The sequence below is a fragment of the Lissotriton vulgaris genome, chromosome 8 (genome assembly GCF_964263255.1).
Source record: "Lissotriton vulgaris chromosome 8, aLisVul1.2, whole genome shotgun sequence".
Lineage (NCBI taxonomy): Eukaryota > Metazoa > Chordata > Amphibia > Caudata > Salamandridae > Lissotriton > Lissotriton vulgaris.
Window position 1 is genome coordinate 49,796,804 of NC_141696.1, and position 1,004,414 is coordinate 50,801,217.

Sequence of the window (1,004,414 nt, forward strand, 5' to 3'; positions counted from 1 at the left end):
CATGTCGATTGACTTGATTCTCTGCTTTTTTGATTTGCCTTCAAGTTTAGCGGGTATGGCTTAGCTCACGCTGTTCTTTTTTCCGCCAGGGAATGATGGTGCGAAACGAGATGCTTGAGACTTTGGCCTGACTCGCCACGAAGAAAGAGGAGGAGTTCGTTGGTTGGACGCCTTATATTGGGATTTATGGACACTAAAGAAGGACTGCCTAATGTTGATCTCATGGGACTTGTAGTTATTAAACAATGTTATTACGATGTTTTCTGATATTCCTGTGTTGGGAATACTAAAAAAATTTCAAGTTTGATGCTTTTCTGGCTGCTGTGCGATGTTGTGTTAATAAACAGCGAAGAGAGAAAAGCATAATCCTCGCCTCCGTGTCCTTAATAGAATTGAAACTTACCGTTACTACGCTAGGCAAATTTCGATTCTCATTGCTAACTAACTTGTGTAGTAATTACACAAACTACTAATATAATAATTGTATCTCATTCATCGGATAATGCTAAACGCATCTGCAAAACCAACAAGTCTGGGTTGTTTTAGGTGTATATATTCATTTTGAGTGCTATTTCTAGATACAATAACAGGAAACCAGAAGGCATCTAATGCTGGCTGTGAGAAGGTGGCCTGATGTGCAGTGCTCACTATTCTAGTGAACACTATGTATCATCTTTATGAGGACAGGGTACTAAGCACAAACCACAACTCTTACAAAAATACTTAAGTTAGCACAGTATATACAAATGCCCGAGGGGCACGGAAAACCATATACTTGAAAAGTGGAATGCGAAATTACTAGCAGGTAAGTACAGTACTAATAGGCTTTGGAATCGCTAGGATTTGACTATAGAATCGTTAGATTACTTCTAGGAGACCCAGGGGACTCGGGTGCAGTGTGTGCACTCTCACGCGAGATGCGGGACAAAGTCTATGGTAGCTAGGAATCGCAAAGTTAGTGTTCTCGGGCGAACCCGACCTGGTAGGAAGAAAACGAAAGTGGATTCTGACCCTTGGATACTGAGGCTATGCTGGGACACCGAAATGCCGAAGTTACCTAGCCCAGGGGCTGCAGCTGCATAGGACTCAAAGGACGTCAGGAATCCTCGTTGACGGACCAGGAGCCTGGAAGAAAGAAGTTGCTGGCAGGCGACAAGTGAAGAAAGTTTGGTGGATCCAAGCCTGGATCGATGGAAGATGACACCTGAAAGCAGAGGGGACCAAGTTCGAGACTACTAGCCAGTAGTCAGTGGGCACCAGGAGGGCACCGGATGGTAGCCACCTCGACAAGGTGAGTGGGTGACGCTGTGCTCGGAGATCTCACGGACCAGGAGGCGTTGTCGGCGACCAGGATGGAGGATCGAGCTGTCCCACGAAGATAGAAGCTGTCGGCGTCGCTGGACACAGGATTGGGCAACAAAGCCTTGGCAAATTCAAGCCCACGCGGTGGACCTACAATGGCGTCTGGAGTGGACCAGGAGGGTCCGGGGTGCCTCTCTTAAAGAAGGAAGCAAGGGCCAGTCTGGAGCAACCAGACCAGCAGCAGTGATGTCGTCGGGCGTCGTTCAGAAGGCCACAAGCCAGCCGGCTAGTAGCCAAACAACGCGGTGCACAGCAAACAGCAGAAGGGCCCCACGCAGATCGTGGAGATGCAGGGAGGCTGATCTTGGGTGCTGGAGCTGCGCAGGGTTGGGGCTTCTCGGACCCCAAAGCACTCACCAGTGGAAGACTCGGTGGGCTTGTTATGCAGAAGTCGTGCAGTCTTGGCGATCGTCGGTCCCTCGAGGTCTCGTCCCACTCACGGTTCTCAGCTTTGCTGTAGAGGTGAGTAGAGGTCAGAGGTGCCAGGGAAGCCGGGTCTCGCCGAGCTGGGTCGTCGGATTCGTGAAGAAGGACTTGCAGCAGACCGCAGTGTTCTGAGGATGGTGCCCGCTTGATGCAGGGTGACTACTCCTTAACCACAAGGGAGAATCTTGAAGAAGAAATCTTGATGTCCTTTCGCAGAAAGTCGTGTCTTGATTCCAAAGATGATCTAATTTGAACAGGGGGCCCGCTCCCATCTTTATACTGAAAAAGGGGGCTGACCCGGTGACTAGGTCCTGCCTATGGGTGGGACTAGGAGGGGGGTGGTTACACCCCTCTGCCATGCCGGACTTCCCCAGGCCAGGGGCTGGTGTGCCCCTGGAACTGGTTCAGACCGGCCTATGTGTAGTGAGCACCGGGGTGCCACTCAGCAGTCACCTTCCTGAAAAGCCCTGCCTACCCAGGATACACAAAACCATGTCTGGGACGGTGCTAGCACCGCCCCGGACAGGAAACCCTTTGTCCAGGCCTCCCTCGCTGGAAGGACTCCCAGCAGCAGGAGGTCAGACTCGTGTCTGTGGTGGCAGCATCCATTTTGTGGAGCTGAGGCTTCAGTTAACTTTAACCGGGGTTCACAGTTACATACATGTCGTGTCCCTCTAGAAGGGTGGAATGCTAACCCCGTCGCCAGAATTGGCGAGGGGTTAGTATTCCAATTCGTATGACACCTTACTCGACATGTTTTGATAAAGCAATACCAAAGTTAGCATTTAACCGCGAGGATTATAATGCACTTAATAGTATATGGTATGCGTTATCATGGAACAGCTATTAGGACTTGGTTCCGCAAGCTGCAGACAGGCTCAGCTCATGCCAGAGCACCATCTCACACGATTCCAAGCACTCTGCCTTCAGGATTGTCAAGGCCTGCCATAGGAGTGACTGATAGGAATCTGTGTGTCCATTTTAGGGTTAGGTATAGGTATACTACACCTACAGCAAAGGGTGATTACACGACTTTGCCCCAGCTGTCATGCAGCCAGTTGTGTCAAATTTAGGAGGCCAGCCAGGGGTGGCATAATACATGCTGCAGCCCCTGGCAGCCCTGGGTACACCTATGCCCTGAGTTACAGGGTCTGATAAGGTGGCCCAGTACCAATTGGTAAATGCACCTAGGGTACATGTCGTAATTTAGAAAGAGAACAGCCAGGCTGTGGGTCTGATTGGCAGGCCCACAGCCAGAGAAAGTCGTAAACCAGTGAAACAAAAGCAAAAAATCTGGGTGATCATAGGATTGCAGACCCTACTCTCCTACATGACCCCCCCCAAACTTTGGGACAATAAGCTAACCTTGACCAGGTGAGTTCTTGTTCTAAGTGGAAATATCTGGAGAGCCCATCGGCATTGCCATGATCAGTACCAGGTCTATGTTCCACTGTAAAGTCCATCCCCTGTAGGGAAATGGACCACCTAAGCAGTTTGGGGTTTTCACCCTTCATCTGATTTAGCCACAAGAGGGGCTTATGGTCGGTCTGAATCTTGAAGTGAGTGCCAAACAAGTATGGCCTCAGCTTCTTCAGGGCCCAAACCACAGCAAAGGCCTCCCTCTCAATAGCTGACCAATTCTTCTCTCTGGGGGTCAGCCTTCTGCTTATAAAAGCAATGGGCTGGTCTTGACCATCAAAATTCAGTTGAGAAAGAACAGCTCCCACACCCAACTCAGAAGCATCTGTTTGGACAATGAATGGTTTGGAGTAGTCTGGACTCTTAAGGATAGGTGCTGTGCACATGGCCTGCTTTAGGTCATCGAATGCTTTTTGACAGCCTGCTGTCCACTGAACCTTTTTTGGCATTTTCTTACTTGTCAGTTCATTTAATGGTGTCACAATGGAACCATAGTTCCTGACAAACTTTCTGTAGTATCCAGTCAGGCCCAAGAAAGCTCGAACCTGAGTCTGGGTGGTTGGAGGAGCCCAGTCCCTGATTGACTGTATTTTGCTCTCCAGTGGCTGAACCTGGCCTCCACCTACAAGGTGGCCCAGGTATACAACCTGTGTCTGCCCTATCTGGCACTTGGTGGCCTTGATAGTGAGGCCTGCTGCTTGCAGAGCCTCTAACACTTTCCTCAGGTGGACCAGGTGATCCTCCCAGGTGGAGCTAAAGACAGCAATATCATCTAGATATGCTGCACAGAAGTCATCCAGCCCAGTAAGGACTTGATTCACCAACCTTTGGAAGGTGGTAGGTGCATTTTTCAGACCAAAGGGCTTTACCACAAATTGATAATGCCCACCAGGGGTTGTAAATGCTGTCTTGGGCTTGGCATCCTCAGCTAACCTGATTTGCCAATACCCAGCTGTTAAGTCAAATGTGCTTAAGTAGTTGGCAGAAGCCAATCTATCTATAAGCTCATCTGCCCTTGGTATTGGGTGGGCATCAGTCTTAGTGACTGCATTGAGACCCCTGTAGTCTATGCAAAACCTCATCTCTCTCTTACCACCCTGGGTGTGAGGCTTTGGCACTAGAACTACTGGACTAGCCCAAGGGCTATCTGAGGGTTCAATGACTCCCAACTCCAACATTTTCTGCACTTCAGTTTTTAAGCAGTCTCTAACATGATCAGGCTGCCTGTAGATTTTACTCTTAACTGGCAGGCTGTCACCAGTGTCAACCTCATGGGTGCACCAAGTGGTCTGACTGGGTGTCAGAGAGAACATATGTCTGAAAGACTGAAGAACCTGTTTACAGTCTTTCTGTTGATGTTCAGAGAGGCTGCCACAAAAGACAACACCATCTACTGACCCATCATCAGGATTCTGAGTGAGCAGGTCTGGGAGAGGGTCACTCTCTTCCTCCTGTCCCTCATCTATGGCCATGAGCAAGCTCATGTCCTTCCTGTCGACATATGCTTTGAGCCTGTTGACATGGAGTACCCTGTGGGGACTCCTGGGAGTTCCAAGGTCCACCAGGTAGGTGACCTCTCCCTTTTGCTCAAGAATTGTGTGGGGCCCAGACCATTTGTCTTTGAGTGCTGCTGGGGCCACTGGCTCCAACACCCACACCTTCTGTCCAGGCTGGTAAACAGTCAGGACAGCCTTTTGGTCATGCCAAGCTTTTTGAAGTTCTTGACTGGCCTTAAGGTTTTCAGATGCCTTCTCCATATACTCAGCCGTCCTGGAGTGGAGACCAAGTACATAGTCCACTATGCTGGTTGCAGGCTTTTTGAGAGGTCTCTCCCATCCTTCCTTCACCAAACACAGGGGGCCTCTCACAGGATGCCCATACAAAAGTTCAAAAGGGCTGTAGCCAACCCCCTTTTGTGGGACCTCGCTGTAAGCAAACAGAAGGCAGGGAATCAGGACATCCCATCTACGCCTGAGCTTTTCAGGTAGTCCATGAATCATCCCTTTTAGGGTCCTGTTGAACCTTTCAACAAGCCCATTGCATTGTGGATGATAGGGTGTAGTGAATTTGTAATTGACACCACATTCCTTCCACATAGCAGTTAAGTAGCTTGACATGAAGTTTGCACCTCTGTCAGAGACAACCTCCTTAGGGAAGCCCACTCTGGAGAACACTCCAACTAGGGCCCTTGCCACCACAGGTGCTGTGGTGGTCCTAAGTGGAATAGCTTCAGGATACCTGGTGGCATGATCCACTACCACCAGTATAAACTTGTGCCCTGATGCTGTCTGGGGTTCCATTGGACCAACAATGTCAATCCCCACTCTTTCAAAGGGCACCCCCACCACAGGTATTGGTATAAGGGGGGCCTTTGTTGTGCCACCTGACTTACCACTGGCTTGGCAAGTGACACAGGAGCGACAAAACTCCTTGGTATCCTCATTCATGTGAGGCCAGTGAAAGTGTGAGACAAGCCTGTCCCAAGTCTTTGTCTGGCCTAAGTGACCTGCTAAGGGAATCTCATGGGCCAAGGTAAGTAGGAAACCTCTCTGAGACAAGGGTACAACCAGCCTCCTGGTCATGCCAGGCTTGGGGTCTCTTGACTCAGTGTACAGGAGTCCATCTTCCCAGTATACCTTGTGGGTACCTGTGGCGTTCCCAGCAGCCTCAGCAGCAGCCTGCTGTCTGAGGGGTTCAAGAGAAGGGCAGCTTAACTGGTCCTTCCCCAGGTCTTCCCTTGAGGGTCCCCCTGAACCCAAGAATTCAACTTGATCAAGTTCAAACTCTCTGGGCTCAGTTTCCCTCAATTCCTGTAGGTCAGCCTCCTCTGAGACTTGATCCTCAACCTGGGGCAAGGGGGAAGGCACAGCCTTAACCCTACTGCTCTTCTTCTTGGGAGGTGTTTGGTCCATTGTCCCAGGATCCAGCACCTGTTCAGTGGGGCATTTCCTGACCTGTGACCTGGTCACAGCAAACACATGTGCTGGCAAGCCTAACATTTCCATGTGAGTCCTCTGCTCCACTTCTGACCATTGTGATGACTCCAAATCATTGCCCAACAAACAATCCACTGGGAGGTCTGAACTAACTACAACCTTCTTTTGGCCAGTTACCCCTCCCCAGGAGAAAGCTACAATTGCCATACTGTGATTGGTAGTGACATTGCTTGCATTGGTCACCAGGAATTCTGTACCTGGCATGATCTGTCCAGGGTCCACAAAGTTAGGTGTCACCATTGTGACACTGGCACAAGTGTCCCTAAAGGCCTGAGCCATTTTTCCATTAATGAAAGGTGTCTGTCTGTATTTGCCCAAAGTATTGGGACTTATGTCAGGGGACATATCCATATCCCCTGTACTGACAAGGACAGCCTGAGTGAGTGTACCAACTAAGTTGTCACACCCCTCAGAACCCAGGGTTAACCCTACTAAACCCTTGGGAGGTGCACTACCACTGCTGGCTGTACTAGGGGGCACAGGTGCCTTAGGGGCTGCAGTGGCAGGAGTCTGCCCTCCTCCTTTCTTGGTGCACTCACTAAACCAGTGAGTTTTACTTTTGCAGTATTGGCACCACCTTTTGGATTGGCATTCTTTCTTCTTTTGGGGAGCCTGACCCCCACCCTCTTTGGGTTGTTGGGGACCTGTCGAAGACTTCTGGTCATTTTGTTCCCCCTTAGAATCTTTACCCTTCTGGTCTGCTTTCTTCTGACCACCTTGATTCTGGCCCTGGTTCTGTTTAACTCTTGTTCTAACCCATCTGTCTGCCTTCTTTCCCAATTCTTGGGGAGAGGTCAGATCTGAGTCAACAAGATGCTGATGCAACAACTGGTTCTGACAATTGTTTAAAATTTGTTCTCTCATCATCAAATTATACAATCCTTTATAATCAGTAACCTTACTGCCCAGCAACCAGCCCTCAAAAGCCTTAGTGGCACAATCTACAAAGTCAGACCAATCTTGAGACTGAGTTTTCTGGGTATCCCTGAACAGCACCCTGTACTGCTCAGTGGTTAGGCCAAACCCTTCAACCAGTGTATTCTTCAAGACTTGGTAATTGTTAGGATCCTCTACCCTTGTGGTGAGGAGCTTGTCTCTTCCTTTACCTTCAAAGGAGAGCCACAAGATAGCTGCCCCCTGAGTCTGGGGAACACCTTGCACAGTGCAGGCCCTCTCCAAAGCAGTAATCCATTTGTGGATGTCATCCCCTTGTTTAAAGGGGGGCACTATCTTACCAAGGTGTTTTGTATCAAAACTCCTTTCCCTATTGCTAGGTACAATGCTGCCACCAGTGGGGACTACCCCACTTAACTGTTGCTCTCTAGCAAAGGCAAGCCTCTCTTTGGCCAGGGCAAGTTCTTCCCTTTCAATCCTCAGATTGGCTGCCCTTTCTTTAGCTTCATACACTCTCCTCTGAAGGGGTTTGACTTCCCTCTTTGAGAAGAGTTGTGAGAGCCATTGGTTTGAAGGGATCTGCCAGAGCCTCTTGACAGAGATCTGGCTCGTCCATTCCCAATGTTAAGCTGACCTGATAGTGGCCCCAGGGGTCCCCCAGTACCACTGTCATGTTTGCTTAAGTTGGACCTGGTTAGTCTAACGACTTCTACCTGTCCCTTGTCTGCCTCATCCCCAGAGGGATCCTCATCCTCATCCTCATCCCCATTTTTGTTCTCAATGGAGAGGTGGATTAGGTCAGGGTCTCCTCTGGTTCCCTCAAGGGGAGGCATGGCTCCTTCTGGATTAGAAGGGCTAAGAAGTCTCTCAGCCTTTCTGGCATCATAAGTCTCTAGGAGACCAATCAGAAAGGAGGTGGTGGGGTTAGCCCCTTGCTTAATCTTCCTAGAGGTACATACTTGTCGTAACTCATGGAAGCTAAGCACAGTATATCTTGAAGGCATGACCTGTGGAGGGTCAACTGACACAAGGGGAGACTCAGTGTTTCCTCCTTTGTCCGACATACTGTTTCTAGTGTGGTGTAAGTGATGCACCTACCTACACTATGTGTTTACCTACTGATCCCTTGCTAAGAGTTGCAGCCAAGGTGTGCTAAGCCTTGAGGAGCTGCAACAGCTGGTTCAGTAGAACTCAGAGTATTCTAAGCTTAGTTATATGTACTAACAGTACTTATGTGATCTTTCAACAAGATATTCTTAGGATACGTGTGGTAAAACAACAGCAAGCTCAAATCCCAACCGCTGCTCACCAATGTGAGAAGGTGGCCTGATGTGCAGTGCTCACTATTCTAGTGAACACTATGTATCAGTCCAGCAACCCTTATTGATGATTGGTTGTAAGTCAACCTTATAGACCAGCTATCCTAGTAGCGTGGATACGAGCAGTCTAAGGCTAAAGACTCGAGAGGGCGTGTTAAGCCAGCTGTTATACCACACATATACCCCTTGAATACCAAGTGAAAGGACACCACACAAGTGTTATGAAAATAAACAGTTATTTATTAAGAATCACAACAGCCTTGTACTCTTTATGAGGACAGGGTACTAAGCACAAACCACAACTCTTACAAAAATACTTAAGTTAGCACAGTATATACAAATGCCCGAGGGGCACGGAAAACCATATACTTGAAAAGTGGAATGCGAAATTACTAGCAGGTAAGTACAGTACTAATAGGCTTTGGAATCGCTAGGATTTGACTATAGAATCGTTAGATTACTTCTAGGAGACCCAGGGGACTCGGGTGCAGTGTGTGCACTCTCACGCGAGATGCGGGACAAAGTCTATGGTAGCTAGGAATCGCAAAGTTAGTGTTCTCGGGCGAACCCGACCTGGTAGGAAGAAAACGAAAGTGGATTCTGACCCTTGGATACTGAGGCTATGCTGGGACACCGAAATGCCAAAGTTACCTAGCCCAGGGGCTGCAGCTGCATAGGACTCAAAGGACCTCGGGAATCCTCGTTGACGGACCAGGAGCCTGGAAGAAAGAAGTTGCTGGCAGGCGACCAGTGAAGAAAGTTCGGTGGATCCAAGCCTGGATCGATGGAAGATGACACCTGAAAGCAGAGGGGACCAAGTTCGAGACTACTAGCCAGTAGTCAGTGGACACCAGGAGGGCACCGGATGGTAGCCACCTCGACAAGGTGAGTGGGTGACGCTGTGCTCGGAGATCTCACGGACCAGGAGGCGTTGTCGGTGACCAGGATGGAGGATCGAGCTGTCCCACGAAGATAGAAGCTGTCGGCGTCGCTGGACCCAGGATTGGGCAACAAAGCCTTGGCAAATTCAAGCCCACGCGGTGGACCTAAAATGGCGTCTGGAGTGGACCAGGAGGGTCCGGGGTGCCTCTCTTAAAGAAGGAAGCAAGGGCCAGTCTGGAGCAACCAGACCAGCAGCAGTGATGTCGTCGGGCGTCGTTCAGAAGGCCACAAGCCAGCCGGCTAGTAGCCAAACAACGCGGTGCACAGCAAACAGCAGAAGGGCCCCACGCAGATCGTGGAGATGCAGGGAGGCTGATCTTGGGTGCTGGAGCTGCGCAGGGTTGGGGCTTCTCGGACCCCAAAGCACTCACCAGTGGAAGACTCGGTGGGCTTGTTATGCAGAAGTCGTGCAGTCTTGGCGATCGTCGGTCCCTCGAGGTCTCGTCGCACTCACGGTTCTCAGCTTTGCTGTAGAGGTGAGTAGAGGTCAGAGGTGCCAGGGAAGCCGGGTCTCGTCGAGCTGGGTCGTCGGATTCGTGAAGAAGGACTTGCAGCAGACCGCAGTGTTCTGAGGATGGTGCCCGCTTGATGCAGGGTGACTACTCCTTAGCCACAAGGGAGAATCTTGAAGAAGAAATCTTGATGTCCTTTCGCAGAAAGTCGTGTCTTGATTCCAAAGATGATCTAATTTGAACAGGGGGCCCGCTCCCATCTTTATACTAAAAAAAGGGGGCTGACCCAGTGACTAGGTCCTGCCTATGGGTGGGACTAGGAGGGGGGTGGTTACACCCCTCTGCCATGCCGGACTTCCCCAGGCCAGGGGCTGGTGTGCCCTTGGAACTGGTTCAGACCGGCCTATGCGTAGTGAGCACCGGGGTGCCACTCAGCAGTCACCTTCCTGAAAAGCCCTGCCTACCCAGGATACACAAAACCATGTCTGGGACGGTGCTAGCACCGCCCCGGACAGGAAACCCTTTGTCCAGGCCTCCCTCGCTGGAAGGACTCCCAGCAGCAGGAGGTCAGACTCGTGTCTGTGGTGGCAGCATCCATTTTGTGGAGCTGAGGCTTCAGTTAACTTTAACCGGGGTTCACAGTTACATACATGTCGTGTCCCTCTAGAAGGGTGGAATGCTAACCCCGTCGCCAGAATTGGCGAGGGGTTAGTATTCCAATTCGTATGACACCTTACTCGACATGTTTTGATAAAGCAATACCAAAGTTAGCATTTAACCGCGAGGATTATAATGCACTTAAGAGTATATGGTATGCGTTATCATGGAACAGCTATTAGTACTTGGTTCCGCAAGCTGCAGACAGGCTCAGCTCATGCCAGAGCACCATCTCACACGATTCCAAGCACTCTGCCTTCAGGATTGTCAAGGCCTGCCATAGGAGTGACTGATAGGAATCTGTGTGTCCATTTTAGGGTTAGGTATAGGTATACTACACCTACAGCAAAGGGTGATTACACGACTTTGCCCCAGCTGTCATGCAGCCAGTTGTGTCAAATTTAGGAGGCCAGCCAGGGGTGGCATAATACATGCTGCAGCCCCTGGCAGCCCTGGGTACACCTATACCCTGAGTTACAGGGTCTGATAAGGTGGCCCAGTACCAATTGGTAAATGCACCTAGGGTACATGTCGTAATTTAGAAAGAGAACAGCCAGGCTGTGGGTCTGATTGGCAGGCCCACAGCCAGAGAAAGTCGTAAACCAGTGAAACAAAAGCAAAAAATCTGGGTGATCATAGGATTGCAGACCCTACTCTCCTACACTGGCTTCATTACATGTTGCGTGAAGCACGTAAAAAATATAGGACTACAATTTTGCATTGACCGAGGGGCACTAAATGATGTACTCAACAGTGCTCCCCAACATGTGGGCCTCCTGTCATAGAATTTAAACCCAAATTTTATGTTCAGAAATGGTTAGGAAAAGGGAGAAGTGCTGATGAAAGAACCCGCATGGCTCGGAGACAAACGGCACCTGATTCCTCTTATAAGCGTATTTGGGACATTCTGTGATTGAAAGCGTATCCCACATTGTAAATGTATTTTAATGTCATTAACTAATATAATAAACCTCAAATAAATGTGTATCCATTGCTTGTGGATGCCAAACATACTAAAATCAGTATGTTTTGCTCTTTTTAGCCTCACCTCTGACTCCGCCCACTGACCCAATCCTCGGGAAATTTCCGCCCCCTGATGCTCCACCCACAGTTCCCCTACTTTTTTCCCCCACTTCGACCACTGCATTTACAGAGAATGATTGGCCTCCATCGTTTATAAGGGATGACCATCGAGGTGAGGAGGTAATATTGCAACATTTTCCTCTTTATCTTGTTAGAAAGCAAGACACATCTACACACACGTGGGCTTTAAAGCAGGCTCCACCTTTTTATACAAACCAAGCAGGGATGGTTAAAGGCTTAAGTTCAATACCCATTAAAGCCAAAAAACAAGCACAATACATTGTCATGCACTGATGGTATCTAAAATACAAATGTTAACTTTACTGAACACCTGGATAGGGTGGACAAAATTATGACATTCTCATCCCATCATCTGTATGAAATAAATATAAACCAATTGCATATGTTAATGTGAATTTTCTTGAATATTACTTTTCCTGTGAGGGTAAGCATTTAGCACCTGGCTTTCTACAGAAGTGTGTTACTTTACAGCCTCCAAATCGGCTCACAAAGTTGCAAGCCATGATGGAGTTTTTAACTTTGAAAGAGCTTATTTCCTACATTATGCTGAACAAAGTAATACTTAATGTTAGAAATGGGGTCTCTAGTTATCAGTGGTTTGAACCTTGTCCAAGCAGGGATCCTCACTCTAGCCGGGGTGAAGGGATTACACAGTTAAAATAACTCCTGCTCACCCCCTTGGGAGCTTGGCAAAAGCAGACAAGCCTATTTCAAAGGCAATGTATAAAGCAGTTGTACATATAGACACAATAACATAGTAAAAACATTGTATTGTCATTGCATTTATATACTGCTTACTACCCCTGACGAGGGGTAGAAGCGCTTTTCCGGCGAGTAGCACGCTACTCTGGAATCCATAAAGGACTAGTGGTGAATAAGTATATTGAAATATTATATTAATTTGAGTGGTAGATGTGTTAGTCTGTTATTTGGTTTGAAAAGGATAGTGGAGGGACAGAAGAGGGAAAGGCTTAGATTTTTGTTTTGGAGCTCATAGCAGTAGGAGGCTTGGGATGAATAAATGGGAGCTGGAGGGAGAAGAGTCATAGGGAAGGGTTTAGAAAGCCTTGTTTTGGGAGATCGGAATAGTAAAAGAGGTATGAGATGATTCAAAAAGGGGTAGAGTCGGGAAAAGTCAAGAAAGGTTTATTTTAGGGATCGTAGTAGTGGTATGGGGTTTGGGATGAATGAGAGAGTGGAAGTAGAGGATATATTGATAGAGGTATAGGGTGAGTAATAGGGTAGTGCATTGGAAAGAGAAGTAGAAAGAAGTTTGAGACTGGTCAGAGACTTAAGGTAGAGGGTATATTGAGAGCGGTATAGGGTGAGAAAAGGGAAGTGCATTGGATATTACTGATTAGAAGAAAAATAATAAATATGTAGATCCGTAAGTACATGACAGGTGTATAGATGCATAAAGGAAGGTGGTATATGCGGATTAAAGATTCATTAAATGAACTCCAGCTTTCAAGTGTTATTGTACTTTAAATTAATTTCATTAATTGTTTTTGTAATTCAATAGTGAAGCAATTGTAGATAAATAGTTATGATAACAAATTACTTATTTTTGCAGTCACTTATATACATGTTAAAACAGAATAATGTACCCATCAGTAATATGTACATTTGTTAAGCAGAACAAAGGAATATCTGTATTTAAAAAAAAAACATAATTATTCTACACGTTTATACAAAGCAATAGACAGATATAGGTACATATCTATATTACAAGTAAATCTTTATATACAGATGGATATGCTGTATATTTCTGTTTGGGTATGGTGATTATGTAGGGAAGAAACCATTTTTGAGTAGGTTTCTGAGGATAAGGTGTTTATTCGTGAATCTTATGTTGGGGGGGTAAAGAGTTCCACAGATGGATGCTTGAACAGAGAAGGATGTACCACCTGTAGGAGAGTAGGGTCTGCAATCCTATGATCACCCGGGTTTTTTGCTTTTGTTTCACTGGTTTACGACTTTCTCTGGCTGTGGGCCTGCCAATCAGACCCACAGCCTAGCTGTTCTCTCGCTAAATTGACATGTGTACCTTAGGTGCATTACCCAATTGGAACTGGGCCACCTTGTCAGACCCTGTAACTCAGGGCATTGGTGTACCCAGGGCCTACCAGGAGCCGAAGCATGTATTATGCCACCCCTGGATGGCCATCTAAATCTGACACAACTGGCTGCACGACAGCTGGGGCAAGGTGGCGTACTCGCCCTTTGCTTTAGATATAGTATACCTATATCTAACCCTAAAATGGACACCCGAATTCCTATCAGTCACTCACCAGAGGATCCCTCGGCGGTCGTGCTAGTTTAAGAAATCGTGCAGGTTTTAAGAAATCGTGGCCAGTCCCTCGAGGTCTCGTCGCACCCACGGATCTCAGCTGAGCTGACGATGTGGGTAGAGGTCAGAGGTGCCAGGGAAGCCGGTTCTCGTCGAGCTGGGCAGTCGGATTCCTGAGGAAGGACGTGCAGCAAACCGCAGAGTTCTTAGATGGTGCCTGCGGATGCAGGGTGACTACTCCTTAGCCACAAGGGAGAAATCTTGAGAAGAGTCGAGAGTTCCTTTCCTAGAAAGTATTCTTGATTCAAAGATGATCTAATTTGGAAGGGTCCCCGCTCCTGCCTTTATCCTAAAGAAAGGGGTGGGTACGTGTCTAGGTCCTGCCCTAGGGGTGGGACCAGGAAGGGGGGTGGTTACACCCCTCTCCCATGCTGGACTTTCCCCAGGTCAGGGGCTGGGGTGCCCCTGGAACTGGTTCTAGCCGGCAGATGCGTAGTGAGCACCGGGGTGCCACTCCGCAGTCACCTTCCTGTAAGGCCCTGCCTACCCAGGATACACAAAACCCTGTCTGGGATGGAGCGAGCACCGCCCCGGACAGGAAACCCTTTGTCCAAGCTCTCCTCGCTGGAAGGACTCCCAGCAGCAGGAGGTCAGACTCGTGTCTGTGGTGGCAGCATCCATTTTGTGGAGCTGAGGCTTCAGTTAACTTTAACCGGAGTTCACAGTTACGTACATGTCGGGTCCCTCTAGAAGGGCGGAATGCTAACCCCGTCGCCAGCATTGGTGAGGGGTCAGTATCCCGATTCGTATGACACCTTACTCGACATGTCTTGATAACGCGATACTGAAGTTAGCGATATCGTACGCGTTATCATGGAACAGCCATTGGGTCTTGGTTCCGCAAGCTGCAACCGGGCTTGGCTCGTGCCAGAGCCCAATTCACACGATTCCACGCACTCTGCCTTCAGGATTGTCAAGGCCTGCCATGGGAGTGACTGATAGGAATTTGGGTGTCCATTTTAGGGTTAGATATAGGTATACTATATCTAAAGCAATGGGCGAGTACGCCACCTTGCCCCAGCTGTCGTGCAGCCAGTTGTGTCAGATTTAGATGGCCATCCAGGGGTGGCATAATACATGCTTCGGCTCCTGGTAGGCCCTGGGTACACCGATGCCCTGAGTTACAGGGTCTGACAAGGTGGCCCAGTTCCAATTGGGTAATGCACCTAAGGTACACATGTCAATTTAGCGAGAGAACAGCTAGGCTGTGGGTCTGATTGGCAGGCCCACAGCCAGGGAAAGTCGTAAACCAGTGAAACAAAAGCAAAAAATCTGGGTGATCATAGGATGGCAGACCCTACTCTCCTACATGACCCCCCCCCCAAACGTTGGGACAATAAACTAACCTTGACCAGGTGAGTCTTCTTGTTCTAAGTGGAAATACCTGGAGAGCCCATCTGCATTGCCATGATCAGTGCCAGGTCTATGCTCCACTGTGAAGTCCATCCCCTGTAGGGAAATGGACCACCTAAGCAGTTTGGGGTTTTCACCCTTCATCTGATTTAGCCATAAGAGGGGCTTATGGTCGGTCTGAATCTTGAAATGAATGCCAAACAAGTATGGCCTCAGTTTCCTCAGGGCCCAAACCACAGCAAAGGCCTCCCTCTCAATAGCTGACCAATTTTTCTCTCTGGGGGTCAGCCGTCTGCTTATAAAAGCAATGGGCTGGTCATTACCATCAAAATTCAGTTGAGATAGAACAGCTCCCACACCCAACTCAGAAGCATCTGTGTGGACAATGAATTGTTTGGAGTAGTCTGGACTCTTGAGGATAGGTGCCGTGCACATGGCCTGTTTTAGGTCATCGAATGCTTTTTGACAGCCAGCTGCCCACTGAACCTTTTTTGGCATTTTCTTACTTGTCAGTTCATTAAGTGGAGTCACAATCGATCCATAATTTCTGACAAACTTTCGGTAGTAACCAGTCAGGCCCAAGAAAGCTCGAACCTGAGTCTGGGTGGTTGGAGGAGCCCAGTCCCTGATTGACTGTATTTTGCTCTCCAGTGGTTGAACTTGTCCTCCATCTACAAGGTGGCCCAAGTACACAACCTGTGTCTGCCCTATCTGGCACTTGGTGGCCTTGATAGTGAGACCTGCTGCTTGCAGAGCCTCTAACACTTTCCTCAGGTGGACCAGGTGATCCTCCCAGGTGGAGCTAAAGAAAGCAATATCGTCAAGATACGCCGCACAGAAGTCATCCAGCCCAGTGAGAACGTGATTCACCAACCCTTGGAAGGTGGCAGGTGCATTTTTCAAACCAAAGGGCATTACCACAAATTGATAATGCCCACCAGGGGTAGAAAATGCTGTCTTAGGCTTGGCGTCCTCATCTAACCTGATTTGCCAATACCCAGCTGTCAGGTCAAACGTACTTAAGTAGTTGGCAGAAGCCAATCTATCTATAAGCTCATCTGCCCTTGATATTGGGTGGGCATCAGTCTTAGTGACTGCATTGAGACCCCTGTAGTCTACGCAGGACCTCATCTCTTTCTTACCACCCGGGGTGTGAGGCTTCGGCACCAGAACTACGGGACTAGCCCAAGGGCTATCCGAGGGTTCAATGACTCCCAACTCCAACATTTTCTGCACTTCAGTTTTGATGCAGTCTCTAACGTGATCGGGCTGCCTGTAGATTTTACTCTTGACGGGCAAGCTGTCACCAGTGTCAACCTCATGGGTACACCAATTGGTCTGACTGGGTGTTAGAGAGAACATATGTCGGAAAGATTGAAGAACCTGTTTACAATCCTCCTGTTGATGTTCAGAGAGGCTGCCACAAAAGACAACACCGTCTACTGATCCATCGTCAGGATTCTGAGTGAGCAGGTCTGGGAGAGGGTCACTCTCTTCCTCCTGTCCCTCATCTATGGCCATGAGCAAGCTCATGTCCGTCCTGTCGACATATGCTTTGAGCCGGTTAACATGGAGCACCCTGTGGGGGCTCCGGGGAGTGCCAAGGTCCACCAGGTAGGTGACCTCTCCCTTTTGCTGAAGAATCGTGTGGGGCCCAGACCATTTGTCTTTGAGTGCTGCTGGGGCCACTGGCTCCAACACCCACACCTTCTGTCCAGGCTGGTAAACAGTCAGGACAGCCTTTTGGTCATGCCAAGCTTTTTGGAGTTCTTGGCTGGCCTTAAGGTTTTCAGATGTCTTTTCCATGTACTCAGCCATCCGAGAGCGGAGACCGAGCACATAGTCCACTATGTTGGTTGCAGGCTTTTTGAGAGGTCTCTCCCATCCTTCCTTCACCAAGCACAGGGGTCCTCTTACAGGATGCCCGTACAAAAGTTCAAAGGGGCTGTAGCCAACCCCCTTCTGTGGGACTTCTCTATAAGCGAATAAAAGGCAGGGAATCAGGACGTCCCATCTATGCCGGAGCTTTTCAGGTAGTCCATGAATCATCCCTTTTAGGGTCCTGTTGAACCGTTCAACAAGCCCATTGCATTGTGGATGATAGGGTGTAGTGAACTTGTAGTTGACACCACATTCCTTCCACATAGCAGTCACGTAGCTCGACATGAAGTTTGCACCTCTGTCGGAGACAACCTCCATAGGGAAGCCCACTCTGGAGAACACTCCAACTAGGGCTCTTGCCACAACAGGTGCTGTAGTGGTCCTAAGGGGAATAGCTTCAGGATACCTGGTGGCATGATCCACTACCACCAGTATAAACTTGTGCCCTGATGCTGTTGGGGGTTCCATTGGACCGACAATGTCAATCCCCACTCGTTCAAAGGGCACCCCCACCACAGGCATTGGTATAAGGGGGGCCTTTGTTGTGCCACCTGACTTACCACTGGCTTGGCAAGTGACACAGGAGCGACAAAACTCCTTGGTATCCTCGTTCATGTGAGGCCAGTGAAAGTGTGAGACAAGCCTGTCCCACGTCTTCGTCTGGCCTAAGTGTCCTGCTAAGGGAATCTCATGGGCCAAGGTAAGAAGGAAACCACGCTGAGACAAGGGGATAACCAGCCTCCTGGTCATGCCAGGCTTGGGGTCTCTTGCCTCAGTGTACAGGAGTCCATCCTCCCAGTATACCTTGTGGGTACCTGTGGCGTTCCCAGCAGCCTCAGCAGCAGCCTGCTGTCTGAGGGATTCAAGGGAAGGACAGTCTAACTGGTCCTTCCCCAGGTCTTCTCGTGAGGGTCCCCCTGAGCCCAGAAACTCAACTTGATCAAGTTCGAGTTCTTTAGGTTCAGTTTCCCGCAATTCCTGGAGGTCAGCCTCCTCTGAGACTTGATCCTCGACCTGGGGCAAGGGGGAAGGCGATGCCTTAACCCGACTGCTCTTCTTCTTGGGAGGTGTCTGGTCCATTGCTCCAGGATCCAGCACTGGTTCAGTGGGGCATCTTCTGACCTGTGACCTAGTCACAGCAAGCACATGTGCTGGCAAGCCTAACATCTCCATGTGAGTCCGGTGCTCCACTTCTGACCATTGTGATGACTCCAAATCATTGCCCAACAAACAATCCACTGGGAGTTCTGAACTAACAAAACAAACATTGGGGGAGGGCTAAAGGGACGTTTAAAGACCGGTGCCTAAGTAATGTCCCCAAAGACAAGAATAATACACAAAGTACTTAGGGGTCTAGAAACTGAAATCAAACAAGGGATTTCTCATTATATACCATATGTCTAATTAGTACTTGAGGTATATAAGTGTTAACAGACCGAATCGCCAAAAAATGAAACACCTGCAATTGTGAGTCACCCCAGAGGTGTTGGATTCCCATCAAAGTCTTATAAGATCAATAATATCATTTGGAAATCTCTTGCGGGTTTTGCGTCTCTAGAGCATTGAGATCGCAAGCATACCCTTTCGGATGGTTCGGGGTAGCGACCACAAACATACAGGTATCACAAATGATGTTGATTCAAAGTGGGAATAGTGCAGTGCAAAAAGAAATATGTGGTGATTTAAAATAGGATAGGGAACTAACAAGAAAATTTTTTAATGAGCGTTGGCCCCTTCCTGGTTAAAAACAAGAACAGACTGGTGAAACTATCGCATTGATAACAAATATCTGCGAAGAGACCAACATGTTTCAGCCTGGGAGGGAATGACCTCGGCTTTCTTCAGGGTCTCTGTTCTGGATGGTGCTACTGCCAGTGTGAGTGTATTAAAGTGTGAAAAAATATACAAAAAAACACACAAGTGAGAATAGCCAGAAAAGGATATATTGTTCCTTCTTCTGTTCGTACTCCTCTTCGGAAGCTGGTACACAGTTACTGTAATGGGGAAACAAACATACAAGTGAAAACACTTTCAGCAAAACTGGTCTGATTCTTACCAACCACAGTGTCGGGGAACCTGGTCGAATTGTGAAACTCACCCAATGCTTCCGGGGAGTGGACCTCACCTCTTCCTGGACCTGGCTCAGGATGTGGGAGACCCCGCTCTACGGGAACAGAAACCGACCTCATGGTTATGGTTATGGAGAGATCAAATGGATCTACTCACAATCATACTGCATGAAGTCAAAAGTGTACTGGACGTAGAGTTTATTGTCATACACCGTGGCGCACTCTCTTATCAGTGCCCCTCTAGATTCCCACCCGCCAAGAGTCAAAGCAGACTCGAGGGATGTTGTATTGACTATGCTGTTAAAAGGTATCGAACGTGGTTCACCAGGAGTAGGGCCCACGTCTTACCTGTCCGTCGTTGTCTCGAGCAGTGACTGAGTCAGGGGGAGGCCCTGAGCAAAGTGCGTCATTCTTACTTGAGTGGATGGAGTAAGAGTTCCCAGCCAATCAGTTCGAGACAAACGACGTAATCTCATAATGAGGCTAGAACTACTCAGTGACGTCATGCTCAACACTCGGGTAGTTCTATTGATATGCAAAGGCCCCCAAGATGGTATAGGGATGAATTGTATATGCCTGGGCGGATTAGGAAAGACTGAACCAGGGAATGTCGTCATTCAGTCCGTGTTGATCAGTGCCAAGTTTGTACACCCATCTTTGTTCTTTGCGGAAAAGGAAATTCGACACATCACTTATGTGGGTAGGGATGTGTGGTTTTTCAAGGACATGCCAGCGGAAATCATTTTCACTGTGGTTGTGCTCGATGAAATGTTTAGTCAATTTCGAGATGTCTTTCTTGCAGCGAAAAGTGCTCTTATGTTCCTGCATTCTCACTCTGACCTTCCTGGTGGTCATGCCAACATATCGTGCATTACAAGTGCATGTGAGGAGGTAGATGAGGTTGTTACTATTGCAATTAGAAAATTGCCTCAGCTCCCAGGGTCGGTCTGTTCCGATATCCACGCTGGTGGTCTTGGAAGTGAGAGGACAGACCGAACAGTTTCCACAGGGGTGGTGGCCTGTAACTGGTGGGAGGTCCCATAGGGTGCCCACTTCTCTCTTGGCATTGGTCTTGGGGCGGGTGTGCACCAAACAATCTCTTAAGTTTTTCGAGCGTTTGAACGCAAAGAGGGGGAATTCTAGTTGGTCCTTACCACTGTTTAGAATTCGCCAATGCTTCTTAATAATTCTCTGAACCTTGTTGGATTTAGTATTGAAAGTGCTCACAAGGGTGAGACGTTCTGTGGGTGGTTTAACAGGTTTCGGTTCGAGTAACGCAGCCCGATGGTTGTTGGCTGCTCTTTTCAAAGAGCGATTCACCAGTTTACTGGGGTAATGTCGTGACTTAAGCTGTTTGGACAGTGAATCAGCATGACGTTCAAAACTTTCAGTAGTGGAGCAGTTCCTCCGAACTCTCAGAAATTGCCCAAATGGCAGGTTGTCTCTTAGGGCTTTAGGATGTTGACTCTCATAGAGTAAGAGAGAGTTGCGTGCCATGGGTTTGCGATAAAGTTCGCTCTGTAGGCCGTTGGCTGTACAATAGATAGAGAGATCAAGAAAAGCTATTCTCTCTTTGCTTATTTCTATGGTAAAGCGAAGGTAGTCATTCTGACGATTGAGCCATTCGTGGAATTGGAGAATGGACTCATGTGACCCTCTCCACACTAGCAGGACGTCGTCTATATATCTCTTCCACCAGATGATAGACGAGAGGTGTGGGTTGTGTTCATGGAGTACCATAGTTTGTTCGAACTTGTGAACATACAGGTTCGCCAGGGACGGCGCAAAAATACTGCCCATGCTGGTCCCTGAGATCTGGTGGTATATTTGATCCTCGAACATGAAGAAGTTTTCTTTCATTGCTATGGTAGCAAGTGACATGATAAAAGGTACAGGGGTGATGGAGTCTATCTCAGATTCCTCAAGGATGGTACGAACAGTGTCAAGGGTGGCATCTTGTGGGATCGATGTGTACAATGACTCGATGTCTAATGAGACAAGGTAGTCAGTCTCTGGGTGGAAGTCAATCTCCGGAATTAGCCGTAGCACATCTGTGGTGTCCTTCAGATAGGTTGGCATGGTGTGCACCAGGGGTTTAAGGAAATGGTCTGCAAAAGCAGAAAGAGGTTCCAACAAGGATCCTTGCCCTGAGATTATAGGTCTGCCCGGGGGGGGTCTTTGAGGTTTGTGTACCTTTGGGAGGGTGTAGAAATATGGCATAGTGGGATTCTTAGCTTGTAGGAACTGAGCCTCTAGATTAGTAATCCACCACTCTGCCAGGGCTTCCTCAGTAAGATTTTTGATTTGGTTCATCAACCTGGGAGTGGGATCACTGGTCAGGGGTTCATACGCGGTGCGAATGCCCAGTTGACGTGAGCATTCCATTCTGTAGGTGTCTATGTCTTGCACCACGATGGAACCCCCTTTATCTGCGGGCTTCACAATTATCGTGTCATCTTGGCACAGGGAGTTAAGTGCCTTCCTTTCAGCTGCAGATAAATTATTGTAGCCTGAGCGGGATGAATATTGAATTTGATCAATGTCATTTTTCACAGCTAACTCGAAAGCGAGAAGCTGGGGGGGTGCGGTGTGCGCGGGTGGAAGGAAGGTAGATTTGTTTCTGAGACCTGTGTTGTTATCAGGTTGTGAACCTCAGCCAACGTACTCTCACTGATCAGGAAGAAGCAGTCCTCAACAAAGGCCTGGGCTTTGTAACCACCAATGAGGGAGACCCATTTCTGCTCCAAATCGAGCTAGCCCAGTTTTTCCGGAAACTCAGGCTTCATTACTTTTTCAAACCCAAAGAGGGTGATGACAGGTGCACAGAACCTGATAACAACACAGGTCTCAGAAACAAATCTACCTTCCTTCCACCCGCGCACACCGCACCCCCCCAGCTTCTCGCTTTCGAGTTAGCTGTGAAAAATGACATTGATCAAATTCAATATTCATCCCGCTCAGGCTACAATAATTTATCTGCAGCTGAAAGGAAGGCACTTAACTCCCTGTGCCAAGATGACACGATAATTGTGAAGCCCGCAGATAAAGGGGGTTCCATCGTGGTGCAAGACATAGACACCTACAGAATGGAATGCTCACGTCAACTGGGCATTCGCACCGCGTATGAACCCCTGACCAGTGATCCCACTCCCAGGTTGATGAACCAAATCAAAAATCTTACTGAGGAAGCCCTGGCAGAGGGGTGGATTACTAATCTAGAGGCTCAGTTCCTACAAGCTAAGAATCCCACTATGCCATATTTCTACACCCTCCCAAAGGTACACAAACCTCAAAGACCCCCCCCGGGCAGACCTATAATCTCAGGGCAAGGATCCTTGTAGGAACCTCTTTCTGCTTTTGCAGACCATTTCCTTAAACCCCTGGTGCACACCATGCCAACCTATCTGAAGGACACCACAGATGTGCTACGGCTAATTCCGGAGATTGACTTCCACCCAGAGACTGACTACCTTGTCTCATTAGACATCGAGTCATTGTACACATCGATCCCACAAGATGCCACCCTTGACACTGTTCGTACCATCCTTGAGGAATCTGAGATAGACTCCATCACCCCTGTACCTTTTATCATGTCACTTGCTACCATAGCAATGAAAGAAAACTTCTTCATGTTCGAGGATCAAATATACCACCAGATCTCAGGGACCAGCATGGGCAGTATTTTTGCGCCGTCCCTGGCGAACCTGTATGTTCACAAGTTCGAACAAACTATGGTACTCCATGAACACAACCCACACCTCTCGTCTATCATCTGGTGGAAGAGATATATAGACGACGTCCTGCTAGTGTGGAGAGGGTCACATGAGTCCATTCTCCAATTCCACGAATGGCTCAATCGTCAGAATGACTACCTTCGCTTTACCATAGAAATAAGCAAAGAGAGAATAGCTTTTCTTGATCTCTCTATCTATTGTACAGCCAACGGCCTACAGAGCGAACTTTATCGCAAACCCATGGCACGCAACTCTCTCTTACTCTATGAGAGTCAACATCCTAAAGCCCTAAGAGACAACCTGCCATTTGGGCAATTTCTGAGAGTTCGGAGGAACTGCTCCACTACTGAAAGTTTTGAACGTCATGCTGATTCACTGTCCAAACAGCTTAAGTCACGACATTACCCCAGTAAACTGGTGAATCGCTCTTTGAAAAGAGCAGCCAACAACCATCGGGCTGCGTTACTCGAACCGAAACCTGTTAAACCACCCACAGAACGTCTCACCCTTGTGAGCACTTTCAATACTAAATCCAACAAGGTTCAGAGAATTATTAAGAAGCATTGGCGAATTCTAAACAGTGGTAAGGACCAACTAGAATTCCCCCTCTTTGCGTTCAAACGCTCGAAAAACTTAAGAGATTGTTTGGTGCACACCCGCCCCAAGACCAATGCCAAGAGAGAAGTGGGCACCCTATGGGACCTCCCACCAGTTACAGGCCACCACCCCTGTGGAAACTGTTCGGTCTGTCCTCTCACTTCCAAGACCACCAGCGTGGATATCGGAACAGACCGACCCTGGGAGCTGAGGCAATTTTCTAATTGCAATAGTAACAACCTCATCTACCTCCTCACATGCACTTGTAATGCACGATATGTTGGCATGACCACCAGGAAGGTCAGAGTGAGAATGCAGGAACATAAGAGCACTTTTCGCTGCAAGAAAGACATCTCGAAATTGACTAAACATTTCATCGAGCACAACCACAGTGAAAATGATTTCCGCTGGCATGTCCTTGAAAAACCACACATCCCTACCCACATAAGTGATGTGTCGAATTTCCTTTTCCGCAAAGAACAAAGATGGGTGTACAAACTTGGCACTGATCAACACGGACTGAATGACGACATTCCCTGGTTCAGTCTTTCCTAATCCGCCCAGGCATATACAATTCATCCCTATACCATCTTGGGGGCCTTTGCATATCAATAGAACTACCCGAGTGTTGAGCATGACGTCACTGAGTAGTTCTAGCCTCATTATGAGATTACGTCGTTTGTCTCGAACTGATTGGCTGGGAACTCTTACTCCATCCACTCAAGTAAGAATGACGCACTTTGCTCAGGGCCTCCCCCTGACTCAGTCACTGCTCGAGACAACGACGGACAGGTAAGACGTGGGCCCTACTCCTGGTGAACCACGTTCGATACCTTTTAACAGCATAGTCAATACAACATCCCTCGAGTCTGCTTTGACTCTTGGCGGGTGGGAATCTAGAGGGGCACTGATAAGAGAGTGCGCCACGGTGTATGACAATAAACTCTACGTCCAGTACACTTTTGACTTCATGCAGTATGATTGTGAGTAGATCCATTTGATCTCTCCATAACCATAACCATGAGGTCGGTTTCTGTTCCCGTAGAGCGGGGTCTCCCACATCCTGAGCCAGGTCCAGGAAGAGGTGAGGTCCACTCCCCGGAAGCATTGGGTGAGTTTCACAATTCGACCAGGTTCCCCGACACTGTGGTTGGTAAGAATCAGACCAGTTTTGCTGAAAGTGTTTTCACTTGTATGTTTGTTTCCCCATTACAGTAACTGTGTACCAGCTTCCGAAGAGGAGTACGAACAGAAGAAGGAACAATATATCCTTTTCTGGCTATTCTCACTTGTGTGTTTTTTTGTATATTTTTTCACACTTTAATACACTCACACTGGCAGTAGCACCATCCAGAACAGAGACCCTGAAGAAAGCCGAGGTCATTCCCTCCCAGGCTGAAACATGTTGGTCTCTTCGCAGATATTTGTTATCAATGCGATAGTTTCACCAGTCTGTTCTTGTTTTTAACCAGGAAGGGGCCAACGCTCATTAAAAAATTTTCTTGTTAGTTCCCTATCCTATTTTAAATCACCACATATTTCTTTTTGCACTGCACTATTCCCACTTTGAATCAACATCATTTGTGATACCTGTATGTTTGTGGTCGCTACCCCGAACCATCCGAAAGGGTATGCTTGCGATCTCAATGCTCTAGAGACGCAAAACCCGCAAGAGATTTCCAAATGATATTATTGATCTTATAAGACTTTGATGGGAATCCAACACCTCTGGGGTGACTCACAATTGCAGGTGTTTCATTTTTTGGCGATTCGGTCTGTTAACACTTATATACCTCAAGTACTAATTAGACATATGGTATATAATGAGAAATCCCTTGTTTGATTTCAGTTTCTAGACCCCTAAGTACTTTGTGTATTATTCTTGTCTTTGGGGACATTACTTAGGCACCGGTCTTTAAACGTCCCTTTAGCCCTCCCCCAATGTTTGTTTTGTTATGACCTTGAGCAGCGTGCAGCTGCGGGCTATATTGAGTGCTCACATTATTCGAGAGCATACCTATTCTATGCATTAGAATAGCACAAATTTGTCATACACCGGCGCTTTTCTTTACAGTGCTCTCTCAGCTCCGACCCACACTACTACCATGGAAGAACGCCATGGCCTAGCCTATGATGACGCTATGTACAAATCAATACTCGACAACATGCCAAGCATCCTAGACACTCTCCCCACACCCTCGGTAAACAAGACTGACGATTGGACCAAACTATTAGCCATGAAAAAATCACATTCCCGCACACAGACTCACGGGATCATCATGGCCGAATACATGAGAGCTAGCTGTGCACCATCAGGGCTGATAGTAACCAATGCCCCTCGTCTATTTCTTACTGATAAGAAGTTTTTGGGTGACTGGTCTTTGATAGCTTGGCGCTGCACCCGTGACTGGCTTATTTTGATAATCAGCACAGCCAAACGGGTAGCAGACGCCATACTAATAGAGATTCAGGTCCTGGAAGGACAGATTAAAACTGCAGTCACGGCTAACTTTAAGAAAAATAAAGACGAGACCGACAAAACCAACAAAGAATTTGCTGAGTCGATACTACAAACTAAACTTGAGAAATTCAAGAAAGACTTAGCTAATTTCAAACTAGAAAAGGTGTATCCCTACACCAGCGATAATTACAAAGCCCCAGACTTTTCCAAGAGTGGGAGAAGATATGGTTCCAACTACTCTGGATCCAGCTCTGATACAGGCAGTGACTCAGACTCCACTAACCAGCCACCTAATGCGGGCCCTAATCGGGGTAGAGGGGGCGGGAGATATCAAAACCAGAGGGGCCAATACAACATGCCCAATCAACCATGGTGGCCACCAGGACCCTGGGGCTTTCCCGGCACCTTCCAACCACCCATGGCCCCGTTTCAAGGTTTCGCTAACTTTCATAATCAGCCTTTTTTAGCGCGTGGCCCCAGACGGTCACGGGGCAAAAGAAGACCGACCCAGGGACAACCACAGGTCCAATGGGAGGACACTACAGGCCCACACGCAGGAACCAGGAGCCACACCAGGAGGGGGGCCCAGGAATAACTGATACCAACAGTGAGAGCTTAGTTGTGAACCTCAGCCAACGTACTCTCACTGATCAGGAAGAAGCAGTCCTCAACAAAGGCCTGGGCTTTGTAACCACCAATGAGGGAGACCCATTTCTGCTCCAAATCGAGCTAGCCCAGTTTTTCCGGAAACTCAGGCTTCATTACTTTTTCAAACCCAAAGAGGGTGATGACAGGTGCACAGAACCTGATAACAACACAGGTCTCAGGAACAAATCTACCTTCCTTCCACCCGCGCACACCGCACCCCCCCAGCTTCTCGCTTTCGAGTTAGCTGTGAAAAATGACATTGATCAAATTCAATATTCATCCCGCTCAGGCTACAATAATTTATCTGCAGCTGAAAGGAAGGCACTTAACTCCCTGTGCCAAGATGACACGATAATTGTGAAGCCCGCAGATAAAGGGGGTTCCATCGTGGTGCAAGACATAGACACCTACAGAATGGAATGCTCACGTCAACTGGGCATTCGCACCGCGTATGAACCCCTGACCAGTGATCCCACTCCCAGGTTGATGAACCAAATCAAAAATCTTACTGAGGAAGCCCTGGCAGAGGGGTGGATTACTAATCTAGAGGCTCAGTTCCTACAAGCTAAGAATCCCACTATGCCATATTTCTACACCCTCCCAAAGGTACACAAACCTCAAAGACCCCCCCCGGGCAGACCTATAATCTCAGGGCAAGGATCCTTGTTGGAACCTCTTTCTGCTTTTGCAGACCATTTCCTTAAACCCCTGGTGCACACCATGCCAACCTATCTGAAGGACACCACAGATGTGCTACGGCTAATTCCGGAGATTGACTTCCACCCAGAGACTGACTACCTTGTCTCATTAGACATCGAGTCATTGTACACATCGATCCCACAAGATGCCACCCTTGACACTGTTCGTACCATCCTTGAGGAATCTGAGATAGACTCCATCACCCCTGTACCTTTTATCATGTCACTTGCTACCATAGCAATGAAAGAAAACTTCTTCATGTTCGAGGATCAAATATACCACCAGATCTCAGGGACCAGCATGGGCAGTATTTTTGCGCCGTCCCTGGCGAACCTGTATGTTCACAAGTTCGAACAAACTATGGTACTCCATGAACACAACCCACACCTCTCGTCTATCATCTGGTGGAAGAGATATATAGACGACGTCCTGCTAGTGTGGAGAGGGTCACATGAGTCCATTCTCCAATTCCACGAATGGCTCAATCGTCAGAATGACTACCTTCGCTTTACCATAGAAATAAGCAAAGAGAGAATAGCTTTTCTTGATCTCTCTATCTATTGTACAGCCAACGGCCTACAGAGCGAACTTTATCGCAAACCCATGGCACGCAACTCTCTCTTACTCTATGAGAGTCAACATCCTAAAGCCCTAAGAGACAACCTGCCATTTGGGCAATTTCTGAGAGTTCGGAGGAACTGCTCCACTACTGAAAGTTTTGAACGTCATGCTGATTCACTGTCCAAACAGCTTAAGTCACGACATTACCCCAGTAAACTGGTGAATCTCTCTTTGAAAAGAGCAGCCAACAACCATCGGGCTGCGTTACTCGAACCGAAACCTGTTAAACCACCCACAGAACGTCTCACCCTTGTGAGCACTTTCAATACTAAATCCAACAAGGTTCAGAGAATTATTAAGAAGCATTGGCGAATTCTAAACAGTGGTAAGGACCAACTAGAATTCCCCCTCTTTGCGTTCAAACGCTCGAAAAACTTAAGAGATTGTTTGGTGCACACCCGCCCCAAGACCAATGCCAAGAGAGAAGTGGGCACCCTATGGGACCTCCCACCAGTTACAGGCCACCACCCCTGTGGAAACTGTTCGGTCTGTCCTCTCACTTCCAAGACCACCAGCGTGGATATCGGAACAGACCGACCCTGGGAGCTGAGGCAATTTTCTAATTGCAATAGTAACAACCTCATCTACCTCCTCACATGCACTTGTAATGCACGATATGTTGGCATGACCACCAGGAAGGTCAGAGTGAGAATGCAGGAACATAAGAGCACTTTTCGCTGCAAGAAAGACATCTCGAAATTGACTAAACATTTCATCGAGCACAACCACAGTGAAAATGATTTCCGCTGGCATGTCCTTGAAAAACCACACATCCCTACCCACATAAGTGATGTGTCGAATTTCCTTTTCCGCAAAGAACAAAGATGGGTGTACAAACTTGGCACTGATCAACACGGACTGAATGACGACATTCCCTGGTTCAGTCTTTCCTAATCCGCCCAGGCATATACAATTCATCCCTATACCATCTTGGGGGCCTTTGCATATCAATAGAACTACCCGAGTGTTGAGCATGACGTCACTGAGTAGTTCTAGCCTCATTATGAGATTACGTCGTTTGTCTCGAACTGATTGGCTGGGAACTCTTACTCCATCCACTCAAGTAAGAATGACGCACTTTGCTCAGGGCCTCCCCCTGACTCAGTCACTGCTCGAGACAACGACGGACAGGTAAGACGTGGGCCCTACTCCTGGTGAACCACGTTCGATACCTTTTAACAGCATAGTCAATACAACATCCCTCGAGTCTGCTTTGACTCTTGGCGGGTGGGAATCTAGAGGGGCACTGATAAGAGAGTGCGCCACGGTGTATGACAATAAACTCTACGTCCAGTACACTTTTGACTTCATGCAGTATGATTGTGAGTAGATCCATTTGATCTCTCCATAACCATAACCATGAGGTCGGTTTCTGTTCCCGTAGAGCGGGGTCTCCCACATCCTGAGCCAGGTCCAGGAAGAGGTGAGGTCCACTCCCCGGAAGCATTGGGTGAGTTTCACAATTCGACCAGGTTCCCCGACACTGTGGTTGGTAAGAATCAGACCAGTTTTGCTGAAAGTGTTTTCACTTGTATGTTTGTTTCCCCATTACAGTAACTGTGTACCAGCTTCCGAAGAGGAGTACGAACAGAAGAAGGAACAATATATCCTTTTCTGGCTATTCTCACTTGTGTGTTTTTTTGTATATTTTTTCACACTTTAATACACTCACACTGGCAGTAGCACCATCCAGAACAGAGACCCTGAAGAAAGCCGAGGTCATTCCCTCCCAGGCTGAAACATGTTGGTCTCTTCGCAGATATTTGTTATCAATGCGATAGTTTCACCAGTCTGTTCTTGTTTTTAACCAGGAAGGGGCCAACGCTCATTAAAAAATTTTCTTGTTAGTTCCCTATCCTATTTTAAATCACCACATATTTCTTTTTGCACTGCACTATTCCCACTTTGAATCAACATCATTTGTGATACCTGTATGTTTGTGGTCGCTACCCCGAACCATCCGAAAGGGTATGCTTGCGATCTCAATGCTCTAGAGACGCAAAACCCGCAAGAGATTTCCAAATGATATTATTGATCTTATAAGACTTTGATGGGAATCCAACACCTCTGGGGTGACTCACAATTGCAGGTGTTTCATTTTTTGGCGATTCGGTCTGTTAACACTTATATACCTCAAGTACTAATTAGACACATGGTATATAATGAGAAATCCCTTGTTTGATTTCAGTTTCTAGACCCCTAAGTACTTTGTGTATTAGTTCTGAACTAACAACAACCTTTTTCTGGCCATTTACCCCTCCCCAGGAGAAAGAAACAATCACCATACTATGACTGGTAGTGACGTTGCTGGCATTGGTCACCAGGAAATCTGTACCTGGCATGATCTGTCCAGGGTCCACAAAGTTAGGCGTCACCATGGTGACACTGGCACAAGTGTCCCTATAGGCCTGAGCCATTCTTCCATTTATTAAAGGCGTCTGTCGGTATTTGCCCAAGGTATTGGGACTGACATCAGGGGACATATCCACATCCCCTGTACAGACAAGGACAGCCTGAGTGAGTATGCCAACTAGGTTGTCACACCCCTCAGAACCCAAGGTTAACCCAACTAGTCCCTTGGGAGGTCCACTACTACTGCTGGCTGTACTAGGGGACAGAGGTGTCTTAGGGGCTGCAGTAGCAAGAGTCTGCCCTCCTTTCTTGGTGCACTCACTAAACCAGTGAGTTTTACTTTTACAGTATTGGCACCACCTTTTCGATTGGCCTTCTTGATTCTTCTTTTTCTGGGAAGCCTGACCCCCCCCCCCCTCTTTGGGTTGTTGGGGACCTGTCGAAGACTTCTGGTCATTTTGTTCCCCTTTCGAATCTTTACCCTTCTGGTCTGCTTTCTTCTGACCACCCTGGTTCTGGCCCTGGTTTTGCTTAACCCTTGTTCTGACCCATCTGTCTGCCTTCTTTCCCAATTCTTGGGGAGAGGTCAGATCCGAGTCGACAAGGTGCTGATGCAACAACTGGTTCTGACAATTGTTTAAAATCTGTTCTCGCATGATCAAATTATACAATCCTGTGTAATCAGTAACCTTACTGCCCAGCAACCAGCCCTCCAAAACCTTAGTGGCACAATCGACGAAATCAGACCAGTCCTGAGACTGAGTTTTCTGGGTTTTCCTGAACAGCAACCTGTACTGCTCAGTGGTTAGTCCGAACCCATCAATCAGTGTGTTCTTCAGGACCTGGTAATCGTTAGCGTCCTCAGCTCTAGTAGTGAGGAGCTTATCTCTACCTTTAACTTCAAAGGAGAGCCACAAGATAGCTGCCCACTGACTTTGGGGGACGCACTGAACAGTGCAGGCCCTCTCCAAAGCAGTAATCCATTTGTGGATGTCATCCCCTTGCTTAAAGGGGGGCACTATCTTACTCAGGTGTCTAGTGTCTAAACTCCTGTTTTCCCGTGGGGGAATGCTGCCACCAGTGGGATTTGTCCCACTCAATACTTGCTCTCTAGCAAAGGCGAGTCTCTCTTTGGCCAGGGCAAGTTATTCCCTTTCGATCCTCAGATTGACTTCCCGCACTTTAGCTTCGTACACTCTCCTCTGAGGGGATGTCATCCCTCTTTGAGAAGAGCCTCGAGAGCCATTGGTTCGAACGGATCTATTAGAGCCTCTCGACAGAGACCTAACTCGTCCATTCCCAATGTTAAGCTGGCCTGAGAGGGGCCCCAGGGGTCTCCTAGTACCATTCTCGTGCCGGCTTAAGTTGTCCCTAGTTAGCTGGCTAACCACTACTGGACCTTTGTCTGCCTCGTCCTCAGATGGCTCCAGATCCTCATCCTCCTCTTCACCTTCTGCGGAGAGATGGATAAGGTCGGGGTCACCTAAGGTTCCCTCGAGGGGGGGCATATTCCCTTCTGGATGAGAAGGGTCTGTGTTACCAGCCCTCCTAGCATCATAAGTCTCCAAGAGACCAATCAGAAACGGAATGGTAGGGTTTGCACCCTGTTTTAGTTTCCGAGATGTACAGATTTGTCGCATCTCTTGGAAGCTAAGTGCAGCATATCTGGAAGTGACCTGTGGAAGGTCGACTGACACAAGGGGAGACTCAGTGTTTCCTCCTTTGTCTGACATGCTGCTTCTAGTGTGGTGTAAGTGATGCACCTACCTACACTATATGTTTACCTACTGATCCCTTGCTAAGAGTTGCAGCCAAGGTGTGCTAAGCCTTGAGGAGCTACAACAGCTGGTTCAGTAGAACTCAGAATATTCTAAGCTAAGTTATATGTACCTGGAGTACTTATGCGATCTTTCACAAGATATTCTTAGGATACGCTTGGTAAAACAACAGCAAGCTCAAATCCCACCGCTGCCACCAATGTGAGAAGTTGGTCTGATATGCAGTGCTCGCTATTCTAGTGATCACTATGCATCAGTCCAAACGACCCTTATGGTGATTGGTTGTAAGTCAACCTTAGACCAGCTATCCTAGTAGCGTGGATACGAGCAGTCTTCGGGCTAAACTCTAGAGGGCGCGTTAAGCCAGCTGTTATACCATCACATACCCCTTGAACACCACGTGAAAGGACACCACACAAGTGTTATGAAAATAAACAGTGTATTTATTAGAATCACAACAGCCCTGTACTCTTTATGAGGACAGGGTACTAAGCACACAACAAAACTCTTAAGAAAATACTTCAAGTGCAGAATCAATACAAGTGCCCGAGGGCACGGAAAGTTTAGTGTTCTCGGGCGAACCCGATAAGGTAAGTCGGAAGCGATAGGGACTCGGGACCCTTAAATAAGGAGGCTATGCGGGCACCGAAATGCCGAAGTTACCTAGCCCAGGGGCTGCAGCTGCACAAGTCTTTTCAGACGTCGGGAAACCTCGCTGATGAACCAGGAGCCGTAAGGAAGGAGTTGCTGGCCGGTGACCAGTGGAGATAGTTCGTAGAGATCCAAGCCTGGATCAGAGATGGATGACACCTGAAAGCAGAGGGGACCAAGTTCATAACTACTAGCCAGTAGTCAGAGGGTACCAGGAGGGCACCGGATGATCGTCACCTCGACTAGGTGAGTGGGCGACGCTAGGCAATGCAGTCTCACGGACCAGGAGGCGTTGTCGGCGACCAGGCACTTGTGTGGTGTCCTTTCACGTGGTGTTCAAGGGGTATGTGATGGTATAACAGCTGGCTTAACGCGCCCTCTAGAGTTTAGCCCGAAGTCTGCTCGTATCCACGCTACTAGGATAGCTGGTCTAAGGTTGACTTACAACCAATCACCATAAGGGTCGTTTGGACTGATGCATAGTGATCACTAGAATAGTGAGCACTGCATATCAGACCAACTTCTCACACCACCCATGTTTTTTTCTTGTACTTTGGGATTTTGAGGCGAGGTGTCACTCTAGAGCAGACGTTCCTTTGTTGACTGTGTTTGGTGATTTTGTTCCTGATGAAGATAGGTCCTGTTCCATGTTTTGCTTTGTGGGTGATACAAAGCAGCTTGAATTTGTCTCTTCTGGCAAACGGCAACCAATGCAGGGCTTTCAAGACAGGGGATATGTGGTCTTGTGGTTTTACATGTGAGTAGTCCGGCAGCTGAGTTCTGAATCTGCTGTAGTCTTTTCATGCTTGTTAAAGGTGATCTGTGGTAGAGGTTATTGGAATAATCGAGTTTTGACAGAACAAGGGAGATAGTAGCCTGGATCTTGTGTGGAAATCCCAAATGGGGGAAGATTTGTCGCAGAGTTTTTATAGTAACAAAGCTTGATCCTGCTAGTTTGTCCACTTGGGAATTTATTGAAATCTTGTAGTCAGTGTCATTCCGAGGTTTCTTACTTCCTTCAATACTTTAGGCGGTGATCTTAGGTCACCAGGCCATGGTATGAGCGGGTCAGGAAACATCACTCTTTACGAAGGCTTGAAAACGAAAAGCCTTTCTTTCGAGAGCGAAACCACAACAACGTAAATATCACACAAGTCATCACCACATCAGGCATTACAACATCGTAATTACAACGCCAGACAATAAAATGCCAGGAATTACAACAACGTTGTTGTAAAACCAGTGGTTATGCTGAATGGCATTACAACGCCTTGCAATAACATGCAAGGCATTAAAACAAAATAAGGCACATGCATAATGTAATGCTCTTGGGCAGGCATGCCAATTTCGTTGTCCCAGCAATTTTAAAGCATTTATAAAAAAGTAAAGATAACTCCGGTGATTATTGTTCTTTTGAAGAGAGACCGGAGCATTATCTGGAATTGTAAGTTGTGACTAATCGTAGCGCAGAGGGGTATTAAGCCAGCTGCAAAGAACGTGTCGCATTCAGATCACAAAGTGCATAAATAGGTCAATAGGTGACCTATTAACTGTCAGCAAAGAGCTGCATGCAAACTGCAAGGAATATATTAGAGCAACATGTTTTTTTGCCTAGTCTTTCCATATTCCAATATTGCAAAAAGGTCTCATTTGGGTATAAATCAATTCTTTTGAATAAAGAAAACCCCTAACAATGGTGTTATTCTATATTCTGTGACTTCTACACCTTGTAGGCAACTTTTTTTGTGTGACATTTCCTATACACTGATTTACACATTTTGTATTGTCTCCATGCAATGTATGTGTGATGTAAAGTGTTCTGACACCTTAAACTGCTACGAGTGGTGCTTTAAAACTAAAGGAATCTAAGAGAAAGTGGTTATGGACATTTGGAGAGCTTTGTCAAATGCTGGTAGTAGGGTAATCTGTGGTGAGGTGGTCATTGGGGGAGGGGCACCAACAAATGTTGTCACACAGGGCGCCACCAGTAGTAAAGCCAGCCATGTTAGTGTGTATAGCATTAATAAACTTTTAACAGACATTCCATGTAAAGTTCTTCTATTTGCCATCATTTTGTGTGGATATTTTTGTGGAGAGTGAGATTCTAGACCTCTAGTGATATTAGTGATATTCATGCTCACTCACTCCACTTGCTACCCTCTCCCACTTCCAGGAGGGGGTTTATGCCATACCACTTTCAAAGTCGACCAACCACCACTGCATGCAGGCCATAGCATATTCAAAAAACACCTGCAAAAGTGGTCTTGTTTTCTTTGCAGCACATCCTGTCCCACAGGCCCCTTACCTCATGGACCCACCCCTCCGGTCTCACTGCACACCAGAGGCAGTTCCTCCGCAAAGGTGATTAATTTTAGAGACACGTTGTGAGATGGTTAAGAGTCTAGGGATTTATTGATACTTGTACTAAAATGAATACCCGTTTATTTCTCTGATTTTTTTTTAAATGAATGTAAGTGATTATTATTTAAAAAGTATTAAAGAGGGACAATTATTTTGGGGTGGGTTCTCTGAAGTAAAATGGGTTTTTGACTACGGAAGTGCATTAATATCCAGGTACTAGTTTTAATACCCAAGCATTATTCTGAAATTATTTTTTTCTCTTAGAAGTTTTCTTAAAAAAACTGTAAATTTGTATAATTAAAAAAAACATTTGTTTTATTGGAGTAGACATATATTTTTATGAACAGGATGCTAGAGGAATTAGGGGTTTAGGGTGGGAAGTATATTACTACGTGAGTACTTACTTAAATACCTGGGCATTAATCAGAAATTTTATATGACGTGGAATTTAGAAATCAAGTAATTTATTGAAAACACTTGCTATAATAACACTTTATATCCTTATGTTTAGAGACTGTGTGGCAGAGGATAAAAGGGGTTTGGATGGGAGAGTGTGTTAATACTCAGGTGCTAATGTAAATATCTAGGTTTTGTTCAGAAAATTGATATGCAAGGAATTTAGAAATAAAGAGAGTGGTTAAATGTTAATGAAAAGGAAACACTTGCTAGACCCTTATTTTTTGAGGTGGGGAAGTATATTAATACTCAGGTACATATTTTTGTACCTGCATAATAATTCATTATTTTTGGGAATTTAAAACTAGAATTAAAGTAAGAGCTAAAAACGTTTTTAAATAATGGAAACACTTGCAATAAAGTTTGAGACGTTTGTTTTTAGGAGCAGGATGCCAAAGGGAAAAGGGGCTGAATATAGGGAAGGGTATTAATACAGGGGTAGTCATTTAAATACCTATTTATTACCAAAGATTTAAAAATTAAGCCACTTTTAATCTATGAATCACACTGTCGTAAACCATGTTCTGAGTCGGGATACTTGAGGAAAGAGGTATGTTGGATGGTTACAAATAATAACAATTTCCTTTTTAAATTACCTAAATGATTACTTTGGGAGTCTATAAATTTAAAGTTAAAAACAGCAAAACAAAATACACGTTTCCACAATTAAATGTAAATGTAAGTGGTTCTTATATAGCGTATACTGCCACCCTACGGGTATCCTGGCGCTCAGACTGAAGTAAGTGGCCATCATGTAAGTGAACCAAAGAAAAAAGAAAATTGAAGAAGAGGGATCACGCCTTGGGGAATAGCCAGGTTTCAGGCTCTTTCTGAACTCGATTAAAGAGTTGATTTGTCTAATATCCTGCGGTAACTCATTCCAAAGATGGGCAGCAACCACACTGAAAGCCCTCCCTCCCATCCTAGAATGCTTGAATCTAGGAATTGCCAGCAAGCTTGCACTAGAAGAGCGAAGCTGCCTCTTGGGATGGTACCAGGTGAAAGATTCCTGTAGTGGGACTGAGCCCAGATCATGTACCACTCTGTGCACCATACAGACTGATTTAAAGTGGACCCTTTCCTTAATAGGCAGCCAATGGAGATCTCTCAGGGCAAGAGTAGAAGAAGATCTACGTTGCCTATTAAACACCAATTTTGCTGCTGCCCACTGGATCCTCTGCAGCCCCTGCAAGATATATTGTGGTGCTCCCAAGTAAAGGGAGTTGCAGTAGTCCAGTCTGCTCAACACTGTGCTTCTCACTATGAGAGTGCGCAAGTCCTTGGGAAGAATTGTGAGTATCTGGCGCAACATGCGCATCAAGGAGAAGCACACACTGGCGGTCTTGTTTGCCTGCGACTCCATTTGGAGGTTATTATCTATAAGAACCCCCAAATTATGCACTGTGCTAACGGGGGCCAGAGGTTCCTCCTCAGGGGTAAGCCTAAACTCCAATGGCATGTGTTTAGGTATCTTAGCAGAAGAGAAGTACAGCACCTCCGTTTTCCCCAATTAAACTGCAAGGAGTTTCTTCGAAGCCAACCTGCAGTCTGACGCATACACTCCTGAAATGTCTCTATGGAAACTGCTTGTATTCCTTCCAGGGAAAACGCCAGTTGCGTATCGTCCGCATAGTTGACCAGGTCAACCCCGAACGATTTAATGATGGGAAGCAGAGGCTGCAGATGGGGCTAATCGCAGAGCCCAGTGGTACCCCATAGGCCACTGAGGATTTGCAAGAGGAAAACAGCACCAACGTTACCACCTGCTGTCGTCCTACCAGATAAAACCGCAACCATTGCAGAGCCCGTCCCTTCAACCCAATCTTCTCCAATCTTTCCACTAAGATTGCATGGCTCACCGTGTCGAATGCGGCCGACATATCGAGAAGTACTAAAACAGTGACATTCCCATTGTCGGCCCGCATGCGTAGATTATCCATCATGGTGGCCAATGCAGGCTCAGTCCCATGACCCGGCCGGAACCCAAATTGGTCCTTATCCAGCAGTTTATTATCCTCCAGGAAACAAGATAAAGTCTTGCTTACAGCCTTTTCCATGATTTTAATCGGAAATGGCAGAAGATTGGTCTAAAACTTGCTGGGGATGTTGGGTCCAATGAGGGCTTCTTGATCAAGGGTGTCACTACAGCCTGCTTCCATCCCTCCGGAACTATGCCTTCTTCTAAGGACTGTTTGCATATCTGGCGCAGCCAGGGAAAGGTGGCGTGGCCAAAAGTCTTCCAGACTTTGTGAGGGAGAGGATCAAGGGGAGAACCCGAGGACACACTATGCACCAGGTTGTTGAAAGAAATGTCAGTAAGAATCTGAAAAATTATCCAGAGTAGCTATCTGCCACAGGTCCTCCACCGCCGTCTGTACAGAATTATCCTCGTCGCCATTATCATTGGTATGGAAAGCGCCAACAATTTTAGCAACTTTATCTGTGAAATAAGAGGCAATCTCCTCGCACAATGTCTTCGATGCCACCACTTTATTACGCAAACAGGTAGGAGCAGAAAGATCCTTAACAATCTTAAATAATGCTTTTGTACCATTGGGTGCTTGTGAGATGGAGTTAGCATAGAAGTTAGCCTTAGACTTTAAGATATGCTCCTTGTATTTAGTCTGCGCTAGTCTCAATTCTTGCTTGTCTAGCTCTAGGTACTTCCTTCTCCATTTTCTCTCTGCCTTCTTGCAAGTAAGGAGTAGTTGTTTAAGTTCATTATCATACCAGGGTGCTGTAATTTTATTTCTATTTTTTAGCTTCTTTACCGGGATTAACTGATCCAAAACGTCAGTTATGTAGTTGTAGTAGGTGTTGTAGTTCTGCTCTACTGTAGCGGTAGGGGCAAAAAAATTGCGTTGGGGGGTTAACTGGATATTATCCTTTCCTAATTTTGCCCACTCCCTTCCTCTCTGGTAAGTCGCTGAGCATTTAGAATTATCCACTGGACAGGGTAACATAATATTAAAATGAATTAAATAATGATCCGTCCAATTTTGTGGTCTTATGTTAAGCACTTCAGTTTCAGATTGCCTAGCGAACAGGAGGTCAAGAATGTGTCCCCCCCCTTATTAGTGGGGTGTTTCAACAATTGTTGAAGGCCGAGATTCGCACATGCATGCTTCAGATCCATCAAATGGCTGCTCAACTTCCCATTCTCCCTCAGAATAAAATCTCCCAATATAATCATTCTGGAGTGTACAAAAGTTAAATTAGTGATTGTATCTAAAAAAGTTTGGTGTTGAGTAGCACACCCAGGGGGTCTATAGCAAACCATTCCAGTAAGAAGACTACCTCTGGTTTCCTGCAACAGGAACCCCAGAAGTTCTATCCCCATCACCAATTTCCAGGGTTACAAAATTCAATTCATCCCTAAAGATCACTCTCACCCCTCCTCCTCTACCCGCTAGTCTTGGGCTATGCAACATTTTATAGCCAGCAGGACAACTATAGTAATATAAAAATAGAACTATAATAACTTATCCTTTCCATACAACTATATGTACAAGATTAAGTACATTTTCAAAAGATCATCAACTTTTGGCATGAAAGACACATGCTTTTCAAGTAAAAATTTTTTATTGACTAATACATTTGTAGAAGTAAAAACTAAAATGTTATTTAATTTAATGAAGGAACACTATCATTTAAAGTGAACATTTTATGTACAATACTTGAACAATATTTAAAAATTTCATTTCAAACAAGAACAGTTACATCGCATAAATTGATAAATAATAGGATTTTTCAAACATAAGAAACATGCCTATACATTTTATATACTTCAAAAGGGGATGCTTTCAGCATGAAATGGAAGGCAAACAACAGTAGTGGTAGAGTAGAAAGGGTTTAGGCACATAATTATAGTACAATCCTGTCTATCTTTACTGTAATATATAGAGCGATTGTTTTTTTTGCGTGGTAGTCCGGCGGTAGTCCGGCTGGTGGAGATCTTCTGAAGAAACGTTCACGCCCATTTAAAAAGGTATGTTTCTCCACAACTTAGCTCAACATTAAATTATTTGTTTTTAAACATTCTACATGGGTAACTGATGTGCTTTCCCTGCATGTATCTTTTAGAGGCTTCCTGATTAATAGAACGGAACCCCACCATTTGAATATTTAGTGGAGTAAATTATTGGATTTGATCTACGCCTTATCCTTTCTGGTAAGGGTTTACACCAGATGCTTCCACTAAGCAATTAGGTTATTTTAAATGGAAGTTATACGTTGACTAAAAGAATTGCCCCTCTCGTTTGCAGATTTCATTGACTGAAGCTTTTGCTTTGGTAAGCTATACTTCGGGTAATAATTGCTTGCGTTAATTCAAATCTGATAGAACACACCTGACTACTTCCTCTTAAATTAATTTTATAGGCTGTCCACTCACCCCCCCCCCCCCCCCCATCCAAAGTCCTGCAGAAGACCCGTTCTGTCGCACACCAAATCTGTGCTGTTTCCAAGGTCGAAACGTTGATATCTATCATTACATATGTCTACACAGTTCTCTTGACCATGAATGGATTTGTGAATGGGTCTTGCATTACATGTGAAAAATTAGGACAGGACACAAATTCAAAAAATACTCTTTTTATTTTTATGTCATTTACATTTGTCATGTATATAGTGTACTCTTTCTTTCACTATTCATTGTATGTCACTTTATCACCTTAGTCACTTGTTGTCTTGTTGCAATTCATGTGTATCTGTGACAGCCGTTATTATTTAGTACGTTTTTTAAATATAAGGGTAAATTAACTTTATTTGTGAATTTCATCTTTCGGTGTGTTCTTCCTTTCCAAAATATGTGTTCATGTGTCACAAATAAGGTATTGTGAGACACCCTTTCATCTGAGGTAAATACAGTGTGCACTGTAATTGTACTACCCAACATAACCAATCGTTCTAAACACTAATAATACCTAGGTTCTGAGGGACACCGGGTCGCCCCATTATTTCTAAAGCTATCTTTACTGTAAGGCAGAAGTGCGGAGGTATTGAGCTTGTCAGTGTGTTATAAAAATATGTGAATTAAGTCATAACCTAAAAGTAACATCCCATGCATGTTGTAGCAGTTCACCCTCACAACTGAGTTAAATGACTTTCTTTACAATGCAAATACTCATGAACTAAAAATAATATAAAGGAGATGTAAATTACAAAAACAATTTAAATCAGAATTTGGTTTAAATTTCTTTTTTTTTTTAAATTCATTGTGGGGGAATTTGAAAACAGACAAGTAATCTACTGGTAAGGGTATTAGTGTTAATATTGTAGGATGTATGCAAGACTCTCCAGGTAGTCTGAAGCCACCATCAACAAAAACGGTTGTAATCTGGCCAATATTTGTTCAGACATTTCCTTGCTTTTTTAAAATATGTGGATTCAGGCTACCTGTGAGTCATTGCACAATTCTAATTTCTTGAAAACTCTGTTCCTTCTACAGAATTTCCAAGAAATGGTACAGGTTGGGATGATGTTTGCCAATTGCTTTGTTGAAGGAATTGTGCCATCACTCAAAGGCATTGATAGATTTTACGGCACCTTCTAAACAGGTTGTGTAGCAGTTCCACCATTCAATTGCGAATTTTGGCTCCATCCTGCGGCCTGACCCCCGCAGAGAGCCAATCCAGGTGTCCTCAAAGTAATTTAGCACGGGTGGCAATTTTTCTTCATTTTGGATAAAATATTCAGATTCAGAAATTACAATATATTACAACACAGCACAATAAATGGTGCAGCTCCCCGCAGTGGCTCACCTGAATTGTTATCTGTAAATTGTACCAAATTGGATTGTAATATATTTTGGAGCCATTGCTTTCAGCTTCCACACTGTACATAGTATTTCACTCTCACTACTTGCGCCGTTCACGCTGAGGTAATATGAATTTTAGGTCAATTGTGTTCCCTATCGTAGACCCCAACGGCTCCATGTACCTGCTTCTAGTACATGTAAGTTCCCTCTACAACCAGCTATGAAGACGCAAATACATTTGCGTCCAACGTTAACATGTCCTCTTTCAGATCCACCATGAATGGGTCCGATATTCAGTTCCTAAGTGTGCCTTGCCAACGTCTTTACATGGTGCACTTTCACGTTTGGCCTTGTTTTCTGCCATTCAAGCTTTCTCCTGCCTTCTGCCTCTGGGAACTGCAGCCTGAACCTGCATCTGTATCCATGACCTCCCACTCACTCCTTGCACGGCTAGCGGTGCCTGGCTCAGCCTGCCGGCCTGCCAAGACTGTATTCAGCCTTCAAGTTATCTGTTCCGCTCCTCGAAAAAATACATTCCTGTCTAGTAGTTTAGGTAAACATCCTTCCCAGCTGCAGAGCAAAGGGCCCGGCCTTTCTGTCTCCATGCAAGTAATTCATAGCCTCCGTTACCATGGTAGGCCCATGGCCCCCTGCTTTACACGTAGACACGCAGTTGCATATACACGCACTAGCAGTCAGTATAGAATAGCCTCTGCCCAAGAGACCTTTCCTTCTAGATAATACAGTTCCTCAAACACCAGATATTAGATATGATTTGGGATTAGGTTGTTCTGACACTCCAGACTTCTGTCTCCACATGTAGGGCTAAATGTCAAGTCCCCTTCACCCTCCAGTTACACGTCAATCATACGTCATGCTGCTGCGCGCGCATCTCTGCCACATGTTCTTGCTGACTCTGCAGGATCCTTCTAGGGATCCACCCACTTATGACACCTTTCTGTGACGTTTTCTAGCACACACCTCTGTGTACGCCCTAGTGCACGCCTCCTGTTACGTATTTCTGTTCTTATCTCGTTTTCTCTCAGCTGTTACGCCTTCTGCATTCAATGTACTGTATGAAATGACTATATATACGATTTCTTGTTAATAAATCATTGTACATGTCCATTGCAATTCCCACCCTGAACCCTCGTGGCGATGGGTCATGCTACCATTGGTTCGAACCAATTCCTTTTTAAGGAATAAAACCCCACTTTAAACCTCAGATACCACGGATTCTGCCTCTTCATTTTGACTGAGTTATTCTTATTGAACTTTACCGCATAAATTCCGTATAGGTAATTAAAATTTACCACATAATTTGGCGCCCGAACAGGGACCCCTCCCCCACCTTACGCGCCGGCGGTGCGTTGCAGGCCCGGTCCCCTGCCACAGCGCTGACGGACAACTACGCGTACCCGCAGGATTTCCTGTATCTCCCTCAGGCCAACGGAGGTGACTGAGGCTGCGATCGACACCCAGACGAGGTGGTGAGGAGTGTGGAGGATCCCGACCAGAGCCTAGCTGAGAGAGCAAAGTCCGAGGTATCCGGAGGCCCACCAGTTCCGAAGTTCCGAAGTGCTTACGTCACGAGTCGAGTCCAGTCGAGTCCAGTCCAGTGTCAAGTTTCCGAGGCCTTCTGTTCCGTGCTTCCCGGTGAGTACCGTTGCTGGGGACGCATCTAGACGAGCGCATTAATTTGTGCCGGTCAAGACGGGTTTGGGTACGCAGACCCGGTCTGCACTGTTTTAGCGGTGTATCTGTACTGTTTAGCAGTACATCCAGTATGCAATTAACTAGTTTTATTCTAATTGTTATTGTTCGTTCTGAAATGTTTTAGTATGTTTTAAATGTCGTGGTATGAGTGATTGTTCGATCTGCATTATTGTGTTTACTGTATTAGTTGTGTCCAAATTCGAGTAAGTATCAAGCCCAGAGTAGCACGACTTAAACATGCCGCTGTTCTCCAAACTAAGACAGATAGGAACTAGAAAAGGGATTCTGGAAGAAGCAGTGCCCGTTCCACCTAGGGACACTCCAGGGCACTTTATGTACCACAAGCACGGCCTAGACGCTGTATTATATCTCGATTTGTGGGTAGATTATACTAAAGATTTAGCAGAGAATCAAAGATGGCCCGCTGCAGGGACAGGGGATGCCGAGTGCATCATGAGAGTAGAGGAAGCGTTATGGAAAAAGAAAGCCAGACAGTCACAGAAAGACGCCATTGAACTATGGCGTAAAGAATCGCATAGGCGCACAGAGAAAGCACTCAGAAAAGCAGAGAAACATAAAGAGGATTCAGACAAGGCCCAAGAAAATGCATTAGTTGAGGAGGGGATACGAGTAAAAACAGAACAAGTAGACCGACAACGAAACGTTCTTATGAATGGTATGTATCCTTTGCTGGCCGAGGGTTTACCTAAGGCCACCCCGGAAATACCGAAGGATCTGCCCCCTCCCTTGCTCCCAACTAAAGTACATCACAAGACCACAAAGGACATATTCCTTTCTTCCTATCTAGACGACATAGCCCCCGCATATACAAATCCACATGCTCAACCACTACCTCTACCCGTTGATGGTACTCCACCCGAGATCATCTACTCCCACCTCCGCAACGAACTCCTCCTCCCGTTCCACCCCCTGCACCTGTTCCCCCAACCCTTCCTGCACCTGTTCTTCCGATCACTAACCCATTCAATCCTTTTGGTCCTGGCACCTCGGGAGGTGCAATAGGTTTTCAAACACCGCCACCAGCACTCCGATTGACTTATAGGGATCTAGCGCAACACCGTACACCTAAATCAGCCGATTATGACATACTTAAAGAACGTCTCTCGGACTGTAGATATGATCCAGTACCCGGTAAAAATGACGACAGATTAATGCTCGCATCAGTACGACTAAGACGGGTTACCAACTTTTTATTGACACTGCCCGGAATGGTTGACCATCTAGACAGAATATATCATTTTGTTCAAACAGGGGAAGGCCCTGAAAGTATTGGCCAGGCCATGGCTCACCAGAAAGTTGACACTCAAGCCAAGATATTACGGTTTTTCATAAACTGCCTAATAAGAGAACAAGATAGGCCGGGTGTAGACCCGGAAGAAATGAAAGCACTTAATAGATGGGGTCAGAACATAGCAGACGGGAACCATGATAAACAGAGTTGTATAAAAAACATGTACCAAAGAATCAGAAGTGCAGTAATAAAAATACATGAAAAAAGACAGTTAGAACCAGAAATAGAATCAGACAAGTTCGAATCCTCAGGGGAGGAGGATGCACCAGAAACGGCAACAGGACAATCACAATTACCAGCTAGAGAAATGATAGCATATGTAGGTAAAGGAAGACCCTATAATAATTCAATGCGTCCGGTACGTCCGGAAAGTAAAAGAATCTTTCAAGTTGCCATGTCAAATCCAAAGAACCCCGAACATCTATTTCAGGCCGCTGATAGAATACTTCAGGAACGAATGGGGTACCATGTACTCAATTCCATGGATGAACAAGAACTAGCCAGGTCAGCCGTACAATGGACTGACGATCCTGATAAATATAGTGATGATGGTTTAGTGCAGACCTTTTTAAACCTTTCCCCTGATGAACACAAATTAGCTGGCATATATATGGTTCAGCATCTCATTACGTTATTCAAAAGCCAACATTCTGATCCAGGTCCCTTACCTGATATATTGATAGAACTACTCTCGCCACAATGGAGAGGTCTAGGTACTGACTTGATTAAAGTAATTCTAGAACATCGACACAGGTATAATACTTTCCTGAATACACGGTTTGTTCCAGCTCCACCCGTAGACAGAAAAATGTATTACATAGACAGACAGAACCCCTTGCGAGAAGTGCATCCAGTCCAGAATGCTGATAATTCCTTTAGACGCGTGTTTGTGTACACGCCCATAACGAAAATGGAACTGTTAGAAATGAAGAAATTAGTGCCCTGTCACGATAAAGACCCAGCAGGTTTGCACCGCGAAATCAAAGACATGTTACTCATGGGGGATTACACCTACCCCGACATTATGAAAATATTGAAAGTATTAATGCCTTCCGGTATTTACGAGAAACTCAAAGAAAAGGATTGGGGGGTAGGAGACCAAAAGATAGATTGGGCTGCATTAGAAGACGAAGAAAAGACTCGTACCCCAGGCCTAGGGCTTGGGGACAAATCAAAAGCATTACCAGGATTGTTAGTGCAAGTATTGCCACGTTTATTAGCAACTAAAAAGGAGGACTGGGATGCAATCTCAGCCTGTAAACAGAAACCCGATGAAGACACTAGCGATTTTTATTCCCGATTTGAGAAATGTTTTGGTATTAATAGTGGCCTGAAAGCAAGTAGCGAGTCATATCCACATCTTTTCGTAACGAAGCTAGTAGAAAATTCCCTGCCTCAAGTTAAGAATCGTGTACAGAAAGTCGAGAGCACATGGCAAGCAAATACACCTTCACAAATGTTACAAATGTTACAGTATCACCAGAATTAGAGAAGAACACGAACACGAACAGAGACGCATGAAAGACACGAAAATGAAAATGTTAGTTGCTCAGTCAGTTCCAGCTGACGGTCAGAAAAAGGGCACTACACAGTCAAATAATTCACCAGCTCCTGTTAAAGGGACATGCAACTATTGCAAACAGCCAGGTCACTATATAAACGATTGTGCAGTTTTGAAACACAATATACTTACTGGAAAAACTAAAGAGAGACCGCGTCCTCCTAGACAGGACCAGGTCCAACAACAAGTACCACAGAATATTCAGCCTATGCAAGCCTCACAACAGACAGGACAGACAGTAGCAGTGCCACAACCCCAACCGATTGCTGCAACTCAACATGCATCACAGCAAATGTACCAGTATGCCCAGACTGATTATCCCGACTATCAGCGATACACATGAAACAGCCTAGAGAGGGAAGTTGGCTTGCCTCTCATTGAGGTTCCTGTAGATCAAGAGGGTCCTTATGTACACAGTCAAGTATTAGGGAAAGACAGAAAGTTTTTAATCGATACAGGGGCAAGCCGAACGACAATAAGTCATGACGAGGTCCCAGGGGCACCCCTCTCAGGCTCACAGAATGTTTCCCTTGGTTTTTCAGGAAAGCCTATTATTAATGAAGTATCGCAACCACTTCCCCTTGCAGTTGGTCCATTGACACGTACTACAGATTTACTGCTCACAAAGTCATGTCCAGAAAACTTGTTAGGTATCAAGACTCTGAAAGCTCTAGGAGCTGTTATTTGCTGTTCTCCGGAAGGAGTACGGTTGTTTCTACGTGACTTTAAAGGTCATTATGTGTTGAGAGATATTGACCCCCGATTACAGAATGTACCTGCACATTTATGGGCGCAAGGCCCCACTGATGTAGGTTGTGTGCACATTACACCGTATCGAGTCACACTCAAGCCAGGTGTTGTTTTACCACGAATTCGACAATACAAGTTACCCCCCGATGCTGTAGTGGCTTTACTGAAAATCATTGAAGAGCTCATTGCACAAGGAGTGATTGTAGAGACCAACTCGAATTTATGTAATTCCCCTATCATTCCAATTCTTAAACGTACAGATCCCAATGCACCACCAGTTTACCGATTAGTTATTGACTTGCGCGAATTGAATAAATGTATTGTACCACAGTACCCTGTGGTCCCAGATATCTCATCTCTATTGACAGCCATTGATTCTGAAGCAACGTTCTTTACCGTTATTGATCTTAAGAACGCCTTCTTTAGTGTCCCAATTGATCCGGAAAGCCAATACCTTTTCGGATTCTGTTTAAATGGACGAAGCTTCAAATTTGCACGCGCACCTCAAGGATTCACAGAAAGCCCCAGCATCTATAGCCAAGCACTGAAAAGACAACTTGACAGTATACACATGCCTGAAAACACTGCCCTACTCCAGTATGTCGATGATCTACTGATCACCGCCCGAAGTGAACCTGAATGTGAACTAGCGTCACTGACGGTTTTACATTTCCTGGCTGACAAGGGGCACAAGGTATCCCCTTCGAAGCTGCAATTCTGTGTTCAGCAAGTTGTGTACTTAGGCCACTTGCTGTCCAAATGGGGGAGACAGCTAACGCCCGATCGCATCCAGTTAATTGCAGGTATGCTACCACCCAAGACACAAAAGGAGGTGCGGGCTTTTATAGGCCTCACTTCTTACTGCAGACAATGGATCCCTCCGTATGCATTTCTAGCAAAGCCACTCATTCAGTTAACAACTCAGGAGGCAGCGTCTTCGACTGTCCTCCCTTGGACTCAGGAACATACACAAGCTTTTGACGACTTAAAGAAAGCCTTATGTCAAGCACCAGTTTTAGCAACACCATGCTACAGTAAGCCTTTTACACTTTTTGTCACAGAACGTGAAGGTACTGCATTGTCGGTACTCACGCAGGATCACGCAGGTTCACACAAACCGTGTGCTTACTTCTCTAGTACATTGGATCCAGTAGCCCAGGCTCTGCCTGCGTGCTTGAAATCAGTTGCAGCGACAGCTCTAGCAATCAGACAAAGTGATTCAATAGTGTTAGGACATCCATTGACAGTACAAGTTCCACACTCCGTGGAAGTTCTTTTAAATCGGACACAGACTCAACACTTGACTATAGCAAGATTGACAGGTTATGAATTGACATTATTTCAGCCACACATAGAGATTAGACATTGTAATACATTGAATCCTGCTACACTTTTGCCATTAACTGAAACAGACCCATTGGCACATGATTGCATTGAAGTCATTACTATCACGACGAAACCCAGACAAGACTTGACAGACACTCCATTACCAGATCCAGACCTGACACTTTATGTGGATGGTTCATGCATGAGAACAAGTACAGGTGAATTAGTGGCCGCCTACGCAGTCACAACAGAAACTGAAGTCATAGAAACAAATTGTATTGACATTCTTTCAGCACAAGCAGCAGAGCTCATCGCTCTGACACAAGCCTGTATTCAAGCCGAGAACAAGAGAGTTAACATATACACAGATTCCCGTTATGCATTCGGAGTTGTTCACGACTTCGGTGTCCTCTGGCGAGAGAGAGGTTTTTTGACTTCTCACGGTGCCAAAATTCAACACGGTCCCCTCATTCAAACTCTATTAGATGCAATACATCTGCCTACAGCGATATCCATCATGAAGTATAAGGCACATACAAAGGTTACAGATACTATTTCCCAGGGTAATGACCTGGCAGACCGAACCGCAAAACATACAGCTCAGAATCAGATTCACACCACTGACCTGACAAAGACAATAGTCGCGACACCGACACATTGCATGACAGTTAAGGATCCCGCCCTAGATGTAATTGACATACAGACACATGCTACACCAGATGAAATCAAGAAATGGATTGAACTAGGAGGGACCCAGACAGATCAAGGATGGATGACGAAGGGAAAATCTACATGGTTTCTCCCCGACTCTATGGTTCAAGTTATCATTAATACCGTACACAGTCCAGCACATTTAGGAGAAAAAGCCATGTTAGACAGTATTCAACATCTCTGGTTTAATAAACACTTACGAGCAGCAGCCAAACAGAAAGTGCGTACTTGCATGATTTGTTGTCAGTTCAACCCAGGTAAAGGCGTTCCCGTAGAGCAAGGTGGTTTTCATCCTCCCGATCACCCTTTTGAAGTCCTCCAGATGGATTATATTCAGATGGAACGTTGTCGAGGTTTCAAATATGTCCTCGTAGTTGTTTGTGCACTCTCCCGTTGGACAGAAGCATATCCAGTCCCAGATTACACTGCTCCGACCACTGCCAAGCAGCTGGTTCGTGAATTCTTCCCCCGATATGGTTTGCCCCGTGTTGTGTACTCAGACAACGGTCAGCCATTCTCGTCCGAGCTCATGAAGCAGGTATCACTCCTGCTAGGCTACCAGTGGAAGTTCCACTGTGTCCGACATCCTGAAGCAGCAGGTCTCGTAGAGAGACACAATCAGACCCTGAAAACTCGTCTTGCGAAAATCTGTAAAGAGAAGGGTGTCGACTGGATCGTAGCTTTGCCAGTCGCCCTTTTTTATATGAGAATGGTCGCACATTCCAGAACAGGGCTATCCCCGTATGAGGTGGTCTTTGGTAGACCACCGAATATGTGGGGGACGCCTTTGCCAAGAAAGATCACTGATGTCGATTGTAATATGTTGACAGATTACCTTGCCTCCTTGATGTCTGCACTACAATCATGTCGTTCACAGGTCGCTGCAGCCTTTCCCGACAACACCGAGGTGAAACCGCATGACGTGGTTCCAGGTGATATCGTCCTTGTAAGAAATTTCGACAGGAAAAGTCCGCTGGAGCCCAGGTGGCAGGCGCCGAAGTTGGTTCTTCTCACGACGAGGACTGCAATCAAGGTGGAGGGCCGAAAAGGCTGGCTACACTCAAGTCACGTGAAGAAATTTCGTGCATTGCCAGAGACTGACTCCCCCTCCCCCTCTAAGGACTGTCCAGATTCTAGTGACTCTAAACTTCCCCTGATAGAGAAAACTCCACAGCAGGAGTATAAAGAAAAATTGAGGTCTAGCAAGTCAGACAGTTTAATTGTTTAAGTCCTCCCCTAGGTGAATCGGTTAGACGTGTTTTCTGACATGTATCCCCTAGACCCCAACAGAGAGAGAGATAGACAGAAACAGCTCAAGAAACGTGAATATTGCAAATCTCTCCGCAGCCACTGTATTGTGACTTTATTGATTATGTTTTTTCTGAGCCTTATGATTATTGCTGCAAGTGTGCTTCTCCACATATACTATCCTATATTCAAGCGTGAACTTTCTTCCTTCAACGTCACTGCCGAGCATTCTTTTAGTGAACTGCCCCCACACGAGTTGTCTTACAGACTTGCGCTGCGCAACAATACATTCATTAGTATGTTACATCATTCCCATCAGACCAGCAATGCTACTAATTGTTGGATATGTGGCCGACTCCCTCCCTATCAGAAATACAAGGGAGTTCTGCCTCTTTTTCCGTACCCGTTCACACACAATGGGTCCTGTGGGGCATGGTTTAGTTTGATTAATGCCTTGGATTCAGACTCCGTAGTTTACCAGGGTAACTGGGTATGGGGAAACCTGAACGTCGTTTTGCATAAAGTCTGTTTCCCTGACAAGGAGGGTCTCCCCAAAAGGACAGGAACTGATCTAGAAAATGAAGTATATGGATTAGGTAACTTTACACTTAACCTCATGATTCTCAGTGTTGAATCCGAAACAGTACCAGTCTTGCCCGCCATGTCCGTACTTCCAGTCAAAGGTGAATTATTTGTCAGGAAAAATGGTTCAGTACACCTGGGTCATAGTAGATGTACTACTGTGATCGAATTCAGTGATAAGGGCAAGTCTACCTTCAAAGCTTCACGTCATTCCTACTTCATTTGTGGTCATACCGCATATATACGCTTACCTCTAGATTGGGATGGCACCTGTTATATTGCATTCCTTCTGCCACCTGTTTTCCTAGCCCCTCCTGATTATCATAGAAACACCCATCTAGTACATAATAGACCCCAGAGAGATCTCCCGATTGTCGACTATACTGAAACGGCATGGGAGCAATACACAGATTTCAATAAAGGTTTCTTTCCCTACCTAGGTGCTGTCTTTAATAGTAAACTGATACGAAAATTAACTAGAACCCTTGAAGCTGTAGTGAATGAAACTACTTCTGCCCTAGGTAACTTAACAGAGGAGCAGTCAGCTATGCGGATTGTTGTCCTTCAAAATCGTCTCGTCCTTGACGTCATCCTGGCCGATAGGGGCGGAGCCTGTAAGGTCATCGGGTCGAGCTGCTGTGTTTTCATTCCAGAAAACGCGCCATCAGTATATAGAGCCATAACTCGCCTTCATAAAATTGCAATCTGATACATCAGAATCCAGGCACCTGGACTTGGTCCGGTTGGTTCTGGACAACGTTGTCAGCCTGGGGATGGAAAATCCTATCCTTCCTAGGTATTGGCCTTCTCATAGTATTCAGTTGTTGCCTATGTCTGCAATGTGGGCCAGCGATTTGCGGTTTGTGCGCCACATCATGTATTCCTCATTCAAGTCCTCATTCAAAACGCCATAAGAAGAAAGAAGAGCAAATGATGTTACATGAACAGATTGATAGATTAATGAGGATTGATATATCATGAAGGGTCCGTAGGGGACAAGGAGGGAATGAGGTAATATGAATTTTAGGTCAATTGTGTCCCCTATCGTAGACCCCAACGGCTCCATGTACCTGCTTCTAGTACATGTAAGTTCCCTCCACAACCAGCTATGAAGACGCAAATACATTTGCGTCCAACGTTAACATGTCCTCTTTCAGATCCACCATGAATGGGTCCGATATTCAGTTCCTAAGTGTGCCTTGCCAACGTCTTTACATGGTGCACTTTCACGTTTTTCTGGCCCTGGCGAGTTGGGCCTTGTTTTCTGCCATTCAAGCTTTCTCCTGCCTTCTGCCTCTGGGAACTGCAGCCTGAACCTGCATCTGTATCCATGACCTTTCACTCACTCCTTGCGCGGCTAGCGGTGCCTGGCTCAGCCTGCCGGCCTGCCAAGACTGTATTCAGCCTTCAAGTTATCTGTTCCGCTCCTCGAAAAAATACATTCCTGTCTAGTAGTTTAGGTAAACATCCTTCCCAGCTGCAGAGCAAAGGGCCCGGCCTTTCTGTCTCCATGCAAGTAATTCATAGCCTCCGTTACCATGGTAGGCCCATGGCCCCCTGCTTTACACGTAGACACGCAGTTGCATATACACGCACTAGCAGTCAGTATAGAATAGCCTCTGCCCAAGAGACCTTTCCTTCTAGATAATACAGTTCCTCAAACACCAGATATTAGATATGATTTGGGATTAGGTTGTTCTGACACTCCAGACTTCTGTCTCCACATGTAGGGCTAAATGTCAAGTCCCCTTCACCCTCCAGTTACACGTCAATCATACGTCATGCTGCTGCGCGCGCATCTCTGCCACATGTTCTTGCTGACTCTGCAGGATCCTTCTAGGGATCCACCCACTTATGACACCTTTCTGTGACGTTTTCTAGCACACACCTCCGTGTACGCCCTAGTGCACGCCTCCTGTTACGTATTTCTGTTCTTATCTCGTTTTCTCTCAGCTGTTACGCCTTCTGCATTCAATGTACTGTATGAAATGACTATATATACGATTTCTTGTTAATAAATCATTGTACATGTCCATTGCAATTCCCACCCTGAACCCTCGTGGCGATGGGTCATGCTACCATTGGTTCGAACCAATTCCTTTTTAAGGAATAAAACCCCACTTTAAACCTCAGATACCACGGATTCTGCCTCTTCATTTTGACTGAGTTATTCTTATTGAACTTTACCGCATAAATTCCGTATAGGTAATTAAAATTTACCACAACGCTGTCCACAATTGTCACTTGCGTCGCCACTTATGTCACATGCACATACCGAGCACCAAGTGCAATTCGGGTTGTTTCTCAATTCACCTTTATACAGTGCTTCTATAACTGTATTCCCTATCTGTGTTTAAATACATGATGCGACTAGCATGGTCTAAAAACTAATTGAGTCTCCTTTTGCTTTGCAAATAATGCCTTTGGCATACATGTTTAACTGTCTATACATTGATACCTTTTGGGATATTGTTTGTTCGCTTTATCCTTCTACCCTGATCCTAACCTGGTTTATGGGTCATACTCCTGTAGTATCTTACTATCTGCATAGTTATAGCACATGAGGTGAAATTGATTGATCAGTGCTGGTAATGACTTCATGTAGATGTTGAAAAGTATGGGTGTGATGATAGAGCCTTGAGGAACCCCTGCTTTTGTGAAGTGAAGTTTGGACGAGAAACGGAGGGTATGGATGACATTAGTTCTGTCGCGAAGGTAGGATGTGAACCAGTCTACAACAGTCCCCTCTATGCAAGCTTATTGGAGTCTTTGTATCAGACTGCCATAGTCAACCATGTCGAAGGCAGCCGAGAGGTCCAAGAGAAGTAGTGCAGAAGTTGCAGTCAACTGTGATCTTCAGGTCATCACAGATTGTAAGGAAGGCAGATTCTGTGCCTCTTCCTGGACGGAATCCTGTTTGGAAGTATGAAAGTGTGGCATTATCTTCAATGAATTGTGACATGTAGGCGAATGCTGCTCTTTCTATCATTTTGTCCAGGAAAGATACATTTGTAATTAGTCTGTAGTTGTCAGGGTTGAGCGGACCCAAGTTTATTTTCTTCTGTAATGGGTGTATGTATGACTTTTTGAGTTCTTTTGGAAATATTTGAGTAGTTAAGGAATTGTTGAGGATTCTTCTTACTGAAGTAGCGGCAGAGGTTGTTAGAAGAAATGTCGTGAAGGTTTGCAATGGATATGGGCCAAAAGGGCTGCCGGCAGGCCTGCATGCTTTGACTAGGTCCATAAATTCATTATGTGAACAGCTGCGGCCCATGCAGGTAAGAGTGAGGGTGGTGGGGCCGGGTAGGGGGGTTCCCTTGTGGTCGTCAGTCGCAATCCCCTCCTACCCTGCCCAATCACCTAACCGCTCTTACCTGCACGGGCCACGGCTGCGTGTTAAATGTGTTGGGAGGAGTGGAGAGGCTGGGTTAGAGCATTCTTGGATTGTTATTTTAGAGAGGGGTCAGTGGTGGTGCTTTTTCTTAGTTTTTAACCCCTTCGCTGCTAGGCCTACCACACCCCGGTGCTTAACCTTTTCTTGGCTATTTGGGGTAGTTCGCGTTAGGCCCTGTAACTTCTTGACCACATAAGATTTTGTCATTTTACTGGGACATAGCATATTTTTGCTATTTTTTGCGCTTTCAACCTTCTTCCAGTTAATGGTAGAAATGGGTATGAAAGCAATAATGGATACTGGAAAGCTATACATTTTAGAAAAGTAGACACAATTCTGAAATTCAGCAAGGGGTCATTTGTGAGGATACTTCAAGGTTTCTTTATGGAAACTAACAGTTAAAAATAGGAACCATTGAAAATTAGTTGAAATAAACACCCATTTGTGCCACCGTTTTCACCTGTAACTTCTTCTAACTATGACAGATGTTTGAAAGCAATATACCGTTATAACGCTGGACCTTTCTGGTTATGGGGATATAAAGGACTTGTAGGTTCCCCAAGAACCCGACGATCCCAGAGCCAATAACTGAGCAGCGTCTGGCAATGTTTTTTTACTATGTACCAGGTATATAGCAATTAATTTGGGAAAATATATGCATTGAAAAATCAGGATGAAAGACACCTATGTATTTCTGAAATTGGAACAAAATATAGAGTTTAGAAACAGTAGCTATTTGCACATTTCCGAAATTGTGAGTACCCATACTAGCATGAGAATTATAGGACATTTTTCAAAGTGACTTCTTTTTTATACACAGTCTTTCATTTGGAAGGCAGAAATGCATCAAAAGTCAATAGGTAATAACAGTTGCTCTACAATTCTGTGTTACCCTAAGTCTCCCGATAAAAATTGTACCCTGTGTTGGTAGGCCTAGTGCCCGCGACAGGAGAGTCTCATAATTAATCACAGTTGACTAGGGAGTGCAGATATTTAGATACTCATCCAGAAGGTCAAGACCAAGGTCAAGATTTATCCTGTGCCTCAAAAGGTGTCTTTTTGCTCCTCCAGAGTAGGTACCTTCATCTATTTCAGTGCTGATGCTAGACAGATGGAGCTAGTGCTACATAGAAAGAATGCAGCACTGTGCCGGGTCTTGAAGCACTTGATAATTTCAAAAATTCTCCTTCCTTCCTTCCAAATTGACCCTAACCCCTACACCTGAGAATATAGATCACAAATGGGGGTTTCGGTTTCATTCCTGCTTTTTGTTGTTTTTCGGGTATGAATGGCAGAGTGTTTTGCGGATGAATGCAAAGCTGTGTAAAATTAAATACGGTTATTGCATATAGTTATTGCATATAGTGGAGAAGTGTGGCTCACCGGTTAGAGGAGGCAGACCCGGATGCAGAGGTCAGACCCGGGACCAGGGTTCAATCCCTGACGCGGTAGGGTCCTGAGCTCAAAATGTCCACGGACTCGATAATTCTCGCCTCGGTGCCTACTCGAATCATGGGTTCACACTCTGCAACTCTGGGCAATAGCTTGCTTAATCTCCACTACAGCCCCACCGCGATTGGATGCCTGGCTTTCACCTTGGGGATTCCCAGTAGGGGTTATCTCGCAGGGAAAAGCCAGGACGGGTTCCCAAAGCAAGCGCCTTGAGACCTTACGGTGAAAGGCGCTATATAAGAACGTATGATTTATGATTTACGATTGCAGTTTTCACTCCTAAAGAGGTACCATTAACATCTTCAGCTGAGATGTTTGCTCTCCAAACAACACATTCTGCAATGCAAATGCAGTGACTTTTACACATGCAATTTTCAACAAATGTTCTAGATTAAGTGTACTGTGTTCCATGCCTTGAACACAACTGTCACTATCCATGTTTCTAAAGTATTTGGATCTGGGTTATTAACTGGCTTTAAAACTATATTTGGATACTGCCCTTTCTATTTTTGGTTCTCTGTTTTCAAAACATTTTGGTGGGATATGAACTACTCTTGTGGGGTGCACATTTTAAACTTTGAAGAAATACATCAGTATGCATGGAAACACACTATATCCAATTGAATTTCAATGCCACAAAGCTATAACATAATATCTTGGAGAACAACTGCTTGCTAACTGACTGCACACTGGATTCTATGTATTCGCAAACTTCAACCTCCTCGATGAAATAATATTTTTCAACGTTTGAATTTTTTCAAACTGTCACCCTAAACATTCTTTTGGAATAACAAGCTGTACTTCTTATTCATTGCTGGGAAGTAACTCTACTGATCAGATAGCGCCAAGAGTTCCCCAACGCAATGTCAATGCCCACTGTCAAAGTTGCTGAATCCGATTCTCAATCTGCACTTTGTAGTATGTTTCATCGTAATAACAAAGAATACCACACAAATAAGTTGAAGATCATAGTTAATGTAGTATGGCTAGCAATTTGAGGACAGTTTGTATGGAGGTCCACAACTTATAGAAAATTGAAAGTGGTGCATAAATAATAAATGTAATTTATAACTTTATCTTTACAATTTCTAATGTTTGTGTGTGGGTTTCTATAGAAAGAGTAAGGTATATATTTAAGTTAAAAGGCAAAATGTCCAAGCTTCGACTCCAAGTTCCCGCACCTGCTCTCCAAAGGCAATGCCGTATGGATGATTGGGATATCTGCCTGTGCTTTTCCGCCTCTCCCACTCATTTCAATGGTAGTTTGGAAGCTCAGGCAATCATCTCTCAAACTCATTCTCATAGCTCCCACAAGGGAGTGTCAATCTTGGTTCACCACCCTGTTAGAGCTCTCAGTAGTTCCACACCAAAAGCTGCATCTGAATTCCAGTCTCCTCACTCAGAGCCATGGAGAAATCAGACATCCTAATCCCAAGGAACTCAACCTGGCAATTTGGCTTCTGCAGTCATAGAGTTTGGTTATTTACAATTACCACCAGACTATATGAATATCCTAAACGAGGCTAGGAGACCTACTACTAGGGGGCGTTAGGCAACAAAGTGGAAAGTTTTGTTATATACTGTAAAAATTACATCAATCCCCTTGATACTTCAGTTCGTTTAGCAGTGGTAGCTGCATACTTACAAAGCAGACAACACGTATCTCTATTCAGAGTACCATTGATTACAGCCTTTATGGAAGGACTAAAGAGAGTACTTCCATCAAGAGTGCCACCTGCACCAGTATGGAACTTCAACATAGTCCTTACAAGGCTAATGGGTCCACCTTTTGAACCAATGCACAGGTGTCCATTACAATTTCACTCATGGAAAGTTGCTTATTTTATTCCAATCACTGCTCTAAGGAGAGCTGGGGAACTCCAGGCACTAACTATCCAAGAGCCTTTCTTTCAAATTCATAAAGAGAAAGTGGTTCTTCGAACCAATCCCAAATTTCTACCTAAAGTGGTTTCTGCTTTTCACATCAATTGGTTGAGCTACCTGTGATCTTTCCTCAACATGATTCTGTAGCAGAACGAGCACTACACACACTAGATGTTAGAAGAGCTCCACTTTATTATGTAGAAAGGACAAAAGATGTTCGTAAGACAAACCAGCTTTTTAGGTCTCCCCTACGCAGCGCTTGCGCTTCTAGTTGAGACATGCAGTATATACTTATGTTAGTGGCTTTTTAAATAGTTGTTTTCATTTGTTCTCCAGTGTGCCTTTCAAAGTTTCTGTACTTGGTATGGGTATATAGTGTTTTAAGTCCCTCCTTTTGGGCTCTTAGCCACACCTATGGCTATTGGACCCTTAACTTGTATTAAGGGCGTTGTTTTGGTTTGCAGTTTTTGTTGGACTTCATTTTAAGCATGTGATGTTGATGGAGTGTAGAAGGTTTCTGGTTCTGGCTATTGTGTGCCAGACCCATATATTTTGCCAGCTGTTGTGATGTTTATAAAGGGTAGAAGGTTACAGCCCTAGCTGATCGGGTGTTGTTTTAAAAGCAAGCAATTTAGCGACAGAAAGACAAGGGCCCCGCATGCCTTTAAACCTGTAATCAGACACTCGTTTTCCGACGCATCCAGCGCGCCTCCCACTTACTATCAAGCAGCCCCAAGCTGTGTATAAGTGGCTTTATTTATTACCATTCCAGAACTGAACTGTTTATTTTTTTTTGTACGCCCCAACAACGCATTCAATGCGCCTGCCGCCCGCCAGCAAGCAGCCCCCAGCCGTGTAAGAGTGGCAGGGAGAGGACGTAAATTGTTTGGTACAGCTGCCAGAGGCAAGTAGGCTTTGTATTTAGATGCCCTCTGCCACCCGGCATGGGCACACATAGGGCTTTTTAAACACTGATAAAGCTGCCTGCCGCTTACTAGCAAGCAGCCCCCAGCAATGTATGAGTGGCTTTATTTATTAGCCTGTTAGACGTGAACTGCGTGCTTTTTTTCCTGTACGGCCCCCACCGACGCAAGCAACACGCCTGACCCCACCAACACAAACACTGCTAAAGCTGCCTGACACTTACTAGCAAGCAGCCCCCAGCCGTGTATGAGTGGCTTTATTGATTACCCTCCCTGACCTGAACTGTGTGCTTTGTTTTGCTGTACAGCCCCACCAACGCATTCAGCGCGCCTGCCGCTAATTAGCAAGCAGCCCCCAGCCGTGTATGAGTGGCTTTATTGATTATCCTCCCTGACCTGAACTGTGTGCTTTGTTTCACTGTACGTCCCCACCGACGCATTCAGCATGCCTACAGCTTATTAGCAAGCAGCCCCCAGTCATGTATGAGTGGCTTTATTTATTAGCCTGTTAGACGTGAATTGTGTGCTTTATTTTCCTGTACGACCCCCACCGATGCATCCTGCACGCCTGCCGCCCACAAACACAAGCACTGCTAAATCTGCCTGCCACTTACTAGCAGGTATATAAGAAACGGTTAACCCAATTAGTCAAAGGGACCTGGGTAGTTGAGTATTAGAAATAGAGGGGTCCCAGACTGGGAATAGATTTAGATTCATAGAAAACGTCACTTTCAAAATTAATGAATATACAAGAAACATATCTCAGTGGCATTGTTGTTTTTATTCACAACATACCCAAAACCTACTATTGGTTATAGCAGTATTTAATCAATTACATTCATTGGTTAATTATACTTTGTTTTGTGCCCACACCCGCAACAGGGAGGGGGAGTGGGGAAGTGCTGGTGTTGTGAAGGAAATCTGTGATTGCGTGCAGAAAAACTTAATTTCATTAAAACAAGCAGAGATAGAATTGCATTTCATTCTATTATACAATCATACAATTATTTCCAATGGCTCCCTTTCCAGGGACCACATTAAGCTGCTTCACTAAGTCAGAGAGAATCACATGAAAGACAGTCTTCTGATGTGGCTGGATTAATCCCGCTTTGGGCCAGAAGCTGGTATTGTGGTAGGTATAGTCAACGTTTCGACCCTTGAGATAGTAGGGACAGTACCCCTTACGGAGCGGGTTTTCATCAGGACGAGGGATGGGGTGGGCAGGGTTCCTAGGAACGATTAAAAACAGGATTTAGATGAGGAGGGGTTCGAAAGAATCCCCATCACTATTTACGATTGGACGCCCAATTGGGATTATTTAGATAAATTGAGAAACAGAGGGTTATAAATTTAAACTTAATGCTATTGCCCTAATTATGAGGCCGACATGGATTAATTCAGATTAAAACGAGGTCTAGTACTGGAGAAAAATTACCTTAAAGTTAATTCTCGGACATGACATCAAAGTGTGGAAGCGGAGGGTCCTGCAATATAAATGCAACATTTGTAGCTACCACTCGGAGGTTGCACGATGGGCTGAGTGGGTAAAGAAGTAAAACAGGCTTACCTCGCGCTCAATTGAAAACAGCTTCGGTAGAGAATGGGAGCACCCACAGGTAAACGGGTCTTCCGGTAGACGCTAAAAAGTAAAATTGGGCATTGTTTGGGTTCACTGGGCTATCTTACTATGTAACATATCAACCGGGCAGCGGGGCAGTTTGGCTCACCTTAGGATCGAATCGCGATGCGTCAAAAAGAGTTTCTCTCGAGAAAAGACAGCATCAATCATTGCATTCGCGTGTGCGTTATAAGCTTCCCTGACGCGTTGGAAGAGGGGGCGTGTCCCATGGACATGATGGACAGACTAGGATGTTGTGGGATGATAAGGTGCTTTTGGGTTAGGATCCCTGATACGAGTATAGAATAACTTAAAAGCCCATCATGCAAAATAGAAACCTTACTATCAATTTTGTCACACATTGTAGCATGGTTGTACATCAAATGCGAAATATAACAAGACATAAATTTAAAGTGAATTTTTTCTCTTTCCATAGTAAATGCGCTCGAAACATAACGCACTTGCCTAACAGGGTAGTGTAGGTTATAATCGGCCATAAATTTAGGACATTATACAACATATTCAGTGCACGTACCAGTGAAAGGTCGTGAAGACTGAAGAATCAAAGAGATTCCATAGCATTGGTTTGAAAGACAGTAGAATAGGAAAAATAGATTTGGATCATAGAGTGGCTAATTGGGAAAAATTGTTCTCTGCAACATTGAGGCCGTTCTGGACCGAATCGAAAAATGAAATCCATTTCAACTCTGACGTTGAGAATTGTTGTGATGTCACCTCCTCTTGGACCCAATGTCACGTGTTCTAGAATGATCCATCTCAGACTTTCAGGAGTGTGGCTCTTGGTCCCACAGTGTTCTACCAACGGTGCCCCGGTAACTTTGCATCTGATGCGACTACAATGTTGCAGGAAACGTACTTTGGCCTTTTGTTGTGTCTGACCCACATAGATCATATCACATGGGAAGATTATGCAGTATATAACGTTCGCAGTGTTACAGTTGGTTTGGGATTTGAGTGTTATACAGTGATGTTTGAGCACAAATTCTTTGGTTTGAATGGTGGAGGGGCAAGCTTTGCACTTCCCACATTTATAATGTCCCACAATATGTGCCAGATTCCAGATGGATGTTATGGTTGGAGATGTAGGGGTCTCAAGAAATGAAGATACCACATGGTCCCTAATGCTCCTGGCTTTTTTAAAGGAATGCATAGGGAGATTGTTATTGCCTAGATCCTCGACTACCAAAGGCCAATGCTTGTTGATAGTCTTTTTTATAGCATTGCTCTTTTGTGTTGTATGTGGTCACACATATTAATCGTTCCTCTCCCATTGATGGCCGGGCTATGGGTTCCAGAAGTGCTTCCCGATGGTTGAACCATGCTCGTTTTCTCGCCTTTTTAGTGAGCCTTTTGGGATATCCTCGTTCTATTAGGCGATCCATAAGATTTGCTGATTCCACCATATAATCTTCTTTCATAGAACAATTTCTCCTAATCCCTAAAAATTGAACAAAAGGTAAATTGTCCCGTAGGCCCCTCGGGTGGTGGCTGCAATATTGGAGCAGAGAGTTGCGTTCCGCTGGTTTTCTGAATAAGGTTGTGTGTAGTTTGTCGTTCTCCGCTATAATCGTCAAATCCAGAAAGTCTATCCTTTTCTTGTCAAATTGTATCGTGAATTGGATGTCGGGAGACTTTTAGTTAAGCCATGAATGGAATGTGTTAATTTCAGATTCACACCCAGACCAAATCAGCAGGATATCATCAATGTAACGCATCCAAAGGTGGATGCTGGACTTGAAAGGATTAGAGTCATTGAAAATGAATGTGTTCTCAAACATGGACATAAATATTTTGGCCAGATCTGGGGCAAAAGCTGCCCCCATGGCTACTCCCTTGGTTTGTAAGTAGAAACAATTCTGGAAAATGAAAAAGTTCCTCATCATTGCAATTTTGAGAAGAAGGATGATGAATTTGGTGGGGACACGAACTTGTGCTTCACGTTGATCAAGCGCCATTTCCATTGCAGCCAAGGCCTCTTCCTGTGGGATACTCGTGTAGAGCGAAACAATGTCGCAGGTGGCCAAGAGATCCTTTTCTGATTTAAATGGTCTCCCCTCTACAATAATGATAGTATGGGTAGTGTCACACAGATATGTTTTGTTTTTTTCGGCAAGGGGTTTGAGAAAAAAGTCAATATAGCGGCACAAGGGCTCCAGGAGAGAACCGCAACCTGACACGATCGGGCGGCCTGGAGGTTTCTGCAGATTCTTATGGACCTTCGGTAAGGTGTAAATAGTGGACAGGCGAGGGTTCTTTTGGTTTAGATATTTGTATTCTGATTCTGATAAGAAACCCTGGTCAAGGCCTTCCTTAGTCACTCTTTCAATCTCTAATGCAAGTTCTTTCGATGGATCTCCAGCCAGTTTCCTGTAACTAATACCATTGTTCTATTGTCTCCAAATTTCTTCCTTGTATTTGATTGCATCTTGTATGACGATGGCACCGCCTTTGTCTGCCTGCTTGATTACCACGTCTTTATTGTTTTTTAGAGAAAACAGAGCCATCCTTTCAGTTTTTTTGATGTTAAATTTGATGTAGGTTCTCTCATTCAGGATTTTTTTAACATCGCTGGTTACAATGCTTTCATAGGCCAGGATCCTCTGAGTCACTGTGTGTCTGGGAGGAACGAAGGTGGAGGGTATTTTTAGACCTGTGGCTGATGACTTGAGCTGTGCAGGTCTATCTCTGAAGAAATATCTTAACCTTATCTTCCTGAAGAATCTATGAAGTTCAGTCAAAATGTTGAATTCATTCGGCAAAGCTGTTGGAACGTACAATAGGCCTTTGCTTAGTACATTATTTTCTTCATTTTTTAGGGTGTAGGATGAAAGGTTGATCACCGGGCTCACAGTGGGTCTCACCATCTGTAGTTTTTACGTCGGGTGGATCTCTCTCCGTGTTGCTCTGGGGGGAAGCATACTTCCTTCACACCTCTCCCTCTCCTGTTGCCTTCCCATTCGATTGGAGGACCCTGGTGGCCCCGGTTTGTACCTCTGTTCCAATTGTTGCCGCGGCCCCTTGGTGGTCTCCATGTGCCTTGTCCTAAAAAAGAATTAGATTGATAAGGGGGGCGATTTGGGTCCTGGTATCCGTAGGATGTGCTCGGGCCTTTATGTTCTGTGTCTTCTCCGGAGCTGTAGGATGAGTCGGAGAAGGTTGTAAAAGGTCATCTTCCTGTGGCGCCCCTGTATCCCCGGTTCGTGAAACGTCCCTGTCGATTCTGTCGATAGTAATATTCCTGTATGGCACAATTGCTTGTGGTTCCGAGGTTCCAGAGAGTAAGGATGGGTGGCCACTCGTTTAGTGTCGCAGCGGATAAACTCTGGAACTCCCTGCCACTCCCTTTGAGAAGTCAAAGGGACTACTTCCCGTTTAGGAAAGCCCTAAAAACGCATCTCTTCCCTAGGGATGTCTGAGCAGTGGAAGTGTTGTTGACCGGATCTCAAGCGCCAGGATGCCCTTGGGGCGACAGGACCGCGCTATACAAGTACACCTACAATACAATACAATACAGTAGATAGGGGTACGTTTTTTTCTTGTCGTAGAGGTGTAGATCGCGACCAAGTTTCTCTAATTTCCTTTTGATGGTGGTGGTTTCAAAATCATGTAGGGTTGCTACTAGTTTGGTCAATGCTTCTATTGAGTTAGTTAGGGTATTATCGACTGAGATTTCAGCCTTAAGGTCGGTTATTTGCTTAGTAAGAATAGTGACCTGTTCCGCCGCCGTCTCAATCCCCAGCACCATCCAGTGCCGAGAACAGTTATTTGCGACAAAGCTAAAACCTTCCCTAAATTTAGGAATATCCACAAAAATGGCATGTTCAATTTTGATCTGTAGACCCACAGGTATTATATTTGATTGTAAGCATTGAGCAAGGAAATGGCCGTGTAGGCGAGTTCTAATCAGTTTCTTTTCAAGACGTTCTAGCTGGGTCACCTTGTCGTTGAGTATAATGTCAATGACCGGAGTGTTGGAGGAAAGGAAATTATTTGCAGGGTCATGTAATAGTTGCTGGATATAATCCTCTGTATACGTTAGGACTTCTTTATCTACCATGGTGGGTAGATATAAGAGAGTTCTCTGGATTTGACGATTATAGCGGAGAACGACAAACTACACACGACCTTATTCAGAAAACCAGTGGAACGCAACTCTCTGCTCCAATATTGCAGCCACCACCCGAGGGGCCTACGGTACAATTTACCTTTTGGTCAATTTTTAAGGATTAGGAGAAATTGTTCTATGAAAGAAGATTATATGGTGGAATCAGCAAATCTTATGGATCGCCTGATAGAACAAGGATATCCCAAAAGGCTCACTAAAAAAGGCGAAAAAACAAGCATGGTTCAACCATCGGGAAGCACTTCTGGAACCCATAGCCCAGCCATCAATGGGAGAGGAACGATTAATATGTGTGACCACATACAACACAAAGAGCAATGCTATAAAAAAGACTATCAACAAGCATTGGCCTTTGGTAGTCGAGGATCTAGGCAATAACAATATCCCTATGCATTCCTTTAAAAAAGCCAGGAGCATTAGGGACCATGTGGTCGCTTCATTTCTTGAGACCCCTACATCTCCAACCATAACATCCATCTGGAATCTGGCACCCATTGTGGGACATTATAAATGTGGGAAGTGCAAAGCTTGCCCCTCCACCATTCAAACCAAAGAATTTGTGCTCAAACATCACTGTATAACACTCAAATTCCAAACCAACTATAACACTGCGAACGTTATCTACTGCATAATCTGCCCATGTGATATGATCTATGTGGGTCAGACACAACAAAAGGCCAAAGTACGTTTCCTGTAACATTGTAGTCGCATCAGATGCAAAGTTACCGGGGCACTGTTTGTAGAACACTGTGAGACCAAGAGCCAGTCTCCTGAAAGTCTGAGATGGATCATTCTAGAACACGTGACATTGGGTCCAAGAGGAGGTGACATCACAACAATTCTCAACGTCAGAGAGTTGAAATGGATTTCATTTTTCGATTCGGTCCAGAACGGCCTCAATGATGCAGAGAACAATTTTTCCCAATTAGCCACTCTATGATCCAAATCTATTTTTCCTATTCTACTGTCTTTCAAACCAATGTATGGTATCTCTTTGATTCTTCAGTCTTCACGACCTTTCACTGGTAAGTGCACTGAATATGTTGTATAATGTCCTAAATTTATGGCCGATTATAACCTACACTACCCTGTGAGGCAAGTGCGTTATGTTTCGAGGGCATTTACTATGGAAAGAGAAAAAATTCACTTTAAATTTATGTCTTGTTATATTTCGCATTTGATGTACAACCATGCTACAATGTGTGACAAAATTGATAGTAAGTTTTTATTTTGCATGATGGGCTTTTAAGTTATTCTATACTCGTATCAGGGATACTAACCCAAAAGCGCCTTATCATCCCACAACATCCTAGTCTGTCCATCATGTCCATGATGACATGGGACACGCCCCCTCTTCCAACGTATCAGGGAAGCATATAACGCACACGCAAATGCAATGATCGATGCTGTCTTTTCTAGAGAGAAACCCTTTTTGACGCATCGCGATTCGATCCTAAGGTGAGCCAAACTACCCCGGTGCCCGGTTGATATGTTACATAGTAAGATAGCCCCATGAACCTAAACAATGCCCAATTTTACTTTTTAGCGTCTACCGGAAGACCCGTTTACCTGTGGGTGCTCCTATTCTCTACCGACGCTGTTTTCAATTGAGCGCGAGGTAAACCTGTTTTACTTCGTTACCCACTCAGACCATCGGGCAACCTCCCGAGTGGTAGCTACAAATGATGCATTTATATTGCAGGACCCTCCGCTTCCACACTTTGATGTCATGTCCGGGAATTAACTTTAAGGTAATTTTTCTCCAGTACTAGACCTCGTTTTAATCTGAATGAATCCATGTCGGCCTCATAATTAGGGCAATAGCATTAAGTTTACATTCATAATCCTCTGTTTCTCAACTTATCCTAATACGCCCAATTGGGCGTCCAATCGTAAATAGTGATGGGGATTCTTTCGAACCCCTCCTCATCTAAATACTGTTTTTAATCGTTCCTAGGAACCCTGCCCACCCCATCCCTCATCCTGATGAAGACCCGCTCCGTAAGGGGTACTGTCCCTCCTATCTCAAGGGTCGAAACGTAGACTATACCTACAACAATACCAGCTTCTGGCCCAAAGTGGGATTAATCCAGCCACATCAGAAGACTGTCTTTCATGTGATTCTCTCTGACTTATTGAAACAGCTTAATGTGCCCCCTGGAAAGGGAGCCATTGGAAATAATTTTATGATTGTATAATAGAATGAAATGCAATTCTATCTCTGCTTGTTTTAATGAATTGAAGTTTTTCTGCACTCAATCACAGATTTCCTTCACAACACCAGCACTTCCCCACTCCCCCTCCCTGTTGCGCGCGTGGGCACAAAACAAAGTATAATTAACCAATGAATGTAATTGATTGAATACTGTTATAACCAATAGTAGGTTGTGGGTATGTTGTGAATAAAAACAACCATACCACTATATATTTCTTGTATATTCATTAATTTTGAAAGTGAAGTTTTCTATGAATCTAAATCTATTCCCAGTCTGGAACCCCTCTATCTCTAATATGCCACTTACTAGCAAGCAGCCCCCAGCTGTGTATGAGTGGCTTTATTGATTACCCTCCCTGACCTGAACTGTGGACCCGATTCACAGAATGAACTTAAGACTAAATCCTAAACTTCCTACTATTTTGGTATTCCCGGAATGCACTTACTACTTTTGGCATTCACAGAATGAACTTACTACTTTCAGTATTCACAGAATGACTTACTACTTTCAGTATTCACAGAATGAACATACTACTTTCGGTATTCACAGAATAGACTTAAGACTACTAACATTACGTCTGCTCCCGGGCCGTAATTTCCGCTTCCGGGCCGTAACTTACGGCACTGCGGCGGACTTTACGAATCCGGCCCGCAATTTCCGGCTCTGCGCCGTAATTTCCGATTCCGGGCTGGAAGATACGAATTATGGCAGCTGTTCATGTTAGCCAAGGATAAACACCTGTCCAAGTGCCTATCATCCCCCACCATGGATCAGCTGACACACTGCAGCCAATCCTAGCCCTGCAGCATGTATTAATGCAGAGAAGACACAAAGAAACCCTTTCAGGATGTCACTGAATGTGTTTGTAGCACTGACCCTTGCCATGCGGCAAAACTACTTGAGGAGGAGGAGGAGGAGGAGGAGAGCAGAGAGGATCTTCAGACAGAGGATCAACCTATTTGGAATGACCAGCCAAGATGTAAGGGCCAGGTACAGTTTCCCACCAGAAGTCATCTTGGATATGGTATGTGAGTGAGAGCAGGAACTTGAATCTGTGACCTGCTGTTCACATGCAATACCAGCATATCTCAAGATCCTTTCTGCTCTCCACTTCTTTGCCACTGGGTCTTTCCAAAGGGTCTCCAGTGACCATGTGGTCATTTCCCAGGCAAGCCAGTCGCGATGCCTGCATCAAGTACTGAGATGCATCACTGCTAGAGCCCCCAACCATATACAAATGCCTAATACACTGGCCATGAGACAAAGTGCAGCAAGAAATGTGTATCTCCTTGCACAATTCCGTGTGCTGGGTACAATTGATTGCACCCATGTGGCCCTTCAGCCACCCCGACACATTGCACACATCTTCTGCAACAAACACAGATGGCATTCCATCAATGTGCAAGCTGTCTGTGATGCCAGTGGGAGGTTCATCAATGTGCATGCAGTGTTGCCAGGCAGTACCCATGACAGCTTCATATTCTGCATGTCACCTCTTGCCCGACGGATGGCTGCTGGAGAATTTGGCAACATGTGGCTACTGGGTAAGTAGTAAGCACTAAAAATAAATGATATGTGTCATTGAAATGTCTGAATGCCCCCCAATACTAACCATTTTACAATAAGAATCATGGCCCAACAGACACTGCATGTGCTAACGTATAGATCACGTTCTGTGCAAGTCAAGATGCAAAAAATAAAATAAGCGCAGGGTCAATGAAAGGGACTCCTGCTGGTAAAAATCTAGCGTGATTCATGATGTTAGAGGAACCCTGTTTTGTTGAAATTAGCATTTATAATGCGGCGCACCATGGAACAAGACTAGACAGATGTGTGACGCATCTACTGCCATAAAGGTAACGCACTGCTGGAGTGATGTCGCAAGTGCGACACAGCTCAAGCAAGGTTCGCAGTGACCCTATGCCTACCATGCTACATCAATCCTTACGCCTGCTTCAAGCAGGCGCAGGGTTGTGACGCAGCATGTCCATAAAAGTGACTGAGAGAAATCTTGTAGATTTCACTCAGCCACTTTTAGGAGGTGTTCCTGCGCCGGGACGCCCCCCGCGCCCGATCGCCCAACTGTGGCGAAAGGCTTTACAATGTGACACATCTCCCAGATGCGTCACGTTGAAAATACCCCACAGCATGGCACTGGCTTTGCGCTGCCTCTGCACCACAAAAGTGACGCAACTGTGGCGGAAATGTGGCATACGGGGCTTGTAAATCTGTCCCCATTTGTCTGTGATATATCCACACTGCTCCACTCCAATGTTATGTAACACATCACACATCTCTGATAATGAGCACTCCATATGGACTACATGTACCATAATGCAAAGTAGGAGAAAATGAAACTGTGGTTTGATGTTGTGTCAGACCCCCCCACTCCCCGTCCGTGCAGAAATGTCACAGAATTGTCTGTTCCCCCTTTTCTTACATATTCATGATTCTCATCTGCATTGTCATTTCTGTTTTATCTACAACAGAATAGCAGGATGGCAATGGATTTGATTACTGATTGTGGATGGATCAGGATGAATACAAAATGGCTGCCAACTACTTCCTGTGATGTATTTCCTGTCTCCCACTTCCTGTATAACATTGCCTGTATGACAATAATATCTGTTAAAAAAAAAACATTGCCTGTATGAAATTATGTGTTCCGGTTCATTTTCGGAGGTTACAGCCCAAAAATGTAATTTCCGGTTTTGCGGCATAGTGCGCGTGCGCGGATACGATGCACCGGATCCAGAAACTATGTTTTTGGGCCGTAATATCCCCCAAAAAAACGGAACACATCATACAGGCAATGTTATACAGGAAGTGGGAGACAGGAAATACATCACAGGTAGTAGTTGGCAGCCATTTTGTATTCATTCTGAGTCATCCTCTATCACTGATCAGATCCTCAGACATCCTGCTGCTCTCATTACACTTATTCCCCAAAATGGCTGAGGAGTATGAAGAGAGAGCACCCCCTTTCACAGAAAGGGAATTGGACATATTGGTAGAGGGGGTGCTGGGCAAATTTCCTCAGCTATATGTGGACCCTGAGTACCAGCCGAGCACTGCAGCCTGGGCCAGGCTATGGGCCAACATAGGCGAGCGCTGCAGTACAGTGGGAGTATGCACCAGGAGTGCTAGGTCATGCCGCAAGCGCTGGGAAGTCCTAAAGCGCTGTTCCCGCCACAAGGCTACAGAGCAGGTGGGCTAGTCTTCCCAGCACCATGTGCATCATCCTCGCCTCACCCCACTGTACAGGAGGGTCCTGCGAGCAGCTTGGCCGACTCTCCATGCTCAGCTGGAGGAGCATGAGCAGCAGGAACCTAGTAAGTGCATCATATGCAATATGTGTCTGGGAGTATGATGTGAGTAAAACAGTGCTGTACCATTGTGTGTCCCATGCCTCCATTCACCAATTCCGTGTCCATGCAGCAGTCACCAAGATTAAAAAGGCACACTGTGGCATATGGACTGAACAGGGCAGAGTGCATTTTGGGAGTTGTAGTTACTTCATGACATCTGGGTAAATGAGCCACACTTGTGCATTCATATTGAATCAGCTCTGCCAGCACAACTACCATTGCACCAAGGAAATCATAACTGATGTGTGCATTGGATGAGCAATGGTGCAGACACTGTCCAGTGTGTGCATGGCAGGCCAAAGGGTATTGGATTCTGTGACTTTCATAGCATTTGTAAAGTTTGGGTTCCAATTGAGACAGATCATCATGTGCCATTGAGTCAAGGCAGACTTTGGGATCCTTGCATCACTCTTAAGTGTTCCTAAATGTGCAAGGCGTGTCCACTGACAGATGCCTCACCCTCAGTGGCCTGTATGACATTTCACATGTACAGGTAGCTGTCACAACCACCCACCACTGTTCACCAGTGTACTGCATTACCTCTTAAGTCAACAAAGCCAATATGTGGCACTGGATTGTCCGATGATGTGTGGGGACGGCAAAAGGCTAGACTCACAATATAGCTAGAGAAGTACCCCAGATCCAATGTGGATGTGTGACCTATATTCGGCATTGATCTTGTCCCATACAATGCTACAAAGCAGATGACACTTGTCCAGATGTTTATTAGCTGCAACTCCATCTCAATGGCCAACTCAATTAAATCTGGACTCTTCATGTTCTCCTTTGGTGGACTGGTTTTGGAACTGGCACATGTAGCAGTGACAGGACACACAGATCACAAGCATGCCAAGGTTGAGGGTTGGCCAATACAGTTGCGTAAGCCACAAAAATACACGAGATGTCCATGTCAGACTCAATTCAGTAAATGACAGTGTACATACATGTAATGTAAGTTCATAAATACTGAGGGGCAGATTTACAAGCCCCTTGCGTCTCTTTTACACAGCTGTTGCATCACTTTTGTGACGCAGCGGCGGCGCAAAGCCAGCACCATGCTGTGGGGAAATTACAACGTGACGCATCTGGGAGATGCGTCACGTTGTAAAGCCCTGCGCCACATGTAGGCGTTCTGGCGCAAGAACGCCTCCTAAAAGTGGCGGAGTGAAATCTACAAGATTTCACTCAGTCACTTTTAGGGCCATGCTGCGTCAAAACCCTGCGCCTGCTTGACGCAGGCGTAAGGATTGATGCAGCATGTTAGAGATAGGGCACCCCCGAGCCTTGCTGGAGCTGCGTTGCACTTGCGATGCAACTCCAGCAATGTGCCGCATTTCCACTGGGGAAGCGTCACGCATCTGCCCATCCAAGGACCACGGTGCGCCGCATTTACAATGCGGCGCATCAGTGGTGACGCACAGGTGGGCAGATGCGTCACCACTCTTCTGACACATCTCTGCTGATTAGCAGAGATGCGTCAGAAGTTGTAAATCTGCAACTGACAACTGTAGAGTGTGATCAGAGGAAAACAAAATCTGACCTTGCCTCATCTATGTATGTGTCTCGTCCTGCATGAAACAACCACCACATCAGGATTTTGCTTACTCCTCAGCAGGCACGGCTGGTGATACAGAAGACCTGCAGGAACAAGTCCGGAGAAGGAGGCCATCAGTTCGCCGGCGGCTACAAGTTCTTTCCACCAGTGAGGAAGAAGAGGAGGAGGGACCCTCAACATCTGGAGGCAAGGGGATTGCGCCCACCCGGAATGAAGAAGAACAGCACTCTGATGCTACGTCCCGGGTGGAGGCTGTGGACATTGTAGGTGGGGGGGAAGGACCCGACACCTCTGACCATGATGTGGTGGAGAGCCACTCTCCCACACACTTCACCAGTGGCTCTGGAAGAGGTGTCCCCGGGCAGGCCAACATTCCATCTGGGCCTGTCCTCAGCCCCTCCCTACCTACAGAGTCCCTCATGCCATCAGGGACTCCAGCGGCATCATACTACAAGTGTGTCTAGAGATATGCACGATGCGAGCGGACATTCTAAGATCTCTGGACAACCTAGCCACCATCGTCAGTTCCCTGGCCACAGCCATGGCGTCTCTTGTCTCCCAAATCCCTTCCCATACCACTGTTAATGTCTCCCCCTGTCTGATGCCCCAAACTGTTTCCCCCCATACTCCTTGTGTGTCACGATCCCGTGTGGTACCTGTTCCTGCGCCAGCCAGCCGTGTGTCTGCATCAGACACTGAGGATCTGGACATTGTGGTCCTGGAGGATGACCAGAAGGACACTTGACTGTTATGACTGAGACTTTGTTGTGGACAAAGATTTCATTTTCCCCTTTTAAATAGACTGGTTTCCCTAACGCTCTCTGAAGTATTATATTTTATTTGCCCCACCCCAACCCAAGTTCCCTTCTCCTTCTGCATTAAGATCATCATTTGATTTCCTTTCTCCCTTCGAAACGGAAGGTTATTTTCTGTTCTTACATAAAACATTTTAAGGAATTCTACTTAGTTTAACTTGTTTGACTCCATTTTGAATGTCTGTTTCCAAATATGGACACATATTTTGTGAGTCATATGCTATGCACATAATAGCTTGTTGCAATGATGGGTTACACTTGTAACTGTGTCTCTCTCACACACACATACACATGCTAACATCGTTAGGAAAAGATACACAACAGATTCTTACTTTTGTAGGTCTTTATTTTCACTATACATATAAGGACCCCAAGACAATTTGACCACATGAATGTCACTGGCGATCGTTCTTGCGACTCTGCAATTTTGGGGGTGATAATCGCTGTGAGGGGTCAGGTTGAGCTTGTCGCCTACGTGTAGGGGGTGTTGTACAGGCTGATCTACAAGTGCAGGTGCAGATGGTGTCTGCACGTTTGATGTTTGTGCCTGGACAAGGGCTGGTTGTGCAGGTGGTGGAAGTGACTGTACAGAGGTTGGTGGTGGTTGTACAGGTAGTGGGAGTGACTGTACAGAGGTTGGTGGTGGTTGTGCAGGTGGTGGGAGTGACTGTACTGAGGTTGATGGTGGTTGTGCAGGTGGTGGGAGTGACTGTACTGAGGTGGTTGGTGGTTGTGCAGGTGGTGGGAGTGACTGTACAGAGGTTGGTGGCTGTTGTGCAGTTGGTGGGGGTGGTGGGGGTGGTGGGTGTGCCTGTTCAGGGTGCCGGTGTGTTTGTGTACCTTTGCTGTGGTGCTGTGCAGTTGGTGGTACAGGTGTGTGGATGTGCTGTTCTGCAGGCAGATATGATGGCTCCCCTCCCTGCGTTGGCCGTGAAGGGACACTTTGGATCACTCTCACCATGCCCGCCATCATCTTCATGGCCAAGGCATGGTGTCTTGCACTCTCTTCCCTTTGGATGGATATCAGATCTGTCATATTCCTGGACATGTCCTGCCAAGTTTTATCCATCCTATCCAAAGCTTGGCTCACCCTGTCCACCGCTTGAGGGAATTGGACCATGTCCTGCACGGACCCAGACATGTCTGAGAGGGTAGCCCCTATGGCAAGAATGTCCTGCCTCATATCTGCCTGCTGTTGGAAGAAGTCCTGCTCCTACTGGCCACCATCGCCAGGTGCAGGCCCCCTCTGTAGATGTCTGCCATGGATGTGATGAGCAGGTCCAACAACGGGGGAGGGGGGCAGTCGGAAGCCTGTGGGCAGGAGAATGGTGCACAGGGGATACCTGCACCACAACAGGGCTGGTACTTCCCACAGATTGGGGAGAGAATGGCAGGGATGTACCAGAGCGGGTAGGGAAACCACCATGTCAGCCCTGGACGTGAGGGCTGTGAGGAAGTGATGTCTGTGTTGTGATGCGTGTGAGCTGTGGCTGGTTTGCTCTATGCTGGGATTTGGGGGAGGCTGACGAACGTTGCTTGGCAGAGGATGTGATGCTGTGTTATCAGAACCGTCATCCACTGAGTGGACGGATATGTCATCATCATCATCCCCAAAGTCAACGTCCTCATGATCTTCCTCCTCCTCTTGAGCATGACTTGCTGCTGACATGACTGATTGGAGGATCAGGGGATTCTCCCCTCTGATTCCCCGTTGATACCTGGTGGTAGGTCTGTCATCCTCTCCCTCAGCATCATCTGGAACACAGAGGTTGCAACCGTATTAGTGATTGACCTGGTATTACATGGGGTGCAACACCAGGGTTGTATTAACTGTACTTTGCATTAGCAGATGAGGAACATGTGACCTAGTTAGAGTACCACCACAGATGACTGCTCACACCATAGCACTGAGGTGTTACACATAATACTAGCAAACTCACCAGCTCCAGCCACAACTTTCTGTCGCTTCGCGTTCCCCCTGGTATATCCTGCTGAACCTGTCTCCTCATAGACGTTGTAGACATAGCTGTAGAGGGTAAAGACAGCATTCTCAATGATCTGCATCACCAATTGACAGACAGGCACATGTGACACTCCTGATTTGTATTTGGCTTTGTAAACAACAACTGTTGATTCCATGCAGAAGGGGATCTTGATCTCTGTCATGGCTTAGTAATCTAAGCTAGTGACACACCTCATGCCAGAATTACCTGAAGAACAAGTCCGCGAGGGCTTCACTGCTGCAGCCAGGATGTCAAGCCTCCCCCGGGATGTTGTCCGCTGCAGTGGTATCATCCTGTCAGCAGCTGTGATGAGACATATATGTCCATATTTTAGTACAACAGATTGTAGCTATGAGCCAATATGTCATTCTCAATACCCATTTGCGGATGTTATGTTATGTTATGTTATGTTACTATAGTTTTATATAGCGCAAATCACCACTGGTCTCTAAGCGCTTTTAAAGAAAGGAACACAACAAATAGCCACCGGTAGGCCGCCCACGACCCCACTGGCGATTTAAAGTAAAGATGTTGTCTTTTTGAACAAGTGGGTCTTTAACGCCTTTCTGAAGGGCAATAGCACTGGCTCCCCTTGCAAGGTTGCAGGTAACTCGTTCCAGATTTGAGGAAGGAGGACCGACAGATTTAAGATTAAATCTCAGTGGGGTTAATTTACAAGCTTTGGAGGAGCGCAAGGCTCTGCCCGGGATGTACTTTCTCAGGCGGTCTTTAAAATATTTGGGAGCCTCTCCATAGATGGCTTTATGGGCTATACAGAGACCCTTGAATTGTACTCGGTGTTCGATGGACAACCAGTGCAATTTCTGTAGAATGGGAGTTGCTCGTGTTCTCCTCGGTAGGGAGAAAATCAGCCTGGCCGCATTATTCTGAACCACCTGCAATTTCCTAAGGAGCTTCCGAGGGAGACCCAGATAAAGAGCGTTTCCATACCGGATAATCCAGGACAATGTGTAGCATGTTTACCTCATGGACGTTTCATGTGGGCACCTGCTCACAAGCAGCATTTACGAGCAGTTACCTCCATGCAGCACTGACATCATTAAGATGACACCTCAACTGACAAACTTGTATGAGAAGGTTACAGAAATTTCAAGGAAGGGGATAAGTGACCCGGACTCCTCCGCATCACACTGATTTCACCTTTACCATTAATACTAACATTTTTCATGAGTGTAATGTCTGTTGACAAGTAGGAAAGGAGTTCCTTTGAGATGTTCAGTAGTCAGGGACATGATGTTGCTCATTTGTGCTTCATTATCCATAAGGTCACCAAGCTCATTTTTTTATGTGGTAACACAGATTTCTTATGTCCATCCTTTGAGTGTCCTCTGTTACCATACTCTATTTCCAACATCATGGTACTACTTAGATGACAACGGATGGTGTCTTGTACAGCAGACATCCAAACCTCATATGTCAAACACTCACCTATACATGTACATACGGTAGAAGAGGAGGCAAGCAGAAAACAACATTTGGTTATGATGACACATTGCAGATGAGGTGAGAAGCTTTGAGGCTTCCCGTCTGCACTGGATTATCGTGTTGATCTTCAGCTAAGTCATTTTGCAGGTGTAACTGCATGAAGATTCACCTTAGCAGTCCCTACACCCATCTAAAAGGTACACAACTGTCATTAGTGTGTGCCTCAGCCATGCCAATTTCATTTTGATTTAACTATGCATATTTTGATAGGGATTTATCCTATCAGTGAATTTGCAAGCCTGTTGTGTTTTGGTCAGTTCATATGACACATTCTATTGTATGTCCATTCTGCACTCACTTGGCGTACATTTTGTGTCAGCCTCTTATTTGCCACCAGGGTCTGATCTGCCATGTGTTCAAATGCCATATGTGAGCATATTGTGATGCAGGACAACAGTGTTGTACAACACATACAACATACGGTGGAGGTGAAAGGCCCAATTAATGAGCATTCTGCCAGATTTATTCTACGGTAGACTTACCTTGGCCCAGCACCTGAGCAGTGTGTGGTCCCTGAACAGATGTCACGTCCAACCTTGTAGCATAAGTCAGTGTGTATGTTTGATTCTGGGAGGACCGCATTGTACCTATAAGGAAAAGTGTGTTTTGCAACTTTACATTTCTGCTGCCACATGTGATGCAATCAATTTCTGACACAAAAGAGGAGCACAAGCAGTTGTGGGCACCACCGTTGCAGAAGTGTGTCATACATAATGTCATGAGTGATCACACATATGACTTAGAACGGCCCTACTACCTAGATGCAACCTATTACATGCCTATGAATCCAGAAGTAAAGTCCACTATCGTGTTTTATTGTTGCCCAACAAATAATCCATCCAATGTAAGCAGTACATGACCAGCTGTGTGGACTGTGCAATTTAATGTATATTGGAAAGATTTGAAGTTGGACAGTGGATGCATTATCAATACTACTGAGACTGGTATCTCTCTGCTTGTTCATCATCACTATATCTGTGCAAAGAGGATTTCTTGATTGGGTCTACAGACACTTTAACAATATAGTGGGCACACCCTTTTGACTGTTTGTGGCACTCGATTACAGGATTGGATTCCCCGTTCTGGGACTGCTGGTGAAATACATATTATGTACCACAATTACAAAGGTATGATGAGCCAAGACATGTTATATTTCGTCTTTCGCTGTTCACAAATGTCATATGGTAAAGGTGAATGTCCATTGACAACTCCAATTGTAATGAAGCAATTTTTGCATCTCTGGTTGACTTTCATAGGTGGGCACTATTTGTCCCTCTGTCGTCTCCTGACAATGTATGCAATTTGACCTTCTCCTGGCCAGTTTGACTTACCAGTTGGTGAGGTTGTAATGCCTTCCACTGTATGTTGTCGATTCCTCCCAGTAGATGCGGTGACCTCTGCTACTGCAGTTGTCTGTGCTCTAGCTGGATGTGTCAATGGTGAGAAGAGAGAAAAGTAACCAAATCGGAAATGTGCTTGTGGAACTTTTCAGGAATTTTCCCATATCTTCTGCGTGCTAACAGTGTTGTGAAGTACTGCCGCAGACGGGGCAGGTAGGAGCAGTGGTGTGTTGTGGATATAATGGCGTGGCAGAGTGGGAAATGGACGAGAGAATATGTGTATGACATATTTTGATCTGATGATTCTCTCACCTTCTGCTTTGTGATTTAGGCTGGCACAGGGTGATGTACTTCTTGGAGAATCAGTGGCAGGTTTACAAACCCCTTGAAAAAGATTTACACTGCTGTTGCCTCACTTCTGTGACACAGCGGTGGTGTACAACAGACGACACATTTTGAATTATTCGCAACGTGACGCATTTATGGTGAAACATCACGTTGTGAGAGCCTGCGCAACATTGAACCTGTGTCAGCTTTGATGTCGGCAGGGTGGGCATTCCTTTGGGATATGCCGCGTAAAAGTGATGGAGTGTAATCTACAAGATTTCACAGAGTCACTTTTCAGAGGCTGCTGCGACGCAACCATACGCCTTCTTGAAGCCGACGTAAGGAGTGGCGCAACACGTTAGATATGGGCGGTCCATGGACATTGTTGGAGTTGCATCGAACTTGCGACACGACTCCAGCAAAGCACCCTCCTAAACCCCATCAGATGCGACACACATCTGTTTATCCCTGCACCACAGTGCACTGCTATGTAAATATTAAGCATGGGCGAATTTTGCGAATCTGGCGTTCACGAATTTTGCGAATTTGCGAACTCGCAATCCGCAAAATCCGCGAACTCTCGCGGATTTGCAGATTTTTTTTTTGTGTTCGCAAGGATTTTTGCTAGTTTGCGAGGATTTTGTACCAGTTCGCAATTGCGAACTTACATGTCAGCTCGCAACGGTCGCGATTATGTTGTTTCTACGTCTGGTTCATCATCACAGGTTCCCAGCACCCTCTGTTTCACCCCTGCCACCCTCTGTTTCACCCATGCCACCCTCTGGTACATCAATGCCACCCTCTGGTTCATCATCACTGTAGATTATGGGGGGAAAAAGCAACCACACCTGCCCTGCTTCAACTGACATGAATTAATTTGGGGTTGATTTATTAATGTGTCACTGTTTTAAAATTCCAGTCTGGCACCTGCTTCCTTATCTGTAATTTGCTTTCTGTTGCAGTGCAATTTTTTTTTCCAGGACTTTTGTGGCCTACTTGTAGCTATTCTATGAGCCTGCTGTGAGGGTCAGAGCAGGGTCATACAATTGTTGCAACTAGCAACTGAACTGGGAATTTGCGGATTTTTTTTTGTTTGTGTTCGCAAGGATTTCTGCCAGTTCGCGAGGGTTTTGTACCAGTTCGCAATTGCGAACTTACATGTCGGCTCGCAACGGTCGCGATTATGTTGTTTCTACGTCTGGTTCATCATCACAGGTTCCCAGCACCCTCTGTTTCACCCCTGCCACCCTCTGTTTCACCCATGCCACCCTCTGGTACATCAATGCCACCCTCTGGTTCATCATCACTGTAGATTATGGGGGGGAAAAGCAAGCACACCTGCCCTGCTTCAACTGACATGAATTAATTTGGGGTTGATTAATTAATGTGTCACTGTTTTAAAATTCCAGTCTGGCACCTGCTTCCTTATCTGTAATTTGCTTTCTGTTGCAGTGCAATTTTTTTTTCCAGGAACTTTGTGGCCTACTTGTAGCTATTCTATGAACCTGCTGTGAGGGTCAGAGCAGGGTCATACAATTGTTGCAACTAGCAACTGAACTCTGGAGGGGCCCCAGTCAGGAAGCACTACAGGGAATGGTTACTAATGATGAGTTTGAACTTTTGCACCTGCTGAATGCTTTCACTTTTGAAAAACTCGTTTTTCTGCAGAACAGCATTACAGCAACTGTAATGCCCCAAACAAGCTTACTTGTGAAAGTTGATTTCTAATCCAAAAGTGATCCAAAGAAAGTCAAAAGGCCTCAAATCCAAAAAAGTGCAGGCAAATGTCAACCTGAGGAGTTATTCTGATAAAAATCATCATTTTCAGAAGGTCTATGCTGCTTGCTAGTGAATTTCTTGTGCAAAATTGCAATTTTTGTAATTTCTCGAGTGCGAGATTGTTGCTGCCCGCCGCACCTACATGTTCGCAATTGCGAACTTACACCGCACGCTGCAAAATTGTATCACCAAGAAAAAAAAATCCACTGCGTGCGAATTTGCGGATTTTCGGTAAATTCGCGCGCGTTCGCGGATTGCAAATTTACCGAAAATCCGCAAAATCCGCGAGCGTAACGTATTTTCCACCCATGCTTAGTAAATATGACGCATCCGTGGTTGCGCAAGGGTTGAATTGCATGTCACATTGGTACTGGCACTTCCCTGCTAATATTTGTCAATTGCTACTTAGCAGGGTTGTGTATGTACGGCAGCAGCACTGTGCCCATGTTTTCATGAGGAGGGGAGGGATTAGCCAATTCTAATGCTAAGGATTCTGGGACTTGTGGTGCTACATTCAGAGGGTGACACATGAGTCTCAGTTTGACAATACTTTTATATACACTTTGGACAAGTTCCTTACTCACAATGATAGTGCAACACTACCATCTTTTCATGAACTTTTTCATTTCATTCCACTTACCTGGTACCACGTAGCGGACGTCACTGACAGGCAGCCCATGGACCAAGTGGAGGTGTATTGTTGTGAGGAAAGCCTCCTCCAGTGGGGTGAGACAGATGCGTGGTCCTGGGTATGCAGCAGGGAGGATCCTGCTTAATTCAAATCTGGAGTACTTCTCCTTCACCCTCTGCCTTTCATCCCGCCACTTTTTCTTGATGTCCTGTGCTGTGTGCCTCTCCTCCCCAAATGCTGAGACATCAGTGGCTAATTGCTGCCATAGGGCTGCCTTCTGTGTCCCCCTGGTGCAGTAGGGTGGGAGTCCATATAGGCGTTTGTGGTGCCTGACTATGAACTCCACAAGCATGGTGGTCTCCTCTGCAGTGAAGTTCCTCTTTCTCCTCATTGCTTCCATTTTTCTATGGCAATCTGAGCGTTGTAGACACAAACTCTCTGTGGCCAAACCTGTTCCTTCAATCTGTGCTGCTTTTATGTGTTTTGTGGTGCTGGTCAATTAGTGTTAATTGGCTTCAGCTAGAGCGTGGTGGGGGATGGTAGGCACTGGCAACATTCATCATGGCAAAATGGAGCTATTGGCTGTGATTGGCTGCAGTGTGTCAGCTGATCAATGGTGGGGGATGGTAATCACTTGGACAGGTGTTTACCCTTGGCTAACATGGCCAACTGCCATAATTCGTATCTTCTGGCCCGAAATCGGAAATTCCGTCCAGGAATCGGAAATTACTGTCTGGATACGGAAATTCCAGCGCAGAGCCAGACATTGCGGGCCGGATTCGGAAAGTCCACCGCAGTGCCGTAGTTACTGCCCGGAAGCGGAAATTACGGCCCGGGAGCGGACGTAAAGTTAGTAGTCCTAAATCTATTCTGTGAATACCAAAAGTAGTAAATTCATTCTGTGAATACCGAAAGTAGTACGTTCATTCTGTGAATACCGAAAGTAGTAAGTTAATTCTGTGAATACCGAAAGTAGTACGTTCATTCTGTGAATGCCAAAAGTAGTAAGTGCATTCTGTGAATACTAAAATAGTAGTAAGTTTAGGATTTAGTCTTAAGTTCATTCTGTGAATCGGGCCCTGTTTGCTTTGTTTTGCTGTACGGCCCCACCGACGCATCCAGTGCGCCTGCCAGCCACCAGCATGCAGTCCCCAGCCGGTTATGAGCGGCAGGGAGAGAACAAAATTATTTGGTACCGCTGCCAGAGGCAAGTAGGCGCTGTATTTAGAGGCCCTCTACCACCCGGCACGGGCACGCATAGGTCATTGTAAAACTGCTGAAAAAGGGAACGGGGCAAAAAGCGCTATGGACTCCGGATCAAGGATACCACCAAATGAGCCGCAGCAATTCCACCATTTAGGTACAGTAATAAAATTATATCTTGCGCATATTGATTCCACCCAGCTATATTTTGCAGTAATGTTGCCCTTATGTCTTTGAATAATTCTTTAATCAGATTGTTTTTAATATTGTTTTTCTTTGATTTAATTATTTAGGTGATGTGTGGGTGTCGCTTACAAACACTTTGCATAAAAATATGTTATTTTAGGCAACATCCATAATTTTTTTTATTTTTTATGTAAATACTTCCTAACACATAAACATAGCGCTGCTCCACTGTTTATAGGCACATGGGCCTCCTCCACCCTATAATATCACTAGTGCTTTCTGGGCTTTCCTTACAACACCTCTTACCTGTTTTAAATGCAGTAAAGTGCATAGGTTTGAACAGTGTTTTGGATCAGTTCATGATTTTTTGTGCTTTAATCAGTGGCTCTGTACACTATACTTATGCCGGTGCCATTAAGACTCTCCATAGGGCCCTAGAGCCTACACTACACTAAGGGAAGTATAACTCTCTGCCACCCTACAACAACACCAGTATATTTGTAGCTTTATTTATGGAACCTTGTACTTATTGTCAACGCACTAAAGGGCCTAGATCACCTAGGAAGAACGTGTGCTGTATGCACACATTTTATATTTTCTCTTTTTCCCCATGCAACTGAGATTATCTGCTGTTGAGGGAAACTTTGACCTAGTTCACATTTTATTTTCCAAAATTACTCTGTGACGGGGATAAAATGGTTGCACCACCTACTCACATTGTTTCTTTTTAGCCATCACATCTGCATTAAACTTTTTGGGTTATTGTGCCTGCTGCGGCCCGGGTGGTGCCATCATCGAGAGCATCTGAGAAAGGTACAAGAGGCGAGGTAGTACCGTCATTTTCACTGCCGTTACCTTCCCAAACCATGCCAGTCTGAGTTGTGACCAGGCGTCCAGCGCTTTGGTTGTATGTTCCAACAGTAAGGAGTAATTCAGGGACACCGTCTTGGCTAGAGTCCGCGCAACATTGAACCCTAGGTATGCTACATCCGTGAGCGCCCAGTGGAATGTGAAGTCCCGTTGCAATGCCACTACCTCCTCTTAGGGAACGGAAAGGTTCAGGATCTGCAATTTTGCGACATTTATCTTAAAGCCTGATATGTCCCCAAAGGCCGTAAATTCATTCAGCAAAGTCCGGAGGGACCTCCGCGGCTGGGTAAGTGAAAGGATCACGTTGTCCGCATACAAGCTTAGTTTATGCACATCCGCCCCGAATTTGAGGCCTACCACACTAGGATTTGCCCGGATTCGCTGTGCAAAAGGCTCCATATAGAGCGCAAATAAAAGTGGGGACAGGGGGCAACCCTACTGTGTACCCCGGGCAATAGAAAAGGGGGCCAACCTGCAGCCATTAACCCAAACAAAGGCCCTGGAGAAGGAGTATTGGCACCGCATCCACCGAAAAAGTTGGCACAGAGCCCGTACACGTGCAGGACCACGAACAGATACTCCCAGCTAACGCGGTCGAAGGCCTTTTCTGCGTCTATATACATAAGAAAGGTCGGTTTCCCGGAGCGGTGAATACCATCGACCAGGTGCAACAATCTTTTGGAATTGTCTCCCCCTTGTCTGAGGGAATGAAACCAGACTGATCGGGTCGACCAAATCCGCCATTAGGGGGATAAGGCGCAACGCCAAAATACCTGCGAATAATTTTGCATCAACGTTAAGAAGAAGAATGGGTTGGTAGGACACACACAAGCGTGCCTCTTTCCCAGGCTTCAAAATAACTGAAATTGCAGCCTCTGACATCGAGGGCATCACCTCTCCCGTGTCAAGAGAAGAGTTAAACAGCTGGGTCAGGAAGGGAGCCATCCAGGCCCGTGATTTGGTTACTTTCAGCCTGGAGATAGCTGAAATCACCTCTTCAATGCGAATTACTGAGTTTAGGTCTTCTGAGACAGATTTAGGGAGCAAAGTTATATTGCAAGTATCCAAATACGTTGTTGGATCCAATGGGGGTGGGTTTTGTTCCGTATAAAGTAGGTGATAAAATCTGCTGAATGTGTCAACAATTTGATCGTCTGCAGTCTGATCTACGCCACACTGATCCCACCCTGACTGGATTAAGGACGCCTGTGTCTGAACTCGTAACCTTTGGGTCAACATCTTCCCACATTTATCGCGGCTAAGGAAAAATTAATTACGCAACCGGAGAAGGGCGTGCTCTGCTCTATCTACGTCCAGATGTTTTAGCATTCGTCTGTGATTTTCCAGATCTCGCCCAGTTCGCCCACCTCCCTCTCCAACTCTGTGCGCTTGTCTCTGCGCATGGTATTGTATGTTGCCGCTATTGCTATAAACTCGACCAGCACCACCAGTTTCAGAGCGGACCCATCATCATTCTCCTGAAAATATTGCACTATAGTGTTGCACAACCGCTGAATCACCGCCTCAGAGTGATGCAAGCTGTTGCTCAGTCTCCATCCGGGGGGGAGGGGGAGTGTTTATGATAGGGACGCGGGCAGAAGGACAGAAATAAGGGCATGGTCAGATAGAGAGCGCGGAGCAATCTCCGAAGAGTGTAGGCTATGCATGAGAGTTGTAGTTGTCAGGAAGTGATCTAGGAACACATAGGATTTATATGCCGCAGAGAAATGTGTATAGTCTTGTTCACCTGGATGCTGCGCCCGCCACATATCATGCGAGGATAGAGCCCCAGTCTGATGTGATCGCTGCCCTGACCTGTCAAGCTCCGCGTTAATTACAAGATTGAAATCGCCCCCCACTAGAACCGCCGCATCCGGAGAGGTGAGGACTTCTGATAAGGCAGATTTCAGGAAGGGTTCTTGCTTCTCGTTAGGGGCGTATAGAGTGCCTAACGCAAGGTATGATTCCCCCCATTGCACCCTGAAGGTCAACAGCCTGCCCTTTATCTCTGTCACAGTTGAGAACACTTTACACGGGCAGCGTGCACTCACTAAGGTAGCCACTCCATTCTTTTTGGACGGTCCAGCGGACCAGAATTGCTGCGGGAAGCGCCTATCTCGCATGCGTGCAGTGTCATTGGATAGAAGATGAGTCTCCTGGAGGAGGCAGATATCACTATCAGAATTTTCTAGGAGGGAGAGCACCGCTTCGCGCTTCACAGGGTAATTTAGCCCCCGAACATTCACACTTACCATCTTCAAATCTCTACCCATTAGGCCACCAGAAGGACACTATGCAAATTGGCAATCCCCATCTGATTGACAAGTGAACTTCGCATGAAGCCTTGCATTGCCCTGGCACGTACACTTCTTACCTAAGAACTGATGCGGAGGCCCCAAAAAAACCCCCAAACAAACCCCGCCCCAAGCAAATAGCAAACACTGCAAAACCAAAAGGAAAAGCCAACAAGAAAAACATGACCATTGTTCGTCATAATAGTGAAAGTCTAGGGGATCGTGGCTGCAACCAATGGCCAGTTCGAAAAGGTCATCAAGTAACCACGAGAACGCCAGAGGACGGCCAGATCACTGAGCCGAGCAGCCTCATCGGTCCCCCCGGCGCCTCTCGCAGCACACCTAACCTGTCCAACAACAAGTAATGTCATGGGGGGGTAGCAGGGCTCACTGCAGTTTGCGACAGGGAGGACAGCACCGCTTCCTTCTCTTTCTCTTGTGCAGACAGGTACCCTGCACACCCCCGGGGGCTCAGCTGCACGCTTCAAGGGTGGATGGCTCCAAGGATCGGCGCTATTACAAAGTGGTAATTCGGCGGCGCCGGAGGGAAACAGACTAGTGTCCTACCACGCTGCCATCTTGGCCACGCCCCTTGTTTTCGTTTTTAAAACATAAACAGAAGGCATTGTCATGACAATCTCTTAAACTTGCGTAAATGTGAGACCTATTGCATTGCAAATGCTTGTTTTATGAATTTGTACATATTTTTTTTTTAATGAAATTACAGTGCACTACACCAGTGGTTCCCAAACTTTTGACTCCTGAGGACCCCCACTGAAGCACTACTGGAAGCCAGGGACCCCAAGAAATTTGTACAATTTCAATTTCTTTTTAAAAACGCCTTTTGAAGCAGAGGCAATTACAAGAGGGAGACAGCCTGAATTGGGTTTATTGGCATGGACATGTATGCATACAGCAGTGTATTATTTTGTGGTACAAGTCTCCTGCTCTCAGCCATAGCAGCAACTCTACATTCTCATTCCAGAGCCTTGGAGTGGTGACCCTTCTTTACAGCAACAGGTTGAATGATTGTGAGTTATTAGCATTTTTACCTATTCACAGTTTAAGAAGGTCTAAAATATTATACAATTATGAAGCATTTTATAATAAAGACATGCACCAAGGAGCAACAAATATTGTGAAAATTCTAACAAGATAGTGCACAAAGCGATGAGTCCAGTATACAGAGCAAATTCAAGGTCTATATTAGGAGTTCATCATGGAAGTGCAAGACATGGCAGGAAGGTATCTGGACAGGAGAGATATGTTTTCAGCGAGATCATGGAACAATGCTATGCCAATTACCATAAACCCCTGTTAGACATAAGACATAAGACAGCAGAACAACATTTTACCACCAAGGGATAAGCAGTGCAGTTAAGGCATATTTCAGGGAGGCCTCGTGTGGCACCTGACATGACCCTTTCCTGTTAGGATGCCCACTGCCCCCACAGAATAAGAGCTTGATATGTCTGAATATGAAAGCTTGACAGAACACATAATTCACCCAAGGGCTTGTAGATAGTGAGCAATCAGACAGCAGAACGAAAATCCTACTCCTGATCCTGGCTGCATCTATTTTTACCTGCCGGTCAAGTAACGGTAACCTATACACATGTGCCTTTCAACGCTTAATTGCTTTTATTGTATTGCTTGTATTTTCATTGTTGTGTGTGTGACTGCTGTTGCCTGTCTTCCTCGCTGCCTGTACGTGGTCCGTGCCCCTTTTTCTTCCCTCTGTTCCCCTCGCTGTCCCCGTGCTCTCTCTGCCCAGTCTTTCCTTCTTTACTCCTCGCTGCCCCGTGTCTCTGCCCGGTTTTCCCTTCTGTTCCTCTCGCTGCCCCCTTGCCTCTCTGCCCGTTCTGCCTTCTGTTCTTAGCTGCCCCTGTATTTCTGTAGTCTGTATTTTGCCTCTGTGCAACTCGTTTTTTTTGCCCGTCTGCCCTCTGTGCCACTCCTTTTTCCCCTCGTTTTTGTGCCCCTTTTGCCTTCTGTTCCACCCATTTTTTTATGCCCTTCTGCCTTCTGTTCCATTTGTTTTTACCTCATTTTTTGTGCCTTTCTGCCCTCTGTGCCACTCGTTTTTTGTGCCTTTCTGCCCTCTGTTCCACTCGTTTTTTGTGCCTTTCTGCCCTCTGTGCCACTTGTTTTTCCCCTCATTTTTTGTGCCTTTCTGCCTTCTGTTCCACTTGTTTTTCCCTAGTTTTTTGTGCCTTTCTGCCCTCTGTTCCACTAGTTTTTTGTGCCTTTCTGCCCACTATGCCACTCGATATTCCCTCTTTTTTTTTGGCCTTTCTGCCCTCGGTTCCACTTGTTTTTCTCTTGTTTTTTGTGCCTTTCTGCCCTCTGTTCCACTAGTTTTTCCCTCGTTTTTTGTACCTTTCTGCCCTCTGTTCCACTAGTTTTTTGTGCCTTTCTGCCCACTATGCCACTCGATTTTCCCTCTTTTTTTTGGCCTTTCTGCCCTCGGTTCCACTTGTTTTTCCCTCGTTTTTTGTGCCTTTCTGTCCTCTGTTCCACTAGTTTTTCCCTCGTTTTTTGTACCTTTCTGCCCTCTGTGCCACTAGTTTTTCCCTCATTTTTCGTGCCTTTCTGCCCTCTGTTCCACTCATTTTTCCCTCGTTTTTTGTGCCCCTTTTGCCTTCTGTTCCACTCGTTTTTGTGCCCTTCTGCCTTCTGTTCCACTCCATTTTCCCTCGTTTTGTGCCTTTCTGCCCTCTGTTCCACTTGTTTTTTGTGCCTTTCTGCCCTCTGTGCCACTCGTTTTTCCCTTGTTTTTTGTGCCTTTCTGCCCTCTGTTCCACTCGTTTTTCCCTCATTTTTGTGCCCCTTTTGCCTTCTGTTCCGCTCGTGTTTCCCTTGTTTTTTGTGTCTTTCTGCCCTCTGTTCCACTCGTTATTCCCTCGTTTTTGTGCCTTTCTGCCCTCTGTGCCACTTGTTTTACCCTCATTTTTTGTGCCTTTCTGCCCTCTGTTCCACTTGTTTTTTGTGCCTTTCTGCCCTCTGTTCCACTTGTTTTTACCTAGTTTTTTGTGCCCTTCTGCCCTCTGTTCCACTTGTTTTATGTGCCTTTCTGCCCTCTGTTCCACTCGTTTTTTGTGCCTTTCTGCCCTTTGTTCAGAAAAGGGGGTGGTGATGGACAGAGTACCTGAATTAAGCAGAACACTCCTACCCAGTCAACAGATCCGGGCTTGATCCATCACCGTTTTTTAGCTCACTGCACCATCCTAGCTCAGAACCTGGTTACATGCAAATTAGTCTGTTCCTGGCCCAGTGCATCATGGGAACAGGGCAGACCAAACTACCAAGCCAATTCTTTTACTGGAAAGGAAACAAGCTTCTGAGGACCGGTTTCTGGCATTACAGCCGTCTTCGGCCCGGCTTGCTTGAATCCTGATGGTGCAGTGAGCAAGGGACTCATGTCTGAGCATACCCTTCCACGCTTATGGTGGACAAACGATTCAGAAAAGGGGGTGGTGATGGACAGAGTATCTGAATTAAGCAGAACACTCCTACCCAGTCAACAGATCCGGGCTTGATCCATCACTGTTTTTAAGCTCACTGCACCATCTCAGCTCAGAACCTGGCTACATGCAAATTAGTCTGTCCCTGGCCCAGTGCATCATGGGAACAGGGCAGACCAAACTACCAAGCCAATTCTTTTACTGGAAAGGAAACAAGCTTCCGGGGACCGGTTTCTGGCATTACAGCCGTCTTCGGCCCGGCTTGCTTGAATCCTGATGGTGCAGTGAGCAAGGGACACATGTCTGAGCATACCCTTCCACGCTTATGGTGGACAAAACGATTCAGAAAAGGGGGTGGTCCAACAAGAAGCGATCCTGGCTAGGGCGGAAATAGGGGCGTTGTTTATGGGTAAAATCGCGGCTAAGTGGGCAGCAGCAAGAGAGAAGACATATGAGTGCAGTGACAGTATTGGACATCACTTAGCTGTTAGGACGAGACAACAAACTACCTCTAATGAAATCCACAAAATTAGACTCTCTTCAGGCACTGAGGTCACTGATCCTAGCTGTATTCGGCATGAGTTCCAGGAGTTTTATGCTAAGCTATATAAGGAAGAAAACTGCTGCATGACCGATGTTCTAGATAGGGAGATCCTTGAATATCTTAGCGAGATTGAATTAAACAAGCTTAGCCTAGAAGAATGCAAACTACTAGACCTCACCCCTACATGGGAAGAAATCCTGGATGCCCTCAAAAGCCTCCCTGACGGAAAAGCTTCCGGCCCTGATGGCATTCCCGTCGAATTTTTTAAAATCTTTGCCAGCCAAATTAAGGCCATATTCTCAGAGGTAATTACCTCCATCTTCAGCGGCGCCTCACCTCCAGTCTCCTGGTCTAGTGCTAGAATATCTATGTTTCCAAAAAAGGATAAATCTCCATTAGATATGAGCTCCTACAGACCAATAACCCTCATCAACTGTGACTCTAAAATTTTCTCCAAGGTATTAGCCTCCAGAATATCTCGAGTAGTGCAACCCCTTGTTTCAAAATGGCAACATGGTTTTATACCTAAGAAAGGGACCACTGAACATATCCGGAGAGTTATTACTCTGTTTGAGGCCGCTCAAGTCGCTGGAGATCCGATGTCATTAATATTACTCGACGCCGAAAAGGCTTTTGACCGGGTCTCATGGCGATTTCTTTGGAGAGTAATGGACAGCATGGGGTTCGGGGGCAGGTTCATGCAGGCGACGCAGGCACTTTATCACAACCCAACCGCTAGCGTCGTCATAAATGGACATCTGACGGAGCCCTTTAAAATCTCACGAGGCACCAGGCAGGGCTGCCCCTGCTCCCCATTACTGTTCGCTCTCTACCTAGACCCCCTTATCAAACAAATAGAGAAAAATCACAAAATTTTCCTGTAACATATTTTCAAAACAGTTGTAAAATCTTGGCCTATGCGGATGATCTCGCCATTACCACTCCAGACCCTGCCAACTCTACACAGGCACTAGAAAGGGAGGCCCACAAATTCGGGATATTATCTGGGTATGCCCTAAATAAAAGCAAAACACAGATACTAGTAAATAATAAAATCATCTGGGCTGATGCCAGAGTGGTACTAAAGGCCAAATACCTGGGCGTACTAGTATCACCTAGACTGGAGGAAATAGTTGCAGCTAATCTGGCTCCCCTTGCTGTTCAGACAAAGAAGGCATTAAAACAAATAGATAATCTACATCTAACTCTGGTTGGCAGGTGCAACGTCATTAAAATGACTTACTTTCCTAAGTTACTTTATTTTTTCCGCTGTATCCCTCTTTAGTTTAGCAAAAAAGATTTACTTAAATTCCAACAAATTTTTACCCAGTTCATTTGGTCATACGCTCAACCCAGACGTGCATTAAAACATCTTACCTTACCGAAAGACAGAGGGGGATGAGCTTTTCCCAACATTATCCTATACTACTGGCAGGGGTGTGGAATTTTATGAAATATGTACTTGTCCATGGGACAAGTAGCTTCATAAATCTACATGTCCTGTAACAAAATCCACTTGTCCCTTTGGTGCCATGTAGTGCGCCGTCAAATAATGGCTGCAATCTCTTTATAGAAGAGCTCTGATAATAGCCTTTCTGGTTATGTCAGGCTATTACTATAGAAAGATTTGAATTTTGGAGTTTTTCACCAGCTCTTCTGTAATCTTTTCCCATACTGAGAAAGGTCGGCAATTTACCCCTGACAATGGCAGAAGTAAAGTTTCTTCCATGGCTGGGAAAAATGTGGTTGGAGAAAAAGTGAACTTGTAAACAGTCAACAGATTTCCGCTGGGGCATATTCATATTTGCTCATGCTAAGATGCAATTCACAAAGATTTTCTAGGACTACGGTTTCCTGGCCTACTTAAGGAAATTCATGTGAATTCATGAAAAACGTAGATCTGCATGAATACAAAGTCATATATCATGGGTGCCCTTTGTGACTTTAACATCTGAGCCCCTAATTAAATCTGAGTTAACCAAGACTTTGTGCTTTTTTTAAAATGCTATCTCTTCCTATCTGTGAGCTGGCTTCATTGTGTGCTCTTTTATAAAGTAGTTTTGTTCAGTGCCAGGAATTTCTATGGCAATATGGCCTTTATGAGACCAAATACCAACGGTCTAGTAAGACCACGCTGGCATACAGCAGCACGCCTACCTGATAATCCCAAGGTAGAGAAACGAGCATAGTGTAGGCCAAGTGAGTAACCAGAAAATTAAAATACCCACCACGTTGATCCAAAGTTCTTATGACACCAAGCAAGCAAAAAATTAATTGGAATCCTCGCCAGAATAACTCTCTTGTCTCTTCCATCTGAGCATCTATCCATTCATCCTTTAACACACTGATATCTAGCATTTCACCTTTACATTGGCCCCCATTCAGTCTTTTATCCATTAGCCTTTCACCAAACTGTTCGTCCGTCAGTCCATCCGCTCATCCATTTCCAAACCTACCCATCCATCTCCAAACCTATCCATTTCAACCATCCATCCATCTGCTCATCCATACACCCTCCCTTTCACTCATCTATCCACCCTCCCTTTCACTCATCCTTCCACCCACTCTTCAACCCATCCATCAATCCATCCTTCCACTCATCCATCCATTTATCCTTTACACTCATCCATCCTTTCGCTCTCTAATCCTTAAACCCTGTAACCCATCCATCCATCCATCCATCCATCCATCCATCCAGCCACACTTTCACTCACTCATCCTTTCACCCACATCCATTCATCGTTTCACAATTACGAATCTTTGTCTGCCGAGCTGCAGACAGAAGAGGCCCATCAAGAGCTCCGCCTCTACTGTAGCTGAAAAGTGTGGTGTTCATGAAGCCCCTGTTCAAAGCTATCCTGCCATCTCCAAACCTATTGACCCAACTGATCAATCCAGCCTTCCTTTCACTCATCCATCCATCCTTTCACTCTACACATCCTCCTCTTCACTCCTATTCATCCATCCTTCCACTCATCCATCCACCCATCTATCCTCCTTTTCACTCATCTATCCACCTATCCTTTCACTTCCTCCATTTATGCTTTTGCTCGTCCATCCACCCTTTCACCCGTATATCTTCCGTTTCGCTCATATATCCATCCACCCATCACTAATTCCTCCATCCACCTTTAGACTCAACTGTCCACCTATCCATCCATCAACCCTTCGACCCAGCCACCCACCCATCCATCCATCCCCGCCCACTCAGCCATCTATCCACCATTTCCACTCAGCCATCTATCCACCATTCCCACTCAGCCATCTATCCCCGCCCACTCAGCCATCTATTCATCTACTCTCTCACCACTTAATCCACCCTTTCAATAAACCGTCCATCCTTTCACTCATCAATCCACTTTCAAACCATCCACTCACCCATCCCTTCATTCACCCTTGCACTTATCCTACCATTCTTTCAAACATCCATCCTTACATCCATTCACTCATTCATCCATGTATCTTCCCTTTCACTACACTTTCATTCATCCATATATCCATCCAGCCTTTCACTCATTCATCCATATATTTATCCATTCACCCTTACACTCAATGTATGCATCTATCATCCACTCTTGCACATATTCATCCATGCATCTATACATCCACCCTTTCACTTATTTATACATGCACCTATCCATCCACCCTTTCACTTATTCATACATGCATCTATCCATCCACTCTTTCATACATGCACCTATCCATCCACCCTTTCACTCATTCATTCATGCATCTAAACATCCACCCTTTCACTCCATTCATTCATCCAACTATCCATCCAGCCTCACTTATTCATCCATGCATCTATCTATTCACCCTTTCACTCATTAATGTATTCATCTATCATCCACTCTTCCATGTATTCATCCATGTATCTATACATCCACCCGTTCACTTATTCATATATGCATCTATCCATCCACCCTTTCACTATTCATCCATGCATCTATTCATCCACCCATTCACTCACTTTCCCACCCACCCTTTCAAGTCTATTATGGGTCTTTGTCTGCGGACCTGCAGACTGAAGAGGCCCATCAAAAACTCTACAGCTGCTGTAGTTGCTACAGCGGTGTATTCACAATGCCCCTGGTGCAGGCACAAAGTGAGATGAGAGGCCTAGTGCAAGAGCAGAATTGGGGGTGGCCTTCGGCCTGCATGAAAGCCCCTGGGGAAACTGATCAGCTTTAATGTAAGCCCTCGATAAAGTAAGATCTGAGAGACCAAGGGGAGCGGGTGAGGGATGTCAGAGTGCAGCGGAGGGTGGAGTGGTTCAGGCACCGGGTGTAACATAAGGTGTACAGAAAACACAAAGTGCCAAGGATGGGGTGCATAAGAAGGGAAATCAAATTGAGTTGAAGATGAGCAGGGATATTGGAGCCCTATGAGGCCCAGGAGTGGAGCACAGAATACAAGGCAGGGGTCATACAGTTCAAGTCAGAGCAAGAGGCCAAGAGGCACAAAAAGCAGCCTCTTACTTGTCATTGCTGGCGCTGCGAGTGTACTGGGGCTGCAGAAGCTCGATGTGTGTCTCATGCTTAAAGATAATAAACGGACCAGGGGAGAACCTGGAAGCCACATGAGCTTATCCAGCTGGCTCAAACTTTGAGCTCTGCTTTATCATTTTATTGTTCTGCTCTGGGGAAATTAAAATGCAGGCCCCAGTTTTGCATTGACCTTTTCACTGCCAATAAACTGATCAGAGCAACTTATCTACTGGCTGTGACCAACAGGGTTGAACAGTTGTGTATCTTATTACTATAAAACTGTCTACTTGTCCTTTGGACAAAATGCAAATTAAAGCCTCTAGCCCTCCTAAGAAATCTAGATGTCTCGGGCGTCGGGAGATAGGAATTCCCCACCCCTGTACTGGGCGGCAGCCCTTCAATACAGTTCAGTGCTATTAAGAGAATTCTCCTTTGGAGCTGAACCGTCACTGCCCTCACCCTTCCGGTCCTTGCTAGGGGAACAACACTGGGGCTGTTTAGCCCGAGAAACAGCCTATGGATATTACAATTGCGTTAAATTTAAGACGCTAATGAATTCTTATAAAGTTTTTCGCCATGTCCGGAAAACTTTTGGAATGGGTAGATATAACTATTATTCCCCTATAATCAATAACAACAACCTACCTGCTATATTTAGTTCATCTTATCTATCCGAATGGCATAGAGCAGGGATAATAAAATTAGGGGACCTTATAACAACTAGGGGGATTGAGACCTTCTCAACCTTGCAGACTAGATTTAAATTAAAAAGTCAAGACCTATTTAAATACACGGCTATTTATGATTACCTTGCCAGGAAAGTGGGAGGAGCCAACGGATTTGCTGAGGTTAAGCTTATGAACACTCTCCGGAATATCACCTCTGCTCGTATTGAAAGTATTTACCAATTAATAAATAAGGAAACCCCTGATGATTTAGAAACTATTGCTTCCAAATGGCATACTAAACTTGATTCCCATCAAAGTATATTTTTCAACTCCCTGTGTCTATCAAAGCAAATCCTTATTTCTGCCAAATTACAAGCACAACATTTTAAAACTATATTTTTTTTGTATATGACACCTAGCAAAATCATTAAATGGGGATCTGGGAGAGTAACATTATGCCCACGCTGCTCTGAGATAGGGGCACATTCTATACACATATTTGCAACATGCCCAACTATCAATTCCACCCTACTCAGAATACAGAACTTACTGTGTGAAATACCAAAAAAATCAATCCTCCTAAACCCTACAACTATTCTTTTGGGAACCTAATCTGACTCCTTAAGAATAAAAGAAGAAGGGTTGATTTTTGTTGCAATGGCAGTATGGAGGATATGTATTTCTTCCGGTTGGTTAGACTCAGAGTCCCCCTCCTACGCACAATGGTTGGCTAGATTAGTTGGCACATATCATCTTGAAAAATCTGTATATGCTAAGAAAGGACGAAGGAAAAGGAAGATGGGTATTGAAGTTTGGGGGGCATTCTCCAAATGTATTGATCAACAAGGGCAAGGGGATCTAGAGATATAGCAGGGTCACTAAAATTCTACAAAACTTTCTTTCTTTTTTTTAGGCATATTCTCTTGTCACACTTTCGAATTTTGTCCTATTTTCCTTATCTTTCTCTATATGTACCTGTGCCATTGGCTTGTAATGAAGGTGTAAGGTGGGAGATGGGTGGGGGAGGGTCATGAATTCTCTTTATTTTGTAACTTTGTTAAGACTCCGTTGTTGTGAAAATCAATAAAAATAAATTTTAAAAAAAAGGATTCAAGCAAGCCGGGCCGAAGACGGCTGGAATGCCAGAAAGCGGTCCCCGGAAGCTTGTTTCCTTCCCAGTATAAGAATTGGCTTGGTAGTTTGGTCTGCCCTGTTCCCATGATGCACTGGGCCAGGGACAGACTAATTTGCATGTAGCCAGGTTCTGAGCTGGGATGGTGCAGTGAGCTAAAAAACGGTGATGGATCAAGCCCTGATCTGTTGACTGGGTATGAGTGTTCTGTTTAATTCAGATACTCTGTCCATCACCACCCCCTTTTCTGAATCGTTTTGTCCACCATAAGCATGGAAGGGTATACTCAGATGTCAATCCCTTGCACATTGCACCATCAGGATTCAAGCAAGCCGGGCCGAAGACGGCTGTAATGCCAGAAACCGGTCCCCGGAAGCTTGTTTCCGTCCCAGTATAGGAATTGGCTTGGTAGTTTGGTCTGCCCTGTTCCCATGATGCACTGGGCCAGGGACAGACTAATTTGCATGTAGCCAGGTTCTGAGCTGGGATGGTGCAGTGAGCTAAACAACGGTGATGGATCAAGCCCTGATCTGTTGACTGGGTACGAGTGTTCTGTTTAATTCAGATACTCTGTCCATCACCACCCCCTTTTCTGAATCTTTCTGCCCTTTGTGCCACTCGTTTTCCCCTCGTTTTTTGTGCCTTTCTACCCTCTGTGCTACTCGTTTTTCCCTCGTTTTTTGTGCCTTCCTGCTCTCTGTACCACTCGTTTTCCCCTAATTTTTTGTGCCTTTCTGCCCTCTGTTCCACTCATTTTTTGTGCCTTTCTGCCCTCTGTGCCACTCGTTTTTCGCTCGTTTTTTGTGCATTTCTTCCCTCTGTTTCACTAGTTTTTCCCTCGTTTTTCATGCCTTTCTGCCCTCTGTGCCACTCGTTTTACCCTCATTTTTTGTGCCTTCCTGCCCTCTGTTCCACTAGTTTTTCCCTCGTTTTTCATGCCTTTCTGCCCTCTGTTCCACTTGTTTTTTGTGCCTTACTGCCCTCTGTGCCACTCGATTTTCCCTCGTTTTTTGTGCCTTTCTGCCCTCGGTTCCACTCGTTTTCCCCTCATTTTTTGTGCCTTTCTGCCCTCTGTTCCACTCGTTTTTTGTGCCTTTCTGGCCTCCGTGCCTCTCGTTTTCCCCTCGTTTTCCCCTCGTTTTTCATGCCTTTCTGCCCTCTGTTCCACTCGTTTTTCCCTCGTTTTTTGTGCACCTTTTGCCTTCTGTTCCACTCGTTTTTCCTAGTTTTTGTGCCTTTCTGCCCTCTGTGCCACTCGTTTTTTTGCCTTTCTGCCCTCTGTTCCAATCGTTTTTCCCTCGTTTTTTTGTGCCTTTCTGCCCTCTGTTCCACTCGTTTTTTCCTTGTTTTTTGTGCCTTTCTGCCCTCCGTGACACTCATTTTTCCCTCGTTTTTTGTGCCTTTCTGCCCTCCTTTTACACTCGTTTTTTGTGCCTTTTTGCCCTCTGTTCCACTCGTTTTTTGTGCCTCTCTGCCCTCTGTGCCACTCGTTTTTCCCTCATTTTTAGCGCCTTTCTGCATTCTGTTCCACTCGTTATCCCTCATTTTTTGTGCCCTTCTGCCCTCTGTTCTACTTGTTTTTTATGCCTTTATGCCCTCAGTTCCAATCATTTTTTGTGCTTTTCTGCCCTTTGTGCCACTCGATTTTCCCTCATTTTTTGTGCCTTTCTGCCCTTGGTTCCACTCGTTTTTCCCTCGTTTTTTGTGCTTTTCTGCCCTTTGATCCACTCGTTTTTTGTGTCTTTCTGCCCTCTGTTCCACTTTTTTTTGTACCTTTCTGCCCTTCGTGCCCCTCGTTTTTCCCTCATTTTTCGTGCCTTTCTGCCCTCTGTTCCACTCGTTTTTCCCTCATTTTTTGTGCACCTTTTGCCTTCTGTTCCACTCATTTTTCCATAGTTTTTGTACCTTTCTGCCCTCTGTTCCACTCATTTTTTTTGCCTTTCTGCCCTCTGTTCCAATCGTTTTTCACTCGTTTTTTGTGCCTTTCTGCCCTCTGTTCCACTCGTTTGTTCCTCGTTTTTTGTGCCTTTCTGCCCTCTGTCCCACTCATTTTTCCCTTGTTTTTTGTGCCTTTCTGCCCTCCTGTTACACTCCTTTTTTGTGCCTTTTTGCCCTCTGTTCCACTCGTTTTTTATGACTTTCTGCCCTCTGTGCCACTCGTTTTTCCCTCATTTTTTAGCGCCTTTCTGCCTTCTGTTCCAGTCATTATCCCTCATTTTTCGTGCCCTTCTGCCCTCTGTTCTACTCGTTTTTTATGCCTTTATGCCCTCAGTTCCAATCATTTTTTGTGCTTTTCTGCCCTTTGTGCCACTTGTTTATCCCTCATTTTTTGTGCCTTTCTGCCCTCTGTGCCACTCGATATTCCCTCATTTTTTGTGCATTTCTGCCCTCGGTTCCACTCGTTTTCCCTCGTTTTTTGTGCTTTTCTGCCCTTTGATCCACCCGTTTTTTGTGTCTTTCTGCACTCTGTTCCACTTGTTTTTTGTGCCTTCTGCCCTTCGTGACCCTCGTTTTTCCCTCATTTTTCGTGCCTTTCTGCCCTCTGTTCCACTCGTTTTTCCCTCGTTTTTTGTGCACCTTTTGCCTTCTCTTCCACTAATTTTTCCCTAGTTTTTGTACCTTTCTGCCCTCTGTTCCACTCATTTTTCTGCCTTTCTGCCCTCTGTTCCAATCGTTTTTCACTCGTTTTTTGTGCCTTTCTGCCTTTTTTCCCACTCATTTTTACCTAATTTTTTGTGCCTTTCTGCCCTCTGTGCCACTCGTTTTTCCCTCGTTTTTTGTGCCTTTCTGCCCTCCTGTTACACTAGTTTTTTGTGCCTTTTTGCCCTCTGTTCCACTTGTTTTTTGTGCCTTTCTGCCTTCTGTGCCACTCGTTTTTCCCTGATTTTTTGTGCCTTTCTGCCCTCTGTTCCACTCGAATTTCCCTGATTTTTTGTGCCCTTCTGCCCTCTGTTCCACTCGTTTTTTATGCCTTTCTGCCCTCCGTTCCACTCATTTTTTGTGCTTTTCTGCCCTCTGTGCCACTCGTTTATCCCTCATTTTTTGTGCCTTTCTGCCCACTGTTCCACTCGTTTTTCCCTTGTTTTTTGTGCCTTTCTGCCCTCTGTGCCATTTGTTTGTCCCTCGTTTTTTGTGCCTTCCTGCCCTCTGTTCCATTCAATTTTCCCTCGTTTTTTGTGCCCTTCTGCCCTCTGTTCCACTCGTTTTTTTGTGCCTTTCTACCCTCCGTTCCACTCGTTTTTTTGTCCTTTCTGCCCTCTGTGCCACTCGTTTTTCCCTCATTTATTGTGCCTTTCTGCCCTCTGTTCCACTCGTTTTTCCCTCGTTTTTTGTGCATTTCTGCCCTCTGTGCCATTTGTTTGTCCCTCGTTTTTTGTGCCTTCCTGCCCTCTGTTCCACTCGTTTTTCCCTCATTTTTTGTGCCCTTCTGCCCTCTGTTCCACTCGTTTTTCCCTCGTTTTTTGTGCCCTTCTGCCCTCTGTTCCACTCGTTTTGTGCCCTTCTGTGCCACTCGTTTTTTCCTTGTATTTGTGCCCCTTTTGCCTTCTGTTCCACTTGTTTCCCCAGCTGCTGTGCCCCTGCGTCCCCACCCCCTGACTGCCCATTTGCTGCCCCCGCCTTTCTATTGTATTGTTGTGGTCTCGCCGCCGCTGCGCCAACATTTTTCATTTCATTTTTCACTACGGCGACAGGCACTCGAGTCCTGCGGGCCCCCTGAGAATGTCTCACGGACCCCTGGTGGTCCGCGGACCACAGTTTAGGAAACGCTGCACTACACTATATTTCCCCTTAAAACGCAGAACACATACTAAGTGCGACATTAAAACTATATTTTCCCATCTGAAATTGGATGTGCAAAACATAGTTTTGGCAACACTTTAGGGCCAGATTACGACTTTGGCAGTGCAGGCCGGGTCTGCTCGCCGCCAAAGCCGTGGTCAGACCACATGCCAAATTAGGAGTTTTCTTCTGTCTGGCAGGCTGGTTTTTGACATTCCCACTGCAGTGCCTCTAAAAGTGGGAACCGCAATGGGAACGCCAAAAACAGTTTGTGCACGGCATGGATTTCTCTGGGAATACTAACTATAATAAAGTGGCTACTTTATAGTTAGGTGTAAATGTCAGTTAAAACATACCATTTTAAACAAACAAAATCAATTAAATTCACCAGTTATAGGTATCTCAATTCATTAGAATTGGCCCTAAAGTAACCATAAATCACACCTGCCATGCTCAGTTTTGTTATCAAAAATGTCTCTTCAAATGTTGCAGAGATTTTATCAATGATGTCATAGAGCATGTCATGGGTGATGTAACGTGTAAGGTCATAAACTGTGTTTTTGTGGGAAAGTGCTAGTGCCCTTTTATGTTTATGGACAATACATAATAGTCCATTGTCCGCTATGTGTGACAATATTTTCTGTGTGTGGCGTTTAGTGTGTAAAGTGAGAGGGCTTGGGTGATATTGAGGTTCGGCTCTTTAACTAATTTGAGGGGGAAAACGAATTTGCCAGGATTTTTCAGGAAGGGAAAGATAGGAGAGGAACTCTGATTGGGAATAGGTGATATCTTTCTACTAGGGAAGGATGGAGTAACACCGCAATGCATTGTGTATATTTTGCAATAGTTCATCTGAGAACAGACCAATATTCAGGGTCTAATTGAAAAGAATAAGATGTTGAGGAGGCTGAAAACAAGTGAAGGATATTGATGCAGTAATGAGGAAGTGACAAATGCAGGAGGCAAAATAACCCCTCAGGCTCAATGTGGAGGTTGAGGTTGAGAAAAGATAAGGCCAGAAGGACACAAGCTGAGATATGAGAGGTGACCACTGAGTGTAGGCTACCATACTGTGGCAGAATTGTGAGATTGTCTACCCCAGTTATGGGATTAGCCAAGTCTGTCTCTATTGAAAGAAACTTGTGACTCCTTACTTCTTCCGTGAACGCCTTATGCTTGTTCCTGAACCACATGGCCTTTGTGCTGCAGGACTACTCTGATTCCGCTCCTTCAGAGATCACTCATCCTGCAAAAATGGGTAAAGAGATTTTTAGCAAAGGCTGTTCAGTTACAGGTGAAACACAGTTATCAATTCTTCAGTACAGAGACATCCTCAGGGAAGAAATGTATCTTTGATTCAGTTATCAAAACTAATACTGTGTGGCGGGTCTAAGGGAAGTTTATAGACCAGCCTAGGTTACAATCCCCAATAATACTATTTAGTACACGAAAACCTAGGGGTCTTTAGAAGAGGAAAAAAGGGAACCTCTATTGAAGGGTAACGATAGCTTACAAGTCCATTGAGTACCAGGGCTAACTAGCTACTAATTTAGGCATTCAAACAGTGCACACAGAACGAAATAGAGATTGTGGGTGAAACCAGTAAACAAACATAGGATTCCCATCAAAGTCTTGTTCTGATCAATACTATCATCTGGTCACCCTTCGGGAATGGTGTGTCGCTTGATCATTGAGACGTTTCTACCAACCACCGGTCGGAGTTGGGTTCTGACCCACAATCACTCCAGGACCATGTAGATAATAAGGTATGATGGGAAACGGTGCAGTGCAAAAACCAAAAAAGTTATTGAAGTGGTGAGTTAAAATAGGATAGAGGACAAAAGGGAAATTTTTAATGGAACATTCAGAGCCCTGTTAGCCTCTTCCAAGTCATGCCTGTGGTAAGCAGATAAGCCTTCATGACGCTGAGCCATTTTAGTCTTTATTTCGGTGGCCTGAGGCTCCTGAAACTGTTGCAGGGATTCTGCACATACACAGAAATATGCGAAGGAATACGAGACCTCAGTGTATAAGGGCTAAGCCATACTACCGCCTCAGTACACACAATCCCAGGACCGGCTAGCTATAGTGACTCACTCGCTCTACTAAACAATCTTGAAGATACAAATAATTAGACACCCCAGAACACAACACTCTCAACTCTCTCATGAATCGCAGTAACAAGACGTACCCTTTCGCTCACTCTGTCGTACTTCACAGAGACACTGTTATAGTTTAAAATGTTTATTTTAACAATTGTTCTCTATAATGCAGTATACGCGCAACCACAAGCAGCAAAATGCATAAACCTTAAACAGTTAGCATTGTTGCAAGTCCATATTATATAAATGGAGATGTCATCTTATATTGACATTGGATAAAGGACTTGTTGGACCTAAAGATGTCAGGTCACCTAGGGTAGCCTGGCCTAAGGTAAGACAGTCACTAATAGAGGCACATGTGTGAAGGTTGCATACCACCAGCAGTAACTCACAGCAATTCCACTCATAAAGAAACACTGCACCAACTTTTGTATGAAAATACGTGTTGCTTTATAAAAATATTACTTTGTTCTCTTCTCTATTATTTATCCTTAGTTAACACAGGGTGAAGTTATCAATTTCTACAAAGCTGCAAGGATATCTCCCATTTCAACTTTTCCAGCATAAAAGTACATTACATTGGTTCTCAGGGGGCAGTGTCTGCACACCTTACAAGCTCAGCTAGACTTGGACCCTCTAATAGAGGTTATTACCATTTCCCTCCAATTTGTTCACCTAAACGTTCTGGCCCACTTATCTAAACTGACCAGAGTCTAAAATGAGGGTTTTACCACCATACACAGTCTCACAGGATTAACTTGGCTACTTCTCTTTTCTTCCGGACCTTTTGTCCCTCTGGTTGCTCAATTAATGCCAGTACTTGTTATCTTTAGAACCCGACTGAAATAGTCAAGCATCCCGCCCTTTCCAGCCTGAGAGGACAGCCCTGCTCACTCGGAACTGATTACATTAGTCCGTTGGACTCCATGCTGATGGCGACAATTTAAAGGGCTGCCAGTCACTTCTCCCCCTCACCCCTGTTTCTGGCTTACTGTTGAGGCCCGCTCAGGCTTTGGGGCCCCAATCGCCACCTCACCGCCTTACCGGTACATTTAGCTCACGTCCCGGTCAGTCCTGAGAACACCAACGTCGTTCAGCCCCTGATCGGACGTGTTGTGTCGGCTCCGGCTTCTGCGCCTCAGATCTCCGACAGCCTGCGGCGTTGCAGCTCTACCACACGTCTTCCGTGTTCTGTCAGGCCCCCGGACCGCCCTCACTACAGGCGTCAGAGGGGGCGTGTGTTCACGCCGGCCGGCCTCCTTCTTCCTCTTCCGGATTCACTCCGGACGTCTCCTGCGGCACCCGAGACCTTCCACAGCCCCGCTACCCTGCTGGATTCAACTCCGGTTCTCGTCACGGAGTCTACAATGAAGGGGGGGAGGGGCTCCGGTCACCACAGATGCTGGGAAAACGGCGGTCTGCCACTAACGGCAAGTTACCTCCAGAGTCCGCGCTTGTCTCACCAGCCCTAGAGAGATGGGGACCGCCTTCACTACGCGGCCAGTTCACTCGGCGTCACGGCGCCAGGCACTTGGTTCTGGCCCCCAATCAGGACAACCCCACTACCCCTGATGAAGCGAAGTGACACCACAGGTATGAGGGGGGGGGGGCTCGGTTGAAACGCCTGATGAGTCCTCCTTTTCTCTCAGTTCTCTTGGCTTCCGATAAAGGCACACAGGAGTCCCTCTCCTTTAATCTGCACCAGGGCCCCTTTCCTCACTGGGCAGTGGATGGAGCTTCACTCCAGTACAACCTCCCTCGCCCACTCTTTCCTCTGGGACCGGGTAAGAACAGGTGCCCAGGGTCTCCAGGATTTCCTCAGGCAGGGTCAGGTCAGCAACTACAAGGGGAGAAGGGTGGTGAACCAGTAAGGAGCGTCCCTAAAATGGGAGGTCAACCCTCTGATGATCCTACCCCGCCTTATGCTACAGCCTTAACTCCAGCCAGCCTACTCTGAAAGACAAAATGGCTGCCCAGCATTCCGCCTTATATAGGCTGACCCTCAGAGGTCCAGAAGGGACCAGAAGGTTCTGGAATGCCCTATTCTATCCTATGGGTCAGATCTCAGGTGTGACAGTTGTGACAGTTGAAAACCACCATTTTGTAGATCTGAATAAATTCCTGTCAGGAAAGGCACCTAGGCCTAAGGTGAAACTATGAGGGCAAAAGAGCATCTATCCCCCAGGCCATCACCATAAAAATCTAGTGGACACAAAAAGATGAGAAGGGTATGAGGGGCAAAAAGGGGACAAAATAAATAAATAATAGGAGGGGCTACGCACAAGGCCAGACAGGTCTAACACGCGTCCCCCCCAGCTGAAAGTGGGGAGAGCTACCCGACCCCTTGGGAGTCCTCATCAATAAAGCGGAAATACCTAGAGAGACCGTCTGCATTGGCGTGGTCCACTCCAGGCCGGTGTTCCACCCGGAAGTCCATTTCCTGTAGGGAGATGGACCATCTCAGCAACTTGGGATTCTCCTCCTTCATCTGCATCAGCCAACAAAGGGGTCGGTGGTCAGTCTGAACCAGGAAGTGCGAGCCAAACAGGTATGGCCGCAGCTTCTTCAGAGCCCACACCACCACGAAAGCTTCCCTCTCAATTGCACTCCACTTCTGTTCCCGGGGAAGCAGTCTCCTGGATAGGAAAACTACAGGCTGATCCAGACCCTCTTCATTCAGTTGCGATAACACTGCCCCAATGCCATGTTCTGATGCATCTGTCTGGACAATGAACTCCTTGGAGAAGTCTGGGGCCCTCAGGACCGGTGCTGCACACATTGCCTGCTTCAACTTTTCAAAGGCGTGCTGACAAGCCTCCGTCCAAACTACCCGTCGAGGTTGTTTCTTTGAGGTGAGCTCTGTGAGAGGCGCTACAATAGTGCCATACCCCTTCACAAAGCGACGGTAGTAGCCTGTGAGGCCCAGGAAAGCTCGGACCTCAGTCTGGGTCTTGGGGGGTTCCCAGGCCATGATTGCCTCAATCTTTGCCTGAAGGGGCTGCACTGTCCCCCTACCCACCAAGTGTCCAAGGTACACAACCGACCCCTGCCCAATCTGACATTTGCTGGCCTTGATTGTCAATCCAGCTTGCTTCAGGGCCTGGAGAACTTCTTGCAAATGTTGCAAATGGTCCTCCCAACTGCTACTGAAGACAGCAATGTCATCCAGATAAGCAGCGGAGAAACCCTCCATTCCAGAGAGGACCTGATTCACCAGCCGCTGAAAAGTGGCAGGGGCATTTTTGAGCCAAAAGGGCATCACACAAAATTGGAAGTGTCCCTCAGGCGTGGAGAAGGCTGACCTTTCCTTTGCTCCTTCTGTCAGGGAGATCTGCCAATACCCTGAAGTGAGGTCAAAGGAACTAAGATATTGGGCAGCTCCCAGCCGGTCAATTAATTCATACGCCCTAGGGATCAGATGAGCATCAGTTTTTGTAACTGAGTTCAATCCCCGGTAATCCACACAGAACCTCAGTTCTGGAGTGGTGCCTGGTGGAGCGGCTTTAGGCACTAGAACCACCGGACTGGACCAGGGACTGCTGGAAGGTTCTATAACTCCTAGCTCTAGCATCTTGGTAACCTCACCATGAAAGCTAGACTTCACCTTGTCGGACAGCCGGTAGGTCTTTGACTTCACTGGTGGGCTGTCCCCTGTGTCCACATCATGGGTGCACAGGTGAGTCCTTCCCGGGACAAGGGAGAATAACGTAGAGTACTGCTCCAGTATCTGGCAACAGTCCTCCGGCTGTTCAGGAGTTAGGGTTGGAGAGAGAATCACTCCCTCCACTGACCCATCCTTTTCTTGAGACGAGAACAAGTCTGGGAGAGGTTCGCTTTCCGCTGCCTCTCCCCCATCAGTCACCATCATTAAGATGACCTCGGGCCTCTCATGGTGGGGTTTGAATCGGTTAGCATGTAGCACCCGTAGGGGCTGTCGAGGGGTCTTAAGGTCCACCAGGTAGGTGGCCTTACCCTTCTTTTCCAACACCTCAAAGGGGCCTGTCCAGCGATCCTGGAGGGCACTTAGCTCTCCAGGCTCCATCACCCACACTTTCTGGCCAGGCTCCAACTCCACCGGGTGAGCGTTGGGGTCATACCACTCCTTCATTACTGCCTGGCTGGCCTCCAAGTTGTCAGAAGCTTGCTTCCACAACTTTGCCATTTGGCTCCTGAAGGCCAGCATGTAGCTCACCACATCCTGGGGGGGTTTCCTGGGAGATTTTTCCCATCCATCCTTCACCAGGCTGAGAGGACCGCGTACATGGTGCCCATACAGAAGCTCAAAGGGGCTGAAGCCCACTCCCTTCTGTGGCACTTCCCTGTAGGAAAATAGCAAACAGGGTAGGAGGACGTCCCACTTCCTCCGCAGGCTTTCAGGCAGACTTCTGATCATGCCCTTCAAGGTCTTGTTGAACCTTTCTACCAGTCCATTTGACTGGGGGTAATAGGGAGTGGTGAACCGGTAGGTCACTCCACACTCCTTCCACATTGCCCGCATGTATGCTGACATAAAGTTGGTCCCCCTGTCGGACACAACTTCTTTGGGGAAACCCACTCGGGTAAAGATCCCCATTAGGGCTCTAGGCACCACAGGTGCAGTGACAGTCCTCAGAGGAATTGCCTCTGGGTACCGTGTGGCATGATCCACCAGAACCAGGATAAACCTGTGACCAGCTGTTGTTGGTGGATCCAATGGCCCTACGATGTCGATGCCCAGTGCCCACCCTTTCAAAGGGGGTGCTAACGACAGGAAGTGGTTCCAGGGGAGCTTTCAGCTTCACCCCTGTCTTCCCACTGGCCTGGCAGGATACACATGTCCGACAGTAGGTGTTGGACGCCACTTTCATCTGAGGCCAGTAAAAGTGGGGGACAAGCCGAGCAAAGGTCTTGTCCTGACCTAAGTGTCCTGCCAAGGGTATTGCATGAGCCAATTCCAGCAGAAAGGCTCGGTATCGTTGCGGGACTACCAAGGCCCTTGATGAACCAGGTAAGGGTACCTTGGGTTTACTGTAGAGGAGTCCATCCTCCCAGTAAATGTGGTAGTGTCCCGCAACGTCCCCTGCTGCCTGGGCTTCAGCCTGTCGCCTCAGTCCCTCAAGGGTAGGGCACTCCTTCTGGCCCTCACAGAACTCTTCTCTGGTAGGTCCTCCCTCCACATGCCACTCAGCAGGGATGGGTAGGTCCTCCAGAGAGACTACTTCCCCCTCCATGGACTCCTGGTCCACCACCGCAGGTGGCCGATCTGTCACATGGGATATGGAAGCCGAAGAAGGCTTCTCCTGTCTTCGGGTCTGTCCCTTTTTGGCAGCGGGTTGGGCCATTGTTCCAGGCTCCAACCCAGGCGAACTCCCTCTCCGGGCAGTCGCAGACCTTGTGTTTGCACAGGCCCAGTCAGGTGTACCCAGCATCGCTGAATGCATCCGGTATTCCACCTCTCTCCAAGCATTGTGCTCCATGCCATTCCCCAGCAGACAATCAACTGGCACGGCAGGGCTTACGGCAACTCTAAGTGAACCTGCAACCCCTTCCCACTCAAAGGGAACCTCGGCCACTGGGTAGTGGCCCATTCTGCCATCAGCCATCGCGGCGGGGTAGAGTACATTAGGAATCACCTGCTCTGGAGACACTAGTTGACTTCTCACCATAGTCATATTGGCTCCTGTATCTCTCAGAGCCTCCCATCTCTGGCCATTGATGGTGATCCATTGCCCATACTCAGCAGTATTTGGGGGCACCTGGATCTTAGGAACCATCTCCCGTTCTCCCAGGGACACTAAGGTGACACCCGCCCACTCACCCCCCTTATCTAAGGGCAACTCCTCCCAGAGCGCTACACTAACTACTCCCGGGGCTTTTCCTCCGGTGGGAGGGGGTGGTCTCTTTGGGCATCTGACATCTCCCTTATAATGTCCAACACCACCACACTCGAAGCAGTGGACAACCCTTGGCTGCTGGCTTTGGCCAGGATGAGGGTTTCTGGGCGGGTTAGCCTTAGGGGTAAAACCTGTTCCCTTTCCCTGGAAATTGTTTTGGGGACCTTTAGAGAACTCCTGCTTTTTATCTCCCCCCTCCTTCTTCTGAGGGACGCCCTGTCCGGCCTTTTGGGAATCCCCTCCAGTCCCCTTTGAGGACACCCGGGTACTTGCCCAGATGTCCGCCTCCTCTGCAAGCTTCCGGGGGTTGGTCAGCTTGCTGTCCACCAGGTGTTGGCGCAGCTCGGGAAAACATATCTCGAGTAGATGCTCTTTCAAAAAAAGATCATACAACCCCTCATAATCCTTCACCTCACTGCCCTGTACCCAGCCCTCCAATGCCTTCCTCGCATAATCCAGGAAATCCACCCAGTTCTGGGTGCTTAACTTGTGGCTCCCCCTGAACTTCTGGCGATACTTCTCCGGGGTTAGCCCAAACTTTCTAATCAATGCTAGCTTCATGGTGGGGTAGTTGGTCTGCTCCTCCGGTTCTAAGGCTAACAAGCTGTCCCGACCAGTAGAAGGCATATACTTGTACAACCCACCCCCCCAGTGCTTTTCCTGGATCCCATGGGCCCTTAAGGAGACCTCATAGGCAGCCAGCCATTTGGCTATATCGTCCCCCTGACTATAGCTGGCCACTATATCCTTAGGCAGGTAGGGTCTGGACTCCCTGGTTGGTTCTCTAGATTCGCTGCCACCATTTGGAGTAGAAGAGGGTCCTAATTGCAAGGCCTGGAGATCTAACTCTTTTAGTTTGAATTCATGAGCCATCCTCTGCTCCTCCCTCTCCTGTTCTATCCTGGCCAATTCCCATTTCAGTTGCCTCTTTTCCCTCCTGTCTGTGAGTTCCGCTTCAGTCAAGCTTCCTCCGGAGACACTACTGCCCCTCCTAGAGTAGGTCATTGGTCCTGGGAGTAGGTTTTCCACCTCTGGTTGGAACAATCCCTCTACCCCTATGACCGTGTCCCGGTCCGTCCCCTCATCCTCCTCCTTCCCTTCTCTATGTGCTTCCACCCAAGCCCTCAAACTGGTCTGGAGTTCCCCCTTCGTGGCACCACGCTTAAAGAACACCACCATTTGTTGACAGAAATCCTTTAGCTGGGCCACAGAATACTTGTCCAGTTCTTCAAGTGCAAATTCCATTTTGCTTAGGGCAATCTTAAGGTCACGCACACAAAAAGAGTACAAGGGCCAACGGAAGCTACCTCCACCCACCACCAGGAATAAATTTGGAAAAAGCAAAAGTAAAAATTAGGAAGTCCGCCAGGAGAAAACTCCAGGTGTAGGTTAGTGGATTACCCTTAGTTACTGCAAAATAGTTGCAATCACAGTTTTTTATCCCACCGCTAGACACCAATTTGTTGGACCTAAAGATGTCAGGTCACCTAGGGTAGCCTGGCCTAAGGTAAGAGGCACATGTGTGAAGGTTGCATACCACCCAGCAGTAACTCACAGCAATTCCACTCAAAAAGAAACACTACACCAACTTTTGTATGAAAATACGTGTTGCTTTATAAAAATATTACTTTGTTCTCTTCTCTATTATTTATCCTTAGTTAACACAGGTCAGTACAATACATTCAGACAGTGAAGTTATCAATTTCTACAAAGCTGCAAGGATATCTCACATTTCAACTTTTCAAGCATAAAAGTACATTACATTGGTTCTCAGGGGGCAGTGTCTGCACACCTTACAAGCTCAGCTAGACTTGGACCCTCTAATAGAGGTTATTACCATTTCCCTCCAATTTGTTCACCTAAACGTTCTGGCCCACTTATCTAAACTGACCAGAGTCTAAAATGAGGGTTTTACCACCATATACAGTCTCACAGGATTAACTTGGCTACTTCTCTTTTCTTCCGGACCTTTTGTCCTTCTAGTTGCTCAATTAATGCCAGTACTTGTTATCTTTAGAACCCGACTGAAATAGTCAAGCATCCCGCCCTTTCCAGCCTGAGAGGACAGCCCTGCTCACTCGGAACTGATTACATTAGTCCGTTAGACTCCATGCTGATGGCGACAATTTACAGGGCTGCCAGTCACTTCTCCCCCTCACCTCTTTTTCTGGCTTACTGTTGAGGCCCGCTCAGGCTTTGGGGCCCCAATCGCCACCTCACCGCCTTACCGGTACATTTAGCTCACGTCCCGGTCAGTCCTGAGAACACCAACGTCGTTCAGCCCCTGATCGGACGTGCTGCGTCAGCTCCGGAATCTGCGCCTCAGATCTCTGACAGCCTGCGGCGTTGCAGCTCTACCACACGTCTCCCGTGTTCCGTCAGGCCCCCGGACCGCCCTCACTACAGGCGTCAGAGGGTGCGTGTGTTCACGCCGGCCGGCCTCCTTCTTCCTCTTCCGGATTCACTCCGGACGTCTTCTGCGGCACCCGAGACCTTCCACAGCCCCGCTACCCTGCTGGATTCAACTCCAGTTCTCGTCACGGAGTCTACAATGAAGGGCGGGGGAGGGGCTCCGGTCACCACAGATGCTGGGAAAACGGAGGTCTGCCACTAACGGCAGGTTACCTCCAGAGTCCGCGCTTGTCTCACCAGCCCTAGAGAGATGGGGCCCACCTTCACTACACGGCCAGTTCACTCGGCGTCACGGCGCCAGGCACTCGGTTCTGGCCCCCGATCAGGACAACCCCACTACCCCTGATGAAACGAAGTGACACCACAGGTACGAGGGGGGAGGGCTCTGTTGAAACGTCTGATGAGTCCTCCTTTTCTCTCAGTTCTCTTGGCTTCCGATAAAGGCACACAGGAGTCCCTCTCCTTTAATCTGCACCAGGGCCCCTTTCCTCACTGGGCAGTGGATGGAGCTTCACTCCAGTACAACCTCCCTCGCCCACTCTTTCCTCTGGGACCGGGTGAGAACAGGTGCCCAGGGTCTCCAGGATTTCCTCAGGCAGGGTCAGGTCAGCAACTACAAGGGGAGAAGGGTGGTGAACCAGTAAGGAGCGTCCCTAAAATGGGAGGTCAACCCTCTGATGATCCTACCCCCGCCTTATGCTACAGCCTTAACTCCAGCCAGCCTACTCTGAAAGACAAAATGGCTGCCCAGCATTCCGCCTTATATAGGCTGACCCTCAGAGGTCCAGAAGGGACCAGAAGGTTCTGGAATGCCCTATTCTATCCTATGGGTCAGATCTCAGGTGTGACAGTTGTGACAGTGGAAAGCCACCATTTTGTAGATCTGAATAAATTCCTGTCAGGAAAGGCACCTAGGCCTAAGGTGAAACTATGAGGGCAAAAGAGCATCTATCCCCCAGGCCATCACCATAAAAATCTAGTGGACACAAAAAGATGAGAAGGGTATGAGGGGCAAAAAGGGGACAAAATAAATAAATAATAGGAGGGGCTACGCACAAGGCCAGACAGGTCTAACAGGACTATAAGGCCTAACCACCCTCCCCTTTGCAAGAAGAAGTATTATTATATAATAGAAAATCTCTGGGCTTTGTCAGCAGACCTCATACCTTAGTGCCTAGATGGTATATCTACATCACAGGAATCGCATGGCTCTTCTCCCTAGATAGGTCCCTCTCCAAGTGTGTGTTAAACCAACATGCATCCCCATAATTTCAAAGCACGTGTTTTCCAGCAGCCGCAGCTGTGTTAGCATGTTTTGTCTAGTTGCTAAAGACTGACCAGAACAGAATAACAAGGGGCATTGTTTATCGACCTTGCTCACCTTGTTCAGACTAAACTCCAGGAACAGACCGAGAACGCACAAAGCAGACGGTTCTCATGTGAAAGGCATATACAGGGACTTGCAAAATAAAGTCATGTAGTAACGTGCGCAAAAGAAGCATCATGGCAGCAGGGCTCATCCTAGCTTAGCGATGTCAACAATGACCCTATCGGTCATTTGACACCCTTCCCTTGGCCAGGTCATAGTATATAGATAAAAGACTTAAACAGAGTCCAAAGATGAGTCTAGTAGTGTTTGAGAGAAAAAAAATCATTTTTTTTTGTTGAAAACGTGACTAATACGGATTTGGAAAATCCATCAAATTTCGTGAACTTACGAATGCAATTTGTTCCAAAAGGTCATCCCTTTCGTTCGTAGCAAAAAGGGATGCCATCCAGTTAAACAGTTCGAAGGAACACATGTGTTCCTCGTAATCCGATGCTTCCAAGAGCAACTTGCTTGATATTCGATGAAATTTTGCTGTAAGAGGCGCTGTGCAGCCATACAGATGTTCCACTCAGCCAACTCAAAGTTAGTCCATAACTCACGCTAAGCGTCACTAATGGCAAGCATCCAAAAAGTTGTTGCATTCGGTCACGGTAGAGTTGCAATTGGCCAGGTCTGTGCAGTACCACAAGATGGGCAGCCATTGCATAACAGGAGCAGAAGTATTACCACCCGCCAGCGCTAGAATTAAGGGCAACCCTCCTGAGGCGCTGGAAAAAATAGAATGGATAAAGTCCAGTAAAACTACAAAAATCGTCTGAAAAGAGGTCACAAGTTTAAAAAAAAGAATCCAGGCCTTCTGTGTCAGTCGCATCCAATATTTGATGTATCAGTTCCCCAAAATGGAGTGGGAGATTTCTATTCAGGAGTGACTGAATCTCACTAGATGTTCTCGCCACCTGCAATTCAAAGGTCTCTCGAGCCGAAGTGAGAGCCACTTCCTGATGAAACAATAGTGCTTTGAGTCTGCTTACTTTATTGAAATCTGTTTTCAAAGCCTGAATGGAAGGCCAAAGAGAACTATTAACAATCCCATGCGGGGTGAAAAAAGCACATTGCTACAACAAATACCATGTTGTGAAACTGTTACTGTGTAAGCCACAGCAGTCATGGTTATTCAAAGTAAGATAACTGCCATTTGAAAGCAATGTGAGTGTGGGAAGTATTGCTGGGACAGTTGTACCTTTCAAAAAACAAGCTAGATTAGTGGTGGCCACCTTACAAGCACAGTGCAATTTGACCTGTGTGCAAACTGGCGAATGTCCTACTGTGGAATCACACTCCTGCCCTGTTGGGAAGACTTCCTTACCTTCCTGTTGACATCAGTATATGAAAGTCAAGGACATAAATCATGAAGAAACGCATTACCCAGGGGTTCAAAGCGGCCTATCCGGAAGTGTTTCATGCAAGATTTAAACTGAAATAGCAAGAATGGCAGAGAAATAACGCCATGAATTAACCATACAGCCGAATCAATCTCTGCTGCAGAAAATGGTAAATGCTCTAATTGTTCAATGTGCAAAAATCTGTATGTAGCGACTTTCATGGACATGAACCGTTGTTTATCAGTCAAGCTAAATGGCATAAACAATACAGAAGCGTTCAAATATTCCAATGGTACTTTTTACCTTTTGAAAGTTTGCAACACCCGTGCAAATTGCATCACAAATCATAATTGATTTTACCCATGGTAAAACACAGAAACATCACTTTGAACAATACCAATGACTGACTAAACAATATTATCTAACATGAAAATACTGGAAGACAATGTATTGATGCTATTGTCGCCAACTGCAAGAACTTTCTCCAAATTTGCTTTGTCAATTTGGTGCAGACGGAACGCTGCCTCCATCTGCGAGAGTTTCCATAATTCATTATACGCCTCATAGATAAATCTTTTTGACCTTGGTGATTTAGGACAAAAGACAAAAGAGACAGGTGTTGTTTGTTTTACTGACAACAGTGTACAGTGTTCCAACCATTGCTGACACAATTTCCCCACTGAGTAAGTGGTGACTGAATGTGAATGTGGGAAACATGGATCCGGTATAGTTTGTGTGAAACCGGTCATTGCATTATGAAAATGCAGTTGACAGGCATTGGCATTGGTGGGCCACAACAACCATCCTGAAAAGTGAACATCATAGAAATTTAAACTGCCATTTTGAAACAGTACTTATAGTTCGTCGATTGTATGATCGGTGTGTTTACGCCAATTATCATACTCCGCCACTAAGGGAATGGATGGAATATTCAAATCTTGGGCTGTAACCAAACCAATGCAAGTAGTTTGGTGCACTGTGTCATTTAAAAATAATATTTGATTTGGAATGAGACAAGCACAATGCAAAGCTTCGGCTCCCTGTACCTGCCAAGCTTTGGTACCCCAAATCGATTTCAAATCAATGGTTTCTTTCCAGTGTTCATAGCCCCGTAAGGCTAATTCAGTTCTAAATGAATTTGAATAAAGCTACTTTGTGTGTGTCAACATAAATTTAGATTGAGAGAGCAATTCCAATTTAAAGAAATAGGACTCTGGCTTGGACGTGTTCTAATCAGTAAAATAGGTGAACTTATTCTGAAGTGTTTTGGAACTTCCCCTGAGGGGAGTGGGACAATGTTCCCACAGAGTAAAATTAAAAACAGTTCAAAACATGTTTGTTTTATGCAAAGAATTATGACCTTGAAGTTGATAACAGAATAAATCAGTATAATTGGCAGGATTTAAATACAAATCTTCAGCATTAAAAGCAGCATAATACTTTAAAAAGGAAAACAAATGTACTGCCTGAATCAATCATAAAAATTTGTATAGCGCGCTACTCACCCGTAAGGGTCTCAAGGCGCTGAGTGGGGGGATGGGGGGGGGGGTTGCTACTGCTCGAACAGCCGGGTCTTGAGTAATTTCCTGAAGGAGAGGTGATCCTCGGTCAGCCGTAGGTGACTGGGGAGGGAGTTCCATTTCTTGGCTGCCAGGTAGGAGAAGGATCTTCCACCGACGGTGGATTTCCGAATTCTTGGGACGGAGGCGAGGGCGAGGCTGGCGGATCGGAGCTGGCGGGTGGGTGGGTGTGTAGTAGGTGAGGCAGCTGTTGAGGCACTTCGGGCCCAAGTCGTGGAGAGCCTTATGTGCGTGGGTGAGGAGTCTGAACGTGATCCTCTTGTTGACGGGGAGCCAGTGCAGGTCTTTCAGGTGGGCGGAGATGTGGCTGCAGCGCGGGATGTCCAGGATGAGTCGTGCTGAGGCGTTTTGGATGCGCTGGAGTTTTTTCTGGAGTTTGGCCATGGTTCCAACGTAGAGGGTGTTTCCATAGTCCAGACGGCTGGTGACGAGGGCCTGGGTGACCGTCTTCCTGGTTTCGGTGGGGATCCATCGGAAGATCTTTCGGAGCATGCGCAGGGTGTTGAAGCAGGATGATGAGACTGCGTTCACTTGCTTAGTCATCGCGAGGGAGGAGTCCAGGATGACGCCCAGGTTGCGTACGTGGTCCGTTGGTTTTGGTGCACTGCCCAGGGCAGGCGGCCACCAGGAGTCGTCCCAGGCGGAGGGCGATGATCCCAGGATGAGGACTTCCGTCTTCTCTGAGTTCAATTTCAGGTGGCTGTTCTTCATCCATTCAGCGACGTCTTTCATCCCTTCGTGCAGGCTGGTTCTGGCCGAGGCGGGGTCGTTGGTGAGGGAGAGGATCAGCTGGGTGTCGTCGGCGTAGGAGATTATGTTGAGTTTGTGTTTGCGTGCGATGGCTGCGAGAGGGCTCATGTAGACGTTGAAGAGGGTTGGAGAGAGCCTTGTGTGCGTGGGTGAGGAGTCTGAACGTGATCCTCTTGTTGACAGGGAGCCAGTGCAGGTCTTTCAGGTGGGCGGAGATGTGGCTGCGGCGCGGGATGTCCGGGATGAGTCGTGCTGAGGCGTTTTGGATGCGCTGGAGTTTTTTCTGGAGTTTGGCCATGGTTCCAGCGTAGAGGGTGTTTCCATAGTCCAGACGGCTGGTGACGAGGACCTGGGTGACCGTCTTCCTAGTTGGGAGTTGGTTCAGTGGTTGGGTGCGTGGTAGCTGCACTGAAGCTGTTGTGTATATCCGCGATCCTGCGGTGGAAGAACGAGGCGAGTGAGTCGCAGAGGTCTTGCGAGGGGGTGATGTCGTTGCTTCCGGCGCTAGGGTTGGAGAGCTCTTTGACGATGCTGAAGAGTTCCTTGCTATTGTGGCCTTTGTTGTCCAGTCGTTCTGTGAATGCTGTCTTCTTGGTGGTGCGGATCAGCTGGTGGTGTTTGCGGGTGGCGTGCTTGAGGGCAGTCATGTTGTCTGTGGTCTGGTCGTGACGCCAGGCTTTCTCGAGGGTGCGGTAGTTCTTCTTGGAGATCTTGAGTTCCTCGGTGAACCAGGAGGTTTTCTTGCTGCCGGGTCTGCTGGGTGGGTTCTTCAGTGGTGCAAGGTCATTTGTGCAGTTGGCGAGCCACTGTGTGAGGTTGCTGGATGCTTCGTTAGGGTCCGTTGTGCTGGTGGGGGGTTCTGGCGAAGGGAGGTGGTGAGCTGCTCGGTGATGATCTTGCTCCAGCTCCTGCGAGGAATCTGTTGTGGGTGGTGATGTGTCGTTGTTCTTCTGAAGCTGAAGTGGATGCAGCTGTGGTCAGTCCAGTGGAGTCTGGTGGAATGGCTGAAGGAGATGTGCTTGCTGGAGGAGAAGACGGGGTCAAGCGTGTGGCCGGTGTAGTGGGTGGGGGTGTTCACCAGTTGCTTGAGTCCGAGGTTGGCGAGGTTGTCCAGCAGGGTGGTGGTGTTGCTGTCCTTGTTGCTCTCCAAGTGGAAGTTGAGGTCCCCTAGGAGGATGTAGTCTGTGGAGGTGAGGGCATGTGGACTGACGAAGTCTGCGATGTCTTCGCTGAATTGTGTCCGTGGTCCCGGGGGTCTGTAGATGAGGGTGCCTCTGATGGTGGTCTTGGGATCGGTGTGTATCTGGAAGTGGAGTTGTTCAGCGGCGGTGAAGGTGTCGTCGGGGTTGGTCGTGATGTGGATGGTGTCCTTGTGTACGATGGCGATGCCTCCTCCAGTCTGATTTGCACGGTCCTTCCGGGTGATCTTGTATCCGTCCGGGATGGCTATGGCGATGTCGGGCGCTGAGGAAGCGTTCATCCAGGTTTCTGTGAGGAAGGCGACGTCCGATGATGTAGTGTGACGGGCGTAGACGGGCTTGCCTTTGGCGCGCCTTTGGTGCGCCCGCTGCGCGTGACTGCTGCGCGGCCTCCATATAAGGCGAAGTGGGAGGGAGGAGCAGCTGGGAGGCGGGAGCGGGCGGCCAATGGGGACACGGAAATAAAAGGGGGCGGGCCCTCGTGGGAGCAGCGGCGGGAAGCGGGGAGCGGGGGGATCACAACAGGGGAATAATACCGGCAGAATCGCTGAGCCTACTGACAAAAGGAAACCCAACGAATCAAAACACTACTGTGAAATAGAAATGAAATACGAATGAAGGCACAGATGGGGGAGGTAAAAAACGAAATACAATGAAGGCACAGAAGGGGGAAACACAAACGAATACAATGAGGCACAGATGGGGCAGCAGCGGAAGGGAGAGTGAGCAGCAGCGAGGGGGCGCCTACAGCTGGAAGGCCGTGCGGCGTGGAGGTGTCCTGAGGTCGGGACACACTCACCTGCGCTGCGCGGGCTCCATATAAGGCCAAGTGGGAGGAGCAGCTGGAAGGCGGGAGGGGGCGGCCAACGGGGACACGGAAATAAAAGGGGGCGGGCCGCGAGGGAGCAGCGGCGGGAAGCGGGGAGCGGGGGGTCACAACAGGGGAACAATATCTGGGGAATCGCTGAGCCTACTGACAAAAGGAAACCCAACGAATCAAAACACTACTGTGAAACAGAAATGAAATACGAATGAAGGCACAGATGGGGGAGGTAAAAAACGAAATGCAATGAAGGCACAGAAGGGGGAAACACAAACGAATACAATGAGGCACAGATGGGGGCAGCAGCGGAAGGGAGAGCGAGCAGCAGCGAGGGGGCGCCTACAGCTGGAGGGCCGTGCGGCGTGGGGGTGTCCTGAGGTCGGAATGTATGTCCTGTGTTACCACATCTCCTAAGGAAATGCGAATGTATGTCCTGTGTTACCACATCTCCTAAGGAAATGCGAAACACGTATGGAATGTTGAGGACTGCTGTCGGACCATGGTTTTCGAATGCAACTTAAATAATGATTGTACTTGCTGTAACACTGCTGCATGGAAACGCTGCTCGTTTGTACTTCTTGCACATTTAAAAAAATGTAATAGCAAAATTTGCACAATTGTTTTTACTTCCTGACTTTGCTGCTCAAAACTGTTGTGATTTTCCCTGAACGCACTCCTGCACTTTAAAAAACTTATAACATCACTCACCACTTTGGTGAGACTCGTGCTGTGTCTGCCCCCGACCGCCATCTTGGGTGAGGGACCAGGGCTTGAGACGCTCCCAAGACGCCATCTTGGGTAGCATGCTAGTGTTACTGTGGCATTCAGCAAATTCTATTTAAGGGCTCAGGAGGCAGGCGTGCCACTTTGTACTTGCTGTAACGCTGCTGCATGGAAACGCTGCTCGTTTGTACTTCTTGCACATTTTAAAAATTTTAATAGCGAAATTTGCACATTTGTTTTTACTTCCTGACTTTGCTGCTCAAAACTGTTGTGATTTTCCCTGACCGCACTCCTGCACTTTAAAAAACTTATAACATCACTCACCACTTTGGTGAGACTCGCGCTGTGTCTGCCCCCGACCGCCATCTTGGCTGAGGGACCAGGGCCTTGAGACGCTCCCAAGACGCCATCTTGGGTAGCGTGCTAGTGTTACTGTGGCATTCACCACATCCTACTTAAACACCTCTGAATGCAGACGCGCAGCGGTTGCGCTCAGCGTGCGCGCCCATGGCGCCCCGGAGGTGCGCTAGAGGTAAGCCAGTCTACACCCGTCCACGCCAGGACGGGCCTAGGGTCTACCGATTCTGCCCCGGCCTCAGCTGTCTCTGCTCACCATGGTATTGCTACCACTTATACTGGGGAGGAGATAAAACGGCTTAGATGCCTTCCATCAGCACAGTGCACTACCTGTACATTGGCGACTCATAATTTCAACTGCACTCATAGTGGCTTCTCCATGGGACGGATGTCTATGTGCAACCAAATGAAACTATCTTATAAACGGGGTAAACCTAGGGGCAGAACAAGGGGGTTTTAAATCTCCTCTCTCCTGCCCCACACTCCAGTTCTGGAGTATAAATTGTAGGTCACTTCCGAAACACAAGAATAATATTCATGACTTTTTAGTTGACGAAAAACCTGATGCAGCGTTTCTTACGGAAACCTGGCTTCATGAGAGCTCAGGGCCAGATATTGCCATGGCTATTCCCGACGACTACATAATGGTTAGGAAGGTCAGAGACATTGGTAAAGGAGTTGGTATTGTGATAATTTTTAAATCAACTTATAGAGGAGAGGTGTGGCTCACTGGTTAGAGGCGGCAGACCCGAGTGCAGAGAACGGCCCGGGACCAGGGTTCGATTCCCGACGCGGCAGGGTCTTGGACCAGGATCAGCGGACTGATAATTCTCGCATCGGTGCCTACTCCGACCAGGGATCACACTCGGCAACTCTGGGCATTAGCTTGCCTCATCTCCACAACGGCCCCACACAAACGCCGGGGATGCCTGGTTTCACCTTGGAGACCCCCAGGAGGGACAATCTCACAGGGAAAGCCAGGACGGGTTCCCCAGCGGTCTATAGCGCTACGAGGCCTCCGGGTAGCAGTGCGCTTTACAAGACACAACAATTTACAATTTACAATTTACATGTACCTTTGATGCCTTCCCTTTGCTCGGATGTGAAGCTGGACATTTCAAGCTTGCTATTAGCCCCAAGTTTACTCTATCAGGTCTTCTGATTTACCGTCCTCCTGGGAATTCCAATGCCTGGACGATGTCCTTTGCTGACACAATTGCTCCTCTATCCTTGAAGGCTGCCAATTTTACCATCCTTGGCGACCTAAACCTTCATTTGGATGATGCTCAATGTAGTGTTAGTAAACTGTTTTTATCCGAGCTAGAAGCTCTTAACATTTTGTTACGCAATTCAGGACCAACACACTCTGCAGGGCATTTATTGGACCCTGTTCTCTCTAATCTCCCATTTGAATGTTCTCCCTCCGCCCGTCCCCTGGAATGGTCGGACCACTATGCCGTACATTTTGCCTTACCCCGGACTAAAACCCTGACTAATGACAATAGCAGTAAGGATGTGCTCATACGTCGGTGGAGCAAGCTCGACATAACCGACTTTAATATGCATCAGATGGATAACCTTCCAAATACTGATACGTCTTCATCCGTGTTGAACACTGAAGTATCCAAATGGTTGTGCACTGCTGTCGACGAACTCCTCCCCTTAATATCTAAGAACTCCGCACTTCATCGACCTCATGCACATGGTTTTCTGACGATCTAAAGCGCATGAGATCCAACTGTAAGACATTTGAAAGGAAATGGAGACGCTCTTACTCCGCTTCCCGTAAAGTGGCCTATAAGGAAGCCCTTAGAGACTACTATAATCAATGTAAAATGGCCAGAGCCGCCTATGTTGCTAATACGGTTACCAACGCCCAAAATTGTCGTCGCACTCTTTTCTCTGTTGTGAAAAAATGAACAGGAGCGGACTTGGCACCGGCTTCCCCTGCCCTAGACGAGACTCAAGGCAATTGAATTGCAGAAAATTTTAAAGCAAAAGTAGAACGTATCTACGACTCACTGAGACCCTCTACATCTGATGATGCGCTGCTGCTAGAGCCAGCACTGACCCCAGATTATCTGCCTTCCCCAACGGCTAAACTTACAAATTGGTCACCCTTCGACAATGCTTCCTTTTCTTCCTGCCTGAATAGCATTAAATCTGGATCCCCACGTGATCCCATACCGTCCAAAATTTCAAAACAACTTGGTCTTGGTCCACGCCGCGTGCTAAAGCAACTTCTCAATTCCTCACTATCTGAGTCACATGTCCCACAGGAGTGGAAGCATGCTATGATTGTTCCTCTACTGAAAAAGGCTGGAGCTGATGTTGCCAACTTGTCAAACTTCAGACCAATTTTGCTGCTTCCCGTTCTTTCAAAGATCCTGGCATATTAATACACAATTAACCCATCTTGTTGAGAGCTCGGGATTTTTACATCCGTCCCAGTCAGGCTTTAGAGCACATCATTCGACCGAAACCACACTTCTAGGAGTTACTGAGAGTCTGCGACACAGTGTCGATCGAGGAGAGACATCCGCTCTTATACTTCTTGATCTGAGCGCGGCGTTCGACACTGTGTCTCATTCCATTCTCCATGCGACTCTTCGGTCCCTAGGAGTGGAGGGCGCTGCTCTAGCCTGGATAGCCTCTTTTTTAAGAGGTCGCACTTTTCAGGTCTTCTCTGCCTCTGCCTCCTCTATAATTTGTCCATCGGCGTACGGCATTCCCCAGGGGTCTATACTTAGTCCTTAATTATTTAATATTTATGTGAGACCCCTGGCCACTATTGTGGAGGAAGCCAGTCTCACTTTATACTCCTACCCCGACGATACACAAATTATTTTTTCTCTCTCTAACAAAGAGTGCAACCATACCTCTGCTTTGAAAGAAGGTCTGACTCGAGTCTCCGATTGGATGAAGACCGAGGTTGTCATATTGGGCAAGGGTAAGGATCTTTGGGGCCCCCACCATTGGCCCAAGGACATGGGATCTACCCCTCAGCCCGCCACTGTAGAACGCAATCTCGGGTTCCTCGTCGATGACAAACTCACAATGAGACAGCAGGCTGTGAAGGTGGTTTCCATTTGTCTTGCCACTTTGAGATGGCTTCAAAAAATCCTGTGGATGTTGCCCCCACCACACAAAGAACCGTAGTCCAGGCGTTGGTTGTTTCACGCCTGGATTATGGCAACGTCCTTTACCTTGGAGCCGACCTGACAACCATAAAAAAAACTCCAGGTTGTTCAGAATGCGGCTGCCCGGCTCCTCCGCAATGTTCCCAGGAGAACTACCGCCTCTCTTGCACTCTGTGACCTTCACTGGCTCAAAATCCAGAGCCGAATTAAATTCAAAGCCCTCTGTCACGTTTTCAAAATCAAACAAGGCTCAGCCCCCAAATACCTTTAGGGCCTCATCCAGGCCTATAAGCCAAGCCGAACTCTGCGATCCTCAGGGAATAGTGATTTTTCCGTTCCCAGATTTAGGATTGCAAAAATGGGAGGCCGCTCTTTTGCCCATCTGGGTCCTAAATTCTGGAATGCTCTTCCTGTGACCCTGAAGATGGAAAGCAATCTCTTTCGTTTCCGCAAGGGACTTAAAACTTGGCTTTTTCAGCAGTGAATAGAAGTTTCTTATCAGTAAAATTAGCATGCAAGTTCTTCTTCTTTAGTCTGTCCCTGAGCGCCGGGAAACCCACTGCGGGTAGCTGCGCGCTTTATAAGTTTAAATAAATAAATAAAATTATATCTGGAGAAACAACAAAATCATACCTCCCGAAGGGTTGAAAGGCAAAACAATAGACCTGGTGCACGAGGGCCACCTAGGGAGAAGCCTTACAAAAACTAGACTTAGGGAAGATTATTGGTTTCCTAACATGGACTCTATGGTCGAAACCAAAGTCAAGAACTGCACTGTTTGTGCCAATAGTAACAAAACAAAATACACCCAGGAGGCACCTCTATCCCTGGTTTCCATTCCGAACAAACCATGGGAAAAACTGGAACTGGACATCATCAGTCCGATCAATACAAGAGGTGTCATCAAAAGATTTGCCTTTGTTCCAACTAATTGTCACTCAGGCTGGGTTGTCATCAAAATGGTGAAACAAATCACAACTGAATCCCTTATCAATTTCCTGCGAGATACGTTTGCAACAGAAGGCATTCCGTCCACCCTGGTCACAGACAATGGAGTTCAGCTCACCTCGTCAGACATGACCAACTTCCTGACTGGTTGAGCCATTTCCCACCTTAAAACTGCTCTGTACTGCCCTCGGGCCAACGGCCTAGTCCAAAGAGTAAACAGAAAGGTGAACGAGAACATACAACTAGCTTGCATCAACCTGTTGAACGTGCTCTACAAGATGTGCTCTGGGCATATCACACGACTCCCAACCTGATCACGGGTATCTTCCCTTTCTCGTCACTCAGAAGAAGAAAATGCAGTACTAAATTCTTCCCCAACTGGATCAGGGGAGAAGTGACAGTGCACTCTTATGACAATGTTAAATCCAGAATAGCTTCTCACCAAGCCAAGTACAAAGATCAGTATGATTACAAGCACGGAGCCAAACCCCAAAGGTGGGTCGTAGGAGTCTGGGTGGCTGTGAAAAAACCCACACTCGCGGGGATCACAAATCCAAGTTCTATGAACCCAAAAGAATAGTTGAGATGAAAAACAACACAGTAGTCCTTGAGAATGGGCAGAACTGGAACATGTACTGCCTAGCGAAGAGCCCAAGCCCAGAGGTCATTCCTCACGCTAGCTCGCAGACTTCTGTGGCCCCGGAGAAGTGACAACTCACTAAAGGAGCTGAATCTGAAGACCCATAGTTTCAACAAAATGGCATAAAGACTTCGTGATGGAATAACTTCAACCTTGATTTTTCTGTTGCTTTTTAGGGGGGGAGATGTGTTATCATCTCTTTTATTCTCTAGGTTTACAAATGTGGGACTCTTTGGAAACCTTGTTCTTGGTTTTCCCTGTGTCCCCCGCCCCCTCCTCTTTTTACTCTCTTGGTACATTCCTTCTGTAAAGCCAGAGGCTGCCTTGGAATGTTGACAAGAGCAGCCTGACTGGCAGAGTTTTAAGTGTGCTGTGCCCTGTACTCAACCTACCTGTGATGGCAGAGTGGAGGCCGTAATAAAAGAATTCCTCACTTACCTGTTTCCAGTCGACTTTGTAGCAAGGTGCATAATGATCCATGACCACTACAGTATCAACATTGTCCCCTACACTAGTCTGGACATTAACATTTTCAACTGGAAGTGTTTTTAAGATAATTCTCCCCTCAGAGCCTAGATTGTATAAAAGAAGAGCTTTTTTTAGAGTTGAATATTTCCCTATCAATAGCCTCTCAGTAGGATTCACAACGTTTGTTACTCTTTCTAGGAGGTTATCTGAGTGAGGGGGTTGCTGCCACTCTGTTAAAAACTGGGGCACAAAGTACAATTTGCACACAAATCCAGTAATTTGCGTAATGTACCCTGGAAACTGGTACAGACTACTTGCACAGTAACGAAGGGCGTGCCTGTCACCGATAATGCAGGGGCAATGATAATCACTGATGTGCCTGTCACCGTAATTCAATCAATCAATCAGGGGTTCGTATAGCACGGCTACTCACCCATGAGGGTCTCAAGATGCTGCAGTGCAAGTTTACTAGCTAAAAATGGTCTGCTGAGAAGTGAGACCGTTCAAACATTGACGCCATGTTGCACTCGCGCAGCGTGTCTTTCGAAGGTGAGTGGAGCAAGTTATTACAGTCACCGATGAGCACATGGAGGCCACAGGGCAATTCACACACGCAACCAATGCACCGGGTGATGTGTGGGAAAAACGCCAGTCCTGCTGGTGTTGCTCTGATCTCAGAAGGATGCATGCTCCACACTGGGCAGTGAGTTGCACACGCCAGGCACAGCATCTGATGGAGCGAGGTGGCAAACACAAAATTTTGTATACCCCTCATGAAGTCAATGTCCCATAACAATAATGTTTACTAATTGCATGTTTTGTGAAAATAATCAACCATAGAGTAAGATGCACACGTTATTTCAATATTATTTTTATTATTATACACGGGGAATACTAATACTGCTTAAATGTCGCAATAATACTAGCTAATATGTAATGTTATTGTGTTGTGAACGAATGTGCCACTTAAATATTAAATAAAATGCTATTTAAATGTGCTTTTGTACATGTTTTGTGAAAAGAGAAGGTCGATTATGTAAGTATAAAACGCATTTGTGTGGCTTATTTGCTAGGTAACGACTAATGGGAAACATTAGCATGGTGGGAGATAAACAGAATGGGTTTCAATGCAATCACTAAAGTGAATTTGTGTTTGTTTCTATAATAGTTCCAAAATGAGGCCTCTGAGGCCTATATGAAAATGGCTGGCTGGGTGAACTGTGAGCAAGAGCTGGACAGCGCAGGCGCGTCAAAACCTGCAAGTCAGAGTGAACTGTTTGTGCTCGAGAGAAGTTCAAGGCTGCCTAGCCCGGAACCTAGGATGTGTGCCAAGCATGAACTATGTAATGCTCAGAGCCTGGGAAGAAAAGTTGATGTTTCGAATGCAAAGAAGTGCCTAGGCCAAAGACTGTCCCAAACAATGCCCCATTATTTTTCCGCTGACATGTTATAAAATTATTGTCGTAATGGTGAGAGGATGCTCACCCACCCTGAATTGACCAATCGGAGTTTTGAATGAGTAGTGTAAGTTACATTTTAGATAGATTAAGCTTGAGAAATAAGGTATAAAAACCCCCTGGATTTGCAAGGTTGGGGTTGCTTTTTCCATTTCTATCGGAGATGCTGACCGATTCCTGGATGTAAGAACTCTTATGTTTTTTCCTATTTGTTGTTTTGCAGGATTTTAAGTATAAGATGAGGGTGTTAGTTAGGGATGCTAGGGAAGAATGAATTTGGAACTATCTGTTCTTTGCTAAACTTTAACTGAATTCTAAAATAAAGCAATTTTCTTGAGCTCTAAATAAAATGATAATTTTGAAATAAAGTTCATATTGCTGAATAAAGATTTTGACTAATGCATAAATGTCAGACATAATAAAGTTCTGCTTTTAATAAAATTGGGAAATGGAATCTTAAAAGCTGGTCTTGTGATTTTCCTACACCTAATTTTCTTTCTAGCAGATCCATTGCAATTATGGTGGTGTGTCTGAATAAATTAATGTTATAATGAAACCATGGTAAATGTTTAAATATTACAGGTATAAATAATAAATAGATTGAATAGGTTTAGACGCTCCCCCAAATGTTACAGCATTTCTCCATTGCGATTCACCAGAAGCATTGAAGCCAAGTGTAAGTGAACAGAGTAAACGTGCAGTTTTATGGGCCCCACTGGCGCATGTGAGTGTTTAAGGTTGCAGGGAAATGGTGAGTGATGATTAGAAATAATTTCTGGAGTCACGCTGTAGCAGTTATTACTTGGTAGCAGAGTAGTGGTTGCTAAGGAAATTAGCTAGGGTTATGTATAAAGTGCTATATACAATTTGATGTATAGAATTATGAACTAACATCTGTTGAGTTTGTATTACGTTATATGTAGTTTTGAAAAGGCTTCCAAGTGTTGGGTGAAGCCAGTGCCTCTGTCTGCAGACGGAGGAAGTGTGGCAAGGTAAAGTCGCACAGTGAATTAGTCTGTTTCAAAGAAGTAGTATTGTCATATACTGCGGTGGTATTGTTGTATATCACGGTTTAGGGACCTTAGGTGTGAAAGGATTTTATTTTATTTTAAAATATATTTTTATTGCAGAGTTAGAAACCACAGAATACAATTAGTCAGCCAGTTCACTCGTGACGTCCCCCCGGTCAATAGTAAAACACAGGTTGTACACAGCCATTCAGCCCGCATCCCGGAGGCCGGGCGGCATAATACTCCACTCAATAGGAAAACATCACAGTGCACGTCCCATAGGGACCATGGTTGATATGTCGTTTTACGTATCTGCTTTTACCCCCCCACCCTCAACATCGCTCCCGTCAGCCATCCCCGTGGTGATCAGCGGTACCGCCCATGCCGGGGCCTGCCCCGAGCGCTGTAGGTATATCATGCCTGGCCGCTCCCCCCAGCCATTCCTCGCTCCGCACAGTACCCTACCATCCTATTAGATTCAAGGTGCCCAAGCGGGCAACCATCTATCTGGCTTCCGACCCACCCCAAACTCCCATCAACCAACCACCCCGAAGCCACCCCCCCTGGCAACTGCTAAAGGTGTCTGCCTCGGTCCGACGTGTTGGATGGATCCACTACAGTGCGGATTATGATTCTATTTGTGTTCGCCCCGCAGTGTCCGCTGGCCTAATTCCCACCGTCCTCATCCTCCACCAAAGAATCACGCAAAGCCTGCACCACTAACTCCCATGCACGCGCCGCATCCAATGCCCTCTCATTCCCAATCTTGACAGCCTGCTTCATCCGGAGCACACTCTCGCAGTCAGACCACCGCAGCAGTTCATTCTTCCATCTACGCAGTGAGGGTCCCCCCCTGGACTTCCAATGCCACGATATTTCCCTTTGCGTCAGTATCAGACCCAGATCAATGAATTTGCTCGTCACCTTGGTGTGTTTGGTGTGCGGGAACCAGAGCAACAGGCATGCTGCATATCGAATTCCACCTCCCTGTCAGTCACTTCGTTCAGGAGGTCCCCCACCTCCGCCCAGTAGGCCTCCAAGTGCGAGCACCCCCAGAACAGATGGTCCATGTCCGCTCCCGGAGACGAACACCGTGGGCATCGGGCATCCGGTACCTGAAAGTACCGCTGTATTTTCTCAGGGGTTAAGTAGGCCCTATGAAGCACGTAGAAATGCACTTGCTGGAAGCGCGCATTTCTCGTGCCTTTCCAAGTGCGCCGCAAGATGTGGCCCCATGCCGTGTCCGGTATGGGCCGGCCCACACTCTCCTCCCATTTAGCCTTGAGCCCCTGGAGCGGTTCCAGTCCCTCATTCAGCATCCTATTATGGAGGCATGTCACAGCTTTGAACGAACCCGCCGCCATTACCACATACTGGCACGCCATAGTCGTTGTCGGTTCCATGAGCCCCCCTTTCCAGTGCTTCTGTATAGCAGCCACCACCGCCGCGTGCAGGAAGAACCCCCCGTCGGGCAGCCCAAACTGTTCCCGAAGCGCTTCGAACGGTGCTAAAGCCCCATCTATGTATAGGTCGCCCACTACCTGTAGGCCCGCCTCCTCCCAGTCCAGCAATGGGGACCAATCTCCCCCGTGCGGCAAGGCCGTCAGCATGCCGATCGGAATCTCCGGTGCATAAGGCCGCTTAGCCTTCGCTCTCCGAAGGCTCCTCTGCCAGCACAACCGGAGTGTCCGTTCCTCCATAGTGAGGCCCCGCAACTCGAGCCTCTGTTGCATAATAATATAGGACAGCACATGGCGTTGTATCCCCCGGTCCCGGTCCTCCTCCGGACCCCTAAACACCCTAGCCACGTTCTGCGTGAGGACCTGTAACTGGGCCGCTAAATAATACAGCTCGAAATCGGGCACAGCCATGCCCCCTTCTATCTTGGGGCGAAGTAGCGTGTTCAGCGCCACTCTACGGCGACCATGCCCCCATAGGAAGCCTATAATCATTGTCCTCAGGTCTCTAAAGATCCCCTGAGGAATCCAGACAGGCAACGTCCGGAAGTAGTAGAGGAAGCGAGGGAGCGCCACCATTTTTAAAAGTGCGATCCTACCCAGAACCGTCAGCGGGAGGGTCGACCAGAAGGACAGGCTGCCCCTCAGTGCCCGGACACATCGGCCAATGTTGCCCTCCAATAGGTCCGCAGTCGCGTGGTAGATGCGGACTCCCAGATAGGTGAAACAAGATGGCTCCCAGACCACACCCAGATCGCGACCAGGGTTGGGCGACCCCGCTCTTAGCGGGAACACACAGGTCTTCGCCCAATTGACCTTAAGGCCCGATAGCCGGCCAAACTCCGACAGCAGGTCCATCGCTCCGTCCAAGGCTCGCGCAGTGTCGTCGAGGTACAGGAGCAGGTCATCCGCATACAACGATATATAATGCCACTGCCTGCCGCTGGCTATCCCCGCATACCTGTCACCCGACCTCGCATGGACCGCCAAAGGCTCCATCGCCAGAGCAAACAATAGGGGGGACAAGGAGCACCCCTGTCGCGTGCCTCTACCCACGGATATGCCGCAGACACCAGACCGCCCAAGCGCACCCTCGCCGTCGCCGAGGCATATAAGACCCTCGTCCACCGGCGGAACCCCTCTCCCATGCCAAACCTCTCTAGCACTCCATCCAGGAAAGACCATTCTAAACTATCTAAGGCCTTCTCGATGCCCACGGACAGGACCGCCAGAGCTCCTTCCCCGTCCAAGATGGCGTCCATTATTCCCACCAGGCGGCGAATATTCAGCACTGTGCTCCTCGTAGGTATAAACCCGGCCTGATCCCTGTGCACCAAGCCCGTCATGTGTGGGGCCAGCCTGGTGGCTAGGATTCGGCTCAGAATCTTGTAATCCACCGTCAGCATGGATAGCGGGCGATAGGACCTTACATCCGTTGCATCCCTGCCAGGCTTTAGGAGCATATAAGCACAAAAGGGTGGTTGGGCCCAATGGGAGGGAGGGTAGGTAGGGCCTCACTGAAATACAAAAAAATATTCACCTATGCCTCCAGTCTCTGAGTTAAGCAACACTTTGTTGTGGATAAACAATAGTTTATTAGTTTACCCTTGACATTGATTTATGTCTTTGACTTATACTTTAGTTAGCAACAATTCTTTTCATTGTTTCTTAAACGACAGACAGAGATCACCATCAACCTCATATCCAGCCATATAAAATACATACAGTGGTTTATGCATATATACAGTGCAAAAATAAAGTTAATAAACACAATCAAACACAATTAAGGAAGAATATTCAGAAACATAACATGGACAAAGATTGTCATAAACACAAATTGGAGAAAAAACAGTTCACAAGAACCGATCACAATTGGGAAGCAAGCGAGAGTAGGCAGTTTTTTTCTAAAAGTACTACTCCCTACTCATCTCAAGCATAATCAATATGGACTATTCACGAGAAAAAGCTTGATTTGTGCAAAAGTCGTGTAATCTCTTAGTGATAGTGAAAATGCCGACACGTTTCAAATCCTGGGGATTGTTTGCAGGATTTTCATCAGGGCGCTGTGATTGTGGTCCATGGGGAACTATTTGTGGGGAAAGGAAAGAACGATTTTAGTGGAGTTGTTGCCTCTAGCCATTTATGACAGAAACGGGCACGGGTGGACTTGCGGGTTACCTTATCATTCAGGTGCCATGGGTCCTGGTGGACTTGAAGGATCGTCTATGCCACGTGTAGTTTGGGCTGCAACAGAGCACACCGTGTAAGAGTCATACGGTAAAGGGAAATTTGTTGAATGGCGGTGAACTACAGGTAAGTGAAACAATACCTTTAGATGAAGCCGTCCTTCGGCGGGGGTGCCGGAAGCGGAGCTATAAATTCTCCATGCTAGCGTAGTGAATCTGGAATTTTAAAAGGAGGGTTTGGGTGAGTCAATGTGGCCGTGGCCGCATTTGAAAAAAGAAATGAGTGTACCGCCAGGGAACTTACTTGTTTGCGGGAGCGCATTGGCAGGCTCGCCGGTAATGGAAACTTTTTTCGATGTGGATCTACGAGGCAAGGAGGGAAAGGGTATTAATTATCTTAAGGGATGCAAAAGGCATTCTGTCATATGGACGGGTTGCGGTGCTTGAATCTTACCGTGCGGTGGCACGAAGGGCTCTGTTGTTTGACCTTGCTTGGAACCGGCACACTGTTAGTGTTTGCGGCTGTTCTGCGCCGAGCCGAGTTCCAATAGCAAAAAACCATGTGATGTCAGCTCGTCCAATGCCCACGGACAGGACCGCCGGAGCTCCTTCCCCGTCCAAGATGGCGTCCATTATTCCCACCAGGCGGCGAATATTCAGCGCCGTGCTCCTCGTAGGTGTAAACCCGGCCTGATCCCTGTGCACCAAGCCCGTCATGTGTGGGGCCAGCCTGGTGGCTAGGATTCGGCTCAGAATCTTGTAATCCACCGTCAGCATGGATAGCGGGCGATAGGACCTTACATCCGTTGCATCCCTGCCAGGCTTTAGGAGCGGCACAATCAAGGCCTCTCGCATGGACCCAGGCAGTCCCCCGGCCTCAAAAGCTTCCGTATACACCACCAGAAGCCTGGGAGCCAAGCTGTCGACATACTGTTGATAAAATGCAATCAGCAATCCGTCCACCCCGGACGTTTTATTACGGGCCATATGTTTGATGGCCACCCGTATTTCAGTGAGCGTGATCGGGCCACCCAGCTCCTTCGCGTCCTCTTCGTCCAGGACCGGAAGCTGCCTCTCCCCCAGATAGTCTGCGATGTCCTGATCCCCTACTCCCAGCTGACTCTGGTATAAATCCTCATAGTACACCCTGAAACATTCCAACACCGCTGCCTGGGAGTACACCATCTCCCCCGCGCATTAATAATGCTGAGGACCGGGCAGCCCCTAAGTTCCGGGTTAGCTAGTCTGGCCAAGAGGGTGCCCACCTTGTCCCTTTCCGCATGTGCTCTGATGATATACTGCCTGTAGTCATAACACCTCAATCGTTCTGTCTCGGTGGCAACCACTTCCTTCGCTTCCAATAACTGGGTCTGCAAGTCCGGCCTAGCCGGCCTGCGGCGCTCCAAGTCCCTCAAAGTCTCTTCCGCTTTCATGAGCGCATTCAACACAGTCGTGCGAGCATTCGAAAACCTACCCAAACACACCCCTCTCACCACCACTTTCATTGCATCCCATTCAACGGACCTACTCGTGGCCGTGCCCTCATTCACACCGAAATAGCTATCAATGCCTTGCTGGACCGCGTCGCTGAACACAGAATCCTCCAGCGTCTCCGGCCGAAGCCGCCATGTTGGTATCGCCGAGCGCTCCCGCTGCCACTGAATGTGTACCAATAGGGGGTTATGATCCGAGATGGTCCTAGCCAGGTACTCCGTATGAGAAATCAATGGGGCTAGGGACCCACCGCAGAGCACCAAATCTATCCTGACATGCAGATCGTGGAGAGCAGAGTAGAAGGAATAATCCCTGGCGTCTCTGTGCTGCTCCCGCCAGACATCCAGCAACCCCCATCTATCCTGCCAATCCTTCCTGTGCATGGCCAACCTGCGTACCGGGGAGTCCACCAGGGGGGGATGGGACCTATCCAGAGCCACATCCGTGATCGAATTGAAGTCCCCCCCTAGCACTATCGGGCCCGCCAGGAAAGAGGCCAAGGACCCCGAGAGGCCATCAAAATATCGAGCCTGATCAGTGTTCGGCGCATACACACAGCAGAGAACCACATCCCTTCCATACAACCTCCCCTCCACCGCCACGAACCGGCCATCAGGGTCCACCACTTGATTCAGCACTTGAAAGGGTATCCCCGCCCTCACCCAGATCAACACCCCCCTGGCATACGCTGAGTAAGTGGTGCCAAACACCTGGCCCCGCCATCTTTTTTGCAATGCAGCGCACTCTTTTTTGGTGAGATGAGTCTCCTGTAGCATAGCGATCTGAACCCCCCTACGCACCAGGTATGCATGAACTTTGTGACGTTTCACCATAGTTCGCAGCCCCCGGACATTCCACGTCAGGCATTTCAAATTAGGTAATGTCCCCATTCCAACATCGAACAGTCCGATTCAAATAACAAAGGTCCATAACCCCCCCAATGCAGTTGCCCCCCCAAACACACCCGGAACAGAAAAACTCCCCAAACCCCACTCCCCAGGACAGAGCACACGAACCCAATGTCAGCCCCCATCCAAACCTTGAACCAACTTCCCACACCCTTACCCTGTGGTCTCCACCACAGTATGCCTTAAGGGCCCAAGGGGGGTGAGTTACCGCCGACCCCAGCTAGCTGAGCCCGCGCCCCGCACCTTCATCCCCTACTAAGCACTCAGCCCCCCTACCCGGCAACCCGCTCTTCACCAACAGGATACCACCCTACCATGAAGTCTCGATCAAGTCCCAAAACAGTCTCAGCCGCAAAATATCCCATCCGATGTCTGTGGGGTCACTATCGGCCCCTTCGAGCTTTCTGCCTCTGAGAGATCTTCTCCCGTCCTGCTGCCTTCTCCGCCTGAGTCCGATTCTGCCAGTTCACTAGTCTGTTGCGACCCCGTAATGGCCGCCGTCGCTGCGAGCGCATCCCTCTTCTCCGCAGCCATTTGAGCCTCCCGTTTCTCCCGCTGGCGCCTGTTGCGGGACCTGATGCGCTGCGATTGCCTAATCCGGGGCGGCTTAGGCTGATCTCGCCTACTTTTATGCGACCTGTCCGTCCCCGCTCTATACGACTCCAGCCATTGCCAAACTTCGTCCGGAGTCTGAAAAAAGTGCGTAGTGCCATCCAGTATGATCCGCAACTTGGCCGGATAGAGCAAGGAATATTGGATGCCTTCCTCCCGGAGCTCCTTCTTCACGGCTAGGAACGATGCCCTGTTCTTCTGGACCGCTTGGGTGTAGTCCGGGAAAATCGTGACCTTACTGTTCTCCACCTCATATGGGCCCGACATCCTAGCTCGCTGGATGAGGAGATCTCGGTCCTTGTAGTGGAGGAGCCGCACCACCATCGGTCGGGGGGGGCGGCCAAGCCCCGGCGGGCGAGCTGGTACCCGGTGGGCTCGCTCCAGAGTGAAGAAAGGAGTAAGCCCCTCCGGCGCCACCACTGTGCGGAACCAGTTCTCCATGTAGGCCGCCGCATCCTCCCCCTCAATCCGTTCCGGCAGGCCTACGACCCGCACGTTGTTCCGTCTGTTGCGGCCTTCGGCATCCTCCGCCCGTCGTTCCAGCGAGTCCAACCTGGCCAATATATCCGTGATCTTGTGTTCCGAGGTCACCACCGACGGCTTCAGGTCCAGCAACAGTTGGTCATGGTCCTTGACCCTGTCCACCAGCTTCGCGTGGTCCGCTCGTAGCAGCCCCAGGCCCGTGGCCACTTGGGCGATGTCTTGGTGCAGCGCCTCCTTGGTCGAGGTGATCGCATCGAGTATGGCATCCAAACGTCGGTTCAGCCGCTGCTCCTGATCCAACTCCGGCGAGGGAATCTCGCCCATCCGAGTCGATGTCGCCGGGTCCCCCTCAGCGCGCTCCTCGGCCATCAGCCCTCCGGTCGCCGCCATTCCAGGGTGCTGCGTCACAGGCCCAGGTGCCCGTCTAGTGTCTGCGCTCGTAGCTCAGTGCCAGCTCCCCGGCTCCGGGCAGTGTCCAACGTCGCCGCCTATGCCCTCAGGATCAATGACCAGCTTGGCGATCCCTGTTCAGCTGACCCCCACAGAAGCCTGAGGGGGGAAGGATAAATCTCGGGACGGCGGCCAGCGAGGTCCCCAAGGTCTGGGCGGGGCGAGTCAGCGTCCCCTAGTCTCTGGGTACAGCACCGTTGATCCTAGTGCCTCGATCTATCGATTGCAGGATCTCCTGCCAGTCGGCGACAACTCGGCTCAGAACTGAGGTCCGAGGCCGCCCGACCTCTCCGCCGCCATTTTCTTCTCACTCTCGGCAACACCTCGGCCGCCTCCTCAACTCGCTCTCCTCGGGGCCAGCAGTCCCCCAGCAACTCTCCGATCGTGGCCGGCTGTCCCCCTACACTTCAGAGGGCAGGAGCGTCGACTCCGGGTCGCCCAGGGTACCGAAAACAGGAGAATTAGCGGGATTCCGCGCGGAGCTGCGAGCTCACGCCGCCATCCGGATCGGCGCCCAAACCACGCCCCCGTGTGAAAGGATAAATGTATAGGGAGGACAGTCTATGAAATTTCAGCCTTCAAGAATAGGGATCCTTTTGAGCATCCTGATTAAAACTTACTGCTGGTAGAGTAGTAGGACTCAACCCGAGCTTGATTGAAGGGTAGAAGGAGCGGTGTCTCTTTTTGCTAACAGTAGAGGAGTTCTGTGGTGGGTTAGATGGACGCGCTGCCTACTGGTAAACAGAGTTCATGTATCTATTAATAGGGATTTCTGTAGGAACGTGTGTAAATGTAATTGCAATACGCGTTCAAGTGAAACTCTGGGAATGTAAATGGACAACAATCCAGAGCACACTTTGTGTATCCAATCAGGTATCAAACTTCAAACGGTCAAATGATTAAAGTGATGGGATAGATCATACACGCATAAGTCTTTCAAAATGTATTTTATTGTTCAACAGTGTTCTTTCTTCAGAATCACTGTATATGTCACTCTAGCCTACACGTGTTTCATCACAGCATGTGGCTGTGAATCTTCAGGGCTAAAAGAAAAATAAATAATAAACAAAAAGAAACAATCCAAAACAACATGTAATATGTGTGGAGGGTGGGGACACCAGTGAAGTGGAAACCAAAAAAGATGGGGGTGGGAAAAGGAGTCAAAAAGTGACTTTAGGTGAGAAAACTCACAGGTAGTTCAAAACAACGGGTCTTTATAATTGGCGCGTGAAATAGGTTGTGTGTGGTGACATACGGCCGCTGTACTTTAAACAATGTAAGAGATTCCTAAGTTAATCATAAGCATATAAATTGTGGCGTGCGGTGACTTTACACGGTTAAGTATTGACCCTAAGGTGGTCCAAGCTTTAATAAATCAATCGTAATACCCTATCTCAAGCCTCAAAAGTGAAAAACGGTTGCATTAGGTAGCGTTACGACAATAGCTTCTAAATTTCAAAACATTAATATGACGAGAATACATTAGGCATACGAGTGTGTAGAATTTTGAGGAAATAAATCTGAATATAACGCTGTTTAACTAATCCAAAAATCGTACCCTCTTATCTTGGCATGACAAACTCTAGTTCATGGAAGGGACAAGTATCCATAGATACATAAATGTGAAAAACTAGAGATCAAGAAATTACGTCTAACCCTAATCAGGAATCTACAAGTATTTAAACTAAACATGCTAATCCTCCGAACTAACTCTCCGTTTGAAAAAGGCACATTTGCGTATTTGATTCTGTCATAACTCAAGAATCAAACTGTAATACATCCAGTCATAATCTCTGGTAAAAGCTGGTTTAAATCGTATTAGTTATCACCACGTATGCCGCAACACCTCAATGCCACTCCTCATTATTCTAAAGACCACGTAAATGCTTCATGACAAAGTAAACCTAAGTTGAAATAATCACTTCTACCTGGGTTAAAACATCATTACAACAGAACCCCACCAATCAAATGCAATTGTGGATGTCCTAACTTAGTTAGACGGTCTAAATAAAAAAACCAAAAAAATGACTAAAGGGCCAAAAACGCACGCACTCTATGTTTGGAGAGAAAAATTGGCTAAACGTTCTACGATGCAAGATAGAACGCGCATTCCGGAGAAATAGTTTAAGAGAAAAATGGAGAAAGGGGGTTAATATGTGGACAATTACCTGATCTGAGTGATCAAGGCGCGTTATCTGTTGGTTGAGGAAAAGGAAAGTAATCAATACAAATAATGGGGGCCGGTGTCAGAAAAAGAAAACAAAACAAACTATGATGGAAAAAACTGGAATTAAGAAAAGGACTCACCGGGAGACCGGTGATAATTCCGTCCCGGTCCTAATCGGGATTTTTGCGTTTGGTTGGAGGACGGTACCGTAAGTAATCGGTTACCGTTTCGTCAAAATAGGGGATCGTGTGTAACAAAACACACAGCGTCGGTACTTTAAGGCTACATAAACAAAAGAAGGCAAAATATTAAGGAGGAAAAATTGGGTCGGTGAAAAAATGTAACGCAAGGCAAACATCTAAAGGGAGACCGATTCTCAGGCTTACCTGTTAGCCCGAGGGTTGAGCCGAATGCAGCTCCTGTTTCCGGATGCGGGAACAGACACCACGAGGTTCACGCCCCTAAAATAGGGTAGTTGCCACAAAAAGACTAGACCGCTCAGGGTGATTGACAGTGGGTAAGAATAGAAGAGTTACTAAGTGACTAGGCAGAATCACCCACAAATAGTACAAAGTACCGAAGTATAAGTAAGGGACGCCAAAAAAACGCGAAAAAACGTGAAAGAAGCACCGGGTAAAAAAATATAAAGCTGATAGTAAGACTCCAAGGGAAATTAAAAAAAATTTTTATTAAAAGGGGAAGAAGTTTTTTGAAAGCAGTTAGGAACGGTACAAAGTATTACTCAGGAACTGCGTTTGGTCTCATGAGTACTGTAATGGTAAGGTGTACTGTCAAAAATAGAGCCCGTAAAAGCGTAACACCAACACAATTATATAGTAATCCCTAAAACTTAATCATGTGGTGAGAAACATAAACCATAAAATGATACGGTTTGTTCCAAATGGGGTAAAGATGAAATGAAACGGTTCACTTATGCAACTAGCATGGAACAAGCTCTATAGGAAGATCGATTCATTGAGTAAATGATTTCGAGTTTCAAAAGCGACCCGAAAAATACAAAGGAAAAAAGATCCATTTCAATACTATATAAGGTTTTATCATTCTCCATCGGAAGATTGATCCATAAGTAAATGATATAGAGTTTAAAAAAAGACCCGAGAAATACAAAAGGAACTATGATCCATTCCTCAACTATATAGGGTTTTATCATTCTTATACCTGTGATAGGCCAAAGAAATGTGGAAAACAACTCCCAGCCGGGAGGAGAAGGAAAATATTGTACTCAATGTCTTGGACAGATATATAACCCGAATCATTAATGGGTACAATTGGTGACACTGTTCCTACTAATTCAATCAACTTTTATATCCACATAGTTATTCATAAGAATACAGTTTAGAATAGTTCATATAGACTGTAAACATTCTACGTAAATTCAAATCCGCACAATACTTGTATATTGCTCATTGTTATATTTACCACTGCATATTAACATCATGTGCAGTAGTGATGTCTTATAACTGTTAGTCCTAGCATCTTAGTAGTCATTCACCTAGAAAGAAATGTAATTCATCATCTGTGTTTTGGCCTCTGTTGGTCGAATCCAGACGCATGATCCATAATGCCTCCTGCCTTCTGAGGCGAAGTTCCCTGTTACCACCTCTTATAGAGGGCTGTACCACATCAATGCCATAGAAAGTAAATGACTTATTATCGCCTTGTGCAGGACAAGAGGCCATATGTATGGCCATGGGATAACGTGGGTCCTTAGTGGCATAAGCTCTAGCATGTTCTCTGATGCGTTCCTTAAGTGCCCTGATCGTACTTCCCACATATCTGCTTTTACAAGCGCATTCAATGATATATACAGTGTATTTTGTGTTACAGTTAATGTTGGTGTTAATTGTATACTGTTTCGATCTGTGATCCTGAAATGTTTTGACTCCATGTTTGGCCCACCTGCACATCGGACACATGCCGCATTTGAAAAAACCTTTGGACTTCTGAGTTAGCCAGTCACAATTTCTTGTCGCTTTGGGCACAGTAGGACTTAGCCTATTCTTCAGATTTCTCCCTTTACGAAAAGTAATTTGAGGATGATTGCCAATAGCCTCAGTCAAAGTTCTGTCCGCACTAAGGATGCCCCAATGTTTCTGGAAACTTTTTCGTATTACAGGACTCAGTTCATTAAAGTCTGTCACAAGTCTCACTGGTTGTTTTCTGATATCAGTTTTTGGGCGTCTGGCTGCCAATGTTGATTCTCTGCTGGTTTTAGTGATCTTTTGGCCAGCTTTGGAAATGATTTGAGGATTATAACCTCTGTTGAAGAACCTGGACTGCATGTCTTGTAAGCAAGTTTCAAATTCCTGATCTTCACTACAGTTTCGCCTGGCTCGTATGAATTCTCCATATGGGATTCCATTTTTTTGAAGATCAGGATGACAACTTTTGTTGTGAAGTATTGAGTTACATGCTGTTTCTTTGCGGAACAATCTACTATGTAGGATACCATCCTTGACGTATAGTTCTAGGTCTAAAAAGGACACACTTGTAGAGCTAATGTGTGTGGTGAAGCGCATGTTCATATCATTGTCATTCAAGTATACACAGAATTCTTCAAGTGTAGTGTTAGATCCTGACCAGATTAAGAGACAATCGTCTATGTAGCGACCCCAATAGACAATATTATCAATCCATTTACTGCCCTTGATGCTCCAGATCATGTTAGCCTCCAGAGCACCCATATATATGTTGGCAAAAGAAGGAGAAAACCTTGAGCCCATGGCCACTCCTCTAATTTGTCTGTACCATTTTCTGTCAAAAACAAAGAAATTCTGGTTTAAAATGATCTCCATCATCGTTATCAGCATCTTCGTGTGTTCAAGTAGAGTAATTGGTCTGGTGTTCAAAGCTTTTGTGACCGCCTGTAATCCAAGTTCTGGTTCAATGGAAGTATAGAGCGAGACAACATCCAGGGTTGCCATAATCAGACCTGGTTGCCATGAGATGTCCGTTAAGATACTAAGAATGTGTTTCGAATCTTGAATATAGGATGGCAGATTTTTTACCAGTGGACTCAGAAATGTGTCAACATACTGGGAGAGTCTCTCAGTTGGACCCCCGATCCCAGATACGATTGGTCTACCAGGGGGAAAAGGTGCGGTTTTATGAACCTTAGGTAGTGTATAGAGCCATGGATAGGAAGGGCGTGTAACCTTGAGAAACATGTATTCAGCATCATTAATCAGACATGACTCTTTCCATTCTCTTAGATGGTTGTTGATCAATATTGTAACCGGGCCCATGGGATTATTAGGAATGGTTTCATAACAGGAATTGTCCGAGAGTTGAGAAAAGATTTCTGTGTTGTAGTCCACCTTGTTCATGACAACTACGTTACCTCCTTTATCAGCTTCACGGATGATAATGTCCTGGTTGTCACTCAGAGTTTTTAGCGCTATTCTCTCTTCTCTAGTTAGATTGTCATTAATCCTGGGACTACGTTTGGCGATTTTGTTCTCGTGCTTGTTAATGTCCTCCAAAACGAGTTTATAGAAGGTGTCAATTGCGTTGCCGCTCGGAAGTGTTGGTGTCCATTTGGATTTGTTTTTTAGGCCACTGTCTATTGTGTCATCAGTCTTCAGTTCTAAGTTTGTTAATAGGTCATTAAATGAATTTGGTGGGTCATCAAAGTCCGTGATTGACAGTAAGAGGTGTGATGCTAAGACCTCTTGGATACTGATAGGGTTAGTAGTAGTCTCTTCTAGGTCATCATGAACAGTTGTATGTTCTATTGGGGTGCCCCAGAAATGTTTTTTGAGTTTGAGTCCTCTGATATACTTGAACAAATCGATTTTCATCCTACATGGATCGCCTTGGTCCATAGGATTGAAGCTAAGGCCTTTGCTCAATAATGAGATCATATCCTTGTCCAGGTTCATAGATGAAAGGTTAATCACCTGTACATCCTGACCAATTGAATTCATCACTTCTTGGTGCCTGACCTCAGTTTCTCTCTGTAGTCGTCTTTGTCCTCCTCTCTGGCCTCTGCGGGTTTTACGTGTGTTGGGTTTACTCTGGTTCGGCTGGTAATTTTCATTGTCCTGACTTCCCGAGAAAAAGCACTGCTGGTTCCGGAGGTTGTTGGCATCACTCTTGGATCTTGATTGGCGGTTGCGTTATCTTCAGGTTCGCTCTCCGTTTCCGGAACACTGCTAAGAGAGGTGTTGCTTGAGGATATATTAGATGCACCAGTTTTGGCACTTTGTTGGTTGTTAGTTGCTTGTTGGTTGTTAGGAGGTTTGCGTGTTTGTTGGTCATATTTCTTGGCAAAAGTAAAAACTCTTCCTTCACGGTAGTCTGCTTCATCTCTTCGTATCTGTCTTGCCTTACGGTCTTTAAGATCATTTTGATGTTTGGTCAAGATGTCTTCAAGAATTTTATAGTTTTTCTCAGTTGCATCCTTGAGATTGAGAGCTTCTATCTCCTTCTCTAGTTCCACAATTTCTGCCTGTAATTTGGTTACTTTTCGGTCTGCATTTTCTATTAAAATTCTCATTAGGTTGGTCGAATTCATGGTTACTGATTCCTCCCATTTGTTCAGGAGGTCGTCGTCGAGATCATCAAAGGTTGGAAAGGTCTGTGATCGAAGACCTCTCGGGATTCTTTGTACCCTTAGATATTGTTTCAGAGTTGCGCCGTCCCACCAGCGCGAGTTCTCTGTTTTTTTAAGTCGTTCCAGTTTAAGAAATTTTTGTTTCAGGCTGGTTCCCGTTTGCTGATTTCCACTTGTCCTGGTGGTAGCTGGATGAGTGCCTTTGGAGAGATTTTCAAACATCTCGGAGGCGATCTTATCCCTATCCATTGTGAATCTAATAGTAATTGGGTTGAAACCGTAGTGGCTGCCTTCCTGAGTCAAGAATATATAAATAGTCACGGAACAGGTTTTTAAGTATTCAGGAAAATGGCGCTCAGCTTGTCACGGTAAGTATAAAAGTCTCGCGATATAAAATTAGGTGCTTCTTGGCAGAGGAAAACCTTAACCTCTGTGAGAGAAGAGGTTCAGAGACCTCTCTCTAATGTAAATGGACAACAATCCAGAGCACACTTTGTGTATCCAATCAGGTATCAAACTTCAAACGGTCAAATGATTAAAGTGATGGGATAGATCATACACGCATAAGTCTTTCAAAATGTATTTTATTGTTCAACAGTGTTCTTTCTTCAGAATCACTGTATATGTCACTCTAGCCTACACGTGTTTCATCACAGCATGTGGCTGTGAATCTTCAGGGCTGTTGAACAATAAAATACATTTTGAAAGACTTATGCGTGTATGATCTATCCCATCACTTTAATCATTTGACCGTTTGAAGTTTGATACCTGATTGGATACACAAAGTGTGCTCTGGATTGTTGTCCATTTACATTAGAGAGAGGTCTCTGAACCTCTTCTCTCACAGAGGTTAAGGTTTTCCTCTGCCAAGAAGCACCTAATTTTATATCGCGAGACTTTTATACTTACCGTGACAAGCTGAGCGCCATTTTCCTGAATACTTAAAAACCTGTTCCGTGACTATTTATATATTCTTGACTCAGGAAGGCAGCCACTACGGTTTCAACCCAATTACTATTAGATTCACAATGGATAGGGATAAGATCGCCTCCGAGATGTTTGAAAATCTCTCCAAAGGCACTCATCCAGCTACCACCAGGACAAGTGGAAATCAGCAAACGGGAACCAGCCTGAAACAAAAATTTCTTAAACTGGAACGACTTAAAAAAACAGAGAACTCGCGCTGGTGGGACGGCGCAACTCTGAAACAATATCTAAGGGTACAAAGAATCCCGAGAGGTCTTCGATCACAGACCTTTCCAACCTTTGATGATCTCGACGACGACCTCCTGAACAAATGGGAGGAATCAGTAACCATGAATTCGACCAACCTAATGAGAATTTTAATAGAAAATGCAGACCGAAAAGTAACCAAATTACAGGCAGAAATTGTGGAACTAGAGAAGGAGATAGAAGCTCTCAATCTCAAGGATGCAACTGAGAAAAACTATAAAATTCTTGAAGACATCTTGACCAAACATCAAAATGATCTTAAAGACCGTAAGGCAAGACAGATACGAAGAGATGAAGCAGACTACCGTGAAGGAAGAGTTTTTACTTTTGCCAAGAAATATGACCAACAAACACGCAAACCTCCTAACAACCAACAAGCAACTAACAACCAACAAAGTGCCAAAACTGGTGCATCTAATATATCCTCAAGCAACACCTCTCTTAGCAGTGTTCCGGAAACGGAGAGCGAACCTGAAGATAACGCAACCGCCAATCAAGATCCAAGAGTGATGCCAACAACCTCCGGAACCAGCAGTGCTTTTTCTCGGGAAGTCAGGACAATGAAAATTACCAGCCGAACCAGAGTAAACCCAACACACGTAAAACCCGCAGAGGCCAGAGAGGAGGACAAAGACGACTACAGAGAGAAACTGAGGTCAGGCACCAAGAAGTGATGAATTCAATTGGTCAGGATGTACAGGTGATTAACCTTTCATCTATGAACCTGGACAAGGATATGATCTCATTATTGAGCAAAGGCCTTAGCTTCAATCCTATGGACCAAGGCGATCCATGTAGGATGAAAATCGATTTGTTCAAGTATATCAGAGGACTCAAACTCAAAAAACATTTCTGGGGCACCCCAATAGAACATACAACTGTTCATGATGACCTAGAAGAGACTACTACTAACCCTATCAGTATCCAAGAGGTCTTAGCATCACACCTCTTACTGTCAATCACGGACTTTGATGACCCACCAAATTCATTTAATGACCTATTAACAAACTTAGAACTGAAGACTGATGACACAATAGACAGTGGCCTAAAAAACAAATCCAAATGGACACCAACACTTCCGAGCGGCAACGCAATTGACACCTTCTATAAACTCGTTTTGGAGGACATTAACAAGCACGAGAACAAAATCGCCAAACGTAGTCCCAGGATTAATGACAATCTAACTAGAGAAGAGAGAATAGCGCTAAAAACTCTGAGTGACAACCAGGACATTATCATCCGTGAAGCTGATAAAGGAGGTAACGTAGTTGTCATGAACAAGGTGGACTACAACACAGAAATCTTTTCTCAACTCTCGGACAATTCCTGTTATGAAACCATTCCTAATAATCCCATGGGCCCGGTTACAATATTGATCAACAACCATCTAAGAGAATGGAAAGAGTCATGTCTGATTAATGATGCTGAATACATGTTTCTCAAGGTTACACGCCCTTCCTATCCATGGCTCTATACACTACCTAAGGTTCATAAAACCGCACCTTTTCCCCCTGGTAGACCAATCGTATCTGGGATCGGGGGTCCAACTGAGAGACTCTCCCAGTATGTTGACACATTTCTGAGTCCACTGGTAAAAAATCTGCCATCCTATATTCAAGATTCGAAACACATTCTTAGTATCTTAACGGACATCTCATGGCAACCAGGTCTGATTATGGCAACCCTGGATGTTGTCTCGCTCTATACTTCCATTGAACCAGAACTTGGATTACAGGCGGTCACAAAAGCTTTGAACACCAGACCAATTACTCTACTTGAACACACGAAGATGCTGATAACGATGATGGAGATCATTTTAAACCAGAATTTCTTTGTTTTTGACAGAAAATGGTACAGACAAATTAGAGGAGTGGCCATGGGCTCAAGGTTTTCTCCTTCTTTTGCCAACATATATATGGGTGCTCTGGAGGCTAACATGATCTGGAGCATCAAGGGCAGTAAATGGATTGATAATATTGTCTATTGGGGTCGCTACATAGACGATTGTCTCTTAATCTGGTCAGGATCTAACACTACACTTGAAGAATTCTGTGTATACTTGAATGACAATGATATGAACATGCGCTTCACCACACACATTAGCTCTACAAGTGTGTCCTTTTTAGACCTAGAACTATACGTCAAGGATGGTATCCTACATAGTAGATTGTTCCGCAAAGAAACAGCATGTAACTCAATACTTCACAACAAAAGTTGTCATCCTGATCTTCAAAAAAATGGAATCCCATATGGAGAATTCATACGAGCCAGGCGAAACTGTAGTGAAGATCAGGAATTTGAAACTTGCTTACAAGACATGCAGTCCAGGTTCTTCAACAGAGGTTATAATCCTCAAATCATTTCCAAAGCTGGCCAAAAGATCACTAAAACCAGCAGAGAATCAACATTGGCAGCCAGACGCCCAAAAACTGATATCAGAAAACAACCAGTGAGACTTGTGACAGACTTTAATGAACTGAGTCCTGTAATACGAAAAAGTTTCCAGAAACATTGGGGCATCCTTAGTGCGGACAGAACTTTGACTGAGGCTATTGGCAATCATCCTCAAATTACTTTTCGTAAAGGGAGAAATCTGAAGAATAGGCTAAGTCCTACTGTGCCCAAAGCGACAAGAAATTGTGACTGGCTAACTCAGAAGTCCAAAGGTTTTTTCAAATGCGGCATGTGTCCGATGTGCAGGTGGGCCAAACATGGAGTCAAAACATTTCAGGATCACAGATCGAAACAGTATACAATTAACACCAACATTAACTGTAACACAAAATACACTGTATATATCATTGAATGCGCTTGTAAAAGCAGATATGTGGGAAGTACGATCAGGGCACTTAAGGAACGCATCAGAGAACATGCTAGAGCTTATGCCACTAAGGACCCACGTTATCCCATGGCCATACATATGGCCTCTTGTCCTGCACAAGGCGATAATAAGTCATTTACTTTCTATGGCATTGATGTGGTACAGCCCTCTATAAGAGGTGGTAACAGGGAACTTCGCCTCAGAAGGCAGGAGGCATTATGGATCATGCGTCTGGATTCGACCAACAGAGGCCAAAACACAGATGATGAATTACATTTCTTTCTAGGTGAATGACTACTAAGATGCTAGGACTAACAGTTATAAGACATCACTACTGCACATGATGTTAATATGCAGTGGTAAATATAACAATGAGCAATATACAAGTATTGTGCGGATTTGAATTTACGTAGAATGTTTACAGTCTATATGAACTATTCTAAACTGTATTCTTATGAATAACTATGTGGATATAAAAGTTGATTGAATTAGTAGGAACAGTGTCACCAATTGTACCCATTAATGATTCGGGTTATATATCTGTCCAAGACATTGAGTACAATATTTTCCTTCTCCTCCCGGCTGGGAGTTGTTTTCCACATTTCTTTGGCCTATCACAGGTATAAGAATGATAAAACCCTATATAGTTGAGGAATGGATCATAGTTCCTTTTGTATTTCTCGGGTCTTTTTTTAAACTCTATATCATTTACTTATGGATCAATCTTCCGATGGAGAATGATAAAACCTTATATAGTATTGAAATGGATCTTTTTTCCTTTGTATTTTTCGGGTCGCTTTTGAAACTCGAAATCATTTACTCAATGAATCGATCTTCCTATAGAGCTTGTTCCATGCTAGTTGCATAAGTGAACCGTTTCATTTCATCTTTACCCCATTTGGAACAAACCGTATCATTTTATGGTTTATGTTTCTCACCACATGATTAAGTTTTAGGGATTACTATATAATTGTGTTGGTGTTACGCTTTTACGGGCTCTATTTTTGACAGTACACCTTACCATTACAGTACTCATGAGACCAAACGCAGTTCCTGAGTAATACTTTGTACCGTTCCTAACTGCTTTCAAAAAACTTCTTCCCCTTTTAATAAAAAATTTTTTTAATTTCCCTTGGAGTCTTACTATCAGCTTTATATTTTTTTACCCGGTGCTTCTTTCACGTTTTTTCGCGTTTTTTTGGCGTCCCTTACTTATACTTCGGTACTTTGTACTATTTGTGGGTGATTCTGCCTAGTCACTTAGTAACTCTTCTATTCTTACCCACTGTCAATCACCCTGAGCGGTCTAGTCTTTTTGTGGCAACTACCCTATTTTAGGGGCGTGAACCTCGTGGTGTCTGTTCCCGCATCCGGAAACAGGAGCTGCATTCGGCTCAACCCTCGGGCTAACAGGTAAGCCTGAGAATCGGTCTCCCTTTAGATGTTTGCCTTGCGTTACATTTTTTCACCGACCCAATTTTTCCTCCTTAATATTTTGCCTTCTTTTGTTTATGTAGCCTTAAAGTACCGACGCTGTGTGTTTTGTTACACACGATCCCCTATTTTGACGAAACGGTAACCGATTACTTACGGTACCGTCCTCCAACCAAACGCAAAAATCCCGATTAGGACCGGGACGGAATTATCACCGGTCTCCCGGTGAGTCCTTTTCTTAATTCCAGTTTTTTCCATCATAGTTTGTTTTGTTTTCTTTTTCTGACACCGGCCCCCATTATTTGTATTGATTACTTTCCTTTTCCTCAACCAACAGATAACGCGCCTTGATCACTCAGATCAGGTAATTGTCCACATATTAACCCCCTTTCTCCATTTTTCTCTTAAACTATTTCTCCGGAATGCGCGTTCTATCTTGCATCGTAGAACGTTTAGCCAATTTTTCTCTCCAAACATAGAGTGCGTGCGTTTTTGGCCCTTTAGTCATTTTTTTGGTTTTTTTATTTAGACCGTCTAACTAAGTTAGGACATCCACAATTGCATTTGATTGGTGGGGTTCTGTTGTAATGATGTTTTAACCCAGGTAGAAGTGATTATTTCAACTTAGGTTTACTTTGTCATGAAGCATTTACGTGGTCTTTAGAATAATGAGGAGTGGCATTGAGGTGTTGCGGCATACGTGGTGATAACTAATACGATTTAAACCAGCTTTTACCAGAGATTATGACTGGATGTATTACAGTTTGATTCTTGAGTTATGACAGAATCAAATACGCAAATGTGCCTTTTTCAAACGGAGAGTTAGTTCGGAGGATTAGCATGTTTAGTTTAAATACTTGTAGATTCCTGATTAGGGTTAGACGTAATTTCTTGATCTCTAGTTTTTCACATTTATGTATCTATGGATACTTGTCCCTTCCATGAACTAGAGTTTGTCATGCCAAGATAAGAGGGTACGATTTTTGGATTAGTTAAACAGCGTTATATTCAGATTTATTTCCTCAAAATTCTACACACTCGTATGCCTAATGTATTCTCGTCATATTAATGTTTTGAAATTTAGAAGCTATTGTCGTAACGCTACCTAATGCAACCGTTTTTCACTTTTGAGGCTTGAGATAGGGTATTACGATTGATTTATTAAAGCTTGGACCACCTTAGGGTCAATACTTAACCGTGTAAAGTCACCGCACGCCACAATTTATATGCTTATGATTAACTTAGGAATCTCTTACATTGTTTAAAGTACAGCGGCCGTATGTCACCACACACAACCTATTTCACGCGCCAATTATAAAGACCCGTTGTTTTGAACTACCTGTGAGTTTTCTCACCTAAAGTCACTTTTTGACTCCTTTTCCCACCCCCATCTTTTTTGGTTTCCACTTCACTGGTGTCCCCACCCTCCACACATATTACATGTTGTTTTGGATTGTTTCTTTTTGTTTATTATTTATTTTTCTTTTAGCCCTGAAGATTCACAGCCACATGCTGTGATGAAACACGTGTAGGCTAGAGTGACATATACAGTGATTCTGAAGAAAGAACACTGTTGAACAATAAAATACATTTTGAAAGACTTATGCGTGTATGATCTATCCCATCACTTTAATCATTTGACCGTTTGAAGTTTGATACCTGATTGGATACACAAAGTGTGCTCTGGATTGTTGTCCATTTACATTAGAGAGAGGTCTCTGAACCTCTTCTCTCACAGAGGTTAAGGTTTTCCTCTGCCAAGAAGCACCTAATTTTATATCGCGAGACTTTTATACTTACCGTGACAAGCTGAGCGCCATTTTCCTGAATACTTAAAAACCTGTTCCGTGACTATTTATAAACTCTGGGAATGTATCTAAGGAGGTGAAAAAGATCTCTGTATGCGCTTTCCTAGAGAAGCGAGTTCGTTATTGCCTGACAGAAGGGTAAAGCCAGTAGTGTTGCTTTATCAGCGAGTCTAAAAAATTCTGAGGAGATAAGCGTCGTCTACTCCGGTTACAGAATATTTGTGAGATTGAACATTCTATCACTTTATTAATGAAATAGATTAGTGGAACTGTTATGTGTAAGTTACTAACTGATTTTGTAAAATATCTTGCAAATACGGCTTTCTGAAAAAACCCTGTAAAGGAGGGGTCAGTCGGCGCTGCAGAAGCCGGAGCGCTGGTGACGTCAAAAGTGTCGCGCTGGGATTGGTCTGCGTGACCAAGACAGAGTAGAGCTGATTGGTTCATCACAGAAAGCTGTAAAAGCTATTGGTTAAGCACTATAGTTATGCATCGAGTTCTTACTAGTGCATTAGTGCGAATCGCGCTGTGATAGGTTGGTGTTACGGAATCAGCAACAGAATAGCACGCGATCTTTTGAGAGTAGGGAAAGTTTATTGAAAACGTCATATTATTATTACTAGCAGCCCGTCCCGACCTTGTCCGGGAGCAACAGGCTTCCCTGACCCCCGCCCACCCCGACATTGTCCAGCAGCCTGGGCCCCCACCCGGCCCGTCCCCGCCTGCCCCGACATGGGTCGCCTTACCTCAGCCGCCGCTCCTCCCGCCTGTCCGCTGCTCGCACCGCTGCTGGCCTGTCCGCTGCTCCTTACGTCACCGCTCCTCCCCCGCGCCATGTCCGCCGCTCCCTTACCTCAGCCGCCGCTCCTCCAGCCTGTCCGCTGCTCGCACCGCCGCTGGCCTGTCCGCTGCTCCTCACGTCACCGCTCCTCCCCCGCGCCATGTCTGCCGCTCCTCATCGCGTTCCTGGACGCCGCTCCTCCCCGCGCTCCTGACTTGAGCACGCACGTCGCGGCCGGCGCTACTTCGGAGGGACTACTTTTTTTTTTACTGTACATTTTTTAATTACCGTTTGTTTTTTACATTTATATAGCCTATAACCATCTACACACCCTGACGATTACAACGGTGTATGGGGTGTGTGGATTGGCGCTGTGGTTCCCGAGTTTACCCGCCTCAAAGGCTGAAAGTTCTTCCTTTATTATAGTAGTATAGATGACGATGACTAGAAGAAGCCTTCATGGTTTAAAAGACTGAAAAATGTGTTTGTAAAAGACAAAGAGGTAGTTACACGAGAGGGAAAAATACTTCCTTCACCGAAAACACCTGCTTCTTACATGTTGTCGAAATATGGATATCATACATGTGTTTGGTTGGATAATTGGATACAGTATACCAAGGATGATGGTGTGTTAGCCTTTCCAGAAGGAGGATCGTTTGATGTGGCAATTCTGAGGAATTTGAGAGACAAAATGATAAAACTTGAACCGAGACCTAGACCAACTCAGTTTGAAGCATTGGTTGAGTGGGAAGATGAGATGCATGAAATGGAAAGCGAAAGATTGAGCAGGCATCCTAGACCAAGAGGTAGAGGTAAAGATTTGTGGAGAGAGACCCATGAGACAAGGATGCGAAGATGGAGGGACAGTAACATGTGCGATGGCATGTATCCGGTCAGATTAGTAGAAGAATATGAGGGACGAAAAAGTGTAGAGAAGAAGAAGAATATTGACTTAGGGAATCAAGGCTATGGTGACAGTGAATCAGAGGATGCTATGTTAGAGGAAATATTAAATAGAAGACCGCCACCATATCAACCAAGTTCTTTACGGACTACTCCAAATGCCCCAATGATAGAAGAAAAAGTTAATGAAACATCAGAACAGCCTTCAAATTTTAGAGATTTTCCTGAAAGAGTAGAAACGAGATATGTCCCGAGTAACCCAATAGGAGAAGCTAGAATTACAGGTACCCCTGTACGAAGAAATGATTTACACAGGATTGCCTAAGCCCAGAAAGACAAAACAATAAGCAGCAAAGTATGTCTGAATGTGAACGATCTGCACATGAAGTGGTTCAGAATCTAACTAGAAATATGGAAGCCGTAACTGTCCCAGTAACGATAGGACCTGTGATACCAGTATTTGATGATCAGAAAATAAGAGAACCAAGACTAACAATTCCATTACAACAAAGCCTGCAGAGAGCAAGAGAAAGTAATTATCCAGATTTATCAGAAATAAGGCAGAATACAAGTGTAAATCCACCAAAATTAACTTTAAATAAAAATTTGACATGTGGATTCCTGACAGGAGCAGAATCTGACTTTGCAACTCCAGAGAGAAGTACAGACAAAATAGATTTAACACAAACGCCTAGAGATCCATTAGACAGAGAATTGAGTGAATGGATTAAAACGCTAAAATTAAAAGAGCAGGAATCAAAAGTGCTGGATGTGGCCAAATTAAAAGTAGATATGGAGGAATTAATAATTGGAACGATTGGGACAGATAGATAAAAAAATTACCAGGATGATGGGCTCATGTTTCTATGTAAAAGTATAACATGGAGAGCTAAGACAATGTATGATCAGTTTGAATAAGTGGCAAGTGAATATGGAATAGAGTTTGCAAAAATAAAATCCTTGCAGAAAACTTAGAGTGGATTTTGCAGAAAGAGACATTGAGAACATGAATACTGCTGGAATTCAGATAAAAGATTTAATAGTGCTATTGCGAAAATGGGGTGATGTAGGTAAATGGCGAGTCAAGTGGGCAAAGAAGAAAGAGGAGAATAGTGATAAATCAACATTAGCTTTTGCAGTTAGAGAAAAAGAAAAAATGGTACCTGAATTCCCTATGAGAGATGTTCCTGGAGGAGGATATGTACATGTTCCTTGGAGCAGACAAGATATATTATCATTTACAAATGATTTCCCTAGATTAAGAGAAAAACCAGTAGAATGGTACCGACAAGTTGACAGATTTGTAAAGGTATCAAAGGTATTGGGGATTGATGTAGAAGGATTTTTTTACATAGTGGTGCCAGCAGATTTGTGGACAGAATGTAAAATATCTGTGGATTGGCAAAGAGAGGAGTATCCTAGAGATGAGAAAACAGGAGCTCCATCACCGGGTGTGATGAGAAAGTTTGAACAAGTGATAGTGTGGTTAAAAAACAAAATACCTCCAAAAGAGACTGGGTAAAGATAGATAGGACTACCCAGGAGCTGAAAGAAACTGCGCATTCTTTTTTATGAAAGGTTGTTGTTAGTTTTCAAATAGTTTAGTGGTTATGAGGAATTAAGTGAAAAAGACAAGAACCATTTCGTGTATAGATTTATATATGGATTAAGACCAGAAATTTCAGATATGATTAGACGTAGCATGATGGATTGGCAATCGAGTTCAGTAGATAAGGTATTGAGACAAGCAAAATACTATAGTGAAGAGATTGATGCAAAACAAAAGAAATTAAAAGAGAAAGCTATGTGGGCACAAGTGAAAGTAGCAGAACAACAAGTGGCACAAATGGAGGGCAAGAATGTAGGGGATCAAAGTGGGTTTAAAGGCAAACCTAAATTGTTAGGGAACAATGATGAAATGAAAAAGAAAATGCCATGTTTTAATTGCGGCAAGTTAGGGCATTGGAAACGAGAGTGTAAATGTCCGCCTAGAGTTAATGGGGACCATACATCATTGAATTCACAGGTGCAGTTTGAGGTAAATCAACAGCAGTCAGAGCAACAGCAGATAGCAAATCAGCAAAGTCAGGTGCCACAACCGCCACTGCCAAATAGTGGAGATGAACAGAGTGTCTGAATTAAGCAGACCACTCTTACCCAGACCATCAGGGCTTGATCCATCACTGTTTTTTAGCTCACTGCACCATCCCAGCTCAGAACCTGGCTACATGCAAATTAGTCTGTCCCTGGCCCAGTGCATCATGGGAACAGGGCAGACCAAACTACCAAGCCAATTCTTATACTGGGAAGGAAACAAGCTTCTGGGGGACCGGTTTCTGTCATTTCAGCCGTCTTCGGCCCGGCTTGCTTGAATCCTGATGGTGCAGTGAGCAAGGGACTCATGTCTGAGTATACCCTTCCACGCTTATGGTGGACAAAATGATTCAGAAAAGGGGGTGGTGATGAACAGAGTGTCTGAATTAAGCAGACCACTCTTACCCAGTCCAAAGATCAGGGCTTGATCCATCACCGTTTTTTAGCTCACTGCACCATCCCAGCTCAGAACCTGGCTACATGCAAATTAGTCTGTCCCTGGCCCAGTGCATCATCAATCAATCAATCAATCAAAGACATTTGTAGAGCGCACTACTTACCCGTAGGGTATCAAGGCGCTGGGGGGAGGGGGGTGCCGTTACTGCTCGAACAGCCAGGTCTTCAGCTTCTTCCTGAAGGAGAGGTGGTCTTGGGTCAGGCGCAGGTCGGTCGGGAGGGAGTTCCAGGTCTTGGCGGCCAGGTAGGAGAAGGACCTTCCTCCTGTTGTCGCTCTTCGGATGCGGGGGACGGCGGCGAGGGCGTGGTTGGCTGATCGGAGGTGGCGTTTGGGAGCGTAGAAGTTGATTCGGTTGTTGAGGTAGCTCGGGCCTTGGTCATGTAGGGCTTTGTGTGCGTGGGTGAGGAGGCGGAAGGTGATTCTTTTGTTGACGGGGAGCCAATGCAGGTCTCTCAGATGTCCGGAGATGTGGCTGGTTCGTGGGATGTCGAGGATGAGTCTGGCTGAGGCGTTCTGGATCCGCTGGAGTCTCTTCTGGAGCTTGGCGGTGGTACCCGCGTAGAGGGCGTTGCCGTAGTCCAGTCGGCTGGTGACGAGGGCCTGGGTGACGGTCTTCCTGGTCTCGGTGGGGATCCACCAGAAGATCTTTCGTAGCATGCGTAGGATTTTGAAGCATGCCGAGGAGACGTTGTTGACTTGCCTGGTCATGGAGAGGGAGGAGTCCAGGATGAATCCCAGGTTGCGTGCGTGGTCTGTCGGTTTGGGTGCGGTGCCCAGGGCTGGAGGCCACCAGGAGTCGTCCCAGGCGGAGGGGGAAGAGCCCAGGATGAGGACCTCCGGGGTCCAGGAACAGGGCAGACCAAACTACCAAGCCAATTCTTATACTGGGAAGGAAACAAGCTTCCGGGGGACCGGTTTCTGGCATTTCAGCCGTCTTCGGCCCGGCTTGCTTGAATCCTGATGGTGCAGTGAGCAAAGGACTCATGTCTGAGTATACCCTTCCACTCTTATGGTGGACAAAATGATTCAGAAAAGGGGGTGGTGATGAACAGAGTGTCTGAATTAAGCAGACCACTCTTACCCAGTCCAAAGATCAGGGCTTGATCCATCACCGTTTTTTAGCTCACTGCACCATCCCAGCTCAGAACCTGGCTACATGCAAATTAGTCTGTCCCTGGCCCAGTGCATCATGGGAACAGGGCAGACCAAACTACCAAGCCAATTCTTACACTGGGAAGGAAACAAGCTTCCAGGGGACCGGTTTCTGGCATTTCAGCCGTCTTCGGCCCGGCTTGGTTGAATCCTGATGGTGCAGTGAACAAGGGACTCATGTCTGAGTATACCCTTCCACGCTTATGGTGGACAAAATGATTCAGAAAAGGGGATGGTGATGAACAGAGTGTCTGAATTAAGCAGACCACTCTTACAGTCCAAAGATCAGGGCTTGATCCATCACTGTTTTTTTGCTCACTGCACCATCCCAGCTCAGAACCTGGCTACATGCAAATTAGTCTGTCCCTGGCCCAATGCATCATGGGAACAGGGCAGACCAAACTACCAAGCCAATTCTTATACTGGGTAGGAAACAAGCTTCCGGGGGACCGGTTTCTGGCATTTCAGCCGTCTTCGGCCTGGCTTGCTTGAATCCTGATGGTGCAGTGAGCAAGGAACTCATGTCTGAGTATACCCTTCCAATGCTCAGAGCCTGGGAAGAAAACTTGATGTTTTGAATGCAAAGAAGCGCCTAGGCCAAAGACTGTCCTAAACAATGCCCCATTATTTTTCCACTGACATGTTATAAAATTAATGTCGTAATGGTGAGAGGATGCTCACCCAGCCTGAATTGACCAATCAGAGTTTTGAATGAGTAGTGTAAGTTACATTTTAGATAGATTAAGCTTGAGAAATAAGGTATAAAAACCCCTGGATTTGTAAGGTTGGGGTCGCTTTTTCCATTTCTATCGGAGATGCTGACCGATTCCTAGATGTAAGAACTCTTATGTTTTTTCCTATTTGTTGTTTTGCAGGATTCTAAGTATAAGATGAGGGTGTTAGTTAGGGATGCTAGGGAAGAATAATTTTGGAACTATCTGTTCTTTGCTAAACTTTAACTGAATTCTAAAATAAAGCAATTTTCTTGAGCTCTAAATAAAATGATCATTTTGAAATAAAGTTAATATTGCTGAATAAAGATTTTGACTAATGCATAAATATCAGACATAATAAAGTTTTGCTTTTAATAAAATTGGGAAATGGAATCTTAAAAGCTGGTCTTGTGAATTTCTTACGCCTAATTTTCTTTCTAGCAGATCCATTGCCATTATGGTGGTGTGTCTGAATAAATTAATGTTATAATGAAACCATGGTAAATGTTTAAATATTACAGGCATAAATAATAAATAGATTGAATAGGTTTAGACGCTCCACCAAATGTTACAGCATTTCTCCATTGCGATTCACCAGAAGCCTTGAAGCCAAGTGTAAGTGAACAGAGTAAATGCGCAGTGTTATGGGCCCCACTGGTGCATGTTTTGAGTGTTTAAAGGTTTCAGGGAAGTGGTGAGTGATGACTAGAAATAATTTCTGGAGTCGCGCTGTAGCACACCCACCTGACACTCCGGTACATGGAGAAATGACAGTCCAGAAACTATGTGTATCGCCAGGCACGGTCCAGGAACAGTGCGCCGATAACGCAGCACCAAGAATGGGGATGTTGGGACCAACAGTGGATCGTCACCACTGAAAAGAAGCTCAAGCAGACCCTCCAGGATATCGCGATTTGCAAAAAAATCGCGAAATCGGCCGAACGCCGCAAATCCCGCGATATTTGCCCAAACGCCCGCGAAATCCGCCGTTTTGCCAGCCATTCCAGGATTTCGAGGGATTTAGAGCCCTCTCCGCCTCCCACCATTATATTGTGAGGGCGCAGAGCCCTCCACAGTCCGGTGCCTGGTGTCCAGGCCTTACCTCCAGGTGTGATGTACACGCACTCGAGCTCCAATTCGTACATCAGCGTGCCCTTGTACTTCAGGTTGGGGTCGGGTGCCGTGTCTTTTGAGAGTGGTTGGTGCCGTGCCGACACCTGCTGAACAAAGGCGCCCAGCATTTTGAACTTCGGAAACACCAATGAACGCTTCTGTTCGTCTACAGTGGTCCAAGGTTCATTGCATGCCCCCAGTCTCCTCGGGCAGCAGTCACAGGTGTGCCTCCTCTACTGTTGCGCAGTAAATTAAAGTGCTGCCCCTCGTGTTGTGTGACTTTGAAGTTTGCTAGTGGTGATCTGGCTGCTGTCCCCACTCCCGAAGCAATGTGTGCTCTGAGGCCTCTTGGTGTCTCCTCCGCCAGTGCAGACGTAATCTGCCAGGGCTATCCCTGCCCCGCCACTTCCTTTCCTCAGTTTTACATGGAAAACTTCTACTGAAGTGAGGGGAGACGCGCGCTGCCCGCCTGTCATCTGGGCCCTTCAGTAAGTCATGCCGGGCTCTGCTTTTCGTATCGCGCCGAACACTTGTTTGTGTTTCATAATCACACAGGTTCGGCTGTTTAATAACCCCTTTTGTTTGAAGAGCCAATCTTCCAAATTGTAAAATGTGTTAAATAAAAACTGGCAGGGCGAATCCTGACCAATGGAAACCTCGCTAGTGAGTGGATATTTTTCTAGACAACACAACAGGTGGTGTTTGTATTATCTTGGATAAGACTTGTGTGTTTGCACATGTTCTCTTTTTTGTTCTGTTAACGTACTTGGAATTAAGAACTCCTCTGACGTTATGGACATTGTTCAGACCCTCCAGGATATCGCCTAATTTATTGAGTGTGCATGTACTGTGGGGGCCATTAACTGCACTTTTGTCGCACTATTTATTTCATCACTGGGTGATTTGCACAGGCTTCACCACATTATATGTTACGTGTTGTCTATGTTTTATGGTCATAGGTTGTGTTGAGTGGAATTTATTATTTTTTACCCCTCCTTTATGCTCCGCCCTGAGTGTGGCTACACCAGGGCGTATTGTAAGCAGGCCCTATAATGAAGCATGTCACATACTTCACTATGTGAGTGAGGGCAGGTTTTTCCAATTTATGGATTTGCCTTAGTTTGTCTTGTGGCTTTTGTTGTGTACTCTACACCCCTCTTTGTGTGTGCACATGTACTGTGGGGGCCTGCAGTTGTAAATTAACTCAAACAGTAAGATATCTGTGTTTGTTGTCGAAAAAACCCAAAAATAAAATGCCGCTAAATTCCCAGATTTGTGCCGCTAAATTTCCTGATTAGTGCCGCTAAATTTACTAGTTCATGCCGCTATATCCTGGGGGGTCTGCTCAAGGCACCAGGTAAGGAAGGGTTTGACTTTATTAAAGCTGTCGTCTCAAAACCCCTGGCAGCAACTGCCATCAGAGCCCTCACCCACAACATTCACCCAGGAACCTGGAATTCATCCCACCCCTTCTGAGTACTAGCGTGCGCCTCATCAGTTAGTCTAACACCTAATGTGTGGTACATGGCTGGGCTGCCTCAGGGACCAAGATATGGCCTTCAAACCCCAGGCAGGTTAAAGGTTTCACTTATGAGGTGGGTGGAATTCATTTCCCATAAGTGTTTGCCACCTATGGATACAGATGGTATCTGACCGAGCTCTCATTCACACCTGGTCCACTCACAGTTACACTCAAAAACCTTTCCCTGTAATCTGCTGCAGCAAAAGGCTGTACATGTCCTTAAGACTGAAGACAGCTCACCTTCAATGTCTGGTAAGCGGCTGCTACCGGCAGGAGCTTCTTGTTCTGGTGAGTGTCCCTGAGCTGGCAGGTGGTGGCGGCGCTGACGTCGGGTGAGCTGGCGGCAAGCACGAGCGCTCTACGCTTACTGGCCGTGCGCCCCACGCGCACCGCCTCGCGGCAGGCACGCGCAGCACCGTGGCAGTCAAGCGCCGCACGCGGAGCAGCACCTTGTGGCAGTCACGCGCCCCACTACGGTGACCGCAAGTCAGCGTCCAAAGAAGGTGAGCGGCGTAGGAGAAGATACATAGACATAGACGGGGGACTGCGGCCACCATCCGAAGGGCGGCCCCGAGTAGCAAGAGTCAATCAGAGCGCCGGCCAGGTTCAAACCGCCACAGTTAACAGTTAACGGCAGAGGAGTAAGCAAGCGGTCTTTATTGGTGGTGTCAAGCATTGGAAATTATACAAATAATTAGGGACGCCTTGTAATGTTTTTGTGCATTTCCACTTGAACTCAACTGTCTTACCCGGAATGACTTAGACAGTTGACTTATGTTTTTTTTCTTCTTCATGTGATATTGTGAAGTGTGTGTTTTAAAACTGCCCCTCAGTCGACAGCCATGGCTATTCTCCTTTCTTTCCAGACGTAGGTGCTGGTTACATTTTGAAAGTGCTTTTTGCTTTTGGTATTTTAGGGCTACAGATTACTAATTGAACGAATAAAGCTGTCTTGCATAATCTTCCTCGTGCACATTCCTTAGTCTTGCCCTAGCTGGATGTAACCTATGTGTGCTTCAGCCTCACTCTCCTGATGCTTGCCCGATGTGGAGTGTCAGTGACTAACTGTTCAATCAGGTATCTAGGCCACTTTTTTAATCTCTGGTGCTTTACAGCAATTTTAAGATCCCCTTAGTTTCTCGTTACTCAAATAGGTGTAATTTCTGATAATTATATGTTTCCCTGGTCTTCGTGGCTTGATTTTGCTTGCGATAAAGTGTCACTCATAGTCGTTGAAATGTCACTCATAGTTACACTTAAATCATGAAAATGTCACACATAGCAATCTGAGACCTTGGCAGCTATGCTTGTTCAACCTAAAAAATGTAAGCAAATTTGTTAAGAGACTCAAACGCACACAACAGGAACCTTTGATCCATACTTGCCAACATTTTAGAGCAGGCAAGTGGGAAATTTTAAAAAAATTGGTACGGAGAATGTATGTTGCCAATTGAGACTGAAGCAGATGCAATCTGGCTGAATTGCTCTATTGGCATGTAGATGGCAGACTATTGCATTTTTGGCAATTTAGTAACAGCGCAAACAAAAACAGAGTTACAAACTCTTTTTTGTGTGTGCACTATGCAAAGCTGCCAAAAATTAAATGTTGTGGTCTGTCACACCCTTTAATCTCCTCCTCCAAGAATTAAAGGGCAAATGTTCTGGCCCAGTATATATATTTCCGAGCTCAAGCTGCCTTGTTTCCAGCAGATCATGATTTAGCAATCTGAATCGGAGTTCTGCATGCAGGAATCAGGAGGCGGAAGACTAGCCTTGAAATCGGTAGTCTCCCTCCGGAATCGGAAGAGTTGGATAGTTTGCTTGATCACACCGGAAACATCAAAGACACCAACGACAGGGGAAGGAAAAAAACAAGAGACGCAAATACACACACACCAGGGGCCAAGGCTTTACATAGCAGAGTCCTTGCAGTGCAGATGACCAGCTGTGAGGCGCTATACTAATAAAATGAAATGCGCACAATTGCAACACATGAAAGGAGGTACCATGCTTATAAAAGAAAGGAACTAGATTTACAGGTCTATTTTCAATATCGCTGGAATTCCAAAAGCAGGAGCAGCAGCTGTGCGAAGAAGAGAAGGTGAGCCTTCCCATTCCGCCATACATAAACAAAAGGAACAAGCAGGTACAGGCACCAAAGTGGAACACAAGCAAACATTCACACGAGCAGGAAACAAATAAAGAAAAAAAAGTCCCCAAAATGAGCAAACTAACAATCAGTGTAAAGATACAATACTTGGTCGATGCTCCGTGGGAGAAAAGGAAAGACAAAAGGAGGGAGAAAGAAGGTGGATTGACCACTAGAAGGTAAGGTTTTTTAAGGACGCTGAAACGATCAAATGAACAGCAGTGGGCAGGCTTTAAGCTCACAAAGAAGTACATACTAATGTATGTAGAATAGGTCTCGAAAGCTTGACCTAAAAAGGGGAGTTTAAGGCTTGGCAAGTAGTTTTTAAATGACAAGTTGAAGTGGCAGTAAACTGAGTACACAGGCCTGGCAGTGACAGGCCTGACAGGTTTGAAAGGTTACTTCTGTGAGTGGCACAACCAGTACTGCAGCCCACTAGTAGCATTTAACTTACTGGCCCTGGACGTGTAGTATACCACTTTACAAGTGACTTATTAGTAACTTAAATATGTCAATCATGTATACACCTATTACACAAGTTTAGGAAAGAAGCACATGCACTTTAGCACTGATTAGCAATGGTAAAGTGCTCAGAGGCCCAAAACCAGCAAAATCAAAGTCTGAAAAACAGGAGAAGGAAGGCAACATGTTTGGGGTAACCCTGCACAAAGGGCCATTGCCAACACAGTTTCCTTGGAGGTATACAAGTTGGAGGAGGACCTGGGGGCACCCATTCTAACAAATCATGCCATCATAGCCTGTATGACTGGCCTGCCTAAGTTGTGGCATTCGGCTATTATTGTTTCCATGTTCAAAAAAGGGAATAGGGCTTCTCCCTACTGCATTAGGACCATATATCTTTTGGACTCCTCTGTGAAAATCATCAACAGGGTTATTCTTAATAGAATCATGTTGTCGGTCACTGATACACATAATTTCTGATGTTCAAAATGGGTTCAGTATGGTTTGGGCACTCAAGAGTATTGCCTAAGCCTATACCTTTTAACCAACAAATATACTTCAGCTAAAGGGGCCCTGAACTGGCTTGCGCTTTTGATAGTGTGGTCCGTTCCAATTTATGGGAAGTCCTTGTGTCTATGAGGCTTGACTCTGGTTTGGTGCCCATTTTACGTGCTCCCCATTTCGATATCAGTACCTCTGTCAGATATGGGCCGAATAGTGTGTGAACTGAGAGTTTTGGTCTGAGTCGGAGTTTTGGTGCTCTTTATGGCCATTTCTATTTCTCCTGTACATCAAAGGCCTGGACGCAGCTCTGGCAGATGGGAGCAGGGACATGGCAACCGTGAATGGCCGGTATGTCCCTATTCTTTTATATGCAGAATATGCTGTTTTAATGTCCAAAAATCCGAAATGTCTTCAGCTTTTGTAGGATTCCTTTGTTGGTTTTATGGATGTTGTAATTGTATTGTATTGTATTGTTCTGGGTCTGAACACAAATCTCGCCAAAACATTTGTAATGCCCTGCTGTACAAGGAATTTAAAATTGCATTGTTTTGCCCTGCAGGGGGTACCTTTAGGAAGAATCAATGAATTACCATATTTGGCAGTCACTTTGACTCGTGAGGGTCTTGAGCTCCACCCCTGCAACAGAGATGTTTCACGTTTTGTAACTCCGCAGGTTATCTGCTTAGTCTGGCTTCAAAAACAAGCAATGAGCCCCTAGGGGTTATTGTTGAAAAATATAAAATGAAGTGTATGCCCTCCCTTTCCTTAAGTTCCGGTCTGTGGGTGTACAAAACTGTTAAACTGCAGGAAGAAGAGAACAGCGAATGTAGGTGTATCCTTGGGGTGAGACAAGGGTCGTCAACATACGCTGTTCATGAGCAACTCGGTCTACCATATGTTTCCTACGCTATGAATGTGGCCCGCATGATGTTATGGTTTTCCATCTGGCACAAGCCGGAGGCCTCCCTAAATAGGGAAATAATCATGGATTGTCTTGTATGTGATATGGGGCCTTCACATTCCATGACTTAGGTATATCAAAGATGTGAGCAATAAATAGATGGACCCAACATCTTTTTCTCGCCTGGCGATATCACTTTCAGCGACCTTAGGAGAAGGAAAGATTAGTGGTCCGAGCTGAGAAAGCCTGCTCACAGAGAGTATCTGCTGGCCCAAACCACCACTGGTCTGGAGCCTTACCTGGCCATGGTTTCAAAAGGCAGGCATAGGTCCTTTGAAACAAAATTAGACAGGGCCAGATTAGATGGCAGCTTTCCTTCCCATTAGGCCAGTTTGACCCAAATGGAATTCTGCTTTCCCATGTTATGAGCGCTCATATGTGTAGGTGTGGCCACCTTTCTTAAGAATGCGCTATGGCACAGGCACGTTTTATTGTTTTAACTAGTCGAATCCCCCTGTCATGTTTGAATGTGTCTCGGATTAGTTTATTGACTTAATTGCTGAGGGTATTATTTGTAATTCATCGTATATTTGTTATGTTGGGTTGTTATTAAGCAACATTTTGCTGTCTTATCTGGAGCTGGATGTAATTGACTATGACCCTGGATGCATTTTGCATGGTTTTGACCTTATATACTGCGCTTTGCACTTTCCTGGACGGTCTATATTGCTAGTGAATTGCATTTATAATTGATTTTTCCTATGATCTATCTGTTTTTATCACCTCATGTATTTTTGTGTGTTTTTATCTGTTTATGCTTTCATGGTTTGCTTTTATGAACTGAATAAAGATAATGAATGAAAGATGTCATTTAATTTTTTAGAAGAGAAATATATATATATCAGTGTGGTCACAAAGAGTACATCATTAAATTAGTCGTGTATTTACATTTAGATTTTCTGTCTGCAATTTAAGACATCTCTAGAACACCTCCTTACTTCAAAATGTAAAATCTGATTGAACGACTTCTCTTTTTCTTGCTTTGTAGTCCTTTGTAGTGCTCGGTTTGACATGTCATACATTACAATACCTCCAATTTAGGTGGTAGACTCCACATTCTTTAAGGTAGAAATATGTAATTTACCTTTCATTTGCTCCAAACATTCTTGACTCTAATGCAAGCTGATGGTGGAATCAGATTCATAATTGCCAGCACTACTGATTTAGGCAATGGGATCTTGCTTTTGTGGCACTCCTCCCACCTATAGAGTTAACTGGGCCATCTTAAAGCTTCTTAGGTCATGATAGGATGCAGCATTTTCTGAACAACACCACTGAAAAGTATATGAACAAGACAGTTCCCAACTAATAGATGCTTCATAAAGCTCAGAAGTCAATCAGCTGCTTGATCAAAGTAAGTTCAGCCATGGAAGGACCAGACGGTGGAGCTCGAATCAGGCATGAAAACAACAATAAATCTTTCAAGCTCACACAGTTCAAAAGTAACTAGAAAAAATCCATATGCATTGCTGCATTGCTGCACAGGGCAGGTCAATCCATGATATGCAATAGAGATGTTTGTCTGGGTAACCAAACCAGTCTTTCCATTTCCCGGGAAAATGTCTTCTGTAAAAATCAATACTTCATTTCCACCTGAAGTCTAAAAAATTATCAATGAAAGTAAGCAATATTTTTGAGGTTCAGACACCCTGAGCATTGTTCACAAATGTAACTTACACTTTTCAATAAAAAGAAATATAAAAAAAATGTAACTTACACTTTTGAGTAGGTTTACACTTTTGAGTAAGTTTGCTACTTTTCAGTCTTAAAATAAAAACAATAGGAAGTAATGGTAAATGAAATGCATTATTTAAAATAGTTAAAAATACGAATACATATGAACTACTGTTAAAACAATAAATATAAAAAGTACCTGTACATTATGTGATTATAAACTATTTAATAACCTATTTTTAATTTAAAACATCATGTACCATTACATCTTATTAAAAATAATTACATTGATTTTAGTTCATTCTGTGCATAATTTTTTTATAATTATTTATAATGCACATTAGAAAAATCTTCAGGTAGGGATTTAATATTTTTCATTCAAACTTAAAAAATAATTTTAAGGTATCATCTGAATTGGAAACATACTGCAAAAAGCAGGAAGTCAATGTTCCAACCCGACGCTGCTATCACAAGCTACTGGCTCCTCAATAATCCTCCAACCACAGCTGATTCTGAAACCTAGCTTCCCAAAAGATATGTTAGTTTCCTTTTGTTGCGGCGTTCAGCGCTGTGCACCCCATTTGTCCTCCAGTCCATATCATCGTCATATCTAGTACTCCATTCAAAATATGAATGAATACAAAAATGTCATCTTATACTTCAGCAAAAACAAACACAAATAGGGATGACACAAATATAGCCATAAAAGTGTATATCAAAACACAAACTATTATCTACCATATAAATATATAGAAAATATTTAAAAAATATAAACACAATATTGACTAAAATAATAAAAAAAGAAAAAAGAGTGTCTTAAATTTTAAGCTTGATATTCTTTAATTAAAATAATATAAAAAATAATAGGCATGGCCTGCGGACATATGAGCATAGCGTCTGCCAGATGACCTCAGCGTGCAGGCCTCCTTACGAGGAGCTCATAGACAAGTTGGTGGCCCATGTATGCTCTCAGTTGAGGAGCTCCTAGCCCCCAGGAGGTGTGGTGAGCAGGTTGAGGGAGTTGCCAAGGCTTGAGATTGGCATGGGGGTGAAGGACACAAGCAAGATCTTCCTGAACATGCCTGTGCGCCTCCCAAGACCGTCTTTCAAGCAATTCTCTCCCTGAAAGAATAGAGAGGCCGTCTGCAGACGCCTGTGCAACAGATGCAGGCCACAGATCACCTGATAGCCTTGTATGTGCCCACACTGTGATGCACATGGAGGCCCTCCTTCACAGAGCAGCAACCGAACATCTTGTGTAGGAGGCCTAGTTTGAACTGAGGACTTGGGTACTGCTCAATCCACACAATTTCCAGACCTTTTGAGGGCCAGCCCTGAACACTGCTTCTGGCATCTTTTTTGAAGTGGCTCTCCCAGACCAGAGTGCAGTGCTGCTGATACAATCCTCAGAACCCCGGGACCTAAGCACTCTATAGGGTCATCACTTACCAGCCTTCTCCCAAGGCACTTATGAGAAGGGAATCGAAGCAACCAAAACGGCTCAGTGAATGCGGGGGGTGGGGGGGGGGGCTGATAGAACCATTCATCATTGGGCAACCACTGTTTCTGACCCTTGCCAAATCCTCAGCGTCACCGAGGGACAGCGCAGGCATTACTTCAATGAAAGGCGATGGTGGGAACCCAATTACCAAGGAAGACCTACAGGCATGTATAATAATCTGCACACTAAAATTTCGAATATGGTGACTACCCAACACCAAACCTGATGGCAGGCTTCTCCGACATAACAAAAGAACTTCAAGCCCTAGGGGAACAGGTGTCCACTAACGAGGATGACTCTGATACCAAAATGGAGGATGACATCTGACATCTGTGGGAGAAATGCTCTGATCTGGAGGATTGGTTGCGTCAAAACAATATACGCAGCCGTAATAATCAGGAAACAGAAGACAGGGATGATGTAGTCCATTTCTTTAGGGGCCTCTTCAGACATGTTCTCAAAGAAAAGCCTTTATTTGACATTCCAATTGTCCAAGCCCACAGAGTGGGAGCCCCTAGACCTGTGTCTCGGACGAGTCTGAGATACATTATCCCAAAAGTGGGTTCCTCACAGGTGAACGGAAAGACAGAATAATGCATGAAGCGAGAAAATGAGACCATCTCATCAACCAGGACCAAAACATAGACTTGTATCAAACTACCTTGAACAAGTGGCACACAGCAGCCCTGGTGGCAGTGGAAATGCACAGGCAACATATTTGTTACCGATGGACATTCGCATTTCCCTCCTAGTTTCAGCTTGAAGTAGTAAACCCATGTGGTGCACACTTTGGAGGAGGCTCAGGAAATCCAGGGCCCATCCTTGGATCATTGATTGTCCCCGATAAAGGAAGAGGACAACCTGAGATGGAAGCCAAGAGATAAATGGGAGAAACCCAAACCACCACTCCCAACAAATCGGAAGTGATATAAAGCGAATTTGCAGACACTGTAGTATTGAACTATGCCATGGATATTTTCCTTGGAATAGCTTCTGAAATTCACCAACTGTTGTGGAGAATTACTTTACGGCCCTAGAGAGGCCCTAGCAGACAGAAACAGATTACAATGTGACTCATCTTTGCAATAGGGATATATCTGATCCCTACCCTTAGCAGGAGGATGTTGGGGGGATGACTGTGGACAATTGTCTGCCAGAGTGATCAGAGATGGTGTTACAGTAGCCATAACCTCATAGATGAGAATGTGCACACTGCAAGACAGGTTCAGAGTATATTCGGGCACCGTTGGATCCACTTACATTACTGGGAACATGGTCAGAGTAGTCTTGTGGAGCATAAACAGGCTGAACTGCCCATTAAGCGCTGCAAAATGTGAAGGAAGATGAGGGAGGCACATCCCGATATCCTGTGCCTACAAGAAACAAACCTGGAAACCGCTGACACCCACCTGATGAAACACAGGCTCTAGCCCATGCAACAGTTTGCAGCCACTGCAGAAAGGAAAAGAGGAAACTGATTGGGAACCATAGGAACTCCCAGGTACCAAGGGTAAATAGGAACTTTAAAGAGGGCTGTTACATTTACTTAGTGAGGAAGCACTAAGGTCTCCCCTGCAACAGCCTCAAAAGCAGGGACAGGAACAATTCCTTGCCCACGTCTTGACCTTGCTTGGAGATTGAGACCTGTCTAGCTTTGTGTGGGTCGGTGACTTCAATCTAGCCCCTGTTACCTTCTTGGATAGCCACCCATAACACCACTATCTACTTAGCACAGTGCCACTAACCCTGTTCGGGAGATAAAGGAGCTGGGCCTGGTAGACCTATGTCGCAGCAAGCACCCAAATGACACAGAATCCATGTTCCTCAGGTCTTACTTGCATATTGATTTAATACGGGGTACTTTAGATGTGTTGGAGGATACCAGCTCTGTCTGACCACGCCTTAATTCGAAGGGAACATAGGAGATGATTGAAATATAAAGCCTGTTAAGACTCAAGGTTAGACCAGTCTCATTTGAAGAGCAAACCAATGAGATCAGCTCATCGATCAGCCAGTATTTTCAGATAAACAACTCTACAAAGACATCCCCAAACACAGGGTGGAATGTTTTCAAGACGATTATGGATAGGTGAGGCAGTGGCAGCACCTCCGCTAAGGCGGAGGAGCATTGCCTCACTGGTCACAAGCAGTGTAAAAGAGAAAAATAAAATTATAATAGCGCTTAAAGTGCTAGTCGAACTGGAGCTCGAATTGGAGCAGAGAAGAGAGGCTGGGATCAAGGAGAGCCAGTACCGGCAGCGGGAACAATACTGACAGCAGCACAGACATCACCTAAAGCCTGCGAAGGAGCAGTAGCACTCTGCCAGTTAGCAGCAGACATGGTGAGGAGTAGTGGAGGGGGTTGAGTGGCAGAGGCGACACAGGTGTCAGTGGCGGTGTGCAGTAGTAAAGGCAGCCACTGTCTGGAGAGGAGTTTGGAGTGGTGTGCGGAGGGGGTGTTTGGGATAGGTTAGCCCAATTTGTTAACCATCACCACACGTAATCACTGAATACCACGCAAGTCAACGCCTCTTAAGGTCCCAGTGTGCAGGTCCCAAAGGGCAGTGAAAAGCCTTGGAAAAGCCTTGGTATCAAGCCGGCCAGAACAATGAGGTCGGGGAGGACACGAAGGAACCCCCGCAGACCACGAAACGGAAATCCGAAACGGAAGCACCCACTAGCCCCTCCAAAGATATCGTAGCCAATTCTCCCACTACCTCACTAATACCACCAATCTACTCAATTTTTGGCTCAATGAAGCCAATGGAAAATTCACATTTGTGAAAGATCCTGTAACAACAATATACTCAATGCCAGTATCCACAAATGGAATACAAAAACCGATGACCCCGAGCAAGGCATATACAGAGTCAACTGTTCCACAGTCACACAAGCCCTGTGTAAACGTCACTTCAGTAAAGGGCATTGGAATAGTTGAATTAGGCAAATGCACACATGTAGCTCAGGGAAATAATAAGCACAAGATACAAATACAAGCTCAAATATACACGGAACACACGGAAAACAGACTCGGCCCAAGAAAAAATGAACCACACAATGTCGTCAGGTGTCAGAGTGGATAATGGACAGCCCTAGCGAAAAAACCTTTGGAAGAGAGCATACCAAACATATGGCTTCAAAGGACCACAATGATACCCATTCCATCAGCCCCATTAACAAACTATATAAATCGAGATCCACCAAGGGCCAGTAACCCACCGGTCATTGGTGATGAGGAAGGAAGTAAAAAAGCTAACAAGACAGACGCCGCTTATAAGGAACAACTAAATAACCACTCGACCCCAAGACTGGACTCATGTCTAAATCAAATAAAGCGAAAATCCAGCGAAGACAGTGAGGGGTGTAATCCCTGGTCGGACTCCCAAATCTTTTTGGACAAGAACACAAGCAAAATGTTTTGTAATGCAAAACAAGATAAGCAAACAAGTGTAACTGGTTCCAAGCAAACAAAATTACACAATAAGTCTGTAGGTCCTACAACAGAGGTACAAGGAGAAATATCATGCGAACAGCACTGAAACAATCTACCAATTCAGGAGCTAGTAAACAATAACTTAATTGAGATATCTAGTGGGTCAAATCAGGACGTAGAAACCCAAGAACGTTCAGCTTTGCTCAACTGCCCTGAAGTTGTGCGCCGTCAAGAGCCATCAATAATAGAAATGTATAGCTTGTCAGTATTAAGTGAACCATCATCTGGAAAAGGATCATTACACAAAGGCCTTCCGCATAAACAAAATGAGGACTACCGAACTCCATCGGCTCTTGATGAACACTTATACAGCAAACTTTCATCAAACTTTACTAAAGCAAACGCATGCCAGCAAGCGGGAATGCATGGTCTCAACCAAAACCTGGAATCCATAACTAATTTAAACAGTGCACTGGGTAACATTTTGGAAACCTCGATTAAAACTTTGAACATGCAGTCAGACAAACTGGATATTCAAATTCACTTAGTGAGTACAATAGCTGAACATATATCCAGTATAAACAAAAAACTGGATACTATAGGTCATTTGTTTGACATTTCTCAGGAATGGTCTCGCCCCTGGACTCAGGTCCCAAATTGCACCTGTAGCCCAATACTGGACAAGCTAAAGGACCTGCCATTCATACTCAAAGACATCCTACAGGAATGCAAGTATGCAAACCAAGGCGCCAATAGTACATTAAATGAAAGAGACCTCATCGCCCAACAAAAAGACGCACTCAAAGAAGTATTAGGAAATCGAGTAAAGAGAAAGTTAGATCTGACAACACTAGTAGTACAACAAACAATAGATAAAGAGCTGAAACAAAACATGTCAATAAAAATAAAAACTGACGAACTACAGGAAGAGCAAAATGTTACAGGGATAAACCCAGGAGCCCGGAACAGCATCAGCCATGAACCATCAGAAAAAGAACAGCTCGAACAGCACAGTGAAAAATATTTGAACATCAAACAACACCTAACTAAAAGGCAGAAAAAACGTGCGAGGAAAAACAGAAACCAACTATCAAATTGTATGCCTGCAACCAAGCAGGCCCAGGTCAACTTCCCGATCTTTAACTGCCCAAAACCACTAGCTAAAATTAAAGTTGGCAATGAAGAGGGGTCACATCTGTTATCAATAACACCAAAACCCCGGGGCAGCCTCCGGAAGCATAGCTCTAAAGTAGAAGAGCAACAGCTCACCGTCAAAGAGGAACGTTGTAACAACCAAGCCCAAATAAAAAGATCAAGAACATCTACAGCATTAGAGGAGATCGCCTATGTAGCAAGCACAGATACAGATGACCCAAATAAGGACAAAAATGCAATCCTAGCCAGGGAGTGCTAAGGACGAGCTAAATATTAATGGGAAAAAACTACGACAAAAAACCCGGGCTATGCAGCAAGGAACTAACCATCAAAAAATGAAACAAGAGCACAGTAGAGCTGAGTCTAACAAGCACAGTTGCCAAAGGGTAATGACCAAAGGTGTCTATAATAAACATAAAGTTACTCTAAGCCCTGCCACAACTATGACCATCAACACTACCTCAAAAAGGGATAAAACCAACACAAGACAGGTCTCAGCAAAAGTTGACAAGAGTAAGGAAGACCGACTACAAGTAAAGATTATTACAGAACAGCATGACCAACATCAAAGCATAGGACCTGAAAAGGTGACCACCATTAACGATCGTAGGCCTAATATAGAACCAGGCGGACAAAAAAGACCAATTGATACAGCAAAAACCAAGGCAAGCATGCTACCAGAGCGACTAGGGAACGATGACCACAGAGAACTCGGCTGCATTGTAATATGTATGGCATAAAACCAATAATAACTGGAAGGTTACTTTTTATACCTAATTACAAAATGCAAGGCACACAAGATTATCTAAACCGAGGAAACATCTTACACCTGACATCGGCCATCCCGAGCCTCAACCACATAACATCTGCAGACTTACTGACAATTGAATTTATCAATCTTGGGAACAACGCAGCCAAGGAACGCACCCTTACAACTTGGAGGAGCGAGGAAACAGTTAAGCAGCTACTCAATGACACCACGAAATTTTAAGAGTGGGGGATCTCGCTTAAAGAGGAGGCAACAACAGGATATCCCTCGCCCCTGTTGAGAAAGCGCTCCAAAGAAGATCATACCGGGGTAAGTCGACATACATACTCCGTACTGCATGGTGCCAGGGGTGCAGAATTTTCTAAAACTGAGCAACAGAACAGACAAATGCTAGGCCCAAATAAAGACTGAATTAACAGCGGGGCGTGCAACACCGGACGAGGCATAGTAAAAGTCCTTTCCTGGAACATCACCGGTGCTAAAGAAATCCTAAACAACAGGAAAATGGACACTTGGGACACCTATGACATCATCGCCCTGCAGGAAACATGGCTAACAGAGCCAATTGACGTTCCAGGTAGAATCAGTCTTCATGTTAGTGCAACTCGCACTCTGCGCCATGGTCGAGCGAAGGGGGTTCTGTCGGTCTACATAAATACCGCATTAAAGATCAAGGCCTCCCAATTGGCCGCTTCCACGGCAGATATGCAAATAATTGAATTTGAGAATGTATCCCAGTCTGGCATTGGAACCATAATTCTAATCAACATATATGCCCACCCTAAACGAAGGTAAAAATGGAGCTATTCAAATACATCAACAATGTAATATCTGGTTTCCGTTTTGATCAACCAACATGGGAGATAATCCTCATGGGCGATTTCAACGCTAACCTTATTCAGCTCCCAAAAGAGGAGGACAATATCGTCGCTGCCAACGAATTCTGGGCAGTTGAAACACAGGAGATCCCGCCCGCCAAGAAGACCAATCAAGTGGGAAGACAGCTGATGTGGGCCCTGGAAAACCCTGGGTTGCGAGTACTCAATGGAAGAATCAAACAGGACAAACCCCCTTCTAACACCTATATAGGCCCCTGAGCAAGTTCAATTCTGGATTATACCATCGTCTCGCTCCCTCTGTTGGGGTTAATTAAAAACTTCCAAATTCTATGCTCCGCATATAGTGACCATTCAATGCAACATATCAAAATCAATCTGGCACCATCCAAACACTTAAAAGCCCGATCGTTAGCTGGGGAAATATCAACAATCAACCTGAAGAGAGTAAGGTGGACGAGCAAATCGCTACTGTAAATAGCACAGGAGGCAAAGCACTTACTCCAAACAATAACCAACGAAAATGAACTGTGTGCAGAAACATGGACAGCCTTTTCAAACAAACTACCAAAGACCGGAGCCAATCTGAGCGAGAAGTTCAACCAAAAGACACACGGTAAGCCCAGCAAGGCCATACTGTCCTTAAGAAGTTGCCTTGCGGAAGTTAACGAGGCAAGCTAAGGGTCACAGTTCAAATTTGTGTGTTTGGCAAACAATCCGATTAATAAGAAAACATTACAAGAAACAAATCTGGATTGAAAAAACCCCCAGAGTTACTGACTTTTGGACCAAATTGCTATACAACATAAAGAAATCTGATACCAAAGCATTCTGGTCACAGGTAAATGCATTAAATAGATCAGCACAAAAAATTAACACGACCTGTGTTACGGAACAGGCATGGGTCAAACACCTACTTGATACATTTTCAGTAAGCCCACTGACGTCGCCCACAATAACAGCCCACAATCCATTAAACGTAGTGCACTCGAAGACCTCCGTCTTTGCACAATTAAACAATCTGAGTAGCATTCAGCAACGTGGAGACAAAACATCCAGTTCATATGCGGAAATAGAAATACTACAAATAATCAAGAGAAGCAGGCAAGATAGTGCACCAGGACCGAATGGTGTCCCTCAGGCTATCTTCAAGGAGGACCCCCAATATTTGGCATGCAAGTTAAACAACTTATTAAAGTCAATAAGTAATACAAGTCCGCTTCCAGAAAGCTGGAGAGGGGCGATTATAAATCCCATCTACAAAGGAGGAGACCGCAAAAACAATCAATCAATCAATCAATCAAAACACTTATATAGAGCGCTACTCACCCGGAAGGGTCTCAAGGCGCTTGGGGAAGGGGGGCCGCTACTGCTCGAACAGCCAGGTCTTGAGTTGTCTCCTGAAGGCGAGGTGGTCGTGGGTCAGCCGAACGTGGATGGGGAGTGAGTTCCATGTCTTGGCCGCCAGGTAGGAGAAGGATCTGCCTCCGGCGGTGGCTCTTCGGATGCGTGGTACGGCGGCGAGGGCGAGGCTAGCGGTTCGTAGCTGGCGGGTAGGCGTGTGGAAGGTCAGGCGGTCGTTGAGGTACGTGGGGCCCAGGTCGTGGAGAGACTTGTGTGCGTGGGTGAGGAATCTGAACGTGATCCTCTTGTTGACGGGGAGCCAGTGCAGGTTCCTCAGGTGGCTGGAGATGTGGCTGCGTCGAGGGATGTCCAGGATGAGTCGGGCGGAGGCGTTCTGGATTCGTTGCAGTCTTTTCTGTAGCTTGGCTGTGGTTACAGCGTAGAGGGTGTTTCCGTAGTCCAGCCGGCTGGTGACGAGGGCCTGGGTGACCGTCTTCCTGGTTTCGATCAGGATCCATCGGAAGATTTTGCGGAGCATGCGGAGGGTGTGAAAGCATGAAGAGGAGACGGTGTTGACTTGTCTGGTCATCGAGAGGGAGGAGTCCAGGATGAAGCCCAGGTTGCGTGCATGGTCTGTCGGCTTGGGGGCGATGCCCAGGGCTGGGGGCCACCAGGAGTCGTCCCAGGCAGAGGGTGATGGTCCAAGGATGAGGACTTCCGTCTTCTCTGAGTTCAGTTTCAAGCGGCTGTTCTTCATCCACTCGGCGACGTCTTTCATCCCTTCGTGGAGGCTGGTTCTGGCGGTGTCGAGGTCTTTGGTGAGGGAGAGGATCAGCTGTGTGTCATCGGCGTAGGAGATGATGTTGAGGTTGTGTTGGCGTGCGATGGCTGCGAGAGGTCTCATGTAGACGTTGAAGAGGGTGGGGCTGAGTGATGATCCTTGCGGGACGCCGCAGATGACTTCGGTGGCTTCGGAACGAAACGGGGGGAGGCGGACTCTCTGTGTTCTTCCAGCGAGGAACAAGATGATCCACTTCAATGCCTTCTCTTGGATGCATGTGTTGCTGAGGCGTTGGACTAGGGTGCGGTGGCAGACAGTGTTGAACGCGGCGAAGAGGTCCAGGAGGATGAGTGCCGCTGTTTCCCCGTTGTCGTGAAGGGCTCGGATGTCGTCGGTGGCTGCGATGAGGGCGGTCTTGGTGCTGTGGTTGGCTCTGAAACCGTACTGCGAGGGGTCGAGGGATCCATTCGTCTCGAGGAAGGCGGCAAGCTGTCTGTTGGCGATCTTCTCGATGACTTTGGCAGGAAAAGGGAGGAGCGAGATGGGGCCGAAGTTTTTGAGGTCGGTGGGGTCCGCTGTTGGTTTCTTTAGTAGGGCGCTGAGCTCGGCATGCTTCCAGCTCTCCGGAAAGGTGGCAGTGTCGAAGGAGGTGTTGATGACGTCTCGGAGTTGGGGTGCGATGGTGGAGTCGGCCTTGTTGTAGACGTGGTGGGGGCAGGGGTCAGTCGGAGAACCGGAGTGGATGGTATTCATCGTGCGGGCTGTGTCTTCGGTGGTCACTGCGGTCCAGGTGCGGAGGGTCGTGGTGGGGTGCGTTGGTTCGACGGTTGGGTGCGAGGATGGTGTGCCGAAGCTGTTGTGGATATCGGCAATCTTGCGGTGGAAGAACGAGGCGAGGGAGTCGCAGAGGTCTTGTGAGGGAGTGATGTCGTTGTTGCCTGTGCTGGGGTTGGAGAACTCCTTGACGATGCTGAAGAGTTCCTTGCTGTCGTGGGCGATGTTGTCCAGTCGCTCCTTCAGTGATTTCTTCTTGGTTGTGCGGATGAGCTGGTGGTGCTTGCGGGTCGCGTGTTTGAGGGCGGTCATGTTGTCAGTGGTCCGGTCGAGTAGCCAGGCTTTCTCGAGGGTGCGGCAGGTCTTTTTGGAGTCCTTGAGTTCGTCGGTGAACCAGGGGGCCTTCTTGCCTCTGGGTTTGCTGGGAGGGTTCTTCAGTGGTGCGAGGTCGTCGGCGCAGGTTGTCAGCCAATGCGTGAAGTTGCGGGCAGCTTCGTTAGAGTCCGGTCCAGCAAATTACCGTCTGATAGCACTTATCGATGCCGAAGCAAAATACTATGCATCCCTTGTGTTGATTGACCTTATAAAATGGTCTGAAGTTATTAAGAAGATACCGGTAAACCAGTCAGTGTTTCGCAGGGGCACCAGCACCATGGTCAAGCATTGTACTCCTGCTTTGTTGACTTTAAGGCGAGTCAGCCGTCAATTACTCTGGTCCAAATTAAAGCAGCCGGGCCTGCGGGATACAATTCTAAATCCTATAATGAACTTATACACAGACACCTGGATGCAGGTAAAGATCGCCAATGGGCAACGGCTAACAAGGAAGATCAGTACACATAACGGATTGAAACAAGGCTGCGTATTGGACCCCCATCTCTTTAATCTGTTTATGGAAGACCTAACCACAAGGCTGGACGGGATTAACGCCCACCCGCCGCGGCTAGGAACCCTACGGCTGACACATCTTTCCTATGCCGATGACGTCGTGCTCCTTAGTCAGACAAAAATAGGTCTGCAACGCCTCCTGCATGAATTGGCTGAATACACAAGGCTGAACCTTCTTGAAGTAAATAGCCAAAAAACAAAGATCATGATAACCCGTCAACGCAAAGCACCACCACTTTTTGTCATAGACAACAAGAGACTGGAAGTAGTGGATAGCTATAAGTACTTAGGAATACAACTGGACAGACGCCTTAACTTCTCCTTGCACTTCGATGTTATCAAAAAAAAGGGAATAGCCTTGTTACATGCATTCAACAGTATTTCCAAGCAGCTAAAAGGCCCTCTGTTCAATCCACTTCTGACAGTCATCAAAGCCAAGCTACTTCCTACTACAGCCTATGGCAGTGTGTTACATCATGGCAGAAGTGCACAGCTTTTAGACAAAATTCAAACTAGAGTCTATAAGCGGGTATTCAGTTTTGTTATAGCAAACCAAACTTCCGGTATCATCATTCAAGCAAGTAGTCAAAAAGGCGGCAAACAGGCACTCGCTGATCAACGACAAGTCAATCTTTAGTCACCGTGCGCATGCCTGGATGATAATTCAATCATACAACATGCCCAAACCCGCAGTCTATCTCGGGTTTTCGTTTTCCTCATATGTCAAACTGAAATACCTCAGCTTAAGGATGGGTAACCTGCCAACAAATGCAGATCAACCGGATTGGAGAAAACCAGACTCCAAGGAGTGGGATTTATGGGGGGCCGCAAAACAAGACTTCATCCACCTACTTGGCATCTGCCCTGCACTGGACCAGGAACAACAGCGCTGGTTAAAGGCGAAATATAATGAACATGGAATACGTACCTGTCGCTCCACCATCATACAAGTCATGTGTACAGTGGACCCACAATTAATCTGCAGATCAGTCAAGTTTGTTTTGAAGTTCGAGAACAAAAGAGATGTCACTGTAAAGAGCTGTTAAAAATTCTGATCACGCTGTAACATAAAGAAGCAATAAGAACTCTGTAGTTCAGTAATATTTTCCTAAAAATTGACCTCACATGTACTCTATCAATGTTTCTTAAATCTAAATCTTGCACGCATATTGACCAATTTTAAATTGATGTATTTTTACTTTTGTAATGGTTTGTACTAACTATACAATAAAAGTTACTATTACATTATACCCTTATCATTGAAGTAACTGGACCATTTATTACAGAGGCTGAATGTGAACTGGGCAGAACTCTTGTATATTAATTTATAAATCTTGGAGGCTACATATCCACCTGATTGGATATGCTTGACGGCAGAGAAAAAGGAGTGGAATCCAAATGGCCCTGTTTAGAAATTCTTGTCTAGAGCTTCAGAAAATCATAAAAATCCCAGACCCAACTGAGTTCTCTATTTGAGTGGTCAGTTGTCAAGACTGAATGCCACTGGATATATATGGGTGTGATAGTGATAGATGGGCCCCATGGCCGATCTCATAGCTCCCTAGTCATGCAATACCCCTGGTCTGTAACTGTTTGGACATAATTAGACCAACCATAAACATATGTGATTCCCTCATGAGGAACCAAAGCTTGAACCATGTTTCCATGCCCCTTTACCCTATTGTCTGGCAACTAAGACTTCTCTTCAGGTATAGAGGGAACCACCTTTGCAAAATGGTTAAATGCAGGGTGCAGAATGCTTCGTGACATTAGCCAAGGGGCAGGGGACATTAAAGACTAAAGTCAGTGTAAATAGACTATCACTTGCATGAAATAGATTGAATACACTACTTTCAATTAATGCACTAGGGTCTCTGTCCATTAAATAAACTAGGGGCCACTAGAGCCTTAACAAAGTGGTAGAAACTATTTATGACATATGACTTTCTCAAAGTGCTTATTTTTTCTGGATGCATCTGAGGAAATAGAAATTTTTAGGTAATCAATGTGTCCCCCACTCGCACCCTATCCATGCACCCATGTTCCATGTATGTTGTGTAATTCCTTTCCCGTGCCTGCCATGAAGACGCATATGCATTTGCGTCCAACGTCAACATGTCAGTTATTCAGTCCTCCAAGAAAACCACGGTAATTTGGCTTTTAGGCCTATGGTGCCAACGTCTTTACATGGTATATTTACAACAAGGGGTGGTGAGGGACAGAGTCTCTGAATTAAGCAGAAAGCTCTCACCCAGTCAAGAGATCAGGGCTAGATCCAACACCGTTTTTTAGCTCACTGCACCATCCCAGTTTCAGAACCTGGCTGTATGCAAATTAGTCTGTTCCTGTCCCAGTGCATGATGGGAACAGGGCAAACCAAACTACAAAAGCCAATTCTTACACTGGGAAGGAAACAAGCTCCCGGGGACCGGTTTCTGGCATTACAGCCGTCTTCGGCCCGGTTTGCTTGAATCCTGATGGTGCAATGAGCAAGGGTCTCACATCTGAGAATACCCTTCCACGCTTAGGGTGGACAAAAATATTTACAACAAGGGGTGGTGAGGGACAGAGTCTCTGAATTAAGCAGAAAGCTCTCACCCAGTCAAGAGATCAGGGCTAGATCCAACACCGTTTTTTAGCTCACTGCACCATTCCAGTTTCAGAACCTGGCTGTATGCAAATTAGTCTGTTCCTGTCCCAGTGCATGATGGGAACAGGGCAAACCAAACTACAAAAGCCAATTCTTACACTGGGAAGGAAACAAGCTCCCGGGGACCGGTTTCTGGCATTACAGCCGTCTTCGGCCCGGTTTGCTTGAATCCTGATGGTGCAATGAGCAAGGGTCTCACATCTGAGAATACCCTTCCACGCTTAGGGTGGACAAAAATATTTACAATAAGGGGTGGTGAGGGACAGAGTCTCTGAATTAAGCAGAAAGCTCTCACCCAGTCAAGAGATCAGGGCTAGATCCAACGCCGTTTTTTAGCTCACTGCACCATCCCAGTTTCAGAACCTGGCTGTATGCAAATTAGTCTGTTCCTGTCCCAGTGCATGATGGGAACAGGGCAAACGAAACTACAAAAGCCAATTCTTACACTGGGAAGGAAACAAGCTCCCGGGGACCGGTTTCTGGCATTACAGCCGTCTTCGGCCCGGTTTGCTTGAATCCTGATGGTGCAATGAGCAAGGGTCTCACATCTGAGAATACCCTTCCACGCTTAGGGTGGACAAAAATATTTACAACAAGGGGTGGTGAGGGACAGAGTCTCTGAATTAAGCAGAAAGCTCTCACCCAGTCAAGAGATCAGGGCTAGATCCAACACCGTTTTTTTAGCTCACTGCACCATCCCAGTTTCAGAACCTGGCTGTATGCAAATTAGTCTGTTCCTGTCCCAGTGCATGATGGGAACAGGGCAAACCAAACTACAAAAGCCAATTCTTACACTGGGAAGGAAACAAGCTCCCGGGGACCGGTTTCTGGCATTACAGCCGTCTTCGGCCCGGTTTGCTTGAATCCTGATGGTGCAATGAGCAAGGGTCTCACATCTGAGAATACCCTTCCACGCTTAGGGTGGACAAAAATATTTACAACAAGGGGTGGTGAGGGACAGAGTCTCTGAATTAAGCAGAAAGCTCTCACCCAGTCAAGAGATCAGGGCTAGATCCAACACCGTTTTTTAGCTCACTGCACCATCCCAGTTTCAGAACCTGGCTGTATGCAAATTAGTCTGTTCCTGTCCCAGTGCATGATGGGAACAGGGCAAACCAAACTACAAAAGCCAATTCTTACACTGGGAAGGAAACAAGCTCCCGGGGACCGGTTTCTGGCATTACAGCCGTCTTCGGCCCGGTTTGCTTGAATCCTGATGGTGCAATGAGCAAGGGTCTCACATCTGAGAATACCCTTCCACGCTTAGGGTGGACAGAAATATTTACAACAAGGGGTGGTGAGGGACAGAGTCTCTGAATTAAGCAGAAAGCTCTCACCCAGTCAAGAGATCAGGGCTAGATCCAACACCGTTTTTTAGCTCACTGCACCATCCCAGTTTCAGAACCTGGCTGTATGCAAATTAGTCTGTTCCTGTCCCAGTGCATGATGGGAACAGGGCAAACCAAACTACAAAAGCCAATTCTTACACTGGGAAGGAAACAAGCTCCCGGGGACCGGTTTCTGGCATTACAGCCGTCTTCGGCCCGGTTTGCTTGAATCCTGATGGTGCAATGAGCAAGGGTCTCACATCTGAGAATACCCTTCCACGCTTAGGGTGGACAAAAATATTTACAACAAGGGGTGGTGAGGGACAGAGTCTCTGAATTAAGCAGAAAGCTCTCACCCTTTCTCACTGCTCCATCAGGATTCAAGCAAGCCGGGCCGAAGAGGCTGAAATGCCAGAAACCGGTCCCCGGTAGCTTGTCTCCTTTCTGGTAAAGAATTGGCTTGGTAGTTTAGTCTGCCCTGTTCCCATGATGCACTGGGCCAGGGACAGACTGATTTGCATATAGCCAGGTTCTGAGCTGGGTTGGGGCAGTGAGATAAATAACGGTGATGGATCAAGCCCTGATCTTTGGACAGGGTAAGAGTGGTCTGCTCAATTCAGACACTCTGTTCATCACCACCCCCTTTTGTAAATCGATTTTGGCCACTATAGGTGTGGCAGGGTATACTCAGACATGAGTCCCTTTCTCACTGCTCCATCAGGATTCAAGCAAGCTGGGCCGAAGAGGCTGAAATGCCAGAAACCGGTCCCCGGTAGCTTGTCTCCTTTCTGGTAAAGAATTGGCTTGGTAGTTTAGTCTGCCCTGTTCCCATGATGCACTGGGCCAGGGACAGACTGATTTGCATATAGCCAGGTTCTGAGCTGGGTTGGGGCAGTGAGATAAATAACGGTGATGGATCAAGCCCTGATCTTTGGACTGGGTAAGAGTGGTCTGCTCAATTCAGACACTCTGTTCATCACCACCCCCTTTTGTAAATCGATTTTGGCCACTATAGGTGTGGCAGGGTATACTCAGACATGAGTCCCTTTCTCACTGCTCCATCAGGATTCAAGCAAGCCGGGCCGAAGAGGCTGAAATGCCAGAAACCGGTCCCCGGTAGCTTGTCTCCTTTCTGGTAAAGAATTGGCTTGGTAGTTTAGTCTGCCCTGTTCCCATGATGCACTGGGCCAGGGACAGACTGATTTGCATATAGCCAGGTTCTGAGCTGGGTTGGGGCAGTGAGATAAATAACGGTGATGGATCAAGCCCTGATCTTTGGACTGGGTAAGAGTGGTCTGCTCAATTCAGACACTCTGTTCATCACCACCCCCTTTTGTAAATCGATTTTGGCCACTATAGGTGTGGCAGGGTATACTCAGACATGAGTCCCTTTCTCACTGCTCCATCAGGATTCAAGCAAGCCGGGCCGAAGAGGCTGAAATGCCAGAAACCGGTCCCCGGTAGCTTGTCTCCTTTCTGGTAAAGAATTGGCTTGGTAGTTTAGTCTGCCCTGTTCCCATGATGCACTGGGCCAGGGACAGACTGATTTGCATATAGCCAGGTTCTGAGCTGGGTTGGGGCAGTGAGATAAATAACGGTGATGGATCAAGCCCTGATCTTTGGACTGGGTAAGAGTGGTCTGCTCAATTCAGACACTCTGTTCATCACCACCCCCTTTTGTAAATCGATTTTGGCCACTATAGGTGTGGCAGGGTATACTCAGACATGAGTCCCTTTCTCACTGCTCCATCAGGATTCAAGCAAGCCGGGCCGAAGAGGCTGAAATGCCAGAAACCGGTCCCCGGTAGCTTGTCCCCTTTCTGGTAAAGAATTGGCTTGGTAGTTTAGTCTGCCCTGTTCCCATGATGCACTGGGCCAGGGACAGACTGATTTGCATATAGCCAGGTTCTGAGCTGGGTTGGGGCAGTGAGATAAATAACGGTGATGGATCAAGCCCTGATCTTTGGACTGGGTAAGAGTGGTCTGCTCAATTCAGACACTCTGTTCATCACCACCCCCTTTTGTAAATCGATTTTGGCCACTATAGGTGTGGCAGGGTATACTCAGACATGAGTCCCTTTCTCACTGCTCCATCAGGATTCAAGCAAGCCGGGCCGAAGAGGCTGAAATGCCAGAAACCGGTCCCCGGTAGCTTGTCTCCTTTCTGGTAAAGAATTGGCTTGGTAGTTTAGTCTGCCCTGTTCCCATGATGCACTGGGCCAGGGACAGACTGATTTGCATATAGCCAGGTTCTGAGCTGGGTTGGGGCAGTGAGATAAATAACGGTGATGGATCAAGCCCTGATCTTTGGACTGGGTAAGAGTGGTCTGCTCAATTCAGACACTCTGTTCATCACCACCCCCTTTTGTAAATCGATTTTGGCCACTATAGGTGTGGCAGGGTATACTCAGACATGAGTCCCTTTCTCACTGCTCCATCAGGATTCAAGCAAGCCGGGCCGAAGAGGCTGAAATGCCAGAAACCGGTCCCCGGTAGCTTGTCTCCTTTCTGGTAAAGAATTGGCTTGGTAGTTTAGTCTGCCCTGTTCCCATGATGCACTGGGCCAGGGACAGACTGATTTGCATATAGCCAGGTTCTGAGCTGGGTTGGGGCAGTGAGATAAATAACGGTGATGGATCAAGCCCTGATCTTTGGACTGGGTAAGAGTGGTCTGCTCAATTCAGACACTCTGTTCATCACCACCCCCTTTTGTAAATCGATTTTGGCCACTATAGGTGTGGCAGGGTATACTCAGACATGAGTCCCTTTCTCACTGCTCCATCAGGATTCAAGCAAGCCGGGCCGAAGAGGCTGAAATGCCAGAAACCGGTCCCCGGTAGCTTGTCTCCTTTCTGGTAAAGAATTGGCTTGGTAGTTTAGTCTGCCCTGTTCCCATGATGCACTGGGCCAGGGACAGACTGATTTGCATATAGCCAGGTTCTGAGCTGGGTTGGGGCAGTGAGATAAATAACGGTGATGGATCAAGCCCTGATCTTTGGCCTGGGTAAGAGTGGTCTGCTCAATTCAGACACTCTGTTCATCACCACCCCCTTTTGTAAATCGATTTTGGCCACTATAGGTGTGGCAGGGTATACTCAGACATGAGTCCCTTTCTCACTGCTCCATCAGGATTCAAGCAAGCCGGGCCGAAGAGGCTGAAATGCCAGAAACCGGTCCCCGGTAGCTTGTCTCCTTTCTGGTAAAGATTTGGCTTGGTAGTTTAGTCTGCCCTGTTCCCATGATGCACTGGGCCAGGGACAGACTGATTTGCATATAGCCAGGTTCTGAGCTGGGTTGGGGCAGTGAGATAAATAACGGTGATGGATCAAGCCCTGATCTTTGGACTGGGTAAGAGTGGTCTGCTCAATTCAGACACTCTGTTCATCACCACCCCCCTTTTGTAAATCGATTTTGGCCACTATAGGTGTGGCAGGGTATACTCAGACATGAGTCCCTTTCTCACTGCTCCATCAGGATTCAAGCAAGCCGGGCCGAAGAGGCTGAAATGCCAGAAACCGGTCCCCTGTAGCTTGTCTCCTTTCTGGTAAAGAATTGGCTTGGTAGTTTAGTCTGCCCTGTTCCCATGATGCACTGGGCCAGGGACAGACTGATTTGCATATAGCCAGGTTCTGAGCTGGGTTGGGGCAGTGAGATAAATAACGGTGATGGATCAAGCCCTGATCTTTGGACTGGGTAAGAGTGGTCTGCTCAATTCAGACACTCTGTTCATCACCACCCCCTTTTGTAAATCAACGTCTTTACATGGTGCACTTTTAAATAACGCGAAGCACACGTTTTCCACGTTTTTCTGGCTCAGTCGAGCCAGGCCCCTAATTGAGGCTCCGAGTCTCTTCTGTCTCTGAAAGCTGCAGTTTAGGTATGCATCCCTGACCTCTACCTTACTTCCTGCCCAGCGAGCGGTGCCCGGCTCGGCCTGGCCTGCCTGCCAAGACAGTATTTTGCCTACAGTTATCTGCTCAGCCTCCGCAAAAACACATTCCAGTCTAGTGAAATAGGTAAACATGTTTCCGGCTGCAGAGCAAAGGGCCCGGTTTTCCTGTCCTCTTGTGATTTACAGAACCCGTTACCATGGTAGGCCCATGGCCCCCGCGCATTGCACCAAGACACGTATGCACACACTAGCATTCAGTATTGAACGGCCTCTGCCCGAGAGACCTTTTCCTTCAGACAACACATCCTCCAAACATAAGATACCAGATATGCTATAGGTGCAGGTCGTTCTGACATCCCAGACACCAAGACTCTTCTACTAGACCTAAAGTCAAGTCCCCCAGCTCTCCCCAGTTACACATCTATACTAGGCATGAGCGAATTTTGCGGATCTCGCGTTCGCGAATTTTGCGGATTTGCGGATTTGCAATCCGCAAAATCCGCGAATTCCCGCGAATTTGCGGATTTTTTTTTTTTTTTGTGTTCGCACGTGTTTCTGCCAGTTCGCGAGGGTTTTGTACACTTTCGCAAATTGCGAACTTACCTGTCGGGTCGCAAGTTTCGCGAACTTGTTGTTTCTACGTGTCCAGCCTGTTTGGGACACTCTTCTTCATCACTGCCACTCTCTGTCACCACTGCCACTCTCTGACTACTCATGCCACCCTCTGGCCCACCCATGCCACCCTCTGTTTCATCACCACACCCTCTGGTTGTCCAGTGTACATTATTTTCGGCAAAGCAAAGCACACCTTCCCTGCCTCAAGTGACCTGAATTAATTTGGGGCTGATTAATGTGTCACAGAATATTTTTTTAGCTGGCACCTGCTTCCTTAGTGCGCCCTGATTAGTGATCTTTTGCACTTGCTAAGTGCTTTCATTGTTGCAAAATTAGTTACAACACCTGCCCTGCCCCAACTGACAATAATGAATTAGGGGCTGATTAATGGATTTTAACTTCCAGCCTGGCTCCTGCTTGTCTCCCTTAGCTGTAATTCAGGACCTTTGTGGCATATGTGTAACTATTCTGAGGTTCAGAGCAGGGTCACATAATAGTTTCAACTGGCAACTGAACTCTGGAGGGGCCCCTCAGGAAGCACTACAGGAAATGGCTACTAATGATGAGCCTGAACTTTTGAACCTGGTAAGTAGTTACTTTCAGTTTTGCTAAGATCGTATTTCTGCAATTTTGCACTTATTCGCGGGGCGCGAAATCACGCGAACTCACGCGAACAGTGCGAGCAGTGCGAGCAAAATCCGCTGCTCGCGGATTTGCGGATTTTGCGGGAGATTCGCAAATCTCGCGGATTGCGGATTTCCCGAAAATCCGCAAAATCCGCGAGCGGAACGGATTTTCCGCCCACCCCTAGTCTATACCACGTCATGCTCAGTTGCGCACGCACACAGGGTAAAGGTTTCTGCTGACCCTGCAGAATTTCTCTATGCATCCACCCACCTATGACACTTCTGTGACGTTTCTAATATACGCCTACGTGTACGCCCCTCTTACACGCCTTCTTTTACGCCCATGTGTCCTTATCTCTCTCTTTTCACTTGTTACGCCTACTGTATTCATTTCAATTATACAGTTTTACTATATATAATGTGTGATGTTAATAAAATGTTGAATATCCCTTCCTGAACCTTAGTGGTGATGGAACCCGATGTCCAGTTTCTCGAGATACTTAATTAAAGCCCGTATGACTCAGATACCACGGACTCTGCCTCTCATTTATTGAGCTATCCTTTATTTTCATTTAATGTATAGAAAAATAGTCCCGGTAATTTTATTTACCACATAATCTGGCGCCCGAATAAGGACCCCTCCCCTTCATCACGCGCCGGCGATGTAACGCAGGCCCCTGACCCCTTCTACAGCCGTGACGGACTCCTGTGCACACCTGCGGGTTTTCCTGCTATCTCCCTCAGGCCCACGGAGGAGACGGAGACTGCGGTCCGGCATCCAGACGAGGCGGTGAGGAATGCGGAGAGTCCCGACCAGAGCCCAAGCCGAGAGAGCAAGGTCCGAGGTATCCGGAGGCCCACCTGTTCCGAAGCGCATGGGTAGCAGTAGTAGCAGCCAGACGCCGTAGCAGTCCAGTCCAGTCCAGTATCAAGTTTCCGAGGCCTTCAGTTTTGCTTCCCGGTGAGTACCGTTGTTGGGAACGCATCTAGACGGGTTCATTAGTTTGTGCCCGGTCAAGACGGGTCTGGGTACACAGACCCGGTCCAGACGTGTTCACTTAGGTGAATACGGTATGACGTGTCTCTTTATGGGACCGGTATGTCTGTACTGTTTTAGCAGTGCATCTAGTGATCCAGTATTCTAGTATTGTTTCTCGAGATTTTCAGAATTTATGTTTTTCTATGTACCAGGTAGTATCTGTCTGAAATGTTCTAAATGTGTTTAATGTCGTGGTATGAATGATTGTTTGCTATACATTACTGTGTTTATTGTGTTCACGTTCAAGTAAGTTCAAATATGCCGCTGTTTTCGAAATTACGTCAGATAGGAACTAGGAAAGGGATACTCGAAGAAGCAGTTCCCGTCCCGCCTAGGGACACTCCAGGTCATTTTATGTACCAAAACATGGCTTAGATGCCATACTGTACTTAGACTTATGGGTTGATTATACCAAGGATCTGGAAGAGAAATATAGATGGCAAGGCTCAGGGACATGGGATGCTGAATGCATCATGAGAGTAGAGGAAGCACTATGGAAAAAGAAAGCCAGACAATACCAGAAAGATGCTATAGAATTGTGGCGTAAAGAAGCGCATAGAAGAACAGAGAAAGAAATTAGGAAAGCAGAGAAAAGTAGAGAAGAATCTGAAAAAGCTAGAGAAAAAGAACTACTAGAAGAAGGTGAACGAGTTAGAGCAGAACAATTAGACAGACAAAGAAATGCCCTTATGAAAGGCATGTACCCCCTTCTCGCCGAGGGCCTACCCAAGGCGACCCCGGAAGTACCCAGTAATTTGCCGCCACCATTGGTCCCGACTAAACTCCGTCATAAACAGACCGCAGCGGATATTTTCCTTTCTTCCTACTTAGATGACACTGTCCCAGAATATGCAAACAGAACTCCTCCTCCAAATATTCATCCTCACAACCCTGTTCAGGACACGATTCCCCCCACTGTCTCTCCTGCCACTGCTACTGCCACTGGTCCTGGCAATGCTTTTAATGCACCTGCAACCCAGGGCCCACCTGCATTACCTACACCTAGCTTACCAGCTACATTACCACCAACGACAGCACGGCCAGTAATAGTTGATGATCCCGCTTCAGGGGGAGCGGTAGGAGGTCTCCCTGTCACACCGCCTCAAGTAAAACGAACAACATTAAGAGAAGCAGCATTACAACGCACACCAAAAGTAACTACATAAGCAGCCCTTAAACAGTACCTTACAGATTGTAGATATGATCCAGTACCAGGCGAAGACCAGATGATATTATATTCAATACGTATACGACGTGTTACAAACTATTTGACTATTTTACCAGACATGAAAGAACATCTAGACAACATATATCACTTTATTAGAACAGGGGAGAGACCAGACAGTATTCACGAGGCCATGGCACACAGAAAGGTGGAGACTCAAGGTATGATCCTACAGTTTTTGATAAATTGTTTGATTAGGGAACAAGACCAGCCAGGTAAAGACAAAGAAGAGATGAAGGTCCTGATAAAATGGAGTGACAACATAGCTGATGGAAAACATAGTAAACAAGGTTGTATAGAATCCATGTATAGAAAGATTCGTAAAGAAATTCTAGACATACACGCAAGGGAGAAAGCCGCGAAAGAAGCCGAGAAAGCGGAGGATGAAGTCTCAGAAGACGATGATATAGAAACTGCGAGTGCAGATAGAATAGCGTATGTAGGTAGGGCGAACCCCTTTGACAGACCCATACGCCCAGAATGCAAGAAACTTTTTCTTTCTCCCATACCAGAACAATGTTCTCTTGAGCATCTATTCCAAGCCACCGATAAAGTACTGAAACAACGAATAGGTTACAGTGAACTTAGTACCATGCAGGAACAAGAACTGGCCCGGTCGGCAGTCCAATGGGCTGGTAATACTAGCGTATATAAAGATGACATAGTAGCGCAAACATTTTTGAATCTTTCCCCAGACGAACAGCAACTAGCTGGTATGTACATGATTCAACATCTCATTACACTGTATGAAAGTAAGCATTCTGATCCAGGTCCCTTATATAATATATAGGAAGAGTTACTCCTAAAGAGATGGAGAGGCCTAGGTACCGATTTAATTAATATCATTCTAGAACAACGACAAAAAATACAGAACTTTCCTGACTCCACATTTCGTTCCCGTTCCACCCCCAGTACGGAAAACTTTTTACATAGACAGACAGAATCCCTTACGAGAAGTTCATCCCGTCCGGAAGACAGACGGTACACTTGAACGAGTATTTGTCTACACCCCCTTAACTAAAATGGAATTATTGGAAATTAAAAAATTAGTGCCCTGTCATGATAAAGATCCAGCAGGGTTCTACCGTGAATTAAAAGACATGCTCCGTATGGGGAAGTATACATATCCCGATATCCTTAAAATGTTAAAGGTTCTGTTGCCTGCAGGGATTTACGAAAAACTTAAAGAAAAAGAATGGGAGGTGGGGGAGAAAAAGATTGATTGGGCAGAATTAGAAAATGAAGAAAATACGCAAATCCCTGGTACTGGTCTTGGGGATAAAGCTAAAGGATTACCAGAATTATTAGTACAGGTCCTGCCGAGGTATTGACAACTAAAAAGGAAGACTGGGATGCTATCTCAGCCTGCAAACAGAAACAAGACGAAGACACTAGTGATTTTTATTCCAGATTCGAGAAATGTTTCATTATTAATAGCGGCCTCAAGACAAGTAGTGAATCAAACCCACATCTTTTTGTGACCAAATTAGTAGAGAATTCCTTACCACAGGTTAAAAATAGAGTACTGAAAGTTGAGAGTACATGGCAAGCTAATACCCCTTCCCAAATGTTACAAATGTTACAGTACCACCAGAATCGAATTAGAGAGGAACACGAACATGAACAGAGACGTATGAAAGACACGAAAATGAAAGTACTAGTTGCCCAGTCTGTCCCAGCTGATGGTCAGAAGGGGGGTACGACACAGACTAGTCATCCTGCAGCTCCTGTTAAAGGGAATTGCAATTATTGTAAACAGCCAGGTCACTATATAAACGAATGTGCCGTTCTAAAATACAATATCGCTACAGGCAGGACGAAAGAAAGACCGCGTCCACCTAGACAAGAACAAGTTCCGCAAAATATTCCGAAGAACACGCAACATCCACAGAACACACAACAGACAGTAGCAGTACCCCAACCCCAACCCATTGCTGCCACGCAACATGTTACACAGCAAATGTACCAGTATGCTCAGTCAGATTACCCCGATTATCAACAGTATTCATGAAACAGCCTAGAGAGGGAGGTTGGCTTGCCCCTTATCGAGGTTCCTGTAGATCAAGAGGGTCCCTATGTACATAGTCAGGTATTAGGGAAAGAAAATTTTTGATTGACACAGGGGCGAGCAGCACTACCATCAGTCATGACGAGGTTCCAGTGGCACCCCTCTCAGGCTCACATAATGTTTCCCTGGGATTTTCAGGAAAGCCTATTGTTAACGAAGTGTCAAAGCCAGTTTCCCTAGAAGTTGGCCCATTATCTCGTACTACAGACTTGTTACTTACGAAATCATGTCCTGAAAACTTGTTTGGTATTAAAACATTGAAAGCACTAGGAGCAGTGATTTGTTGTTCTCCGGAAGGAGTGAGATTGTTTTTACGTGATTTTAAAGGACATTATGTGTTAAGAGATTTTGATCCACGATTGCAGAATGTACCACAGCATTTATGGGCACAAGGTCCAACTGATGTAGGTTGCATGCATATTACACCTTATCGTGTTACTCTCAAACAAGGAGTTGTACTGCCTCGAATCCGACAATACAAGTTGCCGCCTGAGGCTGTAGCAGCCTTACTGAAAATTATTGACGAGCTCATTGCTCAAGGAGTGATTGTAGAAACTGACTCCAATGTATGTAATTCTCCAATTATCCCGATTCTTAAAGAACTGACCCAAATGCACCACCGGTCTACAGACTGGTGATCGACCTTCGAGAATTAAACAAATGCATAATACCCCAGTACCCAGTGGTCCCAGACATTTCTTCTCTACTGACTGCCATTGATTCCGAAGCAGCGTTCTTTACTGTAATCGATCTCAAGAACGCCTTCTTTAGTGTCCCCATTCATCCGGAAAGCCAGTACCTTCTCGGATTCTGTTTAAATGGCCGAAGCTTCAAATTTGCACGTGCACCTCAAGGGTTCACAGAAAGCCCTAGTATTTACAGCCAAGCACTGAAACGACAACTAGACTGTATTCACATGCCTACTGACACTGCCCTGCTCCAGTATGTTGATGATCTATTGATCACAGCACGAACTGAACGAGATTGCGAACGTGCATCACTGACAGTCTTGTATTTTCTGGCCGAAAAGGGGCATAAAGTGTCCCCTTCGAAGCAACAATTCTGTGCCCAGCAAGTGGTTTACCTTGGACACTTGCTGCCCAAGAGGGGTAGGCAGTTGACACCTGATCGCATCCAGTTAATTGCACATATTCCACAGCCCAAGACACAAAAGGAAGTACGGGCCTTCATTGGCCTCACTTCTTACTGCAGACAATGGATTCCTCAGTATGCATATCTAGCCAAGCCACTCATACAGTTGAAAACACAGGAGGCAGCGACTTCGACTGTCCTCCCTTGGACTCAGGAACATACACAAGCTTTTGATGAATTGAAGAAAGCTTTATGTCAAGCACCTGTTTTAGCGACACCATGTTACAGCAAACCTTTTACACTTTTTGTCACAGAACGCGATGGCACAGCATTATCTGTTCTCACACAAGATCAAGCAGGAAAACACAAGCCTTGTGCTTATTTTTCTAGTACATTGGATCCAGTAGCCCAGGCTCTGCCTGCGTGCCTTAAATCAGTTGCAGCAACAGCTCTAGCTATCAGACAAAGCTATTCCATAGTGTTAGGACATCCCTTGACACTACAGGTTCCACACTCCGTGGAAGTTCTCCTAAACAGGACACAGACTCAACACTTGACCATAGCACGACTGACAGGATATGAGCTGACACTGTTTCAACCACACATAGAGATCAGACGTTGCAACATACTGAACCCTGCTACACTGTTACCCTCTATCACAGCAGATCCTACGCCACATGACTGTGTGGACGTCATCAATACCGTAACAAAGCCAAGACAAGACTTGACAGACATTGCATTACCTGACCCAGACCTGACACTTTATGTGGATGGTTCATGTATGAGAACAAGTACAGGAGAGTTAGTGGCCGCATATGCAGTGACCACTGAAACTGAATTCATAGAAACACATCGTATTGACACACTGTCTGCTCAAGCAGCAGAGCTCATCGCTCTGACCCAAGCCTGCATACGAGCCAAGAACATGAAAGTAAACATATACACGGATTCACAGTACGCATTCGGAGTCGTTCACGACTTCGGCGTTCTCTGGCAAGAGAGAGGTTTTCTGACCTCCCACGGAGCCAAGATACAACATGGTCCCCTCATTCAAGCTCTGTTAGAAGCAATACATTTCCCTACAGCTATAGCCATCATGAAGTGCAAAGCGCATACTAAAGTCACCGACACTATTTCCCAGGGTAACGACCTGGCAGATCGAACAGCCAAGCTTACAGCTCAGACTCAAACAGACATTGCATGACAGTCAGGGATCCCACACAAGATGTACTCGACATACAGTCACATGCCACTCCAGACGAAATAAAGAAATGGACGGAACAAGGAGGGGTCCAGACAGATCAGGGATGGATGACGAAGGGAAAAGCCACATGGTTTCTCCCCGACTCTATGGTTCAAGTCATCATTAATACAGCACATAGTCCAGCACACTTAGGAGAGAAAGCTATGTTAGACAGCATCCAGAATATTTGGTTCAACAAGCATTTACGTGCAGCAGCAAAACAGAAAGTACGTACCTGTATGATCTGTTGTCAGTTCAATCCAGGCAAAGGCATTCCCGTGGAACAAGGTGGATTTCATCCTCCTGACCATCCTTTTGAAGTCCTCCAGATGGATTATATCCAGATGGACAGATGCCGAGGATTTAAGTATGTCCTCGTAGTTGTATGTGCCCTTTCCAGATGGACAGAAGCGTACCCAGTCCCAGATTACACTGCTGTAACCACTGCCAAACAGTTGGTCCGTGAATTCTTCCCGCGATACGGCTTGCCCCGTGTCGTATACTCAGATAATGGACAGCCATTCTCGTCCGAACTCATGAAACAGGTATCACTCCTGTTAGGATACCAGTGGAAATTCCACTGCGTAAGACACCCCGAAGCAGCTGGTCTCGTTGAGAGACATAATCAGACTCTGAAAACCAGGTTAGCGAAGGTCTGTGCAGAAAAAGGTGTAGATTGGATGGTAGCCCTGCCGATTGCCCTCTTTTACATGCGTATGGTAGCCCATTCCAGAACCGGACTGTCTCCTTATGAGATTGTTTTCGGTCGTCCCCCCAACATGTGGAGTACGCCTATGCCGCGTAGAATCACAGATGTTGACAGTAATATGCTGACAGATTACCTGGCTTCCTTGATGTCTGCACTACTCTCTTGTCGTTCACAGGTCGCGGCTGCCTTCCCGGACAACACCCAGGTGAAACCGCATGAAATCGTTCTGGGTAACCTGGTCTTGGTCCGCAACTTTGACCGCTCAAGCCCTCTGGAGCCCAGGTGGAAGGAACCGAAACTGGTGTTGATGACCACGAGGACCGCTGTGAAGATTGAGGGAAGAAAAGGGTGGCTCCACTCCAGCCACATCAAGCGATTTCATGGACTGTGTCCAAAGACATTTCCCAAGGACTGCCCCGATACTGACTCTAAACTCCTTCTGTTAGAGAAAACTCCGCAACAGGAGTACAAATCTAAACTAAGGTCTAGTAAGTCAGACAGCGTTTAATTGTTTAAGTCCCCCTCGGGTGAAGCGGTTAGACAGGTTTTTGACATGTATAAGATAGACCCAAATAGTCAGAGAGATAGGCGAATCGAAAAGAGAGAAAAATATTGCAAAAACCTGCACAGCAGATGCGTCATTACTTTAATTTTTATGTTTGTTCTGAGTATATCAATTGTATGCATAAGTTTAATGCTACATGTTTTCTTTCCTCCTCTTGGTTCCCATGTACATACTTCCTCTAATGACACTGTAGAGCACACTTTCAGTGACCTGCCCCCTCACGAGCTGTCCTATCGATTAGCAATGCGCAACAATACTTTTATCCGTATGTTACACCATTCTCACCAGACCAGCAATGTCACGAATTGCTGGGTATGTGGCCGACTCCCTCCCTATCAGAAATACAAGGGAGCTCTGCCCCTCTTTCCTTATCCGTTTACACATAATGGTTCGTGCGGAGCATGGCTTACTTTAATGTCCTCATTAGGCAGTAAGTCCGAGGTTTTCCAAGGCACTTGGATATGGGGAAACCTGAGTACAGTTATGAATAAAGCATGTTTCCCAGACAAGGAAGGTCTTCCCCAAAGGACAGGGACCGATCTAGAAAATGAAGTGTATGGATTAGGAAATTTTACACTTAACCTCATGATTCTGAACGTTCAGTCCGAGACTAATTCGGACTTGCCGTTTATAACAGTTTTACCAGTGAAAGGTGAATTATGCGTCAGAAAGAATGGTTCAGTACATCTAGGACACAGTGATTGTAATACTGTAGTCGAATTCAGTGATAAAGGAAAGTCTACTTTCAAAGCTTCCCGCCATTCTTATTTTATATGTGGTCAGACAGCCTATGTACATCTGCCATTAGATTGGGATGGAACATGTTATATTGCATTCCTATTGCCACCTGTTTTTCTAGCCCCTTCCGATTATCATCGAAATTCACACCTTGTGCATGTAAGACATAAGAGAGACCTTCCTCCTGTTATCGATTATTCTGAGTCAGCATGGGATCAGTATAAGGATTATATTTAAGGATACTTCTGGTTCATAGGTCCCGTCCAAAATAGTAAGATAATACGAAGATTGACCAGAACCCTTGAGGCAGTAGTGAACGAAACTACTTTTGCTTTAGGTAACCTGACCGAAGAACAGTCTGCTATGAGACTCGTTGTTCTTCAAAACCGCCTTGTACTTGACGTCATCCTGGCCGATAGGGGTGGAGCTTGTAGAGTGATCGGATCTAGTTGTTGTGTGTTTATTCCTAATAACGCACCGTCAGTATATAAAGCAATAACAAAGCTTCATAACATAGCTCACCAGATGCACCAGAATCCTGACTCTTGGACTTGGTCCGGTTGGCTCTGGGGTGTGATAGCCGCCTGGGGATGGAAAGTACCGTCATTCCTAGGGCTAATACTGCTTATAGTATTCAGTTGTTGTCTCTGTCTGCAATGTGGGCCAGCGATTTGCGGCTTGTGCGCCACAGCTTGTATTCCCCATCCAAGTTCACGTTCCCGTTCCAGAATGAAAAAAGACGAGCAAATGATGCTATACGAACAGATAGATAGTCTCATGAAAATAGACATATCCTAAAGGGTGTAGTAGGGGCCAAGGAGGGAATGAGGAAATAGAAATTTTTAGGTAATCAATGTGTCCCCCACTCGCACCCTATCCATGCACCCATGTTCCATGTATGTCGTGTAATTCCTTTCCCGTGCCTGCCATGAAGACGCATATGCATTTGCGTCCAACGTCAACATGTCAGTTATTCAGTCCTCCAAGAAAACCACGTTAATTTGGCTTTTAGGCCTATGGTGCCAACGTCTTTACATGGTGCACTTTTAAATAACGCGAAGCACACGTTTTCCACGTTTTTCTGGCTCAGTCGAGCCAGGCCCTTAATTGAGGCTCCGAGTCTCTTCCGTCTCTGAAAGCTGCAGTTTAGGTATGCATCCCTGACCTCTACCTTACTTCCTGCCCAGCGAGCGGTGCCCGGCTCGGCCTGGCCTGCCTGCCAAGACAGTATTTTGCCTACAGTTATCTGCTCAGCCTCCGCAAAAACACATTCCAGTCTAGTGAAATAGGTAAACATGTTTCCGGCTGCAGAGCAAAGGGCCCGGTTTTCCTGTCCTCTTGTGATTTACAGAACCCGTTACCATGGTAGGCCCATGGCCCCCGCGCATTGCACCAAGACACGTATGCACGCACTAGCATTCAGTATTGAACGGCCTCTGCCCGAGAGACCTTTTCCTTCAGACAACACATCCTCCAAACATAAGATACCAGATATGCTATAGGTGCAGGTCATTCTGACATCCCAGACACCAAGACTCTTCTACTAGAGCTAAAGTCAAGTCCCCCAGCTCTCCCCAGTTACACGTCTATACCACGTCATGCTCAGTTGCGCACGCACACAGGGTAAAGGTTTCTGCTGACCCTGCAGAATTTCTCTATGCATCCACCCACCTATGACACTTCTGTGACGTTTCCAATATACGCCTATGTGTACGCCCCTCTTACACGCCTTCTTTTACGCCCATGTGTCCTTATCTCTCTCTTTTCACTTGTTACGCCTACTGTATTCATTTCAATTATACAGTTTTACTATATATAATGTGTGATGTTAATAAAATGTTGAATATCCCTTCCTGAACCTTAGTGGTGATGGAACCTGATGTCCAGTTTCTCGAGATACTTAATTAAAGCCCGTATAACTCAGATACCACGGACTCTGCCTCTCATTTATTGAGCTATCCTTTATTTTCATTTAATGTATAGAAAAATTGTCCCGGTAATTTTATTTACCACATCCACATTTACCACATCATAGGATTGCATCATACCCTGTGTGGTTTGGTAAATCCAGAGTAACTCAAGACTTAGCTCTCAACATGGGCTGCAGCTTCATCGGCACAGCAGCATTCTTCATGGTGGCTCCACCCAGCATACAGAGTCGCTGGCATCCAACATAAACATGGGCAAAGACCTGATTGATGCTGCAAGGTTCACCGCTCACTTCATGGCAGCGGTGGTCACCGACCTTCCCCTGCACATGGGCAATGACCCAATTGGATAAGTAGCTGTCTTCTCTCACCTCTCTACAAGGATTCAATCACCAGCATCTGCTTCTGGAGCTTGCTCCTTCCAAGACCCTCCTCACACGGATCACTGGTCTTGGCAAGCAGGCAGGCACTGGTGCTTCAGACTCCAGGGGCAGGTGGTCTCTGACACACTGAGTTTTGCCCCTCTCACCTAGCTTTGATATTGGTGGGACTTGGCCCCCTGTCCTGGTCACAGGCAGAAGAATTGCAAGGCTTCTATCCTCGCGTAGCCCAACTTGCTACTTGGTTCATGACACTTTTGGGCCTCATGCTCAACCTTCTAACAGTCCATTTCCAGACACCAGATGTGATATAGAGTCTGAGTCGCTTAAGTTTATGTTAGGGGCTGCTTCCTTTTGAAGTGCCCTCTCATCTGGCCTGCCCTTTTTCCAGAAAGCAGTCTGTCACAGCAGGAGCAACTCCAAATCTGATAGCCCCATAACAAATGCTATTGGAGTAACTAGAGGTTCACACCTGGATGTCAGCCACTGTGATAGGTGTATCAAAAGATTACCCAAACCCTCACCCTACTCTTTATGATTCTCTTATGAGCCCCATCTCCTTCCTGAGATGTGACCCGTCCCAGTAACCTCTCTCTGAATCAAAGACCACCTTTTGCAGTGTACTGAAGAGCCCTGCTCTACCTTCCTCCAGTGTGTCCCACCCAGCTCACAGGAATCCAGCAATCCTTAAATGTGTCTGTGGTGATTCCTAAACTTCCTCTTGTTCCTCCAGTTAGCCCTTGGTTTCCCAAAATGGAACCCAGAGTCTTCCATGTATTGTTCCATTAACAGGCCCACATACAACCAGCACATGCCTACAGCATACATGCATTACACAGCACTACTTCACTCATGCATTGTACATATCTAACCAGAGAATTTAGGCAACAACGTGTGGCCAAGTGAAACTATTAATATCATATCATAGATATTAAACCAAATAATTTGCAGCATTTGCAAACCGTCTTAGGCTGCGCAAGTCTAGCGTCTGACTTGAGCACCAGTTACCCCAGCAACCGGGCCCCATGTGACTACGCCCCGCCCATCCCCGACAAACACGGAAGTATACTTTAGCATCGCGGTAGAGCCCGTGCCTCACTCCAACGGAGCTCCCAACCGAACCGCTGCTAGGCTAACCAGCCACACTTCCTGATGCCACAAGTAAGTCCAAATATCTCCCGACCCGATTAGTCTGGTTCGATGGAACCGTATAGACCCTTTCACTTCCCTACCACTTTCCGTTCTAGATGGTGGTTACACGGTAAATCAGCGTGCTTCGAGTAAGAATGTTTTCCCTATCTGTTCGCATGTGTATGACTGCTTGTGCTGCCCGTATGCTAGTGTTGCGAGTGTTTGTTTTTAACTAGATCTTAAGTAATCAGTACTTAAGATCTTTTTTTGCGCCGCATTATGTTATTTTACTTTATTTTCAATCACTTTTCATATATGATATGTATAAAGGAGAGCTATGAAATGAATGTAGATACCAATATATAATAAGAGACATAAAGAAAAAGTCAAAACGCAAGACAGCACATAGTCAATAAAAGGGACTTATGTGTTAAAAATAACAAGTGTAATTTATGGTGTCAGAGGTATCCTTTGTGTTGTAATAGTGTTACCGATTCCAGCCTCTGAAGTCCTTAATTGAATCAACCCCCCACATATACCAAAACTTCGTGTAGACACCTGTCTACGAGGGAAGTACCTGAATTAATTTCAGACAAAACAGGAGAAATCATTTTCTCTTACAGTGGGAGATTAACCCTCCCACTTCAAACCCCTATATATTGGTATCATCCCTGTGAAAAAGCCCGAAATCAGTCTACACATAAGCGCCTCCATATGATCACGTACCCTAACTCCCATACCCACTGGTGATCCTCTTAACCAAACCTATCCTTAAATGGGTGAGCCAAAAACACTCAGCATCAGAGAAGAGGACATCGAAGCCCTACTCAGAAGACCATCGACATTGAACCCAGGAAACACAGCAATTAACTCTAGCCAAACAGCAGAGTTAGAAAAAATAACTCGCCTTAAGAAAAAACAAATTCGCACTTCACTGCACGGGGAAGTACTACTTGAACATCTGAGGGCAGGCACTACGCCTGTTGGTCTCCAAGTTAAAAACGTGCCTGTAATTTTCACCGAAGATCCAGAATACCTACAAGGATTCAGCCACATTGGCACAAAGTGTTCCAGAGACTGGATGTTTCATTCCATCAAAACAGCTGAAAGGCTCGGTCTGAAAGAACAAGAATTGATTAAAGAATTGAAAGAAGCTTTCCGAAACAATCAAGCCGTAGAAAACGCCCAAGCCCTACTTGCAAAATTAGAGAAAGAAAATCAAATCTTCCAAAAAACCACCGAGGATATAAAAAGACAAAAGCTTCAAAAAGATATCCTAAATTACTCAGAAAAGAAAACGTACCCATATCTAGAAAAAGACTTTTACAAGCAACCACAAAATACAGGGGCATTAAGGACATACGGCGGAAGAAGCCGTAGACAGTTCGTTACTTTTTCAGACGCTTCATCATTATCTGATAACCTAAGTGACACTGAACTACCCCCCAACAACAGAAACGACCAACAACGCCAATTCTACCAACAGGCACCTTTTTTAGACAGAGGTACAGGCCGTGCCAGGGGCCGCCCAAGGGGGAACAGATAGTTCAACCGACGACCCAATCAATTCCAAGGAGAAATCACGACAAGACGGAACACTTACAGATGGTAGGCAACAGTGATGGAGCGATATTTAATCTATCTAACCACACTCTATCAACCCATGAGATCAATGCCCTAAACAAGGGCTTATCCTTTGTGCCCGCGGTCAAACCAGACCTATGCCAGTCTAAATTGGAGCTAATTCAATTGTTCCGCAAGATGCGCCTAAAAATATTCTTCCAAAACCAAGAGATGACGACCTCTCGCAATTATTCAGGGTTAAAAAATGTATCCACATTCTTCCCTCAAACCAACATGATGCCAATAGAACTTCTAACGTTCGAAAAAAACGTAATGCGAGATATGGATAATCTCGACAACAAAAAGAAGTACTACACCAAATGGAACTTACAAAAGGAAGAAAAACAAGCTCTGGACAAACTGAAGGAAAACAGCAACCTTATAATAAAGCCGGCCGACAAAGGCGGCGGAATCGTGATTCTACCACGCGACATGTATGAAACTGAGGTATTAAGACAACTAGCGGACGAAAGATATTATCGGAAAACAAAAGAAGATTGGAACAAGAACATAAAAGAAAAACTGACCAAACTTAAAGATCTGGGAGAAGAGGAAGGATGGCTATCCAAAAAAGAGGGAGACTATCTTATAAACCAAACACCAAGAACACCGATACTATATGTTCTCCCCAAGGTTCACAAAGACCCAAGAAATCCGCCAGGACGCCCCATTATTTCGGGAGTCAACTCAATACTAGAGCGGCCAGCAAAATAGGTAGATACGTTTTTAAACCTCTGGTGAGCTCTACGTCAAGTTACATCAAAGACACCACGCAAGCAATAAACTTTCTTGAAAAACATCCATTTGATGAGGAGTGTGAAATACTGGTAACTATGGATATAGTCAGCCTTTATTCGAACATTCCCCAAGAAGAAGGCCTAGAAGCATTAGAATTCTTCCTAGAAACAAGAGAAAGACCACACAATGTCCCATCCAATTTCCTGCTTAAACTAGCAGAAATATGCCTCAAGTACAACTTCTTCACCTTCAATAATTTACAGTATTTACAAACAATGGGAACCGCGATGGGTTGTCCTTTCGCGCCGCAGATGGCGATTATGTACATGGCGCTATATGAAGAACAGTGGATCTACAACAACAACCCCTACGACGCCCATATTAAAATATGGCGTCGTTACATAGATGACGTTTTCATGCTATGGAGAGGAAGTGAGGAACAATTACATGAATTTGCAACCTGGCTGAACGATAGGAACCCGAACATCAAATTTACAATATCCCACAACAAAAGAGAAATTAACTTCTTGGACCTAATGATAAAACAAGAAAACTGTGAAATCTACACATCGCTATATACGAAGGAAACTGATAGAAACACTTTCCTCCATTTTAATAGCTTTCATCAACGCAATTTGAGAGAAAACCTGCCATTAAGCCAGTTCTTCAGACTCAGGAGAAACTGCTCCAAAAAAGAAGATTATTTCTTCAATGCCAAAGAGCTCTCAAGAAAGCTGGAAGAAAGAAAGTACCCAAAGAAGCTACTAAAGCGAGCTATGAAAAGGGCCTGGTTCTCCCCACGGGAGTCTCTCCTCACCCCAAAAGCAAGAAACAAAGAAACACCCTTGGTATGTGTCACGACGTTCTCCGGGGCCACTAATGACATCCAGAAAATTGTTCGCAAGAACTGGAACACAGTAAAGGGCCTGGAACACTTTGAAAGTGCACCAATATTTGCCCTAAAGAGAAACAATAACATTAGAAACATGCTGGTGAGAGCAGACACCTATATGCCAAGACAAGAGATGTCCCTCAGGTCCATGTTGAGCCTACCACCTATCCGAGGCCATCGCAAATGTGGCAACTGCGTATCGTGTGACAGCACCTTAGAAGGAACAAAGTTTGAATATGGAAACAAATATATTCTCCATGAAGAATTTACCAACTGCAATACGCACAACGTCATATATGGCATTATATGCCCATGCGCTATGGCATACATTGGAAAAACAAGCCAACCTGTCAAAGCCTGAATCTCACAACACCGCTCAAGAATTCGACGCAAGACCCCCAATGCACCAATGGTAACACACTGCTCGGAGAAGGGCCACAGACCAGAAGATTTAAAATGGACAGTGTTGAGACACATTACAGGAAAAAACAGGGAAAACACCCTTTCGAGATTGGAAGCAAAAACTATACTATACCTGGGAACAATGAACAATGGACAAGGAGTTCATTTTAGTTGGTGATTTTAACGTTCACGCTGAAATTCCAGATTGTAATGAGGCGCAAACACTATTAACAGATCTATCCTCTCTGGGTCTATTATTGAGAAATAGTGGACCTACTCATCGAGCAGGCCACACTTTGGATTTAGTGTTCGCTAATGTCCAGCTTGCATCATGCCCACCCGCCACTCAGGTGACCTGGACTGACCACTTCATTGTGGAATTTACCACCCCTTTTCAGGCACCCAATCTGTCCCACTCTAACACCCTACCCGGTACCCGGAGACAGTGGCATAAAGTTACCCCTTCTACTTTTAAAGAGAAATTCATCCCTCCTAGTTTTCTACCTTCGGACAATATTGATACTGCCCTTGCTAAATTCGAAGGAGAAACTAGGAAAGTCATCGACAAAATTGCTCCTGTAAAGACTTTTAAATCTAAGCCTGGGAAAAAACATGAAGTTTGGTTTTCTGATCACTTGAGAACCTTGAAACAAGGGGCTAGAAAATTGGAAAAGAGATGGAGAACCTCGCATCTTGTGGAGGATAAGGAAAAATATTGGTGTGCTCTATCTTCATATCACAAAGAAATCCGTGGTGCTAGGAAATCTTACATTGCATCCCAAATACAAGAGGCCGGAAACTCTCCAAGAGTTCTCTTTCTGATCTTACAGACTTTTGTCAAACCTCAAGCTTGCGAAGCCCCTGATATGACTTCTCAACAACTGTGTGAAGACACTTCATGTTTCTTCACTAATAAGATCAACACAATTTATGAAAAAATTATCTTGACCAACCAAGCCTCATTGACCACTACAGAATCTCCCTTTGATCCTGTAGAATGCACACCGGCTACACATTCCCTGGATGTCTTTCCCCCGATATCCTTGAAAGGAACATCGGATCTTTTAAAACAAATTAAAAGCGGTAGTCCTGAGGATACTATACCTGCCAAACTAATGCCCACACTTAATGAACTTCTATGTCCAACGATCTGTGAACTGGTAAATATTTCACTCATCTCAGGTGCTGTCCCCAAAAATTGGAAAAGGGCGCTTGTCAGACCCATAAGGAAGAATACTGCCCTATTGTGGTCTGACCTGACGAATCTTAGGCCCATTTCCCTGTTACCTTTTGTGGGAAAAATTATAGAGAAACATGTTAACCACCACCTATCAGCACATGTGGAACTGGAAAAAGCCCTGGATGAATCCCAATCGGGTTTCCGCCCCAAGTACAGTACAGAATCCACTCTCTTGTCTGTTACTGATGATCTCCATGCCTACCAGGACAAGGGCCTTTCAGTCATCCTGGTGCTATTAGATCTATCAGCAGCGTTCGACACCGTGTCTCATACCATCCTGACGCAACGGTTGTCGAACGCTGGCATCCAGAACAAGGCTCTTGACTGGCTAAAGAGTTTTCTGACCGGCCGCACCCAGAGAGTCACCATGGGTGCATACCGCTCAGTGGAAACAGAGATATCTAAAGGGGTGCCACAGGGCTCATGCTTGAGCCCTACTCTCTTTAATATCTATGTGGCACCCCTGGCAGGAGTTTTGCGTAGATATGGCTTTATTCCCATATCTTACGCTGATGACACACAGCTCCTGTTCCCCTTCAAAACTCTCACCACTGAGGTCAGAAACTCCTTTTTGACAGGCATGAAAGAGGTGGCAAAATGGATGGCTACAAACTACCTCCAATGCAATGTCACCAAGACTGAGATCATGTTATTTGGAGACGCGAAAATACTCTGGACTCCCGAATGGTGGCCGTCGGAGCTTGGAGCAGTCCCTGAACCTAAACAGGTTGTGAAGAATCTGGGAGTCAGACTCGATCATGACCTGTCATTTAAACAGCACACCAATTACATATCAGGGATCTGCTTCCACACCATTGGACTTCTCCGTAAGGTCTTCCCGCTTTTACCCGACGCAGTAAGGAAAACGCTTGTTCAAGCGTTGATCCTCAGTCGGATTGACTATTGTAACGGTTTACTTTTATCAGCCAATGAGGGTGTGTTGGATAAGCTGCAGGTGATCCAGAACACGGCGGCTCGCCTAGTTCTGAATGCCCCTCCGAGAACTGCTTCTAAACCTCTCCTGAACCGCCTACACTGGCTTCCAATACGACAGAGGGTCAAATTTAAAATATGTTGTTTGATCCACAAATGTCTAAACTCAGAGGGACCTATCTATCTGGAACGGAAATTCACTCCTTATGCTCCAGTACGGTCTCTTAGATCTAGTAGTAATCTCCTTCTGGTGGTCCCCCACATAAAAAAAGTAAGACATGGAGGCAGAGCCTTGTCTGTTACTGGCCCTAAGGGTATAGAGACAAAATATCGACTCCAAAATATCGACTGGACATAATATCGAGTTTTAAATATCGACTGGACAAAATATCGACTGGACATAATATCGACTACAAAAATATCGTTTTTCAGGTAAGTGAAGTAATATCGACTGTATAAAATATAGATAGGCAAAATATCGATTTTTTAATAATATATAATATTTTATAGTCTATTTTTATGTAATAATATGTGTGAATAGTGTGTATTAATGTTATTAAATATTTTATTACATGAATTTTGTTTTGATAATAATTGCGTAATGTAATTCTGTAGCGGGTTGTGGGTTTATAGGGGAATAGGGTGGGAAGTAATTTAATAATAATTAATTAATTAATATATGTTTGTTAAAATTTGTAATTAATAATTAATTGATAATTAATTAATATTAATTAGTTAATTAATTAATATAATTTTGAATATATTTTGTATTAGTAAATAATTGTTAATTAATTAATTGTAATTAGTTAATTACATTAATTAGAGTACATTTTTTATATATTTAATTTTGTGTTATTTTTAAGTAATTAATTTTTATAAAATAATATTAATTATTAAAATAATTACTTTATTGTTATTGTTAATTAATAATTAATTGGTAATTAAATAATATTGATAAATTTTGGGTAAAGGGGTATTTTTAGGGTTTAGGGTCAGTTTTCAGTTCATGGGTAAAGGGGTATTTTTAGGGTTCAGGGTCAGTTTTCAGGTCATGGGTAAAGGGGTATTTTTAGGGTTCAGGGTCAGTTTTCAGGCCATGGGTAAAGGGGTATTTTTAGGGTTCAGGGTCAGTTTTCAGGCCATGGGTAAAGGGGTCTTTTTAGGGTTCAGGGTCAGTTTTCAGGCCATGGGTAAAGGGGTATTTTTAGGGTTCAGGGTCAGTTTTCAGGTCATGGGTAAAGGGGTCTTTTTAGGGTTCAGGGTCAGTTTTCAGGCCATGGGTAAAGGGGTATTTTTAGGGTTCAGGGTCAGTTTTCAGGCCATGGGTAAAGGGGTATTTTTAGGGTTCAGGGTCAGTTTTCAGGTCATGGGTAAAGGGGTATTTTTAGGGTTCAGGGTCAGTTTTGGGTTTTTGGGTAAAGGGGTATTTTTAGGGTTCAGGGTTAACAAATAAGATTTTAAAAAATTATTTTTATTATTTTCATTTATTATTTTATTATTATAATTTAATTTAAGTCGTTTTAAGTATATTTTAGTAATTAAAATTTAATATTAATTTAATTTAACACTGTTTTTAATAAAGTCGATATTTTTTACATCTATATTTTTGTTAACGATATTTTGTACTCGATATTTTTGTACTTACCTGTTTGTAGATACAAACTCGATATTTTGACTGTCGATATTTTGTCCACGATATTTTGGCAAGTCGATATTTTGTCAGTCGATATTATTTCAGTGATCCGCCCTAAGTTGTGGAACAAGTTACCTTTGGCATTAAGGCAATGTAAAGAACATCTGACTTTCCGCAAACTTTTAAAAACAGCTCTTTTTAAAAATGAAGTCTAACTCATCCCCTCACTGTTAATATGCTGCTGATCCCTGGTCAAAAGCGCAGAGATACTCCTGTAGGAGTGATTCTAGCGCTATATAAACTTATAAATAAATAAAATAAATAAATAAATGGACTAAATGAAATGTCGGAGCTTGCTAACTATAACTAATAAAATCAACATCCCTACACACTTCACCCCCTTATAAAATGGAGAACATCAGCTGTATTCCACGAGCGAGACAATCCCCTTTAAAAAAGATTCATAAAAAAGGATTCATAACTTCAGATCCCCACCGCAGTGACACCTAATCGAGAGAAGTCAAATCACATCCAGTCACCTAGCAACCACGGCAAAACAACCAAGCACGCACCACGTGATCCTGACCAATCCCCATGCAGCTAACTGGAGCCAATCAAACTCCATCTACCTCCGGAAAAACAAACCACAGCGGAGCGGCGCACGCAGATGCATATCGAGCCGGAAGCAAGAAAGAAACTAACCGCGGAACGAGAAGAAAACCTAGAAGGTATGAACTCAGATCGGTCACAAAACCGAGTTCCGCCCTCTCAAAATAGAGCGCAACGCGAGCACAGGTCTTTTTGAACACAAACCGCGCCCTTACAAAACAGAGCACAACGCGAGCACAGGCTGTGTTGAGCACCAGCGCCACAGAAAACACACGAGCGCCAACGCCAAGGGATTCTCGGACAAATTGTACAAGCCTTCCACAAACCGTAAAAGGGGTGATTTAACAGAGATGAAGAATAAGATAGGATAAGAGCCCGAACACTACAGATCTTCACGCAGATAGCACTAGCGCCACCAGATAGCACCTAAGCTTCAGCGCTACTGTGGTTTTTTATGAACTTCAAAGGGGTTGACCAGCCCCTAAATCACCACAGAAAGTATGGTCACAGTAAACAGTCCCCATGAGACACGTCACTTTAAGAGCAAGACTACATCAGTCACTCACTGAGTCAGGGAACTTCAGGCATCATAGTGAAATACAAAAACCAACGTGCCTATTTTTTCCTTTCCCCATGCAGAACAGACGTTGATATTTGCAACAGAGACACAGAGTTGGGAGAACTGAACCCATCACTATGGATTAAGAAAACTAAGGGTACGTGATCATAAAGCTCCATAAGCACATTCAGTTGGTTCTAAGTTAAGCGCATACACATACTGAAAACATATTATTACAATTTTCAGGTGACGTCCTACAGCCCAAGCACACAGCCCTGAAGAAGACCGCACACGGAATATTTACCTTGTCCTAACCTTAAGACGGTCGAAACGCGTTGGCATCTAATAGTGGATTGGAGATATTGATGCTCTCTTGACCTTATTCACATGAGGAACACTGGACAATAGAACAATCTTCCAGCAGAGCACCATTGTATATAGTAATACCCTCCTACACTACCTAGGACCAGTAACACAGCTTTTAACTGAGGGACTAAATATCTAATCTCCCCAGTTAGCGAACTCCTGACTATATTAAGTAGGACCTATTGAATACTATTATTGCTTCTTGGAATGATCAGAACTAACTAAATGAACATGCACATAATGAAATAATTAGTAGCATGTACAGTGTATATATGTTTTGTGTATAGTTGAATGTACTGTGAATTTAAATGTATTTTGTCTTTTAATAGCAATATATGATATGTATAAAGGAGAGCTATGAAATGAATGTAGATACCAATATATAATAAGAGACATAAAGAAAAAGTCAAAACGCAAGACAGCACATAGTCAATAAAAGGGACTTATGTGTTAAAAATAACAAGTGTAATTTATGGTGTCAGAGGTATCCTTTGTGTTGTAATAGTTATTTTCAATCACGGCACGCTCCAATACTGGGGCTCAGACACAGATAATGTTTATTCTTCATGAGACGTACCCACTCATGTTCCTTGCACTCACGGGTACAGCAGCAATCGTATTTCAGCGACTCACGATACTACATAGGTCCAAATGTGGCATAACATCCTGATGGCAGTAAACGTGTGTGTCTTTCACAAACAGCACGCAAGCCTGCTTCAGTCACGATTGCTCCAGTCCCGAAAATGGGCATAAATAGCCCCACACAGTGCACAATGCACAACTCTTTGTATGTTTGCACTGGATTACTTCGCCCTCACTGCACTCTTTCTCGTCCCTTTTTTCCACAGGTTTTTTCCCGAAACTACACGGAGAAAATCACCGTTTTGTGATTTCACTAACACTACTAGGCGAGGGCACGATACACTTTAGCGTGTGTAGACCACCCAGCCTTTGTTACACTGGTCCTGAAGAAAACCTCTATAGTCACACAAAGGTTGAAACATGTAGACCTATCCTTTTAACTCTTCTTACGTCTAATTTCTGACACCACAGCCTACCTATAAAGTCAAAGGTGCCACATTTAAATATATTTGTATATATATATTTTTATACTGGTTGTCCAACCACTCCAGAATAAAGTCTTCGAGTGGGTAGTATTGAGACAACTTTTAATCACATTTTCTTACTCATATCACATATAAACAAAAATAACCAGCTACACTGTAATCAGGTGTCGCAGCACACCTGGATGGCATTTGGCTATCCGGGTGGGACCCCGATGATGAAGCAAGTCACCGACCAGGTTGGTGAGTGAGGGGTCTTCTAAGGACAAAGGATTGTCCCAAATTGGGTCGCAGGGCTTGCACCTCAATACTGTACTAATTTTACAGGTATTTAGTACCCTCAGTGGTTACTCCATCATTTGTTTAATTATTGAATCCAAGGGGACCAGGAGTTCCTACTAGACCCCTAAGGTCAAACCACCCTTTCTCTCCTAATTGTTTACAAAAGTACTGCTTTGCTCAGGAAATATATCCGTAGGTGTGCCTGTCACCTAAAGGGCAGGTGAACTGCGTAGAAACTGACTTTATCTTCCACTTAAGATGGCTGCCAGGAGCGTCCACGTGTGACGTGGTGATGAGGTCAGGCTTGCTTGACCTAAACTTCAAATCGGTCGCAAGATGGCCACTAAACATCAACGCGATGACGAAGGCGGAGTCGTCATGTCACAGGAATAATCTTTTACCACCCCAACGCTGCTGTAAAATCAGGATTGCCCAAAAGCCACATTCTGGAGGGCACCAGCAACGTGGAGTGCAGCAACAGGACCCGTCGTCTAAGGTGTTCCAAGAAACGGGCAAAAACTACATGGAGGGAAGAGCCACCTGGTTGAAGATCAACACCAAAAATGTCTTAATGCAGTCAGTGGGCCAGCGCAGGAAAGATCGTCGTCAAATGTTAGTTTCATTCAAGGTGAGTTTATTCCAACATGCGTGACCAATGGCGCGGCGTTCTATCCACTAGGGGCCCGATGTAGGTAAAATTGATTTACCGATTTTCAATTACCGAATTTTACCTGTTAGACGGACCGGGAGGGTCGGCCGAGGAGAGAGGGAGAGGTCTCCGGGGAGAACCGTCTCCAGCGATCGTACAGACAAGTAACTTCCCCCCCACTGACGTACACCACACAAGGATAAGGTTCAACGTTACTTTATAGGCAATTCTTTAAGTACGGTGAAATGGTACAAGGAGGTCTGGACTCCGGGGTCCCCTCTAGTTTAGTCTCTAGGTTGGGTAAGGGGGTAGCGGGACAGTCTCGTTACCAATCTGGTGGAGATGGTGGTAGATGAAATAGCTCACAATCCTCGAGCTCGGCGTTCTAGATGATCGGGCCGCGGCGGAGCCAGCAGGTCCCGATGAAGATGGAGGTTACAAACGGTCCGCGGCCACGCCAGCAGGTCCCGACGACGATGAAGGCTTCAGAAGGTTGCGGCAGCGCCAGCAGGCAGGACGATGATGAAAGTTTCAGAAGGTTGCGGCAGCGCCAGCAGGCAGGACGATAGTTCGGAAGGCAGGGCTACGGCAGCGCCAGTAGTCCGTCAAGGATGAGTTCTTCACTGCGTCTCTCGACTCCAGGATACAACTGCCTTCCTGCTCTGGAGCTGCCCCAGTTATAGGTCTGGCGCCCTTTGATGTCCGGACCCTCGCACTTGGAGGTCGGGAGGTCCGGGATGAGGGAGTCCAGACACCCAGCAGGGGGGTGGAGCCAGCGCCTGGGGGAGCTGGGGGCGATCGGCACTTGGCGGGGGAGAGCCATCGACACCTCTCTCTCCCATTGACCTGCCAAGTAGTCCGCTCACCTCCTGGGTGGATGGTGGTGCCGGGATGTCGGGGCCTGGCCAGGCCCAGGGTTAGGGTCGATCGGAGGCCACGCGGCCTCGTGGTGCTGTGTCCAAGATGGCGCCCAGGCCGGGCGAGAGGGCCGGTAGGGAATCGGGCCCATGAGGTGGAGATGTTCAGGGGCAGGGGTCCCATAGGAGACGGGAAACGGGTAGTGGTTGCGTGTAACACCTGAGGAGCCGGGCTTGGGCCTGGTCGTGCGGGGAGGGAGCAAGCCCTTCATGTGGCCTGTCCAACATGCGTCCCCCCCAGCTGAAGGCGGGGAGAGTCACCCATCCTCTTGGGGACTCTCCTCGTCAAGGCGGAAAAAGCGTGACAGGCCATCTGCGTTGGCGTGGTCTTGCCCAGGCCGATGTTCCACGGTGAAGTCCATCCCCTGCAGGGAGATGGACCAACGTAGTAGCTTCGGGTTTTCCCCCCGCATCTGCATTAGCCACTGCAGGGGCCGGTGATCGGTCTGTACCCGAAAGTGGGTGCCGAAGAGATAGGGCCGGAGCTTTTTGAGGGCCCACACCACGGCGAAGGCCTCCCTCTCAATGGTGCTCCAGCGTTGTTCTCGGGCCAGGAGTCGCCTACTGATGAAAGCCACTGGCTGGTCAAGTCCTTCGGGGTTCAACTGGGAAAGGACTGCCCCAATGCCATGGTCGGAGGCATCCGTCTGGACGATAAATTCCCGACTGTAGTCGGGGGCCTGGAGCACAGGGGCGGAGCACATGGCGGCCTTCAGCTTCTCGAAGGCCGCTTGACAGTCTGGGGTCCAGTTGACCTTCTTTGGTTGGTTTTTGGATGTGAGTTCCGTGAGGGGCCCCACAATGCTGCCATAGTCTCGCACGAACCGCCGGTAGTAGCCTGTGAGTCCCAAAAAGGCGCGGACCTCGGTCTGGGTGATGGGGGGCTGCCAAGACTGGATGGCAGCGATCTTGAGTTGCAGAGGGGCCACCAGACCGCTTCCCACCTGGTGCCCGAGATAGGTCACGGACCCCTGGCCAATTTGGCATTTGCTGGCCTTGATCGTGAGGCCAGCTCGTTGGAGGGCCTGTAGCACCTCTCGGAGGTGGTGGAGGTGGTCGGACCAGTGGTGGCTGTACACAGCGATATCGTCCAGGTAGGCGGCGCTGAATTCTTCAAGCCCCGCCAGGACCTGGTTAACTAGCCGCTGAAACGTTGCTGGGGCATTCTTCATGCCGAATGGCATGACCTTGAAGTGATAGTGGCCATCAGGGGTGGAGAATGCAGATCGTTCTTGGGCCCGGGGTGTGAGACCGATCTGCCAGTAGCCCGCTGTCAGGTCGAAGATACTGAGGTAGCGGGCAGCTCCCATGCGGTCGATTAGTTCATCTGCCCGGGGGATGGGATGTGCGTTGGTTCTGGTGACCGCATTCAAGCCCCGGTAGTCGACGCAGAACCGGAGTTCCGGCGTGGCGCCGGGGGCGGCCGCTTTGGGGACCAGTACTACTGGGCTGGCCCAGGGGCTGTCGGAGGGCTCGATGACCCCTAGCGTGAGCATCCTGGCCACCTCCTCTTGGATGCAGGCCCGTACCCGATCTGGTACGCGGTAGGCCCGGTGGCGGATAGGGGGACTGTCCCCAGTGTCCACATCGTGTACGCACCAGGGGGTGACCCCTGGGGTGAGGGAGAACAGGGTGGCGAACTGTAGCAGGAGGTCTCGGCATCCTTGGCGCTGTTCCATGGTGAGGGCCTCCGAGAGTCGGACCCCGTCCACGGAGCCGTCCTTCTCCCGAGTCCGTAGGAGGTCAGGGAGGGGTTCGGAGTCCTCCTCGGTTCCATTGTCTGTTGCCATCAGGAGGCTGAGTTCTGAACGCACAAAATGGGGTTTCAGCCTGTTAGCGTGGAGGACCCGGAGAGGGTTCCGTGAAGATTCCATATCAATGAGATAGGTGACAGGGCTCTTGCGCTCAATTACTTTGAAGGGCCCCGTCCACTTGTCTTGCAGGGCGCATGGCTCGGTGGGGGACATTACCCACACCTGCTGTCCGGGTTCAAATTCGATGGAGGAGGCATTTTGATCGTACCACCTTTTCATGTCTTCCTGACTGGCCTCCAAGTTCGCCTTTGCCATCTCTCTGAATCGTCGGGTCTGGTTGCTGAGGGTTAGGAGGTACTTGAAAACGTCTGGAGGGTTCTTTAGTGAGGGCATCTCCCAGCCTTCTTTGACTAGGCTGAGCGGCCCGCGAACCGGGTGCCCATACAAGAGTTCAAACGGGCTGAAGCCGAGGGACTTCTGGGGAACTTCTCGGTAGGCAAAGAGGAGGCACGGCAGTAGCACATCCCACTGGCGACGGAGGGGCTCTTCCAACGCCCCAATCATCCCTTTGAGCATGCGGTTGAACCGCTCAACGAGTCCGTTTCCTTGAGGGTGATAGGGGGTCGTGAATCGGTAGGTGACCCCACACTGTTGCCAGAGGGACTTCATGTATTTTGAAATAAAGTTTGTGCCTCGGTCGCTGACGACTTCCCGGGGGAAGCCCACACGGGAGAAGATCCCCATCAGGGCCCGACCGACTACCGGGGCTGTCACAGTTCGCAGGGGGACAGCCTCAGGGTAGCGGGTGGCGTGGTCCACCAGTACCAGGATGAACCGATGTCCTTGTGCTGTACGGGGGTCTAGGGGCCCCACAATGTCTATTCCCACCCTCTCGAACGGGGTGGTGACCACTGGAAAAGGTTGCAGGGGGGCTTTCAGCTTGCGGCCGCTCTTCCCACTGGCTTGGCACGTGGGGCAAGATCGGCAGTGCTGGAGTACATCGTTCCTCATCTTGGGCCAGAAAAAGTGGGTGACCAGGCGACTGTAGGTTTTATCCTGACCCAGGGGGCCAGCCAGGGGGACATCATGGGCCAGGTTTAGCAAGAAGTCTCTAAAGCGGAGGGGCACCACTAGCACTCGACTGGCCCCTAACTCTGCGATTCTCTGTTCGCTGTACAACAGGTCATTGTCCCAATAGACCCAATGGGTTCCGGAAGTATCCCCTGCGCTCTGAGCGAGGGCTTGTTGGCGGAGTCCCTCGAGGGAGGGACAGGTCTTCTGTTCTTGGCGAAACTGTTCCTGGGTGGGCCCCCCTTCTTGACGCCACTGATCCAGGCCGGGAAGGTCCTGAGGCTGAACGAGGCCCTCGGGAGTTTGTTCTGGGGGGACGGCCCGGTCGGTGTCTTCCACTGGAGCGACCGGGGGAGGGGGTGCCGGCCATTCAGGTTCTTCGGGTCGGGGGATGGCACGGGCGGCCATGGACCGGGTGGTTACGCACGCCCAGTCCGGGATGCCCAACATCCCCAGGTGCTCTCTCCTTTCTACGGCGGCCCACGGGGAACTCTCAAGGTCATTCCCCAGGAGACAGTCTACGGGGGCGTCATCTCGGACCGTCACTTTCAACATGCCGGAGACTCCTCCCCACTCGAAGGGGACGCAGGCCATCCGACATAGACTCCCTGAATTGTCGGCTGAACGGACAGGGCAGAGAATGTTCGGCAGGATCTGTTCCGGGGTCACCAGGTGACAGCGGACGGCTGTTACACTGGCCCCGGTGTCACGTAGGGCTTCAGCCCGGCGTCCATTAATGTTCACCCATTGACTGTACTTCCGGGTGTTGGCGGGTAGGGGGACCCGCGGGACCATGTCTCTTCCCCCTAGGCATGCTAGAACCATGGCGGCTGGTTCCCATTCTTGGTGTTCTTGCTCATATTCCTCATGTTCTTCGGAGATTTGTTCTTCCCCCAGGGCGGCGGCAGCCATCTGGCGGGGTCTCGGAGTCTGGCTCTGTGGACAATTTGGGGCGTTTGCGTAGTGGCCGACTCGCTGGCATCGGTGACACGTGACATTGGCTCTGTATCCCGGCCGCGCCGGGGTGTTGCCCCGGTTGGCCGGGGGTGGGGTGCTGGTAGCGGGGGCGGCCGGAGTGTTGTCTCTTCCTCGTCCTTGGCCCCCACCTCCACCTCGGGGACGGTGCTGACCGTGGTGGTTCCGGTTCTGTTCATAGGACCCATTTCGGCCCACTCGGGTGATTTCCCACCGGTCAGCCTCGGCAGCGAGCTGCCGTGGATCAGTCAGTTTACTATCTAGGAGGTGTTGCCTGAGCTCGATGAAGCAGTTGTTTGATAGATGCTCCCATACCATGAGATTGAAGAGTTGTTCGTAAGTCGTTACGTTGCTTCCCTTGATCCAACCCTCGAAGGCCCGGCTGAAATAGTTCACGTATTCCACCCAAGTCGTACCCGGGATCCGGGTGCAGTCTCGGAACCTCTGGCGGTACATTTCGGGTGTGAGCCCATAGCGGGTGAGGAGGGCAGCTTTCATGTGGTCATAGGAGGTCATCAGATGGTCTGGGAGCTGTAGCAGGGCATCGCGGCCCTCATTGAGGAATCTCCCCCATAGACCGGCTCCCCAGTCGCTTCGATCGATCCGGTGGGAGGTCATAGCGATCTCGTAGGCCTTGAACCATTGCTGTATGTCGTCCTCTCGAAAATATTCTCGAACGACATCCTTGGGGATGTGCACCTTTTTTTCTGTTGCCCCTGGGGTGCGCGGTTGCTCGGGCACCCCTAATTCTTTGGTCTGCTTGCGTAAGTCTATCTCAGCTAGTTTGCGCTCATGTTCATACGCCAGTCTCTTCTCCTCGAGCTCTCTTTGTCTCTGTTTCTCTTCCCGTTCTTCTCGGAGCCGCAGATGTTCCAGGTTCAGTTTTTGTTCGGCTAACTTGAGTTCGCCATCCATTTTGAGCCGGGCCATTTCTAGTTCATGTAGTCGGGTTCTTTCTCGTTCTTGGATCTCGTCTTGCGAGAGACCCGTTCTTCGCTCCTCGGGAGCCGCAGTGTCTTTTTCTGCTGCTGCGACATTTTGGTCCGGGGGTCTGACGGCCCCGGTTTCTGCCCAAGACTCAATGGCGTGCTTGAAATCGTCTTTAGTACTTAGACCGGTGGTAGCGATACCTAGTTCAATGCAGAATTGTTTCAACTCACGATGGCTGTATTCTTCCAATTTCTCTATCTGGAATTTCTCGGTGGATCCGCTTTCTTTGGTTGTCATTGTGATTTCGTCGTGGGGTGAGCTACTCTCTGTACGATTATGCGGTGATTCGGATCGCGCCGCTGGACACCAATGTTAGACGGACCGGGAGGGTCGGCCGAGGAGAGAGGGAGAGGTCTCCGGGGAGAACCGTCTCCAGCGATCGTACAGACAAGTAACTTCCCCCCCACAGACGTACACCACACAAGGATAAGGTTCAACGTTACTTTATAGGCAATTCTTTAAGTACGGTGAAATGGTACAAGGAGGTCTGGACTCCGGGGTCCCCTCTAGTTTAGTCTCTTGGTTGGGTAAGGGGGTAGCGGGACAGTCTCGTTACCAATCTGGTGGAGATGGTGGTAGATGAAATAGCTCACAATCCTCGAGCTCGGCGTTCTAGATGATCGGGCCGCGGCGGAGCCAGCAGGTCCCGATGAAGATGGAGGTTACAAACGGTCCGCGGGCACGCCAGCAGGTCCCGACGACGATGAAGGCTTCAGAAGGTTGCGGCAGCGCCAGCAGGCAGGACGATGATGAAAGTTTCAGAAGGTTGCGGCAGCGCCAGCAGGCAGGACGATAGTTCGGAAGGCAGGGCTACGGCAGCGCCAGTAGTCCGTCAAGGATGAGTTCTTCACTGCGTCTCTCGACTCCAGGATACAACTGCCTTCCTGCTCTGGAGCTGCCCCAGTTATAGGTCTGGCGCCCTTTGATGTCCGGACCCTCGCACTTGGAGGTCGGGAGGTCCGGGATGAGGGAGTCCAGACACCCAGCAGGGGGGTGGAGCCAGCACCTGGGGGAGCTGGGGGCGATCGGCACTTGGCGGGGGAGAGCCATCGACACCTCTCTCTCCCATTGACCTGCCAAGTAGTCCGCTCACCTCCTGGGTGGATGGTGGTGCCGGGATGTCGGGGCCTGGCCAGGCCCAGGGTTAGGGTCGATCGGAGGCCACGCGGCCTCGTGGTGCTGTGTCCAAGATGGCGCCCAGGCCGGGCGAGAGGGCCGGTAGGGAATCGGGCCCATGAGGTGGAGATGTTCAGGGGCAGGGGTCCCATAGGAGACGGGAAACGGGTAGTGGTTGCGTGTAACACCTGAGGAGCCGGGCTTGGGCCTGGTCGTGCGGGGAGGGAGCAAGCCCTTCATGTGGCCTGTCCAACATTACCGATTTGGTAATTGAAAATCGGTAAATCAATGTGGTGGACATGTAGGTATTTCCAGATGTGCAAATACCGAATCTGTCACATTCGGTATTTACCGATTCTGTAAATACAGAATCGGTATTTCCCATTGATTCCTATGAGCTTCAAAGCCAAATTTTGCACCTCTGGCACCTCTGGCACCCCACAAATAGGCATGTGCGCCATGTGGCACACAGACATGCCCTAAGGGCATGTCTGTCTGTCACATGGCTAGGTGTGCATGCACACATGTGCATGCACACCTGAAATCGGTATTTTACCACACAATAGGATTGTGTGGTAAAATTCCGATTTTGTAGGGCCTTTGGGACTCAGAAGAGTCCCACCTACATCAGAGATTTACCGAATCGGTAAAAAATACCGATTCGGTATTTTACCGATTCTGTAAAATTGTGCCCCTACATGCCAAATCATGCATACCGGTCGGTAACGGCCGAAAATACCGATTTTCGGCCGTTACCGACCGACCTACATCTGGCCCTAGGATCCTAGCAGATTACCTGCTCTAACAGGAACCGCAAGAACACTTGTGCCATGAACAAAGGCAAGAATCAAATATACACAAGACATATTAATATGACATGCATGCTGAGTGAGCCCACTGAGCACAAGGGCATTAAATAAACGCACGCATGGAGCTTACGATTTCATTACAGCAAAGTTCTGTGAAACTCTGAGAAGTGACACAGAGCAGAGATGTTTTTCTCTCGAGCGCTTGTGGGAAAAACTTGCAAGCTAGACCTCCTGCCGGTGAGAATTCTCAATGCAGGTTGTCGGGGCAGGTCGCAACTGCTTGCATTGAGAAATCTATTACCCTGGTTGAGGAAGCTGTCGCTCCAGTAGAATGTCTACCTGAGCTGTAAAAAAAGCTGCTTTACAAAAAGGGGGTGGTGATGAACAGAGTGTCTGAGTTAAACAGACCACTCTTACCCAGTCCAAAGATCAGGGCTTGATCCATCACCGTTATTTATCTCACTGCCCCATCCCAGCTCAGAACCTGGCTATATGCAAATCAGTCTGTCCCTGGCCCAGTGCATCATGGGAACAGGGCAGACTAAACTACCAAGCCAATTCTTCACCAGAAAGGAGACAAGCTACCGGGGACCGGTTTCTGGCATTTCAGCCTTCTTCGGCCCGGCTTGCTTGAATCCTGATGGAGCAGTGAGAAAGGGACTCATGTCTGAGTATACCCTGCCACACCTATAGTGGCCAAAAACGATTTTGTAGTTTGGTTTGCCCTGTTCCCATCATGCACTGGGACAGGAACAGACTAATTTGCATACAGCCAGGTTCTGAAACTGGGATGGTGCAGTGAGCTAAAAAACGGTGTTGGATCTAGCCCTGATCTCTTGACTGGGTGAGAGCTTTCTGCTTAATTCAGAGACTCTGTCCCTCACCACCCCTTGTTGTAAATATTTTTGTCCACCCTAAGCGTGGAAGGGTATTCTCAGATGTGAGACCCTTGCTCATTGCACCATCAGGATTCAAGCAAACCGGGCCGAAGACGGCTGTAATGCCAGAAACCGGTCCCCGGGAGCTTGTTTCCTTCCCAGTGTAAGAATTGGCTTTTGTAGTTTGGTTTGCCCTGTTCCCATCATGCACTGGGACAGGAACAGACTAATTTGCATACAGCCAGGTTCTGAAACTGGGATGGTGCAGTGAGCTAAAAAACGGTGTTGGATCTAGCCCTGATCTCTTGACTGGGTGAGAGCTTTCTGCTTAATTCAGAGACTCTGTCCCTCACCACCCCTTGTTGTAAGTAAAAAAAGCTGCAGCGCCCTCTGGTGCAACGTGTAGTGCCATTTGCGCTGCTTTTACAGCTGCGATAAAAAAATCAGTGCGAGCAGCTCGGATTAACAGACTTCGCAGCTGGCGGAACTACAGGATCGTGGTGGAGTTTTTCCAGCACTGCGTGGTGTTCCTCAAAGTAAAACTCTGCCCAGGCCTTGTTATGACCACTTCTTCATCTGCTGTCTTTACTCTTCTTGTGTAAGTTGCATGGATCCACTGTGGACTTCCAGCAACCTTACAGAAGCCACACGATTTAGTGTGGCCCTTTCCATCTTTGTTCCAGACAGCTCTTGCAGAAGTGGCGTACTTCTTAATTAGGATCCAGTCACCTGGTTGCAGTTTGTGACACTGAGGGGCTTATTTACAAGCCCCTTGCACACCTGATGTGTCACTTTTAATATGGGAAAAAGTGACGTACCTGCGGCACAAGGGGCTTGTAAATAAGCCCCTGATTTTGTTTTGTCAATGTGGTTGCCAAAGTAACAAGATGAGAGACAGAGTCACCACATCAACCAGACCTTTGCATTAATCCAATACGATATTATCAGGTATCCATACAAGTGCTGCTGAGGGGACATATGGGGTTCGCATAGCTCTGCCCATCAGGACTTCAAGGGGCGAAGGGCCAGTCTTTTTCTTTGCAGTACTTCTGATGCTCATCAGTATGAGAGTATCAGGCCATTAAGGATTTGTCAAGGCACACACTTTGGCAAGTTTAGACTTCATGGTGTCCTTTATGTTCCTAAAAAAGCAGATGCTTGTGGTCATTAACCACAGTGAAACTTTTGTTCAATTTGCAGATCAGTACACAACAATTTTAAGACCTAATTTTAAAAAAGAGTTCCTTGGTCTGTTTCAATAGAAGTAGGCAATCCAAACCATGGTATTAACTCTCATATTAAGAGAGGAGTATATATATTACACAGTGGTGGTTGCAACCAATTTGGCAGAAAGGTAGATTGTTACCTAGAAAGCATGCTTTTTGTGATTTGGTGTTAATTCCTTCAGTAGTTTTGAAGTAATTAAGCTTCAGAATGAATAGATATCTTGACCGTTGGGCTGAAATAAAAAATTCAAGACTTTTTGATTTGCTGACAGGGCTTTTTCTGGGCTCTGATTGGCTGTCAGCAACAAGTAAAGAAAAGTTGTGGTGGGCATTACAAAAAAATTGCTGTGGGTGTCTGTGGGGTGGATGGCCACTCACAGGGTTACAAGGCCAGATCATGAGCCCAACTCCATGCTGCCACCTGCATAAAGCTAGGTGCTGCAGGGCTTTGGCCGCCCCCTGGGGGGTTGGAATGATAATAAAGGGAGGGATGCACACTTTTGTGCTACACTCCATCTACCACCGAAAAAAGAACTGCCAGTTGACCACTGTTAATTGCCGTGCTACCCTAGTTTCTATCAATATTTTTTGCCATAATCAATGAACCCAGAAGCACAAGAAAAATACACTGTAATTTGTTTGACAACAGAACATAAGAAAATGCTGCTTATTCTAATAGGTTTCTCTGCACCATGTAAGAGCCATCCAGTTATTTGGACTGTTCTGTGTGAGACGGAAGAGGCAGGGTGGGTGTATGATATGTTACATGATTTTGAATTTTTAAGATTTTTAATCTTGTGTTTTTGTTTGAGATATTCATCATGACACGTTTCATGTTCACTACTCCAGAACATTCATTGCTTTTTCTCCGTAAAAAGCTGTTAAGATTTTGTACCCTTGCTTTTATGTAGTAATCTAATTACTTCTACTTTGTAAATGCACGAACAATAAGTAAATACATTAATTATACACCGGGCATTGTAAACCTTAATGACTGTAAAATAATAATAGCAAATGCAGGCAAACTCTCAATAAGGCACTTTCTGATGTCGGTCATTCTGCCAGGAGTTTGGTAGCCATTTCAGTCTGTGTTTGAAAGTGGTCTTCAGTGGGTGCCAGGAATTTCCGCAGTAATCATTAAAATAACAACACATTAATTTGACAAAAATAAAGCGTTCAAAACTAGGGAAAACAAGTTTTTATGACCACCATCTCAATATTATAAAAGCACAAATCATAATCCAGCCAGTACAAAAACACATGCTATTATCTTCTTGTTAGCAATTCATTTATTAAAGAACAATTGTACATAAATGTCCACCAAATTAAATATTTAAGTTCCTGAGTATATCATGACGCCAGAAAGATTGGTCACTGAATAAAGTAAAATGTTTCAAATTGAAAGGTCTGCAGTTTTAAAAGCTAAGTCATACACCAGATACATTTTTCCATGGTCCATAAACAGGATTAATCCATTGTATCATTTTTGTTTTTTGTGTGTTACAAAATGAAGCAACATAAACTGTGGCACCAGTGGTGAACAGGTAAGAGAATGATTGTGCTTAGTTTTTGTTGTTCTTTCATGAAAGTTAATGGAAAAAATGCATTTCTCTTTTTTTTTTTAAATGTTGAAACTGGGGCTAAGATGGAGGCGAAATATATCCATTTTCATCACATAAATAGCATAGACTGCAATAGAAATGTTTTTTTAAGTTACTGTTATTCATGGACAAAAATGGATTTAAGTAAACGTGTATGCATTAAATATTTATTTGGAGTTAATATAAATATTTTGCATATGTTTAGCTGTGGTTTCATTTTTCAGTTCCACTCTCAGGTATATCAACTAGAGCAAAATGTGTTTCTTCAGTTCCATATTGCACAAAGATAGTGCAAAATAGTTTTGAACTTTTTGCCACCAGTACACCTTTCTGTTCTATGGCCCAAAATGTGCAGCACTATGGAAGTAGTAAATAGAAAAGAAAAAGCAGTCAGAAAGGAAAATGTTACTTATCCAGTAAGCATCTGTCTGTTCATAGCTTGCAGTGCTATAGATTCATCTGCTCTGCATACTCCTGCCATCTAGTATTTGAGATGTTTGCAGGTTGTTTTTCATTATAGATGTCTTTCTAGTAAAGCTATGTGACATGGGGCATCCCTTAGTGAACAATGCCCATGAGCAACAACTCCATCTTAGACTGTTTTTCTCACGTGGGTGAGAGTGTGTAGGGAGTGTTGAGTGAGTGAACAAGGGTGCACTAAAGATTTGGTTCAGTGTCAGCTAGGTAATAAAGAAGAGATCTGCCTTCAACACGAATTTCTGGGCAGGAGGGTGGGCGCATGTGAATCTACAGCACAACATGCCACAAACAGATGCTTACATTGTAAGTAACATTTTCCGCTCATAGCATGTGTGACTGTAGACACCCATGCCACACATAGAGTGTAAAAGAGTATCCTCCATAAGCAGTGACTAGAGTGTGGAAGATGAAGTTGTCTGGAACAAGGTCCTCAAGACTGCCTGGCCAACCATAGCCTGCTAGTGCATTAAAAGTACAACACAGTAGTTTTTGGTAAAGGTGTGTGGTATTGACCAGGTGCCAGCTTTGTAGATGTTAGCATCTAACAAAGAAAGTCTAAAAGTCATAGTTTACCATTTCTTATGGGTGGAGTTTGCCCTGGGTGGCACTAGTAGAACATGTTTGGCTTTTTGGTAGCAGGTTTGGATGCACTTGACTTCCATATTGCAATACTTGCTTTCGAGATGGGTGGCCTTTGTGAGGCTTTGCTAAGGCAACAAAGAGCTGGTTAGATTTGCCCGGGGATTGATCCTGCTGATGTAATTCATAACTGTTCTTTCAATATCTAATGAGTGTAAGCTGTTTCTGCAATGATGAAGACTGGGAGCTCCAGGTCTGGTTATGGTGGAAGAGTGATACTATTTTTTGTATACATTTCGGATTGTTTTTGAGAACAAACATATCTTTGTGAACCAGAATGCAGTTCACTAAGGCACCCGTGGGAAGTAATTGCCATCAGGGAGGCCACTTTCCATGAAACTAACTTTAGGGACGTGAGTGTAAAGGTGCAAACGGTGGACCTTTGTATTTCCTGAGGACCAGATTAAGCCTCCACACAGGGGCAGAATGCATTCTGGGAGTTATAACTGTCTTAAGACCCTCCATTAAATCCTTGTTTACCGGAATCCTAAAAAGCGTGAATGTTCCTTGTTTTTCATGGATGCTGCAACCGCAGCTGGGTGTAGGTGCATTGATGTGTAGGTGAGGTCTGACTTCTGCAGATGTAAAATGTAGCAGATAATGTCCTGGGTGTTAGGCTTTAGTGGGTTCAGGTCTTTGGAAATGCAGTAGTGGATACACCTTTTCCACTTTGCTGCATAGCAGCGCTGTGTAGTGAGCCTACATGCTTCCGATAGCATGATCATGTCTTTCTGGGGAGGGGCCAGGTTTGCTAGGTTGAGCGGTTTTGGGCCTGTATGTCTGATCTTGCCTTTTGCCTGCGTGAGAAGGTCTGGTCTGAGGTGGAACTTCTTACAGGTGCTGACAGATACGCCTGCCAAGGTGGAAGCCACCAGGATAGGTGTCAGGGATGTTTGTCTCATATTCCTGACCGTGTACAGGAAAAGTGGGAGAGGAGCAAAAAGGCAGGCAAAGATGCCTGGCCTATTCACCCACACTCCATCAAATATTCAGGGTTTTTTAAAGTGCACTCGTCTCCCATGACGGCCCCAATGTGCTGGGGGGTGGGGCAGTTCTGGATCAGTCAAAGAGCCAGGTCTTGATGTCTTTCCTGAACTTGTGTAGGGTTGGGAAGCATCTGATGTTCACAGGGAGCTTGTTCCAGGTCTTGGGTGCGATGTAGGAGAAACCTCCACAGCCTGCTCTGTTTCTGCGGATTCGAGGGACCAGTGCCATGGCGAGGTCGGTGGAGCGGAGGTTCCTCTTGTGTACGTGGAAGGAGACTCTCTCGTTGAGGTATTTGGGTCCGATGTTGTTGAGGGATTTGTAGGTGTGGATGAGGAGCTTGAAGGTGACCCTCTTTTTGACTGGGAGCCAGTGGAGGTCTTATAGGTGTTGGGTCAAATGCTTTTGACGTAATGTTTAGAGGATGAGTCTTGCTGACTACATTATCTATGGACTGTTGGTCCCTGGAAGTGAAGATTGGGCATTTTCTGATTTTGAGGGTGGTCAACATGTCTATTTGCTGGGTATCCCAATGCTGGAAATATCTTTGTAAAACATTACAGGTGGCTTTCCCCTCTCATAAACCTGATGCATTCAGCTGAGCAGGTCTGCAAAGTTGTTGTCCAACCTCAGAAGGTGTCCCGCTTCAAGGTGTATTCCATAGCAGATCACCCAATGCCAAATCACTTGTACTAGTTATGAAAACGTGGATAGTATGTGCTGCCCTGCTTCTATAGGTAGTACGTTGCGGTTATGTTGTCTGTCTTGATGAGAACTTTTGCACCTTTTTTGCTATTTTTTGGAGAGGCACCTGTGCCTCATTTTCAAGAATACAGAGATGACTTGTGCTGAAGAAATGGCTGTGGGGGGAGTGTTGTGAGAAGATGTGAGAAGATCTAGGTAAAGCCGTGGGAAACCACTGCTAAAACTCACTTGTCTAATGTGATTTCTTTCCAGTGAGAGGAAATCTTGTATGCTCTCCCTGTTAGGTGGCGTGTGATTGAGGGAGAGGTTGGTCAAGTCACTGCTTAGACGTGAATGCTTTACTGGACCCACCTCTGCCCTTGCCCCTGCTGTTACTCTTGTCTGTACCCCCTATATAATCCATAGGCCTGTTGTTGGAAAATTCCCTGTTGTCTCAAGTAAGACTGCAGCTAGGCGGGTCTAGTGGGCTTGGTTCCTCTCCTGGGTTGATACTTGATAATGGAGCCTCCAGCCGCTGAACTTTGTAGGGTTGCCATAGACTTTGCAATCTTCATATCCTTCTTTACTTTGGCAAGCAGCTTGTTAACCTGGGAGCCAAAGAGATACTGCCCATTAAATGGGAGATTGAGGAGATGCTGCTGGACATCAGGTTCAAACCTGGAGATGCAAAGCCAAGTGTAGTGTCTAAGGAGAATGCTAGTATTGATGCCTCTAGAAGATGTGTCCACGGCGTTGAGTGCACAACAAATGTTGATGTTCCATATGGTGTTATATATGGTCTTGCCCTCTGAGAAAGTGTTTTATTGCCCCCTCCCACTGCAACTGTCATAATGGGAGAAAAGGCTAACAGAATTGCTTATGCACCATGAGTGGCTGCCCCTAAAGCTAACCTCTTACCCACTGCATCAATATTTGTTCTTTATCAGCCAGAAGTGCATCATCTTACGCTTGGATTGAGGCTCTGTTTGCTGCCAGTATGCAAGAAGGCCCTGGCTTTTGATATAAATAGCATTACTAGGGTTACAAGGGGATGGTTTGTATTGCCTCTCCACCCTAGGTGTTACCACCCTAGCTTTAACGGGGCAGGTTTGAGCATGCCCTTAAGCATGGGTAAGAACTGCATGAAGCGTTTAGACTTGGTGAGAATTTCCACATTAAGTCCTCTTCCTCCGGAATGACTAGCCTGCCAAATTTGGAAATGACCACGGGTTCAGGACTCATCTCTGTATATTGAAAGGAACTGCTGTCACAGTGGTCCCTTTCAATGTTTCAAGAATGTTTCTGGATGGTCTCCATTGGTTTGGGCAGCCATCCACCAAACTTTTGGAAAGTTTTGTTTTTCATAAATAAACTCACAAAGCGTGAATTTGTTTCTGAAAAAGAAGAAACTAATGACCACAACAACCTAAAGGCCATCATTGTTTTTTCCTGTTCCTGGCCAGCAGGTTTTTCCTGGTGGTGATGGACAGGTAAAAAATACATTATTCTATAAACCCCAAATACGGCGGACAGTGTAATGTCCTCCCTCAAATAATCCGTACTCTGGATGTCGGAGGAAGTATTCTCTAGACTGAGACAATGGGATCTCTACCGATAAATACTTAATCTCGGCACATCTCAAAATAGGGCAGGCAGACAGAAGGTTTTGTGGGCAAGTGACTTTTGTGTTTGCAACGGAGTACCCTGTCTGCCAAACTCTAATTAACACACATTTGGGAGTGACTTACCAACAGTTCCTAATGGAATCTGGAACAGCATAAAACAAAATAAATAATAGTGCACTTAAATCAAAATGGAGTGCAGACCCCAGGGACAAAGATTCACCCATGCAAGTGCATCCCGACTGGAATTCTGCAGATTAAAAAAACCAGGGGAAGCAGCTCTACTCTTGGGTAAAACAGGAGCACTCTTCTGCCACCTTCTCTGCGTGCAACAAAAGAGCAAATAGCGGTCTGATGTGATACACAAGTGCACACAACACCATCCATCATTTGCACATGGAAAAAAAATGTAAGAAGATAAAACATAACTGTGTAGCAAAGAAATCTCTCATTTGTTTTTACACCCACCGTAAAATGAGCCTGGTCTGGTTTCTCAGTGGACTAATGCATCCACTACAGTGGCATGTGTTCGACCTCATGGTCACAGGTTCAAATCCCTGCAGGTCCACTCAGCCTTTCATCCATATGAGGACAATAAAATGAATACCATTGAGTTGGGTAACAATGAACATCTGTTATTCATCGCCAAGATACCTCTGGGTGAATGTGCGCTTTACAAATACACGTTATGTTATTACTCCCAAAATGTAAACAAACATCTCCATGCTTCCTCTGAAATTAATACTCAATTGTCCACCAATCCTAATTTCACAATTAATAAAAAAAATGTCATTTGGAACAAGCGAACTGAAAAAAATGTATTTTCCTCTTTTTATGTTTTACACTGCATAGGTAAATGTTCAAGTTACCTGCAAAGCCGAAGGTAAGAAAACACAGCTTACTGCCTCAAAGACTGCCCAGTCCAAAGACTTTACAGAGGAAAATAACTCCGCTAATGTGAGGTCTGTTCAGAGTGATTGTATCTCACTGCACGGATGTAAACATTTCTACCCTGGGTTCCTTTAAATAGCTATGTTAGAACTATATGACATAAATTACCATTGTTTAGGGACATGTAGTGGGGGTGTTGAAAGTGCTACAGATCATCTTCCCAACTCTTACTTTGAACTTTACTTGAGCTTTAGCATGTGGCGGGGTCAGGAGTCATCCACTGGGGGCGGGCTGGGGAGCAGCAAATCGCTAGGAAGCAGGTGTTTACAATGATGTGGTGGTAAAATCCGAAAGCCCTTTTGTTTACTTAATGTAACACAATAGAGTTTCAACGCCTTTTTCACAAAGCCTGAGCATACGCATTTTGTTTCAGTGATAGCATGTGCACTGATTAGCATGGAGACTCCAGAGCAGCCTCTATGTCCTTCTCTTGATTAGCATGGACACTCTAGAGCGGCCTCTATGTCCTTCTCTTGATTTGCATGGACACTCTAGAGCGGAGCGGCCTCTATGTCCTTCTCTTGATTAGCATGGACACTCTAGAGCGGCCTCTATGTCCTTCTCTTGATTAGCATGGACACTCTAGAGCGGCCTCTATGTCCTTCTCTTGATTAGCATGGAGACTCCAGAGCAGCCTCTATGTCCTTCTCTTGATTAGCATGGACACTCTAGAGCGGCCTCTATGTCCTTCTCTTGATAAGTATAGCGACTCCAGCGCAGATTATATGTCCTTAGAATGATTAGCATGGAGACTCCAGAGCAGCCTCTATGTCCTTCTCTTGATTAGCATGGACACTCTAGAGCGGCCTCTATGTCCTTCTCTTGATTAGCATGGAGACTCCAGAGCAGCCTCTATGTCCTTCTCTTGATTAGCATGGACACTCTAGAGCGGCCTCTATGTCCTTCTCTTGATTAGCATGGAGACTCCAGAGCAGCCTCTTTGTCCTTCTCTTGATTAGCATGGACACTCTAGAGCGGCCTCTATGTCCTTCTCTTGATTAGCATGGAGACTCCAGAGCAGCCTCTGTGTCCTTCTCTTGATTAGGATGGACACTCTAGAGCGGCCTCTATGTCCTTCTCTTGATTAGCATGGAGACTCCAGAGCAGCCTCTGTGTCCTTCTCTTGATTAGGATTGACACTCTAGAGCGGCCTCTATGCCCTTCTCTTGATTAGCATGGACACTCTAGAGCGGCCTCTATGTCCTTCTCTTGATAAGTATAGCGACTCCAGCGCAGATTATATGTCCTTAGAATGATTAGCAAGGGGACTCCATAGCAGCCTCTATGTTCTTCGCCTGATTGGCATTGAGACTCCAGAGCAGCTTCCATGTTGTTTGTTTGCTTAGCATTGAGACTCCAGAGCAACCTAATGAGCACTGAGATTCAAGAGCAGTTTCTATGTCCTTAGCCTGATTAGCATGGAGACACCAGAACAGCTTGATTTGCATGAAGGCCCCCGAGCAGCTGCTATGTGATTTGTTTGATTAGCATGGAGACTCCAGGGCAGCTGCTATGTCTTTTGCTCCATTAGCATGGGGACTCCAGAGCAAGTTCTATATCCTTTAATTGATTAGCATGGAGACTCCAGTGCAGCTTGATTTGCATGGAGACAACCGAGCAGCTGCTATGTCCTTTGTTTGATTAGCATGGAGACTCCAGGGCAGTTGCTATGTCCTTTGCATCATTAGCATGGAAACTCCACAGTAGCCTGCTCAGTGCCCACCCTCATCCTTTGCAGGAAGATGCAGTAGAAGACCACATGTTGGATGCAGAAGCGATTTGTTAGGTATCAATGGGAATGTGAGCTTTGTAGGAGCGTCACATCCCCTGCTGGGTGTGACATGACCAGGGCCTACCATGGCTCTTCCATCTTGCACAGAGGAGATCTTCTTATATCCCCTCCCCTCACCGCAGAGATGGTTAGGTAGTGACCTAACTCAGCAGTCCAGAGGTGCAAGTCTTATTAATGTTTGCTTGGCACGCGATGAGAACCCTGGTGAAGTCCATCAAGTAAGAGACATGAAGATCACAACCATGAAAATAGATAAGGTAAGCAACGAGACGCATGGCTGTGTGGGGACTTCGTCTAAGCTTACGATATATCACAGCATTGGAATGATGGAATATCAGTCCCCATCAGCGATGATTAGAACAGTAGAGATCACCGCGCCAGGGCCTTTGGCCAGATTTCAGGAATCATTTCACAGTAAGTGCTTGTGAATAAAAATAGAAAGATAAGGTTTAGGGAATGAATTAGGGGTGGTTGTAATACTGAAGGGCTCGATCTTTCAGAGCCTGGTCCATGGACGGAGATGCCCTTGAAGAGATACTGGACATATATCGCCTAAAGTCCAGCCATGACAAGTTGTCTGAAGCGTTCTGAGCCTAGATCAGTAGTGAGCATCAAAGCTCTCTGCCACACTCTGCAGGATATCCTTCATGTTCGCGAAGAGGGGGATTTTGTGATCCACGATCTGCCAGCGGATGGAAACAGTGGGCCCAACGTCAAGAAGATTCTGCAAGAGAGAGAGAGGGAGAAAGTTAAAATCGAATACAGGACCTGTTTTGCTTGACCAGGACAAACTACTTTTTTAATGAAGTACGAAATTTTCAATAAGTTAAATAGTCCCTGACAACAGCTGTACAGTAAAGTCAACTGAATCAAACTCATTTATCTCTCATTGGGACACCCAATTACCACAGAGCACACACAGCCATGACTCATGTAAACCAGTACACCAGGTACTTCTTCTTTACAAATTGCCACTGATGGCACATTTGTGATTCCTGTGAATATTGAATAATAAGGAAACTCTTAAATGTATCAAATTTTCAAAAAACATTCAAAGAACAAAAATTGAAAACAATTTTAAAATAAAATAATAATTCTCTTTATAGCATTGATCATAGCAATTGGTTTGTGTGATCTTGTTGCAAATGGATGATTGAAAGGTGATCAGTATTGGCATTTCTCTTAGTACTTTTAGAAAGTGGGCATCTTTTGCCATTCTGTGCCTCTGCCTGCCTGTGAAATCCTTGTCGGTAGGAGTTGGGCAATTTGTGCATTCACTCTAGACAGTCACACAAACGGAGCTGAGGTGTATCCTGCATATCCTAATGGCCCATCACCAGGCTGATGTGTCTTCCTGAGCTAGAATGGTGGGAGGCGTTGCCATTGACACCTGAATAGGGACGTGCCTGTCCTCACCCAAAGCTGTCTCCACCCCCCTGTAGTATGTCTGGAGCCAGGTCAGGGAAATGCATAGTCTTGTGCACTATAGAGACTTTTCTTTGAAGTTTGCCTGCTTCAAAGGCAGAAATTGGTATAAGTACTGAAATCATAACTTAAGAAATCTTCTGGGCCAAGGGGACATTCTGCCAAGTAGACGAGCTGGAGAAGCAGTCAGGAGGGACTACCACTTTGCTGTGTGCTTTGCTGTGTTGGCATGCTGTTTGCTGCTTTTGTCTTGGGCAGTGAAAGGACTGGACTTTGCTTTCTACATTCTGCTTGGCAAGATTCTCGAAGGGATTGTGTGAGCTTGACTCCTCTTAACCCCTTCGGGGCTAATGACGAGCTGGGCTCGTCATGGCGCTTACCTGCCGTGCGCTGATGACAAGGCCAGCTCGTCATCAGCCCCACCCTTGGGGGAAGCGCTGGCGCTCCCACCGAGGGTCTCCGATCTCGGTTGTTTTGCTGGGGGCGGCAGCGGAAGAGCTTCCGCTGCCGCCCCTGCCCCCCCATTGGAATCTCTGATGACGTCAGCGCGCACGGCGTGCGCTGACATCATCAGGGATTCCCTGCGCTCGGGAAGCCATTTGCTTCCTGCGCGTCCAGCATCAAGGTGGGTTTCTCATGTCTGGCGGGGGTTTGGGGCAGCGAAGAGGCATCAGGGGAGAGGAAAGAGATTTTCCTCTCCTCTGATGTCTCTTTGCAGGGCATTTCTGCCTCACGATCGCGCACAGCGTCGCGATTGTGCGGCGGAAATGCCCCCACTAGCACCAGGGATTGTTTATTTAGCTTTTCGGAAGCGACCCCTTGGGCAAGGGTCGCTTCCAGGTGGGCAACAATATAATTTTCGATTTTCTGCCCCCCCTGGGGGCAAATCGGCCCGTTTTTTCATCCGTTTTTCCCCCAGGGGTAGCAGAAAATTCCCACTAGCACCAGGGTTGATTTTTGGAGCCAAGATGGCGGTCATGAATTTTGTTTACGTTTTTCTGTCCCCCCTTGGGGCAAATCGACCCGTTTTTTTTGCCGTTTTGCCCCCAGTGGGGACAGAAAATGCCCACTAGCACCAGGAATTTTGTTTTTAGCTTTTAGGAAGCGACCCCTTGTGCAAGGGTCGCTTCCAGGTGGCCTCATATTTACTTTTTGTTTTTCTGCCCCCCCGGGGGCAAATCGGCCTGTTTTTCGGCCTTTTTTCCCCCAGGGGGGGGCAGAAATTTCCCACTAGCACCAGGGATTTTTGTTGGGGCAATGTGTTTGTTTTGGGAAGCGACCCCTTGGGTAAGGGTCGCTTCCAGGTGGCCATGATTGTGTTTTTGTTTTTCTGTCCACCCTGGGGGCAAATTGGCCCGTTTTGTTTTGCCGTTTTGCTCCCAGGGGGGGCAGGAAATGCCCACTAGCACCAGGGAATTTAAATTTTGTTTTTAGGAAGCGACCCTTGGGCAAGGAGTAGTGCTTGGCTGGCGGTGTGTGCGGAGTGGCGCTTGGCTTGCAGTGTGTGTGGAGTGCTGTTTGGCTGGTGGTGTGTGTGGAGTGGCGCTTGGCTGGATGGTGTGCGTGCAGTGGTACTTGGCTGTCTGTGCACGGAGTGCTGCTTTGCTGGCGGTGTGTGTGGAGTGGTGCTTGGCTGGATGGTGTGCGTGGAGTGGTGCTTGGCTGGCAGTGAGTGGCGCTTGGCTTGTGGTGTGCGTGGAGTGGTGCTTGGCTGGCGGTGTGTGTGGAGTGGTACTTGGCTGTCGGTGTGCGCTGAGTGGCGTTTGGCTGGCGGTGTTTGCGGAGTGGCGCTTGGCTGGTGGTGTGCGTAGAGTGCTAGTTTGCTGTCTGTGCATGGAGTGCTGCTTTGCTGGCGGTGTGTGTGGAGTGGCGCTTGGCTGGTGGTGTGTGTGGAGTGGTAACTGGCTGTCTGTGCACGGAGTGGTGCTTGGCTGGTGGTGTTTGCGGAGTGGCACTTGGCTGGTGGTGTGCGTGGAGTGCTACTTTGCTGTCTGTGCATGGAGTGCTGCTTGGCTGGTGGTGTGTGTGGAGTGGCGCTTGGCTGGTGGTGTGCGTGGAGTGCTACTTTGCTGTCTGTGCACAGAGTGCTGCTTGGCTGGCGGTGTGTGTGTAGTGGCGCTTGGTTGGTGGTGTGCGTGGAGTGCTACTTTGCTGTCTGTGCACGGAGTGCTGCTTGGCTGGCGGTGTGTGGGGAGTGGTACTTGGCTGGTGGTGTGCGTGGAGTGCTACTTTGCTGTCTGTGCACGGAGTGCTGCTTGGCTGGCGGTGTGTGTGGAGTGGCGCTTGGCTGGTGGTGTGCGTGGAGTGCTACTTTGCTGTCTGTGCATGGAGTGCTGCTTGGCTGGCGGTGTGTGGAGAGTGGTACTTGGCTGGATGGTGTGCGTGGAGCGGTGCTTGGCTGGCGGTGAGTGGCGCTTGGCTTGCGGTGTGCATGGAGTGGTGCTTGGCTGGCGGTGTGTGTGGAGTGGTACTTGGCTGTCGGTGTGCGCTGAGTGGTGTTTGGCTGGTGGTGTGCGTGGAGGGGGACTTGGCTATCTATGCACGGATGGGTGCTTGGCTGGCGGTGTGTGTGGAGTGGCACTTGGCTGGTGGTGTGTGTGGAGTGGCACTTGGCTGGTGGTGTGCCTGGAGTGCTACTTTGCTGTCTGTTCACGGAGTGCTGCTTGGCTGGCGGTGTGTGTGGAGTGGCGCTTGGCTGGTGGTGTGCGTGGAGTGGTACTTGGTTGTCTGTGCACGGAGTGGTGTTTGGCTGGCGGTGTGTGGGGAGTGGTACTTGGCTGGATGGTGTGCGTGGAGCAGTGCTTGGCTGGCGGTGAGTGGCGCTTGGCTTGCGGTGTGCGTGGAGTGGTGCTTGGCTGGCGGTGTGTCTGGAGGGGTACTTGGCTTTCGGTGTGCGCTGAGTGGTGTTTGGCTGGCGGTGTGCGTGAAGGGGTACTTGGCTATCTATGCCCGGAGTGGTGCTTGGCTGGTGGTGTGTGTGGAGTGGCGCTTGGCTGGTGGTGTGCGTGGAGTGGTACTTGGCTGTCCGTGTGCGCTGAGTGGTGTTTGGCTGGCGGTGTGCATGGTCTGGTGCTTGGATGGTGGTGTGGGTGGACTGGCACTCGGCTGGCGGTGTGTGAGTAGTTACTTTCTGTTGGTCACTACACACACAGCTAGTTGAGTGACACTCTACGCAGTCCATCATTTTCTGTAGTTGCTGTGTCAGATATGTGGGCGTGTGAAAGTGATGGGCCCTTGAATGGCGCTGGCGGCTGGCGCTGTAAATGTGTTGTATGTGTCACACGTACAAAAGGTGTATGAATGTCCCTACTGCCCCTGTGTGATGGGGGTACTGGTAGGAGCAAAAGACTGACTGGCACCAAAGGGGTCAGGCAGAAAAAAAAGAAATTCTAAAAATTAACCAGTGTCTTGATGTTAAACCTCATCTAATCCCAATTGGTATAAGCCCTATTTGATGGCCCATCTGGCCGAATTTCAATTTGGGGGGAAAATTTGTGTGTTGTTGTTTTAATTGTTATATTGTTTGTGAAATGTGGTATTAATTTATTTTTCTTCTCTATTTTTGTCTTGTCCCAGGCTTTTGCTGTTTGGATTGTTGTAGGTTGTGTGTCTGTTTGCAGCTTGTGTAGTTGCTTGTGCTTGGTAAGTGAATGTATTTTGTACTACTTTCCCTTGATGTTTGTCTTTTTGAAAAAGGTTGTACTTCTAGCAGTTTGTGTGGCTCTGTGTTTTTTTTCTTTTTCTTTTTCAGCATTAGTGTTTGATGTGCACTTTGTTTTCTAATCTGTCATTTCTTTTTTTTCTTTCTAGTGGGATATCATTTCTTTTTGCTGTGTCTCAACAGAGTAGGTGCTGGTCAGTGTAGCTATATTTGGTAAGAGTGAAATTGTTTTGGATTGTATTTATCTTTTTGTGAAAGCCTTACCTTGTTTACTTCTTACTTTGCACAGTGTAGGTTGTTGTTCATTTGTGTGTGCTGTCTACTTGCTTTGTAAGGATAATGGCTAGTCGCAGGATTACTGCTCAGCAGGTTCTTGGTTTGCTTTTTGAGTCTTCCTCTGACCATGGTTCAGAGAGTGAGTCCGATTCGGACTCCCAGGTGGCAGTAGAAGATTCTGGCAGTGAGTTTTCTCTTCGCATGGAATCATCATCATCGGATGATGAATCTTCTTCTTGTGCTGATGAAGGGCCTATGGTAGTGGAGGACATTGAGATGCCGGTAGTGGGCCTAGAGGCACCTGTGCTGCTGCCTAGGGGCGCAAGGTTTCCTTTCTTTTTACGTCGGCAAGAGGCATGTGGGCTGGAGCCTGCGCCCAAAAGGCTTCACATTGCTGTGGTGCGGAAAGAGGCATCCGGTGCTTTTCGTCTTCCTGCTGGTGTAGTGCAGCAAGAGGCATCTGGGGCTGTTAGGCTTCCCATTGGTGTAGAGCGGCAAGAGGCATCTTAAGCCCTATGCTAGAGCAATCCGGTGGACTCCCACGAATGTTGAAGAGATGAAGAAGTTTTTGGGATTAACTTTTTTGATGGGCTTGCTAAGGAAGCCATCAATGACTTCATATTGGTCCAGTAGTCCCTTGATGGCAACAGCTATATTTCCAGCAGTCATGAGTCATGATCGGTATATGCTGCTTCTTCGGATGATGCATTTTGTGGATAATAGTTTTGCGTTGCCACGTGATCACCCAGATTGTGACCATTTGTTTAAAATTCGGCCTGTCCTTGATCACTTTGTTGATCGTTTTCCTGAGATCTTTGCACCTGATAAAGAAATTGCAGTGGATGAGTCTTTGGTGTTGTTCAAGGGCCGCTTGGTTTTTAGGCAATACATTTCTAGTAAGAGGGCACGCTATGGAATCAAACTGTATATGCTGTGTGACAGTGAGACTGGATACGTTTACAATTTCAGGGTGTACACTGGTAAGGAGTCCAGCATTAACCCTCCTGGTTGTCCTGCTACTTTTGGAGTGACTGAGAAGATTGTGTTTGAACTAGGTAGAGGATTATTTAACAAAGGCCATCATTTATATGTAGATAACTTCTACACTGGTGTACGGTTGTTCAAGGAATTGGCCAAAGTGGGCACTGTTGCTTGTGGCACAATGCGCAGTAACCGTAAAGGTTTCCCAAAGGAACTTGTTTGCAAAAGGCTTGAGCGGGGACAGTCAACGGCATTGCGAAGTGGGGAGCTTCTAGCTGTGAAATTTTCAGACAAGAGAGATGTGTACATGCTGACTACTATCCACAATGAAAGTACAGAACCTGTGCCTGTTTGGGGTCAGGGTGCTGAAGTGCGCAAACCTGTGTGCATTTTAGCTTACAATAAGTTCATGGGTGGTGTTGACAGAGTAGATCAGAGGTTGGAACCTTATGCTGCTCTTCGAAAGACTTACGTTTGGTACAAGAAGTTGGCTATCCATCTGTTCCACTTGGCATCCTTTAATGCTTTTGTTGTGTACCAGAAGTCTAGTCCTGAGGCGAAGATGCCTTTTGTTAAGTTTCAGGAGTCTATAATAGGCAGCCTTGTACTTGTGCAGCAGGCAAGTGTTCCTAGATTTGGAGTGGTGGAGGAAGTGGCTAGATTGAAAGATCTGAACAAAATTGGGTAGGGGGAGGGCCTATAGGGAGTTTAAAGACCTAGCAGTGGCATGTTCCCTTACAAACTGAAAAAACATAGTATGTCACCGGGTCTACACAAAAAATGTGGTACTATAAAAAGTATGTGAGTAAACTTACATCTAAATGATTGTAAGATTAGGTAGGCACCTTGTGAACCCTAACAGGGTACCCATCAGTCACCACTCGGAACCGCCCTTCATCATTTGGGATTCCTGTATTACCGTATGTTAGGAACAGCAAGGGTTACACAGTGGAGGTGATGTTGAGCCTCTAATGAACCTAATGCTGTCCTATATGGTAAGAGTCTCACAGGCTGTTCTTAAGCTGGAAAAGAGAGGGTGACTGGGTGTGCAGTGCATGAAGTGGAAGTGATAAGTGAAACTAAAATTGGGTGAGGGAGCAAAGAATACCTTTATTCCACATTTTGCTCGCTCCTCCAATGTTAAAAAGCAGTGGGGTAAATTAAACAAATATTTACCCAGATGTATTGGTCAACATGTTTCTTCAAATAATTGGACCACAGAGTCCGTTGCATTCATCAGGACCATTTTAAACAAAAGCTACTGCAATAATGTGAAATGAAAAAAGTGACTATAAGTATTAATCTGCAACCTGAATAGAGATCACCTGGATCCTTTAGGTGTCGTCTGATTTCGCAGTCGTTATGTGTCACTGGTGAAAAAACAAACATAACAAAGAATAGTAACCACATTGATTTTGTAAGTAATTAGAATGTGTTCAGTACATATATAACCACACAAAATTTTTTTTGTCAAAAAAGCCTCTTTTAGCTTGTTATTTTTAAATCACATGAAGGTATCTAATAGTCTTTCATGGCAGGGTACTTTATCTTACCATTGTAGACAAAGTAGGAGGCTGCGCCTCGCCTGGCAACGGCTCAGGATACGAGGGAAGCACCGCTCTGAAAAGGGGGAGGAAGCAAAGAACAAGGAATGTCACTGCTCCCTTTGTCTGAATACAGGGTACGAACTAGCAAAGCGGCCAAAGCCAGAACCAAAGTACAATGAGTATCGTGAATGAATGGCACCTAAACGCTGTGTCCATATGCCTTCTGTAGCACAGTGCCGTTTATTTACATTGGGTGCAGTAAAGTGTTAAATGCTGCACACCCGGTGCGCCATCGCGCCCTGCATCGACAGCCTTCTAGCCGGCGAGTGAACAAATGGCACCCACGCGCTGTGTCCGTATGCCTTCTACAGCGCAGTGCCGTTCGTTTACATAGAGTGCAGTGGAGTTTTAAGTGCTGCACACACGAAGCACCATTGCGACCTGTACCAGAAGACTGCTAGCGTGCGAGTGAACACCTCTCTAAGAGTTGTGCTCACAGTACAATAGGCAAGTAAAGCGGTACGAGATTGGTGGTATTAGGAGTAAAAGGATGCCATTAGCTTGCCATTAGCTTGAAATGCTCACCTGTCCGTCGGTACCTCGCCGCCTTCCTCTGAGCCGATGGGGAGGTAACGAGGCACCGCGGACATACTGGTTAAAAGCATTCCAGAGATTGGTCCGGTTACGATCACATGGTATCGGCGGACCAATCAGAGCGCGTCTGTTGTCAGTATCTAAATAAGACAGTACGCGCGCCGTGATAGGAGGCGGAGAGTCACATGGGCAGACTCTTAATCTCTATCGAGTAGTTTCAATGTTAGAGCCCTCGTTACTATGGGAACATTAGTTGTTTATAGACAGAAGCTGCCGATCTTTATTATCCAGAGAAACACTGGGACAAAATCCTCTGCATTCATATCAAAAAATTACCCAGATATTTTATAAGATTCATATGCATCGCAGAGGCTCTTCTTAGATGTCTAGCCCTGAGGTACCTTTACCATAGTAAGGCTGTAGTAGCACAGCTAACTAGAATGTTTTAAATGAGGTCTTGGGATACTCAGTCAGAATTTTTCAGAAAAGAATTTTGAGTGACTTTTTGTGTGACGAATCACTTCCTCGAGAAACATCATGAACCTACTGCATTTGTATGGACCGTTCTTGAACAGCCATATATCCCACCACATGTAACAGCCCACACCATTTTTCTTATGCGCAAAGAACAAAAGTGGGTGTTTAAGCTGGGAACTAACAGGAGTGGACTTAATGATGAGATCCCTTGGTCCACTCTATAACTGGGCACTCATATATAGACATTGATCAGAGACGCCTCAAGCTGTCTATTTATGAAGAATGCCTTAAAATTTACTGATAACACTGTCACACAAAAAGTCACTCAAAATTCTTTTCTGAAAAATTCTGACTGAGTATCCCAAGACCTCATTTAAAACATTCTAGTTAGCTGTGCTACTACAGCCTTACTATGGTTTTAGAACATATCCACGTATCGAGGTTAGTCAAAGGTACCTCAGGGCTAGACATCTAAGAAGAGCCTCTGCGATGCATATAAATCTTATAAAATATCTGGGTAATTTTTTGATATGAATGCAGAGGATTTTGTCCCCGTGTTTCTCTGGATAATAAAGATCGGCAGCTTCTGTCTATAAACAACTAATGTTCCCATAGTAACGAGGGCTCTAACATTGAAACTACTCGATAGAGAATAAGAGTCTGCCCATGTGACTCTCCGCCTCCTATCACGGCTCGCGTACTGTCTTATTTAGACACTGACAACAGACGCGCTCTGATTGGTCCGCCGATACCATGTGATCGTAACCGGACCAATCTCTGGAATGCTTTTAACCAGTATGTCCGCGGTGCCTCGTTACCTCCCCATCGGCTCAGAGGAAGGCGGCGAGGTACCGACGGACAGGTGAGCATTTCAAGCTAATGGCAAGCTAATGGCATCCTTTTACTCCTAATACCACCAATCTCGTACCGCTTTACTTGCCTATTGTACTGTGAGCACAACTCTTAGAGAGGTGTTCACTCGCACGCTAGCAGTCTTCTGGTACAGGTCGCAATGGTGCTTCGTGTGTACAGCACTTAAAACTCCACTGCACTCTATGTAAACGAACGGCACTGCGCTGTAGAAGGCATACGGACACAGCGCGTGGGTGCCATTTGTTCACTCGCCGGCTAGAAGGCTGTCGATGCAGGGCGCGATGGCGCACCGGGTGTGCAGCATTTACCACTTTACTGCACCCAATGTAAATAAACGGCACTGTGCTACAGAAGGCATATGGACACAGCGTTTAGGTGCCATTCATTCACGATACTCATTGTACTTTGGTTCTGGCTTTGGCCGCTTTGCTAGTCCGTACCCTGTATTCAGACAAAGGGAGCAGTGACATTCCTTGTTCTTTGCTTCCTCCCCCTTTTCAGAGCGGTGCTTCCCTCGTGTCCTGAGCCGTTGCCAGGCGAGGCGCAGCCTCCTACTTTGTCTACAATGGTAAGATAAAGTACCCTGCCATGAAAGACTATTAGATACCTTCATGTGATTTAAAAATAACAAGCTAAAAAAGGCTTTTTTGACAAAAAGAATTTTGTGTGGTTATATATGTACTGAACACATTCTAATTTCTTACAAAATCAATGTGGTTACTATTCTTTGTTATGTTTGTTTTTTCACCAGTGACACATAACGACTGCGAAATCAGACGACACCTAAAGGATCCAGGTCATCCCTATTCAGGTCGCAGATTAATACTTATAGTCACTTTTTTCATTTCACATTATTGCAGTAGCTTTTGTTTAAAATGGTCCTGATGAATGCAACGGACTCTGTGGTCCAATTATTTGCAGAAACATGTTGACCAATACATCTGGGTAAATATTTGTTTAATTTACCCCACTGCTTTTTAACATTGGAGGAGCGAGCAAAATGTGGAATAAAGGTATTCTTTGCTCCCTCACCCAATTTTAGTTTCACTTATCACTTCCACTTCATGCACTGCACACCCAGTCACCCTCTCTTTTCCAGCTTAAGAACAGCCTGTGAGACTCTTACCATATAGGACAGCATTAGGTTCATTAGAGGCTCAACATCACCTCCACTGTGTAACCCTTGCTGTTCCTAACATACGGTAATACAGGAATCCCAAATGATGAAGGGCGGTTCCGAGTGGTGACTGATGGGTACCCTGTTAGGGTTCACAAGGTGCCTACCTAATCTTACAATCATTTAGATGTAAGTTTACTCACATACTTTTTATAGTACCACATTTTTTGTGTAGACCCGGTGACATACTATGTTTTTTCAGTTTTTTTAGATTGAAAGATCGCCACTTTCCTGAATCTATTCCTTCCACTACCGCAGGAGAATTTCCGACTAGAAGATGCAGAGTCTGTTGGCGAAGAGGCGTGCGGAAGGAGTCTCGTATATACTGTCCTGACTGTCCTTCTAAGCCTGGATTGTGTCTGTCAGCTTGTTTTAGATCGTACCACACGAAAACGAAGTTTTGGGAGTTTTAATGAGCTGTAAAGTGAATTGCCTGGTCTGTAATCTGTAAAAAAAAAATGGTTTGTTTCAAGGTTTGGCATTAGTGCAATGTGTTTAGTTTTACAATTTGTGTTAGCTGTTTTGTAGGTATTTCCATTTGTTTAGTGTTATTTTGAAAAGAAGAATTCTAAATGTGATTGTGGTGTGTGCCGGCTGGTGCTTGGATGGCGGTGTGCGTGGAATGGTGCTTGGCTGGAGGTGTGTGTGGACTGGTGCCTCCCTGGCAGAGTGCATGGTTTGGTGTTTTGTGGGTGGTGCGTGTGGATTTTTGTTTGGCAGGCGGAGTGCATGGTTAGGTGCTTGGCTGGCGGTGTGAGGGGATGGTGCTTGGCTGGTGGAGTGCAAGGATTGGTGCTTGGCTGGTGGTGTGTGTGCACTGGTGGTTGGCTGGCGGGCTGCGTGGACTGGTGCTTGGCTGGTGGTGTGTGTGTGTGGAGTGGTGCTTGGCTGGTGGTGTGTGTGGAGTGGTGCTTGGCTGGCGGTGTGTGTGGAGTGGTACTTGGCTGTCGGTGTGCACTGAGTGGTGTTTGGCTGGCGGTGTGCGTGGAGGGGTACTTGGCTGTCTGTGCACGGAGTGGTGCTTGGCTGGCGGTGTGTGTGGAGTGGCGCTTGGCTTGCGGTGTGCGTGGAGTGGTGCTTGGCTGGCAGTGTGTGGAGTGGTACTTGGCTGTCTGTGCACGGAGAAGTGCTTGGCTGGCGGTGTGTGTGGAGTGGCGCTTGGCTGGATGGTGTGCGCTGAGTGGTGTTTGGCTGGCGGTGTGCATGGTCTGGTGCTTGGATGGTGGCGTGGGTGGACTGGCGCTCGGCTGGCGGTGTGTGAGTACTAACTTTCTGTTGGTCACTACACACACTGCTAGTTGAGTGACACTCTACGCAGTCCATCATTTTGTGTAGTTGCTGTGGCAGATACGTGGGCGTGTGAAAGTGATGGGCCCTTGAATGGCGCGGTCTGCTGGTGTGAGTGTTGTAATGTGATGGGTCCGCGGCTGGCGGTGTGAATGTTTAGTATGTGTCACACGTATGAAAAATGTATGAATGGCCTGTAAAGAGGTTGGTGCCTTGACGTGGCTTTATATATATATATTTATTTGCTTGTTAAGCGCGGCTGCCACCCAAAGGGTATCCTGGCGCTGAGACTGCGTCTGTCCTGCAGGCATGCTACTAATTACATTGCTCTAGGGAACAAAAAGGTCTTAAGATCCTTTTTAAAAGGGATGAAATCTTGTCTACACCTCAGTGTCAACGGGAGGGTGTTCCAGAGAGTGGCGGCCGTAAAGCTAAAAGCACGCCCACCCATCTTCACTCTATTGATCCTGGGGACCGACACCAGAAATGCGGAGGAGGATCTGAGGGGTCTGGCAGCGCAATACCAGGAGAAAAGGTTTTGGAGCGGTATCGGCCCCTGTCCATGCAAGGCCCTAAAGACGAGACAGAGTGCCTTGAAGGAGATTCTCTCTTGGATGGGTAACCAATGGAGCTAATGCGCCAGAGGAAGAGGCAGATCGAGGAAGGGATAGGGCCAATTTCGCCGCTATATTTTGGATCCTCTGAAGCTTTAGAATCAAGGTTTCTGGTGCTCCAAGAAGTAGTGCGTTGCAGTAATCTAATCGACTAAGAATAGAAATGCGCACTACCTCTGCCCTTGCCTCTTTGGGGAGAAGCGGTAGGATCTTGCGTAGGGCATGAAGTACGCCCATACAGCCCGCTACGGTTCTGTTCACAGAGGCCTCAAGCTGCAGATTGGATTCAAGCAGAACTCCCAAATTGCGGGCCGACTCAGCAGCCTCTACCGTACCTGGAATAGATGTAGGCCAAAAATCGTCCGGAAGCGGACGAGGGGTACGGTCTAAGGAGCAATGGAGAACCTCCGTTTTTGATCCATTAAATTGAAGCGAGTTGGCTCGCAGCCACTCTGCTGTGGCCGCCATGCAGCAGTGGAAGGTGTCTCTCAATATTGCCCTGGTACCCTCAAATGAAAAAATGAATTGAGTGTCATCGGCATAATTGATGACAGATATGCCGAATGACTTTATCAGGGCAACCAGAGGTCGCAAGTACAGATTAAACAGGATCGGGCTGATCGCCGACCCCTGGGGGACACCCTGACCCACTTGCTGCATGGCAGAGCGAAAAGGTGGTAATGCCACTGCCTTCTGTCTGTCACTGAGATAAGATGTTATCCATCTCAAGGCCAGGCCAGTTACTCCTGTGCTCCGGAGACGGTCCAGTAGTACTGCATGGTCCACCGTGTCGAACGCGGCATGTCAAGCAGCACTAAAAATGCTGACTTGCCCATGTCGACACGCGCTCGTAGATCGTCCAGCACGGTGACCAAAGCAGCCTCCGTGCTGTGAGCTGGCCTAAAGCCAAACTGTGAAGTATCCAGGCAGGAGTTCTTTTCCAGAAAGCTGGTTAGTTGTTTCGTGACCCACTTCTCCACAACCTTTATTATAAAAGGCAGAAGCGAAATAGGCCTGTAATTGGCCGGGCTTGAAGGGTCCAAGGAGGCCTTCTTCAGCAATGGAGTAACAATTGCCCTCTTCCAGCTATCTGGAACTACTGCTGTGCTCAGTGACTGGCAGCAAATGGCGTGGAGCGGTGGAAACAGCTCAGTTTGGAAAGCCTTCCAGATCTTGTGGGGCATAGGATCAAGTGGTGATCCTGAGGACACACCGTTCGCCAGAAGGCAGAATTCCTCCAGGCAAGGACTAGGAAAACAGGACAGCTGGGTCTCCGCGGGAGGAGGTTCTGCGAGGAGGGGCAGAAAAGATGTAGGCTGACCAGAGATCTGAAGTCCACTCAGAATTTTCTTAATCTTCTCCTCAAACGCAGAGGCCACAGCGTCACACAATTTCTGGGAGGCGGGGATAGCCGGAGCAGTACAAGATGGATTGGCTAGGTTGTTGACCACTTTAAACACTGCCTGCGATTTGTTAGGGGCCTTGGCCAACGTGTCTGCCAAAAATTGAGCCGTAGCCTTCTTCAGCTACATCTTATATTCCTGCAAGGTCGCTTTATATGCTACCTTGTCTGCCTCCCTATAGTCTCTCCTCCAAAGTCGTTCCGCCTGTTTACAGCGAAGTTTGTGCTGTCCAAGATCCTCAGTGAACCAGGCATTAGTTCTTCTGGGTCTGTCCCTCACTTTCCTTAAAGGAGCCAATTGGTCCAGCGATGTCACAATCTGCTGGCAAAGGACCTGATAGCTTTTATCCACCCCGTCCTTCACTGTAAATGGCCTGGGCAGCAGGATGGGTCTAGTGTGATGTTTCAGAAGACGAGACCATTGCCTACTAATCTTAGTGGCACCTGGGTCGCCTATCCTTAGTGAACCAGGCAGAGAGATAGACAGTGGAACTAGTGCGTGATCAGTCCAGCATTGCTCCATGACCTCTCCCACTACGACTAGATCTTTGTCGGCAAATACAAGGTCTAGAGTATGCCCTTTAACGTGGGTAGGTGCTGAAACCAACTGTGCAAGTTGTATGTTGCTACATGCTTGGCATAGTTCTCTATATGCCAGATCTTGAGGGCCAGAAGGCCAGAGGTTAAAATCACCTAACACTAGTAATCTAGTATGGGAGTTTGAGAGGTCGTAGATAAGATCAATCAATGGCTGAATGGCCGTGGTGGTTGAGGCGGGAGGCCTATAGCATAATAGTCCTGTTACCAGAGTACCACTTTGGGCCGTGATAGAAAAGCCCATGGTCTCAAATCCCAGTACATCCTTCACCTCCAACTGAATGAAGGAGATTGAATCTCTAAATATGTAACCTATACCGCCCCCCCTGCCAGTTGTTCGAGGGGAGTGTTTTATAAGATAACCCGGAGGGCAGGCCCACCCAAGTTCCACAGCATAGTCAGACTTAGTCCAAGTTTCAGTTACGAAAAGGACATCTAGATGTAAAGAGTCTATCAGAAGAGCAATTTCCGCATGATGTTTTACCAGAGATCGCACATTCAGTAGACCACAAAAAAGGACTAAGGAAGGAGTGAAGATCATAGAACAGTTCTTACCCCCATTGGTGTCCGACTGGTGATCTTGAGAATCTGCAGGAGGGTCCAACGTCCGATAAGTGGCCGAGGTAAACTCACCGGGCGCGCCCGGGACGCGAACGGGCGCAAACGGGCTTACCTCTGGCGCACCTCCGGCGCGCACCCGCTGCGCGTCATCGCTGCGCTCCGACCGTCTACCCATAATTTGTAGCCCTACACGTGGGAGGAGTGTGAGGGGAGGAACTAGTCCCCAACAAAGATGGCGCCCGTAAATCGGCTGCCACGAAGCCCTCTCAAAGATGGCGGCGGCAAAAGCCCCCCGGTCTCGGTCCCTAGCTGCCCTGATTCCTGCAAGTGCAGGGTGAAGAATCACATTTAACGTGCAAGAAAGATCTCGCTAGCGCTCAAAGCTAAAAGTACAGGGTACACAGCGCAAGAATAAAATGCAGCGCAAATAATGTATTTAAATAGCAACTAAAGATTTTAAAATATAGCAGCAGCCAGCGCACTGCAAACAGCTGTGAGTCAGTGGTTCAGTTTATCATACTTTCAATTTTACGCAGTGTATTTCATTTTTGTGAAATAACTTGCAAATAAAATTGTATGTACTGAATCATCACTCATCCTCGTGCCAAATCCAACCAATATGTGTGTGTGCTTGCGGTTTAGATGGCTGTCCAGTAATATATATTTTTTTTTTCTCTTTCAGAAGTAGGGTGTACCTTGTCCCTTTTTGTGAATGTTGTAATGTGTTGCTTTTCCTTCTGGATGGTGTCAATGGTCTGGTGTGCATCAGGTATGAAAGGTGCGTGAATGGCCTGTAAAACGGTTGGTGCCTTGTCGTGGCTTTACAGCTCACGAGTTGCGAGTCACTGGTTCGGTTTTCATGCATTTATTTATTGACAGAGCATTTAATTTTGATGAAATATCTTGTTAATAAAATAATATGTACTAAACCATCATTCGCCCTCTTGCCAAATCCAACCTGTATGTGTGTGTTGTTGAGGAACAGGTAGCCATGCTTGAATGTTTGACTTTTGAGTAAGTCTGTTAAGGTGTACATTATAGCTAGAATTAACTTACTAAATTTAGATATTATTGATAAACCATGGGAGTATATGGTCATGTCTTTCTGGTGTATTCTATTTTTTTTTATCCACAATCTCCTGCAAACTTGAAAATGTCTGTCACAATTGCCATGCAATAGTGTTCCAAGAATTGTACGCTCTCAAATTGAAAATTTAAATCTTTCAAAACAATTTCGGTTTTGCAAGGGGGTTCCCATGACTTTTTGGCCCAGGGGTCGGCGGGCATCTTTGGAAACTACCAAACCCAAACAGTTCTGAAAACTAGACACCCGGGGGAGTCCAGGGAGGTATGGCATGCGTGGGTCCCCCAATGTTTTCCTACCCAGAAATCCCTGCAAACCATAAATTTAGGTTAAAAAAACAGTTTTCCATACATTTTTGTGTGGTATCTCCGTGTCGGCACAAATGTCCTACCACCAAGCGTTCCCCTTGTTCTCCTGAGTAAAATGATACCTCACTTGTGTGGGTGGGCCAAAGGCCTGTGACTAAGGCAGGGGGGCTTAACTTGTAAACTTGAATACTACTTTTTTCAAAATTCATTTTTGGCCTGTTCTGCTTTGGAGCACCCACACAAGTGAGGCCTCCTTTTACTCGGGAGAACAAGGGGAACGCTGGGTGGTAGGACATTTTTGCCGGCACGGAGATCCCACGCAAAAAAGTTTGGAAAAGTGACATTTCTACCTAATTTTAAGGTTTGCAAGGAGTTCTGGGTAGGAAAACATTGGGGGACCCACGCATGCCATACCTCCCTGGACTCCCCCGGGTGTCTACTTTTCAGAACTGTTTGGGTTTTGTACTTTCCAAAGAATACCACCGAGCCCCGGGCCAAAAACTCAGGTGCCCCCCCCCCCCAAATCAAGGTTGTTTTGCAATTGGGTATTGTAAATTCACCACCGTGCGATTTGTACCATTTCCTGTTTCAGCCACTATGCCTACCCACGCAAGTGAGGTACCATTTTTATCGGGAGACCTGGGGGAACGCTGGGTGGGAGGAAATTTGTGTGAGCCCAGTGACGCCACGCTTTCCCACACGAAAAAAGTGAGAAAACTGATTTTTTCAGCAAAAATTGATTATTGCAAGGGATTCTGGGTAAAGGAACGTTGGAGGATCCGCGGACGCCATACCTGCTTGGAAGCCCCCGGGTGTCTACTTTTCAGAAATGTGTGGGTTTGGAAGGTTTCCCTAGATGGCCGTCTAGCACGGGGCCAAAAACTCAGGTGCCCCCCACCCCCCCCCAAAATCAAGGTTGTTTTGCAATTGGGTATTGTAAATTCACCACCGTGCGATTTGTACCATTTCCTGTTTCAGCCACTATGCCTACCCACGCAAGTGAGGTACCATTTTTATCGGGAGACCTGGGGGAACGCTGGGTGGGTGGAAATTTGTTGATCCACGCAGATTCCAGAACTTTCCACCACAGAAATATGAGGAAAATGTGTTTTTTTTGTTACATTTTTAGATTTGCAAGGGATTCTGGGTAACAAAACCTGGGGGTAGGCAGACGAGTCACCCCATCCTGCATTCCCCTGGGTATCTGGTTTTCAAAAATGTATAGGTTTGCTAGGTTTCCCTAGGTGCTGGCAGAGCTAGGGCGGAAAAACAAAAGGTAGTCTTTTTGTACAAAAAGTGCAAGATTTCACTGGGAAATTGAGGTGCGACCATGTTGCGTTTTGCGCTGTTTCATGTCGCAGCCACTAAGCCTACCCACGCAAGTCAGGTACCATTTTTTTCAGGAAACCTGGGGGAACGCTGGGTGGGTGGAAATTTGTTGATCCACGCAGATTCCAGAACTTTCCACCACAGAAATGTGAGGAAAATGTGTTTTTTTTCAAATTCTTAGCTTTGCAAGGGATTCTGGGTAACAAAACCTGGTGGTAGGCAGTCGAGTCACCCCATCTTGTATTCCCCTGGGTGCCTACTTTTTAAAAATGTATAGGTTTGCTAGGTTTCCCTAGGTGCTGGCAGAGCTAGGGCGCAAAAACAAAAGGTAGTCTTTTTGTCCAAAAAGTGCAAGATTTCACTGTAAAATTGAGGTGCGACCATGTTGCATTTTGTGCTGTTTCATGTCGCAGCCACTATGCCTACCCACGCAAGTGAGGTATCATTTTTTTGGGGAGACCTGGGGGAATGCTGGGTGGGTGGAAATTTGTTGATCCAAGCAGATTCCAGAACTTTCCACCCCAGAAATGTGAGGAAAATGTGTTTTTTTGGTCAAAATCTTAGCTTTGCAAGGTATTCTGGGTAACAAAACCTCGGGGTAGGCAGACGAGTCACCCCATACTGAATTCCCCTGGGTATCTGGTTTTCAAAAATGTATAGGTTTGCTAGGTTTCCCTAGGTGCTGGCAGAGCTAGGGCGGAAAAACAAAAGGTAGTCTTTTTGTACAAAAAGTGCAAGATTTCACTGGGAAATTGAGGTGCGACCATGTTGCGTTTTGCGCTGTTTCATGTCGCAGCCACTAAGCCTACCCACGCAAGTGAGGTACCATTTTTTTCAGGAAACCTGGGGGAACGCTGGGTGGGTGGAAATTTGTTGATCCACGCAGATTCCAGAACTTTCCACCACAGAAATGTGAGGAAAATGTGTTTTTTTTCAAATTCTTAGCTTTGCAAGGGATTCTGGGTAACAAAACCTGGTGGTAGGCAGTCGAGTCACCCCATCTTGTATTCCCCTGGGTGCCTACTATTTAAAAATGTATAGGTTTGCTAGGTTTCCCTAGGTGCTGGCAGAGCTATGGCACAAAAACAAAAGGTAGTCTTTTTGTCCAAAAAGTGCAAGATTTCACTGTAAAATTGAGGTGCGACCATGTTGCGTTTTGTGCTGTTTCATGTCGCAGCCACTATGCCTACCCACGCAAGTGAGGTATCATTTTTTTTGGGAGACCTGGGGGAACGCTGGGTGGGTGGAAATTTGTTGATCCATGCAGATTCCAGAACTTTCCACCACAGAAATGTGAGGTAAATGTGGTTTTTGTTGTCAAATTTTTAGGTTTTCAAGGGATTCTGGGTAACAAAACCTGGTGGTAGGCAGACGAGTCACCCCATCCTAAATTCCCCTGGGTGTCTACTTTTCAAAAATGTATAGGTTTGCTAGGTTTCCCGTAGGTGATGGCAGAGCTAGGGCGCAAAAACAAAAGGTAGTCTTTTTGTCCAAAAAGTGCAAGATTTCACTGTAAAATTGAGGTGCGACCATGTTGCGTTTTGCGCTGTTTCATGTCGCAGCCACTATGCCTACCCACGCAAGTGAGGTACCATTTTTTTCGGGAGACCTGGGGGAACGCTGGGTGGGTAGATATTTGTTGATCCACGCAGATTCCAGAACTTTCCACCACAGAAATGTGAGGAAAATGTGTTTTTTATGTCAAAATCTTAGCTTTGCAAGGTATTCTGGGTAACAAAACCTGGGGGTAGGCAGACGAGTCACCCCATCCTGAATTTCCCTGGGTGTCTAGTTTTCAAAAATGTATAGGTTTGCTAGGTTTCCCTAGGTGCTGACAGAGCTAGGGCGCAAAAACAAAAGGTAGTCTTTTTGTCCAAAAAGTGCAAGTTTTCACTGGGAAATTGAGGTGCGACCATGTTGCGTTTTGCGCTGTTTCATGTCGCAGCCACTAAGCCTACCCACGCAAGTGAGGTACCATTCTTTTCGGGACACCTGGGGGAACGCTGGGTGGGTGGAAATTTGTTGATCCACGCAGATTCCAGAACTTTCCACCACAGAAATGTGAGGTAAATGTGTTTTTTTTGTCAAATGTTTAGGTTTGCAAGGGATTCTGGGTAACAAAACCTGGGGGTAGGCAGACGAGTCACTCCATCCTGAATTCCCCTGCGTATCTGGTTTTCAAAAATGTATAGGTTTGCTAGGTTTCCCTAGGTGCTGGCAGAGCTAGGGCGGAAAAACAAAAGGTAGCCTTTTTGTACAAAAAGTGCAAGATTTCACTGGGAAATTGAGGTGCGACCATGTTGCGTTTTGCGCTGTTTCATGTCGCAGCCACTAAGCCTCCCCACGCAAGTGAGGTACCATTTTTTTCAGGAAACCTGGGGGAACGCTGGGTGGGTGGAAATTTGTTGATCCACGCAGATTCCAGAACTTTCCACCACAGAAATGTGAGGTAAATGTGTTTTTTTTGTCAAATTTGTAGGTTTGCACGGGATTCTGGGTAACAAAACCTGGGGGTAGGCAGACGAGTCACCCCATCCTGAATTCCCCTGGGTGTCTAGTTTTCAAAAATGTATTGGTTTGCTAGGTTTTTCCTAGGTGCTGGCAGAGCTAGGGCGCAAAAACAAAAGGTAGTCTTTTTGTCCAAAAAGTGCAAGATTTCTCTGGGAAATTGAGGTGCGACCATGTTGCGTTTTGCGCTGTTTCATGTCGCAGCCACTATGCTTACCAACGCAAGTGAGGTACCATTTTTTTCGGGAGACCTTGGGGAAGGCTGGGTGGGTGGAACTTTGTTGATCCACGCAGATTCCAGAACTTTCCACCACAGAAATGTGAAGAATATGTGTTTTTTTGTCAAATTCTTAGCTTTGCAAGGGATTCTTGGTAACAAAACCTGGTGGTAGGCAGTCGAGTCACCCCATCCTGAATTCCCCTGCGTGTCTACTTTTTTCAAAAATGTATAGGTTTGCTAGGTTTCCCTAGGTGCTGGCAGAGCTAGGGCTCAAAAACAAAAGGTAGTCTCTTTGTCCAAAGAGCGCAAGATTTCACTGGGAAATTGAGGTGCTACCACGTTGCGTTTTGCGCTGTTTTGTGTCGCAGCCACTATGCCTACCCACACAAGTGAGGTACCATTTTTTTGGGGTGCTCTGGGGGAACGCTGGGTGGGTGGAAATGTGTTGATCCACGCAGATTCCAGAACTTTTTACCACAGAAATGTGAGGGAAATGTGTTTTTTTGTCAAATTTTTAGGTTTGCAAGGGATTCTGGGTAACAAAACCTGGAGGTAGGCAGACTAGTCACCCCATCCTGAATTTCCCTGGGTGTCTAGTTTTCAAAAATGTATTGGTTTGCTAGGTTTCCCTAGGTGATGGCAGAGCTAGGGCGCACAAACAAAAGGTAGTCTTTTTGTCCAAAAAGCGCCAAATTTCACTGGGAAATTGAGGTGTGACCATGTTGCGTTTTGCGCAGTTTCATGGCGCATCCACTATGCCTACCAACGCAAGTGAGGTACCATTTGTTTCGGGAGACCTTGGGAAATGCTGGGTGGGTGGAAATTTGTTGATCCACGCAGATTCCAGAACTTTCCACCACAGAAATGTGAAGAAAATTTGTTTTTTTTGTCAAATTCTTAGATTTGAAGGGATTCTGGGTAACAAAACCTGGTGGTAGGCAGTTGAGTCACCCCTTCCTGAATTCCCCTGGGTGTCTACTTCTCAAAAATGTATAGGTTTGCTAGGTTTCCCTAGGTGCTGGCAGAGCTAGGGCTAAAAACAAAAGGTAGTCTCTTTGTCCAAAGAGCGCAAGATTTCACTGGGAAATTGAAGTGCTACCACGTTGTGTTTTGCGCTATTTCGTGTCGCAGCCACTATGCCTACCCACACAAGTGAGGTACCATTTGTTTCGGGAGACCTGGGGGAACGCTGGGTGGGTGGAAATTTGTTGATCCACGCAGATTCCAGAACTTTCCACCACAGAAATGTGAGGAAAATTTGTTTTTTTTGTCAAATTATTAGCTTTGCAAGGGAATCTGGGTAACAAAACCTGGTGGTAGGCAGTCGAGTCATCCCATCCTGAATTCCCCTGGGTGTCTAGTTTTCAAAAATGTATAGGTTTGCTACGTTTCCTTAGGTGCTGGCAGAGCTAGGGCGCAAAAACAAAAGGTAGTCTCTTTGTCCAAAGAGCACAAGATTTCCCTGGGAATTGAGGTGCGACCACATTGCATTTTGCGCTGTTTTGTGTCGCAGCCACTATGCCTACCCACGCAAGTGAGGTACCATTCTTTTTGGGAGACCTGGGGGAACGCTGGGTGAGTGGAAATTTGTTGATCCACACAGATTCCAGGACTTTCCACCACAGAAATGTGAGGAAAATGTGTTTTTTTTGTCAAATTCTTAGCTTTGCAAGGGTTTCTGGGTAACAAAACCTGGTGGTAGGCAGTCGAGTCACCCCATTCTGAATTCCCCTGGGTGTCTAGTTTTCAAAAATGTAAAGGTTTACTAGGTTTCCTTAGGTGCTGGCAGAGCTAGGGCTCAAAAACAAAAGGTAGTCTCTTTGTCCAAAGAGCGCAAGATTTCACTGGGAAATTGAGGTGCGACCACGTTGCGTTTTGCGCTGTTTCGTGTCGCAGCCACTATGCCTACCCATGCAAGTGAGGTACCATTTTTTACGGAAGACCTGGGGGAACGCTGGGTGGGTGGAAATTTGTTGATCCACGCAGATTCCTGAACTTTCCACCACAGAAATGTGAGGAAAATGGGTTTTTTTTGTCAAATTCTTAGCTTTGCAAGGGTTTCTGGGTAACAAAACCTGGTGGTAGGCAGTCGAGTCACCCCATCCCAAATTCCCCTGGGTGTCTACTTTTCAAAAATGTATAGGTTTGCCAGGTTTCTCTAGGTGCCGGCAGATCCAGGGTGCAAAAACTACAGGTAGGCACTTTGCCAAAAAAGGGTCAATTTGTAACTGCAAAATTTAGGTGTGACCACGTTGCATTTTGCGCCGTTTCCTGTCACAGGCACAAGGCCGACCCACACAAGTGAGGTACCGTTTTTATCGGGAGACTTGGGGTAATACAGATTTGTAAATCAACTGTTATTATCAATAGAGCTTTCATGCATTTCTCCCTTTCAATGAAAGACATTGTGTAAAAAAAAAATATTTTTGAAAAATGACCAATAATTCTCATGCTAGTATGAGTATTCCCAATTTTGAAAATTAGCAATTATATACCATTTCTGAACTCTATAATTTGTACCCAATTCAGAAATACATAGGTGTCTTTCATACAGATTTTTCGATTTATACATTTTCCAAGACCATTGCAAGTTGCTGCTCAGTTTTTGGATCTGGGTTCGTCGGGTTCTTGGTAAAACTACAAGTCCTATATATCCCCACAACCAGGAAGGTCTAACGGATGTAACGTTATATTGCTTTCCAAGAGCTGTCAAAATTAGAATAAGTTATAGGTGAAAACGTTGAGACAAAAGGCTGTTTTTTTCAACAAATCTTCAATTATTCCAATATTTAACTGTTAGTTTCTGTAAAGAAATCTTCATGGATTTAGACAAATGACCCCTTTCTGAATTCAGAATTTTGTCTACTTTTCGGGGATGTACAGCTTTCCAGGATCCATTATTGCTTTCAAACTCATTTCTACCATTAACTGGAAAGAGGTGGAAAGCTCTAAAAATAGCAAAAGCAGGCTATGTCCCAGAAAAATGCCAAAACTGTGTGAAAAATGTCGGTTCTCTGACAAAAGACTGTCATTCCCTAAAAGCTGAGAAAATGGAGATTTCAGCCCCACAAACCCTTTTTTGATAACATTTTCAGGGAAAAACCCAGAGGCTTTCATTTGCAGCCCGTTTTTCCCATTTTTCTGAAAAAAACAAAAAAATCACTATATTTTGGTTAATTTCTGGGACCCCTCCAAGGGAATCCACAAACCCTGGGCGCCTTTAGAATCCACATGATGTTGGAAGAAAGGGACGCAAATTTGGCGTGGATACCTTATGTGGTCAAAAAGTTACAAGGGCCTAAGCGCGCACTATCACAAAACGCCAAAAAAAGCCTTAGCACAGGAGGGGGAAAAGGCCTAGCAGCGAAGGTGTTAAGAAGTCTCAGGGCAGTCAAAGACTTAAGCTGCAGTCCCTGAACTCCTCTGCTGGGAGTTTTGACCTGACAAGTGATGCCAATTCCAGTTCTGAGCCCTTGAAGGTGGCTTTTGCTCCAAAGAACCAAAAAAATCCACGCCTGTTTTTCCTGACACAGCACTGCTGTGCAGTTGAAAATCCAACTCCCTCCCTGCAGTGCAGCTAATGAATTGATGCAGTGCCTGTCGTGCAGTTAAAAGAGCGCCGCAGCCCGAGCACTGTGTCACCTACACCTGTGGTGCCTGCTCCAACTCTGATGCAAGCCCTTCTGAGTGGCGGAAGAAATTAACACATCACCTGCCCTACATCTGGAAAATCTATGCAGCCCCTGTTTCGCCGCCACTGCGTTCTGCATTGACGTGGCACAGCAATAAGGCATCAAAGACGCATGTCTGGATTTCAACACATCACTTCCCCTCATAGTAAACAACCAACGCATTACCTCCCTGACAGTAAGGAATGAATGCATCACCTCCCCTGTATTGCAGTAAGGAGCCGATGCATCACGTCCCCTGGCAGTAAGGTACCGACGCACCCCCATCCCCGGAGTAAGGAACCGACGCATCAATTTGATTTTCCGGCGCCTCACCTACCCCATGTCTGTTTTTGTCTTTGATAGTGACGCATCCCAGGTACTTTGTGCTAAAAGTGATGCACCCATGAACTGAACTGTTTTGAACATTTTAAAAGTGATATCTCTACTTGTGTATGTTGGATCTTTGTAGTTTTTGTCTTGTTTAATTTAGATAAATATTAGATATTTTTCTAAACTGGTATGGTGTCCATTTGTAGTGTTTTCACTGTGTTACTGTTTGTGTTTGTACAAATGCTTTACATATTGCCTCTGAGATAAGTATGACTGCTTGTGCCAGGCTCCCAAGGGGGTGAGCAAGGGTTAATCCCCTTTCCCCAATTATAATAAGGGCCCCTACTTGGATAGGGTGTAAACCCCTGCCTACTAGAGACCCCCATTTCTAACAGTCTTTTACATTATTCAAAACATAAATAAATGGTGCAGTCAGGGACAAAACATTATTTTGAAATGTATCATGCTACATACAAGCCTCAATAAACATGTTCATTTTAATTTTTTTGGGTTTTCTATAGTGCGAACACGACCCTGAATAGGATATCAGAGCGCTTTACAATACAGAGCAGAGTAAGTATACAATACAGATCAGAGTAAGTATAAAAACATGTTGGCAAGGTTTGGCAGATAACAAAAGTGATAATACAGATGAATTGCTTGGTGCAGAGGGAACAAGTTCAAGTACGAGACAATCATAAAAGCGAGGGTGTCATCAGGGAAAAATAAACGGTGAGGATTGTTAAGGAGTTAAGGGAGGAATTTGCTCATCAGGAATGATTTGGCTTCCCTTTTGAATAATGGTGTTGAGGAGATTTTTCTGATGAACTGAGGTAGTGAGTTCCATATTCTTGGTGCAGCTCCGGAGAATGCTCTGTCAAAAGTTTTCTTCTTGCTGAAGCGTGAAGGTTTCAGAAGTAGATTGTTGGAGCTCCTAGAGTGTCTGATTCCTCCAGATATAGTACGTTTCTGGGATAAGTATTGGGGGGCATTGTAGAGTAACGCTTTATGAGTGAAGCAGGCCATCTTTAGGTGAATTCTAGCTTCGTAGGGTAGCCAGTTGAGAGCCTTTAGGTGTGGCGAGATATGGTCAAATTTCCTAGATCCTGTTAGGAGTCTTGCTGCTGCGTTGAGACAGGCTTTTAAAGGGGCTGTTGAGATTTTAGGAAGCCCCGAGAGGGTAGTAAATATGTAGTGTCGAGGTCAGGGTTCCTAATAAATGGTTTCATTTTTCTGAGATAGCTGAGGTGAAAGCGGGAATTTTTAGCCAACAGGTTGATGTGTGTTTGCATATTAAGGTTCTTATCCTGTGTGATTCCAAGCGATTTGTTGTAGTCTGAATTGGAGTGCAATTTAGAGCAGTGATCAACTTAGTCCACTCCTTTATCACCAGAGGGTTTTTTCGAGGGTAGATTAATAGAAATTCCATTTTTTGCAAGTTTAGCTTGAGGAAGTTGGTTGTTAGCCAGCGGATGGTCTTTTCAAGAGCTTGATTCATCATCTTGATCTCTTCAATGGAAGTGACCTTTATGTACAGTTGAGGGTTTTCCGCGTTCATGTGGAAGGAGATATTCTCCTGCTGTAGTAGTTCGGTTAGTGGCTAGACATAGAGGTTGAATAGCATGGCAAATAAAGTTGAGCCTTGTGGTAATCCTAGTAGATTAGGGGAAGAGGGTGAGAGATTTTTATTCACCAGGAAGGTTTGCGTTTTGTTTTCCAGAAAGGATTTGAATCATTGAAGGACTGTGCCAGATAGTCCCATCCTGTTTTCCAGTCTTTATAGAATTTTGTTGTGATTGACAGTGTTGAAAGCTGATGAGAGGTCAACCAGGACTAGTAGGCACGTTTGATTATGGTCAAGAGTGAGTATGGCATCGTCGACAATATGAAGAATTGCTGTTTCTGTGCTATGACCAGGTCTGAAACCCGATTGGCAGTCGTTCAATTGTTTGAAATTTGTGATGTGTTGGTTTAATTGTTCCTGAACACATTTTTCCACGATCTTGCCTAGCATGGAAATTATTTTGGGTATAGGTCGGAAGTTATTAGGGTTATAGGGGTTTTCAGTTGTTTTTTTTAGGATAGAGTTGACTTGACCAATTTTTAGGGAATCCGGGATATGACCTTGTGAAAGCGAAGCATTGATGATTTTGGTCCATAGAGGGGAGATGATATGGTAGATGTGGGGTAGGCAGTTTGAGGGGAGAGGGTCATTGAAATAGTTATTGCGTTTGATGGTTGCTTAAGTTTTAGAAATATCACTTACATCATAAAGTTTGAAAGTAGACCTGTGAGAGTTATTTTTAGGTAAAGATAGATCAAGTTGGATAGGATTTTCGACTTGTGAGTTCATTAGGGTAGCTGAGTTGATTGCTCCCGTCCTGAGCTCATGAAGGAGGGAGGTGGTTTTAGCTGTGTAGACTGAAGGGAATTCTTCACTACTTAGCTGCGATTTCGAGTTCATGAGTGTGGTTTTGGCCAATTTGCTCGATTGTTGTTTTAGCATTTCGAAGAGTTTCTTTGGTCTATTTTTGGCATTGTCTAGTTCCAATCTGAAGAAGTCTATTTTTGATTGTAGAATACTTTTGTTATAGGAGTTTCTAGATTTTCTTAGGAGTTTGAGTTGGAGGGAGGAGGAACGCTGTCTCCTTTTCTTTTCAGTTAGTCTCAGTTTACGTCTCTCTTCGTTCAGGGTGCTGTTAAACCATGGGTATTTGTCTTTGACCTCTATTCTATTGAGTTTTGGGGGGGGAACTTGTATTGATCAGTGAGGTCACTGACGTCTGACATGTTATTGGGAGGAGTGAGTACTTTCTCTCAGTGGGAAGCTAGATTGTTCCGTTGAGGTTTTTTGTGTCTCTTATCGAGTGTCTGGGCATGAATTGCTGCAATTAGGTTTTCTTTTATGCGGAAGGAATTTGGAAGATGATAATGTGATGGTCTGACCGGTCACATGGGGTGATTGAGATAGATTTAACCATTTTTTCTTCAGAGATGACCCAGTCAAGTGTATGAAATTAAAAAAAATCTAAAAGGGCAATGGGACAAGCTAGAAATGATTTGATCCTATATTTAGGGTCACATGGTACAAAAAGAAACAAATTGTGTGGAGTTAGTTGGGTTCCAAAACCGCCACAATTTCTTGCCACTCTCGGTCGTGCCCCTTCTTCAAGCAGTAGTTATACCCCTGCATATTAATTCACTTATACCATGTGAAATTTTAGCACTCATAACAACACTTATGACATCTCAAATGACATGATCTGTGAGAACACAGTGAAAGGTAGAGTGGTAAGTTATTGTTAATGTAGTGTTGAGAGTGAGGTGACAAGACTATGCATAGAGGTGCGCCATTTACAGTAATTTGAAATTGGTGCGTAGATTCTAAATGAAAGTTTTAACTACAACTTTAGAATTTCTAATGTTTGTCTGGTTTAAGTTGTGTTGATGTATATACAGAATACATCAAGTTTTCCTAACTATAGCAAGGGCCACTGGAATCATGCAGCAGGAGAGGTACAAATTGTGTGGCAGGGTTTAGTAAGTTACGCAGCACAAAAACACAAATTATGCGCCATTATGTGGCACATTTTGTGATGGTTTTACTTCATTGTTTTGTCATTTTTTCTCTTGTTAACAATGAGCATTAGTTGTATCTCATTCATGCCAGTTTAACACTTAAATATAGCAATAAGCTACAGAAAGGCGACCAGTCAACTTTTGCAAAGGGCCTTTCACCGTGCTGCAACACACGTCACTGCATTTTGACTAACTTTTGAACAGTTTGAGCTAGAAACTATTTTTTTGTTGCTAAAATCTGCAGATTATGTGGCAGATGATGGATTATGTGGCAAATGCCGCAAATCTTGGGTATAGCGCAGCAGCCGCTCAATTGCATAATTTAAGTGGCTCTGACTATAGCAAAGGTTAAATGTTTATATTTTTAATTGATATATATATATCTATACATAGATGGATAGATAGACAGACAGATAGATATTCACTGAAAAATCAAAGGTTACAGGGACATTGTTGTGAGGCATATATTTCACTCATACAAGACCTTTGAAATTCAGCTGTTATAGTTACCTTATGACATCTCAAATTACATCACTGATGGCATCATCGACAGAAGCACCCAGGCCCAGAATCAAATCTCATTTTTTCCAGGAAGAATCCATAGTTTTGCCAAAAATGTCTACTCAACTGGAGAACTTTCATTTGGTTAATTAATACAATTAGTAAGTGCTACCTCGTTGGGTGAATTTCTTGTGCATATTCTACATCCCAGCTGCGTAGGGGACCACAAGGTGTGCATGTCATTTCGGCAAAGTGATTGTTTTTCGATTGTCTTCATCCAAAATTATGTGATAACGCAAATCCTCATCAATAGTAGATAAAAAGAATACAAAGAGGTGAATCTCCACTAAACAGGGGTACTTCCCCTTAACTAAATGAAGTAAGTGGCTCTTTGTTTGGTGGAGATGTCCTCGTATTCCTCTGCATCATGAACCCGTCACCAAAATCGGAGGGTAATGCGCTCGAAAGCATTTTGGAAAACTTCTCATCAACATGGGAAAAGGCGGAAAGACCCTTACATTCTACTAAGGAAAACAGTGCGCAGCCATACGGGCGGAGCTTCCAGATGATTTTGGGCATGTGCACACGTAGGTCAATTAAAAGAGCCTAACCAATTACAATCTACCCCGTTAGGTGCTCTGCTACAGTCCTGATAAAGACCCCTTCCTAAGGCTGGACTCACCTAGTTTAATCATTTGGGGTCAAAATGTTGACATACACGCACAAGTACAAGCAAGGACAATTGTGAAAAAGATGTTTGGTGTCCATGTTGAGCTATGTACATTTGGAACATGTGTCCGATTGTTTAGGGCGGATTGAGACCACAATGTTTATGTGATGAACACATGTCAGACCACTTACTCCGTGTCCACAATCCTCACAAACCCTCAAAGACCACCCACTCCCTTCCTTCCCATACCTCTACCCTGAGCACCACATTGTAAATATTTGTGCATACTGATGAATATCTCATTAAAATTGATGCAAGAAATAGCACAATAAATCTGAGATTGTATCTTCAGGAATGATTTCATTTTGGATGTGATTTACTATGTTTATTTACTATTGTCCCATGCTACCTGACCACTTTCCATTGTACTGGACTGCTTTGAAAGCTAGCTCCTTTTAAACTGAAATAATATGCAAATTTGACTTTGGATTAAAAGGTACTTCCAAATTCCGTATTATTACATGTCAGTCACCCCTAAGTGTCACTGTTGAATTTATCATAACAAATAAAGAATTATAGAGCTTTCTTTTCCGGGAGCCAAAATCCAGCCTTCTAGGAGCCTTTCCATCTGGTCAGCCTTCAACAGGCTTGGACAAACTACTTTGATGAGGTGATAAGTGGCCTGCATTGAGACAGAGGTTATCTGCTTTGGGGAGTTCTGCAGCTGCAGAGAACAGGCCAGGAAGGTGGCTGGTTGGAACAAATTGGGCTTCAAAGAGAGCAGGACAGTAAGGAATGCTAGCCAGGCCTACCCCCTCTTCCTATACCCCCCAGCCAGATGGTAGCCCCAGGAATGGAATTTGCAGGACTCCTGGTAGGGTAGTGTTAAGGGAAATTAGTAACCCTGGGCGTAGTTTGTGTAGTAGTGCTGCGCATAGCTACGCGAAGTGCTCTTCGCACTAAGCGAGCTACGCGTAGCACTACACCAACTGCATAGTGCTGTACGGAATGCTGTTCGCAATGATTGCACAGTGCCAGATGCTTGTCCACACTGTGCAATTATTGCAAACAGCATCTTACACAGTGCAAGCGGTCGGTTTTCTGCCGCTCGAGTAGATTTGTACTCGAGTGGCAGTTTCCTCAACGCAGACTGTTAGTTTCTCATCACGAGCGGTCACAAGCATACGCGACCACTCGCAATGAGAAACCTGACCTCCCCACGTTGAGAATCTCATTGGGAGGTTTATTTTCCATGTTCGCGATCGGCAACTTGATGTTGCTGATCGCAAACGAGGAAAAAGTCTTGCCGGGATGTCATTTTGCTTGCTCGCGGTCGCAACTAGACGTTGAGGACCACGAGCAAGCAAAAAATTACTGCTACGCTGCGCGTTTTTGCACTGTGCTAGGTGCATTTCACATAGTGCATAGTTGCGCAAACTACGCAAGCATAGCGTAGCTTTCTGCCCTGGCCTAGAAATGAGCCACACCAGTACGTTAGCGTAGCCAGTTTTATTCCCAAGGAGAGAAGTTCTCTATCTTGAATTTTAAAGTACAGGGCTTTAAGGGGCCAAGAATATGCCACACTTTGAAGGAAAGTGTCATACTGGGTGGTATCTTGTACCCTACTGGTCAGGGGTACCCCCCAACTTGTTGACACAGTAAAGTAAATAAATGTGTGAGAGCTGCATAGCAACTTAGATCTGCTGCCTAAAACTACAAGGAGAAGGACTGCCCTGCTATAACCCTGGTCTGCACCCCAATTAATTGTACTCTGAAGAATGGCTCCTGCTGCACACTTGGAACTACAGTCCTGAGGATTTTGCCTTGTTTCAAAAAGGATGATGATGTGGACTCCTTGAAAGCAACAGGTTAACAGAGCTCCCGTACACCACTTCCCCTAAGAAGTCCCCAGCCTGGAGTACGCCAGTAGACTTCAAAGGATCTGGCCAGGTGCACTGTGGGAATTGTAGTCCCAAACTTCCAAGGACCATCCCAGAGTGTTTAAGTCTTTGGATTTTGTTTTGGACACTTTTAACCCTCAAGAGTAACTTCAGGAAGAAGTTCGGAGGTTTAGGGCAAATTTTGGAAAAAGCTCCATAAGGTGACTGACCTGTCAATGAGAGTCGGGCCGTCGCAATCGAACCACAAGCCAGGCTAGATTTCAGGTTCATTCCCCTGAAAGCTCCGGAGCTTAAGACTTCCAGGATTTCATTGAGGCCTCGCACTGAGCCAAGATGCCATTGTTTTAAAAAAAACATTTTATTAGACCAAGACTCCATTGTTGACTCCAAATTCCGGCCTGAAGAGGAGCCTCGCTCAATGACTAGAGTAAATCCTCCATAAAAGTTTTAAAGTGCGAGGATAACATTTTAACTGGGGCCTCCAGCTTAGTGTATTCAACTAGGGCCCTTTTATGGTTAGCCTCAACCTTTGACTTTGATATAATATCAGGGCAGGGGATTTCATTATCCATTGCTGTTTAGTTCATTGCGCAGTCAGCAGCCCATCACCTACTCCTCCTCCTCCTGCCTGCCTGACCATGCACAGAAACTGCAAGAATCTTGCGGTCCCCTGCCTTGACCTAGGCACATTATGGCCCATGAGCAGGGGTTGATTTATGGATTCGTACTGGGGTGAGCATTACATAGATATGTAGGATCTATGGTATCACGACCAGGGATTGGGTATAACAGGACTTTAGATACCAATCCTAATTCGGGCATATGGAACATATTTTTTGGTCCTGAAGAAATGCTAGGGATCCAATACTGGACCAACATATCGAGAACCATGTTGACCTGAATAGTGAAACCACACTTGGTAGTGGCGTATCATAACTTTGTGCACACTACCGCATCTTAGTTTTTAACCTTACCAAAAGGTCACTGAATAAAATGTGATCTCCTGTAGGTAATTTTAAGATCACACTTTACACATTATACCCCACACACCTGCATGCGCCGTCGTGGCTGATACAAGAAAAGATCTCCGACAAAGAGCCCTCTTGCTTGGCCGGTGGGGCATTGCAGCACCGGCCCCACAAGGAGAAAAACGCCCAATGATGCAGCATGACACCCACATGGGTGTGTGAGGGCAACACTTCCAAACAAGGAAGATCCCCCTGAAACCATATATTCTGACCACACCTTTTCTTTGTTTTCTATACCCTCTCCACATAGGAACAAGTACCCACACTGATTAGACATTTAAACTGACACAGCCATCACATTTCCAAATACAATGATTAAAAAGGAGTAACATATCTACTTTTCAAACAGTGACTGAAGACAGTTGCACATGTGCTAGTCATGTCAAGGATTGATACTGGCAATGCCATTCTGGCAGGTCTTCCAACAAATGTGGTGGCGCATTTCAAAACGATACCGGACTCCACCACACGGCTCGTCCCAGAGTCAAAGAATTTCAACTACAACTCCCAATCCTGAGAGATCTACATTAGTTTCCATTAGAGGTTTGAATAAAATGTAAAATCAGTAATCACCACCAGGTAACCCAAGACAATTAAAAGATCTACTGGGAGTCTTAGGTGGCACAAGAGATTCCAAGAGCAAAATCTCTCAGCAGTTGAGGATACCCAAAGTCTGAATGACTCAAGCCCAAACAATCATTCTTTAGGGCAACTGCGACCACGTGAAACTCTCTACCAATCCACTTAAGATCTTCTCCAACATTTTGACATTCTGAAAAGGGCCAAATATGTGGTAAACCAGAAGAGGAGGAAATGATGCTAAAGTTCATTTAGGTGGTGAATTTCAAACAGAAAAGACTCAAAACAAATACAGCCCCACACTATGAATGGTAATGTGATGTACCACTCATCCCTCCTGCTCTCTGTTCTTGTAGGTTCTGCGAGGATCTTTTCTGTCTTTTCCCTCTGCGTTGTTTCTCCCATGCCTTCCTTCAAGCAGTTCTCTCCTGATTTTTGGACTCTCTCCATGCAGCACCCTTGATAACCCTGCCTTTCTATATCTTTCCGCTTCCGAACACAACAAGCATGTGCAGCACTGTGGAAGCAGGAACAATGGTATGAAAGTATGGTATTTGAAAACCCTCCCCCCTCTTTACATACACATTGGTGGGCTTGTCTCCAGATCCCCTTAGTGAAGACAAAAGCTATACTAAGGCATCAGGACTGATTAGATGGAACTAGGGCAAGGTTTGTTAACCAGATTGTTTCCAACTGGCAGATTATCATGAGCTTCACAATAGTTCTTACCAATGTCAGCAGATCCAGCTGTTCTGGGGATTCAAAGTGTACGTTGACTGCACGTGTTTCCACCCACGCATTGTCTGTGTTCCTCGGGTCATCCAGGTAACCAATGTACACCTGCAAGTGTCAAATCAATAAAGTCTGGTTTTACTGAGGCAAAATCATTGCTATCAACTGTCCATATGGACATTTACTACTTATCTCCCATTCCTGACTCCCACACTTTTTGTCTGTAACCTCTTCCTTCTAATGACAGTGCAGCTTTTTCTGCATCCAGTCTGCATACATCACCTCTGTGCTCTTAATGTTGCCTCCACAATGTGATATGTATTTACTGATCAATTTTGCCTGCCCTCATCTAATCCTATGCTCCTTTTTCAGCATCCTGTCTACTTCTATGACCTACTATACCCTTAATATTGCATCCGGCATGCTTCTATCTTATCTTTAGTGCCGAACCCTGTGTCTTTCACTTGTACCATGTGATCTCCTATTGCACCATTTTAGTTTTGTTTTCCATGGATCATTTTATTGGCATTTACAAGCAAACACAAAATCACAGTCACTTTATCATGAGTTACACACATTTTTCATCTTAACAGCAATCATAGAAGAGCAGCCAGGCACAATCAACCCACTCTCGCAATACAGCTCTTCTGGGACTTCCACCCTGACTTGGATTTGAAGTCAAATGAAGCACAATACCCCTGTATTCACCAATATTTGCAAGTGCTTCTGTGTGCACCCCTCACACGGTAGATCAGCATTTCTAAGCAGTACATTGATCCATCCCTTGTCCCCAAATCTCCAGTGAAGAGGGCCCCACAGCACACAAGTTCTTGCATTTGTCACTTTTAGTAGTGACATACCCAATGCAAAGCAGTGCAGTTTTACAATGGTTGTATGTCTCCATCAAGACTTATGTGTAATTTTTGGCCCTCACTAATCTGCACCCCAATACCTCTTCCATTGTATGGTAAATCAGTGTCAGAAAAGGCCTAATTTTACCACAGTGACATCTTGTGTTGTAGTCTTCTCTTTGACATTTGCAATCCTAGGCATACTTTGGAGTCTCTCTGACCAAATCTCCAGAGCCTTACTTTGGTGAGTTAGGTCCAAGGTGGATTTTCTACGTGAATAAGTCTAAAAAGCAACACAGTGGCCGACTCTTGTGGAGCCATCCTTCTTCCTGCCATTCATCATTTGTCAGTTTACCAACATCTCTCTCTTAAGCTTGAGGTAGCTTATCAATGGTATCTGGTCTTCTGATAAGCAACACTCAGTACATTTAGGGGATCTTCACTCCTTTCACATCCTCTTTATTATCTTCCTTTAAAGTGGATTGAGGATGCTCTTTGAGGTCTGTTATGTATGAAGTGATAACAACACAGTTGGAGATATCAGAAGAATTGACTCTTGTAAAGTTCATATTCTTCCTTCATGTCAAAAAAAGGATGCACATCAGCTCCCTCAGTCGAGAAATCTCAATTGTAGCTTATCCACAGTAGCAGCCCTGCATTGCGAACATAATTTTGAGCCTCTTTCCCACCCAAAATAAAGTCTCTTTAGTTAAATTATTGTTACATTCAAAGTCTTGTTCCACACTTTGAGCAGAGGGAGAGGGGATTTAGACTTGCCCCATAAAGTAGTTGTCGGATCAGGGCACCTTTCATAGCCCACTTAAGAGTTGTAAAAGCTTGGTCTATCTGTATATCCTGACACTACTCAATATGATTAGGTATAATGCTCTACATTATAGCCTGATATCCACAGCCCCAATTCCCCTGTCATATTGGGACGTAAAAAATCTTGTGAGAGCTATTCTAAGATCACTGAAACCACACAGAAAGCTATAAAAACTAAGCAAGAAGTTACTTCCCTCAAAAAAAGTTGTACAGGATCACAAATGGGAAATTCTGGAGCAAGTAGAGTATGTGCAACAGAAATATAATTTTACATTATGGCCGGAGGCAGGAGGGCCAAAGCACTTTCTATTTGCATTTGATTTTTTTTTGGGCCAAATGATAGCCATATCTGCGGTCACACACATTCCAAAGTACTTAAATCCCTCCTTAGCAAGCGATGGGCCAAGCACCCATCCAGGTTACCATGGTTTTATGCCTACCAAATTTAACCAAGGCTTGGCATTATTAATCTACAGACTTGTACATTTGCCTACTATATGGAGGATCCGGAGAACTTTGGGCAGACAATCACATCATCTGAATATAAGGGGACTTTGTAGGACCCAGAGAAGGTAATCTCTTCTGATTCTTCTCCGCCAGTGGTTCAGTTAAGATAGCATCTAGGGTGTTTAGTGGGCAGCCCTCGTTAGTGCCTCTCTTTAGAGGAAAGAGGTCAGACACTTTGCCACACACCTTGACCCTTGTGGATAGACTAGTACATAGTAGCTGCCACCGCTGGTCAGTGGGAGATGAGCATGTGTGCTTGGCCGGCGGTCTCAGGTCAGCCAAACACACATGCGCACTTCAGTTGCACCAACCTGGCTGTATTGAACAGCCAGGCTGGAGAAACAGCGCAGACTCCCTGTCCTGAGAGGTGCGTCAAAGCAGCTTGCTTAGGCCAGTGCCCGCACTGCTCTCATTTGTGAGAACAGTGTGGGATTGCATTGCACAGGAAGTCTCCGAAGCTTGCTCAGGGGCTGCTGGGACCTAGGAAGCATCGGAGAACTGAGGTGCGAGGCGGTAGAAGCAGCATCAGATACTTTTTTTTTTAAACCAGCGGTCACCCCCCAGCTCTTCCTACTCCCGCGCTCTCCGCTAACCCATCTCGCTCCTCCCACACCCCCTCCACCCAAACCACTCCTGTTTAAATGCTTAGCCCGCCACTGCTCTGTTACTTTTCAGTCAAACTGGCATTTCCCAGGGAACCTTTTTCTCTTTGTCTAGATGCGAAGCTTCAGCATTTGACATTTTGTGGGGTAGCTAAAGGTATACTTGCAGAAAACAACAATCATGAACAATATTGTAGTTTAAGACTCATTCAAGATTTCCCTTGTAAAACCTGCTTAGATGGTCCACCTGTTGATTTTGGTCACATGGTAAGTAGACTGCATGTAAAGACAGATCTCAGGTTAGAGACAATGGCAAATCTTCTTTACCTCAAAACATACATGTCGGGATCTAGTATTGCCCTCTTTGTTTACTGCATTGTTTTGGTATTGTCTGTTTGAACCAAAATCCTGTCTGTTATCAGAGCAAGTCGGAAAGCCTTGACAACCAGAGGGACCATCCTGACCGCCAGGAAGTGTATGTGATACAATGCCGTCTTCATCAACTAGAGTCCTCGTTTGATAGTCTACCCAGACAGGCACACCAGCCCATCAGAAATAAGCAGAGTTTGGACAGGAAGGTTCAGAAAGAAAGGATTGTCTTGTAAAAGGTTCTTCCTCTTGCAACAGCGCAATATGGACTGCTTTACTGGTGGGGATAAGAGACACTGGAAGTCATTTGTCCTCCCACTGGGTCCATTGATCTTCCAGACACTGCCGCAGTGGTCTCACGTGAAGACTTCTAGTCGTAACAATGAATCAGCGACAGGGCAGGGGCGTAAGACATGGATGTATATTAGGTACCTTTCTTTTTGCCTTATACATCAGTGGCACAGACAACTTCTTGTCTGCTAGAGTGTTATATATGCAGACAATGATGTGTTAATGGCCCACACTGGCAATGCATTACAGTATCTTCTGGATAGTTTTGTGTCTTTTATGGAGGGCCTAAGTCTTAAAGATATTATGGGCAAAACATATTAAGTATTTCCATTGCTAATTTATGATTGTTGCCATTGTTGAGGCAGGCTTCCATATCAAATATACCTGCAAGGTGCTTTGCATGGTGTGACCTTTGACAAACGAAGATGGAGGGTTTTTTACTTTGCAAACTTTCTTCCATGAACACAATAGTTATGTGTTTTACAATGTGAGCTCCCTGACAAATACAATAGGGGGTCTGCATTACATGCTGGCTATTGGGTGGTGTGTGGCGTTCTAAGCTTCCTCCTGTGAGCTGTCCAGGCAAGGACAGAGGCAAGACCCGGAGTAGAGGCACTAAGGAGTCAGGATGTGGATGGGGGTTCGGAGGCCATTTGCAATGGTGTAAAGAGAGTTCAGTCTAATCCAAAAATAAGGCTGGGCACCAGAGGTAAAAGACTCCAATTGTTACAGTTGCAGCCAACTAACCCCTGGCTACCCTGGAAACCTCCTCCATGAGCTGTGGAAATTTGGTAGGGATCAATGTTAGCATTTAGCTGAAGCCATCTTGTTTCCGACAACCATTTTGTCTGCCATGTGCTCGCCGTGTGCGCTTTTCTTCTTCTCTGTAGTTTGCCCTTGTGCATTGCTCAAAGGACTGGCTATACTTAGCCTCTGCTACCCTGCACATGCTCAGTTGAGCTTGTAGCTGCCCGTGCACCTGTTTAGGTCTGTTACAGTCAGGATGTTTCTACTAAAGTCAGCAAATGTTAGCTCTTCCTTCTTTGTTGACTGTGCATTTCAGTATGACCATCTATATATGTAACTCTCACATGTGTGCTTGTGCCGCCTTCTTTTGAGCCCCTGGGTGGGTATAAAAGGCCCATGGTTCTTCTACTCATTGTACTACTTCATACACTACCGAAGGGTGTTGTGTGAATGTAGATCCACCTCATAAGATTTAATAAATATCTCTTTTGACATTTCAGTTTCTGTGCTAACTTCTATTTACTGGTCTGAGGACTTGTGTGCAGAGAAGGATGAACCCTTAGCACTGGTAGGCCTGGCTGAGGCCTAACTCTGCAGAGCCACTGAGCACATTCCCACATAACTTCAACGGTACATCCAGTGCCCCAGAAGCAACCAAACCTGCTACCGCCCATCTCCCCAGTGCACGCTGCGGCAGCACAAGTTGCATAGCTGCATGCAGGTCTCTGTTTCAAAAGCATCAACAACGCCCCATGCAGTGAGTGCATTAACAGAGCCAGTACAACATGGCATGACGTGGTGTGTATTGAGTACTTATGGGATGGCCACTGTCTCCTAGCTCAATGATGTGGCTGCATACACATGCATGTAAAAACCTAACATTGGAGCCAGACTGATCCCTGCCTCTCCCCAAGCAGTGATTATGATATCTGTCAGGCTACCCACAGAGCTACCATCCCTCCATCCCCGTGCCCATGGTAGCAGTGCATAGGGGCTATGCTGGTTTACCTATCACTCAAGCTGCTGTTCTGTCCATGCACTGGTATGTGCTCTTTGCCACATGCAATTTAGAAAAGGGGGTGGTGATGAACAGAGTGTCTGAGTTAAACAGACCACTCTTACCCAGTCCAAAGATCAGGGCTTGATCCATCACCGTTATTTATCTAACTGCCCCATCCCAGCTCAGAACCTGGCTATATGCAAATCAGTCTGTCCCTGGCCCAGTGCATCATGGGAACAGGGCAGACTAAACTACCAAGCCAATTCTTCACCAGAAAGGAGACAAGCTACCGGGGACCGGTTTCTGGCATTTCAGCCTTCTTCGGCCCGGCTTGCTTGAATCCTGATGGAGCAGTGAGAAAGGAACTCATGTCTGAGCATACCCTGCCACACCTACAGTGGCCAAAAACGATTTAGAAAAGGGGGTGGCGATGAACAGAGTGTCTGAGTTAAACAGACCACTCTTACCCAGTCCAAAGATCAGGGCTTGATCCATCACCGTTATTTATCTCACTGCCCCATCCCAGCTCAGAACCTGGCTATATGCAAATCAGTCTGTCCCTGGCCCAGTGCATCATGGGAACAGGGCAGACTAAACTACCAAGCCAATTCTTCACCAGAAAGGAGACAAGCTACCGGGGACCGGTTTCTGGCATTTCAGCCTTCTTCGGCCCGGCTTGCTTGAATCCTGATGGAGCAGTGAGAAAGGGACTCATGTCTGAGCATACCCTGCCACACCTATAGTGGCCAAAAACGATTTAGAAAAGGGGGTGGTGATGAACAGAGTGTCTGAGTTAAACAGACCACTCTTACCCAGTCCAAAGATCAGGGCTTGATCCATCACCGTTATTTATCTCACTGCCCCATCCCAGCTCAGAACCTGGCTATATGCAAATCAGTCTGTCCCTGGCCCAGTGCATCATGGGAACAGGGCAGACTAAACTACCAAGCCAATTCTTCACCAGAAAGGAGACAAGCTACTGGGGACCGGTTTCTGGCATTTCAGCCTTCTTCGGCCCGGCTTGCTTGAATCCTGATGGAGCAGTGAGAAAGGGACTCATGTCTGAGCATACCCTGCCACACCTATAGTGGCCAAAAACGATTTAGAAAAGGGGGTGGTGATGAACAGAGTGTCTGAGTTAAACAGACCACTCTTACCCAGTCCAAAGATCAGGGCTTGATCCATCACCGTTATTTATCTCACTGCCCCATCCCAGCTCAGAACCTGGCTATATGCAAATCAGTCTGTCCCTGGCCTAGTGCATCATGGGAACAGGGCAGACTAAACTACCAAGCCAATTCTTCACCAGAAAGGAGACAAGCTACCGGGGACCGGTTTCTGGCATTTCAGCCTTCTTCGGCCCGGCTTGCTTGAATCCTGATGGAGCAGTGAGAAAGGGACTCATGTCTGAGCATACCCTGCCACACCTATAGTGGCCAAAAACGATTTAGAAAAGGGGGTGGTGATGAACAGAGTGTCTGAGTTAAACAGACCACTCTTACCCAGTCCAAAGATCAGGGCTTGATCCATCACCGTTATTTATCTCACTGCCCCATCCCAGCTCAGAACCTGGCAATATGCAAATCCGTCTGTCCCTGGCCCAGTGCATCATGGGAACAGGGCAGACTAAACTACCAAGCCAATTCTTCACCAGAAAGGAGACAAGCTACCGGGGACCGGTTTCTGGCATTTCAGCCTTCTTCGGCCCGGCTTGCTTGAATCCTGATGGAGCAGTGAGAAAGGGACTCATGTCTGAGCATACCCTGCCACACCTATAGTGGCCAAAAACGATTTAGAAAAGGGGGTGGTGATGAACAGAGTGTCTGAGTTAAACAGACCACTCTTACCCAGTCCAAAGATCAGGGCTTGATCCATCACCGTTATGTATCTCACTGCTCCATCCCAGCTCAGAACCTGGCTATATGCAAATCAGTCTGTCCCTGGCCCAGTGCATCATGGGAACAGGGCAGACTAAACTACCAAGCCAATTCTTCACCAGAAAGGAGACAAGCTACCGGGGACCGGTTTCTGGCATTTCAGCCTTCTTCGGCCCGGCTTGCTTGAATCCTGATGGAGCAGTGAGAAAGGGACTCATGTCTGAGCATACCCTGCCACACCTATAGTGGCCAAAAACGATTTAGAAAAGGGGGTGGTGATGAACAGAGTGTCTGAGTTAAACAGACCACTCTTACCCAGTCCAAAGATCAGGGCTTGATCCATCACCGTTATTTTTCTCACTGCCCCATCCCAGCTCAGAACCTGGCTATATGCAAATCAGTCTGTCCCTGGCCCAGTGCATCATGGGAACAGGGCAGACTAAACTACCAAGCCAATTCTTCACCAGAAAGGAGACAAGCTACCGGGGACCGGTTTCTGGCATTTCAGCCTTCTTCGGCCCCGCTTGCTTGAATCCTGATGGAGCAGTGAGAAAGGGACTCATGTCTGAGCATACCCTGCCACACCTATAGTGGCCAAAAACGATTTAGAAAAGGGGGTGGTGATGAACAGAGTGTCTGAGTTAAACAGACCACTCTTACCCAGTCCAAAGATCAGGGCTTGATCCATCACCGTTATTTATCTCACTGCCCCATCCCAGCTCAGAACCTGGCTATATGCAAATCAGTCTGTCCCTGGCCCAGTGCATCATGGGAACAGGGCAAACTAAACTACCAAGCCAATTCTTCACCAGAAAGGAGACAAGCTACTGGGGACCGGTTTCTGGCATTTCAGCCTTCTTCGGCCCGGCTTGCTTGAATCCTGATGGAGCAGTGAGAAAGGGACTCATGTCTGAGCATACCCTGCCACACCTATAGTGGCCAAAAACGATTTAGAAAAGGGGGTGGTGATGAACAGAGTGTCTGAGTTAAACAGACCACTCTTACCCAGTCCAAAGATCAGGGCTTGATCCATCACCGTTATTTATCTCACTGCCCCATCCCAGCTCAGAACCTGGCTATATGCAAATCAGTCTGTCCCTGGCCTAGTGCATCATGGGAACAGGGCAGACTAAACTACCAAGCCAATTCTTCACCAGAAAGGAGACAAGCTATCGGGGACCGGTTTCTGGCATTTCAGCCTTCTTCGGCCCGGCTTGCTTGAATCCTGATAGAGCAGTGAGAAAGGGACTCATGTCTGAGCATACCCTGCACACCTATAGTGGCCAAAAACGATTTAGAAAAGGGGGTGGTGATGAACAGAGTGTCTGAGTTAAACAGACCACTCTTACCCAGTCCAAAGATCGGGGCTTGATCCATCACCGTTATTTATCTCACTGCCCCATCCCAGCTCAGAACCTGGCAATATGCAAATCAGTCTGTCCCTGGCCCAGTGCATCATGGGAACAGGGCAGACTAAACTACCAAGCCAATTCTTCACCAGAAAGGAGACAAGCTACCGGGGACCGGTTTCTGGCATTTCAGCCTTCTTCGGCCCGGCTTGCTTGAATCCTGATGGAGCAGTGAGAAAGGGACTCATGTCTGAGCATACCCTGCCACACCTATAGTGGCCAAAAACGATTTAGAAAAGGGGGTGGTGATGAACAGAGTGTCTGAGTTAAACAGACCACTCTTACCCAGTCCAAAGATCAGGGCTTGATCCATCACCGTTATTTATCTCACTGCCCCATCCCAGCTCAGAACCTGGCTATATGCAAATCAGTCTGTCCCTGGACCAGTGCATCATGGGAACAGGGCAGACTAAACTACCAAGCCAATTCTTCACCAGAAAGGAGACAAGCTACCGGGGACCGGTTTCTGGCATTTCAGCCTTCTTCGGCCCGGCTTGCTTGAATCCTGATGGAGCAGTGAGAAAGGGACTCATGTCTGAGCATACCCTGCCACACCTATAGTGGCCAAAAACGATTTAGAAAACGGGGTGGTGATGAACAGAGTGTCTGAGTTAAACAGACCACTCTTACCCAGTCCAAAGATCAGGGCTTGATCCATCACCGTTATTTTTCTCACTGCCCCATCCCAGCTCAGAACCTGGCTATATGCAAATCAGTCTGTCCCTGGCCCAGTGCATCATGGGAACAGGGCAGACTAAACTACCAAGCCAATTCTTCACCAGAAAGGAGACAAGCTACCGGGGACCGGTTTCTGGCATTTCAGCCTTCTTCGGCCCGGCTTGCTTGAATCCTGATGGAGCAGTGAGAAAGGGACTCATGTCTGAGCATACCCTGCCACACCTATAGTGGCCAAAAACGATTTAGAAAAGGGGGTGGTGATGAACAGAGTGTCTGAGTTAAACAGACCACTCTTACCCAGTCCAAAGATCAGGGCTTGATCCATCACCGTTATTTATCTCACTGCCCCATCCCAGCTCAGAACCTGGCAATATGCAAATCAGTCTGTCCCTGGCCCAGTGCATCATGGGAACTGGGCAGACTAAACTACCAAGCCAATTCTTCACCAGAAAGGAGACAAGCTACCGGGGACCGGTTTCTGGCATTTCAGCCTTCTTCGGCCCGGCTTGCTTGAATCCTGATGGAGCAGTGAGAAAGGGACTCATGTCTGAGCATACCCTGCCACACCTATAGTGGCCAAAAACGATTTAGAAAAGGGGGTGGTGATGAACAGAGTGTCTGAGTTAAACAGACCACTCTTACCCAGTCCAAAGATCAGGGCTTGATCCATCACCGTTATTTATCTCACTGCCCCATCCCAGCTCAGAACCTGGCTATATGCAAATCAGTCTGTCCCTGGCCCAGTGCATCATGGGAACAGGGCAGACTAAACTACCAAGCCAATTCTTCACCAGAAAGGAGACAAGCTACCGGGGACCGGTTTCTGGCATTTCAGCCTTCTTCGGCCCGGCTTGCTTGAATCCTGATGGAGCAGTGAGAAAGGGACTCATGTCTGAGCATACCCTGCCACACCTATAGTGGCCAAAAACGATTTAGAAAAGGGGGTGGTGATGAACAGAGTGTCTGAGTTAAACAGACCACTCTTACCCAGTCCAAAGATCAGGGCTTGATCCATCACCGTTATTTATCTCACTGCCCCATCCCAGCTCAGAACCTGGCAATATGCAAATCAGTCTGTCCCTGGCCCAGTGCATCATGGGAACAGGGCAGACTAAACTGCCAAGCCAATTCTTCACCAGAAAGGAGACAAGCTACCGGGGACCGGTTTCTGGCATTTCAGCCTTCTTCGGCCCGGCTTACTTGAATCCTGATGGAGCAGTGAGAAAGGGACTCATGTCTGAGCATACCCTGCCACACCTACAGTGGCCAAAAACGATTTAGAAAAGGGGGTGGTGATGAACAGAGTGTCTGAGTTAAACAGACCACTCTTACCCAGTCCAAAGATCAGGGCTTGATCCATCACCGTTATTTATCTCACTGCCCCATCCCAGCTCAGAACCTGGCGATATGCAAATCAGTCTGTCCCTGGCCCAGTGCATCATGGGAACAGGGCAGACTAAACTACCAAGCCAATTCTTCACCAGAAAGGAGACAAGCTACCGGGGACCGGTTTCTGGCATTTCAGCCTTCTTCGGCCCGGCTTGCTTGAATCCTGATGGAGCAGTGAGAAAGGGACTCATGTCTGAGCATACCCTGCCACACCTATAGTGGCCAAAAACGATTTAGAAAAGGGGGTGGTGATGAACAGAGTGTCTGAGTTAAACAGACCACTCTTACCCAGTCCAAAGATCAGGGCTTGATCCATCACCGTTATTTATCTCACTGCCCCATCCCAGCTCAGAACCTGGCTATATGCAAATCAGTCTGTCCCTGGCCCAGTGCATCATGGGAACAGGGCAGACTAAACTACCAAGCCAATTCTTCACCAGAAAGGAGACAAGCTACCGGGGACCGGTTTCTGGCATTTCAGCCTTCTTCTGCCCGGCTTGCTTGAATCCTGATGGAGCAGTGAGAAAGGGACTCATGTCTGAGCATACCCTGCCACACCTATAGTGGCCAAAAACGATTTAGAAAAGGGGGTGGTGATGAACAGAGTGTCTGAGTTAAACAGACCACTCTTACCCAGTCCAAAGATCAGGGCTTGATCCATCACCGTTATTTATCTCACTGCCCCATCCCAGCTCAGAACCTGGCTATATGCAAATCAGTCTGTCCCTGGCCCAGTGCATCATGGGAACAGGGCAGACTAAACTACCAAGCCAATTCTTCACCAGAAAGGAGACAAGCTACCGGGGACCGGTTTCTGGCATTTCAGCCTTCTTCGGCCCGGCTTTCTTGAATCCTGATGGAGCAGTGAGAAAGGGACTCATGTCTGAGCATAACCTGCCACACCTATAGTGGCCAAAAACGATTTAGAAAAGGGGGTGGTGATGAACAGAGTGTCTGAGTTAAACAGACCACTCTTACCCAGTCCAAAGATCAGGGCTTGATCCATCACCGTTATTTATCTCACTGCCCCATCCCAGCTCAGAACCTGGCTATATGCAAATCAGTCTGTCCCTGGCCCAGTGCATCATGGGAACAGGGCAGACTAAACTACCAAGCCAATTCTTCACCAGAAAGGAGACAAGCTACCGGGGACCGGTTTCTGGCATTTCAGCCTTCTTCGGCCCGGCTTACTTGAATCCTGATGGAGCAGTGAGAAAGGGACTCATGTCTGAGCATACCCTGCCACACCTACAGTGGCCAAAAACGATTTAGAAAAGGGGGTGGTGATGAACAGAGTGTCTGAGTTAAACAGACCACTCTTACCCAGTCCAAAGATCAGGGCTTGATCCATCACCGTTATTTATCTCACTGCCCCATCCCAGCTCAGAACCTGGCGATATGCAAATCAGTCTGTCCCTGGCCCAGTGCATCATGGGAACAGGGCAGACTAAACTACCAAGCCAATTCTTCACCAGAAAGGAGACAAGCTACCGGGGACCGGTTTCTGGCATTTCAGCCTTCTTCGGCCCGGCTTGCTTGAATCCTGATGGAGCAGTGAGAAAGGGACTCATGTCTGAGCATACCCTGCCACACCTATAGTGGCCAAAAACGATTTAGAAAAGGGGGTGGTGATGAACAGAGTGTCTGAGTTAAACAGACCACTCTTACCCAGTCCAAAGATCAGGGCTTGATCCATCACCGTTATTTATCTCACTGCCCCATCCCAGCTCAGAACCTGGCAATATGCAAATCAGTCTGTCCCTGGCCCAGTGCATCATGGGAACAGGGCAGACTAAACTACCAAGCCAATTCTTCACCAGAAAGGAGACAAGCTACCGGGGACCGGTTTCTGGCATTTCAGCCTTCTTCGGCCCGGCTTACTTGAATCCTGATGGAGCAGTGAGAAAGGGACTCATGTCTGAGCATACCCTGCCACACCTACAGTGGCCAAAAACGATTTAGAAAAGGGGGTGGTGATGAACAGAGTGTCTGAGTTAAACAGACCACTCTTACCCAGTCCAAAGATCAGGGCTTGATCCATCACCGTTATTTATCTCACTGCCCCATCCCAGCTCAGAACCTGGCGATATGCAAATCAGTCTGTCCCTGGCCCAGTGCATCATGGGAACAGGGCAGACTAAACTACCAAGCCAATTCTTCACCAGAAAGGAGACAAGCTACCGGGGACCGGTTTCTGGCATTTCAGCCTTCTTTGGCCCGGCTTGCTTGAATCCTGATGGAGCAGTGAGAAAGGGACTCATGTCTGAGCATACCCTGCCACACCTATAGTGGCCAAAAACGATTTAGAAAAGGGAGTGGTGATGAACAGAGTGTCTGAGTTAAACAGACCACTCTTACCCAGTCCAAAGATCAGGGCTTGATCCATCACCGTTATTTATCTCACTGCCCCATCCCAGCTCAGAACCTGGCTATATGCAAATCAGTCTGTCCCTGGCCCAGTGCATCATGGGAACAGGGCAGACTAAACTACCAAGCCAATTCTTCACCAGAAAGGAGACAAGCTACCGGGGACCGGTTTCTGGCATTTCAGCCTTCTTCGGCCCGGCTTGCTTGAATCCTGATGGAGCAGTGAGAAAGGGACTCATGTCTGAGCATACCCTGCCACACCTATAGTGGCCAAAAACGATTTAGAAAAGGGGGTGGTGATGAACAGAGTGTCTGAGTTAAACAGACCACTCTTACCCAGTCCAAAGATCAGGGCTTGATCCATCACCGTTATTTATCTCACTGCCCCATCCCAGCTCAGAACCTGGCTATATGCAAATCAGTCTGTCCCTGGCCCAGTTCATCATGGGAACAGGGCAGACTAAACTACCAAGCCAATTCTTCACCAGAAAGGAGACAAGCTACCGGGGACCGTTTCTTGGCATTTCAGCCTTCTTCGGCCCGGCTTGCTTGAATCCTGATGGAGCAGTGAGAAAGGGACTCATGTCTGAGCATACCCTGCCACACCTATAGTGGCCAAAAATGATTTAGAAAAGGGGGTGGTGATGAACAGAGTGTCTGAGTTAAACAGACCACTCTTACCCAGTCCAAAGATCAGGGCTTGATCCATCACCGTTATTTATCTCACTGCCCCATCCCAGCTCAGAACCTGGCTATATGCAAATCAGTCTGTCCCTGGCCCAGTGCATCATGGGAACAGGGCAGACTAAACTACCAAGCCAATTCTTCACCAGAAAGGAGACAAGCTACCGGGGACCGGTTTCTGGCATTTCAGCCTTCTTCGGCCCGGCTTGCTTGAATCCTGATGGAGCAGTGAGAAAGGGACTCATGTCTGAGCATACCCTGCCACACCTATAGTGGCCAAAAACGATTTAGAAAAGGGGTGGTGATGAACAGAGTGTCTGAGTTAAACAGACCACTCTTACCCAGTCCAAAGATCAGGGCTTGATCCATCACCGTTATTTATCTCACTGCCCCATCCCACATGCAAAGTATAATGAACCTGCCTGATGGTGAAATAGCTACTTCAATAATTCACAGTACCCCAAATGCACCCTGTTTGTGCAAGTCACTTTGATGCACGAACTCGTTTTGTATATGTGCTCAATGTGGAGCATGAGTGGCTTTGGGTTTGGTGCAGGGCGGCCGATGCAGACTAGTTCAGAGCTGCTCCTTTTATGCTGGAGGGCGAATGTGTGAGAGCACCAAGCAAGCAGGAGGTGCCAAGATTCTGTCACTGATGTAACTGTGGCTTGGTGGTGCCACTCAATACAACCTGTTCCATACATGGTGGAGGGCAGGGCCAGCCTGACAGTGGTCACTAGCCAAGGACTCTCAAAAGTAAATAAATGGACAGCATGGCTCATTAATGCCCACCCTCATTAGGAAAACCATTGAGGGTCCCAAGTGGAGGAACTGGAATCTGGCTAGGAAATATTACAGCTGTGTTCAGAAGAAGGGGCCATCCAAGGCCTTGTCAGGGGTGGTAAGTGCTATAGAAATGGAATTTAAATTTAAATACAAGGGGGAGGGGTAAAGCCTGATGCTAGAAAAGCATAATTCCTAAATACTGATAAAACTTTCACATCCCTTACTTGCTAGCAACCACATACCACCAGGAGCACTCTCATATCCCTCTTAGAGTCGCAGTCACACACTCCAGGGGAAAATCTTACTCTCTTCCATTTCTAGGAGACTCTCTTTCCAAAGCTCTCCAATACGAATCACAGTAGCAGTCACACACCACGAAAAGCACCCTCACACCCCTCACAGGGGAGATCACAAGCCAGGCTAATGGTGTGCACCTGTTACAACGCATTTTTTACAACGCACTACTGTTACAACGCATCCATTACAACGCGGATACTGTTACAACTCATGTTTTTACAACGCATTTTTCTACAACGCAGGTACCTTTACAACGCATACCATTACAACGTAAGTATTGGTAAGTATATAGTTATTTTTTAAATGTTATATGTTTGGGGTAAAGGGGTATTTTTAGGGGTTAGGGTCAGTTTTGGGTTTTTGGGTAAAGGGGTATTTTTAGGGTTCAGGGTCAGTTTTCAGTTTTTGGGTAAAGGGGTATTTTTAGGGTTTAGGGTCAGTTTTCAGTTTTTGGGTAAAGGGGTATTTATAGGGTTCAGGGTCAGTTTTCAGTTTTTGGGTAAAGGGGTATTTTTAGGGTTCAGGGTCAGTTTTCAGTTTTTGGGTAAAGGGGTATTTTTAGGGTTCAGGGTCAGTTTTCAGTTTTTGGGTAAAGGGTAAAGGGGTATTTTTAGGGTTTAGGGTCAGTTTTCAGTTTTTGGGTAAAGGGGTATTTTTAGGGTTCAGGGTCAGTTTTCAGTTTTTGGGTAAAGGGGTATTTTTAGGGTTCAGGGTCAGTTTTCAGTTTTTGGGTAAAGGGGTATTTTTAGGGTTCAGGGTCAGTTTTCAGTTTTTGGGTAAAGGGGTATTTTTAGGGTTCAGGGTCAGTTTTCAGTTTTTGGGTAAAGGGGTATTTTTAGGGTTCAGGGTCAGTTTTCAGTTTTTGGGTAAAGGGGTATTTTTAGGGTTCAGGGTCAGTTTTCAGTTTTTGGGTAAAGGGGTATTTTTAGGGTTCAGGGTCAGTTTTTAGTTTTTGGGTAAAGGGGTATTTTTAGGGTTCAGGGTCAGTTTTCAGTTTTTGGGTAAAGGGGTATTTTTAGGGTTCAGGGTCAGTTTTCAGTTTTTGGGTAAAGGGGTATTTTTAGGGTTCAGGGTCAGTTTTCAGTTTTTGGGTAAAGGGGTATTTTTAGGGTTCAGGGTCAGTTTTTAGTTTTTGGGTAAAGGGGTATTTTTAGGGTTCAGGGTCAGTTTTCAGTTTTTGGGTAAAGGGGTATTTTTAGGGTTCAGGGTCAGTTTTCAGTTTTTGGGTAAAGGGGTATTTTTAGGGTTCAGGGTCAGTTTTCAGTTTTTGGGGTACAGGGTAAAAATAAATTAAATTTAATTTTAAATTAAATTATTTAATAGTAAATAAATTAAATTAAATTACATTGCATTATTTTTGGGGTTGAGGGTCAGTTTTGAGTTTTTGGGGTACAGGGGTACAGGGTAAAAATAAAGTTATATTTTTTTTAATTTTCAATAATTAATTTAAATTATATTTCATAAAATTACTTTAATTTATTTTTGGGGTTTAGGGTCAGTTTTCAGTTTCTGGGGTACAGGGGTACATGGTAAAAATAAAGTAATATTAATTTAAATTTAAAATAATTAACGGAAATTAAATTATTTAAAATTACATTAAATTATATTTTTAAAATTAAGTTACTATTATATTATTAATATTAACATATACTTACCAATACTTACGTTGTAATGGTCTGCGTTGTAAAGGTACCTGCGTTGTAAAAAAATGCGTTGTAAATACATGCGTTGTTACAGTATCCGCGTTGTAAAAACCGCGTTGTAACGGTATGCGGAGTAAAAGTCCGCGTTGTAACATCATATATCCACAGGCTAATGCATGATGAGAATGAGTCAAAGCAGGATTGTCAGATCTCCCTGGCCTCAGGAAGCCGAGGTAGCCACAGTCAACACCAGTAAAAAGCTTGGCCTTGTACTCTCAGCTGTATGCGGGACACGCATATCTGTGCCAAGGCTTGTTAGGTTTGGTTGGATAATTAATTTTGTTTCTCTTTGAGTGTTTAAAAGATGTTAATTTGAAGTGGGACTTTACTTTGTACCATGCAAAGTTGTCCATAACTCTTATATACTTCATCACAGAATTAAAATTATGTTTAAATAAAAACATTTACATGCAAGATTAGAAACATAATACAATTGTCCTGCAATGTTGCACAGTTGTGCACATTAGATTAATGTGTATAAGGTATATGGACACTTAGTCGCCTGCGTGTTTTAAGAGAAACATATGTAACAAAATGTGAATTGTACGTGCTGACCTCTGTTCCTTTTTCTAACAGAGCCTCAAGCGCTTTCCAGAATCCCTTCTTCAGGATCTCTTTCAGTTTGGATGGTAGTTTCTCACCTGGCCCAAGTGTGCCCTGAAACAGAGGATAATATGATTGAACTGGGTTCTAAAACACGTATTAACTTGGCCACTTATGAAGAGATGAAGAGGGTAGAGCAGACACGACAGACAGAATATGAAAATGCCCCTGAGGGAAGAGTATGGGTCTAAAGACAAGGCAAATTGCAACAAGAGACATATAAATGGCTGTCAATTATCTGGATTGGCAATACGGAACGCAACATGTGTCCCATGCATGGCCAGTGTATAACATCATTATTCTATATTATCAACAAAGTGCCACCTCACTTTCAGCCCTGGCTAACCCACCCTTTACATTATCACCTGCAACACAAGACTTTTTACGATTTGTATCACCTTCTAGTCTGAGGGCTGACAAGGGCATAAGCAGACATCCCCATCTTCCTTGGATGAAGAAGGGACCAATGGTAAGGGAGAAGGAAGGATTAGTTACTTACCTGTAATCCTAGTTCTCCTCCAGCATAATCTTCATTTTTGGCATAAGCACTGAATTGACCTGCCTGAGCCAAAGTACAGGAACTGTTTTGGGAAATCCTAGGAAAGGCTATATTGTAAAAGGATTGGCTGTTTACTTAAACAAATAATTTTAAAAAAAGAATGTCAATAGAAATAATCTAGTGCCCTGAAAACTCTTTCACTAACTTTTTTTAAAGGAAGGCTGAGCAAAAATAGGGACCATATAGCCTAATATGCAGAAACCTACACAGCAGGGAAAACTGTGCTGCTGCATTGAATGTTATGTTAAATAGTTTTATAGAGCCCGCTTTTACCCAGAAATGGGCATCTTGGTGCTATCAGCAAGAACTCTCAAAATTGTCAATAATATGAATACAAAAGCAAACCCATCTTTTAAGGGGCACCCACCCGCTGGCTGAAGGAGAAAAAACAGGGTTTTAGATCCTTTCTCAATTTCAAAAGGTTTGGCTGAGCTCATGAATGATTCGGCAATAGATTCCACCATTTTGCTGCCATATAGGAAAACCTTCTTCCTCGCCAGTGAACTTTCTTTATTCTGGGTATTTGTACTTTGTTAGCTATACTAGATCATAAAGTAAGTAGGGGAATGTACCAGTGAAATATTTCTTGCAAACAGAGTGGACCGTCATGATGTAGACCCTTATGCGCCCAGCAAAGATCTTTGAACTGGATCCGCTCCCTAAATGGAATCCAATGAAGTTCCCAAATGGATTTATAAACTGAGCAGAATTTTAGTAACTTTAACAGAATTTTCACAGCCGCATTTTGCAGAGTCCAAAGTTTATTAAGAAGAAGTGCTTGACATCCTACAAATAGTGTTTCACAATAATCAATCCTTGATAATACCAAGGTAATGATTACTGTTTTTCTACATTCTAATGGTAAGAATGGTTAGATCTTTTTTTTTTTTTCAACATGAAAAAGTAGGAGGAGGTCTCCTTGTTTGAATGTTGTATGAAGGTTAATCTGTTGTCAAAAATGACACCAAGATTCCTCATCTTCTGGACTAGAGTTGGCAGCAATCTCAAAATTAGATGCCTACTATGTGGAATTCCAAAAAGCACTGTGATTGACAAACGCTAACACCTCCGTTTCATCAGAGTTAAGCTTACGAGAGTTCAGTTGCATTCACTGCACAATACTATTCATGCATGTGCTGAACTGCAAGGCTACTCTTTCTCGATTAGATGAAATTGCTACTCCTAACTGTATGTCGTCAGCATAAGAAAAGATCGAGAAACCATGTGCTACAATTAGCTGAATAAGAGGGGTGATGTTGGCATTAAAAAGAGTTGGACTTCAGGAGGATCCTTGCGAGACCCGACAGCGAAGTTTAAAAGGAGTGGAGGTACATCCTTCAGCATCATTATGGAGAAGTGTGGCTCAGGGGTTAGAGGCAGCAGACCCGGAAGCTGAGATCAGCCCTGGACCAGGGTTCAATTCCCCGCCTCGGCGGGTCTTGGGCTAAAAAATTCCACGGACTCGATAATTCTCGCTCCGGTGCCTTCTCGACTCACGGGTTCACACTCTGCGACTCTGGGCAATAGCTAGCTTAATCTCCACAACGGCTCCTCGTGGCGGGATGCCTGGCTTTCACCTTGTGGATACCCTGCCGGGGTTATCTCACAGAGGAATACCAGGACGGGTTCCCTAAGCAAGCGCCGGGAAACCCACTGCGGGTAGCTGTGCGCTATACAAGCTCAAACACATTTACATTTACATTACTTGCTGTCTATTGGTATGAAAGGATAAAATCAATTTCAGAGCCTCTCCTTTTATGCCTATTTTCTCAAGGCGATTGATTAATGCGAGGTGATCCACTGTGTCGAAAGGGGCCGATAGGTCTAATAAAATCAAGACCACATACTCTCCCGCATCAACAATGGATCTGATCTTTTCTGTAGCTGCCAGGAGAGCTGACTCTGTGCTGTGTCCAGGCCTAAAACCATGGTGTGGAATCATAAAAGATTTTTGGAATCTATAAAGGAGATTGCCTCTTTATTCATCGCTTTCTCCAATATTTTTGCCGGTAATGGTAATCAAGAAATAGGCCTATAATTTCTCACCTCAGAGGAGATCATAGATGCTTTTTTAATTAAGGGTAAGAGAGATGCTTTCTTCCATGTTGTCGGGAAATAGCTTGAATCCAATATATTGTTTATGATACTAGTGAGGTGAGCAGTGACTGTATCTGAGACAGGATAGAGTACCTCTGGGGAACAGGGATCAGACGGAGATCCTGACTTAATGGTTATTTAAAGAGAAAGCGTTTGTTCGAACGAGACCAGAACCGGGGCAGGGGCAAAGCAATTATAGTTCAACATATCAGTATCCTTGATAGTACCTGGAATATGACCTTGACCAATAAGTTGACCTTGGAAATCCTGAAAGATTGTGTTAAATGTGTTAAAGAAAAAGAGAAGATAAGTGCATCACCAGTATCCCATCGGATACTGTAGATGTCAGATGAGCTAGGTCGAAGGCGAAGGGTCATAGTAAATTTGACAATATTATCCATTTGCCTTTTCTCTGGGAGGAGTATGGGCTGCTTAAGACTATATTAAAGACTCCTCTTGACAAGAACAAAGATTACAGGTAAGTAACTATTCCTTCTACATAGGGGATCTTCATAAAAAATTACAAGCACTGAATAGAATAGCAAGTCCATCAATACAAAAGCAGAGAAAAAATAATTGCAAAGTCAAAAAATCAACCACAGAATGTAACCAAAAAGATTCTGCAAAGAGGCTCGTCTCACTTGGGCATCAGCCCTGGATTCTGTAGCAAGACAGTAATATCCTGTGAAAAAGTATAGAGAGTTCCACTTGGCAGTTTTACATATGCTCGTATTGGAAATGTTTCTCAGCAACGTTGCAGTAGCAGCTCTGCCTGTAGTGGAGTGACCTGGGAAGGATGTATTAGCTTTGCTTTAACAAAGGATAATACAGGAAACAATACACCTTGAAATTGATTGCTTCGAGTGTGCTTAAGGGGCCATAATTTACATAATTTACAAACAGGTGGTCAGCTGCGTAATGTCTTTGGTCTTATCTAAATAACATTTTGAAAGCCTTTTAATGTCCAAAGATTTTAAGGCCCTCTCCATTGGACAAGGGTTCTGGAACAAAGTTGAAAGGGAAATTGTCTGATTAACATGGACATTAAATACCACCTTGGGAAGGAAACGTGGGTGAGTCTCCATCTGTACTTTGTAATTATGGAACATTGTACATGGTTTCTTACATCAGAGTCACTGTCCCTAAAGACGAATGTCATAGCTACTAGAAAAGCTGTCTTTCAGGAAAGATTCTGTGGGGTGAATTTATGAATGAGTTTAAGCGGGGGACACGATAGTTTACTTAAAACTATATTCTTTTTCTAAGGAGAAGATTTCCTTAAGAGTATGCCTAGGCAGAGTTAGCAGAGTTCTGCTATGTGGGTCTCCTCGAAGTACCGAAAAAACTCTACCGCGCTCCACAGAGTTCTGTGAGCAGCAGACTATGGTAAGTCGTGCTGCTCATGCTGATTTTTAGCGCCAGGAGTTTGTCCTATGCTGTAAAATCACAAAAGGGTGCTGCTTATTTCTGCCACTCGCGGCAGCTTCCTCATCGCGAGCGGCAGGTTTCTCAACACGAGCAGTAGCAACCAGCCGTGACTGCCCGCATTGAGAAATCTCACTTGGAAGTTGTCTAGCGTATGATTTTGGTTGCTTACCAACCTAATGTTGGCGAGACGTGCAAGAGAAAAAACTCCACTCCGCTTTGCTAAGTTTTTTGGACCTCTGCACCGAGCACAGAGTGGGTAAGACTCTTCAAACTCCACCGGTGTAGCAGAATTCATCTCCCATCCCTACATAAGAGAGGATAAACCTTAAGATGTTCTACAAAAAAACTTTAAGAAAGTGATTTTGAATAAGTTGTTTGTAAAGGGTATTTTCTGTAAGAGGTTATGGCTGATAAATGACCCCTTATTGAGGAAAACTGCAACCCAGTTATCCCTAGGTCAAAATGGGATGGAAGTACCACTTCCTCATGACATCTAAAATGGTCAAGTTTATTCCTCTGGAATCATATGCAGAACCTCTGCACTTGAAGCAATAGGATGTTCTACGGAAGGGAGCCTTGCTTCTCTCAACATTTTCATGTTATGAGGAAGTTTTAAGTGGCCATACTCCAAGAGTTAAAGAGACAAGTTTCTAACTTCCACAGTGGAAAGATAGGGTGTAGAATTTTGCTCCCGAACCTGAATAGGAGATCTGGTCTATACAGCAGTCTCCGTTGTGGTCCTTCCAATAGGAGTAGAACCTTGGTGTACCACATTGGTTGGTGCCACTGTGGGGCAATGTGAATCAGTCACTCCTTGTCTTTCTAGGCAGAGAAAGTGCCAGAGACGCACGAGAGGTGGTGAAGGAAGAGGTGACCTTCCATGTTTAGATGATTTAGTGGAAGTGGAAGAATAGTCACCTCTGGGGATATCTCTCTGGTAAGAGAGTATGTCCTGGAGTAACTGGAGTCAGGCATACGTGGAACTCTTTTTCAACTTGCGGTCCTAGTCTGTAGAAAAATGAAATGATCTGCTTAGAGAGGAATCACCCAACATTGTGTGTCTCCTTAGTGTTGATACAGTCTCTGACAACAACATCCTTGCCCTCGGTGTTCACTCGCCCCATCCCAAAGTTGACCTATGTCTCTGGAGTCCACAAGAACCATGCTCTTTTTGTTCTTTTGTTTTTGACCCCATGGTGTTCCTTGGAAGTGGCAGAGAGAGCAGAGGGTAGAGGGGCACGTTCTCCGTGTCCCTTTAATCTGTCAAATGTTTTGTCTCAGTGACATAGGTCCTCTTGAAGGCTGTGCTGACTTATCCTCTCACTGTCCTTTCCTGATGGGTACGTTCTGTCAGAACTTATTGGAATCAGGAAGATGAGATTCAGCAAGGCACTCAATACAGAGTTAATGTACTTTAAAAAAGGTTCGTGAAGGAAAGTATGTCGTTGTCGCCATGGGTATCTAGTCATACTTTCAACTTGCAGCAGTTGGATCAATTTGAAGCACAACAGTGGAGGTGGCAGTGATACAGTCTGTTTGGGCATGCCTCATAATAATGCCACTGCTGTACTCCAGTCCAGGAGCATGCTGTTCACTCTCTTGTGAGACTCTGCCAGGCAGTCCCTCAGTTTCAGTGCCAGCTGCTTTTGTTCTCCCTGGTAGTCAGTTCCATCTGACGGCCTGACTCTCTCTTCTCAGGCAGGTTAGCTTCCAGATGCTTCGGGACAGGGAGAGGTTCTTCCAGAATCAGATTCCAGGTAATGTTCACTCACCACTTGGAAGCTGGCTGACAGCAGACACCAAGTCTGGTTCCACAGCAGTCCTCTGGGTATTCCACTGAGCACCCCATTTCTTAGTCAAAGAGTAGTTTGAATGGTAACAACATATGGGTCAATAGCTTCTCCAGAACACAGGGTATGCATATTCTTTGCCTGCACTTCCAGAACAGATTTGAGTCAGTTCTTCTTTCATGTGTCCTCTCCAGGTTGTCTTCCAATCACAACCTTTGAATAGAATAGGAATGTTCCTCACAGCAGGGTTATCTCCATGTTTGAACACCAATAACAGAAGCACACAGAGGTGTGAGCAATCAGCTCCTGGTTGTGAACAGCAACAATTAACATTGTTCAGGAAGCAAGACTGGTCTCAACGAAAGGACCCTTCTCACTCTGAACAACAGAGACTACAGTTCATCCTCTCACTCCCATCTACCAAAGGGCAGCAAATGGCCTCATCAAATTTCTAAGCACGGTCATCTTTTCTCTTGCTTCAGTGTCAGGGCCTCCTCCATCAAGCAACAGGAATGTCAGCAATACACGGCACAATCTGGGAAGGCAACCTCACCTCCATCACTCTGCTTCACTTACACTGGCTAGGCATGCACCACGCAGGCAAACACACAAAGCAGTCTCATGTTCACATTAGCACTTGGGTTAGCGCGTAGCCACAAACACGAGAACCTCGTGTCACCGTGGAACAGATAAAACAGTCTAATCAGAGCAACAAGTTCATTGTGTCTGATGCGCGCTCAAAAGTAATTTAAGAGACAAGGAGCCTCTGATTTTGGCATGGTTCTTATGATGAATGCAAACACAATATAAAAGGCAAAAGTGTTTCCAATAGTGTGTTTCATCTATCTGAGAACGCAGCACCCTCTAAGCATCTGTTGGTTCACACAAGCTCACCCAATCAGTGGAATGGCTTGAGATCCCAAGACCTTCCTCAGAAATGATAATGTACTAAATGTATCAAACATAGTTTGAATGGACAAAGATGGCGACCTGTCTATCCCTGACTCATGCCATGATCATGGAATATCTTATAGCAAAGAAATGGAAACTCATTGAAATGAATACACCTAGAAGCAAAGATGAACTTCTCTACCACTTCAACTAATGATCTCCAAAGACAGAACAGAAGTGGCTTGCTGTGTAAGCCTCTACTTTAGATCTGGTGTCTTCGTCAGCTGCAGATAGTATTAGTTCCCTCTAGCACAGATGTCCTTCTCCGCCATCTTTGTGAGCCTTACCCCTGGCAGACCCCAGCGCTCCGCTCCGACACGTTTCACCACCAGTACCTCAAGCACCTTCTTCATGTCCTTTCTGCTAATGGAGCCATTGGTGTTTTTCTTCCAGCTGTAATGAGAAGGAAAGCAGTCAGCATGTCCGAGAGCAGGTGTTAACATCTGCAAAATGAATTCTATTACTTGGAGTCACTGCCAACACATCAATCACTTGTCAATATTTCAAGTATTTGCAAGGCATCTCCACATCAGACCAGCCTCACATTCACCATGGATTTGGTCTCTTGCCTAGAGTAAAAGCTCTAAAACCAAAAACAGCCATTTGCAATAACATCTCACCATGGAAACCCACCTTTGATAAATCTGGCACAGATGGATAAAGGATCTGAAGAACTGAGAAAGGGATTTATTTAGAGTCAAGTGATCAAGAGATGAAACTACTGATGGAATAAGTACACGGTACTCTTCATAACAGTATTGTACAGGGCATAACATGCCTCTTACAGTGCTCCATAGCAGAATAATTCTCAATCACCAATGAAGCCTTGTCAAAGAGGGGGACTGAGAAGATCTCACAACTTACCGTGTCAGCACTGGGTGAAGACAATGGTTCGGTCCATACCACCTTAGGCTTCCGACTCCTCTTAATCCTGTGCGTCCCATTGGATTCCTTTGTAGGAGACAGAGGCAAGTCACAAGGTTGGCATGACCAAGAATATGGTGAATGTGAGATTGACAGCATTGGATGATTGTTGACAGTAGTTTATTAAACCTCAACTCACATCCCAAGTCTGATCCGAGAATCGACCATACAACAGCTATCAAATGCTTCATAGTACAATAGCAACATTCTAAGTTAGTTTCCCTTCAAAGGTTATTACTTTTATAACACATCTTAACAACCCTCTTACATATAACCTTCCAATAAATTTAAAAATACCTCCATTTTCAGAACTGAGAGAAAAAACATATTTATGAATATCCTCTTAAATCCATTACCTCAAAAACCCTTCTCTCCCAAAGTAAATGGCCTTCTTACATCCACTCTGTCACCCCAAAACAACTCTCTTATAAGAATCCAAACCTCAGCTCTGGCATAATTTCTCACTCACCGCCGACAGCACCAATCTGTGAGCAATTTCATTTATAAACTGTATTCGATCTTTTGTAAACAGATCGATAAAAATACGTACAATCGGTTACGAAACAATTAAAATATAACCAATAAAAACTATTTCATAAAAACAAGCCCATCTTAATCGAGATTCAGGCAATTTCCATAAAAGTTAAAAAACAGTAAACAAAAAAACGTTTCACATGATTTAATATTGGAGCGCATATTTCCTTTTCCTCATGCATGCCCAAAGGAAACATGCTACTGCAAAACAGATAAATTCGGGAGCAATTTTAAAAAATACAGTGCAACTCGTCATTGGCTAAAATGATGTCTCTTTAAAATTGGAACAATAAAATGTTTTCTTTCTTGGGCATACATACTACAGAAGAATATCAAGTACAACTCATTTTGTGTCGACTTAGAGTCGCAAGGGCACATTAATAGGTCAGAGTGCCTGAAACTTCTGCCTGGGTACCCCAGCATTAATTGGATCAAATTTTAACGGAATCTCGTTAGGATAAACTTATGGTGTGAGAATGGTTATGGGACCTCTGCCAGATATGCAAACTCACCCTCCGCAATTGGGGGAGTTAGATGATACATCCGCTCCATCTGCGCACCAAAGTTCTTCTCTGTATGGACGTATTGGGCCCTTGCCTTGTAAGGGAGCGATTTCAATTGCGAAGCATCCACAATTAACAGACGCTAATGAGAGGGCCACTTGGGCTTCACATCTTGATGAGATCTGAGCACTGACTTACAGAGCCTCATCACCTGATCCCAGTGGCTACAGTCTCTTCCCTGTAAAATGTCTAAGGGAGGATCCAACTGAGAAGAGCACTTGCTATCAGTATAAAAATGTAAGGAGAAAGCGGACAGGAACATGCACTTAAAACAGCAGTGGCCCGGGGGGCGTGGCTTGCGTGTCGCCTAAGATGGCGGCATAGAGACGAGGGTCCGGCGCCGACATCCGCTGTTTTTGATTTTTTTAGCAGCACTACCTGCGGGCTTCAGCTGCACACCGTCGCTTTGGGGATTTGAGGATGAGGTGAGCCCAGCGCCCTCAATTTTACATCTCTTGGCTGCTTTTTGACCCTGAATTTCAGCGCGACTCGGATACCCCGATCCCGGCCGCCATTTTGTTTTTCCTTTCACGCGATTTTCTCCAGAGGCGCAATGATGTCTCCTTTATTTACTTGTCCAGCATCATTATGCGTATGACTTTTCTTTCACTTTCTATCTACATTGGGCAATATATTATGTCTTTTACTGCTCCTTGGAATTTCCACATTTTTTCTCCTTAAATATGCTGTCTCAACCAGGCTTGCCGTCATTTTGACTGTTTTCTTTTCAAGCTTCACATTTTTTCCCCTTTTGACCAACTGCACATTTATGGATTGAATTTTTGTGGTTTGCACAACTGATAATCAGTGCTTTTTGTTCCTACATGGGAAAACTACGTAACTTAAAGCTCTCTAGCAATAACAAGTTATCTGCTTGCTCGGATTCCGACTCTACATTACAGGATATGGAAGATACCTCCATGTCGAAATCTGAAATGCTACCTGGTCCAACTTCTAAGTCTCATAATGGTAGTAAACTTCCAACAACCTCAGCATCAACTAAAGGTCTGAAGAAAGACCCTCCTTCACCGGGTACTGCTTCATCCTCTTCCTCTATGGATCTCATTTTGGAGGAGATACGATCTCTCAAGCTGTTCATGGAAATGACCACTAAAACCCTACAGACTATGCATGATAAATGGTCATCCCTAGACTCTCGTGTTTTGATTATAGAGCAATCGACTGAGTCTCTTCAAGCATCCTGTTCTCGTATCTCATCCATGGAGGCTAACCTACTTCAACTTAAAAGGCAGGCAGAAGATTTGGAAAATAGAAATCGCAGAAACAACCTACGCCTTTATGGTCTTCCCGAACTTTCGGAGGGGGCAAACCCTACGGCTTTTTTCCAATCCTTTCTCCCAAAAGTTCTGGATTCACCTGCTTTGTCCTCCATTATCATTCAAAGAGCACATCTTCTTGGTCCCAAGATTTCTACCAAACCTCGAGGTGTTATTATGTTGTTTTTACAATATATGGATCTTCTACAGGTTCTTTCAGCCGCCAAAGCCAAGAAGCAAATTATGTGGGAAGGTCATCGTCTTTTCCTGTCACAAGATGTAGCTAAATCCACAGCCGACCGTCGGAAGAAATTTCTGGATATGCGTCCACAATTGCGAGCTCTCAATGCCAGAAATGGTCTGCTTCATCCTTGTCTTTTCAAAGTTACTTACAAGGACAAGACTACCACGTTTAAAGATCTTGTAGCTCTACAAGAATTCCTTCGCCACCATGGAGCAGATGTTATGGACACTTCTAGAAATGTTTAATTAGACCTTATAATAATTTGGTCTTGTCTGTTCTGTTCATGTTTCGTCTGTCCTGTTCTGACTGTCGATCTATTTTACCCTTTATTGTTATCCCTTGTTAGTAATGTCCTGATTCCATATTTCCTCTTTTTGTATTATATTTTTCCTTTTTCTTTCTTTTTTACAGATGTCTCATTCCTCTTCCCTCTCCCGGTGTGTCACATTGTTTTTGTAATTTTTTGGGAGTTTTTTATGGCGGAGGTCTGGTGTTTGCTCTCGTTGTTGCCGCCGTCGTTTCTCATTTGCTCTCGTAAGTATGTTTTTCAGTCATCTGTTTTGGACCTGTAATGTCTTCTTTTTCTTTATCTCTTTCTATTCTTTATTCATTTCATCAATATTTCTTCTTCCTTCTCTTCTTCATCTTCATCTTTGTTTTTCTTCTGCCTCTCTTTTTTCTTTTCTTTTCCTTCTCTCACTTTACCCCTCGGCTCCTTTTTCTTTATTCTTGCATTTTTTTATCTACAATTAATCTTTGCTGTACTAGTAAGCTAACTACTGCTTATATTTTTTCTTTGACTCACCTTCTGGGCTACTACTTCGAATGTTAAAGGTTTAAATAACCCAATTAAAAGGCAACGGGTGTTATCCCATCTCGCCAGACTTAGAACTGATGTTGCCCTCCTTCAAGAATCCCATCTCTCAGAGATCGAAGCTTTGAAACTCAAACGTTGTTGGGAGGGACATGTATTTATTTCTCCTGCTGCGGGTAAGGAAAATGGAGTTGTGATTTTGTTCCATAAAAAATTAAATGCTTCTACAGTCTCTCATGAATGCGATGCTGATGTCATTGGCTAATTGTTAAATTACTTATAGATAAGATTCCTCATGTTATATTCGATGTTTATGCTCCCACTGGAGTTGATAAATCCTTTTGGCCTTCCATGTCTGATAAGTTGGTAACACTTAATGATGAATATGTTATTTTAGGTGGTGACAGCAACCAAATTTAGGATCCCATCCTCGACAGACATTCCAAGGTTACATTTTCACCATCCAGAATGCACTCCCAATTCACCACTTCTATCCATCATAATGCGCTAGTAGATATCTGGAGATTATGTCATCCTGACCTTAGAGAATACAGTTTCTACTGTCCTTCCCATCACTCACAATCCCGCATTGACTATATTTTTCTTAGCAAATCTTTAGCTCAGCATGCTGTCCACTCTGACATTGGCTCCATTTTAATTTCAGATCATGCTCCTGTTCTTGTTGATATTGATCTCATCCCCTTTTCCCCTCACTCCAGCAGATGGAGATTGAATAATTCTTTATTCCTCTACCCCATTTTTTGTACAAAATCTACTGCTTTTGCCACTGATTTTTTTCTGATTAATCATACTCCTAATACCTCCTATGTTATGGTGTGGGAGTCCTTCAAACAGCTTCTAGAGGTTTTATCATTAATTTTGTGTCACAGAAGAAAAAGCTCATGGAAGCTAAATCTACTCCGCTTCTTATTAAAATCAAACAACTCGAACACGCTTACCATTCCTCTAATACTGAATCCTCTCTCAAAGATCTCATTGAAGCCAAATTTTAATTCAATAAGCTCACCACAGACGCTGCCTCCAATTTTTTATTAAAATGTAATTCACGTTATTATGGCGGTCAGCATAAAATGGGGAAATTGCTTGCCAATTATTTGAAAATACGGAAAGAACAAACGAAAATTGAATCCATTAAGAATTCTTCCGGGGCCTCTCTATTCAAAGACAAAGATATTCTAAATGAATTTGTCCATTTTTACAAAACACTTTACACTTTGGAAACCATCCCTACTACAGCTAACCTTCTTTACTATTTTCAATCTATTCCTTCACCTCCTTCTGATCATGTGGATTTTGGGGCTCTGGAATTTGATATCTCACTCGCAGAAATCTCTCATGCTGTCTCAGCGTTACGTCGCAGGAAAGCCCAGGGTCCTGACGGCTTCACTATTGAATTTTACAGTCATTTCGCTTCACTTCTTTTACAAAAACGTTTACTTTTATTTCAATCTTTTCTTGACACGGGTTTGTCGAGTGGAAAGTTTCAACAGGCCTTGATATGTTTAATTCCTAAGGATAAGGATCACTCATTATGTAAAAACTACCACCCCATTTCCTTGGTCAATACAGATTACAAGATTCTGGCCAAGATTTTGGCTCTTAAAATAGATCCTCTTTTACCTAATTTAATCGGTCCTGAACAATCGGGTTTTGTTAAGGGCCGTCTTTCTTCCGACGACTCAGGTGTCTTTTTCGACATTCTAAATAAGGCATCCTCTCTAAACCTTCCTCTGGCTGCTATTTCTCTAGACGCTGAGAAAGCTTTTGACAGGATTAGTTGGGATTTCATGTTTCAGGCTCTTAAATGGGCAGGTTTTCCACCCAAATTAATTTCTATTATCTCCTTACTCTATTCTGGCCCTCAAGCATCAATTTTTGTTAACGGTATGGTTTCAGACTATTTTGCTCTCCAAAGAGGTGTTCGACAAGGCTGTCCACTGTCTCCTCTATTATTTGTTCTAGCTCTGGAACCCTTTCTTGCCAAGATTCGACAGGATGATACCATTTCCGGTTTTCCTTTTGGCTTCCAGCAAGTTAAACTTTCGATTTATGCTGATGACATTATTTTCTATTGTTCAGACCCGCTTTCTTCTCTTCCTTCCTTTCTTCAACAAGTCTCTTTCTTTTCCGATGTTTCTGGTTACCGTCTTAATGCCAACAAATGTGAAATTCTGACTCTAAATCCTCTCTGCCAAAGACACCTCTTTGAACATTCTGGTTTTTCATGGCAACCATCCAAAATTAAATACTTAGACGTTTGGTTTGCTCCCCTTTTGTCTAACACTCTTAAAATACATTTTTATTGTGTATCTAAGAAATTGAATGCTGCCATTACCCGTTGGAACCCTCTCTTTTTATCTTGGTGGGGACGTCTCAGCTCAATAAAAATGATGTTATCACCTCTTATACGGTATACCATTTCCATGATTCCTATTCATATCCCTGATTATTATTTTAAGAAGATCCTTTCTACATTACTAACATTTTTATGGAAGGTAAACGCTCTCGTATTGCTCTTGCTTCCTTGAGGAAGGACAAAGCTAATGCTGGAGTCAGTTTCCCTGATTTTAAAGCTTATCATCATGCATTATCCCTGAAACAGGCATCCCGTTGGCTCTCATCTGATCTCCCTTTTTAGCCTCCTCTTTGGCTAAAAATAGAACCTCATTTATTTCTCCCTTTGATTTCCATGAAATCCTATCTTTTACATCTATTTTGACTTGTTTCCGCAATCCTATTATTTCTCACTCTCGTAAGCTCCTTCTCCCTTTTTTGTTCTCTTCTTACCCCTCTCTCTCTTCGACACATGTACAGCCTATTTGGTATAATAAACAACTCAAACTCCGTAATCGCTCTATTTTCTGGAAGACTTAGCATTCCCAAGGCTTGCAATGGATTTCTCACCTCCTCTTTCACAATTAACCTCTACCCTTTTCGGAGCTCCAATCTCAATTCTCTTTACCTCCTAGTTCTCGTTCACAATATAATTTGCTATACCCCATTCTTATTCAATATCTTCAGTCTCTACCAAATTCTAATGATATCCCTAATATTTATCAATCCATATCCTTTGCATTAGATTCCTCTCTCCCAGCATCATTTCTTTATAAATCTTTTCAACTTTCCCCAGACAGACCCAAGACTAAGATTGAACTAGCTTGGGAAAAGGACCTTTCACAAGATTGGTTGGTTCCCTTTTGGGATAAGATTTGGTCTAAACTTCATAAAACCTCTAGAGCTGCCAATACCACCCAAACCCTTTATTTCATTTACAATCGGCCTTTGTTTACCCCATTAGTTTTATCTATTTTCACCAGACACTTCCTCTACTTGCTGGTCTTGCTCCTGTCCCTCTGCAGACTTGAAACATATGTTATTTGATTGTCCTCCCATACTCCAGTTTTGGAAACTGGTTTCATTCCAAATCCAAAAGATTTTTCAGTTTCACATCCCCTTTTCCCCTACTCACATTTTTCTAGGTTCTCTCTCTCCTACTTTCCCCCAATCCTCACAACACTACATACTTATGGATCCCTTGATAGCTATTGCCTTTCACCTTATTACCTCTAATTGGAAACAAGCTAATAACGTTTCATTTTGCTCTTGGTGAAATGTGGTTTGTTTTCCTCACCGACTTGATACTAATTATGTTTCCCCCATTTCCCTGGAAATTAAAAGAGATCTCCTTTGGCTTCCTTTGGTAAATTACTTTTCCTCATTTGCCCCCTCAGTCACCACCTCCCATTCTAGATCTGTTGAAGTACGAAAACCACCTTGATTCTCCCATTGCCTTTTATCAATTTTACTCATTGATTGTTCTTTTTTTTTTTATATCTTTATTTGGTTTTTTACAACAAACATGCATTTTGTCTCCCTCCTCCCCCCTCCGGGACAGGCAATATTGATATGAATTTAGAAGATGATAAGAAAAACAATATTTTTGTAATAGGAGGAAAGAAATGGAAGCTAGTAATTCATAAGAGAAACAAAGAGAAAAAAAACATTGAGAGTTTGTGCTCTTCAATTAAAGTATAGCAAGTTATTTAAACATGATTTAGATATACAGATACTTCGATTTTCTGATATATAAGCTGTAGTGTAGCTAAGTGCTATTTTGGCGTTGAGACCATTCCCTTAGAGGAAGCCAAATTTGGAACCCTTTTATCCGTCGCTTCCTGCCTTTTGTCTTGTAAATAGCCATCTCTAAATTATATATGGATAGCAGTCTTGTAAACCATTGTTGGAATGATGGGGCGATGGGGTCAAGCCAGGCAGAGGCTATGCAGATTCTTAAAACAGCCATTGCTATAAAAATTAATTTGTGCCCAATTATTGGATTAGTCAGATTCTTTATACCCAACATAACTGTTTCATCGGGGAGGGTGATTGCTGCATTTAAAACTGATGATAAAAAGCGTTCAATACTTAATTTCAAAGATGTTAAGCAGTCACACGCAGAGAATATATGTAAACAATCAGCACTTGGTAAATTGCATCTAAAACAACATGTACCTCTCCCCCATTTGACTATTTTGTCCGGGGTATAGTACATAAAAAAGCATATTTTGTAAAATTGAGTCTGTAATTTTGTTGACATTAGAACAGATTGTGAGTGATCATATGCAAGTTTAAATACTTCTGATGTGATATTAAGTTTGTTCTGCCATTTTTGTGTAATTTTCTATAAATCATCCGGAAAGTGAGACAGTAAAAGAGCATACATCCCCCCAATCCTGATTTTTTTCCTGGGGTTACTTAATATATTAGCAATATCAATCTCACAAGATAGTTTATTTTCTCTATTATGTTGCAATATAAAGTCTCTTATTTGAAGATACTTGAAAAAGTCTCTCCATTCCAGGTGATATTTTTCTCGTAAATCCTCAGAGGAGTATAACCCTCCTGAGGAGATCATACATCATATGTGGGTAATTCCCGCAGCCTTCCATCTGTTCATGCATACCCCGTTAAATATTTCAGGTAGAACATCGTTATTTTTAAGAGGGGAGTAGAAAGATATACGTCCTATACCAAGTAGTTTTCTCACAGCTTTCCATACTTTGAAAGATCCTAGCAGTGATTTTAACCTGACTTTTTTGTGGTAGCTGTCAAAAAGGTGTCTCCATAGACAGCCCGTACTTTTGTGACCCAGGATTAGTTGATAAATAGACGGGCAGCTGTTGCCCAATGGTGTTTGTATCCCATCGAGATGAAAGAGCTCATGGCTATATAACAAGACTGTTGCCCAATAGTATACCTTTAAGCTCGGGAGGGCGAGTCCTCCTTTTTCTTTTGGGAGCGTCAAAGATTTATAAGCACGTCGAGGTCGGGTGTAAGACCAAAGAAAGCTTGAGAAAGCACGCTCCATTGTTTTAAACCAGTGATTTGAAATTTCCAGATTTATAGCTCTAAACATGTACAGGATTTTTGGGAAGTAGACCATTTTGAGTGCGTTTACCCGACCGATCAGCGATAGATGTAAATTATTAATACGGCGGAGGTCTTTTTGCATTGTATCTACTAAAGGCTTTAGATTTAAGCCCACTAGGTTTTCCAGTTTGGATGTGATAGTTATCCCTAGATAAGTAGCTTTATCTGTTACTCGGGAGTCTCTCAGGTCACACTTGTTATTTAATATGATTTGTGTCTTTCCTTGGTTCAAAGCATAGCCTGCGAGTTTCCCAAAGGTTTTTGCCTCTGTTTCAATAATAGACATGGCCGAATTTGGATCAGCAGTCACTATGGCGATGTCATCGGCATAAGCTAATATTTTTGTTAAATAACCTTGTGTTGAGATGGGAGCTATGCCCCCGTTGCATTCCAATCGTCGGATAAAAGGATCTATGTAGATTACGAATAGCAACGGGGAACAGGGGCATCCCTGCCTAGTGCCTCTTGTAATTGTCAGTTCTTTGGTGAGGTTGCCATTAACCATGACCGAGGCAAGGGGGTTGATATACAATTTCTGGACAGCCCCTATAAATCCTTTTTTAAATCCCACCCGGGACATTGCCTGCCACAGGAATGGCCAGGAGACCCTATCAAATGCTTTCTCGGCATCGAGAAGTATTAGTGCCATTGGGTCTCCTGCCACCTCAGTTTTGTCTAACAAGCTGATCACTCGTCGAGTGTGATTTGTGCTTTCCCTCCCGGGGACAAAGCCATGCTGGGATTCAGATATGATTTTATGGATAATAGGTGAGATACGGTTAGCTAATATTTTAGAGTAAATCTTTGAATCAACATTTATTAGGGTGATAGGGCGATATGATCCCATTAAGTCAGTTGTTTTTTGTTTTTTGGGAAAGATGACAATTTTTGCCCTGGACCACGAAATGGGAGGTTGCCCTCCTCTAAATATGTGTGTACATAGATCTAATAATATATTTTTAAGTTGGTCCAGGAATACGGTATAGAATTCCAGAGGGATAGCGTCTAACCCGGCTGCTTTCCCCCGGGGAAGATCCTTCACAGTTTTTATGACTTCTTCTAAGTTAGGGGCTACCTCCAAGTTTCCTTGATCAGCTGCATTAAGTTTGTTAAAATGATCAATTTCAAGGTATTCATTAATCTTTCCAAGTTCTACTTCAAGCTCTTCCTTATATAAAGTGCTATAAAAGCGCCAAAATGCTTCTCTGATCTTTTCAGGGTCGGATATCCTGCCCTCTACTGGGTCCTGTATCTCCCTTATGATGTTCTGAGATGTCTGCTGTCTCATCCGTATAGCCAACTGATGGCCGACTAGCTCATTAATCTCATATACTTTTTCACGGTGGGCAGTAGCTTTTTGCACCGCTTTGGTAGTATAAATACTTGTAATTGCTGCTTTGGCGATTGCCACCTGGTTTTGAACATTAGTTATTTCTTCTATAGTAGAAGGATCTCTTGTTATAATTATCAGGTTTTCCTCAGCCCCCCTTAGTGCTTCTTGTAGTGCATTTAGTGATTCTCTTGCTTTCTTATTAGATCTTAGAGAATATTGGATTGTTTCTCCCCTAATTCCTGCTTTCAAGGCATCCCACACATAGTCTACTGTTGTGCTCCCTTTGTTATCTTTCAAAAAATTGGTAATCCAGATTCTCATGTGTTTACAATATTCAGTTTCAAGTAGCAAGGATCTCTCAAAGGTCCAAATTCTTTGTTCCTGGTGTGTAAGGGCTAAATCTACTGAATATAACAGAGGATTATGGTCTGAGAGTACCCGGGGTAATTTTTTTAAAACTGACGTGGATCTTAATGAATTGGAGATTAAAAAGTAATCTAGCCTTGCGTGTGTATGGTGAGGGTTTGAGAAAAATGTGTACCCTGGATCATTGGGGTTGGATGATTGCCACCCATCCACGAGTCCGTGTGTCAGACATAGCTGCTTAAAAGCCCTGAATACTTTTGGTTTTTGACCACGCTACTGCCAGTCATTCCCAGTTGACCAATCGTGAGAAAGATTTATGTTGAAATCCCCACAGATTATTAGTGGTAGGGGCCAGTGAGTAAGTTCGTTTGATATTTGATGTATAGCTGAGGGATCATCCGTGTTATTCCCATAAATAGAGCAGATAGTTATTGGCTGGGATTTTCCAGGTTTATATTCTGTGATCACCCATCTCCCGTGTTTGTCCCGCTTAGTTTTAGTGAAGTGATTCCCTGCTCCTGAACCTTTTGCTAAAATCGCTCCCCCTCTAACCCGAGCACCTTGTGTGGTTGCACCTATCACATTATATCCCAATGATTTTAGCATATGCGACTGAGAACCCTCAATATGAGTCTCTTGTAGGCAGACTATAGTAGCCCCTATAGACTGCAATCCGACTGTTACCAGTTGCCTTTTTTCACATCATTTAATCCACATATATTAAGTGATAGAATTTTAACACCCCCATTTTATCATTCTAAGTGTTTCTATGTACCCTTTTGAAGAGAAAGCCATAGAAATGGCTAGAAGTTTCTTTTTTATTGCAAACTGAAGAGATATGCCTGCCCAGACCCTGGTTCCCCCCCCCACCCTTTCCCCCCTCAACCCCCCACCATCTTTGAAGGTTACCTGGCTCCGAGCGAGCCAGGGGTGTGACATCCGGCGTTCAGGACCCGGTGAACATTGATTGTTCTTTATTGTTGTTTTGAACATATTGCATAATTGTTTCAGTTTTTTCAATATTGTTATGCCTGCGCTGTTTTCTCTATATGCACAATTTTGATTGCATTTCTCATTTATTCATATATGCTTTGTAATTCCTTAATTTTATTTTTATTGAATAACCTGTTCGCTTTATTATCTTACCTGATTCTTCATTTCCATTCTGTTTTTGTGTTCTTTAATAAACTCAAACTTAAAATAAAAAAAACAGCAGTGGCCCTAGGGAACCCGGAGGAGAGAGCGAAGAATCCAAAGCAGGAAACGATGACAAGTCAAAGAAAGTGACAACGCATTTGTTAACAAAGTGGCTAAATATGGCACTGACTGTGCAGTTATAAGACTGCTATGTGAAGGGAACAAGTGTGGGTATAGAAGGCAAATGACTCTCAGTGGTACCGGGTGAGCACTAGGCCTATTAGTGTCCACAATGGCATTCTTGCAAGTATCTGTCTGCCACGCTTTGCCAATGGTTGTCCATTTTGAAAATGGGTTGATCGTACTACATACTCCTAAGAGAAGTAACTTTCCCCAATATCTGCCTCCCTATTGACTTATGGGAAATCTTGGTTGTGTAAGGTTATGGAGTAGGTTGGCCCCAAATAATTAGCTCTCTTGGCTTAACGCCTTATCCTAGGGTGGAGAAATTATGCCTACTTTAAAGAGAGTAGTGACAGACCTACCAAGTCCTCACCCCTAGGATGCAGCAGAACCCATTGGGATCAGGGAGTATGTGTTACAGTAGGGAGCTGGAGACTAAGCGAAAAGACTGTAGGGCAATTTGTAATTCAGTTTCTATCATGCAGGCGGCACAAAAAGCATTTAGACTCCCCAGAACACAATGTACCGCTCTGCTTGACAGAGAAGGACCAGAATTGATACCTTCAGCAAGAGGGTTTCCTATATGGCAGCTTTGTCTATTAGAGCAGCCAACTCTTTGACAATTTTGGGCAGTAATGGACGCCAAATGTGGTCGTACATAGCACCATGTCTGGATTTCTTATCAGAAGACAGAAAACAGGAAGGGAGGGCAATATTGCATAAAAGGGGACAGGCATCTGCATTGCTCATTGGCTCAAAGATGGAAGTCATTAATCTAGGCTTTTGACAACTAGTCGAAGAAGAAGTACTAGGAAGGTAAGGTGGGCTAAAGACAACCTTTTTTTAGACTTCAGGTACAGAATAACATTTTAGACATCTCCTTTAGCAGAGAGTCATTATTTGTGAAGCTCTTTGATGATGTGCTGCAAAGTGTCAGAGAAGACAAAGTCACAGCCATGTCTCTCAGCACCTTACAGTAGAGACGGCCTTACCACTTTCATAGAGATTGAGACAGAACTCATTAGTCTTATAGATACCCTTCATACCAACCACAGTGGAATTAGCACTAACACTTTGGATCACATAAACAGCAGCTATATGGGCCGCCACGAGCCCAGACTTCCAGCAAGCCTCCATCCAAACACAGGGCACATGATACAATCATTGGTGATTGCCTGACACTGGCTGCCCTGCCCACACATCCTCAGGAGTTCTGGCCCCGTAGGCTGCAGAATCTCAGTTTCCTACAATGACTGGGCAAATATTACAACAGACATTAGATGTCATCCAATACAGAGGTACCTTGGTGTTCCTTCAGTGCTTTTCTCCAAACCCTCCATCCAAGGTCAAGCACAGATATTCGCTTCTACTGAAAACCGGGAGTCTCATCAAGCTATAGATTGGACCTATTGAGCCAATCCTGACAGAACATCAAAGAGTAGGGTTATACTAAAAAAAATCTTGTTAAATAAGACATTGAATCCCATTCTAGACGTATGCCTTTTTCAGAGTGGTGACCTCAAAGAGGTGTTGCAGATACTCATGAAAGATGAGTATATGGCATCACTAGATCTCAAAGATGCACACGTTCATATAGGACAAACATGAAACATTCCTCAGATACCTATATCAAGTCTGTGTACTTCTTTCTGGCCTTAGATTAACACCCAGAGGATTTACGAAATGTATGCCACCAGACGCAGCTCATCTTCGAAGCTTAGGGCACGAGATGTTGCTGTACTAGGACAACTGGTTGGTCAAAAGTTCATCTATACATTCCATTAGAAACTCTGTCAGAGCCTATATCAAGCTCTTCAACAAGTTAGGACCCGCATCAAGTATGGACAGATTATTAATGCAACCATCATGATTAGTCCAGGCTCTCAGATATGAGTAAGGAAAAGGTATATCCTTCGCAGGACAGAGAAGCTTCTCGCCAGGCATTAACAAAACAACCACCAAACCAATGCCAAGTCAAACTACCCTTTCAGAAATAATGGCACGTCAAGCAGCTTGCTAAAAAGTTTTCTCAGCATGATGCCTTCCTGTATATGCTTAGTCCAGCTGTGTAGATTGGGAATGTGCTTAATTAAAGAAGAGTTGTACAAGCAATGGGCTTAGGTAACATTCGCTTTCAGTGGCCGTGTTATAGCCATGTCCAGAGTGAAAGAAGCCATTCCATGGTCGATGTCTGCAAAATAACATATGGGAACAGGCCTGTCATTTCTCCCTCCGCAGTCACACTTTGTAATACCTTAGATGCTTTGTTGCAAGGATGGGTTGCCAACTTCAAGAATGCAAAAAATCTAAGCAAGTGGTGCTTGATCCACATAAGAGAAGAAACCCCATATAAATGTGCTATAGTTGACATCTGTCAAGGAAGCCTTGCAGTCGCTTCTTCCTCACACCACATGAATGTTTTACGTAAACCACCAGGGAGGCACAAGATTCCAGGTTCTAGGTGCAGGAGCCTTTGGTACCGGGCCATCCAACAGCATATGTTTGCCCAGAGGTGGAAAATGATCCGGCAGAGTATCTCAGGAGAATGATGCAAGATTGCAAAAAGTCGGAGCTGAACAACGGTGTTCAAAGAACCTATTCAGTTAAGGGGGGAAACCAAAGATTACATTACTATGCAAATAAACAAGAAAGGTGTATGATCCAAGCAGGCCCCTACAGGCTGGATCAGGGAGGAATTCATTGTTTTCATGGTTAGGATATTTGCATAATCATTTACCCCTCTTCCTCCTATTCACAGAGAGATTGTCAAAATGAAGCAAGAGCCTTGCAGGAAGGTATTGATTACTCCAACATGAGTGAGACCACTATAGTTTACAGACCTTCTACTTCTAGGGGAGTAACCTCCTATTACACTGTGGTCACAGCCAGACCTCCTTTAATAAAATTCAAAGCAGCACAGCAACCACATGTGGTGTATTACATTGTGCTGTGTGAGACAACAGGACAACACCACATTTAAATAAATATGGTGCTGCTCTGCTGTCTTCCAAGCCCTGCTGCACAGATTTAGGCTGTCCGGTCCGCACCAATTAGTGCAAAAGTGTCTCCGTCAAGTCTAACAATTTTCTTTCTACTTGAAGGGTATCCTTCCAGTACAAGACACTTTGCTTAGACTAACATTTTTCATACTTTCTAAGTGTTCTGTACAGTGCAGTACATTTGCAAAGTCGGAAACGTATGGAGAAATAAAACCATTTATTCAAAACGGTGTTACCTTTCATAGGCACCCCCTTGATGCATAGTAATGTAAATCCCTGCCCTAGAAAGTACATTTTAAATAAACATTTTGAGACAATTTCTGTCACTTTTGTGACACAAATCTCCAAGTGCCAAAAACAGATCCTACATCAACACCCAGGAGGTTTAGTATTTTTGGTATGGCTTCTGAATTCAATGAATTACAAATCTTAGACACCCCAGAGGACTGCAGAAATATCCTAGCACAAGCCAGAGCAATCTGTTCCAGTAAATCCTACTCATAAAAATGGAAGAGGTTCTCTGGTTTGTGCTCTTTCAAAGATCTACATCCATACATAATTCAACCCATTTAAATATCACCCTTATTTTTAGAGCTGGCTCACTTAACACTGAAATACACTTCTATTAATGTTCACCGTGCTGAGAAATCAGGATATAGAAAATCTCCAGGACAACTATCATTATGGTCACAAAGAGTTATCTAAGAATTTTTCAAGAGTCTCCTAGGAGCTTTTCCACTGTCTGAAACCCTCCACTGAAGAGAGAGCTCAACACAGCCTTCTCCCAGCCAATGAGAAGTCCATTGAGCCAATTCCCAAAGTACCTATAGAAAACCTCAAACAGAAATCAGCTCTATTATTGGCTATCACTTCAACAAGGAGAGTCAGTGAGATTCAGGAATTTACAATTACAAACCTTACCTGCAGTTATCCAAAGATAAGGTCATTTTCTGGAACTATCCACAATGTTGACCCAAGGTCTCTGCAGATTTTCACCTCAGCAAGCCCATAGTCCTTGAGACTTTTTTTCAAAAAACTATTGTGATGCAGCACAAAGAGCGTTAATTTCACTGGATGTGTGAAGATGTCTCAAATGTCTCAAATTCTGTCTGGACAGAACTAAACAGTTCCGAATATCTAACCAATTACTAGTCTTGTTCTCCAACCCATGTAAAGTTTAACCATGATAACATCTGGGAATTACCAGATGGTGGCAGAAACAGTTGCTTTCTGCCATACAAAAGTGGGGAGAAAGCTTATTAAGCTGAGTGGACTCTCATCTCATTGTCTGGGTTTCAGGCCTTTTTGAGAGAGGTGAATGTGTTGTGGCATTGTTTTTGGGCCTTTCGGGCAGGCAGTGACTTCTATTGCTATTGTAAAGTTACTGTAGGTCTCCAACGTCCATGACCGGAGATGATTCAAACATGTGACTCTATGAACGATCCAACGCAGGAGAAGGTATTTAGAAGGTAATCTAAATTCATTTTTGAGTGTTCGATTATTAGATGCCTCCCACACCACCCCTCAACCACTCTATTTGAAGAGCCCAACTTTAGGCATTTGCAGGAATACTATGCCCTAAAGCTATCTTCTTTCAGGAGTGACATGAATCTGGGGTTCTCAGCTAATGGGGCTTTTTTTTACCTCAGATGATTTTGTTTTAATGTGAAGTGGATTTGTTGTAACCGTAAGCAGCTATTTGTCCAGAGGAGTCGGATGATCAGCAGCTACTAGCAGTCCAGGCAGGAAGTTGAAGGAAGGAAGATGTAATGCCCAGGTTCAATCCAGGCAGGCGACAGACTCTGTGCATCAGGGCTGATGCGGGCCAGCTGTGGAGGATTGTGGAGCCCCAAAGGATGTGTTGTAAATTACTCTTGTTTGCAGGCGTGCTTACGTCTACAAGCTCATGATCCTTTCTGAAGCCATCAATTCTTTGAGATCATTGTGCTTGGTCATTCCTTTTCATCCACTGGTCTTCTCAAATGTCATACATATTCTGCTTCCGCCTACCACAGCATACAGCCTTGGCCATGCTTGGACTTGGCTGCAGTGACCTGCTGGCCGTGTGAGCTCTTAATTAACGTATAACTTGTTCCTTATTGTAGTATCCTCTCATTTTTGTCAAATGACATGCAAGCAATGCTAATGAGGAAGACCAGATGAGTAAGCAGTTCATTACTGCAGCTGTGCATGATGATGGGTGTGGGCAAAGTGTTGACAAAATGTTATGCAGAGAAATGTGTCACTACCACTTTTCCACTGGTGGGACAGAATTCAAGAGCTTTAGGGGCTTGAATTCAGTGCTGCCAAATTCAGCCACCATCCTAGCTGTGAGTAGTATCTTGCAGAGTCCATGCCTCCCACCACTCCCTACAACTTTACCTCTGCACACATACAGCCATAGTCTTGGCTTAGTTTTCAAGTTCTTTCTTTCCCAATGGTGTCTCCCATGATTCAGACAATGCTCACACAGGGTAGTCAATCCTTCACTGTGTAATGTTAAAATTCTCACATGAGACAGACAGTACTTATAGAGGGTACCCTGGGCTTCACTGTTTAATATTGAATGTCTGACATGAGACAATTATTGCTCATATTGGGCACGCAATCCTTCACTGCGTAATTTTGAAGCTCTCGAAAGAGCAAACAGTGCTCATACAAGGCACCCAAACCTTCACTGTGCAATGTTGAAACTCTTGCATGAGATGGACAGCACTCATAGGGGTATACAAAACTTGACTGTGTACTGGTGTACAAGTGACAGAGACCACTCATAGGAGTAGCTGTTCCTTCACTGTGTAATGATGAATCTCTCACAAATGGCATACAATACCTGCAGCAGATGTCCATCCTTCACTATGCAATGACTCAGTAGTTACAGACCAGATTCCCAACAGACATCTATCTTTTAGCCTGAAAGCTTGAGCATTCACATTAGACAGTGCTTGTAGCAAAGTAGGATATACTTTCACGGTTACCCCCACTTCTTCCTGGTACCATTCTGTTTTCTGACTGGTCTGGTTGGGATCCTGCTAATCAGGACCCCGTCACTGTGCTCTCTCCCTAAATTTGACTATTGAAAATACTTTGGTACCTTCCTAATTGCCTACCGGTGTACCCTGATAAGTCCCTAGTTTATGGTACTAAGGTACCCAGGGCTTAGGTACACCGGGGTTCTTCCATGGGAAGCAGCATGTAATATGCCACCTGTGAGAGAACACCCAAACTGTGACTACAGGCCTGCCATTGCAGCCTGTGTAAGCTGGTGCTAGCACCACTCACCACACATATACGTTTCCTTATATCTGAGGTCACAGCACTTAAAACCTATAAGTCACCCCTAAGGCAGGCCTTTCAATCCTGAAGGCAGGGTGCTGAGTTATAAGTGTGATGGTGCCCTGCATGAGCAAGACACCCCCTACAAACCCTGGAGTCGGGTTTCCAGGCTTTGTAAATGCGGTCAGCCATTTTATACATATAGTGGGCATCAAGTCAATTACGAGATAACTATGTATTGGCTGCACTGAAAGCGGTCATACTTGGTATCAAACATGCTGGAATCCTACTCCAGCACTGATTCCAGTGTTGAATGCAGGATTCCATGTACTGAGGGCTCCCCTAGGGAACCCCCCTGTATTCCCGGTAGAAGTCTTTCAGGATCTAACAGCAAGCTAGTGCTGCTGCCGACCACAGACACAATTCTGCCCCCCTGCTGCTGAGCTGAGCTCTAGTGGGGGAAGGTAGGATAATAGGTTTCCTGTTGCATGGAGGTGTGACCACCTCCTAGAAAGGACTTAGTGTATTGGACTGGGGGAAGCTATTGCCAGCACCACCAGACTGCTTTGAAGGGCATAGTTGGTGCACTCCATGCATACTACAGTTTGAGCTAGCTCAGTAAGCCATTGGCTCCCGCTCTGGCATGAAACTGGACAAAGCACATGAGAGCATCCTCCCCTCTGTCCAGCCCCTCCTCTGGGATGGACCCCTGATTCATCCCAAACTTTCCTTAGGGTACTTAAGGGATTACCTGTGGGTGGCTCTTCAGATTCGTTGTGGGGCAAGATTCAGATCCGAAACCACTTCCACTTAAATTGTCAAGGCACCTTAGACTTCGATGGACTTCGTCTGGAACCGAGACTGCAACAAGGTAGACTCCTGCAGCTTCTGGTCTTCTCTTTCTGCCAGTCTTCTGCGTTGTCTGTGCCTGTGATTCATCCAGGTTCCTCTCGAGGCCTGAGGGCATCAAAGACACCCGAAGTGATCTCCCTTGGAGGGAAGGAGTCACTCCCATGCCTCTGTAGGCACCGCAACCAAGCTGCTTCTGAGGTACCACAGACTCAGAAAGGCTCAGCAACACATGTGGAAGTTCTGCATCTCCATCGAGGCCAGCACTATCTTCTCAGTAAGCTTCAGGTCTATATTCCTTGTTGGAACACCTGGAACAGAACCCCTGTACATAGCATCGGCTTGCTGTTGCCAACTCTTGTTGACTCTGTCCTCCAGAGATCTTCGGGCTACAAGAAGTTCCAGCCTCCAGGATCTCTTCCTGACAAGATCTTCATCCTCACCACATCCCATGCACCGTGGTCCTGCAACCTTGGTGAGCTGTTCGAGGTCCTCTTGTGACTCCTGGGCCTTCGGTGTGTGTTGTTCCTTTTGAGGGTCTTGTCTGGCTTCAGTGGTCTCTCCTGCTTCCTCGGGGACTGCTCTGCCTCTCCTGCCTCTGGTGAGTGCCCTAGCCCTTGCTGGTCACGGCACTGCACATGTTTGTTTACCAAGTGTGTTGCTGCTGCCAAGGCTTGTTAGTGCTCCTGCTGGACACTGACCCCCTAGTTCTCAACTTCCGATGTGTGAAAGCTTGTCAACAGCTACTGGTCTTCCACAGCATTGCTTGGTCCTCACAGCTGCAGCAACAATGTCACTGTCAACTCTCCTGCATCTTCCGTCATCGATGGTCATTACTCTTCCGTGCCTCCTGGTCACCTCTGAGTGGCATGGACTCTGTACCCTCTGCTTGCAGGTACTTCCCTCCAAGAATCCATTCTTGGATTCCACAGGACTCTTTCACCTTCTTCGCCAGCGGCATCTTCACTGGAGTCTTCCATTGTGGTCTACGGGGGTTTCCAATGTCACTTCGCACCTACACACCTGGCTTCCCTGGTGTAGGTATGCTGCTTCCTGGGGTATCCATGGATGGGGAGACTCTTGAACCTGCCATCTTCCCCGGGGTTTCTTCAAGGTCCACTGGGAAGGGCCCTTCCTCTTCAAAACTGCAACTGCGACTTCCCCGTTGACTTGCATTGAGTACGGGGCTGTATTTCCTCTCTGCACACAGCCTCAGTGGGGTTTCTGGGTACTTACCTTGGATGGTTCCTTGGCTCCTGAGCACTCCTGAGTCTCCTGGGACCAGTCTCGACTTCAGTCGCAGTTCGCATTCCACTACTTTAGTATGTGGTTTGGTCTCCCCATGGAGACCACTGTGTATTTGTGCGTACCTGTTTCCTTTTGAAATGTTGTGTATATCGTGTTGATATCTCTGGGTAGGAAATATACCAATGTGTTAGTGAATGAGTATAATGAATATAACTATTTTTACAATTACACTCTATGGTTCTGTTTCGTTTAACCTACACTATCTGATTAGTTCTGGTAAAAACAAGCTGCTTTACACTCCTTCTGGACTAAGCCTGAAGACTGCTCTCCACAGGTACAACTTAGAGAGCTTTCTATGGCTGTCTAAGACCACTAAAATCTCCTTAAGGGTTGTCGGGATTAGTGCAGGGTGCTTCACTTAAATAAGTGTATACCATATACTAAGCCAGCCTTCTACAGTACTCATAGTAAAGGTCCGACCATCTCTGGACAATGTATGGGCATCACAACTAGCAGGCATTAGTATTAGGGGCTACCTCACCTTTCTCTGTTAGTGCAAACCATGACCACCAGACACAAAATTACACAACTCAAAGAAGATGTCCTCTATTCCTTTGGTATTGCCTGAGCACTCACAACACATATTGTACTCACAATGGAAGACCATCTTTCACAGTGTACTTCCCACATGCGCTCTCAAGGTTGATAAGTTTTGTTTTGGAATTGTATTCTCTTTTGGGTTCGGAGCCAGAAGTCCTGTTGAAGAGAGAAAGACAGTCAGCCATGAATTTCTTGCAAGAAAAGAGGCTGCGAGGAGAGAGAGAAACAGGTGAAGAACAAGACGAACTCTACAGTTTATAAGACAACATTTAAGGAGGATTACAGCATTACACAGACACTGTCACATCCACATACACACACACACACACACAAAACGCAGGCCTGTCACTTATTAAACATGAGCTGTAGGGGCATAGTTTGCATGTCAAAGTAAAAAAAGAGCAACATTGAACAGCCCGTTTATGCATCAAGGTGGTTCAATATATCTGGTGGTAATTCTCCAATGTCTTTCCTAATTACTTAAAAGTATGTATGTGTGTGTGTGTGAGTGTGTGTGTGTGGGTGTTTATGATCGTGTTAGTGTGTGCGTATGCACGTGCGAATGTGAGTGTCTGTGTGTGGGTGTGAATGTGAGTGTGTGAATGCGAGTGTCTGTGGGCCCTATTCACAGAACTAACTTAAGACAAAATCCTAAACTTATTACTTTTGGTATTCACAGAAGGTTTTTAGTAGTAGTAAAGTTAGGCTTTTGTCTTAAGTTTGACTTAAGACAAACTTAAGACAAACTTAAGACAGACTTAAGACAGACTTAAGACAAACTTAAGACAGACTTAAGACAGACTTAAGTTAGGATTTTGTCTTAAGTTTGTCTTAAGTCTGTCTTAAGTCTGTCTTAAGTTTGTCTTAAGTTTGTCTTAAGTCAAACTTAAGACAAAATCCTAACTGTGTGAATGCAATGCGAGTGTGTGAATGTGTGTGCGTGTGAATGCAAGTATCTGTGTGCGTGTGTGTGGGTGTGTATGGGTGTGTGTATATGTGTGTGTGTGAATGTGTGTGTCTGCATGCAAGACTGACATTAATTCAAGTATTTTTAAACAAACACTCTTCATTTGGGATTATTAGTTGTGAAGTATAAATGTTGTTACAGGTCTCACAGTCAATCAAACCCTTTTACCCATTGCTAGGCTGGATCTCCCAACCAAGTGCATAGTGGGTTTCATGTCCCTGTACCAGTCTTAAATGTCGCCTCTATGAAGGTATGGTCGCCCAAGAATGGGACAGAGCATGTTAATTTTGAGATGACAACAGTAATGCTAAGGCGCAAGAAATCATCTAGAATGCAGGCCCGGCTCAAAGCCCCTGTCGTCCGTGAATATCTGTGTGATGAAACAGAAATCAGGGAAGAAACAGGGAAGGGAGTGAGAGGGAGAGGTCCAGGGCGAGATTCACTCTGCAAGTGTTCATCTGTTTCAAAGGATGAGAATATCGACCTCCAGAAACGGAGGTTGCGTGTTCTCTTTCCTTGCCCCTGTCTCATAGAATAAAATGCCTCCCAATCTCTGCACTATTCTGGAACACAGCTGTTTTCGGAAGAAGCTAAAGACCTGGCTATTTGCATATTAGACCATCTTGTTTCTCTTGTCAAAGCCATCTGCAAGCGCCATGAGACTCCTCAGATGTGATTTGTGCGCAATACAAATGTTCTTGACTTGACTTGACTTGAGGATGGCAGCACTCTGCCTGGATGTTACAGCAATAGGTACATCTGATCAGCTGGACGACAGAGGGCATATGATAGGCACAATCACACCAGCTGAGCAACAACAACAAATAACAACTGAAACAAGTCTTAACGGGTCCAGCAGCTGATGCTGATGAGCCATGAACTGACCTGGAATGTGGAGAAGACCTCTCTCTGGACGCTGCTGAATACACAGGTAAGACACAACAAACACACAGGACAAGAGACAGCACCAAAAACTATACAATGGAGAGTAAGGAACTATCAGTAACTGAGAGGACTGGCAGTGGGAACAGTGAAAGGAAGTAAAAGGGATGCAACTTTAGCAAGGATTGGAAACTCAAAATAACCCTGCCACATAGTGCAAGGCACAGCAACAAGTTCCTAGGGAGTATAAATAAGGCCCTATTTCTCTCTGGTCCGGAAGTGGCCCAATCCCAGGAAGTGAGTGGGTGTGGGCCACAGAGAGTTGGCAGCCCTGCCAGTCAGTGCTTCCATCGACCCCTTCTATAGCACCTTCATCCCCGCCTGTTGAACATCTAGCCTGAATCCTGATATCATGTGCTGGTCACCTGCATAGCAATAGGCAGGCTTCCCCTACTACAATGCTCAAGAACACACAATATTTATACCAATAACAACCAATAACAACGCATATGCAAAGGAAGATATGATGCTGTAGTGAAAAGTGTGTCATTGGTAATGTCAAGGTTAGGACCTAATGCAATGACACTGGAGATGCCATCTGTCACATATGTCCTGCCCTGCGGCACTTTTTTTAAAAAAAACAATTTTTATTACGTCAATATGATGCTACCTGCTACATTTTAAAATACAGATATTTCTTTGACTTTTAAAATATACATTCTACAATAAAAAAAAGAGAAATAAAAAATAATAATAAGTCCCCAACACTCGCCCTCCCAACGCATCTGTAGCAAGTCGCTGTACAGTTCGACCCCTGTACCACAATCCTACCCAATTAACCCAGTAGAGAGCAGAATCTCTCTCAGAGACAGGTTCCAAGTAGAGGCCTCTATAAACAGGCCGTTCTCTTCCAGATCTTAGGGTGCTTTGTCGGAAAACCCGGGGCTTTAAAAATAGGAACCTCCAGACCCATATTAAAATCCAGACCATTTTCCCATGCAGACAACAAGGGCGGGCTCTCTGCCTTCCACTTTCGTGCAATGCCTCGCTTGGCTAATGTAAGGCACAAGGTCATCAGGTGGCGCTTGTAGATATTTTCCCCCACCCCCTCTAATATATGCTGCTGCACCAATGTATCCGACAAGGGAAGCTCCCAACCCAAAACTTCTGCAAGGCAGGCCAATACCCCCGCCAGAACTTCACAATCGGGATACACTGCAGACCGTATGAAATAGAGTACCATCCTTCCGTCCACATTGCAGGCAAACCGGGCACGCCACCAGGTCTGCCTTCCATAGTCTGACACGAGTATAATAAACCCGGTGTAGGAATTTGAATTGGATCAACCGGTGGCGCGTTCCTGTCGCCGCCTCCCGGGGGGGAGGCCAGCGCCTCTGTCCAGTCATCCCCTTCCAAGGGCCAAAGGTCCCCCTCCCATGTTGCCCTAAGTTTATCCAGTGTAGTGGGGCTATTCATCACCAGAGTCTGGTACATCTTGGAAATGTGATGGTCTTGTAAGTCACCCATAAACAATTTAGCTTCAATGGGACTTAACTCGGGGAGGGACTCCAAGCCTGCAACACTGGGAAGAAGGGTGTGCCTAAGCTGAAGATATTTATAAAATTGCATTTTTGGCATCTGGAATTCGTGCTGAAGATCCTGAAAAGACTTCAGGACCATGACTCGCATCACGTCACCCAGGGTAGAGATTCCAATATTGGCCCATTCCTGAAGGCCCCCTATGCCAGCGTATTGCAGCAATCTTCCATTGAGCCAAAGTGGGTTCTCTTTAGTCAACTTGCCCCACCACCCCATCTTTCGTAGCGCCTGTCTCCACACCTGAAACAGTACCCGAGTAGCGGATGGAAGGGCATTACGACCTGATGCTGAGTACAGAATAGTGTGGAGCGTGTTGGACCCCATCTACCTCCTTTCCACCATATATGCAGGGTCAGACCTGTCTCCGTACCACCAATCATTTAATATCAACAGCTGCGAGGCCATGTAATAGGGGTGATCATCCGAGGTGGCCAACCCCCCACAGTAGGTTGACTGAAAACATGTCCGCAGCGCCACTCTGGATGCCTTTCCAGCCCAAAGAAACTACACTAAGGCCGTGTTAACTAGGCAAAACCACGAAGGGGGGGGACAGGAAAAGGGTATTTCTGTAATTGGTAGATCAGTTGCAGTAGCAAAACCATCTTAAACATGGCTGAGCGACCAGGGAGAGAGAGGGGCATATGAGACCAGGCCCTCAGCTCATCTCGTACCAGCTACCAGAACGGCAGAATGTTACATTCCCAGGACACCCTCGATGAGTCCTACAGAAAAACCTCCAAGTTCTTTACGCCCACTGTAGTCACCTGCACCGCAGAATTATTAATATTATTATTTTTATGTTTCTTATATAGCGCCTGAATCGACCCCCGAAGGGGTATCTTCGCGCTTGCCTTGGGAACCCGTCCTGGCTTTTCCCTGTGAGATAGCTCTACAGGGCATCCCCAAGGTGAAAGCCAGGCATCCCGCCGCGGGGGCCGTTGTGGAGATTAAGCAAGCTTAATGCCCATAGTTGCAGAGTGTGAACCCATGATTAGGTCAGGCACTGAAGCGAGAATTATCGAGTCCATGGACATTTGAGCTCAAGACCCTGCCACGTCGGGAATTGAACCCTGGTCCCGGGTCTGACCTCTGCTTCAGGGTCTGCCTGCTCTAACCAGTGACCAAGCACCAAGTGCCACTCGTTCCCCTGGTATCCACAGAATAGATTTACCCGGAATAATAAACAACCCGGATGATTCCCCAAATATTTCCATAATACGAAGCAACTTTGGTCCCGTTCTATTAATGTCCGTCAGAAAAAAAACATTGTCAGCATATGATGCAATACAGTCCGATAATCCCTGGGCATCAATCCGCACCCATGCCGCCAACGGCTCCATCGCCAGGGCAAATAGAAAATGGGACAGCGGGCACCCCTGCCGGGAACCCCGGGTAATAGGGAAGGTAAAGGAGACTGGCCCCGCGACACGGACTGACGCTGTGATGTCCGTATACAGTAACTTTAAATAGGACAAGAAGCGTGGACCCATATTCAAGTGATCTAAAAGGGAAAATAAATATTTCCAACTAAGGGAATCGAACGCCCTGTCCATATCCGCCAGCAGGAGTGCAACTGGCACACCCAGCCCCCAAATAGTATCTATGGCAATATGCGCCCAACGAATATTATGCTGCGTTGCCTTCTGGGGCATAAAACCAGCCTAGTCCGAGTGGACCAACGAGGCAATATGGTAGTGGAGGTGATTGCTTGCCTCTTTAGTTCATTTAGGGATCCACTTGTGGGAGTCCTTATGTTTTTAAACTATATCTTTAAATATAATAGAAATGACAACACCAGGCAAAGAGACCCTGTACCTGCAAAGCATACATGCATGTTCAGTGGTCTGGGGGCTCCAAGACTCCGTGTCCACAAGCAGCAGGACAGTCCTGCAGTTGGAGAGTGGTAGTGTGAGGGGTATCTGCTAAGAGTGATATTTTGAACATGGTGGGTGTTTGTAGATGTATGCTGTGGTTCTGAAAATCACTTGAATGCTACCTTCTGATGCCTTCATTTTAGATCATTTACAAGCCATCCACATCTAACTACACATGTCATTTTGAAGCCCTGTCTACTCACTGTTTCAGAAAATATTGTTTTCCTCTGTCCCTAAATGTGTCTTTTGGCTAATGGTTTCCAGTAGTTCAAGGTCTGTGTCCTGAATCCTGTTTCTCATCAGCGGTCCTGAAAGAGTGCTGCGGCCATGCACTGTGGTAGCTATGCATGTGCATAGCATGGTCACCACAGAGCATGTATAATGGCCATGCTTGACAAGGTCAAAGAGTCCATATCTCCTGCCGGAACTCATGCCCATAGTTCCCAAAGAGCCATCAGATATGCACTGGGGTACTGAACACATGGCAGTGCCCTTGCGCATCTCGTGCTTAGTAACCATGACCCAGTACCTGCAGTAATGGTATTCGACATGCCCTTCGGGTACTGACTGCAGGACATAGCCTTCAGTTACCCGATTCCAGCGTACCATATGTCGGCAGACCCCACAATCGGAAGGAAAACGATGTACATCGCCTAGATTAACCACACCCCGCCGTCTTGATAACGAGCGGCTTTGCAGAACCCCGCAGAAAACCCAATGGGCGAAATTTAAAGATTGACCATATCCCGGCGCCCAGATAACGAGCAGTATTGCAGACCCCCGCGGAAAACCCTATGGGTGTAATCTAAAGACGGCCAGCATAATCAGAAACAGCAAGACCGTGACTTACAAGACCCCGGTCTACAGCACACGTAGTCTAAAGGTCCCTGATGCAATCCTCTTTATCCATTCTCCATGCCTGGAATTATCATATTCTGTGAAGCCGAGTGACCATCCACATAAGCCCAAAATAAGTGAGGCGCCCTCCGAATTCACTAAAGACCCACGGAGCAGAATCAACCAATAAGCCATCAAGGTCTACATACAAGCACCCTGCCATTCCATCCCTTTCCTGTCACCTCTCTGTGTGAAAACCTTCCACATCCACCGCTTCAGGTCCACTTGGATACTCACATGGCTCCCTGATGAAGGCCCCCAGCCGAAACGCGCGTAGATGTCATATTTAGCCATGTTTTTATATATAATGTGCTGAAACAACCATTTCTCTCCATCCTTGAGTATAAATGAACCATCTTAAGATATGTATAAAATGTAACAATATGTGTATATATATGTAGACTGACTAATCACATGTATAGGGGAGAGAGGCACATGATTACCATTCTTTATTAATTGTGTAAAACAAATAATTTTTTCATGTTTTTTACCATACTGTCAATTGAATAAAATAAAAGTCATAATTTTGTATCACACCTCTCTACTGGTCCTTTCAGTCAATTGTCCGCCCTGCCCTTCTTTTCAAACCAGTTCCTAATTACCTTTCTTCCACACACTATACTTATCCCGAATTAGGAACTCTAGTCGGGGATACCCTCTTTTTCTTACACAAACATAGCCTTCAGTTACACCATGTGGTGAGTGCTTGTGTTTTTAGTAAATACAAGCCATGCATTAGCCTGACAGAACCTTCAGCCAAACCATGTGCTGGGTAGCTGTGCTTTTAGTGAATACAAGCCACATGTTTTATCATGCCATCCTGATGCTGGGAGCAGGGTGAGGCCTTTGGGTGTGCTCAGTACCCATCACATGTGCCCAGCAGTATCCAAAGGGCCTGGTCTTTGATCTTCAATCATGGGTAGCAGCCTCTGTGTGTGCAGTATAGCCTCAGTATCAATGCCTCTAGTACCAAAAGAGCACTGCTTTCAGTCAGTGTTTTTGTATTCTGATTTCCAAACTGGCCATGTCAATATGTAAAAAGAAAAACACTTCCTCATAACCAATCTGCATGACATTTTACAATCAAACTTAAGTAAACACATGTTGCTTTTGGAAAGTTTTTATACAATTGTGAAATGGTGCAGAAGTTATAAGCATTCGAAAATGCTCTGTTTGTGGTCTTCTTGGAGCATCTTTACTTAATAGTACATATTGGCGTAGGAACATACATATCTTTAAGCCACAGTCTGTGGCAGTAAATACTGATAGAAGTACCAGTCCATATTGATATTACATGCAGAGTTTGGATTCCTATAATCCAGGCTTCTCAAACCAGTAGATGATACTCAACCACTGATACTGAGCCACTGATGATACTCAACCACTGATACTGAGCACTGATGATACTCAACCACTGATACCGAGCCACTGATGATACTCAACCACTGATACTGAGCCACTGATGATACTCAACCACTGATATTGAGCCACTGATGATACTCAACCGCTGATACTGAGCCACAGAAGATACTCAACCACTGATACTGAGCACTGATGATACTCAACCACTGATACTGAGCCACAGAAGATACTCAACCACTGATACTGAGCCACTGATTATACTCAACCACTGATACTGAGCCGTTGATGATACTCAACCACTGATACTGAGCCACTGATGACACTCAACCACTGATACTGAGCCACTGATGATACTCAACCACTGATACTGAGCACTGATGATACTCAACCGCTGATACTGAGCCACAGAAGATACGCAACTACTGATACTGAGCACTGATGATACTCAACCACTGATACTGAGCCACAGAAGATACTCAACCACTGATACTGAGCCACTGATTATACTCCACCACTGATACTGAGCCGTTGATGATACTCAACCACTGATACTGAGCCACTGATGACACTCAACCACTGATTCTGAGCCACTGATGATACACAACCAGTGATACTGAGCCACTGAAGATACTCAACAACTGATACCGTGCCACTGATGATACACAGCCACTGATTCTGAGTCACTGATGATACTTAACCACTCATGATAATGAGCCGGTGATGATACTCAACCAGTAATGATACTGAGCCTATGATGATACTCAACCAGTAATGATACTGAGTTGGTGATGATACTCATTCAGTAATGATACTAGGCCGTTGATGATACTCAGTCACTGATACTGAGACACTGATGAAACTTGAGCACTAACGATACTTAACCACTGATGATACTCAACCAGTATTGATACTGAGCCGGTGATGATACTTAACCACTCATGATACTGAGCCGGTGATGATATTCAAACAGTAATGATTCTGAGCAGGTGGTGATACTCAACCACTGATACTGAGCCACTGATGATACTCAACCAGTGATACTGTGCCACTGATAATACTCAACCACTGATACTGAGACACTGAAGATACTCAACCACTGATACTGAGCCGGTGATGATACTCAACCAGTAAATTTACTGAGCCGGCGTTGATACTCAACCAGTAATGATACTGAGCCGGTGATGATACTTAACCAGTAATGATACTGAGCCGTTGATAAAACTCAACCACTGATACTGAGCAGTAGATGATACTCAACCACTGAAACTGAGCCACTGATGATACTCAACCACTGATACTGAGCCACTGAGGATACTTCACCACTAATATTAAGCCACTCATGATACTCAACCGCTGATACTAAGCCACTGATGATACTCAACCGCTGATACTGAGCCACTGATGATGCTTAACCGCTGATACTAAGCCACTGATGATACTCAACTGCTGATACTGAGCACTGATGATACTCAACCACTGATACTGAGCCACTGAAGATACTCAACTGCTGATACTGAGCCACTGATAATGCTCAACCGATGATACTGAGTTACTGATGATACTCAACCACTGATAGTGAGCCACTGATGATACTCAACCACTGATACTGAGCCACTGATGATTCTCAACCACTGAAACTGAGCACTGATGATAGTCAACCACTGATACTGAGACATTGAAGATACTCAACCACTGATACTGAGCGACTGATGATACTCAACCACTGATACTGAGCCACTGATAATACTTAACCACTCATGATACTGAGCCGTTGATCATACTCAACCAGTAATGATACTGAGCCATTGATGATACTCAACCAGTAATGATACTGAGCTGGAGATGATACTTAACCAGTAATGATACTGAGCCATTGATAAAACTCAACCACTGATACTGAGCCACTGATGATACTCAACCGCTGATACTAAGCCACTGATGATACTCAACTGCTGATACTGAGCACTGATGATACTCAACCACTGATACTGAGCCACTGAAGATACTCAACTGCTGATACTGAGCCACTGATAATGCTCAACCGATGATACTGAGTTACTGATGATACTCAACCACTGATAGTGAGCCACTGATGATACTCAACCACTGATACTGAGCCACTGATGATTCTCAACCACTGAAACTGAGCACTGATGATAGTCAACCACTGATACTGAGACATTGAAGATACTCAACCACTGATACTGAGCGACTGATGATACTCAACCACTGATACTGAGCCACTGATAATACTTAACCACTCATGATACTGAGCCGGTGATCATACTCAACCAGTAATGATACTGAGCCATTGATGATACTCAACCAGTAATGATACTGAGCTGGAGATGATACTTAACCAGTAATGATACTGAGCCATTGATAAAACTCAACCACTGATACTGAGCCAGTGATGATACTCAACCAGTAATGATACTGGGCCGTTGATGATACTCAACCACTGATACTGAGCCACTGATGATACTCAACCAGTATTGATACTGAGTCGGTGATGATACTCAACAAGTAATGATACTGAGTTGGCGATGATACTGAACCAGTAATGATACTGAGCCGGTGATGATACTCAACCAGTAATGATACTAATCTGTTGATAAAACTCAACCATTGATACTGAGCCAGTGATGATACTAAACCAGTAATGATACTGAGCAGTTTATGATACTCAACCACTGATACTGAGCCAATGATGATACTCAACCAGTAATGATACTGAGCTGTTGATGATACTCAACCACTGATACTGAGCTGGTGATGATACTCAACCAGTAATGATACAGAGCTATTGATGATACTCAACCACTGATACTGAGCCACTGATGATACTCAACCACTCATGATACTGAGCCACTGATGACACTTGACCACTAATGATACTTAGCCACCGATGATATTTAACCAGTATTGATACTGAGCCGGTGATGATACTTAACCACTCATGATACTGGGCCTGTGATGATACTCAACCAGTAATGATTCTGAGCCGTTGATGATACTGAGCCGTTGATAAAACTCGACCACTGATACTGAGCCAGGGATGATACTCACCCAGTAATGATACTGGGCCGTTGATGATACTCAACCAATGATACTGAGCCACTGATGATACTCAACGCCTCATGATACTGAGCCGCTGATGACACTTGACCACTAATGATACTTAGTCACTGATGATATTCAACCAGTATTGATACTGAGCCGGTGATGATACTTAACCACTCATGATACTGAGCCGGTGATGATACTCAACCAGTAATGATTCTGAGCCGGTGATAATACTCAACCAGTTATGATACTGAGCCACAGATGATACTCAACCACTAATGATACTGAGCCAGTGATGATACTTAACCCCTAATGATACTTTGATAGCTGGTGATGATACTTACCCACTCATGCTACTGAGCAACTCATAATAGTTAACATCTAATCATACTGAGCTACTAATCATGCTTAACTGCTCATAATGCTGAGCCGGTCATGATACTTAATCATTGTTAATACTGGGCCACTGATGATAGTTAACCACTAATGATACAGAGCAAGTCAATGATAGTTCTTAACCACTAATGATACTGAGCCACTGATGATACTTAACCATTGTTAATACTGGGCCACCGATGATAGTTAACCACAAATGATACAGAGCGAGTCAATGATAGTTCTTAACCACTAATGATACTGAGCCACTGATGATACTTAACTACTCATGATACTGAGCCGGTGACGATACTTAACCACTGTTAATACTGGGCCACTGATGATAGTTAACCACTAAAGATACAGAATGACTCAATGATAGTTCTTAACCACTAATGATACTGAGCCACTGATCATACTTAACCACTATTAGTACCGAGTCACTGATTATACTTAACCACTATTCCTAATGAGCCAGTGATGATACTTAACCAACAATACTGAGTCAGTAATTCTAATGAACCACTAATAACAGTGAGCCGGTGACGATACTTAACCACTGTTAATACTGGGCCACTGATGATAGTTAACCACTAAAGATACAGAATGACTCGATGATAGTTCTTAACCACTAATGATACTGAGCCACTGATCATACTTAACCACTATTAGTACCGAGTCACTGATTATACTTAACCACTATTCCTAATGAGCCAGTGATGATACTTAACCAACAATAGTGAGTCAGTAATTCTAATGAACCACTAATAACAGTGAGCCACTGATGATACTTTGACGTAAAGTCCCTATAGCCGGACTCCATCTTGAGCCAGCCAAGACTCAATTTTCTATATTTTGCAGAATCATTGACACGTCTTCCTTGGACGCAGATGTCATCCGTGCTTATCTTTCCAAGATCCTGTGAAAGGGTCAAGTCACTCGCACAATGACATCAGTAAAAACACCTGAACGGACATCAGTCTGGGACAAATGTCTTGTTATCTCTATTTTAAGGTCAGGCATGAACATAAACAGTGTAGTTTGAATGTATGTGTTTTTTTACCTTATTTGTTTATAAGAATGCGACTGAGTTTAGCATATTGATGCCCACAGTTCATGTCAGACAGTGCTACTGTTATAGCAAAAGTTCTCATCTCAGATAAGAAACAGTATAGAAGGGCTGCTCTCTCTTGACTCCTGGTCAGGAGAGTTCCTTCACTCTTAAGATACTGCCAGGAGAGACCTTGTCTGCAAGAGCACCGGGATGCTGCTGCACCGTGCTTTATGCTGATTCTGAGTCAAGTCCAGGAATCGAGGAGATGACGCAACGTGTGTTAGCCTTTCGCAGGTTACATGGCCTCCATGACTTCTGATAACCACAGCGTTTTGCTGTAAACAGGTATGCAGTGCGTTGATTCTCTCTAAGGAACTCCGGATACAAGCTATGCTACTCCATGCTCTCCCAGTGTAGCGCACAGAAGTGGGTTCTAGGGTGTTAGGTTCTTACATGACAAATTTAACTATGCTAGAAATGTTCATTTTTATTCTTGTTGTTTTGCACCATCCATTTGTGATGTTTAAACATATTCTGTGTTGTTATTTTAGGAAAGGACAAACAATAGAAAAGAGAGAAAGGAAGAATGGAAGATGAAGCAACCAAGACCTGCCTATGACGTGGGGAACTGAAGGTAACAGACAAGACGAACCTTCGATTCGACACTTACTCTGCCCACGGGTTGTAAGTTCCTCGCCCCTCTCTCTCTGCGATGAGGAAAGGAGGGTTATAGACCGGGAAGTCCACCTGTGAGGAACAAAAACCACATTATTACAGCATGAGCCCCCACACAGGCATAAACACACACACACACTCTCTCCCAAACAGACACGCACGCTCTCACACACAGAACAATACATACAAACACATCTCGAGTATTTTTCTATCTCTGTGTACATCCATCTTTCCTTCTAACAGGGTTCTTTCATGGTTGCCCACCTTCCCTCTGCCTTTCTTTTCCTCATTCTGTTCTCCTCTCTTTCTCTCTTCTGTCGCTTGTTGTCCTCTCTCTCTCCTCCAGCCCTACCACCCTCCCTGTTTCTCATTCGCTTTCATGTTCGACCTTCGCCCCTCCTTCTTCTCCACAGATTCCCTCGTTCTGCTCTCCTCTTCCTCTCCGTAATGGTATGTTACTGCTCTCCCTACTTTCCATCCCGTGAACTTGTCCACATAGTGCCAATATCGGCAACCCCCCGCTTAGCAGTAATAGGTAAAGCTGCGCAAAATAATCAGTCCACACAAATTTTGTTCGAAAACAGTTTGCTGGATGTTTATTTAATACGAGAAGTATACCAATGTGGTGGGTTAACTTACAGGCGATCCAAGGGCAGGCAGTGGTGACTGACCTAAGCTGCCCTGCCCTTCTGATGAGCCTAACTGCTCAATGGCCAATGCAATTGGTCCTACCATTTATGCAGGGATTATCTCCTTTAAATACCATGGACCACCAGTCTATAACAGTACTCATGCCTTTTTAGGGGCAGAGCGTTGTAAGTCAAGGCCCCGGTTGCTCACGCTTACAAGTGCCCAAAGGACTAGCAGGCGTGCCAACATTTTCATCCAGGGTCCTGCCATAAAGACTCCTGGGGTTTGGCATAAGGCACGCCTATTGTGCTCCTGAAAGGGGACCCCTATGTTCCAATCAGCCTCCAGATCACCCTGTAACTCCAACAATGCCCAGGATATGGCGCTGTCATATCTGCCCCCCCAAATTTCACTGCTTGTCTTACTCCATATCTATGAGGCAATTCAAAGCCACGCAAAGTAGATATGGCTGAGAGGTTTGAACCACTGGAGCTTCAGAAAAAGTCATGTGCCCCCCTGAAAAGCTAAACTCATTTGGTCCGGGGGTAAAGGGAAAATAAACCAGAAATAATTAACAACCTCCCACGTGACCTTAAATACTTTAATACTTGCTAATATATAGCATAGCAATGGGTCATTGACTCATGATTTCTAAACACAAGGATATAAGTTTCATAAAAAACTTTTTTTAAATGTTATTTTATTTCATTGTTCACTTATTTAAAAGCAATCACATAACAATCTTAGTTTATATAGTCACATTATGTTTAAACACTGTTATTTCTTTGCAATACGTCAACAAGTTTCAATAGTAAATTGTCTTATAATGATCACAATCTATGCAGAAAACTCATAATCCATACACAAATTCTTTAGGTCTTTCTTCTCAATAAATGAACATAGATTTTACTAACCATTTTTTTTTACCCCACACTGACACCTGATTCACATATTCAACACTCATATCACTGACACATACCACACACATTCATACTCCCCAGTACAGCATCACATACCCAGATGGAAACAATCGGGGTGGAAACATCAACCCTCAGATGCTATGCTGATGGCTGAGGCATCATACTCTCAGGCCGACGTACGTTTCAATGGACATGACACATTGTCTCCATCTTCATCAGGAGCTATTGTTTTTTTATTATTATGTTTTCTTTTGCAGGTGAACCGTGGGGATTCTGTTGCTTCTTGCTGTGATATAGTTACACTCCCGCCGGAGAAATAACGGCCCCTAAGCCCTTGCCCCTTGGGGTATCTGCCGTCAAAAACTAATTTTAATCTCTGTGCGCATCCTGCTCCTCCCTACGTGCGCATCTAGGAGCAGCAGGAAGTCCCACGCCACATGATTTGATATAAAGTCCATTGACGAAACAAACTGATATTGCCAGAGAGACCTAGGTTCCAGGACATCTCAATATACTATTGACAAAGGTTATCTATATCAAAGAAAAGTGAAACAATAAGATAGCGGTGTGCTCCCCCTTCCATACATGTAAGCCCCTGGGGTATGCACCCGAACGGAATTGCGAGTATAAAAGAGACCTTTTGTAAACAGACATGGTGCCACCCCCAAGCCAGGCGGAAAATCGTCAATCCTTAAAGCATGTTTTAAATTCAGTAAGAACATTGAAAAGTACTTCATGAACATTGTAATAGTGCACAAGTGCATATAAATGATAGCGCTGTGGCGCAAACATAATTTATTCACTTAATATTTAAGCAGATTCTACCTTGTCAGTATGCAAATGTTAGTGGTGCATTGTGGGAGTATGAGTAGCTCTAAGAAAATGGGGGAGGTTCTGTAGACCGCAGGTGATTACAGTTTGCACTAAGTGAGGAATGCACGGAGGGAGGAGTGAAAACCACGCTTTAAAATCGGGTGGTTGCAAGAGAGATCACCTTGCTCTAAGCGGGAGGGAGTAACAGCCTGATTCATCAAGCCGAAATGTGCTCGCCAAGGGCCAGTCTGGCCCTTTGCGAACGCTGTTTTTGCATTTGGGATTCATCATCCCAATTGCAAAAATCGGTAATAGCGATTTCGCTATTTTGCGGGAATTACATTTAAGGAATCTCTATTTGAGATTCCTTAAATGCAATTCATCATCCATTTTAAAATTGCGAATTCGCAATTTCGGCCCGCTATTTACCGCAAGGTCAAACCTCGTGGTAAATAGCGAAAACTTAGAAAAATGCTTTTAAAAGCATTTTTCTAAGTTGCATGTTGCACACACACATGTCCTTTGGACATGTGTGTGAGTAACACCTGTTCGTATTTACTTTTAAGGGGTGCTACAAGGTGTCCTTTGGACACCCCTGGCACCCTTTAAATCGCTATCTTATTTGCGATTAGCAAATTGCTTATCGCAAATAAGGAATTTTCCCCATTCATTCCTATGGGCCTTTTGGCCCATAGGAATGAATGGCGAGTTATTCCTTATTTGCGATTAGCAATTTGCTAATCGCAAATAAGGAATACTCCCAATTCATTCCTATGGGCCTTTTGGCCCATAGGAATGAATGGGGAGTTATTCCTTATTTGCGATTAGCAATTTGCTAATCGCAAATAAGGAATATGTAGGAATCGCTTTTGTTTTTGAGATTCCTACATGAATGCCGTTTTGCGAGTCTGGAATAGCGATTCCTTATGATTCGCTATTTCAAACTCGCAAAACGGCACTATGATAAATCAGGCTGTATGTTATTTCGTTGGCAGCAGGTGAGCTGTTAAATGTTGGAAGAGTGATTTGGATCGGGAATAAGAGGAAAATGTAGATTCAGGGTGGGAGTGTGGAGCAAATAGATAACAAAAGTTGGTTTTGTAAACATAGGGCGGGTAATTCATGAAAGTAGTAATGTGTTAATTCATGTTATTATAGATGAGAAGTTCGAGGTGCAATTGCTTGCTTGCAGCTTCATTGAGAGTTATTTTGACAAAATGAATTTTGACAAAAATAATGATGCATATAATCGTATGGTTTATTACTGGCAGATGGATTCTTCAAAAGCTGTTGTACTTGAAAGAAGACCATGGGTCAAGTATAATTATCATGTAGGTTTAATTGGGTTTCGTTAAGAGTTCAGATTAACAGCCTGATTCATGATCGGGCCGTTTTGCGAGGCTCAAATAGCGAATCATAAGGAATCGCTATTTGAGACTCGCAAAACGGTAATCATGTAGGAATCGCAATATTAATTGCGATTCCCACTGATTCCTTATTTGCGATTAGCTAATTGCTAATCGCAAATAAGGAATAACTCCCCATGCATTCCTATGGGCCAAAAGGCCCATAGGAATGCATGGGGAGTATTCCTTATTTGCGATTAGCAATTAGCTAATCGCAAATAAGATAGCGATTTAAAAGGTGCCAGGGGTGTCCAAAGGACACCCTGTAGCACCCCTTAAATGCAAATTGAAACAGGTGTTGCGCACACACATGTCCAAAGGACATGTGTGTGTGCAACATGCAACTTAGAAAAATGCTTTTAAAAGCATTTTTCTAAGTTTTTGCTATTTACCGAGAGGTCTGACCTCTCGGTAAATAGCGGCCCAAAATTGCATTTTCGCATTTTTCAAATGCTTCATGAATTGCATTTAAGGAATCTCAAATAGAGATTCCTTAAATGTAATTCCTCGCAATTTAGCGATTTAGCAATTACCGATTTTTGCATTTGGGATGCTGAATCCCAAATGCAAAAATCGCACTCGCAAAGGGCCGGATTCTCAGAATCCGGCCCTTTGCGAGCCGATTTGGCCTTCATGAATAAGGCTGTAAGTTGTTAAATAAAGAAGAATATAAATATAACCCCACCAGGAGTGGCCTCCCTGCCACTCAGCCTGCCTGCCATCAACTGCCACCCCACCTAAGCCAGGCCCACAGGATTCTACAATGACATCAGACATTCCAAGAGCCACACCAGCTGAGTAGCAGGGAAAACACAAAGCTAAGTATTACAAAAGCATTTTTTGTACTTTCAGTTACCCCTGAGGAAAGGCCCAAAGGCCTGAAATGCATTGTTAATGTTAAGCTACATTTGTAAAGCGCACTGACACCGGAGGTTTCCTGGCGCTGAGATTGAAAATGGGGCAGGAGAAAGGGCTAGTGAGAGTTTGAAAAGAGCCAGGTCTTTAAGCCTTTTCTGAAGCTCAGCAAGGTGTCAGAGGTTTTAATGTGTAGGGGGATGGAGTTCCACAGCTTGGGTGCCAGGGAGCTGAATCACCGGCCACCCAATTTTTTTAGCTTGAACACTGGGGAGGTGAGAAGATGAAGGTGAGCAGAGCGGAGATTGCGGGTCGGGCGGTGGGGATTGATGAGGGATTTCAGAAAGGTCGGGCATTTGGTATGCTGTGCTTTGTAGGTTATGCATCCGATCTTGAAGGCGGCCCTTTGCTCAATGGGAAGCCAGTGCAGCTTGGCCAGGAGAGGTCTAGCAGATTGCCATTTAGGGACTTTACAAATAAGCCTTGCAGCCTGGTTCTGCACCATCTGGAGGCGGTGGAGCAGGGACCTGGAGAGGCCCCAGTAAAGGGCGTTGGAAAAGTCGAGGCGGGAAAGAACGAGGGAGATGACAATTTGCACCAAGGCCTCGTGAGAGAGCAGATGAGAAATTTTCCGGATTTTGCGAAGCTGAAACATACTAGCAGAGATAATGGCTCCGACATGAGTTTTCAGGGAGAGATCTTTATCAATGGTGACACCCAGACTTTTTACTGAACTCGATGGAGTAGGGGCAGTGCCCAGTTCAGCTGGCCAGAATTGGGGTCCCCAGTGGGCAGAGCTAGAACAAGGCAGGAGGAGTTCTGTTTTTTCAGGATTTAGTTTTAGTTGATTAGACATCATCCATTGTTGGATGTGCAGCATTACAGCCTGGAAATTGGATGTCGCATCCGGGGTGTCTAAGGGAAAGATGATCTGCATATCATCTGCATAGTTGAGGACGGTGCAGTTCCAGTTGCTAAGTGACTGAATTAGCGGACGAAGATACAGATTGAAAAGTAGAGGTGAAAGGGAGGATCCCTGAGGGACTCCACAGGTGGTGGGTACCTGGGTTGCAGTGAAGGGGCCTAGGTGGACTGTTTGCACTCTGCCAGAAAGGAAGGACTTAATCCAATCCTGTGCAGGGCCCTGGATGCCAGCTTGTCCGACACGGTGGAGTAAGATGTCATGATCCACCGTGTCGAACGCGGCCGAGAGGTCCAGAAGGATTAGTGCCTGGGGGGACCCTCTATCGGCATTCTCCCGAAGAGTATCAAAGACTTTTACAATGACTGCCTCGGTAGAATGGGCTGGCCTGAAACCTGCCTGGTTAGGTTCCAGGAAGCCAGAGCTCTCAATGAACACTGACAGACAGGTTGTGACATGGGCCTCCAATAGTTTAGAAGAATAGGGTAAGAGGGAGATAGGCCTATAATTGGCTGGATTGGCAGGGTCTGCTCCGGCTTTTTTTAGAAGGGGAACCAGTATGGCCTGTTTGAACACGGAGGGGACCGTGCCAGTACTGAGGGAGGTGTTTAAGAGAGGGAGAATACTGTCTGGTAGAGCTGAGAAGATTGCTCTGAGGACCGAGGGGGGGCAACAGTCCTCGGGAGAACCAGATTTGATGCGGGTTGTAAGCTCAGTAAGAGTGCTAGAAGTGATAGCTGGGAACTGAGTGAAGACAGATGAGTTGAGGGGGGAGGAATCAGGGCAACTAGGGGGAATAGACGAGGAGATGGCGTTCTTGATGTCAGCGATTTTCTGAACGAAATAGGTGTTGAGCGCAATACAAGTATCTAGAGTGGGAGCCTGAGTGGGAAGAATTCTCTGGTCAGAGGAGAAGTCATTCATGATTTTAAAAATTTCTTTAGATTTGTTAGAGGCTGAGTTGATTCTTTCGGAGATATGTGAGGCCTTAGCTTTTATGATAGCACTTTTATATTCGTTACGGGCTGACACATACTCTGCGCGGCTCTCTGTGGAGTAACCCCGTCTCCATTTGCGTTCGAGGAGGCGCAGCTTTGATTTAAGGGTTTTTAATTCCTCAGAAAACCAGCGGTGGGAGTTGCCACACCTCGTGTGAGCGAAGCTGGTAAGAGGGGCGAATTTGTCGCTGGCCGCTCGCAACCAGGTGGAGATTGCGCCCTCCATAGAGTCGGTACCGGAAGACGGGTCGATGGTAGGGCAGGTGTTGGATGCAAAGTCGAGGAAGCCCTGGGCATCATAGGCATTCCATTTGCGGCATTGTCCTCCAGGAAGAATAGGGGCCTTAAAGCTCCCTTTGATAGTGATGGTAACCTCTATCAGATAGTGATCTGACCAGAGACAGGGGGAGACGTTGGGCCGAGACAAGGCGAGGTTATGGGTCCATACATGGTCTAAAATGTGGCCTTTGGAGTGCGTCGGTGAGGTGATGTGCTGGATAAGATTCAAGCTGGTCAGTGTTTCAAACAGCTCCATAGCATGAGGCCCTGCAAGATCACTGTCGTACCAATAGTTAAAATCCCCAAATATGGCGATTCTAGAATTATGCGTGAGCAGGTCAGCTACCTGTTCACTCAAAGAGAGAGGAAAAGATGGCATTGGCAGAGGGGGACGGTAGAGTAGTACTAGTGCAAGTGCACCACCAGTAGTTTCCAGTGTAATGACTATATTGTCGGTCCCAGGTAGAGTAAGTGAAGCAGAAGTGAGAAATCTAAACTCTTTGCGGATAATAGCCGCTACTCCACCTCCAGAACGATTCAAAGGGCGGTTGACATTAAGAATATAGTAATCTGGAGGGAGGGCAGCTAGGATATCAGGATGGGAATCTGGGGTAAGCCAAGTTTCGGTGAGTAGTAATACATCAGGTCTATCCGTGGTAAGCAGAAGGAATAAGTCGAGCTGATGTTTCACCATGGAGCGAGTGTTTAAATAGAGTACTCGGAGGTGGGTGTCAGAACTGAGCACCCGTGAGTGTGATGTGGGATGGGGGTGACCGGTACTATGGTCAGGTCGGGTATAAGGACGGGGGGGATGTTTAGAAATCTCGAGGAACGCTGCGCGTTCGGCCGCATCTGGTGGGACCGGAGGAGTGGGAAACTGTAGTTCCCTGAGTGCAGATGCGGAGTAGGTGATGAGTTGGCCAGGGGTCCTGGCCCCTGGGCCCGGGCGGGCGCGGACGGGCGAAGACGGGCTTGCCTTTGGCGCGCCTTCGGCGCGCCGCCGGCGCGCCCGCTGCGCCCGTCCGCTGCGCCTCCGGGGGATAGACTCCATTTATGTAGTGGCCGGGGGCGGGAGGGTGGGAGGGGCCTAGCGCTGAACTGGTGTCCCTGTCCCAGCTCCTCACGCAAGATGGTGACCCTCCAGGCAGCGTCCAATCGGCTGCTGGGGGTAGAGTCAGGCAACAGCTGCTGGTTCTAGCCGTCCTGAAGTATCCAGCAGGTTCCGATTTTGGGGAGCTAATGAACAGCTAAGGCGGCGAAATTACAAGCGCTAATCAGGGGCACAATAATCAGTGACTCAGACAGAAAATGCACGCAGTTTAAAAAATCGGCGAAAATAAAAACAGCACAATGATTAATTCTGCAGTCCCGGCTTTCCGCCTCAGGACGAATTTTTAAGCACTCCTGCACAACAATTAACAATCAATTGGAGTGAGGGGAGCAAAGCTTTTTGTAGTGGCCGGGGGCGGGAGGGTGGGAGGGGCCTAGCGCTGAACTGGTGTCCCTGTCCCAGCTCCTCACGCAAGATGGTGACCCTCCAGGCAGCGTCCAATCGGCTGCTGGGGGTAGAGTCAGGCAACAGCTGCTGGTTCTAGCCGTCCTGAAGTATCCAGCAGGTTCCGATTTTGGGGAGCTAATGAACAGCTAAGGCGGCGAAATTACAAGCGCTAATCAGGGGCACAATAATCAGTGACTCACACAGAAAATGCACGCAGTTTAAAAAATCGGCGAAAATAAAAACAGCACAATGATTAATTCTGCAGTCCCGGCTTTCCGCCTCAGGACGAATTTTTAAGCACTCCTGCACAACAATTAACAATCAATTGGAGTGAGGGGAGCAAAGCTTTTTGTAGTGGCCGGGGGCGGGAGGGTGGGAGGGGCCTAGCGCTGAACTGGTGTCCCTGTCCCAGCTCCTCACGCAAGATGGTGACCCTCCAGGCAGCGTCCAATCGGCTGCTGGGGGTAGAGTCAGGCAACAGCTGCTGGTTCTAGCCGTCCTGAAGTATCCAGCAGGTTCCGATTTTGGGGAGCTAATGAACAGCTAAGGCGGCGAAATTACAAGCGCTAATCAGGGGCACAATAATCAGTGACTCAGACAGAAAATGCACGCAGTTTAAAAAATCGGCGAAAATAAAAACAGCACAATGATTAATTCTGCAGTCCCGGCTTTCCGCCTCAGGACGAATTTTTAAGCACTTCTGCACAACAATTAACAATCAATTGGAGTGAGGGGAGCAAAGCTTTTTGTAGTGGCCGGGGGCGGGAGGGTGGGAGGGGCCTAGCGCTCAACTGGTGTCCCTGTCCCAGCTCCTCACGCAAGATGGTGACCCTCCAGGCAGCGTCCAATCGGCTGCTGGGGGTAGAGTCAGGCAACAGCTGCTGGTTCTAGCCGTCCTGAAGTATCCAGCAGGTTCTGATTTTGGGGAGCTAATGAACAGCTAAGGCGGCGAAATTACAAGCGCTAATCAGGGGCACAATAATCAGTGACTCAGACAGAAAATGCACGCAGTTTAAAAAATCGGCGAAAATAAAAACAGCACAATGATTAATTCTGCAGTCCCGGCTTTCAGCCTCAGGACGAATTTTTAAGCACTCCTGCACAACAATTAACAATCAATTGGAGTGAGGGGAGCAAAGCTTTTTGTAGTGGCCGGGGGCGGGAGGGTGGGAGGGGCCTAGCGCTCAACTGGTGTCCCTGTCCCAGCTCCTCACGCAAGATGGTGACCCTCCAGGCAGCGTCCAATCGGCTGCTGGGGGTAGAGTCAGGCAACAGCTGCTGGTTCTAGCCGTCCTGAAGCATTGGGTTATGAATGAAAACTGCTTTGAAATGGATTTTGGCTTCAGTAGGTGTTTTTGTCAAGAGGTTCGGATGGCCCAACATTAACATAAGAAACATTGGAAAATTGAGTTGCCTGGTTTGAGGATGGAAAGAATGATTAATGTGGAAAAGACAAAGGAATATAAGCAAAAGTCAAATTCAGTAATTGTGCAAAAGTTAACTAATGGATGCAGATGCAATCAAACTATGCTGTGCCACGGGTCGGAACTGAAGTGAGGTTCCGTGACAATTGTAAGTGGTGTTTTCGACTCGCACGAATATGGTCGAGTCTGGTATCTATGAACCGCAAATGACGAGTTTAGTAAGTGTGCGCAGTTTCGCTGTGCTAACTTAAACCGTTCGTTTGTTATGTGGGTTTTTCATCTGTACCCACGGGTTCCATCTTAGATACGGCATCCATTTTGTCTCTTGCCCTCAAGTAGCCAGCGAACGGACGCTGTCCGCTTCGCGACCCTGGGACTCCCAGGATAGTTGCGGAAGACACATGTTCTTTGTAAGTGTCTTTATGACGAGGGGGATGATACTGTAAGGCAGATGGCCCCGCTCGAGGCTCATCTTGCCGTGCCGGTTTATTGTCTCAGCCGTGCATCTCATTAGGCACGTCCCTTTGATGCCTGTATCTCGTGTTTCCTGATACCTCCCCTTTTACACCCTTTCCGATCTCCCCACTGTCTCCGTCTTCCTCTGCACCTGTCCTTGTTCCTATTTCGATCTGCTTTACTGCCGATTGGAATGCACTAATGTTGGGAAGATGGGTTTTTACAGTTGGGAACCGCCAAATGTTTCCGCACTTATGTTCCGGACCTTGTGTGTATCAAAGTGACCAAAGCGACCCCTCTGGGGGATAATTATGGGAACCGGGTTGTAAACCTTTGCGTATCATGTTGTCCTATGGGTAAATTCTGTATAAAAGGAGCGATCCACAGAACCAATTTGAAGCAGTCTCCCCAAGTTGCACGTGTTGTACTTGTCGTGACTTCTGTGTTCCCTGCAGTAAATAAACCTTGAATCTTTGACGCCGAAGGAAGTGTCCCGTGTCTCTGTCATTCGTACGCCGGAGCAGGTTACCCACGAAGGTTTCAGGTGTTGTGCCCTGGCACCGCTGGGTCTTAAAGAACCCAGTCCTTCAGTTGGCGCCCAACGTGGGGCTGCATCAGTGGTACCGGTCCAAGCCCGACGATCGTGAGGAACTTCGTGTGAAATCTCGGAGGGAAGGTGCACTCCGCTTCATCGATCCTGTTGTCGAAACAAGTGGCCCGAAGACTTTTCCCGCGAAGATTCCCGCCTCCTGACGGCTGCGAGGGACTGCTGCCCTGACTGTAGACCTGTTTTGGCGCCTGGCGTAGACCTTGGTATAGCGAGACGATTGACGGGCCTTCCTGGTGACGCCATCGATCTTTGAGTTAAGTATTTGTGGGTCGCTCCCAGAGTTCTTGGTTGTTGACACTTTAGCGAGTGTTTTTGTTGTTGACGCTGTGTGAGTGTTTTTGTCGGTGACACTTTGCTAGCGTACTTTGTTGTGTTATTTGACGACTGCAGCCGCCAAAAACCGAGGGTTTTTGCTCTTTGCTGGGACTTGGTAAATCCCGTAACCCTTGAAGTTTGTGAAACTCGGCTAGTGTGCAAGATGCCTGGTCGTAGTACTTTGTTCAGTTGTTTCAGACCTTGTGGTATGGATTCCCGACTGGAGGACTCGTGTCCGATACCTCCGGTTGGAACTCCGACTTATGAACTGTACAGTAAACATGGGCTAGGCCCGATTACTTTTAATGATTATTGGATTCGTTATACAAAGAAGGACGGTGTCCTTAGTTGGCCACCTCATGGTAGCTTTGAGACCCCGATCCTAGATAACCTAGAGGCTAAATTGTTCGAGAAAAAGTCAAGGCCGGCCATGTTTGATGCCTTTCGGTTGTGGCGTAAAGAAGCCCGACAGAAAGAAATCAGACAGACTAAACGAAATCAGAGAGATAATGTTGCTACTATTGTAAAGAAAGCAGAGCAATTTCAGCATGATAAGGAGGTTAAGGAAAAGGAAGTGTTTGATAGATTACAGCGTATGACTATAGATAGATGCTATCCTACTTTGCCTACGGAGTCGGAAAAGAAGGAAGAGGTAGTTGAGGATCCTTTAATGTCCTATCTAATGAAGTCGCCACCTCCATATGTACAGGGTACCACAGCCCCTGTGATTCCCCCTGTACCTGTTCCTGCACCTATTCTTCCTTTGCCTGTTCCTCAACCTGCACCCGTTCTGCCAACTGTTCCTGCTCCTTTGGCTGTTGCTATTTCTACTGCTCCTCCGCTTCCACATACTCCTGCTCCTGCTACTGCTCCTGCTCTGTTAACTCCTGCTGTTGCTTCTGTTTCTACTCCTTCATTTGTTAGTCCTGTGTCCTATACTTCTCCCTCTACTCGTAGTCGTAATTCTCCTCTTGCGGCTAGTTTCTTTCATTCGCTCGGACCTGTTCTTGGGTCCGCTGGTTCAGATGGTCCTCAGAGACGTAGTCAGCTTCCTGGTAACAGGGAACGCGCTTCGCTATATAATATGGCGATGGGTTGGATGACGCATCCTCTTAGAAATCCACCACGTGTCGTACTCGCTACGTTTTGTCAATTCAATATTCCAACCCAAAGATTTGTGTTCGAGGAAATGTGTAAGGTTCTTCGTGATCAGATATCGGCCGACGCACCTGACGAGGTGCTGACCGCTTTGTCTGATTTACAACTTCAGTTTTCGGCTGGACTGATAGTGGATACCAATGTTCGCCGTGCTGTCGAACGGTTGCTATCTTTCCGTCCCACTCCCATACCTCAAGCCTTGTTTGTTGAGGATATTGAGAGACAGCCAGATGAGTCTGGTCAATTTCCTATGCGCGAAGTTCCACCAGTATGGATGCCAGCTGATCCTAATGCTCAACCTCCGACATTGGCACATTTCCAGAGAGTGTGGATACATCTCCCATGGAAACGCTCAGAAGTGTTACAGGTGAAGCAATCTTTGCCTGACCCTCGCAAAAATCCTGCGGGGTATTATAAGGAATTATCGCAGCTTGTAGATGCAACGGTAATGAATCTTGCCGACATTGACATGCTGTTTGGTAATGTTGTACCGCAACCGGTATGGGCTAAGATTCGTCAGGAAAACCATCCGAATGAATTAGGTGGTGCTTGGGCTGCCATTGTTGCGGCCGATACGCGACAAGTTGGTGGGGCTAAGCCTGAACAACTGATTACTGATCTTCCTCAAAGAATAATAACGTTAATGAAAACTCTCATGCCAGCTATGAGAGTAAATTGGGACAAATTGTCAGCTTGTAAACAGAAAAAGGATGAGAGTGTCTCCGACTTCTTCACGAGGTTCGAGGAGGCATTCATTGATCATAGTGGTCAGGATATGAGCACTGAGGGTGGTCAAAGGTTGTTCGTAGATAAATTTGTGTCGAACTTATTGCCCGATTTGAGCAATAAATTAAAGAATTCGGAAAGTGCATGGGCCGTTTCTACTTCAGCTCAAATATTGGCTACGGCACAATATTATGAGAACAGAGAGAAAGAAGAAAACGACCGTGCTGATAAGAAGACGAAAGAGCTTAAAACTAAAGTGTTGCTTCAGCAAGCGTATCCTCCACGTTAGAATCAGAATAATTCGCAACAAAATAGATCACAGCCGCAATCGAACCGATCACAATCTCGTAATGACTCCTCTTCCCAAAGATCTTCGTTAGGGTACAATCAATGTGCTTATTGTAGACAGGAGGGTCATATCAAATTCAATTGTCCTGTTCTAAATGAACGTAATAGTGGTAATTCATCTAGAGGAGGTCGTGGTGGTTCACAGCAGGCACCACGTGGTAGAGGTCGTGGTGCTCAGAATGATCGCTCAGATAACTCATCAAATTTTGATAATTGTTTTGATCAACGTGGATCGTCGCAAGGACGATCTGCGCAATACAATGTGGACGATTATTACGTCGATCAGGGAACTGACGATAGTAATTACTAGGACAGCCATAGACAAGGAGAGGGAGTGGTATCAGTTCCGGTTGATCAGAGAGGGCCTTACGTCGCAGTTGCTACATCGGGCGTCGTTGAGCCTTTTCTGTTGGACACTGGTGCAGCGAAAAGTTCCATTAAGCATTCGAAACTCCCTGGCGCACCTTTGTCTGGCTTAACAAATGTTTCCGTTGGATTCTCTGGCGCCCCCGTTAGCAATCCAGTTTCGCGCCCTTTGCCCCTTACAATTGGGCCTCGTGTACTAGAAGCTCCGTTGATTTTAACCACGGGTTGTGGTGAAAATCTTTTGGGCCTGGATTTGCTTAAACGTTTGTATGCAACTTTGTATTGTTCCCCTGCGGGTGTAAAGCTTACGTTGGGAGAGAGAGTTGTCTCTCCCATGTATTTGTCTCTCGATAAGCTTCCACCGGAATTGAGTTCTCTTCCTGCGTCTTTGTGGGCAACAGGTCCCAATGATGTGGGCCTGCTTGATATCTCACCTTATGTTGTTCAGTTGAAATCCAATGTGCGATTGCCACGTATTCCCCAGTATCGTATCTCTCTTGACGGTGAACGAGCGCTGTTAGCGATCATTTATGATTTGATCGAGAAAGACGTTATTGAGGAAACACGGGGAAACGTGTGCAACAGCCCTGTACTGCCCATTCTAAAACGTACTGATCTTTCGAAACCACCTGTTTATCGTTTTGTTATCGATTTGCAAGAGGTCAATAAAATTGTGATTCCTCAGTTCCCCGTTGTGCCTGACATCACGGCACTACTGACTCTGATTCCAGCTTCTGCATCGTGGTTTTCGGTGATTGATTTGAAGAATGCGTTCTTCAGCATCCCGATTGCGGAAGAGAGCAGAGACCTTTTCGGTTTCTCTCTTGGTGGACGTAGCTTCCGGTTTAAACGCGCTCCTCAGGGCTACTGTGAAAGTCCATCGATTTACAGTCAAGCCTTGAAGGGTCAACTGGATGCGTTTACGTTGCCGGCTGGTGCGGCCTTAATCCAATACGTCGATGACCTATTGGTAGCTGCAGATACTCAGGACATTTGCAAAATTGCTACGGTATCGCTGCTGCAACATCTCTGCGAGTTAAATCACAAGGTGTCACCTTCTAAACTCCAATATTGTTGTCAAGAAGTAACCTATCTAGGTCACTTATTGTCAAAGGAGGGAAGACGGTTGACCCCAGAGAGAATTGCAGCAATTGCGCGAATGGCTGTGCCAACAACCCAAAGAGATGTGCGTGCCTTTCTAGGTATTACGTCTTACTGCAGGCAATGGATTCCTAATTTTTCATTGCTAGCGAAACCATTAGTGGCTCTTACGCGCAAGGATGTTTCGACTCCTTTACCATGGACGGAAGAATGTCAGAAAAGTTTTTCTGAATTACGTGATTCATTGTGTTCGGCTCCTGTGTTAGGTACTCCTGACTATAGCAAGCCGTTTACATTATATGTTCACGAGAGGGAAGGTTGTGCGTTGAGTGTTTTAACGCAACCTTTTGGTGGTAAGCAACGTCCATGTGCATATTTTTCCTCGACCTTGGACCCGGTAGCTAGAGCATTGCCGAGTTGTTTACGAGCAACGGCGGCAGCCGCGGTCTCCATCCGACAATCAGCAGGATTGGTCATGGATAATATGCTTACGGTGATGGTTCCGCATGCAGTCGACACTCTTTTGAATCGTACGAAAACTCAGCACTTGACGAGTGCGAGGTTGTCTGGGTACGAGTTGACGCTGTTGGCAAGCCACATTCAAATAAAACGTTGTAATGTTCTGAACCCGGCAACTTTGTTACCAATTAGCTCAGAGTCAGATGAAATAACAGAACACGATTGTTATTTGAGGACAGAGGAGGAAACTAAAGGTCGAGTGGACCTTAAAAACACCCCATTGGAAGACCCAGATGGTACACTGTATGTGGATGGTTCATGTTTCAAGTTGCGGAATGGTGATGTGACTACTGCATATGCTGTTGTAACGTTGAATACTGTTGTTGAGACTGCGAGACTAAATCAGAATTCTGCCCAAGCTGCAGAGCTGATTGCTCTCACTAGAGCGTGTGTGTTAGCGAAAGGGAAACGTGTGAATGTGTTTACCGACAGCCAATATGCCTTTGGCGTCGCACATAGTTTTGGACGGTTGTGGAGAGAGAGAGGTTTTCTAACATCGCATGGTACGAAGATTCAGCATGGCCAGCTTGTGAATGATCTTTTGGATGCACTTACGTTGCCTAAGCAAGTGGCGATTGTCAAATGTAGTGCGCATCGTAAGGTGACGGATGATGTGGGTCGTGGTAATGCGTTTGCGGATGAAACTGCTAAGGAGACTGCCCGGAACCTTAGCACTCGAATGTATGTGACGAGTTCGGTTAGGTGGCCTACAGAATCGAGTATGTGTGAGGACACTATCGAGAGTGTGAAAGCAATTCAGAATGAGGCCACCGAGACTGAAAAGGCGAAGTGGAAAGAAAGTACGGGAAAGTTGGATGCGAGTGGTTGTTGGATTGATTTATCGTATCAGAAAAGATGGATGTTGCCTGATGCGTATGTGCTGGCTGTTGTGACTATGGCGCATGGGTTAGCACATATTAGTGCGAAAGGTATTTGTAAGTTGTTGTCCCCTGTGTGGAAGAATGATGGTATTACGAAATGTGCTGAACGATTGGTCAAGAATTGTATGGTATGTATGTTGTACAATCCTGGTAAGGGAACCCCAACTCCTCTTGGTAGTTTTGCTCCCCCTTCATGTCCCTTTGAGGTGATTCAATTGGACTTCATCCATATGGAGCGATGCAATAACCTGAAGTACGTTTTAGTTGTGGTTTGCGCATTCTCCCGATGGATCGAGGCCTATCCACTCAAAGACAATACTGCTTTGTCTACTGCGAAAATCCTACTGAAGGAATACTTTCCTCGGTACGGAATGCCTAGAATCGTGTGGTCAGATAACGGAAGTGAGTTTGTGGGGAGTGTGATGAAGAGTGTGTGTAAGGGCCTTGGAATTAATCAGAAATTCCATAGTGCCAACCATCCCCAGTCAGCTGGTTTGGTTGAAGGGTACAATGGCACCCTTAAACTAAAACTAGCAAAGATTCAGGCTACGACTGGTCTCTCGTGGCCTGACGCTTTACCCTTAGCATTACTGTCAACAAGGGCAACTGTACACTCCCGAGTAGGGCTCAGTCCCTATGAAATATTGTTTGGTCGTCCTGCCAATGTTTGGGGGGTCCCTAGACCGGGTGCCTTTTGTGATCTTGAGTATCCAATGTTGATCGATTATCTTCATGACTTGACTGCTAAACTGAGGTTAATTCACCAACAGGTTCACGAAGCATTGCCGACGCAGACGGAGGGTCCAGGCCACCAGCTCCAGCCCGGAGATTGGGTGGTGACGCGAAACTTTTTGCGCAAGAACAATTTGGATCCCAGGTTCACTGGACCCTACCAGGTCCTCCTTGCCACGAGAACTGCAGTTCGTCTTGAGGGACGGAAAAATTGGGTGCATGCCACCCATACCAAGAAAGTCCCTATCCCGTTGCCAGCAGACTCGTGGGTGAGGAAAGGCATTGCATCAACTGAAACCGAAGGATTGCCGGCGTTTGTACCTTTCAGCGACGCACAACCTGTCGGAGAATCCTCAGTGCAGCAGAAAGACACTGTTGAACATTTGTCAGCAAAAGACTCAAGACCAGAATATTCAGCTGATCAACAGGACGTGGTCCCTTCAACGGATCCTTTGTTTGACGAACAGACACGTCCTGGGAAAACCCGATACTTTTTGCGATCTAGCACCAGAGACTAATAAAAGATCCTGTTCTGTCCCGTGACAATTGCATTATCCCGTTTTCCACGATCAGTTTGAACATTTGTATCATTGTGATTATTTTTGTATATATTCATTGAGTTTCGTTCCTTATACTTTTTGCTTCCACAGCTGAGAAACATTGTTTTCGCATGTATATTTGTGAAATAAAGACCGTAGGGCCGCGCGCGTACTTCCTTCTGGTTAGTAGGTCTTGACGCTAGGTTAAAGACCGTCGGTTCCTGGGAACTCCTAGGGATTGACTGCTGCTACACAGAACGAAGTGCGTCAAGAAACGTTGCGGACGCTCATAGGGAATGGCATTTTCGAAGCTGACGGATTTGGAAGGAGCTCAAGCACATAGATTCAAGCTGCAGCAACTCAGTCGTACCAAATGTTTTATATTCCAAATATTCGTATTGTTTTTGACTGTTTCTGCATTATTGCCGGGTGGGGTGTATTACACGATGTCTTACTTCTTACCCTCTGCTAAACCTACTCCTACCCCTGACCCTAAACTTACCTCCACTGCTTCTCCTAATTCTTTTCATATCTTACCTGAACACGAGCAGGCTAGACGTGCAGAATTCCGCAACAATTCCTTTATTCAGCTCCTCCATCAGCATCAGTTAGTGGTTAACACTACTAATTGTTGGGTGTGTGGGTTGATGCCACATACTACGGATAAGGGAATTCCATATCTGGTGTTACCGTATAGTTCCCAAGGGTCCGCTCGAGCATTTCAAACAATGTTTTGAAGCGCACTGGGTTTCCACCCCATTCGAGAACCACGTTCCCCCTACTCTGGTCCTACCTCGTACCAAAAACCTTTGTCTATAGCAATAGAGGATTTAGATAGCGATATCTATGATCCCTCGCTTATTCCTGAAGAAGAGGTACAAGCCTATAGGGTCCTAAGTAGAGGCGAATATAGTGTGTTCACTAGTGAAAAGCAGCTTAAAAGCTCGCCTCCGATATGGGTCGTACCCCACATTGGTAATTTTTGTCTAATAGGTCGTGGCCGAAGATCGAAAGCCCGACTTGGAGAGAGTGCTTGCACTGAAAATTACATTCTGCCGATGGTCTCGTCCCCTGTGTTCCTGGCTGCCAAGGGTACCTACTTTATCTGTCATGATCGTGCGTATGCATGGTTGCCCTCTGACTTCATGGGCTCATGTTTTATCGCAAACTTGTTGCCTCCGACGTTCACTGTAGATGCAGATTATCACAAGACTAGAGTTGTGAGAGGCGTAATTAGCGAAGAGGATACTGCCGGTCAAGAGGCGGGAGACTTTTTCAAGGGTTTCCTCCCGTTTTGGGGACCTATGGTTAATAGTAGGAACCTGAGACAGTTGACTCGAGTGGTAGAATCGACAGCTAATATTACTGCCAGTGCCCTTGGTAATATCACCACTGAACTTCAGGCGGATAGACTTATGACGTTACAAAACCGTATGGTTTTAGACGTGATCTTAGCAGATCGAGGTGGGGTATGCAAGGTGATCCATTCGAGCTGCTGTATTTTCATTCCTGATAACGCTCCGACTGTCTATCAAGCCATCTCGAAGTTGCATAAGATCTCCGAATCCATACACGTGGATGTAGGGGATTGGACGCTACTTGGATGGTTTTGGGGCCTAATGTCGACTTGGGGTTGGAAGATTCTGATGATCATCGGAGTCGTTGTGGTGTTCCTGTTCACGTGTTGCCTTTGTGTGCAGTGCGGTCCTGCCTTATGTGGCCTCTGTGCTACAACGTGTATGAGACAGCCACCTGTTACCAAGGGGACTCGGTTGGACAGAGCTATGCTACAGCAACATCTCGATGGTCTGATGAATATCGAATATGATTCCGACTAGTGCTTGCCTACATGAGGGCAAAAGGAGCGTCTGAGGTTCCGTGACAATTGTAAGTGGTGTTTTCGACTCGCACGAATATGGTCGAGTCTGGTATCTATGAACCGCAAATGACGAGTTTAGTAAGTGTGCGCAGTTTCGCTGTGCTAACTTAAACCGTTCGTTTGTTATGTGGGTTTTTCATCTGTACCCACGGGTTCCATCTTAGATACGGCATCCATTTTGTCTCTTGCCCTCAAGTAGCCAGCGAACGGACGCTGTCCGCTTCGCGACCCTGGGACTCCCAGGATAGTTGCGGAAGACACATGTTCTTTGTAAGTGTCTTTATGACGAGGGGGATGATACTGTAAGGCAGATGGCCCCGCTCGAGGCTCATCTTGCCGTGCCGGTTTATTGTCTCAGCCGTGCATCTCATTAGGCACGTCCCTTTGATGCCTGTATCTCGTGTTTCCTGATACCTCCCCTTTTACACCCTTTCCGATCTCCCCACTGTCTCCGTCTTCCTCTGCACCTGTCCTTGTTCCTATTTCGATCTGTTTTACTGCCGATTGGAATGCACTAATGTTGGGAAGATGGGTTTTTACAGTTGGGAACCGCCAAATGTTTCCGCACTTATGTTCCGGACCTTGTGTGTATCAAAGTGACCAGAGCGACCCCTCTGGGGGATAATTATGGGAACCGGGTTGTAAACCTTTGCGTATCATGTTGTCCTATGGGTAAATTCTGTATAAAAGGAGCGATCCACAGAACCAATTTGAAGCAGTCTCCCCAAGTTGCACGTGTTGTACTTGTCGTGACTTCTGTGTTCCCTGCAGTAAATAAACCTTGAATCTTTGACGCCGAAGGAAGTGTCCCGTGTCTCTGTCATTCGTACGCCGGAGCAGGTTACCCACGAAGGTTTCAGGTGTTGTGCCCTGGCACCGCTGGGTCTTAAAGAACCCAGTCCTTCAGAAGGTTGTTCCATCAAGTTGTTGTTTAAACAATAAGATAGCACATACTGTTAGCCCGTAAATCGGAATGATCTGAACGTATTGCACCGATTTGTGAAATCAGAGATCCACACATACAATAAAAAGGATGCGCACAGAGATAAAATTAGTTTTTGACGGCAGATACCCCAAGGGCTTAGGGGGCGTTATTTCTCCGGCGGGAGTGTAACTATATCACAGCAAGAAGCAACAGAATCCCCACGGTTCACCTGCAAAAGAAAAAATAAGAATACAAAAACAATAGCTCCTGATGACCTGAGAGTTTGATGCCTCAGCCATCAGCATAGCATCTGAGGGTTGATGTTTCTACCCCGAGTTGTTTCCATCTGTGTATGCGATGCTGTACTGGGGAGTATGAATATGTGTAGTATGTGTCAGTGATATGGGTGTTGAATATGTGAATGAGGTGTCAGTGTGGGGTAGACATTTTTGGATAGTAAAATCTATGTTAGTTTCTCGAGAAGAAAGAACTAAAGAATTTGTGTACGGATTATGAGTTTTCTGCACAGATTGTGATCATTATAAGACAATGTACTATTGAAACTTGTTGACATATTGCAAAGAAATAACAGTGTTTAAAAATAATGTGACAATATAAACCAAGATTGTTATGTGATTGTTTTTAAATAAGTGAACAATGAAATAAAACAAAATTTAAAAAAGTATTTTTATGAAACTCATATCCTTGTGTGGAGAAATCATGAGTCAATGACCAGTTGCTATGCTATATATTAGCAAGTATTAAAGTATTTTTAGGTCACATATGAGGTTGTTCATTATTTCTGGTGCAAGCCTCTCATACATAAGCCCCTAAGTACATACCTGTGCTGTGTATGTGGAGTTGTGTTACATGCTAATGCTCATTTAAAAACTGGTGTAAAACAGTGTTTGGACCCCTGGGTGCTCATCTCTGGGCTTATTGCCAGGTCAGCTCCTCACCTGCCATGGCACCAATTCATCTGGGACTGGGAAGCGATTCACGTTGGAGCCGGGGTACATCAGCTGGCGGGAATTGACGTGGTATTCAGATTTGGAGTTCTCAGATTTGCTCCCAGAAGTTGGATCCTCAGCTTCAATGGACCTCAAATTTACTGCAAGAAAGAAAGACATTGCTAGACCCCCAAATCCATAAAGCACATGTAGCCAAGGGGTTTTAAACAAGCATTGGCAAAACCAACCAGCTTGTCAAGCGGTTGCAGTGGTTACATATATTTGTATTTTGTACTGCACGCATACGGCACCAAAATAAAAAGAAGGAAGAAAAACAGACATGCCTAAGCACAGGGTCTGTGGGCTCACAGTACAAATCTGATATATAAATACATTAACCATCAAATAATTTTAACAGAACAGTAGGGGTATAAAAGCATTACCGGACACTTCACTGTCTGCTCAATATCTCCTGCCCTACAGCTTCTCTGCTACTGACTGACCTACCTGTCTCTTCCTCCTAGGCCTACAGGTCACACTGAAACCCTGCCTGGCCTGCAGGACCAACACCGCAGCTTAGCACATCTCAAAACCCTCTTTGTTCACATTTAACCCACAAAAAGGTGAACACACTTTTTTTATCCAAACCAAATCAAAGTTCTCTCACCCAGGAAAGCATGGTATAAAGCATGTTATTTCTGATCGAAGCACGTCTCCTTGGTGAATGTGTCTTCCATGGTGCACTTCGAATTGAAGTTGAGACAAAATCAAACAGAAGTGCACTGTGCACTGTAAATCATTCAAATAGTAGCACGACTTTAGATCCAAGCGCCCCACTGTGAGATCCTCATCTCTTAAAGCATGAGAAAGAGCCTCAAATGTAATTTACTAAATAATTTACCATGGGAGACTGAATACCAAGTATTATGTTCCTGAAATAAGTCACCTCTGTATGGATTTAGAGGAAACAGTACATAAGGCCAAGCTACATCTTGATGTTGCGTAGGCTTGTTCTCAGCCTTGAACACCTGAAGCTGTCCAGTTGACCACTCAGAAGTGGGCTGGATCAGAGGCTGTGGCCTCAGGCCTTCCTCTCAGCCACTTAGACGAGGGCAGGACCCGTCTCCTTCCTGAGTTCTCCAGAACAAGGCCCAAGGTCAGGCTACCGAGGCTGGACATCCACACTCCCCATTCTCCAGGGCCCTGTTGGGCGTCCTCTCCACCACTAGCCGCTCATGCACCTGTTTTTGATGTGGCTTGGTGATACGGTAATGATGTGACCCTATGTACGCTGCCTGTGCTTGCTATGTTATGTATTTGAAAACAAATAAAGAAAAGAAAAGGAAGAGGTGTGGACTCAGCTCCAGGGTATTGGCTCTCGAGCTAAGACATTTCACGGGCACATGTACAAGGTAATCATGCAGTGCGGCGCTGCGACAAATTTAGCAGCACCCCGCTGTGTCATTTAGAAAATGCAGGGATGAGAAATATTTACAAGAATACGGCACACCCCTAGCTTTTCCCTAGCTCTGAAAATAGCTGACTAGACTAACACAGACTCTCTTGCACCATAGTGCAAAGGTGACTGTGTGCAAGGATGATTGTTTATGTGCAGGAAGGTGTCCATTCCTGCGAATAAACAATCAATAATGGCGATTTGGTAGTTGTATGTGTGTTGCATTATGCAAGACAGAAAGAAGTAACAAGTCAACATTATTTAATTATTGTTTTTGTGCAGGAAGGGATACCTTCCCGCACAAAAATATTCCTTAACGGCATTTGTCTCTTTCTATAAATAAAAACGAGGAGAAATAATAGTATTTATCGTCATTGCGCCAATCTAACACCTGATTTTGCATAGCGTTAGTTTTTGGCGCTGTCTCAGATTTACACATCTTTGTAAATCTGAGACACCATGAAAAAGAAATGGTTGTTGCAGTGAAACGCCCACAGCAACACCCATCCCAAGCCCTTTTCACGCAGATACCTGCGTGAAAGGGTACCATATTTACAACACGGCATAACGCCATGTGAAGTGGCTTAATGCCGCCTTGTAAATATGGTGCAGGGCTTTGCACCACTGTTGAAAAAAGTGGCCCTCCGGTGGCGTAAACCCCTTGTACATATGCCCCCTCCTCCAATAGAAATAGAGGCGGTGTGGTGCCCATTCCAGGGCATTGGCTCTCGCCCTAAGGAAAAGGTGGAGGAGACCTCACTGCTTCAGAGTATTGGCCTTTGTGATAAGACAAGCCCTACAAGAAAGAAGCATTGGCAAAGCTAATAGGTCTCCCCTTTGGGCCAGCTACCAGCTTTAGCAGCAGGATGGAAGAAGGTAAAAGTGGGGCAGATGAAGCTGGATAGCAAGACGGTTCAAATAAGTGCTCTGAAATGGCCAGTGCTGGCCACTTCATAGTGCTTTTTCCTTCTGACAGTTTGGAGGGGGAGAATAAACAGTTGTGGGGAGAAGAAACAAGAATGGGAGGGTGAGTTGGAGGGGGAAGAAACAGGATGGGTTAGATGGGGGAGAAGAAACAGGATGGTGTAAAAACCGGAGGAGGCAGGAGTAGTTTAAAGAAGGATTTATGTCAAGTTAAATCCTAGGACCCACTGGAGCACAGAGCAAAGGGTCTAAATCAGATCAGCTCCAACCGCTTCTCTGATTTAGAACACAGCTCACAAAACATTCCTCATTACATAGGTAACACTCTACAAATAAACAATTCCAGAAGTGACATGTTAAAACTCCAACATAGAAGGAGAAGAAGGATATTACCACATGTATCCTTTTACAGAAAACAAAATAAAGTAAAAACAAAAGAAAACAAAAGAAAAGAAAAACAAATGAAAGAAAGATTAATCCAAAACATAGTCATCAAATTTCTTAGGCAACCTAACACATCTCTTGGGAGTAACATGAGAATCTAGAACAGAAGAACTAGAAACAGCATCATCAATAGGAACAGGTGAATCCAAAATAGGATCAGGTAATGGACTAGGACATGAGTCATATGAGTCCTCAGGTAATGGACTAGGACACGAATCACAAGAGTCATCAAACCAGACATCATCCTCACCATCTCCCCTTTTATCCCAAAACAATTCTTGGCTAGGTTTTAGAACAACCAAAGAACTTTTACACCACCACCCTCTGCCCTTGAGAAAAACAGAGGAATCAGAAACTTGTTCTACCATGAAGGGCTTACTGAACCTGGATAAACCTTTGGGTGTGTGAGAGGGATTAACAATCCTAACCCAATCACCGACATTTATTATCTTGCTCTTACAATGATGAAAATCATCATGATAAGATTTTCCAGAGTGCCGTGCAGAGGTGATGTTATCTCTAGCTTTAGAGATAGAAGACTCAAAACTTCCAGACAAACAGCTCTTGTTCATTAATTGAGGTAAAAATGAAGATTTAGCTTGTCTGCCTCTCATAAGATAAAAAGGAGAAACCCCCGTACAGGAATTAGGAGTGAGATTATAACTCCAAATTTTGTCTTTTAAAAAGTCAAAAACGTCCAAATTACTCTCCAAAGCAGCTTGGATCCCCTCCTTAAAAAATCTGTTGGCCCTCTCAACCTGACCATTAGAACGTGGACTATAAAGAGGAGCCCTCTTGGCAGACACTCCAAACTTTTTAAGAAACATTCCCATTTTACTTGAGATGAACTGAACTCCATTGTCAGACCTAATGGAAATGGGTGCCCCTTCAATTCTGAAAACATTGTCCAGAAAACTAATGACAACATCAGTATGATGTAAATATATAATTTACCGTCTTAATTTCTATGCAGGTAAGTACTTAATCAATAATAACTCAAATCGGAAAGAAAAAACCAGAGTCCGTGGTGTTAGAGTTCTTAGGGGTTTTATTCCTCAAAAAGGAATGGTCAAGACCAGAATATCATGTTCTTCCCACCGCAGGGGTGGAAGAAGGGATAGAGCGCTACATTTTATTGACAGCACATAGCTTATATACTTAATTCATGTCATAGAAAACAGTACAGTAGGCGTAACAGCTGAGAGAAGACAAGATAACAGTTTCCACGTGTTACTAGTACGTAATCAGAAGGCGTGGACTAGGCGTGAACTGGAGGTGTGTGCTAGAAACGTCACAGGTAGGTGCCACTAGGGGGTGGCACTAAACAGAAATGTTGCAATGTCAGCAGAAATCGGAAGCTTGGATGCGCGCGCAGCTGCATGACGTGTGATTGACGTGAAACTGGAGGGTGCAGGGGACTTGACATTTACACTGACGGAAAGAGACAGAAGTCTGGCATGTCAGATCAACTTGTACTTCTATCATATCTGATATCTGATGTTTGGGAACCATATTATCTGGACGGAAAGGTCTCTGGGGCAGAAGCTATTCTATACTGACTGTGAGTGCGTGTATAAGCGCCTAAGTGTCTGCATGAGAAGCGTGGGGCATGGGGCCTTCCATGGGAGCATGGTAACAGAGGCTGTGAATTACTTGCACGGAGACAGGTCGGCCCTTTGGCCCCGTAGCTGAGGGGGATGTTTACTGAAGCTAGTAGGCAGGAATGTATTTTCGAGGAGCGGAACAGATAACTCGAAGGTTATAGTCAGTCTTGGCAGGCAGCAGGCTGAGCTGAGCGCGGTGGGCCGCGCTGGAAGTAAGTCAGAGTTCACTGGTACAGAGGCAGCCTGGGCTGAGGCTTTTAGAGTCAGAAGCCAGGGAAAAGGCTCGATGGCAGAAATTCAGGGCCTACCTTGCCAGAGCTGAAAAACATATAAGGTACACTACAAAAAGACGTTGGCATAGCATACTTAGGAACGGACTATTTAATCCATTCAGGGTGGATCTGAAAGAGGACATGTTAACGTTGGACGCAAATGTATTTGCGTCTTCATAGCTGACACAGGAGGGAAGTTACATGCACTTTAAGCTGGTACATAGAGACGGTGGGGTACGCGCTAGGGAACACGACTTGACCAAAAATTTATATTTCCTCATTCCCTCCTTGTTCCCTACGGACCCTTCATGATATATCGATCCTCATGAATCGATCAGTTTGTTCCTGTAACATCATTTGCTCTTCTTTCTTTCTTTTACGTTTTGAGAGAAAACTGGAATGTTCAATACAAGATGTGGCACACAGTCCACAAATCGCTGGCCCGCACTGCAGGCACAGGCAGCAACTGAATACTAGGACTAGGCCAATGCCTAGGAAGGATAGGATCTTCCATCCCCAAGCGGTTAACGTTGTCCAGAACCAACCGGACCAAGTCCAGGTGCCTGGATTCTGGTGTATCTGATTTGCAATTTTATGGAGACGTGTAATAGCTTGATATACAGATGGTGCATTTTGTGGAATGAAAACACAGCAACTTGACCCGATGACCTTACAAGCTCCACCTCTATCTGCCAAGATGACGTCAATAACAAGACGATTCTGAAGGACAACAACCCGCATGGCGGACTGCTCTTCTGTTAAGTTACCTAGGGCGGAGGCAGTTTCATTCACTACTGCTTCAAGTGTTCTAGGTAATCTACGTATTAGTTTACTATTTTGAACAGGTCCTAAAAAGAAAAAGAATCCTTTGTTAAAATCGGTATACTGTTCCCATGCCGTTTCTGTGTAGTCGACAAGTGGGATGTCTCTTCTGGGTCTATTCTTTACTAGATTTGTATTTCTGTGGTAATCAGGAGGAGCTAGGAAAACAGGTGGCAGAAGGAATGCAATGTAACAGGTACCATCCCAATCTGGAGGTAGGCGTATGTATGCGGTATGACCACAAACAAAATAAGAATGACTGATAGCTTTAAAGGACGATTTACCATGATCACTGAATTCGACCACAGTAGTGCATTTACTATGACCTAAGTGTACTGAACCTTTCTTCCTGATACATAATTCACCAGTGACTGGTAATACTGACATAACGGGTAGAACTGGTGCGGCTTCGGATTCAACAGTAAGAATCATAAGGCTAATTGTGTAATTACCTAATCCATATACTTCATTTTCTAGATCAGTTCCTATTCTAGTGGGGAGTCCCTCCTTATCAGGGTAACAGACGTCGAGCAGGACCAAGTTCAGGTTTCCCCAAACCCAGCCCCCGTCGAAAACAGCAATATCAGGATCTAAGGAATTAATTATTTTAAACCATGCACCACAGGAGCCATTGTGAGTGAACGGGTACGGAAAGAGAAGCAGAGCTCCCTTGTAATTCTGGTAGGGAGGGAGTCGGCCACATATCCAGCAGTCTGTAGCATTGTTAGTCTGATGGGAATGGTGTAGCATACTAATGAATGTGTTGTTGCGCAGCGCAAGTCTGTAGGAGAGTTCGTGTGGAGGTAACTCGCTAAAAGTGTGTTCAGCAGAGACATTGTAAGCAGATTGTTCACGCTTGAAAATAGGGTAGTAGATAGGGAGAAGTATACTTGCAACTATTATCAGAAGACTTAGAAAAAACATTATTAACAATGTCACTATACAGTGACTACGCAGTGATTTACAGTATGTACGTTTCTTGAATTCTCTCTCTCTCTCTCTATCTCGATCTAGGGGATACATGTCAGAAACTATTTAACCGATTCACCTAGGGGAGGACTTAAACAATTAAACTGTCTGACTTGCTAGATCGGAGCTTGAGTCTGTACTCCTCTTGGGGAGTTTTCTCTCGTTCGGAAGTTTTAAAGTCACTGGGCTCGATACAGTCTTTGGAAGGGGTGGATGAGCCTGGGTCGGATTTCAGTGCATTACACAGCTTAACATGGCTCATGTGGACCCACCCCTTTCTGCCCTCAACCTTCACTGCTGTCCTCGTAGTAAGTAGAACGGTCTTCGGCGATTTCCAGCGGGGCTCCAACGGACTTTTCCGGTCGAAGTTCCTTATGAGGATCAGATCACCTGGACGGACATCATGTGGCTTTACATCAGTGTTGTCAGGGAAGGCTGCGGCAACCTGTGAACGACATGATTGGAGTGCAGACATCAAGGAGGCAAGGTAATCTGTCAACATATTGCAATCAACATCAGTAATTTTCTTAGGAATGGGCGTCCCCCACATATTCGGTGGTCTACCAAAGACCACTTCGTACGGGGATAGTCCTGATCTCGAATGGGCAACCATCCTCATATAGAACAGTGCCACTGGCAGGGCGACTATCCAGTCGACCCCTTTCTCTTTACATATTTTAGCAAGTCGTGTCTTTAATGTCTGATTATGCCTCTCTACAAGGCCTGCGGCTTCGGGATGTCGGACACAATGGAATTTCCACTGGTATCCTAGCAATAAAGAAACTTCTTTCATTAATTCGGATGAGAATGGCTGACCGTTATCTGAGTACACGACACGAGGCAAGCCGTACCGTGGGAAGAATTCACGAACCAACTGCCTGGCAGTGGTCGGAGCAGTGTAATCTGGGACTGGGTATGCTTCGGTCCAACGGGACAGAGCACAAACAATTACGAGAACATATTTAAATCCTCGACAACGGTCCATCTGGATATAATCCATCTGGAGGACTTCAAAAGGGTGATCGGGAGGATGAAATCCACCTTGCTCTACAGGGACGCTTTTACCTGGATTGAACTGACAACAGATCATGCAAGTACGCACTTTCTGTTTTGCTGCTGCTCGTAAGTGTTTATTGTTCCAAAGATTTTGTAAACTGTCTAACATCGCTTTTTCTCCTAGATGTGCTGGACTATGTGCTGTATTAATCATGACTTGAACCATAGAGTCAGGGAGAAACCATGTAGATTTTCCCTTTGTCACCCATCCTTGATCTGTTTGGATCCCTCCTTGTTCAATCCATTTCTTTATTTCTTCTGGAGTAGCATGTGTCTGAATATCGATAACATCTAGTGTGGGATCCCTAACTGTCATACAGTTTGCCGGTCCTATTGTCTTTGGCATGTCAGTTGTCTGAGTGTGAGTCGATGCTGTATGTTTTGCTGTCTGGTCTGCCAGGTCGTTACCCTGGGAAACAGAATCTGTGACTTTAGTATGTGCTTTACACTTCATGACTGATATTCCTGAAGGCAGATGTATTGCTTCTAACAGTGCTTGAATGAGGGGACCATGTTGGATCTTGGCACCATGAGAGGTCAGAAAACCTCGTTCTTGCCATAACATGCCGAAGTCGTGTACAACTCCGAACGCATAACGGGAATCAGTGTATATGTTGACATTTCTGTTCTTGGCTAGTATACAGGCTCGGGTCAGAGCAATAAGCTCTGCTGCTTGAGCGGACAGTGTGTCAATACGATGTGTTTCTTTAACTTCAGTTTCAGTGGTCACTGCATACGCGGCCACTAATTCTCCTGTGTTTGTTCGCATACATGAACCATCCACATAAAGTGTCAGGTCTGGATTTGTCAAAGGAACATCTGTTAAGTCTCGTCGGGGCTTTGTTACTGCATTAATGACTTCTATACAATCATGCGGGCTGGATCTGTCATAATTGTAGGTAACAGTGTTGCGGGGTTCAGAATGCTGCAGCGTCTGATTTCTATGTGTGGCTGGAATAGCGTTAATTCGTAACCTGTCAGTCGTGCTATAGTCAAGTGTTGAGTCTGAGTTCTGTTTAAAAGAACCTCTACAGAATGTGGAACTTGTACTGTTAACTGATGTCCTAAAACAATTGAATCGCTCTGTCTTATTGCTAACGCTGTTGCTGCTACTGACTTTAAGCACGCAGGGAGTGCCTGGGCTACTGAGTCCAATGTACTTGAAAAATAAGCGCAAGGCTTATGTGAACCTGCTTGATCTTGAGTGAGGACAGACAATGCTGTACCATCATGTTCTGTAACAAAAAGTGTAAACGGTTTGCTGTAGCATGGTGTCGCTAAAACTGGTGCTTGACATAATGCTTTCTTTAATTCCTCAAAGGCTTGTGTATGTTCCTGAGTCCAAGGGAGGGCAGTCGAAGTTGCTGCCTCCTGCGTCGTTAACTGGATGAGTGGTTTAGCCAGAAATGCATATTGAGGAATCCATTGTCTGCAGTACGAGGTGAGGCCTATAAAGGCCCGCACTTCCTTTTGTGTCTGGGGTCGTGGCATATTTACAATTAACTGAATGCGATCGGGAGTGAGCTGTCTCCCCACTTTGGACAGCAAGTGACCCAAGTACACAACTTGCTGAACACAGAATTGTAGCTTCGAAGGAGACACCTTGTGTCCCTTGTCTGCCAGGAAATGTAAAACTGTCAGTGATGCTTGTTCACATTCGGGCTCACTTCGTGCGGTGATCAGCAGATCATCGACGTATTGCAGTAAAGCGGTGTTAACTGGCATTTGAATACAATCTAGTTGTCTTTTCAGTGCTTGACTATAGATGCTGGGGCTTTCTGTGAATCCTTGAGGTGCGCGGGAAAATTTGAAGCTTCGTCCATTTAAACTGAATCCGAAGAGATATTGGCTTTCTGGATCAATAGGTACACTGAAGAAAGCGTTCTTGAGATCAATTACAGTAAAGAACGTTGCTTCTGAATCAATAGCAGTCAATAGGGAAGAGATATCGGGGACCACAGGGTACTGTGGTACAATACATTTATTCAGTTCTCGAAGATCAATCACCAGCCGATATACTGGCGGTGCATTGGGGTCGGTACGTTTAAGAATTGGAATGATAGGTGAATTACAGATATTGGAGTCGGTCTCTACGACCACTCCTTGTGCTATGAGCTCTTCAATGATTTCCAGTAAAGCCACTACAGCATCGGGTGGTAACTTGTATTGTCTGATTCGTGGTAGTACAACTCCTGTCTTGAGTGTAACACGGTATGGGGTGATATGCATACAACCTACATCAGTTGGGCCTTTTGCCCACAGGTGATCTGGTACATTTTTTAATCTGACATCGAATTCTCGCAACACATAATGACCCTTGAAATCCCGTAGAAAGAGTCTAACTTCCTCCGGGGAACAGCAGATTATAGCTCCTAGAGCCTTCAATGTTTTAATTCCTAACAGATTTTCTGGGCATGATTTCGTAAGTAACAAGTCTGTAACTCGTGATAATGGACCCACAGCCAAGGGTACCGGTTCTGATACTTCATTTACAATGGGTTGTCCTGAAAAACCAAGGGAAACATTCTGTGAGCCTGAGAGGGGTGCCCCTGGGACTTCATTATGACTGATTGTGGTGCGGCTTGCCCCTGTGTCAATTAAAAACTTTCTGTCTTTTCCCAATACTTGACTGTGTACATAAGGACCTTCTTGATCTACAGGAATTTCAATAAGAGGCAAGCCAAATTCCCTCTCTAGGCTGTTTCATGTGTATCGTTGATACTCAGGGTAAGCAGATTGGGCATACTGGTACATCTGTTGAGAAACTTGTTGAGTCGTGGCAGTGGGCTGTGGTACCGCTACTGTCTGTGCTGTATGCGATGAAGCATGCGTAGGCTGTGTATTCTGCATGGGCTGTACATTCTGTGAAGTCTGTTGCTGAACCTGATCTTGTCTAGGTGGATGCGGTCTCTCTTTAGTTTTACCTGTTGCTATGTTATGTTTCAGAACTGGACATTCATGTACGTAGTGACCTGGCTGCTTGCAATAGTTGCATGTCCCTTTAACGGGACCTGCGGCGTGACCTGTCTGGTTCGTACCCTTTCTGTTTCCGTCGGTATGGACCGACTGGGCTACTAACATTTTCATTTTCGTGTCTTTCATACGTTTCTGTTCCTGTTCCTGTTCTTCTCTAATTCTATTCTGATGGTATTGTAACATTTGTAACATCTGGGATGGCGTATTTGCTTGCCATGTACTCTCAACCTTGTATACACGATTCTTGACTGCTAACAGGGAATTCTCAACTAACTTTGATACAAAAAGATGCGGGTATGATTCGCTACTTGGTTTAAGACCACTATTAATAATAAAACATTTCTCGAATCTTGAATAAAAGTCACTAGTATCTTCCTCGGGTTTCTGTTTACATGCTGAGATTGCATCCCAGTCTTCTTTTCTAGTTGCCAATAATCTTGGCAGAACCTGTACTATTAAACCTGGTAATGCTTTAGTTTTGTCCCCAAGGCCTACCCCTGGGACACGTTTATTCTCTTCGTCTTCTATTTCTGCCCATACAATCTTTTTCTCTCCCACCTCCCATTCCTTTTCCTTTAGTTTCTCGTAGATGCCAGTGGGCAGCAGTACCTTTAACATTTTCATGATATCATCATATGTGTAATCCCCCATCAGTAACATGTCTTTAAGCTCTCTGTGAAAACCTGCAGGGTCTTTATCATGGCTCGGGACTAGTTTCTTCATTTCTAACAGTTCTAACTTGGTCAGTGGCGTGTGTACATATACACGTTTCAAGAGATTGTCCGCACCCATAACTGGGTGTACTTCTCGTAAGGGGTTCTGACTTTCAATGCCACTCAGGCATTGCATGTGATACGTTTTCCTTTCTGGGGGCGGGGCAGGAACATATTCAGAGCTTATGAAAGTGTTATATCTATGTCGCTGTTCTAGAATTATTTGTATTAACTTGGTACTTAAACCTCTCCATCTATCCATGAGCAGTGCTTCTAATGTTTCGTGTAAGGGACCTGGATCAGAATGTTGGTTTCTGTATTTCGTAAGGAGGTGCTGAATCATGTATACACCTGCTAGTTTCTGTTCGTCTGGGGAGAGGTTCAGAAATGTCTGCGCTAATGTATCATCATTATACATATCCGGATTTTCAGCCCATAATATGGCTGACCGGGCTAGTTCTTGTTCATCCATCGAATTGAGTATGTGGTACCCCACTCGGTCTCGGAGTCTTTTATCAGTCTCCTGGAACTGGTGTTCAGAAGAATTCGGGTTTGTTAAGGCAGAGAGGAAAACTCTCTTGCTTTCCGGACGGATACCTTTCCTAAGGTAAGTTCCCTTACCTACATACGCTATAGTATCTGTAGTCTTTTCTGGTTCTTCAAGTTCTTCTTCCTCCTCGGAGGAAGCCTTTTCTTTCTCTTTTTGGTGTATCTCTATTACTGCCTTTCTAATTTTCTTGTACATACTGGCTATGCAAGTTCCCCTATCGTGTTTTCCTACAGATATATTTTGACCCCACTTGTTTAGTGCATCTAATTCACTCTGATCTGTCCCAGGCCTGTCTCGTTCTCTTATTAGGCAATTTATGAAAAAACGTAGTATCTGTGCTTGAACGTCAACTTTCTGTTTCTCCATGGCCTCCTGAATACTGTCAGGGTCTTTCCCCGTCTGAACAAACTCATATATTCTATCTAGGCGCTCCTTCATTCTTACATAGCAGAGCAGGAAATCAGTAGCAGATCTTAACCGTAGTGATGCCATCATCATTACATTGTCTTTACCGGGTACTGGATCATATCTGCAAACTGAAAGGTTTTCCTTGAATACATCAAGGCTGGGAGACTTGAACGTAAAAGGGCTCCGCAAGTCCCTGAGCTGTAACCTGCGTGTCAATGGCGGGGTGTGTAGACCCCCGGTCGCACCCCCTGAGGCGGAAGCTTGGGCATCTTCTCTCGGCGGAGTCTGTATCTGAACTGGAACTTGTCTTTTAGTAGGATCAGGTAGAAGTGGTTTCGGTAGATCAACTTTAAGTGCGGGAAGTGGTGGAGGTGGAGGAACAGGAGCTTTCTGTTGTGGTACTGGCGGAATTTGATCTTGGGGCGGGTTACCACCCCCGTCCCTGTCGTTTGGCAGGGCGCGGACAGGCAGATTGGTGTAAGCGGGTGCTACATCCTCTAGATAGGAATTCAGGAATATGTCTTTAGTAGTCTTATGCATTACTTTAGTTGGAACTAATGGTGGCGGTAGATTTTTCGGTATTTCAGAAATGGCCTCAGGCGAACCCTCAGCCGCGAGATACATACCGTTCACGAGGTTATTTCGTGCGCGGTCTACTTGCTCTGTTTTTACTCGGATCCCCTCGGTAACTAACTCGTTTTCTTGGGCCTTTTCTGATTCTTTAAGTCTGTCTTCTCTACGTAGTGCTTTTTCAGCACGCTTATGCGATTCCTTACGCCAAAACTCTATGGCGTCTTTCTGAGATTGTCTGGCTTTCTTTTTCCATAGTACTTCCTCCACCTTCATGATGCACTCAGCATCCCATGTTCCGTTAACAGGCCATCTGTGTCTTTCGTCTAGGTGCTTAGTATAGTCGGCCCATAACTCTAGAAATAATATGGCGTCTATGCCATGCTTGTGGTACATGAAGTTTCCTGGAGTGTCCCTAGGGGGATAGGAATTGCTTCCTCTAGTATCCCTTTCCTAGTTCCTATCTGCTTTAATTTATCGAAAAACGGCATCTTGTTTACTTAATACTGAATGCTCAATCCTTATTACTTAATACTGAATACAGCTAGCTATACAAGAACACAACAATGCACATTTAAAAACGGTCACATTCATACCACGACATTAATCACATGAAAAGACATTTTTGAAACATATATGACTACCCCCTATACTAGATGTACTGCTAAACAGTACAGATACACTGGTAAACAGTGCAGAACTTCAGAATACTAGATATACTGCTAAACAGTACAGATACACTGTCTAAAAAACAGTGCAGACCAGACTTGTGTACCCAAACCCGTCTAGATACGTCCCAGCAATGGTACTCACCGGGAAGCACGGAAACAGAAGGCCTCGGAAAACTCGACTGGACTGGACTCGACTTCGGAAAACTTCGGAAAACTTCGGAAAACTTCGGAAAACTGGTGGGCCTCTTGACACCTCGGACCTTGCTTCTTTCGGCTAGGCTCTGGTCGGGATCCTCCGCACTCCTCACCGCCTCGTCTGGGTACTGATCGCAGTCTTCGTCACCTCCGTGGGCCAGAGGGAGATGCAGGAAATCCTGCCGGTACGCGTAGTTTCCTTCTAACTGATGGCAGGGGACAGAGCTTGCAACGCACCAACCGGCGCGTGAGGTGGGGGGCGGGGTCCCTGTTCGGGCGCCAAAATGATGTAAATATATAATTTACCGTCTTAATTTCTATGCAGGTAAGTACTTAATCAATAATAACTCAAATCGGAAAGAAAAAACCAGAGTCCGTGGTGTTAGAGTTCTTAGGGGTTTTATTCCTCAAAAAGGAATGGTCAAGACCAGAATATCATGTTCTTCCCACCGCAGGGGTGGAAGAAGGGATAGAGCGCTACATTTTATTGACAGCACATAGCTTATATACTTAATTCATGTCATAGAAAACAGTACAGTAGGCGTAACAGCTGAGAGAAGACAAGATAACAGTTTCCACGTGTTACTAGTACGTAATCAGAAGGCGTGGACTAGGCGTGAACTGGAGGTGTGTGCTAGAAACGTCACAGGTAGGTGCCACTAGGGGGTGGCACTAAACAGAAATGTTGCAATGTCAGCAGAAATCGGAAGCTTGGATGCGCGCGCAGCTGCATGACGTGTGATTGACGTGAAACTGGAGGGTGCAGGGGACTTGACATTTACACTGACGGAAAGAGACAGAAGTCTGGCATGTCAGATCAACTTGTACTTCTATCATATCTGATATCTGATGTTTGGGAACCATATTATCTGGACGGAAAGGTCTCTGGGGCAGAAGCTATTCTATACTGACTGTGAGTGCGTGTATAAGCGCCTAAGTGTCTGCATGAGAAGCGTGGGGCATGGGGCCTTCCATGGGAGCATGGTAACAGAGGCTGTGAATTACTTGCACGGAGACAGGTCGGCCCTTTGGCCCCGTAGCTGAGGGGGATGTTTACTGAAGCTAGTAGGCAGGAATGTATTTTCGAGGAGCGGAACAGATAACTCGAAGGTTATAGTCAGTCTTGGCAGGCAGCAGGCTGAGCTGAGCGCCGTGGGCCGCGCTGGAAGTAAGTCAGAGTTCACTGGTACAGAGGCAGCCTGGGCTGAGGCTTTTAGAGTCAGAAGCCAGGGAAAAGGCTCGATGGCAGAAATTCAGGGCCTACCTTGCCAGAGCTGAAAAACATGTAAGGTACACTACAAAAAGACGTTGGCATAGCATACTTAGGAACGGACTATTTAATCCATTCAGGGTGGATCTGAAAGAGGACATGTTAACGTTGGACGCAAATGTATTTGAGTCTTCACAGCTGACACAGGAGGGAAGTTACATGCACTTTAAGCTGGTACATAGAGACGGTGGGGTACGCGCTAGGGAACACGACTTGACCAAAAATTTATATTTCCTCAAGTACTAGGATGCTCAACAAAAGAATAATGTAACCACTTAGAAAAATCATCAACGAGAACAATCAAAAACCTATTCTCCCAGCCAAGACAATCATAGGGTCCAGAAAAGTCAATCGAAAGCCTTTCCCATGGACCAGTAGGAGCCTCACAAACTGACAAAGGTTCAGTAGACACCTTCCAATGCTTGTCAGACCTGACACACACGACACAGTTGTTGATAAACTTCTCAACAGAGGTATCCAATCCAGGCCACCAATAGTGAGACTTAAGTATCCTCTTTGTACCAGAAACATCAGGATGTCCAGAATGTGCCAACCTGACAATCTTTTCCCTAAGGGTACCAGGTGGAACAAATAATTCATTCCTCAACAAAATACAATTTTCAATTGACAACTCATTTGCCACTTGTGCAAAACTCCTTAAAGGAGATTCAATATTTTTAATGGAGGGCCATCCATTAACAACATAAGACTTGACCTTAGCTAACAAATTATCTTTACAAGCATGATCATTCCATTACAGCACATCAATGCCAAAATTGCTAGACTCCACAGCATCCACAGCAGCTACCACACACTCATGCTGATCAGTGACTCCATCATCAGAATCACAAAGTGGAGGTAACCTAGATAAACAGTCAGCAGCAAAATTCTCACCACCAGGAATGTGCTGAATCTCAAAATTAAATTCCTGCAGTCTTGCAACCAAGCGAACCAACCTGGAGGAAGTGCTACCACTCCTCACGCCATCCATCATATAGACTAACGGTTTATGGTCCGTCACCAAAACAAAAGGCCTACCCCACAAACAAATCTTCAACTTCTTCACTGCCCACACACAGGCAAGAGCCTCCTTTTCTATAGTGCTATAATGAACCTCAGCACCTCTAACAGCCCTTGAAAAAAATGAAATAACTCTCTCCTTGCCATCAACCATCTGCGTAAAAACAGCTCCCACACCAATTGCGCTAGCATCAACAGTTACAAAAAACTTCCCCTCAGGATCAAAAGTTTTAAGACCCGGGGCATTGGCGATAAATTTGATGACACCCTGAAAAGCAGAATCATGGACATCAGTCCAAATGAATCTAGCACCTTTTTTAAGTAATTGTCTAAGAGGCTCGACAACCAAAGCATATCCTTTAACAAATTTAGCGTAGTATTCTCCTAACCCAAGAAAGGAATGTAAAGCATCCTTGTTCTGAGGCTTGCTGGCAATTTCAAGATTACTAATAATATCCTTTTTAGGAAAAATCCCTTTCTGAGTGATTTTATGACCCAAATAGTCAATTTCTTTAACAAGAAATGTACATTTCTCCTTGCTCACAGTCATGCCTTTGCTGCTAAGGATTTTTAAGACAGTTTCCAAAGTGACATTGTGTTCATCAATAGACTTTGCAAAAATTAAAATGTTGTCTTGAAAAGACTGGACACCTTCCACACCATGGAACAAATTTTCAATTAATTTCTGGAAAACGCTGGCAGCCGATGCCAGGCCAAAAGGCATCCTCAAGAATCTAAATAACCCAAACAGAGTTATAAACGCGGTTAGATCTTTAGAATCCTGATCCAGAGTGACTTGATGGTACGCTGCCTTTAAATCAATAATTGAAAAAAAAATTGCTCCATTTACAGCAGCCAACATTTCCTGTATTCTGGGCAAAGGATATGTTTATACTACAATGTTTTTATTGAGAGATCGAAGATCTACACACAGCCTAATCTCTTGATTCTTTTTAAGGGCAATAACGATAGCCGAAACCCATTCTGAGCTATCTGTAGGTTCTATGATACCTTGAGAACAGAGACCATCCAAATGCGACTTAAGCTTGCCTCTCACACCCAAAGGTACCATGCGAACTTTATGTTGTACGGGTAAAGCTCCTTTTTTAAGTTTGATCCTGTGTGAAAAGCCTTTGACCTCACCCACAACATCTTCAAAGACACTCTTATACTTATTGAGACTAGGAGAAATAGGCTAATCTAAAGAAATACTGTTAACAGGCATTTCTCTCAACTGAATAGGATGATCAGAACCAGGGCATAAATTAATGCCAATCTTACCAAGATCATACCATCCAACAATGTTCTGCCCATCAATTGCAACATAAATTTTGGTAAAAATGACACGGGACTCAAATTTTAGCGAATCTTCAAAGAAGCCTAGCATTTTGATCTTAAAATTACCAAAAGCTTTAGGATTGATATCAGATTTGGCCAGTTTGACACCTTTCCATTTCTCATAAAAGAAAACATCTGATAAAATGGTCACAGGCGAACCGGAGTCAGCCATAGCTTCAAAGGCAATTTTCCCAACATGAACTATCCCTAAGGGAGATTTAAAGGGAAGGGAAACACTATTTATGTGACTATCAAAGGAATCATCATAAATAGTAATGACCAAATTCTCCAAATCATCATGAACACAAGAAACACTGGTAACAGCGGAGTCAGATCTACCACCCTTCCTTTGAATCCTACAAGAAGATGCAAGATGGCCAATCTTACCATACTTAGTACATTTTCTCTTGAGGGCAGGACAATCTGGAGAATTCGCCAAATGTGCCTTTGAGCCACACCTAAAACAGCTTAACATTCTACCAGTCTGAAAATTACTCTTACTACGCATTTGAACAGCACAAACAGAGGTGTCATTAGTACTCTTATTTTCACTAGCAGCAATGACCTTAGAAGACTAAATAGATCTTTCAATCCCTTTGGCCAAATCAATTACTTCTGCCAAGGTAGGATTGCGACAAGCTAAAAGTCGTTCTTGTACTTTTTTAGCTGCACAATTAAAAACAAATTGATCCCTTAGAGCAGTATCAACATAGGCACCAAATTCGCAGTTTGCAGCTAATACCCTCAGAGCCGCTATATAATCCTCAACGGATTCATCTGCTAGCTGTTTCCTCTTATGAAAAGAATGTCTTTCAATCATAACGTTAGGCTCATCTTCAAATTTTTTTCAAGTCAACAACAGCTTCAACGAAAACATTTCACCCATCACCTCCATCAGCTGGTGGTGCAATAGGTATAAGGTTCTTGAAAATCTCAATAGCAGCTGTGCCTAAATAACTGAAAAGAATGGTTTTCTTCCTTTCCGCAGAAAACTTAGTGCCATCAATAGCAACAATATAATTTTCAAAAGTGTCAAACCATTTTTTCCACCTTAACTTCGGTTTTCCTGGTATTTGTAAAAATATAGATAGTTGATTGCAGATTTGAGATGAAGCCATTTCAATCACCTATATAAATAACCAGTGAAACTGAAAATATTATAAATGCAGGACACAATAGCAAACGAATAACAATGTACTTCTCAGAACAAATGAAGTGTGCACATCACTGAAGTAAATAAGAAAGTGCACTTGTCAAAATAAATAAAGTGTGCACATCACTGAAGTAAATAACAATATGCACTTCTCAAAGCAAATAAAGTGTGCACATCACTGAGAATAAGAGGTAAAGTGTGCACATCACTGAAGTAAATATAGTGTGCACATCACCAAAGTAAATATAGTGTTGAAGAAGGAATCAGCTTACCACACCTTCAGTTTCCGATATTGAGAATAAATATTTTCAAGTAAAAGTGAACGAATCACTGAATTCGCAAGAAATTCCCATGAAATTGAGTTTAAACAGCCAGTTGTAGCTTAACAGGCGTCGGAATAAATTTGCTGCCAAGACTGCACAGTAAGCGCTGACGCCGCTAGTACAGAACAGGTGATCGTCGGAAATCAAGTTCAAAATGGCCGTGAGCTTGCGTGCTACGTTGCGTTCCAAATGCGTTTCAGCAATTGGAAAAAAAAACTTAAAATGGCCGTGACATTGCGTGCTCTAGGCGCTACATTTCAAGGAAGGAATGCGTTCCAGAAGTCCGTTGTAAATGACGGACGTCATCAGTCTGGAAACGATGATGAACGCAGGCAGACCAATTGACAGAGGGACACCTCTGCAAAAGCAACTCGAAGTGTTCAAATTATTTAAAATTACAGTACCTTGGAAGTCCAGAGAGAACACAACTGTCAACGCACAAGTGTCAAAAGCCTCACGAACTGCTCCAGAAGAGGATCACATGTCGGTTCGTTTCTTTAAAATAATTTAAATTAAAATTTAAAAGACGCTTAGCATCGCAGTGGGTCCAATTATGTCCTCGTCGCCATTGTAAAAAGCGGAGGAGGCAGGAGTAGTTTAAAGAAGGATTTATTTCAAGTTAAATCCTAGGACCCACTGGAGCACAGAGCAAAGCGTCTAAATCAGATCAGCTCCAACCGCTTCTCTGATTCAAAACACAGCTCACAAAACATTACCCATTACATAGGTAACACTCTACAAATAAACAGTACCAGAAGTGACATGTTAAAACTCCAACATAGAAAGAGAAGAAGGATATTACCACAGATGGGTTGGGGGGAGGGGAGCAGAAACTGGTGCAGTGAGGGAAGAAAAAAAGGGAGGGAGTGATGAGAAGTTTGAAAAAAAGCTGTGAAGTTGCTAGCGCTCACAGCGTCATAGCCCTTTTTTAAAATGAAGAAATAGTACCTGAATCACAACGTATGCAGTGGATGGCCAGCAGAGGGACACTAATCAAACTTAATTAATTTGTGCTTGGTCCATGTACCTCAAAAAGAAAAAAAAGTGACACATGGCAAGCACTGCCCAGTTAAAAGGCAGCAAAGAAGAATGGCAATGATGCCAACAAATGGTAAGCAATGGGCGGGAGCAAAGAAGAGTGATGATGATGCCAACGAATGGTAAGCAATGCCCAGGTTCCAAGCCCAATATTGAACACATAAGTCTTGCAAGCGGAAGCGCTTTCGCTAGCACGCGCTCACACATGATTGACCTAAAAATAAGGAAAGGTGTTCGCTTGTTCGGGGCATTGGCTCTAGCTGTAATGCAGGCCCTCTACTGAGCAAGGTCATTGGCATTTGCGGTAAGACATACCCTCTGATAGGAAAGGAGGAAGTACTGTCATTTCTCCAGGGCATTGGCTCTCGTTGTAAGGCAAACCCTCAAATAGAAAACAATAAGGTATGGGTAATTCTTCCGGCATTGTCTCTCTGATAAGACAAGCCTCCAATTGAAAATGATGTGGTGTGGTTAATTCTTCAGGGCATTGCCTCTATGGTAAGACAGGCGCTCTCAAATAGAAATGTATGAAGTATGGTTAATTCTCCAGGGCATTGGCACTCGTGTTAAGACAAGTCCTCTAATTGAAAATTACGAGGTATGGTCAATTGTTCAGGGCATTGGGTCCTGCAGTAAGACAGGCTCTATAATAGAAAAATAGGAAGTGTGTCCTGTGCTCCAGGGTATGAAATCCTTCAAGAATGACAGACCCTGTGATAGAAAAGGAGGCGGTCCGGTCGCTGCTACGGGGCCTTGGCTCTCACAGTAAGACAGGCCCTCTGATAGAGAAGGAGGAGGCAGCATCCTTTATAAAGAAGGCTGAGCCCTTGCTAAGCCCACCCTCAGACACAGTGGAGCCGCTTCACAGAACTAATCTGAGATAAAATCCTAAACATACTACTTTTGGTATTCACAGAAAGCATTTAGTAGGAGTCCTAACTTTACTACTACTAAATGCCTTTTGTGAATACCAAAAGTAGTAAGTTTAGGATTTTATCTCAGATTAGTTCTGTGAATCAGCCCCAGAGAGTCTGATTCTTCATTATAAAGTCTGGGTCATTTTACAGTCCCTTTGATAGTTCAGCTTCTACCATCAGACAGTAGCTCTGGATTCAGTGGGCGCTTCACTGACTCAATATTTACTCTTGCTGGCATTGATTCTTGCTGGCAATATATATTTTTGCGTGGACAACCTGATGGTCATCCCAAACCTAGGATTTAATGGGTTATTTTCATATTCCGAGTTTGGAACAACTGTTCCCCTAGACCCCTCATGTCAGAAGGCAAACCCTACCCTGGTTCTCTTCTCCTTCCTACCTACCCTGCTGGAGGTTCAGTCAGGTCTCTTCAGCATTTAATGGCGCCCTGAAGCCTCTGACACAGCATCAACCTTGCCTTCGCCCTGGGGCTTCCTTCCAATAACTTGACCAATGTGCATCCTAAGGACCAGATCAGAGATTAGGATTTTTCTATCATTAAATCAGCTCCATTATTTACCTCGATACTCTGACTGATATTGGTTTTATATACATGGGGTGCGGGAGGCTGACATTTACAATTTACTTCTGCATTTATCGATGCCCAGTTTGGGATCGCCACATAAACTTGCTACCTGCCTTGGTACGGAGTTCACATATCAGCTGCTTTCAATGGGGCCGATTCACAGAACTAATCTGAGACAAAATCCTAAACTTACTACTTCTGTCATTCACAGAAGGCACGTACGACTTTCGGTATTCACAGAAGGCATTTAGGAGTACTAAAGTTAGGGGGCCCGATTCACAGAACTAACTTAAGACAAAATCCTAAACTTACTACTTTTGGTATTCACAGAAGGCATTTAGTAGTAGTAAAGTCAGGATTTTGTCTTAAATTTGACTTAAGGTAGACTTAAGACAGACTTAAGACAAAATCCTAACTTTACTACTACTAAATGCCTTCTGTGAATACCAAAAGTAGTACGTTTAGGATTTTATCTTAAGTTAGTTCTGTGAATCGGGCCCCACATTCTTAACTTTACTACTCCTAAACAGACAAAAAACCTAACTTAATGAATTTCGGAATTTACAGAAGGCATTTAGGAGTAGTAAAGTTAGGAATCCTAATTTTAGTACTCCTAAATGCCTTCTGTGAATACCGAAAGTCGTAAGTGCCTTCTGTGAATACCAGAAGTAGTAAGTTTAGGATTTTGTCTCAGATTAGTTCTGTGAATCGGCCCCAGTGAGTTCAGGTGAGCGGCAGGAGGCTTCGCCCCTGTAGACTCACCGATCACACCCCTTTCTGCTGCTGTGATGTTGCTGGTAGATGCTGCTGCTGCGGATCTAGGAGCACCTGGAGCCAAACAAACCTTTTGATGGTCTTTGGGCGGGTTTTCATCCCGCCCCACTGCGGTACATAATTTCTTCATGTTTTCTCAGAATGAATGTTATTTTCTGTTCTAGACAACCCAGGGAAGGTCTCTGATGCTGACAGGGCCTCTACCCTAGTTTTACCTAGTTTATCAGTAACATCAAACAGTGCTGAATGCTACATCCAGTTTGACAGAGAGGCGGGTCAGGAGAGGGGAGGCACCGTCCATTAGCAGCTCTCATACTTTGGTACAGATTGGTGCTGGCTGTTCAACCCCTTCAACCACCGAAAGAACCATACTGTGGTTTTCGCGCTTCCATAGGCTGTTGTTCAGATGCTGAGCCCCCTGTTTAGCTCATCGAGTCATCAGGCTCTCACCGCTGCATGTATCTCCAAGACATAAATATAATTCTCCAATGGCCGGGAAACCTGGGGACATTCACTACCAAGATCCAGTGATGTGCCGTGTGAGTTCATGATTGGATGGACAGTGACTGGCTGAACCTAAACATGAGTAAAACTGAGGTTACGATCATCATGGTCATCCGCAGCTGCCCTACATTGATGAGGAACCATATTTTCACCTGATGAGCTGGGTGATTGTCCTAAACTGAGCTCTGTGATGAACATTTATGGAGCCACAGTGCATGCTGTGCTTTCACAAGCTCAACAGGTCCCTTTGTATGTTCAGAGTGTCGTTGTAAGGTAATACCTTATGATGCATCGTCGCTTGCCTCACCCCTGGTGGCTGTATTTTAATGGTCACTACATTTGTTGCATGGAACAGGACTTAGGGAATGTCTCCTATGTAGGTATTCATGTATTCCTGTGTCATTGGACAAGGGGTCCCAGCCATTCACTCGCACAACACCTCCTTTTAACTCACTCCATTGGTTATCTGTGCCATCCAGGGTGACAATCAAAGCTCTTCGTGTGGTGCACTGTGCCCTCGCTGAGGGCACCACGCTGTTTATCAGAGCATCCTGCAGCAATGCACACTTTTCACGCCCTGTGCTGCTATGATCAGGGATCTTCCCTTCGTCGACCCTTTAGAAGGTAGCGTGAAAGGGACTGCGCCTCCTCAAAGCTTCCTACCTGGTTCTGTATTCGCTGCAACAGACAGTTCATTTGCATATTACTCGCGTCCAGTTTGGACCGGTTGTAAAGACATTCATCTTCTGCCTGTGGTAAACAAGTTACCTGTTTGCTCTGCTCTCAGGTGTGGCACTTGTCTCTTGTCGTAGAGATCATTAGAGTGCAAGCGCTTCACCAAGACACAACTGCCCTCTCTACGAGGCAGAGTGTCTGAGAGCTATGTGGCCTGGAAGGAGAAGCCACCGGGGGTTCTGAAGATTACAGGTGCTAGTGGAGGTGAAGACCCTTCCTTTGACAGCAGCGGTCAGACTCTTTATGCAGGAATTGAGAAGACGCCACTGGTTTCAAAGAAGATCCCTTGGTTAACCAGCCCACCTGGTAGAAGGATGACCCATGTAGATCCACAGAGAGTGACAGCTGAGATTACACAATGCCCCCTGTGGTCCGGCCATTTCTCCCTCTGAAGCTTTACCTTGGAGAGAAACAACCCTTAATGCCCTTTGCAAATTCAAAGGATTTTGAAATTGCATTTTCTGCTGTAGCCATATTTAATCACTTCCACCTATTTGACATTTTGCACTGAACAGCAAGATTGTGCCTTCTGTGATTTACATAAGGGAGGTTATAAGTATTCGCGTCTACTGAATCCTCACAAATTTGGATGGTCTGTTCCTAAATATGTCCGCCAGCCAGAGATGAGATGAGCCTGACCATGCACATGCAGAGGAGATGCTAGTCGCGACTGGTAGAACACGTCTTCTTAGAAGGCTGATGTGACCTCTCCCTGATCATCCTATCTGCCATTCTAATCTCTCTTATTCAATATTTAAACGTACAAACCATTTCTGCATTCAAACAGTATTACCACTATGGTAGAAAATGAAGCTGCACTTTTAAGGTCTGTTTCCCCAAAGTGTTTCTCCATACATTCTCAGATTTGGATGTGGACAAGGTCATATTTGGGGGAGCTGGAACACTGCCCTGCTTGGCTTTCATTGAACCCTTGTGTGACCTACACAGAGTCATAGTCTATGACAGCAGCCCTCTACTTTACCAAACCAACATATCATGAGTCAGCCATCTTTACTCAAGACAGGAGCCCTCTCAATTACAACCAACATAACTTGAGCAGCCCTTGCTTACCAAAGCCTGACAGCAGCTGTCTTCTTTTAACCAACCTGACTTATGCAAGAGAGGTGCCCTCCCCTTTACACCCCCACCTTCTCCATACATACTTATGACAGGAGCCCTCTCAATGTCAACCAACATAACTTGAGCAGTCCGTGCAGCCGTCTTCTTTACCCAACCTGGCTTATGCAAGAGAGGCGCCCTCCCTTCTTCACCCTCGTACATACCCATGACAGGAGCGCTCTCAATGACAACCAACATAACTTGAGCAGCTTGTGCAGCCGTCTTCTTTACCCAACCTGGCTTATGCAAGAGAGGTGCCCTCCCTTCTTCACCCTGGTACATACCCATGACAGGAGCCTTTTCCTTGGATGCAAATCCCTTCTCCATCAAGGACTTCATGATCCAGCTCAAGGCCACTGTGGACTGGAACACCTGCAACAACAAAAATCAATACAAAATCATTATTTTTTTAGCATCCACGCTGGACAAAAAAAAACATCCGCTAATTGGACAAGAGTAATGAACGAGCATAATCTTGAGGGATCGAATGGGAACGGAACAGACAGGTAGGGATAGACAATACTATCAGCAGGACTGGTCACAAGTGAAGCATATAAACTCATATGGTTAGTGAGTTTCCATTTTTTTTATCCCTTTTCATTGTTAAATTACATTATGTTCTGATTGTGTTTTTATTTATTTATCTCTTTCCATTGTTAAATTACATTATTTTCTATGTACCCAGCCTTTCAGAATTCTTACACGAATGCGCATTATCTTGGGGAATCACACTGTAGATTGCCTATACTTGGAATCAGGCAGCAGCAGACCAGACCATTCCTGAGGTTTTGAGGGCAATGTTCTCGCTATCAGTTGCTCTTTGGGTATTTGGCAAGGGGTGACACTGTTTCTTGTGTGTGATATAAGATTTAAAGAGACCATTGTAATTCAACTATGTTCAAGCTGAGCTGGTAAGTGTGCAGCCTCCCCCAACTGTTCCTAAACTATTTGATATTGCAATGTTGTCCAAGAGTTACTTTTACTGTTTATTCTTTCTATTTTATTCTTGAGTCCGATTCATGTAACTTTATTGCAGAAAATTCTTTTGTAATGATATGCATCTAATATTGTGAACTGTGTATTGACACCCTTATTCTCTCAATAAAACTTTTCTGAACTTAAAAAAAGTGTGCAGCCTAACCTCAATATGTCAAACTGAACTAGACATGTACAAAAAAGTGATGGACTGAATGCTTGACTGGTAAGTACTCAGTGCTACATCCCAGGCCATCATTATCTTGCACACCATGCCACCTCAGTTTGGACCCAGCCATAGGGAGATCAGTCTTGACCCTCCTCTCATGTGAACAGTCCAGCCCAAACTGCCATGCCAATTTCTCTCTGTACCAGAACACAAGCAACCCTGGAGGACCAGTTTCATCCTAGTCATGGGCTTATTAGTCAGGTATAGATTGGTTCCAGTGACACCGTGTGCACGGGACCCACGTCTGGGCATACCCTTTCCACTTAGAGCACCTCATTAAAATATAGAAAGAAAAGGATGGATATACTTTAGTGTGACTTCAATATGGCAGCAAAATAGTAGGGACTACACAGACTAAGGACAATGTAATGTCCCACAAAATTGTCTTTCCTGATATTATGTTCTTTACTTGTAAACCATGATTACATTGTACGACTGCAACCTGTAGGCTACTGAGCTTTCTACACCGCATTCCAAGCTCTCATTATCCAATTTTTTATTAGAATACTATTTAAATATATAAATGAATTCTTTACTTGCAACATTTGAACAATGTATTTCTGATTTCCTATAAAGAACTCAAAAACCACTAAAGGCCTCAAATTCACCTAAACATTCTACGCTACTGTTTACTGTGATTTAAGAAACATTTCCAGTGTTGATTGTTTCGTTCGCCGTAGTATGCCACATATCAGTAGACAAGGTATATTCCTAACAATAAAACCTATTGATAAAAACAAAAAGGTGCTTACAGAAAAAAAGGAAAGCTATTTACCTTTTGTAACGCTATTTCTGGTGGAAACATAATTTCCCCACAGATTTATCACCTTCTGAACATTCCTTACGGGCTTCAGAGGGGGACAGGAAACTTTTGTCCTAGCAAGAACTCACCTACTCTGCCCGGCACAGCAGATTTTGATACAGAGAACCGTCGGTCTCCCTTGGAGAGTATACATCAGAACCCTTCGGCTTGCCCTGTGGCAATCCACAAGGGTCTTCTCTGAGTCCCGCCCTCCTTAATTTTATTTATTTATAAAGTTTTATATAACGCAAACAAGATCCCGAGGGTTCGGCCAGGTTAATTCGCTCCATCAAATTTTCTACAAGTTCCTATGCAGATGATAAACAAATAGTGGCATCAATTTCAAGTGACGTCGAAGACACCACCAAACGCTTCAACTGCATGAGCGAAGTGGTCAGATGGATGACAGAAAACTGCTCAAGTTGAATTCAGAGAAAACTGAGGTCCTCTTTTTGGGGAAAGGGACCCCAATCTGGAACACGTCTTGGTGTCCCCAACATCTGGGCCCCCTCCCCCGGCCAGCCCATAAAGTCAGGAACCTAGGAGTAATCTTCAATGTGCATTTTAAATTATCAGATTAACAAGCTCACCTCCTCCTGCTTTGCTATTAAGAAAGGTTCTCCCACTCATTCCGTTTGAGCTTCAGAATCCGATGATCATTGCCCTGGTGCTGTCCAGGTTAGATTACTGTAATTCTCTTTATATGGGCAGCCATCAACAATCTCTGAATGCATTGCAACTTTTACAGAACGCAGCAGCTTATCTCTTAATTTGAATTCTATCTGAGGTACTTCATTTTTATCTCAGAAGGTTGCTAATTCAGAGTTGAGATGTCTTTCCAAGACTCTCGCTGGCATTGGCAGATGTGAGATATGACGGTAGCTTTTTGCCTCGTTGGGGTTAGGAGAGGGTTTTTTTATCAATGGAGGAATGGATGCCTTTTTCCAAACATTGGGAAACTGTCCCTGTAAGAATGATAAGTTGGTATGGGGGACTGTAACCGCACCTGCTACCTCTTTGTGAATTTTCAGGGGACAGGGATCAGAAGGATTCCCAGGCTTGATGATTTCAATTAGTTTAGTCACTTTGTTTTCCTTAAGAAGAGAAAATTCCCTGAGCTGACTCTTCCTGGTTCCTAAAGGTTCTGATTTGAATGCAGCAGGAAAGATATTGCGTCTAGAGTCGAATTCGTAGTACACCTCCTCTACTTTAGTTTGGAAGAATTTTGCCAGATCATCGTATAGGGATTGACTCGGAGTAATGGACTCGGTGATCTTAGGGCTGGAGAGAGTTTTACATAAACATGAATGCAGGGGTGAGCATCAGAGGCTGAGGGCTTTAGAAGGAGTGGTTTGCCCGGCTAAACATTCATGCGCACTTTCCCTGTTCTCCCTCATGGGGTTGAGGCTTCTGTGAAAAAGAGATTGGAGGATGCCATTTTGTTCGATTTGAGAATTCTTATATGTGCACAAGGGGAGGTAGACTGCAGGGCACTTTGCATCTGTAAAACGCAATGAAGGTGGCAAGGGGGATGCCTAAGGGAAGGCAGAGTGACAGGACCAATTGATGAAATGCATGGCACAGATGAACACAAGGCTGCAGTACCAACAGCTTCTCTTGGATGAAGATAGAGCAATGTGGATAGACTTGCAGCACTGGGATTATTAGCAATGGAACAAAGCGGGTAATGATAGTTCTGGAGGATACATAACGTTCCTCTCCTTATGAATATCTTTTTAAGCACCAAACCAGTGCTTAATTTGTGCCGGAGGTTTCTGGTGTTCAGAAGGGGCACTTAATTGTCAACACCGCACATATGACAGCTGCCACATGATGGCGCTGTTTGTGTAATTAAGAGATGAGCAGGACAACATTTATTTATTAATTTAATATACGTTAAAAATAACTAGTACCACCCGCACAAGCCATTCTTATAGCTTTGAGTGTCTCGAACAGTCTGATTTGTCATACTGGTAGCAGTCTGATGGTTAGCAGTTGTAGTAGTTGTTGGTGGGCACTCCTTCTGCCTGCTGGCTGCCCAGCAGTGGAACATACTTCCTTTGAGTCTCCGGATGGAGGCCCGAGAGGACACCTTCAGGAAAAATTTGAAAACGCATCTCTTTCCCCCGGGATAGTTAGGATTGGCTAGGTTAGGCTGTAGCAATCTCTGCAGTTGCACTGCAGCGCAGGGACACACTGGCCGAGTGTAACCACGTTATGCCTATTTTTATTAATATTATAATAGGTACAATCACTGGCAGCGCTGGCCGTGGCAATGGTTGGTGCAAACTGCAGTGGTCTCCTGACAAAGGCCCAGGCACTTACTGTTTTTACAAATTAAGCACTGCCCCAAACTGAAGCTTTTTGCCATCAGTAGCTCTCCAGCGCCACCATGTGACAGCATGCAGTGTCAGCTGTGACTTCACCCGCCAGATGTGCTCCATCAAGGTATGCTGAGAGGAAGTCAGCATGTAACAGCAAAAGCAGTGAGTACAAGGACATGTCATGTGTGCATACCATACACTCTTATCAGACATAGCACTAGTAATAGGTTTCCACCAAAAATATTGCTACAGAAGATAACTTTTTCTTCTGACAGATACAGACTTCAACAGACCCTTCACTTTATTAATGACCCCTAAAGCAATAACTCCCTGGGAGGAGGGACTAAGTTGTGATGATTAACCAAGGAAGGGATGCTGCACAACTCTGGCACAGTACCTGTCACTCAGGTTTGTGCTGAGGTCATACTGTTTGATAAACATACTTAAGAATGATCCAATGGATGCCTTGCAGATGTCAGCCACCAGATTGCTTCCAGTGAGAGCCACGGAAGCAACCATCTGAGTGGTCATAAAATGCCCTCCAGAGGGTATGTTTTGTCCAAGGTGTAGCAGGTGTATCCTGATGGAAAGGACGACACAGGAAGAAATAGTGTGCTTGGCCTCTGCTCTGTCCTTCTTAGCTTCAGAGAAGCTACAAAGAGCGAATCATCAACTCTCTCCTGTCGAGGGACACAGCTCATCTGGGGTCGAGTCTCTGAAGCTGCTCCTCCTTAGTGGCATGTGGAGGATGGAAAGGAGATGAAATGGTAATGGACTATCCCATGTGAAAGGCAGACACCACCCTATGTAATAGCAATGTAGGCAAACATGAGAGGCGGACAGATTGAGAGGGCCTGAAGTTATCTGAGTCTACAGTCCAAAGTTAATATCACTGTCAGTACAGACTTGAAAGTGAGAAGCCAAACCAGGCAATGGGTGGTATGGGATGCCATTAGGAAAGTCAATACATGATTCAAATCCCACTGAGGATCAAGGATTAGGGTGGAAGATACACACAGAGTAGATATTTTAGAAAGGACACCTAGTGATGCTCTATACAAGGATCACTGGTCAGGGAGAGACAGAATGGGGTAGACGGCAGCCAAATAACCTTCAATTCTAGCCACTGCCAGGCCTTGGTGGACAAGAGATAGCGGAAATCACAGGAACACTTGAAAAGAAAAGCATTTATGCCTTTTGACTCGAACCACTGAGCAAATGTACTCCATCTACCAGCATAAATAGATTTCTTAGCTGATTTCCTTGTAGTGTAGTCAAGATTACATCCACAACTTCATCTGGACTGCAGAAGAGTGATCGCTGGCACCGGTCAATGTCAATTCATGAAGCAGCAGCCTTCAGGGCTTGAGGTGGAGAACCTGACCATCCTGTTGCAAGCATGTCCACTATGTGTACGGCAGGAAGAATAGGCAGAAAGTTGTGGGCTGACAGATTGGCATACGAGATCTCCCTGCCACAAGACCAGCTGAGTTCAATCCTAGTGCTCCTTCTTCAGACTTTTTGACAGAAGCAGCATCAGTGGAAACACATACAAGGGATGATTCAGAGGACTATGTATGAACACAACTTAGTTCACTTCCTGTTCTGGGCGAAGGTGAAGAAATCCACATTTGGGTACCTCAATCTGGAGAAGATCACCTCCCTTACTTTGGATTGTAGTTCACACATGTAGATTTGCAGTATGAGGAACAGAGCACACCCACTCTCACGATGAAGGAACCTGGAAGGTGAGCTGCTACAGGGAGAGTTCCCCGTCAGTGCACCCATTTTCACAGGCAAATTGCCTCCCAACTCAGGATCCACGATCACACGCGACCCTGTCTGTTGATATGAATGAAAGGTGGTGGTCTTGTCTAACTGAATCTGAATGGTTATTGCCTTAATGGAATATCAAACAAGCGCATAATCTCCCCACAAACAGACCTCACCAAGAGACTAAAACAGGCTGGACATTCTGGCTTGATGGGCATTTGCTCACATCTGAAATGTTTCTTTAAATAAGCCCACACATTTTCAATGTTTAAGTCTCTCTCTACATAGGGCTGTCAAGTGCTCCATAGCATGTCTGTTCCAGAATTTGGTCCATCACACCAGGATTTGGATTGCTCCTTGTGTTTCAAATGTTTGTGATACAGTGAGTCTTGCAGCAAGCATTTCCTGTGTAATCAATTTGCTCTGTAGAAACGAGACAGGTTATAATCTTTCATCACCCGTGTAATTTATAAGGTAGAGTAGTTGATCCAACTAGAAATTTTTCTCCAAAATCTCTTTGATCAGCTCCTGTATTTCCCTCTGGAAGATCACCACCCCTGGGTAAGTCCAGCCCAGATGTTTCAGCCTCCTCCTCTGTCCAGTGATGGGGAGTAGGATAGCAGTGATCTTAAGGGAGGCTTGCTGTGCACCTGTGTGGGAGCCATATCAGGACATTTAGGGGACTGAGATGTTTATCTGCCACCAGGATCTGAACCTGGTTTCCCAGTGCCACAGTCACCAGCTCAAGCCGTAGGCCACATCTATCCCCCCTCTCAGATGGCTGTGGGCCATAGACCACTCCAGCAAGATGGCTAACCACAAGAAGTCTCTTATTATGGTGCTTATCCCCTGAAAAATACAGGGCATACATAGAGTCTCAGGCTCAGTACAGCAGCAGGCTGTGAGCGGCCCAAACCTTCTCAGACAGCCAAGGTCCAGCCTACGAAGCAGTCATTAAAAACACCCTCTAGATCACATTGAATCAGTCACTGAGGGGAAAAGCAAGCTGCATAAAGCAAGACTGTCGTAGTTGAGTATTTTTGTGCTATGACTGCATAACCCAGCTACTTATCATGCCTGGAATATGCTGGGAGGGCTACATAAAACCTAACTTTGCCCAACCTGCCAGGAGAGTTTTTTCCCTCACTAATTAGAAAACGTATTGCCAATTTGTGCGGGTACTTGCACAATCTGGCAACACTGTGTAGTATATAGGTCCTCAGCGGTGGGACCTGATGATGTCAGGCACACACTGATGCATGCACTCTGGTGAGCAGGGGTGGTTGCTGTTGCCATTAAATGGGACTATTAGGTGTAGGGCTGCTAAGCTTGTTGCTTCAATGGAAGCAGGCGTGTTATCACAAGACATGAGAGGCCGTCATTAGCACGGATCTGAAGCCCAGATGACCAACAACCTGCTGTAACTCATCCAGGCTAATATCTCTAATGAACTTTGAGTCTAAGATCCTAGTCAAGATTTGCCAACCAGGTTGATCACAATATAAGCCACTTATACAATGCCCTAGAAATGCCAGCCAGGCTCAAAGATCCCCTTTCTATCCTCCTAACAGACTTTGAGACTAAGTGAAAGCCTTTGACAAGTCAGACTGGGAAGATCAGTTTCATATCCTTGCCATATGAACACGGGCCCTACGTGCAATACATACTTCCATCTGCTGTATAAAGACCTTGACTCAACGACTCTATTACCGTTGGATGTGGGCACTCCAGAGCATTGCCTTCTCTCACTTCTGCTTTTCTTGTTTGCTATTGATCTACTGCCACACAGGCTGAGCCAGAATAAAGGTATTAACAGCATGCAATGGGCCCAAGGGTTCGAACAACACCTGCTGCTTTTGCAGACTATCTTTTCATAGACTTGAGTCAATCAGGTTGACTGGCTGGACAGATATTGGACAACAGTGGGCATCCCTGTAGGGCTAAGCGTGAAAAGGATAACACCTACTCAATTGCTCTTAAATAGAACTGGGGATGCCGGATAATGGCCCGCATGCCCTGTTCTACCAGTGAACTCTGTGCGTTCATAGGCTGGAGCAAGCATTAGATCCCAGATGCTGGAGAGCACCCTCTCTGGTGGCCACTGCTGTTGCACTGATGGCTCCCTAGAGACTTGTACATTCTGCACTGCTTCAGTGATTAACATCACTGTTGAGAGCATTCCTCTGGAACAATGGGATTTATAATGCCTACCACAGCCCACCAGAGTGGTTGCAGCATTGTGGAAATCTACCACTAAATACTTGGGATCTGACAACACACTGACCAATGAAGCGCCCACCTGGGACATCGATATATTGGCTCTAGTCGGGAAACACGGGGGATTCCATGGCTGGAATAAAATTGGTATAAGCAAACTGGGCGATTAAGAGTGAAAAAATGGGAATCCTATAGACATCTACGTGTTAGACATGCCCCGTTGGATCAGGTTCCGAGAGCAGCTAAGACAGAGGAGGTCTGCTCATTAGAAGATAGACTCATCGCTGATTCCCTTCATAAAAAAAGGTTTTTTGTTATTATATCAGAAGCTTGTTAGCAGTTCCCCCAATACACTTGTACAGCTGAGAACCAATTTGGGGTAGGATATTCAAGAGGAGTATCTGAAGAAGCAATGAGATCTCCTAGAGAGGTAGCAATTTCGGCGGGATTCTGGTTTTTTCCAGTTGCTAATTCTCCACAGATCTTGTAAACCAGTAGCCCTCCCTCTTCGGAATATGGGAAAACAGAACCAGTCATGTGTATGAGAGGTTGTGGCCAAAAGGTCAAGCATGATCCAGAAATGCTAGAGTTTTGTAGGAAGACCTCAGCACAGCGGCTACTGAAGGAAATGGTGAATTAGAACACAGACATAAATTCTGATGCAACTGGGTGGGCAGACGCTGTCCTTTGGTGGGAAAGTAAGTGGCCAGTGGAGATGCGTGCTGTTAGCAGGAGAATAATTAGACACATTTCGCTTTTTTGTAGTTTTCCATTCCATTTCCATACCATTTCCGGTGGTATTTTTTCCAGAGTACGGAGTCGACAGACAGGAGAGTAGTTTGAAAACCGAGTAATTACTAAGGACACAAAAGTACTGAGATTACTGAGATTATCAGCATTAAAGTACAAGATAATGTTTAGGGCACAAATGAAGACTTCAACTGTTAACAATTTGTCTTCTTCACATAGTGGGTGACCTCTCTTGGTTGGCACCAACAACAGAGAAAGGTTAGAGGCTTTGAGAAAAAAACCTCCCCTTCATCTAAAGGGACGGTGGGCAGTCACAGGAGGCACAAATGTGTAAGTGGCAGCTGAGCAGTCAGGGCCCACTCCTGCACACAGCGCTAGATTAACAACAGACAATCTGAACATTGTGGCTGTTACTAAGTCATGTACTGCCTTTTGAAACATTGAGCACATACACCGGACCTCAGGAAATTATGTTTGCCATATTTGAGTAGGCTTTGTAGAAAGTGTTTAAGGTTTTATTAAGAACTAGCAGCCCGTCCCGACGTTGTCCGGGTATGAATTGCTGCCGGCCAGTATTATATTGTTTTGTAGGATTTCGTTTTGATAGCATTTCTGATCTGTGACAGGCCTGTGAAACGCTCCGATTAACAGTGCACTGCTGATGCACTTAAGAGTGCTCGTTCAATAGTGTGTGAACTCGAGTTTCCCTACTTTATTTTTCCATGCAATATTATATGGCGCGAACTCGACAAAATGGCATGAGCACAATTTACATTACAGAAGAACACATTCATTTGTGATAGGCAGGGGGAGACAAAGCGATTTGCCTGGAATCACAGGATGTTGAGCTGATGCCGAGATTCGAACGTAGCCCCTCAGCTCTAAAGTTCGCAATTCTAGAACTTGTGGCGGGAGGTGTGTCTAAAAGTGCATGTCGGTGCTGGCCATCAATGAGAGAGACCTGTTCATTTTTCAAATGGGTGGTGAAAAAATATGAGTATGTTGCTGGAGATGTGGGCCGCCGTGCCACCAATGCACTTACCGGGGGAGGGTAAACACCCATTATTCAGCAACTTTCTTTCCTCATACCATCACTCTGCATACTTTCATTACGAAAGTACCATGACTCCGCAATGCCATTATAACGCATGGCATTACATTTTATATGCTTTTACCACGCATAAATTTACAACGAAATTCGTTGTAAATGCATGAATGGTAAAAGCATGTTTTTTTTATGTTTGGATAGGGTAAGTATGGGTATAGTGGTATATGTTTTGGGGTACTGAGGTATATGTTTTTGGGTGTTTGAGTATTTTAAGGGTTCAGATATAGTTTTGGGATATGGGGTACAGGGGTAGTTTTAGGGTTTAGGGATAGTATGGGTTTTGGGGTGCGGGGGTATTTTTAGGGTTCAGGGCTAGGTTTGGGTTTTGGGGTATAGGGGTATTTTTAGGGTTCAGGGGTAGGTTTGGGTTTTGGGGTACAGGGATATTTTTAGGGTTCAGGGCTAGGTTTGGGTTTTGGGGTACAGGGGTATTTTAGGGTTTAAGGGTAGGTTTGGGGTACAGGGTTATTTTTAGGGTTCAGGGCTAGGTTTGGGTTTTGGGGTACAGTGGTATTTTTAGGGTTCAGGGGTAGGTTTGTGTTTTGGAGTACATGGGAATTTAAAGGGTTCAGGGCTAGGTTTGGGTTTTGGGTGTACATCGGTATTTTAGGGTTCAGGAGTAGTTTTTAGTTTTGGGGTACAGTGGTATTTTTAGGGTTCAGGGCTAGGTTTGGGTTTTGGGGTACAAGGGTATTTTTAGGGTTCAGGGGTAGGTTTGGGTTTTGAGGTACAGGGGTATTTATAGGGTTCAGGGGTAGGTTTGGGTTTTGGGGAACAGGTATATTTTTAGAGTTTAGGGATAGGTTTGGGTTTTGGGGTACAGGGTATATTTATAGGGTTAAGATGGGTTAGTGTTTAAGGGTGTTGGGGTATTTTAAGGAGTAAGGGTGGGTTATGATTATGGGGTGCAGGGGTATTTAAAGGGAGCAGGGTGGGATTAGCACACGATATGAGATATGGCATGAAGGGCGGAACGTACCACACGCCCCCAGCGTTTGTCACTCCCCCAGCACAGGCCCACAGCACAACGCAGACACACCCGCAAGGGACTACTTTGCTGGCACGGTTCTTTTACCTTTTAAATGTATATGGTGGGCGTCTGCATAGCCTATGTCCTTCTGCTGCAACTGCCCTTTCCAACGCTGTATTGGGTGTTGTGATTGGTGCTGTGGTTCCTGAGATTACCCGCCTCAAAGGTTTGGGCTCTCTCTTTATTATATTAGTATGGATGATGTAAACAGTCACTTCTGAACTATTTATTGTTAGAAATGGAAGTTGGCTAAGGTATGCACGCAGGTCAGGCAGGAATCACCACTCTAGTCAGGGGAAGCTAGATACATACTAAAAGATAACCTGTGCCCCACCTCTGGTAGCTTGGCACAAACAGTCAGGCTTATCTAAAGAGGCAATGTGTAAAGTATTTGTGTAACATACACACACACGCAGTAACACAATGAATAGATCACAAAATTAATCACACTGGGTTAAAAATATAGATTATATATTTTTGAATAAAACAAGATCAACATTGCAAAAATCCAATAGGAAGATTGGAGTTATGAATTTTTAAAGACTGAACCAAAAACAGTGCTTAGAAGTCATTTGTTACTTGAGGTTGTGGTAAACTAGGGTAAATCCAGAGTTCAGGCAGACCACGATGAATACAGTTCCAAACAGGTCCAACTGAAGTTTTACCTACTCACGTTGAGCCAGGAGTCCCGTTTTGCGGGGAGATAGTCGCCGGGAGCAAGTAGAGCATAACTAGCAGTAATCCTGTGGGCGCGAAGAGTAAGCTAGGTGTTGCGGATAACAGATGGGGTTTTGCGGAAGCGGGCAGCAATGCTTGCTGTGCGAGGAGACAATCTTGTTGTGGCTCAAGCTGATCCTTCGAGCGAGCGGCGCAGTTCTAGAGCGACTAGGCCCATATGTGGTCGGGAAGAGCCCAAGAGCTTAACTTAAGGAGCCCAAAGACCACTTACCAGGGCCCAGGACTGTAGAGGCACCTCTTGGGAGTCAGGATCAAGTTGAAGATGGGTCCAGGAGCTGTAGGAGATGAGTTGGAAATCTTTTGTGTCCCTGAGTCCTCAGAAGAACAAGAGCCAGCAATCCCTTGGAGCACACTTAGAGGGAAAGGAGAGTCCAGCTCTTCTTTCAACAGAGTCAGAGAGCAACAGGCAGCAGGGAAACAAACAGAAAAGCAGGCCTACCAGATCAGTAGTCCAGTTGAGTCCTTTAAGCACCACAGCAGTCCTCTTTCTTACAGAGTTTCTGTTCCAGATTCAAACTTGTCTAATTTGATGGAGTCAGAGACCCAGTACTTATACCCAAAAGTGCCTTTGATGTAGAGGTGACTTCATAGCAGCTCTCTAAAGTGCAAAAGTTCCCCTTTCAGCCCAGTTCGGTCTGCCAGTCTATCTATGGGGGATGAATCAGCCTTTTATGTTGGACAGGATTCAACCTATTCAAGTGAAGTGTTAGCTCTCACTTCCATCCTGCCCAGACAAGGCCAACAGGATGCAGATGTATGTAGATGGGTACTCAGACACACCGATCTTTCCTGTGTGGTGGCTGTTTAGAGGGAATGCAAAAATTGTAGCTGCCCCAAATCCCAGACGTTTATTGAAGACAGGCTGCAAGGCACACAGAGTATTAAGAGCAGAGAAATGCCCTCTTTTGGGAATATCAAAAATAGCAATACCATTCAAAACATATTCAACATGAAAAAGCTATCCCTCATCAGTCAGGAATTCCAGCTTAAAAGTGTGTAAGGGGAAGGCAAGTGTTCACGGTATGCATGAGTGACATTTCTATGTTTCCACTGTGTGTATGAGTGACATTTAAGTCTATTATGTGCGACACTTTGAGTGACAAATACTAAGAGCAGTTAACAAGAAAACGTATATGGGACAACACAGTATATCTTTCATATTTTGCGGTACCTGGATTACCAACTCCTACTTGATAAACAACAGTTTTGTGTGTATTTGCTTTTAAATGTGCATCTTTCGTCCAAAGGTAGGCCGGCTCTCATGAAGTTGGATTCAGTGACATTCTTCATCTGCACATTCTGAACTCCACTTAAACCTCTGTTGTTTTGGTCACCCAAACTCACAGAGAAAAGCAATGCCCTGTTGGCTTTAAATAATAGACCACATGTCTATGTTGTATGAAAAACAGTACTTGAGAAAAGTACTAACCGCACAAAAGGATGTATATGTAAATGTGTTAAGATCTGCAGAAGCTGAATAGACCTGTCTTGCACTCTTCACTCCTTCCCCATTACTTCCAGGGGAATGAAAATACTGACATAGATAGAAAAACTGCTAACATTGAAAGAGCGCACTCAGAATAGTACTCATTTCTTAATGACTCCGGCAATAGTAAAAATGAATGAGCGACCGCCACGCATACAGTTGAAATAACTAAGCGCAGGGCTGCCCAAGTTACTTCAATGTCAGTGTTAGACCGCCATTTCTGTTTATTGAAATGTGATGGAGGGGCTCCCTGTGTACAAATAAAAACATCACAGGTTCGGAGTGTGATGGAACAACCAATTGTCTGTACTGCATTCTCCTCCTTTGTTACAAGATGGCCACCCCACCCTCTTGCAGGGTCATGGGCTGCGCTCTTGCAGGGGCCTGGCCCGCCAGCAGAACTACTCGAAACCTGATGTCAGGCCCAGATGAGGACTGATAAAAAAAAACACCATCCTGCAGCCAGCACGAGGGTCGTGTGCAGTGGGACAGAAGGTGCCAGTTTGAGCAAACCTACCAAGGACTGCATTCTCATGACTGGCTGGAGGAGAGTGCAGAAAGGACAAAAGACAAAACTGCCACCTCCATGTCCACTACCCAGCTGGACTTCTCCTCTCCTGTGTCACCACTTGCAGGCTCGGGCTGCTAACTTCAAATGATATATTTATTAATGTTCATAATATAAATTACATTCCAGTCAAGAATCACTCAGACCTGAGCAGAGAAAGTGCTAAAAAGCATAATAAGAGGAGTGAGCCAATTCCGGAAATCGAGTAAAAGTAATCCAGAATAGGTGTGGTCAGATCCGGACCAAAAGGAGGTACTATTGGCCACCTGAGGTGCGTCAGCTGACAAGTAAGGAAGAGAAGTCTCAGACTGATGACTGACCAATAACATTCCAATATGGCTGCCTTATTTGCTCCTCCAGTGCAGGGGTTCGTGGGAGACCCTCCTTTGTTTTCATGAATCGGCAAGGGAGACCATTTTGGAGAAGGTATGTAACGAGACTGAAGACATGTAAGAAAGCATATTCCAATAAATAGAGGTGCCCATATGAGTAGTAGAGGAGAAACAGCACCAGAATCTTTTAGGTGATTCCAGTCATGGCACGAATGTCATTACTGGAGGTCCCAAATAATTAAGTATGGAAGTATGTGGTGAGTTGCCATATCCAAGATGGCCGCCAGAGATTGATACAGCAATCCTCTTTCTATTTCCATAGACCATTACTCAGGTAGGAAATGAAGGTTTTATTAGCCCTATTCAAGAAGGCCACCATAAATCGAGAATACACTATTCCCCTTTCTATTTTTATAGCAATTTTGAATCATGCAGATTGGGAGAGTGTTGGGTAGTCCTTTTTAGGTCTCGGCCTGATCCAGCGCATGCGCTGACCTGGCCGAGACATTTAGTAGGCTGCTTGGGAAAGTGCTACTTTCCCGGAGACCAGCTTACTATCGCGGGCACAAGCACACGCGCGACCTTCACAGCACCATTTTGTTGCATGCGCGTCTGCACAACTCGCGTTTAAAAAAAAAATGCATTTCTTTGTGGCCCGGCTGCGCGGAAAATACAGACCTATCTGCATGCATTTCCTGTTATTTACTTCACTGCTTGTTTTCCTTGTCTTTTCTGGTACAGGGATATGTTGACATTTTCAGCATGAGAGAGAAGTTTGTATTGCGCATGGTACAATGTTTGGTCTTCCCATCGCATTCTCAGTCTGGGTGAACTGTAGTGTAGATGTGGTTTGTGAAGTTTAGTGTAACAGCAGAATGCGCATGAGCAGGTCTTTTGCAGCAGTCCCAAGGTAAACCCAGCCTTCAGGTTTTCAACACTCACCTATTGCTGAGTCACGGACGCTGCACCAGACGCAGTGACGTACCATTATGACACAGGTGCTGTTATCAGTATACCTCAATGTGATAAAGAGGATGACCGGGCGCCATTACAGTCCTGCCCTGCAGTCAGATCTGTCAACACAGGATGAATGTTTGCAATTTAAGGGATGAAAAGATGTCTGCAAAAACCGGAATTGAAAGGCGTGAGGATAGCCTGGGAAATAAGTGTGTCTTTGTTGATAAGCTGTCATATCAGGGATGTCTCCGGCTCGGGTCCATTATGGAGAGGCACTAATGCCCAGCGCCGCTTTCGCCACGGGAAGCGCTGCATTGTAGACCGCAGCACGGCACCTGTCAGCTCAAAGAACGTCACTTCCTGTTAAAAGTGGGAAGTGATCCATACTGTAGACAGATACCGGGGGGGGTGTCATGACGCATGCAAACAGCAAAGGTCTCATTGCCCCATCTGTTTATGAGCAGAATTCGCCAGCATGACTGCCTGAGGGGTTCACTTGTTTTCTCTGCGAGGACACTGCATTGAATTAATTGTCCTTCATGCAGAGGTCTGCCGTAACATCTGTATAGTGAGGTAAAACCTTATCTGGGACAGAATTATAAAATGGTTGACTGAACCACACGCATTGTGCCAATTCAAATGCCCTCGGGGATCATGTGTTATAGGGAATCGGATATCCGAGAGAGGAGCGTGGTCTGAGGAGAGACGGCACTGACTGGTAGACAGGAAGCATCAGTTGACGGAAGAATGTATTGTCCCTGCCTGAATTGCTTAATAGGCCGCCAACCTGTTTCACCAGCTGTGTTACATATAACACAATATAGCCGAAAGAGAACAAATTCCAGTCTTTAGGAGAGAAAGACACACACACAATCACCCTCCGCGGTCCCTCCTTCACCTTGTTTTTTCATTTTGTTTTGCCTTTGCAGGCAAACTAATTGGTCCAATGCAATGCAGGTTTCCAAACTGAGGCACTGTTTTAAGCAGCTGAAGGAGTCCGGGCAGACACCATCTGAGCCACCATTAGCTGTTTACATTAGGAGGCAGCAAAATGGGTCTCCTTTGTATTAACCCCCAGGGTTTACACCGAAATCTCTTCAACTCCTCAAGTCTACCCTTCTGTGCAGCAATTCGGAAATAACCCAAAACTTGTTTGCTACTTCTGTGTTTGCAGACACTTCCCTCACTTTACATCCACCTCCATCTCCCTCACCCTATAACAGATCGCCCTTGCCCCCATATCAGTTTTACTTGACCTATGATATATAACCCCCCAACCTATGTGAACTTAATTAGGCATTGTTCTAAGCCAGTGGTATTAACTGTTTCATGTAAAATGCTAAATCATCACTATTGTCCTACACTGCGGTAACGGACGGTTGAGCTAAGTTCACCTGTCTGAGCTGCAGCCCTGCACGGCCCTGCTGCTGGTTCTTCTTTCTTAGAGGCGCGAGGAAGCGCCACCAGCAAAGGTAACAGAGGGATTTCCGCTTCTGACTGGTGGAGGCATTGGCGTAATGAAATGTGAGAGGGCAACTGTGCAAAAAACATGGAGCCCCCCTCTCACTCCAGACCCAGCAGGAAGCTCTCAGGTTAGGGGCACGCCTCCTGTGCAACAGTGCCGAGGAGGACCCTAGAACTCTCCCCCCACCCCCTGCACTGCATGGGTTTTTGCTAAGCCACTGAGTGGAGGACAATTTCCGCTTCTGACGGACAGAGGCCGTTCATAGACTGTATAATGACAAGAATGGTTGCTTAGCTCCGAGTAAACCAACATCTTCCCCTCTTATTGACCTAAATTCTATAGCAGGACCGGAGGCTTCTGATTATGCTGTCTCAATTTCTTTACTGAACTCACAGCAGCCAATGAAAGTAAAACTACATAAAGTAAAAACATCAATACCCATGAGGCTTTGAACCACGCCTCCATTCTCACAGCCAATGACTGCATCACAAAGTAAACAAAATAGAGAGGCACCATGCTGGCTTCCTCTTTCATTGCTGCTCCGCAGCCCAGATAAGTGTCTCTCTATTTTGCACTTTCGGTGTTTTATTACTGCATTATTGTATGGTTATCAGTGATTGCTTATGATTGCTTATTTTATTACGATATAGCAGCGTTTTTCTGTGCCCTTGGGCGTGTGTTTGTGCCTTGCAACGCGACTGTTTTTCCTTACCGGAGCGCTGCTCCGTCCTTTGCTGCCGCTTATTTCCCATTCTTTCCGAGCGCGTTTTGCGCTCTAGGCCGTGCCCCACACTCACATTACTGCTGCTGACGGTGCTCTGCTGGCTTAGATCGTGGCTCGTGATCGGAGGGGTTGCCCCCCCACGGGGAGTGAGACACACACAGAGCCCGGCCGGGCCTCCAGTCTCCGGTGCTCGCGGGAGTCCTTGTGCACGCGCAGCCCCTGCTAATTGCCAGATCGACGCCCTGCTACAGGCTGAACCGGGGAGACCTACGCAGCAGGCCAGGAGTCAGTGAGAGCTATTTTGGGCAGTTAAGGTAGTGTTTTTTATCTGCGAGCCTCAGGCATTAATCCTTGGCATTAACTCTTGACTTTCCAGGGCTCCTGGAAAAAAAAAATTTGGGTGCCCCTATTCTGCCTGCAGCTAGGGGTTACATCACTCCATTAGTCCTAGAGTGGGACTGGCATTACTAGTAGGTTTTAGTATTGTTTTTTCCTGGCTCCTGGGCCCCGGCATTACTCCCAACCGACACCCTACGCAATTTGCTATTTGATATTTGCTTCCCTTAGGGGACTTTTTGATTGGAATCTTTGTATTCTGTTAAGATTATGGCAGATTGTGAATTCTACCAGGAGGAGGTTGCTGCGTGTGAAGAGCAGGGTGATGATGAGTACTATGATGAAGAGTCCATGGAGGACATTATTGATAAAAAGTTGGATGCTTAGTTAGATAAGGCCCTTTCTTCCGCCCTATTGCCAATAACAAAAAAGTTGGAACTTCTGGTCCCCCCTGGCCCTTCCATTCCTCCCACAGGATCTCCCTCGATCCCTGCTCACCTCATTCCTGCAGAACACCCAGGTTTATCAGGGCCCCATGCACATACACATTCAAAGCTGTGCAAGTCCAAGGAGCGCTCCAAAGATGGCGCCACTGCCCCCCCCCTGTAGTCCTCTCCTATTCCTGTTCATGATAACACTACAGATACCGACACTGACACTGACTCGTCCCATGACTCTAGACCTCGCAAGTGCGCTAAAAAGCGCAAGCACGCTTCTTCCCCTGTACAACCTTCGCCCTTCATGTTTGATCCCTCAGACATTGTACACCCTAGGTCCTCTGACTGGGCCCCCCCCCCTGCTGTTGCAGAATACATGGAAACTCACCTTTGCAAGGGTTTTAATAAAGAGGTTAGAGCTCGTCTGAAATCAGAATGCCCATGACCAGACTTGGCTCACAAGGTAGCCCTCACTCCGGACATAGACTCTGCTATGACCACCTTCTTCAAAAAGTATAAAAAAGACCCTTAGAAGGGGATTGATCGTGCCCTCTGGGCGTGCCAAGATAAGGTTCTTTAGCAAAAATTCTGTAGTTGGCCCTCCAAGCACAGGAGACAGGGGCCGCTATTCACCCAGAAGTCCTGGCTGGAAGGTCGCAAAGGGCGATTTGCATGTTGGGTAACTCTAACTGCGCTTTGGCCTGTGAACGGTGCTAATCCGTATTGCTTAGGAATGATCCACAATTGGTGGAGTTGGCCTCGTCTGAACCAGGCCCTTTGGCTGAAGGGCTACTTTTTGGCGACAGGTTTGTGAAGGACATTGCCAAATTCGTAAGCACCTTTCCTTCCCTCGATAAATCTCAGGCTTCCCTTAAAAGAATGCTCCATCAGGTCTCTGGTAGGGCCAGCCGTGGCAGAGGATGCTCAACTGGCCACTACACCAACCCAAGTCCTCAGAGAGGCTTCGCCCCCAGACGCAGAGGTTACACCCAGGAGTCAGAGCAGGCCGGCTTGTACCCCTCCAGATCTCATGGCTACAATGGTCGATTCAACAGGGGTGTCAATCGTGGATACAAAAACTTCAACTCCCAGTCGTCTGGTAAGTCCTATATGTCCGTTGATTCCCCGGAGGGGCAGATTGTTGTATTTTGTGGTCAATTGGGCAAGTCTCACCACAGATGTGTGGGTTCTTCAGACAGTTCAGGGTTATCAGATAGAACTTGTGGACTTCCCCTGTCAGGTGTTTCCCCCTTGTCCTCTCCTTTTTTCCCTTCAAGAACAGATTTTCATAGAATCAGAACTAGAAGAGCTTTTGGCTAAATGGGCTATTGTCGTAGGACCCTTCATCCCCGAAGGATTTTGCAACAATGTCTTTTTGGTTCAGAAGAAGGGAGGAGGTCAACGTCTAGTCTTGAACTTAAGAGATTTCAACCCTTATGTAGTCTACAGGCATTTCAAGATGGAGGGCATCTATCTTCTGAGAGATCTCCTGTAGGAGCAGGACTGGATGGTCCGGCTGGACCTGAACGATGCCTATCTTACAGTATCCGTTTGCCCCTCACATCAAAAATTCTTGCAGTTTTAATGGAAAGGGCAGTTTTACCGATACCGCACTCTCCCCTTTGGTCTGTCCTCGGACTCTTGGGTCTTCACCAAACTCCTGAGACCAGTGGTTTCCGGCCTTCGGGAAATGGGTGTGTGCCTCATTGTGTACTTAGACAACATGTTAATCCTGGTGCAAGATCAAGCTCTTCTCCTCACACACTTAGAGTGGATGATGTCCCTGTTACAGGACTTGTCTTCATCATCAACATCAAGAAGTCAATGATCATCCCGAGTTATCAGATAGAATTTCTGGGTTTCCTAATAAATTCAGTTTCTGCCCAACTTCTCCTTCCCTTGAGCAAGATCAGGTCTATCAGGAGGGAAATCAAATCCACTCTGTCCAAGCCACTGATTTCTCTGAGAGTTCTGGTGAGAATTGTGGGCCTGTTGGTGTCATCGATCCAAGCTATTTTCCCGGGCCCCTTGCACTACTGGGCCCTTCAAAGACTCAAGATTTATTACATTCAGAGAAAATTTCACTACGACCACCTCGTTCCCTTATCCCCGGAAGCTCGAGAGGAGCTTCATTGGTGTCACATGACAGCCTGGAACGGGTAAACAATCTTTGGCACAGCCCCGGATGTGGTTGTCGAGTCCTATGCCAGCCGGTGGGGCTGGGGCGCTCGATGTGGAGACTTTGCCACAGGCGGACGGTGGTCCGCAGACGAGTTAAAGTTGCACATAAACTGCTTCGAACTACTGGCCGTCTCCTTTGCGATCAGGTCAATCTCAGCTCTGAAGAGTAATTGTTGCATCCTTCTCCAGATGGACGATGTGTCAGCGGTGAGATATATCAACTGCCTAGGGGGAGAGAAGTCCCGTATGTTGGTCAACAGAGTGAAGGAGTTCTGGCATTGTCGCCTGGACCACAAGATCACGGTGATAGCGGAATACCTTCCGGGGAAGCTTAATCAGGTAGCGGATTGGAACTCCAGGTTCCTCAGATACTACAGCGATTGGAGACTTCACCCCCCTCTGTTTGCCCAGATCATGAGTATGCGAGGCCCCTGCAAAATAAATCTATTTTCCTCACACCTCAATGCCCAGCTCCCCTTATTCTTCAGTTGGAGACTGGATCCGATGGCAATGGGAACGGATGCGTTCCTTTACCATTGGGGGCAACAGAGGAACTTTGCGTTTCCTCCGTTCGCCTTTATCCCGAGAGTGGCGGCCTTTGTCCGTCGGCAGACGGCTTCAATAGTGTTGGTGACACCTTTGTGGAAGACTCAGTCGCAGTTTTCCACACTATTGGATTTGTCTGTGGATCTTCTGTTTCAACTTACGATATTCCCGACGGTATAGAGACAAAATATCGACTCCAAAATATCGACTGGACATAATATCGAGTTTTAAATATCGACTGGACAAAATATCGACTGGACATAATATCGACTACAAAAATATCGTTTTTCAGGTAAGTGAAGTAATATCGACTGTATAAAATATAGATAGCAAAAATATCGATTTTTTAATAATATATAATATTTTATAGTCTATTTTTATGTAATAATATGTGTGAATAGTGTGTATTAATGTTATTAAATATTTTATTACATGAATTTTGTTTTGATAATAATTGCGTAATGTAATTCTGTAGCGGGTTGTGGGTTTATAGGGGAATAGGGTGGGAAGTAATTTAATAATAATTAATTAATTAATATATGTTTGTTAAAATTTTTAATTAATAATTAATTGATAATTAATTAATATTAATTAGTTAATTAATTAATATAATTTTGAATATATTTTGTATTAGTAAATAATTGTTAATTAATTAATTGTAATTAGTTAATTACATTAATTAGAGTACATTTTTTATATATTTAATTTTGTGTTATTTTTAAGTAATTAATTTTTATAAAATAATATTAATTATTAAAATAATTACACCTAATGTTCTAATATATTTACTTTATTGTTATTGTTAATTAATGATTAATTGGTAATTAAATAATATTGATAAATTTTGGGTAAAGGGGTATTTTTAGGGTTTAGGGTCAGTTTTCAGTTCATGGGTAAAGGGGTATTTTTAGGGTTCAGGGTCAGTTTTCAGGCCATGGGTAAAGGGGTATTTTTAGGGTTCAGGGTCAGTTTTCAGGCCATGGGTAAAGGGGTATTTTTAGGGTTCAGGGTCAGTTTTCAGGCCATGGGTAAAGGGGTATTTTTAGGGTTCAGGGTCAGTTTTCAGGCCATGGGTAAAGGGGTATTTTTAGGGTTCAGGGTCAGTTTTCAGGCCATGGGTAAAGGGGTATTTTTAGGGTTCAGGGTCAGTTTTCAGGTCATGGGTAAAGGGGTCTTTTTAGGGTTCAGGGTCAGTTTTCAGGCCATGGGTAAAGGGGTATTTTTAGGGTTCAGGGTCAGTTTTCAGGCCATGGGTAAAGGGGTATTTTTAGGGTTCAGGGTCAGTTTTCAGGTCATGGGTAAAGGGGTATTTTTAGGGGTTCAGGGTCAGTTTTGGGTTTTTGGGTAAAGGGGTATTTTTAGGGTTCAGGGTTAACAAATAAGATTTAAAAAAATTATTTTTATTATTTTCATTTATTATTTTATTATTATAATTTAATTTAAGTCGTTTAAAGTATATTTTAGTAATTAAAATTTAATATTAATTTAATTTAACACTGTTTTTAATAAAGTCGATATTTTTTACATCTATATTTTTGTTAACGATATTTTGTACTCGATATTTTTGTACTTACCTGTTTGTAGATACAAACTCGATATTTTGACTGTCGATATTTTGTCCACGATATTTTGGCAAGTCGATATTTTGTCAGTCGATATTATTTCAGTGATCCATTCCCGACACTTCTCCAGGATCCAGTGGGAGCCTGACACCCACTGGTCCTGCAGAACCAACTAACTCTGATGGTGTGGATGCTCTCAGGCGACATGAGAGCATTGCAGTCCTTTCAAAGGCAGCTGCCGGCTTTATAAAACAAGCTTGGGCTCCATCCACCCGAAAGCGAAATTCAGCTTCCTGAAATAGATGGGTGGGTTGGTGCCTTCAATGGCAGGTGGATCCCCTGGGATCAGATATGACTGAGATTTTAAATTTCCTCTCTGAGTGTGCAGAATCAGGCCTGGCATACAGATCAGTAAGCAACTTCAGGTCCGCTATCTCAGCAGGTCACGATCATGTGGATGGTAAACCCATGGGGATGCATCCTCTGGTTTGTAAATTGCTTAACGGTGTTTGTGTGGCTAATCCACCCCGTCCCAGGTATTCGACCTTATGGGATGTTTCCAAAGTCCTTTCCCTTCTGGAATCCTGGCCTACTTATGCTGAGCTTTCTCTCAAAACAGTTATCTGCCAAGCTCACCATGTTGCTATGTCTCATCTCATGTCGCAGAGTGTCTGATGTACGAGCTTTAGATCTTGCTGGCAGAATGTTTTCTCCACAGGGTGTTTCTTTCGTGATCACGAGACAGACAAAGACTATGTCACGTTCAGTGGAGTATCCTTCTTTCCCTCATAATAATAAGTTATGTGTCTTACAATGTTTGAAATGTTATGAAGAGCGTACTCTTGCACTCAGGTCAACCCGTGGGGTCAATTGTTAATTTCAGTTCAAAAACCTTTGAAGCCAGTCTCTGCTGCCACCTTAGCTAGGTGGGTCTGATGGGTGATGTCAAAAGCAGGTATTAATATTTCTGTATACGGTGCTCATTCTGTGGGAGAAACTATGGCCTCCAAGGCGCATCTGTTGGGATCTCATTTGGAAGACATCCTAAAAGCAGCTGACTGGTCTACAGACTCTCTGTTTAAAGTTTTCTATTACAAGCTTATTCTCATGTTTCTGATGTTGTTATTGATGAGCTTGGAACCAGCATAACCAGAAGCCTCCGGTCCTGCTATTGATATATGGATAGATGTGGCCTGATTACTGTGTTAAGTTAGCATGAGCTTTTTATTAGTTTAAACACCATTTTTCCTTTCTGCTGCTTTTTGCACATGACACACATCTGCTGCTTTAGCTTTGAGCCTAGTAAAATGTTTTCGGTTCATACGAGAATAATATGTTGTTACACTGATATCAGCCTTGCTTGGCGTGCTGTGTCTGTACAGTGAGTGCTGAAACCTTCAAGGAAATCTCACCACAGTAGTTGTTATGAGCACTGATCTTCCCACGTCCCTAGACACAACATACATGCAGCTGCAGCCAAGTTCTGGCTTTAGGCGCTTTTTATATTGCTTTGTACAAGAGCATACCAACACACTTGATGGTGCTTCGCATGCAGAGAGCTGGTTGCTGATGATGTGATCCCCTACCACTAGGATCTTGAGGTATGGGGCCGCTCTGCTAAAACCCACAAGAGACCTTCTTAGATATAATATAATATACTAGCTAGGGAGGGTGAGAATTAGGTTTGGTTAAACCCTATTCATTTTAGCATAATACTATGCTTGCATCGTTTGTGTTCTATGGACTAGTGACTATGCTGATTACTTTGTTTCTTATAATATGTTTGCTTGTAATAGCTAAGATACTGCGCTTGAGAACACGGCATTAGTGAATAAACATTTCAAATATGCACGTGTCCTCTTTTACTCCTTGTTCTGGACTGAAATGATGGTATAACGAAAGAGTATTCATGTGTTCCATGTTACCTGAGGTGTACTAAGTTCATGTTCTGGCTTGTCTAAGCATTGGGAGTTTATGATGACCAATGAGACACTGATTGCTAGTCTGGTAGGGGATTTTTGGGTACTAAGGTGAGTTTTGGGACTTTCTAATTCACTGAAGTTCCAAGCCTCTATGCACAGTTCTGTCTGAGCACGGAATCCCTGCGACATGGCGCCCAATCGTTGGTGGTCTTATAGCGTGATACTTGAGTAGTACATCATTCAGTCCTTAACACCTTCACTATTGTTTCCGGTTAACGGTGGTGTCGGACAAACCTACCTATTTTAGTATAGGTCTTTTCAAGCTTGAATCTTTCTAAACGGTTTCCTTGAATTGCTAACCAGTTGTGCTACAGGGTTGACTTTGTACCTTTTTCTTTCTGTGTCACTATGGCCGCGGTGGACATTCCAGAGCATAGTCGCATTGCGGTGCGCAATCATTTGCAAAATTATAATGTTCCCGTGGATGGCATGGCAGTAATTATGGTGGTGAGTGAAGAGGTGGCTTACCCTTATGAAATATTTTATTCGTGGGTGACCTTCCCGGCTGTGGATGGAACTTCAGGTGTCTTCCATACGTACACTCCCACTGCTGTGCCGAATGAGTATACTCCGTATAGGGCACAAGAAATTCCTATTGATACTTGGCAGCACCGCGTTTGGTTTAATGGCGCCCTACCCCATTCATTATCAGCTCCGAGGTTAGGTCCTTTGTCCAATCCAGGCGCAACTTGGCCTGTCTCGGCTGGATTTACACCTCATCCTCAGCACGGGGCATGTCCCATGGCTGAGATTAGACGGCTACATGTAGTCGCAATTAGCGTGATTAGGTCGTTAGTGCACTACATCACCCGCAATCTCTCGGGCGGGGCCCCGGGAGGTGCGGCGCTTCCTGCCGAACAGGGCAGTATGAAGCTCAGTCCTGTTATGGTCAACGCTGTGATGGGCAGGCGTCCCAAGGAACAGGATGATTTTCCTTTCTGGCTTGCCGAGAAGTTTGACCAGCTGGAAGCAGTATTTCCTAACAAGTCTCCTGGTGAGAAACACAGGATTCTGACAATTAGCTTACCAAAGGATTTGACCCCCGAAATCGGTGACTGTGAGACCTGGGGTAAAACATTTGCGGCGGTCTACGCGAGGTGTTACGGCACTCCGTCTATGACTGTCCTGACGACGGTCCTTAAACGTATTCAGGATGACCACGGACCCGAGGCTGCGGTTGAATTGGGTATGCGCCTCTGTGGCTCCTTTGATGTGGTTTCCGATCTCATACTTGCTAATGTCAAGGGGGATGCGGTGAACTTTCAGGTTGCCAATGCTTTGCAGGCGGTTCCCGATGCCGATAAACCCCGACAGTTGGCGAAAATTATTGTGGCGGCTTTTAAAACCGTGGGCCGCAATAGTAGGGGCCTCAAGCCTTTTTCTACTAAAGAGAAAAAGCAACCCCAAGGGCAGAAGTCGGAAAGCGACGACCAGCCCAAGTCCAAAAAACAAAATTGGCCTAAAAAACAGAAACAGGGAAAACAACAGCAACAGCAGAAACAGGAGTCTCGTCCTGTGTCTCCATTGCCTGCGCCCACAGAACGTGTTTATGGCTTGCGCGATGATAAAGTAACCTGATCGTTTTCAGGTTCCTGACCAACGCTCTCCTCGTTCTTTTCAGGATACATCGGCCCTTTCGACCGGTGGTGGAGGAGGCGGCAGGGGTCGGGGTGGCCAACAAGGACGTGACCAGCGCCGCCCGAAAGACGGCAAAGGCAAGCAGGACGATTCTTCACCAAAGAGACCCCAGTTTCAGAAGAAGAAAGTCGCTGCTTTAACAGCACACAGATATGCCACAGATAGTGAGAACCCAGCTTCGGAATCAGACATGGGCTCTGACCTTGCTGGACAGCGCAGCAGAGATTACCATAGTTCGAGAGGCTCTGCGTCCACTACTGAAGGTGACAGCGACTGACCGTTATGTAGTTGTTGAGACAGCTGACACTAGAGTAGCTCCCCCTGACAGGATCTATGAAATTGTCTTATTCATTTAGGGTGACAATTAACGCACTATAGAAGGGGTATTTTGGGAGAATCTTACGACTACCTATGACATTTTGTTAGCGGAGGCTGACTAGCCCCCACCTTTTGTGCTCGCAGCTTCGAGAGGGGAGGAGGTAATCCTCCCTAGTTTCGCGCACACAGTCTCGAAGGAGCATGCGCTGAATTTTGCAGAAGAGTGGGTGGGATACATTTTCCCCACACCACGAAATTCCTTTACGGTCTATGCCACAACCTCAACCTCAATATCCCATAAAGCATGAAGCAAAGGCTTCCGTTGTGGAAATCCTTGAACAACTAGAATATCAGGTGTTATTGAAACTTGTGTGCCACCTATGAATAACCCTCTTTTAACTGTAACCAAGCCTGACGGTTCATATCGTTTGGTATTAGATTACCGGCATTTAAACTCGCATTGCCGTACTTGTGCAGTACAGAATACTCACGGCTCTGCTTTAGTGGATAGTCTCGTGTGTAAGCGGTTTAAAACCACGCTTGACATTTCCAACGGTTTTTATGCCCACCATTTGGATGGTCTTAGTTCCCAATGGACCTCCTTTACTTGCGGCAGTGTCTAAAAACATTTCAAACGTTTACCGATGGGCTACAAGAATAGTCCTGGAGTGTTTGCTGCCCGCATAGTCTCTCTCTTTGAGAGGGTTGACCCAGATGCTTGTTCATATGTGGATGACATTTATCTCACGGATGACGAACTGTGGGAGCATCTGTGTCGCGTTGACCGCTTAATTTGTAGCTTTGCGGACTTCGGTTACAAATTCAACTTTGCAAAATCGCACATTGCGGAGTACACTGTGTTGTTCCTGGGCTACGAGCTCAATAATGAAGGTTGAGGATTGGCTCCTCACTTCTTGGAGAAATGCTCACAATTGCGCGCTCCGACAACTCTGAAAAAATTACAGTCTTTGCTGGGATTTTTAAATTTCGGGCAGACTTACATACCTGAATATGCCCAGCGTATCAAGCCTTTGTATGCTTTGATACAACCAAATTTTACAAAATCAAACTGGCTGCCTGAGCACTCAGCTATACTGCAATCTTTGCAGGCTAATCTGCTCGCTTCTAAATACTTATTTACTCGTGATAATCACACCAACCTGGTGATAAGAATCATCCCTGAGACGGTGGGTTTCACTTACCTTACTTTTAATGAGGGAGATACAGTACCTATTGCTTACAAGTCACATGTGTACACTTCGGCTGAAATGGGATTTTCCACTGTGGAGAAAGTTTTGATGGCTGTGCAGATGGCGATTCTTAAGGAACGCGCTCTGTCACAGGGAAAACGCATGTTGGTAGTTACCCCGTGTCCTGCTTTGGAGGCAGTTACGAAAGCCAGTGTACCGAATTCTAAAGCTTTGCACCCTCGGCGGATACAATGGGCTGCGTCATTGACGTCTCCGGATGTCACGTTCATTTTTGACGCCTCCTTATGGTCGCAGGAGTTTTTGCAATAAGAGTTTGTTTATCCTGCACCTTTGGCTATGCAACCTTTGGAGGATTTCTATTGCATCATATACACTGATGGTTCGGCGCAGGTTGCGCATGGTTCTAAACACGCCTACGTTTCCGCATGCGCCATTGTTGTAGGTGCAATGGTGAACGATGAGTTCAAGTCCAGAGTCGTGCACACGCAGACTCTAGGGGACTGCACCGCACAATTAGCAGAGCTCTGTGCTCTGATGCTTGCATTGGAGTACGCTGATCCTAGTGTGACAACACTAATTGTAAGTGATTCTTACTACTGTGTCCAGTCTTACAATGAAAACTTGTTCTTTTGGATTCAGAATGATTTTCGTGATTCCAAAGGTAACACAATAAAACATAAAATGATCTGGGTCCGAGTGGCTGAGCTTAAAGCGCAGTTGCCACTCGTGTTTGTAATTCATACTCTCGGTCACCAGCGCGTGGGAGTCCACGCTGTTGGCAACTCGCTTGCTGATGAAGCAGCGAAATCAGTGGTATCGACATATTTGGTTGCAGCAGTCACACGGTCCAAAAGTAAGATTGATAATGATATCTTGGCGGCTATTGCTGCCACTGAGAAGGGAGATAAATATCCTACGGGGTTCCCTTCAAAGTACACATACCACTTAAGTCGCGATAAGGTTCCTTATGTGAAAATTCCGGAAGTTGGGGAGAGGTTGATTCCCAACTCTGATCGCAGACATACATTGATCACAGCGGCCCATGAAGGGGTTGCGTCTGCGCATGCGGGCGTTTCTGCTACTGTGTCTCAGTTACAACAACGTTTTTGGTGGCGGCGACTGTACAAACAGACGCGTGACTATGTCCTTCAATGTGACATTTGCCAGCAGATTAAGCCTTCAACTGCTACGCGTCCACCCCAAACACAGGTGTTCATTTCTAATAAACCGTTTGGTTGTGTTTATTAAGATCACTGCGTTCCTTTTTCTTCTGATACTGCGTACAAGTACATCTTGGTGGCAGTTGATTCATGCACACGCTTTGTTTGGGTCTGGCCTCATCGCAGCGCTGATTCACGGACTGTCATCAGGGATTTGCGTGTCTTTGTAGGGATTTTTGCATGTGGTACCTTCCATTCGGATCAGGGTTCTGCTTTCGCCTCTAAGGCGTATAGGGATGCCATGGCTTCGATGGGGGTCCAAGTCAAGTTTTCGTCTCCATACCGACCTGAGGGTAATAGTGTTGTGGAACGAATGAACCGTGACTTAAAGCAATCACTGACAGCTTGAGTTATAGGCACTGGCAGAAACTGGTTGGCCCATCTTAATAGCGTGCAGCGTGCCCTTAATAATCTTCCTAAAAGGTCTCTGGGTGGGCGGACCCCATACGAAATGCTCTTTGGTATAAAGATGTATGTCCCGGACCTTGACCGTCTAGACGCGGTCGGCTCAGCTGTCTCCTTTGACATAGATGAACATTGCAATGTTTTACAGACTCTACAAGAGACCAGAGATAGTCTCGCAAAGGAACACTTGCCCTCCACCTCGGATGATGGCTTGCAGATCCCGGTAGTTGGCTGGCTACCCCTAGTTGGAGAACTGGTTAGGGAGAAGATCGATAACAAAAAGGAATTTGGTCCCTCGTACCGTGCTCCGGTTCCCGTGCTTGGAGTGAAGGGCACAAGAACAGTAATTTTACCACCGCTTCCAGGTCGTAAAGAGAACAGGTATATCTCCATTGACAATGTCAAAATACACAAAGTGGCCGATTCTTCTTAGCATGACACCGGCAGTCTCATGTCCTTCGATGGTGAGAAATTCTGTTTTGGCCACTGCTTCGGATTGTGAACCAGAGGTGGTCCCCAAGATGCCTGCAGTTTCCAGTCTTTTATTGGGTGCTTTTCCTGGTGCTCACCTTGATGATACAGATTACACCTATCCATCTGACTTGTCGATGCCTGATTTGCAAACTCGTTTAGCCACAGAATCCAGATTTTCATTTGACACTGTTTCACGTACATCAGAGAAGCCCACAAGGTTGAGCGCCTATGCGACTTTGTTTAAAAAACATTTTTTGATACCCCCTTGGACTTACATTTGGCTGGGGCTTTTTGCTCTGTATATTTTTATGTCAATTGGTTTTGTGTTTTATTTTTTTAGATTTGTCAATGGACATTATGTCGAGGAGAGAACATGCATTAAACATCTGAATGGAACTTTAGCTCCACACTCCTCATCACATTCAGCACACAGATTGAAGAGGGACTTGACCTTTGTTAACATCACCGCGTGGCCTGTCCTGGATGGAATAGTCTGGAATGCAGTTAAATTTCAAATCCATGGCCCGACTGAAGTTGTTAATGTTCCTATTGTACTTAGAGTTAATATTGGGGATGTGGTTCAACTAAATATATGTTCTGATGATTGGGAAGTTTGGGCCTTAGAGGCTTTGTTTGCTGATTTGACATATTATGCTGCCATTGATGCTGAAGATTTATATTTAGAATCTGCTAATTATGGTGATTTGTTTTGTTACCAACATTTTGGCAATCACTACTTGCACAAAACTAATTCTAGGAGGGGTACTGTGAATTATACCCAGTGGGAACATTGCCCAGCTCCTTTGAGAGGCAGCTCAGACACATTTTTGAAAAAGTATACATATTTTACCGATTTTAATCAGTCCAATCCCGCGTCATTTTATTTTAAAATGACAGACAAATCCAATTCCAAAGTTAGACTTACTGATACTAAGTTACTGTATTCGAAGTCCTTTCTAGACCAACTGGCTGTTGGTGGCTACGAGTTGTGGAAGGAAACTATTGACCTTAAATCGGTTTGGGGTTCTAAGAGTTGGCAGGTACAAGGCGGTGCACAGACAAAATATCGACTCCAAAATATGGAATGGACAAAATATCGAGTAAAAAATATCGACAATAATAAAATATCGATAACAAAAATATTGTTGGTCAAAATATCGAATAAAATAATGATAAAAAAATATCGAGTACAAAAATATAGACACAAAACAATTGACAAGACAAAATATCTATAAATAGTCAAAGTAAAATTTTTTGATAATATGTAGAAAAAAGGATAAAAAAAAAAATTATTTATTAATAGTAATATAAATTGTAGTTAATGTTTAGGAGCGGGATGTTGGGTTAATAGGGGATAAGGGTGGGGAGTAATTTAATAATAATTAATTAATTAATATATGTTTGTAAATATTTTGAATTAATAATTAATTGGTAATTAATTAATATTAATTTGATAATATGTAGAAAAAAGGTTAACATTTTTTTTAAATTTATTAATAGTAATATAAATTGTAGTTAATGTTTAGGAGCGGGATGTTGGGTTAATAGGGGATAAGGGTGGGGAGTAATTTAATAATAATTAATTAATTAATATATGTTTGTAAATATTTTGAATTAATAAATAATTGGTAATTAATTAATATTAATTTGTTAATTAATTAATATAATTTTGTACATATTTTTAATTAGTAATTAATTGGTGATTAAATAATATTAATTAGTTAATTACATTATTTAGAGTAATTTATTTATATATATATAATTTTTAGTTATTGTTAATTAATTAATTGTGAAAAAATATTATTAATTATTAAATTAAATTAATTACAGCTAATATATTTACTTTATTGTTATTGTTAATTAATACTTAATTGGTAAATAAATAATATTAATTAATTTTGGGTAAAGGAGTATTTTTAGGGTTCAGGGTCAGTTTTCAGTTTTTGGGTAAAGGGGTATTTTTAGGGTTCAGGGTCAGTTTTCAGTTTTTGGGTAAAGGGGTATTTTTAGGGTTCAGGGTCTGTTTTCAGTTTTTGGGTAAAAGGGTATTTTTATGGTTCAGGGTCAGTTTTCAGTTTTTGGGTAAAGGGGTATTTTTAGGGTTCAGGGTCAGTTTTGTGTTTTTGGGTAAAGGGGTATTTTTAGGGTTTAGGGTCAGTTTTCAGTTTTTGGGTAAAGGGTTATTTTTTGGGTTCAGGGTCAGTTTTCCCTACTGTTGCACCCACTGGAGTGGGAATAGTAATTTTAACCCCTACGCTATACAACGCTTTCCCTACGCTTGCACTCTTTGGAGTGGGAATAGTATTTTTTACACTTCTGGTATCATACGGTAATTTAATAGTATTTTATTTAATTATAGTATGTTACTATATATATATGTTTTAACAAATAAGATTGTAAAAAATTATTTTTATTATTTTCATTTATTATTTAATTCTTATAAGTTAATTTAAGTATTTTTAAGTATATTTTAGTAATTAAATTTAAATATTAATTTAATTTAACACTGTTTTTAATAAAGTCGATATTTTTTACAACTATATTATTGTAAACGATATTTTGTACTCGATATTTTTGTACTTACCTGTTTGTAGATACAAACCCGATATTTTGACTGTCGATATTTTGTCCACGATATTTTTGCAAGTCGATATTTTGTCCCTCGATATTATTTCAGTGATCCGTACAAGGCACTGAGGCTTTGCACTGTGCATGTCTCATCCCAAATCATATGTTGTTTTTGAATTCTACTATCTCACAGACAACATGCTTTGGATTGGCTACTTCTAAAAAATTTAATTCTCCTTCCTTCCCAGATTTGGAGGAATATTCAGGTTGGGAAAATTCGACTACATTTTCAAATAAGGAGTTGCAAACCCTTTTGCTGAATTCATCATTTACCATCTCTAGTTTGGATCCCAAGGGTTGGTTAATGTGGCACCGGAGTGCAGACTCGTGCCAGCATCGTTTTTTGGGCCTAGCTGAGGGTTTTACACAAGTCAGAGTAGATCCCCGTTTTGAGAGTGACCATTCTGTTACCACTTATTCTGTAGGCAAATTATGTCAGAATTGGCTCAAGCACTCTACATTGGAGTCAGTTAAATTGCATTTATCTAACCTGACCAACGAGGTTGACTTGAATGATTTCATAAAGGGCCCGGCTAACGGTAGATCTAAAAGATGGATTTATTCCATTTATAATGAACTCTGGAAAACATCACAGATTAATGCGGCTACCCGCCTTAGGGCTATTGACCAAGCTAATTTAGAAAAAGTGCTTGCAGTTGTGGACAACAGCATTAATACCCCTTCCTCCCCAATGTACACATTAGATAATATTGTTTCATCTGTTGTTGAAATTGTACATGATGAGGTGTCTGTTTTGTACCATGGTCAAAATCAATTGCGTTCTGTTATGCAGTTTGTGTGGACCTTACAGACGCTGAAAAATGGTAAAGTGCCTTGGACCTGTGTTAATGTCACATCTCTGTTTGCACCTTTTAATTGACTGAAAAGCAACGTTTGCTTTCCATGAGAGATGCTTCTTTTTCAATGTTACACATTGAACGCTTGGAGTCTTTGCCCTTTTCAGTGGCAGAGGCCACGGCTGCAACGTGGCTAATCCAAGGATTGATTACTTTACCTTTCGCGCTTTTCCAGTTTTCAAATTGCATGAAGCCTGGTCGCTCCCTTTTACTTATAGATGCCTTAGAGATGGGAAAGAGGTATATCTGAATGGAGATGAGTGTACAGAAACACCAGATCACTCGTTGATGTGTCGGCACATCCAATTGCATGGTTCATGCAACCAGAACCGCCGTGATTTAGCATGTGTTTTAAAAGGTACACCGGTGCCTGCTATAGTCCCGAATTTTACCTTATTAGTTAACGGGAGTTATTTACTTTTAAACAATGAGGATTGTTGTGGGTTATTGAAAGGCATAGCTTACGTTGTAACAGTCAGTGAGCGTGTCGTTTGCTGTAAGAATGTGCTTTATCCACCCCGCATGGGAACCTGGATGTTTCCATCTGGCCGAGAATTCCGGCCTTTAAGTCAGAGTTCAATAAGATGAGCAGAATAAGAGTCTTATTGTCACAAAGAAAAGTTGCCCTGACATCTGCTCGCGAAACATTTGTCCTTCACATAGCTAACACCCGCACAGAAGTGCATGCCTTATTAAATACTGACCTTCCTTTACATTTTGGTGAGCTGATTCACACAATCTTTAACGCATCCTCCACTTCGGGGCTGGCTCATTTTTTTAAAGTAGTAAGCGGTGGCTTAGTGACTTCTTTCCAGAAAATATTTGGAGTCATTCCTGCTTTCCTTCACTCAATATTCTCTGGTCTATTTGGTGGACTTCCTGTTTTGCTGGCACTGGCTGCTGGTTTTGTGTTGCTGTTTTGTTTATTGCAAAATGGATGTCCGTCCTGTCTTCGCAAACGAGCGGGAGCAGTTGGCACTGTTTCGCAACAGGATGCTTGAATACTATGGTGTGCTGCCACTTGCCACTTTGAGTGCATCATATGGATTATCGTTTCGATTTTCCTATTTCACCTTTGTCCAGCCTGTATTTCATTGCCTGAGCTGTGATTTCATGTGGGCCCTGGATTTGTGTCTCTGCAATTTGGTGTCTCCTGAAGTGGATTATGATCATCTCATGAGTCCCTTAGTTGCTCATGAATTGCTTTGTTCTGATGGAGGGATTATGGCCTTTGCAGCGATGCATGGAGTTCTAGGTCGTTGGAATATATTCGCAGCAGCGCAAGATTTCTTGGCACATAGCTTCATTGAGAACCCACCGAGTTGTCCTCTGATGGTACTAGAGGCTCCGGTAATTGAAGAGCATGTATGTTCTTTCTCTCTATTAAATTGGATGGCTGAGTTGTTTTGGGATGATAACAGTGACTTCCTTTTGGAAGCGGTTGCTGCTTATTTCGCCTACTCAGTTTTAGGCTGACTCCTATTGAAGCCATTGTTGCCATGATTTTTTCTTCTCACAAAATTTTTCCAAAATTCTTGTGGACATTTTTTAAATAACAGACCTATTGGCTTTGCTAACAGTGGACATTACAATGTCATGCTGGTGAGATTTTGGATTTTTATACGGACAACATTTTTTTTCCTCACCTACTCGATTTTGAACTGAGCGTTTTATTGAACTCTGCTTTCAACAATTGAGTGCCTTTTCTTATCTTATCTTATCTTATCTTATCTGATACGTGCTTGGATCAAGGGAGGGTGATATATGGATAGATGTAGCCTGATTACTGTGTTAAGTTAGCATGAGCTTTTTATGAGTTTAAACGCCATTTTTCCTTTCTGCTGCTTTTTGCACATGACACACATCTGCTGCTTTAGCTTTAAGCCTAGTAAAATGTTTTCGGTTCATACGAGAATAATATGTTGTTACACTGATATCAGCCTTGCTTGGCGAGCTGTGTCTGTACAGTGAGTGCTGAAACCTTCAAGGAAATCTCACCACAGTAGTTGTTATGAGCACTGATCTTCGCACGTCCCTAGACATAACATACATGAAGCTGCAGCCAAGTTCTGGCTTTAGGTGCATTTTATATTGCTTTGCACAAGAGCATACCAACACCCTTGATGGTGCTTCGCATGCAGAGAGCTGGTTGCTGATGATGTGATCCCGTACCACTAGGATCTTGAGGTATGGGGCCGCTCTGCTAAAACCTACAAGAGACCTTCTTAGATTTAATATAATATACTAGCTAGGGAGGGTGAGAATTAGGTTTGGTTAAACCCTATTCATTTTAGCATAATACTATGCTTGCACCGTTTGTGTTCTTTGGACTAGTGACTATGCTGATTACTTTGTTTCTTATAATATGTTTGCTTGTATTAGCTAAGATACTGCGCTTGAGAACACGGCATTAGTGAATAAACATTTCAAATATGCACGTGTCCTCTTTTACTCCTTGTTCTGGACTGAAATGATGGTATAACGAAAGAGTATTCATGTGTTCCACGTTACCTGAGGTCTACTAAGTTCATGTTCTGGTTTGTCTAAGCATTGGGAGTTTATGATGACCAATGAGACACTGATTTCTAGCCTGGTAGGGAATTTTTGGGTACTAAGGTGAGTTTTGGGACATCCTAATTCACTGAGGTTCCAAGCCTCTATGCACAGTTCTGTCTGAGCATTGAATCCCTGCGACACTATAAAATACAAAATGTTCCAGCTATCGCGACAAGAATTTTAGGTTTATTTATTTCAACTGTTAAGTTGTTTGATGGTCATGTTCATAACAGTATTAGATGCCCAACCTATGAGACGTGAATTTGTGGGTTCCCTTTCTCAATCTTGTTTCTGTTCTTGGAAATGATTCCAACAAGAACTGACTGTTTACTCCGGTAGGAGACGGATCATCCTCGTGAGAGAAGCGGATGACCTCGAGATCTGTGGATTATTTTCTCCATTGAGAATGATGAAAGGAATTGTTTACCTCTCCTTTGAGAGTTTGAGACTTTGGTTCATACTTATGGAGTGAGTTCGCGCAAAAAAAGAGGAAGCCAGCATGGTGCCTCTCTAATTTGTATACTTTGTGATGCAGTCATTGGTTGTGATAAAGGAGGCGTGGTTCAAAACCTCATGGGTATTGATGTTTTTACTTTATGTAGTTTTACTTTCATTGGCTGCTGTGAGTTCAGTAAAGAAATTGAGACAGCATAATCCTCGCCTCCGTGTCCTTAATAGAATCTAAAATTCTTGTCGCAATAGCTGGAAAATTTTGTATTCTTACATTTTCGTCCATCATTCAAACAGCTGAAAACATTTTTGTTTCATATTTTGCAGCGCTTGTTATATACATGAGTTTGGTAATGGTAACTATTACTTCTGTTTATAGCCAATGCGCTTGCCCCAATTAGTAACTTGTTATTGCATTGTAACTCAGATGAGTTAGTTAGCTGTAAAACGCCTCAATCATGCAGCAACACGAAGAGAGTCAATAATAGTAGCAAGGAGCAGCAGATGAGCTGGCACTGTAGGAACGTGTCCGCTACTCCGTCTGTATTACTATATTGTTTTCTGTTCTGAAATCCTATTCTCCTAAGGGCTGTGTGCCCAGGGCAGAGCGCAGGAGGAAGCTACCAAGTCTGTTAGCGTCACAAACGGAGATAAGATTTGAGTGCCTCGGTTCTATTAATTAAAACATTAGTGGCTGGAGGTACTTTCCCTCCATGGATGTGTTGCCTGCAACACCATTCACATAAGTCTTGTCACTGGAGAGGCTTGAAGAGGAGTAGCATAAAGCATTTCAGCTTCATGTAAAGTGGTTAAACCATAGAGCCGCCTTGTAAGGGTTGGAGGAAAATCAGTCGCAGGAAAAAAAACAAGCATTGGCATAGCCAATAGGTCTCGCTTTTGGGACCTTATAAGTATTTAGTTATGCAGCACAATATCCTTGGTGCAACAACATCAACAGCTGCATGGCTAAACACTTATTAGGTCCCAAAGGCGAGACCTATTGGCCATGCCAATGCTTGTTCTTTTAGTTTGAAAACAAAAAAGGAGATGCCATTTTAAATGCTGGAAGTTCCCAGAACTGAGGGAGGGGAGCAGCTTGTTAAAGACATGGTTCACAGTTATGAGGCAGAAATTCTTTCCCTCATCAAACCACAGAGCAGAGGCTTCCTTACACACTCAAAGTGCCTCAGAGACTCACTCAAGTGATTTAAAAAGCAAGCATGCAGCGCGCATAGCAGGGAGAGCTTCCTTTCTCCTCCCATTGCAAAACTTATGCTGAGCGCACAGTGCCTGATCCGTGTGATCAGTGCTGTGTCAATTTCCTGGGATTTTAGACCCAGGGCAAAATTACAATCAGCTGGGATTCCCAAAAGCAAGATAACAATAGTGGAGGCAGTGCAGCGCCGTGAGCCTCTTTCAAACTTCCCGGGTCTGGCAGTGAGAGGTGTGAGTGGGCGAATCAAGCGCTGTGCATCTGGTGCGCTTGATCTGCGTCAGCTTCCTTCCTCTTCCCCCGTTTTCTCACACACCGCTCATCAGCAGTTATGGTGGGGGCTGAGGAACGCTGTGAGTGGCACCCGGAACTCTCCTCTGCTTTCCGTGCCTGGCGCTGTGGTTCGAAATCCACCACTGTGAGCAGAAGCAGGAGCTCTCTACCCCTTCCGAGGTCCGGCGCTACTGCAAGAGGTGAGCAGTCCTCAGCCGATGCGATAGGGTCGAGAAGGCGTAAGCTGATCAAACTCCAGTGTAGGGCAGAACATATATCTGTCCAAACATACTCATTTTAGCAACATTAGAATAATGAAAGACTGGGGAAGTTCTAACTATATCACAAAACAAAAAAAGGGAAGTTCTAACTATACCATTCATGTTTGTAGGTAGCTCTTAGATGACAGTTCATAGGTCACTGTCCTATGATACGATTGTAACTTCTGAACTGCAAGTAACACATGGGTCTCTGTGACAAACACAGTAACCCACTGAGCTATCCAGATACAATACAGTTCATCTGCATTTAAAAACTACTAACAGACAATTGATTGCTCTCCAGAAGGATCATTAATCACCAGCGTTATCTGGGCATTTTGTATTGTCTTATTGCTGTCCTGCATCGGCCATGATAAAGAAAAAAACTTTAAATGAGGCTCACACGAAGTATGTGTCCTGCTGGGCCTGTGCATATTTTAAAAAGAAAAAAATGTAGTAACAGATTCTCTTACCTGCTCCATTAGTCAAACTTTGTGTCACAGTCTGATGTGATAAGCCACTGCAGGGGTTAGGAAAGGTGACTAAGAATAAACAAACTTATTTTCGCCTGAGCTGCATAGAAAAAGAAATATCAACGCAGCAGGACAATAGGCAAAGGTTACCAAAGGTTACCAGTGTCAAAGAAAGGATTTGTCACCTTTCGCTGTGCCGAGATGAAGGGGTGAAAAAAGTAAACAAAGCCTCGTTAACATGTTATTGGTCTTTAGAGACCTGTGAAGTACTGGGGTGATGGGTTGTGATAATCTCTAAATCTGTCTGTGTGTGTGCGCCGGGAAAGCTGTCTCGGCCGGGTTTACACACACGACCTGCGCGTTGCCCGCCTGCCTTCAGCCCTCACTACTGAGGGCCAAGGCTCCTGTTTGGGTGGGCCAGGCTCATATTTGGGTGGGCCTGGCCCACCTGGCCCACCCGCTAGAACCGGGCCTGGGTGGAGGTGCTCCACAAAGCTGTCCTCTAGGCAAAACTGATATTTTTACTCCTTAGAGTGATATCCTGCCTCTGGAGCTCACTTCTGGAGCTCCTTCACCTCCGGCGGCCATACTGCTTAATACGGTAACTCAGGCAGTCAGTAAACATGACCCCTGCCTCTGCAGCGAAGCCTCTGTGCCACCTCTCGGGTCTCCCAAAGGTCGCGCATGATGAGGCATGCACGCACCAAACTGGGAGCACAGACAGCAGTGCAGCAAACAATCATAACTGCTGCTCGCTGCTGCACTCAGACAGACAGTCAGTTCCCGTCGGCAAATGGACACACTCTTGTTATATGACTACATGTCATGTCATGTGATGTTGCCGTGAGTGAGTCCCAGCAGCCAGCAGCATTGAACAGATAATGAATGCAGTCAGTGCAGCTGAGCCACCAGGCCGGCAACGACCCACTGCCATGACTGAACTTCAACAACTGTAACAGGCAGCTGCACAGTATGCAGTCAGTGCAGTGCACTCTGCCAGAATAGCATGATCCGTGCTGCTTGCTTGAGTGGGGGCTCCCATCTCACTTGTATCTGCCTCAGCGCCGGTGATATCAGGAGGCACTTTAAATGTACGGCTTATGCATTTTAGTGCGATGATGCGGACCACCACACTAAAATGCGTTGGTGTAACCCTGATGCGTAGTACTTGGCAGGGCTGGAATTCCCAAAGCTCACCTATGAAAGGAGCAGGACTCATAATAGTAAAACAAATTGAGCTGTTTGTCATTACCAGGACGTGCAACACAAACAAGTACATGTCCTACTTTTAACTTACATAGCACCCTGCCTTTAGGGCTACCCATGGCCTACCTTAGGAGTGACATATATGTAGTAAAAGGAGAGTTTAAGGCTTGGCAAGTGGGTTGAAGTGCCAAGTCAAAATGGCAGTAAACTGCACACCCAGGCTCTGCTGTGGCAGGCCTGAGACATGTTCAAAGGGCTACTTGTGGAGGTGGCATAATCAGTGCCGCTGCCCACTAGTAGCATATAATATACAGGCCCTGGGAATGTGTTATACCACTTTACATGGACTTGCAAGTAAATTAAATATGTCAACCAGGTATACACCATCCACACACATGCTTAGAAAAGAAGCACATGCACTTTAGCATTGATTGGCAGGGGTAAAGGCCCAGAGTCCAGTGGCCAACAAAAACGTTCTGCAAAAAAAGGAGGAGGAAGGCCAAAAATGTGGGTTGACCCATCAGAAAGGGCCATTTTCCAACACTTATTAAATTCAGTTTTCCCTCAGACACAGTGAGAGGAGCACTGACATTCACTGGTTAAAGTGCTACCGATTTAGGACTTGGACACCAGACAGTTTACACAAAACTCTGATCCTTGTCCACTGGTGCATACCATTTTCTTACACAGTTAATACATGCACATTTGACACTTGTTTAAATATAGGGTGCAAACTGCATAGCAGGTGTTGATGTGAGTCATAAACCAGTGCAAAAAAGGACATTATTAGTTCAACTCATCCCTCTCTATGAACATTTCAAGATATATTGATAAATATGAAATACAAGCACGGCACATCACCTGTTCCTCCAGCTGCACCAGCCTCTGCTCCATCATCCTGCTCTGCTTCTCTTGTTCAAACTCCAACAGTGTGACTACTGTATCAACCCTAGACAGGGAGAAGAGGGAATGAGTAATCAGCACCTCAGGCAAAACATGAGACCAAAGAGAAAGAGGACAAAGAGTGTAAGAGTAAGCAGTGTCATGACAACTCCGGCAACCAAATATAAAAGGTCCAGGGTAGTAGTAAGCGAAGCCATACGCACCTAAAGTGAAGGAAGAAGGAAAGATCAACCAGTGTCAATCACTCTACTTTTGAGGCTAAAGCCTCAGTGCAGTCAGCCTGAAAGCCATGGGTACAGGAATCAAAAGGGATGAACAGGATGTAGACGGGATGAGGAAGACGCAATGGGGGAGCTCAGAGTATTAGATGCGCGCTGTAAGTGCCAACCAAGGACAGAGCAAGTGGCTCTGTTTGCATACCCAGAGTCGCCACTAATGGATGAATGCTCTCTATCAATGGAAATCCTACTGATTCAGCCTCTCCGGAAACCCACTGAGTTGGGACCGTCAATTTCATTGGACAGTGAACTATAGGAGTGAGCGAGCAGCTTCCAGTTGCACTCCCGGGCATGAACTCTCACTCGGGTGATCTGATCCCTTGTTCCTGTGTGATTGAGGGTACAGGGGTTAAAACAGGAATCTAACGTTCTAAAGTCAGAGCAGTACCCCAAAAGGGGCTCCAGCCCCTGGTATGTACCAGAAATAAGGTAGACACATTTAAAGGACTCAGAATAGGGCACAGAGGGGAGAATAGTGCAAGTGCTGTTCAGCAGAGGGTACCTTTCACACGGATAGGGTAGCAGATTAGAAAAATCAAACACCAATACTTTGCCCGATCAATAAAAGGCATTCATGAATTGCCTGAGGAAGCCCTCGAATGCTGACATGAAACCTAAGTAAGGGGCCCTAAAGATACCTTGGAGAAGCTAAAATACCAGGTATGTTAAATGAAGACTAAAATACGAACCTGTACCCCAACTGCCAAACCTCTCACTTACTTTCTCGCCCAGGTCACTGAAAATAAGCCCTAGGAAGATAGTGCAGAGAATCTCCCAGATATAATACTCCTACCTTCTCACCAGGTGACGAAACCCTTTGGCACTTCCAAATATAGACGCTACGCACAACCAGACAGATAACGCATTCTGAGGTAGTGCAGCCTAATGTTGAGAGAACCTCCCAGGTGACTGTCAGGGAGATGGTGTGAGCTTCGACTCATTGCCTCAGAGCCTCTAAACTAACAGCACAGGAACCAGCACTGCCATCATTTCGCAGTACTGTATGGTGGTTGTGTTGTCTATCATGACTTGGGCTGGCCTGCCCGTGATCAAAGGCAGAAAAGCTTTGAGGGCCAGCACACGACTCTGCCACATAGACTCTGCCAGACTAATGTGGTACCACTGCTCCATCGATGGCCAGAGAGCCTTGATCCTATATCGTCTAGTCCCCCCCACAGACCAGAGGTGAGGTGTCCTTCACATCTATAAGCTCTAGCTGGAAAAAAGGAGAACCGTCACCTGCACGGCAGGATGGATAAGCCATCCTTTAGATGGTCTGAGACTTGAGTTTGCGTTCCTAAGCTAGTGATGTAGATATGGTAATCCATGTAGTGCAACATGTGACTAGGTGCCTTGATTATCAACACAATATTTGTGAATAATGATGGGATGAAGTAAGGCCGAAGGGTAAGACAATGAATTAAAAATGTTGAGATTGCACCATAATATGGAGGCACATGAACATATGCACGCTGCCAATCAAACCACACCACCCAGTCATCCAGATTCATGGCTAACAGGATCTGGGACAGCATCATCTTTTTGAACTTCTCAATCATGAACAATGCATTCTACAGTCTGAGGTCTAAGATGAGCCCCAGTTCCCTGTCCTTCTTGTGGACCAAGAAGTATCAGTAATAACACCTACACCCTTCTCTGCCTCGGTTACCACCTCAATTGCATGTTAACAAGCAACCGATCTACATCTCAGGTGAGAGCATCAGTATGATCTACCAATGTTTTGGCAAACAATGTGGGAACGTGGGAAACGGTACTCATGAAGGGACGGGTGTTACCAAACTGACCAGTATGATGAATTTGTGCACCTGCTGCAAAGACAATATGGCAGTGTGAGGGTTTACTAAAGTGTCTTGGCTGTTGCATATGCTTGGCGACCTTATTCCTAACCTTAATCAGTTGCTGGACAGGCTCTGAGGGTTGCCTTTGGCAGTAGGTGAGGACCCTCTAGTATCCTTGAAATTTCCAACACTGCTGGTGGAACTGAAGCATCATGGGAAGTATCCCCTGAAAACCTGGGAGCACTCATCCAAACGTGGCTTCAGATCACAGCACTAGTCCCCATGAGTCCTCACTAGTCCTCAAAATATACTGGCTGTCATGTACAGAACAGGCAAAAGAGATCTGGAAGTGCCACAACACTATTACATTAATTTTGAATTGAAACTTTAATTAATAAAACTATATATTCATTTAAAATTAAAATATTATTCTGCAGTTAAAAAAAATAAATTACCACATAAATAAAAACAATAATATCCATACACAATTGTTAAAAAGTGGTGCATAGAATTAATATAAATTAATATCATTCTTGTTTTAATCATTAGTTTTTTTTTAAAATTCAAAATAGATTATTGAAATATCTTAAAATTAAGTAATAAATATGCACTATCTTTATATATGTTTTACATTTATTTCTATTTATATCTATTTTAAATAATGTAATATAATTTAACAATATTTCCTACGTATTTAGTCCCTACCTCCATTGTTTTCTATTTGTAGTGCTGGACATACTACTGCTTTTTTATTACAAGTAACTTTCACAGTTTGGGATTACCAAAAATTCATATTTTTTTTCTTAAGTGTAAACTTACTCAAAAGTGTAAGTTACCTTTGTGAGTCAGGCCTTAGATATTTAAAATTTGACATGTGGTCATTTGGCAGCAATGTCTGCTCAATAAACTGCATAAACTACATTTATCACGAGCAAGGCACCACCAAAAATCTACCTTACGACAATACACACTGTGCTGAAGCAATCTATTTAAGTGAAGTGGAATGCTAACATACACATGCTTTGATAGGTGTGCAATGAAACTATACAGAACTGTATTTGTGAAACTAAAATTGGAAGTGGTCAGGACCCAATCTAAACATACAGATGAGGACGAGACCCTCATAGGCTGTGGTGGGTCTGTGACCCCTCTGACCTGATACTCCTCACTCTGTGGGAGCACCGGGTTCTGGATCCATTGCATTCAGAAAACTGTGAAAGGAGGTGAGAGGTGGCACTAGCCCGTCTGCCTCTCCTGACCATGACCCTGACAGATGAGGAATGGGTGAGGAGGCAAAGTCTCGCCCTAATTCTCCGAAGCCATCTACGAGAACCAATGCCAACCTTCTGCAGCTGTGTGGTCCAGACTATCTCCCCCAGCAAGTTGTGAACACAATAAAAAGCGACCATTGTAACTGTTCTCTCATCCCTCATTGCAGAGCCCAACTCCTTCCCCACTAACTGTCCCTTTACTCACATTGTAGAAATATTTAAGTCTCCGTGGGTCACTGCCTAATTCTAGTACCTACTGCAGGGTGGGTAAGGCACCCTCAATCCTGGCAGAGGCCTTCTGCAACAGTGCAGGAAGGCTGGGACTCATCTCATTTTGTACAGAAGTACTTCACGCAATTAATGCTTACAATAACAATGCAGTTTTAAGTAAAGAGCCTCTGGTGCTCAAACTAACTGTGCTAATGGAGGCTCAGGCTGCTGTTAGCACACAGGCGCTGTGCAAAACTATGCTATCACGAAGCACACAACGCAGCCTATGACGTCCAGGTCTGCCACAGAAAGAAGAGCGTTTTTTGTTTTGCTAATAACATTGGGTCCATCTAACGAATCTTAACCCACCCTAGCTGCTTCAAGGACATTTTTGGGGTGATCTATAATACAGGGGCTGAGAAAAAGGAGTGTCCCAGAATGCATTTTCCCCATACAAGTTCCCATAGGAATTTGAGACAGTGATACAAAACATTTGAGCAGAATTACAACAAAATTGGTGGAAACCTAGATCTTAACTCAATGAGCGTAGTTTTGTTTGATTTGGTGTAAATCCATTGAGCCGCTTTTGAGAAATTGTTTAAAAAAAAGGAAACTTATGGAGGGTCAGTGAGAGTGTGAACAAAACAGAGGAAACTGAAAACAGAGGTGGCTGAATTATAAATAACTGCATACTCTTTGTCGTCTTTGGCTGACCAGCTTGACGCCAGGGTTAAGGATATGGAAGGATGGATGCGGAGATGTAACCTAAATTTTGGGGGTCTCCCAGAGGGGGTTGAGGGACGCCAAACAAACAATTCTTGGAATCCTGGATAAAAGACTCCCAGATCTCTTGTAGTGCTTCATAGTTAAAAGAGCACACAAAGTGCTTGTTCCGCACCCTCCCCCAGGAGTTCTGCCTAGAGCACTCGCCGCCAACATCCTAGACTATACAGACAGGGACATTATCCTGCAATGACTCAGGGAGCTTCCTGAAGTCACATATGAGGGGGACAATTATTGTGATCTTCCCACACTATCCTCAGAGGTTACAATGCCTCATGCATTTTTGAGATGATTGAACCAAAAATCTGAGTTATGGCAATAAGGTTTATGCTCCTTATCACCACACAACACTGTCTTCTCCATATGGGAAGGCACATTTATTCACAGCTTGGTAACCAATCTGGGCATGACCGTAGGTGGATGCGTGCACCAGATCCCGTAGCCTCAATCCTGAGGCCCTCACCTCTAGTTGACCATTGCCTTGCTCGTGTCGATCTGGTTCTTGATTCAGACAGAGGATTCTTAATGGTGCAGGTTCGGGTGGAGGGTAGTAACCTTTCTTCCTGCACAATGACACAATTCAGGGTTTTGGCAGGTGGCTCACAAAGCCAGAGAGGCCTCTTTCTGGACAAAGCTCCAAACATATAAAGCTAAAAAAGGTTTGCTCGGTTAGGGCAGCTGGAGTGATTGTTTTCTTCTCCCTTGATTTCAGGTTTCCATAGGGGTTGGGGATGTCTCATTGATACTCCTGTGTTTTTTCTCTCGAGCTCTCTTAGATGGGAAGTTATTTAGTGCACTTTTTACAGCTACACTTCGTGTTGAAGGGGGCATTCATTTTTGGAAGCTCTATGAATGGTCACAAGCTGATCACAGTCACTGGGCAGTGTTTGCCTTACGTGAGGGATTAGGGGCATTTTTTGGGTTTACGTATTTTTTTTTACTCAGACGTCCACAACGCAGCAAAACGTGCCATTGGGTATCCCACATTGTAACCTGGGTAGGCATTCGCGGTCTTATCATGATCTACCCTGTTATAGGCAAGGGAGTGGCGTCATAGTCTCTTCCACAGAATAGTTTTTATACACATGGGCAAACGTTACAAAATACTGACATGGAATGTCAGAGCCCTTAATACTTACACACATACAGTGCCCTCCTTCCTAAAACATAATAAACTTGACAAAGTCTGTAGGCAGGAGATCCATCTCACTTATTCAGAGGCACTCAAACAGACAAAGAAATGGTGCAAACAACTCCACTCATCTATGTATTTGGCCTATGCCAGGGGGGAGTCTATTTGGGTGGGACCTGGAGGTCCCTTCAAACTGAATTACTCGGAGCCAGATATTGAGGAGTGTTATCTCCTGCTCCTATGGCACGTTAGGCGAGAGGGTAATCAGCATACTTAATGTTTATGTCCCTAATGCAGATGTTCAGCTGTTTTATTCCCAGATGTAGGACCTCCTTGCTGACTATGAGCACACTCCAATTATATGCATGCAAGATTTTAATTGCATCCTGGATGGTATGCTAGACAGATTCCTGGAAATCCAGCGATATTCATGCATTTACGCCAATGGGGACTTAACCTGACAATCCACCTCCCATTGAAGAAACAGGTAAGTCATGCCTTTAGCAGGTAAAGTGAACAGGGTTTTTGTAGACAGGAAGTAGTGGCGCTCAGCTAGTATTTACGTAAAGTATTAGGGTGGAAACAATTTGTTATGGTGCTGACAGGGAAGGGGAGACCCTCGAACTCCTTAATCTGTGAAGGAGAATCCAAGCACAAATACATATAGCAACAAACCCGCGCACTCATACAATACATAGTGTAGACGTGATTCGAAAGCAAATGGAACCAATCCAACGTTGATGTTTTTTTCTTTCTTTACTCTGTCATCAAACAAAAAACACGCAGCCAGCCGACACGTGTTTCATCAGGGAAATAGTGTTCTCCGACTCTTCAGGGCTCTGTGGCTGAATCCAAAGTCAGTGACATCCAAAAGCTGGTGATAATTCCAACCTGGTAGGATATGATAAGTCTTGGCAAAACTGTAACTTTTCTAGAATAAAAGTGCGAGCTATTAATTCATAGTGTAGGTCCTGATGCCAGTACGGGTAGAAGAAGGGAAATCCTCCCAACTGTCACTATTACGTGAAAATAATTAATATTCAACCCCCGATCAATCCCGGTAATGCACGTGTGCGTGCTTTCTGATACTTTCACTCCGATGAAGTTCTGGCGTCCTGGCGTCGGAAGTGCCTGAACCCTAGAAAAACCAGGTGGTTCCTTTTCTATGTTTTACAATAAAGTCAATTATAGACCAGGGAACAGGCATCGGAGGGCTGATGCATTATCCAGAAAAAAGGGAAAACATCAGACTATCAACAGACCCCATGCATTTTATTCACAGAGCAATTAATCTGACACATAAAAATGATTTTTAGAACATCTTTTACAAACCTATCGAAAGTTTAATGAGAAAACAATGTCAAGTCAAGTCAAGAGATACTTTATTGGTCCACTAAAAGCCATGAAAGCAAACATTTGATAAAAAATACAGGAATAAAAAGATCCCTCATAAACAATTAGAAAACCAAATCTCACAAGTCAATAAGCTAAAAACCGACAGTACACACAAATACAATGTGTATCACAAAAGAAAAACACAGGATGAACTATTATGGCACAACAAAAGAATATTAATCTCTGATCTTGATAGCCAACATAGGAGATTATAGAGAGGGCTTGATTCCCCTATAGCTGGACATCCAGAGATTAGGGAGACATGAGATCTGATTACCCATCACTTCTAAAGGACTTAGACTGCTGTGTTAAACTGTGTTCAGTGTGTGCACAGGCCAAAATGTCTAGAATGAGTTCAGTAAATCTTTATTTCGAAGAATAAAAAATCCTCATAAAAATACATTGCATAGTAAAAATTTCATTAAATTACATTACTGAACATTTTGATAAAATACAATTAAAAGTGTAGGGAGGCGAGGATACACTTCATGAGCAGAGATAATTATTTAGAACGATTAGTTAATTTCTTGTGTTTCTCAATCCTACGGCTACTTTAAAAAAACTTAAAATGGCACATAAGGTATGAATATCACTGGCTTTCTGTAAGAAAAATAGTGCAGCTCTTGCATGGCGAAATTTCTGTTTTCTAAGGATGTCAACCTGAAATAAACGCCTAGGATTTCTAAAAAATGGTCATAAAAGTACAAAATGAAGGGTGCCTAGAATGAAAACCGGGGGAGTCCTACACTCTCTTCCTACCCTCAACATCCAGGTCCCACATTTTGATGGATTTTCTCACAGATTTACTTCAGTCAGAAGTGACATTTTTGCTTCTAGTTTTAGCTAACAATTTTTCTAAGAGGGACCATTTCATTCCTCTTGATAAGAAGCCCACTGCTCCTTCTTTAGACATTACTTTTCTGAGGGAAGTAGTAAAGTTACATGGATTACCTTCTGGTATAGCCGATAGGGGTCCCAGTTTATTGTCAAAATCTGGAGGTCTTATTTGAGACTGCGGTGATATACTACATGTCAACAAGCTAATATCAACAATCTGATGGGCACACTGAGAGGCAGAATCTGGAGTTCACCCTCACACTTGGCCACCAACATTTGGTCATATTACCGTTTTATCACAGCAGACTCCCATACAGGTAATACGTAAAGTGCAAAAAAGCTTATTTACAACATTTCGCCCCTCGTTCCACCTACACGGTTGGGGAAAGGATTTTGTTATCCATGGATTACCTCTCATTTCTGGGGGTGTATTCTAAGTTTTTTCCCAATTTGTCAGTCTGGTTCCTATTCTTAAGTTAATTGGTACAGCAGCAGTCAGGTTAGTCCTTCCTGGTCACTGGAAAATTCCTAAGGCTTTCAATGTGTTTAACTTCAAGATAGCCCATTCGGCTACTCCTTCACGCCTCCCCTTGCTCTGGTGGCTGGAACATCCAAATATGAGCAAGTTGCCATTTTGAGCTCCCAGTAGTGCCGGTTTCTACTATAATATTTGGTAACTTGGAAAGGGTATGTGCCGTCTGACAGTATATGGGAACCAGCTTCATTTGTCCCTCAATTGGTATCCAAGTTTCATGAGAAAATCCCATCCAAACCTAAACCCCATGGAGAACGGGGTTCGTGGGAGGTGAGTTGATGATGTCAGGTCACAAAACACTTTAGAACATAGAAAAATGGGAACTTGGAAGAGATGGCTCGGAGGACTGTGGAAACTACACATTCATACACGTTAAATCATATTTCCCAGACTCACAGGCACAGCCCAAGCCAATAGAGGACCAACTAAGTTAAGGTAAAAAGTGGCAAACTAGGTATCCAGGCCAAGCCTTTATAGAGTTCTCATGTCTGGCAACAGAGGTTTTTGAGATCATCTGTTACTCACTTTAGTTCGCCCTGGCTTGTCCTGCCGCCTTTGTTGTTTTTCACATTTTGGGTCCCTTCGGTCCTGTAGTGTCCATATCTTTAGCTAGTGGTTGCCTGATTTGTTACCCTCTTTTGAGTCTGTCTCCTTGCCCAGGGCTCCTCTTTCCCAGTGCAACAGTGACTTTCAGTCTTCAGCCCCTGAGCGGGACTCACAGTACGCCGGGGCTAGCAACGGGAAAGTCTTGAACGTGGTTACCTTTTGGTATACCTTCTTGTTTTTTTCTGAACACCAGGCTGCAGGAGACTGTCTCTCTCTGTCTCTCTCTCTCTCTCTCTCTCTCTCTCTCTCTCTCTCTCACGCTCTCAATTGTTGCCTTCTTTTCTAGTGTGGGCCACCCTTCATTAACACCCTTGACCTTATTTAGGGGGTTGAGTCGGGGGAGATAGAGGCATTGGAATTGCCAACCACAGTCTTACATTATTGTGTCAATCACACTCAGACAGCAACCAGCCCCATCCTAATCAGCCTTAGTCTTGTTCCAATAAGCAGCTTCTATGGCAGGCAGTGGAGAATATGAGTGAGTGAGCAAGCGAGTCAAAGAGTGAAGAGTGAAAGAGTGAGAGAGTGAAGCCTTATTCAGACTACCATATTTAGATGAGTGCCCTTGAGAGTTAGAAGTGAGACATACCTATCACCATCAGAATTTGAGGGATTTGAGAGAGACACTTACTTGTCTGAGGTATCTCTTATTTTCATGTCTGAGCTTTGATTTTGCTCTTCTCGTTGGTTAAGGACATAGTTTTCCTTCATATATTCCTCCCAGGATAAGAGAGTCGCTGTCTCATTATCATCCAACCGACGCACTGTCACAAAAATTACAGATAAATCAGAAAAAGTGCATGCAAGATTCATCAATATCCATACATACCTCAAATAGCAGATTACATTAGTGGAACCTCACATATAATTGTACATCTTACAACACCTTCTAAAAGTTTCACATGTTGACAATATACCCTGCACATACTGACACCATTTATCAATATTTTTAGTAGCCATTTTTGATCATATGTAGGAGAAAGTGTAGTGTCTGATATGTTCAACTAGCTGTTATGTAACCTTGAGCAACCTTGCCCACTCTCTAGGCCTCTACAGAACCACAGACTCAAGGGTACTTGATGGTGAGCCAACCTCTGAAGCAGGAGGTCCTCTCCAGGTACTCTGTCCTATGAACATTACGAGTCTATCAAATATCATCCAGCAAACTCAAAAGAGGAAGGTGGGATTCTGATTCACAAATTAAACTTAGACCAAAAGTCTAAGGGCCCGATTCACAGAACTAACTTAAGACAAAATCCCAAACTTACATTTTGGTATTCACAGAAGGCACTTACTAATTTTGGTACTCACAGAAGGCACCTACTCATTTCGGTATTCACAGAAGTTAGGAGTCCTAACTTTAGGACTCCTAAATGCCTTCTGTGAATACTGAAAGTCTTAAAGTTAAAGATTTTTCTCAGTTTAAGAGTAGAAAAGTTCGTTTTGAACTAGAAAGTAAATAAAAAAATATATTCTGCAAAGATTTGCATCACTTCAGTGACGCAAACACAATGCAAAAGGTTTGTACGTCTGGATGTAGGAAGCTGGCTCTGTATATACCCTACCAAAGTAAGATATTATGTCCAGTGGAACCCCAAAGGTAGGCAGAGGTAAAAGTAGATAAAACCTTACTCTCTATTTGTGGTAGCTTGGTCGAGCAGCAAGGCAGTATCAGAAGACAGTGTTAAGCATTTGATGTACACACTCAATCAGCAAATGATATCACACCCTCAAAGACTGTACCTAAGACCAATTAGTTTTGTATACAAATATTCTTTTAGTTATTTTATTTTCTACAACCAAGCAAGCCTGGCAGAGGTAAGTAATAAATAATTTACAGTAGTAATGTAGTTCGTCAACAGATTGAATGGCAATTGTATATACACTTTGGTTTGATTACAGTTGAGTTACTGGTAATGCAATGCTTTTGATAATCCTGTACATGCTTTTTAGTAGAATGTCAAGTAGATTACTTCACAGATCACTTTTCTTACACAGTGCAATACACCTAGATACTGCACTGGGACATTTCCTGTAAACAGTTAAGTAAAAGTCTTTTGGTTATTTAGTTACAGTTTTAAAGGTTTTCATAGATTATCCAACTCCACAATTAGAAACTTTTTATAAAAAAAAGCAGTCAATGTTGTCCTATGGAGGAAAACAGGGTTATCGGTTAGCAGGTAAATACTTTGTTGTTGAAGTTGGTATTCTGGGTTAGGTTCAGGGGTCCGCAGGGTCAAGGTTGCACTCTTGTTACACCCTCAGCAGCACTAGGATGGCTCGGTGCAGAGTGTTGAGGCCCAATGTTATCCAATGAGGGATAGGGGGACTCTGGTTGGTGGCTGCTGACGAGCAGGCCACTGGGTTGTGGGAGCAAAGCTCCTTGACTTGCACATGGGGTCCAAGCCAGCACAAAAGGTGCACCCTCGGCGGCACTGGGGTGGCCGGGTGCAGATTGCTGTTTTGGTGTCAGGTGCCCTGTAGCTTTCTATAGGTAGTCTCCGGTTTGCAAACACACTGCAGGCTCGGGAACAAAGGTCTTCTGGGTGCGACCAGCACTTGGAGAGGTAATTTGGGATGCTGAGGGTTGGTTAGGCACCTCTCTTTAAGATGCCCTCTGTGTGCATTTTTCATTAAATACCACACTCGCATCAGTGTGGGTTTAGTGTGCTGAGAAGTTCGATACCAAACTTCTCAGTTTTCTGTGTAGCCAATATGGAGCTGTAGAGTTCGTAATGACATTCTCACAGCACCATATACTCTTAATAGTAGCACTGCACTTACAATGTATAATAATGGACTTAGACACTGTAGGGAAGAGGGCTCATGCACCTGTACCCTCACCACTGGTAGACAGCTCCCAGCTAGAGGGGTGGCTTATCTATGCCAGGCAGTGGGTTGTAGGCATGGCACACAGGGATCTGTGCCATGTCAATGCTTCAGTTTGTTATGCACCAGGACACGCAACCTGCAAAGTCAGTGTGTGAGTGTACAGTTACAGGGCTTCTAAGGGTGACACAATAAGTGCTGCAGTCCTTAGAGGTCTTCCCTGGCCACAGTGCCCTGGTTACCCGTGGTACCATTTACAGGGGCTGACTTGTGTCCAAAGATGCCAATTGGGTTTTGTTTTCAATGCAGTTTTAGGGAAAAAACATAGGCCCTGGGTACCAGATGGGCAGGAACCCAGGGCACACTCAGTCAATGCACATCAGCAGTTCAGCAAAAAGTGGGGGTAACCATGCAGAAAGGGGGATCATTCTCACCCCCCCAACAACAGAGGGTGAGACTAACCTTTCCCTAGAGAGTCTTCATTTTCTAAGTGGAAGAACCTGGAAAATCCATCTGCATTCGCATGGGCAGCCCCAGGTCTGTGTTCCACTACAAAGTCCATTCCCTGTAAGGAGATAGACCACCTCGACAGTTTACAATGTTCCCCTTTCATCTGCATTAGCCATCTGAGAGGTCTGTGATCAGTTTGAACTAGGAAGTGAGTACCAAACAAGGACCATCTTAGTTTCTTCAGGGGCCAAACCACAGCAAAGGCCTCCCTCTCAATGGCACTCCATCGTTGCTCCTTGGGGAGAAGCCTTCTGCTTATAAAAGTAACAGGTTGGTCTTGGCCTTCCTCATTGATCTGGAATAGGACCGCTCATATCTCTAGCTCAGAGGCATCAGTCTACACAATTAACTGCTTGGCATAGTCTGGAGTTTTGAGAATTGGTGCTGAGCACATTGCTTCTTTCAGGGTGTCAAACGCCTTTTGACAGCTAACTGTCCAGTTTACATTTTTGGGCATCTGCTTGGAGGTAATTTCTGTGAGGTGAGTCACAATGTACCCATTTCCCTTCACAATCCTCCTGTAGTCCCCAGTAAAGCCAAGGAATGCCCTGACTTGGGTCTGGGTTGTTGGCGCTACCCAGTCCAGAATAGCTTGGGTCTTGGGCTGTAAGGGTTTCACTTGACCTCCACCAACAAGGTGGCCCAAGTACACCACAGTTCCCTGCCCTATCTGGCTTTTGGATGCCTTGATAATTAGGCCTGCAGTTTGCAGGGCATTTAAAACCTCCCTGAGGTGGATCAGGTGAGCCTGCCAGGTGGAATTATAGACAGCAATATCATCTAGATAAGCTACACTAAAGGACTCCAATCCAGCAAGGACTTGATTCGCCAACCTTTGGAAGGTGGCAGAGGCATTCTTTAAACCAAAGGGCATAACAGTAAACTGATAATGCCCATCAGGTGTGGAGAATGCTGTCTTTCATTTGCTCCTGGTTCCATGCCAATCTGCCAGTGCCCTGCAGTTAAGTCAAAGGTACTTAGAAATTTGGCTGCATCTAGTTTGTCTATCAGCTCATCTGCTCTTGGGATAGGGTGGGCATCTGTCTTGGTGACAGAGTTGAGCCCTCCATAGTCCGCACAAAAACAAATTTCTCTCTTTCCACCCTGTGAATGAGTTTGGGCACTAGGACCACTGGACTGGCCCAGAGGGTTCAATAACCCCTAACTCCAGCATCTTGTTGACTTCAGCTCTGATGCTTTCCTTGATTTGATCAGACTGGTGATCGATTTTGTTTTTGACAGGTGAACTGTTACCAGTGTCCACATCATGGGTAACCCAGTTTGTCAGACCAGGGGTCAAGGAAAAGAGCTTTGCATACTGCTGCAAGACTTTCTTGCAATCAGTCTGCTGTTGGGAAGTGAGGGTGTCTGAAAAGATTACTCCATCCATTGACCTATATTTGGGGCTGCAAGAGAGGAGATCAGGGAGAGGTCACTCTCTGTCTCCTGATCCTTATCAGTTACCATAAGCATGGTGATGTCAGCTCTATCATGGTTAAGCTTAAGGCAGTACAGATGGATCACCATTTTGGGTGTCCTACTTGTGCCTAGGTCAACCAAGTAGGTGACCTCACTTTTCCTTTCTAAGATGGGGTAAGGGCCACTCCACCTGTCCTGGAGAGCCCTTGGTGCCACTGGCTCGAAAACCCACACCTGTTGCCCTGGTTGAAATTGTACCAGTGCAGCTTTTTGGTCATATCAGTGCTTCGAAAGCTCCAGGCTCGCCTCAAGATTCTTGGATGCTTTTTCCATGTACTCAACCATTCTGGACCTTAGGCCAAGCACATAGTCCAAAATTTCTTTTTTTGGTAATTGGAGACTCTTCTCCCAACCCTCTTTTACAAGACAGAGTGGTCCCATGACATTATGGACATACAGAAGTTCAAAGGGGTAAACCCTACCCCCTTCCAAGGCACCTCTCTGCAGGCAAAAAGCAAGCATGGTAAGAGGACATCCCGCATCCTTATGAGTTTTTCAGAGAGCCCCATAATCATGCCTTTCAATGTCTTGTTGAACATCTTAACAAGAACATTGGTTTGTGGGTGATAGAGTGTAGTAAACTTGTACGGCACTCCATGCTCTTTGCACATGTGTTTTAGTTAAGCAGACATGAAGTTGGAGCCTCTGCCTGAAACCACCACCTTAGGAAACCCAAACCTGGGGAAGACACCAAAAGGCGCATTGGCTACTGCAGGAGCTGTGGTATCCCTAAGGGGAATTGCCTCAGGATACCTAGTGGCATGATCCACTACCACTAGAATGAATTTGTTTCCTGATGCCGTGGGAGGTTCAAGTGGAGCCACCATATCCACACCTACCCATTCAAAGGGAATACCAACCACAGGGAGTGGTATCTAAGGGGCCTGTGGGTGTCCACCTTTTTTGCCACTGGCTTGACAGGTGACACAGGAGCTGACAAACTCCTTTACTTTCTGAGACATCTGAGGCCAGGTTTTGGTTTGGCCCAGATGTCCAGCTAGGGGGATGTCATGAGCTAAAGTTATTGAGGACTCCCTTTACTTCTGAGGCACTATCACTCTCCTTGTGGCTCCAGGGATCGGGTCTTTGGCCTCAGTGTACAGTAGTCCCTCCTCCCGATAAACTCTGTTGGTACCACTAACATCTCCTTTTTCCTAAGTAGCAGCTTGCTGCCTAAGGTTTTCAAGAGTTGGACAGTCCTTCTGTCAAAGGCACAGCTCTTCCCTAGAGGGTCCCCCTGGGCCCAAGAGTTCAACCTGGTAAGGGTCAAGCTCCATGGGCTCAGTTCCCTCTGGGGGTGTCCAAGTCCTCTCCCTGAGGAGAGGGGTCCTGGTCCTTTTGCTGTACAGAAGTTGGTTTCCCAGTCTTTCCTCTTGGAAGTTTGGGCCATACTTCCAGACTACAATAGTCACCCTATTTTCTGCTCTTTAATCTTGTTTTCACACACACCATCTAAGGAATAGCCAGCATTGCTGCACTGGTTTTCAATTCTACGTCAGCCCATGCTGAGGTTTCCAGGTGATTATCAAGCACACATGCAGCTGGAAGCTTTGGAGAGACCACTACATGTTTCAGGCCAGTAAACCACCCCATTCTAATGTCACCATAGTCATTACATGGTTAGTGGTAACACTGTCAGCATTGGTGACTGGGTAGGTTCTCCCAATCAGGTATTGCTCAGGGGATACCAGTGTATCTTTCACCATAGTGACACTGGCACCTGTATCCCTCAGAGCTTCTATCTTAGTTCCATTAATCCAAGGGCTTTGCAAATAATTCTTTAAGTTTGGTGACTACACAGCTAAAGTGGCAAACTCAACTTCCCCTTCTGAAACTAGAACTGCTTTAGTGTGCAATCCTATTTGCTCTTGGCACACTGCTTATCCTATCTGGAGACTGGCTACTCCAGGAGTAGCTGTAGTAGGACTAGTAGCATCTCCAATTAAGTGTTCCAACTTTCTACAGTTGTTACAACAGGCTTTTGCAGGGACAAAGTTCTTTCCCCTGTGCTTAGTAGTATATTGGTAGGAGTTTTGGGACCCACCCCTTGTGCAGGTTTTTGAGGTCCTTTTAAAACTCAGGCTTTTTATCTTGGGGATTCTCACCACCTTTCCCCTGGGGAGGTTTGAAACCCCTTTCTTTTGGTCACACCCTATGGTTGTTTTTGTCACCCTTGTCTTGACCCAATGGTCTGTCTTCTTTCCCAATTCTTGGAGAGAAATTAGACCTTGGTCTTACGAATTCTGATGTAACGTTTCATTAGTAAAATTACTTAAAATATGATCAGACTGTGCACCTGGATTCACAGCTAACCAATTTTCACCACTTTTTTTTCTAAACCAAAAATATTAAAATATGTTTCTTGACTATAGAACAGATGAGAAATTCTGATGAAGAAACCCCCCTCAGGAAGAAGAAAACTTGTTGGTTGATTTGGATTGTTCCTGTGTATTGGCGTATGTTGTGTTCGAGAAGGTGAAATCTACAGGCATGGTCTAGGTGTGCTGGTTGTTTGTTTGTGCCTTAAAATATAAAGTTAGACGACTACTGACTAACACCTAGGAGATCACTGTTTTTTATTGGGGGGTGGCGGTAGTGCCGAAGCTCTCGTTCTTCTGGCATGTCAGCTGATTTTGACCATGGTATCATGCTGGCCTGACTACTGGTATCAATAGATCCCCCTCAGCAGGTTCAGCTCTTTCGACCTGAGCATCCCAGAGGATATCTACCCCCCTTTTATTTCTGCAGCTCACACAGAGCTGCTGAATTCCCCACTGGTCACTCACCTCTGGCTAAGATTACCCAATCTCACAGTCCCCACTTGTTCTTGTTCATGAATGCTAATGACTCAAACCCTCCTCTATTTTGGAATAAAATGGTCATCAGAGGCAACCTTTAGACAATGCATGATGGAGGTCAGAGATGGATGGGTAGTGACTTGCTCAAGCTTAGTTGATACATATAAAGGTCCGGTGGCCCGGGGAACAGCTGACCAATTGGCGTGTCATTTCAGACTTTAATCAGAAGGACTGTCCTCTGTCTGTAAGAATCATTAACAATCTGGGCTACAACACCGATGTAGATTAAATGTGTTCACTTTCACACCAAGCTACTAAAGTCATGCCGTTCCATATACTTACCTGCTATGTAAAAACTCTGATGCAACAGTAACATACATTTCTTTTTGGGAAATATTAGCCCTACAACACAGTTGTTAGGAAGCAGGCTGTTTGCTGGTTTACCCTTACTTTGTTGCGCTCATTTTGAGTAGTAGGTACTGGTGTAACAGCTCTGAAATGCCCTGAGCCCTGCTAAACCAGACTTGGTACATGTGTTCTGAACCTTAAAATGATGCATGTTTGATTGACTTGTGCTATATTGGCATTGCCTAATTTACTTATAAAGTCCCTATCATGTGGATCCATGGATACCCATGGCGTGTAAGTTAGAGTATCACCCCAGGGACTGCAGCACTGGTTGTGCCACCATGAGTGGGACAAGGTAAAACTTGACTCTGACTTTGCCAATGCAGACTGGAAAGGCAATTTTAAACTGCTAACATGTACTTTTACATGTTCCAGCAGTAAAAATACTAAATCATCCTTTTTATTATGGAAAGGCTAGTAACCTCATTGGCAAGTACAGAATTACAGAATGAACTTCAGCACCACTAACTCCTGAATAGAACTACTAGAGTTGGTACATTAAGGTATCACAATTATCAGTGTATTAAATCAGATTTAGCGGTTAAATGTAATGTAATGCCACTTTAGTTGTCCAAAGTTTTTAATGACTGATTAATGTCATACTCAGAATCTGTCCTACCAACAGATATCTGCCCTAGTGGGGGGTTGCACAGAACAGGAGACAATAGGGAAAGGAGGTGTCACCTCCCTCCTGCAGGAAGCCACAGGGGTTTTGGCCTAAAAGGTGAGCTTCAAAGCTGAATCCTCCTTTGAAGGGCAAACAGGAAACACTTGGGAGAGGGGCTACTCTACTGTTTAGGCAGACAGGCTGGCACTAGGGACAGGGAAGAAGAAGCCAGTTGTCAAATCGGTTTCACCAGGGGCTAGTACGCCCTTGGTAGCCACACCTCTGACTTGGGCTAGGGAGCTCCAAACCAGTGGTTAATTTGTGAAAACATAAGTGCTGGCACTCTCGTTAGCAGGCAACTTGCACCAGCCAATTGCTCTTATTTGAGCCACCTATAACAAAACCAACTACTAACCATGAAAACCTACATGTGGAGAGAGGATGTGGCGTAATGAGCAGAGTAGTCAACTTTAGAACTGGGGAACCAGGTTCGAGTCTCTGAAGTAGGCTCAACATCCTGTGATTCTCGCCAAATAACTTAATATCTCCATGCCTACCAAACATGAATGTGTTCTTAACCGGTGCTCATGAAAAGCTCTCCAATATGTATGGGTCGAGTTTGTGCTGTAAGCACCAGAGTTGAGGATTAACTGCAGGTGCTGAGCACTGAAAACCACCAGCTCAAATTAAGCACTGTTCCACACACTGAGAGAGGGGTTCTGCCATATTGGAAGTGGGCAGTATGGTGCATCCTAAGAGGCCCAAATGCCACACTTCACAGAAAGTGCTCCTCTGGTGGGAAGAAACCCGGTACCCCATTGGCTACAAACTGTACCCTTCCCTGAGGGCATTTTCTGTATATGAATAGGGCATCCCTGGCACCCAGAACTCAGATCTCGACTGGAGTGTAAAAGGGACCGAAGAAAATTTGCCCTGCTGCAGTGTGGAATCACCAAAGAGAGACGGTACAGGTGTGGAGTGCATCTCCTCAACCTGGTGGCTTGCAAAGGAGGGGGACTGTGACTGCTTTGTCTTGCTCTAGTAGAAGTCATCTCCAGAGTCCAGCCAAAGCCAAGCAACTCCAAGGGCCAGCTGACTGGCCTCCTTTTCTCACCCCAGAGGCACAACAGCAGAAGAAGACTGCTAGTGAAAGTTGGTAGCCCAAAGTCTCCAACCTCCTGCCAACCGCTGCTATGCAACACCAGGGACCAGGACCCAACACATAAAGTTGCACCCGAGTTCGCTGAGCCAGGAGTGCAGCTGGAACCTCCAGAGGACAAGTTATTGACCCAGAAAGGACAGGCCTGTGACTGTGATACTGAGCGAGAGGTAGTCCAGTGGTGAATGGACCTCTGCCAGCACTGAGAGGAATTCGAGGGACTTGGCCCTTGTGACCAGGACCACCTCGCCCCCTCTACGGACCGAGCTGTAGTCACAGCAAGACCTCCACTGACCACATCGGATTCACAGCATCCTTTGAGAATCTTCACCATCCTTCATCCCTTGCATCAGGACCACTTCCATAGGAAAGCCCCGCAAAGGATAAAAGAGCATGAAATGGACTCAAAACAGCTTCACCTGTTGGGGTGACTGTTTCTGAGGATCTTACTGGTCCCTTTCACTGGCTCCCTACTGGAGTTGGTTACTTATAGTGACTCTAAGTGACCAATTTACAGCTAGCCTATATTTTAAAGTTTTAAATTTATTCGATTTGTCAATGCTTGTTCGTGGGTGAGTGAAATGCCTTGATTTAATAATCTTGTGAATTCTATATCTCTGGAGCACTCCTGTGGATCTTTTTCGATACAGAGTCTGAAAATATATAACACTACTATTTCTAAAAAATTGGTGTCAGGTTTCTTTAGTGTCTTGATGATTTCTTCATCAACTGTTTTGGTACTGTTTAAATGCTTTACACCTGTTCCCTTGAGTACACCTCACTGCTCAGAGCCACGGCCATCCAGCACTGAGCTCAAGGCTTGACAAACGAAGCCCAAGGCTCCTAAAGAGGTTGTTGAGTATATTACACGGTGAGGTCGCACGCCTAACCACACAATACACCCCATTTCGTCACAATAGCTAAATGTGGGTTCCTGGTATGGAACTGTGGAAGGATAAAAATCATCCAGTCAAATTATGGAAAAGAAGCTGTGGTCGTCTAGGAAGGGGCAACTAAGTGAAGAGGAAGGAGAGGAAGCCACCAAATAAGATGCACGCAACTGACACTGAGAAGAAAGATAACCAATGAAAACCAATGGCTGACCCAAACCCACTGTAAGAGCTGATATAATACACAGTTGAAAGGAGCATGTAGGTGAGTCCTAAAATACCAGTCAAATCTGTATTATTTCCTGCTTATGTTTCAGTGCATTCTTAGCCCCATCTCTATGAGACAATGGCCCTATCCCTGGAATTGTGATTAGGAGAGACATCTACCATGTTCGTTGTTTGGCCACACTCTTAAACCTTTCTTTCATCAGAAACATATGTAGGGATATTGGGATCTAATCTAGAACAGGGTGCAGGCCCCCCTTCCTTTAGAGCCCTAAAGTGAGATCCTGTCTAAGTATGGGAAGGAACAACCTAAATAACTACCGACCAATTTCCAAAATCCCCAACTCTGGCTAAACTCCGAGAAAAATGTGTTCTCAGCCAGTTAGACAACCACATCACCAATTTCCACCTGCTCAATTCATTCTAATCTATGACCCACATAGTAGATGATGTACTAAAAATCCTAGACCAGAACGAAACCTGCCTACTTATCCTGCTTGACTTATCTTCGGCCTTTGACACCGTCAAACATGATAATCTGCTAGACCTCTTGAAATACAGAATGGGCTTATCAGGGTCAGTAGGAAATTGATTTACCTCTTTCCTCCTAAATAGATCCCAATGTTTCAAGGTCAACCAATCTCTGTCCATGGCCGTCTCAGTCACATTGGGAGTCCCGCAGAGATCCTCTCTCACACCCACACTGTTCAACCTATTCATGGAGCCGCTCACTGAGATCCTCAACTCGTCAAATATCCACTTTCACATGTACGCAGACGACACGCGACTATATTTAAAGATAAACTCTCCAAATGACATCAAATCTTTCAATCTAGCTCTACAAAAAACTTAGTAATGGTTGACTGAAAACCACCTAAAACTAAACACCCTCAAAACTGAATTTTTACTACTCGCTAAATCTAACCAAGCAGCCACCATACAAGAATGGCTTAAACAACTTACAGCGCTCAACTGCCAACCTCTTATAATCAATTCAGCAAAATCACTGGGAGTAACTCTCTACAGTAACCTAAACATGCAAAAACACATCAGTGCCGCAGCAAAAGGAGCAAAGTTTCAGGTGAACACCCTGAGAAAATGAAAACCCTTCCTCCCAGTAAATGACTTCAAACTGGCAGACCAAGCATCAGTAATTCCTAGACTAGAATACGGTAGTGCAACTCTCTGTGGACTCCCAAGATCTACTACTGCCTATCTAAGGACATCACTCAACTCAGCGGCCAGGTTCATCACAGGTTCCAAAAGAAATTGGTACATTTCCCTAACTTCAAAGGGCTCAATTGGCTACCCTTCAAAGCAAGAATTCAATAAAAAATCGCCTGCATGATGCACGAAGCCCTACAGATACCTCAAGGTATCTGGCCCAGAAACTGGAGCTCTCGTGTGGAAACGGATCCTCCAGGCGCGCCAGCAACCTTCTTCTGAAGCCTCAAAGATTTGCCAAGAAGAAAACATATAACCGCGCCTTCTCTGGAATTGCTCCAAGGAATTGGAATGCACTGCCCCCAGAAACCAGACTGAATCCCTCAACTGCCTCCTTCAAAAAAGAAAATCTCTTCTCATGACGAAATTCACTTGAACATTGTATCGGACTCTTAGAACAACCAGCGGTAACATAAGACATAACTTTGAAATACAATGTTTCTTTTGTACATTGTCTCTTTTGTTTAACTACCTTACTTGTAAAGCACTCTGATACCCACAAGTGTCATGTTCGCGCTATATAAAACCTTCAAAATAAATAAATAAAATAAACAGGGAGATGCAGGAAGGAATCTGGCGCCATAAAGGCTTTGAGGAATAGGCAGTGGAGAAGGGATCACACCTAACATACATAGGAGGTAGGCAACAGATCATTCATGTCACTGCTAGGGACAAGCACAGTTCACTCACTGAGGAGCTTCTTGGCACGGACTGGTCTCCTCAACATAACATTATTGACCAAGAAGTAGAGGAGGCTGAAGAGGATGAAGGGAGGCGGGGCTGGAGGCCGGTTGCTGTACTCCTCAATCAGGTCGTGTCGCTGAAACTTCCAGATCTGATCAGTGTGATCTTGTACTTCAGAGAAGGTGTAGCTGGAAGTAAAGATAGCAATGAAAAGGTTAGATGAAGGTATGCGCTCTAAAAAGAACAAATCCATGAAAATAAGGATGAGAATCGTACTAAATCAGTGAATTGGGAGAGCAAGCACTCACGGTGAGGAAGAGTTAAGAGGACAGGCAGGAATAAGGAGAGAGAAAATAACTGACAGAAAAACTAAGAAAGGAAGCAATCTGAAGAGCTACAGAGCAACGCTGCAACCTATCCTAATATGAATGTATGGACCTAAACCTGAGGAATGCAAGAAGGCAGACCTTTACATTAGGGTGGGTATACCATGTTAAATAGGGCTAGTTGAAGCTTTGCAACTTATTCTGGTAAGAGCTGATCAGGTTTATATACGGACAACGACAAGCAGCTCCGAGGGAGCAGAGAACAAGCTAGGAAATGGCTGCTTGTGATAATGATTTTCAATAGAAGTCATGCAAGCCATTTCTTTTTCTGTCAGCTTTCTTTTAGAGAAGCTTGGAAATCTCTAGTTACAGGGCCTACTGTTGTAAATGGCATCTTTTGTTTAGAGGCTTTGGCACAGGCTGTTCTAAGAATCCTATTGTGCAGCCATACCTTACTTTGTCTAACACTCAGGGGTCAGATATAAATTGTTTCCAAGCAGGGTAATAAGCCGGAACCTTTCCTTCCATCATATTTGGAGGTGTGGGGATTGGGCTGCCCAAGAAGTGATGCTCATCTAATTGTGTCCTGCCAATTGCTGGAAGACAGGCCCTTCTTTGTTGTCTTCCCCCAGATTATCATCCAGTGTAGTGACGGGTGGACTTGATAGCTTTCCCTGGACAGGCGAAAAGTACTGGATGACCCTGAAATGGTAAAGTCCTCTTTTTATACAATCTTCAAGTGTAAAAGAGTAGTCCTGCCTAGGATACTCAGTGGTTTGGCTTCTTCCAGAGGAGGTTGATTCCAGATGAATGGATGTATACCATCTCTTTACCCCCACCCAAAATGTGGTAAAGCGTGTTCCAGATTTCTGGGTCTTATATTGGTAGCTGATGGGTCATTGTTGTGCATTGGAGATCAATCAATCAATCAATCAATCAAAGAGAGTTTATAAAGCGCCTGGTTACACTAACTAGTGTGTCCCCGCGTTGCGGTCAGAAAGAAAGGTACAGAGCGGATGCGAAGAATGGTCCAGTGAAGCCAACGGGATAAAGTGTTTTACTCCTGGAAAAGCCAAGTTTTCAGCCTTTTTCTGAAGATGTTCTCTGACTGTTCATACGGAGGTCAAAGGGGAGAGCGTTCCATTGCTTTGCGGCCAAATAGCAGAAAGAACGGCCTCCCATTCTCGTTCTTTTTATCACTGGAACTTTCACCAGTCCAGCGCCCTGGGAGCGCAAGGCTCTAGTAGGCGTATATAGGGAACCAGTAGGTTGTGCAAGTACCCTGGGCCTTTCCTCAACAGAATACGTTGGCTAATACACATAGTTTTAAATATAATTTTGTCCCTTATAGGGAGCCAATGGAGGATAGTTTGCCCAGATGTTCCACCCTATTGTAGATGGGAGAGGGATGTAGAGATGTGGGCAGTACCCGAAGAAGTGGACTTTGTAGCAGCATTCACTAGAGTAGTAGATACCTAAGGAAAGGACCCATCATGGACGAAATGTCTGTGTGCATGCAGATTGAAAAAAGGGGAGAGCACTGCCACACTTTCTGGACTAGATATGAGGGACGACAAGTATAGAGGGCAAGTACATACATAATATACTCCTCAACACATGAATAGATTCCTAGTACGTGTAGTGTGTTTAATTTTATTACAGAGAATATATTGCAGAAGAGTAACAATGTGCATGAAGAAATTCGTCGATCACAACTACCTAGTTTTGTATATGCATTAAAGACCTACTGTTGCGAGTAATTTACATATGGCACATTAATATCAAATAGGTGCATGGTTGGATGTCATGTGCAAATAAGATGTACATAATTCATCTTGGCTAACTTCTTGGCTTGTTGCACTTCAAAAACCTGTTGCATGATCAGCAGTATTGTGAAATTTTTACATTAAAGTAGACAAAACCAATAAAAAAAGATTAGGAAGGACCATTAACACTAATGGTGTCAGTGCCAGGGAGAATATACATAGGTATTGCCTTGACTTTGTCATAATTGGAATATTTTGTCATGTTACGTGGATCTGCAAGATCAATACAATAAGAAGGGACACAATAGAGAATAAAATACTGAATTGGACCTTGTAGACACTTGAAAAGAGAGACAAATGGAGCAGCGGTTCGAGGAAAAGAGCAGCAGAATGGAAACAGAAGAAAAACAGTGAGCAAGAATGACAGAGAGTGAATATGTGTGTTTGTACAGAAGAGATAGGTAAAGATCTGAAGCGCGACAGACACAGTGCGAGTACAGTGAAATGAGAATGAAAAAAGAAAGCTAACAAAGAGCTAAAGGGAAGCAGAAGAGAGATAAAAGAAGGAAGACTAAGGTGGCCTGACTCACCTGAACATGGCAATCAGCAGGTTTAGGAGAAGAATGTTGGCAAACAGCAGGTACAGACAGAGTAGGACAATCGTCAGCCACTCAGGAAAGAGGGGAACTCCATCCAGGGTTTGAGCACATTTCGGTTGAGATGCGACTGACCCATCTGCGGTGCATGTGCTGTTATTAAAGTTTAATTCTGTGACAATAGTAAAGACAAAGGATTCCCATTCTCAGCCCTTCACGTGGCAGTAAGCATTTTAAATTCAAAAGGTTGCAAACATCATGAAACGGTATACCAACAGGCAATTAACATAAACAGTAGCAAAGAGCATGAAGGTTTGCTGAAGTTGTGGATAGAATATCAGTCAGAGCAGTACACACAATCAAGATAGGATACTTAAAATTACTAAATACAAACGTTCACTAAGCAGTGACAGCCACACTAGCTCACATGCAGAGGACTGAATCGTCCTATCCAACAACAATCTTGTCTTGGGCCATTGAACTTTCAGGATCTCATGCCACGTGGGACAAAAGGAAGACATGTCCATGTAGTCACACATTCGTCAAGTCTGTCATGTCACATGTGGTGCTTATTTGCCCGTCCTACTCCCCTTTTACCTTGATATCCTGAAAGTTATGCTTTTTATATTGTATGTGATATATTGTCCCAATCCAATAGCCATTAGGTTGACTGACACTACTAGATGGAATTGCACCGGGCATATTGATCTCGTAGTCCTGATGAAAGCCCTGGACCCTACGGCCTGTAATGTTGAGGGCTAAAACATGTTGACTTTTGAGTAGGGTGTAGGAATATTATCTCCATAAGCCCCACTTTATGGTTTTTAATCATACCCGGGGCACCAAAAATAAAAGGTGTTCCAGGGTATTTTTATTGCAAAGTGCCCAGGAGCACATTATAGAAAATGCTCCTTGGAATAGGGTGTGTGAGGATCTACATAGTAAACAATTAAGATAGTGAATTTGTGAAGATTTAGACCAGAATAGTATAAAAATAGGACACTATTTGGTAATGATTGATTGATGGTGGAAGGACATACTCTTTGGTACATCTCATAAACTCCTCGAGATCATAGACACTGGGGCACGTAGTTGTCCCAGTTCTAACTGTATAAAGCAATGTCATCTAGGTAGGTGGTACTGAAGCCATCCATTCTAGAGAGGACTAGGGTGACCAACATTTAGAAGAAGGGAGGAGCATTCTTTAACCCCAAAAGCATCACTTTAATCTGGAAGTACCTGGTGTAGAGATTGCTGAACTCTCCAGTGAAAATACTGTTAGGGTAATCGGCCTGTACTCTAAAGTTAAATCAAAAGTACTTAGAAACCTTGCGTCCCCAATTCGACAATGAGCTCAACAACCCTAGGTATGAGATAGGGTCAGTCTTCGTGGCTGCAATCAGCCTCCTGTAGTCTATACAAAACTTCAATTGAAGTCCCCCCTTCTGATCCAAGGAATGTTGGAGGGTTCGATCAAACCTAGGTCCAACATCTGAGAGATCTCTCTCTTGCTGCTGGTCGTCACCTTGTTTGACATCCTGTATTGTTTTTATTTTAACAGACATACTCTCATCTGTTATGGATACACCAAGCGGTGAGCCCAGGTGTCAGCACACACAGACACACAAACCACCCCTGCAACTGCAACTGATTACAGTCTCTCTGTTTTTTCATCACTGAGCCATCCTTCTCATGGTGTGACAAGAGATCTGGAAAGGGCTTCTTCTACTCCTCTTCTCCACCCCTAGTCAGAAGGAACATAGTCATTTCTGGCCTGTCATAGTTGCCATTTATCCTGTTGACTCACAGGACCCTAAAAGGGTCCCTTCGGGTCTTAAAATGCACATTGTAAGTCACCTCCCTTTTCTCTCACCACGTAGGTCCACATCCTCTGTTTAGAGCAATCGTATTCCAGCATCAAAACTGTCTGAGCAGGCTGTAACTCCACCAAAGTTACCTTCTGATTATACCACTGTTTATCAGTTTTGGACTTGCCACCAGATTTTGGTTAACTTTCCTCAATCACTGGGCCACAATAGACCCCAAGGTCAGCAAATAATTTGTCACTTCTTGAGAAGGTTATTGAGTTGACTCACCCCTGTCTCTGAAAAAACTCAGAGGTACCAGGACAGGGTGCCCAAACAAAAGTTCAAATTTACTGAACACTACTCTCTTCTGTGCCCATTCCTGTAGGAAAACAACAGAGATTGGTGCAAAATGCCCCACTTACTCCAGGTTCTTTCATCAGGGTTTGATTATCCTTTTAGCAAGCCCATTTTTCTGGGGTGGCATTGCTTGTAAATAACCCCTGCTGACATGAAACTTGACACCATGTCGAAAAAACCTCCTTAGGAAACCGCCATATGGGTCGCGACCACAAAGGCGGCATCAGGATTCCTGGTGGTGTGATCAACTACCACAAGAATAACCCTGTCTCCTGAGGTTGTAGGGTTCTGGAACCAACAATCTACCCTTTCAAAGTGTCTCTACTCCAAGAAAGATCCAGAGAGAGCCTTAGACATTTGTCCTGACGTGCCGCTGACTTAAAGGCATGAAAATGGAAAGATGGAAGAGTGGCAGAATGTATCTAGCTTCTGGTTCATCATGGGCCAATAAATGTGGTTGACCAACCTGTCATAGGTTTTGGCTTTTCCAAGGTGTCCTGTCAAAGGGATACCATCACTCTACCCGACCCAGGCTCTGCAATCTTAGGCTCACCATGGACGAATCTACCCACAAGTAGATTAGGCGATTTCCAGTAGTGGCCCCATTCTTCTGTACCTCAACTTGTTGCCAAAGACATTTGAGATTGCTTCTACTTTTTATAAGTCAGACAGAGGTGGTTCTTATGCAGCTTGGCACCCGTCTAGCTCAGGCAGGCCTCCCAGCACAGACACCTCTTCCCCTGTAAGCCAAGCTTATCCCCTCAGTGTTAAACTCTTCATGGACCATGAGAATTTCTGGGATTGGTTGCCATGACCGTTTTCTTTTGTGCAGGCACTTGGTCCGAAATTTCGGTCCCTATGACTCCCCTGACACACTAGTCTAACGGATCCCTGATGAAATATCGATCACAAAAACACCGACCAACAAAAATATCGCCCCAAAAATATCGTATACAAAAATATCGTCATCATATACTTAAACAATGATTTCCACAAATTGCGATATTTAATTATTGTAAAAAAAAACTATTGTTAACAATTATATCGACTACAAACATATAGACCACAAAAATATCGAAAATACTTAAAATAAAAAGAAACACAACAAAAATATTGACAACACTATTATAGACTTACAAATACCCTAATAACTTATACCAAAAATATCGACAATATTATTCAACATTAAGGGGCTGATTCCGATTCGGGAAAAACCGATCCGAATAGTCGTTCGGAGCGTTTTTCCCATACGAATCGTACCCTGCAACGTCCCCCGTACGTACGACGCAGTACGATTCGTACTAGGAGCTGTACTCCGTACGAGTCGTACAGAGACTGTACGACTCTAATCTCCGTACGATTCTCCCTCGGAACCCGTTGTACGCGACATCTGTATGGTTCGCGGCTGGTTTTTACGACCCAGCAAGTACGATACGTGTCGGGTACGCACCGTACAACCCTTTTTCTACGGGAGCTGAAAACAGCCGTAAAAACAGAGTTCGTGCCTAACAGGTACGCAACGGCCCCCCCGGGTACGGTGCGTACCCCCCATGATCGCAGGGGTATGCACTGTACCTCTGCAATCATGGGGTGTACGAGCCGTACCCCATGTACGATGGGTGTATGAGCCGTACCCCATGTACGATGGGTGTACGAGCCGTACTCCATATACGATGGGTGTATGAGCCGTACCCCATGTACAATGGGTACACCCATCGTACATGGGGTATGGCTCGTACACCCATCGTACATGGGGTACGGCTCGTACACCCATCGTATATGGGATACGGCTCGTACACCCATCGTACATGGGGTACGGCTCGTACACCCATCGTATATGGGGTACGGCTCGTACACCCATCGTACATGGGGTACGGCTCGTACACCCCATGATCGCAGTTGTACGCACCGTACCCCTGCGATCATGGGGTGTATGGACCGTACGGTGTGTATGTGTTTGTGTGCTTTTCCGTACGACTTGCCCTTACCTGACGCGGACCGTACGAATCGCGTCCTCATACCCCGGTCCGGATCGTACTCGTCGGGTAGTACGGCACGTGTACGAGTCGTACGGCATGTGTATGAGTCGTACGGTTCACGGTTTCAGCCTTGCAAAACGTACGGATCGCGACCATTCGGACGGATTCACGGAATACGGATCGTACTACTCGACTCGGATGGACGGGTACGATTCGTACGGAGAATGTTCCGGATGCAAATCGTACGTTTTTTTTCCCGAATCGGAATCGACCCCTTAATAAAAGCTCCTCTCAACTATGTAACAATTTAAATAATAAAAACATTTATCTAAATATTAAACATATATAAATATAGCATGTACTTAAAATCCATATAAATAAATTATTTATACACCAATAAATATAAATACTTAATAATTAAAATATACTCAATAAAACATATTTATTAACATACATTGCATATACAAACATTTTTTAAATGAAAATATACATTTAATCTTAAAACACCTACAAAACATATTTAAGTATATACCACTACCAACCAATAAATTTAAAGTACAACATCATTAACCAATTAAAATGCAGAACTACTTAACTAACAACTATAAAAACAATTACCTAAGTAACTAAAATTACTGTTTTTCGGCTAAACACGAAGGAAGACTGTTACTTTGCTGAAGAGAAAGAGAAAAAAGCCTACAACAACTACTACAACAGATAATACAACAACACAAGTAAGAAAAATCCTATTTAATTGACTATTAAATACTCAACAACCTTAGTTTAACTCCCTAAAGTATATAAATGCTCTTTTTTTAATTAAAACAAATTTTCCTAACAGCAACAGCAAAAAGAATAATCTACAAAAACGAATTTCTACCTTATCTATGCCTTCATAGAAACGTAACTAATAAGTAATAAAGTAGCAACTATAAGTAAAAATGAAGTAACATTGTCTACGTTTAAAAAAAATACAAATATAATACTCAACTAATAAAAATATTTTTCATTACAGCTTCAACAAACTGCACCTACCAAACAACATCAACCCTAATAAAATCTTCTACTAGAAAAAGTAAGCATACTTATAGCTTAAATAGATATTAACAAAAGAGAAATAACAAAGTGTCAAACAATATTATTAATTAAAACTATTTCCTACCACAACTACAGGAATTACAACAGGGAAACTGCAATAAAAAGAATAAAACCATCAACAAAACAGAAAGAACAATATTGTAAGTATTATTTTTAAATTACTAATTAAAGATAGACATTTTAATATAACTATTGCATATTTACCAAAAACACATATATATACACCCTAGAAATGGCTGAAGGAGCTACTTTTATCACATAACAAAAAGGAAAACTAATGATCAGCTACATGGGGTATACCTACACACAAGAAAGAGTAAAAGATAACAAAACACATTGGAAATGTAGCAAATACCATTCAACAGCATGTTATGGTAAAGCTACAACTGTAGATAACAATGTTTTAAATGTAAGAGAGCATAACCACCCACCCAATGTGACCAAAGTAGAAGTAAGGGAAGCTTTTGAAAAAATTAGAGAAGCAAGTACAGGCTTCCAACAAACAAGCACTAAAATTTTGAAAAATGTATTAACAAAAGTACCTGAACACGTAACAGGACAGTTGCCCTCAGTCCCCAACCTCAAAGGATTAATAGCTAAAACTAAAAGAGCATCCGATCCAACTCCACCCCCACCCCAAACCTTTCAAGAAATAGAAATAATACCAGAATATACTATTACACATAAAGAAGACAAATTCTTGATGTATGACAACAAAAGCCATGATAAAAGAATTCTGATTTTTGCAACAAATAACAACTTGCCAAAACTTAAAAATTGTGAAACATGGATGATGGACGGAACATTTAAAGTGTGTCCAAAACCATTTTACCAACTTTATACCATTCATGGTGAATATCAAGAAACTAATATCCCCTTAATTTATAGATTGCTGCCAAATAAAACAAACCCCACCTACATAGAACTATTAACAACAATCAAAGAATTGACAGATGATTTCTATCCTCAAAGAATTATAATAGACTTTGAAATAGCTATGATACAAGCTATACTAAAAATATACCCACACACTTCCATACAAGGATGTTATTACCACTTTAATCAAAGTATATGGAGACACCTCAAAAAATCTACCTTAAGTATAGACAAATGACTACAATATATTAATTGAAAGTCCTTTCTTCCGCACTAATGAAAAATAAATTAACTCCCTTGTTAGATTATTTCGAAGACACCTGGGTTGGAGGATTGCACTGTTCAGGTCACCGTAGTCAACCAAATGTATACGCTAGCACTTTTGCACAAAAAGCCAAAATCAATAACGAGGTAAATGTAAATTGATACTTGTACAGCGCACTACTCACCCGCAAGGGTCTCAAGGCGCTTGTACGAATACCGCTGTGGAACCCATCCTGGCTTTCCCTGTGAGGTGTCCACTCCTGGGCTCCCCCAAGGTGGAGGCCAGGCATCCTTAGCGTTGTGGGGGCCATTGTGGAGATTAAGCAAGCTATTGCCCAGAGTTGCAGAGTGGGACTCCATGATTGGAATAGGCACCGAGGCGAGAATTATCAGGTCCATGGAATTTTGAGCCCAAGACCCGCCAAGGCGGGGAATTGAACCCTGGTCCCGGGCCAGACCTCTGCATCAGGGTCTGCCACTCTAACCATTGAGCCACACTTCTCCATAACGCCTTTCAAGCCACAATAGGGAGAGGACAACCAACACTGCACAAACTTATCCAATCAATAAAAAAAGAACAACGCTACCAAGAGCTAAGAATTGAACAATCTTTATCAAAAATAGGACCAAAACTAAGCAAACAAACAATAAATATGTATGAATACCTCCAACAAAAAACACGAATGTATCCAGGTATCCATTGCCTAGAATACATAGACCTAATAGCAAAATCCATCCTTTAATGAAATACAAGTAACAAACAGTAAAAACATGTAAAACACAGAATAAAAATAACTTATTTTTTATATTAGTTGAATTATGTCATGTAATGTCAGATATAAATTAATATCACATGACATAATATAACTAATAAAAAAATTAAATTCACAAATAACCATCACCCACCCAAACAAAAGAATAAAAAAAACTTACGGTTCTGTAGCTGTGGAATATCCTCGAAATAGATGATTGAAAAACCAATCCAAGGGAAAAACAATCCACATAGTAATGACAAACCCCAAAAAATGGAAAAATCCAACTGTATAAAAAAAATCCAACGTAGCAATCCTCTCGATAATGAAACCATTAAAAACCTGAAAATATTTCACTATAAAAAAATGCACCAAAATCCCGAAAAATAAGGAAATGTATATAAACTTGTTCAAAAACAAGTAACTACAATTTCCTTTATTTAAAAAAAAAGAACAATTCCGTCCGTTCACCAAATCCGGGGCCTGTAAATAAATTACAAACAACACTCACCCATAACAAATGATAAACCCACAAATATTAACAACATATAAAACTTATAAACACACATAAAAAATTAGTAAGCGCAAACATTAGATAGTGAACAAACGACGCTATCACTAACCTACGTAAATTACACGTAAATTTTACAAAAACAGTTAAATAACAATCTTACTAACACATATACACTACCACTAACTAAACAACACCTTAAAACTAACTTAAAAGTAATTAAAATCAAACTTACAGTAGCAAACAAGAAGCAGCTCTCAACAGCGAGGTTCCGTCTTCAGAAATGACCCAAGCAACGATGTCTAAAAAGTTAACTAAGAAAAACACAAATGGCAGCATAATGAAAACAAAAATAGGCCTAAATCCCCATAGAAAAGAATGGAAACAAATAAAAAAAAAGATAAATGTCTTAAAAAATATTTTTATTTTTAAAATGTAGAAAATAAACATATTAATATTGTAAAATTTACATAAATTTGTATATGTTAAAAAATATATAATAACAAAATGTATGTATATTACAAAATATGTTTATAACATTAAGCTCCTACTTCTAGCGCTAGTGCCTTGATTTATTTTAAACTTGCCCTTCGTGTTTTATTTTCGTTTTCTGTGTGCTTGAGGGAATTTGGGGGAGAGCGCTTGGAAGGGAATTTTGGGGGGAGTGACTGAATTTTGTGTTACTTTTTCGGCGGCTCTGTGAGGGTTACTGTTAATATTTTATGCTGCATCTACCTTGCGCTGTAGTGTTCCTGTTAGGGGCTCATCTCCCTTCTGCCTCCCTCTCTCTACTCTGGACGCCAATTCCGGCCGGGTAGCCGCCATCTTGGACCTGACTCGCGCTATCGCGGTCAGCGGTCCAGTTGTTGTTCGATTCCACCGGCTCTGGTAACTCCCTATTTCAATGTGCCTTGGCCGCACGCGCAGCGGGCGCGCGAATGGCGCGCCTAAGGCAAGCCCTTCTGTGCCCGTCAGCGCTAAGGCAGGGCTCAGGGCGAGCCATGCTGCCGGTTTGAATTCCATTTGCTACATTGATTCGCGCATTCAGTATTCCAGTTCGGCAATTAGGTCCTTGCAAAACCCACGCTGTGCCATCGATCCTACGTCTTCCGCTGACCCGGTGAGTACTCTGGTTTGTCCAGAGTGTGGCTTTCTTCCTACCTTTCAGCTTCGGTCAGAGGTTCGGTGCATAAATTCTCACCCTCCGGCCAGCTTTAAAGCTTGCATCATTAACTCCAGATCTCTCAAACGCCACCGCACTGACATCGCCGATTTGATCTTGAACTCGGATCTTGATCTCCTATTTCCTACAGAGACTTGGTTGGATGCTTTTTCCAATCCTATAGTTACTCTGGCCACCCCCCCTGGGTATAAAATACATCGCATTGACCGCCCACTGGGAAGAGGGGGTGGTGTTGCTATACTATATAGAGATTGCTGGGTATTCCAGGGGGAAGCTCCCACTAATTGGGTGGGTTGTGAGGCTCTGGATTTTAGCCTGCAATTGACGCCCCACTTCACCTTGAGCGGCTCTTTACTCTATCGCCCACCAGGCCCTGCGGGCGCCTTTTTGGACTCCTGCGGTGACACCTTAGCAGAGAGAGTCCTAAGGTTTTCTAACTTTCTTTTGTTAGGCGACCTTGTGCGGCTCGGCTGTTAGCCGACCTAGCCAACACGGTCAGTCTGGAAGTTAATACTCTGATCAACCGATCGCTTCGCGAGGCATACGTCCCGCTTGCTTGGAAGCAGGCCCTTTTACTTCCATTACTTAAGAAGCCCACCCTGGACCCCTCGCTTCCCGGTAATTACAGACCCATTTCGCGTTTGCCTAGTCTGGCCGAGGTCTGTGAAAAGGCGGTCACCTTGCAGTTAACCAACTACGTGACGATGTTGGGCGCGCTACATCCTGCGCAATCGGGGTTCCGGGCCGCCCACAGTACAGAGTCGGCGCTGTTGGAGGTGGCTGTGTCTATCAGGGACTGTTTGGATGAGCAGCTCTGGTGATGCTGGATCTCTCTGCGGCATTCGACACAGTTCCCCACTCCCTCCTCCTGGATCGACTTACTGACATCGGCATTGCAGGTTCAGCGTGGAGCTGGCTGCAATCCTTTTTGGAGGATAGGTCACAGCAAGTCTGGCTCTCTCCGTTTGCCTCATCCCCCTCCCCTCTCTCCACTGGTGTCCCTCAGGGCTGCTCCCTTAGCCCCCTTTTGTTTAACATCTTTGTGACTCCCCTGGTTTATCTGGCGGAGTCACTGGGGGCTAGGGTAATGGCCTACGCGGATGACACGCAGATATTGTTTACCTGGAGAAGGGGCGAGGACTCGGTCGACACGGCTCAGCGCTGTCTTTCTGCGGTGTTTCGCTAGTTGGCCAATGCACAACTTAAGTGCAATGAGGAAAAGTCGGAGGTGCTCCTGTTTGGAGCTTTTCCTGCGGGTTTTCGATTCAGACTGCGGCCTACTGACTTTCCACCTCGACTATCAGACAAGGGCCTTGCAAAAAACTTTGGTGTCTGGTTTGAGGAAAATTTGAATTTCGCGACACATTTCAAAAAACTGATAGGGACTTGTTTTGGCATACTTAAAACCTTGCGTAAATTCCTCCCCCTTCTCCCAGATGAGGCTAAAGAAACTATAGTCCGAGCATTGATCCTCCCAGCTGGACTACTCCAACGCGCTTTTAGTGGGATGTCCAGGCTATCTGATAAAAAATTACAGGTAGTCCAAAATGCGGCTGCGCGCCTCCTACGTGGTCTTTCTTCCAGGCAGAGTGTGCGGGTCCTTCTCCGCCACCTTCACTGGCTCCCTGTCGAGGCCCGTTTGAAATTTAAAATGCTGGTGATTGTCCACCGGGCCTTGTATGATTTGGGCCCACTATATCTACAGAAGCGCTTTTCTTTTCATGTTCCTTCTCGGACATTGCGGTCTTCGGACCAACTTCTTATTCAGAACCTGCGCTTTTTACGCCAGAGGCTTGGGGGCTTCTCTTTCACCCGTAAGGCTGGTTTAGCTTGGAATGAGCTTCCTCTTGCCCTTAGGAGGATTGCGTATCCGGCTGTCTTCAAAAAGAACCTAAAAACATTACTATTTTAAGCTTATTTTTATGTTCAGTTGGTGGTGGGGGTTTAGGGTAGCAGCGCCGGGATACTCTGAGTAGCTGAGCGCTTTAAAAATGCAGCATAACATAACATAACATAACATAACATAACATAACATAACATAACATAACATAACATAACAAAACTTTTTCTTTACTTATAATATACAAATGTTAAAAAATGTATATATGTACTTTCGCAAATCCAAACAATTTGTAAATTATTTAACATATTAAATTGTATTGAAATTAAATAAAATGTAATATGCTAATCAATAAAACATTCTGTTTAATAATGTACAATGTATATATAACAACTACTGCAATGTCATACATCATTAAACAAATGTAAAAAAAGTTCATGAAAAAAGAAGAAATATTTTCATTTCTAAAAATAAACAACATAATGAAGACGGTATATTCATGACAAAATTATACTATGTTACTTTATAATGATACATGCATTTCAAATAAATAATAAAACGTTACAAAAATGTGTAATTTGTTTGTATATATATGTTATTAAATATAATTTGTTAAAAAGTTCAAAATACTTACACAAGATTCAAATAAAATATTTCAAACAATAACAAGTTGTATTTCTTTACAATTTTTTAATTAAAAATGTATTAAATAATCATAATTCACTATTATAAGTCCAAATACAATTAAAGTGAAAAAAACACTATATAGAAAAATAAAAAAATACTATTCTAATTCAAAATCCAATATAAATCACTGCAAATGCTATACAGTAAACCATAATAATTTACTATTCTAACTCCAAACCCAACTTAACTCAGGGAAAGTGCTGGACAGTAAACCATACTAATTTACTATTCTAACTCCAAGGCCAACATAACTCAGGGAAAGTGCTGGACAGTAAACCAAAATAATTTACTATCAAACCATATAAAATTGTATTTTTAAAAATTCACAATTAAAATTACAACTTTTAATAATTTGAAAAATTCTAATTATTTAATTTTCAAAACATTGTTACATAACATTTTAAAATTACTACCCAGCCTTATCACCTATAAATACAACATCCCAACAATAAATTATAAACACATTTTAGAAATATATAACATAATTTCATGAAATTGAAAAATTCTAATTTCATATTTAAATTTTCGAAAAGTAAAATTTTAAACTTTTAATTTTCTAAATTTCTATAAATTTTAACAGAACATTTTTAAATTATTAACCACCCTTATCCCGTATAAATACAACAACACACTCCTTTAATATATACAAATTTTAATTATATATACAATAATATCATTAGATTTAGAAAGTAAAATGTCAATTTTAAAATTTCGAATTATAAATTATTTTTAATTAAAAAATTTTAATTTTTGAACAATTTCAAAAAAACACAACCCGCTCCTTAAAATTAAAATAAAAAAATAATTACAAAATAACATATAATAATCACATAAAAACATTAAAAATATGAAAAACATAACATAAATACTCAACAACTAAAAAAATTAAACCATTAAAAATATAATATCGGTATAAAATACATCAATATTTATTTCAACTATATTTACTACATAGATATTTAAAACATCGAAATTTTACAAAGACGATATTCTTACCTCGATATTTAATCTTGTTGATATTTCCCCATCGATATTCCTGCTGTACACCAGTCTAACCCCTGTGGTCAGAAGCACCCACTAAGGCAAACCCAAAATCTCAACATGTGATTTCAGAAAACTTCCTTCCTGGCACAATGCTCCAAATCATTGCCCAGCGGACAATCTACAGGTACTTTCCTGCGATCATTGACCCCACCGTACTCCTGTGGCACCATCGCCACAGGATTGTAGCTGACCTGATTGTCCGCATTTACTACACACTTCCACATATTACGTAGGCTCTGCTTATGTTTAAGGATGACCACTGCCTGTACTTTTAAATGTTCCCAAGCATGTAAGCTATGCATTCAACTCCAGCTTCACCATCGAAGCTAGGGTGACCTCTATGTAAACATCGATTACCACTGCACCAGTTTCCACCTAATGCAGTACATTTATCATTCCCTGTGGACTGCCCGATGGAGGAAGGGGGGACTTTTTAGGATGAGCAGAGTCCAAATTACTTGTAATTAACAAGGCCCATTTATTTTCAATAAACAGAGGGAGCTGGTTATCGCAGAACACAATAACTAAATCCAATACACATATTTGTAAGTTACTTACCTTCATTAATGTCTTATCTGGTTGAGACTCTATCTGGCTGCAGATTCCTTACCATAGAATTATCCCAAGACATCAGACTGGATCTGGAATTTTTTTGCATCCCTGTGTGTGGGTAGGTGGTGCTGTTCTACTCCCCGTGGCATCATCGGTGGCGTCCGCACTGGAAGTGTCTTGTGCCACCCCAGCACGCTAACATCAGTTTCTTATTGCACCTTTCCATGCCAGGAGCACAAAGCCACAAAGAACACTAACCACCGGTGTTTAAAACTAGGGCCCTGAAACGGGAACAGGCATGTACCTAGAAACTTGTTCGCAGAGCGGCAAGGATGGGTGGGTTGTTAAGGAATCTGCAGCTAGATACGGTCTCTACCAGATATGACACCAGAGGCAGATGAGGTGCGGGCCCGTCACCAACATTTGTCAGTGACAGGCGCCACAGGGCTTGAAGGCTGCCTTTCTGTCACACTTCAGTACAGATTGACCCACCTGTAGTTCCAGACACGGAGGGAGCGAGGCAGATGCTGAATTCACTCCTCCCTAGGAACGGTACTCCAAGTGAGTGATTCAAATAACACACCACCCGGACTACCCCACCCAGGGAAGGGGAAAAATGGAGAAATAAAAATATAAAGGACTGGCAGCCAGAAATCATCTACAGCACAGAAGGATAAAGGAACCCTCTCTTCAGGGCTAGGATCTGTGTACTGATAGAAGCTGCCACAAACACCCAATCATACCAGGTGTAGAAAAAATAAAGTAATAAAAATAGGACAAAAAATGTACCAGCAGTACTTCAAAGTTTGTAGATTAATTGTCTAAACAGAAAGCCAAAAAAATAACGCAGAGGGCTGTACACCTCTCAGCTGCTGGTGCCTTGAGGGAAGAGAAAATACCTTAAAGGTTCAATGTCAGTCCTTACAGCAAGCACTTGCCTCCGTAATGTTCAGAAAAGATAAATCCGAAAATGCCTTTCAGCAAGGTTGAGGCTTCATGAAAATAAACACAATCCAGGAACCGTTTATCCAAGGAAAAGTCACGGTTTCACGATAAACAAAAGAAGAAATCCGGAAGCGTGAGAATGCGCTCTCAGCGCGACTCGCACAGCGCGAGTCTACCAGCTCCAGGACTGCACCACAGGTCAAAGGTGAGGAACGCCGCGGACCTCGGCAGGCGTCTCCTCCGATTTCTAGCGCGGCTCGCACAGCGCGAGTCTTCCTGCTTCAGGACGGCAAAAGGCACACAGGTGAGAGGCACCGCGTTCCTTGCAGGCGTCTCTTCTGAATCTCAGCGCAGCTTGCACAGCGCGGAGAAAGATGAAAACAAAGTCAGGGACACCGCCCTCGAAATGTTCTGAACTATCCAAGCTTAAATCCAAATCCACCAGAATACTCCACGGAACTCGAAGAAGGCTAACACTCCAGGTGACAAGCACCGAGTGTACAGGAAGTAAGGTAGTTATAGGAAAGGGAGGGGGAAAACACAGGACAGACACAAAAAACGGACACACCCACAGGCATTCTGGGACATGAAGTCCAGGTCAACCATACCTAACCCGTGACAGAACCCCCTCGTAAGGACCGACGTCTCGGCGGGCCACCAGGTTTGGTAGGATGCCTTGCGTGAAAACGCCGTAGAAGCCCAGGACAGTGCAGATTGGCACAAGGTTCCCAGGAGCGCTCCTCGGGACCATACCCTTTCCAATCTATCAGATACTGTAGAACACCCCTCACTCTCCTAGAGTCCAACACAGCCCGCACTTCATACTCCTCCTCCCCATCTATATCTAGGGGCTGGGGTCTCAAGGATGGTCTAGTGCCTCGCACATATGGCTTCAGTAGCGAAACATGGAACACCGGGTGGATGTGCCAGGAGGAAGGAAGTTGCAACTTCATGGCCACTGGATTAATCACCTCGAGAATGGGATACGGACCTACATACTTAGGCTGCAACCGTGTGTTCCCCTTAAACTTCAAGTACCTAGTGCTTAGCCATACTTTGTCTCCAGGAGAGTATACCGGTTCAGGAGTTCTTTTCCTATCTGCCTGTACTTTGTCATGATTTCTGGCCGCCTCCAGGCACTCCCTGGCCTTCTGCCCTACCGACACAAGATGAGCGTGGTGTTCCTGAACAGTAGGGTGAGCGGAGGGACTAGGATTTTCAAAGGGCAGACAATTGGGATGATACCCCTGAACACAGAAAAACGGTGAACAACCCAGTGAGGAATGAGTAGCATTGTTATAAGCGAACTCCGCCATCCACAACAATGTTCTCCACTCCTCTCCCTGCTGGAGAGTGTAACACCGCAAATATTGCTCAAGGGTTTGGTTTAACCTCTCGGTTTTACCATCTGTCTGCGGGTGATAGCTTGTGGACAATCTCGCATCGATTTTCATAATGTCACACAACGCTTTCCAGAATCTGGAGGTGAATTGTGTACCTCTGTCAGTAATGAGAACAGAGGGGACACCATGTAATCTGACTACATTCTGTAAGAAGATGGTAGCTAGTTCTCCTGATGTGGGTAACTTAGTTAAGGCAATGAAATGACCCATCTTTGTTAGATGATCAATTACCACCAATATGGTATTGTTGCCGAGACTGAGAGGCATCTCTACAATGAAATCCATTGACACAGTGTGCCATGGGGCCGGAGGAATAGGTATGGGACGTAACAGTCCACTGCTTCGCTGGTGGGTGGCCTTCCCCTGGATACAGATAGGACACCTAGCTATGTATTCTTCGATGTCCTTTCGAAGGGTTTCCCACCAAAAATGTCTTAACGTGGTCTGGTACGTTTTCTGGACTCCCATATGTCCGCTCAAAGATGAGTCATGGGTCCATTGTAATGCTTGATTCCTTAACTCATTCACAGGAAGGTATAGTCTTTTATCTCTGAAGAGTAAACCGTCTTTCACAGTTCTTTGCAAAGGCTCTTTGGCTATCCAGGTCTGCATGTCCATGACCGCCGTCTTCTCTTCCACTTCTTTCAGGAATGCTGAAGGACATGTGATCGCCGAGGCCGAAGGCAAAAAGGTCGCCTTATTCAAAATGACAGGCGGATCTTCTGTCTCTGTGGTATGTTCCTGCATAACAGAAGCAGGTCTAGAAAGGGCATCTGCTTTCCCATTTTGGGGGCCAGGACGGTATTTAATAACGAAGTCGTAATCCGAAAAGAATAAAGACCATCGTAATTGTCTTGGGGTTAATGCCTTTGCACTTTTTAGGAAAAGGAGGTTCCGGTGATCTGTGTACATTTCTACAGTGTGTCTGGCTCCTAACAAGTGGTGGCGCCATTCCTCGCATGCCCTCTTAATGGCCAGCAGTTCCTTGTCCGTAATACTGTAGTTGATTTCACTAGGAGTCATTTTCCGAGAGAAATATGCCACAGGATGCAGTTGGCCAGTCTCGGGGTGTCTCTGTGACAATATTCCACCTAAGGCGTAGTACGAGGCGTCGGTTTCCATCACAAAGGGCTGACTGGCATCGGGATGTCGAAGGATGGGGGCTGTTACGAAGCGGTGTTTTAGGTCTTGAAAGGCCACGTCAGCTGCCTCCGTCCACCTGAAGGCCACTCCTTTCTTCAACAGCTGGGTTAAAGGCTGTATTATTCCCGAAAAGTTCTTAATGAATCGCCTGTAGAAGTTTGCGAATCCCAGGAAACTCTGCAGGGACTTCACCGAAGAAGGAGGTTTCCATTGAAGTATGGCTTGTATCTTCTTTTGGTCCATTTGTAGCCCCATCGGACCGATAACATACCCTAGGAATTCCACTTCGGTTGCATGGAAGAAACACTTCTCTAATTTCGCATACAACTCATGCTGCTGCAATCGTTCCAACACTTCAGTCACATGTTGGACATGGTCTTCACGTGAGGCCGAATAAATCAAAATGTCGTCAATATAAACGATGCACGACACATCAAGTAAACCCCTCAGCACCTCATCCATAAAATATTGAAATGCTGCAGGGGCGTTACACAAGCCGAAGGGCATCACCTGATACTCATAGAGCCCATATTTTGTGCGAAACGCAGTTTTCCACTCATCCCCTCTGCGTACTCTCACTAAGTGATATGCTCCCCGCAAGTCCAATTTGGTGAATATTTTTGCATCCTTCAACTGGTCCAAAAGGACTGGAATGAGAGGGAGGGGATATCTGTTCTTTCTGGTAACTCTATTGAGAGCCCTGTAGTCGATACAGGTTCGCAATCCTCCCTCCCTCTTCGGGATAAAGAACAGTGGCGAGGAAGCAGGGGATGTAGAAGGACGAATAAAACCTGACTGAAGCATTTTGTGCAGATACTGTTGAAGATAGGTGTTTTCAGCCTCAGTGAGGGCGTATATTCGGCTACAAGGGATATTGGCTCCTGGTTCTAGATCTATGACACAGTCGTATTCTCTGTGTGGAGGTAGTTTGCTGGCTTCTTTTTCACTGAAGACATCACGAAACTTCTGGTAAGCCTCAGGGAGAGTTGTGATGGCGTTGACTTCCAAGCTTCTTCCTCCGCTAGCTAGGGCACTAGCAGGCGTTTCTGCGTTACCATCCTCGCACATGTGAAGAATGGAGCAATGCTCTGCACAATACTGCGAACTGAGAGAAACGGTTCGATCTGCCCATTTCACAACAGGGTCATGTTTGGTCAGCCAGGGCATTCCTAAGATCATTTTGAACTGGGGAGCATCAATAATATCAAAGGAAATGTACTCATAATGATTTTGTCCTATTTGCATGACCAACTGTCTCGTATGGTAGCATACTGGCCCTGATGTCAAATCGGATCCATCCACAGCCTTTACAGCTTCGGGAGTATCTTTTTGGATGCGTGGTACCCCAATACTTGATGCATATTGTTGGTCAATGAAATTGCCCGTAGCTCCTGAATCCAGCATAGCGTGTACCATTACGGGCATCATTTCTGGCCATTTAATGGTGACACACAAGTTCATGTGCGGTACAGAAGGTTGCATGGTGTTGGCCACGGCATGATAGACCTCTTTTTCTTGGTCTGGGCTCAAACAAGGGGTCTCTGGCTTGCTTGAGCATTCTCGTTTCCCGACAAGGAGAGAGGATAATCAACTGCAGGTACATTTCGTGTTGTTTTTGTCTTGGCTTTGCAGTCTTTGATGAAATGCCCCGCCTTACCACAGTACATACAAAGTTTTTGATTGCGTCTCCGGGTTCTTTCTTCTGAACTTAAGGGGCCTCTTACCCCTCCTATTTGCATTGGTTCAGTTGTATCGGGAGTCGTGGCACCCTCTGTCACTGTTTTGGGTTTGGACAAAGGGAATCTCAATTCGTAGCGATGTTTGTCGCCTTTCCGTTCTTGCAATCGGTGATCCAACTGAACTGTGAGGTCAATGAGCTCCTCACATGAGGACGGCATATTCACCACCTGAGCCAGGACATCCTTTAATTCCCCTCTCAATCCCTGATAGAACAAGGAAACTCTTTTGGCAGGAGGCCAGTCAGTCTCGACAACAAGACGATTGAAGTTTGTTATATACGTTAACAAATCCTGTGACCCTTGTTTTAGTGTGATAAGCTCTCTGTCTAAGGATAGCATATGGGCCTTTCGGTCAAACAACTTGCGCATCTCTTCGCAGAACTCATCATATTTAGCTAGGACTGGATCATTCCTATCAATAAGAGGGAACGACCAGGTGGCTGCGTTGCCGCCTAAGTAAGATAACATGAAGGCGGTCTTGGAATAGTCGTCAGGAAAGACAGCGGGTTTACACATAAAGTGTAATTTGCACTGCCCTAAAAATGTACCAAATTTTTTAGGATCTCCTAAAAACCTCTCAGGGGGAGCTAGAGGTAACTGCACTGGTTGGATAACTTGTATGGTGGAAGGGCCTTGTGTCCCCTGAGCTAGGAGGGAAGAGGTTTGAGAGGGAGGCTGTAGGGTTGCGGGCCTGATATATGGGGCGCCTTTAGAACTGGAGGGGCTAGTCCTAGTTAAACTTGATAGTTCACCTCGTAATTGACTAACCTCGTTCCTCATTTCCTGATTCTCTCCTCTGAATGTATCCACTTCCAGTCTCAATGCTGTTAGGGATTCCAACAGGGTAGTCAAGACCGTATTGGTATCCATCGCTCAGGCCGTTTTGAATACTTGGGCTTGTCACTCTGTCACACTTCAGTACAGATTGACCCACCTGTAGTTCCAGACACGGCGGGAGCGAGGCAGATGCTGAATTCACTCCTCCCTAGGAACGGTACTCCAAGTGAGTGATTCAAATAACACACCACCCGGACTACCCCACCCAGGGAAGGGGAAAAATGGAGAAATAAAAATATAAAGGACTGGCAGCCAGAAATCATCTACAGCACAGAAGGATAAAGGAACCCTCTCTTCAGGGCTAGGATCTGTGTACTGATAGAAGCTGCCACAAACACCCAATCATACCAGGTGTAGAAAAAATAAAGTAATAAAAATAGGACAAAAAATGTACCAGCAGTACTTCAAAGTTTGTAGATTAATTGTCTAAACAGAAAGCCAAAAAAATAACGCAGAGGGCTGTACACCTCTCAGCTGCTGGTGCCTTGAGGGAAGAGAAAATACCTTAAAGGTTCAATGTCAGTCCTTACAGCAAGCACTTGCCTCCGTAATGTTCAGAAAAGATAAATCCGAAAATGCCTTTCAGCAAGGTTGAGGCTTCATGAAAATAAACACAATCCAGGAACCGTTTATCCAAGGAAAAGTCACGGTTTCACGATAAACAAAAGAAGAAATCCGGAAGCGTGAGAATGCGCTCTCAGCGCGACTCGCACAGCGCGAGTCTACCAGCTCCAGGACTGCACCACAGGTCAAAGGTGAGGAACGCCGCGGACCTCAGCAGGCGTCTCCTCCGATTTCTAGCGCGGCTCGCACAGCGCGAGTCTTCCTGCTTCAGGACGGCAAAAGGCACACAGGTGAGAGGCACCGCGTTCCTTGCAGGCGTCTCTTCTGAATCTCAGCGCAGCTTGCACAGCGCGGAGAAAGATGAAAACAAAGTCAGGGACACCGCCCTCGAAATGTTCTGAACTATCCAAGCTTAAATCCAAATCCACCAGAATACTCCACGGAACTCGAAGAAGGCTAACACTCCAGGTGACAAGCACCGAGTGTACAGGAAGTAAGGTAGTTATAGGAAAGGGAGGGGGAAAACACAGGACAGACACAAAAAACGGACACACCCACAGGCATTCTGGGACATGAAGTCCAGGTCAACCATACCTAACCCGTGACACTTTCTAGTGGACATCCCTGTCACACTAGAAGACAAGTCTCACAAAACTTCGACAACAAAAGGAAAAAGGCAGTCAAAAAGTGACGGGAGTAGCTCTCTCGGGCTCTGAGCTGACTGGCATGGAAAGGAAAGAACTGATTTCAGCGCACTGGGGTGACGCCTATGAAGGCATCATGCACGTCGCTTTCAGCATGGACAATGCCACCTACCGGCGCGCAGTGGTATTGTTCCCAAAATATATCCAGATCTAGTCTGATGCCTGGGGATAATTGTGAGGTAAGGAATCTGCGGCTAGAAGTGTGCACATATATATTTATCAGGTTATATATATATATGCACACACATACATACATATGTATATATAATATATATCTATCTACATATACATACATACATATAAATGTATATACACACACTCATATATATACCCGTGATCAAGCCTTCGGCTGAAGGCGAAACGCGTTGGGCTAGTGACGAATGAGCGAAAAATAAAGCTGTTGGTTTAAGCTTTACATCTGCCTGCATGTGTGCCTCCTTACCCCCGGTGCTGGGCCGGACCTATGAGCATATATATATGTTATTCTTCATTCATTTGTTGGCATGAACTCTATGTTGAGTTATACAAAATGGTCTCTATATTTTAAAAATGCATTTATGCAGGGTATGCATCTTTATGTGCCATAATTTCTAATAATTTATACTGTGGTTTGTGCATATTATTGCTTTTACTAATAGCAAACATGTACTGCTTTACAAAATCATGTTGCTTAATTGCAAACTAAGGCGCATTAAGTCTGTTGTTAGTGTTAGTAGGCCACATGACCTTGTGGGAGGCGGCTAGGAGGCGGAGCAAATTGCACTTTAAATATCACCAAATGTAGCTACTCCTTGCATGTGAACAAGGGCTGCATAGCCCAAATTGCGTCATGGTTGGTTGCACCAGAAAAATCTGCAAATAAAATCAGTTACCTGAAGTTTGTGGTCTGTCTCCTGCTTCGCCGGTTCTAAGAGATTGGAGGCTAATATTTCCTAATACCGTAAGCCTATTGCGTATCAAACCTCAAAAGGATACTGTGGTTTTCTCACTGATAAAATTTAAACTGTTGCTATCACAAGATTGTACCTATTAAAACTTAAATATATGTTTCTTAGAGTGACTGCAGGGTCGCCACATAGACTGTTCTAAGAATCATGTCAGGTTAGACTTTGCGTCATTGATCCTTTCTCACTGGCACCGATCGAGGTGTAACACATAAGTGACATGACAGCTATTTGAACATTGCACAAGGGAGCAGGGGTTCCATACACATCATCACATGTAAATTGAAGAACTTGTCCTGTCCCAGGGCGCACCCATATAAATTTCCTCAGACACAATAAGTATCAGAGCTCCCATCCTACGTAAAGGTCTACATTAAGGGGCTCATCAGGATCGCGGTTTTCCGGCATCCTCCGGGCCGGCGGAAGCCACCGCCGGCCTGGAGGATGCGGGAAAACCACTGCTGAGCCTCAAAAGACCCACCGCCATATTAGGATGGCGGTGGGTCTTGAAATCTGTCCGCAGCTTTTCCGCCGCGGTCGCCTTCCGACCGCGGCGGAAAAGCTTTAACATGGCTGGCGGTGTCTATCAGACACCGCCAGCCATATTATGATGGTGTAAAATGTATGCTTTTCCGCCGTGGAAAAGCATACGGACCTTCACTTCGGGGGCCTGTTGCGGGCCCCCTGGGTGAAGGGGGGTGGGGGATGCACAGGGGGGGTACCTATGGTAACCACCTGCATTTGCGTGAACAAAGCAGCAGGCACCGCGCGGTGCCTGCCGCTTTGTGCATGCAAATGCACAGCTTACATTTTTAACATTGCGGTGGGTGCTGCTTCAAGCAGCACCCGCCGCAATGTTAAATGTTACAGGATGTGACCGCCAGGGTGGCGGTCACATCCTAATTTAGACGGAGGGACCACCGCTGCCCCTGCGGACGGTCCCTCCTACTCTATGGTGGCGCACGGACTCAGGTCCGTCCGCCATCATAATCCGCCCCTAAATGTGTGAATAAATGTAAATGTTAGCAGCTGAGCTACCAATGGTGGGTGTCTTTCTTTGCACAATGCCACCCTTCACATGAACACTTGCTTGGTTATTACTCCTCAATTCCCACAATTCCTTCTCATTTCACACAGACGTGCCACCCTGAGAAGCTACAAACATCAGCCCAAAGCACTCCTGGCTCATCACAAGTTCCTCTGTGTGGGGGTGATGATGACTCTGCTCAGCTAGGTCCAGGGTTATCATCATTTTACATGAGCAGTGATGATCTCAAGAGGACAAAAACACCACTGCAGATGTCCCAGGGGTGTGCTGGAATGGCAGAATGTGAGCTTGAAACACATATGGCACGTGAAATAAACACAACATGTCTCCTTACTGTCCACATCCGAAGGTAGCTGCCCAAAGAGGGTCAGGTAAGGCTGATATATCACATTGCGGAAGATCCAGTTCAACCGCTCCTCATTTTGTATCATGATGGCCTGCTTGGAGACTCCAAATGACACCACCCACACAGACAACAGGAACAGGAAGAAGAAGATGTCCTTGATCTGGAATGAGAATGGGAAATGAGGTCCTGTGAACACTTTAGCCAAGATATCCCACTCTTCTCTCAAGCCTGTGTTAACCTCTCCTGCAGGCGCGTTTGCTAGTGTTTACATCAGCGGTGCAGAACTCACTCTTCCTGACTGTTGGTCCTCAGCTCATTTGGAGAGTGCTGCTGACAGAGCCTACTCCAGTTCCATCACCAGCATACCCCGACAGCTCGATAGGGCACGGGATGTCAGAGGTGAGCCCTAGCACTTCCCACCGGCTCCTCCACTAGGGCGGAGGAGCGTCGCAGTACTGCTTTCTCGCAGTGAGAGTAGGCAAAGCAAAAAATGGTAATAACTTTTAGTTATTACCATTTTATGTTTGCTTTGCGCATTGTGGGCGGGCGGGCGCGCTGTGCAGGAGTGGTTTGCCCACTCCTGAGTGCACAAAGACTGTTTGGCCGGCTCTCTCGGACTGCCCAAACAAGACATGCGCACCCTGCATGGAGAACATGCCCCCCCCCCACTAGCCCCTGGCTGGGCGCCGTCCTGACCAATCACAATGCTGCACTGTAGCATTGTGGTTGGCTGAGGAGAGGGATCCTGGCTGCTTGGATGCTTGCTCCCTGTTCCTTTTAATGTTTTTTCTTCCCCGTGACACCTCCAGGATTCGCCCTCCTCCCGCCATGACACACCTGCAAATTCCCCCCACCCCTCGGACCCTCCGCTCTCCCACCCACACCACCCACGAGTCATGCCGGCCGCTACTGACTAAAGTCACAGGTAGGATGGCTTTTTTGAGTGTGTCACCACCAGGTTAAACTTTGACGGGTGACAGTAAAAACAATTAAGGACCCACCCACTATAGGGGAAAACTCCCATTGTGTAGGGGCATTAGTTTTACTCTTTTCATAAAACTGTCTCCAGCTGTGGGGGTTTGTCTTTGGAAAAAGTAAAGCTTGGTAAAGTTTAAGTGACGGCTCCCCTGCTTGACGGAGGCTCCCAGCAAACCTTTTCAAGATTGACAGGCAAGGCGGCTCCAGACATTGCTTAGAGTTGTCCCAGGAGCTGAAGGACAACTCTGCATGTGCCTCGGGATGGGAGGGGCAATGTCAGGATCCGCCCCTACACGTCATCATCATCATCATCGCATTTGCAGAGTCTAAACAAGCATTTGCAATGCAATAGGTGTCGCATTTGCCAAATTTAGAGCTATTGGCATTGTAAATTTTGACGTTTTTAATAATGTGTTAGTTTTGAAAATAGTTAAATAAATGGCTTTGTTATTAATAATAATAATGCTAATCTGTTATCAATTTGTATTGTTAATGAGAATGAACTGCTATGTACCGACTGCGTGAACACGTTTTGCACTGGAAAGTGAATCAGGAAAAAAACTCCCCACAAATGTTAGTAAATCTGTCTCAAAGGGTATATTTACAAGAACTAACGCCTCAGCATCAGAATGCTAGCGCCTGCCGCAAATACCCTAACAATGCCATGGATGCGCTGTATTTACAATACTGGGCTCTATGGCGCAAAGATTCATGGATACGTCAGAAATTCCAACACATATGTTGGCACTAAAGTGATGCATTGCTGGAGTTAGTCGTAAGACTGATGCAACTTCAGTAATGCGTCAGAACACAGAGGCGAGTCCCATGGGCCCAATTCAAAGAACTATCTGAAGACAAAATCCTAAACTTACTACTATTTACTAATTTTGGTATTCACAGAGGGCACTTACTCATCAATAAGTAAGTGTCTTCTGTGAATACCAAAATGGTAGTAAGTTTAGGATTTTGTTTTAAGTTAGTTCTGTCAATCCTTACGCCTGGCTTGAGAAGGTGTAGGGATTTTGACCAGATCAAGTTGTAGAGTGACGTAGTGAAAAGTTGTAAATTCCAATGTGCCATTTCTACATGGCTTTTAAAGTGGGAATGCAGGTATAATGTGGTGCTGGCCTTTACAAAGTGACGCTTTGGGCCCAATGCGTCAGTTTGTGAATATGGAGCAGTGTGGAGCACTGATTGTGCTGCTGGTCAAACAAAATGAATCCTGCAGTGTCGCTCGCTCCTTGTAAATATGCCCCGTAGTATGTAAAAGACCAGGTTTAAGATTTTAGAACCACTGTCCAAGATTATACTACTTATTGCTTTAGTGGACACTTTAATAAACTGGTTGGCCGTATTGTTGATTTTTGAGTTAGTTGCATAAACTGAAAGTTTTAGAAAAGCAAGGCACCTAACTAAAGGGTGTTATGTAACGTGTGCTTTAATGTTGCCTGTGACTACTCCTCCATGGTTCTGTATTTAAAGGGAGCCAATTTTATGTGGTTATTTTTCATAGTTGTAATTTTATTGTGAGTGATTCTTATTCAATACCAGTAACTTGTCTACCTACCTGCTTACAGTACTGCAAGTTATGTTACATAAGGGGTACAGCATGCAATCTACCAGTGCTAAGGAGGGTGGCATTTGTTCAAAGAAGCTTAGGATCAGGTTCCTGCTTAGCCTCTCCCTCTGTAGTTTTCCTCCACAGGTTTTCACCATGCAGTGTCACTCTCACATTGTGGATTTTCTCACTTCTCTGCGTTCTTGTGCGGTCATTGGTGGCTAACTCTTGTAGGGATAGTCTATGTCTAACTATTGCTGCCTTCCTTGAGGCTTTTAAGGGACAGAGGGCACTTTCTGCTGGATTTTATGTTATAGGAAAAAGAGTGTGAAGTGTTTGCACCTTCTTTCACACTGTTACACTATTAGTGCAAGAGTTAGGTTGTAGTATTTCATGTGACTTTAGTAGGCAGCAGTTAGGTGTGATTTCAATGGGTCCTGCCCAAAACGCGGATTCGCTATACATTAACTAGTCTTTCGCACAGTGCAGTACAGCACAGTTTTGCTACAGCGCTTGTGTCAATACTAGTGGCAGAGTGATGATCAACTGAGGACCAGGGCTTCTCACCATCCTCTGCATCATGATGATCTTGGGCCCGAGGACTTTGCTGACAGTGAAGATGCACATGAGGCGGAGGCAGAACACGATGAAGTCCAAAGCGAGAATGACCCTTCCAGCGTAGAGTGAGACTGTGATGCATCTGCAAACAGGAAGAGAAGAACAGCAGTCAGGACCATTGCAAAGAGGTCTGGGGCACACAGGATAACATGAACCGGTTAATAGGACCATTATAAGGTATCGGAGACTGGTGTATGAGTGTGCGACAAAATAGCCCCCATGTCGAAAGTGCATCCCGGCCAGGCTGAGGCATGGAGTCTACTAAGCATGATGTGTGTTTATATATGTGAGTGTGAGTGAAAGACTGAAAATGTGTCAAATACTGAGGGGTGCTAACACCTATTATCTTCATACTACCAGACAGAGTCACAAAACGATCTTCACACATCCATGCTCCCTTTCCCAACACCCCTGCAGTGCATGATGCCTCCCGGACAATGTACAACACACGTCAATGACAATAATACTTCAAAGGTCCAACACACCAATGCCTGGAACCTTGATGTTTGTGGGTAGACCTGTTTGTGTCTGTGTGTGTGTGTTTACAACTAAAGCAAAGGCACACCATGAAAGATTCCATCACAAACCAACACAGCAACAAATTATGTCACTGAGAGAATTGTTCTTGACAAATAAGGTGTTGACACTACCAGGAAAGGAGAAGAGGATGCTTTAATTCTGCTTATTTTTTAAATACCAGGTGCCAGAATGCATTCTGAGTTTTCATGGTTGTGCCACAACAGCAAGCAGGACAGGGAGTGTGTTGAGCTCTAAGGTGGAGATCATAACATTCAACAGTACCAGGGAATACAGGGTCTGCTGAGTTCCTGTGCTCAGTCATCAGCGGGGTCTGTCAGTCCCTCCAGTGTCCTAGTGGCATGTTGGGTTAACAAAAGACTTGCCTTCTGCAATCTCCATAATTTCCATGTGTGTCATTGTGGCACTGTGGCTCTTGCAGATGAGCACATGCTGATGCCACAGTGTGTGACCATGCATGCACTGGTGACAGTGACCTGGTGAGGTGAGGTGTGGAGGGGACAGTGCACCATGACAGGTTGCTTTGACATCACACATAGGCCTAGCCAGAAAAGGCAATGGCCTAGAGGCAGTGCCATGCTATGCCACATAGATGGCCTTTGTGATGCCTAAGGCCACAACATACCAACAACAGCGAAGAATATCATGCCCAAGGGGACGTAGCTGCTAAGTAAACACAAGGCAAGGGCTGCGGATGCTACTGGCATCAAGCACATTAATGTAAGCATGTGGAGGCAATTTTAACATGCAAACCTGACCAAAGTGTTTTTTGTTTAATGTGGACACAGTGCAAAGACAGTTTGCTGAATAAACATCCTGGTTCTGCAGAGACGATGTCACATGTTGACTGCCACCAGCAGAAGTTGGCAATTCATCATTACCTGCATCAAAAGCATTGAAGGTACCACCTTACAACAGGCACACCTGCTACCATCTGTGGGTGCCAAAGAGGAGCTACTGCAGTATGAGAGATGCAGACACAATACACACATTACCAGCAATGTGCCTGGCACAGTTAGATTTGGAATTTAAATCTCTCATCAGCCCATCTATGAAAATTCAAATTAACTTTATTGCTTCTTTAATTATTTTTTTTGTAAACAAAAAATGAAAGAGTAGAAATGCTACTTTGCCTTTTCCTATTAACACAACTGCCGTGGGTTATGCCTTTGGTGTTGCCTACTTTACTGCAGTAACACCCTTTAGTTTGCATGCTAGATTGGTAGCTAAACACTGCACCTTATCTAGAACATGGCATTCCCTTTGTCCAGGGCTAGATTCGGCATGTACCCAATTACTAGCACAGTCAATCAAACAAGGCTAGGTAACATGTGGATTTCTGATTTATGGACAACGGTGTCCCCCATAGACTCTTGTGGGCTCCTGATGTAAGAGACAACTGCTGAGAGGCATGGTCCTCTTCTTGCTGGCCTCAGCTTGGTGGAATCTCTTGCCTGTCTCTACACAGTCGTGAGTTGATCATTCAGCAAAAAGCTAATAAAACCCTCCTTGTAGCAATTAGGTCTGTAGAGCAGATGAAGACAAGGTCCTATATTTTCTTCACAACTACATGACATGACTGCACAAAATAGCCCCATTTTTAATGACAAGATCACATGTGAATTTCACAACAAATTACACATTCAGTCCGTCAAAGGTAATCCTCCATCCCAGTGGTCTGGAGAACAAACCGCTTGGGATATGGGATCCAGGAAAAAGAAAATCTGTCATCTTGTCAGTCAAACCTCCAATAACAGTCTCTGGTAAAGCTTTCTTCAAGCATTTGTGTCAGAGCCTAATTTGGGAGGCAATAAGACTATCTGAGTAAGTGTTAGATGGGCGGGCACCTTTCAGACAAAGGGTTCTTTGCATAGGACTGTAAATTGCTAGCTGTAGATGTAGTGTTGTATGGTCATGTGCAAGGAGCCTTGAATGGTGGAGTGGTGTGCCTCACTGGTTAGAGGCGGCAGACCCGGAAGCAGAGGTCGGCCCGGGACCAGGGTTCGATTCCCGACGCGGCAGGGTCTTGGGCCATGGTCAGTGGACTCGATAATTCTCGCCTCGGTGCCTACTCTAAACATGGGTCCCACTCAGCAACTCTGGGCAATAGCTTGCTTAATCTCAACTAACGGCCCCATCAGCGCCGGGGATGCTTGTCTTCACCTTGGAGATGCCCAGGAGGGACCATCTCACAGGGAAAGCCAGGATGGGTTCCCCAGCGGTATACAGCGCCGGGACGCCCCTTTGCTGGGGCAGCTGTGCGCTTTACAAGTATACGACATTTAACATTTATTCCTCAGCGGACTCCTTGCAAAGTTACACAATTGGTTGGGAGGTTCTTGGGTGTGTCTGGCTGATGTAAATACAGTTTACGACGTAATGCTTTAAGTTAACGGTTGCATGCCGAAGAATAAAGACGTTTGTTACAGTGCTCCATGTGTGGTGTGGTCATATACTTGTTCCAGAGCTGGGGAGGACGCAACAACTGGTGACGAGTAGGAGATATGTGCCCCGAAGAAATAAGACTGCTCTCCCTGAGAGTTTGCCATGGTCCAGCAAACTGCTCATGTGTGCCACGTGCACCCCAAAAAACTGTTTATCGTTGGCTTATGTGGAGTCAAAGCCCCGCTCTAGCTCTTAAAAGGCCCTTAAAGAAGGTGAAGGGCCCTACAGAGAAGCACAGTCAGAAAGCCAGACACAAGCTTACTTGTAAGGCCAAAATAAGAGATACTGGGCCCGATTCCCAGAACTAACTTAAGACAAAATCCTAAACTTACTACCATTTTAGGATTCACAGAAGGTACTTACTCATTTTGGTATTCACAGAAGGCCCTTACTCATTTCGATATTCACAGAAGTTAGGAGTCCTAACTTTAGGCCTCCTAAATTCCTTCTGTGAATAACGAAAGTCTTAATGTTAGGATTTTTCTCAGTTTAGCAGTCCTAAAATTAGGAGTCCTAATTTACTGAGCCACCGTCCATACAAAGCAGAAACACTAAAGCAGCACCAACAATGTTCGAAGAAGGACTAAAGGTAGTGATAGCCAGGTGCAAAGTAATGATAAAGGCAACAGCAACCAGGTACAATGCACAAAGTTGAGAGCGGTGATGATTTATGCAAGAGGCCAAACCGTTATCAACTGTTAAGAAAGAAAATGGCACAGTACGACATCAACTCGGGAGTTATGACCCATATGTAAGCATAGGGCTGATGCATTTCTGAAATCTCCACCAGCACTCAACAGAATCAAAAAGCAGAATAATGGCGTCAGATGGACTGCATGGATTGAAACGTTTGATGACTTCATAGATGCGCTAGAAGAAGCAGACGACAAAAGAATCATCAAATACTTTAAGAACCTTGCAGGTGATGGCGTGAAAGAAGTGATAAAGAAAATGCCATAAGCTCATACAATCAAATCAAAGAAACGTAAGAAGCCAAGTTCAATCCAATGCAAATGTCGACTATGAAAGGAATATTTTCAACTAGGAAAGAAAAGCAAGTTGGTGAAATGATGGATGAGTCTATTGAAAGACTTGATGCCCTCATCAAGCGCTGCAAGTTCAGTGTATTTGACAAAGAAGAAGCCAAGCATCTCAAAGTCATCAATGGCTGCATTTCCGATTTGTTCAGATGCCGCATGCTAAGAGAGACACCAAGTCTAGAAAAGGTACTCATGGCTGCGAGAGCTGAGTAACATACAGATCAACAGGCTGTTGAGATGGAGGTTGGAACAGACCAGAACGAATCAACATTGATCACGAAAAGTAAGCAGAAACACGAAGTAGAGAACCATAATACGATATCTCCGAAGAAAAGGAAATTGTGTTTCTGATGTGGATTCCAATTTCCACACGAAAGTAAATGTCCCACCTTTGGACAGATGTTCAAGGGCTGTGGGAAAGAAAACCATTTCATAACGGTCTGCAAAGTTAAAGAGAAACTGGATGGCAGAAAGTTCCAAAAGCATTCTAGCCATGCCCACAAGGCTAAACTGCGACATCCATTGAGGCAAGTAGAGACTAGATGAAGTTGACCGCCATCAAATTCATATTCCAAAGGAGACTTCAACATCACTATAGAGTGACAGTGAAGAAGATGGATGTGCAATAGTGATGTTTGCTGCAGAGTGACGAGCACACGTAGGATTGGATGCTTGCAAAGTAGAACACAAGCCAAAGCGACCAAACCAAACCAATTTAGACATTGCCCCAAGATCACTCTAAAGGTGAATGGCTGCCCTACAACTTTCATTATAGACAGCGGTGCATTGATTATTATCATACTGGCACAAAAATACAACAAACTGTCTCCAGTACCACTTCTAACGCCATGAAAAACAAAGGTGTTCACATGAAATGCTTCTACCCCTTTGCAAAGTCAAGGGTCATTCGTAGAGACCATGCAGTATAAGAAAAAGACAGTACAAACAACAATTCATGTCCTCCAAGGTACTTCGCCAAGTGTATGTCTACTCAGTTTCAGCACTGCTGCTAACATGAGACTGATATTCATCAACTGCAACCTCAATGCACATTCTGAAATAGTAAGTTGATTCCCATTGTTGTTTCATAGACTCTGGAAACTCAAGGCAATGAAGGTGAAACTACACATTAATGAGGAAATTCATCCTGTTGCTCAGCAGCATCGTCGGATTGCTTTTCATTTACAGGAGGCCATTGAGAAAGAACTAGAAACATTATTAAAACATGACATCATTTAGCACTCTACTGGTCTAATGCCTTGGGTTTCACTCATTGTGGTGGTGCCAAAGAAGGACAGTGTGGGTGCTAGTGCATTTGTGTTGATATGTGCCAAGCCAACAAAGAAATTGAGAGAGAAAGACATCCAGGACCACACATAGAAGACATGATTACAGAGCTGAACAGCGCTAAAGTCTTCTCCTGTCTTGATTTGAACAAAGGATACCATCAACTCGAGCTGGACGAGAACTGTAGGTACATTACTTCTTTTTCAACTCATGTTGGCTTGTTCAGATACAAAACGCTCAGCACGAAAGGAGCCTAACAAAGCTCTCACACAGGTCTCACTTCAAATGAAAAAAACTGTGAGTTACACGAGACCAAACTAAAATTCTTTGGCCATATTTTCCCTGAAAGGGGAATGACGCCTGGCCCTGTAAAAGAACAAGCATTACGATCCACTTGTCCCCCACAAGATGTAACCATGCTGCAATCCTTCTTAGAAGTAAACAAAAACAAATGGCCGGGCAGGTTGAATTATCAGAACAATATACCACCTAGTGAAATCAGTTGCTAGGTTGGACAACCATTTGTGTTGAGTTAATTCTTATTTTATAAAACTTTTTGAGGAGTTTTTTGACATCAAAACACCACACACTATTTACACAAATACATAAATACATTCAATACACTGAAATGAACATGTCAAACAAAGTAATTTAACAAAAGAATTGTCACATAAATAGTCACATAGACAACTGTACTATGCCTCAATTAGATAATTTGTTGAGGCACCAGTCCTGAATGATAATAAACACCATGTCATGAGTGATGTAATATGTGACGTCATCAGCAGTGCATTACACGCGCAAGTTATAGTGAGTCCAACTAACTATAACGTGGAATTTCAATGGTTTTATGTCAGTAAAATTTCCTGCTAACTGTAACTGGTGTGAAACCTATGGTTTTTTCAGTGAATTTAATAGGTTTTTTAAATGCTAATTCCTAACTATAACTGGTGTGAAACCTATAGTTTTTTCAGTGAATATATATATATATATATATATATATATATATATATTCAAACACAATCAGCCTCATGCAGCCAAAAATGGAGAGCACACAGGTATCCTTCCGATTATGTTTTATTGAAGACCCCTCACCCACCCGAGAGACGCGTTTCGCCTTGCGGCTCCGTCAGTGTTGGTTTGTTGTGTGTCAAGAACAGCCATTTCTACTCTCAGTGCATTTTTAGACTCTCATAAACATAGAAGCTGGCTCATTGCACAAGTTACGAATGCAGCAGCCATCTTAAAACATGTGTTATTCAATATGCATTAGAGAGGAAAGGCTTCAGAATAAAGTGCTTTCGTGCTAATTATAAAAAAGAAAAGACATATTTACAACAAACAATAAAGTGCAACATTACTGTATGGGACAGTTAAAAATCTGGTAATAATAAACAGTTAATAATGATTGTCGACACACATTTTTTTAACATTTAAGTGTATGAATACACCTTATACTAATTCAAACATGTTGGGAAGGGTCCCTTTATAAGGTTTACAATATAAGTTCATAAACCTATGTTAAAAAAATTATTTTTAAAGTGACCCATCTGTGTTGCCTGACGTGTGTTTTTACAACAATGTCCCTTAACAATAAAAAAAATTATATATATATATATATATATATATAGTCACTGAAAAACCATAAGTTTCACACCAGTTATAGTTAGCTGGAAATTTTACTGACATAAAACCAATGAAATTCAACGTTATAATTAGTTGGACTCACTATAACTTGCGCGCCTGCAATGCACTGCTGATGACGTCACATATTACATCACTCATGACATGGTCAGTGACATCACTCATGACATCAATGATGACACCATCCAGTGAATGTGTGTCTTTCTAAAAAATAAATATGTTTTATATATGTATTTGTAAAGGACGATGGAAGAGCAAATGGTTAAATATGTGTGTAAATGGATGTTTTTTTTAAAATAATTGATTGGTTAACTGGCTTATTAAGTGTATCTTAGTGAATACATATATTTGCGAGTAACTTTTAAATATTTTAATATATGTATTCGTGTTTTACTTTGTGTATAAGTGGCTGCATGTGTTGGTGACTGACTCACTGTTTGTATGTGTTTTGAAGACGGCATATGTGCAGCACTGTATGGGTGGATGAGTGTGTATATATGTGTGTGTTAGTGAGTGAATGACTGTCTCACTAGTGTTTTTACCAGTAACGGCATATGTTTTAATCTAGTATATGTGAGTATTGATATATATAAGTGAGTATATGTGAGAGTGAGAGATTGTAAGAGTTCCTGTTTAAATAAGTATGTGTTTCTATAAGTGATTGTTCAAGAGAGTAAGTATGTGTAAGTTTCCTTAGAAGTAAAGTGTTAGTGTGTGTATAGCTATATATGCAAATAAATGGATGTTCAATAGTTTTTTTGCATGTGTAAATATGTGTGTGAGTAACTTTTGGATGACTGTCGGTGTGTAACAGGATGTAGAGGTCTATCACTACATATGATGAGTGAATATATGTATGAGTGACTATATTGAACTGTTGGAGAATGAGTGGATGTGTATTAGATGGTGGTATTACTGATTTTGTTGTTGTAACTGGTATGGGTATCTCCACTTTTTTGAAAATGTTAGTTACTATTTTTGAATATGTGTTTCAAGGGTTACTTTACAGTGAAAGGTGGTCTGTCACTCTGTCACAAGGATGGTGTCATCAGTGATGTCATGAGTGATGTCACTGACCATGTCATGAGTGATGTAATATGTGACGTCATCAGCAGTGCATTGCAGGCGCGCAAGTTATAGTGAGTCCAACTAACTATAATGTTGAATTTCATTGGTTTTATGTCAGTAAACTTTCCAGCTAACTATAACTGGTGTGAAACCTATGGTTTTTTCAGTGAATTTAATAGGTTTTTTTAAATGCTAATTCCTAACTATAACTGGTCTGAAACCTATGGTTTTTTCAGTGAATTTCATAGGTTTTTTAAATGCTAATTCTTAACTATAACTGGTGTGAAACCTATGGTTTTTTCAGTGAATTTCATAGGTTTTTAAAATGCTAATTCCTAACTATAACTGGTCTGAAACCTATGGTTTTTTCAGTGAATTTCATAGGTTTTTTTAATGCTAATTCCTAACTATAATTCTCCCTTTATAAGTAAGACTGTTAGCGCTCTAGTTGTTCTTTAGAACACTCTGGTACATTCTGTCATTGGGCTACAGTTGGGCTACATCTGGCTGATATTTGGGCTACATTTGTTTTTTTTTGTCTCTGGTGGCCATCTTTGGGCTACATTGGGCTACATTGGGCTACATTTGGGCTACATTTGGGCTCTAACATATATATAGCCCAATGTAGCACAATATATATTTTTTTCAAAGTTAATTTTCGTAAAAACCACTTGAGAATAGGGCTACCAGTCCCTACAATTTTTCCCAATTTTTTTTAAAAAAAAATTTATTTTATTTTTTGTGCTTTGGAGCGTTCCCGGTGCGCGCCCCGGGGAGCGCCCCGAAAAGTGTACTTTTATAAAGGGCCCCGGGGCGCGCTCCGGGAAGCGTCCTGTAAGCGCCAATATCGCGAAAGAAAACATGATCGTGACGTATCGCGTAGCCGCGTCCGCGTGATACGCACGGCGTAAGCGCACCCGGAAGCACTCGAGCGAATACGATCGCGCAACGTAAACATCCGACGCGCTTACGTGACGCGACCCGGGGCCCGCCCCGGGGCGCGTAGCGTAAGCGCGTCGGGTCATGTGACCTGAAAATAACAATTTTTATTGGTTCATAACAGTTTTGGTTTCATAATGATTAAGCCCCTGGTCATGTGACCTGAAAATAACACTTTTCATTGGTTCAATAAATTTTTTTTTCAAAAGGATGAAAGACCCCACCTTTTTTCCTTATTCTGACTTTGTCCTTTGACTTAGGAAGACCTGTTTGTAGCTCTCTCTACCTTTTTGCTCAATATAATGGCTTCAGTAGTAGCAGCAGCTGGTGCATCTGCACCACCACCACCACAACCACCAAAAGAACCTCCTCAAGATATCATTGGTGGTCTTCAAGAAGAGGAAGAGGAGGAGGAGGAGGAGGGGAGTTCAAGATGGCTGGAAGAACACAATACCCCATACCAGCCAAGACCACACATTATTTGGGAGTTATTTTCTCTCCCAGAGGGGAAGAAAAAAGTAAATGCACCCAAGGTCAGTTGCAAAATCTGTGGCATGGAACTTTCCAGGGGAAACCCAAATAAAAAATATTCATTTGGGAACCACACAATGATACGCCACATGCAGCACAAACATCCTATAAACTATTCTGCTGCAGAGATGAGGGAACTGGCCAGTAACCATCCCCGATCAACAAGAACCAGCTCAAAAAGGAAGCAACCCACTGCGTCTGCACCAGAGGAAAGTGAGACGATGTTGTGCATTCAGCCCCGATTTGCAGATTTCAGAATTATCTGTAAATATTGTGGGAAGACCATCTCCTACGGAGAACAGAGCGTAAAGCTCGTCGTCCTTGCTGGGGACAACCATAAATGCCCCAATCAACCCTAATTTTTCTTTTCTTTTTGTTTTTTGCTCCAGTTGAGCCATTTTCAATTCCCTGTTTTTTCGTTTTTCCCCATGAAAAATACAAAAAAAATCTAAAACTGTTCAGAAAATCCAAAATAAGTACAAAATATCCAAAAAAACAATATAAAAAATATAAAACAACAAAAAGAAGAAAAAAACAGTTCTTTTAGAACTACCTCCAATTTCTAAAAAAAGGCTATATTTTTTAAAAACTCTATCATTCATTTTTCCCCATGGTAGGCTCCCCGGTCCGCTCCCGGGTGCGCTTACCGGGCACTCCCCCCAAGCCAAACAACAACAACAAAAAAATGTTTTGCCCCGGGGCCCTTTTAAAGCCCCCACATCAAACCTAGGGGGTCAGGGGGGTCTACCCTGCCCCCTTATGGTCATTTCCCCCTTTGCTTTGGCCACCTCTTGTGTCTCAATACTACTGAGACACAAGATGGCGGCCGCTCGGGACTGTTTCGAATGTTTACAGACACCCAAGAGCCAATCAGATTTCCGTGCACACCTCGCGTGTCGCGCCCGGGGCGCTGCCATAAATATATATATTTTTTTTAACCTAAATTACTCAAAATCCACTGGAGCACATATCTTGAGACATAGCAAAGGCACATCGGGCTACCAGTCCCTACAATTTTGCCAAGTGTGGTGTAAATCCATTCAGCCGTTCGGGCTAAAAGTCAGGTCGACCGCTCTATGGAAATTAACACGGGGAAAACGCATTTTGGGTCCCCCCTTTTATCTCAGACCCCGCTTGACGAATCCCCCCCAAACTTTCAGGGAAGGACCGGAGCTCGAAGAGGCCATTTTGAGGAAATTTTCAGGCAGATTCGTCAACCGGCGCCAAAGTTATTCCAAATAGAATTTTGAGATTTAAAATGGAAAAAAATCCTAACTACAACTACCTACTGGCGACCGCCAGTAGGTATATATATATATATATATATATATATATATATATATATATATATATATATATATATATATATATATATATATATATATATGTATATATATTACCTACTGGCTATCGCCAGTAGGTATATATAGTTAGGATTTTTTCCCTATGGGATTTCTGAAAATTCTATGTCTAATAACTTTGGCGTTTGTGGACGGAATCGGCTGAAATTTTCAGGAAAATGGCACATTTTGTTTCTGAGCAGCCCCTGAAAATTTGGTGGGGTTTCGTCAAGGGGTGGCTGAGAAAAAAGGGGGGTCCCAAAACGCGTTTTTCCCATGTTAATTTCCATAGGGCCTTTGGCCTCACTTTTAGCTCGAACGGCTGAATGGATTTGCACAAAACTTGGCAAAATTGTAGGGACTGTTAGCCCGATGTGCCTTTGCTAGGTCTCAATATATGTGCTTCAGTGGATTTTGAGAAATTAACGTTTAAATCAAGATATATATCTGTAACAGCGCTCCGGGCAGCGATCCGGTCCGCTTACTTTTCGCTTATCGGAACTTTGCGCGCAGAAAGCTGATTGGCTCTCCGGTGTCTGTCAACATTCTAAACAGTCCGGAGCGGCCGCCATCTTGTCTCTCGGTAGGATCGAGAGAGAAGAAGAGGTGAAAAACGAAAGGGGAATTTATGAAAGGGGGCAAGGTATCCCCCTCTTGACCCCCTAGTAATGTTGTTGGGGTTATTAAAGGGTCCCGTGGGGAAAATAAAAAAAAAATGATTTTTCACGGTAGAAGCGCTTCACAGGCCGCGAACTGGGCCGCAAACTGGTAGCGAAACGGGAATTCGCCATTTTGTGCTTCGTTAATTAAATTACTAGGTATAAGTGGGTGCGGGAGACGTATCCTAATCCCCTATGTTTCCTGAGGGTGGCTGAGGAGGCTGATATATGTTGATACATCTCTTCCAGCGGCTGTGCGTGAGCTTTTTTTTTTTTTTGCTGCGTGACAGTCCGGAGCGGCCGCCATCTTGTCTCTCGGTAGGATCGAGAGAGAAGAAAAGGTGAAAAACTAAGGGGGAATTTAATGAAAGGGGGCAAGGTATCCCCCTCTTGACCCCTTAGGAATGTTGTTGGGGTTATTAAAGGGTCCCGTGGGGAAAATAAAAAAAAAAGATTTTTCACGGTAGAAGCGCTTCACGGGCCGCGAACTGGGCCGCAAACTGGTAGCGAAACGGGAATTCGCCATTTTGTGCTTCGTTAATTAAAGTACTAGGTATAAGGGGGTGCGGGAGACGTATCCTAATCCCCTATGTTTCCTGAGGGTGGCTGAGGAGGCTGATATATGTTGATACATCTCTTCCAGCGGCTGCGCCATCTTGCCTTTTTTCCAATGCCACAATTTTGTCGTGCACGGCAGCCATTTTAGATGCCAGGCTGGTCCCAGGCTATCACCTAACCCTGCGGATGTAGTTTATGGCCCCAGCTGTAGAGAATTCAGACATGCCAATCCTCCCGATTCAGGCGTGTGACTACTGATTTCAGTGCTAGTCTCCCGCCTCCCGATTTCTGCAAGCAAAAACCCGGGGGCATATTACGAACAACTAGCGATAATTTTTGTCTCTAACTTGTTTAGAGACAAAAATTATCGCCGTACATTGGCGATTTTTATCGCAGATAAACCTTGCTATTATCGCAGAAAAGTCAGCGATATTCATGTATTATCGAGCAAATGCTCTTAGCCATGTTATCCACCTCCCATTGGATAACATGGCTAAGAACTGCTCAGGGCAGGTGTTAGATTTTGGAGATATTCGCGCTTAGCGCGAATATCTCCAAAAGTTGGTAATAGAAGGTAGCGATGTTAGGGACTGTTTCCAGTCGCTAACATCTTGGCACGCCACTTTGCATGTCATTAGTGATAAGTATCACTGACATGCAAAGCGGGGCCCAAGATGGTCGCTATCTCCTTTTAGCTGTCACTAACTGGTGTTAGCGACAGCTTGGTAATAGGGAGATAATTTTATCTCCGCTTTCAAGGCTTTTAAAGCCAAAAAAGCGGAGATAAACCCCCTTGATAATATGCCCCACGATTCCTTGGGGGTTTCAGCTGACAGGGCTTGGTATTGTGTTACATGGTAATTTTTCCAGGAAACGTCAGAGGGTCGATGCAGGGGTTCTAGAAGAGGTGATAAACCATTTAAGCCTCATGAACAAGCGCATGGTCTTTTAAAGATTTGTGAAGTACTCGGAGCGGCGGTGTGTGTGTTTCCTCTTTCAGGAGCGGGCGGGGGGGCACTGCCAGCAACTTGCCAGGTCAGGTAGTGTTCAACACGTGCATCACCCTTTCTCTGCTTGCTATTGCGCTCCATGCTTCGGAAAGGTAAGAAAAAGAACGTGCATTTGAGTTTGAAATGTCCGATCCTGCAGCAGCACACTTCCAAAGCCCACACATGACAATAACCCGATTCAAGGCCCCATTCACCCGTTTTTAAAAAAATAGATAACACTCCAACAAAGTAAGGTTATAAAACTTTATTAACTATTAACTTTAACGAACGGAACAAAAACTAAAAACATTTAAACATTTTTCAACACAAAAAGCAACAATGGTTAGAAGCTGTCTTTTGTGCGAATAGTCCCAAGGCAGCACAACGTGCAGAGTTCTGGACGGCACCCAGGTGATGTCGCCTGGGTGCCGCACTGGTTTAGGGATCCTACAATGCAGCACAGAAAAACAGCGTGGGGCGTCCCGGGTGGTGCGGGGGGAGGCCTCGTCAGTAGCGGTCTGTGTCCAGTGTCACATGGCTGATACAACATGTACGACAGGCACCCAGGTGATGTCCAGTAAACTGCCGCACTGGTTTTGGTATCCTACAATGCTGCTCCGAAAATTGGCGTGCGGCGGCCCGGGGGGGGGGTGTGGGGGAGGCGGCGTGAACGGGCCTCCCCAGGTGGCGGCCATCTAGCTGAGTTGCGCCCGCTCTTGCGGCTACAGCGTCTCGCTCACCATGTTGTTGAGTTGCTCCCACTCTTGCAGTGCAGCGATAGGCGGCTGCCACATGGCTCTTAAAATGGCGGACGGCTCCTCGGTTTTGGGCCTGGTCCACTGAAATGGCCCTGGGACACTTTGGAACTCGGACGCTTGCCTGCTAGGGCTTGGGCTCCATTCTCGAAAAGCGTCCCCTCAGCCGTGAAGATTGTACAAAAGTCTTGGGGGCCCCCGACTCCCGCAGGCTTCCGGTGGGGAGCGGCTGCCATGATTGCTCGCGGAATGACCACGACGGAGCCACGAGATGGTGGTGCTCTCATGCTGACGCCAGCTTCAGTCTGAATGATCCAGAAACAAGGTGGGGCTTTCATCGTTTGGGAAAAAAAAATGTTCTAAACCAATGAAAAGTGTTATTTTTAGGTCATATGACCAAGCCTTCCATCTTTAGGAAACCAAAAGTAAAATGAACCAATGAAAAGTTTTATAAACAAGTCACATGACCTGTTATGCGGCATAGGGCTACAAAAAGCGTAGAAAATCCGTTGGCACGTGAGGCGGCGTCAGTAGCGGACCGATGTGCGAATAGGCCGAAGGCAGCACAACGGGCCGAGATCCGGATGGTACCGAGGTGGTGTCCAGCAAATTGCCGCACTGGTGTGGCCATCCTACAATGCTGCGCCGAAAGACGGCGTGTCCAGCTGAGTTGCGGTCACTGTTGCGGTACAGTGACTCGAACGCGCCGAGATCCGGATGGCACCGAGGTGGTGTCCAGCAAATTGCCGCACTGGTGTGGCCATCCTACAATGCTGCGCCGAAAGATGGCGTGTCCAGCTGAGTTGCGGTCACTGTTGCGGTACAGTGACTCGAACGCGCCGAGATCCGGATGGCACCGAGGTGGTGTCTAGCAAATTGCCGCACTGGTGTGGCCATCCTACAATGCTGCGCCGAAAGACGGCGTGTCCAGCTGAGTTGCGGTCACTGTTGCGGTACAGTGACTCGAACGCGCCGAGATCCGGATGGCACCGAGGTGGTTTCCAGCAAATTGCCGCACTGGTGTGGCCATCCTACAATGCTGCGCCGAAAGACGGCGTGTCCAGCTGAGTTGCGGTCACTGTTGCGGTACAGTGAGTCGAACGCGCCGAGATCTGGATGGCCCCGATGTTGTGTCCAGCAAGTTGCCGCACTGGTGTGGCCATCCTACAATGCTGCGCCGAAAGACGGCGTGTCCAGCTGAATTGCGGTCACTGTTGCGGTACAGTGACTCGAACGCGCCGAGATCCGGATGGCACCGAGGTGGTGTCCAGCAAATTGCCGCACTGGTGTGGCCATCCTACAATGCTGCGCCGAAAGACGGCGTGTCCAGCTGAGTTGCGGTCACTGTTGTGGTACAGTGAGTCGAACGCGCCGAGATCTGGATGGCCCCGATGTTGTGTCCAGCAAGTTGCCGCACTGGTGTGGCCATCCTACAATGCTGCGCCGAAAGTCGGCGTGGGGTGCCCCGTTGGCTTATGAGGTGATGTCAGTAGTGGACCGATGTGTGAATAGGTCGGAACCAGCACAAGGCGCCAAGATCCGAATGGCAAGTCCTGGATGTTGAGTGCCTCAGTTGAGAGTTCTGAGCAGTGCTTGTAAGACTGTCTGAAGCTTATTTGCACCTGCTGCAGCTTCACTAGGTCCGGCGGAACTTTTTTCCTTTTCCTTTCTGCTTCTTTTCCTACAATCCGTTTCATCTGAAGACACGACCAGGTCCCTGAATGTGTGCAGGGGGACGCTATTGATTGAATGAAAATGGCGGCTTGACACAAAGCTGACTCAAGCGTTACTGTTGGTGCTATACAGACAAAAATTGGTTTTCAGTTTGTACATTCTTCAGGTTTTTTTTTCCATCCAAGTCTGATTGAGAGTTTGTAGAAAAATGGCTTCAGATTTTCCACATACTACTCTTCAACATTCTTCCTAAATGTAACAATGTGAAACTCACTAGGAGAACGGCTGTTTCTGTTTCCTTTCAAAATGCTGCCAACAATATTTTCTGAATGGAAGACACCATCTTGTAGCATAAAGGGCCGAAAGGGGTTCTGGTCTGGCCGATGGTTGGTGGAGACATTTTGACTATATCTTGGACCTGCCCGGCCTCGCCCAAAATGGCGCCGGTATAAATGGGACTCGTAACTCCTTGCCCGCAAATGTATATCTAGAAAATGTTATTGTAAGTGGCCCTGTTCTATTTTAATTACAAAATGTATGTCCACTGATTCCGCAACTGTTAGACACCTTAGTTCTTGCAACCTAATGGCCCGCTCGTTACGTTCCTCTACAGTGTAAATGTCTCCTCATCATATACGATTTCAGTTTGCTCCGTGGCCGGCCCACGTGGTTATAGGCCCGTATTTGTATACTGACATTTTCACAATAAAGGTTTTTAAAACAAAACACGGTAGTAGTATTTACATTGGTAAAGTTTTTACTTTTAGTCACTGTTTTCGAATCAGTAAAAGGCAAGTGAAATAAAGCAGTCCAATTACATGACGGATAAAATGTATAATATGTAGGAACGCAGTAAAGATAAATGGTCAAGGGCAGTTGTGTTTTTCATGTCTGCAACAGAAAGTGATCGATAAGAATCTGATAATCAGGCGTATCGGCGACTAAGACAGCAGGCCGAATCTCTTTTACTCAACGGCTCCGTCATGGAAGGAAGAAACGCCCTTTTTCTCGAAAAAGGAATATATTTTACTTGCAAGACAGTTGTAAATTTTCCGGGAAAGTACATTAGCCTGGAATATTATAACATATGTTTGAAAAAAAAATATTGTTCGAAAATAATAAAAAGCGTAATTTTTAGGTCATATGACCAAGCTTTTCATCATTAAATTAACAAAAGTAAAATGAACCAATGAAAAGTTTTATTAACAAGTCACATGACCTGTTATGCTTACGTTACGCGCTGCGCGCCGCGCCTCGGATCACTTCCGGGTGCGCTAACGCGGCGTGTCATAAAACGCATTACGCGACAACGTAGGTCAAGAATATAGTCTAAATGTGTCCACCAACCAGCGTTCAGAACACAACCCCTTTCAGCAGTCCAAAAAGTTCTGTTAAATGACAACAGAGGGGACAGGCAACAAGAACCATCAGTCAAAGAGGGGAGGGCAAGTTCTTCTCTTCCGGGTCATGTTGGGGCGCTACCGGAACTGATCGAATTGGTAGTCTATAGTGTTTCTGGATGTTTCAGACTAAAGCTGGCGTCAGCATGAGACCACTACCATCTCGTAGCTCCGTCGTGGCCATTCCACGAGCAATCATGGCAGCCGCTCCCCACCAGAAGCTTGCGGGAGTCGGAGGCCCCCAAGACTTTTGTACAATCTTCACGGCTGAGGGGACGCTTTTCGAGAATGGAGCCCAAGCCCTAGCAGGCAAGCGTCCGAGTTTCAAAGTGTCCCAGGGCCATTTCAGTGGACCAGGCCCAAAACCGAGGAGCCGTCCGCCATTTTAAGAGCCATGTGGCAGCCGCCTATCGCTGCACTGCAAGAGTGGGAGCAACTCAACAACATGGTGAGCGAGACGCTGTAGTCGCAAGAGCGGGCGGTAAACAGCTGAATGGCGGAAGAGGCACAGTGTAGCAAAAGCGGGCGGAATGGCAACTAAAACGATGAAGGGGCGCCCCACTACAGCTTGTCTTCAGGTCAAACGGATTGTGGGACAAGGTCCAGAATTGAAGAGTCATCAAAAGGCAAAAAGTTCCGCCGGACCCCGGGAGCCGGCCGCCTATGTCGGGGGCGATCTCAGGCTACACCAGTGCTATAAGACTTGGGGAGGGTGTCGGAGCCAAGCGTCTTCTCCGAGTCCATGGCCATCACACCGCCCCTTAGGGGCCTCCGTCAAGCTGTTTAGGAAGGTAACATATCACATTGTTTTCTAATGCAGTCAGGTCCACAAACGACACTCACTTACTTTGAGAATAGTGAAGCTGCAGTAGGTGGAAATAAGCTTCAGACAGTGTTACAAGCACTGCTCAGAACTCTTAACTATGGCACCCAACATCCAGAACTTATGCTATTTGAGAATGGCAGTGACATCGAAGCATCTCAGGGACCAAAACCATTAACGTACTTTCACGTATGAAAATCTTACTTGGGGAGGGGGCAGGAGCGAAGCGCCCCCTCCCAGTCAGCGCCACCACACCGTATGTTGAAAATCTGAAGCCATCGTTCTACAAAGTCAACCAAACTTGGATTGAAAAATCTAGAAAAATGTACAAACTGAAAACCAGTTTTGGTCTGCATAGCATCAGTAGCAACGCTTGAGTCAGCTTTGTGTCAAGCCGCCATTTTGATTCAACAAAGCACAGGCATTGAAAAAGGCTGAAATTCAGAACTCTAAACTATGGCACCCAACATCCAGGAGCTTGCCATCCGGATCTTGGAGCCTTGTGCTGCTTTCGATCTATTCACACATCGGTCCACTACTGACATCATCTTATAAACCAACGTTATGTAAATAGTTTTTTAATAAAATGTTTTACCCTGTTTCTTTGCTGGTGTGTTGTCTATATTTTTAATATTTGCATAGGGTTTGTCGTTATTTTGTGCGGGATGGGTGATGGAGCCGAGCTGTCTTGCAGCCTTCATGGTGTGGAGCTCAGTTCATCTCACTATTTTCGTATTTCTCATGAAGGGTTGTTCCTAATATTTCTATTTTAGCAAGGTCAAAAAGAGATCCAATTAGTGGCCTACTGATTTTGCTCGATTACTTTTATTTTTTTACACGATTTTTCACTATCTGCAAAGACTAAACAGAGTATTGCGACTTTGTGCTTGTTTGTAAATAGAGAATGATCCAAAGAGAACCAATTCTAAAACAGTAAATGCTTGGACAACAATCAATCAAATGGAGAGACAAGGAGGCACGACGGATTACAACGGGGGTAAAGGCCTGCGTTAACTACCCTTCAGTATCTGCAAAGAGAGAGTACTACTAAGACAAAAGAGGGGAGGGGGGGGGTGCAGCGTTCAAAGCACATCAGCGTGCATAAATACGAAAATGTTTTTATCTATCACGTACTTGACATTTTAAAGCTTTTCATATTTGCTATTAAAAAACCAATGAAATTCACAGAAAAAACCATAGGTTATAGTGGATATATAGTTAGGAATTTGCATTTACAAAACCTTGAAAATTCAATGAAAAAACCATTGGTTTTAGGCCATATATAGTTAGGAATTAGCATTTACAAAACCTTATTTTACTCGCATAAAACCATTGAAATTCCATATATAGTTAGAAGCGCTAACTATATATCGCGCACCCGCAATCCACTGCTGATGATGTCACATATTACATCATTCATGACATGGTCAGTGACATCACTGATGACATCACTGATGACATCTCAAATGACATCACTGATGACATCACTGATGACAACTCAAATGACATCACTGATGACATCTAAAATGACATCACTGATGACATCACTGATGACAACTCAAATGACATCACTGATGACATCTCATTTGTCATCACTGATCACATCACTCATGTGATAATACAATGAACCTCTTCAGACTCTAATATAACCTTACATACACTCAGTATAAACAGACACTCACAGACTGTCACTCATCCATGGAGTTACTCACACACCTAGTCAGTCATGCAAAGAATCAATCACACCTCCATTTCCTCAACTATACAGTTATACACATCTTACTTATTCAAACATATAATAACACATATTTACTCTCTTATATAATCCCTGATACAAGCTCACAGTGATCGATACAGCCACTCACACATTCACTGGCTCTTATGTTCAGTTATTTATATATCTCAACTCTCACATGTATTGTGTTTTACATACGTACTTACTTGCACATGTAGCAATGAGAAATCCATTCACTCACCAACACACCCATGCACAGTCAACCGCCCATATAGCTGTTTCCACATGCACTCTTGAACTCATACTCCTAGTGAATCAACTGCTTACACATCCATGCACAGAGTCACGCACCTCCCAGCCACCCACACACACACTCAGCCTCCCATTCAAATACTTGGGAAACCAATCAATAACCCATATGGCCACTCTTATAGCTACTGATCAACACATGCAGCAGCTTACACAACAACAAACATACTGATGCACAAATTAATACAGTTTAGTCACTAACCCATGCACTCAGTGACACACATTTAATCACTCTTTCATACAGTCAGTCATGCACCTACTAAATTCTTCATCCAGACACTTATACATCCACTCATTCTTCAATATGTAAAACATATTTAAACTTTACAGACACATACAATCACTGGATGTTGTGATCAGTGATGTCATCAGTGATGTCATTTGAGATGTCATCAGTGATGTCATCAGTGATGTAACTGACCATGTCATGAATGATGTAATATGTGACATCATCAGCAGTGGATTGCGGGTGCGCGATATATAGTTAGCGCTTCTAACTATATATGGAATTTCAATGGTTTTATGCGAGTAAAATAAGGTTTTGTAAATGCTAATTCCTAACTATATATGGCCTAAAACTAATGGTTTTTTCATTGAATATATATATATATATATATATTTTCTGTTGGAGGGGTAGAGGGTCTGTAATAAACACTTTGGAAATCGGAGACCTGCGTGCTTTCCTTTCTTAACATCGTAATGGATGCTAATGTGTTTGAAATATATATATATATATATATATAATGTCCCCACAGAGCCCAAAGCTCCAAGGACGCTACTCCTCAGAAGACGGTTTAAGCAAACCTTTTATTTCAAACAGATGCTGGCATTTCCAAATTGATTTCTTTCCCAACGCGTTTCGAAGCAAACGTGCTCCTTCATCATGGGGGGAAGGCTGGCAAAACCGGAAGGCACACAACTCAAATTTCCGCAATCTGCAAGTGCTCCCAGGTGAGCAGCATGCCGGTAGTTGTAGTGTCCATTGATTCCTCACAGTGAGGTCCGTAATTTTGTCATATATATATATATACACATATATATATATATATATACACATATATATATATATATATATGAGGTAAATGGCACTCCTTAGGCAACTCTCAGCATTCAGCCGATCAGAAGATCACAGGAACCAGCAAGACCCGTAGTTTGGTGCAAATATTTTATTTTAGTATTTTAGCCCGCACCAGTCCGCCATGACGCGTTTCGGCTAGAGATAGCCTTGATCACATGATCTATATATACCTACTGGCGGTCGCCAGTAGGTATATATAGTTAGGATTTTTTCCCTATGGGATTTCTGAAAATTCTATGTCTAATAACTTTGGCGTTTGTGGGCGGAATCGGTTGAAATTTTCAGGAAAATGGCACATTTTGTTTCTGAGCAGCTCCAGGAAATTTGGGGGGGGTCGTCAAGGGGGGGTTGAGAAAAAAGGGGGGTCCCAAAACGCGTTTTTAACATTGAGTTTTCCATAGGGCGGTTGGACTCACTTTTAGCTCGAACGGCTGAATGGATTTGCACGAAACTTGGCAAAATTGTAGGGACTGTTAGGCCGATGTGCCTTTGCTAGGTCTCAATATATGTGCTCCAGTGGATTTTGAGAAATTAACGTTTAAATCAAGATATATATCTGTAACAGCGCTCCGGGCAGCGATCTGGTTCGCGTACTTTTCGCGTAACGGAACTTTGCGCACGGAAAGCTGATTGGCTCTTCGGTGTCTGTCAACATTCTAAACAGTCCGGTGCGGCCGCCATCTTGTCTCTCGGTAGGATCGAGAGATAAGAGGAGGCCAAAACAAAGGGGGAAATTTCCATAAAGGGGCATAGTAGATCCTCCCTGACCCCCTAGGTTTTATGTGGAGGTTTTAAAAGGGCCCAGCAGGGTTCAAAAAAAATTTTTCTTTTTTTTTTTTTCACGATGAGCGCCTAGTACGCGAACCGGAAAGCGTTCTAGGCAGCGTACTATAAGGATAATAGAATGATATACTTTTCAAAGACTAAATGTTAATTGTTTGTTGTTTTGTTTGTTGTTTTTGTTTTTTTTTTGTTTTCTTTTTTTTTAATTTTTATTTTTATTTTTATTGTTTTTCATAATTTATTAAACTTTCTAACATTTCAGTGTCTGAAATGTCATTATTTTCTTGAAATATTGTTTGCAAGCTGTGAGGTTGTAAAATGTCCTCATTTGCAAGGAGGGCATCTACTGCTTGGACACATTGCAGCAGTTCATTATCCATGCTTTGATCCATAAATTCCATGTCAATTTGTTCAATCAATTCCTGGCTGCTCTCTTGCAGGTCCATTTCAAAAGAAACTTGGTTTTCGCCTTCCATTTTGCCTGAAATTTGGATTAAAACAATATATATTAGTAGAGATAGGGCACTGTTGGGATTAATTTTAGATAGTCATTTTTTATCAGTGAATTTATCTTTTGGCAGTGTATAGTATCAGAGTGGAAATAGGACTATAAAAAAGTGTATGTGATTTAACCAAGACAAGTCTAACTCCATTCATAACTATAACAGAGGGATAGTGTATATCTAGCAGAAAAAGTCTACTATATTAAGTTATAGTGTACAATATACTTCAGTTTTAAAAATAACAACTTACCTTTACAAACAAGTTGAAGAGTTTAGTGATAATTCAATTGTAATGTACAACAAGAAGTAGCAGTCAAAATGGCTGTGTTTCCTTCTCTTCCTTTATATATATTCAAGTATATAACCAATCAAATGTCAGGTAATAAAAGTAGAAAATGAAAGTAACATTTTCATTGGTTGTCAATTCCAACACTTCAGATGTGTTTTGTGAAGTAATTTACCTCACGGTACTTGGAGAGGTCTACAGGCTAAATGGCTAAATTAAATTTCAATCAAATTTGTGAGAATGAAAGGGATTGTTATGTAGTATGAGCTAATTTATATTTGGTGAGAGTGTCTCTAGTCGTTTTTCTATAAATTACTTTCCCACCTTTTTTTTGGACCGCTTCCCGGAAAGCGGTCCGGTCCGCGAACTAGGAGCGTAACGGGAGTCCACCATTTTGTGTTTCGGTCGAATCAAGGTATAAAATGGAGGGTAAATAATGTTCTGAATGGGTAGAAGGGGGCATGGTACAAGTAGTTTGCCCCCCTACGTTTTCTGAGGGTGGCTGAGGAGGACTATATGTGCGAAGAAAAAACTTTTTTTTTGAAATTTTGCGCGGTTAGCTTCCAGTTCGCGTACCGGATAGCGCTCTTTGAGCGTAGTTTGTTGAAAATTACAGAAAAAAGTTAGAAGAAAAATAATAAAAGTGTGTGATCAGATGAAGGGTAGCTCTGAGAAGAGCTTTTGGGTTTATGGTACATTTAGGTACTTATAAGTAGGTACCAATGCACAGTTTTAAATTCAGAATGAAAATTCTGTTGCCCTCATCTGAGAAGTGAACTCCATCTCCTCTGTAGATATCTTGCATGTAGTAACGCAAGTTATTGTTGTACAGAGAGCCCATTCCATGGTCTCTCATGAAAGCTGAAACAGATTTGTTTACATGCTTCCTCGCTTTCTCAATTTGTGGAGAAAATTGGTTGGACCACCTCCATTTCTGTCTTTGGCATATATTGGAATATACCAAAGCAGTTTGAGGAAAAAGTGCCATTAATTGCTCAAAGGTGTCCTTTAAAAGCATTTCCAGACCTACCCCTGTCAAAGTGCCCAAATCAATACCTCCACAGTGCACTATTAACAGGTCAGGTTTTGGCAAATGCATAAAGGTTTTCACCAATGGTATCAATTGGTGACATTTTAATCCTCTTTGGCCCAACCACTTAATTTCCACATCCTGTAAATTGAGGTTGTGTAAATTTCTGTTCTCAGCATACCTTTGAGCCCAGTGGATGTAACTATGTCCAACAATCCAGACCTTAAACATGGTGGGAGAAGGTTGTTCTGCAGTCAGATGAAGTGTGGTAATGAAAGGGCAGTTGAAACAGTAGGAGTTTGTAAAGAAAAAAAACTGTGGATTTCCAATGCTAATGAATCATTAGCAGTGATTGGTGCATTTCCATTTCTGAAAACAGAAAGTTAGGGTGCATGGATGTGTTCTTTGAAAGATGTAATTTGAATGGTCAAGGAAGAAACATTTAATGAAAGATTGCACTGGATACGCAGGTGCACTGAGAGTTCAGAGTTCAATTGAAACATTGTTGTGTGAATTTGCAAACATGAGAGGTCTTCCAGGAGGTGGTTGCTATGGAAAAAAGGCAGAGAGGGCAGAGGGGGGAAGGGTTTTGATTTGAAAAAAGTGAGGGAAGAGTTATGATTGGCTAATATGAGAGATATGTGAAATGAATATCTGTTTTTCTGTGCTTTCAATAGCTGCAGCCTCTGGAGTGCATCGTTTTTCTTCCGCTGAAGACAATTTGGTGTATTTCTGAGACTGTTTTCAAAACTCAAAAAGTATTTGCTAAGGTGAGAAAAGATTTATTTATTTTAGAGAGAGAATAGTATGAATTAAGGAGAAAATGATGAAGAAAGCTGTGTTTTTAAACTGTGGCTTTGTCTGTAGTGATATAGAAATAGATTTTGTTACTTTGAGAAATTGTAATTGCATATTCGGTGTAGCATTCTGGCATGCAGTAACACAAGTTATTGTGGTACATGGAGCCCATTCCATGGTCTGTTATGTAAGCTGAAACAGATATGTTGTTTTTAAAAACGAATTTAGAAATCAATTACATTTCTGGATATGTACTGCTAGAGCTTCATAGGTTGTTTTGGGCCATATTTATAAGGCATTTGAGTGTCTATTATGCTATTTTACGTTCTTCATGGTGCAAATTTCTTGTAAATACGCTGCCACTTGTGCTTTGCAAATTTAGATTTTGATTATGGGAGTTACATAGCCATGTTAATAATGTCCAAACAATGGTGGTAGGGCATTCAAGAAAACGCTTTCCTGTGTCTCTAGGACATTTTCAGTCCTTTCCTCTTGAAAACAGGTATACAATTGATTTATATGCTGTGTTTAAAAACGAATTTTGAAATCAATTACATTTCTGGATATGTACTGTTAGAGCTTCATAGGTTGTTTGGGGTCATATTTAGAATGCATTTTAGTGTCTTTGATGTTATGTTTACCTTTTTAAATGGAAAGTGTTCTTCATGGGGCAAGTGTCTTGTAAATACGCTCCCACTTGCGCTTGGCAAATTTAGATTTTGATTATGGGAGTTACCTAGCCATGTTAATAGTGTCCCAAAAATGGTGCTAGGGCATTCCAGAAAACACTTTCATGTGTCTCAAGGACATTTTCAGTCATTTCTTCATGAATGCAGGTATACAATTGATTTATATGCTGTGTTTAAAAACAAATTTTGAAATCAATTACATTTCTGGATATGTACTGTTAGAGCTTCATAGGTTGGTTTGGGCCATATGTATAAGGCATTTGAGTGTCTTTGATGTTATGTTTTCCTTTTAAAATGGATAGGGTTCCTCATGGGGCCCTGAGCAGTTCATAGCCATGTTATTTAATGGGAAGTGGATAACATGGCTAAGAGCATTTGCTGGAAAATGCATGAATATCGCTGACTGTTCAGCGATATTCATGCATTGCGGCCGTTTTTTTTTGCATTTGCGAGCAGTTCTTAGCCATGTTATCCAATGGAAGGTGGATAACATGGCTAAGAGCATTTGCTGGAAAATGCATGAATATCGCTGACTGTTCAGAGATATTCATGCATTGCGGCCGTTTTTTTTTGCATTTGCAAGCAGTTCTTAGCCATGTTATCCAATGGAAGGTGGATAACATGGCTAAGAGCATTTGCTGGAAAATGCATGAATATCGCTGACTTTTCAGCGATATTCTTGCATTGTGGTTTACCTTTTTAAATGGAAAGTGTTCTTCATGGGGCAAGTGTCTTGTAAATACGCTCCCACTTGCGCTTGGCAAATTTAGATTTTGATTATGGGAGTTACCTAGCCATGTTAATAGTGTCCCAAAAATGGTGCTAGGGCATTCCAGAAAACACTTTCATGTGTCTCAAGGACATTTTCAGTCATTTCTTCATGAATGCAGGTATACAATTGATTTATATGCTGTGTTTAAAAACGAATTTTGAAATCAATTACATTTCTGGATATGTACTGTTAGAGCTTCATAGGTTGTTTTGGGCCATATTTATAAGGCATTTGAGTGTCTTTGATGTTATGTTTTCCTTTTAAAATGGATAGGGTTCCTCATGGGGCCCTGAGCAGTTCATAGCCATGTTATTTAATGGGAAGTGGATAACATGGCTAAGAGCATTTGCTGGAAAATGCATGAATATCGCTGACGGTTCAGCGATATTCATGCATTGCGGCCGTTTTTTTTTGCATTTGCGAGCAGTTCTTAGCCATGTTATCCAATGGAAGGTGGATAACATGGCTAAGAGCATTTGCTGGAAAATGCATGAATATCGCTGACTGTTCAGCGATATTCATGCATTGCGGCCGTTTTTTTTTTTGCATTTGCGAGCAGTTCTTAGCCATGTTATCCAATGGAAGGTGGATAACATGGCTAAGAGCATTTGCTGGAAAATGCATGAATATCGCTGACTTTTCAGCGATATTCTTGCATTGTGGCCGTTTTTTTTTGCATTTGCGAGCAGTTCTTAGCCATGTTATTCAATGGAAGGTGGATAACATGGCTAAGAGCATTTGCTGGATAATGCATGAATATCGCTGACTTTTCAGCGATATTCATGCATTGCGGCCGTTTTTTATCGCATTTGTGATAAACCTTGCTAATAGCAATGTTTATCTGGGCCTAAACAAACCTTTAGATAGGCTACATCTTATCGTCATCCTGAATTAATCATTTAAAATATTAGGGAGAGATTTATGATTGTTCTATGCCTGTTTTGTACCATTGAGTGTCATTTTTGTGATGCAGTGCTGGTGCAAAAGATTTGCTATGTTAAATAATTAGTAGGGCATTAAGTTTTAGATGACTGTTATTCATTTACTGTTTGGTAATAGTGGTTAATAACATTTTTTAATACATTTTTCCACAGATTCAACTGCAGATTCTTTCATAGTTTGGAAAATGCCTACAAAAAATAGAATTAGAAAGGCGAGAAAACGTCAAAGACAGCAGGATGATGTTTTATTGCAGCAGTCCTCTTCCCCAAATACTTGTCAAAACACCAAGAAAGGTCCGGGTAAGAGCACGAAATCATTCTTAAGAAATATTTGTCATAAAAAAAGTATTTCTCCAAAAAATGTTTCAGTCCTCAAAAAGAAAAGCAATTTAAATGGAAAGGAGAGACCCATCAAAAATGTTACTGGTAGAGGAAGAGATAACTCTGTGCATGATAGTAGAAGGAAACAACAGTTTAGGGACATTCGACATCGAATGTTCCGTAATAGGATAATAGTTAATTTATTGAAAAATATTAAAAAAAAAGGCCAACAGAAAGCGGCATTTTATAAGAAGAAGAAAAATGTAGAGAAAATTATTGATCATGCTTTTGAAATTAAGCGAAAGTTGTTTATTTTGGTAATCAATAGAATTAGGAAACTAAGCAAGGTAATTTCTGATTTCAAAACTAAAAGTAGATGGAAGAGAGTAGTAAATCGTACTAACTTTTGTGAAGTTTTTTCCGGAGAATGGATGCATAGTTCTAGTTGTGAGGCATTTTTTAATGAGGAGAGTTATTTTCAGGATAATGATTTGGTGTTTGCAGTTGACACCAGTGGTCAAGCTTATGAAGTGAAGGATGGTTGTCCAGTTGAAAAAGAACAACTTGTGACAACAGAGACAGAAGAGGCGCTAAGTGATGAGGTTTTAGGAAGACGTCCTAAGGGTCCTGTGTACATTTGGAAGTGTAGTTCTATTTGCAGTGTGCGACAGGTTTCCATCAATTTGCTTTGTGATTTTATACGGACATTTAATAAGAAAAGTTTGAAGCAGAAAATGAAGTTGTTGCAAGATTTAGATCCTTGCAGAGTGAGACAAATGACAGGTTTGCGTGGTCATTCACTGGCTTGTCTTTCCAGGAGAGTATGCCAGAGTGTTTTTCATCATTTCAGGATGCTAGCAGTGCATCATAATAAAGTGAGAAAATTAGTGAGAATGTTGTATTATGCTAAGAGTCCAGCAATTATGCTTAAACAATTATGTGCTGCTCTTTTGCATGGTTCTGAAATAGATGTGAAGAATATTTGTGAAGAAATTGAGTTTTGTTACTTTGGTAGTAGAGATGAGAATGTTCAAATTGACCCAGAAGTAGAGGGTTATGTTGAAGATAATATACAGGTTTCTAGTTTAGATAATTTTCAGAAGGAAATTGCCACGTTTCAGATGAAATCAAGTGAGAGGCCTAATTTCACTTGTGTATGTTGTCGACGCACTTATTATAAGAATCAGACTAAGTTAGTGGATTTATATGCAAAAACTGAAAGGGAAAATAATAGTGAATGGAAGGATTTTGCCACATACTTGATGGTAGAAAATTGTTTTGATTTGGGAGTGGATCAACGTGTGTGTACTTATTGTTGTAATAAATTAAATCAAAACCAGATGCCTGCTAGGGCAGTTCATAATAATCTGGAATTGGTTGAGATACCTTCAGAATTGAAGGATTTAAATACTTATGAATCTATTTTGATTCAAAGTATCCATCCCTTTCAGGCTATTGTAAGAATGGAGCCCAAGACAGGGAAGTTGCCTCCAGCAGATTTACAGAGAGGATTAAAGGGAAGAGTTGTTTATTTGCCTCTAGATTTGAACAAAAACATTTACACAATTGGAGTTGAGAAAGTGGAAGAGGAACCTCTGGTTATCTTGGTTAATGGGGTTCCGACAAAGAATAAGAAAATATGGCAAGATTTAGTGGATGTTAGGAAAGTGAAAAATGCAACTTTGTATTTGAAGAAAAATAATAAGTACTATAAGAATGTATATGTTGCAGAAGAGGAAGTAAGTGATGAAGAGGATAGCGTTTTGTGTGCTGGCCAAATTGAGAAAGTAGAGGTGTCTAATAGTGAAGAAATATATGAACATTATAGTGTTCATCCTTTGCATTCCAAGGAAGTCATGGGGAATGCTATTGAGTTGTTTCAAATGAAACAAGCCAAAGGGAGTCCCATTAGTGTTTGGGAGGAAAGTTTGGAAGCTCGGTGTTTCCCACAGCTATTTCCCACAGGTCAAGGAGGAAGATATGATGAGCGACCTCGTCAAATTCCTGCGTCTGAATACCGGACTTTACGATTGTATGCAGAAGATGCTAGGTTTCGTCAATGCATTCCCTATTTGTTTCATCTCCTGTTTGAAAGCGATCTGTCTGGACTGTCATATGCAGTGAACCACATCTTAAAAAGTGGTATACAGATGCGAAACATCTCGGCAAGTGACTTTATGCATAAAGTCAATGTCCAAGACAGTATTTTGGATTCTCACTTAATTAATCTCATGGCGTGTCAGCGTGGTACTAATGAGTACTGGTACCGTCGTCATGGTGATTTAAAATGTATGTTGAGGAACTTAGGAACTCCGACATGGTTCCTCACTCTGAGCTGTGCCGAGTATGACTGGGAAGACTTACTTGAATTTCTACGAGAGGCAAATGGAAATATTGAAAACATTGAATTCAAGACACCTGGAGAACTGTGTTCTTTGGATCCAGTGAATGTATGCAGGTACTTCAATCATAGATTTGAAGCTATGATGTCTTTCATCACAAATAAAAAGAATCCACCTCTTGGAGAGGTGTTGGATTTCTTCTGGAGAAAGGAGTACCAAGCAAGAGGTGCCCCTCATATACATATGTTGTTGTGGATCAAGGATGCACCTAAATTTGGAACAGATCCAGATGACTTAGTGATGAATTTCATAGAACAGTATTCTACGTGTGCTGTTCCAAACGCAACGGAGAAGAAAAGCCTAAGAGAACAAGTTCTACGTTTCCAAAGCCATCGTTGTGGAAAGTACTGTCGTCGTAAATTCAGAAACAAGGACAAGTTCTACACCAAATGTCGTTTCAACTTTCCACGACCGGTGATTTCTAAAGGAAGAGTGAACAGTTTGATGTCCTCGCTGCGACATAATGTGACGAGGAAATCACCCAAGAATACATACAATTTGAAAAGGAACGAAGAGTCCAAGTACATCAATGACTACAACCCAGTGATTTTGTCCATGTGGAATGCTAACATGGATATACAGTTTGTGGCTGACAACTGTATGGCTGTGGCTCGGTATGTGACATCTTACATCACCAAAAAAGAAAAGACAGAACTGAAGGATATGTGGGAGGACATTTCCCATGAAAAGAGCCTCAGCAAGAAGTTGTACAGTTTCAGTCTGAAGATGTTGTCGCATCGAGAAATCGGAGCTTACGAATGTTCTGACCGCTTGTCTTCAGCAAGTCTCTATGCCAAATCCAGGAGTATCGTTTGGGCAAGTCTTGGTCTTGCTGCAACGCGAAATCGAGTTCTAAAACCTGTCCGGGAAATTGAGTATTTGGCGGAAAAGGAGCCAAACAGTACCGACATTTTGAAGACCAACATGTTGGATACATATTATCCAAATCGAAGCAGTCACCTTGAGAATGTTTGTCTATATGAGGTTCTACAAAATTATATATTCAAGAGGAACATCAAAGAAGATATTGAGAAAGGAGTGTATGCTGTAATTGGAAGTGAGGGATGTCTGGTCAAGCAAAGAAAATGCCAATTAGTAAACCATCGAAAATTGAGTGGCGAATCTCCAGAAAAAAAGGAGTTTTTCTATTTAGCACTTTTGCAACTTTTCAAGCCTTGGCGTGCAGAAGAGGAACTGCTTGGAGATTTCCTCTGTTACGAAGACTCTTTCAATGCAGCCAAGGAGTCCATAGAATGTCCTGCTTTTCCTAAATATCAAGAAATGCTTACTTTGGAAATTGAGCAGGAAGCAACGATTGCAGCCGAGATTGCCAGAGACAGTTCTCAGGACAGTCAGAGTTCTGTTTCATTAAGTCAAGATCCACTTGGAGGACCTATTATCGAAAATGAAGCTGCCACTGCTATGAATGAAGTAGAAAGAGCCATGGCACATGCTCAGGAGGATTCAGTTAACTTAGAAGACTTGGAAAAATAACTCAACGTTGAGCAGAGAAAAATATATGATGAAGTTACCAAGGAAATTGAGCACGGATTAAGTCATGAGAAGAACGAGTGCTCATGTACATCGTTGAAGCCTGTCCGACTGTACGTGAGTGGAGAAGCGGGAACTGGAAAAAGTTTCTTCATTAAAGCAATTTCTTGTTATTTGCAGGAAAGGACTGAGTCATCGTTGTCTTGTGTTGTCACCGCTCCTACTGGACTGGCAGCACATAACATTAAAGGTATTACTTTGCATCGTCTACTGATACTGCCGGTGGAGCATGACAACAAATTACAATACAACAAGTTATCTGGGGATGCTTGCTGTGAAGTTTCAAGAGTCTTGAGGAAAATGAAACTACTTATCATTGACGAAGTAAGCATGGTTTCCAATGTCATGCTTGCCTTTGTGCATTTGAGAATGCAAGAAGTACTTAAAACTGAATATGATGTGTTATTTGGTGGCAAACACATCATTGTTTTCGGAGATCTTCTGCAGCTGACACCAGTAAAAGGTCAACCTGTGTTCAAAATACTCACGCATGAAGATACCAGGAAGTGCCTAGGGAGCATTGGCAACGTCAATATATGGTTAAACTTCAATTATGCTGAACTGCATGAAAATATGCGTCAGGCAAAGGATGAAGATTACAAGAATATTCTACAAGATATTAGAATTGGAAAAGTGACTGAGCATGGGAAAGAAGCTTTAAATGCACGATTACTGACAAATTTATATCCCAAACAAGAGATTGTGCCTGAGAATATTTTTCAGAAAATTACTGAGAAGAAATCCGGGATATGTTTGATGCCAACTCTTGCAGAATGTGCCATTTTCAACAACAAAATGTTGAATTTAGAAAAGCAAGAGATTGTGAAACTTGAAGCTATCGACAAATTAGAGCATATGGGATCAACAATTATTTTGTCAGACAATTTGAAATCAAAATTGGATTCATTAGAGAAGACTATATCTAAAACAGCGGGTTTTGAAAAGACTTTGAATGTGTGTTTAAATTGCCGAATCATTTTGAGAAGGAATTTACATGTAGAAAGAGGTCTGGTAAATGGATCAATGGGTAATGTTGTTGATTTTGAGAAATACAGAAATAGAGATGGAATAGAATTTTTAAGAATTAAATTTGATGGCATTGAGGAAGTACAGCAAATTGGTCGTTGTTCTGCTAGGTTTTTGCTTGTTAAAGACTTATATGTTCGCCGTAAACAGTTTCCTGTTTGCTTGGCATATGCGGTGACAATCCATAAATCACAAGGTTTAAGTGTAGACTGTGCATTGGTGAATATTGGCAGTTCTGTGTTCAAGGAGGGTATGGCATATGTGGCATTGTCACGAGTTAGAACTTTATCGGGATTGTACTTGATTGACTGTGATGTCACAAACACTTGTGCAGATCTAGATTGTGTTAAGGAATACAATAGGTTAAGAAGAGAGTATGCGCCACATTTGCCTCAATATCCTTTGTTTGAGAAACGTGTGGTAGGCCGGAAACGTAGAAATATCAGTAATAGTAGGGAGGTTGTTGCAAAAAGACTAAAAGTCAATGAACCGAAAATTGTTAGCAGAAAGAAAGTGGATTCTGTTGAAGATGTTGTCGGTTTTCAATTTGAAAACAGTTCTGGTGTCAACTGCTATGCAAATGTAGTGGTTAATGTTCTCTTTTCACTAGAGAGTTTAAGAGAACAGATTCTGTTGAATTCAGAACAAATTTTATGCTGTTTGTTGAATTCTGTTTTCGAGAAATGTAGCACTGATCGAACAAAAGTAGAAAGTGTGTCTGAAGTTCGTTATCTGTTAGATGAATGTTCAGGTCAAACAGACTTCTCTGAAAATAATCAGCAAGATTGTCAGGAGTTTTTAATGTATATGCTTGATGTATTGCAAGATGAGGGTGTAGATGTAGATCACCTGTTTGGGCTTTCTTATCAATGGCAGCATGACTGCGAGAACTGTATGGTATCAAGTACTACTAGTGTAGACTCAGAAAGATTTATATATTTAACTTTGCCAGACAGTAAATCAGTGTCCTTTAATAAGCTAGTAAATGCAGCGGATCACAACATGGAGTGTAGCCAATGTAAATGTGATATGATGTCAACATTATTTATACGTAGATATGGCCAGTAAGTCATTTTAATGATCCAACGATGTAGGCCTGATGGATCAAAATTGTCAACTTTAATAAAAAAATTTGTGGCTTCTCAGCTGTCAATATCAGGGAGGACTTTTGTAACTGTAGCAATTATCTATCACGATGGTCCATCAACAACATCAGGACATTATACAGCTTACTTAAAGTCTGGAAACGGCTGGTCATTCTGTAATGATTCCGCTGTAACTTTCAAAAAAAAATTGCCGTTTGACCTTAAAAATTCTTACCTGGTGTTTTTAAAACCAAAATTTTAAGTAGAGGGAATGTAAGTCTGCAATGCTGTCTAGATTAAAAATCCAACTATATAAACTTGATGCAAGTAAGTCTGCTTCATAGTAAGCAGTATCAGTGTCATAGGAAAAGGAGAACATGAGTGACAAAGAAGAGTAAGTTATTAGTAGTCCAGGATTGTGAAAATAATCTCAAATGTTTTCTTTTTGAAAGTTGCAAAAATAGAAAATGTCGGGATTTGATTGGAAGAATAACAAGACTTGCGAATCGCGGCAACATGATTTGGCCTAGTGGAAACATGTGATAGAATGAGAGAAGTCTTTTTTTCTATGTAACATATTTTTCGTATCGATGGAGGTTTTCTTTCAGAAAGTGGCGGGCTGAAAATATTTATAGCACAACAGAGTGGACGCTGTACATAGGAGATCCTTCGACTTTATTGAAAGTAAGTTAATTTTAAGGAGTTTTGAAATCAGATTTCTTAGCTTGTATGGGTTTTTTAAACACAGTCATTTTGATTGTGTTTTTTTTCCCCGCTGTTACATGATGAATACCTTCAAGTCACTGATTTAAGTGAAATTTGATACATTCTGAGAACAGCAAAAATAAACAATTTAACATGTATAATTAATGTTATGCTTTTTGTACTTATGATATACATTTAGAAATGTGAGGTAGATATGGAGAAGCTGAGTCTTCTGTAAGTGTCAATTTTAATGCTTACAGTGCTGTACTTCTGGGTACTGTTTTTTTTTAAAAAAAAGAAATAGGCTTCACCTCAAAGAAAGCTCTTGAAAGCACACATCTTATTTGCATCCTATAACAATCATTTAAAATGTTTGACACAATTTTATGATGGTTTTACATCTCTTTTGCGCTGTTATTGCATCACTATTGTGAGACATAAGCAATGCAAAAGAAGCATCATGTTTCAAAATAGGCCTCATTTGTGAGCAGTTCTTAGCCATGTTCTCTTGTAATTACTCCTTTTTTTTAAAAAAAAAAAAATTTGGGGTTAGCTCCCGGTTCGCGTACCGGAGAGCTAACCGGAAAGCGAAAAAAAAAAAAACAGCTTGCCAGAGTGTTACACTTTCTAGCAATTTTTGTAAAAAGGGGAGGTAGTTCTGAAAAGAACTTTTTTTTTTTACTTTTTTGAACATTATTTCATTTTTTTGGATTTTTTGAACACTTTTTTGTTTTTTTTGTTGTTTTTTTAAAGGGAATGAACAGAAAGAGGTATTGAAAATGGCTCAACAGGAGCAAAAAAAAAAATTTAAAATTCTTGCATTTGGAACATTGGTGTTTCTCGAAAGCCAGATTAATCAATTTCACACTCATGTTAGCGCATGAAATTAGTGTTCCACAATACAAGCATGTCAGCTTTAGATGCACAAAATTTTTTTGTATGTTGGGCACTGTTTCGTTCGCCTCGGCCACTGACAGAGACAGATCAGAAGATGTTGAAGGCACCGAAGTTGGGAGGTTTTGTTGCAGTTCACGCATCTCTCCACGACTGTAGTTCAGTGGATGCCACCTCTGCATATGTCGGTGCATTGTGTGATTTCCAAAGCTGTATTTTTTATTTGTTCCTCGGGATAATTTTTTTTTGCAGATAAGGCACTTAGCATATCGTGCATTGACTTTTTTTTCTCCAGAAGGAATGCTAAAAAATTGCCATATAAAGCTTTCTTGCCGATGAGATACCCGGGGTAACTCTTGGACAAATTGTGGTCCCTCTTCTTCCTCTCCGTCTTCTTCTTCCTCTTCCTCCTCTATGTTTCCAATAAATTGTGGAGGGGGTCCTCTCTTCCTATTAGGAGATGGGGGTGGTGGTGGTGGGGGTGCAGAAGCTGAAGCTACTATTGAAGCCATCACAGAAAAAAATCAGGTCTTCCTTTCACAAAGTTGAAAGTCAGAGTGAGAAAAAAGGTGGGGGCTTTCATCATTTGGGAAAAGAAATAGTTCTCAACCAATGAAAAGTGTTATTTTTAGGTCACATGACCTAGTTTTACATCATTAGGAAACCGAAAGTGAAATGAACCAATGAAAACTTTAATAAACAAGTCACATGACCTGTTCCGCTCACGTTACGCGGAGCGCGCCGCGCCTCGGATCGCTTCCGGTTCGCGGTCCGGAGCACTTCCGGGAGCGCTAACGCGGCGCGTCATAAGACGCATTACGCGACAACGTGATACGTCGCGCTTCCGCGACGCGTCACAGATGCGCTAACGAAACGTTTACCGGTTCGCGTACTAGATCGCGGCATCAAGATGAGCTAACGGAAAGCTTCCCGGTTCGCTTACCGGAAGCGTAGAAAAAAAATATTAAAAAAAAAATTATCAATAGACATCTAAAATATATTTTTGGATTTAAAGAAGAATACATTTTACAGCTACAAATGTTAGCTTTTAAAAAACCAATGAAATTCACAGAAAAAACCATAAGTTATAGACCATATATAGTTAGGAATTTGCATTTACAAAACCTTGAAAATTCACTGAAAAAACCATAGGTTATAAACCATATATAGTTAGGGATTAGCATTTACAAAACCTTATTTTACTCGCATAAAACCATTAAAATTCCATATATAGTTAGATGCGCTAACTATATATCGCGCACCCGCAATCCACTGCTGATGATGTCACATATTACATCATTCATGACATGGTCAGTGACATCACTGATGACATCACTGATGACATCTCAAATGACATCACTGATGACATCTCAAATGACATCACTGATGACATCTCAAATGACATCACTGATGACATCACTGACAACTCAAATGACATCACTGACAACATCACACATGACATCATTCATGTGTTAATACGATGAACCTCTACAGACTCTGATATAACCTTAGATACACTCAGTGAAAACAGACACTCACAGATTGTCACTCATCCATGGAGTTACTCATACACCTAGACAGTCATGCAAAGAATCAATCACACCTCCAATTCCTCAACTATACAGTTATACACACCTTACTTATTGAAACATATTCTAACACATATTTACTCTCTTATACAATCACTGATACAAGTTTTCAATGATCCATGCAGCCACTCACACATTCACTGGCTCTTAAACACAGTAATTTATATATGTCAACTCTCGCATGTACTGTGTTTTACATATGTACTTACTTTGACATGTAGCATTGAGATATCCAATCACTCACCAATACACTCATGCACACATTCAACCACCCATACAGCTGTTTCCACATGCAGTTTTGAACCCATACATCTAGTGAATCAGCTGTTCACACATCTATGCACAGAGTCACACACCTCCCAGCCACTCACACACATACTCAGTCTCCCATACAAATACTTGGGCAACCAATCAATAATCCATATAGTTACTCATATAGTTACTGATCAACACATGCAGCAGTTTACAGAACAACAGATATAATGATGCACAAATTAATACAGTTTAATCACTAACCCATGCACTCAGTGAGACACATTTAATCACTCCCTCATACAATCAGTCATGCACCTACTAAATCCTTCATCCAGACACTTATACATCCACTCATTCTTCAATATGTAAGACATATTTTAACTTTACAGAAACAGACAGCCACTGGATGATGTCATCAGTGATGTCATCAGTGATGTCACTGACCATGTCATGAATGATGTAATATGTGACATCATCAGCAGTGGATTGCGGGTGCGCGATATATAGTTAGCGCATCTAACTATATATGGAATTTCAATGGTTTTATGCGAGTAAAATAAGGTTTTGTAAATGCTAATCCCTAACTATATATGGTTTATAACCTATGGTTTTTTCAGTGAATTTTCAAGGTTTTGTAAATGCAAATTCCTAACTATATATGGTCTATAACCTATGGTTTTTTCTGTGAATATATATATGTATATATCTTGTGTATTTGAATATTGTGCATTTGGCATCTGGGAAAGCCTTTTTGTTAGAGAGCATTGTGTAACATAAAACCCCAAGCCTTATTCTAAGAGAGAGTCCTTGCATTTTGTAAAATATAACCCTTTTCTAAAGGTGTTGTTTGTTTTGTGTTAAAGTCTTTTGCTGCTCTGGGTGTTGAGCCATCATGTGGGAGCTGTATTTTCTGATAGGTGCAAGCAAGACACCTGTTCATCCCAGCACAACATTTAATGTCTACAAACCAGCTAATCCTATGGATGAGGCCTTTGAAGGTCTTGTAGAATCTTACAACAAGCCCATTTGCTTGAAGGGGATTGGGTGTAGAGAACATGTAGGTTACCCCACATTCAATCCACATGGACTTCATGTATGGTGACAGGAAGCTAGTACCCCTGTCGGACACTACTTGCTTGGAAAACCCCATTCGGATAAAAGTCCCTATTAGAGCCCTAGCCATTGCAGGTGCAGTCCTAGATCTCAGAAGTATGGCATCTGCGTATCTAGTGGCATGGTCAGGCAAATTTAAGATAAATCTGTTGCCTTAGACAGTTGTAAGGTCCAAGGGCCCAACAGAAGTGGGTGACTAGTCTGACAATGCTCCTGCCCTTCCTCAGATGTTCTGCCAGCTGGATATTATTAGCTGGTACCAGTACAAAGGCTCTGCAGCACTGGGGGACTGCCAGCGCACAAATTGCTCCAGGCTCAGGAACCTTAGGTTGTTATATAGAAATTCATTCTCCCAATAGATCAATTGATCTACAGAGGTGTCACCAGCTGCCTGGGACTCAGCTTGCCACCTCAAGCCCTCCAGAGATGGTCACTCCTTCTGTGTTGTACAGATTTCCTCCCTGGTGAGTCCACCCTCAAATTGTCCTCCAGCAAGCTCAGGCAGGTCTCCCAGAGAAGCACTATACTCGCCGATAGGCTCCAGGGCAGTGTCCTCAGGTATCCTTTCTGTCATGAAGCTGATGCCTGATGGAATGTCTTTGGCTGTGACTTGAAACTGATGCCTGATTTCCCCATTTTTGACTGCCAGAGATCTGGGCTCCCCTTCCAGTTGTGTTGCTGATGACATAGATAACGCCTAAGCACTATAGTGACTTCTGGAATCAGTTCCAAGAAGGAGGAAAAAGCCCATGGGCAAAAAACCTCCATAATGACTTCAAGATGGTGGGGATGGTCTTCAGGCTACAAATCTGGGAAGAGGGGAACTTCAGGGAAACAATAGGATCCTAAAGGAAGGACTGGAGCGCTAGAACACACCACAGGAGACTTGGAAGCATTGTGAGGAAGGATTGAAGAGCTCTTCCTCCTTCTAGCCTGGCTGATGAGGGGTGATACCAATAACCGGTCCCAGGAAGCTCTTTACAGGTCCAAGGAAGACCTGGCTTGGCAGTTCAGGCTGGACTGTTATCATGAAGATCAGGGTCAATACTGAAAGGGAGGACCTCTCTGCACTTCAAAGACCGTCTTTGAAGTCTCCCCCACTTCAAAGGCACCACTGGGTATAAGAACTGAACTTCTGACCCTCTCAAATGAGTACACTTCTGGACATGTGGATACTCTGCCAGGAAGAAGGACGGCTGTGAGGCTGAAGGACTACCACTCTGTTGGACTGTTGCTTTGGAAAAACTGCTTTTCTGCTGTTCTGATATGCCTACTGCCCTCTCTGTCTGGGTTAGCACGACTGGACCTACACCACTTGAGCCTAAGGTGATTCCAAGGGCTTGCCTCCTGTTCTGCAGCCTCAGGGACATCAAAGACTGCCTACAACTCTCCAACCAGCAAATGGACTCTGCACTCTGTGAGTTCAATCCTGCCAAGTGTTGCCAATCCAGTTCTGGACCCTTGGAAGTGGGTTTCCTGTGCAGCAGCATAAATATCCACTCATTGTTGACTTTGCGCTGGTCGGAACAAACACATTCCCTTTGAATCTGATGCATTACCGGTTCGAGGACATCAAATCACCAAACGCTCAGCTTGACAATGAGACAACTTTACCCTCTCCAAAGGGATTGAAGGTGAGTGGGACAAGTTATTCAATCTAAAAAAGAAGTCCCTCCGAACTGAAGCACATGCAACATTTATGTTAGACTATCTAAAAGCTGGGGTGATCCCCATTGGTCTTAGAGTTAGGAACATTCCTGGACTATTTATTGAACTGCGCCACTTCCTTGAACAATGGGCACTAATCTCGAACAGATGCTCGAGAGATTATATAATGTTAATCATAGAAATGGCTCATGAGGTTCTTGCCAGTTTAGCTAAGGAAATTGAAGAATTGGAGGAAAAACTAAAAAAAGAGAATCCGGTTGATATGGGCCTTAAGAAACTAGAAGAAATTAGCTTAGAGGTCAACTCCTTCGCTTAGTATCTTATGAAACGGAAAATGGACAAATTTAGGAAGGATATACGGCTTTTTTCTCAGGAAAAGGCTTATCCCTATCTGACCCCACAATTTTATACCAACTCTGAGGGGGGAGATCGATACCAAGGGAACATGAGAGCAGGGAACAGACGAGTTCAAACTTTCTCCGACACGACAGATTCTGATGGTGAAAACAATGCTCACTATGATCCCAATTACAACACAGGGTTTCAACAACGCTCTGAGCAGTCTGACAGATCTAATGGTCAGGATAATTTTTTAGCCAACCGCCGAGGGAATACCAGATCGAGTCCGGACCCAATATTAGCAAGGCCCGGGCCGTCCTCAGAGGTATATCCAGACCCGAAACACGCAATACTGGAGGAGGTGAACAAAATCCCAGCATTCAATCTGTCAGACGCTCCTATATCCAAGGAGTCTTTGGCTCTGCTTTCCCACGGGCTCTTGTTTGTTCCATCTACCAAACTTAACCGATTCGAACTGATCAGAGACATACATGCCTTCTTTAGGAAAATCCGCCTAAAAAAGTTTTTCTCTACTAGACCTTCTCTTGTAGATCTTGAAAATACATCTGGTCTGAAACCTTCATCAGATTTCACACTGAGCCTCGATGTCCTTGGACCCGAGGTCGGTGTTTTTGAGAAGGCAGTCATGAACAAACTTGTTAATACACTAAAGTTTGTTCCATTTCCAGGGTATAACCTTCCTATGGAAGAAAATGTGGCCCTCAAACAACTCCGTGACAACCATGACTGGACAATTAAACCGTGCGACAAATGTGGGGGGATTGTGGTGTTTAACACATCTTCATATGTGGAGAAGATGAACAATCTTTTATCTTCTGACACCCATTATAACCACATCATGAGATGCCCAGAGATTGATTTAAAAAGACGCATCCTCTGTCTAGTGACTGAAGCTGTAGAGGAAAGCCTCATTAGTACAAAGGAGGCAGTATTTCTAACCCCCTCCTTCACTAGAATGCCCATTATTTATGGGCTTCCGAAAGTTCACAAAAATCAAACTGATCCTCCGATGCGTCCGATTGTTTCAACCATTGGCTCCGCCACGGAACCCCTATCTAAATACGTTGACCAATTCCTGAAACCACTTGTCTGCCAACTCAGGTCTTATATTAAAGACACTGGCGATTTCATCTCTAAGATAGAAGAACTTTCGTTTGACCCGGATTCTGAATTTCTGGTCACGATGGACGTGGAATCGCTATATTCAAATATTCCGCAGGAAGGGGCTCTTCTTGTCATTGAAGAAATTCTAAATCGACAGCCTGATCTCCCCAATGCCCCTGTCATTCGTCAAGTCAAGTCAAGTCAGAGAATTTATATAGCGCACTACATACCCAGAGGGTCTCAAGGCGCTTAGACAGGGGAGGAGGATTACTTGTCAAATATCCACGTTTTAAGTTGCTTTCTGAATGCTAGGTGGTTCTGGGTAAGGCGAAGGTAAGCGGGGAGTGAGTTCCATGTTTTAGCAGCCAGGTATGAGAAGGATCTGCCTCCCATGGTGGTCTTGTTGATGCGAGGTACAGTGGTGAGGGCTTGGTTGGAAGAACGTAGTTGGCGGGAGGGGGTGTAGAAGGACAGTCGTGAGTTGAGGCAATCTGGTCCGATGTCGTAGAGTGATTTGTGTGCGTGGGTTAGCAGTCGGAAAGTGATCCTCTTATTGACGGGTAGCCAGTGTAGGTCTTTAAGGTGACCGGAGATGTGTTCGTTGCGTGGGATGTCTAATATGATCCTGGCTGAGGCGTTTTGGATTCGTTGGAGTTTCTTCTGGAGTTTAGCAGTAGTGCCTGCGTAGAGGGTGTTTCCGTAGTCCAGTCGGCTCGTGACCAGAGCATGGGTGACTGTTTTCCTTGTTTCGGTGGGGATCCAGCGAAATGTTTTTCTGAGCATGCGAAGAATGTTGAAGCAGGAAGAGGATACGGCGCTGACTTGTCTGTTCATTGAGAGTGAAGAATCCAGGATGACGCCTAGGTTCCGTGCGTGGTCTGTCGGGATGGGTGCTTTTCCGAGGGCTTCCGGCCACCAGGAGTCGTCCCATGCAGAGGGGGATGTCCCTAAGATGAGGACTTCTGTTTTGTCTGAGTTCAGTTTCAGACGACTTTGTTTCATCCATTCGGCAACTTCTTTCATTCCTTCGTGTAGGTTAGTTTTGGCGGTGCTGGGGTCATTGGTGAGAGAAAGGATTCGTTGAGTGTCATCCGCATAAGAGATGATGTTGAGGTTGTGTTGGCGGACGATGGCCGCGAGGGGGCTCATGTATACGTTGAAGAGGGTGGGGCTGAGTGAGGATCTTTGTGGTACGCCACAGATGACTTCAGTGGCCTCGGACTTGAATGGTGGTAGGCGGACTCTCTGGGTTCTTCCGGTGAGGAACGAGGTGATCCATTCAAGTGCTTTTCCTTGGATTCCGATGTTATTGAGGCGTTGTAAAAGGGTGCTATGGCAGACTGTGTCGAATGCTGCAGAGAGGTCGAGGAGGATGAGGGAGACTGTGTCTCCATTGTCCAGTAGAGTTCGAATGTCGTCTGTTGCTGCGATGAGGGCAGTCTCAGTGCTGTGTTTTGCTCGGAAGCCAGATTGTGAGGAGTCGAGGGATTTGTTGGCTTCGAGGAAGGCGGCGAGCTAGTTTCTCAAAGTAGTGTTGGGAGAAAACTACTTCGAGTTCAACAGACAATACTTTCATCAGGTTAAGGGGGTGAGCATGGGGGCCTCATGTGCCCCTAGTGTGGCCTGTTTATACATGGGCCACTTTAAAGAAAAAAACATTTACAATGAGATTGCCCCATTCAATGAGAATGTCCGTGCCTGGTTGCGCTTCATTGATGATATCTTTTTCATCTGGAGCGGGGACCAGGCAACACTCAATGAATTCATTAGCTGGATTAACTTGGCTGACGCTAACATTCGTTTCTCTGCAAAAATCAGCAGTGAAAAAGTTGAGTTCCTCGACGTGTGGGTTGAACATCTTGACAAACAACTTTATGTATCTTTGTATACTAAGCCCACCGCAAAGAACACACTATTGGAGTATGGTAGTTTCCACCCACGAAGCCAACGTGATTCTATCCCATTCAGTCAATTTCTCAGATTAAGGAGAAATTGCTCTCAAATTAGAGATTTTTTGTTTCAAGCTGACCTTTTAAAGGTCAATCTGGCAGCACGGGGATATCCACATCGCCTGATCCGTGACTCATTCAAGCGTGCAAGGTACTTTAATAGAGACAGCATGTTTCAGAAACAAAATCGCGAGAAACAGGATCAGTTGGTATGTATTACCAGACATTCTACGATTGACAATAAATTGCGGCAAGTGATCAACTCTAATTGGCACATTTTAAATACCAGTGACCCAGAAAACCAACTGAATAAACCAATTTTTGCTTTTCGTCGGAACAAAAATCTCCGTAACCATCTAGTTCAGGGTCCAGTGCAACCACAAAAAGCACCTAAACAAATGGGTATATTCGGGCTACCCCTTGTTAAGGGTAACCATCGCTGCGGGACATGCCAGGCGTGCCCCCATGCCATCACAGGTAATAACCTGAAGATTGGTAAGCACAACATTCAGCACAACATTCAACTGAAGAGTATGAGTAACTGCCGAACCACCAACACAATTTATGTCATCATATGCCCCTGTGGACGGCCCTACGTTGGCGAAACAGGACGTGAGTGCCGAACCCGGATTGGGGAACATAAGTCAAATATTCGAAATCAGAAAAGTGGGGCTCCACTTGTGGCACATTGGACCATGGCCAAACATTCAGAGAATGATCTCAAATGGTCCATTCTTGAAAAGATTCGGAACATCCCTGGCAAGGATGCCACACTGCTGAGAAAAAAACGTGAGGTGTACTGGATCTTTTTTCTTGATTCTGTCAATATGGGTTTGAACGAGTGCTGCCCATGGGAGAACGCTATCTTGTAGGGATTTTCCTATCTGTTTAAAACCATGAATATGGTTATTCTATGCTGCTGTGATCGGTGCGATTTATATTTGTCCTTATGCTTATGTGCACCCTCGCATATATCTGACACCTGGGTGCTCTTTAATTTGCTCCTTTCCAGGTCGGATCTTTTGGATGGATTTTCCATAAAAAAACCCGTGATAGGCCCGGGCCGCTATGTTATCCTTATTTCACTGGATTGGGTGGATCTGTCCCGTTATCGCTGATTGCTTTAAGTTTTCCATCTTTGGTAGGGTGACCAGACGTCCCCGTTTTCCCAGGACGGTCCCCGTTTTTGGAGAAGTGTCCCCGTGTCCCGACACTTTTCTCCAAGTGACTCAAATGTCCCCGTTTTCAACCAGTGTCCCAGGTAAACACAGAAATGTCCCTGTTTTTCATTGTTCCAGTTGAGCATGCGCGTGCATGCTCTCTTTGCACTGGCATTTGCTAGCCTGTGATGTTTTATTGATTTTTGGCAAATATATGCTGTAGTCCTTACAAGTGTAAATGTAATAAGAAGAACTAATGCTGCTGTGTAAAGGAGAGGGGTGCCAATAAAATACCTCAGATTTGTTGTCTGTAATGCTTCATCTCGGTCTGTGGACGGAGGTGTCGTCGTTGTCCCTTTTCTATGTCTATGACAGCTGTCAACTAATTCTATTGCAGGACAGGATGCTCCGATTATGCTTAGTCTCATTTCTTTATTGAAATGCTCAGCAGCCAAGTAAAAACCACATTACCCAGAAACACTTGGGTAATAACCATAGAGTCTTGTTAGTATAAATAGCTGTACAGACAATCCCACTTCCTCTTTCTTTGCTGCTCCGCAGCCAGTTAAGTGCTTCTTACCTTATTATTGTTATTTGCCTTGCACTTTGTATTGCTTAAGCGGCGACTGTTTAGTTTATCTGCCGCTTTGTTTTCCGCGCGTATTGCGCTTCTTGCGCTTGCCTTCGCCATTCCGTTCGCGTTGCGTTTCGGTGGCGGCGCGGTTGGGTGCGAGGCATCTCCGCCCTGAAGTCGGGCGCTTTGTGCCTGAGTTCTTTATTTTGTGGAGTGGTCTATTGGGGTCAGAGCTGCCTCGCGCTGCTTGCGCGAGCTGCTCTCCTTCCTGTTCAGGCGGCCGGTTTAACGCGCATGCGCGTTTGATATTTCCGGCGCTCCGTGTTGTTTTCCTCACCGGAGCTTCTCAGAAGGTCGTCCCCTGCGACGTACATGCCCACGAGCCTCCAGGATTGACCCTGTCGACGCCGGTGTCTAGAAAAGGACGCTGGTTGTAAAATTTTGCATAGGCCTTGCCTAGGGTGGTATTTTTTGATGCAGTGAGCCTTCCCTCCACTCTCTATACTTATTTCGCCTGTATTCTCTACAGCTTTGGCTTGCTGTGAGGGTTTTTCACCCCCCTAAATTGAGCCTTTGGCTTGTTTATACTTGCATTCCTCATTGGTGGGCATATCTTTTCACATCCACTGTGAACCATGAGTGAATATTTTTATGACGATGAGGAGGAATTTGATGAAGAGGCTCCAGACTCCATGGAGCAACATTTGGTGGAAGCTCTGGACCGGGGTGTCCAGCACTCGATGAATAGAGCACTAGTGCGTGCTATCACGCCTCTCAAGAGGCATCTGACAAAATATGCAGAACAGCAGGGTTGGGTCCCTGCAGCTAAGAAGTCGTCATCTTCTCCTGCCAACCCTCATTCTTCTGTCTTCAAGAAATTGGCCCTGTCCTTGTCCTCTGCCAAGTCGGACGTAGTTCATGAAGAAGGAGAAAGCGATGAACTACAGTCTTCGTCTTCCTCAGACCCCGCTCCTCCCCCTCCCAAGAAGAAGAAATGCAAGGAGCATTTTGTTGATGCGTCTTCAACTCCGCCAGTTCTGACTTTTGAGCCGGAGGACATCATACACCCCCAGTCCACGGCTTGGCTTCCTTCACAGGCTGTGACGGAGTACGTCCAGCAGCACATTCGCCAACCCTTTGAGAAGGAGGTACGTGCCCGTCTCCGGTCTGAGTGCCCGCGACCGGACTTGGCGGATCATCTGGCGGAGACTCCTGAGGTTGATCCTACTATGTTAACGTACCTCCGCAAATTTGCGAAAGACCCCAAAAAGGGTCTGGATAGGTCCTGGCGGGCTTGCCAGGATAAGGTGTTAGATCTTCTGGGTCCCCTCACCAAAATGTTGGATCTTGGTTTCCTGGCTAAAAGTACTAAACGGATGGTGGATCCGGATGAACTGATTAATTGGGCTCAACGCGCCATTTGCCAGTTGGGTAATGCCAACTGTGCGCTCTCGGCTGAGAGACGCAGATCCATTTTGCTGAAGCTTGATCCTAAGTTGCAAGAATTGGCTACCTCTGAGTCGGGTCCTGCGGCTCAGGGTCTTCTTTTTGGGCAACCATTTTTGAAGGAGCTGACCAATTTTGTAAATACATTCAGCGGCCTGGATAAGGCTCAAGCGTCTCTCCGCCGGACCCTTCGTCCGGTTTTCAACAGGGCCGGTAGAAGTAGAGGACGTTCCTCCGGCCGTGGTCAGCAACAGTCCTCCCAGAAGGGGTACCAGTCCCAGAAAGGACAGCAGGACTCGGGTTATACCCCTCGTTCAAACTTTTACCCCTCAAGAAAGGGACGTGGCCAGTTCAAAAAAGGACGTGCAGGAGGGTCCGCCGGCGGCTACCACGACTCCGCCACTTCAGGTGAGCATTCTTCCTGCATGCAGTGTTGTTCTGGGGGGCAGGATTCGCCATTTCCTAGAGAACTGGCGATCAATCTCCAGCGATGCATGGGTGCTGGAGACGGTTCAGGGTTTCAAACTGGAATTTTATCATCCTGTGCGTCAGTCCCGTCTTCCCTTTCCTCTCCATTTCTCAAACCAAAGTCGAGAGTTCATCACAGAGGAACTCAGGTCTCTGGAAGCCAAGGGGGCGATTGTGCCGATGGTGCGCCACCCTCAGGGCTTTGTCAGCTCAATCTTCCTTGTGGAGAAGAAGGGAGGGGGTGCGAGGTTGGTCCTCAATCTGAAGGACTTCAATGCGGGAGTGGTTTACCGCCACTTCAAGATGGAGGGAATCCATCTATTGAGGGATCTACTGAGGGAACGGGATTGGATGGCCCGTCTAGATCTCAAGGATGCATACCTCTCGGTTCCGATTTTTCCGTCCCATTGCCGCTTTCTACAATTCCAGTGGCTGGGGACGTGGTATCAGTATCAGGTTCTCCCGTTCGGCCTTTCGTCAGCACCGTGGTGCTTCACGAAACTGTTACGTCCGGTCGTGGAATCTCTCCGCAGTCGGGGAGTGCGCTTGATCATTTATTTGGACGACATCCTCCTGTTGGCAGATTGTCCGATAACACTGATGTCTCACCTGGCGTGGACTGTAGACCTGCTCCAGTCTCTGGGGTTTTTGGTGAATGTTCCCAAGTCTGTACTTCAACCTACTCAGGTAATAGATTTCTTGGGCTTTCAAATCAATTCCCTTTCTTGTCAACTTCTGCTACCTCGTCAGAAGGTTCGTTACATCAAACGGGAATTGAAGTCTGTTGTGTCGAATCCGACTGTGTCGTTGAGATCTTTAGCTCGAGTTGTAGGACTTTTAGCGTCCTCTCTGCAGGCGATATTTCCGGCCCCACTGCATTACCGGGCGTTGCAATGTTTGAAGATCCAGCATCTTCAGAGGGGCCTTCGCTATTCCGATCGCATCCCTCTGTCGGAAGAGGCGAAGTCGGAGATGACGTGGTGGTTGCATCACATGGAGGCCTGGAACGGCAGGGCCCTCTTCGGATCCTCTCCGGAAATAGTGATCGAGTCGGATGCCAGTCAATGGGGCTGGGGAGCCCGTTGCGGTCAGGTCTCCACAGGGGGGCGTTGGTCCCCCCAGGAACGCTGTCTCCACATCAATTGTCTGGAGTTGCTGGCAGGATCGTTCGCGATCAAATGTCTGTCTCCGCTTCAGTCCCGCTGCTGTATACTTCTCCGAATGGACAATGTATCAGCAGTTCGTTATATCAACAAGCTCGGGGGGACTCGTTCGAGGTTGTTGGCGGAAATCGCCAAGGAGTTTTGGCATTACTGTCTGCACAACGGGATCACTGTTATTGCGGAGTACCTTCCGGGTTGTCGCAATGTGGTGGCGGATTGGAATTCCAGGTACCTGAAGGATTTCAGCGACTGGAGACTCCATCCGCGGGTATTTCGACAACTTATACGGACCTGGGGCCCTTGTCAGATCGACCTCTTTGCGTCCCGGCTCAATGCACAACTTCCCCGGTTCTTCAGCTGGAGACCGGACCCGGAGGCTCTGGCGACGGATGCATTCCTTCAACCGTGGCCGACCTCCCTATGTTATGCGTTTCCCCCGTTTATGATGATCCCCAGGGTTCTGGCTTATGTGAAACGTTTTCAGGCGGAGCTGATTCTGATCACTCCTCTGTGGCGAGCTCAGCCTTGGTTCCCTGTTCTATTGGAGATGACTTGCGCGTTGCCATTTCTTCTGCCTCAGAAGCGGAATCTCCTGTTAGATCCGCTTCAGAATCCGCATCCCCTAGTTCAGTCAGGCTCTCTCCTTCTCCTGGCGTGGCGAATTTCGGGGAACGGTGGGCTGTGTCAGGCCTTTCTTCGGACGCTACCAAACTCCTCAGCAACGCCTGGGCACCAAATACCCACAAGCGTTACAGAGGTTCCTGGAACCGTTGGAGTGACTGGTGTGCTCAACGGCAAGCTGATCCAACATCTGCAGATGTTTCTTTAATTGTCAATTTTCTGGCCTCCCTATATTCGGCCTCGGGTCTAGCGTACCGTACTATTAATAATTTCCGCTCTGCTATTTCGGCAGGTCATGTTCCGATTGACGGTAAGCCTGTGGGGGAGCACCCTTTAGTGTCTAAGGTCCTTAAGGGCGTCCGTATGACTGTTCCTCCACGTCCCAAATATGTGGCTTTATGGGACGTCTCGGTTGTTTTGAGGTTTCTGGAAGCCTGGCCGGTCAATTCCTTGCTTTCTCGCAAGCAACTTTCGGCCAAGCTTACAATGTTGTTCTGTTTGCTTTCTTGCAAGAGAATTTCTGACGTTCACGCATTGGACCTTGCTGGTCGGAGTTTTACTCCTGAAGGGGTTACATTTCGCCTTTCCCGGCGTACCAAGACTGATACTGAGGTTATCTCTTTCCCTTCTTTTCCGGCACGCCCCAATCTTTGCGTGGTCCAATGCCTCAAGGCTTATGAGGTGAGTACTTCTCTTATTCGATCTGATATGCAGGGTCAACTGTTCATTGCATTGCTGAAGCCTTTCCGCCCTGTTACTACAGCTACTTTGGCTCGCTGGGTACGGTGGCTTATGGGAGAGGCAGGGATTGATATTTCTGTTTTTGGAGCTCATTCTGCTCGTGGTGCCATGGCCTCTAAGGCTTTTTCACTGGGGGTCACATTGGGGGACCTTATGAAAGCTGCTGATTGGTCAACAGATTCAGTGTTTAAGACTTTTTACTTTAAGCCTGTGCCTACGGTTGCATCTGTGGTGTTGGACGAGCTTTGAACAAGCATAATCGGAGCCTCCTGTCCTGCAATAGAATTCAAAATTTGCAAACATTCGTGACAAGAATTTTCAATTCTATTAAGGACTAGGAGGCGAGGATTATCCCACCCATAGATTATACATTGTATTACTGAGGATTGATTTGCATTGTTGTTTCAACTGTATATTTTGCATTGTCTTCTTTTCCCACCCTTACTTCGAGTTATGTATGATGTTTGGGATGGCTATTACGACTTTGTGTCTTTTTCAGGTTCTGATCCCAAGTGATGCACCTCCGGTTCCTCGTAGGAGCGCCTGTTTTCTTCTCTAAAGAAGTCTCCTGGTTTTTCTGCCTTCGGCTGTTTGGGATGTCTCCCTTCGTTGCCTTTGATGAACTGTTCTTGGATATTACATTGACTTTTGGATTGTTTGCTGTTTTCCTGGATTCTCCTCACCAAAGAAAGAGGAAGTGGGATTGTCTGTACAGCTATTTATACTAACAAGACTCTATGGTTATTACCCAAGTGTTTCTGGGTAATGTGGTTTTTACTTGGCTGCTGAGCATTTCAATAAAGAAATGAGACTAAGCATAATCCTCGCCTCCTAGTCCTTAATAGAATTGAAAATTCTTGTCACGAATGTTTGCAAATTTTGAATCCTACTTTTATGTGAATCGTTACTGCAAACCGTAGTCCTACTTCTATGTCTATGACCTGTCCCCGTTTTTTGTTTTGAGAATCTGGTCACCCTAATCTTTGGGCCCTGCTCTGGCCCCTAATGAGGCTCTCTCCCTTTAAAACCTCAATCGTCCTCCGGGTCCGATCCGGGTTTTCATTTGTGTGCTCCTCATTAGCTCGAGCCCGCCCCTGATCAGTAAGGAAACCCGACCCGGGTTTTCATTTGTGTGCTCCTCATTAGCTCGAGCCCGCCCTTGATCATTAAGGAAAGAAAGAGAAGGAGGGAAGGGAGGTGTGTCCTCCCCATGCTTTAAAAACCGCGGGAACCCGGCTTAGATTTCCTGAACGCCCGGACTGCTGTGATTGCCGCCGGAGGACCCGAGAAGAGAATCACTGACCCGTATCTCGGAGGTAAGCTCTTTAAACTTTTGAGGTTCCCAGCCCTAATTCCAGCCTGTTGGCTTTGGTTCTTGTACACAAGGTATCTTTTCCTGGCCGTTTGTTTTAAAATCGAAATCGCTGACCCAGCCTTGTATGCACCACAATCGTGGATTGGCTGATAGAGGAAATGCAAATAACTGCTGGCTCTTACGGAATACGGTGTTATAATGTAACACCTCAGTCCCCAGAAACGCCTTTGATTTTAATTATATACGGTGTCAGAATGTAGCGTTTCAGTCATCCAAAACGCCCGAGATGTAATTTTGTTTTAGACATCAGTTTCGGCATACTTATATCATCTCCTGCTCTCTCTATGTTTAAAGCCCCGAGCCTACTAATAGATCCGTCTTGGCTGGACAATTACCAGGCCTTTGAGCCATGAAAATCAATTTCTGGGAAGAAGCGGTTTAGAACAGAAATATCTCGCCTGAATAGTAAGTTTTAAAGCACGTTTGTTTACGTGAGGTTTAGACATCTTTATGAAGAACTTTCGCTACCACTATTAACTCTCCCTCATATTTTGTTTACAGGTTATCTGTTGCTCAAGTTTTGCTTTAAAAAAATGGGCATTTACAACACTTTGGCGGAGTAAACAAGCAACTGCTACTATTTAAGATCCTTAAGTAAGTCTTAATTTAAAAGTAAGGAGTGTTACGACACGCCCCCTTGACAGAAATTTTAGAAACTGACGGAAAAAAAATGTCTTCCCTGTCTCCTAATAGAGTCCATCCTGATTCAGTTTTTTCATTCTATCTAACCGGCCTGAACCTCCTGGAGAAACGGGAGTGGCACCTTGCTCTCACGTTGTGGATCTAAGGTATATGTTATCATAGCTCTACATTACTTAGACCAGAAAAACGCCTCCAATAACCCCATTGATAGATTCCTGTGAGGGCTAATTACAAGAGCTCCTATTGTTGTCCCAAGCTTTCTCTCCTGTACATGGTGTGCAATGTCTTTTTGATATATATATATATATATATATATATATATTTTTTTTTTTTTACATTTTGTATTGTTTGACTAGCGTTTGTTTGTCTTCCTCAAGGGATTCCTTTGCTTCATGACCCTTTTGGGCTAATAATTAATCACAGTGTGATAAGGCCTTTATTAAGTTGCACACTTCTTTGAGCTCGCTGCACGCACTCTGTGAACTGAACCTTATCTGCCTAGAATACGACTGTTACAAGAAGGACAATATATAAACTTGACTTGGTCTCAAAACTAATTATTTTATCACGGACATAACAGTGTTAGCCTCTTCAAAGACCCGTGTATGTAACTGTATTTTAGAAAATGAAGTGAAAAGAGAATATAATTGTGTATGTCGATTCTAAAAATTGTCTCTTTTGTTCATCACAGAGTGACCACGGCTGTAAAACTGTACTGTTCCCCCCTTTTTCTCCCCCTCGTATACATGCCCTGAGGAAGGTGCCGCCGTAGATCGGGCTTGGCACCGAAACGCGCGTCGGCGTGGTGACCATCTTTCCTGCCTACACCATCTGGCATCTCCCCAGCAAGTTGCTGAGAGGATACCGCAGAATTACCTCAGTGTATTTGTGTGCGATGGGTTTTGAGGTTTTTGTATTTTGTCAATTGAATGAATGGATTGAATGTGTTAGTTGATCTCAGTGGAAAGAGTCTGTGTTTTAAAATGAAAGATGAGAGGGTGCATAGGGGATATGTATTTATGTATATTGTGATTCCATCACTGTGCTCTGCATTTATTTGAAGGATGATGTTTTTACATGTTTCTGAAATCAAATTTATATTTTGAAAAATGAAAATAAAACTATATATATATTCTGAAGCTGTGTTGAGAATTTGATTGTGGTGACCGTGGCCGTCAGTGAGCTCACAGTTGTGTTGTTTGACTATTGTGGGACTCTTTATGAGCCCTTAAACTAAAATATATAGGGCAGACCTCTCTTCTTTGAATTTGGATTTATTTATCCCCTGCCAGTCTGCCCTACATCTATTCCAGGGGGCCCCGTCTTATATTTAGTGACAATGAGACAACGCCTGCCTCACAAGCGTCTTCCAACTGCGTAACTTGGAACCAATGCATCCCCTACAATACTAAGGATTTCCACCACCTCCAACCGATCCTCAAATCTTGTTCCTTGCCGTCTACATTTCCTCTGTGGAGATACTGTTTGCAACGGGCCCTGAGTGGTTCCTGTATCCGACCTGCGCTCTATCGCGTTCGGCCTGACTTTTCAGATTTGACCCGGTCCAGCATCACTAGATCGCCCCGTTGGCATTTTATGCTTCTAAGCACTAGATTTCGAAATATTCTTTAAAAATGTAGAACTTCGGTTCTACGTATTCGATTTTTGTCATTTTCATCTTGTTTTGCTCGATAAATTAAGCTCTATTTTACTAACCAGGTGTGGTTTATTTTTGTGAGATATTTTCACTGTTTAACTATAGTAAGTGCTGCACAAATACTTTACACATTGCCTCTTGTGTTAAACCTGCTTGCTCTGTGCCAAGCTACCAGAGGGTGAGCACAGGTGAATTTATGGTGTGCAACTGACTTACTCTGAGTAGGATTGTGGTCCCTACTTAGACAGGGTACATACTTCTGCCAGCCACAGACCCAACAGGAAGACACACTGAATTTATAAATAGCACCTGCTATGAATTATAATCTGAAAAAGGATAGGAGTACCATGTTTGACATTTTAGATCATAAAATACCTCTATTGCCCTGATGACAATTTTAAACTGTGGGACACTGCACAAAGACTAAGGGCCTGATTCACAGAATGAACTTAAGACTAAATCCTAAACTTACTACTATTTGGTATTCACAGAATGGACTTACTACTTTCGGGATTCACAAAGTGAACTTACTACTTTCGGGATTCATAGAATGAACTTACTACTTTCAGTATTCACAGAATAGATTTAAGACTACTAACTTTACGTCCGCACTCAGGCCGGAAATGCCGGCCCGGAGGCGGAGTTTCCGGCCTGGAGGCTGAGCTTCTGGGTTGGGGCGGAGCTTGTGGCCTGGAGGCGGGGCTTGCGGCTTGGAGGCGGAGCTTCCAGCTCGGAGGGGGGTATTTAGATATGGCTGAAATCTCCACCTCTGGGCCGGAAGCTCCACCTCCAAGCCACAAGCTCCGCCTCCAGGCCGTGATCTCCACCCTCAAGCCACAAGCTCCGCCTCCAGGCCGTAATCTCCACCCTCAAGCCGTAAGCTCCGCCTCCGGGCCGGAATTTCCGGCCCGAGTGCGGACGTAAAGTTAGTAGTCTTAAATCTATTCTGTGAATACCGAAAGTAGTAAGTTCATTCTGTGAATCCTGAAAGTAGTAAGTTCACTCTGTGAATCCCAAAAGTAGTAAGTGCATTCTGTGAATACCAAATAGTAGTAAGTTTAGGATTTCGTCTCAAGTTCATTCTGTGAATCGGGCCCTAATTCCGCAAGCATTAACCAGTACCCATTACCCTAGGCCTTCTTGCATCCCACTCTTGATGCACCAAGGCCTAGCCATACCCATGACCACAGATGCTGTACAGAACTCTGCTGCTGTTTGGCTAGGATCGCCCTGTGCAAATAAAATACGCACTTTTGCACACCACATTTAGACCAGGCTTGTGAGATGCACTGCTGGAGAAGCTGTGTGCGGTGTGTCTTCAGTTTGCCAATGGCTGACATAGGAAAAGGTTGCTTGTAAAGTGTAATCATGTTGCCCCTGAAATGAACTGTCAAGCACCTTGGCTGTTTGGCACTCGCTACCCCAGCAACATTTCTCTGAAAAACATTGTTACCCTGCAGAGAGTTCAGACCATGCTATAAAACGTATCCCAAAATAAAATCAATGTACAATAAAGGTCAATGAACCCAGAGTGATACCGACCTGCAGGTAAGGCCAGCAGCAAAGAGAATAATCGCCACAACATCCACCATGTTCCAGAACTCGCTGATGTACATTCTGCCTTTAGCCACAAATGTCATGCCTTCGTTGTCGTAGAAGAGCTACCAAAAACAAGAACAAGGTTTTTTAATGCTTTGACGACAGTGGCATTCAAATCAGTATGGGCCTGATTCAGATCTTGGTGGACAGATTACTCCGACACAACGGTGGTGGAAATCCTGCCGACGGAAATATAATTACCATTATATCCAATGGGATTGGTATTTCTGCAGATGAGACGGAGTAACCCGTTTGCCAAGATCTAAAGCAGGCCCTATGTCACTTTGTAAACCTGGACCTTCCTTTGCTGTGTAGAGCGCTCTGACGGCACTGTGGTATGTTATGTGTATCTGTTAAGTGCACTATCACCTGCGAGGGTATCCTGGCACTGGTCCACAATACGCAGAGCTGCTTAAAAACAAATAAATTGCTGCTCATACACTTCATGAAAACAATGCTAAGCATCACATCCGACCAATGTGCCTACAACTTCCAGGCAAGACCACGCCAGATGCAGGAAGTCAAAGCACTATGCATTCCGATTCAAGAAAATATTGTGAAAATATATCCCTAAGGAATCAAATACTTTAGTGGGAACTAGAAAGACAGTTGCAGCGGCGGTAGTGGGGTCCAGGTCGTTAATTTAATACGATTAATGCATATAGGTTGTGGGAAGTAGAGCAGCCTTGGATGAATTTAGACTAGTCTGGTCTGACCAGGAATGGTAGCAGAAGGATAGGATGATTGGCAATGAGTTTGGCAAATATTTTGGCATCACAATTAATAAGGGAGAGTGGTTGGTAGGACCCACATATATGAGGAGACCTACTGGGTTCAGTAAGGTAATTATGAAGGCTTCTCTCATGAATGGCGGTAATATTTTATGTATGAATGCTTGTTTATATATTTCCAGTAAAACAAGGCCCAGAATGTCTCTGTATCTTTTGTAGAAATCAGCCAGGAAGCCGTAGGGTATCCGGAGATCTTCCAGTCTGCAGGCCCATTATTGTGGTCTGGATTTTGTCAAGTTCAAACTGTTGTGGCAAAAATGTCCTGTGTTTACTGCGCAGCCAAGCTAAAGTGGTATATTTGACCCTGCTACTTGCGTGGGGGGTTAGGGTGTTGTGAGTAGTATAGTATCCAGTGAATGTGGCTATAATGTGGTCAACATTTTGGTGGCATTCCCCTGTTATGTCTTCGATCTCCATGATTTCAAGTGTGGCCCGGGGACGCTTTAACAAGAGCGCTTGTTCCATGGTTATTTACCTTCACTATACGAGTGTGCTTTGGCATATTTTCCCAAATATATGCTCCTCCTCTGCCACCCTTGGCATACTCTGAAAGTAAATGCGGGATATGTACTTCTGCTCATATGGTCTTGGGGCTCCCCAGTTTGTCCTCCTGGGTTTTGACCTTGCATTCTAATCTGTCAAGGTGTTATTTGAGTGATATATGTACTCCATACTGCTCTTCAATGCAAGGCGCTCTCGGTATTGCCCTAAATACGTCCCAGACAGTGCCCCAGTGATCCACCGTGCCAATGTTATGCTTTAAGTATTCAAAGATACCCTCACACGCCTTCTCAGAGAAAACCTGCTCCATCAGGAGATCTGGGTTGAGCTGCCATTGTCCCCCTTAATGGCAAGTACTCGATCAGGCAAAGTTTCATCAGGACACGCAAGTGGTCAAATCTATAGGGGGAGCCAGAGGGCTGGCTTGAGCTCTCACTCTATTTAACTCAAGAGGGGGCTGGGGTGCCAAGTGAAATAGCCAATAGTGTTCAAATACAAATGTAAGTTGAGTAATTCCCAGCCGAATCCGCTGAGCAGGTCTAATCTGCATCCAGATGATGAGGGACGAGCAACAGAGGATGGCTAGGGCAAGCAGTCAGAGTGGTGTCCTAGTGGGATTAATGCAGTATGTCTGTCAGTCTGAATCACTTAGTGTGGGTAAGCAGGGTGACTTGTCATTCTGCTGTTTGCTCTAGGCGCTCCTTCTATTGTGCTTCTTGAGATAGTTTGCTGTGTGGTTTGGAATATGTCCTGTTTCCCTCCATGTGTGATCTTTAACCAGGCTGGATATAGCGTAGCAAAAAGAAAAATATCTCTGATCAGCTGTTGTTTAATCGGTGCATATTTCTGAGGTGCTTCTTGCACAGCAAGTGTAAAATACAGGAAGAGCAATATGTTGTGTCTATTAAATTATCATTCACACTGTTCCTGTCGCTGGTGAATTGCTGTATCTAAGTCACAGAAATTGAGATGGTATGCTATGCCAGGGCTCAGGGGGAATACTTGCCGCCAAAGTCCTGTGTACTCTTTCCACTATCTGTAGTATTGAGAATGCCTCATAGCCAAAATACGTGGTCAGCCTGCGCTCTACGTATTCTTCCATTTTCCCTGTGTTAGCCGTTTCTGGGACTCCAAGGATGCAGAATTGTTTCAGCAGGAGCAGGACTCTTGAGTTTCATTTTTGGCTCCAATCACTTGGAGAACATTTTTCATGGTGTGGCTGGTATCACTGTGCTTCTTCAAGCCATCATCTGATTGGGAAATTCTCAGTTCCGCTTCTTTCAGGCATCCATCATTTTGGTCAATATTTTGTGTTATTGTGTACATATGGGTATTGAGGGTGTCTATCTTCTGGTCAATAGATAGCAGGCTGCCCTGCATTGTCCAGAGTAGGACTGCATGTCACCCTCACCCTCCTTTCATGTTGAGGCATGGTCCAGGGCTCCGTTATCGCCCCGGCCCCTTAGGGCCACACTTTGCATTGAACTTTGCCACAATATGTATGTCTGATCGGGGTGCCTCTTTCCCAATTTCTTTTGGTCCTCTTGTTTTAGTACATGGTTGTAGAGATCACCAGCTGTCACTCTTGGCTGTGTGTGTCATACTCATACAGTGTTTCTGGAGTGATGATGTGGCCCGCCTTCCCCTCCTACCCAACCAGGCACAGCGCAGAACAGCCAGAGAGGCTTAAGCAGGCGATGCTGTTTGTAATGAATCACAGCCGGATAGGGCAGCCACCCATGTGCCCACTGGTTCGTGTGAGTAGTGGCTCACAATCCGTTCCTCTGGGCGCTCAGTGTTATTTTAAAAGGTATGGAGGGAACACCCCTCTCCTAGAGTCGGTCTGCCACACCACCGCTTTCGGTAGAGCACTGTTGTGTGCTGATAGGGGGCTCCCAGAGAAATATTCCCTGGGTGTGATCCAAAGAACCAGCTTTATTTTGCAGCAGCCTTTCTCTGTCCACTCTCTGCAAACCTCCATGGAGGTTCCGACTGCCTCACCCCTTGCGCTGTCCTGGTGCCATGCTGTTCAGCAGGGGAGACACAAACAGGTCTCACTGGCCACAGGGGATCATTACTAGTAGCCATGGGGTAATCTCTGCAGTCATGCGAGGGCCCTCCGGTCCTGCTCAGCAGGAAGCTCATTGTGGTGCCTGTTGGGTGTGGGAAGAGCAGTCCATCGTTGACAGTAGGCAGCATTGGCTACTATGTTTTTTACTGCACTGCCAGGAGCCTTGTATTGCCGCATTGTTAAAGCTTCAGAAACGCGTCCTGGCAGAACGTTCACTCAGTACAAGCCAAGCACAGCATGCTGCATCTATATCCAGCTGCTTGGGCTGCTTCAGTCACACCTGCTGGGGCTCTCCTCCACCAGCAATTTCTCCCGAACTCAACTCCTCCGGCTACCACTGGTGCTGTGTTCTGTGGTGCAGTCACGTCTGGGCACTACTCCTTGGGCCTGGACCAGGCAGCGAGGGCTCTTTCCACAATCCACTGTTATAGTTCCGGAACCTCAATCGTAGAGCCATACAACCCACAGAGTGCCAGTGGCTGTTCTTTGCTCAAGGCTGTTTTCCGCTGCTAATATGCGGTGATAAACATAGTGGGTCTGTTACCTTGTCACATCTAGTGGGAGGGGTGCTATCTATAAGGCTAGATGAGGAAGAAGAGGGCAGAGATTATTTGTCCACAAATGAAGGACCTAGCTACAGTGGGGCCCTTTTGCGCTCTGTTTCTCTGGTGCTGCCCCATTGACATAAAACTTTAACACCCTTTGGGAAGGCAAGGCAAGGAAAGGCAAGGGAAGGGAAGAAGGAAGGATGACATGGATGGAGGAAAAATGCAAAAAGGGAAGGAAGGAAGACAGAAAGGAATGGAGGCAAAAAGAAAGGAAGAAAGGAAAAAGGGAAGAAAAAAGGAAAGAAGGAAAGAAAAAACAGAAAGAAGGAAAGAAAGAAAGAAAAGGGAAAAAGGAAGGTAGCAAAAAGGAAAGAATGAAAGAAAGAAGGCAAAAAAGAAGGTAAGAAAGAAAGAAAAAGGCAAAAATGAATGAAGCATAATGGAAAGAATGAAAGAAAGAATACAAAAACGAAAGAGGGAAAGAAGATAGAAAGAAAGAATGAAAAAATAAAGAAGGCAAGAATGAAGGCAAAAAGAAGGCAAAAATGAAACAAAGAAGGAAAGAAAAAAGCAAAGAAGGTAAAAAATAGGAAAAATAAGAAACAAAGAAGGCAAAAATGAAGAAAAGAAGGAAAGAAAGTTGGCAAAAAGGCAGGAAAAAAGGAGGGAAAAGCAAAAAAGAAAGATGGAAGGAAGATAAAAGACAATGCAAAAAGAAGGAAAAAGGAACAAAGAAATGGAAAATGGAAAGAAGGGAAAAAGAAGGAAAAGAGGAAGCAAAAAGGGAAGAGGCAAAAAAGAAAGAAGGGAATAATGAAAGGAGGCAAAGAAGTAATAAAAAAAAAGAAGATGGAAAGAAGGTTCACAGTATAAAACAGTGGATGCTTAAACCCAATGTACACCCACCTTCATTTAAATAACATTATTGCAAGTGCCCTGCGAATGAAACACAATGAAGTTTGGTTTTCTTCCTGGATAAAGTTCAGTAAAGAACCACTGGTGAAACCGAGGGCAGGAACACAATATTTTATGCTGTGAAATAGCAGCCTTCATGTAAACAAAGGCCTCGCCAAGGATTTTACAACAGCATTGGCGGCGGCAGGAACTGATAAAGTTGGAATGTGCCCTGTGGCTCCATGAAGAGTGGGTAGAAAGCAGCATGCTATCACAAAGATAACACTAAAGTAATAATGTGAAAACAAAATCACTGACACTGAAGGAACTAGCTTGTGAGTGGATGTGCTCATTGTGAAAATCAAAATATAATTACTCAAAGTGAAATTACCAGTTGGTTAAGTAGGCTGACCCACTGCCCTATGCTGTATGCTGTAGTGGGAAGAACCAAAATGTGAATGACACAATAACAGTCCAATCGATGAAGAGAGCTGGCTGAAAAGTCCCTTAAACTAAGTAGATTATACATATTATTTTAGTAAAATCAAAAGGTCTTTGTTGACACCAGACATAACAAGGCTCTCTGGCTCAACTCATGCAGGTTTTTTCATTTGCCAAACACTCAGCTATCTGCAACAGCGTCCCCCGACCCCTTCACAGTGAAATAACTTGCAGCCAGCAGAGTACTGGCCTTGGTGTGTTTCGGGGCTTCCTCACCTGCCGCACTTCCTCACAGAGTAAGCTGAAGATCCAGACGTAGAGCAGGTACTCTCTCCAGGAAGGGGTAGTCTGGAAATCTATTGTGAGGACATAGGCGAAGAGCCAGAGGAAGCCGATGTAGGAGACCACGTTGGCATAGAAGACCACCACCGGGGCAGTGAAGAAGCCAGTCAGGCGCTGCAAGCAGGTCAGTTTCCGCGACTCCTTCCACCTGTTGGAGATGAGAGGTACACAGCAGTGTGGTGAGTTCACAGTGATGCTCCTTACTTTGTTCTAGAAGAGTCAACACAGCTGGCCCTACTCTCTCACAATCCCACCCTACACCAAACATAGTCTAGTTCAGAAAGAAAGCACAGCTATGAAGCCTCCTAACCACTCCTGAGAGCTTAGTGAAGTTGGCTCACATTCACTCTACGTGAACATAGGGTAGAAACAAGGGTAGTCAAGTAGGAAAGATAGGGCAGACACGCAGGGCCCGATTCACAGAACTAACTTAAGACAAAATCCTAAACTTACTACTTTTGGTATTCACAGAACTTAGGATTTTGTCTAAGTTTTCCTTAAGACAAACTTAAGACAGACTTAGTACAAAGTTAAGACAGACTTAAGACACACAAAAGACAGACTTAAGACAGACTTAAGTTAAAATTTTGTCTTAAGTCTGTCTTAAGTCTGTCTTAAGTCTGTCTTAAGTTTGTCTTAAGTCTGTCTTAAGACTGTCTTAAGTCGGTCTTAAGTCTGTCTTAGGTTTGCTTAAGTCTGTTTTAGGTTTGTTTTAAGTCTGTCTTAAGTTTGTCTTAAGACAGACTTAAGACAAAATCCTAACTTCTGTGAATACCAAAAGTAGTAAGTTTTGGATTTTGTCTTAAGTTAGTTCTGTGAATCGGCTCGCAGTGCTCCAGCACTGAGTGCAACAGGAAACTAAGGGCCCGATTCACAGAATTAACTTAAGCCTCAATCCTAAACTTACTACTATTTTGGTATTCACAGAATGCACTTACTACTTTTAGCATTCACAGAATGTACTTACTACTTTTGGTATTCACAGAATGAACTTACTACTTTTGGTATTCACAGAAGTTAGGATTTTGTCTTAAGTTTGTCTTAAGACAAACTTAAGACAGACTTAAGAGAAACTTAAGACAGACTTAAGACAGACTTAAGTGAGGATTGTGTCTTAAGTCTGTCTTAAGTCTGTCTTAAGTTTGTCTTACGTCTGTCTTAAGTCTGTTTTAAGTTTGTCTTTAGAGAAACTTAAGACAAAATCCTACCTTCTGTTAATACCAAAAGTAGTAAGTTTAGGATTTTGTCTTAAGTTCATTCTGTGAATCGGGCCCTAAGAGAGCAAGGGGCACCTGATAGGCACTCCTTCAGCACTGGGTGCCGGGGAAATAGAACAGCTCTGCTCCTGCAGTACGTGCAAGGGGCAGTCAGGGCGCAAGGAGGAGCTGGAAGGTGCTGCTGCAGCTCTGAGTACAGTGGAACCCGACAGGTACCGCTGAAGCACTTCATGGATAGGAACCTAATGAGCACAAAGAGGAAGCAGACAAGTGCTGCTGCTGTGGTAAGTGCAAGGGGCAGTGAGGGCGCAAGGAGGAGCTGGAAGGGGCTGCTGCGGCTCTAACTGCAGAGGAACCAGACAGGCAGCGCTGAAACACTTCATGCACCGGAACATAAAAGTATGGGCGAATTTTGTGAATCACCGGTTAGCGAATTCGCGCGAAATCGTAAAAAAATCCGCGAATGTGCAGATATTCCAGCGAAATTGCGGATTGTTTTGCAATTTGCACCATCCTTAACTGGAGTACTTTCTACTGGCTAATCAGTAAGTGCTACCTCGTTGGGTACATGTATCCTGCTCTTCCTACACTACAGCTGCGTAAAGGCCCAGAAGAGTGGCAGGTCACCACGTGTGTCTGTGACTTTGCCACTGCGCCCATAGGCGCCGAGGTCCCTCCAGTAAGCTGTCCATCACAGTGGGGGAAAGGGCGGGAAGAGGTTGCATAGCCTAGTGTGTGTGGGGTTGGGCTTCTGTGCGAGTTCACATGCCTCTTGTTTATAAAGGGTCAGAGTCCGATCAGAGCAGCAGATTAGGAGAAAGCAGTAAGTGCTACCTTGTTGGGTAAATCTATCCTGCTTTTCCTACACTACAGCTGCGTAAAGGCCCAGAAGAGTGGCAAGTCACCACGTGTGTCTGTGACTTTGCCACCGCGCCCATAGGCGCCGAGGTCCCTCTGGTGAGCTGTCCATCACAGTGGTGGAAAGGGCGGGAAGAGGTTGCATAGCCTAGTGTGTGAGGGGCCGGGCTTCTGTGCGAGTTCACATGCCTCTTGTTCATAAAGGGTCAGAGTCCGATCAGAGCAGCAGATTAGGAGAAAGCAGTAAGTGCTACCTTGTTGGGTAAATCTATCCTGCTTTTCCTACACTACAGCTGCGTAAAGGCACAGAAGAGTGGCAACTCACCACTTGTGTCTGTGACTTTGCCACCACGCCCATAGGCGCCGAGGTTCCATAGTCTAGTTCAGAAAGAAAGCACAGCTATGAAGCCTCCTAACCACTCCTGAGAGCTTAGTGAAGTTGGCTCACATTCACTCTACGTGAACATATGGTAGAAACAAGGGTAGTCAAGTAGAAAAGACAGGGCAGACACGCAGGGCCCGATTCACAAAACTAACTTAAGACAAAATCCTAAACTTACTACTTTTGGTATTCACAGAACTTAAGATTTTGTCTTAAGTTTTCCTTAAGACAAACTTAAGACAGACTTAGTACAAAGTTAAGACAGACTTAAGACACACAAAAGACAGACTTAAGACAGACTTAAGTTAAAATGTTGTCTTAAGTCTGTCTTAAGTCTGTCTTAAGTTTGTCTTAAGTCTGTTTTAGGTTTGTCTTAAGTCTGTCTTAAGTCTGTCTTAAGTCTGTTTTAAGTTTGTCTTAAGAGAAACTTAAGACAAAATCCTACCTTCTGTTAATACCAAAAGTAGTAAGTTTAGGATTTTGTCTTAAGTTAGTTCTGTGAATCGGCTCGCAGTGCTCCAGCACTGAGTGCAACAGGAAACTAAGGGCCCGATTCACAGAATTAACTTAAGCCTCAATCCTAAACTTACTACTATTTTGGTATTCACAGAATGCACTTACTACTTTTGGCATTCACAGAATGTACTTACTACTTTTGGTATTCACAGAATGAACGTACTACTTTTGGTATTCACAGAAGTTAGGATTTTGTCTTAAGTTTGTCTTAAGACAAACTTAAGACAGACTTAAGACAAACTTAAGACAGACTTAAGACAGACTTAAGTGAGGATTGTGTCTTAAGTCTGTCTTAAGACTGTCTTAAGTCTGTCTTAAGTTTGTCTTAAGTCTGTCTTAAGTCTGTCTTAAGTCTGTTTTAAGTTTGTCTTAAGAGAAACTTAAGACAAAATCCTACCTTCTGTTAATACCAAAAGTAGTAAGTTTAGGATTTTGTCTTAAGTTCATTCTGTGAATCGGGCCCTAAGAGAGCAAGGGGCACCTGATAGGCACTCCTTCAGCACTGGGTGCCGGGGAAATAGAACAGCTCTGCTCCTGCAGTACGTGCAAGGGGCAGTGAGGGCGCAAGGAGGAGCTGGAAGGTGCTGCTGCAGCTCTGAGTACAGTGGAACCCGACAGGTACCGCTGAAGCACTTCATGGATAGGAACCTAATGAGCACAAAGAGGAAGCAGACAAGTGCCGCTGTTGTGGTAAGTGCAAGGGGCAGTGAGGGCGCAAGGAGGAGCTGGAAGGGGCTGCTGCGGCTCTAACTGCATAGGAACCAGACAGGCAGCGCTGAAACACTTCATGCACAGGAACATAAAAGTATGGGCGAATTTTGCGAATCACCGGTTAGCGAATTCGCGCGAAATCGTAAAAAAATCCGCGAATGTGCAGATATTCCAGCGAAATTGTGGATTTTTTTGCAATTTGCACCATCCTTAACTGGAGTACTTTCTACTGGCTAATCAGTAAGTGCTACCTCGTTGGGTACATGTATCCTGCTCTTCCTACACTACAGCTGCGTAAAGGTCCAGAAGAGTGGCAGGTCACCACGTGTGTCTGTGACTTTGCCACTGCGCCCATAGGCGCCGAGGTCCCTCCTGTAAGCTGTCCATCACAGTGGGGGAAAGGGCGGGAAGAGGTTGCATAGCCTAGTGTGTGTGGGGCTGGGCTTCTGTGCGAGTTCACATGCCTCTTGTTTATAAAGGGTCAGAGTCCGATCAGAGCAGCAGATTAGGAGAAAGCAGTAAGTGCTACCTTGTTGGGTAAATCTATCCTGCTTTTCCTACACCACAGCTGCGTAAAGGCCCAGAAGAGTGGCAAGACACCACATGTGTCTGTGACTTTGCCACCGCGCCCATAGGGGCCGAGGTCCCTCTGGTGAGCTGTCCATCACAGTGGTGGAAAGGGCGGGAAGAGGTTGCATAGCCTAGTGTGTGAGGGGCCGGGCTTCTGTGCGAGTTCACATGCCTCTTGTTCATAAAGGGTCAGAGTCCGATCTGAGCAGCAGATTAGGAGAAAGCAGTAAGTGCTACCTCGTTAGGTAAATCAATCCTGCTTTTCATACATTACAGCTGCGTAAAGGCCCAGAAGAGTGGCAATTACCACGTGTGTCTGTGACTTTGCCACCGCGCCCATAGGCGCCGAGGTCCCTCGAGTGAGCTGTCCATCACAGTGGGGGAAAGGGCGGGAAGAGGTTGCATAGCCTAGTGTGTGATGGGCTGGACTTCTGTGCGAGTTCACATGCCTCTCGTTTATCAAGGGTCAGAGACCGAAGTACAAGAGGATTGCACTCGAGAAACTCGTGGATGCCTAGACCCCCATCACGGATTACAGCTAATTGTAGATGGTAGATCTGGGGGGAAAGCAAATCTGCCTAGCATCGACCGTGCTCACTAGATTCTTGGGCTGATTATAATGCGATACTGAATTTGAGTTTCAACTCGGGCACCTGCTTTATTTATCTGTAAGTGCTTCCTGCTGAGGTTTAATTTTAGTGACAGGAGCCTCGTTGCCTAATTGTAACTATTCTCTGACCCTGATTCGAGGGTCAGAGCAGGGTCAGAGAATAGTTGCAAGTAGGCAACAAGGCGCCGCTCAGGAAGCACTTACAGGGTTACAGCAGGTGCCCAAGTTGAAGTGAATTTCTTTGTAACCATTTTGTAAATGGTTAAAAAGAAATTAGCTTCAACTTGGGCACCTGCTTTAACCCTGTACGTGCTTTCTGAGAAAAATGTGTCCCGCTCGCTGATTCGTGGATTTTGGCGCGATTTTGCGCGATTCATGGATCGCAAAATTGCGGAAAATCCGCAAAATGAGTGAGCGGAACGAATTTTACGCCCATGCTTAAATGAGCACAAAGAGGAAGCAGACTATTGCTGCGGCTGCGGTAAGTGCAAGGGGCAGTGAGGGCGCAAGAAGGAGCTGGAAGGAGCCACTGCGGCTCTGACTGAAGAGGAACCAGATGGGCACTGCTGAAGCATTTCATGCACAGGAACATAATGAGCACAAAGAAAAAGCAGACAAGTGCTGCTGCTGCGGTAAGTGCAAGGGGGAGTGAGGGTGCAAGAAGGAGCTGGAAGTTGCCGCTGCGGCTCTGACTGCAGAGGAATGAGACGGGCACCGCTGAAGCACTTCATGTAAAGGAACATAATGAGCACAAAGAGGAAGCAGACAAGTGCTGCTGCTGCTGCGGTAAGTGCAAGGGGCAGTGAGGGCGCAAGGAGGAGCTGGAAGGAGCTGCTGCGTCTTGACTGAAGAGGAACCCGACGGGCACTGCTGAAGCACTTCATTCACAGCAACATAATGAGCAAAAAGAGGAAGCAGACAAGTGCTGCGGCTGCGGTAAGTGAAGGGGCAGTGAGAGCTCAAGGAGGAGCTGGAAGGAGTCACTGCGGCTCTGACTGAAGAGAAACCTGACGGGCACCGCTGAAGCACTTCAGGCAAAGGAACATAACGAGGACAAAGAGGAAGCAGACAAGTGCTGCTGCTGCGGTAAGTGCAAGGGGCAGTGAGGGCGCAAGGAGGAGCTGGAAGGCACCGCTGCGGCTCTGAGTGCAGTGGAACCCGACAGGCAGCACTGAAGCACTTCATGCACAGGAACATAATGAGCACAAAGAAGAAGAGGACAAGTGCTGCTGCTGCAGTAAGTGCAAGGGGCAGTGAGGGCTCAAGGAGGAGCTGGAAGGTGCTGCTGCGGCTCTGACTGCAGAGGAACCAGACAAGCATCGCTGAAGCACTTCATGCAAAGGATCATAATGAGCACAAAGAGGAAGCAGACAAGTGCTGCTGCTGCGGTAAGTGCAAGGGGCAGTGACGGCTCAAAGAGGAGTTGGTAGGCGCTGCTGCCGCTCTGACTGCAGAGGAACCAGACGGGCACCGCTGAAGCACTTCATGCAAAGGAACATAATGAGCACAAAGAGGAAGAGGACAAGTGCTGCTCCTGCGGTAAGTGCAAGGGGCAGTGAGGGCTCAAGGAGGAGCTGCTGCGGCACTGCTTCGGCTCTGACTGCAGAGGAACCAGACGGGCACCGCTGAAGCACTTCATCCAAAGGAACATAATGAGCACAAAGAGGAAGCAGACAAGTGCTGCTGCTGCGGTAAGTGCAAGGGGTAGTGAGGGCTCAAGGAGGAGCTGGAAGGCATCGCTGCGGCTCTGAGTGCAGTGGAACCCGACAGGCAGCGCTGAAGCACTTCATGCAAAGGAAGATAATGAGCACAAAGAGGAAGCAGACAAGTGCTGCGGCTGCCGTAAGTGCAAGGGACAGTGAGGGCTCAAGGAGGAGCTGGAAGGCGCTGCTGCGGCTCTGACTGCAGAGGAACCAGACGGGCACCACTGAAGCACTTCATGCAAAGGAACATAATGAGCACAAAGAGGAAGCAGACATGTGCTGCTGCTGCAGTAAGTGCAAGGGGCAGTGAGGGCTCAAGGAGGAGCTGGAAGGCGCTGAGGAACCAGACGGGCACCGCTGAAGCACTTCATGCAAAGGAACATAATGAGCACAAAGAGGAAGCAGACAAGTGCCGCTGCTGCGGTAAGTGCAAGGGGCAGTGAGGGCTCAAGAAGGAGCTGTAAAGCGCTGCTGCGGCTCTGACTGCAGAGGAACCAGACGGGCACCACTGAAGCACTTCATGCAAAGGAACATAATGAGCACAAAGAGGAAGCACACAAGTGCTGCTGCAGTGGTAAGTGCAAGGGGCAGTGAGGGCTCAAGGAGGAGCTGGAAGGCGCTACTGTGTCTCTGACTGCAGAAGAAAGAAACGGGCACCGCTGAAGCACTTCATGCAAAGGAACATAATGAGCACAAATAGGAAGCAGACTAGTGCTGCTGCTGTGGTAAGTGCAAGGGGCAGTGAGGGCTCAAGGAGGAGCTGGAAGGCCCTGCTGCGGCTCTGACTGCAGAGGAACCAGATGGGCACTGCTGAAGCACTTCATGCACAGGAATATAATGAGCACAAAGAGAAAGCAGACAAGTGCTGCTGCTGCGGTAAGTGCAAGGGGCAGTGAGGGCGCAAGGAGGAGCTGGAAGGAGCTGCTGCGTCTTGACTGAAGAGGAACCCGACGGGCACTGCTGAAGCACTTCATTCACAGCAACATAATGAGCAAAAAGAGAAAGCAGACAAGTGCTGCGGCTGCGGTAAGTGAAGGGGCAGTGAGAGCTCAAGGAGGAGCTGGAAGGAGTCACTGCGGCTCTGACTGAAGAGAAACCCGACGGGCAGCGCTGAAGCACTTCAGGGAAAAGGAACATAACGAGGACAAAGAGGAAGCAGACAAGTGCTGTGGCTGCGGTAAATGCAAGGGGCAGTGAGGGCGCAAGGAGGAGCTGGAAGGCACCGCTGCGGCTCTGAGTGCAGTGGAACCCGACAGGCAGCACTGAAGCACTTCATGCACAGGAACATAATGAGCACAAAGAAGAAGAGGACAAGTGCTGCTGCTGCAGTAAGTGCAAGGGGCAGAGAGGGCTTAAGGAGGAGCTGGAAGGTGCTGCTGCGGCTCTGACTGCAGAGGAACCAGACAAGCATCGCTGAAGCACTTCATGCAAAGGATCATAATGAGCACAAAGAGGAAGCAGACAAGTGCTGCTGCTGCGGTAAGTGCAAGGGGCAGTGAGGGCTCAAGGAGGAGCTGGAAGGTGCTGCTGCGGCTCTGACTGCAGAGGAACCAGACGGGCACCGCTGAAGCACTTCATGCAAAGGAACATAATGAGCACAAAGAGGACGAGGACAAGTGCTGCTCCTGCGGTAAGTGCAAGGGGCAGTGAGGGCTCAAGGAGGAGCTGCTGCGGCACTGATGCGGCTCTGACTGCAGAGGAACCAGACGGGCACCGCTGAAGCACTTCATCCAAAGGAACATAATGAGCACAAAGAGGAAGCAGACAAGTGCTGCTGCTGCAGTAAGTGCAAGGGGTAGTGAGGGCGCAAGGAGGAGCTGGAAGGCACCTCTGCGGCTCTGAGTGCAGTGGAACCCGACAGGCAGCGCTGAAGCACTTCATGCAAAGGAAGATAATGAGCACAAAGAGGAAGCAGACAAGTGCTGCGGCTGCGGTAAGTGCAAGGGGCAGTGAGGGCGCAAGGAGGAGCTGGAAGGAGCCGCTGCGGCTCTGACTGCAGAGGAACGAGACGGGCACCGCTGAAGCACTTCATGCACAGGAACATAATGAGCACAAAGAGGAAGCAGACATGTGCTGCTGCTGCAGTAAGTGCAAGGGGCAGTGAGGGCTCAAGGAGGAGCTGGAAGGCGCTGAGGAACCAGACGAGCACCGCTGAAGCACTTCATGCAAAGGAACATAATGAGCACAAAGAGGAAGCAGACAAGTGCCGCTGCTGCGGTAAGTGCAAGGGGCAGTGAGGGCTCAAGAAGGAGCTGTAAAGCGCTGCTGCGGCTCTGACTGCAGAGGAACCAGACGGGCAACACTGAAGCACTTCATGCAAAGGAACATAATGAGCACAAAGAGGAAGCACACAAGTGCTGCTGCAGCGGTAAGTGCAAGGGGCAGTGAGGGCTCAAGGAGGAGCTGGAAGGCGCTACTGTGTCTCTGACTGCAGAAGAAAGAAACGGGCACCGCTGAAGCACTTCATGCAAAGGAACATAATGAGCACAAAGAGGAAGCACACAAGTGCTGCTGCTGTGGTAAGTGCAAGGGGCAGTGAGGGCTCTAGGAGGAGCTGGAAGGCCCTGCTGCGGCTCTGACTGCAGAGGAACCAGATGGGCACTGCTGAAGCACTTCATGCATAGGAATATAATGAGCACAAAGAGAAAGCAGACAAGTGCTGCTGCTGCGGTAAGTGCAAGGGGCAGTGAGGGCGCAAGGAGGAGCTGGAAGGAGCTGCTGCGGCTCTGACTGCAGAGGAACCAGACGGGCACCGCTGAAGCACTTCATGCAAAGGAACATAATGAGCACAAAGAGGAAGCAGACAAGTGCTGCTGCTGCGGTAAGTGCAAGGGGCAGTGAGGGCTCAATGAGGAGTTGGAAGGCGCTGCTGTGTCTATGACTGCAGAGGAACGAGACGGGCACCGCTGAAGCACTTCATGCACAGGAACATAATGAGCACAAAGAGGAAGCAGACAAGTGCCGCTGCTGCAGTAAGTGCAAGGGGCAGTGAGGGCTCAAGGAGGAGCTGGAAGGCGCTGAGGAACCAGACGAGCACCGCTGAAGCACTTCATGCAAAGGAACATAGCGCAAGGAAATATTGTGCAGGGATTGCTCCTACTGCAGTAACTGGACAATGGCAGTGAACTTACAGGTGCAGACAGGCATTAGTCCTGTGGGGGCACTGCGAAAGCGCAGAAGAGAGGGAGAAGATGCAGAGTGCTACAGTGAGTGCAGGAGAAGGCACTGATAGGGCAGATCAGTGAAAACCTGATTCTGAATTAATAAAATGTGTGATAAAACATTATGAACAATTCTGCACTAAAATGAAAATGCTGCTCTTGACAGAAGTGAATTTTCCTGTGCTTGGCTAAACTAGGCCTATTTTCCATCTTGGATTTTAAAGCAGCCATAATGTTTGTTATAATTTCTCATTCTGGCAAGACATGTAACCAAAATCCCCACTGATGCTCTGTACTGACATGCTGTTCCCAAAGAACTACGGAGGAAGCTTCTGCTACATTCAAGGCCCTTCATGCCCGTATCATTGTTTATAAGACTTCCATGGTTTGTGTGACTAGATTAGTGCTGCCACCTCAAATGAAGTTAGTTAGAATAGGGCACATTAATTTTCATTTAGGGGCTGGTGCTAGACCCTAAATGAAAATTAATGTGCCCTATTCTAACTAACTTCATTTGAGGTGGCAGCACTAATCTAGTCACACAAACCATGGAAGTCTTATAAACAATGATACGGGCATGAAGGGCCTTGAATGTAGCAGAAGCTTCCTCAGTTTATGGCTGTGTTTTTGATGACCCCGAATTATTACTGTTTTTATCAAATGAACTAGCTCATTGGCCGGTACCCATGGTTATTTGTGGTGATTTTAATATTAACCTCCCAACAAATTGGTCTTCTGGCCATAACTTCAACTATCAAGGAAGGAAACCTAAAACTTTCAAAGCCTTGGAATTACTTTGTAATACTCATGGGTTAGCAGATTGCTGGGAGATAAAACATCCTTATAACCCAGGCTATACTTTCTTTTCTCATCCTCATCAAAAACTAGCCAGACTGGATTACTTTTTTGTTTCACACACCATTGTATCTAGCTGCTCAATAGATCGGTTACCAAGGGTTCTTTCTGACCACAATCCTTTACTTATGTGCATGAATATGGAGACGATACAATCAGATCGTAGCTTGTGGACCTTTGAAAGATCTTTATTGCACAACGAAAAATACTGTATACATATGGAGAATTGGATCTCAGAATTTTTAAAGTTTAATGAGGGTAGTGCCCCTTTGGATGTGGTCTGGGACGCATTGAAAGCAGGTATAAGGGGCGAAACTCTTAGATTTTCCATCAACAATAATAAAGAAGAAAAACTAAAGCTGTTAAACTTACAGGAAGACTTATTAAGAAGGGAAGAAGCCCTTGCTAGAGCGGTGCAATGTGGAGTCAATGTAGAAAGGGCAGTACGAGAGGTAGCGATTGGAAGGAATCTAATATCTGAAATATATATCACCAAAGCAATCAGTAAAGCAGTAGTGAACAGGGAAAAAACCTACGAACTGAGTGAGCGGGTGGGTCATCAATTAGCTATTCGTATTAGACAACAGAATTCAGAAAATATGATTAAAGCATTTAGAGATCCTGTCCATGGATTAACTCATGACCCTAAAGAAATCAGAGAAGCTTTTAAGCGTTATTACTCGGATCTCTATACTGAGATAGGTAATAGCCAGGTCAGTATTGATGAATATCTGGAATTGACTACACGCCCCCGTTTATCTCAATCGGATCAAGATATTCTCTCAGTCATTCCGGATTGGATAGAAATTCTACTCTCAATGAATAGTCTTCCGTCGGGTAAAGCAACAGGCCTTGATGGAATCCCTACCGAATTCTATGTCAGATTTAGCAACAAACTGAAAGATATTCTTACTAACTTAATGATTCATATCTTTCAAGGTGGACGCTCTCCGGCATCCTGGGCCAGGGCGAAAATTATTGTCTTTGCCAAAAAAAATAAGGATCCTACGGAACTTGGTGCATATCGACCAATCACATTAATCAACAACGATTCCAAAATATATTCTAAATTATTAGCCTGTAGATTGTCACCTTTAATCCATAAAATTGTATCCGTTAGACAACACGGATTTGTACCAGGGAGATCAACCACAGACCATATTCAGAGGGTGATCACGCTTTTCGACATGGCTGAAGTGGCAGGAGACCCTATGGCCTTGATATTGCTAGATGCCGAAAAAGCATTCGATAGGGTCTCCTGGCAGTATCTATGGACAGCCATGTCGAAAAGTGGGATTGGAGACCAGTTTATTAAAGCTGTTCAGGCGATGTATACAACTCCAGAGGCAGTGGTAATGGTTAATGGGGATTTATCAGATGCCGTCAATGTGACGAGAGGTACGAGGCAGGGCTGTCCCTGCTCCCCATTATTATTTGCCATCTTTATTGATCCATTTATTTCAAGGCTAGAATCAAACCACTTAATACAACCCAGGAAAACAGCCAATGGTGAAACAAAGACCTTGGCTTTTGCAGATGACATTGCAATAGTCTCTGCCGATCCAGAGGAAACACTAAAACAAATGGAAGAAGAAGCGAAAAAGTTTGGCGATATATCAGGGTATAAATTGAACGAAACCAAAACCCAGATTGTAATCAATAGTCAAATCAATTTTTCTGACGACAGGGTGGTAGAGAATGCATTGTATCTTGGTGTCAATATCACCTCCAATCTAAACAATTTAGTAAGTCTCAATTTGAACCCACTTCTTAAAAAGACTGAGAAAAGTTTAAATAGCCTGCATAACTTATATTTATCTATCATAGGAAGATGTAATCTTATTAAAATGCTATTCCTTCCGAAATTTCTATACCTTTTTCGGACCATCTGTTTAAATTTCGACCCATCAATATTTAAAGATATGGATAATATATTCTCTCGTTTTATCTGGGGATATGGAAGAACACGTAGAGCTCAAAAATATATTATCCTACCAAGGGAAAGAGGGGGTCTGGCGCTTCCCAACCTTAAAATCTATTGGTGGGCAACCATCCTTAAATACAGTAGAGCTCTCTTAACCCCCAGGCAAGAGTCCAATATAGATATGTTAGTCCCAACCCCACAGGAACTCATTCTAGGCAGAGAGACAAGTGATCATTTGTGGAGGTTAACATATGACTGCCATTTCAAAAAGGTCCGCTTTAAAACACTTAAAGGTATTTATATTGTTTGGAACCATGTGCGAAAACTCTTGGGACTCGGTAGGTTCTCCCACTATACCACCCTAGTTAGAAATTCCAATCTCCCTGAGATCTTTACAGATTATTGTATGCCACGATGGGTAAGATCGGGAATCACACAGATTGGCTCGTTATATGACAGTACGGGCTTCTGCTCATTCGAATCCCTAAAAACTAAATTTGGGCTAGAATCGCGTGACTTTTTTAAATATTTGCAAGTTAGGGATTTTATTGCTAAAAAAGGGGGTGGCAGTAGGGCCATGAATAAAATTCCAGCAATCGAAACAGTGGTGCGCACTAATAGTGTTAAAATTGGTGAAATTTATAAAGATTTAGTTGTAAGTCTCCCAGATGATTTAGACAAGCATATCCATTATTGGCAAAACAAATTAGAATTAACAGAACCCCTTACGCGAAATGCTCTAGAAATCTCAAATTGCTTATTAATGTCAACCAAACTTCAAGCCCAATTTTACAAGACGTTTTTTCAACTTTATTATACACCAGCTAGAATATCCAAATGGAGTACCGGTAAAGGCACATTATGTCCTCGATGTGCTCAGCCCAAAGCAGATTTGGTACACATGTTAGCTACATGTCAAACCCTAAATACTATCAGACAAGATATATCAACGTTTCTGTCAGGAATATTTGAGAGTAATATTGAGATCACCACTGCGGAAATTATACTGGGGGTGGATAGGAACGTTAGATCCGCCAACATGCAGGGATTACTGTTTATCTCAATGGCGGTACTTCGAATCTGCTTAACATCTGCATGGTTGGACCTGTACCCGCCTACATTCCAGCAATGGCGGGCACGATTCCTTGCTACCTACAGCCTGGAAATAGCCATATACAAACATAAGGGCCTTAAAAAGAAAAAAAAAGGGTTAGAAATATGGTATCCCGTTACACAATGGATCGAGAGATCAGACTCGTAATGCTGATTAATTGCGTGTATAGGAAAGGATTTTCTTCATATGGTTTTGCACTTATCTGTTGTGTGTCTCGCTTAATATTTGCATAACGCCTAATTTAAAATATTTCTGTTTATATTCATTGCCTGTTTGTGTGGGGTTGTTTTTATAATTGGGTGGGATGGGTGGGAAAGAATGATCAAAAATTATCAATAAAGAATTGTTAAAAAAAAAAAATAGGGGCTGGTGCTAGAATGGTTGATGTTGCATAAGTCTGTAGTCTGATTAGTTAGTTATTTGCTACATTTGCTTATCCGATTTTCACTGTGTGATTTCCATTGACTTCCACTGTAGATTTATGTATTTTGGAGATGGGTCTTCTGTATCATCTTGTGTCATGATTTGTACTGTGATGTCCCTGACTTTGTGTCATATCCTTTGCCACATTGGACTGTGCCTTAAGCAAATTCTTCATATTCATTTGACACAAGTTAACTAATTATTATTTTGCCTTCTGTATTGCATCTTGAATTTATTTAATAAACCTTCAAGGTTTGTATTTTACTACCAACTCCAGAGGAGTTATTCTCTTGAAAATGCTATTTATTTCACCTTTGTGTAGGCCCAGGGGTGCACCCTCATCTCTGACTCATCTCCCAGGCAGCAGAGCAGACACTCCACTTGTTCCCCAATGCACAAAATCAGGTATCGAACCTCTGGGTGGGGTTCACCCACACACTCTACATAGCGCTTACTGCACTGGCAGATGACCCTTCCCCACCCATCATGCCGCCGCTTGCCCCACCAGCATCCATACCTCCGTGGTGTCTCTGCCATCCATCCGCGAACTGATGGGCCCCATCACTACAAACCAGCAGTGGAAATCATGAGTGGGGCGGCTCAACAACTGCTTCCGCTTCACAATGGAGACTGACAGGGCAGAAAAGTGGTCCCTGTTGCTGCACTTCAGTGGGTAGGAGGTCTACACACTCCCAAGGAAGCGGAAAGACGGCAACTACAACTACGACGTTGTTGTGGCAGCACTCAATGGCCATTTTGATCCTTAGCTAAACCCAAATTACGATCAGTTTAAGCCCTGGCAGGTCCACTAGGACAATGACAAAACCATTGACAGATTCCACACATAGCTCGGAGCCCTTGACAGCAGGTGTGCCAATGATGATCAGTCAAAGCTGGTTCAAGGGTGACACTTTTCTGCCTTGAGAGGCCCGGTACTACACCACCAGGCAACAAGATGGAGGACATTTTTATCCTGGCAACATCATATGAACTCTCCAATTGCCACACTGATGAGCTGAAGTTATCCCTGGGAAAGGGTTTCAAGACCGCAGCCACACCCAAGCCCAGCTTGATAAAACCTGCCCGGCCGCAGCACCCAACCTAGAGTCAATGCCGCAGCTCTGGATTAGATCTCTACGTTCCCAACAGCGGCCCGGCAAAAGAAAAAGAGTGCTCCCCCAATGCAAAATTCAACCATTTTGCCAGAGTGTTGCAGAGTAGTGACAAAGAACGAAAACTTCAGGCAAGCATGCACCTTAAACCAACATCATGGTAACTAACACTCAAAGACAGACAATCCAACAGTGCAACACCAAGGCCACCCACCACAAAGGAAAGGGGATCTTCATGATCTCCTACAGAGGGTTACAGAAGTAAGGTAGATGGCCCTCTCCCACATGCACCATCACAGTGGAAGGAAAATCTATCAGGCCCTAATTGACACAGGGTCCTTGGTCAATGTCATGAACATACACCAAAACCAGGAGATGAAATCTAGGTCACCCCTTCAGTACACTAGCATAAAAACCTATGCATATGGAGGATAATAACTACTTTCTGTGGCCAGGGTGATAGAAGTGACAGCTTGAAACAAGGACACTCAGAAACAGGTTTGTTTCCAAGTTACAACAGAAGACGATGGCACTCTCATTAGCTGCCACTCTGTGGAGGACCTGAGTCTTGTCTTCTTTGCCAGGCAACCACATGGTACCCAAGCACAGGAAATCTTGAAAGACATTCCCCAGTTGTAAAATGTCCATTAAACAAGCTACACATCTACCATGCTGTATAGCCCACTGCACTCTGGCACAGATGGGTGACATTCCACCTCAGCCCTCTGGTGAAGAAGGAGCTCCCAAAGCTGGAGCAATTGGGAGTCATTGATAAGGTATCTGGAGCCGGCCCTCGGGTCTCTCCTGTGGTGATTGTACTAAAGCCGAAACAACCTGGTGCCATTGAGTTATGTGAGGATATTAGACTCTCTAACAAGGGAATCTGAAGGGAACGGATTTGATGCCAATAATGGTTGACATTAAAGCCAATTTGAATAGTAATTAATGGTCCTCAAAGCTGGACTTGAAGGCTGGGCATTATTAGTTGAAAACTGACCTAGACAGCCATCAGACATTTTATCGCAACATTCTGCACCCACCTAGGATTTCCCAGATATTGGCGATTGAACTTCGTGACATCCTTGACAGCGGAAGAGTTCCAAAATGCCATCAAGGAGAAATTGTCTGGCTCTGAAGGCATGATTAACATAAGCAACAATATCTTGATTTACTCTACAATAGAGGAACACCTCTGTCACCTTCGCGCCAAGTCCGCTATGCTGGCAGAGTACGGGCTTGTGCTGTACCATCAGAATTCTTTTCTTTTTTATATCTACCATAGAATTTTTGGGATACAGTTTCTCAAAAGATGGTATAAAGGTGTACCACTACAAGGCAGTCACCATTCAGAATGCTCTAGTGTCCTAGAACCTGACGGAGGTAAGGGGTTTCCTGGGCATGGCCATGCACTGTATGAGGTTTGTGTCAAACCTGGCCATGCTGTTTGCCAGTACCTCCCAACAACTGCTGCCCTGGTTCAAAAAGTGGGCTATGTGGTTGCAACTCTACAACTTCACTGTTGTCTAATGCCCACGGGCAGAAAACTCAGCTGACTTCCTGTTGGGTCACCCTCCGTCCCGGTGCTGAAGAGGTGCAGAGACCATGAGCAAGAGGAGGTATTTGTCAAATGCATTGCCCAGGATGTCTGCTCAAAGGCTATGACTCTCAAAGAAGTCCAAGTGGTAAAAGGCGAGAAGGCCTGTTTACCAAAGGCCATGCAGTGTCTGGGATACCATCTGTAGAAAATTACTGAGAAATTGGTCATGACACAACGTTTGAGAGTTCAAGACAAGCTGTTAATGTGAGCTCAGTTGCACAGATGCTTAAAGCTCAATGGCTGGTGGTGCCCAGTCGCTATGGAGTTGCACTATTGGGCAGGCACGCCAGGGACACCAAGGGGCTCCAAGATGAAAGGGAGGCTCAGAGACAAGGTCTGGTTCCTAAGCATGGACAATGCCATTGACAAAAGGATCTGAGTCTGCCACTCATGGTAGAACGCAGGAGGAGGGGCGCATCCAGTGCCGGTCATCACCGAGAACCCAGGCCTGAGCTCATGGACCCATATCAGTGCGGATTTAGGGAGCTTCCCAGATGGTCGAGTGACCTAGGTACTGGTGGACAGTTCATCTAAATACCCAGTCATCGAGGTAACACCCTCAACATCGTTTCACAGTGTGAGGTGTATCTTCAAAAATGTATTCAACACGTTTGGCCTCCAGATGGAAAGAAAGACTGGCAATGATCCCCCTTTTCAGGGGGTCAGGCTCTGGGAATACCTCGAGGCGCTGGGCATTCAACAGCGAAGGTCACTCCACAATGGCTGCAGGCTACCAGTGAAGGGGAAAGGTTCATGTGCACCTTAATCAAGGCCCTCCGAGTCAGTGCAGACCAAGGTGACAACCTTAAGTGGGGAAAGCACCATTTTCTGGGGCCTATTGGCACACACCCCCACAGTGCAACGTTATGTGCCCTCATTGTTCTAATGTTCCTGCGACTTGTCCATGACAGTAGCCTGGCCAAGCCCACATTGCAACTTGCTGCGTAAGACATTGATGGTCACTGCAGACAACAGTCATGCCAGTCAGCCGCAACAGGCGGAGCCACTATCGCTCTGAGTTGGATACTATGCCCTTAATAGGGACTGGCATCCAGGCTGGAAATTGCGTACACCTCATGAAAGAACTGCAGCGAATACTGGAAGTGCAGGGCACCAGGGTGACTGCAATGCGAGGGGTGGAAGGAGCACTAGGAGCGTTTCCTGGTTCAAGAAAGTGACATGGCCTCAGGCCCAGACTCAAGAAGAACAAGGAGACCCGATGGAGAGTTGGGACCTGAGAATCGACCTCCCAGAGCCGACCGGTGACAGTCTGAGCCGCAGTCACACCACACCGAGTGGGGAAAGGGCACCTGAGCCAGAACTTCAGCTGAAAACAACAACAGCCCAGAAGGGTGCACCCAAGGCAGCCAGGAGGGTCACGTGGTAGGCCTTCCAAGAGGCCAGAGGTACAAAATACAGCCCAACCTGGCTCCTAGACAATCCTTCATGGATTATGTGTGTGCATTCGGACTGCTGCATGAACGCACGTCCAGAAGCAGGCATGCCTGCCAACCAACATGGGAAGGCATGTAGATTGCCCCACGAACTCCATTACCAGTGATTTGGTGGCATATTTACAATGACGTGACAGAGTGTTGTGTTAGGCTTCCTGGCTTATCGCCGCACTCCACCACTTCAGAAACACAGGGCTGCACCACATTTATAATATTATGGTGCAGCCTTGCATTTTCTCCTGCTCTGGCGCTAAACTTACCGGCCTAGCGCCAATGCAGGCTTCCTTGCACCATAGTGCAAGGGTGTCTGCGTTGATGGGACGATTGTTTATGTGCAGGAAGGTCTCCCTTCCTGCACATAAACAATCTTTGAATGATGTTTTGTAACTTATATGTGTGTTGCTTAATGCAGCACCCAGAAGTTGCAAAATGTCATTTCTTTTTTTGATTGTTTATGTGCAGGAAGGGGGGCCCTTTTCTAGTCTTTGGCCTGTCCAGTCTGGTCCCTCTCCAGTCTTTGGCCAGTCCTCTCTCCTGCCCTTCCTCAGGCTCAGCCCTGCCTTATTTAGGTATTTTCCAATCCTGGCCCTACCCTCTCCTGGCACTTTGCCAAAGTAGGTCTACCCCCTCTCCAAACCCTTAGCAGACTTGAACCACCCCGCACCTGTTCGCACCTTCAGTCAAAAGTACCTAATCTTAGAAATGCCACTTTATTGGGTCTTTGAAAGTGACGTAACATGCAACTAATTCACAGCAGTGACTTAAACGGATAACTTTCTATATATTATATATGTGAAAAAGATGATACCGGTACCTATAAGCGGCTTCCAACTCATCTTTTAGAATTAATTTCTTTTTACCCTCAATGATCCTTAGTTTGCTTTGGTGACTGGGTGCATAGGTGCTGGAAGTAGGGGTGCACAGGCTTCTAAAGCACCCCCAAAACAACAATGCTGGAATTCAGACGGTGAATGAGTAAAAACATGCCTTTAAAATGTCAGATCCGCATGCGGATAGTTTACTTTTCTTTCTCTGAGTGCAAAGTGAGAGGATTTTGTAATGTGAACTATGGGCCTGCTTTAGAGTTTGAAAGAACACATTATGTATGGCAGTGTGCTTTACTCCCGCCTTAAAAGAGGCCCACCATCTGCCTAATTTAGAGATGATCACCAGCCCAGCCGACATGTCATACATTTTCAGGTACCACTGTCATAATTAAGTTGTAGGGCAGATTTTCAATTTCTTTAATCAAAAACAAAATCCAGTGAAATAAAAATAGCCTTGACCCTGTCGCCATGGGAGTTTTGCTTGGGGGACATTTTTCAGTTTTCACTGCCCCTTACCGCCAGGTTTTGCCCAATCTAACTGGGGCAGATTGACAAACGGAAAAACGTTTTGGGCCGTCGGAGCAGTATGTTCGTGGCGGAGACGGAGTAAACATTGCCATACTCAAGATCTGAATGAGGTGGACGGACCTTCAGTGTGGCAGAGAGGACATTCCAACATCGTTGCAACCGAGTACCCCCTCTAACACACTCTAAGTTGCCTCTATTGATAATCTTGCTGAGTGTGAAAGGAAAGTCTGTAGAATGTAAAAAAACTATTCTAACACACAGCAAAAGTTGAACTGTACAAATATTTCAAAATATATCAGCACTTAGGAAAGCACAAATTAAGCACTTTCTTTAGTAATTCTGAAGTGTGATGGAAACAAATATTTGAGTATTATCCAAAGAAACTAAGACACTTTACTTGGTGATGTGCAAATGATAAGGATTCACTTGAGCCTGATTGCGAGACATTATCATTTGTGCACCGGATAGTGTTATCAGTGAAACTACACAAATGTGCAAATTGTGGAGTAATTTCAATGGAAATGTGCTGTCTGTAAATGTCAGTTACAGAGTAAATGACAGTGTGCTACCACACCATGCTATAATGATATATTTTTGACAGTGTGCTACCACACCATGCTATAGTGATATATTTGTGGTAGTGTGCTACCACACCATGCTATAGTGATATATTTGTGGTAGTGTGCTACCACACCATGCTATAGTGATATATTTGTGGCAGTGTGCTACCACACCATGCTTTAGTGATATATTTGTGGTAGTGTGCTACCACACCATGCTATAGTGATATATTTGTGGTAGTGTGCTACCACATCATGCTATAGTGATATATTCGTGATTGTGCTACCACACCATGCTATAGTGATATATGTGTGGTAGTGTGCTACCACACCATGCTATAGTGATATATTTGTGGTAGTGTGCTACCACACCATGCTATAGTGATATATTTGTGATTGTGCTACCACACCATGCTATAGTGATATATTGGTGGTAGTGTGCTACCACACCATGGTATAGCAATATATTTGTGGCAGTGTGCTACCAAAGCATGCTATAGTGATATATTTGTGACAGTGTGCTACCACACCATGCTATAGTGATATTTCTGTGGTAGTGTGCTACCACACCATGCTATAGTGATATATTTGTGGTAGTATGCTACCACACCATGCTATCATAATATATGTGTAACAGTGTGCTACCACACCATGCTATAGTAATATATTTGTGGCAGTGTGCTACCACACCATGTTATACTGATATATTTGTGGCAGTGTGCTACCACACCATGCTATAGTGATATATTTGTGACAGTATGCTACCACACCATGCTATAGTAATATATTTGTGGCAGTGTGCTACCACACCATGCTATAGTGATATATTTGTGCCAGTGTGCTACCACACCATGCCATAGTAATATATTTGTGGCAGTCTGCTACCACACCATGCTATAGTAATATATTTGTGTCAGTGTGCTACCACACCATGCTATAGTAATATATTTGTGGCAGTCTGAAAACTGTTCCAGCACCGCTGACTAATAGAATAGACTAGTTTAGTCCTTTGGAATGGAACTGTGCCACAAACCCATAAGATGTAATTGGAGATCATATTATGACACAGATGAAGGCAAGTGAGACCATTTCTGCTCAGGTCCCTTGCTCCCGCTCAATCGGTATACATTAATGACCCACCCAAGCGACAGACATGGAGTGACACCTCCACTCATCTGCCTCTAGAAAGGCCACAGGCACCCACTGGGTCGCTGGTGGCATCCTAACAGCACAGACAGCCCCCAGGCTGCCTAAAAAAGCAGCCCATAGCTAGAGCTCGACTATCGGCCCTTCAGCCATTTCCCGAGTGCCCGCATTACCAATCCAACCCTGACATTAGGCCTAGAGCTGTGAAGAAACCTGCACTCACTTTAACTTTGGCTTTGAAGTTGGAGGCCTCTTGTTCCCTCCCATATGCGCCGCTGAGTCCGGTCTTTTCACCTCCACTGCTTGATAGATCACTGTGGCATCATCTTTTGCAGTTTCTCTCCTGTTGAAACAGCATTATTATGTCAAAATAATGAAACAAAAATAAAACATAAATGTGTATGAATTAGAATAGCATTAACCAAATACTATAGGAGGGAATCTATTTGGGTAAAATGCAACAGACCAAATGTTTGGGATACAGAAGTTGGAGAAGAACGCCCAGGGATGGGAAAGAGGTGTAGGCAGATACAGACAAGAAAGAAGATGCGCATAAGTAAAGATGAATTTACTCTATACCGGAGCCGACTGGACTGAACTCCACACAGCGACCACTCACTGTGCAGGATTGTGCTGCACATGTAAGTTAAACAATGCGAATACACACAGCGAAACACAAAGGAGATGGTATAGTGTCAATAACCATGTGAATGACATAAGACATAGAGAAAATGGCACTATGTTAAACACGTCTCCTATCCTCTAGAAAATGTGATGCATGAGGATTAAAGGAAAAACGAAAAGAAAAGAAAAACTGAGAATCCACATCGGAGGAAACCAAATCATGGAATAAAATGTTAAGGGAAGATCTCCAAGGAAATACAACAAATAATCGAAAATTAAAGGAAACATTTTGAAGAAAAGGTTATTTTAAAGAAAAATCCAAAATGACATTACAGTTGGATTTAGGGGGAGTGAAGGGTTTTTGAGTTCTAGGATGGCTGATGAGGGGCTTTAGGGGCCAGATATGGGTGAAGTTCATTTGCTTTCAAGAAGGTTTGGGAAAGATCGCCTTGATCACATGATTTAAATTAGTGACTATTTAAATGTGCTTTCTTTTTAAAAGAGAAAATAGGCAACATTTGAAAATGATAGCCTTATTCCAGGCTGAAAAACTGTTCAGTTAATTTTTTATTTACGTTTTTTTTACCAGGGAGTGTTCATACATATAGAGATATGTATATTCACTGAAAAAAACACAATTAAAAAATGAGTTCTATTTCTGGCTCGAGCGAGTAAAGCCACTGAATTTCCCCCGTTCCCTCTATGAATGCACACACCACACAGCATGTCTTATGGTTGTCCGCCATGTTGTGCGCCAGGTCACTTTTGTGTTTATTTCTGCCATTGTCAGACAGGTGTTTTAGCATGGCAGTTGACCATGAGTTATGCTATAACTCAGGGGCATATTATCAAGGGCATTATCGCAGCTTAAGCGGGACTTTTTCCCGCTAAAGCGGCGATAATTTTATCGCCCTATTAGCAAGCTGTCGCTAACAACAGTTAGCAACAGCTTTTAGGCAATAGCAACTGGTTTGGGGCCCGCTTTGCATGTCAGATATATTTATCGCTAATGACATGCAAAGTGGGCGTACCCAACCTGTTAGCGACTGAAAGCAGTAGCTAACACAGCTATCGCCTTTTAGCAAGGCAGGCGAAGCAATAGAAAATCCGCGCTAAGCGCGAATATCGCCAAAACCTAACGCCTGCTCAGACCACTTCTTAACCTGTATATACAATGGGAGGTGGATATTCAGGTTAAGTCCCTATTAGTGTTAATGCCTGAATATCGCTGGATTTCCAGCGATATTCACGCATTGAGCCGCTTTAGCCGGATATTTTATCGCTTTTGAGATAAACGTTGCTAATAGTATGTTATCTCATCGATAATATCCGGCAATGCGCGGTGATAAAAAAAATGCACTAAGCTCATTTAGCGATAAATACCGCTATTTGTTGCTAATATGCCCCTCAGTTTTTAACAGTTTTTTTCCCAATGGATTTCTTATTTTATAGTTTACTTAGTTTTCAAACCCATCTGTGCACAGCTCTTGGCTGCATTCAGCAGATGTTGGGCACAGCTCTGAGCCCACCCTGCAGGGGGTGCACACTGAGCTCTGAGCCAAACCCAGCTGCCTTGCAAGATACTACTCATAGTAGTTGCTTTAATTGTAATTTATGTTTTTTATCTGCCTTAAACTCGCGAGTCAGGAACAACATGGCTGCTGAATCCAGCACCTACAGTGGCCTCTGCTGAGCTTCCGAATCAGGTCTGACTCCTGAGTCATATACTGAGAACATCTTTTTTGTCAAAAGTACTCTTTATTTTCCATGAGTCTGAATTCCCCTGACCACTGAGGAAGAACCATTTTTGCCCCCTCAAAGCCCCTCACCATGCCTAAATTACACCCACCCCTAAACCCTTAACTCCCATCACCACTCTAATTTACACCCATTCCTGATCGCAAAAAAATCCTCACCACTCCTAAACTCCACTCATCACTGAATCCTAAAAAACACTTTCTACACCTGAAAACACCCACTGTGACCCTCAACAAGTTGATTGCTCATTCCAAAGCCAAATTTGTGTACAAAAGTCATATTTCCTAAGTATGCAAAAACAACAGCCTAAATATTTCGCAAATTTGCCACGAAAGGCTAGCCCCAAGCACCGAACAGGCCCGGTTTTCATTGCCCCGCGGGTCCTCTCATTGCCCCCTTTTCCTCCAAGCGAAACACTACATTCCTGGTATAGTTCAGGAGGTGGCCCCAGGTGCAGCCTTCTATAGCTTGCATATCAGTGTCTAGCTTTGGCTGTGAAAGTTCAGTCCTTTGGGCTGTAAACCCCAGAGCCTGTACAAGTGCCCCAGTAGGACCTGTGGCCCTTCTTCAGTCCAATTGGCCTCAGTTCAGAAGCCGCAGGTGCCAGGACTCTTCTCACCCTTGCTCCAACAGCGGTCACCATGCACCATGCCCACCAGTGATCAGGCTGTCGCAGATGTGCTGTCTTCCCGGTGGAGCGGTTCATTCCCCGGTCAGGTGGTGAAGCACCAGAGAGCTGCAGCGTGGCTTTTGGTCTTGTTCTTGAGCCCCTCTGCTGGTCTTGGGGATACAGGTGATGGCCCATACAGTCCTAGTATCACCCTCATGGAATCCGGGGGGCATGGGTGACAGCTTTAAAAAGGCCAGATTCTCTGGGTAATAGCTCCGATAGTCTCAGTGGCAATGAGCCATAGACGCGGGCAACGGCTTCAACAGGCTCAGCTGCAACAAGTGACGACCCCAACAGTCTCACTGGCAACGGCCAATGGCTCCAATAGTCAGAGTTATCTCCTTCTAGAAAACAAGGGTCACAGACTTGTGAAGCTGTCTCAGTGAGATCATGATTTTGTGTCAGTGCAGAGGGGAGAGCGAGTCAAAGTAGCTGATATCCCCAAACCAAATTTCAAAGGCCAGACAGTAAATCACATATGAGTCTTGAACTGTACTGTAAGGGTGAAAGCATGAGTCCCACACTTTACTCAACAGCACTGTTCATCACAATAAAGGAGGAACAGCCAGGTTAACATAGTCGCCTCTTCCGGCTTCCACTGCCTTAAGCTCCTTAGGATTGTGCACGCTGAACACCCAAAGAACCATCACCCCAGCCATGAATACCAACAAACTGGACTTCTGAAATGCACTCTACGTCGACATCAATGTACAACTTACCATTAGTCTCCAAGTCATTCAGAACGCAGCAGCCAGACTCAGGGTCAAAGACCCATCCCACACATCAAAGACCTCCATTGGCTCCTCATTCACAAACACACCCTCTTGAAGCTCCTCACTTGCACATGCAAACCTCTGCACAATGAAGGTCCTTCATACCCAAGCAGCCAAATCCACTTCCACACACTGACCAGACACCGCCACTCGGCCAGCTGCCTACTCACTTTCTCCTGCTTCTGAAGAGCCAGGGTTTTTCAAATCCCACTCCTAAGACCTGTAAGGACCTTCCCCTGCACCTCAGAGCCACCAGCTGAGTCTTAGAATTCCATACTGTAGGAAAGTAGGATCTGCTTTCATGATCACCCCCACTTTTTTGCTGGAGTCAGTATGTTTTACTGACTAGTCTGACTGGGATCCTGCTAATCAGGACCCCAGCCTCTGTGCTTCATCCTTAAATTGGACATGATGAGCACTTAGGTACACTCCAGATTGTCTACTGGTGTACCCTTGTAAGTCCCTAGTACATGGTTCTAAGGTACCCAGGGCATAGGTACACCAGGTGTCTCCCATGGGCTGAAGCATGTATTATGCCACCCATGAGGAACCACTCAAAATAAAACTAAAGGCCTGCCATTGCAGCTTGTGTAAGCTGGTGCTAGCACTGCTTACGACAGACAAAGGTTTCCTTATATATTTGGTCACTACACTTAAAACTCATTTTACCCCTAAGGCAGGCCTTTCAATCCTGAAGGCAGGGTGCTTAGTTCTAAGTGTGAGGGTGCCCCTGCAACCCATGGAGTCCATTCTCCGGGGTTGTAAGTGCATCAGCCATTGTGACATATAGAGTGCCATGATTCATTATGCAATGGCTAACTCTAAAATCACTGTAACAAACCCTGTCGTGTTTGGCATCAAACATGTTGGAATCATACCCCCACACCGTAAACGGTGTGGAAGACATGATTCCATGAACTGTAAAGCTCCTCCAGGAGACTCTCAGTGCTCCCAGTGCCAGTCTTCTAGATCCAGACAGCAAACTGTGGCTTCTGCCGACCAGAGACATGATTCTGCCCTCCTGCTGCTTAGCCAAGCAAGAGCAGAGGAAGGCAAGACAATAGGTAACCTGTCACAGGGAGGTGTGACCACCTCCTAAACTGGATACGCGTATTGGGACAGGGTGGAGACGCTTGCCAGCGCCACTCAGACTGCTTGAAGGGCACATTTGGTGCCCTCCTTGCATACTCCAGTTCAAAACAGTTCAGGGAGCCACTGGCTCCTGCTCTGGCACAAAACTGGACAGAGGACATGGGAGTATCCTCCCCTCGGTCTCGCCCCTCCTCTCGGAGGGACCACTGAATCATTCCAACCCTTTCTTTAGGGTACTTAAGGGCTTACTTGTGGGTGGGTCCTTAGATTCATCCTGGGACAAGAGTCAGATCCAACATCAGTTCATCTGCGACCGTCTGGATACCCTGAACATTGCTGGACTTTGCTTTTGGGAACTGAGACTGCACCTGGGAAGACTCATGCCGCTCCTGGTCTCGCCGTCCTGCAAATCTGCTGCAAGGTCTGTGCCTGTTCTCCCAGGTACTTCACAAGGCCTGTGGACATCTAAGACACATGAAGGAATCTCCCTTGGAGTGAAGGAGTCACTTCCCTGCATCTGCAGGCACTACAACAAAGCTGACCGGTCTGCTGTTCCTGAGCTCCTACAGACTCTGAAAGGTTCAGCAACACAGGTGGTAGTATTGCAACTCCCTCGAGGCCTGCACTGTCTTCTGTCAAGTTGGAGGCCAGTATCCCTTGTTGGAACCTCTGGAGCAGAACCCCTGTGCACTGCGATGACTTTTCATGTCCCAGGCGTGTTGCCTCTCTCCTCCAGAGATCTTCAGGCTCCAAGAAGCTTCAGCGTCAAGCATCTCCTGCAGCCAGGATCTTCGCCTGCAATTCAGCCTTTGCACCATGGGACTTCATCCTTTGGGGAGCTGCTTGAGGTCCTCTTGTGAATCCTGCTCCTCCGTCCTGTGCGTCCTCTTGATGGTCTTCTTAGACTCCTGTGGGATCCCCTGCTTGCTCGGGGCCTGCTCTGACTTACCTGCTCATGGTGAGTCATTTGGACCTTGTTTGTCCCGACACTGCACCATTTTCAACAACGGCATCTCTTGCCGCTGCCAAGGCTTGTTGGTACCCCTGTCAGACACTGACCCCTTGGCTCTCGACAGCTCGTAAATGGCTCCTGAACCTCCTCAGCATCACCGGTTCCATACAGCTGCAACTACAAGGGCGCTGTCAACTCTCTTGCATTCTCGACATCGTTGGACATTCGTCTTCTGTGCCTCCTGGTCACTCCTGAGTGGCATAGACTCTATCCCCACTGCTTTCAGGTACTTCTCACATCGAATCCACATTTGGGTTCCACGGGACACGTTCACCTTCTTTGCCAGTGTCATCTTCCTGAAATCCTCGATTGTGGTCTACGGTGGTTTCCGACATCAATTTGCACCTATGCACCCAGCTTCCCTGGTGTGGTTATTCTGGTTCCTGGGGTATCCACAGTTGGGGTGACTCTCCAACCTTGCATGTTGCAACTTCCATGGGGTTTCTATAGGGTCCACTGGGAAGGGTCCTTATTTAATATTAAAACCATGATTTACCTATAGACTTCCATTGAGCACGAGGTCATGTTCCCACTCTGCACATGGCCTTGTGGGGCTCCTAGATACTCACCTTGGGTGGTTCCTTGGGTCCCCAACTCTTCTTGTCTTCTGGGTCCACTCTTGACCTAAGTTGTGGTTCACTTTCCACTGTTTTAGTATTATGAGTTGGTCTCCCCCTGGAGATCACTGTCTATTCTGTGCTATTTATGTATTCTATTGACAAAGTATTGTGTGTATTGTGTTTATATCTCCAGGTAGGACTTATTTAAGTGAGCACCAAGCACTTAGCCAGCCTCCAACAGATATGAAATGTAAAACCTGGGTATTCCAATAGGTTTCAGTATAGGCTGGACCCTCCTTTTCTAGAAGCCTGGATTACCTTCCAGAGTGATAATGCAAAACACCTTAGAAATTGCACATAACATAACATCAGAAATCTTGTGAACTACCCTGTATGGCCCACACCATTTGTCCTTCAAAGTTCTTGGGCTCATAGGTTTCAGCACAAACTCTTACTGACTGTCCTGATACCCATTCAGCATAGCTTTCTGGTCAAATCAAACCATCATTATCGCTTGGCCTGCCGATGGTTTTTCTTCACCTGATTCATGTAGCGCACCATCAACGTCCTGGGGCAAAACACACAGTGCACTATATCCTTCTGTGGAGTCTCTGAGGTTCCTTCTCATCCTGCTTTCACTAGAGTGAATGGAGCCCGCACCAGGTGTCCTTACAGAAGTTCAAAGGTACAGAACTCTACCCCCTTCTGCAGAATCCCACAAGACGTGAACACATGACCTGGCAGGAGAAGTTCCCTCTCCCTACTTAGGTTCTCTGGCAGAGCTCCCATCATAACTGTCAGTGTTTTATTGAGCTACTCCATCAAACCATTGGTTTTTGGGTGGTATGCCGTTAAGAAGAGGTAGGTCACAGCACCTTGCTCTCACATCTCTCTTATGTATGAAGGAGATTGAGCTGATTTCCCGGTCTGACATTACCATTCTTGGAAATCTGACCATAGAAAAGATACCCAGATGAGCTCTTGTTACCCCCTGTGCAGTCATGCTCCTGATGGGCCACTGGGTACTTAGTGCCATGATCCACTACACCCACGACAAACTTGTTGGCTGACTGTGGGAGGAGGACAAATAGAGCCCCAATGTCTATTCTCATCTTATTAAAGGGAACACCCACAACTGGTGGAGGCCCTAGCAGTGCCTTAGTGGTCCCTGTTGACTTACCACTCACTTAGCACGCACAACAGATTCTACAGAATCTCTCTGCCCATTCCTGGTCAGTAGCAGAGAGAATCTAACTTATCCTGGGTTTTTCTAAAACAAAGTATCCTGTCAAGGGCACTTCCTGGGCCAGTGACAACGAAGCTCCTGTGCACTTACAGAACCACTGGCCTGTTGTTAGAACCTGTCTTAGGATTCGCCGGCTCACTATTAGGAAGGACAGCCTCTCAGCCAACTCTGGTGCAGATTGTGACAGCTATTGCGTTGAGTTTCAATACTTTTTTTACACTGACCCAATATAAAATATTTTTGGGGATTAATAAACCAAAGCATATTGGTATTTGAGTTTTTCATAAGAAAAAGTAACACAAACCAGTGCACAACCCTGCATTGCTTTATTAGGTGTCAAGGAGGCATGCTATTGGTGATACATGAGCATTTCCATGCTACCACTCATGGGGTTTGGCACAAAATTATATCTACCAATAAAAGCTTACCGGTTTTCGCACCAAATGTTAACGCCACTTGAAAGTGAGCAGCAAAAGGGGAAATGCTTTCATTTCTCTTTTCTTTTTCGACTTTGCATGTGTGTTGCTCTGTACAGCACACATACAAAATAGGCAATGTTTTAAATTTAGTCTAATTAAAGTATTTATAATATTTTGGCGCAAAGGTGTGTGGTGGCGCACTGCAGCAACATCTCTGTAGATATGGCGCTTTCCTGCACGCGCCCTGTCACTCAATGCGGCTTTAGGTGCTGCACTGCGTTTTATGACAGGTTTGTAAATCTGGGCCTCTGTGCATCAAACTCTGCAGGTCCAGAAACAACCCTGACTCCAGCACCTAGTTCACTGTAGAACTCTCATCCTCCTCTCTCTCTGGAGCTGCAGCAGAAGCGATGACCTCCAAGGCCAATGTCTTTTCGGAGTCTACTCTTTCCTGGAAACCGCCTTAATTCCTTCTGAGACTGCTGCATATCCTGTGCTCTAATCCACTCAGCTGATGCTGTCCAAGCCATGCAGGCTTCTTGGCCCTGCACCAAGCCTGGGCACTTTAATCACTGTGCAAGTGACAACCAGCACCTTGCTTCTCTCTCACCCAAAAACTCACCATGGCTGCCTTGCCATTGCTTTCCACAGTGACTCAGGCAAGTGAGAACTCCATATCCTCATCGTTGGCTAACAAACCTATTTCACTGGGATGTATGACGGTATAACGTGTGGTATTACCACGCATACCGTTACAAAGCAGGTTTTACAACGCAAGTCGTTACAACGACTTGCGTTGGGGGGCGCTGGATAGTAAATAGTTTAATTTACTATTCCAACTCCAGTCCCCGTGGATAGTAGGGAAGGTGTTGGATAGTAAATTAAACTATTCCCTATCCTAGAGCGCCCTCCAGCGAAAGTAAAACCTGCGTTGTAATGGTACCGCGTTGTTAGAGTTTCGTTGTAAAGGATGTTCCGCATATCACTGGGACCAGGTATATTTTCTTGGACTTGGGATACTTCTGCTCAACAATAGCCCTTTAAGCTCCAGTATCCATCAGGGCAGGCACCTGACTTCCATTGAAACTGATTTCCTGCACACACCCACTGCTCATTATATTGAAAAACATAAAGCCTCACGCTTTTAGCGGAAGCCTATAATAAACATAAATGAAATGAAACACCATCACCCTCTTCAACAAGTTACTAAAGCTTGCCTCCAGCACAACGGCTTGGTGAAGTTGAGAACTGATAATTTCTTTTTTTTTCATTTCAAGAAGATTTTATTGAGAGAAATAATGATCCAAATAATAGCAAACAAAATACAAAGAGGCGATACATTCCAATATGAGAAGAACATGAAACCATGGGTATCATTTGATCATTAACGAAGCTCAATGTAAGTAAAATTGGAAAACAGGCAAACAATATGAAGGTAATGAAATGAGCTAATAAAGGAGTACATTGTTCAGAACTTAGAACGTATCAGTCCCTAAGATGAGGATAAGGGCAGGGGAAGATAAGAAGAACAACAGGAAGAAGGAAGGAGAGAAATGAAAAAAGCAGCAGAAAGAAAGAATGGGATGAGAGGACAGGAAAGAGGAAGAAAGAAAGAAAGAAGAAATCCCACAGGAATAACCCAATGTAACGCAACTACCAGACAAAAATTAGGTAGACATAACAACAGGAAATTGAGGGACTACACCTTTCGCAGAGAGTTCCATATATTCATCCAGAGTTGCCCAAACCCCATTAGAGATGGAAGGCGACAGGTGAGCTAGATCTACTGAGGTGTGAGCACTGCGTAAGAAGGAAACCCATGCCCACCAAGTATGGTATGAGACAGACGAGAAAGATTTCCATTCCATAAGGATGACTTTAACCGCTACAGATAAAAGAAGGTCTAAGAGTTGTAATTGTAATGGATCAAGGGGAAGAGGCGTAGGAGCCGCCCAGGGACCTAATATAACTAAAGGAAAAGAGAGCTGGAGCTCAATGTCAAAGATAAGAGACAAATGTTGCTGAATAAGGTCCCAGAAAGGTTTAAGTAAGGAACAGTTATAGAACATATGTGGAAAATCACCCGCCTCAACACCACAACTCCAACAGAGGTCATCCTCTTTAAGGTTGAGGGAATGAAGACGTACCGGAGTCCAGTGGAGTAAATTGATCGAGAAAAACTTGGATTGTATTAAGGAAGGAGCTATTTTATTATGTAACGCTAATTTGCCAATGGATTGCCAAGCTTCGGAGGAGATATGATCTGTAATATTGTGATCAAAATGACGCAACCATTTTTGCTGTGCAACCGTCTGATCAGGAAGCGAAGTAGAGGATAAAAACCTATATATGTGGGACGCAACATGACCCGCTTTGAGCCAAATAGAGAACTGATAATTTCTAACCTAAAATTCATCCCAGATGGCTTTAAAGAGGTAGAAATAAAGTTACCTCCTGGTCAGAGATCACCTCAAACTAAGATTCCAAGGAGAGCCTAGGCACAGGAGGGCAGGAATGCACCTCAAAATGCAGACTCTGTCACATACCAGATGGTACATGGCATAAGGGGAAGCAGTCTCACTCAACTACTCACATCCACTGGCACAAAAACAAAAGGCATGTCAGCAAAGTGGTCAACAGGACAGGGTGGCAAAGAGTGTCCAAGCCAAGAAAAGATTTTGCCTCTAAGTGAGTCTCATGCCGGGTTCAGAGGTGACTATTCTGGGACAGTTCTGGTTTACAGCACTTTGAGGGGGCCAGAGACAGCAAGTGTTTTGTAATAGGACCTTGATTAGTGTAATGATTGGTCCATTCCATTCATTTACTCACATACTCACTTAGAACTCATTCACATGAGTCTTTTAACCAATATTGTTACTATTTACACATTAATCAAAATTGTGACTCAGCAACATTCTCGTAATAAATTTCAAGAATTTTATTTTGATATATGAGTCTATCAAGAATAGATAGTGTTGGTGGTCTTACCTGAAGGAAACGAGACCAGTGTAAATCAATGGGAAAAACACAATGCAGAAGAGAAGCGGAATCAAGGCGTTGTCTATGGACAGCTTCCCCCACCAGATCTTGGTCAGAAACATCTGTAATGAGAGAGAAAGTAAAATGGCAGCTATTATAGAAAGGATGAACAAAACATGAAAAGGAACAGACCAACTAAAAGCTGCTGGAGCTGTAGAGCGCTTCCCATTGTGCGTCTAACTAGGGACAGGAGGTTATAAAACAGGGCAGGAAGTTTACAGAGGACAATGAGGACTTCTCGAGAAAATGAACCAGGACTGAAGTAGACTGGAGTCCCTTCCTGCACATAAACTGTCCTCCGAGACATATTTCTCTTTGTATGTTTGCCTACTGAATGCAAAGATATTGCTTCTCATGACACCAGCCTCTGGTAGGCACACCAGCCTCTGATAGGCACACTAGCCTCTGGTAGGCACACCAGCCACTGACAGGCACACCAGCCTCTGGTAGGCACACCAGCCTCTGGTAGGCACACCAGCCTCTGGCAGGCACACCAGCCTCTGGTAGGCACAACAGCCTCTGGCAGGCACACCAGCCTCTGGTAGGCACACCAGCCTCTGGCAGGCACACCAGCCTCTGGTAGGCACACCAGCCTCTGGTAGGCACACCAGCCTCTGGCAGACACACCAGCCTCTGGCAGGCACACCAGCCTCTGGTAGGCACAACAGCCTCTGACAGGCACACCAGCCTCTGGTAGACACACCAGCCTCTGGCAGGCACACCAGCCTCTGGCAGGCACACCAGCCTCTGGTAGACACACCAGCCTCTGGCAGGCACACCAGCCTCTGGTAGACACACCACCCTCTGGCAGGCACACCAGCCTCTAGTAGGCACACCAGCCTCTGGTAGGCACAACAGCCTCTGGCAGGCACACCAGCCTCTGGTAGACACACCAGCCTCTGGAAGGCACACCAGCCTCTGGTAGACACACCAGCCTCTGGTAGGCACACCAGCCTCTGGCAGGCACACCAGCCTCTGGCAGGCACACCAGCCTCTGGTAGGCACACCAGCCTCTGGTGGGCACACCAGCCTCTGGCAGGCACACCAGCCTCTGGCAGGCACACCAGCCTCTGGTAGGCACCGCAGCCTCTGGCAGGCACACCAGCCGCTGGCAGGCACACCAGCCTCTGGTAGGCACACCAGCCTCTGGTAGGCACACCAGCCTCTGGCAGGCACACCAGCCGCTGGCAGGCACACCAGCCTCTGGTAGGCACACCAGCCTCTGGCAGGCACACCAGCCTCTGGCAGGCACACCAGCCTCTGGCAGGCACACCAGCCTCTGCCAGGCACACCAGCCTCTGGTAGGCACAACAGCCTCTGGCAGGCACACCAGCCGCTGGCAGGCACACCAGCCACTGGCAGGCACACCAGCCTCTGGTAGGCACACCAGCCTCTGGTAGGCACACCAGCCTCTGGCAGGCACACCAGCCTCTGGCAGGCACACCAGCCTCTGGCAGGCACACCAGCCTCAGGCGGGCACACCAGCCTCTGGTGGGCACACCAGCCTCTGGTGGGCACATCAGCCTCTGGTAGGCCACCAGCCTCTGGTAGACACACCAGCCTCTGGTAGGCACACCAGCCTCTGGTAGGCACACCAGCCTCTGGCAGGCACACCAGCCTCTGGTAGACACACCAGCCTCTGGTAGGCACACCAGCCTCTGGTAGGCACACCAGCCGCTGGCAGGCACACCAGCCGCTGGCAGGCACACCAGCCTCTGGTAGGCACACCAGCCTCTGGTAGGCACACCAGCCTCTGGTAGGCACACCAGCCGCTGGCAGGCACACCAGCCTCTGGTAGGCACACCAGCCTCTGGTAGGCATACCAGCCGCTGGCAGGCACACCAGCCTCTGGTAGGCACACCAGCCTCTGGCAGGCACACCAGCCTCTGGTAGGCACACCAGCCTCTGGCAGGCACACCAGCCTCTGGTAGGCACACCAGCCTCTGGTAGGCACAACAGCCTCTGGCAGGCACACCAGCCTCTGGTAGACACACCAGCCTCTGGCAGGCACACCAGCCTCTGGTAGGCACACCAGCCTCTGGCAGGCACACCAGCCTCTGGCAGGCACACCAGCCTCTGGCAGGCACACCAGCCTCTGGTCCAGCCTCTGGCAGGCACACCAGCCTCTGGCAGGCACACCAGCCTCTGGTAGGCACACCAGCCTCTGGTAGGCACAACAGCCTCTGGCAGGCACACCAGCCTCTGGTAGACACACCAGCCTCTGGCAGGCACACCAGCCTCTGGTAGGCACACCAGCCTCTGGTAGGCACAACAGCCTCTGGCAGGCACACCAGCCTCTGGTAGGCACACCAGCCTCTGGCAGGCACACCAGCCTCTGGTAGGCACACCAGCCTCTGGCAGGCACACCAGCCTCTGGTAGGCACAACAGCCTCTGGCAGGCACACCAGCCTCTGGCAGGCACACCAGCCTCTGGTAGGCCACCAGGTTCTGGTAGACACACCAGCCTCTGGTAGGCACACCAGCCTCTGGCAGGCACACCAGCCTCTGGCAGGCACACCAGCCTCTGGCAGGCACACCAGCCTCTGGTAGGCACCGCAGCCTCTGGCAGGCACACCAGCCGCTGGCAGGCACACCAGCCTCTGGTAGGCACACCAGCCTCTGGTAGGCACACCAGCCTCTGGCAGGCACACCAGCCGCTGGCAGGCACACCAGCCTCTGGTAGGCACACCAGCCTCTGGCAGGCACACCAGCCTCTGGCAGGCACACCAGCCTCTGGCAGGCACACCAGCCTCTGCCAGGCACACCAGCCTCTGGTAGGCACAACAGCCTCTGGCAGGCACACCAGCCGCTGGCAGGCACACCAGCCACTGGCAGGCACACCAGCCTCTGGTAGGCACACCAGCCTCTGGTAGGCACACCAGCCTCTGGCAGGCACACCAGCCTCTGGCAGGCACACCAGCCTCTGGCAGGCACACCAGCCTCAGGCGGGCACACCAGCCTCTGGTGGGCACACCAGCCTCTGGCAGGCACATCAGCCTCTGGTAGGCCACCAGCCTCTGGTAGACACACCAGCCTCTGGTAGGCACACCAGCCGCTGGCAGGCACACCAGCCACTGGCAGGCACACCAGCCTCTGGCAGGCACACCAGCCTCTGGCAGGCACACCAGCCTCTGGCAGGCACACCAGCCTCTGGTCCAGCCTCTGGCAGGCACACCAGCCTCTGGCAGGCACACCAGCCTCTGGTAGGCACACCAGCCTCTGGTAGGCACAACAGCCTCTGGCAGGCACACCAGCCTCTGGTAGACACACCAGCCTCTGGCAGGCACACCAGCCTCTGGTAGGCACACCAGCCTCTGGTAGGCACAACAGCCTCTGGCAGGCACACCAGCCTCTGGTAGGCACACCAGCCTCTGGCAGGCACACCAGCCTCTGGTAGGCACACCAGCCTCTGGCAGGCACACCAGCCTCTGGTAGGCACAACAGCCTCTGGCAGGCACACCAGCCTCTGGCAGGCACACCAGCCTCTGGTAGGCCACCAGGTTCTGGTAGACACACCAGCCTCTGGTAGGCACACCAGCCTCTGGCAGGCACACCAGCCTCTGGCAGGCACACCAGCCTCTGGTAGGCACAACAGCCTCTGGCAGGCACACCAGCCTCTGGCAGGCACACCAGCCTCTGGCAGGCACACCAGCCTCTGGCAGGCACACCAGCCTCTGGTAGGCACACCAGCATCCGGCAGGCACACCAGCCTCTGGCAGGCACACCAGCCTCTGGTAGGCACAACAGCCTCCGGCAGGCACACCAGCCTCTGGTAGGCACAACAGCCTCTGGTAGGCACACCAGCCTCTGGCAGGCACACCAGCCTCTGGCAGGCACACCAGCCTCTGGTAGGCACAACAGCCTCTGGCATGCACACCAGCCTCTGGCAGGCACACCAGCCTCTGGCAGGCACACCAGCCTCTGGTAGGCCACCAGCCTCTGGTAGACACACCAGCCTCTGGTAGGCACACCAGCCGCTGGCAGGCACACCAGCCTCTGGTAGGCACACCAGCCTCTGGTAGGCACACCAGCCTCTGGTAGGCACAACAGCCTCTGGCAGGCACACCAGCCTCTGGTAGGCACAACAGCCTCTGGCAGGCACACCAGCCTCTGGTAGGCACAACAGCCTCTGGCAGGCACACCAGCCTCTGGCAGGCACACCAGCCTCTGGCAGGCACACCAGCCTCTGCCAGGCACACCAGCCTCTGGTAGGCACAACAGCCTCTGGCAGGCACACCAGCCTCTGGCAGGCACACCAGCCTCTGGTAGGCACACCAGCCTCTGGCAGGCACACCAGCCTCTGGTAGGCACACCAGCCTCTGGCAGGCACACCAGCCTCTGGTAGGCCACCAGCCTCTGGTAGACACACCAGCCTCTGATAGGCACACCAGCCGCTGGCAGGCACACCAGCCTCTGGCAGGCACACCAGCCTCTGGTAGGCACACCAGCCTCTGGTAGGCACACCAGCCTCTGGCAGGCACACCAGCCTCTGGTAGGCACACCAGCCTCTGGCAGGCACACCAGCCTCTGGCAGGCACACCAGCCTCTGGTAGGCACACCAGCCTCTGGCAGGCACACCAGCCTCTGGCAGGCACACCAGCCTCTGGTAGGCACAACAGCCTCTGGCAGGCACACCAGCCTCTGGCAGGCACACCAGCCTCTGGCAGTCACACCAGCCTCTGGTAGGCCACCAGCCTCTGGTAGACACACCAGCCTCTGGTAGGCACACCAGCCGCTGGCAGGCACACCAGCCTCTGGTAGGCACACCAGCCTCTGGCAGGCACACCAGCCGCTGGCAGGCACACCAGCCTCTGGTAGGCACACCAGCCTCTGGTAGGCACACCAGCCTCTGGTAGGCACAACAGCCTCTGGCAGGCACACCAGCCTCTGGTAGGCACACCAGCCTCTGGTAGGCACACCAGCCTCTGGCAGGCACACCAGCCTCTAGCAGGCACACCAGCCTCTGGTAGGCACAACAGCCTCTGGCAGGCACACCAGCCTCTGGCAGGCACACCAGCCTCTGGTAGGCACAACAGCCTCTGGCAGGCACACCAGCCTCTGGTAGGCACAACAGCCTCTGGTAGACACACCAGCCTCTGGCAGGCACACCAGCCTCTGGTAGGCACACCAGCCACTGGTAGGCACAACAGCCTCTGGCAGGCACACCAGCCTCTGGCAGGCACACCAGCCTCTGGCAGGCACACCAGCCTCTGGTAGGCACAACAACCTCTGGCAGGCACACCAGCCTCTGGCAGGCACACCAGCCTCTGGCAGGCACACCAGCCTCTGGCAGGCACACCAGCCTCTGGTAGGCACACCAGCCTCTGGCAGGCACACCAGCCTCTGGTAGGCACAACAGCCTCTGGCAGGCACACCAGCCTCTGGCAGGCACACCAGCCTCTGGTAGGCACACCAGACTCTGGCAGGCACACCAGCCTCTGGTAGGCACACCAGCCTCTGGCAGGCACACCAGCCTCTGGCAGGCACACCAGCCTCTGGTAGGCCACCAGCCTCTGGTAGACACACCAGCCTCTGGTAGGCACACCAGCCGCTGGCAGGCACACCAGCCTCTGGTAGGCACACCAGCCTCTGGTAGGCACACCAGCCTCTGGCAGGCACACCAGCCTCTGGCAGGGACACCAGCCTCTGGCAGGCACACCAGCCTCTGGTAGGCCACCAGCCTCTGGTAGACACACCAGCCTCTGGTAGTCACACCAGCCGCTGGCAGGCACTCCAGCCTCTGGCAGGCACACCAGCCTCTGGTAGGCACACCATTCTCTGGGAGGCACGCCAGCCTCTGGCAGGCACATCAGCCTCTGGTAGGCCACCAGCCTCTGGTAGACACACCAGCCTCTGGTAGGCCACCAGCCTCTGGCAGGCACACCAGCCTCTGGCAGGCACACCAGCCTCTGGTAGGCACACCAGCCTCTGGCAGGCACACCAGCCTCTGGTAGGCACAACAGCCTCTGGCAGGCACACCAGCCTCTGGCAGGCACACCAGCCTCTGGTAGGCACACCAGACTCTGGCAGGCACACCAGCCTCTGGTAGGCACACCAGCCTCTGGCAGGCACACCAGCCTCTGGCAGGCACACCAGCCTCTGGTAGGCCACCAGCCTCTGGTAGACACACCAGCCTCTGGTAGGCACACCAGCCGCTGGCAGGCACACCAGCCTCTGGTAGGCACACCAGCCTCTGGTAGGCACACCAGCCTCTGGCAGGCACACCAGCCTCTGGCAGGGACACCAGCCTCTGGCAGGCACACCAGCCTCTGGTAGGCCACCAGCCTCTGGTAGACACACCATTCTCTGGGAGGCACGCCAGCCTCTGGCAGGCACATCAGCCTCTGGTAGGCCACCAGCCTCTGGTAGACACACCAGCCTCTGGTAGGCACACCAGCCGCTGGCAGGCACACCAGCCTCTGGTAGGCGCACCGCTTTGCGGCAGAGCCATGTTTAAAAGTCTTAGTAAATATGGCTTTGCATCAAAATACAAAGGTGGATGCATGGTCAAAATTCCAATGCATAGAATGTCAGAAATAAATTGTGCTTTATCAACATAGCCTTCATTGCCCATCTTGGATGCGACATTTCATTACACAAAGTGACTATTGCTGTTGTTTATTATCTAATTCAATAAAGAACTTTCAGACTTCGCTATAATACGACAGAGACATTCTTAGTCAAAAGGAACGAAAAGTACCTTTCCAAGGACAAGCAAACTGCAGCAGACTGAAGAACATACTATGCAACATTTCACGTTCCATGTGCAGATGCTGTGAGCGCCCGAACCCAATGTAGTAGAAAGGGGGCGAATCACCGAATATATTCTCTAGCAAATGCTTCTTTCTACTTGCATTCCATTGATTGAAAGCTTGGGAACCATGTACTAATAGAGTATCTTTAAAATGTATTTTTCTATTTACTAATGTAGTTAATGTATGGACTCCTTTTTCCAAAGTCCTACAAAAGAGAAAAGAATTATCCATTCTTTGCAGGTAGTTCAGAGTCGACTCTCTGAATTTACGGAATCTAATAACCGTTTCCATGACTCTCAAACCGGCTTTATAGCAGGATACAGTACAGAGACAGCACTCCTGGAAGTTGCGGAGAGCGTGTGCGAAACCATAGATCTGGACAACGCATCTATGCTGGTGCTGCTGGACCTGTCTGTAGGTTTTGAATCTGAGGCCCATCTGACTATCTTGGAGAGACTTAAACATTTAGGAGTTTGGGGTACAGTTTTATCCTGGCTTAGGTCTTTCCTGGAGAACCACACACAACAGGTTTATTTGCCCCCTTTGTTTCCACTCAGAAGCCTCTTGTGTGCGGGGTACCTCAGAGTTCGGCATTGAACCCTCTACTCTTCAACGTATACTTTACCCAACTTGCGACCTTGATTGAGATTCTCGGACTGAAGGTCATTTCCTATGCTGATGACACCCAGCTGATGTTCTCTTTTAAAGAACATTCGGAGGCTGCTTTTGTCAACTTTAGACGGTGCCTGAGAAACATCTCGGTGTGGATTACTCAAAACTGCCTAAAGTTGAACAGAGAGAAAACTGTTGTGATTTTCTTTAACCAACCGGTCCCGCCTCCTTCCATGCTTTGGTAGCCGCCAGAACTGAATCCCTGTCCTGTTCCAGGGGAGTCGACAAGGAATCTGGGTTTCAAGTTCGATAATGCTCCCTCCTGTAAGGCCCAGATCAGTCAGGTCTCCTGCACATGTTTCTAGAAGCTGCGAACCCTGAGGACATTTCTCCTGTTGGATTGTAGGACTGTGGTTCAAGACTTGGTTACATTTTGTCTGGACTACTCTAACAGACTTTACTTAGGCCTCTCAGCATACTTGATCCGCAGATTGCAAATGGTTCAGAATGCAGCAGCTAGATAGATCTGCAAGGTGCCTTTCCATCATTCCATCTCTCCCCACTTGCAAAATCTTCACTGGCTGCCCTTCAGTAGAAGAATTTAATTTAAGGCACTCACTATGGCATACAGAGCCACCATGGGTCGTGCCCGCAATATCTGAAATTCAGATTGCAAAGCTACCAGCATGACCGGGTTCTGAGATCCAACCACTTGAATCTGCTCACTACTCCCCGCTTTTGTAAGGCCAGGATAGGCGGCAGAGCCTTTGCGGTCAGAACCTTGAAGCTCTGGAATACCATGCCTTTACAAATCCGTAAAACTGACCCAGAATCAGCTTTCAGGAAAACTTTGAAGACCTGGCTAATCAATCACACTTAGCCCTTTGTCCTGTGCCATTGTGCTTCTCTGCAGCCTTAGTGCCGGGACACCGCCGCTGGAGGTAGCCGCACACTCAATAAATGTTCCAAATAAGTAAATAAATGCAGGTAAATCTAATCCGGATTTGTATTTTGCTAGAATTTCCCTGAGTTCTTTGACTTATTCTGCCCGGTATTGAATTTGTATCTTTATTGATATTACTAATTGATGACCCAGCTTATGTATTGCTGTAACTGAAATACTTTAAGTAAATCTCTAAATTAATTTTAGCCCCTTGCCTGTCCTTCTTTAAAAGACATGCTATCCACCCAATAAGCCATGCTTCAAGATTTGATTCCTGGAGATACAGGTCCAGCGGTGAGCTCCATAGTCCGATAGATATGACACTGCTCAGTGTCAGTGCGCGCAAGAGAGCACATCTGGTGTGAGTTTGCACGTTGCCAATTGCAAGGCCTATACTCCACCCATGTATTGCCTATCTGATGCAAGGTAACACAAGGCAGTGGGGTTTTTGCAAAGCGACACAAATGGGGCTTTGTAACCTTCCAAATTGATTTTGTTTCCGGCTGTGCCAAAAGAATGATGCAACCTGGATGCAAAATCTTAGTAAATCTGGGCCTTATAATATTCTGCTGCTTACAGTATTTTACCATTAAACAATATTTAGACTTCAGTGGGCTTCTTGGAGTATTTATTTTCTACCACAGAACCTAGATAAGCAAGTATCACAGGTGCTGGAATGCAAACCAGCTAAAAATTGTAGTCATTGTGAAAGATTTAAAGCTCCTCATATTCTTTGTTCCTGTGAAGGATGCTGTATTGATTGAAATTAAAATAAAAAAATGTAAAAAAACGAGGCAGCAGAACCATAAGACCAGTTGAGTCAGAAGCCGCTAACTGATCCAAGAGGCAGGTCTCACTGTGGCTAGTGAGCCTATGAACATTGTTCAATCAATGGATTGTGGCTCTATTAAATATGGGAGAAATATACTGATAGGACTCATGCATTAGCTAAATGTTGATTTCAAGGAGCTTACTTATTAGGGGAAGGTGAATGATTAAGATTAGGCTTCTAGAGGAGTCAAGGGACCGGGCCAGTTTTTAGGAGGAAATGGAAGATGCCTTCAAGAGCGAGGCGGGCCTTCTTTCCACCAAAGTGATTGGGTTGATTTCCCTAGGAAGGGTTCATCCAGTGCTTAATTTGAGCTAGATGTTTCCAGTGCTCAGCACCAGCACTTAATTGTCAACATCAGCACTTATGACCGTCTGCCACTTGGTGGCGATGTATGTCTGATTTAGCGAAGAGCATAACTACAGTTGTTTATTAATTTAATACTACACATTAAAATGACTACTACCTGGCACTCAAACCGTTCTTATGGCTTTGGGTGGCCTGGAATAGTTTGAATTGTCACACTTGTAGGAGTGTAATGGTTAAAACAATCAGTCAGGGTTTGTGAAGATCACTGCTCACCCGTGGGGGTTTCCAGGCACTGGGGGAGGGAGTGGCCCAATCTGGTGGGGTCAGTCGAAGAGACAGGTCTTGAGGTCCTCCATGGACTGGTGCAGTGTCGGGCTCAGTAGGAGGTGAAGAGGGAGTTCATTCCAGGAGTTGGCTGCTACGTAGGAGAGGGATCTTCCACCTGCTCTGGTTCTTTGATAGCGCGGGACGATGGCTAGGGAGAGGTCGGCTGAGCGAAGGTTTCTCTTGGGGGAGCGGAAGGAGATTTGGTCATTGAGGTATTGTGGTCTGATGTTGTGGAGGGCCTTGTAGGCATGTGTGAGCAGCTTGAACATTATCCTTCTTTCAAAAAAGGAGCCAGTGAACGTCTCGGAGGTGTTGGGTGATATGGTTGAGTCATTGGATTTCGAGGATTAGTCCAGCTGCAGCATTCTGGACGGTCTGGAGTTTGCGGAGGAGTTTTTTGCTGATTCGGGCATAGAGGGTGGTGCCGTTGTCCAGTCTGCTGGTGATGAGTGCATGTGTGACGCTTTTCCTGGAGTCAGGGGGATCCACTTGAACGACTTGCGCAGTACTCAGATGGCGTTGAAGCATGCAGAGGATACTGTGTTGATCTGGTGATTCATGGGGAGTGAAGAGGTGAGTATGATGCCTGGTTTGCATGCGTGGTCCGTTGGAGTGGGTGAGTTTTCTAGGGCAGGGCATCACCAGGTGTTGTCCCAGGTGGAGGGGGTGGTGCAGAGGATGAGAACTTCTGTTTTCTCTGAGTTGACCTTCTGACAGCTGTTGCTCATCCAGGTCGTGACAGCTTGCATCCCTTCTTGGAGGTTGCACCTTGTGGTATTGGGTTCCTTGGTGAGGGAGAGGATGAGCTGGGTGTCATCGGCATAGGAGACAATGCTTAGCCCGTGCCTTCTGATGTTGGTTGCCAAGGGGGCCATGTAGTTGTTGAAGAACTTGGGGCTGAGGGAGGATCCTTGGGGGACTCCGAATATGATCTCTGTTGGTTCTGAGAGGAAGGGCTGTAGTCATATTCTCTGTGTTCTGCCTGAGAGGAAGGACCGTATCCGTGCTAACGCTTTTCCTTGGATGCCAGCCTCATGGAGTCTAGTGACTAGTGTGCAGTGGGAGTCAGTGTTGAAGGTAGTTGTGTAGTAGTTGTGTTGGTGCTTTCATTTGGAGAGTGGTTGCAGGGGCAAGGGGTAGTGCAAGCTGCAGTGACTGCCTGAAGAGAGCGATGTCGCTTATTTTATTTGACAAATTAAGCACTGGCTGCTCATCAGAACTGAAAAAATGTAGTTAAGGTGATTGATTCAGTAAGTACCTGTGGCAGTGGCTGAATGAATCAGACAGTGAGCAGGTGAGTGAATAAGTCAAAATAGAAGAGCGGTATACGAGAAGTGAACAGCGTTAACAACACTTTCTCAAGAAGTCTCCGTTATGTCAGGGAAATCTCCCTCATTGGCTCCTCAGCCCTTCATAATCGATGAGCTGACCCAAAAGAGGCCACTCAGTGGTTTATGTGTGTGCAACTCTTTCAGGTCTTATGCGAGTGCTTGTATTTGTTGGCGTGGGGTGGAGTGGAGTGCCAGTTTCTGCGTAGAAGTGTGAGCGTAGATCTGTGCACATGTAGAGGTGGGTAAAGTTTAAGAGACCTTATATCTGTGAAAGAGCACATTACACCCAACTACAGAGCACAATGAAGATCTTCAATATTCCTTGTTGATTCCACAGCTGACAACTTGTTGGCCACAAAAACACTTGTACACAATCACAAAATGACACTAGAAGCCATATACAAAGGCTCGCACATAAACACACTTCTTATAAAATGTATGGCATGTACAGAAAAACAAAAGTGCACATTCTAACATTTGTACAGGAGCAGAACCGCATATAAGTTTGCACAATCACACAAACACAAAATCACCATACACATAAACAACAGCATGCAAACGCTTAAAACAGTCACACATATAACCGCTTACAAAAACTTATACACAGGGATAATGTTCGAGAAAGTAGACAACTTACTTTTGCTCTCACATATGTAATGCCTCACATTCACCTTCTGCCTGGTGAAGGTGTCTGTCCCTCACTCTCTCTCGCCCCCCCGCATCTCTCTATGACCCCAGACCTTGCCCAATACCTTTTGTATGGTATCTCCCTCTTCTCTACAGGACATTGAGGCTTTGTGGCAAGGTTCACCCTATACCAGGTACATACAAGGGGCCACAGGTGAACTGGGTGCCCTCACCCACCTGCACTCCTCCATTTGACATGAAACTCATGGCCTCAGCGTTCAGAGCCAGCTGCAGGCAGGTGGTGTTTCCCCAGGACGAGGACACTCGAGTCAGGAGCTGCTCAGCGCGCGCTTCGTTCTTTCTGCAGCACTCTGAGAAGACACCTACAATCAGCATAGGGAACATTACAAACGGTCAGTAATGCTGATACCTGGAAAAAATGTCATGCACGAGGAGGCAAAGATTATAGGAATATGATTGTGGACAATGCAACAACAAACCAAGCAAACACTCTCTAGAACAGTACCGGACACATCCAAAATACCCAACTCATCCCATGATCTCAGCATAACACATACTGTTGTGATATATTGTTATAGTTCTCCAAGATGCTGTTTTACAATATACATATTATGTTGGTGCTGAGTTTTTTCAAGCACAACAGCAGGCTCAGATGGTGTTACTAGGTGTGCAGCCAATGATAACCAACTCTTGCTGTAAGTGAAGGAGGGATGCTCTCACATCTCTCAATTCCTCAACAGTCCTCACATTTGAATGTTTGCAGGTAAACTTTCCCTTTATGATTCTGAAACATTCATAGTCCTGCATGTGTCCTCTGCCATTTAAGTGGCCAGAAGTCATATGAGCTCCACTATCTACCATCCGTGTACCCAGAAACCTATGAGTGTTGCTGCATACTGTCTTAACTTGTATTTGTTTGGTGCACAGCTTTCACTGGTGAGGCATCATAGCACGGTTGCCGTGTCTGGCGGATTGCAAGTTGGAACTTACACGTGTGGTGCAAGAGTGAGTGGGTGACAAGTCCTATGGGAAAGAGTTGGGTGTTGTGCAATAGGGCCAGAGATATGCTCCTAGACAGAGTGGACATTGCATTTAAGTGTAAAAAAATAATATTAATGTGTCTTAGATTGTATAAGCAAGTCAAACAGGTCTTTATTCGATTTACATCATAAAAGACAATGTATATAAAAATACAGTTCATACAGATTAGTATATAAGATAATAAATACTTTACAGTTTAAAACCAGGTTAAAAAAGTATTAAATATAAACAATGATGTAAGAAGACCCATGGTGACCTATAAGCAATACTATGTTGCAGTTAAAAACACATAAAAGCGAATAACATAGAAACTTCATTTTCCAAGATTGCGACACGGAGTGACTAGGCCCAGCTCAGGAATTCTGCTACACCAATGACGATAAGGGGAGTAGTATCAGTTTTTAGGATCCTAGTAGCTGCAATAGCAGATCTAGTACCCAGTGAGCGACAGTTCGGTGAAAGCCATTTTTTACTGGGTACCAAATACATGGGGCAGCAGAAGAATATGTGTTCGATGTTCTCTACTGCTGCCACACAGAAAGGACATTTATCACTGCCCCCCAAGGAGCAGGAAGGCGTTAGCCCCCGCACAGGTAACGAGCCAACTCGTAATTGATGGTACAATTTACGATCTTTCGGCTTGGTTATTAAGTCCCAATAGGCCTCGTATCTGGGGGCATCCTTAATAACCAAAAATTCGAAAGACATGATAGGGCCAACAACCAAAGTAGATCTCCTCTCTCCGATCCAGTGCCAGTAGATATCTTTAAGACCCTTTTTTGATGGGAAGGTAGCACTAGCTGGATCAACCCATAGCACCTCCAAGCTCAGGTTTATCAGGGGCTCTCTAAGAAAAGAGAACCAGGGTACCCGATGGGCCCCTTCAAGCCCCCTCACTTCAAGGATAGCCTCGGCAAACAAAGATAATTCGGGTGTAGTCCACAGACGACGCCAAAACGCCAGTGGTCTATACCGTGCCACATCCTCAATGGGTTTAACACCTAAGTCGAGCTGTAGGGGTATGGAAGGTGTTGATTGTGGGAGCCCAGTTGCCATTCTGAGGAACCTATTCTGTGCCACCCTCAGAGTGGATAGATCACTATAACCCCACAGTTCTGCACCATAGATAATTGCAGGGATTATCTTGGAGCCATAAATTTTGACCAGCGGGGCCAGAGGTTTAGTCAGAGATTTTGCATGCTCCTTCAATAGGGCTCCCCCAGTTGGACATGTTTCAGGGCCATAAGATCCAGTTGAGGTTTCCAGCTCATATTTTCACTTAGTGTGACACCCAAATATGTAAACACCTCCGTTTGATCCAGTATAGCTCCACTCATCGACACCTTGGCCTTCACAGCCTTGGGGCCTCGCAGAACCATGAATTTGGTCTTGCTGACATTCACCTCTAACTCATGCTTGCTGCAGAAACACTCAAAGCGGGCTAGCGCAGACTGGAGGCCCTGCCTCGTTTTAGAGATGATAAGAGTGTTGTCTGCGAACATGCGTAGCGGAATTTTCCTTCCAGCAAGGGAGGGGGCGTCAGTTGGAAAGTTGGAAAAGTACTTAGTCACCCCATTAATAAACAAAGAGAAAAGGGTGGGGGCCAACACACACCCTTGTCTAACCCCCTTGTCGATTTTAAAGCTATCAGTAGGCTCACCGGGTGCACCCCATCTTACTTTTGCATAGGTGTTTGAATGCAAATTGATGAGCAGGGCCACCTGCTCTTTAGGCATGCCCAGATCCATCAAGACTCCCCAGAGCTTATTCCTAGGCACTAAGTCAAACGCGGACCTAAGGTCCGCAAAAGCCGCAAACAGAAGGCCTCCCCCTAGGAAGACCACCTTCCAATAAAGTAACATAAATCTAAATACTTGCTCCAGGGTCCCCATATGTGGCCGAAAACCTGCCTGGAGAGGACTTAAAACATCATAATCAGAGATCTAGCTCTGGATCCTACCCAAAAGAAGGCGGGCCACAATCTTTTGTACAGCATCAATTAGGCTAATAGGTCGATAATTAGCCGTTACTGAGCGATCGCCCTTCTTATAAATTGGGAGGATTTCCGCCCCCAGCCACGAATCAGGGACTTTAGCACCCCTTGCCAGAGCATTGGCTAATAGAACAATATAAGGGACCCATAGATCCTGTTCCTGCTTAAACAGATCCGCTGGAATGCAGTCAGGGCCTGGTGCTTTACCTCCCGGGACAACCCTTAACACCGCCCTCACTTCGGAAGCAGTAAAGACCAGGGCATCGTCGAAAGAAATAGGCAGCAGTGTGGCAGAACTAGTAACATTCGCTTTAAATTGGTTACCATAGTACTCAACCCACTCCCTTGGCTCAACACAGTTTGAGGGGACTGTATCCTGTGGGCGATTGCCCCATTTAAGCTGCCGCCAAAATGTGATCATGTTGTTACTCTGACAGGCCTCCAGCAATTCCCTCCAACGAGCCTCATCCCAGTTCTTTTTGGCAATGGCCTGCGCATTTTTATAGATAGCCCTACAACTGCGGATAGAGCTCTGTACTCTCGTCTTTAAAGCTGCGTGCAGCGCCTTTTGTGATTCCCTACATGTTCTGTCGAACCAGGTAAGGGGTTTCGACCTAATTCTTCTGTGGCCAGTGCACTTAACAAATAGAGTTTTGAGGTTTAAAAAAAGATCCCTGTGTACTGTGGTAATATTGTCCAAAAGAGCCGACTCTTGCCCAGATCCACTGATTTGAGTCATTGTGTCCCTAAGCAAACTTCTAATCCTTAACATGGCCTCCTCATCTAGGGCTAGTTTAGGCCAACTAACCCTTCTTTCATTATTAGATAGAGAAACCTGGGGCAAACAGACCTCTGCCACAGAGAGCTCAGCAAAGGTGCTTTCTTTAATCGATAGAACCAGGGGATTGTGGTCACTCTCGGGTCTACTTACTACCACCATATCCAGTAAAGTGGGCCGCATTTCCAGGTTCACCAGGATATAATCAATGCGGGAGCCAGATCTACCATTATCGAAAGTCGATGCCCCCATCCTATCAGACTTCAATCTCCCATTGACTGCACGCATTCCTAGATTCAGACAGAGTCCCTTCAGAAATAGGGCTGATTGTGACCACTTCTTAATGGGTTGCAATTCTAAACCGGGAATGCCCCATAGACTATCCTCGTCCTCCATGATTATTCCATCATCCAGCCCCAAGGGTTCGAAACAGGTATTAAAGTCCCCCATTACCACCCTGTTAGTATTCACCGACAGTGAATTTAAAAGGCCCTCCAACACTAGTGCAACAGGCGAACATTTTCCACCTTGAATACCCCACATATAAACATTAACAATCACCACATTCAGCCCCGAAGACGTGGTTACTCGTATTGCCAGCAAATCAGGATTGTCCATCGGGAGCTCCTCCACTTAAACACCCACATGTTGACGTACCCAGATAGCCAAACCTCCAACTGGTCTGCCCCTGACACCTTTCACGGCTGGTCTAGAAAAATTTAAAAAGCCAGCGCGAATTAAAGGCTGAATGGCCCAGGTCTCCTGGAAGGACCAAATGTCAGAATGGTCTATAAAGCTACCCCAATCAGGCAAGCCGAGCTTCGATTCAAGGCCAGCTATATTCCAGGAAGACATCTTCAGCAAAGGTACACACCGGTCAGAGGCCTCCTTCCCACCTGCAGCCGCACTAATTACGGCAGGGCTAGTTGAGCAGGGAGCTGGACTATTATCAGTGGCCGATAACAGAGAGCTTACAGGTGAGACTAACAATTATGAATCGCCTTGGGGGGCTTTATTAGAAGATAAACCAACTGGTAACCCCTGAGCAGACCCTGCTGGCACAGCGCAACATTCATCAGAGGGGGGTTCAATTTCAGACTCAGTGAAATGCACAGATTGCAAAGTATTAAGTGCGGGATGTAATAAAGAGTTTGGTGCTAGAATCGCTATACCCAATGGGCTATCGTCAGAGTACCCCAGCTGTCAGTCACAATCATCGAAACAGGAGAAAATGTTGAATCTGTTAGAAATTTCTAGCGGGGTAAATGGAATCAGATGATCGATTCTCCTGTTCTCATGTAAATGGTCGAACCTCCCGTGAAGCGTGCCATAGCCTCTAGCTGGGACCGTATTCCACCCAAGATCGTTCCCAATAGGCAATGGTCTAGTAACATGCCCCGTGTAACTGTTATTGGATGGCATATACATGTTACACTGTGGAACAGCTAGGGCTCCAGGATAGAATGGGGGGTTCACTAGGGATCTTGGGTAGAAATATGTTAGGTCATAAGGGACTATGGCATTACTCCTGTTCCCCGAGGACCCATTCAGTATAAATCTAACAGCCTCTGGGTCCCTAAAATTTATTACAACGAGGTCACCATTTACATTTTTTTCCCTGCTGCCCAGCCAGGGGAGGCGCCTGACGTGAATGATCTCACCATTAATATGATAAGGCAGTGGTCTATTTTGTCCCAGCCAATGCATAATTTTATTTTTTAACTGGGAGTACCCCTCCCTTTTGCCAACCTCTAGGGTGGGAACTCCTGTAAGCACGACCACAAAGGGCACTGCATCAGGTGGTAATTCCACATGAGAGCCCTGTAACATATCATTCGTGGGTTGACTCAACCTTCCCCTCCCTCCCTACCGGGGATCGCTAACAGCTTGAGCAAATGACTTCACTACCTGCGCCTGAGGGAGCTGTTGTAGGGCTTGCTGAGGTGCTGAGACACTCAATTGGGTGACAACAGGGGGTTTATTTACTTTAATGTTGCCCTTATTAGAACCCTTGGGGACAGCCGAGGTAGGGACAGGGGTGAATTGGGGCTGAGCAGTCACCGACAGTGGAGGGACTGGCTTTACGGAGTTCATTGGAAGCCCCGCCCCTACAATATTACAAAACGAAGACTCAATATTCCCCAGCCGATGTTCCACCCTCTTCAGGATATCAAGTATTGGGAGCATAAAAGATCTTAGTTGGTGCTCAATGGAATCCCGGGGGGTACCAGACAGCAAGGCTTCCTCTAGTGGGGGAGTTGCTAACCTCACTTCTCTTAATAAATCGGAGACCGGGACTAGGATGCTAGTGTCTGGAACCACAGAAGCCAATGGCGCCATAACAGATGTTACTGGGGCCTTGATCATAGGAACAGCTGGAGCATTAGCTTTAAGGGATTTACCAAACTCAGAATGACTGAGCTTGGGCCTCTGGGGTGCCCTCCCCCTTCTCTTTTTTGGTGGTGGAGGGCCAAGAGCTTTGGGTGCATAAAGCGTCTTGCCCTTCCTTTTTTGTAGATCCCTGGCTGCAAGAGAAGGCCCATTAATAACATCAGGTACTGTATTGGTGATACCCGGAGACAGCACATTAGGAGAGGATACAATATTTACAGTTACAGGTGGCGGAGGAGTGTCTCTAAGGAGTATAGGGAACTTATCAAGAGACAAAGGATCTTCACTTATAATATCTGAGATAGAGTCTGGTAGAACGGGTACAGGCACCGTGTCCAGCAAGGGTCTATTCTTCAAGCTTTCGATAGAGCGGTGACGCTCAATCCTACGCTCCACCATCTCATTTTCCTTGTCCAAGTCCAATGCAGCCCTAGTAAAGTAATTCTCAAGAGTTCCTTTACTGCCCCCCGCAGATGCAGATTTATCGCTGGTTGTGGACATGGTGGAGAAGTCCTACCTTACACCAGCCTTAGGGACTCCTGTGGGCGAAAAGGGGGTGGCCCGTCCCATCCTCCACCGTCCCCGGACGGCCACAGACGGCCCGCCCTTTGCCCGGGCTTGGCCCCGGGCGCTCCCGCGTGCGCGCCCCGCGACGCGGAGAAAGCCGCCGTGATTATAGCGCCTCCGGGCACGGAAGCGGCTGGGTGGGGGGGCGTTGCCCACTCAGGGAATCCTGGGAGATGTAGTCCTGTTCTGCTCCCCCCACTCGGCGCCCGCGCGATGTTCAGGCTGCGGCGGCGGGGGAGAGCAGTGACTCGGCTCCAGGCGTCAGCGTGGGTCCCTTTGCTGGCAGGAAAACACTTCTGCACCCACTCGTGCTTGAATGCGGGACAGAACAGTGGCCACAAAACGGGTTCCAAGTGGCCGTAAGGCTCCTGATACAGGGTGCAATGTAGCTAGAAAAAAGGCTCCCGCTTACTACTGAAAGCCGCCTTGATTATAGCGCCTCCGGGTGCGGAAGCGTCTGGGTGGGGGGGCGTTGCCCACTCAGGGAATCCTGGGAGATGTAGTCCTGTTCTGCTCCCCCACTCGGCAGCCGCACGATGTTCAGGCTGCGGCGGCGGGGGGAGCAGTGACTCGGCTCCAGGCGTTAGCGCGGGTCCCTTTGCTGGCAGGAAAACACTTCTGCACCCACTCGTGCTTGAATGCGGGACAGAACAGTGGCCACAAAACGGGTTTCAAGTGGCCGTAAGGCTCCTGATACAGGGTGCAATGTAGCTAGAAAAAAGGCTCCCGCTTACTACTAAAAGCCGCCTTGATTATAGCGCCTCCGGGCGTGGAAGCGGCTGGGTGGGGGGGGGCGTTGCCCACTCAGGGAATCCTGGGAGATGTAGTCCTGTTCTGCTCCCCCCACTCGGCGGCCGCGCGATGTTCAGGCTGTGGCGGCGGGGGGAGCTGTGACTCGGCTCCAGGCGTCAGCGCGGGTCCCTTTGCTGGCAGGAAAACACTTCTGCACCCACTCGTGCTTGAATGCGGGACAGAACAGTGGCCACAAAACGGGTTCCAAGTGGCCGTAAGGCTCCTGATACAGGGTGCAATGTAGCTAGAAAAAAGGCTCCCGCTTACTACTGAAAGCCGCCTTGATTATAGCGCCTCCGGGCGTGGAAGCGGCTGGGTGGGGGGGCGTTGCCCCCTCAGGGAATCCTGGGAGATGTAGTCCTGTTCTGCTCCCCCCACTCGGCGGCCGCGCGATGTTCAGGCTGCGGCGGCAGGGGGGAGCTGTGACTCGGCTCCAGGCATCAGCGCGGGTCCCTTTGCTGGCAGGAAAACACTTCTGCACCCACTCGTGCTTGAATGCGGGACAGAACAGTGGCCACAAAACGGGTTCCAAGTGGCCGTAAGGCTCCTGATACAGGGTGCAATGTAGCTAGAAAAAAGGCTCCCGCTTACTACTGAAAGCCGCCTTGATTATAGCGCCTCCGGGTGCGGAAGCGGCTGGGTGGGGGGGCGTTGCCCACTCAGGGAATCCTGGGAGATGTAGTCCTGTTCTGCTCCCCCCACTCGGCAGCCGCTCGATGTTCAGGCTGCGGCGGCGGGGGGGAGCAGTGACTCGGCTCCAGGCGTTAGCGCGGGTCCCTTTGCTGGCAGGAAAACACTTCTGCACCCACTCGTGCTTGAATGCGGGACAGAACAGTGGCCACAAAACGGGTTCCAAGTGGCCGTAAGGCTCCTGATACAGGGTGCAATGTAGCTAGAAAAAAGGCTCCCGCTTACTACTGAAAGCCGCCTTGATTATAGCGCCTCCGGGTGCGGAAGCGGCTGGGTGGGGGGGCGTTGCCCACTCAGGGAATCCTGGGAGATGTAGTCCTGTTCTGCTCCCCCCACTCGGCGGCCGCGCGATGTTCAGGCTGCGGCGGCAGGGGGGAGCTGTGACTCGGCTCCAGGCGTCAGCGAGGGTCCCTTTGCTGGCAGGAAAACACTTCTGCACCCACTCGTGCTTGAATGCGGGACAGAACAGTGGCCACAAAACGGGTTCCAAGTGGCCGTAAGGCTCCTGATACAGGGTGCAATGTAGCTAGAAAAAAGGCTCCCCTTGTATAAGCATTATATCTTTCATGCACAACTCAGGAGGACTGGGCATTTTTTAGTTGTAGATTTAGTCTTGATGACTTGGGTCCTTTTCCTAAGGGCCATCGTATTTCCTCAGGGTAATACTGAAACTAAGGTGTGGCTTCTCCCCAGTGCAGTGTTACAACCTGATTTGGAAATTTTCCACCTAAATATAGTATAAATATAATTATGACCATAATATCACTGTCAAAATAGAATGACTGCAAAAATACTGTGCGCCAAAATAACGAAAGTAGGCAGTACTATTTTTTTCTGTTCTACCATAGTGTCAACGTTTAAAATATGGTTTACTGTAATATAGTCTTTCATGATGCTTTATTGTATTGTGTTATGTTTTCTGTTTTGTCATATATATTATTGTGAAATGCTTTTTACTTAAAAAAAATAATGTGATGTATATTTCTTTGGGTTGTTAAAGTTATGGAGGGTTGGGTCTGTAATGCTATTTTATTTATATTAATGTTAGTTAATCAATGTGTTAATCATGTTATATATTTTAATTCTTATTTGTTTAAATGTTTAACACTTTATTAAATGATGCATTGTCTATTAATTTCGGATTGTGGGGTTTATGAGGGGATCCAATGGATAGTAGTATTAAATAAAATGTATTAAATTGATAGAAATTGATTGATGTATTCATTCATTATGCACATTCTAATTAGACCTTAATCGTATATTTAATTACTTTTCACATTGAACAAAATTTGTTTATATATTTTTTAATAAAAGTATTTTTGTTAATGTGGGAAGAAAGGGTGGAATGAGTATAGCAATTTTCCAATCAACATTAACAATTAAAAATGTAAATTTAGAAAAATAGATCTTGCTTGATTTAATACTGCAGATTGATTAAGTTTGACTTTTTATGTGTGAATCTTAAGGATATTGTTTATTAGAAACATGCATTTACCAGTTTGAATCTTATTTACCAATTCAAGTATATTTTTAGAAATATAAAAAATAATTGTCTCCATTTTAAGATGCATTTTAAAAAGTTTATATATTAATTTATATATTATATTTTTATGTTATGTATTTTTTAAAACATCCTATTTATTTAAACCATTTTTTTAAAATTACAATATAAATTTTACATTAAATACATATACTTAGAAATGCTATGTGAATGTTTTGGAACAACAACATGTTTGTAGTTAATATTCTTTTGGATATATTTATAATTATATTTTTGCACAGCAATACTCTTAGGTCAGATTACAGAAAAAACACAGGAACACTCTTCAAGCATCAAAACTCAGAATTGTGGAGAATACTGTCTGATTCCCAACAGAGGAAGGAAGAATCTCACTGGGTTGATAAAGAAAGGGAGGAAAGAAGTGATGTGGTAAACAGGTGGAGAGAACAGGGAAACTCTAGGAAGTTCACTCTCTATATAGTTTACTAAAATTAAGTACACTGCAGAGAGACCTCTGAAACCCCAAATGGTACACAGAGGTAAAAGCAGATCATTCTAATTCTTCTTTTGTGGTAGTGTGGGCGAGCAGTTATACTTGTAAGAGGGTAGTGCTAAGCCTTAGTTTTACTCCAAGAGGCAAAAAATGAGACACACACTGAAGTATAAATCCGAGACCAATTTATAAAAATAATATCGATTTTCTATAATTTTTTAAACCAAGAACACATTTCTAAGGAATTTTTTGAGTTAAGATTTTTCGAAGTTAAAAAATATTTCACTTTTGTGCTTTCATACAGTTCACTATCTTGTTTAGGTTGATGTCAGGACAAGCTCTAAAGTTCAAACAGGAAAAGTTCGGGTGCACCCTGGATCCGGCAGGAGCAGAGTGCTGAGGGTCTTTGAACCTGGTGTGCAAAGATGATGCGGGCTACTTGATAGTACACTACACAGGAGGACTTACAGGTAAGTCTGATGGGGCTCCATTGAAGGAGGAGGTTGGAAAGAATTGGACCACTGAAGCACAGCTGGTTAGCCGGTGCCAGGGCCGGTGGGGGCTGGGTGCAGAGCGAACAGGTGAGCCAGGCATCATGCATCTTGAGGTCCACGCGGTCAGGAGCAGGCAACTTGGAGAGGTGATCTTCCGACAGCTGGGCCACTCCGGAATTGGGTCTCAGGTGTCTCGAGGTTTTTTGACGGGTGCTTGCTTCTGGTGCTTTGGGATTCCGGTGTGGACTCTTCTTCTTGGTATCTGCCATTTGGGATCTGGTACCCCGGTATTAGTATGCTGTGGCTCTGGTAGGCCCTGGTGTCCCCAAACTTGGTGGTGAGACAGATCCAGCCCTCCGGAGCAGATGTACCTTTTTCTTGCTTTGGTGCTGCGTTGAGGACATCAGGGAGCAGGAAGTCGACAAACCAAACTTCATGGGATTGGTGCCTACGGAGTGCAGGGGAGTAATACCTTCACTTCAAGGGAGCTTCCTGGCAATTTCTTGAAGTACTCTGGCGTTCTTGGAGTCCTCTCAGATTCAGGGTGGCACAGCAGGCAGCAATTGTCGAGTTTTTAAGGCAGCAGGCAGGGTTTGGCGCCTTTTTTCTTCTGCGGCAGGGCTTCAGTTCTCATGCAGCGGGTTTTCATTGTCCTGGTCTTTTCATGTCTATTGACACGGGGTGAAAACTAAATAATGAATTTAGGGGCTAAACAAGGAGAGACAAGTAGTAGCCAATGGGCTACCTACCTTTAGGGTGTCTACACTCTCTAAGTGACCCCTTCCTGTGGTAAGGGCACCATCCTAGCCCAGATAGGTTAATTCCTCCCATGGCAAGATGGAGGAATTGGAAAAGTAGTGTCCACATCACCTGTCGCACCTTAGGGGCAGTGCTGGCTGAATGTGGGCACACCTCCTAATCTCCTAATTTCCTGCTTGTCCTCCCACCAAAAGGAGTGCAGGAAAGGGGGACTCTAAAGTGGTGTCCTGTGTGCATTTATCAATAAATCCAACACAGGCATCAGTGAAAATGTATTAAGAGGAGATGCTTGGTACCAAACATCTTAGGGTAAAGCGAGGCCATCACGGAGCTAGGAAACTTGTGCTGACCAGTATCCAGCCTCTGTGCTCTCTATCGACTTAGATATTGTAGGGTCATATCTGTTGAGGCTGATATATCCACACATTGAGTGCTTAATTTGAGCCAGTGGTGACGGGTGCTCAGCACCGGCAATTAATTGGTTTCCGGTACTAGGTATCAGCACCAAATCGTCAACACTGCACTTATGACAGCCTGACACATCGTTGTTTATGAATACAATATACATTAAAAATTACTAATACCTGCCTCCCCAGCCATTCTTTTAGCTTTGGGGACCTGGAAAAATTTGAACTGTAACACTTGCATTCGAAAGAAATGGTTAGTACTTGTTTTGGCAGTGATGTCAGGGGTGATGGGTTGTGCAAGCCGCAGTGACCTCCTGGTCAGGGCCCTGGCACTTAATATTTTACAAATTAAGCACTGCCATGGGATATAGTGCACCCTGACAGTAGGGGCAACTTTCATGCAGTGCGTAGGGGCATGGCACACAAAACAGTGTGCTATATCGACTCTTCAGTTTCTCTGCAACAAGACACGCAGCCTGCAATGACAGTTTGAATAGTCTTGGTGAGGGGTGTCTGGGGTGGCAAAATTAGTGCTGCAGCCCTAGAGGACTCTCTTCAGTACCAATGCCCTAGGTACCAGGGGTCTCATTTACTAGGGTCTTACAGGAGTTGCTGAAGTTGTGCCAATTGTGGCACAGTTTTAGTAAAGAGATTTGGCACCGGGAACCTGGTTAGTAGGGACTCAGTGCACTTTCATTCCAAATTACATCATGCATCAGGCAAAAAGTGGGGGATAACCATGCAAAATGAGGCACTTTCCTACACTACAGTTGGTTCTGACAAAGTACGACACATAACAAACTGATTTCAGAAACCGTGGTATTTTTTAGGGATGTAAAAATCTGTCATTATATGCTAGGTCAAGAATAAGTGTTCCAAGTGGTTAGGACTTCAAAAGACTACACAGGACGCATGCACCATCGATTGTAGGTACCGCAACTTTCTGCCAGCATTGAATCTGACACCGGGCATGAAGAAAGGAGGCTTCTCATTAGTGGACTCTGATGCAACCACTGCAGGGAGAACAACTGTTGAGAAGAGATATTTTAGCAAGTTTGTCATGGGGAGGGTGAGTAAAATTTAGGGACTATTGTTTGGGACTTGATGGTTGTGCCACTCAAAATGTCAATAAGAACTATAGGACTGTGAAGATGGCACCCAGATCACAGGTAGAGGGGAGCCAGGAATAAAGAACGCCTGGATTCGAGACAGAGTATGAAAGAGAGGGATAAAAGATGAGAAGGAGAAAGAAGAAATGATGATGACACCTGGATCCTAGTCAGAGAAGGAGAGCAATGGGGTCAAATATGCCACCCAGGTTAGATGCACAGAAAGGGCGGAGAATCACAGACAACACTCTGATCACAGCCTGTGGGGAGACAAAGATGACAAAAGAAAAATAGATGAAGGCATAAAAGACAGGCAACATGTCAACACGGGAAAATGGAGTTATCTATTTTACAGCATGTACAGAGCAGACTCCCAACAGAGGAGTGAATGTATGTGGATGCCTCAGACATTAAACAGAAAGGCACATTGGGATGTGCAAAATATATCACTAAAATGTGAAGGAGTCATGTGCAGGACACCAGTTAATGGGCCAAGGCATTGAAGTAGGCACACATTTAATCAGAACAAGTACACGCTGTGTTAATTGTCTTTTGTGGATTTGTATCTCTCTTTTTATGCATTAGATAAAAACAAAAAAGCTCTCATAACCTGCTGCCCGCTCCTCAAACTGTTCAGCTAGAGCCAACATTGCTTCCAAATTGTCGGTGTCCTCCTCCTCCTTGGCAAGCTCTCTCATGATCTTGCAGCACGCTAATGCCCCCACAATGCAGTCCCGGCACTAAAACAGATCAAACACAACACAAATTTAGAAGCAGAAGACCTTTATTGTCACAATCGCTTGCCCATGAGAACATTTGCACCCACTTCCAGGAAGTACACAAATCAATAAAACATCACAAGAACACAAAGACTGAAAAACACAGAAGGTGGATCACTTATTCTGAAGTATTGGGATGGAATGACACTACCAACAAGGGTGCAAAATCATGCTGGGGACATTACCCCATCACTTATTTAGAAGGGTTCAACTGGGGTGCCAAGCTGTCATCCTTCTTTTTTACAAAGGGTTTGTGACCTAATTTACCAAGGGGCATCAAGAGAATCTGACAAAAACAACACATGCAACCCAAAGGCAGTCAATCCCCAATAATAAGAGCTGTCTTCTTGATAGACATCACATCAATAGAGATACCTACATGTCCTCCATCGAGCCCGCCAACTGGGCAGTGAAACCACACACTGCTGGGCAGCTGGTGCAACACCAATTTGGACAGTCCAAAAATATAAACAAAGGCAGTGAGGGCTCCTAACAAAAACTCACTGGTGTTACAATGACAATTAGAATTTCACTTTCCCACACTCAACTATCTGTTGACCCAGCACCCCTGAGCACAAACATGAAGAATCCAATCTTAGTGGAAAGGAGCGTGTCCAAATCTGTAGTTAAATATTTCTTGTATTTTCAATGTCTCTGATTAGGTCTTGTCATAATATAAATCTCAATGTCCAATAATTTCACATGGGAGTCTTGTCTTTCCCGTCAATCTTGATGTTTATTTATTCAATCTGATCACCAGTAGTCAACGCAGCCCAGCCAACGTGTTTTGTCCACAAGGATATCATCAGGGCTCCAGATCACAATAATAATCCTCAGCTGGCTCATTCTAGACTTCTACATCTCATATGTTCTCAATCTTGTTATCTCCACCCTTCATTGATCATTCATCAAGACCTCCTCTCCGCTTCACATCTCCTGGCAAAGTATTTCATTCAGTCTGAATGAAATACTTTTCGAGACAAACAAAGTCTTTGTTTGTATAACTGTATTTCCTTGTGGGGAAGCGTACGTTGATGTGGAAAAATGAGAAGCTATGAGAGCCTATTTTGCTGTGTAGTTTTGTAAAGTGAGGTGGATGTCTGGGGATGTTGTTACGAGTGTAGTTGTTATGACATGATTTGTGTTATAGACTTGTCAAGGGAATTTTGAATTAAAGTGATGTATGGCTAAAATTCCCATTTTGTTTTGTTTTGTTCCTTGAATGTGTAAACTTAGTGATAATAGGAAAACCCTTTGCAAATGGAAGCCGGTTGGTTCCGACCCCTGGCTGTCACATCAGTGGTGACTGTTACTCCATGCCCTACATGCATAAATGGTGCATGGTGTCATTTATAGTATTCAAATGTGGTAGGAGGGCTTCATGTCCGAGGAGGTTGCAAGACTTGCTGTCTTGAACCACTGGAAAGTAGTAGTCACAGCCTAGGTGTTGCCTCTTTTCTTTGTTTGACATGAGGTGTGGGGAGTCTCATGCCTTGACCTGTCACAACATTTCTATGACTTCTATTTGTTGTCTTTATGTGCCTGTATGGGCATTGGGGAGTTTAACAGTTTCACAGCAGGTTGCTTTGGGTGAATGTGCAAAACAGACATGCTGGAGATTGAGTGATTCTGAATGGTCGTCCCTGTTTTTTTTTACCTACATGTGGATGGCTGTTCTTTGTTTTGTTGTTTGTAAGAAAGGGAGTTGTGGTGTATCCTAAGTGCCCCAATTCTTGTATGCCTAAGCTGGTGTCCGGAATGCTGAGAGTGAATGATGCAATAAAATGTTGGTCTGTGGTCTTGAAAGCCCACAATTTGTATGTTATTGCACCTGGAACATGCTTCCATGTCCTTGTTTTTAATTCTTCTTGCTCCCAGCCATTTTTTGAAGTTTTGTCCCATTCTTTGTGACCTGGTCCTGTGAATCTGACATAAGACGTTCTGCCATATCTATTCTGGTAGCTTGTTTACCCAGACAATCTTTTATTCGATCAACACATACTGCTTTTTAGAATGGTTATTAGCAATGTTTCAACACAGGCATCAGTGCCGGAATCTGATAAGCTTCCACCATGTTCCTTTGGTCTGTGGTTTTCACGGTTCTCTGTTTTGGGCAGCTTTTTCTGTCTGAGAGTCAACTTAGTTTCCCTATTGTCTGATTTTCCTGTTTTTGCAGAGGATTGGTGCCACATGCAGCTACACTGCATCACATGATGACAACAATCTGCTGTGCTTACACTGATATGTTTAGGGTTGTGTGTTCTGATGATGGTTTCTGTTTGGAAACAGGCAATTTTTAGGTTCACCCTCACTGTTTGCCCCTTTTCTGATTCTTGGCACTGATGTAAATGCTCTGAAATGCACTGATCCGTGCTGATCAGGCCTCAGTGCACGTGCTCTGACCATTTTAATAGTATATGTTTAACACACTAGACTCAGTTACCCCTAAATTCTTGCTCAGACATCTTTGAAAACCTGGCTGTTTGATCTTTAATTTTCTCATTGAACTGTGACCCGTTGCGAATGCTCGGGCTCCAAGAGATCCCCTGGGGGATGATTTGTGCACATAACAAATCTATAATAAAAATAAAAATAACAATCATTGAATTATCTCCAATTCGAATATGTTAACCCTTTCGATGCTGATGACGAGCTGAGCTCGTCATGAATAAATGGCATCAGTGATTTTCCAGCACAGGAGGGGGAAAACGCCTAGCAGCCAAGAGGTTAACTTACTTGCAATTCCCTATTATATGGTACTGGGGTACATAGGGCCTGTAAGTTAAAGTGTCTCTAGTGGATGCAGCACTAGTTGTGCCACCAAAACTATGACAAAGCACAAGCCTGACTCCCAGCTGCCCCTGCTGGCCGGTGGGGAACCTTTAAACTGCTAACCTGACTTTGCCGTGTCAAGTCATGGCAAAGACCAAGCCTTCCTTTTTAATATTTAAAAGTCACCCCGAAAGCAGATCTACTGAGCCCTAAATGCAGAGTATGTCATGTTAAAAGGTTGCTCCCGGACTTTCATACTTTTAAGGTCTGAACTGCAAAAAGCAACATTATAATTTTTACTGTTGGATGGGTCATAGCCCCATTGGCGAGTGCAGAGCCACAGGCTGACATCTCAGCCCTGCTAACTTCTTTATGGGGCTACTAAGGTTAGAACTTCAAGGGATCAAAAGAATCATCCTATTAAACCTAATTTTGTTGTATAATTGAATGCAATCTCACTACTGGGCAAACAGAACAGTTAGTAAGTTTGCCCTTTTTGCCTAAAGGTTTTACAGTGCCTGTATACAGTTACACACAAAGGTCTGTTCTGTTTAAACAACTCCCAAGAAAGCCTACAAAGAGCCTGATGGGGCAGGACATGTTATTGCCCACCGGCAGGAAAAGCAACACAGGGTGCGATCCCAAAGAGCAAGCCGCCATTGTAGAACAAATGACAAGCACAGACGAAGAGGGGATGCTCCTTTGTTTAGGTAGACAGAAGGTGCCAGGGACAGCGAGGGGGGAAAGACTGGTTAGACATAGATTCCTGTATGTGTGCAACCCATAGATAGTAAGGAAATCAAAGTGGGGAGGAAGAGGTGGTGCTATGTGGCACCGAGGTGGGCACGTCCTCCTCTTGCGAAAAGTACCTGTAATCAGAAAGGGTCCACCTCAAAAAAGGGGGTTTAATGTGTATCCTGTTGACCTTGGAATACACACATTTGGTTAAAATACCCCTCACACACCAAAAGGGCCCTTGGTGTCATGCTTCATCATCGGGGTCTTCCCGCCCGGCTGCCGGACGGGGCAGTGCTGCGACAAGCGACTACGCTGGAGCACCTTTTTAAATTGTGGGTGCTATGTGAGTGAATGGAGTGAGTGGCAGTGGGGTCAGGAGTGATAGACAAGTGATGTTAAAAAATACCTGGCCTAGTGATACAAAAACTATTTAATAAACACTGGCTGGTATTGTTAAAAAAGTGGTGTCGGAAAGGGTAAGCGGGTTACTGGGCTTACTTTCCTGTGTGGGTCGACATGTTTCGGGGCGACATGCCCCTTCGTCAGGACCGAGGTAAGAGATCCCCCTGTCACTCACTAATGTGTCGCCACAGTGGGTCTATTTACAAAAAGGTGAAAAAAGGGATCAATGTGTATGTATATATACTTTATATTAGTCACACACTTCCCTAGCTATATAGTAAGATACTTATGTAGTATGCCTGAAAATACAAGAGCATGGTATTTCTAATGCGCTGATCCCAAGGCGCTATTTCTTAAGTACCTGTAAGAAAAAAGGGGGGGACAAACATACATATAGTAGTGGTCCTGCCTTGGGAACCCAGAGAAGGATCCATAGTTTTGCATTGTTAATCACATATACAGACGCGCGCCCCTGGAACACCTCTCCGCTCCGGTTAGCGAACGCACCCAAATTACCTGCAGTTGGACCCCTATTATACCCTTCGATCTAGTGTTGGCCCATGAGGCATCATTCCTCACCATAATAAGTATGTATTGAAAATGAGTACAGACTATCCAACCACTGCATCTACATTGTGATTATATATAGTGTGTGAGTTTTCGTGGGCCTTGGCGCTGGCCTAAAAAAGGCGGAGGGCCATAGTGGTTGAATGAGGGTGCCTGTTGGTTCCAAGGTTGGAACTGGTTGTCCATGTAGGGTGGCATTGGTGGATATTGCATGTATCCTGGATACCCTTGATAGGGTGTCCAACCTCTCCCACCAGTCATACATTAAAAAAGACTATGTGTCCAAGGATCACAACAGTGATCAAGACACAGATAATTCTGATGCCAGCTCCAACAGTTCAGGTTCCAGTAGGAACAGTAATCAGGGAGCAAGAGGTGGCGGGCGACCCTATAGAAGACTAATCCACAAGGTGGGAGAGGTTGGACACCCTATCAAGGGTATCCAGGATACATGCAATATCCACCAATGCCACTCTTCATGGACAACCAGTTCCAACCTTGGAACCAACAGGCACCCTCATTCAACCACTATGGCCCTCCGCCTTTTTTAGGCCAGCGCCAAGGCCCATGAAAGGGAAGAAACCGAAAGGGCACTCAGGTACACTGGAACCAACAACCAACAGCACCCCCAGGAGTGTCAAATCGGAGCCAGACAGCATCAACCAGTCGAGGAACCTACTGGTAAACCTATCTGAGCTTCAATTAACCGAAGCTCAAGAGAAAGTCCTATCCAAGGGCTTGGGTTTCGTCCCACCCAACAAAATGGACAAATTCAAAATCTGTCAGGAAATGAAAGAGTTCATGCGAAAACTAAAGCTACGAACATTTTTCCAGAACTCTGAGAATAGAACTGAGGACCAATCAGACACGGGACTTAAGAAAAAGTCTACATTTATGCCACTGGACTCCACAATACTGGTCGAACTCCTAGCTTTTGAAAAAGCGGTCATGGAGGATCTAGAGAAACTGCCCACAGACACAGGTACCAGATTTCAGAACATCTCCAGAATAGAGAGAATTGCATTACAAGAACTTGCCAACAACCAAGATATCGTGATAAAACCAGCCGATAAAGGCGGAGCCACAGTTATACAGACCTATGAAAACTACGATAGGGAATGTAGAAAACTGTTGGAGGACAGACGCAATTACGAAGTACTGAGGGATGACCCAACTGAAGAGGTCAGAATCAATATCCAGATAATGGTCGAGGAAGCGACAGCTTTTGACTGGATCTCCAGAAAAGAGAGCCAATTTTTGATACAGGACAACCCCATCACACCTAATTTCTATACGATACCAAAAATTCATAAAGTGGCCCCATACCCACCTGGGCGCCCTATAGTGTCTGGTATCAATTCGATCCTGGAACCTCTATCAAAGTTCGCTGACGCATTTCTCAGACCCATTGTACAAGCAACAGATACCTACTTAAAAGACACTAAAGCTGTCTTACAGCTAATGAGGGATATACAGTTTGACCCAGAACAACACCTCTTAGTAGGTTTGGATGTAGAGAGTCTCTACACTTCACACATACAGTTTCCAAAGAGAACCTTGTGTTCCTTGACCTGAACATCTACCCGGTGGAAGGGAAACTACAAACCAGTACACATTGTAAACCTACAGCTAAAAATAGCTTGCTACTTTTTGATAGCTTCCACCCTCGACACCTACGCGAGAACTTACCTTATGGGCAATTCAGACGGTTGCGACGCAATTGCAGCAACATTAGTGATTTTAAGACCCAAGCAGCAGATCTGGAGTGCAAACTACTCAACAGGAACTATCCAAAGGCCATTATCAAGAAAGGCCAAAAGCGAGCCCGCAACAACAACAGAGAGGCTCTGCTAGAAGAAACTGAGACTAAAGAGCCTGACCCGAGACCCATCTGTGTTACAACATATAACACGAACTCCAATCACATCACAAAAATTGTTAACAAGCATTGGAGAATGCTAAATTGCGGTAAATTGGATTTTCCCAAACCAATGTTCTCGCATAGAAGAGGTAAAAATCTGAAAGATATACTGGTCCACACTAGGCCGAGACACACTGAATCCAACGCCCCCACCAGACTTTCTGAAATAGGTGGCCACCACCCCTGTGGTTCGTGCACGTCTTGCCAGTACACTCAAAAAAGCCGCACCATCACTTTCTCCAACCAAACCACATGGGAACAGAGCGCCTTTGCTAATTGTAATAGTCGCAACGTGGTTTATCTAATCACTTGTCTCTGTAATAAAGAATATATAGGGATGACAAGCAGATCCGTGAAAATTCGTATGAATGAACATCGCAGCAATGTGCGCTGCAAAAAAAACACGATAAAGATGGCCACACACTATGTCACCATGGGCCACAGCATTCACGATCTAAAATGGACAGTTATAGAAGTCTTCAAAAATGACAAAAGAACGGGGGCGTGGCTTGGACGCCGAGGGAGATGGCGGCTTAGTGCGTCTCTCCTCCCGTCGCGAGCTTCTACAACCAGCTTTGGAACGCTTTTTCGGCTCTGCAGGGGAGATGTGAGCATATATTCAGGAACCGGAACACTTCCTGAATGTAAGGAGCTGCCCCGCGTGTCCACAGCTGCAGCGGATCGTGAACTGTGCCAAACGGAGCTCCGGACGCACATGGCAGCAGTGCGTGGTGAGGGGACAACGCGGAGCGAGCAGTGAACCCCGGCACAAGCGATGCAGCGAGCCTGACATGGCGAAGGGACCTGGGACAGAAGGAAAAGAGCCCACGAAGGAGCGCTCACCTGAATGGAAGGCAGAATGACCGGCCGCGTGAATACAGTAAGATCAGCCATGCCGGGGGCTTCCTCCGCCTTTACCAAGATGGCGGCCGCCACTCGGTAATGCTCTGGAACCGAGGCAAAGTGACTCTACCCATTAAATCTGCCCAAATTAGCCTGCATAAAACACCAGGGGAGCGATTCTGGCACCCACCCCTACAGTGAGGAAAATATGCGCTCATTTCTATTTTGGCCAGGTGAATCTAATGTAACTAAGATGCATGCCTGCATTATCGGCCATTAGACTGTATGAACTCACCAAACGCTCGATCAGTGCTCTGCTCTGCTCATGCTGGCTGCCAGCTGATGATGGGGGTTTGAAGCTGCTGCGCTGAATGCCTGGATTGCTTGCCACCAAACGACACTCGGCTCCCTACTATACCAGTACTGCCTCGAAGGCTGTCAAGTGCCTACAACTCGGCTCTCTTTTTATTACACAGCAACCCACATGTGGTGTACCCCTCAATGATAGTGTTGTCCTTGCAGTTAGTTTCCAAGGTCATTGTACACACACCGTGCGCCTTTGGAATATATGAATGTGGTGCCCTGTACCTAAAATTCTATCTATGACGTGCTCCCAGTGTACTGAGATCTAGCTGGCTACCCTCTTGTATGGACTTCTGTTGTATACTCTACTCCACGATATTAGCTACTCAGAAGAGGCTCTAGTAATCAGGATGGATACCAAAGACCAGGGTACCCTTAAAAGACTTAAATCAGATCACTCGAACCCGGGATCGCCAAATAAGCCAAAGAAAGTTACCCCGGACGCACTTGACATGATACTGAATAGGCTAGATGAAGTGAAGGACCTAGCCAAAGCCACTAAGGAGGAAGTGGTAGCAATCCGTCAAGACATCAGAGATACTAATGCGCGCCTAACAGAAACCGAATCCCGAATCAGCCGCCTGGAGGACATAGAGGTTGAAACCACCAAGGCTCTGAAGCACCTACACATCTCCTGTGACCAGACAACTAGACGACTGGCCGAGTTGGAAGATAGGAATAGGAGGGGGAACCTACGCATCTTTGGAATTCCGGAAGGGTCCGAGGAGTCGGAAGGTTCATGCATTCAATTTTTGGAATCATGGTTCACTAAAGCCACGAACCTGACTTTCACCAACCCTCTTGAATTCGATAGGGCGCACAGAGTACCAGGGAGAATCACTAAGACACAGAGAGGACCAAGGCCCATCGTATGTAAACCGTTACGCTACCAACATGTTGAGCAAATCCTGGCCTTCGTGAGGAAACACAATCATATTTTGTGGAAGGATACCAAGGTCTACATTTCTCAAGACTACAGTAAGGAAACCGTAGAAATAAGGAAGGCCTTCCTTGCGCTACGCCAACAACTGTCAACGAAGGGATATCAATATGGCTTTGTGGGCCCAGCAAAGTACAGGGTGACAATACGTGGTTCGTCTTCCTACTTCACGGACCCCAGGAAACTCAGACGTATGCTTGAAGACGTGGAAGAACGGGACATGGAACGCGATATGGAAACTAATAACCCAGAAAGTCAAGCAGCCTCGGCCTCGGCGTCAGGTTACAGATGACCACATCTGAGCTTTAGTGCGCTCACTAGGATATCTCTGCTATGTTAATTCCACAAAGCCCAACAAGCTTTTCAAATTGCAAGTCCACCGTTCTGTAAGGTTTCAAGTTGACGGATGCCTCGTTGCACCGAGAACTCTACGCTGCCTGAAAGGTGGCCCGAAGATCTGAACTAAGGTCCTGGAGTCTCCTCACTTTATCTCCCTAGGTTGTACCTGACGTGGCCTGTTGCTAATGATCTAAACTTTTTGATTGTAGCTGGTCTGCCCTGTTTGATTAGAATGAGGAAGATACCGGTGTAAGATGTGTTAAGTCGTGTATGAATGAATCCAAAACCCGGTGCATTGGCAGGATTGATCAGATTAGACTGGTTTCGGACTGCCCGTGCTGGGGCTCTTTGTTTAAGGAACGATTACTGGCAGGTTTTCGTTTTTGACTAGGTTCTTCACCACTGACGCATTAACCTAGATACCAATAACCATTAGGGGCCCTATGCTGAGGGTATGAAGCTATAATACCTTCCAATAGGCTGTGTGGCTATATTGTCAAATTTCTGCTCGACAGCACCACTTTGATAGATATAATGTAGGTATATTGGTTTGTTTATGAATTAACATGTGTGTTAAAATGTGCAGAAGGAGCATGTTACTATACCTAAGTTAGTTCTGCCACATCACTCCAATATTACACTGTTTGCATAATGTTGCATAATGTTTATCGGCACTCTACGTTGTGCATAGCTGTTCCAAATGTTTATACATGACTAGTTCTAGACGGGAGGGTTACTGCGGTTTTCCTCGCGTCGCCATGCTTCTGTATTACAGTTGGGGAGGGTGGGGTGGGGGGATGTGGGGTGTTGGGGGGGGTGGGTGTTATGTTCTATGGTTTACATTTTTTGTACTTTCCTTTCTCTCTCCCTCTTATTCCTTTCCTCTTCTCTTTTCCTTGCTTTTTCTTTCCCCTCTGACCTGTCTCTTTGCTCTTATCTGGACAAGCTGTATCATGCATATGTTGTATTTGTATACCGGTACCCAGACTAGCCATGCCCCATCCCTGGGCGCCCAGATGATGGACCATGGTCTCCGCCTGTTATACTCCATAGGGGGCAAAGCAATGTGTTCCTTCCATTATGCGCTGTGTAACATGTATTTCCAGGGCTCTCGTGGGGCACTCATGATACCTACACTGCTATAAATGTCAGTAACAACACTTTCCACTCCGCTCGGGACAACGTCACTTGATCGATTAAAGATTCTGTCTATGAATGTTAAAGGTTTAAATCAGCCCGTTAAAAAACAAAAGATATTAGACTATGTGCGCAGACAGAAGGGAGACATTGTACTGCTGCAAGAGACCAAACTAGTTGTTAAACAATTTTACACTCTGCGCAATAAGTTTTATTCAGAGGTTGTCGGTTCTGGTGCAGTTGGAAGAAAGAATGGTGTTCTGGTACTATTGTCAAGAAAGTCCAAGGTAGAATTACTGTCTTCCTCATCAGATGAAAAGGGTTGTTGGGTCACAGTGAAACTATCCAAAGATAATACAGAATTCTTTGTCACTAACGTTTATGCACCTAATATTAATGACTTAGAATTTTGGCGAGACTTAGCCAAACAGATTGCAACGATACCTGATACGGCGGTGCATATCCTTGGGGGTGATTTCAATCTTCCATTTGACCCGGCCTTAGACAGGGACTCAAAATGTGTATTCAAACCAAGCAGATCACATAATGCATTTGTCAAATTATGCCAACAATTTCACTTAATTGACACATGGAGAATACAAAACCCTACTGATAGGGACTATACTTTCTACTCTTCCCCTCACGATTCGTTCTCCCGCATTGATTACATATTCATTACACAAAATGGCGTTGCAAGGATAGAGGATACTTCAATTGAACCTAGGGTTCTATCAGACCACTCATGCATATCTCTATCCATCACTAACATTAAACCGTCCCCTAAACAAACGTCCTGGAGACTCAATGAGGAAATCTTGAGTAAAGAACAAAACAGAACTCAAATTCTATCAGCCATTAGGTCTTATTTGGAGATTAATGCGAAAGGGGACACTTCGGACCTAGTACGTTGGGAGGCTTTGAAAAGTACAATTAGGGGTGTGTGTATCAAAATTCGTTCAGCAATGAACAGAGATTGTAATGCAAAGCTAGAAGGGTTAGAGACGGAAATAGCCATCCTAGAGAACAAACACCAAATGACGAGAGACCGGGAGACATTTAATACCATGACCAACAAAAAATACGAATATAACAAACTAGTAAGCGAAAGGGCGGGGGTGTGGCTAGACAGAAAGCGAAGGTTCAAGCTATGTGAATCTAATAAAGCCGGCAAGAGCCTAGCGGCATATTTGAAATTTAAGGTCCAAAGGAATGCTATTAATGTTATCAAGGACTCGGCGGGAGTTACTCACTCTGATCCCCAAAAAATAACCGAAGTCTTTAAAGACTTCTATAAGGACTTATACGCCAAAAACGAATTGGTGGATGAAGACAAAATTCAAGAATATCTTCAGGAGTGTGTATTACCAAAGTTAAAGCCTGAAGAACAACTCAGTCTTAATGAGCCGATCTCGGCTACTGAGGTGGAAAAGGCAATTAGGGGACTGAAATGTGGGAAGGCACCGGGCCCGGATGGCTTTACTGCCAAATTTTACAAAACCTTTCAATCAGACTTGGTTGACCCTCTTCTGAGCCTCTTCCACGAATTTACTGAGTCGGGGGAAGTGAGGGGTACGTTAGCAGAAGCGACTATTGCAGTTCTCCCAAAGGACGGCAAAGACCCGTCGCTACCAAAAAACTATAGACCGATTTCCCTGATTAATTTGGATTGTAAATTGTTGGCCATGGTTCTATCAGCTCGCTTACAAAAGGTCCTCCCCACTCTTGTACACCCATCTCAAGCGGGCTTCCTAAAACATAGACTGTCTAGTGATAACACCAGGGTGTTAGCCCATGCCCTAGAAAAAGCAAAACTTCTGAATACTCCCACGGTAGCTGTCACGCTGGATGCAGAAAAAGCATTCGACAAGGTGGACTGGTCCTTCCTTAAGGCGGTGTTACAACATTTTAACTTAGGAGAAACATTCACTAAACTCGTAATGGCTCTGTACGCCGGCCCCACTGCAAAAGTCAGAGCAGGTGGCTCCTTCTCATCCCCTTTCTGCCTGAAACAAGGGACGAGGCAAGGTTGCCCACTATCACCATCTCTGTTCTTACTGGCAATAGAACCCTTTTTGTGGCATATTAGACATAACAAAGCAATCGCTGGTATCCCATTTGATGACTGCACTGTAAAATTGACGGCCTACGCCGATGATGTGCTGATCTTAACGGAAAAAGCCGACGAGGCTATCCCGGTGAAGTAATTCGGGGTTCCCAAGGCCTACACGCTCCGGAATTAACCCACTTACACTCAAGAACTGTTGGCACGGAAACTGTAAAATTCAAACGACAAGTTTATTAAGACCCCATGGGGTGGTGGTACACTCAAACAGCACCCTTCGGTATTGCCAGAGGTATCACACCGAACAATGGTGTGACCCCCATTTATATACAGTTTTTGGGGTAATAAAAGTTACACGACATACAGTTGAGACACACTTTTCGAGACATATATGGTCATGTTTTGGAATACTGCCAGCTCATTGGAGGGGGCACAACTCACTGGTCAGTTTGGTATACATTCCTGAAGGCTTACGGGTCAGTGGGGACTGCGCATGCGCGGCTTGACCAATACTAAAAATAGCCTGTTGCTGGGCAGACGGGAATGGTCAGTGGAACGGACGAAGGACTAAAGGTTACGTCGGCCACGAGGCCGCTCATGGTTTAAGATGGCCGCTACACCTTTCAAAATGGCGTTATCGTGTATAGCCAATTTAAAGAGAACAACGTGTAGGTTCAGCTAATCGCTAACGCGGCCGGGCCAATTACAACAGACGACCCTTTTAGCGTTTAGCTGAATCTACCTCATAATGAACATAGTCTTGATGTTCGTCCTCAATATCGATCAACATGATTTGTGTCACCTCTTTTTGCAGCATCATTTTGTCATGGGCAAGTGCTCGTCTTGATGGTAAACAGGCTGTCAAACACATGGAACATAAGGCTGGGCCACATTGGATACATAGGCATATAAAAAACATTGCTCCCACAAGTATACAGAGTATAGTCAGTAATTTCCAGCCCCAAATTGCAATCATAGACCAAAGCCATCCTGAAAGTGTCCAAGTCCCATTGTCCGGGTGGATTTCTGCAGCAATTTTGTGCAGCTTAGAAATTGCATCATACACAGATGGTGAATTATCTGGGACGTATACGCAGCAGCTACTTCCGATGATTCTACATGCCCCCCCACGATCAGCCAAAACAACATCAAGCACCATTCTATTTTGGAGGGTCACAATTCTAGAAATCTGCAGCTCTTCCGTTATATTCCCAAGAGCCATGGCGGTATCATTTGCAACGGCCTCGACAACACGTGTCAGCCGCCTGATTTTCCGGCTGTTCAGTGCAGCTCCCACGAAGGAGAATAGTCCCAGATTAAAGTCCACATACTGCTGCAGTGCAGTGTCAGTTTGGTCGATATCCTCCAGAACAACAGTTCGTTTGACTCGATTTAAAACAAAATCGTGGTACAAAGTGTAATCATTGTGGTACATTGGGGGAGCAATGAATACGGGAGGTAACACAAATGAAACATAGCAAGTGCCCAACCATCCCACTGGAAGCTGATGATACCCTTTCGTTCCACAAATGAAGTATGAGTTTCGTGATGCAACAAACGAAATGCCATTCGGGCTATCAAACGTTAGAGTAATGTTACAATCGCTTTTCCCCACCGCAATCGTGCCCTTATTCCTAATGCATAAATCAGCTTTTGTAGCAATTACATTTATCACATGAGCAGCAGATACATTGACGTTCCGTTGGTTGCTATAGACCCGTGGGGCAGAGATATTATCTGGTCTATACTCTTCCCATTCAAAGCGGGTGCCCTCAGCCCGCGGAAACCCATCCTTGTCATGATGACATATTTTATTTAAGCGAAACAGCACTCCCCCTTTTGTTGGCCATCTCAAAGTAAAAAGGAGAGTGTACCAGGCGTTGCACGACCCATTATGTGAGAATGGAAGTGGAATAAGCGGAGTGCCCCCTCTCTTTTGATGTCCAGGCAACATCCCACACACCCAACAATTGGAAGTATTGGTCATATTGTGCGTGTGGTGAAGAATCTGTATAAAACTATTATTCAAATATGTTTGTCGATGGCGCTCTTCATGAAAAGGCAAGGTGAAGTGAAAGTGTTCAGACGGTGCCGGGGTAGTCGGCAGCAAATGTTCACGTACAGGCACCACAAGTTCGACTACCCAGGCTATTACAGCTATTACCACAATTGTCAAAACGAAGAGAAAGGCACCCAATATCTTCTTATCTCGAGATGCCGTTGATGCCATAGTTCTGAAGTGTCTGTGCAAGTTCTCAGATAGCACAAGTTAATCGCAACAAAGTCACAAGTCCCAGATACACACACGTGTATACCTAAAAAAAGAAAAATGCGGTGCTGAACTCCGAGGTAGCCGTTGTTTTTTTCTCCGGGCCAAGACGGGTGTCGCTACTCTGGCAGAACTGATCCCCCCCCCTTGGAATTCCCGGTTTCCGTTTCACAAACCTGGAGCGGTAACCAACCAGTCATAAAAAAAAAACACAATGGAAAAATCTTCTTATCTTGGACGCAGATCGTAACGCTCTCTTCCAGAGACAGATTGGTCCGGGAAGGCTCCCTCTACTTCGGCCGACGTCACAGCTGGGCTCTTTTCTTTCTCCAAGATCTCTTTGTAGTCAGTCAACACAGCAGGAGTCACCAGGTCCGGAGAGACTCGTCGACAGTGCGTTGAATGGACCCACCGCTTTCTGTTGGTCACTCTGACGGCGGTTCGAGTCGCAAGTAGGACCTGCTCGGGGCCCTTCCACCTGGGCTCCAGACTGCTCGTTCTCTCAAACGTACGGACCATCACATGATCCCCAGGACGAAGATCGTGGCCTTCTCCAGTAGAGTTGTCGGGGAGCGCTTCTCGAACCTGTTGATGAATAGAGAGTAAATCATTTGTTAATCGTGCCAAATAGTCATTCATCATAATACAAGGCACATCATGTATTAGTCGCGGCTTGGGCACCCCCCAAATATTCATAGGGCGGCCAAACACCACCTCATATGGCGTAAGGCCAGTTCGTGAATGGGGTACCGATCTTAGAGATAGTAGTGCCAGCGGCAAAGCATCCGGCCACTTCAATGTTGTAGACGCCACAATTTTGGCTAGCTTGAGCTTCAACGTGGCATTATACCGCTCGACCAAACCTGCTGACTGAGGGTGGAATACAGCGTGGAATTTTTGCTGAATCCCCAATCCCTTCAGTACATACTCCACAATCTTTCCAACAAAATGGGGCCCATTATCGCTCCACAGAAATTTACAAACTCCAAAGCGAGGAAAAAACTCCTTAAGCAACACCTTAGCTGTCGTCAAAGCCGTATTGTCTTTCGTGGGGTAGGCCTCAACCCATTTGCTAAAAGCACACACCACCACTAAAACGTACTTCAGGTTGTTGCATCGCTCGAGTTGGATGTAGTCCATTTGAAGCACCTCAAAGGGTGCTGAAGGTGGAACGAACCCTCCTTTCGGAGTATGGGTCCCCTTTCCAGGATTGTGTTGCAAACATACCAGACAGGTCTGCACTACTCTCTTTGCAGTGTTAGCAATCTCAGGGTGTTCCCAAACTCGTGTTAAGAGACGAGTGATTGCAAGATCCCCGACATGGGCCAGTCCATGCATCATCTGGACCATCGCCTGTAAGTAGGCCGCAGGCAACTTCCATTTTTCCATGTCTTTGCTTCTCCAACAACCCTCGTCATCTAGTACCCCATCTACTGCCCAAGCCGCAAGTTCTGCGTCTGTAGCTGATTTTTGAATGTCCTGTATTTCTGTTCTAGCATCACTCCATCGCTCAGCCTGCGATTGTACTACATACATAGGGGAGCTAGTTCGAGACATAGCCGTTTGTCTCGCAATGCTGTCTGCAAAGGCGTTTCCTTGGCCCACTTTGTCTGTAATCTTTTTATGGGCGCTACACTTCACTATCGCTACTTTCTTAGGGCAAAGCAACGCATTCAGGAGATCACGCACTAGCTCTCCGTGCATAATGTGCTCTCCATGTGATGTCAGAAACCCGCGTTCTCTCCAGAGCAGCCCGAAGTCATGGGCCACTCCAAAAGCGTACCGACTGTCTTTGTATATGTTCACACATAATCCGGCACTCAATTCGCAGGCTCTCGTTAAAGCTATCAGCTCTGCTGCCTGAGCCGATTTTTGTGGTATCCTAGCTGTTTCTACCACAGTCTTTAGTGTCGTGATTGCATATGCTGCGGAAGTCGTACCATCTGGCAGCCTCAAACACGATCCATCCACCCACAGTTCCCCATCTACATCTGGAAGTGGCACATCTTGCAGATCGATGCGACCCTTTGTCTGTTCCTCAGTCTGAAAAACACAGTCATGATGTTTTTCTTCCTGGCCCTCCTCGACCGGATAGGGCAATAAAGTAGCAGGGTTCAAAGTGGCACATCTCTTCAGTGTTATGTGCGGCGCTAAGAGCGTTAGTTCGTATCCTGTTAAACGTGCACTCGTGAGGTATTGGGTCTTTGTTTGATTTAACAGAGCATCTACTGCATGGGGAACTAACACCAACAATTTGTGTGATAGCACTATGCTCTCACTCTGGCGTATAGCTATGGCTGTTGCTGCTACCGCTCGAAAACACCCAGGCAACCCTCGTGCTACAGGATCCAAAATGGCAGAGAAGTATGCACATGGTCTCTGTTTGTCCCCGTGTAACTGCACTAACACTGACAACGCGCACCCATCATTCTCATGCACGTACAAGGTGAAAAGTTTCGTGTAATCTGGTGTACCTAACACGGGTGCAGAACAAAGGGCCTGCCTCAATTGTTCAAAGGCTTTCTGACATTCATCTGTCCAATCAAGAGGCATTGGTGTGGTTTTAGACAGTAATGTTAACAAGGGCTTTATGATGTGTGAATAACCCATGATCCATTGTCTACAAAAAGACGTTAATCCTATGAAGGCACGCACATCTCTCTGCGTGCGGGGGACTGGTGTATCTAATATTGCTTGAATTCGATCAGATGTTAATGCACGCCCCTCCTTAGACAACAGATGACCGAGGTAGGTCACCTGGGGTCTGCAATATTGTAACTTTTTCTTAGAAACTTTGTGATTGTGTTGTGCCAAAAAGGAAAGCAACGCAAGTGTACTTTGTTCACAGAGGTCATAGGAGTCAGCGGCAAGCAGAAGGTCATCCACGTACTGGATGAGCGCAACGCCAGACTGCAATTGGAAGGAATCTAGCTGCCTTTTCAAAGCCTGGCTATAAATGCTAGGGCTTTCAGTATATCCCTGGGGAACACGACAGAATCTATACGATTTATTATTGAGCGTGAAACCGAACAGATATCTGCTATCTGGATGAACAGGGATTGAGAAGAACGCATTCTTCAAGTCAATAACGCTAAAGGTGGTGGCTGTCGGTGGAACCATGGTAAGCAAAGTCGTGATATCAGACACCACCGGATACTGGGGAATGACAATTTTATTGATCTCACGCAAATCAATGATAAATCGATAGATTTTGCCGTCGGAGTCTCTCTTAAGAATCGGTAGAATAGGGCTGTTACAAACATTATAAGGAACCTCCTCCACCACCCCTGCAGAAATCAGATCTTGCACAATATGTGTTAGTGCAATTTCACCTTCTTTGGAAATCTTATACTGTGGCACTCGTGGTAGAGGGGCTCCCTCCTGAACAGTAATGTGTATTGGTGGAATACGCATCTCTCCCACATCCGTATCTGAGGTCGCCCACAACGTGTGCGGTAGAGAGGCTAAAGCAGGGATGTCAAGAATAGCATAGAATCTATTGGGGTCAGGGTAATTGTCGTTCAGAATAACCCGCACTCCCTCTGGGGCGCAACGTATGGTGGCTCGAAAATATTTAAGCAAATCAATACCCAAAATGTTGTCAGGAGTATAGGGTGATAACAGGAATTGGCCAAAACTGAAATATTTGTCAATACACAGTGCAAGTGGCTTAGACAATGGGCTGGGGGAGGGTGTGCCATCAAACCCTACACACGTAATCATATCGCCAGACAGGGGAGCCCTTGGAACCAATCTTTTCGACAGAGCACTACGAGTAGCCCCTGTATCAACTAGAAATTGATCAGTAGAACCCAAAATACCCGCTGTTACATACGGTCCTTCCTGATCTACCGGCACTTCAACTGATTCCTTACCCCATCCCACGCAATCCTATGCATGCACATAATCCTGATGCTCCACATTCTCGCCTTCCGAAATCTGATATTGATTCCGTCTATCAAACGTATTTCGTTCATCCTGGCCACGGCCCCTCTCCTCAACATACCTTCGATCACCTCCGCCACCTCTCGCTCCTGTATAACCTCCTCTTGACCTTCCACTACCTCGACCCCGCTGACTACGCTGGTCACGAAGTACCGGACAATCATCGGCCCAATGCCCAAACTCCTTACAATAGGCACACTGATCCTCCGCAATGTCTGTACGACCATATGATGCGTTTCCTCCACCCCGTCTACCTCTATCATTCCCTCTACTCTGTGTTCCCCGAACCTGCGCCAACATCACCTTCGTTTTCAACTCCTTCGCTTTCTTCTCTACACTTTCCTTAGCCTCCACTTCCTGCCGCTCATAATACTGAGCCATAGTTAACAAAGACGCGGGGGTCACCGTGGCCCAGGAACTCTCACTCGACTTCAAACGTTTTGCAATCTCTGGTAGGAGATTGGCTACATACTTATCTACAAACAAATGCCGACCCGTATCATCGGTTAAAGATTGACCACTGTAATCATGAAACGCTTCCTCGAAGCGTGTAAAGAAATCTGAGACCGTTTCATCGGGTTTCTGCTTACACGACGTTAACATGGTCCAATCAATCTTTTTAGATGGAACAAGCGTTTTTAGTTTAACCAAGATAGCCGCCGGAAGGTCCAAAATTAACTGACAAGGTTTGCATGCTGGCTCTCTATCTAAATCTGCAGCATTTATTTCTTTCCATGTCCCCCCCAAAACCGTCTCATCATTATTTTTACGAATCTGCCTCCACATATCAGGTGGTAGAATTAATCCGAAGAACAAATCTATATCTACGAGAGTCATTACACAAGACGAAATCGCTCCTTCCACCCCCTCATAAAATGCCGCTGGATTTTTCCGAAGGTCAGGTAAAGAATTTTTCAGCGCCATAACATCTGCTCTATTCCATGGCGTATACACCCAATTATACACAAAATAACCCTTCGCATCCTTTGACAATTTATCATCATCTGTACCTTGCCCTTTTGGTGGAACATACAAAGGCGCGGCTTCCCGCATATGCATAACATGCAACGCAGAACTCTTATCTGAACCGCGGAGAGGACACTCCTTAGCCAGCTCGTTATTCTCTGATCCAGACTCCTTTTGCCTTCGCCTCCGTTCGTCTTTTAATCGCGTGGTCTCATCCCGCAACTGAATCAATTGCTTGTATAGGTCGTCAACATCTGAAAGATCAAATTCACCTTTAGCCAAATTTTCACGATACACTGACACCGCCTTAGACTCTAAAGTATCAGACAAATTACGATACGCATTTACAACTTCATCGGCCAAGCTAGACATAAAGTACATTAACTCAAGATCCGACCACCCTGACTTTTCCGTTAATAACTGTTCCTTGGTAACACAATTCTTATTAACTTTACGAGCCCAACTACGTAAATGGGCAGACCGGTCCGCTGGGAACCTGAGAGCTGATATCCCCTTCTTAGCCGGCAGATCCTGATCATCGTCCTCGGAATCCTCGAGCGGAGCCGTCGGTGAAACATACGAAGGCGGAGACCGATCTAATAAAGAAAAATCATCTATCTCATTATTAAGGACAGGATAAAGTGGTCGACGAATCGGAAATTGACCAGTCGTTTGCAATTTACGTTCCCGTTCCTCCCTCTCTTTCTTTTCCTGAGCCTCCTTCTCCTCAAGCTGTAAAGCCTTATCCCGAGCAGCCTTGCGCTGCTCTTTGTCCGCCAAGGCAACCTCACGCTTCATTCGTTCACGCGCCGCTTTCTCCCACATTCGCACACAATCAAACATATTTTGTCTAGACCTTCGTTGGAACAAACATTGCTCTACAAATTGTATTTTACTTAAATCGTAGGACCCGTGTAGAGGCCACTGCAATTCAGGATCGGCCTTAGTATATTTATGCCATAATTTACTATACATAATTGGGGGGAGGCCGAATTTGATGTACATATCCCTATTTGGTGTTCCCTCTGGGGGAGCTGGCTGCGATTCTGCTAACCTAATTGAGGTACCATCTCCAAAACAACACATTCCTCGAAGAGTGCTAAAAACAGGCATGTTCAAAAAGTATCACGAAAACGTGATATCAAATAAATTGGCACTTACACTTTTTCACACAATTGTGCCGCTCGAAAGAGAAAAAAACAGAGTTAGAGAAACATCTCTACATGCCTGCCTATGTGAAGTGCACTACACATATAATTCAAAGATCACAAATTCACAAATGTTAGCTAACTCAAATCAAAGCATAGACCCTAGGGTTTCGACAAGCGTTCAAGAACTACCTTGCCGATCACAAAACATAGGACTTCGATAAGCGTCCGAAGACTACCTTACCGAACACAATTCTTAGGACTTCAGTAAGCGTCCGAAGACTACCTTACCGAACACGATTCTTAGAACTTCAGTAAGCGTCCGAAGACTACCTTACCGAACACAATTCTTACCCAACTTCTCAAACGTCCAGGTTCCAACTGCCAAGGTCTTGCAAGCCAAATCAGCCAAACGGCACTCTCTCAGTAGCGTAGACACTTCGAAAACTCAGTCGGGGACCGGCGCCACCTGGAAGGTCAGATCGGAAGGAAAGGAAGAAACACCGTGGCAGCCAAGACTCGGGTCACTCGTGGCAGCGCGCGCCCATGGCGAGTTTCCAAGCCTTCGTCACGACCTCTCCTTCGGGCATCCGAGTCACCGATGAGTCCCTTCGTGGTCACCAATTGAAGTAATTCGGGGTTCCCAAGGCCTACACGCTCCGGAATTAACCCACTTACACTCAAGAACTGTTGGCACGGAAACTGTAAAATTCAAACGACAAGTTTATTAAGACCCCATGGGGTGGTGGTACACTCAAACAGCACCCTTCGGTATTGCCAGAGGTATCACACCGAACAATGGTGTGACCCCCATTTATATACAGTTTTTGGGGTAATAAAAGTTACACGACATACAGTTGAGACACACTTTTCGAGACATATATGGTCATGTTTTGGAATACTGCCAGCTCATTGGAGGGGGCACAACTCACTGGTCAGTTTGGTATACATTCCTGAAGGCTTACGGGTCAGTGGGGACTGCGCATGCGCGGCTTGACCAATACTAAAAATAGCCTGTTGCTGGGCAGACGGGAATGGTCAGTGGAACGGACGAAGGACTAAAGGTTACGTCGGCCACGAGGCCGCTCATGGTTTAAGATGGCCGCTACACCTTTCAAAATGGCGTTATCGTGTATAGCCAATTTAAAGAGAACAACGTGTAGGTTCAGCTAATCGCTAACGCGGCCGGGCCAATTACAACACCGGCCTTGATGGACACAATCGAGGGGTTCTCTAGAGTTTCAGGATATAAACTGAATAAGGACAAAACAGAAGTCAAATTGTTAAACAATATCGGGAGTAAAGACATTCTAGGCTCCTCTGGCCTTACCTGGCAACCGAAAGCTTTTAAATATCTGGGCTTAGACTTTGAAAGGGATCTGATTACGACTCTGAAGCTAAATGAGGACTTAACTTTAAAAAAGATATCCACATTGCTAGATAGCTGGTCACCAAAATATCTATCCTGGTGGGGTAGGGCTGAGACCCTTAAAATGATGTGCACGCCCCTAGTTAACTATCTAGCCTGCATGCTCCCTATGACTTTTTCAGAAGAATTCATCAAGAAGGTGGACAGGTTGTTCGGTGAGTTCCTGTGGCGAGGGAAAAAAGCCAGGATATCACTAAAAAAGCTGCAGTTAGCAAAAGACAAAGGCGGCCTGGGCCTGCCCTCATTCAGGAACTACCAAACAGCCTTCCTCTGTAAACAAGGGGCCCTTTGGCTAGTCGATGATACATCCTACACTCCAGTGTGGCTAAATATCGAAAAGTCGTTAATGGCGCGTGCACCCCTCTCGGCTCTCCTCACCATGGATTTGACCCACATACCTCACTCTAAATACATTCTACTAAATACTAGAAGAGCACTCCTCCGACTTGACCAATCCCATAAGACTGCTTCGGTGATCAAGAGATCTACTCTACTCTCATTATGGCACAACCCTATGCTCAGGATAGAGGGGAAGACCCTTTATTGGGAATTGTGGGCGACTAAGGGTATACATATAGTGAATGACCTCTATGAAAGTGGTAGGCCTCTACCCTTTTCGATATTGCAGGAGAGATTTGAATTGCCTCACATAGAATTTTACCAATTCCTGAAATTGAAAGCTGCTATCTCCAAGCGTCTCCTTTCTACAGAGCCACCTTGGCTGGTGAACCGCCTCCGGTTACTGTACCATGCTGGTCATTTTGTTTCTAGAGTATATAAACTGCTCCTCCCCCTGCCCAAGAAGCCACATAAGTTATCCGAAATCAAGTGGGAATCAGAGCCTAACTCCACAGGAATAGTAATCGATTGGGAGGTCATACATAACACCGCACTAACAAACAAGGTTTCCCCGATCCTATCCCAAACGAAATATATGTTGTTGAACAGAGTGTTCTGGACCCCTCAGAAACTGTTTAGATGTAATCTGAGGGACACGCCTAATTGTTGGAACTGCCAAGAAGCGCCAGGTGACTTGGCACACATGCTTTTTAACTGTACCCTATTGCGTCCATTCTGGGACAAAGTATTTTCATATATCCAACAGATATTTGGAATAACTCCTACTCAAGAATTTATATATGTCATTCTGGGCCCTCTGGAGGAACGATTGCCAGAGAATCATGACAGACAATTGCTTGATATCATGTTAACATTGGCGTGCAAGGTCATACTTTACAAGTGGAAAAATTTTGCTGAAGTCAACTTTAAAATGTGGCTGGAATGGCTTTCCTTTCTAAGAGGGGCAGACAATCCTGCGCTACAGTCAGCCACTTGGAAGCCTTCGAACAACAAACTCTGGTCATCCCTGGATGCGTCATCCTGCCACTTTGAACCCCCATGAGGCACATCTCAATGGTCAACTTGTTCCATAGAATTGTTATTGAATTTTAGTCTGATTCAAACATATATGCTTACTGTATACTTCCTAATACATGCATGCCGAACCAGGTTTGGGTAAACTGGTTATGACCGCTCTGTGGATACACCTGTCCTCTCTCTTCTCTACTCTCTTCTCTCTTTTTCCTCCTCTCCTTTTCTCTCCCATCTTTCTTCTATCTCCTCTTTGACTTGATTTGATTACTGTAAGTGTCTTGGTGCCATCATTCTGCTCATTTGTACCTTGGAAGAGTCATTGTATTGTCTTTATTTTCAGCTTTGTTCTTCAATAAAAAAGATTTGAATTAAAAAAAAAAAAAAAAAAAAAAAAAAAAGAACAACGCTGGGTGCATCGGCTTGGTACACATCATACTGGTCTAAACGATGATATACCTTGGTCCCGTATAAATGTCTGAACATTTTATGAAATAACATTTGCCTAATCAGCTGTCTTTGCCTGGGTATAAATTTGCTGCATCAAACTCTTTTATAAAACTATATGATGAGATCATATGATACATGCCCAATTAGCTGTCACCCTGTGTCTGGATTAGTATTGCAATACTAAATACCTGTATCATCAGCCTATAAGTGCCTATTCAACTGTTTCCCCAAAATAATTTTTTCCAGAAAAACCACATCTATTTCAAACCCCTACCTAGCGTAAAATCAATTTTTTACTTTTACTGGTCCACTTGACATCACATCCAGTGCATGACTTGTAACCAGGATGTGGTGCGTCCCACTTTTAACACCGAGCGCCCCATGTTGTTAACATAACCTTCACCTAGCGCAAAATAACATTTCTTTTTGATTTCACTGGGTCACCTAAAAATACACCCTGTGCATGACTTAAACTAGGATGTGATGCGTCCCACTATCAATACTGAATGTCCCATGTTGTCAACATATTCCACTTGGCACCGCGGCATTTCTGGGCATCTTGCGCATGCGCGGAGTCTCACCCTTTTATCCGCGCATGCGCATACGGACCTGCTGTTAACGCACGCGCGTCCCTGGAACACCTCTCCGCTCCCGTTAGCGGACGCACCCAAATTACTATACTTACCTTCCTAAAATCCTCAGTTTCCGGATAACTATGCCTTATACAGGAACAATATTACGGGGCACCCCCTTCCTTAAAAATCCTCTCCTTTGCTCCACTTCAAAACAACGTCGGTGACCTGTTGATATTGGCCACCGCAGCAGCCAGATCACGGCGCAATTTCTTGAGCACAGGTGCCCATAATTACCGACCCTTCGCCAATCAGACCAACCCCTATTAACCAATTAACACTACTATTTAAACACCCACCCCGGCCTCTATCCTCATTACCACGGAGGCCACGGACGGAGGAGGAAGCACAACGAGGCTGGGGGTTGAGTAAGTACGGCATAGCCGGCAGGGGAGAACCAGTAGACAGTGGCATATGGAATGCTACCTATTTAACTCTAGCATACTTACCATTAGAATACTAAGACAAAATCCTCTACATATGCCTCTCTATATATTTTTTGTTCCACCTGCAGTTGGACCCCTATTATACCCTTCGATCTAGTGCTGGCCCATGAGGCATCATTCCTCACCATAATAAGTATGTATTGAAAATGAGTACAGACTATCCAACCACTGCATCTACATTGTGATTATATATAGTGTGTGAGTTTTGTCTGTATATGTGATTAACAATGCAAAACTATGGATCCTTCTCTGGGTTCCCAAGGCAGGACCACTGCTATATGTATGTTTGTCCCCCCCTTTTTTCTTACAGGTACTTAAGAAATAGCGCCTTGGGATCCGCGCATTAGTAATACCATGCTCTTGTCTTTTCAGGCATACTACATAAGTATCTTACTATATAGCTAGGGAAGTGTGTGACTAATATAAAGTATATTTACATACACATTGATCCCTTTTTTCACCTTTTTGTAAATAGACCCACTGTGGCGACACATTAGTTAGTGACAGGGGGACCTCTTACCCCGGTCCTGACGAAGGGGCATGTCGCCCCGAAACATGTCGACCCACACAGGAAAGTAAGCCCAGTAACCCGCTTACCCTTTCCGACACCACTTTTTTAACAATACCAGCCAGTGTTTATTAACCGCATCGCTGCTGCGGTGATTTTTGCGCTGTGCTGCAAATGATCATTTTGCTGTTTGCATGACGAGCTCAGCTCGTCATCAGCACACGACACCCTTGGGTGATGACGAGCTGAGCTAGTCATCAGCATCGAAAGGGTTAAATAGTTTTTGTTTCACTAGGCCAGGTATTTTTTAACATCACTTGTCTATCACTCCTGACCCTACTGCCACTCACTCCATTCACTCACATAGCACCCACAATTTAAAAAGGTGCTCCAGCGTAGTCGCTTGTCGCAGCACTGCCCCGTCCGGCAGCCGGGCAGGAAGACCCCGATGATGAAGCATGACACCAAGGGCCCTTTTGGTGTGTGAGGGGTATTTTAACCAAATGTGTGTTTTCCAAGGTTAACAGGATACACAATAAACCCCCTTTTTTGAGGTGGACCCTTTCTAACCCATAGATAGCCACATCCCAGGGGTGGGCTACCACGCTCCACAAGCTCCACAAGCCTATAGGGTGGTTCGGCCATCATGAGAGTAGGTAGAAAACTGCATTCCGGGATAGATGGATGCCCCACTTCACAGGATCATGTAGGAGGGATCAAAGTAGCCTGTTGACTTGTCACTGCCACATGGCATGAGGGCACTTTCTGTGCATTAAAGTGGCCCAAGACCTCAGATCACATCTGGACTGCAGAGGAGAACGAAGAAGGACTGCCCTAATAACCCTGGAACTGTCAAAGAGAAGTTGCACCAAAAATTGGGCAGCACCTTCTACTCCTTGGACTAGAGAAGAGACATTGCTGCCTGTAGTGCCTGTTTCGAGGAAAAGCCATCCTTATGCCTCAGCAAAAAGAGATGAACTACAAGAGACAGCTGATTTGGCAGGGCCATAAAACCTGAGGAAGCCTGCCTGGTCGAGTTGGCAGCCCAGGTCACCGGATCAGTGCTGCTCGACAACGCGCAGCCTGGTAGTCAGAGTACAGATGCTCAGAAATAGCACCCAAGTTTGCTAGACCCTGGATAGTCATTGGAGCACAGTTTGGTACCCCAGAGGGCAATCTATCACTAAAAGAAGGTAATTGATTGGACTGTCATAGCTGGAGTCCAGCCAACCAGTAGCAACCAGTTCAGTGCTGGACTCCATCTGGACTTCAAGGGACGTCAACCTCTGTGGCCAGAATTGTCCCACTGTTTTAATGGACTGAGGGGTGACCTCAGGAAGACCCCTGTCAACCATAACGTAGCCTTAACTACAGCATCGTTGAGCATCCTCGTCCTCTTGCATCCCTTGCATCGCGACCACTCCATTGCAGTTCATGGCAAGTTGATATTGACTCTGAAACTGAACTGGAGACGGCACCTTTCTTGAGATAACTCTCCTGTTGGATCTAGTTGGTCCCCCTGGTCTGCTCCCTGCTGGAGTTTGTTGCCCAAAGTAATTCAACATTACTGCATTCAACTTTGATGCCAAGTTACTTGAAAGGTTTCTAAATGGCAAATTTGTGGAATTTACCAGTGCTGGTTTGCAGTTAAGTAAAAATCTTTGATTTATCATTTCTTTATGTAAATATATACTTCCAGACCCCTCTGGTGGATCTTTTTCCTTCAGTATCATGTTGATTTCTCGCTGATTTATTTTGGTGCAGCTAAATGCTTTTTACTTGTTACCGTCTTTAAGCCTGACCGCTCGAAGCCGCAGCTACCCAGGGTTGAGCTACGGTTTGACAAACAAGCCTGACTGAACCCAAGCCTGGACAGGAGTGTATTATGCAGGGAGGTCGCACAGCCACACCATATAACAGACCCCATTTCCTCACAGTCTGTCCAACAATTATAGCTAGCCATTGTCCAGCATATCACAGGAGTGAGGTATTGCTAGACAAATGATTAGGCAGCAAATAAGGGTCAACTGCTTCTCAGATCAGGCAAGTGTCTTTGATATAAGAACGTCTGTCAGTCGTCGTTGAAACACTGGATGGTTGTCGAGGTGCAACCATCTTGGCATCTGGTACCCCTCCTCCAGTACTACTTTACATACTACAAAATGCAGTTTGTGGATAGGCCCCTACGGTTTCGCTGGCCATATTTGGGACCTCCATATTTTGAGATACAACCTCAATGATGAAGAACTCCTTACCTCTGTCCAGAGGATTTCTGCCAACTCGCCTCGGTTCTGAAGGATGGCCCAGATAAGAAGGTCTCGGATGGGATATTCTGGATCTGGTTGGGGTTTCACAGGCGTGTGTTGACGAGTGCTCTATTGTAGATGAAAAAACACAAATGTTTCAGGTTACACCAATGGTCTTTGGGTAGGGATACACAGACTATTAGTTCTTCTCTGTATCAAGAGCCCAATTCATAGGAAGTATGGCCACAATCCAGTGACAAAGTGAGCAAGGGACCCACGTCTGGGCATACCCTGCCAACTTAGGGCGAACAAAGCAAACTGGATTCAAGCGAGCCTGGCTGATGAGGGCTGTTAGCCCGGAACTGCTTGTTTCCGGTCCAGGGAAGACATGACTTGGCAGTTTGGGCTGGACTGTTCCCATGAGGCACAGGGTCAAGACTGATTTGCATATAGCTTTGTCTGAACTGGTGTGGCGAAGTGAGCTGAAGAACGATGATGGCTTCAACCCAGATCTGTAATTGGGGGTGAGTGTCTGAAAAGTTTTAGCACTCCATCTATAATCTGCTTGTGTTTGCTGTAAACAATACATGGCATTTTGCTTTTTCCAAGGCAGCACACATGGAAAAAGCAAAAACGAGGAGAAATTGTTAATTTCTCCTCGTTTCGCCAACTTAAGACCAGGTTTTACTTGGTCTCAATTTTGGCGCTGCCTCCTATGTACGCCACCCTGGTACATAGTGGGCATCATCAAAATGAATGGGTTTAGCGGTAGATCGCCCACTGCTACACCCACTTCCCGCCCCTTTCATCTACCCGTAGCGTGAAAGGGGGCCTTATTTACAAGGCAGAGTTAAGCCACGTTAAGTGGCTTAACGCTCTCTTGTAAATAGGTGTGTTAATAAAGGGGGTTTGCCCTAATACTCCAACCGCATCTTGGCAAGTGAACACTGAAAAAACAACAAAAATGTGTCGGAATGGATAGAAAGAAGAATTAATTTTGCTTTCTATCCATTCCAGCGCATTTTTGTTGTTTGTGATGTTGTGGTGGCAATAGGGGCTTGTACATATGCCTCTATGTGTCACAGCTTAGTTAATTTATAAAATCATCTTTTCTGAAGGCATTATTTCTTTAATAAATACACTACTTACTGCACTGATTTCTAGCATTGTCAGAATGACTGCCTGCTGCCAACTAGTAGAGGTTTTAAGGAAAGAACTGGCCATGACCTGAAAAGAGTAGTTTTCATCAAGAGGATGTGGCCTAATGGCTAGAGCGATTGACCCTTGAAGCTCGGGAACCATGTTCGAGTCTCGGCAACGACGCCTAACATCCTGGGATTCTGGGCAAATCACTTAATCTCCATGTGCCTAACAAAATGAATGTGTCCGTCTGTAAATCAACCGGTGCTCATGTAAAGTGCTCTGATACCTTCCGGTCTAGTTTGCGCTATATAAAACAAAACAAAAAAAGTAACCTGGGGTATTTTTGTTCTAAAATTTATTTGAGCACTGCAAGTGAATCTTGAACATTTCCTAAATGTTCTCATTAAATTCTAATCCTTTTAATTGACATTGACCCACTCAGCTTATTAACCATTTTGTTTGCTGCAGAACATTTACCACATATGCTTTTTCAGAGGAAAGCCTTGGTGCTTGAGCTAGCTGCTAAAGGCAAGCTAAATATTGGTAACTAAATTCAGATTACTTTTTACGAACCATCTGACTTGGTAGGAACTCAGTCGTAGCTCACATTAAGTAAGCTGGGGCATTTCTGCCCCAGCTTACCAAGCTGGTCTCCTACAGCTACAATCCAATTCATCCAAAACAATACTGACAGGATAATAGCTTGATTCATGTGGAAGTCAGTCACAATCTTTAAAAGAAATTGAGGAAACTTTCTGGTTACCCAATTTGAACCCTCATAGCCAGCTGCATTATGACATTTATTGACTTAATATTCATTTAACTCTATAGTAGCTATTAAGGTGCTTGAATAAGTACAATATCCTTATTACCTATCAATTAAAAAATGTAGTATGTGTTTCATTGTTAATAACGTTTCAGCAGAATAGGTGATCTACCTGGAATATGATCTGGACTTCTGACGAGTTCTTCTGTGGTCCTTGCGATATCATTTTGGAGTAGAGGGGTTCTGTGTACCCGCCCAGTAAGCTTTTCAGAGCTCGCGCGACATGGTGGAGTTTGACTCCATCCTGATTATTTTTTTGAAGAGAAAATGCTTTCCCTTCCTCCAGAATTTTCTCCAATTTCTGAAAAAAGGGGGTGGATGACTCCATATTATTATAAAGGAAGGTCAGATTTTCCCATGTCACATAATCCCGCAGGCTGACTCCGTGATCCAGGAAAAGCTGCACGAAGTTTGGCTTATTTTCAATCAGAGCAACAGTAAGTACTGGGTACAAGTCTTCAGGCTGTAAAGATGAAACAGACAGTTGATTAAGTATTGGGCTGCCACTGGTGTTTGCATTTAGTTATATATTTATTGATTTAGAAAATTATCAGTTATGTTACACTCAGAACACTGTGTAGGTATGAATAGCATCACATGAGAGCTAAGATTATCTGGTCTTTATCGTAGGACAGCCCATGTGTATATTTATTATCTGCAGATTGAAGGGAACACAATTCACTGTGAAAGCCTGTTCTCCTATATGAAAATATGGCCAAGCGCAGCAACTGTAATGTGGAGAGCGGTAATACAGGTGGTTACAAATCAAAGCTTACAAAGTTTGGAGAAGCTATTAGTAAAATGCAAAAGTTATACAAAATAGGCAGAAACTAGCCTACCTAAAGAGGTATGGTCTATCCAGAAAGGAAACAGGAGGTAGGATAGGCATTGCAAAATCAGATGCACTGTAATGTCTCCTGTACCAGGCCTTCTTCCAGGACCATAACAGAGGTCTCCTACCTGACCAGGAGACATGCAAAGCCACCCATCACACAGCACTTGCAGGTACAGGTGAAAACTAGAAGCAGTCCCACACATGAAGATAAAGCCCCAATCTTACAAGTACAATAGCAAATTATTTCAGAGACAAATCCTCTGTCTTGAGTAGAGAGTGCACGCTTCACTATAAAATATCAGAAGGGTTGCAAGCACAAGAAGCTTTCTGTAACTCCACACCACTACATGCACTCTTCAAACAGAGACAGCAAGGTTGTTCTATCAAACCTGCAGTTCTCAAGCTTTAAAGAGTGACTTTGATCATCAGAGGCTTGTGGAAAGATAGTTAACCCAGAGCGGCTATGAATACAGTAGTAGAGGACCAACTCCACCAAAGTCAATATGAGACACTTGCGATCAGTGAGCCCAATGGTCTGATCCTGTCTACTCAACAGGAGGCACTCGAACGGAGGACTTCCCGTGGCGTGACAGGACCATGAGCCACCTGTAGTATTCCATCTACTTGGGGTAGGGTGTTAAAATATCGATAACAAAAATATAGCTGACATAAATATCGTTGCAAAAATATCGTTTACAAAAATATCGACACCCTATACTTAAACAGGTAAGTACATAAATATCGACTCCAAAATATCGTTGTAATTAATATAGATGTAAAAAATATCGACTTTTTAAAATAATTAAAATTACATTAAATAATAAATAAATATAAGTACTATTAACAAAATACATTACATTACTTTTATTTTTTAACTATTTCAAACAAATTTACTACACTTTTTAATTATAAACTTAATAAATGTGGACATATAAATTAATTTTACACATTACTTTATATAACAACAATAATACATATATATAATTAAAATACCCCTTTACCCAAAAACCCAAAACTGACCCTGAACCCTAAAAATACCCCTTTACCCAAAAACATTTTCACTAAAAAAATCCTGTACACACACCTAAAATTAATTAAAAAATTAACATAATTAATGACATAATTATTATTCAATTAACTAATTAAAATTAATTAACTATTATTTATTACACTATTTATATTTATTTAAAACATTAATTAATCTATTATTTCATTATATTTAAAAACCCCTTTACCCAAAAACTGAAAACTGACCCTGAACCCAAAAAATACCCCTTTACCCAAAAACTAAAAACTGACCCTGAACCCTAAAAATACCCCTTTACCCAAAAACTAAAAACTGACCCTGAACCCTAAAAATACCCCTTTACCCAAAAACTGAAAACTGACCCTGAACCCAAAAAATACCCCTTTACCCAAAAACTAAAAACTGACCCTGAACCCTAAAAATACCCCTTTACCCAAAAACTGAAAACTGACCCTGAACCCTAAAAATACCCCTTTACCCAAAAACTGAAAACTGACCCTGAACCCTAAAAATACCCCTTTACCCAAAAACTGAAAACTGACCCTGAACCCTAAAAATACCCCTTTACCCAAAAACTGAAAACTGACCCTGAACCCTAAAAATACCCCTTTACCCAAAAACTGAAAACTGACCCTGAACCCTAAAAATACCCCTTTACCCAAAAACTGAAAACTGACCCTGAACCCTAAAAATACCCCTTTACCCAAAAACATTTTCACTAAAAAAATCCTGTACACACACCTAAAAATAATTAAAAAATTAACACTATTAATTACATAATTATTATTCAATTAACTAATTGAAATTAATTAACTATTATTTATTACACTATTTATATTCATTTAAAACATTAATTAATGTATTATTTAATTATATTTATATTACTTCCCACCCTACTCCCCTATAAACCCACAACCCGCTACGGAACTATTAATACTAAATTCAACTGAAAATACATTATTAAATAATAATATACTACTAAAAATAGTACTTTGACTAAAAATAATCATTAAAAACACTACATTACTTATAATTATTTAAAAAACGATATTATTGTAAACTATGTTTTTGTAAACGATATTTATTACAACTATATTAATGTTAACGATATTACTTACCTGTCTGTCGATATTTTGGTCAGACGATATTTTTGTCATCGATATTTCTTCCTGTAGATATTTTTGCGGCGATATTTATGTTAGGCGATATTTTTGCGGCGATATTCCTGCTCTGTACCCTACTTGGACTATCCCTTGAGTTCTCAGAAAGTTCTGTCTCAAAGAAGATGCTCCCAAGTATGAATCCAGTGTGAGATAGTATCATGGATCCCTTTTACTCATATTTAGGCGTATTCAATCAAAAAACTAGACATCTTCCAGGCACAGGCTGGTCCGAGGTCTCATCACAGGTGTCATTTAATGAAGTGAGACCTCCAGGAGACCACTTATCTGTTGCTTACTGCGGAATCGCTACATTCCTGAAGCTCACATATGACCCTGACTTTATATATAAGTCACAAACGGCGAACAGTTCATGCACAGGAGTCAAGGGAGGCCATCCTGGCCCCAGGGGGTGCTCAAAGCACCAGTGGGCTCCTGGAAACACCAGTTTCTATTCAGGAGGAGATCCGGAAAGGTGGTATGGCCTCTGGGGGTCCTGCAGGCTCACCTGGAAGGAAGAGCACCTCACCAAATGCAATAAAGGAAGCGGCTCACCAGCAGGTGCTTAGCTTGGTCAGTGAGTTTGGGGGGGGGGCCTTCTGATTTCTCAACAATCATGCTGGCACACAAATTCTCATAGAGCACAGCAGCCAAAAACAGTGTGCTATGCTGCATGAGTGTACCATATTTACAGAAATACGGCACTCTTCTCCCCTCTCCCTAGTGCCGGCACAGAAATGTGCTGCCGTGCACCATGCACACACCTTTGTACCATAGTGCAAGGGTGTCTCAGTGAGACTAGAATAGGTTTTGTACTGAAAGGGTACACTTCCAGTACAAAAGACTATGCTTAGACTAACTTTAAAACGTTTCCCACTTCGTACTGTGCTTTACAGTGCAGCACACATGTAACGTCGGAAATGAAAGGATAAATAAAAGCATTTCTTCTTCATAATGCTTATGTGAAATGGGCGTTGTTTTTTTATGCAAAGCCCTGTCTATTTTTTTTAGTTAATAGGGTTTTGCGTCAAAAACCATGAGTGATTGCATGGGAACGCCTATGCACCACCCATGGAACGCACACTTGGAGTTAAGTAATGCAAAGCAGCACTATACGCTTTTTTACATTACTTTCAAGGGAACGTTTGTGATGCTAACACGGCACAAAATCTAAGTAAATATACCCCATAATGTTAAAATACAAACTACGACAAGCGGAGGGCATCATAGGGGCCTAATGGACAGTGTAAAGAGAAAGTAACCTAACTTAGTAAGGGAAATAAGCAAGAGAAAAACATTATTTTGTGAAATAACCAACAATGTTTTCATTCTGAGAAAAGTCTATGGGTCGCACACTTCTGACCTCACCAGCGGGTGTAACCCTCGAACATCATGGTAAATGCAGTCTTTAGGCGTGTGCGCCTTTCGTAGCTCTGGACGTGTAACAGGCAAAGTCGCAGCACCAACTCTGAACACCGGTGTTTCGGAATTGTTGTTCCTCATCAGCAGAGTGTAGGTTTCTTCAGGGATTACTGGATAGGTCGCCAAAGTATTAACAGGTTTGGTACCCCTCGTGGCCCGAAGATGCGGTGTCCGAGCTCGTCAGCTCCAAGGTTGAAGGGAACCATATAAAGTGAAAAGTCTATGGGTCGCACACTTCTGACCTCACCAGCGGGTGTAACCCTCGAGCATCATGGTAAATGCAGTCTTTAGGCGTGTGCGCCTTTCGTAGCACTGGACGTGTAACAGGCAAAGTTGCAGCACTAACTCTGTACACCGGTGTTTCGGAATTGTTGTTCCTCATCAGCAGAGTGTAGGTTTCTTCAGGGTGTACTGGATAGGTCGCCAAAGTATTAACAGGTTTGGTACCCCTCGTGGCCCGAAGATGCGGTGTCCAAGCTCGTCAGCTCCAAGGTTCAAGGGAACCATATAAAGTGAAAAGTCTATGGGTCGCACACTTCTGACCTCACCAGCGGGTGTAACCCTCGAGCATCATGGTAAATGCAGTCTTTAGGCGTGTGCGCCTTTCGTAGCACTGGACGTGTGACAGGCAAAGTTGCAGCACCAACTCAGTACACCGGTGTTTCGGAATTGTTGTTCCTCATCAGCAGAGTGTAGGTTTCTTCAGGGATTACTGGATAGGTCGCCAAAGTATTAACAGGTTTGGTACCCCTCGTGGCGCGAAGATGCGGTGTCCGAGCTCGTCAGCTCCAAGGTTCAAGGGAACCATATAGAGTGAAAAGTCTATGGGTCGCACACTTCTGACCTCACCAGCGGGGGTAACCCTCGAGCATCAGGGTAAATGCAGTCTTTAGGCGTGTGCGCCTTTCGTAGCACTGGACGTGTGACAGGCAAAGTTGCAGCCCCGACTCTGTGCGACCCATAGACTTTTCACTGTACCAGAAAGAAGGATTTACATTTGCTAACTGAAAGAGGTTGTGCAAGAATTGTTTTTGAATCTTGAAGAACAAACTGGAGGAAATAGTAGAGATTAACATGGTTTAGCACAATAATATAGGCCAAGACGTATGCAATTGATATAAAATAGATGATTGCATATTAATGACTCAACTGAAATGGAGGAGATACCAATTGTAGATACTGGAAAAAAGGAAGAAGCCATCTTACCCATTAGTGATCCCTCAAAAAGAGAAAGGATACCAAGCGATGACACACAATTATACCTTAAGATCCAAACCCTTGAAGACATCAAAGCGCTCAACACAACTCTAGGAAAAACTCAGATCTGGCTGGCAGAAAATCATCGAAAATGGAATGCCCTCAAAACCGAATTCCTTCTAAACGCTCCTCTCGCCAAGTACCCATAATGCAAGACTGGATCAGACACCTTGCTGCACTCAACTGCCAACCTCTCATCGTTGACTCAGATAAATCGCTGGGAATTACACTGGACAGAAACCTTAGTATGCAAAAACACATCAGCAATACAACAAAAGGAGCAAACTTTCAGATACATACTTTGAGAAACCTGAAACCTTTCCTGCCAGAAAAGGACTTCAAATTTTCAGTACAAGCTCTAGTCATCCCAAGAATTGGCTACGGGAGTGTCTCTCTCTGCGGCTTGCCCAGAGCTGCAATGGCCCCTCTAAGAGCCTCAATCAACGCAGCAGTAAGAGTTATCACTGGCTCCAACAGAAGCGCCTACATATCCCCTGACCTAAAATCCCTTAATTGGCTACCTTTTGAAGCCAGAATTCCTATGAAAATAGCATGTATGACACATAAAGCCATTCACCACAACACGCTATCTGGCAGAGAAACTGACGCCCTCATGTGGGGTCAAATCCTCAAGAAGTTGTTACATCCTGGTAAGGAATTCCAGAAGACTTGGATAGGGTACAGATGATAAGTTTATTCTTCTTAGATGGTTACATAGGTTTTTCCAGCCTCGAATCCAAAGCCACCATCCCTGAAGATAATCTCATGGAATGTGGCTGGCTTGGGCAATAAGCTGGATTTACAGGAATGGACTGCCTTTGTCGATTCCGGGGATGTATGCCTGTTTCAAGAAACCTGGGCAAGGGACGAATACTCTCCCCGGGGTTTCCTGGCATTCTCCGTTCCCGCGAAATGGGGGGGCAGGGGCCGTCCCTCTGGAGGCCTCTCAACATGGGTGGTGACGCATTTGGGTTGCCAGGCGGTACGTCTCCCCTCGGCCTCTGAGGACATATTAGCGGTATTGCTTGAATGGCCAAACTCCTGCAGACTTGGTGTGATAAATGTATATTCAAGGCCGGTAAATATAACACGAGAATCTCCTACCATCGAGGAATTATCAGCTTTCCTCAGTGAAATTCCCAAGGGTACCCCATTTCTGGTAGGTGGGGACCTGAACTCACATTATGAGCCCCTAGCAGGCCTCTTGGATGGTTCCTCCATGGAAGAGGATGCAAGGTGGTCAGTTCCCTCTACAGTGGCCCCTCCACCCAGAGCTTGGATACCACTTGCCTTACAGATTACCGCCCTAACTCTCAAACATGGTGTTAGAGCATGCAATGGTCGTATCAAATCTGACATACCTAGCAAACATACTTACAACAGAGTGGGCAGGGAGTCGCGACTGGACTATGTCCTTGTACAACTTTCCTCGTGGTCGCATATCATCGACTTTAGAGTGACAGAAAGAGTAGATAGCGACCACAATGCCCTTGAACTGGACTATGCTTTCCCTGGTAAGGAGGACAGGGATCGCGACACGGTGCGGGCAAATCCTGGGCTCCTCCTCAAAAACAACAGAAGGAGAATTAGGTGGGAAAAATTACTCAGCAGTAGAGAGAAGCTCCCCACGCTTTATGCTGGAATTATTCCAATTTTGGAAAAAGTGGGTACTCTAAGTGAGGAAATCTGCAACCAGGAAACCCATAAACCACTCTATCTGGCACATGAGGATCTTATTAGGACCATGGCGGCAGATCTGTTTACCGAGGGTCAAAGCAGTGGCGGCGTGGTACGCCGCAAAACATGGTATAACGCTGCATACTGCAAGGCGAAGGGAGTTCTCCTCTCATGCATTAAGGAGGGCAAAAGTAGATTTGAGATAGAGGCCAGATGACGGGAATATAAGAAATTGATCACCCAGGCAAAGGTGGAATGGGAGCAGGATAAGTGGGAGGAACTTTCTAGTTCTCTAGCCACCAGGGACTACCGCAAGTTTTGGCGAATCGTTAATGCAGTATCCGAGTATTTAGTATCGGCTATTGTACCGAATATTGCACCAGGGGCAGGAGCACTTTCCGTCTCTCTACACACTGGAAGTTGGGGTCTCATGCAATCCATTCCTAACTATAGTCAGCCATTCTAAGGGCGACCTGTTTACAGAAAAGGAGGTGCGAGCCGCTATTGCGGGACTGTCATCAGGCAAGGCGCCTGGGTTGGATGGCCTGCCTGGTGACCTGTTTAAACAGGAGCCTGATGTATGGGCTCCCTATCTGCTGACAATATTTATTGCCGTCTTGGTGGGCATGGAGGTCCCCAGTACTTGGCTGGGGGCAGAGGTAGTTCCTATATTCAAGAAGGGCTCGCCTCTGCTCCCAGCCAACTACCATCAGCCTAATAGACGTGTCCCAGAAGCTTTTTGGTAGGCTTATATTAGACCGCCTCCAGATCTGGTTAGAGGAAACTGCTATTCTGAGCCCATATCAGGCGGGATTTAGAAGGGGGGTGTCCACAACCGATCAGATTTTCCACCTAAACCTCATCTATTGGAGGACCGCACTAATCGAAGGGGGTAGCTTATACACGGTCTTCGTGGACTTGTGAGCCACCTTCGATTTGGTGCCAAGATCCAGATTATGGGGTGTGATCTATGAGATGGGGGTTCCAGTCGAGATTCTTGCTATTCTGATGAGATTGCACCAGAATAATGTTGCACGTGTCAGGTGTGGCAGAAATGGTAAATTAAAAGAAAGATACCCAGTTGGCAGAGGGGTGAGACAGGGCTGTGTGCTTGCACCGACCCTGTTCTGCCTCTTTGTCAATGGAGTAATCGCCCACCTGAACAGGATTGATGATACCGATGCTCCTAAATTGAATGGCAGTAGGGTGCCCACCATTTTGTTTGCGGACGACACCCTGCTGCTGTCTAAAACCCCCATGGGAATTCAGCGGATACTTGACGTTTTTTTAATATTCTGCATGGAGAGGGGCTTAGAGATCAATGCCCTCAAAACAAAATATATGATCCTAAACCCCATCCCTTGAACACGTCCTAATCCCTTGCTTGGTTCATCGCAATTAGAGAGGGTCTCCACATTTGAATATTTAGGAGTAACCTTAAATGAGAACATGACATGGGGGACACATCAGATTAAGGCAAATATGAAATTGGTGCAGATAGTGGGGGGGCATCTCAAGGATGATGAACAAATCAACCTATCGTCCACTTGGCCCTGTCATTCAAATTTACAAATCTCAGGCACGGGGGCTGTTACCTATGGGGCTGAATTGTGTGGTCACACTTCTGCCCAAAACATGATGATAACGGAGAATAAATTCATCAGACAGTTGGTTGCTCTCCCATCAAGCACTCCATTACTCCCTCTGAGACTAGATCTGGGAGTTAGACCAATCGTAGAAGAAATGGGTCTTATACCTTTAACTTTCTGGCGAAGACTATGGAGCAGCCAAGAACTCACTGTCTATAGGACTGAACTTTAGGAGTTTTTAACCCTACCAAAAGCCACTCACATTCCATGGCTAAACTATATAAAAAGGTCATGCGAGAGTTTGGGCCTCTCAGAACTGTGGACTGACCCAGCAAACGCATCTACCAGGATACCAAGCAAAGTTCTATCAAAAGCTTACTACGATCTAAAGCTTACTATTGCTTTGGATAGCAAGCGTGAGGGTTCCCCGATGAACCTATTCACTCAAAGTAAAGACTGCTATTTCCTGGAAAGTGTATTGGATGGTATGACCCCGGTGCTTTCTAGGAAGTTATTTCTTCAGTGGAGATATGGCACATTACCTTTTAGGTCTTTAACCAGCACTTGGTCTTCGCCACCAACTACGGAGCAATGCCCGGCATGTGCATATCCCCAAGAAAATGACTTACATGTCGTTCTATTCTGCAAAGCCTATCAAAGCATCAGAAAATATTGGCTCGTCCCCCTGCTCAAAAACTTGGGTTTCAGACAGTTCCTCCCTGTGTATTGAATCTTAAAGACTGATTTGTCACCTCCAATTGTTTTTGCACTGGCAAATATCTCACAGCAATGTGGTTCATTTGCACCCGCATCTTGAGGGCAGAAGCGGACTCATAATAATTTTACCTTCTAATGATTTTTAGCTTCTTGTTGATGAATTGTTTTAAATATTGCCAGTCGAACCTTTTAATTAATGCTCTATTTGTACAAAGTATAATGACTGTGATTATTTGTATATCTTTGATGATCTAACTGATCGAAATAAAGATTGAATTGGATTGTAATCAAAGCACCACCAGGATCATCCTCTCTGCTGCTCAGCCCAGGATCCAACTGACAGTCCACTCACAGCATACCAAACATTCCAATGACATCACATTCACACTAACATTCCACTCACACTGGCTGAACAGCAGAGGCAGAGAAACAGGGAAGATGTAAGGTAGAAACCTTAGATATAACACACCTTCCCTCTTTATAAAATGAACAAAGAGAAAGCAAATGTAAATAGCAATGGTACAGGAACATCACAGAATATTCAAAAAGAAATTGCCGTAGAAATTTGTGAATGCACACAAGTATGAAAACATACTAAAAATAAGCATGGTAGAGTGGAGCTCGCCCCGGTGCTCGACGGGGATCGTCAGAGGGACAACGGCTGTGTGACTTCGCTGCGCGAGGACCCTGCTGTGTGATCGTGGTGGTGCTTGGACTTGCGATGGTGGCCTCTCATGTGGTGCGGACCCCGGCCCCGTGGCCAGTTGACGACAATGCTTAGAATCGGAACCAGGTCTACTGTCTCTCCTCTCTGGCTGGACGGCCCTGGATAGAACTTTCCTCTGTATACCTGGCTCTTAGAGTGGCCCTGGTGGCATCGCCGGGCCTGGATGATCTACCCGGCCCCGCGCAACCGTCATCTTGTCTTCACGGCGACGGTGACGCAGCTCTCCTTCAGTGTCGCTTGAGGTCGTCTCTTACACCTCTGCTTCTGCACAGCTCTCCCTTCCTGCGGGACGCGCTGGCCGGGGTTCCCTAGCGGGGGTCCCTGTTGAAATCTTGGCTGGGCACCGAACGGCTCTCTGTGACTAGACTGACCCGCCATTTTGTCATCTGTGGCGCAGGTCCCCTATCTGGCCGGGAGGGCCGAGTCTACTGCAGGAGGCCGAAGCCAGTGTTCCTGTTCCAGCCGAGTGCATCAGCGTACGGGACACGAATGTCTGGGAAGAAAGGATTGAGAAAGGGGGATCGCACCCTGCCGGACATGCTTAGCAGGGCCCAGCAACAGCGAGACAGGGCACAACCGTCTCCGGGCTCTTCCCGGGCCGCTGTGGACCCAACCGGGGGTGAGCCCCCTGTCACGAGGTCCTTCATGGAGGAACTGTTCAGCTCGCTTAAAGCAGACTTCCAGACGCTGAAGCAGGAGGTGGCCAGTGAAGTACGCGAGGTCCGCAGGGAGGTGGAGGGCCTTGGTGAGCGGATGGAGACGGTGGAGGCGGCGGCCCAACGTCGGGACGACGAGATTGTCCATCTGCAACAGTACGTTTTCCGTCTCAGGGAGCAACATGTTGAACTCCAAGCCCATAACGAGGACCTGGAGAACAGGTCGAGGAGGAACAATATACGGGTACGGGGTGTGCCGTCTGCAGATGAGGGGACAGACCTGGTGGGCTACTTGCAGGACTTGTTCCGGGAGATTCTGGGAGAGGTTGCGGACTTCCCGATCCACATCGACAGGGCCCACAGAGTCGGCCGACAGCGACAGTCGGCGGCACCTCCGCCAGACATCTTGGCCTACCTCCCTGACTTTCCGGTGAAGGAGCGCATCATGTCCGAGGCCCAGAGGAAACAACCATTGACGTTCCGAGAGCGACCTGTGGCGCTGTATCAGGACCTGTCTGCCATCACGCTGCAGAAGCGCAGGTCCTTCAAGATTGCAACCGATTTCCTGCGCGAGCACGAGACACCGTACTCCTGGGGGCATCCCTTTCGTCTGATATTCCATTGGAACGGGGTACTGCACCAGCTGCGCTCCTGGCAGGATGTTTGCGGCGTCTTGGGGCTCACGGCTACTGAAGAGGATGGAGCAACACCGACCTGGAGGCGCTCGGATAGAGGGGGACGACGGCGGTCGACGAGAAGGAGATCGGCGGCGAGCGCTGGGCGGCCTGACTCGCCCACCATCAGAGCGGACATGGCCAGCGCCCTGAGAGAAGCGGCCAGGGACTCGGCCGCCTCGAACGGTGTCGCCTTGACGACCTAGACTCACTCCGGGGGGAGATGGACATAGCTTCTTCGGTGCCAGGTTTGGGGGCCGGAGGGAGGGCCGGGGGGGAGCGGGGGAAGCGAGTGGCCGGACGTCCACTTTTGGTACTTTCTGCAGACTTGTCCGTTTTGGGACTTGACTGGGACAATGGGTTGTTTGTGTTTGAGTTGGAATTTGGCTAGTTGCCATTGGTTCGTTTGGGGTGGGGTCGGGAGTTTTTCAGGGGTTGGGAAGGAACCGTCTGATATTTCCTGTGTTAATGCTTGGTCCTATCTTGCCTGTCGTGCGCTGCTGCCCTGCGCCCCTCCCCCGCCAGCTGCCTGCCCACGACATAGCGTCTCCGGACTCTGGGAGATATGTCGTCCCTGAAGGTGGTGACCCTTAATGTTAAGGGTCTGAACAACCCTGTAAAGCGTAGGGCGATTTTGTCTCTGCTGGAGGGGACACAAGCTGATATATGCCTCCTGCAAGAAACCCACTTGTTGTCCCGTGACTGTCACAGAATGCGCTCTGCCAGGTTCCCCACCCAGTTCTTCTCCTCTGCTGCGTCCAAGACTGCGGGGGTTGCTATTCTGCTGGCGAGCTCTTTCAAGGGGGAGGTGTTGTATAAATTTGCTGAACAGAAAGGGAGGCTTTTAGCATACCGCCTCCGCCTGGGGGGCACGTCGTTTACTATTGGCTCCTTATATAGCCCGAATGATCATCAAGAACGCTTTTTAGATTCGGTGCTGGCGGATGTAACTGCTTCCCCCGATCGTCATGTTATCCTGGGGGGTGACTTAAATATAGTCTTCGATTCTGCATTAGATAGGTCAGCGCAGCGATTCCCGCAGACTGGGGAGCTTTCCCAGGCCGGGAAGGCCCGAATCACCGACATAGATCTGCATGACCTTTGGCGCACCCTCCACCCTACAGATAGGGATTACTCCTATTACTCACATGCCCACCGGACCTACGCACGGTTGGACTACTTTTTGGTTAGTGGACCGATGCGTGCCGCTGCCACGGCGGCGGACATTGGGGTCCTGACACTGTCTGATCATGCGCCGGTCGTGGGTACGCTTACGTGGCCGGCGACCTCCCCCTCTCGGGGGTGTGGCGCCTTAGGGACACCCTTCTGCACAAAAAACAGTTGTAAAACATATTGAGGAGGCAATACGGGAATACCAGGCACACAACAGTAACTCAGACACCTCATTGGCGACACAGTGGGCGGCACTGAAGGCGGTCCTCAGGGGGGAATTCATCTCCATCTCCTCGGCAGAAAACAGGGAGCGACAGGGGAAGAGGGAGGAGCTGACTTCCCAGGTCCGGGAGCTAGAACAGGTCCACCGCCGTACGGGTGCCCCAAGGGTTTGGAGGCAGTTGAAGGCTGCCAGGAAGCTCCTTTCGGCGCTGGACATGGACAGGGCGGAATACGCAGCGTTACGTCTGAAACATGCATTCTACACAGGGGGGGATAGATGTGGCAAACTCTTGGCACACAGGCTCCGTGTCGCGCAACAGCGCAACGTGGTGAAGGAACTCCTGGGTACGGACGGGGTGGCTGTTTCTGGTGATGCGGCGGTGGCGGAAACCTTTTGTAGTTTCTATGAGGCGCTGTACACCGGGGAGCCCCCCTCGTCGTGGGAAGCCGTGGAATATCTGGAATCTGTGACCCTTCCGGCACTGGACCCCGCTCAGGCGGAATATCTTGAGCGCGATATCCACGTTGAGGAGGTGATTTCCGCGATAGCTAGACTTAAGCACGGGAAAGCCCCGGGCCCGGACGGTTACACGTCCCTGTTTTACAAAACCTTTTGCCCGGTTGTGGCCCCTATCCTCGCCCGGCTGTTTAACTCTTTCTCCGAACCAGGAGCCATCCCACCGGATCTCCTGAGAGCGACAGTCTCAGTGATCCCGAAGCCTGGGAAGGATCGGGCCTTATGTGGCTCATATAGGCCCATCTCGCTCCTGAATGTCGACCTCAAGTTGTACACGGGGATTCTGGCATCCAGGCTGGCCCTGCACCTCCCGGGTCTGGTTGAGGCCGACCAGGCTGGCTTTGTGCCCGGCAGACAAACTGTCGACAATACTAAGCGAGTGACGCACATTCTGGAGAAGGCTTTGCGGATCCCAGGCGAGCGGATGCTGCTGGCGGTGGATGCCGAGAAAGCCTTCGACAGGGTTCACTGGCCTTACCTCGAGCAGGTGCTCAAGAAACTGGGCATCGGTGATAAATTCTGCTCGATGGTTTTCAATTGTTACAGGTACCCTTCGGCGACGGTGAGAGTCAATGGGTGCAGCTCCCGTAGTTTTGCAATCGAGCGCGGCACTAGGCAGGGGTGCCCGCTTTCCCCACTCCTCTTTGCTCTTTACATGGAGCCATTTGCCCAGAGGATCTGCCAAAACCCGGATGCAATCGGGATCAAGATGGGGCAGTATGTTCACACGGTCAGCCTTTATGCGGATGATGTCCTGCTGACCCTGGACGATCCCAGGAGGTCCCTTCCCGCTTGCATCCGCGAGTTGGACGCTTTTTCACGAGTGGCCGGTTTCAAAATGAACATGGGCAAGTCGGTGGCTCTAGATGTGTCTCTGGCTGCGGATACTAGACGGGACCTTCAGCGGCTCTTTCCCATGCAGTGGTCATCATCCCTGGTGCCATACCTGGGGATTCTGCTGGCGCCGACGTTACCAGAGATGGTAACGGCTAATTACACCTCTCTCGGTAGGAAGATCAAGGAGGAGCTTGGCCGCTGGGGCAAGAGCCTGTTGTCTTGGCTTGGCAGGATTGCTGCGGTCAAGATGACGGTTCTGCCCCAGATCCTATACCTTTTCCGAGCCTTGCCGCTCCAGCCTCCAGTGGGTTGGATCAGGCAGACGCAAGCTGACATCGCACGCTTTGTCTGGCAAGGCCGCAAGCCGCGGATGAAGAGGGTTCTCTCCACGCTGGCCCCGGAGGCGGGGGGCCTTGGTATTCCGGACCTCCGGAAATACTTTCAGGCGGCGCAGCTGCGCTACCTTGTGGAGTGGAGCAGGTGGGAATCCGATAAGCACTGGCTTTTTCAGGACCAGGCGGTGGCAGGGCGTACCCTCCAGGAAGTTCCATTCTTGCGCCCAGTTCACCGCCCCCCCAACCTCTATGCTTCCTTTGTCACGCGGGTTCCCTTGAGGGTGTGGGACACAGTTTGCGAGGTTCGGGAACTTACCACGTTCCCCTCGCCATTTACGCCCATAGTGGGTAATCCGGATTTCTCCCCAGGGACGGAGCCGGGCGCTTTCTCTCATTGGAGGGCGGCGGGCTGCCGAGCGCTTTTTTCAGATTTATGGGTCGGAGGGAGTGGTCCCCTTTCAGCACCTTCAGCAGGAGTTCCACCTGCCGGAGTCGGATAGACTGCAATATATGCAGGTCCGGCACTGGGCGCTTCAACCCCAGGTGCGGGACACCGCTGATCGTCAGATAACACCATATGAGCGGTGGTTGGTGACCCGCGCCTCCGATGCTAAACTGATCACTGATCTCTACAAGTTCTTACAGCCCCCTCCGTTTCACTATTATAATCCAGGCAGGGAACGATGGCACAGGGAATTGGGTAGGACACTTAGCCATAAGGAGTGGGACCAGATTGCACACCGTGCGAGACACTCAGCACATCACGCTGGCCTCACTGAGACATTCACCAAGGTGTCCACATACTGGTATTACACCCCAGAGAGACTGCACGAGATGAACAGGCATATCGAGAAGGAGTGCTGGAGAGGTTGTGGTCAGGTGGGGACCCTTTCACATATTCTTTGGGATTGTCCCTTGTTGGCCGCTTATTGGAAGGAGGTTCTTGATGAGGTTGATAAGCATTTTGAAATTGAATTGCCGCGCTTTCCGGCGTATGTATTGCTGGGCCTTCCTAATGGCCTTATGTATCCGCTGAAGTCCCGCAGGGGCAGGCAAATCGCGATAGCGCTGGGCTCAGCGGTTCAGAACATTCTAATCCACTGGCGCACCACCACGGTCCCCTCCATCACTGGCTGGTTGCACAGGCTCTGGCATGTGCTGGGTATGGAAAAATTGTCACTCACGGTAGCGGGGGAGATAGACCAATTTGATGAGCTGTGGCAACCCTTTCGTGTGCTTTTGACTACGGAATTTAGGGAACTCACCTGTCCAAGGTACCTCAGGCTCCTAAGGTTGACGCCACCGGCGATTCCAGCAGACTAGGAGGGGTAGCGGGGCTGGGTTCGGGGGGTGGGGGGGTACGGTAGGGGGGCAGAGAGTGTTATTAGCGGTACATTGGACGGGGGTGGGGGGAGTTGGGTTGAGTTGGGGGGTTTGGGGGGGTTCTAGGGGATGGTGGGTTGGGTTTCTTTGTATTATTGCTTACTATTCTTTGCTCAGACTGATGGTGTTGACCATGCTCAGATTGGAGGTATTGCTTATATTTAGCTGTTTTCATTTGCTGTTGTTTCCTCTTCCACAGCGGACTAGTCCACCGTCGCACCCATAGTGTCATGCTCATTTCTTTCGCTTAAATGTATGTAACCCTGACCTCCTATTCCCTCTCCCTATGTTTTTGTCTTAATAAAATGCTTTAAACCTAAAAATAAGCAAGGTAAAATGTGATGTAAACATAAGCAATAAAAGAAAAGAAAACATGTAATAAAGTACAAAGTGAGAACAGTATGACAAATTTTACAGCACGAAAGGAATACAAATTTTACAGCACAAAAAGAATACAAAAAGAGAAAAACTGAAGTAAGAAGTTTCAAAAGGAAGAAATAGTAAAAGAACAGAAAAGCAAACTAAGAAAATGTAAATAAGCAAGAAGTAAAAATACCACGAAGACGAACAAAGAAGTACTGCACGAGTGTGACCATCACAACTACACCAACTGGCCAGGCTAGCGAGAAGTAAGGAATCACTGAACACAGCAACAGGAAGAAGGAAACAAGGAAGAAATGAAAGTAAAGAAAGAAAACAGGTGGGGTACACCTAACACATCAACCAAAAGGAAGACATGTAGAAAAGGTCTGCAATCTGCGTAAACTGTACCACACCGAAGATGAGAGTACAGTCACTCCTAAAATTAGACCACAAGTGAAAAATGCAGGGAAAGTGTGATCTGGGAAACTGAACTAGACAGCAAAGAAAATTCAGTAACACCTCAAATTAGACCACATAAGTAAACCTGCGTACAATTTAATAATGAACAGTAAATATCAAGTGCTCAGGTAAAGAATCAGAGGAACAAAAAAATGCTCCAGGAAAATGCGATCTGGGTAAACTGAACTACACTGCAAAGAAGTTCAGTCACGCCTCCAGTTAGACCACGTATGAAACTGCAGGAAAATACGATCTGGGTAAACTGAACTACACTGCAAAGACATTCAGTCACGCCTCAAGTTAGACCATGTATGAAAACCTGCGCACTAAATGAAAAATGCACTGTAAGTATCATCATGAAAACATCAGAGGTACAAGAAAGAAATGCTCCAGGAAAAGTGCGATCTGGGTGAACTGAACTACACAGCAAAGAAAATTCAGTCACATCTCAAGTTAGACCACATACAAAACCTGTGCACAATATAATAAAGGCACTGTAAGTAAAAATCATGTACAGAACCAAGGAAAAAGGAGAAATGCACCACATCAAAATACAGAATAGAAAATTTAGAAAACCTGCATGCCAAGCAAAATACATTAACAAATGCTTCAGAATAAAATGACAGTACTACAGTAAAGTAAGAAGTGCGTAAACACATTGTATAATTGTAATAGTGTTAAAAAGCATAAGAGAAAATGTAGTAAATATGAGCTAAAAATGAGAGTGAAATAAGTTGAAAATGATCCAGCATAATGTACATTTTAGGTAAGATGAATAAAATAATAAGATAATACAAATAAAGTTGTCACCGTTGTCATGGCGTGCAGCTGATGAATTAAAGGTAAATGGAACAGTACCTTGTGAAATAAGACGTTTGCAGAAACATTTGATGCAAGAAAACACTGGAGGTGTTGAATTTACACGTCTAGAAACAAGTGGACTTATCTTCCTTGAAGTGACACAAGTAGACTTTATTTCCTTGAAGAAGTGCAGTCATGTTGCTTGACCGCTAGGTGGCACTGTTGCACAGCCAATAAAATACCAAAACTTAACTCTGTCATCGTGACAAAAGAATTGTATGTCGTGGTGCCCAAGACCCGTGCAACAGAGTGAACAAAATGCTCCTCCTCAGTAAAGATGCGGCAGTATCCACAACATTTAACAGCAGGGAGGACGGAAACAAAGGTACGCTGCAGTGGGCATCAGGTAACAAAGGCAGGCATGTAGTGGAAAGCATCGCACCAGGCCACAGAAACAGTAAAGTTGTAAGTAGCAGGTTGGAGACGGATGTCCCAAGAAGCAGGAGGGACTTCCACAACAGGCAGGTAGCAGACAGTTCAACTTTAGTAGGAAGTAGTAAATAGAAGCAGGTAGCAGGAAGCAAATGTCTTGTTTGAAGCAGGCAGTAGGACTTCGGCAGGAAGAAGCAGGTAACAGGAAATCTACACCTTGTCCATGGGCTGTCCGGTGAAATATGGACACTGGTGGGGCGGGAGGGTGTAAAATCCTTAAGTAGGTTCGTTTTGAGTAAAATCTTGAATAAAAGTACCTTTAAGAAGCTTGAAGAAGATCCTCACGCGTAGTTTTGATTCCACCTCGTCGCCAAATTTATATGTTACATCCTGGTAAGGAATTCCAGAAGACTTGGATAGGTTACAGATGATAAGTTTATTCTTCGTAGATGGTTAGATAGGTTTTTCCAGTATATATGTAATCAAAGCCCCACCAGGAGCATCCTCTCCGCTGCTCAGCCCAGGATCCAACAGACAGTCCACACACAGCATGCCAAACATTCCAATGACTTCACACTCACACTAACATTCCACTCACACTGGCTGAACAGCAGAGGCAGAGAAACAGGGAAGATGTAAGGTAGAAACCTTAGATATAACAGAAGTGCTAAAAACCATCTACTGAAACCGCAAAGATTCAACAAGAAGAAAACATATAACTGAACCTTTTCAGGGATGGCGCCCCGAATATGGAATGCTCTGCCCCCAGAAACTAGACTTAATACCTCTTCGGCATCTTTAAAAAAATAAGTGAAATCACTTCTCATGGCTAAATTCACTTGAGCATGGACTACTATTATTATGCTACCCAACGTATCTTCCACCTGGAATCTTATAATGTCTACTGTTAGCCAGGTTTCCTGGATATTGTATCTATATTTTGCTTGACATACATTGAACGTTGTGTTATGTACCTTATACCCATGTATCTATGATAGAATGTTTATACTTTTATTGATCAGCATTGAACCTTATGTAATTTACTCTGTATTTTTGTAACTAAAACATTTACCTTGTAAAGCGCTCTGATACCCACAAGGGTCTGGTTCGCGCTTTATAAAACGTTCAAATAAATAAATAAAATGAGAACCAGACGACAAAGATATGCCACACCTGAAGCGGATAGCCACAACCAAGACTCGTCATCTTTGACTCAAAAACAAGATAAGAGAATCCAGCAACAGCTATGGAGCAATGTCAAGCACCAGTAACCAAAGGCAGAGATGCAAGAGACAAGCAGCAGATACCACATACCATAACCAATGACCCAACACCAAGATAACAGACCGCAGCAGCAGATAACACACAAGATCAGAACCATACCTGAGATCAATGGCCAAACACACTCCCTAATGACACATTAATCAAGATTAGCCATCTTTGATCAAACAAAGAACCAGCAGTATATACTGCACAATATCATACACATGACTAGCTACCAATGAGCAAACACAATGTTGAAGACGTTAGCAGAAGATACAGCTCAATGACACAGTTACCAAGCTCATGGGTTAGTGGTTCCATTATGTAATCATTTCAGCACCGGGGTGCATACAAAAAAGTGACTCTGAGAGGGTGTAGGGACAATGTAAAACTACTGAGCTCCAATTACCTTCCAGTTACGGTCACTGTTGAAGATGTCGCTCTTTGCGATATCGAGGCGGTTCCAGCTCACGGCCAGTTTGAGCTGGTAGTCCCAGTTCTCATTGCCCTCATGATCCAAGCTTTGTGATGCTGCAAACAAGGAGGTGGCGGAGAAGTTGACATGTAAGTGAAATTTTATTTTTGGTTCTGACATTTGCATACAACATTTGCACATATTCATTACATACATATCGCCTAGAAAAAAAGACAAAAACAGTATACTGATAAATTAACTACTATAGGTACCATGGAATGCTCTCCAAGCATAGAGAGAGGATGTAGCAATGTGGAGGAAATCTGCCTTTTCTGCATGGTCACTGCTGTGTTTTTTCTCTTTTCAGGACCCTTTTTGCTGGTATTAGGACTCTATGCTCCACTGTGAGTGTGTGCCAGCCTTAAAATATTACTGTCAGAATCTGTTTCACTCAATTGGTTTTCTTCGAGGCCACATGAAATTCCAATGAACATGCATTAATGGCATGGAAGTTAAATGTCATGAGTCGGTTGCAGTGTGCATGTGCACAATCCACATATGCCTTTGACAGGTAGGAAACCCTATTTTTATATATTAGAATCCACTCCTGAAGTGTGCCTTGTAGTCTGGAGGCCTGGGTGCCTAAAATAATTAGGGAGCACCCAGTTTGAAATAGGTGCCCTCATGGAGACTGGAGGTCAAAAATATGTTTGTAGTGTCTAGGTTTAGACTACATTCTCCAAGAATAGGCTAGACATAACCAAAATTATTATTCTACATACGGCTTGGGAAAAATGGTAGCAAAGTGATTCAAAGCCATTTTTATTCTCCACTCCGTCTTCAAAATCTCATTTAATGAAGAAATCAGAAATTTGATAACTGTAGCGCAAAAGTAACTTTATGGAAGTGCACTTTGTGCTTCCTGAGCCCAAAAATAAGTAGAACCAGTTCTGCCAATGATCTCAACTCTAGAGGTCAATTTCATGCATGTCTGGAGTTAATAACTGTGCCTTCCAAATAAAAATACACTGTCCTTTGTACCCAGGAGGCATGGGGGTTATCAACAACTGGCCCCTTTTGGCTTTGAGATGCTAAGTGGGACAGCTCTCATTTATTCCCAGAGTTCTCCTAGGCCCTCTGGCACCAACCCCAGAAGAGTGGAGAACCAGTTTGAAGAGTGAAAAAGTGGAGGAGACCTTATCTGAAGAGGGGAATGCTTTTAGAGAGAGCAAGGGTTCTCCAGATGCGATTTAGTTCTTGTATGAATGTTAACAGTTAAGTGAAGAGGAAGTACTGTTAAAGGAAGTTGGAACATAGCAAAAAAAAAGACAGGATTTTGTAGGATAAATCTCCAATCTCTGACCTCCTTAGAGCATTCTTGGACCAGCGAAGACAACATATGAAGAAGGCAGCCCTGCTGATAGACTCCTGACTTCTACCTGATGGCTGACACTTGGGCTGGTTATGGGAAAAACAAGGACCCCCTGATAAGGATAAAGTTCCTGGGTCAGGGCAATTAAATTATGAATTTACTGATATTATCGACATCTATAAAAAAATCTCCTACAGTTTATCTGAAATACTATATTTCTATTATCCAACATCTATATCGCCAACAGAGCTGTGTGTCACCCATATCTCAGCTTTAGAACTACAAACCGACCAACAATCACTGTGCGACACATATGTATGGACCGACTTGAAAATATGAATCGTGACTGATTTCATAATAGACTGAACGTTAAATTACGCCGCTCATGTCAACTACGCAGCTCTCTAAACAGTTTTTCACTTTTAGCGAAAGGATAATTCCACCCTCCCCGGATTTAGCCACGCTGCACTGACTCATAACGCAAGTTTTAATTCAGATAAACTTTGACATCACTATCCCATGTAAGGAAGTCAAACAACATAAGGAGCAAGCAGACCATGGACAAGCTGTACCTCAGATAAAGGAAACCTGTGTTGAGTTCCTGACCATACTCACCTGGATCAATCCATTCTATATTATCCGAAGATACAGTACATGTGACAAGATGGTAGTGTCCTGAGGAAGACACTTCTAATATGTCGAAACGCGTAGACGGAACCATCTAAATATTGTATCACTCGACTATATAAACAAAGAATATGCATCTGTATTATATTGATTGAAAAAACTTTTTTATATTGCTTTTTTAATCAATGTGTCAATGAATTTGTTCATGATATTTTTATACAACTTATTAAATTGAAACCTTTGTGCCAATTTCAGTGCTTTATTACTTATTACTATTAATTTTTCGTCTGATACTTTGCCAGTGTATATTTGTTGCATGGGTGCTTTGTTTTTCTAATGACACTTGGGCTGGGACAGCTCTTCAAAGGTCAGGTACATGACCACCGGTTTGCCTTCTACAGGGACACAACAAGCAGAAAAAACCTCTGACTTAAGCAAGGGCCAGCAGACCATGAAGGTATCCAGGTTTGAAAGAAATCTTGTGCTTAGAAGCCTGCCCAAAGGACCTGTGGATTGCAGGAGTGACTAAAGAAACCATTCGCTGAAGTTGGAGACAAGTGGGGTTTCATTAATTTTTTCCATCTCCAAAGGACCTGGACAAGGTACCGAGGGTTGCCTATGGAGGTCACATCCCAGGCCGGGAAGGAAACCAGGTTTGTCCTGCTTGGAGATTTTTGACACAATGAAAAGGTGTTCAGTGGGGTTCTGTGGTTAAGGTATCCAGCAATGCGGATCCCTAACTGGATACAAGTTCCAGCCTTAACCCTCTGGAGGATTCTGAGAATTAAAAAAGTGATAAAGACCAACGATAAAACTTCGGACCAGGTGAGGTAGCAAATCTCAGTGGTGAAACAACCAGGGTGACTACGAAATCCAGTTTCGTCCTGCTCCAAGCTTTTGATGCCAAACCCATTGGCTTCAGCAGGAGCTAAACAATATTTCTGAATTCCATGGACTCTCGCTGGATGGAGTCTTAGAGCTTGTCTCACTGGAGTATTCAGACTTCCAGAAAAAGATTAGTTAAAGGGAAGGTCCCTTTCACTTACCTTGTTAATGATGTTACATTGACCAGACAAAATCGCTATGCCCTGAGTTGGAAAGAAATTGATCCAGAATCATTTACAAGTAAGGTGATATCCAATTGTGGTGAAGCCATTAACAAATTTCTAGGAGATGGCTATTCTTAGTCGGGTATAGTGGAGGGTTTTTCTGTTATAGCAAAATTCATTGGTAACACCCTTTATGTGAAATCCCTCAAAAGAAAGTATGGTTTGACTCCAGCTGCTCTAAAGCCCACTCCAAACTTAAACTTGCACTTCATAGAAAGCTTAAAACCACAAAGAAATAAAAGAAGCCTGAAGAGCTTACACATATGCCTTGAAAGCAAGGAATTTTTTTTAAAGAGGATGAGGCATGGAATGCCCTGAGAGCCTCATCAGAATTGAAAGACTCTTCTGCGTTCTGGAAAGCAGTCAATGCTCCCTTTCTAGCCGAGGACAACTATAGAGACAGCGGTAACCAAGGGCAAATGGGTTGACCACTTTTTCTAAATTATAATCTACACCCTGCCCTGAACCAAGTAGTAGCGACTTGGCGGGGAACAGGGTAGAACACCAGACTGTAAATCACCATTCACATCTCCAATTAGATCTTAACGAAATTGAGGAGGCAATTGCAACGAGCAAGAGTGGGAAGGCCCCAGGGCCAGATGGCATTCCTGTGGACCTTTTTAAATATAATATAACTTTCTGGGGACCCATTTGAACACAAGTCATTAATGCATGCTTCTCGACCAGCCTTATCCCTACCTGGAGTGAATCGATACTGGTTCCGATTTTTAAAAAAGGGATAGGCATAACCCAGCGTGCTGTAGGCCTATCTCGCTTTTAGGCTCCACGGTCAAAATAATCGGAAGAGTACTCCTTTCAAGACTGCAAGACTGGCCAGACGAGCATTCTATCATCAGTAACAAACATTATGGGTTCCGCAAGGGACTGGGAACCATAGATCCGTGCCTAAATTTAGAAATAACCATTGCTAAATATATTAAGGCCAAAAGGGGCCCAATCTACTTGGCCTTTGTGGATTTGTCTGCAACCTTCAACTGTGTCATCCACAACAAACTCTGGCCTATTCTGGACTAGTATCCTTAATGAGACAATTGTATATTGGGGCCAGGGTTTGATTTGGAATAGGGGGCGAGTGCACTGATTCCTTTACTGTCGGAAGAAGAGTAAGGCAGGGCTGTGTCCTGGCGCCCTTTCTTTTCACCTTGTAAATTAACAACCTATATCCAGTTTTAGAGAAGAATCGTCTCAAATGCACCAACATTTTCTCATACTTGGGAGTCCTATTTGATCGCACTGGCATGTGGACACATGCTGTTAACCTAAAGAGACTGTTATTCTCAAAGGCACTGGCAGCCCTGGTTAGTTTTAGTAGAAAATTGGGCAGACGCCCCCATCAGAATTACTTCAAATTTTAAATGCTTCGCAATAGCGACCTATGGAGTGGGTACCTGCTTGCTGTTCCGGTTACCTTCTCTACTTTTAATTGCCACTTGGAATTGGGATTGGGCATACCTTACTTAACGGAAGTCACTGGCATTAAACCAATTCTCCTCTGGTATCACATTTGGACTTCAGAGGAGACCATTTTAAATCGTAAAATGATCACCGACTGTTGTGGGTTAGATGGGACATCACATATAGGTTGGCTTGAGTATGTCAAGGAATTTCTGTGTAAATTAGGCCATTAAGAATATTTTGATAACCCCAATACCTTGACTAAAGTAATCAGGAATGTTTTTGAACTTAGTTATTTGCAATACCTTGAAAATATTAGACTAAACACAGAGATCCTTAAAACCTCTGTCCTTGCCCACCAAAACACTTTGACTACTTTTAAGATGCAGCCATATTTAACTTTTGTAGCCTCTAACTTGAAAAGATTTTTATTAACACGCTTTAGGATGGACATTGTCCATAGGCAGGTTAGCTTTCCAGTAAATAATGATTGGTCCAGGCAGCTGTCCAAATGCCCATGTGATGATTTGTCAGCACAATCCACAATGCATGTTTTATTCTTTTGCAAACTTTATACAGTCCAGAGGAAAAGGTGGATACTTCCGGTGCTTAGAACACTAGGTCTTAGACAATGCTTGTAATTTTATCTGTTACGCTGTTTTTAAGTTCTGTTTTCAACTGTAGGTAGACTATCCTCATGTGAGAATTTCCATTGTATAACTTACCCTTGTAACATGTGATTTTACTGTTTTTTAACGTGCTTTTGTGATTATTTTATACTCGAACAAAGCTTAATTGATTGATTGATTGATTGATTGAATTACACTTCATTTGAGGTGTAAACACCATATTTCTAACTGCGCCCAATTAAAAGGTATCACTTATTAAACGTAATAAGGCAACCCAGTGTTAGTAAAAGGGAGAGATAGGCCTTACAGGAGTGGAAAACGACTTTGGGAGATTTTCACTGCCGGGACATGGACTCTTGGTAAGCTACATTTTAGGTTTAAATCTTTTTTATTGATTTCAAAGATATATAGAGAAACACAAGTTCTTTCCCCATAGCCATCACCTGGTGAGAATTATTATAAACCACGGATAAATGAACGAACCGGAGTAGGGGTTGGGGGGTGTAACTCAGGGAAGACAGAGGTGTCCACTTCAACATAGGATAGGGTGAAGGGAGGAAAAAGAAGAGAGAGCAGAGGGGAGGGGGAGATAGCTTGACAAATCTATCCGCTTAAATAGGAAACAGCAATAATGGTGGTGAGATGTGAGAGTGATCATGTGTACTTTTCATCATCCTGGTGGGTCTCTGTAGTTGTGAGTCAGGGTTTATGTAGGTGTGCCGGACAGAAACAATAGGAAAGTTCTGGAAAGGAACTAGATGCAGGGGCCCCATGTCTTGTGAAATTAGAGGAGTTTGTGGCCCCTCACTGCTTAAAGTTTTTCTATGCCGTGTAAGTTCCATACCTTGCACAGCCAGTTGGTGTGCAATGGTACAGTCTATGTGCCACACTTGGCCAGGAGGACTTGCTTAGCTTCATAGAGTGCTAGGGTTATTGCTTTCCCTAGTCAAGGCATCAAAGTCCTACTTTTTTAATACAAGGTACCCTGCCCTATGAGCCTTTCAGGGCCTACCCAAGAGGTGACCTATAAGTATTACCAAGGAAGATGTAGGCCTGGCAAAAAGGTTTATTTTGCCAGGTCTAAATGACAGTTAAAAAATGTACTACAGGCTGCAGCGCCAGGCCTGAGCCATGTTTTAAAAGGCTATTTTAGTGAGTGGCACAATGAGTGCTGCTGCCCACTTGTAACGTTTAATTTACAGTCTTAGGTACATATATTATCATGTCCTAAGGACTTACAAGTACATTAAATGATTTTATCCACACTATGTGGGGGAGGGTATACTCAGACGTGAGTCCCTAGCTCATTGCACCATCAGGATTCAAGCAAGCCAGGCCGACGAGGCTGAAATGCCAGAAACCGGTCCCCGGTAGCCTGTCTCCTTCCCAGTATAAGAATTGGCGTGGTAGTTGGTTTGCCCTGTTCCCATCATGCACTGGGACAGGAACAGACTAATTTGCATATAGCCAGGTTCTGAAGCTGGGATGGTGCAGTGAGCTAAAAAACGGTGATGGATCAAGCCCTGATCACTTGACTGGGTAGGAGTATTCTGCATCATTCAGAAACTCTGTCCATCACCTTTTCCAAAACTAAGGACTTATAAGTACATTAAATGCGCCAATTAGGTGTAGGCCAATTTGACCATGTTTGTAGGAGAGAGCAGAAGCAATTTAGCACTGGTTGGCAATGGTAAGAGGCGGTCCCAAAGTCTACAAAACAAGGTTCAGCACCAGAAGGGAGTGGAGACATAAGGCCTGCGGTGACCCTGCAGCGAGGGCCAGGTTCAACACCTGCATTCACTCTAGTTGCTTTGTGGAACAATAATGACTTAGGTGTGACCTTTAGAGGGGGTTATGTGAGAAGCAAAGGCTTCCTGGAATGAATAGATATTGTTAGGTTGCAGTGATATGGTTTAAAAAAAGAGTTCAAGACAAGCATGAGATTTAGAGCAGACTGTGTACAGAAGAGGCATGCATACGTTAGAAGGGAAGGGGGTACTGTAAAAATAAATGAGGGATTGGAAACATTTAAGGTCAATTCTTCATGCAGGATTTTGTGGAATATAGCAGGTAGAGATTCTTTGCAATGGCATGCAATCTGTGGATGTTATCCAGTACAGAGAAACCATTTTACATTCTGCTTTAAAAAGGAATGTGGCTGTTGCAGTCTTTCTAAAGACAAATAACCATCACAAGAGATGTCTTTTCTGTTAAATGTTATTGGACATTTGTGGTGTGGCAGTGAAGCCTTTGCTCACCTTTCAGGAGGGCCTGAAGAATAGCCACGTCCACGTCCTGCGCGCCGTCCTTGTTCTCCCTGAAGACGGTGAGCAGCTGGCTCATGCGCACAATGTCTTGGATCTGGAAAATAATGTGAAATTCTAAGAGGGTGGTGAATAATTGTTGGAGTAATGCATAATAAGCACACTTCACAGACTGAGAGAACCAACCAGGAATTATAGAAGGGTTTTTAAAGGAGTAGTTTTTAATGAAGAAACATCCTGTTCACATCATACAAGAGGTACAAAAAATGAGTCAGAGCTCATGGTCTCCCTGCCGCCACATTTTCACATAAGGGATGGTGACACAGATGAAGGGCCCTCCCCGCCTTCTAGAGCAACAAGCAGGGGCGTAACACAAGCCCCTGCAGCCCCCGCTTAGCTGGTTATCGTACTGGTATGTTCATTCTGAGGTATTTTGTTTAAGGTTTTAGGCCCTCAGCAAGCATAGGTTATAAAGGAGAAATGATAATGTGATCTCCTGGAATGGACTTTGTTTATCATATCACACAAAGTCCTTCAGTACTGTAACTTATGCCCCCACTTTTCCTATCTTAGTTAGGAAGCCATTGCATTAGGTCATAAAAAGATATTTGACAAAACGGCAGTGTTTAGGGGCACAGCTAGGTGTATAGGTGGCACCATACCCATGACCAATGTGTGACTACAGAGTAGGTACTCCCCACACTGAACCATAAAACCTTTAATATAGTAAAGCAAGGGTTTAGGTCCAATCAGATTCTGATTGGGAAAGTTTCCCCTTTCTTGCATGGACTAATAGTATAGGTAGAGAGTTCTATTTCCCTGATAAAGACCTTTGACCATTGTTTGGCATAAAATATAGGTCGAAACATGTTGGTAGTCTGCATTTTTTGACCAGACCGAGGAATCATTATATTTCATTTATTGGCCACACTTTTTGTTTTTTAATCAGTACCAATAATTCATGGAGTTCCTTGGGTATACCCCTACGTATTTTTTATTTTTAAGACTTCAACTGGACCAGTGCATTTTTCCTAAATGTAATATATAGGAACTCCCAGGTCTATGGACTTTGGTTGAGTCCACCAGATAGACATTGTCCTACCCCAGTATGAGAGGTAAACCGTGATGAAGCATGCCACAATATGTTGCAGGTGAGACAAACTCTCAAATCTCTTTTTATGACCCTACGCAACAGTTTCCTAGCCGAGATAGGACAAGTTGGGCAATAAGTTTCAGTATTCAAGTAATTTGTGTGATAAGAATGTGGACAAAAGTAGGACATACTTGAGTGCATACCTCTTTACTCTCCTGTGAGGATTGATATGGACGGTGTTAATACCATCTTTTATCTAATTTGTGGGGCCCCGGGGACATTGTGTTGTAGAAACCTTGCTCTGATGTGCCCCAGGGACACCTGGGAACTGGTTTCCTCCACACTTTCCCTGTCTATTCACCATCAGGTTTTATTTTCCAGACCTTTCCATAAGAACAAAAAACAAATTCCCTGAGTTGGGAGTACACCTCATTTATTGTTGATAACACATGCTGCTGTTGACCTTGGGACATCTCTGGCAACCTCCATGGGAGGGAGAGGTCAATGCCGGGTATCCAATATATTGATTGACTCTAATATTGAGCTACTACATCGCCTACTGCTAGTCTGCAAGGTAAGTAAATAACTACTATAATTACTGCCAAGGTGAGCATATATGGAGTTAAGACAAGTTATCAGCATAGCCTGTGATACAATAGATGTGATGTTATTGTGGTGGCACAAAAGAGTCACGTATACCATCCCTACAAAGGTGCTCTATGGGGGGGATTTAGGTTGCCTGAACTAAATCATGCATCTAGCTCTGTACTAGGTCTCACACTGAGTGACAGAACTAAAGTATGCAGTAGGCCTTACACTGAGTGACTGAAATAAACATACATCCTGGTATCAACTTGGCCTCAAAGAGTAAAAGAACTAAATTGTGTATCCGGCTCTTTACTAGGCCTCACTAGACGGATCTAAAGCATGCATACAGCGCTTGTACTAGGCTTCACACTGAGTGACGTAGCTAAAGCGTGCATTCAGCTCTGTACTTGGTCTCACAGTTTAACAGAACTAAAGCGTGTATCCTACTCTTTACTAGGCCTCACACTGAGTGAGTGATATAAAGCTTGCATACAGCTCTGCTCTAGGCTTCATGCTGAGTGACTGAGCTAAAATGTGCATCCAGCTATTTACTTGGATTCACACTGATAGACGGTACTAAAGTGTACAACCAGCTCTGTACCATGCCTCACATTGAGTGACTGAATTAAAGTGTACAACCAGCTTTGTTCTAGGCCTCACACTGACTGACTGACTGAATTAAAGTGTGGAACAAGCATTGTACTAGGCTTGACACTGAGTGACTGAGTGTTCATGCAACTTGGTTTGTGCTGCATTTTGAGTGATGAAACTGAACCATGAGGCCCGCTTAGAATAACTTCGCTTTGAGTGATGGACCTAGAGTGCATCCAGGTTCAGAGGGAGTCTCACCTTCTTAGTCCACTCGATTATCTGATTTTCGCTGAAGGAATCAAAGGTATCCTGAAAAAGACTGCGCAGCTTCTCCTTGATCAAAGCGATTGTGATTTTTGAAGGGTTCATATCAGCCACCTGAGCTATGACGTCAGCAACACGTCCAGAGCCCTCCACAATCACACACGGCGTGTTGTTCATCATCGAGCTGTGAATAGTCTGAAAAGAAGCAACATGTGGCTTTTAGGAAGTGATACACTGCAACGTGTACACAAGCAACAGACATGGTTGCAACACTTACTCCAGAACCCGAAGCCTATCATTACCAAGCAGCAGAGGAAGGACTTCCCAATTTCATCACACAAGTGCCTCGCTGCATCACCATTCCCTGCTGCTCTAATCCCTGCTCTTCTAGGCTACGACTAACCTCCTCTTTTAATTCCTAACAAGAAACATCTCCAGTGATCTTGTTACTTCGTAGTCTACCACCTAGTGTGTACCCACACCAGTTTCTTCGTAGTCTACCACCTAGTGTGTGCCCACACCAGTTTCTTCGTAGTCTACCACCTAGTGTGTACCCACACCAGTTTCTTCATAGTCTACCACCTAGTGTGTACCCACACCAGTTTCTTCGTAGTCTACCACCTAGTGTGTACCCACACCAGTTTCTTCGTAGTCTACCACCTAGTGTGTACCCACACCAGTTTCTTCCTAGTTTACCACCTACTGTGTACCCACACCAGTTTCTTCGTAGTCTACCACCTAGTGTGTACCCACACCAGTTTCTTCGTAGTCTACCACCTAGTGTGTACCCACACCAGTTTCTTCATAGTCTACCACCTACTGTGTACCCACGCCAGTTTCTTCGTAGTCTACCACCTGCTGGGTACCCACACCAGTTTCTTCATAGTCTACCACCTACTGTGTACCCACACCAGTTTCTTCATAGTCTACCACCTACTGTGTACCCACATCAGTTTCTTCGTAGTCTACCACCTTGTGTTTACCCACACCAGTTTCTTCGTAGTCTACCACCTAGTGTGTACCCACACCAGTTTCTTCGTAGTCTACCACCTAGTGTGTACCCACACCAGTTTCTTCGTAGTCTACTACCTAGTGTGTACCCACACCAGTTTCTTCGTAGTCTACCACCTACTGTGTACCCACACCAGTTTCTTCGTAATCTACCACCTACTGTGTACCCACACCAGTTTCTTCGTAGTCTACCACCTGCTGGGTACCCACACCAGTTTCTTCGTAGCCTACCACCTACTGTGTACCCACACCAGTTTCTTCATAGTCTACCACCTACTGTGTACCCACACCAGTTTCTTCGTAGTCTACCACCTGCTGGGTACCCACACCAGTTTCTTCGTAGTCTACCACCTACTGTGTACCCACACCAGTTTCTTCGTAGTCTACCACCTAGTGTGTACCCACACCAGTTTCTTCGTAGTTTACCACCTACTGTGTACCCACACCAGTTTCTTCGTAGTCTACCACCTAGTGTGTACCCACACCAGTTTCTTCGTAGTCTACCACCTAGTGTATACCCACACCAGTTTCTCCATAGTCTACCACCTACTGTGTACCCACACCAGTTTCTTCGTAGTCTACCACCTGCTGGGTACCCACACCAGTTTCTTCGTAGTCTACCACCTACTGTGTACCCACACCAGTTTCTTCATAGTCTACCACCTAGTGTGTACCCACACCAGTTTCTTTGTAGTCTACCACCTTGTGTGTACCCACACCAGTTTCTTTCGTAGTCTACCACCTACTGTGTACCCACACCCGTTTCTTCGTAGTCTACCACCTAGTGTGTACCCACACCAGTTTCTTCGTAGTCTACCACCTAGTGTGTGCCCACACCAGTTTCTTCGTAGTCTACCACCTAGTGTGTACCCACACCAGTTTCTTCATAGTCTACCACCTAGTGTGTACCCACACCAGTTTCTTCGTAGTCTACCACCTAGTGTGTACCCACACCAGTTTCTTCGTAGTCTACCACCTAGTGTGTACCCACACCAGTTTCTTCGTAGTCTACCACCTAGTGTGTACCCACACCAGTTTCTTCGTAGTCTACCACCTAGTGTGTACCCACACCAGTTTCTTCGTAGTCTACCACCTACTGTTTACCCTTACCAGTTTCTTCGTAGTCTACCATCTAGTGTGTACCCACACCAGTTTCTTCGTAGTCTACCACCTAGTGTGTACCCACACCAGTTTCTTCGTAGTCTACCATCTAGTGTGTACCCACACCAGTTTATTCGTAGTCCACCACCTACTTTGTACCCACACCAGTTTCTTCGTAGTCTACCATCTAGTGTGTACCCACATCCGTTTCTTCGTAGTCTACCACCTACTGTGTGCCCACGCCAGTTTCTTCGTAGTCTACCACCTAGTGTGTACCCACACCAGTTTCTTCGTAGTGTACTATCTAGTGTGTACCCACACCAGTTTATTCGTAGTCCACCACCTACTGTGTACCCACACCAGTTTCTTCGTAGTCGACCACCTAGTGTGTACCCACACCAGTTTCTTCATAGTCTACCATCTAGTTTGTATGCACACCAGTTTCTTCATAGTCTACCATATACTGTGTACAACACCAGTTTCTACACACTCTACCACCTAGTGTGTATCCGTTCCAGTTTCTTCATTATCTACCACCTAGTGTGTATTCACACCAGTTTTTTCATAGTCTACCATCTAGTGTGTACCAACACCAATTTCTTCATGGTCTACCACCTAGTGTTCACCGACACCAGTTTCACTTTTTATTTACCTGCTTTTTCCTTTTTTTACCTTACTTCAACTGAATGTCTGCACAGAGACTACTTACTATGAGGACTAATTCCTTATTCCTAAGGAAGTTAGAAGAGACTGAGTTGGAGTTTCTCTAATCTCAATTTGCACAAGTTATCAACACATTCTCCTTGACTAATTTATACGATGAGCGACAAATTAATGAGATATTTTTTACAATAATTGACTCCTCGTCATACACACCACTCTCAAACTGCTGGGGGTCCATCAACTGATGCTGCCCTAATTAGGTAGACCTCTTTACCAATTCTCCAGCATCACTGTTTGTTTTTTTTGTTTCTAAGTACTTGTGGTGTACAATTGACCATTTAGATCTCAGTACCCATTAGCTATGATACCATTAGTGGCTTCCCATAAGTTAGATAATGATAGACTATATATTAAATTACATACCTCGCTTAATTTATAATGTTCCAAAGTGTACTGTGTAGAGAAGTCAAACTAGTATAGTGAATGACTGTACAAAATCAATTATCAACATCCAAATATGAGTACATAAATCTGTGAATAAAATAGTATGGTGATAACGCTACATTTTCTGTGGCCATATGTCACTGTAAATTGTAGTTCATTATGTATTGAACATATGTTTTTAATTTCGTTTTTGTCCACGTGATTTTAAGGTTAAAAGTTCGCACTGTTCTGATCTACATCACTGAAGAAGCTCCGTGAGTGGGAACAAAACTAGGCCTGGGTGAATTTTAAATTACACTGGCATGATTCACACACATTTTGGAAGATTGTTTTACTTTCTATGTGAAATTCCTAAAATGATGCCATTAGACCACGCAATTACATACCGTTTGGAGTATAATTTATGCAATAATGTACAAGCAGATTATGCAAATTTCACACACCCCTAAAAGAAAAGTGTAGCCTATTTGTTTTGTATGTAAAAAAATACTTTGTGCAAAGGGAATATGAGATATTTTTATGAAAATCCCCATGTTCATGGTTAAATTGCATAAAGACTTTTTTATTTCTAACAATAATTAAGATTATGAATGGAGGATCATTTTTTCTTGGCCTCCCCACATAAGCAGCCTTTGGGTTCAGTTGAATGTGCTTCTTTGTAGTGCCTCCTGGACTGAAGGCTTATTATTGGCTCACAGGCTCCATGGCGGCTGGCTCGCGGGGGTGGGCTCGGTTTGCTAATGTGCACATGCTAAACCAGAGAAGGCGGCATAGATTCCACGACCCTCTCTGTAATCTGGCCAAACACCAGCTAGTACATCATGGTCTGAAGCACTGAGCACTGCAATGGTTAGATTTGTTGAACGAGTGCTGAGTTTTGGAGCTTACACTAAGCGCATGTAGACACCTCGCATTGCAAACTGGCAGGTTATCAAGATGGAAACAGGAGCTGTTAAGAGGCTAAGCTGCATACTAGATTGTATTGTATTGTATTTATTATTTGTAATGCGCAACTGTCACCCTACGGGTATCCTGGCGCCCAACAGGAAGTAGTCAGATGGTAATCAGATGGTATACAATACACTAGCTGTCATGACATATAAACCAGCCGCCCAAGCTATTAAATAGAGTCAGGGGGGTTATACTTTGGCGAACAGCCAGGTTTTCAGGCTCTTTCTGAAACCCAGTAGGGTGTCAGTTTGTCTGATGTTCTGGGGAAGCTCATTCCACATCCTGGAGGCAGTGGTACAAAACGCTCTGCCTCCCATCCTTGATCTCCTGATCCTGGTAATTGCTGCCAAACTCTGGCTAGCAGAGCGCAGGGACCTGGATGGACTATACCAGGAGATCCTTTCCTGTAGAGGGATAGGTCCTGTGTTGTGCAGGGCTCTGTAAGCGATACATAGGGACTTGAAGGCAACTCTACTCCCGATTGGCAGCCAGTGTAGATCTCTTAGCGCCGACGTAGTAGAAGAACTGCGAGGTCTTTTAAGTGCCATCTTGGCCGCTATTGACTGGACCCTCTGGAGCCCCTGTAGGATATATAAGGGGGCCCCTAGATAAAGCGAGTTACAATAGTCCAGTCTGGCCAGAATCACACTCCTAACTACTAGTGGTCTAGATTCGTCAGGCAGGAGGGGCAGAATCTGTCTGAGTGCCTTCAACAAACCATAACAGACACTGATGGTTTTATTGGTCTGGGAGGTCATTTGAAGATCCGCATCAAACAGTACCCCTAGATTGCGCACGGTCTTAACTGGGATGCAAGGTTCTGCTCCCGGCGCGAGCCTGATCTCATGGGAGGGTTGTTGACTCAACTTGGCTGACGAACAGTAAACAACCTCTGTCTTCCCCTCATTAAATTGAAGGGAGTTTATTGTCAACCACCTGGACACCTTATTCATGCAGTTCTGGAAGGTCTCCATAGACACCGCCTGTCTTCCTTCCAGAGAAAACACCAATTGTGTGTCATCGGCGTAGTTTATCAGATCTATACCGAAGGATTTGATCATGGGGATCAGGGGCTGCAGATAAAGATTAAAAAGAATAGGGCTGATCGAGGAGCCCTGAGGTACTCCATGACTGACCAGGGACTTGGGCGATGAAAAGGGTGCTAGGGTTACCATCTGTTGTCTCCCTGTCAAGTAGGATTGTATCCACCTCAGGGCTTTGCCCTTCACGCCCAGTTTTTCCAGCCTGTTTAGCAGAACTGCATGGCTGACCGTATCGAATGCGGCCGACATGTCCAACAGCACCAAGACTGAGGAGTTGCTATTGTCGGCACGCATTCGAAGGGTGTCCAGCATGGTTGCTAATGCAGTTTCTGTTCCGTGGCCTGGGCGGAAGCCGAACTGGTCCTTATCTAGCAGGCAGTTATCTTCCAGATAGCCTGACAAGGATCTACTGACCACCTTCTCCAAAATTTTTATCGGGTAGGGCAGGAGGGAGATGGGTCTAAAATGCGCCGGGATGGTAGGGTCAAGCGAAGGCTTCTTAAGCAGGGGGGTAACCACTGCCTGTTTCCATGCTTCCGGCACTATGCCTTCTTCAAGAGATTGGCGACAGATCTGATGCATCCAAGGGAACAGCTCTGGCCCATATTCTTTCCAGATCCTGTGCGGAAGGGGGTCTAAAGGGGACCCAGATGATACATTCTGGGCCAGTCTAAGAAAGAGCTCTTCTGTGAGAGGGGTGAAATTTTCCAGTGATGACAATATTGGTGAGGGTTCCTCTTCTTCTGTCTGTGCCTCTGCATCTTTGCAGGTATCCCTTTCCTCATTCAGCCCTCCCACAATTTTAGCGATCTTTTCCTGAAAATAGGTCGCAATCTCATCACAAAGTTCTTGTGTAGCAACCACCTTATTACTCGTACAGGTGGGATGTGAGAGATCCTTTATTATGTTAAAAAGGGTTTTAGTACTGTTAGGGGACTGAAGAATAGTGGTGGCATAGAAGAGAGCCTTAGCTTTGGCGATGGCTCCTTTGTATTTAGCCTGTTCCACTTTCAGCAGTTTTTTGTCCATCTCTGAATAATGTCTACGCCATTTCTTTTCTGCCTGTCGGCGTGCATTGCGTAGGGATTTCAGCTCCTCATTAAACCAGGGGGCAGATGGTTTCGTCTTATTTTTTATAATTTTCAGAGGGGCAAGTCTATCTAGGGTCTTTATGATGTAGTTACAATACTTTTGATAGTTCAGGTCTACCGATTCCTTTGGATCATAGGAAACATTGCTCATGAAAATAGGCTTTGTTTTATCCTTCGGTAATTTAGACCAGTTCCGTCCCTTCCTATAGGTTACCGGTTGCTCACTTCTATTCCCCTCTGTAGATATGGAGATCTCGAAGTGGATTAGGGAGTGGTCGGTCCAGTGCTGAGGTAGGATATCAACCACCCTAGTCTCAGTCTTGTTGGCGAAGACCATATCTAGGATATGTCCCCCTGAATGGGTTGGTTTCAGTACCAACTGATCCAGACCCCAGTTTCCACAGTTGTCCTTCAGATCCCTCAGGTGGCTCCCCAGGGTCCCGTTGTCCCATAGGTTAAAATCTCCTAGAATCAGCATTCTGGAGTGGGACAGGGCGAGGTTAGCAATGGTATCAAACAGCGCCTGGTATTGTGTTTCCGCACCAGGTGGTCTGTAACATATCAGTCCGGTCAGGATCCTACCTTTTGGTTCTTGCAGGGAGAACCCCAGTAACTCTACCCCTGCTACCCCATCGGTCTGTAGAGGGGAAAAATCCCACTTATCTTTATAGATCACTCCAAGCCCTCCTCCTCTTCCCAGTGGCCTAGGTTTATGGAATAACTTATATCCTTCAGGACATGACAGGCCCAACTCAACAGTGGTATCCACAGTAGTCCATGTCTCAGTGATGAAAAGGACATCTAGGTCCATATCATTTAGCAGCTCTGACACTTCCAGATGGAGCAGCATATCTTCAAATGTGACAATGCTTGCACAGGACAGAGGTGATGAATGTGGCAGAGCTTTTAAGTGTGTATTTCCTGGTGCATGTAATATGTGCCTGACTGAATGCAGCATGTGTTCATATACCATGTTTTTTGCATTCACATGCTGTACATACGAGGAGCAAGAGAAGGAGAGAAATTAGAATTAGATTTGGAAAGCAAACAAACTTGTTTTATTCTTCCAGCTAATGCTTGAATTGCAATGTTTCTATTTAACTAACACTAACAAGACAAGGAAGGACAGTTTCCTTTCTCTGGAGCAAACATGTGGGCCTATTCTCAAATTGCACTTTGTAGTACGTTTAGTAGAACTACAGTAGTACTACTTACTTACTACAGAATGTTTTTCCCAATTCATCTGCCAGAGTCCGCAACCTCTTCTTTCCTTTCTATGCGGAGGCCTTTGCTGAGTGTGCAGAGATCTCTGTACACGTAGGTATACCTTTTAGCAGTAAATTTGGAAGGACATATGGAGTAGCTAGACAACAGAGAATACTTACTAATAAATGGGAAGGGATTAGGGAGGGGTAAGACAGGGCTTTAGAAGAGGTAATAGGAGGTTTAGGGAAATAGATGCAAATGCAAACACCTACCCATAAAATAGTGATCCCATTGCTATTCGCAAAATGCACCTTCTAAAGTCACTGCAGCCAAAAAGGCTGCATAAAAGCACTGTATGTGCTCAAGCCCAGCCGTGGAATAAGTCCACTACCATACATGACCACTCACAGGTATTGCAAAACATACAGAAAAAAATAGTGACAGGGGGCCTGATTCACAAAAGTAATCTGAGACAAAATCCTAACTTTACGACTTTCAGTATTCACGAAAGGCATTTAGGAGTAGCAAAGTTAGGATTCCTAACTTTACTACTGCTAAAGTGAGACAAAATCCTAACTTTACGACTTTCAGCATTCACAAAAGGCATTTAGGAGTAGTAAAATTAGAAATCCTAATATATAGACTATAATAGACTACGTTAATGTCATCTATTTAGGGGCATCACAGGTAGTCATGCGACGCCTCCAACTGGTACACAACGCTGCGGCTAGACTGCTGTGCAAATGCCATAGGAGAGAACGTATGTCCGGTCACCTTAAGGCGCTCCACTGGCTAAGAATCGAAAATAGGGTCAAATTCAAAACTCTTAGCCTCATGCACAGAATAAAATGGGGCAATGCCCCCAGATACCTCCAAACCCTCGTGCATACCTACACGCCGGCCCGATGCCTGAGATCCTCCACCCAGGGCCTTTTCTGTGTCCCCAAACCACGCCGAGCAAGGATGGGAGGTAGATCCTTCTCCCTTCTAGGCCCCAAGCTCTGGAACTCCCTCCCGCAACCTCTTCGTTTGGAAACTCGCTACAATCATTTCCACAAAGTCATCAAGACCTGGCTATTCAACCAGTAACTTGCTCCGGTCTCTTCCCTGAGACTTTCTCCTGCCCTCTTGGTTCAGTATCTTCTAGCGCCGGGAAACTCTTTTTGGGTAGCTGTCGCGCTCAATATGCTCAAAAAAAAAAAAAAAATATATATATATATATATATATATATATATATATGTGTGTGTGTTTATGTGTGTGTATATATATATATTACCTACTGGTGGTCACCAGTAGGTGGTTATACCTAGGACCTAGTTTATGTAGTAAAAGCGTTATTTCTTTTGCCAATATCTTTGGCGTCATTCGACAAATCTATGCAACATTTTCTAAACTAATGGGGCGGTCAGGTCCGCTGCTGTGTTGAAAGTTTCGGGGTGATTCATCAAGCAATTGCCGAGAAAAATGGGGGGTCCCAAAACGCATTTTCTCCATGTTAATTTCCATAGGAAACTTCAGACACGGCTACAGCTCGAACTGCTGATCGGAATTACACCAAATTTGGCAAAAAGGTAGCTCTTGGTCCAGAGTCCACTCTTGTTGTTAAATGGTGTAAATCTGTTTAGTAGTTCCTGAGAAATATAAACATTTCTCAGATAAACAACTGTGGCCGCGGAGGATCTGCAAATCCTCCCGACCTTGGGACTGCAATCTGATTGGCTGCAAACACTTTAAACTAGGAAGTGTTGGCAGCCATCTTGTGACTCTGGTACTCTGACACCCACTTACAGACCCACTCAGACACTCAGACACTCATTCAGATATCCTCTTAGACACCCACACACCCATTTACAGACCCGCTCAGATACTCATGCACTCACTCACACACCCATTGAAACACTTATGCAATGACTCCCAGACCCACTCACACACCCACTGACAGACCCACTGAGACACTCTCACATCCACTCACAGCCACATTGAGACACTCATGCACTCACTCACACTCTCATCCTCAAAGGTTACAGTGAGGAAATAATATTTTTTTAAACCTTATAAATTCACAGAAAAAAACAAAAGGTTACAGAAATGTTATAACTAGGGAATAATCTTCAAAAATTTTAGAAACTCACAAAAAAACCCTAAAGGTCACAGGGACATTATAGTTAGGAAATATAATTAAAAATAACTTAGAAATTCACTTAAAAAAACAAAGGTCACATGGCCTTGGCACTTTGGAAGTAGAATTAAGAAAACCTTAGAGATTCACTGAAAAAAACTAAGGTTACAAGGATGTTATAGTTAGGCTCATATTTCACTCATATAAAACCATTGAAATTTAGCAGTTATAGTTATTCGAGCTAACTATAAATTATGTTCCCCGCAATGCACTGCTTGTGACCTCACATATTACATCAAACATCACCCATGATATGGTCAGTGACATCACACGGTGACTTGGTGCGCTGCCCCCACCACTAAAGTAGTAAACATGATCTTAAGTCTTCATGCTGGGTTTGATGCTAAGATATAGCGTTATACTGTTTGTTAAATGTATAGAAAGGACTAAGGGATTGTAACAAAATCCATAATGTTAGGGAAAAATAATTCAGTTAATTTATGTATTTCAAAAAGTTTGTCGTACAGAGATATCTAGAGTATAATTTTATTTTTTCATATATAAAAAAAATCTGTAAGTGCTGCAGTACCTTCTAGGTACTTTTGCAATAATACAGCGGTACTCTGCAAACCTAATGTATATTCCTTATAATTTTTAAGAAAATGCTTCTGAATGTTTTGCCGTAACAGCTGTCTATAAGGTCTATGGAAAATGCATTAGTGGGAAAACATGTTTTGGACCCCCCTTTTTTCTTTTGCACCCTCTTAACACCACAAAAGTTTGCATCAGCAGCCAATGTGGAAAAAACAATAGGTCTGCAAGGCTTCGTGGAGATTCAGTAAATTGTGGCAAAGTTATTAGCAAGCAAAGATCCAAGTACTTCCTATACCTGGCAACCCTAACTATAACTACAAAGCGGTTACCACCACCCTTTAATATATGTATATAAATATTAGAGATTATCTGACAGGTCTATCTGACTAATAACACTCTTATATTTTGAGTAACTCAGTGGAGGTCGGTGAGAAACATCTGCCAGTTCTTCTAATCTTTAAATATGCTGTTTCCACTTTTTTGGAGCTTAAGGGATCTACAGGATTAAAAGGAGCCAGAGGTTAGGATCTATGCCCATGATCTGTATCCTCATGGATGAAGGTTTGATTAAGTTCTGAAGTTTGTGTGGTTTCCAGATGCATATTCCTGTACAAGATCCAGTTGTGTGTGCAAATTATGGGTGCACCTTAATACCTCAAAAAGATAGCCATATCTACCCTCCAGGTAGTGCAACACACCCACTAAACATACTCCCCCTACAAACCAATGTGTGGCATGGATTATCTTTAGTCTTTGGTCACTTATGGAGTTAATGTGGTACCTTAACAGCTAGAATCCAGGCAGCTGGGGCACCAAGAACTGTGGTTAAGTCAAAGGGGACACCACTCATGGAACACCACAAAAAGCTATCATACACACACAGGACAGGAACCACCCTCTTGCTATGCTCTGATTATAACTATAAGGGATAGAGAACGGACTGCCACATAATGTGAAACCATGACCCAACACCAAGCCACAGCTTTATTCTTCAAAGAGGTGTTACCAGAAGATCGATGTCCTGACTGTCTTTCCCTTCCTTTAAGACTGCATTATCTTTGCATATCATTGTTGTGCACCCACCACTTCCCTGCTATACTCACATCAAGGGAGCCTGGTCCACCCTCCAACACTACGCACACAATGGGGATCTTGATAGCTGCCCCTAGTACATAAAAAATATTTGTTACAATATGAAACAAGCAGGCAGTCATATAATAAAAACACATTGTTACAGTATGAAACATACAGCTTGCCCATACAAGAAACACATTATTTCAGTATGAAACACAAACTAGTCTTACAACAGAAAAAAACAATATTGGTAGTGAGCAAAACACACAGCTACTTTTAAATCAGAAAAACAAATTGTTAAGAGCATAAGACACAATGCCACCACTGCAACAGAACAATACATTATTTAAGTATTAAATGCAAAGCCACTCCTAAAAATTGTTTTATGGAATAAATCCCAATCCATCACACAACACACAATTTCAAAATTATATGAAACACATTCAGTATGAAATGCAAACCCACCTGAACCACGGCACATTTAAAATTTTAGGTGGATCCAGGACCGTAGCGCCACTGTAGTGTCTTGACACATGTGTGATAAACACACATCTTCCAACCCCTGGACAGAGTCCCAAGAACGCACCAACATCAGGGCATAGCACAATCTGCCAGCCATCTAGAGACAGGTGCAGTGAGCTACAAACCCACCTTCTACTAACAGTAGGGACATTCTTTCAGCAGCTGACTTATTCCATCCTCAGTGAGAACACAGAACTCTCTCAAAAGTCTCAAACTGCAGATGTACTCCTCACTTGCCACAGTCAGTACAGTTATACCTCATTCGCCACAGATAACAAGCAGAGTTATTTGTCACCTTCCGGAGATCAGTTACTCGTTCAGCTGATACATATTTCAGTGTACACAGCAACCCTATTTCTCACCTGTTTCAGACATCAGAGAAGCCTCTTACCTGTCGGACCCAGCAGAGTTTATTTTGTAAAGATACAATGCAACAGAGCTCCCAACTGCTCCACTAAGCTATCCCTGGCTATCTGCACACCTGTTTATCTGTCTACATGTATGTTCTGTCTGTCTACACCCATCAATTTATTCCAGGGAGCCTGAAACTTGGAGCTTTGATGGAAAAGGACTCCTGCAGGACATGGAACCAGGAAAAATGGGAGCTGATAAGACATTGTTGCTTAATTAAAGTCCTGGTTCTGTATCATAAAAATCCTAATTGAATTCATGAACATGGATATCCTGGGTAGTGGAAGCTCCTGCAGCCTTGTGAGGAATGTGTATGAAGGAGCCCTTTTCGGCCTGGTCACCCCCACTTTTTGTCTGGTATTTGATGTGATTTCAAGTGGAAGTGCACTGGGTTCCTGCTAACCAGGCCCCCAGTGCTAGATACCTTTACCAAAACTGTGCAATTGTTTCCCCAACAAGCAATACCTTTAGTAACCCTCTGAAATTCCATAGTAAATAGTACCCCTGCTACTCAGGGCCTGAAGTACTAAAGAGGGTCCCTCAGGGCGGCAGCACAAATTGTGCCACCCCAAGGACCCTCTCACCAAGCGCATGCAAACTGACACTGCAAGCTGTGTGTCTTAGTGCCGACAAAAGTGAAAACATGAAGCACACGCAATTTCTATCAATAAATGCATTCTAAACAAAACATATAATAAACACAAAATAATTCTTGTCTTTTCTTGTGTGGTAGTGTTTTATTGCCTTCGTTAATCCTTCTTTTGACCCCCTAAAAATATGCATACATAAAGACAATAACCCTTACAGCTGCAACCTTACCTCCTTTCTCAACGGTTTGTTCTGAGATGAACTTTTCCAGTTTGGTCCTCAGGGGAATTTCGACTCCGTACCTCCCCTGTGTCCCATCGTCCACTAGGATAAAGTGAGAGTGGTTGTTATCCAGACAGCAGAGGCTTCCTTGGTTGTCCACATCCAGATAGTACTCTGCTGGCAGACCACCCTGAAAGGAAAGACATTTAGGAATGGGTACCTCTGATGGTGGGGGGGTCAGAAGACAATTTCAAGAGTATATTTTAAAATGGTGCCTGAACAGGGGCAGAAGCATAACTTTAGCGAGTTGTAAGAAATCTTGGGTTTGAATTCAAGAAATGTAAATAGCTGAAGGAAACTGTGAGGTCAGTTCTCTGTGGCTTGCACAGCTTAGGGAGAGGTAGGAAATTCTTGAGAAAGTCTTGGTGCTGTCCCTGCAAAAATACAGAAACAAGAACTCGTTGATGTGTTAAGGCCTTCTCTTTAGGCCTTCGCTTTTAGGGGCTGCGAATGTGTTATAGTCAATAGCCTATTCTTGGAGGTTGGTTTGGGGTTAGAATATCTAGTTCAGGCAGCACAAGTATCACACATAAATAGACTGTTCAAGTAGTGTTATTTTAGTTACTAAATAAAAAGGAATAAGACTTTTATTAAATGAAGAAAACCTTTAAAGAGTTTTAGATATTGAGTTACTTTGGGTTTTTACAGTAAATTTAGTTTGAGCAAGTTCTATGCTAAGCAGATGGGAAATTAATGCGTGTGGAGATCTGGGTTCCAATTTTCACAATTACCCTGGGATTCACCCAGGCACAAAGTCACTTTATCTAACTGCATGAGTAGGTGTGCATCAAACTGCTGATAGTCTAGTTTAAAAGTTTGAGGGTCTGAGGGAGTGAAAGGTCTCTGTGGTGGTTGTGTTCAGTTATGTGTGCTTATGCATGGGAACTACACGTGCAGTACACTGGTAAACTCTGGTCTTCAACAATTCAAGTGTTTGACCCCCAGCTGATTGGGCTGTACTGGAATGCAGAGGTTAGAAAGGGCACAAAAGTAAGGAGAGGCATGCTGGGCTCATTTACAGTCAGGGGTATTCAAGGGGAGTGGCGTCTTTTGTTCAGCTTGTGGTTCTTGCTTCGGGGATGCCGGCTCTCAGGTTCATGTTTGTGTTAGTTCTCAGGAACTCACATGGATAGCAGGTCACCACCAGAGTCACGCCACTCACTAGGTCACAGACAGCCGGACATCTCATGGTGTGCAGGGGCTCAACACAGTGATGAACCACATCACACGTTGCTTTCGCAAGTTCACACACCAGCCACATGGGCTTATGGAAGTGACAGGCCGCTTCATCAGTGGTAGACACCAGGTCAAACCCTTGCCTCGTGTCTGATGGGCTGTTTAGGGGTTCAGCTTCAAGTTAGGCTGGGCCACCCACCATTGTTTCTGGTTTTGTTTGGATTAAGCAACACTAAACACCTCAGGAGCAGCACACACACTCAGATTCTAGAGCAGATTATAAGCTGACCAGGAAATCCTTCCAAGCCAGGTCCAGTAGTAAGGAGCCTCTTCATAGTCCTAGAAATTTGGTTCAAATGGATTTAGAGCTCTGTGCACTGGCACCGGCATTTCACCACCTTGAAAGACCAACAGATAATAGCTTTGTGTGATGTTTGCAGTAAGGCAGGCAGCAACTAATGGGTAGACTTGGGAAATATTCTGAGGTCAAGCTACGACTTTTCATCAATCACTGGCTAGCGACCACTATAAGAAAAGCTTCTAACCTGTAGCTCCTCAGACTACATTTGGAATTACTGAAGATCAGAAGAAGAGTTTTCTGCTAACTGCAGGCTTTGGAGTAGGACTGTTCACTTTGCTTGCGACCTATGTGTGCTTAAGAAAGAGAAATGATTCTCACGGTTTAGACTAGCCGCCTCCTGCTCTTCCAGAGACATCAGAGACAGGAGAAGGCATCTTCTCTGGAGCAGACTTTGCTGCAGCCTTTGGTGGACCAAGTGGTCATGTTTGCATCCCACATTCATCTCTGATCTCAGATTCTGGGAACCATCCCTAGCAAGGTGGGGACTTGAGAGGGGACCAGTAGGAACACCTAGAAACATTCGACTTAAGCATTTTTCAAATTCTGTATTAATGGGATACAGTGCTAAGGATGTATGAAAAAGACACATCCTCAGGATCACATTTTACTGGGCTATCGCTCTTGGAGGTTTTCTGTGCGAAGTTTGTGCGCACTGTGGGACAGCTAGAATGAAGTATTGGACCTTGTGGAACCCTTGTCCGCAAATTCATCCTTACCATAGTGGAAGATTTAAATTTCTAAAAGAAGGACTTATTCTGGCGGTAAAACTAAATAGTGTGGAAAGAAAGGAAAGTTATCCCGGTGAGGTGATGTTGACAGCTATGTTTTTCAAGGTTGGCCTGTTCTGACCTTTGCACACCAAAACTCAAGGACAGAGAGCCTTCGAAAATCCAGTATCTAACTTCCTGAAAATCTCTCCAGCTACACAGTGCTACCTTATAAGAGGATTTGGACTTCACCTTGACAGGCTTTCACGCGACACAGAGGACTAGCAGCACCCCGGTTAATGCAGCTGTTCTTCCAAGCCAAAGACAATGGAATTAAGAATCTGTGTGAAGGAATGATGAGAGGGAAAGATTCCTAAATTGCTAACTTAGCTGAAAGGAAAGACTCAATGCTCCAGAAGAGGAACCACTGTAGACAAAAATGTGTAATTCTATAAAAATTTCCCTTTGTATTATTATAAAAGTTTTAAAAAGAAGTACTTTTGTGTTATGTGAAAGTGCTGCCATGAGGGTGCCCTCAAGGCAAAAAAGCAGGAATGCTGTCAATGTCAGGACTTGAACAGCAGAGTCTGATGTCAATCTGCTTCAAAGCCCAGGGTGTAACATGGATCAAAAGCAAACTCCAAAGGGAAGGGGGAATGGGTATGAGAGAGAAAAGAGCCAGCTAGAGTGCCACAGACTCGTCTGGTGTAAGTCTTTTAAAGTTCAGGGGACTCACAGCAGTGTTTTTACAGGCTAACATCAAACTTTGACTTTTAATGCGAGAAACAAATAATAACTAAAGTTCACAGTCAGAAGCAGTGCAATAACAAAGGTGTTTTTGTTGATGTGTTTACTGGCTTCAGAATAGCTGGCTGCAATTAATCTCAGCCAATGTGAAGGAAGACGGGACAAAGCACCTTAAACCGAGCTAAATCATGATTTAGAATCAAGTCAAAGTTCAGTTCAAAATTCAGGTAATTGAGAGAACCGAATTAAGAGTAAAAAAAGAAATGCGACAGTCGGGTAATACTAAAGCGACTGAACCATAGTGTTAGCGATGGAGCCAGTTCAACACAGAAGTTGGCAGGCAACTTGCCCAGGGAAATTAGCAGTTCATAAAACAGTGTTGCCACTCAAGACCTAGAAGCCTCACCCCCATGACTGTCCAGTCACCATAGGCCAGTCCGCCACAGTCTCACAAGGATTCTAATGCAGCTTCCATTGAGCCTTCTTCAACAGCAAGTTCCCACCTCCTCACACTGTGTGTATTCCATTGCTCTAAAAATACAAAATGGCCGCCTAGGTTGCTGACCATTGAAATCAAGCAGTTTTTCTTGGCTTATAGCACCTCACAGCAGAACATCGATGTACCCCAGCAATGCTGAATGCTAGCTGTCCTTTAGTCTTGTTTTCATTCTAAGAGCCTACGTGCAGATCGCCCCACTAACGCATAAAATATACCTCCAAAATTCACTCTCAATGCAAGCAAATTCACAAGACCATTGGAAACCAACCAGCGATCCCGTAACTCAGCACTAAGACAAGTCTTGCTTCTGTAGGGTTTCCTTAGAGATGGATGTCAGAGCCCACCGTGGTTAGCAATAGAGGGTCTCATTCAATTCATCATCAGTTTGGGGGAACCAGCTGGCCTCCACTAATGACAGAAGTAATACCTTCTTGTTGCACATTGCAACTAATAATTATATTTTAATGTTGTTACACATGCTTTATCTTGAAAATAATTTTTTTCCCAAATGATGTGCCAAAGTGATTTGAACAATGTATTTTAGAATGGCTGTTAACTGAGTATTATTCATGGTGAACGAACATCGTAGCAGTACCGATTTGCAGTATTCAGCCTCTGAGGCCAAGTGTTTTGAGTTGGCCTTCTTCAGTCTTTGCTATTTTATTTTCACAGTCAGACACTGTCAATCAAAGTGTGGCTCATCCTCACTGTCAATCAAAGTGTGGTTCCTCCTAGAGATGTATTTCTGTTACTTTCATGCTACTGGTGGATTGGTGTATCATTGTGCCCTCCAGAGAGTGCTCCCATGCAATCCTGACTGAACTATTTCACATATGAATTCAAGTACCTTATTATTTTGACCCGCTTAACCCGTTTTTCATGCCTCCATAGTGCGCTCAAAGCGGTACAAAAGGGGGTGGTGATGGACGGAGCATCTGAACCAATCAAATACTCACACCCAGTCAACAGATCTGGGTTTATTCCATCACCGTTCTTTAGCCCACTCTGACACCCCAGTTCAGACATGGCCATATGCAGTCATGCAATGGTGGGGTCTACCCTTTCAAACTGCTCGGTCCCCCTCCCCAAAAATGCAACTGGTTTCACTTCTTGGGTTTTGGACGTAGCAAATTTACTACACATCAAACGCTACCACTGCAGAAGATTAACATTGCACCATGCAGAATATAGCAAATACACCACATGAACAGAGTAAATCAAAATTACACATATCTCATTTACTCCCACTTTGGGGCAGCATAGTACAGAAAGACCAGATGACATAAAGTTAGACATCAAAGATCTGTAAAACATCCTGAGGCGGAATAGCACATTGGTCCCTGCCAAGGCATCCTGTAATTCTTGGTAATAAATGACACATGCCATTTCTGGGGCACCTGAGGTAGAACTAGAAGTGTAAGACCACCAGCAGGCCATCCCTCTCCCAACCAACCTCACCCCTAAGAGGCTCCTCCAAAAGAAGGTAGCCTAGTGCCCACAAGAAACACACTGCCATTATTTGGCTGCAATCGACCACATGTCTGAGATGTCACTGGTGCAACCCTTTACATGAGTAACCAGATTAATCTTTAGACACAATAAGATTGAGTGATTTTCCCAAATTAAGTGATAGAGAGCCAATGCCAGGACTCAAACCTGTAAACCCAAAGTCAGAAGCCTTGGCCATTGGGCAACATCCTCTAAGTTACTAAGGGATCAAAATACATAGGGCAGAGCAGCCCCCCAAGTAGCTAGGAACATCAAAGTGAGCCACAACTAGCTCATGCACATCTTCCACATTACTAAGTGCCTTGCCCTGGCGGCCACGACACATCGGGCTTGGCAGCCAATGTATTAAAATCTTAACATGTAGCAAGGGATCATTGGGTTAACTAAATACGATGATCTTAAAAACCATACAAGATTCTTCTTGCCAGACCAGGATACTAATGGTGAATATTTTCTTTATGAAAATCCCAAATATCCAACTCTCACCATCCACACGCCCTCCATGATATCTTACCATTCAAACATGTCCTTACCAGTAATGTTTACACAATAACAGAGTGTACCTACCCACCTAAAACCTCTCACATTGCCCTCCATAGAGTTCTTCTGGACAGATGCCCTTCCTATTCGAATTTCACATTCCTGTGCATCACATGAATCACTTCACCTTTTTCCAGAGTTGCTTTCACTCACCGCCTTGCTGATCAGGCTGGCCCGGTTGTAGACAATGCCCCAGGTGGCAATGCCAATTGTGACAATTTCACTGTCGCCATAGCTGCTGCCGCTCATGCCAAAATCCCGCACTGCTTCACCAACAAGCTTCATCACACCGGCATGGCAGCCTCCAGTGATGATCCACGCTCCTACGTTGGTAGACAAACTCAAAGATAAGTCGGGCATGCAGTAAATAGTTCCAAAATGGACTCTTTCTACTTTAATAATGTTTGTCTCAAAGGCGTGTGATGGGATCCGAAGAGGTGACTTGTAGTGAGGAGAGGACAGACCAGGAATCCCAAACTTTTAAGTAGATATCTAAGTAGATATACCAGTTAATGGATTACCTTTGCCTTTGATGGGTGCCAATGTATGTTGCGCCCATGAACATATGGGATGGCGGAACAATTAGCCTAGGTGATGAACCTTGCAGTACCCTTTTCAGGCCCTAGGTGGACCCTAGCCCCAATAGTACAGACGCCAGCACTATTGACATCACCAGAGGACACTTATGCCCTACTGTAGCAATAGAATTACCAAAAGAAACTAATATCACAGGCAAAGAAGGAAAATCACAACTAGACATGAGGTTTTTGCTGGACCAGATGAACAGGCAAGTGGCATAACCATGACTAACTCCTTCATGTGGATTGTAATTGTCTCTCATGAGTTTTGAATGCAAATACCAATGTATCACTTTAAAAAATAATTGATGAAAACAAAAACATTTCAAAGTATAGATAAGGGTTCAAATCTTGCATGTCATTTAGGGGGCACCAGGGGTCAGTCACCTCTGCAACCTCCTGGCTTGGCCCTTGCTACCACTGACACTTCTTTTGTGACCCCTGGCCTCAGAGCTGGCAAAACCAGTGCCTGGAACACAGGGGCAGCTCTTTCTAATGGGTGCTGGTTGGAGCCCCACTTGCCTGGTTTCTGTCAATTGCTATCTCATACAAATAGTGAATATTATTATTCACTATTAGTGTAATACAAAATGGAGTACGTTAGCTGGAATATCACCCTATTTGGAAACTACTGTAAGTAAAAAATGCTGTTAAAAGTATGTTGTATTCATGCTTGCAGGTGAGTGTGTGTTTATATGCATGAGTGTGTGTGAATGTGTTAGTATGTGTAAGCATGTGTGTGTGAGTCAAAGTAAAGATCAAAAGGCGTTCAATGTCACTTCAACTACCCCTGGCATTTTGTTAAATTGACATCCTGGTTAAAATGCACCCCAACCTTGTGTATGCCAGCTGCCTACCTTCTAGGAAGAAAGTGGATGTCTAACAGCACCAGAAGGGAGATAGCGTCTGTGCATGCAGAATTCTTAAGAATGTTTGTCTGAATTAATCTCACTAGACTGAACCCTTGGTCTTCGGGTTCTCTTTATTGATGTGCGTTGAGATGTCCCTCCTCACCTGTGCTCTGAGCTGCTTTGATGAGACCCTTGCTGAAGAGGTTCTTCAGCCGGGGATTCATGCTGAAGTTCTTGGCGCCACCAGTCACAGTGATCAGCAGGTTGGGCACGCTCAGCTGCCACTGGTCGGTCATCATTTCATAGAGGACTTTGGATGAGGTGTTGTTGGATGCGCGCACATACTGTGGAGAAAGAGGGCCACAATAAAAAATTATTTAGATCCAGAAGATTACAACAGACATGTAGACCATGTTCTCATGAAACTTTAGCAAGTGTGCTGTGGGACATTTGATGCCTGAATATAGGGATGTACTAAAAAATTATGGACTAAGATCATGCAAAACACATGATCACAGTATCTCAAAAGCTGACGAAGTCCTTTCAAACTCCACCAAAGAGGCCAAACCTACGAAGCACTACCCTGTGACCCAAAAAAACAAAGAAAAACAAAAAACAAAAGTGCCATCGATTGGAAAGATGCTGGAGAGCGAACTACGACACAGTGGATAAAGAGATATATAAAATTGCGCTAACCCAATATAAAAATCTACTGATGGCATAAAAAAAGGATTTTTTCACTAGACAGATTGAGAAAGCTAAAATACACCTAAAGAATGGTTTGGGGTAGTAGACAAATTGGTGTCGCTACATAAGTACGAAGGAATCAAGTGCGATCAAACGTTTTGCGATATGATCGCTGTAGCCTTTAAAACTAAAGTTATGAAGATCTACAACGCTTTCGAAGATGCGCCAGCTCACTGCCCCACCAAACCTCTTATGAGCCCCGAACCCAAAAGAACATTTTTTCACTGTTTCTCCCCAACTTCACCTGAGGCAGTGGAAAAATACATAAGAGAAACTAAATCTGGGTCTCCTTTCGACCCTTGCCCACCTACATTTCTGAAAGAGATTGTGGAGGTGGTGAGCCCTGAGCTCACAGCAATCTTTAACACTATGTTCATTTCAGGCAAATTCCCATCCATTTGGAAAGACTCCTCCATTCTCCCACTGTTAAAAAAGCCCAATCAGGATGTGTCTAATCTGAACAATTATCGTCACAAACAGTTATCCCAATACATCCAGGAAAACAAATTGCTTGATCACTCTCAGTTTGGTTTCCGACACGAGCACAGTACGGAAACGACTCTTATTAAAGCCACTGAGGAGATTAGGGCTGTGATGGATAGAGGGGACACAGCCGCCCTTGTTCCCCTCGATTTATCAGCCGCATTTGATACTGTTGATCACAATCTCTTGCAGCAGCGACTGGAAATGATGGGAGTCAATGGAGCGGCACTGGCCCTGCTTTCCTCCTTTCTGAACGAAAGGAGACTAACAGTGATGTTAGACAGGGATCAATCAAAGCCATATGTCCTCCCATTCGAAGTAACTCAGGGATCATCTCTGAGCCCATACCTTTTAAATGTGTATGTCTCAGAACTCGCCCCTCTGATCTGAGAATTTGGTTTTAGTTTGACGTTTTATGCTGATGATACCCAGATAGTAGTGGCAGCATACAGAAATCAAGCAACACCCGCCCTACCGTTCAGAACTGTATGAAAGAAATAAACAGATGGATGGAAACACATTGTCTTAAACTCATCTCCGAGAAGACCGAGGTCATAATCTTTGGTAACCTACAACCCAGATGGGACAATCTCTCGTGGGCCGGCGGGGATGGGTGAACCACCAGAACCAGCTCAAAAGGCAAAAAATCTGGAAGTGCGGATTGATAACAAACTAACACTCTCATACCAGACAAATGCCATCGTCTCTGCCTCCCACTTTCTAATAAAGAAATTAAAGAAGATCCTACCATACATCCCTATGGACTCTAGAAAGATGTGGTAACAACACTAATCCAGTTGCAATGGGCTCTACTTGAGCATACCGGAGCAATTTCTAAAAAATACTTCAGACAGTTCAAAACACAGCTGCTCTGCTGTTGGCAAGCATCCCTAAGTTCGAATCAGTAACCAAGGAGATCCACAGACGCCACTGGCTCCCAGTGGCACAAAAAATTAAATTCAAGTCTCTATGTCTAGCATATAAGGCACTGAGAAACACAGGACCTTCTGTTCTCAGAAATCTCTTTGTCTGGTATGAACCGTCCAGACATTTACACTCTACAGGGCTAGTCTCATAAAAGTGCAGAGAAGAAGGTCCGCAAGTTGGGGCAGCCGAAGTTTCTCCTATGGCACCGCTGTTGGCTGCAGCACACGCCGCAAGACAAAAAGGGGACACTGAGAAAAATATCCCTGCACTACATGTCAGGCACCATGCGGTGCCTGCCACATGGTGACGGATGTGTTACCCCCAGGTCCCATGTCTGGGGGTGGGGGCAGAGGAGGGCCTGCTAAGGACACCCAAAGTCCCTTTCTGCCTGTCTTTTCATGGCTGGTTACCCGCCACGGAAAGGCGGGTGGAAAGCGACATTGTAATCCCTATGGCAGTGCCTGGCAGGCACCGCCACCATTGTAGGGAGTACAACTCCTTTCCATGCACCGGTCAGTCTTTCCATCAGATGTGTGGCGGTCAGTCGTTCTGACCGCCAACACACTGCCTGCCATCCTAATGTGGCGAGTGGTGAACTTGGTTACGATGGCGGGGAGACCACCACCGGCAGCCTATCAGTGGCAGTCTCACCGCCATCGTAATCAGGTACTTTGTCTTTACTACATTTGCTAACCAGTGGCTTTATTTACTGTATTTATTTGTTAATTGCCAGAGATGGACTGGCATTTAAATAAGTTTCGTACCACCACGAACCATCCTCTTGCCGTCTTCATGCTCTGAATATCTGTATTAAAATGCCACTGTGGGCCTTAAGAATTCCTAGAATATGATGGATTTGGAAGGTTCCAGGGAAATCCTTAACTGCTGGTTTCTTATGGTAGCCATGAAATATGACGCACCCTTTCTGCTTGTGCCTGTAGGGCATTCATTTTAATTTACAGCAGCATGATTTGTGCAAAGGACGCATCCTTAAAGAGCCTTTGTGCCTCATTTATGAAAAGTGACGCATCGCTGCGTGAAAACAGCGATGCGTCACTCTTCACTGCGCCCTCCTTGCGACACCAATGATACGTCATATTTACAGTATGACGAATCATGGCGCAAGGAGTTACAGATACGTCAGTATTTCTGACGCATCTGTATGGCGCAAAAGTGACGCATTGCTGGAGTGTGTCACAAAAGTGACGCAACTCCAGCAATGTGTCCTTTCACATGGGGCAAGCCCCATGTGAAAGGGCCTGCGTCAGTCTTACGCCTGCTGTGAGGCAGGCGTAAGAAATTTATGCATTTGTGTCCTAGAAGTGGTGCAGTGAAATCTTATAGATTTCACCACTGCGTCACTTCCAAGACCCTTTCTTGCGTCAAAACGCCCCCCTTGCATACATAATACCTGGCGCAGGTATAATGCGGCGCAGGGGTTTACAAAGTGACGCATCTACCTAGATGCGTCACTTTGTAAATATGGTGCAACAAGGCAAATTTTTTACACTGAGTGACGCACCGGCGGCATAAAAGTGACGCACGGCCTCATAAATGAGGCCCTTTGTTTCTCTTTTATGGCAGCTCTCCATAGATTAGATAAATAGGCAAGCCTAAACATACCTGTATTTGTTTTCAATGATTGACCCATTGAATTATAACTGGCATTCAGTAATTAAGATTTATTTTTCTTTTCTATTTAGTTAGCAATTGGTTTGTGAAGATGTAAAAAATACACTGCTTTTTTTCTGAGATTTACTGTGTTTCTGGGTTTACCAAGGTAAAGTTTTTCCAAGTGGAAAACGCTGTAAGCACTTCACTTTTGGGGGATTGGAATAGTGTGACTTCGCAAAACAGACTCTTCAGTGTTGCTATTTGCATGTTGTGGTCTGTGTGACTTGTGTTTCCAGTAGGAGTATTGGTATCTTAGATGATACGTCATAAGGCTGCTACCATCAGATTAAGCAGACTGTAAGCCTGTGGAAAGTTTATTGGCCTAATCCTGCACAAGTAGTATCATGTCCTCACCGCATACACAAAACATACTCTGTAAATAGTGTATTGTGAGCTCAGTGCACTGTAAACAATGCATTATTCATTGGGTGCTATAAGTGCGGTCAGGCATACGCCACACTCACTTTTGGTATTCCCTTTTTTTCCAAAATGTGCTAGTCATAAAACAATAATAATATTAAAATTATTGATAATGTAGGTAAGTGACATAATGTTCAGTAGCATTGTTGGAGCCTGTAGTTTCAGTTTTCCTATTGTAAGAATGGATCTGTAAGGTCCAAGATGCAAAGCGCAGTTGAGTAAAGCATCAGAACTGGCTGTATGTGTCACACATACCACAACACACAAATCTATACTGCATAAATCCACAATGCACAACACATTTCAACACCTCATAATAACATGCCACACAATCCAACTACACACACTTCCGTTCCACATCATTCCACTCCATGCCACATAATTACAAACCGATAAAATAAACTCCACATAATTCAACTCCGCTCCATGCCATTAAATTCCTCTTACCTAATGCCACCTAATGCCACTATGCTTGAGAATTACACTCAACTACAAACAATATAATTACGCTCCATACAACACAATTCAACTCCAGTTAATTCTACTACACAACATTACAATCCAAACTATATTTCACCTAACATATATATACTCCACATATCTCTGTATATTCTAAAACATATAATTACACTCCACAAAATAAATTTGCATTTGCAACATGCCACATAATTCCACACCTTAAAATACTACTCCACACCATGCCACATAATACTACTTCAAACAATCCCACATAATTCCCCACACCACCACAAAATTCAATGCCACACAATATTAAATTACACTCCACATAACACCACTGAGCGCCTTCTGTCCGTACCAAGAGACGTGGTCACTTCTTCAGCAACATCATGCAGGATTTGTAAATTTCTCCTTGGTTGCTACCATCTCAGGGAAGAAAAGACCCTCTGGATGGTTGTCAATTTGGATAAAAAACACCCCTGGCTGTACATCAAAGGAGATTGATATGGGCAGTGTAGATAAACAGGGAGTCTCTCTTTTTCATTTGGTGAGGCATGCTACCCATACAATGTGTATTGTAGGTTTTGGGGTAAAGGCGCCAAGCTACAAGTAATTGATTCAGTTGGTACTCATACGGCAGTCCTTCCCGCGGATTCTTTCAAAACAGTGGCAGACAATTTTACCGGTAAATTTGAGCCCCTCGGAGATGAGGACCAAGCCTGGGCTGTCCCTGGTCTCAGACTCCCTCCTGTCAAGAGTTGGAGTGCACTTGTGTGACAAATAAATATGTTTACACTTAGTAATGGCCTTCGGGTAAGTAACGGGAAGAACGAAATCCGACAGAGAGGGGAGCCATACCTACCATCATTCACAGCATTCAGGCCTCATTGATCATATCCTGTTGGATTTTAGACTATGGCCAATTTTGGTAGATTTAGTTGTAATGCCCAGGCAAGATAGTGATCATCAAGCTCAGAAATATTTTCAAATGGCTCCCCCTGGACACCAGTAAGACCTTCACCCAGGCTCTGGTCACTCGTAGGTTAGACTATGGCAATGCCCTCTACTATGGAATACCAGCCCACCTCAAACGCAAGCTCCAAACCATCCAAAACTCCGCCGCTGGACTGGTTTTCAACCTTCTCTGCTGCACCCACATCACGCCTCACCTCCAAAAACTGCTGGTTCCCTGTCCAGAAATGCTTCCAATTCAAGTTACTCACCCTCACTTACAATGTGCTGCATCAGAAGGGACCGTCATAGCTAAATCACCGGCTGCACTTCTACCAGCCAGCCCCGACCCTCCGATCGACCTCACTATCACTCGCACACATCCCCGCATTCGCAGAAGCAGGACAGGAGGCCGCTCTTTCTCCTACCTAGCAGCAAAGACTTGGAACACCCTCCCCTGGGACATCAGAGCAGCCACAAAGCTCACAACATTCAGCAAGAAACTGAAGCCCTGGCTCTTCGACTGATGCTCCTGACCTCCCACACCTATGCTGCCCCTGAATACCCTCGCCGGTGATTAGTTTGCACTCAACAAATACTTTTACATTACAATTACATTACAGTAAATTTTCCTGGAAAAATCTCAGATTCTTTCAGCCCTCACTTACCTTCGTTATCTTGTTTCCAAGGCCTTTGAACGTGAAGTCCCCAAAAGAATCGGTCGGCATCTCTTCGATGTTCTTCTCCGGGGTCCATTCTGTGTCCTCTGGTTCTCCTTCAATGTGGATTCTTGGCACTGGCAGGTGCTGGCTCTTGTCATTCCCACAGTAACACACCTCCTTCCTGAGGGAAACAAACAGAAGTGAGGGAAAAAGCTACAGGACAGGCAAAGGTAGATTCTATCAGTCAGGTGATGACCTTCACTGAAACAGCACGGGTCAATGTCCACATAAGACACTCCTTTATCAAAGAGGGTGGTTTTCAAATGACCTACTCAGTATATCAGTGTCCATGATGGCTGTATTGTTGAACTGGCAAAACGAAATGGGACACAAGTGAGTGTCATGTATTTTTAACTGCTGATTATGATTTTTGTACCATTGTAAAGCTCTTGGTTACACCGCCGGAGCAGGGACATTGCAGTAACTTTATGACATCAGACTGAACCATTATCTCAGAACAGTAGGGCAAACCCGGTCAAACCATCACACAATGCTCTGTATTTGCACATGTGCAAATACTACATTCCTCCACAACACACATCAGAGTTTAATAAATAGGTTGTCAAAAGGACAAATGCTAACACTACTCTTCAAAAACCATACACATTGCCACTGTGGAGAACCCTGGTATCGCTATGATGGTGTGCCCGATGATACCGAGGATAAATCCTCCTACTCCCTGTTGGGTACAGCCTGTTGATCCACAGGTGTTTCAGGGGAGTCAGAGCATATCAGAGGACACAGCAAGAGGGGACTCAAACCCTCTGGCTGGTCTGACACCTCTGCCACTCCTTTATTGTCCCCATCACTCAGGCTCACTAGGGATGAGCACCTCACGTGGGGTCCCTGAGGCCTCACCACCACTCTTACCCTCCTCTGCTGGGCACTGACTGCTAGATGCAGCCCAGAACTTTTTGAAAAATGAAAAGTTCCGCGTGACTTCTTCCACCCATCTGAAGGGCATGATCATGGAATCTTTTACTTTCTCCACACCCCAGGCTTTTAATTTAAAATGGGAGACAGCATTTGGTCCCATGATATCTGGGTCCCAAAAGGACCACGTCACCTGTGTTGAAGTCTGAAGCACTGCTTGTCGCCGCCGGCTCACCATTTTGTTTCTGTCTATGTAAAACCGACCTCTGAGGCTTAAAACAGTCAGTAGCCCAGACTGGCTGATGAGGGGACAACCTCTCTCACAGGCCACATCATGCGCATAGCCAGTAGCAGGTGAGGGGTCTGGTGGTAATCCTGGAGGAAGGATCCCACTTAATGGACCTCTGCTCTTCTGTTTTTCCTTTGGGTCTTGACCTGAGAAAATCCACTATGTGTATATATGTATATAGAGATAACTCTAATCACTAGTATATGCAGTAGACCTTTGTACTCTCTGCCATTCCTATGCGACTCTTAGAGTATATCCGTTCGTATCCCTTCCTTATGTGTATAGAGATAACTCTAATCACTAGTATATGCAGTAGACCTTTGTACTCTCTACCATTCTTATGTGACTCTTAGAGTATATCCATTCGTATCGCTTTCCTATGTATATAGAGATAACTCTAATCAATAGTATATGCAGTAGACCTTTGTACTCTCTACAATTCCTATGTGACTCTTAGAGTATATCCGTTCGTATCCCTTCCTTATGTATATAGAGATAACTCTAATCACTAGTATATGCAGTAGACCTTTGTTCTCTCTTCCATTCCTATGTGACTCTTAGAGTATATCCATTCGTATCCCTTCCCTATGTATATAGAGATAACTTTAATCAGAAGTATATGCAGTGGACCTTTGTACTCTCTACCATTCCTATGTGACTCTTAGAGTATATCCATTCGTATCCCTTCCTTATGTGTATGGAGATAACTCTAATCACTAGTATATGCAATAGACCAGTGTACTCTCTACCATTCCAATGTGACTCTTAGAGTATATCCATTCGCATCCCTTCCCTATGTATAAAGAGATAACTCTAATCACAAGTATATGCAGTAGACCTTTGTACTCTCTACCATTCCTATGTGACTCTTAGAGTATATCCATTTATATCCCTTCCCTATGTATATAGAGATAACTCTAATCACTTGTATATGCAGTAGACCACTGTACTCTCTACCATTCCTATGTGACTCTTAGAGTATATCCCTTTGTATCTCTTCCTTGTGTGACTTTACATCTTGTACATTTGCATTTTTTTCTGTTTATATCTTGTATGCAACGCATGAAATCCTAAGTCCTTATGTTTTGCAACTGGTTCTTATATAAAGCGCTCTGACACTTTCAGGTAAAGTTCGCGCTATATAAAATCGCATTAAATAAATAAAAAATAAATAAAAGACTGAATAGCCCAGTCCAAGTTGTGGTGGTGAGCATAGGCTATGCGCAGCACTTTAGAAGCAGTATGCATGAACCCTTTGGCACCTTCAGTTGCTTGTTGCCAATGTGGCATTATCTGATGCCTAGTGAGGCAAGGTACTCATTATGTTCGTGCCCCTGAAATGGATGAGCAGTGCCTGTTCTAATTTGCTGGATCAAACCAAGGTACTCCATAACCTTCTCTCATTTTAGGATTATTTCACTTGCTGACATACTGGGCACAATCTCCACTTCCGGGTACTTGGAGTAATCATCAGTTGCCACTAGCATGTCGCGGTCATCAGGCAGACTCACAAAATTGGCACCCAAGGACTTCTCCGGGCCTCAACAACTAATCAGCGGGGTTCTGGGATCCTGGCTTATACACTCCTTAGAAGAATTATTCCTGCATGGACAGGGGGACAAAAACAGACCTTAGAGAGAGGGGTAAGCGGCTGTGGTCAAAGCGTATCAAGAATGTATGACTGCATAAGTACAAATTGTGAGTTAGCACCATGGGCTTCACAGAACAGTTCCTAAAATTCCTATAGTAGATAGTCAATGCTAGCAGTGTGAATGCAGATTCCATCAGTCTCAAATTTTCTGCAGCCTGGCAGCTTAACAGCATTCCTACCTCCCACCAGCTTTTCATATATTTGTGCTCACACCATCTCTTCATCATGAGTAATGTCTATTGAGGAGATGCAGGCTAGCTGGAGTGAGCCCAGTGCCCATAAGCCTATACTTTCACATTAGCCTTCTTCAGTGTGGTAAGATGGGTCAGTGCTTTGTAAGATTTGTGAGCCATAACAGTCATTGATTCTACAGTGTCTGTGATGCCAGTAACTGGTGTGGACTCTACCTGTACTTGGCATTTCAATGGGGACTGTGCCCAGGTTGTGAGCTAGTCAAAGGCATGTATAACATGCATTAACCCTTCCTCTTCATCACCCATGTAATCCTCAGCCTGGTCAGATAAACCAGGTGTCCCTTCATTCACCACCCTTGGCCCTACAGCCTTTTGTGTTCTGTAAAACCTGCATATTTTTGCAAAGTATTTTAATTTTACTGCATGCTAACAATTTTTTCCAATTTGCTGGGCACTCTTCGGTGTGGGGAAATGCCCCAGGACCGCATCCACAGGATGTCCCTGCTTTAGGTTTTTCTCCCCTTTTGATGTGGGGAATGAGTCAGTGGTTTGATTTAAGTTTAGATGAACTTGCTGACAGTGGCTTCCATGTGTGAACCTCGAGCCTTCACCAGTTCTTTGGATGGCCCTAGTCTCAGGAAATCTTGCATCAATATTCCAGTTTCTTACAGAATCTACTCCTTTAGTTTTGCTGATGCACAACCCTCGATGAATTCTGAGCCAATTTATTTTCATTTTGTCACACAGAGTCCAGGTTTTGGCCAATTCTTCCTATGGACCCCTTTTTAATGTCTGACATGCCTGCCTCAGGATGGACGGCTTGTGTTCTGGATTGGCCAGGGGTTTAATATGACCATTCAGTGTCTTTACCATTGATTCATTTGTGTACGGTGGTCCCACTTATGGTAAACTATGGGGCATATTTACAAAAAAGTGGCGAAGCGGCTCGTTCAGTCAAGAAGGCTAAAGACTTGCATCGTCACTTTAGAAACGCAGGGCTGCACCATATAACTCTGGGAATGCGTGGAAATGCTACACCTTCCCAGTGAGGGGTAATGAGGAGGAAGCTGGTTGCAATTAAAATAATAGGTATTCCCTTATTTAAAAGAAATCCAAGACATAGTGTTTATTTTCATGAAATGGGTTTATTTGTGACCCACTAAGAATAACTATTTTAAATTACAAATGTTCATATATTAGTGATTGCGATTCGGCAAAAATTGCAATTTGGAAATCGCAATTACTAATCTTGATGCATGTATCCAAAATGTTCCGCCCTTCTTTTCGAAAGAACCAATCAAACCATCCATTAATTGGTCAACTTAGGACCTTCTGTGCCTATTTAGGGGCATTTCACTGCTAAAGGCAAAGTGCTGAAAGAAAGAGAAACATGTTATAATATTATATGATAATTGAACAGCTAAATATATTGGATAATTTTTCACCATATGTACCTCGAATAGAAGATGAGCTGGATGAGTTACAAATTGCAACAAAACAATTAGAGAAGTACATCGAAGGTGAAAAAAACCTGGTTGTATTTCGATTTATGTTCTTCACACGGGAAAAGATACCTAAGGGGCCAGTTATATTTTTGCGACAGCTTTAAAAGTGGTAGCAGAAGACTATGATTATGAACGTTTTATTTCACAATTGATTATGCCTCAACAAGTAGCTTGATACAGTAGTCGTAGCATTAAGTAGAATCTGTGGCCTTCATAAAATCCCGCCCTTATATAGAGCTGAATACAGAGCAAAACAGCAGGTAAAAGACACTGGAGATGCCAAACAACTGCAGTCATGTAGGTGTCTCTCCTGCAAACTACAGCGAGAGTAGTCAGATACAGACAACTTACCCACTTCAATCTAGTACAGGTCATGTTTGTACAGTCAATCAAGGAGGACCTACAATTAAATCTTGGAGGCAAAACATGCATTTCTACCATAGGTGATCTTGAATGAATGTGTGGTGAGATAGTAATGCCTGGTCTGTATCACAGCTGCCTACACGCATACATTTCTAAGTTACTTACATTTTTCGAATAGTAGGAAAATCTAAGGGAGTCAATGACAATGGCGGTAAACTTGATTGTAAGAAGGAAAGAGTGAGGGTATCCCGCTGTGCTATAGGTGAGCTGGTGGGATTCAAAGACCCTTTTTATTTTATTTTTAAACAAAAGGGTCTGTCCAGATTCTGCGACCTTGTAAGAGAGGCCTGATTTAGATCCTGGAGGACGGGTTACTCCGTCATAACGGTGTAAGATATCCTGTCCGCCGAAAAACAAATGCCATAGGATATAATGGGATTTATATTTCGGTGGACGGGATATCTGTCACCGGTGTGACAGAGTAACATGTCCTCCAGTATCTGCATTATGCCTATATTAGGATGTCCCTGCCAATGTGTAAAAGCAGAAGGAGAACAACAAGGCGGCTGGGGTCCAAAGGACCTGTATACAAGTTGCCAGGATGCAAACCTCAAAATCATGAAGTTCAAAGATCTTCTACGAGCGCCCCAACTTCAGCACCACATGACGGCTTTGAGATAATTGATGCACCACGCCATAGCAATCAAGGGTGCCCTCCTCCACCACAAGTTTGAAGAGCACTGAGGAAGAGGAGTATAGTTAGGTATTGGAAATCTGTCTCAGGCCCTTCTAAATGTTCTGTTAAATTTGTCGGTGGTGCACTGCATGAGGAAGATGCTAGAGGTTGGCTGCAGTCTCATCAAGCATGGTGCTGTTACCTGTCATCTGAAAGGCTGGGGTTCCTAATGAAGTGGACACATTCCTTCTTGTTTATGTTTTTTGCGAACCAGGAGTTGAGAATGCGAATCTGCAGAAGAAAAGAGAATTAATTCACTCAAGACTTGGAAAAGAATACTTTTACTCAACAGCTGACTGCCACTTTGTAAAATAAAAACTGACCTCACTAACATCATTGAAGTGGTCAACTAGGACAGTTCATCTAACATCAAGGCTGTGAGCGCTGGGGTTGATACTTTCAACCCATGGTACTGTTAGTGTTAGATCAATTTAGTCTTTGGTGGAAAAGTTTCTCTGTCACAAAGGCGATGATGTGTCCTGTCCGAAAAACCATTGGTCCACCCACCCTTTGAATCAGGGGAACTGTCAGGTTTATGCTGACAGAGATATTAACATCAAATATCGTTCTCACACAAATGCTTGATTCCCTAAAAATCGCCAGCTTTGTAAACTCAATGCCCCACAATGCATCTGCATGTCATGCAATGTGATGCGGCATCACTTGATCCCAAGCACCAATCAAGGGTGTCCTTAAAAACCAGGCAGTAAAAACTTGATCTCTGTCACATGATGCGGGATCACATGATCCCGAACATCAATCAGGAGCGTTCTTAAAACCAGGAAGTAAAACACTCGATCTCAACACATTCAGGGAGTCAGGGGCACTTCTCCAGGGTTGAGCCGACCTGTACCCTTGACAAAGTAAGACAAAACCTTATACTTACTGAATCTCTTATTCCAACAGAAGCATCTAAACTGTGAGTAAGAACATCGATCTAAATAATGATGGGTCCATTCCCCCTGGTGTGTGCCTATAGGGACGGTCCATCCCTGAAATTTCCCTATGATATTTGTAAATTGACCTAGACATGTAGGTATTCCTTACTCTATTTTGCCATATTTTGTTATCAGGTGTAAAACACCACTGTCTGTCTGATGTTTTAAAATGTTGTGAGTCGGTCATGTGTATTAATACTAAGAAATGTCACTGGATACAGCACAACAACTATTTAGCACTTATTAGGAACAAAATAGAAGGAGCACATTAAAAATTTAAGGACGCCCGAATTTGATTATGAATTTTTCTTGTTTCAGCAGTTGACCATACAAGGAAAAGGTCCTCAGTGTATGGTCGGTATGTAAATGTGAATGCTTTTAAAAAAAAACAATGTGATTTGTACATGCCGATAGGCTGTTTATTATAACGAGAAGAGAAAACACAGGTCCTGAAGAAAGCCAATTGACCTTTCTGGGCAGTTTGTGGCTGAAACATGTCGACCGATTAGACACCTGGGACCATTATATCCTAATTTAGTGTCACTTTTCATACTTTTAATTTAGCCCCTAAACCTACACCATTAAATAACTTTTTAGGTTTCTGAGGTTATTTTAAACTCACCAAGATCCCCTGCCTTCACTCACAGTTATTACATAAATTTGCTTACAAATGCGTTGAGTCCACTCACACACCTTATGTGTGTGAGTGAGGGTCCAATGATGAAGCAAGCCACAGGTGGTACCTGTGAGTGACGACCCTAATAAATAATAAATGGCAGAATTGTGGATTTTCATATATATATATATATATATATATATATACATATATATATATATATATATATATATATATATATATATATATATATATATATATACGCCCAGGAACATATCCATAAAAACTCTCCTTTAATCTCACACAAGTCCGCGACAAATGTAAGGTGAGCACTGATTTACCTGGGTGCCTTTACTTACCGGTCTCAGATAGAAAATATACATGCACTTTATGATATTCAAGATATTTCCTCCTTTAGTTTGTTGAAGCATATTGTTTGGGAAGATGAGGATATATCTTCTGTAAAGACTTCTCACTCCTTTTTAAGTTTTTGTGTCGACAAACCATTGGTCCACCCACCCTTTGAATCAGGGGAACTGTCAGGTTTATGCTGACAGAGTGAAATTAAGTCCACTGCATAAAACTTCCTCTGATGGCCGAATAGAGCACAGGGTTATGGAGGTAAGGCATCTGACCATCTACACTATTTAGAGTGGGAGGGTCAAATGTGTTTTTTTCCAACTGTATCTCACTTTTAGAATATCCTGGCGGTGAGGGACAGTAAAAATAAAAGAAATGCCCTTTCACACTTTGTGGGGCTACTTGTGTTTAATTTTGAACAAATAAACACATGATGGGTGCACACCAAACTTTTAAATGGCTTTGTATGAACTACAATGGAAGTGGTTGACAAAAAACCCTGGTGGTGAACTCTAAATATGGCGGGCAGAGAAAAGGGCAGGGTGGTGGATGTAAAGTCCTCCACCACCATTATTACCTTTTTCTCCATCCTCCAAAGACTAAATTGGGCCCATGTTTATTCAAAATAATGGTAAACATTTTAAGATGTGCTTGGCAATCCGGGCGCCATATAAATTTATAAATTCTCAATATCTGCAATTGTGTTGAAATTGCTTTTATGTTGACTGTCCTGGTTAAATCATTATTGTATGAGTAAGTATAGCAATTACATCTCATTAAAAGTACACCACCATCACATTAATCCCGTTTCTATTTTTTTTCCACTGTGGCTTCGCTAGGGACAGTTTTATCTGTCTGACTTGGACAACATTGGCCATGTTTTGACAGAGAGTGAGCTTTGGGTCAGCACCTTGCTCATGAATGGATGGCTGTATCATAGTACCTGCTCTTTATTGGGGGCTGTTTCTCCTAATTCTTGTTTTTATTCTGCCTCTGGGTCATGTCTTTTTTTACCATGTTTTTGATTGATCAAGGTGCTGAAGTCATAGAACTACTTTTTTGTTTTTTTTCATCTTCATTTTCTATTAGGTTGTAGAGTGCATGTCCTTTCTATTCTTAGAGAGTCTTTGCTTTACTTCCCTGCTCCCAGAAACTAACTCCACCTGGTTTCTCCCTTCCCATTCTCCCTAGTATTATTCTTGTAAAAAATGTTATTATTATTTGGAATGGATGGCTACCTACCTCAAGGAATAATCACAACCCTTGTCATGGTGAACCCTCAAAGTCACTGAATTAATCTGAGCTCAACCCCCGTGGTAGCGCTGGCAGAGAGAAGACAGGCTTAACTTACGGCAATGTGTAAAATGGTCTGTGTCCATGTTGTATTATGAGTCTTTTTTTATTTTGCATTTGTTCCCCTATTTTTACCCTATCGAATAATCTAGTTAGCGCTATTTTCCGTACTTGCTGTGCACCAATAGAACCTTAGGCACTGAATATTTCAGCTTTTGACAGTTGGTTGGATGTCAGTGGTAAGTTCTGTACTTTGTGCCTTCTGCACCATGATTTACTTCTGCTGTGTGTGTGTAAGTGAAATTTGCTGAAACATTTTCAAAATCTAAAATAAAAAATGATTGGCTTGGACCATCGTTAGTAGCTGAGACCTGGGCACTTGAGACTGGCCAGATGGGGATACTAGGGAGGAGGTTTGCATGAGATGAGTCTGCCATGAGAGGCGCAGCCCAGCACAGTCCATGCATGCTCACATGGGAGAGTAAGGGCCTTTACTGTCACTCCAATCCCACATGGGAATTTGTGTGTGAGGTATGGTCACAGAGACACTGCAAAATGTGAAATTGTGTCAGAGCACAAGGCAAGAAAGGCATTGCACCCTCAGCTCTGACAGGTGCTCAGCTCAGGTCCCCACTTCTTCCTCTACTTGGATGACCCTTCCAAGGGTCATCCAATGAGCGGAAGTGGTATCTGGTTGAGTGTGATGAATCTAGTCGCCTGCTGTTACCCTTACTGCTGCTTGCCGCCTCCTGCACCCCACATTGAATAGCCTGCCCCCTGCATACCCAGTTGGTCTTCTGCAGCTCTGACCTATTACTGTAGATTCTCTGCATTCACAGAGTTCAGGAGGTAGAAAGCTACTGGCTTCAGATCCGTGTCCTGAGCCCGGGGAGGAGGAAATTGGGAGATTTGTTTTCTCAGCTTGACTGTAGAGTCTGGCACTAGTAGTGCAGCAGAGCACTGACCACGCACAGTTGGTATGTGAGGTTGGGACCTTTCAACTGTCCTCCGCAATGTCAGTGCAATGCGGTAGGATATTTACATTCCCTTCTTTCAGATTTCCTTGGCCAATCTGGTTGGCTCACTGTGAACCTATGGGGTGGCACCTGCCAGATGTCTTGAAAACAGTTGGCATCTGTGTTCCAATCACAGGGCCTCCAGTCGGTCCAACCCTCTGTAGAGTGACCAATCCTACAACCTCTATGTTGGAATCCCATTCATGAGGTAGTGAGGGTGCTCATATGCTTGCACTACTCATATCCATGATTGCAGCACGGGAGCTCTGAGGGATTTCCTAGTCTCTCACGATTCATGATTGTTTCTTGGGTCTCAGGAGATCTTGAGTGTGGAGGTGAACGCTATTGTCTACGACTCTCCATAACAGGAGGTGGTGCTGTATTCTGGAACATCTATGGTTTATTCTATTACAAGACCCTTGTTTCACAATAATGGCATCCTCCTGGAGTAGCAATTTAAGGTGCTAGTTGAACATTTTGAGAATCTGGCAGAGTTTCAGAACAATTCAGACAAATTTGTATTTTTCATGCTCTAACATCTGAAAATTAAATGTTGAGTTTGGGCCCAGCATGTGGTTTTCAAGAGGCTTCCAAGAATGTGTGTGTGAACCCAAAGGTGGGGACAGAGGCATGTGGGATGGTGAGTAACAGAGCACTTGTTGGATACTGTTGATTTACAGAATTTACAGCAATGAGTTGTTACAAGGTTTAACTGATCCAGAAGTAACACATTTCTGGGTGGGAAGGATCTGTCGGTGCCTTAGCATGGGGTTTCCTGGCAGGTAAAGTGCATCTTGAGGTGCATCTTGAGGCTCCACTGTGTGTGTTAAGAGCTTCTCTGTCTCGATAGCTCAATTCACCGTGGTGGTGTGCACAAAGAGCCACCAAATGAATTAAGAGGCTTCACAGAGGGGTTTGAGGTGGCACAGATGTGTTTGGAGAGAGTGCTTATGGTGCAAAGTGAGATGGATTGGGCGAAATGGTTGGGCAGGCTTTAGGTAACATTTAGGACAAGAGTGAGAAATGTGTACAGGCATCAGATTTGGCCAGCTGGGCTTTTGCTGTAAAGTGGAGGTAGACGCAGTTTTGTGTTGGTTTGTGTTGGGCGGAGGAATACAGTGGATCTCATGGGGGCCTTTCTCACAGAGGGGGAAGAGTGACACAGTGGAGTACTGAGTATGCTGTTACAGTAGGTGATTTCATTGGAGGCTTGAGCAGTGTTCAGGATATTGGCCAAGAGGAAAGAGTTGATGTTGTGGAGGAAACAAGTGGAGAATGTGGATGCAGTAATGACAGTGACAATCGCAAGCCGCGGTGAAAGTGGATCCTGAGATTCAATGCAGAGGTTAAAAGGAAGATGAGGCCAAAATTAAATAAGTTGAGACAGAGTAAGAGCATGAGAGGTGAAAATAGAGGATGGACATGGAGTGAAAGTCCTCACATTCTGGCAGAATTGTGAGATGGTAGAGCTTAGTGGGAGGATAACTCTGGTAGGAACATTTTATAGACATAAGTGGCTTCTTATATATGCGGCCTGGCTGCACCTCCTCCCAGGTAACCGCCCCTCACTTGCCTTTGGGTCATCTGCCGAGAGGTACAGATTTAGCGGCACTTTCCTTTTCACTGCAGTTACTGGCCTGCTTTTCACCAGTGGCATGTGCAGGTGTGAGATTTCCCTCAGCCGCACGTGCCCATCTGCTTCATCTGGGTGCACCTTGTTTTGGTCCATGGAACCCATGACCTCCAGCTGCTGATGTGTTCCTCTGCTTCAGCTCCTTCAGAGGACTCTCATGCTGCACAAATGGGATAAAGAGATTTTAAGCACAGGCTGTCTAGTTACAGGCCAAATACAGATACCCATTCTTCAATACAGAGACAGCACTGGGGGAAAGAGTTTACTTCCCTTCACATTTCAACAATCTCTTATGCATAACCTTACTGGAGCAATCGACGGGCCAAGTCTCCAATTGGCTGCCCGCCTTCAGACGCATCATCAAAGCACTTAACCATAGACAAGCCACTTTTCACACACTTTCATTTATTGGACCTTATTAAGCATGCCACAGTTGGACCACATTTGCTGCCTTGACCAATGGCTGTTACCTGTGCCCTTGATGGACATACCAAACCTTGCCAGTATGTCTACACATAATCCTTCACGCCTCTCAGCCTCTATCAATCAATCAATCACGATTGATAAAGAGCAGCTAATCACCCGTGGGGGTCTCAAGCCGCTACAGCACATGTTTCAGGGTCATCAGGCTCCTGAACTCTATCACCTCATTTCCAGAGTCCTCGTTCTTCTAGCACCATTCAACCCTGACCCCTAAGCCAAGGGATCATCGAGGCCATCTCCTTGTCCAAGAGACCCATGACCTCTAAGCCACATTGGTAAAGCTACCTCCTTACCCCTTGACCTACCACAGTACTTTATGTGCCCAAATTAATTCTTGACTGATTGTGTACAACAAATGCTTAACACAGCTCTCTGATAAGCCTAACTGATAAACCACACAACCACAAAAGAGAGTGACACATCTACTTTAGCCTCTGAAAAGCCTCTGGGGATCCACTGGACTCTGTGCAAACTATACCTTTCTTTGCTTCCTACAATCACCCCCCACTCAAACGTTTGGACTGATGCTGCTTTTTTTTCAACTTTGGAGTGCACCAGGCCCTGCTGACCAGGCCCAGTGCATACGCTCTGACCCATCGTAATTTATGTGCAACTGGATAATCTCCGATTGGCCTATTTAACTTACCAATACGTCCATAGAATATAGTATAACGTGTACCCAGGGCTAGTTAGTTACTTGTCACCTGTAGACTGCAGCACATATTAAGCCACCACTTCAGTGAACAGATGAAAACATGGTTTTAAGTCTGTGAATACAGCCTAGTCTGGCAGTTTTTGAACTGCAAATGCAAAGGTGCCTTTAGAAAGTCACCACTTTCTTGCCCCAAAATTCTAGAGACCATTTGTGATTAGCTACAGCAGTTGTCACCTGAGACAGTTTGCTGCCCTCATGCCGGGAGGTGTGAAGTGCTCCTAGGAACGGGAAACAAAAGGACTACAGGTGGGAGGAGGTGTGCCCTCCTCCAGAAGGACTGCCTCAGGGCTTAAGCCACAAATGACCCAGCTTTCACAGGGGCTACACTACTGATAGGCAAATGCCAGTCTCACTGCTGCCTGCCTTACTTTCGTGCAGGTAGACAGGCTGGGAAAACTCATTGCAGAACTGCTATTTAGGATGGATGGCTAATTACACTGGGCACACCATAAGGGTGGGGTCAGGGCTCTGTTCCAGAGAAGAAAAGTCCCAACATCCTGGATTTGGTCAGAGTGATGCACTGTGGGATTATTTAGTGCCAACCCCACAGAAAATGAAGTAAACGTTGGTAGCGTTTCCCTGAAGGAATTGTAGCCCCATTAGCTTGGAGTCCCACCCACCCAAAAATGAGAAATTAGCCTAAAAGTGAAAACTCTGGTTTTGAGGCTCAAAATACCAATGGACTCTATAAGAACAGAATAAGGACTGCACTTATTGAACGCCCTAAGCCAAAACATGACTTCAAAGAGAGGTGGGCTGCTCCTGCTGTGGAATCCGTAGAGGGAAACCCCAAGGGCTGACTCTACTCCTACGCATGCTACTGGCCAGTGAATGGACTCCAAGGGCTAGTTGGTTAGCTCCCTTTAAAGCTTACGAACCCCAAAGTTAAACAAGCCTTGCACCTGCAAAGTGCCCAGCTGACCATTGTGCCCTGGACTAGTCCTGGACTCTGCTGGTGGAGCCAAGAGATCAAGTCCTAGCCCAGAAGAGGTCCCTATCAGGTCCTGGGCCCTTGGCTAATGCTACAGTGTACTCTTTCTCCCCAGTGAACTGCAACTGGCAAGATGAATCAAAAGACAACAGTTTCTGAGCCTAGAGTTTGAGGCTCATATACCTACTTTTACTTGCACATTTGAGGGTAGCCCTGAATGTCGCAGAGAACTAAGGGCCGTATGTATCATTCAAAATTGCGATTGCAAACGCCAAAATCGCAGAACTTTGGCGTTTGCGATAGCAATTAGGCTTAATGGTGTGTATAAAAGAAAAACTGCCTCGCAAAATTAGGAATCGCAAAATTTGCGATTCCTTATTTTGCAAATGCATTTAAGGAATCGCAATTGGCGATTCCTTAAATGGAATGCATGAGGCACCCATGTTGTGTGAATATGGCATAAGGAATTGCAAATTACCACAAACTACAGGTTGGTGGTAATATGCAATTTCTTTCAAAAATGCACATTTTTTTTTATTTTTCAAAGTGGCATGTGGCGCACACACATGCCCTTAGGGCATGTATGTGCGCCACATGTGCATCCATGCTCATTTCAGGGGTGCAACAGGGTGTCCATTTGACACCCTGGCACACTTGAAATTGCATTCTCAATTTACGATTCTCTAATTGAGAATCACAAATTGAGAATGTCTTCCAATTCATTCTTATGGGCCTCTAAGCCCATAGGAATGAATGGAGAGCTATTCCTTACTTGCAAATTGCATTTTGCGATTCGCAATTAAGGAATACGTATGATTTGCAAAATGTATTGTAAATCCTACATATATAGCGTTTTGCGATTCTCAAATAGCGATTCTCAAAAATTCGCTATTTGAGAAACGCAAATCCTAACATTGATACATATGGCCCTTAGGCTTTACTAGACCGCTGCACTTCACCCGTCCATCAACATTGAACCTGGCACCAGACACAAGCTACAGAGGACACTGCCAACCTCACTGTGGAGAAGTGTGGCTCACTGGTTAGAGCAGGCAGACCCTGAAGCAGAGGTCAGCCTGGGACCAGGGTTCAATTCCCGACACGGCAGGGTCTTGAGCTCAAATGTCCACGGACTCGATAATTCTCGCTTCGGTGCCTGACCTAATCATGGGTTCACACTCTGCAACTCTGGGCATTAAGCTTGCTTAATCTCCACAACGGCCCCCCGCGGCGGGATGCCTGGCTTTCACCTTGGGGATGCCCTGTAGGGGCTATCTCACAGGGAAAAGCCAGGACGGGTTCCCAAGGCAAGCGCTTAGAGACCCCTGGGTGATAAGCGCTATATAAATCCAATATACAATACAATACTGTCGACAAGAAAAAGAACCAGAAATGTTTCTAAGTATGAAGGTAAAATATTGACCAGGACTAACCTGGCACCAGCATCTGACCCTGACTTCCATCGCAGCCTGACTCCAGTAGACCTTTTTTGAACCTTGACTCTGCTTGATATATGTTTCGAGGGATTGATTGTGGGAGTGGGACAGGCAGTTTTTCCCAGGTTGAAGAAGAACTAGAGGGAACTATATGGGTTTGGGGATGAAAGTTTGAGATTGGTTCCCTGGACTAGGCTTGTGTGCAGTTTTTTCAGAGGGAAATTATTGTGAAATGTCCATTTGTAGAGTTTCTGTTTAAGACTGTTGGCATTTCCTTGGTAAAATTGTAGATTCTTACATGGTCACTACCATGTTTAGTCTCTGTTTCTGTGCACCCCTAGTCACAAGGATCTGAGTTTAATCCATCATTCTTTTGCTCACCACACCACCCCAGTTTGGACCCAGCCATATGGAAATCAGTCTTGACCCTGTTCCTTGTAGGAACACTCCAGCTCGAACTGCCAAACCAGGTCCTCCCTTGACCGGAAACGAGCATCCTGGGACCGGTTCATGGTATCACCCTTCATCAGCCAGTCTAGCTTGAATTTAGAGGTGTAGTGAGCATGGGACCAATGTCTGGGCATACCCTTCCAACTTAGGGCGACATATGCAAAAGAAACAATTGATGGAGGGAATGCTGGACAATGCAAATATTCACCCCTAGTCACAAGGATCTGAGTTTAATCCATCATTCTTTTGCTCACCACACCAACACTGTTTTGACCATATGCAAATCAGTCTTGACCCTGTTCCTTGTGGGACTAGTCCAGCCCAGTTAGCAGGGTATGTCCAGACGTGGGTCCCTTGCTCACTTTGCCTCTGGATTCAAGCTAGCCTGGCTGATGAGGGCTGTTAGCCCGAAACCGGTCCTAGGATGCTTGTTTCCGTTCCAGGGGAAACATGGCTTGGCAGTTCGGGATGGATTGTTCCCATGAGGCACAGGGTCAAGACTGATTTGCAACTAGCTGTGTCTCAACTGGGGTGGTGAAGTGAGCTAAAGAACGATGATGGATTCAACTGAGATCTGTGACTGAAAGTGTATGTTTGAAAAGTTTCGGCGCTCCGTACATCACCTTTTTGTGTTTGCTTTGTTAGTCCTAAGTTGGCACGGTATGCCCTGATGTAGGTCTGTTGCTCACTTTGCCACTGGTTTCAAGCTAACCTAGGCTGATGAGGGCTGTTAGCCCAAAACCGGTCCCAGGATGCTTGTTTCCGGTCCAGGGAAGACATGGCTTGGCAGTTCGGACTGGACTGCTCCCATGAGGCACTGGGTCAAGACTGATTTGCAACTAACTGTGTCACAACTGGGTGGCGAAGTGAGCTAAAGAACAATGATGGATTCAACTCTGATCTGTGACTGTGGGTGAGTGTCTGAAAAGTTTCAGCGCACTGTCCATCATCTTCTTGTGTTTGCTTTGTTCACCCTAAGTTGGCAGGGTATGCTCAGACATGAGTCCCTTGCTCACTTTGCCACTGGATTCAAGCTAGCCTGGCTGATGAGGCTGTTAGACTGAAACTGGTCCCAGGATGCTTGTTTCCAGTCCAGGGAAGACATGACTTGGCAGTTCGGGCTGGACTGTTCCCTTGAGGCACAGAGTCAAGATTGATTTGCAAATAGCTGTGTCTGAACTGGGGTGGTGAAGTGAGCTAAAGAACGATGATGGATTCAACCCAGATCTGTGGCTGGGGGTGAGTGTCTGAAAAGTTTCAGCGCTCTGTCCATCATCTAATTGTGTTTGCTTTGTATCTGATAGGTACAGCGCATTACTACTCTTTTCATTTGCTGTTGGGCATTGCAGCAGTTAGACCTGCGGTGCTGACCTTCGCCCTTAGTTGGCAGGGTATGCCCGGACGTGGGTCCCTTGTTCACTTTGCCACTGGATTCAAGCTAGCCTGGCTGATGAGGGCTTTAAGGCCTTAACCGGTCGCAGGATGCTTGTTTTCGGTCCAGGGAAGACATGGCCTGGCAGTTTGGGCTGGACTGTTCCCATCAGGCACAGGGTCAAGACTGATTTGCATATAGCAGGGTCTGAACTGGGGTGGCGAAGTGAGCTAAAGAACAATGATGGATTCATTCCAGGTCTCTGAAAAGTTTCAGCGCTCCGTCCATCATCTCCTTGTGTTTGCTTTCTATCTGATAGGTACAGCGCATTACTACTCTTTTCTTTTGCCGTAGGGCATTGCAGCAGGTAGGCCTGCGGTGCTGACCTTATGCCAAAAACTCCTACAAGCAATGGTTGTTAGCCACAAGTTGGGGTTAGGTAGGGCCTGGCTCAGGGACACGCTCTGAATTCAACTGCTGCTGCATACAGCTGAAGGCCAGGAGAATGAGGGTAGGCTGCCACGTGATATGAAGGCACTCTCATGTACCACCCCATATACCACACACCTTATATCTACACTATCGCCAGAAACACTTCTACCCTTCCATCTAAAAGACACAGTTAATATCTTAGTGTTGGCTTGGTCATAACAACTTAATGTAAGTTTAAAAACCCTACGAAATTCCTATAAAAGCACAAAGTGCTGTTATAGTTACAAAAAACCCAGAAAGAAACCCTCTAAAAATACCCAGTTATGGTTTGTTCTGTAAACTGTAGCTCACACATCTGCCATGCAAAGCATAACTCACACACCAAATACATTACACACACAGCCCTTTTTACATAATACAGGTTGTCTTGGATGTTTTTTTGTTTGGTATTTTACAAATCCAAAGATATAACACTGCACCTAGGATGATAAACTATATTTGTCATGGTTTTTTTTTCTAAATCTTTTTATTGAAGAAATAAAAACAGGGAAAAAAAACAATAACAGGTGGTTTACATCGCATAATGAAGGATTAATAATATACATTCAGGGGATAAAGACGGAGAATCATCAATAATGTACGATCACGAGTTACATCTGGAATGTGGCCGTGCTACAATCAGGATAGTCAAGCATCCACCTACCACCAACCCCACCTCCCCAGGAAAACAGGATAAACTTTGAGTAACGGTCCAGAGTAGGTGGGAGGGGGAAGGGTGCAGCGACAATAAGGTTACGATGTTACATCCCCATACCGAACACAGTAATAAATTACGTAGCAATCGACTGACTCACGCAAACGATATCTCCACCAGAACCCGTCTACCCCTTAATACAACTCCGCTACTCAATGAGACCACCTATATCAGGATTTTGAAGGATTTCAAACATAAAAACTACAAAGACAGACGAAACACCCCTCCCCCCACCCTGCACCCCAGCATATGGCTTGCGCCCTATCCCCAACTAGCTGTGTGCCTGTCACCCCATCTAACTAGGTACTAAATGTAGTAAAACTTGGAGGAGGACATCTCAATACGGGCCCCCGGTCCCCACGCCCCCCGCCAGAACCAAGAATCCCCATAAGAAACACACGCCACCATTAAGAGGCAAAGTTCAAATTAAACAGGGGAAACAGCAGCTACCACCCTACCTCCCGTAAACACAATGGTAATGAATCCCACTTCAGAAAACCCATGGTGCCAAACCCCAACAATTAGTCTCATCCTTGACCCTTCCGATCAGGCGTACGAGCCCCCTCCAGGAAGATTTTCGCCTCCGCAGGATATTCGAAATGTGGAAACAGTTCAGTAAAGTTCAGTGCGAGGTGAAGCAAAGTTGCAAAGACTCTGGGAACCCTGTCGGCATCAACAATGACCCTCATCGACATAAGCTCCCAACATCGTTGTCTATGCAAGGATAATGAAAGCGTCGAAGAGGGAATACACACTGAATCGTTCCATAGATAGGTCCCATCAAGAGTGTCCGGAAGGGGATAGACTTTTAAACCATACTTAGTAGACGATATTGGTAGATTTGGCAGTCCGTCGAGCACGTCGAGTACACAATTGTCAGCCATCACATTGCCATGAAGCTCCGACCCCTCTCGTGGCACAGGGCCCACTGCCGTTACAGGTACCGCCGTGGGTGGTATAAGCTGATCAGGATATTGAGACAGCGCTGGGTCTGGTCCCTCTTGTCCGAGTCCTTGTGCAGCCGCAGTCATTTTCCAGGCAATGGACTCCACATGGGAGTATAGTGCCCCGATGGCTGCCAATATAGATCGTATCGACGGTTCGTACTCAGTCCGTCCCACCGAATCTTGTTCCAAGACACCCCGAGGCCCGGCCTACCCCGGGGGAATCGACAACTTTTGGGACAGACTGTCGCAGAGGGAGACCGAGGACTTACCAAGGTCGCGATCCGGGCTCCGGTGCCACAAGCGTAGATCCCAACCCGGCAAACACCGGCGGAGGCAAACCAGGTCTCCGGGCCAGGGACCCACACCCACAGTGCACTGTTGTGCCTCGTCAACCCTCCATCGATGGTAAGCCAGAGCAGCAACCGCCGTCAAAATCGGGCTCAAAAATGTTCCCACGTCCAGGGACCGGACCCTGATGTTCAACCAAAGCCGATGTTGTTCAACTGGAACCCGGCTGGGCCAGTACTCGAGGCCCTGGCTCACAAGCTGGTGTAGGCCCCAAATTAAAACTAGACGTAACTTCGTCCACAAAGCTGATAAAAATACCGGGATAGTACCAAAGTACAGCGTAACGGTTCATACATCCGGAGACAGGGCGGAATTTGAGGATATGTAGCAAGATTATCCAGCGGGGGACGGAGGTTGGCGGAGCCGGGGGCATAAGCGGCCATCTTGGTTGCAAGCGTAGCTCCTCCTCCCTTTGTCATGTTTTTAAACTCAGTGTGGATGGAATTCACTAATCCTAAACTTTAAGACTTTACTAAAACTGCCAAAAGCTGTGTCACTTTTCTAGCTCAGTGTGTTTCTCTCTGTACCAGTCCTCTGCTTATAATTTCTGCTAGAAAGATAGGCCTTTGAGGTGAGTAGGTGTTGATAATGATGCATTCTGGTAGCTGTTGAGCTGTGGCACAGAACCATGAACTTTTCGGTCCAACCCCATTGTGAAAGTGACCATAATCCATTGGTCCTAGCTTTAGAGTGGTTTCAACTTAAAGATGCTCAGGGAATACCAGAACGAAGCTCCCTTAATTTAATTGCAATTGAAGGAGGCAGAAGAGTACATTGGGGAACATTTGTACAATCAATCGTAAAAATGTCTTCCATGTACAAACAAATTATTCCGTTCTTGGAAACCGCATTTGCGGTTGTCCAAAACAGTGGTGGCTTTTAATCTCACTTGACAATAGCTAAGAACCACCAAGATATGGTTTTTAAATTGTCAGAGTTCTTTTACAACAGTAAAAATCCTAAAAAATCTCTCCCCAAAACCAAAAATACCTGGTTTAAGAAAGCGTGTAGGGAAGCTAAATCCGCGTTGACTCTAGGGATTAGGGAAGGGGATAGTTCATGTATCAAAATAGCCAGGTCACATTATAAAAAAACTCTTGCTGAAGCCAAAGCGGCATGGGATCTTGACAGAAGGGAAGCAATTAAAAAAGCTTGAGATCATCGAGATATGAGAGCCTTTTGGAATTTAGTTAAAACAGGGAAATTCGAAGGCAACTCAGCTATCAAATCTAATCTGAGAGAAGAAGCTTGGAGATCCGATTTTAAAGTTTTATATTCAAAACCCTGTGATGGAGAAATTGAATATATAGTTATAGGTTTTAATCAGATTCCAGCCAATGACACCGACACACCACTCTGCACATTGGCAGAGATAGCCTTGGCGTTGACCAAATTACTGCCAAAGAAGGCACCTGGGCTGGACAGGATCCCTGGAGACCTGTTTAGAAATGACCATGTTGTATGGGAACTCTATTTATGGACCCTATTTAACGCCATCCTCCAAGGTATGGAGCTTCCTCTGACTTGGGCTGGCACAGAAATTATCCCTATTGACAAAAAAGGTTTGCCACATAACCCAGCAAACTACCGCCCAATCAGTCTTATTGATGTTATGTTATGTTGTGTCGAGCAGGTTCCAGAGCTCGACGGCATGTCTGTGGACGGAGCGGGTGTTGAGCAGGATGCACTTGAGGTGGTTGCTGCTGGTGCTCGGCTTGGCGGGTGCGGTGCAGGTCCGGAGGCAGGTGAACTTGCAGGCTTGGCAGGTGAAGGGTCTGTGGGTGCGTTTCGGGGTGGCTTGGTAGCAGGCGAGGTTCCGTCTGGCATTGAGTGCGTGGAGGGTTGTGGCGTCGTAAGTTTGTCGGGTGCGCTGGCATTGGCGAGGACCAGTAGTTTCTGGTGCTGGGCGTGGTCCAGGCACGGACGGGCGCAGACGGGCTTGCCTTTGACGCGCCTTCGACGCCCAATCGGCGCCCAATCGGCGCACCCGCTGCACGTGACCGCTGCGCGTACGCGCGGTCTCCTTTTAAGGTAAAGTGGGAGGGAGGAGCAGCTGGGAGGCGGGAGCGGGGAGGACACAGAAAGAAAAGGGGGCGGGCCGCGATGTCACGGCGGCGGGAAGCGGGGAGCAGAGGGGGGGTCACACCAGGGGAGCAACGTGCAAGAGAAACAGAGATACCGTCTAAAAACAAAGCACACAATCAGAGGCACAGGAGGGAAAAAAACGGAGATACAGACCAAAGCACACAATCAGAGGCACAGGAGGGTAAAAAACTGAGTCACGAGCAGCAACGAGGGGGCACAGATCGCCTACAGCAGGAGGGCCATGCGGCGTGGGGGTGTCCTGTCAGGTCATCGAGACAGTCTGGGACCCACCAAGAGCTCCCTGCTTTCTTTTACATCATTTATAAGGCACTCTAAGCCTGCAAGTGTGTAGTATGAAATACTACATATTATACAGTGGTGGCTGCCACAGTGTACATATGGTGCAGCCATGCTACCCAATTAAAAGGCATTAGTTGGATTGCCCATTACTTTGCTCTACATGAATAATCTCCCTAAAATGTTAGACTCCCTCAGAGTGTCTAGGTAATGTCAAGTTTTGTGCATTTCTGTCTGGGCGAAAAAGAGTTACACGGGTAAAATAATATGTTTTCTCATTTTTTCATCGCTACAGCAAACCCATCTGAACAGATTTACCCCAAAAGTGGCATGACTGTAAAGATTCACAAGGAAAGGGAGATTTTTGTGGTTTGGTGTAAATTTGTTTCGTTTTTTAACAGGTGCAGGGTGGGGTTGAAAGAGTTAACACTTTGCATATCTTGGCCATTTACAATCACACTTTCCAAAATCTCGATTTATTGTCAGTCACGGTGCAATTCTTTAAGGAGTGTGATTGGCTGGCGAAGAGAATCAAAGCATTTCTACACTATCTGTAAAATTGAGATTATGGTCAAAATCACAATTGTAGCATTGTGTAAATGATTGTAAATGCTGCAACCGGAACTGAGAGAAATTGACAGTAACATCCCAGCAGATGTGCAATATGAGTTCAAGTGCAGACTTGGAGCAAGTGCACAAAGCTTCAATGTTTATGCTTATAGTAAAGTACAGAGCCATTGTTAGAGAAACCATCCTGGTTTCCTTCATGGACCTCTCCAGGGCCTTGTGTTGCCTAAGCAGGGGCAAACTGGTGTGTCCTTGAAGAAAATCCATGCATATTAATCTTACAACCATGATAAGCTACAGAGCCAAAGGAGAATCCCCAGGTACAAAGCGAGCATGGCCTTCGAATTGACTGCTCTCTTGTTTCCTTTACATATGGGTGGGTTCCAGCAATATCTTCATCTATGGATGGGTGAAACTCACGGAGTTTAACTCCGCGGAATTCTGCAGAGTTACAAAAGAACTGCAAGACATTTCATGGAATTCTGCCAATAGGTGGAAAATATGCAACTTGCGCGGCTCACGCTACAATTTGGCGTGGGTAGCTCGAGCAGCACTGAAAAGACAAACTTAAGACAAAATCCTAATTTGTGTGAATATCAAAAGTAGTAAGTTCATTCTGTGAATACAAAAAGTAGTAAGTGCATTCTGTGAATACCAAAATAATAGTAAGTTTAGGATTGAGTCTTAAATTCATTCTGTGAATCAGGCCCAAGGTTCGGGAATGTACTCTACCTTCCCTTAGATGGTCCTGTGCCTTAAAGGTTGAGCGTCTGGCTATTAGCAGCCAGTGTGGTCCTTTGAGCACCAGTGTCTGGCTATTGGCAGCCAGTGTTCTGCTTGGAGCCCAAGTGTCTGACTATCGGCAGCCAGATGGTGCACGGACCGCCAGTGTCTCGCTATCAGCAGCAAGTGTGGTGCTTGGAACACCAGTGTCTGGCTTCGGGCGGTCATTGTTGTGTTCGGAGGACCAGTGTGTTGCTTGGTATCCTAGTGTCTGGCTACCGACAGGCAGTGTGCTGCTTGGAGCACCAGCGTTGAGTGGTTGCTATGGTGTAGTTGTAGTAGTAGTCTTGCTGTGGTGTTTTGGCTCGAGTAGTGGGCGGCAACATTAAAATATGGTGGGGCGCCATGCCCAATAAACTTACTATATTTGATGCGCTGGCACACAGGGTGCGTTGCTCCTATGGTCTCGTCGGACATTACAAGGGGTGGTCCGGCAGAAAGGGAAGAACTTCCTCCCTTGTGGAAAAATGAAACCAACCAATCCTGGAGCACTGGCTGGAGCAGGCCAACCCAGTCCTCATTTTGAGGCTGGATGTCTGCGGCTGCAATCACTCGGCTGTTTCTCAGGCCTGGGATTGCAGGCTCTGAAGTGCGCATGCCAGATTGGCCAGCAGTAGGAAGCCGGCCAACAGATGGCCAATCTGAAATGTGCACAGGCAGGGGGCTGAAGAAATAGCGCAATTGCACTAATCAGAATCATCCCCTACCCCTGCACTGTAATAGCGTGGGCCAGGGACACATTATAATAAAATGGCCCTTATTACCATTTTATGACTATTGTGTGTCTCTGCTGCACTCGCAGCAGGGGTGGGAGGACACTTTGCTGCAGAACAGAGTCGGATTGCCTATAGGTCAATCAGATAGTGACCGAAGGGCTGGTCTGACAGATCAGTGTGTGGGCCGTTTTTCTAGCAGTTTGTGGTTAGTTTTATGGCAGGTGGGCCAGTTTTTACATGTTGAGTTCCCTGATATTACCATAAGCATTGGCTGCAGCAAACACAAGTATGCAGTCTCCCATACCTTGCAAAATACCCATACAGTGTGTCTCTAAAAGTTGAAAGCTGGCCTGATTTGTAAATGAGGGCCACTTTTGTAGCTATCCGGGTGGCTGATGGTGTCACTTTTATTTTGATGCCGTGGCCTATTTTTCGTCCCAGTCCGACCCTATTTGCAGCTTTCATTGTAGGAGCAGAGAGCCCCGCGGTACAGACTGCTGTTCAGAACAACCTTGACAAATAGACACAGCGCCCTCCGAAGAATGGGCGGGCGTGGGTCTGCCGAGCGCCAACGAATCCCACTAAAGAGATGAGGACTCACGCTGTGCAGGGATGTCAGTCCAGGAGCAGCAGAGCGCGGGCTGGCCCCACCTAACACCCCGTGCACAGCTCTGGCGACACTGCTCACAACAGATGATGCGTGTCTTCAGTACCCCTACGACATCCTGTGCACAGAGCCTGTGGTCACCGCCCACAGTACCACACACAATGTAACAACCCCAGGCACCAGGGGCTGGGGATTATCACACACAATAATACACGGAGTGTGCTTGCTATCACCCACAACCCAATGTGCACAGTGAAATTAAATGAAATGAAACATTTTTTCTATAGCGCATGGCTACTCGGAAGCATCCCAGCTCTGCAGAGGTGGGTAGAGGGGCAGATGGGATTATGGGAATAGCCATGTCTTCAGATGTTTGCAGAATGTTAAGTGGTTAGCTTCCTTGCAGATAAAGAGAGGAAGGGAGTTCCAAAGCTTAGAGGCGTTGTAGAAGAGAAGGCGGCCCCCTGTCCCGGCCTTCCTAATTCTGGGGCCCTCAGCCAGGTGGAGTTCATCTGAACGGAGGCTTCTGGTGGCTTTGTATGGTTTGATAGGGTTTCTGATGATAGGAGGACCCTTGCCCTGAAGGCCTTTATGCGCGATGCAGCAGGCCTTGAAATGTATTCTCTCCTGTATCGGGAGCCAGTGAAGTGCTCTTAGGGCAGGCTTGGCTGAGCAGCGTTTTTTGTGCCTGTAAGAAGTCGTGCTGCCGCATTTTGGACCACCTGTAGTTCAGAAATGACTGAATTGGGAGCACCCAGATAAAAGGCATTGCCGTAGCCCAGCCTGGATAGGATGAGCACCTGAATTAGAAGCTTCTAGAGTGGCAAGGTAGAAGAGGGAGAACTTTTTGTGCGGGTCGGAGCAGACCATATCAGGTGGCGTGGGTTCTAAAAGTGAGATCGTGGCCGAGCAAGATGCCCAGGCTCTTTATTTCCTTTTTTGGTGTTGGTGCAGGCCCCTTGCAAGTCGGCCACAGAGTGTTAGAATTAAAAATTGCTTGGTTGCCCAACATCATGAGCTCAGTCTTGTCACCGTTGAGTTTGAGGTGAGATGAGCTCATACAGCTAGCGACTTCTTTGAGACAGGAGCACAGGTTCGTGGGGAACTGCTCTACCTGGTTCAATGCCACGATAAGCTGGGTGTCATCCGCGTAAGTAACTAGTTGTATTCCGAAAGGGGCTACTATCTCTGCTATTGGAGACATGTACACGTTAAAAAGTGTGGGGCTCAGAGACGAGCCCTGGGGAACCCCACATTGGAGCGGCACTGGTTGGGACCGGGAGTTACCTTCACATACCAGGAAGAATCTCGATTTCAACCAGGACAGGGCCATGCCTGTCACTCCCACTTTTTTGAGACGTGTACCAAGGTGCGGTGGTTCACTGTGTCAAAGGCTGCACTTAAGTCGAGGAGGATGATGGCTAAGGACCCTCCCGAGTCAAGAATCTTTCTAGACTCCTCCACCACCGCTATGAATGCAGTCTCGGTGCCCTGGCCAGGGCAGAAGCCAGTTTGGGAGGAATGGAGCAATTTAGAGGTTTCGCGGTGCGCAAAAAGTAGGCGATTGAGATATTTTTCTGCAATCTTGCTAATTCCAGGAAGTAAGGAGATGAGGCGGTAATTGCCCATCTCCGTGGGATCTAAGTGGGGTTTTTAAGTAGCGCCTTCACCATGGCATTTTTCCAGTCTTGGGGGACTATACCCGATGCCAGAGAGGCATAGATTAAGTTAGAGATGGGAGAGATGATGGTAGGTGTTGCCAACTTCAGGATGTTGAGGGTGGCAGGGTCAAGGGAGAGCCGCTCTTAATCAAATCTAGTATAGGGGGAGAAGTTCCTCAGTAAGTGGAAAGTATGATTCTAGGTAAGAGGCTTTAATCTGAGGTTATATTTAGTGATTGGGAGGAGATTAAGGATATTTTGGATTTTATAGGAGAAGAAGTCTGCTAATTCCTCGCATCGGTGGACAGACGGGTCAGGGGTTGGAGAGGCTAGGATTTTTCCTCGTAATGGGCAGCCTGGGCTGCTTTTAGTGCTGCTTTGTAGGAGGCAATGGATGCCCTGTAGTCTGATTTTTTTCTCGCTTGCAAAGTTTTTCCTCCATACGCTTTCTAATCTTTTACACTGTTGTTTCAGTTTGCGAAGTTCCGGGGTGAACCTGGGGGATTTATTGGGTCCGTTTTTTTTTAGTATGGTTTTTCTGGGCAGTACTACATCTAGTGAATTCTCAATCCACGAGTAGAACTTTCTGTTGTCTACTGAGGGGTCGGGTCGTGTGTGGGTATGGTTAATTCCAATTCACGAGTCCAGTCCTCTACAATCAATTTGGGCCAGCGGCGGGCTTGGATGTGTGATGCTAGCAAATGAGAGCTTGAGGTGGATGGGTGCCACGAGAAAGGGACTAGGAAGTGGCCTGACCAAGGGAGGGTGAAGGGCTCCTTCCCTTTTAATTTTGATATACTTGAAAAAATAGGGTCCATAAGATGACCTTTTATGTGAGTGGCTTGGTGAATCTTTAGGTGTAACTGGTAGACTGCGAGATCATGAGTGTGGTCGTCAGCCACTTTGTATAAGGGGTCATCAAAATGAAAGTTAAAATCTCCAAGAAGGCTAAAATTGGGTGATGCACTGGCAAGATTTAGGACAGTTTCAAGTAGCGAGCTGCAGAATTGTCCCTGTGCTCCTGGGGGGCGATAAAGGAGGATGCCAACAAAAGTTAGTGAGGGGGTGAATTCGATAGAAATTTGGGCATTTTCGGAATCTAGGAGGGGGCTGTCCAAGATGCGGCAGATTAAATGGTCTTTGTAGACGATAGCAATCCCGCCGTCCTTACTACTTGTTCTAGCTAAGCGCTGAATCAGGTAACCAGGAGGGAGCGCTTGAACAATGTCTGGGTCTGAACTTGGCGATAACCAAGTCTCCGTGAGGAACAGGACATCTAGTTCTGTATCTTGTAATAGTATTGAAGTTTCTGTAGTGTGTTTTGGCATGGATCTGCAATTCAGCAGAGCCATGTTGAACTGATTCCCTGTCGAGGGGTGGTGACTTGCCATTGAAGGCAGTTCATATGGGCAGTGTAGACACTTGTCCTGCGATTTCTCCATGGAGATAGAGTGGGTGCAAAATGGGTTTGGGGCTTTCATAATTTGGAATAGTTTTTTCCTGGAGTATCGGAGGGGGGCTAAAGGGGGTGAGGCAGGGGTTCTGGGCCCTGGGCCTGGTTTGGCGCTGATGGGTGCAAACGGGCTTGCCACTGGGCGCTCTGCTCTGCATGAGATTGTATGTGGTCAAGTGGGGACTAGACCACCAACCCTCGATTCGCCGGAAGTAGCCTCCCTCCACTCAATCGGGATTGGGACCCATGGTGGACCGAGGAAGTGACCAGAAGGATTGCACAAAGGTGGAACCTCAGTGAAGTCAGGTATTTTGCTCGTAAGATTTGGAAGGTTTAAAAAGGTTTTGTGCACAGCATTGGTAATAGGGACAAGTTAAAAGTTGAAAAATAGTAGCAAGCGTCAAGCAACTAGCGCTGGGCAGTGTAACAGCACAAACATGGTAGCACAGCAGTACCACTACCTCACGCGCATCTGCTGCGCGCTCCGCTCTGCATGAGATTTTATGTGGTCGAGTGGGGACTAGACCGCCAACCCTCGATTCGTCGGAGGTAGCCTCCCTCCACTCAATCGGGATTGGGACCCGTAGTAAACCGGGGAAGTGACCGGAAGGATTGCACAAAGGTGGAATCTCACTGAAGTCAGGTATTTTGCTTGTAATATTTAAAAAGGTTTAAAAAGGTTTTGTGCACAACATTGGTAATAGTGACAAGTTAAAAGTTGAAAAATAGTAGCAAGCGTCAAGCAACTAGCACTGGGCAGTGTAACAACACAAACACGGTAGCACAGCAGTACCACTACCTCACGCGCATCAGCTCGTGAGGTTCGTGCCGGGTTCCATGGTCATATTACAATACCCTGCACATAGTACTGGCTATCACCGTCCAGTACACAGAGCTGGTGGTTTCCACTCACATTGCATGCACACAGTACTGATTATCACCCACTATTCCATGCACACAGTACTGATTGCTGCTACCCACAAAAGCTTGCACACAGTACCACAGGGAGCGAAAAAAATTACTATTCCCATTTCAATGAGTGCAACAGTAGGGAAAGTGTTGGATAGCGGAGGGGTCAAATTTACTATTCCCACTCCAGTCAGTGCAACAACATTTTAGATATCACCAGTGATGTCACTGACCATGTCATGAGTGTTGTAATATGTGACATCATCAGCAGTGCATTGCGGGGGAGCGAGTTATAGTTAGCTCAACTAACTATAGCTGGCGAATTTTTCTGGTTTTATAAAAGTCAAATGTCCAACTAACTATAACGTCCCTGAAACCTATGGTTTTTTTCAGTGAATTTCTAAGGTTTTTTAAATGCTAGTTCCTAACTATAATATAATGTCTGTAAAACCTATGGTTTTTTCAGTGAATTTTAAAGGTTTTTTAAATGTTAATTTCAAGTTTTAATATTTATAAAACCTATATTTTTTCTAATTGTTTTTTAATATTTTGCAACTCTATTATCCTTTTTTTAAACGTTAAAAATTATGTACTGGGGCATATCGGACCACTCCCCAATCCTGTTAGCGTATGCTCCATATACCCCACGAAATCAGAGGCTGTTCCCGATCCGCCCAGGGTATCTTAAGAATTGTAAGATAAGTAAAGCCCTTATTAAGGTGACAAAATGCTACTTCACAGAACACCAGCATTCTGTTTCATCCACCACTACACTGTGGGAGGCATACAAGTCGGTGCTCAGAGGTCATGCTATCTCCCTAATTACGGGTCATAAGCGAGAGACACAGAAACATAATGGCGAACTAGAGATAGAGGTAGCACAGGCGGAAGCGGGCCTGGCAACAACCACGACTGAGACGGCTGCACATAGATTGCTCTTAGCACAGCGTGAGTATAAGATGTTTGCGCGTGAAGAGGCCGCCGCTAGACTAACCACAACGCAGCACACGATCTACGAACAGGGAGATAAAGCTGGCCGATTACTGGCCTGGTTAGGAAAGAAGGAAAGAACATACAATTGGATAACTCAGATAAGATCTACAGAAGGAGAGCTAGTAAATAAACCGCATCAAATTGCTGAAGTTCTCGCAGGACACTACAAGACAATTTATACTCCGCGGGCCACTGCAACGGTGGACGAAAATATAACATTCATTCAAGACATACATATGCCTGCGCTAGATGCAGAGGCTACAGAAGCCCTAGAGAGCGATATCACCCCGGAGGAACTCACACAATCAATTAGGGTACTGCGTCCGGGTAGGGCGGTGGGTCCCAACGGGATCCTGATTGAGCTTTATAAACAGGCCACCCCACAACTCGTGCCACACCTACTAGCCATGTATAGGGAGAGTCTAGACAAAGGAATTCTGCCTAAAGACCAGAGGCTCGCCACGATAGTGGCGATACATAAGCCTGGAAAGCCGCCTCATGAGTCCACATCCTTAAGACCAATTTCCCTCCTAAATGCAGAGGCCAAAATACTGGCCAAGGCACTATCGACTAGGCTGCAACAGCACTTGGCGAAGGTAATTCACCCGGACCAGTCCGGCTTTATGCCACACCGCAACACAGCGCTAAATCTCAGAAGGTTACACTGGGTAATGGAACGCAAATTGACCATTGCAGAAGACGCAGCTATACTATCCCTGGATGCGCGAATGCCTTTGACTTGGTGGGGTGGCCCTTTCTTTTTGCAGTACTTAGGCATATGGGGTTCAGACCTAAATTCTGTGCATGTGTCCAGCTACTATATACACAGCCAGTGGCGCGGTTGGTGGTGAATGGCCATTTATCGACGGAATTCCAACTGGGCAGAGGGACAAGGCTAGTCTGTCCTTTGTCGCCACTCCTATTCGCTATAGTTCTTGAACCACTCGCGACGTGGATTAGACAAGACCTGGCAATACGAGGGGTTAAGTGGGCTGACGGATGGGAGGACCGCTTCTTGCTGTACGCGGATGATATACTACTATACTTAACATCTTTGGCGCGATCCATCAAATGCCTCCTAGACATCTGTGCAGCCTATGGGCGGGTATCAGGATATACTATTAATTGGGAGAAGTCCCTTCTATATGTTCTACATGGCCCCCCTCCGCAAGTCCCGCAGGGTTGTACGCTCAAATAGTCACAGATGGGTTTAAATACCTCGGAATGTTTATCACACAGGACCGCACGCAGTTCATGGAACGGAATCTGACACATCCCCTCAAGCGCTTCAAGAATTATGTCAAACACTGGCGCACACTGCCTCTGACGCTACTAGGGAGAGCCGCCCTCTTCAAGATGATGGCACTCCGACGATTCCTATATGCACTGCAAAACACACCATTCCATATTACTGTGACATATTTTGCGGCAATTAATGCGGACGTGACGACCTTGCTATGGGACGGAAAGGCCCCCCGCATAGCCCTACACAAATTAACTAGAAGCTGGTACGGTGGAGGGATAGCTCTCCCAGACATCAAGGTATATTATTGGGCATCCCTGCTTGTAGCTATTAATCAATGGCTCCACATTCCCCAAGAGGATCCAGCGTTTAGATTAGACAGGCACTTGCTGGCTCCATCGGGAATCATGGGGGCATTGTACAATAAAAAGAAGAGATGCAACATAACAGGTCCAACGTCACATGCCCTATGTATATGGTTTGGGGCGCAGAGGGCATTGGGATGGAAGGATGTAGTGACACTGGCGACGCCTCTATGGGACACAAAGCTACTCGGAATGTTGGGCAACACCAAGGGATTCCGCAATTGGGACCTAATAGGTATATCCACAGTGGGAGACCTGTGGCAGAAGGAAGAAATGGTTACTTCTGCCCATTTGCAGGCCACGTATGGCTTAGCACAGACAGAACAATATCGATATTTCCAAATTAAGCATGCACTCCAATCCCTATTGCCACGAGGGACACGACCTGAAGAATCCTCGTCACTAGAAGATAGACTCTTGACGGACCACCTGCACACAAAAGCGATTTCACTGACCTACTGTAAGATAATTAACAACTACTCAGATCCCACAGCAGCGCTAAAGGTTACATGGGAGCGAGATCTGGGAGCCATCAAGGAGGTTGACTGGCGGGAAGCATTTGCGTCTCCTAGAGAGGTAGCAATCCCATCGAGACTGAGGCTAGTGCAGCTTAAAATTGTACACCGCACATATTACACAAGGACGCTTCTCCACAAAATCCACAGCACAGACACACCACTCTGCCTTCGACAATGCGGGATGGCAGGTACGTTCTTCCATACATTCTGGCAGTGTCCCAGGGTTGTTTCCTATTGGGCGGCGGTGACGCGAACACTCTCACAGGTCACACATGTCACAATAATGCCAGAACCGAGGTGCTGCGTGCTCCATATCTGGGAGCCCACAGACCTTACCGGGATGACCCAAGACTTGGTGGCGTTCGGCATGACAATAGAAAAACGTAATATCGCGCAGCGCTGGGGGTCCAGGGAGGGCCCCACCTTCTGCCTATGGTGTAAAGATATGGATGTGGCAATGGTGGTGGAAAAAATCAGTGTATATCCATCGAGGATGTCCGAAGAAATGAGCAAAGGTCTGGGGAGGCTGGAACAGCTATAGAGGTGACATATGTGATCCTCCCCAGGTAGATTACTCCGAATCTCATGCTTGTGTATGACAAAAAGAGGTCAGTGGGTACGTGTCGCCTGTATAGTTATCAGAAGCAAGAAATACACAGATTGATGTTATGCCTAATACTCTGTCTCTAAAATACTGTTAAAAGAGCGTAAACAAAATATTGAAATGTGTATTTACATGTCATGCAGTCGTACTATCTATGCATTGCCATGCGAAAGGTTCAATAAAAATTGTTTAAAAAAAATAAAATTATGTAATGTTTTATATCTTCCCCCAAAAAATATGTATATCATTTTATTTATTTTTTGTTGAGAAAACTACAGTCCCGTACCGGTAGTCTTCCAAGCTCGATCAGCACGCGAATCCTATCCACCACATTTAAATGATGCGCATTTCCTATCCAACAGGTTTGTTGCACTGCATCCCGTGTAACAACATATACGTATGAGGTCGCGCCAGCTGCTACTTTGGTATGCGACGGGTACGCACTACCAAGCCACGTGTTATGTCATGTATGTATGCGGTTGCGCCCGCTGCGCATTGCGTATGCGATGAGTGCACGTTGCCACGCCCTGTGTTACGTCATAGACATACGGTGTCGCGCCGCGTACGCCATTACCTCATTATTTTTTGTCTCAAACCTATATCTAAATAACTTTAAAGTGTATATAAGAGCAAGTGATAATCAAACATATTTTAAACATTAATATATTTCTAACTGTAATAACCTTATATTATAGTAAATATATTTTCTCAAAATCACGTCAGGTGCGTTCTCCTTGCGTGCTGGATGCGCAATTGCCATGTGACCATAAAAAAAAACATTTCATTAGTTCATAACATTTCCCATTATAACAGTTGGAAAACCCCACCCATTTAAGTCAATCTCTGTACTGCATTTGATGAGACACACCTCTTCTGCTTAGAGAGCTTTTGTCTAAACTTTTTCCAATTTGCACATATCTTACACTACACACAACATGCAACCACCATCTTCATCAATATTCATGATCTGTAAGGTAGCCTTCCACCTGTGATAGCCATACACCTAAAAGTTACATAATCGAAGTTTTCTCCACTACCAGAGGTAACAGTTGCATACGCTGTCCACACTCCACTCCTTTATATTACCAGGGTAACATATCCAGTGACGTCTGTGCTGGATGTGTGTGGGGTGAGTGTAAACCAGCCCTCAGGGAATGGTTGCTGCTAGCATCAACTACAACAGTAATCATTGGATCACACACAGAGATTCAATATTAACAGAATCAATAATTTGTGCTGCAGTAAGATAGGGACAGTAGATGTGAAATAATACAGAAACAATTCTATCATAAAAGAACCACAACTTGTGGTATACTGAGACTCAATCAATAGATCTGAAATAATACACGAAAAGATTATATCATAAACGCTCCATCAGTTCTAGTACACTCTCATAGCCACATCAAAAGCATTTAGCATGTGCAAAGCCAGCGATGATGCGTGCTGCGGGCGGGCCGTACTAGGAGCAATATCTGTTGCCATCAACACTGCATCATCTGCAATAGCGACTCGATCTGAATTGTGAACACTGCTGTCTGCAGTGTAGGCCAGACAGAGCGGTCAACACGGGCCAAACCCATGTTGCATTGACTTGAGCTCCACAGTTTGCAATCCGCAAAGCAACAAAGACTGTGTGCGGAGCCTGCAATGATGCGTATGAGCGGTGCAGACAGAGCGAACTAGAGCAATGTCTTTTCCTACAGGACTGAATCATCTACAATAGCGACTCGATCTGAATTGTGAACACTGCTGTCTGCAGTGTAGGCCAGAGAGAGCGGTCAGCAAGGGCCCACAGCCACGTGGCATTGACTTGAGCTCCACAGATTGCAATACGCAAAGCAATAAAAAACGTGTGCAGAGCCTGCAATGATGCGTATGAGTGGTGCAGGCAGAGCGCACTGGAGCAATGTCTTTTCCTACAGGACTGCGTCATCTACAATACCGACTCAATCTCAAATGTGGACACTGGTGTCTGCCGTGTAGGCCAGAGAGAGCGTTCAGCAAGGGCCCACCGCCACGTGGCATTGACTTGAGCTGCCAGTTTGTCATACGCGAAGCAAAATAAAATCATGTGCGGAGCCTGCAATGATGCGTATGCGTGGTGCAGACAGAGCGCACTGGAGTGATGTCTTTTCCCTCAGGACTGCGTCATCTACAATACCGACTCGATCTCAAATGTGAACACTGCTGTCTGCAGTATTGCACGGAGAGACCGTTCAGCAAGGGCCCACTGCCACGTGGCATTGACTTGAGCTCCACAGTTTTCAATCCGCGAAGCCACAAAGACATAAATTACAGAAAACTCTGCAATAAATAAATCAAAACAATTCGAATTGCGATTTCATCTGTCCACAGTCTACACTATTCACTGTTCCTTTGGACTTGCAAGATGAATTTGGTCATTTTATTAAAACTATAACTCATCTAAAAAAAAGTTCTTCAAGCAAGTATACTAAAACAATATTGTGTATATTTCAATAGATGTTGTAGTTACTTGACTACTGGATTCTGTAATTTAACAATCACCACTTGATCCGAATTTTGAACCCTGCTATCCACAGTGTAGGCCAGAGGCAGTGGTCATTACCACCTCACAGCCACATACTGTTGGATTCGAAAGCTAGGAGTTGGTTGCACCTGATCGGAGGGGGTACACAGAAATCATCACAGACTTTAACTTATGACATCCTCAATCACAGAATCAAGACCCTGTTTCACTGTTCGGACCTGCTGTACCGCGATCTATTGCAGCAACAGCAGTCAACCAAGCCCACTAATCATGTGCAGCAGTTAACTACGGAAGCACAGAGGCTGATGCACCTCAACAGAGGACATCCTGTGAAAACCAAGCAAAAGGTAATATCGGACGTCGTCCATTGTGGGATCAAGACACAGTTCCACTGTTGGGACCTAGAGTTGGTTGCACCTGGTCGAAGGGAGTACCTTCATCTCCACTCTCAGATGCAGTTCTAACATCGTCCATTGTGGGATCAAGACACAGTTCCACTGTTGGGACCTAGAGTTGGTTGCACCTAGTCGAAGGGAGTACCTTCAACTCCACTCTCAGATGCAGTTCTAACATCGTCCATTGTGGGATCAAGACACTGTTCCACTGTTGGGACCTAGAGTTGGTTGCACCTGGTCGAAGGGAGTACCTTTATCTCCACTCTCAGATGCAGTTCTAACATTGTCTGTTGTAGTATCAAAACACCGTTCCACTGTTGGGACCTAGAGTTGGTTGCACCTCATCGGAGGGGGTACACAGAAATCATCACAAACTTTAACTTCTGACATCCTCAATCATGGAATCAAGACCTCGTTTCACAGTTCGAACGTGCTGTACCGCAGTCTATTCCAGCGTCAGCAGTCAACCAAGCCCAATAATCATGTGCTGCAGTTAACTACGGAATCACAGAGTCTGATGCACCTCATCAGAGGGAGTTCTGTGAAACCAAGCAACAGGTAATATCAGACAGTGTCCATTGTGGGATCAAGACACCGTTCCACTGTAGAGTTTCTTGCAACTAGTCGAAGGGAGTACCTTCATCTCCACTCTCAGATGCAGTTCTAACATCGTCCATTGAGGGATCAAGACACCGTTCCACTGTTTGGACCTAGAGTTGGTTGCGCCTGATCATAGGGGGTACACAAAATCATAACAGACTTTAACTTCTGACATCCTCAACCATAGTATCAAGACCTCATATCACTGTTCGGAACTGCTGTACCGCAGTATAGTCCAGCGACTACAGTCAACCAAGCCCAATAATCCTGTACAGCAGTTAACTATAGAAGCACGGAGTCTGATGCACCTCAGCGGAGGGAGTTCTGTGAAAAACAAGCAGCAGGTAATATTGGACATTGTCCATTGTGGATCAAGACACCGTTCCACTGTTGGGACCTAGAGTTGATTGCACCTGGTCGAAGGGAGTACCTTCATTTCCACTCTCAGATATAGTTCTAACAAAGTCCACTGTGGTATCAAAACACCGTTCCACTGTTGGTACCTGTTGGACTACTGTGTTAGTAGTATTAAGAGCATTCCACGCTCCTGGGCCTCAGGCTGGGTGCAGTGAGCCTGGGTCACTGTAGCCAGCGTTAATCTCAGAAGCCTTCCGAGCTCGCAGACCACGGCTCAGGAGCTTCCGCTGGCACGTGGTGGGCCCTCTTTCACATACGGCGGTGTAGAAAGGTGAACTGTGGGGCATATGTGCATCACAGCGGCCATGAAGGTTTCTGAGTACCAGCACGCTGAGAGTATCATTCACGCTGCCACCTTCGCTCACGGTGTCAGCCCCTTGGTGGTGTAAACTGCGCAGACCTGGAAGACACATTTGCCATTCTGGAACAAAACCACACCCAGAGAACCAAGCCTCTTCTTTATACTCCTAAGCTAGCCTTGCGTACGCGGAGCCAACCCACTATGCTAAACATTTGAGGGGGGCAGGTACGCGCTACCTTTCCGTAATCTTCCCTACTGACTGTACTATCATGGTTGCGTCCACTGTCCAGATCACTCTATAGACCATCAGTGTATGTTGACATGCACATGTCTGTGCTCTGCATACTCAAGTCTGTCCGGCACATCCCCTCAACACTTTGCATTGTATTCTTTTATAATCAAAAATTACTTGCCATCTTCGCACATACTTTGCTCCCATCTCTCCCCGCATTCTGCATTGTGTGGCTGAGGTGCCATGCCATGTTTGCCTTGTGTACATGCCTAGCCATAGTTCCCACAGTACATATTGTCGTTGTGTCTGCTAGGTGTACATGTTGTTTTTCATGTTGTATGTGATTATATAAAGTAGAGCGTTTATTCATGAGCAGTGGTTTCTCCCATTTACATATCGCTGTCTTAAAGAGCATACATACGTTTTTCTCACAGGTAAAAAGTGCGACCACAATGGCAGTCATTCATTGCTATCCAAGAATGTCCAACTACATGGCGCTTCTAAGCTTACAGCCCCCAACTGTGCGTCCTTTCTGAAAAGAATGCCAACTCCCACAATCAGACTTTCTAATGGCAGTTATCTGCTTCTCAATAACATGCACTCCTACGGAATGTGAGCTAGCATACCGTATGTCCTTACTGTTTCAAACCGAGTAAGTTCCTGTTGCAATGTCTATTCCCACCCACACAAACTAACTCCTAAACTTCAACTTGGCCTTCAATCCCTACTTTGAAAACAGATTTCATTAAACAAACCAAACTGAAAGCACTTTTGTTCACAACAGAAGGGTCCCTCACTTCTGCAAAAGAAATTTATCGAGTGCAGATACCACAAACTTCAAGTAAAATACACTCCCTTATAAATTTTAACCTCCTATTACACTTTGTGAATTGTTACACAATTTTCAACACATCTCACACTCAAGGTCTGGCACACTTCTTTAACACGTCCTCCTCCGGCCTTCTCACACGCTTTAAAACAGTTTTTCTTTTAATACCAGACTTCATTCATTTGATCATCTCTGGAATAACAGGAACAGTGCCCATAATTCTTGCTCTCTTTGCAGCCATCCTACTACTAATTCTACTTGTAAAAAATGGTTGCGCTCTCTGTGATAACAACCATGTCCGACAGAATATGCCTCTAAGCGAAGTTACATCAATACTGTAAAAAAATGGAAAAGGTTTTCGGCTACCTGCCTCTATCTATAATCGGAGCCAGCTACAACATAACATTTATTTACACATATGCAATCTGCGTACAACCATCTTTTTATTGCAAAACTTGCCCATTCGACTGGCGAATGGATCTATGCCTTGCCAACATCCTAACAATCGCTCCTGATATCCAGCAGGTAACACAGTATCTTGAAAACCATGAACTTGATTGTTCAGGCAGTGGAGCAATGGCGAATGCAATGCAAAAAGGTATCGTGGCGGAATGGGATTCCTGCGCAGCCTCGAAAGATCTCCTGCAACGTGTGGCCTTTCAAAACATCGCAGAATGCCTGCCAATTCAAATTGCCGCTCCAACATTCGAGGAACATTACTGTCCCTTCGAGGATATGAATTGGATGGTAAGCAGACATAATATCGAAATTTTTATATCGATGTGACAGAATATCGAAGTTATTATATCGATGGTAAAGTATATCGAATAATAAAATATCGACTACAAAAATATCGTATTAAGTATGTGTAATTTTATATCAGATGCAAAAATATAGTAAGTTAAAATATCGTTGTATAAAAATATCGATATATAGTAATTATTAGTAAAAATTGATTATTTTTTAGAAAGGTTTTGTGTTTATTAACCCTTTCGATGCTGATGACGAGCTCAGCTCGTCATCACCCACGGGTGTCGTGTGCTGATGACGAGCTGAGCTCGTCATGGAAACAGCAAAATGGTAATTCCCAGCACAGGAGGGGGAAAACGCCTAGCAGCCAAGGTGTTAATAATTAGTAATTTCAATCTGTTATTTAAATGTTATTTTTATATATATTTTTTTAAAATAATATATCATTTTAGGAGCGGGATGTTGGGTTTATAGGGGATAAGGGTGGGGAGTGTTTTAAAATTTTAAATATTTGAAGTAAAATTTGTAAAAAAAAAATGTTAATTAAAAAAATAAAAACAATTTAGTAGCTGGATGTTGGGTTTATAAGGGATAAGGGTGGGGAGTGTTTTAAAAATTAAAAAATTTGAAGTAATATTTGTTAAAAATGTTTCAAAAATGTAAAACATTTAAAAATACAAAATAAAAAAATATATATTTAGTAGCGGGATGTTGGGTTTATAGGGGATAAGGTTGGGGAGTGTTTTCTAAAATAAAAAATTTGAATTAATATTTTTAATTTTTTTTTAAATTAACAAAAAAATTAAAAAACTAATACTTATTAGTGGGATGTTGGTTTTATAGGGGATAAGGGTGAGGAATTAATTTTTAAAATTTCTATTTTTAAGAAATAATTGTTTAAAAGCTGTAATATAAAAAATAAACAACAATTAAAATAAAAAAAATAAAAATTAGTAGTGGGATGTTGGGTTTATAGGGGATAATGGTGGGGATTGTTTAAAAAAATTATAAAAATTAAAAAATATTTGTAAAAAATTTGAAGAAATTTGGAAAAAAATTTAAAAAAAGAAAAGAAAATTGTTATTTAAAAAATAATTTAAATTACATTTAAAATTCACATTTTTTAAATACTTTAACATAAAATTGTGCATATATTTTAACATTTCAAAATAATATTTATGTTTAGAAAACACATCTTTTTTTAATAAATTTTGTTTGATGTATTATAAATATTTTATTGGTTTACAGCTACTACTTAAATGTAATGTAGACTGGAGAGGGAATAGTAAATATTTTTAATTTTGTGTCCAGCACCTACCCCAACTTAATGTAGACTGGAGTGGGAATAGTAATTTATAATTAATTAGTGTCCAGCACCTACCCCAATTTAATGTAGACTGGAGTGGGAATAGTAATTTATAATTATTAGTGTCCAGTACCTACCTCAATTTAATGTAGATTGGAGTGGGAATAGTAAATTATAATTAATTAGTGTCCTGCACATACCCCAATTTAATGTAGAGTGGAGTAAGAATAGTTAATTATATTTAATTAGTGTCCAGCACCTACCCCCAATTTAATGTAGATTGGAGTGGGAATAGTACATTATAATTAATTATTGTCCAGCAACTACCCCAATTTAATGTAGACTGGAGTGGGATTAGTAATTTATAATTATTAGTGTCCAGTACCTAACTCAATTTAATGTAGATTGGAGTGGGAATAGTAAAGTATAATTAATTAGTGTCCTGCACATACCCCAATTTAATGTAGAGTGGAGTATGAATAGTTAATTAAATTTAATTAGTGTCCAGCACCTACCCCAATTTAATGTAGATTGGAGTGGGAATAGTAAATTATAATTGATTATTGTCCAGCAACTACCCCAATTTAATGTAGACTGGAGTGGAAACAGTAATTTATCATTAATTAGTGTCCAGCACCTACCCCAATTTAATGTAGACTGGAGTGGGAATAGTTAATTATATTTAATTATTGTCCGGCACCTACCTCAATTTACTGTACATTGGAGTGGGAATAGTAAATTATAATTAATTAGTGTCCAGAACTTACCCCAATTTAATGTAGACTGGAGTGGGAATAGTAATTTATAATTAATTAGTGTCCAGCACCTACCTCAATTTAATGTAGACTGGAGTGGGAATAGTAAATTATAATTAATTAGTGTCCAGCACCTACCCCAATTTAATGTACACTGGAGTGGGAATAGTTAATTATATTCAATTAGTGTCCAGCACCTACCCCAATTTAATGTACATTGGAGTGGGAATAGTAAATTAAAATTAATTAGTGTCCAGCACTTACCCCTATTTAATGTAGACTGGAGTGGGAATAGTTAATTATATTTAATTAGTGTCCAGCACCTACCCCAATTTAATGTAGACTGGAGTGGGAATAGTAATTTATAATTAATTAGTGTCCAGCAATTACCCCAATTTAATGTAGACTGGAGTTCGAATATTTAATTATATTTAATTAGTGTCCAGCACCTACCCCAATTTAATGTAGACTGGAGTGGGAATAGTTAATTAAATTTAATTAGTGTCCAGCACCTATCCCAATTTAATGTAGATTGGAGTGGGAATAGTAAATTATAATTAATTAGTGTCCAGCACCTACCTCAATTTAATGTAGACTGGAGTGGGAATAGTACATTATTTATGACTATAAATAAATGTATACAAGTTTTGTGTAGTTGGAATTTTTTATTTTTTTAATAACAGGAACAAAACAACAGGAAACAATAGTATTACATTTTTAATTCATACTAATTAATTTTGTTACATATATGAGACAAAAAATGTTACATTTTTAGATTTCTTTGAAACTGTACATTTTATTAAAAAAATGTTTAAATACAGATGTAAGTATGGTTTAAAATAGTAACAAAAAAGTACACATTTTTCACATAATATATAACATTTTTATATTGTTATACGTGTTGGTTGTACATATAAATTTTAAATTAATATTAATATTCAAATTATTAATAGTAATTTTTTTAACAATTTATTGGAATTTAAAAAATATTTTAACACAGGTATATTGATATACAAATTACAAATTTGGTTCACATATTTTAGTACCATTTTTCCATGTTTTAATAATTATAAGAATAAATATTATGTATTTTTTAATATTTATTTTTTAATTTTACAAAATATATACATTTTGTTAAGTTTTTTAATACAAATACCAAAAACAGATTTCTTTTGGACATTGTATTTATTTATAATTTAGGAAAGGAATATTTAAGAAAATTAAATAATATGTTTGTAAGGTTACTCTATTTTATTATTTTTGGGTCTTTTATTTTGTAACCGCTTTAGGTCGTTTTGTGTCATTTTGTACCACTTTTGGCCGCCATAAGTGTGGCAGGGTATGCTCAGACGTGAGTCCCTTGCTCACTTTGCCACTGGATTCAAGCAAGCCGGGCTGAAGACGGCTGGAATGCCAGAAACCGGTCCTCGGAACCTTGTTTCCGGTCCAGGGAAGACATGGCTTGGCAGTTCGGGCTGGACTGTTCCCATGAGGCACAGGGTCAGACTGATTTGCATATAGCCATGTATGAACTGGGGTGGCATAGTGGGCTAAAGAGCGGTGAAGGATTAAACCCATATCTTTTGAATGGGTGTGAGTGTTTGATTGATTCAGATGCTCGGTCCATCACCACCCCCTTTTGTACCGCTTTTGGCCGCCACAAGTGTGGTAGGGTATGCTCAGACGTGAGTCCCTTGCTCACTTTGCCACTGGATTCAATCAAGCCGGGCTGAAGACGGCTGGAATGCCAGAAACCGGTCCTCGGAAGCTTGTTTCCGGTCCAGGGAAGACATGGCTTGGCAGTTCGGGCTGGACTGTTCCCGTGAGGCACAGGGTCGGACTGATTTGCATATAGCCATGTCTGAACTGGGGTGGCAGAGTGGGCTAAAGAACGGTGATGGATTAAACCCAGATCTTTTGACTGGGTGTGAGTGTTTGACTGATTCAGATGCTCCGTCCATCACCACCCCCTTTTGTACCGCTTTTGGCCACCATAAGTGTGGCAGGGTATGATCAGACGTGAGTCCCTTGCTCACTTTGCCACTGGATTCAAGCAAGCCGGGCTGAAGACGGCTGGAATGCCAGAAACCGGTCCTCTGAAGTTTGTTTCCGGTCCAGGGAAGACATGGCTTGGCAGTTCGTGCTGGACTGTTCCCATGAGGCACAGCGTCAGACTGATTTGCATATAGCCATGTATGAACTGGGGTGGCAGAGTGGGCTAAAGAGCGGTGAAGGATTAAACCCATATCTTTTGAATGGGTGTGAGTGTTTGATTGATTCAGATGCTCGGTCCATCACCACCCCCTTTTGTACCGCTTTTGGCCGCCACAAGTGTGGTAGGGTATGCTCAGACGTGAGTCCCTTGCTCACTTTGCCACTGGATTCAATCAAGCCGGGCTGAAGACGGCTGGAATGCCAGAAACCGGTCCTCGGAAGCTTGTTTCCGGTCCAGGGAAGACATGGCTTGGCAGTTCGGGCTGGACTGTTCCCGTGAGGCACAGGGTCGGACTGATTTGCATATAGCCATGTCTGAACTGGGGTGGCAGAGTGGGCTAAAGAATGGTGATGGATTAAACCCAGATCTTTTGACTGGGTGTGAGTGTTTGATTGATTCAGATGCTCCGTCCATCACCACCCCCTTTTGTACCGCTTTTGGCCACCATAAGTGTGGCAGGGTATGATCAGACGTGAGTCCCTTGCTCACTTTGCCACTGGATTCAAGCAAGCCGGGCTGAAGACGGCTGGAATGCCAGTTCCTAACTATAATATAATGTCTGTAAAACCTATGGTTTTTTCAGTGAATTTTAAAGGTTTTTTAAATGTTAATTTCAAGTTTTAATATTTATAAAACCTATATTTTTTCTAATTGTTTTTTAATATTTTGCAACTCTATTATCCTTTTTTTAAACGTTAAAAATTATGTACTGGGGCATATCGGACCACTCCCCAATCCTGTTAGCGTATGCTCCATATACCCCACGAAATCAGAGGCTGTTCCCGATCCGCCCAGGGTATCTTAAGAATTGTAAGATAAGTAAAGCCCTTATTAAGGTGACAAAATGCTACTTCACAGAACACCAGCATTCTGTTTCATCCACCACTACACTGTGGGAGGCATACAAGTCAGTGCTCAGAGGTCATGCTATCTCCCTAATTACGGGTCATAAGCGAGAGACACAGAAACATAATGGCGAACTAGAGATAGAGGTAGCACAGGCGGAAGCGGGCCTGGCAACAACCACGACTGAGACGGCTGCACATAGATTGCTCTTAGCACAGCGTGAGTATAAGATGTTTGCGCGTGAAGAGGCCGCCGCTAGACTAACCACAACGCAGCACACGATCTACGAACAGGGAGATAAAGCTGGCCGATTACTGGCCTGGTTAGGAAAGAAGGAAAGAACATACAATTGGATAACTCAGATAAGATCTACAGAAGGAGAGCTAGTAAATAAACCGCATCAAATTGCTGAAGTTCTCGCAGGACACTACAAGACAATTTATACTCCGCGGGCCACTGCAACGGTGGACGAAAATATAACATTCATTCAAGACATACATATGCCTGCGCTAGATGCAGAGGCTACAGAAGCCCTAGAAAGCAATATCACCCCGGAGGAACTCACACAATCAATTAGGGTACTGCGTCCGGGTAGGGCGGTGGGTCCCAACGGGATCCTGATTGAGCTTTATAAACAGGCCACCCCACAGCTCGTGCCACACCTACTAGCCATGTATAGGGAGAGTCTAGACAAAGGAATTCTGCCTAAAGACCAGAGGCTCGCCACGATAGTGGCGATACATAAGCCCGGAAAGCCGCCTCATGAGTCCACATCCTTAAGACCAATTTCCCTCCTAAATGCAGAGGCCAAAATACTGGCCAAGGCACTATCGACTAGGCTGCAACAGCACTTGGCGAAGGTAATTCACCCGGACCAGTCCGGCTTTATGTCACACCGCAACACAGCGCTAAATCTCAGAAGGTTACACTGGGTAATGGAACGCAAATTGACCATTGCAGAAGACGCAGCTATACTATCCCTGGATGCGCGAATGCCTTTGACTTGGTGGGGTGGCCCTTTCTTTTTGCAGTACTTAGGCATATGGGGTTCAGACCTAAATTCTGTGCATGTGGCCAGCTACTATATACACAGCCAGTGGCGCGGTTGGTGGTGAATGGCCATTTATCGACGGAATTCCAACTGGGCAGAGGGACAAGGCTAGTCTGTCCTTTGTCGCCACTCCTATTCGCTATAGTTCTTGAACCACTCGCGACGTGGATTAGACAAGACCTGGCAATACGAGGGGTTAAGTGGGCTGACGGATGGGAGGACCGCTTCTTGCTATACGCGGATGATATACTACTGTACTTAACATCTTTGGCGCGATCCATCAAATGCCTCCTAGACATCTGTGCAGCCTATGGGCGGGTATCAGGATATACTATTAATTCGGAGAAGTCCCTTCTATATGTTCTACATGGCCCCCCTCCGCAAGTCCCGCAGGGTTGTACGCTCAAATAGTCACAGATGGGTTTAAATACCTCGGAATGTTTATCACACAGGACCGCACGCAGTTCATGGAACGGAATCTGACACATCCCCTCAAGCGCTTCAAGAATTATGTCAAACACTGGCGCACACTGCCTCTGACGCTACTAGGGAGAGCCGCCCTCTTCAAGATGATGGCACTCCGACGATTCCTATATGCACTGCAAAACACACCATTCCATATCACTGTGACATATTTTGCGGCAATTAATGCGGACGTGACGACCTTGCTATGGGACGGAAAGGCCCCCCGCATAGCCCTACACAAATTAACTAGAAGCTGGTACGGTGGAGGGATAGCTCTCCCAGACATCAAGGTATATTATTGGGCATCCCTGCTTGTAGCTATTAATCAATGGCTCCACATTCCCCAAGAGGATCCAGCGTTTAGATTAGACAGGCACTTGCTGGCTCCATCGGGAATCATGGGGGCATTGTACAATAAAAAGAAGAGATGCAACATAACAGGTCCAACGCCACATGCCCTACGTATATGGTTTGGGGCGCAGAGGGCATTGGGATGGAAGGATGTAGTGACACTGGCGACGCCTCTATGGGACACAAAGCTACTCGGAATGTTGGGCAACACCAAAGGATTCCGCAATTGGGACCTAATAGGTATATCCACAGTGGGAGACCTGTGGCAGAAGGAAGAAATGGTTACTTCTGCCCATTTGCAGGCCACATATGGCTTAGCACAGACAGAACAATTTCGATATTTCCAAATTAAGCATGCACTCCAATCCCTATTGCCACGAGGGACACGACCTGAAGAATCCTCGTCACTAGAAGATAGACTCTTGACGGACCACCTGCACACAAAAGCGATTTCACTGACCTACTGTAAGATAATTAACAACTACTCAGATCCCACAGCAGCGCTAAAGGTTACATGGTAGCGAGATCTGGGAGCCATCAAGGAGGTTGACTGGCGGGAAGCATTTGCGTCTCCTAGAGAGGTAGCAATCCCATCGAGACTGAGGCTAGTGCAGCTTAAAATTGTACACCGCACATATTACACAAGGACGCTTCTCCACAAAATCCACAGCACAGACACACCACTCTGCCTTCGACAATGCGGGATGGCAGGTACGTTCTTCCATACATTCTGGCAGTGTCCCAGGGTTGTTTCCTATTGGGCGGCGGTGACGCGAACACTCTCACAGGTCACAATAATGCCAGAACCGAGGTGCTGCTTGCTCCATATCTGGGAGCCCACAGACCTTACCGGGATGACCCAAGACTTGGTGGCGTTCGGCATGACAATAGAAAAACGTAATATCGCGCAGCGCTGGGGGTCCAGGGAGGGCCCCACCCTCTGCCTATGGTGTAAAGATATGGATGTGGCAATGGTGGTGGAAAAAATCAGTGTATATCCATCGAGGATGTCCGAAGAAATGAGCAAAGGTCTGGGGAGGCTGGAACAGCTATAGAGGTGACGTATGTGATCCTCCCCAGGTAGATTACTCCGAATCTCATGCTAGTGTATGACAAAAAGAGGTCAGTGGGTACGTGTCGCCTGTATAGTTATCAGAAGCAAGGAATACACAGATTGATGTTATGCCTAATACTCTGTCTCTAAAATACTGTTAAAAGAGCGTAAACAAAATATTGAAATGTGTATTTACATGTCATGCAGTCGTACTATCTATGCATTGCCATGCGAAAGGTTCAATAAAAATTGTTTAAAAAAAATAAAATTATGTAATGTTTTATATCTTCCCCCCAAAAATATGTATATCATTTTATTTATTTTTTGTTGAGAAAACTACAGTCCCGTACCGGTAGTCTTCCAAGCTCGATCAGCACGCGAATCCTATCCACCACATTTAAATGATGCGCATTTCCTATCCAACAGGTTTGTTGCACTGCATCCCGTGTAACAACATATACGTATGAGGTCGCGCCAGCTGCTACTTTGGTATGCGACGGGTACGCACTACCAAGCCACGTGTTATGTCATGTATGTATGCGGTTGCGCCCGCTGCGCATTGCGTATGCGATGAGTGCACGTTGCCACGCCCTGTGTTACGTCATAGACATACGGTGTCGCGCCCCGTAGGCCATTACCTCATTATTTTTTGTCTCAAACCTATATCTAAATAACTTTAAAGTGTATATGAGAGCAAGTGATAATCAAACATATTTTAAACATTAATATATTTCTAACTGTAATAACCTTATATTATAGTAAATATATTTTCTCAAAATCACGTCAGGTGCGGTCTCCTTGCGTGCTGGATGCGCAATTGCCATGTGACCATAAAAAAAAAATGTCATTAGTTCATAACATTTCCCATTGTAACAGTTGGAAAACCCCACCCATTTAAGTCAATCTCTGTACTGCATTTGATGAGACACACCTCTTCTGCTTAGAGAGCTTTTGTCTTAACTTTTTCCAATTTACACATATCTTACACTACACACAACATGCAACCACCATCTTCATCAATATTCATGATCTGTAAGGTAGCCTTCCACCTGTGATAGCCATACGCCTAAAAGTTACATAATCAAAGTTTTCTCCACTACCAGAGGTAACAGTTGCATACGCTGTCCACAGCACAACGTAATGTAGTACGGCCCAAAGGCAGTATCATGCATTGATAAGGAACACACGGACACGGATAGATAGTGGAAGTGGGTACAGGCACGTGCGCTCCACTCCTTTATATTACCAGGGTAACATATCCAGTGACGTCTGTGCTGGATGTGTGTGGGGTGAGTGTAAACCAGCCCTCAGGGAATGGTTGCTGCTAGCATCAACTACAACAGTAATCATTGGATCACACACAGAGATTCAATATTAACAGAATCAATAATTTGTGCTGCAGTAAGGTAGGGACAGTAGATGTGAAATAATACAGAAACAATTCTATCATAAAAGAACCACAACTTGTGGTATACTGAGACTCAATCAATAGATCTGAAATAATACACGAAAAGATTATATCATAAACGCTCCATCAGTTCTAGTACACTCTCATAGCCACATCAAAAGCATTTAGCATGTGCAAAGCCAGCGATGATGCGTGCTGCGGGCGGGCCGTACTAGGAGCAATATCTGTTGCCATCAACACTGCATCATCTGCAATAGCGACTCGATCTGAATTGTGGACACTGCTGTCTGCAGTGTAGGCCAGACAGAGCGGTCAGCACGGGCCAAACCCATGTTGCATTGACTTGAGCTCCACAGTTTGCAATCCGCAAAGCAACAAAGACGGAGCCTGCAATGATGCGTATGAGCGGTGCAGACAGAGCGAACTAGAGCAATGTCTTTTCCTACAGGACTGAATCATCTACAATAGCGACTCGATCTGAATTGTGAACACTGCTGTCTGCAGTGTAGGCCAGAGAGAGCGGTCAGCAAGGGCCCACAGCCACGTGGCATTGACTTGAGCTCCACAGTTTGCAATACGCAAAGCAATAAAAACCATGTGCAGAGCCTGCAATGATGCATATGAGTGGTGCAGGCAGAGCGCACTGGAGCAATGTCTTTTCCTACAGGACTGCGTCATCTACAATACCGACTCAATCTCAAATGTGAACACTGGTGTCTGCCGTGTAGGCCAGAGAGAGCGTTCAGCAAGGGCCCACCGCCACGTGGCATTGACTTGAGCTGCCAGTTTGTCATACGCGAAGCAAAATAAAATCGTGTGCGGAGCCTGCAATGATGCGTATGCGTGGTGGAGACAGAGCGCACTGGAGTGATGTCTTTTCCCTCAGGACTGCGTCATCTACAATACCGACTCGATCTCAAATGTGAACACTGCTGTCTGCAGTGTTGCACAGAGAGACCGTTCAGCAAGGGCCCACTGCCACGTGGCATTGACTTGAGCTCCACAGTTTTCAATCCGCGAAGCCACAAAGACATAAATTACAGAAAACTCTGCAATAAATAAATCAAAACAATTCGAATTGCGATTTTATCTGTCCACAGTCTACACTATTCACTGTTCCTTTGGACTTGCAAGATGAATTTGGTCATTTTATTAAAACTATAACTCATCTAAAAAAAAGTTCTTCAAGCAAGTATACTAAAACAATATTGTGTATATTTCAATAGATGTTGTAGTTACTTGACTACTGGATTCTGTAATTTAACAATCACCACTTGATCCAAATTGTGAACCCTGCTAACCACAGTGTAGGCCAGAGGCAGTGGTCATTACCACCTCACAGCCACATACTGTTGGATTCGAAAGCTAGGAGTTGGTTGCACCTGATCGGAGGGGGTACACAGAAATCATCACAGACTTTAACTTATGACATCCTCAATCACAGAATCAAGACCCTGTTTCACTGTTCGGACCTGCTGTACCGCGATCTATTGCAGCAACAGCAGTCAACCAAGCCCACTAATCATGTGCAGCAGTTAACTACGGAAGCACAGAGGCTGATGCACCTCAACAGAGGACATTCTGTGAAAACCAAGCAAAAGGTAATATCGGACGTCGTCCATTGTGGGATCAAGACACAGTTCCACTGTTGGGACCTAGAGTTGGTTGCACCTGGTCGAAGGGAGTACCTTCATCTCCACTCTCAGATGCAGTTCTAACATCGTCCATTGTGGGATCAAGACACAGTTCCACTGTTGGGACCTAGAGTTGGTTGCACCTAGTCGAAGGGAGTACCTTCAACTCCACTCTCAGATGCAGTTCTAACATCGTCCATTGTGGGATCAAGACCCTGTTCCACTGTTGGGACCTAGAGTTGGTTGCACCTGGTCGACGGGAGTACCTTCATCTCCACTCTCAGATGCAGTTCTAACATTGTCTGTTGTAGGATCAAAACACCGTTCCACTGTTGTGACCTAGAGTTGGTTGCACCTCATCGGAGGGGGTACACAGAAATCATCACAAACTTTAACTTCTGACATCCTCAATCATGGAATCAAGACCCCGTTTCACAGTTCGAACGTGCTGTACCGCAGTCTATTCCAGCGTCAGCAGTCAACCAAGCCCAATAATCATGTGCTGCAGTTAACTACGGAATCACAGAGTCTGATGCACCTCATCAGAGGGAGTTCTGTGAAACCAAGCAACAGGTAATATCAGACAGTGTCCATTGTGGGATCAAGACACCGTTCCACTGTAGAGTTTCTTGCAATTAGTCGAAGGGAGTACCTTCATCTCCACTCTCAGATGCAGTTCTAACATCGTCCATTGAGGGATCAAGACACCGTTCCACTGTTTGGACCTAGAGTTGGTTGCGCCTGATCATAGGGGGTACACAAAATCATAACAGACTTTAACTTCTGAAATCCTCAACCATAGTATCAAGACCTCATATCACTGTTCGGAACTGCTGTACCGCAGTATAGTCCAGCGACTACAGTCAACCAAGCCCAATAATCCTGTACAGCAGTTAACTATAGAAGCACGGAGTCTGATGCACCTCAGCGGAGGGAGTTCTGTGAAAAACAAGCAGCAGGTAATATTGGACATCGTCCATTGTGGATCAAGACACCGTTCCACTGTTGGGACCTAGAGTTGATTGCACCTGGTCGAAGGGAGTACCTTCATTTCCACTCTCAGATATAGTTCTAACAAAGTCCACTGTGGTATCAAAACACCGTTCCACTGTTGGTACCTGTTGGACTACTGTGTTAGTAGTATTAAGAGCATTCCACGCTCCTGGGCCTCAGGCTGGGTGCAGTGAGCCTGGGACACTGTAGCCAGCGTTAATCTCAGAAGCCTTCCGAGCTCGCAGACCACGGCTCAGGAGCTTCCGCTGGCACGTGGTGGGCCCTCTTTCACATACGGCGGTGTAGAAAGGTGAACTGTGGGGCATATGTGCATCACAGCGGCCATGAAGGTTTCTGAGTACCAGCACGCTGAGAGTATCATTCACGCTGCCACCTTCGCTCACGGTGTCAGCCCCTTGGTGGTGTAAACTGCGCAGACCTGGAAGACACATTCGCCATTCTGGAACAAAACCACACCCAGAGAACCAAGCCTCTTCTTTATACTCCTAAGATAGCCTTGCGTACGCGGAGCCAACCCACTATGCTAAACATTTGAGGGGGGGCACGTATGCGCTACCTTTCCGTAATCTTCCCTACTGACTGTACTATCATGGTTGCGTCCACTGTCCAGATCACTCTATAGACCATCAGTGTATGTTGACATGCACATGTCTGTGCTCTGCATACTCAAGTCTGTCCGGCACATCCCCTCAACACTTTGCATTGTATTCTTTTATAATCAAAAATCACTTGCCACCTTCGCACATACTTTGCTCCCATCTCTCCCCGCATTCTGCATTGTGTGGCTGAGGTGCCATGCCATGTTTGCCTTGTGTACATGCCTAGCCATAGTTCCCACAGTACATATTGTCGTTGTGTCTGCTAGGTGTACATGTTGTTTTTCATGTTGTATGTGATTATATAAAGTAGAGCGTTTATTCATGAGCAGTGGTTTCTCCCATTTACATATCGCTGTCTTAAAGAGCATACATACGTTTTTCTCACAGGTAAAAAGTGCGACCACAATGGCAGTCATTCATTGCTATCCAAGAATGTCCAACTACATGGCGCTTCTAAGCTTACAGCCCCCAACTGTGCGTCCTTTCTGAAAAGAATGCCAACTCCCACAATCAGACTTTCTAATGGCAGTTATCTGCTTCTCAATAACATGCACTCCTACGGAATGTGAGCTGGCATACCGTATGTCCTTACTGTTTCAAACCGAGTAAGTTCCTGTTGCAATGTCTATTCCCACCCACACAAACTAACTCCTAAACTTCAACTTGGCCTTCAATCCCTACTTTGAAAACAGATTTCATTAAACAAACCAAACTGAAAGCACTTTTGTTCACAACAGAAGGGTCCCTCACTTCTGCAAAAGAAATTTATCGAGTGCAGATACCACAAACTTCAAGTAAAATACACTCCCTTATAAATTTTAACCTCCTATTACACTTTGTGAATTGTTACACAATTTTCAACACATCTCACACTCAAGGTCTGGCACACTTCTTTAACACGTCCTCCTCCGGCCTTCTCACACGCTTTAAAACAGTTTTTCTTTTAATACCAGACTTCATTCATTTGATCATCTCTGGAATAACAGGAACAGTGCCCATAATTCTTGCTCTCTTTGCAGCCATCCTACTACTAATTCTACTTGTAAAAAATGGTTGCGCTCTCTGTGATAACAACCATGTCCGACAGAATACGCCTCTAAGCGAAGCTACATCAATACTGTAAAAAAATGGAAAAGGTTTTCGGCTACCTGCCTCTATCTATAATCGGAGCCAGCTACAACATAACATTTATTTACACATATGCAATCTGCGTACAACCATCTTTTTATTGCAAAACTTGCCCATTCGACTGGCGAATGGATCTATGCCTTGCCAACATCCTAACAATCGCTCCTGATATCCAGCAGGTAACACAGTATCTTGAAAACCATGAACTTGATTGTTCAGGCAGTGGAGCAATGGCGAATGCAATGCAAAAAGGTATCGTGGCGGAATGGGATTCCTGCGCAGCCTCGAAAGATCTCCTGCAACGTGCGGCCTTTCAAAACATCGCAGAATGCCTGCCAATTCAAATTGCCGCTCCAACATTCGAGGAACATTACTGTCCCTTCGAGGATATGAATTGGATGGTAAGCAGACATAATATCGAAATTTTTATATCGATGTGACAGAATATCGAAGTTATTATATCGATGGTAAAGTATATCGAATAATAAAATATCGACTACAAAAATATCGTATTAAGTATGTGTAATTTTATATCAGATGCAAAAATATAGTAAGTTAAAATATTGTTGTATAAAAATATCGATATATAGTAATTATTAGTAAAAATTGATTATTTTTTAGAAATGTTTTGTGTTTATTAACCCTTTCGATGCTGATGACGAGCTCAGCTCGTCATCACCCACGGGTGTCGTGTGCTGATGACGAGCTCAGCTCGTCATGGAAACAGCAAAATGGTAATTCCCAGCACAGGAGGGGGAAAACGCCTAGCAGCCAAGGTGTTAATAATTAGTAATTTCAATCTGTTATTTAAATGTTATTTTTATATATATTTTTTTAAAATAATATATCATTTTAGGAGCGGGATGTTGGGTTTATAGGGGATAAGGGTGGGGAGTGTTTTAAAATTTTAAATATTTGAAGTAAAATTTGTAAAAAAAAATGTTAATTAAAAAAATAAAAACAATTTAGTAGCTGGATGTTGGGTTTATAAGGGATAAGGGTGGGGAGTGTTTTAAAAATTAAAAAATGTGAAGTAATATTTGTTAAAAATGTTTAAAAAATGTAAAACATTCAAAAATACAAAATAAAAAAATATATATTTAGTAGCGGGATGTTGGTTTATAGGGGATAAGGGTGGGGAGTGTTTTCTAAAATAAAAAATTTGAATTAATATTTTTAATTTTTTTTAAAAAATTAACAAAAAAATTAAAAAGCTAATACTTATTAGTGGGATGTTGGTTTTATAGGGGATAAGGGTGAGGAATTAATTTTTAAAATTTCTATTTTTAAGAAATAATTGTTTAAAAGCTGTAATATAAAAAATAAACAAAAATTAAAATAAAAAAAAAATTAGTAGTGGGATGTTGGGTTTATAGGGGATAATGGTGGGGATTGTTTAAAAAAATTATAAAAATTAAAAAATATTTGTAAAAAATTTGAAAATAATTTGGAAAAAAATTTAAAAAAAGAAAAGAAAATTGTTATTTCAAAAATAATTTAAATTACATTTAAGATTCACATTTTTTAAATACTTTAACATAAAATTGTGCATATATTTTAACATTTCAAAATAATATTTATGTTTAGAAAACACATATTTTTTTATAAATTTTGTTTGATGTATTATAAATATTTTATTGGTTTACAGCTACTACTTAAATTTAATGTAGACTGGAGAGGGAATAGTAAATATTTTTAATTTTGTGTCCAGCACCTACCCCAATTTAATGTAGACTGGAGTGGGAATAGTAATTTATAATTAATTAGTGTCCAGCACCTACCCCAATTTAATGTAGACTGGAGTGGGAATAGTAATTTATAATTATTAGTGTCCAGTACCTACCTCAATTTAATGTAGATTGGAGTGGGAATAGTAAATTATAATTAATTAGTGTCCTGCACATACCCCAATTTAATGTAGAGTGGAGTAAGAATTGTTAATTATATTTAATTAGTGTCCAGCACCTACCCCGATTTAATGTAGATTGGAGTGGGAATAGTAAATTATAATTAATTATTGTCCAGCAACTACCCCAATTTAATGTAGACTGGAGTGGGATTAGTAATTTATAATTATTAGTGTCCAGTACCTAACTCAATTTAATGTAGATTGGAGTGGGAATAGTAAAGTATAATTAATTAGTGTCCTGCACATACCCCAATTTAATGTAGAGTGGAGTATGAATAGTTAATTATATTTAATTAGTGTCCAGCACCTACCCCAATTTAATGTAGATTGGAGTGGGAATAGTAAATTATAATTGATTATTGTCCAGCAACTACCCCAATTTAATGTAGACTGGAGTGGGAATAGTAATTTATAATTAATTAGTGTCCAGCACCTACCCCAATTTAATGTAGACTGGAGTGGGAATAGTTAATTATATTTAATTATTGTCCAGCACCTACCCCAATTTAATGTACATTGTAGTGGGCGTAGCACCTACTTCAATTTAATGTAGAGTGGAGTGGGAATAGTTAATTATATTTAATTAGTGTCCAGCACCTACTTCAATTTAATGTAGAGTGGAGTGGGAATAGTTCATTATATTTAATTCGTGTCCAGCACCTACCCCAATTTAAATTAATTACTGTCCAGCACCTACCCCAATTTAATGTAGACTGGAGTGGGAACAGTAATTTATCATTAATTAGTGTCCAGCATCTATCCCAATTTAATGTAGACTGGAGTGGGAATAGTTAATTATATTTAATTGATGTCCGGCACCTACCTCAATTTACTGTACATTGGAGTGGGAATAGTAAATTATAATTAATTAGTGTCCAGCACTTACCCCAATTTAATGTAGACTGGAGTGGGAATAGTAATTTATAATTAATTAGTGTCCAGCACCTACCTCAATTTAATGTAGACTGGAGTGGGAATAGTAAATTATAATTAATTAGTGTCCAGCACCTACCCCAATTTAATGTACACTGGAGTGGGAATAGTTAATTATATTCAATTAGTGTCCAGCACCTACCCCAATTTAATGTACATTGGAGTGGCAATAGTAAATTAAAATTAATTAGTGTCCAGCACTTACCCCAATTTAATGTAGACTGGAGTGGGAATAGTTAATTATATTTAATTAGTGTCCAGCACCTACCCCAATTTAATGTAGACTGGAGTGGGAATAGTAATTTATAATTAATTAGTGTCCAGCAATTACCCCAATTTAATGTAGACTGGAGTGGGAATATTTAATTATATTTAATTAGTGTCCAGCACCTACCCCAATTTAATGTAGACTGGAGTGGGAATAGTTAATTAAATGTAATTAGTGTCCAGCACCTATCCCAATTTAATGTAGATTGGAGTGGGAATAGTAAATTATAATTAATTAGTGTCCAGCACTTACCCCAATTTAATGTAGACTGGAGTGGGAATAGTAAATTATAATTAATTAGTGTCCAGCACCTACCTCAATTTAATGTAGACTGGAGTGGGAATAGTACATTATTTATGACTATAAATAAATGTATACAAGTTTTGTGTAGTTGGAATTTTTTATTTTTTTAATAACAGGAAAAAAACAACAGGAAACCAATTCCAATTCCAAAAATTCTTTATTTCGGCCACATAGGCCATAAAAGATGCAATAAAATACAATACATATATTTAAAAGACAGTATTTACATATAAAAAAGCTTTCTGCTGAACCCACATGGACTAAGTGCAAGGTAGTTCCAGTTCATGGGGACATTTTCTTCCTTATTGTCCATGCTGCCATTAAGTATTTTGACACAGCAAAGACAATGTGGCCCATAGTGTTAGTTTTCATGACCCTGTAGGCCTGCAGGTATTTCCTGAAGCCCAGGTTCCGACACAACGGTGCTATCCAACGCTTCCTAGGACTCTGATAAGCGTGGTAGACAAACATTATGTGTAGGTCGTCTTCATCCTGGTCTTTACAGCATGGGCAAAGTTTGCCACCCCCTAAGGACCATTTGCTGGTAAATACTTTGGTGGGGAGTGTACCAAACCTCCATTGAAGGAACAATTTCCTTGCCAGCAGAGGAAAAATAAAATCCATAAAGGGTTCAAAAGCATAAGAATTTTTGGATTCTAAAAAACGTCCCGTCAAGGTGCCGCTATTATGAGCATTGTCCATGTCAACGAGGTTTTTGTTTTTATACAGCTGTACAAGAGATTTACGCGTGATCCTTTGGCAGCCCTGGACTGGGTCATCCCATAAATCTGACAGATTCAAGCTAAAGAGTTCCGCCTTAATAAAAGTCAGCCAGGGAATTTTGCTGTTAGCATTCAGTCTCATTACATGCATAAGATCTTGTCTGTAGTGGTGCAGTTCCTTGGTGCTCCATATCCGGTGCCAAAACTTCACAGGTTTTGACAGGAGGTCTTCGGCAATAGAGGGGAGGCCCAGGTCAAGTCTTAGGGGGAGGAGTGGTGTTCCTTGCGGGAGAGCAAGTAAGCGTCTCAGAAAACTATTTTCCACCCCTGCCAGAGCCTTCCCTGCTTTGTGTCCCCACAACTCACTACCGTACATGGCTGCTGCCTTTGCTTGTGACCTGTATGTTTCCAAGGCCGGGCTTACGGGCTTAAAGGTGGACTTATTAGCCACCTTCAGAAGTGCGCCCGATAGCTAGGAGAGTTTCAGCCTGGATCTCGCTATTTGGCAGTCCCAGGACAAATTTTCTTGGAGTGTGACCCCTAAATATATAAAAGTTGAAACCCTCTCAAGACTAACATCCCCCAGTTTAGGGTTTGGTCTGGCCTTGGCGGGAGGGTTAAAAATCATAAACTTAGTTTTTTCCGTATTCACCTCCAGCCCATGTTGATGACAGAAAAGGCCAAAACCATCCACAATCCTCTGAATACCCATGGGGGATTTGGAAAGCAGGAGGGTATCGTCAGCAAACATTATTGCCGGGACCCTCCTGCCTGCCAAGAGCGGAGCATCGTTGTCCTTAACAGTGTCAAGATGTTGGATGACACTGTTAATGAAAAGACAGAACAGGGTCGGCGCCAGTACACAGCCCTGTCTGACTCCTCGACGGACCGGGAATTTACCCGAGAGCTTGCCATCCCTCCCACACCTCACTTGGGCATAGTTGTTTTCGTGCAACCTGATGATAATACTAAGGAGGTGGGGGGGTACTCCTAGCTTTTGCAAGACCTCCCATAGTTTCCCTCTTGGGACTAGGTCAAAGGCTGACCTCAGATCCACGAAGACCATGTACAGCCTTCCTCCCTCTAGCGTAACCGTCTTCCAATATAGGAGAAGGAGTCGGAAGATCTGGTCCATGGTCGACGTGTTCTTTCTGAAGCCAGCCTGAAGGGGGCTCATGATGTCATTGTCCTCCGCCCAGTCCAAGAGGTGGTTAAGGATGAGGCGCGCAAAAAGCTTTTGGGGTACATCTATTAGGCTAAAAGGCCTGTAATTGGCGGGGAGCAGAGTGGAACCTTTCTTGTGGATCGGGACAATCTCTGCCCCCAGCCAAGACCCGGGGATTGCCATACCTCCTAGAATGGCATTAAAAAGGATGAGGAGGTAAGGGCCCCAGATGTCCGGGTGATGCCTAAAAAGATCCCCGGGTAACCTATCCAGACCTGGTGCCTTCCCCAACGATAAGTGCTCTAGGGCCACCTTCACTTCCCCCAGGGATAGTTCCATGCGAGAGTCATGGGAGCCTAAGGGAGCCAACACAGCTGTGTCAGGGCAGGAATTAGTGTCTTGGTAAAGAGCCCCAAAGTGGGCCTCCCACACCACAGGGGCAATGTTGGGTTCAGTTGCTTCTTTTAGTTGCCCTATCCCATTATTTACAAGGGCCCAAAATTTCCTAGAGTCCCTGACTTTTAGGGCATCGTGAAGGTCCTGCCAGTGGTTCCAGTCCCACTCAGTCCTGGCAGTCGCCATCACTGATTTGTAATGCTTCCTAAGGTCACGTACCTTGTCCTTATTGGACCCCTCTTTTATTGCAGCAATAAGTTCAGATTTTGCTGCCCTACAGGAGGAGGTATACCAAGTGGGAACGTGGGTCCTTTTCTTTCTGATTGGCACCTCTGGATGAAATAACTCGGCCAAGTCCCTCACTAAATCCAGATGTATGTTGCCCCGTTTCTCATTATATTCCGGGGTACATGATTCATTTAGAAGTGCTTCCACCTCCATGAACCTGGGGAGTGCCAACTCATATAGCTTGCTAATAGCCTCTTCTGAACTCACAAGCTTCCCCCACTTAACCCGACGCCTGTTTGTTGTAAGGAGCAAATCCCCCGTATCTTCTCCTCCACTTTCTACGGATATACCCGCTGGGGGCAAGGGCCACTGGATGTTTAAACAGAGGGTGTTGTGGTCACTATCAGACCTCTTTATTACCCTAAAGTCGAGGACTTTTGGCCAGAGCGTAATATCTAGCATGATATAATCAAGCCTCGATTCATGGCCCCTCCTGTTAAAAGTACACACTGAGGGGGTATCGGAAGGGGTGCGACCATTACAAGCCCTCAGTGCGTAGTTCAGGGTAAGGGACATGAGTTGTATTGCTAGGGGGGACCAGGCTTTGGGGTGGGGGGAAGACGAGGGTGGAACCCCCCAGTAATCATCCTCGGTCGTGAGGGCACCCTCCAGAAGACCCTCCAGAGGTTCAAAGTGGCAGTTGAAGTCTCCTCCAAGCACCACCTTGAAGTCTCCCGGAAGTTGACCCAAAAAGGAGGATAGATCATGTAGGGTCGGTGATTCATTTGGCGCGGCAACTGGTCGCGAGTAGACATTAACAATAGCCCACGGAGGTTTGCCAGGCCACGTGAGCCGAACACACTGAATGTCCTGCGAGAACGTAGGGACCTGTTCTGCCTGACATCCAGTGTGACTCGCAATCCAGATTGCCAAGCCACCTGACGGTCTCCCCTTCCCACTCCATTTAGCAGGGATTTCAAATATTTCAAACCCTCTCCTGGTTTGGCTACCCCTCGCTCATGTTTCCTGCAAAAGGAGGATATCACTGCTACCCACTAGCAGATCCCACTCCGGTGAGCCTTCTTTATTTGCAATTCCTGCCACATTCCAGGAGAGAATTCTCAGCCCCGGGTCTGATGGTATAGTACCTTGATCTATAGTAGGAATTTGCACAGCGGCTAGGGGTGGGTAGGTGTCTAGGGAAGCAATGTTGCACACCTCAGAGGACAATGGCCCAACCAATTCCACAACCCCAGGTTGCAAAATGTGGCCAGACCCGGTGTTTGGTGGGGGCCCCTGTTGACCCAGACTATCATCCATGTTAGCCGTTCGATCTTTAGCAATATCCTGTGGGTCATGTTCAGTTACTGGGGCTATTCTCGGTCCCCCCCAGCTTTGCACCTCGTCCACCATCTTCCCAGGGCTGAAGGAGATCTCCCCGGTTTGTGGTCAGTCGACCTGATCTAGGCAAGAAAATCTGTTATGATGAATGAAATTGGCCTGTCCAGGTGGTAAGTAATGCCTTGGTCTATAACGTGAGCCATCTACAGCAAAGCCTACTCTAGTCCACCCCTTCTCACACCCTCCCTCAGTGCTACCAACATTAGGGTAAAAGTGTGATAGGGGTACTAACTCAATATTGGACTTGTCAGGCCTTATAAGCCAATTGCAAATGTAGTTGGCAACATGTGGGCTTTTGAAACTTACGATAATGCAATCCCCTGCCCTGTTCTTTGGGGTAAGGCCAATCCAAGGGATCCTCCTGACCATCAAGACCTCACCTTTCAGGTTTGGTGGGAGCGGCCTATTAATACTAAGCCAGCTTATGACTTTATTTCGTAAGGAGTCTTGAGGCTCCCTAGTATCACCAGTTAACTCAGGTACTCCCACCATAATTGCTGTATATGGGACTGCTTCTGGGGGCAAATTGACCACCCTGCGCCTATCAGGGAGGGGAGTGGTACCACCAATGGGGTCATTAGTGGAATTCACTGCCACCCCTGGTAGTGGCGCAGGAGGTTGCTTAGATCTCCTAGGGGCCGGGACAGGGGGCCTAGGCACTGGAGGTGGCACTGTGTGCGTCTGAGAAGCAGACGCACCATTTGTGCTCTGCAGTACCGTATTAGAGACCTGGGACAATACAGAGGACAGCGGTCTATTCCCAGAACAGACCTGGGCAGCCACAGGTACATCAGTAGCTAACCCAGGGCTCTTCCTTGTTTGGAGGTTTTCCAAGGACTTAAGTCTACTCTCTATGGCGTCCAATTTGGCTGAAATAGGGGTTAGCAATTCCTTAATGGTTACTATAAGTGAGTTGATTATTGTATCAGTACTATTTGGAGTTACCCCACCAAAGATGAATGGGCCCGAGGTTAAAGATAGGGCCTCAGGTGCTGGGGAGGCCAGGTGATCTGACCTAGACCCTGACAGGATAAGGTCAGGGGATGCTGAAATGTCTGTACTGACATCCTGGTTAGGCTCGATAATATCAACTTTAGCCCTTTTTGCCTTCTTTAGTTTCCTGGGCCTTTTCCTTTTTGGGGGTTGTACCATTCCACTGCCTGCAGGCTCTATGAGCAGGTCAGCCTGTCCCGTTTCCTGCATGTCTGCTCCCATATTGTCCGGAGTGGCAGAGTGTACAGAAATCCCAGATGGCCGGGAAGAGTTCCTATCCCTCTGTGCTAAGGGAGTCCTCAACTGCTGGAGGACCGACTCTATGGTCTGATCAATACTGTCCATTAGAGACATATGAGTGGCGTCCGGTGGCATAGATGTACTAGCATCTGTAGAAGAGGCATCCCCTTGATCCAGAAACACGCTTTCGGAACCCATCTCAAGGTGCGTTTCTGTGACTGATTGGCATTTGCTAACTAGAATACTCGCCTTTGGGAAGAATTTTTCCAAAGTACTTATTCCTTGTTGAGCAGACTTACTCCGTGAGGTTCTGGTCGCCATTGCAGAGTAAATGTAGTGGGGCTGGGGGGAAGAGAGCGTCAGAGGGGTGGCCCGGTCCGGTCTCTGCCGGCCTCTAACGGCCTAAAACGGCCCGCTCTTTGCCCGGTCTTCGCCCCGGGGATCGCCCCGCACGCGTCCCGCGATGCGCGTGCCTAGGTGCGCCTAAGTATGTCAGGGGGGTGTGGCACTGGGAGGGGGCGCGGCGCGGCGGGAAGAGGAACCAGCTGACGATGTTACTATGGATGCTGGACCTCGCAGTCCCGCTCGCCGCGCCTCTCACCTCCTCTGCGGCCGGTTCACCAAGACAAGGAATGCCCCAAACAAACAGCGCGTTGGCTCCCAGCTACTCCTGTAGCGAGCTCACCTCCACAGGGACACAGTCAATCTCGAGCGGCACCCAACAGGAAACAATAGTATTACATTTTTAATTCATACTAATTAATTTTGTTACATATATGAGACAAAAAATGTTAAGTTCAATTTACATTTTTAGATTTCTTTGAAACTGTACATTTTATTAAAAAAATGTTTTAATACAGATGTAAGTATGGTTTAAAATAGTAACAAAAAAGTACACATTTTTCACATAATATATAACATTTTTATATTGTTATACGTGTTGGTTGTACATATAAATTTTAAATTAATATTAATATTCAAATTATTAATAGTAATTCTTTTAACAATATATTGGAATTTAAAAAATATTTTAACACAGGTATATTTATATACAAATTACAAATTTGGTTCACATATTTTAGTACAATTTTTCCATGTTTTAATAATTATAAGAATAAATATTATGTATTTTTTAATATTTATTTTTTAATTTTACAAAATATATACATTTTGTTAAGTTTTATAATACAAATACCAAAAACAGATTTCTTTTGGACATTGTATTTATTTATAATTTAGGAAAGGAATATTTAAGAAAATTAAATAATATGTTTGTAAGGTTACTCTATTTTATTATTTTTGGGTCTTTTATTTTGTAACCGCTTTAGGTCGTTTTGTGTCATTTTGTACCACTTTTGGCCGCCATAAGTGTGTCAGGGTATGCTCAGACGTGAGTCCCTTGCTCACTTTGCCACTGGATTCAAGCAAGCCGGGCTGAAGACGGCTGGAATGCCAGAAACCGGTCCTCGGAACCTTGTTTCCGGTCCAGGGAAGACATGGCTTGGCAGTTCGGGCTGGACTGTTCCCATGAGGCACAGGGTCAGACTGATTTGCATATAGCCATGTATGAACTGGGGTGGCAGAGTGGGCTAAAGAGCGGTGAAGGATTAAACCCATATCTTTTGAATGGGTGTGAGTGTTTGATTGATTCAGATGCTCGGTCCATCACCACCCCCTTTTGTACCGCTTTTGGCCGCCACAAGTGTGGTAGGGTATGCTCAGACGTGAGTCCCTTGCTCACTTTGCCACTGGATTCAATCAAGCCGGGCTGAAGACGGCTGGAATGCCAGAAACCGGTCCTCGGAAGCTTGTTTCCGGTCCAGGGAAGACATGGCTTGGCAGGTCGGGCTGGACTGTTCCCGTGAGGCACAGGGTCGGACTGATTTGCATATAGCCATGTCTGAACTGGGGTGGCAGAGTGGGCTAAAGAACGGTGATGGATTAAACCCAGATCTTTTGACTGGGTGTGAGTGTTTGGTTGATTCAGATGCTCCGTCCATCACCACCCCCTTTTGTACCGCTTTTGGCCACCATAAGTGTGGCAGGGTATGATCAGACGTGAGTCCCTTGCTCACTTTGCCACTGGATTCAAGCAAGCCAGGCTGAAGACGGCTGGAATGCCAGAAACCGGTCCTCGGAAGTTTGTTTCCGGTCCAGGGAAGACATGGCTTGGCAGTTCGTGCTGGACTGTTCCCATGAGGCACAGCGTCAGACGGATTTGCATATAGCCATGTCTGAACTGGGGTGGCAGAGTGGGCTAAAGAACGGTGATGGATTCAACCCAGATCTTTTGACTGGGTGTGAGTGTTTGATTGATTCAGATGCTCTGTCCATCACCACCCCCTTTTGTACCGCTTTTGGCAGCCATAAGTGTGGCAGGGTATGCTCAGACGTGAGTCCCTTGCTCACTTTGCCACTGGATTCAAGCAAGCCGGGCTGAAGACGGCTGGAATGCCAGAAACCGGTCCTCGGAACCTTGTTTCCGGTCCAGGGAAGACATGGCTTGGCAGTTCGGGCTGGACTGTTCTCATTAGGCACAGGGTCAGACTGATTTGCATATAGCCATGTATGAACTGGGGTGGCAGAGTGGGCTAAAGAGCGGTGAAGGATTAAACCCATATCTTTTGAATGGGTGTGAGTGTTTGATTGATTCAGATGCTCGGTCCATCACCACCCCCTTTTGTACCGCTTTTGGCCGCCACAAGTGTGGTAGGGTATGCTCAGACGTGACAAACAGCGCGTTGGCTCCCAGCTACTCCTGTAGCGAGCTCACCTCCACAGGGACACAGTCAATCTCGAGCGGCACCCAACAGGAAACAATAGTATTACATTTTTAATTCATACTAATTAATTTTGTTACATATATGAGACAAAAAATGTTAAGTTCAATTTACATTTTTAGATTTCTTTGAAACTGTACATTTTATTAAAAAAATGTTTTAATACAGATGTAAGTATGGTTTAAAATAGTAACAAAAAAGTACACATTTTTCACATAATATATAACATTTTTATATTGTTATACGTGTTGGTTGTACATATAAATTTTAAATTAATATTAATATTCAAATTATTAATAGTAATTTTTTTAACAATATATTGGAATTTAAAAAAATATTTTAACACAGGTATATTTATATACAAATTACAAATTTGGTTCACATATTTTAGTACAATTTTTCCATGTTTTAATAATTATAAGAATAAATATTATGTATTTTTTAATATTTATTTTTTAATTTTACAAAATATATACATTTTGTTAAGTTTTATAATACAAATACCAAAAACAGATTTCTTTTGGACATTGTATTTATTTATAATTTAGGAAAGGAATATTTAAGAAAATTAAATAATATGTCTGTAAGGTTACTCTATTTTATTATTTTTGGGTCTTTTATTTTGTAACCGCTTTAGGTCGTTTTGTGTCATTTTGTACCACTTTTGGCCGCCATAAGTGTGGCAGGGTATGCTCAGACGTGAGTCCCTTGCTCACTTTGCCACTGGATTCAAGCAAGCCGGGCTGAAGACGGCTGGAATGCCAGAAACCGGTCCTCGGAACCTTGTTTCCGGTCCAGGGAAGACATGGCTTGGCAGTTCGGGCTGGACTGTTCCCATGAGGCACAGGGTCAGACTGATTTGCATATAGCCATGTATGAACTGGGGTGGCAGAGTGGGCTAAAGAGCGGTGAAGGATTAAACCCATATCTTTTGAATGGGTGTGAGTGTTTGATTGATTCAGATGCTCGGTCCATCACCACCCCCTTTTGTACCGCTTTTGGCCGCCACAAGTGTGGTAGGGTATGCTCAGACGTGAGTCCCTTGCTCACTTTGCCACTGGATTCAATCAAGCCGGGCTGAAGACGGCTGGAATGCCAGAAACCGGTCCTCGGAAACTTGTTTCCGGTCCAGGGAAGACATGGCTTGGCAGTTCGGGCTGGACTGTTCCCGTGAGGCACAGGGTCGGACTGATTTGCATATAGCCATGTCTGAACTGGGGTGGCAGAGTGGGCTAAAGAACGGTGATGGATTAAACCCAGATCTTTTGACTGGGTGTGAGTGTTTGATTGATTCAGATGCTCCGTCCATCACCACCCCCTTTTGTACCGCTTTTGGCCACCATAAGTGTGGCAGGGTATTATCAGACGTGAGTCCCTTGCTCACTTTGCCACTGGATTCAAGCAAGCCGGGCTGAAGACGGCTGGAATGCCAGAAACCGGTCCTCGGAAGTTTGTTTCCGGTCCAGGGAAGACATGGCTTGGCAGTTCGTGCTGGACTGTTCCCATGAGGCACAGCGTCAGACTGATTTGCATATAGCCATGTCTGAACTGGGGTGGCAGAGTGGGCTAAAGAACGGTGATGGATTCAACCCAGATCTTTTGACTGGGTGTGAGTGTTTGATTGATTCAGATGCTCTGTCCATCACCACCCCCTTTTGTACCGCTTTCGGCAGCCATAAGTGTGGCAGGGTATGCTCAGACGTGAGTCCCTTGCTCACTTTGCCACTGGATTCAAGCAAGCCGGGCTGAAGACGGCTGGAATGCCAGAAACCGGTCCTCGGAACCTTGTTTCCGGTCCAGGGAAGACATGGCTTGGCAGTTCGGGCTGGACTGTTCTCATTAGGCACAGGGTCAGACTGATTTGCATATAGCCATGTATGAACTGGGGTGGCAGAGTGGGCTAAAGAGCGGTGAAGGATTAAACCCATATCTTTTGAATGGGTGTGAGTGTTTGATTGATTCAGATGCTCGGTCCATCACCACCCCCTTTTGTACCGCTTTTGGCCGCCACAAGTGTGGTAGGGTATGCTCAGACGTGAGTCCCTTGCTCACTTTGCCACTGGATTCAATCAAGCCGGGCTGAAGACGGCTGGAATGCCAGAAACCGGTCCTCGGAAGCTTGTTTCCGGTCCAGGGAAGACATGGCTTGGCAGTTCGGGCTGGACTGTTCCCGTGAGGCACAGTATCGGACTGATTTGCATATAGCCATGTCTGAACTGGGGTGGCAGAGTGGGCTAAAGAACGGTGATGGATTAAACCCAGATCTTTTGACTGGGTGTGAGTGTTTGATTGATTCAGATGCTCCGTCCATCACCACCCCCTTTTGTACCGCTTTTGGCCACCATAAGTGTGGCAGGGTATGATCAGACGTGAGTCCCTTGCTCACTTTGCCACTGGATTCAAGCAAGCCGGGCTGAAGACGGCTGGAATGCCAGAAACCGGTCCTCGGAAGTTTGTTTCCGGTCCAGGGAAGACATGGCTTGGCAGTTCGTGCTGGACTGTTCCCATGAGGCACAGCGTCAGACTGATTTGCATATAGCCATGTCTGAACTGGGGTGGCAGAGTGGGCTAAAGAACGGTGATGGATTCAACCCAGATCTTTTGACTGGGTGTGAGTGTTTGATTGATTCAGATGCTCTGTCCATCACCACCCCCTTTTGTACCGCTTTTGGCAGCCATAAGTGTGGCAGGGTATGCTCAGACGTGAGTCCCTTGCTCACTTTGCCACTGGATTTAAGCAAGCCGGGCTGAAGATAGCTGGAATGCCAGAAACCGGTCCTCGGAAGCTTGTTTCTGGTCCAGGGAAGACATGGCTTGGCAGTTCGGGCTGGACTGTTCCCATGAGGCACAAGATCAGACTGATTTGCTTATAGCCATGTCTGAACTGGGGTGGCAGAGTGGGCTAAAGAACGGTGATGGATTAAACCCAGATCTTTTGACTGGGTGTGAGTGTTTGATTGATTCAGATGCTCCGTCCATCACCACCCCCTTTTGTACCGCATTTGGATGAAGACTAGCTTGCGGTTGGGAGACACTTCACGTCGCTAAAGGTAAGGTTTGTTTTATATGTTTTAAGTGTGTTTTAAAGTAATTTTGATAGTAGTGTGGTACTATTTAGTGTTGTTAGAAGTAAATTAGTTACATTAAACTGTTTGATATGTTGTATTTACGGATGGTGGATGTACGTATTTTTAGCTTGTTCTAGGCTTGTTTGTATAGTTAGTATTTCGATGTTAAAAGTATATTTAGGTGAAATATAATGTTACTAGTGATGTTAGTATGTGTTTATGTGTTGTTTTATGTGGGTAGGAATGTATGTGTTATATATTTTTGTTGCAGGTGTTCGTGATATCGAAAGCAGTCTTTTTTTTGTTTAAAGAAGTGTTTGTTAGTTTTATTAACTAATGGATTTTGAACACTTCTTTAAGTTTTTCGGGTTTCCTGGAGCGTTTCTTCTATATTTTACAAATTTTCGGGTTTTTTATGGTTATTTGAAGGATATTCGTTGAATGGATTATTCAGTTTTGGGACAGTTGTATTTTTTCATTTTTTTGGGGGCAAACTTTTTCCTAGCTGGATTGTTTTGGTGAAGATGGATTCTACAGCAGTTGGAATATGCTTGGTAAGTTTTTAAAATTGTATTTATTGTGGGTGGGTAATGTTATTAATATAATTGTTATGTTTTATTTTTTTCAAATTTAATTGATGTTTGTATATATATTTAATAACATTTTACATATATTGCACACATTAATTTTTTTGAAATAAAATATATTATTGTTAATTATATTGTATTGGTTTTATTTTTTAGGACTGGTTTGTTCTTCACAGTAATTTAGAGTAGTGTTTTGGCTATTATGTTGAGGTATTCAATGCCTTTTGTGCTAGGGTACAACTTTACTTGTTGTTCTAGGTATTTGTGCATTTGTTTGGTTTGTTTAGATGTTTTTGGATTTAGTTCAGTAATGGATTGTTCCATTCTGAATTCTTGATAGCTTTGTTCTTTTTGTAGGCATTTTATGACTTTTTCTAAACTTGGTTTAGTTCGGCCAGTTGATTGTAGGAAGGCATTGTGCCAGCCTTCAACAGCGTTGTTTGTTTTTGATTCGCCATTTAAGGTGCTTCGGTAAACGTTCCACCAGGGTATTAGGAATTTAGGATTTCTTCTGTGGCCAGATCTGTGGAGTCTGCCTACCCAGGTATCTTCAAAGTAGTCTAAAAGTTGACTTAATTTAGCTTCATTTTGTTTATAATAGGTGCTATCAATTAAAAGGATGTAGTGTTCTACTACGTCTGTTTCTGGAACGTAAAGCCAGTGCTGTTAGTTTTTTTATTTGATATGCAAAAGATGAGTTTGTTGCAAATTCTATACTTAAAGTTGTCTTTTGTAAATGTCTCCATAGACACTAGTTAAAGTGATAGTAGCAGCCTTGAATACAGGTATGGGGGTGTATTTTTAAAATACTTGAAAGCATTGCTTGTTCAAAATCAAGTATTATTTTTTCAGGGGAATAGTCATTAGTTTTTTGTTTGATTGTGTTTAATAATTCCATATATGTGGAATTCGCTTTATTTGGTAGTAGTGCATAAAGTAGAGGTATGTTGCAGTTTTGATATAGGCCATGTATTGTATATAATTGGAAAAAAGGTTTGGGACAGATGTTAAAAGTCCCATCCATCATCCAATATTGGCTTTGCTGAAGTTTTATGAGGTTTATATTTGTGCCAAAAATTATGAGTCTTTTATCATTGCTTTCATTGTCGTAAATGACAAATGGTCGTTTGTTTAAAGTTATAGTTTGGTTATGATTTAAATTGATATCGCTATATGTTCTAGGAGGTGGAGTGGTAGTAGTAGTTGTTCTTTTAGTTTTTCTTGGGTATAATGTAACCCATGTAGCAGAGTAATAGTTTTTCTTTCTGGCTGGTAACAAATTCAGCTCCTTCACTCATTTTGTTGTTTGTTATTCTACAAGAAATATATTTTGTAGTTAAATTATGTATGTATTTTAAGTTAATTTAAAAAACATTTCTATACTATATACTTACATTTTTAGAAAATCTGTCTTTGATTTTGATGTACTTGACTGTTTAGTTGTGGCCTTTAGTTTCTGTGTTTTCTTGATCTGTTAGGAAAAAATGCATTTATTTGTGTTAATTGTTCAGAGATATTTTTTAGGTTGCAATTATAGTTTTTTTGATACATTTAGCTTAAACAAATTTAATGAGTTTCAGAAAATATTATAATATACTTACTTTGTTAGCTGTATCTTCGTTTTCAGATGTTTGTTCTCTGTTCTTTGTCAGTAGAGTATTCTGTAGTGGTAGGAGAAAATAAAAAGTAGATATGTATTAGTAATTTGAACATGTTTGTAATTTTTAACATTTTAGCACTTGGTTTATTGTTTGAACATACGTACTTTGTTAGTTGTATCTTGGTTTTCAGAAGTCTGTTCTCTGTTCTTTGTTAGTAAAGTATTCTGTAGTGGTAGGAGAAAATAAAAAGTAGATATGCATTAGTAATTAGATCATGTTTGTAATTTCTCAAATTTTAGCAGTTACTTTTATTTAGTTTATTTTAGTTACTTACTTTTAATCCATAGAATTTTCTGTCCAATCTTGATGTTCTTTTAGGTTTCCTCGAATTTAGCCAATGTATTTTCTCCTGTCGTTTTTTTCTTCAGGTGGTTTGTGTTTAGTGTGTAATTGTTTATATAGTTGTTTGGAGTTAGTAATTAATTTGCTATTGGTTAATTTATATTTTCAGTGTTTTCATTGGTCAGTTTGTATTTTTGAATATTTGTTAGGGTTTTTTTATATTTAAGGCAAATGTAAAATAATAATTTAGCGTTTTAAGTTTATATAATTAAATTAAAAACGTTAATTACAAATTGTAAATTTATTAGATGTTTAATAAATCAGAAATGTAATTATATTTATAGTTTGTTATGAGAGATGTGTATTTTGGTGTTAATTTAATCTTTATATGTTGGAAAGTATTGTTATATATATATAAATATTGTCGATATATATAAAATAACGATAATATTGTTGTCAATAAAAGTGTTTATGATAATTTTGACTTAGGGTATACATTTTAATTTAGTCGATATTTAAAACTTTCGATATGTATGTTGTCGATTTTACTGAGATCGATGTTTATGTAGGTCGATATTGTGTATCCAATATTTTTGTATGTTTTTAGTTATGTATAGGATGTCGATATTATTGTGTTCGATAATTTTGTGTCGATAATTTTGTAGGACGATATTGTGTCTATCGATAATATGTGAGTGATTCGAATTGAATCGCATCGCTTTTCTCACACGATGGCAACAATCGCCTCTTGGAACACTACGCATCTCAAGTCGCTGAAGAACTTCTGGACTGCAATCTCCAAGACTTGTAAGAAACTCACATTATTCTTGGATGTATTTTTTCCATCCTTTTTACTTTTTCATTTACATTTTTTATAATACACTTCAATTCTACTACTTTGACATAATAACTTTCTAAGTATACTCAGACATTCAAACTCTGTCTTCATTATTGCCCCTTACGTCTCCACTCTAACCAGGGATCGGTGATGTATGGCCTATGCAAATACGCTATTTACTCGCTAAATTTGCCTAAACCCGACACCCATTTAAAAACCACGTCTATTCTTTGTGCACACGTCTCTCTGCTTGCCTGTTATCCACGAAGCCCTGTCACACAAATGTACTCATACTCAGCCTCTGCTCAGAACCTCGCGATCAAAAATAAAAAAAGACGACATTGTTTAGGAACTGGTTGGCACAGTGTGATAATCATATCCTACCTTTATTTTCATTATACAATTTAGTCATTCATGTCTAATAGCTCTTGTTTATGTCACATAGAACTGTAACATGTAATGTGGAATTCACTGAATCAGGAGCTTCGGTTTGAATACAGCAGAAGCGGTTGGAGTTTGCCTCCGCTCGATGCCTTATCTCTCTGCACAAGAATGTTTTTTTGAAACAGCTGAAGACAATAATGTATGATTTGACCAGAAAAGTACTGAATGTGCTTCTCAGAAGCGCAATGTTTGTGTTCCTCCTCAAAGTTCCGATGTGGGTAGAACTATTACCAGTGCTCACACGCACCAGATTGAATATACTGTTCAAGAGATTGCTGACTGTTCTACTGTTGATAAATTTGTGTTAAAAAAACGGAGCACCAGGGTACCTAAGAAGTTTGATAATTACATTTTGAAATTTTTTGTTTTTGTTTGTTTTCTTAAAGGATACATGTGGTAATCGTATCCTACCTTTATTTCCATTATAACATTTAGAGTCATTCAAGTGTAATAGGTATTGTCTATGTCACATGGAACTGTAACATGTAATGTGGAATTCACTGATGCAGGAGCTTACGTTTGAATACAGCAGAAGCGGTTCAAGTTTGCATCAGCTGGATGCCCTAGCTCTTGCACCAGTGGGTCCATTTATGGCACTTAAATAAAGACACTTTCTTTATAATTTTCAAACTCCATCCCTTTATTACACACAGCCACATTCTTAGACACACCTCATTTCACCATTTGTCTTCTGTGGCATTGCAACATTCTGCATTATATTCTTCATGATCATTTCTTTATTTCTGCTTGCTAAAACACTTCATTCGAGTATTCAGACCGGTAGGGGTGAGTAGTTCGCTTCCCACTCCCTGTCCATATCCATATCCGTACTAATATTATAAAGAGAGAGCCCAAACCTTTGAGGCGGGTAATCTCAGTAACCACAGAACCAATCACAACACCCAATACAGCGTTGGAAAGGGAAGTTGCAGCAGAAGGACAGAGGCTATGCAGACGGCCACCATATACATTTAAAAGGTAAAAGAACCGTGCCAGCAAAGAAGTCCCTTGTGGGCGTGTCTGTGTTCTGCTATGGGCGTGTGTTGGGGCGTGACTCAAACTGCTGTGGGCGAGTCCTGGGGGTGTGACAAACGCTGGGGGCGTGTGGTACGTTCCGCCCTTCATGCCATGTGAGTCGTACATACAAGCGCCAATTATGCAATTGCGCCGCATAGGGGCACGCTGGGGACGTGACACGCTGGGGCTGGGACAAACACTGCGGGCATGATTGTGGGGTGCAGGGGTATTTAAGGGGACCAGGGTGGGATTCGTTTTTAGGTTGTAAAAGGTAATAAAATAAAATAATAAATAAATAAAAATAATATAAATAATGCAATTTAAAAGAATAAATGTTTTAATTAAATTTAAAAAATGTGTATATATATATATATATTCACAGAAAAAACCATAGGTTTTACACACGTTATAGTTAGGAAGTAGCATTTAAAAAACCTATGAAATTCACTGAAAAAACCATAGGTTTGACACATGTTATAGTTAGCTGGAAATTTTACTGACATAAAACCAATGAAATTCCACGTTATAGTTAGTTGGACTCACTATAACTTGCGCGTGCAATGCACTGCTGATGACGTCACATATTACATCACTCATGACATGGTCAGTGACATCACTCATGACATCACTGATGACACCATCCTTGTGACATAGTGACAGACCTCCTTTCACTGTAATGTAATCCTTGAAACACATATTCAAAAATAGAAACTGAAATTTAAAAAAAAATGCAGATACCCATATCAGTTACAACAAGTAATTCCACCATCTATATACACATCCACTCATACATATACTCACTCATCATATGAAATGATACACCTATACATCCTGTTACACACCGACAATCATCGAAAAGTTACTCACAGACATACTCACACGTGCAAATAAACTATTGAACATCCATTTATTTGAATATAGAGTTATACACACACTTCCACCTTACTTCTATTGAAAATTACACATATTTATTCTCTTAAACAATCACTTATAGAAACACATACTTATTTAAACAGGAACTCTTTCAATCTCTTACTCTCATATATACTCACTTATATACATCAATATTCACATATACTAGATTAAAACATATGTCGTTACTGATAAAGACACTAGTGAGACAGTCATTCACTCACTAACAAACACATATACACACTCATCCACCCATACAGTCCTGCACATATGCTGTCTTCAAAACACATACAAACAGAGAGTCAGTCACTCATGCATCTATGTGCTAAGTAATACCCCCACCAAACCATATAGACACTCATACTGATACTAAGAGAAACATCTAATAACCCACATACATACGCATGTAGCTACTTACCAACACATGTAGCCACTTATACACAAAGTGAAACACTAATATATATATTTAAATATTTAAACATTACTCACTAATATTTATTTTTCAGAAAGACACATATTCACTGGATGGTGTCATCAGTGATGTCATGTGTGATGTCACTGACCATGTCATGAGTGATGTAATATGTGACGTCATCAGCAGTGCATTGCACGCGCAAGTTATAGTGAGTCCAACTAACTATAACGTGGAATTTCATTGGTTTTATGTCAGTAAAATTTCCAGCTAACTATAACATGTGTCAAACCTATGGTTTTTTCAGTGAATTTCATAGGTTTTTTAAATGCCACTTCCTAACTATAACGTGTGTAAAACCTATGGTTTTTTCTGTGAATTTCATTGGTTTTTAAAATGCTAATTCAGAAAAATGTCGTGTATGCAACCTATACTTTTGGCACTAAAGTTCTGGCAATATTTTTTTCGAAAACAAGCCGTTTTCTTCACTGTTCAAGTTCCATAGAGACTCCTTGTAAAGCAATACAGAATTCGAAAGTCTGTACCTTGCCTTTTTTTAAACACATTAAAATTTGTCTGTAAATAAAAATAGCCTTACTAAACTTTCGTGCGCGACCCGGTGTGCGCACTCTCAGCAACAGTTGTCAATAAAATGGATATCGCATTTCCAGGCTTTCGTGAGCGACCGAGTGCGCGCACAGGCCTATATATTTCGTAAAAACGTTGCGATTTGAACTTATTGAAATTCTCCATACACCCCTCAAAGAACTTATAGTACGTCAAAGAGACTGTACCTAGACTTCTTTTTTATTCTTATGAAACTTTTCAGTAAATGGAGCCGAATGTCTTTTTAAACTTTCGTGCGTTACCGGATGTACACACCTTGGTATTTTTTTTAGAAATATAAAACGTTTCATACTTTAACAATTGTGCGCTTAAATCCAGCTCAGAAGATATACAAAATCATGATGGTAGTTGGTTCAACCCGGACCGTTTATTAGAGGTAGATCGTCCGACTCCACCGGAAGACACCCCTAATAAAAAGGACATATATATAAAATGCGGACTAGCTGCTGTATCGTGCTAGCAAACTATAACATATAAATCGTTAGAAAAAACAAAAGGAATCGAGCAAAATCAGTAGGCCACTGATGAGATCTTTTTTTGACCTCGCTAAAATAGAAAAATTAGGAACAACCCCTCATGAGAAATATGAAACTAGTCAGAGAAACCGAGCTCGACGCCATGATGGTTGCAAGACAGCTCGGCTCCGCCGTCCACCCCACCCAAAATAACGACAAATATTATAAAGATACACAACACACCAGCAAAGTAACAGGGTAAAACGTTTTATTAAATAACTATTTACATGGCAGCCTACTGCAACATGAAAACAACACTTTCAATTGGTTCTTAATAGTTTCAATTCTGCAATTTACACGCAGCACTCCACCCACTTCCCTCACTATCTTTTCTACTCTCAAGAGACAACAACGTCCTACATCTTTTGGAAGACTTTGGTGAAATGGCTACCGTATCTCATTCATCTTCCGAATCTGACCAAAATGATCGACTACCTTTAATAAGAAAAAATAAATCTTTCATCTGGCAATTTTTCACTTATCCTGAAGATCAAAAGAAAGTGAATGCACCAAAAGTAACCTGCACGATATGTGACTTGGTTCTCTTAAGAAGAAATCCAGCAAAAAAATATTTCTTTTCCATACATACCATGGTGCGGCATGTCAAACAAGTGCACCATCTGCAATTTGCAGAGGCAACGACAAGAGCCCTGGCCACGCTATTACCATTAGAGGTGGCCAGCACATCTTCTGATCGACGACCTGTATCTCCATGCAGTGCAGAGATGGACTTCAGATATTTAACTATATATGGTCTATAACCTATGGTTTTTTCAGTGTTTTTCTTTGTTTTTTAATAGCAAATATCAAAAGATTTTTTGTGGAAAATGACTACAATTAGGTATACATAAGCGGCGTTCATTTATGTTCACCACAGCCATTGTTAAAAGTAAAGTGAAAGTCGCGAAACAGTGGCCACGCCATCTAGTCCCTTTTAGGCCCCATCATGCACGTAAGTAACAGCCATTTTCTGTGTCATGGCCTCTCTGCCCATTGCCAATAGCCTATGATTGTTCAAAATTGGTTCTCTTTGGGTCATTCTCTGTTCACAAATAAGCATAAAGTCGCAATACTCTATTTAGTTTTTGCAGATAGTGAAGGATAGGTAGTGCACACTTTTGTCCCCTTTGTAACCCGTCATGCCTATCTCTGCCCCGTTTGTTGCTAGTTGGTTCAACCCGGACCGTTTATTAGAGGTAGATCGTCCGACTCCACCGGAGGGCCCGCCTAATAAAAAGGACATATATATAAAATGCGGACTATCCGCTGTATCGTGCTAGCAAACTATAACATATAAATCGTTAGAAAAAACATGAATATAGAGAGAGGAACCGAGCTCGACGCCATGATGGCTGCAAGACAGCTCGGCTCCGCCACCCACCCCGCCCAAAATAACGACAAACACTATGCAAATATTATAAATATATACAACACACCAGCAAAGTAACAGGATAAAACGTTGTATTAAATAACTATTTACATGGAACCTACTGCAACATGAAAACAACACTTCTAATTGCTTCTTAGTAGTTTCAATTCTGAAATTGAACACCCAGTACATCCAGAGGTCATGTCCGACAAGTTGTGTGGGGGGATACCTTGCTAATGCCGCCACCCCCACCACCTTCTGTAGGAAGGACTCTGGATATCCCTGCCTTGCACAAATGTCATAAGTTCTGGATGTTGAGAGCCATACTTCAGGGTCCGACAAGTTGTGTGGGGGGATGCCTTGCTAATGCCGCCACCCCCACCACCTTCTGTAGGAAGGACTCTGGATATACTTGGTCCCTGAGAGGCTTCGATGTCCCTGCCTTGCACAAATGTCATAAGTTCTGAATGTTGAGTGCCATACTTCAGGGTCCAAGAAACGTGGACTCGGAGGGGGCGCTTGGCTCCTGCCCCCTCCCCAAGTCTTGTTCCCCTGGTATGGCCTGAGATCGCCCACGACATAGGCGGCCGGCTCCCGGGGTCAGGCGGAACTTCTTGCCTTTTGATGCCTCTTCCATTCTGGACCTTGTCCCACAATCCGTTTGACCTGAAGACACGTCCTGCGGTGCCCTGGTCCAACCATCACATTTACACCGTCTCACCCGCCATCCGGCTGAATTGCACCCACTCTTCCGATACAGCGACAGGCGGCTGCCACGTAGCTCAGGAAATGGCGGTCGGCTCCACAGACTTGGGCCTGGCCTGCAAGGATGGCTCTGGGCAACCCTGGAACTCGGACGCTTGACTGCTAGGGCATGAGCCCCATTCCCAAAAGCGTCCCGTCAGCCTTGAAGATTCTGCAAGAGTCACCGAGGCCCCCGACTCCTGCAGACTTCCGGTGGGGACCGACTGCCATGATTGCTCGCGGAATGGCCACGACGTAGCCACGAGGTGCTCTCATGCTGACGCCAGCTTCAGTCTGAAACATCCAGAAACACTGTAGACTACCAATTCGATCAGTTCCGGTGGAGCCCCAACGACGTATCGCGTTCTTGCGTAATCCGTCATATGACGCGCCGCGTTAGCGCACCCGGAAGTGCTCCGCTGCGCGAGGCGCGAAGCGCAGCTTCCCGGAAGCAATGCGGAGCGCGTAACGTAAGCAATTACATTTCAGTTGGTTCTCCCTCACAATATTTTCAATGTCACATAAAACTCACCCATCACCCACTGCCATCTCTGGCTGTTTCCATGGTAACACCTCATTCTGCACCTGGCTGAAGGCACAGGTCAAAAGTTCATATCTCAACGTTCTACAGCAAAGTAACAACACTGTTTTCCCTCCAGAAACACCTGCCAATCCACAGCTCTGTTACATGTCTTTTTTTTCACACCCAATAGTACTTTTCGTTTAACATAAACATTAACATGCAACGTACTGTTCAATCTCCACTTCTTACAATCAACCAATCATTTTTATTTTTTAAACCACACCCAGCCTCTTCCTTTTTCTTTATTTAGAATTTCAACTTCTAACTACCATTCCACTTCCAGAACCGATCGGAGGATGACTACAAATCCCTTGAAAATGAAGGTCTGGCTAATAGGACACAGTTATATTCACTGGAGTGAAAAATATGCAGTAAGCAGACGAATTTGCAACCTCAGCTTACCAAATGTACACATAACATGGATTTCCAAAAGAGGATTGAAATGTCACCAATTGATTCCATTGGTGAAAACGTTTATGCATCTCCCAGAACCAGACCTTATAATTGTGCACTGTGGTGGAAACGATCTAGGCACAATCACTGGGGTAGGTCTGGAAATGCTTCTAAAAGACACCTTTCGACAATTGATGACACTTTTTCCTCGATCTGCCTTGGTATATTCCAATATATGCCAAAGACAGAAATGGAATTGGTCCAATCACCATTGTGCACAATTTGAGAAAGCAAGGAGACATGTAAATAAATCTGTTTCTGCGTTCCTCAGAGATTATAGCATGGGTTCTATTTACCACAACAACTTGCGATACCACATGCAAGACGTCTATAGGAGAGACGGTGTTCATTTCACGAATGAGGGAAACAGAATCTTCCTCTGCAACATCAGGCTCTGCATCGGTACTTACTTATAAATGCAGAAAACACTCAATTAACACAATGGCTCTTTTCAGAGCCACCTTATATCTAAGCACTCAAACTTCTGATTTATCTCCATTTTCACACTCTTGTAAAAAGGTGTGCGTGACCGAGTGCGCGCACCACGCAACTTTAAAAAATATATATATATATATATTTTCGCCTTTAAGGGCCTTACTGCACACCCTGAGAAAACCTCCGCAGCAAAACAATCTCTACCTTCTCCCCTTTCCATATTCCAACGCTTTGAAATCAACAATATATTTACTCGCAATGACAAAATGGCGGTCAACACTTCCTGATTTCCTTCGAATCGAACGTTAACAGACGTCAGGCAACAAAATTCCGCTCGTGCGCGCAGCCGTTTGGGTGCGCGCACGTGTGCGCGCTTATAGATATATAATTGACTTTAACTTCAATTTCCTCAGCAACTACTGAACGGATTTACACCATTCCAAAAAAAGCGTAATCTGCGAGCCGGACTGTACAGTTTTGCCAAATTTCTTATAAATCCATTCACCCGTTCGACCTGTAGCCGAGTCTAAAGGTCCTATGGAAAATAACATGGAGAAAACACGTTTTGGGACCCCCCTTTTATCTCAGCCCCCACTTGACCAATCCCCCCCAAACTTTTAGGGAAGGAGCGCAGCGGACCGAGCCATCTTCTTTGAGAAATTCGCTAAGATTCTTCAACCAGGGCCAAAGTTATTCCAAATAGAATGTTGAGGATTTCCTATGGAAACTAGGTCCTAACTATAACTACCTACTGGCGACCGCCAGTAGGTAATATATATATATTTTGCAAATACCTCAAACCAGTACCTCCAGCAGTTCACCCTTGAGAAGGATTCCACCGGAGACAAGAAACAAACTGCATGCTGGAATTTGCAGTCAATCAAACTGAAATGAAAGCTAAAACTAACGAAAAAGATACCAGGGAATCGAGAGCACCGGAGGCATATGAAAAAGGCTTCGCCGAAACGCGTCATGCCAGTGTTTTAATAAACGGTTCCAGAAATGTCCCTTTGAGCTCCTGCGTCTCCTTTACCAAAAGAAGATAATTTTTGCATATATGGGGTTAGGCGTTTGGGGACCCAAGGCGGCTATGGACACTTTCAATTTTGGGACACACTCAGCTTCTACCGAGCCTCCTCCCCCCCTTTGCGAGGCACAGCAGTGCTCACTGAAGCACGTACTTACTCCGCAACCAACACACATCGTTGCAATGCATGCTGGGATCTGCAGTCTTCCGATGACAGGCTGCAGCTGTAGGCAATCAGAGGCGGAGCCGTTGAACATTCAAAAGGAGGGAATGAGTGTGAACCAGTGCAAGGGACATCAGAAGAAGGCGGAATGTCGAAATGCATCATGTCAAGCACTGTGAATAAATGGTCGCCCTGCAACCCCCGCTGTGTCCTCTGGTCATTTTCATGGAAGTGATCGTTTGGTGGATATTTTCACGCGCCTGCCAGTAGCGTGTGCAAGAGGACCCGTCTTTCAAGTGGATCGCAGTAATACTGGCAACGTGGCAATTTCTCTCCAAGGTTTTGGATACTGCGACCCCGCCTCGGAAACAGACCAAGCAAGTGACCGCTGCTAGAAGCAGTCCGTGACTGCACGGGGACCCGTGATCACTGTATCTACGCGTCACGGCCCGGCTTGGTTCCTGAATCTGGGGTTAGGCGTTTGGGGACCCAAGGCGGCTATGGACACTTTCAATTTTGGGACACACTCAGCTTCTACCGAGCCTCCTCCCCCCCTTTGCGAGGCACAGCAGTGCTCACTGAAGCACGTACTTACTCCGCAACCAACACACATCGTTGCAATGCATGCTGGGATCTGCAGTCTTCCGATGACAGGCTGCAGCTGTAGGCAATCAGAGGCGGAGCCGTTGAACATTCAAAAGGAGGGAATGAGTGTGAACCAGTGCAAGGGACATCAGAAGAAGGCGGAATGCCGAAATGCATCATGTCAAGCACTGTGAATAAATGGTCGCCCTGCAACCCCCGCTGTGTCCTCTGGTCATTTTCATGGAAGTGATCGTTTGGTGGATATATATATATATATATATATATATATATATATATATATATTGCAAATACCTCGAACCAGCACCTCCAGCAGTTCTCCCTCGAGAAGGATATTTGTATCGTAATTTGCCCGATTCCATCCGATGCGCACGTTTTTATTATTGTCAGAGCATGTATAATTAGTAGATAGCTGTGCAATAATTATATGCAATAGTATTTTGTGCATTGACAGCGTTTCACTTGTACCATTCCAAAACGGCGCCCATTTTCGTTACAATATAGGCTTAGGCAATGTGTGAGTCCTATTTCCATTTCTACATACATATTTTCGAATTTGGGCGCGCTTACGCCAAATGTATGCTATATATATATATATATATATATATTGGGGTCCACACTCCCGCCAACAGTGAGCAAGGACGCTTTGTCCGAAACGCGTCTGTTCGGCATCTTTCACCCTGCACTTTATGATTTAATAAAAGCAGCAAACATCTAAAGACTGGCTTTGGCGTATCTCTGTGTCCACGCGCTGGGTTTTGTGCTTGGAATGTTGGCGCAGCTACCGGCTGGATTGTAATATTCATCGGGATAGGGTCAGTTCCTGAAAGCGTGGACCCCTCCTCTGCAAAGCAGGCTGTTTTACAAACGGACCAAGTGGGATTAATTGCTCCGTCGAGCAACGAATGACAGCCCCCTACGCGATTTACTGAAAACGAGTGAGTTACCAGTCACCTGAAAAGCAGCTACCGTGGAATAAGTCGGACGGCGGATTCAGACGGCAGCAAACAAACGGTGAGCTGGGTGATAACGCATTATTGTAATCGCTTAGGTCGAGGAGGTGCCCTACAAGCCAGCACGAAGGGTTTGATGTTAGAGTACTTATCCAAACCTTAACTGCGAATAATATAAGGAAACAACCTTTCAGGGTGATATGTCGGAAGAGCGGGAACGGGAGGAGGCGTTCGACCAACTGTTTTTGAATCTGCCTACAATAGGGCAGGATGGTAACGCGGTAAAGAACAAACCTCAACAAACAGAGAAAGGCAATGAAACTAAGAGACTATTGAAAGAACTAGAAAAAAATTCCAGAAGTGAGCTCACTAAGTGGTGGGAAATCCGCTCATTGGAAAAATACCATGAGGTGGGCAGAGTACCTCGGGGACTACGCATAATGTTGTTTCCCAGTTACGAGAACCCCAACCCCTTACTTTTGAAAGACTGGGCTGAGAGTAACTTGGAGGCATCAAAGAGATTACTGTGCCTCTTAGTAAAATATGCCAAGATTGATCGTGAAAAAAACTTGCAAGAAATCGTTCGAATAAATGAAGAGCTATCCAAAGAGCAGTTTTCCAAAGATAAAGCACTAATTGAGCAAACTAGAAAAGAAATAAAAGAACAACTCAGAAAACACGAAGAAACAATAAAAACACGCAAAGTATATAAATTTGCCCGTGATGAACAAGACTACAAACTCGGACAAATATACACATTTGCTCGCAAGTACGATCATCTGAGAAAACAACGGGGTCCAGGAGTGACAAAACAAGCACCAGCAAATCAACAAATGCCAACAAGAGAGGCCGATGGGAACGAGTCCAATATATCAGGCTCCACGGACAGTTTAGTGCCAAGCAGTGAAGATTCAGATGCCGGCCCCCCAGGTGCAAAACAATGGGATATGGGCCAATTAACATTGGCGGAAGAATATATGCGAGTGCAACGCAAAATGTCATTGAGGAATGCAAATGCATCGACAAGCAACGCAGGAACAAAAGGCGCTGTGAACGCCAAAAATGCGCCAAGAGGAAGGGCGGGACAGCAAAAGAAAAAGCATTGGCAGAACAAAAATCAATACATGAAAAAACGATCATCAATTTGACTGACATTCAATTGAATGAAGCCGAAAAACAATTATTGACTTTGGGACTCTCGTATTGCCCTGAGAGCAATTTTAAATATGTCAACACACGAATTGACGTGCTTAAGTTCATTCGTAAGATTAAATTAAAAAAGTACTTTGCAGTGAAAACTACTTTGGCGAGTAAGAAAAATATATCAGCCCTTGCAAAAGTACCAACGAGTGGACTTCAAGTTAAAGATGCCAACCTCATGAAAACAATGCATCATCTTCATAATGATGGTGATGACGTAATGGACACGCAAGAAATTGCCACCGAGGAAGGTATTAGTCTCAGTGACACGACACCTAGTCCCTTTAAGGCTCCTTCAACGTTTATTCCAAGCATGCCCAAAGATGCTATTGACACCTACGCGGAACTGATCACAGAAGGTCTGAAAAAACTACAAACCAAGGTTATGAAAACACAAGGTTTAACCAACGTGAAAATGAGACTGTATAACAACTTAATGAAAAAACTAAAAACAAATGATAATATAATTATCAACCAATCCGACAAAGGAGGCAATATAGTTCATTGGGGGAAAAAAGCATATATAGTGGAAGCCCACAGACACCTTGATGATCAATCGTGTTATGCTTTATCCAATATAAAAACAACTAAAGTCATACAACAATCTTTTTACAATGACTTAAATCGCTGGAAACGGGAGGGACTGCTTTCGAGAGATGAATTAAAATTTCTACACAAGGAGAACCCGGTGTTACCAAATATATATTTTATCCCTAAAGTGCATAAGGGATTAACTCCAGTACCAAGCAGGCCCATCGTCTCGGCGATAAACAGTTTATACGAAAACACATCAAAGTATATTGACTTTCATTTACAGGAATTTGTGACTTCCCTTCCCGCTTATATCAAAGATACCAATTATTTTTTGCACTCCTTAAATCAATGCACGTGGTCGGCTGACTACTTGTTAATAACCATGGACATAGCCACTTTATACACAAGTATCTCCCATACAGATGGCATCAATGCAATTAAGTTTTACCTGGACAAAAGACCAATGGAATTGTATAAACACAATAACGTGCTTGTTTCCATGGTAGAGAAATGTTTAAACAACAATGTTTTTCCGTTTGAGAACCAGGTATATAAACAATTGAGGGAGGTGGCTATGAGGACATGTTTCTCCCCCAGCTACGCGGGGCTCCACGTTGGCTGGTGGGAGGAACATGTCCTCAGGGTCACACACTCAACATTTTGGCTAAACAACATTGTCAAATACTGGAGATACATCGATGATATATTCATCATCTGGAAAGGTTCAAGTGAACTGGCACAACAATTTGTTGAAAATATCAATAACAACAATTTAAACCTGACCTTCACTGCTGACATCAGTGCTAAGGAAGCAAGCTTTTTAGATGTGCAAGTGCAGATAAGAGACAACATTGTGACTACCAGTCTATTTAGGAAAAGCACCGCAGGCAATTCCATATTGCATGCGCAAAGCTTTCATCTGCAGCACACTATTCAGGCAATTCCTTATGGTGAATTTCTGAGGATACATAGGGCCTGTAGTTCCACTGAACTCCGCGATTACCATCAGCTAGAAGCAAAAGCTAGACTGATAGCGAGGGGCTACAATTCCCACACCCTCGATGTGGCGAGGCAGAAGGCCAACCGCCTTAATCGTCTCGAACTACTAGACCCCCTCAGAGTATCCCATTCAGAAACTAGTGAGGGCCAGGAGAGTAATAACATCAGACAAATCACTGGATTTAGTCGCCAAGCTTGACAGATTGCCTCCATGGTTAAAACACAATGGCCTGTCATACTTACCGACCCTGTACTTAGAGACATTCTGCTCAACACTCCAACCATCACCTATAGGCGAGCGTTTGGCATGCGTAATGAATTAATCACCAATAGTCCAGAGGTGTCTAAGAGTGACAATTGGTTATCCCCACGAAAGGGCTTTTTCCGATGCAGCTCTTGTAGGGCCTGCACTTTCGGAATTAATACCAAATCATACACAACCCCCTTCAGCATAAAACCGTTTTTTCTGAATGCACATTATACTTGTAGGACAGAGCTGGCAGTATATGTGCTTACTTGTAGTTGCAACTTGAGATACGTTGGCAGCACCAAACTACCTGTGTACCAACGCATACTACAACATCTAAGGGCCATTGTGAACGCTGACCAAAGCTACCCCGTAGCGAGACATTTTCAGCAATTTCACAACAAAAACCTGGCACAATTGAATTATTTTGTGATCGATGCTGTGACCACCTCTAAAAAAGGTGGAGATTATGAATCAAAACTCAGGCAGCTTGAATCACGATACATTGTGCAACTCAACAGCAAAATACCGGGGGGTCTAAACATGGGGGAAGATTTAAGCAATTTTTTGTGAGAATCTTCTAACCGATCTGTCCAGTGATATGACAAGACATTTAATATCATCCCTACAATTTACAATGCCTACAATTGTTTCAGAAATTTAACAATCCCTAAATGTGATGATTTCTCTCTGTTTAAGTTCATTGTAATCAACAAATATCTATCTGGAGAAAAAATATTACCGTATGTACTACATTACCTATTTAAAGCAGATTTTTGAGAAAAAATTTTTTTCCTTTTTATTTTCCCTTACAATAATATTGGGTTTAATTCATTCATGTTTTGAAGGATTGACCTGGTGCATTATTCTTCAGTTGTCACGTTTTTCTCCCCATGCACCTATTTTTGATTCTAGTTGATTAAATAGAGACCACTACTGTAATAGCATTAGCATACAGAGATGCTTTATTTAGTATGTGCTCTGACAGACTATCAGGATGTTATGAATTTACGCTACTTTTCATGTATTAAATATGGTGCGCACCACAGGGAAATCATTTTCCGAAAAGGGGAATGAATTACCATAGATGGGTATTATGAACATTTAATGATCATATTATTATTTTGAGACAAGTTGATATTATAGGTAGACATTTACGCGTATTTGCACAGCAAGATAAACAACAACTTTTGCATTTAATTATGCAGAATTTTGCACATATGAATGTTTACATATTGCACTAGGCACTTTATTATATAATGTCACCTATTTCTTGGATCATAAAATCAACATTGATATATGATGTAATTTGCAGTACTGATCCAACTTATCATGTTCGATTCCCTATGTTCAATTCAACCCAAATATTGTAAAGGTAGATTCATCCATTTCCCTGACACAATATTGTGAACAATTTACTTACATGTATTAGTACGGTCATTGTTTTTTAGCAATTGATATTTGTATCGTAATTTGCGCGATTCGATCCGATGCGCACATTTTTATAATTGTCAGAGCATGTATAATTAGTAGATAGCTGTGCAATAATTATATGCAATAGTATTTTGTGCATTGACAGCGTTTCACTTGTACCATTCCAAAATGGCACCCATTTTCGTTACAATATAGGCTTAGGCAATGTGTGAGTCCTATTTCCATTTCTACATACATATTTTCGAATTTGGGCGCGATTACGCCAAATGTATGCTATATTTATGTATTGTGGTCCACACTCCCGCCAACAGTGAGCAAGGACGCTTTGTCCGAAACGCATCTGTTCGGCATCTTTCACCCTGCACTTTATGATTTAATAAAAGCAGCAAACATCTAAAGACTGGCTTTGGCGTATCTCTGTGTCCACGCGCTGGATTTTGTGCTTGGAATGTTGGCGCAGCTACCGGCTGGATTGTAATATATATATATATTTCAGCAGTTCCAGCAGTTCTCCCTCGAGAAGGATTCCACCGGAGACAAGAAACAAACTGCATGCTGGAATTTGCAGTCAATCAAACTGAAATGAAAGCTAAAACTAACGAAAAAGATACCAGGGAATCGAGAGCACCGGAGGCATTTGAAAAAGGCTTCGCCAAAACGCGTCATGCCAGTGTTTTAATAAACGGTTCCAGAAACGTCCCTTTGAGCTCCTGCGTCTCCTTTACCAAAAGAAGATAATTTTTGCATTTTTGGCGTGTTGCCAATGACACGCAGCAGGGACCTTCCCAGAATGGTTCACGGGGTCATTGGTACTTACTCGGAACCGCAGCGCTTCTCGTTGCAGCAGTAGCTTCGCTGTCAAATGGCAGTTCATTATGGATGGATGGGTGCAGTTACTTTAACATGCATCATGGAGCCTGCACCCGACGAGACTGTGTGGTTGAGAGCGAGGGACAGGAGCAGGTTATTGCCCTGCACAGCGCCATGATTCTCAGCCTGACTCCAAATTTAATCAACCGCTTACTTTAAGCAAACTACGACTTGGCTGACCGGGACATTCAGTGTGACCAAGAACGAACTGCATGCTGGAATTTGCAGTCTCAATCCTATGAATGGACTGAAGGGACTCGTAATTTGGTACAGGTGTGATCCAGCCTACTTTAGGAGCGGGAAAGAAATCAAACTGAAATGAAAGCTAAAACTAACGAAAAAGATACCAGGGAATCGAGAGCATCAGAGGCATTTGAAAAAGGCTTCGCCGAAACGCGTCATGCCAGTGTTTTAATAAACGTTTCCAGAAATGTCCCTTTGAGCCCCTGCGTCTCCTTTACCAAAAGAAGATAATTTTTGCATATATATATATATATATATATATATATTGCAAATACCTCGAACCAGCACCTCCAGCAGTTCTCCCTCGAGAAGGATTCCACCGGAGACAAGAAACGAGAGCCGACCCAAGCTTAAGGTGAATAATTTATTTGTTTTCAAATTTCGCCACCAGCATAACGTTTCGGCCTACCCAGAGGCCTTGGTCACATATATATATATATATATATATATATATATATATATATATATATATATATATATATATATACACATATATACAAACATATATTTAATGTTTTAATAATGTACTTTTAAAATGTATATGACTTTACCACACATGCATTTGCGTTATAATGGCATGCGTGATAAAGTCATATGCGTTGTAAAAGTATTAGAAATGATGGCTTTGCGGAGTAATAGTCCCGTGTTATATAAATTGTGGAGTGATGGTATGCGAGATGTTGGTTTGCGGAATATCATCACATATTCGTTTCCCGCTGTTCTTATTTTTTTATGACCCACACCGACGCTCTTCGGCAAACCTAGCCCTGAACCCTAAACATACCCCTGTACCCCAAAACCCAAACCTAGCCCTGAACCCTAAAAAAACCCATGTACCCCAAAACCCAAACCTAGCCCTGAACCCTAAAAATACGCCTGTACCCCAAAACCCAAACCTATCCCTGAACCCTAAAATACCCCTGTACTACAAAACCCAAAACCCAAACCTAGCCCTCTACCCTAAAAATACCACTGTACCCCAAACCCAAACCTAGCCCTAAACCCTAAAAATACCCCTGTACCCCAAAACCCAAACCTACCCCTGAACCCTAAAATACCCCTGTACCCCAAAACCCAAACCTAGCCCTGAACCCTAAAAATACCCCTGTACCCAATACCCAATACCTAGCCCTGAACCCTAAAAACACCCCTGTACCCCAAAAACCAAACCTACCCCTGAACCCTAAAATAACCTGTACCCCAAAACCCAAACCTATCCCTGAACCCTAAAATACCCCTGCACATCAAAACACAAACCAACCCTTGAACCCTAAAAATACCCCTGAACTCCAAAACCCAAACATAGCCTGAACCCTAAAAATACCCCTGTACCCCAAACCCCAAACATAGTTCTGAATGCTAAAAATTCCCCTGTACCCCGTAACCCAAAACATATACCTCAGTACCCCAAAACATATACCCCTACTTACCTTATCCAAACATTAAAAAAAACCATGCTTTTACCATTCATACGTTTACAACGAATTTCGTTGTAAATGTATGTGTGGTAAAAGCATATAAAATGTAATGCCATGCGTTATAATGGCATTGCGGAGTCATGGTACTTTCGTAATGAAAGTATGCGGAGTGATGGTATGCGGAAAAAAAGTTGCGGAATAATGGGTGTTTACCGCAGGAAACAATCATTCAAGACTCACACAATTCTAATTGTTAGATGGTTGCCGATGGCCCTCAAGCGGGGGCACACGCAAATGAGCGTGTCACATTACACACATTCTATTTCATACCCGGACAACGTCGGGACGGGCTGCTAGTATAGTATAAACGCATACTAACACTACTTACACAGGTATGCTACAGAGGCCAGTATCCTACAGCGTCCACAGCACATCACTTTTCAGCAATCAGCTCACGACTTAGACTCACAGTTTCATCACGAGTCTTCAGGCCGGTACCAGTGAGTAGTTTGCTTCCCATTCCCGCTATAGTCTAAACGTATACTAACACCACCTGCAGAGCTGTGCTACAGCTGCCAGTATGCTTCAGCACCCAGAGCACATCAGTTTACAGCACTCAGCTCACAGTTTAGGTGCAAGGTTTCATCCCCAAGTTTACCGGTACCTCACCTCAGCACCATCTCACTCTAGGCAAAACAGCACTTTCACACCGGTAAGGGTAAATACTGCGCTTCAGCCAGTATGCTACAGCTGTCAGGATCCCTATTGCAACTGTCTTTTGTACCCTGTTTTCTTGCCTGTACCGTACCACTGATTGTACCACTGTGTGTGTATTATAGAGTCGTAGTATTTATTCTGTGCTGTGCCAATGCTTTTGTGCTGTACCAATGCTTCTTTGAGCTGTGTCAGTGCCTGTTTGAATCTTTTCCTCTTGCCAATGCTTGTTGCAACTCGCTTGGTAGATCTTTGCGTGTTACCGCCTTACCAATGCTTGTTGGCCCCAGGGCTTCTGAAGGTCTTGTTTGAATTTGCTGCCGAGGTCTTTTTTCCCTCTGCAGCCCCTGTACCTTCAACCAGGACTATAAAAGGAGCCACGCCCAGGTCTCCGTGCGGATTATTCTTTGCTGGTTCCCGAGTTTGGAGGTCTCCTGTTTCCTGTCTTCGTTCCTGCGCTGTGGATTTTTCCGCTGTTCCAGTTTCCAGATTCCTTGAATGGTAGTAATCTACCACGAATATCCGCTTGCTGAAAACGCAGGTAGGATTTATCCTTTTCTGTTCTTGGTGCCAAGTCCAGAGTTGCCGGCTGGTGATTTCTTCAAGGGCGCTCATCAGACATCGCGCGAGGGGCGTTTCCCTGGCAACTTTATTTGCTTTGGCTTATCGTACGATGTCATTTAACTCTTACTGCTGAATCCAGACTTTGCCTGATTGTTCTTTCACTTCCGTTTCATTTTTTGACGAGACAGTATTTTAAAAGTGTCAAGGAACTTTGTTCTCATTCAGCCTTCTTTGGGATTATTTCAGTCAGTGCTGTGGAATTAACAGAGTGGCTACAATATTGTATTGAACCCTAAGACATGCTGAAGTCAAACTTTATATTTGTTATGCTGTGAGATTAACAGTGATTTGCCTTTCAAGAACTTTTCATGTGAGTTGGATAATAATGTTGATTGCCAATTGAAACCTTGATCTCTCAGTGAGGCTAGAGCTGAAGCTCCTGTTATTGTTTTGTAACTGTGCCAACTTGCTTAACTGATTATAAAAACTTCTTATTTGAATGTCAGCCATTCTTTGTTTCTTTAGTAAATGATGATATTGGTTCCTAGTTATTTCTATTATTGAAACTCACCTTATCTGGTCAAGACTAACTTACTAAGTGAAGAATCAGAGGTGCTGGAAGGTGGGTTTTTGAGGACTGCTTCTGAGGAACTCGAGAGAGCCCAAACAACTAGGATCGTGACAGAATAATCCGCCCACGAATTTAGTTCCTCCCGAGCAGTATCCAAATGGAAGCCACCATGAATGACCTGTGTGCAATGATAGGGAACTTACAGACGGAATTACAAGCTAGTAGAAACGAAACTGCAGCTTTAGCCAATAAGGTAACTCACTTACAGTCACGCTTAGACTCAGCACCGTCTTTAGGCCAGCTCCAAGCCAATGTAGCTAGCTCATCACCCTCTGTGTCAGTAACTGTTCCTACTACTGTTCCGTTGGCCCAGCCTGAGAGGTTCGCTGGGGAACCTAACAAATTTCAGACCTTTTTAACTCAGGTTCAGTTACATTTTATGGTTAAGCCAACCTCATTTCCAAATGCTCAATCACAAATTGCCTTTTTGATTTCTTTTCTGAGTGGTGACGCAGCTATGTGGGCTGTTCCTTTGGTACAAGCGGATGATCCTCTGTTATACAATTGGGTGCAGTTTAAACGTGAATTTGAAAGGATATTTGATAGACGTACTATAACTGGATCTGCTGATAGAGAACTGTTAGAATTAAGACAAGGAAATAAGGAACTAATACACTATCTTACTCAATTCAACCGCCTTGTAGCAGAGACTGATTGGCCAGAGGCTAAAAGGACGGCTCTTTATTATCAAGGGCTTAAAGATGAATTGAAAGACCTTATAGCACCAATTGATCCTCAGCCTCGAACTTGTGCAGATCTTATAGCTCTTAGTCTTCGTTTGGACCATCGAGTAGCTGATCGCAAAGGTGATAAAAGAAGAACAGACGTCCGAATCTTTTCTAGAGCTAAGGAAAGATCACACCCAAATAACCCAGAAGCCACTGAGCCCATGGAAATCGGAAGTCTGAGGAAACCCTTAACATCCGAAGAAAAAGAGACTCGGCGAAAAAATGGTCTGTGCCTCTATTGTGGAAAAAAGGGGCACTTCGTTAGAGAATGTTCGCTTAAACCTAAGAACTCTTGGTCTCGAGACAAAAAGGAAATTAAGTCGGAAAACTAGAGAACTCGAATTTGGATCAGGAGACTTTTTCGAGTTGGCTATCTCCTCCTGAACAGTCTATTGCAAACAACTTACAGTTAACAGTGCCTCATTTGACTTTGAATGTTTTCTTTAGCTTGCCCAATCTGAAACGAATTATGGTGGCAGTGATGATTGACTCAGGTGCCACCGGAAATTTTATTGATTCCAAGTTTATTGCAAAGACACATATACCTATAATTACGAAAGAAAAACCCGAAGTCGTCTACGCAGTCGACGGAACTCAGCTAACTTCTGGAATGATCACTCACTGTACCACTCCCATTACTATGGTTTGCAATGTAGGCTCCGGAAGACACCAGGAGACCATATCTTTCGATGTAATTGATGCACCCCAATTCGGAGTTATCTTGGGCATCCCCTGGTTGACTCTGCATAATCCAATTATCAACTGGGTAGATCGTTCTGTTGACTTCAATTCCTCTTGGTGTAAACAAGAATGTAATGACAGTCCTGAAAAGGATTCAAAGGGCTCTCCTAGTACCCTCCTGCATTCTGCCTCTGCCCTTTATATCTCCACAGCTGCTGAACAAGACATAGACTTACCACCCATATATGAAGAGTACACAGATGTTTTCTGTGAGCAAAAGGCCGAAACTCTACCACCACACAGAGACTATGATTGTGCCTTTGACCTAGTACCAGGAGCCAAAATACCCTGTAGTAGAATTTATGCCTTGACCGAACTGGAGAACACTCATCTTCGTGAATACCTTGATAAATTTTTGAAAAATGGTTTCATTCGGCCCTCCAAGTCTCCGGCAGCCTCTCCTCTTTTCTTCGTGCCTAAAAGCAATGGAGAATTGCGCACCTGTATAGACTATAGAGCTCTCAATAACATCACTATCAAGAACCGATACCCTTTACCTTTGATCCCGGTACTTCTTGATCAAGTGCGCTCAGCCACAATTTTTACGAAACTCGACTTGCGAGGCGCCTACCATTTGGTACGTATCAGACCAGGCGATGAGTGGAAAACAGCTTTCCGAACTCGCTTTGGCTTGTTTGAGTATTGTGTAATGCCTTTTGGCTTATGCAATGCTCCGGCTGCCTTTCAATTTTTCATCAATGATGTCCTACGAGACTTCTTAGATAGGTTCGTCATAGCTTACATTGACGACCTTCTAATTTTTTCAGCTTCAACAGAGGAACACATACGACACGTCAAGATTATATTGAACACCTTAAGAACCCAAGGCTTGTTCTGTAAGTTGTCTAAATGTGAGTTCCATACTACCAAGGTTGAATTCCTTGGGTTTATTCTCTCTCCATCAGGGATCACTATGGCTCCAAGGAAAATCCAAGCAATCCTTGATTGGCCAATTCCAACTTCGGTGAAAGATATCCAACGCTTTTTAGGCTTTGCTAACTTTTACCGACGTTTTATCAAGGATTTCTCAACCCTGGCCACACCTTTAACCCAGCTTCTAAGGAAGAATGTTAAATTCATTTGGACCACTGAAACAAACTCTTCTTTTCAAACTCTTAAGAGAACCTTTACTCAAGCTCCAGTTCTACGACATCCAGATTCAGACATGCCTTTTATCGTAGAAGCCGATGCTTCTGACTTCGCAATTGGGGCTATTTTATCACAAAAAGATCAAAACACCAATGAACTACATCCTATAGCCTTCTTATCTAGAAAATTTTTGCCTGCAGAAACCAACTATACCATTGCAGAGAAAGAACTCCTGGCCATTCGTTATGCTTTTAAGGAATGGCGTCACTACCTGTTAGGGGCTAAATAGACGGTAACTGTATACACGGACCATCGGAACCTCCAATTCCTGAGATGTGCAAAGGCCTTAACTCCCAGGCAACTTCGTTGGACATTATTCTTTGCAGAGTTTGACTTCATCATCACTTTCAAACCAGGCACAAAAAACAATAAAGCAGACTCCTTGTCGCGATACGATCACAAGCCTGATGATGTTCCTCAAGATCCCAAACCCACAAGCATGCTTTCCGAAAGTCAAGTAATAGGTGCCACAATGTCCGATGTTTTCTTCCAGCAAATAAGACAAGCTATGCCAATACCAAATCTGTTATCCTGGGTTCAAGAAGGGCCTAATAGAACAATTCATCAGAATCTGCCCTTTTACTCCAATCTCTTATTTGTTCCAACTAAGAAGTTACAAACACAGGTATTACAGTGGTGTCACGAAAGTCAATTGGCAGGTCCTCCTGGAATCACAAAAACTAAAGAACTTCTACAAAGAAACTTCTGGTGGCCAACTTGGAGTAAGGATGTAGTTTCTTTCATACACGCCTGCGATGTTTGTGCTCAAGCAAAAGGGGAACATGGTCGAAAAAAAGGTCTTCTGCTTCCACTTCCCACCCCAACACAGGTCTGGGAGGACATTGCGATGGATTTCATAACTGATTTACCAGAGGAAAAGGGTATGACTGCCATTCTCGTAGTAGTGGATCGTTTATCTAAGATGGCCCACTTTATTGCTTGCACTAAACTTCCAACCTCTTCTCAACTAGTCCAATTATTGTTGGAACACGTGGTGCGTTTGCACGGTCTTCCCAGGTCCATAACTTCAGACCGTGGATCACAGTTCATTTCGCAGTTCTGGAAAGCCTGGTGTACAGCTCTTCACATTAAAACTAACACTTCCACTAGTTTCCATCCTGAATCAGATGGGCAGACAGAACGAGTTAATCAAGTCCTGAAACAATATTTGAGATGTTTTCTGTTCAAAAAGCAGGGTTCCTGGTTAGCTCTGTTATGGGAAGCTGAGTTTGCGTACAATAATCTACAGAATGCCTCTACAGGTCTGTCACCATTTTTTGCTGTTTATGGCCGACATCCTCATTTCTCGCCTTTACTACTAGCTCATCCTAAAACCAATATACCATCCTTGGATTCACATTTCCGAGAAATGGAACGGGTTACTAAGGTCTTGCGGACTAATGTGTTAAAAGCTAAAGCCTCTTACAAAAGGTTTGCAGACAGAAAAAGGCAGAAGGGTCCAGATCTTCACGTAGGAGACGTGGTTTGGCTTTCTACGAAGAACTTTCAGTTCAGAAGACGTTATAAATTCCACCCAAAATTCATTGGTCCATACAAGGTGATTCAGTGTGTAAACCCTGTGACTTACAAACTTCTCCTTCCAAAAGGCATGAGAATTTATCCAGTGTTTCACATTTCCCTGTTGAAAAAAGCAACTGCCAAGAGGAGGGCTCGTCCTCCGGCATTACGTGTGAAAGGCCAGGATGAGTTTGAAGTACGTTGTATTAAGGATTGTAAACGTGTCAAAGGGAAACTATGGTATCTGCTTTCCTGGAAGGGCTACGGACCTGAAGAGGATTCTTGGGTGTCCGAGGTGAACGTTCATGCTCCTCGTTTAGTACGATTGTTTCATACCAAACACCCGGTCTCCCAGTTTTGAGCCTCAGGGGGGGGTGTCTCCATTTTTGTTGGGGGGCACTGTCAGGATCCCTATTGCAACTGTCTTTTGTACCCTGTTTTCTTGCCTGTACCGTACCACTGATTGTACCACTGTGTGTGTATTATAGAGTCGTAGTATTTATTCTGTGCTGTGCCAATGCTTTTGTGCTGTACCAATGCTTGTTGGAGCTGTGTCAGTGCCTGTTTGAATCTTTTCCTCTTGCCAATGCTTGTTGCAACTCGCTTGGTAGATCTTTGCGTGTTACCGCCTTACCAATGCTTGTTGGCCCCAGGGCTTCTGAAGGTCTTGTTTGAATTTGCTGCCGAGGTCTTTTTTTCCCTCTGCAGCCCCTGTACCTTCAACCAGGACTATAAAAGGAGCCACGCCCAGGTCTCCGTGCGGATTATTCTTTGCCGGTTGCCGAGTTTGGAGGTCTCCTGTTTCCTGTCTTCGTTCCTGCGCTGTGGATTTCTCCGCTGTTCCAGTTTCCAGATTCCTTGAATGGTAGTAATCTACCACGAATATCCGCTTGCTGAAAACGCAGGTAGGATTTATCCTTTTCTGTTCTTGGTGCCAAGTCCAGAGTTGCCGGCTGGTGATTTCTTCAAGGGCGCTCATCAGACATCGCGCGAGGGGCGTTTCCCTGGCAACTTTATTTGCTTTGGCTTATCGTACGATGTCATTTAACTCTTACTGCTGAATCCAGACTTTGCCTGATTGTTCTTTCACTTCCGTTTCATTTTTTGACGAGACAGTATTTTAAAAGTGTCAAGGAACTTTGTTCTCATTCAGCCTTCTTTGGGATTATTTCAGTCAGTGCTGTGGAATTAACAGAGTGGCTACAATATTGTATTGAACCCTAAGACATGCTGAAGTCAAACTTTATATTTGTTATGCTGTGAGATTAACAGTGATTTGCCTTTCAAGAACTTTTCATGTGAGTTGGATAATAATGTTGATTGCCAATTGAAACCTTGATCTCTCAGTGAGGCTAGAGCTGAAGCTCCTGTTATTGTTTTGTAACTGTGCCAACTTGCTTAACTGATTATAAAAACTTCTTATTTGAATGTCAGCCATTCTTTGTTTCTTTAGTAAATGATGATATTGGTTCCTAGTTATTTCTTTTATTGAAACTCACCTTATCTGGTCAAGACTAACTTACTAAGTGGAGAATCAGAGGTGCTGGAAGGTGGGTTTTTGAGGACTGCTTCTGAGGAACTCGAGAGAGCCCAAACAACTAGGATCGTGACAACAGCGCCCACAGCACATCAGTTTACAGCACTCAGCTTACAGTTTAGGCACACGCTTTCATCCCCGAGTTTACCGGCACCTCACCTCACCACCATCTCACTCTGGGGAAAACAGCACTTTCACACCGGTAAGGATAAATACTTTGCTTCACACTCCCTCTATATCACACCCTAACCACCCTACAGAGCTCATAGCGCTCCTAGCCTCCTCTTTCCTACTCTCCTTGCCCTTTTTTCCCCTACTCGCTTCAACAGAATCACAAAATGGCAGCCAGCACTTCCTAGTTGCAACCGCTCACAGCCAATAAGCAGCAAGCTCGTGCTCGTAACGCCTCAGCTAATCAGATGGCAGAATTCCCAAATATCGATATCTGTAAATTTCGATATTTCTCAAAACTATTGAACGAATTTACACCAAATAAACAAAACCGTGCTTTCTAGACCAAGACCCTTCTCCCTGCAAAATTTGGGGTAATTCTGTTCACCCGTTGGACCTGTAGCCTTGTCTAAAGTTTCCTATGGAAATTAACTTGGAGAAAACACATTTTGGGACCCCCTTTAATCTCGCCCCCCCTTGATGAATCACCCCCAAATTTTCAGTATAGGAGCTGATTTGAACAAATAATTAGTTTGGAAAATGTCATGAAGATTCATCAAACGACGCCAAAGCTGTAAGCAAAACAAAAAAGGCTCTTCCTATGGAAACTTGGTCCTAACTATAACTACCTACTGGCGACCGCCCGTAGGTAATATACATATATATATATATCTAAATATGTTAAAAATTAAAATACAAATATATTTAATATTGAGAATAAAACAAACATATTATAATGTTCAATACATATGACAAATACCTACAATTATTACATTAAATAAAATAAAAAATAATTTCAAAACAAATTAATATTTTTAATTAGAAATTATTTATAATCACAAACATTAATTATTACACATCTTTTTTTTAATTTCCTACCCTATACCACCATACAATTCACAACCCACATCTAAATGTAAAAATAAATGTACTTCCATAATTAGCATAATTATTTATTATTTAAAGAAATATTAATTAAAAAACAAAATAAAACTCATAAAAATTTACTTCCTACACTTTACCCCACAACTCATAGCTAAAATTTAACTGTAACAAGTTCATTACACAATTAAAACTTATTTTCAAGTAAACAACTAATACTATTTAACAACTAATTATAAAGCAAGTACAATTAATTTATTCCCCACCCTTTACTCCTATAAAAGTAAAACCCACACACAACAAATATAAACAATTACCCTAATCATTATATCAATTAATTATGTAATAATAATTGACAACTAAATATTAATTAATGAAACATAAATTACTTCCCAATGCTTTACCCCTATAAACCCCACAACCCGCACATAAAATTAATTACACCATTTCCATAATTAATTTAAATCAATGAATTAATATAATTTAACCACTAATTATTAATCATTTAAACATAAATTACTTCTCACCCTTTACCCCATAATCCCGCATCTAAAATAAATTACGAAATGTCCATAATTGATTTTCAATCAATTAATTAATTTAAATTAACAACTAATTATTAATTAATCAAAAATACATTACGTCCCACTCTTTACTCCAACAAACCCCACAACCTGCACTGAAAAGAAATTGCACAATTACCATAAATAATTCCAAATTCATTAATACTAATTAACAACCAATCAATAAGTAATTACAAATTAATTAATTCCCACAATTAACACTATAAATTAAATGACTATTAATAAATAAATAAATAATCAATAATCTATTAGAATTTAATTACTTCCCACTCTATTCCCCTATACCCTCACAACCTGCTACAGAACTAAAAAATACAAAATATAATTAAATAAAATCGATAACTACTAAAAAAGTATACATATAAGACAAAACATAAACAATACTTATACAAAAAAACATATATCACATACATTTAACATATAAACTAAAATACATAGCACTAATTAAAAACATTATTTTTTTATCAACTGTATTTTGACATACGATATTGATGACTTCTATATTTTTCAAAACAATATTTCTTACCTTAAATTCGATATTCTTGACCATGATATGCTTGCTGTCAATATTTCTGTGTCACGATATTTCCAACACGATATTTGTGTAAGTCGACATTTCAAACTCGATATTCTGTCTGAATACCAGTATGGGAAATTAGCAACTAATATTCAATGGACATTCTAGGGACTGTGAAGGTCCTCAATCCTATGCATGCAACACTGGTTAATTTTGGCTTTTGAACCATTAAAACCTCATTCTTGCAGAGGCTGCAAAAACCATCACCCAGCTCCTCAGTCACAAATAGTAATGGACCAGGTGTCTTTAAACCATCAGCCATCTGGATAATCATATCTGGTAGGTAAACCCTTGGCTCAGAAGCCCTGGGAAATCAGTGCCAGCAGAACAGCAATAGACTGCCAGAATTGCCTCGTCATCAACCATGATCCTGTGTGTGAAAGAAAATCTTTGGCTGTGAATCTCTGCACACCTGCATGTGTGTATCTGAAGAGCATTGATTGCATCCGTGGCCATCTTTATTTTTTTATATGAAGGGCAGTGTATGCATCTCCCTTGAGGTACCTCAGTGAATATCTCAGCAGGGCTTGATTCCTTGGTGTCCGGTGCACTTCCTGAATATCTCTGGAGGGCAGTCATTCATGTGTAAACCTAAGAAAGACTCTAGGGGCAGTGACTGATGGGCACCTCAATAAATGTCTCAGCAGGCCAGTGATTTCTTCGTACACCAGGGGAACCTCTATGAACATCTTAGAGGGCAGTGACTGATGGTCACTTCTACTATGCTGTGAGAAAGTGTCACTGTTTGTGTGGTTACACCAGTTTTATGTAGATTGATGATGTTGTTCTTTTGACTGTGGACTGGGTCAATGCTAATCAGGCCCCAGTTCATGTGGTCTGAGCCCTCAAACTGTAAACATTAGCTATATCTCAATTGGCATTTTTAACCTTGCCATACAGATATCATATATGGTGCCCAATACACCGCCATAGAATCGATAGTTAAATATCACCTATGGAATGAAGCACTACCATGCCATCTACTAGACACTAGGGTAACAAGGCAAACATGAATTCAGTCCTAACACTGTAGCCTGGCTGATAAAATTTAAAACTAATAGCAAAAGCTGCCAAAATAACCCTTTTTGAAAGAAGAAACCCTTGATTTTAAATACTAATAAGTCACCCCTATGTAGGCCTTCCAGACCACAAGGCAGGGTGCATGGTATTTTAAAGTAGGGCTTGTAGAAATGTAAAGTTAACATGTCCTTTCAATGGCTGGCACTTAAAAACTATTTCATTGTAAGAGGGCTGACTGACCCATAGAGAAACACTGGGAAGTGATATTAAATATTATGTTATCTCCGGTTATGGGCAACTGAAAGAAATGATTAATCAACAATTTTTAAAACATTTGAAAAGGACAACTGAATGGTGATGTTGGAGTTTAAGAAATAGTGACTTTTAGAACATTTCCTTTTCCCTGCCAGAAGCTCCTGTGGGCTAATTTGCATTAGCTCGCCAACAGTAGCCCAGCAAGTGAATAGCCCCTGATGAGGTATGAAAACTGTTCCTGATGCAGAGACAAAGTCTTGAGTGTAGAGGAGTGTTTTTTACTATGGCAGGAGGACCAGTTGGGGTGATCCAAGAACCTAATTTACTTCATAAGGTCTTCCCTGTCACAATCAAATGTTAGGCGACACCTGGAAAGGCCCACACTTTTGTACTCAGAGTCAAACAGGCGCAAAACCCAGTTGGGGAAACTACTCCCAGAAATGGTTTGAGCTGACCAAGGAGGACTGGCATGCTCATTACTCTGGCCACACCAGTAGATGTACAGGGTCCTCATCTTCAATTTTGAGAGTGAGGGGCACTGTGGAATGGTCTGCCTGAGGGAATAGACGAACTGCTGCAAAAGTAGATAGGGTTGCCCCTGAGTACCTTAACCCCATTGGTTAGACAGGGGCCAGATGTCACCCCTACCCACTAGGTAGTGCCAGTAATAAATATAGTGCCCCAAGACATTCTCTTCAAAACACTTTCTGATATATGGTAGAAGAGAAGAAGGACTGCACTTGCTGCTTGAGAAATGTGAATATACCTGAAGGGCTGGAACTAATCACTTGTGTGCCCAGGGCAAATAAGTGGACTCCAAAGGTCAGTTGGCTGACCTCCTGTGTAAGCCACAGGGCCACAACAAGCCACAACAGGCCTTTATCTACTTGACCAGTACTAACTGGACCTGAGCTGGCCCCTTCTGGTGACCTCTGCTGGAGCGAGTATTGACCCCACCAAGTGCTGAGGTCTTGGGACCCTTGGCTATGTCTAACTAGATCTCTCCAATCACCTCTGAAAAGCTGGAACTTTTAAACTGTTTGAGCTCCAAGATATCTAGAGGACCTGGACAAACCTCCCCAGGATATCTGACTAAGGCTCAAACTCTCAGACTAAGAAAACAGATTTCCGTTCAGCAATAAATGCAGTTCACCGCGCCTTCGTGAGAAGGTATCTGGTCTTGTAGAACTCATCTTCAGATACAGCACTCTACTTTGCCCAGCTGGAGGTATCAAGCTCCAAAAGGGTCAGGCTTACTCACATTTCACAGAATGCAGCAAATTAACTTGCTGTGGTGCATGAAAGGGAGACAACAGAAGTGTGCCATATTTACAAAGAGATGGTGCATTTCTGCTGTCGCCTAGTGCTGGTGCACTGTGTGCTGCCTAGAACTGATACAGTCACCCTTGCACCAGGCACCTTGTGTTAGATGCAGAATTGTTTGTGAGCAGAAAGGGCCACTAATCCCTAACAGTGGTTTCCTCTTTTTATGTATGCTGCAGAATTGAGCACACATGGAGAAAATAATGAGGAGAAATACAGATATTTGTGCTTGTTATGCCTCACTGGAGTAGCTGCAGCATTTTGATGCAGTCCCACATTTATAATTCATTGTAAATCTGGGAATGCAACATAATCCATGGGTGGATACATGGGAACACCAAAGCCTCATTCATGGAAGGCTTTCTCAACGCAAGGTAACGCAAGTGAAGAGCTAAGCGCTGCCTTACTTTGTATGTATTAAACCACGCAAAGTGGCTTTGCATGGCTTAGTAATTGTCAAAAATGATTTCACGTTGGGGCTGTGCCACAAAAGTGATGCAATCCACACGCAAAATCTTAGTAAATCTGCTCCTAAGACAGAAAATAAAAATGTGTAATGAGCATAGGCGCCAAAACTATCTGGCCAGCATGAGATTCCTCTGGGGAGAAAATTCTAATTTTTCAACTAAAAGCTTTTTCTGCCAAAACCAACTGATTCAGTGGAGCCCCGTTCGATGCATATCAGACTATGTGAGGACTTCCTCTGACATATATGGCAACTTTGCCCTACAGGTTAATTTTGACTTCTATTTCAGAGTGCAAGGCATGGCCGGACTCAGAGGGGTTAGGGGTGCGGCCGAGCTGTTTGCCAAGGCCGGTTTCGGCCGATTTTGTTACAGGGGCTGATATTACAGCTATAGTGCAAAAATGGCCCTGAAACAAAAAGCGGCCTCCTGGGGGCCCAAAACCGCCCCCGCCAGGGAAATGCCCGGTGCCGCTACGGCCAGTCCGGCCCTGGTGTAAGGGCCTGGTTTTAATCTTGGTGGAATAGATACTATGTCACAACAGCAAAAGTGTATATATGCCGCCAAGACTGTGGTCTGCCCACCAAATTTATATAATGGCAGACCTTAGGTTTCATCACTAAAGTTAACAAAAAGTTGATAAATGGAATACTTGAATTAATAATAAGGATTGTGGATACTCACAGCCTGTGATCGTAGGGTGAAAAAGTAAAAGGTTGTTGCGTGCAAAACAAGGCTTCACTGTTCAAACCAAACAGTGTTAGAGAAAATGTACCAAATATTGCAACCCCTGGATAGGGGTTGTCCCCTGGTGCACAGCGTGAAGAAACAAAACAATGTTTTAGTCAAATATTTTCACCAGATTTGAATGGCAAAGTCTTTTGATACTGATACGTTTTTATTCGAAGATCACTTATTTTCAATGATCCATTTTTTTCATTGTTGAATATTCTCACAACTTTTGACATTTGAGTAACTCATGATCATGATGTAAATAAGTCCAAAATCATATAGCCATAATCCCAATGCATTTCGGGCATTGATGTTGCCCTTCGTCAGGGCATTTCGGACATTGATGTTGCCCTTCGTCAAGGGATAAATCGAGGGGGAAAAAACAAAAATGGAGGGCTCTTAAAGGGTAGAATCTTACATGAATTTTGTTTTGATAATAATTGCGTAATGTAATTCTGTAGCGGGTTGTGGGTTTATAGGGGAATAGGGTGGGAAGTAATTTAATAATAATTAATTAATTAATATATGTTTGCTCTGAAGGTTTCACGCATGAGAACTCTAAAGCATCACCAGAATTTGGTGAAGGACTCAGAGTATATTGTACTTGGAGCACTGTCAGTCTGCAACTCTAAGGTGTCTTTTTACTTTATGTGAGGAAGCACTGACGACATACCAATCAATGTAGATAGACAAATCAAATATGGCAAGCTCTGCAAAGCCAAAGGGTCTGGCTTATAAATGAAAGTGCATGACCCCGATGCCAGACCCGTGAAGCTGACTTTAAACACATGTTCTGGGATTGTCCCACTATCCAACAGTATTGGAACAAAATCCACCAGACACTCCGAGAGACGACACACATCACAGACATATCTAGCTATCCTTCTGGCAAAAAGGGGGATGGCCATGTATTGGTTGGCCCCGGAAGCAGCCTGGGTGGGGGTGGTGTGAAAATGGGGTGCAGTCGAAGAAGAGGAAGTGAAGGGAACGCGCAAACACCCCTTATCCCTTGAGCGGGCACAGATATTATACCAATTTAAACATGACACCACACCAGCGGAAGCGCCTGAGGCCTCTCCACCCCAGACACCACCTGTATCCCCAATCGGGCAGACAGCAGTGCACAATAGTCTGAGCCCAAGGACCTAAGATGATCGCCCTACCCGAGCCAACCCCGTGGGCCCCATACACGGCCAAGACCACCCGTAATTACCCGAGACGGCCCCCCCACATAGGCATGACCACACGATGATGTCACATTGCGACCAGCCACATATCAGATCTCAGTAATACATATCCCCGACAGTGCGGACCGGTTACCGGGCAGTTTGGAATGCTGCTGAGCTGGGGGCTGATTTCGTTCATGGAGACCTGCGTGTGCTAAAACAAATTTGTTTTGCTTTAATTATTTCGGAGCACACGCAGGTCTCCATGAACAAAATCAGCCCCTACCGCAGTGAAATCAGCCCCCAGCTCGGCAGCATTCCAAACTGCCCGGTAGTCAGTCCGGCCCTGATCCCCGCCACCACCCTACAGCTTTCCCAGTTCACCCCCCTCGCACAGGTTTGAAGTTAATACTATTTTTGAAAAAGTATATACCCAGGCAGACTTATACTACAAGAAGCTGGCTAATTCTTAACACAACATGATCACAACATATAATAACCACATGAGTGGTAAAAAACAATTAATACAACAGACTGTTAAGATATAAAAAATATATTTTTAATCTCGATACATTTTTTTAAAAAATAGCATAGTAAAACGATTCAGAAAATGTTGCTATGTAAATATAATGAATTTGATACAATGATTCTGAAATGATAAATCTGATACATTTCTTTTAAAAATGACAAACAAATATAAAAAATATAATTTCCAGATTATTCCTTCAGATTTTGTTAGACTTGGGCTGTGTCAACGCGTTTCGACAATCTTTTGTCTTCATCAGGACTTAAAATATGCAGCCACTTTTTTTCTAAATAAAATAAAACAGATTTTAGATGGATGTAAAGTTAACACTTTCTAGGTAGTATGTAGCAACTTCTATTTCAGACTGACCAAACTTGGCCAACAAATCATAACGTTTCATGACATTTTATAACAGTCTGTTGACAGTTTTCTTAAAAAATGTTAATAATAAACACGTGTTGAGCATTTGCTCTAAAAAAGGAGTTGATGGTTTTGAATAACATTCCTTAGCCAGACTTCTATATACATGGGAGTGATAATACAGAATCGTAGAGACTACAGAATGTGAGACACATTACTAGTAACCTTTTATAATTAAACCAGGAGAGAAGAGGAGGTAATCTTTCGTAAGTCGGTTAAAGGAGAAAACCTATTGGCAAAGCTAAATTAAGGGCTTGATTATATTGGGGAAACCTGGGTGTTATAACGAAGGTTATCCTATTAGATCCTTCCTTTTAGAACAGGCTCATTGTCTAATACGCTATTATCGTAACTGCTATTCACTTTTAATTATATATCTATGCTCTATCTTGTTCTAATAATGTCATCAGATAGTGTCTTACCTAAAACAAGGGGTTTAGTAGTATCCTTCCACTGTGCTCTATTGTAGAAAGCTGTACAAAAAGGATTAGGGGGATAGCGCACAGTCCCCCTAATCCTTTTTGTACAGCTTTCTACAATAGAGCACAGTGGAAGGATACTACTAAACCCCTTGTTTTAGGTAAGACACTATCTGATGACATTATTAGAACAAGATAGAGCATAGATATATAATTAAAAGTGAATAGCAGTTACGATAATAGCGTATTAGACAATGAGCCTGTTCTAAAAGGAAGGATCTAATAGGATAACCTTCGTTATAACACCCAGGTTTCCCCAATATAATCAAGCCCTTAATTTAGCTTTGCCAATAGGTTTTCTCCTTTAACCGACTTACGAAAGATTACCTCCTCTTCTCTCCTGGTTTAATTATAAAAGGTTACTAGTAATGTGTCTCACATTCTGTAGTCTCTACGATTCTGTATTATCACTCCCATGTATATAGAAGTCTGGCTAAGGAATGTTATTCAAAACCATCAACTCCTTTTTTAGAGCAAATGCTCAACACGTGTTTATTATTAACATTTTTTAAGAAAACTGTCAACAGACTGTTATAAAATGTCATGAAACGTTATGATTTGTTGGCCAAGTTTGGTCAGTCTGAAATAGAAGTTGCTACATACTACCTAGAAAGTGTTAACTTTACATCCATCTAAAATCTGTTTTATTTTATTTAGAAAAAAAGTGGCTGCATATTTTAAGTCCTGATGAAGACAAAAGATTGTCGAAACGCGTTGACACAGCCCAAGTCTAACAAAATCTGAAGGAATAATCTGGAAATTATATTTTTTATATTTGTTTGTCATTTTTAAAAGAAATGTATCAGATTTATCATTTCAGAATCATTGTATCAAATTCATTATATTTACATAGCAACATTTTCTGAATCGTTTTACTATGCTATTTTTTAAAAAAATGTATCGAGATTAAAAATATATTTTTTATATCTTAACAGTCTGTTGTATTAATTGTTTTTTACCACTCATGTGGTTATTATATGTTGTGATCATGTTGTGTTAAGAATTAGCCAGCTTCTTGTAGTATAAGTCTGCCTGGGTATATACTTTTTCAAAAATTATTGTTTCCCTGACCCAGGAGCTAGATCCTAACAGGGGGTCCCTGATACTTACCCGAATTGAAGTTAATACTATACATCGGCAGTTCCATAGCCGGTGATCATCAACAGGGAAAGTATCCCTTATCTGTTACACTACATAGCGTCCATGCGTCAGTATGGGGATAGACATACCCCCGGACTCCCAGGAACCGCACCCAACCAGGCTAATGCACATGTCTGTTACAATATTCGGATCACCCACATAGGTAGCACCCAGTTTAACCACCAAGAAATATAACTTGTACGCCGGGTGCACAGTTACTGTAAACTTGATCATCAGTAGATGTTTCCATCTCGGTCCGTATCACAAACATGTATTGCTTTCTTATGACAGTACTGTGCCAATCTGCTTTGAATGATGTTAAAAACCAATAAAAAAATTCAAACCAAAAAAATAAAAACACACAGGAGAACAGCACCGGTGACACTTCAGAACCATGAGTTAACAGAGGACAGCAGCACTGGTGACACTTTAGAACCATGAGGTAAAATACAGGGGAGCAGCACTGGTGAGACTTCAGAACCATGAGTTAACAAACAGGAGAGCAGCACCGGTGAGACTTCAGAACCATGAGTTAACACACAGGAGAGCAGCACCGGTGAGACTTCAGAACTATGAGTTAATACACTGGAGAGCAGCACCAGTGAGACTTCAGAACAATGACTTTACGCAGGAGAGCAGCACCGGTGAGACTGCATGAACTGGAGTTAACTCACAGGAGAGTAGCACCGATGACACAGCAGAACCATGAGTTAACACAGGAAAGCATCACCCACGAAACTTCGGAACCATGAGGTAACACGCAGGAGAACAGCACCTGTGACACTTCAGAACCATAAGTTAACACACAGGAGAGCAGCACCGGTGGATCACTGAAATAATATCGACTGACAAAATATCGACTTGCCAAAATATCGTGGACAAAATATCGACAGTCAAAATATCGAGTTTGTATCTACAAACAGGTAAGTACAAAAATATCGAGTACAAAATATCGTTAACAAAAATATAGATGTAAAAAATATCGACTTTATTAAAAACACTGTTAAATTAAATTAATATTAAATTTTAATTACTAAAATATACTTAAAACGACTTAAATTAAATTATAATAATAAAATAATAAATGAAAATAATAAAAATAATTTTTTAAAATCTTATTTGTTAACCCTGAACCCTAAAAATACCCCTTTACCCAAAAACCCAAAACTGACCCTGAACCCTAAAAATACCCCTTTACCCATGACCTGAAAACTGACCCTGAACCCTAAAAATACCCCTTTACCCATGGCCTGAAAACTGACTCTGAACCCTAAAAATACCCCTTTACCCATGACCTGAAAACTGACCCTGAACCCTAAAAATACCCCTTTACCCATGAACTGAAAACTGACCCTGAACCCTAAAAATACCCCTTTACCCATGGCCTGAAAACTGACCCTGAACCCTAAAAATACCCCTTTACCCATGACCTGAAAACTGACCCTGAACCCTAAAAATACCCCTTTACCCATGGCCTGAAAACTGACCCTGAACCCTAAAAATACCCCTTTACCCATGACCTGAAAACTGACCCTGAACCCTAAAAATACCCCTTTACCCATGGCCTGAAAACTGACCCTGAACCCTAAAAATACCCCTTTACCCATGACCTGAAAACTGACCCTGAACCCTAAAAATACCCCTTTACCCATGAACTGAAAACTGACCCTGAACCCTAAAAATACCCCTTTACCCATGAACTGAAAACTGACCCTGAACCCTAAAAATGCTCCTTTACCCAAAATTTATCAATATTATTTAATTACCAATTAATTATTAATTAACAATAACAATAAAGTAAATATATTAGAACATTAGGTGTAATTATTTTAATAATTAATATTATTTTATCAAAATTAATTACTTAAAAATAACACAAAATTATATATATAAAAAATGTACTCTAATTAATGTAATTAACTAATTACAATTAATTAATTAACAATTATTTACTAATACAAAATATATTCAAAATTATATTAATTAATTAACTAATTAATATTAATTAATTATCAATTAATTATTAATTAAAAATATTAACAAACATATATTAATTAATTAATTATTATTAAATTACTTCCCACCCTATTCCCCTATAAACCCACAACCCGCTACAGAATTACATTACGCAATTATTATCAAAACAAAATTCATGTAATAAAATATTTAATAACATTAATACACACTATTCACACATATTATTACATAAAAATAGACTATAAAATATTATATATTATTAAAAAATCGATATTTTTGCTATCTATATTTTATACAGTCGATATTACTTCACTTACCTGAAAAACGATATTTTTGTAGTCGATATTATGTCCAGTCGATATTTTGTCCAGTCTATATTTAAAACTCGATATTATGTCCAGTCGATATTTTGGAGTCGATATTTTGTCTCTATACCAGCACCGGTGAGGCTTCAGACCCATGAGTTAACACAGGAGAGCAGCACTGGTGAGACTTCAGAACCATGAGTTAACGTAGGAGAGCAGCACCGGTGACACAGCAGAACCATGAGTTAACACACAGAAGATCAGCACCGGTGAGAGTTCAGAACCATGAGTTAACACAGGAGAGCAGCACCGGGGACACTTCAGAACCATGTGTTAACACACAGGAGAGCAGCCCCGGTACACTTCAGAGCCATGAGTTAACGCTAAAGACCAGCACCGGTGAGACCTCCGAACCATGAGTTAACACACAGGAGAGCCGCACCGGGGACACTTCAGAACCATGAGTTAACACACAGGAGAGCATCACCTATGAGACTTTAGAACCATGAGTTAACACACTGGATTGCAGCACCGGTGAGACTTCAGAACCATGAGTTAACACACAGGAGAGCATCACCTGTGAGACTTGAGAACCATGAGTTAACACACAGGGGAGCAGCACCAGTGAGACTTCAGAACCATGAGCTAACACAGGAGAGCAGCACTGGTGATACTTCAGAACCGTGAGTTCACACACAGGAGAGCAGCAACTGTGAGACTTCAGAATCATGAGTGAACACACAGGAGTGCAGCACCGGTGAGACTTCAGAACCATGAGTTAACAAACAGAAGAGAGCAGCACCGGTGAGACTTCAAAACCATGAGTTAACACACAGGAGAGCAGCACCTGTGAGACTTCAGAACCATGAGTTAACACACACGGGAGCAGCACCAGTGAGACTTCAGAACCATGAGTTATCACACAGGAGAGCAGCACCGGTGAGACTTCAGAACCATGAGTTAACACACAGGAGAGCATCACCTGTGAGACTTTAGAACCATGATTTAACAACCTGGATTGCAGCACCGGTGAGACTTCAGAACCATGAGTTAACACACAGGAGAGCATCACCTGTGAGACTTGAGAACCATGAGTTAACACACACAAGTGAGCAGCACCAGTGAGACTTCAAAACCATGAGTTATCACACAGGAGAGCAGCACCGGTGAGTCTTCAGAACCATGAGTTAACACAGGAGAGCAGAGCCAGTGAGACTTCAGAACCATGAGTTAACAAACAGGAGAGCATCACCTGTGAGACTTTAGAACCATGATTTAACACACTGGATTGCAGCACCGGTGAGACTTCAGAACCATGAGTTAACACACAGGAGAGCATCACCTGTGAGACTTGAGAACCATGAGTCAACACACAGGGGAGCAGCACCAGTGAGACTTCAGAACCATGAGTCATCACACAGGAGAGCAGCACCGGAGAGTCTTCAGAACCATGAGTTAACACAGAAGAGCAGAACCAGTGAGACTTTAGAACCATGAGTTAACACAGGAGAGCAGCACCGGTAACACTTAAGAACTATGAGTTAACAAACAGGAGGGCAGCACCGGTGACACTTTAGAACCATGAGTTAACACACAGGAGAACAGCACCGGTGAGACTTCAGAACCATGAGTTAACAAACAGGAGAGCAGCACCGGTGAGAGTTCAGAACCATGAGTTAACACACAGGAGCGGTACAAAATTGGGTGGTAATGGACGGAGCATCTGAACTAATCAAACACTCACACCCAGTCAAAAGATCTGGGTTTAATCCATCATCGTTCTTTAGCCCACGCTGCCACCCCAGTTCAGACGTGGCTATATGCAAATCAGTCTGACCCTGTGCCTCATGGGAACAGTCCAGCCGAAATGCCAAGCCATGCCTTCCCTGGACCGGAAGCAAGCTTCCGAGTACCAGTTTCTGGCATTCCAGCCGTCTTCAGCCCGGCTTGCTTGAATCCAGTGGCAAAGTGAGCAAGGGACTCACGTCTGAGCATACCCTGCCACACTTATGGCGGCCAAAAGCGGTACAAAAGGGGGTGGTAATGGACGGAGCATCTGAACCAATCAAACACGCACACCCAGTCAAAAGATCTGGGTTTAATCCATCACCGTTCTTTAGCCCACTCTGCCACCCCAGTTCAGACATGGCTATATGCAAATCAGTCTGACCCTGTGCCTCATGGGAACAGTCCAGCCCGAACTGAAAAAGCCATGCCTTCCCTGGACCGGAAACAAGCTTCCGAGGACCGGTTTCTGGCATTCCAGCCGTCTTCAGCCCGGCTTGCTTGAATCCAGTGGCAAAGTGAGCAAGGGACTCACGTCTGAGCATACCCTGCCACACTTATGGCTGCCAAAAGCGGTACAAAAGGGGGTGGTAATGGACGGAGCATCTGAACCAATCAAACACTCACACCCAGTCAAAAGATCTGGGTTTAATCCATCACCGTTCTTTAGCCCACTCTGCCACCCCAGTTCAGACATGGCTATATGCAAATCAGTCTGACCCTGTGCCTCATGGGAATAGTCAAACCCGAACTGCCAAGCCATGCCTTCCCTGGACCGGAAACAAGCTTCCGAGGACCGGTTTCTGGCATTCCAGCCGTCTTCAGCTCGGCTTGCTTGAATCCAGTGGCAAAGTGAGCAAGGGACTCACGTCTGAGCATACCCTGCCACACTTATGGCGGCCAAAAGTGGTACAAAAGGGGGTGGTAATGGACGGAGCATCTGAACCAATCAAACACTCACACCCAGTCAAAAGATCTGGGTTTAATCCATCACCGTTCTTTAGCCCACTCTGCCACCCCAGTTCAGACATGGCTATATGCAAATCAGTCTGACCCTGTGCCTCATGGGAACAGTCCAGCCTGAACTGCCAAGCCATGCCTTCCCTGGACCGGAAACAAGCTTCTGAGGACCGGTTTCTGGCATTCCAGCCGTCTTCAGCCCGGCTTGCTTGAATCCAGTGGCAAAGAGAACAAGGGACTCACGTCTGAGCATACCCTGCCACACTTATGGCTGCCAAAAGCGGGACAAAAGTGGGTGATAATGGATGGAGCATCTGAACCAATCAAACACTCACACCCAGTCAAAAGATCTGGGTTTAATCCATCATCGTTCTTTAGCCCACTCTGCCACCCCAGTTCAGACATGGCTATATGCAAATCAGTCTGACCTTGTGCCTCATGGGAACAGTCCAGCCCGAACTGCCAAGTCATGGATCCCTGGACCGGAAACAAGCTTCCGAGGACCGGTTTCTGGCATTCCAGCCGTCTTCAGCCCGGCTTGTTTGAATCCAGTGGCAAAGTGAGCAAGGGACTCACGTCTGAGCATACCCTGCCACACTTAAGGCGGCCAAAAGCGGGTGGTAATGGACGGAGCATCTGAACCAATCTAACACTCACACCCAGTCAAAAGATCTGGGTTTAATCCATCATCGTTCTTTAGCCCACTCTGCCACCCCAGTTCAGACATGGCTATATGCAAATCAGTCAGACCCTGTGCCTCATGGGAACAGTCCTGGGGTGGCAGAGTGGGCTAAAGAACTGTGATGAATTAAACCCAGATCTTTTGACTGGGTGTGAGTGTTTGATTGATTCAGATGCTCTGTCCATCACCGCCCCCTTTTGTAACACACAGGAGAGCAGCACCAGGGACACTTCAAAACCATGAGTTAACACACAGGAGAGCAGCAATGGGGACACTTCAGAACCATGAGTTAACACACAGGATAGCAGTACTGGTGAGACTTCAGAACCATGAGTTAACACACAGGAGAGCAGCACCGGTGAGACCTCAGAAGCATGAGTTAACACAGGAGAGCAGAACCAGTGAGACTTCAGAACCATGAGTTAACACACAGGAGAGAAGCACCGGTGAGACCTCAGAAGAATGAGTTAACACAGGAGAGCAGAACCAGTGAGACTTCAGAACCATGAGTTAACACACAGGAGAGCAGCATTGGTGAGACTTCAGAACCATGAGTTAACACACAGGAGAGCAGCACCGGTGAGACCTCAGAACCATGAGTTAACACAAGAGAGCAGAACCAGTGAGACTTCAGAACCATGAGTTAACACACAGGAGAGTAGCACCCCTGAGACTTCAGAACCATGAGTTAACACAAGAGAGCAGCACCAGTGAGACTTCAGAACCATGAGTTAACACACAGGAGAGCAGCACTGGTGAGAATACAGAACCATGAGTAAACAAAGGAGAGCAACACCGGTGAGACTTCAGAACCATGAGTTAACACAGAGGAGAGCAGCACCGGTGAGACTTCAGAACCATGAGTTAACACACAGGAGAGCAGCAGCGGGGAAACTTCAGATCCATGAGTTAACAAACAGGAGAGCAGCACCGGTGACACTTTAGAACCATGAGTTAACACTAGAGAGCAGCACCAGTGAGACTTCAGAACCATGAGTTAACACAGGAGAGCAGAACCAGTGACACTTCAGAACCATGAGTTAACACACAGGAGAGCAGCACCGGTGAGACTTCAGAACCATGAGTTAACAAACAGGAGAGCAGTGCCGGTGACACTTTAGAACCATGAGTTAACACAAGAGAGCAGCACCAGTGAGACTTCAGAACCATGAGTTAACACGGGAGAGCAGCACCGGTGAGACTTCAGAACCATGAGTTAACACACAGGAGAGCAGCACCGGTGAGACTTCAGAACCATGAGTTAACAAACAGGAGAGCAGCACTGGTGAGAGTTCAGAACCATGAGTTAGCACACAGGAGAACAGCACTGGTGAGACTTCAGAACCATGAGTTAACATACAGTAGAGCAGCCCCAGTGAGACCTCAGAACCATGAGTTAACACACAGGAGAGCAGCACCGGTGAAACTTCAGAACCATGAGTTAACAAACAGGAGAGCAGCACTGGTGAGAGTTCAGAACCATGAGTTAACACACAGGAGAGCAGCACTGGTGAGCCTTCAGAACCATGAGTTAACAAACAGGAGAGCAGCACCGGTAAGAGTTCAGAACCATGAGTTGACACACAGGAGAGCAGCACCGGTGAGACTTCAGAACCATGAGGTAACAAACATGAGAGCAGCACTGGTGAGCCTTCAGAACCATGAGTTAACACACAGGAGAGCAGCACCGGGGACACTTGAGAACCATGAGTTAACACACAGGAGAGCAGCACCGGTGAGATTTCAGAACCATGAGGTAACAAACAGGAGAGCAGCATTGGTGAGCCATCAGAACCATGAGTTAACAAACAGGGGAGCAGCACTGGTGAGCCTTCAGAACCATGAGTTAACACACAGGAGAGCAGCACCAGTGAGAGTTCAGAACCATGGGTTAACACACAGGAGTGCAGCACAGGTGAGACTTCAGGACCATGAGTAAACACAGGAGAGCAGCACTGGTGAGCCTTCAGAACCATGAGTTAACACACAGGAGAGCAGCACCGGGGACACTTCAGAACCATGAGTTAACACACAGGAGAGCAGCACCGGTGAGACTTCAGAACCATGAGGTAAAAAACAGGAGAGCAGCACCGGGGACACAGCAGAACCATGAGTTAACGCACAGGAGAGCAGCACCGGTGAGACTTCAGAACCATGAGGTAACACAGGAGAGCAGCACTGGTGAGACTTCAGAACCATGAGTTAACACACAGGAGAGCAGCACCGGTGAGACTTCAGAACCATGAGTTAACAAACAAGAGAGCAGCACCGGTGAGAGTTCAGAACCATGAGTTAACACACAGGAGAGCAGCACTGGTGAGCCTTCAGAACGATGAGTTAACACACAGGAGAGCAGCACCGGTGAGACTTCAGAACCATGAGTTAACACAGGAGAGCAGCACGGGTGAGACTTCAGAACCATGAGTTAACACAGGAGAACAGCACCAGTGAGACTTCAGAACCATGAGTTAACACACAGGAGAGCAGCACCGCTGACACAGCAGAACCATGAGTTATCACACAGGAGAGTAGCACCGGTGACATAGCAGAACCATGAGTTAACACACAGGAGTGCAGCACCGGTGACACAGCAGAACGATAAGTTATTACACAGGAGAGCTGCACTAGCGAGACTTTCAGAACCATGAGTTAACAGACACACAGGAGAGCTGCACTGGCGAGACTTCAGAACCATGAGTTAACCCACAGGAGAGCAGCACCGGGGACACTTCAGAACCATGAGTTAACACACAGGAGAGCAGCACCGGTGAGACTTCAGATCCATGAGGTAACACAGGAGAGCAGCACCAGTGAGACTTTAGAACCATGAGGTAGCACACAGGAGAGCAGCACCAGTGAGACTTCAGAACCATGAGTTAACCCACAGGAGAGCAGCACCGGTGACACTTCAGAACCATGAGTTAAAACACAGGAGAGCAGCACCGGTGACACAGCAGAACCATGAGTTAACAGACAGGAGAGTAACACCGGTGAGACTTCAGAACCATGAGTTAACACAGGAACGCAGCACCAGTGAGACTTTAGAACCATGAGGCAGCACACAGGAGAGCAGCACCAGTGAGACTTCAGAACCATGAGTTAACCCACCGGAGAGCAGCACCAGTGACACTTCAGAACCATGAGTTAACACACAGGAGAGCAGCACCAGTGAGACTTCAGAACCATGAGTTAACACACAGGAGAGCAGCACCAGTGAGACTTTAGAACCATGAAATAACACACAGGAGAGCATCACCTGTGAGACTTTAGTACTATGATTTAACACACAGGAGAGCAGCACCGGGGACACTTCAGAACCATGAGTTAACACAGGAGAGCGGAGCCAGTGAGACTTCAGAACCATTAGTTAACACACAGGAGAGCATCACCTGTGAGACTTTAGAACTATGATTTAACACACAGGAGAGCAGCACCGGGGACACTTCAGAACCATGAGTTAACACACAGGAGAGCAGCACCGGTGAGACTTTAGAACCATGGGTTAACACACAGGAGAGCAGCACCGGGGACACTTCAGAACCATGAGTTAACACACAGGAGAGCAGCACCTGTGACACAGCAGAACCATGAGTTAACACAGGAGAGCAGCACCGGTGAGACTTCAGAACCATGAGTTATCACACAGGAGAGCAGCACCGGTGAGAGTTCAGAACCATGAATTAACACACAGGAGAGCAGCACTAGTGAGACTTCAGAACCATGAGTTATCACACAGGAGAGCAGCACCGGGGACACTTCAGAACCTTGAGTTAACACACAGGAGAGCAGCATCGGTGAGACTTCAGAACCATGAGTTAACATAAGAGAGCAGCACCGGTGAGACTTCAGAACCATGAGTTAACACACAGGGAAGAGCAGCACTGGTGACACTCCTGAACCATGAGTTAACACACAGGAGAGCAGCACCGGTGAGACTTCAGAACCATGAGTTAACACACAGGAGAGCAGCACCGGGGACACTTGAGAACCATGAGTTAACACACAGGAGAGCAGGACCGGGGACCCTTGAGAACCATGAGTTAACACACAGGAGAGCAGCACCGGGGACACTTGAGAACCATGAGTTAACACACAGGAGAGCAGCACCGGTGACACTTCAGAACCATGAGTTAACACACAGGAGAGCAGCACCGGTGACACTTCAGAACCATGAGTTAACACACAGGAGAGCAGAACCGGGGACACTTCAGAACCATGAGTTAACACACAAGAGAGCAGCACCGGTGAGACTTCAGAACCATGAGTTAACACAGAGGAGAGCAGCACCGGTGAGACTTCAGAACCATGAGTTAAAACACAGGAGAGAAGCACCGGCGAGACTTCAGAACCATGAGTTAACACACAGGAGAGCTGCACCGGCGAGACTTCAGAACCATGAGTTAACACACAGGAGAGCTGCACCGGCGAGACTTCAGAACCATGAGTTAACACAAGAGAGCAGCACCGGTGAGACTTCAGAACCATGAGTTAACACAGGAGAGCAGCATGTGTGAGACTTCAGAACCATGAGTTAAAACAGGAGAGCAGCACCGGTGAGACTTCAGAACCATCAGTTAACGCACAGGAGAGCAGCACTGGTGAGACTTCAGAACCATGAGTTAACACAGGAGAGCAGCATGTGTGAGACTTCAGAACCATGAGTTAAAACAGGAGAGCAGCACCGGTGAGACTTCAGAACCATGAGTTAACAAACAGGAGAGCAGCGCCGGTGACACTTTAGAACTATGAGTTAACACAAGAGAGCAGCACCAGTGAGACTTCAGAACCATGAGTTAACACACAGGAGAGCAGCACCGGTGAGGCTTCAGAACCATGAGTTAACAAACAGGAGAGCAGCACCGGTGAGAGTTCAGAACCATGAGTTAGCACACAGGAGAACAGCACTGGTGAGACTTCAGAACCATGAGTTAACATACAGTAGAGCAGCCCCAGTGAGACCTCAGAACCATGAGTTAACACACAGGAGAGCAGCACCGGTGAAACTTCAGAACCATGAGTTAACAAACAGGAGAGCAGCACCGGTGAGAGTTCAGAACCATGAGTTAACACACAGGAGAGCAGCACTGGTGAGCCTTCAGAACCATGAGTTAACAAACAGGAGAGCAGCACCGGTGAGAGTTCAGAACCATGAGTTGACACACAGGAGAGCAGCACCGGTGAGACTTCAGAACCATGAGGTAACAAACATGAGAGCAGCACTGGTGAGCCTTCAGAACCATGAGTTAACACACAGGAGAGCAGCACCGGGGACACTTGAGAACCATGAGTTAACACACAGGAGAGCAGCACCTGTGAGATTTCAGAACCATGAGGTAACAAACAGGAGAGCAGCATTGGTGAGCCTTCAGAACCATGAGTTAACAAACAGGAGAGCAGCACTGGTGAGCCTTCAGAACCATGAGTTAACACACAGGAGAGCAGCACCGGTGAGAGTTCAGAACCATGAGTTAACACACAGGAGAGCAGCACCGGGGACACTTGAGAACCATGAGTTAACACACAGGAGAGCAGCACCGGTGAGACTTCAGAACCATGAGGTAACAAACAGGAGAGCAGCACCGGGGACACAGCAGAACCATGAGTTAACACACAGGAGAGCAGCACCGGTGAGACTTCAGAACCATGAGGTAACACAGGAGAGCAGCACTGGTGAGACTTCAGAACCATGAGTTAACACAGGAGAGCAGCATGTGTGAGACTTCAGAACCATGAGTTAAAACAGGAGAGCAGCACTGGTGAGCCTTCAGAACGATGAGTTAACACACAGGAGAGCAGCACCGGTGAGACTTCAGAACCATGAGTTAACAAACAGGAGAGCAGCACCGGTGAGAGTTCAGAACCATGAGTTAACACACAGGAGTGCAGCACAGGTGAGACTTCAGGACCATGAGTTAACACAGGAGAGCAGCACTGGTGAGCCTTCAGAACCATGAGTTAACACACAGGAGAGCAGCACCGGGGACACTTCAGAACCATGAGTTAACACACAGGAGAGCAGCACCGGTGAGACTTCAGAACCATGAGAAAACAGGAGAGCAGCACAGGTGAGACTTCAGAACCATGAGTTAACACAGGAGAACAGCACCAGTGAGACTTCAGAACCATGAGTTAACACACAGGAGAGCAGCACCGCTGACACAGCAGAACCATGAGTTATCACACAGGAGAGTAGCACCGGTGACACAGCAGAACCATGAGTTAACACACAGGAGAGCAGCACCGGTGACACAGCAGAACGATAAGTTAACACACAGGAGAGCTGCACTGGCGAGACTTCAGAACCATGAGTTAACAGACACACATGAGAGCTGCACTGGCGAGACTTCAGAACCATGAGTTAACCCACAGGAGAGCAGCACCGGGGACACTTCAGAACCATGAGTTAACACACAGGAGAGCAGCACCGGTGAGACTTCAGATCCATGAGGTAACGCAGGAGAGCAGCACCAGTGAGACTTTAGAACCATGAGGTGGCACACAGGAGAGCAGCACCAGTGAGACTTCAGAACCATGAGTTAACCCACAGGAGAGCAGCACCGGTGACACTTCAGAACCATGAGTTAACACAACAGAGAGCATCACCGGTGACACTTCAGAACCATGAGTTAACACACAGGAGAGCAGCACCAGTGAGACTCCAGAACCATGAGTTAACACACAGGAGAGCAGCACCAGTGAGACTTCGGGACCATGAAATAACACACAGGAGAGCATCACCTGTGAGACTTTAGTACTATGATTTAACACACAGGAGAGCAGCACCGGGGACACTTCAGAACCATGAGTTAACACAGGAGAGCAGAGCCAGTGAGACTTCAGAACCATTAGTTAACACACAGGAGAGCATCACCTGTGAGACTTAGAACTATGATTTAACACACAGGAGAGCAGCACCGGGGACACTTCAGAACCATGAGTTAACACACAGGAGAGCAGCACCGGTGAGACTTTAGAACCAAGGGTTAACACACAGGAGAGCAGCACCGGGGACACTTCAGAACCATGAGTTAACACACAGGAGAGCAGCACCGGTGACACAGCAGAACCATGAGTTAACACAGGAGAGCAGCACCGGTGAGACTTCAGAACCATGAGTTATCACACAGGAGAGCAGCACCGGTGAGAGTTCAGAACCATGAATTAACACACAGGAGAGCAGCACTGGTGAGACTTCAGAACCATGAGTTATCACACAGGAGAGCAGCAACGGGGACACTTCAGAACCTTGAGTTAACACACAGGAGAGCAGCACTGGTGAGACTTCAGAACCATGAGTTAACACAAGAGAGCAGCACCGGTGAGACTTCAGAACCATGAGTTAACACACAGGAGAGCAGCACTGGTGACACTCCTGAACCATGAGTTAACACACAGGAGAGCAGCACCGGTGATACTTCAGAACCATGAGTTAACACACAGGAGAGCAGCACCGGGGACACTTGAGAACCATGAGTTAACACACAGGAGAGCAGCACCGGGGACACTTCAGAACCATGAGTTAACACACAGGAGAGCAGCACCGGTGACACTTCAGAACCATGAGTTAACACACTGGAGAGCAGCACCGGTGACACTTCAGAACCATGAGTTAACACACAGGAGAGCAGCACCGGGGACACTTCAGAACCATGAGTTAACACACAGGAGAGCAGCACCAGTGAGACTTCAGAACCATGAGTTAACACACAGGAGAGCAGCACCGGTGAGACTTCAGTACCATGAGTTAACACACAGGAGAGCTGCACCGGCGAGACTTCAGAACCATGAGTTAACACACAGGAGAGCTGCACCGGCGAGACTTCAGAACCCTGAATTAACACACAGGAGAGCTGCACCGGCGAGACTTCAGAACCATGAGTTAACACAAGAGAGCAGCACCGGTGAGACTTCAGAACCATGAATTAACACAGGAGAGCAGCATGTGTGAGACTTCAGAACCATGAGTTAAAACAGGAGAGCAGCACCGGTGAGACTTCAGAACCATGAGTTAACACAGGAGAGCAGCACTGGTGAGACTTCAGAACCATGAGTTAACACAGGAGAGCAGCACCAGTGAGACTTTAGAACCATGAGTTAACCCACAGGAGAGCAGCACCGGTGAGACTTCAGAACCATGAGTTAACACACAGGAGAGCAGCACTGGTGAGACTTCAGAACCATCAGTTAACACAGGAGAGCAGCACTGGTGAGACTTCAGAACCATGAGTTAACACAGGAGAGCAGCACCGGTGAGACTTCAGAACCATGAGTTAACACAGGAGAGCAGCATGTGTGAGACTTCAGAACCATGAGTTAACACAAGAGAGCAGCACCGGTGAGACTTCAGAACCATGAGTTAACACACAGGAGAGCAGCACTGGTGAGAATACAGAACCATGAGTAAACAAAGGAGAGCAACACCGGTGAGACTTCAGAACCATGAGTTAACACAGAGGAGAGCAGCACTGGTGAGACTTCAGAACCATGAGTTAACACACAGGAGAGCAGCAGCGGGGAAACTTCAGATCCATGAGTTAACAAACAGGAGAGCAGCACCGGTGACACTTTAGAACCATGAGTTAACACACAGGAGAGCAGCACCCCTGAGACTTCAGAACCATGAGTTAACACAAGAGAGCAGCACTGGTGAGCCTTCAGAACCATGAGTTAACCCACAGGAGAGCAGCACCAGTGAGACTTCAGAACCATGAGTTAACACACAGGAGAGCAGCACCGGTGAGACCTCAGAACCATGAGTTAACACAGGAGAGCAGAACCAGTGAGACTTCAGAACCATGAGTTAACACACAGGAGAGCAGCACCCCTGAGACTTCAGAACCATGAGTTAACACAAGAGAGCAGCACCGGTGAGACTTCAGAACCATGAGTTAACACACAGGAGAGCAGCAGCGGTGAGACTTTAGAACCACGAGTTAACACAGGAGAGCAGCACAGGTGAGACTTTAGAACCACGAGTTAACACACAGGAGAGCAGCACTGGTGAGAATTCAGAACCATGAGTAAACAAAGGAGAGCAGCACCGGTGAGACTTCAGAACCATGAGTTAACACACAGGAGAGCAGCACCAGTGAGACTTTAGAACCATGAGTTAACACACAGGAGAGCAGCACCGGTGAAACTTCAGAGCCATGGGTTAACTCACAGGAGAGCAGCCCTGGTGACACTTCTGAACCATGAGTTAACACACAGGAGAGCAGCACCGGTGAGACTTCAGAACCATGAGTTAACACAGGAGAGCAGCACCAGTGAGACTTTAGAACCATGAGTTAACCCACAGGAGAGCAGCACCGGTGAGACTTCAGAACCATGCGTTAACACACAGGAGAGCAGCACCGGGGACACTTGAGAACCATGAGTTAACACACGGGAGAGCATCATCGGTGAGACTTCAGAACCATGAGTTAACACACAGGAGAGCAGCACCGGGGACACTTCAGAACCATGAGTTAACACACAGGAGAGCAACACTAGTGACACTTCTGAACCATTAGTCAACACACAGGAGAGCAGCACCGGTGAGACCTCAGAACCATGAGTTAACACACAGGAGAGCAGCACCGGTAAGACTTCAGAACAATGAGTTAACACACAGGAGAGCAGCACGGGTGACACTTCAGAACCATGAGTTAACACACAGGAAAGCAGCCCCTATAAATCATCAGAGCCATGTGCAGACACTCAGGGGAGCAGCTCTCTTCTGGTTTCAGAGCCATGTGATAACACAGGAGCGTGACACCTCTGAGTGTAGAGTAAAAAAGTGCCCCCACTAGACGTCACCTGATAAGAAAGGCAGGTTAATGAGAGAGCAGAGGTGGCTGTCACCTGGGAGGGAGGCGGGGAAACAGGAGCCGTATCTGAAGAGATCTCGGTTCTCACAGCTCTGGCTGGGCGGTGTCCGTTCACAGGAGCCGTCCAGCAGCACACACAGAGGTTCTGGGATCTTGAAGGCTGTTCTTTCTCTGGAGTCTGGCTGTCACAGGTGAAGAGGGGAAGGCCTTCTCTCACAGGTGACTGTCCATGCACAGGTGAATACAGGAGGCCGTTCTCTTACAGGTGCCTGTTTCCTCACAGGTGAGGACGTGAAGCTGTTCTCTCACAGGTGAGGACTTGGGGCTGTTCTCTCACAGGTGAAGGAAGGAGGCTGTTTTCTCACAGGTGAGGACGTGGGGCTGTTCTCTCACAGGTGAAGGAAGGAAGCTGTTTTCTCACAGGTGAGGACGTGGGGCTGTTCTCTCACAGGTGAAGACAGAATGGTGTTCTCTCACAGGTGCCTGTCTATTCACAGGTGAAGGCAGGAGGCTGTTCTCTCACAGGGGAAGGCAGGACGCTGTTCTTTACAGGTGAGGACGCGAGGCTGTTTTCTCTCAGGTGAGGACGGGACGCTGTTCTTTACAGGTGAGGACGTGAGGCTGTTCTCTCACAGGTGAGGACGGGACGCTGTTCTTTACAGGTGAGGACGTGAGGCTGTTCTCTCACAGGTGCCTGCCCATTCCGAGGTGGAGACAGGTGCCGTCTGTCTCTGCTCGCCGCAGGTGACAGCAGGGGAAGGGAGGGAGAGAGCCGGCTGAGTGAAGCCATTGAAGCAGGCGCAACAAAGGCAGTTACTAGGGTCGTTTTTCAGCCGTGGGAGGTGGGTGGCCGAGGTGTCAGCAGGCCTCGCCCCGCTCTGCCCTGCGTGAGAGCCCGCCGCCCCCGCTCTGTCAGAGAACCCGGCCTAGGCTGTAATTACAGCGCCTGGCGACGGTGGCGGAAACACGGCGCTTCAAGTGCATAGAAAGTGTGGCAAGGGTGGTGCTGAGTGCAGGGGGCGGGGTAGACGCGTGCTGAAGAACACACTGTGCTGCAACTATTACTAGGGCATTTCACCTTCAGGTAACACAGTGTAATACACACAGTCTCTCTCTCACACACACAACACATACAGCACACACACTCTCTAACACATATTCAAACACACACAACTCTCTCTCTCTATGGGGGGGGCTTCATCCATGAGGGGATTACCCAGAACCCCCAGGGTGTGGACACAACTGATTCACGCTCTCGGTCTCAAGAGGATACAGAAAAGTTCAATAACGCACGAGGGACTGAGAAACGGTTCAGAAAGTGCATTACATTTTCCGAAACATAATGTGCATCATGTGGCCGATTGGCGCGCATCAGCAAACCGCACTATGCGGCATTTCGTGTCTCATTGCACAAAAGTAATAAGCAACCCTTGGATTACTTTACACCTGGCATAGAATGTACATTTAGGGTGAGTGTGAAATGTGTATGATTTGTTAACACATAATTACAAGAACATTGGGGAAATGAGCTAAATTACTCATAATTCAGTAAAATGCAAATTCATTATTTAGATCTATATTGTAGGCTAAATACATCCTCACGCCATTTTTGACGCAAAAATGCTTTTAACGTGAAAACAAAATAGTGCAAAAAGCACAACTGCTGTGAACAGCAGTAGCTCAGGTTCTGGTGGTGTGACTTGTTTCCCTGCCCATGCGCTATCATTTTGACAGGAATCGCAGCGCAGCTCTGCAACTTGGCATAAAGAAAAATTCCAGAAATGACGTGGATAACGGCCGCATAATTTAGATTCCTCCCTGGCCTGGCGCATGTCCAGTGCGGTGGACAGTCTGGGTCCGATTCACAAAGGTCAACTGAGACGAAAGTCTAACTTTGCGACTTTCGGTATTCACAAAGGGCATGTCCCATTCCTGGGGGAGGGGAGGGCCGCACCCGGGCCGGCTGAGGGCAGTGCCAGCTCTGGAAAGGAACAGCTGTACGCCAGTGAGCTGAACACCTGTTATCATTCCTTGCAGCTCTCGGCTACTACAGGCACGAACCCTCTGAGCTACCTCGCTGTCTTCCATCAAACCACCCACTTACCTCCATGTGTCCCGGTGTCAGGGCTGCGGGCCCCAGAAAGACCCGTGACGTCATCATTCCCCTCCTTAGCGCCTAGACACGAAATACACATATGTGGGATTGTATCACTCATTTCTTACTGAATAAAGCGGCCTGAGGCGACACGATAGTACATTACACATTGAACGTTAGCGGGTTCACAAAGAACAGGTGAAAAACGTCTCGAGACTCCAGAAATCCTTCAGATGCCACTGGGTGGAGAGACAGGGCCGGAAGCAGAGGCGGGCAGAGAGGGGGTCGGAGGGATAGATAGAACGAATAGAAGAGACAGAAGTCAAACAGACACAGAGTTCACTTTCCGAAAGAGGGCGAGGGGGGTTGCACGGTGGGGCCCTCCCTGACTGTTGCCCACCTTACCTGTGCCCCAACATGTCCCTGCATCTCACAAACTACAGCGAGGGGTGCAGAGTTAAGAATGCACAGTTACCACCGCTGTGCCCTTGTATGCATGTGTAAAGATGCCACGAGTCACCGTAGGAATGTATGGAATCTATCGAGGGCGATGACGTCACTTGAGGGCAGCTGTTCCCTGTCACTGACTGCCTGGTATAAAAGCGCGCACTGGGCCCCTAGGGGCCACACACTAACACGAGTCTGTGAAGTGAGAGGCGGGGACGTCACCGAAGGTGTAATCTAAACGCACCTGAGTAAAGGCAGGTAGCAGGGTGGAGTGTACAAGAACCAGCGCCATGCATGAGCGCCCGCCACTCCAGCTTCATTGCTTGGGGATCTGCGCCATGCAGGGGGCCCCAAACACCCCCTCTCCCTGGTCAGCTGCCGCGTGCCGGGCTGGGGAGGGTAGCTGCATCAGACGTTCATTCCAGCCGCCCAGCACGGGTTTTGTGGTGCCCTACCTCCCAGGCGCCTCTTTCCCTCTTCCCGCTCTGAATAAGGAGGGAAGACGACAAAGAAGCAGCGAAAGAGACTCACTCTCACCACAGCTTTAATGAGCCACGGAAGTGGCGGGAAACAGCGGCAGGAGGAGAGATGCTGTCATCAGACCTCGCCCCATCCCCGAGTGAGCCACAGGGACCCTCCATCACTCCCGTTGCAGTAAAAGCTGGAATAAGAAGCGCCCATCACAGGCACTTTAGACAGAGAGTGAAGTGCCGAGGGATTTCTGCGAAAGGAAACATGAAATCAGAGCCGTTCCTCGCATGAGCATTTGGAGTATTTTGCTTTACTTTCTTCGAAGCAGTCATTGCGGGGCGACATAACTGGCAGAGATGAAGGAGCGTCCTGGCAGAAGTGGTTGGAAGGTTTTTAGCAATGCATTGACAAAACATGGCAACAAAACTGGTCTGAACAGGTGCCTTCCACACAGAGCCGGCACATGAACAGGAAGCGCCGAGCGAGGGTCTGCTCCGGCTCCAAGGCCACCCCAGGAGCCGAGTCATTCAAATAGTTTGCCTGTAGATTGTGCAACACACACAAAAATATAATAAAGTCTTTCAAAATTCAAAAAATGTATTTCTATAAAACGCTGGAGCAAATCACGTTAGCACATCTTATTACATCAATCAATCATATAATTTGTAAAGCACATTACTTACCCGTGAGGGTCTCAAGGCGCTGAGGGGAGGGGGGTGCTGGTACTGCTCGAAGAGCCAGGTCTTGAGGAGTCTTCTGAAGGTGAGCAGGTCTTGGGTCTGTCATAAGTGGGTGGGGAGGGTGTTCTAGGTCTTGGCGGCGAGGTAGGAGGAAGATCTGCCGCCGGAAGTCGCTCTTTGGATGCGGGGGACAGCGGCGAGGGCGAGGTCGGGGGAGCGGAGCTGGCGGGTGAGGATGTGGAAGCTGAGTCGCCTGTTGAGGTACGCTGGCCCGGTGTTGAAGAGTGCTTTGTGTGCGTGGGTGAGGAGCTCAAAGGTTATCCTCTTGTTGATGGGGAGCCAGTGCAGGTCTCTCAGGTGGGGTGTGATGTGGCTGCGGCGGGGGTTGTCGAAGATCAGACGTGCAGAGGCGTTCTGGATGTGTTGCAGCTGTCATGAAACAATCGGAGAGAGAGAGGGTAGGAGGCACTCTTAGTCCCCCGGGTAATATTTGCAAAACAAAAGAAGAGTGTCATATGCAAAGGTGTCTAAGTAGAAACACAGAAGCAAAGACTGTGAAAAAGGACTATAGAAAAATACCCCCTAGTTGACACATTGGAAACCTTCAAGGGTTTTATGGGAAGCCCTCACTCACCAACCTGGTTGGTGACATGCTTCATCATCGGGCCCACCAGGAGAGGCCGAGTGCCTCCCTGGTGTGCTACAACGCCAGATTACTGCGGAGCTGGATTTCGTGACAGTGTTGTGAAAAAGTGATGTTAAAAATGTCTAATACTGTACCAACCAAAATGATATATTTACTGGTCAGTTTAGACATGGTTAAAAAGGTTATGTGTGGAAGAACTACCACAGATTATGATGGGAGTTTCCACTTAAAGTGGGGTCAACATGTTTCTCCTAAAAAGGCATCTGGTGTTGGTTTTGGGGGAATTGGGGTTACATATAGGGATTCCAACCAATCATGTGGAAGGGTGGTGGTTGTTGGAAGAATAGCGGGGGCTGACCATTGCCTGGGGTCCCAAATGTGGGCCACCTTTGTTGTTGGTTATAATAGTTGGGTCTGCCTTTGCCTCCTCTGCGGCCCTATTGTTTTTGGCTTTGGTTACTGGATGTACTGCTATTGGAGGAGTTGCTGTCCGAATCCACAGAATTATTGAGATTTTTGCGTGGAGCAGTATAATCAGGATCTGAATAGGGATATACTTTCTTGTATTCAAATCTCTTTAAATCTTTCTGGAATTTGGTGACTTTGGACTGCATTAAAGAGTCTTTGTACTCAGCTAATTCTTTGTTTATCTCATCCAGTTTTTTCTTGTAGCCTGTTATCGTGGTTTTGAAGTGGGCCTCTGTCTGTTGGATCTCAATCATCAAGGCTTCCGATAGTCTCAAGGCTGTCTTAATGATTAAGACCAGCCAGTCTCAAGTGCAATGCCATGCTATCATGGCCCATTCCATCCGGAATGTTGCGTCATTCAGAAATATCCTGGGGGCATTGGTGACCAGCAAACCCCTAGGTGCCGTATTTGTAGTCAAGTATTGTTTTAGTATTGTACCATGAGGATTGTCCTTATCCGCTCTCTTTTTTGTTCCGTAAGCTTTTCCCATTCAGAGGTATGGGAAATAGCTTGGGATATTACAGGATCTGCAAAGATATTGGGATCCGCTAGTAATTCATCCACTTCCGCATCAGAAAATGTGAGCCCAACATATGTCATTTTTATTAAGAAAGAGGTTCACACCAGGAGAAGGTCTCTCGGTGTTGACTTTGGTTTAGAACTTTCACAGCTGTGTGCTGTTGAATATCATGTCACAATCGGAGAGAGAGAGAGGGTAGGAGGCACTCTTAGTCCCCCGGGTAATATTTGCAAAACAAAAGAAGAGTGTCATATGTAAAGGTGTCTATGTAGAAACACAGAAGCAAAGACTGTGAAAAAGGACTATAAAAAAATACCCCCTTGTTGACACATTGGAAATTGTCATTCAGAACACCGCTGACTATGAGAAAGTCTGCATGGACCTTCTCAGCAATGAAACCAACTACACCCTCCTGAGGGAGGACCCTACCCCGGAACTCAAAACCCGGATCCACAACTTAGTAAAGGAAGCAGAAGAAAACGAATACATCCCTAAAAATGAGACATCCTTTCTGATGGCAGGTGGTACAACCATTCCATATTTCTATACCCTACCAAAAACTCACAAAAACAAAACTCCACCACTAAGAAGACCTATAGTGTCAGGCATTGGATCCCTTCTGGAACCCCTGTCAACTTTCTGTGACCATTATCTAAAGCCTTTGATACCAAACAGCACCACTTATCTCAAGGACACCAAAAACTTGCTACAACTACTTGAAGGGATCACTTTTGAGGCAGACTCGATCATCCTGGTAACGCTTGATATAGAGAGCCTATACACCAGTATCCCCCAAGACGAAACCTTGAAAGTTCTAGCCACAGATCTAGACTCCACTGTCTTGGATTACCAAACTCCAAAGTCCTTTATTCTCCAGTGTGCTACGATAGCTCTCAAGGAGAACTACTTCGAACATAAGGACAAACTATACCTGCAAACCACTGGAACTTCGATGGGCAGCACATTTGCTCCCAGCGTAGCAGGGTTGTATGTCTATGATTTTGAATCTAGACACATCTTACCATCTGACAACCCTTTCTCCTCCTCCATAGGATTATGGAGGAGGTATTTTGACGACATCCTCCTAATCTGGAAGGATAGTGAAGCGTCCTTGGAGAGCTTTCTGAACTGGATCAACACCTTGGATACTTATCTCAAGTTCACACACAGTTACAGCAGAAAGGAAGTCATCTTTCTGGATGTGGAAATCATGGTCAGTGGCACGTCCTTGACCACGAAGACACACTACATACCCACAGCAAAAAATAATCTCTTGGAATTTTCGAGTTTCCATCCTAGACCATTGAGGGAGAACCTTCCCTATGGTCAATACCTCAGGATACGTAGGAACTGCAGCAGTATCATTGACTACAAAAGCTAGGCAGCAGACTTAACACAGAAACTCAAATCAAGAGGCTACCCAACTAAAATACTTGAAAAGGGCAACAAACGGGCCAGAAATCAACCCCGTGAGGCCCTTTTAGAGGATACAATCAAGGAACCGGCGGAAATACCTCTAACATGTGTCACCACTTATAGTACCCTCTCAAACCAGATGAAGAAATCTGTAAACAAACACTGGAGTATTATCAGGAGCAACAGAAAAAATTGGGAGAAACCACTTTTCTCCTTCAAAAAAGCAACAAGTCTCAAAGATACCCTGGTGAATACACGTCCCAAGGTCGATAAACAGAACCATCCAACCTCTGGATCTATCACTAACGCCTGGGGCCTTCCACCAATAGTAGGGCACTACCCATACTCTAATTGTAGCATGTGTCACTTAACGACCCATACAAAAAAACTCTCCTTAGAACCAGGGAAAACATGGTTCCAGAAGAAGCATATTAACTGTAATTTAATGAACGTCATATACCTTATCACCTGCACATGTGGGAAAAGGTACGTTGGTATGACGACTCGCAAAGTTAAACAACGTATTTGCGAGCATCGCAGCAACATCGGATGCCGCAAAATCACTACAAAACTAAGCGAGCACTTCATCCAACAGAACCATACACCAAATGTTCTGAGATGGACCATCATAGAGCAAATTGAATCAACAACCAACACTGCAAGTATACTGTTTGAAAAAAAACAACGCTGGGTGTATAGACTTGGCACACACCTTGATGGCCTGAACGACCAGATCCCTTGGTCCACAGCACTGAAACGCTGAACTACCTAATGTAAATACCTGTCAATGCACATTGAACTGGGGCACATTACCAGTCTTTTGACCCTAGCGGTGCCAGACTTTGTAGTCATCTTAACCACCCTACCAAGCGAACATCTCGCTTTTGTCCTTTCAATTAACAACTCTCTCTTAATTTTCCTTTTATTTTATTTTATTTATATTCTTACACCCCCCCTTTTTTCTTCTTTCACTTTAGATGGCAATAATTAATAATCATTAATATTGTCCCCGATTCATCCCCCAACACAGAGGTGAGTCTCTGTCTCCCCAGCAACCAATAGGCAAAACGGAGTCAACTCTAATGTCCAAGAGAACGAGTGATTCAGCCTTGTTCCAATGTAGGCCCGGGACTGGTCCTCCGTCCCAAGTCTCTCTCTGATTACAGTGAGAATGAGCAACCTTGCTTCTCAAGCCTCGTTCTGAGAGCGGCCCGGGATTGGTCCCTTCCGGACTCTCCCTCCAAGCCTCTCTCTGAGGGCAGCCTCCGATTGGCTGCAGTAGCCCCGCCTATCCGGACACCCACCGGCACTCCATATTAGCCACGACCCACATCCACGGGGTCCGGAGCAGGAGAAGCTAGGTGCCAAGTGGGTGCTTGACGTTGCGGGCGTAAGAATTCTTCACATCAGTAACTTTGAGCTAAGTAAAATCTCTGTCTGTCACCACTGTTAGCCGCGCATATTTACGAGGCTTTTCTTTCATTTATTTTGCTTACAGGGTGCGCCATTTTCGCCTCCACCCCCTTCCTGAGACCCATGGGGCGTGGATCTTTTACTACACAAGTGAGATCTCTTAACCCAACAACTTGTGTGTCACCCTAATTCCTTCTGGAGTTAGCACTTCAGGCCAAGATCATTGGTCAATTGATCGCTATCCACGAGTGCTGTAATTTAGCCGCTCTGTCCTACGGCCTGCATTTCTTTCGCCATAGTGCATGCCCACACGCCTGTAATGCCCCTGGGCAATCATACAGCGCTTCTGGAACTAAAATAGATTTATGGCACCAGGTCTATCTCTAGACCAATCTATGGCGTTTTAAACGCAGAGACTGTCCTGACAACCATAAACTATCAAACATTAACTATATGTTTTGTCCTACATGTATGTTTCTCTCTCTTTCCTTTCCAGACTATACAGGTTCCTCTGAGTGGAGGTAAATCCCACAACTTGTGGTTTGTGTTTTGTTTTGCACTTTTTTACACATAGCACAATTTTTAACTTTCACGTCCTTTGGTTAGGGTGGGCCTTAGCGCGCCCATACCGCCAAGGTACACGCTATACGGTCCTGACGAATGCCCACGTAATTCTTACACTTATAAAGAGCAGAAACATGTTGACCCCACTTTAAGTGGAAACTCCCATCATAATCTGTGGTAGTTCTTCCACACATAACCTTTTTAACCATGTCTAAACTGACCAGTAAATAAATAATTTTGGTTGGTACAGTATTAGACATTTTTAACATCACTTTTTCACATCACTGTCACGAAATCTAGCTCTGCAGTAATCTGGCGTTGTAGCACACCAGGGAGGCACTCGATTTCTCCTGGTGGGCCCGATGATGAAGCATGTCACCAACCAGGTTGGTGAGTGAGGGGTGCCGCTCATGGTCTGTTGCTGCCAGGGAAGGACGACGTGGGAATCGTGCGCTTTGTTAGCGCTTGTGACTCTGTGTGGGGCGTGCTGAGGGGAAAGGACTTGGACTGCACCAGACGCCGAGGGACTGCGAGGACCAGCAGGCTCTCTGCTCCCCAGCTGCTGCCTCTTCCCTCGGCGTTCCCGCCCCCCGCCTGGGCATCATAAAAACTTATCGCGGCCGGGTGCCGCTCACGGTCTGTTGCTGCCAGGGAAGGACGACGTGGGAATCGTGCGCTTTGTTAACGCTTGTGACTCTGTGTGGGGCGTGCTGAGGGAAAAGGACTTGGACTGCACCAGACGCCGAGGGACTGCGAGGACCAGCAGGCACTCTGCTCACCAGCTGCTGCCTCTTCCCTCGGCGTTCCTGCCCCCCCCCCCCCGCCTGGACATCATAAAAACTTATCGCGGCCCCCGCTCCGCAGGAGCTGCTCACGGTCTGTTGCTGCCAGGGAAGAATGACGTGGGAATCGTGCGCTTTGTTAACGCTTGTGACTCTGTGTGGGGCGTGCTGAGGGGAAAGGACTTGGACTGCACCAGATGCCGAGGGACTGCGAGGACCAGCAGGCTCTCTGCTCCCCTGCTGCCGCCTCTTCCCTCCGCGTTCCCGCCCCCCCCCCCGCCTGCATTGTTTAAATCTCGCTCCTAATCCCGCGACGCGGGACGCACGCGGGACATAGCCCAGGGCGAAGCCCGGGCAAAGGGTGGGCCCTCTACGGCCCTCAAAGGCCGGATAAGGACGGGACGGGCCACCCCCTTTGGCTGCCACACTGAAGGCCTACTATATAGAAGGTAAAGACCCCCTCTAATCGATCTGTCTCCATATTTGTGGACTTTTTCATATATCACCGCCCTATATCCCTTTACCACCATGACCTCCAAGGGGGACCATTCAACCAGCGTAGCAGGTATTGGGCAAACGTTCTCCCTGTTAGACGAGTTAAACCTCCTATGTAAAACCAAATATGCTACATTGGAAACTCCCCCTCCGCCCAAAAGTGTTAGTACACTTCCAGACAAGGCTACACTTTTAGATTCCCCCCATATTATTTAACAAATCCTGCTGCCCGAACACACAAAGTATTGAACTCCCTCAGGTCCCATCTGTGAAAAGGAAATATAACGATGTCAATTAAGATGGAAACAACCCCAAAACCCAAAAATTGTGCCTAAGCCCATCCACTGCTAATTCCCCAATGATCCCACAGATTGCTGAGTTTTCAGAGGCCATAACACCCCCTCCCCACTTGCACATACTACCCCTTATCGAACAATTGGTTAGCTCCATGATAGCACCGTTGTTAGAAAAAATTAACATATTAGGGGATAGGCTTTCTGGAATAGAGAAAGCCATCAAGTCAAACTCGCTGGCTGACAAATGCAGTGACACATCCAATTGCCCTAAGTCACCTCCTATCCACCTAGGCTCTAAACTACTTGTGCAGGATAAAAGGCGTCAAACACAACCTGCTGGCCCTAGTGCTTCAGGGCAAAAAACAGCGAAATACCCCGCTAAAGTTTCCCTTCCCCAGCCGACCGCACCTAGAGTAGGTCACAATAAAGTTAATTCTATTCATTTACCACTGGAAGCGGCCCCATACGTGTGCATCCTTGCTGGTGTACCTGCTCTTCTACCTGGAAAAACTGAGAGACAATATGACTTAGTTAATAAAACCAAATTCTGGCTGTCAAAAAAATAGGCCACTGCCTCGTAATCTATACAGAGCAATAAGGAGCGTCAGAAGGGTGGGTTGGTTGGGCTCTCTTCCCAAAGATGTTGCGGGGGACCTGGTACTTGTGAGATTTAGAGACCGAAATATTGTCCCTTACTTGAAAACTTGGCCGCCTAAAGTAAGAGACGGCCCAATATCTATATGGGACTTACATGACTTCTACCCCATACTCCCGTGTTTTCCTCCCCTCCCGAAATCATACCCCATGTGGCAGGATCCATTAAATGCATCATGATTTTTTGGGAAACATCTGGACATGTAACAATGACCAACCACAAACTCCTATGACTAACCACGAACTCCTCTGATACTGTCTTAACCTTTCGAGTGGAAAATAATTTTTAGGATTGGGACCCTACCTCACTGTATCTTGGTCTCTTAAAATGTTTTTATTATTATCTGGATTGTAAATTGTATTTATTATGAACTTTTATGGTTTTGTATCACAAAAACCGAATAAAGTATATTTGATTTGATTTGAGTGAGGGCTTCCCATAAAACCCTTGAAGGTTTCCAATGTGTCAACAAGGGGGTATTTTTCTATAGTCCTTTTTCACAGTCTTTGCTTCTGTGTTTCTACATAGACACCTTTGCATATGACAATCTTCTTTTGTTTTGCAAATGTGTTGCAGCTGTGTCAGGAGTTTGGCCGAAGCTCCTGCGTCTAGCGCGTTTCCGTAGTCCAACCTGCTGCTGACGAGGGCCTGGGTGACCATTCTTCTTGTATTGGTGGGGATCCACTTGTAGATCCTGCGGAGCATACGGAGGGTGTTGAAGCAGGAGGAGGAGACGGCGTTGACCTGCTTAGTCATGGAGAAAGTCGAGTCGAGTATGACCCTTAGGTTGCGTGCGTGGTCGGTCCGTGTTGGGACTGTTCCCAATGCAGTCGGCTACCAGGAATCGTCCCAGGCGGAAGGGTTGGGTCCGAGGATGAGTACCTCCGTCTTGTCCGAGTTCAGCTTCAATAGGCTGTTCCTTATCCATTCCTGCGACTGCCTTCATTCCTTCGTGGAAGTTGATTTTGGCGGTGTGGGGGTCTATGATGAGGGAGAGGATCAGCTGGGTGTCATCGGCGTAGGAGATGATGTTGAGGTCATGCTGTCGGGTGATGTGGGTGAGGGGTGCCATGTAGATGGCTGAGGGATGAGCCCTGGGGTACGCCGCAGAGGATCTCGGTGGCATTAGAGCGGAACGGGGGGAGGCGGACGCTCTGTGTTCTGCCGGAGAGGAAGGATGCAGTCCAGTCCAGGGCCCTCTCCTGGATCCCGGTGTCGTGGAGGCGTGATCGTAGTGTGCGGTGGCAGACCGTGTCAAAGGCGGCTGACAGGTCCAGGAAGATGAGGGCTGCTGTATCTCCGTTGTCTAGCAGAGTCCTGATGTCATCGATGGCGGCGATTAGGGCAGTTTCGGTGCTGTGGTTGCTGCAGAACCCAGACTGGGACGGGTCTAGGATGCTGTTCTACTCGAGGTTGTGGGTCAGTTGTTTGTTGACGGTTTTCTCGAAGACCTTCGTCGGGAACGGGAGCAGGGAGATGGGCCAGAAGGTCTTGAGGTCCTTGCGGTCCGCCTTGGGTTTCTTGAGTAAGGCGTTGATCTCGGCATGCTTCTGTAGTGTAGTTCCTATATTCCCAAATATATTCTATAAATGTGACGTAGGACTGAGGTCAGTATGTCTCTATCGAATATACTAAACTTAATTGTGAGTGCCAGCTAGCTAAGAGGTCACTAGAAACTTTCTTGAGTACACAAGAAGGGATTAGTTTCTGTCAACCGCATAAACATGTTATGTTTTGTTAACAACCTTTTATAAAGCGCACGTACGCTCAGGGGCTTCATGGCGCTGACTGAGCAGAAAGACCCAGATAATGGAGGGTTGAGCCTAGGCTGAGGGGAAAAGCCAGGTCTTAAGCTGTTTTCTAAATACTGAGAGAGCCGTGCAAGAGCGAATCCCCAGAGGGAGGGCATTCCAAAGCTTGGAGGCAAGCACAGCGAACCTACGTCCGCCCTGGCGATGTAACTTAAAAGCTGGTGTGGACAGAAGGTGGAGACTGGCAGAACGGAGGTTGCGGGAGGGGGTGTGCCTAGACAAAAGGGTGTTAATAAATTGAGGGCTGCAGGTGTGAAGCGACTTAAAAACCATGAAGGCAGTTTTGAATTGCACTTGATGGGAGAAGGGAAGCCAATGAAGTTTTCTAAGAATGGGCCTAGCAGATTGCCAACGGGGCTGGTGGTGGATCAGTCTGGCAGCTTGGTTTTGCACCAGTTGGAGACGTTCGCCGAGATACAGGGGGAGACCCAGATAGATGGAATTGGCATAGTCCAGGCGGGACAGCACTAGCGCTATCACCACTTGGATCAAGGCCGACTGGGTCAACATCCGACTGATTTTCTTTATCCTGCATCATACACCTAATGTGCCTTTGCCCGAACCTGGAAGCCAAAAGAAAAGCTGTACTTAAGAAACTATTTAATGAACATGGTATAAGGACCTGTAGATAGGCTCTTATGGCAAGCTTAGATCTCGAAGACCTAGCAATTAATTCAGCGTTTGTGAAATTTCTTATATTGGCCAAGAAAAAGTTGGACGCTTGTGTGTGAAATTTTGTGTAACTACTCTCAAGATGATTAATGGAATCATTTTAATGGGTCAGAGTACTTTTTATTGTTTTATGAGAAGTATTTGAATATAAGCGATGCATCAATATTTAAGTATTGTATACATTTTTTATATCCGTTTTGTAAGATTTTAATTAATCAAACAAATAAATAAACATGAAACATGATTATCGGCGCAGCTGGTAGAAGCAGGAGGATACCACCATGCCCACCTGAGTTTTCAGTGAGAGATTTCTGTCAATAACTACTCCCAGACTTTTGACCAATGCCGCAGCGAGAGGTGCAGGACCCAATTCCAGGGGCCAATATTTAGGGCCCCAGAGTGATTGGCTTTTGCCATTGAGGATTATTTCAGTTTTTCCGGGGTTCAGTTTTAAATGATTATTATCCATCCAATGGCGAATGTGTAACATGGTATCCTGAAAATCCCTAATTGAGTTAGAGGAACCGTCAACAGAGAAAATAAGCTGTAAATCGTCCGCATAATTGAATGTGGTGACTAGACATGACAACTTTGTTTCCCTAGGACTGGAACAATATCTTCAGAGTCGTGGAAACAATAGAAAACTATTTTACTCAGTCAATCGTGCATGCTTCGTTTCTACAGAGTTGCAGAGAAATAGTGAGACGGGTGTTTTCTACAAAAGGGTTTATTGAACAGTCTTATTTCTCATGCAAGAGATATGAACTGCTACAATCGTTAGACAGAATGCAAAGTATAACGCGTACAGCAAGAATAGTATTATAAAATAATACTAAAATTGCATTGTCTGTAGTTATGACTTGTATAAAAATACATTCATAAATAACACAGGATAAAATACTCAACTGCTGCAAGGGGAATCAGAATCACTGGAGTTGGATTCTCGGCGGAGGAGGACAGGTTCTTGTCGGCTTCCTTCGGCACTTGCTGTAGCGAGCTGTGTCCGGCAAGTAGGTCGTCGAACTGCACCGAACCACACCGTGCTTTGCCATAGCAAGTGAAGGTATATTTATAGCTTGAAGGTGTTTAGGAATGACAGTTTTGACGTAAAGTCGGGCATATGAACTTCATGGATGAACCCATAAGGAATAGTTGTTCATGCATAATAAATGAGTTTTTGGAGAAATCAATATCCAGCAAAGGGGAAGTCCCTTCTGCTTAAGAGTCTGGTTTTCCAAGAAGTCGTTGTGACGTTGATGAACGGATGGAAGTAGCCATGCCTGTATTTGGGTAGCATGGGCTATGCCTAAAGAAGGACTGGATTTCTATGCCTATATAAGGGCAATGTGAATTGTACCTATATAAGGACATGAATCTGGAAAATTCATACGGAATCTAAAACGTCATACAAATGTTCCAGCTTTCCGGGAAGGTTGCTGTCTCGAAGGAGATGTTGATTGCTTTCCGGAGATGGGTTGCGTTGGCTGTGCTGGCTTTGTTGAAGATGTGGTGTGGGCATAGGTCTGAGGGTGATATGGAGTGGATGGTGTTCATGATATTGCTGATGTCATCATTATTGATGTTGGTCCAGGAGTTCAGGCGGTTGGTGCGGGTGGAGGTCGTGGGGGCGGAGGTCTCAGGGGTTGTCGGGGCGGTCTTGACATTGAAGTTGTCGTGGATGACGGCGATCTTGCGGTGGAAGAAGGTGGCCAGCGAGTCGCACAGGCCTTGCGAAGGAGGGATGTCGTTGGTGTTAGAGCTGGGGTTGGAGAGTTCTTTCACGATGTTGAAGAGCTCTTTGCTGTTGTGTGCGTTGTTGTCTAGGCGGTCTTCGAATGAGGTCCTTTTGGTGGATCTGATGAGGTGATGATGTCTGCAGGGCGCGTTCTTGTGGGCTGCATAGCTGTCCGGTGTTCAACATGGAGCCAGTTCTTCTCCAGTTTTCGGCATGTTCGTTTGGAAGCCTGGAGGTCTTCAGTGAACCAGCTGGCTTCCTTGCTGGTGTGACTGCTGGAGGGTTTCTTGAGCGGGGCGAGGGTTTTGGCGCAGTCGTAGATCCACTGTCTAAGGTTGCGGGCGGCAGTGTTTGCGGCGGTGGGGTCGGAGGTTGGGCACTGGGGGAGGGTGGGGGTTAGCTGGTCTTCGGTGACTTTGCTCCAGCAGCGGCGGGGCATCCGTTGGGTGCGGTGGAGCGTGGTGGGCTTCCTAAAGGTGAAGTGGATGCAGCGATGGTCGGTCCAGTGGAGTGCGGTGGTGTGGTTGAGGGAGACGTGGGGGCTTGTGAAGAAGATGGGGTTGAGGATGTGGCCGGCGGCGTGGGTGGGTGTTGTTACATCACCACATAGTGACGTTTTTGCTAAAAGTGATAAAGGTTTTTAAATACAAACTTAGAAAACATTCATGCCTCCCCTCTCCCTCCTAGAAGCAATGCTGTCAGGGAAGGAAGAGACAAGTCCACTGAGTCAAGTTGCTAAGCCGGGACTAATATCAGTTCTTATGGCACTCACCCCCCCTCTAGAGACTGCGTTGAATACATTGATCTTTTGCCCACCACGCTTGCTGTGTTGGACCCAGCCATATGCTAATCAGCCTTGACCCTGTTCGCCATGGGAACAGTCCAGACCAAACTGTCAAGCCAGGTCCTCCCTGGACCAGATGCAAGCATCCTGGGACTGGTTTCGGGGTTTCACTCTTCATCAGCCAGGATAGCTTGAATCCAGAGGCAAAGTCAGCCTGGGACCACATCCTGGCATACCTGGCGCACTGAGAGCGAGAAAGCAAAAGACACACAAATGATGAATGGAGTGCAGAGCAAAACAAACATTCACCCCAGTCAAGTGAGCTAAGTGAAATCCATCGTTCTTCTGCTCACTATGCCACCCCAGTTTAGACTCAGCCATATGCAAATCAGTCTTGACCCTGTGCCCCATGGGAACAGTCCAGACCGAACTGCCGGACCAAGGCCTCCCTTGTACAGTTCAATCACTAGATGGATGAACTTTCTACTTAATTCTTGGTGCATGAAGGTAGAGTTCCAGACTCCCAAAGGTAAGCTTAGACCTGAAGTCTGAGTTTAGACCTGAAGTCTAAGTTTAGACCTGAAGTCTAACTTTACTAGTAGGGGAGTTAGACTTCAAGTCTAAACTCAGTCTTTTGATTTTACCTTACCTTCGTGACTCGGGCCCAGAGTGTGAGTAGCAGGGAGAAGCCACATAAGAGCCGCCAGATGAACCAGGGCAAGGGATCTGGCTCGAGCCTGGCTAGAGTAGTCCCTCTACTTTTACAGAGTGCTAAAGCCCACTCATTGGGCATGGATTTTAATTCCAGCAAGGGCATCATACCAGGGGTCTCTGGGATTATGCAGAAGGGAGGGCCAAATTATGTGGCAGAGTTGAGTAAATTATGCTGCAACAAAAAGCAAATTATGCTGCATAATGCAGCACATTATTTTGTCGTTTTTACACTAGTGCACACTGTCTGAGCATTGGTTGCACCTCATTAATATCAGTTTAACACTAAAATACAGAAGTAGGCAGCAGATGTGTCGCTACATTTTTAGTAACTTTTGAACTGTTTGAGCTAAAAACAAACTATTTTTTGTTAAAATCTGCAGAATGTGCAGCAGATGATGGATTGTGTAGCAAATATGACAAATCTATGATTATGCGAAAATGCAGCAGCAGCACAATTTCCGAATTCCAGGGGCCCTGATCATACTCTTTCATCCTTCTAGGATTGATAAAATGGCTAACACTACAGACTAAATAAGTCTCAGAAGGGCCTCAGTTACACTGCTTTTTAGAATCACACCACATGGCAAGTATTGACAAGTATCTTAATCATGTGGTGTTGTGGAGTAATGGTGGTCATTCAGAATTAGTTAGGGCTTCAAAAGCACTTTAGTTTAGGCTTTTAAGAATCTTTTGAGATATATATTTCAATTGTTTGTAGTGTAAACCATTAAACCCTTAACTCCTCCTTAAAATGTAGCATTATGTAAACTTAAGTGTCTAAATCCCCTGATTAAGTTTGGCCCAGTTAATTCTGCAATGTATAGTAACTCCTGTTATGACACATATCGGAGCGAAGTGTGCAGCAAACAGCACAACTGTAAAGTCACATATTTTTTCTTTGGTAACACCGTTCAACACACTTATCTGTTTATGACTCATCCATGCATACGTTTACCCAATCCCATACATCTACCATTCATACCCCCAGCCTGAATAGGTCAAGTGCCACACTAGATTACATACAATTTCCGATTTTTATATAAAATATTCATTGGATATACAATGCAATGGTAGTTCACTTAAAACAGTATGGATAGATATCAAATTAAACAGAAATATGAATAAACCTTTATCAATTCCAATTTTTTTAAATATATACTGATGATTGTGTGACCTCATTTGTGTCAGTACAAGCAAAATTACATAAAAAGGAGAGAAAAAGAACTAGATAATCAAATCTGTCTCGGACGTTTATTAATTTGTTCAAGACAATACTGCGTTCATCTGATTGTTAACAATCATTATCTACTGTGCCCATGTGTCTTCCAAATTTAGGCCAAAAATAGGCGTTGGCACGTTTCAGTGGTTGATTACAGATTTGGACCACCTTCTTCAGGACAACAGATATCTCTCATGTAAATATGACTAATATTAAAATCCTGCGTAAAAAAAATACATATGTACAATTATTATTATTATACATTACCTAACATCAACATATGCAACTCAATTCATCATAATCATGTTCCAAAGCAATATTTCAATACTAGTGTTGTTTAAAAAGAGGCACTCTTTTTGCAATCAACAATGCCTATTATCCTAAACAACTCATGGCACATGTCTCCACCCAGACCCTAGGGATCTCCCATGCATGTCACTTCAGTTTCTCACATGTCACTCAAATCTCTCATCCCTCAATATACCTATATATACAGTCCATTATATTTCAGTTATACTCAGCACCAGGATACCCTTCTGGGTGACAGTGCAGCTTACAAACACACATAACAGGTGACAGACAGATTGAGCTGTAGTGTGCTCCGAAGTGCCTCTCTTTTGACGAGTAACAAGCTATTCCATTGGTTGGAAACTGTTACATTATAGCGTGACCTGAATGGTAAGAGCATTGGTGGCAGCAGGGGGATTGCTTGTATGAACCTGTTGTGACAAAGCATATATATTGAATATATTGTATTGAAAGTACAAACAGGTCCGTCACAGCCAGGAATCTTACAAGTAGATTTATTGCAGATTTCAAGAGTCTCTAGCGCATGGGTGCTGAGTTATGAAATGCTGCGGCAGACGCGTTTCGGCCTGACGGCTTTCTTCAGTGTCGGTCTCACTTTAACACAGTGTTCTCACCTGGGATCTATATACCTGCTGATAAGTCTCCTCCCACTTGAGTGATGGCTTGACCCCGCCTCTGCCTCAAAGGTGTGTTGTTCTTTACACCGCTTTCTCCATATGCTTTCAGTTTAAGACAGATGCATTGTGGACTTTGAATGTTTGTGTAAAAAACCCATTCAGTAATAGGGCTACATATGTATATGTGGAGTGAAGTAAAGAGCAGAAAGTTATATGGTCGCCGATGCTTATGGATACCACTGTTGCGCTTGCCCCTTCGAGGAGACATTGGGGTGTGTGGCAGGATGGGCAGAAAGATGCTATAATGTACAGCATAATTGAAGATGCACTTGAACTAGAGCAAAAAGTAGTGAGAGGTTCTAATACCTACTACCACCCTTGCATGGGTGGTTAATTCGGTTTTGTGTGATTGTTAGGATCAACTACTGGTTTGCGGCAGGGGTCTTATCTGACAGGGAGCGGTCAGGTCTTTCCTACAAACCTGAATCCGAGGTGATTTTGAATGTTTCTTTATTTTTGCTAGGAATGAGTCTCAACAGTTTGCTGAGTGGACTAAGAAGGAGGTTCCATCAATGTGCATCTTCTTAAAGGGCAGGATGGTCAGCAGGGATGCCAGTTTCGAGGCCAGCATTCTAGTCTGTGTGCATCACTGAAGTTTCATTTAGATCGCCTGTGGGGCATGAAAAGTGCTTTGAAAGAGGGATGTCTGACCAAGTATCTGGAGAGCAGGAGAACAGTGGTCTCGGAGATATAGGTGCAGTAATTGCCTTGCTGCCGTCTGTTTGCTGTCTTATGATGAGTGCCGCATCCGTTTCTGTCTTTAAGTATCTCGGTTTCGAATGGGTTCAAATGAGCTGTTTCATGGGGCTGATTAGCATCCATTGGTACAAGGTTTACCTGGTTTTCCAACTTGAGGATTATCTGGGGGTCGTCTGTGCAGCTATAATAGCATAGCCTGAAGGACTTGATGAGTTCTGGTAATTGGTGGGGTAAGCATTCAAGAAGATGGCATGATGATTGAACTTTGCAGCATTCCAAAGTCAGTGTATGTGAGGACCATCACCCTTTTGACCTGATCACCCCCATGTTATGACTGACACTGGGAGTTACCAACTCTGATTGTGCACTGGGCTCTGTTAACCAGTACCGGGGCTAGTGTGCTGTGTAAAAGGTTCATTCATTGGAATTAAGTGTGATTACAATTGGTCTGAAAACGTACCTGTAAGCCACTGGTATATGGTAGGGAACGTAGGTTTAGAGGCCCAGCAGAGTTAATGCACGTAAGTGTGCACTGCTGTGTACCCTGCTGTCATTTTAAAAGCCAGTCCTGCTTTGTAGGCTGCTTTTAAAATAAAACTATGCCCAGATTCGATTTTGGAAGTAAAGGTACTTCCAAAGTCTTAAACTAACTAATGCTTATATATGTCACCCTAAGGTCTGCCCTAGGTGCCACGGGGTAGAGTGTATAGCATTTATAAGCATGGACAGTATAAAATATGTTTTACATGCCCTGGTGAGGGAAAATATACCAATTTTGTTTTTTCCCTAGTTTACTACATTAGCTCCTTTAGGCTAACATGGGAATGCTTTATTAAACTTTAATAAAGTATAACTTCTGACAGGAGTGAGCTCAAATTGTAATTCAAAGTATCAAATTAATAGTTACAATGAATCCAAAAACTTGCCAAGATTGCATTTAATATAACTTTTGCAGAAAGGAAGTTATAGAACTTGCTTTTCTGAAGTTGCCAAATCCAGGGCCCTTATTTATGAGGCCTTGCGTCAGTTTTGCGCCGCCGGTGCGTCACTTTTTGTGACGCACCAGCGGCGTAAAATTTGTGCCATATTTAAAAAGTGACGCATCTAGGTAGATGCGTCAATTTTTAAACCCCTGCGCCACATTATACCTGCGTCAGGTATAATGTATGAAGAGGGGGCGTTCCCCCGCAAAAAGCCTCGTAATAGTGACGCAGTGAAATCTAGGAGATTTCACTGCGTCACTTTTAGGATGCTGTTGCGTCAAAATCTTGCACCTGCCTCACAGCAGGCGTAAGACTGACGCAAGCCCTTTCACATGGGGCTTTCCCCATGTGAAAGGACGCATTGCTGGAGTTGCGTCACTTTTGTGACACACTCCAGCAATGCGTCACTTTTGCGCTTACAGATACGTCAGAAATACTGACGTATCTGTAAGTCCTTGCGACATGATGCGTCATACATTAAATATGACGCATCATTGGTGTCGCAAGGAGTGCGCAGTGAAAAGTGACGCATCACTGTTTTCACGCAGCGATGCGTCACTTTTCATAAATGAGGCCCCAGGTCTGTAGCAGTCTCCCCTGATTGGCCAGCCTTTGACAGGCTGAGCCAAGCTGCTCCGATGAGGTGTAAGGTGGCCTGAATGGAAAAAAAGATACATCTGGTGAGAGGACATCTGCTGCCTGCAGATGCCAGGACAGGAAGGGGGCTGGGTAGCCAAAATGGTCTTCAAAGAGAGAAAGATAGTTGAGACAAGAACCAGGCCCATTACAATTTCCGCACCCCCAGCCAGATGGCAACACCTGTAATTGAATTAGCGGAGGAATTGTTAGGGATAGTTAGCCACCCCTGTGGTTTGGCGTAACCAGACCTGAGCCTTCAGGAGAGATTTTCTTCATTTGGGATTTTTGTTAACAGTGCTTTCTGGGACAAGAATATGCCACACTTCAGGGGAAGTGGTCATCACAGAGGGTGGCACCCTGTCCTCCACGGGTCAGGGGTGTCCCATCTCTTGCCAGCCCAGAAAACAGGATAAATATGGGAAAGCTGCCCAGTAACTCAGATCCCTGCCTCGAAACATCAAGAAGTAGAAGGACTGCCCTTCTGATCCCCAGGTCTGCACCAAGAAGGACTGCACTCTTAAGGACTGCACCTGCTGCACACTTTGGGCTTCTCCACAAAATATCTATTCCTTGCTTCAAAAGTTTGAGGAGTGGAATCCCTGAAAGCAATAGATATAAAAGAGCTTCAAGCAGTTACTTGCATCAACTCCACCAAGAAGAGCACAGCTGAGCAGCATCCAGTGTACTTTTAAAGGATTTGACCAAGTGCTTTGTAAAAATTGTAGTCCTAACTCTCTGAGGAGAAACGCAAAGCTTCTGGAACCTTGGCTGGTGTTGTGGACACCATGACTCTGAAATGATCTTATGTAAGGAGATCCAGAAGTTTGAGATAATTTGGAGAGTTTTTGGTACATAGCTCTATAAGTTGACCGACCTGTCATCCAGAGTCAAGCCGCGGACATGGAACCGCAACCTAGCTGGAATTTCAGGCTTGCCCAGGTTTGCCCTGTTGAAGCTCAGGAGTTTTTTGCTATTGACAAAACCTCCAGGAGTTCACTAAGGCTTTCCGCAGAAGCAAGTCTCGACTCACATCCCAACCTGCAGAGGAGCCTCGCTCAACTTCGGGACAAAAAGAACCAAAAAAGTGACAGAGTGGGGGGCGTGGCCAAGATGGCGACGGAGTAAGACGTGCCTGCGAGCTCCTCCGGCGCATCGAGCCCTTCATCGCTTTGTATAGCTGTCCTGGGGCGATCTTTGCTCCAGAATCGACTTTATTGGGGTTGCTGAGGTGCCCTGATTGCCTTTGAGCCTTTCCCCGCTGAGTTGCGTCCAAGAACGGCGGACTTAGCCGAGGTGACGAGGTGGCGACGCCCGAGGTTGGGGCGGCCTACACTGCGTCACCCGGAGATCTTCGGCTGCCATTACCCGGGGGACCCTGGGCCACCGCGACCTGCGGAGGGGAACAATCGCAACACAAGACGCCCTGACTGGGAACGTCCCGAGCTTAATATACCCCCCTGGGGATCATTTCGGCTAACGTCATCTGGACGAGGTGCCGGGGAGGCGCCGACCTGTCTGGAGGCTGCTGGACAGCGCTGAGGGACGAGAGGAGAAGAGGTGCTGATCCGACCCTACCCCATACAGCTTGGGGGCGATTCAACGAACATTGAGAGTGCACGGCGATCACTGTCCCTTGATAGCTCCGGCCGCCCGGTGTCGGCAGAGCGGGGGTCCCGGGTGGTGCGAGGAAGCGTGGCCTGATATCCCGGGACGCACCCGGCAATCGCGGAGCGCGCGGGGGCTAGCCGCGGCTACCCATCATGACGACGAGGAACCGCATGAATAAGCCGGGAAAGGACGGCCCTGGGAAGGGTTCATCTGCATCGCCCCCCGGTTCCAGCAAGTCACCCCCGAAGGAGGACGGGGACGGCCCTGTCACAAAGGCCTTCTTGATCGAACTTTTTGCATCCAAGGACGACATCATGGAGCTGAAGTCGCAGCTGGCCTCCGATCTACGCGAGGTCCGCCGAGATGTGGATGGCATCGGAGAGCGGGTGGCGACCCTGGAAGACCACGATCTAGGCCTTGCTGGTGACGTCCACCAGTTACAGCAGGACATGCTCAGGCTCCGGGAGCAAAATTTAGACCTTCAGGCCCACTGCGAGGATTTGGAAAATCGATCCTGCCGTAATAACATTCGAATCCGTGCGGTGCCCTGGGAAGGAGAAGGTGGAAATTTGCGGGAGTATGGGGAGGCCCTTTTTCTGCAGATTCTAGCAGAGGCGGATCTCTCCGAGATCCACATGGACAGAGTTCATCGAGTTGGGTTGCCACGTGGCGCGCGTTCACCGCCGCCAGACATTTTAGTTTGTGTCCACGACTTTCAATTGAAAGAGAGGATCCTGAGAAAGGCCAGGGATACCAACAACCTACAATTTTGGGGACACAGCCCTTTGCTTTTTCATGACTTGGCGGCCTCCACGTTACAGAAGCGGCGGGACTTCCGCCTGGTCACGGCTTTCTTGCGGGAGCACGGGGTGTCCTACTCCTGGGGCCACCCCTTTCGGCCCATCTTTAGATGGCAGAACAGACTGGTGCAAATACGATCCCTGGCGGCTGCTAGGAAACTTCTGGGCATGGAGGAAGAGGCCGCGTCCGCTGGCGCCAGCGCTTCCCCAAGAAGACGACGCCGTTCCCGCTCCCCGGCATGGCAAAGAGTGGGTCGCACTGGAATGGCGGAAGGCCCAAATCCATCGGCGAGCCAAAGTGAGAGGGGAGAGGCCCTTGCCTCGGTGGCTTTGGTGACGGATTCGAGCCGGATAGACAGCTCTCCGGCAGCCTAGGCTCCCCAAACATCGGCCTGTGGGGCCGGAGGGGCTCTACCACCTCAGGTACATTTAGGGACCTTGCTCACTGGAGGGTTGACCCGACCCTGAACTCGAGGGGGGCATTACCTGGGTCTTCTACCCCCGAACCTTATGGTCATGTCCAGCTGCTTCTTCTTTTGGTCTATTTTTTCTCTTTAAGGTTCTGGGGCTGTTTTCTTTGTATAGTGTCTTGGGGTTCCTTTGGGTTGGGGGGGTGTTGATTTGGAATGGGCTCAGTGGTGGTAGCGATGGATCTGGTATGACTGTGGGTTTAATCGGGCTGTTTAGAGCACTACTGGGGGCACTCTGTGGAGCGGGCGGGGGAGGGGAATGTCTAAATGATGCTAGTCACGATAGGTTCATGGAATGTTAAAGGCCTTAATTCCCCCCAAAAGCATCAGAAGGTGTGGAAATATATTATAGATCATCATCTGGATGTGGTGGGACTGCAAGAGACTCATTTGGCTCGTAGGGACAAAACCAGGCTCAAGAACAGGCAATAACTGCTGATTTACAGGTCTTCGGCCACCACTAAGCACCGGGGGTTGGCACTCCTGTTCCGCTCTACACTACAATTCCAACCCATGGGAGTGCGTAGCGACAAGGAGGGAAGATGGCTGATGGTGAAGGGGATGCTCCTTGTCAAGCTCTGCACGTGGGTGGTTCTCTATGCGCCGAACAAGGGCCAAAATGGGTTCCTTGAGGCTTTCCTGTGGGAGGTGGGGGACTTTGGGGAGGGTGCTTTGGTGGTCATGGGGGATTTCAATTTGGTTTGGGACAAAGACCTTGATTGCTCGCACCAGCAGCGGACGGAGGCAGGCCTCTTTTCCTCCGAGTCGCGTGATGCTATGGTAAGCTTGGGTCTCATTGATAGCTCGCGCGTCCTCAACCCCCACACTAGAGACTATACATTCTTCTCCAATAATCACCACACGTATTCGCGTCTTGATCACATCTTTCTGAACCAGTCGTTACAAGGGGACCTGAGGGAAAGTAGGATATTCCCGCTCTCTGAATCGGATCATAGCCTCCTGGCAGTGTGCCTGACTTGGCCCCCGGGGACGTCCCCACACCGCAAATGGTACTTCCCTGTCTCTCTTACGAGAGATCAGGAGTCATGCACAAAACTCAGGGCGGCCATTGACGAATTCTTTGAGTTTAACAAGGAAGGGGACACTGGTTTTCAACCAATGGGACGCCTTTAAGGCGACGACACGGGGCACGTGCATTGCCTTGAACTCCGCCTTGAACAAACTTAGGCGTGAGGAAAGGGAGGCGCTGGAGGCGGAGCTGACGACACTTGAAACTGCGCACAAGCAGAATCCTTCTTGAAGGACGCTCCGTCCGCTTGCGGCAGTGCGGGGTAAACTCAGGGCCCACTATAATAACCGGGCGGAGTATACCCTCCTGCGCTTACGGCGTCTTTCTTACGCACAAGGCAATAAAGTAGGGAAACATCTGGCTCGACAGCTTCGCGATAAGCGTGAGAGAGAATACATAGGTGGCATCCGGGCGCCCTCGGGCGCCTTGGAGCATCAAGACGCGGCCAAGGCGAGCTCTTCGGCAAATTTTATGCCGCCCCGTACTCGGCGGATAGCCTGGTGCCAGAGGATCAGGAGGAGTACCTGAGGGCTCATCCGCTTCCGCAGGTTTCCAAGGAGTGGAATGACCTTTTGGAGGCCCCCTTTACTAGGGAGGAGGTGTTGGCCGCGATTAAGTCCCTTAAGCCGCTTAAGGCGCCTGGCCCGGATGGCTTCAGGGCACCCTTCTATCAGACCTTTGCTTCTGAGTTGGGCGACTTTTTGGTGACACTCTTTAACGGCATGAGGGAGGCGGGTCAGACTTCGGGCTCCATGGCGGAGGCGATGATTTTGATTATCCCCAAAGAAGGGAAGGACCCCTCGAAGTGCGAGTCTTACCGGCCCATAGCTCTACTGAATGTAGATGCCAAATTATATTCCTCCATCTTGGCCGCACGTCTCCAGGACCTTATGCCTGCCCTCATTCATCCCGATCAGTCGGGATTTATAAAGGGTCGTCAGACCCACGACAACACCAGAAGGCTGATTCACCTGACTGAGAAGGCCAATCGCTTCAGGATCCCGGCGGTCTTGGTGGGCCTTGACGCTGAAAAAGCGTTCGATCGGGTAGACTGGAACTTTCTCCTTGGTACGCTGGCGGCCTATGGGTTCTATGGGTTCTCCCCCAGATTCATAGCTATGCTGCGGGCCAACTATCACGGTCCTCGATCAAGAGTCATGGTTAACGGCCATGTTTCACCTTTCTTTGCGCACTCCCGGGGTACGCGGCAAGGCTGTCCCTTATCTCCCCTTCTCTTTGCGCTCAGCATTGAGCCCTTAGCTCTTAGGGTACAGGAAGACCCGGGCATCAGTGGTCTCCCCTTTTCAGGAGAGCAGCATAACATTTCCCTCTTTGCTGATGATGTTCTGTTATCACTGGCGGACCCGGGACGCTCCCTTCCACGGGTACAGGAGGTACTCTCTCAATTTGAGGCAGTGGCGGGTTTTAGGGTCAACCCTAGCAAATCCTACATCCTTAACCTCACGCTACCATCTGCTGAGGTGGACCGCATCCGGCCGCTCACGCCCCTGTCGTGGGCCAGCTCCTCAATACAGTACCTAGGTGTCCGGCTGACCTCGTCCGTCGCCACTCTGTATGCGGCCAACTTCCCGCCTTTGTTGACCCAGATACAGACTGAGCTTAATCGGTGGAAGCCAATGTTCATTTCTTGGCTGGGCCGCATCCATGCTATTAAAATGACGATGCTCCCCAAGCTCCTGTATCTATTTCAAGCGCTCCCTATTACATTGGATGGGAGCTTCTTTAGGCGCATTAAGACCATGATCCTACACTACATTTGGCAGGGGGGTCGCGCTAGACTCTCCTTCCTCACGCTGCGAAGGCCTTTGAAGAAGGGTGGGGTCGGCCTCCCAGATATGCACCTTTATTATAAGGCGGCGCAACTCTGAGTGCTGGTGGAGTGGACCCAGATGGAATCGGAGAAGCACTGGTTGCATATGGATAGGGGTGTGGCGGGGAGGTCGATATGGGACCTGGTCTGGAAGGCTAAGGGGGATCATCCTCGGAATGCCTATATTAGCACTCCTACGAGCACTACCCTGAAGGTCTGGGACTCGGTTTCCAGCGATGAGAGGTGGACCTCCTTCCCGTCCCCCTTCACCCCTATACATTTTAACCCGGCCTTTACGCCGGCACTTGTGGAGGGCCCCTTTGATGTGTGGAGGGCGGAAGGGTGTCACGTGCTAACGCACCTGTTTCACGGGTATGAGCCACTCACCTTCCATAATTGCATGCGTGACTATGCGGTGCTACCGTCCGAGCGTTACCGGCATGCCCAAATGCTACACTGGGCGTTGTCACCTGAGGTGCGGGACGCAGCAACGAGGCCTCCTACAGATTTTGAATCCTTTATCACCCGCACAGCATCCATGAGAGGGGTGATCTCATTCCTTTATGGCCTTCTGCTTAATACGGCTCTCTCACCTCGCCCTCGATATATGGGTCTGTGGGAAGAGCACCTGGGTAGGGATATCTCCGACGAGGAGTGGACCCACCTCTGGCGTGACCTGCACAGATTTAATCATTCCATTGACCTTAGGGAGGCCCACATGAAAACGATGTGGGACTGGTATCTTTATCCAGCCCGGTTGAATAAGATTTTTCCCTCCACATCGGATAGATGTTGGCGAGGATGTGGCCTCTTGGGAGATTTTCGCCATATCTGGTGGGACTGCCCTGTCATTCGCCCCTACTGGGAGGAGATACTCTCCCAAATCAAAGATGTGCTGGGTTACCCGGTTCCTGACTCGATGGGTTTTGTTCTATTGGGTCTCCGTGATCCGCTACTGGAGCATCAGACCGAAGCGGATAAACAAATCCTTTGGCTTTGCATTGGTGCGGCCAAGCTGACCTTGGCGGCGGCCTGGAAAAAGAAGGAGGCCCCTGCACTTTCCCTCTGGTATGCGAGGTTGTGGAAACTGCTGAGTATGGAGCGTATGGCAAATGTTTTCAGAGGAGATTTCAAAAACTTCATTTTTCGATGGGGCCCTCTGGTCCGCTTCCTTTCTCAGGGTCTGCCGTCGGCAGTCTGCCCGCCCACTTTGCGTGCACTCCATTTGTTCCAGGTGTGAGAGGAGGTTTGATGTGTGCCTGTTACTTAGCTGCCACCACTGGGGGGGAGGGGGGATGGAGGGTTGAAGGAGTTCTGGGGGGAGTGTGTTGTTATTATTATTATTATTAAAAGGTTCTTTTATAGCGCGTGGCCACTCGAGAGCATCCCAGCGCTTAAAACTGACCAGACAGGGATGAATTAAAGAAGGAGATCTGAATTATCTGGTTTTTGGAAACAGAAGAGTTTTTAACTTTTTCCGAAAGACAAGAAGGTTAGGCTCCTGACGAAGAGGTGGAGGAAGAGCATTCCACAACCCAGCCGCATTGTGGGAGAACAGACGACCTCCTGTGCGGGCTCTGCTGATCCTGGGAGCTATCAGCAGGTTTTGTTGGTTCGAGCGGAGATTCCTGGTGGGTTTGTATGGTCTGATCATGTCATCTAGAATGGGGGGGCCACTCCCATAGAGTGTTTTATGGACCGTGCAGAGTGTCTTAAAATGGATTCGCTCCTTTATGGGGAGCCAGTGCAAGGTGCAGAGTGCGGGCTTGGCTGATGTACGATGGTTGGTGCCCGTAAGTAGCCGTGCTGCGGAATTCTGGACAACCTGAAGTTGCCGGATAACCGACACGGGGGCTCCAAGATAGATAGCATTTCCATAGTCCAGCCTAGACAGAATAAGGGACTGGACTATGGTTTTCTTTGCTGCTTCGGGTAGCTGAGGGAGGATTTTCCGAATTGTTTTCAGCAGTCCGAAGCAGGTGGCCACTGTCCTCCTTGCCTGGGTCTTAAATGACAACTCTGCATCCAACCAAAACCCGAGACTCTTTATCTCGGTCTTTGGGGTAGGTCCTGGACCCATACAAGGGGGCCAATGCATCGTGTTATTGAATATGGCTCGTTTTCCTAATAGCATCAGCTCTGTTTTTCCTCCATTCAATTTCAGGTGGGACAAGTTGTGTTCATTCTATCTCTATGGGGGGTGGGTTTTTTTGTTTCACCTCGCTGCATTGTTTTTCTTTTGGCGGAGAGACGAGGAGGCGCGAATTAGACTGATCAATTGAACCCCCGACTTGAGTGGCTTATGCCTGGCGCCACTGTGAGCCGATGCCTTTGTATGGACTCCCCCCTTGGCTAGGATGGCCGCGTTGACCAATCTTCAGCAATGTTCAGTCTCCTCCGCCATGAAGAGTTTTTAACTTTTTCCGAAAGACAAGAAGGTTAGGCTCCTGACGAAGAGGTGGAGGAAGAGCATTCCACAACCCAGCCGCATTGTGGGAGAACAGACGACCTCCTGTGCGGGCTCTGCTGATCCTGGGAGCTATCAGCAGGTTTTGTTGGTTCGAGCGGAGATTCCTGGTGGGTTTGTATGGTCTGATCATGTCATCTAGAATGGGGGGGCCACTCCCATAGAGTGTTTTATGGACCGTGCAGAGTGTCTTAAAATGGATTCGCTCCTTTATGGGGAGCCAGTGCAAGGTGCAGAGTGCGGGCTTGGCTGATGTACGATGGTTGGTGCCCGTAAGTAGCCATGCTGCGGAATTCTGGACAACCTGAAGTTGCCGGATAACCGACACGGGGGCTCCAAGATAGATAGCATTTCCATAGTCCAGCCTAGACAGAATAAGGGACTGGACTATGGTTTTCTTTGCTGCTTCGGGTAGCTGAGGGAGGATTTTCCGAATTGTTTTCAGCAGTCCGAAGCAGGTGGCCACTGTCCTCCTTGCCTGGGTCTTAAATGACAACTCTGCATCCAACCAAAACCCGAGACTCTTTATCTCGGTCTTTGGGGTAGGTCCTGGACCCATACAAGGGGGCCAATGCATCGTGTTATTGAATATGGCTCGTTTTCCTAATAGCATCAGCTCTGTTTTTCCTCCATTCAATTTCAGGTGGGACAAGTTGTGTTCATTCTATCTCTATGGGGGGTGGGTTTTTTTGTTTTACCTCGCTGCATTGTTTTTCTTTTGGCGGAGAGACGAGGAGGCGCGAATTAGACTGATCAATTGAACCCCCGACTTGAGTGGCTTATGCCTGGCGCCACTGTGAGCCGATGCCTTTGTATGGACTCCCCCCTTGGCTAGGATGGCCGCGTTGACCAATCTTCAGCAATGTTCAGTCTCCTCCGCCATGTAGAGTGAGCTCCTGCGAGGGCTCTTGTCGCATTTATTGTGTTTCTGTCTTCTTACTTCTTTCTTCTTCTTTCTTGTACTTTCAATAAAAATATCTTTAACAAAAAGTGACTGAGTGCGAAGGTAACATTTTGACCGGCCCCAACCATCCCATTGTATCCAACTCATGCTCCATTGAGGCCGGCCTTAGAATTAGACTTGGTCCAGGTCAAACATGACCAGATGTCCCCGGTTGACGCTTTAAGGTTTTAAGCACTAGAAAGTACCTTTTTACATATAATCTTTCAAAATCCATATCTCCGGTTTCCTACATTGGATTTTTGTTATTTTAATCATATAAATATTTCCTATTTTTATAAATTACTGTTGCATTTTTATTGTGTGTTGCGTCATACTTATTTAATGTGTTGGTGCTTTTAAATGCTTTACACACCTGTCTCCTAAGTTAAGCCTGACTTATTTTGAGCCAAGCTCCCAAGGGTTGAGCAAAGATTAATTTACAGAGATTTGACTGGACTTTTTAAAGATTTTGGTGTATTACTATGTGTAGGTACCTACCTGCCCTCACTAATAAATCACCTTCCAACAGTGCATGATGAATTAATTGCATATGGTGGGAACAGGATGATGCTTTATCTGTCAGAAGGTCAGGATAAGGTTAGGTTTAAAATGAATACTTGCATGCCAAGATCTCCTAGCCCCTACAATAGGGTGTGACAGCGGACCATGTGGCAACTCCATTCCTATCAGCTGTGATTTTCAGGTGGATGTGTGGGCAAACTATGATCCACTGCCAGGACAGAAGCCAATGAAACAATAAGAGAAGCGTTTTTTCTGCCATGAAGTTGGAGATTTGCCAGAATCTGCTTCATTCTTCCAGTTTGCCCTGGAGTGATGTACTGGAGATTGATCAGAGGCTGACTATTTCAACCAGATTGATCATGTATAGGAGGTATTGAGGGGAAGATGTCTGAGTTTAGGAGTTGGTAATGGTTATTACTGGAAAGTTGGTTGTCCTCTAAAGGTGCCCAAGTCTCTGATGGGGAGCTAACTCTGTGGCTTGTAATAAGTAGTTCCTAAAATTGGGTGGGAAAGAGCTCCTTCAAGGTTGTCAAAACCTGTTGTACACCAGGGCAGATTGTTGTGCGCTTTGTGGACTGAGGATGGGGGTTGCTGGGTGACTTTGTCGGGGGCAGCGTTCCAGTATATCGGTTGTCAGGACAATACAGTCTGCAAGTGCATCACACAGTTATTGGAGTAGTGTCACCTTGGTAACTGTGGAAACCAGGTTGTGGACTTTGTAGAGGATGATTCAAAGTTCCTTTTAAGGCTTATACTTTGGATCTCTAGTGGGAATTGTGGTCTTTTGCCTTTTGGAACAGCAACTTGTAGTTCCGTGTATGACATTGGATGCAGAGTTTGTCACTGCTGTCATTCACCTGCTTCAATTGATGTTCCATAGTTATGTTTTCCTTCTCCTCCATCGTTACATTTGTATTAAGCCGCAGTGTCTTTGGTCTGTGGTTCGGGAATGAGGAGGCTGTGAGTGGCGTCTGTTGGAGTCTCTGGAAAGCCTTCTCTTCTGTTTTGCACTTGTGATGCCGAGGATGCAGTCAGGGGAGAGTTGAGTGTGAGATTGCTGATCTTGTTCCAAAGTCACCAGATGGTTTTGTTGCGCTTTGCTATTGTAAACGTGGTAATGGGGACAGTTTAATGTTACAGGAGATCTCTTGGTGGTCTCTTCAGACAACAGGAAGATTGGGAGGAAGATTTACAAGAAAGTGACGCATCTGTAGAGATGTGTCACTTTCCCTGCGCCATCATGCAAAACCCTTGCATCGCCATGGATGCGCAGTATTTGCATCATGGCGCAAGAATTGACAGATGCGTCAGAAATTCTGATGCATCTGTTGATGGAAAAGTCACGCATTGCTGCAGTCATCTCGCAAACACGATGCAACTCCAGCAATGCGTGTTGCAGCCTATTCCCAATATACTGCATCACTCCTTACGCCTGCTTCAAGCAGGCCTAAGGTTTTGACGCAGTGGCGTCCTAAAAGACACACAGTAACATCTTGTAGATTTCACTGCGTCACTTTTACGAGACTTTCCTGCTTGGGAACGCCTACCTGCATACATTATACCTGACGCAGGTACAATGTCACGCAGGGCTTTACAACGTGACGCATCTCCCTAGATGCGTCTAGTTGTAAATGTGCCATAACTTTTACTCCACCGCTGCGTTATAAAAGTAACGCAACGACTTTGCAAAAGTGACACAAGGGGCTTGTAAATCTGCCCCCTAGAATGTGCACCCTAAACTCAGGGTTCGTCGTGAAGTAAGTGCGTGAGGAACTTCGAGGCAAAACCCCGCTACCTCCAGGTCTTACTATGGGTCTTTAACTTAACATTAACACGAACCTGCTTTAGTAGGATGCACCTCCTATATCGACAACCAGCTTCAAAGCCATTTAACCAACAATTTGATCTCCAGTGATTCTTTGAAGACCGCCTTTATGACAGTCAAACTATGAAGACTGGCTGTTTCTTCTAACCTGGAAGGTAAACATAATAATTTCCTGAATCATTATTCATTATTTTTGATGACTCTTGAACCCCAAAGCCTCTTCCTTAGAAGGTTTTTATTCAACAAAGGGGGTTGGGAAACATGCATGGGCTGAAAGAGATACCAATATTAATTCACTGTGTTACTGATCTAATAATTGTTTGCATCTTAAGATTCCTATTTTGTAAATACTATGGTATATCCTGCTTTGAAACTGAACACACTGAACAAATACATTAAGGCTAGACAATGATATGCAGATGTATTTGCTAATTTGTTCAATCCTATCTTAGGGTGCCTCAAATATATTTTTCGTTTATGTATTTATTTACCAGTGCCATAGATGTAACTGGCACTTTCTGAAATGCAGGTATATTTTATTTTTGTGTTAATTTTGGTGAAATTTGATGCAGTTTTGAGAAATGTGTATTTTAGGACTTCTAAAAACAAATTATGGGGGCGTGTCTAAGATGGCGGCGTGATCGGACGCAGGTCTCCGGAGCTCCCTGCCCGATCCCGCCGTTCCGCCGTTTTTTGCTGCAGTCTCCCCCCTATCCATACTTGGGGGTGAGGAGAAGTGGATCGCTGTTGAGCCCCCGCCGCGGATTTGCAATTACCGGCGGCGGCGGGGGCGGAATCGCCGAGGCCTTCCTTTGGCGCCCAGCAGCGGCAGCCGCGCCAGCAAGTGAGGGTCCCCTTGGCGCCTCCGGGCGGACCGCGGCTCAATCCCGGAGCGGGGGTCTCTGCGCACCAACAAGTGACCTGCTGCCCACCGCACCTGCCGACACCCCCACGGGAGGTCCCGGACTCCGCCAGCCTATCCGGCGCTCCACCCGGGACCGGGACACTCTGGACCGGCGGCGCTGCTACGCGAGGCCCCGGCCTCGGGCCTAGGCGCGGACCATGGGCGCCCTCTTCAGCGCCCATTCAGCGCAATCAGTGGTGGACCGGACCCCTTCCCGCACTCCGGGGGGTGCTGCGGCCCCCCCCTGCCACCATAGCCTCTGGGGGGAGTGGCGGTCGCCGTCCGGGGGACTTGGTGGTTGCCGTGGAGACCGGATCGGCGGTGGAGTACTCGAGGCCCCGGCTTGGGCCTACCTCTCATCCAGCCCGGGCCCGCTTCTGGGGGACCAGCCCGACCTGCCGGAACAGACCTGCATGCAGAGTGCTCCAGCACCGACCCCCCACGTCTCCTGGTGATCTTCGGCGGCCCAGCCCTGACCCTGTGGCCTACGGCACCTCTGGGCCACTCTCCTGACGCCGGGCCGGCCTGCTAGACGGTGACTCCCAGACAAGTTAGACTCCACAGGTGAGGAGAGCGAGTGGGGGAGTGGGGAGAACTCGGGGGGCACGATCGAGCCCCCGGTGCCGGGATATCTGTGTGTGCTCCTACTGCCTATTCTGGACCTACCTCTGGGGGTGCCTCCCTAGCATCGGGGCACGGCGGTGCTCCTTGCGCCTGGGTTCCACGCTGAACTGAGAGCCTGCAGTCCTAGACGGGTGCCCTCTCTTTGCCCCCTAGTCGTAGGGGGATTGAGTCCTGACGCCAGACTTTGCCCTTACGCCAGCCGGGTGACTGCCAGGGAGCTCTCACGTCTGCCCCCCCATTCATCACTGCACGGTCCCCACCTGCACGGTTGTCCATCGGGCCCTCCCCCCTGGATCTCCTGTTAGCCCCCAGCAGCCCGGGGCGCCGCGGTTGACCCGGTCTGGCGAGAGGAGTCCCTGAGCACACCGGCCTGCCACAGGTGGGGGAGTTGTGGAGGGAGTGAGAGAGCTCAGGGGGGCGCGGTCGAGCCCCCGGCGATCGGCGATCGGACATCCCTGTGGGCCCCAATGGCTGGACACTAACTGTCACCTCTGGGGTGCCTTCCCGGGGGCTGAGGACACACTCCACTCACCGCGGCCTGTCGCTGACCAAGCGGCGGCCGATTCCTCGCCTCCCCATTGGGCGTGTAGTCATCTGGAGGCATTGGTCCCTGCCCGCGCACCGGCTTACATAGCCGCCCGGACACTGCCACACCCTCTGTTCTCTGTCCGCCTCCTCACTGGTCCCCCTTGGGGCACACGCTCCACTGCCCTGCTGCCAATCAAGACCCTACGCCCTCACGCACCATGGCGGGACAAAGAGGCAAGAAGGGTTCGCAAACCCTCCCTGAACTGTTGGCTAAATCGCAGCCCAGACCTGGCAAGGACCCACCGTCCCCTGGGACTGGGAAGGTATCGCCTGTGGCCCCGGATGACCAGGTGCCTATCACCAAGTCATTCCTGGAGACGCTCTTCAATTCGCTCCGGGAAGATTTCAAATCTCTGAAGCAGGAGGTGGCGGGAGAAGTCAGGGAACTCCGGCGCGATGTGGAGGACCTCGGTGAGCGAGTGGTCGCAGTCGAGGAAGCTGATCAGGCCAGGAGCGCCGAAATCGAACTACTCCAGCAAGAGGTCCTGCGGCTCACTGACCAGCACCTAGACCTCCAGGCCCATACGGAGGACCTGGAAAACCGCTCCCGCCGGAATAACATACGGGTCCAGGGGGTCCCTCAGAAGGACGAGGGGGCTGATGTCACCGCGTACCTACAAACCCTCTTCAGGAGCATTCTGGGTGAGGCAGACGACTTCCACATCCGTATCGACAGGGCACATCGAGTTGGACTACCCCGTAGAACCCCAGCCCCGCCGCCGGACATATTGGCTTTCCTTCCGGATTTTCCGCTAAAGGAACGGATCCTCCGGGAGGCCCGGAGAGCTCAGCCCATTCAGTTTCGGGGCCATTCCATTGCCCTCTACCAAGATCTTTCTGCCACTACTCTCCAGAAAAGGAAGGAATTCAAGCCAGTCACTGACTTCTTGCGGGAAAAGGAAATTTCATATTCCTGGGGGCATCCCTTCCGGATCATATTCAAGTGGAACGGACGACTACAACAGCTTCGGTCTCTTAAAGACACATGTGATCTCCTGGGTCTGGACCAAGTTGACACTGAGCCGGTCTTCAGAAGCTCGCAGGGCTCTTCTAGGTGGGGTTGGCAGACTGTACACCGCAAACGGTCCCCTTTTCAGCGCCTCAAACCAGATGCCTCTGTCATTTCCCGGGAACGTGAGACTGCGGTGGCAGAAGTGGTCAAAGAGACTTCTTCACCAGAGTGATAATGGCTTTTGCTAGGGAGACTGTGTACCGCAACTGCTCAGCTTTACCGGCGGGTGGGTCGGGTGGGGGGTCCGGAGGAGCCGCCATCGGAAATGACCCCTTCATTGTTCTTTACCACGATCCTGTGTGACTTGACAGGATTGGGACTACAGGTTTCGGGGTTGTTGGGACTGGGTTGGGGGGAGCGGGGTTGGGGGTTTTGTTATTATGCTGTTTTGGGGGGGGATGTTGGGTTAGGGAGGGTTCCAGGGTGGGGACCAGTGTGCCGCGCTAATTCTGTCCTCGCGCAAAGAGACCCTTCACCGGGGTGCAAATGCCGACTTGGGGTACTCACCCACGCACGAGGTTCACACCCAGACACGACTAGAGACCGAACCATACACTATTCGCCGAGGACCACCATGTGCTCCCTTGGCGCGCCCATAGCCCGCTCTGCGCTGCACCACACACCCCCTGCGCGATGACAGACGATGCCCTTAGGATTATAACGCTTAATGTGAAGGGGCTTAATAACCCGATCAAGAGGAGAGCTGTTCTCTCCTACTTAGAAAACTCAAAAGCTGACATCTGCTTGCTACAGGAGACGCATCTCCTCCAGAAAGACTGGCACAGAATGCGCTCGCGAGCCTTCCCACAGCAAATCTTTTCCTCCCTTCCGACAAAGAACGCCGGTGTGGGGGAAATCAAAGGCCGTCTCCTGGCGCACACTCTCACTATAGGTGACACGACACTCACAATTGGCTCCCTGTATGCCCCAAACACAGGTCAGGACGTTTTCTTAAAAGGCGCCATTTCCGAAGCCCTCCAAACCCCACATACACCCCTACTCCTGGGCGGGGACATCAACGTCGTCATGGACACACATGCCGATCGGTCTGGGCACCGCTACGGTGACACTGGGGCCTTGTCACCTGCCGGACATGAATGGCTGTCGGAAAGGGGCCTGGTGGACCTCTGGAGGGTGCGACACCCGACTACCTCACAATTCACATTTTACTCGCACGTGCACCATACCTACGCCAGGCTTGACCATTTCCTGGGTTCCTCGGACCTCCTTAAAGTCCTTGAGGACGTTGCCATTATACCTGCAGCCCTCTCGGACCACGACGCGGTGGAACTCTCCCTCGCTCTCCACGCACCTCGCCGCCCCCGGGGCCCGCAGCGCCTCCGTGAAACCTTGCTACAGCGCCCTGCTGTCACTAAACGTATTGGGGATTGCATTGATTCTTACCTATCTACCAACGATACACCGAGCATCTCAGCGACGGCTCTTTGGGGGGCTCTGAAATCGGTCGTGCGAGGCGAACTCATAGCTATTGCTGCTGCGGAAGCTAAAGACCGCAAAAGCAAAAGAGAGGACCTTACGGCGCAGGTGGCGGAGCTGGAACGAGTGCACAGCCGCACGTGCGCCCCTCGCGTGTGGCAACAGCTAAAAGCGGCTCGGGCCCAACTCGCCAGTCTGGATACAGATAGGGCGGAATTTGCAGCTCTCCGCCTACAACATACTTACTATGTCGGAGGGAACAAAACGGGTCGCCTACTGGCTAGCGCTCTAAAAGCCAAGACCCAACGGGCCAAAATCACTACTTTGGTGGGCGCCACTGGTGAGGTGCTCACGGATGACGCCCAGGTGGCCGAGGCGTTTCGTTCCTACTACGCTACCCTATACGGGGAGGAGGAAGCCTCATCCAGGGATATTTAGGCATACCTAAGCACTGCGGCTATCACCGCACTCCCTGAGTCCACTGTGGAAGCTCTCGACGCCCCCATAAGCCAAGAAGAAGTCCTGGCTGCCATATCTCGATTGCGCCCACTCAAATCCCCGGGGCCGGACGGCTTCTCAGCGGGCTTCTATAAGCTCTTCGGTCAGCGTCTGGCCCCGGTGCTTGCTCGCCTCTTCAACTCCTTTGAGGGGCGGCAGCCAACCTCCGGACATGCTGGCCGCTGAAGTGGTGGTACTTCCTAAACCGGGGAAAAAGCCCACGCACTGCTCCGCATTCCGCCCCATCTCATTGCTAAACTTGGACCTAAAACTCTTTACAGGTATCCTGGCAGCCCGCCTTGGCCCGTGCCTACCCGGCCTTTTAGAACCAGATCAATCTGGCTTCGTTCCTGGTCGCCAATGTAGCGATAACACCAAATGGGTGCTCCACCTTATTGATAAGACACATTTTCGGGATTCGGACTCTGCGCTTCTCGCCATTGACGCGGAGAAAGCGTTCGATCGCGTGAATTGAAATTACTTACAACACGTACTCCGCCGGTTCGGTCTTAGTGACCGTTTCTGCTCGCGCATAGCGGCCTGCTACCACCACCCGCAGGCCACGGTTCGCCTGGGGAGCCTGCACTCGCTCCCGTTCGAGATCCAGCGAGGCAAGGGTGCCCCCTTTCCCCCCTCCTATTTGCGATGTATATTGAGCCGCCTGCACAGAAAGTCCGGGATAACCCAAGAATAGAGGGCATCGACTTCGGACACAGACCTCACCCTATCAGTTTGTATGCGGATGACGTCATAGCCACTCTAAACAGCCCTGATACTTCTATACCTGCCTTCATGGAGGAACTTGACTCATTTGGGGCTGTCTCAGGCTTCCGCATTAATATCGCGAAATCCCTCATTTTACCTCTAGGCAAACATGCGTGCCCGCAGGCCCCGACACTGGGACACTACAGCGGCCTACAGTTGGCCGACCGGATACCGTACCTAGGTATTACCCTGACTACCTCTACAGACCTCACGGTCTCCACTAATTACGCCGCTCTCACCACCCAGATACGATCAGACCTGACGAGATGGTCCAAACAACCTCTTTCTCTGCTAGGGAGGGTGGCGGCAGTAAAAATGTCAGTCCTGCCGCGGATTTTATATTCGTTTCAAACAATCCCGATTATGCCCCCAAAAGGTACATTGAAAACCCTGCAAGACTTACTGTCTGGCTTTATTTGGGAGGGGAAGAGAGCCCGACTTCACAAATTGCTAGCGTACAGGAGCATGGACGAGGGCGGCCTTGGAGTCCCGGACTTAGTGCGGTACTTCCGGGCATCCCAACTCAGGTACCTAGTGGAGTGGTACAGATCCAGGATAGAGCTATGGCGCAATCGCTGCTGTGGCGGGTTCCATTCCTGGCTAAACGCCACAGGCCTAGATACATGTTGCGGTCCCCCATCACTCGCACGACCCTACAGGTGTGGAATCAGGTAGCACTTAAACATGGGCTGACTACTTTCCCTTCCCCTTTCACTCCCCTACTGGACAACCCTGACTTCCCCCCAGGTGAGGGCCCGGGCGCATTCTCTCAGTGGCGGAGCTCGGCATGCCGAGCTGCGGGTGACCTTTTTGACCTGAATGGATTTCTTCCCTTCGAGGACATTAAACAAGGCTACGGGATAGAACATCCCCATCTCTTCCAATACCTTCAACTCCGGCACTGGCTCACTGACCCAAACGTTGTCACCCTAGTAGGCCGCCCCATGACGGACTTCGAGAGGTGGCTGCTTACTAAAACCACAGACAAGCGCCTCATCTCCAAACTCTATAAACTGCTTGCACCTTCACCCCCTCTGGCCAAATCACCCAGTCAAAGACGTTGGGAGGCTGAACTGGGGAGGGCTTTGTCATCCAAAGAATGGGGGTACATTTACTATAGAGCCTCACAAACCACACGAAATACCAAAGCAAGGGAAACGGCAGTCAAACTCGCCATATATTGGCACCTTACTCCAGTCCGACTACACCAGGGGAACCCGAAGCGCAGCGACCTTTGCTGTAGGGGGTGCGGGGAACGGGGTACCCTAACTCATATCCTCTGGGACTGCCGGCGCTGGAAGACTTTTGGAAACAAGTCCTGGACGAGATAGACTCCACTTTCGAAACTGAAGTCCCGAGATTCCCTGCATACACCGTGTTGGGCCTGCCCAATGCCTTGATGTTCCCCCTCAAGTCACTGCGAGGTCGGCAGATGGGCATTGCTATGCAGGCAGCCACACAACATATCCTGTCGCTGTGGGGCACCACGACCAAACCTACACATACGGGATGGCTCCACAAACTGTCGTTCACCCTTGGGATGGAGCGTATCCACGCCACTCTCACCAACTCTGCAGACGCCTTTCGCAAAACGTGGCTTCCATTGCTGACCCTCCTGTCCAAGGAGTTCAATGAAATTACCTGCCCCAAATACCTTAGGATTTTGCGTCTCACTGACGCCACCGATGACTCCCGGTGACTTTACTCTTGGTCTCGTCGCACTTCTGCGACATAATGTAGATGACACTGACTTTCATGGGCACACTGGTCGGGGTGGAGGGTGGGGGGATTTCGTGGGGAGGGGGAGGGGGTTTTTGGTTTGTGTTGTTTTTCTCCTGTCACTCTTTTGCCCTTCCACGCATGATGTCGAACCACTTACTGGGCATATCTTCATTGCTTATTCTGATGCACAAGGGAAGACATGCTTGTCTGTCCCGCCCGCAATGTATGCTCTAAGCTTACTTTTCTCGCAGAGATGTCTTACTATTTGCCTGTTGAAATTTTCAATAAAAACACTTTTGACACTAAAAACAAATTATAATAGCGCTGAAAAATGAACTTTACAAAAACACAAAATTTTACCTATGGAATCCATGCTGTTTGACAGTGGAAAAATTGGAAAGGAGGCACAGGCAGGTAAAGCATGATCAGGAGAAGTGTGATAAATATTGCATATGCCTGCTTCATTTCTCCTATGTTTTAGTTTTCAACCCTGTAGCTGTGCCCAGGACAATATGGGGCTGATGAAAGCAACAAAGGGCAAGAGAGGCACATAAAAAGACTGACATAGAAAGAGAGTAAAATAGAAAGGGTGACAGAAAGAGAGACATATAAAGAGAAAGACAGAGGCCCAGAGAAAGAGAGGAAGAGAAACCCCATAGTGATTTATAGTAAAGAAAATGGTACTACAGTTGTCTATAGGGACTTTATTTGATAGTTGTGTTTATTGTATACCTCTTTGCACCCGTATATAGCTGCCTGAAATCACTGAGGGAGGGGGGCATGGAAAGAGAATCATGGAAGAATGAAGACATGACACAATGTAGGAGAGTAGGGTCTGCAATCCCATGATCACCCAGATTTTTTGCTTTTGTTTCACTGGTTTACGACTTTCTCTGGCTTTGGGCCTGCCAATCAGACCCACAGCCTGGCTGTTCTCTTTCTAAATTACGACATGTACCCTAGGTGCATTTACCAATTGGTACTGGGCCACCTTATCAGACCCCGTAACGCAGGGCATAGGTGTACCCAGGGCCGCCAGGGGCTGCAGCATGTATTATGCCACCCCTGGCTGGCCTCCTAAATTTGACACAACTGGCTGCATGACAGCTGGGGCAAAGTCGTGTACTCACCCTTTGCTTTAGGTATAGTAGCCCTATATCTAACCGTACAATGGACGCACGAGTTCCTATCAGTCACTCCTATGGCAGGCCTTGACAATCCTGAAGGCAGAGTGCGTGGGCTCGTGTGAACTAGGCTCTGGCCCGAGCCGAGCCCGGTTGCAGCTTGCGGAACAAAGACCCAATGGCTGTTCCATGATAACGCGTACCACATCGGTAACTTCGGTGTCGCGTTATCAAGACATGTCGAGTAAGGTGTCATACGAATCGGGATGCGGCCCCCTCACCAATTCTGGCGATGAGGTTAGCATTCCGCCCTTCTAGAGGGACACGACATGTACGTAACTGTGAACCCCGGTTAAAGTTAACTAAAGCCTCAGCTCCACAAAATGGATGCTGCCACCACAGACACGAGTCTGACCTCCTGCTGCTGGGAGTCCTTCCAGTGAGGAGCGCTTGGACAAAGGGTTTCCTGTCGAGGGCGGTGTTCGCACCGTCCCAGACAGGGTTTGTGTATTCTGGGTAGGTAGGGCTTTTGCGAGAAGGTGACTGCGGAGTGGCACCCCGGTGCTCACTACGCATCTGCCGGTCAGAACCAGTTCCAGGGGCGCCAGCCCTGGCCTGGGGAAAGTCCGGCAGGGGAGAGGGGTGTAACTACCCCCCTTCCTGGTCCCACCCTTAGGGCAGGACCTAGTCATGTACCCACCCCTTTCTTTAGAATAAAGGCCGGAGCGGGGACCCTTCCAAATTAGATCATCTTTGAATCAAGAACTACTTTCTACGAAAGGACATTCGAGACTCTTCTCAAGATTTCTCCCTTGTGACTAAGGAGTAGTCACCCTGCATCAGCGGGCACCATCTAAGAACTCTGCGGTTTGCTGTAAGTCCTTCCTCAAGGAATCCGACGGCCCAGCTCGACGAGAACCGGCTTCCCTGGCACCTCTGACCTCTACCCACGTCATCAGCTCAGCTGTGATCTGTGGGTGCGACGAGACCTCGAGGGACCGGCCATCATCAGAACCTGCACCCTCTTAACCAGCACGACCATCGAAGTAATTCCCTGGTGAGTGCTCTGGGGTCCGAGAAGCCCCGACCCTGAGCCGCTCCAGCACCGAAGTACAGTCTCCCAGCATCTCCACGATCTGCGTGGGGCCCTTCTGCTCGCTGCTCAACACGTTGTCCGGTCACTAGCCGCTGGCTTGTGCCCTCCTGTGACGACATCCGATAACCAACGCTGCTGGTCTGGTTGCTCCAGACCGGCCCTTGCTCCCTTTTCCGAGAGGAGCACCCCGGACCCTCCTGGTCCATTCAAGACGCCATCTTAGGCCTACCACGTGGCCCTGAGATCTGCCAAGGCTTGTTGCCCCAATCCTGGTCCCAGCGACGCCGACAGCATCATCCTTCGTGGGACAGCTCGCACCTCCATCCTGGTCGCCGACAACGCCTCCTGGTCCGTGAGACTGCAGAGCCTAGCGTCGCCCACTCACCTGGTCGAGGTGACGGCCAACCGGTGCCCTCCTGGTACCCTCTGACTACTGGCTAGTAGTACGAACTTGGTCCCCTCTGCTTTCAGGTATCAACGATCTCTGATCCAGGCTTGGATCTCTACGAACTATTCATCACTGGTCGCCGGCCAGCAACTCCTTTTCTTCCGGCTCCTGGCTCGTCAGCGAAGACCCCCGACGCCTGTAAGACTTGTGCAGCCGCAGCCCTCGTGGCTAGGTAACTCGGCATTTCGGTGCCCGCATAGCCTCTTTACTCTAGGGTCCTGAGTCCCTCGCTTCCGACTTGCCTTATCGGGTCCGCCCGAGACCTCTAAACTTTCTGTGTCCTCGGACACTTGTTTTAATTGTGCACTTGAAGTATTTTCCTAAGAGATTTGGTTTGTGCTTAGTACCCTGTCCTCATAAAGAGTACAGGGCTGTTGTGAATCTTAATAAATATTCTGTTTATTTTCATAACACTTGTGTGGTGTCCTTTCACTGGGTGTTCAAGGGGTACATGTGTGGTAAACAGCTGGCTTAACACGCCCTCTCGAGTCTTTAGCCTTAGACTGCTCGTATCCACGCTACTAGGATAGCTGGTCTATAGGTTGACTTACAACCAATCATCATAAGGGTCGTTTGGAACGATACATAGCGGTCGCTGGAATAGCGAACGCTGCATATCGGGCCAACTTCTCACATTGGTGAGCAGCGGTTGGGATTTGAGCTTGCTGTTGTTTTACCACACGTATCCTAAGAATATCTTGTTGAAAGATCGCATAAGTACTGTTAGTACATATAACTAAGCTTAGAATACTCTGAGTTTTACTGAACCAGCTGCTGCAGCTCCTCAAGGCCTAGCACACCTTGGCTGCAACTCTTAGCAAGGGACCAGTAGGTAAACACATAGTGTAGGTAGGTGCATCACTTACACCACACTAGAAACAGTATGTCGGACAAAGGAGGAAACTCCGAGTCTCCCCTTGTGTCAGTTGACCCTCCACAGGTCATCCCTTCAAGATATACTGTGCTGAGCTTCAAGGAGTTAAGACAAGTGTGTCACTCCAGGAAGATCAAGCAGGGGTCTAACCCCACAACGTCCTTTCTGATTGGTCTCTTGGAGACTTATGATGCCAGAAAAGCTGAGACCCTTCCCAGCTCTTCTAATCCAGAAGGAGACATGCCTCCCCTTGAGGGAACCAGAGGCGATCCTGACCTCATCCACCTCTCAACTGAGACTGAAGATGTAGAGGATGATGAGAATGAGGATCCCTCTGGGGATGAGGCAGATAAGGGACAGGTAGAAGTCGGTAGACTAAGCAGGTCCAACTTAAGCAAACATGACAGTGGTACTGGGGGACTCCTGGGGCCGCTATCAGGTCAGCTTAACATTGGGAATGGACGAGCCAGATCTCTGTCAAGAGACTCTGGCAGATCCCTTCAAACCAATGGCTCTCACAACTCTTCTCAAAGAGGGATGACGTCCCCTCAGAGGAGAGTGTACGAAGCTAAAGAAAGGGCAGCTAATCTGAGGATTGAAAGGGAAGAACTTGCCCTGGCCAAAGAAAGGCTTGCCTTTGCTAGAGAGCAACAGTTAAGTGGGGTAGTCCCCACTGGTGGCAGCATTGTACCTAGTAATAGGGAAAGGAGTTTTGATACAAAACACCTTGGTAAGATAGTGCCCCCCTGTAAACAAGGGGACGACATCCACAAATGGATTACTGCTTTGGAGAGGGCCTGCACTGTGCAAGGTGTTCCCCAGAGTCAGTGGGCAGCTATCTTGTGGCTCTCCTTTGAAGGTAAAGGAAGAGACAAGCTCCTCACCACAAGGGTAGAGGATGCTAATAATTACCACGTCTTGAAGAATACACTCGTTGAAGGGTTTGGCCTAACCACTGAGCAGTACAGGGTGCTGTTCAGGGATACCCAGAAAACGCAGTCTCAAGATTGGTCTGACTTTGTCGATTGTGCCACTAAGGCTTTTGAGGGCTGGTTGCTGGGCAGTAAGGTTACTGATTACAAAGGATTGTATAATTTGATGATGAGAGAACAAATTTTAAACAATTGTCAGAACCAGTTGTTGCATCAGCATCTTGTCGACTCGGATCTGACCTCTCCCCAAGAATTGGGAAAGAAGGCAGACAGATGGGTTCGTACAAGAGTTAAACAGAACCAGGGCCAGAATCAAGGTGGTCAGAAGAAAGCAGACCAGAAGGGTAAAGATTCTAAGGGGGAACAAAATGACCAGAAGTCTTCGACAGGTCCCCAACAACCCAAAGAGGGTGGGGGTCAGGCTCCCCAAAAGAAGAAAGAAGGCCAATCCAAAAGATGGTGCCAGTACTGCAAAAGTAAATCTCACTGGTTTAGTGAGTGCACCAAGAAAGGAGGAGGGCAGACTCCTGCCACTGCAGCCCCTAAGGCACCTGTGCCCCCTAGTACAGCCAGCAGTGGTAGTGCACCTCCCAAGGGTTTAGTAGGGTTAACCCTGGGTTCTGAGGGGCGTGACAACTTAGTTGGTACACTCACTCAGGCTGTCCTTGTCAGTACAGGGGATGTGGATATGTCCCCTGACGTAAGTCCCAATACTTTGGGCAAATACAGACAGACGCCTTTCATAAATGGAAAAATGGCTCAGGCCTATAGGGACACTTGTGCCAGTGTCACCATGGTGACGCCTAACTTTGTGGACCCTGGACAGATCATGCCAGGTACAGAATTCCTGGTGACCAATGCAAGCAATGTCACTACCAATCACAGTATGGCAATTGTAGCTTTCTCCTGGGGAGGGGTACCTGGCCAAAAGAAGGTTGTAGTTAGTTCAGACCTCCCAGTGGATTGTTTGTTGGGCAATGATTTGGAGTCATCACAATGGTCAGAAGTGGAGCACCGGACTCACATGGAAATGTTAGGCTTGCCAGCACATGTGTTCGCTGTGACCAGGTCACAGGTCAGGAAATGCCCCACTGAACAGGTGCTGGATCCTGGAACAACGGACCAGACACCTCCCAAGAAAAAGAGCAGTAGGGTTAAGGCTGCGCCTTCCCCCTTGCCCCAGGTCGTGGATCAAGTCTCAGAGGAGGCTGACCTACAGGAATTGAGGGAAACTGAGCCGAGGGAGTTCGAACTTGATCAAGTTGAATTCTTGGGTTCAGGGGGACCCTCAAGGGAAGACCTGGGGAAGGACCAGTTAGACTGCCCTTCTCTTGAACCCCTCAGACAGCAGGCTGCTGCTGAGGCTGCTGGGAACGCCACAGGTACCCACAAGGTATACTGGGAAGATGGACTCCTGTACACTGAGTCAAGAGACCCCAAGCCTGGCATGACCAGGAGGCTGGTTGTACCCTTGTCTCAGCGTGGTTTCCTACTTACCTTGGCCCACGAGATTCCCTTAGCAGGTCACTTAGGCCAGACGAAAACGTGGGACAGGCTTGTCTCACACTTCCACTGGCCCCATATGAACGAAGATACGAAGGAGTTTTGCCGCTCCTGTGTCACTTGCCAAGCCAGTGGTAAGTCAGGTGGCACGACAAAGGCCCCCCTTATACCAATGCCTGTGGGGGGGTGCCCTTTGAACGGGTGGGGATTGACATCGTCGGTCCCATGGAACCACCAACAGCATCAGGGCACAAGTTTATACTGGTGGTAGTGGATCATGCCACCAGGTATCCTGAAGCTATTCCCCTTAGGACCACTACAGCACCTGTTGTGGCAAGAGCCCTAGTTGGAGTATTCTCCAGAGTGGGCTTCCCTAAGGAGGTCGTCTCCGACAGAGGTGCAAACTTTATGTCGAGCTACTTAACTGCTATGTGGAAGGAATGTGGTGTCAACTACAAGTTCACTACACCCTATCATCCACAATGCAATGGGCTTGTTGAGAGATTCAACAGGACCCTTAAAGGGATGATTCATGGACTACCTGAAAAGCTTCGGCGTAGATGGGACGTCCTGATCCCCTGCCTTTTATTCGCTTACAGAGAAGTCCCACAGAAGGGGGTTGGCTACAGCCCTTTTGAACTTTTGTACGGGCATCCTGTAAGAGGACCCCTGTGTTTGGTGAAGGAAGGATGGGAGAGACCTCTCAAAAAGCCTGCAACCAACATAGTGGACTATGTGCTTGGCCTCCGCTCGCGGATGGCTGAATACATGGAGAAGGCATCCGAAAACCTTAAGGCCAGCCAAGAACTCCAAAAAGCTTGGCATGACCAAAAGGCTGTCTTGACTGTTTACCAGCCTGGACAGAAGGTGTGGGTGCTGGAGCCAGTGGCCCCAGCAGCACTCAAAGACAAATGGTCTGGGCCCCACACAATTCTTGAGCAAAAGGGAGAGGTCACCTACCTGGTGGACCTTGGAACTCCCAGGAGCCCCCACAGGGTGCTCCATGTCAACAGGCTCAAAGCATATGTCGACAGGAAGGACATGAGTTTGCTCATGGCCATAGATGAGGGACAGGAGGAAGAGAGTGACCCTCTCCCAGACCTGCTCACTCAGAATCCTGATGATGGGTCAGTAGATGGTGTTGTCTTTTGTGGCAGCCTCTCTGAGCATCAACAGAAAGACTGTAAACAGGTTCTTCAGTCTTTCAGACATATGTTTTCTCTGACACCCAGTCAGACCGATTGGTGTACCCATGAGGTTGACACTGGTGACAGTCTGCCAGTTAAGAGTAAAATCTACCGGCAGCCTGATCATGTTAGAGACTGCATAAAAACTGAAGTCCAGAAAATGTTGGAGTTGGGAGTCATCGAACCCTCGGATAGCCCTTGGGCTAGTCCAGTAGTTCTAGTGCCAAAGCCTCACACCCAGGGTGGTAAGAGAGAGATGAAGTTCTGCGTAGACTACAGGGGTCTCAATGCAGTCACTAAGACTGATGCCCATCCAATACCAAGGGCAGATGAGCTGATAGATAGATTGGCTTCTGCCAACTACTTAAGCACATTTGACTTAACAGCTGGGTATTGGCAAATCAGGTTAGCTGAGGATGCCAAGCCCAAGACAGCATTTTCAACCCCTGGTGGGCATTATCAATTTGTGGTAATGCCCTTTGGTCTGAAAAATGCACCTGCCACCTTCCAAAGGTTGGTGAATCAAGTCCTTACTGGGCTGGATGACTTCTGTGCAGCGTATCTCGATGATATTGCTGTCTTTAGCTCCACCTGGGAGGATCACCTGGTCCACCTGCGGAAAGCGTTAGAGGCTCTGCAAGCAGCAGGCCTCACTATCAAGGCCACCAAGTGCCAGATAGGGCAGACACAGGTTGTATACCTGGGCCACCTTGTAGGTGGAGGCCAGGTTCAGCCACTGGAGAGCAAAATACAGTCAATCAGGGACTGGGCTCCTCCAACCACCCACACTCAGGTTCGAGCTTTCTTGGGCCTGACTGGTTACTACCGAAAGTTTGTCAGGAACTATGGTTCCATTGTGACACCATTAAATGAACTGACAAGTAAGAAAATGCCAAAAAAGGTTCAGTGGACAGCAGGCTGTCAAAAAGCATTCGATGACCTAAAGCAGGCCATGTGCACAGCGCCTATCCTTAAGAGTCCGGACTACTCCGAACCATTCATTGTCCAAACAGATGCTTCTGAGTTGGGTGTGGGAGCTGTTCTTTCTCAGCTGAATTTTGATGGTCAAGACCAGCCCATTGCTTTTATAAGCAGAAGGCTGACCCATAGAGAGAAGAATTGGTCAGCCATTGAGAGGGAGGCCTTTGCTGTGGTTTGGGCCCTGAAGAAGCTGAGGCCATACTTGTTTGGCACTCACTTCAAGATTCAGACCGACCATAAGCCCCTCTTGTGGCTAAATCAGATGAAGGGTGAAAACCCCAAACTGCTTAGGTGGTCCATTTCCCTACAGGGGATGGACTTTACAGTGGAACATAGACCTGGCACTGATCATGGCAATGCCGATGGGCTCTCCAGATATTTCCACTTAGAACAAGAAGACTCACCTGGTCAAGGTTAGCTTATTGTCCCAACGTTTGGGGGGGGGTCATGTAGGAGAGTAGGGTCTGCAATCCCATGATCACCCAGATTTTTTGCTTTTGTTTCACTGGTTTACGACTTTCTCTGGCTGTGGGCCTGCCAATCAGACCCACAGCCTGGCTGTTCTCTTTCTAAATTACGACATGTACCCTAGGTGCATTTACCAATTGGTACTGGGCCACCTTATCAGACCCCGTAACGCAGGGCATAGGTGTACCCAGGGCCGCCAGGGGCTGCAGCATGTATTATGCCACCCCTGGCTGGCCTCCTAAATTTGACACAACTGGCTGCATGACAGCTGGGGCAAAGTCGTGTACTCACCCTTTGCTTTAGGTATAGTAGCCCTATATCTAACCGTACAATGGACGCACGAGTTCCTATCAGTCACTCCTATGGCAGGCCTTGACAATCCTGAAGGCAGAGTGTGTGGGCTCGTGTGAACTAGGCTCTGGCCCGAGCCGAGCCCGGTTGCAGCTTGCGGAACAAAGACCCAATGGCTGTTCCATGATAACGCGTACCACATCGGTAACTTCGGTGTCGCGTTATCAAGACATGTCGAGTAAGGTGTCATACGAATCGGGATGCGGCCCCCTCACCAATTCTGGCGACGAGGTTAGCATTCCGCCCTTCTAGAGGGACACGACATGTACGTAACTGTGAACCCCGGTTAAAGTTAACTAAAGCCTCAGCTCCACAAAATGGATGCTGCCACCACAGACACGAGTCTGACCTCCTGCTGCTGGGAGTCCTTCCAGCGAGGAGCGCTTGGACAAAGGGTTTCCTGTCGAGGGCGGTGTTCGCACCGTCCCAGACAGGGTTTGTGTATTCTGGGTAGGTAGGGCTTTTGCGAGAAGGTGACTGCGGAGTGGCACCCCGGTGCTCACTACGCATCTGCCGGTCAGAACCAGTTCCAGGGGCGCCAGCCCTGGCCTGGGGAAAGTCGGGCAGGGGAGAGGGGTGTAACTACCCCCCTTCCTGGTCCCACCCTTAGGGCAGGACCTAGTCATGTACCCACCCCTTTCTTTAGAATAAAGGCCGGAGCGGGGACCCTTCCAAATTAGATCATCTTTGAATCAAGAACTACTTTCTACGAAAGGACATTCGAGACTCTTCTCAAGATTTCTCCCTTGTGACTAAGGAGTAGTCACCCTGCATCAGCGGGCACCATCTAAGAACTCTGCGGTTTGCTGTAAGTCCTTCCTCAAGGAATCCGACGGCCCAGCTCGACGAGAACCGGCTTCCCTGGCACCTCTGACCTCTACCCACGTCATCAGCTCAGCTGTGATCTGTGGGTGCGACGAGACCTCGAGGGACCGGCCATCATCAGAACCTGCACGCTCTTAACCAGCACGACCATCGAAGTAATTCCCTGGTGAGTGCTCTGGGGTCCGAGAAGCCCCGACCCTGAGCCGCTCCAGCACCGAAGTACAGTCTCCCAGCATCTCCACGATCTGCGTGGGGCCCTTCTGCTCGCTGCTCAACACGTTGTCCGGTCACTAGCCGCTGGCTTGTGCCCTCCTGTGACGACATCCGATAACCAACGCTGCTGGTCTGGTTGCTCCAGACCGGCCCTTGCTCCCTTTTCCGAGAGGAGCACCCCGGACCCTCCTGGTCCATTCAAGACGCCATCTTAGGCCTACCACGTGGCCCTGAGATCTGCCAAGGCTTGTTGCCCCAATCCTGGGCCCAGCGACGCCGACAGCATCATCCTTCGTGGGACAGCTCGCACCTCCATCCTGGTCGCCGACAACGCCTCCTGGTCCGTGAGACTGCAGAGCCTAGCGTCGCCCACTCACCTGGTCGAGGTGACGGCCAACCGGTGCCCTCCTGGTACCCTCTGACTACTGGCTAGTAGTACGAACTTGGTCCCCTCTGCTTTCAGGTATCAACGATCTCTGATCCAGGCTTGGATCTCTACGAACTATTCATCACTGGTCGCCGGCCAGCAACTCCTTTTCTTCCGGCTCCTGGCTCGTCAGCGAAGACCCCCGACGCCTGTAAGACTTGTGCAGCCGCAGCCCTCGTGGCTAGGTAACTCGGCATTTCGGTGCCTGCATAGCCTCTTTACTCTAGGGTCCTGAGTCCCTCGCTTCCGACTTGCCTTATCGGGTCCGCCCGAGACCTCTAAACTTTCCGTGTCCTCGGACACTTGTTTTAATTGTGCACTTGAAGTATTTTCCTAAGAGATTTGGTTTGTGCTTAGTACCCTGTCCTCATAAAGAGTACAGGGCTGTTGTGAATCTTAATAAATATTCTGTTTATTTTCATAACACTTGTGTGGTGTCCTTTCACTGGGTGTTCAAGGGGTACATGTGTGGTAAACAGCTGGCTTAACACGCCCTCTCGAGTATTTAGCCTTAGACTGCTCGTATCCACGCTACTAGGATAGCTGGTCTATAGGTTGACTTACGACCAATCATCATAAGGGTCGTTTGGAACGATACATAGCGGTCGCTAGAATAGCGAACGCTGCATATCGGGCCAACTTCTCACACACAAGACTTAGGAAATGATGGAGGAGCCTTGTGGCTAGAGCGGGACTTCTTTACGTTGTCATCTCAGCAGGCCGTTTACGGTGCTTTACGTGTACCCGCTACAAGGCATCTGGCTGAAAGGTAGAGCGCAAAGGAAAAATCAGAATTGATGAGTGAAGGAGGGATCAGAAGAGAATCAGAGGGGCATTTTGAGAGTGAAGGTTGACAGGGAAAGGAATGGGCAAAGCATAAAGTAAGTATATGGGTGGACTGATCATGGGATACAAGGGAAGGCCAGGGTGAGCCCCTGGGAAGCAGGACCTGTCCATTGCTTCACAGGGCCTCAAGGTGGACCGTCCATGAGACTCCCTGTAAGAGTCGCATGTAGCTGAGAAGACGAGGATGAAAGTGGGAGGGAGAGATGGGTTTACTTGAGGACAGAGGCCATCGTGGTTAGGGATGTATTCAATTGTGGTTTATGAGGCAGAAAGATACGTTAACAGGAGAGGCAGGGCTTTTTTATTTTAAAGGTCTTATATAGCGCTGGCTAGACCCGGAGGTATCAGAGCGCTTTCCATGATTATCTGACCATAGTTGCAGGTTACATCGTTACAAAGGTTACACAGTTATTAGAGCATGGCAAACGTAGTTACATGTAAGGTCGCGACAAACAAAAGGACATATCCCCAAGGGGAAAAGCAGGCAATGGGAGAGATTAAGGGGAGGGGGCTTAGAATAGATAACACTAAGCACTGGGGTTTTTCTCTTTGGAGTAATTGCCTCCTGCCCAAAAGAGCTCAAACTATACCTATGAAAATCAAATGAGGTTGGGCTCAGTTTTTCAGGACCAATCCATTGTGCCTAATTTCCTGCCTGACACGATCGAGACTAGTTGGTCTGCCACACAGTTTTTTGCTCACACTATAATTTGCCCCAGTGTGCCCACAACCTTTTTCAATTGTTCTAGTTTAGCCTCTTTACACTTTTTAGAAGACACTCTCATGTATCCAAATTTCTTTCTGGGATTACTCTGTCATGCTGCGACTGACCTTAAACCCCAAGAAGTCTCTTTTCAAGCCCCCTTTGGTTCACACGAGAGTGCAATTAAAATATGCCCACATTGTTATCATTACACACATTATGCCATTCTTCATGCACTGTGTGAATTGTTTTCATGAATGGTATTACTAGTTCATAATCCTGCTTGTGTTTAAGGACCTGTTTCTGGTTTGGGGGTCATTTCGGCTCGACCTTGGCATTCATCCACTAACACGCCGGCACTGGTTGAAGTGGTCTCACTGTTTTATCGGTTGACCCATTCTTAGCTCCACAACACCTACTTAGCTGCTGCCCTATGGCTAGGTAGAGAGACTGGAATGTAGTCTAAAGAAAATAAATAGGGCATGTAGAGCTCTGCCTACTTTCTCATCCTGCCACTGAGAGAAGGGGGACCAAGTGCATGCCATGAGTGCCAAATGGGAAACTAGGGTGACAGCCCCTATCCTTGGTAAACCCAAACTGACACCCATGTGGGAAGTGGGGCTATCATGGATAATCATGCATGGGTGCCCATTTTCTGTCCTTAACGCATGGCATTGGAGCAAATTCTTATCAAAGATGGGCGGCGCTTCGTGCTAAATGTCTACCCAAGCATTTCAAAAGAAGAATATTTGGTGGGAGTTGTCACAAAGTACTAAAGAACATATATTCAACATTATATGTACTGTAGTGCTGGAACATGAGGCAGCCACGCCCCAAGACAGCTACATAATAGTCTACATTGAGGGGGAGCATAGTTGCAGGCTTCAAAATGGGGGAGATCGTCGACGTTTCGACCCTTGCGCTGTAGAGGGAGGATCAACACCTCAGCTATGGGTCTTCCTCAGGACGAACAGGGGGTGGGGGGAGAGACCTAGATTGTAGTAAGACAGTGCCCCAGCAATGAGGTTGGCCACCAGTTAATGATGTGCTCCAATATTCCAAAGGCAAAACTGATCTATTTCTCAGCACTTAATGGAGAAGTATCAGACAGGAAATGTATTCCAAATACCGCTCTGTGCGACGACACTCGAGTAGGAGGTCTACTGCCATTCATTGACAGAACCACGCCATGATTTTATCGACTGGCTGTATATACTAAATAGTTTTTACTCCTTTGGGTGCCTCAATCAAGTCTCACAGAGTGGCATTAAGTGCTGAGAAATAGATCAGTTTTGCCTTTGGAATATTGGAGCACATCATTAACTGGTGGCCAACCTCATTGCTGGGGCGCTGTCTTACTACAATCTAGGTCTCTCCCCCCAATCCCCTGTCCGTCCTGAGGAAGACCCATAGCTGAGGTGTTGATCCTCCCTCTACAGCGCAAGGGTCGAAACATGGCCATCTCCCCCATTTTGAAGCCTGCACCCAAGCTCGCCCTCAAAAACTATAGCAAACCGTATGACTAAATCCGTGGGGCAGGCCCACACTAAGGGAATAGAACCTTAGCTCCTGTTGGAATTCTTGGATTTTCTTTTATATTCATTCTCTCTCTTTCACTTGAGCACTTACTTTTGCACTTTCTACTGCACCTGGCAGCAATCCCCTAATCTTTCTGTCCTTAACACATGGCAATACCCTAATCTTTCAGTTTTAAACAATGTATATATAAATGTGAAATAAATTGCGAAGCTATATTGCCCCATATAACTTTGTTTTCAGAATTATTTTGGGTATCATTAATAAGACTAGATACACATTTGGCTTTCTGTGTGTTCTTTCTTCCTTTTATTTTTCAGGATTAAGTCCCGTGAAGCAACTCAAAATCAAAAAGAGTGTTACATTGAAATGTTTTTACTGAATTATGTCTAGGACCACTTTGTTTGCTAAACCACAGTCTAAGAGAGGCTGCAGCGAAATGTGCCTAAAGTGTTTAAGATAAAGCGAGTACCTTCAAAATATATATTTTCTAATTATACTATCATACTGTACCTAGTTCAAACCTGTATTTATGTCCTCATTGGAAGGAAGAATTCTAAGAGCTCCGCTATTAATGCAAAGAATAATCCATTGCCACAATGAAGCCTCAGCTAACTCCATCAATTAGCTGGCTCTCAAGCGTTGCTGATTAATCAATGACACACCTTTGCATTTCTTTCGGGTAGCAGGCACCCTGGACAGAAGGCTCATTTCTTCTTTCATGTCTGCCTCTCTCTTGGCTACACAGCATAGTAGAATCACTCCTTCCCTTTCTGCTGTAGGCACCTCAAGGTGGGCATTTAGGGCCGGGCTCGGGCCTGGTCGGGCAGAGGGGGAGCGGCCCTTCACGTGGCCTGTCCAACACTATCCCTGTGATGTTTCTATCCCTGTGATTGTTGCGATTTCTAATGGGTCGCATACCAAGACCTAGCTCATGAATATTAATGAGCTAGATCTATTTGTGACCCACTAGAAATAGATACATGTGTTTAACATTTGTACATCACTGTTTGCAATTACCTAATAGCGGATCGCTAAAAATCACTATTAGGTAATCGCAAACCCTAGGATGCGTACATCTGGCCGTTACTGTTCAAGAACTAAAATTAGGGGAATGGTTCTTGTAAAGTTTTTTAAAAGTTTGAGAATTATGGGAATGGTTCTTGTAAAGTTAAAAAAAGTTTGGGAATACCGCTCCCAACTAATTCTGCTCACTTCAACCACTGATAAGACAACACAGGCCCCAGGTTTGGCCTCTGTGCACAGCCCACTGCCCTGCATGCTTTGTTTGCATTGGCTCCCAGTCATGCCTTAAGCTCTGCCCCCTACCTTAGGGGTTACTTCAGCTAGTGAGGATGCAAGCCTCACAGGCCACCCCACGCTCTCTTTGCCTTTCGCATCAGCCTGTGATGACACAGGCCTCACAGGCTGAAGCGCCCTTTCTGCCCGCCCCCACCTTCAGGGGTACCAGACCCGTGAGGACAGAGGCCGATCCCATGCATGTGTTTGTATGTCAATCAATCAATCAATCATAACACTTGTATAGCGCGCTACTCACCTGGAAGGGTCTCAAGGCGCTTGGGGGAAGGGGTCTGCTACTGCTCGAACAGCCAGGTCTTGAGTTGTCTCCTGAAGGCGAGGTGGTCCTGGGTCAGCCGAAGGTGGATGGGGAGGTAGTTCCATGTCTTGGCCGCCAGGTAGGAGAAGGATCTGCCTCCGGCGGTGGCTCTTCGGAAGCGTGGTACGGCGGCGAGGGCGAAGCTAGTAGACCGTAGCTGGCGGGTGGGCGTGTAGATGTCAGGTGATCGTTGAGGTACTTGGGCCCAGGTCGTGGAGAGACTTGTGTGCGTGGGTGAGGAGCCTGAACGTGATCCTCTTGTTGACGGGGAGCAAGTGCGGGTCCCTCAGGTGGCCAGAGATGTGGCTGCGCCGGGGGATGTCCAGGATGAGTCGGGCGGAGGCGTTCTGGATGGTTTGGAGTCTTTTCTGTAGCTTGGCTGTGGTTCCGGCATAGAGGGTGTTTCCGTAGTCCAGTCAGCTGGTGACGAGGGCTTGGGTGACCGTCTTCCTGATTTTGGTCGGGATCCATCGGAAGATCTTGCGAAGCATGCGAAGGGTGTGAAAGCATGATGAGGAGACGGCGTTGACTTGTCTGGTCATCGAGAGGGAGGAGTCCAGGATGAAGCCCTGATTGCGTGCGTGGTCTGTTGGCTTGGGGCTGTGCCTAGGGCTGGGGGCCACCAGGAGTCGTCCCAGGCGGAGGGTGATGGTCCCAGGATGAGGACTTCCGTCTTGTCTGAGTATAGTTTCAGGCGGCTGTTCTTCATCCACTCGGCGACGTCTTTCATCCCTTCGTGAAGGCTGGTTCTGGCGTTGTCGGGGTCTCTGGTGAAGGAGAGAATCAGCTGGGTGTCGTCGGCATAGGAGATGATGTTGAGGTTGTGTTGGCGTGCGATGGCAGCGAGAGGTCTCATGCAGACGTTGAAAAGGGGGGCTGAGTGATGATCCTTGCGGGACGCCGCAGATGACTTCGGTGGCCTCGGATCGAAACGGGGGGAGGCGGACTCTCTGTGTTCTTCCGGCGAGGAACGAGATGATCCACTTCAGTGCCTTGTCTTGGTTGCCGGTGTTGCTGAGGCGTTGGACTAGGGTGCGGTGGCAGACAGTGTCGAACGCTACGGAGAGGTCCAGGAGGATGAGTGCAGCTGTTTCCCCGTTGTCGAGCAGGGCTCGGATGTCGTCGGTGGCTGCGATGAGGGCGGTCTCGGTGCTGTGGTTGGCTCTGAAACCAGACTGCGAGGGGTCGAGGGATCCTTTCGTCTCGAGGAAGGTGGCAAGCTGTCTGTTGGCGATCTTCTCGATGACGTTGGCAGGAAAAGGGAGGAGCGAGATGGGGCGGAAGTTTTTGAGGTCGGTGGGGTCCGCTGTTGGTTTCTTCAGTAGGGCGCTGAGCTCGGCATGCTTCCAGCTCTCCGGGAAGGTGGCAGTGTTGAAGGAGGTGTTGATGACGTCCCGGAGTTGGGGTGCTATGGTGGAGTCGTTGTTGAAGACGTGATGAGGGCAGGGGTCAGTTGGAGAACCGGAGTGGATGGTGTTCATTGTGCGGACTGTGTCTTCGGTGGTCACCGTGGTCCAGGTGCGGAGGGTGGCGGTGGGGTGCGTTGGTTCGATGGTTGGGTGCGTGGATGGTGCGCCGAAACTGTTGTGGATGTCGGTAATCTTGCAGTGGAAGAATGAGGCGAGGGAGTCGCAGAGATCTTGTGAAGGGGTGATGTCATTGTTGCCGGTGCTGGGGTTGGAGAACTCCTTGACGATGCTGAAGAGTTCCTTGCTGTCGTGGGCGTTGTTGTCCAGTCGCTCCTTCAGTGATTTCTTCTTGGTGGTGCGGATGAGCTGGTGGTGTTTGCGGGTGGCGTGTTTGAGGGCGGTCATGTTGTCAGTGGTCTGGTCGAGGAGTCAGGCTTTCTCGAGGGTGCGGCAGGTCTTCTTGGAGTCCTTGAGTTCGTCGGTGAACCAGGGGGCCTTCTTGCTTCTGGGTCTGCTGGGAGGGTTCTTCAGTGGTGCGAGGTCGTCGGCGCAGGTGGTCAGCCACTGCGTGAAGTTGCGGGCTGCTTCGTTGGGGTCCCATGTGCTGGCAGGTGGGTTCTGGTTGAGGGAGGTGGTGAGCTGGTCGGCAGTGATCTTACTCCAGCTCCTGTGAGGAACCTGTTGCGGGTGGTGGTGGGTTGTGGTTTTTCTGAAGCTGAAGTGGACGCAGCTGTGGTCGGTCCAGTGGAGTCCGGTGGAGTGGCTGAAGGTGATGTGCTTGCTGGATGAGAAGACGAGATCAAGCGTGTGGCCGGCGTAGTGGGTGGGGGTGTTGACCAGTTGCTTGAGTCCGAGGTTGGCGATGTTGTCCAGCAGGGCAACGGTGTTGCGGTCCTTGTTGTTCTCCAGGTGGAAGTTGAGGTCCCCTAGGAGGATGTAGTCGGCGGAGGGGAGGGCGTGTGGGCTGATGAAGTCTGTGATGTCTTCGCTGAATTGTGTGCGTGATCCCGGGGGTCTGTAGATGAGGGTGCCTCTGAGGGTCGGTGGGAATCTGGAAGTGGAGGTGCTCGGCGGTGGCGAAGGTGTCGTCGGCGTCGGTAGTGATGCAGATGGTGTTCTTGTGGGCAATGCCTCCTCCAGTCTGGTTGACGCGGTCCCTCCTGATGATCTTGTATCCATCCGGGATGGCGATGGCGATGTCGGGGGCTGAGGAGGCGTTCATCCATGTTTCAGTGAGGAAGGCGATGTCTGGTGGTGTTGTGTCGAGGAGGTTCCAGAGTTCCACGGCGTGTCTGTGGACGGAGCGGGTGTTGAGCAGGATGCACTTGAGGACGCTGCTGGAGTTTGGCTTGGCGGGCGCGGTGCAGGTTCGGAGGCAGGTGAACTTGCAGGTTGTGCAGGTGAAGGGTCCGTGAATGCGTTTCGGGGTGGCCCGGCAGCAGGTGGGGTTCCGGCTGGCATTGAGTGCGTTGAGGGCCGCGGCGTCGTAGACCTGTCGGGTCGTCTTGCATCAGCGGGGGCCAGGCGTCCGCGCGGTTGCCATTTAAGGCTAAGTGGGAGGGAGGAGCAGCTGCGAGGCAGGAGTGGGGAGGGCACAGAACGAAAAGGGGGCGTGGCCGCGTGAACGGCGGCGGGAAGCGGGGGCGGGCAAGGCACAGGGGGACAACAACAGGGTTAATACGAGGCAAATACGAGGCAAATTATACAGCAATACAACAAGGCACAAAATACAATGATACAACAAAATACTACTGGGGCAAGGAGCAGCGAGGCAGGCAGCTAGGCAAGGCAGACGGTACAACGAGGCTGCGAGCAACCGCGAGGGGCGAGTGGCACATACACAGCTGGTGGCCGTGCGGCGCGGGGGAGTCCTGAGAACAGGTCACTTTCACCTGCGCTGCTCGGTCGCCATTTAAGGCCAAGTGGGAGGGAGGAGCAGCTGGGAGGCGGGAGCGGGGAGGACACAGAACAAAAAGGGGGCGTGAACGGCGGCGGGTAGCAGGGAGCGGGGTCGGCAAGATGTGTGTGTGGTGTATGAGAGTGCGTGTGTGCATGTGTGCTTGTGGAGCCTCAGAGTGTGCGTGTGTGCATGTGGTGCTTCAGAGACAGTGTCTGTGTGTGCGTAAGTGCGTGGTATCTGAGAGTGTTTGTGTGTCTGTGTGTGTAAGTGTGTGGTGCATGAGAGTGTTTGCGTGTCTGTGTGTGTGTGTAAGTGTGTGGTATCTGAGAGTGCTTGTGTGTGTGGTGCCTGAGAGTGTTTATGTGTCTGTGTGTGTGTGTGTGTAAGTGTGTGGTGCCTGAGAGTGTTTGTGTGTCTGTGTGTGTGTGTGTGTGTGTGTAAGCGTGTGGTGCCTGAGAGTGTTTGTGTGTCTGTGTGTGTGTGTGTGTGTGGTGCCTGAGAGTGTTTGTGTGTCTGTGTGTGTGTGTAAGTGTGTGGTGCCTGAGAGTGTTTGAGTGTCTGTGTGTGTGTAAGTGTGTGGTGCCTGAGACTGTTGTGTGTCTGTGTTTGTGTGTGTGTGTAAGTGTGTGGTATCTGAGAGTGCTTGTGTGTGTGGTGCCTGAGAGTGTTTGTGTGTCTGTGTGTGTAAGTGTGTGGTGCCTGAGAGTGTTTGTGTGTCTGTGTGTGTGTGTAAGTGTGTGGTGCCTGAGAGTGTTTGTGTGTCTGTGTGTGTGTGTAAGTGTGTGGTGCCTGAGAGTGTTTGAGTGTCTGTGTGTGTGTGTAAGTGTGTGGTGCCTGAGAGTGTTGTGTGTCTGTGTGTGTGTGTGTAAGTGTGTGGTATCTGAGAGTGCTTGTGTGTGTGGTGCCTGAGAGTGTTTGTGTGCCTGTGTGTGTAAGTGTGTGGAGCCTGAGAGTTTTTGTGTGTCTCTGTGTGTGTGTAAGTGTGTGGTATCTGAGAGTTTTTGTGTGTCTCTGTGTGTGTGTAAGTGTGTGGTATCTGAGAGTGTTTGTGTGTCTGTGTGTGCACGTGTGTTTGGTGCCTGAATGTGTGTGTCTTTGGTGCCTAAGAGTTTGCGCCTGTGGTGTCTGAGGTTCCGGCAGGTACTTCCCCAGGTCTCCTACAGGCCTTTCCCTGGTGGCCTTCTAATGGCCCTTCCCTTTCCTCCTACAGGCCTTTCCTGGCCTCCTAAACCGCAGTGATTAAGCGCCCAGATTAGGAGGTCAAATGGCCCTGGCGCTTCCTCAACAAGTCCCAGGCGAGTGTGGAGCCGGCGCTAAACCGGCTGAACTGATTCTTTGGAGATGTTCTAGAATCTGCGCTTGACTTTGGGCGTCCTGCGGCACAATATGCGCCCCTCGCCTAACTTAATCTAAACCCTGCACGGTGGTGGCTGTCCAGACAGTCTGCAGTGGAATGCAGCGCAGAGCACTGCGCGGGGGGCAGCGCAGGGCACAGTGCCAGGGGCAGCGGAGAGCACAGCGTCGGGGGCAGCGCAGAGCACAGCGCCGGGGGCAGCGCAGAGCACAGCGCCGGGGGCAGCGCAGAGCACAGCGCCGGGGGCAGCGCAGAGCACAGCGCCGGGGGCAGCGCAGAGCACAGTGCCGGGGGCAGCGCAGAGAACAGTGCCGGGGGCAGCGCAGAGCACAGCGCCGGGGGCAGAGCACAGCGCCGGGGGCATGGCAGAGCACAGCGTTGGGAGAAGCGCAGGGCACAGCGTCTGGGGCAGCGCAGAGCACAGTGCAGGGCACAGCGCCGAGGGCAGTGCAGGGCACAGCGTCTGGGGCAGCGCAGGGCCCAGCACCGGGGGCAGCGCAGAGCACAGCGCCTGGGGGAGCGCAGGGCACAGCGCCGGGGGCAGCGCAGGGCACAGCGCCGGGGGAAGCGCAGAGCACAGCGTGGGGGCAGCACAGAGCACAGCGCCGGGGGCAGCGCAGGGCACATCGCCGGGGCAGCGCAGGGCACAGCGCCGGGGGCAGCGCAGGGCACAGTGCTGGGGCAGCGCAGGGTCAAATGAAATAGGCTTGCAGGGGAGACAGACTGCCATCCCGTTGACGATGTCTTCTAATGTCCACAGGCGAGACATAGCCGGGACACACGTCCGAAAGCAGGCGTGACAGGTCGGGATACAGGCGTGACACAGGCCAGAACAGAGGCGTGACACAGGTCGGGATACAGGTGTGAACTGATGAAGTCTGCGCCTCTTTTCTCATTTGCCAATGCACTGTGAGAGAGGGGTGAGCTGTCGTCAACAGAAAGGAACATTTATACTTCATCTTTGAAGCTTTGCTTACTTTACACACTTCGCTCTTGACAAAGGGTGCACAGTGTTGAACACCTTACCAAAAATCTTGCAGAACACCCCCTCCCCAAGCCCCCCCCCCCCTCACACACATACAAATCTGCTGGCCGCCCACTGCCTGACTTCGCCATCGAGCAGAGCCCCCCCTCAGTGTGCAGCAGGGGGGTGGGGGGTGGGTGGCACGTGGCAGCCTCACACCTGCACAGCCTACACTGGAATCAGAAACCTTCTCCCACTACGTGACGTAGAGACAGACTGTTTTGCATCTGTGACATAAGCACTCCCAGAAATAATACACACGTGTCCGCAGAGATCTATTCTTGTAAATGTCCACCCCCCCACCCATCCACCCCCTCCCCAGGTCCTGACACAAGCTTGCCATCACAACCACCCCCATATGTCCTGGCAGAAGCTTGCCATCACTTTGGCCTCCCCCCAACACTACTACCACCACCCACCCCCGGTCCTGGCACAAGCTTGCCATCACATTCCTAGCCCGCCCTTCCCAAGTCCTGGCACAAGCTTGCCATCACATTCCTAGCCCGCCCTTCCCAGGTCCTGGCACAAGCTTGCCATCACATTCCTAGCCTCCCCCCCCCACACCCCCTCCCCAGGTCCTGGCACAAGCTTGCCATCACATTCCTACCACTACCACCCCCTCCCCAGGTCCTTACACAAGCTTGCCATCATAACCACCCCCACAGGTCCTGGCAGAAGCTTGCCATCAATTCGGCCTTTCCCCCCCCCCCCCCCCCCCCACCACCACTACCACCACCCACCCTCGGTCCTGGCACAATTTTGCCATCACATTCCTAGCACCCCTCCCATCCCCCCAGGTCCTGGTACAAGCTTGCCGTCACATTCCTAGCCCCCCTCCCACCCCCCGGGTCCTGGCACAAGCTTGCCGTCACATTCGGGTCACTGAAACAATATCAATGGCAAAAATATAGAACTACAAAAATATCGAGTACAAAATATAGAATGCCAAAATATCAACTTCCTATCTCCAAACAGGTAAGTACAAAAATATTGAATCAAAAATATTGTTGTAAAAAATATAGATAGTCAAAATATCGGATTTTTTAAATAGTTAAAAGTAATTTAAAATAATAAAAATAACTAACTTAAACATACTTAAAATACTTAAATAACATTAAAATTAATAAATCATGACAATGTTTTAATGAGAGATACACCATTATATACTGCCAGTGATTGGATGATGATCGTCACATGAGAGGGTAGTGTTAAGTCATAGTAGACATAGAAGACATACTGGCAGATCATTGTAATGCATGTTAGTCAAATACAGACATGTATTAATAAAATCTCGGTAAAATACCAAAATATTGCCCAAAACAAAACCGAATTTACATGGAACAGAGGTTATCAAGAAATACGCATAAATCATCAAATTAATTCATATGTTAGGACATATGTTGTCTAATATCGGTAAAATACCGATATATATATATAAACATAGAATTGATAAAAAATATACAATATATTTACCATAGGATAGCGAGAGGGTTAAATTTACTATTACCACTCCAGTGAGTGCAACAGTAGAAAAAACATTGGATAGCGTAGCAGTAAAAATTACTATTCCCACTCCAGTGACTGCAACAGTAGGGAAAGCGTTGGATAGCGTAGGGGTAAAAATTACTATTCCCACTCCAAAGAGTGCAACAGTAGGGAAAGCGTTGGATAGTGGGAGGGTAAAAATTACTATTACCACTCCAGAGAATGCAACAGTAGGGAAAGCGTTGGATAGCGTAGGGGTTAAAATTACTATTCCCACTCCAGAGAGTGCAACAGTAGGGAAAGCTTTGGATAGCGTAGGGGTAAAAATTACTATTCCCACTCCAGAGAGTGCAACAGTAAGGAAAGCGTTGGATAGCGTAGGGATAAAAATTACTATTCCCACTCCAGTGAGTGCAACAGTAGGGAAAGCGTTGGATAGCGTAGGGGTAAAAATTACTATTCCCAATCCAGAGAGTGCAACAGTAGAGAAAGCGTTGGATAGCGTAGGGGTTAAAATTACTATTCCCTCTCCAAAGAGTGCAACAGTAGGGAAAGCATTGGCTAGCATGAGGGTAAAAACTACTATTCCCACTCCAGTGAGTGCAACAGTAGGGAAAGTAAATACTTCATATATAAATAAAAATAAAATAAATATTATTACCAATTACAAATCAATTAAAATAATTAACACTTTTATATAATATATTAATTAATCAATTAAAAATACAAATACAAATTAATTATTAACAATAATCACCTACTAACACAAATGATTTACCAATTAACAATAAATTAATTAATAATTAAAAAATAATTAAAAATTAGATTAAAAAAATAATTTTAAAATTCAATTACTTACAATTTAATTATTCCCACCCTATTCCCCTATAAACCCACAACCTACTGCAGAAAATAAATTAATCAAATTAACATAATTAGCAATTAATAAATTAATTAAAATGAATTACCCATTATATTTTAATTAATTACCCATCAATAATTAATTAACAATTATTTCAAAATAAATACCAACAAATAAATTAACATATTTAATAAATTATAATGAAATTACTTCCCACCCTATTCCCCTATAAACCCACAACCCGCTACAAAAAATAAATTACTAAAATTAACATATTTATCAATGATTCAATTAATTAAAATTAATTACCAATTATATTTTAATTAATTACCAATTAACTCAAAATAAATACCAATAAATAAATTAACATATTTAATTAATTATAATTCAATTACTTCCCACCCTATTCCCCTATAAACCCACAACCCACTACAGAATTATATTACGCAAAAATTAAATACCATAAATAAAATTAATTAATATAAATATTAAAATAAATATACACTTTTCAAACATATACTAACATAAAAAACTGCTTAAAAATGTATATTAACTTACCTCAAATTCGATATTTTTGTAGTCTATATTCTGTCCATTCTATATTTTTGTTGTCTATATTCTGTCCATTCGATATTTTTGTTGTCTATATTCTGTCCAGTCGATGTTGTGTCCATTTTATATTTTTGATTCGATATTATTGCAAATCGATATTAAAAACTCGATATTTTGAGTGTATACCGTCACATTCCTAGCCCCCCTCCCATATCCCCAGGTCCTGGCACAAGCTTGCCATCACATTCCTAGCCCCCCTCCCATCCCCCCAGGTCCTGGCACAATCTTGCCGTCACATTCCTAGCCCCCCTCCCATCCCCCCAGGTCCTGGCACAAGCTTGCCGTCACATTCCTAGCCCCCTGGCTCCTCCTATCCCCCCAGGTCCTGGCACAAGCTTGCCGTCACACTGCCAGTCGCCTGCACTGGCCCCTGCATGCGGTGTGCCTTGACATTTCGGTAGTACAGGTAAGTTTGTAAAACCCTGCTTCCGGTGTGTGTCGAATGGAGGGGCAGGTTGGCTTTGATTGGTTGACATTGGAAAAGTGCATTCCAGACAGGGTGGCTCTGACCCTGTTTCCGGTCCATTGGGCTCTGGTCATCTCTGCTGGTGTCAGCGCCTGTAAGACCCCCGTGTCTCCTGTGCAGTGCACTATACCCCGGTGCACTGTGGGTAAAGGGCCAGCCACGGAGGCAGGTGCCTGCTCTCGGTTGTTGCAGGCCTCGCTGTCACACGGGCTTTAAATCCATGAATGCGCTCCTATCAGTTCCCAATCCCATTACAAGAAGCGGCCAATAGGAAGGAAGCATTTACCTGGGCAGGCAGAGACGACTTCCGGCGGCCGTGCAGAGGCAGTGCAGGGGGGCGCAGGCCGCACCAAAGGTGGCCTCTCGCCCCGGGGCCTTGCAAGAGTGGAGGGGCCCGGAGTGGAGGCGCAGCGGCCCCAGCGCCAGCATCCAGGGCTGCTTCAGAAGTCACTGAGCAAAACTGAAAGAAACTAGCTTCAAAATGAGGAACCGGGGCGTGTGATCTGACAGAGATTAGGAAGTGTGCACCAGGGGGCTTCCTGCCAGCCCTGGTGCCACCCGCCGCAGGGGCTGCGTGGAGGTGGGAGGAGGCCACGAGACCCGAGACAGATCATCCGGCCTCCTCCCTTCAAGAGGCAGCGAACATGTGAGAGCATCACCTGTGGCTTCAAGCTTGCGTCATTTCCGACTCTGATGGCTGCTCTGAGCCCACGGTCGACACCTGCTTGTTTTTCTGCTGGCCTGGCATGCATTTCTAAGTCCAGGCTGGAAGAAATGTGGGGGAAAGCAGCGAAATGTGTTTTTCTCCTTGTGAAGGATACACTTAAAATGGAAAACATAAATAGAAATCCGCCACTAATTATTGGAGAGCTGTGTATTTACAGAAAGATTATTATCACAAAAAAAGGACGTTGGTCACTTTACAAAATAATTCTGTCAACTTTAGACATTATTTTCCCGTAGCAGGCCGAGGGTGTTCCACTCTAGCAAGACGGACACTAATGGCCTTTACTAAGGCCACCTGAGTCTGTCTGAGAATTAATGTAGCCAATGCCTCCTTACTCCCTGTGCCACTTCAGACTGGTACCAAAAGTATGCACATTCTGCCAGACCCGGGCACTGGGACCAGTGTAGCATACAGTAACCCCCCCCCCACCCCCTGCATGGCTGCTGCAGGGGTGGGCACCTCCATCTTTTAAGAAAACCAGTTGAGGAGGCAGAAGCTTCTTTCACTGTGGCTCCCATGCTTGGAACGAACACCATCGCAGAAATGCGCCAGACCTCATCTCTTTTCGTAAGGGTTTACAAACATGGCTCTTCTCCCATTAGACAGCTCGGAGCTCCCCAGGTCACCAGTACTCCGCGCCAGGACACCCCAGGGTAGCAGTGCGCTTTATAAGTACAAATAACATAACATAACACGTCAGTCAGTTTTAACATCAGTCTCAAGCCTTGATCCTACTTCAATGGGAGCAGTCCAGAAAAAAAGTGTTGTCGCAACTCCAGAATGGGAACAAAGACAACTCTAGACCCATTTCAAGATTTGTTTGGGTTCATCATCGAGGTACAGGTTGAGTCCTATGGTACAGGGAACAGGAAGCTGATGTCCAGAACTAACCTACACATGTACTGTGCATCTCAACTAGAAAGCAATGTCCAGGGTCAAGGTTCAAACCAGTCTTAGCCACTAGTAATTATCTGGCTCTCTCCGTGCCATTCATGATAGGGACCAATCCCGTACGTATCACCCTTCGTCCCGCTGCATTCGGCCTGCTCCCGCCTGCTGCCCCCTCTGGGTGCACGTCAGCCAGGTGAGCGTGGGTGGTGTGGCACAGTCTCGGGGCTCAGTTCTGGGCACACCCGTTGTTCTTAGGGCATCAAAAAACAAAGCTATGTCTGGGAAGCATGAGTTAGGGGCATGTCACTCAGAATTCTGCAACGGGCGTGAAGTGGGGGTCAGTCATTGAAGGAAGATGATGGAAGACGCAGAGACCCATGGGGGTGGGGGGGTAGAGGGGGGTGTCACTTCAGCTCCCCTTTCAGTCCACCAGCTTCTGTACCCTCCTGGTGACCCGCTCCCACACCAGAGCTCCAGCCCCTGAGGGGAGACCCCCGTTGCCCGGTTGGGACAAACACACAGACATCTGTGGCCTGAGCCATCGTCCTCGGATGGCCAGTGGGTGCCTGAGCAAGGCCTCAGCTCTTTAAGAGGAAGTCAAGAGTCCATCAGAATTGTATAGCGCTTACTACCCCTGACGAGGTATCGAAGTACTTTTCGGCGAGTGGACGCAACTCCAGAACTCAAAAAGGATAAGTGGTGGATTAGTATTGGAAAATATGAGTTAATATGAGCGGTGGAGATGTGAGTCTGTTAGTTGGATTGAAAAGGATATGGAGGGATAGAAGAGGGAAGGGACGAGAAAGTGTTAATTGGGAGATCATAGAAGTAGGAGAAAGCTTGGGATGAGTAAAGAAGAAATGGAGGAGGCAAGAGTCTCTAGCAAGGGGTTAGGGAGATAGTAGTAAGAGCAGATTTGGGATGAGTCAAAGGAGGGATACACGAGGAAAGAATTTAGAGAGGGTTATTTGGGAGATCACAGTAGTAAGAGAAGGTTTGGGGAGAGCCAGGAGGCGAGGAGGGAAGAGTCTAGACAGGGTTACTCCTGCTTAGTGATGGGCAGGTTGACATGGGGACACCGTGATTTACGACCCTTCTGTAGTCAAAGTTTATTATGTTTTGGCTCTCAATGAGGGCCACATAAAATAAACACACAATATACAAAATTTACATGCCATAAAATCATACAGACGAGTACAGGTAAAGTAACACATCCTATCATTGGTCGAATAATCATCAAACATCACCCTATGTATTATTAATAAATATCTAAAAAGCTTTTAAAAAAATTAAAAATTCTGTAGCAAAACATTTCATTTGGCGGACAATAAAGTGCATGGAAAAAAGTTTTTATATTTAAAATTCCTAATTGTAGACAGATTGGTTTTAACCATTTGAGGCGTAATGGACGTAGTGCAGTACAAACAAACAAGACATGGTTACGATCCTGTACAGCATTATGACAGAGATTACACATAGGAGATACACCATACCACTTTGCAAAGAGGAAATTTAGTGGGAGCAAATCTTGTCTTAAGAGGTACCATAACCTACGGACTCTGTGAGGAATATTCCAAGTAAGGTATTGTTGGGCCTGCTTTAATGTATATGTATTTAACAGGGATTGTCTTTCTTTTTTCCTTGGTTGGGCAAGCATATCCAATTTATAACACAGTTCCCAGGATGCACATTTTAGTTTCGCCTTGAGCTCAGCGGGATCAAGTAGAAACAAGGTATTTGCATCCAGCTCTAATAAACTTACTGCTTTTCTAAAGTTTTTTACTAATAAAGAGAACTCATTGAAGTCGCCCAAGAGTTCCCTTTTAATAGCTTCTCGTAGGGAACCCGTTTTACCTCTAACCAGACAGGCCACCCATCTTACGAGGGCAATCAACCCCTGGACCCAACCACTTCGCAGTCCGAATTCCAGCCTGCATGAGGAAACAGAGCAGGCTGTATTGAGAGAAGAGATTTTTCTTAGTACCTTTTCTTCTATTTTTTGCAAGAATCCCCAGTGTTTTAACTCTACTAATTCAATTCCATATAGTAGAGTTGCAGGTATCTTTGCTTTAAATACATCTAGAAATAGTGTAAAGTGTCTCTTCCCTGTAGCATTGTACAATTAACACAGTCCCATGCCATGGGCAAGTGCTTTACGAGAATTGTGCTCTATATGGGGGTTCTCACTTAAATTTGCAGCAATTATTTTTCCTAAGAAGGTGTAGGTTTTGACCACCTCTAGTTTCTGTCCACCTATTATCCAAATATAATTTTCAGACCTGCATTTTTTCTTCCCAAATATGCACATAATTTTGCTTTTTGGAGCATTGATCTTCATATAATGTGCTTCTGCAAATAGGTTTAATGCATGCAGGCGGTTAGACAGGCCCTTCGGGGTTAGATCTAAAACAAGTATATCGTCCGCATACATTAGGACCGATATAGGTAACCCTCCAATTTTAGGGGCTAATCCCCCACCAGCTGCTATGCAAGAAGGTAGATCTGCCGTATTTAGAGAAAACAATATAGGGACCAAAATACACCCTTGTTTTAACCCATTCGGGGAAGGGATGGATTGAGAAAGACCCCTTTCACCGCCTTGTAGCACCTTACACCACGTGTTGGAGTGAAGAGATTTTACCAATTCCAGTAACTGTATTGGCATGCCCAATGCAGCAAGCTTTCTCCACAGCGTTGGACGGTCTACCTTGTCAAACGCCGTGGAGAAGTCGATAAATGCTACATATATACCACCACCTCGGACACGTACATATTTGTCTGCAATCACCTGTAATGAAGTCAAATTATCAAGAGTACCATGCTCTTTACGAAATCCTTTTGCTGCATGGGTAAAATACATTTGATTCTATCCATTTCATGATTAACAATAAAATACATTTAGCGAAAATTTTTCCTATTGAATCCAGAAGAGCTATTAAACGATAATTCTTAGGATTGTCCCGCTCTCCATTTTTAAATATGGGAATCAATATACTTCCCCTCCAAGAATTGGGTACTAATCTAGAATTGAAGCATGCTTGAAACACTGGTAGTAGGATCTTGCTCCAGGAGGTGACATCCTGCTTAATTATTGACATGGGCAATTCATCCGGGCCCATAGCTCCGGAAGAGCGCATACTCTTTATCACGGATGCTATGGATTTCTCGGTCGGGAGTTCTATGTTACGCTCTCCATTCGGGGCTGGATCCCAGTGATTATCCTCCACTCCATTAGAAGCATATAGGCTAGATATAAATGTTATCCAGACTTCTTCCACAATAGAGATTGGGATGGGGGAAGTTCTTGCTCCACATTCCTTCCCTATTATAGACCAAAATTCTCTAGATTTGTTAAAGGTCGAGGCCTCTCTTAACCTTATCCAGAGGGAGTCTTCTTTTTCTTTTTTCTTTTGTTTTTTAGTCTATTCCTCCTTCTTTTTAGTAAGGCTAACTTACGTTCATTTTCCCTAGTTCTATTAAGGTACTGTTGCCTCATAAGTTTATTTATTTCCTTATTTAAGGGTAATAATATAGTTGGAGGGAGTAGGGGATTCTTAGGATTTCTGTTTTTCTTTGCTGTCATGGTAAGCTTCTGCAGAAGGATTTCAAAGTGAGAAAACTCTGTACCCTGCCATTCATCTAGTTCAAGTAAAGTTTGTGCAAGAATACTTTGGACATCCCTCTCGGTGCTTAAATCCCAGAAGCATCTTCCAGACTTACGATTAATAGAAATTCCTTTATTAACTAGAGACCAGGACTTAGTAACAGGAGGTTGTAATGAGATGGTTATATTAACCATGTTATGGTCACTCAAGGTGGAATGAGAGATCAGTTTGTCCTGAATGAAAGAAAACGTATCATAGTCTGTAATTACGTAGTCTAAGATGGATTCACCCCTAAATGATCCATGTGTAAAATTAGCTGGGGTGTCAGAAGGCATTCTGCCATTTACTATGAGCCCCTCTACGGAGCTAATACGACCCTTCTGTAGAAGAAGAACTGGACCACATGATGTGAATTAAGGTGCGAGTCTGTAAGCTGTAAAGTCACTATTCCTTCACCATACTCTGATCCAATGACAGGTTGTTGTTCCAGGAGCTTGTTTTTATACGTTAAGACCTTGCAGTCATGTCTGGAGCCATGGGTGTCCTTGTGAGAGAGTCCTGCACTCAGGGAACCCTGAAGTCTCCATGCACGCGCATTCTTGTATTGTGAGTTTCAGTAAAAACAAAAAAAATAACGAAAGCAAAAAGCGTTTTTAAAAAGTTGCATTTTAAAACTATAGTTTGTAGAAATAAAGTCAAAGAGACAAAAACGGCAGCTTTCTTGCATTTTAAAAAGGGAACAACATTCAGAGATGTTGCCGCACATGTGATAGGTGCGGAGGCCGTGGGGGGAGCCGGGAGGGTGGGGGCAGAGAACGCCTTATTCACAATGACGCGCGCACAGCCTCGTGCAAGGTAAGACCAGGTCTGCCCCCCCACCCCCCACACAAACAGGGCAAGGGTAGAGGATGCAGCAGGTGGCGCAGCCCTGGTCCCTCAGCTGCCCCCCCCCCCCGCAGGGACGGCTCCAGCTTTGCCTCCCGCCTCCACCGCAGAGAGATGACGCGATGGATGGAACTGGAGACCACATTTGGTGACATCCAGAAAATGATGCAAGGGGGGAAAAGCAGAGCATATTTCAGGGGAGGACAGAGACTGCGAAATAAAGAAGATAGAAATATGTGTTCTGTGTAATGAGGAATCTTTGGGCTCTGCCTCCGTTACCTCTTTTGAGGGTACTCCCCCTGTGCCCTCAGGGCCCACCTCACACCCCTATAATACAATGTATGGCCCACATACTAACTGTTCTCAACACCAGGTGCATTAACCCATCAAACTATTATACCGGGGTTAAACATTGTCACCTGCACGTTTACATTCTGTAGCAGAGTCTTTTCGACTTGACGTGCATTAACCCACAGAGCTACCTGCATTGCTTCATACCGTCAGGGGCTTCTTACTTCAGACCTCACACGTTTATGAGAGGCTCCCTTACATCGGGGGGCGACGGGGAAAGAAAGGGCTGAGAATAGATTAAAAGGGAGGAATGACATGTAACGAAAATAGAGAAGGAACACAAGGAAAGGAGAGTGAGTGAGAAGGGAGGCTGAGAGGTAAAACAGAGGGCGGGGAAGCAGAGGAGAATAACTGAGGTTGTAAGAAGCCAGAGGGATGGAGGTGATGAATACACGAATGAAAGGAGAACGAGTAAAGGTATATATGGTACGCTCAGTTAGAAAGATAATTAGATGGTGAAACAAATGTGCAACATGGGAGAATGGAAGGCTATGAAACATGACTGGGTAAAAGTTAAAACAAAGGGATTAGTAATATTAGCCATCTCCCTGGATCCTCCAGAGTTAAACACTGAAGCTTGGAGGCCAAGGAAGAGAACGAAGTGATGAATGTGTAGAATACATGGGATAAAGTACCCTGTGCCGTACATTAGAAGGATATTGCAATCCACTGACGAGTTCCTTTATACGGTGATGGAACTGTAAGGTAACGTACAATATCCTTACAAGTATGGTAGGGGGTACGTTATTTCTCATAATACATGGCCACACCATCATCTTTCCCACAGACCACCTGAATCGTTGATGTGTTGGCCTTTTATATGTAACAGATACCATGTTTTTAAACATGGAGAATAAAAGTAGAATCTCTAGTGCAAAATCAAACATACCTAAAAGCAGTTAGGTATTTGTTGCAAAAAGATATTAGAACCAGTTTAATGCCAGTCATATTAAAAAAAGTGACGTAGCTGAGTGTGTACAAACATGCAGGAAGAATATATCTTTCCTATTGCTACCTATGGCGTGCAAACAAAAAACATCTCCTTTCTGCTTATCAGAGTTTATCTAGAAAAACAGAGCAGAAGAAGGGAAAGTTTCCTTTCCTTTTCACAAACTGAAGCTTTAAGTATGCTCTGTGTCCAGCCTTCCACCTTGGCTGTTGGCCCCGGCAGCAGGCACAGTGACGCCAGAACACAACTGCAGTAAACTATTCAGTTGAGCAGTTACGTCATTTCTTTATTAGAGGCAGGGCCACTGGAATTATGTGATTCTGCGGATGTGGCTATTTTCACATTATTATGAATCCCTCATATACTGTATAATCTGCACATTTTAACAAAAAAAATTCCTTCTAGCTCAATCAGAATAAAAGTTACTAAAAATGTGACAGCATGTGTTCACGTGGAGTGGAAGGCCCTTTGCAAAAGTTAACTGGTCATCTTTCAGTTGCTTATTTCTGAATTTGGTTGTAAAACTGGAACTAATGAGGTAAAATAATTGCATAAATAGTATTACCAGGGGTACAAATTCCAAAATAATGAAGCAATACTGTCAAAAAATGTGCTGCTTAATGTCTCATAATTTGAACTTCCTTGCCCCATACTTAAGTTAATCCTGACGCATAATTAAATTAGGCCAGCCACATAATTTCATATTGTCCTGCCAGATAATTCCAGAGTACCTGTTTAGGGGTAACTAGGTGCATCACATGTTGCCTGTAATATGGGAATGCGAATCATTTTTATACATGGATTGTGGGTGTCTCATGCTTTATAAAGCCTCTTAGCTACTGACCTCATTCTTAGGAAACAAAAATTCTTTTAAATACTCTTTTATACACCAACTAGCTGTTATCTGTACAGGAAACAATGTGTAGTTGATTGTGACAACACTACACTATGTGTTGTTAACTATTATTACCAATCATGATATATAGATTGTGATAATGCTTATTTGCGTATAAATATATCACCCTAATAGGGAACAATGTGTGTTTGACTACTGTGAGTGTTTAAGTATTAAGTGTTTGTAAAAGTAGGAGCAGTATTTTGAATATGGTGTATGTGGCGCTTTGATCAGTCATGCAATGTATAGTATGTATATCTTACATTGTATATATTTTTATTTTAGATACATGGTTATAGTGGGATTCAATTGTTATTTCCTGAGGAAGGTTTTTGGCCCTGAATCAATACTTGCCATAACCTGAACGCGTTGATGCTTTGCTGGGTGGAAATACATTAAGTCATTGGACAAAGAACTCCTCTCAAAGTGACCAACTATACATCTAGAGTGTGATCCTATATAATATTGAGGACTATTGTATCTCCCTCTCATGAATTAGGAATTATTTTCCTTATGTTTTGTCCCATTATATATTGTATATTGTTTTTTTAATCTGTTTTTAACCCTGTTTTTAATATATCAAAATAAAATGTAAATTTTTTTGTATGACTGTATCGGTTACATCATTTGCTGCTCCTAAGTTGTGATATATGTTTTGATTTTGATTGTGTGTTCTCTAATTAAGATTAGTTTTATAGTTCACCCAAAGGGGAATCTTTTCTGACAAAGTGGAGTTGTCTCCAGAGCCCAGTCAAGTCAAGAGACTCCAAGGGCCAGCCAACCGGCCTCCTGTTTGCGGCACAGGGACACAACAGCTGAAGAAGTCTGCTGGGGAAAGTTAGTAGCCCAATGTCTTTAAATCACTACCACCACTGCTGTGTAGCACCAACGACCAAAATCTGACCCACAGAGGTGCACTTGGGTGTGCAGAACCTGAGAGTGCTGTGGGTGAACTGCTGGGACCCCCAGAAGGCGAGTTATTGACTCAGTAAGGATTGGTCTGCGACCATGACACCTTGCAACAGGTAGACCAGTGGGGACTGGATTTCAGCCAGACCGGAGAGGTCCTCATGGGACGTCGACTCTGCAACCCACACCATCTTTGTGGACTGAGAAATCCCTGAAGGAAGATCACCATCAACCCTGTCGTATCCACAGCATTCTTGGAGCATCCTCAGCATCCTTTATCCCTTGCATCAGGACCACTCAATAGGAATCCATTGCAACACGGATAAAGTGCCTGGATCTGCTGGAGGAATGCTACTTCTGTGAAAGTAACGGCTCTCCAGGGCTTTGCTGGTCCCCCTGACTAGCCCCCTGATGGAGTTGGTCACCCCAAGTGTCAGAACCGTTGGCTTTCCCAAAGCTTGCTCGCTGTAGAGTGAAATTGCTATGATTTATTATTGCTTGTAAGATCAATATCTCTGGACCACCCCCCGAAGACCATTTTCATTCTAGTGTCTAAATTCTTATAAATATATAGTCTATTTTTATAAATTGGTGTTATTTTTCTCTCTGTAATGGAGGAACTCCGCAGAGGTGCTGACTCTAACGCCAGCCAAGCCTTAATCCTCCTGGACCTGTCGGCAGCCTTCGACACGGTCGACCACTCCATCTTGGTCGACCGTGTCAAGGAGGCTGGTATTGGAGGGACGGCCCTTGACTGGGTTCGTTCCTTTTTGACGAACCGCCACCAATCTGTTCGAATCTCCCAATTCTCGGCGGATAGGATGAAACTCACCTGCGGAGTCCCGCAGGGCTCGTCTTTGTCCCCACTCCTTTTTAATTTATACCTTACCCCCCTGATCCGCTCCCTCCGGGGCAGGAATGTCACTGCATTTAATTATGCAGATGACATCCAGCTCATCTTCAACCTTGACTCGCAGGAAGCGGCCCAGGATTTCCAGTCCACCCTCTGCCATATCAGTGACTGGATGGGCGCTCACCACCTTAAGCTCAACCCCGACAAGACGGAGCTCGTTCTTGTCGGAGGCTCAGCCAACCCATGGAACTCCACCTTTTGGCCCCTTTCCCTCGGCCCCCCTCCTAGTCCCGCCGAAAAAGTAAAAAGCCTAGGGGTTTACATTTCACAAGATCTTTCCATGAACCATCAGATCAGTGCCACAGTATCCTCCTGCTTCCACCAGCTCAGAAAAATCCGGAAAATAGCTCACTTCCTGACCACTGAAGCTCTCACCTTGGCGCTGCTGGCGCTAGTCATCTCCCGGATTGACTACGCCAACGCCCTATACGCAGGCATTCCGCAATACCAAATAAAGAGACTTCAGTTAATCCAGAATCAGGCTGCCCGTCTCATCTACCGTCAGCCAAAACATCACCGCGTCCGTCCCCTCCTCAAAGCCCTTCATTGGCTTCCTGTGTCGGAACGCTGCAAGTTCAAACTTGGCTGCCTAACCCATAAATCCCTGGCTGGCATCGGCCCCTCTTTGATCTCCTCTCTTCTTCATCCGTACGCCCCCCCCAGACACCTCCGCTCCTCCCATCACGCCCTTCTCCAGACACCTAGGTTCAGGCGAAAAAAGCACGGAGGCCTTAGATTCTCCTTCCTGGCCCCCTCACTCTGGAACTCTCTACCTTTAGACCTCAGACTCTCCTCTTCTTACCTTCACTTTCGGTCTCTCCTAAAAACTCACCTTTTCCGTGGTGTCTATACATAATGCTCTCCTTTCTCCCCTCTCTGCCTCTTCATGGGTTAGTGATCAGCGCCAAGAAACCGTCCGGTGAACGCAGCGCTCTACAAATCCTTTTTACATTACATTACATTACATTACATTACTGTTTGATGAAATGTGTGCGAAATAACGTATCTTAAAGCATGTAGGGGCAGTTATGTTAACTAGCCTGGAAGGACTACAGCTATAAAAACTCTGTCCCCATCCAATCCACTTTTCATTGCCGTGGTGTCAGCCTTCCCCATCACAGTCACCTAGTCACTGAGGAAAGCCCCCTCCCCGGACAGGTCATGCTGTCCATGCTGAATATCGGTAGAACCTCAGCCTTTTCTTTGCTTCCATAACATCCACGCAGTTCCTGCATAGGACCCAGCCTGGGGCGTAACAGAAGCCCCTGCGGCACAGGAGGGCAGCCCTGCAGGGGACTCCCAACTCTTCAAGGGGGCCCCATTCAGCCCAAGTTCAATGAATATCTGTGAGATATGGAAGAGTCAAGGGCCCGCATCAGATTCTGCATGTGGGTGGCCATCATTTTGCGTTACGCCAAGCCCTCCTCCACACAGCCTCCTGTGTGTGTGCTTGTGGATGGGTGGAAGTAAGTGTGGGTGTGTGCCCACCCACAACTAATCTAATTTACCGGCCACTGCTGGCCCAAAATTCCCATGGGTCTGAAGCAGAGACATCTTCTCAAGGCCGGCCCATCCAGTTATGTCCTGTTTTCTGCCAGTTTTACCTGTCTCCGTCCCAGCCCCACCAGGTCCTTCTATTGTCACTTCTCTTTGTGCAGGACGTGACCATTTCAACCCGCAGGCCCCTTCCTGCTCCAGAGGGCTTGAAAAAAGGGTGAGGTTGTTGCCAGGTGTTAGATTTGGGGGTCTCTAGTTGGTATAGGTAAGTACTTGTGACAAGCAGGGAACTCTCCTCTAGTCAGGATGAGGGGATCACCCTCTAAAATAACCCCTGCTAACCCTCGAGGTAGTGTGACTCAAGCAGACAAGGATTATCTCAGAGGCAGTTTATAGGTTAAGCATTTGTGAACAAATACAGTAACTCGGGGACAACACCACAAAAGGATACCACACTAGGTTTATCAAAAATAAATATTCTTTATATAAGGCTTAGCACAAGATCCAATAACCTTTTAAAATGAGGCCACAATACTATTTAGCAAATAAGCGTTCTTTGTTACCAGAATGCGTAATTCAATAGTCTGTGCGAGTCGGGTCTCTTCGTTCGACCCTGCGGGGATGAAATGCAGACACAGAAACAAATGCGCGAAGCGGACACTCGGGTCCGATGCACTTTGGTCACAGATGGCGAATCGTACAAAGTACCTTAAAAATGCGTCCGACGCGGACGAAGCATTGGCAGGAGTGAAGGCAGACCAGGGACGGTGTTGGCGGCTCTCCGAGGTGAGTCCGGCTAGTTGCAGGCGCCTCAGGGTGAGGAGTCTGCGCGGGAGTCCGGGGAGCGGTGCGGACGGTCCGGGTTTTTCCAGGCGTTCACTGCGCTTAAGCGGCATTCGAGCCGTACCTTCCGTAGCGGGGGCTGCTTTTCAGATGCGGATAGCGCGGTACAAAGTGGCCGGTACGTGGCGTATGGGCCAGGCTCTGAAGTGCGGGCGGTCTGTGGGATCCCAGGAGCGCGGTGCGAGGCGGCTGGTACTGGGACTCCATTCAGGGGGCAAGCTCACTCACAAGCCCTTGGAGATAGTTGAAGCACAAGTTGAATAAAAGTTTCTTTCAGTCTTTTCCTCTCCTTTAACAGCAAGGCAACCACTGCAGGCCAATCCCCCAGGTCAGGGACAGTACTCCTCCTGGCAGCTTTCCCAGTTCCTTCTTGTCAGGCAGAGGTTCTTCTTATTTCAAGCAGGATCGAATTTCTTAGGAGCAGGGCTCCTATATTTATACTACAAATATTTTGTTCTTGCAGGCCAGGGGGCCTTTGCCTTGTTCAGTCCAGTTCTTGAGCACTTTGTTGTGGTGACTCTGGCTTGTCTTTTCAGTGTGCTGGGCAGAGACATCAGACGCTCCACAGGAGGTGGAGCCAGCATTGTGGTGGCAGAGCACAGCCATATTCAGTGTCTAGGTGCACTCCTCCCATCCATCCTGGATGTAATCTTCCTATTCACTACCTGGCTGCCCAGCCTGTCTCCTGGAATTCCCCAGCCCTGTCACTCACAGAAACCAGACAGCAGATACACATCAGGGCAGAGGCGGGCTGAAATGGTTAGGCAAGCAAATGCCAACTTTCTAAAAGAGGTATTTGCAAACACAGAACATTAAAATAAACTTTGCTAAAAGATTAATTTTATTATTCTGAGTTCAGGCATACTAAACTCGAATTTCTACCATGTTCCCTGAGCCTGTTAGGATCAATGGATGTAACAATTCTAACAGCCCATTCTGGCCTATGAGAACAGGTAACCTTGTAATAGTGAAAAACGAAATTGGCTGCTGTAATTCACTATTAGGACATGGCACACACATCAGGGCTTGTCCTTTCTTATGCTTACAATGCACCCTGCCCTTTGGCCTACCATAGGGGTGACTAATACGTAGTTAAAGGAAGGTTTAGGGACTGTCAAGTGGGTGCACTTGCCCAGTTAGCATGACAGTACCAGCCTGCACACAGGCTCTCCAATGGCAGACCTTAGACACATTTTACATGGCTGCTTCGGTGGGTGGCACAATCAGTGCTGCAAGCCCACTAGCAGCATTTGGATTTACAAGCCCTGGCACTCCTGGTGCACTTTACTGGGGTTTAACAGTAAACCAAATAAGCCAATCATGGAAACCAATCAATGTATACATTTTTATGCAAGGAGCACTTGCACTGTGGCACTGATTGGCAGTGGCACAGTGCTATGAGCAGCTAACACCAGCAAAACACATGAGGCAACAGTAAAAATGGAAGGAAGACCCACGCCAATGGTGCCAGGTTTAACATCAGGTGTGGGTTGATCTAAAGAAGCAGAAGGTACATTTTGGTGCATCATGGAAATGGCCAATAATGCTGTTACATGTGAAGCAGTTTGAACTGCATTTCTGTGCTAAAGTTAATTTAGCTATAAAATAAAACCACTTCCCCTTTTTAACTTCGAAAAGCTTTTTCTTTTTTGCAAACCACACGCTCATTTTCTGGTGAAAAAATGCTTCATGCCATATTTAGAAATGCAAGTGCCACAGAAAGAGCATAGAAATCATACTTCTTAAAGGCTGATTTTTTAAACCTCACTTACAAACATTAAGAATGTAATATGCAAAGAACTAAAATGAATTTGTCCTCACAGTTTTAACTCACCATTCGACAACATTATGATTTGGAAAATAGTCTGTGAAAGCTGGAGATCTTTGAAAATGGAGGGGATAATACTCACGCGGAATTACAGATCACCCTCCCTTCCTATAGAAGAGTTTGGGGTGAGAAGGGCTGAGGCTCCCCGCGAAATCATTTAGGAAGAAATGGGGTCACTGTATGTTTTAAATTATGTTTTAAATTATGTCCACTAATGACCATTAGTGGACATAATTTAAAACATACAGTGATACTTAGCCCCACTATTCATTTATCATTACAGGTGCCATACAAATGGTTTTAATTGACGTGCACTTTGAGAGATATCCCCTGTCACTCCGTCCTGATGAAGACCCGTTGTTGAGGACTTGAACCGCACGCTCTTTATTTGGGTCGAAACGTCGACGACATTCCCTTTTGGGAGCCTGTACCTAGTGACCCCTGTCCCAAGTCCACCTTCCATCCCCTTCTCCCTGGTAATCCTATTGCCAACGGGGCAATCTAAGGACCAAGGAATTGTAGACAGCACTTAGCGAGTAAAAAAGAAGTATTTTTTACAAGCTATACCTAGGACAGGCTCAATGTTTCCCTGTATATAAATGACCTACACTGTTTTTCTGATCTTCTTGATCATTCACTTGAGCACACGCTTTATCTTTCTCTGTGCACGTTCCTTTTTCCTGTTTTAAAGTAAAAATGTATTTTGTCTTAGGATTTGTGTAAATATATGTATATAGAGACATTGATTTCCATTTGTTAATACGTGATATATTAAATTAATTACCTCAGCTGAACCCCCTTTTTTCGAGTTTATTGATTTATTGGCACATACTGTAAATGTTCTTTGAGGTTGTGGGCTAGCATCATCCATGTCAGAAAGACTATAGATTAAGTCTGAATGTGGAGTTAGTAAGATTGATCAAATGTTATGATTATTCTCACCAGTGAAATTATGTCGTGCACTTTCAACATACCAGCACAGCTCCCTGCTGCTGCCACTCAGCAGCAAATGCCCCACCTTGTTCTGACACTGTAAAGGACGGGTTGCTGAAACATAAAATCGTTGTAAATAACCGTTATTACCATTTTATTTTTTAGCTGTTCTGGGGTATTTTTTTAGTGGGTGACACTCCTTTGCTCTTGCAGGAAGAGCCACCCCAGATCAGACAGAATGCAAGATGGATAAAGTGTGGCAGTGAGCCACTTTGGAAAAGTTCCAACCTCCCAAATGAAATAAAATTATTTTTTAGATTTGTTTGTGAATTATGTGAAATATGTCAGCATTTGTGTTTGTTCAATGCTTCTTTCCAAATTGTGTGTATTATCCGGTTCAAATCCTCAAAATTACTTTGATTGGGGTCCCTGGAATCCTATAATGGCTTAGTAGGGGTGCCCAGATCTCAATAATGACTCAGCGGGGTCCCCATATTCCAGAAATTATTAAAAGGGGGTCCTCAGAAGTCAAAAGGTTAATCAATCACTCGGTACTTGTTAAGCCCGGCTACTCACCAGTGAGGATCTCAAGGCGCTTGGGGTGGTGGGGGGGAGAGAGGGTTGTAGGTCTGAATGGGCGCTGTTGCTCCTTCGAAGAGCCGGGCCCTGAGATCCTTCCTGAATTGTATCAGAGAAGGGAGAGCCTGAGGTGAAGAAGCATTCATGGCAGCGAGATAGGAGCAGGATCTTCCACCAGTCCTAGTTTTGCGGATCTGAGGGACGGTGGCCAGTGCCAGTTGGGCGGAGCTGAGGTGTCTGGTGGGTACGTGGAATGGGAGCGGTGTTTCAGATATGTTGGTCCAGTGTCGTGGAGGGCTTTGTAGGTAAGTGTGAGGAGATTGAATGTGACTCTTTTGTTGACTGGGAGCCACTGGAGTTCTCGTAGGTGTTCGAAGACGTGGCTGTGGCGGGGGAGGTTAAGGACCAGTCTGGCTGCGGCGTTCTGAACATTCCGTAGTTTCCTGAGGTGTTTCTGGGTGGCTCCTGTGTGTAGTGCATTGCAGTAGTCGAGTCTGCTGCTGAGGAGTGCATGGGTGACTGTGTTCCTGGCCTCAGTGGGGATTCATCTGCAGGTCTTCCGAAGCAGGCGAAGAACCACTGACCTAGAGCAGAGGACATTTGAAGCATTAAAACAAGTGCCTTTCCCTTTCTTTACTTGTGCCTGATTGTTAGATTGTAAGGAATGATTGACAGAAGGAGAATTTGTGATTTTGAGAGGAGAGTTAGTAGCATTTTGCAGAAATACTGCAGAGACTGCGGGCAGACATGAGTGCAACGGAGTAGGCTACACTCAAACATAATAAAGCAGGCATAGGATGGGGGTAAGGAGAGGACCATTCAACGCAACAGAAAAGAAGGAGAGAGAACAGAGAGTAGACACAATTTAGGGTCAATTTTTAATGCAGGGTTTTAGGATTATCTTGTGAGAGCAGGAGGCTTTTTGAGACAGGATGCAATCTGAGGCTCTCACAAATATAGACAGACGGGTAGATGGTTGTCGCCCCTGGGCAGGGGCTGTTCTCACATCATTGGTTGCTCCATTTAGAAGTTGATGGTTTTGACTAGTTTGTCCTTTGAAGGGTAACTTCAATAATGAGGATTATTTAGATTTTTTGTACTTTCGCACGCGGCTCTGGGTACTGTGTACATGGTCTGTGCTCAGTGTGCTGTTAGCTGGAGCTTTAAGCCCGCCAGCCAGATGTGGAGGAGGGGCCACCTCTGCACTTTGAGTTGTTTGTAGATGGATTGAGGTGATTGGTTCTCCCTTGGTCCTAGAAGGTCCTGCAATGGATGCAATGTAGGAACTGTTTCCCATCCCCTATGGCTGCACCTGTGGCAGGAAGGTGATTATTCTGGATGTGAAGTCTGGGTAACACTGTATTCTGGAGAACAGGGACACACAGGCAGGGTCGGATAGGTAAGGGGGCACTCGGGCAATGCCCGATGGGCCGGTATCACAGGTCCAGCTGTGGGCTGCTTTTCTGGCAGCCTCGGGGGCCGATTTGGGCTGTGTCCGGTGTGCTCAGATGTCACCAGCGGCCCAGTGGGGCCCGGAGAGGCCTTTCTGGAGGCAGATGGGCCTCCATTACTGAAGGAAGGTCCTGCAACTCTCAAGGCACTCAGGAAGGGGTCACTGCAGGTGTCCTCCGGCTCTCAGGACGTGTTAGTGGAGAAGCCAGAAGCCCTGGGATCACAGACCCTCCGCAGCGGGTCTTCAAGAGGAGGCCTCACAACTGAGACTCCCTAACTCTCAGAAGGCGCCTCTGGAAAACAGCCGCAGAGTTCTCAAGTGCCAGGAGGCACTGCTGGACGAAGTGCTGGGACGAGGACAGGGTGCGCATGAAGAGAGAAGAGTTCTTGACATCCTGGAATAGAAGGTGGTCGGCAGGAGTGAGATCTGTGTGTGGGGGCAGCCAAGGTTGCACACACAGGCGTCTTTCTGAATCTCGCCCTATTTGTTCACTAAGCACTGGCGTGAGCCCTCTGCCCCTTCACACATTCAGCAGTCTGCGGCTTCATCACAGGAAATGAGCACTGAACCCTTCATCTCCGCCACAGCTGGAGAGCTGGGCCGGCAGGGTTCTGCCGCCTTTGAGCGTGGCAGGCAGAGGGCTGGCACTGAAGCTTTGAAAGACTGCCTTTCACTGGAAATGATCCGCATTTGTTTGCATCTGTAAAGTAAACGAGAATACACAGCCCTGTCACACAGCCCAGAACACATACCTCGGGCACAACACGACAAAACATTCAAATGATGAAATAATGCATCACAAAAATAGAACAGCACTAACAAAACAACTCATCACCACTACAAGACAAGGCAACCAAATGAATATTCCCATTATTCTAGTTATACAATAGGACATACCCAAATTTGCTTGTAAATACGGCGGTGAAGGGAGTTGCAGGGCGCTCTGTCTTGTTTACCACCGAGAGCATGCTTTACGGCCCAGCCCCAGAGATCCTCTAATTGCATCTGGTGAAAGGGCCGGGGTCACCCTGGCAACCTCGGTTTGTTGAAAGTCAGGTTGAAGGACAAACTCCAACACAATGGAGCCCCGTGGCTGCACCCTGAGGGGTTCCACCCACGCACCACGGCTCAGTATGGGGGGGCGGGAGACTGCGTGCAGCAGTCAGATGTGCTGCTAACGCTGGTGGGACCCCAGAGTCGCAGCAGCCTTCTGTGCATGTGTGGTGTGACAGGTGTGGCACCCGCTGTGGTGTGTGAGGGACAGACGATTGTTAATGACTTGTGGTGCGTGTGTTTTGGAACTGCAAAGTAACTCTTACCTCCATCGGGGGTCTCTGGGCTTGTGATGCTCTGGTGCAGACCCTCACTCTGCATAAGGAAGGAACACACCGTGTGTGGTGCATTCAGCGAGTCACGTCTCACGGCGGGTCGCTAAGGTCTTTCCTATAGGGTTTGTGGGAGAGTTACACCGTTTGGCAGTCATTGCTGAAGAGGAGGTCACAACAACAAGGACTTTCCGCGGCAAGCCCCTTGTGCCTCCTTGCACTGCCATTACATCACTTTTTTTGACGCAACAGCGGCGCAAACAATGCAGCCAATTTACAACATGGCAAATTAGGGAGATGCGTCACGTTGTAAAGCCCTGCGTCTCATTGTTCCTGCGTCAGGTATAATGTATGCAGGGTGGGCGTCCCAGCACAAAAAGCCATGTAGAACTGACGCTGTGAAATTTACAGCATTTCACTGCATCACTCAACGCCTTCACTGCGTCAGAATCCCTACTCATGCTCAGACCAGGCCTTAGGAATGACGCAGGGTTTTTTGAATGGGACTCACCTAACTGTTGTGGTGCATTGCTGAAGTTGCGTCACTTTCATGAGCAACTCCCAAGATGCGTCACTTTTGTGTCAACTGGTGCGTCAGTATTTCCGATGCATCTGTTAATCCTTGCACCATGGTGCGCCGTATTGTAAATACAGAGCAGCCATGGTGGTGCAAGGACAATTGGCCCTGGCGCAAGGGAAGTGATGCATCTATACAGATGAGTAATTTCCTTGTAATTCTGCCCCTCTTTCCTTGAAGATGGTCAGAAGAAGTGCACACTTCAAACATCTATAATGTCTTAATTACCAGAGTTAGAGAGACCCCAACCTACAATAGATTAAGAGACCTCACAAATAAATATCCCAATTAATATAAACTTCACTGCAAAGACATTATTACTATATAAACTTCCTTGTCCTCTTAGCTACTCCTCTAGTATTTAGGTATCAGCCATTATTTTGAAGTTGCAATTTTTGCCTTAAAATAATTTTCAATCCAAACATTTTGCCTGTCACTACTTTCAGGTGAATATTATTCCGGATGTCTAAAAACTGTTAAATCTTAAAGATAAGTATAATCCGGTGGAGGTTACCAGAGGGTAGTTATAGGTGATCTGCTTTTCCATAGACAGAGACCTTTTCCTTTTGCAAATAACTGTGGTGCAGTTTGAAGAATCGTCAGAAAACGTTAAGAAAAAAAAGTTCATCCACCTCAGCTCTTTCCTGGAAAGTTTCGAAGTGATCCATCAAGCAGGGACGGAGAAAAAAGGAGGACCCCTGCATTGGCCCCTAAGTGTCTGTAGACGGTATGCGGTCATAATATCGAATAAAAATATCGACTGGCCAAAATATCGAGTTAAAAATATAGAATGGACACAATATCGAATGGACAGAATATAGACAACAAAAATATCGAATTTGAGGTAAGTAAGTTAATATGAATTTTTTAAAGTGTTTTTTATGTTACTGTATGTGTGAAAAGTGTATATTCATTTTATAATTCATTTTAATTAATTAATTTAATTGTATTTAATTTTTGCGTAATATAATTCTGTAGCGGGTTGTGGGTTTGTAGGGGAATAGGGTGGGAAGTAATTTAAATATAATTAATTAAATATGTTAATGTATTTATTGGTGTTTCTATTGAATTAATTGTTAATTAATTATTAATTGGTAATTAATTAAAATATAATTGGTCAATAGTTTTAATTAATTGATTAATTGATAAATATGTTAATTTTATTACTTTTTTTTCAGTAGTGGGTTGTGCGTTTATAGGGGAATAGTGTGGGAAGTAATTGAATTATAAATAATTAAAATTTAAAATTTATTTATTGCTTATTTTTGTTATAATATTTAATTTTTTATTAATTGTTAATTAATTTAGTGTTAATTGGTAAATAATTTGTATTAGTAGGTACATTTTTATTATTAAATTTCATTTGCATTTTTAATTGATTAATTAATATAATATATAAATTGTTAATTATTGTATATTATTTGTAATTGGTATTAATATTAATTTAATTTAATTCATATATGAAGTATTTACTTTCCCTACTGTTGCACTCACTGGAGTGGGAATTGTAATGTTTACCCCTACGCTATCCAACGCTTTCCCTACTGTTGCACTCTCTGGAGTGGGAATAGTAATTTGTACCTCTTTGCTATCCAACGCTTTCCCTACTGTTGCACTCTCTGGAGTGGGAATAGTATTTTTACCCCTACGCTATCCAACGCAGTCACTGTCTACCCTGTCCATTGCTGGGGGGAGAGGGGGGAGGGGGCGACACAGCGCTCTTCCTACATCCCCACTGGATCACACTGGAGAGGGCCTAGTTTTTCTTCTTAACTCATGATTTCACCAACATTTTTACCTGGGCCACGGAGAATAGGTTACTTGGGAGGGACTATTGTTGAGGGGAGATACAGAAAGCTTGTCTTGCAGATGTTCGCCCCGAAATCTCCTAGTGATGCTGGGCTGGCTCCCTGTGGACTTATACAAAATGGACAAAAACAGAATGGGAGGGGTTGAGAGAGATGTTTAAGGATCCGGAGTGTGCAGGGGCGCTCTGTCCACAACTTAACGGACGTTTTTACCCTATTGGATCTTAGAGCCCTGTCCAAGGTGCTGATGAACAGGCTTAAGAAGCTGCTACCAGATTTGATGTATCTTCAGTAAGCAGGTTTTGTGCAGGGCGATCCTTGAGGGATAACATGAATTCACATTGCATTTTATATGTTAACTAGCTTACCCGGCGCGCGTTGCTGCGATCTCAGAAGAAAGGAAATCTAAGGAAACTTGCTATGATAACATTCAATTTACATTGTATCATTTTTATTGAAACTTGTTCATTTTCATATGGAAAACATTTTAAAGTGTTGTTTTAATTCTGTTTATTTATTCGAGTGCTTGTGGATACACGGTATTTTTTGTTTTTCCGTCTGGTGCGTACACGAATAAATCAGAAGGTTTTGCGACGCGTGAGCTGGCCAAATACAGTCCATGTGAGAAGCATGGATTCTCCAAATCTAGTCCACACACTTGCAGCGATTGTCCTTGTGCTTTGTTGATGGGAGTGTACTCAACAACTTTTAATAAATGTTTTTTTTGTTGTTTTTTAATTTTTTTATTTATTTATTTATTTTTAATTAATTTTTTTGCCAGAAAATTTCGCGGGAGTGTACTCAACAACTTCCCAAAGTTTCATGGCGATCGGATGAATGGTGTAGTAATGCATAAAGGACAAACAGACAGACATACATTCGTTTTTATATATATAGATGACATTATTTTCATACGCACTGGTTTTCCTTTCCTTCATTGGTGATGAAAGAGAAGAGTCACATCACAGAGAATTAAGACCAATCCTCAGCAGAAGGTCTGGGATAATAATCACAAAATGTGATTTTAGTAACTTAGGGGCATATTACCAACAAAGTGGCGAAGAGCGGTGTTAGCCGCCTTGGCTTAATGCCTCTCTTGGCCACTTCGGAAACGCTAGGCTGCACCATATTACCAAGGATATGGTGCTGTCTAGCGTTTCCCTCTGCAATGACGATAAGTTTACAATTTAACGCCAGCGCAGGCAGAGAAGGTTTGTTTCTGTTCAGGAAGGAGTTCCTTCCTGGACATAAACAAAGCTTAAATGCCATTTTGTAACTTACATGTGTGCTGCTTCATGCAGAAAGAGGTATGTTTATGTACAGGAAGGTGTTTCACTCCAGTCCAGGCGCACAGCTGATATCGTGAAAATCACTTGCTTTTTATGAATAACTTGATCGCTTTTGAAAAGAAGTACTCCTTGTAATCCAATTTTTTTTTCTTCATCTGGTTTTATTTTCGTTATTTTTTACACATGTGATTGGCTTATGTTTTTAAAACAACTTCTCATGTCTCGGATATGCCTGTCCAGGCCTTTTTCCGGGCACACCATAAAACAAAAAACATCATAGGTTGTAGGTGCTAATGTATCCCAATGCATTTCGGACTATGTAAGGTCCTTCGTCAGGGGTTCTCTACAAAGCAAAAACATTACTGTTAAAATCCGACCTTAAATCTCTATGGTAAACGCATTACATAATCATTCCCCCAATGTCATACTGTGTTCTGAATAATAGCATATGCCCAGCGCTTTCCCTCTACAACCGAAGCTAAATGCTCCCGTAGTTAAACCTAGCGAAACCTTTAGCCAGTGTGATTGTTATATAGTTTCAAACATGATGACTGTGAAAGACACCCCAAACTTTTAACCTTCTTTACTTATCCTTTCTCTGCCCCATGACAGGCTGATGTTACCCCAGTATTCGTTCACTGAACCTCATACCTAACAACTCCATTCCACGTTGTTGTTTGCAGCTGCGGTTCTCTCTCACTGGTGGCGTTAGCCGACGCGCCATGTTTCGCGCTATTTTAAGTTCCTTCGAATTTGCCCCACCTCTTCAGAATAGCCTATCACTGTGCTACTAGTAGTGCTGTTGTATTTACTACTGCCTACAGTACCCATACTACACCTCTTCTTAAATCTTTCGACTTTCTTATATATAATCAGTCCTTTATGTTAAACTTTTCTGGTTTCAGGCTTCCCCAGGTAAAAATTGCTATTCCCTGCCCTCCCTGTCTATGTATTCTACTGCGCTGTAAACATGATGGAAAAATACTTGTTGTGAATTTATAGCATACAACTCTACATTCGCCACATTTAAAAGATGTTCACATAGGGAAAATGTTCACATAGGGAAAATGTTCCAGAAATACTTGAATCATATCCATAAATCGTTTAAAGTCAAATGTTTGCTCGCAAGTTTTTTCTTTTCCTTTGATGTGCAAGTTCACGTGTGTTCTCATATCCATTCTTAGTTTGTTGTCTAAGGGTCTTATCAGTGGGTGCTACTTTCTGGTTGGGCAGAAGATTCAAATTCATTCATTAGAGATAGCTGTGCCCTCCTTGTTGAACAATTTACTCCTTTTTTAACCACGTTTTTCCGCTCTACAGTATGTTGCGTGCTCCCTGGAGTACGTGATCTGCCCCATTTCACGTCGATAATTTGCAACAACAGGTATGGAGCAATGTTTCACTCCAGTCCAGGCGCACAGTTGATATCGTGAAAATCACTTGTTTTTTATGAATAACTTAATCGCTTTTGAAAATAAGTACTCCTTGTAATCCAATTTTTTTTTTCTTCATCTGGTTTTATTTTCGTTATTGTTTACACACGTGATTGGCTTATGTTTTTAAAACAACTTCTCATGCCGCGGATATGCCTGTCCAGGCCTTTTTCCGGGCACGCTGTAAAACATAAAAGGTCTTGCCTGCCTTTAAAGGTTGCTAATAAAAATAAAAAGTACTAAGGGGCATATTGTCAAGCCCGTTATCGCCACATCAGTGGCACTTTTCTGCTGATAAAAAGCAAAAACGAGGAGCAATGAAGCATTTCTCCTCGTTTCGCCACCTTAAGAACCGGTCTTTCCTGTTCTTAAATTCGGCGCTGCCACCTATTATCACGTCTCTTGATAATGGGTGGCAGCGTCGAAGTGAATGGGTGTTGCGGTGGAACGCCCTCCGCAACACCCACTGCACGACCCCTTTCACGATTAGTTTATTGTGAAAGTGTGGAGAAGTGTGGCTCAATGGTTAGAGCGGCAGTCCCTGATGCAGAAGTCTGGCCGGGGACCAGGGTTCAATTCCCGCCTCGGCGGGTCTTGGGCTCTGCAACTCTGGGCAATAGCTTGCTCAATCTCCACAACGGCCCCAACAACACTAGGATGCCTGGCTTCACCTTAGGGGTGCCCAGGAGTGGGCACTTCACAGGGAAAGGCCAGGAAGGCTTCCTCAGCGGTATTCGTACAAGCGCCGAGATGCCTCCGGGTAGTCGTGCGCTATACAAGTACCTCTACATTTACAAAGGGGCCCTATTACCAAGGCAGCGTTAAGTCAATTAATGTGGCTTTAAGCCACATTAATTGACTTAACGCTGCCTTGATAATAGGGCGATGCAAATATCGCCGCGTTATCAGCAGAAAAGTGCCACTGATGTGGCGATAACGGGCTTGATAATATGCCCCTTAGTACTTTTTATTTTTATTAGCAACTTTTAAAGGCAGCCAAGACCTTTTGAATTTTCTAAGGGGATTTTAGCCATCTCTCTTCATCCACTGGCCTACTGTTTACTTTATCGTTACTTGGGTGTTGTCTTTGTGTTTAGAGCCTGGTGTGACAGTCAAACATGTTCTTACAGCTCGTATGCAGCTTTATGTGTCCCTAACTCCTGCTAATGCTGCTGTAAATTCCTTTTGGAGTGGCCTTTGTTTGTATGAGTACTATTATTTCACATCATCCCACAGTGCGTCCACGTTAAACTGTCTTTATAAAGTTATTTTCTTTTTTAGAATTCCCCTAATACACTGCATTTGTAACTCCACTTCTGCATGTCATGCTGGTGTGCATTTAAATTACGGGACTACAAGCAGATTTGTAAACCAATGTAGTCCGTAAGTCCTGCATGTATTTATAGCTTTCTAGTGCTCTTGTATGTTGTGCTTATATAAACATGTAACTCTCATATTGATCATTAAAGCTGTGCTGTTAATTCCAATGTCCAGCTCCATCTATCTATCTATCTATCTATCTATCTATCTATCTATCTATCTACCTATCTATCTATCTATCTATCTATCTATCTATCTATCTATCTATCTATCTATCTATCTATCTATCTATCTATCTATCTATCTATCTATCTATCCATCTATCGCCCTCACTTTATCTATCTATCTATCTATCTATCTATCTATCTATCTATCTATCTATCTATCTATCTATCTATCTATCTATCTATCTATCTATCTATCTATCTATCTATCTATCTATCTATCTATCTATCTATCTATCTATCTATCTATCTATCTATCTATCTTTGCAAGCCTCTCTATCTATCAGTGTTTGTGAGTCTCTGCATCTATTAATATAACAATTAAAAAAAATTATTGGTAAAGGGAAGACGCTGATAGCCAATGCCAGAGCAAGTGGCTTTTTTTAGGCCTGGGGTTAGCCAATACCTTTCAATTTTACACAAATTAAGTGTATAACATTGTTACTTATAGGAGTTTTTAGCCAGACTTCATCCATTAGTCTGTTGTTGTGTCATTCACATGTTTTTTCCACCGTCTACAGCATGGATCATGGGGCAGTGAGTAAACCTGCTCCTGTCACTGGCTGTCCACACTGTGAATTATGGTATGTTTCCGTTTCACAAGGAGCACATCCACAGAAAAGGTAGTTTCCTTCAGAGTCCAGGACTATTATGGCAATGTCTGCTTTTTGAGACAAAAAAAATGTTTTTTCCACTATTCAATATTCTTTTAAATTCTCGGTGCCCCACAGCTTCACCCACAATAAGGTTTTGCCAAAACCATGACAGAACAAAACAAGAACTGCCAGAGCCGAAAGGCTGGCAGCCACCACCAGACCTATTGACTTTGTTATTTGTATTTTTGAATGATAATTACACACAAACCACACATGAGAATAATAACGCCCAGTATTGCTACTCCAGCAGGTCTGAACTCACACTTCTGGATTATCATTCAACTCACCATCATGACATTCTGTGTGTCAATGGTCAGTGCTAGTTACATGTAGCATTTCTCCCTCACCTCAGGTTGTTGTAGTCCCTCTGTATTGGGTCCAGCTATCTCAGTCCTGACCGTGTTTTTGGGAGCATCTTCCTGCTTTATTTGTTGGTTTCTTGAGTGTGCAGCTCGCGCCATGCTTGTCCTCCATCTTGTCAACGTCAGGGGTTCGGGCACTTTCCGCATCTGAGCAAGGTTCCTTTCACAAGTGGTCAGTCCCAGCCTTACAGAGACCTTTCAGAGTGAGAGAAGCCTTCGTTTTCCACAATCTCAAGCCATGCCATAGTGCAGGTTGGGTTTTGAGGGCGACCCCATACCAGTTTCCCTTCCTGCACAAAAATAATCATCCCTGTAACGCAGGTGAAGTAATCAGGAAAGCAGATCTTGTATCAAGTGTAATTTATTCACTGGAGATAACAGCTTATACATCCACCAACATTGAAAAGCCAGAATGATCTCGGCAACTCCCACATACAGAATGTTGAACACTCAATGTAACATAACAATTCTGATGAAGCATTCTAAAAGGAATACTACACACCTTCCCCCCTAAAAAAAAACACGAAAAAAATAAAAAATCAATGAATGAAATCACGCAATTTAACAGGAGTATGTTTAACACGAGAACTTTTTCTTAAGATAACATCACTAGATTGAGCATCCAACCAGTCCACCGTGCTGTTTACATCAATACTACTAGGAATACGCTCTTGAGTAATATTATCACACACAACATCAGAACTTAGTGACTCTTGCCCAAAAGTGTCTAACAAGTTTGAAAAAACGTCATCGTCATTCCTAGTTGAACTTTGTAAATTGCCACCAAACGTGTCTAACGAATCACTGTTAGAGTTTGATGAAGACAATTGTGAACTTGCTTTAGAATCAAATGCTTTACATAAAGAAATCCTCCTGAAATTCCACACTTTTCCACCATCAACCCTAACAGCTTTGCTGAAAACTTCTATTACTTTGCATGGATCAGACCATTTATTCCACCTAAAACCAGAAGTTCTTCCAAATTTGACTCCCACAAAATCACCAACTTTAATCCTTGGACTACGATCACCCAATCGCACGGAAGAACCCTTCATCTTTTCCTGATATTTCAAAACTTTATCTCTAATCTGAGAGGGATCAAAAGAAGACTCACAAGGAATCTTCATCTTCATCCACCAAGGTAAGAGTTTCGAACCTGGTTTCCTACCTTTCAATAATTCAAACGGAGATATACCCGTAACCGTGTTAGGAGAAGTACGGTAAGACAATGGAGACGCACGGAGAGTTTTCTTGCAGTCTAAATTACTTTTTACAGCCAGTTGAATGGACTCTTTAATGACTCTATTAAAGCGTTCCGTTTGACCGTTGGCTTGAGGATTGTAATTAGACACTCTTTTGTGTACTATACCACAGCTATCAAGAAAAGAAGTAAATTCACTGCTAATAAACTGTGGACCATTATCAGACACTAACTCAGCCGGAATGCCCTCTCTACAAAATATTTCATCAAGGAATTCAACTACCTGAGAAGAACAAATCTTGTCCACCACTTTCAACTCAGGCCATTTAGAAATATAGTCAATCAACACCAAGACAAAAACTGCCTTATTATCTGATAAATCAAGAGGACCGATAATATCAATCCCTAATTTCTTCCAAGGACACGTAGTAAACTCAATAGGAGAAATATCCATCTTCCCAGCTAATGGCTTAACAGACTTTTCACTATTGGCACAAGGAGAACATGAACTGACCCATTTGTCCACCATTCTATCAACACCAGGTCACCAATAGAATTAACAGATTCTTCTTTTAGTGCTTGACAGTCCCATGTGACCTTCATGGGCCATAAGAATAATTCTTTTTCTCAAGTCACAAGGAGGAACTATCTTATCTCCTCTCGGTACAAAACCATGATCAAACATGAGTTCCTCTTTCACTTTACAAAAAGCCAACACATCACCGGATAATTTTCTTTTTTCAGGCCACCCTTGTTGCAAAAAGTTCACAACATTGGATAAACGTACGTCCCTGCACATAGCATCTCTCCAATCCGTTTCTGAGATAACACTAGATAACATGTTACATTTTACATCATTAACGTCGTCAATTGTGAATGCAACATCAAAATCAGGACAAATATTAGCGATCTCACATGAATCAACACAAGGCAATCTAGACATGCAGTCCGCATGTACATTTAGGCGGCCAGGCACATATTCAACTATACACTGAAATTCTTGTAATTTGGAAGCTAAGCGTGCCAAACGTGCCGTCAACGTTCGACCACCACCAGCAGCCAACATGTTTATCAAAGGCTTATTGTCAGTTCACAAACGAAATTTCGTGCCTCAAAGAAATTGCCTAAAATGTTCGACCGCCCAAGTGCAAGCTAAAAGTTCCTTCTCTATGGTGGAATAGTTGAATTCTGCGCAACGAAGAGTCCTAGACGCATAGGAAACGACGTATTCCTCACCCATATTCTTTTGCATCAGCACAGAACCGAGACCAACATTACTTGCATCAACACATACTATGCATTCTTTACCCAAATCAAAAGGTCTTAAAAAAGGAGCATTAGTAATTTCCTTTGTTAGTGATTCAAAAGCAAACTGTTGCTCATTGTTCCAAACAAATTTGGCATCTTTTTTTAACAGTAACCTTAGTGAATGAACTTTTGAGGAATAATCTTGCCCAAATTTGCTATAAAATTCAGTAAGGCCCAAGAATGATACAAGTTGTTCTTTGCTACTTGGTGCTGGTGCCTTAACTATGCTCTGGATATGATTAAATTTGGGTTTAATACCTTGAGCAGAAATCTCATGTCCCAGATATTCTACCTTGCTCTGTCTGAATTTACATTTAGAAAATTTCAAAGTCAAACCTTTTTCTTGTACAGATTTTAATACTTTATCTAAATTCTTGTCATGATCCTCACATTTCCTCCCAAAGATTAAAATATCATCCTGGAAGGCAATGGCATTCTCACAACCATCCAGAACCTCTTTCATAAGTCTTTGAAAGACTGACGCCGCACTGGCTAAGCCGAATGGCATGCGTTGAAATTGGAACATACCCTCTGGTGTTATAAATGTGGTAAGGAACTTAGATTCCTCATGTAGTAGCACCTGGTGATAGGCACTAGCCAAGTCTATGGTTAAAAAGACACAAGCACCTGAAAGTGTCCAAATCAGCTCGTGAATATGGCGTAAAGGATGCCTATCAACCCAGATCTCACTATTCAAACTGTGGAGATCTACACATAGACAAAGCTTACCATTGCTCTTAAGGGATAAAACTACTGGAGAAACCCAGGGAGAAGACTCAGTTGGTTCTACGATTCCTCTAGTCACTAAATCCGACAAGATTACTTTCAATTTGTCCCGGTATGCTAAAGGTACATTTCTGACTTTATGTCGAACAGGCGTTGCACCTTCCTTTAAGATAATTTTATGTTTAAAATTTACAAATTCCCCGAGACTATCAGTAAAAATGTTTGGAAACTTGCTTTTGATTTGGACAGTAAACTCATCATCCACAGGAGGTACTAAGTACACTGGTGGTGAAGCATTGGGATCCAGCTTCATGCCCAATTCGTGTTGATGTGGCCAACCCAGAATAGATGCACCTTTAGCCGCAATGTAAACTTTGCCGTTTATGTTCCTATCTTTAAAATTAATATCAGCCCACATAAAACCATCAAGATCAATTTTCTGACCAATATATCCACCTGGCTGCACATCTGGTGGTAACAAATTTAACGAATTCCAGTACTTGTTAAAAATATTTCTGCCAATTATACTGTACCAGGCACATGAGTCTATGAGCATAGAAATTTCTATTCCATTTATCAAAATTTATCTTTGGGAAAACCTTTGCATCTACTGTCACCTACACATAATAAACTGTTGATTTCCTGAATTTCCTCAGAATTTCCATACTCAGGATAAGTCAGTAAGTTTACTTTTTGTGGAGACCTACACATTTTACTAAAATGACCTTGCTTCTTGCATTTTTTGCACACTTTATTCCATGCTGGACAACCTCTGTAGTTACCCACATGATAATTTCCTCCACACCTGTAACAAATTACTTGAGTTTTCTTACCCATGAATTTATTATCCCTTCCAATATACTCTTTTTTTAGTTTGGATAAAGGGAAACTTTTTTTGATTGTGAACATCCTTTACTATAGCAACTTCAGGAATTATTACTTTGTTCTTAACATCTTGGCCTCTAATCTCACTAACAAAAAGTTCTGATTGTTCGATGCCTTTAGCGATATTTAATACAGCATTAAGAGTAGATTCTGTCCCCATCCACAAACGTTCCTGTATCTTTTTGCTCTTGGTCTTCATCATAATTTGATCTCTTAATACTTGTTCAAAATTTATTGTTTCAAAAGCACAAGACTCAAATTCTCAATGGGAGCTCAGAGGGAAAAAGGAAAGGGTCGCCCTCCACTCAAACTCAGTAATTTCCAGACAAGCCCCTGTCTCATCATTGGTAGTCACTTGATTCTCAAAGAAAATAAGAAGAAAGGAAAGAAGTGTCCAAAACAAACAACCAAATATGTGACAAACAGTGGAAAGCAGAAGCATCTGCTAGTGACAAACATATAACATAAACAAGTGCATAAAACACAGCATAAGGTTCCCTTAACCAATTTATTTATAGGGAAGTGATTATATGCTGCAGTGCTAAAAAGGCTGGTAGCTATTCATGCATACCATTACCTATTACCAGTGCCGACATGTTTCACTGCTATATCAATTTAAGCAGGTTCATCAGGGCTGCACTTATATGCCGCCACTCCACTTTTGGACACTCGTTCTGTGTGCACCAGAGTCAGCCTAGTTAGTCATACCAGCCGCTCCGGGGTTGAGAAGGATACAGGGGTACTCCAACTCACCTTCACTTATCATTAAGCTTTCGTGTTACCGTCATCTAGAAGCTTTTACTCCTCCAGGTGCGGCTGGTATGACTAACAAGGCTGACTCTGGTGCACACAGAACGAGTGTCCAAAAGTGGAGTGGCGGCATATAAGTTATATGTTTGTCATTAGCAGATGCTTCTGCTTTCCACTGTTTGTCACATATTTGGTTGTTTGTTTTGGACACTTCTTTCCTTTCTTCTTATTTTCTTTGAGAATCAAGTGACTACCAATGATGAGACAGGGGCTTGTCTGGAAATTGCATACCAGTTACCCCGTTGGTGGTGTTTCCGTGAGGTGTCATTTGTTTCTCACACATTTTTTCTAAGCAGAATTCAGTCCAACACTACTGTGTGGACACCTGTCATTGACCTATATAGGTCATAGTACTTGCTGTTCTGTGTCGCTGTCAAGGAGAATAGGCTTCCCTTTAATGATAACCTGGGCGGAGTACAGTGCAGTGTCTCCTTATAAATTGTAGAGGACAGTGATAGGTAGCAGTACATATTGGCTGCCCTTGATTTAGTCACTGATATGCTTTGAAGCCCGTGGACTGGGTCTTTTGTTGTATTACTCAAAAGCACAAGATCCAGCCAAGGTACGTAATGCAGCCACATAGTTCTTAATAGACTCATCCTCTTTCTGTGCTCTGGAATAAAACTTAAATCTCTCCATTACTGTGTTAATTTTTCTACCAAACATTGGGGCATATTATCAAGCCTGTGCGCTAAAATTATCGCCGCTTTATCGGCCGAAAACGGCCGATAAAGCGGCGATAATGGGCTTGATAATATGCTCTGTGGAATTCCAATCGAAGCCCATGTTAGATGTCTTCACATCTAACATGTGCTTCGATTGGAATTCCATAGAGCATATTATCAAGCCCATTATCGCCGCTTTATCGGCCGTTTTCGGCCGATAAAGCGGCGATAATTTTAGCGCACAGGCTTGATAATATGCCCCCTAGTACTTAATTGCTTTACCACAACCTCGAAAATATTAAAATCCCCTGCACCCTCAATAGGAGGTAAGTTTTCTAATTCCTTGAGACCTGCACCTCCTAAACAATTTTTTAAAAGAGCTAATTTTCTTGTGGGAGAACATCCATCTTCTTCCACCACATCTACATAGGCTAGAAATGTGGGATACCACAGGTCCCATTCCATTTTTGGATCCCCAGCAACAGGCAACAAATGTGCAGGAGAAACAATATTATTCAACATTTTAGATAATTTTCTCACAATACAACAATGTAATAAGTTTTACAATGACAATCGAACATCCAAAAACCACAATTAAAGAAAAGATAAGATAAGAAACTAACAAAATAAAAGTAGTCACCGTAGTCCAATTTGTTTCTTCTATTAAGTTAATCTTTTCTTCTTCTTTAAAAACAAATAGAAGCTTAATAGGCGATCACGAACGCTCCCGTTCGTTGTATGCAGCAGCGCTGTGGAGACTGAAATGAACTCTTGTCGACTGTAACAGCGTTCAGAAATAGAAGGAAAAAAAATGGCTGCTACGTTACGTCCTAGCGCATCGTGCTTTGACCTCTGCGTGGTGACCGGTCACCCCACGCACCGCGCACACTCCTCGTGAGTGAGCCCAGGCTGCCCCCCCTTCCCGCCTAGTGCCACCACTGCCCGCAGCTGTGATCCCGGTTCCCGCCGAGTGCCGCCGCTGCCCGCAGCTGTGATCCTGGTTCCTCGCTTGCGCTGCGATTGTATTTTCGTGCATTTCGCGTTTGCATTCTTCCTGTATAATATGCTCCTTGTTTAATTTTTTGTTTGTATTTTCCCTCTGCCCCGTGTTGTTGTATTTTCCGCTGTTGTGCTCTCCCCTGTAGCGCCCAGCCCCTGCCGCGCTTTCCCGCCACCTCCCCGCTCCCCGCCGCTGCTGCCCCCTGTGGCTCCGCCCCTTCCCTCGATCGCCCTTCCCATTCGCCGCCCCGCTGCTGCCTCCCAGCTGCTCCTCCCTCGCTCTGCCCCCCCACTCTGCACATATGGCAGAGAGGCAAACGCGCAGCGTTGACGCGCAGCGGGCGCGCCCTAAGCGCGCCAAAGGCAAGCCCGTCTGCGCCCGTCCGTGCCTGGCCCGCGCCCAGCGCCCGAACCCCTGGTCTCCGCAGACCCCAGCCCACCCGCCGGATCTACGACGCCACCGAACTCAACGCTCTCCACACCGGCCGGATCCCTGGTTGCTACCGAGCCACCCCAAGACGCACCCAGGGACCCTTCAGCTGCCACTCCTGCAAGTTCTCCTGCATCCGGACCTGCACTGCACCCGCACCCACCACGCCGAGCACCAGCAGCAACCACCTGAAGTGCATCCTGCTCAACACCCGCTCCGTCCATAGACACGCCGTAGAGCTCTGGAACCTGCTCGACACAACATCACCAGACGTCGCCTTCCTCACGGAAACCTGGATGAACGCCTCCTCAGCGCCCAACATCGCCATTGCCATCCCGGACGAATACAAGATCACCCGGAGGGACCGCGGGAATCAGACCGGAGGAGGCATCGCCATCATCCACAGGAAAACCATCTGCATCACAACCAGCACCGACGACATCCTCACAACCGCCGAACACCTGCACTTCCAGATCCACACCGACCCCAAGACCACCCTCAGAGGCACCCTCATCTACAGACCCCCGGGACCACGCACACATTTCTGCGAAGACATCGCCGATTTCATCAGCCCGCACGCCCTCCCCTCCGTTGACTACATCCTCCTCGGGGACCTCAACTTCCACCTGGAGTACAACAACGACCGCAACACCACCACCCTGCTGGACAACCTCGCCAACCTCGGTCTCAAGCAGCTGGTGAACACCCCCACCCACTACGCCGGACACACACTGGACCCCGTCTTCTCATCCAGCAAGAACATCGCCTTCAGCCACACCACCGGACTCCATTGGACGGACCACAGCTGCGTCCACTTCAGCTTCAGAAAGAACACGATCCACCACCACCAGCAGCAGGTGGCACGCAGAAGCTGGAACAAGATCACTGCCGACCAGCTCGCTGCATCCCTGAGCCAGGACCCCCCCACCAGCTCAGCGAACCCCAGCCAGGCCGCCAACAACCTCACGAAATGGATCAGCAACTGCGCAGACGACCTCGCCCCTCTGAGGACCCCGCCTAGCAGACCCGGCAGCAAGAAGGCCCCATGGTTCACCGACGAACTCAAGAGCTCCAAGAAGAACTGTCGAGCCCTCGAGAAAGCCTGGCGCAGAACCCCACCGCCAGACAACATGGCCACCCTCAAGCTCGCCACCCGAAAACACCATCAACTGATCCACACCACCAAGAAAACAGCATTCAAGGAACGACTGGACAACAACGCACACAACAGCAAGGAACTCTTCAACATTGTCAAAGAGCTCTCCAACCCCAACGCAGGAAACAACGACATCACCCCATCACAAGACCTCTGCAACTCCCTCGCCTCCTACTTCCACAACAAGATCGCTGACATACACAACAGCTTCAGCCTACAACCGACGCACCCCAGGACCGCACCAACGCCCCCCACCACCACGCTCCGCGCCTGGACCCCGATCAGCACCGAAGACACCATACGCACGATGAACTCCATCCACCCCGGATCTCCAACCGACCCCTGCCCTCACCACGTCTTCAACAAGGCCGACGCTGTCATCGCACCCCACCTGCGGGACATCATCAACACCTCCTTCAACACCGCTACCTTCCCGGAGAGCTGGAAGCACGCCGAACTGAGCGCTCTACTGAAAAAACCATCAGTGGACCCCACCGATCTCAAAAACTATCGCCCCATCTCGCTCCTCCCGTTTCCAGCCAAAGTCATCGAGAAGACCGTCAACAAGCAGCTGGCCGCCTTTCTCGAGACAAACGGATCCCTCAACCTCTCGCAGTCTGGCTTCCGGGCCAACCACAGCACCGAGACCGCGCTCATCGCAGCCACTGACGACATCCGAGCCCTGCTCGACAACGGGGAAACAGCGGCCCTCATCCTCCTGGACCTCTCCGCGGCATTCGACACTGTCTGCCACCGCACCCTAGTGCAGCGCGTCAGCAACGTCGGAATCCAGAAGAAGGCACTGGAATGGACCATCTCCTTCCTCGCCGGGAGGACACAGAGAGTCCGCCTCCCCCCATTCAGATCAGAAGCCCCCGAAGTCATCTGCGGCGTCCCTCAAGGCTCCTCGCTCAGCCCCACCCTCTTCAATGTCTACATGAGCCCCCTTGCAGCCATCGCACGCCAGCACAACCTCAACATCATCTCCTACGCCAACGACACCCAGCTGATCCTCTCCCTCACCAACGACCCCGCCACCGCCAGAGCCAACCTACACGAAGGGATGAAAGAAGTAGCTGAGTGGATGAAGAACAGCCGCCTGAAACTAAACTCAGACAAGACGGAAGGACTCACCCTGGGCTCCTCGCCCTCCGCCTGGGACGACTGCTGGTGGCCCCCGCCCTTGCAGCGCACCCAAACCAACAGACCACCCACGCAACCTGGGCTTCATCCTGGACTCCTCCCTCTCCATGACCAGACAAGTCAACGCCGTCTCCTCATCGTGCTTCAACATCCTGCGCATGCTACGCAAGATCTTCCGGTGGATCCCCACCGAGACCAGGAAGACGATCACCCAGGCCCTCGTCACCAGCCGACTGGACTACGGCAACTCCCTCTACGCCGGAACCACTGCCAAACTCCGGAAGAGACTCCAGCGGATCCAGAACGCCTCAGCAAGACTCATCCTCGACATCCCCCGACACAGCCACATCTCCGGACACCTGAGAGACCTGCACTGGCTCCCGGTCAACAAGAGAATCACTTTCCGTCTCCTCACCCACGCACGCAAAGCCCTACACAACCAAGGACCAAGATACCTCAACGACCGCCTCAACTTCTACACTCCCACCCGCCAGCTTCGATCGACAAGCCACGCCCTCGCCGCCGTCCCCCGCATCGGAAGAGCCACCACAGGAGGAAGGTCCTTCTCCTACCTGGCCGCCAAGACTTGGAACTCCCTCCCGACCCAACTCCGCCGGACCCAAGACCACCTCGCCTTCAGGAAGGAGCTCAAGACCTGGCTGTTCGAGCAGTAGCGGACCACCCTTCCCCAAGCGCCTTGCGACCCTACGGGTGAGCAGTGGGCTATATAAATGCATTGATTGTTTGATTGATTGATGTAGGTTACGTCATGCAGAACGCTAGAAACAAAGCAAAGGAAGAAAGAATCCGAAGCTCGCACCTTGGTTAACGATGGAACTGAGGCTGATGTTCAAAAGATGGACCAACTCTTCAGCAAAGTACGAAGCAGGTATGAAAATAAAATGAAGACTCCTCTATGGTTTTCAAATCAAACATTTGCCTTACTTTTCAGTATAACGATGCACAAGTTGTGGTTCGTTTCACAGGAACTACGGAGTTCGCTTTAGTGTAAAGTCACAATACGAGTTTGCACAAAAATATCTTTTTTTTAAAACAACTTTAACAGTTACAATACACTCCAGCTGGTGCAATCAGAGCACACAATTAACCACTGCCGCTAGTGCAATCAATCTACACAATACGAAGTAAAAACGAAGAAAAAAAAATACCTTTGAAATACGTGAACGCTGTTTCCCCAGTTAAAAAAAAATTACTTCAGAAGATGGGTCCTTCTTCATGACATCCCGATCGTCGCCAGATTATGAAGTAATCAGGAAAGCAGATCTTGTATCAAGTGTAATTTATTCACTGGAGATAACAGCTTATACATCCACCAACATTGAAAAGCCAGAATGACCTCGGCAACTCCCACATACAGAATGTTGAACACTCAATGTAACATAACAATTCTGATGAAGCATTCTAAAAGGAATACTACAGCATGCACCCTTACACCATGGTGCAAAGGTGCATGAGTTGGTGCACGGAAGCCCATTGTCCACCGGCCAGGGGAAAAGGGGAAGGAATGGGCTGTATCTGATACAGCGCATTCCTGCCCTTTTCTTTTGCCATAGGACCCCGCATCAAGGTCCGTTCCCGAGGTGACCCCGGTCGCCCATAGTGGATTATACCGCAGCCAGCCATTGCGTGATTGCGAGCAAATGATTGGTAAATTGCTGCTAAATGTTCGTAGACAAGAATTATGGCCTGTCATGAGCACAATGTATACAGGCATGAATTATCTAATGTCCTGAAAATGATCCCTTTATTCTGACACAGGGATCGAAACGCCGTCGACGATTTGTACACCATATGCATGTTAATATACTGTATAGTTTCCCCAGCAATGGTGTCTCCATGCTATTTAAGTCTACTACATTTTTAAGTTCACAGACTTTTTCTCCTTGCTTGAACCTTTTTTCCCCTTACCTGTTGTTGGCCAAATGTGGGAGTAGGACTCGGTTGTGTCCCGCTGGAATTCTGTATGAATTTTGCTCTATGTACTTACTGAATATTAAATTCTGTCCGGCTGGACAAAGAATATAGAACCTATTTAGTCTATATTTATTACCCACAATATCTAGAAGTTGTCTAGGGACCACTGTCTTTAGAAATTAGAATAAGGCAGCAGCAGCAAGGCCTGCTGCGCTGCCCTACGCCAAAAAAAACCATAAATGAGGCCTTGCATGAGTAACAACAAGACTGAGGTCCCACTGGGGCATCTCAGAAGGAGAAGGGAGGACTTTCAAACAGTTCATCACAACTGATGATTTAAACAATGAAGGCATATCAGGCAACCTTAGAAAGGATGAAGGGGCTTTCAGATAACCTTTAACCATGTCCAAAGCAAGGCCTTGCTGGGCAAGAGATAAAACAAATACCAGGACCCCAGACAATTTGGCTTGGAAGTGGTCATTCGGGTGTTCACCGCACCAAAACACAAACTGGTTGCTGGGCAAGAGATAAAACAGATAACAGGACCCAAGACAGTTGGGCTTGGAGGTGGTCAATTGTGTGGGCACTGCATCAAACCACAAACTTGTCCCAACATTAGACATATACAATCTTTGTTACTGGATGCTTGGCTGCCAGGATAATGTCAATTGCCTCCACAGGAAGGTCAAAGGTGTTAAGCTGATGCTTCTCAATCTCCATGCATAAAGGTGGAGTTTGTGAATGCCAGGGTAGAGAGGCCACCCGACTTTCCTGCTATGACACCAGATCCTCCCAGAGTGGCAGCCTCATCGAAGGGCAGATGCTCAAACCTCGAAGTTCTGGATACGGTACTCTCCGTTGCCAATCTGGAGCTACTGCAATGACTTGAACCCGGTTTTCTGAATTTTCTTAAGAACTTGGGCAGTAGTGGATTAGGTGAAAAGGCATGTAAGAGTCCTGAGTTCCACTCCAGGAGGAACACATGTCAGAGCAAGAGATGCCTTGGAAACTCCAAGGTGGCGAAGTGCTGATATTGAGCATTTTCAGAGGTGGGTAGCAGATCGAGCCAAGGTTCTCCCTATTTGCAGAAGAGACCTTGCACCATTTCCAGGGTAACTGCCACTTGTGATCTTCAAAGTGTTGACGTCTGAGTTCGTATACCCAGGCCTTCAAGGAGCCCGCCAGGTAGTTCACCACCAGGAAGATACCTTAGCGTTACAGCCATTTCAAGAGATGCAAGCTCTCCTGACACAGGGTCTGTGACCCCCACCTCACCCTGTTTGACGGTGATGTTGCCCATGAACACCCGTACCAGGCTCCCTTTGATGAACGATAGAAATGCGTTCAACGCTAAACGTATGTCTCTCAGATCCAGAAGCTTGATATGGAGTTGGGCTTCCGCTGGAGATCAGAGACTTCTGATCTTCACCTCTTCCAGGTGGCTCTCGCAGCCCAGAAATGACACATCTGTAACCACTTTCAGCTCTTGGTTGCGAAAAGGGAGGGGTCTACCACTAACCCAATCATGGTTCCCCTAACCACCACTGCAGATCTTTTGTAGTCTCCTCTGAAATCTAGACCAGTTTGGAGACGTTCCATTGATGTCGGGTCCACTGGGACTTCAGTTCCCACTGCAGCGCCCGCAAATGCCACTTGGCATGCTCGACCGGCAGGAGGCCATCAGTCCCAGCAGCGTCAGAGTCAACCATACTGAAATTCATAACCAAGACTGAAAGATTGGGATCTTAGCCTGGAAGTCTTGGATTCTCTTTCCCAGAGGAAAGACACAAAACCATATTGTGTCCAGAATGACCCTGATAAAGGAGTTAGATAGTGAAATCCAAGAACAGCATGAGATTTGCAGTAGTATAAAGCTGGTTGATGACTCCCTGGGATGAGGCCGCCTACAACGACCCATAGGGATAGACTGGCACCTCTGACTGTGTGCTGCCACCACCGTTATCACTTTTGTGAACACTCTTAGGGTGCTGGTTAAAACAAAGAAGAGTACAGCAAACTGAAAATGGTCCTCTACCACCAAAAATTGAATGTAGGGCCAATAGGCAGGTGGGACAGGAATGTAGAAATAAGTGTCCTGCAATTCCAACACCACCATCTAGACTCTAGGGTAGAAGGCAGACAAGACCTGGATGAGGGTGAGCATTTTGAATTTCTCCTTCCAAGGTAAGGTGTTGAGAGGGCGCAGATCTAGAATAGGCTGAAGCAGAAACCTCTGCCCTTCATGCGCACCAGAAAGTAGTAGGAATAACAGCTTGATTCCGGTCTAGGAAAGACATGGCTTGGTAGTTCGGGCTGGACTGTTCCCATGAGGCACAGGGTCAAGGCTGATTTACATATAGCCATTGTCTGACCTAGGGTGGTGTGGAGTGCAGAAAAACGATTGATTTAGGCCCAGATCTTTGTACTGGGGTGAATGTAAGACATTGTTCAGCATTCTGTCCATCAACTGTGTTTTTTGCAGTAGGAAGAACAGCTACATCCTACTTCTGGTGTTGAGACTATCTGGATACCTTTTTTTTTTTTAAATGTGCGTGAACACGATCAGTGCGCACATCCCAGTATTTGGGCACTCCCTCTGGTTCAAGAATAGACTCCGTTGAGTTTCATATGTTTATCCCGAATGTCTGACAAAATATCGAAAACTAGAATATCGAAGTACAAAAATATCGGAACAAAATTATCGATGTCAAAAATATCGGAATCCTATACTTAACTATATATCTACAAAAATATCGATTTTTTAATATCGACATACAAAAATATCGTTTACTTTGATATCGACCACATTTATATCGGAAAACAAAAATATCGCTATATGCAAAATGTAATGACACTTACCAAAAAATCGAAATCAAAAATATCGTGAACATAAATATCGGATTTAAAAATATATCGACTTTTGTAAACCTTTTCTTTACATAATTAAGGAACGCTTTATATGTTTTCACATCAAAAATAACATACAACACTTTTATTTCTACTATACAAACACCATAAAATCAAACAAAATTTTAATTCATTTAAAAATATGTCACCTACAAATATAAAAATATTCTATGGTACTGTGTATACTTTTCTAATTATTGTTTGATTTTATATTCTAATACTAATTAATGTCAACTGAAATTCAAATCTACTGACTAACCAATCACAAGCCTAATTTTTTAAATGAACCAATAGTAAAGTAATTACTACTGACACTCCCCTATATAAGCAATCAAAACGTAAGCACAAACTACTTGCCAAAAGTCACAGAAGGAGATTCATCTCTATCAGAATTGCTGCACAACAAGTATAAGAACGAGAGAGAAAACCTACTATTACATCTACTAAGTAAGTAAATAAAATATATCCTACATTATTTTCTATTTGTATTTACTTACCTGCTAAATACCCAGTGGCCCTTTGCTATTCATACTACTTAACATTCTAAATAATGATATAAAATTATTTTTTTTAGATACTACCACTACTGATAATTGTACTCCAAATTATTGCGAACAAAAGATAGGAATACAGAATCATAAAATTATGTAAGTAATTTGACATTGTTTCGTTTTATGCACATTAATCTAAAAACCCAGAAATAATGACTTTTGCACACCATCTTTTTATTTTTCTATAGATTCTGCTACAGAAAACTGCACTAATACAGAACTAAGGCTACAGTACTACATCTACAATCCTTTATATTAAGTAAGTACATAAAATAGGAAGTGCTTCATTTGCTAGTAATACTTAATTACCTGCTAAATACCCAGTACCCCTTTGTTATTCATTGCAGTTAACATGCTAATAAATTATCTGCTAGTATTTGTTTTAGAGACCACGAGGACTGAATATTTTACTCTAAATAACTGTGAACAAAGCATAGGAATACTGAAGCCAAAATATATGTAAAGAATGGCACATTGTTTCATTATGTCCACATACATCTAAACACAATGAAATAATCATGTTTTCGCCCACATATTTATTTCTCTATATAGATTATACTACTGAAATCTGCTTTACTACAGAACTAAAAACATCAGAAGTATATCTAAAATACTTTGTCATAAGTAAGTACATGAAATAGAAACTGCATATTTAGTACTGCTAATTATTTTCATGCTAAATAACCAATGGTTCTTTGCTATTCATAGTACTTAACATCCTAAATAATAACATATTATATTTTTTTTAGATACTACAACAACTGAATTTTCTTCTCAAACTAAGTATGAAGAAAGCATAGGAACACAGAATCGAATAACTATGTAAGTTAAGTGACATTGTGTAATTTTGTGGTCAAAAATCTAAAAAGTTACAAAATAACAGTTTTCCTCAACATATATTTTTTTCTCTGTAGATTCGACTTCTGAAAACTGCACTCCTCATTAACTAAGAACCCCAGTAGTATTTCTAAAATACATTTTAGTCAGTAAGTATTATGCAAATGCAATAAATGTGTGAAAACAATTCTAACATTTCTAACTGTTTTAATAATTTTCTATGACATATTCTTTATTTACAGAGCAAACACAGTGAATAGATATACAGACAACATACAGAACTTCACATTCTAAACAGCTGTAAAACTAATAACTAAGTAAGTACATTAAATGACATATTTACCACATGTTTCTAAAAACCTACCAACATGGTGAATAAAGTAACTCATATGTTCCTTATTTTTTATAGATAACACTACAAAGTATTCTACAGAAGTTGAAGAAAGAATTATAGCTGCCAAATACCAACAACAAAAACTTATGTAAGTATCTTCACAATGTGAATAATGAAGACACATCTTTGTAGTAAAACTGAGCTTTATAATTGCTAATTTACCAAAACATTAATAAATAATATACTACTTTCATATTTCTCTGAACAGCTACAACAACATCAAAAATATTTATCCTCAACTAAAGAAACAAGAAAATCCAAAGTTTAGCTGTACATTGTAAAACACGTAAGTATAAACATTCCTACTTATCACTAACATAGCTTATTGATCACATTTAAATTGATATTAACTATTATATATATTTTATAGATATACACAGTACAAAATGACCGAAGGAGCCGAGTCTGTGACCAGCCAAAAAGGAAAATTATTGTTATGCTACAGGGGTTACACGTACACACAGGAAAAACAATATGGCATGAAAGTGAATTGGAAATGTTGCAAATATTATTCCAACAAGTGCTACGGCAGAGCAACAACAAAAGAAGCTACAGTACTATATACTAGGGAACATAATCATCCACCTAATATTACAGAAATAGAAGTCAGAACAGCCATAGAAAGTCTAAAAGAAGCTAGTACCGGATCCCAAAAGCAAACTAATGTAATTTTGAAAGAAGTCATTCCAAAAATTCCAAAAACAGCCTCAACCCAAATGCCAAACATCCTATCATTAAAAAGAACCATAGCACGGACCAAAAAAGCGACAACTTCTTCAACACCATGTCCTAGAACATATCAGGATATTAGTTTTAGTGCTAACGAAATAATAACTTTAAATAAACAACCCTTTATAATTTATGACAACGAAAGGAATGAAAATAGACTAATAATTTTTGGTACCAGTATGAATTTAGTGAAACTACAGCAAAGCCAATATTGGATGATGGATGGGACATTTAACATCTGTCCCAAACCATTCTTCCAATTGTACACCAAGTCAAGTCAAGTCAAGTCAGAGAATTTATATAGCGCACTACCTACCCAGAGGGTCTCAAGGCGCTTAGAAAGGGGAGGAGGATTACTTGTCAAATATCCACGTTTTAAGTAGCTTTCTGAATGCTAGGTGGTTCTGGGTGAGGCGAAGGTAAGCGGGGAGTGAGTTCCATGTTTTAGCAGCCAGGTATGAGAAGGATCTGCCTCCCATGGTGGTCTTGTTGATGCGAGGTACAGTGGCGAGGGCTTGGCTGGAAGAACGTAGTTGGCGGGAGGGGGTGTAGAAGGACAGTCGTGAGTTGAGGCATTCTGGTCCGATGTCGTAGAGTGATTTGTGTGCGTGGGTTAGCAGTCGGAAAGTGATTCTCTTATTGACGGGTAGCCAGTGGAGGTCTTTCAGGTGACCAGAGATGTGTTCGTTGCGCGGGGTGTCTAATATGATCCTGGCTGAGGCGTTTTGGATTCGTTGGAGTTTCTTCTGGAGTTTAGCGGTAGTATCACAACTGCAATATCCCTTTGTTATATGCACTATTGCCTAACAAAAACAATTCTACTTATATGGAATTGTTAAATGTCATAAAACAAAAAACCAATGATTTCTCTCCGGACAAAATCATTCTTGATTTTGAGCATGCAATGCTCTCAACTATTCTAAAGGTCCACCCACATAGCTCCATTCAAGGGTGCTATTATCATTTCAACCAGTGTTTATGGCGACACCTTCAAAAAACTACCCTAAGTGTCGAATATGCTACAGATTCGTCATTTGCTTTTCAAATAAAAAAACTTATAGCACTTGCCTATGTCCCTACAACAGATGTAGCTGAACATTACAATATTATCATCGACAGTCCATTTTATAAACAAAACGAGGCTAGATTAACTCCTTTTCTTGATTACTTCGAGGACACCTGGGTAGGCAGACTCCATAGATCTGGGCACAGGAGAAATCCAAAATTCCTTATTCCCTGGTGGAATGTGTACCATAGTACCCTTAACGGGGAGTCAAAAACTAACAATGCCGTTGAAGGTTGGCACAATGCATTTGTCCAATCAACTGGCAGAAGCAAACCTAGTCTTGAAAAATTCATAAAATGCCTACAAAAAGAACAGAGCTATCAAGAATTCCGAATGGACCAATCTGTTACCGAAATTGTCCCTAAAACATCCAAGCAAAATAAACAAATGTACAAGTACCTGGAAGAGCAGGTTAAACTGTACCCCAATACGAAAGGCATAGAATACCTAAACATCATAGCCAAAACACTACTGTAAATAAAGCCAAAACTGTCATAAAACACCAAATGTAGCACCTAATAATGTAAAAATATGTAACGTGAGCTTTTAAAGTATTTAATGTATGCAATATATAATGATATTATTTTAATATATGCACACATTAAAACAAAATAATAAGTTAAAATCAATTCCGTAATAAATATGACATTACCCACCCACAAAAAAAATAGAAAGCAAACACTTACCAATGTAGTTGTCTATCCAAGAACGTCCATTACCACCAAAGTAATCCAGGTCGTGCAAAAGTAACCCAAAAAAAAATGTAAAAATACAACTGTTCCACAATTCGGAATTCCACGCGGTCCTTAGCCATCGAACTACCATAAAAAACCCGAAAATTTTGAAAAAAAGAAACAATAGCTCCGGAAAACCCGAAAAACTGTAAAGAAGTGTTTGTAAATCACTGTAGGATTAGAAAAACTAACACTTCCTTTAGAAAAAAAACGGAACTTCCGATGTTGCGAACACCTAGGAAAAAAACATAGAAAACAGACATTCCCACCCACAATATTTAACAAATAATGACAGAGTAACATATTAACATTGATGAGTTAATGTTCGATGTACCCTAAAATACTTAAATGAAGTCTATAAATAATTAGTAAACTAACTAACACGACGTGTATATACCATACGTAAATATCTTATTTCTAAATCTGAAAAATAGCTCCCTCACATTCAACAGCACTAAATATAAGCTCACTAGTGTCAAACCATAATATTAATACACATATAATATATAAAATGAAGCTTACCTGCAGCGACGTGAAGTGTCTCCCAACCGCGATCAGCCCTTCTTCAAAATAACCCAAAACGACCAAACCCGGTTACAAAAGAAAGCACCAAAAACTAAATAAAATAGTCCCATTAGTAAAAAATAATATCTATACAGAACTAAATGTGTTAAAAAAGAAGTATTAATTTATGTTATATAGAAATAAAAATATTTTTTTTTCCTACAAAGAAATCATGATAAAAATGTACATTAATATAATAATGTAATATGATGAAAACAATGATGTTTATGTTAACAATGTGAAAAATTGTAAGTACTTTGTCACAAAAAGAAAAAAATATTTTTGTAAAAAGAGGAAAATGTTTATTTATATTGTACAAATGTTATCTTCTCAAATGAAGGTGAGAAAAGCTTTGCAGAAAAATATTATTGTTATGAGCAATTTTTTCCAGATATAACAATATGTGAAAGAGATAACAAACAATGTTAATGTAATATGAAAATGAAGATAAATAATGATGGTTCTGTATAGTTGTTATTAATTGTGCTTATAAAAGTTTTTATCGAAAGAAATGTCAATAAAAACATATTTTTATGCATTTATGTTATTTGTTAAAATGTAAATAAAAAAAGTTAATAAAATCATGCTGAATATTTTATTTTATTATCTTACTAAAAAGTATCAATGTCAAAAATAAAAAATATCTGCATATTACAAATGAGTATATGTTGGACTATAATAATGTAATGAAGAATATACAAAATCCAGTGTACATTAAATTACAAGACATGTAGCACAGTACTAACATAAATATTAATATTCCTACTGCACTCTACAGAAAATGTAAATATGTACTATACACTAATTACTTTCAATAGATTATTCTAACAGTAGTGTACAGTAAATTAAACTTGATATAATATTATATATGTTACAAATCCTGTAATTGATTAAATGACAAATACATATATATTTATCCTGTAGAACTAGGTACCAAAATAAAATAATTAACCCTGAATTCTACAAATACTCCTTTACCCTAAGAACAGAACACTGACCCTGAACCCCCAAAATAGACCTTAACCTAAAAACTTAAAACTGACCCAGAACACAACAATAACCCCTTGACCCAAAAACTTAAAACTCACCCTGAACCCTAAAATTAGCACTTTACCCAAAAACTTAAAACTGACCCTGAACCCTAAAATTAGCCCTTTACCCAAAAACTAAAAACTGACCCTGAACCCTAAAATTAGCCCTTTACCCAAAAACTTAAAACTGACCCATAACCCTAAAATTAGGCCTTTACCCAGAAACTGAAAACTGACCCTTAACCCAACAAATACTCCTTTATCCACAAACTGAAAACTGACCCTGAACCCTAAAATTAGCCCTGTACCCAAAAACAGAAAACTGACCCTGAACCCAACAAATACTCCTTTCTCCACAAACTGAAAACTGACCCAGAACCCTAAAATTAGCCCTGTACCCAAAAACTGAAAACTGACCCTGAACCCAACAAATACCCCTTTCTGCACAAACTGAAAACTGACCCTGAACCCAACAAATACCCCTTTCTCCACAAACTGAAAACTGACCCTGAACCCAACAAATACCCCTTTCTCCACAAACTGAAAACTGACCCTGAACCCAACAAATACCCCTTTCTCCACAAACTGAAAACTGACCCTGAACCCAACAAATACCCCTTTCTCAACAAACTGAAAACTGACCCTCAACCCAACAAATACCCTTTCTCCACAAACTGAAAACTGACCCTGAACCCAACAAATACCCCTTTCTCCACAAACTGAAAACTGACCCTGAACCCAACAAATACCCCTTTCTCCACAAACTGAAAACTGACCCTGAACCCAACAAATACCCCTTTCTCCACAAACTGAAAACTGACCCTGCACCCAACAAATACCCCTTTCTCAACAAACTGAAAACTGACCCTCAACCCAACAAATACCCCTTCTCCACAAACTGAAAACTGACCCTGAACCCAACAAATACCCCTTTCTCCACAAACTGAAAACTGACCCTGAACCCAACAAATACCCCTTTCTCCACAAACTGAAAACTGACCCTGAACCCAACAAATACCCCTTTCTCAACAAACTGAAAACTGACCCTGAACCCAACAAATACCCCTTTCTCAACAAACTGAAAACTGACCCTGAACCCAACAAATACCCCTTTCTCAACAAACTGAAATCTGACCCTGAACCCAACAAATACCCCTTTCTCAACAAACTGAAAACTGACCCTGAACCCAACAAATACCCCTTTCTCCACAAACTGAAAACTGACCCAAAACTCAACTAATACCCCTTAAATAAAAGATAATTAAGTACAAATAAAAACTAAATTACCAATAAAAATTAATGATTCTCAACGAATTAAGTAAATAATACTTTAGAATATATAATATTAATTACAGAACTAATTATTATTAATTAATTGCCAATTAGGTGTAATGTTGTGAAAAATATGTACAATTATTAATTATTGAATTAATTATTAATAAATTACTTACCAACCTTATCCCCAATAAACACAATAACCAGCTCCAAAACCTAAAAAATATATATAGAAATAATGTAGTTTACTACTTGTAGTAAAACAAAATAAACAAATATCTACATATATTGTTTAAAATATATTTTTGACAATTAATAAATAATATTTCTTAATTATCAATTAATAATTAATTAATAATATAGACTTTATGATCTTAATTAATTAACAAATTAATTATAATTCATAAAATAATATGTATAATTTAGTATTTGTTATTTACATACATTAATTAATTATTAATAAATTACTTCCCACCCTTATCCCCTATAAACCCAATAACCCGCTACTAAAACAAAAAAAAATGTGTTCAAATATATATTTTACTAAATGTAGAAATACAAAATTATCAATTATCTAATTATAATGTTTAAGATATATAAATCAAATTTCATAATTAATTTTTATTAATGATCAATTAATTGTTAATTATTAATATTAACTGTATGATCTTAATTAATTAACTAATTAATTATAATTATTTAAATAATATGTATAATTTAATATTTGTTATTTACATATATTAATTAATTATTAATAAATTACTTCCCACCCTTATCCCCTATAAACCCAATAACCCGCTACTAAAACAAAAAAAAATGTGTTCAAATATATATTTTACTAAATTTATAAATACAAAATTATCAATTATCTAATTATAATGTTTAAGATATATAATTCAAATTTCATAATTAATTTTTATTAATTATCAATTAATTATTAATTATTAATATTAACTATATGATCTTAATTAATTAACTAATTAATTATAATTAATTAAATAATATGTATAATTTAATATTTGTTATTTACATATATTAATTAATTATTAATAAATTACTTCCCACCCTTATCCCCTATAAACCCAATAACCCGCTACTAAAACAAAAAAAAATGTGTTCAAATATATATTTTACTAAATTTATAAATACAAAATTATCAATTATCTAATTATAATGTTTAAGATATATAATTCAAATTTCATAATTAATTTTTATTAATTATCAATTAATTATTAATTATTAATATTAACTATATGATCTTAATTAATTAACTAATTAATTATAATTAATTAAATAATATGTATAATTTAATATTTGTTATTTACATATATTAATTAATTATTAATAAATTACTTCCCACCCTTATCCCCTATAAACCCAATAACCCGCTCCTAAACATAGATATGTTTTTTTAAATATTTTATTAATAATTGTTTTTTTTATTATAAATTAGCTTTTTTATAACTTTTCCATACCATTATTTGGATTTTTGATTTTTCCTATACTATAGATTATTACCATTACTACACGATATTTTTTTTTACGATATTTTGACACTCGATATTTTTATTTTCGATATTTTGACACTCGATATTTTTATTTCTCGATATTTTGACACTCGATATTTTCTTTGTCGATATTTTTGCATACTCTTCTATTTCGATATTTTTGTATCCGATATTTTTGCATACCTATATTTTTGTCCTACGATATTTTTACTTCGATATTTTGTCTTTCCGATATTTTTTTTTCGATATTTTGTCTGATTACCGTTTATTTCATTTGAATACGTTTTTTCATGAATCTTTCATTGTTGGATTATTTGCATCCAATTGACATGAACTTTACACAAAATCATCGTCGCTCCAATGCATTTCGGGTCGATTACCCTTTTTCAAGGAGCTCTGAAAATAAGAACGATCAGCGTTTGTATCATGGTGGCGTTTAACGATTGATTGTTAATATTCTTTCAAAAAAAACTTCTATCCCAACAGCGCAGTGCATTGCCCATCTTGTCTTTTTGATTCAAACTATCTGGATACCCCCATTGGCCAAAGGAGCTTGCCCTTTCTGCCACAAAATTGAGCAATGGTCCTCCGTCAGTCACTCGCTGGACGATGGAAGAAAAGTAAGACATAACCTTTGTGGACAGTTTGCAGGACCCACCTCTCAGACATGATTGCTTGCCAACCCACATAGAGTCAGTGGATTCAGCCTTCGATCTGGTGGCTGTTGCCGTGCATGGGCTCGCTAAAGATGTTTGGCAGGAGGGGCTGCAGAGTGGTGGTGGTCAGGGCAGCATGCTGACTTTGGCCGCAGGGCTGTGGTCATGTCGGCCTCTCCTGCAAAACTGCTGGGCTCCCTGCTAGAACTGCACAAGTTGACAGTAGATGACTCAGCCAAATCCACGAAATGCAGAAATTTCTGAGGCTGATGAGATGGGTAGCAAGGGCTAGAGAGCAAGTGGTAGCCCTAATCTCCTTGAAATGTTCAAAATCAGAATCAGTTTTGCCCACAAACAGGCAAGTCCCATCAAAGGGCATGCCCATTAGGGAGGCCTGAACATCGCCTAGAACCTGATGGAGTTGGTGGCCACAACAAACTGTGAACTTGGCTGTATCACATTCATCTTGAATCATCTATGAAAGGACAGGATGAATGTCTTCTGGCACGCCAGGGAGGTCTTGTGCCACCAAACCCCAAAAGTCATGAGTGTAATGGCCCAACAAACAGGAGATTTTAATAGAATGCAAGATCAAACTGACTGAGGAAAAGTAGCATGCTCCAAATGTCTCCATTTGCTTTGATTGCCAATTAGGGGGAGTGGTGGGAAAAGTGGTGGGTCTGGAGCTGCTGGTGGGGCCTGTACCTCTGTGGGGAAGGGTGCTGCGTCACAAAGGCCAGGTCTCCTGGAGCAGGCATTGCCACTTGGCGATTTGTCTATTGGCCAATACAAGACCTATCTCAGTCACCCTGGAAGGTGTCTGTCGGAGCCTCATTAAAGGGGAGGAGAGACTCAGAAGATGTCTGGCCCAGTTGCAGGACATCAGTGAGAACATTAGTTTTGCATCCATGATGGTAAGCTGGAGGTCAAGAATTTCAGCAACCCTACGCATGACCGTAGTGCAGGAAGAAGAATCTTCTAATGCTGGACTGGGAGGACAGAAAAGAGCTGTCTCTGGGGAGGTATCTAGCCTACTAGTCCCCTGCAAGCCCTCATAACAGCTGTCATCATTGTAGAGATGAACATCCTCATCATCTGGCTCATAGTGGTTTTTGGAGTAAGTCTCAAGGAGGGAATTGACTCGATTTTGCCTGCCACCGGTAGTCCAAGTGCAGGAACATTTACTTCATTTGGATTCTGATGGCATGTCATCGAATTTGGACTAGCATCAATTCAGCACTTGGGAACGACAATCGGGCTGCCCCTGATGGAGGCAAGGTTGGCGATGTACCCAGGCCTTGCGTGGTTTTAGACACTGGGGCATCGTCAGAACAGGAACTGAAGTCAAGGGTGGCTCAGAGGGACCAGCTGGTGCCAAGGGTGAACCTGCTGGGGTTTTCCAGGTGAAAGGGCTCTTGGCTTCGTGGGGCTTGAAGGTGCGCCAGAGGGAGTCGGTAAAGATCCAAAGAGATTAGCAGTGCAGAACTCTTCGATCAGGCGCGGCATGGCTGAAAGCTCTGGAAATTCGAGTTGTGCTGTAACCAGCTTTGGAATCGGCTCAGATGTTGGACGACTTTGAGAGCGTGACCGATACAGTTGGCACCACCCAGCATGCTTGCTTGGAGGACGCAAGTGGCGCGAAGGTAAATAACTGTTGTGACTTATAGTGTTTTTTGTGCTTACTGGAGGGCTTGGAGAACAATGAAGACCAGCCTTTACATCAACTCAGTCAACTCTGGGAATGGGAGTGGGACCAGGATTGAGTCTTCGACATGGAGCGAGACATGTAGTCTTCTTATGCTTGGCAACTTAACGCTTTTCCTTGCTTTCCCTGATGGCCTTTATGTTCTTTGACGCACAGTCTCTGCAGGTCTTGGAATAATGGCCCAAACCCAGACACCACAGGCATACCTAGTGGGACCCGTCACAGAATCTGCTCACAACATTCCCTACGGGGCTTGAAACCTGTCATCTTAGGGGTTGGCACATTGAAGTCTTTTGAGGAGAAAGTCAAGATAAGGGTCTCTGAGAGCTGAGATGAAGCTCTGGAGCCGCATCCAGTGGCCTGGACAGAAAGGAACTGACCTCAGCATGCTGGCATGGCGCTTATATAGGCCCGCATGTCACTTCTGGGGCAGAACAGTGTCCATGCAGAGTCACACAGCGCAAACTTCCAACACACAGATGTACTAATAATAATAATACATTTTTTTGTGTAAATATAATAAAATATCAGTAACAATCATAAAAAACAATAAAAACAATAACATTGGCATGAATACTAAAAGTAAGAAATTACGACTATAAGTTTAAATATATAGACTATTTGAAGCAATGATATGCAAGATCCGGAAATTTTACAAGTTTCCCAATAAATTACACATTAGTAGAAAAACAGTACCTAAATGCTTCATGAATTTTTCTACAGTTTGCGTTTATAAAACCAAGCTTCAAATATTTTTTCCTTGTAGGCAGTAGAAGTGGGCGGGACACACAATGTGTTCTAAAGACTCATCTTGTAGCCACACAGGCGTCACGATCTAAGTGGTGACACTTCTTGTTGCACAAGACTTCATTTTTTTTTTTTTTAAGATTTTTATTGCATCACCAATAGAAATGTACAGACATAATATGCATTGCATAATAATAGACTCAACATGAACCGTTACATTTGCTAACAATCGTTCTCCCATCAGCGGGATCGTCCCGCTCTTGATGCGGAAGGTCTCTGTTCCGTTCTGGTCCCGTTCTTCTTACATAGTCTGACCTCCTTAATTCTCACATAACTCTGGAATGCTTTTGTAATTTTCGCCCCTCCCCCTCCCCTAATTTCGGTACCCCAACAGCCCTCCAAACTGGCTTCCCACCCACCCTTCCCCCCGTGGTCGCGCTGCACTTGAGTAACCATGCATTAGTGCCCGGTGTGTTGCAGGAGGGGTCAAACAATTGCTAAGGTGTGTTCTCCTGTATAGTGTTAAGGTCTGCTCCAGCTAGTTAACTCTCAGCCTCCTGCTCCTCGTCGCCTACGTCCCTGAGCGCCTGCACCATCACCTCCCATGCCGTTGCTCTTTCCAGCGCTTTCTCATCATTCGACCTCCAAGCCATCTGGTACCGTAGGGTACTATCACACGCTGCCCACCTCAAACATTCCCCGTACCATCTTTTATACGTGGGCCCCACTTTGGACTTCCAGTTCCGTGTAATCTCTCGTTTGGCCAAGATGAGCCCCAAATCTATGAATTTACTTGACATCTTATTTCTAGGTGTGTGTGGGAACCAATGAAGGATACCAACTGCTTTAGTGTACTGGATGTCCCTGTCCGTTGCGCCGTTAAGGGCCCGCCCAACTTCCTGCCAATAATCGCCTAACGCGGGGCAATCCCACAGCATATGACACAGATCCGCCCCCGCCGTAGTACACCTAGGACAAGCAGCGTCTGTCGCCCCAAAGTACTGTTGGATTTTCCCAGGCGTGAGATAAGCCCTGTGAATAACATAAAAGTGGATCAATTGGAATCTAGCGTTCCTCGAGCTCTTCCGCGCCCTCCCCAGCAGTTGACCCCAGGTCGCATCCGGTATCTCCATCTGGAGGTCCAGCTCCCACTTGGCCTTCAGGGCAGCCAGAGGCTGCAAGGCCTCCCGCTGCATTCTCGAGTACAGGCACGTGACAGCCTTAAAGGTTCCCGCCGCCATCATGGTGTACTGGCAGGCCATCGAGGTGTCCGGTTCCTGCTGCCCTTTCCCCCAGTGAGTTCGCATGGCGCCTGTGACTGCCGCGTGCAGCAGGTAGTCCCCTCTTGGTAGGTCAAATCTCTCCTGCAGGTCCCGAAACGGCAGCAACACCCCATCTTCGTATAGGTCACCCAGCACGTGCACTCCCGCTTCCTCCCATCCTAGTAAGCGTGACCAATCACCTCCGTGCGGAAGAGCAGTGATCATTCCCAGCGGTATCTCGGGGGCGTACATAAGGCGGACGCCGGCCCGCTTACGGGCCCGGTCCCAACAGAGCCGGAAAGTTTGTTCCTCAACCGTCAGGTCTCCCACTCGGAGTTTCTGGTGCAACGTAACATAAGCCAGAATGTGTCGCGGGGTGCCTTCGGTCCTCGCGTCCTCGGGGCCTCTATAGACTTTCGCCACCTCTTGAGTAAAGGTCTGTAGCTGCGCGGCGAGGTAATACCCCTCGAAATCCGGCACGGCCATACCTCCCTCATCCTTGGGGCGTAGCAACGTGTCGAGCGCTATCCGTCTCCTACCCGCGCCCCACAGGAACGCTATAATCAGTGACCTCAGGCGTTTGAAAACCGAACCCGGGATCCACACCGGCAGTGTCCTAAAATAATACAACAGCCTGGGCAAAGCTATCATTTTAAGTAGGGAGATCCTACCAGCCAGGGAGAGCGGCAGAGTCGCCCAGAAGTCCATTGAACCACGCAGGGCATTAATACAGCGGGTTATGTTGCCCTCCAGCAGGTCAGACGGGGCGTGGTAAACATAGACTCCTAGATAATGTAGGCAGCGCGGCTCCCACCGAAGTTCTTGAGCGGTGAGAGGACATGGCTCCCCCGACCTCAGGGGGAACAGACAGGATTTTGGCCAGTTGACCCTCAGGCCCGATAACCTACCGAATTGCTCCAGTAGCCCCCGTGCCCCCTGAAGGTCGGCGCCGGCATTGGCCAAGAACATTAGCAAATCATCCGCATATAGGGAGATGAGGTGAGGCCTCCCCCTAAAAGGCAAGCCTGCGTAGTGGTGGCCCAATCTGGCTACCGCAGCAAAGGGTTCCATTGCCAACGCAAACAGTAGCGGAGACAGGGAACATCCCTGTCTAGTGCCACGCCTAATCGGGTACTGTCTTGAGATCAGTGCACCCACCCGGACCCTCGCCACCGCCTCAGTATAAAGGACCTTGGTCCACTGTATATATCCGTCCCCCAATCCGAAGCGCCGCATCACCTCATACAGGTACCCCCATTCGAGGCTGTCAAATGCCTTCTCAATGTCGATGGACAGGACAAATGGGGAGACGGTGTCTGGCCAGTCCGCACCCATCAATCTCGTGAGTCTACGGATGTTATGAGTGGTGTTGCGCGTTGGTATGAAACCACACTGGTCACCATGAACCAGGCCCGTCATGTGCACTAGTAATCTGTTGGCCAGAATTTTACTGAGTATCTTGTAGTCCGTCGTCAGCATAGACAACGGGCGATACGAGGACAACACCGTACCCTCCCTGCCCGGCTTCAAAAGCGGGATCATAAGCGCCTCACACATAGAGCCCGGGAGTCGGCCCTTCTCCTGCGCCTCATTATATACCTCGCGCAGCCGCGGAGCAAGCTGTTCTAAGTATTTGCCATAAAATTCGATCGGCAGACCGTCAAGGCCCGGAGTCTTGTTTCTGGCCATCTGCTTTACTGCACAACCTATTTCTCCTAGGGATATGGGCTGCCCTAAGTCTTCTGCCTCCGAGTCTTCCACTCGTGGCAACTCTAGTCCGTCCAGGAACTCCTCAAGCTCCTCCGTCCCTCCCGTGTCACCACTCAGGTAGAGCCCTTCATAATAAGCTCGAAATTTGTTCAGGATCCCTGGTTGGGAGTGGCAGGGCTCCTCCCCCGGCTCCTGGATCCTCATGATCGGCCCTCCCCCCCGGACAGGGTTAGCAAGCCAAGCCAACATCGCCCCCGCCTTATCACCTTCCGCATGCGCCCTCGTCACGTACGCCTTATGGTCAAAGCTACGCAGCCGCTCCAGCTCCACCGCCAGCCCCTCCCGCGCCCCGCTAAGCCCCTCCTGCAGTTCAGGGTGATTCGGGCGCCTCCTCTCAAAATCCCTCAGCCGTGTCTCAGCCTTGTCTAGGTCATCCAACAACGTCTTCCGCGCTCCAGCCGTGTGCCCAATACAGTGTCCTCGCACCACCACCTTGAAAGCATCCCATTCAACCGCCCTCGAGGAGGCCGAGCCACTGTTCACCTCAAAATAACTCTCAATACGCTCACTCAGGGCCTCCCTGAACAACAAGTCGTCCAGGGTGTCAGGTTGCAGCCGCCATGTTGGCACGCAGTTAACAGTTACCATCCACTCCAGAGACATCAACAAGGGGTTGTGGTCCGATATCGTCCTGGCCAAGTATTCCGCCCCACCCACCGCGGGGAGCACACATTCCGAACACAGAAATGCATCCAGCCTCACATGTAAATCATGCAGGTGCGAGTGAAAGGAGTAGTCCCTAGTGGTGGGGTGCAACGCTCTCCAAGCATCCGTGAGGGCCCAGCTCCCCTGCCATTCTGCCCTACGCTTGGCGATCCTATGTGCTGGGGACGCGCGCAGCGGGGGATGGGACCTATCTAGCAGTACATCCTCAACCGAGTTGAGGTCCCCCCCCAAGAGGACCGGCCCTGCCAAATAACCCGCCAGTTTGCCCGAGATGTTAGACAAGAAAGCGGGCAGATCAACATTAGGAGCATATATATTACAGAGAGAAATCATCCTGCCTCTCAGCCTTCCTTCCACTGCCACATACCTGCCCTCTGGGTCTATCGCTGACTTCGAGACCTGGAAGGGGACCCCCGCTCATATCCAAATTAACGTCCCCCTCGCAAATGCCGAAAATGTCGTGTAGAATAATTGCCCCCTCCAGCGCCTTTGTAGAGCCGCCCCTTCCTGCTTATTTAGGTGCGTCTCCTGCAAAAACGCTATGTGAACCCCCCTACGCTTGAGGTACGCCTGAACCTTATGTCTACGCGTCATGGATTGCATTCCCCGCACGTTCCAGGTCACACATTTCAACACTCCCGTACTAGCCATACCCCCCTACCCAACCGGACCCCACAGCAAAGAACAGTGTTCGTATAAATCCCGCGACCACGGGCCCCCCTCCCCACCCTCTCCAAACTGGAAGCCAAATCCCTCCAACAACTGCAACCCCCCGAGCAACCCCAACTGCTCGCAACTCCCTCCCCCCCAGGACAGGCCCCCCCGCAACTGGAAGTACCCCCATCCAAACCAACACTCCCGACCACCCCTCAAGAAAAGGTGGAAATATTCGCAGTCCCCACTGCGATGACCTTAGGGGCCAGTAAGGCGCGGCTCAATGCAATAGGACCTCCAACAAATCAGCCCCGCGCGCTCCACCCCACAATCCCCACATTACAGCACCCCAGAACCTCAGTCAATGTCTTTCCACTGCTACGGGTCCTTCGCCCCGGCATCCAACCATCGAGCCCAGTCCATCACACCAGTTCAGCATGCCTCCAATATCTCTCCCGAGGTCTGCGGCGTCACAATAGGCCCCCGGGCTCCACCGAATTCCGACAGCCCAGTTTCTGAGCCCGTGCCCGGGGCCTCCGAATCCGAACCCTTCCCAGACTGAGTCCTAGCGGTTCTAGACAAGTCCACCACCGCCTGTAGGGCCGCCTGCCTCTCCGCCTCCGTCTGCGACGTCGATGGTTTCTCGGGTCTCTTGCGGTTCCTTCTGATCCGCTGGGATTGTCTGACCGGCTTTGCCACCTTAGCCTCTTCCTCCCTGGCCTTAGCACCGTCCGTTCCCACCTTATAAGTGTCCCACCAGTCCCATGCGTCTGCGGAAGAGGTGAAGAATAGAGATTTCTCATCCACCACCACTCGTAGCTTAGCAGGAAACAACAGGGAGTACTTAATGCCCTCCTGGCGGAGCTCCCGTTTAAGGGACAGGAAGTTCGCTCGAAGTCGCTGAGTCTCAAACGTGTAGTCCGGGAACATGGTGACTCTGTTATTTTCCACTTGGAAAGGCCCTGCTTCTCTCGCCCTCTGCAAGAGCCAGTCTCTGTCCCGGTAATGAAGCAATTTAAACACCACCGGGCGAGGAGGGAGGCCCAAGGCTGGCGGCCGCGCCGGAACTCTATGTGCCCGCTCCAGGGAGAAGAAGGGAGATAAACCTTCTGGTGCCACCTCCGTTCGCAGCCAGTTATCTAAATAGCCCACCATGTCGTCGCCCTCAATTTTCTCCGGCAGGCCCACTAGGCGTACATTGTTGCGCCTGTTCCTATTTTCCGCATCTTCGGCCCTCCTTTCCAGCACCTTCAGACGGTCCATCACGTCGGCCATCTGGGCCTTCACCGTTGCCTGGGCCGGGGCTAAGTCCTTAACCGTGGACTCCACGGATTTCACCCTGTCCTTGAGTTTGTCGTGGTCGGCCTTCAGGAGGCCCAAGCCCGTTGCCACCTGGGCAATATCTTGCTGCAGGGCATCCTTAGTGGTGGCGATGGCTTCCAGGATACGATCCTGCATCCGCTGTAGTGCCGATTGATCTCTCTCCGCTCCTTCCGCCGCCTCAGTGTCTGTCGCGCCATCTCCCTTCCCCTTCGGCTTCCCCATCTGGACCGGGGTGGGTGGTGGTCCTCAAACGTGGACTCGGTCGCCCTCCGAGCGTCGCCGGACACCGTTCTCTGGCGGGATCCCCAGTCCTAGAAATGTCACCAAGGGGCCACGGGCTCCGAGTGGTCGCGGTCCGGTCAGCACCAGTTGCGCCAGGGGACTGGGGTCTTCGTCTCCGAATCTCTGTCGCGCCGTCGTTGTCCCGATCTAGGACTGTTTACAGCCACCGCCCAAGGGCACTCCAATAGTCCAACTGGCACCTGGGAGAGGCGCGACTCTGCCTCCAGCACCTCTAGCGTGTCTGGGGAGCGGTTGTAGCAATTCTCTGGGCAGACGTCTCCGTCACAAGCTATCCCATGCCATCGCCGCCATTTTGGGGTCCGCGACTTCTCGGCCGAGTTCAGCGTTCAACGTCGAGTTACTGCCTCGGGAAGGCTCGGTGTCGTCTCCCGTGGGTCCCGGGCCCTCCGCAGTACCGTCCAGTACCGGATAGTGCCTTTTATTCCGGGGCTCAGATGAATTATCAGGATATTATCCGGGATCGGGCGCGGAGCTCCGAGCTCACGCTGCCTACTTCCTCGGCATCCAAGCCACGCCCCCTTGCACAAGACTTCATATTGAGCAATAGATATATAAACAAGTTGACACCTCAAATACTTAAGTTTACAAACTGGATTTAAAATGCAAGAAAAATATCTCAGAGATGTTTCCAAATAAGCAGCAACAGTATATTCTGAGTACTTTTAAACCCGTAGGTGGGCTAAATCTATCTGTTGCGAGATGACGTTCAGGGTCTGCTTATAAGACTTTTCTGAGACAACCGCGGCATTCGCAAAAGCTTCGGTAAGGGATGTAGATTATTCTGATTTAAAGCGTTACTGACACCTGCAATGCTCAAAGTTCAACTGGAGTCCACAGTTGCAGCTCGTTGCATATATGATGTTTCCATGAATCTTCCTCAGCGTTAATGCAGTTGCATACTTGAGGTGAAAATTAGCAAGGAACGGCCTTAAAATTATCACCGCTTTAGTGGCAGCAAACAGTGATAATGGGCTTGATAATATGCCCTTGAGAATTCCAAAAGATACCTATGTTCACACCAGAACATGGGCTTCTATTAGAAATTATTATTAGTGGAAATGGCGTCCAGCACTTCCACCCGGACTTATTATTGGCAGGGTCACTTGTCCTGTGACGCGTGTGCTGGATGGATGTGGTGTGGGTGTAAACCAGACGTGAGGGATTGGCTGTTTCATGCCGACAACTACACCTGTGATCAGCAAATCACTACAGGGAAGACTTGGGACATGTAGCATTGTCGTCCCCCCGTGAGCCTAAATGGAGTGGGCTGGCCTGAGGTATGCCAGTCCAGTATAAGGGTTTGAACAATGACCCCGGGGTTCTGGACGTGGTACTGTACTGGGCTGGACAAGTTTATATAACTAATGCATGTGTCCCTGTTGTTGTGTTGGCGCCACTCATCCCAAAACATGCATACTTACAGTCCTCCTCCTGGTGCTTCAGCCATGGGGCCTGCTGCTAAAAGTGAACACTTGCCAGGTGGATCACACATAATGGGCCAGACTGACAAGGAATGTGCTATGGTAGATGTAACCTTCCCTTCTATTACTCCTGGCTTAATCTTGAATGTCAGTAGCACTCTTGGCTAACCCCATGCTTACGTTTAGGCTCAATTCAAAGGTAAATCGATGTGCAGAAATCTCTGCACCAGCAAATGTATGCCTACGTCTGGGCGTAAATCTCCACGAGATGCAATTCACATATTCTGAATGGAGGTTTATGCCCATTAACAGAAGAAAATCATTGCTTAAGGGGTTGGGGACAAGTACTACTCAAATAAATCCAAAAAGGTATAATCAGTATCCCTTGAAGAATATTAGGTGTATATTATCCAAAGTTGTTCTATTTACCATAAAAGATCTCAGCGATGGGGGACTTGGAGGCCCTACAGCCAACCCAACACTGCGCATGGCCAACACTCATGCACGGAGGGTGATTAGCCACTCGCAGGGGGTTAGACAGAGTGTCTAGCCATAGGCCAGGCCCAGCGGCCAACCCCACTCGATGGACGGCCTTCAGCCATGCACAGTGCTGGGGAGGCCTAGTTAGGTGTGGTAATAAAATATTCATTTATGCTAAAAAAAACTGGAAATTTACTAAAGAAAAGGTTAAAGTGACACTTTAGTTAGCAGGTTAGGAGTGATGTAATACATGAAGTCATAAGTAATGCATGGCAGTGACGCCAGTTATGGTTGATCAGTAAATGATAACTTAGGAATTTCAGTGATTTGTTTTGGTTTATAAATATTAGTTTTTGAATTATTGTATTTACGTTTCGGTCTTGTAGTAGGCTAAAAGCATATTACCTTACCTTAGCTATAATGTCACTTCAACTTTTGTTTTTTCCAGTGAATTTTTAAACTTTTTTTTAACATAATCCATGATCTTATTATTACCATGCCTAACTGTGACTTCACTTTAACCTTGGCTTATTTGATGAATTTTGGGTCTTTTTTATCATATCGACCTAACTCCCCCGCTGATCAAAGCTTTTGGCTGTGTGCACCGGTGGACTGCAGCCAGGACCCAGGCCTAACTCTCTGCAGGCAGCCAACCCTCGCTGTGCAGCCCACATTTTTCCCATTAAAAAAATTGTCATGGTATTGCAGTACTTGCATTGTACCGCCACACAAGCTTTGCCTACATGGTGCAGCGGGGCTATGCAAGCTTCACTTATTAAAGCTTATGCAGGCCAGTGGTACCATGGGGTGTGCCGCTTGTAGGGCACCTCATGCTGGGGTCTTGTGGTACCTCCCCGAAGGCTGTGCTGTGTCCTAGGGAGTACTGCAGTGCCTGCTGCACCATTGTTGCACTGGCCCCCCTCAGAAGTGCTTAGGGATCAGTATATCCCTACCTGGCACATATATATATTTTATTTTGTAAACAAGATTCGGACAAGGGTACCTTAAATGTGGCATTAAAAATAGTAAATCCATAATTACATGTGGGCACACCTACTTAGTATTTGTTCATGATCATTTGGAAGCACAATCTTTCTGTAGCCGGTATCTTGACATATAGGGCCACATGTATCAAACAGTTTTACCCATTCTGTGTCTATGGGAAAATCTGTTCATACATCTGGCCCATTGTGGTTATCCCCTGCCTCACTGATTTGTATATAATTTCCCTGCAGTGCCTGTGAGTGGCCATGTGTAGTGTGCGACTTACTCCACTGGTAGCTGGAGTACATTTGAGACTCATGTGGAGTAGATGTGGGTGTAAACCTTTGGAACCACCTGTGGCTTACTCAGGATTATTACAAGAGGGCTGATCTAGATCTTGGCAGATGGGTTACTCTGTCACAATGGTGACGGATATCCCATCTGCGAAAATATAAATCTTATGGAAAATAATGGGATTTAGATTTCGGTGGATTAGATATCCACCACCGTTGTGACTGAGTAACCCATCCACCAAGATAAAAATCAGACCCTAGGGGGCCCATTAGGAATTCAGGCGGATTGCCTCCGCCAGGGTAGCAGTTGCCACCGCCACCCTGGCGGAGGCAATCCGCCCGACATCCTTCCCTGCATTCCCCCGCCATATTACGATGGCGGAGGGGACCGCAGCGGTGGGAAACACCGCCCGCCTGTTTTCCGCCCCTGTCGCCTTGCGGCCAGGGCGGAAAATGATTAATATGGTGGCGGTGTCAAGCAGACACCGCCAGCCATATTATGATGGGCTGAGGGTGATGCCTTTCCGTGGCGGCAATGCCGCCACGGAAAGGCATGCGGTCTTCACTCTGGGGGGGCCCTGCGGGCCGCCAGAGTGAAGGAGGGGGGGTATTGCACATGGGGGGGTACCTGTGGTACCCCCCCTTCATTTGCATTAACAAAGCGGCAGGCACCGCGCGGTGCCTGCCACTTTGTTAATGCAAATGCAGAAATGCATTTCTAGCATTGTGGCGGGCGGTGCTGAGAGCACCGCCCGCCACAATGCTAGAATTGCCGGATGTGCCCGCCACTGTGGCGGGCACATCCTAATGCTGGCGTCGGGACCCCCGCCCTTGAGGCGGGCGGTCCTGTTGACCGATAGGGTGGCGGGCGGGCAAAGCCCGCCCGCCATCCTAATGGAGCCCTAAATCTTTGTAATGTTAATCAAGGCCTTTGTAAACTGGGCCCAAGGTGTGGGACAGGTGTGGGGAGGTTGAGTGAATTGCATGTAGTAGTACATGAAGCAGCCTCTCTGAATTGATCCTATTGAACGGAAGCAATGCAATAAATGATTGACGGATGGTGAGTGGGGAAGTGGCAGCAATACACTGTCTTTCACATCTTTGCTGCATGCCTTTTTTTGGAAGACTGTTTGTTTTCAACTCTTAACTGCCACATTAGTGCACTGTAGGTGGAGGTCTCTCTGGGCCTCATTCATGAAAAGTGTTGCATTGCTGCGTAAAACAGCGATGCAATACTTTTCAGTGCTCCCTCCATGCGACACCATGGATGCCTTTCTGGACACAGACGCAACTCCAGCAATGTGTCATTTCACATGGGGTGTAAGCCCTATGTGAAAAGGCCTGCGTCACCCCTTATGTCTTCTTCAAGCAGGTGTACGGAATTGACACAGGGAGGTTGTAGAAGTGTTGCAGGGAAAGCAGGTGTAAGGAATTGACGCAGGGAGGTTGTAGAAGTGTCGCAGGGAAAGCAGGTGTAAGGAATTGACGCAGGGAGGTTGTAGAAGTGTCGCAGGGAAAGCAGGTTAAGGAATTGATGCAGGGAGGTTGTAGAAGTGTCGCAGGGAAAGCAGGTGTAAGGAATTGACGAGGTTGTAGAAGTGTCGCAGGGAAATCTTATTGATTTCACTGCAACACTTCTATGAGTCTTCTCTGCACCGGAACGCCCTGCCTGCATACATTATACTTGTCACAGGTAAACTTAAGTGGAGGGGTTTACGAAGTAACGCATCTGCCTAGAGGCTTCACTTTGTGAATATGGCGCAGTGTGGTGCTCCTTTTACGCCACCGCAGAGTCACAAAAGGTGACGCACCGGCGGTGTAAGGGCCTCATTTTATACGCCCCTCTATGTTTAGTACCTCAGGTTGCTGTCAGGGAGCTAGAGGTCAATCTAGCACCCTACCTGTTCCTGTTGCCTCCAACATCTGGGGCACCTTTCTAGTAGCCCCTGTTCTCCTCTTGGGTCTCCATTGAGGCCTGGGCAACGCACAGAGGTAAACATGATCTATTTCAAGCCATCACGCATGATGTCACACTGATGTTTAAGACATTTTTCATGTTTGGACGCGCGTCCTCCCACGCTGTCGTTAGTGGAGTTGTGTGGGTTGAAATCCTCTTAGGTGCAGCCACAGGGCTCCATTGTGTAGACGTTGTCAACAGTCAACAAATTGCAGCTGCCATGGTGCTCTTCAGATCCTTCTACCGGATACAACTCAAGCTCCTGAATGTGTGAGGGGGCGAAGTGGTGATTACACACAGTACGCATTGCGAAATGGTGATTAGATGCAGAACGCATTGCAAACTGTGCAATATTAATGCATCTGCGTGTCTCTTTACAGGTGGCTGCAAGGTTTAGAGCTATTTGACTATGTTTACATTTGTTAATTATATTGTTTAATATGTTTAAATATTTGTATAGGTTTCTCTAATGTTTAATGCTGCATAGCTGCATTTTATTTTTTTACAATAACTATTCTATATATTTGTTTTTCATGTCTGCACTGTGATGTATAAGGGTGTGTGGAAAGTCACAATTTCTATGAATGTCTATACTGAAGTATTAAATATCCCATAAGGACATGTTCAGCTCCTCTCCTCTCACTGTTTACAACCTGTACAGCTCATCCCTTCGCACTTCCTGCAACCTGTGCAGCTCATCCCTTCGCACTTCCTGCAACCTGTGCAGCTCATCCCTTCGCACTTCCTGCAACCTGTGCAGCTCATCCCTTCGCACTTCCTGCAACCTGTGCAGCTCATCCCTGCTCGCTCCCTGCAACCTGTGCAGCTAATTCCTCCTGACTTCCTCCAAAATGTGCGGCTCATCCCAGACCGACAGATGTATGGGCCCCACTGCAATCTTTCTTATTATCGCGCTCTCAGACAGATCCCTCACAGACCGATGGGATTACTTCCGCACCATAGTGCACCTCGCACGCTAGTGTTTGTTATAATAGATGACCCTGGTGGAGATGAATTGTCAGAATGTTGAGTTAGATGGGTGGTAATAGCAACTGCTCCCTTTTTTATTCCAATATGACCGAAATGGGATGCGGCGGAGGACTATGGTGATGTTTATATTATTGCTATGTGATGTACATAATCCCCCTACTTTCTTTTTTCTTCTGTACCCTAAAAATCACCAGCACTCTTAGACCATGTACCTAAGCTGGGTAGCAAAATGCTGAAGCCATTAAAGACGGGTTGATTTTATATGGGGAGGTTGATAAAGACAGCTGGCTGCGGCTCTGCAAATCTGTTACATCAAGCTATTATGAGTATGTATGACCATGTGTGTACTATGTTTGAGAAAACCAATAAAAAGTATTTAAAAAAATTTAAAAAAGTAAATACTACACCGCACAGATTAAATTGGCTAAGAACTCAAATAAACAACTTTACCAAGTAGTTGCTAAGTTATCAGGTCGAACCTCAGTGGCAGTCCCCGTGCCATCACAATCGCTGTGTAATTCCTTAGCGGACAATTTTTATGGTAAAGTAAATAATATTTACTCTGAATTCTCAGCACACATAAATCAAAGTAATCAGCTTACATCCACTAATCCCTCAGATTATCTTTTTACGCAGTTTGAAAAAGTTACTGTGGACCAAATTGCCAACGTAATGATCACTATCAAATCTGGCTCAGCTATTTATCCCAGCCCACACATTGTTCTTGCACCAGTCAATGAACTGATAGCCCCTGTATTAGCAGAGATCTGCAATGCAATGTTCTCCTCATGGACATATCCCACCACATGGAAGAAAACTATACTAAAACCACTATTAAAAAAATCTCACCTGGACCCGGATGACACCAAGAATTATAGGCCTATAGCTAGCATAACTTTCCCCGCCAAAGTGGTTGAAAAAGTGATGAATCAACAACTCTCTAAATATATAGAAGATCACCATCTGTTAGATGACACCCAATTTGGTTTTCGAAAGGCTCATGGTACAGTAACGGCATCAATCAAGGCCTCAGAAGATATAAGATTCATTCTGGACCAGGGAGGCACAGCTGTACTCATATTGCTGGACCTCTCAGCTGCATTTGACACTGTCGATCACACCATTCTGATCGACCGTGTCACTGCAATGGGCATTCAAGACAAGGCAAAAGGCCTGCTGTTATCCTTTCTCACAAACCGGACCCAGGCGGTGACTCTGGGCATCTTCCACTCAGCCCAATTGACATTACCATGTGGAGTTCCGCAAGGCTCATCCCTAAGTCCGACACTGTTTAACATCTATGTGTCGGACTTAGCCAGAGTCATCAAGGCACAGTTGGTGCTCGCAATTAACAACAACGGAGAAAGGATAGCAGCTAACTTCCAAAAGGGCATGTTGACCATCAGTAGCTGGATGGCTAGCAATTGTCGCAAATTGAACTCCGACAAAATGGAGGTCATGATCTTTGGTAAGCTGGTCCCCATTTGGTCCAGTTCCTCGTGGCCACCTGCTCTAGGCTCCCCACCAAACCCGGTCACTAAGGTCAGGAATCTAGGCGTCTTATTTGATGAGAGACTGACTTTCGCACCCCATGCCAATTCGGTGGTTTCAGCGTCATTCTATAAACTTCGAACGATTAAGAAGATTCTTCCATTTCTCCCTTTGAATGCGGGAAAAACTTTGGTCAGCACACTGGTTATGTCATCTTTAGACTACTGCAACGGGCTGTTTACCAATACACAGAGCAGGGTCACTCAGAAATTGCAAACCGTCCAGAATGCAGCCTCCAGAATGCTGTCGGGAACCCCCAAGTTTAAATTCATCTCACATGTCATTAAGAGGTATCATTGGTTGTCGGTGAGGAATCAAATAAAATTCAAGGCATTATGTATTGCCTATAAAGCCTCCCGCAAGATAGGTCCCCAGTTTTTAATAAATCACCAAGGGCAAGATGTAGGAAGGCTATTACCGGTCGGTAACGGCCCAAATTAACGAATTTCGGCCGTTACAGACTGGTAATATGCTTTTCTGATGTAGGTGGCCAATTTACAGATTCGGTAAATACCGAATCGGTATTTACCGAATCATAATTTACCGATTCAGTATTTACCGAATCTGTAAATGACATGTAGGAAGCACTTTGAAGAGTGCTTCTGTGCTTTAAGGATTTGTTATTTACCACCAACCATTAGTTGGTGGTAAATACTATTCAGGAGTGCAACAGGGTGTCAATGTGACACCCTGCCACCCTTGACTCTTTCCCTATTTTACCGAATCAGTATTTACTGATTCGGTAATTGACATTCATTCCTATTGGCCTCCAGGCCCATAGGAATGAATGGCAATTACAGAATCGGTAAATACTGATTCGATAAATATCAAATCTTAACAATTCAGTAATTTTTACCGAATTTTTAGCTACATAGCATTTACCGATTCGAAAATACGGAATCGGTAAAATTCGGTATTTTCGAATCAGTAAATACTATTTACCTACATCTAGCCCATAGCCACCTACATCCCCAACAGGCCACTTCGATCTTCCAATGCATTTTATCTTAATGTACCCCATACAAAAACCGTCTCTTGGGGCGATAGGCATTTTGTTGTTACGTGGCAAAACTCTGGAATTCCCTCCCGCTGGTGATTAGATCCTGTCAATCTCTGTTAGTCTTCAGAAAGATGATAAAGACCTGGCTTTTCAACCAATAATCTGCTCATTTACTCTGTCTGTTGTCCGTAGCGCCGAGATGCCCTTGGGCATTTGTGCGCTTTAAAATAAAAAAATAAAAAAATTATATCCCATGAGATTTATATTTCGGCAGACGGGATATCCGTCACCGTTGTGGTGGAGTAACCTCTCTGCCAAGATCAAAATGAGGCCCTCTTGCAATAGTCCTGAGTAAGCCGCAGGTGATACCAAAGGTTGACACCCACATCTACTCCACACGAATTAAAGCCAAAGAGGCTCAAATGCAGTTACCACTGGAGTAAGTCACACACCACACATGGCCACTCACAGGCACTGCAGGGGAATTATATACAAATCAATGAGGCAGGGAATAACCACTCTATGTCAAGATACCGGCTACAAAAAGATAGTGCTACCAAATGATCATGAACAAAATACTGAGAAGGTGAGTTTGCATATAAGTAGTTATGGATTTATTATTCTTAATTCCACATTTAAGGTAGTCGTGTCCGAATCTTGTTTACAAAAAAATATATATAAATGTGCCGGGTAGGGATACTCTGATCCCTAAGCACTTCTGACGGGGACTCAGAGGGACCCCTCAGAGGACAAAAATAAAATAGACAATCGTGCTGCAGGTACTGCAGTACTCCCTAGGAAACAGCACAGCCCTCTGGGAGGTACCACAAGACCCCAGCATGAGCTGCCCCACCCGCGACACACCTCATGGTACCACTGGTCCTCATAAGCTTAAAAAAGTGAAGCTTGCATAGTCCCGCTGCACCATGTAGGCACAGCTTGTGTGGCAGTACCATGCAAGTATTATGTTACCATGACAACATTTTTTTAAAGTTAATGTGGGGTGCACAGCGAGGGTTGGCTGCCTGCGGAGAGTTGGGCCTGGGGCCCGGCTGCAGTCCACCGGTGCACACAGCCAAAAGCTTTGATCAGCGGGGGAGTTAGGTCGATATGATCAAAAAAGACCCAAAATTCACCGAATAAGGCAAGGTTAAAGTGACGTCACAGTTAGGTATGGTAATAAGATCATGGCTTAGGTTAAAAAAGTTCAGAAATTCACTGAAAAAACAAAGGTTGAAGTGACATTACAGCTAAGGTAAGGTAACATGATTGTAGCTAAATGCAAGGCTTAAACGTAAATACAATAATTCAAAAATGAATATTTAGAAACCAAAACAAATCACTAAAATTCCTCAGTCATAGTTTACTGATCAACCATAACTGGCGTCACCGCCATGCATTACTCATGACTTTATATATTACATCACTCGTAACTTGTCAACTAAAAGGTCTCTTTAACCTTTTCTTTAGTAAATTTTAAGGGTTTTTAAAAGTAAATTAATATTTTATTACCATACCTAACTAGGCCTCCCCCTCCCGGCGCATGGCTGAAGGCCGTCCATCGAGTGGGGTTGGGTGCTGGGCCTGGCCTATGGCTAGGCACTCTGCCTAACCCCCTGCAAGTGGCCAATCGCCCTCCGTGCATGAGTGTTGGCCATGCCCAGTGTTGAGTTGGCTGTAGGGCCTCCAAGTCCCCCATTGCTGAGATCTTCTATAGTATATGGAACAACTTTGGCTAATATACACCTAACATATTCTTCGCGGGATACTGATTGTAACTTTATGGATTTATTTTGAGTGGTACTTGTCCCCAACCCCTTAAGCAATGATGTACAACTGTTACTGAACATAAATCTCCATCCAGAATATGTGAATTGCATCTCGTGGAGGTTTACGCCTAGACGTAGGCGTACATTTGCTGGTGCAGAGATTTCTGCACATGGATGTACCTTTGAATTGAACCTAGAAGTAAGCAAGGGGTTAGCCAAGAGTGCTACTGACATTCAAGAATAAGCCAGGAGTAATAGAAGGGAAGGTTACATCTACCATGGCACATTCCTTGTCAGTCTGGCCCATTGTGTGTGATCCACCTGGCAAGTGCTCACTTCTATCAGCAGGCCCCATGGCTGAAGCAACAGGAGGAAGGCTAGAAATATGAATGTTTTGGGATGACAAGGTGAGTTGGTGGGTGAAGAGCACACCAGGCTGTTTGACAGCCTTGGCAGCAGGGTGCCTGCTGCAACTAAAACACAGCTCCTAATAGCCATCATCGAGGCGGTACAAACCGTCACCAGCTGCCACAGCACCTCTGATGTGCATCAACGATGGGTTGACATGTGTGATGTGGTAAATAAAGGCTGCAGGGTTGAAGGTTCCAATCAGGGTCCAGTAGCCATGTGCTGCCCTGCTCCTCATTTCATCAATCTGTCGTACTGGTATGTTTTCCTATAAACATGGCCTGTGCCTAGAGTTTCATGGCAGGGATTGTACATGATTTTTATGTTGCTCCCATGCAGAGCCATGAAGGTCCAAGCAAGGTGGAAATCCTAGTCAAATGGTTGACAATCAATCATACCCAGGACGGATTGTGACTTCACTAATTTTCAATGTTAGGTGATCCTTAGCCCTTTTACTTCCCCCCTGATGTGTGGAGGTTCACAGGCTCCTCCTGATAACATTTGCTTTATGCAGTGATTGACCTCCTGATTCTATGTCAAGACCGGATACTCTGATTATTATTGTCTTAATTTACTCTTCAAAAACAGCAGCTAATCATTAAAAGTTTCAAAACACTACATTTCCCATGGTTCCTCCACAGTCACCTGATCAGCCATAGAGACAAAGCCCTATATTACCATTGTGTAGCAACCCAGCTTCCTCTTTCTTTGCTGCTTCACAGCCAGTCAAGTGAATTCCTCGTATTTAGCATGCTACTGTTGTTTGATCGCATTTCATGTTATTGTGTGCCTTGTTACCGCGTTTCTTTACTGCTACACGCTACATTGCTTGCCTGTCCATATCTTTTCCATATGGCACAGTGTCCTTATGATCGCCTGCCACTCTTCTCATGGTTTGTGTGTCCGTTAAGGGAGCATTTTACTCCTGCCGGGGCGTCTTTCCTCTCTCATTTCATGTTGTGGAGCGGGAGAAGGGGAGTGAGGATGCATGACTACGGGGCGCGGGATCCTCTTTTTATTTCTACGTTGGGGCGTATTGTTTGCCTACCCCACTGAATTGTACACTAGGAGATGCATTTAAGTCTCTTGTCTCGGCCCTCTGTATCTTGACTCTCTGCTTACACCCGATGTCCTCTGCTATTGACACAGGGTTGCAAAATTTGCATAGGCTCTGCCTAGAGTTTTATTGCAAGTCCTCCTTCCACTTTCTATTTGATAATAACCCTTGTGGTAAGTTTGGCCTGCTTCTGAGGTCTCCCTGTTTGCTCCTTGTTAATAGTTTGGTTTCCTCCTCTGTCCCCTGGGTCTTTGATCCACCCCTTCCCGAGACACTTAAGAGGCATATTATCAAGGGGGTTTATCTCCGCTTTTTTGGCTTTAAAAGCCAAGAAAGCGGAGATAAAATTATCTCCCTATTACCTAGCTGTCGCTAACACCAGTTAGCGACAGCTAGTAGGAGATAGCGACCACCTTGGGCCCCACTTTGCATGTCAGTGATATTTATCACTAATGACATGCAAAGTGGGCGTGCCAAGATGTTAGCGACTGGAAACAGTCGCTAACATCGCTATCTCCTATTACCAACTTTTGGAGATATTTGCGCTAAGCGCGAATATCTCCAAAAGCTAAAACCTGCCCTGAGCAGTTCTTAGCCATGTTATCCAATGGGAGGTGGATAACATGGCTAAGAGCATTAGCTCGGTAATGCATGAATATCGCTGACTTTTCAGCGATATTCATGCATTGCGGCCGATTTTTATCGCATTTGCGATAAACCTTGGTAATACCAAGGTTTGTTTGCGATAAAAATCGCCGCAGCTTAGCGGTAAAGTTTTGTCTCTAACCAAGCAATAGCGATAGTTATCGCTATTGCTTGGTAATATGCCCCTTAGTGCTCTATTGTGCAGGCAATCAAAACATGGCTGACTTTTATGAGGGGGGATATTACTATGACGACCCGGCTGGGTCTTTGGAGTAAGACCTTGTGGACGTGCTTGATGCAGGTGTTCAGCATCCAGCGAACAAGTCCCTGGTGAGAGGCATTGACCCCTTAAGCAGGACCTGTGTGGTTGCACTGAGCAGCAAGGTTGGCTGCCTACTCCTCCTTTGCACGTGCAGGGTGGTCAGTCATCCTTTCAGGCTAGGGCCAGCATGAAATCCTCCAGAGGCCCCCACACCACTGATTTTGAAAGGTTGGCCAGTTTGTTGGCGAAGGACCATGACTACAGTGCTTCAACCACTCACTCAACACCCAATCCACAGCAGTATGAACACTAGTTCTTCTTCCTTGCTGAGCTCGGATCACAAGGATGAGCCTAGTCCGAGTGAGAGAAGGTGCAAGACGTGTCACTTTGACCCCATTTCTCAGGCTCAGGTACTTACCTTTGAACCAACTGAAATGTTTCACCAGAATCCACCATATGGCTCTCTCTGCAGGAGGTGGTGGATTATGTCCAATCACATATCCATCAGACTTTTGACAAGGATGTAAGGGTTTGATTATGCTCCAAATGTCTGGGGCCTGACCTTCTGGGCAAGGTCACTGACACTCCTGAGGTAGATCCTACCCTCTGTACCTACCTCAAGAAGGCCTTGAACGTTCGAAAGAAAGTGATCAACAAGGCCTGGCGATCCTGCCAGGATAAACTTCAAGACATGCCTGGGCCCTTAACCAAGATTCTGGAGCTAGGTCACTGGGCTAAGGAATCTGCAATGTCCGTTGACCCAGAGGAATTTGTCGACTGAGCGCAAAGGCCTATTTGCCAATTGGGTAACGTGAGGTGCACCATTTCTAGTGAATGGCACCACTCCATCCTCCTTAAGTTGACTCTAAGCTCACAGAGCTTTCATCGTCCGAGTCAGGTCCCGTAGATCAGGGCCTGCTGTTTGGTTAGCCTTTCCTGAAGGAACTGTCCAAGTTTGTGGTGAACTTCAGTAGCCTGGACAAGGTGCAAGGGTCTCTGCAGAAAGTATTCTGTCCACTTTTTGGTGGGCCAAATACTGCAGGGGGCGAGTGTTTGGCCATGGTTAACACAAAGGCCTGCAGAGAGATTCCTACCAACAATTTGGAGGTGGTTACCCAGATTCCTCCCACAGGTCCACTTTCTACCCCTCTCACACACTAGCTAACAAGAACCATTTCCGTAGGTGACACTATGGAGACAAAATCCTAACTTTACGACTTTCGGTATTCACAAAAGGCATTTAGGAGTAGTAAAGTTAGGAATCCTAACTTTACTACTCCTAAATGCCTTTCGTGAATACCGAAAGGATTTTGTCTCAGATTACTTTATTGAATCGGGCCCTATGCTCTTATGCCTCATCTCTTATAAACAGGTGTCTGACGTACGGGCTCTAGATCTCGCAGGAAAGATCTTTTCTCCTGAAGGGTTACTTTCTTGGCTTCTCATTTCTCATTGCACCAAATTTAATTCGACATTGATTTCCTATCCAGTATTTGCAGATAATCCTAAACTTTGTGTTGGCAATGTTTGAAGGCTTATGAGGAGAGTACAACTGAATTTCGTACTGACATAAGATGACACTTGTTGATTACTTTGCAGAAGCCTTCACCCAGGGGCTTCTGTCACTCCTGCCAGATGGATGTGATGGCTTATGAGTGGAGTTGGTAATGATACCTCCATGTTTGGGTCTCACTTTGCTCGAGGGGCAATGGCTTCTAAATCTTTTGCTTTAGGGTCTAGCTTAGCTGACATTCTTTTGACAGCTGATTGGTCAGCAGAATCTATGTTTAAATCCTTTTACTATAAACCTATTGTTAATGTTGCTTCTGTGGTGGTGTCTCAGCTTTTAACAAGCATAATCGGAGCCTTCCCGTCCTGACATAGAATTCAAAATGTTCCTGCATTTGCGTCAAAGGTTTTCAATTCTAATAAGGACACTGAGGCGAAGATTATCCCACCAATTGTGTTGTATTTATCTAAATAAAATAAATTGCATATTTGCCTATTGTAATGGGTTCTGTATTTTCCATTTTTCCCCTCCCTGATGACAATATGAGTATATTATGACTTTGGCGAGGCCTGTGAATACGGCTTTTATGTTTTACTTCCTTATTAGGAACTGGAGACAAGTGATTTGCCGGATCAACAACATTCTGAGGCTGTGGAGGTTCCCTGGTTGTTCTAGAGTCCGTTTCTGGTGGAGACACTCCTGAAGTTTCTGCTGAAGTACGTTGGGTCTCGTTGGACCGAACGCTTCGATTTATGCTCCCGTTGGGGCAGATGGTGATATCCGCTGTTGGTTGACATCCTGTTGTTACGGGGTCTTAAACCTTTGGTTATGTGTCCTGGCGTTGCTGGGGCTCGGGCTTTAATCTCTTTCCTTGGACTGGTGCAAAGAAAGAGGATGCTGTGTTGATACAAGAGTCATGGGCAGCCTTAGGCATGTGCAAGCTGTGCACCTGCACAGGGCCACCAAACCCCAGGGGCCACCAGGCCAATATATATCCTTAATATAATAATCCTCTGAGGATGGATACATATTTGCGTGGCGGCCTCTGACTCTTTTCCCCTTCCAAACACCCTGACCCCCCCCCTCTTCACTGGCCTCCGTGCTCCGCCCCGCCAGGACCCCCTCTTCCGGGGCCCCCTACCTACGCTCCCTGCCCAGGGCCACCATGAGCCTAGAGCCGCCCCTGCAAGAGTGTTATTTAGGGCTGGGTCAGGCGACTGTGGTGGAACCATAGGAAATGTAGTGTTTTGAAAGTTTGAATATGATTGGCTGCCTTTTTTGAAGAGTAGAAAATGAGAAGCATAATCCTCACCTCGGTGCCCTTAATAGAATTGAAAATTCTTGTTGCGAATGTTGGGAAATTGTGAATTCATCCTGAGTGTGATGAGCGCATGTATTTGTGCATGCATGTGGGTGTGTGTGCGTGCAAGCGTGTGTGTGTGTGTGTGCGTGTGTGTGATGCTCGGATACATGAGGGATGGGGTTCTCCAGTCTTTTGATCCTCTTGGTTGTATGGAGCTCCAAGATGGCACTTGCTGACTACACTCAAGGGTTATAACAACTGTGGTCTTCCCGTTCCAGCATGTCCCCTCACACTGCGACTCCCACTTCCCCCCTCCCTGCATCAACCATTTTAGCCATTGTGGGTCTGGTTCTGAATTCAGATTCCTTGGATGGAACCGAAAGTCCACATTCACAAGCTCGAGCCCTTCCCAGGAGCTTGCTGTAGACTTAGCCAAGCAGCACATGAGGAAGTGACCGTGTCCAAGGGCATGGCCACTGCAAAGCACCTTCAGAAAGAAGATGGGTAACCTCCCAGCATCTCATGTGGGGTCCAGCTCAGACAAGGTGAGATGTACACGGACACAACCACCGATTGGCTGGGGGATGTCCTGTTTGGAAACATATGCCCTTTGCGCATTACAGTACCTGTGATCACCAAGGAACTTGGGACACTAGTTTATATCGACCTGAACAATGCCTACTTGTTTTTTAAATACTTTTTTATTGCATTTTGAATGACAACAATATAACAACAACAACAACAACAAAGGAGTTTATAAAGCGCCTGGTGACGCCATCACGGCGTGTCCCCGCGCTGTGGAAAGAAGTCAAGTACAGAGTAGGGAGTTACAGGGAAAACAGGTGGGTTTTTAAGCTTTTCCTGAAGGCGGTCTCCGAGTCCGCTAGTCTGATCTCCATAGGGAGAGCGTTCCATTCCCTGGCGGCCATAACCCGAAAAGAGCGGCCACCCATTCTGGCCTTCCTGATACGGGGTACTGTGAGCAAGCCAGTACCCCCAGAGCGAAGAGTTCTATTGGGCTCATAGGGAATGGCTAAGTCATTCATATAGGGAGGAGCTTTTTGGGAGATGATCCTATGGCACATTAATAGTGCTTTAAAAAGAACTCTTTTTTTATGGGTAGCCAGTGGAGGGTATCTAGAGCAGGTTTGGATGGAGCTCTCTTGGGAAGTCTGAGGACTAGACGTGCTGCTGTGTTCTGGAGGACTTGAAGTCTCCTGATGTTATTTTGCGACGTTCCAAGCAGAAGCACATTCCCATAGTCTATTCTAGAAGTCACTAGAGCCTGTGTCATAGTGCGCCTCGCTTCAAGAGGAAGGAGATCAAGGGTACGGTTAAGGGTCTTCAAGACCCCATAGCATTTACCGACCACCCTGTTCACGTGGCAGTCGTAGGAGAGTTTGGGGTCAACCCAAATCCCCAGATTCTTGGCTGCTTCACAGGGGGTGGGTAGCGGCCCTAGACATGAAGGCCACCACTCCTTGGTCCAGCTCGTATCCCTGCCTCCCATAACCAGAACCTCTGTTTTCGAGCCATTGAGCTTCAGGCAGTGTTGAGTCATCCAACCTGCCAGAGCCTGCATGCAGGATTTGAAGTTATTTGCAGAAACAGAGGGGGCTTGGGATAGGGAGATGAGAAGTTGAGTATCGTCGGCATATGAAACTAATTCAATGCCGAACGATTGCACCACTTCAGCCAAAGGGGCCATATACAGGTTGAACAGGGTAGGGCTCAGGGCAGAGCCCTGAGGTACCCCCTGTTCCAAGGCAATGCTGTCAGAGAGAAAAGCACCTCTCTGAACCTGAAAGCAGCGATTGGTAAGGAAAGCCTTCAGCCAGCCCAATGCTTCCTGGATGACCCCGGCTTTGTTCAGACACTGTAGCAGGATGGAGTGTGCTACAGTGTCGAACGCCGCACTCAGGTCCAGCATTACAAGTGCCATGGTCTGTCCTGCATCTACACCTGCCCGTAGGGTTTCGGTCGCTCTCAATAGGGCGGTTTCGGTAGAATAACCTGACCTGAATCCTGATTGGGAGCTGTGAAATGCACCGTTAGATTCTAAATGGGCGATGAGTTGGCTATTAGCTATTTTCTCAGCCACCTTTGCTAGGTAGGGTAGCAGCGAGATGGGCCGAAGGTTTTCCAAAGTATCTTGACTGATATTGGGTTTTTTCTTTATCGGCAGCACAATGGCTTTTTTCCATTCCATAGGGAGGGTGGCCGTAGAGAAAGAGAGTTGGAGGATGTGCCTGAAGTGACGCTCAAGGATCTCCAGACTGGCTGTAAGTATCTTGGGGGGGGCAGGGTCCCGGGGAGAAACAGACTTAATGCTCCTACAGATCCTAGTTAAAGCAGTAGTGTGAGGAACAGAGAAGCTGGTCAGGCATTTTTTTACATGGATGAGCTCCAGATTTTCAGTGAAGTCAGATCCTGATGGCAGGTCGGTGGAGAAATTAGAGTAAATGGTAGTGATTTTATTAGCAAAGTATTTGGCAATATCATTGCATTTCGCCACCGAGTCATTATGGGCATTGCTCTCGTTGGTGACTACCGAGATTTCCTTAAAAATTTTAAAAAGCTCCTTAGAGGAGTTTTCTGCTTCACCTATACGGGTCTTATAGTGTAGAGCTTTAGCGGAGCGGATCAGTTTATAATATCTCGCTTGCTCTTTTTTATAGTGGTCTTTAGCAGTGGGGCAGAAATTGACACGCCAATCTCGTTCCAGTCTTTTACAGGCGGTTTTAACATCTTGAAGTTCAGATGTAAACCATGGGGATGGTTTTCTAAATTTCTTGTTGGTCACTGATCTCCGGATGGGAGCGGTCTCATCAAGGGCAGTAAGGATAGCATTTTTTAGGCAAGTGTAGGCGGTCTCACAGTCAGAGCCTTTGGGGGGTCCAGCCAATTCAAGCTTGTCGACAAACGTGTTAGGGTTAAAATTTTTCCACTTGCGACATCGATAGGTCTGCAAGTTTTCATTCTTGACTACAGCTTCGGTTGCTAGTATATGTAGGGGAATCACAAAATGGTCAGACCAGGGAACGGGAATTGGAGGAAGCACTTTTACTCCGTTCCAGTTACCAAATACTGGGTCGAGCAGGTGACCCTGTCTATGAGTGGGGCTTTGATGTTTAAGATCTAGCTGCAGAGAAAGTAGTTCTGCTTTTATATTGATGGCGTCTTTGTCCCCAGCATCGTCAAAGTGTATATTCATATCACCTAGTACCAATAGTCTAGATTTCCTTAGAGCATGGTGGGCTGTGGCCTCTATAAGGCTGCTCGTAAAGTCAAACAGTCTGCCCGGGGGTCTGTATAAGAGAATGCCAGATAGGGAGCATTTAGGACTCACTATGATAGTAAAAGAACCAGCTTCGCAGTGATCAATATTCACCGGCGATAAAGAGCATTCCAGAGGGGCTCTGACGGCAATGGCTATTCCACCACCCCTACCATCCTGCCTATCGAGCCTGGCGAGGGAGTATCCTGGAGGCATCGCCTCGATGATGTCTGGATCAGAATGTTCACCAAGCCAGGTTTCGGTCAGAAATAGGATCTCAAGAGCTTCATCCTCAAGGAGGTGATATATTTGGATATTGTGTTTGCTTAGAGATCGACAGTTAAGTAGTGCGGCTTTTAGAACACTTGTGTGGGGGTTATCGGAAGAGCAGGTGTTAGGAGTATAATGGCACACAGAACAGTCGTGTACAGATAGCGCCTCCATAGAGTGTAAACAAGATGACATACGGTCAGGACGTAGATTAAGCAGAGTATGTTTATCATACCGTAATAGAGGGGGCTGTGGTTGACCAGGGTTTGTGGCCCCGCGCCCCGTCCGGCCGCGGACGGGCGCAGACGGGCTTGACTTTGACTCGACTTCGGCGCGCTTCCGGCGCGCCCGCTGCACGCGTCCGCTGCGCGGTCGCTGGCCAATACACATTTATAGGCTGTAGGGGCAACTAGAGCGCTGACCATCCGCCCGAGCCCGGAAGTGCTAGGCTCCTCCTCACCCTCCGCAAACAAACGCCCAGAAATGGACGCAGCGGACCGGGGCGGGAGTCGGCAGATAGGTAAGTAAAGTGGGTTTACAGTCCAACAAACAATTTTTAAAAAAGAGGCTAGTTCATTAGCATTAAAAGAACGCTGTAATCAGCGCTAAACAAAGTGAGCTGTAAGATTTGACAGCGCGAGCGGATAGAGCCTGCCACTGCCACCGGCAAGACTCCTCTCCACAGCGCGACTGAAGGAACCAGTTGGTTAAATACAATTAGCCTACAGCGCAACTAGAGCACTGACCATCCGCCCGAGCCCGGAAGTGCTAGGCTCCTCCTCACCCTCCGCAAACAAACGCCCAGAAATGGACGCGGCGGACCGGGGCGGGAGTCGGCAGATAGGTAAGTAAAGTGGGTTTACAGTCCAACAAACAATTTTTAAAAATGAGGCTAGTTCATTAGCATTAAAAGAACGCTGTAATCAGCGCTAAACAAAGTGAGCTGTAAGATTTGACAGCGCGAGCGGATAGAGCCTGCCATTGCCACCGGCAAGACTCCTCTCCACATTATTGCACCAAGTTATCACAGGCTTGAATTAAGTCAGGGGAAAAAACGTGCCTTTCATCGTTGTATACTAGGATGAGAAATAAAAGAAGAAAAAATAAGAAAACAACCTGCCTCACCCCAGAAGTCATAGAAATGGAAACAAACAGAAGCCAGAACAGGAGTACCACTCTGCCTATCCTTCCCAGGGGAAGGCGTAGGACTGCGGTTATTAACCTGTAGTCAAGGGACCCCTGGGGTTCCACAATGCCTACACAATGGGTCTGCGGCTGTTTAGAAAATGAAATAATATTAACAGATTAATAAAGTGTATATAAATAAAGAAGCAAAATGTACTACTGAATTTTTTTGAATGTTCTGTAAGTTTGGAAATGGAGGCTAGAAATTAAGTTGGCACTCTCAGATTGATTAGTCAATACATCATATTGTTGGTGTTTGAAGCTTGCATTACATGAGACTTTGAGGGTGCAGGCCAATATTGATGTCCGGTCTTTCTACTTCCATTCCTTACCTCTGTGCAGGACCGCACCCTCCGGAAGCTCTCAATAATTCCTGTTGACCCAGGCCGAATCGCTCAACGCAGAGTGGTAATGCCTTTCTTTCTATTCCCCAAGTCAATGGATGCATGCAGCTCTATGCTGGCTGAAGGTTCCGACATCCCTCCACCCCAAAGCTCTTTTATGATCAATGACAGGTTTTATAGCCTAAGAATCGGTCTTGAGGAGCACTGTACAAGTCAAACGATTCAGAAAATGGAAGCGGCACACATAGAAAGAGGAACATGCCTTCCTGCACAAAAACAATCCTGCCCGAAACGAAGGCACCCTTCTACCATGGCCCAGGGGTGCTTGTGTTGGTGCTAGGCTGCCTGAAGTGCTCCAGCGAAAGGAGAGAGCAGGAATGTGCTGTATCTTAGTAGATGTGGCTCATTTCTGCGTCACAAAACGCTGAGCAGCAAGTTGTCTTGCAGTGGCGTGTAGAAGGTTAGTAAATCCGCCCCAAACTTTCTTCCAATTTCCTTGGTGTCTGGGCACCCTATTACATTTTCCAGTAAACCCTGCACGTTATTGTGTTCTCTCCCACCTTACATGTGTATAGCAGTTGGTCGTCCGTGTACAACATTATTCACCATGTCTGCTCGGATAAGGTGATAGCAGTAGCGTTGTCTATTTGCCTCACCAGTTACACTACATATTGCAACAGAGGTGCACAGCAAGGTGCACTTGTACTGTCTGGATCTCTCCAGAAATTGTAAAATAACTTGGAATCTGAGTGGCCAGTGGGCATGGCTCAGATGGCCATTGCTTCTGAACATAGGCTGGCCTCTGAGCCAGATGTTCAAGTTCACCTTGTTATGCAGGCAGCTGTGCACCAGTGCAAAGGGCAGCATCAGGAATCCTGGCTCTTCCACTGCAGGGTCAGAGGCCTACTCCAGCTCTGAGGAAGGAAGCCCTGCTGCACTTTCACATGTGAGATGCCTGGGAAGCTGCCTGAATGCACCGCAAGGACTGCTGAGACCAAGCAGACACTGCGTTGAGGACTTACTGAGGAGTGCCCAGTAATGGGGTGCAGTGTGATTACTGCAGACTCTGTCTCCCCATCTCCCAGAGATAGAGCTCCCCTTACTGTGAAGTAGTGTCTAAGTAGTGAAAAGAGAAGAATGGAGAACCTCTGGGGGTAACTGCTGCTGGTGCAGGATGCTGAGACACTCTGCCTCCCCTGTGACCTCTGCTCTCCTTTGATTCACAAGTCACTGGTTCCAAGAACATCTTAAATGCTTGGGGAACCCTGAATCAAACATATTTTTGGGGCCCCTGTGTGGAACAGCTTTCAATTTATGATCCAGGTTCAGCTCTTTCGTGCCTTCTTTGGCCGGGTCACTGACTGTGCACAGGCACCCTGGCACAAACTCTAAATGTGTTCACATCTGATATTCAGGGCTAGTGATGTGTGTTTTCAATATTGAAACACAGCAGCAGCTCACTGATATTTCTGCAATATATTCAACACAACATTTCTCTTTAAAATGTATGTAATAGACTCCCACAGATTACTCACATTGAAAATAAATTAAGTAAAAGGGTATTTAAAAATAATTTTGAAGAATTTTTCAAGATCATCAGGGAAAGAATCTCAGGAAAACACGGCTGGCTCTATCCGGGGGCCCCTAAAAGGCTGGGGCCCTGGACCATGCATTAAAATGTCTCTGCCTGGTGCTGAGGACCTCCTGACGCTGATCGTCTTTCTGCCTCCAGCATAGGCTGTGAAGATCGCTGCATCACTCACACTCCTGTGGTACTGTAATTCCGGACCCTGCTGTTCCACCGGTACCGAGGTCCAAACACTCGTATCACAAAATATCATCGTACCATGACGACTTTGGTATCAACGGACCGGTAATGATTAGGACATTATCCCTATGTATTTGCGTCATGATTGAGTGATGCTAACACCCTTAAATCGTGGTTTCCGTTCCGAACCCTCAGACTCCATTTTGTAAACGGCATCCATCTTATGACTTGCCCTCATATAGTCAATTGATTAAGGCCGAGTTGATCTGAAAGGACACGTCCACCGTAGCTGACTTCCCCATGACCTGGCCGAGCTGACTCCACTGCCTCCAGCCAAGCCTGTTCGGGCAGCTCCTCGCCCAGTGGCCGAGCCAGATATCATCAAGGCACAACATGCCATAAACCATTCACTACATACAGACCATGTCTTCCATACACATACACCTGTCCATGATTCTTGTTTATGACCAGTTTTACGATGGGAGGGTGCCCGACCTTATTGGTGTTTTATCGATATCTGATGGGAATTCTGGGCCTGGCTGGGTAATCCATCACGATCTGGACATCTAAAATATGTGCTGACCAGCATGACTTCGCTCTTTGTATTATTGTAGAAATATGTGTATAACCATATCATAAACTCAAGAATTCTTGCCCGCAGCTGTTATTTATGTATATAAGGAGAAGCCTGGTTCTGTAAAAACGAACAGTCTCCTGAGAACTTACAGCCCGTGCGGTTGTAATTCTAGGACACATGTTACTTGGTTGCAACCAATAAACCTCGATCTCTGACTTCAACTAGAAGACTCTGTGTTTCTGTAGTCCAGAACAGGGAGAACCCAGAGGTCTTCGGGTGTGGTCCCCTGGCACCACCGGGTCTCTAAAAACCCGGCACCTCAGTTGGCGCCCAACTCGAGGCAATATCAAGCGGTGACGGTCCAAGCCAGATGTTCGTGAGGAGCTTCGTGTGAAAATTCCGGAGGACGGCCAGCCACTTCAGCGACCCCTGCATGTTGACGTGGTTCCGAAGGTCTTTGCTGCGAGGTTCCCCGCGTCCCGACGGCTACGAAGGACTGCTGCCCTGACTATCGCCCTGTTTTGGACCCAGTGATCCTTGGTAGAGCGAAACGATAGACTAGTCTTCTAGTGACGTCACCGATCTTCAATATTCAGTTAAGTATAAGTGGAGCGTCTCCCAGTTCTTAGTTTGGTTCTTAGTTTTGGTATCCCAGAGATATGGTTTGTATTGGTTCTTGCAAGCACCAAAACCGAGGGACTCCTGTATTCACGACATTATCACAATTAGATAATCCCTTGAAGTTTGAAGCTAGACTAGTGAGCAAAGATGCCTGGTCTTAGCAGACTTGGAAACTTGTTTTGTCTTGGTTGTAGTAAGGACTCCCGATTAGAGGATTCGTGTCCGGTTCCTCCGATTGGAACTCCAACATATGAGATATATAAAGCACGGAGTAGGTCCTATCACGTATAATGAGGTATGGATAAAATACACCCGCAAGGATGGTGTTTTAAAATGGCCCCAATATGGTAGTTTTGACTCAGAAGTATTAGACAACCTCGAGGTCAAATTGTTCAAGAAGAAAGCCCGACCGGCGATGTTTGACTCTTTTCGCTTATGGCGCAAAGAAGCCAAACAGAAAGAAATAAAATTAGCAAAGAAAAATAAAAGAGGTATGTCGATGGTGCAAGCTGCCATCGCATACAGGGATAATGAGGAAGAACAAGAAAGTGAACGAATGCTTAGGAGCAAGAAACTAGCAGTAGATAAATGCTACCCGATGTTGCCCCATGAAGGACAAGATTCAAAGGGTACATCTGAGAAAGATCCATTAATGTCCCATTTATTGAATTCACCACCCCCATATACATCAAGTATTGTTGGACCACCCCCGAGGCGTATTGTTATACCGCGCCCCGGCGCACGAAAAGCAGCTCTTGCACAAACACCAGCTCCTCTTCAGCTGGTTCCTACTGCTCCGGCGCAGCCTTCTCAAGGGCCGCCGCCTTTGCTACATACTCCGTCTACTTCTACTACTTTGCCTACCGCTCCACCTGTTTATCCTGATACTACTTCTGCTACTGCTTCCACTTCCTCTGATATTGCCTCGACTTCCTCTTTACATCAGCCTGTCTTTTCTGGCGCATCTGCCTCGCCGCAAGCTTCTCCTTCTGTCAGACAGAGAGTGGCAAGTACTGTCACTGGTCTATTCTCACCCTTCTTTGGGTCGCCTAAAACGACCCCTAAAACAGAACGTAGACAGTTGCGCAGCCAACTACCTGATTACGAGGAAAGAGAAGTGCTGAATGAGTTAGCGCTCAAATGGGTTACTGATACTGTAAGATATGATGTTCAGTCTGTTATGGAAGTCTTCCATCAGTGGGATTCATCCACTCAAAGATATGTATTTGAAGAGATGTGTGTGTACCTCTGGGAAGATTTACAAGACAATGATCCAAAACGCAGAATGCAGGAACTAGCCCGCATGCGATTCAAATTTTACGAAGGCATGATTATAGGTGCAGATGTTGAACGAGCAATGGATCTGTTGTTATCTTATAGGAGTAAGGGAAACAGCTCTAGATCGTTTAATGAGGATGACATGTCTGATAGGAAAAAGGCGCGACAGTACCCCATGAGAGAGGTTCCTCCAGTATGGAGGGAAGGTGATGCGAATGTAAATCCACCAATTCTGCCGCATTTTCAGCGTGTATGGGTACATGTCCCCTGGAAAAGATCTGAAGTTTTAGCACTCAAACAGACACTACCTGATCCACGTAAAAACCCAGCAGGGTATTACAAGGAGTTATCACAGACTGCCAGCTCATGTATAATGAATTTAGCGGATGTAGACATGCTGTTTGGGAATGTTGTTCCGCAATTTTTATGGAGTAAAATTCGTCATACAGATCATGATCAAGAACTAGGTGACTCATGGGCTAACATTACTGCTACCGATACTAGACAAGTCGGTGTTTCTAAACCCGAGCCCTTAATAGCAGAACTTCCCGGTAGGATTATCGCGTACATGAAAACGTTAATGCCTGAATTACGTGTAAATTGGGACAAGCTATCTGCATGCAAGCAGAAGAAAGATGAGAATGTGTCTGACTTTTTCACGAGATTTGAGGAGACCTTCGTCGACCATAGTGGTCAGGATATGGCTACCGAGGGTGGCCATAGATTGTTTGTAGACAAATTTGTACATAATCTGCTTCCTGAACTGTGCAATAAATTGAAAGATTCAGAGAGTGCTTGGGCTGTTTCCACGTCAGCGCAGATTTTAGCCACAGCCCAGTACTACGAAAATAGGCGCAAGGACGAGCTAGATAAAGCAGACAAAAAGACTAAAGAATTAAAAACTAAAGTTCTTCTCCAGCAAGCCTATCCGCCTCGCACTCCTAGTCAGCCCAATTATCAGCAACCACAGCAGTATTCGAGACACGCGCAAGGAAACGCGTTTTCCCATCAGCGTTCTCCGTATGGCCCGAATCAATGTGCCTATTGTAAAGAAGAGGGTCATTTCAAAAGTAATTGTCCAGCTCTTGCACGACGTTTAAACGGTGTCTCCGGCGCAAGAGGTAGAGGTGCTCAACAGGCTCCTAGAGGTAGGGGCCGTGGACATTTCTCCCAGAATACCACTTCTTTTCCGCCTCAAAATTCCATGAATAGCTTTGACCAACAGAATAATGCGTCTTCCAGGTCAGCTCAGTACTATGCTGATGACTATTATGCAGAAAACGAGAATGAGGGTAATAATTGCTAGGACAGCCATGGACAAAGAGAGGGAGTTGTTTCAGTTCCAGTAGATCAGAATGGACCTTATGTCGAGGTGATTACATCCGGAGTGTCGGAGCCATTTCTGCTGGATACTGGTGCTACAAAAAGTTCTATTATGCACTCAAAACTTCCTGGCGCACCTTTGTCTGGCGAAATGAATGTTTCAGTAGATTTTTCTGGCGCCCCTGTTAGAAACCCGATCTCCAGTCCTATGCCCCTTTCTGTTGGCCCATGCGAATTAGAAGCACCCCTCATTCTTACAACAGGTTGTGGCGAAAACTTGTTAGGTTTGGATTTGTTAAAGAGATTATATGCAACTTTGTACTGCTCCCCTTCGGGAGTACAGCTTACCGTAGGAAGAAAAGTTATTTCTCCAATGTATTTGGCAAAGGAGAATATTCCAACCGAATTGTCATCTCTTCCGGATGAACTTTGGGCGAATGGTTCTAATGATGTAGGTCGTTTGGAGATAGCACCGTATGTCATAACGTTGAAAGCTAATGTTAGGTTACCACGCATTCCCCAATATAGAATATCAAACGAATGTGAAAAGGCTTTGTTAGCGATCGTTTGCGATCTGATCGAGAAAGATGTCATCGAAGAGACAACAGGCAACATTTGTAACAGTCCTGTTTTGCCTGTTTTAAAGCGTACCGATCCTTCACAGCCCCCTGTGTACCGATTTGTGATTGATCTCAGGGAAGTGAATAAGATCGTTGTACCACAGTTTCCAGTCGTCCCTGACATTACTGCCTTATTGACAATGATTCCAGCTTCAGCCAATTGGTTTTCAGTGATTGACCTGAAGAACGCTTTCTTCAGCATCCCGATTGCCGAGGAGAGCAGAGATATCTTTGGCTTCAATTTAGGAGGACTAAGCTTCCGCTTTAAACGCGCTCCTCGGGGCTACTGTGAGAGTCCATTAATATTCAGTCAGGCTCTGAAAACACAACTCGATACGATTGTTCTACCTGGTGGCGCGACTCTGATTCAGTATGTAGACGATTTACTGATCGCTGCAGATACTGAAGAGATTTGCAAGCGAGCCACATTGTCATTGTTGCACCATTTATGTGACATGAAGCACAAAGTCTCGCTTTCCAAATTACAATTTTGCCGACAAGAAGTAACCTACTTAGGTCACATCTTATCGAAGGAGGGAAGGAGACTGACCCCAGAAAGAATACAGGCAATTGCAGAACTGAGTGTCCCAAGGACACAAAGAGAAGTGCGTGCCTTCTTGGGCATTACATCGTACTGTAGACAATGGATACCGAACTTCTCACTATTGGCCAAACCCTTGCTGGCATTAATGCGTAAAGACACACCCAATCCTTTGCCTTGGTCTGAAGATTATCAGGCGAGTTTCCATGAGTTGCGTGAGGCATTATGTTCGGCTCCTGTGTTGGGCAACCCCGACTACAGCAAGCCTTTTACATTATATGTCCATGAGAAGAAAGGTTGCGCATTATCAGTCTTGGCGCAACCCTTTGGGGACAAACAACGCCCATGTGCGTATTTCTCTGCGACTCTAGATCCTGTAGCTAAGGCATTACCAAGTTGCTTGAGGGCCACTGCTGCAGCAGCTGTCTGTATTCGACAGTCTGCTGGGTTAGTCATGAATAATACCCTGATCGTTATGGTCCCACATGCAGTAGACATTTTACTGAACAGAATGAAGACGCAGCATTTAACTAGCGCCCGACTGTCCAGCTATGAGCTGACACTATTAGCGAGCCACATTCACATAAATAGGTGTGATACACTCAACCCTGCTACGTTATTACCCATTCCAGCAGAGACAGATAAGGTTGAAAAACATGATTGCTGCTTTAGGACAGAGGAAGAGACAAAAGGGAGAGTAGACTTGCAGGACACTCCCCTCCCTGAATGTAATGATAATTTATGGGTTGATGGTTCATGTTTCAAGTTGCCAAATGGTGATACGACTGCAGCATATGCCGTGACAACATTACACACGATTGTAGAGACAGCTCGCATCCCCCACAATTCCGCGCAAGCAGCAGAGTTAGTCGCACTCACAAGAGCGTGTGTGTTGGCGAAAGGAAAACGAGTGAATGTGTATACTGATAGCCAGTACGCCTTTGGCGTAGCCCACAGTTTTGGAAGATTGTGGCGTGAACGTGGGTTCCTGACGTCACATGGTGCAAAAATTCAACATGGCCAGCTAGTACACGACCTTCTCGAGTCACTGACCTTGCCCCTACAGGTTGCGATTGTGAAGTGCAGTGCACACAGAAAGATTCAAGATGATGTTGGTCGCGGGAATGCATTTGCGGACGAAGTTGCGAAAGAGACTGCAAGGAACACAATGAGTCGGATGAATGTTGTAGGTCCTGCTAGATGCACCCCTGATGTGTGTATGTGTGAGGATACCATTGAAAGCGTGAAATCCATACAAGCTGATGCTACTGAGAAAGAGGTGAATGAATGGAGAGAAAGCAAGGGTAGATTAGATGCGAATGGTTGTTGGGTCGAACTATCAGAACATCAGCGATGGATGTTACCTAACGCCTACGTGCTCGCAGTGGTGACGATGGCCCATGGAATGGCGCACATCAGTGTGAAAGGAATATGTAAGCTGTTGGCCCCAGTATGGCAGAATAGTGGTATCCCAAAATGTGCAGAGAATCTGGTCAGAAACTGTATGGTGTGTTTGAAGCAAAATCCCGGTAGGGGAACCCCAACCCCAGTTGGTCATTTTGCCAGAGGTCTTGCAACTCGATTTCATTCACATGGAGAGGTGCAATAACCTGAAATATGTCCTTGTTGTCGTTTGCGCTTTCTCCAGGTGGGTAGAAGCGTACCCCCTTAAGGACAATACTGCATTGTCAACTTCCAAAGCCCTTGTCCAGGAATTCTTCCCTAGATTTGGCATGCCTAGAATTGTCTGGAGTGATAACGGAAGTGAATTTGTGGGACGAGTGATGAAGAGAGTGTGTGAGTGTCTAGGCATCCACCAGAAATTCCACGCTGCAAATCACCCCCAATCGGCAGGATTGGTAGAATGCTATAATGGCACGTTAAAATTGAAACTGGCCAAGATCCAAGCCAGCACAGGTCTCAAGTGGCCAGACGCCCTGCCTTTAGCACTCCTGTCTACCAGGATGATTGTCCATTCCAGATTAGGACTTAGCCCACACGAGATCGTGTTCGGGCGCCCAGCAAATATATGGGGAGTACCGAGGCCCAGAAAGCTCAGTGAGATAGAGTACCCTGCACTGTTTGACTATTTGCACGAATTGACAACTAAACTGCATGCTTTACATCAACAGGTCCACAGCTCCTCTCCACCGGCGTCTGACGATCCAGGCCACGCCATCGAACCTGGCTCCTGGATCCTAGTTCGGAACTTCAGGCGAACAAAGAACGAGGAGCCTCGCTGGACCGGACCTTTCCAGGTCTTCCTATCTACCCGCTCTGCAGTACGTGTCCACGGAAAAAAACACTGGGTGCACGGCGCCCATTGCAAAAGGGTCCCACTGCCCCTTCCATATGACCGATGGGTCCAGCAAGGAGTCGCTGACTCCGAGACAGAGTTCATACCTCACTTTGTCCCCTTCAGCGATGCACGATTAAAAGGAACTGGTACCGACAAAGAGAGCGATTGTATTTTGCAAGGATCTGTGCCACCGTCAATGCAGTTGGACACTACAGAACCTGAAACATTGTTTGAAGATCACACCGTGCCTGGGAAAGAACGATATAATCTGAGGTCAAGACCAAGGAACTGACATAATCAAATTAGTGCGATTTTCCCTTTTTCCCATGAACTATTTTTGATTTCACAGCTCTCTCGCCCAGGGAACTAGCTAATTTTTGATTTTCGAACCGCCATCCGGTTCTGCTGCTAGGGCCGCGGTTGAAGTCTGAGGAGTGCAGCCGGGGATGCCTAGGTCAACGGTTCTGGTCGGTCTGAGGGAATTACCCCGGAATGAACAGAGCGCACATCTTGGCAGAAGCAACCTCCCACCGCGGGCAGCAACCAGAGGATGGAGTTTCCGAGGGTAGAGAGGCCTGCTAGACACACGAACTTTAACAAGAAAATATGCACTGTAATGGCTAGCGGGAGATTCCTGATAATATGTATTTTGATGATATGTAGCATAACGATGTTCTTGATTGGTTATACTTTATTCACGTTTCAAGTCACCTTTGTAAACAACACTCAGCCCACACCTCCTCCAACTGTTTCTTTACACTCCTTTCACCCTCTTCCCGAACACGAGTCTGCCAGAAGACTAGAGTTCGTAAATAACTCCTTCATCCAGCTCCTACACCAGCACCAGTCTATAATGAACACATCGAATTGTTGGATCTGCGGACTCATGCCGCACACGACAGATAAGGGCATTCCATACTTCATCCTGCCATTCAGTTATTATGGTTCTCTGTGGGCTTTCCAGACCATGTTCCTGTTCGCCCTAGAACCATACCTGCCCCGTTCCACAGAGAGCGATTCCAGCAACAAGGCACTAGTGGTAGGAATAAGAAATATGAGTAGGGATGTTGACACGTATCAAACGATTCCTAAAGATGAACTCACTCCCTACAGCTGTTGGAATGTGACTAAATACGGGATCTCTTTGAATAAAAGCCAGAAAACAAAGAAATCCTCCCCAGTCTGGATAGTGCCCCACCGAGGTCACTTATGTCTGCAAGGTATTGGCAGGGATCCCAAAGCACAGTTGGGGAAGAGCGTATGCACGGAAACATATGTGCTTGCCTCCCGAACTTCCCCTCCATTCTTGGCGGCTAAAGGCACCTATTTCGTCTGCCATGACAAAGCCTATACATGGTTGCCCCCTGACTTCTCGGGCACATGCTTTATCCGGTTTCTGCTGCCACCCACCTACACGGCCGGGGCAGATTACCATCGGACAAGGACAGTTAGGGGTGTCGTGAGTCAAGACGACACTGCGGGTCAAGAGTTTGGAGACTTCGCAAAGGGTTTTCTGCCATTTTGGGGGCCTATGGTGAACAGCAGGAACATTCGACAATTGACGAGGATAGTTGAGTCCGCCGTGACTGAAACGGCCGGTGCCCTTAGCAACTTGACAGCTGAGTTTCAGTTGGATCGACTTATGACCCTTCAGAACCGAGTTGCCCTAGATGTCATACTTGCAGACCGTGGTGGTGTATGTAGAGTGATCCAATCTAGTTGCTGCATTTTCATCCCTGACAATGCTCCGACAGTTTACCAGGCCATCTCCAAACTACACAAAATATCTGATTCCCTTCAAATGGAGAAAGGGGATTGGTCTCTGCTAGGGTGGTTCTGGGAACTGATCTCTGCCTGTGGATGGAAAACTCTGATCTTCATTGGGATGATCTTAGCCGTTCTGTTTATGTTCTGCCTGTTTGTACAGTGCGCTCCTGCAATATGTGGCCTCTGCGCTACTTCATGTGTAAGGAAGCCTGTATCAAGGGACGAATTGAGCAACAGAATGATGCTACAGCAGCATCTCCATGAATTCATCAATACAGATTTGGACTCAGATTAGCATGAGTTATTGCCTAATATGATGGCAAAAGGAGGGTCTGTGGTACTGTAATTCCGGACCCTGCTGTTCCACCGGTACCGAGGTCCAAACACTCGTATCACAAAATATCGTCGTACCATGACGACTTTGGTATCAACGGACCGGTAATGATTAGGACATTATCCCTATGTATTTGCGTCATGATTGAGTGATGCTAACACCCTTAAATCGTGGTTTCCGTTCCGAACCCTCAGACTCCATTTTGTAAACGGCATCCATCTTATGACTTGCCCTCATATAGTCAATTGATTAAGGCCGAGTTGATCTGAAAGGACACGTCCACCGTAGCTGACTTCCCCATGACCTGGCCGAGCTGACTCCACTGCCTCCAGCCAAGCCTGTTCAGGCAGCTCCTCGCCCAGTGGCCGAGTAAGATATCATCAAGGCACAACATGCCATAAACCATTCACTACATACAGACCATGTTTTCCATACACATACACCTGTCCATGATTCTTGTTTATGACCAGTTTTACGATGGGAGGGTGCCCGACCTTATTGGTGTTTCATCGATATCTGATGGGAATTCTGGGCCTGGCTGGGTAATCCATCACGATCTGGACATCTAAAATATGTGCTGACCAGCATGACTTCGCTCTTTGTATTATTGTAGAAATATGTGTATAACCATATCATAAACTCAAGAATTCTTGCCCGCAGCTGTTATTTATGTATATAAGGAGAAGGCTGGTTCTGTAAAAACGAACAGTCTCCTGAGTACTTATAGCCCGTGCTGTTGTAATTCTAGGACACATGTTGCTTGGTTGCAACCAATAAACCTCGATCTCTGACTTCAACTAGAAGACTCTGTGTTTCTGTAGTCCAGAACAGGGAGAATCTAGAGGTCTTCGGGTGTGGTCCCCTGGCACCACCGGGTCTCTAAAAACCCGGCACCTCACTCCCGCCCCCCCATTGTGCATGATCAGACTGCCCCAGCTCCCAAGCTAGAACCATCACAATGTCACCCAGTGCTGGGCAGCGCCTCTCACCCGGCTTCCATGGGCTGCTGTGACCGCTGTCTGTCAATCACGAGGGATCAGAGGAGCCTGCTGGAACACTCAGGAGTCTCCTGCTTCTGAATTTCTGGTGGATCTGCTTGTAAAAAAATACTAGACAGTAGGTTGTGACAAGGGCAGGTCCTTTAACTGCTGTGGTGCAGTATTTTCGACGAGGACATGTGAGAGAGCGCAAATCAAGTAAAATGTAGAGGTGCACCATATTTACAAGCACGTTGCACCAGTCTAGTTAAAGGAACATATAAGAGTGTCGAATTTATAGAGTGCATGCATATAAGAGTGTATAATTAATACAGAGTGCATATATCAGTATGAAAAGCTAATGTAGGAGTGTTTAGAGATGCTAGAATGATATTAAATTCCATGTTATGTGGCTGTTGCAGAGGAGAATGTAATGCTGCTAAACGTAGAAATGTGTAGGCCTCATGGCAGTTCACTGAGAAAGAATACGTGCCTTTACAATTTCATATGATATGGATTACTGTTGTCATAATTCAAAGTATTATTGATCATGGAACTGACAATATACGTTTTATAGAAGTGTTCCCTATAATCAGTTGTGTGTAATAAGTTAGAATACTGTTTAGGCTGAGAAATAAAGGTTCATAGTGTGCACAGGCCCGTTTCATGTAATTCTAGTAGGCCTGAAGAGATAAGGTAATTTCTTTTGATCTGCATGTGCTAGTTAGAATCAGGTCGTGTTAAGCATAAATCGTGGACCATGCTCGAAGGTTTACGACTTGTGAGATAAGCTGGAGGCCGGAATTTGGGACCCACTTCATGGATGTCTGTTTGCAGGTGCGAGGGGGTTCCAATCAAGAGAGTGATGAATAGAGCTCTGTTCTGGGAGACAGGCACAGGCCGGGAGGAGGGTTCAGGAATTTCCTGGGGGGTACCGTCTTGCCGGAGAAGAGCCTGAGAAGCAAGGTCAACGCTAACGATGAGCCCAGAGGAGTATCAGCATGGAAAAAGCCAGAACCGACACCACGTGAGGGGTGTACGTGAGGGGCGTCTCTGAGGGGCGTTTCTACTGTAACTGTGATTTTGTATTAGGGACAGCACCCCTGGGTGGAGGTAGAGCAGATGGCCTGAGGAACCTAAGAGAGCGGATGGGTAGGCAGATAGCGCATAACTGCGATGCACAGATTTACAACAAAGACTAAGGGAAAGTGAGTGATCTTCTTTGGAAGTCACCACGGCTGACACCTTTTTTTTAGGTTAAGATCTTGCTAAGTAGGGATGTCACTTAGTCTAGTGTAGGGACAGTCTAATTTGGATTTTCCTTCCCTTTTGTAAATGTCGCACAAGTTACAATTTGTGTCTATTCTTGCAACCTTGATAATCTTTGAATTCGTTTTGGTGGTATTCTTCTGTCGCCTAAGAGCATTTAGAGAATTCATGTTTGTACTAATGCCAGTGTATCTTTTGAACCTTATATTGAGATGTTTGTATCTCCAGTTATCTTTGGCTTTATAATAAAACTTTTAAAACTTATTCGTAGTAAGTGGTTCTTCAGAGTTATGTAAAGTCTTAAACTGATTAACCTAGTAGTGGATTGCTTTTTACTCTATGACAAGTAACAAAGGTTCAGTCGACCTGAGTTGGGATCTAGATCTATAGTGATCTGATAAGAGATCAAAAATCCCGCCGTAACAGTTGGTAGCAGAGGATGGTTACCTTCTAGAGGAAGGTGATCTAGACTAGGTTAAGATTACCCCGAGGCCCCTAGAGATCGAGAGATGAGCAGCAGAAGAATCGCCTGCCGAAGAAAGTGCTGACGGTGCAAGAGAAAAGCAGCAGAGTCGGACGAGAGTGATTATAATAAGGGTCATGCGTTGTCAGATTGCGGTGTTTTGTGTTGTATCTGTATTGTAATGTCATGCGGAGTTGAATGCCTGTAGTGTGATTGAGGGAGGGTTGTGAGCGCGCGCAACCTTGTGAAAATCTTAAGTTCAGAGAAGAGCTTGAGTGGTTCGGGTGTATCGAACATCCAGAGTAATTGTCGACCATTGTAAAGGGGGTCATGAGGTACCATTGATCGCCCGCAGGACCGTGATAGGGGGAACGCAAGAGTGAGTGTATGGGTAACGGACGCAGGTCGGAAGTTACTGTGTGTAAGTAACCTATCAGTCAAGGCGATTGTCTGGACGTTCACGGAAAGACATTTCGTCAGTTAAGGTGACAATTACAGTTAGACTGTGGGCGTACAGTCAAGGAAAGTGATCGCTTGGTCAGAAGTAATCATTTTTCAGGGTATGAATGGGACGTATGCATGACCGGGAGACGAGCTGAGAGAGGAGGGGAACTGCTGCGAAGGGAAGACGAGTGACGTCAGAGAGAGCCGCGCTGTGATAGGCCGGTTGGTGTGAAGCCGCGCTGTGATAGGCCGGTTGACGCGAACCGCATTGTGATAGGCCGGTTGGTGTGAAGCCGCGCTGGGATAGGCCGGTTAGCGAGAGCCGCGCTGGGATTGGTGGATTGTCATCAGGAATTAAACGAATGCAGGGAAATAAGGAAAAAATTGTAGATTTTGAACATGAAGTGTTTTAAATGCTTGAGAGCGATCTTTAAGAGAAAAAGGAGAGAATCTTATTACGGGGAAGAGGCCCCGCCAGAGGGTACACCAGCTCATTATATGGCTACGAATGTTGGGTTGCATACTATACTGTGGCTTAGTACTTGGAGTAAGATTACAGAAGGGAACGAGGAACTGACTTTTCCGAAATACGGAAGGTTTAGATTAGAAGTGTTGCACCAGCTAAAAGCAGTTATGTCTTCATTGAGACCTTTGCCTAGACCAACACAGTTTGATGCCCTTAATGCGTGGATTAGGGCGGCGCACGACAGGAATCAGAACAGGCATCAAGAAAGGGTGAGACGATCAGTAAGAACAGTACAAGATACCAAATGGGATGCGGAAACCAAGAAATGGAGGGTACAGACTATTGAAGTGGATAAGTTGTACCCAGTGAGAGAGGTTACAGGAGAAAAGAGAACCCCAGAGGAGGATGACGAGAGCGAGTCAGAGGATAGCCTAATAAATAGGTTGTAGATAGATAGAACGCCTCCGTACAATAGGGAGATGGAAGGTATCGAGCTCCCAAGGGAAGATAGGGTTGGCATAGAGGAAAATAGACCACTCCCTATAACGGATCGGGTACCTACCAAAGGTGAGGAAACACTTCAACCTAGTCCTGTACAGAGGGTAGTCGGAAGGTTTGTGGTGCAGAAGGTGCCAGCAACGGAGTGTGTTGAGTCTCATGGATTGCCAGATGCTCTTCAAGTACCCGTTACCATAGGTCCTATAGTGTCGGTTTATAACCCAGAGAAAGTGCGAGAGGAGGAACAGGTACGGCTAGACAGAGAAAGAGCTGAAATGGAAAGAAGGACCAACATGACAAATGCCTGGAGGCAATTGCCACAACCGATAAAATGGAGCACCCCATTGGATTCAGCAGTGGATCCCATAACAGAAAAGGGGGGTCAGAGAGGACCGATGGATCTGAGAGGACCACGGTCGAAATCCTTTAAGGAGTTGAGGGCTGACTTGAGGGAATGGGATGCTGCCACAGAAACATGGAGTAACAGGTCAAGAGCGGAAGCTGAATGGGGAAGTCGAGGCAATGGGACATTGTCTCACTGCGGGGCTAGCGAAAGCGGTCAGGAGTGGGACAGTAAGAGTCAGGAGAGTAGAGGAGCTACCCGTCATATCCACGGTGGAAGTAGGCAGGAGCAAGAAGGTAGAAGTACAGAGTGTGGAGGGGCGTCTCGTCTCATTCACAGTGAGGGAGACCGAAGGACGCAAGAGTACAGAGATAGCTTTAAGTGCACCCTCCATGCACCTGGCGATAACATACAGCATTGGAATCGCGGGAACATGGGGAGCCACGAGGTGTCTCACCATGCGTCAAGCGATCATGGGCAGGAGCGGGATCGCGGGAACATGGGGAGCCACGAGGTGTCTCACCATGCGTCAAGCGATCATGGGCAGTAGCGGGATCGCGGGAACATGGGGAGCCGCGAAGGGTCTTGCCATGCGTCGAGAGATCATGGACAGCAGGGGAATTGCGAAAGCATGGGGAATAATGGAGTGTCTTACCATGCACCTAGAGAAACCAGGCAGAATGGGAAATGTGGGACTATGGGGAGTAGAGAAGTGTTTCACCATACACCAAGAGAGGATAGAACTGCATGGGACCTGGAGAGATGGGAGCATGGGAGGACTCCCCATAACACGCCTGAGCCCAGACGTAGGACTCAGAGCTGTGATGGGAGAGACGTAAATGGGCTCTCTAGAGACAGCACACTGAAAGCTGTGATAAAGGCAAAAAGGCTCGATGTGACCAGTTTAAAATCTGACCTGGACGAGATAATAGATGGTACGTTGCCTTTAGAAAGGATTGACATGTACGAGCAAGATGAGCTGCTGTTTATAGCAAAGGATATTACTCGAAAGGCAAGAGCAACTCACGAGAAGTTGTCTGAACTGGCAGACAAGTATATGGTAGACTTGTCGAGAACAAAGGCATTACAGGGTAACCATAGGTTGCATTATTCAGATCAGGTCCTGGATGAGAGGAGGACAGTTGGATTAAAAACACACATAAGGGAACTGATCACAGGAATAAGAGCATGGAGAGATCTGGATAAATGGGAAGAAAGGTGGTCCAAGAAAGGGACTGTCAGGCGGAGCGCGATTGTGATGTCCCCGGAGGGAGGGCCACTGCGGATGGAGGCATTCCCTTTGCGAGAAATAGCGAATGGGAGTTATGTACATGTGCCCTGGAGTAGGGGAGATTTGGCTGCGTTTACCAATTCATTTCCGAAGTTAAGAGAGAATCCTGTAGAGTGGTACAAACAGGTAGAGAGGTTTGTCAAGATTTCTAAAGTACTGTGGATTGACTTGAACACTTTATTCGACATTGTGGTCCCAGGAGACTTGTGGACAGCATGCAAAGTTAGTATCGAATGGCCCACAGCAGAACCAAAAAGAGATGCTCGTACTAATGGTCCGTCAGAAAGAGTAATGATAAAATATGAAAAGGTGATGACATGGCTGAAAGAGAAGGTGCCACCGCAGGATATAGATTGGGTGAAAATAGACCGAACTAGACAGTCCATGAATTTTGTGAGCGATTGCTGAAAACGTTCAAACAATACAGTGGATTAGATGCAATGGATCCCAAAGACATAGGACAGTTTGTATCGAAGTTCGTTTTGGGGTTGAGACCTGATATTTGTTTGATGATTCAGCAACACTTAATTTGCTGGCAAAACAAACCATTGGATGAAATTTTGAGATACGCAAGGTATTGCAGTGATGAAATAGATTCCAAAGCAAAGAAACTTAAGGAGAAGTTGATGATGGTTCAGATGCAGTCGGCTGGAAAGGGTGGACAGCAGCAACAGGGAACAGGGATGATGGGAAGGAGATCAAATAGTCAGAATAGAGACAACGAGGAAAATCCGAGACCTAGAATAGACTTTGCTACATTGAAAAAGACGACAAAGTGTCACCAGTGTCACCAGGTGGGACATTGGAAATGCGAGTGTCCCTATAACCCTGAAAACGGAGAACTGGAAGTAGAGGAGGAAGAAGTTCAGACCGTTCCAGTCCAAGGGGTGACAGTACCAAAGGGTAAGGTGGCCAAAGGGGGGACTTCGGCTCCTCGAGCTCAGTTCCCGCAACCACCAAAGATTATGACAGGGGGCAAGACCTATAGACAAATGCCTCTTCTAGTGGGAGGAGAAGAGTGTTACTACGTTGATCCACTGACTGGACGGCGTGTGAGTAGAGAAGAGGACTGTACCCTCGGGGCAGTTCTAGAGGTGGATCAAAGAGGACCGTTTGTTGAGGCTGAGGTGGCGGGGTGTCCTACAACATTCTTAGTAGATACCGGAGCTACTCGATCAACTTTGAGATCAGCCGTGGTTCCGGATCTGCCAATGTCAGGGAAAACAATTCAAGTGGTAGGAGTCGCAAATAGGAGAATGACTAACCCTTTGACGGAACCAGTGCTAGTGAGAATAGGAAACTACAGCGATGAACATCAGTTTGTAGTATGTGATTCTAGCCCTGTGTGTCTGTTAGGAAGAGACTTATTGTGCAAACTAAATTGCACAATATACTGCATGCCTCAGGGAGTAGAGGTACAGACTAACGACGATGATGCCACCTTTAAAGTTGCAAATTCAAGAGTATGCGTAGAACTGTATCCTACCCTGACGATGGAAGAGCTCCCTTGGGACTTAAGAGATACTGTGTCATCTGAAGTATGGGATTTCACTGGAGAAGAGATAGGATTGATTAAAGAAGTAGAACCAGTGAAAATCATGATAAAACCAAATGTTGACTATCCAAGAACGCCTCAATACAAATTGACCCCGGAGACGATTGCAGGAATAAAACCCGTGATCGACTCCATGATTAAGCAGGGAATACTGAAGGAAATCGTGGGTAGTCCATGCAACTCCCCGATTATGGGTTTGCAGAAACCTAGCGGGAAATTTAGAATAGTACAGGATCTTCAAAGGGTTAATAGCATAGTTGTTTCATGTTGTCCAGTGGTCCCGAATCCATCAGTGATATTGTTTCAGATACCATTCCAAGCTGAGTGGTTCACAGTGATAGATCTTTGCCAGGCTTTCTTTTCAATTCCATTAGATGAGGAGAGCCGGTTTCTTTTTGCATTTAAGCTGGAAAATCGTGTCTTAACATGGTGTCGTATCCCACAGGGGTATACAGAAAGCCCATCGATTTTCAACCAGCTACTGAAGAAAAATCTTGAAAGTCTAGTACTACCACAGAACTCGGTTCTAGTTCAGTACATAGACGACCTACTTGTTGCGTCAGGAACAGAAGAAGCTTGTAAGATAGACACCATCGCCTTGCTGAACCATTTAGCTGAAAATGGGCATAAGGTGTCTCCGAGCAAATTGCAGTACTGTCTGACAGAAGTACAGTACTTGGGTCACCGAATTGAAAAAGGAAAGCGGAAGGTGTCACCAGACAGGATAGAGGCGATCATGAAGATGAATTCGACAGGCACTGGCCTGGAGGAGGGTTCAGGAATTTCCTGGGGGGTACCGTCTTGCCGGAGAAGAGCCTGAGAAGCAAGGTCAACGCTAACGATGAGCCCAGAGGAGTATCAGCATGGAAAAAGTCAGAACCGACACCACGTGAGGGGTGTACGTGAGGGGCGTCTCTGAGGGGCGTTTCTACTGTAATTGTGATTTTGTATTAGGGACAGCACCCCTGGGTGGAGGTAGAGCAGATGGCCTGAGGACCCTAAGAGAGCGGATGGGTAGGCAGATAGCGCATAACTGCGATGCACAGATTTACAACAAAGACTAAGGGAAAGTGAGTGATCTTCTTTGGAAGTCACCACGGCTGACACCTTTTTTTTTAGGTTAAGATCTTGCTAAGTAGGGATGTCACTTAGTCTAGTGTAGGGACAGTCTAATTTGGATTTTCCTTCGCTTTTGTAAATGTTGCACAAGTTACAATTTGTGTCTATTCTTGCAACCTTGATAATCTTTGAATTAGTTTTGGTGGTATTCTTCTGTCGCCTAAGAGCATTTAGAGAATTCTGTTTGTACTAATGCCAGTGTATCTTTTGAACCTTATATTGAGATGTTTGTATCTCCAGTTATCTTTGGCTTTATAATAAAACTTTTAAAACGTATTCGTAGTAAGTGGTTCTTCAGAGTTGTGTAAAGTCTTAAACTGATTAACCTAGTAGTGGATTGCTTTTTACTCTATGACAGGTAACAAAGGTTCAGTCGACCTGAGTTGGGATCTAGATCTATAGTGATCTGATAAGAGATCAAAAATCCCGCCGTAACACATGCAATGGGGTGAGTCCAGTTGTAGCTTGAGGAGACTTTACTTCTGGGTTTCTCCTTTTTGCTCCTCCTGGTTCCAGTCTGGTGGCTTCAGTACTGCAGGTCTGCACTGGTGGTAGGATTGATGTTCCTTTCTGCTGGACAGCCTGGTGTGTTGGAGGGCACTGTCTTGTGGAGATGCTATGATTGTTTAGGATGCTGTGAGAAGGAGCCTGTGAACTTCAGCTGGTTTGGTGCTGTTGGTGATGAGGATGGTCTTAGTCTTGGTGGGGTTCAATCCCCACATTGCGGGCTGGATGACAGCGATACAGCCGGCGAGATGGGCGATGTCGGCTGCTGATTGAAGCCTATATAGAGCCAGCTTATGTTGCATTTAGGTTTCCTGACAGTAAATGACCCGTTCACCCATGGGATACTCAGTCACTGGATGGAAGTGGGAATCACCACTCTGGCGGCCTATACAAAGGCGGCGCGCTCCAGCTCTTTCAAACCTTAACCGGCACGACGGGCTTGTTATGTGGACAATATCTACTATATGGTAGGTGGCCTTCCTGCCTGGGTTGGTGTGGCTAGCTCTCAGGAAGTCTGTGCCATATTATAGCACCAGGAAGGGGAATAGGAAGGTAAAGGCTTTTTGGAGATCAGTGGGAGTAGCTATTTTGATACTAAACATTTTTTCAGAGTGGACGTTGCCCGTGTTTTCTTGTTTGGGGCTGATGTTTTATAGCACATTGCAATACAAAAAGTTACTTATCTTCTGTAAAAATACTTCTGGTGGATATATACTTTTTCCTCAGATTCCTCCCTTCAAGAAAATCCTTATGGTGCCAGGCTGCATCTGGAAACCTTCTCACCAGCAGGATCTCTCTAGCACTGGCAGGTGGTGCCATGTCACCTAGCCGCAGGGGGGCCCGCCGGTTGGGACGACATTGGAGTATGTGAAGCACCAGGTGGCTTGCAGGCATCGGTTTAATTTCATCCCCATCCAGGGATGCAGAGAACCAGGAGAGCGTCATTGACAGCGACAGCAGAGCATCCCTTGGTGTCCTATTAATTGCAGCACCTCCTGATGAGGGAGCATAGAGGATGCTAAAGCTGCAGGAAGATTCTGTACACACCATGAATATCGCTACCAAAGGTAAGCCGCTTTTCCTGCTCAGGATTCATCTTCCCAGAGAATCCTTACCTTATGAATGAGTCCCAAAGCAATACCCTCTGAGAGATGGGACTGAGTGACACTGTTCTACCAAGGATATCATCAGCACAGCCCTGGCAATGTAGTCTTCACTGAGGACTGTGAGGTACTAATGTTTGGCAGAAGTATGCATATGGGCCCACGTGACCAAGAAGCAGATGTCAGTCTCCAGAACGCCCCCAGTGGGAGTCCTGGAAGCAGTCATGGTTCTAGTGGAAGTTGCATGAATATCCTCCAGAAGGTCTTTCTTGGCCAAGACGTAGCAGATCTTGATGCAGAAGATAACCCAGTGCGAACTGTTGTATTTTGTCACCGGCATGCCATTCCTGGCTTCGGCAAAGCCCATATAGAGCGAATTGTCCACTCTGTCCTGTCGACTGCGGTTGATGTTATAGGATACAAACGGTCTGTAAAATTAGAAATCGTGGTCTAGGCAATCACTCCTGTGCTCTGATGGAATGAGGCGTGATGGAGCGGCCCATGTCGAAAGCAGGTACCCCTTTTGACAGGAGTGAGAACTGATTTACACCAAGAATAGTAACCAACTGAAGCAGGCTGAAGTTGGCGACCCTAAGAGACCAAGTCAGGGGCACCAGAAGGGCACTTTAGAGTGAAAGGTTGAACCAGGCAGCTGTGCATCAGTCTGAATGGGGGTGCCATGAGAAAATGCAAGACGAGAATCAACTCACTGAGGACTAATGAATGGAGTGGATAGAAACCAATTCAACAAGCCTTTCAAGAAATGCAGCACTAGTCATGGAGGCACATGAAGGCGGGCAGGGCGGTGACATTAACTTTAAAGAAGCTACAGCTAACATCGTAAAGGTGAGAGTGAAATCGGTTCAGGCCCGTTAACTAGCATCAGTGAACAACCCTGCTCCAGTGACCCACATAATGCAGGTGGTGGGCAAAAGGAGTTTGGTTGGTGTCACTCCAGCTGAATGTACGTAGCTGCAGCATGTGTGGTATTTGGTGAAGGAGCTGCTGTGACAGCCCCCCCCCCCCCGTGGGAGAGGAAGAAGGGGCTGAATGCTCAGTACAGAGCACTTCTCCCTTGCCCACTTTGGACCAATCAGACGGAGCAGTGCGTGACCTTCCTGAGCCTTCTGCAGGATCATCGACAGACGCAGAATCAGTGGAAATGCATTTAGCAGGCCATGTGACCGCCTGAGGATAAAGGCCTCCCAAAGGGAACTATTTTGAGGGAAGTGCATGGCACAAACGTGAGGGCACTACCTGTTCTGGCCTGTGGAAAAGAGATCCATGGATGGATGCCCCTCTCCAGAGGGAGAAGAGTATGTCCATCATTTCCATCATTGCCACCACCACACCCCCTACCATCACTATTAGCACCGACACATTACTACCACCATTACAACAGTTCCCACCACTATTACAATCAAAACTGCCATCACCACCCTCACCACTGTCACTTTGACTATCACCATCACTACACCTACCACCAGCGCTATGTACCGTCAACACCGCTACTACTATCGCCATTATTACAAGTATCACTACATCAATTCTTCTACTACCACCTCACCATTTCTACTAAACCCATCACCCCTACTGCCACCACTACCACATTCTTGTGTGTTTATAGGTGTAAAAACATTGTGGGTTTGGAAGGGTTTTATGTGAACGTGTCCAAGAGAAAGGGTGATGTGGATGTGTGTGAGACATTCTATGTTTGCTGTCAGTAAGAAAAAGGCAAGACCTATTGCCCTTGCCAAGGCTTGGTATTGTTTGAATCAACTCTGAAGACAAGGAAGAGTCTGGTGTTGTGGAACAAGGTTGAAACTCCAACCGATGTCTTCTTCTTATGCCTTTATGTGGGAAGATCTCTTTGGAGAATGTTCCCCGCCTAGGAATGTCATTTAGGAGTCACCAGGGGTCTTAGTTGAGACCCCTGGCTTGTCCCATGCAACCCCTGGAACTGCCTTTGTGACCCCTGGCCCCAGAGGTGGCAAAATCAGTGCCAAGAACACAGGGAGGGCTCCGCATTCCTTATTGTCTGCCTGTTTTTCAATGTACTAATAGTGAATGATGTGATGTGATGTGATGCGATGAGATGTAATGTAATATAATTGTATGTGTGTTGTACAATGCAATACACATGTCAAGTTGGAAAAACGAGGAGAAATGGAAAAAATCTACTCGTTATGCCTGCCTTGAGGTGTCACATTTCGATGCGGTTCCTGACTCCCAATGTTTGTAGATAGGGATTTGCATCGAAACTCCTGGATGGTTGGATGGTCCCGCCATTCATCATCCATGGAACGCCCCCTTAATGCTAAATAATGCAAAGCACCGTATAGCACAACTTTGTGTTACTTTGTGATACTAGCTAATGCAAATCCTCAATGTTTGTGATGTTTGGGTCATGTGACGTGCTTTCCTGGAAGCAATCAGGGTCAGGTGTCATTTGATGTCACTTTCGGTGATATCACTAAGATCACAGGGTATGCAATGTTGCATTTGCTGCCCCTGGCATTTGGTGAATTGACGCACATGGTGTTTCCCTGCAGATCTTGACCAAAAATGCTTCAGCTCCCGCTGTCAGGTGACCTGTGGGTGCAATAAATTAAAGAATGGTAGTTGAGGTCACGGGGTTCCATCCTATCCAAGACACCTTTTGCAGATGTCACCTGGGTCTAACAAAGACGTCTTCTTGTGGCCTCGGCCTCAAGGCTTAAACCCCGGAATCCTAGCAGGAGATATATGACCTAGCCAATAAAGAAAGGCAGAGTAAATTTATCAGAGAAGCACTGAGAAACCCGCCAGCCCTCTCATCGTAGAGTCGTGGAAAAGCAGGATCTGAGGCCAGCGTGTGGTGGACGCTTCATATGGTCGGCTTTTGTCAAATCGGACTGGTGGAGCTGTGGCTGTGGCCATGGGACACCATTTAGGGAAAATGGTTCCAGTCTATTCTGGTGCCTGGAGGATATTCCTAAGGGGAGGACTGCACAAGATGTATTTATCAAAAATGACACTCTTGAGAAAGGTGTTGTGAGTATTGGGCTAGGCTTGAGCAAAGTCTCTTATTTTATAGGAGTGGCTGATATTTCTGTTTGGCATCCCTGCTCTGTGGCAGGCTACCATAGTTACCAATTGGTGGGTTCTAAAAGGGACCATCAAGTCCTCTTCTCAACAGTGCATGTTTGATCTGGGTTCGGTCTTATCTGCAGGCTTTAAGGCCTGCTGTCCGTGATTGATTATTAGATATAAGCAACGTCTCAGTGATGGGCCTTTAGGTTTAGGTGTCAAAGATGTCCTGTTAGATTTGGGTCAAGAATAATGGTCTTCTGTTAGGCCTGGGTCAGGTCTCCATTATCTTTTGTTAGGTCTGGGTAAGATCTCAGTGATCCATTGTTAGGTCTGGGTAAGGTCTCAATGGTTCTTTGTTAGGTCTGGGTAAGGTCTCAATGGTTCTTTGTTAGGTCTGGGTAAGGTCTCAATGGTTCTTTGTTCGATGTAGATAAGTTATCAATACCTTTGTTAGGTCTGGGTAAGGTCTCAATGGTTCTTTGTTCGGTCTAGATAAGTTATCAATAAACCTTTGTAGGGTCTGGGTAAGGTCTCAATGGTTCTTTGTTCGGTCTAGATAAGTTATCAATAAACCTTTGTTAGGTCTGGGTAAGGTCTCAGTGATCCATTGTTAGGTCTGGGTAAGGTCTCAGTGATCCATTGTTAGGTCTGGGTAAGGTCTCAGTGATCTATTGTTAGGTCTGGGTAAGGTCTCAGTGATCCATTGTTAGGTCTGGGTAAGGTCTCAGTGATCCATTGTTAGGTCTGGGTAAGGTCTCAGTGATCTATTGTTAGGTCTGGGTAAGGTCCCAATGATCCTTTGCTTGGTCTGGATAAGGTCCCAATGGTTCTTTGTTCGGTGTAGATAAGTTATCAATAAACCTTTGTAGGGTCTGGGTAAGGTCTCAATGGTTCTTTGTTCGGTCTAGATAAGTTATCAATAAACCTTTGTTAGGTCTGGGTAAGGTCTCAGTGATCCTTTGTTTGGTCTGGATTAGTTATCAATGATCCGTTGTTAGGTCTGGGGGAATATCTAAGAGGTGCTCATATCCATTTAGGGATCCAGAAACAATCAAACTGACGAAGGAACACTTTGTGGGGGTGCAGAATGAACCCGGAGCAAGGATAGGGTGACCAGACGTCCCCGTTTTCCCAGGACGGTCCCCGTTTTCTGAGAAGTGTCCCCGTGTCCCAACACTTTTCTCCAAGTGACTCAAATGTCCCCGTTTTCAACCAGTGTCCCAGGTAAACACAGAAATGTCCCTGTTTTTCATTGTTCAGGTAGAGCATGCGCGCGCATGCTCTCTTTGCACTGGTTTTTGCTAGCCTGTCATGTTTTATTGATTTTTGGCAAATATATGCTGTAGTCCTTAAAAGTGTAAATGTAATAAGAAGTACTAATGCTGCTGTGTAAAGGAGAGGGGTGCCAATAAAAGACCTCAGATTTGTTGTCTGTAATGCTTCATCTCGGTCTGAGGAGGGAGCTGTCATTGTTGTCCCTTTTCTATGTCTATGACAGCTGTCAAATAATCCTATTTTTATGTCGATGGTTACTGCAAACCGTAGTCCTACTTCTATGTCTATGACCTGTCCCCGTTTTTTGTTTTGAGAATCTGGTCACCCTAAGCAAGGAGGACATTGGAATGAACGGGTCTGGAAGCGCCGGCGCCCTGAAGCCAGCAGGCCGAGGCGGAGGCGCTGTGCTCAGAGAGAGCCGTGGGTGTGAATCCTTGTCAGGCCCCGCAGTGTATCCGCCCCTAAGCGTGCCACGTGTAGAGAGCCAGGTAGGCTCTACCATATAAGGTAGCAACACTCAAGCATCCAATCACGCCTCAGGGCGGGCACGCCCCGAGGGTATAAATAAACCCGGTAAAGACCGCTCGTGGTCTTCCCGGCAACCTGATCACAGAGTGTCTGTCAGTCATTTACTATTAGAGCTGAGGCCCCCGTGTTACATGGCACATCACCACATTGGCGACGAAGGCGGACTGCCCTGCGCGTGCTGAACACGAAGAGAAGTGACGGCGCATCACGGAGCCCGCTCCCGCTCTGCTCCGGTCAGTGGCCTGCCCACGCGCCTTCCCGTCGGAAGCGCTTTCAGCTGGCAGGGCCGGGACCGCAGAGCGCCTAGGGTGAGTGCGCGATCATTGCCCCCCCTGCGAGCGCCTCTTAGCCTACCTGGCTGGTTGTCCGGGCGACGGCTGCCTGTGTCGAGGCATACGCCGGACCGAGAATCCGGCTGCTGAGGCCGGTGAGGCTCCGCGCCACGTCTCTGACCCGCCTTATGCGCACCACGCACCTGTAAGTGCGTCAGGCGACGATCACCACGCTCCTGAGCATCTCCCTCAGACGACGCTCTCCTCAGGAGTCGCTCTTCTTGTCAGCTGCCTAGCGCGAAGAGCGCGAACGAGCGTGAGGCGGCCCCCGGTGGCTGCCAGTGGTACTGCACGCGTCAATATCACTAAGGACCGGCGCGAGGAGCGTGACAGTGCTTGTCTACCCCACACCAGGTGTTTACTGAGCTAAATAAAGTGGAAAGAAAAAAAAAGAGGAAATAAATTGAAAAAATACAATAATAAAAATAGATAAAGGTCACACCATGTCCCTGGAGGAGGGAGCCCCAGCGTTGCAGGATGAGGCACCAGCACCGGCTGCACAGCCTTCCCCACCTGTCCAAGCAGGACACATCCCAGCACAGGCTCAAGCCGCAACACCCGGCCCGCAGACTAGCCATCATACCCATTCAGGCGCGGCGCCGTTGCCGCCGTTCAGTGAAGCGTCTGACCCGGCCACTGCAGCAGTGAGATGGAAGGCGTGGGTTCGCAGGCTGAACCATTATTTCAAGGGCACCAGGGAGACAGATGGCGAGGTCAAGAGGTCCCTTTTGATCCTATACGGCGGAGCAGAGATAGATGAGCTCTTTGAGACGCTCCCCAACACAGGAGGTGACAGCGACTATGAGGCCGCGGTGGCCGCACTAAACACACACTTTGACCCCCAGCTGAACAACGATTTCGAAAAGTTTAAATTCAAACGGGCGTGGCAAACAGGCTCCGAGTCGGTAGACATGTTCTACGCAAGGCTACGCCGGCTGGCGAACACCTGCCCGTTCACGGACCCGCGTGAGGAAATTCGGGATCAAATCATTGTGGGGTGCCGTTCAAAGCTGCTAAGGAAACTAATCCTGCGCCAACCAGGGATTTCGCTCGATGAGATCTTAATTCTCGCAAGGTCACATGAGCTGTCAGAAGTGAGGGCTGAGGAAATGGAGGCGGCGCTACACACCCCGGTAGCTACCCCCGCACAGACCAAGCCAGTGCAGATCAAAACGGAGAGAGTGGAAGCAATTCACCGGAAACCTGCGGCGAGTCGGCCGCATCAAGTGACTACGACAAGGAATCAGTGCGGGTACTGTGGAGAGGCCCACTCCGCCACCGCAGCGTGTGCAGCAAAAGGGCGCACGTGCTCCAAATGCGGCAGGATGAACCATTTTGCGAAGGTATGCCGAGGGGGAAAGTACAGGCCGGCAGTGACAAGGCAGAGAAACATACAGAGGAGAGTTCATCAAATGTCGCTTGAAGAGGATGCCGACCCGCCACCAGACAGCCATGCTCAAGAACGGCCTCAGTGGTACGAGGATGATGAAGACGACGAAGTCTACGTCGTCTCATACGTAGGCAGAGCATCCGCAGCGTCCACAAGGAGAAGACCCCCACCGATGTGTTCAGTCAAGGTGGATGGCACAACAGTACAAGCACTCATAGACACTGGGGCATCTGTGAATGTTATGGACTCCGAGCAGTACAACCAGATGATGCCGAGGCCTGAACTGGTACCGTCCCAAGCGAGAATATACACGTATGGAGGAACAGAGCCCATGCCGCTGCGCGGAGTGATCACGACAACAATCAGACAAGGGGAATACTCCACTGTAGCTAAGTTCCACGTCACGGAAGGAAGGAAAGGTACGCTACTAAGCTGCCACACCGCCGAGGACCTCGGATTAGTATTTTTCGCTAATCAAGTGCACCAGTCACATGCAGAGTTCTTGATGGAGGAGTTTCCAGAACTGTTCAGAGGACTAGGGAAACTTAAGAACAAGAAGTTTAAACTACACATAGACAAGTCTGTGCGACCGACAGCCCAAAGGCACCGGCGTGTCCCGTTCAATCTGCGGCCGCAGGTGGAGGATGAGCTGAGGAAGCTTGAAGAACTCGGTGTGATCGAGAAGGTGACCGGGCCCACACCGTGGGTCTCTCCACTTGTCGTGGCGCCCAAGCCCAAGCAACCCGGAGCTATACGGCTGTGTGTGGATATGCGTCTGCCAAATGTAGCGGTGAAGAGGGAAAGGCATATCACCCCTACCATGGATGACATCATAGCGGACCTCAACGGTGCCAAATGGTTCTCCAAACTCGATTTAAACGCAGGTTACCATCAGCTGGAGCTTGAGCCAGACAGCCGCTACATTACAACCTTCTCCACACACGTTGGGCTGAGGAGGTACAAACGACTAAGCTTCGGAGTGTCCTCGGCAGCTGAAGTCTTTCAAAATGCAATCAGAGAGGTGCTATCCGGACTGAGTGGGGTCATCAACTTGAGTGATGACATCCTGGTGTACTCTGGATCGCTTGAAGAGCATCACGTACACCTGAGAGCGACCCTCAAAAGGCTATCCGAACAAGGCCTGACACTTCACAAATCCAAATGTGCCTTCTACCAGGACTCAGTGGACTTCTTCGGTTACATCTTCACCCGAGAAGGCCTGAAGGTTGACCCCAGGAAGGCCGAAGCCATCCGGGCTGCCAGCACCCCGCGAAACCCCACGGAAGTCAGGAGTTTCCTTGGGATGGCAACGTATTGCGGGAGGTTCATCCCCAACCTTGCAGACCTGGCCGAGCCACTGAGGCTACTCACCCGCCATGACCATAAGTGGGACTGGACAGTGGCGGCGAACACGGCGTTCCAAGCTATCAAGAACAGCCTCCTGGACACCACAGTGATGGCGTATTTCCAGCCAAAGAGGAAGACTGAACTAGTGGTCGACGCAAGCCCGGTGGGCCTGGGAGCGGTGCTCCTTCAAGAATACGGAGCTGATGTCTGGAAACCGGTGGCGTACGCCAGCAAGGCTCTCTCGGACACCGAGACCCGCTATGCACAGATCGAAAGAGAAGCCCTGGCAATAAAATGGGTGTGTCAGCACTTTCACTTGTACCTATGCGGTCAGGAATTCCGGGTGGTAACGGACCACAAGCCCCTTGTGCCCCTATTTGCAGGATCAACGAGGCTGGCCCCTCCAAGGATCGAGAGGTGGGCCGTCCAGCTACAGGGCTACAACTTCCAAGTCATCTTCCGCCCGGGGGTCAACAACCCAGCGGACTACCTGTCGAGACACCCGGACTGCACCAAATCAGCCACTAGACTAGAGGAAAGTCAAGAAGCGGACGCCTTTGTGCAGTGGATCTCAGAAAACGCGTGTCCAGAGACAATGACACTGAAAGAAATTGGGGAAGCGACAGAAAGAGATGAAACACTATGCCGAGTCAAGCACGCGCTCAGGGGGAACCAATGGGCGCACTTCCTGGATGGAATACATGGGCTCAGGCCTGAAGTCAGTCACGCCCGCCAGCAAATGTGGCAGATTAGGAATGAACTGAGTGTCGGGGATGAAGGTGTGGTCCTTCGAGGGCATCTAATAGTGATACCGGAAGACCTCCATCCAAGGATTCTGTCCCTCGCTCACGTCGGGCATCAGGGAATGGCCAAAACAAAGGCCAGGCTGCGGTGCCGGGTCTGGTTCCCGGCGATGGACCTCAAAGTAGAAGAGATGGTGAGGGCCTGCCACGCGTGTCTAATCACCGGAGGAGATCCCGCCCCGGCCCCTGTCATGACGGAGCCCTCCCCGACGCTGCCCTGGACCAACCTGAGCCTGGACTTCGGGAGTTTCCCGGATGGTCGCCATACCCTGGTACTAGTGGACTCGTTCTCCAAGTTCCCGGTGGTGGAGGTAATCCCCTCCACAGCTTTTCCCCAAGTCAAACGGAATCTAGACAAGATCTTCGCGACCATGGGATTGCCGGAGGAAATTAAAACAGACAACGGTCCTCCCTTTCAAGGCCGAGACTTCCAAGCCTACTTGGAAGCCCTCCAAATCAAACATCGGAAAATCACCCCCGTGTGGCCGCAGGCCAATGGAGAGGTGGAGAGGCTTATGAGGACCATTAACAGAGCCCTGAGGATTGCCGTAAGTCAAGGAGAAGATCCGGAATCCGCTCTAGACCGATTCCTGGGAGCCTACCGACAAACGCCCCACTGCACAACCAAGTGTGCCCCGGCCCATTTACTGTTCAAAAAGGCCCCCAGGGACATTATCCCGTCCGCAAGTTCGTGGACACCACCTGAGCGAGATGGGGACGCCATTCAGTCCAGAAGAGATGTAACCAACCAAAAGGCTAGTGCGGCCAGACGTGCGAAGACATCAAATCTACAGGAAGGAGACACAGTAGTGGTCCATGACCGACACCCCGGATGGAAGTATAGGACCTCCTATGAACCGGATTTGTGGACCGTTGAAAGGATCAAAGGAACCATGGTGACTGTCAAGAAAGGTGAACAAAGAGTCACGCGAAATGTGTCATGCTTTAAACCAGCGAGGGGAGGAACAGAGGACCAAGGCGAGGAAGAAGAGGTCGGGCCACGACAAGCCGGGCTGTCTCCAACAGTTTCATCATCAGCGAGAGGGTCTGATGATCAAACGTCGGTCGGAGACCAGAGGAGAAGCCAAGACCCGTTGCCGTTGCCGTGCGCATTGGCCGACAATTCCCCGACCTGCAGAGCGCAAGGAGACGTGTCCCCGGCTGGGGACACTCAATCACCAAAGGGCCGAAGCCAAAGATATAACCTTCGGCCAAACCCTGGCCCAAGCCACAAGTTGCGGGACTTTGTGTGTACCTCCCCCTGAAGACCAAGAACTGGTGATGAAGCAGACTGAAATGAAGGAGGGATGTAGAGAGCCAGGTAGGCTCTACCATATAAGGTAGCAACACTCAAGCATCCAATCACGCCTCAGGGCGGGCACGCCCCGAGGGTATAAATAAACCCGGTAAAGACCGCTCGTGGTCTTCCCGGCAACCTGATCACAGAGTGTCTGTCAGTCATTTACTATTAGAGCTGAGGCCCCCGTGTTACATGGCACATCACCACACCACGGTACACTCCATGCTCCGGAAGCGCCCGGAGGCACAACTGCCTGCTAACAATAGCGCCTTGCTTTTTCCACCACACAACATGCCTGCTCTGGTTACAGCCGCGCCCCGGACCTGTCCCGGGTTTATTTACCTGTGACTGACAAATACGTCCGGTATTATTAGAGGCCGGGCTGTGACCCATGACGGCGCAGCCCGGGGGACTGCCGCCGGGCAAACAAGGCGCTAGAAAGGCTTCCTAGAAATGCGCGCCCGGTAAACAAACCCGGCGTCAGGAGGAGCGGGCTGGCACCGCCGCCCAAAGAGGCCACGCGGGCTCACGCATGGCCTCTCAGCCAGTCTTACACCGTCGGCACCAAACGCGCTGGAATGTACTTTGTTTGATGACGTCTGGTTGGCAGTGACGTAACACAAAACGATGCACCCCCTCCCCCCACCCCAGATTGTGAAGAGGGGCCCCGAGTCGCCATCAACAGATACTCATTGACCTTGGGTTGTAAGGGGGGTGGCGCGCCGGAAAGGCCGGCAGGGCCTGTGATAATGCCCCTGCCCCTGCTGTTTGATGTTAGACACGTGACATCATTCAGGAGTAGCGCCTAGAATGACTCAGCTGAGGCTGCCTCTTTGATCCCCTGTAAACCCTGGCTGCTTTGCTGGTCATTGTCATCAACCTCACTCAAGTCGCCTTTGTCAGTTTGTCTTGATTGTGAGTGCCCCGTTAATCCGAATTGGCACAAGTAAGGACACACCTTAGCACTCTGCAGTGATTCAGGCACACGAACACACATTCAAAGAGGCAGACTCACACAGGGAGGCACAAGAAAAGATGGGCGTTCACACCAACAGACTCACACATACACTCACACAATCACAGACAGAGACTCACACACAGAAGCACAGAGTGACAAGCATTCACACTCTGCCATTCACCCAGGCACACACTCACACTCATAGATGCAAACTTGTAGGAGGCCTCTGGCTGTGTCCTACACTCACGTACTCATAGACGCACGCACACACACACACACACACACACACACATTTGCCTTCTGCCACTGACGCAAACACTTACACACTGACAGACACAGACACACGTACAGAGGCAATAACAGGGACAAGCATTCCCACTCTGTCACTGACTCAGGCACCCCTCATGTACTCATAGACACAGAGTAACAGGCACACACTCATTCACACACCATTAGTGACTCAGACACACTCACTCACAGATGCAGACTCACACACAGAGGCAATAATGGGGACCTGCAATCCCACTCTGTCACTGACTCAGGCACCCCTCATGTACTCATAGACACGGAGTAACAGGCACACACTCATTCACACACCATTAGTGACTCAGACACACTCACTCACAGATGCAGACTCACACAGAGAGGTGCTAACAGGGACATGCATTTCCACTCTGTCACTGACTCAGGCACCCCTCATGTACTCATAGACACAGAGTAACAGGCACACATTCATTCACACACCATCACTGACTCAGACACACTCACTCACAGATGCAGACTCACACCCAGAGGTTGGTACAGGGACATGCCTCTGGTCCATTACTGATGTACTCATAGATGCAGACGCACACACCAAGGTACACACAGGGAGACGCATTCACACACCGTGCTTGACTCAAACGCATCATTATTTAGGATGCAGACTCACTCACTCAGGGGCATAAATTCACAATCATGGGCAGATTTATCAAGCAGTTGCATCACCTTTGCACCACACAAGGCGCAAGGGTGACACAACTACTAAGTAAGATTTATCAAGCCGTGCAAGGCCACTGCGTTGCGTTTCTCTGCCCCAGTGAAGGCGTTCCATGGGTGGAGCCTGGGTGTTCCCACTCATCCACCCATGGACTTTGGGACATTCCCAGATATCATTAGTGGTAGACCTGGGAACGCGTCAAAATGCTACACCTCCCCAAGGGAGGCCAAATGAGGAGGAATATCTTTATTTCTCCTCATTTCTTCCTCTTTCTTTCTGTGCTGCATTCTACTTGGATTTGAATTGCAATCTGCAGCACCCAAAGAAGGAGGAAAAGGCCTCGGAGGATTGTTGTCATGCAGGAAGGTGCCCCTACCTGCACAAAAACAATCCTGTCAGCAAAGCAGGCACCCTGGCAACACGACGCGAGAGTGCCTGCGTTGGCGCTAGGCAGCAGTTTCTGCAACAGCGTTAGGAAAGGACAGGAATGAGCCCTATAATGTTAAATATGGCACATTCCTGCCCTTTCAATTTAATGCAGCACAGCAAGGTGGCTTGCTACGCTGGAAGAAAGTTTGATGAATGAGACCACGTGTAACTGAATCAGACACACAGACACATGCTCACAGATGCAGACACACATAGAGGCAGATATAGGGGCACACATTCACACAGTGCCACTGGCTCAGACAAATGGTCACACACTCATCAGCACAGTGCCACACTCATGGGCATGAATTTGCACACCGTACTCAGACACACACTCACTCAGAGGCACACACAAAGACACACGTTCACACACTGCCACTGACTCAGACAGATACTTACATACTCATAGACACAGGCTTGTACACAAAGGCACACACAGGGTCATACTTTCACACACTGCCACTGACCCAGTTAGACACTCACAAACTAATTGACACAGACTCACGCACAAAGGGACACTCAGGGACACACGTTCACCCACTACCACTGACTCAGAAAGACACTTACATACTCATAGACACAGATTCACACACAGGGACACATGTGAACACACTGCCACTGTGTCAGACAGACACTCACATACTCGTAGACACAGACTCATATACAGAGGCACTCACAGGGACACATGTTCACACACTGACTCAGACAGACACTCACATACTCGTAGACACAGGTTGATCCAGCATCCGCAAGAAAGCAGACAGAGTAGAAAGATAACCCTTGAGAGTATCCAATGCAGAGCCCTTCAGGGCAAGGGTACGAATGAAAGGAAGGATAGTAGATAAAGAGGCAGAAAGAGGGTCAATAGACCTTTCTGTACAATATTTTACAAACATTTGCCGATGGCAGGCGTATATCGTTTTAGTGGAGGGCCTGACAAAATAACTTCACATACTTCAGGAAGAAGGTCGAAAGCTATCAACTGTCGCCGCTCAATCTCCCTGCATGGAGGCATAGAGTTGACAGGTTTGAGTGGAGGATCCACCTTTTGCTGCTTCAACAGAAGATCCTCCTGAAGGAGCAGCGTCACCCGAGGATCGATGCTCATTTTCAGAAGCTCTGGATACCACACTCTCCTCGCTCAGTTCGGAGCCACAATAAGGACTTGGGCCCGGTCGTTCTTGATCTTCTTGAGAATCCTGGGCAGAAATGCGTACAGTAGGCATGAGCTCCACTTGCGACGAAAAGCGTCGACAAGCGATAGCCACCTTGGAAAATCCAGTGCACAAAACTGCTGACATTGCGCGTTCACTTCACAGCGAACAGATCTAACCAAGACTCTCCCCACTGCTGAAAGAGGCCTTGCGCCACCTCTGACTGGAGGCGCCATTCGTGATCCGCTATGCATTGACAGCTGAGTTCATCCACCCTGGCATTCAGAGAACCTGCCGGGTGTTGAACCACCAGAGTTATGCCCTGCTGTTCCAGCCATGTCCAGAGACGCAGGGAGTACCACATGGCAGTGGTGTTGTCTGCGAACACCTGCGCCAACTTCCCCTTGGCAGATGCAAGAAATGCTTTCAATGCCAACCGGTTCACCCGGAGGTCCAACAAATTGATGTGGAGCCACCCACTCCGCCGGAGAGCAGTGTCCTCTGATCTCCACCTCTACCATGTGGCCGCCCCATTCCAGGATTGACGCATTTGTCATTACTGTGAAGTCAGGTTGGGGAAGGGACAGCGGTTTGCCTCTGACCCAATTGTGGTTCGACAACCACCACTGCAGTCTTTCGCAATTCTCTCCGAGATCTGGACTATGTCAGAGAGAGTCCCCTGATGCTGCGCCCACCTTAGAACTTCAGGTCTCACTGAAGAGCCCGCATACACCATCTGCAGCACTTTACCAAGAGTATGCAGGAGGCCAGAAGGTCAAGCAGCCTCAGAGTCAGTCTCATCAAAATCCAGGCTTGAAGCTGAAACATTGGTATCATAACTTGAATATCCTGGACTCACTGCTCCGGAGGATAAGTCAGAAACTGGACTGTGTCCAGAACAGCTCTGATGAAAGGGAGCGTCTGACAAGGAGTCAGGTTTATAGGGAACCCCAGCAAATGCAGGAGGTCTGCTTTAGTCTGAAGTTGGGAGACAATAGACTGGAGCGAGGACGCTTCGACAGCCTGTCATCAAGGTAGCTCAAAACAGAACCCCCCTAACCTGCGCAGATGAGCTGTGACCACTGCCATCACCTTGGTGAACACCCGAGGGGTGCTAGTAAGGCCAAAAGGCAGCAAGGTAAACTGAAAGTGCTTGTGGCCTACCTTGAGCCGCAGGTAACATCTGTGGCCCTACAGAATGGGGAGGTGAAAATACGCATTCTGCAGGTCCAACACTAACATCGAGTCTTCTTGTTCTAGGGCTGACAAGACCTGAGCTAAAGTAAGCATCTTGAACTTCTCCTTCTTGAGGAGGAGACTGATGGTTCGAAGATTTCAAATGGGCCTTAACCCATTGTTTTTCTTCTGAATCAGAAAGTAACGGAAATAGCAACCACTGCCTACTTCTGAGACTGCGAACCTCTCTATAGCCCCCTTAGCCAGGAGAGCTGTTACTGTCTCGCGGAGTAAAGTCGGATGGTCCTCTGCCAAGCTGTTCTTGAAGTGGCAGAATAGGGGGAAGAAAACAAAAGAAAGGGAGAGAATAGACCCCTTGAATGATCTGCAAGGCCCACTTGTCCGATGTTATGGACCTCCAGTGGAGGAGATGATGATGGATTCTCCCTCCAACCGGAGTAGCAAGGTCTTGGAGGCTGCGGCTGCTGAGGACTAGGTGGCAGATGACTTCTGGCTTCCATCCCGAGGTCGGAATAAGCTGTGTCCACATCCGCGCACAACTTGGGAAGTCTGTGCAAGACGGTGGCTGGGATATGTTTGGCGTGGACAAAAGAATAATGGATTCAACCCAGATCTCTTGACTGGGGGTGAGTGGTCGAAAAGTTTCAGCAATCCCTCCATCATCTTGTTGTACTTGCTATATCAAATTAGCCTTGATATTGCCCAAGATGCCAGATGTTCTTAGCCACAAGTGGCGCAGTAAGGCCACTGTCAATAAAACTGCTCTGCCCACGAGTCAGTTGTGTCAAGACAACACACAATGGTGAATTTTGCTGCATCTCTTCCATTTTCAATAAGTGGGAGAGTACAGCCCAGGCTTCCCCCGGGACCTGTGGCAGCACTTGTGCAACAGTCTCCCAAAGGAAGTTGGATAAGTAGCCCAATAAGCATGCAGTATTCACCAACCACAATGCTAGGCTGGCAGAAAAAACATCTTCTTCCTAAGTGCTTCTAACCTATTGGATTCCCTGGCTGGGGGGGGGGGGGGGGGGGGGAATGTGCCAGGGGGGTTTGAAACCTGCACCACTAAGCTTTCAGGGGTGGGGTGTTGGCTGAAGAACCGCGGGTCGCCTGTAACCGGGTGATGGCGACATGTAATTGTTATGTTCACAGGAGCCTATGCTAAGCTTGGACCAAGTACCTAGGAGAACATCAGTTAGTGCCTCATTAAAGGGCAATAGGGGTTCAGAGGTGGATGCCCCAGGATGAAGCACTTCAGCCAGAAGATTAGTCCTGACCTGCACAGAGGGCAACTCCAGTCCAAGGACCTCAGCTGCCCTCCTTACCACCATGGCATTAGAAGCCCCTCCTCCATAGTCACAATTGGCGGAGACAGCATGCCAGTATCTGGGGATGTGTCCAGTCCATCTGTTCCATATATACATTGTGGTGTTCTAAAGGGTCCTTAGACCCTTCCCAGTCCTGTCCAATGCCTGAAAAGGACCAGGTGACACATACAACCTCTGCATTCTACTGCCACCGGAGTTGTCATCGAGCGATGCTGATCTGACTCCGAATCATCAGGGATAAGGATGGGGTCGGTGCCTGTGGCACCGAGGGCACCAACTTCAGGTTCAATGCTAGGGAAGGTCGCGTAGGCACAACCAGCGCTGTGTTTTCTTCATGCCAAAAGGATTCAGGTGTTAGGTGACGGGGACCCTGGAATCCCTTATTATATAAAGGATCCTCTCCCACAGGTAACATAAGTGGCATGCTTCATCATCGGATCCTCACCCACTGGTACCACGAGTGGCATGCTTCATCATCGGATCCTCACCCACAGGTACCACGAGTGGCATGCTTCATCATTGGATTCTCACCTACAGGTATCACGAGTGGCATGCTTCATCATCGGATCCTCACCCACAGGTACCACAAGTGGCATGCTTCATCATCGGATCCTCACCCACAGGTACCACGAGTGGCATGCTTCATCATGGGATCCTCCCCCACAGGTACAGGTGGCATGCTTCATCATCAGATCCTCACCCATAATGTCCCACGAGTGGCATACTTCATCATCGGATCCTCACCCACAGGTACCATGAGTGGCATGCTTCATCATCGGATCCTCACCCACAGGTACCACGAATGGTATGCTTCATCATGGGATCCTCCCCCACAGGTACCACGAGTGGCATGCTTCATCATCGGATCCTCACCCACAGGTACCACGAGTGGCATGCTTCATCATCGGATCCTCACCCACAGGTACGAGTGGCATGCTTCATCATCAGATCATCACCCACAGGTACGAGTGGCATGCTTCATCATCAGATCATCACCCACAGGTACCACGAGTGGCATGCTTCATCATTGGATCCTCACCCACTGGTACCACGAGTGGCACGCTTCATCAGCGGATCCTCCCCCACTGGTACCACGAGTGGCACGCTTCATCATCGGATCCTCACCTCTGGTACCACAAGTGGCACGCTTCATCATCGGATCCTCACCCACAGGTACCACGAGTGGCATGCTTCATCATCGGATCCTCACCCACAGGTACCATGAGTGGCATGCTTCATCATCTGATCCTCACCCACAGGTACCACGAGTGGCACGCTTCATCATTGGATCCTCCCCCACAGGTACCACAAGTGGCATGCTTCATAATCGGATCCTCACACACAGGTACCACCAGTGCCACGCTTCATCATCGGATCCTCACACACAGGTACCACCAGTGCCACGCTTCATCATCGGATCCTCACTCACTGGTACCACGAGTGGCATGCTTCATCATCGGATCCTCACCCACCGGTACCATGAGTGGCATGCCTCATCATTGGATCCTCACCCACTGGTACCACGAGTGGCACGCTTCATCATCGAATCTTCACCCACTGGTACCACGAGTGTCTCGCTTCATCATCGGATCCTCACCCACTGGTACCATGAATGACATGCTTCATCATCAGATCCTCACATACAGGTACCACAAGTGGCACGCTTCATCATCGAATCCTCACCCACTGGTACCACGAGTGGCACGCTTCATCATCGGATCCTCACCCACTGGTACCACGAGTGGCATGCTTCATCATCGGATCCTTACCCACTGGTACCACGAGTGACACGCTTCATCATCGGATCCTCACCCACAGGTACCACGAGTGGCACGCTTCATCATCGGATCCTCACCCACAGGTACCACGAGTGGCATGCTTCATCATCGGATCCTCACCCACTGGTACCACGAGTGGCACGCTTCATCATCGGATCCTCACCCACTGGTACCACGAGTGGCATGCTTCATCATCGGATCCTCACCCACTGGTACCACGAGTGGCATGCTTCATCATCGGATCCTCACCCACTGGTACCACGAGTTGCATACTTTATCATCGGATCTTCACCCACAGGTACCACGAGTGGCATGCTTCATCATCGGATCCTCACCCACAGGTACCACGAGTGGCATGCTTCATCATCGGATCCTCACCCACAGGTACCATGAGTGGCATGCTTCATCATCTCATCCTCACCCACAGGTACCACGAGTGGCACGCTTCATCATTGGATCCTCACCCACAGGTACCACAAATGGCATGCTTCATAATCGGATCCTCACACACAGGTACCACCAGTGCCACACTTCATCATCGGATCCTCACACACAGGTACCACCAGTGCCACGCTTCATCATCGGATCCTCACTCACTGGTACCACGAGTGGCATGCTTCATCATCGGATCCTCACCCACCGGTACCATGAGTGGCATGCCTCATCATTGGATCCTCACCCACTGGTACCACGAGTGGAACGCTTCATCATCGAATCTTCACCCACTGGTACCACGAGTGGCACGCTTCATCATCGGATCCTCACCCACTGGTACCATGAATAGCATGCTTCATCATCAGATCCTCACATACAGGTACCACAAGTGGCACGCTTCATCATCGAATCCTCACCCACTGGTACCACGAGTGGCACGCTTCATCATCGGATCCTCACCCACTGGTACCACGAGTGGCATGCTTCATCATCGGATCCTCACTTACTGGTACCACGAGTGACACGCTTCATCATCGGATCCTCACCCACAGGTACCACGAGTGGCACGCTTCATCATCGGATCCTCACCCACAGGTACCACGAGTGGCATGCTTCATCATCGGATCCTCACCCACTGGTACCACGAGTGGCACACTTCATCATCGGATCCTCACCCACTGGTACCACGAGTGGCATGCTTCATCATCGGATCCTCACCCACTGGTACCACGAGTGGCATGCTTCATCATTGGATCCTCACCCACTGGTACCACGAGTGGCATGCTTCATCATTGGATCCTCACCCACTGGTACCACGAGTGGCATGCTTCATCATCGGATCCTCACCCACTGGTACCACGAGTGGCATGCTTCATCATCAGATCCTCACCCACTGGTACCACGAGTGGCATGCTTCATCATCGGATCCTCACCCACTGGTACCACGAGTTGCATACTTCATCATCGGATCTTCACCCACTACACCTCATGTGAGTTGGTGATATCGATGCAATTTGTAAGCAGAGCTCTTATTGTTGCAGGATCTAAATTAACAGTGACTGCAGGTTTCTTAAATCCAGATAGGATAATAGTTTACTATAGATACCTTTGGCAAGGTTAAAAACAATTATGAGTAGGATGTGCTATGACCCAAACATCTAATGGCAACATCTTTCAGCCTTTTTAACTGCCTGGAAGCGTCAACAGACTTTCTTCAGGACAGAGTTCCCTTTAGTTCCTTAGATTCTGAGTGATGACTTATGCCAACTAGAATATGTTATTACGGTGCGAAAATCTCACACATTTATTTATTTGAAAAGTTTTATATAGCGCTGGCATACAAGTACATATATGCATGGCTCGGAGGACCTGACAAGCTAATTAAATGGGCGGAAACTCTTGATGAATGTGTAACTACAGAGTCTGCCTACCCGAGAGGCCCTATGGAGCGATGAACTACCTGTGGGCAGTATATAAACAAGGTCATTCCTGCTTGATGGTTAGTACTTGTATGCATGTTTTGCTATGTTTTCGAGTGTCACACCCTAAGAACATATTCTACTAGTGATAAGTCATCGCTCAGAAGCTAGGCATCTAGAGGGAATTCGGTCCCGAAGAATCATCCTTCTCATCATTTGGCAAATATTACCCCCAAATGGCTGATGGAATGTGCTACTCTGTAGTGAGGATGGCTTAAAATTACAAGAAAATGGCTGACTTCATCTACCTCCTCTTTGATGCAACAAGTTGCTGAGGTGAAGTGTGAAGCCACAAGTTGGTTTTCAACCGGAAGACGTTGACATTTGGGCACTGGGCCAGCTCAAAGACCCGGACTGAGCCGGAGTGGTAGGTGTTGATCTGTGTATGCCCCAGAACAATGTAATATTTAGCAACATGCAACAGACAAGGATGGCAATGCATACTACATCTAAGGAGCAAAGCAGCACCCCCATGTGATGTAGATATCTGAAGAATGACTTGTAATATGCTTCATGTCAGTGTGTGCTCGGTCATTCCTCTGTTGACGTACAGTGGCTGGACATCTGAGGAGGGTGGAAGACATAGAGAGAGACAATACACATCACCTGCAACCAAAGTAATGCTAACTGGATTACAGTTCACCTTCACAAGCAGTTCTTTACTTACATATGTATTCACATCTTTCAGCAGGGCTTATGCAGGAAACACTGTTGCGAGATGGGCAAAATATTATGTTGTTGCACCAGTAAAGGTGTCATATACATGCAGAAAGTAGCCACTGGCATGACAAATTAATTGCACAGTATTGGAGTGCCAGTCCAGTGGTGTGCCCTCTCCTGTGGTGGCTTGAGTGCCACAGTGGACAGTTCAAGTCTCCTAGCACACAGGGACATGGAGTAGGGCCTAGAACTGCCATGCTGTGTGTTGCCTGTTGTGCGATGACTGTGGCATTGTTATGAACTGCAGCACTCAAGTGGTGACACAGGGCAAGGACCACATTGGTCGGGTTAATGTGCTTGTCTTTTGGAAATCCACTGAGACGATGATTTCCAGACAACTAAACTATTGGACAAAGAGGCAGAGCTCCAGCTGACTTGGGAAAAGAGCAATTTGAATGGTTCAGGATGATGAGTTTCCCAGATTTCACCTCTGCTGCAGTCAGCTAGGACATGATTCCAGGACATCAAGAACCCTCTGATGGAAAATGATGGAAATATTCCATGCTGATTCTGGTGAGCTAAGTAAGGGTTTAATTATCAGGGTAAATGCACAATTTCAGTGGAGGTGAGGATACTGAGAAAGCTATTGACCAGAAGTATCTAATTCAGCAGGTCCTGGAAGCAGCCAGAGAAACAAAACCAGAATGCAGAAGATGCCATTGAGAGTTCTCGCGATGAAGCTTGAAAGATGGACATTATCATGGTTTGGTATCGCTCATTATCAATGGGCACTGCTCAAGTATTGTTTTAATACTCCGGATAACGATCAAGGCTGGTGGCTGATCAATGGGCTCAGGGATGCACATACCCATTAGGATGGCGGCATACCCATATTAAGAGAGGAACAGGGGAGGTGGGAGCGAAGCCTGCCTCAGATACCCTGATGGCAAGTCCACATTGTTTTTGTTACACTGGAAGATGCATACATTTTGATTTCTATCCAAAGTGGTCAGTTAATATTACACCCAGAGTCTATTCACACCTGTTGCTGACAACTTGGAAGAGAATAATTTATGTTGGGTGTACCTCTGATGGCTGAAATGTTTTTAGTGTCAAGGCGTTTGGGGAATTCAGGCTATAATTGTGACACTGGGAGAGGAAATACTAACCCGAGGCAAACTGGGCAGAACAACTGTGTGGGAGGGATAGTACTGGCAGCTATTCCAGTCCAGGGAAACGGATGGGAGATCCTGCACTGACTGCACTGAGTATTAGATCCCATCCTTTCATTGAACGTCAGTGAGCTCAATGACCATGCCACGGCTAGAAAGGTGCTGTCCTCCCTGGAGCATCCAGATTTGCTACCTGAGATTCATTTTTCACACCACAGTCACGTTCCTTCTGCGAGGAAGGGGGGTGCCAGGGTACTTCTCCCATTTCAGCACCCTAATCTTTCACACATCGGATTTAGATGAGCAAAAGCCATTGTCCACAGAGAGTAGATGAGTGGTTGTACACATTATGACAACCAAGAGACAACAGACTCCAGTGAATATATATGACCCTAACTTATATCACCCGTGTCCTTCAAGGAGCTTAAAAGTGCGGGCATTGAATTTCAGGGCTTCCTGTTCCTCAGTTCACATGCACGGGTTCACACTCTGCGACTCTGGGCAATAGCTTGCTTAATCTCCACAACGGCCCCTCGTGGCGGGATGCCTGGCTTTCACCTTGAGGATACCCTGCCGGGGATATCTCACAGGGGAATACCAGGACGGGTTCCCTAAGCAAGCGCTTAGAAACCACTCGGTGATTTGCGCTATATAAATTCCTGTACATTTCATTTGTTCTTATGTCGTGCTCGGTCCCAGATTCTCCTTGCATATTTTCCTCTCTCCTCTGGTTTTTTTTCTCTTGTTCCTTGGACTGTGTTTTCGACTTATTCCCTTTTATTTGGTCGTCTTTTATTGCTGCTCCTGCTGTCACGTCATTGTTTTTCTCTGTTACATGTTCTGTATGGCTAGAACCACCTTGGTTCTTTTTGCCGTCCTCCTTTTCGCTGTCTTCTTTTGGGTTGCTTTAGGCTCCCTCTTTCCTCCCTCCTGCTTCACTCTCTTCTCATTCCCTTTCTTGCCTTTTTCGTTTTTTTCTACTTTACCTACCTTACTCTTGCTCTTCTTTCCACCTTCCTTTTGGCACTGCGGTATTAGTCATTTCTTCTCTTTCTCCTCCATTTTTATCTCTTCACTTCTTCTCATTTCACCTTCCTATGATGGCCTTGCTCCTTTTCCTTTCACTCTCTCTACTTGGGTTTCTTTACTACTTCCATCGTTCCTCTTTTTACTATATCTGGCTTGTTCCCGTCTCTCCTTGCCAATCTCTCTATATATTCTCTCTTTCTACCTGTATTACTCTCTCTTTTTACTTTTCCTTTAATCTCCTCATATGAAAAGTTTCCGACTCATTTCCTGGAATGTTAAGGGTCTTCGTAACCCTATCAAAAACAACGTGTTTTATCTCATCTTGCTCGTTTAAAATGTCAAATTGCCTTTTTACAAGAAACACATCTTTCTACACAGGAGTTATCGATGTTACGTAGACAATGGGTTGGGGATGTTTTTTGCTCTCCTGCTATTAATCACAAAAATGGTGTTGTTATTTTATTTCATAAAGCATTGTCTGTTCAAATTCTAAATGAAACTATTGATACTAATGGCAGGTGGCTGCTCCTTGATTGCATTGTTAATGATGTTCATCTCTCTCTCTGTAATGTCTATGGTCCGAATGGCATTGATTCTTCCTTTTGGAATGATTTCTCCTCCCTTCTCTCTTCTAATGCTAATGAAGATTTGATTGTTGGGGGGATTGTAATCAATTGATGGACCCTTTTTTGGACCGCAAATCACAAGCTCGTTACATTCTCAATAAAATGCAAAAGTCCTTCCACAGATCCATCTCCTCCAGAGGCCTTATAGATTCATGGAGGTTGTCCCACCCCGACTCTCTGGAATTGTCCTTTTTTTCTCCTGTGCATAATTCCCTCTCCCGTATTGACTATCATGACCCGGTTATTTTAGATATGGACAACCCCTCTCCCACGCCTCAGGCCCGCAGATGGCGCTTTAACAACTCCCTTTTACTTGATCCCACTTTCATTGAACATTTCACTCAATTCATGGATGACTTTTTCACTACTAACTCACACTCCTCCTCTGACTTTAATTTTCTCTGGGATGCTTTTAAGGACACTGCTCGGGGTTGTATTATTGATTTTGTGTCACGTAAAAAAACCAAAGCGCTATACCAGGCTTCTTCCTATCTAAAACGCATCAAAGAACTTTTTTTTTTTTTTTTAAATTTGTTTTTATTGTTGCATCATCGAACAAGGGTACAGAGTGTATCATCTGCTGGCATGGCGTCAACATTCAGCCACGGTCAGCCGTGCGCGCAACATTTCTGTACATAAACCTGTGCAATTTGGCATTTCCTCCATTGAACAGTACAGACCAATCAGGCAAGTATTCAGGCTGGGATACAGGAAACGATCTCCGCAAGGGAGAAAGGAGATTAACAGTAGACACGTGAATTCCCGCCATGAGGGTGTTGGATCGGAGCCTGTACAGTTCGCACAGCAGTGTTACCAGGCAACTGGGGGGGCAAAACTGTGGGGGGAGCATGTAGGCGTTAGCAAGAGCATAGCAGAAGGAAACATGTGTCGGGCGTCGGGAGGCAAGGGGGTCCCCAGTATGCACTCACAGTGATGTAGAGCGGCCAGAGGGTGGAGGCATCCCGTGCATGTGAGTCGCGGGATGGTCGACATGGGGGCGGGGCGCTGACGGGGGGGGGTGTGGAGCATCGGGGTCCGGCACATGGAAAAAGGGCATCAGTCAAGGATTATGGGCTCACTCGGGTGGGGGAGGGGGGCAAATGGTCGGGCCGGTGTCGGGGGGTGCAGGTGTAGGTGGGTCTTCAGTGTGCAAGGACTGCCGGAAGCTATGAAGGAGCATGGCCCATTCCATAGAGATGGGATGTTTACGCGCACCCCTGGCCTCCTCCTCCCTAAGGGCATCTTCCTCCGCCGCCACCCATTTACAGACTGCCCCTATCCATGCCGCTATGGGGGGACCTTCCGGAGATCGCCAATGCATGGCTATACATCTTTTCGCCAGCAGCAGCGCCAAGGACACAAAGCGTCTGTGTACCGGGTCCTGTTTAGGGATGTGAAAAATGCCTAGTGCGCTGGATTCCCAGGAGGCTAGGGTTGTGAGGCCTGTGAGATCTGTCAGTGTGTCGTGCACCGTTTGCCACAGGGAGTGGAGGTCGGGCAGCTCCAAAACATGTGGCGGAAATCTACATCGGGGGAGTGACATCTGGGGCATAGGAATTGTGTTGCAGGATAAAACTTTTTCAGTCGGGCCGGAGTGAGGTATGCCCTGTGCAGTATGTAGTATTGGATGTTTTTGAAACGGGCGTTCCTAGAGACGCGTTTCGGGGCCTCAAGCGCCTTGGTCCACTCTGAGTCATGTAATGCGCGCCCGATGTCTTCCTCCCATGTGGCCCGCAGGGTCGCCAGGGGAGCGTACGAGAGTTCTCGGATCGATTTATACAGCCAGGTGACCAAGTGGCGTCCCACTCCCATGCGCAGGATGGTGTGTATTACTGGATGCGTGTCAGGTTCGCCGGCCTGGAGATTATGGTAAGGACGGAAGCCCTCGAGTAGCTGTCGGTATCTGAGGAATTGACCTGGGGGGAGTTCGAACTCAGCGACCAGCCGGTCGATCGGTTTCAGCTGACCCTCCTCAAAAAGCGACTCCATGTCCGTGATGTCACAGTGCGTCCATTCAGCGAGCATAGGAGCCGAGAAATAAGAATCCAGTCTGGGGCAGCCTACCAACGGTAGTAACGGGGAGTATGGGGTTCTCCCGGGGGATATCCGGTGGATCCGCATCATGCATTGACGCGCTATCGCGACTTGAAGGGGGTATGTACGTCGGGGTTTGGTGCCCGGGAGGAGAAGACGGGTGAGTTCCGGGGTCGTGACTCTGCCGGTCGGGGTAGAAGCCTCCTGGGTATAACGGTCCACCGTCCAATACGACAGCCATTGGAGCGGCGCCGCTAGGAAATAGGACTCAAAGGAGGGAGCTCCGAGCCCGCCCTGTGTTGTGGGGAGTTGGAGGGTTTTCAGGGCCACTCTGTGTCGGCCTGAGCCCCATATAAGGGTGCCAAGGAGCGAGTTGAGGTCTCGGAAGAAGGACCTGGGTGGCACCACTGGTAGGTTAGTGAAGTGATAGAGGAGCCGGGGAAGCATCACCATTTTTGCCAGGGCTATCCGCCCTATCGGGGCTAGTGGGAGTTTGTTCCAGAAGGCAACAGTCGGGCGAAGGCTAGCGAGCGCTCTACGGTGATTACCGTCGAAAATGTCGGCCGGAGAGTGATACAGGCGGACACCGAGGTACCGGGGGGCCTCCGCGGACCATGAGAGTCTATGATTCCCCAGCCTGACGTCACGGGGTGGCAAGCCCGGGTGGAAGGGGTAGATCGTGGATTTGTCCCAGTTCACTTGGAGTCCCGAGGCGTCTGCAAACTCAGTAAGCGCCACCCCTATGGGGGTAAGGTCAGCCTCAATGTCCCAGACGTATATGAGGAGGTCATCTGTGTACATAGAGATGCAGTGTGTAACGTCCGCAAGCGGGATGCCCCAGTGTATTCCCTCCTGGTGCAGTCTGACCGCCAGCGGCTCGACGGCTAGGGCAAAAAGAAGAGGTGAAAGGGGGCACCCTTGTCTTGTGCCTCGCCGGACCTCAAATGCAGATGAAATGTGTTTCCCAATCCAAACTCGTGTTGTCAGATCGGTGTACAGAAGGCGTGTGTACGCCATGAGTATCGGGCCAACGTTGAGACGATGTAGGACCGAGAAAAGGTACGGCCAGGTGAGGGTGTCGAACGCCTTTTCCAGTTCTAAGATGAGGCAGGCGGCACGGGGAAATCTGTCCCGTACCTGGTCCTGGACATGGAAGAATCGGCGGATGTTCTGTGAGGTGTTCCTCCCCGGAACGAATCCGCATTGGTCAGGGTGGATCAGTGGGCATATGACCTGGGCATATCTGTCAGACCGTAACTTCCCGAGGATCTTGCAGTCTGCCGATAGAAGCATGATGGGGCGACACAGGGTCCCTGTGTGGTTTGGGAAAGGTAACAATCACAGATTCTCGCAATTAACGGGGTAACATTCCTAGATCAAGGGCCGCCGCGAACACCCGAGCCTGGCGAGGGACCACCAGGGGGGAAAACATCAAGTAGTATTCTAGCTGGAAGCCGTCGAGCCCCGGGGCTTTATTACGAGACAGGACACGCAGTGCTTGGGTGATGTCTGAGGGTGCTATTTTAGCGTCGAGCGTACGCTTGTCAGCATCCGATATCGTGGGCAATGTCAGTAGATCGAGGAAGTGATCCACGAATGATGGAGAGAACCGGGTTGGGGCCCCGTACACCTTAGCGTAATAGTGTTGGAATGCCAGGAGGATCTCAGCTTGAGATCGCACTAGCACACCCTTCAGGTTGATGATGTCCATGATCGGTTTGATCTCGGTGTCCTGCCTCGCCATCCAGGCAAGCAGCGCTCCCGTTTTGTCCCTGTCTTTATGGACGATTCAGAAAAGGGGGTGGTGATGAACAGAGTGTCTGAATTAAGCAGACCACTCTTACCCAGTCCAAAGATCAGGGCTTGATCCATCACCGTTATTTAGCTCACTGCCCCATCCCAGCTCAGAACCTGGCTATATGCAAATTAGTCTGTCCCTGGCCCAGTGCATCATGGGAACAGGGCAGACCAAACTATCAAGCCAATTCGTCACCAGAAAGGAGACAAGCTACCGGGGACCGGTTTCTGGCATTTCAGCCGTCGTCGGCCCGGCTTGCTTGAATCCTGATGGTGCAGTGAGCAAGGGACTCATGTCTGAGTACACCCTGCCACACCTATAGTGGCCAAAAGCGATTCAGAAAAGGGGGTGGTGATGAACAGAGTATCTGAATTAAGCAGACCACTCTTACCCAGTCCAAAGATCAGGGCTTGATCCATCACCGTTATTTAGCTCACTGCACCATCCCAGCTCAGAACCTGGCTATATGCAAATTAGTCTGTCCCTGGCCCAGTGCATCATGGGAACAGGGCAGACCAAACTACCAAGCCAATTCTTCGCCAGAAAGGAGACAAGCTACCGGGGACCGGTTTCTGGCATTTCAGCCGTCGTCGGCCCGGCTTGCTTGAATCCTGATGGTGCAGTGAGCAAGGGACTCATGTCTGAGTATACCCTGCCACACCTATAGTGGCCAAAAACGATTCAGAAAAGGGGGTGGTGATGAACAGAGTGTCTGAATTAAGCATACCACTCTTACCCAGTCCAAAGATCAGGGCTTGATCTAACACCGTTATTTAGCTCACTGCACCATTCCAGTTCAGAACCTGGCTATGTGCAAATTAGTCTGTCCCTGGCCCAGTGCATCATGGGAACAGGGCAGACCAAACTACCAAGCCAATTCTTCACCAGAATGGAGACAAGCTACCGGGGACCGGTTTCTGGTCTTTCAGCCGTCGTCGGCCCGGCTTGCTTGAATCCTGACGGTGCAGTGAGCAAGGGACTCATGTCTGAGTATACCTTGCCACACCTATAGAGGCCAAAAACGATTCAGAAAAGGGGGTGGTGATGAACAGAGTGTCTGAATTAAGCAGACCACTCTTACCCAGTCCAAAGATCAGGGCTTGATCCATCACCGTTATTTAGCTCACTGCACCATCCAAGCTCAGAACCTGGCTATATGCAAATTAGTCTGTCCCTGGCCCAGTGCATCATGGGAACAGGGCAGACCAAACTACCAAGCCAATTCTTCACCAGAAAAGAGACAAGCTACCGGGGACCGGTTTCTGGCATTTCAGCCGTCGTCGGCCCGGCTTGCTTGAATCCTGATGGTGCAGTGAGCAAGGGACTCATGTCTGAGTATACCCTGCCACACCTATAGTGGCCAAAAAAGATTCAGAAAAGGGGGTGGTGATGAACAGAGTGTCTGAATTAAGCAGACCACTCTTACCCAGTCCAAAGATCAGGGCTTGATCCATCACCGTTATTTAGCTCACTGCACCATCCCAGCTCAGAACCTGGCTATATGAAAATTAGTCTGTCCCTGGCCCAGTGCATCATGGGAACAGGGCAGAACAAACTACCAAGCCAATTCTTCACCAGAAAGGAGACAAGCTACCGGGGGCCGGTTTCTGGCATTTCAGCCGTCGTCGGCCCGGCTTGCTTGAATCCTGATGGTGCAGTGAGCAAGGGACTCATGTCTGAGTATACCCTGCCACACCTATAGTGGCCAAAAAAGATTCAGAAAAGGGGGTGGTGATGAACAGAGTGTCTGAATTAAGCAGACCACTCTTACCCAGTCCAAAGATCAGGGCTTGATCCATCACCGTTATTTAGCTCACTGCACCATCCCAGCTCAGAACCTGGCTATATGCAAATTAGTCTGTCCCTGGCCCAGTGCATCATGGGAACAGGGCAGACCAAACTACCAAGCCAATTCTTCACCAGAAAGGAGACAAGCTACCGGGACCGGTTTCTGGCATTTCAGCCGTCGTCGGCCCGGCTTGTTTGAATCCTGATGATGCAGTGAGCAAGGGACTCATGTCTGAGTATACCCTGCCACACCTATAGTGGCCAAAAACGATTCAGAAAAGGGGGTGGTGATGAACAGAGTGTCTAAATTAAGCAGACCACTCTTACCCAGTCCAAAGATCAGGGCTTGATCCATCACCGTTATTTAGCTCACTGCACCATCCCAGCTCAAAACCTGGCTATATGCAAATTAGCCTGTCCCCGGCCCAGTGCATCATGGGAACAGGGCAGACCAAACTACCAAGCCAATTCTTCACCAGAAAGGAGACAAGCTACCGGTCTTTATGGACTCTGGAGGCATAGGCCCTGAAATTATATTTCCTGAGATCAGCACAGGCTGCCTGGTATGTTGACTTCACCTCGGCTGTGAGCGCGGCGTGTTCCTCTGAGTCATCGGTTTGTTTAGTGAGTGTGGCTAGGCGCTGTTACGTGGCTAGGAGTGTCTGCTCTAATGTGCGGCGAAACCCTGCGATCTGTTTGATGTATTCCCACCGTGCCACTACCTTAAACGCATCCCATTCCACCAGGGCCGATGATGCCGTGTTCGCGTTGTGTGAAAAGTAGTCTTGTATGCTGTTTTTGTGTGAGTCCCTGAACACCAGGTCTGACAAACAGTCCTTAGGGAGACGCCAAGTGGGGACGGGTGGGTGCGGGGGCGCCAGGTCAGGCGCAAGTTGTGGGCGTCATGGTCCGAGAGGAAACGCATCGAAGATCTTGAGCATCTATACTACACTTCCAACTCTCCTGATTCTCTGTCCTCTCTTATTACGGCTAAAATGCAATTTAATAAACATTCTTGGGAATCGGCCTCCAATCAGCTTCTTCATTTTAATGCGAAGATATATAGTGGTTGCAATAAAGCTGGTAGGGCTCTGGCAAATTACCTCAAAATTAAGAAACAATAATCGAAAATAGTCTTGATTAAAGATTCACAAGGCTCGCCCCTATCTTCTGATGCCAAAATTCTGGATTGCTTTGTTCAATTTTATTCTTCTCTTTATACCCCTGAGTCTTCCCCTTCTGTAGAGCAATTAGATTCTTTCTTTAATTCTGTCCCTAAACCTCCCACTCCTTTGGTGGATTTCTCTTCTCTTGATGCCCCGATTTCAGAAAAAGAAATTCTTGCTGCCCTCTCTCTTCTCCCCAAAGATAAGACACCTGGCCCCGACGGCTTTACTGTTCGTTTCTTTCTCCAATTTAAATCTGTACTGATTCCTCATTTTCTCCAGTTAATTAACCATTTTCTCTCCTCTGGTGAATCCAAAGGCTCTTTTTATGTAGGCTATGCTTGTTCTTTTCCCCAAAAAAGATAAGGACTCTTCCCTGTGTAAAAATTATCGACCCATCTCCCTAATTAATACTGATTGTAAATTATATGCGAAACTTCAGGCTCTACGGATTAATTCCATTATCCCTGATTTGGTCAACATTCATCAATCCGGATTTGTTAAGGGGAGATCCATTACAGACAATTCTAGGACCCTTCTCAATATCATACATCTCTCTGCTAAAATGGACAGTCCTTTGGCGGCCATTACTCTAGACGCCGAGAAGGCATTTGACCGTGTCAACTGGGATTTCATGTTTGGTGCCCTGCGCTGGCATGGTTTTAGTCCCACTTTTCTTAAATTCGTTCAGTTGCTTTATTCTGCTCCTTCTACTTCTATATGGATTAATGGTATGCAATCCGATTATTTTCCCCTTCATAGAGGAACCAGACAAGGTTGTCCACTTTCCCCCCTCCTTTTTATTTTGGCACTCAAACCTTTCCTTGAGAAAATTCGACAATCCCCTTCCTATTCTGGCTTTCTTTATAAAGATGTGGAGATTAAGTTTACTGCTTACGCCGACGATATTCTGCTTTGCATTTCCAACCCTGCTGTTGCTCTTCCTGCTTTCTTTTCTTTACTACACGATTATTCCTCAGTTTCTGGTTATAAATTAAATATTGATAAAACAGAAGTCCTTCCCCTCAATAAATGTTGTCTTCCTCACATGTTTCAGGGCTCCGGTTTCCAATGGAATTCTGGTTCTATTAAATGTCTTGGTGTCTTATATGCTAACACCATTAGAGAAACTATCAGAATTAATCATTCCGATATACTTAAAAAGCTGTCTTCTCTTATAGAACGTTGGTCCCCTCTTTTTCTTTCCTGGTGGGGTCGTCTTTCCACTATTAAAATGATGCTCCTTCCTATTGTGAACTTCTGTCTTTCCATGCTTCCTATCTCTCTCCCCCATTTCTTTTTTAAGTCTATCAATAGTCTTTTTTCCAAATTCCTGTGGAATAAGCATAAGGCTAGAGTCTCTCTCCTCCGTCTTCAACAACCTAAACATCTTGGTGGTGTTAACTTCCCCAACATCTCACACTTTCACTCTGCTTTTTCTCTCAAGCAAATGTGGCCTTTCCTTCTCGAAACCTCATCTCCTCCTACTACGGCTTGGAGCTCTCTGGAATTGGCTCAACTTCACCCCTTCTCCTTTCTTCTTGCCTCCAATCTCACTCAACCACCCCCTAAGCTGCTTTCACCTATTTTTAAGCACTCCAAAGCTTTAACACTTGCCCTTTTTCGCTCATTCTCTGTACCATCTACTCTTCATTTGAATACCCCACTTTGGTATAATAAATCTCTTAAACTACGCAATTGTGCGCTCTTTTGGAAGGAATGGATCGACAAAGGAATTCTCACTTATAGACAACTCATTTCTAACAATTCCTTATTAACCTTTCCAGTACTCCGTGACTCCTTTGGTATCTCTAACAAATACTGTGCACATTTTCACGAACTTCTACCTAAACTATCCACTATTATCCTGCAAAACATCCCTTCATCCTCTTCACCTCCCCTCCTTGCCTCTCCACCAAACTTTCAGGTTCCCCTTAAAGGCCCCTGCTATTTATAGACTACTTTCTCCCTCACCTACTGATAGGCCTAAAACTAACCTCAAACTTATCTGGGAATCGGACCTCAATCAAACTTTTCCCTCACTTACCTGGGACTCTATCTGGTCCAAACTTCATTCCACCTCTCGGTCTGCTAGTACCACACAAACCCTTTACTTTTTTTTATAATAGATGATTTTATACTCCCTGTGACTTGTTCAAATTTAAATTGTTAGACGCTAAGAAGTGTTGGTCTTGTTCATGCACTTCTGGTGATTTGGTTCACATGTTCTTTCTTTGTCCTAAGGTCCAACTCATGTGGTCCCACATTTGGTCTACACTTAATAAGATTTTATCCACTAATGTTCCCTTTCTTCTTTCTTCTGTATTTCTGGGTGGTTTGGCCCCAGTTTGGGATATCCCGCTTCATACTCGCAAATTTATTGACCTTTGTATTGCTATTGCTTTTCAAATCATAACAACTAACTTTAAAGATACCAAAAATGTGGTTTATAATGCCTGGTGGAATTTACTCTGCCATCATCACAGATTAGATCGTGCATGCGCTTCTTCTATTCCAATGTTGATCAAACGTGACTTACTTTGGTCCCCTTTAACAGACTTTTTATCTAAAAGTGCCTCATGATCACCTGTTATTGTTATTATTAGTATTAATGTTATTACTATTATTATATACTTTCATTATCTTATACCTCTTTACTCTGCTTACCATTTATTTTTTTACTGCTGTTCCCCTTCCCTCCCCCTTTTTCCCTTTTTCTCTCCTTCTTTCTCTTTCTTCTCCCCACAAAATGAAAAGTTATAAAAGCATTTTGTATAGTGTTTTCCCCTTTTGGGGCTTTTCTTGTTATGATGGTACAATATTCTCCATAATTATTTTGATTCCTGCTGCTCTTTATTTGTGCTGTTGTACTGATGTTTTACATTGTTTTATTTAACTTAATAAAGCTTTTCAAACTAAAAAAAAAGATAAATATGTTCCTATTGCTGACTCCTGCCCCACTATCTTCATCTATTGCGAATTGCAATCGAGCTCAAATCACACTCCCATTGCCGCCTTATACTGTGTCCCTGGATGTGGTGTCCCTCAGCGACAGGGAGTATGCTCCCTTCAATGGGCTCAATGTTAAAAACCTCCACATGAAAGCCATATGAGTGGTCACCTATGGACAATATTTATTTATATCATCTGGCAATTCACAAATCAGAAACATGTTGTACGGTTTGATTTTGCCATTGCTACACAGGTGAATATGTTAAAGCACTCATGCCAATGTCAGATGATTTCATTAGGACCAAGCAGGGAGGTACCCTTCTCAAAAAGGGATTGCACAACGATCCAAAATTAGACACTGAACGTTCTCAATTAGGCGGTATAGTGTATCAAATGAAACATTGAATTTTTCATCGTATATAAGATATCGTACATCTATAAAGTACCTTTACAGAGGGCTGCCCCTGTTTTATCAATAACACACCTTTTTACTCCCAAATGTGCAATATTCTACACATACTGACATTGCAAATACTCATGCCTCAGAACCACTTCTTTGATGAATCCACCACTTGTGCTCACATTGCTGTACATGCATGGGACTCTTTCCAACAGATCAAACATTGACTGGAAGACACTTTTTTATTTATAAGAGACATAATATAATTTATGCACCATTACAAAGGGCAGGGGCAGACAACCATCCATCAAGACCATTCACAGAACAATTTCATCTCATGATCTGTTCCCTTTTCCTCACTTACAGAGTTTGGCCGGTTGACATGTGGCTCGTGAGATGCCACTGTGGGATGGAGTCAGCCGGGAGCATAACACAGCACAGCTCGTTACTTGTTTCCACATTAGCGAGTCACGCATGCATAAGTGCAGCGTCCATGTGACATGGATTGGCTGGAAGTCCAGGCCGGCCTGTTAAAAACTGCTGCATCTGGTAGCCCATATTAGTGTGATGAGGATGACATGGATATTATAGGCGTACAGATCGAGCAGTTCATGGCGTTTACATTCAAATGACATCACAGTCGCCATCTTGAAGCGTTGTTTTGGGGCAAACTGAAAATGACTCCGACCATACCCTAGTCAAAGTAGTATTGTGTAGTGTACCAGTCCACCTAGTATCCACCACATTATATGTAGTTATACATATGCGAATGGATGTCTCTTAATCGGATTATAAATGCAAAATCTTAAAATGTACTGTAACCAGAATGATTTACTATGGTTCACTGTTACATTAGAGTCAAACCTTTAAACTAGCCCTCATAATTACTGCTCATCATCTCATCATTTAGACCCACACCATGGTTTCAGAGTGAGAAAATGCATTTCTGTTCTGTTATGAAGGACAATGTAATAGTCTTTGGAAACAAACACCTTCTGTAGAATTAACCATTTTCACTTGTCTGGAGTGTGTGTCTGTTGTGATAAATGTGTAACTAATTTTGCTGAATATTTAATTTGTCTGACCATGCTTCTAGGTTCTTGAATTCTCAGTTGACCATTCATGCAAATTCATCTTAAACCCTGGGCTTTAAAATCATGTCTATGGCATTTTCAGGTTAGTGACTAGTGAAGTGGTCCCAAACTTTTTCGACCAGCGGCTCCCTTCACCCTTTGTCCATTGCCCGTGGCTCCCAACTTACTTTTTTTGGTTGTGGGATGATGTAAGCCCAGCCTCGGAAGTACTTGCTTTTTTCCTTCCTGAAAATAAGTAGGATGAAGCTGATGAAGGTATTATAATTAAGGCTCCCTGTTTTCCGTTTTTACTGATTTGTACAGATAAATACAGACAGAAAACCATTCATTTTCTTGTCTGTATTTATTTGTAAATGTTGATAAAAGTGGAAATTGGGTGCTTTTAGAGTATTTTTAAATACACTTTGCCACGACTACCAGGCCAATAACTGTGTGGATTGATAGGTAAGGGGGTTAAAAAAGAAATGCATTTTAGTGAAGGGGCTTGAACAGTAGTAGCTATGCACAAGCCGAAACTGAAATGTGCATATTTTCATATAAGCGCATTGATTTAGCTTCTGCAGGGGTTCATATCACTGAAACCTGGCAGGCATTCAAATGACTGCATATTTATTGGTTAAATAAGTGTACAAATATACCAGTTTCAGCTTTACTTTTTTCACAAAAGCTATACTAAATATGGATAAATACAGATAAAGTTGACAACATAAATATGGATGAATACAGACGGAAATTACATAAAAGAAATACCATAAAACCGGGAGCCCTAATTCCAATCATATACGCAGGGTGTATCGTATTACTACGGAAGCGCCTCTAATAAAATGTTCCTAATTACCCTTCTTTGCCCATGCCTTTTTTAGAGTACCCTCTCAAACGTCTTTATCCCACTTACAGTGGTGGATAGCACCCCTATGCATGTAGGCCCCACTGCCAAAGTGTTTCTGTGCCTGAAGAATATTTGCATGCACTTCCAATTCTACCCATGTCATACATGCCAACACACCTGTCTCAGTAGGGTAACTCACAATTTTTTAAACTACATACAGCTTTATTTTTGACGTCTCCTCCCTAAAAATGTCTCCAAGTCAATGCAAGTAACATAAATTCCACTGTTCTTTTTCAGTTTTTGTTTTTTAAAAATCCCTCTTTCTTGCTTCCAAATGTTGGCATTATGCCATAAATGATATTTTACTTCCCTATGCTCTAGGAGAGAGCAGGCCTGGCTGGAAATGTGTGTGTATTAGAAGTACCTATTATAATTCAAGTACAAATGTCAATACTTAGTGTGTTTAATAGGCAGGACAACTGTACATTCCTGATTACTTGCACTGGTGTAAAATGCATTTGGAAAAATAGGAAACTATTAACAAGTCTAACAAAATAAATCAGGCATCTTCCCTTACTTTGGGAGTGTTGGAAAGTGGGGATCCAGTGAAATATGGAGGTCAACTCCTTCGACATGCTATCAATTAAGCACTACGTTTACAGCTTTAGGCATGTCACTTACAAATCAGCGACATCATGCGCTTAAGTCTAGTTTAACTGAAGCCATCAGACCCTTCAACATTAAACACATTAAAGTGATTGGTGTGCAGCTCCCCTGGCTAGGTTTGACGGCTCCCCAGGGAGACACAGCGCACAGTTTGGGAACCGTAGTCTGATTCCCCATGATCTGTCTCATCTAAAGCTCTTAACTAGGGTTAAGTAAATCAGTTGTGGACCAAACGATCCCTTCGACAGTGCCACATTTAAACATAAACCATGGTGGTGTCATAGAGAGCTCTCCCACTTCACCTTCAGGATTTTCCAATTCTTTTGTCCATGTTTCTCACAGTAATGATGCTCTCTGAGTTAATCTTAAAGTTCTGCATCTTGTCTGGGATCACTGACAGAATTTCAGAACTAAAAATACTGTATGGAGAGATTATTGTGTCAAAAATATCAAGGACCAAAATATCAATAAAGTAAGTGCAAATAGATAAGTATACGTTTACTATTTTTAACTTGACATCTAAATGCCTTGAAGATATATATTGTCAAGGTACATTTATGTGGAGTTAGATACAGTAAAAATGTTCTCACCTGCAGAAATGCACCTTCACAATATTTTTGTCCTCGATATTCTTCAGACGATATTTAGCCGCACAATATTTATGGTTCCGATATTCTGTTCAAACACTACTTGTCTGATATATTTAGTCACAGTTCTACAATTTCTTTTGAACACCATGAACTGTCCTACAGGGGCAATGATTGATCAGACAGCAGGGCCTTCTGTCTGGAGGTTTCTGAAATATTATAGATCCTGTCTGCCAATTCTTGGTCTGATCCGCAAATTCTAAAGAATCCCTTCCTCCTTGCTGTGAGACCATATAGAAAAGTAAATGGGTATCTTGGTGGTTAATTTAATCTAGGAAATCATCCAGGTCTGTTAGTGTACCAGTGCAAATGAACAGGACATCATCAATATATAGTTTCCATAGCTGTACTCTGTCTGGGTACGGTTCGGTATTGCTAAAATTCAGCTAGACTCAAACTGAGCGACATTGCTACTAAGCAAACTGGGTGCAACAGTAGCGCTCATTGAAGTCCCACCCACTTGCCAGTACAATTGGCTTTTGGTTAGAGCTTCAATGCATTGCATAACAAAATAGATTGGAGCATCATAAAACTATTCTGTTTGTCTCAAGGCTCTCTCCACTGCTGCTACACTAGCTTTCGGAGGGATGATAGCGTGGAAATCCTACAAATGCCAATGTCAACACGATTTTGTTCTTCGCATCACATTCAAGGTCCTTGATTATAAAGCTCATTACATTGAATCTATCACATATGACGTCATACTGACTACCCACTCTTGAAGGAAGGAATCACTGCATTTATATAGCAGCTCAAGAATAGACCTGATACGATTGGTCATCCCAGCAGAGAGCACCTTTCTATGTTGCTTTAACATGATGTAATACACGGGTTTTACCGGATTAGGGTTAATCAGAAACGTAACTTCCTTGGTATTGATCCGCAAGTTTGAATTGGCACTTTTAGCAAAAGGGAGGATACATTTTTGACTTTCCTCTATGTGCACGAAACTGATAGATCTGGTGGTTATGTAGTAATCTCATTCTGTCTGGACTGACACTTTTCCAGTGTTTCCACCTCTTTCGATTTTGAAGAGGAATAATGTTAGATTGAAGCTGTAAATCACTTGTAAGGGTACTACTTCTCAGAGGTTCTGGGTGAAAAAGTTTTGCGTCGTAGTTTGACTCATGATCTGGACCTGGTGAATGGATCTGGAATGCTGGTTGGTACAAACCCCATGCCCCTTTGTAGTACTTAGTTTCATCTTCTATCAGAGGATGTTGAGATCAATTCATGAATTTGGGATGCTGTTGAATGACTCCATTGACTCTGTTTTTGGTGCTCAGAGGGTGGTTTTGTTCTAATTACCATCCCTTTTTCCTCTTTCCTTTCCAAGACCTCTGCCTAGAAAACATAATGACCTTGGTTGAAGGATCATTTGCAGGGTTCCCCGGCAAAAAAGACTCTTCATTGTACCTGTCTTAAGATCTGTAGGAAGTTCCTGAAAAGGTCCATGTGGGTGGCATGCATCTTTTATTCTGTCTGCTTTTGTATTGGAGCTGGGTTTCCTGTTCTGCTGTGGCCTCCTCATAATAGTTGTAAGTCACATAACTATGACATGTAGCCTCATCCTTAAATCTGACCACAATTTTTGTAGCATGGCTACATTTTGAGAAAAATGTATCTGCACTAGTATCTCCTGAGTCAGTTTGTCTAGTTTATTTCCTGTATTGAGTGATAGGCAGTCCTACCTTCAGTTTCTCTTCACTCTCTCTGTTTTCCTTTAAGATAGCCCCAGGGTGTTTCCTGGCAGTATTGATAATTAGTACCAACCAATCAATTTTACTTGTACTTGCAATGCAATACAATTCAATACTCTCTGAACCCCAGGATCATCTAGAAATATTTTTGGTTCTAAACGAATTATAAGACTTGTAGAGGCAGCTTCCGCTCTCATATATTCCATCGTAAGCACTACACAGAGCTCAGTGCTCAACCGTTTGAATATTGACAATTTCTCCCAGTCTTCCACCAAGGAGGATGAAACTTTAATCTCATTTCCTGAGTTTGACCTAGGTGCTAAGATTTCTACAATTTGATAATCTGTAAATGAAAGACAGTCCCTGTCCAGTGCATCCCACCTAGAAGTTGGTAAGAAAGTGTACGTGGAGGGTGTGAAATATGTGTAAGTGTAAAGAAATTAGGCACGCCTTTGTCAGAACTAAACCTCGAAAGCTAAGCTGCTGTGCTCTACTACAAAATGGGAGGTGAAGGTTAATGAACAAGGCTTATAAACCTGTCAAACAATATAAAAAAAGAAAGTGTTGCTGTACAAAATGGGAGACCTAGAAATTGACCAGTTTCTGAGACTGAGAGCTGACAGCTTGTTTAATTCATGAAAGTGCATCATTATCATGTCATCCTCTGGCCAAGGAACACTTTTAAAAATTGTTTTCAAATATGTAATACCACAACATTTAACTGTTTAATAAACATTTGATACATAAACTAAACCTAGAGTCACCACACTGCAAGGTATATTTTTTCTAATTAGATACAAACTATTTCCTAGCAATGTATGATATGAAGGTCCATAGACCTTGATGAAGCGACTCGCGAAGTTAAACTTCCATAATGAATAATTGTATTAATGAGTTTATGCACAAAAATGTACTAATCAACCTAGATTAAAATACATTCATGACACACGGGACTAATTCATATGCTCTATGTTGCATTTGCAAGTACGTTGAAAAATAATGAACTAACTTTGTCTATTGATTTTGTCACCATTAATTGCGGCTGATTAATTAATGGCATGTGCCTATTTCAATTGTGCTTTTGTCTATGTTGTGTCTTATATGTGGCAAAGGCTTGTGGAGAATCCTGTTGGCCTAAAAATAAGATGGTAAATAAAAACCCTGCTTATATGTACTTAAAGCTAGATAACATAAACTAACGGGTTAACTTTAGTAAAGGGGGTGGGTAAGAGAATGATTTTCATTACTCGAATTAATTACTGTCTTATGTTTGTTTAAATATTAGTTTTCGTGTGGGTCTTAGAAGATGGCTGGCTGGCAGTGCTGTAAAGTTCGAGACTTGACGAGAGTGAAGCCTTCACTCACATACAGAAAAAGAGGTTCCTGCCAAAACAATGGAATAATGTGCAGAACTGTTGATGGTCGAGTTGTACGTGTTCTTGGAGAGAGCACCAAGGACAGAAAGCCTGAATTGCCTGCCAAGATTAGGAAGTGGAAGTTCTTTTGCTCAGTGAAATGTTTCATTTCTGAGGAAGCTAGAAGGATGGAATCTAAGAACAATAAGGGCTTATGATGTGCCCCGGACTTGGTCAGGAACGAGTGACACGTTGGTGGTCTGACATAGCTCAGCCAATAAGGAAGCTGAATTTTTTGAGACTTTTAGAATTTAGTTACTTAGTTAGACAGAAAGGTATAAAAACTTGGCCCTATGGTCGGGAGGGGTTCTGATTCCCTTGCTACCCGATTCATAGATGACGTGCTGTTGGACACTTGGCGCACGTAAGGATAAACTGACTTTAATAATATTTTCCTTTTCAGGTTGAGATAGTTAGTTAGAGTAATAGATTTAGGGAATGGAAAACTGATTTGCTAATAATTCATTGTTTCTGACTTGCTTTAATAATGTCAGTCCAACAAGTTTTGCTTTAATAAAATGATGCTTTCATTTGGTAATAAAAAGATTCCTAATTGAAATGCTCTTTCCTTGAATAAAATTTAAGCTAATAAAATAGATTTTGAAATGACAAGCTGGTCTTGTTTATTCATGGTCTAGTTACCATCAGTTGATCCATTTACCTAAGTGATTTAATTAAATGTTTCCTTTATTTTCTATGGTTATGATGACGATAAACTGCAGTTGTATATAATATGTAAATAATTAGTAAATAGTTCTGATTAATTAGGTCACATGATTCAGTTGCCCAATATTTGTCTCGGTTACTTATGGGCCTTGTGAGAGTTTATGATTAATAGTGAGTATCATGGTGTTGGGTAGTGTTGATGAGACAGAATTTCTATAGGGGCGCTGGATCAATTCTCTGGTAGCAGAGTTACGGTTACTATGGTAACAGACATGCTACATGGTAGTTACATAGGATTCATGTCTAAAACATGGTAAGTTTGTTCTCTTGTTACATGTAGTCGAAAGGTCTTTTCCAGCAGTGTGAAAATTCCTGGTTGCCGGCAAAATAGTGTAACAGAAGAAGTTACACAGTGCATTTGTTCTGTTTCAAAATAGTGGTATTCACATATAGCTAGTGTTGTGGATGTACAGCACAAGTTTAGGGATTTTAGGTGTGATAGGTAAAATGTATAGTGAGGATTGCCTATGAAATCGTAGCTTTGAGTATAGGGACTAGGAGCCTGTTTTAAAACTCGCTGTGAAAAGAGTAATAGGATTTATCCAAGCTTGAGTGAAGGGTAAGGAAGTGTCGTCTATTCTTACTGGTGATTGAGGATTTCTATTGGTGAGGTTAAAGTCCTGCCGAGATTTCATGTATGCGTGATTAGGGTTTTCTGATTGAATGCGTGTAAATGATTTTGTGAGAATAGCGTCGTCTATTTCACGAGAAAGAATACTCGAATGATTGAGAAAAACTATTGCTTTATTTAGCGAAACAGACAAATGATTTGTTTTTCTGTAGTTACTAATTGAATTTTATTGAAAAGAATTGTTAAAATGGCGCTGTGAAAATATTTTGTAAAGGAGGGGTGAGTTTACGGAGTGGAGACAGCGAAGCTGCAGCGGCAGTATACGTCACAAGGTTCGCACTGTGATTGGTTAGCATCATCACAGCAAGCGCACTGGTTGGTTCACGTGACCGAAACGAGTTGATAGCTGATTGGTCCATTCAGAAAACAGTATTTCTATTGGTTAAGCAAGGTAGTGACGTGGCTTAACCTGATTGGCTTGTTGGTGAGTTTGGCGCACGGATTGGCTAGAGTAGCGGAACGACAAAGAAATACTTACGATCTTTTCCAAATTAAGCGGAATAGTTTTAAATCATGAGTTATTGGTACAGAAAAGAGGAAAAGAAGCCTTCATGGTTTCAGAAATGTAAAAATATATTTAGCCCCGATAAGAAAATTGAAAGGTGTGGTGGAAAATTACTTCATAAGTACAAAACACCCGCAGCATATATGGAAGGTGAATATGGTTATCATACTTGCCTTTGGTTTGACAATTGGATACAATATACCAAAGATGATGGTGTATTAACATGGCCGGAAGATGGATCATTTAATATTAAAGTTTTGAAAAACTTGAGAGAAAAAATGATGGCTCTTGTGCCAAAACCTAGGCCGACTCAATTTGAGGCTTTAGTTGAATGGGAAGTTGAAATGTTTGGCAGGTTCTGAAAAGTCTTGGCCTCCCGTCTTACCTATTAGACGTCTTGTCACGCTTGCATGTAGGGAACTATACCCAAGTGAGGTGTGGCAGGTATGGAGACTTATCCCCCCGCTTCCCAGTAATGAGAGGTGTCCGGCTGGGCTGCGCCCTAGCCCCGACGCTCTTCAGCCTGTATATTAACGGTCTGGTGGGGGATCTACTTAAAGTCAGGGATAGTGATGCCCCGTGGTTGTCCACAGGCCGGATGCCCGCTCTGATGTTCGCCTACGACACCTTGTTGCTTTCGCGAACATCAACGGGCATCCAGCGGGTTCTAGACGGGTTTGTAACATTCTGCGCCTCGCGGGGCCTGGAGAACAACCTGGGTAAGACCAAGTTCATGATCTTCGGCCCCCCGAGGCGCACCCGCCCGGTCCCCATGCTAAATGGCACACCGCTTGAGCGGGTAAAAACTTTCGTCTATTTGGGCATCACCCTAAATGAAGATTTTAGCTGGGGCCCACAGGTTGCCAAATCCACCTTGAGACTCTCACAAATCACTGGGGGCATTGGCAAGTTTAAAAAAACAACTTTCTTTAAGCCAGTTACCCCTGCCCTCGAGATCTATGGTGTTCAAGCAAGACCAGCCGTAACATACGGAGCGGAACTCTGGGGTCACGCGAACACGCGAACCTTGCTCAAGGTAAACCAGGCCTTCATGAGGAACTTGGTGGGTCTCCCCCAGAGCACTCCGTTGACACCCTTGCGATTAGATCTGGAAATTGAGCCCATTACTGAATTACTTTCTGCACGACCGCTGCTGTACTGGAGAAGGCTGTGGACTGTGCCAGAGCTTGAGGACTACAGAGCGGAATTCTCAGCTGTTTGGGCTCACTTGAAGAGCAAGCGCATACCATGGCTATTGCATATCAAAACCCTTGCTCAACAAATTGGCCTCCCCCAACTGTGGGAATCCCCGGAGGTGAGCTGCCCAGCGGTGCAGAGAAAAGAGTTGCTGGCCACTGTGAGACATTTCAACCTAAGCTTATTATGTAGCTCAGCAAGTATGGGCAGGCTGTCCAAAGAGTTCCTACAGGTAAAACTGGTGCCTCAGAGGGAGGAATTCCTAGACTTAATACAGCCTCCACTCGCGAGAAAACTGTATATCCAATCAAGGCATGGCTGTTTACCCATTGGGGCATTGACATCTTCATGGGCAGGGAGAGAAGATGGATCCTGCCCAGCCTGTGATTGTAGCAAAGAGGACATTGCCCACATTCTGTTCTTCTGCCCTGCATACAGCAGAACACGAAGGTGCTGGCTGGTGCCGCTGTGTAAAAACTTGGGACTAAGGCAATGTGTGCAGGCTTGCAGAATGCTAAGGCACGACACTTTCCCTCCCATCGTCTTCTCGGTCTCCCGCTTTTTATATGGAATGTGGGGAAGAAGGTCTTCCCAGATTAATTAATTAACTAATCATTTTAAAATTGTGATGTGCACTTCTGATAACTTTCAATTTAATAACGTTTTAACTTAAAGTTCTCAATTATTTATGCATTTTATTGCTATTTATGTACATATTTTATCTGCACTTTTATGGTCTATGACCAAAATAAAGTTATCTTAAAAAAAAAAAATAGAAATGTTTGAACTTGAGCGAGAAACCAGAGGTATAACAAGAGGCCCAAAATTAGACATTAATAGGGAAACTCATGAAGATAGAGTACGGCGTTGGAGAAAAGCAGACATGTGTGATGGTTTGTACCCAGTAAGAGTGAGGATTACTGAAACACCAGGTCTAAAGAATACCCAAAAGAAAAGTAATATTGATGAAGAATTAGATGATGCGGTTTTAGAAAAAATTTATATAACAAAACGCAAGCCGCCACCCTATCAACTAAATTCACAGTCTACCCCAAAAATTCCTCCAGAAATTTCTCCAAGTGCACCTCCTAGAGAAATAAATGAAAATTCACCCAGTTTAAATCAGAATAATGAAAAATTTCCTGAAAGAGTAGGGACAAGAAGTAATTCTAGTACATCAGGAGTGAACAGAAATTATCCTGAGATTTTAGAACGGAGAAATGAATTCCCAAGGAATGTAATAAGAACAGAGAGACTTGGGGATATACCAGAAGTTTCGGAATATTTAAGAGCAAAATAAGAATTAATACAGCAATTAACAAAAGGCATGGAAGCAGTAACAGTACCAGTAACCATCGGTCCTGTTGTACCAGTTTTTGACCAAAGAGAAAATAGACACTCAGCTCTGACTGTTCCATTAAATGCGGAAATTCAGAAAGTGGCTGGAAAATTTTATTCAGATTTATCAGAAATACATCGAGAAAAAACAATTCCAGATTTAACTTTTAATCGAAGCTTATCAAACGATCAGACACCATCTGTTGCAGGTTCTGATTCTGGATCTTCAGAAAAGAGCATGAATAAAATAGATTTAACACAGACTCTACAGACCCCTGAATGTAAATTACTTGACGTTGCAAAATTGAAAATTGCAAAAAACACAGTTGATGGACAGAATGTAGAACAATGTCATACATTCACCCCAGTACAAGGATCTGGGCCTAAATCCATCATTTCTTTGCACTCCACACCACCCTGGGTTAGACACTGGCTATATGCAAATTAGCTCTGACCCTGTGCCTCATGGGAACAGTCCAGTCCGAACTACCAAGCCATGTCTTTCCCAGACCGGAATCAAGCATCCAAGGACCGGTTTCTGGCTATCAGCCTTCATCAGCCTGGATAGCTTGACTCCAGTGGTGTGGAGAGCCTGGGACTCACGTCTGAGTATACCCAGCACACTCGGGTGAAAATTGCAAAAAACACAGTTGATGGACAGAATGTAGAACAATGTCATACATTCACCCCAGTACAAGGATTTGGGCCTAAATCCATAGTTTTTTTGCACTCCACACCACCCTGGGTTAGACACTGGCTATATGCAAATCAGCTCTGACCCTGTGCCTCATGGGAACAGTCCAGTCCGAACTACCAAGCCATGTCTTTCCCAGACCGGAATCAAGCATCCAAGGACCGGTTTCTGGCTATCAGCCTTCATCAGCCTGGATAGCTTGACTCCAGTGGTGTGGAGAGCCTGGGACTCACGTCTGAGTATACCCAGCCACTCGGGTGAAAATTGCAAAAAACACAGTTGATGGACAGAATGTAGAACAATGTCATACATTCACCCCAGTACAAGGATCTGGGCCTAAATCCATCGTTTTTTTGCACTCCACACCACCCTGGGTTAGACACTGGCTATATGCAAATCAACTCTGACCCTGTGCCTCATGGGAACAGTCCAGTCCGAACTACCAAGCCATGTCTTTCCCAGACCGGAATCAAGCATCCAAGGACCGGTTTCTGGCTATCAGCCTTCATCAGCCTGGATAGCTTGACTCCAGTGGTGTGGAGAGCCTGGGACTCACGTCTGAGTATACCCAGCACACTCGGGTGAAAATTGCAAAAAACACAGTTGATGGACAGAATGTAGAACAATGTCATACATTCACCCCAGTACAAGGATCTGGGCCTAAATCCATAGTTTTTTTTCACTCCACACCACCCTGGGTTAGATACTGGCTATATGCAAATCAGCTCTGACCCTGTGCCTCATGGGAACAGTCCAGTCCGAACTACCAAGCCATGTCTTTCCCAGACCGGAATCAAGCATCCAAGGACCGGTTTCTGGCTATCAGCCTTCATCAGCCTGGATAGCTTGACTCCAGTGGTGTGGAGAGCCTGGGACTCACGTCTGAGTATACCCAGCCACTCGGGTGAAAATTGCAAAAAACACAGTTGATGGACAGAACGTAGAACAATGTCATACATTCACCCCAGTACAAGGATCTGGGCCTAAATCCATCGTTTTTTTGCACTCCACACCACCCTGGGTTAGACACTGGCTATATGCAAATCAACTCTGACCCTGTGCCTCATGGGAACAGTCCAGTCCGAACTACCAAGCCATGTCTTTCCCAGACCGGAATCAAGCATCCAAGGACCAGTTTCTGGCTATCAGCCTTCATCAGCCTGGATAGCTTGACTCCAGTGGTGTGGAGAGCCTGGGACTCACGTCTGAGTATACCCAGCACACTCGGGGTGAAAATTGCAAAACACACAGTTGATGAACAGAATGTAGAACAATGTCATACATTCACCCCAGTACAAGGATCTGGGCCTAAATCCATCGTTTTTTTGCACTCCACACCACCCTGGGTTAGACACTGGCTATATGCAAATTAGCTCTGACCCTGTGCCTCATGGGAACAGTCCAGTCCGAACTACCAAGCCATGTCTTTCCCAGACCGGAATCAAGCATCCAAGGACCGGTTTCTGGCTATCAGCCTTCATCAGCCTGGATAGCTTGACTCCAGTGGTGTGGAGAGCCTGGGACTCACGTCTGAGTATACCCAGCACACTCGGGTGAAAATTGCAAAAAACACAGTTGATGGACAGAATGTAGAACAATGTCATACATTCACCCCAGTACAAGGATCTGGGCCTAAATCCATCTTTTTTTGCACTCCACACCACCCTGAGTTAGACACTGGCTATATGCAAATCAGCTCTGACCCTGTGCCTCATGGGAACAGTCCAGTCCGAACTACCAAGCCATGTCTTTCCCAGACCGGAATCAAGCATCCAAGGACCGGTTTCTGGCTATCAGCCTTCATCAGCCTGGATAGCTTGACTCCAGTGGTGTGGAGAGCCTGGGACTCACGTCTGAGTATACCCAGCACACTCGGGGTGAAAATTGCAAAAAACACAGTTGATGGACAGAATATAGAACAATGTCAAACATTCACCCCAGTACAAGGATCTGGGCCTAAATCCATCGTTTTTTTGCACTCCACACCACCCTGGGTTAGACACTGGGTATATGCAAATCAGCTCTGACCCTGTGTCTCATGGGAACAGTCCAGTCCGAACTACCAAGCCATGTTTTTCCCAGACGGGAATCAAGCATCCAAGGACCGGTTTCTGGCCATCAGCCTTCATCTGCCTGGATTGACTGGGTGTGCTCAGGGTCAGACTGATTTGCATATAGCCATGTCTGCACTGTGGTGGCAGAGTGGGCTAAAGAACGGTGATGGATTATACCCAGATCTTTTGACTGGGTGTGAGTGTTTGATTGATTCAGATGCTCCGTCCATCACCACCCCCTTTTGTACCGCTTTTGGCCACCATAAGTGTGGCAGGGTATGCTCAGATGTGAGTCCCTTGCTCACTTTGCCACTGGATTCAAGCAAGCGGGGCTGAAGACGGCTGGAATGCCAGAAACCGGTCCTCGGAAGCTTGTTTCCGGTCCAGGGAAGACATGGCTTGGCAGTTCGGGCTGGACTGTTCCCATGAGGCACAGGGTCGGATTGATTTGCATATAGCCATGTCTGAACTGGGTGGCAGAGTGGGCTAAAGAACGGTGATGGATTATACCCAGATCTTTTGACTGGGTGTGAGTGTTTGATTGATTCAGATGCTCCGTCCATCACCACCCACTTTTGTACCGCTTTTGGCTGCCATAAGTGTGGCAGGGTATGCTCAGACGTGAGTCCCTTGCTCACTTTGCCACTGGATTCAAGCAAGCGGGGCTGAAGACGGCTGGAATGCCAGAAACCGGTCCTCGGAAGCTTGTTTCCGGTCCAGGGAAGACATGGCTTGGCAGTTCGGGCTGGACTGTTCCCATGAGGCACAGGGTCAGACTGATTTGCATATAGCAATGTCTAAACTGGGGTGGCAGAGTGGGCTAAAGAACGGTGATGGATTATACCCAGATCTTTTGACTGGGTGCGAGTGTTTGATTGATTCAGATGCTCCGTCCATCACCACCCCCCTTTTGTACCGCTTTTGGCCGCTATAAGTGTGGCAGGGTATGCTCAGACATGAGTCCCTTGCTCACTTTGCCACTGGATTCAAGCCAGCTGGGCTGAAGATGGCTGGAATGCCAGAAACCGGTCCTCTGAAGCTTGTTTCCGGTCCAGGGAAGACATGGCTTGGCAGTTCGGGCTGGACTGTTCCCGTGAGGCACAGGGTCAGACTGATTTGCATATAGCAATGTCTAAACTGGGGTGGCAGAGTGGGCTAAAGAACGGTGATGGATTATACCCAGATCTTTTGACTGGGTGTGAGTGTTTGATTGATTCAGATGCTCCGTCCATCACCACCCCCTTTTGTACCGCTTTTGGCCGCCATAAGTGTGGCAGGGTATGCTCAGACATGAGTCCCTTGCTCACTTTGCCCCTGGATTCAAGCAAGCCAGGCTGAAGACATCTTTAATGCCAGAAACCGGTCCTCGGAAGCTTGTTTCCGGTCCAGGGAAGACATGGCTTGGCAGTTCGGGCTGGACTGTTCCAATGAGGCACAGGGTCAGACTGATTTGCATATAGCCATGTCTGAACTGGGGTGGCCGAGTGGGCTAAAGAACGGTGATGGATTATACCCAGATCTTTTGACTGGGTGTGAGTGTTTGATTGATTCAGATGGTCCGTCCATCACCACCCCCTTTTGTACCGCGTTGCAAAATTGAAAGCAGATTTGGAGGAATTGATTATTGGCACAATTGGACCTGACAGTTTAAAGCTATATCAGGATGATGCATTATTGTTTATTTGTAAAAGTATACAATGGAATACAAAAAATAAGTATGATCAATTAGAAGAAATGGCTGCTGAATTAGAAATAGATTGGAGTAGACAGAAACAATTTCAAAAACATTACAGAGTGGATTTTTCTGAAAAAGACATTGAAAATTTGAACACCACAGGAAGGATAACTCATATACAAGATTTAATAGTGTTTCTGAAAAGATTAGGTGAATTAAGTAAATGGAGAGTGAAATGGACAAAGAAAAGAGAAGAAGACAAGAGAGAAAGAGGAGCAATAGCTACTGAGTTTCCTATGAGTGAAATAGCGGGCGGAGGATATGTTCATGTCCCTTGGACAAGACAGGACATTCTACTATTTACAAATGATTTTCCTCGACTGAGAAAAAAGCCAGTAGAATCGTATCAATTTAGAAAAGACAATGGTCCCTATATGTGGACAGAATAGCAAAAAATAATATTCATACACCTAATAAGTAGTATGTTTCTTTGTCCAGCCGGAAAATAATTTTATTTTAAATGATCAAGTTCATAGAGAGAGTTTTAAGACCAAGATAACTAGTGGGCACAGCCGTGACCCACAACATTTAAGACAAAACAACAAAGAAATGGCCAAAAAGGCAAAGCGAAAATCTGTCTGTATACTATTGTTCAATGCTACAGACTCAATCTCTTAAACATAACCATACCATTGCGTCAAACAATATAGCATTCATCATATGGCATATGGGTTTTTTTGTCGACGACGTTTCAATGCCTTTTTAAATTATGACATTATCATCAGGACAAGAATTATCAGCATTATTGTTTTGTGCAACAATTATTAACACGATGCCTATTATCGCATTAATGTCGGTTTACTTGCTGGTTGTCTCGTTCTGGGTTATAGAGGAGAAACCGCGGGGCTAATGGCATTCTTTCAAAACAATTCTGGGGCTTCCTTCAAGGTTGTATGGAAACGCCAGGAGTGGAGCGCGATGGCTCAATTTGTATTGGCAGGAGCACTGTGGCTAATACGGGAGTCCGATGGAAATGAACTTCGTTCCCTGACAGCATTACTTCTAGGAGGGAGGGGGGAGGCGTGAATGTTTTCTAAGTTGAGTCACCTGCAAAATTACAGTTTTGCAAACAAGAAGTAAAATATCTTGGTCACAGAATTGCAAAGGGAATCAGACAAGTGACAGTTGAGAGAATAAAAATGATTCGAGCAATACAACCTCCAACAACACAGAGACAGGTTAGAATGCTTCTAGGAATGGTAGGCTATTGTCATCAATGGATTAGTTGATTTTCAGTAATTGCGAAACCACTGCAGAGACTGACAAAAGCAGATATAAAAGATCCGATTACCTTAACAAAAACTGAGTTAGAGGCTTTTGAGCAGTTAAAAAGAAGTTTGTGTGAAGCTCCAGCATTGGGGATGCCAGACTACGACAAAGAATTTGAGCTGTACTGCAGTGAAAGGGAAGGTTGTGCATTATCAGTTCTGATTCAGAGACATGGAAAACTTAGAAAGTCAATTGCTTACTTCTCAGCTGTTCGTAATCCTGTTGCAAAAGCATTGCTAGGTTGCTTAAAAGCAGTGGCTGCAACAAGTGTAAGCCTTGAGCAGAGTGAAGGAATCATAATGGGGTTTCCTGTAAAAGTATATGTACCTCTTTCGGTTGAAATTCTTCTTACTAGAAGCAAAACACAACATTTGACAAGTAACAGGTTGACCAAATATGAGAAAACTATTCTGGGATCAGATAATGTCTCAATAGCAAGATGTGTGAATTTAAATCCTTCCACATTGTTGCCTGATGGTACTATTACTGAAATCAAAAATGAGACTGATGTTGACCATGAGTGCTTGGATGTTTTAGATTATTGCACTAAACCCAGGCAAGACATAAAAGATGTACCCCTGGCAGAATCAGATTTTGTTTACTTTGTTGACGGCTCCTGCCTAAGAACAGATGAGTTTGCTAAACATCATGGGAGAATAGCGTGCGCACACCTTCCCTTTCTTTCTTTTTAGTGTTCAACTTTTTTAGAAGAGGTGTTTGCGTGCAAAACAGGGCTGTGTTTGTCCCAACACAGTAATCTTAAAGTTGTAAGACGAGGGGTTCGCGTTTTGCGTCCCTTTCTGCTGCACTGCAAAAATGAGGAAACATTCCTCGCTACTAGAGTCCTTTTGTCATATTCCATCTTATTAATCCCTTTTCATCCATAAGCTTTACGTCATTTTCATGCTTCGTGTATTTCAAAAGATAAATCACTCCAGAGGCAGCCAGGTGGAACTTGAATGTTTAATTTGCATATTCAAATGTCTAATGTTGCCGAAGCTTTACCACAGACATGTGCTTTTAACATCCTGTCAAACAACCAGTGTCAAAACCCAATGCATTTCGCACTTAATGTTAGTTCTTCCTCAGGGGTACTGGAAAAAATAGATAAAGGGCCTCATAAACAAGTATTCAAAAAACGAAAATGTCATAATACAAAACATATTGTGAATTTCCCAACCTTCCATCCTATCCTACTATCCGTGCAACTAAGTTCATCAACATCCTTAAATACCCCACAGTAACCGTTTCACAATGTTTTCATGAATCACACGCTTTCTAGTCCTTCCCCCTTTAAAAACCTGAACTGACCCTCTTAGCATGCCAAAGACTCGATCCGAATGGTTTACTCTCCCCACGCCCCTAGCTGGTCCTATATTCAATGCCACTTTGTGAAGTTATAAAGTTTACCTGGTTTAAGTAAAAGCCAGTGGCTTGTAGCGAGTCTGCTCTCTGATGTGTCATGAGCGTATGCCAGAGCTAAAAAACAAATGTGTGGAGGGTCAAAAGGGGATATAATTTAATGACCTGTCAACTTATGCCCCAATAATAGATACAAAACACGAAAAGGAGACCAGGTCAATTGATGGTGTGCTGTCCTGAATGGAGGGCAGGAATCACAAGGACCCCCGTGTGAATAGATATGTTGGGTCACATTGGGCTGAAAAAATCCCATCAGACCACCCTCTTGGCGGCATATGATCATTTAGGGAGGGCAGTTATTCCATTACCCGCCCATGTGACAGTGCGGGAAAGGAAATCAGCGTATTCTGCCACAGTAGTGCCCAGAAAAAAGTGTGAAAAAGAAATATGCAGTGCTATGAAGAAAGTGATACTTAAAAATGACTACCTAGACTAAAGAAATAACTTGTCAACATAAGCGTAGGTGTCATGATTAAAAACACGCCTAGTAGCGAATAAGTAGAGCTACATTGTGGCGCTGCGTAGAGTGGTCGACTAGTTTCAGCTAGATGGAGTAGTGCTCCAGCTTTCATCAGGACCTTGGAAATTATACGTTACTGCAACATGAACACAGGGTTGTACAGGTATAAGGAAGTACAAGTTGTATCAAGAATACTATACAAAGGAAGAAGTATCACCCACGACTTGGAACCTCTATGTCCTCTGAAGACAGGAAAGACATGTTCTACCCAGCTTTGTGTGGGTGAAAACCTCACCTTACCCGGCAACCGCTCGGGAAATTGAGGCCCCGCTCTGTCCGTCGGTGCCTCTGCTCGGAGTTAGCACGCCTTGTAGATCGCAAGGACCAGGGAAGAGTTTAGTAAAAAAGGGGACTAGCCTCCCAGCACATATTTTACAAAATAATCACTTTATTAGCAGCACGTGATTATTCACGGTCTCCGTGTGTTCTCTTAGACAAGCTTCCTGACGGAAAAACTACCCTTCCCATCATGCGCTATGCAAGTGATGTTTAAACGGACGTGTACACTGCCAACACAATTCCATTGTAAATAAAAATGTTGTACCAAACAAATTATAAATGAAATTGACTTTTGAACTGGGTGAATACCTGCATATAAACAGTAACTTACAAGTGCTATAAATTATCGTCTCAAAACAGTGCAATTACAAACTGACAATATGCTACTAAATGAACATAAATTAAATCTGGTCCTCTTTCTATGTTGTCATTTGTATAATGTTCGAACGTAAAGCTGCCTCGGAGGTGAATGTTTTTATGAAATTCAGTATTTCAGAATTCAAGTTTTCAGAGTCAACAGGTGGGGTGCGCTACGCATGCAGGACAAAGACTTGTTTGCTAAACATCATGGGAGAATAGCGTGCGCACACCTTCCCTTTCTTTCTTTTTAGTGTTCAACTTTTTTAGAAGAGGTGTTTGCGTGCAAAACAGGGCTGTGTTTGTCCCAACACAGTAATCTTAAAGTTGTAAGAGGAGGGGTTCGCGTTTTGCGTCCCTTTCTGCTGCACTGCATAAATGAGGAAACATTCCTCGCTACTAGAGTCCTTTTGTCATATTCCATCTTATTAATCCATTTTCATCCATAAGCTTTACGTCATTTTCATGCTTCGTGTATTTCAAAAGATAAATCACTCCAGAGGCAGCCAGGTGGAACTTGAATGTTTAATTTGCATATTCAAATGTCTAATGTTGCCGAAGCTTCGTGTATTTCAAAAGATAAATCACTCCAGGGGCAGCCAGGTGGAACTTGAATGTTTAATTTGCATATTCAAATGTCTAATGTTGCCGAAGCTTTACCACAGACATGTGCTTTTAACATCCTGTCGAACAACCAGTGTCAAAACCCAATGCATTTCGAACTTAATGTTAGTTCTTCCTCAGGGGTACTGGAAAAAATAGATTAAGGGCCTCATAAACAAGTATTCAAAAAACGAAAATGTCATATTACAAAACATACTGTGAATTTCCCAACCTTCCATCCTATCCTACTATCCGTGCAACTAAGTTCATCAACATCCTTAAATACCCCACAGTAACCATTTCACGATGTTTTCATGAATCACACGCTTTCTAGTCCTTCCCCCTTTAAAAACCTGAACTGACCCTCTTAGCATGCCAAAGACTCGATCCGAATGGTTTACTCTCCCCACGCTCCTAGCTGGTCCTATATTCAATGCCACTTTGTGAAGTTATAAAGTTTACCTGGTTTAAGTAAAAGCCTGTGGCTTGTAGCGGGTCTGCTCTCTGATGTGTCCTGAGCGTATGCCAGAGCTACCATCAGCCTGAGTTTTCCCATCAGCCTTAGTCAAACTAGCCTCCCAGCCCATATTTTACAAAATAATCACTTAATTAGCAGCAGTGATTATTTTGAAAAATATGGGCTGGGAGGCTAGTCCCCTTTTTTACTACACTCTTCCCTGGTCCTTGCGATCTACAAGGTGTGCTAACAGTATTTAAATTCCGTGATTCCTACTACTAATGGACACAGGATTGTTGTTTTTATTTCTTTGAGTTAAGTGATAAATTCATAGTGACATCTTTGAACACACAGATCCGTTCGCCCCTTCCTGGAACCTCCCTCCGTGTGACGTGGTGGATTTACTTCAACCTGAAAGTATTCCCCTTTAAGTAGGCGGAACCATTTTTTCCCCTCACGTCACACTAATCAGTTCAGCTGACCATTCAAAAAGACTCGTAGTCGTGACTACCGAGTTACTCTTTTCTTCCAACGGCTGCGTGACGCCAGCAGTCTATCCCAGCGCGGCTCCCCCAGGTTGATTTAAACGGACATATCGGTACCGTTTAGGTAAGACTCGTCCCTTTCGATACCTACACCACTGCATTAGATTTAATTATACATTCTCTTTTTCCTTCAGAAACCAATAGGGTTTCATCCCAACCACTTTCTTTTTTCTTCCCCCCTCTCCTTACCTAGATACTAGAAAGCAGTACGGCGAACTACTGGCCGATTAGTGATGGCGGATAACAAGAACCGTTTCTGTTTACTTTATCTATGAGCAGACGGCATTTACACGCATTTTGCGCTTTCGGTAAGATAATGCGTATGAGAGCTACTTGCCTGGCCTTTATATCCTTGAATAATGGTAAATGACCGTCTTATGCCATCAAATGTATTGATCCTAAAAAAATACATGTTGCTTTTTTTATTCTTTAGTATCGCAACGGGGTTTCATTCGTCTCCCATTGTTCGGAAGCTGACTTAAATAGGATTGGACAATATTCACGTCCTCACGTCCTTCGTGTGTTGATGCTAGAACATAAAAGCGTCCCCCTTGGTTGGGACTTTTTGGTAAGAATCTTCACCTGTATTATGAACCCTGCGCATTTGTGAATTGTGAACTTCCAATTAGCATCGGTAATCTTAGCCAGGGTTTTATTAAAGATCAGTCGTTTGTAGAATGGCACCGTCTAAGCCTGTCGAATCTTTGCTGTTTTCTTAGCACATGAAGACAATAATTAAACAGGAACCATAAACGTAACTGGACCAAACCCGCTACACTCCCCTTCTTTCTCAAAAGCCATTTATTAGTAGTAGGACCTCAGAATAATTGACAACATCCAGTCTGTTGTGGCATTTACATGCCAATTTCGATGCAATCTTCATATTTTTCCTGCTGGGTTAATAATATACTATATCACCCATTGCTTTTAAATTCACAGATCTACGTGCCTGAAGACCAGCTGGTCGGTTAGAAAAGCCACTATTATGTCTGCTATCAAAGGGGTCCATTTAATGTGAATAGCCAGCAAAGATTTATTTCGGTAAGCATCAGCTATCACCCATGCTAGAACATATATAGAGGGGTATTCTGCTTCGTAGCATCTGGGACCTCTTTTATTCAATACTTTAGGTGATGTATACACGTCCGCTATATACATAGGGAGTCTATTACAAACAGGACAATATTTTTTAGCGAATCCCTGCCTGTATCGTTACTGTATAAAGCTCATCATTGATAGCTTTCCCTATTATCTTTTTCCATTGAATTACTTTATTTTAGATGGGTTACCACGGACATTGACTTACAAAGGAAGATAAGCCTATTTTTCTTCACATTCTTCGTTTTGTGAATTTGGTAAGGGAGCTCTAATACCCTGTACCTGAGCTTCTGCAACTTACATCCTTAACCTTTTTTGACCATTTATACCTGGTAGATTGAGTTGGAATAGCTAATGCGAAAACTACCAATGACCAAGAGTAGTGTCAACTAATTAAATCTTTTTAAACATTAGAGTCCTCAATACAGACTTTCCGCTCTATGTGGAATATGTATACATCATCAAACATCGTCATACCTATACGACCTCAGAAGTTTACGCCCTCCTCACTCATAATTACCAGTGCTCAAAATATAATTGTGTTAGTTTGTACCTTATATAGCAACATTCTATCAGCTATATAAGTAGGGAGTTATTGTGATTTAGACACCGTATTGCTTTTGTTACTGTTGTATGTGATTTAAGATTGTGATTATTCTCTCTTTTTTTAAAGAAAAAATTTGCCTTTTTATTCATGTATTAAATATGTTTTTCAGATGTTACTGTGGCTCCTGAAGAAGGCGTTCTGAAAAACGCCGAAACGCGCGTCGAATAGCACAATATTGTTTGCCACTAGTAGAAACTTTGTTGTATGCATTTTTTATATATTTTATGTCAATTGAATAATTTTGTTGTTTGTATAACAGATTTACACTATGTATTTTTATGAATTGTTTTTAATCGTCAAGATTTATTAATACATTAAATGAAATCCAGTTTCTTAATTACTTAGTTTGGTGTCTTTCTTACGATTTCTCCCTGGATACATGTCAGTAATATGCCATATTGTTTACACTGTTTATTTCCCTATACCACGAATTGATTTTCCCAACAGGGGGTCCTTGTTATTTACATTAGTAGTCCATGACTATGGCCAGCTTTGGTCTCAAAGAGGTTATTTGACTTCTGCGGGAACACCGATCAGGAATGCAAAATTGATCAAGAGATTGATTGATGGCATTCAGTTACCAGAGAAAATTGCTGTTGTAAAATGTGCAGCACACAAAAAGGGCGAGGACTATATTACTAAATGTAATTCCTTTGCTGATGAGATTGCGAGATACTGTGCGAAAAACAATTTTTCAATTAATCGGGCAAAAGACAATGAACATGTTTTGAACTCACTTATGCTAATATCTGTAGTTGAGACATGGCAAGGAGTGAAAGATCAACAAGATGAGGCAGATGATGAGGAAAAAGACACGTGGCTAAAAGCAGGTTGCAGACAGCGGGAAGAAGATGAGGTTTGGGTTTACAAAGATGACAGACCAGTAATGCCAAATTGCATGATTGCTGACATGGCACGGATGTACCATGGTCCAGGACATTTAGGAAGAGACTCTATGATCAGGTTGTTTAGGCAAACATGGTTTAATCCAAAATTTAGGATTATTGCAGAATCACTTTGCCAGAGATATTTGATCTGCCAACAAATTAACTCAAACAGAAAAACAGTTGTGAGCATGGGAACCATAGGACGGGAGGGTGGTCCTTTTACCAGGTTGCAAATGGATTTCATTGACATGCCACCCCACAATAGATTAAGATATGTCCTAGTGATTGTCTGTCTGTTTTCAAGATAGGTGGAAGCGTTCCCAACACGTCACAATGACTCAGTTACTGTGGCAAAATTGCTTTTGAGAGAGATCATACCTAGGTATGGATTACCAGTTACAGTTGAAAGTGATTGTGGCACACATTTTGAAAACAGATTGCTACAAATGATTTGTGAAGCCCTGAATATAAAACAAAAGCTACACTGTGCATAGAGACCAGAAGCATCAGGTGTTGTTGAGCAAATTAATGGGACAGTTAAATATAGAATTGCCAAGATGTGCCTAGCTACAGGAATGAAGTGGACTGATGCACTTCCACTTGTTCTGATGTCTTTGAGAAGTACACCAGATAAAAAAACAGGTCTAAGCCCTCATGAGATCCTCATGGGCAGAGCCATGAGACAAGCATTTGTTCCAGTTAATAAGCTATTAAGTATTAATGAAAGTGCAATTATGGAATATTGCAAGAACTTGTCTGATGTGGTGACTTCTGTATTCCATCAGGTGGGAACTGATGTGATTTCAAAAGAAAAGGAGCAAGCTCATGATCTGTTACCAGGAGACTGGGTGAGAACAAAAGTACACCGGAGAAGAAATTGTTTAGTACCCAGGTGGCAAAAAGCAAGACAGGTGATATTAGTCACAACAAATGCAGTTAAATGCAAAGGTTTGAAAAGGTCGGTTCACGCGAGTCACACCATTCGAGTACCACCTCCTGATAATCCTGGTGAGGATAGTGACACGACAACTGATTCAGACTCTGAAGAAGAACCTGAAGAGAATCCAGATTCAGAAGATCAACAAGAGGATCGACATCTGGAAGATTCAGATGCAAGTCAGTAATTGAATAAAAAAGATCTAGAGATTGTGATTCTAGATTCTGAAAATGATGAAGATTTACTAGAAAAAGAAGCAGAAAAAGAATCTGAGTCAGTAGAGAATCAAGTTCAGGAGAGTATTGAAAAGCAGATTGAAAGCTCTGAAAACAGGAATAAGAATTCTGAAACTGGGAAGTTAGAAGTTATTCCAGAAGAAGAAGAAGACGAATTACCGAGTACCAGCTATAAGGATGATGTTCCTAACGGAGTGAAACTGCCGAGTATAGAAGATCCGAGATATCAATTTGAAGTCTCAGAGACTGATTCAGATGAAAGTGATGAAGATTCTGATATAAGACAATTCAGAAAAAGAGCTTGGAGAGCTGAATGTAACAAAACAGAGCCAAAGAAGAAATTCTTGAGAAAAGGAGATAATTGGCCAGAAGAAAGCTTAAAATTCAAATTAGTGAACAAGTCAAAAGAACAAATTAATGAGATATCAAGTCAGAAAGATGATTCTGATAGGAAAGATCAGTTAGGAAAGAAAATAGAAGTGATTAGCAGTAGAGCAAAAAGAGTGTTGAGGCCCAACCAAAAGTGCAAGTCCCCTGAGTGGACTTATATACTAATTCCACCAGTAGTGGAAATTAGAAGCAGTAGTCAGGAGGATTTAGAAGAAACCAGTGTCAATGATTGAGATTGTTTTCTTATCAGGTTGAGGTTTATTTTTGGCATAAGGCTGAAGAAATTGTGTTAGGTTACACAAGGTCGATAAAGTTGTGTTAGCTGGAAAAACACATTGATGTAAGACGCAAGGTCGAAGAAAAGCTGTTAGAGGGTAACTAGGTTAAAAAAAAATGAAAAGGGGAGGTGTATATATATAAAAAGTATTTTAAAAAGTATTTTAAATTTTTGAATTCTTGTTTTTGATTTAAGTAAAAAAAAACTCTTGTTTAAAAAAAAAAGCCTAATACTGACAATTCAAGATGTTGTATTCTAAGAAGATGCTGTAAAATGTCTTCTATTTGTGTGATCCTAATAATTTTGGTTTGGTTGATTTTGGCAGTCATCTTTCCTTTTGGGATAGATAAAAAAAATACAAAGCTAATATGACAAGTGAAGTAGAGACTAAACAAGTTAAACATAATGGCAAAACTAACAAAATTATTGAGCACAAACCAGAGATCCACCAAGATAAATCTGTTGGTGATTTTTCTAGTAATTCTTTTTCAAGACTCTTGTCAGAATATGTCAAAGTTATGGATGTGAAGGACTGTTACGTCTGTGTCAAGCTTCCTGCTTCTGTTTCAGAGGGGGTTACTTATAACATGCTCCCCCTTACTTATGGCATTACATGCAGTGTTATAGCTAATTTCTTTTATCAAACAGGTCGTCTGGAGTACTATTACTCAGATTATGATGACATTTTTGCAAATTTAAAAGTTGTAAATAGCTTGAACAAAGTAAGACCTGCTAAACAGATGAGAGAATTCTTTTTAGTGACTAATGAGTACTAAAAGTACGCTTTTAAAAACAATTTAACATGTAAGATGAGAGCTGAAGAAAAGTCATTTCTAAATTTGGTTGAGGAGAGAAGGGCGATTTACAAAAGGAATGAGATGCTAAAACAGACTAAATCAAAGTTTTGGCAAATTGAGTATGAAAAGCTCAATGGTAAAAACGAAAATGTTGCTATTAACATAGATAAACCTGTTAGTGGTAAACTCTGTATAAGGAGAGATAACACACTGTACGATAACTATTTTGTGGGTGCAAGTCAATGTGAGGATACTTATCGTATCATAGGGGGATGGGGATTTAAAGGTGGTAAAGATCCAATGTTTCCTGGAATTTATTTTGTTTGTGGGAACAAAACTTACTTTAGTCTCCCAGACCATTGGTATGGGACGTGCTATCTTGGTTTGGTTTTTCCAACATTTTTTCATGTGGACAAAAAATGCAAAAGGTTCATTTGAAATTGGCAAACACCTGAACAGGTACAGGAGGGAAGGTTTTTCAGAAATCATGGGTGATATATTTGGTGCAATAATTCCTATGGTAGGAATAACCCTGAATGCAATCAAAATCAGAAAAGTATCCACAATTGTAGATAGATTGTCCACAGACACTGCAAGTGGTTTCCAATTAGTTAACACAGAACTTGTTGCCACGAGAAGTATGGTAATGCAGAACCGTCTTGCATTAGACATTCTGCTAGCAAAAGGAGGAGGAGTTTGTGGGATTTTACATGTCCAGCATTGCTGTACTTATATCCCAGATAAGAGCCAGAATATAGAAATGCTAATTAAAAACATTACTGAATTTCATTCTGAAATAGAACCCCTAGAAGATGACAATTTTTCAGAACGTTTGAGCAAAAGATTTGCAGCAATTGGAAACTGGTTTCGAGAGATTGGCAGTTCAATCATTGGCAAAATACTTTATCCTGTAATAATCATAGTCATAGTGACACTTTTGTTAAAAATTAGTTGCATGATACACAAGAGAAAGAAGTATGTGAGGGAAAAGAGAAAGATTTATAAACTCAGAAAGGAACGGGGGAAGGAGATAGAATTGGAAGAGTTTCGGAATGCTCAATATGAGAGTTGTAGACAAACTGATGAGACAGTGGTTTAGAAAAACTAACACAGAGGGTGTTCAAAACATGTTGTCTTCAAAAGTAAAAAATTTTGGTAAAATTTTGGGTATTGTTTGGTGATTTTGAAATCACCAGATGAGGGAGTTGATGAAGCGAGGTTCAGAAATAAATTATATTTTGACTCGCGAAGTTAAACTTCCATAATAAATAATTGTATTAATGAGTTTATGCACGAAAATTTACTAATCAACCTAGATTAAAATACATTCATGACACACGGGACTAATTCATATGCTCTATGTTGCATTTGCAAGAACGTTAAAAAATAATGAACTAACTTTGTCTATTGATTTTGTCAACATTAATTGCGGCTGTTTAATTAATGGCATGTGCCTATTTTAATTGTGCTTTTGTCTATGTTGTGTCTTATATGTGGCAAAGGCTTGTGGAGAATCCTGTTGGCCTAAAAAGAAGATGGTAAATAAAAACCCTGCTTATATGTGCTTAAAGCTAGATAACATAAACTAACGGGTTAACTTTAGTAAAGGGGGTGGGTAAGAGAATGATTTTCCTTACTCGAATTAATTACTGTCTTATGTTTGTTTAAATATTAGTTTTCGTGTGGGCCTTAGAAGATGGCTGGCTGGCAGTGCTGTAAAGTTCGAGACTTGAACAGAGTGAAGCCTTCACTCACATGCAGAAAAAAAAGTTTTCTGCCAAAACAATGGAATAATGTGCATAACTGTTGATGGTCGAGTTGTACGTGTTCTTGGAGAGAGCACCAAGGACAGAAAGCCTGAATTACCTCACAAGATTAGGAAGTGGAAGTTCTTTTGCTCAGTAAAATGTTTCATTTCTGAGGAAGCTAGAAGGATGGAATCTAAGAACAATAAGGGCTTATGATGTGCCCCGGACTTGGTCAGGAACGAGTGACACGTTGGTGGTCTGACATAGCTCAGCCAATAAGGAAGCTGAATTTTTGGAGACTTTTAGAATTTAGGGGCATATTATCAAGGGGTTTTATCTCCGCTTTTTTGGCTTTAAAAGCCAAGAAAGCGGAAATAAAATGATCTCCCTATTACCTAGCTGTCGCTAACACCAGCTAGCGACAGCTAGTAGGAGATAGCGACCATCTTGGGCCCCACTTTGCATATCAGTGATATTTATCACTAATGACATGCAAAGTGGGCGTGCCAAGATGTTAGCGACTGTAAACAGTCACTAACATCGCTATCTCCTATTACCAACTTTTGGAGATATTCCCGCTAAGCGCGAATATCTCCAAAAGCTAACACCTGCCCCCGAGCAGTTCTTAGCCATGTTATCCAGTGGTAGGTGGATAACATGGCTAAGAGCATTAGCTCGGTAATGCATGAATATCGCTGAAAAGTCAGCGATATTCATGCATTTCGGACGATTTTTATCGCTTAGGAGATAAACCTTGATAATAGCAAGGTTCCTAAGCGATAAAAATCGCCGCAGCTCGGCGATAAAAATATCGTCGCTAAACCAACATAGCGATAATTATCACTAGTTGTTGGTAATATGCCCCTTAGTTACTTAGTTAGACAGAAAGGTATAAAAATTTGGCCCTATGTTCGGGAGGGGTGCTGATTCCCTTGCTACCCGATTCCTAGATGACGTGCTGTTGGACACTTGGCGCACGTAAGGATAAACTGACTTTAATAATATTTTCCTTTTCAGGTTGAGAGAGTTAGTCAGAGTAATAGATTTAGGGAATGGAAAACTGATTTGCTAATAATTCACTGTTTCTGACTTGCTTTAATAATGTCAGTCCAACAAGTTTTGCTTTAATAAAATGATGCTTTTATTTGCAAATAAAAAGATTCCTAATTGAAATGCTCTTTCTTTGAATACACTTTAAGCTAATAAAATAGATTTTGAAGTGACAAGCTGGTCTTGTTTATTCATGGTCTAGTTACCATCAGTTGATCCATTTACCTAAGTGACTTAATTAAATGTTTCCTTTATTTTCTATGGTTATGATGACGATAAACTGCAGTTGTATATAATATGTAAATAATTAGTAAATAGTTCTGATTAATTAGGTCACATGATTCATTTGCCCAATATTTGTCTCGGTTACTTATGGGCCTTGTGAGAGTTTATGATTAATAGTGAGTATCATGGTGTTGGGTAGTGTTGATGAGACAGAATTTCTATAGGGGCGCTGGATCAACCTCATCCAGGCATGTCTCTTAAGTGCCACATTGGTGCCAATTGCCTGGCCAACCAACCAACAGTAAATCATGAATGGCTTGTGTAAGTGTGGGGGGCAGGTCCTCCAGGACAGCTGGCAGTACCTTTGCCACAGAATAAAAATGGCACATGTAGTGTCCCATTAGGCAGGTGGTGTAAACAGATCATAATGCAAGGCTATTGGAGGAGAACGTGTTTGCCATAGGTTTCAAGGTGCTTGGAATCTCTACTTGGTAGGGTAGTAGGTAAGGTATTAGGGCGGGCCCTGCTTGTGGATGCTTGACTACAGAGGTTTCTGGAGTTGGATGATGCAAACCAGGTCAATTGGTGCCTCACTATTTGCCCGCAATCCAGAATATGGTTTTGCACATATAACAAGAAGGGTATCTTTGAAAGCCTCATTAAAAAGAAACAGAGTCTTAGTAGTTGCTTGGGCGGGCTGGAGGACTTCAATGAAAACATTTGTTTTCACCTCCAATGTGGGGAAGTGAAGGGTAAGCACCTCAGACACCATCCGAATCACCACTGTGAAGGAGGCACTTTCTTCAGTAGCTGGTCCAGGTGGAAAGACCAGAATAGTGACTGGAGAGTTATCCAGTCCACTGGCATCCTTCCAGTTGTCCTCACCATGTAAGAGAGTAGATTCATCACCTTAATCATAACTGTTTGTAAAGATCAACGAAGGCTCAGTTTAAGTCCACAGTTCTTTATTAAGAACACCCCATCCACACAGCTATGTATTTGTGGAACAGCCTCAACTGACACAGAATAGAACTCCCAGTCAGATCACCAACCTGAAATGCTCACACTAACATGCTACAAATCTGCATTGATAATTATAATGCTTCCCACACATTCCCCCTTTGGAGACAGAGAAATAAAAAAACCAAAATAAGAAACAATAAAATAAAACATAAAGACATCATCAAAATAAAGAGTTCAAGATGAAGCAGAAAAGTACAAGGTCAAACATTCTGATACTCAGTAAAACATTTACAATGCATAACCTTTTGTAGGACACAACTCTATTGAGATTCCATATTTTCCAGTCATCCACCTAGTTCACATTAAGAAGCACTTTTACAACCTTATGTTGACCAGAGAACTTAGATATAATTCTCGATCTTACAGGACAATTCAGTTTGACTATGTCTCCAGCACTGAAATTATTATGTGCATCATCCTTTCGCAAATCATAAGTCAACTAATAATATGCTGCGCATCTCAACTCTCTGGAAAAAACATTTTCAGATACCCATTGGACACTACTATTCCTCGCCTCAATAAATCCAGGCAGGTGGCATTTCTGTGTTTGCTTTCCTACCACTGATTAACTCAAAAGGGTAGTATCCTTTACGGGTAACTCAAAAGGGTAGTATCCTTTAGTATCCAATTACGGAGAAGAGCAAAATGCACAACCCGGACTGGCAGGTCAATCCTCCCTAAGAAATCACCCCGAAACCAGAAAGAAATTAAGGACCTCCAGAAAATAGTAGGCAACCTGGCACAAATCTCGATGAAAATCTTACATGCCATCGAAAAAATGTGGGAGATGACGGTAAGCACGCACTACAAGGTCTCGCATATCAAGAATCTAGTACTCTCCGCACAAAGAAGGAATGACGAGATGGCCTTGTCTCAAAAAAACAGGCTCAATAGACCAGACAGGATAAATCCCTTGTCAAATGAAGAAACCCTGGCCTTACTCCGAACCTATGAACAACCGGCCCGGGGGAGTGAGGAGAGAATCAAAACAGTACCAATTGATTCTAATAGAACATCCAGAAAGAATGACAGGAAAGCAATCCACCTCAACTTACAACATATTCAGTTAACAGAAACTGAATCCGAAAATGGGAACCTCATTAACTCAGAGAAACCCTTGAATTGCCTTCTACTCAATTGTCGTTCGGCAACCAAACATGCATCAGACATAGCAGCCCTCATCATCAATAAGGAAATCGACCTGGCAATCCTTACCGAAACATGGCTAAAGGAATCATCCTCTCCCGCCATTGATCTCTTAGTACCACCTCAATATAACATTGTGAGATTAGATAGGATAAGAAAAGTAGGAGGAGGTATAGCCTGCATTCACCGATCAGAGATAGAGGTCAACCAGATCCAAGCCGACCCCCTAGAATCTTGTGAATACCTTGGTCTGAGTATAAGATCATCAAGTAATCAAAAATGCAACCTGCATGCATTTTACCATCCACCAGGAGATAACGCAAAGTTCACAGAGCAACTAATACAGATCATAACGGCCAACTCCAATCCAGATGCCAACAACATATTCCTGGGAGACTTTAATTTACATTGGGACGACGGCAATTACAAACTGGTTAATTCGCTTAAAGAGTTCCTCGCCGAACTAAACTTCACACAAGCATGCACCCAACCTACACACGCGCAAGGAGCGACCTTAGACTGGAATATTTCAAGAAACAAAGAGACATCAATCCTCGCTATTTATCCGTGTGACTGGTCTGACCATCAGGCCATAACATTCGTGATTCCCACAGTGAAAAAGGGTAGGACTGTGCATCCCCTCAAGACCAAAAAATCGATCCGAGATACAAAAGAGGTGAATATTGAGCTACTGGTTGAAAGCTGCGAGAGAGACTTAAAGCCACCTAACGACATGCAGAATGTAAATGAGCTGACTGATCACTACATAACCTCAAT

At 45.3% G+C, this 1,004,414-nt stretch overlaps 1 protein-coding gene and 2 long non-coding RNA genes across 4 annotated transcripts; 1 reads left to right on the forward strand and 2 right to left on the reverse strand.

Moving 5' to 3' along the window:
* Positions 1 to 72,246: 72,246 nt before the first annotated feature.
* LOC147693357 (uncharacterized) lies at positions 72,247 to 155,056 on the reverse strand. Its single transcript, XR_015299101.1, has 5 exons — positions 154,928 to 155,056; positions 99,284 to 99,375; positions 75,907 to 76,011; positions 73,856 to 73,941; positions 72,247 to 73,670 (listed from the first exon to the last, which is right to left on the reverse strand). It is a non-coding gene; the product is annotated as an uncharacterized LOC147693357 (long non-coding RNA).
* Positions 155,057 to 215,150: 60,094 nt separating this feature from the next.
* LOC147693358 (transient receptor potential cation channel subfamily M member 2-like) lies at positions 215,151 to 839,477 on the reverse strand. 2 transcript variants are annotated; one of them, XM_086933682.1, is made up of 34 exons: positions 839,351 to 839,477; positions 666,181 to 666,400; positions 660,527 to 660,615; positions 654,720 to 654,894; positions 648,554 to 648,734; positions 647,115 to 647,284; positions 641,372 to 641,552; positions 639,649 to 639,710; positions 628,316 to 628,516; positions 625,780 to 625,882; positions 618,363 to 618,484; positions 598,540 to 598,890; positions 596,468 to 596,587; positions 568,796 to 568,925; positions 555,387 to 555,532; positions 543,366 to 543,478; positions 532,447 to 532,566; positions 510,890 to 511,103; positions 505,311 to 505,429; positions 451,236 to 451,368; positions 448,121 to 448,292; positions 425,503 to 425,680; positions 422,827 to 423,008; positions 410,639 to 410,771; positions 401,120 to 401,207; positions 360,839 to 360,926; positions 336,157 to 336,308; positions 314,893 to 314,969; positions 302,201 to 302,302; positions 281,213 to 281,299; positions 280,636 to 280,741; positions 273,476 to 273,577; positions 256,536 to 256,646; positions 215,151 to 223,350 (listed from the first exon to the last, which is right to left on the reverse strand). In XM_086933682.1, exons 2-34 carry the CDS (start codon positions 666,343 to 666,345, stop codon positions 223,225 to 223,227), a joined length of 4,599 nt encoding a protein of 1,532 aa, XP_086789808.1. In that variant the 5' UTR covers positions 666,346 to 666,400; positions 839,351 to 839,477; the 3' UTR covers positions 215,151 to 223,224. The 2 variants fall into 2 exon arrangements, with proteins under 2 accessions (XP_086789808.1, XP_086789807.1); XM_086933681.1 differs by lacking the exons at positions 666,181 to 666,400; positions 839,351 to 839,477 and having other exon boundaries at positions 660,527 to 660,611.
* LOC147693359 (uncharacterized) lies at positions 501,971 to 503,247 on the forward strand. Its single transcript, XR_015299255.1, has 3 exons — positions 501,971 to 502,063; positions 502,163 to 502,257; positions 502,803 to 503,247. It is a non-coding gene; the product is annotated as an uncharacterized LOC147693359 (long non-coding RNA).
* Positions 839,478 to 1,004,414: the final 164,937 nt, after the last annotated feature.

Bases quoted from the DNA above. Each gene is read 5' to 3' on its own strand.
- LOC147693358 (XM_086933682.1), bottom strand. From the start codon at position 666,345: ATGGGTTCCATGGACCAAAACAAGGTGCACCCAGATGAAGCAGATGGG. The intron at 639,711-641,371 runs GTAAGGTTGCAG...TTTATGTACTAG, and splicing joins ACAAACCGTTGAGAAAGGAG to GGGCAGCTATCAAGATCCCC. The intron at 543,479-555,386 runs GTGGGTGAGGGC...CTCTCATTACAG, and splicing joins TGTCAAATGGAGGAGTGCAG to ATGTTTCTGACCAAGATCTG.